The sequence below is a fragment of the Halichoeres trimaculatus genome, unplaced genomic scaffold (genome assembly GCF_033239565.1).
Source record: "Halichoeres trimaculatus isolate MK-OKI-2021-1 unplaced genomic scaffold, fHalTri1.1 fHalTri1_scaffold_15, whole genome shotgun sequence".
NCBI lineage: Eukaryota > Metazoa > Chordata > Actinopteri > Labriformes > Labridae > Halichoeres > Halichoeres trimaculatus.
The window spans coordinates 23,050,997-23,975,996 of NW_027437193.1; the positions used below are offsets into that span (position 1 = coordinate 23,050,997).

General features: G+C 40.1%; 31 protein-coding genes and 1 long non-coding RNA gene across 45 annotated transcripts in view; 10 read left to right on the top strand and 22 right to left on the bottom strand.

Moving 5' to 3' along the window:
* Positions 1-64,271: 64,271 nt before the first annotated feature.
* Positions 64,272-132,695, top strand: LOC141804176 (neurocan core protein-like). The gene is made up of 20 exons (XM_074688497.1): positions 64,272-64,739; positions 79,607-79,686; positions 87,809-88,015; positions 89,622-89,804; positions 90,286-90,460; positions 92,660-92,787; positions 94,947-95,231; positions 95,730-95,873; positions 95,978-96,061; positions 96,155-96,312; positions 96,626-96,776; positions 103,066-104,085; positions 113,534-113,650; positions 122,299-122,412; positions 126,341-126,392; positions 126,561-126,667; positions 127,031-127,113; positions 129,710-129,854; positions 130,820-131,002; positions 131,438-132,695. Exons 2-20 carry the CDS (start codon positions 79,614-79,616, stop codon positions 131,554-131,556), a joined length of 3,528 nt encoding a protein of 1,175 aa, XP_074544598.1. The 5' UTR covers positions 64,272-64,739; positions 79,607-79,613; the 3' UTR covers positions 131,557-132,695.
* Positions 132,696-134,495: 1,800 nt separating this feature from the next.
* Positions 134,496-141,940, bottom strand: tm6sf2a (transmembrane 6 superfamily member 2a). The gene is made up of 10 exons (XM_074688871.1): positions 141,435-141,940; positions 140,567-140,670; positions 140,371-140,468; positions 138,403-138,506; positions 138,240-138,322; positions 138,021-138,145; positions 135,947-136,048; positions 135,756-135,848; positions 135,541-135,660; positions 134,496-135,440 (listed from the first exon to the last, which is right to left on the bottom strand). Exons 1-10 carry the CDS (start codon positions 141,539-141,541, stop codon positions 135,231-135,233), a joined length of 1,146 nt encoding a protein of 381 aa, XP_074544972.1. The 5' UTR covers positions 141,542-141,940; the 3' UTR covers positions 134,496-135,230.
* Positions 141,941-142,120: 180 nt separating this feature from the next.
* LOC141804536 (uncharacterized) lies at positions 142,121-146,379 on the top strand. 4 transcript variants are annotated; one of them, XM_074689003.1, is made up of 4 exons: positions 142,121-143,035; positions 143,811-143,905; positions 144,754-145,072; positions 145,681-146,379. In XM_074689003.1, exons 3-4 carry the CDS (start codon positions 144,817-144,819, stop codon positions 145,974-145,976), a joined length of 552 nt encoding a protein of 183 aa, XP_074545104.1. In that variant the 5' UTR covers positions 142,121-143,035; positions 143,811-143,905; positions 144,754-144,816; the 3' UTR covers positions 145,977-146,379. The 4 variants fall into 4 exon arrangements, 2 of the variants coding, with proteins under 2 accessions (XP_074545104.1, XP_074545106.1); XM_074689005.1 differs by lacking the exon at positions 142,121-143,035 and adding an exon at positions 143,289-143,715; XR_012599641.1 differs by lacking the exon at positions 144,754-145,072 and having other exon boundaries at positions 142,205-143,035; positions 145,681-146,347.
* A 4,396-nt stretch (positions 146,380-150,775) lies between these two features.
* metap1d (methionyl aminopeptidase type 1D (mitochondrial)) lies at positions 150,776-156,189 on the bottom strand. Of its 2 annotated transcripts, none has more exons than XM_074688845.1 (10): positions 156,034-156,113; positions 154,644-154,801; positions 154,076-154,225; positions 153,838-153,986; positions 153,691-153,733; positions 153,401-153,564; positions 153,229-153,326; positions 152,973-153,020; positions 152,810-152,888; positions 150,776-151,606 (listed from the first exon to the last, which is right to left on the bottom strand). In XM_074688845.1, exons 1-10 carry the CDS (start codon positions 156,041-156,043, stop codon positions 151,522-151,524), a joined length of 984 nt encoding a protein of 327 aa, XP_074544946.1. In that variant the 5' UTR covers positions 156,044-156,113; the 3' UTR covers positions 150,776-151,521. The 2 variants fall into 2 exon arrangements, with proteins under 2 accessions (XP_074544946.1, XP_074544945.1); XM_074688844.1 differs by having other exon boundaries at positions 150,777-151,606; positions 156,109-156,189.
* A 5,827-nt stretch (positions 156,190-162,016) lies between these two features.
* Positions 162,017-174,005, top strand: LOC141803966 (electrogenic aspartate/glutamate antiporter SLC25A12, mitochondrial-like). Of its 2 annotated transcripts, none has more exons than XM_074688131.1 (18): positions 162,017-162,168; positions 162,905-162,958; positions 164,471-164,616; positions 165,035-165,150; positions 165,660-165,799; positions 165,931-166,077; positions 167,177-167,315; positions 167,438-167,531; positions 167,656-167,740; positions 167,828-167,909; positions 168,013-168,171; positions 170,486-170,538; positions 170,733-170,813; positions 171,289-171,429; positions 171,547-171,685; positions 172,515-172,673; positions 172,762-172,852; positions 173,025-174,005. In XM_074688131.1, the coding sequence occupies exons 1-18, from the start codon at positions 162,157-162,159 to the stop codon at positions 173,236-173,238; spliced, it is 2,052 nt and encodes a 683-aa protein (XP_074544232.1). In that variant the 5' UTR covers positions 162,017-162,156; the 3' UTR covers positions 173,239-174,005. The 2 variants fall into 2 exon arrangements, with proteins under 2 accessions (XP_074544232.1, XP_074544233.1); XM_074688132.1 differs by lacking the exon at positions 162,017-162,168 and adding an exon at positions 162,178-162,556.
* LOC141803967 (dynein, cytoplasmic 1, intermediate chain 2a-like) lies at positions 173,559-183,097 on the bottom strand. Of its 4 annotated transcripts, none has more exons than XM_074688133.1 (17): positions 182,939-183,097; positions 181,230-181,338; positions 181,014-181,146; positions 180,426-180,561; positions 180,010-180,072; positions 179,683-179,810; positions 179,512-179,601; positions 178,961-179,123; positions 178,776-178,875; positions 178,512-178,637; positions 178,246-178,392; positions 178,033-178,146; positions 177,803-177,936; positions 177,513-177,657; positions 176,963-177,103; positions 175,485-175,610; positions 173,559-175,376 (listed from the first exon to the last, which is right to left on the bottom strand). In XM_074688133.1, exons 2-17 carry the CDS (start codon positions 181,335-181,337, stop codon positions 175,275-175,277), a joined length of 1,956 nt encoding a protein of 651 aa, XP_074544234.1. In that variant the 5' UTR covers position 181,338; positions 182,939-183,097; the 3' UTR covers positions 173,559-175,274. The 4 variants fall into 4 exon arrangements, with proteins under 4 accessions (XP_074544234.1, XP_074544235.1, XP_074544236.1 ...); XM_074688134.1 differs by having other exon boundaries at positions 180,426-180,510; positions 182,939-183,096; XM_074688135.1 differs by lacking the exon at positions 180,010-180,072.
* Positions 183,098-184,675: 1,578 nt separating this feature from the next.
* Positions 184,676-186,917, bottom strand: LOC141804273 (uncharacterized). The gene is made up of 5 exons (XM_074688617.1): positions 186,864-186,917; positions 186,088-186,151; positions 185,902-185,946; positions 185,455-185,603; positions 184,676-185,358 (listed from the first exon to the last, which is right to left on the bottom strand). Exons 1-5 carry the CDS (start codon positions 186,915-186,917, stop codon positions 184,681-184,683), a joined length of 990 nt encoding a protein of 329 aa, XP_074544718.1. The 3' UTR covers positions 184,676-184,680.
* A 2,799-nt stretch (positions 186,918-189,716) lies between these two features.
* pcyt1aa (phosphate cytidylyltransferase 1A, choline a) lies at positions 189,717-201,616 on the top strand. Its single transcript, XM_074689343.1, has 9 exons — positions 189,717-190,072; positions 192,368-192,481; positions 193,107-193,206; positions 194,165-194,281; positions 194,617-194,768; positions 194,940-195,018; positions 196,515-196,657; positions 196,790-196,978; positions 199,309-201,616. The coding sequence occupies exons 2-9, from the start codon at positions 192,368-192,370 to the stop codon at positions 199,528-199,530; spliced, it is 1,116 nt and encodes a 371-aa protein (XP_074545444.1). The 5' UTR covers positions 189,717-190,072; the 3' UTR covers positions 199,531-201,616.
* A 2,710-nt stretch (positions 201,617-204,326) lies between these two features.
* Positions 204,327-217,552, bottom strand: LOC141803945 (AP-2 complex subunit mu-A-like). The gene is made up of 13 exons (XM_074688066.1): positions 217,360-217,552; positions 215,804-215,925; positions 209,800-210,065; positions 208,696-208,778; positions 208,297-208,302; positions 207,989-208,124; positions 206,844-206,988; positions 206,532-206,549; positions 205,845-205,964; positions 205,499-205,634; positions 205,288-205,385; positions 204,944-205,055; positions 204,327-204,705 (listed from the first exon to the last, which is right to left on the bottom strand). Exons 2-13 carry the CDS (start codon positions 215,875-215,877, stop codon positions 204,571-204,573), a joined length of 1,329 nt encoding a protein of 442 aa, XP_074544167.1. The 5' UTR covers positions 215,878-215,925; positions 217,360-217,552; the 3' UTR covers positions 204,327-204,570.
* A 668-nt stretch (positions 217,553-218,220) lies between these two features.
* On the bottom strand, positions 218,221-233,880 carry LOC141803944 (segment polarity protein dishevelled homolog DVL-3-like). Its single transcript, XM_074688065.1, has 15 exons — positions 233,180-233,880; positions 231,460-231,529; positions 228,063-228,178; positions 227,423-227,535; positions 225,516-225,651; positions 224,825-224,915; positions 224,665-224,734; positions 224,286-224,425; positions 223,352-223,428; positions 223,176-223,243; positions 222,893-223,042; positions 221,350-221,481; positions 220,812-220,979; positions 220,482-220,685; positions 218,221-219,443 (listed from the first exon to the last, which is right to left on the bottom strand). The coding sequence occupies exons 1-15, from the start codon at positions 233,338-233,340 to the stop codon at positions 219,085-219,087; spliced, it is 2,055 nt and encodes a 684-aa protein (XP_074544166.1). The 5' UTR covers positions 233,341-233,880; the 3' UTR covers positions 218,221-219,084.
* Positions 233,881-235,022: 1,142 nt separating this feature from the next.
* On the bottom strand, positions 235,023-242,193 carry copb2 (COPI coat complex subunit beta 2). Its single transcript, XM_074689513.1, has 22 exons — positions 242,009-242,193; positions 241,425-241,562; positions 241,170-241,256; positions 240,563-240,689; positions 240,257-240,405; positions 239,938-240,084; positions 239,664-239,763; positions 239,421-239,563; positions 239,126-239,325; positions 238,936-239,046; positions 238,731-238,819; positions 238,530-238,636; positions 238,208-238,351; positions 237,883-238,013; positions 237,563-237,770; positions 237,340-237,450; positions 236,987-237,201; positions 236,752-236,890; positions 236,123-236,260; positions 235,933-236,010; positions 235,620-235,796; positions 235,023-235,498 (listed from the first exon to the last, which is right to left on the bottom strand). The coding sequence occupies exons 1-22, from the start codon at positions 242,009-242,011 to the stop codon at positions 235,403-235,405; spliced, it is 2,838 nt and encodes a 945-aa protein (XP_074545614.1). The 5' UTR covers positions 242,012-242,193; the 3' UTR covers positions 235,023-235,402.
* Positions 242,194-243,978: 1,785 nt separating this feature from the next.
* rbp2b (retinol binding protein 2b, cellular) lies at positions 243,979-247,473 on the bottom strand. The gene is made up of 4 exons (XM_074688618.1): positions 247,344-247,473; positions 246,714-246,892; positions 244,165-244,266; positions 243,979-244,032 (listed from the first exon to the last, which is right to left on the bottom strand). The coding sequence occupies exons 1-4, from the start codon at positions 247,414-247,416 to the stop codon at positions 243,979-243,981; spliced, it is 408 nt and encodes a 135-aa protein (XP_074544719.1). The 5' UTR covers positions 247,417-247,473.
* Positions 247,474-252,267: 4,794 nt separating this feature from the next.
* Positions 252,268-255,207, bottom strand: rbp1.1 (retinol binding protein 1, cellular, tandem duplicate 1). Its single transcript, XM_074688630.1, has 4 exons — positions 255,048-255,207; positions 254,569-254,747; positions 253,816-253,917; positions 252,268-252,787 (listed from the first exon to the last, which is right to left on the bottom strand). The coding sequence occupies exons 1-4, from the start codon at positions 255,118-255,120 to the stop codon at positions 252,737-252,739; spliced, it is 405 nt and encodes a 134-aa protein (XP_074544731.1). The 5' UTR covers positions 255,121-255,207; the 3' UTR covers positions 252,268-252,736.
* A 2,634-nt stretch (positions 255,208-257,841) lies between these two features.
* nmnat3 (nicotinamide nucleotide adenylyltransferase 3) lies at positions 257,842-268,832 on the bottom strand. The gene is made up of 5 exons (XM_074688629.1): positions 268,741-268,832; positions 267,434-267,579; positions 264,091-264,274; positions 262,866-262,951; positions 257,842-258,688 (listed from the first exon to the last, which is right to left on the bottom strand). The coding sequence occupies exons 2-5, from the start codon at positions 267,543-267,545 to the stop codon at positions 258,273-258,275; spliced, it is 798 nt and encodes a 265-aa protein (XP_074544730.1). The 5' UTR covers positions 267,546-267,579; positions 268,741-268,832; the 3' UTR covers positions 257,842-258,272.
* A 2,839-nt stretch (positions 268,833-271,671) lies between these two features.
* On the top strand, positions 271,672-517,130 carry clstn2a (calsyntenin 2a). The gene is made up of 18 exons (XM_074688978.1): positions 271,672-271,890; positions 391,402-391,524; positions 437,587-437,782; positions 444,231-444,342; positions 446,026-446,122; positions 454,663-454,812; positions 461,009-461,194; positions 463,789-464,046; positions 467,018-467,139; positions 490,710-490,872; positions 502,456-502,622; positions 503,811-503,959; positions 508,020-508,222; positions 508,464-508,631; positions 511,767-511,912; positions 512,148-512,268; positions 514,129-514,319; positions 514,434-517,130. Exons 1-18 carry the CDS (start codon positions 271,818-271,820, stop codon positions 514,638-514,640), a joined length of 2,832 nt encoding a protein of 943 aa, XP_074545079.1. The 5' UTR covers positions 271,672-271,817; the 3' UTR covers positions 514,641-517,130.
* A 5,070-nt stretch (positions 517,131-522,200) lies between these two features.
* Positions 522,201-616,213, bottom strand: LOC141803886 (SPRY domain-containing SOCS box protein 4-like). Of its 2 annotated transcripts, XM_074687937.1 has the most exons (4): positions 615,971-616,213; positions 591,439-591,546; positions 569,151-570,089; positions 522,201-524,321 (listed from the first exon to the last, which is right to left on the bottom strand). In XM_074687937.1, exons 3-4 carry the CDS (start codon positions 569,881-569,883, stop codon positions 524,194-524,196), a joined length of 861 nt encoding a protein of 286 aa, XP_074544038.1. In that variant the 5' UTR covers positions 569,884-570,089; positions 591,439-591,546; positions 615,971-616,213; the 3' UTR covers positions 522,201-524,193. The 2 variants fall into 2 exon arrangements, with proteins under 2 accessions (XP_074544038.1, XP_074544039.1); XM_074687938.1 differs by lacking the exons at positions 591,439-591,546; positions 615,971-616,213 and adding an exon at positions 581,029-581,161.
* Positions 543,987-545,383, top strand: LOC141804185 (GTPase IMAP family member 1). The gene is made up of 3 exons (XM_074688509.1): positions 543,987-544,017; positions 544,305-544,802; positions 544,911-545,383. Exons 1-3 carry the CDS (start codon positions 543,987-543,989, stop codon positions 545,381-545,383), a joined length of 1,002 nt encoding a protein of 333 aa, XP_074544610.1.
* Positions 616,214-618,334: 2,121 nt separating the features above from the next.
* Positions 618,335-640,992, bottom strand: LOC141803885 (solute carrier family 25 member 36-A-like). Its single transcript, XM_074687936.1, has 7 exons — positions 640,544-640,992; positions 637,075-637,239; positions 631,494-631,571; positions 628,543-628,643; positions 622,814-622,880; positions 622,423-622,712; positions 618,335-621,349 (listed from the first exon to the last, which is right to left on the bottom strand). The coding sequence occupies exons 1-7, from the start codon at positions 640,582-640,584 to the stop codon at positions 621,156-621,158; spliced, it is 936 nt and encodes a 311-aa protein (XP_074544037.1). The 5' UTR covers positions 640,585-640,992; the 3' UTR covers positions 618,335-621,155.
* A 5,529-nt stretch (positions 640,993-646,521) lies between these two features.
* LOC141804036 (E3 ubiquitin-protein ligase MARCHF2-like) lies at positions 646,522-652,650 on the top strand. Its single transcript, XM_074688248.1, has 5 exons — positions 646,522-646,837; positions 647,848-648,151; positions 648,249-648,444; positions 650,169-650,378; positions 651,287-652,650. The coding sequence occupies exons 2-5, from the start codon at positions 647,967-647,969 to the stop codon at positions 651,440-651,442; spliced, it is 747 nt and encodes a 248-aa protein (XP_074544349.1). The 5' UTR covers positions 646,522-646,837; positions 647,848-647,966; the 3' UTR covers positions 651,443-652,650.
* A 1,565-nt stretch (positions 652,651-654,215) lies between these two features.
* LOC141804037 (ras-related protein Rab-11B) lies at positions 654,216-659,999 on the bottom strand. The gene is made up of 5 exons (XM_074688249.1): positions 659,781-659,999; positions 657,710-657,905; positions 657,046-657,239; positions 656,625-656,705; positions 654,216-654,895 (listed from the first exon to the last, which is right to left on the bottom strand). The coding sequence occupies exons 1-5, from the start codon at positions 659,818-659,820 to the stop codon at positions 654,750-654,752; spliced, it is 657 nt and encodes a 218-aa protein (XP_074544350.1). The 5' UTR covers positions 659,821-659,999; the 3' UTR covers positions 654,216-654,749.
* Positions 660,000-661,186: 1,187 nt separating this feature from the next.
* LOC141804689 (mitochondrial import inner membrane translocase subunit TIM44-like) lies at positions 661,187-672,323 on the top strand. The gene is made up of 13 exons (XM_074689280.1): positions 661,187-661,270; positions 662,455-662,559; positions 662,774-662,938; positions 663,088-663,168; positions 663,301-663,450; positions 665,480-665,613; positions 665,734-665,819; positions 666,055-666,147; positions 666,310-666,434; positions 666,979-667,029; positions 669,148-669,237; positions 669,421-669,531; positions 669,763-672,323. Exons 1-13 carry the CDS (start codon positions 661,241-661,243, stop codon positions 669,880-669,882), a joined length of 1,341 nt encoding a protein of 446 aa, XP_074545381.1. The 5' UTR covers positions 661,187-661,240; the 3' UTR covers positions 669,883-672,323.
* Positions 672,324-683,542: 11,219 nt separating this feature from the next.
* LOC141804509 (uncharacterized) lies at positions 683,543-698,360 on the bottom strand. The gene is made up of 4 exons (XR_012599638.1): positions 698,232-698,360; positions 696,501-696,644; positions 688,574-688,656; positions 683,543-683,613 (listed from the first exon to the last, which is right to left on the bottom strand). It is a non-coding gene; the product is annotated as an uncharacterized LOC141804509 (long non-coding RNA).
* LOC141804508 (ceramide synthase 2-like) lies at positions 689,745-697,020 on the top strand. The gene is made up of 11 exons (XM_074688967.1): positions 689,745-689,875; positions 690,516-690,683; positions 692,058-692,175; positions 692,627-692,745; positions 692,938-692,995; positions 693,110-693,160; positions 695,079-695,171; positions 695,413-695,541; positions 696,273-696,382; positions 696,503-696,656; positions 696,799-697,020. Exons 2-11 carry the CDS (start codon positions 690,517-690,519, stop codon positions 697,018-697,020), a joined length of 1,221 nt encoding a protein of 406 aa, XP_074545068.1. The 5' UTR covers positions 689,745-689,875; position 690,516.
* Positions 698,361-701,264: 2,904 nt separating the features above from the next.
* Positions 701,265-722,040, bottom strand: LOC141804061 (homer protein homolog 3). The gene is given in 10 exon segments (XM_074688303.1): positions 701,265-702,320; positions 702,432-702,512; positions 702,616-702,723; positions 706,677-706,833; positions 710,147-710,304; positions 711,580-711,684; positions 712,345-712,476; positions 715,244-715,400; positions 721,314-721,362; positions 721,486-722,040. Coding segments are annotated over 9 exon segments (1,107 nt in total). The 5' UTR covers positions 721,337-721,362; positions 721,486-722,040; the 3' UTR covers positions 701,265-702,134.
* Positions 722,041-722,536: 496 nt separating this feature from the next.
* LOC141804060 (regulator of nonsense transcripts 1-like) lies at positions 722,537-736,381 on the bottom strand. The gene is made up of 24 exons (XM_074688302.1): positions 735,994-736,381; positions 735,299-735,435; positions 734,916-735,005; positions 734,316-734,483; positions 734,015-734,195; positions 733,282-733,443; positions 732,986-733,070; positions 732,686-732,784; positions 732,161-732,269; positions 730,582-730,741; positions 730,187-730,305; positions 729,821-729,985; positions 729,482-729,596; positions 729,129-729,272; positions 728,798-729,011; positions 728,443-728,560; positions 728,108-728,264; positions 726,158-726,300; positions 725,885-726,059; positions 725,636-725,717; positions 725,359-725,520; positions 725,004-725,269; positions 724,631-724,753; positions 722,537-724,530 (listed from the first exon to the last, which is right to left on the bottom strand). Exons 1-23 carry the CDS (start codon positions 736,162-736,164, stop codon positions 724,634-724,636), a joined length of 3,342 nt encoding a protein of 1,113 aa, XP_074544403.1. The 5' UTR covers positions 736,165-736,381; the 3' UTR covers positions 722,537-724,530; positions 724,631-724,633.
* A 1,131-nt stretch (positions 736,382-737,512) lies between these two features.
* LOC141804378 (pyroglutamyl-peptidase 1-like) lies at positions 737,513-744,391 on the bottom strand. Its single transcript, XM_074688764.1, has 5 exons — positions 743,942-744,391; positions 743,391-743,443; positions 743,055-743,171; positions 741,603-741,835; positions 737,513-740,195 (listed from the first exon to the last, which is right to left on the bottom strand). Exons 1-5 carry the CDS (start codon positions 743,970-743,972, stop codon positions 739,979-739,981), a joined length of 651 nt encoding a protein of 216 aa, XP_074544865.1. The 5' UTR covers positions 743,973-744,391; the 3' UTR covers positions 737,513-739,978.
* Positions 744,392-747,702: 3,311 nt separating this feature from the next.
* On the top strand, positions 747,703-749,624 carry LOC141804377 (transcription factor JunD-like). The gene has a single exon (XM_074688763.1). It carries the CDS (start codon positions 747,972-747,974, stop codon positions 748,911-748,913), a length of 942 nt encoding a protein of 313 aa, XP_074544864.1. The 5' UTR covers positions 747,703-747,971; the 3' UTR covers positions 748,914-749,624.
* Positions 749,625-749,928: 304 nt separating this feature from the next.
* Positions 749,929-758,679, bottom strand: LOC141804389 (ras-related protein Rab-3A-like). The gene is made up of 5 exons (XM_074688783.1): positions 758,548-758,679; positions 756,784-757,008; positions 755,073-755,191; positions 754,396-754,520; positions 749,929-752,494 (listed from the first exon to the last, which is right to left on the bottom strand). The coding sequence occupies exons 2-5, from the start codon at positions 757,006-757,008 to the stop codon at positions 752,304-752,306; spliced, it is 660 nt and encodes a 219-aa protein (XP_074544884.1). The 5' UTR covers positions 758,548-758,679; the 3' UTR covers positions 749,929-752,303.
* A 906-nt stretch (positions 758,680-759,585) lies between these two features.
* pde4ca (phosphodiesterase 4C, cAMP-specific a) lies at positions 759,586-811,850 on the bottom strand. Of its 2 annotated transcripts, XM_074688780.1 has the most exons (16): positions 810,713-811,850; positions 774,593-774,784; positions 774,048-774,092; positions 773,440-773,476; positions 771,755-771,828; positions 771,607-771,659; positions 770,518-770,630; positions 766,624-766,717; positions 766,365-766,537; positions 765,482-765,580; positions 765,190-765,354; positions 764,975-765,074; positions 764,663-764,817; positions 764,441-764,563; positions 763,290-763,472; positions 759,586-762,901 (listed from the first exon to the last, which is right to left on the bottom strand). In XM_074688780.1, the coding sequence occupies exons 1-16, from the start codon at positions 810,784-810,786 to the stop codon at positions 762,398-762,400; spliced, it is 2,184 nt and encodes a 727-aa protein (XP_074544881.1). In that variant the 5' UTR covers positions 810,787-811,850; the 3' UTR covers positions 759,586-762,397. The 2 variants fall into 2 exon arrangements, with proteins under 2 accessions (XP_074544881.1, XP_074544882.1); XM_074688781.1 differs by lacking the exon at positions 774,048-774,092.
* Positions 811,851-828,904: 17,054 nt separating this feature from the next.
* Positions 828,905-833,687, bottom strand: ifi30a (IFI30 lysosomal thiol reductase a). Its single transcript, XM_074688782.1, has 7 exons — positions 833,446-833,687; positions 832,475-832,663; positions 832,133-832,207; positions 831,812-831,898; positions 831,538-831,690; positions 829,678-829,746; positions 828,905-829,560 (listed from the first exon to the last, which is right to left on the bottom strand). The coding sequence occupies exons 1-7, from the start codon at positions 833,566-833,568 to the stop codon at positions 829,492-829,494; spliced, it is 765 nt and encodes a 254-aa protein (XP_074544883.1). The 5' UTR covers positions 833,569-833,687; the 3' UTR covers positions 828,905-829,491.
* A 3,044-nt stretch (positions 833,688-836,731) lies between these two features.
* Positions 836,732-886,354, bottom strand: pik3r2 (phosphoinositide-3-kinase, regulatory subunit 2 (beta)). Of its 3 annotated transcripts, none has more exons than XM_074689572.1 (16): positions 886,099-886,354; positions 876,589-877,480; positions 857,997-858,089; positions 854,571-854,648; positions 854,310-854,468; positions 853,294-853,504; positions 852,387-852,472; positions 852,072-852,174; positions 851,302-851,400; positions 850,921-851,101; positions 850,634-850,753; positions 846,798-846,940; positions 846,492-846,668; positions 846,339-846,404; positions 846,066-846,236; positions 836,732-845,112 (listed from the first exon to the last, which is right to left on the bottom strand). In XM_074689572.1, exons 2-16 carry the CDS (start codon positions 876,905-876,907, stop codon positions 844,905-844,907), a joined length of 2,214 nt encoding a protein of 737 aa, XP_074545673.1. In that variant the 5' UTR covers positions 876,908-877,480; positions 886,099-886,354; the 3' UTR covers positions 836,732-844,904. The 3 variants fall into 3 exon arrangements, with proteins under 3 accessions (XP_074545673.1, XP_074545675.1, XP_074545676.1); XM_074689574.1 differs by lacking the exon at positions 886,099-886,354 and adding an exon at positions 877,994-878,185; XM_074689575.1 differs by lacking the exon at positions 886,099-886,354 and adding an exon at positions 877,606-877,823.
* A 525-nt stretch (positions 886,355-886,879) lies between these two features.
* Positions 886,880-925,000, bottom strand: part of mast3a (microtubule associated serine/threonine kinase 3a) — a 39,647-nt gene continuing 1,526 nt past the window's right edge. The window contains exons 2-28 of one of the 2 annotated variants that reach the window (XM_074688025.1): positions 923,107-923,138; positions 915,498-915,586; positions 914,761-914,833; positions 912,837-912,860; positions 910,674-910,752; positions 907,302-907,459; positions 904,012-904,087; positions 903,573-903,782; positions 902,389-902,490; positions 900,710-900,842; positions 900,178-900,263; positions 899,865-899,950; positions 899,341-899,549; positions 899,016-899,154; positions 898,652-898,784; positions 898,395-898,560; positions 897,452-897,553; positions 896,849-896,971; positions 896,570-896,682; positions 896,211-896,392; positions 894,083-894,204; positions 893,798-893,986; positions 893,183-893,406; positions 892,767-892,889; positions 892,488-892,624; positions 890,770-890,954; positions 886,880-890,653 (exon numbers count right to left, since the gene is read on the bottom strand). In XM_074688025.1, coding sequence (XP_074544126.1) covers positions 889,854-890,653; positions 890,770-890,954; positions 892,488-892,624; positions 892,767-892,889; positions 893,183-893,406; positions 893,798-893,986; positions 894,083-894,204; positions 896,211-896,392; positions 896,570-896,682; positions 896,849-896,971; positions 897,452-897,553; positions 898,395-898,560; positions 898,652-898,784; positions 899,016-899,154; positions 899,341-899,549; positions 899,865-899,950; positions 900,178-900,263; positions 900,710-900,842; positions 902,389-902,490; positions 903,573-903,782; positions 904,012-904,087; positions 907,302-907,459; positions 910,674-910,752; positions 912,837-912,860; positions 914,761-914,833; positions 915,498-915,586; positions 923,107-923,138 — 4,095 coding nt within the window. In that variant the 3' untranslated portion in view covers positions 886,880-889,853. Of the gene's footprint in view, positions 890,654-890,769; positions 890,955-892,487; positions 892,625-892,766; positions 892,890-893,182; positions 893,407-893,797; positions 893,987-894,082; positions 894,205-896,210; positions 896,393-896,569; positions 896,683-896,848; positions 896,972-897,451; positions 897,554-898,394; positions 898,561-898,651; positions 898,785-899,015; positions 899,155-899,340; positions 899,550-899,864; positions 899,951-900,177; positions 900,264-900,709; positions 900,843-902,388; positions 902,491-903,572; positions 903,783-904,011; positions 904,088-907,301; positions 907,460-910,673; positions 910,753-912,836; positions 912,861-914,760; positions 914,834-915,497; positions 915,587-919,241; positions 919,703-923,106; positions 923,139-925,000 lie in introns of those variants that run through there. The other variant, XM_074688024.1, reaches the window with a different exon arrangement.

Here is a 925,000-nt window from a genome sequence, read left to right on the forward strand (position 1 = left end):
GTGCCAGTGAGACAGGTCTATGGGTCTATTGAGGGGACGGGAGCGCTCGGTGCCTTTCTGTTGAGCTAATGAAGCCTGCAGCCACAGGCATAAAGGACAGAGTTAGCACTGCGCTCCTTCACCCATTCACTCACTTCCTGCCTGAACACGGCTCCTGATGAGGTCATGCTTTAACTGTTGGAGAGACACCGGTGGGAACGCACCTTTACGACCACAGGAAGAGTCAGAAATAATGTGTATGTGTGATGGGATTATGACACAGCTGTCTCTGAACACTGAGAGTTAAAAACGCTTCCTCTGCTGAGTCTAAAACTAAAAAGTGTTTCTCAGTTTCAGGTTCACTGTCACTCTGTCACTCAGCCTTTAAGCTAATATACTCATCCCTTAGATATAAGTCTTTAAGAGTAAGTCAACAGTGTGGCTTCATTCATGAATATATCCTTTGCTGGTTAAAAATTATTTCCTTAAACAGTTTAGCGCTATCATTTCAAGAAATCCTTGTTTGTAAAGGAACAAAGTGGTGATTTTGTGTATTTTCTGCAGTTGCTGTGCAAATTTAGGATGGAGCCAGCATCTAGTGTTCCTACGTGGCTGTGAAACAGCTCTGTTGGAAGCTTTGCTGAAATGAGGACTAATAATCTAATCTGGCTTTCTGGGATTATATGATGCCGTGACAATCAAAGCTCTAGTCACATAGTCTCCACAGAAATGCCAGCTGTTCTCGTATTTGAATATATTCTGTAAACTTATGTGATCTTGACAATTTCCTGCAGTTTCCGAGATGCAGAGCCGTCGTACAAATCTGCCATCAACCCAAAGAGAAACAAAGAGCGGCACCACGCTGCTGAGCTCAACACCGACGTGTCACTCAGGGAAGAGACGTCAGAGAAGGCACAGAAGTCTACCAGACAACACAATCACAGCTTCAGCAGGGGAGGCCTGACTTCAGGCTGCCTGTCGATCTGCCTGTCTGCTGCTCTGCTGCGACGACGACATGATGAAGGAGCTCTTGTCCGAGTCTACACCCAGACTAGTCCCCCTCTGAAGCACCAGACTGAGCTAACAATAGACAGCAGTGCTTATCAAACAGCCGGGCTGCTTCATTAGCATCTCGTAAGACCCAGACGACAACCAGAGTGGCCCTACACACACACACACACACACACACACACACTCACAGAGTCAGAGCCAGACAGCCCCTGCACTGGCCTTGACCCCTGAACTCTAGGGTCCTCTTTTCACCTGCTACGACAGCATTCATGCTAGCAGGGCCGTCTCGCCAGCGCCTGCCTGTTCTGCATATGCTCCCCTCACATTCCCACGCTCCGCTCAGACCTCGAGACGATCACGGTTTAAACACGGCTGTATTCATACACACATTATGGAGATCTGCATTGTGTCTGCGTCTGGATGTCTGCATGTTTAAGGCCTCTTCACGTCCACGACTCGTCTGCATGTGACTTCATTTCTTTTCAGTGTGGGAGAGGCTTTTCTTCCCTTTCTATCTTCCTCCTTCACAATGATCGAAATTAACTGATCGTTGTTAAACTGAGGGACAGAAAGTACTACAACACTAAACCCAGATCAGCCTTTAAAACGACCTCACAGTTTGGAGCAGAGGAGTATTTATATTTTAATGAATTTTGCACTTTCAGAGCTAAGTGGATAAAGTTGAGATACTTTTACTGTAACACTTCTACTGTTGTGTGACACTTAATAAGAAAGAGATGGGATTTTTGTTTTTGAGTTTTAGTTTTGTTCTTGTTTCATCTGATTTATCTGTTTTACCCAGTATTTTTTCCAGATTCATTTATGAATCCAGTAAAGTAACCGTGTCTTGATTTAGTTGCCCTTTCTCACTTTCTGCTTCACAGTAAAGATTTTGTTTGTCATCTTGACTTCATGTCTTTTCAGGGAAGGGACTAAAGCGTGATCCTCCAGCTTTCCTGAGTCTGGCAGAAGAAGAAAAATCATTTTTGTCTGTATTTTAAGGTTTTATTTTCCAGTTTTGTGCCTGCCAGCTGAGTTTAGGGGTTAAAGCTTGTTTTCTTTCTCCCTCCCGCTCTTTGGTTCCTCTCTGCGCTTCGTTGTTGATTCCCTCTCGCCCCAGCACATCAAGGGTAAACTCTCCTCGCCTTCCCTTCCTCTTCCTGCTTCTTTAAACGCTGCCATTGGCTGGAGTCGGCCTCACACCTCCTCATTGGCCGGTGGAAAGGACAGAAACAGTGATGCGGCTGACATGAGGCTTCAGTGGGAGCGTTTAAGAGTTATTGTGAGAAACGTGGTGTTGTGTGTTTCTGGGGGTTCAGGTCTTACAGATGTGAGGAGGACTCTGAGAGGACAGACCTGCCTCTCCTCTCCTCGTCTCTCCTTGCCATGCAGCATATGGATGCCCCTTCGCTTTATGCAAATGTCTGAAACGCAGACACATGTTCACAAATGCAGACAAACTACCCCCCCTCCTTCTCCTCTTCACTCCCTCATTAATTGTTTCTCCTAAAACCAGACTACACCCCCCTCCTCAAATAATAACCTCTCCACAAACACCCCCCCACTCCATATTCCCCTCATGAACGACCCCCCCAACCCCTCAGTCTAGACCCTGCAACCCTCTCCCTCTCTGGAACCAGACGCTCCGAAATCCTCCCCCTCCCCCTCCTCCTCCTCCTCCTCTTCTCTTCAGCTCCCAGGACCAGCAGACAGACCCTGTGATTTGCGTGACCGCCATTTTGCTGCCCACAGTAGACATAACTGTACAGCACAGCAGCTGCCCTGATGGGCGAATGCAAATACGAGACAACCTCATTGTTACCAAAACGACTCTGAATGGCGTGAATCAACGCTCCCAAAAACAACACACGGGCTCCATCAGATGACGAGTGAAACCACACGCTGGTGAAAATACAGAAGCGAGCGTGAGATATTCATTTACACAGATCTGATCAGTCTGATTTTCAAGGAGTCAGGAGATGAACTCGTCCTTGAAGGAGATCTTTAAGTTTCCTCTGACGTGTTTCCTGAGAGTAAAACACGGATGTAAATCCTCAGAGACGTCATCGTTTCATTTTTATCACCTATTTATTGTCTCATGTGCCGCTAATTCAGCTATCTCCACCATTTGTTCGCCGCCATGGTAACCAGACACCAATGTGCATGAAAATGAGACTATTATGGTCTGTGTGTCTGGAGTTTACTGGGCCTATGGATCCCTTTTTAATTAGAGCCTGTGTGCATGTCTGAGCTGCTCTGTTTGCGTAATGCTTTCATCAGTGCATTATGTATGTGTGTGTAAAAAAAACGTGTGTGTGCGTGACAGAGCTCCATCTGATTTGAAAAACAGCCTCGGCTTAATCTTTGTGCGTACTGTCACATTTGCATGCGAGGGAATCGCATGCAACACGCCATATGGGAGGGAACGGCCACACTTTTGATCTGAGGAGCAAATCAGGCACCTATCGGACGTGTTTCTGGGCGCACGAACCCACAACCTTCAAGGAAAAACAAACACAAGCAAACATGCTTCAAAAAGTGAACTCGCTCCTACGTAATCACTGCTTCGCCGCTTTCATACGAGCGATTATAAAGCGCATGCAAACGACCTGATGGTTGGAGGTTATGCAAATGCAATTAGCCCCGATTTGCATTCGACAACAGCTAACGGATGCACAGATGGCAGGCACCAGAGATGCGCCCGCCATCTTTGGCAGAGGGGGGAAGACTGGCAGCCATTTTGTCTGAATCTGTGCCCATCTGGATGGAAACAAGCGCACTGCATCGCTGTGACGCCGAGCTGTGGGTGTTGCTGCTGCTGCTGCACGCTGGCAAACACTTTCAAGGCTGAGCGTATACAGACGAACGCACACAAAGATCCGTTACAACGCAACACATCTCATCACTTAACTTCAAAACATGCCTGAGAGTTTGAGGAGGATCTTCCTGAAGCTGTAATTGACATCCTAAAATTATCCTCCTGAACCATACAGCAGCCACGCACGCCACACAAACGCTCCATATGAGGCAGGGGACGGCTTAATGAGAGCACATCGAGAGCTGTTCATAGAGTGGAAAATGTGGAGTGCTAAAGAGAGATACTTGCCATTTCACCATCTCCTCCACAGCATGTCAGGGTCTCTCTGTTCTGTGATCTTCCTCTTCCTCTCTCTGTGCAGCTTCAGTCACTTTTTTACAGGCTGGCATTGAATAACAGACATCAGGAAGAAAAAAGAGAAACATGCTCAAACTTCATGTGCCAGAGTTTCTGGTTTTAACGGACACATGTCTACAGCTCACCATGGAAACAGCGAGTCAGGAGGAAGTGGAGGAGAAAATAAAGATCGTACTGTCTCTTTGTCAAATTTAAAAACTGGTCGGGGAATAAACAGCGGGCGAGTCGAGAACGGAGAGCCAGTCCAAAGCAGAACTCCCAAACTGGTTTGTGAGCAGCCGGAGGCAGGAGGTGGGGGATATGTCAATCTTATGAAGGAAGGAAAATCAAGAGAAAAGGAAGTATCCCTCTCGGCGGTCTCTCCACATTCTGGTATTATTTGGGGAGCGATCCCCTTCAGCAGAACCACACACAGCCAGCGGAGATCGGGACTCAGGTCCGGTTCTGCAGCTGAGAGGGGCCACGCAGGGCCTGTCCTTTGGAGGTCTGCGGGCCCCGAGGCCGCAGACTAACACAGGAAACCCCACTCAGAGCTGTGCAGCGCTCTGTGTTTTGTATTGATTTCTCCAGCACGCCGCTAGCTCCAGAGGTGCTGCGAGCCTTCAGGGAGCTTCTCCATCCTTCCCGGCCCACTCACAAGCTCCCAGCTCGGGCTTCGCTGGCTCTGCTGGACCCCTGGATGGAAAGGTACGGGGCCATGGGAGGAAGAGGAGGAAGACGAGAGCCCGTGGCAATGATGATGAGCTGTGCCGGGTCTCTGGGTTCAGTCATCCAGCAGCCTTTATGCAGCCTTCCAACCACCCACCCTTGTTTCCATCTGCAAAAAAAGGAAAATAGAGTGTTTTTCAAAATCTCACCTTTGGCATTCAGCCTCCCTGTGCTCAATGCAAATGCAAATGTAAACACTAACACTTTGATTAAAAAGATGTGGGAAGAAAACGCCAACTTGCTCTTTTGTAACCTGCCCCAAGGCGCTCGCTGCTACAGAAACAAATAAATGTTCTGAATACTGTGTGAAACAGACACAACCATTCCTGCTCATTGTTTTAAATGTTTTAAACACAAATCATTAAAATCATTAGGACTGAGCCACACACTCAGAAGAACAGGAGATCATATTACGAGCATGTGTCAGAAGAATCTAAACAATCTGCTTCAGATCTCTATTATCTGATGATAAATCACGTGTGTGGATTCCTGCACTGCTGAACCTGAAACAGCCCCGTTATCATGTTAATACAATATCATCCCTTTGTTCTTCTCTGTGAGAGGAAGGAGAAGCAGGGGCCTCCTATAGGAGCTGTGCATCCACTGAGCTCTGCACAGACATCTCCAAGTCGCTGCAGTTTGCTGGAAACTCAGACACAGAGAAGACCCGCTCAAGCCTCCAATGGGTGAGTTTGTGATTTCTGAGCAATGCACAAGTTTTCTTTAATGGTTGGGTACATAGAGCAGACCCTGCCTCAGCTTGTGCATGGGTGAGGGGTTGGGGGGGACACGGGGTGAGATTGGGTGAGCTGAAGGAAGATTCAGACACAATGCACCCATTGAGCGGGTTCAGACATGGGTGTTAACTCCCCATTCCTCCACACACAATAGGGCCCCCCACTAGAGCCGGCGTAGGGGACAATGTTGGTTCAGGGCAGCCCTCCACCCCGAGAGACAGAGAAAAGAGCTGCATTATCAAGATGGGAGGAGAGGGAAGGACGGAGGGGCAGGAGGAGGGAGACGGATGGGAGATGGAGGGATATGTTTGTGCATGAGGAGGTAGGGTGGGAGGGGGAGGGATGCTGTGACCCGTGGCTTTGGACTTGAACAAAAACAGGGAGACGTGGAGAAAACACATCAGAGCAGCAACAGGCAGCACAGACCTCAGTATTTACAGAATGTTCAAGAATAATTATCATAACTCGTCTTTACCACTTCACACAACCACAGAGCTGGATGTTTGGGTTCATTCTGCTTCAGACCAAGATCTAAAACAAGACTTTCTGCTTATTTATTCTGACGCATTCATTCATCCACAGTATGATGCTGATAAATCAACTAACCCAGAGGAGTCATCAGAAATACAGAGACTGTGATCACTCTGAGTTTGGATAACACGCCACAAAACAAGAAGCTACTTTAACCTCTAAGATCCAGAGTCCACATATGTGGACGCCACATTTCTGCCTCTCAGACTCATGATCCTGCATTTTTTTTTAAAACTTTGACCAATTAGCCACATTTAGAGACACTGCCAACATCATCTTTTGGTCAAATCACAACATTACACCCATTTTAGTGAAAAATAAACAATGCATTTAAGTACAATTACACTACTAACAAACAATTAGTAGAGAAGTAGAGAACCCAACACAAATAATCAAACTTCATGTACAATGACCAAGTTTAGTTATTTTACTTATTAGGTCTTGCTAATTCCAAATAGCAAGGTAAATTAAAAAATATACACCAGAATAGATAAAAACTCGGGTCTTAAAGGGTTAAATAGTCGAGATTTACTGTGTCAATTATTCATAGCTCTTTATTTTATTTTTACAAAAATCTAAAAGCTAGTCCTAGCCTCAGTCAGTTCATGTTTCTTCTTTTGCTTTTTTTTTTTTTTTTTTTATTTCAAATATTTTCCCTTTAAGAACCTGGTGCCCCCTTTGGTAAAGCTAAATTGTGTCTGTTTTAATTAGACATAAATGTTCTTTAAGAGAGTTCAATCGCTCAAAATGTGTCACCTAGCATAGCGTCCTATGAGTTCAACAATGTGAAAAACACAGTCGCTGAACTTGACCATGAAAATGGAAAATGTCGCTGTAGAATTGGCAGGAATTTGTGTCTGATGTTAAAACAATCTGGGTTTGTCCAAGTGTTTTTTCACAGTGGGTTAGATAAAAAAAATGAATAAAAACAATGATGGCGTTTTTATGTATTTCAGCTGCATGGACAGCCGTGGTGAAGAGGTCATCTGTGATGTCAAAGCAATCAAAATAATATAGCTTTGTGACATCTAAGTGTCTATCAGACCTTTATCTTATTGAAGTCTATGTTAAAAAAAATTGCATGCGATGAACAAAAATACATATGATGAACACCTATAATCAAAAACTGAGCAAGGCGCAATGCTAGTAAGTGCTCATCACTTCAGCAAACTCTCCAGTTTCCAAAAGAGGTGAGTTTGTTGAAGATTTTGTGGCGGTGTGTGCAGAATCAGATTTTCTACAAAAAAAAACATGAAAAAGCTACGTCCGTTCCTTGTGAAGCATTTTAAACTAGAGGAGCATAAACAGAGCATGAGAGTAGTTTTAAAGCAGCTAACAGAGACTGTCCCGCAGAAGATCTGTGAGAAAAATGTCTGAAGTTCAGAGATGGTAACATCGTGAACATCATCTATGACGAGTGGCTCAAGAAGGACGTACTCACAACACTGACGCATGCTGTGAGACAATTCTGTAACATGTTTATTGTGAGTTGTCCCATATCACAATGTTAGATTTGATCAAAAGTCAGTAAATGCTTTTAATTATTTTTTTTTATTATTGTTGAAATTTTGTTGAGCGACAACATGATCGCACACTCAAAAAAGAATCTGGGAAATACAAAATACCTGATTCTACTGTAAAACGTATGACCCTGTTTGTTTCAATGGCTAATTTCATTCCTTTGGAAGAAAAAAGTAAACAAAGAAGTTTGGTGTTAGGTTTTTTTTTTTGTTGTACACAAAAATAAAAGTCAAACAGCAAATCCTCAAACTCCTGTGGGAAGTTTTAGAGTCGGAAATTAGCACTGGTGCATCTTAATTATCTAAAAAAGCTGACGATTATTTACTAACGTTGTTGTCTTGAATGAAAACTGATGCTGTGTAACAGACAAAGAGATTAAAGTAGCACAGCTAGTTTAAGAAAGAGATACAATGAGTGACACGCAACGGCCAAAATGAATTAGGATGAGTTTTTCTTACACATGAGCAATGCCAGTTTCTTAAACAGGGTCACCAAAAATAAACAGTTCCAGCAGCTTTGACTTAACTCTTCTTGCTGGTGTCTGGATGTAAACCTGAGGAAGCGCCTCTCCACTTTTGTAGACCTCTTTAGCAGATGAAATGAAGTGTTTTTATTCTGTGCATTTTTCACGGTTTCACTGACACACACATCCAGCTGTTACTCTGATCTGCACCAGGAGCATGAGATGACAGATTGAGGAGTTTATCTGCAGACTTTAATGGCGTCGTGTTTGCAGCGCAGAGCACGAATCACATCCTCCAATGACTCCAGCGTTTTTTAAACATCTTCTGTGTTCCTCCAAAGACCGTATAACAAGCATTTGCTTGTTCCTGGCTGCTTGTTATTCGCTCTGCGGCTGTAAAGGAACACTGTTTTGGGAGTGAAGCTGACAGCATTAACAAGCCGTTTGTAATGTAAGTGTGTAAGCTTCTACTTCACCTCTGTTTTTGCAGACAGGTAAAACAGGAGGTTGTGCTTTAAATGTTTAAAGGAACGAATGTGTTTGGCTGTGTTTGAGGCCGTATAGGTTGTGAGTGTGTGTATGGGGGGGCTCGGGGGCAGATGGAAAATGTTTATGGAGATCCCATGTCTCTCTGGGAGCCTAATAGAATCCTGCGGCTGGAGTGAGAGCTCATTGTGCCGCTGTAAAGGATTACACTGGTAAACTGGTAAAACAGGGGAAAGAGCCCAAACACTCTCTACCTCCTATGGAGAGGCAACGAACCAGGGAACAATGAGAGGGGAGAGTATGCTGCTAGCTGACTCATTTCATCAACGGAAAACAGACCAGGAGACGGAGAGAAAAGTAGAGGAGAGGAGCAGGGAAATGGAGGAAATAGATCAGGGAGTTTATATACATGCGTGTGCATGCGCCGAGGAGAGAAAAAGGCCTGGAAATGGAGTGAGGGAAAGGAAAAGAAGGGGAGCAGTAGGGGGCTGCAGGGCGACAGTTTCAGTAGTCGAGGGTGATGTGGGCAAATGATGTCTGTCTGCTTGTCTGTGTGCATCCTGAGTGACAGTTTACAATCTGTGAGGCAGCAGGCAGGCCCAGCAGGTCGCCTCTTTGCCTCCATACAATCCCTCATTTCCCAACCTGGTTTTTCTCTGCGTCTACCTTCCACCTCTGGCTCTCATCTGCCGCCAGACATCTCTAATCTCCAGGACAACCAGCAAATCTTCTCCGCATTTTGTCCATAATGTTTTTTTTTTCTCCTACTGTTGAACACAAATTATTTTGTTGATTATCTTCCTGTGGATGAACACATGTGTGTGTTTTTATTTGAAGATCTAATATTTCAGATCAAGAATAAAGATTTCTGACAGGCTCTTTTCTTTTTGGTGAGCTTGTTTTCTATTTTTTTATGCTCTATTCTTTCTCAAAATTTATGAACTGAATCAACATAAAGCCTCTTAATCCCCAGAGTTATAGTATTTATATATCTGGCAATACATGACTAGCTTTTCTGGATTATATATTTCCACATAATCTGGGCAAACTCTATTTAAAACCTGCGGTTATACAGTCCTTTAAGTGGGAGGCAGCCCTTTGTCTCTTTAAATTCCCAGCTCCCACTTGATATTTTCATTTTCCTTTTTCCAGTTGATGTTTTATAAACATCTGTCGTACACCAATGTGTCCCACCTCCCCTCTTTAGATTTCTGTTTGATAGTATGTCCAAACTTGAAAAAGCTATCTGAAATAAAGAAAAAGAGGAAACCCTGGCTGGTTTTCTCATCAGGTGGATAATTTTTGATCTTATATTTCCAGGAAACAACATTTTCAACCTCCTGCTTCTCTTACCTCTCATCTTTTTTGGCCTTATTGGAATCCCTGCAAATTTCTAAGGCGAGGAAAATAACTCCCCCAATGTCTGATGAGCGAGATGACCTGCGTCTATTTCCCCACATTTTTTTTTTCCAAGACAGCATGCAAGTGAGGCATTACCCTCCCCTCATCTGCTGTTCAAATGGAAACCACACTGAGCATAATGCATAATCTGTATTCTGCAACCTGCCACGCTGAAAGACTCCTCTCTCCTCCTCCACCTCCTCCTCCTCACTCTCTTCATCTCCGTTCCTTCAAAGGCTGCCGAGGGTGCATTCAAACGGCAGGATACACACTCAGCTAACAAACCTCATTAAGGGCCCATACACACGTTCTTAATGCTAACACTAGCTGTCACACATCCCCTCTCCGTGCACACACTGGTGGCCACACTGACCGCCACAAAGCATCTTTACAGAGCTAATTAGAAGGAGCCCCCTCTCTATTTCAGACTCATCTGAATAGGAGGGAAAATGATGACGAGGAGGAGGAGGAGGAGGAGATGGAGGGACAGAAAGAGAAGAAAGGTGACCGAAAAAGAAAGATTAGATGCTTTTGCTAGTATTCTCAAAGAGATAGCAGGAAAGTCTGTGTGCTTCAGCAGCAGGGGGAACAGAATTAGTGTGACACCGCTCTGATGCAGCTATGGAGGGGAGTGGGGAGAGAAAAGAGTGATGCACCGATTTGATTGGTGTGCCAGTATCCAGAGGGAAGGAATGGGTGTGACACCAGCTTCAGGAGGAATAAAAGGGCATGAGCGGCAAAGCAGGGGAGAAACTCTGCGTGTTAACGAAAAAGGGCAATCAGAAAAAAGAGCTGATATTTAAACAAAAAGACGCGGTCAAACACGAGGCGTGCAAGGATATTTGATGACGCCTGCTTTTCTTTTGCCTCTCTTTGTCATTGTTGTTGTTTCCAGTAAAAGAGATGGTGATCAGTATATCGCTCCTTTCTTTCACACACGTTTTGTTTAAAGAAGCACAAAGGGTCACACAGAGAGTTTAGCTCTAAGACATTCCTCCATATCTCCCTCCAACCCTCCTCCACTTCGTGTTTAAATTTTCCTTTTGTGTGTCCCTGAAACAAGTTGTGCATGTGTGGGTGTGTGTGTGGGGGGTGTGTGTGCAGACAGACAATGCCAAGTTGACAGTTAGGGTCTCGGATCAAGCACAAGGCCAAGTTTGTCTCTGAGTGAAAGGATGAAGCAACAGTGGCTCAAGTTGAATATCCCATCATCCATCTGATGTTTCTGCATTACAGCTGCAAAAAGAAACAAGCAAAATTTTCCCTAAAAAATTATGTCTATAGTCATTTTTCCCAAATGCTCATTTTTATCTTTATACTTTGAGAAGAATCAGTTAAGCCGTGTTTTTAAGTTTACCAAAAAAAAAAAGAAAATAAAAACAAAAGAAAAATATAATCTGGACTCTTTCTTATCCAACCTGAATTTTAAGTTCAAGTTGAAGATATGACCTAATTGTTGTCCCACTGGCTCCTGATGAGCCTGCAAAGCACTCTGGGAGTATAGCAGGTGTCCTCATGTCACAGAGCTTCCCAGACAGCTTGTTAATTTGCACAACTTTTTTACACACGCACACACACACACACACACACACATCTCTCCTTGCTTTCCCTGCGTGTGTATGTATGCGTGTATATATTAGCGATGGGACTTGACCCTAGCGAGCCGCGGCAGTGTTTCGCGTCTTGCTGGGCGTGGGAAAAAGACGGGACCTCTTTTCACAGCTGCCTCAGCCGAGGCCCGGGCTGCTGGGGGCCCCCCTGTACCCCCTCTTCTCACACACTCACACACACACCCCATCTCTCCCCCTCCTCCTCCTTCAACCCCACCTCCCTCCATCCCATTCAGGCTCCGGCCTACTTGCTTTCAAAAGCAGGGACCCCCTTCCCAGCCCTTCATAAATACATCTCATTATTCAAGCCCTAGTTTGCATAGAGATCCCAAAGAGATCTGCACTCGGCTCGCGAGGCCTGAAGCCCCTCAGCCTTTTGGAGCGCACAAATGCAGATTTCGACTTAGTAATCTCCCTGTGTTAATATTTGTTTTAAAACGATGTGTACACACTCGCAAATCCATCTCACCGGTCATGTAACTGATTTAAAATTTATATTTCAGAAAGGGAAATCTGAAGCTCTCCTTTTTTTCCCCAAAATCCAGAAAAATCTGAAAAAAGTTTAGCATGCTATTAGCCAGAGCTTTGCTAGTCTGTATTCCATCTGCCACCGGCTATTGTACAGTACCTCACACACTCACACACTCACACACACACAACACCCCCACCCTGCCCCCACTCCCTGCAATGCATTACTGCAGAGATTTATCTCCCATCAGCCTGTATAATACTGAGGTTATAATTTACATCCACTTTAGAAAACAGCAGCACAGGCTAGTCCTTGCATATGCTAATCGAAAGCTTGGGAAAATCTGGGCGCCTCAAAGAACTCCACACTAAATTTGAATAACTGAGCTTTAGATTGAGCCTCAAGGTTGTGGAACCATGAAGATTTGACCTTGCTAACAATGTGTACTTATTGTTTAATTCCTAACGCGGGACTTTTTTTTTTTTTTTTTTTTCTAAAAATTGGAGGGAAAAGACTGACAACCGAAAAAAGTGAGGGGCGTTTGTTTCAATCTTTGCTAAAATAACTAAAAATAACATTTTATTTCCAAAGAGCATTACAACTTAGGAATTTAATGTTGACGTGAAAGTGAAAACACCTTGCACCTTTATTCTTACAAAAGCTTTCACCACAATTTACAGTATTTTAAGTTTGACCTGATGCTGCTTTTGCTAATCACGCACACCTCTACGAACACCGTCACTCCTCTCACTATAATCAGGAGACTTTGTGCGAGGGGAGGGTGACTTGTCAAGGCATTAGGGCCGAAAAGGACAGAGCCACCCAAACGCTCTTTCCACATGAGCAGCTCGTTGCCTGCGCTCTCCTAACGGGATAAAGAACCGCAGCAAAGATTACACGGCCACCTCCCCTGCACCTACCACACACTCTACCTGACAAATAGGATCACAGTGTTTAAAGGGATAAAACGCTGGACATGTGAAAATGAAAGGGAGACGTGTGTGTGTGTGAGTGAGTGTGTGTGTGTGTGTGGAGGAGGATGGAGGTGATGCACAATGTAAAAATGTTAGCACTTCAAAGGAATGATGGAATTCAACATGGAGGTCTTCCTTCATTTGCTCAAATCACAGCATTTACTCCGTGTTGCTGTGGGCTACTGCAGCTCCACATGGTATTTTTGATACATATATGAACGATGAAAGAAAAATTAAACTGACAGTCACACTGTGGAGATAATCAAACCAGCTTCAAATATCCCTCATCATGCTCCTTATTGCTTGAATGAGAGGGTGAGGATTACCACAGCACTGCACACATCGAGTCATTCTTAATGCAAAACAATAAAAGTCTGAACCTGGATTTTCAAAATATTGAAAAATTTCCAACGCCTACCCACTCACACAACCAGATCTGTCCTCAGCTCAACAAACATGGAAGAAAATCAAGCACCAGAAATGCTGCACCATCACTCAAACAAGACTGCTGAAACTAAACCATCTGAAAGCCCCTAAAAGCAAACAATCTTTATCTGAAGAGGTTTCCAACTGGCTCTGACTTCTTCAGAAAAAAAAAATCAAAGCGGACAGAAAAAGGTTTGTCCTTTTTTTTAATTGCTGCTTAAAAAACACGAGAATAATTTCCCCACATGCATGTTCTGTGTTAGAAATTTACCTGTGCGCTCTCTGCTGCTGCTCATCCTGTCTGGTGGCAGTTTGTCTTGATTGTGAGTTGATTCAAACTTAGGAGCTGACGATGTCGCCATTTTCCCCTGAAAGAGACAAAAAGAAGATCAGGGTATGTTTTTATTTTCTAGCTGAAAAAAGAAATGGTTCAGAAATCAACAGAAGTTTTCAGTGCAGATGAATAAACGAGGGAATAATTGATTAGTTGTTGACCTTGGAGTTGAAAACACTTTGCCAAATTTGTTTATTTTCCCTGTGCACTTTTAATTATTTTGCTTCTGAGTAAGTTTGGATGTATTATCTGTCACTTAAACAATGAGAGGAGAGTTTAGAGAAAGAACAAAATGTTTAGTTAGGGCAGAGGAGTCTAGGAAACTATGCCAGAGAAAAGTGGTATGGAGCAGACTTCTCCAGGGCAGGAACAAAGTTGTGAAGCCGCTAAAACACAGGACTTGGCTGGAAAAATAAAGAGTGTGTTTATGAAAAAAAAAAATCAGCATTAAAGTGGAATCTGTAACCAGCAGACAATGCCGATTTCCTTTGTATCACTCCAAGATGGAGGACATGGAGGTCAAATCATAAGATGACACACTCGGGTTCTCATATCCAAGAATCAACAATACGCGCACACACATATTCACACACATATTCACACAGCATCCAGGCTCTCCTGTCTAACGGCGCACATCAAATATTGTCAGTCATGGTCTAAATAGAGCATGCTGGGACTTCAGGGATATTCAGTCATCTCCGAGGCTCGCTGATTCCGCTCCAAGAATAGATCAAACTCTAAGCCCATGTCCTATTTTGTTCTTATCTAGCAGGCAAACACAAAAATAATCCACCCTGCAAAACACAAATTTGAACGCATCTGCCATGTCTAACCCGGATTCAGCTGCAGTGATTAGAGCATGTTGGAAATAGGGCAAAGATGGTCATGTATAGGGCCTGGTTTCTCATTTGCACTGAGTGACTGATACAGTTTGATATACACGCCTTGTAGGCTGCATGTTCTGGTTTGGTACAAATATCCAAACAACACACATTAAGAGGAACGCTCAAATCTATGTTTTTGATTCACAATGATCAACGCCCTGTCCAGACTCTTCTAAAAGGCATTATCTTGCACAAAGTCAAAGGCATCCAACGCACTCGGCTAATGGACAAATAAAATACTCAGGATCATTTTGTCAACAACCCAATGAAAAAAACTCATTCAGTATCAGAAGAGTCAGTGAATCTTGATGTCACTAAGCAATTGATTAATTCAAGTGTTTAGCCGTGGCTGTTCAATTCCAAATTCTCAAACTAACAAAAATCACAATAACCAACATGTGAGATCTCCAACACAGAGCTGCTGCTGCTGCTGCTGCCAACACTGTCACGTGATTTCAGGTTGGACCAATCACGGGAATCTTTTAACTATTTCTGTCTAACCCCTCCAGATATTAATGTTAGAGCACCCACACAGTTGTGACAACTACAGAGTAGCACGCGGATGAGGTTTTACTGAATCATGGCCACATTCAGCACGTGCCAGTGCCACAAAGTTAAACGCATTGGTAATTTATTGATTCTCAATAGGCCTTAGCATCACTGCGGAGCCCAAAACGTGAAATCTTAAACGCAGCAACGCTCTCGCGCTCACAGACACGCGGGTGGCTCCGTTGGACCTGAGGTGGACTAACGACATTTCACTCGCGCCGGTGGTCTTATTTGGGCTAAGCGGGATCCCCACCACCTCCACTCATCATCGGCAGCCTCGTGCAGCCTCCCTCAGCATCCGTCCCTGCTGCTTCCTCCTGTCGCTGCTTCCTCCTCCTCTTCCTCCTCCATGCCAGAGAGAGCGGAGAGGACCCCCATCACCTGGGCTCCGAAGTGCTCGGCGTCAGTTCGTACTTTCGGTTCTCTAGCTTTATGAAATTAAAACTCATACAGCTAGATAACCAAAGACACAAACTAACACCCGTCGTCTCTTAAAGGGGCCGCCCCTCCGACACCAACACGGAGATAGGAGAGGATGAAGGAGGGGAGGGAGGGAGGGAGGGAGCCAGGGAGAGCGAAGGAGAGAGAAAGAGGCTGTACCAACACAGAGCCTCTCACACACACTCCAAAACAACAATATGAAAGAAAAGCTATGCTGCAAACCAAAAGCTTTGACATAATTCAGCCTTTACATTCCGCGTAAGGAGGGTGAATGGGTGAAAACGCGGGTAACAATAGTTTCCATGACTTGTTCCCTACATATATAGCCTACTCACTTAACTGTAGGTGGAGGCCAAAAGCGACAACTTCAGCTTTGTTAGCTTCATCATAAAAAAACATGCGGATTCATAACTAGAAGCAAGCCAAACAAAGTCTCCATGGATACTTTTATGGTGAAATACCGTTTTTTTCATTCATTAAAGCTCGCGAAACTTAATTTGAGACATTCAATTTACAACTCCATCCGAAATATGTAGCCTATTGATAAATAAACATTTTCGAAAAGAAGTTAGAGTTGATTTTTGCTCTTATTGTTGGAGTTACACTAGCTAGTTTTTATGGACACAGCATCAGGCCTCAGAGGCACCAAAGTTCCTCTCAAATAGCGTTCAATGCTGATTTCACGCCTTCAGTTTACATTCATGGGAACCAATAATCAGACAATACATTCGATCACCTCATTAAAAAAGTGGATTATAGAAGGTTAAAGAATCATGCATGAACAAAAAACCCCAGCAAGGTTGATAGGTTGATCCAACATGAACTCTACAGCCTCCCAGTCACATAAAGGCAGCATCCCACTTACTTTCACATTAAGCAGCCAGTATCCTCCAACTGTTTCAATTCCGCTGGTCCCAAAACATCCAATGCAAGAAAACAGCGTAAAGTGGAGATGGAGGCTTGGACCGTTGTATGATCTCTCTATGAGCTTGGCCGTGTCCTCTTCCTCACACGCGCGAGCTGCGACTAACTGACAAGTGCAGAGCGTGCACACGGTGAGCAGAGGGTCCAAACTCCGCCTCTACAGAGGGAGAGACAGAGACACAGAGGGGAGGAGGAGGAGGAGAGGGGGGGTGTTAACTGAAATCATCAAAGCCAATTTGAAAATGAAAGCAGGTGTGCGTCAGTCAGGAGTTTATTCCATCAATTATCCTCATTAGTCAGGCCGGTGAAGAGGCCACAGAGGCGCGCGTCAAACTAGCCAAAGACAAAAGGGACTGATTTAAGTCAAATCTGAAACTTTAAGAAGTTGTGTTTTTTTTTTCTTATCAGGAACATTGAAATTGCGATCCTGGCACCTTGTGTCATTTATTTCAATGTATGGGTTCAAACTTTCTGAAGCATCTTCTTAATCCGGGCAATAATTTATTTACCACAGCTGTAGAGTTGTTAGCTCGGGCTATATTTTCACCATTTAAGCTGTCGTCCTTATGTTTTGTGTACCCTAGTTGTGGATATCATCGGTCATCTCAGGAAGCTTGACAAACACACGAGCTAAATTTTGAGAAAAAAAAACAGCTGTTGCAAAAAGCATTTCAATTTAAAAATCTAGCTTCCGGATTTGTTGTGCAGTAATAAAATTGTAAACATAGTGTGATCAAATACCCTATAAGGCCAGTCAACTGCTTTACTTTTCCAACTAGCTAATGTTGTGTATTTTCCCTATAATTTTTCAAAATTGCCATACCAAATAACCACATACACCATTATGGCCTTGCTGTGGAAGTAAAGTAAAACCTCAAGGCATTTTTCCTAACGTTAAACGTTTCCTGCGTTTAAGGATGCAAAGGAGGACAGAAAGAAGCTGCAATTGCACTGTTTATAATTCTAGATCTGACGACAAAATATTTGTAGAGATTCGTACTGACTAGAGGTATTTCTGGTTTCTGTCCTTGGTGTAGAAGAGACCCTCTGCTAGCAAACCCTGATAACATATTCAGGCAGGCAATATGCAGCCTTATCGATGGTGATGTTATGATATGAGAGATATCTGTGCTGAGAAGATGAGATAGCGCAGGCGATAATAATGACACACTTTGATAAAAGAAGCCAAGCAAAGACGAGAATAGAAACTTGTAATATCTTTCAAAGTTTGAAAGGATATTTAAAAAAGTGTGTGTGTGTGTGTGTGTGTGTGTGTGTGTGTGTGTGTGTGTGTGTGTGTGTGTGTGTGTGTGTTCAGGTAAACCAATAACAGAGCAGGAGCTACAGTCCTGGTTTCCAAACGAAGCTTGCATCAGATAGCAGCTACATATCTGATTAATGCGCATGAGCAATCTGTTAGTTTCATGGAAGTGCAGCACAGGACCTCTTCCTCTCTACTGTATCAATGCTGTTCTACTCTTCATCATTTATAAGCAGATGTAATCAGCTGTGACTCTGCTGCTGTTGTCATGTAATTAAACTCAAACTATTCAGTGCGCATGCTTTAAGAAGACCTTTACACAATTCTTTGGAGAAAAACATTGTCACCACATGAGCATTGGAGATGTATTTATTAAGCTTGGCTGTGCATACCTTATTACCCTGAGCATGCGCAATCACGGTGTAAGATTGCACGTGCATTCCTGTATTACAGCAGCCCAGGTGGTTGCTAACCAAAGCTAGCCTTTCTCCAATTTTAAAGGGATGCAGAAAACATTGTAAAAGAAATCCTGAATGAAACCACAAGTTTAAAAAAAAAAGGATTAAAATCAAGCATTTAATCACATTTTGTCTCCTACAAAGGACATGTCAACTGTTTTAGCTAACAAGCAGCCCTCTAAGGCTTTTTAATAAACTATTTTGACTAGTCTTCTTTTTTTTCTTCATAAGCTAAACTTTGAGCTATGCTTGCTTAAGCTATTTAATATTAAAGTTAATTTTAATGTTTCTGACAAATAAACTAAAATAGTTAAACTGTTTTTACCGCTCAAAAAATCTATTGAATTTGGTGCTGTGTTTCTGTATGTGTGTGTAAGTGTGTATAAGTGTGTGAGCGCGCGCGTGTGTCCTTAGTTGGATTTTCCCACAAACAAGTGACAGGGAAAATTTAACCCCCCTCCTCCCCCTTCTGTCTCACCCCCCAGTAAAGAAAGAAGTCAACATCAAGTTCAACAACGTACCGGGGAGACATTAGCATCACAATCCGGTCTGGGAGCCTCGAGGTGCCCCCCTCCCTGCCTGACAGAGTCTGGCGTCAGCCCCGCTACACTTTCCCAGGCTCACAACAATATCTCTGATGAACTCTGCACTGCAGCGCTGCCCGGGCCTCCTCCTCCTCCTCTCCTCCTCCTCCTCCTCTTCTTACTACACGAATATCTCTGACATGAGCACATGGCCCCATTAAAAATTCCAGTTTGCAGACACTTAAGCGCCAATTACTGACGAGATGAGAAAAAAAATCCCACCGATATCTGAACATTGGTGAGATGTTCAGCCAAGTGTTTGGTTTTAAGAGGCCTTACTATGGCCACGTTATTGATTCCACTACATATCAGTTAAAATTACAGTTATAATTATTATAGCCAATACAAATAATTTATCAGTGATAAAGCAGATATGCCTATGTGGTGAGTAAAAAAAGAGAAGACTGTTGGACTCCAGCTTAGTTTTTTTTTTTTAACATATTCATTTTTAAGAGGACGTGTAACATATGTCGTTCAGATGTGGTGAGGGAAGAGCACGATAAAACATAAGAATAGGACTCAAGGTATGATTAAAAGTACACTGGTGCAGTCGTAGAATTCTGTCTATTATTTTTTAGTCCACACATTTTAAGTCCACTTTTACAGAAATGCAAAAAAAAAAAAATTAAACTTATCCCTGACTAATGCGTCCTTGTAGTACTCCATCCAAATACAGTATCCCAATGACAGAGAGGGAAGGAGAGGTGTACCTCGTATCCTACGTTTAGAGTTGCATTTTAGCTCCTGTTCTTGTTGTCAGACGCCCTTTTCTCCTCCAGATATCTGTGTATTTTTCCTTCAACATCCACGACAAACTGGCTCCCTTAATGTGCATTAAAATCCTTTCTTACCGGATGCAAAGCGCGCCAGACAGACAGGAGTGTGGTGTGAGAGCAGCGGCAGTAGACGGAGAGAAAGAGGTGAGAGGAGGGATGGTGATGATGGTGATGATGGTGAGAAGGAGGGGGAGGAGAGGGAGGGAGTAAAGCCGGCCCACGGCCTATCAAACAGTCCAACAGGCCTTGGGATATGTGTAGCTAAAATATGGGAATGTAAAATACGCTGGAAGTGGGTTAGAGTTGAAGCCAGAATTAGACTGAGGAAAATAGCATAACTCAACAACCAGACCAGCGAAAAGATGTTTAAGACACTCAGACCACTCTGAAGTCATTCACCTGCCTGTTTTCCAACAAACACTATTAGCATCATTACGGTTTTTAACGATGGGTTTTCTTTCCCGTACTGCACCTTGGCATGTATGTTTTTCTTCACTGACATGTGACAGATTAATTGACGAGTAGGTTGTCTTTCCAAAATCAGAAAATTCATTCTTGATTCGTTCTTTGATAATCTGAGGTTACTAAATAAATTAATGTTTTAAATCACAACTAGATACTGCCACTTAAAGAAACAAAAATACTTGAACCCACAACTGTTGTTGGCCTTTTTTTTTTTGCAGAAAAATGCAACAAATGAAACACACAGAACCTACAGTATGAGGTGTACCTCCTTTACAGTGATGCATGCTGGGTACTCCAGTGTTCACAGCCTGATTCTAAAGGGACTGACTGGTGGTTAAACTGTTTTATTTTTACAGTGTACATAACAGCATACTCTGATGCTACTGTCCCTATCTCAGCAGCATCAGAGCATCTCTCTCTCACACACACACACACACACACACACACACACACACACACACACACACACACACACACACACACACACACACACACACACACACACACACACAGGCTGTGAGGTAAGTGCAACTCGAATAAAATGTTCATAAAAATGAAGTTATGCTAATAGGCACGTGGCAGCATAAAGAGATACAGTAGACTGTAAAATAAAACGACTCCATGATCACGTGAAACAGCGCCACACGTCGGTGAGAAGGGACACAGTCAACCTCTCAAACTGTAGAAACACGAAATCTGTTTATTACAGATTCACATTCAGTTAAAAAATTTTTTGTTTGATTGTCTGTGTGTGTGTGTGTGTGTGTGTGTGTGTGTGTGTGTGTGTGTGTGTGTGTGTGTGTGTGTGTGTGTGTGTGTGTGTGTGTGTAAGAAAAAAGAGCTCTTACAGATATTCTCCTGTTATTTTTTTCTAATCTATTTAATTTTTTTTTACATCAAGTTGGATTTTATAAACTCCTACATGAGATAAAATGACTACATGTTTTTAAATGTCACTAACTAGAAATTTGAGTAGATTATTTTTATTTTATTCTATAATAATTATTATTATTATTTAAGAAGGTTCTATTCAGACATCAAGAACCAACTTTACAGTAGTGTCTAGTTTGTTTCCAGCAGCAGGAATGTGGAATTTAGGAAAGGATAGGAATTATAAAGAAACACCTGTAGGACTTGATAGTTATGTTGATCAGACAAACTTTTTTGCTGTTACAGTTTGAATGGCTTACTGATATGTATGAGTTAAGATGTCATTATCTTTTATTTATCATTATTGTAGTTTATTATAAGAACACGTTAGTCTGGGTGTCAAGGTGCACACTTAAAGTTGGATGATGTATCATCACTTATTTATCCTTATTCTTCTTAGGTGGTTATGTGTTATTTTTAAAACTGTGCTACATGTCCAGGTCCTTTTTTAAAAAAATAATAATAATCAATTTATCAGATATCAATAAAAATGCTATAGATTATGATTTTACACCTTTTTTTAAAGTCAACTAAAACTTTTGAAAAAAAAAAAAAGGAATTCAAGGGTATTTGACAGAGTGGAGAATTTAATAATTTATTTAAGAATAATATTAATCTCACTGAAGTGTGTTCATAATACCTGAGGTTTGTTCAGGGATGAATCCATGAAAAAGAATGTTTTGTTTTATAATTTTCTCAAACCAACCTGTCTCCTCACAAAAAGAAAATGACATTGTACAGAAGAAATGTTTTTTTTTTTTATCTTTTGATTGCATACACAATTCTTTGTTGTTAGGTTATTCTTTTTTCCCCATGTACAAATTATTGAACAGTAAGTTTTTTAATTAGTAAGGTGTATTTTGGTAATAAAAAAGAAGTGTATTATTTTTCCTTTCTTTTTTTTCCTAATTTTTGCAATTCTAATTATTTTTACAAAGAAAAAATAGTTAACAGTTAACACATTTTGGCTGATGAAGTTACATATGAACAAAAGTACATATACATGATTTCTTTATGCTTTAGTGTCTTGTGTCTTTTTTTGATGAATCATCTGAAGACAGTTTTAGTGAAAGTGTCTATTACATCTCACTCAGGCCTTTTATTGGACTGAAGACTTTTACAGTTAGGCTCAAAGTTGGCCTGTGTCAGACAAATTCAGTGAAGATGTGTAATACATGATGAAGATGTAAACATTATACATTTAACCTTAATTCCATCTTTGTAATAATAGAATAATTCTGTTCCGTTGTTAGGCTCTAAACTTTTACATTTTACAACATTTTTTTCTATTTTTATTTTGTTGAAAACTGAAGATTTGTCCACAAGACTGTTTCTGTATTTTAAAACGACAGAAGTTACTACAGAATAATAAAATATTTCTGGGTATAGTCCATACTTTCTTGATTTTATACAAGTAAAATGATAACTGAAAATTGAAACTGATTTGTTTCACTGTGATGCTATTTTTCTTTATTTAATAGCTAATGACAATAAGGGTTCAACCCATGGCCTATAGAGAATGACCCATTTCTGTACATTTACAGTTTGAAGATACACGCAAAACAATTAACACTGAAACAAATCAAATTAACACAGACGTACTGATTTATATGCACCAAGTAAATTTAAAAAATAAAAATAAAATAGGGGGGTAAATAAGGACAAAAGTTTATCTGCACCACTTCGTAAAATTGGGATGGCAATAAATATTTCAGGGGACAGGAGAAAGTCGTGTTAAATTCTTATTATTTGTTAGAAACACAATGCTGTTGTCATTGTTACCTGTAACACTTTATGCTGCAACAACAGTCAACAAATTAAATATGTGTACTCATCTAAATGTATATTACGAAGTATTCCTAAAAATAAAAAAGTAAAAATTCTAGCTTGAGAATGTTTTCTCTTAGTAAGGGAGTGACATAGTGACAGCAAAAAATAAACTTTCACTCCAAACTTTCTCCTGAACAAGAAACCAGAGAAAATCAGCTGTTTTGTAGATTTATTTTTATATTAGCTAAAGAGGACAGGTGCCGCATAACTCACCTTTAGCTAACCTTAAGTCTTCATACATTAAACAGAATAAAGTTCTTACCGGCAGGCTCGTGCTGAGACCTGTTCATTCCTCCTCGGCCTGGTGTGAAAGAGGGAGCGCGAGCCTCCGTCCTCGTGCCTTAATTTGAAGCAGGCTGGGATTTATGCTAATCAGAGCTGACACCGACCTGTGCTCGTGAATAGAGGGGGGCACCATAGAGCTGGCGTTCCCACGAGCCGCATTCCTCCGGTCAAGTTCAAGCTCAAAGCGCGAGCCTCCATTACTATGCAAGGCGTGCCGCGTGGCTAATTCAGAGAAAGGCGCGCGCTTCCCGCCGTGGGAGAGTTTGTCACATGTATTCAGATGCAGCAGCAGATAGAGCCACTTTGCTGCTGTCAAGAACAATGTGGAGCAAACAACTCCAAAAGGCTGAAATGCTGTTACTGGAGGAGGAGAGAAAAAACACAAAACATGTTTCATTTTTTCAAACTTTCTCTAAACGAAAAAATATAGTTTGTTTTGAAAACTGTAATTGTAGCTCATTTTTGTCACCCAGAATCAACGTTTTGTTATCGATTTTAGTATGGTTACCTGATCAGAAATTTCATTACACACTATCCAAAAATTTGTTTTTTTTTATTGTAATCTTTTCTTAAAAAAAAAAAAGCAGCCCCATTAAAAAATAAAAGAAAGAAAGAAAAGAAATGACAGGTGATTATTGCTTTATTTTTATTTTTCAGAACAATCATAATCTTTTCGGTAGGTTTTTTTTAGCCCATTTCCAGGACAAAAAAAAAAAGAATAACCAAAGGTTAATAGTCATAAAAACAGAAAAAAAAAATCTGACAAAAAAAGCATTAAAAAATGAAACAAAGTGTGTTTTTTTTTATAACAGTGGAAAGTTGAGTTGCAGTCTACAAAGAGGTGATGCTTGCAATGTGTACAGACAGCAGTCAGTCTGGACATTACCCACCCATGATCCATACACAGCTGCAAACTTTTTATTCCACTCATGATCCTGTTTTAATCCTCTTTTCAGTTTAACAGCTCAGAGTTTGGTGCTCTACAGCGAGTGTTGCACTATGACAATAAATAATTGAGTCTTTAAAAATAGTTTGATGGATCATTGTTTCACTCTTCAGTATTTTGCTTCCTGTGTAATGTAGCTCAGACTAGAGACTGTGATGTAATGTCTTTATGGTGACTATTTCATTTAAATAAGATCATCTGAAAAACACTGAAAGTTTAGCAATAAATTAAGGAGGTAAAGACTATTTCACATAACTATTTTGCACATTAAAAATTCCTGATTTTAAAGAGGGCCTGTGATATGCAGCAGAGCAAAACCTCAGATTGGGCTCTGTGCAGAGTTACTATGGTTACTACCCTACATATTAAAAAAAAAAAAAAACCTACAGTGATGTTAATGTGTTGTTGAATGGTTCGGGATCACACATTTGTTTTGTCCTGCAGATAGTAAAATATTACACACACAGTGTTTCTGAAGAGCTGACATATTGACATATTTATGTCTTTACATTCAGTATGTGTTCTGTGCTAAATCATGTTATGTAAATCATACATGGCCCCTCTGTTTGTAAAAGACATTGACACTGTCTGGGGCATTTAAGCTGAGAATATTTGAATATATATCCTAAATAAATGTCTAAGAATAGTAAAAGTAATGTCATGCCCAAACAGGAAAAGCTTTGTTAAGACTTCTCATTGGGTTACTCAAATTATGCTTATAAGTGATTAAAAGAATAATCTAAATAAAATGACTCAGTGTGTATTGTGCAGAAAACAATTTAAACAAGTGAGTTTTATCATGGACAAGCCATCAAATTCTGCTCATTTGTATTATTATTTTATATTAATTTGATGTTCAGCATTCAAATAAAGCACCAGCCAGGACCAGTCATTGGTACATCAAATGAGCAGCAGCAGCAGTTCAGTGTGAGTCTTCTGTCAGAGGAAAAAGGTTCCCACATGTATGACATGCATGTGAAATGATGTGTCTGGTCCGAGCATAATTGGCTGGCTCAGTCTCAGACAGCCCCTGTCCCACCTCCCCGTGTTCCTGCATTAGACGTCCCATACAAACAGAGTCTGGCTCGCTGATCCCACAACCCCCCAGGGAAAAGATCCCTCAGTCATGATTTTGTAGATCTGTCTGTGATAAAGAAGTGAAGAGTTTAAGAAGTGAAGGAGTTACTGCACAGTTATCCCCCTTGTTCAGGGTTTTATTTTATGACACTTTGAAATGCACTCTTTTCTGTTTTAATCTCAAGTTTTCTTTTACCTTATAAGGTAACAGCTACTTTGAAAAAGTCACCTGCAGCCTTTAATTTCAGGTATTAAAAAATCAAAATTGAGCAAATATCCAAATCTCTGAGCCTGGTTGGAGCTCTGCTTTTGTTCCACTTTTACAAGCCCATATACCATTTACCACCCATACACCATTTAACTGCCCCTCGTTTTACAGACCCCCTTCAGTTTTAGTTTAAAGGCTGAACAAGCCCTATAAAGATTTCCCTCCCAGTGGTCCTGGAGTGGAAACATATTGATCAGCGTTTTGGGAAACATCTCGATATGTAATGACGACAAGGAGGGCTGGACAGGTCAGAGGTGAGCTGAACCCCTGACCCCCCTCTGGGCCAAGGAGTGTGCCGCTGACCACAGGGAGGTTGATGAACTGGAGGACTGGTGGACAGTGCATTTAGTGACCTTTGGTGTCACAGTGTGGACAGCGGACGGATGTGTCTTTAACCCAATCAGCACTGATCAAACAGGATTATTGATCTTCTGATCTTCTGATTTATTGTCAGGAAATCAGCTTGACTTTTCTTTATGATGTTCTCTGACAATGAATCTGACTGCAAGAGAAAATTCGTACCCTTTATCCTAAACACTCTCTATACTTATTTGTTTAAGAAAAATGAGCACTCCAGTGTTTTAATGAACACATCCAAGACTTAACACTGTAGATTTTTCAAATCCTGAAGCACTCGTGTAAAATATCTATACAAACTCTATCTATGTGTACACACTGGAACACAATACTAAGAAAAATCCATTTTGTGTTTTTAATTAACTTCTTATCTAAGTTTTAAGGGTGTTCAATACCATTAAAATCCTTCATGTATTGTGGCAGTGTCTTCAAATGTTTTTTCGACTCAAGAACATGTTTCTTTTTTTTTTTTTGGAGCTTCCGAAAACAGCTCATGGATGTCACGAGTCTGCAAGACAAATTAAAGAGGTATTCAAAGACTGACTTTATACAATAGAAGAGAGTTATTGTGAGATAAATGACTGAAATCTGCACACACACAGACAGAGGTTACTGTTATTTGACAGGCATTTTAAAGCTGTCTATACATACATTTATGAAATGCAGGAAGTACTTTACTCATAATTACATTGTGTTATGTTACAGACGTTTTATCAGTAGCTTTATACAACATAATTAAACCAACTTAGACATTTAAGCTTGCTTTGTAGAGAAAGGTGTTTTGGTTTAAGCTGATCTTTGGTGAGACTGCTTGTGAAATGATTCATGTCATGGTCTGCTGTCTATAACCAAGGTCTGCTTGTTTCAGGACTTACGGAGCTGTCTGATGAGGCCCCCTAATATCTTTAGGTCTGATGTCTGAGACACAATCTCGTCCTCAGCAGACCGTGTGATCCAGACAGCCAGTCAGTCAGAGAAGCTCAGTGCATCAACACCAACACTCTCATAACATGGAGTATCATGGATACTTTAATCTTAGATATGTGCAAATGATTTTATATAAGTTTTATAGTAAAAAGATTTTTTTAATTGTTTTTTTTTTAATTCTTGTCTGGTTTGATTGGGTTGAAGTTTTGTTTAACTTACACATGTAAATATGTGTCTGTGGCCTTTAGTTCTGTAGTCCTTTCTATTTTGTCCCCAGGATGATGAAACTCAGTTTTCAGCAGGACTGGGCAGAAACTGGTAGGCAGTCACCCCCAACCCAGCACACACAGACACACACAGACTCACAGTCACAGATAAACACCTCAGGGCAGTCATTTGTCACCGGCCTGTGGGCCTCTGACAGGTCTGGGAGCGGCTTTGCAGACTGGCAGGACTGACACCTCTGTATAGCTGCGTTAATTATGGGCATCTGCTCGGACGCCCCAGTCTGGGGGCCTTCCCGGGCCCTTGGCTGTTGCCATAGGGACAGTGGAGAACCGTTGGTGGTTTTGGGGGGCAGACAGAAACCCCGTTATTCTCCTGAGGGGTGGCCAGACATGACCCCCCACGACTCACCGCTTTTGATTTGGGTGGGAAACAGGGAGCAGCAGCCAGGAGAGACAGAGAGAGGCAGAGAGTCAGAGAGAGGACACTTCAGGCTCAGACCGTGGACTGTAGCTTCAGCGCCTGTGAGACATGAAAAAGACAGAATGACATAAAAAAGAAATGTGGTCATACTTGTTTCCAAAATGGTCAAAAAGTTGTGTTCAAGTCACAAATGTCTTAAAAGATAAAACATGTTTTTTTGTCTTTCTGTCTTACACTTTAAAATGTTCAAATGTTTTAAAATCAAATTATTTATCTGTTTGGGAAATTACAGATAAAACTGAGCTGTACTTAAAATATGAAAAAAGGCAATGAAATTACAAAAGCTAACTTACACACACACACACACACACACACACACACACACACACACACACACACACACACACACACACACACACACACACACACACACACACACACACACACACACACACACACACAGGGGGTCTGGGCTCTTTATTCCCACTTTGCATATATTAGTCAGTGTCTGTGCTGTGAAATGTATTGTTGTGTTTTCCCACTCCTCCCTGTTTGATGTCTCTTTTGTCACCATGAATAAAAGACGACTGATGAATGGGAGACAGACTGCAGCTCAGTCTGAGGGGAAAACCCACATGAGGAAGGCACAGGAGACCCCTGGTGGACAATCTATGTGCTGCACAGATCACTTCTTAAAATTAGAGCTTTGACAGATAAGGCTGCACCAGTCTGATCCTGGTATGGGTGTTAGTTCTGATACAGGCTGAAAAAGTTAGATCTGATATCAATGACAATGGGCTGATCCATGGGATGGATCTATTCAACTCAGTTCTATAGTCTTCTGTGTTTGACAACAACCATGTCAGTTAGCAACATCATCAACGTCAGTAGGTCTTTGAATTTGAGCAAAGCAGAGCTAGAAACTGTAAAGGAAGAAAAAAATAGAGTCTCAGAGTCCAATCAGTATCTGTATAGGCCAATACCAAATCCAAGATATGTGTGTTGGTATTGGGACGTAAAAAGTTGGATTACAGCATCTCTGCTGTCAAATAAGTATGAATGATGACAAAAAAAGAAATCAAATTCACAATCTAACATTTTTCTTTTAACACATGAAACCAGTTGATGCTTTTTTTTGTTAGGACTGCCACTTAAGTAATAACATAGATATACTGACATACTAAAAAAATCTGATGTTCTGATTTGTAAACCGAATATATATTTTTTTAGCATATTTTGACTGAAATGAGCAAACAAGCAGAATTTCATTGCTGTAAAGTATCCAGATACAGAATCAAGTCAAAGGCGTGGAGAAATGCAAAGAAATGAAGAGAGGGGAAGAAGAGGGGAGAGGGATACAGAGGGTTATAGGGGTCATGTGAGGGGACGTCTGTGTGATATAAAATTATAGAGTGTAAAATAAATGGACACAGTTTCCATGATGTTACCTGTCTGTTTCTGAAACAGAGTTATGAAGCAAATCATCATCATCCAGAGCCACATTAGTTTAGTTTAGTTGGGCTTTATTTTGTTCATACTGTCATAAAAAAAAATACATTCAATAAAAAAAAAAATCTCAAATGAATTAAAAGGAGCAGAAAGAAGAAAACTAGAGGTCGACCAATATGGGTTTTTGGGGGCCGATGCCGATGCCAATCCTTTCCAAATTTGGGCAGCCGATGCCGATATGCATAGCCGATTTTTCCAATTTGATATTCAGGCCGATTGTTAAATAAATATATATTTATCACATTTATGTGAAACGCAGCAATTTCAAAAAGAAATCTATTACAACAAGTCGTGTCCAGTCCTCTGAACATTTATTCAGCTTTCAAAACAATGAAATATTTTGTCTGATTAAACACACAAAGTAACAAGCAGTAGTAAACATTCACACTCTTCTTAAAATGTCAAAAAAGAAATTTAAACTTGTTAATATAATTTGAACAAAAGTATGTAATGTATCCAAGTGGTTCCACAAGTTTGAGGTGCTCATCTTTTTTGTGCCTGATCAAAAATTGCATCATTTTATACAATGGATCAAAAATCGGCTTTTTAAAGAAAATACGGTCGATGGCCGATAGAGACAAATGTCCAAATATCGGCCCGATATATCAGCCAGCCGATATATCGGTCTACCTTTAAAGAAACATCTTATATCTGCCCCTTCTCTCACAAAACATTAAATAAACACATAATACAACATCTAGAAAGAAGCACGGCAAACAAACAAAAAAATCCACAACATAAATATAACACGTTAATTTTCATTCTGCCACAAAACAAAAGAAAAAAAAACAAAAAGATTTTTTTGGCTAGATTTACATGATCTTGTTTTCCCGTATTTTTTAGATTATGTTTTGATAATTTTTTCTGAAGATGCTAATTGATTTGGCTTCTTTGGAGTATCTGTTCAGGTTGTTCCATTGACTGATTAATTTAATCATAATGCAACATTTATTCAGTGTTGTTCTGAAACTTGGCTTTATAAATATTTTAAATCCTTTTAAATTATCAAAACTTTCTCTTTTCGGCACTAAATGTTGGTTGGCAGGAGCTTCTTACGAGCTTTGTGCATAAGTTACAACATGCTGAAACGTTTGAAGTCATGGGGTTTGAGCAACTGTAAATAAAAAAATAGTGGGTTTGAGGGATTTCTGCATGGACTTCTGTTTAAAATTCTAGTTGATCTTTTTTGTAAAATAAAGCTTGGCTCGATAAAGGTTTTACATGCACTTTCCCACACTACAACACAGTAGGTCAGATAAAGCAAGATCAACAAGTTATAGAAAAGACATAAGGCTCTATCATCCAGGTAACTCTTCACTTAATGAAAAGATGTAATTGTTTTCAGCATCTTTGTTTTTCTTTCCATTAATATATATTTTCCAATTTAATTTTGCATCACTAATAATCATGTCTGTATCATCATGGTCTGTAGATTTTTTGCTTTCACAGTATTTGGGACCTACATTCACAAAGAATGTAGTATTGAATTCATTTGCTTTTTATTAACATAATGTATATCTTTATTTTCTTTCATGAAGTAATCAGGAGTAGCTGACGTTCCCTTGACTTTTTTTTGCTACGCTATTTAATATTTCCCACCTTGTCTTCATATTGTCTTTATTTCTAAATACTAAGTTACTATAGTATTCTTTTATGAATTCTTTTTCTGGTTACTAGAGTATTATTTTATTTCTTATACATGTTTTCCACTTCTTTGGTTCTTCATTTAAAGAAACATCTGTGTAAATAATGTTTCTTCTTGCATACATTATGAAGTCCTTTTGTCATCGATGATTTATCAATGGTATTCTCCTTTGTTAAAGTCCTTGTTTTACAGCTTTTTTCATACAAACCTTCTAATAACGTCATGACAGAATCATATGCCGTGTTTCCGTCATTTACACAATTTAGTTTTTGTAAGTCTGCCTTCAGCTCCTCCAAAGCATTTTCTGATTTATTTCATACAAGAAGGCACGTGAAGCTATTCATGCTGGCACACAGAGGCTGTTTCCCAGAGCCCAGGTACCTTGCCTTGCCTTGGTCTGATGTGGGCGTGGGCAGGCTTCCATGTTTGTATAAACTTTCCAAGCACTGTCCACAGTGCAACACGTGTTATGTGAGACAATGTAACTCCAATTACATATACATTTGTGACAGGAATCTGGTGGTAAAAAATATTTTGTAGGCTGTTCCATTAGCATCTCCTTTAGAGCAGAGGCAGGACACTTGCCTTGGATTGGAAGAAAGTGGCTTCGGAGGCTCTGCCTCCAAGACAAGGCAAGGTACCTGGGCTTTGGGAAACAGCCAGAGAATAATTACTATGAGGCAGAGGACAAATAAATAAATAGAAAATAAAACTTTTGTGTTGTGTTCTATTTAACACTCAACAGGAAATTGAGCACACTATAAATGTTCTTACAAACATACATTACATAATTGAACAAATAATGTTAAATAATAAATTTAAATCATGGCGTTACAAGTGTGCAAATGTGTCTTGCAAGTGTGTCACCGTAAATCTCTTGGGACATCAGACTGCTAGCTTGCAATTGCATCAATTTAGCAGTGTTATCAAGGCAAACAAACCAAGTCCCAGTCATCCTTTCCAACAAATCTGCACAAGAGAGTATGGATCTGTAGCCAGAGATGGCTGTAGATCAAGCGATATGCACCCTTTGCTGTGAAAGTATGGTATGTAGGACATCATGTGTGCAGAGTCTTTTTCAGACTAAACAGGAAAACAGTGTTAGCAAAGAATGCGAATCAAACACATTCAAAACTTTCTCTACTGTTAAAAAACAGGCAACAGGAGGAGGTTAAAGCATTTCTCACTGTGTAGCTAAGCATGGAAACCCATTCAAGTAGACTTTCCTATGGACTGTCAATGATTTTATGAAAGAAGTCTTGGCACTTTGGGCATGAGTAGATTCCAAAGTGGCACAAGTCAAGAAAAAGGTTGTCTTCCTCTGGGTTAAACTCATTGTCTCAATATCTTCCAAGCTGTCGTAAATAACTTGTTTTTTTCTGGGATGACAATTTCGTAACCTGTAGGAAATCAAATAAGAAATTAAGTTCAAAATTTGCAAAGATAAAGCTGGTCTTGTCACACATTTTGTGACACCAACTATCTCCACAAGGTGGTGCTGAAACATCATTATCTGAGTTTCTGCAACATCAATCTGACTGGACTACTTCTGCTTTATCCACAGGGAAACACAGATTTGTTCTTTTTAACTTTTCAGCTGAACTTTTAAAAATAAAATCCTAAAGTTTATGTCACACCTTCACCTGAGCCTGGAGGACACTTCCTGTCAGTTGTTGATAAAACCATGCTCATCACTTTCTGTCAGCTGGGTCAAGCTGTAATTTTACCAGAGCACCGAGGACAAGCTGCAGCAGCAGCTCTTCGTCCTTCATGAAACTTCATCCAAACATTTATCAGCACAGAGAAGAAAGCAGAGAGCTGGGTGTTAGAAACTGCGTCTCATGGCACAGATGAGACCATTAGCAGCTCAGCGCTGCAGACGGAGGAGGTAGAGGGCAGAGGGAGGTGACCTCACAACAGTTCACAGTTCAGCTCTCCTGAGGCTGCCGAGGTTTCAATTAGAGACACCTTTTTACCAGCAGGTTAAAGACCAGTGTTATCCACTGGATTGTGAGTGTGTGTGTGCGTGGGTGTGTGTGTGTCTCAACAACTTAGAATCAATAAAATATATAGAGGGCAATAAAAATGTGTGTCTAATGATTTTCTGTCTTGCATTCAGGTGGTTGAGCATTAAGTAGCGGATGATAAAATGCTGCTGCTGTAATTTGTGGTGGTATGAAGCATGGGTATTTCTGCCGCTGAGGGATTTTCAGGCCTGTCTACATAATCCTCACACAAAACGTCCCCCTCAGCTTTCCACTCAAACGCAACACAACACACAGGCAGAGGAGAGAAAGCAGTCCAGTAGACAAATGAAGGACAACCTGGATGCCCAGAATGATAATGAGGCTTGAAGGGCACATTTTGGAAATACTGTGAATGCTTTATGTGTGTGTGGACTGAGGATCTGAATAACAGCTTATTATCTAATCAGTCATCCTCACCTCTCCTTCTGCAAGGGATGAGCACTCACACCTACATCAAACTGCTCCTGGCTGTAAAGACTGTTTTGATAGCGACTGTTTGTCATTTTGGGGCGTACAGTTACTCTTTGAAGAGACAAGAGATGTGTGCATTACGTCAACAATAAAATAAAGCATTGTCACCTTTCTAGTTCACACCAGAATTACACATTTTTTTAAACAAATGACACATATTTGAGTAATGTAGGCCTGATATAGGGTGACACTGTATGTTGTGTAGCGCCCACTAGTGGTGAGTGACAAAGCAGCAGCTATGGAACATCCCAAGAGGAGACTTAGATAAGAATAACACTGGAAAATTGGAAAAAAAATCAGTTGAGTTAGATTTTTATGCTGAGTAAAACTAAAATTGTCATGCTGATTCCAAAATTGCATTCAGTTTTTTTTCTAGCAGGTCAAGTTTTTTCTCCACAGCTTACCCTCCAGATCAGCAGAACTCCACTGATTAGCTGTAGTAAGACTTGACAGCTGATTAGATTGTTTGTTCAGTCACAGTTGAGACAGGGCGGTGAGAGGTGTGTGCAGCTCCCAATAGGTCAGTATTAACCATATCTGCTAACAGAAAGCTAGTGTAGCAGGAATTAAGAGGAGAGAAACGCAAAAGTTTTGTAGCGTTTCAGCCTTGCGTTTACACGAAAACAGCGTTTCAGCCGACCTAAAACGCAAACTTTTGAAAAAGGCCTCCAGAGTGGGATTTTTCTGAAACACTCCCGACACCGTTGCTGTGTAAACGGTAAGCCGGCGTTTTCAGCGGAAACGATGACATCACACTTCTCTTCGCGTAAGCAAACAACAGGACAACAGCACTGTTGTAACAATCGTCGCAAACTACTGCATTGTGCTTGTGCTGCTCAATCTGCTGATGCTGCTGACTGTCTTTCAACAAAATGTGCATCTGTTGCTCCACTTTTGCACTTAGTATTCCCCAATACACCAGATGATCAGCTCAACTCTACTTCGGTGGAGATCTACCAAAAGCGGCTTCTGGACAAAACAGTTATAGCACCACCTGCAGGCCTGTCATGCTTACTACAGTGTTTTTCAGTCCCTTGGTGTTTCCGTGTAAACACAGATTTTTTTCACTGGGTTTTCACTGGGTTTCAATGTTTTCAGATGAAACATTGTCGTGTGAACGGGGCCTTAATGTACAAGCAAATGCAGGGCAGAGGACTGACCACGAATTATAACAACCCAAACCAGAAGCCCTGTGATTGGTCTACCGGGCAGCATCATGCTGCTGCATTTACAACATTTCAAGAACCGCTGTATATGGTTGTACTTTCCATTTCCTCCCAGCTTTTCTCTCTATTATTCCTTTTAATGATTGACAGCAACATTTATCTGCTCCAGTTTAACATAATATGCTGAGAGTCGACCTAGACAAGCAGCACTGGAAACAGATAACGTTAGTCAGGCTAGCATAGCAATTACTACTAGCAAGCACAGCATTTTAGCAGAGAACTGCAGAGAGGTGCAGATGCTACAACGCACAAGTATGTATTCTTCACCACCAGCTGTAACGTGGCTAACAATATGAGCTGTATTCCCACATTCATAAAACTCCTAAAAACTTCATAAAACTTTCTGAATTAGCAGCATGTATGAACACGTCATCTGTTGTCCTTTATTACTCGATTGAGATACCTTAAAACACTCAAAGGATTCACCAATTAAAAACAAAAACAAACTGTTTTCAGACACCTACTTGAACTAATGATTCTGTCGTTAATTCCTGAGAAAACAGTCCTCCTTACTCAGACATTGAGTGCTTTATAGATAGACTGAGCTTTTCTTTATCTCGTACATTTGGTGTTACATCAACGTGACCGTGTGGTTGCAGTTCTAATGGGATTGCGTGTGACTCCAGGATGCCAAGTATTACCAGCGGCGTTATGTGCTTTAAAAAAAAAAAAACACAGAAAATATGTCGCAGTCGTGCTGTGCAAATGTTCTGACAAGCCAAATGTGTTGTAATTAGGAAAAACAAACAGATGGGCTTTCACATGAGCATGTATGCAAAAAATGAAAAAGGGAGAGGAGTGGGTTTATGTTCGCAGGGTAAATTTACTGTTTTTATATAACTAAATCTAGCCAATGTCCTCAAAAAATATCTTTTGGTCTGAATTGTCTGATCTGATGTGATTTTCTTTCCTTGGGCAGTAAACAGCAGAGATGTAGCTGCTAACACAGAGTGACAGGCCATTATGAAAGACTTCATGAGGTGTTTATTTTGTTATGAAATACAGTCCTTGAACATACTGAAGCATCATTGGCTGCCACACAGAGAAAGTGGAGCATGTTTTTTAAGCCACTTCCCCTCAAACTGAACAAGGCTGAAGACAAAACACTCCCAGACAGAGGACCTGGATGATGAAACAGGGTTAAAACCAGCGTAAAGTAGGCTAAGGAGTGAGTGTGCAGATCTGGGGGATCATTTAGTCAGATTCCCCTCAGTGTCAGGGAGGCAGAGTGAGGCAATAACACTGAAACACACTCTGTTATCAGGGCAAGTGGGGCGAGTCTTACCTGCAGCGATAAAGAAATAAAGGACACCCCTTCTTCTTTTTATTTTTTCATTATGTGACAGTTTCCACCTCAGTGTGGAGTTCAGTTCAAATAAAGCAGAGTCACAAAAGAGTGAAGGAAGTTTGGATGAATGGGGGCAGAGTGAAGTTACAACAGAATGGGCTAAGCAAACGTTTGTTCTACTTTTGTTGATGTAAGCAGTGACTTTTAACCTTTCACCCTCCTCCTTGATGACAATCATGATTCAAATTTCTGAGATTTGTTTTTTAATTAACACAATGAAAAACAGGTGCAGCGCTGCCACCCATTGTGTTAGATTATGACGACACTGACCTACTACTGCAAGCACACTGCGTTATAGAGAAGAAGTTCTTCAAAATATATTTTAGACTTTTTGTCATAACATTTTTAAGGTTATTCACACCAAATGAGAACAATGGTGTTCCAAGGGTGTTTTTATTCACAGCCTCTGCAGATGCCAGCTACAAACAGAAGAGAAGACAGTCCAACTCTGGACAACGTCTTGAGCTGATGTTCTTAGGCCCCGTTCATAATGTTTCACCTGAAAAAGGCTAAATCTACAAACCCCAATTGCAATGAAGTTGGGACGTTGCATAAAATGTAAATAAAATCAGAATTGATTTGCAAATCGCCTTTAATCTTTATGCAATTTAATACACTTTGAAAATCAGATATTTAATGTTCAAACTATTAAAATTTATTGCTTTTGAGCTAACATTTGCTTGTTTTGAAATGGATGCCTGCAACACGTTTCAAAAAAGCTGGGACAGGGGTCAATGAGCGTTTGGGAAATGATGACACTAAAACGTCCCAACATCACTGGAACCAGGGTTTGAACTCTACTTTTGGTAAATCTCCACCCAAGTAGAGTTGGGCTGCCTGTCAGCAGCTTGAGCAGAGTCAGCAACACAAGCACAACATGGTAGTCTGCAACAATCCTAACAATGGTACTGTTTTACTGTTGTCTGAGGTTGCGCAAAGCTGAGTGCGACACCAGCTGAATTCGCCGGCTTACTGTTTACACGGCAACAGTGGCTGCAGCGTTGAGAAAAATCCCACTCTGGAGGCTATTTTCAAAAGTTTGCGTTTTAAGTCGGCTACAACGCTGTTTCCGTGTAAATGCGAGGCTGAAACGCAACAAAACTTTTGTGCTTTATTCTTAAACCGTTGTCTTGTAAATGGCCCCTGTCTTAAGTGTTATGAGTGAGTTCACTTCCTGCTGAATTAGGAATAAAGCATCTGTTTGTTCAGACAACAATACTGACAGGACAACTCTACAAGCACCAAATTTTCAACAGCAACATTTACACACAGGCTTACAGCTTACAGGCTGAGTGGTTGGAATAAAAAATAAATTTAACATGCAATCAAAAATTTGATAGATTGAGATAAACTATTTAAGTTCTGTGAAAAGTTTCAATTTTAAATTAAAAAAGACCCAAAAAATGATAACCTTGGTTATGAAATCGCATTGATTTTATAACATCTATATTTTATTTTATATAATCGTTTTTCAATGCTCAAGGTAAAATGTTAAAGATTAAGAAATGCCATTTATTCATAAAATTTAGAACCTGCTGCAGATCTGTGCTTTTTATACTGAGCCTGAGGAAAACGGTTGATATGATGAATGGATTAGAGTTTATTTGGTCAAATTTGAACCATGATGATTATTGGTCAGTTCTTTTTTTTTTTTTCTTTTGTTCACTTTCCAAAATTTATTCAGCTTACTTACAAGGTTTGTGAACAATCTGTTCAACCATCTGACCGTTCATACTTTCTGCCTCAAACTGACCTAAATTTTAAGCAAAAACTGCTGAGTTACCCTCAACAAATATTCTTCCCTGTAAAGAAAGTTATACAAGACCGGCCCACTCGAATAGAGAAACACAGTAAGCTCCTGTATACAGCCCTGTCACTTCTTACCAGCTGCTGGTTCTTGCTCTGTCATCATCACTTTACAGTTTGTCCTCGTGATTCAAAACAGCACCTGAAATCCATAACCCATGATGCACTACCTGGTTCTTGCTGGTTTGTTTTTTTCTGAAGGTACCGTGTTTTTGCTGAAGAGACAACGAAAATCAGAGCGAAAAGAAGACGACAGCAGTGTTGAGGCACTGAAAGCACAAAACACAACGTGAAGCATAAATGGAGGAGGGATTTTTCCTTAACGTTGTGGTTTCCTGTGTGAATTAATCACCACATTCTCAGCATACTCCTCTTCTGCCTGTACTTTCTCTCCCTCACACCTACTGTCCTCACTTATCCATGTCTGTCTCTGTTGTCTGATGGAAGGGAAGTCGACCTGTTTTCATTGCTCTCAGTAGAGTCCTCAAGTCAAGGCCTGATGATTTGTTTCCACCACAAGGCTACTGTGTGTAGTTTACGACAGCTGATGAAAAAGTGAACAGGAGCATGGTGATGCAGGGATTAATGTGATGCTGTGCGTATCCACATTCAGCACTATCTTCAGGAATGTTTTATTAACTGTGGCAAAGATTCACAGACGCTGGACAAAACTCAAACCAACAAGAAAATAATGGGTACTGGCAATTATTAAGCCGCGTTTCCACCAAGCAGTCCAGGTCAGTTCAGTACGGTTGGGCTTGGTTTGGTACAGTTAAGCCTGATCCCGTTAGCGTTTCCACAGCAAACTGTGCCCTTTCATGGTAGGCGGCATGTAAGCCGGATGCCGAAAGCCGTAGTTGTTAAACAATAGCACGACACTGCAGCAGCGCGACACAGTGTACCTCGCTAGTAAATCCAACAAAGAAGAAAAACGCGACATTATAAACAAAGAGCATAGATGGAAGACATCCAGTATTTCGTCCTCCCTGTGATTTTCATGTAGCTCTCTCTTACAAAGTGCAATCAAGCTTTTGTTTAAGAGAAGTCTGTGTGCCGCCAGGAGAAATGCAGCCGCTGTCGGGGTAAGTGATGATTCTTTTGACCAATCAACGGTCTGCAGTGTTGTAGCTCTACCTTCCGAGAGCGGATCAGTTCAGTCTGACACCCATACGAAAGGGTCCCAAAAAGTGGGACTGCTCGTCCCGGTTTTTAGGGATCTGTCCGTCAGTGGAAATGTCGTAAAATGCGCGCCATACCGAGACGAACAGAAACCGAAACTGCTCGGTGAAAATGCGGTTTATAACTTGAAATGTTAGCAAATCCTCCAGTGCTCATCTACCAATCAGAGCTAACGTAACCTCACTCTTCATGTTATTGATAGACTCTCAAGTTTGAACAGACCACTGCAGAATAACTGCTGACTGTGGGTTGGAATGGACATTATCACAAACAGTTTAGCCATTAGCTTGTGCTCTATCACTCTCCCGTTCAGCTTTCTTCTGCTCCTCTGTCCTTTTTCTTGCTGACAGTTCAGCTCCAGTGTCCACTGTTACATCAAAACTGTAAGCTAAGAAATCGTTTTCGGCAGAGAAAAACACTGATCTTTCTTTTTACTACTAAACTTTGTCAGCTGGTGTCACGTTGTCATGGGGACTTTGATGTGCCGTAAATCAACTCAAACTTTATTTATATAGCACATATGAAACAATGTATGTTGTCCAAAGTGCTGTACAGATAAAAAGCAGCAAAAATAATAGGATATAATACTAAGATACATAAAAACATAAAACCAGAGCTAATATAAAATGAAATGAACTGGAATAAAATGAATAAAAATTATGCCAGATGACCATTCAAACTTTGATTAAAAGCCAGGGAGAAGAGGTGAGTCTTGAGGGAAGATCTAAAAACCTCAATCTACCCTGCGGAGCGGATTATGTAAAGGCAAGTTGTTCCACAGCCGGAGGGCAGCCAACACAAGAGCTCTGTCACCTCTAGTTTTAAGTCTGGTTTTGGGGGTGACCAGAAGCAACTGACTAGTTGATCTTAGTGTCCTGGCAAAAATATGAGGACTAAGGCTGAACAACTAATTGATTTGAAACCGACATCGCAATGTGATACAATGCAATTTTCAAATTGCAAAGGCTGCAATAAAACAAGCTTTTCATGTCCACAGACCTGGAGGAAATATCGCATGCTAAATCGCAATCGCAATATTGGTTAAAAAAAATTGCAATTAGATTATTTTCCAAAATCGTTCAGCCCTAATGAGGACAGAGAAGTTCAGTTAAATATTTGGAGGAAAGGCCATATTCTCAAAGCAACTGGGAGCCAATGCAGCAAGGCTAGAACAGGTGAAACGTGGTCCCAATCGCGTTTTTCAGGCAGCTGCATTCTGAACAAGTTGCAGATGGCGTAGAAGTGAGGTCTCAAGTCCAAGATACAAAGAGTTACAACAATCCAATGTGTGGAGTATTGATAAAAGCATGGATCACAGTCTGAAGTCTGTATGGCACGAACCCCTTTACTTTCAATAAAATCCTTAAATGATAAAATCTGTTTTTGACAACTGAGCTAACCCCGTGGTCAAATTTCAGCCTTTCGTCAAAAATTACCCCAAGATTCCAAACAGATGACGATCGTGTAAGGGGGCCTAGAAAACCAGGAAGAAAATCTGCTGGACCACAACCAAACATTAACACTTCAGTCTTGTCTTCATTCAAGTGAAGAAGGTTTGCGCACATCCAGGACTTCACATCCTTTAACATCCTTTACGTTGCTAGGTGCTGCCCAAGTAGCTGCATGTTGCAGCAGCTCTCTCGTCTTTGTCCGTTTCTTGTAATTTTTTTTTCGTCTCTTTTTCGTCATCTTTTATTTGGAGTGGATCATCACTTTGTATGGATCATTGTTGGTCATGGACACCAAACTTTTTGTGTCTTCAGCGATATTTTTACTACTTTTCTCCTGTGTTTGTCTGGAGATCCTACATGTAACCATGGCTGCATTGTTTACATGTGAAATTAGCTGTTAGCAGCCTGTAGCATGTCAATGCTAACTAGTGTAGGGCTTGATGATTTCCCTCGAGGTGAGGATGACGTGCTGGTTCTTGAGTGTGAGCTGCAAGGTGACGACGTGGACCTGTCCTTTTATCCATTGTTGTTGGGAACGTGGGATCTATCTCCAGTGGGATGGACGAGCTAGCCGTGCTAGTCCAGCGGCATCGTGTTGTTCACGGACGTGGCTGACGGAGCTGACATCGGACGCTGGCGCCACATTGGAAGAGCTTCACCTGCTGTGAGCAGACAGGATCCAGGAGACAGAGACTGAACAGACTGCTGAAGAAGCTCAGTCCTGGACCCTGTGGAGGTGGAGGCTGGCTGGGCTGGAGAGTGGTGGACGGGATGTCGTCATCTATTTTCTTGTGGACCTTTTTGCCATTTCTATGCACTTTCTTACTTTTGTTTTCTTAAATACTGCGGTGACTCCTGAATTTCCCCTTGGGGATAAATAAAGTATTTTCTATTCTATTAAGGCATTTGAGTAAGGTCTTTACAGAGTCAGTGGATTGTGAAGACAAAGGCAGGTAGATCTGAACATCATCAGCATAATAATGAAAGGAAATGCAGTGTTTCTTAAAAGTCAACCCCAATGGCGGTATTTAGAGTAAGAAGAGAATCATCCCCAGGATGGAGCCTTGGGGGACCCCGGAGGTGAGAGGTGCTAAGGATGAGATGAATTCCCCTAGCTAGGACTGGAACCAAGTTAGAGCAGAGCCTGTGATATCCACCCACTGCTCCAGGGTCCCATGATCAACAGTGTCAAAAGCAGCTGTTAAGTCAAGTAGCGCTAGCATGGCAGGATTTCCTGCATCAGCAGTTAACAGCAGATCATTATAAACATGCAGTAGTGCCATTGTGATATGCTATGGCGAGGTTTAAAACCAACAAGAGTGACTGAAGCTGAATAAAAGACGACTTTCTGTAAGATTTTCGTCAGAATTAACCCTGTCTGGCCCAAGCTGATCAAAAAAGAGAAACAGCACATAGAAATTACCTACCGAGCGTTGATAATCTCATTTTGAGTTGTGGATTATGATCAGGGATTTATCCAGAGGTGAGACTTTATCAAGATGACTTTGGAGGTCCTCACAGTCCTTTTAAAGCTCTGGTTCAAACAGTAGTTACACTATGAGGCAGTGTAAAGTGGAGAGTGGTAGAGTAGTATTACAGGTGGTGTAGAGGGTTTTAAAACAGAGTTGAAGCAGTATATAACAATGAAACTGAGCAGAGTAATAAGCTGTGTTATATAGTAGAGTTAGAGCCGTAAAGTTCATAAGAGATGGGCAGCAAACAAGAGTTACAGCTGAGGAGTGTAGACATGGCAGTATAAAGGATAATAATGTTTATTTCTTGGTATATTTTTTTATGATGTTGTTTTTCTGGGACAATGATGAAGACATAATGAACCCCTATGTGTGTGTTTGTGTGTGTATTTGTTCCTGTGTCTGTATGTGTCTGTTAAAGGTACCTTTAGAGCCAAAAGCTCTGACAGCACATCTCCTTGTTCTTAAAGCTCTGCTTTGTGCTTATTCGTCAGCTGCTGTGTAGAGAGACTGCCAGACACACACACACACACACACACAAACACACACACACACACACACACACACACACACACACACACACACACACACACACACACACACACACACACACACACACACACACACACACACACAAAGGAGAAGAGGACCACAAAGGCTGTGTGTGACACAGACCACAGATGCTGCTCAGGAGAGCTCATTAGGGACACACACTCACAAATACACACATAATTTTGGACAAATCTTCACACCCTAATTATGATTTAGAAAAGAAAGATTTACACACAAAGACACATGAGCATTAAAACACACACACACACACACACACACACACACACACACACACACACACACACACACACACACACACACAGCTGCTCTTCCACACATGACCTGAATTTTAACTGCCAAGGTAAATCAGTGCCTAATTGAGCATGTAAAAGGTTTTTTTCCCTGTGTGTGTTCACGTGTGTGTGTGTGTCTATTTAGGTGCTGTTGGGGGGGTTGGGGATGTTAAAGCTCTCATCCCCTCTGAATTAAAAGCCCCCCCCAAAAAACACACACATATTAGCCGAATTGTACGACAAGCACCAACAGAGCGACCCTGAAATGGAAAAAACACACTTCAAGGATCAAAAAATATAAAAATAAAATGAAAAAAAAAAAGCTTTGCCAAAAAAATAGTCTTGCTCAGTCCCAGAAGCAGAGAGTTCAAACATTTGTATTATCACTGTAAAACCATTTCTGATCTGGGAATTTATCGTTTCCTTTGTTCTCTCCTCCCCCAAAACTCTCTGTTCCCTCGTTTGCTAATAGTCCCTGCTCTGCCGTTTATGCTCTCTGTATTTCTTATCTCTTCCAGGCTGCAGACTCTGCTTTTCTCTTCTTTTCTTTATAATTTGTCAACATAGAAAGACACATTTAGGCCTCTGTGACACAAAATATCTCAGCTAAATGGAGCAACATTTGGAGTTAAAATAAAACATCAGTACTTAAAAATTACGTCAAGTCAAGATTAAAAACTGTAAACTCACTGCTCAGTTCACATGGAGATAGTTCAGTAGTTATCACTTGGTAAAAGTTTCATTTTTATTTGAGCATAAACCCAAAGATAAACAAAACGACTGCTAGCAGGCCTTACATAATGTCAGCTTTGAAGTCAGACTTTATCCTTTTGGGGATTAATAGCTTTTAGAGCTCTGGTTTGAGGAACTTTGGTTTTTGACACTTCTGCACGGCTTCACTCTCTCTGCACCAGAGGCTGCTGCTGGGCCTGATCCCTCTCCCGTTAAAACACGAGCTGATCCACTCACTGCTCCCCCTGGAGAGCTGGGAGTTATCAAACCTGGATGGAGTTTTCTGATGCCCTTTTCTGATAAGAGTATTTCTTTAGCTTATCAGCACCACATATTTGAAATCTACCAACTTTACTGTTCTTGAACTGGATTTGGATTTAGATACTTAAGATCAGGATTGGGACTTTCCTTGTTTAAACCCATGACACCGCGGTCATGGTTGGACCACTAAGGTAAACTCTTACTTTTTTTTTTACTTTTTTTTTTTTCCATGGTACTCCAACTTGTGTTTCCTGAAGCTTCTCTGTTGTTTTGTCCTGAAATCCCTAAACTGCTGCCAAGGTCACTCTTGTCATTAGAGATGGGTTCCAAATTAGGTACTTTTATAGGTATTGTCAAAAGTACCAGGTACTGATTCACGTAAAATCAAAAGATACCACGTTAGGGTACCTAAACGCATCCTTGTGACTGTGAGGAAGTGGAAGAGTAGGTGATTTTCCATGCTGGACATGAACACAGCATTGCAAGGTTATATACTGAAGAATAAATATGTTACATTGAAAAAAATGAGATTTTATAACAAACAAATTGATATTTCTTAACACATAAACACGAAAAGTACTGAATTTGGTACCGTTGAGTACAGATACTGATTGCCAGGTACCAGGCATCTGTACCGTATTGTTTTTATGAAAGGCACCCAACCCTACTCGTAATTATTTTATTGAACATTGTGTTACTTTGGTGATTTATTTTGCCACTGGAGCACTTGTCCCAGCTCATGCAGATGCAGTGGAGTACCTTATGTGTCAGACACCTAAGGTGATAACTAACTATTCTGTTTGGTGTCTTGGAAATGACAATAATCTTTTCTGCGTAAAACGTTTAAGTGTCAAACAATCAGTATCTCAATATTTTATTAATTGCTGAATATAAATAGTAGACATGCACCAATCTATCGGCTGGCATTGATAGGTGCCTACTTCCTTAACTTTGTGGGATTGGTAATCGGCCCATCCTTACATATGAAACTGATCTTCTAATCCTTCGGGAAGGTCTGACAGTCAGCCATTGTTGCTTTTTCCTCTGAGACCTAAAAGTCAGGACACTTTATTGGGTGTTTCAGTTAAAACATAAAGATTTTATTGTTTCACTGGTATTGTTCAATGATTTTCAATAAAACAAGATTGGAACATTAAACGATATGCTGTCAGTTATAAAAAACAAAAAATAAATATTGGTATTGGCCCAAATCAGTATCGGCAAGTCGGGCTTTTTAAAGATCGGTGATCGGCCAGAAAATTAAGTTTATTTTTTCGATCCCAAAGTACTGCATTCCAGCAGTACAATAGTTTTAAGTCTACTGCAAAATTGTAAAGTGATTCAGTCTTTTCGACTGCAGTATGGTTGCAAAGCTGAAACTTAAAGGAATTGCTGGAAGGGCACCACCAGGAGTGGAATCTGCGGCTTAATTTAACTCAACATGGGAAAACCTCACCCGGTCCGGACACGGAAAGGATTGGCAGACTCAGAAAACTGCTTAGTTCACAGGCAGCACCTCAAACTGGAAATGCTCTGGTGACATTTAATTCCATTCAACACAAAGTGCAGGTTACTTTTGTTTTGTCAAAGTGACATAGTACGTGCCATTCAGAAGTGCAGTGGTCTCATTATTGTCCAACATGGCACCAGCAGGAAGCAGTGAGACACTGCAGTGCTTTGATGACATTAACCCCAGTAAGGTTAAAAAAAAAAGTACACCATTTAAAGGATTAGTTACTTGTTGGTTTTTACTTGCTGACTTACAAGTTCAGTCAGTGCGTCATCATGTTGACATCTGTAGCATTTAACATAAACTTTGGCTTACATATTTTGTTCATTTCAATGTATTGTAAGTTGGACAACCACATTTTATGCAAATCTGTGCTGTATATGTTGACATTGGTCTACAGCCCAAAGGGGTTAAGCCCAGTAGTTTTAGCATCCAAAACAAAAATCTTACACAAGAGTTGAAATCCTAGAGAAAGTTGCTCCCATTCAGCCATATTTTTTTTGTTTTTTTACACTAAAACTCTGCGCTCCCACAGTAGTTTCACATTAAAGTTTCCATAAAGCCTCTGAAGAATAAGCTTTCTTTTTACTAACACAAAGTCAGCTTCAGACCTTAAAGGAAAATCTAGCAGCTTCTACATTTAACATGACCAAAATGAAAATATGTCAGTAATGATCGTACACAGTGCCAGGAAAATCAGGCCGCAGAAAAAAGACTGAACAGTGGACCTGTGGTTCTTACAGTAGAGGTTTTCCATGTGGTTAATGTCGGTGCCCGTCTCGTCTCCCTGACTTCCTCCATGGCCGCCCTGCTGCCGTCCAGATGGGGCCTCTTGGCTCAGAAACACTTAAACGCAGCATGATTGCTAAACCAAGTCGAAGCAACTGCTTCCTCAGCACTGCCGTTTAAAAAGCAGTTAAGTTAAGACTTGTCTGTTCTGGGGGATTTCCTGTTTCCCATCCTTTTATGTGGTCTGGTTACTGCTCTGTTTGATCTCTTCCCGCATCACCATAAAAATAAAGCCACCAAAAACAGGGGAGCAAACTCAGGAGGCTAAACACACAGCTCATCTCCACCGGTGAGGAGGAATCATGAGGCTACTGAAAGCCTCATTACGCTCTCTGTTTTCTAAGAGGGCAGTGTGAGTTAGTTGGCAGCCTTATTCTGCTCCCGTTAAGATGCTATAATAGCTTTCTAGAAGTCATTTTGGTGTCATCATCCCCATCCTGCCTCCCTTGTGTATTATGTGCTCTTCATTGTGCGTGGATGGCTGCTCCCTTACTGGAGACTGATTGACATTGTTTGTCTGGTTGGCAAGGCGCCTGACATTTCTAAAAGTCAAAGCTTACATTATGGCTGAGCCAAAAATCTTTCAGTTTATGTGTGTGTGAGAGTGTGTGTGATTGTGAGAGTGTGTTTGCATCCACTCATGATGTGCACATGTGCTGAATTTGTATGAGTATTAAACAGTATGATCCAGAGTTTAAAGCTACAGAGAGAAGTCAGCATTTTGTGACATTTTTGGGACCCTGTTGGTTAAGCTTGTCTCTTCATATGTCCTCACTGTGAATTTATGCTCAGTGCACATAACTCAGAATAGTTTGTCACTACAACTTGTAGGGCTTATGCCTGGGTGTAACCTTCATTTGGCCATGAGTTTCAGTCTTGCCCTGTCTATGGGCATGGCCACAATGGCCATCTGAACCGTGCTGTACTCAAGCAGGGCCATTCCCCTGCTGGCTGATACAGCCCATGGTTACACTGCGCCAATGTGAACCAGATTTATGCTGTATTTCATTTGTACTCAGAACTGGGAAGTCGGAAGTTGGACTGACGTCATCTCAGAGTTCAGTGTTCCAGTCGCCAAGTCGGAAAAATATTTCAGTATATAAACATTGAATAATACTACATACACAGCTGATTTGTTTTGAAAAACACGAGTCAGAAATTATAATATAAAAATAATATAACAGAAGCTTAATAACTGTTTACCCCCCGACTCAGAATTTCTTACCGGGAACTCAGGGGTGGTGTGTGTGCTCCAACTCGGAAATTCTGACTAACGAATACAAACAGAAAGCATCATTAGGCATGACTGCCTCTTGTACATACATCAGCATGTCATAATACAGCCCGCGTCACCATAAAGCATCTGTTTACAAGAAGTGCAGTCTTATCAGAGTCAGCACAGTGCAGGACACAGAGAACATTGCTGCCCAAGTCTTTGACAATTCAATATGCAAGATGGCGATTGTCAGTAGTCAGTGGTTGCAGCATTTATACGTCACGTTCATGTGTACTGTGCCAGTCAAAGAACTGGACTTAAGGGTGGAAGTGTGCTTGGGCACGGTACATATGGCCACTGTGACCATTAGAGGTCGACCGATATGGGTTTTTTGGGGGCCGATGCCGATGCCGATGCTTTCCAAATTTGGGCAGCCGATGCCGATATGCATAGCCAATTTTTCCAATTTGATATTCAGGCCAATTGTTAAATAAATATATATTTATCACATTTTTGTGAAACACAGCAATTTCTGAGCAACTAAAAGAAATCTATTACAACAAGTCGTGTCCAGTCCTCTGAACATTTATTCAGCTTTCAAAACAATGAAATATTTTGTCTGAGTAAACACACAATGTAACAAGCAGTAGTAAACATTCACACTCTTCTTAAAATGTCAAAAAAGAAATTTAAACTTATTAATATAATTTGAACAAAAGTATGTAATGTATCCAAGTGGTTCCATAAGTTTGAGGTGCTCATCTTTTTTGTGCCGGATCAAAAATTGCGTCATTTTATACAACGGATGAAAAATCGGCTTTTTAAAAGAAAATAAGGCCGATGGAGACAAATGTCCAAATATCGGCCCGATATATCGGCCGGCCGATATATCGGTCTACCTCTAGTGACCATGCCCCGTGTCACACCTGAGTGAGACTCTTATTCCTAGGATGGGGCAGGTATAAGCTTTGTAAAGGCTGGTACAGATTACAGCATTCTCCAAAACTTCACATATTTAGAGACCACACACTTGATGATGACAAAAGACAGATCACATAAGATTTCTCTCTCCTGATCTTACAGCGTGTGGTCTGCATTCTGAGGACACCACACACTAACTAATTCTTCAGCAGACCTTCAGCTTCACGCTCAATATTTCAACTCTCGAGTAGTAAAACATGACTTTGCTGTAAACAAACATGACGGACGTACGGGAAAATACAATGATGTCTGTTTTCAGACACTAGAATTTTGAAGAAAAACACACAAAAGAAAAGGGCCCCACATACTACAGGATTTTTAGTCGCAAATATTGAACATGTTCATTATCTACAATCACTGAATCGGAGGGCTTCCGAGCGACCAGATAAAGTCACTCTTAACACACCCCATACTACAGGAAAATCATACATGATGTCATCAGACAATCAGGCCTTTGCTGGCTTTGGTCATAAGGAGGAGATAGGGTCAAAAATCAGCCTGATTATCCTGTAGTGTGTACCGGCCTTAAGTCAGACCAGTATGGCTATTAAACATTTGACAAATGAAAATAGAGGCTATAAAACATTCAAGAGAAAAACAAGACGGTGGCACATCTAGTTTACAGGATGAATAATGAAACAGTATTTAGAGGCAGAGAGTTTGTTTGGACATCAAACAGTAAGCTGATTTGAAGGTCTCATTTTGGATAGACAGCCCTGATTGACTTCATTAAAGTGCTCAGCCCTCAAATACGGCACATGAAACTTAGCACTGTCCTCTGCCCTGCAGGAGCTGACTGCTCGCAGGTTTTATGTAAATGAGGCTGTCAGCTCTGAGCACTCAGAGCAGATCAGTCCTGTGAAAGTCGAGGAATTCTCTCCAGATATGCTATAACGCTGCATCATCATGACAGGCAACCACCTACCCCATTCTATGTGTTGGTATTTATCTTAAAGTCAGAAAATGTATATGTTTTGTATAAAACCCTGTTAGTTGCTGTATTTCACTACCCACATCGTTAGTTTTATCCACACCTTCTAGAGGTACTTTAATGAGTGACGTGTTAGTTGGCAACACTCACTGCTTTGGGACCGTTCCCATTAGATTAAATGTTGAGACCAGGCACAGTTGCATCTAGTCTGAATGTGTGTACTTCTGTGACTCTGGTAATCAGATGGGGGGTAGATTTGTCCAATATAAAAAGATAAAACCAAGACCAGGATCGAAAACTGGTTTCTGTTCAGAATCTATAAGAAATGTTTCAGTCCATCTGTATCGTTAGCCTTTGTGCTTAATGATTACCTTATCAGTTCTTTACATTCTGTCGGAGCTGTTAGACCTTACATCAATGCTATCTTAGCTTAGCAGTTAGAAAACAGTTTCCCCCAAAAAACTCTGATTCAGGATATTCAGCTTAAAGTTTTACTTAGGAACTGAACACACAAAGGGAGAGATTCCTATTCAATACGTTCAATATGGTATTTAGCAAAAGCGATATCAACAAAATAGCGCTAGCTTAATGCTTGATGCTTACGAATATGGGAAATTATATTGAAATGCTAGCTGTTATCATACGTCAGTATAACTTCGGCTTCTGAACAGAATTTCAACTTAAATCTTAGTCTCTATAAACAATACTGACATCTCTAAATGTCAAAATACTGACAAGCAAACGAAAGAAAAGTAACGTGCAGGCTCATGACTGACTTCATAACTACTGTAAGGTTCCAAACAACTCAAACCATTGCCATTACCACTTTAAGACACTAGATGGCCTAACTCAGTCAATAACATATAACAAAACAGTACATCAACCGAATGTTTCGAGCTAGTTTTACTTATTTTATTTATTTACTCCCAGAAAAACCCTGATCCAGTGACTAATTTCATATTTATTTGCTTACAAACTCAATAAAATGTTGACACAGAAAACCCGAAAAGCTACTTTTTGTCCTGAGAAAATTCACAAGAGGAATTGATAAAGAATTGAATCAATAAGCAGATACCTATCTCTACAAAGGATTTCGTGTGGTAATTACTGAATTGTGGTTTTCCCGCCTCAATAATCAGCCTCTTAGATTAGATTAGATTAGATAGGAACTTTATTAATCCTTTAGGAGGGTTCCCTCAGGAAATTCAGAATTTTTGTCATCTATGTTACCTCTGAGAAGCTTCAACCTGTTGACTCTAGGCCTCACACCCCTCAATAAGACAGTAGGTTGGAGTTAGGTGAAATGGATTCTGGTATCAATGGAAAGTGTTTTATCCTGATAACCAACACAGTGTTTTGATCTTGTATCGGAGCCTGACTTTCAATCTGTTATCTGTGCTGAATGATGCTATTGAGTAAGTCCTGTGTACCTGTTCTACATCCAGATCTGAAACAGAGCCAGAACAGAATGGGGCAGAATTGAAACCTGTCACCTCCAGTGTTGGAGATTGATCTGGCTCATATCTGGTTGAACTGGGCAATCAGACCCTGCTTTGACATCGCTTTAAGAAGTTCACTCAGAAATCATTTGGCTTCAAAAATACCAGAAACAAACCTTAAAAAAATGTCTTATTCTCTATCTCTTTTCTGATTTTAAATTATCCATTAAAAGTATTCTTGGGAACTCTAAAGCTTCTAATAAGGCTAGCTAGTATTTGCGCCACCTCCTGAGAGAAATGTCTGCTTCTATAGCTGGCGTATTCTCTGCAATTCTAATCATGTAGTGGTTTATCTGTCTTCTGCTTTGTGTAGATTGCAGGGAAAATATCAGTTGTTTCCTTTTTTCTGGGATTGATGCTGATGTGAGCCATGAAGCTGAGCTATAATCATACAGTAGTAAGCTGTAAAACCAACACTAGAGGTGTCGGAAAAAGGTGGACTGTACTTGGAAAACTGACTATGACTCAGCCCGAAACTGATCCTCCAATTGGTGCAGAGAGCAGATAGTCTGTTGTTGATTTTTTTTTCCGTCCACAGAGAAATAGAAGGTTTCAGCAAAAATAATTGATCCAATCCAAAGCTGTTATTGAACGACGCCACAGACCTACAGTTTGTGGGAATTTTGCTGCAAATATGAAAGAGGTTTACAGATATTATCTGAATCTCTGCTGTTGTCTGCAGAAGTGACAGCGAAGGACAAATATGAGGCAAGAGCAACCTCAGTTAACAAAAGAGCCTTTTCAGTTTGTCAGCACATAAATCTTCAGGAGAGTGGGTGTAGTATTGAGTGACTCGACAAGACTCAAAATGTGTGACACAAACTCTGAGCCAGCAAATCATCTTCTAGACAAATGCTGGTTTATTCAAACATATAAATACATCAACAGGCTCTCCTGCTGTATGTGTTTGTCAAATGTCAAATGTTTTTTGACAAATATCTTTAGAAAACCTGCATTCAGCATGCATTATTCAGATTAAAGAGTGCTTTATGATGTTGAAGAGCACAAATTCCAGTCATAATTAATCATGTTTAGCATGTTAGCATACTTGCGTTATGGTCTGCCTCCAATTCTGTTTCAAACAGTAGAGCTCGGCTGTGGTTTGTTGGCATCGAAAATACAATTACATCAGTAATACTTTAGTCAGGCAACAGGGTAAAACATACCGCAGGCACTGACTGACAAAAACACAGATACTGGGAGTCAGAAATAGTAGCACTGGTTGACGACTACAGCTGATACTTGCAATTCAGTCAGTGCGTTCATTTTACAAGCAGACACATTTATAGACAAGTTTGCTGACAGCGGAGCTCACCTGTGCTGCGAGAGCGACTGAGAAAACAGAAACAAACAGGGCAGCAGGAGGTTCACACAGCTCAGAGGAGGAGTGGAAGGAGATGTAGGCACACTCAAAGTTTTACCAAAAAAAGGCCTGAGGGAACTGCTCTCCTGAACGTGTTAAAACACCCCCACATTTAGACAGCTCGAGCAGTCTTGAGCATCCTTCTCAAAGTGAAATCTGATGCTTTTGGAAATACCTCAAACTTCACCAGAATTTGGAAAAAAAAGTTACACTGAGTTAAATAAATATCATTCCACAAACTGAGGACATGTGTCTTACTTACATGCAGTCACGTACTGAGGTCAACTTGATGGGAGCAAAGAAAAAAAACAGTAACAGCCCTTTACTTGCCTAAATGCCTGGAGGTACTATGCAATGTACTTGTGGGCTGAGATTTGTGACTCTAGGAACTGAATTTGAATTAGTGTATCAAATTTAAAAATAATGATCTGAAATTGAGTTTAATATTTTGAAAGTGAATTTGTCTTGCCTAACAAACAATTTCACTTTGAAAATATGAAATTCAAGTTCAGATCATGCTTTCCAAATTCAATCAAATTATTAGTGTTTATGTGGGCATTAAGTGAAACAAGAAGATGGTATCCACATGCTGCACCAAACCTCAGTCTACAAATCTTAAACTAACACAAAAGGCCATAAATTAAACACACTGAACTAATCTCATGCTTTCTCTGGTCCTCTGACCACCTAAAGGCTTTTGTCACTTTCAACTAGGTTTAACCATTCATTCATTAAAAGATCGTAAACCTGATTCAAACATAGGCGTGATCTCATGTCTAAACACATAACACATTAGTGCATGTTACTCACATGCTTTTATTTTGTAAATGTCTGTTGCTGACCGCGGCAGAATCGGAAGTGAAATTGGCAGAAAAACAGGATGAGTAACCAAAACAAGCATGGAGAAGAGGGGCAACGCCACGTAACTTAAAGGCGCTCGCCGCTTAGTGTATCAGTCCGCGCGCACAGCGTGCCAGATATAAACAAACGCAGGTAGTCTGCCAGGACGAAGAGACACGATGTGAACTAGAGCCTTATTTAGCTGTGTTTTTGTGTGAAAGTAACGCGCTGAAAATTCTCTAAATAAAGTGTGAATGCAGACCGATATCAGATTTTTCAGAGAGAGTCCGTTTATTTGTGTTTTTGGTCAAGTAAAATATGGCCCCGTCTGGGTGCAGAGGAAACCGGCACACGAGCAGGGAGGGGGTGTTTGGTGCGTGCGCCCTGGGCTTCTGCTGCACAAAAACACTGCTGTAGGGGTCATTTCTGCCCTAAACCTTGTGGTAGGACCCAACTTGTTCCATCCCGGAGTATCACTTTAATACCCTGACAGTAGCAATAAGCTTTAATTTTGTATTTACATTTTGTAAATTTGATTTGCACTAAATATGTGATTTAACTATTACTGTATCACAAGTACTGATTTAGTGTTTGCATGACAGATGTTATGGCACTTTCGTTTAGGGATGTCCCGATATTACGTTTTCGATTCCGATACGATACCGATACTGCAGCATTGATTATTGGCCGATACTGATATTAATCCGATACGATATCAGCATTAAACATGCATACTTTTTTTTTTACTTATTCTGTAGTATGTCTGTCATGTTAGAAAAGGCTTGATTAAGTGATATTATTCAAACAAAGAACAGTAGGTATGAGGAAAAACTGTCCCATTTATTATTAACCAATGGGTAACAGAAATTTTAACATTAAACATAAGAATATACCAGTAATTGAATAAAATAAATAATAAATTAGAAGACCCAGAAAATAACCTAAATAAATAAAAAAAAACAGCAGAAGCAGGGTCTTTAATGGACTGCTTATATCAGCGATTTTAGATGCATTCCGATACGATACCGATATTTGTTTTTTTGCTGATATCGGACCGATATCCGATATCAATATCGGACTGGGACACCTCTACTTTCGTTAATGTGGCAGAACATTCCAATAAAAGTGCACTATACACTGGTTTTGAATTCATTATTAGGGTCCTCGGCCTGAGCAGAGGGCACCTTCTAGCAAGAGCTAGAAGGTGTCCTCCGCCGAAGGCGGAGGACACTATTGTTTTTCGTCCGTTTCTTTTTAGGGTCCTCGGCCTGAGCAGAGGGCACCTTCTAGCAGGGCTAGAAGGTGTCCTCCGCCGAAGGCGGAGGACACTATTGTTTTTCGTCCGTTTCTTTCTTATTATTATTCCCTCCTACGCGTGTCCTCAAATTTGACCCCCTAAACATGCTCAAAAACTCACCAAAATTGGCACGCACATTCTGCAAGTCCGAAAATTTGATTAAATGAAAAAATTATCCCCTGACATCCCATAATATGCTCAATAGCGCCACCTAGGCACACGCTAAGAGCCCTAGCTCTGGCTAGGAATGTCGTAGAGAGATGAAACCAACACCAAAACGCTCGTGTCATCGAGACGCAAAAATCATACGCTGCTACCCTGGACCTATCTCCAACAGGAAGCCGGCTATTTGACTCACAAAATAAAAAAAAAAATTTTTTAACCCTTTCTGCAAAAATTTTCTCCTCTGAAACCAAAAATGGTACAGGTTTGAGACTACCATCACATGACAGACTAGACCCTGCTCTCCAAAAGTTGTGAAGGAAGTTGTTGTTTCGGGCCCGGTTTTCGAATGGCGAGCCCTCAAAGTCACAGACCGCTTTCAGCCGAATTAGGATTTCTCCATGTTAGCAGATGAGGAGAACCGATTTCAGGTCAAAACACACATTCTACTTGTGCCGCATTTGGGCCTCTAGACAAAAAACTAAAAGTCATAGAGCTTTAAAAATTACATGGTTGGATTCCTGACAAAATCCCCTACAACAACATGATATTTTTACACAGATTAAGCCAACATTGTGACCTACAGGACAAGTAGTTTGGACGTTTCTCATAAATAAAAAATCCATTTCCAGCACTCTTCCATCTGTCTTGTGACGCATTTGTGCTTCTAGAGAAAAAAGTAAAACTCGTACAGCTTTAAAAATGCCCAAAATGGATTCCTCACAAGCCCTTCTATCAAATATGATATTTTTGACACAGATTGGGGTAAAATTGTGGACTCTGTGAGGACTTCTTTACATTACATCCCTGATTAACTCCCAGTCTCCACTCTGTTTGGGGTTCTGTCACGCTAATTAGAGTTCCACTCATGCAGGTGGTGATGTCATTCAGCACAGCAGAGGATACGTTACCATGGTATCAACTGACTCCCCAACATCCCATAATATTCTCTCAGAGCCATTAGGCTCACTTCCACCCTATGCACACCAAAACAGCCCTAACTGGGGCTAGGAATGCCGTAGAGAGATGAAATAAACACCGAAATGTTCGCCTCATTTTGTTGGACACTTTGGAGGGAAAACCGGCAGGAGCCCGAGGACCCGTCTAATGCTGCTTGCAGCTTTAATTTCTTATTATTCCCTCCTCCAGTGAATTGCTTATTAGAACCCCGAAACAAAGTCAAAAACTCACCAAAATTGGCACACAGGTTCTATGCGCCCAAAATTTTCGTTTAATACCAAACATGACCCCCGACATCCCATAATAAGCTCAATAGCGCCACCTAGGCACACGCTAAGGGCCCTAGCTCGGGCTAGGAATGTCGTAGAGAGATGAAACCAACACCAAAACGCTCGTGTCATCGAGACCCAAAAATCATACGCTGCTACCCTGGACCTATCTCCAACAGGAAGCCGGCAATTTGCCCGCCAAAATAAAAAAAAAAAAATTTTAAACCTTTCTGCAAAAATTTTCTCCTCTAAAACCAAAAATGGTACAGGTTTGAGACTACCATCACATGACAGACCAGACCCTGCTCTACAAAAGTTGTGGGGGAAGTTGTTGTTTCGGGCCCGGTTTTCGAATGGCGAGCCCTCAAAGTCGCCGACCGCTTTTGGCCAATTTAGGATTTCTCCATGTTAGCAGATGAGGAGAACAGATTTCAGGTCAAAACACTCACTACTAGTACTTCTACTAGTGCCGCATTTGGGCCTCTAGACAAAAAACTAAAAGTCATAGAGCTTTACAAATTACATGGTTGGATTCCTGACAAATTTTCCTACAACCATATGATATTTTTACACAGATTTAGCCAACATTGTGGCCTACAGGACAAGTAGTTCAGACATGTCTCTAAAATAAAAAAATCCATTTTGAGCACTCTTTCACCGGTGTTGTGACACATTAGGGCTTCTAGAGAAAAAAGTATAACTCGTACAGCTTTGAAAATGCCAAAAATGGATTCCTGACAAAAATTCCTATCAACATGATATTTTTGACACAGATTGGGGTAAAATTGTGGACTCTGTGAGGATTTCTTTACATTAGATGGCTGATAAACTCCACCTCTTCACTCTGATCACACTAGTGTTACGCTAATTAGAATTCCAAGCATTCAGCTGGTGATGTCATTCAGCATAGCAGAGGATACGTTGCCATGGTATCAACTGACTCCCTGACATCCCATAATATTCTCTCAGAGCCACAAGGCTCACTTTCACCCTATGCACACCAAAACAGCCCTAACTGGGGCTAGGAATGTCGTAGACAGATGAAACAAACGCCGAAATGTTCATCTTATTTTGTCGGACACATTGGAGGGAAAACCGGCAGGAGCCCGAGGACCCGTCTAACGCTGCTTGCAGCTTTAATTAGATTTTGAATTTACACTGCAATTAATTATGATTAATCAGGGAAATCATGCAATTAACTACAATTAAAAGTTTTAATCGTTGCCCAGCCCTAAATATATGATAAACTCAAGTAGGCCACCTAGTGTCTCGAAGTGGTTATTGCATTATTCTAAGTTGTTTGGAACCTTGCTGTAGTTGTGAAGCCAGCCATTAGCCTGCACATAACTTTTCTTCCTTTTGCCTGCAAGTATTCTGACATGTGGAGTTGTCAGTATAGTTTTTACAAAGTATAATTATTATACGTCCCTGTGAAGAACATTGAATTCTATTTTGAAGCCGAAGTTACAGTGATGTATGCTGATTGCTTACATATTTCCCATTTACGTTAGCATCACGCTAGCGCTATTTTGTTGATATGGTTTCTGATAAAAAAAAGAGGTTTGTATAATGTTGAGTGAAGTGAACAGGAATGTCTAGTGAGAGAGTAGTGTTCTTTTCTTTGTGCGTTCAGTAAAACTTCAAGCTGAAAAATCATAAATCAGAGTTTTCTTGGGATACTGTTATCTCTAAACTAAGATAGCTGCAACAGACTAGTCACTGTTAGGTCCAGCAGCTCTGGCATAGTGTTAAGAATTGATTGGGGAAAAGTAAAGCACAAATAATAATGATAGCAATGGACTGAAATATTTCTTATCAATTCTCAACAGGTACCGGTTTTCGACTCTCTAATGAGCATGTCTTTGGACTGTGGAAGGAAGCCAGAGTACCTTAAGAGAACCCACACATGCACGGGGAAAACATGCAAACTGCACAGAAAAGCCCACTGGGCAAATCGAGAATTGAACCAGTGACATTGTTGCTGTGAGGCAGCAGGGCTAACCGTTACTGCCTATCATGCAGCCTACCATTGACAGAGAAAAACTACAGGTAAGTGCAAAACACCAGCAGAGGCTTGAGAATGAGCCCTTTCATAGACTATTTACAGTAGGACGCATACTTTTCCAACAGTTTTAAATAATTAGGGTCCTCGGCCTGAGCCAGGGCACCTTCTAGCAAGGCTAGAAGGTGCCCTCGGCCGAAGGCCGAGGGCACTATTGTATTTCGTCCGTTTCTTTTTAGGGTCCTCGGCCTGAGCAGAGGGCACCTTCTAGCAGGGCTAGAAGGTGTCCTCCGCCGAAGGCGGAGGACACTATTGTTTTTCGTCCGTTTCTTTCTTATTATTATTCCCTCCTACGCGTGTCCTCAAATTTGACCCCCTAAACATGCTCAAAAACTCACCAAAATTGGCACGCACATTCTGCAAGTCCGAAAATTTGATTAAATGAAAAAATTATCCCCTGACATCCCATAATATGCTCAATAGCGCCACCTAGGCACACGCTAAGGGCCCTAGCTCGGGCTAGGAATGTCGTAGAGAGATGAAACCAACACCAAAACGCTCGTGTCATCGAGACGCAAAAATCATACACTGCTACCCTGGACCTATCTCCAACAGGAAGCCGGCTATTTGCCTCACAAAATAAAAAAAAATTTTTTTTAACCCTTTCTGCAAAAATTTTCTCCTCTGAAACCAAAAATGGTACAGGTTTGAGACTACCATCACATGACAGACCAGACCCTGCTCTACAAAAGTTGTGAAGGAAGTTGTTGTTTCGGGCCCGGTTTTCGAATGGCGAGCCCTCAAAGTCGCCGACCGCTTTTGGCCAATTTAGGATTTCTCCATGTTAGCAGATGAGGAGAACAGATTTCAGGTCAAAACACTCACTACTAGTACTTCTACTAGTGTCGCATTTGGGCCTCTAGACAAAAAACTAAAAGTCATAGAGCTTTAAAAATTACATGGTTGGATTCCTGACAAAATTCTCTACAACCATATGATATTTTTACACAGATTAAGCCAACATTGTGGCCTACAGGACAAGTAGTTGGGAAGTTTCTCTAAAATACAAAATCCATTTCTAGTACTTTTCCACCGGTGTTGTGACGCATTTGTGCTTCTAGTGAAAAAAGTATAACTCGTACTGCTTTAAAAATGCCAAAAATGGATTCCTCACAAGCCCTTCTATCAAATATGATATTTTTGACACAGATTGGGGTAAAATTGTGGACTCTGTGAGGATTTCTTTACATTAGATGGCTGATAAACTCTCCCTCCAGCCTGTAGTCACACTCGTGTCACGCTAATTAGAATTCCACGCATGCAGGTGGTGATGTCATTCAGCATAGCAGAGGATACGTTGCCATGGTATCAACTGACTCCCTGACATCCCATAATATTCTCTCAGAACCACAAGGCTCACTTCCACCTATGCACAGCAAAACAGCCCTAACTGGGGCTAGGAATGTCCTAGAAAGATGAAACAAATGCCAAAATGTTCGTCTCAGTTTGATGGACACATTGGAGGGAAAACCGGCAGTAGCCCGAGGACCCGTCTAACGCTGCTTGCAGCTTTAATTTTTTCTTATTATTCCACACCGTCAATGAACGCTAATTTGACCCCCTAAACATGCTCGAAAACTCACGAAAATCGGCACGCACATCAGGATCGCCAAAAAATTCGAGAAAATACCAGACATTACCCCTGACATCCCATAATACTCTCTAGAGAACCAAAAAACCTAAAAAAAAAATACACAAAAACACACAAAAACGGCCCTAGCCGCCACTAGGAATGTCGTAGAGAGATGAAACCAACACCAAAATTTTCAGCTCAATGAGACACAAAAATCATACGCTGCTACCCTGGACCTATCTCCAACAGGAAGCCGGCTATTTTGCCTCTCAAAATAAGAGTTTTCTGCATTTTTGCCCTTTCTGCAAAAATTTTCTCCTCTGAAACCAAAAATGGCACATGCTTGAAAATACCATCACATGACAGACTAGACCCTGCTCTACAAAAGTTGTGAAGGAAGTTGTTGTTTCTGGCCCGGTTTTCGAATGGCGAGCCCTCAAAGCCGCCGACCGCTTTTGGCCGATTTAGGATTTCTCCATGTTAGCAGATGAGGAGAAAAGATTTCAGGTCAAAACACACATTCTACTAGTGCCGCATTTGGGCCTCTAGACAAAAAACTAAAAGTCATAGAGCTTTAAAAATTACATGGTTGGATTCCTGACAAAATTGTCTACAACCATATGATATTTTTATACAGATTAAGCCAACATTGTGGCCTACAGGACAAGTAGTTGGGAAGTTTCTCTAAAGTAAAAAAAAACATTTCTAGCACTTTTCCACCGCTTTTCCAGCGTTTTTGTGACGCATTTGGGCTTCTAGACAAAAAAGTATAACTCGTACAGCTTTAAAAATGCCAAAAATGGATTCCTGACAAGCTCTTCTATCAAATATGATATTTTTGACACAGATTGGGATAAAATTTTGGACTCTGTGAGGACTTCTTTACATTACATGCCTGATAAACTCTCAGTGTCCACTCTGTTTGGGGTTCTGTCACGCTAATTAGAATTCCAAGCATGCAGCAGGTGATGTCATTCAGCACAGCAGAGGATACGTTGCCATGGTATCAACTGACTCCCAGACATCCCATAATATTCTCTCAGAGCCATTAGGCTCACTTTCACCCTATGCACACCAAAACAGCCCTAACTGGGGCTAGGAATGTCGTAGAGAGATGAAACCAACGCCGAAAGGTTCGTCTTATTTTGATGGACACATTGGGGGGAAAACCGGCAGGAGCCCGAGGACCCGTCTAATGCTGCTTGCAGCTTTAATTATTAAATAATTCTCTGATGAGAATATTAAAAGAAATATATATATATATATATATATATATATATATATATATATATATATATATATATATATATATATATATATATATATATATCCCATTTATTACAGGTTCATGTTTGGAAGTGCCATGTTAGGATAAAGGAACAACTTGTAAGGTATTAACTGCATTTCATTAAATTATCTTAAACTAGCATCAGAAATGAATGAAAAACCACTGTTTTGAGATACTAGCTTTTCTGGAGCGTAGCTAGCGTTGCTAAGACACCCTCACGCAGCCGCATTAGACACTCCTTTGGTTTCCAATCACGAGACCAGTTACTACAGCAAACCAACTGGTGTCCAAGCGTGAAAGTATACTATACTAATATACTGGCTCAGGCACCAAATCTAATACTTATTATACCTAGCCTTAGCTTTTTTTTTTAAATCGCTTCAGGAACAGAAACACGGCTAAATGGAGAGAGAAGTTAGAGCGCCGACGGTTTCAAGACTTATGCAGAGCTGGCTAATTTTATACGCAGACAGGTGTGAAAGAAGACAGGTATACAAACATCTATCTCATTTCAAACTTGACGTGGCTGCCAAGAGGAATGGACAACATTTAAAGACCGTGAGTAACATTATTTGACACACACACACACACACACACACGCGGCCGTCGTAGCAAAAGTTAGCTAATCTTCCTACCACAAGCCAGTGATTATCGCTTTTTATCTGCGTCACACTGAGCCGCACCGTGGCATCATCTGTTAATAGTGTATTCAGAAATTTACTAACTTACGGTGAAGGACTTGTCAATTGTATTTTTTCTGATAGCTTTGGCATCGTCTCGTACTCCTGAAACTTTCGAGTCTGCGACAACCTGCATGCGTCAACTATGAGGAGGAGGAGGAGGGCAGCGCTAGCCAGTGTTTTGAATTTGGACTGCAGTACTCCTTACTAACACTGGGTGTCAGACTTTCAGATTTATCATCAAAAGAGATAGCTGGATTATTTTTGTGAGTGAGGTTTTTTGGGGTGTATTAACCACAGGGTAAACTCTACCATTAAATTTGACTAACTTGTAGAAGGCCTTACCAAAACAAAAGAAGTTTTACTTTATATGAAAATGTTTGAGTGCCTCACTTTGCCATCAGAAAGTCACTCTGCTCTGTCACATTTTTGACACCACGCAAACATTTTCCTCCTCATCTTTTGCATTGGTAACTAATTGGGTCTGCAAGCCTCTGAAGAGACAAGTATATAACCAATCATAAAAACATGTGATTCCAACAAAGACGTGACATACCACTGGGTACATGAGGACGCCTTTATGAACTGGAGCAAGAACAAGACGCACTGGACCCAAGAATAGGGAAAAACATCTGTGCCTCACTGAGAAGCAGGAGAGATTCCAAGTTATCTGACAATTCAGGTGTGTAAAGAATTTCCCCATGCCCTATAATCCAACACGCTACTACTACTGCAAAAAACTGAAATCCTATTAAGTGTTTTGGTCTTATTTTAAGTAAAATTGTCTTTTTATACTTATGAGCCACACTCAACTGGTCAGTCCAGAATAAAATGTCTGGTTTTTAGTTATTCAAAGAAAAAATGAGGTCTGAGTTTCCTGTAACAGAAAAAAAAAACTGCCAATGAAAAAATAAAAATTTGCTTGAAAGTTTACTTAAAACTGGAACTGTGTCTTAATACAAGTAACTTTTCTTCTGTTCCAGTGACAGATTTTTTTTAATGCTACAAGCAGTTCAGACCTCATATGGTCTTCAAATAAATTGAAATAAGACATTTTTTTTGGACTTGTCATGTGAATGTGGCTCATAATGAGTATAAAAAGGCGTTTTCTTCTTCTGAAAATAAGACAAAAACACTTAGTAAGATATCAGTACATATGAACCTTTTTGAATCAGAGGATGTCAGCTGTTCAGAAACTGTATGCCCATACCCCGCTTACTGACCACCGCTCTCTGCCTCACTGAATGACGATGTTTTACCCTTTTTCTTCGGTTTTCAGGGGCTAAATCAGCAAACCAGCAAAGTCTGTGCATTAAACATGGTTTTTTTCTCTCTTTGTTTTCCATCTTATGATGTGCAAATTATGTTTACCTTATCAAAATACAGACTTAGCAGTTTTTGTTTTTTTTAATTCCTCTCTCTCTCCTTTCTTGAAATTTTTTCACTGCTCATTTATCCAAGAGACCTGGCACTTTAAATAACAACTTCAGCACTTTGATTGATAACTATCACTTTATACTCAACTCCAGCACTTTACTGCCTAAATCTAGCACTCTAGCACACATCTGCTACTGACCACCTGTGTACAATAAAAACTATGATTGGAATGTATTGTAAAATGTTTTACTATGATAATGTTTCTCTGTTCTTTCTTTTCCTTAAAAAGAAACAAAACAAGAAGAACAGAACCCTTTAAATATTATACTCGTTTTTTTTTTTTTAACCTGTTTGTTTTTATATTTTAGCTGGGGGGGACTACCAATTGAAATTAGCTTGGTAGCTAGATTTGGGTACACTTACATTTTTTTTTTTTAAGTGTGTATGAATGTACATTGTCCCTCCCTATCAAATAAACTAAATTGAACTGAAATTGAATTGAAGTGGAAATATGAGCTGAGCCAAGAAACTTTGCAGGCATAACTTAGTCATTCAGATAGTGTACAGAATTGTTTTCCTAACACTGTTTCAAACTGAGAAGCATTAATATTGACATTAACTATACATCAATGAGCCGGGCAAAGGTCAAGGTGAGCACATCTTGAACCTAATAAGCTGATCAGTGCCAGGCACACAGATGAAAACAAACTGTATTAGTCTCTAAAACAAAGTGGCTTTGTGACATGAACATGGTGCCAAAAATTGTCTTATTAAATGAATTTGAAGAAACTTGACTCTTTCTTCAGTGGTAATAGCCTAGCTCCTGTGTCAGTTTCCTTAACAAAGGGGTCAAGCTGACCTTTGTGAGTAATACAATCAGTATTGACAGATACCTCACACACCATCCATAAAAACAAAGAACTATCTCTTAAACCGTTGCTTTGGAACAAAAGCAATGGACTGGCTGATTAAAGTGTTACACAGTTCAATTAATTTTTCTAACCCTTTTTGCCCCTTGGTGTTTTCTACTTTTCTACTCATACTTTGAACTTAAGTCTAAACCGTGTAAACACGCTCATAAACCTAGCAATATAAAGACACAACCACATCGGCTGTCTCAGTTCTCAGAAGGTTTAAATTCTCTGAAATTGCTCACCGGTATGCAAATAAGTAGAATCAACCGTTGAACTCAATTACAGACTTTTACTAAGATATGATCTGACTCATTGTGATCTTCATCATTAGCGGCCCGATTAAGATTCTAAAACCAACTCCTGCTACCACTCCATTGGGGTAGATGCATAATTCAAAACCATCTTGGGCACGAAGCAGCAGACCGCAGACCTACAGTATGATGAATAACAAAGAGTCGGCTGCTCTTCTTCACACATTATCATTGACAGAAATCAGTGTAGGAGCTGATCTGTGGTCAGCTTGCCTTCCTGCAGCGTTCTTTGTTTATAACGTGCTAATGAAGACTGATGCTGTTTGGTATTGACCCCGCTGCAGTGATGAGTTCTTGGCTGTTGCCAGGTTTTAGATGCTTCTGGGGCTGTTTTCACCCAGCAGTTGTTGCAATTAATTCTGCAGTCAAACAGCATTCCTGCAGTGTTCCACAAGTATACACCTAAGAATAGAATAGAATAGAATAGAATAGAATAGAATAGAATAGAATAGAATGAAAGAGAATAGAATATACTTTATATACTATATTTATATACTTTATTCAGGAAACCAGGATGGATGTGGTTTTCAGCTCGATCTGATTATGACAGGATACCTGAGGGTGATGTATGTGACAACACAAGTTGAGTTTGTCCACAGGAGGTGAGTGGACATGTGGTGGATGTGACGTGAGGGTGAGAGGGGGGGTCAGCTGGTGGTCAGACTGTCATTGTAAGCTCATGGGCAAATTTTAATTTAATTCACAGACACCAGGATCAACATTTGAGGTTTATGTAGAAATCGGATTATGGTCATATAAAGTACCCCCTCTCCTCTTTATCTCCCTCTCCCTCTCCCTGACACACCCCCACCCTCCCCCTCCCTCCCCTCGTCTCTCCCTGTTTGAATGGGGGGCGCTGGAGCCGTCTGCCTGTCACCGCTTGCCTCTTTGTTCAAACGGCTCTAGCTTCTCTCCCTCGGCGTAGAGCTGCTGGCGAGGAGGGGGACGGACGGAGCACCTTGAGGTGTGAGTGTGCGCGCATTTATTCCGATCCAGCAGATATCTGCGTGCAGGATGAACGGCGCATAAACTGCCCCTGCTGCTGCTCAGCGAAGAAGGGGATACCATAGAGGAAGGGAAAGAAGAAGAGGAAAAAAGGACTGGAAAGTCCAGAGCGACGAGGTGCGCTGGTGCACACACTCCCCCCTGGTCTCCTCTGCCTCTGCAAAGTGCTGTTTCACCCTTGGTTTCGCCGTTTTTCGTCTCCGCATCCTCTGGGGGCTTTGGGGAACACCTGCACTGAGGCGCGAAGGTTTCCGCTCACATTCCTGAGGGTTGCAGCTGAGAGCCTTCTGGTTTTGTAAGCGAAGGTAAGACTGAGCGCGTAAAATTACATTTACTCTGCATGCAAGCTTTGTGAAATTAATCATATTAGTCAGTGTGGGAGATTTCTCAAGTCAGCGGCTGCCAGGAGGCGCCTGAGACCGCTCAACTGCTGGAGGAGGAATTAAGATGTTACATTGCCTTGGTTGCAGTACGCTAAAACAGAGCTTAATACGCATGGAAATAGTTTTTATCCGTGCAATATCCACTTTAAAATGTTGTTAGAGCAGGAAATAAGTATTTTCCGTGTACCAATCAGTGCCTCTCATCTCGCACCATCACAGCCCCAGCTTCACAGGCGCACACAAATCGCACCATTTGGGATATCTTTAATTATTTACAGGTCAGAGCTTTTAATATTGGTCTATATTTACGAGGCATGTAGAGGCATGCATAAATCATCGACTCACCAAGTAACCTTGTTACTGTGTCCTTTACATGGTTTTCTCTCAGGACAGGCTGTCTGCAGAAGAACTTTTGCTTTGCACATTTTTTATAAGCATGTGGCACAATGAAAAGACATCAAAGGTGAGCGTGCCTGCTGTTGACTGATACAGATCTGAACACTTGAACAGGTGTTAGTGAAATCTCTGATGTAAATCAGAGCCCTGTGGTGAGGAAACAGCGTGTGTTGAATATGTACTAAAACCAGATTTTATATTGATCCACCTCCAGGGCTGTCACCTGGGCATGACATCAGAAATATATACAAACTGGATTCTTTGTGCTCATACTGCTGTTTCATACAGAGTTTTATATTTAACATGTCCCTGTCCCTCTCTGGAAACTTTAAAGTAAGAAACAACACTTAAAGCAACACAAATCCAGCTAAAATGATTGGTGCCAAGCATGTGCACTTATCTGGGAAGACTTCTTTTGATGGCTCCCGGCTCTGTAAACAAACACTGGCATGCACAAATCACATTGAAGAAGGAGAACAGTTTGGGTCACCTTGACAAATGAGCTGTATTGTGTGAGAATATGAGAGCCCCTGCAGCCCCATAAAGCCTGTTCTGTTTCCCATTCACTGCTCCGATCTGTTGGAGTCCAAGGCTTTTCTTCCTTGGCCTTGTTAGTGCACCCACCACCAGCTGTGTGTCAGTGCCATAAAGCAGGACGAGGTTAAGCAGGGAGCGCCAGACGAGGAGATGCATGCGTGTGAGAGATAACAGAGAGGGAGAGGAGAACGGTGAGGAATTAGGCTAAGAGAGCATGCTGTAAGTTTACAGCATGCATTTTTCATTCAGTCCGGATGTGTGGAAGAGTGTTTTTAAAGACCCACACTGGAGCAAACATGTGTGTCAGTTAGTGTGTACATGTGGGTGTGTATGTAGATGACTGCACTCAGAGGGATCACAGAGCGATGTTGTGGGGAAGAAGAAGGTCTGAGTCTAAAATAGAGTGGGAGCCTGGCTCAGCTGCCTGTTTGCTTATCATGTGAGGCGTCTGCAATTCGAGAAGTCACTGTGAGAGGGAGATGGAAAAGGAGTAATATAAGATGCTTTTAGACAAATGAAATGCCTTGGAGTCACACAATGAGCTGATTTACGGATTGGTCAGTCGATGGTGAAAGCATTGGGCAAAAACGATCTAACCAGGCTGTTTTTGAAGATCTTTCCTTTGATTCAAGGTTAATGTCTGTAAGATGAATTAAAAAACATAGTTATCTACAAGTTTGAATATCAGTTTAATGAGTATCATACTTTATCTAATAACTGGAGCGCTGATTGTTCAGTTGATTGAGAGAAAATTATTTCCTTGAATCATTTTTTTTCCCACAAGAATTGCAGAAAGGCCAGCATCTTAAAAAAAACAAACCTGCTGTTAGACTGAGAAACAATCACAATAATCAATGAGAAATTGCCTTAAATTACAGCTCTATAACATTATAATGCTTTGATTTTTCACACTAAAGTGAATGATATTTCCTTCCTTTTCTCCAGCTTCCTGCCATAGATAAGTCTTTCTGATGGTTTATTTTTACTGGAAGCTAAAATTACTCCCACCCAGAGTTTCATATGGGTCTCTATTGTTGGAAAGGGCTCTCACTAGCATGTGTCTTGTGTGATGATGGGGTCTTTCCCCCTCTAATACTGTGCTAATAGCTAACAGAATAGCACTATAAAAATTCAAATCAGGACCAGCAGGCGTTTTTAGCGGCCAAGTTAAAATCAAATAAGCTTCACCTCTGAGGCAGCCTCAGGCTTGTTGCTTTATGCTTACTTTTGCCTGAAAATGTGTTTGTTCAGATGAGGATGTGATGAGTAGTTGTTTCGACAGAAAATCAAACTTTAAACCCAAAGCCCTTTAAATAGGAAATTTTATGGTCTCTTTGCACTCTGTGGTCACTTTTTGGTGAAGATGAGAGGCTTTTATTTAACAATGACTGCCCAGCCACTGGTGCTTCAACTGTCTATGCCTTCAGCACTGGACAGCTCCCAAAATCCTCAGCCCTCAAAGATCAAAACCACAATCATTTCCTAGAATGAAAAAAGAAAGCTGACTAGTTGAATTATGAGCTGCTGGATTGAGACGTTATGTTGAACTCTGTCTTCTCTCCTTGGAATATTCAAAACCCCTCTCGCCTGGTGATTCCCCCAGCCGCAAAAACCCCAAAGAGATTGGACAAACCAATCCATCAATCACTTTCAGTGTTTAGCCTGGGAGGGACTAGAGCAGCCCACCAGGCCAATCGTTACAGGCGTAGATGAGACCACAGCTGAACAGCTCTGCCACACAAAGAGAAAGGTCCCTCTCTTTGTCTTTGGCCGGGGGGCTCTCCTCGAAGGTGGTGACTGGTGGAAGACAAATGTTTGGCTTTACAGTGAGCCGAGGAGAAGCTCTGTACACTGCTAGCAAAGTTTTCCCATCCTCTGTAACATGGAGAGTATGATTAATCACCTTCTGAGATATTATTAGTCTCTGCAGCTCTGTTACTTCTTGATATTTTTTTCCTGATGTCACCGTGTTTGAAATATGTACACTCAGCGCTTCTTTCTTGTAGCTGTTAGCTGCTGATATGGGAATAAAGAGATAGCTGTGGCCTCTCGCAGCATTGGCACTGGTCATAAACACTTGAAGGACACAGCTCTGTGTGGTTTTTTCTCACTCTCACCTCGTTGATATTCCACAGACTCAGCACATCATCTGAGATGAGGAATTCTTGGATGATGTCCAACCAGCATGTCTATGTTTGTGTCTTTTCCTCTATTTTATTTCACCACTCCGCCCTGTGGTGAGAAACATGGCTTTATTGTGTATGCTGGCCTGTTTTTGATGGCCTGTGTGCAGCCACAGACTAATACACTCAAGATGACGGCTTCATCTCATGCACCTGATCCTTTATTGACTCTGCTACCAAGCGCAACCTCAGAACCTTCACCTTTGACCCCTTGTGTCTTTAAGACACAGCTGGTGTCGTGTCCACTTGGACAGATTCCAGATTCATGCCTGTCCTCTGACACCAACATCAATATCTCATTCAATACGACTGTTTGCTTAAACCAACATTTGAGCTACAGAACAGAAAACCTCAAAGACTTAAAGGTTGTGACAATTAAAGGTGTTTTTCTCAAATTAAGACAATGGCTGAAGGCATGACAGTGGCAAGTACCAACAAATTGATTTTTTTTTTTCCACAGTTCTTGGCATCAAGGAAAATTTTCATCTTTCACCTATTTCCTCTTTTTATTCTGTTCTTTGTTCAAATATTAAAAGACTCTATTGTTACTGTCTGCAGCTAGCTCATAGGAACTCAGTTAAGACCAAAAACAGAGCTAACAGCACCTTGTACTAAACTTATGTCTGTCATGCTAACAGAAAAGTGACAACAGTTGAATGTGAAAGTTCATTTGTGTCAACTTGGTTCATATGTTTGTCCCCACCAAGACTGGGAATGTCCAGAAGTGACTAGTTTCCAACTAGTTTAAACAGAAACTTGAATTCTTACGTCCCAACTAATTGTTCAGATATAACTCTCGAACAGTTATCACTCAAATAAGTTTATTCAACACAATTAAACCCAAAGTCAGCTCATAAACACTGTTTGACTGGTTCGCTGAGTGTGGCTATAACGACAGAGGAATCCCCTCTAACAGTCCTTGCAGGTTGGCATCTCCATGGCTGTAGTGGTTTCACATTGCTTTGGTTGGATCACTATGTCCCAGTTTAATCTAAAACAGCCTACAATTGTTTGATTTTTTCCCCATTTTCGTAATCCAAACACTGTAAAACCGCTGCGAGATAGCTAGGGATGGGTACCGAATTACATACTTTTATAGGCACCGACCGAATTCTGTCAAAAGTACCGAGTATCGATTCACGTAAAATCAAAAGGTACCATGTCTAGGTACCTAAATACATCCTTGTGACTGAGAGGGAGTTGAAGAGTGGGGGATTTTCATACTGTACATGAACACAGCATTGCAAGGTTATATATTGAAGAATAAATCTGTTAAATTGAAATTTTTTATTATTTTCATTATTAAACAAAATGATATTTTTTTTACCACATCAACACAAAAAAATACAGAAACTTGGTACTATTGAGTACTGGTACCGATTGCCAGGTACCGGGTATCGGTACTGTATCATTTCAAATGTGAAAGGTACCCATCCCTAGAGATAGCATGCTTGTTTACTTGTGGGTACTTGTTTTTGTTTGCTTGCTGATAGTTAAACATGGCTGAGCTACAGCCCCCACAAGTGGTGGCTGTGGTACAACTTGGACACAATGTATGACAAGCATTTCAGGCTTACATTAATAAACATATATTATATATTCAATTATCTAACTAGTAAGTTAGCAGTAAGAGTAATCCTTGAACCAACGGGTGGGGGTGACAGTGTTAAAATGTGCAGTCAGCTAAATGCAGACATCCCTAGCCAAGAAATGCCCCAAATGGGCTAAAGGGTAAAATAAAATTATAAATAAGATAGATATTGAAGAAAAAACATGAATTCTTTGCCTCCACAGTGCATGGATCCATTGGCCTTGTTGTGAGCCACTTTACGGGGCTGTTTTGTTAATGCAGTTTGGGTTTGACAGGAAGGGTCAATGCAGATCAATGCAAAGTTATTCTAAGATCACTTTTACCCTGAGATCAATCATTCCTGCCCTGATGGTATGGCTCTCCTAAGAATTACCCTTCAAAGTAAACACAGATCACTGAATACTCTAATAAATTTCAAAATTATTAAATTCATACTCTGGGGCCTGGGCAGACACTACTTACAAATTTAACTGATTACTATGGAGAGTGCAGAGTTTGGGGATTTTGGACCATTGTGTTGGTCAGGACTCAAACATGATCATTACACTAAAATTTGTTACCATTATGCTATTTTCAAAATTGTTAAAAAAAATGGGACAGTATGAGAAACAGTGTCTGTTAAAGTTGCTGTAAAGTTAAACATTTTTGCAGAAATAGCCCATTCAAACTTCTTTGGATCATGTATCTTATCACACAGATAATTTCAAGCAGATCCAGTCTTTCTCAGATTTGAATAAGACCCTTATTCCTTTTTGGGTAAAAGGTTCAGCTGGGTCAAACATATTGATGTCGGTTTGGTTTGATCCTTGTGAATGCATTACTGAAATGAGTGATGATTGATTGAACCCAGGCGGCTGTCTGGGTTTCATTTCACTCTAAAAGCAGACATGTTACTCTGTTCTTTCACCCTGTTCCTTCGTATATAAATCTAATGCATTTGGTTACACTCATTGGCCTCTCAGTCAGAGCTATTCTTTTTTGCACGTGATGCACATGCAGAAAACACACAGATTGTGTCACGTCAGTAAAAGGTAAATCTGAGCTCACCTGCTGCAGGTTTAAGTTTATTTAACAGATGAAATTCAAGACAGCTGTCAGTCTCTCACACCGATCCTTACATCAGTTACATTTGAGATGTCATTTCCTGTCTTTCTTTTTAAACCTGAATGTTTAAGAAAAGATAAGAGAGGTGTAACCATCCACTCCTTGTACTTTAAACTGAAGTCATGACTCAAATATTACCCTCCTTTGTCTTTTTTGCGCTTCACTTGTCAGTGAAGGATCCTTCAGAGTGATCTAAATTGCCTCCTCTCTGCGCTTTACTGCACACACATCCAGCCAATTCCTATCTTGGCTCCTCCAAAGCATGCTATCGAGCTCTTTTAAGCAACCCCTGTCCCTGTGCCCAGTCAGATCAATGGTGTTGGTGTGAGAGGACTGAGTGTGTAATCCTGGAGCTGGAGGCGCTAGCAGCTTTCCAGAGTCTCCTCTCCATCCGAAGTCCAGGCCAGAGCTGCATGAGTCATTAGATGCTTTGAGTGTGATTAGTCACCACACAGACACAGCGAGCACAAAGAGAGGCTGTGAGTTAGAGTGTGTGAGAGAAATAGAGAGTGTGGAAGATGCATGAAGAGAGCGGGAAGAGAATGCCTGATTCAGCTCAGCTCCTCTTTCCTTCCTGTTTTTAATTTCTTAAGGAATAAATGCTTCATCAGTCTGGTTGAATGTCTCATTTATGGGAACAAATCAACTCTGAAGCTTTCACTTTTATCCGTTTTAACAATTAATAAAGAAATTTCCTCCTGAGTGTGATTGAATTTCAGCCACATTTTTGCTCTCTCAAAAAGCAAATTGATAACCGTCATAGAGAATCATTTCCTGAAGAGCTTTCATCAGGGATGTGTAGTATTATCAAGGTGATGAAGAAATGACCTTCTTCTCATTCCTCTACCTTCATCTTCCTCCTCTCCCTTCTCACCACTTTGTCTGTCACTCATCTGGAAGTGTTATTCTGTTGTTACTCTGCCGCTCTCTGGAGGTAATAGTTTTGTGAGACATGATTTAAAGAAAAAGGGGAAGGCGAGGAATTACCCACCTCTCCTGTCAGGTCTCTGAAGAGGGGGAAATGACTGACAGTTTGTCTCTATTTTAGCACCATTGGTCCTGGAGTCCTCTTAGGCTGCATTATGAGTCTGCTGCTTGTTCTTGTCTTCATGCTGTAACAGAGGATCAGAAATTTCATGTGAGATTCGGTGAGAAGACCCTCCTGTCAGAAAAACATAATTCCCCAAAGGGGCAAACACAAAGCTGTGTTTGTTGGTGGAGAGCAAGATTACCGCCAGAGGAAAAAACTTTGAGCTTTTTCACATAAATTAAAAATAGTATTCAGAGACCAAAAGAAGAACAAATTATAGGGAAAGTGTGTTTTAAAGAGGCAGTGGATAGTTTAGTCTCACACTGTGCAGTATTTGGCTACTGTAAGCCAGTTGGTAGGCCAACCTTGTGGAGGTCCTAACGGGGAGTTCCAAAAAGTATCTCCGTTGTCTCAAATACACCAGATACAACTGCAGTCCAGCTCTGCTCCATTGCGTGTTCAGTCCATCAAGCCATGTGACTGACAGACAGCTGGAGTCACAGATCAAGGAGTTCCCACGCTTCCCTCTTCATTGATAAGTCTCTCTTCTTTCATGTTGGGCTGTAAAACCCCAAACCTGTTGATTCCTGGTCCGGCTTGGCTTATTGTGTCTGTTTGTCATCGTAGCCAAGCTAAATATAAACTGATTTTGACACGGTTTATTTTACAGATCAGAGTCGGACTGGAGATGCATCTGGTGTATTTCAGCTGTAAGGCACTGAATTATCACCAAATTGCTCACCACAAATGTATCTAATTGTTTGGGCAAGACATAAGCAAGGGCCAGAAACTTAGGGCCTGTGTCCATCAACACAGTTTTTTCTGCAGAAAGCACCAACAACCTCATTTTCAGTGTTTCTCACCAGTGCTTACTATTACTGAGATATGTACTTCACTTCCCGTAGTAGTGCCTGTTTTGTATGTTTTCAGAAGGTCTGTATGCTTTGTATTTGCTAAGGTGGCATTTTATAAAGTACACATAAAAACTACGTATAGACATCAGGGTCTAGTTCCAATTAGCAGCAGCTTTTGAAAATATCCCTCAATAACATGAGCTTGGTTAGTTTCTACTCTCTACGGACCGCCACCAGAGTTGCTGACCAAGTTTACTCACAAGTCCTGCCCTGAGTTTCACTGGTGGGTGATGGGGAGGGGACGATAGACTGTATAATAAATGGACAGTCTCCATGACGTCACCCATCTGTTTCTGAATACGAGTTTTGAAGCAAATCGTAAGTGGACACTGTATTGGAAATGGGGCGGGCTTTGAACCTCCTCACTAACAGCTATAGGGCGCCTACTTGTCACTCAGCTGAGCTGTGCCTCTGATTGGGTAAACTCATATTCTTGATATCTTCTAAACTGCCAGTTTCAAGTGACCACTTGATGAACTGCAGATGTTCGCACTTCCCCATTGCCTCAAATTTGTAGACCAGATGTTGCCCCTTTGGAGTTGACATTGATGGCCATGGACTGCATCAAATCAACCTAAGCTGAGGAATCTGAGAGCTTAAAAAAGTGAACTCCATCTGTTTTGACGAGGAAAAAGAAGCCACCAGTGAATAAACAGTGTAAGTGGACACAGGCCCTTACTTACAGACCCCTCTTTGACAGAGGCTTTCAGTTTTGCCAGAAATAATTATCAGTCTTCCTGAAGAACTCAATCTCTTTCTTTTTTCTTTGTAATTTAGACTACCTGACAAAATTACTGTGCTTGAATTTAGATGAAACCTAAGAGTTTAAGCTAATTTTAGCTGTGTGGCTACAGCAAATCAACAACTTAGGGGTAAGAATATTGATATGTTTTAGGGAAATCATTCGTCTTGATGCAGTAAAGACATAGCTTGGACCTAACTCAGCAAGTGTTAATTAGCTAACTAGCCGATGCTAGTAGCCTTTATGGACTGGAAAATCAACAGCTGCTTGTTTAAATGGAGCAGTCTGTGAAATTCAGGGCCCTTTGTTTTAAGAGTCACTAAACTGAATAATGTGGGTCAATTCACAAACTTTTAATCCATGCATGCAGTTTAGTTTGTGGTCTAACAGAGATGCCAGCTGCCAGTGTGTGTTCTTCTTGTGGTGGTGTGTGTTTTGGTGTGTGCTGCCTTCAGCACATGCTCTGTGCACATGAATGCAGAAGGTGAGAGTCAGTGACCTACCTTGTGCGATGGCTGGGGTTTGATTTCGGGCTTTAGCACAAGGCTCTGCCATTACGGGGTCATGTGTATGTGCGTGCCAAGAATCAACATGGGACCCAACCTGGCCTGATTAAGCAAACCTTTGTAGTCTGTAAACACACACACACACACATACACACACAGGACCACAGTACACAGAGTAGCATGATGGAGGCGATGTGTGCACAAAGCTGTTATAACCACAACAGCAGATGACATGATGTCCTCCACACTTTTCATGTTATTTTTCTTCAAGCTATTTTCCCACCAAATGCAGAACCAAAGGGGATTTGGGTCGAGGGGCCCGTCTTTCCTGCGTCATAAGGACCATGAGGCCTCCCTGGCTCCTGTTTCCACAGATTGACAGCTCAGTGCTGGGCTGTACTGTGGCTCTGCCAGCCTTGTCTGTTAGCTCTCTGTGGATCTCTGTCAGTCCGCTCGCCGGCTCTTACAATAGGGCGAGGATGTGTCCCATTCAGACGACATCGGGAAAATGTGTCAGATGGACGTCCACATTGAAGACCACTGAAGCATTTTAGAGACCTCTGGCTCTTTTCTGCTTAAGACACAACTGTGCTTGTGAGAGTGGCGAGGGGTGATTTCGAGGGAGGCGCTCCTGACATCTGATGTCTCGTCCTTAACAAAAGGTGCAGCTGGTTAGTATGCAGCTGGTGCCACAGGCCAGCTCACTGTAAGTTGTAAATCCCCTCTGGTAAAAGTTTGAAAGGCGCCTGTCTATAGGCTCACTGTGTTGTGTGTTGTATGTTGTATAGCATCCTTGAGGATATCCAGAGGCTACACTCTGTATTCTGTTTGTGTGGACAGTGTCTGCTGGGCTTCAGCCAATCCCAGGCCCTCGAACACAACACCCTCTAATGCTCTCTGCTTACAAGACTGGGCAAACTCCTCAGTGTCACGACCCTCTCCAAGCCCTAAGAAATCTCCTGTCTCCCACCCAGCTAGCTCAACCAGTGTCCCAGACCCCTCAACATGCAGGGAGTCCAACTGCTCAACCCCAATCTGTCACAGCCCATCACGGGGTCCTGACCCACCTTTAGACATGGGGTGCCTCAAAGTGTGTGGCACAGCGTGCTTTCGGCCGCACCAGAATCTTCTTTTCCTACTTGGTCGCCCACCATTTCAAGGCGTCCAACAAATTAAGGACAGTAAAGTTTTATAGGGGTCACATAGAGCTTTACCATCAGAGAGGAATCCTTTTCTGTGCCTCACACGCTCCAGTTTCATCCAGCTGAAGGTTTAACTGAGCTTTCACCCAGGAAAAAGTGGGCATTATTCCTGTCAGTTATAAAAGGTTGAACTGGCGTTGCGTAACCGTCTTTCTAGGCATCAGGGATGCTGTTGGCATGAGTCGCTGTTACCTTGGTGTATGCAAAGAGGACTTTTTGCTTTGCTGGGTAAATTATTTATTTTATGTAACTGAAATCTGGAGGGTCCAAACATTAGCAGCAGCCTTATTTCTCAAAGTCTTAAAACAGGCTTTTAGCAGGTCTCAGTTGGTAATAGGCATTTAAAGCGTCATCTTTCGTCAGCCTGTAAATGAATAATTTAGGGTTATTGGTGTTTCTTATCCCAGCCTGTTTGAACTATCTTTGGAAAACAAAGCTGTGTTTTCTTCAAACAGCATTTCTCTTCTCATCTTCATTTCATACCAGCACAGGGCAATAAAGCTCCGTTTCAGACGTCTCTCACTGAGCTGAGAAACTTCGGGCCCCCAGCCAAATCCTCTGGCGAAGTCAGCAGCTCGTTTCTGACGTGTGGTAGGATTTCTTCTGTGTTGTGCTGCAGGAATGCACCAGATCCCTGCAGTGCATCCATCTCTTACTTTAAGATGAGTTTTCATCAGAGCGTGTTGTAGGATCAAATTAGACTACATTACGTTCTAATGGCCCGGTTTTACCAGTTTAGCAGTACTGAATTTAAATGTTGACATTACTGTGTCAGAGGCAGCAGTAGCTGTTTAAGTGGAGTGGGTTTGGGGTTAAAAAGAAATGCAAATAGCTGTTTTACAAATGCAACAGCTTGGAAATATTGAATTCAAGCTCTGGTGACTGTTCCTTGAAGTTCCTTTACAGATGAAGAGATTTTTATTTCTCAACACAGATAGAATTAAATAACTATTCTGTATTCAGAGTCCCTCGTCTGTGATACCATGATAATCAACACATAAACCCGAGGTTTATTTTCAGGGATTCAGTGTTTAAGGTCATTTTGAGCCATTTGATTTATTTTGATTTGTTGTAGCAGCTGCATTAAAATGAATAAGAAAAGAGAACAAGGTATGAGTTATTTGCCCATTCAGAAACCATGTGGATGTCAGCATGAACTAATTACCTCATGGCTTTCTTCTTTAGACTGCTCTGCACATCATTCTTCATCAGGTCACAATGCTCCCCCTGTTTAATTTTTTTTTTATTACTTAACACCACTCTTTTTGGATTGTCGCCATCGCCTCAAAAGGTTTTATGAAACAAATCGCTCTATAGCAAAAGTGAGCTGCCCTTCAACTGAGAAACACATGAATCAAAAAAACTGAGAAACTTATGAAAAATAGGCTGCAACACTTGTTTAACACCTCTTTATTCATGGGGTTTAGTGTCTTGTTCAAGGACGCCTCAACAGGCTAACCACAGGAGCAGGAGCTGGATCCATTAGTCCTCTGATCAGTTGACGGCACCTCTTTCCAGCCAAACCACAGCTGCTCCCAGTTGACTGCATGTTTGTGGTGCTTTAATCCCAACATGCTTTAAAAACAAGACTCCCACCACCGTCAGAGAAACTGTTACAAACTTTACCACGTTTCTAAATGTTGTTTACTCCTGTCAGGAGGGTGATCAGAAACCCTAAAATCAAGAAAACAAGTTATGAACACACTGTGTGTTTTGGGGGTTTTCTCAGAGGGAAAAAGACTGAACGGTCGTCCTGTGTTACAGTTTCCATTGAGGTCAGCAGGTGTCCACAGCCAGCAGTTTCTGTGCAGCTGGGTAGCTCTTTCTAGTAGCATCTGTGCTGCTTTTAAAATCCTGGCAGCAACTGTTGTTGGTTTCAGCCTGTGGTTGCATTAAGAGTTGTGAGATACAGACCTACTGCCCATGACTTGTTAACCTGAGCTCGCTCATCTTAAACTGAGTCTTTTCAATCAAACCAGCTGTTCTTAAGGTCCACTTCCTTTTGGAGTAGCACTGTTGTCTCACAGGCAGGACTTTAGCCTCTTTGCAGACAGCTACAGGGCGTCCACCTGTCAGTCAAACCAGCCATGCCGTTATATGGGCAAAAGTCATCGGTCTAATAACTTTGAAATTACAAGCTATATAAAAATTCAACCACTGTGCAGTGTGTGCTGATGAACTATTCAGACTTAAGCAGTGTAAAAACAGCTGTTTTGGCTCGGTGTGTCTGTGGTTTCTGATGGTTTTTAAGTCAACCTCAAGGGTGCTCTGAAGGGACTGCAGTCTTAAGCACTTCAGCATGAGCTTCATATATTCAGACCAGATTGCAGCTTGGTCTAGTCTTTTAGAAAAACAGTATAAAACATGAAAATACCTCTCATTTCTTAATGATGGTTGGTCACACACCAATGCATGCAGGGATGCATTTACCAATCAATGTTATTGGTAATGGGTGAATTGGTGCTGGAAGAGATCTAGGGAGCCGATCCAGGTCTATGCCTTTTTTTTTTTTTTTTTACCAGCGCTCTTTGCTTCTTGAATTGAAATGTTGCCCCTGATGTGCTTGCTTTGTTTTTGCTGCATTGCAAGCGAACATGGTATAAAAGTTTACATTTGAAAAGAACTTGTGAACATCTTGAAGAATTGTTTTGATGGTAAACATTTAAACATTTCATAGTTAAAATAAATATTAACTTCAGTAATTCCAAAAACTCATTTTTTGCCTTTTACCCCAAACATAACCAGTGTTATCCCACAGTAGGGCATGCAGGTTATTATTTAACACTGGTATCAGATCTGTATTGGTACTGGTCGATATCAAAGCCCAGGTATCAGTATCGGTATTGGAACCAGAAAAGATGGATCGGTGTATCCCTAATTGCATAAAATAAAAACCATTTTTCATTTAGTGTCTGGATATCTGCAATTGCATAACTCTGTGAAATGTATTCTTATTGATTAAACCCTCCATGCTCATCTTTGGGGAGGCCATTTTTGCTCCTTTTGGGGTGAGTTCAGGCTCCACACCCAAACTGTAGCATTGTGCAGCACTTCCAGGCCAACTACATTGAATGATGTTGCTTGTGTCTGGAGAAATAACAGATTCTGTGACCACAGACAAAGACAACAGGACTAAGAAAAATGATAGGCTTTTTAAGTATGCTTCATATTATTCTAAAAATCGCTTTAAAGCTGTAATCTTCATTATGTCTAACAGCATCAGTCAGATAACATCTGGGATTGAACAGAGCTAAATGTCCTGTCCATTTGCATGGTTTCTGGTAGCTTTGCGTATTGACCCATGGCTCATGTTTCCTGTTGACTACACTGTAAACCCCAAAGTTCAAATTATTCCATTGGATTAAGCTTTGAAAACTTAACATTTGTGAGTAAGTTCAATTTACTCAAATGTCTGAGTTTTCAGAGTTGAAAATGATGATTTCTGAGTAGATTTAACTTTTGTTACTGTTTAAGTAAGAATAACTTAAAATCATTAGTTTGTGACTGTGTTTTGTAACTGTGAGTGAGGAGGGGACGCAGTCGATATGAGACCCTACTTAACTACGAGACAAGCAGCAGTGGCACAGGTTCTCTGTGCCCCACATGACACGGACTAATTGTCTGTGCATCACAGCATGGACCAGCTGTCTGTGCTCTATGTGGTGTGGACTGACTGTGTCAAAAATAAATAAATATATCTTTTTACACTTGATTTAAAAATGGGCCAAAATAGCATGATAGTCCAGTCGGAAATTTCATTTATTTATATACTAACCATTAGGCGCACACTGCAAAAGTCAGTAGGAACAAGACCCTGTGCCATGGAGCCCAGACCACCAGTCAGTGCAGTGGGGCTCAAACAACCTGTTCCCCCTGAAGAACAATATTTCAATGAACAGCAGGGTCTCATATCTACTGCCTTCTCTCCTCACTCACGGTTACTAAAGTTATGAAATTAGAGCTTATTTTTGTTGTGACGGCGTTTGTAACCATGAGTGAGGAGGAAACACTGTGGATATGAGACCCAGCTGTTCTTTAAAATGTTATTTAATTTAGTTTTTCAGATCTGCTTCAATTCTTTATTATTACATTTACTTGATTCATAAGGCAAATTTATTGATATCACATCTTTCAGTTTTGATTAAGGTCAACTTGTTGTGTTTTACAGTGATATGCAACATTTTATTTTAACATTACTTAATATTTTAATTTGTAACAAATAAGAATCAGGTTTATTTGATTAAAGACATTCAGTAGAATGATTTTACATGATAATCATAACTACTTGAGATGTTGAGTAAAATTAACTTATTTCATTGCTTAGTTTTCTTAAGGTCACTGGTTTACAAACATTTTTCAAGTAAACTCAACTTACCCGGGTTAACAGTGTTAAATGATTTTAAACAGAAATACAAATATTAACAAAACTTAAAAGCTAAAATGTGTTTAAGCATTTAAAAGTAAATCTGATACATTAACTCAACATTTAACCCGTGCCCCTGTATTTTTTTTAACTGAATCTGTTTTTGTCATGATCCAGCCTCACCATCCTCCTCTGTCTCTTCTTTCTCTCTCTCTCTGCAGGTCCAGGATGGCGCTTGGTCTGTATGCAGCTGAGCGGCAGATCCTCCTCGCCCTCATGCTGCTGCTCTACTTAGGCTTGGGTAAGTTCTCTGCTTTACACCTCCAGTATTTTGTTTCCTTAAACTGCTACTCCTCCAAGGCCGTCAGGCTCCAGCCTGCAGTTCCTGACTAGAAAAAGAAATGAATAATTTGAGCACACAAGTGAGTTCAGCAAAAAGAAATGCATGCAGGAAGAGAAAGGCTAGCTGGACTAGAACAGAGAAAAAAAAACATCAGTTCCCACATTAATTTTTCAACACACATAAATCCACAGGACAGGTCTGTGCTAATTTCTGTGTTGCAAATGAGAGCTGACATGCTGAGGATGTTTGCAGACATGCACGGTGGGATTGAGCTGGAAAACCTCCAAAGCCATTTAAACAAGTTTAGCCCACCATCTGTTCCATTACAACCACGCATAAAATTCACAATTATGGTACAAAAAGACAAAACATCTCCAGGCTGCAGGTCCCGCGGGGATAGTATCGCGGGTTTGAGGTGCCACATGCAGCCTGTAAAGATGAGTTCATCTTCTTAATTACGTTTTCTGCAATCAGTATGCATGATGTTGGTATGAATTATTATTAAGAGGAGAAAATGATAATCTCGTCCCAAAATCAGAACACGTCCTTACGAGTCATTTAACTTTGGCAACAAACAGTTTCTTACTTCACATTCAGTCATGTATATGCCCATGTTTGAAGCATCAGGATCAAAAGACAAACAAAGAAATTTGTCCATTAAGTAGTATGACAAAATTATAGATGCTTCTGCCTTTACTTCACAGTTAAACACTTATAAGATCACATTGTACATATATTGCAGAAAAAGTAGCTTACATTTGCCCTAAAGCAGTGAAAAAAACCACAACTTTACTCTTTTACAGAACTCAGACATCCTTATAGAAAGGTTTACTTGGTTTAGTACTGAACACTTCATTTCTCTATACTGCCATGTTATTGGCAGTTTATTCTGTCTGCCAACAGGAATAAGTGGAGTGACTGCTCAATGTGTAGGAGTTAAACATCTTCAACCTGGCAGCACAACTGTGGCAGATACATAGAAAATATCTTGTCAATATACAGTCAAATTTTTTCCCTTTCCCTGATTTAACAAGGCGACGATGTGTCTGTGTCAGCAAACCGCAGAGTGTTTCAAACATGGATGTGTTCTCGGTGACATCAGCCACTTATTCCTGAAGAGGCGTTTTGAAGACCAAAGATCGAGCGAAGATCAAACCTGAATTTTTTACCATTTTGGAAATTTAAGAGGTGTTGCTGAGGCAGATCTGACATTGCCCACATCAGTCAACTCAAACACACAAACTGTGATTCAAACCTTTACGTAACTCTTTTTCAAATTAAAAGGAACAAATCAGATTTAAAAAATTGTTACAATTACAGTTTGTTGGCATGAAATAAATGAGGTTCTCAAACCAAAAGTACTTTGAACAAGAAAGGCACTCAGAGAGCACAAACCTCCACCAAGCATATTGTGATTGTCAAGCAACACTTTAGTCCTACTTTAATGTTATACTCCCTTTCAGCAGACTGTCTGGTACAATTTGGTGTTAGTTGCAGGTTTGTACAATAATTTGTTTCCTGACAGTGTTGAAAATGATGATGACCCAGTACATATTTCATATTTCAGATCTTAGTTTCCAGAATATTTCCAGGATCTGGATCATACTTTTACATCTGTCAGAAATGATGGTGACCTTGTCTTGTATTGTTTTGCAAAGCAATCTGACTATTTATTGTGGAGTTATGTACACATATGGTGAAAACAGCCCTATCTCACAATGATAAAGAATCCTTTAAAAAAGTCCTGGATCACCTTCAAAATTTAATCATTTCTTCCTTATTCCATTTTGAACATTTCCTGGAAATTTCATCAAGAGCCATTTGTTTCTTTTTGAGTAATGTTGCTCACAGACAAAGAAACAAACTCTCCTGAAAACATAACCTCCTTGGTGGAGGTAACCAGGCTGCAAACATGTTTATTTCAACTACAAACATGAGCATTCGATTATAGTGGCCTCTAACAGGGTTTCCTCCAGTCCGAAGTGGACACTACAGGAACTGCAGTTCAGCAGATTGCATCTTTGTGTGTCAATGTTGTTTGCATACATTTAAATGAACAATAAGGCATTCATCTGGAGCAAGAAAGGCCATTTTTCTATATGAGCCTCATTGCTAATAAAACCTTGTTCACCAACACTAGCACTAATAGCTCCACATATTATAGTAAAAAGTTTCATAAGGGTATTTACACTCAAACTTTTCAGTTATCAGAACATCAGGTCCACCTCTGGATGACCTAAAACAGGGGTTCCCAAACTTTACTGTGCCAGGCCCCCCAAACAGCATTTGCTCCTGGCCGGGGACCCCCTCTGGAAACCAACATACTTCAGAATACATAAAGAAATGTCAACTTTAAGGATGTATTTTCTAACTTTTATTCACTTTTCAATAATTATGACATTTGTCAAGAACAGGAAATTATTAACAAATAAAAGACAGACTCACACAATCAGGTTGTTGCAAAAAGGAGATGACATTTCAGGGCTCTGTCAGCCAAGGTGGGTTACTCCTTTCTCACATGTAGCCAGTAGTAAGACAGGGCAAGAGCCTCAGTGTGGAGTTCAGTTTTTAGATAGCTTAATAATTGACACAAACTGCCAGGTCGACACAGATCATGACCTCATCACGCCGAAGTTGCAGCTGTCACATGAGGTGCGGTTAGATACAATCAGAAAACTGTGAACCTGATGATTATGGCACCTTACGTGTTGTATGTTCAGGACGAATAGTATTTTCAAAAATAAATAAAATTATATCTAATTTTAAATTATATAATATTAATAATAATCACAAGATATATTTTTTTCCCTTCCCTCCAATTTTCTGAGGCCCCCCTTGTGCTCCCTCAGTGGTCCTTCTGGGGGCCCAGGCCCCCACTTTAAAAACCACTGACCTAAAAAATATAACTAGTACGGTACATAAAGTGCTTTAATATTACCCTGAAATTACCCAGCTCATCTTCAGGATGAGTATTCACAGCTGGGTGCAAAACTACACAAAGCTGCATTTTTGCACTTGAATATCATTAGAGCACTCTGCTTTGTGACTTAAGCGGTTAGATAGGGAAGACAGTGGGTGCAAATGATGCACAATTCTCTGTGAAATAAGTGGCCACAACCCATTCTTGGTAAATCGTCCCCTAAAAGTCTTTTAAATTGAGCTCGTTTGGTTCAGGACAATGAAATGCCAGGAGACCTGGAGTAAACAAGTTTGACAGGAGACTCTAAAAGGTGCCGTCTTGTAAATGTGAAGATGTTCATATTTGTTCTTAAAGAAATACGCTCAGTCTGACCGTAAAACTGCTGCTACTGCTCCCTGAGCTTTCTGAGTGAGGCGGTTCATGAATGTGGCCCCAAGGCCTGCTGATGGTTTAGCGTCCATCTAAATTATAACTTAACCCAGCAACCTCTGACAGAGTCAAGGTTAAAAAGTCCCCTGTGCCAAAAAACATTTCTTTTTTTCAGTGACCACGGTTATATAAAAGACATCTTTAAAACATCTGTGAGGAAACAGTAAACAGAGAGAAAGGGCAGTGAGAACATGGGGTTTTGACCTCAGAGAGGTAATTTTATCAAAGTTAACTCAAGTGTTTTAAAAAAAAAGGAAGAATAAACTTTTTTCCCATTTTGGTGAGCATTTTGATTGAACTGAAAAGGTGCCATTGAGTATCTACATTTATTCCACAGGTGACTAATGGAGACCCCAGGTAGAAAGTACTCCTGGCACTTACCTTTAAGATAATCTTAGAGAGCTTTACTGGAGCCGGGAGGTGGATTTGGTTTCTTTTTGTACAACGGCAGTGAAGTAATCCATTCTCAGGAACATTTACCCTACCAGCTGCTGCCTCCAGCAACATGCAATCATTTCACATCTGAATAAGTTAAAGGAAAGCTTTTGAGACAGTCAAAAATACCCACTTTAATCACTGGTTGCGGTGATGATACTTTTTAGCATGCCCTTGTCATGTGTCTGTTAGCAGCAATGACAGAAAAGCATTTTATGGATGGACTAATGGTGGCATGAAACGATCAAATCGGGTTTGCAGATTCGGTTTAAGGACATGATATGTGCCTTGAAGCCGTTCTTGCAGAGTGTCTGTAATCCAAACAGCTCATTGGACTGCGGAGGAGGACTGACAGGAATAAGAGATGGCATCTGTTAATGATAGAGAGTGTCCTTTCATGTCACTCCCAGCTTCCTCTTCCTCTTTTTAGACTGTTTTTCTTTTGTCCCATCTGTCACCGCCATGCTACAAGGTACACTTGTCATCTAATGACAAACTCTTCTCTCATTCCCCTCTCTCAGTTTCTTAGTTTCCCTCTTTTTCCCCCTTCTCCACCTCTGGTTTTCCTTCTCTCTTTCTCTCCTCCTCACTCTGCCTCTTTCTCCATTTTCTGGTGGTTGTGATTCTGTGATTACATCTGATTTTTGGGGGGAAGGCAGCGGGGGCGTTCTTCAGCAACGAGAGATCCTCTCAGGGGGCTCAGACTGTGAAAGCCGGCCAATCTAAATGCAGATGGGAATTTCTTTCCGATTCAAGTCCAACATGTACATTATTCCAAATTATAATATAATATAATATAATATAATATAATATAATATAATATAATATAATATAATATAATATAATATAATATAATATAATATAATATAATATAATATAATATAATATAATATAATATAATATAATATAATTCCTTTTTTCCTGTTGTTTTATTTTTTAAGCTCTTGTTACTCTCATGTAGTCTTTGGAAATTGACAGACAATGGGGATTTGAAATGGGAGGGCCAGGACACAAATGCACAAAGCCCTCAACAAAATTGTCTTAAGCTTATTAAAGCTTTATAAAGATGTCTTCTGCCTTTTTGTAGCTGTGTTGACAGTCCTTGATTTTGTGAGCAGAAATAGCTCATGAACTAACCATGAATTATTAATGAGTGTAGGGTAGGTAGGTTTTGAAACCTTTTGTCTTTGTGTTTCTTGTTTCAGAGTGAAGAGAAATAAAAATGAAAGTAGCCAGAGGTCCTTTCATTCACTGTTTGTGGAGATTTCAACATTTCAGTCACATCTCAGAAGCTGGAGTTTTCATCAAACCATGCAAATATTTTTTGGAAATTAACCGTCCAGAAGGAAAAAAAGTCTTGAGATTGAGGGAAAAATCAAACTTCCATTCTAATAGAATAAATAACCTCGCTTGGTGCACAGAGATGCACAGGGGATAGAGCCACAGATGGGAGGGATCCGTTGGATAGCGGATAATGTCTATACAGGTGATTCTGTTGTCATGGTTACATTGAACCTGTATGTCATGGCAACCAGACAGAGTGAATAGCTGACATCTATCTGCAGAGCCAGGAACCCTCAAATTGACACCACCTGTACATTGAATGAAATTCATTTAAATCAATTAGCTTGAGGCACGTCGGGTCATTTTGGGCCAATAGAGAAAACAACATAGTAAAATGAAAACCATCCGTTCAGATTTAATAAAGTAAACTGAAGCCTTTGAGCTACATTGTGTGAAACTGCAAGGACATCCTTGAGATCCTCATGCTTTGATTCTACTTGGAAAAAATGCTGTGAAAGCCGAACAAAAACCCTCAAATACATTTAGAGTACAGTCTTTACTTTATATATCCTACTCTTCAAACTTAACATTATGATTGACCTTTTACATGTGTTGTCTCAACGTCTGCTCACCTCTGCCAGGGGTAATAGATGAGCTAAACAAATGCTCTTTTCCGCAAATAGTAAACTCATCTACGTATACACCTATGATGATCTCCTGTTGTGCAGTGGAGTTAAACCATCTATCATACACTGAAAAAAAAGGAAAGAAGTAAGTGCTAGCTCTTCTGCTCACTGGTTCTGTACCTCAGTGGTTTTATGTTTACGGTGCGAGTTACCGTCTGCTTCAGTCACTGGATTCATCACACTAATGCAATTGTATTAGCCGTGATTTGCAGGTCTCATCTTACATCTTGCAGCAAAAATGATTGCACAAGTGAGCAGGAAGTCGCAGGGATTGATGAAGTGGTTCAATGTGTGAAAATAAAGAATTTGCAAAAATGAGTGGAATCTTGTTAATTTGTGACTTTAACAGATAATCAAACATACAGTTAGCAGGGTGTCCGCAGGGTCTTAAAAAGTATTAAAATTTGATAAATCAGTTGTTGGAAAATTAAGGCCCTTAAAAAGTATTGAAAAGTCTTAAATGTAATATTATGAGGTATTAAGTTTTATTGGTATTCAAGCTTTGACTCCAAAAGTATCCATGAATATTTATTTTCCTCCTTGCGACTGTTACAAACTAACCTGACACGCCAAACGGACAGTTCCATATATCCGCCACAGAAACAGTCCATCTGGTTCGAAAATGTTTTCAGGGTCTGAACCTTCAAAAATAACCACACCTGGGGATTGGACGTTCATTCTGCTCATCACATGTTCACAGACCAGCGTGAGGATCTTAAAAAACTTTAGCATCTCACAATATTTCTCTCTAGGTCATAAGAGTTTCTCAAGCCGCCTGAGAAAATTTCTCACACTTTTGAGGACCTGGGAGGTCTTAGATTCCTATGATTTAAAGAAAGCTTCCCCTGATCTCAGTTGTTTTGGAACAAATTTTCTTTGTTCAAATCACCTTTTTACTGGATACAACGCGACGAGATAAGGTATTTATCGATACAGTTACGTAGCGCAGTTGTTTGAAACCTGACAACAAGCAAAGATGTAATTTTTGTGAGGCTCGGGCTTTATGTAGCTCTAGCAGCCCAACATATCCATAGGCTAATGTGACAACAAACTCAGTTCGTACAGTAGTTTAGTAGCTGTCTGTATGTAGCGCTGATAGAAAGCAAATCACACAATCTCAAGCACATGTCCTAAATTTTGACACTGATAAAATAAATTCTTGTTTTTTTTCTGCAAGTTGGCTTAAATAACTGCTGTTACTTTTCGTGGGAATGGGAATGTCAATTAACCTGCCTTTAGTTTAATTTATTCTTTCAAACTTTATTCCTTCTCAGCTTACCTGATTTATGTTTATATGCAAACTACAACTGTCAAAGATTGGTTGCTGATGGCAGGTTACAGACGCGATAAGGTCTTAAGACTTTTTGAAAGGTTTTTAAAAAAGTCTTAACAAGGTATTGAATTTAACCTCAGGATTTCAGCATATACCCTGAGTTAGGTAAACACGACTACAGCTATAACACTGAACATGGTGAAAACTAGGGATGCACTGATATGAAAATTTTGTCTGATACCAATATTCGATATTAATATCCCTGTTATGGCTGATAACTGATGTTTACTGATATCAATATTGGTTAAAAATCAAAAACAAAAACAATCTGAAATGATGTGTTGAGGTAGTTTAGAGAGAAAGAGCGGCATGATCGTTGGAAAAGATGACCATGGAGAGGATCAAAGGATGGAGCGCCCATAATGAATGCAATCAAAAAAGTATGTTTTGTATGTTTTGACATAAAACATGAGAGTCCACTCTTCTTAGGTAGTTTTAGCGTTCACATAGTCATAGGAAACAACATTATTTAAGTCTTGAAAGATCGTTCAAGGTGCTCTGAAAATGGCCAGCTGCTAATGAGTAATATCAGCCCACTTTTACACATCGGGCGATACAGATATGTTAAAAAAATGACCAAAAAAAGATACCGATATTGATACCGATGTATCCTGCATCCCCAGTGAAAACACCACAAGTTCCTCTACATTGGTCTGGTTTGTGAGCATCCTCGAGGTCAATGACATTTGTGTTAAGTGGACAAACTCTATTATGTTATTTTCTTACTTTAATGGCTCCCTCATACACCTTGGATGTAATTATCGACAGAATGCATTATAGTGCAGTGTCAACACCACGACCTCTGCTGCCCACTGTACTGAGTGATGATGTAGAAGACACATGACTGTCGCGTTTACCAGATTTACCCTGATTGAACCCACACTCATTTGCTGCAAAAAGTGTTTATTCCCTACACCATTGTTTCTGCCTGTTAGCAAAATGTCCTAATTGCATCATCTAATTATGCACCATTGTCTCTCTCGTCCTCTGTAGGCGCAGCCTCCTCCATAGTGAACATGCGTAGGATCACCCATCCAACAGTACAACAATCACTGGCAGGCAAAGCCGTCCTCCCTTGTGTGTTCACCCTCCAGCCTGACTCCTCCAGCCAGCCCCCCCACCTCCTGTGGACTCGTACAAGGCCACCCGCAGCAGGCGAACAGGGCGCTGCTGTGGAGCAGATTGTCCTGTCTGCTGAAGGTAAAACAAAGAGACGCTCATCTGGTCAGGTGGAGATTAAAATGACCCATATGAATGAGAACATTTTAAGATAAACTAAACAGTATTTCTTGTCACACTTGGATCAAACAACTATGTGAGCGTGAAAAAAAGTCATTCACACATGGTTATCACCTAACTCTGCTGTTCTTCTCTTCTATTAAATGAATTAATCTGAAGATCGAAGAAGTAAAATAGTAACAAAGAGCTCAATAAGCTGACAAAAGCAGCTTCCCGAATTAAAACGAGATAATTTTTCTATCTGGAGCTTTTTATTGTACAACCTGAATACTCCAAAGCTCCCAGAGTGAAAAGATTTCAGCAAAGTGAAGGCTTTGTGTGGATTGATTTCATCTTCCTGAGCTACTTCAATGTCTCAGTATATTTCATTGTAATGTTTTGGTACCTGCAACGTTAGCTTTGTTTTTTAGATGCAGCTGAAAACAGAGACAGCAAAACATCAGGATAACCTGCTGAGCACCAAAGACAACTTACAGCATTAGGTTTAGACCGTGTGCAGTGAGGATTCATCGATGTATGTTCGTACTCAGTTCATCACTGCAAACTGCACCAGTCAAAAAAAGAGAATAAAAGCTGACTGAAAGCAGCAATCTCAGCTTCTGTTGAAATTGATTTTTTTTCTTCTTTTGCTCCATGTGCTTGATTCACGCATGAACACCAAACTGTACCCAAAGACACAAATCTTGTGTGATGGAATCACAGATTTGCAAATAATCTGACCTCCTCACTCAGCTCCTTTCAATCCTGTTCTGAAGAAAAAATAAATGTGGTGGTGTCACAGAGTTCAGGGAAGCTACATCCAGATAAAATCAGTTTGTTTCATACGTGGACAGAGGCTCTCAACGCTAAATCAGGCTGTAAACATGTTTGTTTTTGCTGTGAAGGTATGGTTTTGAGAACAGGTGTGTTTATGGTTTTCAGTACTTCTGAAACCAGCTTCAAGTGGACACTCAAGGGACAGCTTGGGCATCAACTTTGCTCCTCGATACCGTTCTTAATGAGTTTATGATTTTACGTATTATGAGGCGATGGCCTCTTGTGGCAGTATGTAACTCAATCTACCAGCATTAGCCCACCATGAGCAAGCAATTGGCAACAACAAGGAGAAACTGTCTCAGAGGAAATAGAAACCTCAGGAAGAAGCAGTGAATGGTGGGCAGCCATCTGGCTGTGCAGCCGCGACTGGCTTGGTCGAAGAAGCAGGACACAGACAGAGAGAGGACAGAGACAGACAACCAGCAAAACAAACAAACAAGGCAAAAACAACAGAAAAACATACCAATGGGATGCCAATAATAATCAGTGATGTTAGGTTGGGTCAATGCATTAATTAAAGATAGTTGTGCATGTTTTTACCTCTTCTGTTATTCTTAAAGCATGATCATTGTTTCAGCTCATCCCAGATTCAAACAATGGCACCAAAAAAACATGAAATTTTTCAAAAACACCAGAATCTCTCTGTCTTTGGTTTGTTCATGAGAAGCTCAAAGGTAATTTATCTGAGGTCAGTTCAGAAATCTAAACTCTCAACTCGTTTAATGAAAGATTCTTCTTCTTTTTGCCAAAGGTGATGTAATCAAGGTGAATAAGGCTTTCAGCGGCCGGGTAATGCTGCCAGGATACACTGCCAACCCTCTGAATGCTTCCATGGAGATCTCTGGTCTCCGTACCAACGACTCAGGCACTTACCACTGTCAGGTTGTCATGGGCAACGACTATGAGAGAGACACGGTGCCCCTGGTGGTCTCTGGTAAGTTCGGCAGATGCTTGCGGAGAGGAAGTTTAAAATAAGCAGAGATGCAGCTGACACACTGAGCAGCTGTAGAAGGAGAGATATCTTTGTGTTAATGTGAGACAGATAACAGCAGCCTTTAAGACGGGGCAGAGCCCGCCCCTTTTTAATTAATTACACATTAATACCATTGATTCAGCAGCGCATCAGTATCTTAATGAGTGACTTAATTAATGCAGCCTGTTGCTCTTTGTGTTGTGTTGTTTTGTTATCTCGTTTTCCACTTGAGTAATTGTGTAATTCTTGTAATTAAAGTCTTTGGACTGAATACGGATTATTATTATTCTGCGAGCTCGTCAGTAAAATCTCAGCTGAAGCTCACAAAGTGTGAGTTTGATCTCTCACATGTTTATTGATCCCATCCTGCTGATTGATTGATTTTTAATTTGTTTGTTTTGATGGATCCGTGAAGTAAACGTGAAACGCCTCTCCTCTGTAGGTGTGGTGTTCCACTACCAGGCTCTCAGCTCTCGCTACGCCCTCTCATTTACTGACGCACAGAAGGCCTGTCAGGAGAGCTCCGCTCAGATTGCCACGCCTGCCCAGCTGTGGGCAGCGTACTATGACGGCTTTGCCAGCTGTGCGGCCGGCTGGTTGGATGATCAGACAGTCCGGTGAGGAGATGCTCAATGGCTTTCTTTTGCTTGTCACACTCTCCTGCTGTTGCTTGCTAGGTGCTGAGGAGACAGCATTTTTTTTTTTTTTTTTTTGGGGGGGGGGGCTTTTATGCCTTAATTTAAGGAGGATGGGACAGTGGATCACACATGACACAGGGACAAAGTCTGCTGGGGGACAATGGCCTTCACTCACAGGGTGCATGACTCAAGAAACCAGGGCACGAGAGGCTCCTTTTTTGAGCAATGTGCTAAAAACGTGTTAACTTCTAATGGTTAAGCTGCAGTTTATTGACATAATTAGCCTACACTGATGTGGATCTTCTCTGTCTTTTTGCTAAGACCAAGGTTATAATAGTTTTGAATTTGTCATTATAGTTTATTTTTAAATAGTTTTAGAGCGGGCATTCTAATTTTTATTTAGTTTTGATTTTTGCAACAAGGCTTAGTTTTAGTTTAGTTTTAGTTTTTTCATACCTTATTAACCAGGTGCAGGATTCAAAAAGGTCAGAGTAAATATTTTGTAACACTGTTTTTTTCAAGTCCAACATAGTGCTCACTGCTTAGTCAATGCTGATACTGAACTGTTGGCTGCTGCCTTAAACACAAGAAAATTATATAAACTTAATATAAAAAATATAAACATAAATTAAGTAAAAAATATGTTAACATAAATTAAATAAAAATAATATAAACATAAATTAAATAATACAATAAAATATGAGCTTAAATAATTAGAAACTTGGACTCAAATAAAATTAAAGTCAGACTCACATGAAATTAAACTATTACAGTCTATTATTGTCAGAAACTATAACTAAGGACATTTTGTCTATAATTTTGGTTAGTTTCACTTAGTTTTGTGAACACAAGATACAGTTTTAGTTTATTTATCGTTTTTGTTTTCTTTTTTAGTTTTTATTAGTTTGAGTTAACTGCAATGTGTTTTAAATCTTATTTTTCGTTTTTAGTGTTGTTTCAGTTAACTATTATAACCTTGGTTGAGACATGCAGATATATTTGTATTTGCTAAAGGCTGTCACTACAACTTTGCACATAGCAGCATGAAATAGTTGTCATTTTGGAATATTAATAAAACACCCAAGTCTTTATCGTCAGTATAACACTGTTATCTTTCACCATAGCCTTGCTTAGCTTAGCAAAAAAAAAAAAAAGTTAAGATCTTATATTTTTGTACTTCTGTTTTCTTGTTTGAATAAAGCAAATAATTCATTACGCACTGCTTAGCTTTGGGGCACTTTTAGGTAAATTCTTGAGATGATGCAAAGCCAGACTGTAATCCCTGTTTTCATGCTAGGCCAAGCCAGCTGGCTTCTGGCAGAGGTTCATCACGACCTTACAGCATGACTCTGGCACCAGCCTTCTTAACCATGTCCCAGCATGAGCAAATTTTACTAGAAGAATGGCTGAGACTGCTACCTTCAACACCTTTCAGTTTTTATTCCAGGCTTATAGTTTTTTTTTTTTCTTATTAGCATATTTTTCTATTAACCTGTGCTGTGTAAACTGTCTGTTTACCCCCCTCGTATAATCTTCTGCCTGAGTGAATAATCAGCTCCTCTGTTTCCTCACCGTATCTACTCATGATCTTCTACTTCTTTTATGCTGTTGACTGTATTCTAATTTATTCTTATCTGCTGCCCTTTAAAATGAATACAAATAAGTCATTATTTTTAACTGACATTTAAAGTCTAAATACAAGAAAACGGTTGATCTGTGAGCTGTGATATAAATCATACAGCTAATCACCACAACACGCTGAACCACAGGAATGTACCTACACAAAACTGAGAGTTGATGTTGTTAAATCAGGAAAGAAAGGTCAGTACACAGGAGGTCCAGTAAGAGCAAAGAGTCTCAAAACAAGAAACTGGTCAAGCACAAGGAAACGGTGTATATCAGGCTCACATAAAAAACTGAGTTTAAAGGGATAGGAGGGAGGTACATAGAGATTAAATACACTGAAGATGTGGAGGGAGACATTGAAACAATCGCTGACTCGAAACATAGAAGATGCAGCAAGAGTCAAGGGTCACTGGAAACACAAGACATGAAACATGAGGAAGGCTGAATAACTAACTCAGAGGTGCAACAAATAGCATTTTTATGAGTATTTATGGTAAAAAAAAAAAAGCATAATGTTTCTAAATTATGTCTCACACATGTTTGCATCCACAGATATTCTGTCCAGAAGCCAGAGCTTGGTTGCTATGGACACACGGAGTACTCTGCCGGAGTGAGGAATTATGGGAAGAGGGACCCAAAAGAGCTGTTTGATGTATATTGTTTTGCAAAAGAACTAGATGGTACATACACACACACACACACACACACACACACACACACACACACACACACACACACACACACAGCTTTCAACTTTCTCTCTCATGTCTGACTCATATTTTGCCTAAACATTAAAGAACGGTTTAAGTTTATATTCCTTTAAATTATTTTTGTAACAGTAAAAATAAACAGTTCAAAAGAATAAAAAACCTCCTGCATCAACTGTGTGATGATCCACAGAGACAGGAGCCTGAAACCTTCCAACACAACATTTTGAGCACCGCAGTGCTGGCTTTGATTAGAAACACTGAGCCTCTGTCATTTTGGGAGACATTCACATCTTCAACATCATCATCATCATCATCCAATGGACCACATTCATGTGGGGGTTATTTTCCCCTGATATCACACTCAGTGCAAAGCTTACTGCTGTTATGCCTCACTGCTTTGTTCCAGGGTAGAGATCAAATAAATGTTATAAAGAAGTTGAACTGATATCGTTTTAAAGTTTTTCAGTTGAAAAGGTTTAAAAAGAAACTCCATTACAAATCCAATGGGACCACACAATACAGTTAGAGATAACACATTACTTTCTTTGGCCTTTAGCTACTGTTAGTTGTTTTAGCATTTTGCCACTTTCCTGCTAATCATGCTGTTAGATAGAAAATGAGAGAATGCCACATTTACTTTACTCATAGACATACTATGTTCTCTATCCACTGAATTGGGTTTACTGAATAAATATCACTTATGTTTACATTCATCCTACATAAATGAAACAATTGGACAAGTTCAGGGATTTCTTCATTCTCTATGTAATTTAAGGACCTTACTTCGACTTGTCTGCTACAGCTGTCTTCGCTAAGCAGTTAAATGACATTTCCCAAGAAAACTCTAATTCAGGATTATCACCTTAAAGTATAAATAAAGAACTGGACATAGAAAGAAATGTACATTACTTTCTCACAAGAGATTACTATTCAATACATTCAACGTGGTAGAATTCTTCCTGTTTACCAAAAATGATATAAACAAAATAGTGCTAGCTTGATGTTAACATTTATAGAAAATTGCATTGATATGCTAGCAGTTAGCATACATAGATATAACTTTGGCTTCAGGATTTCAACTTTCATCTTAGAGACGTATCACAGGCATTTTAAACAATACTAAGAACCCCAGAATGTTGAAATTCTAAGGTAAATTAAAGAGTTACGTGCAGACTCATTGCTAGCTTTACAAATATGGTTCCAAACAACTTAAAATAATGCTATAACCACTTCGAGACACCAGATGGCCTACATGAGTCAATAACTTATTGCAAAACAGTACATCAATGTCACATGATGAACAATTTTATTTTTTTCTGTGTATTTACGCCCAGAGATATCCAGATCCAGTGACCAATTACATATTTATTCATTTACAAACTCGATTTAATGTTGTTGACCCAGGAAACCTATAAAGCTACTTTTGTACAGAGAAAATTTCCAGAAGGAATTGATAAAGGAATCTATTAAGAATTGATCGATAAGCAAAATTGATAAGGGCATCGCTATCAGTAAAATCTTATCAATGCCCATCCCTATTTAAACTAAACACATCAAAATGGTTTGAATTCTAAGATGTTTTTTATCTTTATCCACCTCTTTTAACAGAAAGCTGCTGTTTACCAAAAGTTAAATGGGGGCTAGACTTTGAGAAGAGTATTTTACTTTAACACCTGTTTGTGCATAGATGCCAATGAGATTTTAAAAGACAACATTAAAGCTGTCATCTGGTAGTCAAACTAACCTCTATACATATATAAGTCTATGGCTGTGTGAGTGTTGGAGGATTTTTCCTTGCCTATATTGGTATTAAAGAAACAAATTTTATATTATTTTTAACGAATGAGTGGAACATTGTTAGTATCTGTTACCCAGTGGTACCTGATGTATTGTGAGATATTCTGATTGAACTTGACACGTGACCCTAAAGGTCATCTTTTTCATTGCTGATTGATAGGGTTTAGCATCATCACAACATTTTAGCTTCTGACTCTCAGTTTACACATCATGGATGGTTTGATGCACTAACATGAATGGAAATCTGAGAACATTTAGAGATGGTTGATGGTCTTTTGTCTCCCTGAGAGGTGCTTATTAACAGATTCCTGTCTCATTTCCCTGTCCCTCAGGTGAGGTGTTTCACTCCTCTGTCCCAGGCCGGCTGTCTTTGTCCTCAGCCTCAGACCGCTGTGTGTCCCTCGGGGGACAGCTGGCCACAGTCGGGCAGCTTTATCTGGCCTGGAAAGCTGGCCTGGACAGCTGCGCCCCAGGCTGGCTTTCCGATGGAAGCGTTCGCTACCCGGTGACCTGGCCCCGTGCAGACTGTGGAGGGAGTCAGCCAGGTGTCCGCACTGTGACACCCAACACTACTGCTGACAACAACACAGCGTTATATGATGCTTACTGCTACAGAGGTACAGTGTGTTTAAAGTGTGCAGCAAAGGTTGTTGTTAGGAGTTGAACCAGTGACCTTTGTAGTGTGCACTGAATCATATTTTATTAATAAAAGGAAAAAGGATTCAGGTGAAAATCAATTTGACAGATCCTGAATGACTACAATAACACATCGATAAAAAGTGCAATCTGACTCCTAATAGACACGTTGAAGCCTTGAGCTCTGTAACCGCAGAAACAATGACAATGAATGTCATTGCCACTGTTGTAGCTATGGCAACAGTGAATTCTCATTCACATTGTCTATCTCAGGTAGGTTAATGTGTGAAACAGCTGGATTGACAGAAGCAATGGGAGAAAGAAGAAGAGGACAGGAGGTGTTAAACTGAATTTTCAGCTGCTTCTGTCCTCCATACTGGCTTATGTTGAACACTTTCTGTTAAACTTGGAGATAATCTGGGCAAATTCTCCCATAAAGGCTTTATGAGCAAATGTTTTCCCTCTCGTCTGTTTCCCAGGTAAAGTGAAGGATTCAGGCTCCATCTCCCAGATCTACACCTCCCTGTGGAAGCCCTGGAGCTACCTCACAGGCGAGAGTGATGCTGAGTCCACAGGGACCCGCGATCCTGACTCAACTACACAACAGCCTACAACCACCAGAGGTTTTACATTTGTCCATGATTGAAACATCTGTGGTGGCAAAACCCTGACAGTTATTCTTACAATGACACATCAAATCAGTGATTAAAGAAAACTGTCCCTGCAGGGTCTGTCAGCGACGTTTCACCTTCAAACTGGACTGGATTAGTGGACCTCGATGAAGACGACTTCCTTCACAGCGCTGATGCTTGTAGGGCTTGTAATTTCTGTTTGTTAATTGTTAAATTGTTAGTTAAAGCTGGATCTTTGTTAATAATCCAGCTCTTTGTCTTTGTTTCCTCAGCCTCAGACCCATGGTCCTCAGAGCCTTCAGGATCATTTATGACCCTGCAGCTGGTCCCAGGACAGAGCTTATTAGACTGGGGAGAACTGCTGGAGCCTGGACCAGACTCGGAGGAGTTCCTCAGACCGCCAGTGGAACCCACACCTGCTGACAAGAAGGTCGGTCAAGATTAAGTTGTTAATTTTGAATTTACAACCTTATATCACCAACATTATAGAGACAGTTACTTATTCATTAGTTAATAATGGAGAAGGGGTGGAAATTAGTAAGCTCTACTTCTTTCTGCTCCTTTTTTGAAATGTAAAAGAAGTCAAATCTGTGATTTAACAGTTTATTTTTTATTTGTTCTTTTTTTGGATTGTTTGCAAAATTGCAAAGTTTCTATGTCCCAACTTCCTGTTTGCCTTAGGATATTTTTGCTCAATTTTCAAAATCATCATTTTCAATCAATCATTCCTCTTCTTGTACCAGGTGATCTCCAAGATCGTCAAGTCCATTTGGAAGCCGTGGAACTACCTGGCTGGAGGTGAAGAAGAGGAAGGGACTCAGACACCGAATGGGCAGGCCGGGGAGGAGGAGCCAGCCGTGAAGAGGACGGATGAGGGGTCAGATCCATCACCAGGTGAGTCCGGTTATATATCCTCATTGGTTTGTCAAGCTGGACAGCCTATTATCTGGGGTTTACAGAGACATGTTTATGAACATACTTTGGGAGAAACTCACTGAGAAGAAGGATTGATTGCAGCCATTAATAGCACCAAGAACTGCCCTCCTTCAGTTGCCCCTGCTATCTGCTTTTTCTCATGGTATAATTCACAGAGCAAATTGCTTCAATAATACTCCAGCGCAAAAACACCAACAAAGTTCTGCAACTCTGTGCAGTTTACTCCAGTTTTGCACCAGATTGTTACTGAGATGGGCTGTTACATCTTTGCTCTGTGCTCTGTTGTATCTCATCCTGATGGTGCTAAATTCAATCTTTGTATATGACGAGTCCTTTCCATTTTGTTGACATTTGCGATGAGTCAATCCATGAAAGATGTGCCACAAATTTCTCAGTTAGTACCTAGAAAATTTTCTGGAACAAGCTGTAAAAGGAAACTTCCTCAGATTAAAAAATAAATAAATAAATAAATAGATCACTCTGTCATGAGTTATGGCACAGCCTTTATGTCCATGGGGTTGAGCCTAGAGTTGGGGGAGTTATCTTCTGCATTGTTCACTATACACAAGTTATAAGTCAGTTTATAGTATGACCAACAGGACAAGATACTGCCAAGATAGGACCAACAGGACAAGATACTGCAGGAAACATTTGAACAAGTCTTTCCTGCACTTTCTAATTGAAAGAGAAAAAGGAACACTGAAATTTTACTGATCTCCAGTTGTCAGTAAGAGTAACAAACCATACAGAATAAAGCAAACAAGGGTTACGGCTCTGCCAGCCACTATCACTCTACTGCATGGATCTCTGTAGCTCACAGTGTTTTTGACAGAAAACCAGCATATTATTGAGTTTTGCTTGTTTTAAGGAAGAATGAGTAAAAATACTATATTCCCTCCAAGTCATGAAACTTTTTTTTTTGTAATTGCATTCTATTAAATTTTGATGCCAGTTTCAGATCGATTGATTGTTCAGCTCTAGTTGAGCCTCAGATATCCTCAGACTGATTTAACCCCTGATTATTTTTATATTAGTTAACTCAGAGCAATGACAACAGACTGTGTACCTTTATGAAATTTCTTTGTCATCCAGAAATGGAAATGTTTTGATGACTAAAACATGATGATGTAACAATGTTTACAAAGACTCACAGCTAACACCAGCTCTCATTGGATGGTAAATAATTCTGCACCAAACTGATAGCGCCAGTTACAGTGAATAAGATAGTATTTGTAATGTGGCTCATTTGAATAGAAAAGGGCATCCTTTGCTTAAAATGAATGTGTAATAAATGCATTTAAATACAGAGTGAAATTAGAGAGACTGTTTGATCTGCAGCACATTTCATGGAACAAAAGGGTGTTTTTTTTTTTCTTTTTTTTTGCTCTTATGCACAAGTTTTCCAGGTGCAAAAGGCACACAGCCCTTTAGTGAACACGGTCTTCAAATTGTGAAATTATCTGGCATTTTGCTAATATGACACAATGTGTTGTGTGAAACAGGAACAAGCCCACAGGACTTGAGTTATAAATCAACAGGAAGCCTTAACGGTGGCCTTTAACTCTGTTCAGTTCTTGGAATATGTTAATTGGGCCTGGTCTTTGGTGTTGGGAAACCTGAGTTTGGAAATTAAGTTTAACACAGAAACAGATTAAGCCGAGGTGAAATAAGCGGGTAGAGGCTTTTAAACTTTGATGTGTGATTGTTCAACCTAAACTACAAGAACCTGGCTCCAAATCTGGAGGCTAACTGAACACACTGTGACCTCTGTCGCTGCTGAGGTCGGCTCTGTGTAAAGGCACTAACGAGCTGTGATTGGCACCAGGTGTGATGACTGACGAGCTCCAGCTGTTATCAATGAGCTCTTTCACACTGTTGTACAATGTGATTAATTTTGTCTTATAAACTGTAACCCGCCTCTGCCCCCCACTGAATATTCATGCAACACGCTTGATTTGATTGTGATACATCAAGGATAATGCTTAAAGATGAAGATTACATGCGACCCAAAGCAGCTACAAACCTGACTGACACCAACACAACAATGAATGTCTTGATTAAATATGGAAGTTTAAGCTAAACTGAACAAAATGAGAATCTAACGCTGACAATTAAACACATGGGATGCATAAATGTATGAAAAGGAGGCTGCGTGTTTGTCGTCTTTTAGATGAAAGTGTTAAGTCCTTTCTCAGCAGCTTAGCCGTTGAGCATTTGGAAGCTGATTTTCACAAAGTTAGAGCATCTCTCCTATTGATGACCTCTGATGAACGGTGTTGGACCTGCGCGATCAGGTAACCTGTAGTTAAAAACTGACGACGTCTCTGTCTGCGCCTCCTTAATGCCAGGTTATAGCTCAGCAGGTCGTACTGTTGCAGTATGATTAAATTTACCCATGACATGAATTATCACATCATTTTCCACACATATTCATCGCTCTAATTACTATCTGTAATCAAAAGCTATACTTGTAAAAATGCCATTTCAACGTATTTGGTTCGATCTGTTTCTTTAAAACATTTCAAGTTCCACCGTGGCTTATCAGACTATTTTCAGACGTTTTTTATGATTTTTTGCTTGTCTTCACTCAGTATTTTTCTTCTTTTGTATCCTAGTCGCCAGTTTATTTTATTCTGCAGTTCTTACCAAAAGTTATTCTTGTTTTAGTTTTTCCTTTTGTTCTGATGTTTTCATTTTTTATGTTGTTTTGTCATCTTCAACCTCATCATCCTCCTGTGTTTCTTGTGTGTTTACTCTTGTTTTTTTATTGTGTATCCTTTCTTCTGTTTGTCATTTCTAGTCTGGCTTCCTTGTCTTGTGTGTTTCCCTCCCAGTGAGATTACCCCTGTGTTTGTCCCACCTGTGTTTGATTACCTGGCATGTATTCACCCTTCTGTGTTTGTTTGTTGCATCACACCATCCATTGTTCTTTGTAGGTCTGTGCTTAAACTCCTCATGGTTGCCGAATTTTGTGACCTAATTTCTTAGACTTTAAAGGTAGAGTCTGCGGGAATTTTCGTTACTTGTTATTAAACACAACACTCAAACTGGGCTCCTCCTCCTTGGCTCAGTGCCAGCAGCAGCACACTCCCACAGCCTCTGACCGTGACTACGTGAACACATTCACTGGCCCAGCAACCACCTGAAACATCCCGTTTCTTCGTGGGAGAGACTCAGGAGCTGTACACCTGACTTGGCATGTTAGCACAAGCTAATCATGGGTATTTGTCACATACCTGCTCAGTAGAAAGCAGACGCTGTAGAAGTTAACTTTTTTTGAGTGCTAACAAAAGTCACGTTAGTTTATTTGTTTTTTAGCTTTATGTTTTAACGTTTTGGTGTTTCCTTTCCCTTTAAATGAGACATGACTTGACGTAGTGCAAAACATAAAATGGTGTGCTGAGTCCGTCTTTCAGTCATTCACAATCATAGTAGCGAATCAGCGGCGCTCGTTCATGTGAGCTTCATTAGGGCGTTGCTTTGGAGGAGCTCCAATGTGGGAGGAGGAGGGGCTTGGAGGAGTCCTGACGAGATGCTACATTCAAATTCATGCTAGTTTTTCAGGACTGCCAACCCTGCCTTTAACTAGTGTCTTGTTGAATTCCCTTATAAAACAAACTTGTCAGTGCTTCTTTAATTTTAATTTAAGGTAGTTAATTTCTCTTTGCTTATTTGCTTGCATCTGTTGGCTTGTGATACTGTTTTATCTTTCTCTTTGAGATCCCTCACAATATTTGCATTGCTAGCTGACCCTTTCATTCCTGTCTCTTGGAAATTGCTGTATAAATACCTCCCATTAAACCCAAAGTCTCCCTCACCTTTAGTTTCAACAGTTAGAAACCACTTTATAAATGCAGGAAACTCTTATCTCCAGATGTCTGTCTTTAGTGGCGTGTAAATGATCAGTATTGAGTTTTTGTTTTTAGGGGTTAACAACATCAGATTTCCTTTTAAACAACAGACAGACAGACAGATGGTTGAAAATAAAAAGCAAAATCATCCACCTGTGTCTCTCCTGTCGATGCCTCAGAGCTTCGGCAGGTTTACAGGTCTTAATGTGCTGGATGTGGATTAAAGTGCTTCACGAATTGCAGGCGTCTCAGTAAAGGGTTTTTTGAACTGTGTTATAGAGTTGTTGATTAAATTCTGTGGCGATATGTGAGGCTGTGGTGGTCTTAAGTTGAATTTAGTGTGTAGTGTAAATGGACTCTGTGTGTGTGTGTGTGTGTGTGTGTGTGTGTGTGTGTGTGTGTGTGTGTGTGTGTGTGTGTGTGTGTGTGTGTGTGTGTGTGTGTGTGTGTGTGTGTGTGTGTGTGTGTGTGTATCCAAAAAGGTTTTCGACCTCAAAGCCACCTTTTAGAGTTTAACGGCCTTCAGACTGATGTCTTTGCAGAGCACAGAGTTCAGCTCTGTTCACCACCTGAAACTACATTAAGTTCACATTAGTTGGATGCAAAAATGTTTATAAGTTGCGAACTGGCAGTGAGTTGGACTTCAAGACAGTAGTATTATTAAGAATATAGCAACATTGAAATTGAACGCTGACTAGTTAACCCAACGCTGCCTCTTTCTTCACTAGCTTTAATATTGTCAGGTGTGAGGAAGAATTACTGAGCGAACAGGAAAACACTGCTGTATAATCAGCCATTGAATAGTCAGAAGATGGATGTTGACATGAGCTTGAGTTCCAAAATGATAATTATGCACTGTAAACCCCAAAGTTCGATTACTCCATTGAATTAAGCTATGAAAACTTAAAATGTGTTAGTAAGTTCAGTTTACTCAAATGTCTGAGTTGAAAATGATGATTTCTGAGTATTTTTAACTTTTGTTACAGTTTAAGTAAGAACAACTTAAAATCATTAGTTTGTGACTGTGTTTTGTAACCATGAGTGAGGAGGAGACACAGTCGATATGAGACCCTGCTGAACTTCTAGAAGTGCAGCAGTGGCACAGATTCTCTGTGCTCCACATTATACAGACTGTTTGTCTATGCATCACAGCATGGACCAGCTGTCTGTGCTCCTTGTGGCATCGATCAGCTGTCCATGCTCTATGTGGTGTGGACTGACTGTGTCAAAAATTAATAAATATATCTTTTTACACCTAATTTCAAAATTGGCCTAAATAGCATGATAGTTCAGTTGAACATTTTATTCATAAATACATAACCAAGAGGCACACTGAAAAAATCAGTAGGTACAAGAGCCCGTGCCATGGAGCACAGACCACCAGTCAGTGCTGTGGGGCTCAGAAAACCTGTGTCCAATATTTCAATGAACAGCAGGGTCTCATATCTACTGCCTTCCCTCCTCACTCACGGTGACTAAAGCTTTGAGATAAGAGCTGATTTTTGTTGTGACGGCGTTTGTTACCATGAGTGAGGAGGGAATGCTGTGGATATGAGACCCAGCTGTACTTTAAAATGTTATTTAATTTAGCTTTTTAGATCTGCTTCAATTTTTTATTATTACATTTACTTAATTCTTAGCAAATATATTGATATCACATCTTTCAGTTTTGAGTAAGGTCAACTTATTGTGTTTTACAGTGATATGCAACATTTTTTTAATATTAATAATAATAATAATACTTGATATTTTAATTTGTAACATATGAGCATCAGGTTTATCTGATTAAAGACATTTAGTAGAATGATTTTTCAAAATAATCATAACTACTTAAGATGTTAAGTTAAATTAACTTATTCCATTACTTAGTTTTTTTAAACTGGTTTACAAGTATTTTTTACGTAAACTCAACTTATCTGGGTTTACAGTGTGGTTACTACATCATGATATAAATAGTGTACTAATGGTATAAAAGCTCAAACCTAAACTCAGTGGGAATTCTCAAACAAGAACCTTGAAGTTCAGTATGTCTGCTCTGCTTCAGGAGAGTCGAGTTTTCTCTTGCTGAAATAGTCTTTAACCTACTGTAGAGGAAAGTGTTCATTACTATTAGACATTTCTTATAAGTCTTTTTCTTTACAGTGGCCTCAGAGGTTTGCATGCTGTTGTTGATAACACACCAGACAATGCTGGTGTAGTGATAAGGATAAATAGCTGAGGGATCGCTCAGACAGCTTAGATGTGTTTGTTTTGTCTCTCTTGGCAGAGAGAGTGATTTTGTGAGGTTATTTTAACTTTGCTCACTACTCCACAGTTTGTCTTTTGGACTATTCTCAGCCTGCCATTGTTGTGCTCCTGACTCACCTTGTTTTTCTTTGATTTCGTGCCCTCCACAGGTTTGTTTTCTTGGGGAAGTTCATGGTTCAGTGGCCCCTCGAGCAATAACTCTACACCCACCAGTGAAGACTCTCCCACTCGTCTGGCATCAACTTCAGCTGCCTCTGGTAACTCCATGACTACAGTGAGCGCCAAGAGCTCGGAGAATCCAGAGGCATCCACCGCCTCGAGCTCTGTGCCCGAAATTACTCCATCCAGTGCAGAAACCTGGGTCCGTGTTGAGACGGAGACCACGACCCGATCAGGGGACAGAAGAGATGAGACGGTGACCTCTAGAGCAGGTGGACGAGGAGGGAGAGGAAGGGGTAAGAAGAACAGAGGGGAGGATAGGAGCAGAGGAGAGGACAGGGGGAGAGGAGAAGAGAAAGGGAAAGGTGAAGATGAGGGGAGTGGAGAAATCACAGGGGCAGAGGCAAAGGGGGAGATACAAGTTTCACGCAGACCTGTTGGAACGAGCAAACCAAGAGAAAGATCCAGAGAAAGATCTCGAGAGAGAGGGCACAGGAAGGGACAGTCAACAACCACCACCACCACAACCACAACTCCCACTGCTAATCCTCTGGACTCCACAGAGATGACCACAGCGTGGACAGAAAGTGCTTCAACACCCTCATCTGAGGGCCCGTCTTCTTCACCAGTGGAAACCCCCAAACCATCAACCTCACTGGACGTGTCAGTAACTGCTACATCCACATTCCTGTCTCCATCTTCCCCATCCAGTCCCCAAGCCCCATCCCTGTCTCCTTCCTCATCATCGCAATCAGAGGGATCAAAAGAGTCAGCTCCACCTGGTCTCCTGAATAACCAGGGCAAACCTTTGACACCTTTGAAATGGGTCCCTGTGGACAAAGCAGTTCTCAACAGCTCTCTGGATTATCCCCCATTTCTGACGGGTGCCCATGATGAGGAGGAGCCGGCTTGGTCTCACGCTGTGGGCTCGGGGGCCCTGTTACCTGGCAACGTGGAGGAGGAGAGCAGAGGAGGAGTCAACATCAGCACCATAACACTGAGCACAGCAGGTTGGTACTGCTCCTCTGATTTCAGATGCTCTGTTCTTCTACAGGTCTGCTTTAAAATGCTCCGGTGTATCTAAAGATGTTTTCCACTTATATCAATTATTAACAAAACACTAATTCTTTTTGATTTAAAGTAGGGGAAGATTTTTGTGGTGACCAAAAATTGCCTTCAGGAATCTCATTAGAAGGGGAGGACAAAATACATCATGATTACCAACAATTAGAAATAGTCTCACATTTTGCAGACCAACTCAGTAGTTTACTTGGACGGTTGTTCTCCAGTTGTGTCGTCCCCACTCCCACAGCAGCTCCTAAAACACTCATGAAAGGTAAACCGTACAACACAGACACTAAAATTACCCTTCTTCATTCCAGTCAACATGACCTCTGAACCCTGCAAGGCATAGCTGAGCATTTACTCCTGAAGGGCTTTCTCTTTCACATTTTCTTTTCTCAATGTGTGTCAGCCAAAGTACCGTAACTCAGCTCGAACTTCTGTGCACAGGATAAAGATCTTCTTCATCTTTGTTTTTCCATATCACATCGTGGGAATGACTTCTTCACTCATTTTACTAACATGTCTGATTTCCTAGCGCAGGGGATCCCAAACATTTCAGCCCAGGACCCCCAAAATAGTCCTACCTGAGACCAACAACCCCCTGCTGCAGGGACTTAAAAGACAAAACAGACAAAAATAGTCGAAACCTTTTCTGTTTGCATGACTTGATGTAAACTTTGACCCCTGGTTGGGGGACTGTACTTTCCACAGTTCCAGCTTTAGGGGGTGGGGCTTGCAATGCTGAATATTTTTGTTTGATAGAGTGTAGGGGTAGGAGAGAAAAAATAAATAAATAAATAAATCGGGATTTTTTGTTTGACATTATCTAAATGATTTGATTCTTTGTCAAAAAAAAATGTTCTTTTTACAAATTCAAATTCTTCATTTCAGCCTTTGTTTATAAACTGGATTGGAAAAAGTTACCACTTTTCTCCAGCAGAGGGTGAAATGCTTCTCTCTGACTCTCGTGATGTGCATTTTATGGGAAAATACGGCTCCTGATATGGTCATATGTAGACATTATCATAATCACTGAACTTTTCCCTATGGTCTGGTGTTAAAAAAGCAAACTTAAAATCATAGATATCTAAGAATCGCAATTGAAATGGAACCTTGCACCTAAAAGTTGTAATAGAAATGAATTGCAATAATAGCACATCTTCCCAGCCCTAGCAGAGTGTCAACAGTGTCCTGACAGACCCTGTAAGCAGGCAACTTTAACTCTATTCTATCAGTGTGTGTTGTGTTTACAAGTTCACTGAAGGAGTCCTTGGGAATGGATGCTGTGTTTTTTGTAATAATGTCAAGATACACTCATCAAATAAGTGTTATGATGATGAGGGCCTGTCTGTCCGCCTTTGTCTTTTTCATACCGCCCTCTACTCGGCTGGTGGTATATTGGAATTTTAAAAAGTATCAAGCTATGCTAAAAGATGCTGTCTGTCATTTATAGTTGTTTACATTTGGGTGAGCATGACAGCACTGTGAGAGAAACCAGAGCTACAGCCCTGTGTAGAGGTGGGGTTGCTGCACGACAGAAGCCTAACATTTCGGGCACAGGATATTGAATATATTCATAGTTTGTTTAAAGGGGCTGTGACGAGTTATAAAGTGATCTTGATATAGATCTAGATATATACCTGATTGTAATTCACACTTTAAAATGAGATTATCAGCCCCAATATTACTGGTTACAGGTTATTTCAAATTGCTACTTCTTAGCTTCCAGTTTGGGTCGACCAGGACTGGATTCATTTATGGCATGTCTAGGTCCTTATGACAACACCACGCCCACTGATGAAGTTGTGTAGAGACAAGAGATAAAACACAGAGATCTGTGTTTTTCCCTGCTGAAAATGATTTCTGTGATTAATTTTGTAGTGATGGTGGACACAGGTGCCTAACTGTCAGACAGAAAAAGGACAGAAGAGCAGAAGAAAGATAAACAGGAGAGTGATACAGCACGAGCTAAAGGCTAATTAGTCTTTAGCTCAGGCTGTATCACTCTATAACACAGGGGCTAAACTGTTTGTGATAATGTTAATTCCAACCCACAGTCAGCAGTTATTCTGCAGTGGTCTGTTCAAACTTGAGAGTCTATCAATAAAATGAAGAGTGAGGTTACCTTAGCTCTGATTGGTAGATGACTGGCAGGACATAACTAACCAGGATTTACTAACGTTACACATTACAGACATGTCAGAGCATGGGGCTGCCAGCTGTGCTGAATATAAACAGCTACTAAACTACTTACAAACTGACAGTGTTTACTTGTTGTCACGTTAGCTTACAGATACGTCAGAGCACCAGGCTGACGATGTCGCTAACATATATACGGCTATGTTTGCTTGATGTCACGTTTGAAACCGTAGTGCTACGCAACTTTACTGATAAATGCCTTACCTCAGCCCATTGTATCAAATAAAAAGTTGTCTTGAACAAAGAAAATTTGTTTTGATCCGATCACCTTTTAATCCCAAAACAAACACACGCCTCACTATAAGTAATTTACGACAGTTAAGTCTGTAAGGTGGCGAGGGAGTGCAATTAAAACCAGTCCTCCCCGTGGCATCTTTGACTGATTAATAATCATCTTGCTGACATGCTAACACTTCGAAAAGAGAAATGAATTTTGAAGTACATAATAAATTACATTCAGCTTGTTTAACGTTGTTTGTAGCTTATCTGATTGTCTGGCTGGATGTGATTCTGGCTCTGCTACGTTCAGTTACGATAATGTTCCTGCTTGTCTCAGGAATGACTTCAGTGAGTGGACCGTTATCAAACCTAACAGAAACACGCCTCGACAAGAATAACTACCCTTTGAGAGTGACTTTTCATTTGGTCCCTTGCCTTCGCCTCAGGCATATATACTCAAGAAATCCAGTGTGTATTCCCTGACTACATACCTTTTTATTCCCACCAGAAGCCAAATTCCTGCCATCACATATAATCTGTTGATTAAGTCTGCTGCACAGTATATCTCGTTGAAAATCCTGGCCGGCCACCTGCTTCACTTCTTATTTTTCCACTTGATAATGAGAGTGCGCTCAGGAAACATCCTATCACCAGGCATTTGAAAGCCCCACGGGCATCATACTATCACGCATTTCTATGGTGATTTATTTTTGCTCCCTTTGAAAGCAGCTTATGTCTGCAGCGGTCTCGGCTCAGCTGCCTGCTCAGGGTGTTTGAGGAGTCTGCGGCTGGAAAACAGCTGTAAACTGTATCGACAAGGAGCCGAGGGCAACCATTTGGGCTGCTTGTGTACAGTATGAGGGCTGATTGATTGACTGGGGCCCTGGAGTCATGCGGGCTGAAGGCCGTAAAGAACACACAAACGCAGTGATTTCTTTACCACACAAACAGAACAAGTGGATAGATGCAGTCCCAGGAGATTGGAGCAGAATAATGACTTTCAGCCCACACCTCTCTGGCTCTTTTTCTCGCTTTTTTTTAACATAAACACACTCTCTGCTGCAGCTCGGTCCCTTGCGGTTGGGTTTCATGGCGGTGGTCAGTATTTTCTCTCCTGACTGGATCACGGAGCACTTCATCAGTCAGCTTAATCAATGAAAGAGAGGAGGGGGAAAAGAGAGGCCTCAGGCTGCATTCAGGAACCCTCAGTAGGAAACACATTGTTACAAGTGCGCAGAAACATAATGTGACAAACTTCCTTTCTATACTCTATCTTTTTGTCATCAGGCTTGTATCACTCCATCTTTTGTTAAAAATGAGATTGGAGACATTTTCTTTGTTTCACCTTTCTCTTCGTGCTCGCCTGCCTGCACAGAAATGTCAGTAACGTCTGCAAGGTCCACAGTTCTTATCCTAGAATCATATTTCCAAAGTAAACCATATTTCCATCGTGTCTGTCACTGTGATTACACCAGGCAAAAGCTGTGAATGATGTGAGGATTAATACTTTGAGTCGGCATCGAAGCATCTTCCCTTCACTGTTCTGTGTCTGTAAACTTATTAGCTGGATTTTGCTGTTGCCAGCTTACTGTTGTTGTTTGTGTCGGTGGAGTCGGGGGGCTGTGCAGAGCTAGGGACTGTCCACTCTGTCAGCTCCTTCTACACACTATTGATTTTTCTGCACCACTCGCTTTAATGAATCACACCAGGTTTATCTACACACACACACACACACGCACACTTTCAGCAGTAAATCTGGTTGTCATAACAGTTGATATTTGTCAAAGGAAGCCATAACCTTGACTGATGAAGAGGGTGGAAGTTCACTCCAGCCTGGACTGATGTGCATTTAATGAAATGCATGGTTGGTTTTAGCACCTGACTTCAGCAGAAGTCAAACCCTGAGATGAGAATTTGGTCACAAAACTTTACATAAATCTGAGGAGCGGGTGTTCTTTAAAAGGCTGATTTAGTGCTGGAGTTTGTGAGTAACAGCTCTGCAGCTTTTCCCTCTTTTTTACTTTAATCGTTGAAATAAACATGAGTAACGATAAAAAACAGTCATATGGTAATACAACTGGCACAATACCAACAAGGAGTTTGTGTTATTGAATGTATATTTAGAGGTGTCTAAAGTATTCACACTCATTACTCAAGTAGAAGTATAGATACTAGGGTTTAAAGGTCCCACATTATGCTCCTTTTCTGCAGTTTAACATGGATCATAGATGTGTTCATGAAATGGTAGTTACATGTTTTAGTCCAAAAAGCCAATAAATCAAGCACAGCATCATTGTTTCCAGGCTCTCATAGCCCCTCTGTTCAGAACGCTCTGATTTAGTGGGCGTGGCCTTCATATGTAAATGAGCCACCACTGATACCGCCCCGCTCTTCTGCATCACTGAGAGCGGCGCCACAAGCTCTGAGTGCACAATGTTTAGAAAACAGCGAAGCTCGTTTACTGTAACATTACAGGCTAAAACAACAGGCTAACCACAGCTAAAGTTAGCATCCTGAAGCTAACGCAGAGACAGGGAGGACACTGAGGAAAAGCTCTTACATCTGCTCCACAGCACACAGCATTTAAAATACTCACATTTCCAGGGTCTGAGGTTTGTTGGCCGATGGTTGGTAATGCGCCTGGATTCAGGACCAGTCTATTCACTAGCCCTCTGTTGTACTGTCCAAAGTTGGAAAAACAGTCGGCTGTGAAGTGACTAGCACACACATGCACAGTTTTACTGAGTGTAGCTGGCACATTTCCTTGATAAATGAACTCTAGCCACTTAGTCTTGTCTTCTTGTGAGATGGGAAGCTTGTGTATGATGGAACTATGGGGTTGTTTACAGCCAAAAACAGAGCAGTGATGGCAGCAATGGCGGCTGGAGCAGCAGCAGGGAGTGGGCGAGGAGGGGTTCGGTGGTATCTGCTCCAGTGGACCAATCAGGTCAGACTTGCTCCTGATTGGTCAAAAAAGAAATATCTGAAGTCAGCAAATCCCCAAAATCCAAACAGCTCATTTTAGGTCAGGATTTTACATTCACAAGCACTACTAAGTACAGGTTTTGACATTTAATATCACATTTTGTGGGCTGGGAGGAAAGCCAAAGACCCACACATTTCACTAAAAGACTTAATAAAGTGATTTTGCATATTATGGGACCTTTAAAATGACTTTTGTTGAAGTTGAAGTATCAACTCGAGCTTTTTCCTTAAGTAGAAGTGTAAGAGTACTGGCTTCAAAACTACTTAAAATATAAAAGTAAAAGTAACTTAAATGTGGAAAAATGCCATTAAGGTCAAAAGCTTAGGCTGTGCCACTGGGTCCTATAGTTCATATAGTTCATCCCCCTCATAAGTCTCTGCCACAGACATCTTCATACTATGCTACATACGTCGGTTATGTCGTTGCTGAAGTGAGGAGTGATTTGTGTCATGTGCAGGTGAGGTGGATCATGTAGATAGGTTTAAACTTTTTTTGGTGTGTGTCTTTTTGAACAATGACAAAAATAAGAGTAGTGGGGCTATTTCTAAAATGTGCGGAGTAGAAAGTACAGATATTTGCCTGAAAATCTAAGGAGTATAAGTAAAAAGTTGGCTAAAAAATAATTACTAAAGTAAAGTATAAATACCTAAAATTTTACTTAAGTATGGTAACAAAGTATTTTTACTTAGTTACTTGACACCTCTGTCTCTATTGGACATATCTCCGGAAGAAAGAATAAGGACAAATCAGATTCAGGAAAATTAATGCTTTGTGGAATATGTTTGTGTTTATGTGTTTGGATGCATGTGTTATAGGCAGAGATTATAGGATCTGGACAAGCTTTTGTGAAGAGTAGGGAGAAATAAGTAAAAGAGCCACAGCGAATAATAAACAGCATCTTTTTGTGCACACACATTTAATTTTCCCAACACAGCCGCCGCCATGATGATCACGTAACGAGAACGAGCTTGAGATGTCTGCTGGTGGTTAGTTATTGGAAAGGATCAGCCTCAAGGCTTATCATAGTCTGGGTATTGATTTTCGCTCATCATACCGTGTAAACACAAACACACATACACACACACCCACCTCCACCAGCCTCACACACCACCCCCTCCTCGGCAGCACTCAGTGTCAGGGAGGGAGAGGGAGAGCTGGCTGAACAAAGACTCCCACAGCCAAGGCTTCAGCGGCCAGGATGAACGAGCGGTGGTTTTCAAAGACCTTAAGTTGCTCTAATGAGCGGCTCAGGGGAGAAACACGTGGTGGTGTGTGTCAATTGATATGGAAATGCACAGTTGTGGAAGAAGACCACACACACGCACACATTTAAGGGGTGAATACGCTCAGCGGGAGGTCTGCTCATTCCTGTCGAGGACGTCCTAATGTCTGAAGTTCTCACGATGCCCACTACGCTCGCGCGCCGGAGAGAGCCAAGGCCTTGCTTTCCATATGGTTACCATGACAACAGTGGCTGTGAGTGGATGATGAGGGTTGAGGCTCTATGGCTTCTGATCCCTTTGAAAAGAGACCGAGTGTGAAATGGATATGCGTGTGTTGTAGCTGCTGGTTTTTGGCTGTGCAGCAATTACAGAAAAAGGATGCCACAATTTTTTTTTCTCTGAGGAAGAAGATGATTATTCTTTTTGTTCTACATCCAAGCGGTAGTGATGATTGTCTAACCGTCCAACTCTTGATTTGACTGATAATTTTCTGACAGAGGCTCCTGAAACATTTGATGAACATGGTGAGCAAAGTGTTAAAGCGTAAGAAATCCATCCTCTCTCCTGAGTTTGTTATGTATTTGTGTCACTGCAGCCTTTAAAGTGTTCAAATGTGTTCAAACTCAGCTTTAAAATGATGCATCTTAAACATTTAACTATTACATTAACTCACCATTGACAAATTTAACTTCTTAGTTTAATAAATGAGCTCAAATGGTGGTTTACAGGTTAGTAAAATCAGTCTAAATAAAACTGTTTTATTAAAACCTGATGAACATGCGATGTATCTTTACCTCCTTATCTATGCATACTTTATTAGGTATATTTGAAGTACAAATACCTGCTTGTTAACATAACTTTGTTCACTAGTGATTCAAGCTAATTAGTACTGGCTCACATGGTGACATTTTTCCTCTTTAAGAGCTTTCTGCTGATGTCCTGCTTTGTTTTTGTTCATTGACAGTTTACACTTATGGTTTCTGACTTTAATCAATCTACTGTTTCTGGATTGATCTGTAACTTAAAGTTTAATTTGTAAAAAAATGTATCCATATTTTAAGTTACATTAACATATATGGTAATCAAAGGCATTGGTTTCATGCAGGCATTAGCATTTATCTGATGTTTGCAAAATGAATATCAAACAGGTTTTATCTAAACGTTCAAATCAGACTATTTCAGATTCTTTATTTCCACGTCTTTATCGTCTTTTTGGTTGCTGCCTTTGTTTGCTTTTATTTACTAATCAAACTTGAGTGATAATGTTGTCAGACATCTCCGGTGTTCAACCTGAACACAGCGGTACAACATTTCAACAGAACAAGAGCTCGTCTCTTCAAGCATGACCTCAAAGTAAAATGGCAGCCTTGGGAATTCTGTGAATTCCTTGTTTTCTGTTTTTTATTTTTTTCTAGTGTATGTTGGTCTCTTTAAATAAAGCTGAATAAAGCTAAATAAAGCTGCAGGTCAAAGCCAAACCTTGGTCGTCTGCTTTCAGGCCTGTGTTAAAGGGACGGAGATTACAGTCATTGAACGAATTCATTGGTATAAACAGGAGCAGCGTCAACACATACAACCACATGTAGGCCTGGCTCCATGCAATTTCATATCAGGTATTCCCCTCAGAGCATTTTTCAAGGAAAATATTTAAAATACCTAACCTTGGGATTTGATTTGAACCACTGCTTTTAGCATCTATTTCACTGACCCTAACTACGGATACTCCAGAGAGTGTTATCGTCCAGGCCGTGCTCTGACTTGGGATCAGATCTCAGAGAACCCCTCTCCGTAACAGCAGCAGTATTGACACATTTCACAAGCCTAATGGTGGCATCTGCCAGTCAGTATCTATGGAGATATTGTAGCATCCGTGCTGGCTCACACATGCTCATGTTCCAACTTAAGAAAACCACACAAGAATCTCCAAATTAGGTAGCGTAAGAAAAAAGAAGCCATACAAGCCTGATTCATAATCAACAAGAAATTGATTTATTTACCTTTTCCAAGATGTGACACTGTTCTCAGACCAGCATTACTTTTTCGGTATAAGAGCACTATATAAAATCACTCAACACTCAAACTAGGCTCCTCCCCCTTGGCTCAGTGCCAGCAGCAACGCACACCCACTGAATCTGACCGTGACTACATGAGCACACTCACAGGCCCAACAACCACCTGTAGCATTGTGTTTCTATATGGCATGTTAGCACACGCTAATCATGAGTATTTACACATATCTGGTTAGCACAAAGCCAGCTCACGTTGCTTTTTATCTCCAAGTTCCTGGACCTGAGTGAAAGTTGAGCCAAGCTTCACCCTCGTTTAGTAAAAAGCTTCATCTGTTTGGCATTTCGTTTCACTTTGGTTGTTTTTTCTTGCACCATGCTCCACGCCCACTATTGTAGCTTCCCAGGATAGCTTCCTCCACTAGCTGATCAACACGTAAAGTAACTTGCACACTGGGCGCGCTGTGATTGGCTGATGTAACCACACTTACCCTCCACCCAGAAACAGACACAGACACTGACACACATCTGTAGAGGACCGTAAGAGATGATTGAGCAAGATTATTCCTGTAAAAGTTAACATTTCATTTTTTATCAAAAATCCTATGCACTTTACCTTTAAGCTGCTTTTATTTCATTAACTTTCTGTTTTCTTCCCCAAAGTACAGCACAATTACTAAAATGTTCTTCTGCTCAGTATTACTCCCTCATTTTTAATCCTTAAATTGCCCGTATGCTAAAATCTGTCTGTTTCTTTTAGTGGAGGTGGAGCCCTGCGTGACAAACCCGTGTCTGCATGGAGGAAAGTGCCTTCCTCAGGGAACGGGCTACAGCTGCTACTGCCCACAAGGATACGCTGGGGAGAACTGTGAGATTGGTAAGTGATGCTTACACACACACACACACACTTGCAAGCTTGCACATCCCACACTAACGGCAGAACAGGCATGCATCCATAAAGTAGAATAATAAAGTCAGCCCTGCAAAAGTCCGTCCATACTGATGAAAGGCTGTGAGGAGACAGCCTGGTGTTGGGTCGAAGGTCGAGCTGTCTGTCACATTTACAGAGGAAGCTGAATTAAGGCGGGGTCAAAGGTTGGGGGGCAGACTTTCAGAGTAAACTAATGCTAATGGTGCCTCAACTCAGCGTGAACTCCTGTATGAGGAGGTGTTATTGTGCAAAGAAAGAAATGATCCTCTCATAGCCTGGAGAATTCTTACGCTGAATTGATTTCTTTGTCCCTTACAAAATGCCTTAAGGTTTTGGACTCAAATCAAGGTCTCACCGCGTTCAGTCATTGCTCAAAAGAAAAAAAAAAGCTGAAAGATCTCAGATTCAGATCAGAACCAAAAACAAATCAATTGTTCCTCACCCAAAAGGTCTTTTATACCCACAGAAACTCTAGAAGTCTATTCACAGCATACTTTAACATACTGCTGACTAAAGGAAAGAGAAAATACAGGATAACCTTCCACTGCAGGTACAAAACAGCAAACAGACACTGATCCTTGCTGTTTGTGATTCCAGCTTAAGAGGTTAGAGATAAAATACATTTTAACACAGGAGGGATGAAACGAGGGCCAGCAGGCTGCCGTGTCGCACAAAACCAACTCTGACCTGCGTGAGCTGTCAGACAATATCTGCATTCAACATCTTCTGGATCAATTCTTTTTTATCTCCATGCAATTTCCTCTCTTTCTCCTTTGTCTCTCTTCTCTCTGTCTCTCTTTTTTTGCAGACCACCCTTTGTTTCCCTCTCTTTGTTTAGCCTAACGGTCCGGTCAGATCTGAACGTGACCGTTTGACGCTGTTGTCCTCAAGTCAAACATAAATATCTGCTTAAATTGTGATTATTGGACATACACCAACACATGATGGGCACAGTATCGGTAAGGCAACATTTCCACTCCATTTATATTTGCCACATCTGCTGTTTGTGCCAAAAACAAATGGAGTGGAAATCTCGCCAAGCAGGCACTGAGCCCTCAGAGTTTGGTGTGTATCCAGTAATTACAGTCTCCGCTGATATATGTTCTTGACTTGAGGCACTGCATCACCTCTGCTATCCAAATGTTGTGGCACTGACTCCATTTAAAAAAAAGCGTGTAAAGCATATAATTTGGGTTATTATCTGAAGATCTTGTGTAAATAAAGGTAACTTGAAGGGAAATGTAAACACAGTGTTTTTTGGTGAACAGCCCACAGGTGAAAACTGTAGCTCTTATCATTTTTGGTATTTCTAACTCGATGATGAGTCAACATTCCCAATAAAAAAAATCTCAGGCTGCAGAAAGTAAAGGTTTGACCTGCCACAGAGAGTAGGCGAGAGTTTTCTCTGGTGATTGCTGAGCTGCAAGTAAACGGTTACTATGACCAAACAAAAACAGAAATGATCTATGAATAAGAAAACAGAAACTCAAAAAACAAAAACAGTTTATCTGAAGATTTAAAAAAGGGTTGAAACTGTTTAATCCATGGGTTTTCTCTTTGGCTCCTGGAGTTTGAGGCCCAAAAGTGAATTTAGTGACAGTTAATCAAAACAGATGTTACTCAAAAGAAAGGAAAAAAACAAAAGCTCAGTTGACAAAAATGTTGGGGTACAAAGTTTTAATCCCCCATGATTCATAAAAATGTCCTTTATGTCTTGGCTGTCAATGTGGAAGCTAAGAAAAAAGATGTGTCTCGATGAGATTAGTTTACAGTTTTAACGGCTACAAACTTTTTCACTTCCATCATTGCATTGTTGATCTGAAATGAAAAAAGTTTAAGCAGTGTCTTGCTTTTCTATTCAAGTGATAAGTAAGACATTTACCGCTTTACTTCTCATTTCTGTGGAATACAGTGTTTGTTTTTTTTTGTCTTCAAGCATTTTGGCATCGGAAGCAGCGATTAGCTCAATTCAGACAAGTTAACTTTAAATTGAACCTTTAAGCAGCATGAATATGTCTGGTTGTTCTGTGGTTGGTTTTCAGAAACAAAACTTTACAGTAGACTCAAGTTTTGCTGAATCCTGAGAGGATCATGACTTTATCAGAGCAAACAGTGTTTTGAAGTTAAGAGTGACCATGCTAACTGGTGACCTTCAGTAAAACCTGTAAGTAATTGTCAAGGGGCACCGTCTGGTTTAGAAAATGAAGCCTATGCAGAAGTCACACGGAGCCAAAAATACTGACTTAACATTGAAAAGCATGGTTCAAAAAACGTCTTGGGTCTGAAATGTTAATTTCTCTATCGTCACCAAGCGGCAACCTCCGGTCTGGGAATATAAGACAATGCAGAAGTGCTAAAATCTGCTGTTTCTTGAGTGTCTACTTGAGGCTGGCACCAGAAGTACTGGAAGTCACATACACACCAAGCCGAAAAAAAACATTTTCAAAGCAGAAATTAAACTTTTTACAGCTTGGTTCAAAAAACTCTCCTGTCTGGGTCGCTCATTTTACTACTGGCACTCACTGTAAGGGGCTGAATTTTTTTCCAACGTGGCCTTTCAGAGGATATTAAGATCGCAAGCTCGCCCAGTAAGAGGCACAGCTCAGGGTCATGTGACCAACAGGCGCCCTATGGCTGTAGACGAAGCCCTTGCCACTACCAATATGGCAGCTATAGCCAATGTGCTTCATTCTCTGTGTCAGAAACAGACAGGTGACGTCGGCGAGACTACGTCCATGTTTTATACAGTCTATAATTGTCACACACTGAACAGGGGGTGAATTTTCTTCTAACTGCGGTTTAAAACTTACATACATAGCTCAGCTCATGTGACTGATAGGTGCCGAAGAGCTGTAAGAGAGGAAGCTCAAAGCCCACGTCATATCCAATATGGCCCCCGGCAACAATTGGCTTTATTACTCTGCATCAGGAACAGACAGATGAGGTTACAGAGACTACATTCATAGTTTATACAGTCTGTGGTGATTGTTGGCCGATCTTTACCAGTTAAAAAGGCCACACTTTGCACTACAACACCAGTGATATCTCTGGCTGCGAGTTATTAAATTGGTGTTGATCAAAATGACGCTAAGACTCAAAACGAGGAGTCAATAAAAAGGTAACATCTAAAATACAACTAAAGGAAACAGATTTTATGTTCACACTTAAACTACAGTATATTATCAAATTATTAACTGTGCTGTCTAGCAATACAAAAATATTAAACTGTTGTTATTATGATACATTAGGTGCAGATCTCTGTTAAGATGTAGCTTTCGGTCTCATTTATTGTGACTTATCTTTGGGGATGGCTACCTTTCACATTTAAAATGATACAGTACTGATGCCCGGTACCTGGCTCAGTGGTACCAATTTTCTGTACTTTTTTGTGTTTATGTGGTAAAAAATATCAATTTGTTTAATCAATCGGTACCTGGTACTTTTGACAGAATTCGGTCGGTACCAATAAAAGTATGTAATTTGGTACCCATCTCTACTCATCTCATACCCAGTGGTCTGTGCTCGTCTTTGGCTTGGGAGGGTTTAAGCATCAAGTGACTTGCATGTTTAAAATGATCTCTGGTGTACACGCTGGAACGTTTGTCCAATTGTTGATGTCTTCCATCCACTCATTTATTTTTCACGGACCTAGGAGTCATTTACCATCTGTCAAAGTGAGCGTTTTAGGTTAATATTCTGTTTTCGGTGGTGAACCTCCTCAGTTAGCTCAACAAACTATTGTGCTCCACAGTACTTCCTATGCCAAAATACACACACAGCTGTTACTGTTCACAAACAGTGAAGGAGTCTTTTCATAGTATATCATCTCAACTATCGATGGCAGTTTGCATGACTTCCCCTCTCTTTGTTGCATTTCACTTTCTCTGTAGTTTTCACAATCAAGTGCAGACAAAATGTCAAAAGAACAACCTTTAAAGAAATGTCGTAACCCAGAATTGAAGCACAGACATTCAAGTCTCACTTTGCCATTCAACTGAACTGTCAGTGTGCCTCCTTTACCATTGCTCTGTTTTTTTGTTTTTATGTAAAACACAAAAGGGCCCATTTTTGGTGCAACTGATAATGTTTTTTGTTATTTAGTCATTTTGAGAGCGAGAGCCAATACATCACTGTGTCATCCCTCCGCACCAGCTCTGACCGCCCATCATACGCACATACAAAGACAGAACAGGGAAGAGAGACGTGTGAAATAAAAGAGACAGAATAAGACGGACAGAGCCAGAGCGAGGAGCCTGTTTGAGCTTCAGCTCACCTCTGCTGGGTTAAGCTGCATTAATAAATATAATTCTGTAAGGCTCGGCTCAAATTGAGCTTAAGTGGAGATCAGATCACCTGTACAGCTGTACGAGGAAGGCCTTTAAGCTTTAGACTTTGGATTAGCTTTGTATGATTTTACTTCAGATTTAATTTTTGTTATGCTCTGACTTCTTTCTTCTTCATGTTTAGATTCACTATGATTCACGTGACATGACAGAGATTTGTCACTCGACTTATAATAAGATGTTTTTAAGCACTATTTCTTAGTAATTTGCTGAATATTTGAAGTGCATTGTTGGATTATTTTATGAAAACACGGCACCATACTTATCCTTATGTGTGTTTAGTTTGGTGTGCTCAAACCTTAAAACAAACATGGTGCCAACTTTTGCGTGTACTCTGTTGCAGAGAAGAGGACAGACAGACTGTCAGTCTGACAGGCAGCAGCCACTGTGTGGGTCTGCTGAAGGCTTTGTTATGGATTTGCAGAATTTGCAGAATTATCTCTCTGAGGAGCAGCCTCCCTCTGCATAATGGATGAGAGGGACGAGGGGATCAGAGGTTTTCTACCAAACAACAAAGAAGTGGGCCGATTTTAGAGGGGAGTGGGAGCTGTGGTGTTCAACTAACTTGCACTTCTAGAGGTCATTCAGGGTCAGGCTAGCGGGGATTAGTTTGGGGGTGTTTCATATTCATGAACCTTTTTTATTCATGTTATGGTATGAGTGAGAATTTTTTATCTCACATCTCATAGTTTAAAGTCCTGGTAGCTACATTGTTGAGAGGTAACATTGTTTTGAGTGTAGGGTTGTGAGTTTTGGTATATTTAAATATTTGTTGAATAATTAAATATTAAGAAGAGCATGTTACCACTATGATACTAACACTTGACTGGTTTTACTTGTGCTGTGTTGTAATGGGGTACCACTGTCAGATAGTGGCTGAAAGTCTGAAAGCTGTGTTCAAACCGCCTTTCAGTAACAAAAGAAGAAGAAAGCAGAAGCACTAGATGCAGCTTGAACTGTTGTTATGAGAATCAAACTTAGAGGAAGATTCTGCAGCCCTCAGTGAGTCCTGAGGAAAGTTTGTGGGGTAAAACTAGCTTAATCTAGATCACATCCTTACATCAATCAAACAAAGATGTCTACAACAACTGCACAGTCATTGCTCATAATGTTTGGTACTAAGCAGCAACCACGAGTATGGAGAAATAAACTAAGTGCACATAAAAAAGAATGGTTCCTTGAGTGTCCAGTTGAAGCTGACTGGAAAAGCCAAGGAATTCCTATTAACACCTTCCTTATATGTTAAAGTTACAGTTTTTAAACAACATGGAAAATGTTTACAACCGGGTACGTAACACAGATCCGGTCTTAATTCTGGTGTGATATTTTATAACTCATTCTCCTTGAAGTCTCAATAAAGCCTTAGTTTGATGCTCTAAAGATTCTCTTCTTGTATTTCACTTCTAAAACCTCTCAGGACCAGATTGCCTTGCGACACATATAGGGTCTCCATGACAACACCGGCTAACAAAGTTTGGTCGTGAGAAGAGATAAAACACAGAGATCTGTGTTTTTCTCTGCTGAAAATGATTTCTGTGATTAATTTTGTAGTGATGGTGGACACAGGAGCCTAACTGTCAGACAGAAAAAGACAGAAGATCAGAAGCTAAACAGGAGAGTGATACAGCCCGAGCTAAAGGCTAACACAGCAGCTAAGCTGTTTGTGCTAATGTTGACTCCAACCCACAGTCAGCAGTTATTCTGCAGTGGTCTGTTCAAACTTGAGAGTCTATCAATAAAATGAAGAGTGAGGTTACGTTAGCTCTGATTGGTAGATGACTGGCAGGACATAGCTAACCAGGATTTACTGACGTTACACATTACAGATATGTCTTAGAGCTGGGCTGCAAGCTGAACTAAATACGAACAGCTACGAAACTACTTACAAACTGACAGTGTTTATTTGTTGTCACGTTAGCCTACAGATACCTCGGAGCACAGAGCTGCCAATAGCGCTACATATAGCCGGCCACTGCTTGATGTCAGGTTTCAAACCGTTGTGCTTTGTAACTGTACTGATAGGTCCCTTACCTTTTGGCGTGTTGTATCTAGTAAAAAGTTGAAATTTGTTTCCATCTGATCTTCATTTAATTCCAAAACAAACACACACCTCACTAAAAGTAATTTACGACAGTGTGCAGAGACTCTGGGCGAGAAGGTGGCGAGGGAGTGCAATTAAAACAGATCCTCCTCATAGCATCTTTAAAACACACATAACATTGCAGGTACATAAAGATGAACATTTTCAAAGTAACGTGAAAAATTGATGAGAAGTAAACAAAAAGGAAAAACACATGACTTTACTCTCTGCTCGTCTAACACTTCTTAATTCGGGCTAATAAAGAGCAACATTAATCCACCCATCCAACAATCTTTACATGCAACAACCAACATGCTGTACATTGTAGATGTTAGAAATCACTCAGCATTTAGAATAACAATATATGAAATCTATATTTTACCATATACAAAGACAGAAAGTATTGTTAATAGTTCTCTGAATCCTCATTAAATGAAGGATCTAAGTTATTACTTGTGCATGAACCTAAATAATAATAAATGTTGTGAATTTCAGTTCGGCACTTAAAGAAGATATTAACAGTAATGCGTAGATTTGCATTAAAAGATGAGCAGCTGGCCTTGCAAACAGGCCGGTGTGAGGCACAAGCTCAATTTCTGGCTTTTACAAGTCAGATCAGCTTCTGAGTTTTCTACATTTAAAAAAGAGAAATTCTTAAACCATAATGTTTGAGTTTTTGTTTGACTTCTCAAAACTTTAGTTCCTTTAAAAAATATTAACCAGAATCTCTTCTTCTCTCTCAGTCTCTGTGACAGAAACAAAAGATATGCACAGATTTTTGACACATCCTCCACTTGTGTTTTGAATGCCTAAGCGTGACTGTCAAAGATTGTTATATCTGTAATAAGGAAAGCAGCATTCGCTAAAAATCTGGCTATCTATGCTCCCCCAAAAAACTTTTGCTCTTTTATCCTATAGTTTAACAAATGACTCATCGAAAAACTGTTGGAGTTTGTATCCTAAATGGAAACATTGAAGCGTAGGTGTCATTTTTAGTTTCTGCGTCTGTCCCGGTAAAACTTCATCTGATGTTTGTCTGGAAAGAGTTGCCATTTATATAAACAGATAAACAGCCTCTGCTGTCAGATTAAAGTAACATCAAACCTCCACAGCAGAAACCACCGTTTAAGCTCAGAAATTGGACTAAAATCTAAAACGAAGTCTGCAGCAGAGTTCATAGATACAACATGATTAAGTGTGGGGATGAATCCTTGCAGTTAGGACTAGCCTTGACTGTTTCTAGTTAGAGAGGATTGAACGAGGCTGAAAGGTCATTGTGGTTTGATGTGACTGAATCATTCACATCTTCCCAGCTTCTGACCTTTTAAAGATTAGGCTTTTTGCTTGAAAATAAGCAACAGTTGAGGAATACTTTGACAAAGTTTGAACTTGTAAGCGGCTTTCTTGTTGCACTCTCGCTGTGAGTTTTAATAGATTTCTGCAGTCCTGGGGTACATCTGTGATTCAGGCTCAGAAAAGCCCCTCTGTGGTCAAAGGAGATTACATGCCCTCCATTTATAATGACAAAGTGATACTTAGGAGATCCCTGCAGCGAAATGTTCCCTTTACTCGCCCACAGAGAGGTTAAAGAGCTCGGTTAGCACAGTTAGCTTAGCAGCTATGGAGCTGGTGGGTTGTCTGTTGTTGCTTCAGGCCTCTTCAGCAGGGTGGATCCAAGCCAAATTGGGGACTTGGTCCCAGATCTTCCAGTCATTTACATCTTACTTTGACTTCTTTGGATGAAAAGCTATGCTTTGTGCAGCTTGCTTTTTCTCTATTGCTAGTGAGACAATGGACAAGACAGAAAGAGGAGATTAGACATACATCAAGTTGACATTAAGCTCTTTAAATACACGGAGAAGAACATGATAACTTGAAAGCTTTAAGAGCAAGAGAATGAGGAGAAATGAGGATGGTTAGGGGGATTAGTTTGTCTGTATTCTCCTCACACTCTCTTGAAATTTGATTCTTCACTCACCAATGTGGACACTTTCACTGATTCATCTACAAGTAATAACCAGCTCATCTAGTGTCCGAGCTTAAGAGCGCCCACACATTTTTTTGTCTGTCTTTCTGACAGACATCTCCCTCGCAGAAAACATCCTTTTAATTTGATCCTTCTAATGAGATCTGCAACCTGCTTGTTCCTGCTGCTTTTCTCTCCCTCACAGACGTTGATGACTGCCAGTCAGAGCCGTGTGAAAATGGAGGCACTTGCATCGACAAGATTGATTCCTTCCTCTGCCTTTGTCTGCCCAGCTATGGAGGAGACACATGCGAGAAAGGTGAGAGTGAGGATTCTGCACACACACACACACACACACACACACACACACACACACACACACACTGATTACTCAGAGCTGTGTGATTTAGAGTTATCATACATTTCTTTTGATATGTTTTATGTTAATGTATCACCAACAAACTCAGCACATTGTGGTGTAGGAAACCTCAGGGGTAAACTTGTTAAGATTCACATCATATGATACTGGCAGTAAAGGTTTTTTTTTCTAAGCTGTGCTGGTGGAAATAATCCTGATCACTGTGCAGCGTCTGCTGCAGCTTTATGTCATAACAGGATATCACAAAGAAACATCTTTCAGCAGACAGTGTGCCACCGTAGGGCTGCAGGCTGACAGATACTGCCTGTAACTCCTCCACCTACATCAATACACACACACTGTTTCACTCTGTGTTTGCACGGTTTTCAATCAGGATCCCACATATGCTCAAGCATTTGGATCTGAAACTGTGCTATGTATTGTGTTTCTTCCAAATGTGTCTCTGGGTGTGTTCTCTAAACCAACAACATCCACTCTTCCTTAAGGAATCCTGACAAATGTTTTTCTTCTGAAAAGCACTAGCTAAGCACATATTGAAATGTTTTTCACCCTGTGATGGTGTGGCTGCTTTCAGTCTTCTTCTGTGCTCTTGTTGGTGAATTGCTCTACTTTGTTGTGTATAACTGCTACCAAATATCATACAGCAAAACAGGAGAAAACACACAGCACCAACTGTGGCTCGCCTATGTGCACAAGCCAGAAGAATAAAAATGCAGTGTACTAACATAACAGACACTATAGCACTCACATGAGACAGGAAGATGCTTTGTTTTTATGTATGAAGAAAAAAATTTCACAATTATTTGAAAGGTTAAAAAAATATGAAAAATTAAAATTACTGTTCCTCAGAATAAAAGAGGGAATAATCTTAGATTTAAGAGAAAAAAGTTGAAACGAAGACATTAATTACTGAGACTAGGCACCTGAGATTCACTCTAATGGTTCCCACTATCTTTATTAGTTGCTTATTTATCTATTTAGTTTTCTCACGCAGTCTACACTGTGAACCCAAAGTTTAAATTACTCTATTGGATTGAGCTATGAAAACTTAAAATTTGTAAATAAGTCCAGTTTACTCAAATGTCTGAGTTTTCTGTGTTGAAAATGATGATTTCTGAGTAGATTTAACTTTTGTTACTGTTTAAGTAAGAACAACTTGAAATCATTAGTTTGTGACTGTGTTTTGTAACCGTGAGTAAGGTTCTCTGTGCTCCACATGACATGGACTGTTCAGCTGTGTTTCACAGCGTGGACCAGCTGTCTATGCTCTATGTGGCATTGATTAGCTGCCCATGCTTTATGTGGTGTGGACTGACTGTCAAAATAAAAAAACAACGTTTTTTACACTTAATTTCAAAATTGGCCAAAATAGCAGGGTAGTCCAGTCAAACATTACATTATAAATACATTAATCATTAGGCGCACACTGCAAAAATCAGTAGGTACAAGACCCCGTGCCATGGAGCACAGACCACCAGTCAGTGCTGTGGAGCACAGACAACCTGTGCCCCCTGAAGGACAATATTTCAATGAACAGCAGGGTCTCATATCTACTACCTCACTCACGGTTACCAAAGTTGTGAAATTGGAGCTGATTTTTGTTGTAGCGGCGTTTGTAACCATGAGTGAGGAGGGAACGCTGTGGATATGAGACCCAGCTGTTCTTCAACATGTTATTTAATTTAGTTTTTCTGATCTGCTTCAATTTTTTATTATTACATATACTTACTTCATAAGGCAAATTTATTGATATCACATCTTTCAGTTTTGGTTAGGTCAACTTATTATGTTTTACAGTGATATGCAACATTTTTTAACATTACTTTACTAGTTTGTTTTTTTTTTAAGGTAACTGGTTTAAAGGATTTTTCAAGTAAACTCAACTTACCCAGGTTTACAGTGTAAATGCATTTCAGGTTTGTCATCTTATATCCATGAAACTGATCCCAGAGAAGCACAGCAACAGTCACCTGACAAAAAACTGCAGAGCCGCACTGTACCTGCATCAAATCAACAAGCTCATAACAAAACCATCTGTGTCTCAAACACCAAACTAAACTCATGCTGGAGAAAACTGTAAACAGTGAAGAGCTTGTTGTGAAGTTTCAAAGTGACCCAAATCAGGGCTTTCTATACAGTTGTGAGGTAACAGTATTTCTTTCATGTCATAAAACTTTTCTCATTTTTCCAAAAGAGTCGTCTCGTTAAACAGAGGACTCCTTTTTTCTCCAGTGGATTCAATACGCTTTTGTGAAAAGGGATTACAAGATTAAGGAAATGTGCAGACAGCAAGCAGAGTTAAGTGAGCGGTCGGCTCAAAAAGAAAGTATGAAATCAAGAAAAAAGGCACAGAAAATGTATTTTTACTGTGACGGTTTTGATATTTTTCCTCTGTTGAGCACCACTAACGAAGGTAAGTTAGGTAACATTAACACCTTAAAGCTCCTGTGAGGATATTTTTAGCTGGTTATGAAACAGACTGAAATTTATACTGATGCCACAGAAGCAAACAAGGCCATCAAAATGGACATCATGAGCTTTTAAGTATAGTTGTATTGAGAACGTGTCATGACTGCAACGCAGGGTAGGTGTTGAATGATGTTACAGGATGTCACAAAGGCAGGAATTAAACTTTTGCTGTTAAAGGAAACAGGGTGAGACTTTGTCATCAGGGAGCTCATGAAAGGAACGTCCTTTTTCAAGTGGAGCATCAAAATTAGCGTGAAGTGGAGCTTTAAGCAGAGTTTCAAGAGTCGAACCACACCTCAACCTTACCCCTTCTGGTATTTAAACCATCCTAACCCACTACGTCCCATTTGCTCTCGCTTCGTACACCCTCCCCCTCCCTTTCTCTTCTGCTTTCCTTCTCCATAGGGTTCTAATTAAGGGGGTCTGTCGTGCACAGGTGCTATGGCGGACTCCTTTTCTAAGCTTCCCCACACCGCTTGTATCACACAAAACTTAATTCCTCGTTCATGTTTACATTGCTAAACCGTTAAAGTGCTATGTTGTTGTGTGGTTCTTGCTAGTGAATAAAAGGTTTCTTCTAGAGATATGAGAGTTAAACCCCAAGGACTTCATGTTAAGCTAGGTTAGGTAAACACAGTCAAAACCAAGGTTGGGGGAAAAGAGAATAAAAACAAAATTGGCTTTGTTTCAGTGTGATTCAGGAAGCCTGATATCTTAAAGTGAGTAAATTGAAATAAGTATGAAGGGGTGTGAGGTAGCAATCAACGCAGAAGCACTGCAGTCTCTAGTCTATAATTTTACAAAAAAGGTGGCAACCAGGTCTGACTGGGGTACGGTCAGAACATATACATACATTTGTGTGTGCCAGTAGTCAATCTACACATCAGTAACAAAATGCAAACACTCACACAAACTTAGATTCATCACGTCATAGATGTCATCAGCTCCAGCTCCAAATATGCCCTTCTGATGCGTGTGTGTGTGTCTGAATCTTTGAATGTGTGTGTTTGTGTGTGTGTGTGTGTGTGTGTGTGTGTTACGCACTAGCAGTAATGAGAATTAATGAATATCTAACCTTTTGCAGTTATAAATGACTCCACAGGCCTGCGTATTATTAATGAATACTAATAGTGCAGAGCGAGGGCCACGTGTGCTGTGAATTGAAAGCAAGTCTGTTTAATTACAGTTGGTGTATTTAGCCTGTGGAGATGCCTGAGTCGTATATTTTTATCTTTATTTGTGAAATGAGATGAAACGCTCAGTAAAAATCTTCCTCTCTCCTCCAATCTCACAGTGACTTTTCTATCTTACTTTTCTCTCCTGAGCTCAACTCAGGTGCCCTTTGAAGAACTATTTTCACACCTCTCATTCCCTTCTTTTTCTCTCTTCATTCTTACAGACATCGAAGGCTGCGAGCATGGCTGGAAGAAGTTTCATGGCCACTGCTACAGGTATGACAAACTAGCATTTATACGCACCAACAAGTGCTTCATCTATCTGCGTTACTCTTTCATACCGTGGAGTTAATCATGAGATACTTGCTGCAGGCCTCTTTGTCATTTTCTGTCTGCATAATGTATGAAAATATTTGCATATTCACTCACTGTGTTGTCCCACAGGTACTTCACCCACAGACACACCTGGGAGGATGCAGAGAAGGACTGCAGAGAGCACAGCGCACACCTGAGCAGCATCATCTCCTCCACTGAGCAGGACTTTATCAACGGTACGTTTGTTTCCTGTCTGTGTTTGGTTTTAATTTGTTTCGATACAATCGTACAAATATGCAGAAAAACGAACAAAAAACTTAAGTGAGAAATAAAATTCAAAGAACAAGCAAAGCCAAGGTGTTTAAACTGAGGTTGCAAAACAAGAGGATTGTTCATTCATGATGTGATGAAGCGAGAAAACAGAGAGAAGTGACGATACGTCACAGAAATGAAAGGATTCAGGGATACTGGAAAACACATGTGGGGTGAATAAGTGTAAAACAGATCTCAGATATTCAACAGTTTAAGTTTAGAGAGGTTTTTATAGAAGTTTTAAATCAAGTAGTTACAGTGAAATGCTCTGATGATGTTTCTCACAGGTCTTGGTCATGACAACGCCTGGATCGGACTGAATGACCGCACAGTGGAGGACGATTTCCAGTGGACTGACAGCAACGATCTGGTCAGTTTGTTGTTGATCACAAAAACAACTAAATCAACGACGATAATCAAAGCTAAACCCACTACTGTCATCATGCTCTGATTGAACTGTTGCTTAATTACAGCCCAGCATTGCCAGACCAATTTGCAAATGCTAATTAGTCTGGAACCTCTCAGTGCAATTTTTTGATTTCAAGGGGCTTTATCATCAGGCGCAGACCAAAATGCCTCGGGACGGTACAACCAATCAGGGAACATCTGAGGCAGTGTTAGACTGCTGGGCTGAGGAGCTGGTTACAATATTCAAGGATTCAAGGAGATTCAATTACCATTCAAGAGCATGTTTGTGGATGCTCGCGATGGAATCAGGTACTCAGGTCACGGTTAAGACGGAAGACGCTAATATATGAAAGACAACACTTAAATAAACTAAATATGGAAAATGGTTTTGAGTTAGAGGAAGCTCAGGGACCTCATTTACACATTTTGTCTCCTTCACTGAGCTCAGAGTTCTACTTAATATGATTTGTTGCATCTAATGGTTTACTCTTTCATTTACACAACTCTTACATTTTTAAACAGTGTTACCTAATGCTATCATTAAGTCTAAAAGTGACGTAACTGAAAAAGTTTCACATACTATCAGTCAACTGGAACTGAAATCCAAACACATTTGATGGATAGTTGTGACCAGTGCAACCTGAAACAGACACCTGTCTGAAACTATGACTGTCTATAGAGATGAATAAATGATCTTTTCCTCATTGCACTTGACAAAAGTGATGCCAAAGTACCCGAGAAAAGACATTATTATGATTCACATGTAGTCCGTTCAGTAGAAATCATCTCTCCGAGCCATGGTGTTCATGTTCTGCTCACTTCATTAACCAATGTACATATCTCACTTAGGATCCCTCAGGTCTGTGTGGTTGACTGGTTTAAAACAAACACTCCCAGATATGGAAATCTGGATGTTAGCATTGACAGTTAGTGTTTATGTTTCGTCTCACAGTTTATACTATTCATTGCTCATCCACTGCACACAGCACAGCTTGAGCTGCATTTGTCACAGAGCTGTCAATTACGGTGTTCATGTCTTTTTACTGCATCGTACATTTAATTAAAACTCATGTCAACCACATGATGAAAGAATAATGTTTGCTTCCATCAGTACCACACTCATCTGAAGGATTTATGTGCGTTCAGTAAGTTTTATTTGGCTCTAGTCTGTTCTGGTGTGCACAAAGCCAAGGCAGGGAGAGCAGCAGCAAACAGAGCTGGCATCAGAAAAAACACACATGACACTGATTAAATCAGACACAGAATAAAAGAAGCAGCTGGAGAGGTGGTAGTTTGCAAAGTAGTTTTCAGGGTGAGCAGCAAGAGAAGGCAGACTGAGGCAATCAAATGCCCATTTCACAATTTGCCAATCAGATGAGTTGATGTAGCCTAGCTGTCTGCTAATAAGAGCTGGTGTCGAGAGCAGCTGACCCATGGCTGTTTTTCAAACCGCCTACTACACTAGCAGTGCCTACTATTTTAGCTGAAATTCAGTATGTAGTAGGTAGTATGCGAGAACTATGCTGTATGCTGTTTTGTCAATGCAGGTGGCCGGTTTTGGTGAATTACCGCCATCTACTGGAATAAGTCGGTATTATAACTACAATACAACAACACTAACATTAGACGGTCCGTGAGATAGAAGTGAAGTGATGCGAAGAAACACCAGCAAATCTTGTCACTTCCAGCCGTGAAAGAGGTGTTTGCTTCCACAAATTCATTAAAGCCCAAATAAACCACTAATTCACTTTTTTAAACCATATGTGGATTATATAGAAGTGTTTTTTTTAATCAGCTGTAAAAGTAAAAATCCAGATTTATTTTCAGTAAATGATGTAACTTTTGATGTAAGATTAGAAATCAAAAATCATGATTCTGTGTGATATGATTAACAAAATAACTAAAAGGCCAAGATCTGCCCATAGATTGTTGTATACATTTATAATACACGCAAAAAAAACCATCATCTGTAGCTTCGCCTCAAAAACCAGAAACCAGAGTAGTGTACTACTACTGACAGAACAGTCATACTACATACCACATTCACATGTAGTATGTAGTTGGCGGTTTGGAAAACGACCCATGTCTCTCCTATTGACAGGAAATAGTAACCAGCCAGCAGGGCGAGCCAAAGATTTTGTGGCTTTACTTTTGTGGAGCCGCTGCGCTGGTCATCATTTTTTAAAGTGAGGTCTGAAATGAGAGATGTGTCAGAGAATATAAAATCTCAACTGGCAAATTAATTTTCTCCTGTGACAAGATTAACTCTGCCTGGTTCAGAGGACATTGTGAAAAGTCAAACACTGGCCACAAATTTATATTCATAACAAACTGACTATTGCTGATGGAAGGAAATGAAAACATTTTCAGAGCTGTTGAAGAATTTAATTTCTAATGTTTGAAGAAAACTTTGTCCTCAGAATTTTTATTACAACTGACACTCATCTTAATGTTTCCCTGTTTCTCTGTACTTCAGTATGAGATGATTTCCAGTCTGAAAGTACTGACAGTGACAGAAAACGCGTGTGAATTCCCCGCTCTGTGTTTGTGTTACACAGGTGTATGAGAACTGGAGGGAAAGCCAGCCGGATAACTTCTTTGCAGGAGGCGAGGACTGTGTGGTGACCATTGCCCATGAGGACGGCAAGTGGAACGACGTTCCCTGCAACTACAACCTGCCCTACATCTGCAAGAAAGGAACAGGTACGGTGATACTGAATGCAGCAGAACATTACACCAGAGGTGTGAATAAACAGATTGACACATTGAGGTCCAAAACAACTTCCTCAGCAAATGGAAAGCTTTAATTAATTCATAAGGAGAGATTGTGTTTATACAGTTGGGCTGCTCGGTGTTATCTCTGACCAGTTGGCCACCTGTTAGTCATCAGCGCTCCTCGTCACTTCTTACATGAGGAGCAGAGATGATGATTTCTTCCTCTTTAAACATCAGCGGTCTGACTTCAGGGCCTTTTCACTCAGCTTGCACTTTTTCTTAGTTAAGTGTGAGCTGCAAAAACTTGACAAAAACTTAAACTCAAGTATGGACTGTGATTCAGCCTCCAACCTTTATTGATTCTTGAGAGCAATATCAATCTCAATCTTCCTCTTATTGCCTCCTCTTCCTCCCTGGAGCTCACTTACACTTACCCCAGCAGCAGAACTGTACTCCAGTTATTACCTTTTACTGCCTTGTTCACAACAAATATGATCGGAAATTCCTCCGAGTCATTTCTCCAAGTTACCTCAACACCCTCACAGACCAGGGCTCGACTGACCTGAAAGTCAGTGCAGTGACGTCTGGTACAGCTGGATGTAGGGTTTGGAAAAAGCTGAGGAAAGTCAGAGGATAAGTAGAAAAGCATGAAGTAGTTTTAGGGCGTTGGTGTGTGCAGCTGTGTTCCTTCCACCTGCAGCAGAGGCCCATCACACTCCTCCAGGACTCGCCTCTGCTCTGCTCAACACTCACATACACAAGACTGCCATCTAGAGGCCAAACACACCAGCAGGGCTGGGGCTTGAAAAAAAAACAACTATTTTTTGTAGCATAGTTATTGTAAATGACAAATCCATTACAAAAGGTACATTTTGAAGAATCTTATGTTGTTTGTCTGCCTGCCGTCCTGACGGTATTAACCTGATGTTTTCATTTGATTGTTTTGTCTCCAGTGCTGTGTGGGACCCCACCGGCAGTGGAAAATGCCCATCTGGTTGGCCGGCGGAGGTCACACTATGACATCCATGCTGTGGTTCGCTATCAGTGCGCCGAAGGTTTCTTTCAACGTCATATCCCAACCGCTCGCTGCCGGGCTGACGGCAGCTGGGAGAGGCCAAGAATCATCTGCACAAAATGTGAGTGCTGGAAGTCATGCTTGTCAAGAGTTAAAAGCACTTCGTTAGTTTTTCTGTTTGATGTAATGGCTTTTTAAAATTGATTTAACTACATTTTTGATATTTTGAAATTTATTATATTGTATTTATTTATTTCATTATTTTATTTTATTCATGTATTTATTGTTTTGTTATTAATTAATTAATTAATTTATTTATTATTTATGTTATTTATTAATTTGTTTGTTTGTTTTTTATTTGAATAAAAATTAAAGATAACACTGATTTATGTTAGTAGCAGTCTAGGAGCTCTAGCATCAGTTAAGCAGTGGTACAGATATCTGGTCCAATACTCCAACCTCAGCAGAAAAAACTTGTCTTAGAGAAAAAACAACCAGCAATATAAGGATTTTCCACTCAACATGACCAACATGTCTCCTTCCCCTCCTCTTTTAGCCCGGCGGTCTCACCGGTACCGGCGCCACCACCACAACCAGCACCATGAGCGCCGTGGCCACCGAAGACACGGCGGGGAGGGACACAAGGCCCGTGAGGACGCACAGAGCTACTACTGAACCAAATAATCCAACCCCCACCATGTTTAGGTGCTGACCATGGCCCATAAACAGACAGCAGCTCATCACAACACTCCCCTGCTTCTAACCCTGCTGTTTAGCTTTACCCTCCTGAAGAGAGAAGGTTTTTCTGACTCTAACACAGTTTAAGACCCCACAGATCCCCTCCTTTGGGTGTTTTGATGCTTCTTTTTGACCCTGCGTCCTTTAACTGAGGTCCATGCGAACACTAATACTCTAACACTAACAGTTATTAATCTCACCCTAACATCTCAGTACAGTAAACCCCTTTCCTGTCTACGAACTTAACCTCCCCTCAGTCTGTCACACTGACAGCAAAGTGTGTGTGTGTGTGTGTGTGTGTGTGTGAGTGTGTGTATGCATGTAAGAGAGAAACTTAGAAAAGTGCTGTGTCACTTTCTTTTTTTCAAAGAGTTTGCTTGTTGTACATGAAAAATGACTCACCCTAGTATTCTGTTTACAAAGCACAGATGTATTTGATGCAAGATAGTATACAGTCCCTGTAACCCTGAGCTTTTTCTATGTGTACTGTAGCTGTTACTTTTCCATAGAGCGCCTGAATAGCTCGTCTGTTTTATTCTACTGACATGCTTTTTCTAATATTTGCTATGTTTTGGTGTTATGTTACTATTTATTATAAATTTGCTAGTGAATATATGCTTTCTTTTGGTTTTTACTTATATTTCAGAGAGCCGATGTAAGGTCATTTTTCTACGCGAGTACTAAAGTTCAAATCTTAACAGTAGACAAAATTAACCCTTTGATTGCCTCTAATTTCTGTATTGTAAATATTGTGGTGTTTGTTACAGGCTGATCAATAGCTGGACCTTGTCCAATCAAATAGGCCTTCATATCCCCATGAGCACTTCAAACTAATAAATATGTCTGACTGACATAGATGGTTTGGATGGGTTTTAACAAGACTAAAGACAAAACTGTTGATTGTATCTGATTTGCTAAATTCTTCTTTCAATCTTTGCACGGCTAAATTTACACGATGGGTAGAATGTTGATATTTTTCGTCCATTGGTCCCTTTGATATTTGATCGGTCATCCACTTTTTTGGTGTTCCTATGACTTTTTTGTCCTGCTGTTGTATTCCATTCTTAATAAAGTGAAAAAAAAATCTGTGGTTGTTTTTTTTTTATGTGTTGCCAAGGCAAACAGATCAACCAGTCTTCAGCTGGTAGCAAAATCTGTATGGCTTCAGTGCAGATTAAAATACTCCCTCAACAACTATTTGACATGACTAATGTTTAATTTTATGAGAAAGAGGTCTTAGTTACAGGCTATGGCTAATGGGAACGCTAACACAACATGAAGGATAATATGCAAACGTTAGCCAGCCTCCAGCTCTTTACAGAGGGATCATCTCGTAAAATTATGAGGATGAACAGCGAAAAGAGAAGTGAGCACAAGCTGTCTGTTAGTTTGCCTGTCTTCATGACAGAGTCAGTTTGTTGCACTGTTGATTCATAAACCTGACATCTTGGACATTGTGGTGCTGATGAAAGAAAAACATTTATATTTTAAACTGAATTAACATTAAAGTAAAACTTAAAATGATGCTTGTTCCTCATTTATGTTTGGGCAGCTTCAGGCTGCTCTCCCAGTCAGCACATTAACCGTAGCCTTAAATTATGTATTTCTAAAGAAACTTCTAACTTTATTCTCCTAATATCACACCTTTAACCTCATAAAATTTTAGTTCTCTGAATCATTTTTATTTTCTAATTTTCATGAAATTCCATTATCTATTTATTTTTTTCCTAATTTCACTGAGGCTCTATTTAGACCTCTAGTTTAGACCTCTGACTTCGGTAATCTCCTGAATTTATTACCTTCGCCAAGGGGGTTATGTTTTGGGGAGAGTTTGTTTGTTAACCATGTAACTCAAAAAGTAACAAACTGATCATGATGAAATTTTCAGGAAAATGGGATAAGGAAGAAGTAATTAAATTTTGGAGGTGATCTGGATCACCGTCTGGATCCATGATTTTTTTTAAAGGATTTTTTATCATTGAGAGATAGGGCTGTTTTCACCATATGTGTATATAACTCCACCATAAATGGTCGGATTGCTTTGCAAAACAATACAAGACAAGGTCACCATAATTTCTGACAGATGTAAAAGTACGATCCAGATCCTGGGAATATTCTGGATATTAAGATCCAGAATATAAAATATAAACTGGGTCATCATAATTTTCAACACTGTCAGGAAACAAATTATCGTACAAACCTGCATCTAACACCAAATTGTAGCAGACAGTCTGCTGAAAGGGAGTATAACATTAAAGTAGGACTAAAGTGTTGGTGACAATCACAAAACGCTTGGTGGAGGTCTGCGCTCTCTGAGTGCTTTTCTAGTTTTTAGTGCTGACTAGCAGTTCACGTTCTTTTTTTGATAGGTTTAAGAATATATGGAAAAATTTTAGTAACACACTGTGAACTGGCTAAAAAGAAATATAGACTATAGACTGTATAACATAAGAAAATTATACAACAGAGCTCATAGCACAAATGCACTCAATACTGGAGTTAAAGACTGTGCATGCCAACACTAAAAAAGAAAAGCCCAAAACTGAACTAGAGTTTTGATATTTGATTGTGAAAGGAGCAGAAACAGTCTGGGCTATGATCATCCAACCTTTGGTCAGATGATCATTTGTACAGTTTTTTTTGTTGTGGCAGCCCAATGACAGAGTTCACTTCTTATCAGTTTGAAGACAAAGTTTAGTGGGGCAGCAGTTCACCACGTATATACACACAGTATATGACGTATATTACTCACTGCTCACCACGCACAGGGCCTGATGACATCACCACAGGAAGACAACACTGACATGAGAAGATACGGTCCCACTGAACCAGCAGACTGTCTCTTTGTGATGAAATACATCAATCGTCAGCTGAAACAACCACAGATGACGCCAAAACGTGAAAAAATTGCAATGCTTCACTTACTTTAATTGTACAAAACCAATACACCAAATAATCTTCTTTCACCGTTCTCTGTGTGAGGAGAGTAGGAGGGCTTTTTTTCTCTGGGTTAGTGTTGAAGTTCTTGGGGTTTAGAAAAAAATGTAGTCATAGCTCCTGTGATAATCTGTTGAATGAGTAAATCTTTTAAGTGGTGGACTTGAAACCCTTGGAAACCATCTGCTGTTATTAATGACATTAGGTCTTCAAAGATGTATGAACCCTAAAACAAATATTATGTTCAGATTTCATAATATCAGCTGCTTCTGTTGACTGCTGTTTAAGACTAATAAGAACAAATTTGGAGACCCTGTGAGGGTTTCTGTTCTGAAATATCTATAAATATGAATGTGTTGCCAACCCGCATGTTCCAGGTCAAAAGTCCCAGTTTGGGAAGAAACCCATTTTGTCCTTGCATGAGTCACAGTGCTCACCTCCATCAGGAGGCTCTTATCAGGGTCCAATAGTCCATGCAGGGAGTGCTGCTGCTGCTGCTGAGTGAGGTGACTGATTTTCAACAGTTGACTCAGAAAGCAACACTTTTAGATTTCCTCTGGGTTGAAAAATTGGGTCTTTAATGCAGTTTGTGTGCCAACAAGAGTCCCCAGAAAACATTAGCCCCGTCAGGGCGTGACGTATTCCTCCATGGTCCTGTGCAGCCTGCGTGTGGTCTAGTTTTTCTTCTTCTCTTTGTCGCTCTGTCCTTTGGGAACCGGTTTCATAAAATAAGCGGGGCTGGTGTGGCAGCGCAGGGCGAGCAGAGTCGGCACAGCAGCCAGCAGCACATTGAGGGCGATAACAGGCCACCACTTATCTGCTGGGACTCGGTATGTGAAGGGAGTGCGAGAGTGCAGAGATGCTCCGATATGGCACCACTGGGTCTGAAGGCATAGCGAGAGGTATTCAGATTTATGTGACTTTTTTCTGCTTACTCGAGAATTTAAAAGAGTAAAAAAAGGAAAAAGAAACAGATACAGATACCTGAGCCATGGCCCCAGCAAAGAAAATGGTCCAGTCCAACATCCAGCTGCATCCAGGTGTCATCAGGCCATAGATGAATAGAGTTACAAGAGGCACAGCATAAAACAAATACGCCAGCATCTGCAGAGATAGAGCACAAACAGATCAGCTGCCATCCTGAACAAAACTACAACCCTGGTTCAATCCAAAGTGTTGCTGTGTGTCTCCTAACTGACCATGACTCTGGGAAACCCGACGGGGTCTTTGAGGTAGGGCTCGTACTGGTAGATGTAAGTAAAACAGCTGTCTAGAGGACAGTCCAGCACCACCTGGAGATGAGGGAGACAAAGTTTTAATATTTGCTCTCTTCATGTAGCCTCATTTCTCAGAGAAGAGATTCAGGGGGAGTCATTCTTGTTTTACTCACAAAGCCTCTAAAAACAGAGAAGGCAATCGCTCCGAGGAGGAGGAGTGACAGGAGCAGGTCAACAGGTCTACGCAGCAGACTTTTATTCTGCTCAGCTGAAATCTGTACAGGACACAAAATACCAGAGTGAATTCACTTGTTTGTTAAGTTCATCAAACACTTATAAGGATCATTTAAAGTGCTAATGTTTGCACTACTGCTGTGAGGCTAATTAAATGCAGGAATCGTAATTAATCTAATTAATTGCATTTTAATCTCAAACCTACTTAAGGTCCACAAATAAAACATCTTAATTTTAGGACATTAAAAAACTGTAGTGCATGAATAATCAAATGAACACACAAAAAAAGAGAAGATTTGTAAATCCAATTTTTTTTCAACTGGCCAATATTTAAAGGTCCCGTATGATGCAAAAATCACTTTATTAAGTCTTTTAGTGAAATTTCTGGGTCTTTGGCTTTCCTCCCAGCCCACAAAATGGAGTTAACGTAAGTTCATGCAGGACACGGAAGTCATACGCCCAGCTGTGATCAGCTGACAGACTGATGTTCTAACCTATCCCTCTCAACCAATCACAGCGTGTGTCTAACAACAAGGCGGTGTATTTAAATCACGTCTTCATTCTCAGTTATTCCTGCTACCTCATTGTTGCTCAGCTGCTGCTGTCACAATCATCCCACCTCCACCCCAGCCTCCTCTTATTTAGCCTCATGTATGTATCTTATTGATCTGTATGCATCCATTTGATCTGTGTGTATATGGGGGGTTTGCTATGCACTCCCTGGAAAGCTCGAGCAAGCTGCTTGGCTAACCCAGGGAGTACTCTGAAAAGCAGAGCTTTAACGCCAATTCTAACTGTTTCCATTTGGCAATAAATGGTTCAATATATGACGAGAGTGTTCCTGACTGAAATGTGATATTTAATGACAAAACCTGTACTAAGTAGTGCTGTGAGTGTAAAACCCTGACCCAAAACGAGCTGTTTGGATTTGGGGGATTTTGCTGCAAGTCTGACCTGATTGGTCCACTGGAGCAGTTACCCCCGCACCCCCTCCTCACCCACTCCCCTCTCCGCTGCTGCTACAGCAGCCATCACTGCTTTGTTTTTGGCTGTAAACAGCCACATAGTTCCAGGCACAAGCTTCCCATCTCGTAAGAAGACAAGACTAAGCGGCTAGAGTTCACTTATCAAGGAAATGTTCCAGCTACACTCAGGAAAACTGTGCATGTGTGCTAGTCACTTCACGGCCGACTGCTTTTCAACTTTGGACAGTACAGCAGAGGGCAAGCGAATAGACTGGTCCTGAATCCAGGCACATTACCAACCATCCACTAACAAACCTGGGACCCTGGAAAAGTGAGTATTTTAAATGCTGTGTGCTGTGGAGCAGATGTAAGAGCTTTTCCTCAGTGAAACTTGTCTTAAGGCATGTGTGATCTGGTTGTTCCCTGCTGTTAAAAAAATTAAGGACTGTTGTCATAGAGATGTGATCCATCAGAATGAAGCATTTAACACGGCTGTGTGATAACTAGGAAAATAGGGTATTAGTAAACATCCAGAGGTAGTGTTTTGTTGCATATCTGACCTCTGTCCTCAACAAATGTTTTCGCCCTAAAGTAACCTTGTATAACATCTGGTTATGTCTACAGTTAGGAAATTCTGCTGTCATGAGTTTGTTCTAACAGGAAAACAAACTTGAAGGGCATTTGGAGAGCATAAAAAAACACATCAAGGCCTTTATACGGCTCTAGAGTCTACTTGAAAACAGCACCGCATTTCTTGTTTCCCTGCTGCATTTCACTCCACGGTGATTTGGTTTGAAGCTTCTGATATATATTTTACAGTACCACACCACAAAATATACACCAGTTTGTTTGATGCACAACATCACACCCAAGTTTTCAACAGCTCGTTTCAGAGTCTTATCTAGATGCGGTTCAAAACATGTGCCAGGTTATTTAATTAGCAATGTCTGTTGATTATAGGGTGAACTTTCTTCAGTGTGTGATTATATTAGTGTGTGCATTGTCAGGCTGTGAAATCATGCGAGTGATAAAACAGATAAAAACTGACCAAGTCTGCTTTGACGACAGGCATTTGTCTGGGTCGCCTAAAAAGCTGGGAGGCCACCCAGAAAGGAGCCACAAAGAAGGGGATGTTCCTCCAGAATGCTGGTTTAATGCTGGACCCATATTTACCTGCACACACACACACACATACAGGGACATCATGAAGAGAAACAAATATTGCTGATGATACCTTAATCAAAGAGTTAATGTAGATATGGCTCACCTATGACCACTCCTGGAATCAGAATAATCTGATGAGCGATGGAGGAGCCGGTCCACAGCAGTCCCAGGCTACGATACAGCTTCCTGTGCGGACAGGAAATTAACATGTTTTCATTGAGGACTCATTGAGCACACAGTGGGTAGATTTCTTTTGTAACACTTACCCTTTGAACATGCGGTGGATGATTACAAGGAAAAGGATGTAGTGAAAAACACCCTCCCAATAAGACATCATTATGGCATAGGCAGTGCTCAGATGAGGTTCCCCCTGAGGAGACGCCAGCACATGACACTTTGAACTTTAACTTTGACACCTCTTAATCTCACGAAAAATAGTCTTAGAGAGAATCAAAGCCCTAAGTCACACAGCTGCCTTTTTCAGAGGTTGTAAATCGTGCACTGCCACTTGGTTGAAGTGGTGTGTTCTGTGTTGTTCAACATATCAGAAAAAGAAAAGCTACTAATTCTTTGGTTGTTGATTAGAAAAGTCAGGAGTACATTTCTGGGAGGTGTTGACCATCCATTGGCTACAGTCAAAAACGGCTGACACTAATATTTAGCCCTTTACATGATAATATACCTTTGGATAAGAAAATGGCTAAATGCTAATAAAAAAAAGCTAATATTAGCTCTAGTTTTACTACAAAACAGGTGTATAATTTCTAGGGGTGAGTATTGACAAGAACTTCACAATACAATATGCATTACGATACTTGGGTCACGATACAATAATATCATGATGTCACAATATCATGATACTTTGTGATATTCTACACAGTTAACTATTCGATTGAAAACAAATTTTCTATTTTATTGTGCTTATTATAATGAAAGTCAGAAGCAGTGTTTTATACAAACACTTAACTTAAAAACATAAAGTGCATCATGTTTTTCACTGAAACTGCTGAGACATTAAACTAATGTTGGAAAAAAATTATCAGGTGAAAGATGTGGTCAGGTGGTGAAACTGATAAATGCCACTTGGTGTAACCAATGCTACTCATTAAAATCGAATACTGCGCAAAACATGACTATGATTATTATTTTATCAGACTGCTTCACTGTAAAAATTAAACTTGAAATGATTTTAAACTAACTGGCCCAGGAATACAGAGAAAAAAGTGGTGTTTACGATTTATGAATATACTTAAAGATTACATTTATTATACAGCCAATGGGCAACATATAGTGGAGTAGCTCTTTGGCGCCATCTACCTCAGTGGAGGTGCGGAAGATGTATTTTACTCCCAACTTGGCTAAAATAATCATTTTCATTTTAACAAAATATCGATATTAAGACTTGAAATATCAATATTTTATTATGGGTCAAAGTATTGCGATATATTGCTGTATCAACATTTTTTCACACCTCTAATAATTTTAGTTAGGAACATGTACTACACCATTTTCTTACCAACGATTGTAATGATTCTGATGTATTGTGACCTAAAGGCTGTGTATGGTTGCTAGCATTAGCTGTTCTCGTAATGAAGCTAATGTGTAGTTTGATTTTTGGATAATTCAAATTTGACCTGATTACCCTCCACATACTACCTAAAGTATGCAACAGTCAAGAGTTTTTTTATACAACTGCAGTACTAAATGGCACCACTAGGTGGCATCACCTTTAATTTGAAGTGTGAAATAGAGAAGTTGTTATCCTCAAAAACATTACATTCCAACCGAGATCAGTGACGAGTTGGTGCCAACTATGTCTCATGTTGTATGTTTTGTGAATGTAGCACTGGAGTAGTACAGTTAATATTGAGTTATGTAGAAAAAACTGCTGTGGATATCCACACTATATCCACTGAAACTTGTTGAAAGTTACCTGCATGATACCTCAGAGGAAGAGCTAATGGCATAATTAGCTGTAGTGTAAAGTTAGCTAACAAGTCATTCAGTATCTTGTACTTCCAGGATTCTCCACCAGTTTCACTTTCACTTGCTCATTTATGAAGAACAGGAAAAATACATCTGTTACATCTACTCTACATCTAAAATGCAAACTTTCATTATTGAATACGATAAAATAACATAATCAGCGTTTGAGCTTTCCACCCTGAATGTGATGTCAGAGGAAATGGCTGCTGTGTGAATGTGTGAATGTGTGAATGTAAAGGTGATGTTACCATCTTCAGATAGAAGCCCATAAAGCCAGAGATGAACTTATCCTGCTCTAGAGCATTAGTCAGGCCCACCAGGCAGGTGAAGGCAAACTCTGCAAATGCTGAACACACACATACAGAGGAAGAATAAAAAACAGAGCTTCCACTTTTATTCCATTGGCATGTGTCTTGTGTTGTGTCGTGGTGTTAGGCTGCTTACGATAGAACAAAGGATCCACTTTGGTCTTTCGTCTTACGACCAAGGAGAGGAGAAGAAGAAATGATCCCAGGACGACCAGTCCCATTCCCAGTATAGGGAGAGGTCTGAGGACAGTTATGTGAAAGAGAAGGTTAATGAATTCATTCATCTGTGCAAGTCCTTCAGCTTGAACACAATCAACAATTTCTAATCAATTATTTAGTTTTTTAAGCCTGGAATAAATCAATCTTTTGGGTTGCAAGTCAAATCTTAGAGTTCTCAAATTGAATGCTCGATTCTTACAACATACCAACAAATGCCAAGAGGTCAGGGTTATGATTGTCTGACAAAAAGAGATTTCAAAGTGTCCATTTTTGCCACAAAGAATTGGATATGGATGACCCCATTTAAGTCTTATATCGAAGAGATTTATTCGGGGAATTATTGAGCAGGTTAATTGGTTAAATTCAGGCCAAAGAGCTTCACATTTAGTTTTTTTTTTTTCTTTTACCTAAAACAGGAAGTTGGAAAAGACTGCTTTGAGGTCTGGGACAGCTTCAGGAACAATTTAATTAATTTGAGTTTTGCTGAAATGTGGGTGAATTTGGATCTATAATCTTCCAAGAAACTAATTCAAATTTCCATCAAAGAGAAGAATGTCTTTCCATGAATTTTACCCATCTTGATGATTTCATATTTCAGCCTTCACTTTGGGAAATCTATTGAGAGCAGCGGATCACCAGCTGCGACTTTAGACCGGATTCACATGGCCCAGCTCAAAGACACCTCCAGGCCTTTCATTAAACTCAGCTGCTTTTACGGACAATCCGTTAAGTCATGAAGCCACAATGAATGAAAGTGAAGTGAGCACAGAGGCGAGCAGACTTACTCCTGAAGCGCAGGGATGTTGTTTAAGGTGTACAAAACTGCTGGAGCCAGGAGGGAGAGGAGGAACACGCTGACTTCCACCGGAGGCCTCATGGTTGAAAACTTCATTCAGACCCGTTTTGTCAGTAAGATTCAGATATAAAATACCACCCCTAAACACGCATGGTGCAGAAACGTGTCTTCTCCACGGCCACGAAGGGAAAGGAGTGTCAACGGTTGCCTTTTGATCGGTGATAAAACGAGTCCGTCGCTGCTGCTGCTTCAGCTCATCTGCTGTGTGTCAGGTGCCAAAGTTCAGCTTAGGTCTCCAACGAGCGAAGATTCAGCGAAGGAGAGAAAGGCCAAATTATCGGTAAAGTGTAACTTTAAGATTATATTTTGAAGAATAAGAAGGCTTAGTCTGTATTTTTATCAACAGGTGATACAAGTTAGACTTTTGAGATGTTACAACACCTTTTTGAAATCAGTGAGTCATCCTACAATGTGCAGCTCATCTTCATTGTCAGCTACATACCGCCCCCTGGTGGAGAAACCTTCCCTGGTCATTTTCAAGATGCCTTTCTCAGAAAAATTAATTTTATTTTTTCTTTCTTTTTCGCTGATGCTTCCATTTTCTCTTATTTTCAGAATCATTGCAATATTATCCAAGCTCTTAATGACAGAAATCAAATGAATCCTGTCATGCTGCACATATTAAAGTGTTATCTGGGCTCCTGTGGCCCCTGGGGTTCGATTAAGGAGCCATCTGCCCTGTTTATGTAAGATTAAGATCTCCTGCGTCGGATGTCTACAGTCTTGATTAGATTTTGGATTACATCTGAAGGAGAATGTAAAGTTCAGAAAAAAAAAGATTATGGGTTTCTCTGGTCAGGCTGCTTAATTGAAAAAAAAAATTCATCTAGAGAGTTTCCCACAGCTTATAGCATCCATACGTACATATACTCCATCTCTTTTTAAGAAGATGGAACATATGCATTACACAACATCTTATAGATGAACATTTGTAGAGCGGGCCTCTAATGCAACTTTATCTTCTACAATAAAGCGGCTGAAGAGGATTATGCTGCTGTTGTCACAGAAACTTGCTGGGCAGTAGATAGAGCGTAGAGGGGTGGGGAGTCCACGGAGACAGGGAGAAGAGCGGACAGAGAGCTGATCCAATCAGACACACAGCTCAGACCACCCTGCACCAACACAGCAGAAAAACAGGTTACATTTTGAGGTGATACAGTTTTGTGATAGTCCATCCAGTGTGCCAGCATGCTCCATCCTTTAATCATTGGTATCATGACCGTGAACACCTCTCTGACCGTCGTGTACTGGACTTTCCTTCTGGGCGATGCCTACTTCAAGTGGGTGATGGAGCCAGAGGACAAACCCAAGAGGGAGGTGACCCCAGCCTGAGGAGGCAACATGGACTAACTGGAGGAAATGTTTGTTGTTTTTGCTTAGGACTAGTCTGAGTGAGCAACTTGTCTTGTAGTGCTTTTTGTGGAGCCTGTTTATTTGCCTTTTGTTTCACCTGGAGAAGACCTGGACACTTTTCTCATCACTGAATCAGAAGAATCCTGCATGAAACTGACACGGGACTCAGTCTTTAAGGTAATTTACAGCTTTCTCTTAAAATCCAGATTAGTGAAACTCATTTGAACACTTTTTAATATCTGCTGTGTTCAGGTAAATATAACTATGTTAATTGGTGGTTTAAACTTAGGTGTCAACAGGTGTCACATCCCTGCTTAGTGAAACCCCTCCATGCCCCAATCTGCTGACTCAGTTAAAAGCTTCTGATGCTGGTGACAGTGTTGTGCGTAAACAAAATCCTACCAAGGATTACTGAGGATCACCTTCATACTGTCAGTCACCCTCACAGCGAGGAGTTGAGGAACCTTCAGAGACCTTACACTGCGTTTTATCACATTGATTTGCCTTTTATAATTCTGGTTTTTCTTTTTCCCATAAAAACTTGATTTTCACCCAATTTTGACACCTTCCCAACTTTTTAAAATTTTTCTTAAGTTTTTGATGCATCATGACGAACGCCTTCTACTACGGTCTGCACCCCGTCTCCTGGTTTATTCTTTTTGCCAATGTTGCTGTGGCCATTTTTGAGTGGCAGTTTCTGATTTCTCAGTTTTTTAAACTTGCCAAAAGAAGCAATGAAGCAGAACCTCAACCTAAGCCCTAGGAGAAGTTGATGCGCTGCTGAAAAGACCTTACAGGATAATAACGTTGTTTTTGTATAACTGCTGTTGCCTCTGTGTGGATAAAAACTACTCATGGTGAGGATCTGGTTTGTTGTGTTTAAATGAAACACTGTGTAGCAAAATTCATAGCCTGAATTTAACTTTTTGACATTTTTTTTCTGTTTTCACAGAGCAGTTCAGGCATGGCAGATGCTAGCTTGGAAGTCCTTTTGTTCATATGTGTAGAGAAGAGACCTGAAGATCAACTTCAAGCTGTGATTCGAAGGTAAAGCCCTAAAACTTCACATCCCAAGCATTAATAACTTTTGTTCCTTTTCATCTTTAACATTTTACCACCTTTTTATACTCTGAAATTGATTTAGCAAGTATTCATCAATCCAAACAGATAAGCTATCACTATCTTTTCACTGGACATGTTGGGTTGGAAGTATTTGGACACATCATTGCTCAGTTGTGAAGCTGGAAATGTGCCATGAAAACATCAGTTCATGAGTGAATTACATGACAGGCTTGTCTGAGAATATGACGACTAGAGCTGCTGGGTTTATGATGAATTTTAAGCATGGAGAATCATGAAGTGATTCCCCTTTAAAGCCCAGAGAGAATAGGTTTACTTTAATATATGTCTTGTATATAAATAGATTGATATATTCAATGTAGTCATGAAGGACCATAAGCCTCTTTGGCGTATTACTGTCCACCTCTCCACACTCATATCTCTAATCCCTGCAGATGGAAAGCTGATATTACTCTGTGACAGACTCAATCCTATTACCTCTGTCTGTCCTATATTCACCTCTCCTCTGGCTCGTACGCCTTGCTCCCCTGGAAATATGACCAAGGAACCCCTCTACAGAAGAAGAGGAGGAATGCTGGGATTTAAGTCTAGACGAAAGATTAGGAGTACTGGCACACTTATGGCGTCACATTTTTCACGTCTGGTGAACTTAAAACTGTCACTCAGAGGAGAATGTGTTCTTAATTTTTCACCATCTTGTCATGTCCATCGTTCATCTCTCCTGCCTTTCCTCCAAGCTTCAGGAAACAAAATGTCTAATTCTCCGCTATTCTCCCTCCTTGTCTCTGCTGCACCTTCATCACTCATTTTTAAAGTTTTCACAGAGCTTAAAAGACAAAATTTGCTGGTCAGACTGTACCCTGAACCAACAACCACTCATGTCCTGGAACGCCTCAGCTCTGCTCTCAAACCTCACACAACCGCTGTTTGAGCGCCGACAGCTCCTGCAGCTGTCCAGAGGAGAGGAGGAGGAGGAGGAGGAAGCCTACTTTGCTGACTACATACCTCCAGCCAGGGATGCTATAACTCTGCCACGCAATGTTATCTATGTGCTGGTCGGAGTTGTTTTGGTTATAGTGGCCACTTATGCCATAGTGGGACATCTGATTAAAGATCTGATGCATGACCTGGCAGGTAACACCCGTGACTGGTGTCCTCTCTTTCCCATCTCTTTTCCTCCTCTGGTGATGTGTTGTCTTTGAGTCCCTTTTCCTCTTTTTTTTGGTCTTTTTTTTTCTCCTGTTTTTGGGTGAACAAGTTGTTTTACGATCCTCCTTTGTGCACACCTTGACAGTTTTCTTGTGGTATCCTAAGATGAACCATGACATGTTAGCCAACTGCAGCTAACTAAAATATCTCCTGATAGAATGCTTTGTGATATTTTCACCATGGAAAAGTTATGAGGCCAAAAAAACAAAACAAAACAGACCTGAAGTCCCACAACTACTGGATCCTTATTTTTTCCTAAATAAAGCTGACCATAACAAATATTTTATCAAAGCTCCCTTATTGAGTAAACATTCACTTTTTCCACAATTCAAGGTTAAAACTACCACAAACTAAAAACTTTTAATTTCCTGTTTCCTTCTGAAGCCAAAGAAGACAGTTAAAGCTTTAACCAAACACAAGTCATCTATTTGTGAAGTGGACTAAACTTTGTGTAAAAATTGTGGAATGCACCTTTAAAACAAAACTAAAAGTTGTTTTATTTAGCATCTCATGTCTTCTTATTCTCCTCACAGACTGGATTCTTGGCCCCAAACCCATGGAGGATGAGTCAGAGGAAGGCAGAGCAGAAATAGAAGAAGAGTGGAGACTTAGTGATAGCATGATGGAGACAGACGGGCCTGAGATGGAGATGGTGAAGGAGACAGAAAGGGACCGGCAGCTCTCCAGTTTCTCACAGGGAGACTCCATCAGTCCTCCATCCGTCCCTCCTCCACTGAGAAGCACCATTACTCTGTCAATTCCAGAAGAAAAGAGGATATCTGCTTTTAATGAGCCCATACGTCACATCCCTCTAAGTGAAGTTGAATAAACAACGAATAAAACTATAGCTTTAAAAAGTTTTTACCCACAAATTTTAGTAATTATTGTTGTCTCCTTGCTGTAGTCATGCTAAAAGCTAAGGATTTGTAGGTTCAATATAAACACATGCACAGAACTTGTTTTGGCTTTTACTTGTTTGCTGAGAGATGTAAGCTAACTGTGTAACTTACTGTAAGTGTAACTCATCACAATAAACATTGTCAACCATTCAGAGAAAATTGCACTGGTATTAAAATCAATGAAGGTGATACGGGACACATGCACAGAGGATCAAATAAATCATGTATATGGAAAGATCTAATTTGATTCAAGCTAAGTTTTAATTGAACAGCTGAGTGCATATACAATAAATGTATGCCATAAACATGATTTATGGAGTTATTTTTAAGTTATATACCAGTTATTTTTGTATGTATGTTCTTTCAAACTCATGGCTAGCACATGATGTCACACATGCTGCTGCTTGGTTTCAGATTATAATCAGTTTACTTCATGTTGTACTAAGCTTCTTTCCAGTAAATAATGGAACAACACAAATACTTTACTGTGTCCCACCTGTGTTCATTAATCCATCTTACCTACCTCTAATACCTGGCTGTGTCAGGGAAAAGAGACCCTATCTGTGAAGGTTGAGAATTACTTTCACTAAGCTGGGTTAAATACTGTTCCATAACAAAGTAGGACTTATGAGATGGTAGGATAGACCCTTCTATGATACATTAGGACTATATAAAATATTCCTTCTTTTATACCTAGCCAAGTAACAGCATGGATCACAGGTGGTAAAATTATCAACTTAGGTAAAATCAAGCAGCTGGCATAGTGGAGTGGATAGCTACATACCGAGCAAGCCAAAGAATGCAGGCAGAGATATTGTACTATAGGTAGTCCACCATAACATGTGGTACAGGGGACTGTAAAAAAAGATTTTTAACATCGTGCTATGCTGTTAGGTTGCCTACAAGAAAGAAAGAAAGAAAGAAAAAGAAAGAAAGAAATGAATGTGGCAGCTGTCCCCAATTTTATGTTCTGAGTTGTGTTACAAGATTCTGACAGCTAGCTCAGTGGCTAGCTGGCTATGTAGCCACAAAGATAAATAGATATCCAGCTATCTGATAGTGAGTAGCTAAGTAGCTAGCTAGATATCCTCTCTAACATCGCAGCATCTTTTCTCTGACCTTGAGTGCTTTGAGCTGCGCAGCTAATCTAGTTTTCATCTGTGTAGCTTTACAAGTAGGCAGACTGGGAGTGCGAGGAGGACACAATGGAAAATTTGTTAGCATTACAGACAGAGACGCATTGTAGATTACAGGGTTATTCTTTGTGCAAAGAGTAACATCAGGACAGAAGTGTATAGACATCAGTATAATCTAATTCTCTGCTGTTTTTATAAGTTTTACTCATGTTCTAGTTGCTTAACTTTTGTTGCAAATTTCCCCCTGGTGTTTCTGTGAAGTGGGTTAAAGTATCTATATTTGAAACCATTATGTTGTGGCTTAAATTCAATGAGGCGATGACTCTGAGGTATTAAGTGGATTCCCTGGCTGACAGCAGCTCTAAAGACTCTCAGATGATAATGGAAGCACCACCAGAGAGCTTGAACCTTCGTTACAAGGAAGAAGATGGAGCAGTGCTGTTTGAGAGCTATGTACCACCCTCTCGAGACGCTGTTCACCTGCCTACATATGTCCTCTACCTGCTCATGGCAGTCTCCATCGTGCTGGGTGTCCTTTATGCTATCATTGGCCACCTTATCACAGACCTCATCCATGACTTGGCAGGTTTGTTATTTTCCTGCAGGTTCTTCTTAATTCAGAAAGTGACTGTTCAGCCTACTTAATATCTTTTCTTTCTGCTTTCCAGACTGGATGTTAGGGGAGCAGCCTGAAGAGGTGGTGGTGAACTACTGTGAGGCCAAGGACAAGTTCATGGCGGACTGGTGTCCAGAAACCTCCCCTGAACTGGAAGCGATGGCCCGAGCTGAGGAGAACAAGATAATTGACAGGGACTTTATCAAAGCTCCGGCCATCTGGATCATCTCTGCAGAGCCTCGGGGGAGCAGGTCTGGACCCCGTGTGGTCTTCGAGCAGAGGAATTCACTGTGTGGAAACTAAAGAGGAAGAAGTTGATAATAAAAAGAGACATGATTTGGATGGAAACCATTTTTAACACTGTTATTATCTGCACACTGAGTTTTTAATTGAATTGCTTTTTGTGGTTTTACAGCCTCAGGGGATGTCTTGTGTTTCTTGCTGGTGGTGCTTCATAATGGTCCTATGAGGACATCTAGCGTGTGCTTAGGTTATTACACCCGATTTAACAGCAATAAATGGAGACGGCATAATACACAGAATGGTCAGCTCAAGTTTGTTGGTTAGACAATGACAAAATATTGTATATGAGCCTTATTCGCTTAAGTTTTCTGTGAAGTCTTGATTTGATGTTAATTATTTTTTTCTACCAATACCGAGTTGTGTGGGGTTGAAGCTATCGGCAAGATTTCTAGGTAGGACCTTTTTTCCTGCCAAAGCGACATTTTTATTGCCTAACCTCAACCCTTCTTTCTTTGCAATGCTCACTAATCTTTCCACAATTTAACTTGTAATACATTTTTCTTTCATCTTCTACATTTTTGACAATTGTTTGAGCAAATAAAATTTGGGGTTTTACACAAAAAAAGTAATCTCTTACTGCGCATGACATCATCAGTAAGAGTGGAGAAATCTGATGATGAGACTGAAGAAATCACCTGAACAAACTGTCTTAATATCCACAAACATTTTTGGGTTCAGTGTCTTTCTCAAGAATTTTTTTGCATGTGATTGCAGGAACTGGGATTAAACCCACAACCTACTGATCAGTAGACAACAGCTCTACCACTGAGCCACAGTCACCCAACTGATGTCATGTTGGAGATGTGCCTTGCAACATACTATGCGATGGCACACCTGGGCCCAGTGTAATTGTTATGTTGAAATGTCTGTTTTGTGTCAGGACCCCCTTGAAAACGAGATGCTGCATCTCAAGGGGCAATCCTAAATAAATTCACATTACTTAAACTCCTACAGTTTCATCAACTCTCATCTCTCTGCTTCCCTACAGGTATACGGCATTTTAGTTATGCTGACCTAAATTTACCTCTGACCATTTTTAGTTTAATGGTTGTATATCACACATACACACCACTGAACATACTATTTTCTACACCTGATGCTGTAAATACTGGATTTGGCATTACAACTGTGTCCAATATGAAATAATCAGGTTAAACAATATTTTACTGAAACATTGCACATGATTTTAATCCCTCTGACTTTTAAAGCTTATTGATGACATTTTTTTAAGTCTGAAAATATACCAGGAATAAAAAATGCAACAAAAATTACATCATTTATTCCCAGGTGGTCTCCCATTCACGTACTAACCCTGTTTAACCTCTGAGATCGGACAGGATCAGGTGTTAACTCAGTGAAATGAGTAAAAGTGCAAAGTAGATTTAACAATATTATTACCAGGTCTCTGGTTAGATTCCAGGTAGGTGTGTCTCGGTTTGGTGTTCGAACAATGTCCCGTTCATATACTGGTTTCTCTCTGGGAGACAGTTTATGGTTGGATTCAAATTCTTTAATTAGAAGAATACGATGTACCTTACCTTTGTATCTTTCATTGCAGTCATCATTGTCAGTTGACACGATCCAAATTGTAATTTTTTAGTCACAGCCACACTTTGTGGCTTTGTATCTTTTAGCTAGTGTGTTTTAACTCAGGGAAATAAGTAAAAGTAACAGGTAGAATGCATGTTTTATGAGTAACCCTACCAGGTAAGTAAACCAGCGCTGTGTGGACCATCACTTTTTTTGTGTGATCTCCGAGTCAGGTCAGGGTCGTCACTTTTTCACGGTTTTTACCTCCACCAAGAGGGTTATGTTTTTGGGAGAGTTTGTCTGTGAACAACTTAAATCAAAAAGTCACAAACGAATCTAGACAAAATTTTCAGGAAATATTCAAAATGGGATAAGGAAGAAGTGATTAAATTTTGGAGGTGATCTGGATCACCATCTGGATCTAGGATTTTTTTTTAAAGGATTCTTTATCATTCTGAGATAGGGCTGTTTTCACCATATGTGTATATAACTCCACCATAAATGGTCATATTGCTTTGCAAATCAATACAAGACAAGGTCACCATAATTTCTGACAGATGTAAAAGTACAATCCAGATCCTGGGAATATTCTAGATACTAAGATCTGGAATATGAAATATGTGCTGGGTCAACATAATTTTCAACACTGTCAGGTAACAAAGGTAACAAATTATAGTACAAACCTGCAACTAACACCAAATTGTAGCAGACAGACTGCTGAAAGAGAGTATAACATTAAAGTAGGACTAAAGTGTCCGTGACAATCACAATATGCTTGGAGGAGATCTGTGCTCTTTGAGTGCTTTTCTAGTTTTTTCATATTTTCATGAATTTTGAGTCAGGTGGATAGAGAAGGAAGCAGGGTAAGAGGGAGAGTGACATGCGGGAAGGAGGTCACAGGCTGCGCAATGCCAAACCTCATTGAATGCGACCTAGATCATTAAGCCATTTGCCCTCCAACTTTTCAATGAATCCTGATTCAGGTTAGGGTCATCACTTATTTTCAGAATTATTGTCAGAGATCTGACTTCTCATTTTTTGGTGGAAACCTCTAAAATTTTTGTCCCCTGTCAAAGACAATCAGCAGCAGTGTGATAAAAAAACGTATTCCGAATGACGCCAGGAAACTAAAACCTCTGTTTTTTTTATTTACCTTCCAGCTTCTATGATAAGAAGTCAAACACCTCCCTTCAGTCCAGTTGCCTTTTTTTCAAAGTCGTCAGAATTGCGATGATTTGGATGATTGAAATTCTACATTAACAACTCAAATACACAGAATTGAAACAAGGGTAAAGGGAGGCTCAAATAAGCTGCTTTTAAAACAGCTGGTGAGGTATACATTTTGTGAATTTATTAAACTATCAGAAATGTTTACAGTGGCTGGTATCAAGCACGTTTGAAATCCATTTTAAGCTCCTATAGTTTTACAGCTATTGTCATGAGCACCATAGGCAAACATCTGAGTGTAAAAGTCTTTGAGCTGACAAGAAACAAAAAATAACCACTGAGGCTGTGTTTTGGGCTAGAAAAACTGAGACTGCATTCTGGGATCCCATACTGACATATGCACATAAAAATCTTGAGTTATAAATACACCAGCAGCAACTTTTTCATGTATGTGCTCAGGTCAAGGGTAAAAATGACAAAACTTTATCTAACAGAATATACACATGCTGTCTGGACAAACATCCCATTTTTATTATAAAATAAAATAAGAAGTTTAATTTATTGTTCTTAAATACTTTACAGACAGAAACCAAAGGAAGATGTGTTGTGACACGTGTGACTGTTCAAGTTTCTCTCGCTCTGTTTTCTTATCATGAAGAAAAGGCAGCTTGTAAACAGATCTCTAACAGTTCATGTTGAGGTAAGCAGGTATATTTCTTCAGATCACAGATCGCTCTCTTCTGGCAGTTCAGTGAGAATCTCCACCCCGTCTGATGTGATGACCACTGTGTGTTCAAACTGAGCCGACCTGCAGGAAAACCATCGTCTTAGATCAGTGGTTTTTAAAGTGTGAGGCGTACCTCCCCTGGGGTGCGCCCAAGAGTTCCAGGGGAGGCACGAGAGGAACAAAAAACAATGCACAAAATAATTATAATAAAATAAATGTCTGAACTAGCACTGAGTGAAAAAAGTATAGAAACAAATGCGCCATGGTTTCATGATTATTTTTCCTGACGCTGTCTGCCATACAGAGTGCTCCTCTATGTGTATGCACACGCACACACTCGTGTGTCTGTGTGTGTATCGGGGCAGAACTTTGCCATGCGGTATGCAGAGGAGAGTTGTCAACACGCGACCATGCACACAGCTACAGAACAACACAACAACCCCCAATCCCCAGGGGCATGTGCCCACAAAAATACATGTATGTGAACATATGAACTCAGCTAAATGATGTATGGTGAAACGTACTTCTTAGGAGACCTCTGGAAATGTTGCTGTTGAGCCTTTTAGCGGGTCTCATAGGGGTCTCAGACACCGCTAGACCCCACGTATTTTGCACAGTGATAACAATGGATACTTAAAGTTGGGTTTTTCTTAGACCGGATTCTCCAAGTCCACAGCGTGTAGCTTGTTTACTGTGAATTTGTAATCTATTTGCGTTTGAAAAGCTGTTCTAAATGGTCCGCTTAAACAAGTTTTGTAGATGCTAAAAACAGCTCCGTGTGTGATTGATCTGTAATTAAAAGATTTTTTAATAACTGCATTTTGGTTGATCTTTTATTCTTTGTTGCTAAAGTGGCCATGCTTTTTATTTCGACTCAAGAGCTGTCATCTAATTTTATTTTGATATTTGAAGTTGATGTGTTCATTACAATAAATGAACAAACTTAAATTCATCTAATTCTTACCCATTTCAACTAAGATTTGGGAGAATGTGTTAGAACAGAATGTTTAAAATAAACACTCGTATGTTTTGTGGTTAAAACCAGATTGGATTATTTATTCATTAGAAGTAGTATTTGTTTTATTAAAACAGGGGAGGCCCCAATGACTTCATGTTCTCTGTAGGGAGGCTCACTGTCTTACACTTTGAAAACCCCTGTCTTAGATAAGCCTATTCCACACTGGCAGTGATGGAAAGACTTGGTTAATGGGCTTTTATTCATCCACTTCACATGCTCTACAAACATATTGTACTCCGACACACTCTTGGTTGTCGGCTTCATACCTTTTATCATCTGCAGACACTGCTGTCCACTTATCCTTCAGGATCCGAAACTCTGCAGAGCCCTCCATCAGTATGGGCTCTATAAGGTAACAGACACAATCAGCCCCACACTTTGACATATAAACAGTTCAATGGGCACGAAAATACTGTAAAAGTGACTCACCTATTGTGAAAGCCATCCCTTCATCCATGGTCATGTTGTTGTCATTTGCTAAGAAAAGGGAAAAGGGTGAGTTAATACAAAAAAAAAAAAAAGTGTTTCTGTCCTCAAATTAAATCCATGAGATCTACCCAGGCTATATTCAGTTTCAAGGATCTTTAACAATTCCATAGATTTTTTTTCCCTTTGCCACTACATAGTACATGATTAAACAAGCATATGTGGTTCATAAGAAGGTTACCTGTGTATAAGAGCTTACCGTGGTGCCAGATTTCTGGATAGCAGTGAAAGTAGGAGCCAATCCCATGTCCAATAAAATAAGGACACACCTTAAAACCACTGGAGTGGGCTATTTCACTGTAACCACAAAAGATGTTAGCCAATGTAAAGGAAAAACACCATTATGTTTATATTTATGCATGTGTGTTTACCTGATAGTGTTTCCTATAATGCAGAGCTGTGCACCCGGCTTACAAGCAGCGATTGCCTCGTCTCTACAGCGCCTGGCAGTTTCAACCAGTTTCTGGCCAACTTCATCCACCTGGCCAACTAAGAAGGTTTCTGACGTGTCACCGTGGTAACCGTCTAGATACACCTGTATCAACATGAACAGACAGAAACTAATGATGGGAGCAGTAATGCTCTGACAGTTTTCCTTTCAAGTAATACCTTTGACCTAGTGTGTGTGTGTGTGTGTGTGTGAATTGTGGCATCAACTCACAGTGACGTCAATGTTGATAATATCTCCATCTTGAAGTTGTCGACTGCACGCCAAAGGCAAAAATTCATTGTGCATAACAATTACCACTTAAACACAAATGTATGTGACAGTTAAGAAAGCCCTCACTTAAAAATTGAGCCCATTTACCTGTCAGGTATGCCATGACAGACCACGTTGTTCACAGACGTACACACCGACTTAGGGAAGCCTCCGTATCTAAGCGGGGATGGGTAGGCATTATGCTTAATAGTCTCCTGGTGTACAATGAAGTCTATTTCATCAGTGGTCATACCAACCTGGAGGACACAGGTCAAAGTTATGGAGTTTTCTTTTTCTTCATGAAAAACACAGAAACACAAATTACTGACAGTGAGTGAAAGCTTACTTTCAGACTGCGTCCAGCGAGCAGCAGCACATGTCTGGCTAACTGACAAGCTCTGGCAAGGCCTTCGATCTGCTCTTGACCCTTGATTTCTATGTAGTCAGGCCATTCTGGTACCAAACCAGAGCCTACATAGTCAGGGCGCGCAATGTGCTGCAATGACAGAGGAGAGGAAATACTGGGTATGAGGTGTAGGGCATATGGCTGTCACAATATAAAAAGCAAAAAAAAAAGGGAAAATATATCGATTTAAGGGGAGTTTTTCAAATGAGAACATGGCTTACAACTGAATGTAAATCTTGTATTTGAATAACAACATTTCACTTGACTAGAAATGAGCAGATTTCTGATCTAAATTAAAGCTAGAGACAGCTTGGCAACCCTGACATCATAATCAACAAGAATCCTTGTCAAAAGAAGATGAGGGTTTTTCTAAAGCTTCACAGTTTCAAAGAAAACGATACCCATTAGGCAAGATAATCAGAGAAAAGTTTCTTGTTTTAAGTTAACACAGGATAAAACCTCTTGTAACCAAACTTCCTGAAGACCAGGGAAGTGTAAGGTGCTTTACCTTAGGAACAACATATGCAGGCCGAACAGTGGCAGGGCGAACTACATTGTGAGAACTTTTCCACTTCCTCCAGAAGAAGCAACGATGCTGCTGAGACAGTAGGGCAGTTGGGGGACCGCTGTTTGTGACACAAACTCTCCTGAGTAAGGCACCTAATCCTTGAAAGCAAACATAGAAAACCAGATGAGAGCACAGTCTGTAAATATCATGGAAATGTGCATTGGAGCAATTCGGCTTAAAGTTAGTCTTTAAGTCTATAATGTGGGAGGCTTAATAAAGGCAACAGACCAGTACAATCATGACCAATGACCTGTGGTAAAATATACTTCAAAGACAAGTCATGATGAGAAAAAGTGATGTTTTTTTGGCCCTGCCCCACAGAGCCAGTTTGAGTCCACCTGATAAAAACAAGCACTTCAAAAGTTATACTTTCCCAGTCTTGTCCAATCTAAAAGTTTTTATCTCTTAAAATGCTCTAAATATTCTGATCTATTTCATACTGTTTAAAAGTTCTGTTCTAAATATGTGTGTCATCATTGTGGTCTTGGGGATAGTTTGTTAAGGCGTTTCTAAGTCATGTATTTAAATGTTTAAGGCAAAGGCCATTGCTAAGAACTGATTAAAGACTGAAGAACCAAGCTTCAAACAACAGATGTTAATCAAAGATGAAGTGTGATGGAGAAATTGACTTATAGGTTAATAAAAAAAATAATAAAAAGAAAAATGCTTTATAAATGGCTGAGGAAAATAATCAGTATATAAAACAAAGAAGTGTGTTCTTGGAATTAAATGTGTATCAAAATTATGAGACATTAATTTTTAGAATTAATAACAAAAAGAAAAGTAGAAAAAAAGGCTTGATTTAAATAGAATAGAATAGAATAGAATAGAATAGAATAGAATAGAATAGAATAGAATAGAAAATACTTTATTTATCCCCGAGTGGAAATTCAGGAGTATATATAATATTGACATATTTTATCATTATATTATAATAGCGTGGTCAGGCGCCAAAATAAGCATATGGTTAAAGATAAACATTTATAAATATGTTCCCTGAATTTTTCTCCCGTTACTGTGATACTAAAATGAATCGCATATGTGTAAATAGGTGTGCATTTGGAATTAGTGTACCAACACTGATATAACTTCGTGTACCTTTGAATCTACATTTTGTAAAATTAATGTAGCGGTGCTGCCGTGACAAGATGATCAAATCCTGTTTTAGGAGTCAAGTAAAGCGAAGCAGCAGGTCGACCAAACTCATACTACTACAGCTATTTAGCACGTTAGCATTAGTTCAGAGCAAACACCGCCCCCTTTACAAACCATGTAAATCGCAGCTGTGTTAGAGGTATTCGTTAGACCAAGCCATTTATTTTAACGTTACCCTGTAACATGGGTAGTCCGCTGGGAGGTTACAGCTTGTATTCTGCCTGGTTATGCAGAGTGTATCAGTTTGTACCTGATCTTGTTGCAAGTCCTGCAGAACAGTGCGCCGCCATGGATTCCTATTATTGGTCACATGGTACGGAAGTGACTCAACGCTTACGTATGACTAGTACTACCAGCAGTGTACAGTCTGTTCACTTCTAAAAAACAAATATTTAAAGCGACCTGCTAACATTTCTTCTTTTTCAATGAAATATCACCTTCAATATCAGTAGTTTCAGGGTAAATGTGCCGTTTGGTTTTAGGTTTAACATTGTTTTCTGTACAGTTTAGAGCCATTAATTTTTTTCAGTGATGTTACATTTGAACAAGAAGAAGAAGCCAAAGAAGAAGGCTGACCTGACTGTAATTTTTCTTTATTTTTTTCCATGGTTTCCATGGTTTTTCCATGGTTCCTTGCTTGAAGCTGGTCTCTACAATAAGTCTTTTAGATTCTACTCGCCATTTAAAATATATAAAGCCTTTATCATTAAATGAAAGGGATACTGACATGCTGATTAAAATCTTTATTTCAAGGTTTGATTTTTTTTTTTTTTTAATTTGATGGATACATAGAGCAGAAACTTTATCTACACTTCTGACTACATAGTCCTGACAAAAAAAAGGTGTCTCTTATCATTGGTTCACAGTTGTGGCCTGATTCTCACCATCGTGTGGTATCTTTGGAGTACCCTGGCCACATTGTTATTATTTTCAGATTCAGAAGAAGGGCTCATCCAAACTTTGAAAATGGGATTCTTGGGCCTGTTTGTAAATACATTCTGAAGAATATTTATTATGATCTTGGGCTGGTTTGGAGGACTACTTACAGCTCAGTGGTGTGTTCATTATAACAAAGAAGTTGGGTTTAGGGTCAAGTTTGTGGGTTTTAATTTCACTAGTTGGGGCCTTTTTTCTCATCATTTAATAGTCAAACATTGATGAATGAAACATGCCATGGCAGCCACAAACACACGCTCCTTTGTCCTCCTGAGTGTGGGAGAAGACCAGATAAGGAGGCTGGCTTTATAGCCTCCTGGTTCCACCCACCAGGAAATGGGAAGCAGGTATGTGTGGCTGTAGTTTTCCTCTCTTTCTCAGGTAAACAGACACAGGATAGTCAGTTTAGAGAGGGGATGTAAGAAGTACACACACACATAGAAAAAAATGCCTGAATTGAATGTTTGATTGAATGTGTATCTGTTTGGTATCTGTGGCCACTTCTCCCACATTTAGAGTTTCTTAAAAAAAAAAAAAAGAAGAAGAAGAAGAAAAAACAAAGAACCAGCTATAACCAAAATCAGTTACCTGATCAGGGCTAGCTGGCACACAACCAGCCAATTATAAGAACTCTGGATAGAAAATTGGGTTATCCAGAATGTACATGCCTTGTGTCAGCAGCTGGCCTTTTCATAATACTTGGCGGTGCATACTGACTTTGCCACACCATGGGCGCAACCTTAGACTCTCCCCAGAAGAGGGCGCTTAAGTAACACAAAAAAGGAAAGACCAAGTGCAAAGCCAATAACTGCACATGGGTATTTAAACAATCAAAATAGCATATAAATACAAAATGGCAAGTCCAATACTTACCCTTGCAGTCACACAAGTTGAATATTTGTGTAAACAAGAAAACAAGCTGAACTAAAAGTGTCATAGGACTCACTGCTGTTTGAATTGACTGAAAAAAGGGCCCTTCCAGAATGTCAAAATAGCATTTTTGTATTATGTCTTGAATATTGCACACCACTGAAACGCCACATTCAAAACACTTGTCATCACCGCCTTTTGTTTACATTTTAAATCAATGTAAGAAAACATCTGCAGCGCAATCAAAGACAAAGACAGACACATATTTTGTCAGACTGAGACCTTCATCCACAGCACCATGCCTATCCTGGCAATTGGTTTCATTATTGGCAGTGTGGTTACTTACACTGTGAGGAAAATGTTTGAGACAATTGTCCATCCAGAACAGGAAGACAAAGGCAGAGAGACCGCACAAAGCAACCCCAGGTATTTTAGATGTACATAAGACATTTTAATTCTGTAGTGTACTTAATTTTTTCCCTCAAACAACTTTTTGCATGTTTTCTCTTAGATATGCTAATTTTTCTCCTTTAAGCGACTGTATTTGAGAATGTGTACAAGTAGGTGCGTCAAAATGGAACAATTCAAACAATCTGATTGTATTTAAAATATGATACAGTCAGTTCTATATTCTGTGTTTGAGGTAGTAAAAACTTGTGACTTAACAGAGTATCAGTTCATTAGAAATATATTTTTCATCAAGGCAACTCCAAGAGACACTTAGAAAAATACTATCTGCATCTTCTCCAAACTCTGTTCATTATTAGTTTCCAGCACATAACAAAGTTGCAAGACATAGTAGTTAATCTTTACACTATGGTGACCTTTAATTTGAATTTCACTATTTTGTTTTAAAGAGAATGCAACTTATATGAAGTGTTACAGGAAAATATACCATGTGTGGTTGAACTTTGAACAACAGACCTGACACTGTGACCCTTCACTTGTCTGTGTCAGCAGAAAAATAGGTCAGTTCTTGAGAAACCTGTGGTTTCACTTAAAGTGATTACTATCCCTGTAGACAGGCACCTCTGGACGTATGTGTCCTACAATAATGTTATCACAAACCCTGCAACAAAAACATAAAACAGACTGGAACAGGTAGAGATAGCAGCAGACAGACAGTTCTTTACCCTTTCTGGGTCATCTTTAACTTCCTACATCAAAGTACCAAACAGATGTTTTCTGACTTTCAAATGTAACACAACAAAATTGTGACCTTTTGAGAAACTGCATGTGTTTCGGCTGCAGACATCAGGGTCTAAATTTGGTTTTAGGGTTGGTCAACCCCCAATCAGCCTGTGTTTGGTACCAACTCTTGCACCATCTTCAGTGCTAATAAACTTTATAATTGTTATATTATACAGTCTTATAAATGTATAAATAAAATTGCAGCCAGTTGCCAGTATTGAAGCTTAATTCTACAGAAACTGATAAAAAAAAGTAACTAAATCTGAATAAGTCATATAAAAATAAAAAGTAACCATGGTTTAAACCATTTAAAAAAAAAGATCCCACACAATAAAAAGACAAAAAGAGCCAGGTACAGGCACAGTAAGCCCGACCCCGGACATCATTCCTCTGAAACCTAACATACTTCAAATACCTCTGTTCATGAGGACTGATCAATTACAACAAATTACATTACTGCACACATAGTTACATAAGCCATGGTGCTAGTGCAGTGCACGCTGCAGAGTAAACGATAACAGGTCATCTTATCAGTGACAACAAACACTAGACAAAATAATAGATAACAGTTCCTATCTCAGACTGACACTTCACCAAGGTCAATGAGATAAGTTTTGCCCACTGATATGAAGAACGAGAGAAGGGAAAGCTTTTCCCCAGCACAGAATAAACAATCCCACGATATTAAATCTCAGAAGTCAAATCACAAGACAGAGTCTTTACATATAGGCTCCTGGACATTGAAAGACATTTGAGTTGTTGAAACAAATATTTCATCTTCTAAAGTAAACTAAATGCGTAAAAAAAATGGCATTAGAGTTAAAAGTAGGGCAAGTACAGTGGAATTTCAGAGAAATGCAATCTTCTCCTATTCAATTGCCACCAATGAATTTTGCCTGGCCAAGACAACCGGGAACATTTGGGTCCTTTTACCTTTTTCATACATTTTATGGCACATTTTTCTCTCAGATGAAGCGCTTGGTTGGGATCTCTGGCACATGCACAGAGATAGACCCCAGAAGAGACTTAACTACTTGTGGAACTAGTGTTGATCATATTCAAGAAACAGACAGTTATGTAAATGGTTGCATGATAAAATGTACATTAAAAACACATTTTTGTAATTCAGACTTGCCAGTAATCCTGTTTGAATGTTTTTGATACTCACTCTTGCTGATGAATTTTCTTTCTTTCTCTAATGCCAGATCTAAAAAAGATGACCTTTTGTGATGTCCCATGTTGCCTAATGACCGCTTGGATAAGACGGTGGATGGCTGAATGGAAGACAATAAACTTTGTATGTGTAGTTCTTTGTGTGGTTTGTCTAAGTGGTCCTATTGTACCAGTATGTAACAACTCTATATAGTTGAACATAGAGAAAACAAAATTTCTACACTTGGCAACTTAAAGTAATTAAAAAAGGAGGAATTTCCGGTGTCTTTCTACAAGAAACCATCGCGAACAAAAATAAACAATCCCCCCAAGTAGTGGTTTAGCAGTGGGTTATGAATGCTAATAACCATTAGTTACTGTTTAAAAGCAGCTGAAGCTGGCAATGCCACTAATTCCTAAAATTACAGTTTGTGTAACTGTATGTTAAGAAAATGAAGTATAATATTAATTAATTGGCAGAAGGCATGGTTTAGTTCAGTATTAATTGACTGCTAATTCTAGCTATCATGCTCTTGTCATCATTAGCTTGGGAATCAGTACTTAATTAATTTTTAGCCAATGCCACATTAAGCTATCTTCCCCTTTAAAAGGATTTAGAAATTAAGCTTTATTTGTCTCTGACTGGTGTCAGAAAACTCTTGTTTTTATCAGTGTCTGGAGCAATTAATGCCACCTTCTGCTTCCTTTAGTTTCACAATAAGGTTTCACTTGCAACTCTGGCAAGCAGAACTCTTTGGAAGCCTCCTTCGCAGTAAAAATGCCACAAATATGTATTTTTCCATTTAAAGTGACAAATAATATTTTGGCAATATGCTTTGGACTACAAATCTGACCCAAAAAGTCTAGAGAGGTGTAACAGTTGTGGTTTGACATGCATGAAGATCAACACAGGGACTGGTTTTCAGGGGCTTTATTAGTCTGCAGAAGACACAAAAACAAGAGATTTGCCCTCTGTCTCTGTTGCTGTGCCTCAGCTTCCCTCAGCAATGCAAAGCAGCATTGTGAGGTGGAAGAGAGGAGGAGCTATGGAAGCCCAAAAAGGTACAGAAGCCACGTGGGACAAAAATTGCATACTCCACCGGACAAAAAAAGCAACTATAAAAAAAAAAAAAAAAAAGATAGATGGGAAATATAAAGTTCACTCATACCTAATCACATAATGAAATATTCTCAGAAGTAAGTAAAGAAAATATGGTGCATTTTTAACCCTGTTGCAGAGGCACAAATATAATAATAATAATAATAATAATAATAATAATAATAATAATAATAATAACAATAATAATAATAATAATAATAATAATAATAATAATAATAATAATTGTTTTGAAAAAAGAAAGAACAGGGCAGAGTTTTTATTTGTATTGTGCTTGCTGTTCAGTGCCAAATTTTGCAAACCTCACTGCCCTCCTCTGTAAATTTGTTCCTTCCTGTGAATTCCTTGACATTGGCAGTCACTGCTGTAAAATGTCTATATTGTAAATGTGAAAAGTCAATAAAACCTGTCTGCCTTGTAAAATTATTACACCATTAAAGAACACAAAGTACTTTTTTACTTTTTTTTTTTATCAAATTGAAGTAAGACTAATTTTCCTTCAATTTTATTTAGCATTTCATGCCTGTAATGAAAGCTTAATTGATGTGTAAATATACGGACACTGTTTTTCATAGCGTGGAAAAAAATATTTTTTAAACTGTCACGTGATGCTCTGGCGGTTTTACTGTTACATTCGTGACAAAGGTCGGTGAAAGTGAGTAATATAGAAAGAGAGAGACTTTGTGTGTGTGTGTGTGTGTGTGTGTGTGTGTGTGTGTGTGTGTGTGTGAGAGAGAGAGAGAGAGAGAGAGAGAGGGAGAGTAAGGGAAAGAGAGTGCACGCGCATGTCAACGTATGCAGTGCAGGATGCCGTTTATATTATATATTTCCTAACCACAAAAAAAAATTAAATACCGTCTCTTGTCACATCTATTATCGTTATTTAAACACTTAATCGTGTATTACACTTGGCAGCTAATTCTTTAATCTGTTTATTCATGCGAGGCTGCGCGGTTTCGGTTCATACTTCCACTACTACACGTCCGAGAGCGTGCGCTGCGCCCGGCTCACTGTACGTGACGTCAATCCAGCATGGCGGCCAAGGTGACATCGGCATCGCTCTCTTTGCAATTATCATACCTTTACTTCCACATTTCTGCATGTCTTTCCTTCGTTTTTGAGTTTAGGAAGTAACAGAGCTAGATTGTGTGTAGCTGTTGAGGTACGGTGGCTCGGATGCAGTGTACTCTGAGGCTGTAGCATCTCTGGGCTAGCCTCCGCCCGGAGGTGGCTGGCCTTGATGAAACATCCACAACCTCGAAGTTAGCGAGATAAAGCGAAACAAGTAAACCTCTGGTGATAGACAAACAAACGCGGGCTGGAGACACTCCTTTGAACCTCAGGCGACTGTGTTGTCAGATTGTAGTCGTTTTCTCGTCTTTTCCAGCTCTAAATCTTATCATGTCATTGCAGCAGGTTGTGTCCTCTTCCCGTGAGTAGTATGTGCTTGCTAGTCGGCTACCTGGTTGTTAAGGGAGTTTGAGCTCTGGCTTGGTGGTCATTTGATTGTTTAGATGTATGCTTTTGACCACCTAGAATGCGTTTGAGGCTGTGTTGTTCAGCTGTGACTGTGTTTTCGTGCCTGTCGCAGTGGGTCTCTTTTTCTCCCCCGCAGCAGTGAACGTTTCAAGGAGACACACAGCATTAGCAGTTTAATTGTTTTGCTTTCTGTCATGCACCGCATCCAGAGCTTACTTTTCTTGATAGCCTTTTTTGTAGAGTAGAAACACGTTTGCATCCACAAACAATATCAATGTTAACATGTTGTGTGCCATTGTAGGTTCAATCTACCAAACGCGGGGACCCAAATGAGCTAAAAGCAATCTTCCAAAAGGTAAGGTTTTTACACTTCCTAGCCAAACAATATCAGAGTTAAGTGTTTGGTGTTGTCAGATTACTCTGAAAAATACCGACTGTACCCGTATAGCCTGTATGACAAGCACAACAGATGTGTTTGTGAGACAGCTCTGATTGCAGAATCAGTCTGAATGAGCATATAAGTTTGGTCATGGGGTTTAAATTACATCATTAGCCACAGTCAAAGCTCCAACACGGACAGCTGATGTTACATAAAGACATGAATAACTGTAACTGGTTAGCTTGTCAGTTAGTGATATGCTGCTGAAAGACAGAGGCAGAATAAAATCATAGATGTGTTTCATACTTGATGAGGCAGAAGCTGTAATAAGGGCAGAAGTTGGCCTGGCTTCATGAAAAGTCAGGACTTAAGACTTTAATTTTAAAGCACTTAAGGTTGATTTTTTGCACAGAAGAAGCAGGAACCTGGTTATCATTGTAGGCACTATCACACAAGTGCTCGTGCAGCGTATTTAAAGATACAGAGCATCAGAGCCTGAGGCTGTAGACTGGTCTGTGTGTGACCATGAGCTGTCATGAATGACTGTAAGAAGAGTGGATTTGGTTAACCTTCACCTTCCTCCAGTGTCTGCTGCGTGCTAGATGTGTGATTCCCTGTGTGGACAAGCAGTTGTTGTTTCTGTGAAATTCATAGCTCAGATAGTTGACAAGCTCAACCAGGACATTAGTGAGCATGAGCCTGCTCATGCGTGCAAAAGTGAGGGCAGGGGGAATTCTGACGTGTCAGACCACAACTTTAAGTGACCTTGGCTTTTAAGGTGCTGCGTGGATCGGTGTCACAAACGATCTGCAGCAGAGAGGAAGTTTTATGAGCAGCTAATCTGAAAAATTGAATTTGCACGTCTTTGTCAGAGATATACACCTGTGTCAATAAGCTTAGCACTGAACGAGAAAGCAGGTGCAATAATCTAAGCATCCAAAGTCACCTTTTGAAAGTGATACAACCAGAAACAACAGTCTGCAGTTTATTTGGTTAAGCCAAATGTGAAGACATTAAGATATACAGTCTGATTTGTATTGATGAGTCTTTCAATCAGTTAGCAATTCACATTCTTAATCTTTAACGCTGCCTCTGCTTATACAACCAGCTAAGCTAAAGCTCTCCTCATAAACCAAACTCGATGATCAGAGGTCCAGGGTGATTGTTAAATGTCCTGTCCTCTTTTACTCATTGTTCCCTCATGGCCTTGTGTGCATGCCTTACTCCTCGCTAACACCTCCAAACAGTAATCAAACAGGCCTCCTGCAAGGGCACTGTGAGGGTTAAAAAAGCTGCTCGTAAGCCATGCTTCTGAGCAGGATTAACTCTTGGTTATGTAAATAACTTCAACACAACTTGTAGAAAAAATACACAAACAAGCAAGTCACAGTTGTTAGTATTTGATTAAATGATGTTGATCTGCTCGTTTAGGAATAATAATAAGTGCTTGTGAAGGGTTAAGTGTTGTTTTTTTATGTCTGTCCTCAGTATGCCAGCGTTGTGGACAAGGATGGAGAAAGGTTCATGACCCCGGGAGACTTTGTCCAGAGGTATCTAGGACTACACACTCAGATCCACCACAACCCCAAAACTGTCCAGCTCATCGCTGCTGTGGCCGACACTACAAAGGACGGGTACGTACTGACACAGAAGCAGCTGCACACAGCTTTTTATCTGTAATTGAAATTTTATTGGGTTGTGTCTGATCATTGCTTGGGATTATAGCCACTTACAGATAAGATAAATGTCTCATTTAGCCTCATTCATCACAGACTGATTGTGTGTGCACACTCTCTGCTAACCATGTGGCTTGTGTTTGGATCAGATAAAAAAAAATTATCAACGATTAAGCAATTTTTTTATTGACAAACAACAGACTGTTTATTTGATAGCTGTAGGTAATCCCAGTGTCTAATTTTCAGTATTGATTTTGAACCCTACGGCTCTTACTACTTTACAATACTTCCTTAATAAAGTCTGAACCTTTTCTTTGATGTGTAACCATCTTTCTTTTTCTCTTTTTTTCCACCCCAAATGCACCAACGACGGCAGGCTGATCTCGTTCCAGGAGTTTCTTGCTTTTGAATCGGTGCTGTGTGCGCCTGACGCCCTCTTCATAGTCGCCTTCCAGCTGTTTGACAAGACTGGAACTGGAACCATTTCCTTTGGTATGGGACCCATGTGTGTTTTTTTTTTCTTGAATCCTGTTCACATGATCCCAGAGAAAAAATATGATAAAAAAACACAGCATTTTGCTCTAGATGATTAATAACACTGTACAATATTTATGTTTGATTGTGTGTTTGAGCCATTTTAAGAGCAATTCACACACGTTTGTATGTACACGTGGAAAGAGACTTTCTGAACATTGTTAACCAGATTATTACTGGGTTTAAGTCATTAACAGAGCTGGACTTACACAACCACTCGTTCTCTGTTTCTGCTTTCTTTCTACCTCTTCTTTCTTTCTTACATAACACACACATACACACACACACACACACACACACACACACACACACACGCTAAGTATTTGTTATGCATGTCTCAAGAATTGATTTTATTTATCTATCTATCTATCTATCTATCTATCTATCTATCTATCTATCTATCTATCTATCTATCTATCTATCTATCTATCTATCTATTCTGAATTGGTATTTACCTTTTTTTGCAGAAAATGCACGGGACATCTTCAGTCAGACCACAGTGCACCACCACATCCCCTTTAACTGGGACTGTGATTTCATCCGTCTCCATTTTGGCCACGACAACAAGAGATGCCTCAGCTACCTCGAGTTCACCCAGTTCCTGCAGGTTGGCTGATCACACACACTTACACACACAAACACGTTGATCAGTCAATGAGTTGTTTTCCTCTTTAGTCACCTTTTTCCTCTTGCTCAGCTGTATTTAAACTCAGCTTTGTTGTGTAATGTGTTGTTTAGGAGCTGCAGTTGGAGCATGCACGCCAGGCATTTGCCCAAAAGGACAAAGTGAAGAATGGCGTTATTTCCGCCATGGACTTCAGTGACATCATGGCCACCATCAGACACCACATGCTCACACCCTTTGTGGAGGAGAACCTTGTTTCTGTGAGTGTTTGTGTCTTTTGCTCACAGACATTTATGTAGTTTTCTCTGAGGTCACAGAGGATTCTGTGTTCGGATCGACAGGAAGAGACAAGTTATTTTCAGATAATCACATCTCAGAGTGTTCTACATTTATTTCATAGCTTGGAGCTCTGCCATTTAAACTCTTAATAGACTCTAGCTGCTTTTACTATTTTCAGGAGCAGGACAGAGTTATTCTGAGATTAATTGGGACTTATAGTTTAAGTGAAACATCAACTGTATGAAAATCCTCATGTGTCATGGATCCAGCTGTACTAGACAATACTGGTCAGTTCGCAACAATCAGGCCTGATTTCTCCATCTTTTCTGAGCATCCTCAGTTTTGATCCACATTCTTGATGGGGCTCAACGTGCAGATGCTTTGAGGTTAAATCATGGTTTCACAAAGATTCCATCACATTCAGTTAGATGTTGTGCTCAGATTTGCTTTGGAAGAATGAAATAAGAGCATGACTTTTTAAACTTTCCCTCTTTCAAGGTGAATTTTTAAGGCAGAAGGCGCCTGTTGGACTTAAACCCTGGATTGGGTTAAAATAATATCGAGAATACACGTTTATGTTCACATCAGACAGTACATAGTAGCACTTGCAACTTAAAACTTCAGTGCTGTCAAAGAGAATTTAGACCCCATCATGGATTTTTTTGTTGTAGAAGTTAAATCTCACCTTCATTTGGTGAGGATAGGACAGTGGGCAGAGCAGGAAAGTGGGAGAAAGAGTTGGGAAATGACATGTGGGAACTAATGGCTCAAATTGATCCCGGGCTTTATGGATGCACAATTTAACCACCAGGCCAAGCCAGCGCCCATGTTATTGATTTCTGCCATGTCATCCATCCAACAAAGACAAAGTGTTTTTTAAAAAAATATCAAATTAAATTTAAAAATATGTCACAAAAAGAAATAAAAAGATGTTGAGTCCTCATCAGGCAATGGGTTGTCTCTAAAATAAGTAATATTTTTAGCTAAATTTTTCCTTGTAAATTAGACCTATATTCTACTTAATCTCATTTTAAAGATTGATGTTGTGATACTTGACATACCTGACCCGTCTCCTTGCAGGCTGCAGGCGGCAGCACCTCTCACATGGTCAGCTTCTCATACTTCAACGCTTTCAACTCCCTCCTGAACAACATGGAGCTGATTCGCAAGATCTACAGCACGCTGGCAGGGACGCGGAGTGAAACACTGGTGACAAAAGGTAGAGAGGGCTACACTGCCGTCCTGTTAGATCCTTCCTGCTGGCTGTGGTGGATGAGAGTGTGCCAGGAATGTTCATGGTGCATTAAATGATGGCTCTGTCTTCAATCTGTTTTTCTGTAGAGGAGTTTGTTCACGCTGCCAACAAGTTTGGTCAGATCACTCCCATGGAAATTGACATCTTGTACCAGTTGTCAGGCCTGCACTCCCCCTCTGGGTAAACACTGTGTACTCTTTGAAGTCTGTCAACAAATCTGTCAGATGCAAACCTCTGAGTACATCAAATAGTTTTAGTGTTATTGTGGTGAAGAAGATCACAGGAATGTATTTTTGTGCCTCAGGCGTCTGAATCTTTCCGACATTGAGAGGATAGCCCCCTTAGAGGAAGGATGTCTGCCCTACCACCTGGCTGAAACCCAGAAACAGGTCAGAAGCTGCTTTGATTAAGTCTTACATTTACAAAGTGGATGTAAGATTTTGTCTTCATCTTGTTGTTTTGTTGTTGTTGATCAGACCCATGGGGACAGTTCCAGGCCTGTGTGGCTCCAGGTTGCAGAGTCAGCCTACAGGTTCACTCTGGGCTCCATTGCTGGAGGTAAGTTCTCCTGTGACCACTGACAGGTACACTAACAGCAGAAATAAGGATCTGTGGTGTTTGTTCTGACTCTGTGTGTGTGTGTGTCTGTGTATCAAATTAGCCACTGGAGCGACTGCAGTGTACCCCATCGACTTGGTGAAGACTCGTATGCAGAACCAGAGGTCCACAGGATCCTTTGTTGGAGAGCTGATGTACAAGAACAGCTTTGACTGTGCTAAGAAGGTGCTTCGCTACGAGGGCTTCTTCGGTTTCTACAGAGGTATGTAGCAAGGAAGATTTCACACGAGCTTTACATAAGATGCATCTTGAGTTGGGGTGCACAGTCTAACCAGTTTACTTAAAGTTTGTCATAATTTGGTTGCCCCATGTGGACACTTATTAACTGAAATGCATCAGATGCATCTGCAGTCCGTCTCCGCTCCGTCACAACAACGGCTCAGATAGGTTTCCATTCAAATCAAGCTGTCAACTTACATTGGATCCGTTCTGTTGCAGTACGTCTGCGTAGCTGCTCCGTTGTGTTGCAGGTAATACACAGCCATCCTATTTTTGCTGGACACAGAGCTGTGACGCATAAATTCAGCGTAGGAAAGATCGAGCAGGACAGGGAGTTGTGATTGGAAACTGCCTAAAAACACCCAGTGACTTTCAAAAAAAAAACAAACCGTGTCAAAATCGGCTTGTATCTAGCTTGACTACAATGAGAAACCTATGTAATGAGTAGAGCCAGACCAGGAGTCAACAGGTTTTAGGTTTTAAAGCCCAACATAAATAAAGGGAGACTAATCAATGGAGTGGGATGCACGAGAACTCCTTGGTCTGTGACTCCAGTTGTCTGTAAGTAATGCAGCTTGTTGAACTGTACATCCTGCTGGTGTGAGTTGACTAACGCAGTCAATAACCAACAGAACACAGTTGAACTGCAGATGATCTGGTGTATTTAAATATTGACCCAGAAATCACTTTATCTCCCTTTTCCTCTCTGTGAAAATCTCTTCTTAATGAGGTTTGAGTAAGTGCTGACTCTCATGCCTGACTACCTCAGAGCGGACTAATAGCTTTGAATGACAGCTCTTTACTCCTTCAAATACACCAACAGCAATTTAAGGGTTTATCAAACATGAAGAAGCATTATGACAAGGTAATACTTGATCTACAATGTAAAAGGCAAACAGTGGCAGCAGATGGTAAATCAACAACTACAGCTTACATTAACGTACCAGTACTGTGTTGTGCAGATGTAACTATCTCCACTTGTGTAAAACAAAAGCAGGAGTATGGATCACAGTCATCTTACATTTTTAACTGACGAATTAAATTGTGCTGAAGTGACATGAAGCAGCTGAGTGCAAGATTTAAGTTATGGCTTGGGCTTAGTCCAGCGATCTGCAGCCTGCAGCTCTGGAGTCTCATGCAGTTCTTTTGACTGTTTTGCAGTGGATCCCTGTAGCTTTAAAAAAATCATTGAGATAAAGAATATTTGTTTTTCTAACAGAGGGTATTGTTGATTAACGGCACTGACACCACATAAATTCATAATTTAACTTTTTTTTGAACTAATCATGCATCACATTTTGCAATAAAGCCTCAGCCACCTCTCTACTTTACCTCCTACAGCATCAACAGCCCAACAACTTTCAATGCACCTGTTACTAACCTTAAGTTTTACACCCCTGGTAGGATAACAAAAAAGAGGACTGGAAGAAAACAGATATTTTGATTCAGTATGGATGAATTTGTTTCAGTGTCATTGCGCCAGTTTAATAAACATTCTTGATATGTCGCAAGAAATTTGCAAATAAGAAATGATGAGCTGGGTGAGGTCATCAAAATGTTTTCTCAAATTCAGGAATTCTTTTGTAGTTCTACAGTTTCATCAATTTGAAAAAAACTTTTTGTTTATATAATTGCTCAACATATTTTAGCTATATATAGAATTTCATACACTTTATTGTCTTTAATGTAAAGCTAAAGCAGAATATGTAGCTCTGGAATGACTTTAATCCAGGCCACTGTTTAATCACCATCAGGACAGACATAATTAGACGGCACCGCTAGTTTGAGAAGTATCCAGACAGTGAAGGAAGTTTGAAGAGACCAGTAGGCTCATGGGTAAAAAATCATATATGGGGGTCACAAAACACCTTCAAAAATTTTAAAATATTTACAGTTGCACATTTCCACTCTGAAGCTAAAGATGAATAGGGGTTAACTTTCATATAAAACGTGCAAATGTCAGTGTAAAAATGACTTCAGGGTTAATTGCTAAGGGTCTCCTTTAAGGGGGTTTTATAGCCTCTTTTTCTGCAGCATCCAAATGTTCTCTTGTTTCATATTTTGAAATGTTGCATCATCTTAGTTACACCAGACTCCTGTAGTGATCTGTTTGCCTGACTTCATTTTTCTTTTTTCTTTTTTTTTTTCTTTTCATGGTTTCTTAAGAATTGTCAGTCGCTCCTCTTGTGCCTTGTTTTCCATCTTGATATCAGGGATTCTCCCTCCTTGAGCCTGTTTTTCTGGTTATACTAATCAAACGTCATCATTGGTTAACCTACTCTCTCAATGCCCTACAGGTCTTGTTCCACAACTCATAGGCGTGGCACCAGAGAAAGCCATCAAACTCACAGTCAGTACCCCCCACACACACCATATACACCATAGGTCCTTATAAAACAATAATATGTACATTATATGAAATCATTCAAAATGAAAATTAAATGTTGTAAAAACCCAAGTCTTATCGAGAATTAAACATACCACATTGGATCTATTTTTTGTTATTTACGCTCTTTCATCTCAAACCGTGTTTGTGTCCCATAGGTGAACGACCTTGTAAGAGACAAGTGCAGGGGAAAAGACGACACGATTCCTTTCTATGCTGAGGTTCTGGCTGGTGGCTGTGTAAGTTTCAAACCTCCATCTCTCTTCCTCTGGTGTGTGAATGCAGAAATGAACTCCTGAGAGAAGAAAAGTGCTCATGCAGTCAGCATGTTTGTACCTCCTCAGGGGTTTTCACCCAACAAAACTGTATCAAATACATGTGGTCTTCTTGGATAGTCTGTTAGCTTACTTGCTGAGTTCTAAAAACAAACAGCAGGCTGCAAAACAAAAGAGCATCCAGGGTTAAGATGTCATTCATACAACATGTGTTTCTGGGTTTGATAGTGTTGTTTATCCTCTCACAGATTTTGGCCCAGCACACCTTACTTTCCAAGGAAATTACAAAGAAATGATTGATCAGGATCCTTCTTTTATTATTTAATATTTGATTTTTGTTTATGAGTAAAAGTTAGCATCCCTGAGCTGTGTATACTTAAAAGCAGGAGCAGTTTTCAACTTAAAATGAGTTGTAAAAACGAGCTGTGTAATTATCCAGGCTGGAGGCTCTCAGGTGATCTTCACCAACCCACTTGAGATTGTGAAGATTCGACTGCAGGTTGCAGGAGAAATCACCACTGGACCAAGGGTCAGCGCGCTCAGTGTGGTCCGTGATCTGGGCTTTTTTGGCCTCTACAAGGTAAAGTTTCCTTGAATGCACCACAGTCCTCAGCACTTGTTTCCCAAAGACATCTTAGTCAGTATTTTCTTCCAAGCATGTCTCATGTGTCTCCCTGCTCTTTGTGGGTCTCCATAGGGTGCTAAAGCATGTTTCCTGAGAGACATCCCTTTCTCAGCCATCTATTTCCCGGCGTACGCCCATCTCAAGACCAGCTTTGCTGATGAGCAAGGCAGACTGGGACCTCTTCAGCTTCTCACTGCAGGAGCAATTGCAGGTAACTTAGTACGTCCATAAATACTGCATCAGAGAAATGTTGTCATGTTGAGACTGGTCTGTCTAAGACCTTTAAGACCTACTTTTATTAATCTAAAAAGTGTGCTGCGTCTTTTACACCAGTGGGACTTAGGTACCAGCATTAAATAGCTGAGCGAGGTATTGAGTTGTCATGCAGTGTTTTATCCAAGAGATGGCGCTCTAATCCAGCTGAAGCTTTGTGCTGCGCCATGACAGTCAGTCTTGCTGCTACCCCCACAGTAGCGCTGTACAAAGTTGGTCGTTGTGTCGAAAACAAACACCAATAAAACTAGGATGAGCTACAAAACAGCAAAGAAACTGCACATTGTGAATCTCGCTGAACACAGTGGAAATCGTCACACAGAAAGACAGTTCAGTGTAAATAATGATTAAAATGCTTTTTTTATTTTTTTTTATTATAAATAATCATATATAGAAACTTTTTTCCTCTGAGAGAGCTCCAAAAAACTGACTGCTTCTTATATACCAGGTTTTACGCTGTCTGTAAGCTGTGGTATAATGCATCATATAGTAAAATTTGAGATCAATATTGTTCATGATCTTTCTATAAATAAATCAGTTTTAATCACAATTCAACCTTATGGGTAAACTGGAGTGACATTGTAAAATGCTCCTCTGGATTTTGCTGATGCATTGGTGTGAAGATGCAGCCGACTTTGAGATAATGAAAAAAAAGATATGAAAGTTGACTGTGGCTCTGTAGCTTTTATTCCTTCAAAGGACACTTGTTTTCACACGACCTGAATGTAACCTGCACCATCTGACGTCTTTGTCACTCTGCCTCCCAGGTATCCCTGCAGCCTCTCTTGTGACGCCTGCTGACGTCATCAAAACTCGTCTGCAGGTTGCAGCGAGGGCAGGACAGACCACCTATTCAGGAGTCATCGACTGCTTCCGAAAGATTATGAGAGAGGAGGGCTTCAGGGCTTTATGGAAGGGAGCTGGAGGTCAGTGTGTTTGTTTATTTCTGCTCATAATGAATTCAAGAAGGTCTTTTTCTGAAAGAAACCTGATTAACTTTGTCTTCTCCTCCAGCTCGTATGTGCCGATCCTCTCCTCAGTTTGGTGTGACTCTGGTGACCTATGAGCTCTTACAGCGGTGGTTCTATATCGACTTCGGAGGACAGTATGTTCACTCTGCTTTTGACTTTTTTTAAAGTCATTAATAGGCTGTTTTCTGATTCCAGCAAAACAAAACATTTAGTCTTCATTTTAAATTATGTGTAACTGTCTAATCTAAGACACACAATCTGTATCTGTATCAAGCTTCATTTTTCCTATCTCCTGTTCCTCCACAGCCGTCCAGCAGGATCTGATCCCACACCCAAGTCTCGCATCTCAGAGCTTCCACCCATCAACGCCGACCATGTTGGAGGCTACCGCCTGGCTGCAGCTACCTTTGCCGGAGTGGAGAACAAATTCGGCCTCCATCTCCCTAAATTCAAGTCCTCCGGTGTGGTTTCCATCCATCACCCTGAGCCAGTTGCTGCCACGCCGGTTCAAGCTCCATAGAGATCTTCAGCTCCACATCACCTCGCCATCCCTACTCTCCTCTACCAGGAGCCAGACACTAGGATAGATACACAACGCAAAATACGCACAAATTGAAAAACACACTCCACAACTAGAGGGCCATTAACTTAGGAACAAACGACAGCAGCTGTAGCGTGACGGTGTGCTGCACTGGTCCCAAACCAGCTGTGGATGTGAGTGAGCAGACAGCATCGGGACCAGAGCGTTGTATCTTCAGTGGCTGAACGCTCCTGGAAACAACATTCTTTTGTTTATTTTTCTGCGGTGTTTGTACAAAGCGGAGCCTCTGCACTCCTCTCTTTATTTCATGAGTAGCACATATGATTTTATTTTTTTTCTGTCTGATACTCAGTTTGAGTTGGACTTCTTGTACTGGACGGCGGGCATAGAATATATTAGATTGGTCAGCACGGTGTGTGTGTGTGTGTGTGTGCGGGGCTACACTCTTGCTTGGTCCTCAGACAGGAGGCTGTATACTGTACATATTGTAAAACTGAGAGTACATTTACAGGAAGCAGTGAAACATATGTTGCAAGACAAAGTGTTATAACGTCCAGTAACTGGGGGGGCCTTTGGTCCTTGTTCCTGAGAATTACTCTTACTGATGTACAGAACTTTTCAATTCAGTGTTTTCTTGGTGAACCAAGAATCATGAGCAGAGAATTAGGTTAATAAATTAAATGTATCTAAATTCAGTCATTGTATTTTATTGAAATAAATCATCCATATGGTTTTAATTTTAACAATATGTTTAGAGTTTTATTCCAATGCAAAAGTGCAACCATTGACTGTCTGAAGAATAGGAACAGGAAAAAGAGAGTACAGTACAATGTGTCGAAGCAGAATACTGATCTTCATGTTTGATCAAACATGGCTGCTACAGTACATCTTTAAGCTCTTTCTAAACATTTAAGAGAAGCATTGTTGATGCTGAGTTTCTACACCAGCCAGGTGAGGTTGGACTGCTGCATTGTGGAATGATAAAATTGGATGGAAAAGGAAAAAAATAAAAATTGATTCCCGTTTGGTAATTAAATAGTTGTCAACCTCAGCTTTACATCTCCTTTTCAGAACTCCATGAACTTTTTTTTAGATCCTCTCAAAGAGGATACACCAGGAAACTGTTCTCTACTACGTTTAACACATGTACAAAGTACAAAACAATGTCCTTTGGTACAGAAAAACGTCACTTTTTAACTGTACTAGTGTCAATAAAATCAGGGCAAGTATAGTATCAGACTTTGCCTGGTAAAAATCCTCGTAGTGCTAATTGTAGGAATGTACTACTAAAACTCTTAGTACAAAGCAGCAACTTTTAAACAATACACAAAATATTTAAATAGATGTAACCACCAGAATAAATATTAAATATTGCAGTGGTTAAAATATAAGATTGACACACTCCTGCCCAGGCCAGAGAGTGCACATTAAAGCACACCAGCTGTTTTAGTCATTAAGTGCTGCTGAAGAGAGTGATATGTCCACTTTTCTTTTGTCCCTTAGATGAAAAACTTCAACGGCCCGGAGCGAAAGCATGTCTGGAAAATGTTAAAACATGTAAAAACACTCAAATGGTAATAAAAAGGTACAGGTACAAAGGTTTGCATATCTTAAAAAAGGGTTGAGTTGGTTGAGGCCTCAGGAGAGGAGCAGTTTCCGGAGCCCTGAGGATGTTATCAAAGCTAGAAGTTTAGAGTGGACAGTCACGTCTGTGCTGAAAACCACCAATTCTCCAATTCAAAACTGAGCTCTTCTTCTGTAATACTACTGCTACACGAGACATTCATTGTTCCTATACGTACTCTAAAACTCTTAAAGACACGTTTCATAACACTTCTTATCTAAAGCTTATCTAAAACTGTCTTTTCTGTCCCTTCTAGCTCTGCACGTCTCCTCAGGCCAATCATATCGTAGTTGGTGGAAAAGCTGGAAGCCAGTGTGGTGTAGTGTGCTATAGGTGTATGGTATATTGGAGAGCAATTTATGAGCTGTTGTCAGCGTTGGCTTTAAAACAATCAGGCATTAGCCAGTTCCTCAGCTTCATCTCGGTTCTCGTTGATTTCAGCCAGCGTCCTGACAAAGCGTGTCCACTCATCAGCCTTGGGCACACAGATTTGCTACAAGGAGGCAAAGGTATCAATGAGCATGTGAAGAATCTGGAACGTGATTTATATCCTGTTGTTTCAGGAGTATATGTCAAAGGACAGGACTTAATGACATCTCACCTCTCCTACGTCATAGACCTGCACTTGTCCATCCGAATCCCCAGTAGCGATCTCTCTGCCCGAGTGAGCCCACCTGACACGGTTCAAAGCTGGAGCTCCCTCCACACTCACACTGGCTGTGGGAACCTAAAATAACACAAACTAGCTTAGAAAAGAGCAGACCAACAAGTGGCATGATGCAATTCTTCACTTTTACTTAAAGCTATAGTCTACGATTTGGAAGCTTGGTAATTATAAATAACACTGTCGTTATGGTCTGATCTACGCAATATAAAAAGCAAAAACATTTAGAAAATCCATTCAGTACATCAGTAGCAAAACGGCACGATAATCGACCAATCCAAAGTGCCGCTTCCTTCATTTTAGGTTTGTGCTGAGTCCATTCAATCCTGTCTCCCCTGCTCTGCACCATCCCGCCCATGGTCCCGCCTCGTCCTTCCCCACTACCCCTCTCACGTCAGCTAGCTGCTCAGCTACTGAAGCGTCATGGAGCCGGGGAAGACTGAAACCAGGAAGCTGTTACTGTTCCTTCACAGGGAAGGGAAATAAATGAAGACGTTTCAAAGAAAAGGCTGAAGCAAGGAAGAATTATGAGTGATACAGGTGCCAACAGGGACTGAATATTGGAGAAACGTGCGACCGGTAGAAAAAGCTGCAGAGGGATTTGGGATTGACGACTCACGCCGAGAGAGCTGAGTTTCTGTTGAACAGGTAATGACTTTGTTTACCACCGTGGGAGATGTCAGCTGAATAACTCTGGTTAGTCTGTGCCTATACTGGCTAATGACTGAACGCTGCTGGACGGGTCGGCTCTGTCAATAGATTTTAGCATAAGTTAGCCCCGCATCTTTAGCATTGTAAACTGAGCTGGTGAAGACACGGCGAGAAAAGTAAAGCCTCGCCCACAGTCGGCTCTGCTCTGATCAGCTGGCAGTGGCAACATCAGACCCACTTCGCCCCATTAATTTATGGTTTTGATCGCGCCGGTCCAATTGACAAAGCTCCCACTGTGTGTAACAAGGAGGATGACTGTCTTGTTTGTTACATTTTCTGCCGGCCAGCTTCTTGCTCTGTTGGAGTGGGCGTGTTGTTAGGAGGCGAAGAAGGGCGATACGAGCTGGGGGGCGGGATCTTGGAACACAGAGGGGAGGGGTGAGTGAGGCTGCGTTTTTCAAATGTGTCTCATCAGCCAAATGAGGTTTCAGATCGTAAACCATAGCTTTAAGTAAAAGTTTTGTGTTTGATCCTTATAAAATAAAACGTGCTGTTATAGTGGTGGAACAAGGACAACTGTTAACTTTAAGCAAAATCTGAACATTTTTTTTGTTTATCTAAGCAAACAACATGCTGTTTCATATGTTATATATTTAAGCCAGGAGTAGTTAACCTATTATTTTCCTCCAAAACAAAAAGAATAAGCAAATAATAATCAAATTTATTGAAATGTCTGACTGTCCCTTTGAGAGGTCAAGTCTTACTTCAGTATCATTGTTGAGGTTCCACAGGTCCAGGCGTCCAGCTAGGTCCACACAGGCAAACAGAGCAGGGTGTGTAGGAGACCACATGGCATCGTAGACATAGTCACAGCTGTCCTCGAAAGAGTACAAAGGTCGGGTACTCTGTACAGGAGAACAAAAACAGATTAATGTCAGAAGAGAAAAAAAAGTTTGGATCTTGCACAGAGACAGCGGGTGAGTGATGATGGAGGCACAGAAATGAATGCAAAGGTAGACGGACATCTCACAAGAAGTTACATTCCCTTCGGTACAACCTGCGCATCTGACAATGGAGTAAGAACAAGTTCCTTGAAATAACATCTTAACACAAGAAACTCAAACTATATTTTTTTTATTCCGTATGCAGATTTACTACAATCTACCAGAAATCCAGGCATTCATTTTGTCTATTAAACTCCTGAAATAAGACATTTTCCTGGACTCGTCAGGTAAATGTAGCTCAGATTATGCCTCATTAGATCATTTTACTAAATAAAACAAACACCTGATCAGACTTTAGTTTTGGCCTTACCTTAGTGCTCCAGAGTTTGACGGTCCAGTCAAAAGAGGAAGAGATGAAGAGATGGGAGAAGTCAACGGGTCCCCCAGCACTGTGGCAGCTCAGCCCAGTCACTGGACCATGATGGCCCTCAAACACCTCAGTGATACCAGCCTTACTATAACACACACATGGAAAAACTTTGTATCAGTGACTTCACAGACTAAATGACAAACTGTTGCTTTGAAGTCTTGGTAAACCATCCAAAGATACTGCTCTGAGAAGATTTTCAGTGTCTGTGTGGCCAGAGGTCAAACCCTCACCTTCCATGGCGACAGGCCGTGTAGACAGAGCCATCCTCACTCCCCACAACAAAGTTGTTGACATCCCCCAAAGGAAAGGCCATGGAGGTGACAGCCACGGCTTTGCTTTGTTTAAACACCAGCTCCAGACTGTCCTGCAGGGGGACGAGACACACACAGACTCAGACTCTAACAAACAAAATTATATTTAAGAGACTGTTTCTTACATCATCTGTTCTGACTGAACATACCTGTGGCTGGGAGAGCATGTCCAGACTCCAGGAGCACATTTTACCATCTGTGGAAATGCTGATCAGGTTGTTGGCGTTCTGGGTTCCAACGACATTCACACAGTAGACAGGGTGCTGGACACAAAAGAGAGCACAGTCACAAGGTAAGCTAGGAAAAAATGTAGCAGCCCAAATAACACAACTGGTTTTGAGAGAATACATAGAGTGCATTACTGTGTGTGCAGCTGCAGACAGGGGAGTTCTCTGGACAGGGGTGCGCTTGTTGCTCCTGTTGTCCCATAAGACAATTTGTCCGGAGTACGTCCCACCCACAACCAGATTTGGGTGAAACTTGGCAAACCCAGCTGACATCACCTCTGACTGGAGGGAAAAACGATTCAGCAGCAATTGAAATAAAAGTTCTTCCATTTGATCATAGAAAGGTTAAAGAAAGGTGAACATTGGGCCTTAGGCGTCTCGCAAGGGAAATTCTTCCCTACCTGGCAATGAAAAATGTACTCAGGGGTGCCTTTCTTGTACTTCAAGTTCCAGACTAGGGCTACTCCATCAGGCTCATGGGGAGCATCCTCATTGTTGTTGTAGGAGGCCACCAGCAGCTCTGGATACTGAGAAAACACAGCAGCCAATTTGAGACATGCAGAGAAATGAGCAGTGAACACAGGAACGAATGATCTAAAAGCCTTGAGAGGACTCTTGTAGTTAAGATCAAGGTCTCAAACACTTGTCTCTGTGTTCTGACCCACCTGAGGAGACCAGTCAAGACAGGTGACCACTCTGTTCTTGGTCCAGCGCTCTTCAGCAAACTGTCTGTTCAGCACCAGCTTTGCACCGGCCTGTAAATCACTGGTGGGGACAAAGATGAAATGATTATCAGCCCTGCCTGCTGTATCAAATGTGTTTTCAATCCAGTTCTTCTCATGTGTCTCACCCCTCCTTATCCTCCAGATCTCTGCCGCTGTAGTCGAAGCACACGTCCACCTGCTCAGCTAGAGCTCGCTCTACAATTCTGCTGCCTCGCTCGAAAAAGGACAGGAACTCTTCGGAGTGCAGAACCTGCAGCTTCTCTTCCTCCGTCAGCTCTTTGGGGGTGTCTACACAGAAAACTCCACATGAGGAACTTTCCAGAGAGATTTGCTTTGTAGACAAAGAGTAGAGGGTCAAATAGGGATGCACTGATCCCATCCTGATTTCAGGTATCAGCGCTGATCAGGCCCCTCAACGCTGGATCGGGTATCAGTGGGAAAGGATCAGCCCAAAATTGACACTAAGGCTAAACTGTGATAAGTTAAAACTGAAACACTCAAAACATTACCAGTGTTATCCCACAGTAGAGCATGCAGGTTATCATTTAACACTGGTGACGGATCAAGATCAGTATCGATCGATACCCAAAGCCCAGGTATCGATATGGGGACCAGAAAAGCTGGATCGGTGCATCCCTAGGGTCAAAAGAACAGCATTTTTCTTGTCTGCTCTCACCATCCTCCTTCTGGTCACCCTGCTCATCCTTCTCCTCCTGAGCGTCCTTTACTTTTGGGGGAGCAGTAATCTCTTCATCTTCTTCCTCATCTGGAACAAACACAGATTTAAATCTATTTTATTTAATCAAACTTTAGGAGATATAGAGTGTTTGAATTTGCAGTTTCTTACCTGCTTTTTGATCTGTGTGTGTCTCGACTTCAGTGGGTGTCTGTGTTTCTTTGCAGTAAGACACCAACTCCCTCGGGACAAAGTCCACCTGGGTCATTTTGGACATTCCCAGTCTCACTGCACCCCGTCTACACACACCGTTGTGGAAACAAGCACACATACACAGGTTAGCAACAGCAAGAGGAATCGATGCAGGTTTAATGTACCGACATAAATAATGATTAACAGACATAATTACACATTAACACATTTAGACAAATTTAAGATGAAACCACAAAAACTGAGTAAAGCTGAAAGACAAGCTAAAGGAGAGAGGAGGAGCAGTACCCCATGAGCTCAGAGTCGGAGTGGAGTTGCAGAGTAGAGGGGTCAGGATCCCAATGCAATGTCCTTATACAGCCAAACCACCAGACGGTGTTAATAAGAGAAAGACAGAATGGACAGAGAGAGAAGGATGAGAGCAAATGGAGAGGACGGGAGCCGTTGATGAGATGTTAAAGACAGGAAACAGACAGCAAACAGAGAAGAAGAATAAAGGCAGAGAGAAGAACGGAGTGCGTGTTAATTGAGAAACATCAGCGTGCCGGTGAAAAGGCAAAGAGGAAACACGTTAGAATTCATCAAGTTTATTCACCATGTGGACACAAACACTTGGCATGCAGGTACAACCCGACGTGACATAAAAATGGCTCAAAACAACCAAACCCCATCTCTCTCTCTCTGCTTTACACACTCACACAGACCTTGGTCCTGCGTTTCCGTCCCCAGAATCTTGGCTTCCTGCATCGCTGCCCACTGATTTGTTGGAGGGAGACATGGGGGCAGGGACTAGGTAGTGAAACAGACATGTATCTTCTGTTACTACCCTCAGGGGCTGAGCTGTGAGTGCATGTGCGTGTGTGTGTGTTTGTGTGTGTGTGTGTGTGTACATGGAGGAATGGGTGAGTGAGTGGGTGAGTGAATGAGGGAGGAGAAAGGTATGGCAGGAGTGTCGATGAGTGGGTGTGTGAATGAGTTTGCATGCGGTAAGGGAGACACACACACAAAATAAAATAAAAAGACACACAGAGGGGAGAGAAGAGAGAATGAAAATAAATGGCAGGCAGGTTTAGGTGTCATGCACAAAAAGTTATGTCAAATGTTCAGATATCAGGTGAGATTGGGGGTGTCGGGGTCGAGGAAAGTGACGGAAATCGAGCCAGATAGCAAAGTTAGAGCTGACTTTTATAAACATGGTGAATCAATCAAGCAAACTCTGAGAAAACAATGGGAGAAAAGTGAGGGAAAAGGGTAAAAAAAAATTAAAAGCATGCTGAGGTCTTTGGGTTTACCATGGGACATGTCAGGGTTGATGCCGACACTCTGCAGCAGAGCCTCTGCCTCCCTCCTCTTCCTCTCCAAGTCAGAGTCTTCCTGGCCAGCAGAAGACCCACCGCCTGCCTCAGCACCACGCTTGGAGTCTCCCTACAGAGCACAGAACAGGCTGTAATCAAAGCCTCAGCTTGGCAAGGTCTGCATAGAAGGAGGTACCTGTGTCCTACACTTACATCTTTTTTCTTTTTCTCCTCCTCTTTTCTCTTTTTCTCCTCTCGAATCTGCGCAATCCGTTGTTTCTTCCTCTCCAGTTCAGCCTTGAGCTCGCTCTTGTCAGACATCCTTCAGAAAGATAGATGAAAGATAGAAGAAGATGTTGCGTGATAGTGAGGAGACTCTTTAGGATCTTTAACCTTATGTCTAGTTGGTAACCATATGTTTACAGGGTGTTTAATGAGGCTGCAACGTCAAGATGTACTCATAATCATAAACAATGTTTTGGTCTTTTTCTAAACCAAATCAAGTAAAAAAAAGTGTGGCACATACCTGTTATTGGGAAATGACTTCCATTTCATTAGACATATAGGACTATATTTAAATCTACAGTGATCAGTGCTGGTTAATCATTAAACAATATTGATAATATTGGTAACAAATGGTTACGTTCCTACAGAAAATAGCATGCAAGTGATCTGAAGGCCACAGGATAAAAGAGAAATACTTGAGTTATGAAACTTTTCTATAAATCAAAATCATTAAATTACTTTAATTGCCCTAAATTGTGGTGGACAGTGAGGATTATGCTATATTATTGTTGTATAATCCCACACTAATCTACTTATCAGCCCTGAGCCAGAGTTTGAGCAATGGTCTTATTGCTTTAAAATGACGCAAATCTCTTCTGGAGCTGATGGATTAGTTATAAATAGAGAAAAAAAAACAAGCAGAAACTCTTAAAATCTATACATCAAAGAAGGTGGAAAATTTGGGCAGCATATTTTGTACAAAGTGCATCACTAATAACTGCAAGGTAATCCATTACACATTCAATATTTTGCACAAGTTTTGTTTGGCAAAGTAACTCACAAATGTTATTTTTGTTACTCAAATGTTAGTGCATCTTTTTGTGCTAAAACATCCACAGTCGGATGTTTGAGGGAGTGACACCGGTGCAGCACTAACACGGTACCTCAGGGCCTGTCATACTGCTAACATGTGAATCCGGGCCAGCTGCTGATAACAAAGATCTCTTTATCTTTTTCTTTTCCATAATGTCAATGTCTGAGAGGGTAGTTTATTCCAAAATCACACCAATCTTAAGTTATTACGCTAGTGATGGTGAGTTATTACAGTATATTTAATTCATCAAGCTAACTTAAGTTTGTTATTTACCATTTATACATTTTGGGGGTCATTTATATAAGTCATCAATAACAGCTTTTTCTTCAATTAATGTTGCAGATGGCAAAAAGTTATCAGCTCTTAAGTTACAACGTGTTAGTGTCATTATCTTATGATTGTTTTGTTGTGTAATAGAAATGATATCCGGACAACAGAAATGCTCCAATCCCACTCCACCCACCGTCATACTGACTGCTGATAAGACGCAAAACTACCTATTGTTTCTTCTTTACCCATTTGTATCTCCGGCATGAATCTATGCTTCGATGGAATTTCATTAAATGAAAGCAAATTATCGCTTTAAACATTTTCAATTGCCAAATACTGTATTTTGTAACCTCGCGAACAACAACAATGTCCCAGCAGCCAGCTAGCTTCGCCGTGATAGCATGCTAATCTCCATGGCAGCCGGTAGGCCTGCTGTTGGAAGAAGAGGAGACCTAACGGTTACATCGCAAACCAACGCCCGACCCGCTCTACCTACTGTCCCGTTCACAAAGACAGACAACAGCAACACCGTTATCGGTGCATTGTTGAATACCTGGTATCAGATGTAGGATTTAAGGTGATAGACGGCAGAAGTATCCAGTTTTGTTTTATTTAAGTCCAGCGAGGAGTGGTGCTGGTTAAAAGTGATGATGCTGGAAGGAAGGGAGATGGTACTTTACTCCACTGACTGCGCTCTTCTTCCTCAGCAGTTTGTCTCATAACCGTAAGCATAGGGTAATACTGCCCCCTCCTGGCAGCAAATAAATCCACCTGGACAATTTCTCAGTGTTTGGTCTTAACCATAGCCTGTACGCGCATTAGATAATTGTGAAATCCTTCCTCTCTGGGAGGAGGGAACAGAGGAGGAGGAGTGAAGTCAGAGTGTCTCCTCAAGCACAACTCATAAGCAGAAGGAGAGCCCAGTGCTCTGTTTGCATCCTTTATATTCAGTCCATGTTGCCTTGTTTTGCTGCTGAGTCCAAAGTGAATAATCTTAGATTTAATTTGAAGATTTTTTTTTTCTTAAGCACATTGTTGGATTACTATATCTTTGAAATTGAATTATGTCAAAGTGTGTTAGTGGCACATGCAGATGTTTATTTGGAGAAATACAAAAATTGATGATGTCAAAAATTTAAATTCTTTTGGTCTGGACTCCAGAAACACCACACAGTATTTTCTTTTCTTTTTTTTTTTTTTTAATGTGATTCGATGAAAAGTCCTTAAAATGCATTCTACTATCACACTGACACTCATTTGTCACTTCACAAAATGCCTGTAAGCTCCAACCCTCATCTACATGAGGATGAAAGACATGTAATGGTGGTGAATCTGATAAATGTCAATTGATGTAACCAGTTTTACTCATAAAATCTGATATTGTGCAAAAAAATGCTACAATTAATATGACTTGAGCAATCTACTACACTGTTAAAATGAAATTTAAAAGGATTTTAAACCAGGTGACCCTAAAACAGAGAGAAAACATTGATGTCTACGGCATTCTGACTTGTTTAGTGCAACTTGATCCATATTATCAAGTTTAGAAATGAACATTTTAAATATACCTTGAGATTACATTTCTAAACAAATAAATTATTTCATCAGTACACTTGCATAACTTCTGGGAGGGTGAATGATTTTATACTTAGCATGCTTTTGTGGTTATGAAATGTGACAATTAAATGGGACCAATTTATTAATTTGTTAAAAATAGTAGAGCTGTCTTATAAAATACTTTGACACTGACATAAATGCAAACTTCACATCTAAAATCTCATTTTTTATTTGGACATCATTCCAATTCTTCTTTGTTACTGTCCCCTCAACAGATAGTTGCCATAACCTGTGGTTTCTACTGTTTACTGTCTGTTGTTATGGTAAAGGAAGTACTCAGAGTCTTTAATATTTTAAGCCAGCAGCTTTTCAATACTGTACAGACCTATTCAACTAGAGTTTTGCAACAAAAATGGAAACAAAATCTCACACTTTATTAGCATTATAGTTGAATTTTCATTTTTTTATTGATCCTCTATACAAAAGGTTATTGTGCATTTACTATGCATACCCAAACAAAACAAACAAACAAACAAAAAAAAAACAGAGAATGGTTTTCATGAAGTATGGAAGTGACAGCCTTGTTTTCATGTCCGTTGCGTAAACATCATTTACATGGCTTCAGCTATTATCTCTTTTTTTTCATGTGAATTTCTCAATAGTCCTGCATTGTTTTGGTTTCATCTTTTCAATTCATCATTTTACTCTGCAATACAAAATTTCTTGGGGGCTTTGTTTCTACTCGTCAGCAGCTGGATCACCGTAATTGAGAGGGTCATACAGGTCACGTTTGAAATCATAAGGATCAAAGAAGGGGTAGAGGGGTTTCTGGGTGGCTGCAGCAGGGGCACTTTCCTCTACTTTTGCTACCTCTTCTTCTTTTACCACTTTTTCCTCAGCAGGGGCTTCTGGTGCTGTTGTTTCCTGGATGGGGCGGGGCGGGTGATCTATGAGGCAGTCAGGATCCCAATATGGGTCACAGTCATACTCCATACCTTTAGCTGTGATAGGGGGAGGGGGAGGTGAGTCAGACTTTTTGGGGGCGGGAGGAGCAGGAGGAGGCAGGGTGGGTTTGGGAGCAGCAGCTTTTATCTCTTCCTCTGTTTTTGGCCTGCAGGCCGGGTTGTGACGTGGATCGCACAGGATTGGGACAGCCCCTGTTGGCAGGTAGACAATCTGAGGTTTGCACAGAGGGTCTTTGGGATGACACAGATAGATCTTCTGAGCGTTCGCCAGAGGGTCAGGTGTGGGGGCAGGGGTGGTGGGAGGTGGAGGAGGCTGAGTGGTAGTAGTAGGTGCTGCAGTGGTGGTCTGTACACCCAGTGCATTTTGGTAACTGGAGGCATCGGCGCCATAGGTCACCTCCAAGTGACGCATCTGCTGATACAACATCCGGATCCTGTCGATCTCATACAGCTGAGAGAAAAACATAAAAAGAAATAAGAGTTTCAAATTCAGAGATTTAGTGCAGAGTCCAATCCAAGTAGGAACAATATTAAAAAATCAACTTACTCCTTCAATGTGTCCAATACTGTTGTAGAAACGATAGTAGGACTGAAAATCAGGATTTCCTCTGTACCACTTTGGATCAATGTTCCTCTTAGGGCGAGAATTAGTCAAGAAATCATGAGCTCGAGCAGAGCCGATGCTCAGTGAACTCCCTGTGAAAAAGCACAGAGTCACGAATGACCATGGAGCAAATATCTTTTCCTCTTCTGAATTTTTATTTGAAAAATGCCTCAATTCGTGTCCCTCAGGAAAAAAACTACTTTCAAAATTAGTGGTGGCATTTGAATGTTTCACCCATAGCAAAAAAGTAAAGGGTCATATTACAGTGTTGCAGTGATTATGTGTCAGTTTTAACCATTCTTTTTAAAAATAAAATACAAATTGTTTCTGTAATGAGCCATAGTAGTAACAATAAAAACGACAGACTGACCAGAAAGAGCTGTGGATTACCTTCAGGATTCTTTAATTTCATCAGGGAAGTGGCCTCCAGAAAACCTACAGGTAGACAAAAAAATAATATTTATGTTTCCAAAACATTTCAAAGACATCCAGTATTTGAGCCTTATCTTCCTCTATCTATCCTCTGAACTGAGCAGCAGAAAGAAAAATAATGCTATGAATGTTGTTCAGACTAACCTGGCACCAGCAGCAGGCAGCACAGCAACCTCAACACAGACACGTGGGAAAACATCCTCCACATCTGCAGTTCCAATATCATACACAGACATTTACATTACACCTCATGCAACTGCAGTTGTTCAGCATTGTTATTAACCAGGTAGTTATCATACATTCTGGGAGCACATCATCAAAAAGTTCAAGAGTATTAGGCTACATGGCGTGTCCTCAGATACAGGTATTTTTCCAAAAAGAAAAAAAAGCATTGTTGAATAACATGCTTTTTGATAGTAATCATATTTAGAGAATGAGTTCTTCTTTGTCTTTTATTTAGAGTGGCTTTTTAAACATATTTCCAACCCAAAATGCACAGATTTCCCTTTAAAATGCTGAGTTTGGTTGAATAATTCTCCTCAGTGGAATTTCCAGCACAGTGGAAAGTTATCTGATATAAAAATTGATAAATATAAATACATTTAAATTACTCTTTTGCCTTTTCCTCCTTCACAATGAAGCTTAATCAGGCCAGAGGTAAAAGAGAACATCTCACCTGTTGTAGCATCTCCCCAGTCCTGGTCTCATCTGCTGCACAACATTACAGTTCATAAATACTGGGGCTGCTCCATTGGCCTCTGAGCTGCACGTCAGCTGAACTCCACCCCTCATGCATTTTCAATTGGGACGTGGAAGAGCTCATTAGCACACTGAGCATGAACCAGCAGTAAAAGAACAACTTCAAACAAAATGTGACTCCTTGTAAAGCCGTAAGAAACTTGTAACAGCAGGGCACCTACTGGGTGCACAATCCGTCCAGTTTCCTTCTGTGTCACAGTCCTGGCTGAGGCCATCCCTGGATATTATATTGATGCTCGTTGAAAGCTTAATTCTTCGTCGATATCTGTCCAACATGTATATCTTATTTTTCAGATGATTTAGTGGACTAAATCCGAGAATGTGGCAACACGCATGGTGCTACTGTAGAGTAACTCTTGAAAAAACATGTCTGGCATCTAAAAATTAACACTCTGCCCCAAAACAGCTGGATATGTGCTTTTAACTTGAGTCAAACCAGAGAGGGGGAGCAGCCTCAACCACTGTTTAAGTCCCTTAGAAATATGCAGGAATTATGGGCTAGCTAACACTGAGACATTGTAACACAGCCTGAGAAACCTTGCTCCAAAACTTCAAAAACACAAGATCAATACACATACTGTATATTTCTCAATGTCTGTCTGGCACAGGTATTCACAGAGCAGCAGAAAAAAATCATTTGTGGTTGGAAAAAATAAACAATCAATTATTTTCTGTGATAATTCAGCTCTTGTCTTTGCAGTGAATGAACACATCTTAAAATACATTTGAGGAATAAAAAAAAACAAAAACAGTATATTTAACAATCAAACTTTTAGCTAAGAGAGAAACAATCAAACCCAGATATTATTTTGCTAAATGTATTGTTTTATGTAATTTAAAATATTTATCATCAAAAATCTGTAATCAAATAAATGTTTGCAATTTATGAATCCCTTAACATTCATTATGGTTCTGTTTGAATATAATCAGCTTTGATAACTATTCGTTGGCATTAACCTGGAACACAACTGTCATCAGAAAAGCTCATCAGAAAATCAAATGGATGAAAATTTCACATGGCGTCTAAGCACAAAGTACAATCACATAAATGTTTGGACACTACCTAAAGTTTGAATGCACTGCATGGATAATCAGTTATGTTATATATCACTGGATAATACCTGTTTTTGTTTTTTTTCAAACTCTCTCGTTACTGTTTTTACTTCGTGAGACTGATTTCAGCACGTCTTGCCACCTGCTCAGAATTTGTCATTTCAACAGTCAAGCTCTTTCAAACCAGCAGGTAGACTGCGATCAAAGAGCCCCAGAAGGAGACAGGGAGTCTGTGGGGGCGCTACCAGGTGGCTAATGGTAAACATCATACAGTAATTGCTCTGTGACAAAACTAAAAAATGGAAGGGTAAGAGTGCCTGTTACTCTTAAATGATATACATTTATTCAACGCAAACACTGAAACCACCAACCGCTTTGTAAATAAATCTGCTTGTTCTTATATAAATGCAAGGACATAAATCAAGTTATGTCCTCAGATCTCTGGCATGATTTTCCTCATTTTTCTCTCTTTTTTTTTCAGAAATGTTACAAAGAAAAAAATCTTTAATGTGAAATTGTTTACTTTAACAAAAAGGAGCAAAAAAAAAAAAATACAAATTAAGTACATTATTTCAACTTGAATATGCTGGACTTGAGAACAGCTTATTTAAACTTAAAAAATAAGTGATGCAAAATACCACTGTTTGTTGATGGTATTGAACACTGATGATTTTGGTGAATCTTCCTATTTCCTCCTGTTCCTTATTTCAACCCAGATCACTAATGAAGGGGGCCGTAGAGCCGTAGAGGCTGTTCTTCTTGCACAACTCAACCACCACCTTCAGGGCATCAATTATTCCAACCAGTGCCCTTCTGATCTTTAAGTGAAATTACACCTTGTCCTGGAGCTCTCTGCAGGACACAAGAGGCTCAGCTCCAGAGGGATGTTTTCAGCTCTCTGCTCCTCATTCCAGCCATGGAGTGCCTCTCTGTGTGTGTGCACCTACCCAGCCACAATGTTAAAAACTGAGTTCTCACTCTTTATGCTGGAAATCTACCAAATTGATTTACAAAAGTGAGAAGGCTGTGCACACAGCTTGAAACCTTGAATATATAAATCTCTGTCCAGGAGAAAAATGGGAAGTGATTTTATTACTATTATTTGTTTGGGTTCATTTGACAATATAAGATAAATGCTGGTAAATGGTAAAACCTCTACTTGTAAAAGTGTTTATCTGTATGATGAATTATTTCTCTCCCCACTTCCAAGGAACAATGTCATGCAAAACAGAAATAAATAATGAATATAGTAAATTTCCACTCAAGTTGGATTAAAATATATATCACTTCACTGAATGAAATAATAGTGACAATGTGATATATTCTTTATAGATGAAATGTATATCATCTCATAGCTTTACTTATCAATCTTTCTCAAACATTTTTCAATAAAATTTAACTACAACTGACCTTTGTGAATCGCAACCATTTCATGAGAAGAGGTAAAAAATGGTTTATTCCAAATCTGTAAACAAGAGTGTGCCATACTATGCCTCTGAAAAAAAACATGATTATTAAGGACTGAGATAAAAGTTTCTCTGATCTATGGCATCACAAAAACATCACAACCTCTGTGCCTTCTCCATATAAGGGCCAAGGGATGAGGATTTCAAATTAAAGGTTAAAGCCGATACGTCCTAAGTTATTTAGTTTATCTTTGTCTAAGTGTCATGTCTTATTTGCTGGTTTATTTTTATTTATTTGTTTTCATTATTTTGTGCTGCTGATTTGGCAAACCTTAATGTGTTGTCAAAACATGTTCTTCTCTCCTATATTTAAAAAAAACTAAATAAAATATTATAATATAAAAAAAGACATACTTAGAGTCATCTTTAAAAAGTATGTGGCTCAATTACCGATGTGAGTTATTAGATGTAATTTTATTAATGTCCAATAGGCGGCTAAGCAGGCCGCACAGGAAATGATTAGTGCGTTGCGTCATTTCCTGTAAGGATGTTGAAGTTTTGTAGTTCCTGTGTAGTTGACCTGTCAGCGTTGTAGTACAAGCTGTCACTGCTCAAATTTTGTGAGTTCGTTGCGTCGTTGAAGTTTTCTGCCAGCAACATAGCGAGTAGCAGAGTGTTGGACACGAAGGAGCCGATCATACTAAACGTTGTTGCTGCTGTCGGCTTAAGGACGAGCCAACGGTTAGTCAGCTAGCAGACACTCAAACTGGACTGCTAGCCTGCTAGCTAGCGTCCGTCTGTAGCAGGCAGCTTAGCTGGCTTTTTGCTTTTAGCTAGCCGGGAGACTGGCAGTGCGAGGCTAGGAAGCTCCCACTCCTGCAGAGCAGCATTCCAGACAGAAAGAGTGAACGGTAAGTAAGCAGAAAGTTGTCTGACGTTAGCTCACCTCACTAGCTGAGTTAGTTTGCATGTCGCTTTTAAAGCTCTTTGCCAACCAGCTAAAGCGTCTCATCTGCCAGGGTTTGACATCAAAGCTGTTTACTTTGTGTCACAAGTAAATTAACAACTCCTCTTTCAGCTGTTTCAGTCACGGGGAACTTCTGTGATTACTTTGGACAACTTTGGTGTTGTTTCTGTAGCCTCGCCCACGTTATATGCTAAAATAAACAAAGAAGCAGACATGGGAACATTTTGTGAAATACAGATGCAGCCTTAGGTGCTCAAAGTGGGGTCATGAAGCATGACAGCGGTCCAATACCAAGTTTTTTTTCTCTGTTTTATTTTTTTTATTATTTTATTTGAAAGGTAATAAAAGACCAAAACCGTTTTTCCTTTAGGTCTTTAATCATTCAGCAGTTTTAGAAGTAAGGTTTAGAAGCCAAAGCAGTAAATAGATTCATTAGTAATTTCTTAAAATGTTGATTCCTGATTTATCACTTTTATCACATATCAAACATTTTTCTTCAAGCTTTCTGTGATAGGTGTAAATTTTCATGTGCAATTGCTCACCATCGCCTATATCCCACATGATTTTTTAAAAGAATTTTTGATCAACTGAAATATTGATTATTAGAGTCAATTCATTATTGTTTCCTCCACTGCTTTTATAAAGACACTCTTTTACAAGGTTTAAGTGAATATGTAGAACCACTGTTACAGAGGATCAGGTTATACCAGACTTGGCTCTGTCCTTTTTGTTGCTTTCTTATTTTAGCAGCCTGTTCCAGTTATGATGACAAATGCGGCTCATGTAAATCTTCTCTGTCAGAGTGTGAGAGCCCTGCAGGGCTTCTCGCCCTCATATCTCAGCTGTTTCAAAGAGAGAAAGAAGGAGGGAAGCAGGGGGCACAGATTTGGATCGGGTGTCACCATCACTGGATTGTGCACCATGCCTGTCGCTCATTGTACTGAGTCACTCTTTCATAACTGATGACACAGCAGCACAAGTCCAGCCAAGAGTGGGCAAGAATAAATCACGAGTGCAAAAAGTGGCAAACTAAGAAATTTCCTAACTGGGCCCTCCCTTTAATGACCTGTGGCTTCATCCTATGTGGCGTAATGGAATGTGTGGAATGGGGCAGAGCCGTAACTCCTAACAGGGACATTTGTAAAAGGACAGTGGCCAAAGTGGCGTTTATTTCCGCCTTTGGAGCAGATAAGACAAATTTAATGTGATTACTATGCCAGGTGGTTCAAACTCTGTTTAGAAAATGGAATTTGATCCCAATATTCAATAACATTTATAAATCCCCCCCTGTCCTCCCTGGAAACACAGGGCAATTATAGGCCTCGCAAAAAGACTGATCCTTGAACCTGGACCTTTTCATGAAATGATTTTTAACCCTTTATGACCTACCATACTAAGTCTGCCAGGGCATTTTGTTGATGTGTATTCAACGTAGGAAGTGATGTGAACAACCCTGGTCAGAGTGTAAAGATACTGTAAAGATAAGAAAATTATTTAGGGACAATGTTGGTAATTTTTCATCAGTTCATCTTTCTGTCTCCTCCAGATATCTGAGATCTGAGATAGTTAAAAAAAATCTTTGTAAATTCTAAAAAAAATCACAATACCTTAAATAACTGTAGCTCATGTTGTTCTGGGTAATGGGTTATGCTCCAGAGTAACACTGAAAATCAACGTGTCATTACGTGGTCACATGAAAGTCATCCAGCTGGATGTTGTGTTAAAATAGTGTCAGCTGGAGTCTGGGGAAGTAGAGCTGAGTGATATCTGGTGTTCATTTCATTTGGGTCACTCTTAAACTGTAGTGGAGATATCCCTGAGGTAGAGTTTGTGTGTCAGAGGATGTATGTGCATCAATGAGGGGTTTACATTAGAAACAGGTGGCGTTAGATGATTTTCAGACCAGCTTTAATTACTGGTGAAATTCTTCTACTTTTTTTTGTTAATCCAGTGACCGGCTTCTATTTCATCGAGCTGACCCATGCTGTGTTCTCACTGTCTCTGTCACTGGGTGAAAGTTGACTGTGTATGTGTCACTTGGTGTGACACCCTGCTGTCTATATTTACAGTCTGTCTGCTCTGTGTGCTACGTTATGTAGTCATGTAATCTACACTTCACGACCAGAACATGATGCAGCTTAAAAGTCAGTCTGCATCTGCGTGACCTTTTTGAGTGTTACTCTGAAGTCACAGCAGTGCTTGGTGCTCATGAATGAAACTGTTCTGCTTTGTTACACAGATGGAGGCCCAGAGCTCCAGTGGACTGCTGCTGTCCAGAAAGAGGAGGAGAGATGGCTCCAATGGTGAGACAGAGGAGGGCGAGAGGCTTGGGAAAATCCCCAGATGTACTGTGGTGAGTCAGCTGTCCTTTAAACTGCCACTGAGCAGCCAACGCAACCTTTGCTGTTTTATGCATGAGCTGTATGTGCAGGGGAGGACTCAGGCTGTTAGAGGGGGAGAACACATGAACAAAGATGGCTACACCTGCATGCAGAAGGGCTGCTATCCAGATGGGTTTTTTTTTACATGCAGGGCAGCATGTTTAAAGGTCCCATATTATGCTCCTTTTCTGCAGTTTAAAATGGATCATTGATGTCTTCATGAAATATTAGTAACATGTTTTGGTCCAAAAAGCCAATAAATCAAGCACAGCAGCATTGTTTCCAGGCTCTCATAGCCCCTCTGTTCAGAACGCTCTGATTTAGTGGGCGTGACCTTCATATGTAAATGAGACACCGCTGATACCACCCTGCTCTTCCACGTCACTAAAAGCCTTAATAAAGTGATTTTTGCATAACATGGGACCTTTAATTCTTATCACAAATCAAATTCTCCTTTGAATGGCATCAGGTCATTTTGTTTTTCATTAAACTTTAATTTACAGCTCAAAGGATAGATAACAGTGTCTCCTTGTTAATAATGAGTAATGATGAAAGACATTAAATCTTGGATCTCTCTCTTTCTGTTGGCTCCTTTAGGGATTGAAGAACCCTGCTCCTTTCGCAGATGAGCTGGAACCAGCTGATGGTAAACCCTATGAGAGAGTCAGCATGGACGAGGCCAAGAGGGGAACACCACGTGAGTCTGAGCTCTCCTTTTAAGAATCCATACCTTGGCTTTGGTAATGGCACTGGAATGATACTTGATACCAGGACCTGGTCGGTGCATCTCTAGGTTTTAGATTGACTTTGTATTGAATGAAAAATAAAATGACCTTTACGGGTGCTGCCGACGTCAAGTTGATTGTCTCTGAATCAGAAGGTCAGGTTTACCAGACTTTGGCAAGACACTGAATCCCAAATTGCTCCTGCTGTTATTCAGCAGTGTGTGAATGTGTTTGAATGAGATTAGCTAATACTGATGGTCCCTGAAGCCTCGTTTCCACCAAGCAGTCCAGTTTAGTTCACTACGGATTGTTACGGGTTGGCTCGGTTAAGCCTGGTCCTGTTTGCGTTTCCACACCCAACCATGCCCCCTTGTGGTAGGTGGCGTATAAGCTGGATGCCAACAGCCGCATCAGTTAAAAAAATAAATAGTGTGATGCTACAGCTGCATGACAAAGTGTAGCCCGCTAATAAATCCAACGAACAAAAAAAACATGACATGGTAAACAAAGAGCAACGATGAAAGACATCCAGCATTTCGTTCTCTGGGATCGGCATGCGGCTCTTTGTGACAAAGCGCAATCAAGTTTTGTTTCAGAGGAGACTGTGTACCACCCAGGAGAAATACAGCCACTGTTGCACAGCAAGTGATGATTCTATTGACCAATCAATGGACAGCAGTGTTGTAGCTCCTCCTTGTTGGATCTGATCAGTGTAGTCTGACACCTCTACAGAAGGGTCCCAAAAAAGTGGGACGTTTTGTCTCCGTTATTTGGGGAACTGATCCAGAATTATTCAGTGGAAACGCTGTAAAATGCATGCCGTATACAAACCGAACTGAACCCCTTGGTGGAAATGGAGCTTTACTGTAGCAGCCTCTCCCCTCAGTGTGTTTCATTGCTGCTTGTCTCACCTCGTCTCTCTTCGTTCAGTCGACAGACCGGTGCGGGTGTACGCAGATGGTATCTTTGATGTCTTCCACTCAGGACATGCCAGAGCACTCATGCAGGCCAAAGGTCTATTTCCAAACACACACCTCATTGTTGGAGGTAAGTGTGAGTCTGTGTCCGTGTGTGTCTCTATTACTGTTACTTTTTCCCCTTGTCATGGACCACTTCTCAGCATCTTTTTGATTTTAAATAAAATTCAAATCAAGATGGCTTGGTTAGAACTTAGAGAACCAAGAACTGGTTAAATTTACATGTCTGTGTTCACCAGTTCTGTGGTTTTTCTCTGAATTAAAATGACTGTACTGGGGTCTCTGATCATTGTTAAAAATCAGAGCTCAAGATTAATGACATGCACAAACACAGAAACAGGCTGCTTTAAATCTCATCAGAACAATGAAATGCACTTAGTGATATCAGTTATGTTTAATTTGAAGTGTGCAGTGATGCCCTGACCCACAAATACAAAGGCTTCACGGTGATGAACGAGGATGAACGCTACGACGCCATCAGACACTGCCGCTACGTGGATGAAGTGGTCCGAAATGCTCCGTGGACGTTAACGCCCGAGTTCCTCGCAAGACATCGAGTGAGTTGAAAAAAGTTCAGAAAAGAAAACAACAGAAACAGCTTCATTTGGTGAATTCAATAGTGGAGAGCACCTGTCCATGTTTCTGCTTCTTTTAATGGTTTTAAGTTATTAGTATTAACTTTCTAGATGTGGACACACTCTGTTGACATGTGTTTCTATGACCTCTAGATTGATTTTGTTGCCCATGATGACATCCCATACTCCTCGGCAGGCAGTGATGATGTGTACAAGCACATTAAAGAAGCTGGTAAGTGAGAAAGTAGCTGACAATAATGAAACAGTTTAGTTAGCTCTACTGCTTTAACACATGAAGAAAACTGTGTCATTCTGCACTACGGAAAATATTCAGAGTCATTTAAATGAACTTTGTATTAACTCGGGTTGTGCAGAGTAGTATTGTGAACTGGCTTTGGTACTTTTATGTACCAAATGTATGTATGTGCTATGCATGCACATACTCTCTATGAATCACTGAGTGTGTGCTGAGAATACAGTGGCTGTGATGGGTTAGATAAGTGTAGATACGAATGAACACAAATACTAAAGAGGGAAGAAAGGAAAGAGATTAAGAGTGTATTCACACCTCTAACTCGTTTGCTTTGTTCTGATTCAGGGGCAAAAACGATACAATTGTTGTGGTTGTCACCTGGTTTGTTTGTGTTTACAAGGCGACAATCTGTTGCGGTCCAAAGTAGTATACAAAAGCCACGTGCTATCGATTTTTTTCTCTCATTGGTCAGAAATCACACCAGAAGGGTGGGGAGTTTCTTTATCATCAGTCATTCATTCATTCATGTTCTTACCCGCTTTCCACAGGGAGGAACAGCCATGGCGCATCAACAATGTGTGTAGCTAATTAGCGTTCTAGTGTTTATCTGGCTAATAGTGCGTGTATATGATCAATGTATGTAGTTTTTAAGAGTCCGGACTGCGTTAAACCACTTTGATAAGGCACTTCATTTCTTTACTGCTCCAGGTGAGCCCAAGACTCATTTTCTTCAGTTCTCTAGCCTTCTCATCTTCTGCTGCTGTGGTTGATTCTTCAACTCCTTCTTCCTCTGCTTTTTTGACTGTACAGTTGTCAGCGTTTACATATGCCCAAATGAACTGGGGTTTCTGGTGGGCTGCTCATTTTTTCTGAACAGCTGCCCTAAATGATCCAGGTGTGAATACACCCATAAATACCACCTCATATAAGAGGTAGATAAGTTTAGGTTAAAAAAAATTACGACTGCAAGATGATACCCAAAAATGTTCCTCACATAAAGAGGTACTTAGAACAAGAGCTTGGAGCTGATTTTTTATTATTTATTTTTTTTAAAAATTATTTTTAATTTAATAACAGGTGAGCATTCAAACAACCTATCATACATGGCAATATAGTAACATAACATCAAATAAGAAAACAAACAAAAAACAACAACAAAGCAAACCCCCCCCCCCAAAAGAAAAAAAAAATACAACAAGACAAAATAAAATATAGGATCTCTTCAAAAATTCAATAAATGAATTTAACTAAATTGAATTATTTATAACTAAATAAATTTGAATAAATTTACAATAGCATCACAAGAAGGTATTTTTTGGAGCTGATTTTTAAATCTTGATGTGTTGAGATGTAAAGCTAATACTTACAACATGCAAAACAAATGTGTTTTGATTTCTGTGTTTTTTTGTTTTCTTTGTCACAAACCTTTGTCAGAATTGTTTTTTCATCTCAGTGACCACTTCTGCTCTCCACAGGAATGTTTGCTCCAACCCAGCGGACAGAGGGCATCTCCACTTCTGACATCATCACACGCATCGTCCGTGACTACGATGTGTACGTCAGACGCAACCTGCAGAGAGGATACACAGCAAAGGAGCTCAACGTCAGCTTCATAAATGTATGAAACTGAACTCTGGGAGGCTTAGGTCCTGACCAGCGTACAGTTGTTTCAGTGATGTAAAAGCTGTGTGAGGGTACATGAAACTATCACCACTCATTTTGTAACCTATGCTGTCTTCTCTCTTCTCAGGAGAAAAAGTACCACCTGCAGGAGCGCGTGGACAAGGTGAAGAGGAAGGTCCGGGATGTGGAGGAGAAGAGCAAAGAGTTTGTCCAGAAGGTGGAGGAGAAGAGCATCGACCTCATCCAGAAATGGGAGGAAAAATCCAGAGAGTTCATTGGCAACTTTCTGCAGATGTTTGGCCCTGAGGGAGCTCTGGTGAGGATGTTGTTTTTTTTAATCACTGTCTGATTAGGAAGAGGGACAAACAAAAGCATCCTTATTTACACTGCTGACGGCCTGGGAATGTGAGAGGAAGGTTTTATATTTGTGATCTTCTCTAAGTATGACAGAAAGTTTACTGTAGAGCAATTTAGTGAGAGGCCTTTTCTGATTCGTTTAGAGCTTGAAACACAATAAAGGTCATGTGATTTTTGAACATGATGCAAATACTTTAGGCGTGTGCTTTCAAAGGCAATACATTTGTTTCACCTCTGTTCTGGTTTGAGCTTAACAACAGACTGCCTGAAGGTATGAAAATCGTGAGCCTGAAGGCGTTCATCAAGCAAACACACCTCTTGTCTACAAATAGAAACTGCAGAGGTCTGTGAATTTCATTTCAGCTGGTATTTAGGTCTGTATGTCAGTGAGAAGTTTCAGTTTGATTTTATTGTTTGTAGATTATTTTCAAAACAATTTTTTAGAGGTGTTATTATCCACCCTTGAAAATGTGTTCCTGAAATCTAAAAGGAACCAAATGCAAAAAACAGCTGCTCAAAATCTTTTAGATCAACAGGTCTAATGCGATTTGTATAAAAAGTTAAGGGTTAAAGCAAGAGGTTACCAGCAATATCTGCTGGACTCTTCACAAGCCCTGAGCAGTAACTTCCTGTTGATTCACTAATCTAATTCAAATTCCCTCCCTCCCTCCGTGTTTCAACAAGTCATGCCTCTTTCACTTCTGCTTCGCTGTAATATAATCTGCAAGACAACACACTGCTGTCAGAACTTCATTCCAGTGCTTTTGTTGAATTGCAGTGGGCTTAAGCTGGCATAAAATGTGGAATTAGACACACTCATGGCATCACACTTTGTCCCAAACAAGTTGTGCCTTTAATTATTACAATTGAGGAAAATGTCTGCTTTCAGTTTTTTCTAGTGTCTTTTCCGCAGTAGAGTTTCACTAAACTATGATGTTAATATAATAATAATAATAATAATAATAATAATAATAATAATAATAATAATAATAATAATAATAATAATAATAATCACAATCATAATCATAAATACATTAATACAATAATAAAAATCAAAATAAATAAAAGATAATACTAAATAATTATAATAATAAACAAAGGTCAGCAAACAATCAGTGAACCAATAAAAGCTAATCAGGGGTACACCCTCTAAATGTATAGTAAACACATGAGAACACAACAGCAGGAGAGAAGAACCCAGCTTCAAAGACAGAGACCTTTAAGACCAGAGAAAATAAGAAGGAAAGAAATGATAAGAAAGACAAAAACAACTTTGGTAATAAAGAAGACAAATAAAAGGAGATCAAAGTTATTATAATAGCAGTGAAAGCCAAAAGCAATAAAATAAGATTTTAAGTTTATTAAACTGGTCACAGGAAACTCATAAATATAGATACAACAATAAAATAAAACAGTCATTTAATGTAGAGAAGAATCAAATCAAAGTAAATAAAGCATTTAAAGATTAATTGATTAAACAATAAAAAAGTAGAGGCAAGTAAGAAGGCGTTAAGAAGACAACATGTTGGGTTTTCTCCACTCATGCCCTCAATGAATTCTGGGTAAGCCTTGTAGAAAGGTTGGCAGAAATGCAGATTCACAGGAGAGGAAGACTGCTTACACACTCTCTAATGTGACTGTGGGTCTTAAAACTCACAGACAGAGAGAAAAACAACCTTTAGGATCGATGAGTCGGGGTGTGGGAGTGGGACTCCAGGAAGTTCCTGACTACAAAGCCAGCTGTTTCCATCTACTTCCAGACTTTATGCTAAGCTAGGATAACGACCTGTTGGCGCTAACTTCACATGTACTGCACTTAAGTGCTGTCTGTCATCTATTAACATGACCTCTGGATATTTTTTTATGTGGGACGGATGTTTGAGCTGATTTGATTTGTGAGGACAGCTCTTTGTCTCTGCTCAGTTTTTGATACAGCCCACCTGACGACTCTGGGCTCTTTCTTCAGTTCATCAGTATTCTTTCCTTCCTCTTTGATTTCGTTATTTCTAAAACAACTTTAGATGAGACCAGATCAGACAAAAGCAGTCATACTGTTTTACAATAAAATTCCCTTCAGTTGCTGAGTTTAATCCCACACCCAGCTGAAAACAGAGCACAACTTCAAATGTTACCAAATCTGTGGCTAAAAGCACAGAGCTGAACTGATTTTAAGGTCACAGCAAACAGATGTGACTCAGCGTCTGTTCTTGACCCCTGAGGCTGCAGTAAAGCGCCTGTTGATCGAGTGATATAAGAGATAATCTCCTTTGTTTCTCTCTCCGTCCACAGAAACACATGCTGAAAGAAGGGAAAGGCCGCATGCTGCAGGCCATCAGCCCCAGGCAGAGCCCCAACAGCAGCCCCACTCGAGAGGAGCGCTCCCCGTCTCCCACCTTCCGCCTCCCCTTCTTCACTAAGGCCTCCCCTCCTCCCTCCCCTCCCTCCCACCACAGCGGGGCTCGTGGGTACCTCATCAGTGATGATGATGATGATGAAGACGATGAAAATTAGAGCAGTTTTAACCTCACCGCTCTTTCCCGGGCCTCGGTCAGTTCAAACTGATCTGTTGAGGAACGCAATTTTCACTGAGCTCCTGCTTCTTTATCCTTTCAGTTTATGATTTTACTTTGACCTTTAGCGTGTCACTTTCATGTTAACCATGACAGCCAGTCACAGATTTTGTTTTTAACAGCCAGTTTTATCCTTTTTTTGTTCTGTGTATTGGTCAGTAAAAGTTTCCACTAGTCACCTGAGTTATTTGAATTTAGTTTAATTCATCACAGTCACTTTTGATGTTTTTTAGTCCCTCGCTGTCCGTTAGGAATATGCGTGGCTTTAACACTCTGTATTCTTATGTCAGTGGCGATGAGGTGTAAGTTTGTGTTTTTTTTTTGTCATGGCTTTCTTTAGCAGGAGGGCTCACAGGTTTTTGGTCACATGTTGGATCAGCACATTGAGTTTGGTGTGGGAGAGGTTAGCTGATACCTTGCGGAGACACTGCTGAATATCTGTGGTGGGGAGTTTTTCAGAGCAGGTTAAAAACTGGACATTTTAATGATCTGCTCACACGCGTACTAACAACAAATCAACTTGTCTTTTTTAATAATGGGGGGAGAATCCAGATTATGATCTGAGCTGAAGTGTTAAGTGTTAATAATGTCTGCTAAACAGCATCTTTTTCCCCTATCAGTTTGCCTGCTTTGGGGGCTGCAAGTGTGTGTGTGTGGGTGTGTGTGTGTGAGTGCATGTTTGTGAGTGTGCAAGCTCCTACATAAGCATGTTTAAAATGTCTGACACCAGAACACTTCATGGACCTGGGATCAGCTTTGACTTCCAGTAATAAATTAACCTTTAAATGTTCAGTCCTCGAAAGACGAGTTCCAAACTGGATGTGGTTGTTTTTGAGTTAATGCAGATGTGCAAATACTTATTTTTGTAGCTTTCCTCTTTCCTTTCTTTGTCCTGTGCACAGAGAGCAATCGTAGTCGTGTAGAAATGCTTTACAGGCTGAGCAGTGGATCAACATGATCACAGATACAAGACTTCTATGTATTTTTGTAGTGCGGACTCTGCATCACCTGGGCCTGTGGAGGAACAATAAACTTCATCTGAAAGTCATGATTACTGAATTAAGTATCACATCTTTGCAGTGATCTAAGAACTGTTTAAACATCCTGCTTTTCAAGAAATCTTTCGGCGGGTCGAGCCACAAGCACATGACTGAAGCCTGCAGCACACCATGGCAAAGTAAAAGGTGTCCCAAAACTTCCAAATCATCATCATCATCATCAGGCCAGAGGAGAATATTTGTCAATGAGGGATTCAGTTTTATGCACCGATGAGACCCTGGAACAACATTTTCTGTTAAAACCTACCTCCTTCCTCACTGTTCCCGAAGACGAGCACAAAGTTTGAGGGTTTTTCCCTGTTTTTCTGAACTGAGCCATTGTTGCAGCACTGACGTAATATGACTGGGTCAAATACTTGTTGTGGTGTGCATCTCCATTGATTCAGCATGTCTTGTGTTTCCTGTATAACTGTTGAAAGTGTCCCATCACAGGTGATCTAAGAACAGGCTCCTGTCAGACGACTCAAATATAAATGTTCACAGATGTCAGATTGATCTTTGAGGCTCGGTCTCCAAAAAGCACTTGTTAAAGTTTGACTCTGTTACAGGGACTAGAACTCCCTGTGATCTTATGGGTTAAAATCAGATTTCAAAGTTGGAAAATCACTGCTGACAGTACAATAAGTGCATAATGAGCTGCAGAAATCCAGCCTAGATTTTGGTGCTAAGCTACTTTTGGGGCAGTCTCACCTTGATTCTTGTGGAATCTCTTCCTTTAAATCAGTGTGAACTTCTCATGAACAGCATGTCCACGTTACCAGTTCCTCTTGGTAAAGACTCCAGTGGTAAGCCAACAGCAGCCACTACTGCAAGATACAAATGTAAATGTTTTTAACAGCAACTGTTTTAATATTGTTTTATTTGACTGTTTGGGGTTTATTTTTGTTTTGTGTCCTGGATGTAGAGGAAAAGTGAGACAGGAGAAATGTATTAAACATGTTGGCCAAAGCATTTTTGATCTTAAGCTTTTAATTTGTCCTTGAACACTGACTAGTACTTGCACACAAATATTGTCCAATATGTAAAAACAATACTGATGAGGTATCATCAAATCCTCATGCTTTGTGTATAACTTAAAACATAATACTCAGTCTACCCACATGAAAACAAAGGAACCAAAGGGGACACATCAAGGAAACTAGGTAAAAAGAAATCGGTATTTTCTATTTTAATTTGATCACTTGTTTACCAGAAAAATTAAATTTCTGCTGGGTCACCCTTTTTTTCTTTTTCTTTGGTTGGCTCCCTCACAGATGGTGCAAAAACACTCAAGTGAAATGTTAGACACATGCACATTTATTTTTGTTTTTGTTTTTGTAGAAAAAAAAATATGGAAAAAAGGAAAAGTCTTTCCTTTAAGTCACCTTCTGAAGTGACCAAAGAAAAACTGAACTTTTTGAGGTCATTTTTCTCAAATTCTGCATTTCATTAGTTTAACAATTAATTAATTAATTTAAAGAAGTGTGATTTCTTCAAAAACTACAGAAGAAGAGAGGCTGAAACTTTCTGGGTGTCTTAGACAGAGGAGTCAAAAGTATTCACATTCATTACTCAAGTAGAAGTATAAATACTAGGGTTTAAAAAGACTTTTGAAGAAGTTGAAGTATCAACTCAAGCTTTTTACTTAAGTAAAGGTGTAAAAGTACTGGTTTCAAAACTACTTCAAGTATGAAAGTAAAAATAACTTAAAGGGGGAAAAATGCCATTAAGATCAAAAGCTTGGACTGTGCCACAGGAGCCTATAGTTCATATAGTTCATCCCTCTCCTGAGTCTCTGCCACAGACATCTTCATATTATGGTCTGTTATGTCTTTGCTGAAGTGTGGCGTTATTTGTGTCATGAGCAGGTGTGATGGATCACATACAAACTAATAGGATATTGGAATAGTTGTACGTTTATACATCTCTTCCATCCACAATCAAACTCACTCTTTCTGGATGACGAGATTTCAGCAATTTTCAGGTTTTTACTCTTTTGGTGGGTGTCTTTTTGAACAATGACAAGCTGGAATAAAACAGGAGTAGCGAGGCGATTTTTAAAACATGCAGAGTAGAAACTACAGATATTTGCCTGAAAATGTAATGACAGAAGTAAAAAGTCAGCTAAAAATAATTACTCAGGTTAAGTATAGATACCCAAAATTTTTAATTAGTAAGGTAACAAAGTATTTTTATACAGTTACTTGACACCTCTGGTTTTAGACATTCACAGAGCTGTGCAACCTGCCAATTTTGTGAGCTTCAGATCAACCACTGAAGAGTTACCGGGGATTGTTTAATGCTGTTTACACACATTTATGGATAATTATATTTTTACTCAGATTACAGCTAAAATATGTGCAGTTATGAGCTCAGAGTGGCAGGTTGCACAGTTCTGGGTATTATTCTTTTTGTAAAGTTTGAAGCATGTTGCATTTATTTTTTCTTGAGATTTCTTTTGTTTTGAATCACCTTGAAATGGGTGTGGTCAGTACTCTAGGAGGGGTTCCTCAGGAATCTAGGGTATTGAGTTACAATTCCAAATGTAACATCTTTAAAGAATACAAAACACAAGTTTTGAACAGCAAAGGAATTACTGAGTCTAAAAAAAGGTCAAATGGCCATTTTTTTGCCCATTGAGCCACCTTAAAACCTTTAAAACTACTTTTACCAATAATTTACATAAATATTAGAATTGAGTGTTGAATGTATACAGTATTACGTACATAGTATGAAATATTTTTTGTACTTATCAAATGAATAATAGAAAACTAGACCTGCTTGAAGACAAAGGCAACCAATGTCCTCCTGAATCCATTGTTCCTGAACCGTCTCCTCCTACTCCTCAGACTACAAAGGCAGGAAACGACAGACTTCAAATAACTTCTGTCGCCAGCTGAATGTCAACACACACGCACAAAGACTCAAACAGAGTTGGTTACATAGTCAGATTTTTATTGGACAGAACGGTCACCAGGGCTACAAACATTGAGAAGTGGACAGTGACGAGGCGAACACCAGGGGGAGACCTCGCTTCACTGCAAACACACCCTCACCGTTAGAGATCCCCAGAGCTTCTCAGAATCTGAACAGTGTGACAGAGCTGATCTTTGAACTTTAGAAAGAGCAAATTTAAGGTCATGTACTCACTGCATGGGCTGATGGTCACACCTCAAAACTGTCTGGAATGATTCGCCTGTTTTCAGTTCACTAACAGCAGAAGTGTCGTGAGGGAAAAACTGGATCACCCTCTTGGAAGTAAAAAAAAAACAGGCTTGCTCCTTCTTTTTCTCAACTGTTCATTCTAAGACATTGAAATGACACTTTTGACCCACATGACCGCTCCAAAAAAACACAGATCAAATATCAATCAGGTTCCACAATACAGTCAGACAATTCATCTCAATTTGAAGGGTACACTCTACCGAGACAAAAGTTCATACACAGGAACTATATCAGAATTCATTTAACCATATCAGCTACAAATCATCTTACCAAGGATAAAGTCAAGGGCATGTGGAGCTTCTAAAGTAACTGTGGGGAGATAGTGGAACAATAACACTGAATAAACACGACAAGGCGTCCATCTCCAGTCCTCTCCCCCTGGTCCCTCCTCCATCACTGGTCTTTTTTTCTCTCAGACACCAGTTGGTTTACAGGTTTACTCATCACTACGAGATATATACGATACAATGGTTCACATTTTGCATATATCTGTGCGTTATATCATACTTTTTAAAATTTTTTAACGATGTAAATTCAATCTCCAACACCTAGTTAGAAGGGGTGAGGGTGGGGGATGGGGGGTGTATGAGAGAAGCTATAAGGATAGAAGGGAGAGGAGAGACAAAGTAGGGTGGGGGGGGGGCAGAAGAAAAAAATCTTAACAACATAGATGAAGGTGTAAAAGTGGTCAGTTCGCTGCCTGGCGCGGGGTTTGAGCTTTAGCAGCGGGTCTCGTAGATGCCGGAGCGGCCGATGTAGCGCACCCATTTGATGACATCGTGGTCACTGTAGTTGAGCTTGGACTCAAACACCTTCAAGTAGCGCACCTTCAGACCAGAGGGCGCGAAAGGAACCTGTGGAGAACAGAAGAGGATGGTTTGGACAAGTTGGGGCATGCTGGGAAATGTAGGCGACACCCGTTTGCAGGTTGTAACTATGGGTGTTAACAGCCAGATGAACAGGAAGTGTATGAGGTAAGAAGGCTTTGATTTGCATGGCTGATACAGGGATCAGAGTTTGTTTGCTTAGCTTAGTGTGTGTGTGTGAGTGTGTGTGCGTGTAAAATACAGACTGAACTAATTTTTTCCTGACCTCAAAGTTCATAGAGATGGGAGGCCTGGCCCATTTCTTCTTATCGTTGGTCGGCAGCAGCTCAATCTCAGCGCTGATCTGTGACTCCTTCATCCCTGCCATGCGCTTGATCCTAAAGACAAACAAATGAAAAGGTTTGCGAGCGTTGCTTTGAACAGTCTTTTTTCAAAACAACCTGATTTTACAACTAACATGAAAGCAAATTCAATTTAAAAAGAGAGGTTTGAAAAGGAGAAGAAGCCTGAGGTTAAACAAACAGTCATCAGAGCGACGGCTGATCATTAACCTGACACACAGAACATGAAAACTGTTGGGTTGTGTGTCATGAATAGATGTTCACTCACTTCCACACAATGGCGTTCTCACTGGCCTTGTACTTTGCTTTTCCCTTCATACAAATCACCTGCACACCGCTGGTGTTGAGGGGTGTTGGGATACGCACCTGAGGAGGAGAAATGACGATAAGGGGACCGTAACACAAACATAAGAGCAGAGAGGTGACGGTGTTTCAAATGCTTGTGTTCTTTACCGTTATCTTCACTGTGAAGGACTCACCTCGATCTTCTGGGCCAGCAGTGAGGGTTTGAAGTTGGACTTAATGACCACCTTAACTTCCAGTTTAGTGCGACCAACCTCCCTGACCAGAGGGATGACTCGGAAGGGCAGGATGATGTCTTTAGTGGTGCGATATCTGCGTGAAGAAAGAGGAAACGTTCATGTAATAGTGAAAGGTAATTTCAGAAAACATCCCAACACTTTAATCAAAAAATAAAGCTAGCATCAACAATCTAGCAAAGGTTTTCCTGAGTCTTGCTCACAGCTCAAACTTTTGTGTCAAAATTTGTGTCAAATCTTCATTAAAAAACATAAAAATAAAGACCGTAACACTCCATCTACTGACCTCATGAGCTCATATTCTCCATCAGGGGGGATGAAGCTGATGCTACGCTCTGAGTCAAACTTACTGAGGCGCACACACTGGTGGAAAGTGCAGTCATCGATGGCTATGGACTGCTTCCCACTGCCGGAAGAAAAAGAAAAACGCATCATAGACTGACAACGAGACAGAGAATATTAGTAAGCTTATCAAACATTAAAAAAGAAAACTGTACATGACAATAAAGTTCACGTCTACTCTCCCTAAAATAATGTCCATACTTCAAAAACAAACAAACATGTGAGTACACAGAAAGACACAACTGCCAAGACAAACAAACTGAAACATGAAAATGACACTACTTCAAAAAAGAAAAACATTCACAACCCGTTAGGTGTTTGGGTAAAGAGAATCAAGTCAAGCAGGAGGAGGTGAGGAAATCAAACAAACCAACCAAAAAACACAGAAGGAGGAAACAACCACCGGGCAGAACACTCACGAGTCAAAGAGGCGTGTTTGATTTGTGTCGTGTGTGTTGGAAGTCAGAGTGCATGAGATGTACAGATCCTTAATGTGCGTCTAGGCTTTGACAAGACAAGTGTGACATTTTCTTTTTGTGTGTGTGTGTGTGTGTGTGTGTGTGTGTGTGTGTGTGTGTGTGTGTGTGTGTGTGGATGTGGCAGAGGGTGAGGACTCTTGTCAGTACAGTACCTTCCTCCCCCTAAATCACTGAGGTACGGCACATAGAAAAGAAAGAGAGGGAAAGAAAGGAGAGATGCATCCAAAGGAAAGAAAAATAAAATAAATTGTAAAAGCCTGTCTTGTTGTAAACAGCAAGACAACACTCATAACACAGACACGGGGCTAACAGACAAGGTGGTCTTCAGAATAAAACAACTTCCTTGTCAGGGATTTTCAAAATAAGAGCAAAAGTAACATTCTCCATAAAGAAAGTGAAACTTAAATTATCTCAAGGCTCGGGCTGATCCCAGATTCAGATCCACTCTTTGTTGCGTTGCTCACCTCTTCCCTGCATCATCAGATGCTCCTCCCTTGCCCTGCTTGTCGATGACAATCTTGTCGTTCATGCCGAACTTGCACTCGGGCATCCCGCTTAGGTAGCTCTTCATCACTACTCGGCCTGACACGTGGGCACTCAGGACCTGGCCTAGAGAGGAGACAAAAATGTGAAAAATCAACAAAAATACCTGTCCGATTTTTATTTACCGTATTTTCCGCACTAAAAGGCGCTTCGGAGTATAAGGCGCACCTTCAATGAATGGCCTATTTGAAAACTGCTTTCATATATAGGGCGCACCACATGAGGCGCAAAGAATAGAAGCTACAGTAGTGGCTGGGGTTGTGTTATGCATCCACTAGAAGGAGCTGTGCTAAAGGGAATGTCAACAAAACAGTCAGATAAGTCAGTTAAACTCAGGCTACATCCACACGGAGCCGCACATTTTCCTATCCCACTATTTTCTGTGCCGTTGAAAAAAAAAGTGTGCTGTAAAGACGAAGCCGTTTCTGCCATCCACAAAAGCCGTTTCCAGAGATCAAGTTCACATGCCAGACATTTAGGGGGCGCTGTATTGCTCTAACAATAAAGAAGAGAAGAAGCCCGGGCCAGCCTGTGAGCTAACGTTAGCACTTACCGGTACTTGCCGCTTACCACTGTTACTTCGGCGACACCCCCTGACTACGGTAGCCATGATTAATCAACACTGATTCATATAAGGTGCATCGGATTATAAAGCACACTGTTGGCTTCTGAGAAAATTGAAGGCTTTGAGGTGCGCCTTATAGTGTGGAAAATGCGGTATCACTTTTATTTCTTGAATTTTGTCATCTCTAATTCTTTCAAATGTTCTGTATCTTTTAAATTTAAACCAGTAAAAAAGATTTTTCTCTTCAGGGTAAACATGACTGACTGATCTTGACTAGGAAAAAAGAAAAAGAAGAGTAGGTACGAACAGGACCAATTGGTGAGTTGATTTGTCATGTTTCTGGACACAAAATATGAATCTGGTGAAACTAACAAATACATTAATAATTGACTGACACACACTCAGGTGAATGACTGCCACTTATTGTTCTGAGCAACACAACTTCAATAAAACATGCATGTCAGCCGTCCACACTCAGTTTGGAAGGCCACTTAAACAGACCTTGCGGCGACATGAGCAGGTTGACACTCTCCAGTACGTCCAGGAAAAGCTCATTGCGGCGATACTTGATGCCCTCGCGACGCCAGCCGATCTGCCCCGTCACCTGGCTGGTGATCTGAGACTGCTCCTCTTTTGTCTGTGGGACAGGAGGGGGAAACTGAATCACTTTGGACAGAGGGGGAGGCTGACAGGCTGACAATAGATGGAAGGCTCTGAAAGGAGGATCATTAGCGCTAAAGAGAGGGAGAATAATAAATATGACACAGCTCCACAGATGGATGAAATGAGATAGGGCCTCTGATTATTACCTGGTGCTGTTGGTTGAAGAGTCCAAACCCAGGTGGAGGGAAGAAGGAGAAAAAGCAGAATTATTGCAAAGAAACCAAAAATCATTCCTATAAATAACACATCTATTCCTGAAGTGGACCAGTGAGGTGCCCAGTAGGGTCATATTGAACTGTTATTGGAGCGCCCTCTGCAGAGGTTCAAGTATAATACAGTATTTCTACATTTCCAGGTAAACACTATTGTCTAAAAATAACACCTCAAACCACAGCCCCAAAGTCTACACTCAACTTGTATCACAAATCTAAAAACCCCCCGAGAGCACTTAGCGACGGTGTGAGCTAAGTACTCCTGATTGACTGGCACCTGAGTGTGTTTCCTTCTAATCTCTGGATTTGAGAGCACACTTAATTTTTCCTCACCTGTCCCTTAATGCCCTGCTGGGTGATGAAAGTCTTCAGAGCTCCAGTCTCTGAGTTCTGGGGGTAGCCAAAGTCCAGGATCTCTGCATGAACACAAACAGATAACTGAGGGTAAGAGATAAGACGAGGCACAGGAGAAGTAGGACAGACATGTCTCTTCGACAGGAAGGATGGATACAAAGTTAAGGTCTGTGTTTGCTCAGGGGCCAAGTTTGGATGATATTATAGAGTCATATGAACTTAATATATTCACCCAAAGCAAAATTAGACTGGATTTGTGTCAATCGACATATCGGCTCATGTGATTTGGTGCTCTGCAACTACAAAGTTGTGCAATATGCTCAAAAAAAAAAGAAAGAAATCTCAGTGGAAAACCTGAAACCAGAGTAAGAATTGGCCTAATTTCTTGGGAAAAAATTATCCATAATGACCAACAACGAGCCACACTCAAGTCCAGGAAATGTCTTATTTCATGATATTAAAATAAAAATAGTGATGCTGAATTGCCTGTAGAAAGTAAAATAAAATCTGAGAATGGGTCTGAAAAATTTACCTGTCAAGTTTTTGAAATAACAATAAAGTCTTAATACAAGAAACTATACAAAAGTAAAATTTTCTTTTCTTTCAAAATTTGATGCCATTTTTGACTCTTTTTATATCTTTAAACAAGACATTTTTCTGGGCTTGTCTGATGAACTTGGCTCATATATATTCATATTTTTTTATGTTATATTTTTTGCATTATTTTTAGGTTATTTTTAAGGGTTATGCTTTTATAAGATGGGATAGCTTGAAAAGAATATGGGGAACAACAAGCATTAAATAATGTCGGAACCACTGATCAATCAACCAATCAGTGCAAAGAGGACGGTGGCCTCAGTACATGGGAAGCTAAGCAAGCATCCATTGATACATAACTTTATGTTCATAGACACAATCTAATAGAACTCTTCTGTCACTCGTGTTTTTTCTTTGTAAACCTTTATTTTTAAAGAAGCAACATAAAAAAAATTATAATAACAGGATCTGAGCATCCCACCCTCACAGTAAAAAAAGTTTGAGAGTTAGACTAAATTTCACGTGGTACATTTTAGTGTTTCCTACCATCCAGCAGCTCATAGATGAGCACAAAGTTGTTCTTGATGTTCTCCTCACTGATCTTGCCAAAGTAAGCCGTCATGACGTCACACATCTTGTAGAGGAACTCGAACACCATGGCGGCGTTGACATTCTGCTTGGTGACGGCGGCCAACCAGATGTTGGAGCGCTTGACGTGAAAAAAGCTTGTGCGAGCGATGTTCGTCACTGGGGATCGAACCTGCTGCCGGGCGTGGATCACGTTCACGCGGAACGCGTCCACCGCATTACGCCTGGTGTGGGAAGACGAGCGAGGTGCACAGACAAAAGAGAAAGGGAGAGAGAAAAATATTTTTATTTTCAGTGCTCAAAAAGTGTTTTACACAACAGATCATGGCTCCACCCTGTGGCATCCTGGGAAAAATTCTACCAACCAGATCTGGGAGTAACCCTTCACGTGTTTAAAAAACACACTCCAACATTTTAAAATCAGCAATTACCAGAATATTCTCTAACAAACAGAGAAAGTGTGTGTTGATGGATTTGGAAAAGATGAAAAAAACTGTTTAGTGTAAATGAAGATAATTGAGGGTTAGGGAGAGCTCAGAGTCTAAGGGCTCATCAGAACCAAGTGGACTCTGCAAAAACTAAACCATTTTTAAGTCAGGACCAAAAACTTATCTGTAGCCCCGCTTTGTTTCTGACCTGCTGAGAGTCAAGTGTTAAAACCATGTAACGATCATTTAGGAAGATGTAAGTCTGGATAAAAACAGGACTTAGTGCACATGATTCAGCACTTGTCTAAAATGTCACTGATTCTATTATTGATACTTCAGGGAGTATTGAACTTAACAAAAATAAAAAAACTTTCCAAAATGACACAGGTAGCAGATTTTTTTGGGTTGATTTCACAAAAACTTTCATATTTCTACCATTAACATTGTGTTATTATTGAAATACTGATGAATTTTACAATAATGGATGAAATAAGAAGTTGTAAATAGTTTTTGCTTCCGCTGTCAAATTTGATTTGACAATGTCAAAGGACAGTGAAACAATTTTATTTAGAAGTTGAAACAGCAGCGTAGTTTGTTTACTTATCACTGCCAATTAATACTGTTTTTCCTTTAAAACCAGAATTAATCTGTCATTTTTACGAGAATTCAACACTGGTTTTGGGTAGTTTTGGTGTTTACATAGTCATAGAAAACAGTATCATTTGGGCCTTGAAAGATCGTTCAAGATTCTCTGAAAATGGCCGGCAGCTAATGAGTAAATATCGACCCACTTTTACACATCAGCTGATACGAATATGTCAAAAAAAATGACCAACATTGGCCGATACCGATATTGATACCAATATATTGTGCATCCCTAAGTTAAACGGTAGTTTGTGAAGCAAAATTGGTTGTTTCAATGGACGAGAAAGAGGCCAGAAAGGAGGAGATTTCAGTGTAGGAAGATAACATGATGCCCAATGTTTCATTACAGATAATCTAAAAATGGAAGAAGAAGTCAACAGGATGATTATATCACAAAATATAAATCATATTTCTTTTTAGAAGAATCAAAAGCAGCATTCTTTTAACCCCATGTTTCCCTTTAAACAGAATTACACTTGATCAAAGCGTTTGTCAAATCAACTCAAAAACAAAGTTCTGATAATGCGAATAAACTTAAAACCTTCAACACTGAAAAGGATCATTTGTTTTCTTCTGTGTAAATCACAGAATCAGCGGTTTAGAGGTCTTCATTAATTAACCAATCCCATGCTCAGACTACATGCTTAAGCACTGGTAGAGCTGATTTTTAGCATCAGGAGGGCACCGGTGGTTGACCATTGGGGCGTTGATTGGCTGGCTTTGAGATCTTGGCTGTGTGGATTATTTACCGCTGCAATGTCATGACAGTGACTCATGCTTAGAGGAAGTATTGAGAAAGTCGATGTGGAATCAATGGGCATGCAATCCAGGGTTTCTCGGGGGGGTCGCTGATTGGTGGTGGCCATGAGAGGGGAGGGGTCATGCTTTGATAGGCTGGAATATCTCTTACCTATTCCTACAGGGGCCAAGATGGACAGATGGAGGAAAATGGTGATACAGAGGATAGAGAGGAAACAAAGGATGAAGTAAAAGGAGAGGAGAGAGACAAAAATGCACAAGAGACATTTTCGTGCTTCATGTACACAGACAGGGTGAGTAACATGGTGTGCAGAATGGCGCCATCACTGAAACTGGGTGGTGGGGAGGAAGTCACCAGCTCCGTATTGCAGCTCATCCATGTATTACTGTGTCATAGACTCAAACAGCAGCTATTAGAGAAACTTCATGAGTCTGATATAAATGTAAACACAGAACCACCCAGGTCCCCATCCCTATTTTGTGTGTCCAGACCAAGACAGCAGCTCTTCAGAGCAGAGCCTCTAGGGTTGAAATCTTGATTTAGGGTGACAATGCCTCTTGTGTCAACCTCTGGGGTGGAAGAAAGTGTTTTTGCCAAATGTCAGGTTGATAAACTTTTCTTTATCTTTGCCTTTCTTATTGTACCGACACGATAAACTCAATCACTGTCATGGTTCACATTCATTATAGTGTCAGCTTTTTCTAAAGACGCAGCTCTTTCCAAGACATGAAAATAACCTTTACTTATAAACTCTTACTTACATCTAGTTCTACTGTGATAATAAAAAGCTTTCTCTATGCCTCATAATACAACATAATTACATTTTCCTTTGGATTTACCTTTACTATAATACTTCTATAGAGTTGACCTTTTTTGCATGACTAGGAAAAAATAAACTATTTTCTCTTTTTAGTTAACGGCAAGTCTGCTCTTGAAGCACATCCAATGTCTTGTTGCTGAAATGTGCTTTGTAAATACAGGATGTATCAAATATACTCGATGTATTGCGGGTTGTTGCATGTGAGATGTATGAAATGACTATATCGCGATCATCAAGCACAAATTGTCACATAAATGTTTTGAGACTTTGGATTGTATTTCTCTTTTGGGTTTCACTTCCTTCTCTTTCTGCTGGTGCTCCTGTCACAGTAAGCAGCACACTTCCCCACCCAGGAAACTCCTCTGGGCATGAGTGTTTTTGCATTAGGAGGATAAGGAAAGAAGTTGCAGGCTTGGGGTTTGCAAATGCAAATTTTAAAAATCGAACTGAAGGGTCTACTTGAATTGTTGTACTGCTATCATTTTATGCATCAAAAGTTTGAATTTAAATTTCATTTAGTGATTAAGAGGAGAAGTTAGAATATTGAGATGTACCGTGTCTTCGCACCATAAGGTGCACTTAAAAGCCTAAAATTTTCTAAAAATTAGACCGTGTGTGAGAGCCCGACCGATTAATTGGTTGGGCCGATTATGCCTGTCATTGATTAATCAACATCGGCCAAAATGTAGCCGATTATAAAATTTTTTGCTCCGCAGAGATTCTGTCGCTCCTGGTCCTGTGTGTCTGTGTGTTGGGCTGCACACGGCCAAGTGCCCGCCCCCTCCGTCCACCATTATCTAATGTAAGACTATAGAATGAAGTTTTAACATCGTGTTAGTTGCTTTTTTGTGAGATAAACAGAGATAAATGGCACTGTTATTTCACACATCCACCATTATCTAATGTAAGACTAAACTATATACTATACGGCCTTTTAACATCATGTAAGTTGCTCATTGTGTGTTAACAGTTTGACTTTTTTTTCTACTTACTGTGTTTACAGTTTGACTACTTTATTTATTATTGTGTTTACAGCTTGTTCTTATTTATCATTGATTTACACTACAGTTCTAATGTTGACAGTTTTATAATTTAAGTTCCTTGTTATAATCTTATAGTATTCTGTCTCTGTCTTGAATCATATGGGTATCATAATAATTTGTGTTCATATACAGTAGCCTATATTTCCTGTGAATATCAATGAATTTATTATATATATCAGCCGATAAATTGGATATCGGCTTTTTTTTGCCCCCAGTATCGGCATCGGCCCCAAAAATCCGGTAATGGTCGGGCTCTACTGTGTGCCCTTTAATATGGTGGACGAAGTTCACTGTTTTGCTCTTGTTGTTGTATTTGTACCATATGTTTTAAAATGCATCTTATAATACGGTGCATCTTATATATTGGTTAATTACAGAAATAGACCACAGAATTGAGACTGCACCCTATGATATGGTGTGCCCTATAGTGCAGAAATTATGGTATATCATATATCCCGATATAGCCTAACGATATGGAGATGTAGGTTTTAGGCCATATCCTGCAGCCCAATTTATAAATAAACTTTTCTAGCCTTGTGTTGCACTGTCCAAGTTTGCTAAAACTCAGAGAAGTTCCTTCACGGATTCTGGGTTTGGTGTGTGAATGTGTGAGTTCAGCTTCTTAATTTTGAGGATTTCTACATTAAAAATCTGAAGAAATGAGAAATCATGATTTCTTAACAAAACCAGTCAACTCTTTTCCCTAATTATCATTTATTCTATTGAAATGGTGTGGTTATTCAGGATGCACTGTGTTTGTGCTCAACGTAATAGGAGTTTTAATTAAGTAACCACAATGACATCTCTAACCGAAGCCCAGAAGCAGAACAAAACACCGAACAGATCCGTGTACCCATCAGTGTGTCTGGCATTTAAAAAAACCTGCTGACCTCACATTGATCTAATACAAACAGCATTTAGAGCAGTCTCGTGGCTCAGTTTGCTGTGATGTAACACCAAAAAATTCTGGGATGCAGAACGTACTATTCTTCTACTGCCTGGTATCTGTAATAAAAGCTGCCCCAGAGATACGGCGATCAGGAAATTAGTGTCTACTCTTGTGCCTTCTCTGGCACTGCAATGGTGTCTGCCTTTAGAAAAGCCTTCACCTGACTCAATTACAAAGGATAATAAAGTTTACACAAAACAGAGCATGACAATTGGATTTAAGCTACTTAACATGTGAATCACATTAGAAGAAGTCACAACAAATAAATTAATAGATAAAAAAGAGTAAAGTAAGAAGAAAACAAAAACAAGCTCCCCTCCTTTACATTAACTTGTGTGGGTCTCCATGGATTTATGTGACGGCCTTCAACCTAAAGCATCATTGCTTCTCTTGTAAAAGAGATCCTGCTACTCAATTGGATTATTCCTGGTGAGATAAAAGTTAAATAAAAACCAAAATGATGAGACCAAAACAGTGACCCACATATTTTCACAATGAGGTTCGGCAACATTTGGCCAGAGTTTCTGTGCATGCATATCAGTCTTTACCTAAAGGCCCAGCCATGCTTTCAAAAAGTATTTAAATTAACAAAACATTTTTTTTCTTCTTTTTCTTTAAAACCTTTTGACCTGCTGTAGCTTTTTATAGGCTTCTGCCTCAGCACTTTGGGGGATTAAAGTCTAAATGACCAGAGCAAAGAGGTCCACTATAAGCCAAAGGTAATTCTTTGTATTTATTTTATTATATCTACTAAAAGTAACTAGCTATTCCCTTCTACCTGAACAATTTAACGCAAAATAGAGATTTGAATTTTAATTTATCTTTAAAAAGGGTCAACATTTTTACTTCAACTCACACACAAACAAACAAAAGATTTATATAGTAATACCTGAATTGCATCATTTGGATGGGGTGCCATTACAGCTTCAGCTAAACTTTGAAATGCAGTGTGGTTTAGAAAGCATGAGTGACCTGAACCACCACCTTATGTAACCTTTGACACTTGTACTTTTCTACCTAGAGATCAAATCTCCGTTCATAAATAAATGCTTATTTGATTCTTACTACACTCACTACTGTTCTCAGAATTGTAGTGTTGCCAAAACTAAATCTTATTATTTGTTTTACAGGAATTAACTGTCACAGGAAGCTAAAAGAGAAATGTTAAACACTTCACTGTGAAAAGACACATAATCCTTTCTTATCCTCCCAAAGTCCCATCTGTCCATTCCCTCACTGAATCAGGCATTCCCACAAACTCTCACAGCTCCCCAAAGTTGAGAGATGTAATAAGGAGGTCGGTTTCTGGAAACGTACCCGATGTCATCTCGGTAGACCCGGGAGATGAGGACCTCCCCCTTGTGGTTGTAGATGAACAATCCTCCAATCATTGTGGCTGCTTCTCAGTCCCAACTGGCCATGATGGAACCAAACCCCGCCTGGAGGGAGATAGAAATGGAGCAAGAGATGGCAGGAAGGAAGCAAGAAAAGGAAAAGGGGGTGAAAGAGAGAAGTGAAAGCAGTGAAATGTGAGAGTGACCATCTTCAGTACAGGGAGCCGCTTGTCCCTCACATCCGCTTTCTCTGTGTCTCTCTCTTTAACACACACACACAGACACACATCACTCTACTGCCAACTGAATACACCCTGCAGCTGCCCTGAGATGGTGACTCATTTTGTGTGCATGTGCACACACATACATCCTACAAAAAAATCCTTGCAATACAGGCTTAAACAACTTCACTGTCACCCCCTTCACAGCCATTCCTTCCAAAGTAAGATTAACACCAGATTAGCAGCTCCAATTATAAGCAGGATGCAATCAGGTAGCCACACACAGATCTGTTGATCTTACTTATTTTACTACTAGATGCAGTCTGTATTGGTCAATGCTTTACATGAAATTCAAATTAGCACTGAAATATATTCACAGTCATATTCATCTTCAGGCAGTGTATCTGTTTGACACACTGCGTGGACCAGGAAAACATGGTTTGCTGCCATTCAATAATGAAGCTTCTGGAAATCAGAGGGATGAAGGACATGCTTAGAATTCCTCGAAGATAGAGGCCAGACAACTTCGACACTCCGAGCAGACTCGTATTACACCACCACACTGGCAAGATAGGGGAAATGTTTTCCTCGTGTTTACATTTCGTAGTCTTAACCGATTAAACCGTTTACACGACCTGAGCGGGTTTAATCTCTCGTTTTATTGGCCGAAGTCAAGATGTCTGCTCACACGGGCCATATCCTACCGTTCATAAATTTTTCATATTTTCACATTTCTACCCCCACCCGTGAATGAAATGTTTACTCGGGATGCTTTCTTTAATACCGTTGTTTGCGTCAACAGCACTGATGGGGGATTGACCTTCAGGTAGGATCAAAGTGATGGAGAATACAACGAGTGAAGCATAGTAAGCTAATTTAGCTTTGTAGCAGGCTAGCTGGCGGTGACGTTCAGCGAACAAGCGTTAAACCCTGCGGGATTCCAATACTACTTCCGGTAAAAAGATAACCAGACTGTTTCAAGATGAGCTGACAACTAGCTCATCTTATCCACACTAACAATAAAAGCAGCAAACCTGTTTGTTAAGAAAGCATGCAGAATTGCCTAATTTTATTTTTTTAGAGAACAGTTTTGCAAATGTGTGCTTTTACTTTGGTGGAATCAAGTCGCCCGCATTCCGTCTACACGTTAGCTGCCGCTGCTAGCTTGACGTTAGCTAACGGAACGGCAGCTAACGATGCTAATGTTAGCATCAATCCCGGTTGAAATGGTTTCGCTGGCGGTTAGAAAACAGTTTGAGGGCTTTAGCCCACGGATTCGTCAAGAAACGTGCTATCACTTCGAATATGCTTTTCTTACCCTAGTTCTCTCGCCAGTGCCACCGGTCTTTCGCTCCCGGTTTCTGCCAAAGATATAGCCGATGTCAGGATCCGGTAGGTTCCCAGTCCACACACCCGCTAATTCCGCTCCTTCCTCTTGGTCCTCTGGTAGCTGTCAGCTGACCCGCCGTCCTTACGCACCGCCGTTCCGCCGTGACAGGAAAAGGCGCGGCTGGAGCGATGTGTAAACCGCACCCAGGCCGTGCTCGATAAGCACTAAAGGGTTCACCTCGCTCATTCAGTGGTCTGTAAAGGAATATATAATTTTTTAATTCTGCGTTACTTCCAAGTTAGTGCATTTGGGTACTGGCCACGGTGAAATAAGTTTATACCATGTTTGCTAGGGTCCAAATATATCTATTGAGTTTATTTTTTTCCATCTTCTCCACCCCCAATGGCAGAGAAATGATCTTAAACAACGTTTTCCTTCGGCAAAAATAGATAATGTACATGGGTGTATGTGTGGTTTCGTTTTATTTATTCATTCATTTAGCTACAGGTAGAGTCATTTGACCTCCCACAGAAGTTTCTTTCCACTCAAACCGTGGGGCACATTTTGCATTCGGTCAGTCTGTTTTAGACTGACCCCCCTCTACACCCACACACACACACACACACACTTACACCCACATCTGTGCGCCACATTCTCTAACCTTCACATTCCTGATCTTGGACTGTCGAGAATCCACTGCCTCTAAACGCAAATATGACCTCAGGTACCATGAGAGAAAATAAACACACCAGGCTGCAGCCTCTTGCTTCACAAAGATAAACATTCACGCAAATAAAACCACAACACGCATCAGCAGATTTAAGTCATAAAACTATATTTATAAATAAAAAGACATTTTTCCTTGATAAAAAGAGTAGTGTGAAAGACATGTTAAGAAACTTTTTTTTACTATACATTATCACAACACAGAGTCAGAAAATGCTCTGGTTAACACATGAAAATGCAGTTATGTAGTGTAAAAATGACTCTTCAAGCTGGATGCTCATGTTAAGCATTGATAAATGAAACTAGTCGTAGACAACTACATATATATAATAAAACAAACGCATTCTCACAGTAAGGACTGTGATTCTCTTGAACTAAGAACAATTTTCCTGTTTCATTCTCTCTTAAGTCAAGCAAACTGTTAAAAGGTCTGAATAAAGTTAAGTGTTTCATCTTTGTTTTTTTTTCTTTTTGTTAGGGATTGAAGAAACAGAAGAAAGGAAGAGGCTTCTTTTGCTCAGTTTGTGGTGAGCAGGGGTGGGGAAGGACAGAAGAAGTTAGATAAGGAAAGCAAGGAGGAGGGAGAGTGAAGAACAAATGAAAAACATCCATGTTGCAAAGCGCTGAGTCATCTTCCCCAGCGTTTCATTTCCACTGCTTCCCTCCCTCTCTTGCTCTTTGTCCTCATGCAAACTCTTCCCCACTGAGGAGAGGAAACAGAGAGGTGCTTTGGTTCCATCTCAAGTGAGGGGTTTCTTCACTGAAGAAAGTATGGCCACAACTACTTGGAAGAAAAGCAGAGGGAACATTTTCTCTCAACACACACAACATGGTTTATATTTCTGCTCTTGGAGAAGTAGGGTCAAGGTCTTGGGTTACGGCTGTTGCAATCCTTCCCCCCTCCTGTCTTTTCATGCTGTCCTGCTCTGCCTTACAATGACATTAGAAGGTCCTTTCTGCTACTCTGTTATTAGCCTACAGCCTGGGTTACATGACATCAACAAAGAATTCTCCTGCATTTCCCACCGCCATGCGCAGTGACTGGCGTGAGGCGGTGAGCTCAGGCGGCACAGAGGAGAGGTCTCTTCCTGGGGGAGCACCAGGTGCTGCTGTAGACAGATGTTGTGGCTGGGGGGGCAGGCCAGGTGGGCCATAAACCAGGCCAGGTCCGTAGGCTATTGAGTGTGAGTTGCCACTGCGGTGGCTGACAGAGCTACGAACGCTCCGCTCACTGGGGGGAGCTACTGAGCGCTCACTGGGAGCTCGGTGGCTCCTTATCTCAGGTTCACTGCCACTGCCCCCAGACTTCCGTCCCTCATTCTTACTGCAGTTGGAACCGCTGCTTCCTGTGGAAGTACACAATACAAAAAATTACATTCATTGAATTTAAAATGACTGAACTGAGGCACTTACTACAATAAAGGTAGAAGTGAAGTGATGCAGACAGAACTGACCCAGTTTGTGGGAGACTCTCATGAGAGCTGTATGACTAATGCAGACATGGTCACTGAGCAATCACTGCCTCCCACAGGCTGAAATACTTAGCCAAAAGCAATCCCACCTTTGTAATTTACCAGACACAGGCTGTTTTTGAGACAAGCTCTTCTGTCTGATAACTGAACTAAAAAAAAATTCCACTCAAAAACCAGTCTAACACTGAATGCATGGAAATATTTTCTTTGTATTTCTGCATCTTATAGAGAAGAAGATCTGGGGAAGTATTAATGCCAACACTGAAAGATACAATAGACACATAATGACAGCTCCAAAAGTTGCAACACTTTACTTCTCTAAAGTGGGTAAACTATTCAGCAATATTTTTAAAGCTAGCAAGCAACCACGAAATGAGGACAGAATGTCTGGGATACTCTGTGCAGTCAGTAGACCCAGCTGTTGTTAGTCAGTAAATACCTCCATGGAGTACGCAAACAGCTCCTAAAACCAAATGTCTGGATGTCTATTTCCACACATTAAATACACAAAATAAAAACATGTAAATAACACGGCTTTGGAGCGGTTTGTAGGAAAAATCTTTACTCTTGACAGAGGATGGCTGTTTTCTGTCTTTGAAGTCAGTGAAGTATGCACTGAAACTGTGAAATCTGTTATTTTTACACATCAACCAAAATCTCTCTACCTTGGGAAGTGATTACATAAAGTGGTTCAAGTAGTTTGCTTCTGCAGAAACTATTCAGTTATAGCTTGCATTAATTCACATCAGCTAAAATAGCTCTTACTCATCAGTATTTCTGCATTTTTGGAAGTAACTACCACAGTGTGCACTTAAGTGTTTGCAGCATGCAGGTGGTGAGAAAGAATCCATCGCCATTAAAAAAGCATCAACAGATACAGTGATACACATGTAGTGATGTCTAACAACTCACCGCTGTGCTGGCTTCCTGCACTTCCAGCTGTTGGTCCTCCATGGAATGGCTGTGGCAGGTCATACGGGTGTGGAATTGGGAACTGGTAGGGCAGGGCCATTGGCCAGGGAGCTGCCCCTGGATGTGGCAGAGGGGGGAGTGTGTCCTGATCCGAGGCACCCCCACTGGAACCATCATGGTCATGGAGGGACAGGTGGGTCATGTCTGAGGGAGACAGACAGGGGGAAGTGGTTATGACTTTTAGCTTATAATCGAAAGAACTCACAACAACAAGAGACCAAGAGTCACAGGGCCAGACAACTAGCCAACACTACCAAAGAGTTCACTTACTGCCACAGAGGTCTCCAAAGATGTAATAACATTGTTCAGAGAAGGTGATCTTGTTGACCGTGTGTCGGATGTAGCCGGCCTTGAGAAGGTTGCTGGCATATTTGCGGGCTTCTCTGCGATCTGAGAACCCTTCGACGTGATGGAAGAGCCAGTCCACCACATCAGAGCCTAGAGACACAGATTAGACCGTACACATGTCAGTCACCCATTATATTCTGAAGTTGATAATTGTCAGATATCAGGTGGTGCTTCAGATCGACTACACATTGCTGACTTTTCTAATGTTGAAAGAACTAATGTGATAAGTAAAACACTGGGGAGCACTTCCTCAGCTTCCTACTGATAAAATTGTTGATGACATTTTTGATTAAACATAGCACAATGAAAAGTTCATTCAAGAGGCTTCCAGGTATCTCCTAGCTGTGATCCTACAACAATGACGGTAAGCATTGATTGAACTCAGACGATCACAGAGGTGTGTGTGCATACTGATGGAGGAAGTAATAAATGCTCAGTCACAGCTTCAGCTTTGACGTACCGATAAAAGCATTGGCGATGGTTATCTTGAGCCACATCCTGTCTCGCACCTCCAGACCCGACTCTGGGCAAGCCATGGCCTTAGCGACTGTTGCCATGTCGCTGTGGATGGAAAGGTGGAAGTCATCAAACCCTGGAAAACATTGAAAGGAGATCGTTACCACAGGAGCTGAACCACATCCTCCAAAAACAGCCAACTTAGTTTTCAGTTCTGTCTGTATGTACACCACTGAACCTCTTTCCAAGAAAATCAGAAATCAGCTTTCAAAAAATCAAAACGTGTGAAGGAGATTTTGATTTCTCTGTAACAAATCTTAACGATAGCACAAGCGAGTGTAGTTTCCAAATCTAAACAAGTAGAAAAATGTTGGTTTGTGGTGGAATTTGCCTCTGATAATATTTGGTTTCCTGTGGTCTGGACTATAATTTGACCCCTGTGTGGTCCAGATCATGAATCATCAGACTGAATCTTGCTTAAATTGGACAACTGAGCTGTATTTTTTTTAATCGCACTAGGTTCTCGATCCCATTTACATAAATGTCCTTGATAGAAGACGTGTTTGTGGCATTTCAGAATACAATGTTTTTATACTGTTTCAATGTGCACTGTAAAAACTGAAATCTAAGCCAGTGACTGTCTTATTCATAGTAAAAATGTGTTATTAGACTCAATTTAAGCCAGAGTCACCTGAAAAGTGAAGAAAAAATGTCATATTTCAAGATAGTAAAGGAAAAAATGACACCTGAATTTTCTTTTACTATCTTGAAATATGACATTTTCTTCAATGTGTCGAAGTGGTGCTGCTGTTTTTTAATTTGAAACACTGTCTCTACAAAACTCATCCTTTCAAATGGAAGCATCACCTTATGGAAGCTTTTGTCTTGGTTAAAACTGCTGAACTCACTTTGCTTATGACACATTTTTCTTCGTATTATGGTTGAACATGGTTCAAAATGAGAATTGAAGCTCCAGCAAAAAAAAAAAGAAAGGCCTTCATACCTATCCAGCACACCAAAACACCATAAAATCACACACTTTGGAATGGAAATGAAGTGTTAAGATTTTTTTAATGCTCACACATTGACTTTGATCTGTTTGAGAGGAAAATCTCCAAAATGTGGATTGTATTATATTATTTTAGCCAGGAAGGTGTGTCAACAGAGTGGAAAGTTTTCCTCAAAAAGACAAGAAAGACATCAGTGTCCCACAAGATTACAGGGGGATAAAGGTTGTGAGTTATGGCCCATTTTTGACAAGAGTTATTGAGCAGATGGAAGCAGAAAAACGCTGGAACTGACAATTGCACAAGGAATGCAGTGAGAGGGCAGGGCTACACTTAGCACAGAAATCTACAAACAAGTCTCAGGGAGACAGATATCACTGCATTTACAGGAGTTATGAAGGCAGGGCAGTGTTCTCTATTTAAAGTCTCTATTAGTAAAAAAGTAACTGAAATAAAAAGAACATGGAAAAAATACAGAAACATGTAGAAAGTGAATGTAAAATATGTGGGGAAAAAAACAGTAGAGGGCGTGTGACTTACGTTCAGTCTCGGGGATGGAGCTGCTGATGGAGGAGCTGGTGGAGGTGACGGTGCTCATAGATGGGCTCATGCCATATGCTGGGTAAACTCCGGTCATAGCAGCTGTGTGGGAAACCCATGCAGCTGGATCAATCGGCCGGATTGGCTCACCTGTTTGAATAAAGATGGGATCTTCAGTTAGTTGATCTTGCCGAATCCAAAGCAGCACTCTTAAAAATAAACTTTTCTGCATTTTGAAGCTAATTAGAAGGAAAGAAACAAAACAACACAGAGAAAAACTCACTCCTGGGCAGAGCAAAGCAGCTTCGAGGGTTCGGGTCCCAGCACTTGGCCACAGTGAGAGTAATGGGGCTGTTCATAAACACACAGACAAACAGTAACCTTCACTATGTCCTGTGTTTCATGGAACAGTATCTCTTTTACAGAATAAGGATGAGGGTGTTTATATTTGCAACTTACCCAGGTTTATGCACGATGTCCCTCAGGACTCGAACTGCATCATCATTGCTCATGTTTTCAAAGTTTATATCATTCACCTTTAGAAATAAAAAAACAATCCAACAGTTAGTCCGGATGTAAACATGCAGTATGCCTGTACAAATTAGGGCTGAACAACATTTGATTTGAAACCGGCATCGCAAGGTATTAGAATGCAATTTCCAAATCGCAAAGGCTGCCATAAGAAAAAAAATATATCATGTACACAGACCTGAGGGGTTTTTGGAACCTGTACTTTCTTCTTATTCAATCAAGAATTGCAAAAAAAAAGACTTATTTAAATGTTAACAGTATGCTTTGTCATGTTAGTCATGCTATAGAATGACTCAAAGCTGCTAAATCGCAAACGCAGTATTGGTCCAAACAAATCACAATTGGATTATTTTCCAAAATTGTTTAGCCCTACTACAAATCTGATTCAATATAGGCGGTCAACTTTTACAGAGTAAATGTTATTACAATAAATACTGCACTGGAGTATCTTGGACTGTTAATTTCAATACGGAGTCCAAAGATCAGATTTAGCATAAAATCCAAACTGACCAAACTCCTATATCTCCAGACATATATGAAAATCATGTGATGAGACTACACAGAAAAAGAGTTTAATGATAAAAAAAATGGGGAAAGGAGTTTTTTATATAAATCTCACTTTGTAGATGTTTTTAATTAACTGCAGTGCAGTGGAGTTCTGAGAATTGCAATGTTTTGTCTCTTATTAGTGACACATGTAAATCTGATTAGAACAGCTCTGACTGCTCACACATTACTGAGTGCTTACATTTCACAAAAACTTTCCCTGGTCCATCTCCCAGGCACACATGAACACACTTTAACCCTGTATGTGTCCCTCTCTGTCTCTGTCTTATGCAGACACACACACACACACACCTACCTGTAAGAGCATGTCCCCTGGCTCAATTCGTCCATCTGCAGCCACAGCTCCTCCCTTCATGATGGAGCCAATATAGATCCCACCATCCCCTCTCTCATTACTTTGACCAACGATACTGATGCCCAAGAAGTTGTACTTCTCTGTGAGGAGGAGAGAAACGGACACAGATGTAAGTAAAGACAGAAAAATACAACCAAAGCCAGAATCAATATGGAGCCAATAAGTCACATCTGCAGATCATCCTTTCTCCTAAAAGCACGTCAAAAGTGAGACTCAGTGTGTGGCTGAGGCTTTATTCAAAAAAACAAAACAGGCTGCAATCATCCAAACATATGTTACTGCTTAGCGTGTACAGATTCCACATGGTAATGACACTTACCCATGTTCAGAGTGACAGTGATGATGTTCAGAGACATGGTGGAGTCTGTGATGCTACTGAAAGAGGAGGACTGGAGGGAAGAAGACAAAACTTTACTAAAACAAGAAATCTTTAAAAGAGAGCAGCAGTCAGGTTTGTCCTACATGTGCTGCTGTCTCACCCTGTCCATATTGGATGCCTTTGGTTTCCTTCGGCGACGGCGATGTCGTCTCATTAGTCGAGAGGAGCTCTGCTCTGTGGAGCTGCTGAATCTGAAAACAAGGGAAAAAAATCTTATTATAACCTTTCCACAGTAAAAACAAATGTAATGCCTAATTACCAAACATGTTTCGAACAAAAGAAAAAGAAACATAAAAATTAAGTTTTTATGAAATGTTTCCACCAAGCCTTAAAACAATGTCTGATTACTCTGTTTTGTTGTTAAAAAATATTGTGAAGAAAAACAGATTTTCTCTTCATGAACCAAGAAACTCAAACTCTCAATTCTCCAGTTATGACCAGACAGATAAATGTTTTTACAGGTAAACATAGTTTCTCTAATGACTGGAAAGATGCTTGTGAATACAATGAATCTTGGATCACGATCAGCTTCAGCTGCACTGGCTGAAGAAAAAAAAACGTCCTGTGAGATGCCTGAAGATACAAAACAGCAGAGTCTCTTCAGTGCAACAGATTCTTCCACCACATGGGGGAGAACTCAAGGGGGTAACCACAAAAACCACCAGACTGGAATTATGCTAGTCTGTGCCAAAAAACACCAAATATAAATCCAGATGCCTTGCTCTAAGGCAGAATACTTGTGTTCACTGTTCACTGCTCTCGTAAACAACAAGCTCCACATGATGTCTGACCTGCTGGTTGCGTCATCGTCATCTGAATCGAAGCAGGAAGTGGACTCCAGCTCGCTGCTCATGAAGGACGAGCAGCTGTCGTACTCTGGGCCTCCTCGCCCGTGAGGCCGCGATGAAAAACCGTTCTGCCTTCCTCCTGCAGGAGACAATGATACGATCAGGATGACTCATAAAAACAAGGGACAATGGAAACGTGGGTGTCTTGGTATGATGGAAGAAAAATGAGGAATCCCTAAACTTGAAAAGAGATTTGACATAACAAATGCACTTTAGAAGAGCAATACATCTCATTTCAAATTATAATTGGTCTGTGAAGGGTTAAGACTTTTCTCTTTTACATTCTCTTCTTATCATGAGGGTAACTCATAATGTTTTAAAGTCACAGTGTGGTCAAACTATGTTTACATACTTTGGACAATTATTAAAGTGACGCTGTTTTGTCCTTGCTGGAAAGAATCTTACTCATGCACAGAAACGGTTCCCCTTATGGCAGCGGCCGTTGTTTTAATTCCTAGCTTTGACCCTTGGCTGCATGTCATCCCCAAGGATTTGCTTTCCCTATCGGCTGTCCTTTGAAGTAATATGAAATGCCTGCAAAGTATTTCATATGCAGACTCTGATGGAGTGTGACCACATTTGGTATATGTGTGTCTTTAGCAGTGTGAAAGCTTCATCAACAACCTTTCACTAGCCTAACATGCTCAAAGGTTTTTTGCATCTGTGATTGCAGCTTGCTATGTATCCCTTAAAGGTCCCATATTGTGCAAAAATCACTTTATTAAGTCTTTTGGTGAAATTTGTGGGTCTTTGGCTTTCCTCCCAGCCCACAAAATGTGATATTTAATGACAAAACCTGTTCTTAGTAGTGCTTGTGAATGTAAAATCCTGACCTAAAATGAACTGTTTGGACTTTGGGGATTTGCCGACGTCAGCGATTCCCTTTTTGACCAATCAGGAGCAAGTCTGACCTGATTGGTCCACCAGAGCAGATACCCTTGCGCCCCTGAATAATGAAGTTGAAGAGCCATCACTGCTCTATTTTTGGCTGTAAACAGCCACATAGTTCCATGCATAAGCTTCCTATCTTGAAAGAAGACAGGACTAAGTGGCAAGAGTTCATTTATCAAGGAAATGTGCCAGCTACACTCAGTAAAACTGTGCATGTGTGTGCTAGTCACTTCACGGCCGACTGCTTTTCCAACTTTGGACAGCACAACAGAGGGCTAAAGAATAGACTGGTCCTGAATCCAGGCGCATTACCAACCATCCATCAACAAACCTGGGACCCTGGAAATGTGAGTATTTTAAATGCTGTGTGCTGTGGAGCAGATGTAAGAGCTTTTCCTCAGTGTCCCCCCTGTCTCTGTGTTAGCTTCAGGATGCTAACTTTAGCTGTGATTAGTCTGTTGTTTTAGCCTGTAATGTTACGGTAAACGAGCTTCGCTGTTTTCTAAACACTCGGAGCTCATGGCGCCGCTCTCAGTGACGCTGAAGAGCGGGGCGGTATCAGCGGTGGCTCAATTACATATGAAGGTCACGCCCACTAAATCAGAGCGTTCTGAATAGAGGGGCTATGAGAGCCTGGAAACAATGCTGCTGTGCTTGATTTGTTGGCTTTTTGGACCAAAACATGTAACTACCATTTCATGAAGACATCAACGATCCAGATTAAACTGCAGAAAAGGAGCAGAATATGGGACCTTTAAGTTGTGCATATTCCACAGGCTAAGGCTTGAGTTTTACACTTTTTCGCAGCTCATTATGCTAACGGAAAGAATTCAAGTTGATAATTTAACCCTCTTCATCCAACACATAACTCATTGGTGTGAGAGGTTTTGAAATAAGAAAACTGTCACATGCAGCGCTTCAGAGAAAACAATGAAAGTCCTCGGCAAACGTTTTCTGACCGTGGTCGTTGGTGTGTTTCCGCCGTGGCCTCTCCCTGTCTCTCCTTTGCGACACCATGGAGCCAGTCTCTGTGTCGTTGTCCAAACTGTCCCGACCGCTTGCTGCCTTCCCACTTCAGACACAGACGATGAGCAGAAGACAGAGTCGGTGTTAAAAAGAGACAGTTAGCACTGTGTCATTATCCCAGCAATAAAGCATACCTGACAGCTGCTAAAACAAATGTGTAAAAAAGAGAATCTCTTTAAAAATTGAGCAGCCCATCAAAGTTCAAAACAACACTACACCACAGAATTTACATGTGTAGGAACCTTAAAGTCCTAAAACCAAACTTAGGAGAAGTGGGAACATGATGAACGGACTAAATCAAATGGGATTAATTTTCCGGGATGGAAAAAAAAAGATTTAAAAAATGTGGATTCTGTTTGTTCTGGGTAGTCACAAGGTGTCACACTTTTCACATTTAATTTACTGTTTCCTCAGCTAATGCTGTTATTGGTAAACAAAGGTGGACTCATTCAGGAAATACACACTGAGCCAAACTCCAATTACACGTGGCATCTGTTTCTCTTTCACACACTCGGGATGCATTTGCACACAAGTGAAGAAACACATCACAGAATATTTTCTGAGTACACTGACTGATAGGAGGGTGGTCTTGAGTCCCCGATGCCACCGGTTCTTTCCAAAGGAGGTGCCGCCTCTACACTGTCCGCCACTGAGCCTGCATCTGTGTGGGCCCCGTCTCCAGACACCAGCTGTTGACAGACAGAGAACCAGGTCAGAGAGAAGGATGACACAAACACTCAAGAGAGAAGAATAAACAGAAAGAAATAGAGCAGGAGGGCAGAGGACCCACGTCAGAGCACTACTGTGTTTACACTGTCGTATATATCCAAGGGTTGATAACTTCTTGTTTCATTGTCACAGCCTAAAGGTGTGCCAGCAAAGTAGGACCTTAAATGTCTCATTAAACTATACTGTATACATGTCCTCTATAAATTTTCAGCTGAAATGGAAAAGCTGTACAAAGGCAGCTGTTGTTGGAAAGAAACGTGAAAGAAGGAGAATGTGCCAAGACTTGAGATTTAACTTCCCGACAGTGTTGTCTGAGTTACCAACGTGTGGGAAAAGAAGCATCCACTGGACCGTGACTGTGTTTCAGGAGAGGGTGCAAAAGTGGTCAAATTCATCATAACATTATTAGACTGCTCATGATCCCTTCATTTTTGCTCCTTTAGAATCAGAGCATTCAAAGAAAGATTAGTCCTGCTCTCTCAAGATGTTATTTTCTCCTCAAATAGGCCAGGGGTTTGGAGTGCTGTGGTATTTTGGATGTTTTCCATGCTAGAAAAGCAGCGTGAAGGTGCATGGTGTGCATGCAAAAACAAGCAGAGAATCAGTGTAACGATGAGAGGCCTATAGCTGTCCAGTGCGGAGAGTCTGATTTCATTTTATACACAACAGGCGAAGGCTGAAACACATTCCTTACAACCATCCCCACAGCCATCAGGCTAAAAAGCTTTTAGAAATACACCAGTGATCCCCTGTATTTTACTCCAGACCTAATCAGTCAAATTTGTTTTTGATTACTGGCGAATGAGTGAACTACAAACTATTCGTGGTGATTTCTTCAACTGTCTTTTTGTCATTGAGTCAAAGTCTAAACACATGTTCAGAGTCCAAGATTTTACATCAGTCAGAAACAGCACTCTCATTTAAAAATCCCTCAATATCAATTGTTTGATGATGAATTATATCATAGTGAATGTCAAAAAAACTTTTTAAGTTAAATAACTTAACATATAAAGAAGCTTGGACAATAACTTTTAACCAGGGTCAGTAAAAACAACAAGATTCACAAAGAATATTAGCTTTGTGGATGACACGGTTACCCCAAGGATGAAAATGATAAACAGTTAAAAACACCCAGAGAGGCATACTAGTGATAACCACATAACATGAGAATAATGAATAATAAAAACAGAACAGAAATTCTGAAACTGAAGCTGTTTTTAAAATCAAATACTGCCGATAAGAGCATGTGGCTACTGCACATGTCTGTGTTGTATCATGCAGACACAGGGTTCATCTCTGATCCTGCAGTTCTCACTTATTACTTTATGAACATGTCAGTTGATCTCCCTTGTCCACACACTGACAAAACAGCGGAGTGTATTCTTATCTACAAGTTAATTTTAGGTCTCCTTCCTTCATTCCTTCTAACAATCATGTGAAAGCAGAACATTCCTCAGCGTCTGGAACTTTTCTTACTGTCGTTTTCAACGATTAGCGCCAAAATGGGAAAGTGACATGACACTCAATGAACTGGTCTTGTTGGAGGCTTTTAAGTGTTTCTGAATAATTTGAAGGCAGACACAGCTCCCTCTCATGCACGCTCTACTGATGTATTTATGATCATGTCTAATGTATTTTTCTCATGTTTTCATGTATCATGATCATATATGTTGTATAAGCTGCTCTTTACCAGATACAGTGTAACCTGTGCTGTTGATTTTTGTCATGTCAGTCAGCTACTTCCTGGTTGTATAAAGGTTAATAACTGACAATAAATTTTAAGTTTATTTTGGGCTTTTCAAGCCATTTTTAGACACTGAAGAGAGAATGAAACTTGGTGAGTGGAGAATGATATGGGCTTCCTGCTTTGAGGTCTATAGCCTGAGTACATGGGGGGTACAAGACAACCGCAAGGCAAAACCTGCACCCCATAAAAATAAGATATGTGATTAACCTTTTTCCAATGTATTACGAAGAGTTTACGCTATGTTTGCACAGAACTTTTTTATTCTCAGTTAACAAAGTGTTTTCTTTAGTTTGAAGAAAGAGAAGTGTGTTCATAGCATGACTGTGAGGATGCATTAAAGTGTAAAACACATATAAATGAAAAGCCTGTTTGTCAACGGCATGTCAGATTGCATGGGGCTGGCCTGTTATGATTTGATAAAAGTGAGCCAGACCCCTCAGACCCCAGGGAGCAATCTATCAGATCAACCAAATGACAGATGAAAACTGGTGAAAACAAATGGACTGAAACTGAGATAACGTTTCATTGTACATGGAACATTTCAACAGCAGTCCTGAGATAACAAATAATACACACACACACACACACACACACACACACACACACACACACACACACACACACACACACACACACACACACACACACACACACACACACACGCTTTGAACCTCTGCCAACTAAACTGTTTCTTTTGTCAAGTGACAAAGACCACAACAAAGGAATACACCGGGATATGCATACTGGGTAACACACACTAACACACACATATATATATAGTGACATAACTGTGTTGATGACTCTCAAATAAAACCTATAATCACAACCACTCTGTGCTAGATTAACCAAATGCATCGGCCTTTCACATCAAGGAACAGAACACTCTTTCTTTCAACTTCTTCTCCCCTGCCAGTGAGATTCAATCTTCTTGCTAGATGACATGCAGTGAGGCTCTTTGTTATGTGGTATTTTCTTCCTATCCTGTGATTTCACTTGCTCCTAATCCAATTTCAATGTCGACAAGAGAGGAAGGGAGGCTGTGCTTCCAGACCAGATGTCTCTTGTGTTGTGGAGACAGGAGAATTATTGCTTAGAGCCTCTAAATGACTTTGTACAAGCAAGTACATGTAAGTATGTGTCGGAGGTTTTGTCTGAAATGAGAAAAGACTTGACATTTGGTGGAAATTACTTTTGGTATAAATAAAATTAAATCAGTGCAGTTCCTACTTTTGGAAAGTGCTGAAAAATACAAACAGAGCTCAAGTAATGGTGTTTGCAAGTGTCTGTTGCCACAAAGATCATTATGTGATAATAATATTATCCACACAGATGCAGAGGGCCTCTCCCCAAAGACAGAGTATTGTTGTGATCGCTCGTCAACAGATGGAAAACACCGATGCCAAATACCACATAATTCAGAGAAAACTTGAAAGGGAACAAACGAAAAAAAAAAACTAAATCAGAAAATTACTTCAGGATGTATTTTGAACATACCCATGACACAACACGTCCATTGAAACAGGGAAGCTTAGCGTTGTCGTCAGATATTTCCTCCTTAACCACCCTGTAAAGAGAACAAAGCACTGTTTCAGTAAACCTTTCCAACACAAAAGCACTCTCAGGGCAATAAAGTATAAGGCTGGGCAATGCTTTCAACAGTCAGGACAGACAAGGACAATGGAGAAAACAAATGCAGATTTTATAGGGTTCTTACAACCTTATTTTTACACAGCGACATTTGGGGAAATATAATACTGCCCGTAGGATAGATCAGGTGGTAAAGAAAAGACACACCTAGAGAACAAACAAAACTAAAAAGATCTATGCATGGGTAAGTGCATTTTACAGTAACTGAATTTAGATCAAGAATTTGTGAAATCTTACTTTGAGAGTAAGCTCTGGTAATTAAGGTTTATGGTTAAACCAGATTTTACTAAAGTCACTGGATAACAGCTGGTTGGTCATAAATTTGTTAGACAGTCACAAAAAACATTGGTTTTAACAGACAAAAATTTAAAACCTCTTTCTTTTTGCAATAAAAGCAGGAATTTGAAGCTTTCTCAAGAAACTTGTCAATGTTTCAACCAGTAATACTGAGTGAATTTCCAGAGAACCTTCCCAGACAGGCTGCTTCCTTTAGAGACTCAGGTGCCAGATGTTACAATGACAACACTCTCAGTCAAAGGGGTGAGATACACCTCAGACTTCTGACACAATAAACTGTGCTTTCAAGTGAAAGTTGTATTGGTAATGGTAAGGGAGGCCTTCTTAGAGTCTTTGAAGTAAAAAAATGTCAACCACCAGCACTTATTCAGGTCTAGTAGGTTACTGGATCAATACCATAGGTATAAGCTTAGATCGTTATTTCCAGAATAACCCTCCAGTCTTCAAGGCATGAATAGCTGTGGGTCCTTTCAAAACATGTCTCTCCCACTTGAAATGTTAAGAAGCTGATGCCCCACCCTAGTGGGGTAGGTTAACGTTTAGCCATAAACTAACTTTGGAAACCTGATTGAAATGTTAGAAAAAATGTCAATTTCCTCCATTTTTAACTTCAATGAGGACGCTGTCAGGAAGAATGTTAAGTTTATACCTTTGCAGCCATGTTCTAACACAGAGGGACATGCTCATAAAGCTGCCAGAGTGATGAACAGGGCATTCCTGTGTTCAACTCTGCATTCCTCGGGCTAATAGACAACAACAGCAGGGCCTGCTGCAGTCAATGACCGAGCTAACACAAACCGGCCGTTTACATTCTGACGTTAGCCCGTTAGCACAAACGTCCCATACATTAGCCACCGACTGGCTGTAACTATTAATAACCGGTTAAAATCATTGTTTGTCAGCTGTCCCTGCTACCTCTATATTCATAATACACGAAAACGTCACGTAGGACTGTTGCTAGTGTTTAAATACCATACTTGGCCAGAGTAAGTCAAGACACAAGACGTGTACGCTAGCCTCACAGGCAATGTAAACAAACGCTAAACAGATCTGCTAACGCTGCGAGCTGTTCGCTAACAGCTAACAAAGGGACTGAAATGTATGAAGCTAGCTATACCGATCGAGAGATAGACACTGTTAACGCTCATGACAAGCCAGCTGGATGGACTAACCACTCACTCAACGTAAATCCAGCTGCACTAAAGAAAACCCTCTTCAGGGGAGATGTTGCTAATGCTTTGTCAAACATAATAAACCCTGAAACAGTTACCCGAAGTCATCGTCCATAGATTTGAAGAAGAATTTGTAATTTGGCTTCTTGAGGACATTTTTGAAGTCTGCCAAAGTGACTTTGTCCGCCGGTACCGACAGTTTCACCAAATACGGTGTCTCCTGGTCGTCGAGGTGGTAGATAATTTTTGTCTCCCCCATCTCGGACTGCGGCTGAGGGGACGCTGGCAGGGTACATCAAGCCGCGGGCCTGGCAGGCAGGCTCCCTCTCCGGCCCCGACTCCCCGTGGCGCTGGCTGCGGCGGTACGGTGGTCTTCTCGGCTATCCCTGGCTGACCGACACGCTGCGTGGTCGTGGTTCTCTTTTTTTTTACGCCAGCTCGCTACGTTGAACCTGTCTTTCTATTCAAAAAAAGCACCGTGCTCCTCCATCGAGCGTCCAAACACCGTCCATAATCTTAATCGCGCAGGTTCGACTTGATTCTAAACTTCCAACAAAAAGCTGATATCTATTAAAGAATTGTAAAACAAATAAAAACGTTGGAAAAAGAGACAATCTAAGGGGGGGGGTCAGTTTTCTCTTCTTGCTAGCTGACAGGCTCGGTACTTTGTTGCACACGAAACTGTACAAAATCGCTCAAGCCTGTCTCGGAGGGGCGCCATCCAAAGGAGAGGAGGAGAGTGACAGCGTCCTGCCGCAGTGCATGAGTCAGTAGGGGCGGTCACAGTTGGCCCCTTCAGCAGGAGAGGCCACCTTACTTAGACCCCAACTCATCATTTCTCAGTTCTCTCTGTATGCACGGGCCTGTAGTTTCTACATGTGGAGAAAATCACCAGCATAATGTAGTTCAAATTCTCAATGTCCCACCTGATTTACAGAGCTCAACAAATTCACCGACCACCACCCATTGTAAGGTGTTTGACACTGCTGCCTTAAATTAACAGTGATATACATAAATATATATATAGTTCAGCTGTCCTCTTTCTACTAAAGTCCATGAAAAGAACCAAGCACTTAATCATTTCTTGATTAACAAATCAGTACTTGCAGTCTTGAACCGAAAATCTTTCTTGATATCTCGGACTTCTTAGAGACTTCCAGTGTGATGGCTCAAATGTGGGTATAAAAATGTGACAGGATGTTTTTTTCTCATTTTCATGACAAGCTGTCTAGTAAATTTGCTAAACATTGTATATAATTCTGAAAAGTTCAAGATTTAAAGTTGCTCAGCCTTTGCCCAAGGTGCATCTTCGAAATGGGTAGAAAGAGTTTAGGGTTTATCTGCCATTAGTGTACCACCTAACAGATACTACTAATAATTTACCAGTAAAGCAATGCAGAAACAATTATTTTATGATGTATTTGTGATCTACTGACTCATTTTGTAAAGTTCTACATTTTCTGTGGGGCTATGATACAAGGCATTTTCAGACATGGAAAAAAAAAACCATTCAAATGATAATGCATGTATCTTAACAGGTGTCTTTAACACCATTTCAGTGATTTTAAGTTAAGATCCGTCATTATTCCCCCTCTTTTTTTTTTTTTTTTTACAAATTTGTCATGCTGTGTATTAGTCAATCAGAAATGTAAAGAATAGCTAACAGGGTATATAACAAGTCATCTACATTGTATCAGTTTAGATGGAGTTTGTGTGGCTTTGTTCTACCCAAATTCCCAATTTAAGATGTGCAGTAGATCCTGGACGCCACAATATAATAATCACAGTTTTTTACATTTACATAGCTGAAGTAACTAGTAAAATACTATTTCGACTGAAAGCATGTACATAAGTCATTTTCTCAGACAGCGTCATATTATATTGGTATCAGGACTTTGTTTTAGCATTCCGGTATGCAACACTCCAGTCAATTGTGAATATTTACAGCTACTGCAGTTTATTGGACTGAATGAATTTTGATTTGCGAGTACAGACAACACAAAGCAAAAGTAAATACAACATATCTGTTCAATGGAGAACCAGTAAAAGCATCTCAAACGATAAACAAATGGTTTACAAAATGGAGTTTCTGTAAATAAGTGTGACTTAACCACTTTTTTTTCTGAGGATAAAATATTCCTCATATCTTTATCACCATCATAATCATCATCTCTATAAACCTGTCACTGCAGTAGGCGAAGACGGTGATGCAATATTAGTACACACAAATACAAAAACAAATGGGGGAAATGGGGTTTGGTCTCTTTCTTATTCTGTTAAATAAGCTCTGAAGGAAGCAGAGCAGAGCAGGCAGGCTGGTCTCAATCATCTAGAAAGTCATCATCCAGGTTGACGTCTGTGGTGTCAATGTCATCGAGCTCCATGTTGTCCAAGTCTGCTTCCAGCTCATCCAAAATCTAAATTAAAACATATACAAAAGAAAAGATGTTAAAAAAACTGACTACTACGAAGACTACTCCATTTGATTTTTGTTTCACGCTGGGAAAAAAAATCCATAATCCAATGGTAACAACAGACCTTCTCTTTTTCCGAAAGTGCAGTAATTTCCTCCTGTTCTTCCTCCTCCTCCTCCTCCTCTTCTTCATCTTTGTCCACTGCTGAGGGAGCAGCAGGCTCAGACTGTGAGAACGTCACAGCTGCGGCCACTGCTGTAGCGACAGAAGCTGCTGCCACAGACTCCTCACTATCTTGTGTCTGTCATAAAAATAATTAGTTGAAAAAGAGTAAGCTGCAAGTTAGAATTAAACTAAAAAAAAATCACGTTTTTTTGAACCTTTTTGAAGCATTAGGAAATATTTTCTTCACAGAGTCAATGGATATTATGACAAACCTTGGCAGCCTGGGGGACGAAGTCTCCTTTGGGCTCGTATCCCTGTGCCTCCTCAAGAATATTCCTGTCTTCATTGAGCTGAAAAATTAAGGCAGTTTGTTTAAGTACGGGGAAGAGCATTGAGATACAATCCTAAAAATGTTGTCTGCATAAAATACAGCCACTTTGGTTTTTAATTTAAACAATTTACCGTGACAAGTGGATAATCTGTGGCAGGCCTGGTGGTGCCCAAGCAGGTCTCTCGCAAGTAATGCTCGGCTGCAAAGGCTTCTTTCAGCCCGGGGAACAGATTCTCGTACTCTGTGGGGTCTGCCAGGGACTCAGCTGCCTGGAAGGAAGATAAGCAACACAGTTAAAGAAGAAAAACAGATATTTGATACTTTAAGAACATTTGAATTCTCATATCTTGTTATTTTCAACTCATTCTGTACTCTCATTGATGTAGCATTTACTGCAAGTTTTAGGAATTACTTTCAAGGAAAAATGTAAAAAATAAACAAAGGAAAGGTAAAACAAAACAGACCCACATCTACATAGATATGATAACAATTGTATCTAGGTGGATGTGTATGCACAGCATTAATAAGACTGCACACATTTTCTCATCACAGATGTTTTTCTGCAGCTTTTGAGAGAACGGCAGCAGCTACATCTCATGTGTTATCAAGATCCTGTGAGTCTGAAACATGTCACAGGCAAAGCTTAAGCTGTAACAGCATTACTGTCATCCACATCATTGCTTCAATTACTCAAGTTTGCAATACAGCTTTTCCTATTTGCTTGGAGGATTAAACTCTTTGTATTGCTAACGAAACTGACCTTCTGGTTAACCTTCGCCAGGTTCTCCCTCCACAGTTTAACAACCCGAGACACCTGGCTGGGCAGGTAAGTGCGAGCCAGGAAGGCTGCTTCAGGTAATCGGTTTGTCCTGATCAGGAGCTCTAAACACTGATCCAGTCTGTGGAAAACAAGGAATATGCACGAGTTACAGAATTCACTGCACACTGCATACATAGCTGTTATTGTCAGCACTTTGCAGTATCGTAGTACTCACTTCCCCTGGAGGAAGTAGGTCATGAAGGCCACATTGTTCTTGCCGTCCCTCTCCGCGCCCTCAGCCAGCTTGCCCACCATAGTGGCGTTACCTGAGGCTGTTGCGAGGAGCAGCAAGCCACCATAATCCTGGGCATGGTGCAGGCACTCCTGGGCTAGGCCAAACTGGCACTTACTGATAGCCAGCTCCGCTAACTGCTTCCACTTTTGCTCAGACTGCAGGGGATAAAGCATAAAACATTACAAAGATGCAAGAATACAAAATCCCTTTGTAAATTCTGTTTGCGTTTAATAAAAAGAATGAGGTGCCATTTAAATGTAGTTTGCAGCAAACGCCAGCTACTAAGATCATACCTCTGCTTCGACAGCCAGCTGGTAGGCGATCTTCAACTCCCCCAGTTGCAGCGCTAGCTCAAACCTGTGTTCTGGGTCTGTGGAAACAGCCAGAGCCTGCTGCTTGAAACCCTGAGGAGACAAAGAAACAAATTTCATCAGCATGATTCAAGCTCAGTATGTACAAGTAAATCCCCTTCTCTAAATGTTGAGGAGAAAAAACACAGCATCTGCATTTTCTTACCTGTTTCTCCAGGAAATGGGCCACTCTGGTCCGCTGCTCTTTAGGAATTGTTGGCAGCACCTTGTCAGCCATCCCAAAGTCCCTTCTCATGACAGCTGTCTGGTACTCTAGGACAGAGACCAGCAGGGAGTAGCTGACAATGTTGAGCTCCTTGTCTCCCAGATACAGGCGGTCATCTTTGGGAATGTAGCCCAGCAGGTACATGGTTCTTTTGATGGGGAAGAAAGGAGTTGCAACAGATCAGGCAACTTTCACAGCAGACATCAAATACACACATTAAGCACAACATTAAGTTGAAGTCCAACTATCTGTTCTTGTACCTGTCCAGGTGAGCAATAGTGACAATTTCTCCACCGACATAGTAGTTCAGCCTGTTCACTGAGCTTGTGTAGATGAAGCAGTCTCCAACCCAGAGTCCGGTCTTCACAATCTCCTGGATCTCTCCCTGGACCTGGAAACAAGGACAAAAAGGTTCCAAGTTCAGAAAGTAATTCTAACTTCCCAACAAATAAAGAGTATTTATGGCATAGAGTACCATCCTACTATCATCCTATTAGTATATAAAATAAAACCTAGATGTGTTCCTACATAACTAAAAAAAAAAGCACATCTCAAAAAGATGTGCGTCCTGGCACCAACACCTACCTCAAAAGCATCTTCAATACCATCCTCCGTCACTCCTTCATTGTTTTCTTGAGAAGCAGCAACTTTATCAGCCATGTAACGCAGAATGAAGAAGGACTCCTCTGTGGCAATGCAGACCAGTTCACCAGAGTCTGACCAGAAAATCTGGTCAAGTTAAGAGAGAAGGAGAGGTAAGAAAATAATGTTTCACTGAAATTATATGATAACAGCTTCCAGTTGACCGTACCTGAAGTAATTATTTACAGTTATGATATGAAAGCAACTTGTCTCAGACAGGTACCAAGAATGAAAATGTGTTGGACATTTAGTTAGTGGGTCTCACGTGTTTTGGCTGGATCTCAATGCGACGGATCAGCTCCGTGTTCTCCCAGTCATAAAATGCCAGGCCGTTGACTGACCTCACTCCAAGCAGGAAACCTCCATAGATCCCTGCAGGAAGAGTGGGAGCAGACCCAGTGAAGAACACAGTCATAACTTCCCCCTCCTAAACCACCCATCTGCTCTACACCAACATTATCATTACCTTCAGCTCCAAAGTCAGGCTTGAAAGATTTCTTCTCCTTGAAATTTTTGAAGATTTTGACAATGCTGTTGCTTTCTCTGATGGCATATCTGTTTCAAAATAAAACATAAGAATCAGTTAAGGACAGCTGTAATAATAGCAATAATAATAAAGCAGAGACGCATCTCTGCTTTATTATAGCTGTTATTTTAAAAAACACACTTACTCTGATGAGTCGTGTGCCCAGACAAACTCCTGTGCTGAGCCAAAGCTCTTGTTCCTCAAAGCCATGGCAGTGTAGATGATGTACTCTCCATCTCCGCACACCACAACAAACCTGTGGCATAGAAAGATGTAAATATGCGAAGAAAAGCTTCTCGTTGCAGTAATAAGGCCTATGGGAAGTGTATGTTTACCTTCCATTGGGATTATGCTGGATGGTTTGGGGGTAAATCTCACAGCTGCCCATGTCTTTAACAGCCAGTGGGAGCCTCTCTCCGTCCTTGATTTCAGCATCACCCATTGCCTTCAGGTTGGCCTGCTGTATTTCACTGTGTTTGGCCCAGATGATTTTTCCGTTTGTGTCCATAGACATGGCTGGCTCCTCCCGACCCACCTACAAAGCACATTACAGAAATTTTCATTGTGTTGCCCTTTGAAAAAAAATACCCCTTTGTGACACACTTTTCTTACAAACTACCATCTGTTCACCTTGATAATGATGCTGCCTTCGTCATAGCCCAAAGCTACATTGTTGGAGCCCCTGAGACCACACACGCACCACACTCTCTCCATGCCGTAGTTCAGGGTACTCTCCAGGCGGTAAGTGCTCGAGTGCCAGATACGCACCGTGCCTACAGACAGAGGAGAATATGTTTCATATGATGAGCACGGATCAGTGTGGCCATGAGATGAGATGTTTTGAGTTGTTTCTGATCAGAGACTCTTACTCACCATCCTCTGATCCGGTGATGATAATGGGCAGCTCTGGGTGGAAGCTGACACAAGAGACATTCTGAGCATGGCCCTCCAGAGTCTGGACACAGGTCTTGTTCTACAACACACACAGAAAAACATTTTAATAAATGAAGCTAATGACCACTCAGAGAAATGACAGATCAACTCTAAAAGAAAACTACGATCTTTGATTATTAAAAAAAACTTTTTCCAGATAGGAATTAGTGTAAGCCACAGCTGTATGCTTCGAACTAAAGCACAGTATCCTGACCTGGTAATCCCAGATCTTGACTTGGCGGTCATCAGCCCCTGAAATGAGGTAGGGCTTGTCTCCTCCACTGTAATAATCGATGCAATTGACTCCTTTCTCGTGACCTTCCAAAGTGAAATTGGGAGAGGAAGAGCCAAGCTGCCAAACCTGAAGTAAGGACACGATGGAGAGTCACTTAGTGCACCCAAAAGACCTTCAAGTTAACACAGCTGTTAAGTAAGACTGATCTTTATTTGTTGACATTAAAGAAGCTTCAGTTCTGTAAGGGGATTTAAGTTTTACCACAGCACTTGGTCACTCACAGCAAAATAATCTTTACCTTTATAGTCCTGTCAAGAGAAGCACTGGCAAACTGGTTGTTGTCCTTGGGGTTGATGACAATCTGCATGACATAGTGAGTGTGACCCTCAAACACCTGGCTGCACGACCACTTCTTTTCCCAGTCCCATAGCTTGATCAACATGTCATCTGCACGGAAAACAGATTTGATCAATGCATGTGTACAAGCAAAAGAGTCTGAGTGCATTTGGAAAAAAAAAAAAAACGGGTTCAGTAGTTTTGTGATGGATAAATCAAAGGAGTCTAGTTGGACACCAATGAAAGCATCAGGAGTTTACGAGCATACCACTGCTGGTCAGGATGTAGGGCTGGGTTGGATGGACCGCAATGCAGCGTATGTAGTCAGAATGGGCTTCAAACATGTGGACCCGCTCTAGGGTGTTGTAGTTGAACACACGGATCTGCATGTCATCCTAAGCAAAGAGAAACACACGTTTGAATATTAAGTAAAAATACAGCTAATTCTTAACACTATCTGAAAAAGACTGACAAATTAAGAAATGCATATCAAGGTAAACATACAACTATGTAATTCAAATGTACAGACTAAATGTGAACAGTGTGACACCACCAAGGTCGTCAACATTTTTGATAGTGCTATTCTTCAATGCTTTAAAACTCTAATACTTGTATGCACAACACTGTATAACTTAAGTACAATGTATTTTTGATTGTATTCTTTATTTTTGTTTTTGTTTTTGTTTTTTTTTAGTGCAAAGTTCAGGATGGAAAACCAATATAATCAAATCAACAATCCATTCTTCCTTTGCCTTGGTATCAAAACAGGTACTGGTTTGATTTTAACACAAACGGAATCAGAGTTCAAAATTCTGGTATTATAACAAGTCTTTACACCACTCATCAGTTGTGATCCCAACACAAATGCAACTTACTGCTCCAGTGATGACCCAGTTCTTTCTTGCCACAAACTTGGAAGCTCTGACCGGAAGGTCACACACTTCAAAGGTCTTCACAAGAGTCTGAAAAAAAAACGCGTTTGTGAATTGTCAAGGATGCCTGACATTAACACTACTATTATGCTTGTCAACTGTCTTTGCCTAAGAATTTACGTATTTATGAGTCAATGAAACAGCAGCAGTCTTTAAATACGGCGTGGTTATACTACATACTGTATGGGTGTATCATACCTGTGTTTCATGATTCCACACACAGACACTGCCGTTGTACAGACTGGCCAGCATCCATGGCTCGGTTGGGTGAAGGTCCACACTCTTCACCCGGTCTGACCTGGCTGTCAGCCTCCGCTTGATATCCAGCCTCAGAGGCTGACGAGACAGCAGATGATCAACATCATGATTTTAGTTATGCTTTTTGAACTCTCAATATATTCGACTTTTTGAGAGCATTTAAAGGTGTAGTGGAACATCTGTAGAATGAATGTAAACCCCAAAGTGGTATGACGGATAGTCTTACCAATGAAAATGTTGACATGCTAACGATGACATGATGAGCCTAATACATCTTATTGACTTTAATACTCTCCAGTGGGTTCATCTCTTATATCAAACGTGCTACTAGAAACAGTAAAAAATGTGACGATAATTTTAGTAAGTGTCAAAAAATAGGAGCAATTACCTACAAGCCCCTGTGCTAACTAAAGCTAGTTAGCCGCTAAGCTATTTCCCAGGATACATCATTCTTTCACACCGTTCAATGGTCGCTTAGTATAGGATATTAGATAAGGCATTTATCCATGAGACATGTTTCTTACCATGTTTTATCCCCGTGTTGTCACAATTAGATCCGATAAACGTTTTATAAACAGCTGCAGTCGAGGTTTAAACGTTGAGATTACAGTGAACGGAGCACTGGACGATACTGACGTGGAAGTTCCTGGAACTCGATCTCGCGAGAGTTGCGCTCTGGAAGTGATGACGTGACATCAAATGAACTGACCTGACTTCTGCCACCGCGTCAAGAGTTCGGGTAAATTATGGTCAGCTCGTGTGGCAGTTAGAATATACGGTGAAGTTATTTTTTTACAAGTCAAACTGTTGGGACAGGTATTTTTAGTTTCACAAAGATGATGAGAGTTGCCCGAAGTAATGGCGAAAAAGTTGGAGGCGATAATAAAGCGCATGAGATGAAAAAATAAATGCAAAAAAAGCAAAGTGTGGTAAGTAAAATGGTGAACTTAAACAAATGGTCCGAGAGGAATAACAAACTCAAACTCAGCTTTATTTATGTAACACCTTTGATACACTTAAACATGCAGCCCAAAGCTCAAACCTATGACACGTAACAAGCATGTGTCATCATGCTGCAGGAGTAAAAACCCATTGTTCTTGTGGGCTCAAAGTAAAATAACAAGTCAAAAATAACTTATTCCGTAAGTGACAACAAATGACTTTAATTTTCTTGTAACTTAATAAAACCTCAACTTATTTACGCTTGCCCCGTCATCACTTCCAATCTGTTTTTCCTCTCCCCAGGATCAGAGATAATTTTCCTGCAGGAATTGGCGCCACCTATTGAACTTTTTGTTTTATGTCTTTTTTTCAGCAACCTGCATTTTATACCCAGTCAAAAATTGTCGGAGTGGCTTTTTAATTTTGAGGAGCTACATTTCCAAAAGCTGAAAAGACTTAGATCACCTTTTATATCCCAGACCTTTTGACCTTTGACCTTACCAATCCAATCTGTTGTTGTGAATTTTTTTTTGAGTTCATTCATTTTAGCAGTAAAAGAATACTTCATGCAGTTCAAAATTCATCTAAGAGAGACTTTTTTTTTTCAATTTGAAAAACCTCAGCTTTGTAAAAAAAATGAAACAAACAAAAATTACATTTACCCTTTGCTAAGGATAATGTACTGTACTCATGCTCACTCTGTTCATATCCAAATAGTTTTACTTGAGCGTATATAATAACATCAAGCATGCCCCTCTACTGAACAGGCAGGATTAGTATTTCTAGTACAGCTTTAAACTTATTTTAGTCTTGAGTCATAAATAATTTAACATTTTTACTTAAAATAATAGCTCCTCTGCTACAGTGCCAGCAGCTCTGACTCTGCACAGCCTTAGACACTTTTTTTAGTGCTCTTAATTTTCACCCATTACAACAAAATATCAAACCCACTGTTCAGTTTTGTTCGTTTGTTTTAAATTATCCATGATTGTTTGTCCAAAAACCTTTATAAAAACCCAGCAAAAAGAAGATATTAGAGTTGAAAAAACATACTGGAGGAAGTTGAGGGCGGATCGGAAAATGATGATCATTCCAGTAGACAAAGAAAGCAGACACAACCAAATAAACCACGAGTCTTCCCTAAAGACTGAAATTATAGTTTTACCATAATTTCTGATGGTACAACTGTTTATTGATAGATACACTGATATAGAGTCTGATGGATCAAATCACATCATACTCCAATCATACTTTGGGTGCACTTCCTCCAAAAATTAGTCCACAATTTCAGAGGCTTTTAAATGGGTTTGCAATAATCTGGAGTCAGTGCACTGAGGGTCTGCACATCACACTCCTTCAACTCTTGGTCATGGTAAAGGCCCTAGCAAGGCTGCTGAGGCAGGGCTGCCTACTATTATGAGTTCTCATTGATATAAAACACAACAGGATGCATTTTATGAAAAGCACCTTTATTTATTTGATCCATATATTTGGGAAAGAATATTAATGAAGAGCAAACAAACCAGCTAAACAGAAACAGCGATGTAAGCGTTCAATCTTTTCTTTTGAACACCTGAATGCATACTACATCTTCACACGTCAGCTCCTGTGAGGGAGAATACATTAATTATTATGATTTTACAGAAGAATAATTTAGGGAAAACAAAGTATACTCATTTTTTCATCTTTTTTTTTTTTTTTTTTTTTTAGAAAATCACAACAAGTACTGTTCACCCACCAGGTAAAGCTTTCCTCCTTCAATCCAGTGTTTCCAGCCACGGTTAGCCTTCTCCCCTTTCTGAGTGCACACCAGCTTGTCTCCCTCCCAGATCACTAGACTCTACATGACAACAGACAACACACTGAAAATGCAATAAACTCTGTAGCTGCAAGGGTTAAACTGACAAACAAAGGTGATAGCGCTTTTACAATCAGAGCTCCCAAATCTAAAGAAGAGTTTCTTAAAGAGATCAGTGCTGCAAACTCTTCTTTTAAACCACTTGTAAAATCAAATCCCAACTTTAGTACTGCCAACTGTTCATTTAATTTTTGCTTGTAGATTTGCTTTACACGTCGTATTATATTATCTGTAAGGTTTCCAAGTTGTTTTATCCTAAAAATATATTTCTCCAAATTTTATCCACTTTTCTAGGCTGAAGGCGACAGAAAAAAATTGTAAATGTGTTGCTATTTTCCCCACAAAAGTAAGCTTACTGGAAACCTTCAGTTTGTCTAGTTTTTGGCACACCCTGTGGACCTTCATCTGCAACCATCTATGGCAGGGATCTCAAATTTGTGCCATAGAGGGCCAAGCGGCAGCAGGTTTTCTTTCCAACCAAAAACTCCACTGACTGATTTCACTGATTTGCTGCTCTCTGCTTGACAGTGAGATAATCAGTGAACTTAGCGGGTGGAGTTTTTGGTTGGAAAGAAAACCTGCAGACTCTTGGCCCTCTATGGCACGAGTTTGAGATCCCTGATCTATAGTTTCAGAAAATGTGGAGAAATCTCTGTACTCAGGGAAGTGGTTTTAGTCCTACCAGATGGCTGTGACCTCCAGGTCTTCAGGAGACAATTCTTTACAATGTCTCTTTTCCAAACCCTCTAAACGTGCAAAATCTGCAGTATGCCAAAAATACCTGGATGTCTTACTGATCCAAGAAAATTCCTCAGTATGCAACTGACCAGTCTACCTGTTACAGTGTGTTCCTCAATGCACAGCGCTTATGCTGTTTGTCTATGCAGGTGGCAGGTTTTGGTAAATGACCTCCATCTAGTGGAAGGAGTCGGCATTACAACTACAACACAACACGTACGTTGGACAGTCATTGAGACTAATTACCCCTTTTTTTTTTTTTACCATATGTGGATCATATGGAAGTGGTTTTTCCATCAGTTGTAAAAATAAAAAGTCAATCACTTCCAGATTTATGGGTGTGAGATTAAAAATCAAATATGATTTTCGCTGTGATATGATTAAAAAAAAATCAAAAATGTTAAGATCTACCCATAGTTGGATTTGTATATTTATAATAAAGGCAAAAAAAAAATCAAAAAAACACCACCGGTTGTTCTGCTTTCCAGAACTGAAAACCAGAGTAGTATACTACAAAACAGACCCAACAGAACAGTCATGCTACATACTACATGTCAAAGCAGGGGGCAGTTGGTGGTTGGGAAAACAACCATTCAGACATGTCTCTGTAGTGGAAATCACTGCATGGGCTCAATTTCACTTTCAAACCACTGTTGATAAAGACAGTTTGTCACTGCCTACATAAGTGCAGGTTATAACTGCACCATTTAAAGAGAAGACACATGATTGAGAATCTCTGATGACTCCTCTGGGCCTTGGTTCACTGAAGATGGACTGAGGCAAAGTGAAGAACTTTTCTGTGATCAGATGATTAAACTTAAATATTAATTTTGGAAATCAAAGACTCTGCAACCTCCACTTTAAAGAGAGAAGGATTATCTTTCTTTTCTTTTCATTTTCTTTCTTTTTTTTTTATCATTGCACAGTTTAAAAGGCAGCATCCTTGATGATATGGGGATGCATAGCATGGACAGTTCCCACACCTGGGGAGGTCTTATTTATTTACACAGGCTTAGGAATAACAAACACAAATTTTCAGAGAAGACCTTGCATATCTCAAGAAGAAGGAGTTTAACCACATTCTGCTCTTATTACAACAACATGGCTCTGTAGCAGAAGAGTCCAGGTGCTAAAGTGGCCTGTCTGCAGTCTGGGCTCAAATTCACAATGAGCATATATCATTTACATCTCATACTATCAAGTTCTGTTTTGGAAATTTTGCTTGAAGCTCCAACTATATTTTTGGAAATAGGATTGCATTATTCTTTGAAATTCTTTTCTGTGGGAAAACATAAAGAAAGCTGTTTCCCTGGCATGCTGTAATTCCTTTTGAGTGTTACCTACTCCCAACAGCAGTTTCAGATATAACAATGACCTTTTTCTAAAAAGTTAACCAGCCTTTATGCTGATATTCTGAATCTTTTAGAACTCTGCAAAAGGATATTCCTGCATGTTTTTGCTAATCAGGCTGGTATCAGCTCTGCAAGCTAACCACTGCTAATCTCTGTGCATGAGTTTTTTGCAGCAACACTACTGTACGCTGTGGCCCACCACAGACCAATCTTTGCCCTGGGTACACTTAGATAACAGCAGCCTCACTATCAAGAACAGCAAGAAAAAAGAAGAGAAAATAATTATGCAACAGATAACCATCAGTGACCCTCACCACTTCAGGTGTGAGGTCAACCAACCTTGACATTTCTGTTGTCCAGTCCCTTTGTGTACTCATCAAACTCCACTCCAACGGTGAAGGAGTGCTCGTAGTTCCTCAGGGGGCTCAGTGTTTTGAAGTCAAACTTGTCTCCATCTTGGGTTACCACTTTGGTCTGAGGCAGAGAGATGGCAATTTTCCTTGTGGCAAAGTCAATATCTGGAGCCAGAGTTGGAAAAAAAGAAATATATATATATATATATATATATATATATATATATATATATATATATATATATATATATATATATATATATATATATATATATACATCTATTTAATAGGAGGAGTTCCATTTAATTTTTAGAATTTAATCTAAATCATTACAAATAATTTTGTTTCATGACTTGAATCCAAAAAATTACACAGTTTACCATGCATTTTTTAAATTAAAATAATTTGAAAATACAATCACGTAACTGTGAGAAGTTGGTAGAATATCTGAGTAAAACATTTTTAGCATTAGCTTCACATTCCATTGAGCAGAAACACAAGGTCTAAAACTTAACTGAGTGATCATGAAGTTGTAAAGGATGAGTCACATCAACTTGTGTCACAGCTTACACACATTTCCGAAAGATCACAAACCAAAAAAATAAAAGCTTCTTACTCAGGACTTTTAAATAATCCTCAAACTTCTCATTGGTCTCCAGTATCCATCTCCCATTGAAGTCTGCAGGCATGGTGGCAGCTGCTGACGCTGCTGTGTGTAGACTTTAGACAGTGTCGGTCGGGGGAAGGTGCAGGGAGATGTCCTGCTTTTAAATGAGTCTGAGGAGGGGCATAAGGGCAGAAAACTATTGATAAGTGAGTTTACAGCTTGAAAGGGATTGGCAGGGTCAGACGTTTTGGAGGGGGGAGGGGGAAACTCATCCTTTTCTCTTCATCTGTACATGGTCTTTGGGGAGGTAACAAGTGGTATGTTCCACCAATCACCAGAGCTTTTACTACACAAACACTCAGAGAGACTGTACAGTGGTGGTCAGTGTACAGTGTGCAGACAGAAGAAGATGTTTTGTAACTTCTGCCAACAGTGTGTGCTCTCTATTTGAACTTTTTCTTTGGCAAGCTCAGACTAAACCTGGAAACCTGAACACTCGGGTTAATAAAGTTCAACTGTTCCTGTAGTTGAAAAAAAAAGCTGGATTTAGTATTTCTGTCAAGAAAACATATACATTTACAATTCTTTAATGCAATAAAATGTTGTTTTTTCTGATTAAATTTTGTTAAATAAATCTTGGATTCAACAAACAAGAATCTCTGATATCTAAAAGGTTTCCCACTCATTGTTTGATCCTGTCAATAAAAGATGTATCCTCCCCAACCAAAATTTAGAGAACAATATAATTAATATCCCGGCATATCTTTTAGAGTTTCTATTCCTTTTTGCAAGACAAGCAAGAAGTGTGGAAGAATAAATGAAAGGCTTTTACCTTTTTTAAGCTGCTAAGTATCTTTATTTAAACTGTGTAAAACCCACGCTTCATGACATGTACACTTAACCCCTTACTGCCTAAATTAATTTTAAATAAATTATAAAAATGGATTGTTATTGTGTGTTTTTGCATTCTTACTGATGTTAAAGTGGAGATTGTAAATTTAAGTATAGTGCACACAATAGTTATAACTAAGTAATATTATATCTATAGACATGAGAAGTTTATCCCCTGACCAATATTTGTGACACAGTGGATCTAATATGATCTTTGGTTTGTGTAGAATATAAATAAATAGGTTATTATGAAATACAAAGGTCATTTCAGCTGCATCAAGACCTGACATGGTATGCCACAAATTTGCAACAACAGACATCAAGGGATATGAAGGATTCACAGGGAGCTGTGTAAATCTTGAACTCAGAACAAGCTTCTAGTCCCAGAGAATGATTTAACAATGATTTCTAAACCTACTCTAAAATGTTCATTGTGTCAAAGATCGGTGAAGCAATTATACATTTTAACTGTGGTTATGTTTTAATAACACAAAATAAATATGGCTATCATATGCCCTGCAGCGCTGGTATGTACTTGTCTTTATTGTTGAAGTGTCTAATGTGATGGAAAACAAAAATTGCGGTGGATGCCAAAAACTTTCAGCCTACAGCTTTAAACAGTCTCCAACATATGATGCTAAGGCTGTGTGTGAACAGCGTGAACAGCGTGTGGTTAGTCAAAGAAATGTATCACATCACTTTTTCTACATTAAAAAAGGCTTTTAGATACATTCGTGACTTATTTTTGCCATTTATTGAAATTAATTACAAAAAAATATACATAAAACTATGGCTGTGTCCCAATTTAGGGGCTGCAGCCTATGAAGGCTGAATTTGAAGACCGATTACATCACAGCAGTGCATCGAGGGCTGTCCCATTTCAAAGGCTCCTCCAAATGTGACCGACGAATCCGGCCTCCTTTTCTGGTGCCACAAAGGACGGATTCGGTGAATCCTTCGTAGCTTTACATATCCCAAGATACATTGCGCATGAACGCTGAAGATGATGGACATGGTCAAACTCCAGAAGAGGTCCTGATTTATCCAGATGTGAAGGATTTCTGGCAACAACTATGTGATCGTATTTCTAAAACATCAAGAAAATTATGTTTTACTGTGTAAAAATGTGTTGTTTGGGCTCTTTTTAAGTAATACACTGAGGAAAAACAGTTCTTTATAAATCTTCTCATTATTAAATAAAAATAAGTTCATAAATGTAAATTCTCTGGAGTAAAAAAAAACCTTTCTTTTTTAAAATTTATTTATTAATTTTTTTTACAGGGAATTCAAAAAAGACATTATTTAATTTCAGCAGCTTTTATTTTATATATTTTTTTAATCCATCATCCCCCCAGCACTTGTTCAGATGTTGAAAATGTACATTGTTGCCTTACTCTCATGTAAATGGTGGTTCTATAGTCTATCAATAAAGAAAAAAAAATAAAAAATAAAATAATAATAATAATAATAAAAATAATAATAATAATATTAATAAAAAATAATAATACAGCAAAGTAAAAAAAAATGTAAAAATTATTCTGTTTTAAATGTGAGGTTTTGGTTTACGTGTGTTTGAAAAGTAATGTAAGCCTGACAGGTGAGGGCGCCGCCGTGTGAGGAAATGCTTTGTAAACCAGACCGTCTCAATTCAGTTTGGCCTTTGTGGTCTACGCAGGCTACGAAGGCCTCCGAAGGCTACAGCCTACAAAAGCTGCAGCCCCTGGATTGAGACAGACCTTAATCTTAAAAAAAAAAAAACTATGAAATGCATGGAGGTAGCATCTGTGACATCACCCATCAGGAGTTAACGTGTTTGAATTGTGGACTCAACCTAACCTTAGGTCAGTGTGACAAGAGGCCTTTTTTTAAGCCATATCTTTTATTATGGAAACTCATAACCTTAGTAGCTTCAAAAAACAAATTATAAAAACATATCACCCTGTTTATAGAGTGTGGGGTTAGAGGAACAAGATTTTAAGACCCAAACTGTTTTTTAACCAGGCTCTAACAGTTTATTTTTGTAAGAAAGAACAGTTTTTTTGAGTGACAGTGTTTTTGGTTTCCAGTACTTAAACTTTCACAGTATGAGGGCTACATAACCGCAAACTTTAATGAGGATTTTTGATTAAACTGATCAAAATGACAATTATGGTTTTCTTATTTTCTGAAAGAGCAAACAAGCTCGTAAACAACAAGTGTGGCAATTTCTGAACAGTGCTTTTAAAGTCCTTTAAAACTTTTTTCAGAAAATGTATATCACCTTTAATCAGGATAAAATCAGCATTTATAGAAGAGTTACACTATTTTCCACAAGGGGGCGCCAAATCAACACTAATAAAGCTTCTCAAAGCAGCTTTAAGTACCTGCTTAATGGATGGACATGAAAACACACACATGTTGTCATTCTGTCCTGTTAAGGTGAAACCTCACATCAAAACAATAAGAGATAAACAGAAGGGCTTTAAATTCAAGCAGTGGTTTCACATCCTTGTTGGTAGTGAAATGTTTATCTATTGAATTTCAAATAAAGAATAGAAGAAATGAGAAACAAAGACCGTCAAACTATTTGCTTTTTATTGGGAATAAATGCAGCTTTGACTCTGGCATTGGACTTTATTTTCTTTGTGAGTGCATAATTTCTTTGGCCAGCTAAAGCCAGAGGCAGTGTGAAATCAATATCACCCCCTGAAGGACCATAAATAAACTGAGCCTGCAGGTATAAACCCAGAGCAGGTGGCAGGGTGTGAATGCCCACAAGCGGAGGGAGGAAGAACATTAGGGTAAGCAGCAGCAAAGTGAGCTGGACAGCTTATATAGACTGGCTGATTGGTAACGGTGAAGCACAAAGTGAGTTTACAGATTAGTCGATTGAGAGCACAGCGGGGCTCCAGCTGTCTGGATTAAACTCTGCAGGCTTCACTTCATTCTCTTAAATTCTCTGAAAGAAGAGCTCAGAGTCTGAGAGCTGCCTGGAGAGGCATTTTAGAAAAGAAGTGTCTCTCATACCTCCTCTTCTGTCGGCCTGTGGAACTCAGGTAAACAACAGAACATTTCATTTTAGTATTTTTCTTTTACTAAATAAAACACATTAAAACAAAAGAGACACAAAACAACTCCTTAAAGGTCCCATATTATGCAAAAATCACTTTATTAAGCCTTTTAGTGAAATTTGTGGTTCCTCACAGCCCACAAAATTTGATATTTAATGACAAAACCTGTACTTAGTAGTGCTTGTGAATGTAAAATCCTGACCTAAAATGAGCTGTTTGGAATTTCCAGGGTTTGCCGACGTCGGCGATTTCTTTTTTTGACCAATCAGGAGCAAGTCTGACCTGATTGGTCCACCAGAGCAGATACCCCTGAACCCCCTCCCTGCTGCTGTTCAGAATGCCAAAGCTGAAGAGCTGCACTGTTTTTGGCTGTAAACGGCCAAATAGTTCCATGCACAAGCTTCCCATCCTGAAAGAAGACAAGACTAAGCGGCTAGAGTTCATTTATCAAGGAAATGTTCCAGCTACACTCAGTAAAACTGTGCATGTGTGTGCTAGCGAATAGACTGGTCCTGAATCCAGGCGCATTACCAACCATCCGCCAACAAACCTGGGACCCTGGAAATGTGAGTATTTTAAATGCTGTGTGCTGTGGAGCAGATGTAAGAGCTTTTCCTCAGTGTCCCCCTGTCTCTGTGTTAGCTTCAGGATGCTAACTCTAGCTGCAGTTAGCCTGTTGTTTTAGCCTGTAATGTTACGGTAAACAAGCTTTGCTGTTTTCTAAACATTGTGCACTCGGAGCTCGTGGCGCCGCTCTCTGTGATGCAGAAGAGCGGGGCGGTATCAGCGGTGGCTCATTTACATATGAAGGTCACGCCCACTAAATCAGAGCGTTCTGAACAGAGGGGCTATGAGAGCCTGGAAACAATGCTGCTGTGCTTGATTTATTGGCTTTTTGGACCAAAACATGTTTTTACCATTTCATGAAGACATCAGTGATCCATATTAAACTGCAGAAAAGGAGCATAATATGAGACCTTTAACTGTGCACTGCTTACTTTATTGATTCCATTACATTTCTATCAATGATACAGTCAGAAAGACGTGAGAGGGATATATACAGTATATGTACATCTGATATGCATTACATAGGCACATAAAATGAATTAAGAACCTTAAACACATTTTGAGTACTTTTGTAGCTCCCAAGTAATCATTCAGGGAAATTACACAGGGTTTAACCATTTTAATTTGTAGTATTTCTGCCCTCTTTGCTTCTCGGTGTCTAATTCTTTCCCATTTGTCAAACTCAACAAGATAAACTACACCTACAGTCGCTGTATGCATGTGTCCAACGCATCTAGACATGTTGAATCAACAGATCAACCACCCTGAGAAACATATACAGCCTAGCATTTAGTGATTTTTTTATGATACACACTTGGACCTGTACAAGCATTCACTTATGAGGAGTGAGGTAACATTCTTGATGAAGAGATATCAATATCTGTAACAGCCAGTTTAAGACTTCTTGAAAATCTGATGGCAAACGGCTCCAGCAGCTCTCAGCTCCTGAAAACGAAAGACAACAATTCGAACTTTTATAGATACTGACTCGAAATGAAACTCTGAAAAGTGTTATAAGGTGAGATAATATATCATAAAGAGTAGATAATGTGTCACACACATGGTGGAGTATGTAGATAATTTTTATTACAAAGTTAAATGAAGTTTTTGGGATCCTTGAAAGTTCATTGCTGAAGTGATTTTGTCCTAATCCTGAAGTATCAAAGAGAGGAAACCTCTCATCTATCCACCCCAGCTCTTACGGTTACATACTCTGCCACCAGAGGCTGCTGTGGCTTCACATCTAAACCCTCCTCCAGCGCTTCAGAGCTTTCATCTATTAACTAATTTCATGGCTGCTGATCAAAAACATCTGTTGGCATTATTTTACCAAAATAATTTGGCAGATTATTTGAGCTTTGCTTTCACAGCAGTAATCACAGGGAGAGAAATCTGTTAATGCTGAGCTAATGAAAATGCTAATGCGCTAGTCATTACTTTAAAGTCTGTTAAGATGCTAATTCTTTCATAATAAGCTGCGCTCTGAACTTCGCTGAGATGTTTCAGAGGAAAAGTTAACAAAGTCCTCGTCACGGAAATTTAATTGGACTAGTGGAGATAGCAGGGGCTGATGTTAGAATGAGCTAAATCACCAGAGGTCTAATGATCACAAGATGAATGAGGAGCAGAGCTGGATGGGGTTTCCTCTCTAAATGTTAAAATCTTTTGAATCATGAAGTAGCAATCTACGAGCCTGCCTTTTTTTTTCAGCTGGAGGTGGTTCCTCATGCTGCAGTAATACGACCTCTTTGGCAGAGCATGAGTCACATCCACGTACTTCTTATGACTTTCAAAAATAGTGTCTCTGTGTGCATGCACCTCACACTATTACCACTCTCGGGCCAATCTATGACTCAGTCACACATTAAAATATATGCACAGCACATACGGCGCTGAGAGGCGTTCTGGATTTGAACTAAAGTGTTTAAATTGCATCCATTAATATTCTTGTCAGGAGCTGCTGTTTTTCTCACCAGATGAAGCTCGTCTCCGTCCACCCAGTGGGTCCAGCCTCTGCCTTCAATCTCCCCCTTCTGCACACACACCAGCTTGTCTCCCTCCCAGGTGATTGTGGTCTGCACAAGGTCAAAGGGCATGGAGAACATGTAATATTACAGAGAACGGACCGAGGAGGTTTCACCAATTTATAACTGTGAAGGCTGAAAAAAACATATGCAGAAACTCAGGCTGCCTCAAGAAGACAAAAATCTACACACACATATGATCTTCACTCCCAGGCTACAGCTAATCTGCAAGCAGCATACAAGGCAGGTCAGACAACAGCGCAGATCAGCTTGGACTGTGTTTCGTATTCAGAGACATATCTCAGATTCAACAAATGTGAGTCTGCCTGTTCCTCCCTGCAGTATCTGACACTGGATTTCATTACATCAAATTGTTAAAAAGTGAGTGAAAGTTTGAGGAAACTTTTGTGAGTAGGTGGAGAGTTGTTTTTCATTTATTTATATATATATATATATATAAATAACATGGCCAAATCCCTTCGCACCGTATGCTTGTTATATCCTGGAAGGGTGCCAGCAGGAAAAGTCGTTTTACACAAGCAGAGGTTTGACACTAATAGGAGATGTGTTATTACAACATGTCCCTACATCTGGTATTTTAACTGAAGAGCTTAAATTTGTGGTTGAATAGGTCTGTCCCAGTTCAAAACAGTAATGCAACTTGAATTTAATCCCTTTGAATACATCAGTCCAGATTCTCACCATGCATTTCCTGTCGTCCACTCCTGACAGATCTTCCTCAAACTCTTTGCCCACGTAAAAGTCCATGTTGTAGTTTTTGAAGGTGCTGAGGGTCTTGATGATTATGTGGTCTCCTTCGTGGGTGATGTCTTTGTCCGGCTTCAGCAGGTTAGCGATTTTCCTAATGGCAACATTTACATCTGTCCAAAAAAAAAAAAAAAAAAAGGGAAGCAGAGCAGCAAGAAAGGTGAATAAGAAGCAGGGTATGAAGTTGCATTTATGTCGTGTCAGATTAACATATTTTGTTGCTTTTCAGACAAATTCATCTTTATATAGAGACTCTGTAGTGCACTAAAACAAATGTTTTCTCTTGTTTTTGTACTGCTATAAAACAAAGCACTATTAGTCTGCAGTCTCGCTCAACTCTAATGCACAGACTTTTTATGGACAATCAATTCTCCTCTGACTGAAATGTTGTCTGAATGTGACCACAAACTCACCAAGAGCCTTCATATACTCCTCAAAGTTATCATTGGAAATCATTTTCCAATATCCGTTCAGATCAGCAGGCATGATGGGAGTTTCTCAGCTGCTTTCCTTACTCTCCTGTGAACAGAGGTCCGCTGTGGACGGCTACTGGTGACCGAGTGCAGAAACAGCTCTCCAAAGCCTCAATTTGAATGAAACCAACTTTAATCCGATTACCTGCTGGGTCTCACTTTTTTCTATGGGGAAACGCTGCGAACACCCTCCCCCCTCCCTCCGGCTGACACCATGTAACCCCTCAATCCCCTCCACGCTTTCACCACACAATGTATGCTGGGAACATGTGGTATGCATACATAACGGTGGAAACACTTGTGTGCTTGTGTGTGCTTGTATGTGGGATTAGCATGAACACACTTTCATTAGTAAATCACAGAGGCACGCTGACGTGGAGAACCACGTGTGGAAGTTTGAGCCTGGACAGCTGCAGGATAAAGCCAACATTTTAGATGTCATAATTAGGTTTATATTACAGATATTGCGTCTCTGGATCAGAATATTAATGTGGATAATAATCACAGAACAAAAAGCATAATCACCTGAGCCTAAAGTTATCCAACTGCAACAATTAAAAGAAGCACAAAAGGCCTGTCACATCTTTTGTCTCGCTTAAATAACTCAATTAATTTGAGAATCTCTTATTCAGACCAGCTGCAGCCAACCCACTATCTCAGTCCCTTTGTGTGTGTGTGTCACAAAGACACACAAACACACACAGCATCTTTCAAAGGGTGCTAGTTAATATCACTCACAGCAGTGCTTTCAGCTATTGGCCCCGGTGAAAAAAAACACCTCCTGTAGCTGAGCAACTGTCAGGATTACTTTAAACCCTTGGTGGAGAAAATGCAGGCCTTGCAGACGCTGTGTGTGGATGATAATGGTGAGACTGAAGAGATCCACAATGAAAAGTTGTCAGGAGGCAGCAGCAGAGAAGAAACACAAACAAAAGAGCGTGGTTCTCTTAAATTAAAGTTGCACACATGGGGCGTTCTGGTAAATACAAACTAAATTTTTAACAAATTTTCGAGTCATTCTTGAAAAATATGTCAGCTCTTAACCACTTGGTGAGGTGTTTACTTTGTCTACCATGTTTCGCAAACAGTTGTTTATGAAGTAAAATTGTCTGAATGTACGAGTTGGCCTAAACCAGGCATGTCCAAAGTCAAGCCTGGGGTTCATTTTCACACAGCCCCCAGCTTTCATCTCATAATGTATTACTTACAAAACTGAAATAAATCATGCTCTAAATCAGGGGTGGCCAACCATTCAGAAACCAAGAGCCACAAAAATTACTGTGGTACTACAAAGAGCCACACTAAAAACGCACTTCCTCTCACACATAAATGAAATGACATTTAAAATTTTCAAAGTGACATTTAATGTGTGTGTAAGTGTGTTTCAGTTCGTACTTGGAGCCGTGTCAAAGACAAATTTCTGTTTTTACTGCAGAAGACGTAAAGTTCCATCTAGCTAGATAGCTATGAGCATGTTGGCGATGTAGAGAAAAGAAACTGAAACTTAAGTATCAATCTCATCACCCAAGTACTGATCAATACTAACCACAACGTTGGCATCAAAATATCAATATTTTAGATTGATTGGCACACCACTACTCATAACAATATAATCTATTTTTTTAAATGAATGGATCAAATAGCCGCATGTGGCTTGCAAGCCGCAGGTTGGCCACCCCTGCTCTATATCATGTGTAACTTTACATTTTCTGTCGAGTGCATTATCAAAACCAAAGTATATCTAGTAATGTCCCATGTTTGGATGGTGCATTGGCTACTTGTATAAGGCCATGTCCACACGTAGCTAGTTATTTGGGGAACCACATATATTTTTATACCTTTACGCCTGTCGTTCACATGAAACCGCAGCTTTACGTCATTAAACACAATGCTTTTTGAAACTCCGGCCAAAGTGAAGATTTAGGAAAACTCCGGTTTCAAGGTTTTGTGTGGACGCCGGTAAACAGAGTTTTCGGTTCTTGAACATCACAGCTGAACGACGGGGCTCATTCTGATTGGCTGGCACATGTTTTACATAAGGAAAATACTGCCCATTATAGGGTTGGCGTGCTTAGAGCTGCACTCACAGCGGATTTACCCGCTACATGTGGACGAAAGCATTTTTAAAAACGAACGTGTATCATGAACACCCAGGGTTTAAAAAAAAAACATCAAAGGACACAAGACTGGATTGAAATGATGAAAAATCTAAATAGTTTGACGAAATCCGGATCCTGACCCTGCCTTAAAAAAATCCTGACATATTTTCCTTGTATCGCCCTCTAGTGGAGATAAGAAGCAAAGTTTGCTGGTGTTTATGCAGCATGTCACACTGCCAAAAACTGATGACTTCCCATCAGATATCAAGAGAGAACTGAGGGACATGAGGTCTGGAAAGGGGGTTAAAGTTATGTTTGACACCAGTTATTGATAAAATTTTTCAAGAAATCACAAAAGAAATACTTTAATAGTTGATTAATATGACAGTGAGAGTCACTGGCCTTTTATTTTCACAAAATCAAATGTGGCTGTCTAAGAAACAAAACAGAAAACAGAAAAACCCCAAAGCTGGAAACTCATGACCTAAACATGTAGAGAAAAAAAAAGTTTAGACATCTGTCATGATTTGTCTGTCAAAGTTTTTTGTACAGAATTTATATTGAAATATTACATTACTATAAAGAATAAAAACACCATTTATATTTGTATTTACAAACTTAAGGTTATTTTTTGTTATTTTTTAGGGTGCCAGCGCTCAGTCTGGCTTCTGCTTATTAGACAGCTGCAAAGGAAAAACACTTATCAGACAAAAATACACAGAATATGAAGGTTTTTATTCAAGCTTTTCATCTCTGCAATGTTGTGCAACATGAAAACTAGAGAAGATGAAAACTCTATCAAAGAAACATTCTTTCATACACCAGCAGAAAGATGAGGCTCAGGATCTGCAACATTTGATATGTATGACTCAAAATGAAGCACTTCACCATGGAGAGGTTTCCTACTGGAACAGGTGAACACACATTTGGGTTTAGAGTTGTTTCTCTGTTGTTGTTTGCAGATTGAGCAAACTCTTCCTCTTGCCAGAGTCTGTGGGAGTGCACACAGCGTCTCTGTGAGTGAATCCTCACTTTCAGGCCCCTTCAGTGATCAGCCGTCCATTTCTTAGTCGTCCAAACTCTCCACAGGCTGTTGTGCTTGTTTGACGAGCGGCCTCAGAACAGTGCCCTCGTTTTTCCTCTCACTGTCCTCCGTGTAGAGGTTGTGCTGGTGAATATAATCTAACACAGAGTCTGGGATCAAGTATTTTACACTCTGGCCCCGTCTCAGAGCCCGTCTAACCTCGGTGGCGCTTGTTTCATTCCTCACCCACTCCCTCACCAGGAAAATGTTTCGACTGTGGCGGGAAAGGGTGTCTGACTCGTGCACGGCCCGCTCAGGTTGAAGCCCTCCCCGGCTGACGCAGACGAGACCAAAACGCCCGACAACCTCCTCCACATGGTCATCCCGCCACAGGCCTGGGATCTTAAAGGTGTCGAGGAAGTCGGCGCCGCACAGGAGCTTCAGCTGGGGACGTGGGCCTGAGGGAGGAAGGAGGGTAATAATAACAGATGATGATGTTTCTTGTCTCAGAATTTCTAAAGCTCAGTGAAAAGTTGATTTGCAACTGAGGACAAAAGACCTGCATGTGAGTCATTTTGAGCTCTAAAAAAAACAACAATCTTTAATAATTCTCCTTTAAGATTGGTTACAGTGCTTGCCATTGTAAATAAAGCTGCACATCGCACAACAAAGAGCTCATCTCAACTTAGACACCTGTCTTTTTATTTTGTTTTGTTTTTTAAAAAAGTAATACAAAGCATTTGAATCACAGATGAGCAGAAAGCTGATATCAAAACGTATATATTTGCTTGGAAGATCTAAAAAGAAATGACACTATGTATATAAAAGAGTTGTGGGAATAAAGGCTAATATTACAATATCAATAGAGGAGTGGCAAGGAATAAATGAGCAAATATGGAAAACAACCTGCCCCATGTCATGGAGAAAGTTTGGTTGAAGAAATATCATGAGGTATTTCATTACTCCAGCACAACAAAAATACAAAAATACAAGGTGTTGGAGAGGTTGTGGAGAGGGGAGAGCTAATCACTTTCATGTTTTTTGGGACTTTCCTTTAGTAAAATCATACTGGCTGGGGATCCAGAACAGTATGGAGACTATTATGAGAACCACGCTGCCACTTTCATTTGAATTATTTTATCTTGGGAAAATCACTGCGGAAATTAAAGATTTTGTAAAGAAATATATGTTTAGGGTAATGTTAACGTCAAGTAAAAAAGCCATAACACAAACATGGCTTACTACAGAGATAGGGTCAATGACTGGGTTGAAGTTTATACCATGGAAAAAATGATGAACTTGTTCAGATTAGAATTTAAAAATTTTGAAGAACTTTGGCAAAAATGGATAGAGTATACAAAAAACAGCAAAGTTGCATTTTATGACATAAAGGTTGGTTGTCATCCCCTTGGTTCACGATACAGGGTTCAAATTGTAACTGTTACTCATATTGTTATTCTATGTTTTATTGTTAATATTGTAAGTGTTATTGTGATTAATAACATTGTCATGATTTAGACAGTACTTTCAGACCTGTTCATTTTATTAAAAAAAAATCTGTCTTTGGATATACATAAGTATATTAGTTTTCTCATTTATGATTCTTAATTTTTTTTTAAATATATAATTCTTTTTTTTATTTTTCAAATAATTACTATTATCTTACTACTTTTATTATGATTGCTCCAATTGTTCTTGTTTTTGTACCTATTATTTTTCCCCTTGGCCTTCTTTAAAATTTTAAATGTTTACCAAAAGGATATTAAACTGAAAGTGTAGACTCTAGAGGAACCACATGACCACATGACAGATTCCTAAAGTGACAAAGGGAAAAAATATATCATTATTATTTATTTTATTTTATCTTTTATTAATTTATTTTATATTCATTTATCTTTTCCCCTTTTTTGTATCTAATCCATGTTATAACTGTTAAAAATGAACAGAGGAAGAGAGAGAAAAAAAAAGGAAAAACTGTATCTAGGATGTATTGAATAAGTGAGATAATGATGCAGTATTTCAATAAAAAGAGAATTTAAAGGAATACAACAATCACTGATCTTTACTGTTTTCACCTCTCTGTGGTTTGGCATCACTGCTGTCCTTTGCCAACCTGTTAATTTTCAGTGTTACCTCTAAATTGCTTCAGTATACATTTTGCGACTGTTTTTCCTCAGTGATTAAGATCAATAAAAGTCACATAATCCTCAAGTGGCAGTACTTTAACAACATAGGAAACAGTCCAAAGCTGTTTGCCAACTGGCACATCCAGGATGGTGCAAAAAGAGGCAATCCAAGTGTGGCTGTAATGTTGTGGAAAAATTCAAAACACAAGAGGCAATACTTATGTAAATATTGAGAAGGAAAAATACATTTTGGGGGGTTCGGACTTGGCAACAGGAGTGAAACTCACTTCCTAGTTCCAGTAATCACTGAATGCAGGTACTGATGTGACTCTGGAGGCTAAAGCAAAGTCTAAAAACATTCATTACAAGACCAGTTCAACTTTAAAAATAGACTTAGAGTAATGTCTAGAATACAAAACGATAACAGAAATGAGACTAACGAGCCAAAAACCCAAGCAACAAAACAGTAACAATTTCAACTTCAATTTCACGTGTGATAGATTTTACAGTTGCTTCCATAAATCAGAAATAACCCTGGAAAATTTTCTGCATACTAGTTGACACTTTTCAGTTACAGAACAACCTCAGTGCTCTTAAAGCATGCTGTAACAATGTAAAAACACACAAAGTCCTAAAACTACTAAAACCATTCCTAATACTCTTTAACCCCAGTTTGTGAAAGCAACAAAGCAGCACTAAGCGCTTACTCTGCTCATGTTAAGCACAAGCATTATCTGCAGAACAAATGCAAATCCTTCACCCCCGCTCTTTTAAAGGATGTAATCAACTGACTAACTGGACAAATATTTGATTAAGCAACATGTGTTTTGCACAGTGAACCCCTGTCCCCCAAACAATATTTTGTAGACTCTGACCCAAAATCCTGTGTATCTGACCCGTCTGTGGCGGCTGACAGCTGAGCGTCTGCTTTGGTTTTCTCACCTAAGGCGTGAGCTTACTGGGGCCCCTGTAGGTACTAATGACAAGTACCCTGTACAACTCCAGCTCAGCTTATCTGCGTTTTTACTTGTATAAAGTAAAATTTAAACTTTGTCAAGACTATCTCCAAAAAGACATGACTAAATATTTTAAATACTTGCACATTAATCAGAAGCCAGATTTTTATTTTGTTGAATTCCAAAAATCAGGAAGCTGAACATTGACAGGTTTTTGTTGTATCTCTTTAAGGAGATATCTAGAAGATTGTCAGATCACTGTCTTAATGTGGTGTGCTTTTGCTCTTACTCTGATCTCTATTTCTGCATACCCTAAAGTCTGTTTATATGTGATAATCAGAGGTGTCAAGTAAAAACTTTGGGATATATATACTTTACTTGAGTATTTATTTTTAAGCTGACTTTTCACTTCTACTCCTTACATTTTCAGGCAAATATCTGTACTTTGTTTCTCAACTATTTTGAGGCATAACAAATATCTCTAGTTGGGAGGAATACTGAACACGACTAATTTTATGCTTGTGTATCTTCACTATATATTTCATTGCCTAGTGTTGTGGGTTTTTTTAAATTACTACTGTTATTCATATTATTGGGTTTTTTTGTTTGCTTGTTTTTTTAAAGTAATTATTGATTCTATTTTGTATAAGTAACATACTTCTGTAAAACAATTGTATACCAGTTGTAAGTTGCACATCCTTGAAAGTGATACCTGGGTGGGTAGGTTTGGCATCAATGAGATTTGATTATATATGTATGACAAATGTTGACAAATTGACAAATGTAATTGTTCACCAATTTTATACTAACATTCATTTAAATAAAAGGGATAATATATGTATGTATCTGTACTTTCTACCCCGCACGTCTTAAAAAATAGCCCCACTACTTGTGTTTCATTCCAGCTTGTCATCGTTCAAAAAGACACACACCAAATAAAGTAAAAAATGATCCTAAAATCGATGAAATTGCATCATCTGGAAAGGGTGGATTTGATTATGGATTGTTTTGTACGCGATCCGTTACACCCTCACGTGACACAAATCATGCCCCACTTCAGTGAGGACATAACAGACGTATGTAACATAATATGAAGATGTCTGTTGCAGAGACTGAGGAGGAGGATGAACTATAAGGACTATAGGCTCCTGTGGCACAGCTTAAGATTTTGATCTTTCCACTCCTTTAAGTTACTTTTACTTTTATGCTTTAAGTAGTTATGAAACCAGCACTTTTGCACTTTTACCTAAGTAAAAAGCTTGAGTTGATACTTCAACTTCTACAGAAGTCTTTTTAAACCCTACTATCTATACTTCTACTTGCGTAATGAATGTGAATACTTTTAACACCTCTGGTGATAATCAGTACTGAACTACACTACAGCACACTTCAAATGCTGAAAATCAGACTCCTGAGAACAGATAAAGATTTATATTGAAGCAGAATCAGTAAGTACAGATGAATGCTCGTAAACCAATAAACAAATCTCTGTGAATAAGTGGTCAAAGGGTTTATAAGCTGATCCTAACTTCATAACATTAAGAGGGTCTTACTTAAGAGGGGGCTGGCGTTTCCATTGAAGTCCTCTTGGGTTCCTGTGCTCCATTTGTTCTCCTTTAGAATATGCCCGTAATGATACCTGATGACAAACAGAAGACGTGACAGGAAGACTGTGAATTTACTCCCCTGATTTTATTATTTTATAAATTACACACATAACTGAGAGCATTTTCCTGTCTGGTTCCTTTTTATTTATATTTCTACTTTTATGAAACTAGTTTTTGCACAACATAATGTTTATCATTACACTGTTACATTTACAATGGTGAGTTATTCATCCTTCTCTGTTTATGAATGTTTACAGTCACGTCAGTAAAACATCCTACAAGGAAAGTGAAACAGTTTACCCTAAATAATCAGAAGTCAGAGAGAAACATGTAAGAGGAGAATGAATAACATCGCTGTTTTCAAGTAAAGCTTCTTAAAGATGTGTGAGCCCGTTTGCGTGTGTGTATTATGGAGTGAGGTAACATGTGGCGTGGCCTGTTCGTTGCCCCCCACACAACAGGCTGTTCCATGCTTTGATAGTAAGTAGAGGATTTCATGCTTGACTGTGTGGAGGAGGAGGAGGTGAATATTATGACACAAATCAAATGAAGCAAAGGTAAGAGACCTTTATAAAATCAGCTCAAAATGTCAAACTACATGCAGTATGTTTCTGGATGGATGATTCATCCCCTCAGGTCAAACTCCTGATGAAACTTAGCTGTGAACACATTTCATGTTGCTGCAGAGAAAGCTGCAACGTTAAGATATTCACACTTTAACCACATCACCTCTGCTGCTTCTTTTATCCCCGAGTTTATCTGCCCAGGCAGCCTTTTTGCAAATCAACCATTCCCACTCGGCCAATGAGTTTAGCCGGCCCATGCCCCTGACTTCACCTCATAAAACCAGACTCTACATGGGTCCAGTCTAGTCTGGCGGCCCACAAGAGACCAAATCCTGTAATTGAGACTCAGGGAACCTGGCAACACTCTGTTGAATAATCTTCTGGGGTTGGCACACAGCAGGGCAGGAGGAGGAGAAGCCAAAGAGAGCACATCTCCCTGAGCTCTGCGAGTGCTGCTTTAAAACTAGGACGTGTCAGAAGAGAAGTAAATGTTCCTCCAAGAGGCAAATACTGTTCTAAAGTTTTCACGTTCTCCTTCAACAACCAAATCGTTCTGTTTAAAGAAGCAGCTTTATTTCTGCTGCTGCCCTGAACATGTGTTATACCTCATGGTGACCACAGTCTCCGTCCAGTCTGGCTGTTGGCTCTCCCATTCATCAACTGTGACCCAGTTTGAGCCCTGCAGTGCCAGCTTCGCCATTGCAATTCTGTGCTGAGCCAGTACCAGGCCTTGCTTTCCATAACCGTCACTCACTGGAGACACGATGCCACCCACCACCTGGTACTGGCCTGAGGGGAGAGAGGATCAAAACAGTCTTTCTGGGTCATGTCAGGCAATTGCAGACATGGAATACAAATCGGTAGATAGAGTCATCTCTGTGAAATACTGATGTTCACATTAAAAGTGCTTCCACACATCTAACATTTCAAAAGCAAATGCTTTGAAAAAGTCCTTGTTCTGGTTCTGGTTTTGAAAAAGGTAAACGTGCAACTACAGCGGGCTACATCTAGCGTTGTATGACAAATCAAACGTTCTGATCACCCTGGAATCAACCAGCTTATGTGTTATAGGTGAGGGGTCAAAGGAAACTCTAAGAGCATTACTTTAGTCCCTGCCCACTTAAACGGTGCTCTGTGCATGTATTCATAAAGCATCTTACAGAGAGCGCTGACTCAGGAGCGGCATAGCTCCAAAGGTATAACTTTGTCGTTATGAACATGTGAGTGCAGCCAGCTCTCTTATTAGGATCAGCTTTGGATGTAAGTCAGCTGGGTTTATGTTGCGAGCCTGTGAGCGTTGGCCGCACATGTCATGACATGCAGCAGAGGTTGAATGAGCGTTTTTGTTCGTACAAGAAGAGAACACAGTGAGTGCATATGAGGTCTCCAGTATTAGAAATACAGACCTGATCAAAATGTTAAGACCAGTTGAAAAATTGCTAGAATATGCATTTTGCACATTTGGATCTTAATGAGGGTTTAAAGGGAGCTACAATATGCTAAAGCAAGAAGGGGGAGTGTGACAAAAAACATTTGGAACTTGTAATTTGAAAAAAATTGGTTGTTTATCAATTGTTTATCAGTCGTTTGAAAACAAAATCTGCTCAAGATGTTCATTTTCTGTCAGGCATTCACACGGTCATGCCCTCCTGATGGCTATAGCTAGACTGTCTCTTCTTGAAGTGGCTGGATGGTCGAGCTGCATAAGCAAGGCCTCTCGCAGCGTGCCCTTGCTTCTGAGGCTGGACGCAGGAAGACAGTCATTCTACATTTTTTGAAAGATCCTGAGCATTATGGAACAAAAAAAGTTTAGTGGTAGACCCAAAAAAAATTACACCTGAGCTGAGCCGGAGGATCCGATTGGCTGTACATCAAGATATGGGTGGTCCTCAACCCAAATTAAGGCCCTTACTGGTGCCGACTGCAGCGCAATAACCATCAGATGGCATCTGCAGGAAAGGGGTTTCAAAAACAAAAAACGAATTCAAAGACCTTGTCTCCTTCAACGCCACAAAACTGCCCGTTTAGACTTTACCAGGGAGCATCAAACATGGGACACTGAAAGGTGGAAAAAAGTTTTATTCTCTGATGAGAAAAATTGAACCTTGACGGTCCAGATGGCTTCAACGTTACTGTCATGACGAGGAGATACCACCTGAGATGTTTTCTATCTGGCACAGTGGAGGGGGGTCCATCGTGATCTGGGGCTTTTTCATTCAGTGAACACTGGAGCTTCAGGTGGTGCAGGGTGGTCAAACGGCGGCTGTTTACGTGCAGATGTTGTAGCAGGCGTCCTTCATGACTGAGGGCCCTGAACTGTGTGGAAACAGCTGTTTTTTTAACAGGACAACGCTGCACGTCACAATGCTGGCTTCATGAAGGACTTCTTCAGGGAGAATAACATCACTCATTGGGACCATCCGTCATGTTCCCCTGATTAAATCCAATAGAGAACATTTGGGGATGGATGGCGAGGGAAGTTTATAAAAATAGCCGTCAGTTCCAGACAGTTGATGCTCTTCATGAAGACATCTTCACCACTTGGAGCAATGTTCCCAAAAGCTTCCTGGAAACACTTGCATCAAGCATGCTCAGAATAATTTTTGAAGTGATTAACAAGAACAGTGGAGCTACTCATTACTGAGTCCTACTGAGAAAAACTTTTGTTCTGATTTAGAGAGTTTGTCATTTTTTAAGCGATGGTCTTAAACTTTTGATCAGCTGATAAACAGCCTATTTCAGTTTACTTGTTGTTTTTAATAAATCACTTTTTCAAAGTGCTTTTTGTCACACTCCCCCTTCTTGCTTTTGCATATTGTGGCTCTACTTAAAACCTCATTAAGATCCAAATGTGCAAAAGTTAAATTCTAGCAATTTTTCATCAAGACACTAAAATGGCTTTAACGTTCGTTCTTAGTTTTGTTTACAGCAGCCTGGCATATCTAAGCGCCACATTCATTCCTTTTGGGCATCTGCTTAACCCACTTGAAAGACAAACATCCGCATCACAAGTGATGTAATTAATAGACATGCATCTACCACTACACTGAAACCCTTGGATGCTGTCCATCATTTTGCAATTGGATTTATTCCCGGTCAAAGTTATTTGACTGATCATTGCATTTTATTTGATAAAGTTGGCTGGCCCTCTCTTACAGAGAGATGCAATAATCAATTGTATCTTTTCATCTATAAAGCACTCAACAGAATACTACCATCGTACATTATATCTCTGCTTCATCTAATACCTGATTCCTTTTCAAAACGATCAAGTGAGACACTGATTCTCTAGGTTCCTCCTGCCAGGATGGACCTGGGGAAAACTTTTAACTTCAACGCTGCAAATTTGAGGAACATTTTGCAACACCAACTGTATTTGAGCCCTTTATCTTTTATTCTGTAAAGCATTTTGGTCAAACTTTGGTTGTGTTAAATGTGCTATATAAATAAACTTGACGTGACTTCTATCCCTTAAGGACATTTTAGAAGTTACTTCTTTTTTTGGTTGTGTTTTACTCATTTGGTAGCCATAGCAGTTTTTTAACTTATGCTAATTGTAAATTTTGTGTGTGCTCTCTTTATCATTGTAAATGAAGGTCGCCCTCAATGACTCCTCTGAGATATTTGAATAAAAGGTTAAAAAAGTTGATGGTCGTCTCGTGCTGTATAGATAAGAGACAGAAGGTTTATCATCTTACGTAAGCTTGATATATGTCAGTAAAACAAACCATAAACCTATAGAACATAAAAAAAGGTAATGGGCAATTTTAAAAAAAGTGAAGAAGAGCAGCTGAGCCGGGTCATAACTCTTGGTAGTTTGGTCCCAACTTCCCTCTCTCCTGCTGCCCACATAATCCTTTGATTCACTGTTAACTAAAAGTAAATGAATCTGTGGTCATTATCCAGAATAAGACGAAGAAGAAACGGACTGTGAAGTCTGGATCTGACCTGTGCTGTGCATGTGGTCTCTGGCCAGCTCAAAAAGCCTCATGTGCTGGTTGGTGATGGGATTGAAGGAGCCACAGGCCAGCAGAACTAGTGGAACACGGCGGATGGCCATCTTGGTTTATCCACCCACACCACTGTTAAAGAACCTTGGAGAAAAAGAAAACGAAAAAAGATTTAAAGTTGAGGAAGTAAGAAAAGATTTGTGGATGAAAAATAGCAACTAAAGGCGTCCCCTTGACATATGAGTTTTCTTATCTTTGCACAAATTTTGATCTTTCCATCCATCGGACAGCCAGTCTGTGGTCATACCGCACGTGTTTTTCAATCAACCAAAACAAGCTACTTTTAGTTTGGTAGAGGCTTTATACCCAATTTTCTTCCAGTGTATGGGTTTCATATTGATAAAGATGGATCCACAGATAGATTGGATGTAGATTCAATGCCAATTCCCGCTGTCAACATGTGGATATGTCCTTGGGCATGATCCTTGGCCCCAAACAGCAACCTGTGTCTGTGCCAGCAATGTGTGAATGAGATTAATTGCTGCTGATGGTTGCTTAACAGGGAAGCTTCTGCTGTCAGTGTATAAATGAGTTGAAAATGGGTGAATGTAAGAAACAATGTACAATGTTAAGATATCTGAAGACCAGAGAATGTGTTTTGTAATTATAATCCATAACAATAATCATCTCTGGTATGTGTTAGTGTGCCTTTAGTATATTTTCAATGGATTTATTTCCATTTAAGCTCTGATCTAAGGTTTTCTGACGATTACTGCATCACGCTTTAACCCAATTACGACATACAAAGATGATAAGGCTCAACAATAGATAATTAGCTATACCAGTCTTGATAATTTATGATTTTTTTAGTATCGTGTGACGACACGGCAAAAAGGCAATAAAGAGTTATAGGCATCTTCACAGAGCATCTGTCATTTATTTTTGTAAGATACAACTTCTCCAGTGACAGGTGCATGTTGACATCAGTGACTGTCGCCTTTTCCGCTAAAATACTAGATTAAAAAAATAGTACAGTCATACACTGTAACAACGGGTTGCCTAAAAGTTGTACCAGAAGACGTGTTGTCAAGAGGAAAGATGCTAAATACCATCGATGTTCTTTCACCGAAGCCATGACATTGAATTGGTGGCTACATGAATTAGCTGAACACCTAAACTGCGTGTAAAGCTAAAACACACGAGCCACAGAATTAAACAGAAAAGCGCAGCTGTGCAGATTATTTCAACGGTCAGGTCTTTAAGCCCAAAACGCTTCAAGGTAGCAATTTTAATTGAATTGTTTACCTTCTTTTTTACATTGTTGCTGTTTGGTAATGGTGTTACACGCTTTACAGTCCTCCGTTCTGAGTACCTCAATGGTTCCGCCCAGAAATATTGTCTTAACTGCGCCCCCTGGTGGACGAAGCTTAATCAGAGCAAAGCGGAGGAGCTCTCCATGGTACTGGTACACACATGAGGCTGGTAAATTTCTCCAGTGAAAGCGCCTCCATGCTGTGTACATACTTAAGCTTGTTTAAGATATTTCCACGTTGACTTTTCGACTTACAGTCTCTTATACCCCTCTAGCTGAGAACAGTTTATTAACACAAAAACCCCCTCCACAATCAGACACTGACCTTTGAAAAACTAAAGCATCAAACACCTGAGTGCACATGGTTACCTTTCAAACTGAAGCTGCTTGTCAGATGAAGAGGAGAAGCGTTGTCGTCTACTAATTGACTGTCTGTGACGCAGCTGGCAGTAGATTGCAAAATGGGTGTACAGCAGATGTGTTTTCCAATAACTCTGCTTTGTCATAATGGTACAAGAATAACTTAAGATCAATGTGAGGTTAAAGCAAGTGCAATGACACATGGTCATGAGAACGTCCATACTTAAATACAGAATATATGCTTGCAATAGAATAAGTGCATACTTTAAAACACTGTGTGAAAACAAATAAATGAAAAAGCAATAAACAAAAAAGAAATCAGAAAATAACAAATAAATTCCAAATAAACCAAGACACAATCAAAGTTGTACAAGAAGGGTATTTTAAGTTCTTTTACAATCAACTCAATTTTGCTGTTTTCAATCACAGAAACAAAAAGGGATATTTTACAGTAGTGCCTTGGTTTTAATCAGTCCTCATACCCACTTTGGTTTGTATACAAGAAAAAGAGGACATATGCTGAATCTGTTTCATTTTATTCCAAAGAACAGTTTATATGTGATGCCAGAACAAGGGTTTGAAAAAAGATGTGTTTTCTTTGGATAAAGGTACATGATTCTGCTTCAATGTTTCGTTTTTGTTAAGTCTGGTCCCATGAAACTGACACTTTCATGTTCACACGATTCATGGTTGTTATTTTTTGCTCTGAAACTTTTTTTGTTTTCTGTTAAACTTGGCAGATTAAATTGTTAATACAGCGAGAGCCATACTTAATGAATGAGCCTATTTGTTAATAAGATGAATAATTTAGATGTCATAAAACTTTTGAATAATTCATCAGTCATGAACTGTTTGGGCTTGCTGTGAGAACAGACTTTACACAGAGAGAGGTTCTAAAAGTAACACTCAACAAGAGTGTTAACACCTTGTAGGATGACTGCAGAGATTCTTGTGTGGATGACATCTTTTGTTTCCCGTAACCTTAATGACTACTGAGCCAAGTGTCTGACCACAGGTGGGGGAACAATCTTCTCATTGCACCATCTCTCTTCTGTGTGTGTGCTGTGCTGGAACTTATCTGCCATTTCCCATGGAAACAGCCAATTGGGAATATGTGTGTCTAAGTGACTGCGTGTGCATGTAAATGTGATTCTGCATGTGTTTATCTGCATGCGCGTGTGTTCTATCTTTGTTATCCTCTTAACTCACTTGAGGTCTGCCCTCTCTCTCTGTCTCTAATCCGCGAGCACACACCCACACCCAGCAGAATATGAAGCATGGGGGTATAATTAAAGAACATATGGCCGTTAGAGAAAACCAGTGATTCTGCCACAGGGTGAAAACAGAACGACTCAAATCTGTGAGGGGGAGGATTGTTGCACTGTTCGGGTTCTTGTTAGGAGAATCCAGCTTGAAGGGAAATGACAGCGTTTTGTAACAGCTGCTTCATTTGGTTATGAGAGCTGTGAGAAAATGGAAAAAAAAATCTGTTGATGTAACTTCTTAGATGAAGTGATATTTCTTTTATATTTCTCAAATGTAACTCAAGTCAAACAAACAATCTTGTGTTGCTGCAAATAAATAACATTAGATGTATGTGGATTGCTGGTCTAGATGAATAGAGCCAGAGAATGGGCTTTGACAAGTTAGGGGTCCTGATCTATTCTGAAATCCAATCTTGTAAGTTTTTTGTTATGATGATGTGAAAAAAGCAAATATCCTTGAGCAAGACACTTAGGCCTGAAACTGTCCCAAAGTGCTGTGTCATCGCTGTATGAATGAGATTAGTTAATACCAAAATGCTCTTGTTTATATCATAATAAGGAGGTTTAAATGTAAGGGATATGAGTGAAAGTGTGTGTGCTCTTTGTGGAGCAGCATCTGTGTGAATGCCTGAGACAAATGAAGCCCTACATAAACATCCAATTACCATACAAATAAGTGAAATATAATGTAAACTTTTGAAGCAGAATTTGTTGCCTTATTATAGCTTTGTTTTTTTATTCCAGACATTTGGTTATCTGCAGTTTTCCAACTTTTTAAAAGACCTGAGTTTATTTTAATGGTTAAATAAGTAGGTTACAGCTATAATTGAGCAACAGAAGAATGCACTCGATAGCTGCTTGGTTGCAGCAGGGGTGTCAAAATCAATCTTTCCCGGAAACTATCAAATTTACACTCATTTTATAAGACCTCGCTTCCCTACATCTTAACCTCTGTAAATATCTGCTACCCCCCTCTCTTTGAAAACATATTTGTCAAGCGTGGCATATAAAACTGTATTATTGCTGAGAAAAGTTGTTTTGTTCTTCAATATAAGAGTATGCAAATTTCCATGAGTAGGAAAAACCTATTTTTGAGCACAGTGAGTGTTCACCTACCCGAAAATAACAAGAAACACAACCACTTTTTCTCCCTGTATACATTCAACCGCAGTGTGATACGTTTATTCGACATATATCATCTTGAATTGTTGAGTGTGTTTTATTTTGAAAACCATGTGGCGGAAACATTCTTTTATTGACGTCGATTGAACGTAGGTATCTCCCTCTCCCTCTCTGCTTCTCTCTCTGTGAGCTGACAGTTACCACTGACCCACCGACTACACCTCGCGCGCCTGGCAGTTGAATACGTCCTCGCGCGGGAGAGGAGATCCAGGATTTCAGCGGAGGAGAAGACGGGGAGACATCATTAGCACAGCTCGACCACCATGGAGACACTCGGGGTCCCTTTTATGCTGTTTTGGCTCATGTGGGGCCACTCCTGTGCTGTCGGCGGAAAAGGTAGGAACACGAAAAAGAAAAGACAGAAAATGAATCACCTGGCAACGAAATGTTTGACTGGTGTCGTCTTTGAGTTGTACAAGTTGACTAGGAGAGAGCGCGAGCCGTCCGTTAAAAAGTTGGTCGCCATTAAGGTCATTTGTCAGTCATTAGTTGAGTTCAGGTGAATATTTAAAAACTTCGTTATTCTTGTCTTTTGTTTTTATCCTGGCGGACAATGCAATTAGCAGGAAAGGTGTCAAGTTGAGAAGTAACTTTTAATCTCTAGGGATGTAGCCTGCCATACCTCGGAAAACCTTAATTTACATAAAAGACAAATAGGAAGAAAAGCTAGCAAGACCCATGTAGTATTTTGTTTGCTTTGGGCTTTATAACGACAGAAAGCTTAAAAAAATACACACACAACCTAGCTACCTACCATAGCTTTAATATCTTAAAATCAGGTAACAACCTTAATAAATAAACGAAGACAGCATTCATTGTAAAGACTCCTTAGAACTATTCAGTGCTATGTACGTCAGACACCAACTACAGTTAGTTTACTTTAGACTAGTTACATCTTTATATTTTTTTCTTACATAATCCCCAAATCCTGTATTTATTTGAATATTAAATTAAATATTTTTTGCTAAAAAGTTAAAGCAATACTCCAACATAAAGATGTAAAATATTAAAAGTAAAGATTCTGATATTTAATTTATGTTTTGAGTAGTACAAAGTCATATTAACCCTTAATTGTCACATAAATATTTTTAAATTATATTGATCAAAACTATTCATGCCCTCTTCCAGTTGTGATGATAAACACAGCTAACAGACACAACCCCACACATCAGCATGCAAGTATCCATTTCAAAAGGTGACTGAAAGTCTAATCTCCCATTAACCTTATGTCTTAGAGACAACCTCACATGACCCAGCTGCAGCGTTAAATGATTAGCACCATGCACAGACCGCTGAGGATAACAGAAGACACACTAGTGCTTTTGATCGGGCAGCGATGTGAAGATGCAGTTATCAAACAGTGTGTGAGGAGGGCACCCCATGGTCTGTGTGTTTTATTTAATCTCACCCTTGTGATGCCCATGTATCTTCTTCTCTGACTGTCTTCTGCACACACACACACGGGCACACACAGAGTTTGCACACAGTTGACTGGCGAAGTCGATGAAGGGCAGCGGTGGTTTACAGTGGTATTAATTGGGTCTCTGGAGTGAGAGTGCAGGGCTGACTGGCTGTCTGCACTCAACCAAACATGATCATTTTTGCTGTTTATGAGAGACCTTCATATGGCTGTGAGCCACTGAGAAGGCTAACTGTCTTTGGACTTCATTCAGAGGAGAAAGTTGTTTTCTATAGAGGCTTAAATGACTCATCCAGTTGTCAAAGGTGAATGCGATCTGTCAACCAGGGTTTGCATAATCAGAGGGTCATAAATTATGCAACTGAATGTCTTATGAACTGGCTGAATTTGCCTTGACTCAGTTGAGAAAAATCAAAGTGATTCCTTTCAGAATGATTAGACCTAGTATTGTTGAGAGTAGCTATTTCTGCTTGAAAAGGAACAGATCAAGGCTGCTGTGAGCTGGCTCAGTGTTTGCTCGCTGCAGGAGAGACGTAGAGAGTGAGTTTTTGTGTGTGTAGATATTTCCCAGCTCTACAAGCTCAGCAGAATACAGTATAGTACATGAGACAAAGGCTTGCTGCAGAACACCTTTACATAAGAAGTCAGGAAAGACCACAGCAGACGAACGCCAAAGAAGACAGACTGAGAGGATTAGAGGGGTGCTGACAGAGAGAGAAAAGAAGGAAAAACCAAAACAAGATCAGATTTATGTGTGTCTTTTCAGCTGCTTTTTCCTTGCTGGGACATAAATTGTGGAAGCGATGGGGAACAGAGAAGCATAACTCACGTTTTCCTCTTCTGTCCAATGACTGGTGAAACAATATCTGGCGGGAACTGCTCTGCTCATGCTGTCTCTCTTTTCCTCTTTACTGTCATTCACGCTCTTTCTGTTCCCTTTTTCTCCCTCTTGTTTCTCCCCATGCCTCTTCCTCTCACTGCTGCTCTTACTATGACTCCACATCAGTTTGGTTGTGCCGCTCTGCTGAGCTGATGCCATTCAGAGGGCAAATGTCATGAAGAAAAAGAGAAAAGTGACTCGTCATTCTTCTTTGCTGTTATTTCTCCCTGAGCTTGAGCAGGCCATGCTCTCTTTTTCCCTCTTTGTCTCTTGCTTTCGCGCTTTCCGCAGCCATGGCTTCAATTCCAAAGGTTTATGGGCTTAGATGAGATGTGTAGATGGTAAAGCAGGCTTCTTTCTGTCTTGCTTTGTCTTTTCTGATCTGAAAGTGTCACTCTATTTCCGCTGTTCACCCTCTCCAGCATACCTCAGTTGCCAACCTTTTCCTTGCTCCAATTCAAATATTTTTCTTACCCAACCTCTTCAGATTTTTCTTTAAAACTGTTCTAACATTTTTAAACTTATTTCATGAAACTGAATTATCACTTTACTTTGTAAAACTTAATTTACACATTATTTCCAAATGCTGAAGTATCACATCATTTTTGATGATTAATCGTCACGTTAATTCATGATAGTTAAAGGGGCTGTGAGGGGTTTCTAGGTGATCTTGAAAAAAATCTCCCTTCTAGATATATGCCTGACTAGGGGTGGGAGAAAAAGTTGATGTATCATGGTATCCGTAGTTTTAGTTTGAAGGATAAGTGTGGTTTATACAGCTTTTACATTGTTTATAGAATGAAGTAGAACAAAATACTCACCCAGAAGGTTTTCCTGATCCAAGCAGTGCTTCGGGAGATATTTAGATCCAAAATCGTGCAGCGGACGTCCATATAATGGGATTCATCGGGGCATAGACAGCGCTGCTCCTAAAACTGCATTAATCGTCCAAAAACTCGTGTTTTTCACCAATATTCCATCATGATCCGCTCCGGGTTGGTCCTCTGTTGCAGTCTGTGTCACTCCAGACAGCGCTGTGCGGCTGTAATGACCTCTGACCTGATGAAGACTTTGTTTACGTTTGCCCCTCAAAGAAAGGAGAAAGTGGAATCAGCTCTCCAGAGAGAACTGCGCATGCGCCGACGGGCAATTGGTCATTCTATAAACAATGTAAAAGCTGTATAAACCGAACTTATCCTTTAAAGATTTCAAATTGTGATATTTTTTTTCTGACTTAAGTCCTTCATTTAAGTCTTTGTTCGTTAGCTGGGTTGGAAAAAAGTAGAGATGTCAGATCTCCTGATTAAATCCTAAAAACTGACTCACTTTTATTGCACATTTTTTGTTAAAATATGGCTCCTGATATAGTCTGTAGACATCTTTACCATCATTCAACTGTTTTACTTGGTCTGATGTTAAAAAAGCAAACTAAAAATTGCAAAAATTGGAACTATCTTGGAATCAGCACCCCGAAAATCATGAAAGATTTGAATCAGGAGAAAAGCACATCATCCCAGCCCTATGCCTGATTGTAATCCACACTTAAAATGAGATTATCTGCACCAATAAAGGTTATTTTGAGATGCTACTTCTTAGCTTCCTGATCTTGGTGATGTGCAGTGGCAGGACATAACCAAGATTTACTAACATATTGGGCTCTAATTTCGTGGTGCAGCACAGGGGGCGCAAGCCTGGCGCACCCTGCGCAGTGCTAATTTCGTGCGGTGCACCGCAGTGCGCTGCCAATTTGACAATTTGGTAGACCGTCTGCGCAGAGATGGGTGTGACTGCGCGCCAGGGGGAGTTGACGGCGCACCAGGAGGAGGTGTCAGCAGATTCATGTTGGCGCAGTGACAATTTCGTGCCAAAAACAGTGCAGAAAGTGCGCTGAAAGCTTGCCAGCTCCAACCAGGTCTATCCTCGGCGCAAAGCGGAGCGCACGATCCGCAGCTGTAATTTGGTGACAGGCGCACATGTGTGCACATGTCATCAAAGCCTCAGAGGCACGTTTCCAGAGTGTCAGGCACATTTTAATGCAGTAAACAGTCACAGCAATCGCTAGTTAATGTAACTGTCTGAACCAGCGTATACATTTATATCTATATTAATTTTCCCATCGCATCTGAAGTCAGATTAAAGCCGTTCGTCATAATGGAAAGTTAACCTGACAGCAGCTGGAAGTTTGATGCACATCTTACAGTCAAACAATTAACAGCCTTAACATCTGATACTAAGTATATATCTGGCTTCTCTCATTTCATTTAATTCAAAGAAAAGAGGGAGAGAAAAGACAAAGAAAAAAGAGACAAAATAAATGTATGTCACCCAGGATTTACCCGTGATTTCCCTTATTTCTCTGTTTTAGTCTTTATTTTTAACGTGATCTAAAAAGATGGAGTACATTATTGTAAGGAGGATGAGGTGGAGACACTGGGAGAGTATACAGTATATCACCAAAGGTTCTTCTATTTGGCGATGACAAACCAGGAGTGCAGGTGGATCAAAAGTATTCTGAATGGATAAGCCAGCTGTGTAACTGTCTCTTCATTTTGTACTCCTATTAATGACAAAGGAACAGATTAAATCTGTCCCGGGAGCTGGCCCACACGGTGACGCGCTTCGTGTCCTCTGATGTGCCCTGCTGTCCATTCTCCTGCTGGGATCGCTCAGACCAATCAGACGCTGTGCCTCGGCCGCAGGGCATTTAAAGGCGAGGAGAGGCGCTCATTTAATTGATGAAGACAGCATTTGGCTGTGTTAAACCCACTCACGGCTTTTCTCCTACCTCTCTGCCATTTGCTCGGAGGGAGACATGGACGCGCTTTTCTGTGCTTCTCTGCGCTTCTCTGTGCTCCTCTGTGCTCCTCTGCGCTCCTCTGCACCTTTAGTGCGCCTCTCTTGGCACTGCAGGAAACTTGCAAAGTGCGCCTGGTCTACGAAATTAGAGCCCTGCATGTTACAGAGATGCCTCAGAGCACCGGGCTGTCAGCTGCAGTAAATATAGATAGCTACTAAACTACATATCAACCTACATTTGCTTGATGTCACATTTCAAACCATAGTGCTAGTAGTAAAAGTTGTCTTGGACATAGGAAAATTGTTTAGATCTGATCTTCATTTAAGTCCAAAACATTCACGCCTTGTTAAGAGTCACATCTTCACGACAGTAAGCGTGAGACTCTGGGCCAAAGGTGACAATGCAGTCCAACTAAAACAGATCCTCCTCACAGCATCTGCAATCATCATGTAATTTTTGTGATACCAAGTTATTATCTTATTTTGTGACATTGAATCATCAGGACAGGAGTAGCTCATATCCATGGAGCCGTCCGTGCCCCTCCAGCTTATCGGTGATAAATGAAGCCATCTCCAGAGGGTCAGACTGAATATTCCTTCTGTAATGCCAATGTATTGTAAAGCCTGTCTTTGTGTATGCATATGTATCATTTTATCATCCTAATGCTGAACAACAGAAAAATATCCCAATGCCTTAACCCAAGCATGACGTAGAATTGACATCACATAATAATGCTATAATTCAGTATCATGTAATGATATAATAATTTATGATAACCAGTATCACGCAGTAATGTGATCATTTAGTTTCAGGTCTTGTACATAAAAATTTGTGTGAACGAGTGGCGTTGGCAGGAGACTGAAGGAGTACCCTTGTACTTTTGACTGATGTTTATAAGGGTAGGGAGGATCGTTAGGTGTATGTGCTGCTTAAGATATATGCAAATGAGGGCAGATATGCAAATGTAAGTCCTAATTTGGATGTTAATTACTCAGCACAGCTAATTATAATATGTCTGATGAGGCGTGAGGTAGAGGAGAGGAGTGAAATAGGAGTGCTGCCACCGTATGATGTATGTGTGATGGTGTGAATGAGTTTGTTTGTTGTATAAGGGAGAAAAGGTGTTTGTGTTTAGGGCTGTGTGTGTGTGTGTGTGTGTGTGTGTGTGTGTGTGTGTGTGTGTGTGTGTGTGTGTGTGTGTGTGTGTGTGTGTGCGTGCGTGCGTGCGTGCATGCGTGCGTGCGTGCGTGCGTGCGTGCGTGCGTGCGTGTGTGTGTGTGTGCGTGTGTGCCAGTATTTCACCAGCTGGTCTAACGGCCCCGGTGGGGCTTTCTGGTCAGCACAGCTCAATATGTGGTGAATAAACACTGCGTGTGGCGCTGACTTCTGAGAGACACACCTTATACACTTTCATCTTTGTTCACTCACTAATGTGTGGACAAACAGTCTCACATTTGGACACCCTGTACTTTGAAGTGATCTAGGTTGACACTTAAAAAAACAAGAAAAAAAAAACCTTTTAGAAAGACACACTTCGCTCTCCGTGAAGCTCAGCCAGGTGGCTGCTTGTCAGTAAATGGTTGAACTGGTGCTGCAGAAGAAGCAGAGTGGGTAATAACAACAGAAGGAAAGGCAGAGAAGAGGAGGGACAGAAGAGAAACAAGTTTTGAATCTTGGATGCTAAAGAATTCTTTATTATTACTCCTTCAAAACCCTTTTGTCATTATTTATTTTCTTTCATTTTTGATTATACTTAGTAAGCTTCTCAAATACTAATAGGAGACAGGAGTTAAAAAGAGGAAATTAAATAAAAAAAATGATTTAGAGACTCTTGGAAAACAAAGAGAGAAACAAAGTTCCATACAGGAGTTAAACGTTGAGCTGTTTGAGTCATATTGCTCCTGCTGTTTGCTGCACGGTCTCCCTGATGTCAACAGAGGCAGCTAAATGCTTTTTAATCACACGGTGGAAACACAACTTTACATAATTACCAGCTTGACTGCCATCTACTGTGATTGACTCTCAGATTGACAGAGGTGACTCTGGTCCAGTTTCAGAGACACTCACTGGAATACTAAGTTTGAACAGTTTCACTTTCCGCTGCTGCAAAACTAAAGATATGTGTTTGATTTAAGGTATGGTAGCATTGTTTTGGGATCATATTTTAAAAATCTCTCCCTGGAGTTAAACCTATACAACTTTTGTCAACGTGACAGAATAACTTCACTGTTTGCTCTCACAGACGTCACATGTATGAGGAGCCTTGGTGTGACTGCCGCATGATGCCATTAGGGAAAGGTATTGATAAGATTTTATTGATGCTATGCCATTAATGATTCTGCTTATTGATCCTATTGTTAATTGATTCCCTTATCAATTCCTCCTGTGAATTTACCATGAACACAAAGTGGCTTTGCAGGTTTTCTAGGTCAGAAATGTTTCATTGAGTTTATAAGTAAATAATGCCTTAAAGGGAAAAAAAAACTCTGTGCCTGAAATGAGGTCCCCATGTTAACCTGGAAGCCTGGTTCCAAAGTTACCCTGATGTCATCAAAATATTAGGCATCATATAGACATCATGTGGATTTCATCCAGACGTCAGCTTGCAATATCAATCCAGATCTACTGATGCTGTCACATTATATCACATTATCTGTGCCAGACTTATGGGGACTGAATTTTTTTGTGTGGAGTACCCACAGCCCCTTAATAAACTGGATATTGATATCCATTAGTGATGTTCAATACCACCGATTTCCTTTCCCATCCAATACTGAGTAAAATTCAGGCTGGTATCGGCGTAAATACATGTAATGTGTCTGGTAAATCTAAAGAAAAGAAAACATGAGCGCAAATCATACCACTAAATTGAAATTACCAGTACACAACTAATTAAATAAATAAATGCCACATTTTTTTTCACAAGTTTGTCAATACTTACATTTTGAATTATTTATTCAACGGTCAAAAAAATTAGACAGGTTGTAAATTATAATCGATATATTTCATAGTTTAAATTTTATTTTTCATTTATCTTTTATAATATATATCTTTACTCACCATGAATATTTTATTGCAATTAATCTGTGTAATTTAATGACACCTGGTGTTTGTATCCACTTTTAATGATCAATTCTTTAGGAACCTTTCCTGAATTAATCTAGGCTTTTTTGCCTATGTGAGATTGTCTCCCTGACACATATTGTTACTCTAGATGAACTTATGCAGGTATCTATTGAAGCATATATATTTTGTTAATTATATCATAACCATTTCTAGTAATTCGAACAATAGCAACAGTGCTTAGCAACTCTTTACAGCCCCACATTTTTTCCCTTTGTACCTGGATGATGTCCACAGCACCAAAAGACTCAATCAGAGACATCTGTCTCGCCATAGCAGCAGCTGGCGCTGAGCTCTCCTTGTCCTCTGTCCCTCTCATCTTAAATGCCTCGTATTCTTGGTCGTGATTCAACCCAAAGTGTTTAGGGAGGTTCACTGTGTCCGAAGTGTTTCTGCTGGCACAGTCTGAAGTTAAAATATCACAAACAGCATCTTGGCTGTTTGTGAAGCTAAAATAGCTCACAACTTCTTTTGCACTTTGCCGTTTTGTCCTGTGACAGCGTGTGAGTGAGTGACAGACTGAGCAACGTGCAGCTGCACTTACACATTACGCACTTGGCTAGGCCGAAGAAAAAGTAGTTCCCACAGAACGGCGTATCATTTGGATAGGTTCTCAACAGTTTAGTGACTTTTCACTGTTCCAGTTCATGATTTACAGGACCTCAAATGACTGAAGTATCAAAAGTATCGATATTTTGGTTTGAGAATCAATTTAGAGCACAGAAAGCTGGTATTGGAAGTATCAATATTTCAGTATCGATCTGCACATCACTAATATCCATCTTTAGATGTGGTACAATTGTGGAGTTGCAATCATAGCTGTTGATACTGCAATCTGTGATTGCTGTGTAATTTTAAGTGCTCGTATTCATGTTTGATCTGATGACAGAGAAGGCGTTGAAACCAGGTGTGAATGTTTATTGTGCTCCTTTAAGGCTTGATTTGGCGTAACAACCTTTACCTGTTTCCTTATCCCGGTCTTTACTTGCCGGCCTGGGCCTCTCGTACATGCTCTCCTCACTTTTATCTGAGCTGTCTCAGGTGTTGGTACAAATTGGTTGTGTTGCCATGCAACGAAGCACCTTGAACTTTGGAAGTTGTGCACTGGACTTCTTTCTGTCTGACGTTGGTGTACCTGAACCCAAACTATTCCAAAGCTCAGACCGTGCTTTTTTGGCACTGCTTGTTTGTTAAGCAGCCTAAGTTAGTCTGTGAACTATCTAACGTGCTGAGTGTGTACACATCAAGGTTATTATAGAGGTGCACTTTTCTTTAGTTTTTATTTTTCTTTCTTTTTTGACTTTTTTTTCCCCATTACAGTTAAGTTTGACTTAATTTTTTAAAGTAAGTTTTCCACTTTATTTCCTGAAAATGTTTAGTTTTAAATTTCTTTTTGTTAGTTTCAGTCGAGGCCGGCTTTACGCAGGGGCAAGAGGGGGCATAGCCCCCTTCAATAGGTGCCTTGCCCCCTCAAATCAAAATTTTACGAGTTGAGAAAGCACATTTTGATATACTCACAAAATTAACAGACATTATTGGCTGACAAAATTATCTGCAGTAGCAGAAAAATCCGCAGAAAAAAGACACACAATACTTCCTTCTCTTCTGTGTCCCTCCGCTGTGCGTGTATTCACTCAGCAGAGACACACACAAACACATATGCACACACCTCTCAGCCCTCGGTAAGCACCCAATCACACCGCAGTATGCAAATGAGCCAAGACAACGCCTCAGCCTGAGAGTGTGGTGTCGGGTTTCAGCACGGTTATGGAGTGACAGCGTTTCAAGCAGAGATGGGTGCTCACGTCCATTGCATGTGTCAAACTGAAAACAAGTGACCTGTGTCTGACAGACCCCTACGTAAAGACCCATCCCAGACTGTAGTTGTTTACAGTTTTTTTTTTTTTTTTTTCACATAACTACAGCGTTTTTCGTGTTTTTTTTTTTTTACAAACCAAAATTACTTAGCTGTTGAGTTGCTTAAAATATATATATATATATATATATATATATATATATATATATATATATATATATATACATATATATATATATATATAAAAGTGCTGGAACCATAGACTGTATAAAACATTGACGTAGTCTCGCCAACGTCACCCGTCTGTTTCTGAAATGGAAAATGAAGCACATCAGCTATCGTGGCCATATTGGTAGTGGCAAGGGCTTCGCCTACAGTCATAGGGCGCCGGCCGTCACGTGACCCTCAGCTGTGCCTCTCATTGGAGGAGTTTGCGATCTTAATATCCTCCGAACGGCTGAGTTAGAAAAAAATTCACCCTCCCTACAGTGGGAACCGGTAGTAGAATTATCGACTCAGACAGGAGATGTTTTTTGAACCAGGCTGTAAATAGGTTAATTTCTGCTTAGAAAACGTCTTTTTTTGGCTTGGTGTGTTTGTGACTTCCCCTACTTCCAGAGCCAGCTTCAAGCGGACACTCCAGAAACAGCAGATTTTAGCTCTTCAGGATTGTCTCATATTCTCAGACTGGAGGTTGCCGCTTGGCTGAAACATGATGTGTACACATCATGCCCCCTTCACAATTCTGACTGCCCCCTCATATATGCCTGTCTAGAACCGGCCCTGGTTTCAGTTTTTAGTCTTTTTTGTTACATGGGAAAGCCTTCAGGGGGATGATTTAAAAATATCAGAAAAAGCACGGCGTAATAAAACTCACAACATCAAACCATTTTAAGAAATGAGATAACCAAGAATGTGTTGCTTGCCCTACTGTTGTCTCGTGCTCATCTTGCTTTCCCCCAGCTTTCGCTGCCAGTAACACTCTGCTAGTAGACACTGCAGATGTGGGCTTGCTTGTACACATGCACCAACTGGAATGAAACAGAAAACCAAGTCTTCTCATATCAACCCAAAATAGTGAGTTTATGTATAAGAAAGAGTTACAAAGACAGAAAAAAAACTCAGCTTAGTTTATTTAATAAAGTTTTGTAAACTCACAATACAGTTCTAGCTATCATTTTTAAAGCCTTGCTTTTATTTTTATTTCAGGTAATGAAAATGTAACACCTCACTTCCATACACTTGAATTTATGTATGAAATACATTGAACCTGTATTTCAGGACACACACGTCTTTCATATAATCCTGAGTGTTTCTCACCAGAACTGCCAGAAGCCAATCAGCTTAAAGCAGAGAATAGATGTAGGGCTGGGCGGTACAGACACTCCCAAATGAAAATGATTGATTCCAAATTAGCAGCTTTTAACTGTGGCTTCATGTGTGGTCAAACTGCAGATCCTGACACTGCATTGAGGTGAATTGACGCAGTGTTGACAGAGATACGAACAAATAATTTGAAGGAATGACTTCTCTTGGTTGGAGTTTGATTTCACACAGCAATATTCAGCTGCTGCTACAGACAGAACTGAGTCGCATTCCCAGGAGCTGGCATCTTAGAAATGGTGTGTATTGTTTCTCTGCGCGCGGGCCTTGATATCCTGTGTTAAATAATAGACAGCGCTCTGTTGTGACTGGTGATAAAGCTTGAAGTTATGAAGACACGCACCACTGCACGCTGTTTTAATTATAATTCCAGTAGAAAATGATTAGCCTGCTGTGTATTTGTACACCTAAAGATATGTGTTAACATTGTAAAGTGTGGTCTCTGCCAACCAAACACACACACAGGCACACACACACACACACACAGGCACTCACGGATTGAGTCATCTCCTTCATCTCTCTTTCAAGTCGTCCTGTGTGGGTCTCCTGAATAGTCAGCGCAGAGCCGCACCATACGGCTTGAAATGGCTTTTTTCAAAGCCTCTCATCCCCCCTGCTCTAACCATGAAAGAGCTGTGTACTCTTCAACAGGAGATACCATTCCAGCGTTGTTCTACAGCTGGAAACATGGGAAAGGGAGGCTACAAAGTGAAACTACATGGTGTAACATCACTGGTGTCATTGTAAGTCACGCCATAGGGAGCTCTTTTAAGTATTGTGATAGTTTGCCTGAAAGGAATCTCAGTGTGTGTCTGAAAAACGGTTAATTTCTGAAACAACAAAGGTGTTAATGTGAGAGGAGACAAAACATCAAACCAGCCTGGAAACGCAGAGTGTGTGTGGTTTAGACTGCGTGCATACAGATAGTGGTGCACCTGGTGTACCTGAAGCTACAGTCGCTGCAGAGGAAGAAAGGAATCACAGCAGGGAGGGAAAATGAAAGCACGTCCTCCAGAAGAAAAGCATTAATTTTCATGAGTCATCAGTCAGGACGGGTTATCTCTGTTTCTCTCCGTCAATCTTCTATGACTCTCCCTCCATCACCTCATCTGTCTGTGTCATTGACTCTTTTTCTTCTTCTTCTGGAGACACAACATTAGACAGGAGGAGTTTGGATTCTGTGTGTATCAGTGCAAATGTCCCAGTTTCTCCTCTCGAATCACATTTACACTCCTCTTTCCTGTGTAATGCTGCCTTTTTAGAGCCTCAGAGAGAATGTCCTCACCTCTGTCACTGCCCTTCATGTCTCCTCTTTTGTTCCCTTCATCACCCTCTCTTTTTTTCACTCCTTCTCTCTTTTACCTCTGCAAACATAAATCATGTAGATGATGTAGTTATGAAGTGTGACTGTGTTCTGAGGTGACATTGCAGCATCCAGATCTGTGTGTTTTTATGTGTAAAACACATTTCTCTGTGGTGTCTTTTTGTGTGTGTAATAAATTATTTGTGCAAAATTTATCTTTGAAACTAATCATAAACCTTTATACTTTCTTGAAACACCTTCAATCAGGTTTGTCATGGTTTCTTGGCTCCTATTATTTATGGGATCTTATACTGATTAAAAAAGAGTTTGAAAATATATTAAAGGGCAAATAAAAGCACATTAGCTTGCATGCCTGAGAGCAGAAAACATTTAGCTTATTATTGACTGCTACATATTATAGAATTAACAACCACTCATATATATACAGTACATGTGAAACAAGCTGCAGTTTGCCTGAAATATTTTTTTAAATGCTCTTTTTTTGATTAAATTTGAGTCAGACTAGCGGGAATAAAAGAGAGTTGTTTATTTTCTGCTGATCTCCTTGAATTTTTACTTCCGAAATATATTTCAAGATATAAAAAAAAACATTCTCTATTCTTCTTTCATTCTTCTTTTTCCTTGCATCCCTTTTTTTTTTCTCCAAACCTTGTGCATGCTTTTAAACTTAATATTGCACGCAGCAGCACAAAGTTTTTGTGTTAGTGTGTCAGGCGATAATCACATCAAATATAAAGGGAACAAGAAATGTAGTTTATCACTCAGGAAAGTATGGAATAATTGTCCTGTTGCTGTTCCTGGAGTTTAACAAGAATATTTTTTGACTTGGCCCCAAGCAGGGGTCTCAAACTCTCAGCCGTTAATAGAAATATCCAATTTCTGAGTTGAATGCAGCATCATGACCACGTTAATATAAGTGGAAATAACAAACAAAAAAAAACACTAGGCACGCTGCTTATGTCTTCAAAGCGTTAAAGTAATAGGTTTCTTTTAAGGCAAAAATAAAGTTGTTATCAGGTACAGAGTGCTTAAGGAGAAATGTGAGAATGATTATATCTATGGCGTTTATGGGGAATAAAACCTGCCTCATGTGCAGAGAAAAAGTAACTTTTTTTGAAGAGTATAACTTCACATGGCATTTTTTTAACCAAACATTTGGGGCAGTATGCAAAGTACCAGGGAGATGAGTAAAAATAAAAACAATGTTGCTCGGAGCTCTGAGATAAACATATAAGACTTTTAGGATTTTAAGGACTTTATCTAGCCCAGGAATCAGGATAATTTTCTCAAAATCAAACTTTTTGAGTTGGTGATAAACATTATTGTACAAAATCTCTTTTTTGGATACATAACTCACTGGACAGGGGACAAATAAAAATACTAGTAATACTAATACTACTAAAATAATAGTACCAAAAAGTATGGTAACTGTAAATATCACCTCTTTCAGTAGATTTTTTCCAGTTTTATGTTGTGCTTGATATTCACATATTTTTTCTGTACTAAATTATTTTTTCAATATTTACCTATTGTAGTGTTTTTCACTTCATACTTTCTTGTTTGTTACTGTTACTCTGTAAATTCCCCACTGTGAGACAAATAAGCTGTCAATTAACCATAAAAGATTTCAAATCCAGGACAAAGTGGACTAAGTTATTTATTCACTTTTTTCAAAATCAAACTAAAGTACCGAACTTGAGGAAATGCATTCAGTTGCGTTAAGTTACCATGTACAAGATTAGCACTGACTCATGCCTTGATTCTTAGAAAGAGACAGTGGACCCAGGGAAGGCCAGTTTAGCTCTGAGGAAGATGAGTTACAAGGACATGGAGGGCCCCATTGACTGGGTTTGCCTTGGGCCCCCAAACGACTAAATACGCCCCTGCACTAGAGAAGAGGAGGAAGAGGTTAGCCAGAGCTGAAGGTCAAAGGGTTAAAAATCTCAGAGTGGACAATGAGTAGACACATAGAGCTGCACAACAAAAGAAAGAGCTGTTGATGCAACAAATGTAGTCCAGACAGCAAAAAGGAAGAAAATCAAAGACCAGGTCCAGATTTAGTGAGGTCCATCTTCAAGCCATAGCTGTCTGAGAAGGAGCGCTCTTCAGTGTCAGACAACGAGCATTTGGGAAGTGTCTTCTTATGCTGACGATGTGTGTCAGACATCTGAAATCATGCCTGATTACGTCAGAACATGCTGTGTCTTAGCACCTGCTTGAATATTGACTTTTCCAAAGCAGTCATCACTGTAACAGGAAGTGCTCTCCAGGGAGTTAATGACCTCATTTGTGTTGTTTTTGTCTTTTACTCAAACAGTCTTGTTAGGTGTGTGTGTGTGCGTGTGTGTGCGTGTGTGTGTGCATGGAGGATGAAATCCAAGCACTGGACCGATGAGCCTCGATAGCTGTAATTTCATTTCACCTAGAATTGCACAAAACCTAAATATTGCAATAAAAAATCGTGATGGAAACACCAAAATGAAAAAAAACCTCTCAAATTTTGAAAAAGAGGTTTTATATTCTCATGAAGGTTTTTTTTTCACAAGTTTCAATAATAAAGTTTATTGCAAAAGTGCAATATAAACACCTTTTTTTGCAAATTTTTATATGTTGTTATAACCGTGCTCTCCTCTTGGCTATGATCCTTCCTAGAAGTCCCTGGTACATGTCTGTGTCTTTGGAGTACATATTGTGACAGCTCTGCTGCTAGCTGTGTTCAGTGCAGGTTTGTGTTTCTGACCGTCAGTAGTGAAGGCATCAGGACTACTCTGAGCCAGTCAGGGTACAGCAGGAGGAAATGATGATTTTTATTTAGTGTTTTGTTCCTGCCTGTCTTGAGTCGGTGAGATCACAGCAAGAGTTTGACCAGTGAAAAATTTCACGAACCGGCATTATCATCAGTGCAGCGTCCGGATTGACGTTACGTATCATTTTACTAGAGTTGTGCACAATTCTAGTTGTAATAGAAACACTGGCAAGGTGAAATAGCGCTCTATCCAAACTTCAGAAATATCACTTTTATTTTGTGAAAAGGTGTACCACAGCTTCTGAAAGTAACTGTGTGATTGTAAGTCGTCCTTTACATGTTTCACTGATCCATAAATTTGGACGTGCCACAGCAGAGCCCTGACTTCCGATTAGTAATTTACTCCCTAGCGTTGCCTTTGTTTTTCCATCAGCAGTGTTTTGATGTATGGTGGGTTGTTACCCTCTGAGTCATTTGCTCCTCTTATTCTATGCACACCTCTATATGCGCCTCTGACCTTTCATCCAGAGCTGGCAGCTGCCTTTACCCTGCTGGTTTCACCAGGCTGTTAAGATCGCATAATTACCCCACCTCTCTATTCCTTCTCTCTGTCTCTACCTTTCTTTTCCTGCTCCAGCACTTTTTACCTCCCACAACTCGTGTCAACACAGCAGCATTTGCCATCGAGTCCACGTCACAACAGATGAGTTTTAATTTTTACTCACTCTGGTGTAATGGCATTTTCCGTTTATTTTATTCACGCTCCAAAGCTTTTGCTATTACGACTCTGTTCCTTGTCAGCAAAAAATCCTATTAATCTTTCTGCAGTTTCAGCATTGTTTTTGGCCGGGCCTCATGACGGTGCTTACCGCTGTTTTTCAAGCTCATTATTGTTGATCGATTATTGAGATCGCAGACACAAAATGAAACATCCCTTTTTATTTTCTTGTGTTTTAATACCCTTACATACCACAGTGACATCTTTGTCAGAAATGAAATTTCCATCTATACTTGGTGAAGAGAAAATAGAGAAGATAAAGGTTTGTTGCAGGTTTCGTCATTGTGTGTGCCTGTACTTGTAGCAAATGTTTTCTTTTTGTTTTCTTTACTTATACAGCAATAGCAAGAGTGTATTTTCATTCATTGTGTCATGCACTGAAAAGGTGGTCTTGTGTGACGATGTTCCACTGGCTCCTGTGGGACTCTTTCTCTATCCTTGGGGACAAGTCATCTTCATCACGATGTGTGTTAAATTAAGAAAATAAATACTAAAAGCATCCGTTGAGCTCAGTGGTTATAGCACATGTGCAGAGGCAATGGTCCTCACTGGCTCCTGGCTGTGGCTTTTGATGCGTGTCATATCACGCTGTTTTCTTCCCACGTTCAGCTGTCCAATCAGATAAAGGATAGAATAACTGCACTTCATGTGAAAAATCACTGATTGCTGACATTTTGCATTTGGTAACTCAGACTCTCTTAACAACTTTGTGAGGACTACAGTGTTGTTTGTTAATATCAAGGTGCTAGGCTGTGCGTGTGTGTGTGTGTGTGTGTGTGTGTGTGTGTGTGTGTGTGTGTGTGTGTGTGTGTGTGTGTGTGTGTGTGTGTGTGTTTGGGCGGACAGGGAATAATCATTTACAGTACTCATGAATGATTGTTGTATGTGATGATACTCAGGATCTGTTTGAAAAACTTAAACAGGCATTCATTAATGAGAAAATAATCAACTTGCTTAGGTGATGCTCACTTTAAAGTCCAAACTTTGCTCAGTAACCATCATACCAAAAGACTATAGACTACTTTTTGGTTTTCTGCCTTTTAAACCTGGATGCTGATTGGAAAGCTGTTTGCACAGAGCATCAGAGCATTAATGCCTGGTCTTGGTACGACTCGGGTTCTTTGGGAATCGGAACAATAGAAAACTGCGACTATCAGCAGCACAAAGTTCAAAAAGAAGCTGTCTTAGATAAACCACTCAGCGAGGGATGCATACTCACTATTAGATTTAAGGGGGCTTCACACCGCCGCGCGGCAACGCGCCGCCTCCAGTGATTTTAATGAGGGTCGGGCGGCAGGCGGCAAGCGGTTTTGGCTGCGGCGGTTGGACCCAGAAGCGGTTGCCGCCCACGTGCACGCGCACAGATTTTCCCCTGCCGCCTGGAGTCCAGCGTGTTGAACTTTCTGGCGGCAGCCGCCTGGGAACAGCCAATCACATCGAAGGAAGAAGAAAACCCGGAAATAGCAGGCTTCGCAGGGCACAACGAGCAATGGAGGAGCTAATACTGCCGGTATCTGAATATCCAGAGCTCTACAATAATAATAAAATCTTTCATATGCACATTATACAGTAAACAGAAACTATAAGGTACTACAAGGGGGTACGTGTTTTTGAGGAGGGAGTGTTGTGAAGGACTTTTGGGCGGGCTCTGCTGTAACGTTCGCCGAATCACCTCTACGTCGCTGCCGCCTGTTACCCCATGCTCATGCCGCGGCGGCAGGAGCCGCTTTGAAAAACGCTCTGCATTTCAGGGGCCTCTGCCGGCAGAGGAGCGGTTTTCGGGGCGGTTACCGCGCGGCGGTGTGAAGGGCGCTTTAGCCTGATTTTGACAGTTTGAAACTCATTTAAGCTGATACCACACCGTTCACGACACTCATCCTGAGAGAGCCCTGCTCTTCTAACACCTTGTACAGTTGTTTACTGAAAGCCAGAAATCCAGGGTATTTTTTTGACAAGCTCTTTTACCTTTAGTTGGTTTTCGCTGCATTACTTAGCTTTGTTGAATTAGTGAAAGTCCCTGTGTGAAGTTTCTTAGTGTTCCTGAAAAAGTCTCATTTCTAGATGTATATTCCTGATTGTAATCCATTTAAAATGAGATTATCATCACCAAAATAGGTTATTTCTGAATGCTATTTCTAGGGGTGGGTACCTGATTAGGTACTTTTGTAGGTACTGTCTAAAGTACTGAGTACTGATTCACTTAAAATCAAAGGGTACCATGTTTAGGTACCTAAATGCATCCTTGTGACTGTGAGGGAGTGGAAGAGTAGGCGATTTTTCTATGATGGACATGAAAACAGCATTCCAAGGTTGTAAAATTGAAAAACTTTGAGATTTATTATTAAAAAAATCAATAATTATTACCACATATACAAACTAAAGTACCGAAAATTGGTACCTTTCAGTACCAATACCGGTTGCCAGGTAACAGGCATTGGTATCATTTCGTTTCAAATGTGAAAGGTACCCTTTCCAAGCTATTTCACAGTTTCCCTGTTGGGTTGTCTGGGACTGGATTAATTTAGTAGAAGTCACCGTTACAACTAGGGCTGCAACGATTAGTCGACATAATCGACTACGTCGACGAAAAAAATTCATCGACGCAAATTTTAATAGTCGACGCGTCGTATTATTGTTTTTATTGTTGTTGTCGTATGGTGAAATCAAATACCAGGGGGTAATACTCATTTGTAACTTCAGTTCACACCATGAGGTGCTGTGTTATTGGATACTTTTATGGGAAAAGATCACTAAGTTCATACGTGAGGAATATTGATGAGGAAAAATCTCCACTCCCAGAGAGCGCTGTGCGCTCATGGAGGCTCTGACGGAGCCTGTCAGCTCCCGGAGTTTAGCGTCTGATAACGTGATCTAGTGAGTCTCCTTCACTCTCTGTTACAGACAGTTTTTCAGGATCTAAGCGACAAACTAGTGTCAAAACTCCCCTAACTTTAGAAAAGAGAGGACATTTATTACTCTCAAGCTCACACTTCAGCGGTAACACTCAGCGGGGAGGAGGAGGGGCGGAGTGCGCATGAGCGAAGTGGAAGTAGCGCATGTAGAGAAACGAAACTTAACGCGTTGTTATGGAGAGTTGGGGGAGAGTCAGACGGGATCATACAGAGAGCAAAGCCCCAAGCAAATAAACATGAGAAAACGAGCCCAAAGTCACTAATAAGCGGTCTGTCCAACACTGCGTACAACAACTTAATTTCCCTGTTACCTGCTTCATTCAGTTTGAGATTTAGCCTATTTATTTTTTGTATAGCCTAGTACTTATATTTTTTCACGTCATCATGAATGAAATAAAGACAAACAAACAAACAAACGTGACACAGGGCTGACCAATCAGAGGTGAGAACCTAACTCTGGGTAAATGCAGTGAAAATGCAAAACACAGGTTGAATTATAAAGGTCTGCACATTTTAAAGGCCAAATTAGGTTGAAACTCAAAATAATCGTGATTAATCGACTAATCGAAAAAATTATTGATAGATTAGTCGACACTAAAAATAATCGTTAGTTGCAGCCCTAGTTACAACTCCACACTGGTTAAAACTTTAAATGAGAAGAGATGTGTGTTTTTCTGTGCTGAAAATGATTTGTTGGATTCATTTTGTAGTAATGGTGGACCCTGGGGCTGAATTGTCAGACAGAAAAAGGACAAAAGAGCAGAAGAAAGCTAAACAAGAGAGGGACAGAACCTGAGCTAAAGGCTAAAACACGAGCTAAACTGTTTGTGGTAATGTTCGTTCCAACCCACAGTCAGCAGTTATTCTGCAGTGGTCTGTTCAGACTTGAGAGTCTATCAATAAAATGAAGAGAGAGGTTACGATAGCTCTGCTTGGTGAGGTTGGAGTTGGTAGATGAGCAGTGGTAGGACTTAACCAGGACTCCAGTTACTGACACGTGTCAGTGCACCCAGCTGTGGGTAGCACTGTGTATGGCTGGGTACTAAACTACGCCAGAAACTGAGTTTACAGAGTTTGCTTTTTGTCACACTTCAGATAATAGTGCTGCTTAACTATTAACAAATACATTACTGTGTCCCTTTGTATATGTAAAAGTTGTCCTGAACAATGAGAAGTTTCCGCTGCTTTTTGATTCTTACTTTTTATAAAATTCCTCATGCTGTCTGGGAAGATGGGTCTTAAAATGCAGAGTGAAATGATTAACAAATGTTGATTGAGTGTTTCTTTGCTTCTTCTTACATCACCTCTGCATACAGCTGACATGTTGAAGCCTAAGCTGTCATCAAACGCTTTAATTAATGTGCCACCTTATCGGCTGTACAAATTAGCCGAATTTTTCACATCCGCTGATACCAGTAATTAAATTTAAGCTCTTATCTGTGGATACGTTACTATACTGATAATATCTAGCGTCAGTAATCTGAGCGTATAAGTCATGATAAACACTCTTTTGATGTTTGTTTAAGGAAGCAGTCTTCTGTGAACCTTTTCATCGTTATGTTGTTGCATAATCAAAGCATAAACCAGCATCTGTTTTAATTCTACCTCATGATTCAGACTGACAGCCCATGTTGTGTTTGTGTAAAACATTACACCAGACAGGCAAATTATATGCTTTGATTTTTTTAAATTTTATTTTCCAGCCAAAACATAAATAGATGACTTTCAATTCACAAAATCCTTCCCCTTCTTCTCAAAGTCTTGTTCTTTTGGATCACGCAGATGCAGCACACAAATACTTTCAGCCACATTTTTATGAGACAGTGAAATGATTTGTCGTCAGTGTTTGGTAAACTTCTATGAATTTCTTTTGAGAGAAAAAGACAATTCACTAAAATATACGTCTTTTAACAAAAAGCTGGAAATAGGAAGCATGAACATTGTCTTCTGTCTACCTGTCACGATTAACCCACGACTGAACTTGAAGAATTCTTTTAAAATGCCGAAGCTCTGTGTGTGTGGATTTCTCACCCCCGCGTATTTATGTGGCACTTTTTCTCTGTAATTACCGTCAATTTTCCTCACGAGTAGACAATAACTCTATTGTACTGAGTTGAAATGACAGTGCCAACACACTGGTACATACAAGATTTGCTTTTTTATGCAAAAACAAAAAAATCTTGAGAAAGCCCCCTCACTACGACAAACTTAATATTCCCCTAAGACTGAATAATTTATTCCCTGCATGAGTTTTTAAAATGAATGTGCTTTTTTCAGTTTATTGGATGAGTAAATTCAACTCTACAGGAAATAAAAATCTTTTATTTGTGTCATTAATATGTCCTGCTGCTAATGCTAACCATGTTACAGAAATACAGAGCACATTTACAGAGCAGTGGGTCAAAGTGGAACACGTTTAGAGGATAAGTGTGTAATTTTTTTTAGCCAGCTTTGTTATTTTCTGTATCAGTTAGCCCAACCTCTGACGCTGGGGTTGTGAACCATTGATTATATATTATTAAATGTCACAGGAAATAGATATTTAATGAGGGAAAAGAGAAAGCTTTGGTCGAGATATCAGAGCCCTTGAGGCGGCTGGCGAGGGTCACGGATGAAATAACCAGAATAAGAGTGCGTGGAAGTGACAAAGAGAGAGCCCTGATCACACCTCTGATGTATTGGTTTGGGATGTATTAGCACAAAAACACATCATCAATCCTCTCCCTTCCTGCTCTGCTGTCTGCTTCCTGCTTGTGCTTCTTACCTTTTACACTTTAGCTGAAGTAATTGGTCAGAAAAATGGTTTTGAGTTGTGATCAGAGAGGAAGGTTGCCTTTTTAGCAGATGTTACTGCCCTCGACGTGCAGCTGCTGCTTGCTTTAACGCACTGTTAAATGTAACTTGTCGTTTCAACGTAAAAACATGATGTAAAGGGCTGCCTTAAAATTTTATGCTAGGTCATTTTTTTTTGTTCTAACACCAATAGAAGTTATCCTGATTAAATAAGTTGTCTTGTGTCAAACCTTGTCTTAATTTTGTTGAGTTAGACTTTTTAGTTAACTCAACTTCTTCAGGAAGTTGTTTGAAATTATTCTTTTTCAACTCAACTAAAGGCTTCAGTTATGTAAACCTTTCAATTTTGTTTATTTGAATTATATTTGTTAGTTAACTTTATATCTTCAGGTTGTTGTTTGACATTATGAATGAATTTCCCAGACAAACGGACTGTATCACACGGTTCAAAAGTCAGTTTGTACCATGGGGTACAGACACCTGGTCCTTAACATGGGAAGTAGGGACTACACCATACTGTCTGGCTCAGGCAGTCTGAAATTACCTGTAAATCTGTTCATTGCCTAGTAGGGGTGAGCGATAAATATCGCCTATGATATTATCCAAAATTTTGCATTAACAATGTGCAGTTTTACATTATAAGTATTACTGTTTTGAAAAAAATAAAACGAACAGACGGTGCATGGATGGCAAAGGAGAGGTGCTTGAAAGTCCTTGTTTTCTGAATGCTTGCCTCAGAAGCCAATCAGCTGACAGAGCTCAGTGGAAGCCAAAACACTACATAGTCACACATGGAGGAAACATGCAGGAGTTTCCTGTCTCAGCAGATGATTTAATAGCGAGACGTGGGTCTCGCAGGAGAGAGGAGAGGAGAGGAGACTGTCGCATCTTTACAGAGAAGGCATTGGGAGATGTTTTCTTGTGGTGGTTTTTCCAACTCTCTGTCCGCTATACGGAAAAAGCTTGTCTGTATGTGTAAATGCGCGCACGTGTTTGTATGTCTATGAATGCATTGGCGCGGAACTTCACCGTGCGCTAAACAGTGTGTGGAGGAATATGATGTGAATATGATTATTTGGTCTGTCAAATCAAAAAACAAGGTATTGACCTGATTTATGAGAGGGAACTTTTAATTACTTCTGCTGTGATCTGGCCATATACACATATTCTGGCCCCCCCATAAAATGGTAGGGGAAACACTGGTCATTGTTAAGTTGCTATAGAATAATGTTTGGCAATGTTTTACAGAGATGTATGAAGCCCTTTCAAAATAAATAAGAACTGTTGATCTGAAATGCTTTGTCTATCCATAGTTTTCCTTTTGGTAGGCAAGTAGTTTGACAGTATTTTTTGTTCAGTACCAGCAGATTATTGTTATCAGAAAATTTGAAGAAATAATGAAGATTAGTTTGCCCTTATCGCCCACCCCTATTGTGTAGTAGGGTTTCATATCCATAGCGTACCCTCCTTACTTGGGGTGACAAAAAAAATTGTAATTCACAAAGGTATTCTGGGTATTAACTTGAAGGTTGTAGCTTTACTAAACAGTTTGAGGCTCTCATGTCCACTGTGCTCCCATCTCACTCATAGTGATAATAACTTTTAGATCACAACTCACAAAATCATTCTGGATGATAACTTTTTAATCCAATGCTCATCTCAATTCTGTCATTGTCAAGTGGACGTGCACTTCTGATTTATTTGGACAAAGATTTTCAAGTTGAAATATATTTTGTAGTTGAGATGATGCCAACCTATTGTTAAGAGTTATCACAGCAATTTCAGTAATATTTTGTTATACTGACATAGAATAATACACTAGAATAACAAATGTTCAAAATCACATTTTACAGTGTGGGTATGAGCGCTGTTTTCTTCCACACACACCTCCTTCACACCTTCTCTCTTACAGCTGCCCTTTTCCCCCTACGGCCCCTTCACCTCCTCTCTTCTTCTCATGCACAATTAAACCCGTACACACACGCACAGGTTCGCTTAGCAGCTCCTCAGCCCCTGTAATGAGGCTGCTGTTTTTCCACAGTAATAGGGATCAGCTGCGTGTGGGATTGTCCAAGATGGCAGCCCCGTTAAAGGATCAGACAGATGCTTGTGGATGAGCAAAATCAGGGCGAAAATGTCCAGCTAACTCTTCTTGTTAACCCTCTGACTTTTCTCTCTTCCCTTTTTTACCCTCCCTCCTTCTTCAGCAGCTGACACCGTAGAATTGCTCACATCAGTAGCAACAAGGCGGAGACGTCATGCAATATTAAATAGCTACACTGTTTACCTCTTAAGGTGCTGCTTGCCTCTCGAGCATCACTTCTGTATTTAGACAGCAGCCTGGGGAAGCGGAGTGAAAGGGAAACACTGGTAATTGCTTTGGATGTCATGACAGAAATTCTCCATCTTGGATTTTAGCAGCTCTTACGGGTGTTTTTTCCACTCGTACCATTATACTCAGGTACCTCTCTGAAAGCTGCAGTTGTTTTGACACTCTCTAAGAAATGAGGCCAATTTTGTATCCACGGTGTGATGTGAAAAAAGGCAGTGATGCTCTCCTCTTTGTTATAGCAGACTATGTAATTCATCCCTGTTGTCAGATATTGATTCTAGGAGAAAAGTGATGATAAACTATGTTTTTCTTCCTCGCCCTGATCCCTGTGGTAGATTAAAACTAACTGCTGAGAGTAATGTGACTGGGCTTATTATATTCTGAAGATGCCCTCCTCTGCTTTTTTACTTATGGCACTTTGGGAGTGTAATACCCTAAATATATCATGTTCCCCTCTGAGGCAAACCCTGTGTCCAAATTTCTTACACTGAGAGATAACAGAGGAAAGAAATGTCATGAAGGAAATATCGACAACACAATGAAGTTTCACATAAATGTCTGTCCAGAAACGACTGAACTCTGAAGTAATAAGTTTTACATTTTCACCAAACGGTTTGATGTAATCTTCGACTTCACACACTAACCTTTTACACACGCAGCCTGCTTTTTAGTGAACTAATAATAAGAGCCTATTGTATGCAGTCACCAGTCACCTCCAGCGTCCTTCTACATATTGAACGCCCAGCTGTCTCTCTTTGCTGTGTGCCCTCCTTGAAGTTGAAAGAAAAGATCGAGGACAGCTGTGCATCAGAAAATAGCGGGAAAAGAATCAGAGAAGAGGAGAGAGACGACATGGAGAGGGGACACAAGCCAAGGACGCAGGAGAGAGGAGAAGAGGAGAGATGTTTGGGAGACAGCGAGGGGTGAAATAAGGAAAAAGAATGAAAAATGACCAAAAAGAGAGAGGAGAGAAAAGCAGCCGGGCTGTGTGGTGTTGTGATGTTTGCCATAGCCAGTCTTTGTCAGGTGGTGTTAACGGTCAGAGGCAGGCCCCGGAGCGATTCATCATGATTATGTGGTGGTGGGCAGGTAATGTCACAGCAGGCAGGGCTGGGCAAACTGGAGACGGGGGCCGTCGCTATTTCTGGGCATCTGTTTTTGCCAGCGAGGATCTAGCTGGTCACATCAGTGTGCCTTGTGTCTCTGATGTGCCCTCTGGATATCTCTCTGCTGTTTTTTCTCTTGTGCTTTTTTATGTTTCTGTTCTTCGTGCTAGTTCCAGGAAAACAAAAAACTCTGTGGCCATATTAAAAAAAGAGAAAAGTTTGTGACTTTTTAATGTAAAAGAAAAACTGTAAAAGATTTTTTTTTATTTACTCATTTGAAATAAAAGCTGATTTATTTTTCTGGTGCTTAGTTTACATCCCATAACTGTCTTTGCATTAGTCTCTACTCCCCTACCTTGCGCTTTTTTATCTCTAGCAGCTGTACTTTGAACATAATAAGAGAAAAGTCCAAATCCTGATCTCAAGTGTCAGATTGGGCCAATTTTAGCATTTGTTAATTAACCAGTAATCATCATTCCACTCATTTAATCATACACGTTAGCCGTCATTGAACACAAATTGCAGCCGAACTCTAATGCATCAGGGTGACCGAGTACTAGGTTTGGCTAATCCATAAAATTGATGAGAAAATAATAAAATCACGTTTGCCTCGGGATTTACGTTATATTGGTATCAATACTGGTATCGGCCGATGCTGGTCATTTTTTAACATATCGGTATCGGCCGATATTTACTCATTAGCCGCCTGCCATTTTCAGAGCATCTTGGACGATCTTTCAAGACCCAAATATTATTCTTTTCTATGACTATGTAAACACCAAAACTACCTAAGCAGAGTGGACTCTCCTCTTTTTTGTCTCTCTTCCTGTTTTGATCCAAAAAACAGACAAAACGTACTTTTTTGATCGCATTCATCTCTGGCGCTACATCCTTTGATCTTCCCCATGGTTGTCTTTTCTCACGATCACACTGCTCTTTCACACTGAAGAATCTCCACACATCATCTCAGAGTTTTTTTTTCTACCAATATTGATATCAGTAAATATCGGTTATCGGCCATAACAGCAATATTAATATCGGATATTGGTTTCATATCAGTGCTCCCCTACGTTTGCCACATTGATGTGGAACAGTTGCCACACTTCCCTTTATTACAGAACCGATACGCACTATCAGACCCATTACAGCAATAACATCTGCTTCACAGCACCTCTACGGTAACCCTCTAGGGACATACAGTTTAAACAGGAGAAAGCAGACAGGACAGTTTGTTACCTTACCCAAGGCCTTGGCCTTAAAGGATAAGTTCGGTTTATACAGCTTTTACATTATTTATAGAATGAAGTAGAACAAAATACTCACCCAGAAGGTTTTCCTGATCCAAGCAGTGCGTTGGGAGATATTAGATCCAAAATCGTGCAGCGGACGTCCGTATAATGGGATCCATCGGGGCATAGACAGCGCCGCTCCTAAAACTGCATTAATCGTCCAAAAACTCGTGTTTTTCACCAATATTCCATCATGGTCCGCTCCGGGATAGTCCTCTGTTGCAGTCTGTGTCACTCCAGACAGCTCTGTGTGGCTGTACTGACGTCTGAACTCACGAAGACTTTGTTTACGTTTGTCCCTCAAAGAAAGGAGTCGGCTCTCCAGAAAGTACTACGCATGCGCAGTCGGCTCTCCAGAGAGTACTGCGCATGGGCATGTGCAAAAAAACCTGATAGGGCCCCCCCCCCATATAATGAGAACATTTACTTCCAGTGTAAGGAGAAAAAATGTCTGAAGCGTTTGATTTTAATGGATTCTCCCTATCTGATGAGACAAAGGGCTCTAATTTCGTGGCGCAGCGCAGGGGGCGCAAGCCTGGTGCACCCCGCGCAGTGTTAATTCAATGCGGCGCACCGCCGTGCACTGCCAATTTGACAATTTGGTAGACCGTCTGCGCAGAGATGGGTGTGATGGCGTGCCAGAGGGAGTTGACGGCGCACCAGGAGGAGGTGTCAGCAGATTCATGTTGGCCCAGTGACAATTTCGTGCCAAAAACAGTGCAGAAAGTGCGCTGAAAGCTCGCCATCTCCAACCTGGTCTATTCTCGGCGCAAAGCGGAGCGTATCCTCCGCAGCTGTAATTTGGTGACAGGCGCACATGTGCGCACATGTCATCAAAGCCTAAGAGGCAGGTTTCCAGAGTGTCAGGCACATTTTAATGCAATAAACAATCACAGCAATCACTATTTAATGTAACCGTCTGAACCAGCGTATACATTTATATCTATATTAACTGTCCCGTCACATCTGATGTCAGATTAAAGCCGTTTGTCATAATGGAAAGTTAACCTGACGGCAGCTGGAAGTTTGATGCACATCTTACAACTAAACAATAAACAGCCTTAACATCTGATACTGAGTATATATCTGGTTCTCTCATTTCATTTAATTCAAAGAAAAGAGGGAGAGAAAAGACAAAGAAAAAAGAGACAAAAAATGTTTGTCACTCAGGATTTACCCGTGATTTTCCATATTTCTCTGTTTTAGTCTTTATTTTTAACGTGATCTAAAAAGATGGAGTACATTATTGTAAGGAGGATGAGGTGGAGACACTGGGAGAGTATACAGTATATCACCAAAGGTTCTGCTATTTGGCGATGACAAACCAGGAGTGCAGGTGGATCAAAAGTATTCTGAATGGATAAGCCAGCTGTGTAACTGTCTCTTCATTTTGTACTCCTATTAATTCAGTTCACAGCATCAGGCTTTACTGTAACCAGTGGCAGCTAAATGTTGGCTCAGATGGTTGTTTGGGGTACCCCTGGCCATGGCTACCTTAAAATACTAAAACCTGATTGGTTATTTGCCTTTTCAAAGACGGCACTTAATGCTGCTTTCCGTTTGTTCTCGGAACGGGGAAGTCGGGGATGGAATGACGTCATCTCCGAGTTCAGAGTTCCAGTTGCCAAGCCGGAAAAATTTGCCTTAACAGCAGTATTTCTGTATATAAACATCAAATACTACTTTATACTATATTTTCTTTTGTTGGTGACTTTGTAAAGACGTTATAAACATTCGTTATGGGCTGCAGATTGAAATATGTCGCTCTGTTACATTACCTTTTAAAGTGAAGAATTAAAAAAATATATTAAATACCTTTTGATTCTGAGGAATTACAGCAGATGTGGTGAACAGAGATAACCCTCCTCAGTTTGGGGTTACGGCCCTAGTGTTGACTACACCTGCCACTCCTGAAAAGTCTGGCTCTGCAACTGAGCATCAGCCTGAAACTCTCACTGTTGTGCTTCAAATTCATGGGAGATTACAAGTCTTCTGAGCACGCTGAACTAACAGGCAATGAAACAGGATTTTTGTGGATGTTGGCAGAGGCTTGTGGTTTTGCAATAAAACTTGCCACAGGGCTGCTACATGTGATATTTGGAAGCTTGATTGAGTGTTTTTTTGCCATGGGTGATAGTTTGTGTGAAACCCTGCACATCCTGTGTTGTAGAGAGTGAATCTTAACTTTCCTGGGTTGATATTTTTGGCGGTGTTTACTCCTCACTCCCGTCTTTCATGTCACACCACACTTGGGTAACTCATTAAAGATGTTTTAAATGTCAAAGTCAGTTCCTGTCTTCATCTGTTTTGCTCTCACCTTTTCTGCCACTCTCTGCATGTTTCTGTGACTCTCCGTCGTTTCCCTTCCCGTGTCTCTGACTTCCTCGGTGGCGTTTGCTGTCGTTTCTAACCTTGATCATTTACATCTCTTTAATTTGTTCCTCTCTCTACCGGTTCCAGTCAGCATCCTTCTGCTTCTTCCAAAAACAGCTCACAAAGTGCAGAGATGAATCCAGGAGCTTATTTGTCCAAATGTCAGCAGTTTGGGATATAAACGTGATGTCGTTGTGAGTCTGTGTATGTGTGCGCATGTCGCCCTGTTTTCCAGTGTGTGTAAAACTTGAGAAAAAAAAAAATCTGAGCTTGTAACTTTGCTTGCAGCTTTTCCTCTTCATCACGAAGTTGTGGGTGGGTGTTTTTGGAAAACTTTCACACACACACTCTCTCTTACACACACAAACACACACAAAGTGTAATGGTTTGTGCACTTCCTGTACACTAAGTCTCTAACGCTCAGTGGTGGTAGGGAAGTCTAAATGATTAATGATGGCCTCTGTGGTGTGTCTGCCAAGACTGCAGCTAAAACCAGTGTCATTCTCTCATCCTGCTGTCACTCCATGAATATTGTAAAGGTTATGGACTCGCTGGCTTCACAAGTAGGTTCAGCTCTGTCCATATACCACCAACTGATTGTCTTTTATTTACTTATCCAATGTCCATGTGATAAAAGTTTCCAGAGAAGAAATGCCCCCTGAACTTGTCTAATCTGTAGACTTATTTAAAATTAAACCAATTGAAGATTTACTGACGTACAGAAGGCACTGCTTTGGAAGACTCCTTCAGTCAGAAAAAAAATGAAGTGCTGGATTTAATATTGCAGCATTGCTTTGCACTTTTTCACAGAACGCCACATTTCGGTTGTTTCATAAGTACCAAAAACACAAACAAACAAAAGAATGAGTCTCACCGCTGTATGAAGTGATGCGTCAGCACATCCTGACCACACTCATGATCTCAAATATCCTATTGTAACAATGCACTGAATAAAACATGGATGTAGACTCTGGGACTTTACCCGTCTGTTTCTGAAGCAGTGAAATGAAGCTAATCCGCGAGCACAGCCACATTTTATATGGCGCAGGCTTTGAAGGTTCCTTTCTAACAGCTACAGGGCGCCCGTCAGTCATGTGAGCTAAGCTGTGTCTCTGATTGGACAGTCATGCGATCCTAATATCTACTAAACTCAGGGAATTAGAAAAAAAATCACCTTGGACTTCTGGTCTTTCTACGGCCAGCCTCAAGCAGATTCCTGATTAACAGCAACTATTAACACTTCTGCATAGGCTTCACTTTTCTAAAAGCGGAAACTTCTTCTACTCCTAGATGTTGCCCTGTGAATGTAATAATTGCATCAAGCGAAACGAATGTCTGCAGTGATCGAAAAAATCAATGGAGCTAATCATTACTGAGTTTTTATTTCTATTTTAGGGTTTTTTGTTTTTTTTGAGTTGTGGTCTTAAATTTTGGTTTAGCTGACGAACAGCCTATTTCAATGTAACTGTCATTTTCAACAACTACTTGCTAAATTTTTTTGGTCTCACTCCCATATTTTTTGTTTGCTTTTTTAAACTCTAAATAGAACCTTTTTAAAATCCAACAGTGCAAAATATAAATTCTTGCAATTTTTAAAATGGTCTTAAATTTTTGATCTGGTGTAAACACAAGCCTAAACAACAAAAATTATGTTTATTTTTAATCAAATATAACTTTTAAATATAAGTGCAGTTTAATGGAGATGTCTGCATTTTGAGCAGGCAATGTTACATTTTTAATTGGTTGATGATTATGGTGACTGTGATTACAGTTTCACTCAACTAATGCTGGAGGTGACCAAACCTGCGGTGCGATGAGTTTTCATGTCCCCTGTGTTTGTGTACATCAGGGTGGTAGAGCAATAAAGCATAATGCCAGCAACCATGAACAGGAGCTACAGCTCGATTAGTGACAGGTGGCTGCAGCATTTCAGGCCTACAATAAGAACAATATTAATAACTCATTTAACCAAATATTAATTCTGCTGCTGACTGTTGACTTAATGAACCCATGTACATTACTATATAATATGTTTTTCTATAGTTATGGACTGGTGAACTGACTCTCATTTTATAATCAAGTTAAAAGATAAACCCCCTCTGTATTGGACTCACTGTTTACTAATAAACAACCCAGTACACAAACTTCCAGGCCTCTTGCAGCACCAAAAATACATACTATAGTAAATAAACACACATTCTTATTCGTTTAATCAATAATTGTTCAACACAGCTCTTAAACTGGGGAGGTATTGCCATAATATCATTGTGTAGTCTACGCTCTGTATTCCTGAAAAGTGCTGGTGTGTTAGCCTGCTGCTAAGTACCCTTAGGTGCCCTGAAACATGATTACCTGTCTGAAGCGCTGCACCGTCAGCACAAACAAAGCAAGAGCAAACAGAGCGGAACATTGCTTTGTCTTTTTTCTGCTGCTACAGTGTGTTTGCTTGTATTATGATAACAGGCAGAATTTCCTCTCCTGCATTTAACCAATAAAATACTGTGTGCGGGCTTTTGTCTGCTTTTGACTATGGTTTCTTTATTTTGAAGTATAATTTCTTGCATCTCTGTTTTTCAATTCCCCCTTTATGTTTGTGACATTTCCTCACATTGAAGAGTTACATCCGTTTATAATTGCAGTACTACACATACTTCTGACACATATAGCAGCGTTTTCACCTTCCCACCCAGCTCTATACCACCAACAGCATTTCTAATGAGCTCAAGCTCTCACACACACTTCTGGATGACACTTCACATCCTGAAAAACTTGGCAGAGTCCTTGTTGCAAACAACAGAACTAAAGGGGATAGTGATATTTGGCAAACATTTCTTGTTAAATCTTATGTAGCAGCTAAAGTTTGATGTTTTCTTTCAGACTTCTCTTTAAAAATCATCACATGGCCTAGTTAAAGTGTACATTATGTGACATGTGAAAACTTTTATTTATTTCTGTATCTAGGCTGTCTCTGATGTTATTTATAGCCTTGGATTTTCCACAGAGAGAATTTTCTGCTGAGTTTATTTTCCCTTCAAGTTCTGGTAAATAGAGCTTTCTTTTTCTTCTGGTGTTTTTGGTTGTAGCACATCATCCAGGATAGTCAGGATGCTGGATAACATTTAAATAGTCTTGTTTGGTGTGCGTTCTGGCCCCTGTTTGAGTGTATAGGTACAGCTGAATGAGAGCCTTTTTGAAAAATGAAGTATTATTATTATCTTCTGAATTCAGCATTTGCATCTTTACTTGAACTTAACATGCTTTTGTTTTTTTGCAGATAAGGAAATCCTGTTGTGGATGTGACAATTTGAAAGTGAGGGAAAAAGTCAGCATCAGTTTTATGTTTTTATCAGAGCTGAGTTGTTAAAGAATCAACACCTTTAGTTGAAATAATGTGAATGTATGAACAGCTTTCATGACTGAATATGTTGGACCTGATAAGAAACCAGGGCTGAATTATGTCTTATGTCTTATGGCTTTATGACTAAACTCTGCTCATTTGGGAACTCTCCACACTTCTGTTTCACCTCTTAAGAGCATTTTGAAGTCAGCCATAAACTTCTCTTTTTAAGCATAAAAATAAAAATTCACAGCTGATCAGGTTTTTTATATACATAATGCACTTTTGCACTAAGTGTCAAAACCTGATAAGCTATTCATCGTGCTTCACCAGCTTGGGCTTCCAAAACAGAGCGAGACAAAGTGACTCGCAAAAACTGACACATCTTCGAAGTCATAATTTGTGCAGACGCCAAATTAAAAACAGTGTCACGCCCATGCTATTATTTCCAAAACCAAGGCAGGAAAATAAAACTGTAGTGTGCCCTTTCTTTCCTAGATAAACGGCATCGTTTTATTGCTATTGGTTAATGGGCTATTAGACACGAGAGTTGTTTTGGAGCATGAAAAGGAAGCCGCTGTGATTACCTTGATCACAGTCATTTCACTGAGCACTATCAGTCTGTCCTCCCTGAGTGGATCTGGTCAGCAAGACACATTAATGGACCTATTTACACTAATGCGCAGGTGAAATGGACGGCAGTTTTTGTATAAAAGGCTCATAATGACGGAAATATTGCGGTAATTTATGCTCCTCGCTCTCAAAATACCACTGTTTTGTTAAGTTATGACTTGGCAGTTGAACAGAGTGACAGTGCTGGTGTTTTTCAACCTCAGCTGCTCAATAATAAAATAAACTGAGTCACAAATGATTCAGTCTGTCCCCTGTTTCTGACATTGACTCCAGGCCACAAGAGACAGCTCTGTTCTGCTTTAACAGGGTTAAATAAAAGTCAAAGAGTAAGTAAAGTAGAATAAACATACAATGCCATGTGTGGAAAAGTTTTTGCATGGATCAGAGGTCTTCAACCTTTACTATCAAAGAAGCCACTTTGCCTTATCTCACCTGGATTAAATCATTCTGGGGCCACAATTTACCTTCACAATAAAGACAATACAATTTATAAAATTCTATACACAGTTAGTATATTTTGAATAATTATCTTAATAAGATTTTTGATGAAATTGCTCAAAAAAGAATATTTGAATGTGATAAGATAGGGGTTCCCGAACTTTACTCTGCCAAGGCCCCCCAAACAACAGCTTCTGGCAGGGACCCCCTTTGTAAACCGACAACAGTCAACTTTAAGAAAATTTTCTCTAATTTTATTCATTTTTCAATAAATATTACATTTGTTTAGAACAGGAAACTATTAACAAACAAAGGCCAGACTCACACATGGAGGTTGTTGCAAAAGGGGATACTTCTTTCTTACATGTAGCCAGTAGTTAGAGTTGTGAAGGGATGAGCCGCAGTTCAGTTCAGTTCAGTTCAGTTTTTAAAAAAGCTTGATAACAGGCACAAACTGCCAGGTTGACACAAACCATGACATCATCATGCCGAAGTTGCAGTTGTCACACAAGGTGTGGTTAGGTACACTCAGAAACTTGAGAATCCGACTATTATGGCACTTTAGAATAGAATAGAATAGAATAGAATAGAATAGAATAGAATAGAACTTTGTCATTGTAACAAGTACAATGAAATTGAAGTCACAGCAGCAATCAGGAAAACAAAAGTAAGAAAGTTTATAGAAAGTGCAAAAAGGTCCATAAAAATAGGTGATGACAGCTTGTCCATCATTGTCCAGTTCAGCCAGCCTCCACCTCCACAGGGTCCAGGACTGAGCTTCTTCAGTCATGCTCCATCTCTGTCTCCTGGATCCTGTCTGCTCACAGCAGATGAAGTTCTTCCAACATGGCGTTGGTGTCTGATGTTAGCTCTGTAAGCCATGTCTGTGAATAGCATGATGCTACTCTGCCCTCTGGTATTCCCTCTGTTGCCGGGTTAGCATGGCTAGCTTGTCCATCTTATTGGAGATAGATCTTATGTTCCCAATAACGATGGATGGAAGGACAGGTCCATGTCGTCACTTCTTAGCTCACACCTGAGAACCAGAATGTCATTCCCACCTCCTTCTCCTCACCTTGTGGGAAGACATCAGGCCGTACACCAGTTAGCATTGACATGCTACAGGCTGCTAACAGCTGAGTTCACATGTAAGCAATGCAGCCATGGTTACATGTAGGATCTCCAGACAAACACAAGAGCAAAAATAGAAAAATATCACTGAAGACAAAACCAGTTTGGTGTCCATGACCAACAATGAGCCAAACAAAGTAAAGATCCACTCCAAATACAAAGATTACGAAAGAGAGACGAAAAAATTACAAGAAACAGACAAAGAAGAGTGAGCTGCTGCAAAAGGCAGCCATAGCCAACAGGGCGGCGCCTGGCCAAGTGTTGTGGTAGTTGTTTTAGTTTAAGTGTTGTATGTACATAATAATAAAAAAATGAAATGAAATAAAGTAAAATGATGACAATAATATGATAATATCTCGCTCAACACAACATTTTATGTTGTTTGCAAAAAAAAAATGACACTTGACTTAGTTCAGATGCCTTTAAGCATATATTCATAAAACAGCTTCCAGGCTCAGCAGCAGGTCTCATGAGGTTAAATGGAAACTTGAAAAAAATAAATAGCTCTCTAAAGTTTTTTACAGTTAACAAGTTTTCCAGTGTTTCAATGTAACTGCAATAAAACTGAACAGAATTAAATATGTGCTGCTTTTTATAGGCATGTAATACAGTTGCATTAATTGTCTGTTCAGTTTTCACATGACTTTAGTTTTACACGTTTTGTGCTGATAATTGGCCCATCAATAAATGCAGTACCCCAAGTTAAAAGCATTGAAAAAAATCAAAGAACAAGTTAACTTTCAAAAAATTCTTTTAAAGCAGATTCTTTAGAAAGTTTAAAGCACTTAAACTCTTGAATAGATAGTGAATTCTTTAGTCTTTAGAAATATAATATTGGCTTGGAATTATGGCTCCAGTATAGAGATCAATAAGTTAGATATTTAAGTAAAATCTAGCTTTGAACTGTACTTCTACTGTTGAAAAAATGATAAACACAACACAACAAAACCTGTCTTCATTCTCTGTCAATGTTGGTTTTTCACTAAAAGAATGACACAAGCTGCTTTACTGTTTGTGCTTTGGTGCAGGATCTTGTCAGATTTGAAACACAGACAGTCTGCAGCACAATATGTTGTCCCTTTTCTCTGTTGGTCTCTAATTCTCCACTTCCTGTGGGGTGTTAGTGCTGTCCTGCGGCAGGCCATTAAATGAAATGTCAAAACGCGGAGAGGAAATTGACATTGGGCTTTCAGAACTCCTCCCTGAAGCAAGTCTGTTTGGTGGCATTGTTGAGGGAGCTGGAAGGTTTCACTCTTTCACACTTGAGCTACGTCAACAACCCCGCACAAATCATGCATGCATGAACAGTGTTCACAAAACCTGCCGACTCTGATATCACAACAGACTGACGGGCTGAGCGAGACACAGGCGGGCCAGCAGGTGGCTGAAAAACAGAAAGCAAAAAACTGTGAAGGAACAAAAGGCGGCCAGCGTTTGACTTTCAAAAACTCTGAAGGACAGAGGAAAAAGTAGATAGAAAGTTTTTCCCCACCTCAAACACAAACTGATCTAAACACTTCCAGAGTTGGGCTCTCCCAGCTGGGCTCTACTTAGCCAAGATGGCCACCATACAGAGTAAGGAGTGTCAGAGTTTCACACTCGTCCTTTTGACTGTCTGGAGTGCTCCAGCTGAGAAATCAAAGTGCACTACAGTTTTGCATACAATCAGAGTAAACATACTAATACACTCAAAATAGTAGGTGTAAGTACAGAAGTACGAGATTTAAGATACTAGGTGAGCAAAAGAGACGAGAAATACTGGTGAAGTGCTGTGAGACCTAGATGGGGGTTCGACCACTTGACGAGTAGATACTTTAGTACTTTAGTACTTTAGCTTGAAGTGACCATCCTTACTACATAGCCTCTTTATATGAGGGGCTTTAACCATCGTAGTGTGCCAGTGTCCAATGGGAAGTTTGTTAGTATTAGGCATGTAGATTAAAGTTGGATCTCTTGAGCCATCTTGGCTTATAACACAACCAGGGATGTTGGATGAGACTCTTTTTCCGATGCCAGTACCAGTACCTTCTTGAGTACTCACCGATACCATTAGTACTTTTGATACATAAAATTCCAACTGTTAATGACAGATCATTTTGAACAAAGGCAGCACAGTCACTCTACCGTCAAGTCCGAAATAAAACACAAACAACTCTCCTCAATCTTTTTTTTATTTATTTTTTAATAAATTAACAATGGTGCAAAAAAAACCTAACAACTTTCAGAGTTTTAGTGATTTTTAAAATGCACATTTACCATGGAGTCAAACTGCTGCAATGTAGTGCATGTCTTTTAAGCATGTTATACACCAGTGTCCCACAGCTGTCCATAAAGTGGCTTTGTAGCCACTGTCATCTATGATAGACTATACACCAACCACTGATAAATGTTGCGCGCATCGCAACTTAAAACAAAACAACAACAAAAAACGTTCCTTCACAAGCAGAACTAGCGTTTGTTAAATTTACACATACCAGTGCTTTAAATAGAACCTTTGCAGGTTTTTCAGTTGAAATCTAGCTTCAATCAGGGCATACTTGCCTCCTGCCTGCTTTGGGGCTGCCCTTGTCAGCTTAGATTTCTTCACTGATGGATGGGTTGGCTGGTTTTTCTGGGGCTTTTGTTGTTGTTTTGAAGAAAGCTAAGACTTTCTCTCTGGCTTGCCTTGGGCTCATCACTTTGAGTTTCTGTCTCAGATATTTTCTGGTTCACTTTGTGTGCTGCAAAATGCTGACTACAGAACGAGCTAACAAGCCTATCCACTGTTGGTCCGGCTGTCGACAAGTTATGGCCTTAATGAGATCGAAATAAAGGAAGTGAATTTGATGCCATATTCTGTAGAAAGCACCACCTGGGTGGACTCCTAATGAGCTGAGGTTAATACGAGGGCAGCTGTTTTAGTAGCAGAGTTAATTCTCATAAATCATACTGAATGATGACAAAGGGGTTTTATGTTTGTGGTAGGGAAAAATGAATGTCTTGTGCTTTTACTGCACACCAAACAAACCCACAGGGACGTCTGCAGCTCAGTGCATGAGACATGTATGTTTGTAAGTGGTGAAGCTGTAAGCAAGATTTAGTGTGGCAGCAGTGAAACATAAAGTCTGACTCATTTTCTAACCCCTGTCTGTGTTTTGTCATTTTCTGTCGTGTGTCTGTCTCCCCTCAAACACAAGATAAGCGTAAAATACATTACTGGACAACTGAATGATTTCTGATTTGATTTCACTTCCTGGAAGAATGAGTTAGGCAGACAGAAAACAGCCCAGGAGAGAAAAGAAATAATCATTTTTCCACTTTCCTTTCCTTTCTTCTTCTGCCTTTTGTCTCTCTTTGTTCCTTCACCCTGAACAACTCTGAGGCTGCAGTGGGGGCGGTTTGTCACATTTAGTATTTCTGTGATGAATGTCTTTCTGTCGTAGCATTCAAAGATGCTCTGTTTTGTCTCACTCATCATTCAAGGTTAAAATTCTGCATAGTAACACAGAAATCTGAAGGCTGCTGGGGAAAGGTGAAATATACACTTAACCTTTCAATAGTACATTGGTTGTTCCTTCCACAATATTTAACAGAACACATGCTCCCTTGGTTTGATTTTGAGAAACTATCAAGAAAATCGTCTGCACATTTACGTAAAAAGGGCATTCATTGTGATTCTACACTAAATTGTTTCTTCAAAAGCCTGATGACATACATTTATTCTTGAAAACGAATAAATGGTTTAATAGATCAGCTCACATCACTTGATATCGTTAGCTGCTCTTTGTGACTGTTTCTGAAAGCAAACAAAGAATATTGAGCTTGATTTTCCAAAACAAAGTTGTATTGTTGTTACTGTTTTTTTTCTGGTATTGTTTTGCATAATGGCAGATTTAAATCAGTCAGGTGAAAATACTCACACTCACAACACCATTTTTCATTGTTGTTCATTTTCTAGCTTTTTCTCACACAGCCTTATCTCATATCGATCCAATATATAGCAGCTAAATATATAATCAATTACAAGGCTCTCTACAAACAGACTTTTCATCATGTACATTAAGTTAACAAACAGTAGTGTGTTGCACTGTATCACATTGCTTCCTAGCATATTGTAATGTGTCCCCTTGTTATTGTGTCACATAAGTATCGCGCAAAGGGCAACATCTGGTTGGTTAAAATGAAGTCTTTGTGGAAGTGCTAAAAGTTGCTGTTCATTGAGAACCCGCTTGAGGCTGGCTGCAGAAAGACCGGAAGTCACGTACACACCCAGCCATAAAAACAGACTTTTATGGCATCAAAAAGCATATTTACAGTCTGGTTCAAAAAATGGCTTGGATCTGAAACACTGATTTCACTATTGGCACACACTGTACGGTGAGTGTTTTTTTCTTTCTCTGCGGTTTAGAAGTTATTAGGATTGTTTGATTTCCTAATCAGAGGCACAGCTCAGGTCATGTGACTAGCGGGCACCCTGTAGCTACTCGAAGAAAAACTCACAGTCGGCATAGAGAATGTGGCTGCGTCCACGGATTGGCTTCATTTTACGGTTTCAAGACCAGATGGGTGACGTCATGGAGACTACGCTCAATGTTTTATACAGTCTATGGTCAGTGTTGGAGAAGTTACTTTTAAAAGTAGTGTTTGCCCGTTACACGTTACTTCTGGAAAGAGGTGTGCCTTACTTTACTTAATTACCTTCTATGGAGAGAAACTTTTTAAGTTACTTGTTACTTTTATGTTACTTTTATGGTGCTCGGCTTTGGACAGAACCCCATCTTATTTCCTAAATGTGTATAGGCTTACATAAAGTTCTACTATGGAGGACATAACGGGTTATTCTTTTGTGCTCTTTATTTTGAAAAATGCCACCGAGCACTTGACAAGAAAAAAAATAATGCCATGATGACAGACTGCTCTATGCGTGCTATTGCAAGTACCAGTCCCAGTGAAAGCCCATGACTATTTTGCATGCAGTGTTGCTGTCAAAACAGTCCCTGGGAAAAGTAAAGTTGTGCCCAACTGACAAAGGAACTTTGTTTCGTTACCATATTTACAGTAGCAACACGTTGCACTACTTTTTGCCCAAAAAACTAGTTACATTACTGCAACACATTACTTTTTGACTCGTTACACCCAACACTGTCAATGGTATTGTGTCATTTTGTACTGTGCCAGTAATTCATTCATTCATTCATTCATTTTCTATACAGCTTATCCTATTCAAGGTGGCTGGAGCCTATCCCCGCTGTTTCAGGGCTAGAGTCGCCAGTCAATTGAAGGGCTGAGTGCAGTATGATGTCATATCATATCACCATAACCTATTGTATGGAATCAACTGCTTAAACAGTCACCCGTCTGTTCCTGATACTGTGAGATGAAGCCAATCCTTGGATGCAGCCACACTGGTTATGACATCAGAGTGAGCTTACTTTTGAACAACTACAGGGCACCTGTCAGTCACGTGACCTGAGCTGTGTCTCTGATTGGAGAATCAAGCGATCCTAATCACTTCTAAACTGCTGAGTTGGAAAAAAAAATCACTGGCTTTACAGTGTATGCCGATGATGAAGTCATTGTTTAAGACCCAAGCTGTTTTTTGAACCAGACTGTAAATATCCTTTTTAATGCCATAAAAAGTCTGTCTTGATGGCTGGATGTGTACATGACTTTCGGTCTTTCTGCAGCAAGCCTCAAGTGGATTCTGAAGGAACAGTAACTTTTAGCATAGGCTTCATTTTTTCTAAACTGGATGTTGCTCCTCGGTTTTGTCGTGTTGTATGGTATCATAGTCTATTCAGATTGATGGTTTATTGTCATATTTCCAATTTGTAAACTGCCACCACAACTAATGTACCTGTCCTGAAACTGGGTAGAGGAATCTAGTTTTAGCCTGTCATCAAAATCAATGTTCAGCTCAGGTTGTTCAGTAATGTGGTTGTTTTACTAATACAAGTGTAAATCTGTCAAAGTTGCTAACAAATAAGTCTAAGCCATGGAGATAAGTTCAAAAATTTTTGATACTTTAGGTTCGAGCTCAAAAGTGAAAGAGCTTGACTGCAACAGCCTGTAGGAGAGAAAAGAAGAAGAGGAAACTATATGGCTGATTGTGTCTCAAGGTTAAAATCAACATTTTAGCCCAGAGGCTAACATTTGCTAGCATAGCATCCCTGGCAGCTAAGCCCAAACCTGTGAAGCTCCTTTTTAAAAACATAACTCAGAGTATGGTTCTTTAAACAGTTTCTAAACCAGATGTATAAAGTGTGTGTGTGTGTGTGTGTGTGTGTGTGTGTGTGTGTGTGTGTGTGTGTGTGTGTGTGTGTGTGTGTGTGTGTGTGTGCGAGGATGAGAGAGAGTTTGTGTTTGTATTTCTATACGTTTGTTTGAAGGTCTTTCTATGTCATCCCTTGCCTTCTGTAAATTGCTTGGTTTGAGTTGTAAAGGTTGAGATTGAAAAATCTGTGTGTGTGTGTGTGTGTGTGTGTGTGTGTGTGTGTGTGTGTGTGTGTGTGTGTGTGTGTGTGTGTGTGTGTGTGCGCGTGTGTGTGTGTGTGTGTGTGTGTGTGTGAATGGACAAAGTCTCTGTATTTTGTCAATGTGGTGAAGCAGTCCTCTTCACAAAGACCATTTTAAAAATGACTAAATACAAAGGAACCTTGAGAGCTTTTTTTCCAAATCTTTAAAGATTTAAGCCTGAGTGGTTACTCTTTTTAAATTCCCGTTTCTTTATTTGGAGAGGAGGTTTCATACTTTCCCATATTTTATAGATCGCTAGAAAGTATCAGTGCTGGATGTCTTATTTACACGACAGATTTTCGAACATGTGATTTTCGAACATGTGCAGAAATCCCATAATTTGTCTGTAAACTGTTCAAACAGTGTGTTCTTAAAATAGCGAAGATAACAAGATTCTAGGAAGGATAATTAGATCTCCACGAGATCGTCGTGAGACTCACTGAAGTGAATTGAAACACCAAGGTCTAACAATAGCTTTTCACAAAGAGGCTGAAATAAGAGTTTTTTAAACTCTTTTTAAACTACAGGGACAGAAAAATAGGGTTAATTTTGAGCTGCAAATAATGTATAGATACTACAGAGGTACCAGAGAGACAGGATAAAACATAAAAAGCACAGTACCCTTCTAAGGACAGTAAAAATATGGACATAAATCTGTTTTTAAATCTTGCCCATTGAGTGATTGAAAATAATTATGTCAAAAGTTATTTTCAATAATTGGTTTCTCCGTACACAGTTCCCAAATTCTTAAAACGTCACATCTAAAAGTAAAAAGATTCATTTTAATGTTTCAAAAGAACCTTTCTGGCTGTAGCTGAGAAGCAGAGAAACACTGCAGTTGACAACTTTCCCTTTACTTCTCTTCATTGATCCTATTGATTGGGAGTTAATGAAAGTGTCAATACAGGTTTGAGCTAAAGTGATTAAGTGCTCCACAAGGCTTTGCAGTGTTATTGTTGAAGACAGAAGGATGAGGAGATAGAGGTCTGTACATCTTTTTTTTCAGACTGTCTGAAGGTAGCTGCTGAGAAATTTCCACCACATCCTTGAAACCCTCTGAGACATTATTTCTCAGTAATGTAATGTTGGTCGCATTTCAAGGCTCTTTTGAATTACAGGGCATGCTCTTTAAGAGAACAAAATGAGAAAGAAAGCAGTGCCCTTTTTTTTAAGATGCAGTGAGGAGGATCTGTTTTTAATGGACTGTCTTGCCACCTTCTGGCCCAGAGTCTCACGCTTACTGTCATAAAAATGTGACTTTTAACCAGGTGTGTTTGTTTGGGAATTTTTTTTTTCCTAGTGCAAGACAGCTATTTGCCGATACAATGTGACGAGGTAAGGTTATTTAGCGGTGTTGTACGTCAGTTGCCTGCTATATTTAAGCTAATGTACTCCGTGCGCTCACTCTCCTGTTTATCTTTCTTCTGCTCTTCTGTCCTTTTCTGTCTGACAGTTAGGCTCCTGTGTCCACCATCACTACAAAATAAATCACAGAAATCATTTTCATCAGAGAAAAACACAGATCTCTCTTCTTTCTACAATACTTCAATGGCCAGCATGGTGTTGTCATAGAGACTTGGACGTAATCTATAATATTGGAGCTGATAATCTAATTTTAAAGTGCGAATTACGATCAAGCATACATCTAGAAGGAAGACTTCTTCGAGATCACTTAGAAACTCCTCACAGCCCCTTGGATATTTAAGTGTATACACCAGCCTTGTTACCTCCGCCAAACAGGTCACGTTTTTGGGAGAGTCTGTTTGTTTGTCTGTGAACAACACAACTCAAAAAGTAACAAACAGATCTTGATGAAATTTTCAGGAAATGCTCAAAATGGAATAAGGAAGAAGTGATTACATTTTGGAGGTGATCTGGATCAGCTTCTGGATCCAGGATTTTTTAAAGGATTCTTTATCATTGTGAGATAGGGCCATTTTCACCTCATCTGCATATAACTCCATGATAAAAGGTCGGATTGCTTTGCAAAACAATACAAGACAAGGTCACTATAATTTCTGACAGATGTAAAAGTACAATCCAGATCCCGTCAATATTCTGGATACTAAGATCTTAAATATGAAATATGTACTTGGTCATCATAAATTTCAACACAGTCAGGAAACAAATTATGCTATGTATAAGCATGTTTACTTTAGTTGTTGTTTAGAGCTGGTTTTCATTCTTAAAGAACATGCAATCCTACTAAACCTCTATTTCCATGGGCACACTCCAAAAAACTGAAATCTTATCAAGTGTTTTTGTCTTTTTTTAAGTAAAAATTGTCTTATTATACTCGATATGAGCCACTTTCAACTTATCAATCCAGAAAAATGTCTTGTTTCAAGTTATCAGAGTACAAAAATAAGGTTTGAATCGCTTCACCAGTAAAAAAATCTGCCAATGGAACAAGAAAAAATTGCTTGAAAATTTCCTTGAGACTAGAACAATGTCTTAATACAAGTAACTTTTCTCTTGTTCCATTGGCAGATTTTTTTACTGGTTACGAGCAATGCAAACCTCATTTTTGTCCTTAAATAACTTTAAATAAGATATTTTTTTGGATCGGACATGTGAATTTGGCTCATATTGAGTCTAAAAAGGAATTTTCTGCTGAAAATAAGAAAAAAACACTTGATAAGATTTCAGTTTTTGCAGTGCAGGTAATCATTAAAGTTTAATCAATAAAAATCAGGAAGGAGTTTCACTGACACACAGTATGTCTTTAGTTTTGATGCAGTGTCAGAAGGACTTTCATGAAACTGTACTTAAATCTACATCTACCGTTATCTGTGCTTTATTAGAACTTATGTTTTTTAAAAGACTTCTGACCCCCCCTACTTCTTAAAGAGTTTCAGGTCTTTGCACTTAAGTGCAACAACTTGTTACTTAAACTCTGATGCAGTTTAGGGACATTTTTTTGTTATTCTAGATTCCCATCTGAATTTTTATTAAGGGGTTGTAAACAATTTCTATTATGAGCATGTTTCGGAGCCTGCTACTTGTGTACCCCTGTGGAAGTTTAATCAGTGTGTGAACCAAACCAATCAGGGGTTTTCCTGCTTATAAAAGTGACAGGCGGTCGCCTCAGCCTAATTTTCATACTGCCTCAGGCTGCCCTCAGCATTTATGAGTGTTTTCATGAGGAACACCATTTTCCAGAGACAGCACTTGGTGAATTTGTCATTTTTTTACAGCAATTACAGCATACTGCCATGGTAGTGTTAGCGGTGGTTCGTTATCAACCCAGTGCATCTGTAAAGATGCTATAACTGGGAGAAGGTGAAAACTCTTCTATGGGGAACATCTGTGTTTCACTACAGGTGGATCGATGATGGTGCCCTTAAAACCAAAATGTAACACACACCTCTGCAATGATCATACTTTATTCTGTGAGTCTATTGTTTTCCTTCTACCTCCCTCTTTCCTCCATGGCGCTGTTGATTGAGTTTGAAATTGATTTTGATTTTGAATCAATACTGAGTGCCAGGGATGTAACGATACACTCAACCCACATTTTGATATGATTTCAGATACTGGGTTAGCAATGCGGTTTTCTCACAATTCTTTGTGACAATGAGCTTGCAGACAAAATATGACTGAAAGAAATTTTTTTAATTATTTCTGCAACAACAAAACAAAAACAATGAATGCAAAATTTTAAATGCAAACACAAAAACATATTTAGATGTATAAAAATTACAAAAAATATTTTCTCTTATTTTCAACAAACCAAAGAGAATTCCCTTCTTAATTCTTTGAGGTAGGGTTAACTTAAAAGTGCAAGTGAAATTACATTTTATCTTGAATAACATTTAAAATAAATAACAAATAAAAAATGAATTTTTAAACAAATCCCTCAGCAAAAAAACCCCCCAAATGAATAATACAAATAAACAAAATCTCTTTAAATAAACAATCTCAGGTTTGCATGTGTTACTAGTTTAGGGTTTTCATGTTTTTTTTTTTAAGGAGAAACAGTCCTATGCTCTTCAAATAAGGCATTGGGATATATTTTTTATCTCAGTGATGTGATGTATTGTTACATCAGTGTAACACACACAGTGTGTTGTTGTGTTAACCTGTGTCACAATCAACATGTGCGATATATTATTTATCATTTTATTTGCTTATGCAGGGCAGTGATTGGGGTTCATCCTTCCTGTGCTGAAGTCCAGGGCATTGTACTGAGCTCTCACTTTAGTTAAACAAACTGGAGCTTGCTTGGTGGACATGGTAGAGATTACCTCACGCAAGTCTACGTCTGAAGATGAGCACAAAGCAAATAACCATCATACTCTACAAAATGATTTTGTCAGTCATTTTTTAATTCACTATAAATCTACACCTATCCCCCTTCCTCCACATGACAGGTTTAAAATTATATCCATTTATTCATTTCTGTCTAAAAACTTTTCCCCGGAATGTGAATGTAGGCCTTGCATTCAATCTGTTTAACATTCTGATAGTACCCAGGTGTGTGAGTCATCCTGATAAAACCCCCTCTCCCCCTGACTTTCATCACTTCAACCTGCAGTTAATGTTTAAATGCCAGTGTGATCTAATTAAGACCCTTTCAGAATAAAAGGAATGAAAAGATGGGAGAGAAAAGGAGAAAATGGAAAAAAAAAAACAAGCGGCATCAGTGTAGAACAGGGCCATTGATCACTGGAGACAGCTTACAGAGAAAACAGTTGCACACACATGAATAAATGATCCACGATGAAAAATACAACATTTACAGAGGCAATGTAATTACCGGTCTGGAGATTTAGCTCAAGCTTCCTCTGTTTTGACTGAATGTAGATCATCTCATATTTACTCTTATTCTTCATTTACCCTTTATGTTGTTTTCACATTGTCACTATCCTTCCTCTCTGTTAAACACAAGTTCGCCCTCAAACTCAAACATGTTATATGATCATTTAACTGTTGAGTTGAATTCCACAGTACGACTGCAACTAACGATTGTTTTAGTAATCGATTACTGACAATTATATTTACCATTAATTGATGAATTAGGGGGAAGAAAAGGATGAGAATGCATAAAAGTACAATAAGCAAAACCAAACATGCATTACTTAAGTTGAGGACTATTGTTTGCTTAAAGATATTTACAAAGGAACAACACATTTGAACATAGTAAGCTGACTAGATACTTAATTTATAAAGTTTAACAAATAGGGATGGGTACCTTTCACATTTGAAACGATGCGGTACCAATGCCTGGTACCTGGCAATCGGTACCGGTACTCAGCGGCACCAATTTTTGGTACTTTTTTGTGTTTCTGTGGTAAAAAATACCTATTTGCTTAGTCATAGAATACATATTTTTTTTTGACTACACGTATTTATTCTTCATTAAATAACCTTGCAATGCTGTGTTCATGTTCAGCATGGAAAATTGGCTACCTTTCCACTCCCTCACAGTCACAAGTATGCATTTAGGTACCTAAATATGGCACCTTTTAATTTTACATGAGCCGGTACCTGGTACTTTTGACAGAATTTGGTTGGTACCTATAAAAGTACCTAATTCGGTACCATCTCTAATAACAAATGACATGAATGTATTGTCACTTAAAGAATCAACAGTATGGACAAAATAATTGAAAATACATTGTTGTGTCATCAGATTGAGAACTTTGTGGACCAAAAAGCAAAAAAAAAAAAAATCTTTTCACCTGCAGGTCAAACAGTACACCCCCTCTGCCCTACCACTATCTGTAGCAGCTAATGCTAACGTTAGTTTAATAAACACCTCCTCGTTTTCAAACAGGGTGACGATTTAATAAAAAGACAAAACAAGTCCCAAAAAGCATACCATGTATTTCACAACATATAAAAGGAGTGTATGTGGGATTTTGTAGCTCATATGGATTTAGGCTCCCCGGCTCGCCATCGATTAGCCTAACATGTTGCTGGATCATTGCAGTAGTACTGCTGTGCCGTGCAAGGTCATTTTTGCAAATGTTGCAATCAACACGCTGTGTGCTTTTACTCAGTGTGAAATACCCCCAAACTCTGGAGTTTTTTGGATGAACGGCTTCTGCGGGTCTGCCATGTTTCCTGTTTTTATTTGTTTCCTTCACCTGCCGGCTCGGCTTCTCCTCCGCCACACATAGACTGTATAAAAAAGGTTGCTCGGCTCGAAGTGAGGTCTCCACGAAAACTGCTCCCTCTGGTGGCTGGCTGCAGTATAGGTTAAAAATCCATCTCCCCAGTCATTCCAGATGAGCTGTGGTCAAACTTTAAAAAATTAATACTCTTGGTAGAAATGTTTCTTACGTCCGATTGTTGTGGTGATTTGAAGATTTCATTTGGCTGTCTTGTATTCAAGTCCTCTTTTTTTCTGAAGTTTTGTTTTCATTAGTTATACAAGGTTAAAAACAAGGCTTTACATAAGGTTTAACGATGATCGACAGCTGCAACATTGTTTACATGTGACGCACATAGCCCCACAGCCCAGGTAATCTACACTCCTGTCAAGAAGGTGGCGGTAATGCACCTTCAGCTAGTTGTCAACCATTAAATAATCTGACAAAAAGGAAGATGTCAAATAAACTAAAGACAAACTTATACAGTAATGGCGCCACAATGTATTGATTGTGGAAAACGTCGACGCTTTTACTAACTGATTTTTAACAAGTTTATTAATTAGTCATTGAAGCCCTATTCCACAGTATATCAATAAGTACGATAAATCTGCTCTGCACACTTTGTAGCTCTTTGCAATACTGAAGACAAATGCTCCTGAACCTTAGAGAACGTAGGACAGGATGGTGTTTTTTTTAATATCACTGGATGTCAGGATGCTGTTTTGAGTGTGCCAATCACTACAGAGATAAAACGGACACATGATGGCTCTAAGTTTAGAGCTCAGAAAATGTTATGTGCACACGCTGGAAGAGCCCAGTTTGTCCTGATGAGATGTGAGGGGATGGTTTTTGTGCACCAGTAAACTGAGAGCTGGGAACAAGCGCAGTCTGCTGTTGTGTTTCCTGGAGTGTTTGGAGCTGCAGCTCTGACTGAGAGCAGAGCAAAGAGGAGGCAAACAGAGGGCACAATTTAGTGTTGCCTCAGTGGCCTCCCTACAAAACACAGCACCTTTTGCAGCGCTCAGATAAGGGGATGACATTTTTATTCTTGGCTCTGGACTTGACCACCGTATAACAATCAGAATGTTTTATTGATCACGTACATATTTATGTGATTTACTGTTTTCTTTTATTAAGGCTTCATGTGGGTCACTCGTTCAGAGCTGCTGTCCCTTTTGATCAATTTCTTTTTATATTTTTCATACATTTAATAGAAAATAAAGATTGTATGGTTTCAAACAAAAATTTATTGGAGCATTGAGATTTGTAATAACCTTTGTAGAGGATGAAAGCAGTGCTGAAATGAACGTGGATTGGAAGTATTTTGAAGTTTTTGATGTGTTGGATATTTGATGTATTTAAACTTTGAACAAAGTTGTTTTCTTGATTTTTTCTTTGCCTTTCATCAGAGAGGACTGGACTTGAAGAGATAGAGCAGGAAACATGGTGAGAGTGGGGAGTGACGTGCAGGTTGAAGACTTGCTTCAAGGGGACTGCACCCTAAACCACACAGCCGTACACTGTATTCTGGGATAAGTTAAGACTACTTAAAAAATCTAGTAAACTGGTTTCCTCAAAAAAGTAAGTAATAAAATATGAGAACTCTTGTCGACTTAATTGAACTACTGTCTGCCATTGACTTCTATTGACGTCAATTCAGTTACAACCATTGACTGTGTCTGGAGAAGTCAATTATGTTTTTCAGCGGGGGAGGGCTGGGTCTGGCAGAGCTTGTCAATTAACATCAGGCTTGTTAACTACTGTAGGTGAGAGCTGTGCTCTCTTTGGATGAGAGTTCAGCACAGACATGAGAAGAAGATGTGAGATGACAGAGACATGGGAGACTTTGCAAGTCGGAAAAGTTTAGACAGCTCACTCTTGAATTGAGAATGTGTCCCGGTAGTTTGGAGAGAAGGAGTGTCGTTATTGTGACGACAGATATCATGGAGAGGATCAAAGGATGAAGCGCCCCAGATGAGCACAATCTAGAAAAATGCATTTTCTCGGGTTGTTTTTTTTTCAATGCTCTTTAGATTGATATTTTCTTAAATTTACAAGAGAGTCCAGCTCCAGACCTCCACTCAGAGCCAACTTTCTGCTCCACTGCTGTCAGAGGGAAGTATGTCATGAAACATTTTAAAAAAAGTTGCCTTCAAAATTATATTGAGTGACACTTCTGTTTTTTCTGCACTTTGATTACCTTGGTTTACTTTATTCCTGGATAGCTTTAAAGACAAAAAAAGAAAATATATAATATGCATATCAGCGTATTATCAATAACGGTGTTTCTTCTCCTACCATCATATAGACACCCCCCCAGAAGTCGAGTTAATTTTATTTTCTATATAGCCCAAGATCACAGCAGAAGTAACCTAGAATTTCCTCTTTAATAACTCAGGTCCAAACCTTGTTTTTTCATTATTTGAGAATGGAGGTCTGCAGCTTGACCCCTCTCAAAATTTAAATACAACAGTCTCAGCAATAAGACTAATACCTCACTAATACCACTATCACTATCATGCACTATCAGCAAACAGTTATAGTATTAACACAGATGAAATTTTTTTATCATTATTCTAGAGTTGCACTGCTTTTTTTCAATTTTTTGGATCAAAAACAGGAAGAGAGAGGTGAAAAAAGAGGCTCTACTCTTCTTTAGTAGTTTTGGTGTTTACATAGTCACAAAACACAATATTCTGTGAGACAAAATGCTCTCAAGATGCTCTGGCAGCCAATGAGTTAAAAAATCTCAAGCACATTTGAAGAATGTTTGAACTAAAAGTTTTTTGAAAAATGAATTTACCCAAGTAGATATAGCTAAAAATCCCAAATGACTGCTGTAAACCTGAACAGCTTTGGTTGAGGTTACTTTAAGATGTTTTGCTTTTGTTTAGTTTTCATGAGCCATTCACGAGTGAGACAGAGGGCGACTAGTTTGCAGTTGACAGCCTTTTGGAGTTACTGCAGTACAGTGGCACAGTTGCAGACGTTGCTTTTTGGATTTCTTTCATCACACCTTTAGTTGCAGTCTAAGAAAAGTGATATTCTGTCTTTTCATCGCTACAAGTGAGTAGCTAAAAAGTGTCTTGCGCTTCAGGTTGGAATCACAGCACTGATACCTATGAAGACCTGGATCTTAATGGTATTATGGATTTAAACTAAGAGGGTGGATGCCTTGAGGGACTTTAATAATCTGTTAAAGTTATTCCATTGTGCCTACTCTTGTCTGTATGACTTATATAGATGCGCTGCAAAAGTAAATACAACCCAGCCTTGTTGCATCACTTTGAGGATTATATCAAAATTATGGACATCTAACCAGAGCCCGCAGATGAAAATGTCTCCCTTTTCACTCCCACTTTCACAGCATGCACACTGAGCACTAAAGACACAGGTAGAATGTAATTCAAAGCCAGAGATACGTAGAGCCGCACAGAGACTGAAAATCATCTGTAGTTTGACTTTGATCAGCAGACTGCCGTACTTTCTTTTGCATCATTAATTTAACCATTAAGCAAGCGACACATCCCTCCCGCTGACATCATTATCAGTCAGCACGGGAGCTGTCGGAGTGGTTACAAGGAGCAATTAATGTAATGTTGGATGTACTCCTGGATTGATCTCACTCATGCTTGTTGCTTGTTGTCGTTGATGCAGTGGTTGTTTTAGACCCTCTGACAGAGATCTACGTGGGTAATGTTTACTCCATGGGGGGAAACAAACTGCGACACATTTCTCAAGTCACTGAAATAAAATAAAAAACGGAATGTCAAGGTGCCGAGTTTTACTGGTAATTGACATCATATGATTAGTGTAGGAATTCTTACCTTTGTGATGCCTTTGTTAGGAAGCACCAGCTGAGATCAGTAAGAGGAAAGGCAATGAGAAAAGTCACCTGATGGGGACATAAGCATGACGTGTTGCTGTTCATTTAAACCATGACTGAATAAAACTATATGAATTGAAAACAGGGACATTCAGTGTTTTTATATGCAGTTTAAAAAAATCAGACTATGAGCTTAGTCAGCAGATCGGACTATTGAAGATGTGATTACTATCTGATTTATATATAAGCTCTCTGCAGTTGAATTCAGCAGGACTTGTCAGGTCTCAGTGCACCTCAGGATTCAGCGGGAGCAAATTCTACCTGGAAGAAGAAGTAGATAATCATGATAAATGGGGTTGCTGCGCTCCAACACAACAAACAAACACCATGGCAACAGAGAGCAACAAGTCTCGTTTTTGGAGCAAGGAGGAAACAGATCTCCCTTTAATGCAGCTCAAGGAACTCAACATTCTTAAGCTCATGGATGGGAGAAAAACACAATCACACAATTCAGCGATCTGTTTTAAAAAGTTGCTGATCAACTAAAGCAGCCAGTTTTATCTGGTTGCTGGAACAGATACATTGCTGCCTGTGGAAGTGGAGTCAGACATTCTCAGCCAAAGTCTGATTCTCTTTTCTGCATATATACACAAACAAGGCTAGATCCCCCACAGTGACTTTAGGATCAAGCCAGGACCTTAGCTGGACTGCTATGTGCATGTAAATGCACTGAATGTGACAGCCCCCCAAAAGTTAAGCTAAAATATACAGTTGTAGTTGGTCAAATTTACAGTTAGCAGCAGAATGGGTAGAAACCAGAAACCAGACTCCTCATCTATCTATCTATCTATCTATCTATCTATCTATCTATCTATCTATCTATCTATCTATCTATCTATCTATCTATCTATCTATCTATCTCTATGTCATGGTCTTTTTGTTTTGTTCAACCAACTTGAACACAACATTAAAGTAAGGTGCACAATTGCTAGATAACAGCTAGCTTATCAAAGCAGCATATCAGTTTAGTGACTTCAACTTGTTTTTCCGGTTGCACACTCATGTTTAAAAATCCAGTAAATATTTAAAGTACAACCAACAGAACCTAACATCAAGAAAATCAAGTTTTAAACAATGCCCCTATCAAATACAAATGTCACCTCTTGTTATAATGCACTTCAGCAAAGTAAACTCAACCTCACTTAAAGTGATACTCTGGGATGGAACAAGTTGGGTCCTATCACAAGGTTTAGGGCAGAAATTACCCCTACAGCAGTGTTTTTGTGCAGCAGAAGCCCAGGGCGCTCGCACCAAACACCCCTTCCCTGCTCCTCTGCTGGTTTCCTCTGCACTCAGATGGGTCCATATTTTACTTGACCAAAAACACAAATAAACAGACTCCCACCGAAAAAATCTGATATCTGCATTCACGCTTTATTTAGGGAATTTTCAGCACGTTACTGTCACACAAAAACACCGCTAAATAAGGCTCTAGTTCTCATCGTGTCGTAGAACGGTGCTGTCTCCGCTGCAGAGCCACAGCTGGCTTTGAGGCGCTCGCCGCTTAGTGCATCCGTCCGTGTTTTTGGTAAAGTAAAATATGGCCCCGTCTGAGTGCAGAGGAAACCAGCAGAGGAGCAGGGAGGGGATGTTTGGTGCGAGCGCTCTGGGCTTCTGCTGCACAAAATCACTGCTGTAGGGGTAATTTCTGCCCTAAACCTTGTGATAGGACCCAACTTGTTCCATCCCAGAGTATCACTTTAAGCCAGTTTGCATTGAGAAAAAGATTTAACTGTCACAAGGTGATAAAAAACAACACACTGAAGAGCAGTAAATAAAAATAAGTTACTACTTTAAACATTTAAAGTGCAATGTAATCCAGAAGAACCACAAAAGAGAAAAAAAAAGTGTTAGTTGCAGCTGTGCGTGGGCACGCAGACATAAGGCACAGACAGTGTCGCGAGAGATACAATGTATACTGCAGCTGGTTCTATGATCTCTGTGGTTTTGCAGGTCGTCATCACTTTCTAATCCTTCATGATCTAAGATCGTCATATCGCATGCCACAATGTGTGGTCACTTGTTTTTGTTTTGGTTTAGGGACCATGGATTAGCATTCATTTAGCTCTAAGCTAAGCTGTAGTAATTACACCTCTACACCATTGACTGTATAAAGAGTGGACTGTGTGGCTCCACCATTTATCATTGTACAGTTTGTGAGAAGCCAAAATACCCCTGTCACAAGAGCCGCCATTGGCAGCAAGAGTCTGCGCAGTAGAGACTGTGAAGGACTCAGAGAGAATCTGAGTGGAGCCGAATGACAGAAATAACAATTATTTTTTTCTTTCAAGCGTCTAATCTCTTCTTGACTCTACCTCCTGACATATTTTACAATCCCAGATAAAAAACACAAGGGTAGCTGTCAATCATGACTGAACTTGACGTAAAGCCTCATTTTTAACCTCTTATAACTAATGAAAATGAAACTTTTCAGGAAAAAGAGTTCTTGAATACAAGCAGCCAAATAATATAATAAAATCACCACAACAATCAGACTTCAGAAACATTTTTTCGAGGTGTATTAATTTTTTAAAGTTTGACCACAGCCCATCTGGAATGACTGGGGAGATGGATTTTTTTGCACTATACTGCAGCCAGTCACCAGGGGGAGCAGTTTTTGCATTGACCTCATTTTTAGCCCAGCAAGATGACGTCTTTTTTACAGTCTATGGTCTGCACCAAACCACGAGTGCTCTAAAAACCTTTGCACCCCTTATCTGTGTGTTCACACTAGAAAAAAACATCTATCAAACACTGCAAAGAAGATATACTCAGAAATAAGGGGACCACACACTGTTTCTATTTCAACATTTTCAACCTGTCATTTTTTCAATCCAGTTAAAAAACCTCAGGGTTCTTTGTAGAAACCAGTCTTAAAAATCTGTTACCATGCCAGTGTTCAGAAGGTAGGTTCAACATACTTTGCATCTGCAAGGAGTCATTGCTCATTAGAGTGTAAAGTTTCTGTCTTCATTAAAATTTAAATTATTTTCCCCCAGAAACCACTGCTCCATTTTTACTTTTCACTGAGCTCTGCATCTTTAGACTGCACACACCTTCACTATCTAGGACAATGCATCCTGCAGCCCTGGTGTTACAGTATGTGTCTAACAACAAGGAAAGAAAAGCTGTAATGAATGCACACATACTCAGACATATGGAAATCTTTCTGCTATATTTATGAGTCTCATCTTTTATTTACGGTATTTTCTTGCCTCAAACCCTTACATTAACCTGTTTTGTAATTCTGGGACAAAGTCTTTAGCCTTCTAAAGCTTTTGGAGAAAAAAAAAAGGATTTCCAAACTGCCTGGATTTTCTGCCCTGTGGCCAGAGGACAGTCTTTGTGTGGGATCTGATTTCCCTCAGGCAGGTTGCGTCATGATCCTTTTTGCATGAATCACAGAATTTTTTTTTTGGTTTGGTTAAAAGCTGCACTTCAGCTACGCACTGTTCATGCTGGACAGGGTTTCAGATCATACAGTCACCATGGATCTGCAGTCCTAGGACAAGACCAAGTGACATAAAAATGTACATTCAAAATCTGGAATGCGCTAATAATTAAACAAAAGATGGTGGTCCTCTCAAACATAGAGAGACGAAACTCCCACGAAACACACACACTCTCACACAGGCACACAACCTGCATTGTCAGCTTTACCGTTCGATGTGCCAGCTGCACTCGTCTAAAATCCCCCGTCTGGCCGTGTGTCCAGGAATACCTGTGAGTACCTGTGAGTGGGATCTTCAACCTGTCTGCTTGTGTGTTTGTGTGTGTGTGTGTGTGTGCTTGTTAGTTTGCGCGTGCATCGTCCCAGAAGAAGCAGGATGCATTCTTATCCAGAAATAGATCACTGCTGGACACAAGAGCTTTATCATCTGCGGGATGTTTACTCAGAGTGGCCCATACACTCCATTAGTCTACCAACCCCCCCCCCATACATCACACTGGGCTATAACAACAGAAGGACCAGTCCTGGGAAAATTAATGCAGTGCACAAAGTATGACACAATGATTTTTTATTACCCAGGACAAGGCTTTGTTACAGTTTCCTGCTTTAACAGTCATTTTTGTAGAAAGTAGTATTTCCCTTTTTGACTTTCATCACACTAATACTGGAGTAATTAGCTGGTTTTAATCATAGGCAGAGAGCGACAGGCTCTTATTATCATTATACATGCACCACCACACCACAGATTCTTCAGACAAGTTATGAGCCTGTTAAGGCAGGGCATACTGACTCTTTAATAGTGTGTGGGGAAATTGGAGGAAGTCTTTCAGGAAAAGTCAGAGTTTCAGACTACAAATACGGTTATGAACAACAGAGCATCCTTTGGCACCCTGAAATGGCTAGAAAAATGTTGGTGGTATTTACGTATGGTATTTTGATTTTAAAGCAAGTCTACTTTTGAGGAGATTTGTTACCTCTTTTTAAATAATGAGCATAAATGTAGCTTGCAACTTAAGATTCCTCAGGGGAAAATGCCACTGATTAGAGGGCAAAGCATTAAGTACAGGGAAGTGCAGAATGTGCAGGGGCAGCTTAGAAACTTAGTGGATGCAGCTAGCATCTAGTTAGCAGTAGATATATCAGTGGATTAAAGAATACTTAGCCATCTCACTTTCTGGGACCCTTCTGTAAGAGTGTCAGACCAAATCAATCTGGCCCCATAAGGTGGAGTTACAACACTACAGTCTGTTGACTGGTCGAAAGAATCGTCACTTACCACGGCACACAGCCCTCTCTGAAACAAGGCTTTGTTGCACTTAGTAACAAATAGCCACACGCCAATCACAAAGAGGACAAACTGTAGGATGTCACCCTTGCTCTTTGTTATTTAACTGACCTGCATCCAGCTGACACGCCGCCTACCACATAAGGGCACGGTCGGCTGTGCAAACGCAAACAGGACCAAGCTTAACCATACCAAACTGTACCAAACCATACTAATCTAAACCGGACTGCTTGGTGAAAACTGGGCTTTAGTTGTAAAGAAAACATCCATCATTAGCCAGAGCTGTAGCTCCTGTTAATAGCCACTGTTATGATTCCATAATCCTCTACTACCCATATGCAAACATGCACGGATGACTGATGGCTTCAGAGTACTAGATTTGGCTATTTTTTTTAAAACTAGAAATAGGGCAAAAGTTGTATGTTGGCTGCATGTGGTTAAAGCAGCATCAAAATACTGGGCACAGGCATGCAGAGGTTTTCCATCAATGGCTGAAAGCTAGCTAGTGCTAGCTTTGCTATCGTTAGCCACAATCTTCATCCAGTGATCAGCTCTGTTAAATGGTACATTGTGCTTAGTTCTTAGTAGATAGTTTATTGAGTGTTTTTCTACCTTGAGACTCACTGGCTAGCTTGAATTTATGTTTCTCTTTAATCCAAGAAGTGATAAACTAGTTGTTGTGTTGTATCATAATACAACAGTTTTACTGTCTGGTTTTGCACTTGTCAACTTTATAAGGCTAAATTAGTCAATGGGTTCTTAATGAAAAAGCATCTATGAAGATATATCTTAATGCCAATGATTTAATTTGAATTAACTGTTCTTCATCAGAGACTGGCAAAACTAAATATGAAATAATTTCAGTGTGATCTGGGATGAGTGGAAGAATTGGAAGAAAATATGTCAGACAGACTATACATCTGCTTGACCTGTGTATTTCAAAGGAAGCAGACTTATTCAGGATCATTAAAAGCACTGTGAAGACTATCTGTAGAAGCCAGTGGTTTTATAGGATAGAGGCTCTGTTTCCCATGAGCATTTGCACTCACTCTTGTGTGAACATGACTCTCACCAAGGTTTGTTACCAAGGAAATGAATGAAGAGCATGTCTCATTTAAACACTACTTTTCCTTGTTCAAGATAACTTTTACCAATGTGACAAGGTAATGCAGTAAAGCGAGGTATTTAACGTTTGCATGGACCTTTGTTTGAAACATCAAAGACAACAAGCAAACTTTGTAAACTCAGTTTGTACCATTGTTTGGCACCAGGCTATATTTAGCGTTACTCAAAGCCCAGCGCTCTGAGAAGTATCTGTAACTTGTGATGCGAATGAATCCTGGTTACGCCCTACCAGCGCTCATGAACTGACTACAGCCTCACCAATCAGAGCTAACATAACCTCACTCTTCATTTTATTGATAGACGCTCTAATTTGAACAGACCACTCCAGAATAACTGCTGACTGTGGGTTGGAATGAACATTATCACTAACAGCTGAATCTGTGTTTTAGCCTTTAGCTCGTGCTCTATCACCCTCCTGTTCAGCTTTCTTCTACTCTTCTGTCCTTTTGCTGTCTGGCAGCTTAGCTCAGTGTCCACTATTATCACAAGATTGATTAAAGAAATTGTTTTCAGCAGCGAAAAGCTCAGATTTCTCTTCTTAACTACTAAACTTTGCTGGCTGGAATAGTTTTGTCAAATGGACTTTCATTCTAAGTGGTCTACATCTAGGGATGGGTACCAAATTAGGTACTTTTAAAGGTACCAACCAAATTCCATCTGTAGTACCGAGTACCAATTCAAGTAAAATCCCATTGCACTATGCTGATGTACCTAAACGCATTCTTGTGACTATGAGGACGTGGAAGAGTAGGTGATTTTCCATGCTGAACACAAACACAACATTGGAGGTTTATATACTGGAAAAAACAAATGCTCTCAATTGAAAAACTTTGAGATTTTATTTTTAAACAAATTTAAATTTATTACCACATAAACACACAAAAACACCAAAAATTGTAACCAGTGAGTACCATTACCGTTGCCAGGTACCGGGCATTGATATCTTATCGTTCCAAATGTGAAAGGTACCCATCCATACATAAATCAGTCCATTCCTGGATGACCCAAACAGGGAAATTGAGAAATGGCATTGAGAAATAATGTATTTTGGCGCGCGCACACACACACACACACACACACACACACACACTAATGGTGTTGCAGTTGCATGTCGCGTTATTTCCTCATCTTGCCTCTCTGCTGCATTTTATCTACCGCACTTTCATATTCTGTTAAATGTTGTTTTGTAAATAGCAGGAGCGTTGTTTGACAAGAACGGCTGAGTGTTCTGGCAGACGATAAAGACTATTAGCTTGTAAACACACAACATGTTTGCTACTGTACACAACACTGGTCAATCGGGCGTGATGGTGTAAGCTTTTGTCTGCGTCGAAAGTAAAAACCTTCATGTTCATTAAAGAATCTAGGTGCTGCTTTAAAATGGGTTTGTCGTGAGTGAGTTTGCTCTTTGTTTGAGTTTAATGAAATCATTATTGTATTTCTGCTGTTTGTTGTCCTCTTCTTGGTCAGGTTAGTGTGGGCTAAAAGGATCAATTCTGGTGAAGAAAGGCAGGATTTTATTTATTTATCTGAAGCAATCAAACTTTCAGGACCTGTCAAAGCATCTGAAAACATAGACCATTTGTCAATGCAGGCTTTTCCTTGAATATGGTGGGCATTTCCTTTGATGATGAAAAGGCCTGAACCAGCCCATAAACTCACACAAGTGGCTGCACACACATTCACACACACACACAAACACACACTAGCTCGGCACTGGCCACGGTTTTCCCCTCAGGCAATCAAAGAGCTGGATTTGATAAGGCAGCCTTTAAGATAATGTCTTGGAACATTAGCTTTTATAAGTAACAGCACTGCATAAAAGAGGAGCTACAAAGGCAGGTAAGAGAGACACAGCACTAAAATCATCAGGCGTTTTAAACTGTAGATGTAGACTTTAACATTTTACTCTCAGGTTTTTATCCAAGCAGGGATTTTGGAAAACTCACACTTTTGTTCTGCAGCATAAATTATGAATTAATCCAAACAGTGCCCAAAGTCCTGCTTATTCATCCGCCTCTCTACACTGGCTACTGACCTGTTACACCATCAATGAAAATAAAAGTGAGAAAAAGAGATGATTATGCTTTTATGAACTCTTTTATAATCCTTGGAAATCGTGTTCCTCACTCTCTCAAACTCTCACTAATGAAAAATTTCCGGGCAGACTTTCAATATCAGAACGATTTTGTCTTAAGTGTAAAATAATTTGGTAGCAAGTGCTGGCCAGTCTCACAAACAAAGATTTTGCTTCATTTTTACCTCTCCCAAGGAGGTTATGTTTTTGGTAGAGTTTGTCTATTTGTTTGTCTGTGAACAACATAACTCAAAAAGTAACAAACAGATCTTAAGGAGGGGAAGAAGTTAAGGAAGATGTGATGACATTTTGATCCGGATCATCATCTGGATCCTTACAGGATTCTTTGCCATTGTGAGACAGGGTCGTTTTCACCATATGTGTATATAACTCCACCATAAATGGTTGGATTGCAAAACAAGGTCACCATAATTTCTGACAGATGTAAAAGTACGATCCAGATCCTGGAAATATTCTGGATACTAAGATCTGGAATATGAAATATGCACTGGGTCATCATAATTTTCAACACTGTCAGGTGACAACTTATCGTACAAACCTGCATCTAACATCAAATTGTAGCAGACAGTCTGCTGAAAGGAAGTATAACATCAAAGTAGGACTTAAGTGCTTTTCTAGTGGTAATAACCAGTCAATCATGGTACATTCCAGTTGGATTTCTTCCGTCATCACTCAGAAAGTTTCTGTGGATCAGAGGTTTCAGGAGCAGAGACTTAGGAAGCACTTTCCGGATCTTTAAATAGCGTCAACCTTTGACAAGATTAACCCAACCCGGACTCTAGAGACGGGTCCCTCTGCTGGTGTCTGAGCCTGGGAGCTTGTATGAGTATTTTGGACTTAGCTGCAGACTTAAAGAAGGCCGCGTGGAGCTGCTGCCATATGGGCACACCACCTGCCAGCAAGGTGCCGGTATCTGTTGTGCTGCCAATCAGACGCCGGTCAAACTGCGACCCATACCTCTGTTTGACTATAAACAGATGTATCGTGCTGATGCAATGACAAATTCAAGACAAAGACACACACAGCTGCTATCTTTCAACACTGACAGGCAGACAGGAGGTCAAAACCGCCAACAACCAAGTAAGGAGAGGTTTGCTTGAGGATGTAAAATGACACACACCAGTCTTATTGGTGTACTCATCTCCACAACAACAACCACCACCCACCTGCTTTCCTACACCCAGGAGCTGCCCATTATGTTGGAAATGGAGCTTTCAGGGTGGTTTGTCCTCTTTTGATCCTGCATCATTGCTTTCTGCCTGAAGTTGGTGAGTGACGCCGGCGGCCTTAGCGCATCAATAAGCTGCTGCCTGGACTCATCTGAAGCGTGACTCACTGCCAGCAACAAAACTTTAAAGCTGCTTTCAAACTGTCAAATGAGATGCAGGAAAACATGAGTGCTGTAATCTTTACCGGAACCATGTTTAAAAAGCTTTAATTATACGCAGTGTTTCATGGTCAGGTGGTCCTGCTGAAGTCAGGATTACTGTCATGATTTAAATGAGAAGATAAATTCATATATTCAGGCTGATTTCAAGGTGAAAAATAAAATTCTTTAATGTTTACATGGTTGCCTGTTTGTTTCTGTCTTTGCTAAGGTGATGTAATTTTATAATTAAGCCTAGCTGACAGCACTATCTGTCTGTTGGAGATAAAAAAAAAGCATACAACCACAGATCTACACACCTGTTCATAAAAATCAGGAGATGAAAGGGAAATGTTGTCTGACATGAAATATTTCTCTTGCATAGATGTGTCGGACGAACTTTGGCAAAATCTGATGCTGAGATGAAGGAAGGCTACATATCCAACATCTGCCCGTCTCTGCTGATGTTGACAATTTAAGAGGGCCGTGTGAGCTGGTGATAAGAATTTTAGTCAAGCCAGCGCCGTGCCCCGCTCGCAGACCACTGCTTACACACCAAGCACAGCCAGAGAAAGCTAACACACAATACACTGTTCAAAAGAAAAAATCCAAAGAAAACACAGGAACTTGGAGAAATTGGAAGAACTGACGTTTAAGAGAAAAAAAGTATAAAACTGCTTCATTGACAGTGGATAATGTAGCCTTCACAGTGCATGTGTACCAGTGAGCACTGTTAGAGAACGGGCAGTAGGATTTGTTTCAGCCTGTGGTGAATGAATCCAGGCTTCAGTCCAAGTTTTTTTATGATGTGTATTTTATGGAGAATTTGAAGAACACAACTTGACATTATGATTTAATATTCAGTGCCAAAAAGTGTTTAAAAACAAACACTGTAAGCTTTTCACCAAGAAGCTTTTCAGCTAATTTGAAACGTCTTATTGAATTAAAAGAGCTGGTGGCTCGCTGCCAGAACATGAGGGGATTTAAATTTGCTTTTATCACTGAAAAGTAGAGGGAACATTTCTGTTGTGCTTCGCGCAGTGAAACACAGGATAGAAAATCTGTCCTTTTTGTCAGATTGCACCAGCGTGCATCTTGCTGTTTGTTTTCTCCTGAGGCTGTTAGGAAAAAACAATAATGTCAGTTATACCGAAGGGAGATTCTTTGGAAATAGAAGTTTATTTTAATTCTCTTTTGTTTTTGTCCCCATTTTTTATTTCCACATTTTACACCGAGCAGCCAAACAGAAACACGGCGTTATATTCCTGCTCTCAGCAGTGTGTAATTTTTCAGTTTATTGCATTTTCTTGATTGTAAAAAAATAAAACCATTTAGCATCAGAACAATGAAGAATAAAAGCCTTTTGTGCTCTTAAGAGCCTCTCACTGAGCTTTAATAGAAGAGAAATTTAAATGTCTTCATGTAACCGAGGGTGTGGCGATAATTTATCATCCAAGGGAACATTTTCTCACTCACAATGAGATCTTCTTTCTCTCCTGCTCTGAATCTGAAAGGTCAGAGGATGAGAGACATTTTTTTTTACAGCAATGTACTCTGCAGCTCTCTGCTTCCTGCTATTTCTATCTCCACATATGAATCTATTCTTTATCATCTTTAATAAAATTTGCCCACTCTCCCCTATTGCATTACTTTCTGTGCCTGTCCGCTTTGTAAGACGACTCAGGGCTGATACGGCGTTATCAGACCCGAGCTGAGCCGGAGACAATTATTCAGCCATTAGACCGAGCAGGGAGTTTGATTAGCTGCATCGTCAGACATCTGCCACCCCACCTGCACCCCAAGGTCCAAATAACCCAGACTGTAACACAGCATTTAACAGAGGAAAGCGCTTTGGACTGTGTACTGATAGGTCAGAACTTTGCCATTACTATTATTAATTATTGTTTGAAACACAAGGAAAATCTTTGTTCTTGTTGGACAGGTTGTTTGATTAAAGCTGCATTTTCAGTCATTCACAGAGTCTGAAGTAAGCTATAGTCTGCTTTTGGGTGTTGTTTTTAAATTTTGCTTGTTGGAGTAAATTGGTAGTTTTTTTGTATTCTTTTTGACAACTTATACAATTACTTTAAAACAAACAAAAACAACAACAATAACAATTGATGCATTGTGTTGATTATGTTTTAGAGAATAGTAACACCAAGAAGGATGATGTCTCATTTTTTTTATTGGGAAAATCTTTTTCTCTATGCCAGGGTTCAGTTAAGTGTTGTTTCTCTTATGAAGTCATTTTCCACCATTTGAAATGTATTTATCACAGGCTGTCAAAGGTAAAGCTCCTCTGAGTTACTTTTTGGTTGTGTTGGTTTGTGCCCACTCTGGTCAAAGTAGTGCCTACTATACGGTCTCTGATTTTTGTTGTGCATATTAGTTTAGATGGTCTTTATTTCAGTTTGTCGTAAATAAAGGATTCAATGCAATAAAAAAAAAAGGAAAAGAAAAGAAAGAAAGAAAAAAGAAAAAAAGAAAAAAAATCTGGAACATGGATGAAAAGGAACAAAGGAAGAAAAATCTTATCGTATCTACCCCACTCTCACAAGATATTGATTAACTGAACATATGATAAAAATAAAGAGCGCTTCAGGCCAACATGCCTTTTTATGTTTCATGGTTTCTTATTGTTTTAAAAAAACAACAGCAAAAAAACAAACAAACATAAAATACCACATATTAATTAGGGGTGAGCATTGGCAAGCACCTCACCATACAATATGCATCACGATACTTGGGTCACAACATGATAATATCAGGATATCACAATATTGTGATATTCTACCCAGTTAACTTTTTGTTCAAAAACAACTTTTCAATTTTGTTGTGTTTGAAAAAATGAATGTCTGTTGTAGTGTTTCATACAAACTTAACTTATCTTAACTTAAAAACCTAAAGTGTGTCAAGTTTGTCACTTAATGTGCTGTGACGATAAACTAAAAAAAAATTATTGGCTAAAAGACATGGTCAGTTGGTGAAACTGCTAAATGTCACTTAGTGTGACCAATGTTGCAATGTTACTTGTGCTCTAATGCTGAGTTTTCTTTTTCTTGGTCTAAAACTACGCCCCCTGTTGGGAATAGTCTGGAATTGACTTTTTTCCCCCCTCTCTTCTCCCAATGTTGTTATTTTATATCTATTGCAAATGGGCACTGGGTAGCTGGCAGCTCCTTGGTTTATCCCTTTTCTGTTTTTCCCAACGTTTGTTTTCCTTTTATGTCTTGGAAGGGCAATAACTGAATTAAATTTCCCCTTGGGGATCAATAAAGTATTCTGATACTCATAAAAAAAATCTAACATTGCACAAAACATGACTATGATTATCATTTTATCAGTCTGCTACACTGTAAAAACAAAAACTAAAAATGGTTTTAAACCAACTGACCGTAGAACTGTGAGAAAACATAGATGTTTACTGCATCAAAACCAACGTCATCAAGTTTAGGAATAAAATATTTTGAATTTACTTTGAGATTGTTGTTATTAATCAGTTTTTTAGGCAACATATAGCAGAGTAGCTCTTTAGCGCCGTCTACCGCAGTGGAGGTGTGGAAGACATATTGCATTTCCAACTCACCTAAAATATGAATTTTCAATTTAACAAAAATATTAATATTCAGAGTTGGAATATTGATATTTCAACACAGGTCAAAGTATCCCAATGCGTTGCTGTATCTATATTTGTCACACCTTTAATATTAATTCACATTTTGTCACAAAACAAACAGAAAGACTTGGATCAACACAATTCCCTGTATTTAGTTAACACGCTGGTATTGATACTATTTTAAAGACAAAGTTTGATTTAGTTCCTTTAATATCTCTGTTCAGATTGTTCCATAAACTGAATCCTCTCACTGTAACACAGTCATATGACACATGAACCTCCTCACACCTTCTTTATTTTTTAAGTTAAACACTTACTGTGTGTTTATACCGTGGAGAGCAGCAGAGTCTCAAACACGCTATCAAATTTTAGGTCTTACACCTACCCCCTGAATACGCATACAGTCCTTAAAAATGACAATGTAGAAATGTTCAGTCCTTTCAACAACAGTCGACATCAGTGTTAAATTCAGTCTCTTTCTGTGACCAGTGAAAAACTCTTCACAGGAGCTTCAAACAGGATGTGTGGTAAACATGTAAATTCAGACAGTATTCACTAAACTACTAATCATTTCAGGGAACGCTTTGGGCCCATCTATAGAAGTGTGCAGATGAGCGAACTAACACATCCAGAAGTCGCAAAAACGTTTAGCTGCTGAAGCATCTTTTCCAGAAGCTCCTCATCTCTCTCTGTAATGACCTGCCTGACTCAGAGTGAAGAATATGCACTGACAGTACTTACGTATGTCCTTAAATCTCTCCCCTGACTCTCTGGCTGACTGACTGGCTTATACGCCAAATGTTTGATGAGTTCATTAGAGTCAGCTTTTCCCAAAGACAATAAACACAGCCTCTGTTATGAAGAGACTGTACTGATGCATTTCTATAATTAAGCAGCAAATTAGCAAGCAGCAAACAGCCAAGGAGGGTGAAGAGGACAGATGGCGGGGTTGCCACCCATGCTGATGCTATCCGAGTGTGTGAGTGAACACGGGGCTGAAAATAGACAGATCAATAAAAACACTGAAAGAGGCAGAGGACAAAAACACTTTAAAGGAGGGAGGACGGAAGCAGCACTAAGAGCGCAGAGAAAAGAGTGCAGACTTGAGCAAAGTGAACCCAAGCCTGTACACTACAGCTAGCTTTTAACTGTGGGAATTTAGTTTACTTACTTTTTAATTGCCAGTGGAGCACATTTATATCATGGAACAACACCACTGAGACACAACAGAAGCACACTCTTCAAGGCAATCCCATGAGCCTCATTGAACCACTTAAAAAAGTTTTTTAAAAACTTGCTGGATTCACTGAGGTTGAACTTTTTTTCTTATAAAAAATCAATAGCATCTCCTGCTCCAAAAAAACAAAACAAAAACAAGGGTAGCTGCTGTGTCCACTCTGTTGCAGTAAATGTTTTCATACAATATTAGTAATGGATCCTACATGAGGAAGTGGAGTTATGAAAACTCTCTATAGCTCAACAGCTCAAAATTGAAAATAAAACTGATCAACCTCTAAACCACCTCATTAAAGGATAAGTTTGGTTTATACAGCTTTTACGTTGTTTATAGAATGAAGTAGAACAAAATACTCACCCAGAAGGCTTTTCTGATCCAAGCAGTGTTTCAGGAGATATTTAGATCCAAAATCGTGCAGCGGACGTCCGTATAATGGGATTCATCGGGGCATAGACAGCGCCGCTCCTAAAACTGCATTAATTGTCCAAAAACTCATGTTTTTCACCAATATTCCATCATGGTCTGCTCCAAGTTAGTCCTCTGCTGCAGTCTGTGTCACTCCAGACAGCGCTGTGTGGCTGTTATGACCTCTGAACTGACGAAGACTTTGTTTATGTATATTTACGTCTATGCCTAAATATCTCCCGAAGCACTGCTTGGGTCAGGAAAGCCTTCTGGGTGAGTATTTTGTTCTACTTCATTCTATAAACAATGTAAAAGCTGTATAAACTGAACTTATCCTTTAAGAGCAGCAAGAAGAAGAAGAAGGAGTCACATTTTTCTGTAACCTTTCCTTTAAAATACACACCAAAAAGTTCTGACTAAACGCAAAGATTAAATATAAAGTGAGTAAAACTATGATGAAACGTTTTTATCAGTTAAAACTATAAAAGTAAGAAACAGTAAATGTGACCAAAGCCAGCATGTATTTTCATATGAAGACCAAAATTAGGACTGATATTAAGACTTTCAATTGGGGGAGGAGCTTGAAATGGCTAGTTCAGCAGCATTAAGGTATTTGCACACTGAGTCCGTAATTTTTAAGATGTGTTTTTGGATCCATAATCCGAAACAAAAAGGTCACACACAGACACCTTGCACACTGTTGCCGATGCGTTTCTTTGTGGTACCAGAAAAATGGAATCATCAAGCAGTGATCAAGGGCTGCACGAAGGTGCACGATGGTTAGTGCTGCAGCCCCACAGCAAGAAGGTCACTGTTTCGTATCCCAGCTTGACCGCTGGGCCTTTCTGTGTGGGGTTGCATGTTTTCCTAATGCATGCATGGGTTCTCTCCGGGTACTCCGGCTTCCTCCTTAAGTCCAGAAACATGCTCACCAGGTTAATTGAACTCTCTTAATTGTCCGTAGGTGTGAGTGTGTGAGTGAATGATTGTCTGTCTGTGTCAGCCCTGTGATTGACTGGCAACCATTCCAGGGTGTACCCCACCTCTCGCCCAATGACAGCTGGGATAGGCTTTAACCGCCTGCAACCCTGAGCAGGATAAGCGGTTCAGAAAATGAATGAATGAAGTAGTAATCAAGCAACTGATCCTGAGCAGCGGCTGTCGGTATATTTGAGGTTTTGCACAGACCGTCGCTCATGTACACAAGTCTTCATCATTTAAACATTGACAAAAATGGAATCATCAAGCAATTGATCCTGAGCAGAGGCTGTCAGTATGCGAGGCATGCACACACACAGGCACAGAAACACGCCGTTGCACGCACACGCACACGCACACGCACACGCACACGCACACACGCACATACATAAGTCTTCATACATCATCTAAACATCGCCCAAAATGTGTAGAGAAAATGTGTCAGAAAATGTGATGTTGCAAGTAGCCTACAGCATCTCTGAATAGTCTAACTAACCTGGAAAGGAGCTGCGCAGATGCAAAACCCCCCCCGCAAAAAATCAAACCTGTTCCGAAAAAAATGACTGACAAAAGTTTCGGAGCGAGTGTGCAAGCATGATTGACATGAGATTGAATTTATTTTTTAACATGCGTAAGTTTCAGACAAAAAAAAAACAAAAAACAGACTCATTGTGCAGAGGCCTGTAAGTTAACTTGCCGGGTAAATTATGATTTCTGCAGCAAAGAACTTAAATAAATCAGTAAAAGATGCTACAATTGCACCTGCAAATTGTGAGCATAAATATCTTGGATTCTTGGACTTGGATTATGTTTATTCTATTCACAGAAATATTCATTTTAGGTGTCAGATGTTGGGACAAAACATCTCCATGCTCTGACCACACAAGAACTGCTGAAGAGTTTAATTTAAGTCAAGCAAAAATCTGGCTCCAGCCAATCAATGCTCCAAGCCGTCCAAGAATAAAGAATAAGCTAAACTGACCAGAATATTTTTCTATGGTTGGCTAAGGATAGAATTTATTTCTGCTGTAAAGTCAGAGGCTGCACAGTGCAATGGTCAGCACTTCAGCCTCACTGCAAGAAGGTCACCAGTTCGATTCCCAGTTTCCCCAGTGGGCCTTTCTGTGTGGAGTTTGCATGCTCTCATTCTGCATACATATTCATCAGGTTAATTGGTCACTCTAAATTATCCATAGGTGTGAGTGAGTGCGTTAAAGGTTGTCTGTCTCTATGTGTCAGCCCTGTGATTGACTGGTGACCAGTCCAAGGTGCACCCTACCATTCACCCTTACCTTATTCACACATGAAGCATGAGCACTGGACCACTCTAGTCAATCATTACATTCACAGCGCCTTCTGTCATAGGTACAAGCCAACAATGGCTGTATGCAGCTGTGCCCGAGTACACTGCAGAAATGCATCAATCTCTGCAGAACAGATCATACCAGTCAGGAAAACAGACATAGATGGTCATTTCAAATAAAGCACCATGCTTTGGCTCCTGATCAAAAATCTGATCCTTGTTTATCAAAACTACTTTCCTGGCACATGGCCAGAAGTCTTTTGCAGGTCAGATCCAGAGGAAATCTGATATTTTGGAAAAGTTAATCTTTGGGGTCAAAAACTCCATGAATACACATGACACAACACATTCTATCTGTAAGTACACCAAGGAGAAGGCATAGAGTGAAATTGTTGAAGTTTTAAGAAAGCGTGTGAAAAGTGAGTTTAACATGCTTATTAATTACCATTCAAGTTTGTTGCCATGGGTGGGATTCCTGTAGGAACATGTGGTTCTCCTGTGGTTCTCCATCTTATCCAGATGCTATAGAGTGCGCTGCGCTGTCATCCAGACATGCATCCAGTATGAATTGGCACGCTCCATAGACTGTATATAGAGTGGACAGCATGGCTCCGCCATTTATCATTGTATGGTTTTAAAGCCAAAATACCCCCGTCACAGGCGCAGCCATTGGCAGCAATTGCAGCCAGAGTCTGTGCAGTAGAGACAATGAGGGATTCTGGGAGAATCTGAGTGAAGCTGGGTGACAAAAGTAATAATGATTTTTTTTCTTTTGAGAGTCTAATCACTTCTTGACTCTACTCCCCGACATATTTTACAATCCCTGAAAAAAATATACGAGAACAGCAGCTGTCAGTCATTGTTAAACGTTACGTAAAGCCTCATTTTTAACCTCTAATAACTAATGAAAACAGAACTTTACAGAAAAAAGAGGACTCAAAACAGCCAAATGATATCTTCAGACCACAACAATCGAACGTGAGAAACATTTCTACGAGGAGTATTAGTTTTTTAAAGTTTGACCACAGCCCATCTGGAATGACTGGGGAGATGGATTTTTTTAACCTATACTGCAGCCAGCCACCAGGGGGTGCAGTTTTTGTGGCGGCCTCACTACAAGCCAAGGAAGTAGACGTCCATGTTTTTTACAGTCTATGGCGTGCACCCAAAAACCGTGGTGTTGTGCAGTGCGGCCTTTATGCTGTATGTGTTAATTATGGCTTAAACAGCTGGGATAGGTTAATAGCCATCCATGACCTTGAACAGGATAAGGGGTATGGAAAATGAATTGATGGATTGTTGTTATGTCGGACTTCTCAATACAGAGCTAATTTGTTTGGGCGCTCAAGTGGCCATGTGACGAACTGCAGGTTATTTTTTGCAACTATCCACTCAGAGTTTTTGTTATTTGCAGACCTTGCAGCTAGTTCTACTTAACTGAGAAAGTAAAGAAATTGATCAATTTAGTCTGTACAATATAACTCAGACTCAAACATCTACTGTGTCCAGATCTGATCTGCTGTTTTCACTCATGTTGCCATGGTGAAGGGTTCCAGCAGCGCTTTGTATCTGGCCGGTTTTAAGCCTTGAGGAAAAAAGCGTGATAAAGACAGACTGCTAATGGTCCTATCCCTCAGCAACATCCTTCCTCATAGCCTGGACTGTGTCAGCTTCTCTTTAATACTCAGAACAGATTAAAACTTTGTTTTAGGAGGGGACAGTGTGGGTGTGTGAATTATGGTTTACATCAGAGGGCTACACCAGGCACATTAAAAAAAAAACAAAAACCATTGTTATCTAGGTTTTAATGAGCCTACAAACTCACACTCGCACAGATATTAGCATTATGGCTGTGACCTTTCCTGATAACGCTCAGTTGGCTTTCAGGCGACCTTGCTGTGTTAACAGTTTGTCCGCTAGCTGCTTTTTTCCTCACCTAATGGATCTCTTAATGTCATCATCCTTCAGAGAGACAGAGAGAACAAAACAAATAAAGAGAAAGAAAGAGAAGAAGAATGACAATGAAGGGGAGAAAAAAAAGATTAAATGAGGAGATCTTCGACACCACTGATGTCATGATGAAAGTTAATGCTATATTTAATATTCATCCAAGAAAACAGAAGATATGAAGCATGCAGCTGTTTCTGTGTGTCTGTGAAGCTCAACAAACGCACTGTAACACAACAGCCTCCCAGTTTTTGCTGTCTTATGACATCATGACCCGACTGCCTAATGTAAATTAGTGGATTTTTCTTTAAGAGAATTTTCTTTCTCCTTCTTTTATTCCCCATTACTTCCTCACAGTGTGTAAAATAAATCAATAACTCTGTTGTAAAGCTCTAACATCAGGACTAGTGTGATAAGGTCTAAGCTTTGTGGCTCTGCGATAAAGCTTGTGACCTCAGTGACCATTTATCAGTGCGTGAACAATAAAAAGGGGTCAGAGGGACACAATCCTTGATTCTGAATGGATGAGATTTAATTAATGCCTTAACCTATTGATTGTGAATCTGACCATATGAAAGGAGAGCAGAGAGAATTACAGTTTCTTTGCTTCTTTGCTGTTTTTTCTCTTGATTTGCTACCAGAAGAGGTAAGTAATGAAAGAGCCTCTAGAAAGGTCACCTCTTAAACCCTTTGGTCTTCTTGGGTGTGTGTAACCACCTTCCTTTTGTTTGGCGATTTTCACTGGGACAGCTATTTTCAATAGAAACACAAAGCTATATGTGTCTTTGTTAAGCTGTCATAGATATTTGCAAAGTTAGCAGCCTGACCAGGTGTTTCACAGCTCAGAGACTGTTTCACCTTCAGTCTGTTCTTTGCGTTTTTTTTTTTTTTCGTTTTTTTGATAAATCATGTCCTGAAATACTCCAACTACTCCACCGGGTAACAAGAGGAGAATGTTGAAACATGAGTGAGTGTGTAAAACAGTCAGAGCATTTTTAGAGAACCACCTCCAGGGAAATGTGTGCGCTCTTACCTGGGGAAATTACCTGCAGATGATGGGTGTCTACTCTATTCATAAAGGCTGTTGATGCAAAAACATGCAAAGCTAACCATCTGAAAATGGAAATGTCAGAAGATACGCAGAAATGACGGAAAAGATTTGATGGGAGTGACAGACTGGCCCTGCTGACATCCTGTCATTTAGAAGCAAACAGAGAAACTGAGGGAGGTTTGTGTACAAGTGGATGTTGGAAAAAGGCGACTTGGGAGACGGAGAGTCGGAAATTCAATTTGATCGTAATCTGATGTACACATTGTACTGTTTGTGAGTTAAATTAGATTTTAGATTTGTTTTTTCTGTCCTTCCATCTAGCCTTTACAGTATTAGAGCGGGGGATTTATCTGGAAAGATCTATGGCTGTGTCTGATTGAAGAATCGTGCTGTGGGAATAGTGGGCAGATGGTAATCTATCAAGCAGACAACAAAATGTTTTATTTCATGTTCTGTCGCCGAGGCACTGGAGAACAAACATCTCATTTTGCCCTCAATTATAAAACCTTTGCTTCATGGGCCTGCTGTTCTCTGTTAGGCTTAAGAAACCATAGACACAAGTTTTTACTTTTGAGGATGCAGCAGAGTCCAATATTTTCTTTGAACTCTCTCGCCTGCTCTTCTAACACTCACTCCTCCTTTTATCTCTCATGTGTCGTTAAACAAAAGCCTCTAAACACTCATTGCCCCAATCACTTTTTACTTGTCCAATGCACAGTATTACTCTGGAATTTCCAATTAACTGTGAGATATTAATAACTATTTGTGCTATTTCTAAGCCAAAGCACAAAACTTTCTTAAGACAGAAAAAAACATCTATTCATAGAACAGTTCAGTTTTTAGAGGGAACAAGTGAAAGTAGTTGCATGGCAAAAGTGGCAAACTCGAATCACTAGGGATAAACAACAACAATTACATGGCGATAGATTTGAAGAGTCCCGGCTCACGGTCACGGCTTCAGACTTCTACAAAATCCATAGTTTGGCCTTATATGTTGCAGGCAAATAATGACAGTAGTTTTACAAAAGTCTTGAAATTTGCTCGCTATGGACTAATCCTTGAGCTTCTTTAAAGACAGGGAATTAAGCCTTACCATATTTTAAACATGGATATTTAGTGACAATGCTGGATGGCCGTACGAAAAGTGTGCTGAATTTCAGACTGCTACTAACTGTCATGACCTGGATTGACATGTCCTAACAAAAAGGGCTCACAGCACGTCAAACAGTTAACAGAGAGAAGTGGCAACCTCTGGTTTAAAAATATGGGGCAATGTATAGATGCTAAAATCTGAAGTTTGTGTAGTGTCCTCTTGAGGCCAAAGAACATCAACCAAGCCAACAAAAAAGCAATTTTACATAGGGATGGGTACCTTTCACATTTGAAATGGTACGGTATCAAAGCCCAGTACCTGGCAATAGGTACCTGGCAATTGGTTCAAGTACTCAATGGTACCAATTTTTGGTACTTTTTTGTGTTAATGTGGTGAAAAATATCATTTTTTTAAATAATAAACATTTTTTTTAATGAAACACATTTATTCTTTAATATATAACCTAGTAATGCTGTGTTCCATGTTCAGCATGGAAAATTGCCTACTCTCAAAGTCACAGGGGTGCATTTTGGTTACTGCACTTTGTTTTTTTCGTGAGCTGCTGTGGCAAAAAAAATTTCCCCCCAAGGGGGATCAATAAAAGAATATTCTATTCTATTCTATTCTATTCTATTCTATTCTATTCTATTCTATTCTATTCTAAACATGGTACTTTTTGATTTTACGTGAATCGGTACCGAGTACTTTTGACAGAATTTGGTCGGGACCTATAAAAGTACCTGATTTAGTACTCATCCCAAATCTTACAGTCTGGTAAAAATATGCCTACCATGTAAATAGCTTGTTTTTCTAACAGCACACACTGTAGGGGGATGAATTTTTCTATAACCTGGCAGTTTAGAAGATATTAAAAAGGCAGCTGATTGACAGGTGGGCGCCCTATATCTGTTAGTGTTGAGGCTCAAAGCCCACCCCAATTTCAATATGGCATCTGTCAACAGTTTACTTCAAAACTTTGCTTCAGGAATTGATGGATGAAGTCACAGAGACAATGCTCATTTGTGATACAGTCTGTGGTAAAATCTAAGTTATGAGTATATTTGTTTGTGTGTGTGTGTGTGTGTGTGTGTGTGTGTGTGTGTGTGTGTGTGTGTGTGTGTGTGTGTGTGTGTGTCTGTCTGTCTGTCTGTGTCTGTGTCTGTGTGTGTGTGTGTGTGTGTGTGTGTGTGTGTGTGTGTGTCTGTCTGTCTGTCTGTCTGTCTGTCTGTCTGTGTGTGTGTGTGTGTGTGTGTGTGTGTGTGTGTGTGTGTGTGTGTGTTGGAAGGTACATCAACAAAAGCCACTTAAGGTAACATAACATAACCAAACAGTGCGTGGAGGGAGAAGCAGGGAGCCACGCAGCATGGCAGCAGCAACATATTTATGTTTTCCTGTCATTACCGTTAACAGAGGAACAAATGTTGGTTCGTCTTAAGTGACCTTTTCTATACAAGGACAAAGTGCAGGATGGAAATCTGATCAACAAAATAACTCTGAAATAGCTTTGTGTGCTCAGGAGTTTTTATTTTGTTGTTTTTGTAGAAGAGCATCAATATTGTTTTTTACGAGAATTGCTTTTATCTGAGTTCAACCCCTGATAAGGCCACCCAATCTTCAAAGTCTATTTAGCCATACTGGGAGCATTTTTCTTCATTAGCATTGATAGTTCTGTTCTGAAGATGAGGAATATGGACAGAATTTGTCTGAGAGCTATTTTCACTTACAGCTGAAATACACCAGATGCGTCTGCGGTGCGCCTCGTTCCGTCACGGCAACGGATCAAATAGGTTGCAATTCAATCCAATATGTCAACTCACAGTGGATCCGTTCTGTTGCGGTACGTCTGCGTGGTTGATCTGTCATGTCACAGGTAATTGGCAGTCATCCTATTTTTGACAGATGTGGATCTGTGATGCATAAATTCAGCGAAGGGCAGGTCAAGCGGGACAGGAAGTCATGACTGGAAACTATCTGAAAGCACCCAGTGACTTTCAAAATAAAACAAACCATGTCAAAATGTGCTTGACTACCACAATAAACGTAGATAATGAGCGGAGCCAGACCAGAGCCTGTATGCATGACAAGCTTTTAGTGGGGAAAACCACTACTATCTGTACCAACAGTGAAAAAAAAAGTTGATTGGTGGTATGCATGGGCCAGGTTAACAGGCCAAAAGAGCGTTTGTAAGCGTTTGCAAAGACAGTGGACAATCCTTTGGAAAGGTGGTGATGTGTAGCCATACAGCAACTTAAGATTAAGGAGAAACATTCTTACAGTGAACAGATGAGGTAAGGAAAATAAACCGGTGAGACTCGCTGCCACTAGTTTTGATTCACTTTTTGATTTAATGTGTCTGGGTCCTTTCAAGATGTATGTGGTGACATTTTGGAGTTCATAAACTGCTTTAAAAGTTATTCTCCAAGGTACTGGGGCATTGTTGTGGTGCTTGTTTCACAAAGCAGCTTTCATTTTACTGATTTTATTATTGGGGTTTTCTACTGTGTGCTCGGAAACACCACGCGCTGTTCAAGATCACCAAACTTTCTCTTTCTCTTTGTTTACATGATTGACTCATAGATAACAGCTGTTTGTGTAAAATGTCCATTGCTCCTTTTCTTGATCTTCTCTCAGTGACACCGCTTGACTGTTAGACTTGTAAATGCTGTATGCGCACAGCTTAGGCATATTGAATTCTTTTGAAAGCTTGACAGGCCTCCTGTGTATTTTTATAGTTTCTAACCTAGGATTGGACAGTAGCTCTTTGTGGGAGGGGCTTGGCAAAGGGTCACTTGTACTGTAAAAGGTGTTTTTTTAGAAGGAAAAAAAAACAAGATCTTGGTGTATTATCCCACGTGACACAACCCTTGCGGTGGTGAAAGTGGCCTGATTGATTGGAAATCTACCGGCCTGAATTTCTTTCCCAGTTCGGCCCTGGTGGTAGACATGTAGATAAGTTTGTTTGATGGGGTTTTCCAGAAGGTTCCCCTTAAGTATGACGTAATCTGCACCTGCATTTCTTTCATTGTGTAATTAGTTAACTGGACGATTATTTGCAGTAGTGCATGCTGCAGCTAAACGAGCCGTTCCCTGACAGAACGTTAGAAATAATGGTCCTGTTTGCTTTATGACTGAATGTGCATACGGGCCCAGGAATCAACAGGTTTGAGGTTTTACAGCTCAAAATGAATGAAGAGAGACTTATCATTGCAGGGAGATGTGCAGGAACTCCTTAGTTTGTGACTCCAGCTATTTGTCAGTCATGCTGCTTGTTGGACTGAACACGCAGCGGTGTAAGTTGACATCGCAATAGAGTTGCACTGCAGACGTATCTGGTGTATTTCAGATGTTAGACTAAAGCGTAATAGAAGAATTAGGATATAAACCAATGATGTGACAAAGTAGGCCATGTGGAAACACGAATCTAACCTTCTCCGTCCTTCTCTGTTTCTGGTCGGCCTGCTGTTCTACCTGCGTGGAAGAAAAAAACAGAATCCTGTCTCTCTGACTGAGTGCAAGGGTAGTAAGGACAAATCACCTGCTGTAAACCTCAGCCATGCACTCTGCTCACTGTTCCCTGTCTAAATTTAAATCAAGAGCCAAAAGCTGGAGAAGATGTGTTGGGGTGGAGAGTGTTTAGAGAGGAGTCGGGCGGTCGGAGTATGACGATGGTAATTTTATGTGGAAAAATGAAAACGGTCTGATTTATCTTCTCACCCTCTTTTCCTTGGAGTTGTTTTTCTGTCTCCCTCTCACATCCTACCAGCTTCTAAATGGTTCATCTAATAAGCAGTTTCCTACTGTTCTGCGACCCTGGCTGTGTGAACGCTCCCCTTCCTCTCATGTGTCAGATGGTTTCGTCACACTGGTGGACTCATTTTCATTTACCATGGTTGAAGGCTTCATTTCAGAGGAATTTCCTCTCTGTTATTTGCCCTGGAGTAACTCGTTTGGCTTTCATGGCATAGCAACAATTTTTTAATCATTAAAACACCAAGGGGACATTTCTAAACTCTTAACTGCCCTGACCAAGGTGTTTCTAGCTTATTCAGCTTAATAGAGAAGTACTTGTTTTTATTACTTTTTAATACAAAATGTTTGTGTTTACCTGCAGAGGTGAACTGCAAGTGATGCAATTTCATGCAATGAGTAGTTTAACCTTGTCTACCCAGTGAATCTTCAGTCCTCCTTCTTTTTGCCTTCAAATTTTCTAAAATAGATGTCGGCATAATCTCTGATTTTCTTATCTGTCTGTAGCGCTTACATAACATCTCAGTAAGCATAAATTGAGGCCACTCAAAGACAGATTTAAAGACCTCTGTGCTGTGAGACTAAAACAAACACAGATGTCAGACTTCAAAGCTCGATGCAAACGCACAGTGCTGGAATAAGCGAGCGGGATTTGAATGACTCCACTCTTTGCTTATTTGAGATGCACTCACCCAGCGAGGGATTCATCTTATTTTCTGAAAGACCTGACACGACCTCATTTTTCTGCAGCAGACCCTCGTCCACAGAGTCATGCTCCGAAACTTTTGAACCGTATTTGTTGCTGTAAAAGAGTCTGCCCTCCCTTCATTAGACTCTGTGAGTCATCTGCACAATTTTTCAGCCTCAGCAGACGATGAGCTCAAGTAAAACCAGTGTCCACAGCTGCACATAAATATTTTGTTTATGAAAAATCGGGCCTTATTTGCAGCTATTTTGCATTCTGGCCCTGATGCCTTTATCAAGTGGCAGTGGAGCAGTTGCCACGCAGAGATGCTGTGCAGTCTTCACTGGAACAAAGGGCTAATGACTCCTGCACCCCTCCCTCAACCAAGCAGCAGGCCTCACATTACACTAAAAAGTTGCAGCAGCATGAAAACCACTTAAATAACCTTGTTTTGAATCAGGTTATTGTTCCCTTTCCAGTTCTTGTGCAGTTTTATCCAATTACAGTGCCAAGAATGTGTCTTGCAGAGAGAGACAAATCTGCATCAATTATGTTTTTTTCTTCTGTTCTGTTTCATATTGTGCAGAAATGCCTACCTGCCTCACAGCATGTATAATAAGCTGTATATAAAACCTGAAATTTGGCAAGTTTAATTATATGGATTGTATTTGGCTGGAGTGCTTTTTCCACAATGAGTCAATGTGAAATGGAACAGACTGTAACAGCTATGTGTTTGATAGTGAGAAAACTGGAAGAAGAAACCTTGAAGTTCCCAGAAGCTTTAAGGATTAAGAGCAAAATTCAACGGTGTTTTAAAATATAAAAGTACTATATGTTATTAAAAATATTTTCAGGGATGCAGAATGCATTTCTGGCCAATATGTTGTGGGAAGATGGGCCAATAAAGGTGATATTTCATTATTCACATCTTATAGTACAACCAATAAAAGTTGGTTTCTTTTACTTATCAGAAAACACTAACATTCTGACACAGAAGGTGGCAACATGCAGAGGAAAAACAAAGGCAGCATCAACAAGCTGACAGGAAGCTAAACATACAGTAGCTCCGCCTACGTGGACGTCTGTCACTGTTTCAAATGAGGATGACATGAGTGCAACTTGCTGAACATGCTGCAAGTGTTGAGAGGAGGTAGATAGTCCCTGAGCTAAACACAGATTTTACATGTCACTTGAAAAGTCATCATTAGAGATGTGATGAAAAAAGACCAACAGCCAGCATGAGCACCAGTGAAGTGGTAAGTGCTGTTGTACAGAAGCAACAAGCATTATGAAGAACATTTATGAAAGACGACAGAAAGCTAGATCAACTCATGGTAAAATCATCAGCTTTGGCACTTGATTCACCATCTTTTACTGAGGCGAAAGACAAGGATTTTTCTAGGTAATGGCATTTTACACAACACGGTTTGATTTACAACAGCAGTGACTTAAATTTTACTGCTACACATCTGACGTGAGCTTGATAGTCTTGTGGGTAAATGGATACTCCTGCAGAAAAAACAACAAGAGCGTTGGTTCACACAGTTAGGACAATAAGTTGGCAATCAAAGAGTCAATGTTAGACAAAATATCAATAAACCAACAAATCTAGTCTGGAACTAGACTAGACAAAACTAGACAAAACTAGACTAGACTAGACTAACGCACACACATTGGCTCCAGGACGGTTGCAGTCCAGGTTCTGTGCGGATTTTCCGCAAGCTGCCAGTCTAATGTGAGCCACAACAGTGATTTTAATGATATGGATTGCATACGGAAGCCACACCTATCACTTTCATACAATTTTGATACAATGAGTTATATTGTGGTTATGAATGTCTGTAATTTAAATATCAATCTGTCTTAGAATAGAATACAATTTTTTTTTTTTATTATTATTTATTCCGTATCATGAAATTACAGGTCACACACTGTACACTTAGAAGTTCTATCACATTTTCCATTTCATGATCCAAAAGGGAATAGAATAGAAAAGAATGTAACATGTACAATTAGATTTAAAAAGTGTCAGACAGACAGTGCCTTATTAGTAGCTAAAATAAATAAATAATATTCTTTTAATGATTACCAAATACACGTTCAGAAAAACAAACTCTGTATGAGCGTCTGTGAAGAGGTAAAAAAGCAGGGGAGCCATCAACTGCCACTGAAAGCAAATAACAGAAAAACTAAACAAAAAAACTCAACACGTATAATCCATAGATCAGTAGCTTAAAGTGATACTCTGGAATGGAACAAGTTGGGTCCTATCACAAGGTTTGGGGCAGAAATTACCCCTACAGCAGTGTTTTTGTGCAGCAGAAGCCCAGGGCGCTCGCACCTAACACCCCCTCCCTGCTCCTCTGCCTGTTTCCTCTGCACTCAGACGGGGCCATATTTTACTTGACCAAAAACACAAATAAACGGACTCCCACCGAAAAAATCTGATATCGGTCTGCATTCATGCTTTATTTAGAGTATTTTCAGCGCGTTACTTTCACACAAAAACACCGCTAAATAAGGCTCTAGTTCTCATCGTGTCTCTTCGTCCTGGCAGACTACTCTGCGTTTATTTATATCTGACATGCGGGCGGACTGATACACTGAGCGGTTAGCGCCTTGTAGCCAGCTGTGGCTCTGCAGCTGAGGTAGTACCGTTTTACGTCACGATGAGAACTAGAGCCTTATTTAGCGGTGTTTTTGTGTGAAAGTAACGCGCTGAAAATTCTCTAAATAAAGCGTACATGCAGACCGACTCAATCTGGCATTGCCCTGAAGCCTCAAAATGGAAAATTGTAAATATTTTCGACTAAAACCAAGCTAGATCCTTACAAGTCTTCTACCAGTCTTGTGTTGTTTTTAAGTGTCTTGATTAGAACCGACAGAAGTGAAAGGTGGCTCCAGGTCCAGTGAGCACTCCTAATGACTCACTGAGTACTCTTATCCCCTGACTCTAAGCCTGAGTCTCCTCCATCTGTCTGAGCCCCAGAGTCATGACTACACCACAGTGTGTGCTTAGACTCTGCTGCGCCAAACAGAAATACATTGACTTCAACTCGCTCCTTTCCCCATCAGTGCTGAACCTCCTCTGGATGAAACACTCTGACGATGAACGTGGCCTCTGTGTGTCACGGATTGCGACTCATCTGCCCTTCTGCTTATCGGATTATTGACCGGTCCCCACGCTGTGCCGTGGCCCCTTTGTGCTCTCTTACATATCATACCAAGGCTGGGGACACAAAGGTTGTGTCCATGGACTTTTATTACATGTCCTACTCCATTTTTCAATCCACAATACAATTCTTTTGAAATGGAAATTCAACCCTGGTGTGAAAAAAAAAAGTGTCCCTGAGCCATATGTGACATCTAATTTCTTACACTGAAAGCAAATTTACACATTATGCTGAAAGAAACACAAACAGATGGCAACTCTTCTGTTTCCTTCATGATACAAAAATGGCTCAGAGGAGGAAAGCCATGAAAGGGGTGTTTGCCAAAATTTGCAACTTGACAATTTCCAGAGTCGATCATGCCAAACACCATCATTATCCAAAACACGCCCATGCCCAACAACTTTTGTTCATAAAAGCACAAAAGCAAGGCCTCAAAACAACAAAATGGTACAACACTGCATGAGCTATGAGTTTCAGTTTTCACACATTTATAAAACTATGAAAAGAACAGATACCCCACCTTGAAGCCCAATTGTTGAAAAACACACGCCAAAGTGTCCTCTTGGTTGAAATATGATAAACTGCCCTTGAAGGTGTCAAAAAATGCGCTGTATGTTCCTACTTTTTAATTTTTGCCCCTGCCCTTCAAAAAGTTGAGATATTTATCTCAATATTTGATAGAGACAAAACAGAGCTTTAAAGTGATACTCCGGGATGGAACAAGTTGGGTCCTATCACAAGGTTTGGGGCAGAAATTACCCCTACAGCAGTGTTTTTGTGCAGCAGAAGCCCAGGGCGCTCGCACCAAACACCCCCTCCCTGCTCCTCTGCCTGTTTCCTCTGCACTCAGATGGGGCCATATTTTACTTGACCAAAAACACAAATAAACGGACTCCCACTGAAAAAATCTGATATCGGTCTGTATTCAAGCTTTATTTAGAGTATTTTTAGCGCGTTACTTTCACACAAAAACACGGCTAAATAAGGCTCTAGTTCTCATCGTGTTGTATAACGGTGCTACCTGCGCTGCAGAGCCACAGCTGGCCACAAGGCGCTTGCCGCTTAGTGTATCAGTTCGCGCGCGGCGTGCCAGATATAAACAAATGCAGGTAGTCTGCCAGGATGAAGAGACACGATGAGAACTAGAGCCTTATTTAACGGTGTTTTTGTGTGAAAGTAACACGCTGAAAATTCTCTAAATAAAGCGTGAATACAGACCAATATCAGACTTTTTCGGGGGGAATCCATTTATTTGTGTTTTTGGTCAAGTAAAAAATGGCCCCGTCTGAGTGCAGAGGAAACCAGCAGAGGAGCAGGGAGGGGGTGTTTGGTGTGTGCGCCCTGGGCTTCTGCTGCACAAAAACACTGCTGTAGGGGTAATTTCTGCCCTAAACCTTGTAATAGGACCCAACTTGTTCCATCCCAGAGTATCACTTTAAGGAGAGTAGGTTATGGGTTTTCTTTGATGTGTCCCAATTGTGAATCTGAACTAAGCGGCAAGTGAGAAATTTAGTACATGCAAAAGTGCTAAAACCTGCAGCTCTAATGCAGCAGAGTGATGCACTAAATGATTCTCTTGAACATATCAGTCCAGCCTGAGTGGTCTTTGCCAGCTATGAAGACGAAATAATTCTACATCTAACTTATGACACAGCTTTTGACACTATGGACAGAAACAGAAGATATATTATACAGCTTCACTCTTACTGGATTTAGAAGTAGGCAAGTGTCGGAAAACTTTTCTAGCTAGTAGTTGTTGCTGCTTGGTCCTGATCTTTGCGGTCAAAAGGATAAAAGTGAACAATGTAGCTTTGACCATGGAAACGGCTTCCTTGAGTTGAGTGAATATAACTTATTGAAAATGATAGTGGAAGTGTAGATCAATCTGTTGAAAAGTTTTGTTAAAGTAGCTTAACTGACAGTTCCAAGTCAAAGCAAGGTACTGAAGGTCAAGACTAGTCTGGGAAACTAAGTCGGAGCGAGGTTGAGGGGCAAAAATAAAGGTAGAAAGGCCCAGATACATGTACATATATAAATCAAAACACAGTTGCAGTTCCATAGGTTGTACGACAAAACAACCAAGTTGTTTTGTCGTACTGTCATTGTACAATGGGCCAGTGAAGAATCTATTTACGGATATAAAAAGTGAAACAAAAAACAGCAGTTAGAAACATCTAGGTATCTGTCAATAGGTATAAGACAATATGAAATTAAATTGAGAAGAGGTGGGTGAAAATGAGTATCTGTGTATCTGAGGCTAAGACACGCTGTGCGACCTGTGGAGGCAATGGGAGGTGTTGATAGTGGTGATGTTTGATAGCTGGGTCCCGTTGATTCTCACCTGTTTTTTTTTGGCTACACTGCCTCACAGTACTTCAGCACGCTTTTTTTTGCACACAGTGGCGTGGGAGCATCTGTGATTGCTTTGCTTTCTTGAGTTTCCTATCAGGTTGTTGAGGTTGCCTCTGCTGGTGTTGGTGCTCCTGGAAAGCTCCTCAGTCACCATCTGGCACAGGAAGTTGAAGCTAGTGACTCTTCCCACTGCTTTGCTATTAGTTATAAGTACAACATGGTTGTATTGTCTCACAGAAGTCTGCATTTACCTTTTGAGGTTTAGAGCCAGGTTGTGATTTTGGCACCTAGCTGCCAGATCATGAACCTCCCTCCGGTACATGGACTCATCTTCATGAGAGATGAGGGCGTGCACACTGGTATCAACTCAGTGTGTGCAACGTAATTATGCACTATTTAGGCAGAGCTAAACTAGCAGTAAGGAAGATAACTACAGTAACCCAGCAGTTTGGTGTTATTTTAGGCTTGTTTATGAAATATGTACAAATTAAATTCCTCACTGATCCACTGCTGAGGTTTACAGGTAATTTGCAATTCCTATCAGAATTGTTGGTCTACTTACCACACATTTATACATTTATAAACCCTCAATAATCATTTCATTTTCATTTCATTCATTTTTTATCTTACAATACTACTCTGCCTTAAAAGAAAAATCCTCAAATAAAGTTCTTTGTTCTCATGACTTGGCGCCTGTCCTGAAAGCTCTAAGAAGGTTTGTATGTCTGAGTCAAACATGCTTGTTATTGATACAGGCATGCCTGCAGTGTTCACGTTTTGACAAGAGTAGACTCTTTATGACTGCACTGTGCAGCATTTTGGTTTTAAAGTGAAAATCTCAAAGACTATAGTTCGTCATCTTTGGCGCCCCCCGTGGCAATCGTGTTTCTAAGACTCACTGTTCCACTGGTAATTTTTGTCTGACTTCTACTGAACATGTAATGTGTCTGTTTTTCTTCTGATTTTCTGTTGTTTTCACTTTTTTTAGTCAGTTGTTGTTTTTTTCTTTATTTTGCCAAATATTAACATGACCCAATGAAGACCTGGAAACACAACTACTCTCCTCAGTGGACTGCCCATGTTAAGAAAAAGTAAGCAGTTTTTGATTCGTCCCAGAATATTTCACTAAACCACTTTTTGTGAACCAAGCCTTCTGCAAAAGGGAGGGCTTATTTAGTCAAGGTAATCTCAGAGTGTGTTCCTTTAACTTACAGGTTTGAGAGAAATATGCAAGCCCTTTTTCAAGGGGCTGCCAGATTTGGTCCTGCTCCTCTGATTCAGAGGCTTTTCAAGATCATTGGTCCCATCATTGCAACCACTGACCCAAGTACAGTACTTCTAATTCTGTATGTAACAGTTAAAAAAACAATTCCTCACCCTTACTTCAGCCGACTGACTGGGGGACAAATGCTTTCAGAATTACTGCAGTGTCTGCAGGAATTTTATTGGTTGTTAGTAAACACAAATTCAAACTGGGCTTCTCCTCCTTGGCTCAGTGTCAGCACAAGCACACACCCACTTTCTCTGACTGAAGCTACATGAACACACTCACTAGCGCAGCAACCACCCGTAGCATCGCGTAGACTCGAGACGTGCACTTGGCTCATGTTAGCACAAGCTAATCACTGGGTTAATTGTCGCATACCTGGTTAGCAGAAGCTATCTCGGACTGCTATTTGTTCCGTGCTGATCTACAACTTCCCAAAAGAGAGTGAAAGTCGAGCCAAGCTTCACCCTCGTTTGGGATGAAGCTTTATTTGTTTGGCGTCTCATTTCACTTTGTTTTTCTTCCTCCGTGCTACATCCACTATCGTAGCCACTCAGGCTAGCTTCTTCCACTCTCTGTTATTGACACGCAAAGTCACTTGCACACATGATGTAATTGGTTAATTTAACCACGCTTACTCTTCACCCAGAAACTTCCAGACACAACCAAAACATCAACATATAGGCAGAGGAGAGGGTTTGAGGCAGACACAGACACTGACACACATGTATAGAGTAAGAAACAACTGAGCAGAATTATTCCTGTAAAAGTCCTTTTTTTTTTTTTTTTTAAAGAAAATCTTGCAGACCCTACCTTTAACACTTACTGCTTGTCTATGGCTGAGTTAGCAGGTCTCTAAGATGACAAAAGTCATTTCTACATACCCAAACTACTTTATCCCTTCTATATGAAACTTGTCTGCAGTAGCTGGCAGATTTGGCTAAAGACTTGATTTTTCAAAGCACCACAATCCAACTCAAATCCCAGAAGTCTTACCAGTGATCCTGAAATTTTCTCACCCTTCTCCCCTAACACTTCCTGTCACTCTCCCTCAACTCTTCTGGTGATTTTAGTTTCTTACGTAATAACTTTTGCTCAGCTTTCAGCTGGGAACCGGCTTGTTTCTAAGCACATGAGAGAAAACTTGGGCTTCAGTTGGTGTCCGATCGTAAGCTTCCAGTGTAGCGAGAACGCTTCAGGGAGTGACAGCATTGAAGCTGTTGGCAGCAGTGGCTCCTTTCAACTATGACAGAAATGCATGCAGGCGCTTATGAAAGGCTGATGCTGTAGCAGTGATTAACAAGATGACAGGAATCCCTGAAGAAACCCAATGATCACAGGAAAGCAGTGTGAAAGTGTGTGACATGATCTCATCAGCAACACGGTCTCTTACTGCAGTATTTTAACTGGCCAGGGAAATGTGCAAGCAGCTGCCCCGGAGTCTGTCAAACATGCCTCTGGGCCAGCAGACCATTTAGAGTGTTGAGCCCGGGTCATTACATGGCCAGTAAGAAACTTTATAGAGTCCCAGACTGACAACCATGTAACCATGCCATAATAAAGGCCAGTTTCATTTGAATCTGACTGAGGTGTTTCTGTGGTTCAGGAACCTGTCGTTACACTTTCTCACAGTAGCTTCAGGTTATTTCAAGTATCTGACATTTCTTCAGCTCTTTGTTTTTTAGCCTCTCAGTTTTTAATGTGTGAACCTCAAGGTTCCTCTAAGTGAAGCTCCCTAATTAGCTCTAATTATTTCTCCCTATTTCTTTTCCTCCCCTTCTTTGTCTGTTTCCTCTGACTTTATTTGCCACGCTCTCTTCCTTTTCTTTGCTCAGTTTTCTTGCTGTTGGCAATTATAACCACTCTCCCTGACTCCCTGAGCTCTTTGAGCAGCTAAACAACTTCAGAAAAACTGCCAGGAGAGTGAAATCTCACTGGGAGGTGCGTGAATGTGTCATGTGATGGAGCCAAAAAAGAAAAGGGCTGTTTATGACCAGAGTTGTAGTGGTGATGAAAATTTAACGACACCAGTTGTGGTTCTGGGATCAGCATGTTCACTGGAGTAGGAGCTGCCGGCGGATGTGTTTTTTAGTGTCAGAATCATAATATTAAAGGCTAGCTTATAAAATGTAATTCTGATGGTTGCAACATGAGATGATATCAAATTGCTAACAATTAAATTAATTTTTCATTATATCATCAAATTGTGCTGTTCTTCATAGACATGATGTTTTCAAAAAAAAAACATTGCCAACAGTATCGTCTCATAAAAAAAGAGTTTTTAAAAGGGGGGTGGGGGTGATACTGTGCTTATTTTAGGGTTTAAATTGTCCCTCTGGTACCACCGTAGTAGCTTCACATGAATAACAGCAAAAACAAAACAAACAAACCAAAAAACAAAACACACATTGCTCTAACTGCTGTCTCTTTAAGGTTCTCCACTCCACAAACCCCCTTCCCTCTGATTGGCTAGCCCTCTATAGGCCTGTTGGAGCTTTGGGCAGATCTTGTTGTTTGTGGCCTCCTCCTTCAACATGGCATTAACCATGTAGCAGATCCTTATTGGATGAGCTTTTATTTTAGCATTTTATAAATAAGTACTGGTACCAGATCAGATTAGTATGGGCCGATACCAAAGCCTTGGTGTTGTTAATGGTCTCAGGACATAAAAAGTTGGATTAGAACATCCCTAGTTGAAAACAAATTTTAGAAATTATTTAATCTTTACAGTTTTGAATTTTTATGCTTTACTTTACTTCAAAACTCCAACAAGGAACTTCAGATTGTTTGTTTTGGCAACCTTTGTGGACAAAAATGTCTTTTTCATCTACGATGTCTTGTCAATTATTCAACCACTCAAGCAACTTTTATTTGAATCGCACATATAAGTTGCAGTTACAAGTGCTCTGAAGTGATTGAAAAAGAAAAACTATAAAACGCTTTAAGACATAAAATTAGAAAAACTGCAAAAACCTGTTTAAGAGAAAGATTTTGGAAAATGCATTCATATAATGAAGACTTATTCTGCTGTCTTCTGAACAGTCATACATCTGAGTCACTGTGACTGTTTTGTGTGGAAAATGTAAACAAAACCTGTCTTCACAGTGTGCTGTAAATTGCTGTATCAAGCACCGTTCAGCAGCAGCAATGTGTTACCAGATGTTAAAAAATAAGGACAGAAAAGTCAGCCTTGTCACTTGTGTTTTGGTTTGCTTTTGCAGGTGGTGTTGAGGCATAAATATTCATGTGAGTGTTTCATAACCAGCTCAAATTTTCCTCGGGATCTTAAATAAAATATGTTGTACAGATTGTTCATTGCATCCATGACAAGATGTGATACTGCTGTCAAAGGTATTCTAACTTTTGGAGACAGGCTTTTATTTGTAAATATCCATAAACTAGTTTTTGAATCTTGATTAACGTGATTTTTTTTTGTTAAAAATGTATCTTCTCCTGAAAGCTGTTTCTTTGTGATGTGTCGTAACTAGCTGGTAGCTCCAGTCGTGTACATGAACAGACATTCTGACAGAGCTGTCAGAGGATGCTGCATTCCCATCTCTGGTATCCTACATAATATACATTTTCCTGCAGTGAGGAAGCACTGAGGCAGTGAAGTGTGCTGTTGTTCCACGTCTCTTCTACCTCACTTGGTCAGCTTCTCCCAGCACATGTTGTCTATCCTGATGTGCTGTCTTAGATCCTGAAGCCTGCAGCCTGAGGCAGAGAAAACTTACATCTGTAGCTAGCACAGTTGTTAAAGAGTGAGGCAGTATTTCTCCACTGCAGCTTTAGCTTCACTTTTTGTTTTTCTTCTGTTTTGTTGTTCTACCTTTCCAGTAACAGGGCTGCCTGCCTCATCTTGACAACCACAACCCTGTGAACACCTACAGCAACTGGCATAGCCCAGAAACATCCATAATATCACTGAGGAAAACGCTGAATTGTTCAGAACAAAGTCACAGCAAGTGTGGGTGAAATAAATCTGACCTTTGTTTGTGAAGCCGCAGGCTGCTGTTGTTGTCTTGCAGTCTTTTTGTTTCCAATTGCTTTTAGGATTTATGAGTTCCCAATGTGTAACAATAATCTGAAACAATGGTACAATCATAAGCAAAGGAAAGCTTTTTCTCCTCCTTTCCACCTAACTGGATCTAGTATTAGGGGGACGCCATTGGATTGTGGTCATTTATCTTTCCTATGTGTATATGGCATTATGAGTAATGGTACTTTCACGCTTTTCAGCTCCCTTGATTACTTTGGCCCCTGCCCCGCCTCCCACATGCCTTTTTATGCCAATGACATATTCTCTCAAATATAACGCGCACAACTTTGACAAAGTCAGATGTAGTCTCCAAAGGACTGATAGAAAACATATGACTGGTGGAGGTTCTGTAGCACGTGTATAAGGGCAGAACAATGTGGACAGAATTTCATATCTTGATATGGGGCTGCACGATATGGCTAAAATCCAATATCTCGATATTTGTAGGCTATATCCTGATACACAATATATATCTCGATATCCTGATTTCTCCTCTAAATCACTATATTAATGTTAAATCAAACCCTTGATGCATTAAATGACATCAGTAGAATGATTCAAGCAGACCATCAGACAGATGTTAGTTGGAATTTTTAAATTTGATTGCAAAAAGGGGAAAATCTCAATCAAGTAAAGTTTAGCAAACCTTTTATTTTAAACCAAACTTTTGTTACATATTTTTAGTTCCAGTAAAATAATTCATTCAGCTTTATTCAACTGGCTGATTATGTATTATATTATATTATATTATATTATATTATATTATATTATATTATATTATATTATATTATATTATATTATATTATATTATATTATTTTATATTATATTATTTTATATTATATTATATTATATTATATTATATTATATTATATTATATTATATTATATTATATTATATTATATCATATTATACTTTCAAAATATGAACTAAAGTTGAAGACAATATGACTTTCATTTCCATAAAGCAACCATCTGGATAATGTTGGTCACACTGAAAGGACTCTGGTGATTTCCGTCCTCGAGCCTGGGGTCTGGTTCAATTGTATTAAATTTGGGTTTGTCTTCTGATAACATCCCAGCTTGCAGTATTTTGATATTCAGTTGTAAAATAGCATCACATCCTCTGCTGTCATGTTTCGAGCAGTGCAGGTTACTGTTTGTTCTCGATGATTGTGATATAGTCATTTTATATATCTCACGTGCAAAAACCTGTGATACATTGAGTGTATTTGATATATCCCCCAGCCCTATCTTGATATCAATCTCAGATATCTCGATATCGACTATGGGTTCAGTGAAAATTAAGCATTATTCAGAAGGATAAAAACACCATCAACATCAACGTAAAGTCACCAATAATTAGGTGACTGCCTGAGCTGTCCATGCAGGGCGAGTACAGAAAAAAACTCTATCATTGATTGATTTTGCGATATTAATATCTTGAATGTTCATATCTAGATATAGATACAATAACCTATTATCTTTCAGCCCCATAGTGTATCTCACTCACAGTTTAGATTGTGTTCAGTCTCCTCTCCCCAAATTGTTGTGCTATTGACCTATGGCTAACCCACGCCTCCTTACTTGGACAGACAGATCACATATCACCTAGAAATCACTAAAAGGATCTCTACTCATTGGAGGGATATATAAATCACTCTATTGTAGGGAAGGCCTTTAAAAAGTTTCATTTGCAAGGCAAGATTTACACGTCCCAGTGCAGTCAGAAGTTAACTCTAGTTCAACCAGAGCCTTTTGGACAACAGCTAACAATGATGAACAAACACCAAAGAACAAAATCTACAAAATAGGCCAATGAACTCCCAACAAACAAAGTGACACAATGAACAATAATCATGACAGGTCATGTTTATAAATGAGGACTGGATCTCAAACTTTGTTACCTGTTAAAATAAAGGTCAAATAAATGAATAAATAAACAAATGAATAAATAAATAACAACACAGCTGGAAGCTAACGTTAGGCTAACTTTAGTGAATGATAGACGCTAAGATACTTTGATAGTTCTTTCCGGCAAAGTGACAATATGCTGCCTTCAATGCGATGTTGACTTGCTTTGGAACAAATGTAGACATCCTTGTTAATTTTATTCACGTTCAGTTGATGTTGTGGTCGACTGCACAACTTTATCCACTCTCAGGACACCCAGTGTTAGAGTTGCATTACACTATGAACATTATTTGAGCCTTTTTAAACTTTAAATCTCAGAAAAACCCCATACAACCAAACAAAAAAATGACTTTCTGCAATGCATCTCAATGGATGAAACGCTGCCTGCACAGAGAATGTCTGAGTGTATGGAAATGGTTATATGCTCTGTGATTGGCTCATCATGTTTGGGGGCGGGACTTAGCCATATGTCAGTTGTTAAAATATACTGTACAAGCATAAAAGATGTGCAGTTATAACTTAAACTTCATGACACTGATTATAATTCCCATATTTCAGTATTGTCTGACACAGAGTACAATTTAGATACTTTTGCCTTGAAAAAGTATCCAAGGGAAGCTTTAGCTAACGTCAACTGGATAGATGAACTCAAAGGAGAAGGGCTGTATGACTAAGGGCTTTGCCTCACATACTGCTCTTAGAGATGTATTCTGAGAGTCAGCCTGCATTCTGGTGTCTGACATTTAAGAGATTTTTCAGTGAAAACCTGATAACATTAAATAACATTCAAAGCTAACATGACTGCAACCAAAGGATTCTTTGGAAGCTACTTTGTGTCAGACATTTTCAATGATACCTCCTATCACATTTCAAACAGCAATCAAGACTGATGTAACAACTCAGTACAATAATTTTATGAGGGAATTTGGCAACCCGAGCAATAAAGCAGAAGGCATCAGGAGGCATTTCTCATAATTCAAAATACATATTTAAGAAAACAATGCTTCAAAGTTAATAGAACATGTTATTGCTTTGGAGCTAATTTGCTTTCTTCATTGTTTTCATCAGGTATTTGCAGCTCTGCTGTAGCCATGGTAGACTGTGGTTAGCTTTCAGGGTACCTGCTGGTCAGCACCCTGCTCTTTTTGGTGCTGCTCCAGAGATGAATGCTGCTGGGGGAAGCCTGATTAGTGGTACTGACAGCTCATAGATCTTCGCCGGCTCGTCCCTGACCCAGCCTCCCTCCCCACCTCTCGTTTGTCTCTCTAACTATCTTTGTCTGCACACCAGACCAGTGTGACCGCAGCTTCTCAGGGAATTTGAATCAAATTGATAAATATTAGGTATTAAAGTTATTTTGTTGTTGTTGTTTTAGATTTACGAGGGTTCTGGCTTCAGCTACTCTGGAGTTTTTTTTTCATCTTATCACATGTTTTTTCTTGGCAGACGTAGCAGAAAAAAGGTAGGCTTTGAGGAACAGATGAAAGCTGTATATAATTGTAAGTTTATTCAAGGTTTTTAATGAAGATCAGGGCATGTTCAGTGAGTTGTTCTCCTCTTATTTGAGTACCAAAACTACTTTATCATATAGTATCACTCATGGTGTTTGAGAGTTTGGAGACCCAGATTTAATGTCCTGGAGCTGAGGAAGAAATTCAGGATCTCTGGAAGTGCTTCCTTTGACTCACTCTGATCTGTGGCATCCAGCATAGGGTTCTTCGGTAGGTTATAAATAACTGAGGTAAGGACAAATTATAATAGCTAGGTACAACTGCATTTTAGCATAAGAACTTAACAGTGACTGAGTTACAAAGCAATATAAAGCTTTAGTGGTATCTGGGAACAACTGGGTCCTCTGTACACAAGACCATCCACTCATTAAAGGCTCATTCTGCCCAGAAAAACTCATGAACCCCTTAAACAGTGCACTCATATTTTACAAAAAGAGCAGTTTGCCTTTAAGACTCTCTTAAGTTGAAGTGTATTTGTATTCTACTGCTCTAGAAAAGACCTCAGTGATGCTCAGCTGGGCATGGGAAGCAGTGGCAGAGGAGCAGTGGTATGGATTAAACGTATCAGTGTGTCTTCTTAAGATAATGCAGAAGATGAGTGTTTCTGCTGCCATGCCACCAGCTGCTGGAGGCTCAGTTGCCTAGCCCTTTCATCATTCTTTTTTTCTTTGTCCATCATGCAGTCCTTTTACAGTTTATGGAGAACAGATCACATGAAGCTTCAGGTTTTAAAAAGCAGAGGCTTTAAGTGATTGAGATGTTTTTTAAACCCTGTGTTTGTTTTTGCTGGCATCTTTTTTTGTTGTTGTACTCGTTCTGTCCTTTGCCCTGATGATTCCTGAGATGCTCAATTAATTTTTTTGTATTATATTTTGCAATGCTGCTGGCTTCCCTTAAAACATTGGCTTTGCACTTCTTGCAAAGTGCCATTAGGGCTGTTGGAGAAACAAGTGTGAAATACCTTTAAACTTTTAAGGCTCTGTTTTTAGCTTCTTCAGTTCTTCATTAACTGTCTGCCCAGCAATTGCACAGACCTGGCTGCAAAACTAAAAAGTAAGTTAGGAGGGGGCGTCTTTTTATGCTGGCTATTATCTTATTGCAGTAAGTTAGTTTTTGGATTTGTTTTTCTTTTAAAGTTCATTCAATGAAAGCTTTTTCTTATTATTGCGACTTTATAAAACTCAAAGCTAACAATACTTGTATAAAATGTAAGTTGGAAGTTGCAAGATAACATTTGTTAATGCCTGGAAGTCAGCATTCAGTAATCAAATGTTTGTTAAGCTTTGTGTTCGAGCACCAGGGATGTGTAAAAAATGGATCTAGTCTCTGTGATGTCACTCATCTGTTTCTAATATAGAAATTTAAAGCCTGTTGTCGTCAGAAGCAACACTACTAATGCTGAACTCAACCTAGCTCCTGTTGCTGATACAGCGAGGTAAAGAGATGTGCTTTGAGCCTCCTCACAAATAACAAACAGCTGATTGGACAAACTCTTAATCTTAACATTTTCAAAACTACTGAGTTATATTAAAAAAACGGCATGTTCTGCAGTTTTACGTTTTTGGCATCACCTTCATTTCTCGTGGACTAAGGTTGCCATTGGGTTAGCACAAGCGTCTTTAACCTTGAATAGCCAAGTGTCTTTGATTTATTAAATTGTTATAACTGTTTAATTTCCTCTTGTTTACAAACTCTAAGACACATTAGTCAGACTTGAGGCCTGCAGACCGAATGTGGCCCACCTTGCCGTTGTTTGTGGCCTGTGAGAGCTTAAAAGGTCTGGTTGTCTTACATTAGATAAGTCAAAAGGTGCATTGACCATAAACTATATTTCCCATAATACCTACTGTTTATGTTACCTTTGAAGTGCAGTGTTTTCACATCAGTGCCATTTTCCAAACAAGTGGAATTGGGAAATAAAACAATGATCCCAAAATTTCCAGGAAGAGAAAAGTTGATGCAGATGGCGGCTGTTTTAGGAAAGTAAGATGGGAAGGCCAATATATGTTTGTGCCTCAAGGAGAAGAAACGGTATTTCTTTTGTGTTATGAGGCCGTGGCGATTTTCAAAGAGTACAATCTACGTCGGCATTTTGACACCAAACACAGAGCTAAGTACGCCAAAGTGAGCCTTCAAGAAAATCAACAAGCAGTGCAAGTTTTAAAATGCAAACTGCAATCACAGCAGGACGTATTCAAGAAAGCCACAACCAAAAATAGTGCAGCTGTGAAAGGTAGCTTTATGGTGGCTGAAGAAATTGCCCACGATGCAGTCTTTTCAAAGGGTGCATTTCTGAATAAGTAGTTGCATTTATTTTACATTACATTTAGCTACATTTTATACTGTCTTACAGCAACACCTGCCCCTTTGAAAGCAACCATTATGCTGATGTGGCCCTCAGTCAAAATAAGTTTGACAACCCTGTTCTAAGACAAGGTGACATCTCCAAACTAGAGGTAGACCGAGATATCGGCCGGCCGATATATCCGGCCGGTATTTGGACATTTGTCTCTATCGGCCATCGGTATAAAATGACGCAATTTTTGATCAGGCACAAAAAAGATGAGCACCTCAAACTTGTGGAACCACTTGGATACATTACATACTTTTGTTCAAATTATATTAATAAGTTTAAATTTCTTTTTTGAAATTTTAAGAAGCGTGTGAATGTTTATTACTGCTTGTTACATTGTGTGTTTACTCAGACAAAATATTTCAGTGTTTTTAAAGCTGAATAAATGTTCAGAGGACTGGACACGACTTGTAATAGATTTCTTTTAGTTGCTCAGAAATTGCTACGTTTCACAAAAATGTGATAAATATATATTTATTTAACAATCGGCCTGAATATCAAATTGGAAAAATTGGCTATGCATATCGGCATCGGCTGCCCAAATTTGGAAAGCATTGGCATCGGCCCCCAAAAAACCCATATCGGTCGACCTCTACTCCAAACCTTTAAACAGAGCAAAAAACAAATACAAAATTGTTCAAAATTCCCAGTTTGAGTGCACCTACAATAAACCCTGAGCTCCATTTTGCTACAATTACTAAGACACTCACACTACACACACTTTAATAACCTATAAAGACCTCTATACTTTGCCAACCCCATCACATCCGTGGATTTATCACACCCTCACCTAAATCCCAACTCATGAGTCAACTTTTATGCAGACAAGACAATGTGGCCTTTTTGGCCTCTTGTCCCTGTAAAACCCACCCATCCTTGTCGTTGGCTGTTGGTCCAGTTTATCTTCACCTGTCAGACACCCCCCCAGCCTCTCTCGGGGGCTTCTGGGAATTCCATCAGACCAAGGCAAAAAACAAACACAAATCCTAATACGCACAAGCAGAGAAACAAACACACAGTGAGCAGAAGCAGGTTGCCCAAGGCTGTTGCTGAAATGACTGGATAACCACCAAGAGTTACACAGACTGCTTGAACTCTATCAGTCAATAGTCCATCACCCCTGGTCCATTCTGCCATGGTGGTTTGGATGTAGCCCCGGGCTGTGTGTGAGAGAGCATGTGTGAGTCTGCCTGGAGAATCATAAACACACACTGAAAGAACCGGTGTAAAGAGACAGACACAGGCAGACACAGAGCGATGGAAACCCTGAAATATTTATTAACAGATGAAGAAAATTGTTTTCCAATAGTGAGAGCCTCATTCCTGTCCTAATGGCTGCTCACTTGCCGGGTATAAACAATGTTTATCTTCAGACTGTAGTGAAATGGCCCATTTGAAGAGAAAAATGGCTTAAGGGTGACGATTAAACATTTACAATGGTGATACTAACAAGTCCTCTGTTGGTTACTGATTATTGGACTCAAACTGACAGCATGGAAAGTGATTAATATCTTTCGCTCCACTGAGACCTTTGCTCACAAAATATGCATCAATTACCAGCACCAAGGCACGATCAATAATCTCCACACACACAGACACCAAATGCTGGCTGTTAAACAAACTGACACTACTCTGTAAAATTATAAAATCTCTAATTTTCACAAATTTTATGTCACATGTATCACAAAGGCTATGTGCACTTGAGGTTTTCTCCATTATCGCTCAGTATATATCTAACTTCTTTCTTGCCACAGTTACAGTACCACCCTTATAGAAGCTGTTGAATGAAAAATTCAACTTAACTTTGTAGATAGAGAGAAACGAAAATGACCACTAGGCATCAGTTTGAGTCATGATGAGGAAAAAAAGGGAAAAATGCAAATGCTTCATCGATTGTGACTGACTTTGGTTTGATAGGGTAATTAAAGACATGAATGATGAATTAGAGGATTGCTGTGAAACATTCAGGCTTTCCACACCACACTGATTAAAGGAAGAATGGGTTTCATTTGCTCGCTAATTTCCCCATTCTTCTTTTTACTCAGACAAGGAGAAATATTAAAATTTTCATTGTACTGATAAAACACAAAAAACGCCTGGACTGAAACTTTAAAACACATTAATGTAACCAGAGGACTGTTGAGAGAGTACCAACAGATCTGCAAAGCTCTAAACCCCTGCTCCTGTTCTTCCACCAGTGTGTCTGGGTTTCTGTGTTACAGTTGTTCATACATTGATTTAAACTGCTTTCTACAGTTTGTGTTTTTCATTTCATGCTTTGAGAGAGGGGCCAAAAGCCCCTTCAGCCATGACAAAAGCTCTTCTATTTTTTTAAACGTGTGTCTACCAGAAACTTGATCTTCCCTGAAGCGATTCTCTTTATCTACCGCTCCATTTGTAGATTTGAGACTTCTCTCCACAGGATATCCCCACATATTTCAACCCCCTGACCCATTTTCTGCACAACAAGTACATCATAATGATTACTTTCCAGAAATGAAAATCTATCATTTTGACAGAATAGCAAATGATTGCAAACTTGACTTAAAGCACAGTTTCCTTACAGTTCCCCTCTGACTGTTTTCTGTTGATTTCCAGTTCTCTCAGTAAATGAACCAGTAATTTGCAACAGTGGAAACTCAACTGAGGTGGCATTGAAGGAAGAATATATAGTCTATATAGCGAACATTATTCATAGTTGAAATAGGTAAAGCAGTAATGCACTCACCAGTTAAGAAGCCACTTAAGAGTTGATTATGCTACTGTATTAGCAGGCTAATGGGAACGTTGTTTGAAAACAGTGGTGAAAATGAAAAGTTATGTGTATTGCAGGTATTTTTAAAACTCTTAATCATCTTTAGTGATCATTCGAAGAAGCTCATGCACAAATGTACATAACACTCCAAATGAACTTGTACTTTAACATTAAAGACTAGAGACCTATTTCAGAGTCAAGATTTGGAGACCCAAACAACATTAAGCCCCTTGGCTGTAAAACTAAGCCTCCCCAGTGAGCTACAATTAGAGGACCACATCTATCCATCTATAAATCCATCCATTCATCCATTCATCCATCCATCCATCTCTATGGCTGTTCCCTTTTGGGCTGCAACTCTGTTATAGAGGAGTGAAAAAAAATATGATTTGGCAATGTATCGCAATACTTTGACCTTTCATAAAATATCAATTGATTGATATTGATATTACTGTTAAAATAAAAATTCATGTTTTTGGGGACTTGGAAGAACAATTTTTCCTCCACACCTCAACTGAAGTAGATGGCACTAAAAAGCTATTCTACTGTATGTTGCCCATAAACTGTATAGTATGATATATTATATATCCCAAATATCCTGATGCGGATCGTATCATAAGTTTTTTTGCCAATACTCATCTTTACACTGTCATCATCTAAGACAGGTCTCCAGTCTATCACAGTTCCAAATGACCACATGTTTGTTATATAACCTATAATACCTATGTCACTGGTGTCTCTGGATCAGACTGTGAGTGTGTGCCTGGATAGCATAAGACCAGCCAGGTAGGACTATATCAACAAATCAGCAGCAAATCAGTATACTACGTTAAATATGCCATTGGACAACTTTGCTGTAAATTGACTTCTTGATTTTACCATCGATTTTTGGCACCATTGCACTCACTGTTGATTGATGTTAATGCTAACTGTGTCTTCTGCATATTTATAGTTTTGGCAAGTTTAAACCTTTAAATTTTGTTAATTGGATAAAGTGGTATTATTTGCATTGAAACCAATAAAACAATCTGATTACAGGTAATAAATTATTGGACCAACCTATTCTCAAACCAGAGACACAAGTCTCTTCCACCCACATATTGAGTCTGTGACGAGAACAAAACTTGTCTCTAACAGCAGACGCCATCAAAGTCCTCATAGAATATAGATTGTTGTTTAAGGCAGTCGGATAATGGAAAAAATAGCTTGAATATAGTAGAAACAGCACCTCTATGACCTGGGACAGCATACACCCTTGTGATAAAGTTAGTAATTTGGTTAAGTGCACAGTCAGCAGTTCGTAGCAAATATCCATATTTACACAGGAGGTTTATTGTTTAATGTTTTTAATGCATTATGAGGACAGTATTTTTATTATCTGAGAGTATTTCACAGTGCATTTTATTGCTAGTCCTAAAAATAATACCTGTGTCCTCTTTTCCTCTTCAGGATGTATCTCCTTCACATAAAGACCCACACAAGCCTTTTGTCAGACGCCTCTTTGTCACAGTGTTGGGCTACCAGCTCTGTTGAGGACTCCATGGTGGAAGTAATTTCCTGCTCTCCTCTTGTCAGCGCACCATTGCAACAGATTTTGTGCTGTAATTGAATCAGATATCTTGCAGCTTAGGAGAGATATAGCAGACTTTTTGCTCTTTTCAGTCCATTATTTGGGCAAGTTTTGTTGACGTAACACATTGTGAAGATGAAACTGAACACAGTGGCAGGGAGGAAGCTGAGTGAGAGCAGCTGTTTGAAAGGGGAAAAAACAGTCCATGGTGCCTCTTCTTTTATCTATCTTTAATCTTCAATCTTTCTGGGATTGGGCCACAGTGCTACCTGCTTTTCAACCTGCTAATCCTCATCCTTCTTCGTACCCACAGTAAGAAGCCTCAGTATTATCACAGTTCCCAAACAAGTGTTTAGTTTTTATTCCTCTCGATGATGGCACCCGTAAGTCTTCCCAGCTCACTAGAACATTTGACATTACATGTAAACCTTTAATTTGAATCCAGGAATATTCCCGACAAATAGACAGGCTGACAGTTAACACCTGTCACCTGATGTCACAGCCAGGTAGGGAGAGACAGAGAGAGCAAAAAGAAAGACACGGGTAAGTGGGTTTAGATGGCAGATTTACCGCAGCAGACAGTGACAGATATAACTTCTGAGACAGGTGGTAAGAAAAGTTACAGAGTTAGACTCACAGCTGATGCATCGGAGATGTGAATCAGCAAAAAAAAAATCATAAGAAGTGCAGAAACCCAACAGATGTCTGCCAGAGTACAACTTTCAGGACCAGAGGAGATACAGTGATACGAGTATAAGCCAGTGTGCAGGAATGTCAGAAGACTGTGACTTAAGGTGTCAGAACGCCAGTGATGAATGGCAAAACACTCAAGTCGGGTACACACTACAGGATAATTGGGCAATTTTGTCCCGATCTCCCCCTTTCAAACAAAGCCAGCAAAGGCCTGATTGTCTCATGTCTGCAAATGACATTGTGTGTGATTCCCAGCATCCAGAGTTGCTGGGAAGGCCTCCGTTTGAGAGATAGTAGATAATGAACATGTTTTTAAATATATTTTTGGGGCTTTTTATGCATTTAATTTAGGGATGGGCGAGTACCGAGACCCGGCTTTTCCAAGGAATCGGTACTCGTGAAGGCTGCAGATACCAGCATCAGATACTCTAGGCAGGAAAATCTAAAGTCAAGCAAGTCCTCCTCGCCAGCAGTTGATGCTAATTACTGCGGTTTAACACCACGGCAAAAGTGTGCCAGGTCCTGATCAGACAACGTAAGTGAACCAGGGAGAGTTATCTGTTATAACTTTTATTTTGCACTTTAGGTTACTTTAAAAAATACTTAAACTCTAACAGTTGCTAGTTTTATTGTGCAATTTAAATATATATTTCTTTAATATTTATCAAAAAATTCTAAACTCACAGGGAGTTGTTTGTGTTTTATTTGAACTTAATGGCAAGAGGGAGCACTTATACTGGTATCAGTCAGTATGAAAGTGGTATCAAACATCCCTACTTTAATTAGATAGTAGAGAGGACAGTGGATGGTGCAGGAAACAGGCCACAAAGACCTAAACAAGCGGCAACCTCCGGTCTAAGATATGAGACAATGCAGAAGTGCTAAAATCTGCTGTTTCTCGAGTGTCCACTTGAGGCTGACTCTGGAAGTAGCGGAAGTCACATACACACCAAGCCCAAAAAAGATGTTTTCACAGCAGAAATTAACCTATTAACAGCCTGGTTCAAAAAACATCTCCTGTCTGAGTGGCTAATTTTACTACTGGCTCCCACTGTACAGGGGGGGGATTTTTTTCTAACTCGGCCGTTCAGGGGATATTAAGATTGCAAGCTCCCCCAATAAGAGGCATATCTGAGGGTCACATGACTGACAGGCGCCCTATGGCTGTACGGGAAGCCCTTGCCACTAGCAATATGGTCGCTATAGCCAATGTGCTTCATCTTCCGTTTCAGGAACAGACGGGTGACGTCAGTGAGACTACGTCCATGTCTCATACAGTCTATGAACTTAAACCATTAGGCTTTCTGCGCTCCGATACTGAACATGTTTAATATTTGCAACAAAAAATCCTGTAGTGTGTGGGGCGCTCTGAGAGCAGCCGAGCAGGTACAGTGTGGAATATCACGTGTACCAGAGCAAAGCCAATCAAACAACGCCTCAGCTGACTGACCAGAGAGGAAGTGAGAAATCTTTCTGTAATACTTGTGACAACTTTACTCACCTCCAACTTGCACTGAAATGCATGCAGCCGCATTCCTGCCGTCTCTATGACTTTTTCCTTTAACACTTTTTCCTTTTTCTTTTATTGCTTTTTTCAAAATTTTAGAGTCTGGAAGCAACCATCATTGCTTTTTCCCATTTATTCGTCATGTTTGTTCACACTGAAGTCACGTTTTGCTATGTGAGATTTAGAATATGGAGCGTAGAGAAGCTGATACTCTGCAGAAGAATCAGTTAGTGTGTGATTTGCTCTGGAGTGCAGACCACACACTGAGAGATCAGAAGAATGAAATCTTGTGCGATCTGTTTAATGTTATCATCAAGGTGTGGTCTCTAAATGTTTGAAGGTTTGAAGACTCCTGTAATGTGTGCCAGCCTTCAGCTAGGTAGTTAGCAGTTAGTGAGGAGCCAGCCTTTGATTATTCAGCTGTAATCAAATCTGGATCCAGGGAAAATGTCACTCATAGTATTTATGGATTTAAGATAGTAAGTTGAAATAATTTTCTGCCAAAGATGTTTATTTTTTCATAAAAGCAAATGGTCAGCAGTAACTGGAACCTGCTAATGTTTTGGACATCGGCTGACAGTAAGGTTTGATCTGGGATCTGGGTATCATGGCCAAGTGGGATCTGGATTTAGTCTGGATTTAGTTATTTGAATCAACCCTCATCCAGAGAGAGTGCTGCACAGTATAAATGGAAAAAAAGGAGCAAATAGAGGCATTTATTGAAAGGACTAACGCACATTTTTCTGGCTGTTTTAAGAATAAGGCTTTATTATTCTCTTTACAATTCATTGTGCTGCTTTAAAATGTCATTTCAAATACTTTATTGTTTCGATTATCAATGTCATCCTTGTATTGTTTTACTTAAGAGAAGAAAACGGTTACCCTGTTTGACAGACATCAGAGGAAATTTGATCAATTTAGCAGTCTGTCCTCCGAGTAAAGATGTGAGATATCAGAAAGCCATCTGATTAGCCTCAACAGAAAGTTGACATTGGATTTGTTTACACAAGAAATGATTTAAAAACTCAGCCGCCTTGTTTATTTTTTATTTTCTGTTGGTTTTTCTGTCCTTGCAGAAGTGACATGGTTATAGAGAATAAAAAAAGCCTATTAAAGCACAATTCTCCCTCTCAAGGAAGTGTCCACATGGATTGAAGAATTCGTAAAGTATAATCATGATTTGCTAGTTTCAGGTCAAATAAGAGCAGTCTCAGGGAGCAGGCAATGATTTTTTTTTACTTTTCAGGTATTCTTCAGTTACACTGGAGAACACTTTTAAAAGGAAATGCTGTTGAGTTAGATTTTTATGCTGATTAAAACTAAAATTGGCATGCTGATTCCAAAATTACAGTCTTTTTTTTTCTAGCAGGTTAAGTTTTTTTTCTCCACAGCTTTTCCTCCAGATCAGCAAAACTCCACTGATTAGCTGTAGTGAGACTTTCCAGCTGATTATGACTGGACTCATCTACAGCTACATGGCAACTTGTTTATTTAGTCGCATTTGAGTTAGTGTGGTGAGAAGTGTGTGCAGCTCCGAAGAGCTCAGTACTAACAATATGTGCAAACAGAAAGCTAGCGTAGCAGGGGTTAAGAGGATTGTGCTGCTTTTCTCTTAACCTTGTAACAATGGGCATACCGTTGTAAATTCTATTTTGTTTGATGCTGTTTTTAGTTTTCAAAGCTTGTAACACACGAGTATGGATATATTCCTCAACACACATTTTTCTGTCCAGTTGGGCCTCTCAACCACATGAACATGACGATTGCACCCACATAAACATAGATTTTTGAAAATGAATAAAAAAGCGAAGAAATAAAAAAATGTCCGGTTGAATGAATTCATGTAGCGGTGTTAAACGCAGCTGTTGTTGACGTGATGACGTCAAGCGCCTAGCAACAAGTCACTGAAGCAACGGTTGCCAACAACAAGAACGATGGCCGACATATACAGCGCTATTTCTGTGCTCTCATCACTTTTGCCCTCATTACAGCTCTACAGATGAATATAATGTTGTTGATAATGATGTTGTTGTTGATGTTCGTGAAGTAACAAGTCCACTTCATCGTCCGTCCACACAAATGACTCAATTTTATTATTATTATTTTTTTCGCCATCTCCTGACTCCGTTGACTGCTTTTTCTTCCTGTTTTTGACTGCGCATGCTCATAACGTTCTTCTTCTATGGTTTTCACATTCTGCTAACCTGCCACTTGTCAGTCAGGCATGGCATTGCAGGCTTCATAGGCGATCGTTTTCAGTTTTGCCTCTTCGTGTTGGACAGAGATATTTCTGTGGTGTGGATAGAGATTTTTTTTTAAACAAGGAAGAATTATCTGTTCATAAAAATATCCATATACTTGTGGTCCAGGCCTTGGTGTTTTATTTACATAGGAATATATTTCCTTTGTTCCAGGCATGTCTGCTCCTGTAGCTCCTCCAGTAGCCATATCCTTTATGAAAACATAATAGTGTTAAATGAGCATCGTAGTCATGCCCATGTCTTTCATACTTCATTGTATTTCAACATTTGAAGAATTTTATAAAACAAGCTCATATCTGTTAAGTAAAGTAGTTTTCGTATTTCTTAAGAAAACGCGAATCCTATAGTTCAAAAACTTGATGTAATAGAGAAAAACTGGGATCAGTTTTGGATTACACACCAAAAAATTAGTTATTAACAGCTGCCAGACCTAACTCAACAAAAATTGTGTTTCCCGTTGTAATCTTTAAAATGAATGCTCACTGCTGACATAAAAAAGTAATGGAAAAACAGTGAAACAAAAAGGGAAGCTGATAACTGATAAAGCAGAAAGACAAAAACATTATCAGAAGATGCAGATGTGCGTACATGCGTTTTAAAGTGATTTTCAAGGACAATGTAGACTGCACTTAGCAGGCTTAAATCCTGCTGACATTTCACATTTTACAGTTCTTGAGTTATCATGTGATAAAGTGGCGTGTCCAATTTGTACAGTTGTCACTTATGTCTTCCTTGTTGAAGGATTTAATTAGCCTGCAGCATAAAAATCCATCCAAAATGTCAACATTTATTTTCAGTCTCTCCAGTTTTTAAGCCTACTTTGCTCTGACGAAGTAAAAAGTGTCACTGAAAATACGTGATGCCAAACTGGTCGCAAACAGATGGAGGAATCAGTCACTCCAGCCAGACAGGGCGTGGAATTCTCATTTAAAGTTTTTTTGACGTGTTGCAGATTGTTTTGAAGTGAGCTTAAATGAGTACAGTCGGTACAAGCTTCATGATGGCTGATCATCGCATGAGGTCCAAGTCGGCAGAGTGGAACTGTTTCTTATTCAATCCAGTCAGTCACAGTGACATCCATTTCTCCTCTCCCCTGCTGCCGGCTTCCTTCTGTTAATGGAGATATCTCCTCCTCCCTCCCATCCTCTCCTCTTCTCTCTTTGTTGTCCTTTTTGCTCCACTCCGCTTTCACTTTCGCTCCTCTCAAGCCTGTCTGTTGTGCCTCTTCATTGGCCCAATGGGTGAAACTAATTGACAGCAAACCATCTCTCAGTGCACTTTGAATTGCTTTTTTCACCACAGGAAAATAACTAATCACAGTCATTTTTGGTTATCTAAGACATACTCCCACCTTTTTTCATTGTATGGGAGATCAATGAATGACTCATAACAGAAGAGGCGTTCAAAGAAGAAAAACAAATGAGCCTTGTTATCGATTGAGATTCTGGAGGGCAGGAAAGCTTCTTTAGCAAGGCTCAACATTTATACTGAATGCCAAGCCCTCTAACTGCAAACAATTGACATTTTGAGACTCCCAAGGTGTCGTTTAGCTCTGGAATCAGGAAATGCCACAGCTGAGGAGAAAAACATAATCAGGAAGTTGAACAATTCGGGATGTTAGTGTCTGAGTGTAATGGCACCTATTATTTCTCTGCAAGTCACTGCTAATGAAAAGAATGTTTCTGATCAATCAGACGAAGGAGCCGACTGGTAAACAACATGAAATCTTGTAAAATTATTGTAGACAGATGCAGTGTTTACATAAGCTGGATGTTATCTAATGTGAATGTGGTAACAAGAAACAGAGTCTGCATATAAATCGGGAAACCAGACGTGTGGTCTTTGGGGCATTCTTGTTTTTAGTTCTGAATACTGCAATCAATGGTGTTGTTGCAGGCTTTAGTTGTGCAAGAAAACTATATTTGGAACTCAAGAGGCAGACAAGCAAGGATGTAATGGAGCTTAATGAAAGGAGGTAATTCAACGCCAGACCCCATCAGCTATCATCTAATGAAGACTCAGCTCCTCAGACACATGTCTTCTATATTTGATTTGGCTAATAAATTGGTTACTTCAGACATTTATGGCACATTTTTGCAGGATTCTGACAGTGCCACAGCCGTTTCAGAACAACCAGTGTTCCAAAGTTTGGTGTGACCATGCTAACCGACGACCTTCAACCAAAGGTGTTGGTGATTTTGGTGTATACAACTATTAAACATGGAAAGATTCCTTGGGATAGTAGCTTTGGGTTTTTTTTTTTAACTCACCTGATAGTCATCAATTAATAGCGTCACACCTAACACTGAAAAACCAGATGTGTAAAGTTATATATGTATATATATATATATATGTATATATATATATATATATATATATATATATATATATATATATATATATATATATATATATATATATATATATATATATATATATGTATATATATATATATATATATATATATATATATATGTATATATATATATATATATATATATATATATATATATATATATATATATATATATATATATATATATATATATATATATATACAATACTGATAATAATTCATATTTTAGGTGAATTGGAAGTACAATATGTCTTCCACACCTCCACTTAGGTAGATGGCGAGGAAGAGCTACTCCACTGTATGTTGCCCATAATTTGTATAATAATTACTGTCTCAAAGTATATTCAAATCACTTTCTTCCTAAACTTGTTGATGTGGTTTTGATGCAGTAAACATCAATGTTTTCTTTGGATTCCTGGGTCAGTTAGTTTAAAATCATTTAAAGTTTAATTTTTACCGTGTAGCAGTCTGATAAAATAATAATCATAGTCATGCTTTGCACAATATTAGATTTTTTATGAGTAACATTGGTTACACCAAGTAACATTAATCAGTTTCACCAATTGACCACATCTTCACCCAATCATTTTTTTTGCAACATTAGTTTAATGTCTCAGCAGTTTAAGAGACAAACTTGACGCACTTTATGTTTTCAAGTTGAGTGTATGTATGAAACACTGCATCAGACTTCTTTATTTTGGACAAAATAAAATAGAAAATCTGTTTTCAGTCAAATAGTTAACTGTGTAGAAAATCTCAATATATGACAATATTGTGATATCATGATACTATTGTATTGTGACCCAAGTATTGTGTTGTGTATAGGTTTTTGCCAATACTCAGCCCTATGAAACACCAGCCACAATTATGGCTGTGTGATCCTGAATGAACTTGCTTTGTCCATTCTCAGTTTAACAAGTTTGAATGCAGGTAAAGTTATCTGCTTACCCAGTATTCACTGTTTAGTCAACCCACTTGTAGTGAGTTGAGGTTAGGACCAAACAGGGGACTTAAGATTTAGTAGGATTTAGAAGCAAATAATATATAAGCTGCTTTGTATTATCAAACAATTAATTAGGCTAATTAGCAGACCAAAAATACAACATCATCACTACCCTGATGTTTGGTGCAGTCCTTTGTCTAGTTAATGGTGTCTACCATCCACTCACAGATTTCACAGGAAGCTGGGGGTGGTTTACCATGTGTCACAGTGAATTTTCTTTGGTTAAGATTGTGTTATCTGGTGGCTAACCCCTTCACATAGCTGAGCAAACTCTGCATTATTTTCCACTCCAAAAATACAAAAGCAGTCCTAACTGCTTTCAAACAGTAAAGAGGTGCATTGGCCCACCCTTGTTTGCAACTTTTTTGCAAGTATAAATCCTGTATGTCCTGTGAAGTACATAACACGGCGTGGGCTGCCATCTCCTCTGTTTCAGATCAGTTTAGAGTTGTTGTCATTTCAACTCTACCCACTCACCCTCCATATTCTCCATAGGATTCTGCTTACTCATCACATCCACCAGAATTAGAAGCCTGCTGTGTTTCATCTCACACTCACAAGGAGATACAGCACAACCACACACTATTTACTTCCTGAGGTGGAACCCTTATTCTCTCTGTGATTATACGTTTCTCCCTCTCGTCTCTCAGCTCTCAGCTCAACGTGAGGATTTTTATTTGTTCTCAGTGGATTTCGTCCGCGGTTGTCTAATCTTAAAACACTTAGACACTAGCACAGTCTGTGCTCAGAGATATCTACATAACTTAATATATATTTTTTTTTATCTCTGTGCCTGTGGATTGCTATGTGCATTATATATGATGGCAGTTGATCACAGTGTTTTACTTCCACTCTGCCATCAGAGCTACACAGGGAACAGAAGAGAGGGATTTGTGCGTCACAGAGCAACTGTGGCACATGTGTATCTCAAACATTGTTCATGTAGGAGAGTGACCTTCACAAAGTCTTGATGAGATTGTGGGCAAAGCCAAATCAATTGAAAAATCTCTAAATTAATTGCCTCCACGGCTGAGGGACGGCTTTATAACCCGTTGCTGTTGGAGATCAGAGTTTATGGCCTAGTTAATAAGTAGTTAAGGAAAACACAGCATCTAAAAGAACAACAATAAGTGCTGCCTGCAAATCTAACTGTACAAGGAGGAGTCCTGGGAGAGACTGAGTGGGAAGAATCAGTGGCAACCTTGATCCATTTAAAGTACAGGACTAATACACTACAGTCAATATGCCTGATTACTTTGTTATAGCTAACGACTTTTTCCCCTTCAGCAGCGGAGCTGTTAAAGCCAGAGTGGATGCTCATATGATTTTGTTCCCTTAATCTCAGTGGTGTTGGAGTTTCTAACTCACATTGCTGCTGTAGTTGTTTACCTTCATAACCATTTGCTGTAAATTGCACTTTAGTTGAATAGTTACGGTATAAATCATGTTTGTTTTTGTGTTTAACAGACTAATGGTTGTCCTTCAAGATAGAAAAACTCTGTTCTCACAAAATAAAACAATAGAAAAGCACATGGTAGTGTCAGGAGAATGTTTGAAAATAGAATTTGTCCAAAGAGAGCCTGTGTAAAGTTGTTTGGTGAAGTAAGTGGCACCTTGTTAAGCTAACTTGCGAGGAACTTTAACACCAATCTCAGGAGGCTGAACAGCAGATATGACTGATACAAATGTTGCATTCAAATGCTTTGTAGATGTTTTTGATCCCCTTTTTTATCTTTTGAGTGTTTTTAATCATTAAGCTGTTTTGATAAAACAACAAAGAGTAAACACAGATATTGTAACTAATCTACACTGTAAACCCGGATAAGTTGAGTTTACTTGAAAAATACTTGTAAACCGGTTACCTTAAAAAAAACTAAGAAATGAAATAAGTTAATTCGACTCAACATCTTACGTAGTTATGATTATTATAGAAAATCATCTTACTGAATGTCTTTAATCAAATAAACCTAATGCTTATTTGTTACAAATTAAAATATTAAGTAATGTTAAAAAAATGTTGCATATCACTGTAAAACATAATAAGTTGACCTTACTCAAAACTGAAAGATGTGATATCAATAAATTTGCCTCATGAATTACGTAAATGAAATAATAAAAACTGAAGCAGATCTGAAAAACTAAATTAAATAACATTTTAAAGAACAGCTGGGTCACAAATCCACAGCGTTCCCTCCTCACTCATGGTTACAAATCAGCTCAGTTTTTATGACTAGGGCTGCACGGTGGCGCAACGGTTAGCGCTGCAGCCTCACAGCAAGAAGGTCTCTGGTTTGAATCCCAACTTGGCTGGTGGGCCTTTCAGTGTGGAGTTCGCATGTCCTCCCCATGCATGCGTGGGTTCTCTCCGGGTGCTCCGGCTTCCTCCCACAGTCCAAAAACATGCTTGCAGATTATTTGAACACTCTAAATTGTCCGTAGGTGTGAGCGTGTGCGTGAATGGTTGTCTGTCTCTGTGTCAGCCCTGTGATTGGCTGGCGACCAGTCCAGGGTGTACCCCGCCTCTCGCCCAATAACAGCTGGGATAAGCTCTGGCCACCCGTGACCCTGAACAGGATAAGCGGTTTAGACAATGGATGGATGACTTTCTAACTTTGGTAAACGTGAGTGAGGAGGGAAGGCAGTAGATATGAGACCCTGCTGTACATTAAAATATTGTTCTTCTGGGGGCACAGGTTGTCTGACCCACACGGCACTGACTGGTGCTCTGTGCTCCATGGCATGGGGTCTGTACCTACTGACTTTTGCAGTGTGCGCCTAATGGTTAATGTATTTATAAATGAAATGTTTGACTGGACTATCATGCTATTTTTTCCAATTTTAAAATTAGGTGTAAAAAAGGCATATTTATTTATTTTTGACACAGTCAGTCCACACCACATAGAACATGGACAGCTGATCAATGCCACAAGGAGCACAGACAGCTGGTCCATGCTGTGACGCATAGACAAACAGCCTGTGTCATGTGAAGCACAGAGAACCTGTGCCATTGCTACAGGTTTAGAGGTACAGCAGGGTCTCATATCAACTGCGTCCCCTCCTCACTCATGGTTACAAAACACAGTCACAAACTAATGATTTTAAGTTGTGCTTTCTTAAACTGCAACAAAAATTAAATCTACTCAGAAATCATCATTTTCAACTCTGAAAACTCAGACATTTGAGTAAACTGAACTTACTAACAAATTTTAAGTTTTCAAAGCTTAATCCAATGGAGTAATTTAAAATAATTTTTCCTCCCTGAAGGTCTGCATGTCATATATTTGGCTGTCTGTGGGGCTTATCAGGGAAAGTGGGTAGCATATATGACTCAGATGCTATCTGGGGTAGGGGAGCACCAATCTGATCAAAGTATTTTGGAGTGGTCTGATTCAGACTCAAAAAGTTAGTTGGATATCAGAAATAAAGGGCAAAGTCATACTCTTCTGTATGCATGTACTGCCTCTGGGCTGGTGTGTTTTTAGCAAGGCAGAGCTACTAAAATAACTTCAATGCTTGAGCAATATTGTTAAATTAGTAGTGTATTGACCCAAATATCAGAAGAGGTTTTTTTTTTACATTGAAAATGATGTGGAAAAGGGGAGGTTGTCTTATAACGGGGGTCTAAGCATTGACACACGCTGATAGTTGTCGAGGGTGTGATCATCTTTCAATAACAGCGCAGACGCAGTGACAGGTGCTGAGAAAAGGAGAGGCATGATGATTGTCCAGAGCAAAACGGACCAAAAGTTGGGCGATTAACAGAGACTAGCAGAGACGTTTAACTGTGAGGCAGCCAAAAAACACTGAGTTACAGAGTGCAATGCCCGAAGGTCACGCGTCCAAAACGACGGTATGAAAAATGTGAACTGTAAAAGAAAAGCTTTCTGTGATCCTCAAAGTGGCTGTTTCCAAGAGACAGACTGGAAGGTGTATAAGTTTATTGAGAAACGTAACAAAGGCATGCCCATTACCAGAGCTGTGATTAGAATGGCAATTAAAAACAGATCTTAGTGATTGTATTTAAAGACAAAAATGTAAGTAGTCTCTGATAATTATTTCAATGATTTTCTCTGTATTTCAGTAAAAAAAAAAATTCTTTAAACAAAGTACATTTTTATTAGTCTTTTTCTGAAGATTGGTCTTGAAAATAGGGAGGTCGTCTCATAATCGGGGTTATCTTATTATTTGAATCAGTACAGTACTGGCATTGGGTCTGATCAGTATTTGTATTGGCAGATACTAAAGCCCAGGTCTTGTATTGGTGTTGGGACATAAAAAGTTGGATCATCGATGCATCTCTAATCTGGGGGTTAGGGAGGGCTTAGAGCCTGAATTTTTTTCTGCTGCATTGCCGGAGGTAGAAGCTGTAGTTTGGACGATGTGTGTCTATAAGAAAATGGAGAAATAACAGCGTGAATGTTGTGCTTTGTGAGTGCTGGTAGACATCCTTGGTTGGTTCATGTGCTTTTTCTCTTTCAGAAACAGTCATTAACAGAATCTCAAACCACCTGCATGATATGTGTTGATGAGATATACCTTCCTCTCAGGAAGTAGAGAGAGTTTAAAGCTTTATATGATGGTATTTTCAGACACACTAATGACTTCCACTGGTCTTATCTACCACTGTGCATCTATAACTTAAAGGCATCCTTTTAGCTCTGTTCTTAATTGGCTGCCAATTGATGGAAGAAGTGTTATCCAATGAGATTCACTCTTTGCCTCTAAAGCAATTATCACTTTCTAACTGTGCTAAATGACTCAAAAACTGCAATTACTGTAAGGCAAGCAGCATCATAAACACTTTTTCAACGAGGACACATCACTAGAGGAGACGTGATTCCTTTTAACAGCCTGATTAGAGAAAACAGAGGATAAAAGATACTGTGTGATGGTGTGATGCCTGTCACGATATCAGGGGAGACTTACAGAAGCCTTTTATGAGTGGGGAAATTGAAAATATTATGAGTCATCTCTTTTAATGCGCTGAATTTTCTTGTAAATTCAGACCCCGGCCTGTGAACATTTATTGAATAAAAGTCAGTAACACTTACTTCTTGCTCCAATAATGAGGCTGGTAACAAAGAGAATAGAATACAGGAGTTATCTGTGTGCTGCGTGCTTAGACACCAATACAGTCATTGGAAATTGGATTGTAAAAAGAGCACAGCAAATGTGATTAATACAAAGAATAAAGCTTCTTTTTAAGGTTTAAAACCCTTTACTCTTAATATTTCATAAGAAAACAGCTTCATTTCTGAACTCTTTTCAGGTTTACTTCTCATTTTAATGCCAGACTCAATTCTGGCTGATCAAAACTCCCAAACGATCTATAGCAGCTGCTTGAATGTTTCTGTATTTGATTAATTACTTTAATCAACAGTTTAGCCATCATGGAAAACTGGTACGCAACTTATCTTTCAATTTCTCTACATTTTTGTGTGGCCTTTTATCAATGTTGGATTGTTTGAAAAAGATGGAAGATGCACAAAGCACAGCGAGTGTCAATGTCATACAAACATCACCTTTTCATTTCTTTCTATGTTTTGCTAATTAGTTGTATAGCCGTGTGTACCCCAAACCTGACTGGTTTCTTTTCCTGGGTCTTGTCTTGTTGAATACCTCTGCTTCAAATGGTTTTAATCTCAGGCAACATTTTCTAATCTCCACTAGAAAAAAGATACATGTCTCCAAATCTTATCCTTAATAATTATTTGTAAATGCCTGAGCGAGATCTTTGAACACATTAGTAAAGCAGACGCAGCTCGAATTAGTGCTATGACTTGGTGATGTGTGATCTCTGACTTGCAATGTTAACAGGATTCAAGCCAATGCACTATGGTAAGACCAATAGTATTTGAGATGAGTTGTGATTTTGAAACATTTAAATATTCAGTTGATAGTTAAAAAAGAGGCAGTAATTCATGTGACTGTTATCTCATCTTAAAAAGGTACGTTACCAGATGGTGGTTGTAGGGCATCGAAAAGCTGTTTGCTTCTTGTCATTAATGAATCTTCCAGAATAACACAGCATAGCACATTACTCAAGAAAACACAAGTGCCACTGTTAGATTCAGATTTGGAGAAAAACACAGACTTCTGTGAAGCCAAAGAGTTTAAGAGGAACTTCTTAAAAAAAAAAAAAAAAAGAGGCTCATCACAAACTTTGCTTGGTAGAAAAAGAATATATAAGTAGACAATACCTGTTTTATAACTAACAACTTTGCACATTCTTAGAATGAGCTCTTGTGTCTACAGGGGAAACTATTAGATTCATTGGTGATTGGTTATCAATAGCTTTTTTTTATTTTCATGAAATGCCGACGCTCTAACTCCATACCTCTTTCCCTCTTTTTTTCCCCTCTCTTTTCTCTCATTTCTGCCTTAAGGCTAACAATCTGAAAGGATTCTCTGTGTTGATATTTAGAAATGATAAGGATCAGTCATCTACTATATGTACAATAAAATATAAATAAACAAAACATTTTTCCTGGGACAAATCCCAATCCTTTTTTCTACAACATAATCGCCCATTGTATGGGGGGGCAGCCCACCCCCACATCAGAGGCACTCAACCCCCTGGAAGTCGAGTTAATGTTTTTTCCTTACAGCGCCAGATCACAGCAGAGTCAACTTAGGGCGTATTCAGACCTGGACTGTTTGGTCCACTTTGAACGGACCAGGGTTCGTTTCCCACGCTGGGGCGGACTTGTCATGCAGGTGTGAATAGACACAAACGAACCCTGGTGGGGACTGAATACAAACCAAGGTCCGTCCGAACTAACTACAGGATACATGCGCCTTTTGGGCCTATAAAGCCACCGTAACCTGACCGTCTTTGTTTCATACCTGATCCTCCATCTTCTGTTTAGCCACGCTGTTGCTAGCTGTTGTCGACAATGTCCCTGTTTTTTTGTCCCTTCTTTTGCTAGTTGGTTATCATCGAAACATCCTTAAAACTTTAAAGAGACCACATGTGGTTCATCTCTGCCCGATGGAATACAAGCCAAGAAATGTGTTTTCATGTGTTTTTCATTTGTCAACATCTTCAGTTTGCTTCCACTTGTTTTTAATCATTCCTCCACCTTGCTTTGTTTTTCTGTCTGACCCCTCTTCACCCTCCATCCTTTTAGAGTCTTTTGCAATGTTTCCTCACTTTCTCTAAATTTCTGTCTGTGTTATCTGGGTGATCTGCAGGTCCATTGTATCACAAGGTGTGTCAACAGCTCGCTCATTGCTTTGCTATATCTTTACCATAAAAATATGTTTGCAAAAATGTGTATGCCCTCATTTTTTTTGCTGTTCATGATTATTACTATAACCATTTAGAACAGGACAGTGTAAGGTTATCATATCTCGGCACATGCTCAGTCTGCTCCCTTTACCTCTTAATGACTCTTTAGTTTTGCAATTGCTTCATTATAAGACTTCAACCTTGATGCAGTCCTTGCTTTCACTTATCTTCCCTATTTTTCCACTCTTCATCCTACGTTCCTGATCCTATCCTTTCATACTCCTCGCCAATATTTTTTGTTTATGTATTCATTTACTCTGTGTTATAGTAAAAATTTCTGTATAGATTGCCAGGTACCTCATGTTATTTGCATGATTTTTCTGCTGTACCCTGTTCCAGGTTTATCTCGGCAAATTACCAAATACATTTGGCAATCATGGCCTGGGGAAGTAAACCATCCCATCCTAATGAGGCAGTTTGCTAATTTGGATGCTCATACAAGTCACAGCCGACAGTTTTTCAGTATGAGGTTGAATCTGAAGGAGGTATGTCAGCTTGGCAAGACAGATTTCAGAATAATCAACATCTCTCCCAGTCACTTTAATGTGACGCTTCATTTTCTGTCGCTTCTTATTTTACCTATTTCTCACACTTCCTTTGATCACCTGATTAAAAACTCCATATTTTTTTCTTCTTCCTCCTTCTCACACATCTTGTCATGTTTTCCCCCCAGGGATGTTGTTATCCTTGTCCAGGTATGCTTCACTCCATTGGATGGAGGGATTACTTTCTCCCCTCTTTAACGTCACTGTTGTGGAAAAAAATCCAGGAAAGAAATTGATTTGACATGACTTATATTGGTAAATTCGTAATAAAGTGCTGCAGTGGCTCAGATAATATGAGCTGGGGTCCAAATTAAATATAGATTATCAAGCGGCAGTGTCCCTTCAGTAATATGTTTTCATGAGCCTCAGTCCCTGGTGGAGACACAAACAGATATCTAGAATCTAATACCAGGATGGACAAGTTGTCAGTCCCCAAGCCGTAATATTATTTACAGGAAGCACTATCTTGTTCCTGGATCCTTTATTTCATATTACTGTCATATCAGATCTTATCCAGAGCTGTATTTGCTCCACGTTCCTTCTACTAAGTGAATTACTTCTCCCTAATGTGCACTCTGATGCTCTGATGCTGTAATAATGGCTGCAGATGCTCCTAAGGAAGTGGCCTAAGGCGCCATGCATATTACACTTGATGGCACTAATAAACTTATTAAATGAAGACGTGAACTGTACTGATGTTTTTAATAACCACACCAGCATGATGGCTCTGAATTGAAGAGTCTGTCCATCAGTTGTTCAGAACATAAGATCATCTCTTAGATAACATCTCCAGAGACTTTCATGGTCCCCAGAAGATAAATCATTTATCCAAAGGAAGCAGTAGCTGCATTGTGCCAGTTCCATGTAAAACTGAGAACTCCAGAAACTTTAAAAACCTTGTTAATCTACTTCCTATTGCTGTAACCCTTCAGTGCACAAAGTCTGCAAAAATATCTCGTGATATACTTTTTGATTTTGTCCAAATTTTAGCATGCTGGGCCTGTATGCACATCCAGTCTTAATGCGATCACAAGTCATAACGTACCGTTTTGGGATGGCCCATTATAGCCCTCTGCATAGACAGCGAGCTGTGATTGTGTCACTGAGAAAAAAGAACAAAACCTTTTTTTTTCTGGGAAAGAATTGAGCATTTTATAAGAAAACAAACACAGATTAATCAAACACTGTTATCAGATAGTCATTTGTCAAAGATTAGATCAAGGTTAAAGGGAAAGTTTGGCAAAATATTTTTAAAAAGGGTTAATGCATATTTTTGTTTCGAGAGCCAGTAGAGGATCTCCAAGATAATATGATGTACATATGCACAACATCCACCATCCTTCAAAACAGCCAACAAGAGTGTCAATCCTACTAATAGCATCTGTTATGGTGGGTCTACTGCCATTAAATTTACTGCTGTGTTGGGGGGTTAACCTGGCTCATGCATACCACCAATTGATTTTTTACCATTTTAGTCCCATTTTATCACTAACTGCTCAATGTATAAACGGGGCCTATATGTGAGCATGGTGGCATTATTTAATCAAAGCAGTTTTTTCAACATTCACATCAAGATGTTTTTATTGTTTTCGGGGAAGGGTATCACAACCCAGTTCCTGTTAAGAATCAGTAAGAAATGGTTCAATCCATTGACATTATTGGCTTTTATGCTTATATTCCCTTGTCAATTCTTCACAATTCGCTGGAGCTGCCAGACTTTATGTCAACTATTCTGCTACGGTTATCCTAGCTTAGAATTTAGATAACAGTTTCCCTGATTTAGGATTTTACTTAAGAACAGAAAGCAAAGAAATGTAGATAACTCTCTCACAAGAGATTCCTGTTCAATACTTTAAACATGTTACATCTCCTAATATACTCCTAATGAGATATAGAAAATATAGCTCTAGCTCGACGCTAACATATATAGGAAATTGCATTGATATGCTAGAGGTTAGCATACATGGGTATGACTTTGTTTTTACAAGAGAATTTCAATTTTGATCAAAGAAACATATCAAAATTACTCTTTGTAAACAATATTACAAACTCTAAATGTAAAAGTAATAAAAAAATGTTTTCCAGTTAGGAAGATGGGGCTCATGGCTGACTTCAGCATGACTACAGCAAGCTCAATGTTCTGAACAACTCAAACAATTGCTTTAACCTCTTTGAGACACCAGATGGCCTATTTCAGTGAATAACATATAACAAAACAGTGCATCAGCATCCCATAACGCATGATTTTTACTTATTTTTATTTATGTACATCCAGAGGTATCGAGATCCAGTGACTTACTGAATGCTGCAGTAATGCATTAGTAATGCTAGCTTACCAATTTCATATTTATTTATTTATAAACTCAATAAAATGTTGCCGACACAGAAAACCTGTAAAGCCTACTTATTGTAGAAATTTTACAGGAGGAATTGATGAGAGGGATCCATAAAGAATTGGACCACTATGCACAATCAGTAAGAGCATTGGTATCAATAAAATCTTATCAATACACATCCCTAATGGATTTATAGTTCAGACTTTGTCCAGATCACGACTTTAGGCTACATCTTTTCTCATCAAATGCAAACATTCCTCAAATTGTTTTCATTTCAGCTCAGTCCAAGTACGTCAAGGATGAACTCCTTAAAGGCATCACTAATAGCTGTACAGTACTACGCGTCATGAAAGCCATTTTGGAAATAGCCCATTTCCATGGTCTGATGTGTGCTCTCTCCACAAAACAACTCTTACATTGCACTTCCTCTTAAGAGTCACAGCTCTGCTGCTTCCACCACCCAATTTGTTTAGGATAAATGTTAGACCTTGAGCCAGAAATTGAACCTGCCATCCATGAGTAAACTGCTCTGGCTGTGGGCTGCTGTTAGACTTAGTGAAGACATCTTTTAAATGTAAATGACTTGCTGTGTGAGCATGATGGATTAATATGTATTTACATTTGCGAGTTCAAGCTCGTAGAAATGAAGACTCACTTTTAAGATGCCCACATTAACAGTCTGTTTTATGGTCACATTAGTGCCTCAGTCTAACACGGTTCTGGTTTTGAAGAGTCTCTTTGTAAGATTGATTCAGTTCATTTCCCTTTGCTTTTGGGAGGATTTTTTAACACAGAGGAGTAAATCCAGAGACTGCAAGTACTCTATATGGCTGCAGCTGCACCTACAATACACATTAAAACCATGAGCACTGGTGTACCTTAATGCACTGATTTTCCACCATGACAAGTCATATATTTGAGGTGTTAAATGCTTTTACACTTCTTGAAAACAGACCTTTTCTCTCGACTTCCAGCTGAGCAGAATCCCGCTGTCTGCTGCAGTGCTTTCTATCCCCTGCAAGCATGAGATGAGACTGCAAGTATGAATAATGTCTTCCCTTGTGGCTCTCTTTGGCTCCCTATAATCCACTCTCTACTTCGGTCCCAGCGGGGCCAGAGTCCCATGCAGGAGGATCACAAGTCATCAGTCTATGCCTGTGACTTGAAGGAAAGAAAGAAAAAAGTGAATAAGAAGTGATATGCCTGCATGATCTGTATTTTGTTTATTAGATTTCACTTCATCAGTGTTTCATGCCTTTAAAACTACCCTAAACACATGCACAGTCACTTTAAAAGGAAATATGAGAAACCAGTTTTCACTCCTAAAATAATTGCCAAGTTGTTTTCTTTAATTTGAGTTCTCTTTGCAAAGGCCTACATGTGCTTTCCTGTTTTTTTCTTTGACCCTCTTCTCTAAACTCAGCATGGCAACACGCAGGGTGAGAAAATAGGATAGTGGGACAAAAGTTCTGACATTTGTCAACAGTTGAAGCGCTGTGTGAAGGTTTTAGGAACAGTTTGATGCATTTTAAATCGCTGCCAGCTGGACGTGTCTTCTGCTCATTGGCATGAGACAAAGCTTTCCTCTTCACTGGATTGAAAGGTCAAGTTGACATCCCAGCTCCTTGCAAAGAGTGACACTGCTGCACCAGGGAAATGAGCGTGTGTGTGTGAGAGACAGGGAGTGTGAGCGTGTGATTCTTTATGGCCTATATCTCCTTGTGGGGTCCTTCTGTGAGTCATGGGAGAGTGTTTAATTTACAGTGTTAGTAACCATGTGGTGCTGATCTGTGTTAATCTCCAGCTCATCCTGCTGAGCTTCAATCAGATTTGTGGTTAAATTCTCCATTTTGTAGAGCACTGGTCGACAGTAGTAAAGAAGAAACGAGAGTGAGCAGGAAAAAAAATCAAAGCAAGCCTTTTCTTCTTATTTTTTAGTAAACATCATCCATTAGAACTATCATGAGCCACATTCACTAAACAAGACCAGCAAATGTCTTTTTGAATATATGAAAAGATGTAAATAATTGATGACTGAACTGATTTAAAAAAAATTGTCAAGTGGGAAAGAATATTTTTCTTGTCAATTTATTTCAGCAACTCTCATGAAGATCTTGTTTTTTTCCCTGAGGATTGGATTGTTTTTGAATATTTTTTTGCTCATGTATTTTTTTTTTTAGTATCAGTGTCACATACATTTCAAGTATGCATTCACGACTCCTTTTAACTTTGATTCTGTGATTCTTTGTTTTATGCTTTACAGGTTACAGTTTCATTTAGCAGACGTTTTTGTCCATAGCAACGTACAACACAAGCAAGAATTTAGACAGAAGGAAAACCTAGTTCATGCGTCAAGTTATTCGGCTGCAGGTGCTGCCATTAAGTGCCAACAAACCACAATAAATTACTCCAACAGTATACTTCAAACTTCAACAAAATTCAGTAGTAGTGCTGAAAAATCACCAGAGCTGAGCCTTAGACCTACTGACTCATTCTACCCCTGAGGACAAAGAGGAGAAGGGCCAGATTAAGTGCACAAGTGTTCCCTGAACAGATGAGTTTTCAGACATCTCTTAAAAGTAGAAAGGGACTCTGCAGATCATAAAGAGTTAGGTAATTCGTTCCACCATTTGGGCACAACAGAGGAGAAGAGTCTGGCTAGAGATTTGGAGCCGCGCTGGGCTGGGAGCACCAGGCGTCTTTCAGAAGCAGAGCGTAGTGGGCGAGAATGAGTGTAGACCTGGAAGAGGGACCCCAGGTAGGCTGGAGCCATTCTTGTCAATGTTTTGTAAGCCAGAAGAAGAGCTTTACATGTCGTGTTAATACAAGTCTTAGCAGTTTTGGATTCAAAAAGTAAACAACAGGTCCAAAAAATAACACAGAAAAAGAGGTTCAAATACAAAATGGATGTTGATGGAATACATGCAAAAAATGTATGGAAAGCTAAAATCTAAAAAAAAAAAAAAAAAAGTAATATCATTAATAAAATTAAATAGAAATGTTTTTTTTAGAATGTTTTATTATTATTATTATTATTATTATTATTATTATTATTGTTATTATTATTAATATTATTATTGTTATTATTATATAACAAATTATATTGTATATTCCGGGACTCATAAAACATGTGAAGACGTGGTTTTAAAATGTCAGTTCATACGCTTTCTTCCTGCTGTGTAGCCATTGAAGGTGAGCCACATGATCAAATGAAAAAATCTTTGGCCAACACAAAATGACTCAAAACAAGGAGTTTGTAACCTTGGAGGGATAAAAGAAGAAAGAAAGAGGGAGCAGGTTAAATGGGTCTTTTCTTTTCTCTTTTTTTACAACCCACTTGTAAATTTAAAGGGACTGTGAGGACTTCATTCGTGATCATGGAAAAAGTTTGTTTTTTAGATACATGCCTGTTTATAATCCTCAACTTAAAATGAAATTTTCAGCACCAAAATAGGTTGTTTCTAAATACTGTTTCTCAGCTTCCCTGTCAGGTCACACAGAACCAGATTGATTTTACGGCACGCTGAAGTCTCTATGACAACACCACGTTGGCTTGACAAAGTTTAGTAGAGAAAAGAAAAGGTCTGTGTTATTCTCTGCTGAAAACGATTTCTTGGATTGATTTTGGAGAAATGGTGGACACTAGAGCCTAACTGTCAAAACTAAAACGGACAGAGAGCAGAGGAAAACTAAATAGGAGAGTTATGGAGCACAAGCTAAAGGCTAAAGCAGAGGCCAAAGGCTACAACAAGGGTTAAACTATTTGTGATAATGTTTAGTCCAACCCACAGTCAGCAGTTATTCTGCAGTGGTCTGTTCAAACTTGAAAGTCTATCAATAAAATGAAGAGTGAGGTTACGTTAGCTCTGCTTAGTAGATGACTGGCAGGACATAACCAGAATCCATTAATGTTACAGACACGTCCTAGAGCACCAGTTGCTCTAAATATAACCGCCTTCTACACTATAGTATGCACTCACAAAGTTTGCTTGTTGTCACATTTCAACCATAGTAGTACGGAACTGTTAATAAATACCTCACTTCTTTGCGTTGTGTCCTGTAAACGTTGTTTTCACCAAAGAAAAGTAGTGTTACAAAGAAGATCCAATCTTCCTTTATTTGCTTCAAAACAAACACACGCCTTGTTAAGAGTCATGTCTTCACGACAGTGCGCATGAGACTCCAGGCCAAAGATGTCGCTAATACCCTTCAAACAAATAACAGTCACAGTTCCAAACCTGGCTTCAGTAGACTTCTAATTTTCCTATGGTCATCTTTAAAAGCTCAGGAGAACCATCACAAGCTTTGGACATGATCACAAAAATGAAAATGTTTGTGTAACTCTCAGTCCCCTCGAGGAGGCTGGAGATTACAGTAATAGTGTAAAAATCCCAAAGGCAAGGGTCAAATTAATGTTTTTTTTTGTCTCTTTCTTTGTCTTCCTCAGTGAACAAGCACAAGCCATGGATTGAGGCGTCGTACCATGGTGTGATCACAGAAAACATGGACACGGTGCTGCTGGACCCTCCGCTTGTAGCTTTGGACAAGGACGCTCCGGTTCCCTATGCTGGTAGGAAAAATAAACCCTCACACACTCTCACACATTGAAAGCATCTGCTGCACACCCTGGTATCCTCACATTGGGAAAGTATGCCACACATACAGTAAACACATCCTCCCACACATACAACGTAGAGAGACGAGGATGCTTCAGCGCTGTGTTCAGGCAACTGTGGCAACTTCACACCAGCAGACAAAAACAGATGATCCAACCGTTCTGTGTGCTCGCTGTTTTTCATGGAGACTGAACTCCATTTATCACCCTTAGCAGTGTTAAACAAATGCTTTCCTCTTTTTTTTTCTTTCCAAATCCACTTTTCTCTTGCTACTGTAGAAGATAGAGTTCTTGACTCTCACAGAAGTTTGGAGGCTTGCACACAACTATGTGAGAACTTGGTTTTTATGGTTGACTGTAAGAGGTTTGTTTGTCCAGTTTGTTACTCTAATTGTCACAATATATCACTGTAAAAACCTGGCTTCAATGTTTCATTTCTTCGTGACATTTTTAGATTTTAGATCATGGCTTTTAGGTACGCACTAGGTGTTAAATGATATAAGAACAAACAAGCTGGTAGCAGTGGGAGACTTAAAGATGGCTGTGATGGAAAATTATACTTTGACTACAGCATGTTGACACGACTGAGTGCTTTGTTGTTGACCACAGAAAAAGTCTGCAGGGCTTTGGCTTTTAACTCAGTGATAAATCTTGTGATCTTTGGAGCTTTTGCACTGTTTTGTTGCAGTGAGTCTGTAAATGCTTCCTTTTACCTGCTGCATTTTTTGTCTCACACTCTCAGGAATCTTTTCGAGGTGACTTGCCAAATGACCTCTCAAATTATTACTCCTATTCAATGTATAGATCAACACAGTTTGGAAGCACTGTTGCACAGTTACAGTGAAAAAGTAATTTGATTACTCTTTTGAAAAATAACTTAGCTAGTTACATTACACAGCTGCCTCATAGAGTGTCACAATTTGGTAAGATTGCAGGGTTATGATGACAGTGAATTATCATGAGTCTACATGTTTGGTTATAAAGGAACATGCAGCAATTATCGGTAGTTGTGAAATATTTGCTTCACAATTAAAAACAAAAATTATTTTTTTATACATTTTGAATTTTAAAATACAACTTAACATAGCTTGTACAGTACTTTTTTGTTGCACTACAGCACTGTTAAGTTAAATTTCAGCTTTAAGCAATTACTTAAATGCTTTGTTTCAATAGAGTTCTTTTTCAAAGGCAACTTCTCAAGCATTTATGGCTGTGCAGTGTGCCACTCTCTTTCCAAATGATTTGTAGATGTTTTAGTCAAAGATCTTAAGCAAAGTACCATCACAGAGCATACAACAAACCTTAATACTGTCATCTTAAGCTGAACTCAAAACAGTGACTGTATTTCCAGCTGAAAAACGCACATCTCTCTCCTCCCTACTTTTGTTGTTTACGTTTGTGTTGCTAGCTGCTTGATATGTATTAAAAATGTATTGTATTGGTAGGTCTTGGAAAATGAAAACTAATACACAGTGACTTGAATATGCAACTTTAATCTCTCTACTGGTTTAGAAATAATGATGCGTTAGATTACTTGTTACTAGAAAAAGTTGTAATATTGGAGTATCACAGTTTGGAAGCGGCAAGAGATGGGTACCTTTCACATATGAAACGATATGGTACTGATGCCCGGTACCTGGCAATTGGTACCAGTACTCTGTGGTACCAAGTTTTGGTACTTCTTTGTGTTTATGTGGTAAACAATATAAATTTGTTTAATAATGAAATTTAATTTTTTCTTGATTTGACACATTTATTCTTCAGTATATAACCTTTTAATGCTGTGTTCTTTTCTAGCATGGAAAATCACCTACTCTTCCACTCCCTCACAGTCACAAGGATACATTTAGGTACCTAAACATGGTACCTTTTGGTTTTACGTGAATCTGAAAACTAAAACGGACAGAGAGCAGAGGAAAACTAAATAGGAGAGTTATGGAGCACAAGCTAAAGGCTAAAGCAGAGGCCAAAGGCTACAACAAGGGTTAAACTATTTGTGATAATGTTTAGTCCAACCCACAGTCAGCAGTTATTCTGCAGTGGTCTGTTCAAACTTGAAAGTCTATCAATAAAATGAAGAGTGAGGTTACGTTAGCTCTGCTTAGTAGATGACTGGCAGGACATAACCAGAATCCATTAATGTTACAGACACGTCCTAGAGCACCAGTTGCTCTAAATATAACCGCCTTCTACACTATAGTATGCACTCACAAAGTTTGCTTGTTGTCACATTTCAACCATAGTAGTACGGAACTGTTAATAAATACCTCACTTCTTTGCGTTGTGTCCTGTAAACGTTGTTTTCACCAAAGAAAAGTAGTGTTACAAAGAAGATCCAATCTTCCTTTATTTGCTTCAAAACAAACACACGCCTTGTTAAGAGTCATGTCTTCACGACAGTGCGCATGAGACTCCAGGCCAAAGATGTCGCTAAACATGGTACCTTTTGGTTTTACGTGAATCTGTACCCAGTACTTTTGACAGAATTCAGTTGGTACCAATAAAAGTACCTAATTTGGTACCCATCCCTAGAAGCGGCTGCATTATCTGTCACTTTTTTTGTCTCCCTCAAATCTTTGACATCAGAAAACTAAAATGCTTCCACAATGTAAAGATAGATCATCTCTCTGTTGTCCCTTGCTACACACAGTGTTAAAATGTAAAACAAAACAAAAAGGACACAGTGTTTTTCATGCTCACTTTAGGCTTGTATTGGCAGACTCAACCTCTGCCTCTTTGATCATTTACTTGAAAACAACTTTTAAAACGAAACTAAACCTTTTTACCTGGAATATCTTTCATTCAGTCCTTCTAAGAATATGAGACAATGCGGAAGTGCTAAATGCTGTTTCTCGCGTGTCTGCTTGAGGGTGCTGTGGAAGTACTGGAAGTCACATACACACCAAGCCAAAGCAGAAATTAACCTAATTATAGCCTGGTATAAAAAAAAATCTCCTGTCTGAGTTGCTGATTTTACCATTGCCACACACTGTACAGGGGGTAAAGTTTTTCTTAAATCGGCGGTTCAGAGGATATTAAGATTGCAAGCTTGCCCAATCAGAGGCACAGCTCAGGTCACGTGACTGACAGGCGCCCTATAGCTGTACGCAAAGCACTTGCCACTTCCAATATGGCTGCAAAAGCCAATGTGCTTCATTTTCCATTTCAGAAAGAGACGAGTGACTTCAGGGAGACTACATCCATATTTTATACAGTCTATGTTTTCATTGAATATCGTTACAGGTGGAGATAGACCGATATATATATATATATATATATATATATATATATATATATATATATATATATATATATATATATATATATATATATTTTTTTTTTTTTTTTTTTAGGGCCTATACCGATACTGATTATCAGTATTCAAGGAATCCAATAACTGATATTTGGGGCCGATATTCATTTGCAGTAAAAATGAAAATATTGGAGTCAAAATTTGGGATTAACATTTAGCTTTTTTGTGATCATGCAATCATGCAATTGTGAGATGAACACTTAACTTTGTTTAAACTCCTTTAACCAGATGTTTATTGAACAGCACCCAGGCTAAGCAGCTGTCTTATAAAGTTAGATAAAAAAAATAAAAAAAATATATAGCTCCTTAAATTTTTCTAAAGTAAGTAAAGTTTTCCAAAAAGCGGCTCTGAGTGTCACCAATTAGTTGGTACCGTGGGGTGTGGGACGATGCTAGAGATAGAGTAATAACTGCAGACAGAGAGGCGTGGTTGTATTGGAGCAAAAATAACACAGTCTTGAATTTAATTTCTTAACAGCCGCCTGATTAAAAAAGGGATGGTACTGATATGCCACAAAATGCTAAATATCAGTGCAGATAATCGGCCTGGCCAATGATGGATCTATCCCTAGTTACAGGCTCTAAGGCACTTCTGTATAAAGGATATTATGTCACTGACAGAACTGTCTCATCCCTCTTCTTGAGCTTCATCGACTTTTCACATTCACCCTTAAACTTCTCCCCTTTAAACTTTATTTTGGTGGAGTTTAACAAACTAATCCTTCACATCAAATAGTTTCAAAGCAAAGTTGTACTTCACTCAGCACCTCACACAAGGCAGCACAGTTTCTATTCTGTCTTGTTTAATCAAGAAGCATTCAGCTACATCACACCACATTTCTAGGGGATTCACCAGAGACCTTGATAATTCTTCTTTTGCTTCAGTCTTATTGGCTTGAGAGATTGCATCTCTATATTTGTTTTCTACAAGGATTTATATGCAACATAGGTTCAGTTGAGTGATGGATAAAGTCAGTGGTTATATGTGTTTGGGTTACGCTGTTTGCTATGTGGAATGGAGACGGAGCAGTTTACAATTCTATGATGAAGCACTTTGAGTTTGTTGTGGTCTTAGCCTTCATTTATCTAGTTTTACTGGGTGGAAACACTCTGAATAGTGTCATTAACAGCACAGCTAGGGAATCTTCACATGCAGAGGTCTCTTTTTACAGGGTGAAGATATTTTCCCATGCGTGTGTAACTCCTGAATGCCTCATTTTAGCGGGCTGCATGTGTAAAAATTGAAAAGTTGAATTTTAAACCAAAGATTTATCAGGGCTTCTTACTGCCACCTGCTACCTCGAATACCTCAGCAAGAAGCAGAGATGAGCTGATGAGCAGTTTTGTGGAAGACGTGGAGTTCTTGTGTAAAAGGGGCTCTAGGTTTGAAGATGCTCTGCATTCAGTGGGGTTTTGTGTCTCAGATCACTGCAGCTTTGGGAGATTAGGTTTCACCTTGAGCTGTCACACTGATGAGTACTCACTAAAAGTGACTACAAGAAACATTTGCTCTTTTCATTTCAGTTGCTGTGTTAAGGATAAACCCCACAGTATGTGTAATAGTTTCCCTGAAATGAGTGTTGTCTGGCCTGTAGTAATCAAAGTGTGATAGATTTATAATCCTCATCTCCAGCTGACTGTTTTCAGGAGCTGATTATGTTGTCTAACAAGAACTAAAATCAGACAGTCCTCATGCAGGTGCAGCAGTGCTGACAGCCACAGGAAGCAAAGTGACAGAGAGCTGGTATAATTGGACAAAGCATTCTGCGACTCAAAGGCAAACGAAGAGGCTTTTTGGCAGCTAACGCTTAACAGCTCATTATGAAGAAATGGCTCCTATTAATCCCAGTGCTGACAACCGTGCAAAACTGATACTCAGCTATTTTTCTTCATCTCCTTTCCTTTTTTTGTGTGTTTGTGTGTGAGTGAGTGTGTGTGTTTCTGTGGTAATGGCAGAGCAATGTGTTCTTTACTGTTCGTGTGAGCTGTTCAGTAAATAATGACTCTATACAGTACTCCGTAGCTGACCTTGAGGAGAGTAAAACAGCCTGGATCAATGTTTGTGCTCTTTTCTTCTGCTTTTTACAGCACTGTAATGTTCAGTATGTACTGTACATTACAGTGCTGTTAAAAGTCTGGGTTTAATAAAACAATGATGTGCCAATAAAGCATTGTATTGATTTCTGTAATACAATTATCATTATGTGAGGGCTAAATATGCACATTTGAATTAAATAAACAAGGCACTGAAAATAGCTTTACTCTGCAATAACATGTGCTGTGTTACAACGTAATGACTCCACCCAGTGGTGCTAATGCCATGAATAAGGGGAAAACAAACAGCAGCTTATCAACCGTAGAGGAGCTTGACAGCTGCTCAACACCAGAGGAGAGCAGAGGGATGTCAGAGTTAAAACAAAACTAAGAGATATGCTAGCAAAAAGACAAAAGGCTGTTCCAGACTCTCAATACTAATGTTGGAGGAACACCACATTCATGACGCAATGTCTCCACTCCTTAGCATGTTGAAAATATGCTATCTCTTCAGTTAATAAGGACCGCCAGACAACCGGAGCTTCTACGACAGTAAAACCTCAAAACCTGTTGACTCCTGGCCTGGCTCCTCTCATTATGTCTGTCTTTATTATAGTCAAGCTATGCTTTGTATGATCTGGTATCAATATGGTTTATTTAATTCCGAAAGTCACTGGGCTGTTTTCCGTTGTTTCAGTGCACGGCTTCCTGTCCCGCTCAATCTGCGTGTGTGTCATTGCTCATGAATCTGCCAAAAATAGAAGTCTCAAGTATCAGATCCAAAGGCCGGCTGGAGCAGAGCTGGTGTGAGCTGACACATAGACTTGAATAGAGACCTATGAGATCCAGTGCTGTGAGCGGAGATGGACCAGGGATGAATCCTGTGTATTTAGGCTTTAAGATTAGATGGAAGTAGGGCTGCAACTAACAATTATTTTAGTGATTGATTGCACTGAAGGAAGCTGAAGGATGAGAATGCGTAATAGTAAAATTAGCAAAACCAAACATGCATTACTTTAGTTGGTGACTATCGCTTGCTTAATGATATTTACAAAGAAACAACATATTTGAACATAGTTTAAACTGACCAGATACTACATTTAAAAAGTAGAATAAATGACATGAATGTATTGTCACTTAAAGAATCAACAGTATGGGCAAAATAACAGAAGAAACATCGTTATTTCATCAGATTAAGAACTTAATGGGCCAAAAAGGTAAAAAAAAAAATGAAAATGTGTCCTCAATCTTTTCACCTGCAGGTCAAACAGTACAACCCCTCTGCCCTACCACTATCTGTAGCAGCTAACGCTAATGCCAACGTTAGTTTAATGGACTCCTCATGGTTTTCCAAATAAGGTTGACGATTTGATAAAAAGACCAAATGAGTCCTAAAAGACAAACCATGCATTTCACAACATATAAAAGGGGTGTATGTGGTATTTCATAGCTCCTCTCCGGCTCGTCATCAATGAGTCCAACATATTTGCGTTTTAAGAGCTGGATCATTGCAGTCGTACTGCTGTGCCATCCAAGGTCATTTTTGCAAATGTTGCATTCAACACACTGTGTGTTGTTATTCAGTGTGAAATACTCCCAAACTCTGGAATATTTTGGGACAAACAGCTTCTCCAGCTCTGCCATTTTTTGTGTGTTTACTTGTTTTCCTCACCTGCCGGCTCAGCTTCTCCTCTGCCACGCTGATCTGTTTACATGTGACGCACACAGCCCCACAGCCCAGGTAATCTACACTCCTGTCAAGTAGGTGGCAGCAATGCACGTTCAGCTCGTGGTCAACCACTAGAAGATCTGATGAAAAGGAAGAAGTCAAATAAACTGAAGAAAAATTAATACGGTAATGACGTAGCAAAGTGCGTCAATGCTTTTACTCATTGATTTTTATTGATTTTTATTGATTTTATCAATTTGTCAATGCAGCTCTAGATAGAAGTTAAGAACGCAGTCAAGGCTGCATGAAGAGTTCGCAGTAGGGGGATTCCACATGCTACCAAGTCTTCCGAGATAGTCACTGCTTATTTGTGAGAAAACTAGGGGGAAATTCTGCCCTGAGCGCAATGTGGTGCTCATTTAGCAAATAGACTTAAGCTATCATGTCGAAACTTGTATGACAGTTTCATACAAGTTAACATGAAACAAGTAATTTTTTTTCAACTTTAAGCACAAATGTGAAAGGGTCATTCATATGCTGGTTGAGTTTGTTGAAGCACAAAAACATGAACTATCCCTGATTTTCCTGAACAAAAAATCTATATAGAAAGAATCAAATGCATTTTCCTGCTTTCTGGCTTTTAAACATAATTCTTTATTCTTTAGTCAGTCAGACATTATGATGTGTCATTAGAGGATTCTTTTTCAAAATACTGATTATCATAGTGTTGACATATTATCTTTATTGTTGGCCAAGTGCTGCATATTGTGGGGTTAATAACCCAGCAATTTCTCACCCTCCTCAGTACAGTACATCTTATATAAACATGCACTTTACTTTACACTGTACTCTGCTGCTTACTGACATTATATAAACATTTGTAAAGCTTTAAGTTAGCATGTAAATAGCTAGTATAGTAGTAAATAGCATGATGAAACATAGAGACCATTTACGTTTAAACTTTTGTTTTCTGTCAAAGAAGTGAAGATCCTCTGAGACATTTTCCACTTCAATAGATTACAACTTAGCAGGACTAGAAGAAATTCACATGACACAGCTTTCCCAGGTAACCAAATCTGTGAGACAATAAAGGTTTATTGACGCCACTCTGAGCATAAACAAAAGTGAATTAATTTGACTGTTTTTCTTCTTCGTTTTGTTCACTTCAGAAGGTCAAGCAGGGTGAAATATTGCCTGAGAGAGAAAAGCAGGGTGGCGCTGGCAGCTGACTGGTAATATATCTCTCCTTGTTTTTCATTGCACGCGGTCTAATGAATGAAACCCGTACAATCGCTACCAAGGAGACTCTGAAAAAAATGGCAATCAAAAGAGCAGCTCTGTCCCAATTTATCTCCCTTTGCAATCGTCTGCTGCCACTGCTCTCCCAAACCTGCACACACACTATCTACTGTTTTCTTCTTAGAGTGTAACTTCTCTCTTGAACCTCTATTTCAATCTGCTTCTTAGTTTTGGTCTTATCCACAGACTGCCAAATTCCTTTCTATTTCAATTCAACTGTCTTGTCTGCTTGTCTTAATCTCGACATTTTGCTTCAAGCCAGTTCGTGTAGTTTGGTTGCACACAATAGAGGCTCTCATCAATCGTGGTTTTGTATTACTGCAGAAGGAAGTGGACCGTCCTCCTGGCTCCACATTAATTACAATGAAACCAGGACTTTTAAGTCCTGTCTGCTTCGCTTCTTCCATCCAGCCTCCTTTGACTACTGCCTCTGCACTGTTGTGTTCTTACACAGAAAACTTGTTTCAGTCCATTGTGCTGATATTCAGCTGGTTGTCATTCATTAAATGAAAATTTTGTTCAATATTTATTTCTCTTTTCAGTTTTTCATTGAGTTTTCTTTTAAATGTAAAAGAAGTGAGCGCATTGAAGATGCTATGAGGAGGATCTGTTTTAATTGGACTGCCTCGCCACCTTCTGGAGTCTCTGCACACTGTTATAAAAATGTTATTTTTAACCAGGCATGTGTTTGTTTGGAACTCTTTTTTCTTTCTTTTTTTATTAAGGCAATTTTTTACCGCATACAATGCGACGAGGCAAGGTATTTATCGGTACAGTTATGTTGCGCGGTTGTTTGAAACATAAGAACAAGTAAATGTGAATTTGTACTGTACGTCAGTAGCTGGCCAAATGTAGCGCTAGCAGCCCAGTGCTACAACATATCTGTAGGCTAACGTGACAACAAGCAAAGTGTCGAAATGTCAAAGTGCAGACCACTGCAGAATAACTGCTGCATGTGGGTTGGAATGAACATTACCACAAACAGCTTAGCCTGTGTTTTAGACTTTTGCTCAGGATGTATCACTCTCCTGTTTAGCTTTCTTCTGCTTTTCTGTCCTTTTTCTGTCTTTTAGGCTCCAGTGTCCATGATTACCACAAAATTTATTGTAGAAATCATTTCCAGACGAGAAAAATACAGATCTCTTTTTTTGTCTTCTAAACTTCATCGGCTGGCGTGTTGTCATAGAGACTTGGACGTGCTGTATATCAATCTGGTCTTGCTTGACCAGATTGGGAAGCTACAAAGTAGCATTTCAAAAGAACCTTTATAGGTGCTGAAAATGTCATTATAAAGTGTGGATTACGATCAAGCGTGTATCTAGAGGGGAGATTTTTTTAAGATTACTTTCAAACTCCTCACTGCCCCTTCAATGTGACAATATAACATAGTTCCTGAGTTTATCCAGCGATGTATACTCCTTATTTTTATCCATTGACAGATATTTTTTTTCAGTAAATCATGATGCTACAGTTTTCACACCTTTTATGACTGAGTGCACAGTTCATGACATGAAAAGCAGGCTGATTATAATCAGTCCGACAGTAAACTTTTTCAAATGGCGCTGATGTCCCTTGTTGACCAGCATTCAAGCAACATCAGTGCCAACCCACCTTCCTGTAAGCCTTTCCACCAATGCTGGAGGACTCTGGGTGAAATTCACAACATTCATGTTGGTGTTGTTGGCAGCAGTGAAAGCCTACAGCTGGGGGTCTTCACTGCGTGCAACATCTTTAGCCACTGATTCACATGGAAACTAACCTTGCAGAGCAGATGGACCTGCGTGATTCAGTTTCTGAAATCCTGCAGATCCATCTTGCCAGGCTCCATTGACCAACAAATTCACTAGGCGAATTTCTAACCAGCCCAATCAGGGAAGAGTGGCGGAAGCTGCAGGAGCTGCGGGAGACATAACGTTAGCAGACTTTTGCGCTTGTTAGCTTTCCTTTGATTCTCAAGTTAGCTTTACAAAAACAGCAGCAGTTGTCTAACACCATTATCACAGCTGTTTCTTGTGTTCCTGTAGTCATTCGTCTATTGTCTCTCAGCAGTGGCACAGATAAGCTACGTCATACCGTGGCTTGATGTGGATTGGTCTGTGGTGAGTGTGTCAATCAGAACAGTCGTCCAATCACCAGCTGCTGATTTTTTTGAAGGTCCCGCCTCTGAAAACAAATCTGAAGAGCTGCTACCCAGATGGACTATTGAAATATTTCCGTGGTGGATATGAAACTGTCCATCTGGCGTGTCAAGTAACATTAAAACATTCTTGCTGAATGTATTATTGCAGTGAAACTAAAAAAAATGTTTATTTTGAGAATTTGAAAGAAAATAATGATTCAAAGAAAGAAATATCTACGGTCAAACAGAAATCAAAAACTTTGCAATTTGCAAACAATGCAAAAACTGAAAAGACTTATTGTTAACATCCCCGCTCTGTACTATCTCACTTATTGATTATTGCAAAACGCATTATTAACAAGCCCTGTTCACTCAAGGGTTACCTTTTGTGATAACAACAAGCAAGTTTTTTAACTTGGACCTCTTAATAAAACGTACTGCTGATGGATGCTGTCAAAAGGTCTGACACAGAGAAGAAAAACAGGAGGTTACCTCCCCATGGTGCTTGCTTTGATTCAAAAGGCTGTTTAAAATTACTTACAGGAGGCAAATTTACATACAGCACAAAAAAAATCTATCAAAATCATTATATAGAAATTCTATGCCTAAAGGGCAACACATTGTTGTACATCTTTTCTCACCTTTTCTTCTTGCTCCTCTCTTTCCTCTCCCGTGGTTCCAGGTTTCATTCTGATGTAAACTACTCACACTGGGCCTAACTTTAACATTATATGCTGAGACAGGCAACCTGGAGACAAATTGTTATTACTCCATGACATGATGGCATCCTCTATCCTCCAACACCTCCCTGGAAGCAGAAGTGTGTGTGTGTGTGTGTGTGTGTGTGTGTGTGTGTGTGTGTGTGTGTGTGTGTGTGTGTGTGTGTGTGTGTGTGTGTGTGTGTGTGTGTGTGTGTGTGAGTTGTGGAGTATATGTGCTGATCGAGCGTTCTCAATCAAATTAACATGAGGAATGGTTGTGGTGCGCTCTTGGGTGCTGCGGGACGGGAAGGCAGTTTCATTTGCTTATTCTTTATCTCAAGGCCACAGTCAACAGGCATGGATTCTTCCCATTCATCATGGTACCAGAATAATGTGCTGTGTGTACATTGTTTCCTCTGCAGAACTCACACAGGCTAAAGGAACTAGGGTAGTCAGAGAAATGGAGAGAAGGAGGGCGATGGAAAGCTGAGAAAAAGAGCAGGAGACAGAGCAAGAATGAAAACAGGAAAGGGGTCATCATGAGCAGCTGCCAGAAATAAATGTGTTTGCTTACTGCTGGTCAGTAAAGGTTGTGTGTGTGTGCCAGTATTTGAAATAACTACATTTCTCTTCAACCTCTACATTTAGAAAAAGGTTCAAGTTTTTTGAACTTGTGTTAATGTGGCTCTGAAAGGTTTTTCCAACACTTCATTGGTAAACCTACACACTAATACCTCCCATCAGTCCAGTGCCACCCCTACTGTACACCTAGATAAGTTCAGTTTACTTGAAAAATGCTTGTAAACTGGTTACCTTAAAAGAACTGAATAATGAAATAATTCGCTATCTTATTACATCCATATGTCTGAAAATGCACTGCATGACTATGATTTGATAATTCTTCCTCACAGACACATTTAATTTGCTGAGCTGTGCTCCACTCTGACAGGGACTGAGCGTCGCCATATCGTAAACACATAGCGGAAAAGGCAAACCGGAAGTTGGTCTTCTTCGTCTATTTTTTCGCTTTTTCAGCTGTACGACGCCATGCATGAACTCGGGCGCCCCTTAGAGCCAATAATACCAGATCGCAATGAAACACAAATGAAATTTCGACATAACCAGATTTTGGAGATGTTATGCTGTTGACATGTATTATGCACATTTGAAATGAAACGGTAATTCATGTAAGAAACAAAACAGAAAACAAAAATTTAAACCAGAAATACAACAAAAAATGGTTCAGAAAAATATTTTTGTGCATCTTTGTTGGATGATTGCTGTATCTTAGCCCCTGGCTGCAACTATGTTTATATTGTTAATTTTACTTTGGTAATACTAAAAAAAGAAGAAAAAAAAAAGGACTCCAAAAACAAAAGAAACTTCAGTACTGTAATAACTTTAATTGCACATTTTTACATTAAAAAAAAAACACAAAGAAGACCAACTTCCGGTTTGCCTTTTCCGCTATGTGTTGACGATATGGCGACGCTGAGTCCCTGCAGATGGGTGCTCTTGCTCTAACTGGGGTGCATGAACTGAGACCTGGCACGGGATTTGAGCGTACCCTTGGCCCACGTCAAAAATGAGTAATGCATGGTAAGCCCTGTTTCCACCAAGCAGTCCGGTACAGATCAGTACACTCTGGTACTGGTTTGATTGGTAAAGCCTGATTCTGTTTGCGTTTCCACAGCCAGCTGTGCCCCCTCTTGGTAGGCGGCGTGAAAGCCGGATGCCAATAGCTATGTCAGTTACGTTATAGTGTGACCAGTGTTTTCACAGTTACCTTGAAGAAGTAATCCAATTACTGATAACTGATCACTGATTACTCTTTTAAGAAGTAACTTAGTTACTGTTAAAATCTAGTACTCAGTGCCCAGACTGTCTAAAAAGTGAGCACGCCCCTGCTTGTCATTGAGTGCCTTGTTGTTGCCTACGTTATGTTTCCCTGCTCATCAGTGCTGGATTTATGCTAAACGGAGGGCTCAGCTCATGAAATAAAAGGAGTTACAGTGAAGACAGGACTCACCATTCCCCCAGGTAAAAGTCAGACAACTTCTCAAGCATTTATAGCCACAGTGTCTTAAGCTGACACAAACTCAAAGTAGTGACTGTGTTTCCAGCTAAAAAACATGTATCTCCCTCCTCCCTTCCATTGTTGTTTACGTTTGTGTCGCTGGCTGCTGAGTTGTCCTCATGCTAAAAACGTGGCTTGTTGAACATGGGACTGTCACCTCCCAAGATGCAGGAAAAAAAATCCAAAAACAAAAAACTTTAATGTGATTACTGTTTTGGAAATAGTAACATGTTAGATTACTCATTACTGTAAAAAGTGCTCAAAATAGAGTAACCCATTACTGGCATCATTGAGTGTGACGCCATAGCTTCTTTGTGATTTCCATGTGGCTCTTTGTTACAAATGCAATCAAGCTTTGTTTCACAGAAGGCTGTGTGCTGCCAGGAGAAATACAGCTGCTGTCGCACGGTTAGTGACGATTCTTTTGACCAATCAACTGGCTGCAGTGTTTCTAGCTCCACCTGCTGGGCTCAGATAGGTATGTCTGGCACCCCAGCAGAAGGCTACAAAAAAGTAGGATGGTTCATCTTGGTATTTTGGGGACCTGCCAATGGAATTGCCACAAGGCATGTGCCGTATTGAGACAAAATAAACTAAACCACTTGGTGGAAATGGGGCTTTGAAATATGAGGTTCCACAAAAACAGGGTTAAGCCATGTAACTGTGCGATATTCAGTTGAAAAAATAATAACATACTTTGTCAATCCCATAAACTCCCTTTATTTAAACTCAACTAAAACCAGATTCAGTCCTCCACCTCAGTTTTCCTGCAAGCAGCATTTTTGTGAAAGTGCTGTTTGAATATTTTGATTCTGCATTATTTACATCACCTGGCTGGTTAACAAGCTTTCTCAGTTTTTCTCAGTGACTGATGGAGGAACAATTGCAAGTGTAACATTTTGGTTTTCCTGCACTTCAGTCAGGATGAATCACATGTATTTTTTCTATTTGTTGTCAGTGTAACACAACAAGGAAGAGGCCTGATGCCTGTGTTCATAATAATAACAACTGAGCACTGACAGGTTTTCTTTCCTGGCCACTACAGTAACAATAAAATCCTGTAATGTTCATCACCCTTACATGTTTTCCATTTTCTCAAAAACAGGAGGGTGGGAAAGCATTTGAATTTAATAAGAAACATACAAAACTGAAATGGAGAATGGAAAATAGGAGTAAACAAACAAGAAAAGCTTTAACAGGACTACACTAAAGAACAGCTAACTGCAGATCTCTGTTATGGTTTCTGTCTTTTCCTCCTCACTGTCTCCAAAGTATGACATCAGTCTGTTACACTTAAACAAATCCCAACCTGCCTGCCAGTGACAAAAGCAGAGGCGCTAATTAAACTGAAGGAGTCAACAAAGCAGCACCTATGACACACTTCAAAGGTTTTGAGGCAATACAGAAAAGAAAAACGTGGAGGTGGGAAGAGAGGGGGAGATGAGACAGGGAAACAAAAGAAGACCTTGGAAACTGTGTGAGTGTGTGAAAGCAAAAGAGAAACAGAGAAAAAGGAAGAGATGATTTGACAGATCATCAAAAGGATAAGCTGGAGCACTGGAGGGACAGTGCCATCAAACCATGCAGGTGTCTGTCCGTTTCTGCTGAGGAACTCTACCTTAACTCTGTCTCCCACACTCTGTCCCTTTACCTTTGTGCAGATGTTAAATGTCTTCAGCTGGTGCTTAGCAGTGAGGTAATAGAGAGCCAGGTCTGAAACATGAAACAGAAGCAGAACATCAAAGATCCTGTGTGCTCTTTTGAGAACAGACGCCCACCTTTACCAGCCAAGAGGACCGTGCTCATGTTGAATATTGTTCTCAGCCTCTCCTCTCTGTCCGTGAACCCGATTGTATCGACTTTTTAAAGAAACATTTACTCATACAAACAAATGAGTGAGTGAGTGAGACATTTTGCATCCTCACATCCTCTGCTGTGTTCAGTAGCTGCAGCATGGCGGCAGGTGCCAGCCGCCCCAGGCACTCTGGATTTTGCACATCGAGTGAAAATTTGCTTCAACTTGTAGAGTGCCTGACAGAGACTAACACAGCTCAATCTCTGTAACAAACCTACCTGTGCAGGTGGAAAGCAAGGTAAGTGGAGCCATTTGTTAGTTCAATAGAAAACTTACAATCAAGGCACTTGAGCAAACAGAGCAATTTGGGCCATGGAAACAAGGCCACTCATTGAGGATTGATTGACAGCTCTGTTGACAAATGCTCCTGCAGTGTTTCACACAGGCTTCACAGAAAACAGGAGGACCAGTGAAGAACACAATTGCTTACACAAGAGTCCCTGAACTTTCCAAAGCCGTCAGTGTCAGCTTCAAACCAGCATTGGAATCAGTTCTGCTGTGGACTGTATCGACATGTTTCCACTGTTATATTGGTAAGTAAAATGCTTGTTTTGGTTTGCTGAAAGGAAGTGATGTAAGTCTGGAGGCTCTACCAGCCAGATCACTTTTGCACACCTCTTTGCCGCAGCAGTGCAGTGTGTCAGTGCCCTCTGAGGCAGTCTGTTGGCTGCAAAGACGAAAATGGACCATTGAATGTTAAAAACATGGGTCTAGTACGTGTAACATCACCCATTTGTTTCTGACAGGGTTTTGAAGCCCACCATTGATGGTTCCCTTGTTAGCAGTGTTGGGGAAGTTACATTTAAAATGTAATGTTTGCTTGTTGCAGGTTACCTCAGGAAAAAGTAGTTTCTTACTTTACTACTAACCCTCTATAGAAAGAAACTTTTCATGTTACTTTTGCAGTGCTTGACTTCAAATCGGTCCCTGGGAAAAGTAATGTTGTGCCCAACTGAAAAAGGAACTACGTTTAGTTATCATATTTTCAGTAGTAACACGTTACTCTACTTTTTACCCAAAAAGGTAGTTACGTTACACTCACGCATTACACCCAACACTGCTTAGTGGTAATGCTGAATAAACCCTAGTTCCAGTTTGGGTGAGGTAAAGTGACAGGAAATTAGCTGCTTTATCACACATACTGTAGGTCAGGTGATATTTCCCTTCAAGTTATCAATCTTTACCACTTCTGATGGTTGATATACACCAGAAAATAGATCAGATAGGTTTCCATTTAAGTCATTGTGTCAACTTACACTGGATCTGTTCTGTTGCAGTCAGTCTGCGTGGCTGCTCTGTCATGTTGCAGGTAATACGCAGCCATTCTTTTTTTTTTGTCCAGACGCATACATTTAGCATAGGGAAAACTGAGGGGGACAGAAGTTGTGATCAGAAGCTGCCTAAGAACACAGAGAGACTTTTTAAAATAAAACAGACCATATCATAACCGGTTCAGATTTTGCTTCACTACAACAATAATAAATGGACATAATAAGTGGAGCCAGACCAGGAATCAACAGGTTTAGGATTTTACAGCCCAACATGAATGAAGAAAGACTTATTAATGAAGTGGGAAGCGTGGGAAGTCTGTGACTCCAGCTGTCAGTCATGCAACTTGTCGAACTGAACATGCAGCCGATGTGGTTTGACAAACAGTCAACACACAACAGAACGGAGTCGGACTGCAGACATATCTGGTGTGTTTGAGGCACAATGCTACACAGCAGTCTCCACTAATCTGTGAACAGACTAAAACAGAAGCTGTGCTGATTGTTCCCCAAAGTCTAAAAGGACATCAGAAAGCTCTGACTGCAGGTAAGGAAACTGCTCCTTCCTCTGCAACCTCTTCAGGTAAAACATCAGCACTGAGCCTGTTATGGAGGAAGTGACCACTCCACCAGCCTGTAGGTTTGAAGTAAGTAGGAATGATGAGCAAATCAGACAGAGCCTCACACCAGGGTCCTGCACTGGGTCGGGTACCTGCAAAAACAGCTGATTTGCAGGTGGTTTTTAAAAACATTTTTTTTCCCGGGTTCGGGTCTGGGTGGAAAAAATAACATGCAGGTCAGGTCGTGGGTTTTAGTTTGACACATCAAAATTAATATAAAATAATAATAAATACAATAAAATAAAAACGTAAGTTGTAAGCTGGTTGTAAGGCTGTGACCATATAGCCACGCTATCCAGTTCTTATAATACATCCATGGTTGTGACATGATCACGGCTCGTACCTGCTGAGCGTCGCTTAAGCCTGGACAGAAAGTAGCCTAAGTCTACTATTACACACGTAAAGGTCCTTTTAGAGATTAAACATTTAAAATCATTAAACTTAAAACACGAGTGATTTTACAGTTGTATGTGAGAAGATCACAGAGGGTTGATGATGGAGCTGAAGTCAGGCTTTTATTGGAAGAGTTGCTTCATTCAGGTGCGTTGTTTACTCACTGGCATCTGAGCTATGGCGATATACCGTTCAATTTTCAGACAATATGACCCAAAATGGTTACTTTAAATAAAGTTAAGGGTCAGGCTGCGGGTCAGGTTGCGGGTCGTGTTTCAACGGGTCGGATCGGGTTGCGGTACTAATTGGGCTGATGCGCGGGTTTGCGGTTTGGGTGCGGGTTTGTACGTTCCTGGGGCGGGGCGGATCTTGAAAATTGGATCCGTGCAGGACTCTGCCTCACACATTAAAGGAAGCAGTGGCCAGTAAATGTGTGCTACCTGAAACTGGAGACCATTTTTTTCTTTATTTCTTTTTACTTGGTTTTGTTTCTTTGTTTTATTTTATTGTTTTGTGGAACACACTGCCCAAACATATCAACCTATAATGTTTTTCAGAACAGGCTAAAGACCCACCTTTTTAGCTTAGCTTTAGGTTAATATTTATTTTTCTTATCTCCATTTCTTTGAGTAATTTAGGTTTCTAATTCACATTTATTCACCTACTTTCATTACTTAAAAATCTGTGTCTTATTCATATTTTAGTTTTTACATGTTTTTATCCTTTAATCAGTTTTAGCACCCCCTGTGTTTCCTCTGTGGAGCCCTCTGCATCGGGAGTGGTGGTCGACAGTGGTTGCAGGAGTCTGTCACATTGGCTCTTGGTGGAGGTTGGTGTTTGCTACACCTCTCCTCTGAGCCTGTGTCGGTGTCCTGTGGCTGCGGCCTGTTCCCTGCTCCTGGTGCAGACGGCTCCCCTGATGGTGCTTTCTCAACTGATTCATCTGTTCGTGCGTGTGAGTGTGTGTGTGTGTGTGTGTGTGTGTGTGTGTGTGTGTGTGTGTGTGTGTGTGTGTGTGTGTGTGTGTGAGTGTGTGTGTGTGTTGCCCTAAATAAGTGTGTATGTGACTGTTGACTGTGGGTTATATGGTTGTGTAGGTGAAGGGCATGTGGGTTTGTTTTTAATAGACTGTTGAGCACTTTGTGTCACTTTTTTTTGTTTGAAAAGCTCTTTGTAAATAAAGATTTGATTGACTTAACTGTTATGAGTGGCACTACTGGAAAATAATGATTCTTCTTTTTTTTTTTTTTTTTAAAGAAAAAGAAAGAACAAAACAAAAAAAGAACAAATGAACAAACAACCAAAGAAAACAAAATGTCCACAGAAAAAAAACATTGGATGCTGAGATATTTTGTCTGCTTATTTTTTCAGGTTTATTTACCTTTGCAGCGTGATGTGTTTCAGCCTTCAACAACATCGAGGGGTTAGCAGTGAGTCTGTGTGTGCCTGCACAGTCAGTCTTTTGGTTTTGGCAGGAAGACAGCAGCAGGCTGAAGATTGAGCAGTTAGTAAAGTGCTGCCTCTCGTTCTGAAATTGTCAGCTGAAAGAACCTGGTCTTAGAGGAAAGCGCATTGACCCGTGGTGGTGATGTGAGCTGGAATTACTTAATGAAATGTGCGGTGAATGGCAGCTGAAAACTAATCCAGTAATTCTCTGTGTTCTCTTGCTCTGGCTCTGTCCTCCTCTGACAGTGGTTTGACAGGCCCCTGTTTCCTGACAGGCCAATTAGACAGCCATTTGCATATCTCCTTCGCTCCATTTGGCTTGTTCATGTGAGCATTAAATAGGATAATCTGGCTTTTGGACCTTTGTATGACATCAGAGTCTCAGTCTAATGTAATCCTCCATCATCTATGACCCATCCGCCTTCCTCCCTCAACCTCATCTGTCCTCTGTTGTTACTGACTCTGAGCTCTGTTGTTTTGTCACCTTTGTCTCATACATTTCAGTTATTCTTTGCCTTAAGGCCAACCTTTGAGCCTCCCTTCTCCACTCATCATGATCATCCTAACTCCTAAAGTAAGCATGGCAAGTCTTCTCCTGAACTCACTTATTGAAGGCGTTTGTTCACCCCAGGAAACCCTTGATTGTTAACATCTTGTATCTGTCTTATGATAGATGACAGACTCAAACAGTGGAAAAGGAACCATTTGTAGGAGCTTCTCAGTTTAGATACACTTCATACTTTTCCCACTTTTTATCTGGCTTACTACTGTTCTTTTTTTTACACTGAGAAACTATTTGTTTTGTCTGTTTCCTGTTAAAACGATAACCCAGTTTGTTCATCATGATTGTATCTGAGGTTCAAGGGAGAAAACAGTTTTCTTGGCTCAAATAACTTTTTTCTGACATACAGTGATACTAATGTCAGCAACAAACATATCTACAAAAGAAGCTTGTGGGTGTTAGTGCATTCTTATTAGCGTTATCATGTTCAGGATGAGCAAAATTATCTTTATGATACACAGCTTAAAAAGTGCTGCAGTCTAATTTAATAAGCAAAACACAAACACTTAAGCTTTAATGGGATGCATTAAGGTTCTAGTGCCTCATGAAGCATAAATGTACTGCTTTTATTACCTCTGCTCAAAAATGCATTGCTGTAGAAAGTTGCTTCAGTGTATTACTTGTTACAGAATGGAAACAGAAAAAGTCTGTCTAGGCTCAAATGTTCAGGTATTTGTAGAAAAACAAAACAACAACATCATCATCAACAACAACAGAATGCTTCTCCTAACACACACCTGTGCAGGTTTCAAAAATTAAGTTGTAATTTTTTTTCCATTGTACTACATAGGGACTTGGTCTACACCTGGACATGATGATCTGTAGGTTAGAAGCCTGGTTAGAGACTTGATTTGAGAAATGTGTTTTCAGTCTGATGGATGTCTGGCAGCTCTTTTTGTCAAGGTTATAGAGACAAACTGGCTTTTTATTCAACAACGCTTCAGCTCGAGAAACCTTGAGATTACATCTGTGTTGAAGAAAGATGTACCGGGGGGGGTTGGTGAAGGAGGGAGAGAAAAAGAAAGACAGTAAAGGGTGTGTGTGTGTGTGTGTTTGTGTGTGTATGTGTGTGTGTGTGTGTGTGTGTGTGTGTGTGTGTGTGTGTGTGTGTGTGTGTGTGTGTGTGTGTGTGTGTGTGTGTGTGCGTGCGTGTGTGTGTGTGTGTGTGTGTAAGTGTAAAGGATGGGAGGGGAAAATAGAAAGGATGAAGGAGAAGACCCATGATAAATGCTGAATCTTGGTGTGGAGTAGAGTGTTGTGGAACTTTTAGTTCCTGTTAAAACATTCCCCACAACCAGAAAGTTCCTGTTGCCCATTGTTTTTGTCTTCTTTTTGACTGCAGGGCCAAAGACCCAGGTAGATTATGCAAATGTTACTGTATGTCCCCAGTCTGGGGGAAAAGGGGACACAGCATGCTCGGTCCTCTCCACCCCTCCACTCCCAACAAAGGCCAGTGGAACAAGGTTTTTCAAAAATAAAAGAGGCAGTTTATTGGTTTTAGTAGTGAGCAATGCCCAAAACAACAAACAAAACCGGTCCTGCGTTCCCCTAGGCTGACCTGATCAAACCAAAAATCCACAAAATAAGACAGGATCTCTTACCTACTTAACTAGCAAAAACAGAGGTTATTTGACAAAAAAGGGCTTGTCTCACCTACGAACTGCTTTTAAATCAAACACAAATTTACAACCAGTACAATCTTTCAGCAGCCAGGCGGGTGGCCTTTGTTGGTAGCAGCAGTGGTGCCGGAAAGAGGGCGGGGCTTCAGCCGAGACCCAGTTAAATAACTGACTGCAGTTCTTCCAATCAGATCTCGGCAAATCTCCTAGCTGACCAATCCTTGTTTTTGAATCTGGGGCCCAATCCCCGCTCCGGGGGAGAAAACAACAATTCTACACAAAAACATTATAAATACACAAATGACAGGGGTCGTAACACAAAACAGCACAATAACATATGGATAAAAAAATACAGGTAAATTACAAAGCACCAAGAGTAGTCCAGTAGAGGGCACTGAAAAACAAGAAGGCTTTTTAGCAAAAATGAAATCCATAGGAGACGGAAACGTTGTGCAGTGCCTCAGTTAGCCTGTTAACACTGAGGACATTCAGTTAGTGCTGGTTTCAATGGTGCTTTACTGCACAGATAAATTTGTTGACACTTGAATGGAAACAGGCACTATGGACAAAGCTGTAATTGGTTAAAGCTGTCGCTAAAAGCCTCAAACAGCCTCAACCAGCAAAACCTTGGACATCTACTCCATCTAAAGCATGAAGATGGTGGAAAACAGTCCGTGTTCCTGCTGATTGACTCCCAGCAGGATGAATCTTTCTCACACATCATCATACTTCGCTGATGAGGGTATTATTACATGTCTATATATGTATAGAAATCTAAACCAAGGTGCATAGTCCTGTGGACTTCTCCTATGTTTCAACAGCTGTTACATATTTGATAAACATCCACACGCTGAAGGTCAACAGGGTCATTCATCAGTCTAACATCGGAGCTGACAGAGACACTTTCACACTATCAGGCTCCAGGAAAATGATTGTTTAGGAGTTATTAAACCAAGTCATTCACAGCTGTGTGTGATCTTATTGTGAACAATGGGGAAAATAGAAACAGAAAAGTTTGGCTTGCAGGCCTCTCCCCCAAAAGTCCCTGGACCTCTTGTAAGTACTACCCACCAGACAGGGCCGTTTTCAGGGGTAAATTTATCCCTGAGAATTAAATATCTACCCTAGTTCTGACGATTGAAATGCACATTGTTCGGGGGGAAATCCCTCTACCCAGAGGATAGTTCCTGTGGTCGAAACGCAGCTTAATTCTCTTTTGCACTGCTGTGCTTTAACCCTGTGGTTTAGAAAGAATAATTTCCAACCTTCAGTCAGCTGAGTTTGTGCCACAGTACAAAAAGAAGTATCTGTTTCTGATACAGTTTTGCTGATCGGGCAAACTCTTGAAAACTGTAAAAAAAGGTGTAATAATATTCAGCCTCTGTACAGCATGCTGCTGGAGAAATGAGCTATCAGACCTTTCTACTATTTATTTTGTAACCAGCTCTAAATGTGTTTAACTTGTCTATCGTGTTTTTTTTTTTTTTTTTTAACATTACCTGATTTTCATTATTGACATCATTATTATTATAAATGAAGCCCCAGGTACATCTACAGTTAAAGCTGGAAATAAATAGTTTGTATGAGAAAAAGAAAAAGAGCGTCCAAGTAACTAAACTTATGCCTCATATGTAACCTTTTTGAAATTGTCGGCTGTCCCCTCAACCATGATCTGTTTCCCTGCTCATTATTTGTGAGTCAGACCCTGCTCTCTTTTGAAACAATCTGAGCCATCACCTTTCCAAAACGCCCTCTGTTTACTCCCAGCTGTTAGGTATATGCTGTTGGATAAATTCGTTTTCATCCTCATGGTCCAATCTCCTCCTAATTAAGTGCCTCGAACACACAAACACACTCATAACTTTAAGTGTGTGTGTGTGTGTACTGTTGGACATGGGTCTCCAGGGTCAATTATGGCAGTGTAACGATTGTAATTGGCTAATTTTCAGCCCATTACCCTATTTTATGTCTCATGCAGCACACTGTAATTTAGTGGAGGACTGATGGCCAGCCCAGGCTGGGTGATAGATGATAGTCAGGGCTAGAAAAGGGGAGCTCGGTCATTAATAGTGTGAAGGAATGAGCTGTCATGTCAGCAGGCCCACACACAGGGACACAGGGGAGGACCAGACTGCTCTTGATGCAAGGATATATTAAAATGTTTAGTGGTTTTTAAGGCTCTTGGATGGATTCAGAACTCAGCAGAAAGTTTGGACTTTCATTAAATATTTAAAGATCACACATCGAGCACCATCTCCACTTTTCTCCCACAGGATGTCTACTTGATGTCCTTTTTGGCAATTTTGCAGCATTAATCTGTATTTTTCATCCAGCTGTCTTTCCTAATTTCCTAATTTATCATACTGTGCACGTATTTTACCCGACCAATCACAGCGCAGAGCTAAGCTCAGCTCAGAAGTGCTTCCAAAGGATCTGACAGCCTTGCAAGCAAAATACGATTTTTATGACCTGCCACTGTGTCTTCTTTTCTTTTTGGTCGGACAAAAAAAAGAGGAATGCTTGCTGTTTCAAATAGTGCCAGAACACGTGAAAGGCAATTTCAAACGAGTGACAGAGTAATGGATGAGGGCAGCAAGGGCCATCAGTCAAGTGCTGAACAGAGCTAAGTCAGAGTTCTGGCTAACATGTACTTACAGCCACTCTCCTACAGCCGCTGCACGACTACAAATGACTCACTTTCTCCCTTCAGACAGAACAATGCAGCAGGAAATTACTCTGAAAAGTTCACAAAACGCGTAGATTGTCTAAAGATGATGTCTGTTAGGTTTTTTGACAATGCTGTTATAGTGTCAGTGTGACCCTCAAAGCTTGCTGTCCTGGATTTCACCATCGGATAGAGAAAAAAAATGTGCAAAATGAGGACAGAACACTTTTATGCAGACAGTTTTTGTCTGCATAAAAGTCTTTGACATCCTGAATTTCAGCTGGAAGTAACATTATCTAGGATAAAGTTGGATCTAACAGTCTCTGAGTGCTTGTCTTTTATGACACAAAAGGAGAACATGCATTACATGTAAAGTTTCTTGGAAATGTACGAAGTAGAAAGGAAATGTACTCCTGCTATGTACAAGATCAGCAGTACAGCAGACAGACTCTATTAATGATGTCTTCCTGTGTTTTTAGCATGAGATCTCAGATTTAATTGAGTGTTGCCTGATATTGTAGCAGCTGCTAAAGTGAGACACTGAATCAAGGCAGAACAAAAATAAAATGATTAAAAACATGGAAAAACTATCCTATCTGTGCTCTCCTCCCTCCCCTGGTACAAGCAGATAAAGAGCAGCTGATTTCAAACCTTTCCTGCCCTTTTCAGACCTTTGGCTGACCTTTTTGTGTCCTTTAACTCTATCACACGAGGGGCTGTCGCTACGAGGTGAGGATTTTGTCAGCTCACAGTCCATATGTGTGAGGGTTTATGTGGTGACAGAGTCTGGCATGGTGGAGGGTACACAGGAAAACATGAGACAGTTTGTAATTGTCAAACAACTCTTTGATCATTTTTGAGATCTTTTGCTTGAGCTTTTTGATATTGGCACATTTAATGAATTTAAATAGTCTTTTTTTAATAAAGATTTATCATGGGGCATTATTAACTAAGATAAATTACCTACTGAGCCTAAATTGCAGTCTATCAGCAGCCACTCTTTTGATTTGTGTTGACATGTTTGCTTTCGCTGTTTTTCTCTACCTAGCCTATCAGGTTAGCCTCTTTGATGTAGTAAATTTGAATATTTATTTGTTTATTTTGATTTTTTTTTTAATTTAGGCTCTTGTGAAGATTCTTTAAATACTCAGTTTTTGAAGTTGAAGCTGGTGTCAGACAAAGTGATACAATCACTTTCTTGAAACGGCCTTTTTAGAGATACATTTTCCTCAGTAAACATACCTTTTATGTGAAATATGTTTGGGATTTCTTATTGAAAACACTCCTTTTCAAGCTGCTGATCAGTTAGTCGAACTTAGGTCATATGATTAATTCCTACTCCTGACATGATTTGGTGAATATCATCCCCTGTTCTAAAATTTAAAAAAAGAGGAAAATACAAGACAGCTAAGAAATAAGGTTTACCTGCTGGTTCTGCCAAAATCAACACAAAGATTAAATCCCTTAACAGTAGCTTTCATAAAAACAACAAAAACAAAGTTGCACATAGTTTTTTTTTAAAGCATTGGTTCATTATTAAACTTGTCTTTATAACAATTCCATTAACATTACACTACAATAAAATACAAAACTGCAACAAGCAAAGTACCCTGTCAGGTCTTGATCATAGACTGTATAAAACAAGGGCGTAGTCTCCCCAACGTCGCCCATCTGTTTCTGAAATGGAAAATGAAGCAAATCAGTAATTGTGGCCATATTGAAAGTGGCAAGGGCTTCGCGAACAGCTATAAGGCACCCGTCAGTCACGTGACCCTGAGCTGTGCCTCTGATTGGGCGAGCTCGCGATCTTGTTTTCCCCTGAACTGCCTGTTAGAAAAAAAATCACCCCCCGTACAGTGGGTGCCAATAGTAAAATTAGTGACTCAGACAGGAGACGTTTTTTTGACCAGGCTGTAAATAGGTTTGAAAACAGCTTTTTTTGACTTGGTGTGTATGTGACGTCCAGTACCTTCAGAGCCAGCCTCAAGCAGACACTAAAGAAAAAGCAGATTTTAGCACTTCTGCATTGTCTTATATTCTTAGACTGGAGGTTGCTGCTTGGTCCTGATGCAGCTGAAATGACCTTCTTATCTCAGTATTACTTATTGATTTATACTCTACACATAGCAAATATTGTATCAGATCCAGTATTTTTTGGTCACTTCTCTTGTCTATACATATATATATATAACTTAGTTATGACCATTGTGTGTACTATACTCAAATTTACAATCTCCACTTAATTTAACATCTGTAAAAATGCAAAAAACATACAAACTATCTATTTTTATAATTGTAAACTAATTCAGGCAGTAAGGGGTTAAGTGTAAGCTGTGGTTTCATGTCTAGAGTTTGAAGTTTGCAGTTTGGACAAGTTTTGGATACAGGTTTGGCACTCAGACTTTTTTCATTTCATTTATAAACCAGTTGGCAACAGTACCAGAGCGTTTAATTAACAGCTGCTGCTTTGAGCAAACTTTTGTTGGGGACAAACTTTTGAATTGCTGGTTGTTACCATTACACAGTATCAATGCTCATCAGAGAGCATTGGGAGTATTGTCACACCATCTGATAAATAACCACAGATCACACCACATGGTGACAACTAATGACAGAGGAACTCACGTCAACTCAGTCGGTTCTCAGTAGCTTAATAAGTTGGTACGATGAGTAGTCAACACTGACATCTCTTGTGTAGTTTTACAAAGTAAAACTCACAACTTAGTATTCCTCTTGTGCTCTGCTTTGGGTTTGTCTGTTGCTGTCTCTAACTTCTTTCAAACTACTTCGCTAATTTTTTTTTATCAGGCTACCCAGAAATCTGTATGTAGATTGAATTTATTGGAATCAATATTTATTTTCTGGGGGCAGCCATGGTGATGCCATTTCTTTAATCCTTCAGATAATAAGCAGAGGCAAGCAAAGTATTAAAATGTCTTTTAAAGTTTGGCTTTACTGATTTATATACTACACCTTTATAATTTGTACATCATAAATTATGACGTGAAAAAACAAAAAATATGGTTTGACTGAAATAATTGATCATTGATTGTGATTAGGACAAAGTTTATGTTATTTGTCACATGTACAGTGAACATAAAGGGGAGAATAGAATTAGATAGAGTGGAAATTGGAAGAGTAAGTGAAAATAAATTTCTTGGCGTTACAGTGGATGACAGGCTGACGTGAAAACCACACATAAAACATGTACAGTCCAAAGTTTCAAGAAGCATTGCAATCATACACAAAATAAAACAATCACCGATCATAATTCTCTTCACAAACTTTATTGTTCACTGGTCTTTAAATTACTGTACTGAAGTTTGGGGAAATACCTATAAAACTTCATCACAGTCACTCACCATCCTACAGAAAAAGAGCATAAGAACTATTCACACAGTCAGCTATCTGGAACATACTAATCAACTTTTCATACAATCAAAGTTATTAAAGTTTACTGACATCACATCATATCATCTCATCATATTCAAAATAAATTGTTAGAAAAAAATTCCAATAGGATTCTTCACATTGTTTTTCTTCATTTAGGTCTTAAATAGGTTTTTAAAAATCAGGTTTTCAAAGGTGTGTATAAACTGGACCTATTGCTATGTCTGTTTCTTAACAGCGACTCCAGTCTGCTGAGCAGTTTTCTCTGATTGTCTAAAGAGCTGTGGAGGAACATCAGGCTTTATGTGTGCCCGCGCCTCTGTCCCTTCTGATCCATTTGCAACTGCAGCCATCCCCTCCTCTTTGAATCACAGTCGATCTGTAATCTGATACATGTTTAAAACCTAATGAGGGTGAATGTGGGTGTTTGTTTCTATACAGACTTCAAGCTGTTCACATTTTATGGCATCACCCGGCACACTTTTTAATTCACTCATGGCCTCTCAACCGCCTTCACCCAAGCCTTCGCTTCTGTGTGATACCTTTGGTTCATTCTGTAACAGTGAGAAAAACCAAATTTTTCATAACTGAGTCTGAACACCTCTGTAAACATGCCTATAAAAGACACACTCTTATAAAGTAATTCAGCATACTGTATGTAGTATGTGGTTCAGTGATTACATCTGGCATTAAACACTGAGTCCATGTAGCAGCAAGGATTCTGCAGAGGAGTCTAATCTGCCCTAATGAACACCTACAGCTACATTAAATCTCAGTTTGAGCTGCATTATTAAATACCATAAAAAAGGATGACAGGGTGGTGGAAGGAGCATCAGCTGTAAACAGTGTTGCTGTTCTCGTCATCAGCAGTAAACTGTGATCAGACCTTGGTTTGATGATCTTATATGTGATAATGGTTGGATATCATTTTCACAAACTTAATTACTTCAATTGCATCAAAATAAATCCACAGATTTATAAATAACTGAGATCTTTTTATGCAGTGGGATTTTCCAAACTTTGCACTTCACTTAAGCACAGTTCAGAAAAAACAGAACTTGTAAGTCCTGTTTCATAAACCGTTGTTGCTATGCGTGAGTGCATCCATATTTTTATCTTGTGTGCATTAGACAAAAATGACATGTGAGTGTGTTCTCTAAACCAAAGCTGATGTTCCTGTCTTCTCAGTGAACTGATGAGCCGACGGGGGTCACAGTCAGAGACGTCTTGACATTTTCAGCTGCTGTTCCAGGCGGTCGGAGATGATCTTACCGAGAAAGCAGAGGTGTTGTTAAGTTGAGAAGATAATGGATGGATGATGTTAGGTATGAAAAGGGCAACAAAGAGAAAAGACTGACTTCAGGAAAGTGGTCAAAGTGAGGTCGGGTCATGAAAGTAGAGAAATGTCTTTCTTTGAAAGGAGCCTTGGCAGTGTCCGAAGTTGATGCAAGAACCAAGCAACACCCAAAACAAAACTTTAGTTACAAAAAAGCCTTGTCATTCGTATTCCAAGGAAAAAAAAAAACAAAACAGAAACAAACCTCAGATACTGTATGATCTCCAATGCAGGGGGAATAAAAAGCTTTTTTAAAGCCAAGTTACCTGCTTTGCTATCCGAATTTGAATTACCAGAGTTTGGTTAATCTCAGCAGTTTAATCCCTGTCGGGACTTTTTAAGTGACCTTGAAAGTCTCACTTCCATATACAGGCCTGATCATAGTCCACAATTTAAAATGAGGTTATCAGCAACAAAATGTTACTTCTGAATGTTGTTTCTCAGTTCCTGTCGTTGGGTACACCAGAACAGTGTTGATTTACGGCATGTAGACAACAGTGACAGTGACAACACCACACCAACCGAAAGAGTTTAGTAGTGAGAAGAGAGATCTTTATTTTTCGTTGCTGAAAAGCATTTCATGGAATAATTTTGTAGTGATGGTGGACACTGGAGCTCAACTGTCAAAAAGAAAAGAAGACATAAGAGCAGAAGAAAGCTAAATGGGAGAGCTATAGAGCACAGGCTAAGGGCTAAAACACAGGTTTAGCTGTTTGAGATAATGTCCTTACCAGGCCACAGTCGGCAGTTATTCTGCAGTGGTCTGTTCAAACTTGAGAGTCTATCAATAAAATGAAGAGTGAGGTTACGTTAGCTCTGCTTGGTGAGGTTGGAATTGGTAGATGAGCACTGGTATGACATAACAATGATTTGCTACCAGACACGTCCCAGAGCATGTGTGCGCAACGAGCTGATTTTACAAAGTTTGCTTGTCATCATGTTTGAAACGACAGAGCTATGAAACTGTTAATAAATACTTTACCTCCTCACTTTGTATCCAATAAAAACATGGATTGAACAAAGCAGAGTAGTGTTAAAAAGGGGATCTGTTCTCCATTCATTTGCTCCAAAACAAACACACGCCTTGGTCAGTCACATCCTCACTACAGTGGGTGCTAGTGCTCATGGGAAACAGTCTTTACCCCAGAAAAGCACTAGCTTTGCCAGATAGCTCTCACAGCCTCACAATTTATTTTGTACAGACATTCATACTCCCCAGAGGATGACTTCTCTTGATCCAGGATGCTCGACTAGTTTAACAGAACATCTCAGAGACAGGCATGGTCCTCAGAGACAGAAACTGAAACAACAACGTACAGAAAAACAAATCCTCAGAATTAACTGAAATAACTTAGGCTCCAACAAATATGCCGTGCATTCAGTTAAAAGAGTTTGTACGTGTGAGCATGTGTCACCATTTGCGCCCGCTCATGGTCTGAGGAAGTCCTGTTTTTTTCCCACAGTGTAAGAATAAATTCAAGTAGGAATATATCGATGAATCCCAGATTTGTGCTTCAAATGTTTGTACGCATGGCTCAAGCACATATTTTTTATGTACGCACTGTTGAACAAGGCCCAACGAAGTTCAGAAAGAATTCTGAACTAGACTGAAAGTCAGTATAAAGATATTCTTTAATTCTTAGCTGCATATTCAATGTTTGTGTGAAATATATCTACACAATGCTAACATGGTTTTTTCTTTTCTTTTTTTTTTCTTTTTTTTGTTAATTATTTTTCAGGCTTATGTTTTTCTGGGCTTTTATGCCTTTAATGAGAGAGGAGTGGATAGAGTGGGAAACAGGGCAAGAGTGGGGAGTGACATACAAGAGTTGTCACAGGCCGTACTTGACCTGGGCTGCCACCAGACCACTATACCAGCGCCCCATAGTGCCAACATGATTTCTACAGTTATACCTCACTGCTATGTTTCAGCGCCACTTTACCGAGTTGCTGCTCAGGTTCAACTTCCATCTATAACAAAAATAAATATAACTTGGATTTGCAATGGTTAGTGCTGCAGCCTCACAGCAAGAAGGTCACTGGTTTGATTCCCAGATGTGTGGAGTTTGCATGTTCCTGTGGGTTCTCTGTCTAAAAATATGCTCATCAGGTTAGTTGGTTAAAAAAACTAAATTGTCCGTTGGTGTGAGTGTGTGGTTGTCTGTCTATGTGTCAGCCCTGTGATTGGCTGATGACCAGTCCAGGGTGTACTCCACCTCTCGCCCTAAGACAGCTGGGATAGGGCCACCCGGGACCCTCAACAGAGTGAGCTATATGGAAAATGAATGAATGAACTGGGAGTTATGTGAATTAATGAATGTGTTTTGCAAACTGCAGTAAGGAACCTTTCCCTTTGCTGAAATACATACTTTTCTGTTGCATGGAAGGAGATTTTTTTTTAAAGTATGTCTTTTCTGGTATTCAATAGTGAAACACATATTTGTGCAGCTGTTGCTCCATTACAGCTCTCAATTCAGCAGTTTGACCCTGCCAAGTAGCTTTCATCTTGCCACCGTTCCTCATCTAAGTATGTCTAAAAAAAACAACCAATCTTTGCAACTGTGTGTTGTGAGTGCCTGCACACACACACACACACACACACACACACACACACACACACACACACACACACACACACACACACACACACACACACACGCCTTCCCAACCTGTAAATTTCCTTCTTGTTCAAGAAGCCATTTACCTGTCAACCAGTGACCCTCGAGGAGCATTGAAGTGTCAGCTGTGGCCAGCAGCAGGTGACAGAGGAACAGAGGAGGAGGAAAGTGAGACTGGGGAGAGATGAGAGTGGGGGAGGCGTGTCAAGGGTAAGGCAGGGCAAGGTTAAGTCGTGCATCTGAGTGCTGATGTTAAGAGCTGAATAATTGCTAACCCCAGTGAAACCTGCCGTGGAGAGAGGGAGAAGTAACATGGGGAGGAGAAGGTGATAAAGAGAAGGAGGGGGAGGAAGCACAACGCGGCACTCGAGAGGTTGACAGTGCTATGTATACTGGAATTAGTTATCCTGTACACTGAATTTTACTTTCCATATCTGCCTTTATTCTTCTTCTTTTAAGCATCTCCTCTGATATCTTCTGTGCCACACTTCACTACAGTTGTTCTGACACTGATACAAGCAGTGGAAATCAACTCCTAAAAATGTGAGATCAGGTATGAGGATGCCAGGCTGCGCACTTATCTGACACCATTTTGTATAAGCTTTGAATTGAATCAGCTCATTTCACCTGAAATCCTCTTTTTTTACTGCTTCAGAACAAAAGCCCACACGACAAACTGCCTGATACGGCTAGCATTGATGTGTTATGTTGGCAACTCTTGTTACTCTTGTTTAATAGCAGCAAAATGGAGCTTTCTTACGCTACAGTGGCGATGTCAGCGCTGCAGCACCAGCAGAGAAGTTAAATTGGTCGTAGCTACAGTCAGTTAAACAGTCTAATGCTGACTTTTGTGTTTCCCTAAAACTGTGGCAGGCATGTATCCAAGACACTGCAAGCTCAGTGCTGCTCACTGCAGGAACAGCATCATTAGATAGCAGAACACACAATGTGCTGTAAACCTTAACCCAGACCTTGGCTATGGATTTTTTGTTGTTGTTGTTGTTGTTTTTGTTATGTTTGTTTTGTTTCTTGCAGAAAAGTACCAGCCAGTACTCTGTGTTCTCAGGACCTCTTTATGCTCTCTGTCCCAAATGCTCAGACTAGGGGTGTGCCATATCACACAATATACCATAATACCTGTATTTTTTTGACAATATAAATTTGTCATTTTCCAATATTTACAGTGCAGAGACGCAATGACGTTTGACGCTCCGTGCTGTGTACAAAACAATAATGGCCAAGAGCGAAAGTAGCATGGCAGCATCAACCTCATCCTCACATGAGGATTTAGTGCCTAAAAGAGGAGCTACCTCAGTGATGTGGAGGTGGTTTAGCTGACCAAAGATCATTCATGCAGCAAATGTGCAGAAGAACTATTACTGCGACGGGTGGCAACACCACAAACATGTTCCACCACCTAAAGCTGAAACACATGACCGATTACAACCAAACTATGAAGACACGTGAGGAGGAAGTGAAAGCTACGTTATTATCGGTAGAAGGATGCATGCTAAATCATACTGGATGTGTCTGTGGAGCGCAGTGCAGCACAGCGCCGAGCAGTACAGTGCAGGGCAGCTGGATACCCGAGATCACAAGATCACAGGAGAATCACATGTTCCTTCAGGAAGCCCACCCATGACAACGTACTTTCATGGTAATTAATTAGCATGTTAAGCTCATCTGGCCGTCCAAAAACTTCATCACCTTCAGTCCATGCCTTCTCCTTTCTGTTGGTGCCCTTATAGAAATAATGTGTTGTGTCATAAAGAATTATGAAGTTTTTCACCTGCAAGATTAACTTTTCTTCCTCCAAAATGTCAGATTTCCTCTTGATCTGACCTTCTTACTACGTTTACATTTCAAGCTTGTGTAGTGGTAGTAAATGGTTGGAAAAGTGGCTTCCATACTGTGTGTGCTATAAAAATGCTGTTATTCAGAAGCAGCTAACTCTAATAATAGGTTGTTTGTTTTTTCCCCATATCGTCATAAATAAAGTTATTGCAAATTTCCTTAAAATATTGTGATTTAATTTTGAGGCTGTATCGCCCACCCCTACTCCAGACAGAACTGGAAAAAAAAAGTGGTGTCCTTGAATATTTAAAATCTAAAATAAAAGACATAGAGGCAGATTCTATAAGATGTTGATGTTTTAGCTCAGCTGTTTAAACAATTGGTTCCTGAAATGACTCCTAGATTTTAATCCATAATCTTGTGCTTTGTCTCTTTTTCGTTTTGCATCTCTAACTTTATTTTTTTGCTGCTTCTGCCTCTCTCGGGCAGGTCTCCCTTAAAAAATGTTTTTAATCTCAATAGGACCAACCTGGTTAAATAAAGGTTGAAAAAATAAATAAAAAGATTCAAATTCACTCCCAAAAATTGCAGGGAATCCTGCTGCTGTCTCTCTAACCTTTATTCTGTTTACTTATGTTCACTGAAGAGCGAAAGTCAAGTTATTCTCCAGCCTGTCACTCAGACTCATAATCCTTGAGTCACAAGTAGCCTCTCTGAAAGCAGCAACTTAAACTATTCATGGTTGTGTCTGACCTCAGCGGTCAACACTCCTCTTGGTGTCTGCTTGAAACACTTCAACCCAAACTCTTCTCAGTGCTCCTCTCTTCAGCATTTAAGTCACACAGCTTCATCTGAACACAGTTCAATTAACAGGCAACACCGACAGTCACAGTTCATCTGATGAATTCTAATCTAACAACTTCAGAGGATGCAATTAACACTAATTGCATCGCTGCCCACCAAAGCCCCCAGCAGGATGAGTGTGTATTGTCTCTGTTATTGAATTCTCCACATTCCCTTACCGCGATGTTGAGTGCATGCACAGTCCTGGGTGGGTGGATATCCCTAAAAGCTGATGCTTGGTGGGTTTGCATGTGTGGATATATTCTCCTCTGTGCTAGTTGTTGATTCGTCACCCTGAGGTCAAGTGGATGGTGCAACAATCTCCCAAATGCAATTAGGAAGTGGTGGGCTATCTGAAGGAGCCCAGCAGGACTCAGATAAATTGCTCCTGCATGTCTCTCTTTAACTGACTAGAAGCCCACAGAGGATGCATTGGTCAAACACACAGACACACATTGCTATGAATTTAGATTAAAACTGACTAAAGAGCAATCGATTGAGAATGTTGTTTCTCCACAGTGTAAAAATAGACGATGATGATGTAGTGAATTTCTCTCTGTATCTCAGCTTTGAGCCTCCATAAATGATTTGAAACGTGCCTATGGGCTGTTTGTGGTTTATTTCTGTGTCTTTGAGTGGGTGTCTGTTTATACTTGGAGCTTTTAGTCAATACTGTATGAATTTGTTTGTACTGAACATGTGGGTGCAGTGAGAGATGTTTGAGGCAACGGCTACTTTGAATGTAACTCAGTTGTTACCTTTTACTATCATGTTGAATCTTTGTATCAAGAAGTCTGGCTAGTAGTAACATTTCCTACTCTATTATTATGATTTGATGGGGAACAGAGAAGCCTAACATTCGGCATGGATTTAAAAACTAGTGAAACATGTAAGAGGGAAACATTGTTGAGATTTTAACAAGTGGACCCATAGTTTGCTAAAAGCAGCTTAGACAAAAAAAGAGACTTCAGGCGGGAGCGAAAGCAGTCGAGTGAAAGAATATCAATAAGAGGGCTGTGATAAGTCATTTGTTTGCACAGCTAGAGGAAGAAGACTGACTTTTCATGCCCAGCCAGTGGAATAAGTTTCAGTATTGTAAATAAGAGCAAATTCATTACAGAGCTGATGTACTTTTTTGTCGTCATACCCACTTTTCTAAAGCATTTAAAGCTGTTAAACTCAGAGTTACTGAATCTAGAGGTAAAAATCATTTCATACAAATTTAGACAGTAGCTAAGTAAACGGAATTAATCTGTTCCCTCTGCATACGACATAACTTTGCTGCCTCTTTTTATGCCCAAGCTCAAAGTTTTGAATCGACTCAGAGTTGGTTAAAGTATCAAGGCCACTTAAAAAAAACACACACAAAAACAATAAAGAAAACATCCTCTTGGATGACTTTCTCTGACAATGTGTGAATATATATTTTCTTAAAAAAATGTTTATTGCTTTTCCCTTTTGGAAAAAAACAAAAAACAAACAAACAACAACAAAAAAAACGCAACAAAAGCTCATCACAACATTGGTCTACACACACCCCATAGATAAAATTAACAAAATAAAACATGCAGATATGAAAGAAGGTACAATTTAGAAAGATTTTTTAGAAAATATAATGTAGTTACAACTAATGCTTTAGAAAGTGGTCTCTATCTCATCTGTAAAAAAAAAAAATCTTCTTTTCCAGAATAAGTAAGAATACCACACAGTCTGCTGGAGCAGGTACCAACAATAGCATCTTGACACATTCATACACAAAGCAATACAAATATTTTTTTCTAGATCTTGTACAATATTAAACTGGTATTAAGCACTTATACTCTACAATTCTATAATTAATTTAGTATACACTTTTGTCCAAAGCTACGTACAAAATAAGAAAGAATTTAGACACCAGAGAAACCCCTTAGCAAGTGCTACAAAGTGTTTCAAGTGTGTTAGGGCACAGGCACTCCCATTTACTGCTGGAGGAAGGTATTTGATTTTTTTTATGAAATTCCATTAAACATAATGTAGTTACAACTAATAATTCAACACTGACAATAACATTAAACAGTCAGTAACATTCAATATTCAGCATTGTCGGTGCTAAATATTCACTAAGAGCTGGGTCTTAGACCTTCTGACTCATTCTAACCCTGAGGACAAAGAGGAGAAGGGTCAGATTAAGTGCCTAAAGTTTTCCCTGAACAGATGAGTCTTCAGACGTCTCTTAACAGTAGAAAGGGACTTTGTGGATTTTATGGACTTGAATAATTCATTCCATCATTTGGGCACAACAGAGGAGAAGAGTCTATCAACAAGCTAAGAACAGATCTTAAATGACAAAACTCGAACGAAGGGACAAAAAGCATCGTATACTGATGCCAAATATGACATTGCATTTTGATTTTTTTTTTTTAATTTTGATAATTACTCTACAGTGTGAATTAAGAGTGACATTGAGTGGTAAAACTGTCAACTAAACAATGAGGATGTTAAGTGGTACTTGTGCAGCTGTACAGATGCATTATCCCTCCCCATGGGAGTTACGATCATCCATTTTTTTTTCTTTTTATTCTATTGTAAAGAACATCATTTCAAACCATGCACCATCACTGCCTGTTAATTATGCGAGCCATTCAATATAGGGTCATGAAGTCCTTGTGGAAAAGGGCTGAGGAGAGGGTCGCAGGAACGCAGGACCTTTACCTGCCTTGGCAAATCCCAGGCAGTTCAGTGCTGGACAACATGATGCACAGTTACACCACTTAATGCAACTCATTGTTACTTCCAGTGAACACACAAGCCTGAAGCAACATAACTTACTGTTTCACCACTTTCACACAAGTAGTCAAGTGTTTATCATGTCATGTCTGTGGAACATGCTCACACAGAACATGGACTTAGGTCAATGTAACCTGAGGTTGTCATGGCCAGCAGCTTCTTCAGCCAGAAGTTTAGCAGTACAAACTTCCTCCTGACTGAAAAGTTATCAGGACAGCTGGGGCAAATAAAACTCCAGAGCAAGAGAAGAGATGTAACACATGCCCCTGTTTGCTCAGTCATAGACAGCTATGTGCTCCAGCTGCCACAAGGATATTGGGAGCTTACTGACGGTGAAAATAGTTTTTAACTACAACAAAATGCACAAAGGAACTCACCAGAAAAACACACAACCGCCAAAGATTTTGTGATGTATTCAAAATAAGATTATATTCTCCTTTAGAGAAAAAAAATCTCGTTAATAAACATATTTTCAACATACTGCCTCCTTATCTGGAAGATGAATTTGAATGAACTGAGCTGCTCTTTTTTTGTTGAGAAAAAAATGATGAATTGTGAATAGTTTAATCTGAACCCTTTATGTTTGATGTAAAGTGGGTTCAGTGTTCATAAAACACAGAATGTGTTGTTGTTTTATGCAAAGTCATGGGTACCGTTGTCTATGCGTGTCTTTGTGGGTGTCATTAGGTTGTATCTGTGGGTCAGTAGTGGGATGAAGTGTAATCCAGTTTTTAATTAAAGAGGAGAACATGGGCGACTTTGAGCTCAGCACTGGAGCCAGGAAGTGAAGGAATCAGGGCTTATAGTCTGTCTACTTAGAGACTCACTTTAATCAAGGTTTTACACACACACACACACACACACACACACACACACACACACACACACACACACACACACACACACACACACACACACACACACACACACACACACACACACGAGTCGGATCGTCATAGTGAAGCTTATATGTGTAATGCCCTACGTGGAGACAGACAAACAGGCGCAGCAGATGGAGACACAACAGTATTTGATTAAGAGAAGAGGAAATCAACATGATTTAATTTTTTGTTCTAGGTTCAACTTTAACTGAGAAACAGCTCGCTTCAGGCATGAGGTACTTTGAAGTCACTCCTTTAATTTGCTGAAAAGTCACGGGCTGTTAACTGTGTCAAGTCAGAGGATGTGTCTCTTTACTTCTCAGTTTACAAAGGTGAAGTCCAAATCACCACAGCCACTCCTTTTCCCAGGGAGTGCTGATATACTGTGCTGGTTTCTCCATTTTGAGCAAAAGTTTGCTGCGTTGAGAGTGGTAATAAACATTTAACCAATAAAATGACATAAACCCCATTCGTGGGTATTGCCTTTCTAAAGGTATCTGATGGTTTGAGTGGCTTTAAATGGTTGATCCCTCTATTGTTAGTGTTTATGTTTCTCATTTATCGTCCTCCTTTCAAGAGCATCAACTTACTAGTTAGGCTAATGGAAGCTGGTTTTAGTCACTCTGATTTTTTTTTCTTCATTTTTGGAAAACCACTACACTGTCCATTGTTTTTTACAACAAAATACAATCAGAGGTCAATGTTATGAAGCAAGGTGACACATTACAGTGCGACAAAGGAAGATATGTGTGTACATTTTTTTTCCACAGAAAGCTTGTTGAAGCAGTGTTAACATGTCACTCAAGATATAAACTCATTGCTTTAGTCCTTATTTATTCTCTCTTATGATACCTGTTGATTGTATTATCGGTCAGTGTGGTGTGCTGATGATAAGGGATAGGTACCTCTCACATTTGAAATGGTACTGATGCCCGGTCCCTGGCAATCAGTATAGGTACTCAACGGTACCAATTCTCAGTACATTTTGTGTGTTTATGTGGTAATATATATTAATTTGTTCAATAATTAAATCTCCTTTTTTCAATTTAATATATTCATTCTCCAATATATAACCTTGTAATGCTGTGTTCATGTCCAGCATGGAAAATCACCCACTCTTCCACTCCCTCACAGTCACAAGGATGAGTTTAGGTACCTAAACATGGTACCTTTCGGTTTTACATGAATCAATACCCGGTACTTTTGACAGAATCCGGTCGGTGCCTATAAAAGTTCCTAATTCATTATCCATCCTTACTGATGATACATATTTGCATTTCTTTAACCCAGGAGTTACTAAGCCAGTCTTCTTCACATTACTGTGTTGTTGACATCAGGGGGTTAATTATACAAAAACCTTTTGTTGAAGCTGAAGAAAGCCTTGGTGAAAAGTCAAATCAAAGATCCTCTTTTAATTCTGTTCATTGTCATTTTCAGACAGTGTTATTGCTGTGATAAAAGCCACAGGTCTAAATAAGAACCTTAGTGATGTGTTGGTTGGACAGGGTTGTGTGCTACTTGATTCAAGTGAACAGAGACATTACTACAGGTTGGGCCCGAAAGATTTAACTCTTTTTTTCCCGCACTATCCAGAAATGCTTGCAGACAAACATAACAAACATTGAACACAGTTTCTATACTTTATTCTCTGTCACCAAAAAGATCTACATCTCAATATGGCCGCCCTTTGCCTTCATCATAGCCTGGAGACGACCTGGCACTGCCTGGCATTAGCACCGGTCTGTCCCTGCATCAAGTTTTGACCATGACTTCATCAGAGCTGTCTTCAAAGCGGTGACACTGCTGTGAGATACTCTTGAGACCTCCCTCTCCAGGATAGACCAGATCCCAAAGTCCATTGGATCGATGTCTGGACTTGACGGAGGCCACATGTTCTTGTCCCAGAAGCCAGAAAAGTGCTGCTTGCACCAGGCCTGTGTGACATTGGATGTGTCAGCTTGTGCATCATCTCGTGTGAAGATATACTAGTTTCCAAACGCATTGTTACACCAAGGCAACACTTTTTCTTCAAGCATTTGAAGGTACACCTGGCTGTTCACTTTCACACCCTCCTGAATGAAGACCAAAGGAGACTTTGAGCCATCAGATGCAACAGCAGCCCACACCATGACTCCAGCTGGTTTCTGACCACAAAAATGAGTTCTGCAGCCTTCAGGTAGATGCTGTGCACTATGCGCATTAACCCTGTTTGTGCACATAGTGCATAAACATTCTGGGAATCAACCACTGCCTGAACGGTGAAGATCTTCTCATCAGACCAAACCAGGACTTTGTCTGCGGCACTCTGGATCTCCTGCAGCATCATTTTCCCCCTGTCAATCCGTTTTTTCTTAAAAGCGGCTGAAATCAGTTGTCTGTGTTGCATTTTTAGTGCTTTCAGTCCAAGGTCCTGTTTGACGATTCTTCTCAGTGAAGTTCTTGAGATGTTCACTTTGCTGTTGCCCTCATGCTCCTGCGAGGATTCCTTTGGATTCTCTTCATCACCATCTCAACAACCCTTTTGGTCCGGACTGAACGTTTTCTTCCAGGGATTGGCTTGCTGGTGGTGCTGCCAGTATCCTTGTATCGTTTCATGACATTGTAGACAGTCTTATGACAAACATTCACCTTTTTCATGATTTGCATTGTTGTCAGTCCAGCCTCCTTCAAGGCCACTATCTGGTTGCGCTGACCCTTTGATGCCATATTCGACGATCATTAGGAGTAAACAAATGAACTCAGGTACATCAAAAGCTATGCCTTTTAAGGGAAACTATCCAAAATTTCAAGTTTCTAGGACAAAAGCTAAGCAAACAAAAAGAGATATACGATGGGTAAATCTTTCTGGCCCACCCTGTAATGCAGTTAATACCAGCAGTGGTTTTAAGAGATGATTGGTGTAAAACTCTTGAACTGACACTTTGTTCAGTCACACTGAACCATGAAACATATCAGTGACTCCTTCTGCCTGGTAAAAATGGCCCCTCCAAAGCTAAGTTAAGACAGCTCAACATCAAACTCGTTTAGCATAAATATCTGAATGAGAATCAGCATCAGTATAATTAGCTACACAAGCTAAACTCAAATATAAAAACTTTTTAAGAGTTGACCATTTCTGCATCACACCAGCCAAGAAAATCTAATTCACATTTACCAAGTATGTTGGACTTTTTTCAAAGAGTAAATCTTTAATTTTTTACATTTCAGCATTTATTAAGCATTTCAGCTTTTGAAACTGCTGTGAATATTAAAATTCAATTTATCAAAACAGAGGTTTTTTTTTTTAAATCCAGAAACCAGAATCATTAACGTGTGAAACAATTAGAAGCTCTGTCAAGAGCTGTTACATATGATGGAAAAACACAGATTTGTTAAGGCCCTTTGTGGGAATGTGTTACTTTGAGGGGAATCATTTTCTCATTAGTTTTATCCATCTTGTCTGTCTCCTTTAAATTGGCAATTTAACACCCCTTGAAACACCGGCTCCCTGACAGCTTGATATTTTCTGTCGATGCTGTGTATGCTCCTCAGACTTTCTATGGAGTGCCATCTATTTTAGATGAATGTTATTATTGAAACGTTTTGCTGACTCCTCCACTTCGCTCTCAATCTGCCATGGCATCGGGCCAACTCCCCAGAGCCAAAATCTATGATATTTACTTTGAAAAGCAACCCACATTCCCTCATGACGTATAGGCCAAAAGATTAGACTTCATTTCATCCGCGCGGCACAGCAGGGTGAAATTACAGTGTTCCCTCTGGTGGGGCTGGGGAGCAGAAAACTAAGTGGCCAGAAAGTAAGTGTGTGTGTGTGTGTGTGTGTGTGTGTGTGTGTGTGTGTGTGTGTGTGTGTGTGTGTGTGTGTGTGTGTGTGTGTGTGTGTGTGTGAAGTACACATTTGCTGACACAGAGCGAATGAAATTTCTGTCATTACCATTTACATATACATTGGCACATCAAACTCCTTCTCATCCCTCCACCACCTCCTCTCCTCCTCTTCTTCATCTTCTGTTGCTTTCTCTATCTTTCCTTCCCTCCATTATTATGTTTCATTTTCCTGTAAAAGTGTAATCCAAAAAAATGAATTTGCCACAACAGATGGAGCAGAAAATGGATCAGCATCCAACCCCAAACTGTTAAGCGGAGGTACCATTTTGGTCAGTCTTCATGCATAAGGGTTGCACTAGTGTATTACAGTCTTTGGTGTTTTCAGACCTGGTCCTCTGTCTCGGTGGCCCTATCTGAGAGCGTATTTTCTCTGTTTGTGTGTATGAATGAATCCAGGCTAGGAGGATCAAAGCTGTGCTTATCAGCCTCCTTCCATACCACCCGCTATTTATTATTATTATTTTTTTCTATAAGTACAAACATGTCATGCTGCTGCAGGCAGCACCTCAAAGGGACCCATACGAGGACCAGGCTTCTTGAAATTGGTTGGGGATCAAACCTAGAAGCCTGCTTTGTTTGGCAGCATTGTCATTTCACCAAGGCGGGGATTTGAAAAGTTGAATTGGGTTAAAAGGAAGCCAAATCAGAAGACTTTGTACATGACGATGGGATACGGAGACAAGGCGAGCAGGAGTGGAAAGAGCGTGAGAGGGGAATTTGTATTTGTCAGCAAGGTTTGAGCGCAGAAGGCAAAACCCGAAAGCAAGGTAGCTCTTTGTTTCCTCTGTGTCCCGCTGTATGCTCCGAGATATCAGCCAGCACAGGGACGCATCACTGCAGCTTTTTGTTCCCTCTGCAAAGAGATTTCCCAAATCCCTGAAATGAACACTTGTGCACAGGATGAACTCTGTGGATAATACAAGACTCACACACCCAACCATACAATAATAACACACACACACACCTAAAAGCAAACGTAATACACACACACAGTACAAGTGGAAAACTATTTCAGAGATGGTAGAAAGTCGTAGTACATCCTTGACCCTTTAACTGCTGGCTTGATTAAATGGTTTAGCACATTTTGAGTCTCTATATTTAAATAAGAGGATTGCTTAACTTATCTCAGACCTATTTAGCCATCTCTACCACTTGGTGGAGGTATGCAGAGCTGGAGAAATCCACCAAATGGCACTGTGGCTGTAAATGGTTGGTCATTCTTCTCTCTCCACCAACTAGGAAGTCACAGGGTGAAAATCATCCAAGACCTTTTGTCTTTTTTTTTAATGAATATTTAAAAGGTAAGAGTAGTTTTTTCACACAGCATTAATGAAAGAGTCCTTACCTAAAAGAAATATGTTACTTGATAGTAGAAAAAAATAAAATTCTGTGTCTAATTATTTTTTAAAAACATGTTTGATCAAATGGTTGATTTGTCCCTAAATGGGAAAATCATTAAAACTAACTGTTTGCCCTAAAATCAACAGAATCGAACATTCCATGTCATTCATTACTGCAGAAATGACAATTCATCATTAGCATGAACCTGAAAAGAAATCCTTGGTGAGTTATTCTTGTCAGTTTATCAATTTGTTTATGCAGTAAAATCAAGATTAAATAATTGAAAATCGTAATTATCACAACATATTCCCTTTGAACTAAACAACACAAGCTGCACTGCTAATATTGCTGCCATTAATAAAAGGTGTTAAAAAACAATTTCATAATTTACAACTACTTTGGAGCTTTTATTGTAGCAAAATTATCTGTGTTTGTGTAAATACATCCACAAATATGAGGACTGATCCACAAATGTGTGAGTCAATCCATACATGTGTAAAATGATCCACAAACGTGTAGATTGATTTGTAAATAAATAAACGGTCTTAAATGGCTGAAAGTCCAAGTGTTTTTTCTACAAGACCTAATAATACTCATAAATCATAAGAGAGAGCTGAGGAAGGCCTCCTAATTGGCTACTACTAAACAGCTTCCAGCAACTAGTTCAGTCGACTCATCATAAACGTGGCTCTTTTACTTCAAAAACATTAGTGTCATTGCACCACCACTTTTGAGATGTATGGAGATGACATATTGAAGACATTCAAATGTTCCTTTGTTTTGCACTATATCTTTTTCTAGTTTTTGAATGTAAAAATGAATCAAGATAAAAATAAAAAATAAAAAAAAAATAACAAATGCATTTTTTTCTTGTTTGAAGCAATTGTTGAAATGAAACAGCCCAATATTTTGTGGCATAGTTACAGAAATATAGTTTTTCCAATGCCCTACATATTTTTGTGCTATTTATTTTTTTCTAAATTAGCATTTTATATGACTTTTTCTTCTATTTGTTGTATTTGTACAAAATTGTAAATGTCACCTGTTAAGTGAGATCTTGACTGTTTGGTAGAGGTCAATATTTTAAAAACTAAAAGGTCAGTTGAAATGAGAAATTCAAACATTTTTTTTTCCATTGCTTCGTGCTTCGTGGGCTAGTCTAAGGGTTAAAAGTTATCAGTATTATAAATAGTCTGAGTTAAAAAAGCTCAACTAGACAGCCAGTGAGGATATTTAAGTCCAATTGGGCTGGCGCGTCATGACACAAATTACAGCTCACAAATTAGAACTCACAAGATCTTTTCCAAGATTCAAGAGAACATACTGGTACTTGTGCTTATACACTACTCACAATAAGTTATATTCTGAAAGACTCAGTCAATTTGATACAAAGGGTTTGTCGGTTTTTGGAATAGACACACCTCATTTTGTGTTTTCCATGTAATGGTCTCAGTGTATACAGTGTGTCTTACATATTGGGGCCAATACCAAAAAACCCCAAAAGACAACCCTTTTCAATCTGGCATCAATTTCAACATTCTGGGGGTATAAAAAGCTGGTATTGTCAGCAGGTCATTCCCAGTTTATCATTCAACCAGCCATGAACACTCACCGTCACTTAATGGACGAGAGGCACCACCTGGCCATAACGTGCCTCGTGAACTTTGTGTGTCTCAAAGTGTCATCAGCAGACTTGCAGCAAGACACAGAACTACTGGCAGTGTTCATGACAGACCCAGGAGTGGAGCACCACAAGTGATGGGCCGCAATCATGACCAGTACCTAAGGACCTATGCATTCAGACACCGTTATGCAACTGCCACACAGCTTTACAAGAAGTGAGGGGTACTAGGGTTTCCAGACAAACCATTCAAAACCGACTGTACTGGCTTGAATGCCAGACTGACTCGAGACTCCGTCGTTACCGTTTGCAGTGGGCACATGACCATGTGACCTGGACAGCTGTGGTCGACCATCCTGTTCACTTTCACTGATGAGTGTCGAGTCACCTTGCTCAGAAGTGATGGTCGTCAGTGTTACTGGAGAAGGCAAGGCGAGCGATACACCGAGGTCAATATGGTCCCTAAGGTTCCCTATGGTGTAGGAGGTGCAACAGTCTGGGCAGGCATCAGCGGTCAGCGCAAAACAGATTTGGTGATTGTAGATGACGCACCGCATTGTGTCAGAATTGTCACAGCTCGACTTCAGGAAGTCAGAGTGTCTTACGTGGTATGACCAGCAATGTCTCCTGAATCCCATAGAGCACGTCTGGGACCAGCTGAAGCAGAGACTGGATGATCGTACCCACCCCCGTGCGACCTGGCAGAACTGCGTGTAGCACTTGTGGAGGAGTGGAACGCATTGCCTCAGAACAACATCACAAGGAGCATGAGACATCGCTGTCAAGCTGTGTTTGCGGTGGAATGGTGGAAACATGTGCTCCTGACTCTGTCAGTTTTGGTTATTTGGGCTACCTTTGCACAAACAAAAATGGTGTTTCTTCTCATTCATTAATCGTAAAATAAAAGGGAACTGTGACTTATTAAATTAAAATTCAGACCAAATGAGAAAAGTACCCATGTAAATAACAATATCCCTAACTTATTGTGAGTAGTGTAATTCTTGGAGAATAAGATCAAGATAAGAAGAACCACTTTGTTCACCCAAGTTTCTCCTGGTCAGTTCAACTACACCACACAAGCTGAGTACCGCTGATTGAAACGGGACTGACTTCTGAAGTGGCAGCAGTGTGGTAAACAAAATGTCAGCAGTGTGTATTGTTAGTTCCTGCTTCATTACCCACAATTTGATCCATCTGCAACCATCTGAACTGCTGCTGGGTTTAGGAAATGACAGGGGCAGGAGAGGAAGAAACCATTGAAGCAAAGAAAAACATTTCAACAGCAGCCTCATAAAAGAAATAAGTGACTGAAAGTAAAAAAGTCCAGTCACTGGCAATGTTTTCCCATGCTCATGATTTCAGAGGTTGTTTGTGCAAAGTGTCTGCCTTAAATTAAGTGCACTTCCAGACTCCTGATTTCTTTCATATGAAGCACTAAGCATCCTCAATGTGTGTCCCTTGATGAGCTGCATGCTGAGCTACATTTTCACCCTCTGCTGGGAACAGACGTGTTGGAGCATATTATGTCTCTGGGGCCCTCTCTTTTTTTGTCCTTTTTCCTCTTTTGAACTTGTCTGAGCTAAAGATTAGGGACATTCAAGATGTCTGCCTGATAAACACAGTAGCAGTTCCAAAGTACTGGCTCTAGTTTTCATTTGATGTTTATCTCCTCTCCTCTCTCGATTGTCTTCCCGCTGGTTTTGTTTTTACCTTACTCGGTCTCTCACTCACTAAATGGCATTTGTGTTTGCAGTAGATTTAAAGTGTGGACTTTGAAAATCACATAATTGCTCCATCTTGCAAATGACTCGCAAGTTTTTAATTGTTCACGTTGTCAGTTTGACTTTTGAGTCAAGCGTCATGTTTTTAATTTCGCCCTTCTGGTTTGTTTTTCTCCAGGGGAGATTTGTGCCTTCAAGGTGTACGGTGCAGATGCTCCATTTGAAGCGGTGGTGTTGAATCGTACATCAGGGGAAGGAGTGGTGAGGGCCAGCAGCCCGGTGGACTGTGAGAGCCAGAAAGAGTACACCTTCATCATCCAGGCTTATGACTGTGGTGCCGGAGCCAACGGGGCAGACTGGAAGAAATCACACAAGTAAGTCAACAACTGTCCTTTTAGTGAGCTGTAGATAAATTGATTCAGCTGCTCATGAGACAGAAGTAACAAACTGTTTTAGTTTGTCCATATTTTAAGCCAGACATCTGTCCTTTTCATAGATTGAAGAATAACAAATGTTGATCTGTTTTCTCTCATGTCACATTATTAAGCATCCTGTTCTGATTTTCTGGAAGTGAAAGTTCAGACAAATCAATATTTCAGTCAGACATCCCACGTTTGAATTGTCTCCCATAACAGAAAATACATGTTACATATCGCACCCAGGCTCCGACCTCATCGCTCCTTGCAGATAAGTTTACATTTAGACAGTGAGGAGTGATGAGCAAAACCCTCTGAACACAAACCCCCCGAGCCTGCAGCTGGTTGCTGGGGTGGCAGTTGTACGGTGGCCCTGAGAGCTCACAGCGCTGCAACTCAAGAAAGCACATGCAAACCAAGCTGCAACCTCCGGTCTAAGAATATGAGACAATGCAGAAGTGCTAAAATCTGCTGTTTCTCAAGCGTCCACTGGAGGCTGGCTCCAGAAGAACCAGAAGTCACATACACACCAAGCCAAAAAAAGGTATATTTAAAGCAGAAATTAACCTATTTACAGCCTGGTTCAAAAAACGTCTCCTGTCTGAGTCACTAATTTTACTATAGGAACATGCTGTACGGGGGTGAATTTTTTTCAGACTCGGCCGTTCAGAGGATATTAAGATCCCGAGCTCCCCCAATAAGTGGCACAGCTGAGGGTCATGTGACCGACAGGCGCCCTATGGCTGTTGGCGAAGCCCTTGCCACTATCAATATGGCCGCTTTAGCCGGTGTGCTTCATTTTCAGTTTCAGAAACAGACAGGTGACGTCGGCAAGACTATGTCCATGTTTTATACAGTCTATGATGCAAACAGACAAAACACAAACAAAGAAAACATTTTCCACATTCCCACTCTCTCTCCTCTATCTGTCTCTCTCTAACCCCAACAGTCTCCTCCGATGTCTGTCTAACATGAGTCTGGTTCTGTCCGAGGTTTCTGCCCGTTAAAGGGAAGTTTTTCCTTGTATTGTAACTTGCTAAATGCTGCTAAGTCCTTTACTCATGGTGGATTGAGATAAGATAAGACTCCTTATCTTGTCTTGATGTTGGGTTTCTGCTAATAAAATTTAATTAACATTTATGGGTCTAGACCTGTAAATGTTTTTGTAAAGTGTCTTGAAATAACATTTGTTATGATTTGGCGCTATATAAATAAAGATTGATTGATTGATTTTCATCAATTTGACAACACATGTGCAGCATTTAGAAAACACACTGCAAATACACTACAACACAACCGAAGTATTTCCAAAGGACACTGAAAAGTGATGCACATCTGCAGACAGGCTTGTTGTTGTTGGGGATTTTCAGTCACAGCTGATGTTTGCTGTCAAATCATCCAAAGCAGTGCATTTCCGTCGTTGCTGTGTGGTTAATTTCAATAGTTATGGTTATGTTTTTAGTATAGATTGTATTTTTACGCGCTGAAGGAGGTTACGTGTGATCATACACAGTGTCCTTTAAAGACGGAATGACAGCTCTTTCAGCCCTCTCCACACCACTGCTGTGTGGTGTAGGAAAGGTATAACATGCTGAATGGATAAACAGTGAATCTCTTATGAGGAAGTTTTGTACATTTATTTGTTCAGTGTTGAAAGCTGATGTTTTGCTAAGATGCTAATGCTAAAATGACATTGTATCAATGAATGGTAACCGCTAGCATATTTATTCGGTTTCCAATGTACGTTAGCATAAAGCTAGCGCCAAGTGCTCTATGGCGCTTTGGTAGATAGAGAGCTATATAACATGTTGAATGTATGAAATAGGAATCTCTTGTAAGAGAGTTTTGTATTAAGCCATTATGGCGCTTTAGGGGAGATCTTTAGTAGCCCCATTTCTACCCTTTACTTTTATAAAAGTACAAACACATGAAGTGAGAGGTATAAACACATCATTTAACTTTTTATAAAGTGAGATTGACCTGATGCTCTTGAATTTATAAACGAAATCAAGTCTTCTAGCTAAGGCTAGCTAGTGTTAGCAAATTACCTTCAAAGCTAAAAAAAAAATTAAACCACATACATTTTAAAGCCTTAATGACTTGCTACATGGTGTTGTACTAGATACTTTGATGATTCTCTGTATATCATTGACAGAAACTTTAGGCAACTCCAGCAGACACCATATTTATTTAATCTCTGCCACCACAACGCCGTCTACTGTCACCTTCTACTCCTTCTTTTGGTAACTGGAAATGCCGAAACCACCTCAGGGTAATGCGGAGTGATCTGTGCATATAATGTGATACAATGTTAAATTAACCAAAATACACACTTTTCACCTCATTTCCCAGTACAACTGATAGAAAGATAACCATAATAGAGCTGGGACTAAAAACCCCAGTCCACAACAAGCACATCAGAGGATGTGTATCACTTTCAAGTGTCCTCTGGAAGCACTCCCACTGAGTTGTAGTGTTTTTGCAGCGTGTTTTCTAAATGCTGCACACGTGTTGTCAAATTGGTGAAGATGTTTTCTTAATTTGCTTGTGTTTTGTCTTTTTGCATCTGCTGTATTAAGTTGCAGCGCTGTGAGCTCTCAGGGCCACCGTACAGTCCTGTTAGCCTACAGATACGTCAGAGCACCAGGCTGATGATGTGGCTATATATATCTGGCTGCTACAACCTTTGCTGGATGTCACATTTCAAACCATAGCACTACATAACTGTACTGATAAATACCTTACCTCATTGGTTGTATCCAGTAAAAAATTGTCTTGAACAAAGAAAATTTGTTTCGATCCAATCTTTATTTAATTCCAAAATGAATGCACGCCTCACTGAAAGTAATTTACAACAGCGTGCAGAGACTCCGGGCCAGAAGGTGGCGAGGGAGTGCAATTAAAACAGATCCTCTTTACAGCATCTTTGAAAAAGTATGAATGTTTAACTGTGAAATGTAATTTCATTCAGGCTTGCATAAAATTTCCCTCATTTAAAGATCAAAATAAAAGTGTGTTTGTTTGGATGATTTAAGAAAAGTGTTGTTCTAACTATGTCATACCATTAATTTGGGAAGAATTTTTTTTGGTTTGTTTCTGTCTCTGAAAGTTTCTTCATGCTGCCCTAAAAATCCCTTTAAAAACAGTGATTGTCAAGGCATGTATTAAAGCTGTCACATACTGCCTATTACCACCCATCTCGCCTTACTTGTTTAGCTGTCACAGTAAGATTTAAAGTGGGTGGACAACAATATAATAACAGAACACTTACGTGCAACTGCACCTCAGAGATTAAAGGAAAAAAGTCACTGCAGCTTCACAAAATGAAGACTTAGATGAAGTCTTCAAACAGGAAAACTTCATAGCAAAGAGCCACAGTCGTGAGTCCATCCTTAAAAAGTTTAACCCTGTGTTTAATCAGTTTCACTGAAACAGTACATCTGTCTGGCAGTGCCAATTAAAACCGAAAACATAAAAAAATACTGAGCATCACCTCTGCTGAGCTGATGAATATGCTTCATGTCCTTTCAACCCACTTTACAGATACTAAAAATGCAAAATGATTCTTGCTCACCTAGTTTTTCATCATTTTCAAGCAGAATGAAATGGCTCGTAACTTTCTCTCTGGTGACTCAACTATAAAGAGGCAAAGAAAGGATCTTTCTAGTAAATATACTGTGGTTCTGGGAGGAGAAAGAGCAGAGAGAGCACATTAGATCTGACTTTTTGGTGTTTTTTAGTTTGTATGTTTGTTCTGTCATGATTGAGGAGCCTCTTTACCGAGTCTGCTGGGCGTTATTGTGCAGGTTTTCTCAAACTCTAATGAAACACAAAGTTTTACCAAGGTCAGTGATTATGAGGTCAAAGTATGTTTTTATAATTTATTTCACTTTTTTCAACCAGAGGCATAAACAACCACTCAAGAACAGCAAAACTAAAGTGCCCTTGTTCTTCTTATGTATTAAACGGTCAAACTTTGTCACTGTAGCTTAGACATTTTCTTCAAGTAACAACTTACAGTTTATACAAATCACAGCAAAAAGGGGTCCAAATGTCTAAAAGCTAAGCCTAAAAGATACACAAGTAAAAGTGACTTCATCATTGATACAAACAGTGTTTTAGTAATTTATACAGCAAGAGAAACCAAGCCTTTCTGTAGCACTTGCTTCAAATGTCTTGTTGTTTGTAGAAAAAGCAACTAATGCAAAAAAAAAGAGCATAACATAACTTTAGAAAATGAAAAACATTCATAGATCATTTTTGAAAAATTTGATCTTAGTTTGTGTCCAAAAATGACTTAGTTCTCGTTCATTTTTTTCACTACAAGTTCCTTTTTTGGGCTGCATGGTGGCACAAGGGTTAGTGCCTCAGCATCACAGCAAGAAGGTCACTGGTTTGATTCCCAGCTTGGCCAATGGGCCTTTCTGTGTGGAGTTTGCATGTTCTCACCGGGTTCTCCGGCTTCCTCCCACAGTCCAAAAACACGCTCATCAGGTTAATTGGTAACTCTAAATTACCCGTAGGTGTGAGTGAATGGTTGTCTGTCTGTGTGTCAGTCCTGTGATTGACTGGTGACCAGTCCAGGGTGTACCCCGCTTCTCGCCCAATGATAGCTGGGATAGGCTCCAGCCACCCATGACCCTGAACAGTTTCGAAAAATGAATGAATGAATGAATGAATGTTCTCTTTTTCTAGTAAAGCCATCTGTATTTTAATCCATATCTCTTAAGATAATTCCCCACATAAATGAATTGCTGTATGTTGTTATAGCACTACAGTCAGAAAAACTGTGACCTTATGTGTGAACTGTCCATCCTGTCTGCAGGATGAGAGATGCTGAATACACAGAGAGGACTGTAGTGTATATCTGAGTTCATTATATCACAGAGCTCGGCATCTCCCGTCACCTCTCGGCAACTTCTGGTGCCCCTCAGATTGTGAGTGACCATTCACTGTCCGAGGAGTGAACTTAGCTCACGCTCTCTTTCATGAGTTATAAACTGAGCAGTTCAGTTCACAAAAATATGAGCGTGTCCAATAAACGTGCTCATTATTACTTGTTCAGGCACAACACTGTCAAACGATTTACACTCTGATGAAATCCCTCCCTTTGGCTTTAGGCCACTGCCTCTTTAAGTTCAAGTTTAAAAACTAAACCCAAAGGTCTGGAGTAAAGTTACCCAAGACTTAGTTTGGACTTGTCTTTTCAGTTTCTTTCTCTTTGATAATTCTCTGGATGCCCACTGTGACAGCTTTGATTTTCAGCTCTGTTCTCATGATATGTCCAGTAATAGCCCATCAACTCTATGCTTCTCTGTATGTGTCTGTGACAGTGGTGTGTGAGTAAGATTGACAGACAGACAGACTGGTGCGGACAGCAGCAAATCAAACTCTGTGCTGCTTCAGTCGGACACGAGGAGGAGACGCTAAAATAAGCTGCTACAGGCTCGGCACCGAGGGAGGGAAATTTATCAGCTCAGGGATCTGTGATGAATTTCACTAGAGGATGATGAATGAAGCTGTGTGTGTGTGTGTGTTTCTGCGCGTGTGTGTGTGTGTGTGTGTGTGTGTGTGTGTGTGTGTGTGTGTGTGTGTGTGTGTGTGTGTGTGTGTGTGTGTGTGTGTGTGTGTGTGTGTGTGTGTGTGTGTGTGTGTGTGACATTATCACTGCATGACATTCCAAATAGGCCTCATTAAGCTAATGTCATTAATTAGCCAGATGTGCTTCTTCAGATACACCGCGAGTTGTTGTCAGAGAAGGTCACCGGTGAGGAAAAACTTCATGATGAATCTAAATTATTGCTTCATTTATACACTTTAGTGCACAAATGTTATCTGATTGCCTTATTAATATCTCCAGCAGACCCTTTCAGCAGATGTTCTGGTGTTTGTGTGGATCAGAGTGAGGAGGAAGGAGATATGTAAAGGAATGGCACAACAAACTATGCTGCAGTCCAAGATCCTCTGTGGGTGTTCCTAGGTCAAAATCTTCCCGAAATTAAACTTTTTATAAAATGTTAATGACTTCTGATGCCACAAAAATACCAGTAAACAAGCTGTTATGTGTGGCACTTTTTAATTGGCTCTTTTCAATCCTGTTTTCATGAATTTATCTATTTTCCCCTCGAGCATATGACTACTTTATTCTCTCACTCCTCCCACAGCTACTGCTGCTCTTAAGATAAACAGTGAAAAACCTAAGCTGCTAATTAATTCTAATCATCTCTAATGACTTTAAGAGATTTTTCTCTCCCCTCTTCTCTACCTTCCTCCATCCATCTCTCACTTTCCTGTGCCTTGACTGATCTTTTTCTCCATCAATCATTTCTGCCTCCTCTCTTCACATCCTTCTGTGTTCCCTTCCTTCTTCCTGTTGTACCTGCTTCTCTCTCCTTCCTCCACACAGGGCAGTGGTTCACGTCCAGGTGGATGATGTCAATGAGTTCAGCCCAGTGTTTCGAGAGCCGCTGTACAAGGCATCAGTAACAGAGGGCAAAATCTACGACAGCATTTTACAGGTAACAATCATCAAAACTTCATGATATATACCGTTGAGTCATGTCTGCAGTATTTTGTACCACTAGTTCAATGTTAACCCCTTACTGCCTGAACAACAATAACAATTGTAAAAATAGATTGTTTTATGTGTTTTTGCATTCTTACAGGTGTAAAATTAAGTGGGGATTGTAAATTTGAGTATAATACACACAATAGTTGTAACTAAGTTATATTATATATAAAACATGAGAAGTTCATCCCCTGACCAATATATTGTGACACAGTGGATCTGATACCATCTTTGGTTTGTGTAGAATATGAATCAATAGGTAATAATGATACAAAGCCCTCAAAAGATTAAAAATACTTTACACAGTTTCACCTTGGAAATCATTGCATTCAGGAGAAATTTCTTTCAAAAAAGCTGTTCACTTTGGTGTCTATTGTGCACCTGAGGGTTAATGATAATCTGTTTGAGTGGAATGTGTCCCTCTGAACTCACTGAAGGGTCGCTTTTGAAGCTGAAACACCTGTTGATCTCTGCTGACATCATGCTTTTAATGGCAGAGATGGACTGGTGTTCTGTCATTCACAGCCATTTTGTAAAGCCCTAATTGTCTTTTTGACATGACTTTGCCGTCTCCTTTCAAGAATCGATTCATAGAAACCATCTGCAGTGTAAGAAAGCATGATCCAAACCAGAACAGGCTGAATATCCTCAATGCTAGCAGGCTAACTTTTATTTCACACAAAAATGCCAGCTTTATCCTCTGGTGTGTCATCTTTGCTTAATGGCCTTCATCATTAGCCACAGTTACATGAGGAGTTTTTAGTCTTTCCGAATGGAATCTTTCCAAAAACAATAGTATACATGGAAAGAAATATTCCAATCTCTGGTCTACATGCACTGCTAAAATCAAACAGAATAGTCAATGGGGCATGTGCAGAAAAACGTAAACATCACAAGATTTTTCAAAGCTGGAGGACGACAGTTTGTTTATCACGGTGTTTCAATACTCCGTATTGCGAGTTTGTCGTCCGTCCAGTCTTGAAATTATGTTCAGTTCTTTCAAAGTTTGGATCAAAAACAAACTTTCTGCAGCAGTCCAGTGCTGAGGGCTCGCCGCCATTTTTAAAGTTGAGGAACGTCTCTAGTTGCGTCTTACGTTGTATCTGAGCATGTGCTGAAAGAACGCACCCTGACAACTTTCTGTCTGAGTGGATATATGATACCTCAATCAGTTTGGGGAAAGGAATATTCCACCACTGTGAAACCCATTAAATGTCCATTCAGATTGGCTCTTTTCTTTTGGAACGAGGTGTATACAAAGGTTAAATTCTTTCCGTTTGAGCAAATAAACTGATTGCAAGCAGAATATTTGGGTCCATGTAAATGTGGCTATTGTCTCTCTGCCCTCTACTGGTCCTGTGGTGTAGTGCAATTACTTTTATTTTTTCTCCAAATGTCATCTGCCTGAGTGTGCATAGTCCTCACATGACTACAGGCTTTGTTAGACAGGAGTCATTTAGTTCCTGGAAGAGCAGCTTGAAGAACTAAAAGTTCTCAGAACTTCTGGTCAAAAAGCGCCAACAGTTCAATATGAAAAAACAGCACTGTAAACTTAAGTACTTTAGTCAAGCATTTTAGATGACTTATTGTATGTGGTTGAACCAACAGTAAAAGTAATGTTTGCTTGTTTTAGGTGGAAGCTTGGGACCAAGACTGTTCACCACAGTACAGCCAAATCTGCAACTATGAGATTGTCACCGCAGGAACGCCATTCGCCATAGACCGTAATGGTAAGTGTGGAGAATTATGTGCATGTGTGTGTTTTAATAAGGCTCAGCAGAGTAAAGACTGGACTACAGTTATAATTGCTGATGTGATCAGGAGTGATGTACTATGAGTCTGTGAGAAAGAAACTAGAATAGCACGGTAAGGGTCAGTTTGATTTCCTGTTTAGCTTATATCTATAATATCTCAAGTAGGATAAAAGCCCTAGACTTGGTCTTGTCTTTCAGTATAATAAAGAAAAATGTTAACAAAATCAAAAGCTGTAATGAAAATTGACCCCCCCCCCCCCAAAAAAAACAAAAAAAAAACCTTAAACCCTAACCCTAAAATGTTACCTGTCTTCCAGTTAGTTTTTCTATTTTGATTTCTCTATTTTGCAAGAAAACCACACTAACATAATATTTGATTTAGCTTGCCTGTGTTTAATTGAAATGATATCTTTCTTTTTTTTCTGAGAGCAATAGAAGTACCACATCATTAGTCCAGATTTTTATTTGCTTTTTAATAGATTTTTGACTTTGTAATCTAACAATGGCGCAAAATCCTTGAAGCTCCTGGAAATCAAAGTTAAATAGTAATTTACTCAATAGTCCTTATAATGACTGCTTTCTCTACTGAAACAAAAGAAGATAGAAGAGAGAGGTAATTAATATGAATTATTCTTGTATTTCAAACTCTGAATCTTCACTCATGACAAGTACTTAGTGTAAGGCAGTTCTGCTCCACCATGCTGAGACTCAAACAGCATGGTTAATGTCCTGACAAAAGCTTTAAGCTGCTGTTTTGCTGAATTTACATATGCCCTGTGCGTGATCTAAACCCGCTAAACTCACATTACCATGAAGCTTTTCCTAAATATAGACAATAAAGAGACATCTGGAAACAGAGAGAAATAGCTGGTTTCTATTCAATAGATGAATAAAAACCACTTTTATTTTAATTCAGAGGCCTTAAAATGTCACAAATAACTTTGAGTTTTGATGGCACTTTGATACCTCAATACTATAAAATCATATCCTTTGGGAGATGTTGTGATTTTCTTTATTCCTCTGAGGATTTCTTTGGCCAAATGACTTGTCAAAGCATTTTCTTTTGTTGCCTGTTAACTTTGTTGTTTTCTGACTGTCTGCCCTCTGCTTTGAAGCTTTTAATATGAAATCATACATTAGTTTGGTTTAATACATGCACATTGCAGTGTCCTCATTTTTGTCTGACTTTAACCTGTGGGATAGTGGGGGCATCAGAATTTTGGATGCTACACAAGTAAAGCATTTGAAACACCTCTGAACTATAGATTTATGGCTTCATAAACTCCATTTTTTTGCTGCTATTAAGGACATACAAACTTTCTTCTGTTCAGTCCCAAAGTCCTGAAAATACTTTAACTTGGTTTCAAAATGCTGTGTAGAGACCCTGCAGAGAATGTCTTTGCAAAGTAAGTCACTTTATTCACAAGAAAACTGCAATAACTCCTTGTTTACTCCTGATAGGTAGAAGTATTTAATTTTTATAGAGCAAAAACGTCCACCCCAAAACTGCTATGAAGCTAAATTTTTGATTGACTTATGGTATTGATTCAGTTCACCACCGTAAACCAAACAAATTTCTGTGTTTACATAGATTTCACTGGGAGGAATAAGACACTCTGAGGGTGATTCCAGATTTCACTGTTATAATGTCATCCTGACTGAGGCAGCTATAATTCAGTGTACAGCTCAGTTGATGCCTGAACCACCACATATTGACTTTCTCCTCTCATTTTTTTCCTTGTTGTGATTTATAAATTTACTCCAGTTCTTGCTGACTGGTGGTGAGTAGTAACATTTCCCTCTGATGAAGAGCTATTCTGAGCGTATCTGTCTTTGAAAAACTCCACTGTTGGTATTTGTGCTGCCTCCTCCCTGAGCCTCCACATCCACTCCGTACTGATCTGAGAGCAGCGTAATCCAAACCGAACGCAGGCTGCAGGGCTTTGAGAGCTGAATTCTACCAATAGATCGCACAGAAGCACACTGCTTCCTTCATCTGTCCCTCAGGGTGGTATTTATGAGTCTGTCTCATTGCTTTTGGAGTTTAACCTCCTGATCTTTCACTCACTGTGTTTCACAGTCTGGCTCATTTGATTTGATCTCCTCCTGGGCATAAAAGTATTGTTTTTGAGAAACTGAAGACACAGCACATTCCTTTAGATGTATTTTATGAAACAGTTTCTGAATTTTTAATGAGAGAGATAAAATGTTGGTTGTTTGAGTTGTATCTGCAATCCAAATTATTATTATTTTTTTCATCATGTTTACTACTGACTTATCAAACAACCACAGACATACTGTATTTCAAATTAGCTATTTATTCAATTTCTTTTGTTTCTTCAGACAGGATCCAATTTTTAAGAAAACACAAAACAGTTAAGCCTTTTAAATTGTACAGAGGTGTAATTATTTGTTACCTGTGTAGAAGTAGATGTAAGGTGTAATTGATTCTCACATTTTCAACCATCAAGGGGGTGATTTGTGTATGTCACAGTTTTTAAGGGAAAAATAAATTTGTTCACTTCATAATGTGTACCTGGGAAAATAACATTGTTCTCACAAGAGACTAACTTGTGTGCACATTAAGATTTAATTCTGCTCTCAAGATAAAAACATCCCTGTGAGCCCTGTAAGGTTATCTAAGAGCTATACCAGCATCTTCTTACAGCCCGAAACCCCATGCTTCTATTTCTACCTTAACACTATGGGCTCTAATTTCGTGGCGCAGCACAGGGGGCGCAAGCCTGGCACAGCCTGCGCAGTGCTAATTTGACAATTTGGTAGACCCTCTGCGCAGAGATGGGTGTGACAGCGCGCCAGGGGGAGTTGACAGCGCACCAGGGGGAGGTGTCAGCAGATTCATGTTGGCGCAGTGACAATTTTGTGCCAAAAAAGTGCGCTGAAAGCTTGCCAGCTCCAACCTGGTCTATCCTCGGCGCAAGGCGGAGTGCACGATCCGCAGCTGTAATTTGGTGACAGGCGCACATGTGTGCACATGTCAACAAAGTCTCAGAGGCACGTTTCCAGAGTGTCAGCCACATTTTAATGCGATAAACAATCACAGCAATCACTCTTTAATGTAACTGTCTGAACCAGCATATACATTTGTATCTATATTAATTTTCCCGTCACATCTGATGTCAGATTAAAGCCATTTGTCATAACGGAAAGTTAACCTGACGGCAGCTGGAAGTTTGATGCACATCTTACAATTAAACAATAAACAGCCTTAACATCTGATACTGAGTATATATCTGGTTCTCTCATTTCATTTAATTCAAAGAAAAGAGGGAGAGAAAAGACAAAGTAAAAAGAAACAAAATAAATGTGTGTAACTCAGGATTTACCCGTGATTTCCCATATTTCTCTGTTTTAGTCTTTATTTCTAACGTGATCTAAAAAGATGGAGTACATTATTGTAAGGAGGATGAGGTGGAGACACTGGGAGAGTATACAGTGTATCACCAAAGGCTCTGCTTGGCGATGACAAACCAGGAGTGCAGGTGGATCAAAAGTATTCTGAATGGATAAGCCGGCTGTGTAACTGCCTCTTAATTTTGTACTCCTATTAATGACAAAGGAACAGGTTATATCTGTCCCGGGAGCTGGCCCACACGGTGACGTGCTTTGTGTCCTCCGATGCGCCCCGCTGTCCATTGACCTGCTGCAGGCACAGCGGCTCTGACCGTCTCCGCTACCAGCACTCTCTCCGCGGTGCTGTGGATCAGTCAGACCAATCAGATGCTGCGCCTCGGCCGCAGGGCATTTAAAGGCGAGGAGAGGTGCTCATTTGATTGGTGAAAACAGCGCTCAGCTGTGTTAAACCCACTCGCGGCTTTTCTCCTCCCTCTCTGCCATTTGCGCGGAGGGAGGCGTGGACGCGCAGCTCTGCGCTCCTCTGCGCCTGGACTGCGCCTCTCTCTCGGCACTGCAGGAAACTTGCAAAGTGCGCCGGTCACGCCCTGTGCGCACGGGCAGGTGCGCCTGGTCTACGAAATTAGAGCCCATATTGTGATCTGAAAACCTGTCATGTTTTTGAAATTGTAACAGATGATAGCAGATGATAGCTCATGCCATAAACACAACAGCTGGAGCTGAGCTCAGAAGCTAGCATAGCGATAATACCTGCTACTACTTTTCTGTGATCCACTTCTGTCCATTTCTTATCCTATGATAGAAGGTTGTAGAGGCAGGGTGTGTTTTATCACTTATCACTAGGAGTATGGGTGTCTGTGTGTGTTTGTGTGACACCAAGGCAGAATGATTGCCTAATGAATTTCACCTGCATCTGCCTGTGAATTTGTTTCCTTAGTACAGGGAGAGAGGAGGCAGAATGCTGATGTTTCTGTCGAACGCTTCCTCCCATGGAGTCAGCGCGTCAGACAGATCCCTGTTTATTCCCCTCTCTGTGACTAATCCAGCTTTGATAGTCATGTTAAAAAGGTTATACTATCCTTGCCTTTCCTATCAGTTTAATCCACTGCGCAACAGATAATTATGGTTAAAAATGTCAATTACAGTTTACTGTGAAGAATTTGTGGATAAAACTATTCATTTGGCACCAGCTTCCAGTAACATAACCCCTTTGCCATCCAGGTGAGGGTAGGTGGACTTTCTTTAATTGTGTTGATTTTCACTTTGCCATAAAAAAAAAATAAAAAAAATCCAGCTTTTTGAATCACTGATCTTTTGCACTTCTTATACTCTTAAAAAAACCATGATAGAAAATTGCCGTCAAGCTTTGGTTGTTTAAAAAAGTGGCAAACCGTTGATAAACCACAACCCTCAGTATTTCTGTGCTTCACACCAGCTGTGGATCAAATAGTCCCTGTAAGGGCCTTTTGAAAGAACTGTCTGTCTCTGACCTCAGCACCTTTCTTCCTCTGACATTTCCAGCTCAGCTCTATTCTTTTCTTTTCTGCTGTGCTCTGAACTGATTCCTTCTGTGCTCACTGCTCCTCCTCTCCACTGGTCTCCCCTCTTTTTACCACTCTTTTCTCTCCTTTTCTCTTTCTGTGACAGCCATCAATATGACAGCCTTTCATTCAGCCGAGCCTTCAGATGAAAACTACAGAAATAGCTTTGGCTGTCCTCACAGGTCCGGGGACCGACTGTGATGGCGATGACTGACGCAAAGAATATTAGACAAAATAGGCATAAGACATTATTTGAAGTCTGTTGTTTATCTCCAGGAACGTCTGTATTAAAGTCTCACTTCTGCATAATTTGTTTAATCATCATCTTGAAAGGGTTGTGGTCCTGCTTTCTTTCTACTTTTATGTTTTTCGAGATGTACAGCCTTCTCTCTGCTGTATTGTTGGTGTTGAGATCAGTCAGTGTAGTATGGTGAAGAAATGTTGCTCCAGTTTTCCTTGGATGTTTTCTTTCAAGCAACTCAGTTAAACAAATATTTTCAGGTTTTTTGTTTTCCTGTAAACACGCAGGACTCTAGACTTTTACAGTTTTAATAACTACTGTTTTTTAAAATGGAAACACCTGGTTCTACCTGCTGCTAATGCCGGCAGTAATGCACTAAAGTCTTTTGTTACACAAATAATGTGTCTCTAATATATTAAAAAGAATTTCTTTGTAAAGGCCACTCACATATGCATTCACAAAATGATCAGCACTGGAGACGCCATCAATAGCTATAATGACATTGCTCATACTGTCTCTATTCACTGCCACATTTTCTCTGAATTGAGCACTTCTTAACAGCATTTCACAATAACCCAGCTCTCACACAAAGAGACACTCATACAGCAACAATAGAAAATAATTAAAATACAATTTAAACAATGAATTATCCTTTTATTAGCAGTGTGAGGCCATTTGCAAGTTTGTATATGCCAATATATGAAAAATTATACACACACCCACACACAACAGAGGCATTTTATGTAAATAAAAACACATGTGGTCATTACTCCATAGGAACAGTCTCATGTTACTGGTACCTGGCACACCATGCCTTGAAAAACACACAGCTCTTATGGATGCAGACTCAGGCAGACTAACGTAATCATCACAATGTGCAAAAAGAAGTCTGACTCATAATGTTGGTTTGCTCAAGATGAGAAAAACAAGAGAGGAAATTAAACTCTGACATTACGGTAGATGAATAAAACAAACAAGCAAATGACGGTTGCAGTACTCCCGCTGACCACTAGATATGTCTAGGACTTTGATACATTTATCATCTTCAGTGAAGTTGATGAAAGATCATTAAAGAATGTAGATGAATTGAAATATGTTTAAAGGTGTTTATGGAATGAATGAATGAATGAAATGTTGCTCATGTCCAAAAAATGGCGCTATTCCTATCACCCTTGTCCAAAGCTGGACTATGGTTATTTGTGTTAAATCTGGTGAAGACTGAACAATGTATTTGAAAAATACTTGCATGCATTTCCAGAAGGTGGCGCTGTTGCAGTGGCAGAGATCTGAGCTTAAGAGATGTGTTGGAAGACGGACCTTGATCGTGTATGTCAGGGGTGGCCAACCCGCCACATTCGGCTCTTTGCCTTTCAGTGTGGGGCTCTTTTATCCATTCATTATTGTTATGAGTAGTGGTGTACCAACCAATCTAAATAATATTGACTGTATTGATTAATAGAATGATGTTGTGATCAGTATTGATCAATTCTTGGGTGATGAGATTGATACTTAAGTTTCAGTTTCTTTTCTCTACATCCCACATGTGCTCATAGCCATCTAGATAGATATACAGATGAAACTTTGTCTCTTCTGCAGTAAAAACCAAAATTTGTCTTTGACACGGCTCCAAGTACGAATTGAAACACACTTACATACTTACACACTTACACTTACAACACAATAAATGTCACTTCAAAATTTTGAGATCTTTTGATTTTCATCTTATGGCCTTTCGTTTATGTGTGAGAGGAAGTATGCGTGTGATGTGGGTCTTTGTAGTTCTACAGTAATTTTTTGTGGCTCTTGGTCTCTGACTGATTGGCCACCCCTGGTGTATGTGAAATTGAAGCAGGTTGGACCTCATATGAACAATGACTTCCTGGTTCATGACAAGATACATGTTTGATGTAACATCATAGAAACACACTTTATCTACAGGGCATGACCTTCTTGTGAAGATCATGAAATTTTTATAAAGATCTCAAACTATTTTCAGAACAATTTAGAGCAGTTTACAGACAGATTCAGGGATTTCTATAATATACGAATATGAAGCTGTTTTGAAAATCTTTGCAGATTTAGAATGAAAATCTAACGTTCTTACTTAAATTCATGTTTAGAATATAGAAATGCAGAAAACCATGTCTTAAAATAAATAATTATATGCAGGCCTAAACAGTGTCCAACATGGAAAACTATGCAAACAGCCTTTTTCATCCCAACGCTGTTAAGAGTCGCTTGTTGATGAAACACAAATCAATCAAACAAGAGTGCTTCAAGTGGAGTTTAATCCAAGCAAGTGATCTAAAGAGCATACAATAAGAGAGGTAAACAAATATTGTGACGATGTGTCTTCTGGATGGTAAATGTTTTCAAAGTTTTAAATGTTATCCAAGTTTGATGACAAAAAAGGCCTTGCAATAACATGTTCATAAGATGTAGAGATACTCCACTCAGTAGTGCTCAGGTGAGTCTGTCTTTGCAGTAACGCTGTTTATCCATAGAGTGAGCCAACTGCAGACCACTTTACTCTTTACTGTGTCATGGTGTTATCAGTCCTTAACCTTATCTTTTGGCTGCACACTGTAAAAAGAAAAAGCATAGGTCAGTAACTCCTTCTCTATCTCACAGTGTTCCTAAACTGTTACCCAGGTGAGACCTGAATAAAATACAATTTTGAAACTTTACCACTGACTTACCACTAACTGCTCAAATAAAAATTTAAACCCCACATTGTTTCACTGAAAGTAACTTTATTTTTCACAGCTTTGGCTTCTCTAATTAAGTCACTCTCAGTTTTGCACAGTAAAATGATGATGATGAGCAATGCCCAGGCCCTCCCTCCTCCTCCCACATAACAAAGACTCTCCCCTTGAGACTGTTCTTGCGTTTGATTCTGCGTTACATTAACGCCCACTGGACTTTAAATTGCACAGCTCCAGCTGCACCTTGTATCCTCTGTTTCTCATTGTATTATCATTGTTTCTTTTTTCTGTAAATATTCCCATATATTTTTTATTTTTGATATTTTTATTTTATTTTTTCTATTTTATTATTATTATTTTTCACTATATATTTTTGTATATTTGTATAGCGTTTATCTTAACTTTTCCTTCTTATTCCTTATTCCTTACTCTTATTCCTTTCCTTCCAATTCTATCTGCATTTTCATTATTTTCTTGTTAAGTGTAAGCACCAACACACCAAGACAAATTCCTTATATGTGCAAATGCACTTGGCAAGAAAACTTGATTCTGATTCTGATTTTCAAAGAGTTTCCTTTTTGTAAAATAGTTAAATAAGCATAAAACTATGTATTTCATTGCTGCTCTTTTCGTCCTTGTTTTTGTGTCCTTTAGGTAACATCAGGAACACAGAGCGGCTGAGCTATGACAAGAAGCAGAGCTACAAGATCATGGTGACGGCCTTTGACTGTGGTCAGAAGAGGGCAAAGGAAGACGTGGCGGTGCATATCGATGTCAAGCCTGTGTGCAAACCCGGGTGGCAAGGTCAGAGATTTAAAAAATACAACAAACAGAGGAATACTTTCACAATGCTTTGGTTTATAATGTGGTAAATGAAAGACATGCTTATTACTGCTCTATGATGAAGTGCCCTGACATGGTGTTTAAACATTATATGTAAAACGATATAATCAAAACTGGAGCAGGTGGTGTAGTGCAACTTTTGTGCACATCCTGTCCCTCGAGGGAATTTTGTCTCGTTTTAGAATGAACGCCTCTCGAGGAAATCAGAAGACCTGTCAAAAACCTCCAGAGGGAAAGAAGACTATTTTCCTCTGCCTTTAACATGCTATAGCAGCTTGGTGTTGGAGCGAGCCTGTCTCCCCTGCTGCTTCACCTGTCAGTGCTGACAGCATCTTAGGAGTCAAGCTCACACAGGAATGAAAGAGGAAGACATAGAGAGACAAGACAAGAGGGCAGAGACGTAAAGGAAGGAAGACAGAAATAAAGAGGGAGACAGACTGAGCAGGAAACTCGAGAGTGGAAGGAGAAAACTAAGTTATAGGAAAAGAGAGGGTTCAAAACTGCAGGGTTTAAAAAAAATCACGGATGTGCTTTGATTTTAATCTCCTGTTCAACCATAAAGGTGTGGCATCTTTTATTTAAAAACATTACCTCAAACAGTTAGTAGAGTTTTAATAGAATCAAAAAAGAAACTATGGTTATTTTATCAATTTTCAACACTTGTGCCATTAAGTCACAAAAGGTTACAAAAAAACTCATATTTCATTGGTTATAATTAGAATACTTTTCCAAGGTTTTTTATTCCCCAAAAGACTTAGAAAAGCTTGCTCAGACTTGCTATCTTACCCTCTATCACTGTAGATTCTTGTTATGTTGGACTGAAGCGCCTCAAGCTTGTAGGTAAGCTTCAAACATACAAACCCTTTTGATGCTCCAGTTTATTTTTCTGCTGTTTTTTTTTCTATTTTCTGCTATTTTTACCATAGCATAAAAAAGTCCATCTACTCACTTTTATAAGAGTTCAATTTATCTGAAGCAAGATTTTCATTAATGTATAATTTCTAATTAGGAACCCACAACTATAGATGTTGCATATTTTCCTGCCGTACACTATCGTAAGCTATACTGTTGTTTGGCTTTCAAAGGTTGAAAACTTTTTTTTAAGGTTACGCCTGTTTTAGCATAAGAAAAACTCAGTTACTGTCCATTTATTGTAGTTTTTTTTAAAAATAATTTTAGGTACTTCTACAATTCTAATTTCTAAAATGTACGCAAGTGATTTTCACTAACCTCATCTGCTTCATACACTAGCTGGCGGATTAGCATGTAACACTCATTTACACTTTTGATGGTTCTGCTTATCTTTTTGGTGTTCCTCTCTTTTTTTTCATTTCACCTCGGATGATTACAACACTAATCCCAGCAGCACATCTGCATATTATACAAAGTATTACCCTTTGTTATGAGCGAGTCCAGATCTTGGCAGGGAAAAACTATGTACCAAGCTACATAACATTATTGCCTAAGTGAAAAAAAAATTAATAAAATAAATATGTTCGCAATTATAATCTAGATAGTATAAACATATATTTAAAGTAGGAATAAAAGATGATAAATATAAAAAAATAAAAATGTTATTTTTTTTCTTCTTTTCTGAAAACTTTGAAATATGAATTAGGCAATTATGCTATCAGGTAGGAATGGGTACCTTTAGCCGTGTTTCCACCAAGCAGACCGGTTCTGTTCGTCTTGGTACAGCACGCATTTTACGGCATTTCCACTGACTTATCCAGGGACAGATCTCCAAATAACCAAGATGAGCCGTCCCACTTCTTGGCACCCTTTCGTTTGGGTGCCAGACTGAGCCGATCCACTCTCGGAAGGTGGAGCTACAACACTACAGACCATTGATTGGCCAAAAGAATCGTCACTTACCCCAACAGTGGCTGCAATTCTCCTGGCGGCACACAGACTGCTCTGAAACAAAAGCTACATGTCAATCACAGAAAGGACGAAATGCTGCATGTCTTCCATCTCTGCTCTTTGTTTACTGTGTCACGTTTTTCTTCTTTGTTAGATTTATTAGTGGGGTAAACTGTGTCGCGCTGCTACGGCGTCACGCTGTTGTTAACAGCTGCGGCTTTCAGCATCCTGCCTACATGCCGCCTACCACGAAAGGGCACAGTTTGCTGTAGAAACGCAAATGGAAACAGGCTTAACTGTACCAAACCGTGCCAAACTGTACTGAACCGGACCAGACTGCTTGGTGGAAACGCGGCTTTTCACAATTGAAACAATACAGTACTGATGCCTGGTGCCGGTACTTAATGGCACCAATTTTCTGTACTTTTTTTGTGTTAATGTAGTAAAAAATATCAAATTGTTTAGTAACAGAATACTTTTTTTCAATTTAACATATTTATTCTTCAACATATAACCTTGCAAAGCTATGTTCATGTCCAGCAAGGAAAATACCCCACTTTTCCTCTCCCTCACAGTCACAAGGATGCATTTGGGTACCTTAACACAGTACCTTGTCATTTTACATGAATTGGTACCTGGTACTTTGACAGAATTCAGTCTGTGTCTATAAAAGTACCAGATTTAATACCCATCCCTATTATGAGGCTAATGTAAAATAGGGTCATTATGAGGGATATAATCTGCAGTGTATGTGCACTCTTTCAATTATGGCAAAAAGGATCTTATTTGGTTTAGAAAAGGTCGTAGTGTTGATTTAAGAGTTTAAGACTGGGCTGTCTTGATTTATTAGAGGTTTCAGGAAACATTAGAGTTTCCTGATAACTCTTGTTCCCAGCACAGTTATTCTATTCTATGATAAAAGAAGATAAATTATCTGTAAAATAATGTTATGATACTGACAAGATCCTTTTGAACGGATAGAGCACATACTGAAAGCAACGTGAATGTCGTTTGTTGGGATTTAGGGACGCTCAGAGGGAAATGTCAGTGCACGCCACAGAGGGCAGGAAGTGCAGAGAGAAAAAGAGTCAGCACAGCTTTGAGACGGTCTGAAATGGCACAAGAAGTTTATGTAAATGTCATCCTTACGTCGTGTAGAAGAGCTCAGAGGAGCCAGTGAGTTCAGCGGAGTGAATCTAGAAACTGAAAGAATTTAAGACCAGATGTATTGATGGATAAAAAGGGGCTGATTTAAAGAACAAAAACACCATTTACCAGCTTGGTTTTCTTACAGCTCACAGCAAATGAGCATCATTTTGAGATCACTGTGATATCGCTGCTTTCTTCACCCACTGCATTTGAGTCACAAAAGCACACAATGGCTTTTAAATCTTGCTAACATCCTCATCAATGTTGCATAATTCCTTGAGATTTGGCTCATAAAAGAGGCCTTGCTGCATAATCTTGCTGTAAAACCATTAACACACAGGAGCGTAAATCCATGAATAAAACAAAGCGCTGTGATGCATTCAAACAGCAAGTCTTTTGTAACCTTATTTATCTTCTTTGGATAAAGGTCAGCAGTGTTCCTGCTGCTCTTTTTGAAGAAGGCCCCCTGGCATAAAAAGAGGCTAAATAAGCTCTGCTCTGCCTCACCTTTCTCTCCGCCTCGCCCACCTGATCGCTCTCTGTTTCTCTTTCTGAGAGCGTTTGTCTCAGTGGACTCCGTACCATTTTTTGTTGACTTGGCAAGAGCTGCCAGGTGTCAACCCACCCACACAAACATGCAGACACATGAACACTCATGCCTATGAATCCTATTCACCTGTGATTCAGAGATTCTTCTTCAATTCTTGTACCTGGGTAATGGAAATATAACACCTGGCAGGAGGACAGGAGCTCTTCAAACTAAGCATATCCTGTTTATTTTCCCTTTCAGTCTACCTTTAAGCTTATAAAAGCTAATTTCCAGAGATAATCCCTACATTGTCACATTTTTTTTATATCTTATATACTCATTCTAAAGATAAAAACTAAACATTGTTTCTTAAATTTGTCAAATTAAGTTTAACCTCTTACGACCCAAGCTTTTGCCTGGTGTGCATTTTTTAATTCACCTTGCGATTTGGGATGAGTAAGACCTTCTAAGTATCATAACTAAACTTGGTCTTTGTACGGGAAGTTAAGTTATTTGTGTTATGAGTTCTCTATTAGTTGTTTGTTAGCATAGAGGGATTATTTGTTTATCAACAACGCCAGATGCACGCACAACTTATGCACTGAGAATTATAATGGTTTGTCAACTGACATGCAGGAGTTAACCACCAAGAAACACATTTTTAAACTAAATAGCATCAATTTGACAGATGGTGAGTGGACAGAAGAGATCAGCAAGTGGACAGATATTAGGTAAACAGACATTTTTAGCGGAGACATCCAGCGTGTACCCAGAGAGCAATTTAAACACACAACTGTCACTCAATGCTCATGGCTGCATTATCCGTGGACACTTAACAGATTGTGACAGACCAGGACGTAAATCACTGATGCTGTCGGCTGAGAGTCACCAGTTAGCATGGTCGCTTTTAACTCTCAAACACCGGTTGCTCTGCGACAGTCAAAACTTGATAGACGTTGCCTCTGTTGTACTGTATTGTTTCTAAAAATTGACCACAGTTTTTATGCTGATAACAGGTTGAATTTTGTGATAAAAAAACGCTAAATCGTCTGAATGAATGGAGCTAAACGTAAACTTTGCGATCTTCTGTGGTCAAGTTGAGTGTGCATCTTTATGATGACATAGACTGATAATCCCTCTTAGAGTGCAGCAGATAACTGAAAAAATCTTAACATGTTGAGGCAAGCATTAAATTTGGTACAATTAGTCTCCAAAGGACACCCTTTTGAAATTAAACGTTAGGACACCGAAAAATTTGAGATGGCTGCCATCCCTACAGTTTCAGTTTTGAAATTTCAATCGGCTGTAAATGGTTTCTGGTCAAGTGACCTCACCAACACTCCTAATACCAATTTTCTGCTGAGGTGGCAGCTATCTTAAAAAAATGACTACCATCGTTAATTTTCAAGTGTCTGATGTCTTTATTTGAATAAGTAGCCAATAGAGAGGGTCTGTGCCAACCATAGACTGTATAAAACATGGACAAAGCATCCGGGACGTCACCCGTCTGTTCCTGAAACCGTGAAATGAAGCCGATCCGCGGACACAGCCACATTCTCTTTCGCGCCGGCTGTTCGTTTTTCTTCAAGCAGCTACAGGGCGCCTGGTGGTCATGTGACCTGGGCAGTGCCTCTGATTGCAAAATCAAACAATCCTAATAACTTATAAACCACAGAGATAGAAAAAATTAAATCACCGTACAGTGTGTGCCGATTGTGAAATCAGCAATTTAGACCCAAGCTGTTTTTTAAACCAGGCTGTAAATATGCTTTTTAATGCCATAAAAGTCTGTTTTTTTATGGCTGGGTGTGTACGTGATTTCCGGTCTTTCTGCAGCCAGCCTCAAGCAGATTCTCGACGAACAGCGAGTTTTAGCACTTCTAGCACTTCTAGCACAAAAGTGGCCATCTCAAAAAGAGCTGCCATCTTGAATATCAACATGTCTAATGTTTTATTTCAAAAGAGTGGCCCTTAGAGAGTATTTGCGCCAAATTTCATGCTTGCATCATCATTTAAATTATTGAAATAATAAGCGTTTGATAGAAATGTCGTCCCTCTTGAAAAATAGCCGCCATCTTTAATTTTCATATGCCATTTTTTTTTTTTAAATGGCCTTTAGAGAGTATTTGTGCCAGATTTTATGCTTGCATCACCATATGAACGATTCTCTTGAAATTTGCAATATCTGCTGCACTAGTAGTGTTTTTGAACTTAAAAACACTGTTTTTCACTAAAATGGGTGTAATGTTGTGATTTCACCAAAAGATGATGTGAGCAGGCCCCCTAAATGTGGCTAGTCTGTCAAAATTAAGAAAATAAAGTATCATGGGTCTAGAAGACAGAAATGTAATGTCCACATATGTAGACGCTGGGTCTTAAGAGATTAAAAGCGGAATAGAAAACCTCAAGCTTAAAGAGGGGACATTGTGCTTTTTGAGTCTTTATTGTCCCGCCTGTATCCCTGTAGTAAGTTCACATGATTCGCATCAAAGATAGTGCTTATTTTTCCTCACACCGGTGTTTTAGAAAACTCTTTATTTTAACCCAAAATGTGCATCTGGACTTTTAAAACACGTCAGTTCTTTGACTATGTCTAAAATAATCTCACCCTCATAGGTTGGAACAAGCGAGTGGATTATGAGCCAGGGACCGGAAGCAAGCAGCTGTTTTCCAAAATGCACTTGGAGACATGTGGAGGTCCCCTGTCTGGTGTGAAGGCAATGGTAGAGCTGCAGACCAGTCACATTGGGAAGGGCTGCGACCGGGAAACGTATTCAGAGAAGTCTCTGCAAAAACTCTGTGGTAAGTAGAAGGGAAGAAATAGAGAGAAATAACAACAAAGAGTAAAAAAAATCACTGGAAAGAAAAAGTGTGATGCCAATAATGAGTGGAGGACTGTGAGGGAGCAAAAAGGGGCGTAATAATCAAGAGCGACAAGGAAGGAATTTAATTCAAAGCTGGAAATTACCTCTTGACATCTTTTCCTCTGCGGCTCATTAATACGATAGTTTTCATACAATCTTAAATCGTGAAGAGTATTCTATAATATATTCTCCTTTAATTAAATTTCCTAACACTACTCCACCCTGTGACATGTGTTCATTATCCCTTTCTATTTATACTGCAGGTACAGTGCTGTTCATTTTTTCTATACCACACACCTTACACCTTTTATTTCTGAGAAGACTTAGTCCACAACTGTAAATTAAATGTGCCAAGTGTTATTTATTTATTTGTTTATTTGGGTCCTTATTAGCCACTTCTGAGGTAGAAACCACTCCTCCTGGGGTTGACACAAATAAATAATTCAAATTTCTTAACAGGAATACTCTTTTGCCTTTATGTAACCAATAACAAACACGTATATCTAGCACTATCACTATTAAGTGATATTTATTTAAAGAAAACTAAATACAGGCGTTTTAATATGAAGTATGTTTTTATGCTTTCTTTCAAATGAAACTGCTATTTTAGCAAATCATAATTTATAGAGAGCAGATTCATAACTATCAAATACTAAATGAGGATAAAAATCCTGAATATTTGTCTGCTGTGTGTTTAACTACCAGGCTAAGGCCCAGGAGAGACTGGTTTGCAATTTTTGGGCTGATATTGTTTTTTAATTGAGTCAGAAGCAAACTGTAGCCCTATATAAAATGCAATTCTGCACCAGCTCCAGATTAAAGCCTCTGCCTCATCATACCTTTATACTTTTATGTTAATCCTGCATGGGTGAAATATTGGTGTCCCAGTGTGTGATTTTACAGTGTGTTACCATATTGCATAAGCAATGAGAGGCATGATGTGTGTACACACAGTGGGAGCTTTATCTACACAGCCAGATGCGCACACACACCCAGCTCCACTGTTTCACGGGGATCCAGTTTTGCTCATCACGCCAATGTAACTACCTCATATGCTGGTAGAACAGGACGACTTAGTCCAACCATATCCCTGCATTATTCACCCCGAGTATGAGATCTTAAAAGTGTGAAAATATCCTGCCTTAAAGTGGCAATATAAAAGAGAATAGCTTATAAACACATATTTTGTCTGTTTTTTGCATCAGTGTTTTTTAGATATTACTCCGGAAATGTACACAGAGGGATTCTCTCTCAAACACACAACTTTGTTAAAGTGTTAAAGGTCCATATTCTGCTCCTTTTCTGCAGTTTAATATGGATCATTGATGTCTTCATGAAATGGTAGTAACATGTTTTGGTCCAATAATCAATAGCCAATAAATCAAGCACAGCAGCATTGTTTCCAGGCTCTCATAGCCCCTCTGTTCAGAACGCTCTGATTTAGTGGGCGTGACCTTCATATGTAAATGAGCCACTGCTGATACCGCCCCACTCTTCTGCGTCACAGAGAGTGGCGCCACGAGCTCCGAGTGCACAATGTTTAGAAAACAGCGAAGGTCGTTTACCGTAGCACTACAGGCTAGAACAACAGGCTAACCGCAGCTAAAGTTAGCATCCTGAAGCTAACACAGAGACAGGGGGGAGGAAAAGCTCTTACATCTGCTCCACAGCACACAGCATTTGAAATACTCACATTTCCAGGGTCTGAGGTTTGTTGGTGGATGGTTCGTAATGCGCCTGGATTCTGGACCAGTCTATTTGCTAGCCTTTCGAGGGGAGTGGGTGGGGAGGGGGTTTGGGGGTATCTGCTCTGGTGGACCAATCAGGTCAGACTTGCTCCTAACGTCGGCAAATGCCCAAAATCCAAAAAGCTCGTTTTAGGACAGGATTTTACATTCACAAGCACTACTAAGTACAGGTTTTATCATTAAATATCACATTTTGTGGGCTAGGAGGAAAGCCAAAGACCCACAAATTTCATTGAAAGACTGAATAAAGTGATTTTTGCATAATATGAGACCTTTAAGAATATAAAACTGTTTCATGTTACAGTGAGAGGTTTATATTCTGTAGTACTGTTCATTACTCAGGCCTTGTTGATGGCACTGGAGAGAGCACAATGGTATCTTCAAAAACTCTCACACATAAATGTTTAACCACAGAAATAAAAGTTTTATATTTAGTCACGTTAACAACTTGGGATTAATAGCAAACTGGATGAATGGCCTTATAAACAAGTACACAGTGAATGTTAAAATAACTAACAATGCAGGACTGGTTAAATCTAAATCAAACTTTCACTGAGCATTATACAGAGTTTATTTCAGCAACATTTTTATGAGACATGCTTCTTGTGGCAGCAATGTTTTGTCACAGAAGAAATAACGTTTCTGAACCCGCACTAATCCACAAAGTGTTATTTTTGTTTGATTTTATTGCACAGATAACTTTGAATTACGAGAGGGTGTTCTTCCCAAGGTTTTTTTCATCAGTTGCCTTGACAGTGTCGTGTTTTCTGATTGGCACAAACAGGTGCAGCATCCGGCAGCACTGACCTCCTTCCTGCCCCCAGCCCGTCCACAAACTGGACGGCGTCTCTGCTGACTGACAGCGGCCGTGAGAGCGACCTCATCTACCGCTTCAACGGGCGTCAGGCTGCCAACGTTCCTGATCACGTGGTGCCCCAAAACCTGACAGACCAGTTCACCATCGCGACGTGGATGAAACACGGACCCAGTCCAGGACTCAGGGCGGAGAAGGAAACTTTACTGTGTAACTCTGACAAAACAGGTGAGGACAAAGTAACTGACATCCTTACTGTTGTCTCTGTGTTTATATTTTCCTTTCTGTTGCACACATTATCAACATTTCTTTATCATTTTAGGACAAACACTTTGGCCTTTTTTTGTCAGGTTTGTTTATTTTTGAAAAGGATTGCAGGTGTTCGTATCAGGTATTCTCTGTCAGTTATAATACACACGGCCTCAAAATTATGTCTACAACAACTAAGAGGACAGAGTCAAATAAACCTGCAAATAAAAGTTATTCTTAACCCCTAACTTTCTTCTACCCTGTGGGTCATTTGTGAAATGCACAATTTCAGCAGGACCTATCTTTAAAATGCTTTTTTTGAGGAAATCAGAAAACTAATTACACAAAAAAATCACCTAATCCATTGATATAAAGCATTTTGGATTATTTATGGGTTACATTTAAAGTGTGTGTTCAAAACCTATCTTTGACATCACGTATCAAAAAACACCCTGCTAAGGAAAAAATATATAAATATGCTTAAATTGCCTGTGGAACTTTGACTTCTTTGCATTTCTGATCTGAGTCTTCTGAACTGCATAATAAGGAAGCCATCTGCACACTGCACGCTCCCAGATGGCTTATTAGCTCAGGAAATGAGTTGCCTGATCTCGTTGTGCAAAACTACAAACTATTCTGTGCCGGACCATCAAAACCCTATAAATCTTTTTTTTTTATTTCTCTTGAAACTTCTAACTTAAGGATGTAAATGATTCCAAGAGGCTCAGTGTGAGGGTCAGATCAGCAACACGGCCATGTGTTGTCATAACTATTCTGCAGGATGAGCCTGGAGTAGAAAAGGTAGCAGATATCAACAAATGTATGATCACAAGAATAACTAAAGTCTTAAATCCCAAAGGCACAATGAGAACCTGAGAACCTTGTAGCAAATGATTTTATGTTTAAGAGTGCCACACATTTCCCCTCAGCCTGTTGACACTGTGGCAAAAAAAAAAAAAGCTTCTGTTGGCATTCTACATTGGAAAACATTATGACAAAGGCATTAGTTTTCCTGGTCTTTATAGATGAAAAATAAGGCCAGTAAGTGGGTATAGATGTAAGAGCAATAGGGCTATAACTATCTCTGTAAGGGAAATATGATGCAAGATTCTCTCCTTCAATCCAGGCAATGACAGCAAAGCTGTGGGGGGCGTCTGATGATAAAGCAACATGAGAACAAGTAATAACTTCAAAAATATCAAAAGTTGAAATATTTGCATCATTTATTTCTAAAGGTGTGCCCACTGAAAAGCACCAAGAGGAGCTGTCAGAATCCTGATTTGCAAAACCAAACATTTAAACACAAACATTTGAATACAATTCATTTTTTCATTAAGTCCATGTGAGGTGTTTAGAATGAAGCAGCTAAACTTTCGGTGATGCCTTTTTGTGACCTGGATGGGCAAACAAAACCATCAGCAACAGGACTTACAATGTCTGTACTGAAAGACTCAATGTCTGAAAACACTGTGAAAGGTGTGTGACAGACCAGTAGACTGACACTATAGAAACAGCCTTTCTTTTTTTTCACAGTTAATATTCACAGTGAGAAAGAAGGACTTTTTCACAGAAAAATACAGACAAGCTCAGCAGATATGAGATATCACTTTATTTACTGGTAGCATGGAACAGAAAGTTCCTCTCAGGAGTTTCAAAGCTGATATTACACAATGTTTGTATTGTCATTATTTGCCTTTTCCGAGTATAAAATGATAAAGAGAAGAGAGCTAACACCCAATCCATGCTTATTGATCAAAACTGTGAAAGTGGAACATTTGCCTCTTTTGCATTGCCTTTGACAACAAAATGATGCTAGCATGCTCTCTGTAACTCACTAAACTCTATCTATTGTACATAGGGATGGGTTCCTTTCACATTTGAAATGATACAGTACCAATGCTGGTACCTGGCAATTGGTATCTGTACTCAGTGGTACCAAATTTCTGTACTTTTGTGTGTGTTTGTGTGGAAATAAATACTTTTTTAATACTAAAATCTCAAAGTTTTTTTAATTTAACATATTCATTCTTCAATTTATAAACAATACTCTGTTCATGTTCAGCATGGAAAGTTGCCTTCTCTTACACTCCCTCACAGCCAGAAGGATGCATTTAGGTACCTAAACATGGTACCTTTTGATTCTATGTGAATCAGTACTCTGTATTTCAGACAGAATTTGGTCATTTCAATAAAATAGATAGCTTCACAATTATAATCTAGATAACATAAATGTAATATTTTAGGTAGGAATAAAAGATAATAAATATCACAAATAAAAATGTTTTTGCTTTTTTTCTGAAAACCTTAAAAAAAAATATGACTTAGGCAATTATGCTTTTAGGTAGCGATCAGTACCTTTCACATTTAAAACGATACAGTACCGCTACTCAACAGTACCAATTTTATATAATTCCATATAACATATATTTTTTCAATTTAACATATTTATTCTTCAATATATAACCTTGCAATGATGTGTTCATGTCGTGCATGGAAAATCGCCTACTCTTCCACTCCTCACAGTCACAAGGATGCATTTAGGTACCTAAACATGGTACCTTTTGATTTTATGTGAATCAGTACCTGGTACTTTTGACAGAATTCGGTCAGTACCTATAAAAGTACCTAAGTCAGTACCCGTCCCTAGCTGTACATATAGTTGTGCTCACTGTGGTAAAGTCATTTAAATTCTCTGAAATGCGTGTCACATGACTGTGCAGTGTGACAGTGTTTGGGCAGTTCCTGATTGGCACAAACAAATCTCTAACAGCCAATTCGTCAGTCTGTTGTCCCCCAAGTGAAGGGAAATGTCACATTAATTGATAAGCAAATTATAACTGTATGTGTGTGTGTGTGTGTGTGTGTGTGTGTGTGTGTGTGTGTGTGTGTGTGTGTGTGTGTGTGTGTGTGTGTGTGTGTGTGTGTGTGTGTGTGTGTGTTCTTGTTGCAGAAATGAACCGTCACCACTATGCGCTGTATGTTCATAACTGCCGCCTGGTGTTTCTGCTCAGGAGAGATTTCACTCAGGTCGACACTTTCAGACCCGCTGAGTTCCACTGGAAACTGGAGCAGGTGAGGAGTGTGTGTGTTGGTGTTGGTGTTAGCATGTGTGTGCAAGTGTCCCAGCAATGGTTCAGTGTGATTTTCTACATCTGGAGAGGGGCTATCATTATTTGTGAAGCGAGGGAAGAGGCTCTCCATTCTAATTACCAGAGGCCCTCCATCACTTTCTGTCTGCTCACTGTAGGAGGTAAGAGGGCAGAAGACCCTGTTATCTTACACACAAACACACCAAGGCCACAGTGAAAAGTCTGCTTAGTTGTGGGTAATAGCTCACCTGGCAGCGGATCTCTATTATCTGTCATGCCTCTTGAGAGTTGTTGAACTAATTTGCACTGAAGCTTGGTGTTTCATTTCTGCAGGAAGCCTCTGAAAGGGAATATTTACTCAGGTAGAAACATGCATATTATACAATTTCTCTTCTTTCAGGACGTGACAGTGGCTTTCCTGTCATTATCCTCTAGGCAGGTGTTATCAATGTTTCATAGTTTGCTTTTATTTTGTTTTTATAAAAGCATTTAAAGGACACAAGTGAAATCATCTCCTGAATATATCTGCTTCATGAAGCAGCAGGACAGTCTTGGCAAAGAGTGTCAGAGGTCAGGCTTCACAAAATGAAGGACAAAAGATCCTGAGCAGTGTCGGTCAGCTCTTACACATTTTGAGAAAGACTTTTCTGTTTTTAAGACTTTGCTTCAATCCCATTTTTATTCCCCTGCACTTACCTTACTTGAGACCCTGCTCCTGTTTTAATGTTTGATGGTTTGCCTTTAGTTGTTGTTTTGTTGTTTTTAAATTGCTTTTAAAACAATGAAATAATTATTTTAGTGCTTATACAATTGTTTTATTTGTTTTATTCCATTGTCCTTTTATTTACAGCACTTTGTTTCAGCTGTGGTTGTTTTTAAAGTGCTCTATAAATAAAGTTAAGCTGTGTTGAGTTACACATTGAGATTTTAACACAAGACTATCTACGCCTCTGTTAATTCTAGTATTCAAAGGCAAAGTTGTTCTGACACCGATTTTCCTTCAAGGTAGCAACAGATGGAGAATGGTTGGAGGACAGTGGCCTTGTATAGCAGTATAGCAGTGATATGTGTCTCTGTGTGTGTGTGCATATCCTAGTGTGTGTGCTTCCCATTTCACACCGGTATTACCCTTTTTCACTCTGGGTGCAATGTGCGAGTACCAGCAGACGGCAGAGGTTTGTTTCAGAGCCATTGTAGAGTTGCAATGTGCAGAAGTCTTTAAACAACGTGGCAACAGCTCAGCAGCTAGCATCTCAGACCAGCCTGTATGCATGACAAGCTATTAGCGGGGTAAATGGCCAATTTGTACTAAGGATGAAAAAAAGTTGAGTAATGGTTTGCATGAGCCAGGTTAACGGCCCAAAGAAGCGTTAGATTTAGTGGAGGTATACCCCACCATTAAAGGCGCTAACGGCAGGATTGCAGGGCCTGTTTGGGGTCTCAGAACACACAACATTTTTTCAGTGAACAGATGAGATGAGGGGGACGATCAAGGTTTCAAACTACCAAGGCTCGCTGCCGTCAGTTTTACAAGTTTGATTCGCTTTTTGCTTTTATATGTCTGGGTCCTCCTAAGAGACATGTAATGACATGTTGGAGTTTATAAACTGCTTTAAGAGTTATTCATCGAGGTACTGGGGTATTGCTGCAGCACATGTTTTCCATAGCAGCTTTCATATTACTGATTTTATTATTGTTTTCTACTATGTGCTTGGAAAGACCACACACATTTACTCTGTTCAAGATCGCCAAACTTTCTCTTTCTCTTTTTTTACCTGATTGACTCACAGATAACAGCTGTTCATGTATTCTTAATAAAATCTCCAATTCTACAGCCAAGTTTATCTCTGTTTAAGAGTAGTAGGCATGTGCAGTTCAGATTTTTTTTTCCCAGGTTTTCCCGAAGGTTCCCTTTAATTACGACATAATCTGCACTTGTGTTGCTTTTATGGTGAAATTAGTAAACTGGACGATAATTTGCAGTCGTGCATGCGGCTATCGCTGCAGCCAAAGGGGCCGTTCCATAGCGGAGCTTAGGACCATAGACTGTTAAAAAAAATGGAAGTCTTCTTGCTCGACTCGAAGTGAGGTCTCCACAATTCTGCTCTCCCTGGTGGCTGTCTGCAGTCTGGGTTAAAAAATCAGTCTCTCCAGTCATTCCAGATGAGCTGTGGTCAAACTTAAAGAAATTAATACACCTCATAAAAATGTTTCTCATGCCCGATTGTTGTAGTGATTTGAAGATATCATTTGGCTGCCTTGTATTAAAGTCCTCTTTTTTCTGAAAAGTTTTGTTTTCATTAGTTATACGAGGTTAAAAACTAGGCTTTATGTAACGTTTAACGATGATTGACAGCTGCGGTTCTCGTGTATTTTTTTCGGGGATTGTAAAATATGTTGGGAGGTAGAGTCAAGAAGTGATTAGACTCTCAAAAGAAAAATAAATTATTTTTGTCACCCAGCTCCACTCAGATTCTCCCAGAATCCCTCATCGTCTCTACTGCGCAGAATCTGGCTGCACAACTGCTGCAATGGCTGCGCCTGTAACGGGGGAATTTTGGCTTCAAAACAGTACAATGAAAAATGGCGGCGCCATGCTGTCCACTCCATATACAGTCTATGGTTTGGACTAATGGTCTGGTTTGTTTAATGACTAAACATGCTTAGTTGGGGCATTTCTTCCTCTAACTCCCTCAAGTTGAAATGTTTTTATTTCATTGTGAAGGCAGAGAGAGGTGAAAATATTTTATTAATAATGCCTTGAATGTCCGATATAACGGCTCCCTATTATGGTAATCCTGATGGGACCAAAACCATGGGAGTCAGAATTCTCATTAATAACATCCATCTCATGTAGTTGTAGTTGACACTCTGGGGTAAATTCACTCCTGATGGACTACAGCCACCACTAGCTCCCTGAACTGTACACCATTTGCCCTTGCTTTATGTTCAATCTCAAGGTCTAATTCAGAGCAATTTGATCTAATAATATTCAAGCACAAAATACTCACAAACTAAGTTCTGTTTAACTGTTCAGTTAGCTCCAGTTTTGCTGCACACTTTCACTCACATCTCTCTTCATTCTGACAGCACCAAAGTTTATTCACGTAAATGATGAGCTGAACGGAGGAGGACAGTGCTGACCATTTTAATGGAGAGTTGATTTGTGACAGATTACAATTTCTATACAATTTCTCAGTCCATATTCTCTTTACCTTCTGGAGCAGGCTGGCAAAAAGCAGCTCGTTCAAGTAAGAAAAAAGATAGTTACAAGGGTCGAGATTTAGACAGGCTTAGGATGATGAACCTCTTGTTATTGTAACAATAGTAATGTAAGCAGAATTATTCTCCAGTCTGTTATTTTTAGCTCTAGTGTAGAGGCGTAATCATTGATTTGATCACTGAAAGGTTTAAGCATTACCAGCTGATGGACACTGTGGTTCAGTTACCTCCAGCTTCCAGCTGACAGTATTTACAGAGTTTTCCTCTAACTGCACAGGCCGTGATAAAGAACTGTGTGATATTTGCATAAAGGTGAATTTGCATAGAAAGAGGCCTGTTTTGCTTCAAATGAACACATAATGGCTCAGATAAATGTATGCAAACAAAACTGACACACAGAGATGCTCTGTTCTTGGCTGAGCAGGCAACAGAGCATCAATCCTCCTCCCTTTAAACACAGGGTCTGGCAGGTGTCTGAGGAGCTGGATTTATTAATAATCTCGCTAAAGGATACATTACAAAGACAGACCAACTGATGGTTGTTGAGTCACTCCAGCTCAGCAGACTGTATCAGAGCAGGGAACTTTTTTTTTCAAAAATAATAAGACAAATCCTTGAAAAAAAGAAGAATATTTTCACAAGAAAAGAATAAACTCTCCATGCATTGGGAGTTCTCTTTTCCAGCAACCCTCCCCTGTTCACTTATAATGGATGGTGAATGTGAGTGTAATCTAATCTTTGACCCAAGGGACACAGTATATGTTTACCTCGGACTGAAATTATTAGAAAATACTTCATAATTACAGCAAGCTCTCTGAAATGTGTGCTCTCTAAGCAGATTATCAGAGATTTGTTTGGGGATTTTTGTGTGTGTGTGCATCAGCATTATTTTGAAAAAAGAAAAAGTTTTCCTCCAAATCAGTTTCTTTGCAGGGTAAGTTTGTTAAGTTTCTTGTGTGCAGTAACCACTTGGCAAAAATATTTTTTTTAAACTAAATTAATCATACAGCTCACGCAACAACATGCCAGTATAAGAAGAGTCATTTATGTCCAGGAGTGTGGGTGAGTTTAAAGGGGCTGTGAGGAGTTTTCTCGCAAAATTCTCCCTTCTAGATATAGGCCTGATTTTTTTCTTTACTTTAAAATTACATTACGAGCGACAATATGGGTTATTTCATAATGCTGCTTCTTAGTGTCCTGATCCGGTCGAGCAAGACCGGGTGGCACATGACACGATGACCGGCACCTCTAAGTCTCTATGACAACACCACGCCAGCTGACAAAGTTTAGTGAAGAGAAGAGAGATCTGTGTTTTTCTCTGCTGAAAATGATTTCTTGGTTTAATTCTGTAGTGATGGTGGACACAGGAGCCTAACTGTCAGACAAAAAAATTAAATAAGATCAGAAGAAAGCAAAACGAGAAAGTGATGCAGCTCGAGCTAAAGGCTATCACAGGGGCTAAACTGTTTGTGATAATGTCCATTCCAACCCACAGTCAGCAGTTATTCTGCAGTGGTCTGTTCAAACTTTAGAGTCTATCAATAGAATGAAGAGTGAGGTTACGTTAGCTCTGATTGGTAGATGACTGGCAGGACATAACCAGGATTTACTAACATTACATGTTACGTACGTGTCTGAGAGCACCAGGCTGCCAGTAGCACTAAACTACAGTACAACCTCACAAAGTATGCTTATTGTCCCGTGTCAAACTACAGCGCCATGTAACTGTATTAGAGGTGTCAAAAGTATTCACATTCATAACTCAAGTAGAAGTATAGATACTATGGTTTAAAAAGACTGTTGTAGAAGTTGAAGTATTAACTCAAGTGTTTTACTTCAGTAGAAGTGTAAAAGTACAGGTTTCAAAACTACTTAAAGTATGAAAGTAAAAGTAACTTAAAGAGGTGGAAAGATCAAAAGCTCAGGCTGTGCCACAGGAGCCTATAGTTCATATAGTTCATTCCCCTCCTGAGTCTCTGCCACGGCCATGTTCACACTATGCTACATACGTCTGTTATGTCGTTGCTGAAGTGTGGCATTATTTGTGTCATGTGCAGGTGTGATGGTTGCATACAAACCAACAGGGTGTTGGAATAGTTTTACGTTTATACATCTCATCCATCCACAATCAAGTTCACTCTTTACGGATGGCGTGGTTTCAGCAATTTTAGGATCAGTTTTTACTTTATTTGGAGTGTGTCTTGTTCAACGATTACAAGCTGGAATAACACAGGAGTAGCTAGGCTATTTTTAAAATGTTCAGAGTAAAGAGTAGAAGAAAAAGATGGCCAAAAAATAATTACTCAAGTAAAGTACAGATTCCCCCAAATTTTTACTTAAGTAAGGCAATGAAGTATTTTTATTTAGTTATTTGACACCTCTGAACTACACTAATAAATATCTTACCTCATAACATTGTATCCAGTAAAAAGTTGGCTTGAAAAAAGAAAATTTGTTTCGACCCAATCTCCATTTAATTCCAAAACAAACACACACCACGTTTAAGTGACGTCTTCATGACAGTGTGCATAAGACTCTGTGCCAGAAGGTGGCGATGCAGTACAATTAAAACAGATCCTCTTCACAGCATCTTTAAGTGTTGTGTAATGGTGGTTCTGCATGTGGCAAATCAAACAAAGAGAGGAAGCTGCTGCAGGCCCTGCTGAGAGACATTGAGAGAGGGGTGGGGGTGTTAATATTTCAAACAGGTGAATGTTTGTTCAAGGTCATGGTGAGATTGAAAGTTTTTCTTGGTCTGTTGTTCTTATCTCACAAGGCTCTCAGGGACAGATGTGACTAAGAGAAGGGGCAGCAGAGAAGTAGAATGCTGAGGTTTTATAGCAGACATGCTGGAAACTCAGCTTGAATTACCTCGAACATTTCTAAGACTTTTTTTATCCTTATCTCTTCTTTGCCTCGGAGAAGCTTGAAGAAAACTTGTAAAACAGTCAAAGAGAAGAGTGACGAATCACTCAACACGAACCACTTTTACTGACTTGGACTGAATATAGATTGAAACTGGTTTGAAACTCTAGAGGTTAGGTAGAAGATAAGGATAATACTTTACTCAAACTAATGATTTAAAGTGAAAAATGAGTTGTGATTTATTTTCTGATTTTTAGTTGTCCTCTTGGATTCACTCAAACATTCACATAGTGTGTCTGGGTTTGGTAACAAAGACTTGTGAACTCACTGAAACTCATCTGGCCTTGCTAACAGGGGTGAAGGGGTGCAGAAATGGTCCTGGTTTAAGAATTTTTCATGGCTGTGTGCAGTTAATAAAATGTGTCTTGTGGCTGAATTCCATTATTGATCAAAGGCCTCTACTGAAGGAGAAACCTGCGTCTTTAACTTGTTTCACATCTGATTTCTATTTAGTGTTGGATCTAAAGTGGTGGATTAAGATAGAGACCAATGTTCTTTGACTCTGAACCACTGACTTAAGTACCTAATGTGATCTTTGAAAAAATATTTACTGTCTTATGCCATCCAAAAACAGCCACGTCTCTGTGTCAATAAAATAATCTTTTCAGATCATTTTTGATGCGCACCATTTCTATAAATAAGACCTGTAAACATACCGCAACCAGTGAACTTGAAGGTATTAGAGATTTTATACTCAGGGCTGTAAACACCACAAGAGGAAGGCCTTGTAAGTGACATTTTAAACAAGATTCACCTTTCAAAACCATCCTACAGTCTTTTACAGTTTAATGTGTAAGAGACGTACAATGGAAACAGACCCAGGGCTTTTATTGTCCAAAGCCCTGCTGCTAAAGAGCTTGTTAGTTTTGTAGCACAAGATAAAAACTTACAGGGTGATAGTTTTTTATTTATATTAAAAGGTCTATTTCAATCCAACACTAACCAAATATAATGATGTTTGTCATTTGAACAGATATAGACATTATAATGTTTAGGGAAGAGTCAACTCTAATATTTTCTGGAGCCCAACTCCACCTACAGAATAATTTTTGCTCCTCTGTGTTGAAATTCCTTTTCGCTCTGTGTTGTATGTTTTTCTTGACTTTTGTTGATGAACGTTTCTTTTGTGTCAGTTTGTGCATTCATCTGATCCTGTATCTTTCTCCTCACAGACCCTTTTAGATCCATTTTTTTCTTAAATGTGAGTTTGAAGGAATCGAGGCGCTTCCTGGGTGGTAGGTCCATCTAATTATTCTGTAAAGGACCGCCAGGTTTTGTTAAAGGATCCTACAAGTGAGAGCATGATCTCCTCTTGTTACCTCCATCAAGCAGGTTATGTTTTTGGGAGAGTTCTTCAGGGGGCACAGTTTGTCAGAGCACCACGGCACTGACTGGTGGTCTGTGCTCCATGGCACAGGCTCTTGTACCAACTGACTTTTGCAGTGTGCGCCTAATGGTTAATGTATTTATAAATGAAAATTTTGACTGGACTATCATGCTATTTAGGCCCATTTTGAAATTAAGTTTATAAAGATATATTTATCTATTTTTGACACAGTCAGTCCACACCACATGGACAGTTGATGGATGCCACAAGGAGCATAGACAGCTGGTCTATGCTGTGACACACAGACAAGCAGTCTGTATAATGTGGAGCACAGGTAATCTGTGCCACTGCTGCTCCTCTAGAAGTACAGCAAGGTCTCATATGGACTGCATCCCCTCCTCACTCACGGTTACAAAACACAGTCACAAACTAATGATTTTAAGTTGTGCTTTCTTAAACAGTAGCAAAAGTCAAATCTACTCAGAAATCATCATTTTCAACACAGAAAACTCAGACATTTGAGTAAATTGAACTTACAAAAAATTGTAAGTTTTCTTAGCTTAATCCAACTGAGTAATTTGAACTTTGGGGGTTACAATGTAGCAAGCCCTATCTTCCCTTACAAAAGAAAAATAAATTGCAGCATATTGGAAAATATCCTGTCATATATTAGGTAATATATTCCCATATATGACATTTAGTATTTATATTTGCAATATATGGAAAGCGGCAATCATTTGTATATTTTGCAAGATATTGCAATATATTTAATGAATATATAATATATTGTATATGTGCCCTAAATATATTATTCCATGTATATCATAATATATCAATAATATATTACAATACATTTCAAAAAATATATTGGTACATATATTTTTCTTTCGTAAGGGTTGCCAGAAAAAAAAGTAAGATCAGATAAAGAGGGCAGAAACAAATGGTTTTCAAAGACCCAGGCTCGTTCTGATGGTTCATTAAGGCCCTAATGTTTATAAAAATATATCCAGATCTTAGTTGAGTTTACATCAACAGCGTTCTTTCAGAAATTAGAGAAGAAGAGAGGAAGTCGTGAAGTGGGGAGGGACTGCAATAAAAGCTTTGAGGGCCCTAGCTCTATTGGGCCCATGACAGGCGTGTCCCAGCTCTGCTATCAAGCCAATGACCCATTTTGCTAACGATACAAGTCCCAAAATATTGCCCGCTTTTTTGGAGGGTTGGAAAGCCACTGACTTAATACGGGGAGGCTTGTTAGACCATAGAAAAGAAGACATCATCTGATCTATCTGTTACCAAAAAAGTACATTCATATAACACTTTTCTAACCTGACTAAAATCACGTCTCTGGTAATAACTTATCTAGGTCTGGGAGCTGCTTCAAGTTGTGTGTTGAATAATGAGTACAAGCTCACACAGCAGTACAAACTGTTGATGAAAGAGTGCTGTGGATTGAGGCCAGAGGGAGAGTAGGCGTCTATAAGGTGTCACAGCTGCTTCATACTGTCTTTGTTCCTCCGGCACTTAGAAAGGACACTCAATGGCTTCCGCAGCAACTCCATTTAGCTCTATTGATTTTACAATTCTCACCCAGAGCGAGGAGGGGCAGGGGAGCCGAAAGAAGGCTGGCAGAGACAGAGGAAGAGGGAGAGGGAGGTAAAGAGGCTTTCATCCTGCACGTCAGTTGAACACACTAAAGGAATGCTACATCTTACTGAAAGCTGGAAACGCATCTCCAAAGCCTGACTTATCTGAGTGTTAATGCTCAAATACACGCACAGGATACACGATTACCTTCCGTTTTTTTCAGCACTGGTAGAAAAGGAGGGATCATTCCTAGGTTTGCAGAGTAGAGGAAACCGCTGTTCAATCCAGCCATAGAAAGACATTTAGTTATGTCTCATGAAATAAAAGACAGAAGATGTACAAAAAAAAAAAGATGTGTTATTGATTAGACTTGTTAGGATGAAGGTGTTTTAAAAGAAGTAGATGGGAAGGGAAAAACTCTCAGCAGGGTAAGTGTCTAACAAACACACAGTATTGTCTTCTGATCAGGCCTTTTGTTGGTAGCTGTTTCACATCAATCTAAGATAACTGTGCAGCTGACCAATCGATCATGCATTGTGTACCACTGATAAACTCCACAGTTTGACCACTTACCCAATACTAAACACCTTTTAAATCCGTGCAATTTATCATTCATGTCCAGGTTCGATTTAAAGGGCTGGATGTAGGAGTCGAACAAAATCCCCTCTTTGTTCATCAATACAGCGCTTACAATTATCTGCTTTGACTGCCTGCTGCTACCATGGTGTGCCATGGTTTGCTCCCTGTCCAGTGTCCACTCAAAGCCTCTTTTTGTCTCAGAGGAGATAAATTGGACGGTGGTGGTGTTTTGTGTGTGTGTGTGAGAGAGTACTGCTGTTTGTTAAAGATACGAGGAGAGACTGAAGTGCCCATTCAAGAAGGGATTCAGTTTGCTGTATGACCCCAGGGCAATTGATCTGGGAAGGCCCAAGCAAGTTTGCATTAGGAGATGCAGGTCTTGCAAATTCAAAATCAGAGTAATGGTTAAAGTCTCAAAATATGCAAATGCTCATTTAAAAGAAAAAAAAAAACTCCAGTAAAACAACAGCAGTAACTGGGAATGTGTCAGATATGTATATATTTGTCTCCAAAACTCAGCAACAGACAGAAACAAGCGACATTGCCGAGACTTTGTCTGTTGTAAGAACCATAGCATAATAATTTACAGTGGGGAAAATAAGTATTGAACGCATCAACTTTGTTCTCATCATATTTATTTCCAAAGATGCAATTTAAGCAAAATTTCTACCAGACATTGGTACTAACTCAAATAATCCACACATGAAAAGAAATCACAACGTTCAGGTCCATAAATAATGATTATGTGGAATTAAGTGCGATAACACAGGAAAAAAAGATTGAACACGCTAACTGAGACTCATCTAATACTTAGGGGAGAAGCCTTTGTTTGCAATGACAGCTTCCAGACGCTTCTTGTATGTTTGAACTAATCGCCCACACTGCTCAGGTGAGATTTTGGCCCATTCCTCTGCACAGATTGTCTTTAAATCTTGAATATTCTTTGGTGCCCTCTGGTGAACCATTTTCTTTAGTTCTTTCCACAAATGTTCAATTGGATTTAAGTCAGGTGATTGACTAGGCCATTCTAACAGATTGATTTTCTTTTTCTGAAACCATTTGAGAGTCAACTTTGCCGTGTGCTTTGGATCGTTGTCCTGCTGGAGGGTCCAGCCACGTCTCATCTTCATCATCCTGGTGGATGGCAGCAGATTCATATCAAGAATTTCCCCATACATGGCTCCATTCATTGCTCCGTCAATTATATGAAGTTTGTCAATACCATGAGATGAGAAACAACCCCATGCCATGATGCTTCCACCTCCAAACTTCACTGTTGGTGTAGTGTTTTTGGGTGATGTGCAGTGACATTTCTCCTCCAAACATGGTATGTAGTATGACAGACGAAAAGTTCAGTTTTGGTCTCATCTGATCAGACAACATTCTCCCAGTGTTCTACAGGCTTGTCAAGATGCTGTTCAGCAAACTTTAAACCAGCTTCAACATGCCTTTTCTTGAGGAATGGAGTCTTGTGGGCTGAGCGTTCATAGAAGCCATGGCGGTGGAGTGCATTGCCTACTGTTTTCTCTTTAACAATTGTACCTGCTGCCTCCAAGTCTTTCTGAAGCACTTTCCTTTGCTCGTTGAGTACTCTTCTGACTATCTTTCTGACTCCCTGGTCAGAAATCTTACAAGGAGCTCCTGTGCATGGCCTGTTGATGGTAAGGTGGTGCTTCTTCCACTTGTGAACAATGGCCCCAACGGTGCTGACAGGAATATTCAGGTGCTTTGATATAAGTCTGTAACCAGTTCATTCTGATGCTGAGCAACAATCAGGTTGTGAATGTCTTCAGAGAGCTCTTTGCCTTTACTTATCATGAGGTGTGTAGTATTTAACTGCTTGGTGAAAAAAACAACCTCTTTTATAGGACCATTAATTTGCTCTAGCCCAGCTGATGTTGGTTTGATCTAATTGGAAGTTCAAGTAATAATTACTGACAGATTTCAGGTGGTATGGTGCATTTCCTTGCCATAGTATACAGCCTTACCATGGTGTGTTCAATACTTTTTTCCTGTGTTATTGTACTTAATTCCACATAAACATTATTTATGGACCTGAACATTGTGATTTCTTTTCATGTGTGAATTATTTGAGTTCATACCGATGTCTGGTAGAAATTTTGTTTGAATTGAAGCTTTGGAAATAAATGAGAAAAAAGTTGACGCATTCAATACTTATTTCCCACACTGTAAGTTCATTTAAAATATAACACTAAGTTCACAAAAACTTTATTTTTGTTTTTTATAAAAAGTTTACTTAATGCCTTTGCAGTCAAATATTAAAAAGCATTCAGGAGTTATGTTTAGGCTCCTCCCCTTTGGCCTGCCCCTTTATATAGATATGTAATGCCTCATGCATGTCAAAGTGACACAGAACTGGCGTGGCTTGGGGCATATGGTTTTTCCACCGTGTGACTGAGGTATGGTGATGTAAAAGGTTTTTTTTTTTCATTAAAAGTTTAAAACCTAGATGCATCTCTTTTCATTCGGGTAGGAACCATGTTATCAAGCCCGCAGTTCTTTAGTGGCCTTGACACCAACGGAAAACGCCACTATATCTATGTTTCATATTGTCTATAGCACAGATAGCAACACTAATACAGTTTAAGTTGACTCTGTGTGTGTGTGTGTGTGTCAGAATGTGTATATATATCACAGGGTGTGTGTCTGTTCAAGTAATTAGGAGCAGGAGGAGCAGAGCAGCCAGACATCACACGTTAATTAATAGATCACAGTTTGTGTCTGGACTGTTACTTCAGAAAATAACTCCACATGATTTAACACTGAAATGACAAATATGAGCAGGCAATCAGGTTGTGACACCAAGGTTAAGTTTCTGGCTGTTCATAATCTGAGAAACAAGTATCAGGTATCAGACTGCAGCCTGGGGAGTGTGTAAATCCCTTTATTGACTTCACAAACAAGAGGCCCCACAGCAATGATGAGTTCTTATATTCTGCACATGTCCTGCTAAAGGGGGGGATGCAACAGATCCACTCAAATCATAACCTGTGAGCACTTGGACCCATTATATTGAAAAGCAGGAAACACAGCTGTGTTTTATTGTGCATGCTCATAGTCTTAAAGGAATGACAATTTATAGTCCAACCTACTTTCCTTTCAGGTAATTGTGTAGGGAAAGTTAATTTGTAAACCATTAATTTGTAACCCATTAAGCATTTGATAATCATTTTGAAACAAAGAAGCTTTTGTTGTATTTCTTTCAGTCATTATCAGTCCTTGGCTTTGCTGTGTTTCTTCACTTTAATTTATAACACTGCTCTCAATGAATAACTCTTTGTTTTTCTCAGCATCCTTTTTAAAAGCCAACATTCAGCATCCTTTATTTAAAAAAACACAAGCATGCAATGACTGAAGACCTTTTTGTTGCTTCTCTAAAAAAGCAGAACAGAAGATACAGTGCTGCATTTGCATTTTCAGAGTTTTTGTTTGTTTTATTTCTGGCTTCTTTTGTTGAGATGAACTCATACGAGAGCCCAACTGTTCTCCTGTAAGCCGTCCTGTGTTACTCTTTCAATCAAAAGATCTGCTGCGTATGACTATGTATGTAGCTGCAGTATGCATGTGTGTGATAACAGCAATGATCCTGTGTGTATGTTGTATATGTGTGTGTATGTGTGTGTAAGCGGAGGGTTACTTGATGTTTGTGTCGAGTACCTACAGAGTACCTCTCAGGCAAACTAAGTGCACTGTGCTAATGTTCTGACAGCTGTGAATTTTATTTATATTCTTTGCCTCTATCTCTACTTTCCAATCTCTCTTTCTCATTTATTCTATTCATCTTCAGACTGAGGCCTCGAGTTCATGTAAAGACAGATTTTTTCATGCTTACCTAAAGGTACAAATTCAGTAATGTATCAACATGTTTTTATCACAGTTTTTACATGCAGAGCCGGTAAGATTGCAGAAGGACCAATTGTTGAGACAGGTTGAAGTTCTTACTGTCATTTCAAAGAAAATTTCAAAGCAAACCTTTGCCTTGATTCTCATTTAATCATCCCTGTCACACTTTACTGTCTTGTACTTTCTGTTGGTGATTGCATCTCTTTGTCATCGTGTTCTGGTGAAGATACAGACTTTACATAGGGATATTTCTAATCTCCAACCAGTACAAAACTTGCTTTATTATCGTATTGGATCACTATTTATTGCAATTATGTGTTTCCATAAAGCATTGGAAATGCATCTTTATTACGATGAAATAACTGCATTGAATTGATATATTTTACACACAGCGTGACCGTGCTATGAATTTCTTTCCTATTCTTCTCTGTTACGCTTGAATTTTATTTTTGTTTTCATTCTTTCACAATCCCTGCTGTTCCCTGCCATCACTGTGACACCGAATGGGCTGACATCAATAATGCAGAGACTCAACGGTGGCTGAAGAGAGAAAAGCAGAGGACAATAGGAACAAAGAACGTGAGAAGAGAGGACAGGAGAGAAGAGAGGTTAGGAAAATAGGGCACAGGCAAATAAAAATAAAAGGATGAAAGAAACAGAAGGGGATACAGCTTTACATTTAATTCCTCTAAAATGATTTCCTGATTTTTAAATTGAAGAAGTAACTTAAAAAGACTGTTTACAATGTTCCATTCAAGGCTGGTTAAGACTTAAAGCAGCATCAGTCGTTAAGCTGTGAATTTACACCTGGAACTTTTTAGAACTTATTTCTAAAACTGTCTTTGGGCAAGATATTAAACCCCAGAGTGCTCTCACTGTTAGTCAGCTGTATATGAACGTTCAAGTAGAAAATTAGCTGATGCTCCCGTACGATAGCAGCCTCTGCCATCAATGACTGAGACGAGCAGTGTAAAAGTGCTTTGACTGGTCAGACAGACTAAGAAACTTTAAGTCCATCTACCATGAATATAAGTTACACAGACATGAACACTTTTCAAAAAATTCTTCCCCCAATCTGAATTTCTCTAGTGCGTCATAATAAACTTGACCCTATTAAGGAGCTTCCCAGCAGTGTCCTCATTATTCTGTTTATGTCAGCAGATTTAAATGCCTCATGGCTCTCTGTGAACAAAGGGGGTCTGTTTGTTTTCCTCTCAGACATGCACACTAAGCCATTTTGTCTGAATACCTGAGGTTTTTTGCCTATATTTGCTCAAAGGAAGATTTGGGGACTTTGCTATTTATTATTAGCAGAAAGTCTCTAATTGTTTATCCGGAGATCTTTTATGTGACAACCTAAATTCTGCCTCCAGACTCCACAGTATTTCTGGGTCCACTTGGCTTCCGTCTCCCTCCTTTTGTATCGATGTAATAGGCTCTCGTAAATATGCTGTGACAGATATCCACAAGATAGACAGGCTTATCTCTAGTGTTTACTCTCAGCAATAAAACTCTGCTATTGCATGGGAATGTGCTCAACAAAGAGAAGCTTACTTAGTATGATCTATAAGTTTAGTCACCAGCAGCTGTAAACTGAATATTTTAAAGTAGAAAAAGTAGTAACTTTAAGAAAAATGACTAGGTTATTTGAAGAGAAATTTTACTGTTCAAACCTGTCCATCAGCTGGGGGAGGAGTTTTTTCCACCATAGACAGGTTTACAAATAGAAGATGGGTAAAAACTGACAGATTTTGAACTGAAGGTTGAGCTGGTAAGCCAAATGTCAATATTTGGTCCAAAAGATGAAATCACCCCAGATGGAGAAATACGACGCAGCATGGTCTCGGGGATATGAAGAAAAACTGAAGCTTTATTCAGAATGTCAGAGGGTCAATACTGAACCCGTTGAGAAAAGACTTTACAGATCCATTATTGGTTTTTATTTTCTCCAAGACAGAAAAAAGTGTTCAAAGTTGCCTTAAAGATGTCAGGATGTCTGCAGCTTTCTGCCTCAGTATAATACTTCTCCTGACTCAGGTATAAGAATATGACACAAAGCTGAAGTGATAAAATCTGCTTTTTCTCAAGTGTCCACTTGAGGCAGGCTCTGTAAGTAGCAGAAGTCACACCAAGCCAAAAAAAAGAAGCCATTTTTAGAGCAGAAATTAGCCTATTTTCAGCCTGAATCAAAAAACATCTCCTGTCTGAGTCACTAATTTTACTGTCGGCACCCACTGCATGGGGGTGATTTTTTTTGTAACTCAGTGATTCAAAGGATATTAAGATCGCGAGCTCGCCCAATCAGAGGCTCAGCTCAGGGTCACATGACTGACAGGCACCCTATAGCTGTACGCGAAGCCTTTGCCACTACCAGTATGGCCGCAATAGCCGATGTGCTTCATTTTCAGAAACAGACGGGTGACATCGGGGAGACTACATGTTTTATACTGTCTGTGCTTTCAAATCAGCCTTTTTACAGCATACATTGACCAGTGCTAGCAGTTTAAGTATATATCAACAAACTTTTTTTATAGTTATAAGATAATTAATGTAACCCCTTGTCTTGTTGATGAACAGAACATGAGTTTCGTCTTGTCTGCTTTGAAGCCGAGTTGCAGGCTAATTAAAATGGAAGTATCATCAAAAAGTTGCAGGCTAATTAAAATGGAAGTATCATCAAAAATGCTGATACTAAACCCCCCCTCCCGTTGTGGCTGCCTGTTACGGCTCTCTCTTCTTTGTCCATTTCTTGTAATTTTTTTCATTTCTTTTGAGTCATTTGTATTTGGAGTGGATCATTACTTTGTATGGCTCATTTGTTGGTCGGAGACACCAAAATGGTTTTGTCCTCAGTGATATTTTTACTATTTTTGCTCCTGTGTTTGTCTGGAGATCCTACATGTAACTATGGCTGCATGGTTAACATGTGAAATCAGCTGTTAGCAGTCTGTAGCATGTCAATGCTAACTGGTGCAAGGCCTGATATTTCCCCACAAGGTGAGGACAACATCCTGGTACTGAGATAAGAGCTTAGAAGTGACGACATCAACCTGTCCTTCCATCCATCGTTATTGGGAACGTAAGATCTATCTCCAATAAGATCGACAAGCTAGCTGTGCTAACCCAGCAACAGAGGGAATACCAGAGGGCAGAGTAGCATCATGCTATTCACAGACATGGCTAACGGAGCTAACACCAGACACCAACGCCACATTGGAAGAGCTTCACCTGCTGTGAGCAGACAGGATCCAGGAGACAGAGACTGAACAGACTGCTGAAGAAGCTCAGTCCTGGACCCTGTGGAGGTGGAGGCTGGCTGACTGGAGAATGATGGACAAGCTGTCATCATCTATTTTCTTATGGACCTTTTTGTATTTTCTATTCACTTTCTTACTTTTGTTTTCTTGATTGCTGCTGTGACTCCTCTTGAATTTTCCCCTCAGGACAAATCAAGTATTTTCTATTCTATTCTATTCTATTCTATTCTATTCTATTCTATTCTATTCTATTCTAAAAAGCAGAGTTTGGGTAGCCCTGTGATGCCCTCTAAATGATTTGTAGCCAGTTTTATGACTGCAGTGAGGAGGTTAGCAAGAATCTTGTAGATGCCCCAATAATGTGTTTTGATGGAAAGCATAGAAGACCTGGGAGAAGCCATAGCAGAAACAACATGGCTTACTGTATAACACGGGCTTTACACAGCAAGCTTGTTAGCGGCGTGACTGCTTGATTCTCTTTCTGTCAAACAGATTTTCAGTTCAGACTACTAGCGTCATGAGCATTGCGAGGCATGAGAGCTCTGTGCTTCACTAAGTATTTAAAGCATGGAAGGCTCACCTATTTCTTTGAGAGCCATGAGTAAATCTCTCCTCTTTAGGTCTCTGCTCAGCTTAAGTTGTGGAATGTGAAATACCATTGTCATATCACATTAGCTGCCGGAAAGAAATGTTGACAACGGAGTTTAATTAAAGAAAAAGTTAAATGTAATGTTTTATCTTGTGCCTCTATCTGTGTACCCTCCTCTCTACTCAGTAACTGTCTGTGTAACAATTAGGTCATGTTTTTGACGTTAACAAGACTGTTGATCATACAATACTCTTACACGTGTATAGCTCCTAAAATGATTGTCTGATATTTAAAAACAAATGAAATATTTAAAAAAAGAGTCAGAATTCATCTTGGTCCATAATTTTTCTGATCAAATAACATCATGTTACATAGGATATACCTTCCTCTTCTGCGCCTCCTTCACAGGAAAGAATAACATGTCAAAGCAGGAAAAAGTCCAGGTGAGGTTTTAAAAATAAAAAATGACTTACATTGACCTTTTTCTAGTCTCAGGGACATTGTGTTGCTTTAGGTAACACCTGTGCTCCTCTTTTGACAAGTCAGAAATGTCCGCGGAAAAAAAGCCATAAATGTCAAACCGAGTTCTTAGAAGAGGTCACTTCAGAGTGTGTGTGTGTGAGCTGTGTGTGTGTTGTCTGTTGAATACGTAACTTAAGTTTAGAAAGGCAGGTTTCTTCCCCCAGAGAGGCGTTTTTCATGTTTCTGCTGAAATATTTCAATGTAGTAATCTTTTTGGCATTTTTTTTCAAAGCAGCTGCCAGAGGTCTGTCAGAAGTGGGCTGTAGAAACTGAATGTTTGCTTGTTTACGGTGCAGAGCATCAGTGTACCATCACATTTTAATCTGTGAGAAGAAATGTGATAAAAACAGTTATTTTTCTTTCAGGATGTTTTGTCGCTGGACAGGCCATAGTTACATTTTTGACTTCAAAATATCTATATCCTGATTAAATTACTGTCTTTCCATCATCAAATATAGTGACTCCCTTCTTTTGAAGAGTGTAGAACTAGTAAGTATGGAAGTGCCATGGATAATACCACCATCCTTTCATGTTAGTACATATTATGCCTCTCCATGAAAGGCACTTTCAAAATTTTCCATTTGCAGAGTTGAAAAACATCAATTTGTCATGAATAAAGTTGAAAAGGGATGTTTATTAGCAGGGACATGACCTTCGAGTCTGTGTGGTGCAGCACATATTTTGTATTCTTTCTGTTATGAGACTCTTATGTGTATTGTTAACAGGCCTGCAGCTTGCTCGGGGACCTGCTCATTACATTGTCTTTTCATTCAGTTACAAAAGGAGAAATGTTTTCAAAATCCCCCTGGCTAATGTCCCTTTGGACATGTGATGAGTTCTGCACGTAATGGTTTACCAGTAAGTGTGTAAAGGTGCAGGCTCGTGTTTGTTTTTATGGATCTAGTGGTTTGATTTGTGAGGTTCAAACAGTGACATAAACAAAGTGACAGCTGGATGGCATTCAGAGCTTTAGTGACAGTAGTTACAAACAGTGTGTGTATGTGAATTACTGCACTTCAGAGCAGTCAGTTAACTTTATCTCTAACATGATGGCTTGCCAACAAGTTTTATGTTTACAAGTTATTATCCAACATAAAAATACAAGACACTCCTTCTGTCGATTATTCGACCCTCAGGGCCTGTCGAGTAAATTGGCGTCACCTTTGCACACATGTTCAGTCACCCAGCATGTTTTCCTCAACAAGCATATAGAAACAGGGCAGTGGCAATTGCTCTAAGACTACAAGGGAAGCTCAGCTTACCCTAAAATGTCCCCCAAAAAGTGGTGATATGTACTGTTGTGTGTACATTTCATTAACACAATATGTTCTTCATCTTTTGTTCAGAATCAGAATCAGCTACCTATCACAGGTAACTGGCTCGACCTCCTTCTCATTCAACCCCGCAGCGTCTCAGCGCTTTAACACGGTCGGACGCTGAGTGTCTTCTGACTTCAGCGGGGAAGCGTAGAGTGGGTTGTTCCACTGTGGAAACTGGATGATCATTGGATAAACGCTGGGCTTTGTCCCGCCCATTGGACGCTCAGCGTCTCTGGGGGTCTATGAGGCAGTGGGCTGGCCTGGACGCTGGGCTTCGACATGATGATTGGATGATCTGTCTGAGGCCGAATCCCTTTTTGATTGACAGTGAAATGAGCCAGTCAGCGATCTCGAAGTATAACCCTCCAACGGAGCATCTTCTGAGTTGTACATTCAGGTGTTCTGGACTGATCCGGAGGCTTTATTGATCCCAGCGAGTTTACCTTTCTTAAAAACGATGAGTGTTGTGTTTAAAGATTCTCTCTTTTTTCACCAATAAGCAGCTACAGCTACAGCTGTGGGGCTTCTCCCCGTTACTCACACTTACAGCCTGTCGTAGTCTCACGTAGCAGCTCCAGATGCTAGCAAGGTGACACGGGGGGTAGAATTTAGAAATAAATAAATAAACAAATTTACGACGTAGGCCAGAAAAAAATGAGCTTCCTCTTCTTGACTGACCAGCAGCCGCCACTGAAACAGGGGCCACAGTTTGTTCATGTCCTTAATTAACTTCTCTGCCCATCATCAGTCCATCTACACTGAGAGGAAAATGAGAAACAACAAGATAAGGGATCAAAAGAAAAATGATCAAAATGTTTGCTCTTTAATGGATTTGCAACCAAGAAGTTTTGCGGCGAGGAGAGGTTTCAATCTGTGTGTGGTCATATGAGGATACAGTTTATCCATACACACAGTAACTATCCATAAATGTGATGCTGTGTGGAAAGGCTATCTTCAGTCTCCTTGGGGAATTTCTGTCTCTTCACACTTAAAGTGAGACTCTCCATTCTAAATTGAACATCCCAGGGGATTCCTGGTTCCACCAACACAGGTCTCAACCCCATTAGTTCACATAAAAGCTTGAATAAACCAACAGTGTGTGTGTGTGTGTGTGTGTGTGTGTGTGTGTGTGTGTGTGTGTGTGTGTGTGTGTGTGTGTGTGTGTGTGTGTGTGTGTGTGTGTGAGGCCACTCAGCCTCAGAGAAATCTAAAAATCTATCTGAATGTTGTTTCTTCCCTGCTGTTCTCTGTGCATCTCAAATAAGCAGATTTTCTCCTCTTCAGCGCTAATAAATTGCTCACTGCTCATTCAGCCGAGCGCTGCACACCAGACTTATTACAGGAAAACATATGCTTTGGCTATTAGCACAGGAACAATAAAGTGAGGACTGAAAAATACTTTGAGGCCTCACCCAGGACACTTAACTCTACCACTTTTGGAGAAAACACATTGAGGCATCACAGGGTTGGTTTGACATGTTGCCTTATTGTTTGCATCGTATTGATTTTAAAAATAAAAGCACCCAAAAACAACCCCTGTAATTTCCCTTTTGGTTCTTGATATCAAAGGGTTTTTTAATCCTTATTACACTTTTAGCTTTTACTTTTTGTCACATCAATCCATTTAGAGTTTAACTTTCATTCCTATACCCTGGATTATTAATACTTATTGTACTAAGTGAATTGAGTTTTAAAGCTCAAGATATTGGAAAATTCCCTTCAATAGAGAGCTGAAACAACAAATCAAAGAGTGTATTAGCTGAAGACTGAGAATGAATTAGTCATCATATTTTCTGACTATCATTAACCCTTAATGCCCTACTATACCAAGTCTGCCACAGCATATCTTTGCATTTTTACTAGCTGTAGTTTTATTTTTACATAAAACTTTTGCTTTACACAAAAAAAAGCAGTGAGGCAGATGCTTTACCAGTCTGTTGTGGCGAAGAGAGAGTTGAGCCAGAAGGCAAGGCTCTCACTTTTTGGTCAATCTACGTTTCAACCTACACCTGTGGCCACAAGCTGTGGGTCACAACCAAAAGAACAAGGTTACGGAAACAAGCGGCCAAAATTAGCTTTCTTCCTAGGGGGTCTGGGCTCAGCCTTATACCGAGGCCACACCGGACGTGAACTCGCAAATTTAAGCGCACATAACGCGAGTCTGGACGCTGGACTATTTTGACAGGCTGAGGGGCTGACGTGCGTCACTGTGCTGGCGGAGGAGAGAGCCCGCTCATTTACAGATAGCAAGCCCAAAAGAGCATCTGAAAAACATTGAGCAGTGGTTTCCAAAGCATGACAGGACAGTGTGTGAAAGCTCTGGAGATCACAATCAAGGCCAGCTGCCTCTCCCTGGTAATCCACCTCCACCGGCCCTGCCTGGCTGTTCCCTGCAACCTCATCCTCAACCCCTGACCCATGTTCCTGGAGCTCTCCTGGGGATAATGAAGGGGTCGAGGAAAGAGAGGACCGCAGAGAACTTCCATCTTTTCCCTGGCTCTGCCGCTGCCCTGCTCCTCCCTCCTCTATCAGGCTCAAAACCCCACTGAGGAAAACACAGTCAGACTCAGTGATGACCCGTGCAGGCAGATCCAGCTGGGAACAAATATTTACAGAAATTACCTTCAAAAGCCTGCTCCTTTTTTTCTGGTCTCTGTAGAGTTCACACTTTGTATCGTATAACTCTGGATAATGACCCACGACACCACCTCCTCCTCCATCTTCCCGCGGGGTTGGAGTCGGAGCAGGTGGCAGTTTCCTGATTGGCTGCCATGGCACAGCCTCACGCGAATTCGTGTCGAAAGTTCAATATTTTCAACTCGAGCGTAGAGGCATCTGAGGCCCAAAACGTGTCGCACTCCAAATGCGCCGATGCCCTCAACGTGCTGTGCGAACGCGTCCAATGCTCCGTCCGGGGCAAATCGGCATCTAAACGGGGAGGGGACCCCAGGGTGGACCCAGGACATGGTGGAGAGATTATATCTCTCAACTGGCCTAGGAACACCTTGGTAACCCCTCAGAGGAGCTGGTGGAAGTGGCCGGGGACAGGAGCTATTGGTCTGAGGAGCCACTGCTGCCCCCACGATCCCGACCCAGATAAGTGGTGAAAAATGGAATAGAAAAAAAAACAATTTTTGCTTTAGACTAATACAAACCTTATATCCCAAACTTTAATACAATGTATAGACTTATGTCCAGACTAACTAATATTGCTGAAAAGGGTAATAAACCACAAAAAATTAAAACTAAACACATATTTTTCTCCATGCAGAAATGTAATGGCTGCATCCCTCAAAAATGTAAATGTAAAAAATGTGAGTACGTGTATTCAAGCGATGTGAACAGCCGTGATCTGGATCGTAATGTTTTTCTTGTTTACACTCTACACTGGATGACTGAAAACACATTAGTGGAAGGAAACAGCGCTCTGGGACTAGTTTAAAGCAAAGTATCAAAGTGTAACTACTCATATTTTAATACAGAAAGAAGGATTGATCCATCTTATCTGGTTTCAAATCTACCACCAGTTGAAACTTAATTAGCAAATCATAGCACAGCCGCTCTGCTGGGTTAAACTGTTTCATTTGTTTTTAATGAACTTTTTAAGTAAGCCTTCTTTTTTCATACACACTGTAAAATAATAAACTCTGGTTGTTTGGATGAGAATGATTTTCCTGTCACTGAGCTCTGGGATGTTACACCTGACACTTTCTGATGAAGAAAGATCAAGGGAATAATGTACAGGTTCATTTATAAGAAGAAGCATTAGTCTGAGCCCTTATAGATATAGCAGCAAATAAACATGTAGAGTAAGTTTTAACGCCTGATTGAAGCCTGTATGGAGGAATGTGTGTGATCGTTACGTGTAAAGAGCCAAGAAAAGGACATAAAGTGCATGTGCCTACAAGTTTCAGGAATAATCAAAGAGGCTGGAGTCCTCTATGGTGGTGTTTGTCACTCATCGTGTGCCTTTAATGAACAGCTCATTAGACAGAAACCTCATTAGTCATCTGACGACGGGAAGAAAATGATGCAGGGATGAGGAGAGGAATTTGCTGCTTCTCTTTTATTGAAGGTAGAAACAGCAAGGAATGTTCAAGGATGCGCCTGCGGTCTCTGCCGCATGATCGGAGTAAACATAATTTTCATAAAGACATAAACATAATCCTCCACGGAAAAATGCTCCCAACCTAAATAAGACCCTTTAGAAAGAGGCACAGTTACCACTGGTGTGTTTTTTAAGCTGCCCTATTTCTGTGCACATGAAAACCAGGAATGTTTCCTCAGCTGAATGCATGATAAGTGGAAACATAGCAGGAAGTAAAGCAGCTTTTTAACATGCCTACTGCTTCCTCTCCTCCTCAGATCTGTGACAAAGAATGGCATTATTATGTGATCAACGTGGAGTTCCCTGCCGTCACTCTGTTTGTGGATGGAGTGACCTACGAACCCTACCTGGTGACAGATGACTGGCCCATCCACGCCGCTAAGATTGATACGCAGCTGACTGTGGGTGCCTGCTGGCAAGGTCAGTGAATCTATTTGTTTGAATGTGTGTGCGGGGGGCTATAAAAGCGAGCAGCTTCAATGCAGATTTTTTTTTGAGGCATTAAAGAGGCTGAAACCAGACAGGAATAGGACAAACACAGCTGCTGTTACATTCTGTTGTTTACAGCGACACTATAATCTGACACTTGTTTTATATGCAGCAGCCTTTTTCAGCTGGGACCAGGGTCTGGTTTTTATTTTCTCTACTTTAAATGATGCTAGCAATTATTTATTGGCTGTTTGACCAAAAGAGGAACTTCATTTTATCATTTTTACAACTTCATTTCAATCTAGGGAGCCTATTCCATGAAACTCTTTATAAATGCTTTCATGATTAGAAACGGTTTTGATCATAAAAGTAGAAGATTTCTAAAAGGCCAAAACAATTACCACCAGTGAGAAAGTATTTCAGTTTTTGGAGGAATAAAATCAAAGCTGAGAAATTTTGAGTCAAAGATCATTTCAGGTGTTTTGAAGACCCAGAGACTGCTCTTAATTCTCTTCTTCAGCCTTTCACTTCTTTGATCTGTATGTACGCACTGTCTGCTCTCATAGATCGCAGTGTTTTGGGAGAGGCTTATTAGCAGAAACTATTTATTGTCCGTTGTTTAATATCTTTCCTCTCCTGGATGTCTTTTTTTGTCATCTGGGAAGTGTGCTGTTTCCTCTACACCTGTGCCACCAAGTACAGGTAAAAAACGCAGAGGTATTAACAGCGCTACAGTGTTTTGCCCAGAAGATGGTGTTCAAAACAAGCAACTGTTTAGCTCAATTAATGCACTAAAGCCTTATTTCCACCAAAGGGTTCAGTTCAGTTTTTCTTGATACATCACCCATTTTGTGGCACTGCCACTGGCTAATCCCTGGGACAGATCCCCAAATAACTGAGACAAGCTGCCCCACTTTTGGGGACTTTTCCATTGGGGTGCCAATCAAGGGGCCGTTAACACGCCAATGGTTTTAGGTTCAACCTAGCGTTTACACGGAAACCGTGTTTCAGCCGACCTAAAACCATAAGACCATAGGCTGTAAAAAAAAATGGACATCAGTCTATGGTCAAGTCCTGTTAATGTTTTGTGTCTTGAGATAATGTGATAATGTTCTATACCCAAATCTTGGCATGCTCGTTGCTGCCAAGTTAGGTTGCCAGGTCTACACAGTACCTATGAACTAACCTTTAATTGGTATCACTGTGATAAATTGAGAGACAATTGGGAGAAACTATGAATCTGGGGTACTGCAGAAGAAGTAGTTTTAGTTATCAGGTTAAAAAATGGGAGTGTCCCACAGAAATTGAGAGTATTGGCAGGTATGCCTGACATGTAGTGATGCTTAATCCTGTTTTGATTGTCTCAAGGTCTAACTTTCATTGAAGTTTATATCATGCAATAAAGACAATAAAAGCAAACTTAATGGCTGCTGCAGGTCTCTGCAGATTGGTCCCAGGCAGTGGGTCTGTACATGAACACTTCATATCCCACTGCTACTACTGTAGGAGCTGCTGGCAGCACGGCTTAAACAGCTGATACTGTAAAGGGATTTCTAATAACAAAACCCATTGTGGACTTGATGAAAAGCATCATAAGACTTCACAGGAAGAAAGTTTGGGACAAATGCCTGGGATATTATTTACAACAGTGATTCCCAGCCTGCAAGCCATATTGCAAGTGGGCTGCCAAATTATTTTCATTTTTTTTTTTCTGCTTGGGGGGTGTAATCGTATAGAAATAAAATTGTAAAATCTGTAATAATTAAGGCGTTACAGAATTTTGGAGCTTCCAAAACATTTCTCTTGTATTCATTTAAGTCCTTAATGTTCAATCTTTGTTAAAAAAAATTGCTCCAAGAATGCAATGCATGGCCTCCTTATTTATGGGGGACGAGGTGGAGGTGTGCTTGGATAACTTTTGAAACTTAAAAGTGGCTCTGAGTTGGAAAATGTTGGGAACCCCTGATTTAGATCGAACAGAGTGCATCTTTGCTGATCTGAGGATCGCTCTTTAAGGACAAATCTCAGACGTTCATTGTAGAATCTACTGGAGCCACTCTCCCAGTTTGAGGTCACAACCCAGTGATCTAATAACTTCCTTTCCAGCTCCTCTGTCAGCCTCTGATATTTCTCTGCTTCTCTTGTGATGTTTCTCAGGATTCCCACAGAGCCTTTAAAAAAAGTCTTAAAAAGTCCTGAAACATCTTTTTAAATTTAAGGCCTCGAAATGTCTTATAGAAACTTTTTTTTTTTTTTAGAGGTCGTAGATTTAGACAGTACTGTGTTACATGCCTGAGCACTGTATCAAATCTAGACCATCTAGTCAGTGACATGGTTTGCTCTATTCTTTTTATTTCCTTTTCCACTTGACTTTTCACAGAGTTATGTTTTATTTGTTGAATCAGGTTTAAATATCTGTTATGATTGGCAGGGGCTAACAACGATGTTATGACGTGAGAAGCAAAGTATAAAATACTGTTGTTGGTTTTCTTTTAGCTCCTAAAAAATTCACAAATGTGATTGTAAAAAGTGTGTTGCTGTTACTTGGGATTGCTGCATCTATCATCTTCCTTTTTACCACTGTTTGTCCACCACCTCAATGTCTGGCTGATTTACAACTAGTTTACCAGTCTGGATCTGAAAGTCCCACTGGACCTTAGCTCGATTATTCCCCCCAACATAAGAAGTGGTCTCCATTTTGACTTATTTCCAGACCAAACTCCAACAGGATTAAATCTGATCAGAGTATTAAAATTAAAGATTCTACATTAAGCAGATAATAGGAGTTATACAAAGTGTCTGATCTGAAAATAAAAGAAGAGAAATTATTTTATGCATTAAAGCTTTTCTTAAAATTCAAAGGGAATCAACCTGGAACAGAAAGCAACATATGGCAGACTGCATTAACAAACAGCCTCAGCAGCCTCTGAAGATGTCGAAAATTTGCATTTGAAGCACAAACAGAAAAAGGCAAAATCAAGAGTCATGCAGTTAAGGTAAATAAAGAGATTAGGATTCATATCCTCAGACTAAAAGTATTTTCTTTGAAATTGAAAGAAGCTAGCTGAGTGGGTATCAAAACTGTAAATTCTGTGTGTCAGTTCCAGTGGCAGCAAACAAGAGCAGGTAGAGATCGCATTCAAATGAGTCAGAGCTACCCCGCTGCTGCGTGTTTATGACTTGAATAATTACAGAAAAAGTGTTTTACAGGGGGCAGGATGAGATGGGAGGGATTCGTTCAGCAGCTTGCCTAAATCGCACTCGTAGCACCGCCAGCAGCGTCCAAAGCTCCAATCCCGAGGACATTGTGGTTTCGTGTTCAAATTTCTTTTCATCCTGTGCCTGATTGCAAATTTCTTTTTGTCGTCATCATTTTCTTCCCTTGCTTCATACAGCCTTCTCTTTTTGCCTCTTTCCATGAATCCGTGATTGTGAAAGAAAGCCCTGAAGGAGGGATTACTGAGAGTGAATGGAGGACAAGTTTGCCAGCTATTACATCCCAATGAAGCAGCTTTAAGCTTCACTAAGCTGCAACTGATAACTTTGCAGGCCATTAGTGAGCAAGATTGCCTTTCAGCTTCTCATTTCTCCTTCCCCCTTTTTCACCACAGTCAACAACATAATGATGAGACATGGGGGATGAAAGACATTCAGACTGTACTCACACCGCCCTCAGCGCGGAGAAGGAGTCGTGTGTGTGCCTCCGTACAAAGTTATTGGGTTGTTGTTTTTTGAGCAGTTTTTCCAGCAATAAGCTGTTATCATGCTTTGACGGGCATAGTGTGTTTTCTAACTTTTTTATGTGCAACAGTAAAACGGGTGTGAAATTTCAAAGCAACCCTCGAGCACAGTATACAAATACTTAACAAGCGAAGCAGAGAGTGGGCAGAAAGCCTGGGGTGATTTTATTACATAACGAAAGACATCAGTCAAAACATTAAATCAGTAAGTTTAATAGAAGTAGAAGTCAAAACGACATATTCATTCATTCTTTGGACTTACATTTAGATCAGAGGAGAAGGTTCACTTTGACATCCCCGTGCTACAGTCTTAATGTTTCTGCTTTGTTTGCTGTTTGTTCATTTCATAATACAAGATCTGAAGCGATCATGTGACCTCTTCCTATCTCTTCTCTCTTACTGATTTCTCTCAGTAATAGATCTATAAAAATCACATATACACATCCACACAGTACAGCTAAAAATAATTTGCACTTTGTCACTGAATTACAAACATTTTTCTTGATTAAAAGCTTTAAACAATGTATTACTCAGAGAGACAACAAAGGAGACCAGAGGGCAAAATAAGGATGAGTTTTTCTACATCAAAGAGAAAAAGAAAAGTAAATAACATTTATTTTGTAAAATTCCTCCCTTTGCTCCTTCATACAGCTCCTTTTATCTCAGAAACACAGTTTTCCGTGTCTGCCCCTAATGCACGAGCAAACAGAAAGACAATGAAATCACCTTTGATAAGACTGAAGTAATTTTTTGTTCCTACTCAGCCTCTTTTGACACATTATTCCTTTTTTATTCTTTGTATAAATATGTGCAAAGAGCTTTGCTATCACCATTTAGTATGTGTGCAGCTTTGACTGAAAACAGCTGCAACAATCTTTGCACAGAAATTCTCTCAACAGTTCATCAGAAGCATTCGAGATGCTATCAGGGGCTGTACAGGGGTGGGCAGACCTGGTTCAAGGACCGCTCACTGTCCATTGCTTTCTTAGTCCCAGTTTAATAATATAGATTTATTATACCTTTCTAATTCCCATGGGGGGATTTTTTTCACTCTGGTGGTCATGCTAACTATTGGCTGATATGCACATGCTGATAGACATGCACAAACCTTAAGACCTTAGGAACAAACACCAATGGAGACATGCCAGACTGAGGGGACTGCCATCAGAGGCTCCCCTGGCTGTTTAGGGTTTGGCACCTTGGCAGTTTTAGGAAATGAACTTAGGCCCCATTTAAATGACGTTTCATCTGAAAACGCTGAAACGCAGTGAAAAAAATCTCTGTTTATACGGAAACGGCAAGGGACTTAAAACGCTGTAGTAAGCATGCCAGGCCTGTAGGTGGTGCTATAACTGACTTGTCCAGAAGCTGCTTTTGGTAGATCTCCACCGAAGTAGGGTTGAGGTGATCATCTGGTGTTTTGGGGAATACTAAGTGCAAAAGTGAAGCAAAAGATGCACATTTTGTTAAAGACAGTCAGCAGATACAGTAGATTGAGCAGCACAAGCACAACACGGTAGTTCGCAACGATCTCAACAACGGTACTGTTGTCCTGTTGTATGTGTGAAGCATGAAGCAGAGTGTGACATCAGCATTTCCACTGAAAAACGCCAGTTTACTTTTTTCACGGCAATGGTGTCGACAGGGTTTCAGAAAAATCCCACTCTGGAGGCTGTTTTCAAAAGTTTGTATTTTAGGTCAGCTGAAACGCCGTTTCCGTATAAATGCAAGGCTGAAAAGCAACAAAACGTTTCACCCTAAAGCTGTTGTCGTGTAAATGGCCCCTTAGGCCCAACAGATTGTACCATGAAATCACCAGAGCTTAGTTTAGCAGAAGCATTGAGGTGGTCCTGATGTGTACTGTTCAAACACTGGAGGTTATGTCCATCATATTTGTCCATGTTCCTCTTTTAGAGACAAACATGTATCAGCCGTATGAGTTGATGAGTGAATTGTGAATTGATGCTCTAAGATCAGGGATTAGGCAGCATAAATACTAAGAGTCTGAAAAACATACTCAAGTTTTTCAACAGGTAACATGTTTTATTTGGTATAAAGAGCGTTACTCTTGCTTTCTCTTTGCAAATGTAAAATAACTCCTTATCTGATTGTTAAAACAAACATACTGAAGTCACAGAGTTATTGGTTAGGTCCCAAGCTCCCTCACCCACATGGCTGTGTCCTAAAGGTGCTGTGAAGAGACCTTAGCAGAACTTAATATAATGTCTTTTTAAGACCTTCAGTGAGAAATTTGGATTATCAATGACTACTGAGTTTTAATGCCTGTGTTCAGGTTGGATTTTCTGCTGAAAAGGAAGTGGATGTTTTTACAAACATTCCAATAAAAAAAAAAAAATGTTATTGATCAGTGTGTCTTTTTATACTCAGGGCTGGTATTTGAGCAATATAGGGGAAAAAAGGTGCGGTTTTCTGATAACGTATCAACTCAGAAAAACTTCTCAACAATGGTTAAATACACTAGACATGAGACACTAGATGAAAGGACAAGATATCCATGAAGAGGATTTAATGTAATGATGAGTGCTGAGATGCTTTTTGGGTAGGGATGGTCCTGAGTTTGGTATTTTTATAGGTACCGACCGAATTCCATCTGTGGTAGCTAACACATCCTTGTGAGTGAGAGTGAGAGGAAGAGAAGGTGATTTTCCATGCTGGACATGAACACAACATCGCAAGTTTATAAACTGAGAAATAAAAATGTCAAAGTGAAAAACTTTGAGATTTATTACTAAAAGATTTAAAACTTATTACCACAGTAACACAAAAATGCACTGAAAGTTGGTACTGCTGAATACCGATACGATTGCCAGGTTCCAGGCATCAGTACCGTATCCATTGTGAGAGGTACCCAACCTTATTTTTGGGGTCAAGACTTAAAGCATGATGGGCAGCATGAAACTGTCTGGTTAACTTTTGTAAGCTAACTGATGGTAATAAACTAGAGTTTACAAAGCTTCATGTTGCATCACACTTGGTAAGTTTCAAAGCTTCTGTTATTTTATCAATCTGCATCCTGAAAAAGACATTTCCTCTGATTTGCTCTCACAACAAATGCGTGTTTACAAGCAGCACCTTTACAGCAATGGGTGATGATGCTCATGGGTAATGCAGGCTTCATCTCATGAAAACCCTCTTGATTTCATCCTTTTAGCTAACTGTCATTGGTGTGTAAGTGATGTGAATGAGTGGGGGAAAAAACAGTAAAATGTTGTTGTTTATTCATTTAGGTGGCTGGTTTAACATCCAGCCTCATCTTTATTAGGATGTTCATTTAGAGCCAGATAATGTCAATAGTGTCAGATTCACGCTGGAGGAAAGTGAATGCTGTCACTGTTACAGAGCTCCTCTCACTCACCTCTAAATGATTCACAATGACAGTGCTGCTAGCTACTGTTCGCTATGAAACCTGCTGTGCTGTCACTGTCTCTCAGCCTCCTAGGTCTCTCTAACCTGGATAGCGGAGTCCTATAAAAAGCATCCAGAAATGGTTAGAGTGGGAAGTTTAGAGTCTTCAAATAGCAAAACAATGACACCAACTTTAAGGCAGTTTGAAGAGAAATATGTCCTGTATGACAGCACCTTAAATTTGTCAACTAGAAGAGACGTCATGGAACAAAAGATTGATATTTTTTGCAAAGATTACGTGACATTGAACTATTAACAGAGTCTCTTTGACACTAGAACTCTCTGGGGAGATGGGATGATTGTAGATTGTGCCTTCAAAATCGACCCCCGCATGGAGTTCAGACTCTGGTGGTGGAAATGTTGGCTGATGTCATCTTCGGCTGATGAGGTGATGGAGCTAATCAAAACTGGGAAAACTGCAGGGTGATGGGGAAATTGAAGATGAAGTCGTCTGAGGCTGATGAAGCTGATCAACTGCAAACTATGGGTGCTGATGGGGAGGGGGAAAAGCAACATTTAAAAAGAGACAGCTGCAAAATGATGCGTTGCAGGGTGACTGGATTTATATGATCAGGTGATGAGAACAGCTGATGGCGATGTGAAGAAGGGGTGAGCATGCACGGAGGGGTGAGCTCGCTGAATGAGTGAAATGAGCATTGAAATAGCCTGTTCGCTGACTGAACTTTGCTTCATATGATAATATCATGAGCAGAAGCAGTGACGCTCATGAGCCAAAACATTTCAACCAAGACGATCTGGAGAGACACAAATCATCCGTGCTTTTTAAAAGTAAAATCAAATCAGAAGTCTGATCAAACTTGCTGAATGTTGTCTTCAGTCGATCAGTCTCTTTTTTGTGTGTGTTGTTCCAGTGTGTAGGTCAAGATTTGACAAATAGGCTCCGATCGATACAACTCCACCTGACATAACATTTCTACTGTTTGCTAAACAGCATTCATCAGCTCACTGCTTTGGTGGCCACAGTATTTATGTCAGTGATCATTTATAACTGTTCTAATCTGCCAGAGGAACAAGGTTTGTTTTTTGGGTATGGGCAGACACTGGTGGTTTCATTTACAAGTGTGGATTTAAGCCTTAATCTGGTTTCATGTTTTAATCTCTCTTGGGATTCTGGCAAATTTCTCAGCCTAATTGTTGACAGGCAAAATATGCACAATGCCGCATAAATAATAACAGAGGAGCTTGGAGTGGACGTTCTGCGGTAAGCATTGATACATCCCAAGAGTTTCACCTCAGATTCAGTTCAAACTCACATTCAAAAACACTTTAATTCATCCTCAAGGAACAATTAAAGGCACAGAGAGCAGCCAGGGAACAATGTTAACATGGAAACAACTGTAAACAAAGGATGAGAAAAACAGTCAGCACAGAATTTAGTCATCGCTCATAAAATGAAGTTAGCGGAAGTTCATGCAGGGCATGGAAGTCATACACCCAGCTGTGATCAGCTGACAGGTTGATGTTCAATCTCTAACCCATCTCAACCAATCACAGCTTGTGTCTCATGTTAAGGCGGTGTATTTAAACCACCTTATCACTCTGTCTTATCCCTGCTACCTCCTACTACCCAGCTGCTGCTGTCTCAATAATTCCTCCTCCACCCCAGCCTCCTCCTATTAAGACTCTGTATGTATCCTATTGATCTGTATGCATCCTTTTAATCTGTATGTATGTGGGGGTTTTGCTATGCACTCCCTGGAAAGCTGGAGCAGGCTGCTTGGCTAACCCAGGGAGTACTCTGAAAAGCAGAGCTGTAACGCCAATTCTAACTGTATCCATTTGGCAATAAATGATTAATCTATGACAAAAGTGTTCCTGACTGAGATGTAGGCTAATGTTTGACATGCTAAAAAGCTAAATACAGGAAAATAAAAAATTGTTTAATGTAGAAATACTACAAACTGTGAATACTGTGAACCAGCATGACAAGTGCAAATCAGCATGCATACTAAAGATTAGCATAGTGGTTCTCAAATGGGAGTACGTGAAAGCACTTCAGAGGGTACGCAAGATTCAAAAATAGAAATCAAAGCAAAATCCCTTCAACACAATTTATTAAATCAACATTTGAATCTCATATAAGTTCTTAAACTGAGTACTTTATCCAATAGACACTGAAGCCCCGTTTCCACCAAGCGGTTCAGTTCGGTTCGTCTCGGTACAGCACACATTTTACGCCCTTTTCACTGACTAATCCAGAGACAGATCCCCAAATAACCGAGACGAGCCGTCCCACTTTTTGGTATCCTTCCGTAGGGGTGACTGAACCGATACGATCTCTGAAGGTGGAGCTACAACACTGCAGACCGTTACTTACCGTGCAACAGTGGCTGCATTTCTTCTGGTGACACACAGTCTGCTCTGAAACAAAACTTGGTAACACTTGGTAACAAAAAGCTACATGCCAATCACAAAGGAAGCCAAGTGCTGGGTGTCTTCCATCATTGCTCTTTGTTTACTGTGTTGTGTTTTTCTTCTTTGTTGGATTTATTAGTGGGGTACACTGTGTCGTGCTGCTGTGGCGTCATACTGTCATGTTACTGATGAAGCTGTCTGCATCCAGCTTGCACGCCGCCTACCACGAGGTGGCACAGTGGAAGCGCAAACAGGACCAAGCTTAACCGAGCCAACCCATAACAAACCGTACTGATCTAAACCAGACTGCTTGGTGGAAACGGGGCTAAATAGTACAGTGCTGTATTTTGTGTCTTTTTATTCCAACCAAAACTGCTTTGAGCTTGTCAGGGGGTAATTAGCAGAGAAAAAAACATCATAGGGGGTACATCACTGAAAAAAGTTCAAGAACCACTGGATTAGCAAATTCAGAAAGCTTGAGATAGGTATATCACAGGGTCAAATGACATTCAGTCATGGGGAATAGGGCAAAGAGGAGTGCATTATGGTTGTTTTAGGTTGAGTAGCAGCACAGCTTTAGGCTCAAAGGTAGCCTTCCTCCTCTGCCAGCTAACATGCATGTGAGACGTCAGATGCCTCAGACTTTAATATGAGTGTTACAAATAAGTGTTAATATCTCAAAGACGCTGAACGCCAGCTTTTGCTGTTTTTCAGCAGCAGTCAATGGCTCAAGTTCAGTTTTTAAACTTGAAATGTGGATTTACTGCACCAGTTGTCCTCAGTGCCTCTTTTCACTTAGGATGGGATGAAATACCAAAGAGGAGTCTGATTCTTTGATGAACTAGATGAAATAATCATGTAACCAAACATGTATCTTAGTCTGTGTTTATCACTGGGCTCTGAGTAAATGTTGGCTGACCTCAAATACTCATACTGGGTATAATTTGTCTGAAAAAGACCTTTACACCTGTGTGAAAATGACTCTTTTAATCAGGATGGTCAAACTGCAGCACGGGGTTTGTGTTTTTGTTCTGCACATGAATGAAGAGGATGTCAGGGCTCGATTGAATTTGTGACGCAGCTGACCTTACGGACTGTCACGCTGCTATTGGCTTGTTTTTTGGGCTACCATTTATTTTGCATGAAAGGTTGTTTTTCCTGCTCACCGTGGCAGCTGCAGAGCTTTTTGAGGTCAAGCATGTGTTGCGATTGTACAAACCATTCATCAAACCTGAGGATAAAGCCGTCAGGAAGCGTCAAAATATCTGGGCTGGTGCCAGGTGTAGATGTGTTTTATGACAGAGTGATGCTCATTTCTGTGTCATGACTTTTATTCTGAGGTTGTTTTTTTATCTTTATTCGGTGATATTACATATTTGGTGCCACCTGCTGTCTTTTTGAAAACATGCATTTGTCATCCAGAGAGAGAAGTCTGCAAATATGTAAGTACGAACAAATGTTGTGAGACATCATGCAAACCCAATGTCAGTGAGACTCAGCCGTGTAAGTTTCCAGCCTGAACCGGTGTTCAGAGATGTGTCTTCTCTTCCTTCTGTTGGGACGGTGCTAAAATAACCTCTAAATTCTTCATTGTGAGCCATCTGCTGGGTCTTGTAAGCTTTTTGTGAAGTAGATTCTCTGATGTTATTTTCAGCCAACTGTGTGTGGTTTTCCCCTTAGAAACATTCATAATACATGTTGTTGTGTCTTTTTTCCAGCAAAGGCTCTGTGAAAACAGGTTACCGCTCTGAAGCACAAATCTTAAACCAACCCCAGAAACTACAATACTCGAGATTATTTGAGGTTGAAAACAGGCAAAAGTAAAATCCAGACATCCAAGGGAGATGAAACAAATCAAAAAAGGGGGTCAGGTTTCAGAGTGGGAGTTCAAAAGGCAGGAAGAGGTCGTAACAGGCAATAAAAACAGCTGGACTGCTCAGATAGAAGTACAGCAGACAATCATGCAGGAATGAAAAGATCTCTCTCATATCTCTCCACGCTGAGCCTCTTCTCTCTCTCTTTCTTTCTTTAGGTGGTGAGGTCGCAACCCCGAGGTTCACTCAGTATTTCCACGGCAGCCTGTCAGGTCTGACAATCCGACCGGGCCGTATTGAAACCCAGAAGGTTATCTCCTGTTTGCAGGCGTGCAAAGAAGGCTTGGATATCAACTCCCTCGAAAGCCTCGCTAAGGACATCAAGGTGCGTGAGGCACAGAAATAGAGACAGGGCTTCTTGGTGCAACACGCACACACAGACTTTCAGTGGATGATGGAAGAAGGATAAACACTAACGACTATAAAAGAAGTCAGATACAATACCCTGTGTTGTTATTTTGCACTCTGAAGTAGTACAGGTTCAGGATTTAATCTTAAAGTGTTGTTTCAAAGTTTCACATTTTACTTTGAAACCAAAGCAAATGCATTAAAACTTTTATTTGCCAGTTGCCAGTTTGGGATAAAATACTGTGTCTGTATGTTTGTCTGCTGGATTAAGCTATGAAAACTTAAAATTTGTTTGTAAGTTCAGTTTACTCAAATGTCTGAGTTTTTGGAGTTGAAAATGATGATTTCTGAGTAGATTTAACTTTTGCTACTGGTTAAGTAAGACCTTAAAATCATTAGTTTGTGACTGCGTTTTGTAACCATGAGTGAGGAGGGGACGCAGTTGATATGAGACCCTGCTGAACTTCTAAATGTGCAGCAGTGGCACAGGTTCTCTGTGCTCCACATAATATGGTCTGTTTGTCTGTGCATCACAACATGGACCAGCTGTCTGTGCTCTGTGTGGTGTGGACTGACTGTGTCAAAAATTAATATATCTTTTTATGCGTAATTTTAAAATTAGCCAAAACAGCATGATAATCCAGACAAACATTTCATTTATAGATACATTAACCATTAGGCACACAGCAAAAGTCAGTAGGAACAAGACCCCATGCCCTGGATTTCAGACAACCAGAGCTGATTTTTGTCATTCTTGTCACATTTGTAACCATGAGTGAGGAGGGAACGCTGTGGATATGAGACTCAGCTGTTCTTTAAATGTTATTTAATTTAGTTTTTCAGATCTGCTTCAATTTTTTGTTATTACATTTACTTAGTTCATAAGGCAAATTCATTGATATCACATCTTTCAGTTTTGAGTAAGGTCAACTGATATTTTACAGTGATATGCAACATTTTTTTAACGTTACTTAATATTTTAAGCATTTATTTGATTACAGACATTCAGTAGAATGATTTTCCATAATAATGGTATAACCAATTTACAGTGTAAATCAATCTGCATCATTGTACCAATGATGTCAGTGAGTGAAAGCTTGACCTTAGTTTGTATCTAGATCTTCAGACTCTTGTGTGTTGATAACTACTCTTTGTTTTTGTCCAGTTCCACTTTAACCCAGCTCAGTCCGTCCTTGTGGTGGAGGGAGAGGATGTGGACAGCATCAACACGGCCATGACCAAAGTATCCTACATCAACTCTCGTCAGTTCCCCACGCCGGGGCTCAGACGTCTGCACATCACCACCTCAGTGCAGTAAGAAAACATGCACCTTGTTGTTACATGCCTTGCCCATGAGAGCCTGAGTAGATGTGTTTAAAACTTAAAAGAAACTCTCCGGTAGTCTGTTTTGTGTGTCCTCTTCTTAAAGTCTCAAACTCCTTGTGAGGAATCTAAAGATGGATAATGAATGTAAAAGTACTGAAGCACTGAACAGACCAGCTGGCCATGAAGGACGTCAGGCCTTCTGTGGAGAAGAAAAAGCATCTTGCTCGTGTCTACTTGTCCTTGCTTTTTTTCTATCTGTCTTTGTTTCATCCGTTTTTAATTTTCCTCTGTGCTCCTTTCTGGATTTTAACGTTCTCTTTTGACTTTGTCCTCTTCCCTGAGTCACTCCAGCCCCCAAAGATAAGATAAATCTGCCTTTTCGCTGACATTTTTCCTCAGCAGAATAAGATCAGAGCAGTTAATTTATAAAATTACAAACACTTTGATCCAAAAAGGATCTTAAAAACATCTTAATTTCCTTGCTGTTATTTTGGATATTTAATGCTTTAATGCTAATCTTGCCACTCCCTCTTGATATTTCCTCTAATTCCACCTTCAGGCAAAAAGTTGCATTAATACACAGGATATGTATGATTTAATTAGAGACGAACATGCTCCTGCTTACATAAATAGACGATGACTTTGTTTCCTCTTGTTTCTAAACTATTATCTCCTCTTTGTGTAACTTTTTTTATCCATATCAGAGTTTGTGTGCTGTCAGTGCTGCTCCATGTGTGCGTCACTGCGAATTGTGTGTCTGTTCCCGTCTCCACACTCAGCCAGAGTGTGTTCATTTGTCGAGCAGGCAGGTCAGAACAGCTTAGACGTGTGCGGGTCGATAAAGTGAAGCGAGCTCGAGGAGGCTGTCTGACTCTGAACAACACTTCACTGCTCCCCTCCAGATAAAGACAGATAGATCCGCCTTTACACTCACAGATAAGTTCAATCTGCTGCCTGTGCAGCCAAAAACAGATAATGGTTAGTCCATTAACACATTGTTGATTCTTCTCAACATGTTCCCCGAAGCTGTGGTGTTGTTATTAAGCACCTGATAAAGGCAGGAGGAGGAGTTCAGTGCTAATCATCTCAGGGTCAGCGTGTTTCAAACAAACCTACTCAAACATCTTTCTTAGAGTCTCAGTCTTTGTTTTAGAAAAGATTATTTATACTCAGGAGCTGTAGAGTGAAAGCAAAAGTCAAGCGTTATTACTGTCTCTTCAAATTTTAAAGTGATACTTGAATTTATAACATTTTACACAAATAGGACTTTTGTGTTACTACCACACAGATTCATTCCACACTCTTCTTTTGACTCCTACGCATGAATCAAAACAAAATTTTAACACTCAGAGAGCAAAAAAGATGAGTATTTGGACACATTTCTTACCGCAAAGGAAGAAATCACAAGATAAACGAGTAGTTTCAGATTTTTTAAATATCCACCGAAGATATTTATTTTTTAATTTACTTCTCTCTTCAAAATAATGTGATCACCAGAGTGAAAATCAAGCAATTTCAGGGTCCATTAAATAACTTTCATTAACATTTTTTTACATGGCTAAGAATAAGACAATGGCTTTTGGCTCAAGCTTTGAAAAACTTTGAAAAATGAATACAGAGGAGGATTTTTCAGTGGTCAGGAAACCTATCAACTCATCACAGAAACACACCATGGAGTTCATGTTTAAAGGCCCAGTTTGGCGTGTTAGTCATACGGTTTTGTTTTAGCACTGTTTGAATGAAGTCATGTAAGCACTCTTCAAAGTTTGGGGATAAAGGCGTTAAAAACGTTTATAAAAAAGTTTAGGTAGCACTTTATAATACAGCCCGCGTCTTAGTGTAGTTTCCTCAACTTTTAGGGAAACTTTCTGAAATGTACATGTCATTTCACAGAACCTGTGTAGTAGTTACACTTGTGTCTTAAAGCGGGACTGCTGTTAAGGGATGGGTATCAAATCAGGTACTTTTATATGTACTGACTGAATTCTGTGAAAAGTACCGATTATCGATTCACGTAAAACCATGTTTAGGTACCTGAGCCCATCCTTGTGGCTGTGAGGGGGTGAAAGAGTAGGTGATTTTCCATGCTGGACTTGAACATAGTATTGCAAGGTTATATACTGAAGAACAAATATGTAAATAAAAAAAAATCACATTTTATTTTTAAGCAAATTGATATTTTTTACCACATAAACAGAAAAAGTACCAAAAATTGGTACCATTGAGTACAGATACCGATTGCCAGGTACCGAGCATTGGTACCGTATCATTTCAAATGTGAAAGGTACCCATCCCTACTTACAGTGTAGTTTCCCGTGTCTTACCATGAACTTATCAAAACAGTGTAATTTTCCTGGACATATACCTTTACTGTACAAACCCGGATAAGTCACTTCCTCTTAATGCTGCGGCCACACTGGATGACAACTCGCTAAGATTCTGGACGCTGGACTATTTTGACAAGCTGAGGGGCTGAGGCGCGTTACTGCGCATGCGGAGTAGAGAGCCCGCTCATTTAAAGACCGATAGCCTGAAAGAGCACCTGAAAAACGATGAGCTGTGGTTTTAAAAGCATAACAGGAGAGTGTGTGAAAGCTTTGGAGATCACAATCAATGCCTGCTGCCTCTCTCTGGTAATCCACCTCCACTGGCCCTGCCTGGCTGTTCCCTGCGACCTTGAGGAAAGGGGGTCAAGGAAAGAGAGGAGCACAGAGAACTTCCATCTTTTCCCTGGCTCTGCCCCTGCCCCGCTCTTTCCTCCTCTCTATCAGGCTCAAAACTCCACCAAGAAAAACACAGTCGGACTCAGTGATGACCCGTGCAGGCAAATCCAGCTGGAAACAAATATTTACAGAACTTACCTTCAAAACCTGTCTCCTCAGCAACTTTCACCCAAGCCTGCTCATTTTTTTTCTGGTCTCTGTAGAGTTCACACGTCGTATCATATAACTCTAGATAATGACACACCGCACAGATTATTTTCTCCTCCATCTTCCAGCGGGGTTGGAGTCGGAGCAGGTGGCGGTTCCTCCCCAACATCATCAAATCAATGACCTGTTGGGGGAATGTCATCGCTGATTGGCTCCCGCGGCACAGCCTCACGCAAATTTGCGTTGAAAATTCAGTATTTTCAACTCGCGCATTTAGGCTTCCGACGCCCCAAACATGCAGACGCTTCAAGCGCGCCGACACCCCAAACACGCCACGCCAAACACGTCCAACGGCATCTTTGCATTGACTTTGTATGTTATCTCGACTCAAATTCGTGTCCGGTGTGGCCGTACCATAAAAATCGACATGAATACAAATTATGTAGACCAATGATAAACCCAAAGGCTGTAATGTATCGATGAGTATGTGTTTCACATAATAATGACAAGACATGCAGACGCAACCAAAGTTTACAATCAGAATTTCCTTCTAAAAACTTGAGAGGAGGAATTAATGATAAGATCACACAAAGTCAAGCGTCACACATCCTGCAGTTGAAAGAACACACGACACCATCCTGACAGATTCTGTAATGTTTGATTAGAGGTTCTTATTTAACTTATGTTGCCCCGTTGATGTAAGTTTTAAACCTTTACAGCATTAACACTTCACTCTAGTTTAGTAGTGTTTAACTTCTGAGAGAAACAGATGTTTCTTCATGAATATTGTATTCTTAAAGAAACAGATTTGAAGCTCTCAGGAGACTTGAGACGTACTGTCTTTTCCTGTCGTTCTCTCATCCTTATTAAAGCATGACTCTGGATTCAGAACATTAAAAAGCTGCGTTTGTCGAAAAGATGGGAGTGTATTTTTAACATTGTGTCATCATTATTTGTGGAAGAAACAACTAACACAAAAATATAAACAAACAACGCTGGTAACAACTAGACAATCAGCAGTGAAACAGTAAGACTGATGCTGCTCTATCCCATAACTCTTTTTATCTCCTGTGTGTGTGTGTGTGTGTGTGTGTGTGTGTGTGTGTGTGTGTGTGTGTGTGTGTGTGTGTGTGTGTGTGTGTGTGTGTGTGTGTTTCTTGTCTGTCATTGTGTGTCAGGTGTTTTGGAGAGGACACGTGTCTCTCCATCCCAGACATCAAGTCAGTCGTCATGGTGCTGCCACCCAGTGAACCAAGAATCACCATTATGGGATCTAATCGACTCGTCAGGCCTGCTGGTGACCTGCGGGGCCCGCTGGGTGTGGCTCCTTTCAAGGAGCTTCACATCACCAGCACCGTGATGAAAGGAGACAGCTTTGGCTGTGAGTGGAGGGGCTGCCTGTGTTGTCGACACACTCTCGTGTCATTTCAGCTTTGTGATTCTGATGTCAAAGAAAATGTGGTTTTTAAATTTCCCTCAAGGTTAAAAAACAAAAAAAAGTTACAGTGGAGTTTTTACAGCAGATTTTAAACACCTTTTTCTATTTTGTGAGGCAAAATTTGTCGTTGGAATAGTTTGGACGTTAAAATCTATATTCACATGGAGCAACTTGTGCCCTACAGCTCGCCGCCCAGGTGTGATGGAGCTGATGCATAACCTGGACTACTGCGACGTGCTGGTAATTGGAGAAGAGCTGAATCCTGAGAGGGAGAGTCTAGAGATTAATCACAGTGCTTTGCTGGGAAAACACCTGGATGCCACAAACTCCACCTCTGGAATTTCAATATACGGTAGGTGCAGCTAACAGTCGGGTGAGATGGATGGTGTGGAGCATAAATGCACCGTGTTGTGAAGGGATACACTAACGTCTGGATTATAAGATTTAATAACAGCAGTGAGACGATCATCTACTCTCCTTAAGGTGAGACACTTAGAAACCAGGAAGCCTGTGTGTGTGTGTGTGTGTGTGTGTGTGTGTGTGTGTGTGTGTGTGTGTGTGTGTGTGTGTTGGGAGATTCAGGATGTCTTCCCCCAGGATATCACAAGCATCAAACACTTTAAAAAAAAGATTTTTTTAGATTACAACAAGGGCGGCACGGTGGTTAGCAGCATTGCCTCACAGCAAGTCATCAGTTCAAATCCTGATTGGGTCATGGCAGACCTTTCTCTGTAGTTAGCATGTTCTCCCTGTGCAAGCGTGGGTTTTCTCAGGTCACTCCGGCTTCCTCCCACAGTCCAGAAACATGCTCATCAGGCTGATTGGTGATTCTAAATTACCCGTAGGAGTCAGTGTGCACGGTAAGGCTAGTCTGTCTGTGTGTGCCAGCGCTCTGAATGGCTGCCGGTCAGTCCAGGGTGAACCCCATCTCTCACCCAATGACAGCTGGGACAGGTTCCAGACACCCACGACCCTGACCAGGATAAGCAGTAGAACATGAACGAGTGAAATTACAGTTACTATGATTACTACACTACAAATAATCAAGGTACATCTTCCTTGTTACACCCTTTGTACCCATTTGAGGTCAGACTTTATTTTTGGACCTGTAATATTTCAAAATAATTTTTATGCAATTGCCAGGTGAATATAATAAATATAATAAAAGTCCTTAATTCATGTATCTAAAAGGCCTAAAAATGTCTTTAATTTATTGAAATGTCATGTTCTGGTCTTTAATACATTACCCAGATGTCTTATTTTTATTTTTATTTTTTTTTGGGGGGGGGGCTAGTAAATGCTATTTTTTTATATTTTTATTTTTTGTGATATATTTTATATGTATATTTTGTATATTCAATATGCAAGCTCATATCTGTCAGCCCAGATCTTTAGCTTGAAAAAAGGGGAAAAAAAACGTCAATTTGATTCCTTAAATAATAATAATAATAATAATAATAATAATAATAATAATAATAATAAACACCTCTGTTTTCTTTCTTTAGGAATAGTTTTCTTTCTGTTTTTTTTTTATTCAGTACCTGTGATACAAATTATCTGCACGCTAGTTAGCCAGTCTGGGACTATAGGTAAGTGTAAATTTGTTTAAAGTTGGATGGATGATGTCAGTTTCGATTGCAATACATCAGGATTCCCCAACCATCCCCTGTATTTACAGCGTTTTAAGCCTTAAATTTAATTCAAGTTGTCATTAAAAAGTCTTCAAAACTCTTAAAATTTGATTCGCTGTAACGTGTAGATACCCTGAAATATCTTAGATGCAGTATTTCAAGGGGCACTGGTATAGCCAGTCCTGTACCCTTAGGCTGTGCTATCTATAGGGCCCCTCTTATATATCATGCTGTCCCATAGGCGCAAACTCCAGGCAGTGTTGCCAGATCTTACAATAGAAACAAGCAACTGGCTCTGAAGAAACTCGCCCAAAGCAAGCCCAACAGGTGACTTTCCACATTGTGTGTCAGAATAGATATGTATTTTTGTTTGCTGTACATCTGAAGTACACACAAATGATAGAATTTTCATTTTTTTTTAAATGATTACTAAAATAGAAATAATTAAAAACGGTTTGATCAAATAAATAATAATAAATGTTGCTTGTTGCTGGAAAGGGTTGAGAATCAGTTGTGATCATACAGGCAACAAATGAGCAACTACACTTAAGAAATCAAGCCCAAAAATCCACAACCTGCAACTGACAAGATTAGCAAGTGATTTAACTTAAAAAAACCTCAGGTCACTTATGAAAAGCAGACTTGGTAACTATGGTGACAGCACCAGCATCCGGCTGTGACGCAAGTCAACAAATTGTTGAGCGTGGCCATGTGGGCACCTGTTGATGAGATAGGCAATGGATTTGAATTTTCAATAAACAGTCTGACCAATCAGAGGGCCCCTCCACACCTGGGGCCCCTAGGCTGCAGCCCAGGTGAGCCTGTGCATTAATCCGCCCCTTGGTGAAGTGTAGCAGCCTTAAGTCCCTGAGTGGGCAGCTAGAGTTTGATTTCAACCTGTGGGGTCCTTCCTGCATTTCACTCCCACTGTCACCCTATCCTGCTCCACCCACTATCCTGACCTCTCCAAATAAAGGCGTAAAAAAGTAACATGAGCATTTTTATTATTATAACTATTATTTAGACTTTTTTACTGAAAATAAGAAAAATGCTCATGCTTATTTTGAGTTTTTGCAGCGTAGTGTTTACACTGGAATCCTGACTGTATCTGAGCATCAACTCTTACCTCTTACTCTCTCAGTCTCTGGTATTTTTGGTGGTTAAGTCTTCCTTGTCTTGTCTGTTTGATGATCAACAAGTTTTCCTCTGTCATACTTTGGCAAGAGAAGTGAGGCCACTGCACATTAAACAGAACATTTGGATAGATTATAGTCCATCGGTGCTTCAGAGGGAGAGGAAAAGAAAATTTCTTTTTACTTAATTAATTTTCCTCCCAGTGAATGATTCACTGATTAACACCTTTCTACTTGCGTATACATAAAGCGTTAATTACCGTGAGTGTGTAAGTTATTGTATTTATTGCTGTCATAAATGGTATTATGTTGTTAACATTTTGGTAATACTGTCCTGAAATGACAGAGAAACAGTGAGCGTGTGTTTACATAGCTTGACATGTGGACATCCATCAGGATATTTTAATGTTAGTGACTCTGAGGTCTGACAGTGAGGTGTATGAAAGTAACAGCAGTCTGGAGTCAGTCAAAGAGGACTTACATGAATAAAAAATGAATAAAAACAAACACCCAGTAGCAGGTTGAGTATGAACCAGAAGATCTGTGTAGTTTATTTAATTTAAAAACCAGCGTTGGAGGAGAACTCAGTGGGATCTGGATGTTGTTTGGGACATGTCTGTATCATCCCGTCACTCTTGGCCTCCAGGAAAACACTCTTGTCAGATTTCATTACTGTCGCTGAGTTTAGTGGTTTACCATGTTATTTTTTATTTGTGACACCAGGCGTGGACTCCATGGCCCACTATGAGCAGGCGCTCAGACAGCTGCGCTACAGGAACTGGCGACCCGCCACGCTGAGCGAGAGACGATTCAGACTCACCTGTTCTGAACTGAACGGACGATACACCAGCAACGAGTTCAATCTGGAGGTCTGGGCGACATCTTTTGAAGACGTTATTCTGACTCTGTTTTTCTCTTTATGTCCTTAAATGCTCTTTGGTTCAGTCAGAAATCTTTCTTCCACTCCTTTATTTGCTGACTTTAGTCTTTTAATTTCTTCTTTTTGTTTAAACGAAAAAGTCTTTATTTTCATGTTGGTGTTCACGTTGTGTTCACTCTCCTTCCTGATGAAGATGATCTTCGTGATCTTTTCTCCGTCTCCAGGTCAGTGTCCTCCACCACTCAGCGCCTGTGGAGCATGTCAATCACATGGCTGCTCAGCCTCAGTACCTGAGACCAGTCCATCACCCGCTCATGATCCACACTCTCAACTCACACATGTCAGGTAAAGGAACAGTACGTGTCCTTTCGCCAGAATGTGTTGATGTGAAGAAAGGACAAACAGCTGTTTTAATGATGAGTCAAGAAAATGAACAGTTCACAGTCTGTTCATAGTCTGCAAAGATATATTTAAATTTTTCTTTATACAGGCTCAGCTTATAGACTCTCTGCTTGTCTTTCAGTGTGTTTTGTGGACTATTTTTTGTGTTGTGTAGTTGTGTATTCTTTTGTCTCCTGTTTTAACTCAGCAGCTTATCAATATACAGATTATGATTCTGCTGTTGTTGTGTCCAGCTCCTCAAACAGGTTGAAGAAGGAAATGCAAAAAGGCATGACAGTTCAAAAAATAAAAACAAAACAAAAATAATTCAAGTGCTAAAAAATAACGGACTATTTATTTTTATTTAAAGGAGCTGTGAGGAGTTTGAAAGTGATCTTGAAAAAGTTTCCCTTCTAGATATCTGCCTGATCGTAATCAACACTTTAAAATGAGATGATCAGCACCAAATTACATGTTTTTTTAAATTGCTACTTCTTAACTTCCAGTTCGGGTGGACCACCAACACCACACTGGCTGACAAAGTTTAGTAGAGAGAAGAGATACAAAACAGAGATCTGTGTTTTTCTCTGCTAAAATTGATTTCTGTGATTAATTTTGTAGTGATGGTGGACACAGGAGCCTAACTGTCAGACAGAAAAAGGACAGAAGAGCAGAAGAAAGCTTAACAGGAGAGTGATACAGCCTGAGCTAAAGGCTAATTAGCATTTAGCTCAGGCTGTATCACTCTATAACACACAGCCTAAACTGTTTGTGCTAATGCTCATTCCAACCCACAGTCAGCAGTTATTCTGCAGTGGTCTGTTCAAACTTGAGAGTCTATCAATAAAATGAAGAGTGAGGTTACGTTAGCTCTGATTGGTAGATGACTGGCAGGACATAACCAGGATTCACTAACGTTACACATTACAGACACGTCTTAGAGCACCGGGCTGCCAGCTGTGCTAAATATAAACGGCTACTAAACTACTACAAACTGTTTACTTGTTGTCACGTTAGCCTACACATACGTTGGAGCACCAGGCTGCAGATGTTGCTAACATATAGCCGGCTGCTACAACATTTGCTTGATGTCACGTTTCAAACCATAGCGCTTTGTAACTGCACTGATAAATACCTTACCTCAGTGCGTTGTATCCAGTAAAAAGTTGACTTGAACAAAGAAAATTTGTTTTGATCTGATCTCCAGTTAATTCCAAAACAAACACATCTGGCTAAAAGTAATTTGCGACAGTGTGGGAGACTACGGGCCACAAGGTGGCGAGGGAGTGAAGTCAAATAGATCCTCCTCATAGCATCTTTACACCTAAGACTGAAGTTTACATTCTTCACCCAGAGTGTTACAAACAGACTACTGAGGATGAAAAGGGAAGCTGGTGTATGAAGTCAATAGGACACAAAATTTAAATGAGTTAACATGGACAAACAGGTTAACTTCTCACCTTTATGATGATGAAAAAAAGCACATGTCCACCGCAGACTGTACAGCGTACATTGAGTCATGCAGCATGGGGGTTTTCAGAGAGGTTTGTTGTACCTTAAAACAGTTTCAATCGTTTTCCTTGGCTGAAAGTTATTTTCTCTCACTGCTATTGATTTCAGAGAGCCACAGTCCAACTGTAATGCAGACATTTGATTTCCATTTCTTAAGACATCCTTTTTGTTGTTGTTGTTTCAAAGTGAGGCTTTTAGAGTTTGCCTGTCGACAAATCTCTGGGTTTGTTGGGAAGAAAAACATCATAAATACCAGAGAGAATGTCAGATACCCCCTAACTTTGTATGTTTCTGTATCTCCATCTCCCCCAGGAACAGCACCTCCAGCAGCCACCGTAGTTATTGTGGTGTGTATCGCCGCCCTTGTGGTGATTGTAGTCATTGGAGTTTACAGGATCCATGCCACACATCAAGAGGGGTCAAGAGAAGATGAGGACAGTGTCAAAGACCCCGAGGAAGACTGGGATAGCTCTGCTCTCACCATCACTGTCAATCCAATGGAGGTTTGATGATTTATCATGTCACTGTTGTTGTTTTCAGTGTGCCACAGACTAAAGACGAGAAGGTCAGAGGATTAAGAGCAAACGTCCATGATGTTTGTAACATCTTTTTTTCAGAACATACGGGGAGCTCAGGCGCTCAATGAAGATGAAAAAGGAGAGTGTGAGGTGGAGGAAGAGGAAGAGGAGGAAGACAAACAAATGGAAGCGATGACAAGTGCTGAGTCCGACAACAGTGATGAAGATGAAGAGGGAGACGAGGAGGTGAAGGAGAGGAAGAAGAAGGGGAAACCTGAGTGGGACAGTTCCTCCATAACATACTGAAGACATGAGCACACACAGTAACTAAAACTGGCACATACAAACACTATGACATGTTTATCCCTGTCCTCTCTATTAAACTCAAACACACACACACACACACACACACACACACACACACACACACACACACACACACACACACACACACACCTTCAGACACATTTACAATCTCATCACAAAAACATAAACACTCCTACAAATTCTCAGAAAAAATATCTACAATCATTTGCTGGAAATAAAACACACTGAATCTTTACTGTTATTTTTAGTTTGACATCTCCCCCTGCTGGACAAAGTTGGAATTACAGATTTGTCTGTAGTGCAACTGTGCTGGAAAATGTGTTGTTTGTCTGTCTGTCCATTAGTCTTCACATCACAGTCAGTGGATACCAAACAAGCACAATGTGTGTTTTGTACTCAATTGGCTTGAAGTCTGCAAATTAAATTAACTTGAATTCAGATTTTCTATGTGAAACATTCACACCAAGGTAACACAAGCTTTTATGTCATTTTTTCTGTGTTAAATGTTACACATGTCCAGCTTACATTACATTACATTTTATTGTTAGAAATGATCAGCAATATGAAGGGTAATTAAGAGTTTAAGCAGTCATATACATAACCATTAGCCTGTGTGTCCATGTATCATTTAGGTATAAGTGTAACAAACTGTTCTTTCACCCAGTGTGTGTCCTCTGACGTCATCTTTCTTGTATTAACTTTCTTTAATCACATCCCACCTGCTGTAGGTCTGTGGCCTGGACACTGAAGAGAAAAGTTAACAATTTTTGTTTCCACACCATGAACTATGAAATATTTGCATTTTTTTATTTCCCAAGTGTTTTAAGGAAGAGATAATCAGTGTATCATCAACTTAAGTGGCATTTAAAATACTTTAAAAACAATGTTATTACTTTTTTTTTTTTTTTTACATTGATCCGTGCAGCACGTCAATCTTGTAGCCTTTGCTGTTGCAGGATCTTTTTCAGTCAGCAAATGAATAATTACACATGAATATGAATGAATTATTATTATTATTATTATTATTATTTTTTTTTTTTTTTTTTTTTTTTAAATTAAAATATAGTCTTTTTCTTGATGTTGAGCCCTGTCAAAAAGACAATGATCCAATGCAGTATTACTCCTGCAGTGACTGTTTTCAAGGGATCTGACCCATTTATAAATGATGGATTTGTTAGATAAATCAAATATGCAAAAAAGGCTCAGATGGCATTATTTTACTGTCCTTCCCATGATGCAACTCAGTGTTGTATAGAAAAAAACTTAAAGGGGCTTTGAGGAGTTTTTAAGTGATCTTGAAAAAGTCTCCCTTCTAAGACGCACGCCTGATTGTTGTCCACACTTTACATTTTTCATCATTATTCATAAATGCTACTACTTAGCTCCCCATTCGGGTCGAGCAGGACTGAAATGATTTACAGCAAGTCCCGGTCTCTATGACAACAAAATACCAGCTGACCAAGTTTAGTGGCGAGAAGAGAGATCTGTGTTTTTCTCTGCTGTAAATGATTTCTGTGATTAATTTTGTAGTGATGGTGGACACAGGAGCCTAACTGCTTACTGAGCTAAAGGCTAACGCAGGGGCTAAACTGTTTGTGATAATGTTCATTCCAACCCACAGTCAGCAGTTATTCTGCAGTGGTCTGTTCAAACTTGAGAGTCTATCAATAAAATGAAGAGTGAGGTTACGTTAGCTCTGATTGGTGGATGACTGGCAGGACATAGCTAACCACTATTCACTAACGTTACACATTACAGTCATGCTAACATATAGCCGGCTGCTTCAGCATTTGCTTGATGTCACATTTCAAACTGTAGCTCTATGTAACTGATTAATACCTCGGCGTGATGTCCCTGGTAAAAAGTTGTCTTGAACAAAAAAAAAAGGAGTGGTAAGAAGATCTGATCTCCATTCATTTCCAAAACAAACACGTCTGGTTAAAAGTCACATCTTTACAACAGTGTGCAGAGACTCTGGGCCAGAAGGTGGCGAGGCAGTCCAATTAAAACAGATCCTCCTCACAGCATCTTAAAATCAAGTAAAAGTGTCTATAACTCGTTTTTATTAAAAAAGGGTACTTGATTTAATATAAGACACATTCATATGACAAGTCTAAAAAATTACATTTTATTCAGGTAATTAAGAGAGAAAATCATGCCTGATTTTTCCGAAAGTCTTAAAACAAATCTGCAGGTGGAGTAAGAAAATTTGCTGGTTTAACTTCTTTAAATAACAACATATAATAAAATCAACCTAAATTACTTTTTTTTTTCACTCCGCTGGAAGATTTTTTTTTAGTCTTCAAAGTTTATGCTATTTCTATCTTTCAATACCTTGAAATAAGACATTTTTCTTGAATTGTCAGGGGAATGTGGCTCATTTTTAGTTTAATACAACATTTTTTAATTAAAAATCAGACAAAAACGCTTGCCTAGATTTCAGTTTTTCACAGTGTCTTTTCTTTAACATCCTGAGAAGAGCTCGGGATGCTGGTTTGACACACACATTAAAACAGCAGGATAATTGTTCTTGGACCAGTGAAAGGAGCAAAAGCAGTCTGACATTGTTCTGGTCTGACATTGTTCTGGTCTGACATTGTTCTGGTCATCAGAGTACAACCTGAACAAGACTTTTTAATGTTACAAAGTCCAAGTTAAAAAATATGCTCCAAATAAGACTATTTATTACGTAAATTGTGAGAAGGGTTTAAAGTCAGAGGGATGTTCATGATTTTGGTAAACTTCTTATCAGGACAAAGTTCATTATTTTAACATCTTTAATTTCTGTTTTTCCACTTTTTTTATTGGAGCAATTTAGATACTCAAATGGGAAAGATTAAAAAGTGTAAACAGCTCAGACTACACTGTAAAAAAGCTGTATTGTTGAATCGTATGCAAAGGACTGTGTATAGTGAGCAGGTGGGTGTGCAGTTATAACCTTGACAGGGTGAGCAGGACCTCAGCTTGATGCTGAGGATGGTGATTACTGTTTTACCACAGTGTCAACAGGAAGAGGTTTAACACACTGGTCTTCTTATTGGGGTTTGATAAAAAATATGAGGTGTGATCACCTGGCGTTACTTGTGCTGTTGAGAAATTGTTACTGTTAAAGCATGGTTTTTGACGAATCACTGTCAAGTATTTACCTGAGCCAGGTATAGTCGTCTTTCTCCCTGTGATCAAGCCTGAGTCCACCCCTTTTTATTTTAAGTTATCCTACTGAAAAGTGGAACTTACAGTATTCCCTGATAAATCCCTTCAGATCACTTTAAAACAACAGGTCCCAGAAGATTGAAGATAATCCATTCATAAATCAGTCTCTACTGTTCCTGCAGATTTGAGAAGAGTGTCCCAGATTACAGCTCCACTGGTGTGTCTCCATTCAGATGGCTTAAATGTAACTCCTAATCCCTCCTCACACTTCCTTTTCTACTCAGAGAAATCCCCTCACTGGTCATGCTTGTACTATCAGTGACTGATACGTCTCCTGTTAATCCCCCTCCTTCTCTTGGCCTTTGACCTCCTGTGATTGTGATGTCATCATTGTGAAACAATTGCCTTGTTTCCCTTGCCAACCTTTTGTCATATTGTGCTTCAGAAAGATTACAGAGAAACAGATTCTTTTACATATAAAAACAAACCCTGTAAAAATGTTTAAGACGGTTATTTTATATATCTGTTTCTTTTTCTTTTTGTAAACAAAACTGTTGGGATTTCTCACTCTTTAGGGGTCATCCCACTGCTCTCTGTATATTGACCAATAAAGACTTGTTTTAGACTCTACCCATTGTCCTCGGTCTTCTGTCTGTGTGAAGGAGACTTACTGTACGCCATTAATGAGCTTCCATTGTGTTTGTTGGAAAGCAGTCAGCAGTCATCACATGCTGGAAGGAGAAAGCTGGCTGTGTTTTATTTGTTTACACAGAAACAATGATTTACATGGCAGAACTGAATTTCTTCACAATGATGGTATGTATAGTCCATAAAGGGACCAGAGGATGGGCTTTCTTCCACGGTCTAAGACAGTGCTGACAGCACCAGTTTGAGCACAAAGGAAGGTGAGGTGTGCGTTTAAAGCAAACGTCAGCCTCTTAAAATATGAGGCAATAGGACGTGTCAAAATCTGCAGTTTGTGGAGTGTAGATCCAGAAGAACTAGAAACCAAATACACATCAAGAAAAACAAAGCTTTTTTTCCATAAACACATTTTCAGCCTGGTACAAAAACTAACTTCATTCTGAAACGCTAATTTCTACAGTGGCTGGTGGATGTCAGATGATTTGCAAAAGCCAGGACATGAATGCAAACGCAAAAACACAACAGAAGTAGAGCCACAACAGATGTCAAAAGAGGTTGGTTATCCCAACAGACACAGAAAAGTTGTGAAAGTAAGTGAATGATTATCTTTTTAAACTTCATCTATCATAAATAAAGCTTCGTAGTGGTCTCACCTTCTGATAGTACTTATATTTATTTTATGTACCAGAAAATACATCATCTTCTATTCAGCTTCATGAATCAATAACGTTAACATTACAGCTAAATTTATTATAGCTGAAGGTAAAAAAAGAAAATTGTTTACTTACTTTCACAAATTTTCTTTTTCCACTGGGAAAACTATCCTCCTCACTTCCCTTCTGTTGTAGCTCTTGCATTCATGTTGTTGCTTCTACAAATCAGCTGACTGTCCACCGTAAATTTTTCTAATGGCGCACACCGTACAGAGGATCGATCTTTTTTCTAACTCAACAGTTCAGCAAATATGAAGACGACAAGTTCACCCAATCAGAGGCACAGCTCAGCTGATTGACAGGCAGGCGCCCTATAGCTGTTAGTGAGGAGACTCAAAGCCCGCCCCATTTCCAATATGGCTCCTGCCGACAATTTGCTTCAAATTTCTGTCTCAGAAACAAACAGGTAATATCACAGAGATTACGTTAATTTCTTATTCAGTTCATACAATCTACAGATAATCAAAGGGCCTCTTCAAAAAAGCGTTATCAGATCTGATGTTTTGTAAAACGGGAATCAGAAATTCTTAATCTCAGATCGTTTTATCTTCTGGTCAGATTGTGGAAAAATAAATCAATCTAGAGAAACTGCTTTTCCTTGCAGCAAATGCTTGAAATTCTGAGGCTGAAGGCAGAAAATGAGAAAAGTCTGTGGAGGCAGATAAACCCACACGTGTGTCTTTGTTCCTGAATTTATTTTAATTGGTTGGTATAATTAGCTGCATGGTTTCCACAGTGATTAAACATCTCCATTCATTTTAATGGTAAAACGACTGTTGACAATGTTGACTATTTTAAAAAGTATAAGGATTGAAATGTAAAAAGTTCAAGCACACTTCTGAACATACTGAATTGTTTACAATTTGAATGGTAAAAATCAGTGGAAATTGGGGGCTATAAAAGTACTAACAAATGTACAGAAAAGGCAGGAAATTGATAAAAGAACAACATGTTAAAATGCTGAGTCAGCTTAAATGCTAACACTGTAAATTTAATCACAACTGTGACCTGTTTGATTCATGCTGTTATAACACCGCTGTGTTAACGAATCTATCCATTCTGTCATTTGTAGTGACTGTAGTGGGTTTTAAAATCATCTCTAAATTTATGTCTATCATAGCTCAATTATCGTTGTTACCGTTTATTTATCTCAAAATTTGATGACATACAGAGACGGAAAACCGGCAGAAGAATGAAGGAAGGTCAAACCACATCAGAGAAGGTCGAGGGTCAGCAGTCAAAGAAGGAAGGAGCAAAGTTCATGTGTTGCTCATGTGTAAAAACAATTTAAATCAACAAGACCAGAAATTTAAGTTTGGAAATTTAAAATTTTCAAAGAATACAGATGTGGGGAAAAGATTTCCAAGTTCAGGCACTTGTAAAAACAGCTTATGTTTTTTTTTTATTGGAAAACTTTGTTTGGGGGCTGCAGGGTTGTGCAGTGGTTAGCCCAGTTGTCTCACAGCACGGAGGACCAGTCGACTTAAATTGGGAAAGTGTTACGATGGTAGGATTAGGGTCAGGACAACATTTGCCCTTTCTGACAGCTGCTCATACAAGATTTTTTTTTTGATGGATTGTGAGACAACCAATAAAAGCTTTATTGAATTTTGTCAAGTCCACATTTGATTCTGTGCATATTTCACACATAAAAGTATCTTTCAGTTTCTAGTTTCCCTCTTAGCTCCTATAACACACAGACGCAAACAGATAAAACGGTAGTTGTCCAGTGTGTGTGTGTGTGTGTGTGTGTGTGTGTGTGTGTGTGTGTGTGTGTGTGTGTGTGTGTGTGTGTGTGTGTGTGTGTGTGTGTATGTGTGTGTGTGTGTGTGTGTATGTGTGTGTGTGTGTGTGTGTGTGTGTGTGCAATAATGTGACTCTGTTAGTGTCGGTTTCATCCCAGCAGGATGATAGTGGATACAGGAGCTTCATCACACTGCTCGCCGGTTATTGACCTCTCACACAACACTGTTCCTCGTGTGTCCTCTTCTTGTGTGTGTGTGTGTGTGTGTGTGTGTGTGGTCCTGAAGAGTGTGACCACACTGTGTTGAGGAAACAAAAACCCTGAGTCCATCTCAGGCCTCCTCTTGTGTCTGTTTCTCCTCTCCGTGATGCCCTTCAGTTCTTTCCTCTCTGAACGTTTACACTGGCTGCTGCAGAGTGTGAGTTGTATTTATTTTCTTAACCAGTAACTGTTCACTTGCTGATAGTTAACAGCCAAACACTTCACATCCAAGGACTCCCCAGGTGAATAAAAGGCTCATCAGGCTCATTTAAACCTGCTGGAGCCAAAAAAAGAAAAAAAGAAAGAGTACCCAGCAAATCTTGGATCTCTGACTGCTCTGATTGTGTTTCAGGTGAATTTTTCAATGTGTTTGGACTCATTTCAAATGTTTTCAACATTATTCAGGATTAAAAGTAGAGAAAGAAACACAGAGAACACGTTGGAGACATTTTCCAAATTCACTTGGCTTTATTCACATTTCAACTCATCTGAACCATCTGTCCGTACATTCTACGACTCCTCTGAACCGTCCTTTACTCCACATCCTGACTGATGAAAACAGGAGGTTAGAACACAGCCATCACAAATAATAAAAATAATAATAATAATACTCATAACAATAAAAATAATAAAATAATAATGATAATAAAAAGCAGCATTGAGGAAACAACTTTTGATTCTCTCCCTTCATCGCCAGCATCTGTTATAAATTTACCTGAATGTAACCATCGATGATGAGTTAAAAAAACACACGTACAACTAGCTTGTGATAAATTATCATCATCCTATTCAACCTCCCTCATCCTCATCATCATCATCATCATCATCATCATCATCATCATCATCATCATCATCATCATCATCATCGTGCCAGCTTCAGACACTCACAAGATTAAGAATAAGAATAATTATGTCAGATACAAACTCAAAAGTTTTTTTTAAAAGTGACTCAAGCCTTTTTTAAAGAAAGAAATTGTTGTTGATTGGTCTACAGTGCGTGCGTGTGTGTGCATGTGTGCATGTGTGTGTGTGTGTGTGTGTGTGTGTGTGTGTGTGTGTGTGTGTGTGTGTGTGTGTGTGTGTGTGTGTGTGTGTGTGTGTGTGTGTGTGTGTGTGTGTGTGCGTGTGTGTGTGTGTGTTATCTGTTTCCTATCCTGAGCCGGACACACATCTGTGTGGTCAGATTATTAATCATCCTCCATCAGCTTCTCGTACAGAGGAGGTGAATCTGGTCCATTCTGCCATGGCCCTGTTTGTTTATGTTGTCTGTTTATGTTGTTTCTTTGTTTGTTTGTTTGTTTATGTTGTTGTCATTAAGACAGTTGTGCGGGAGAAGCCAGATCTCCTGTCTGGTACCAGCGAGCTACAGCAGGGTGCTACAGCAGCAGGTGAGGCTCCTCTTACTGCAAACAGCATGTTAGCACTGGTTATACTGTGACCACACAGAGCTCTGTCTCACACACACACGCACACACGCACACACACTCACACACACACACTTTGGTCCGACTGACTTCAGGATAAATAATTTAACGTGGTGTGAGCAGAGCTTCACTCAGCTTGTTTGTCTCTGTGTTGAAGCCTGTTTCAGTCCTGACAGACTTTAATCAAATCTGATCTGAGTCGTTTCTCCTTCACTTCCCACACAAACAGCTCTTTATTTAATCCAGTCACATTAACTTTAAGGCTGCAGCAGTTTAAAGCGGGCACAGTAAAGGGTTTCATGTTCGTTTGCTCCTTCATTAACGACTTTTCCAAATTCATTTTCTCATTAAGTTTCTAACTCTGATCATGAACTCCGACACATACATTTTACGCCAAAGTTAAATTAGTTTGAGTTGTTAAAATACAGAAACATGCGTCTCTGCTTCAGTAGGTCTTCCTGTTTGGTCTGAAGAGAGTGGGGCTCATTTGGAAAATGTAATTTCATTTTTATTACGCTAAAAATTTAACAGATTTAATTTTTTCTCCACTCATTCTGTTTAGCTGTGTTTTTTGTGATTTATAAATAACAAAAGCACTTTTACCAAGGACAAACAGCCCTACCAAACCCTCTTTAATTTATGTGGTCTCTATTAAAATCGCTTGTTAAAACAATGAATTTGAAGGACATGCAGCATGTGACGCCTCACGACTCTGTCCTCGCTGTTGGTCACTAGAAAAACAACACGCAGCATAAAAATATAAATAATTAAAATAAATTAGTTAATGCTGAATTTAAGGAGTGAGAGCTTGAACTGAGCTGTCTGCAGCGATGAAGACTTAAAAGGCATTTTAAACACGTTTTAGGATCATCACAGGCACACCTTTTCTCACCGCTACAGAGGAGCCTCACACCTCTTTCTCACTCATCAAATCTTTCATCCTCTCAAAGTTATTTAAACATCAGACATTTACAGAACAATGACTGTGTGTTCATCTCTGAAAAGGGCTTTACTCGTGTCTGCACAGGTGAGCTTTAAATCAAGTCAGCCGGTGTAACAATACAGCCAGTGCTAACACACCGTGGTAGCCGGTAACCTGTGCTTGTGAAGACCATGAATACACACTCGAGTACCCCACAGCATCGATATGATCACTGACAGTGTGTCAGAAAGGCCTCCTTGGAAGGATTAGTGTGCTTTCTCGCTGCAGTTTTCACTTTCATCACTAGATGGCGGTGTTTGTCTTTACACCAGTCTCTGTCACCTGTGATCCACGCCAAGCCATCACAGGACGGGATTTCTCTCAGGGTGAGTGAAACACTGATGGGACACCATCATCAATAATTTATTCTGAGTCAAAAACTGAAGAAAAAGCAGCTGGAGATCAAAGAGAAGCTGGTGCTGAAAGCTCAGACCTGCTTCACTTCCTTTTCCTGTGAGTCCATCAACTGAAGAGCTGTTGATGCTCTTTCTGTGTCTTCCTCTTCAGCACCTGCTCCTCGTCTCTACCTTCTATATTTCACTCCTCTCCTCAAACTTTCAGGTGGTCAGGTGGATGTCCTTGTGTTTCCAGTGTGCTCTGCTGGTGTCAGTCACTGGTATTGGAGGTAATTTTTCAGGGACTGGGGCAGCGGGAGGCTCTCAATCTCCTGTAGACGTTCCCGTCCCAAAGCTAGGCGGGCTGCACGCCGACACAGGTCCATGAGTGGGAGAGGCTCAGCTGTGGAGAGAGGGACAGAGAGGATAGATCAGGGAGAGTGTACACTTAAAAAACATCAATAAAAAAAACAGAAGTATGAGGGAGCAAAGGGTTGATCCTTCCTCCTGTGAAAACACAAACAAAAACACAAACCAGCTCTATGTTTATCTAGTGGCTGTATAAAAAGATGGAGCATGTGAAAGCTCCACAAATATTATCCTTAAGGTTAAGAGCTCCCCCTGCTGGTGGCTTGAGTAAAGCCCCTAAAGCATGTTTCTTTCATGTTAACACCTTACATGGGTTTAACATGAAGACTTCACATGAAACACATCAAACATACTGTCTCTCTTTAGAGGATCATGAAGATCTATGTGCAAGTGCTCATCCATGACAGGAAATGTCAGAATTAACTGATACAGGAGTCACTGAAATGTGCGTAACTCTGAGTCTGCTTCAAACCCACCAAAGGATCTGCTCCGCTGTGGAGTCCACCCGAGGATTTAGAACTACGCTTAAAGATGCTATGCTATGCTCCATGTGCACACATGAAAAGCCATGGCAGGCAGAGCAGCAGCAAAGACCACCAGGGCTACAGAACAGAGCAGAGAACAGTGGCGTATATGACACTGATAAAATCAGACACAGTTTAAAGGAGGGGCTGGTTTTGGCATCAATCTCGTACAAAGAGAGCAGGTGTACTTGTAAATCTTTATACACAGTGTATGTTGTAAAAGCTTACAGTGACTTTACTTTGTGTCTGTCTATGCAAACACCATCTGTCCTGACTTTTATTTACCTTCAACTACATGAGTGTCTCTTTATTTGTGTTGCATGTTGTTGCTCCTGATACTCAGGGCACATGATGAGTATTTTCTTTGACCTTCATCTTCAAACTAGAGACAAGGAGGAAACTGATACTCAAAGCAAGACACACAGCAGAGAGGAGAGGAGAGGGTGGGGCTTATTCTAAACATGTTGTCTGACAGTCTGCAATCCTATAAATCACCTGAACTTCAACCTTAACAACACTTTAGTCATCTTGGGGTATGATAGATATTGGATTGAGTTTCAGCCTGTTAGTTTTCAGCCTGTTTCCAGTGAAACAAAAGAACCAGATCATTGTGAAAAACTGTTTGAATAACACTGGACCTTATTGTTGCTGTGCAGAAAACAAGGTTGAAGGTTACATTCCTCAAAACAAGCTTTCAGCTGAGTTTTGTCATTTCAAAGATGACGCCTATGAAGAGAGGAACTCCACTCAGTGACATGACTTTATATTTGTGAGTTGACACAGAGTTTTTATTTTGACAGGACAAACAGAAACGATCACGCTGATCCCGTGGTGTCGGTCTCAGTCATGTTCTGTCTACAGTCTTGAGCCCAGCTCGGCTTCTGTGAGTTTACTGCAGCTGTTACTTCACAGTGTCATATTTGATAAACAGTCATCTCATCTGCTGCTCGTCTCATCTGAGACCGTTTTGAGTATTAATTAGGCTGAAAGTAAAATCTTTTGTTTCGTGCAACAAAACCTGATTTCACATCAGTTCCACGTCGAGACAGACTTTGTTGAATTAATCAAGGGGTGGGAAAGAAATCAGCTTTGAGTAAAAGTTTCAAACACGGCACATTTTTCAGTTTTTGCATGTTTGTGGCTTGTATTTCTGACTGTACATGGACTCCTCCTGCCAGAAAAGTGCACAAATCAAGGTTTGGGATTTAAGAATGCAGCGAGAAATATTCAAGCAACCCATGAGCAGGCCACACAGCAGGGGGCCGAGGTCATCTGTGTCGTGTGCGAATTTAGAAGAAGAACACGTGACAGGATGATTAAAATCACCTGAGGTTAAAACCTTCAAGATGAGTGCAGCAAATACACAACACAAAAACACATAGTGGTGATTAAAGTGTTAAACTGTGGTAAGGGTTACGGCTAGGCTCTTAACCGACTACCACGCTCATCTGACGGAGAGGACTTTACACTGACAGCAACAAGAGTAAAAACAACTTTGGAAACCATCACCTGCAGATTCACTGAAAACTTAGAGAAGTGGAAAAGTAAAAGAGTGTTTGGAAAATATCTGAAGTCATCAACTGTAAGGTAATGAAAAGTTTCTGGTTCAATATAAAATCTAAATCTGTTATATGAACTCTCAGACACAATAAAGAGTCAATGTTTCACCTGGCAACACAAGTTAAAAAGTAATCTTGTGACCCAGGTGTGAGTGAAAACAGAGCCTTGAGGATGACTTGTTGACTCTTTAACTTTAAGGGCTGTCGATTCAGTTCATGTGCTGGATTAAATTCCAGTTTATTACTTTTGTACTGGGTTTGATCTAAAAACGTGATGCCAAAACAGACTTCGGCCATGAACCAGCTCATAAAATGCAGATGATCTTCAGCGCGTCCTCAATTCAACACAAAGCCACTTTGTGGCTTACCCCACTGGAAGATTCTTTTACTTGTTTTAAGCAATCCAGACTAGACATGTATTGATCGATCGGTGCCGATTTCCTTTATTTTGGGGGATCTGTGATCGGCCCATCCTTACATATGAAACTGATCTTATATACCTACAGGAAAGGTCTGACAGCCAGCTATTGTTGCTTTTTGCTCTGAGACCTAAGGCCCCGTATACACAACAACGTTTTATCTGAAAACGCTAAAACGCAGTGAAAAAAATCTGCATTTACATGGAAACGTGGAGGGACTGAAAACGCTGTAGTAAGCATGCCAGGCCTGTAGGTGGTGCTATAACTGTCTTGTCCAGAAGCTGCTTTTGGTAGATCTCCACTTAAGTAGAGTTGAGCTGGTCATCTGGTGTATTGGGGAATACTAAGTTAAAAAGTGGAGCAACAGATGCACATTTTGTATGAAGACAGTCAGACGATACAGCAGATTGAGCAGCACAGGCACAATTGTAACAATGGTACTGTTGTGCTGTTGTTTGCGCTCGTGCGAAGCGGAGTGTGACGTCAGCATTTCCACTGAAAACGTCGGCTTACTGTTTACACGGCAAAGGTGTTGGCAGTGTTTCAGAAAAATCCCACTCAGGAGGCCATTTTCAAAAGTTTGTGTTTCAGGTCGGCTGAAATGCTGTTTCTGTGTATACGTGAGGCCAAAACGCAACAAAACTTTTGCGTGTCACCCTAAAACTGTTGTTGTGTAAACGGCCCCTAAAACTCAGGACTCTTTATTGGTTGTTTAAGTAAAAACATAAAGATCTTATTGTGTCACAGGTTTTGTTCAGTGATTTTCAATAAAATAAGACTGGAACATTGAAGGTATATGCTACCAGTTATAAAAAAGATAAAAAAGAAAAATCGGTATCGGCCCAAATTGGTATCAGCAGGTCGGGCTCAGGGTCAGTGATTGGTGATCGGCTTGAAAAATGCGATCGGTGAAAAAACTTGAAATAAGACACTTTTCTGGACTGGTCAGGTGAATGTGGCTAATGTCTAAAGAGACATTTTTACTGAAAATAAGACAAAAACACTTGATAAGATGTCTGTTTTTTTGCAGTACAGCTCTCCTGCTTTCTGCATCTCTCCCCCTCTCTCTGATCCCAACAGTCTCAGCAGATGTCTGTAAGTTTGTTCTTATAACCCTCCTCATGGTGGGTCAGGATCAGATCAGACTCCTCATCCTGATTTGATGACTGGTCCTTGTCACTGATATAAAATTAGCAGGTCCATGTTTTTTGGAAAGCTTGTTGTGACCTCGCTGTAATAAAGATTTATTGATTTAATTCACAGACTGTGAATACCTTGGCCTTATAACTACTACATGGCTCCTGTAGGGTCATTAGTCTCAATTAGAATAATATCTACGTCTGATTGGCTTAATTACACAATTACACTGTGAGGAGGAGAAGGAGGGGATTAATGGGACACTGGTGTCATTTAATGAACTCTAAGATCCAAACGACCCCTACCTGAGGCAGCAGCCACAATCAGGCACAAACAGTACACACACACACACACACACACACACACACACACACACACACACACACACACACACACACACACACACACACACACACACACACACACACACACACACACACACACACACAGAGTTTACTAAACTGCACTTTATATGCAAAAGCTTTAGAACCGAGTGACCTCCACCAACACAAAGGCAGCGTCCAATCACCAGAACACAGAGCAGGAAAAACTGCAGGGAGGTGAAGCTGAACACCAACAATGAAAGTCACTCAGACATAAAAGAGGAGAAATGCATTAAATGTCACACAGGAGCAGAGACGCAGGTTAGAAAAGAAAGAATGTGGAGATGTAAATAGATTGATCATCATATGTGGGGTTTTGATCACTGATTTATACTTTCAGTGACGTTCAGGTCCCTTTTTGCTACTTATGCTGATTAAATAAGTGTCTAAAACTCAAGTGTGAGAGCGTAAGAGAAATAAAATCACTTTGGGCTTTTTCAGTTTACAGACTGAAGGACATGATGATCCAATCAGGACTCTTTTTAAATTGATAAACAGCTAAAGTTCAATACTGTTGTCTACTTACAACGATGAAAAAATGAAACCAGGCTTTCAGAGTAAAACAAACAGATAAGGGAGTCGACCTAAACTGATTATAATCATGATGGTGATGCACCGTCTTTGTGGTGCTACTTCTTAACCTTTTTTTGTTTTTGCTGAAGCTTTAAATTAACGGTAGTTTTATTTTGAAGGTGTGAATTGATCCTGAGTGCCATCCTCTGTCTGTCTCTTCCTGCTGTTCTCAGTTATGTTAAATACACACACACACCTTCATCACCTGTTGGAAGGCTGGATGTCCTCTACCACCTGTTCCTGTGGCTGCGTCGGGTCTGTGTGCGTGTCTGCGTTCAAGGTTAAACCAACGGGATGAACAATGACACACAGACACACACTCCACTCTGGCTCAACATGTGTGTGTCCTTGAGGTGTGACTGCCACACTAATGTTCATCCACACAGAAGGAAACACACACACAGACACAGACACACACAGACACACACACACACACACACACACAGACACACACAGACACACACAGACACACACACACACACACACACACACACACACACACACACACTCTTCTTCAATCACAATCAGATGTTTTCACCTTGCCCTGACTCTCAATTAAGTTTCCATTATAAGAGCAGATCTCGTGACATTAATGAGATGTTTACAGGACGTTAGTGATGTTCAGAGGGAAAAACAATAGATTCAGTGCTGAGGAGGAATGACTCACACAAGTGACTCAAAGGAGCGGCACACGTAATAACTGTGCTAAAATTATCCTTTCTATTCATTTGACACTATTTTATTTATAAACAAAATGTGATGGAAACCCCGGTTAGTTTGATAAAACTCTTATAAAACTGACCCCTGGGATTTGTTTAGTGTTTGATCAAAAACAACTCGATGTGTTGGAGAGTTTGAGATCATTAGTTTAGTGCGTCCTTGATTAAAAAAAGTCAAGGTAGATATTTGCTCATGCCTGTCTTTTAAACAATAGATAACAGAACCAACAGGGCATGAAACCTAGATGCTGCATGTGAGCCGCTCTGCAGAAAAAGCTTCTCCTGTTTCGTTCAAAGAGAAAAGTTTCTTTGTGAGCTGAACAGCTGACTAAAACAGACTCTCCAGCTTGAGGTTTGTGGCTGAAATCATGAGTAAGTCTCAGTCTGAGGGCTCACGTGTTGGGTGCATTTTTTTTATCAAGGGAAACTATTTATAATGAATCAGACCAATGTGAGCACGCATGTCATGTTTCTGGAGATTTGGAGACGATTGGCTGCAGTCATTGAGTGAAAAAGGATAAACTCTCTAGGGGTGCTGCAAACAAAGAGATTTAACAGGCTTCTGAAGGTGAAATATGTCAAACAATATTTAACACTTATCTCTGCTGTCTATCTCCTGCACCAGTCAACACAACTGGTGTTTCTGTCAGGTAGTATTAGTACATATTCAGAGCATCTACCTGTGGTTATAACCTTTACACATCTGTAATGATAGCCTGATGTATAAAAGCTTTTTAAGTTAAAGCAGGAAGTGAACATTAACCGACCTGTAGATAAACTTAAGAGCCACTGGAGACGGATTGGAAACACAGGCAGATAATACAGAGTTAACCTACAAGGAGGGCTGAAGGCTAGTGGTGCTAGCTCTGCTAATGTTAGCCGCAGTCTACGAATCAATTTGCAGACTCTGTGATCTCGTGTTTAGCTGTGTTAAATAAATTGTGCTCTACAACAGTTTTCAAAGAGCATCTGAACTTCCGACCAGTTTCTTAGTCAAAAATGTAATTCCCGTTTTAAACAACTCAGAAGTCTAAGTCAACTCAGAGCCAGGGGCGTACCTACGATTAGGCAAACACAGGCAATTGCCAGGGGCCCGTAGGTCCCCAGGAGCCCCCAAAAATCTCTTAAAAACCAATTTATGAAGTTTTCTACAATTAATAGCATTTTAAAAAAATCTGCTTCAAAACAAATCCTTAATCTTTCATGATCATTTTGGGTACTCACCCCTTCCTTCTCATTCAGTGAGCTGTTCCATGTTACAACACATGTGCAAAAGAGATTCAGGAAGTAAGTGGTTTAAAAAAACAAAAAACAAAAAATGTCTTCCTTTTTGTTTGTGATTTCAACCAAGTTGCAAATACAAACAATGTTGCACTGATATCTGAAATAAAGATATAAGACTTTCAGGATTTTAAGGATTCAGGAAATAGGATAATTTTCTCAAATTCAAACTTTTTGAGTTGATGATGGAGGACATATAAAATATATTAGCTGTAATATCACAATAATTTTTCACTTCATACTTTCTTGTTTGTTTCTGTAAATTTCCCCAATGAAGTACAAATAAAGGAATACCCGATCTTATGGTATCTTATCTTTAACATGGTGATGCAGCTGGTAACTTAAGCTGTCAAATAACTGTAAACGTTTCAAACACAGGGAAAAGTGGCTTAAATTACATATTCACCTTTTTTCAAAATCCAATTTAAGTACAGAACTTCAGGAACTGCATTTAGTTGCGTTATGTTACAGTGGACAAGATCAACACTGTTTTATGCCTTGATTCTCAGAAAGAGACGAAAGACCCAGGGGACGGTCAGTCTAGCTCTGAAGATGATGAGCTACAGGGACATGGAGGGCCCCAACGACTTGGTTTGCCTTGGGCCCCCAAACCACTAAATACACCCCTGCTCAGAGAATTTCTTGTAGTGAAGTCTTCTTTGTTCTTCACTGTGTATGAGAAAGACAGAAAAACAAACGACTTTGTACTACTCTAATGACACATTTTATGCTAATAGTTTTACTGTAATTCAAAGATGAAGGGTAATGAAGGAGTCTTCCTGAGTTTTGTGTTAATAATGTTCCACCTCAAGGTTAACCAGAGCCATTCACTGTAAGTCGAGTTAATTTATAAGTTAATCATTATCGTCCCTCCAGGTGTCTTTAACTGCTTTTTATTACATCATAAAAAATAATTATCCAGGCTTAACAACTTCTCTTATGACACACAGTGCATTAACAGACAGATTTACTCCTAACATCACATTTCTATCATGTTTCACCGTCTTTACATCTCCTCTAGCTGTGTGAAAAAGATGCTAATGAGGAGGGAAAGTGAGGATGATCAGTAGAAGGTCGTTAACCCGAGAATCATTACACATTCAGTGCATTAAGAGGAATAACGCTCAAAATGCTCCAGGACTGAATGTCATCAACGTGAGGAAATCTCTGCCTTCATTTTACCAACGAGATTAAAAAGGGATCAGACTGAAATGTGATTATTCTGATAATATTTCTGTTAAGAGAAGAGCTTCAACAGGTTACATGGTTTCTTTTGAAGAGAGGTATCAATCTCTGCAAAGCTGATTTTAATTAGAGAGGTACACAGTGAGATAAATCCTTAATGATGAGTTAAAAAAAAAAAATAATAATAATCTTGGATTGCCACTCTGGAAATTAAACCAGCAACCTTGGGCAAATGTGCACAATCTTCTATTTTATTTACTCATTGATATGAGGGTGGCAGACCTCTATAAATCATGTAAGACGGTTTTACTGACGAGGAACTTCAGACGATATCAGTTTGATACCACATGTGAAGCAATCCCAGCTCGTGAAGAACTTTCCTGATGAGACGTTTTATATGGATATGAATCACGACCTCGGGTCTGCTGCGACACGAACGAGCAGTAATAGGGGCACAAGATGTGACGAGACGCCTGTAATGAGATGCAGCACACAGCAAAGCAGAGAAGAGCAGAATTTATTGTCTGCGCTGATAATAGAAGAGAGAGGGCGAAAACGGCAACAGCAGCATCACCTTTATGATGGATGTAAAAAATGACCTACGAGGAGGCCGGGAGCTAAAAAAAGTACCTGACAGATGATCACAAGGTTTGGAGAAAAGTAGAAGACGTGTGAAGAAGGGAGGAGAAACTTGAAGTCAAACTTAAAGACTAAAGTGAAGAAGCAGCTGTTGTTCAGTCGTAATATTAAAAATAATCCCAATCCAGTCATTTAGAGATATAAATCACCAGAGACAGCTTTTACAGGCGACGCAAATCAACATTCAACATGTGAGGCATACAGAAGCTTAAACAAGATCTTTTCTCCTCTCAGAAGACAACACCCGCAATAAACTACCACCCCATCATCTACAGTTTACAGTTTCATTTAACATTCATTTAAAGCGATGTACAACACAAGCAAGAATTCAGACAGAGAGGAAAACCATAGAGTGACTAAGTGCTGCCATTAAGTGCTGGATTTATTTTTTAATTACATAGAATATTCTAGCCCAAAATTTACATTGCCAAGGCCCCCCAAAGAGCATTTGGTTCTGGCCGGGGACCCCCTTTGGAAACCAACGGACTAGGCATCAAAATATGTAAAGAAATGTCAACTTTATGAATAATTTTTCTAACTTTTGTTCACTTTTCAGTAAGTTTTACATTAGTTAAGAATAGGAAATCTAGACAAACAGAAGCCGGACTCACACAAGTAAGCTAAAGGGAGAAGGAATTTCAAGGCTCTGTCAGCCAAGGTGGGACACTTCTTTCTTTCATGTAGTCAGTAGTTAGACAGGGGAAGAGCCTCGAGGTGGAGCTCAGTTTTTTAGATAGTTAATTAACAGGCTCAAACCACCAGGTCATCATGGATCATGACATTTTCATGCCGAAGTTGCAGCTGTCACGAGGTGCAGTTAGGTACAACTGGAAACCTCAGAATCCAACAATTATGGCACTTGAAGTGTTACATGTTCAACACAAATTGTTATTAAAAAATAAGTTTCTATTTTTTCCCTTCCCTCCAATTTTCTGGGTCCCTCCCCCCTGCGTCCTGGCGGCCCCCACTTTAAAAACCACTGATCTAACTAACTAACCACAATTATTAAAAGATGAGTTTTCAGACATCTCTTTAAGTAGAAAGGTACTCTGGATCATATAGAGTTAGGTCATTTATTCCACCATTTGGAAACAGGGGAGAAGAGTCTGGCTCGATATTTAGAGCCGCGCTGGGCTGGGGGCAACAGGCGTCTTTCACAAGCAGAGCGTAAAGGACCAGAAGGAGTGTAGACCTGGATGAGGGACCCTAGGTAGGCAGGTGCTGTTTTTTCTTAATTTTGGGGGATCAGTGATCGGCCCATCCTTACATATGAAACTGATCTTATATTCCTCTGGGAAGGTCTGACAGCCATTGTTACTTTTTGCTCTGAGAACTAAAACTCAGGACACTTTATTGGTTGAGTTAAAACAAAAAGATTTTATTGTTTCACAGGTACTGTTCAATGATTTTCAATAAATAAGATTGGAACATTGAAGGTATGTGCTGTCAGTTATAAAGAAAAAAAAAAATCTGTGATCGACCACAAATTGTGATCAGTGCACCCCTAGTTCTTGACAATGTTTTGTAAGCCAGAAGAAGAGCATTCAATTCAGTTCAAGCTGCCACTGGAAGCCAGTGAAGAGAGATGATGGGTTGTCAACAACAGAAACACTCAAAAGACAATCCTCTGTTTTCATCTTATGGCGAAACCAGACGCCCTGAAGTTGTCGCTGCTTTTGAGCTCAGGTGTCCAACCAGTCAAAGTACAGCTCCCACTGTCAGTCACAGACACACAAGAGTCCCCGCAGGAACAGGACTGAAGAGTTTCACTTAACTGATGGTCACAGAAGTGCACTGTTCATACAGAAATACAAAGATTTCTAAGATTTCAAAGCAAAGAAGAGACTTTCCCTTCACTGTTGTCTCAGAGTGCACTAAGAAAAGACGGTGATGACAAACACGCGGGTTATACTGCAGAGGCTTCAAAGACACACGATCCTCTCCTCTTTCACTCTCCTAAGACGTCCTGCCTCCTTTTCTGCACAGCTCCATCTCCTCTGAAACACGACACCTCTCTCCTCTTTCCTCCTGCTGAAACCACTCTGCCTGTTCTTCACTTTACTCTAACTTTTACCTCTTTACAGGAGTTTTTACTTCTTCAGAGGCAGATTTAAGTTTTATCCCTGTATAATCTTTCACACAACAACCAGAGACAGACACCAGGTGTGTGTTTCGCTGGATAACAATGGAGTATAGTGCTGCTGGATTTGGAAGTGTTTCTAAGTCCCAGAGGTTGACAAATTCAGAGGAGCATGTAATCCTTTAATCCCTTAATTAAAGTCAATAAAATAAGGAAATGAACAAAACTGCTGTGACGAGGCTTTCTCAAGAAAACAGTGATAAAGTGGACTAATGCTCAGCCACAGGCCTCGATTATAAGTGTGTGTATAAAAACACAGAATAATCAGCGAGAGGTTAAAAACACCAACAGCTCAATACTGTGACCTCTGCTGGATTTCACAGCACAGCTTAGCTTTTTCTCCCCCTGACCCAACGCTGCAATATCGACCCACAGCAGAGTGTTTTCTTGTAAACACATCAAAGATCAAACATTTACACAAAAGAAATCCAGAAGCTGGTCCCGCTCACAGAGAGGAACGGGGACAAAGAGAAACATGCAAGGTCACGAATGCAGAAAATCAAAGTGACGCGCAAACATCTACACATCGGATCAGAGGAACAGGAAAACAAACCCACACATGCAAACAGACACTGAGCTCTGTCAAGGGTAAATAAATCCATAAAAGTCAAATGTAGGTTAAACATTACCCTTACAGGTGCAGTGGTATTTAGCAGCATTAAGCAGGACAGACTCAGTAAAAATGGCAAATCGCTTCTTTTTTTAGACTCTGTCCAGTAAGGTGACCTTTAGTGCTTTAAAGACCAAAATTCTTATTATAATATTTGGAAACCCTTTAAATGAGTGTGTATTCTCACCTGAATTTAAAAAACTTTGTATTTGTCAAATGAGAATATAAACCCTTGTAAAGCCACATTATGTAATAATGTAATAACGTAATAAATTTTCATTTCATTATGTAATAACAACACATTTTGCGATAGTCTGCAAAATATTGATATAAAATTCTTGAACATTATATGCAATTAACTTTGGTGCATTATGTAATAAGTTTTCACATATTACATCACTTATTAAAAATGTGGATGCTGCACTTTTTTAATCAAGCAAAGGTAAGAATTTGGTGCATTATGTAACTAGAAAATTACTCCACCAAGCATATTGTGATTGTCACCAACACTTTAGTCCTACTTTAATGTTATACTCCCTTTCAGCAGACTGTCTGCTACAATTTGGTGTTAGTTGCAGGTTTGTACGACAATTTGTTACCTGACAATGTTGAAAATCATGATGACCCAGTTCATATTTCATATTCCAGATCTTAGTATCCAGAATATTGCCAGGATCTGGATCGTACTTTTACATCTGTAAGAAATGATGGTGACCTTGTCTTGTATGTTTTACAAAGCAATCCGACCATTTATCATGGAGTTATATACACATATGGTGAAAACAGCCCTATCTCACAATAATAAAGAATCCTTTAAAAAAAAAAATCAAGGATCCACACAGTGATCCAGATCACCTCCAAAATTTAATCACTTTTTCCTTATCTCATTTTGAACATTTCCTGAAAATTTCATCAAGATTTGTTTGGTACTTTTTGAACTATGTTGTTCACAGACAAACAAACTCTCCCAAAAACATAACCTGCTTGGTGGAGGTAATAAACCACCAAAATGGATGTCTTACTTAAAAAAAAAAAGCCACATTATACCATCAGAATGCTATTGACTTTAAGCATACAAGCATGAATTGTACAGGTGAATTAATTTTTAAAACTTTTTGCAGTTTCATTGACACATTCATACTATCATATTGGTCAAAACCGAGCGACTGATTGGCTGCAGCACCAACCGTGGAGCCACAGGTGTCCCTCCAGTTGATTATGTCTTAACGTGGAACTTTTCAACCCGACACTCTACCTGTTGTGTTCTGGCTTTGGTTATTTAATGAACACAGCTTCTCAATCTGTGTCTGGCTCACAATTTATTCTACAAATACAGTGACACAAAGATTTAATTTGATTTATGTCTGATGGTTTGACAGACAGAGACAGAAACAGAGATGGAGACAGAACTTTACTTTAGAGACAAAGAAATTGAGCAAGCGCCTGCTTTGATAAAGGCAGATGAATAAAAAGTTTATACTAATAGTTACATTCAGCACATAAAGGTGACGTGAAAACACACCGATCCAGTGGCGGGATGCCGTCATTTCCAGGGTAACATAATCAGTAGGTATTACCGGAAACATAGTTTATGGTTAGTGCACCCTTTTGACTTATCAACGATTTGACAATCAAACACTTAAAGCTCTCACAGGCCACACAATGACGTAGCAGGCCACATTTGGCCCGTGGGCCTTGAGTTTGACACACATGAATTGCAGGATCTACCTGACCTCGAATACCACCTTCACGTCACCGATGAGACATTTGACCTGATTTAAGCTGTCAGTTCATGCTGGTCTGGCTGTCCATAAATAAAACATTGTCACAAGACAAAGAGGATCCCTACTGAGGTCTTATCAACATTTGCAAAAGATTAGAGCTTTAATTGTCACAGAAGGAAGGCTGAAGGCTGACTTGTCTACTCCTAATACTAAAAGCTTTGGAGCGCCAGACCTGTCAGTCACATGAGCTGCGCCTCTGATTGGCTAAATTCACGATCTTAAAATCTTCTTAACAGCTGAGTTAGAAAAGCAGTATCTTGATAAATATTTTTAAATCTACTTTTTTAATGCTGTAAAAGTCTTTTTTCTTTTCCTTTTTTGACTTGGTGTGTTTGTGGTTTGTGGTCCGGTCTTTCTGAAGCCAGTCTCAAGCAGACTGTCAACAAAATGCAATTTTGAGGATTTCCATATAGGCTTCACTTTTTAAAACCTGGATGTAGCCCTTTGTGGACAATGCCTAGATGAAAGATTGTAAGACTGTTTGTCAAATCGTCAGAACCTCTATGATCTGGATGAATGAGAATCTACATGAACATTTCTTCTTCACTCTTAGCACAAAAAGTGACTGAAGCACTAAGTCACTTTGAAGCTTTCTGGCAGGCTAAAAGAAAATATAGCTGGCATTGTCTGAGGTCTGATTGTAACTATTGACTTATCCGACATGTTTTAGCTTGAAGTGTGTCCCACCTGCTCTTTAACTTGATCTTTTTCCAACAGGACTAACTCAACTTGCACTGCGAGACAAAGCTCAAAGTTAGCCTGCAGCTTTTACAACACGCCAACCCTCAGTTATGATTTTATTATCGTAGAGCAATAAGAAATCGTGACATGATAACAGACTTTCTGATGGAGACAACACTGCTGTAAAAACACGTATAAAGGGTTCAAATGAGATCAATTCTAGTCCGTGGAGAAAAAACACAAGGAAAAGCAGGAGTGATGATTCTTCAGCTCTGTGTCCTCCTTTCCAAACACACAACACTCCCAGATTATCTCTTAAGGCACTAAAGCAAAATCACACACTGAGGGATAAAGTTGTGCTGAATTGATTCTGTAAGGCTGCTACTATCCTCGCAGGATTTTTTTAGAAAACCTTTGGTGCTAAAATAAAAATAAGAGGCTGCAGCCACATGGGGTGGGAAGACTAATGGCTACAAACAGAGTTGTACTGAGTCCGTCCCACACACATTTCAGAGGAGGGGGTGAAAATCCTTTTCATTCTGAAGCCCTCCCTGAGCAATTTTTAGGTTTTTGGCCAGAGCAAACTTTTCTTTGAATCCTCCTGTATGAGTCATATCTCACCGTCCACATTAGTGCCACACAGGAAAAATGGGAGCTGTGGGAAAACAGGCTGGTAGAGGGTGGCTGGTGGTAATACAAGCTTTGCCAGACTTTCTTTTTAAAGCCCTGCTCCGTCTTTACCGACGTGCTTTACTGTAATTCCTCTCACATCTCCTCAGGAAAGAGAAGCAAGGGAGAAACAGGAGGAAGAGTGATGTAAAGGGGGGAAGAAAGGAGCAGGGGAGGAGGTGATGAGGAGGGAAAAAAACAAAAAGATGAAGGAGGCCATGAGATGAGAGATGGGGAGGGATACAAAGAGGAGGGAGGATGATGAATAGGAGAGGAGGAGTGCACAGCCGGCCTGTCTGACCCTCACGTATCCTTGACAGTAACAAACTGCAGGAAGGCGCACGTCACTCACGAAAATATTGATTTTAGAGAAAACTGGAGGATATAATTCACCGAGCACACCTTTAATTAATATTCCTGCTTACATGCAGGTTTTAAGACGTGATAAAACATCTCCCATCACGGTGTAATCTGCAGAGAAAGTGCTGATGTTGATCCACTGTGATAATTTGTTTATGTGCACTTTACAGAAACAGCAGAAATGGCCGATGATTACACCAAGTACATCAAGACAAATACCAAACACAAACAGTAAAATGGTTTTAATGCACAAAATCCTTTTGAGTATAACTTGTCTTACATATAAAAGGCTCATTCTGGGTTAAAAAAAAGCCATAGATATTTCTGTCAAAAACATTTGACTCATCACATGTCAGAATTAATGTAAATGTTGCTTTTCTCTTCTGGGTGAGCAAGAAAATTACTGTTTGCTGCAAATACGACAGCATGTGTTTATGTTTGTTCCCAGATTGTTGTACTGCCCCAAGCTGCCACATTAGAGTGAAGCATGTCGGTTTTTCTTCAACATCAGTCTGACTCAGTTGCTGATTCTGCAACACTAAGGGCCTTACATTAGATTGCAGTTGTTTTATTTACTATCTTTTTATAAATTAGTAATTAATAAGTTAAATATAAATATAATTATAATTATATAAATAAATTATAAGAGAAGTGTTACTTCTTTTGTTACCAGAGAAGACTAGTAATGATTATTTTGACAATGAGGCTTTTATATACTCTGTTTAAAAAAGAGATGATTGGAAAATATGTAGGATGAGTTCAGTTGCTAGGTGCCGCCCTGTTGGCGATGGCTGCCTTTTGCAGCAGCTCTTTCTTGTTGTTTTTTCCTCTCATTTTCGTCATCTTTGTATTTGAAGTGGATCATTACTTTGTAAGGCTCGTTTATTGGTCATGGACACTAAACTGGTTTGGTCTTCAGTGATATTTTTACTATTTTTTCTACTGTGTTTGTCTGTGGATCCTACATGTATCCATGGCTGCATTGTCAGTCCTGGACCCTGTGGAGGTGGAGGCTGGCTGAACTGGACTATGATGGACAAGCTGTCATCATCTATTTTCTTATGGACCTTTTTGTACTTTCTATACACTTTCTTACTTTTGTTATCTTGATTGCTGCTGTGACTCCTAAATTTCCCCTCTAGGATCAATGAAGTTTTTTCTATTGTATTCCACTTAATTCTAAATACATACCCCTAACCATAGTCAGAACTCGACATTTAACTAAAATTTCCTAACTTTCTGTTCAGATTTCACCCTGTTGATAAGAAAGTTTTTTGTAGGTCTTGCATGATAATAATGAACAAAAAATTTTGGGCATGCAGCCTTAATAACTGGAGCGGCTGTGTTTTTTTTGGCTAGGGGGCGCTGTGGAGCATGTATCTGTATAAAAACAATGCAGACACAAAATTTCTCAGATGGCTGTATTTTAGCATTCTGAGAGGGCCTCCACAGCACCTAAGGTCAGGCTCAGGGCCTCTTTTGTTAAAAAGGAAAAAATAAAAGTTGACGGTAAAATATCTGAGATTTGTGATGTTATGTTCTTTGTAGGGAAGAAGATAGAGAACAGAAATAAGGTGTAGAAGAGGAAGATTAAACAACACAGCTGCTGATAAAGAGGAGACAAACTGTTTAGGACTTGGACAGAAATAGAAAAAAAGATGTTTTCATTCATCGTGCACATCAGACCTATGAGGTGAGATACGATTGACAGCCCCATGAGATCAGGCTGTCTTACTTAATCAACATTAATAAAAGCTTCCTGTACAGAAAAAACACTGAGGAAAAGACAAACCAGGTGAAAATAGAGCACAGAAAGGAAAAGATCAGAGAGTAAAGATCAAAACAGAAAAACACACAGACAGGTGAGGAGACACATGGGGAAACTTCTGCTTGTGCCGCAGCAGCTTCAGGGGATTATGTGCAGCCTAAATGAAGGTGAGAAATACGCACACACACACGTGCATTAACACGTAAAGAGGGCCCAAGCTCTCACACATCCACTCACGTGAGCACGAGGGCTCTCATGTTGACCTGCCCGAGCCAGACTGAGATAAGAGCCCGACTGATCCTTTTCTGGCTTCACCTGCCAGGTCAGGGAGTGTGTTTATCTGAGTGCATGTTTGAACACACACACAGAGGATCACATAAACACCAAACACACTGATGTAGCAGGAAATCAGAGCAGGAAACAGAGAGCCAGAGGTCAAAGTGGCTCGAGAAGAGCGATGTTATTTCCGTGTGTTATATTTCAAATCAGAAATCACCTGAGCTTTGAGAAAATACGGAGATAAGTTTTACAGTGGTGTGTGCAAAAACTTTCTGCCTATCTGATGACTCCAACTCACTGCTGAGTTCCTATCATACTTTTAGAAAGACAAAATATCATGCAAAACAGGGTAAATTTACACCTGCGTATATGCATGTGTATGTGTGTGCTTAGTAAAGAAAACACACTAAAACTTAATATGCATATTATCTTTTAAGAGTTTAATGTGCATCATGTCAACAAGCTTCACAAGATTTTATCAGTGAAGCACAAGGTCTGGTTAAAAGCTGCAGGTGGGTCACGTGGATGAGTCTTCAGATCGTAAAACCTGAAAGGTTTGCCGCTGTAAATAAGCTGAACTTTAAAGCTGCTGTGAAGCGTGTTTATGATGAAGGAGACGTGCAGCACGAGTCACTGTGGAAAACAGCTTTTCAACACACTTATTATGCAAATCTTCAGTCAGTAGTGTGTTTCTGCTACATCCATTTATTTCTTCATCTAGAGAGGGGATACCAATTTAGCATCACAGACCAGAGTGCATTAAAGAATAAATAATCTGTAATAAAAGAAAAATATTCTGTATTACAGCCCACAATATTTGCAAGAATTAGTTCAGAAGGTAAGATTTTGTTTCTGCTCTAAACAGTCAACGCAACAACAAATGCAATCATGGCTTTCTGTTCATTGCTTTTTCACGTTCACTTGTGCACGCAGGAAATAAATCTATTTGTGATGTTAATGTTGCTAAAGACAAAGAAAGAAGCCCGGAGAAACTTTTTTTTAGGCTGGCAGGGGACAAATTTGCTGCATACAAAAATAAATCTGTGCAAACATGACCGAACTTGCCATTAATTTTAATACTTTCCTATGAACTTGACTTTTCTCTTGCCTGATTTCAAGCTTTTTATAGTAGCAATAAGTTCTTTTTATGAATTATAATCCTGTTAGAAAAAAAGATCAGAACAAAAACATGCTAAGCAGAATATGTCTCAGATCTTGGATATCGTTAATGTGTAAGGGTGACGTGTAGTAGGCACCTAGCAATGTATCAGCAGTGTTAAAAACAACATGCAGAGTGATAAAAAGCCACCATGTATGGAACCCCTAAAGATTCATAATCAAATAAATAAAAACAACATTTTGAAATAAATACCATTTTGATAAATATTAGAAAAATCTATAACTTGGCCTTTTAAGTGTGAAATAAGGCAATGTTATTGTGAAATATGCTTTATTATTCTTTAGTATCAAATTATTTTAATTGAATATTTCATAATGATTATTTTAACAAATTTATAATTTGTAAAACAACGACTTTTTATTTGTTTTCTAAGCTTTTATAAAATTAAAAAAAAAACGATTTTTATTTCATGTTCTTTTCCACAATGGCCTTTTTATTTCATAATGTTTTTCAACAGAAAGACTTGGTCTGTCAATCAAAGCTAAAAGGCGGGAACTCTGCTTGATCCTTAAGGCCCCGTTTACACGACAACGTTTCATCTGAAAACACTAAAATGCAGCGAAAACGCAGCGAAAAAATCTGAGACGCCAAGGGACTGAAAACGCTGTAGTAAGCATGCCAGGCCTGCAGGTGTCGCTATAACTGTCTGTCTTGTCTGTCTTGTCCAGAAGCAGCTTTTGGGAGATCTCCACTGAAGTAGAGTTGAGTCGATCATCTGGTGAATTGGGGAATAGCTACTAAGTTAAAAAGTGGAGCAACAGATGCACATTTTGTTGAAAGACAGTCAGCAGATACAGCAGATTGAGCAGCACAAGCACAACACGGTAGTTTGCAACGATCGTAACAACTGTACTGTTGTCCTGTTGTATGTGCTCGCCTTGCGCGAGGCGGAGTGTGACGTTAGCATTTCTACTGATATCGGGAGCGTTTCAGAAAAATCTTACTCTGGAGGCTGTTTTCAAAAGTTTGCGTTTTAGGTCGGCTGCTGTTTCCATGGAAACGTGACGCTGAAATGCAACAAAACTTTTGCGTTTTACTCCAAAGCCGTTGTTGTGTCCCTGTCACGGCCCCTTAAGATCGAAAGGTTTGAGAGGGGTCTAGCTGCAGACCTCCGCTCTCAGCTGCTTGGGGAGCAACTCTGAAACTGACTCATCTCCTGCAGCCACATGCATTTTTAAAAGACTGACTTGTTCACTGTGGATTTAAATTTTATGTATCAAAAGGACTAATAGTATCATTACTCAAGGGAGAGTACTGGTACAGGTACTGGTCTGAGAAAGAGTGGTATTGAATGTTGCTAGGTTATTGTGTCAGTATACCAGGAACATTTTTAATCCCATAAACAGATGACCCTTGTTTCCTGTTACAGCTTCTTGAAACTCAGACTTTCTGAGGTCCTTCTCTGGTAAACAACCAGCAGTAAAAGTCACTCAGCAGTCAACAACAACAATAAAACAGACGGATGCTGATTTGTTATTTTCTGCAACACAGTGACATTCACGCCATGGTTAAGGACTTCCTGAAAAGTAGAAGTTTGTGTCAGGAATCATAAATGTTATGATGGTTTTATGTTCCTGAAGAATTCAGAGTCAGCAATAAAACATGGGAGGTGCTTCAGCGTAAACATTGATAAGCTGTGAGAGTGCCAGCCGGGCCATCAGATACAGAGAGAGCCACATTAAGCAAAGACTTGATGGTTGTTTGCTTCATCTTTATGTCTTCAGGGATCCCTGATGCAGATCTGATTTTCTTTTAGAGGGATTTTAAATCTGCAACCTCTCAAGATCATCGAACAGAAAGCCTGACAAGATGGGAAGCTTGAGTCTACCAGGAGCTTTTGGTATGCTCATTTCTGAGTTTAAGACGCAGTGCTGTTGTAGTTTGATCAAACTGTTATGCTTACTACATTTTTTATTAATTTATTTGAATTAATTAAAGTAGATCTGCTCATTGATGATAGATAAATTTAGTCTCCCCAAGACCACTTTAACTTTTTCTACCTTACCTAATGAGTCATATCTTTTAACCAAAGTGTAATTGGTAAAGTGGATCACACTGACTTCTTTGAAAGTCATTGAAACAGAAGCTGCAGGTTAAAAGCTTCCTCATGTGCCTTTTTTTCTTTAGCGTCACGTGAACTGAATATTCTGCTGGTTGGTCCCAGGCGGACTGGAAAGAGCTCCACAGGAAACACCTTGCTGGGCCTGGGACAGGTTTTTGACACTAAAGGGGGCGGGGCCTGCACAGCTGCCAGTGCCATCACCGCTGGACATCACGTGACCGTTGTTGACTCACAAGGCTGGGGTTCGTCCGAGGAGTCTGTGCCCCGGGAGGAGAAAATTGAGCTGATGCGGGCGTTGTCTCTCTGTGAACCTGGAGGACCTCATGTTATTCTGTTGGTCATCCAGCTGCTGGACTTTACTGAACCAGAGAGAAGAGCAGTGGAGAGGAGGATGGAGATGTTGACTCCGTCAGTCTGGAGACACACCATGGTGTTGTTCACATGTGGAGACTTAAAGAAGAGTAAAGGACCGAGTGTGGAGGAGCGCATCCAATCAGGAGGCCTGGCTTTGAAGTGGCTGATGGAGAAATGCCGCTACAGATATCACGTGATTGACAATAAGAAAGACACTGCTGAGCAAGAGAAAAAACATAAGGTGCAAGAAGGAGAGAAGAAGAAGGAGAAGACCTGGTGGAAGAAAACTGAAGCGGGGGAGAGGAGGAAGAACGGAGCAGGTAAAGAGCAGGAGCAGGTGACAGAGCTGCTGGGTAAAGTCGAGGACCTGCTGCAGGAGAATGGAGGATGGCACTTCTCCCTCCACATGTACCAGAGGATAGAGGAGGAGTGGTGCCGCAGAAAGCAGGAGCTGAGAGCTCAGCTGGAGGCGGAGACAGATGTGGGAGGTGAGGAGAGAAACCTAACGACAGCAGAGACCAAGATAAACACGGAGCTGGAGCCAGAGCAAAGGTCAGACACAGAAGAAGAAAGAAGGGGAGGCTGCCTGAGGAAAGAGCCACAGGAGGAGGAGGAGTATGTGGAGAGGAAGATGGATAGAGAGGAGGATGAAGATGAGGGCATAAAGGTAGAACTGAGCAGTGAGGAGGATCTAGGTTCAGACAGTGGAGATGAGCGGGAGGAGAGCGATGACGTGAAAACTGAACTCATGGTTCCATTTCTGTCGAGTAGGGTCACAGGTTGGCCTTGAGTCCAATCAAAAGACTTGTATGAAGACAACAGGGTGACAAAATCAAATGGTCTTATACTGACACAGTGACTCATCCTGGGACATCTCCGGTCAGGAGAGAAACATTCTGGGACACTGAGTTCTTATAAACTCTTGTCAGGCTGTAACCCACCAGCAACAAAACCAACAATGACTCCAGATCCTCCTAAATGGTTTTAAAAACTGGACTTGTAATATTTTTGTGGATGTTATTGTGTTTTCTGCTTTTCAGTGACAAATGCAGTGCTAGCTTAGCATTTCAGGATACCATGTTTGCACTATGAGGATGACAACACAGCTTGTTAGCTTACCTAAGCACATGGAAACTGCTGGCAAGACTGTCTAAGGTTGTATGCTAAGCTAGGCTAACTGGCTTCTGGTAGTAGCTTCACATCGTCTGTTTAGTCTTAACAGAAGAATTAATCTCTTTTATAAGCAGACATGTTGAACATTTCCTTTACTGAGAAGATTAAACATTTGATCTGTACAGTTATTTGTGTGTCATACTTGTATATAATGTGCTGCCATAAACTGTGTAAAACTGTTGAAAATAAAACACCTTTTCCAAACCATACTCTCAGCGCTGTATCTATTCTGTGTCTTTTGTGTCAGTATTAATCTAATGTCACCAGTTTTCTTTTTAAAAACACAAAGGATGAAGCTTTCTACAGCCCCAGACCTCTGATCTTTCTCTGGTTAGCTGTACACAGCTCACTGTCAAACACAGCGACAGCTCATGAAGCCTAAACATCTCTGGTTAACCAGACTAATTTATTTCCAATTATCTTTCTCATAAAGTACAATAGGTTGTCGCAGGTTAAAAAAGTTGTTGAATAAACTGTAATAAAGCAGACAGCTTGATGAGTTTGGCTTTATTATTAGTAAGTTTATAATTTCCTTTTTCAATTTGCAGCAACTAAGCAATCAATATTGCTGCATGCAGGTTTTCTGATGGCAGAACAGAAGGGCGTACAGTGGACCGAATGTTTTATTACATCGCCACAAATTGTCAATTGGCTTCAAGGGATTGCTGTCTCTCTCCTCTGCTGACACAGACAGTTAATTCTCATCTCTGGCTGGCAGTCACGATGCCATGCAAGGTCAGCTGTGCTGTAACCGCTGAGGTCAGTCGACAGCCGGGCAGCAGAAGCCTTTCAAATAAATAAAACCAGATTAAATAATAACTTCATCCCTGACACTGGAATTGGTTCAGTTTATTCAAACTCTACAGTATTAAAAAGAGACTCAGAGTCCCAACATCCTGAGTCCCTGGGTCAGTGGTTTCTTATTTGTTGATACTTTAAAATACATGAAATTGTTGTGTCCAGAAAGTTGTGAAAAAGCACAAAAAACAATATTTTCGGGACTAAAATAGTTTTTTTTTTTATCAGACATGGAAAACTGCTTTGACGCTGATTTGATCTGTCATCTGTGCTTCTCCACAGATGACACTAAACAATAATAGAGAAGGTGTCTTTGCGACTCCAACAGATGCCGTCAGTGTTCAGACTGTGAATTAACAGTGAATTTATTTGCAAATGTGTTAGTTCAGGATCCGTGCATGCAGGCTTATCTTTGGAAGGCATGTGCTACAGTAAAACAACCAAATCGAACCAATCGTGTAAGAAGGGCCTTTCTGATTCTTTTTATATATATATATATAACTCATTTTTTTCTGAAGGCCTAAAAACATCTTCCATCTGACACATTTTAACATCCACGTTCCACCAGAACCGGAGCAATTTACAAACTTTATATTTTCTGCATCAAATGGATAGTTTGGATTTTATAAGTGGGCCTGGATGAGGTTCTTGACAGCCATGAGTGTTTGAACATCAGGGCATTCAGGTCAGCTTGGCCCCTTTGTCCAAAAACCAGGTGAAGAGCCAGCACAGAAAAAAGTAAGTCAGAAATGTACCGTGTGACTGTACATTATGTTTACCTCTAACAAGGAGGTTATGTTTTTGAGAGTTTGTCTGTCTGTGAAAAACATAACTCAAAAACTAACAAACGGCCCTTGATGAAATTTTCAGGAAATGTTCAAAATGGGATAAGGAAGAAGTGATTCAATTTTGGAGGTGATCTGGATCACCGTCTGGATCCTGGACTTTTTTTAAAAGGATTCGTTATCATTGTGAGATAGGGCTGTTTTCACCATATGTGTATATAACTCCACCATAAATGGTCAGATTTATTTGCAAAACAATACAAGACAAGGTCACCATAATTTCTGACAGATGTAAAAGTACGATCCAGATCCTGGCAATATTCTGGATACTAAGATCCAGAATATGAAATATGTACTGGGTCATCATAATTTTCAACACTGTCAGGAAACAAATTATCGTACAAACCTGCAACTAACACTAAATTGTAGCAGACAGTCTGCTGAAAGGGAGTATAACATTAAAGTAGGACTAAAGTGTTGGTGACAATCACAATATACTCGGTGGAGGTTTGCGCTCTCTGAAGACTTTTCTAGTTAAAATTGTTTCAGTCATTTGTTTTCATGCTGTTGAAAGACAAAACATATGTGTTCCTTTACCTAAATTTAGTACACCATCAAAAATGCATTGTGTGTTTGTTAAAGCTGAGATGATATCTCTGTGTGTAAAACCAGGAACCAACAAATAAACACATTCAAGTCTGTTTACAGGTCTTTGGGAGTAAAACTGTTTTTGTAGAAAACATTGTCTGGTAAAGTTGTCAGGCAGGAATCAAGACTCAGGTCTCAGGGATACTCAAGCAATAACGGATGCAACACCCTGAAACTGTGACCTAGATCACATTTTTGACAAAAAGACCAGCATCCACAGAAAGAAAGAGCCTATTTCCTGTTGCATTAAATTTCATGAATTTTCTGCCAGTTTTACTCTTGTACACCTGTGGTTGTAAACTGTTCGACTGACTGTTGCTTTTTCAGTGGCTGGTTTGGTTATTTGTGTTTTACTTCATCAATGTGACAAGACATTTTAATTATAATAAGCTTTTAACTGTGTTTTAGGGTTTAGGTTAAAAGATAAAAGCTTCATAAGAAAATAATAGCTTAATCATCTACCTCAATAGTATATTTAAGTTTCTCCTTTGAGGTTTGTAAACTAACACAGCATGAATCATCCGTCAAGTGATATCATCCGTTTTATTGCACAAGATCAAATCTTTGAACATGGTTGGGAAATAATGTGGATCTTCATGAAAGAACACTTCATACTTATAAAAAACAAACATGGAACAAAGTGTTTCCAACACATTCACATCATTTAGCTAACAACATGTTTGTCAGCAGCTGTCTTGATATCAAAGATCACTGAGGGTCACCAGTCCACGTCTCTGAGTAAAAGTACACTGTATGAATACGGAGCGGGAACACCAGGCTTATTACTGTGAAGGTATTTCTGCTTCTCTCCAAGAAAACCCTGACATGAAGCTAAAAACAACTTTGGCTCTGTGATGCAGAGGCTTCTTTTATCTCTGATGAAACAGCTGTTTGTGGGAGGATCTGTCATGGCTGCTGCTGTTGCTATGAGACAACAGACAGCCCATTAGTGCAGCCGTCTTTAGCTAAAGGCTGAAATATTTCAACGCTCAGTGCTGAGTGTTTCCTGACTGTGGGAAACGTTACTCACAGGAGCGACAGAAAGCAGCTCAAACATTTATTTACTGCTGAAAGGAGCTAAGCTAGGCTGGTGGTCTTAGCACTGATTGAGCTTTACCGTCCTGTTGTTCTTTCTGACCAGAGGTAACCTTTGGATGCACATTGACCAGCCAGCACATTATCAGTAGGGTAAAACTAATGAGTCTCATGATGGTGTAAACCCATCCTCATATTCCCTAGAGTGTGAACAATCAACATCTCCACTCTCACCCTGTTTCCTGCTCTGTCCACTGTCCTGTCCTCTGATAAAGACATAAAAATTATTTATAAATGTGACATCTAAAAGGAGAAGATAACTATGATTTAGTCTACAGGATTCAATGACACTTGTGCTGGTTCCGTTTTTTGAGCATGTGGTGCAATTACAGGGCACTGACAGCAGCAATTGAGAAACCAAGTTTAGCATGACAGAGTGACCCAGTGACCCAGAAAATCAGGAAGGCAGGTCTGTGAGACCACCATAAACTCTGACTGGACAAAGTTGACCAATATAACGGTTAAACAGTTGCTTTTAGTTCACAAAAACAAATAAAGCTACAAGGAACAGAGATTCAGGTATATTTTTTAGTTTTTTTGTTAGATAAACTGAGCAGGGGGTGAAAACCAGCAGTTGGTACCGTAAGCTGCTCTTCATCAGAAATGAAGTGTATGCTCCCAAACCTGAATCAAACACACTGGCTCTACATTTGAACAGGGATGGGAATCAAAAACGGGTTCCTGTTGAGCATCGATAAGAAATTTTTCAATCCATCACTATCATTAGCCTTTATGCTTAGCAGTTGGATAACGTTTCCCAAGAAAACTCTGATTCGGGATTTTCAGCTTGAATTTTTGCTGAAAAACTGAACTCTGGAAGAAATGCACATTACTCTATCACAGAAGGTTCCTATTCAAAACTTTCAACATGGTATCAATCTCCTTATTTATCAAAAATGATGTAAACAAAATAGAGCTCGCTTGATGCTAACATATACAGGAAATTGCATTAATATGCTAGCATACATCAATAATAAATACAACCGAGTCAAAATGCTTACAGGCAGATGAGAGGAAACTGCAGGCTCATGGCTAGCTTCATAACTACAGCAAGGTTCCAAACAACTTAAACAACTGCTGTAACCACTTCAAGACACTGTATGACGTATATCAAAGCAGTACATCAGTGTCATGTGACATGTAATTATTAATTATTTCTGTTTATTTTTGCCCAGAGATATCAAGATCCAGGGATTAATTACATACTTATTCACTAATAAACTCAATTGAATGTTGTTGACCCAGAAATCCTAAAGCTACTTTAAGCTAAGCTACAGGAATTGATAGGAGAATCCATAAAGAATAGGATTAATAAGCAGAATCAATACTGGCACTTATATCGATAAAATCTTATCAATACCCATCCCTACATATGAACAACCTGTTGCCCATCTCTATTTACAGATTAAAGATGATGATTGTGTACTCAGGACCTTAGGGTTCTGGTTTCTGTTTGTAGCTGAAGTAAGACTGTCAGCAAATCATCATAATAGCATCTCATTTCTCATCAGCAATAATTAAATGGCCATTTACTTATTTTCATACAAAGATAATTACATGCAAAAGCAGTTGAAAATCTCTTCCAGATGAAAAAAAAAAGTGTGATACTGTTCTATAAAGGTCAGTCAGACCTGAAGTGTCACAAATGATTGAGCTGACCTATATTCACATGTAAGCTTTTCAAAAGGAGTTTTCACTCGACTTGATTTGTGAATAAATCAAAGTGGTTACTTTTTCAGGGGCATACTGCTGAGGAAAGCCAGGGTTAAGCTTTTTTGGACCTTACTATTAACAGTGAAACTGAGACTCACTTCAAACATGAGATGCACTTCTCCAGAAGTCATAATAAAAAGAAAACCTGATGGACAACCCTTCAAGGAAAATAAAATCCTTCACTTTTGATTTTCACACTTGTTTTGCAAACCAGAAATGATGAGGATGATTTTAACAAAATATTTACCACCAATGACTGGCTTAACTGAAAGCCTGAAAAGTTCTCATTGTTTCAAAGGCATATCAATGTGTTGAAGATGTTCATACAATTGCTTTATGCGAGGCAAGAAAGATTTAAAGCACATTGCTAAAGAATTTCTGAGGCAAACCTACAATAAATCACTCACCTTGTCCGCCTCAAGGCTCATAAAGTACTCACACACTATTCAACAACCTACAACACAGCTATATACTCTGTCTCCAGTGATTCACTGCAAGGTGACTTCCTCTACTGCTTTTATTTTGGCACACTCTACAATGTATGTCCTTACTAAATGACACTCATTCATCATACACACACAAACACACACAGCAGACTGAATCACACAGATAAGGCTTTGTCACTATCAGGTCCCACAGAAAGGTGAGTCTCTCTGAAATCAAAGTCCACTGGGCAGAGAAGGAGATAAGAGATAAAGCTGACTGAGCATGTCAATTGAAGAGACGACAAAAAAACTTAACGGCTAAAATAAACAACAACAGAGTAAACATTTCTAAACTTTCCTATAGGAAGTCTCAACTTCGCTTTTCTCAACCCCAGCAGGCAGTGTGACAGAGGACAGAGGTGTGTGTGTGATATGCAGCGGTACATCAGAGAGATACAGTAGCTGCCCGGGCACAAAGCCCAGCAGAGGGTGAGAGGGCGATGGACCTGTGCCAGTTAGATAGACGGATAGATTTTTTTTTTTTTTTTTAGAGACGGCATAAAGCAGAGGATTCACGGAGGGAGGGGAGCACACTGCAGGGAGCAGCAGAGGAAAAGAGGACTAGATAGATAGATAGATAGATAGATAGATAGATAGATAGATAGATAGATAGATAGATAGATAGATAGATAGAGACACTTCGCTAACGTTTGATGGTAAAAAAAAAAAAAAAAACACTTTTACAGGTTGAATAAATCAAGCCAGCAGCGTTTTGAAAGTGGCTAGAGGTGACCAGTAAGCAAAGGAGAAAGTGTGTGCCCCCTGCTGTCCAATCACATTATATGACAGGTCACTGTGTCAATGATGAGTATGTAATCATAACTTAGTATTAGAGCAACAAAATTCTGGAAAATTTTATATTTCTGTTCATATCAAGCAAAGCAAGACATAAAAATGACTGATTAAAAAAAAGAGTCAAAATCTGAATCAGACTTATCAATGAAAATGGGTATAAAGGAGGTTTTGACAAACAAACAATTACTTAATGCTTCACTGATTGTGAAAGAACTGAAGAATAATCTGAGTGGACGTGTGCTGTTTGTCTATTTTGACTGCAAAGCAAGCAAAGGACCAAAGAGCCAGTTACTGCTTCTGAAGGGAAATGTGAGAAAGTGAAAGAGCCACTGGTCTCCACAGTTACAAGGTGGATAACAGCTGCATGAACACAGAGCACAACAGACACTAATTACACAACATCAGTACAAAAAAGACCTGTGAGCACAAAGCTTATTCAATGAGCTTTCAAAACAGAAACCAGTGTGAGAGGAAAATGTTCCCCAGCTGCACACAGAGACACAGATGGTTTGTTTTCTGAGTTTTAATCAGTACTACAAGAAAAACACTGAATGAGTAATCTGCAGACATCCTGTTTTCGTCAGGTATGTGTGAGTCATCAGGTCAAATAAAGGTTTAATATATACAGTTTCTTTCAGTCAGGACAGTTTCCATAATAATTCTGAAAGAAAATTATTATTTGCATATAGAAAGTTATATTTGGCATCCTGTTTTAAGAGCCTCGTCCCCTTCCACGTGCCAATGTGGGACACCAAAGCCTGAGGTGGGGAGAGCACAACTCCTCTATTTTTCATGTGCATACTTGAAAAGCTAAGGCAGGGAGAGAAGCAGCAAAGGCCACCATGAGAACAGAACGGAGCGTGCACCAGTGGCCAAACCATACCATAACATACCAACTTTACTTATAAAGCACTTAAAAAAATAACCACAGCTGTAAACAAAGCGCTGTACAGGTAGATAGAAATAAAACGATAGAAACAGATAAGAAAAAAAAAAGACACATAAAACATACTAAAAACAATTTAAAGCAAATGAAAACAGATAAAAGGGAATAAAAGCAAATATGATCAGAACGCAAAAGTTTTGTTGCGTTTCAGCCTATTGTTTAAACGGAAACAGCGTTTCAGCCGACCTCAAACGCAAACTTTTGAAAACAACTAACCCAGCTCAACTCTACTTCGGTGGAGATCTCCCAAAAGCGGCATCTGGACAGGACAGTTATAGCACCACCTGCAGGCCTGTCATGCTTAATACAGCGTTTTCAGTCCCTCTGTGTTTCTGCGTAAACACAGATTTTTTTGCACTGCATTAAAGCATTTTCGGATGAAATGTTGTCGTGTAAACGGGGCCTAACTCTCGCTGGGGTTAAAAGCCAAAGAATAAAAATGGGTTTTAAGACGCTTTTAAAAAGTGGACAGTGAAGGGGCCTCTCTAATGTGCATGGAAAGATCGTTCCACAATCAGGGAGCAACATTGGAGAAGGCACTGTCCCCTTTGAGCTTCTTCCTGGACCTCGGCACCTGCAGGAGCGGCCGTAGCTCAGAGAGGTAAGGTGGGGCAGGACCATTTAAACATTTAAAAACAAACATAAGACTTTTAAAATCAACTCTAAAAGTCACCAGCAACAAGTGAAGTGAAGCCAGTACTGGGCTGATGTGCTCCCTTTTCATGTACCAGTTAAAAGTCGAGCAGGGACTGACTCACTCCAACATAAAGTGCGTTAAAGTAATCCAAACGTGATTAAATAAAAGCATAGATCACTGTTTCAAAGTGCTGTCTGGACGTACAAGATCTGACCTTTGCCAACCGCTTTACATGATAAAAACAAGACTTAACAACAGTTTTAATTTGGCTGTCTAGTTTAAAATCACTGTCCAACTTGAAATCCAGACTGGTGACAGATGTTTTAAAATATGTCAGGGATCCAAGATCGACAGAAGTGGACTCACAGGGGAACTTGGTCCAAACACCATAATCTCTGTTTTCTTTTCATTACAGTTTAAAAAGTTCAGGGTCAACCAAGATTTAACATCTTTTAGACAAGCAAGGAGGGGTTTGACTGAGCAGCCATCTTTTGCTTTTAACGGCACATAAATCTGACAGTCATCATCATAGCAATGGAAAGCTACTCCATGCTTTCTCAGTATAGACCCCAGAGGCGGTATGTACAAGGAAAAAAGCGGTGGCCCCAAAACTGAGCCCTGTGGGACCCCACATGACTGACGAGCAGCGGATGACTCTGAGCCTAAAACAGGTGACTCAGGTAAAACCAAACACAGCATCAAACCAGGAGCTGGAGTGGAGCTGGGTGGTGAAGCTGTTTGGAGGGGAAGCAGCAACAGCAGATGGGCTGGAGCAGGTCAGAACACCCATTTTGCTATTTTCCAATAGGTTGCGAAGATGTAATCATCTGAGCTGTCAGCTGATAGGGGCTGGTGTTAAAAGCATTTGATGATCTGTGGGCTGAGGTCGACTTTCTGGCCTTCCTACACTGTGCTCAATATCTGTGGGGAGCAGAAAAAGTAAGATGTGCATGATGTCAGAGCTTGTTGCAGGCCTGATTCTGGCATCAGTGTTGTATAAAAAGAGGAGGTGTAGGTGCCACGTATATTTATATACAGTTATGTACAGTCTTGGTTTGCAACAGCTTACAGTCACGTACTTTAAGTCTGTTTCCATGCAAACACCATCTGTCCTGACGTTTTCTTCTATCTTCTGTAAAATGCTCCTTTTATGGGAAACCACAGTAAATATCTCTGTATGCGCATTGCTGTTGTGACTCCTGATACAAATCCTATTCATTCATATTCAGGGGTGTGCACACACTTGGCCAAAATCACCATAAGAATAAGTCTGGGGAGACATTTCTGTTCAGCTGCTGGTTTATGTGAGTCGAGGGGAAAAACTCTTTTTAAAAGACATTATTGTGGATTTGCAGAAAAGGAAAGTTTCGCTGGTCTATAGTCAGGAAAACTTACCACTCAGACAAGGCCAAAACTTTCACCTGACTTGGGTCATGACATCATGCTCACAGAGATGTGCAAACAGGAAATATTAAAGAGGTGTCGTCATAGGAGCGATGCGTCTGCTCTACAACAGCAGCAGATGGATATAATTCAGTCTATTCTCACAGTTTTTCTCTGTTGTTTTTCTCTATTTGTGCAGTGTTTCAGTGCAGACTACAAGCGCTCCACAGCCACAGGTGGCTCCCACTGAACTAAAAGCACACATATAATTCAAAACACTGCAGAATGGAGTTACAGTCCAATTCATCATAAGAGTTACCTTCACCAGGTAGACAAAAAGCAAGAGGGGGCAAAGAGACCTAAAAATAGAACTGGATCTATGAGCGCACAAAGGAGAGGTGGCTGTTAGAGAATCAGGAATGACGGAGGCCAAACCGAAGTGTTGATTAGCCGCTGAGCGAACAGCTTCCCGAACAAAGAGCCATGGAGACGCAGATTGGAGAGGATTATCCTGCTCTCATTCATTACAGAGACGGAGTGTGATTGGATCGCCTTGTTAATGATCCTGGACCTGTGTGTGTGTGTGTGTGTGTGTGTGTGTGTGTGTGTGTGTGTGTGTGTGTGTGTGTGTGTGTGTGTGTGTGTGTGTGTGTGTGTGTGTGTGTGTGTGTGTCTAAATCAATAAAAACAACAGCGCTACAAATCAGAGCTCGCCATCTAAAATGTTTCCTCTGCTTTGGTTGAAACACATGAATAAACTCAGTGGTACACACACCACATACACACAATAAAAATGAAACCAGCTCTTTCATTAACACACATGGAACAGTGAAAAACTCATTTTTTATTTTGGTTATATCCCTTGTGTTCTATTTATTCACATAAGTCCAATTATCATATGATACTTTGGCAAAATCTTCACCATTAAAGGTCCCATATTATTCAAAAATCACTTTATTAAGTCTTTTAGTGAAATTTGTGGGTCTTTGGCTTTCCTCCCAGCCCACAAAATGTGATATTTAATGACAAAACCTGTACTTAGTAGTGCTTGTGAATGTAAAATCCTGACCTAAAACGAGCTGTTTGGATTTTGGGGATTTGCTGACGTCAGGGATTCCCTTTTTGACCAATCAGGAGCAAGTCTGACCTGATCGGTCCACCTGAGCAGATACCCCCAAACCCCCTCCCCGAGACTGCTGAATTTGAAGAGCCATCACTGCTCTATTTTTGGCTGTAAACAGCCACATAGTTCCATACACAAGCTTCCCATCTCTGAAGAAGACAAGACTAAGTGGCTAAAGTTCATTTATCAAGGAAATGTGCCAGCTACACTCAGTAAAACTGTGCATGTGATTTTGCTAGTCACTTCACGGCCGACTGCTTTTCCAACTTTGGACAGTACAACAGAGGGCTGGTGAATAGACTAGTCCTGAATCCAGGCACATTAAAACCATCCACCAACAAACCTCAGACCCTGGAAATGTGAGTATTTTAAATGCTGTGTGCTGTGGAGCAGATGTAAGAGCTTTTCCTCAGTGTCCCCCCTGTCTCTGTGTTAGCTTCAGGATGCTAATTTTAGCTGCGGTTAGCCCGTTGTTTTAGCCTGTAAAGTTACGGTCAACGAGCTTCGCTGTTTTCTAAACATTGTGCACTCTGAGCTCGTGGCGCCGCTCTCAGTGACGTGGAAGAGCAGGGTGGTATCAGCGGTGGCTCATTTACATATGAAGGTCACGCCCACTAAATCAGAGCGTTCTGAACAGAGGGGCTATGAGAGCCTGGAAACAATGCTGCTGTGCTTGATTTATTGGCTTTTTGGACCAAAACATGTTACTACCATTTCATGAAGACATCAATGATCCATATTACAGAAAAGGAGCATAATGTGGGACCTTTAAGTCCATGTTAGGAGGGAATACTGAACTGGATTTTAATAAGCAGACTTCTTTTTTTTCTGTCCTTTTAAAAAGTGTCAGAACCACAAAGTTGAACCTGTGTCAGCGTTTAACGTGAGAGTGATGATTTTATATCAATAATGGTGACTCCTTAGCTTTAAAAACTGATTTCAGCTTTTAGTCTTTTCTGTTCGTGCATAAATTCCCTTGAATCTGTGGTGGCTGCGAGGCAAAACCGATGCATCAAAGGCTTTTATTGTTTAAAGTGTATTTTTTGGACACTAATTGGATTCAAATGAGTCTCCCACAGACAGCTCTGCTCCTAAATATTACACAGCAGCTCAGTGTTTTTTACAGTAAAAGCGTGATCTTTCTTCCAATATTTATGTCTGGGTAGATTCGGTCTCCCTGATTATTGAACACTCTCACGTAAACATGGGAGGACACACACGCACATGCACACTGGGAGCAAGATGAGGGGATAAGGATTGGTCCCGACAGGAAAATGGGATAAATTGGGAGATAATCAAGTGTGAAATCACTCTGGGTTTCTTTTCTGCAGTAAATCAGTTGGTTTCTTGTCCCCTCTCTGTTTCCCATCACACACGCTCATTTCTGTTTAACACAAAACCGATAAGACTAATCTCTCTGAGTGTCTAATGCGCACAGCCATGGTACAGTAGGGAGGTGTAAACTGGTCAGCTCCCACAGGTACGAGACTTCTCCCTGAGTGGCACGGGTGTTCAGGCTTTTTCACAGCTTTCTCCTCTCATGGAGGCTCTTTAGTCCATCTTTACACCTTTTGGCTTCATCTTAAGCCTCATTTATTCCAGCAGACATCGCCTTCCTAATGCTGCTACTCAAACCTTTCCTCCTGTCTGTCTCTGGCAGCGTGTGGCAGGGCTCATTAAAAAGTTTAACAAAAAGACTACCTAAATAATGAACTGTAGGCATACTGTTTACCTTTATGTTTCTGTATTTTACAGCATCAGCAATCTAAATTTTGGACAAAAATCTTACTTGACAGTTGGTAACTAAGCTCAGCGTGTTCGGCATTAGTCGTTGTTTGCTGGCAGCCTGGCAGAAAACAAACAGCAGATTTAGTTTCTCACTCCTCGGAGAGTTATAGCCAAGCGTTTGCTCAGGGAGATAAACAATAACACACACAGTACTTCTAAAGAGCTCTGCTGTTGCAAGAGGATATTTTAATTTAGTTAAATTTGAAATATCTTGTGTACTGTAACCGTCTTTGCAAAGAGATGAGCCTGGAGCAGATGTGAAAGGTAATACTGACTCTTACTCCAGGCAAACTTTTAGGTCATGTTTTTTAATGAATTAAAAACAAAGATCAGAGTTTCCTGCAGCACTGCCCATAATACTTTGACTTTTCACAGGTTAGTCTGCATACAGGTAAAACAGAAACAATGTTCAGCCCATTTCCACCAAGCAGTCTAGTTTAGATCAGTACGGTTTGGTACGGGTTGGCTCAGTTAAGCTTGGCCCTGTTTGCATTTCCGCGGCCAACCGTGCCCCCTCGTGGTAAGCGGCTTGTAAGCTGAATGCCGAAAGCTGCATCAGTAACATAAAAGTGTGACGCCATAGCAGCGCAACACAGTGTACCCACAGTGTCCAACTAGAAGAAAAACATGACACAGTAAACAAAGAAGACATGGAGCATTTCGCCCTCTCTGTAATTGGCATGTGGCACCTTGACACGAAGCACGTTCAGCTTTGTTTCAGAGAAGACTGTGAGCTGCCAGGAGAAATACAGCTGCTGTCGCACATGATTTCTTCAACAATTATTTAGACCAGTCAGCGGTCTGCAGTGTTGTTGCTCCACCTTTTGAGATCAGATCGGTTTAGTCTGGCACCCCTATGGAAGGGTCCCAAAAAGTGGTACGGCTCGTCTCAGTTATTTGGGGGTCTGTCCTGGGATTAGTCAGTGGAAATGCCTCAAAATTCTTGCCGTGCCGAGACGAACCGAACTGAACTGCTTGGTGGAAACAGAGCTTTAGAGAGACCATGATGCATTTTAAATAAAGCTGGAACTAAGGATGTTCGATTCCACTTTTTTCAGACTGATGCCAGTACGAGTTCTACCTCTGGAGTACTCGTCGATACCAAGAACCAAATAGCACCAGTACTTTTGATACATAAAATTTCAATTAATAGTGACAGATAATTTATAACAAAGGCAGCACAGTCACTCTGCCGTTAAATCCAAAATAAAACACAAACAACTCTCTATGAGTTTACAGTTTTTTAAAAATATATAAACAAAAGTGCAAAAAAAGGAAAAAAAAGCTAACAACTGTCAGGGTTACAGTGTTTTCTTTTTTTTTAATAAACTGAAGTGCAAAATAAAACGGTTTAACTGTTAACTCTCCCTGGATAATTAAAATTGTCTGAACAAGACCTGATGTACATTTGCAAAGACGGCTTACTTAACACAAGATGTTTTTTAAATTGAGCATCGGCAGCTTTTAAAAGTATGGACACATTGAAATAAGGCTGGAACTAACTGTTTGGAGTGTGTTTTATACTGAAAAATATTCACCATTCACTGCTCACTGCACACCATTAAGGCTGTACTAATAGACTTGTTAAGTTATTCAGAAAGCCAGTCGGTTCATTTGATCTCCACAGGAGCAACACTTTTAATTTGCCCCCTCTCCTTTCTAACACTCTCATCCTCTGACATTTCTCCTTCTCTCTGTGTTTGTCTTTTATCGTCCTGTCTCTGTCATTTGTGTTCCAGCTGCCACACTTTGATCTGAAGCGTCTTTTTGCTCACTCTTGTTCCTTTCTTTAAACCCTCTTTTTAGCAGTAGGCATCTCTCCTGGAAACTTGCATTATCATCTTGATTTTCACTTCTTTAAGTCGCTGATTTATACATGCTTCTCAATTTGTATTTCTTCTTTCACACCTCACAACTGCATCTCTTTTCTCTCGCTGTCTTGTGTTAGTTTCTAGTGTTTTCCTGTGCCTCGTTTTTCTCCCTTCTCATCTCTTCATCTCAGCTGTTGAATATTTGATTACCAGTGCACTGACATGACACCGCTGTTCCCCGCCGCAGCCGGGTGTGCTTGGATCTGAGAGCGAAGGATGAAGAGAGAAGCACAAACACTTTTATCCAGAGATCAGAGCATTTTCTTTGTTGAAAATCTTGTATTACAGTTGCATAACCAATATTTTTGTTAGACAGGCAGCAAGGTAGCAAAAGATATTTCCAAAGATAAAACTATACGTAACAAGAGGACTTCAAATTCACAGTGAATATTTTGAAGATGTGCCTACGAAGCCGTTTAGAAACTGCATCCCTCTGTGAGAAACCACTTTTAAGATCAGCATAGCCAGCATGGCTTGTGTTTTAAAATGCAGATGCATGCACAAATGTATTGATAATTTTCTGTTAGTGTGCTCACTGGCTGACAAATCAAACCTGAAATATACTATTAAAATTGAGCTTAGCTTTCCCAGAATCAAGGTTAGATAAGGGGAAAAACACTTAGTGGTTTCTTTGTGCGACTGCCTGATGAGAAAGATCTGCCAACAAGCTCCTGATGGTTGTGTTTGTGTGAAGCAGTGAACACCTGAGACCAAACAGGAAACAGAGACAAACACCTACATGTGACAGTAAGGAGCAGAAACAGAGGGACACAGATATGAGGAGCAGAAACAGCAGCATGCACACCAGTACGTCTGCAGCTAACAGCAAAGTTAAAGCTAAAGCGCTAACCCACTGACCCACATATCACTCAGCTGGAAGAGAGCAGGACGCTGTGAGTGCTAGCGTATTCAAATCCAGCATGCCACAGCATCCAGCAGGGAGATTTATAATTCAAACAGTGATGAACAGACCTGTCATGGAGCAGAGTGAAACTGAGGAGGACTTAACCGAGGTGAACACGACCTTCAGGAAGAAAACATTCACAAGAGGATCCGTTTCTTTGACTCAAGACAGTGTTTTCCAGCATCAAAATGCTAAAGTACTTTACTGCTAGGTGATGCTATCCGTCATCTAACCCTGTTTACATCAAGGTAGTAGAGCACCAAAAGTGAAAATAAGAAAAAAACAGTTTAACTGAGGAGTTCTGGTGTCAACTGGTGAGAGTGACTACATGTCATCTTTTAGTCAACTAAATGTACACATTCCTGTATAAGACATTACTGTGCAGAACAGCCTTATACAAGAAATTTTACACACTTTGTGGTCCAACATGTTACAGTGGCATATCTGAACAAACAGCAAAAATAACCACAGGCAGACCAAGTGTTTTTGCTGGATGTAAGTGAATAAAAAGCACAGATGCTTCAGGCTCCTTAAAGGCTGTGTTATGTTTTCCGCTGCAACATGATGTGCAGAAATGAGATGCATGAGATCCACGCATGAGAACGTGAGGCTTTTATGCTTTTTAACATCCCGTGCGGCGTCCATTGGTGTTTATTCGCAAACTGTAGGGAGCGGTGTATCACAAACATACATCTATTAGAGTTCTAAACGAAAGTTGCAGAGGTTTGCATTTGTTTACAACACATTGACACATCTGTCCTGGATATTTTTCCAGGTTCTTTTAAACGATTCCTCAATTTCACACCATGAATTATTTACCACTCAGTTATCACAGTGATCTTTGTGTGAAGAGTCATACAGATGCCTGCATTTCTGCACTTCAACCATTATGGGATCCTGTTCTTCCGCTATCTTGTCCGTGCGTCTCTGTTCGGCAGGTATGAAATTTTTGAGTGTGCACGGCGTAGAAAGGGAAAGGGACCATGCAAAGGGGCATAGATGCACGATTGCTCTAAGACTGCAAGGGAAGCTCAGCTTCCCCTAAAATGACCCCAAAAAGTGGTGATATGTACTGCTGTGTGTTCGTTTCATTGACAAAGTATGCGCTAGAATTCCTTCATCTTTTGTTCAGAATCAGCTCCTATCACAGGTAACTGGCTCCACCTTCTTCTCATTCATCCCCGCAGCGTCTCAGCTCTTTAACACAGTCGGACGCTGGGTGTCTTCTGACTTCAGCGAGAAGCGTAGAGTGGGTTGTTCCACTGTGGAAACTGGACGGTCATTGGATAAACGCTGGGCTTTGTCCTGCCCATCGGACACTCAGCGTCTCTGGGGGTCTATGAGGCAGTGGGCTGGCCTGGACGCTCGGCTTCTGCATGATGATTGGATGATCTGTCTGAGGCCGAATCCCTTTTTGATTAACAGTGAAATGAGCCAGTCAGCGATCTTGGAGAATAACCCTCCACTGGCGCATCTTCCGTAAAGAGTATCTTCTCCTGGTTAAAGCAGCTCAAGTCTTACACCCATAACACAATGGGCCAAGGCCGTTCAAGCAGGTAGCTCAGCTGGCCATTGAGAGAACACTGGCAAAATCCCTGGATAAAACACCTGGTTGGTACGACAGGGTCACAGATCATTTTCTTGAAAAGGAACGGAGGGTAGAATTTACGTTTAAATAAATAAACAAATTTATGATGTAGGCTGGAAAAAAAATGAGCTTCCCCTCCTTGACTGACTAGCAGCCGCCACTGACGCGAAAATGATGTCATTCGTCCACACAAGTATAGGCAAAGCATAAATAACTTTTTTCTGGCCCTGGTGGAGACAGCAGAAACAGAAAAGGGAGGTTTGATTTCAAAGCTCATGGACGAGTCAGAGTGACAGTGGGCTTTAAAAATAACACAAGAAGTGAATGACTTTTAGTCTATGTAAGGCTGTGATTGTGATTTCACCTCGAAGTATGAATTAATCTCTTCCAACAAAGCTAGCAGTGAAGTGTTTGGGTTTCCAGTTCTGTCAAAAGAGTCGTACGTCTACAGTCGACTTGTCGTGTATCAGTCATTTCTCACTCTGTGCTGCTAAAACTGACAAAGTGATGGTGTAAAGATGTGGGTGTTGTATTTTGTACTGAAAGTTCTTCAGCATATGAGAACTTTTGTCTTAAGTCAGCTTGGTACGATGACTTAATTCACACCATCCCACACATCCGTTCATAGATTTCTGCAGTGACCTGAGCTGATCATGTGTTCTGTTGTTTTTCTGAGTGGCAGCTTTAAATCATATCCTGTCTTCTCTTCTTACTGCTTTAACATTTCATAGCTTTCTCCTTCTTTTTACTTGTTACTTCTTTCCCCCTCTTTTCAGTCTCCCTTGTTCCTCACTGTTTTTCCTTGCTGTGCCTGTCTGACAGTCAGACAGCTGGTTTGTGCTGCTGAATCACATCACAGCTGTGGCATGAAAAAGTTTAATGTCGGCACCAAAGTTCAAATCAGGAAAGAAAAAGATCTAAACTTTCAACCAGATTAAAACGCTCTAAACTGAACTTTAACTGATAAAGTCAGTTAACGGTCTTGTGGTTCAGGAAGAAAAAAAGAATTTGGAGTCTGCGTATAATCTGATAAGACGGTGACATTTAACTGCTTGGTTTTGCAATGCAGCCCTGTTTGATGTATTCTCCTAAAAGCAGAATAGGCAAATGTGAGGTCTGAAGCCACAGACAGCTCCCATTGTAGTGAATCAAAGCACAGCCAATTGCTATAATTACTGAGACTGAAAGAGAGCATAGAAAGCTATATGTGTGTGAGAGCGACAGAAATCAGCATACTAGAATTTAACAGAAGCAGATGAATGTGCTTCAGGGTAGAAAAATAAATTAGTCAAACACGTTTTTATTATTTAGTATCAATTCAATGAATGTATATATCTGGCAGGTTGAGATCTGGTCACATCTGGATGCAGGAGGAGGAGGAGGAGATATTCTTTGAAGTCAGAGCACAGCGAGGATGAATAATTTACATCACATTTACTGGGTAATGCAGTTACAGCCTGATGCAGCATTTCTTTGCAATAAAGCTCATATGGTCTGTGCTTATCTGACCCCGGTTGCTTTGAGTGCGCCGAAAAAACAAGTAATAGTCTGTATTGTTGTTGGTTATACATCTCTGTGGTTTTGCTGAAAGCAGTGATCTCAGGTGGAGCGAACTGATGATCAACGACTCGTGATGAAGCAGGATTTGAGTCGTGAAGTGAAGAGAAAAACAAACAGTTTGTGGTAAGCAGACGCCGCGTCTATAAATCTCCTTTTAATACCCTGCAGTCGAGTTGTTTCCCATCACAAGAATAAATCACAAACAATCCAATTGTAGCGTCTCATGGGAGGGCCTGTTAGATTAAGTCATTACCCGAGTTACAAAGAGGATTTTTCATGACCAGACGCACATAAACACACAAGGCATTTACACATCAAAGGTATCAAAATTTGAATTCATACATGTTTTAAGTGATTCACAAATAAATTGAGAAGATAAAGACAGATAAGCAAGAGCAGAATGCCTGTTGTCTGGTTGACCACATACTGCTGGATTTCCACTCACAGACAGACAGTAATTATGACCTCATCCTCTCTATCTCAGTCATCTGAAGGGCAGACAAACTGATTCAACTCAGAACTGATATTGAATGAAGCCACTACACAGACTGTAATCATATCCTGTTTGTAAGCTCTGAAACAAAAGCAGCAGCTCCCCGAGGCTGCTTGCTTCACCTCTGAATGAAATCCAAGGATATGACTCTCACCACGGTTTTTGCTCAAAATTCAGAGCAAAGAGTTGAGCACTAATACCACCCACTCGAGAAAAACTCAGAGTTATGAGTGTGGTTAATGTCTGAATGGAAAGGGAAACCAAAATTATTTTGGGGGGATTTGGTAGTTTGAGTGGATTTCCCCTACCTGTGGCTCAACTGTTGAGCAACATTTTCTCCCGCCTGTCTGCACAGGCACACACATGGTTTCATTAAACACATTTATGAGATTAGAAAGAGCTGCATAAAGAGAAACTTTCAAAATGTCATTTCAAGTGGGGATGGGTTGTGATTTCTGAATACTCAATTATTCATTAATTCATACTAATACATCAAGTTCTTTACAAACTACATTAAGAATACAGGAAGAAGAAGAATAAGCCTGCATTAAGTGGCAAAGGAAGATGACAACTTTAGTGAGTCACAGAAACACCAGCATAAAGGTCCAGACAGACGCCGCCAGTGTCTGCTACCAGCAGCTTCTCAGCCCGGTGCTGGTTAATGCTACTTCCACATAAACAGAGGTGATGGAGTGTCTACTTTTATTGTGTAAACCATATACTGTAAAAAAAAAATGGACGTCCGCTTGCTAGGCTCAAAGTGAGGTCTCCACAAAAACTGCTCCCCCTGGTGGCTGGTTGCAGTAAGGGCCAAAATATCTGGCTTTCCAGTCATTCCAGATGGGCTGTGGTCAAACTTTAAAATATTATTACACTTGGTAGAAATGTTTCTCACGTCCATTGTTGTGGTGATTTGAAGATATCATTTGGCTGTTTTGTATTCAAGTCCTCTTTTTTCTGAAGAGTTCCGTTTCTATTAGTTATAAGAGGTAAAAATGAAGTTTTACATCACGTTAAACGATGATTGACAGCTGACATTCTTGTGTATTTTTTTTTTCTGGGATTGTAAAATATGTCTGGTGGTAGAGTCAAAAACTGATTAGACTCTCGAAAGAAAAAAAAATATTTATCATTATTGTCACTCGGCTCCACTCAGATTTTCCCAGAATCCCTCACAGTCTCTACTGCGCAGACTCTCGCTGCTTCAATGGCGGCACCTGTGACGGGGAAATTTTGGCTTCATAACCGTACAACAGTAAATAGCAGAGCCACACTGTCCACTCTATATACAGTCTATGGTGTAAGTCTGCATTGCACAATATGTCTCTGTTGTGTCGACGTCTTCCATCAAACCCATGGTCTTTAATTTTAGTATGATTCCATTTTGATGCACAGAAAAGCACATTGCTGGAGTGCAGATGGCCTTGTGGTCTAGGTCACACTCCATGAGGTTTGCCCTTGCACAGGCGGCCTCGGCAGCCTGTGGCCTCTTTCCTACATGTTACACCCCACTCTTTGCACTGTTATCATGCCCTATCCAATCTCTCCTATCTTTTCAAAGGCATACAAGCACAAAAAATAACTTAAAAAAAAGAAAAGCACACACCATTAACCCCTGGTATTAACTTCTGTATTTATCTTTATCCGTTCGATATTTCGCTTCTGGTAAAAGAAAAAAATATAACAGTACCAGTTGCTTGGTATGCGTGTGTCAGCAACTCATCTTTTGAATTTAAAAAAAAATCTTCTCTGGCTCAGTAAAGAGAACATAAGAAGAACCTAAAGGCTGCGTGTCATCTTTTTCAGACTGTTTTTAGCGTGTCATGGTTGCAGCTGCAATTATCACTGTACACTTCACCGCGCCTGCATCATCTATAACGGAAATATTAACTTTGCCCATCACTTTTTCATACAATTCAAAGTAAATTATGAAATAAATTTAAAAACTGGGTAAATTCAAATATTAATTCTTAGCAGTGATACATTCCCAGCCTTCTAGCATGAAGTAAAAGGATCACCAGCTGCTTCATTTCATCCAGCCTTTCCCTGTGAGTCACCAAATCCCCAACCTACAAGTATAAGAATCAAGTAATCTGTTTAAATTCATCTCCTGAAACTTAACCGATCCTGTCTAAAATAAAAGAGGAGGGTTGTTATTCAAGTACGAAGAAAACAGAAACAACTTTAGAGGCTGATCTTTGTTTCATAATCCCATTCTGAATGACTATTTTTCATTCTGCTATTTACATGTTTTCGTGTTTCTCACATCATCTCCTGCTAGTGCACTTTCTCCTGCCACTCCATCTGGTCCTTTTCCATCCCTCCAATGAGGATAAGCTGTTCAACCTTCACTCTCCTCGCTGCATTAAGCGGTGAATATTTTCCTCGGTCAAACTATATTTCACAGCATGAAGGTTATGTGCTGGTAGTTGTGAGGGCTTTGAACAGACTCAGTAGTCCCCACATTCTCTTGGTGGCCTATCACACGGATGAATTTGCTATGAAATCCAGCAGATGGCTCCATGAATGGAAAACGGCTGAGGCTAGGTGCTTTCAACATCCAAAGTATGTACTTTGAACTAAGCCAATGTGTGTGAGATTACCAGACATCACAAAGAGAAAAAAGTCAGGCAGGACTTAAACTGAAGGTTAAGAAATTCAAGGCTTAGCTTCGGGTCGACTGCTTTGTGTTTGGTTCTGGTTCATATTCTGTTTGACCACATCAAATCATCCCATTTCCAGCCGGGATGAGGCTCATGACCACTTTTTAAAGGTAGAAAACAGACTTTAAATGCTGTGTTGACCCTTTGAACAGAGAAAAATGTGAGGAATTTGACTTGATTGAAAAAACAAACAAATCACACATAACTAACTGCAGAAGAAGATGGGTTTTCTGTCATCTTTCAGCAATGCTACAGACAAAAACACACCCTGTTGTGACATCAAATAAGACCCATGCAGTGTGCGTAGGGGGGTAGGCTACAGTCAGATCATAAGCATGTTTTCATAACACACTTTCACTTCCCGGATAGAGTGTGTGTCCATGAGTGTAGGTGTTCATGATGTGTGTCTAAGAGCTCTTCAAACAGGCAGTTCAAAGAGTCACTGTTTAGACTGCGATGAGGAGGGAGAGCCTGTCTCTCCTCTCATATAACTCAAACAAGGAGGCAGACAGTGGGAGTCAAACAGGAGGCAGAGTCTCAGGAGAACAAAACACAACATAATGAAACACCTGAGCCACCTCATCTGCCTCTTATAGCACTGGAAAACGCAGCTGTTTGACACAGGCACAACAGAAAGTATAGTGTTACAACAATAAGGAACAAGTTGGTGCAGAAAAAAGACTTCAAGCCATAAAGGAACCAAAAAACAATCACTGAAACAGACAAAATGCTGTTATATAGTGCTGATACCCAAAGGCTGTAATACTACAAATAACAAAGTCATCCTTAGTGTTGTGTAACTAAAAGTGCTGGGTAATATCAGGAGGAAAGGAGTGAGAGGAGCTCCTACAGGGCTGGATAAACTAACCTCTCATTCACAATGTCAGGAAGCCATAACAACCATTTATATTAGGGCTGAACAATTAATAGAATTTAAACCAACATCGCAACATAATAAAATCCTATTTTTAAATTGCAAAGACTGCAATAAAAAAAAAGTTTTACAGTGCATTTAAAAAGTGCAATCCACATGTTTCCATATTTCAGTGGTTGAGCCAAAAGTATTTCTATTTATATTTCTGCACTTTAGCTTGTGTTTTGTTACTGATAAAAGATCAGTGAGATTTTTATACATTTAATATTTATGTTTAATCTGTTTCTCTTTCATTTTGTTGACATATTTCAGTGGTTGAGCCAGAGATTTGGTCTTATTTACATTTCTGCACTTTATTTAGTGTGGGATTCATTTATTTTTCATACTATCGTTTATACCAGGCCTGTTCTGCAGTGCTTTGTATCTTTCTCTGATTGTATTTATGTTAATTCATGATAATTATATTACATGTCTACAAGGCTTGAAGTTAAATCAATCAGTCAATATTATCATGTGATTGTAATAGTTAAATAAAGACATAATATTATTAGTATCAGTTCATGCATCAATTCATCTCATTTCATCATAGCATGTAGACCGGGCCTACAGGAAAGAATTTTCCATATGTTGACAGAAATCTTTAGTCCTCTTCGTCAGACTATGTAACAGTTTATTGCTTGTGTTTAGTGAAAAATGCAGAAGATAAATGTCCCCCAATATTGGTCCATTACAAAAAAAAAATTAAAAACACATTTAGATTATTTTCCAAAATTGTTCAGCCCTAATTAATATATTTTTTTGCTTTACTTTTCTAAGCAGCATGTCTGAAAACACACATCATAAAGGTTGTTTCTGTTCTGCAGTGAACTTATTCTGAATCCACTTTTTAAACACAACTTCTGCATATTATTTCCTTCCTGAATGAGAGGGTTTCCTGTAAATACAGCGAGATGTGTAGATTTTTCCATCTTGCCCTCATGACAAATAGACCTTTACCTGGCTTCTGTGCTGGTACGAGTTACACAGCTCACCCAAAGCTGACTTTGTTGGTGATAGTAACAGCCACTGAACCACAGCTCTGACTCCTGCTGTGATTTTTGTGTGAACTTTTTTTTTTATTAGAAGAGGAAAAGAAGTTGCTTTTCCAAGCTACATATTCAACAAACATCATCAAAGATGCACCATGAGTACTCTCACAGATCATAACGTGTGTAGGAGGAACATATGGTACTCACGATCTAAGCCGTTGATGTACTTCATGGATATCTCACAATGCCCCCACACTGCGCTGACGATGGGATACAGCTTCTTGCCTTTCAGTCCTCTAAAAGCAACTCCGAGATACTGTCCGTCCGCCATAAAGCTCAGCGTCCCCTCATCCATGTCCAGGATCACTAAGAGAGAGTCAGGCAGGGTGAATGATTCCTCCGGCTCCAAGAAAGATGGATATGAGGGTAGTGAGCTGTGCGCTCTGTTTTTACTGTCATGGTAGAGCCTGTTGCGTCCCAGATCCCAGCCCCAGGACTCACAGTCTGACCCCACTAATGCCGTGTACCCCACTGAATGTAAAGGAGCCTCTGAGGTAGCAACTCCCACCACAGCATGGGTGCCACGCTGTCTGGAAGGCCAGTGGATCCTCCACACATGGAGGCCCCGCGTGTATCCAACCCGCCCCCGGATACAGTCCGTGCTCTGAGCCACCGGATGGCGGTGAAATGTCATTTTATCTTCCTCCTTGATGAAGATGTTGAGTGAGCGGTCGTCAGGGTTCCAAGCATGACGGAGCTGAGTCTCCGGTCCTGCACACGGCATGTCCAGCAGGAGGTCCAGTCGGGGAGGTTTGGAGAAATCCGGGTCCCTCAGTTCTGGGTGCTGCCGTCGGTGAGCCAAGGGCCGGTAGGACGGGGAGCCGCCAGTTTCCCCTCGACTGTCCACAGATTTAATGCCGCTGGAGATCTTCTGTCCCATGGCTGAGATGGGACTGGGTGGGGGAGGACAAAGGGGAGGAAGGTGTCTGTGCAGGTGGATGCTGCGTGACGTTACCTCATCAATGCGGTGGGGCTGAGGTGAGAGTACCTGACCAGAGAGAGGTGGACGATGATGGAGGAAAGAGGTAGGCAGTCTGGTATCATGCCACAAATGTCTTAAGCAAGACAGAGCTGGTGCTGCCAAACCTGTTGAGGAAAAGTGAGAAACATATGTCAGAACTTTTACAATACATAAGAGTGTAAGCAGTGATGCATCGTGGGATATTTACAAACAGAAACGTTAGAACTTAAATTTCCTTCAGGCAACTCTTGGTCAAATCCTCTCTGTCCCAAGAGGCTGGGACGGTTTAACTGAAGCTTAAAGTATAAATTTCTAACAGCAAAGATGATATCCCTGATCTGGAGGATAACAGAACCTGAGCTGAAAAATTTACTCTGTTTCCGTTTTGATGAAGAAATAATGAGCGGGTTGAATAAACAGACTTCCTCTGACTCATCTTGCATCCTCACAGCAAAGTCACATGCTAAAGCTTATTCATGTATGCTACATGCCAAACATTCCCCAGTTGTGCAACACCACTCACATTTGAAGCAGCACGCTCTCATTTAGGTGATGTAATTTTAATGAGCATTGCCTGAGTCTGCAACAATACGAGCACACCAGGGGATAGAGGGACAGCAGGTAATAATTTATATCCAGGCCTCAGACAAAGCTGACAAAATTCACCTGACTTTTGCTTGCCCTCGCACTTTAAAAACTGCGTTTCATGTGCTCAACAGAGTCAAATATTGAAAAAGAAGCAATAAAAGATGAACTACTTTGTTCCTTTTTTTGATTAAGTCCAGTTTAGTTAAGTTTAGCAGGTGAGCAAGTTTTGTCTGATCCATTGTTTAAATAGAGACAGAATTTACCCAGAATAGTGTGATTGGTGGTGAGGCTTAAAGTTAGTCAAGCTGAAGTCCCTCTTAAACAAACGGATCTAACCTGATTCCATTACTCTGTAAGTAACGTGTTTTTCTAACTTATTCGTCTGACGGCAAATGTACACACGCAGCACAGAATCTGTCTGACGTGGTCAGCTCTTCCAGGAATTGCAGCTGTTGCTTCCTGTACACAGGAAAAGAGTCAGTCACACCTCAGGCAGACAGGGAAGTGGATGACACAACCCTGTGTGTGTCTCATATCTCTGTGCTGCTCATCTTTACACCCCAAGACCACAAAGTACCACTTTATTTTTATGTGTGTGCTGAGACACTTCTCGCAAGAGAGTGTCACACTTCCGACAAGAAGAGCTGCTCAACTTATTTACGTCCTAGAATAAGTATAAAACAAAGACACAGAGGTTAGACCGTAGGTTTATATATTCAGTGCTTTGTTGTTGTGTAAACTTGGTTAAATGTCTCATTTTGTTTATGTACAACGCTCTAAACCCAAAGTTCAAATTACTCCATTGGATTAAGCTATGAAAACTTTAAATTTGTTATTAAGTTCAATTTACTCAAATGTCTGAGTTTACATAGTTGAAAATGATGATTTCTGAGTAAATTTAACTTTTGTTACTGTTTCAGAGAGCACAACTTAAAATCATTAGTTTGTGACTGCGTTTTTTAACCGTGAGTGAGGAGGGGACGCAGTCGATATGAAACCCTGCTGTACTTCTGGACGTGCAGCAGTGGCTCAGGTTCTCTGTGCTCCGTATTATACAGACTGTTTGTCTGTGCTCCACAGCATGGACCAGCTGTCTGTGCTCCTTGCAGCATCAATCCACTGTCCATACTCTATGTGGTGTGGACTGACTGTGTCAAAAATAAATAAATATACCTTTTTACACTTAATTCTAAAAATGGCCAGAATAGCATCACAGTCCTGTCAAACATTTAATCTATAAATAAATCAACCATCAGGCACACACCGGAAAAGTCAGTAGGAACAAGACCCCATGTAATGGAGCACAGACCACCAGTCAGTGCCATGGAGCACAGACCACCAGTCAGTGCTGTGGGGCTCAGACAACCTGTGCCCCCTGAAGAACAATGTTTCAATGAACAGCAGGGTCTCATATCTACTGCCTTCCCTCCTCACTCACGGTTACCAAAGTTATGAAATTGGAGCTGATTTTTGTTGTGACAGAGTTTGTAACCATGAGTGAGGAGGGAACGCTGTGGATATGAGACCCAGCTGAACTTTAAAATGTTATTTAATTTTGTTTTTCAGATCTGCTACAATTTCAATTTCTTATTATTACATTTATTTAATTCATAAGGCAAATTTATTGATATCACATCTTTCAGTTTTGAGTAATGTCAACTTATTATATTTTACAGTGAAATGCAACACTTTTTTAACATTACAGGTTTATCTGATTAAAGATATTCAGTAGAATGATTTTCCATAATAATTGTAACTTCCTAAGATGTTGAGTTAAATTAACTTATTTCATTACAAAGTTTTTTTTTAAGTAACCGGCTTACAAGCATTTTTCAAGTAAACTCAACTTATCCGGGTTTACAGTGAAGACACATTAGACTCTAAATTCAAAACCGACGCTACTGTTTGTGTTTCCTGTAATCTTAAAGAGAAATGACGCCACGGAGTATAAAAGTACTACTTTTGTTTTTAACCAGCCTCACTACACAAGCTCAGATATTCCCACCAATCCTGTCTACCACAGAGTGAGGTCATGGTGTAACTCCGTGTGAAATATCCATACTGGTCCCACACACACACACACACACACATACAGCTCTCTTTCTCGTTTTGGACTCTTGCATCCTCCTATTCTACGTCTCTCCGGCTGTGAGTGAGGTCATGGCAGCTGGCAGCCAAGTTTGCCACCACTCAGCTAACGTCTCAGCATGAGAGGGTTCACAGCTCAAACACACACACTCATACACACAGATACACAGATATCATCGCTAACACACACACACACAGACAGCTGCCTCAGTGTGTGTCATCACAGCTGGCAGGTGGGTGAAGAGTGAAGATTCTGGAGGCAACGCCACCGAACTCCAGCCAAAAAGTAACTACGAAAGAAGACTTTACAAACTGCCACTGTTTGTGTCTGTATGTGTGTGTGTTGTATGGTACAGCATGTGGACGACAAGCTGGCATCATGAGCTGTCATCAAGGAGGCACTTGACCTGCGACCTCATGTCGTCACGGTCACCGTTGCGTAGTAACCTCTAAAGAGGCTGGCGGAGGGCTGGCGCGGCGTCTGCTGTTGCGAATAGAGGCAACATGTTTCAGCCATCTGTTGTTTACTTTCCCTCCATCTCCCTCCGTCTCTCTGCATCTCTGCAGCCAGCTCATTCAGGGAGCGACCACACTCCTCTCTGCTCTCTACGTCTGCACTCTCAGGCGGGTCAGACAGTTACAGAGGGGGCGCATGCTCACATGTGACACACATATGGAAAGACATACATGTGACCTTATGATTCAGGGTTAATTGACACCTGTTTTTTTTTTCTTTTTAGAATAAAAAGTAAAGAAGTAACATTAAATTTCTTTGAGCATTTTTAAATCAGTGGAAAAGGAGGAGAAAGACCAGAGAGGACAGACAGAGAGCGACCTGGTGTGTGGGCCGACTGCTCTGGCTGCACCACTAACAAGCTCCCAGTCACTAAAAAGCTGTGTGTGTGTGTGTGTGTGTGTGTGTGTGTGTGTGTGTGTGTGTGTGTGTGTGTGTGTGTGTGTGTGTGTGTGTGTGTGTGTGTGTGTGTGTGTGTGTGTGTCTCAGAAAGTGTTTTCATTCCAAACTGCCCAATGAGCTGTAACTGGGCAGACAGGCTTTGATGCCACACACGCACAGACACAGAGTTAAGGAGAGGAAAGTTTCAGGGAACCTCTCACTCATCCTGCACCTCCCTCAGAGACCAGACCAGCTACGTCTGTGGGCTTTCCCACAGAAAACCTCTTGAGAGCGTCTCAAGTAGAACATTAAATGTAGACGTATGACTAACACAAACCAAGTTTTTAAAGAAAATAAAATACAGCAGGATGTACAGTAAGCGTGTGCTCGGTTGTTTGTGTCTGGGAAAATTTAAGGTCAACCAGTGACCCATCATGCTGCTAATTTCCAGACAGTTATTCAGTCTTCCTGTTTGGGGAGAATACGTTTGCACCTGTACGACATCCTGTATCAGCTGGTTGATTCATCTTAACCTCCTGAAGACTCTAAGACATCCGAGGAAAGAACCAAAAATCTCTCAGCAAAAGGAAACAGGTGTGTATGAGCCAATTGTGGTGTTTTGGGTTTTGGTTTTGTCATCTGCACATTCGCCACAAGGGGCACTCCAGGTAAACGGGCAGGTGAATGCTACTAAAGGGACACAGGTACAGCATTAATCTTGGAGAACAAGAAGTGCATGAGGTTTTCCCTGATAATCTGAGACACCACTCTTCTTACCCTCATCACACATATCACCCTCATAGTAAGTTTTTTGTAACTGTATTTTTGTTTTTTGACTGGATGAATAAAAGGGGGGAAAAACAACAACTTACTACTCTCACCAAGAAGGTTATATTTTTGGGAGAGTTTGCCAGTGAACAACATAACTCAAAAGTAAAAAATGGATTTTGATGAAATTTTCAGGGAATGTTCAAAATGGGATAAGGAAGAAGTGATTATATTTTGGAGGTGATCTGAATCGCCGTCTGGATCCAGGATTTTTTTTTAAAGGATTCTTTATCATTGTGAGATAGGGCCGTTTTCACCATATGTGTATATAACTCCACCATAAATGGTCAGAGTGCTCTGTCCCTTTGCAAATCTATACAAGACAAGGTCACCATAATTTCTGACAGATCAGAACCTGTAAATATTCTGGATACTGAGATCCAGAATATGAAATATGAACTGGGTCATCATAATTTTCAACACTGTCAGGAAACAAATTATTGTACAAACCTGTAACTAACACCAAATTGTAGCAGACAGTCTGCTGAAAGGAAGTATAACATTAAAGTAGGACTAAAGTGTTGGTAACAATCACAATATGCTTGGTGGAGATCTGCGCTCTCTGAGTGCTTTTCTAGTTAATAATATTAGTTTGGACACTGGACTCTTTTAGAGGCGCATCACAAACATCCCAGTGCCGCACATAGACTGTAAAAAAAAATCTCTCACGTCCGATTGTTGTGATGTTTTGAAGATACCATTTGGCTGCCTTGCATTCAAGTCCTCTTTTTTCTGAAAAGTTTTATTTTCATCGGTTATAAGAGGTTAAAAACGAGGCTTTACGTCACATTTAACAATGACTGACAGCTGCCGTTCTTGTGTAGTTTTTCCGAGGATTGTAAAATATGTTGGGAGGTAGAGCCAAGAAGTGATTAGACTCTCGAAAGAAAAGAATAAAATATTTTTGTCACCCAGCTCCACTCAGATTCTCCCAGAATCCCTCATCGTCTCTACTGCGCAGACTCTGGCTGCACAACTGTTGCCAATGGCTGCGCCTGTGACGGGGGTATTTTGGCTTCAAAGAGTACAATGGTAAATGGTGGAACCATGCTGTCCACTCTGTATACAGTCTATGGTCCCATATATTTACAAAGATTGGTCACATATCTGAAAAGAATAGTGTGTGGGGCATATTCATGCTTTTGCTGAAAAGCAGACAAGAAGATCAACACCATTTTTTACAAATTGTGCCTAATGTAATACTCCAGGCAGCTGCCAGTTAGTGAACAACAAATGACAGTGTGTCAGAAATATCAAACTGGAGGAATATTTCTTCATTTTAAACAAAAAAAGTTGCCAAGCCTGCTAAAATGAAACTCCATTTCAGCCAGAGTTGAAACTTAACTCCTCCGTAAAATCACTGAGACATGAGGCACAGTCATCCTGACCAGCAGTCCACTAATTATGAAACATTTAATGAACTGCACTAAAATATTTCATGCCTCCGTCCTTGTTTCACATGAGAAATTCAGCAGCTTCATCCTGAAATATTGAGTGTTCATTTAATCTGAGGGAACGGCTGTCCATCTGTAATAAAACGTGTCAGCAAAATGAAGTACTTGATTTATTTTTCAAGGGTCGGTGGACTCAAATTACTTCAGGTCGTTCAAAATTTAGATTTAGGAGCAGAAGCAGGCAGTGTGTTCATTTAAAAAGTCATATAATTTTTTTTGCAAAAGACTTATTTTCTGCCACTCCAGCCTTAACTGAACCTCTATCATTACACTCAGTTACACGACTAAGCCTCATTTTTATGAAGACTAAAAGAGTAATCACAATTTCATTCACATTTATTTTTTTGTTTCACTTCTTATTCCTGTGAAGGAGGAAAGGCACTTTGTCTCCACAGTGAATAAAAACAGAGCTGGACTGCAAACAGACGCAGCGAGGAAAACAGACGTTCATATTATAACTCCTCATAGCAGCAGCTGTACCCAGCAGATTAAACCAACCATCACTCGCTCTGCATTGCTAACATTCATTCCTACTGAGGGCATCCCTGAGTCGGAGGATGTCACAGAGGTAGACATAAACTGTAGCGTCTGGCTGCTAACTGAATGTCAAAATACAGACGGGGACTTTGAACTCGTCTTGCAGATGAAGACAAGCAGTGGTTTGCTCACGTGGACACGTCTTCACTCAAAGGGAGCTGTAGAAAGAGCTGCTATCCTTTTATCTTAATCTATCTTTACTTCTTCCTCACATATCACTCTCTTTACCATTGCTACAACGCTACATTCTCCTCCACGTTTATCTCTGTCCCTGTCTTTTTGTCACACTGTATCACTAAATCCATGGAGACAACAGCAGAGCTGACTTCCTCTCAATTGGCACAAATTATCTCAGGTCTGCCACCAAACGCTGCTTCGTCCACCGTGAGGCAATCAATGCAAAACTCAGCATGCCAGAGAGAGCAGGCTCTGCAAATGCAAAACACCCATCACAAGCAAATCCACACACACACACACACAGCTGCATTCGAGTGCACATGAACCCTGACAGGCACAAACCCCCACCTCATACAAACAGGGAATTGACTATTCATGTGATGTGGAAGAAATGACCTTCATCCCAGAGTTTAGAGAATTTTCCCTGATGCATCACTTTTACGCTATTCCCCAGATCCAGTCTGAAAAGCAGTGTGTGTCCTCCTCCGTCACAGTCTGAGAACTCCAACTCATCATCTTCCTGCCTGTTCTCCCACTCCATCCTCCTCTTCTTACGTTAATCTGCACTTCTCTGGAAACGACAAAAAAATCCCTCCAAACTTACCACATCCTTTTTTCTTAAACGCCAAACTTGCATCATTGTGATTGAGGAACTGAAACTGAATAGTTCTTCAAGAATAAAATGCTGCGTGCTTATGAGGATTAAAATACAGAAGAAAACATAAACACACATCCTCTCTGTGTCTTGTTGTTTGCCAGCTGTGACATCTTAAAATACACGATACCCTGAGGAGAGGCTGTTAGTGCTACAGTGATTGAGCACTCCTTTACAGACACCTACGCAAGGCCTATTTATCTCTTTCTTACACACATATTAACACACACACACACACACACACACACACACACACACACACACACACACACACACACACACACACACACACACACACACACACACACACACACACACACACACACACACACACAGACTTGGTGGTACCATCCATAAAGCTCTGCAGGGTAGCTCTGGATTCAGGTGGCAGATTCATAACCCCAGCAGTAATGAAACTGAATCAAAGTCTGAATATGACGCACTGCTGCTGCCTCACTCGTTTAACATCCAAACTGCTTGCTCAACACTGTGATGAAACGTGCCACACCCACACAAGTCACACACACACTCCAGCAAAGATTTAATCTCTCGCTTAAAATCCTGTATTGAAGGAACTATGTATGAAACAGAACGTTCTCTGATTGCCAAGACGGTTTTTAACACTTAGAAAATGGAGATGTAACAAGATTATTAATATCTCATGTTTAGACAACAGGCAAAGTTGAAAAATATTAATAACAACTGTAATAGTCTATTTATTGATTTATTGTTTTGGTTACAAAATGTTAGTACACTTAACGGGGCTGTGAGGAGTTTAAAGGTGATCTTGAAAAAGTCTTCTAGATATCTGCCTGATCATAATCCACAATTTAAAATGAGATTTTCAGCACCAATATTACTGGTTACAAGTTATTTCAAATTGCTACTTCTTAGCTTCCTGATGGTGTCGACCAGGACCAGACTGATTTACAGCACGTCTCGGACTCCATGACAAACACCACGCCAGCTGATGAAGTTTAGTAGAGAGAAGAGATAAAACTCAAAGATCTGTGTTTTTCTCTGCTGAAAACGATTTCTGTGATTAATTTTGTAGTGATGGTGGACACAGGAGTCTAATTGTCAGACAGAAAAAGGACAGAAGAGCAGAAGAAAGATAAACAGGAGAGAGATACAACCCGAGCTAAAGGCTAGAACACGGGTTAAACTGTTTTTGCTAATGTTGACTCCAACCCACAGTCAGCAGTTATTCTGCAGTGGTCTGTTCAAACTTGAGAGTCAATAAAATGAAGAGTGAGGTTACGTTAGCTCTGATTGGTAGATGACTGGCAGGACATAGCTAACCAGGATTTACCAACGTTACACATTACTGACATGTCTTACAGGATTGGACTGTCAGCTGCATTAAATTTAAACAGCTACTAAAATACTTACAAATTGACAGTGTTAACTTGTTGTCACGTTAGCCTATAAATACGTCGAAGAAGCCGATAGCACTACATATATCTGACTACTAAAATGTTTGCTTGATGCCACGTTTCAAACAGTAGTGCTACGTAACTGTACTGATAAGTCCCTTGTGGCGTGTTGTATCCTGTAAAAAAGTTGTCTTGAACAAAGAAAATAAGTTTTGATCTGCTCTCTGTTTAGTTCCAAAACAAACACACGCCTCGCTTAAAGTAATTTACATCAGTGTGCGTAGCCTCCTGGCCCCAAGGTGGCATGAGAGTGCAATCAAAACAAATCCTCCTCATAGCATTTTTAAAATACATCGGAGAGTCTTCAAGCAGAGTGCTAGCTAAATATCAACATTAGCTTTCTTTCTAAACTCAGTCAAATCATCAACAATTTACTGACTTTTTTTTTTCTATTTCCAGGACTTAATGGTGTCATTTTCTTTTACTATCAAGGCCTTTTTATGTGAAAAGAAATCTTTTTTACTGTTCTTTGCACAACCACTGATCTATACAGTATATAATGCTAATGCTAATAGATGAGGTTTATAAGCCCCTTTCTCATGTAAGATGTCAAAATATTTCAAGAAGCTGTCGTACAACCCTTACAGCAGGAACAATCTTTGTTTTAAAAAACTCCTAGGGGTTGAATACTGCATCCCTGTAGAAGGAGGGGCAGAAAATCTTGTATACTGGTGACTGTTTAGGTGCTTTCCAATAACAGGAACCAGGTATGCATAGCAGATCAGTGGTGATACCTTTGCTTTGTGTACGGGCGAGCTGATTTTGTAGGCACTTTAAACACTCCAGGGTTGTCAGATAGCTGGTTTCAAATAAAGATGTTAACAAAATAATCCTTCTAATGTTAGGATGGGTCATGACTGTCTTTATAATATTTCATGTTGAGCCATTTAACAGTCATTGAGATATTATAGACAAATATTTGATTTTACTTTGGACTTGCAGGGGATTAGTTTTTGTATTGTGATCTTAATGTGTCTTAAAAAGTTTTACTCAACAACTAAAAAAAAGGCATTTGAAGAATTTGTGAATTGGGCTCAGGTAAAATGAGAAGAACCTCGTCACAACCCACTGACCTTTCACAGACAAAGCACTTCATCAGTAAGTCAGGCAATGACAGGTAGATAATGGAAATAATTGTAGCTTTAGCTCTGACGCACACAGACACACACACACATGCATGCACACACACATACACACACACTTGTCTCTCTCGTCCTGGTGTTTCCCAAAACTGCTATCAATGCAAGTGAACAAGGCGTGCTGTGTCAGGACAGGGAAAAGTACATCCCCTCCACACACACACACACACACACACACACACACACACACACACACACACACACACACACACACACACACACACACACACACACACACACACACACACACACACAAGAAACCTACACAATACTCAAACTGGGAGTGTTAAAATGGTGCAGAATGAAGACATAATACTTAAAGAAAGGAGTGTCAGTGTTAAAAGGAGGCAGAGGCTGCAGTGGAGGAAAGCTGTAGGTGTATAGATCGGTTTAAGAGGGAAAGCAGCACAAACAATTGTAGAGATGTGGAACCAGAGAGGCAGAAAGAGAGAAACAGAGGTCAACAGCTGACAAAACAAAGGATAAAGTCAGAAAGGAGAGCTGTTATCTCTCTATCCCAGGATGGACCACACAAACACACCTTCCCACCCCAACCCAGAGACCAAACACACACACACACACACACTGAGAAATGCTCCCGCAGGCAGCACAGGACAAGCTGTCAGATTAGAGGGTTGTCTGTAACATAGAGACCAACAGTGTGTTTAAAAATAGAAAGCAGGATCTATCCTATTATTGTATGTGAGCAGGGGCAATCCTAGTTTAGCTTATCCCACAACTCTCACTGCTCTATCTCACCCCAACAAAAGCCCACACACACACATTAACACACACACAGAGGGGTATCCCATCTGGCCAGCTGGGGCCTCGAGACCATTAAGAGAATTAGAGGCGACAGAGGATAAGGGAGGAGGGGGATGGAGGGAGGAGGAGACAGTAGCATCAACAGAAGAGAAGAACAAATCTGAGAAAGGTGGATGGGGTTAACAACAGAGGGAAGTAAGGGTGCACCGATCACAATTTTCAGGCCAATCACCGATCAACGATCTTTAAAAAGCCTGACCTGCGGATATGGGACTATTTTTATTTTTTACTTTTTATAACTGACAGCATATATCTTCAATGTATTTTGTGTTAAAGGAAAGAAAAACAAACTTTACTTACAACTACTTTTACCCTCAGATCTACATGTTCACTGCATCACTCCGTATTAACCCCACAAACACACACACATGCCCCCAAACAGCTCTAAACTCTACACACTCACACTCCCCCCCGGAGAAACACAACACATCAAGCTCCTTACAGTGAATCTCCAGTGGCTCTCCTCATGTCTTGCTGCGTAAAGCCCCTCAGCCCAAGTCCATGTTCAGATCCAGACAAAACACAGCAAAACTCCTCGAACCAGCCACCGGCAGAGAGAAAGAAAACCCCAGAGGAGCAGGAGAGCAGCAGCCGGTGAGTGTGTTTGAGAGAGAAAGAGAAAGAGGAATGCCTCCCTCTTTCCTCAGAGAGCTGCCCACCTCTGCCTCCTCCCCTGTTCCCTCCCTCTTTTTCCCTTCCCTGAAGCTTATCTGTCCTGAGGCTATCACTTCTCTTCTTCCCCCCAAACACACTCACGCTCCAACTCCAAAGAGTGTTTCCAAGGCAGCAACGTCACCACAGACTTTGAGCCACACTCCTGTTTCAGTTCCACTTCAGCCTTTCCGAGAGAGACAGACAGAGACAGGGAGACAGACACAGAGAGACAGACATGAAACACTGAAAGCCGATCCCCTCTGATCTCATCAAGCAAAGTTACCAACAGCAACCAGATCGGCAGGCAGCTGAGAGAAACACCCGCCTCACCTCCCTCCCTCCCATCCTGACTCCCCCTTTACTTACAAAGAGCTCACACTGAGCCAACCAACCACACTAACACCCACCTTGGCAAAGACCGACACACATGTCTGTGCGCACACACGCACACCTACACGTGCCACAAACACAACACGAGCTCAGCATGTGCACGTTTAACGGATCAAGGGGAAACATGTGTGTCAGGTCAGGTTTGACACAAGTTTATATGAGGTAAAGTATGTGGAGTAAAAAGAAAACCAGTTCAGAAAAAGATGCCTCGAAGCAGAAGAAAATGGCCCTTTAAAAAAAGTTTGAAACTTGTTGAACAGAGTTCCTTTTTCCTGTTTTACATGTGTGCAGTAAACACATCACATGCTGTCTGGCTGTCTGGGTGAGGATCTGCTCTGTTTTGTTCTCTGTTCTGTCCTGTCGTCATCTTGCGTTTCTGCCCACATTACTGCATAACTTGGCTCTGGGGCGACGTGATGACTAAGTTCATTTAACAGCCTTTTCCGACATCCACACTTCATCAGTCATTCACAAATTCTGGGAAAGAAAGAGTTTGAAAAAGAAGAGATCAAAACAAAATTACTTTAATGTTAACCAAGCATGCAAACATCTTTGTCTTTCCCTTTGAGATCTCGTGACCTCTTTATGGGTGTTGAAAACAAATCCCAACAGTGTCAACATTTAATCTCAAGCAAAGATATTCCTTCTGTTTGTGTGTGTGCACACCTGCCTTTTTTCCAATACATACAGAAATGTAAAGTGGATAGGCAGACCACGGTGTTCGCACTCATGCAGGACTGAGGCCCAGCCAGCTCCCTTCCTGTATAGACTTCCTTTTCCCAGGAAGCAGCAGAGACCACCAGGGAACCAAACTCCCCACAACGCCACCACTCCCACTGTATATGGTTACTTTATTATTGCATCACGTCTATAGAGGCATTTAAATGCAACACGCAGACAGAAAAATGATTGTTTGGTCTAAATCATGGTCTCAGGCATCTATAACATATAGAAAAGATGCATTTATCAAGCCTGAGTGTGTTTCAATCATGCACTAAACAAATGTAGAAGTGGTTGAAGACTTCCCATGCCAGGAAGAAAATTAGCACGCTTCTGAATACAACATAAAAATTCAAAAAGTTATTGAATAATGTTATATACATGTGAAACTTACAGAGGCTTTTAAAACAGACTCATTTGTCACTAGTCAGAGGATGTTCTGCAAGAGACCTTCTGTAAACTAGTCAGAGTAAACGTCAGTAAGAAAAGCTCTGAAATTCGAGTCGTACGCGCAGATTTAAAAAGTCTTACAACCGCTGAACCAACAAAGATGTTACTATTACAAGAAAAGGGCCACACACACTAAGAAACAAACGCACACACATGAAAGTGTAGGTCAGACCCAGTCAATTGGCTTCTTTCAGACTAAGAGCTGGAAAAGAGGAAATGTGCAGATCTGTACAAACACACACAGGTCACTACGGATCACCTGAAGCAGACTTATTGGTGAGACATTTTACCTTTGCCCCACATACAACACACACACAGATTTTGTGCATGTCAACACACACCTCTTTAGCTGCAGTTTCTCTAGCCAGCAGCCGATGTAGGTCAGCGGTTTTGAATGTAAGCAGTCACTGAAGGCTTAGCATAATACACGCAGGTAAGGAGGATGAGGAGGAGGGGGAGGAAGGGGCTTTGAAGTGAGGTCAGAGAGCTGTCAAGGAATCTGTAAATTACACAGAGGCCAAGTTCAGAAGAAGTTTGTGAAAACTATTCAGCTGATTGTCCCTAAATGAAAAAAATCAACAAAAGCACCCACAAAAGTTAATTTTTAGCGCTGCAGATAGCTGTGTGCTTATAAAAGTGCATATGAATCCACGGTGATTGTTGTTTGGCTTAATTGGTTCTAGTTTTTAATCCTGTTTGCTGTAAGAGTGAATTAACTGTTCTTAAAGGCCAATTAAGAGCTATAATATTACCAAGAGACACGGCCTGGTGATGCCACCCTGATATTAAAAGAACATCTGTGAATGTCTGAATATATGAAGGTGTGAGTCATTAATTTTACTGCTGCTAATTTATAATCTAATTCACAACTAAAATACAAATCCAAAAAGTCAGCTCCTTAATTCCACAGGATTAGAGGCTTTTACGGGTTTTGGTTTTGAGAGGCTTTGCTTCAAACCACTGATCACAAAAATTGAAGTGTTGTCCCTTTTAAATTGTAAATGTGAACGTCCTCACATGCTGGGTTTGGGTCAGTTTTACTCATTTTGTCTGCATCGTTTACTCCCTCTGAGTTTCAATATCCATGTATTATTGTGAGTGAAAGTGATGTCAGACAAATCAGCCTGTTTCTGTTCATTTCTGAGTCTTTTTTTCTGGCTAACAAAGGGACTCAGACTGACTCCTGTCATCCTGAAAAGACAAACCAAAGATACAGTTTGACACTAAAGCCTCAAACTGACGGTTCACCCCCAATCTTCTCTGCTGGACACTGCAGTAAATTGCCCCCTGATTTTCTGCCTCAAGGCACATTCACACTTAAGGGACCCCATGGGTTTTTTAGTGTGTGTGTGTGTGTGTGTGTGTGTGTGTGTGAGTGTGTGTGTATGTGTGTAAAGGAGAGAGAGTTAATCTGCAAGACAATCGGGGCCTGTCCTCACCACACACGAAATTAGGGCTCGGGGCCTCACAGCTGAGCAGCTTACTGACAATAGAAACTGAAGGTGTGTGTGTGTGTGTGTGTGTGTGTGTGTGTGTGTGTGTGTGTGTGTGTGTGTGTGTGTGTGTGTGTGTGTGTGTGTGTGTGTGTGTGTGTGTGTGTGTGTGTGTGTGTGTGTGTGTGTGTGTGAGCCTGCCGCCCTCTGCCAACACACGTGTCAAACACAAAGCCATCCAACTGTCCCGACGGCCCAGGGGAGAAAGACTGAGGGAGAGGGGACAGAGAGATGGATGGGTGGGGGAGAACAGGGGAGCAGAAGGGAGGAAGTGGGAGGAACAAGGGTCTGAATCGTGCAGCCCTGGGGTGAAAGGTGAGGACAGTGTGGGAGTGAAAGAGAAGGAGGGTTGAAAAAAAAAAGAGAAGAAACCGTGGAGGGTAGAATTACTGTGTGCAGATGGCTGAGAGACAGAGCGGCGAGGGCACCGCCTGTTTTCGAGGCCGTCCACGCTGAAACGTATTCATCAGAAAATGGTTCCTCTCCACAGATACAGGACTTTGTGGACTGAAAATGCTTTACAGAAACTAGACCACTGGATCATGGACAATAAGTAACTTTGAAAGTTGGACAACCCTTACAGTTTTGGGCAAATTACTTTAAAAAAGTAATTAGTTATAGCTCATCATTACTTTCCCAAAAAAGTAATTGGATTAGTAACTAAATTAATCATTCATAAGTGTAATTAGTTACCAGGTATCACAATTCTTGCGTTACTTTACTCTGGGACATTATGTTCACATGTACATTCTTGCCTTTTACATCTATGACATTGAAGTGGTGTCTGTTTACTTTCATACTGATCATGACGTTAATGTAGCGCCTGTAAAATGCCAGTTTTAACCCAACAGACTGCTCTGGGCTCGAGCATTTTAACATTTGCAGCTCCTGTCCTGTGACTGGCTGAGTGAGCCAGGTCAATAGACCTAACACTCCCGATTTAGGAGGGATTCTTCAGCTTCTCAACCCTATCTCTCACTCCACTCCCTAATTGCAATTTCTCCTGATTACCCCCTTATTTTGAAGTATAGTCCTGTCATATCTAATATTTTTTTCGAGTCATAACAAGTCGGCAACTTGTGCCTTGTATTTAAACCTCGAAAAGCATCCACCTATCTCCCTGGAGTTGGTTTGCTCCAAAGACGCTGCAGGAGATCCTCTCTGACTGCAGGTTACACAGACGCAAACAGGTAGACGTGTGATACTTGTTACTAATGAGTTTACTTTAGCATCAGCTCTTTGTTTTCCCAAAAGTTCCTGAACCATTAGTGAGTTCTACCCCTGAAACAGGTGCTTTCAAAGAGGGAGACTAACTGTCCCTGAACTACATATAGACCCTTGTTCTTGGTGTCAAAAGCCCCGTTTCCACCAAGCGATCTGGTTTAGATCAGTACGATTTGGTACGGGTTGGATCGGTCAAGCCTGGTCTTGTTTGCACAGCCAACTGTGCCCCCTCGTGGTGGATGGTGTGTCACCTGGGTGACGATAGCTGCATCAGTTACATGATAGCCTGACGCCATCGTAGTGCAACACAGTTTACTCTTCTAATAAATCCAACAGAGAAGAAAAACACGACACAGTGAGCAAAAAGCAAGATCAAAGAGGGCGACATCCAGCATTTCACCTTCTTTATGATTTTCATGTGGCTCTTTGTTACAAACCACAATCACGGTAAGTGACAATTCTTTTGGCCAGTCAACGGTCAGCAGCTGCTGCAGTTCCCCCTTACAGAATCGGATCGGTTTAGTCTGGCACCCCTACAGAAGGGTCCCAAAAAGTGGGATGGCTTGTCTCAGGTATTTGGGAGTCTGTCCTGGGATTAGTCAGTGGAAACGTCATAAAATGTGTGCTATACTGAGATGAACCGAACAAGCTAAAATGCACAGAGATCTTTGTAAAGCTTCCTAGCTCCTTTAAAAAGTTCCTGCTGTTGAAAAGCATCTTTCTATTGCATTATTCTGTAAGAGGTGAGGTTACTGTGAGAGGCTTCAACATGTCATCAGGAATCATTTTGATATCTTGAAAAACGCAGACTATGGGTCACTATGAGAAGGAGAGACTAATGGTTGCTCTTCTTTGTGTGTGAGCACACACATATTTCAGGTCACTCCTGTCCAAACTGGGCGGCCCAAGTCAGGAGGACTGGACTTGTTCCGGGGAGGAATGTGGACATTTGATTACTTTCATAAAAAATAAAGATGTTATCTATCTTTCAATCCTCAACTTGCACCAATTGGTTAGTGAGCCGATCAAACTGTGCCAATTTCCTTGTTTTTTGGGGATCAGTGATCGGCCCATCCTTACATATGAAACTGATCTTGTGTTTCTCTGGGACGGTCTGACAGCCATTGTTGCTTTTTGCACTGAGACCTAAAAGTCAGGACACTTTATTGGTTGTTTAAGCTAAAACATAAAGATTTAATTGTTTCATGGGTATTGTTCAATGATTTTCAATAATATAGGATTGGAAAATTGAAGGTATATGGTGTCAGTTATAAAAAATAATGAATAAAAATTGGTATCGACCCAAATCGGTATCAGCAGGTCAGGCTTTTTGGCCAGAAAATTGTGACCAGTGCATCCCTATCCACAACCTAAGCAAATCTTCACTTTAACTCTTATTTTTTATACCAAACCCTGCTTTTTCCCAATGTGAGCCCCTTTCAGGAACGGTGACTACTCAGGTGTCTGTTTACCAGATCTCTGTACTTATCTACCTTTACCTCTGAGGATATCGATGAGCTGACAAGGACGCCAACATTCAGCCCTCAGTCTTTGTGAGCACGAAAGGCCCACTGAGATGCACATTCACTCTACTCCTTGCACGTATAACAAACACACACACACACACACACACACACACACACACACACACACACACACACACACACACACACACACACACACACACACACACACACACACACACACACACACACACACACACACACATCATTACAGATTCTGGCCATCTGAGTACAGCAGGTCTGCATTAATTCAGCCTGGCTGCACAATCAATGACAGTAAATGGAGGCAGCAGGAGGGATGGACAGCTTTCATTTCCCACTCTTCCTCCTTCACCTCTTCTTCTTTCTCTTCTCTCTATCTCTCCATTAAAACTCAACCCTTCTATGTCTTGTTTCATTAAAGGAGAGCTTTCTGAGCGAGCCACAGTCTCACTTTGTGCAGCACAAAGCACACATGCTGTGTTCCCCTCTCTTTCAGGCTCTTCTATTACTCTGTCACCGGGTATCATGTCTGCCCCTTGCTCTTTGTTCGCCACACGTCTCCAATAAAATAGACCGATCTGAAAGCTGTGAGTTCAATGTGCTAACTTCTCCATCTGCTTTACCATTGTCTGATTCTCTGAAGCCTGCTGTTTAAGCAGCTCTAATGCAGATTTGTTTTTAACCACTTTTTATCAAATTCCACCAACTTGCATTTCATGATTTTTGAGTCAGTAAATTAGAGTTCTCATTTTTCACATGACAATAAAATTCTGAAATCTCATGACAAGCCTGTGTCAGAATTTCCTCTTAACTCTGATCTGTGTTTTCAGAATTGCTGTTCTTTTTAGCTAACAACACGTGATTTTAATATATGTTATCTAAACGTGTGTGAATTTTTTACAGCTTTCCAGTGTTTCCTTCTTGTCTTCGTCCACTCCACCTGCTCACCTTGGCCCCCTTTGACCACCCTCCAGCCTTTCATCTCTCCTCCCTCTCTTAGCTCCACATTTCTTTTATCTCTGCTCATCCATCCGTCAATCCAGCACCTCCCTCACCTCACCACTCCTCCCACAATTTTTTCCAGTGCCAACCCTTCCTCCTGTCTCTCTCCTCCCCCTCTGGCCCTCCTCCTCCTCCCTCCTGTCCTCCAACATCTGCTGGTCTGCGCCTGTCACTGCTGACCTCTCGCTGCCACGTGCCAAGTCCTCCCTTTAGTGTCCCACAGAGACCCTATATCTTTATAACACACACACACACACACACACACACACACACACACACACACACACACACACACACACACACACACACACACACACACACACACACACACACACACACACACACACACACACACACACGGACAGCTTGTCCAAGGTGGCTGTCTCTTACACACAGATGGGGAGAAAAACACATAAATTTAACCTCTGATTGCAGACTCTCCTTACACTGCTGTATAATTTGTCAATTAAGTGTCTTATAAAAGAGCATATCCTTCAATTAAAGGGGCCTGGACTACATGTGCAGAGAATCCCAATAGATCTAAGGTCATCACTCTGAGGCGTTGATTACATTACTAGCACATCAGCTGTGACATTGTCATTTAGGTTTCAGGTGAATGCTGAGCTTAACACCAGCTGCAGATTCAGACTATATTTAATAAATTATAAATTATAAATTAAGGGGAGCCCCCCAAAACAACAAAAATAAAGGCAAACGCCTCCTCTACATGTTTTATTTATAATACAATTGCAAAGCAGCATATGCTTTGGGTGCAGCTTTCACAGTTGCAAACATTGAGGGAACATCAGAGTACATCCTGCCTGGACAGGTCAGCAGACTTTCAGAGGGCTAACGTGTAGACAACAGTGTTGGGCCTGTTACTTAAAAAAAGTAATATATTACCCATTACTAATTACTCTTTTTAAAAGTAAAATTAGTACTTTACTTATTACCCCCTGCCAAAAGTAATTTATTACATTAATGATCATATTACTTTTCTTTACACCCCACAAATTTGGTTTGAGTTTGGCCTCTGTATGAATGACATCAGTGAAATTGCCAGCAGGAGTGTTTTTTTCTGTAGCTTTTTACCGCATCAAAGTTACAGGCTATTTAAAAATTTAAAAACATCAGGTTCAACTGAGGATAAGAAAAACAATTGTTGAAATCCAGTCTAAGTTGATCTAAGCTGAAAGAGACTTAGTACCGGGACACATTCTGCTGTCATCTTTCCTCCCAATGAGACTAAAGTGATGGGCATATTTCCAGCCACCAAATGTTAAGATTGCGCTCCATGAGGTTCACCCTCGCGCTGGTGGCCCGGGTTTGAATCCAGCCTGTGGCCTCTTTCCTGTCACTCCCCACTCTTGTCCTATTTCCTGCTCTATCCACTGTCCTCACTACGATCTAAACAAAGGCATAAAAGCCCCCAAAAAACTTCAAAAGAAAGGTAATCTGCTCCATCTTTCAAGCTAGCCAGGGTTGCCAGGTTTGTATGACAACAATTGAAAAAACAGGCCCATCAGCCAAAGTTCTTGCAGCAGGGCATAAAAAGGAGCCCAATCCCACAGGGAAAAACGTAAACCTGGCAATCATTAAGCGATCTACCTGCTCGGCTGGTTTGCATGATGAAGTTTATCTGAGGATTGTTGTATTTTAAATCATTAGCAGGTAACAACAGTAAGGGAGTACAAGTTACTTTTTCCTTGGGTAATTTTACTATTACTTACTATTACTATTACTATTACAGGAATTTCAATAGTGAGCCGTTACACTACGCATTACTGGTAAAAGTAACGTTTACAGTTACTAGCAATGCGTTACTGTCAAGGGGCAACATCCGGTCACTAAAAATAAAGTCTATGCAGAAGTGCTAAAAGTTGCTGTTCATTGAGAATCTGCTTGAGGCTGGCTGCAGAAAGACCAGAAGTCACGTATACACCCAGCTATAAAAACAGACTTTTACAGCATTAAAAAACATATTTACAGCCTGGTTCAAAAAACGGCTTGGGTCTAAAACGCTGATTTCACTGTACGGAAAGTGAATTTTTTGTAACCCGGGGTTTAGTATTTATCAGGATCATTTGATTGTCCAATCAGAGACACAGCTCAGGTCACGTGACTGACAGGCGCCCTATAGCTGCTCAAAGAAAACTCACAGCCGGCGTCATATCAAATGTGGGTGCGTCCGTGGATTGGCTTCATTTCACGGTATCAGGAACAGACGGCTACATCCATGTCTTACACAGACAAAAAAACATTTACTCACACACTTAAACCTATGGGCAATTTTAAGTGACCAATCAACCCAAGGGTCGTGGTTTTGGACAGTGAGAGGAAACTGGAGTACCTGGAGAGAGCCTATGCATACACAGACAGAACATCCAAACTTAAAGTATAAAGGCACAGTCTGTGCAAGCTTGGAATTGAACCAGGGACCCTCTTGCTGAGAGGCAACAGCTCTTAACACTTTTCCACAGTTTCCACAGTTATCAGTCCAAGTACGGTCTTTGCTGGATCTAACATATAACAAGATATTGATGTAAAAAATACTGTTGTCGTTAGAAAGCAATCCATCGTTTTAATCAAAATGTGAACAGTTAAGCAGTTGACTGAGTGTCTGTATTGGTATCAAATCTTTTTTACTGCATAGCCAGAGGTTGTAAGCATCATCTGAAAACAGCATTATAAATTCAGCTAGTGCTCCAGCTCCAGCAGTAGGAACATTATTGCTATATTGCAGTATACAGCAGTTTACCACAGGGATAAAAAAAAAAATACGGTCCACAAATTGCTTCTTACAGACTGCAATCTCCTCCTGATACGCTGTGTGTTACACAACTTTTTATTGTATATACGAGCATTTCATACCAAGTGAATTGAGCTCATCTTTCATTCCACTTCAAAATGCTGCAGAAAACAGGATCCCACAAACCACTGAGGAGCTTCTGTTTTTATCTGAACCTTATACATTATGTTTGTGATTTAAGCCTGCATTTCTCATGGATGCAGCTATTGTGAAATCTGTGTTTGCAGGAGAACTTCTCTACTGAATCAGCCGCTGTTTCAAAACAAGATATCAGGTCGGAGTCAGGCAGACACACCATCAGATAGAGAACCGTCGAGAGGGACAGAGGTAATCACTGGAGACAGAGACATTTTATCTAAGCTCTTGGACAGACGAGGGAAAAAGCACAAGGGCTTTAGGGCATATATTTCACTATCACACACAAACAGCAGAATAGATTTACTTTAATCTCTTGTCATGGGAGATATGAAGAAAATGTGACCACACAGACAAGTGAGCTGCTGGTGCGATGTGGCTGCTGGGTTAAGAAAGTATCCAGCTGTTATACTTTGAACTTTCAGAAATGATGTCATAGACGGCAATCCTGCAGAAATCATGCTCCTTACCCAGAGTTTGGTCTATGGAGACATGACTTTATCCTGTGAGCTGATCTGTCCAGGCCAGGGCAATGCTGACGGTGAAAGGTCAGACAAATGTGAAGCCTTCAGGGTTTCCTGTCAATAAAGAAAACAAAGAGTCAGTCACACTATGATAGGTCAATTTAGAGAGATTGTTTATCAACAACGGTGGATGCGCGTGCAACTTGGGTGCAGAAGCACTGCAGAGTATAATGGTTTGTCAACTGATGTGGAGGAGTTAACCACCAAGAAACACATTTTTTAACTTAATGTCATCACTTCCACGGACAGTAAAATGTTTCCAGGTTTGTGAAATAGCTGTGAGTGGACAGAAGAGATCAGCAAGTGGACAGATATTAGGTGGACAGACGTATTTATTAGAGAAACCAGCATGTACTTAGAGAGGAAACACAACTCTCACTTGATGCTCATGACGTCATTATCCGTGGACACTTATCAGACTGTGACACACCCAGGACATAAACATCGTTTCATGATATTCCCTAATTTTACTTAAGTCATAAAATCTGTTTCTGTTAATCATAATTTATAGGTTCACTCATTATTTACTGTCCATATTGAGTCCATATTTGGTCAGAACCTCATCCCCAAACCAACTTTTTCATTAAATAAACAAAGTCAAACCTGTATTTTGAGTATCAGCAGTCATTGTTGCTTGTTTACAGTCAAACCTGGTTAACTGAGGTTGGATAAAGAATACACATTTAATTACGGACATGCAGACGTTGCTGGTGTATCAGTATAAAGTGTGACCCTGTTAACTGGTGATTCTCGGCCGTTAATCACGGCTGCCGTTGGCTGAAAGTCACCAGTTAGCATGGTCGCTATTAACGCCAAAACACCGGCTGCGCTGTAACGGTCGAAACTTGACAAAAGTTGCCTCTATTGTGTAGTATTGTTTTTGACAGCTGTCCACACAACAACAGTACATTTTGATGCTTCTAACAGGTTGAATTTAATGTTTAAAAACGCTAACTCGTCTGAATGAATGGAGCTAAATGCTGCTTCTACGGTCGAGATGCGTGCGCATCTTTATGATGACGTAGACTGATAATCCCTCTGTAGAAACATATGTAGACACAAATAGAAACCTGTACCACAAACAACACCTTTATTCTTCCTGATGTCATTTCCCTCATATGGTGCTGTGAACTCACAAACCATGTCACAGCGGGTCATTAAATCTGTCAGCAAAAGCGGCGCTTAACGTGTCCATCAGCCTCAAGTTCCATATTTTCCATTTACCGCTTGTCTCGCTGAGGAAAAAAGACCTCAAACAAAACGTGATATTAGCCTTGTCACACTCTGCGACACACACTCTGTTGTGTTGTCAAACTGTGACAACAACGCTACCAAGGCAGAGAGAAGGGTCTTTTTTCCCCCGCCAGGTTTAATGTGTGCATTGTTTTCATCTATCACACTCGGCGAGTTAACATTTCAGTGTTTCTGTGTAACTCTGAAAAAAGGGGTGAAACACATGTCATAATAATTCATAATTTGTCCTGATGATTCAAGGACAGAGCGTCCACTGCACAGCTCTCCCTGTGAGTGGGAACAGCTGAGGGCTGAAAGCTCTTTTCTTACAGTGAATTTTTAAAAAATCAGACTTTTTCCATCAACAGAGGAGAAAAGCATCCAGTAGCTAAATCTCCATCAAAGAAAACTTTGATTAGTTTTCATACTTTTTAGAAGTAATCCTGTATTGGCTTGTAAACAAAGCTTGTGTTTGCATGTGTATCAGTGTGTGTGCATCAAAGTATGTTTCCCTTAAGTGTAATATTTCAAAAAGGTTCCTGTCTTATTGTTGGTCCCTTTGACACACATTGCTTGGTATGTTAGTTGGTTTATCAATGCAACCGTTTGTTTATCATGTGCTTTCATTTGAGTCCACTTCTTAGAACAATGCTCAACAGCACAACAAGTGGTCATAATCTGTTGAAGGCACCTTAAATTTCAATTTGTTAGACATTTAGTGTCAAAATAGATAATTAATTTACATAAACTGGAGATGTCTCGAAGATTATGGTATTTCGTTTGGTTTATGAAGGATAGTTTGAAGGGTAAATTCATTTTGGATTAAATTTACAACTATAATAAATCCTGCAGAACATCTGTTGGTTTTAAAAATCTCTGATTAAAATGTCTAAAACAGCTAACAGATCTCAGCTGATACAATGGTAAATAAAGATTACCAAACAGCATATTGTGTAGACTAGGCTTGAAATAATATGTTTTAAATGAAAAGATAGTTGAAATCAAAAGGAAATAATGCAAAAAGAATAATAAAGTCAAAATGTAGCCAATGAATCAGAGTCCGAAACAAAGGCCTGGACTCTGATTTGTTTTCCAGGACTCGTGACTCAACATGGACTCAAGCTCGATGACTCAGTCTTGGATTGAAACTCGAGTACTGACTGCATTTGGATTTGAAGATGTAGAGGAGGAACTGGACGGCTCTGTTGGTAAAGACCGTTGCTGTTGCTCTAATTTATTCAGGTTGGAGCAAAGACTGACGCGTCCAACTACAGAGCAGTCACGTTCAGCCTTCTTCAGATACTGCCAGGATACACAATGATGTGCCATGGATCGTGAGCTGTACTTACAAAGATTTTACAGCAAATGAAGGCAAGAGCACTGCAACATGTGAGATTTATGACTGGAGAATTAGGGTGAAAAATGGAACAACCTCAAACTTCACAGAGACCTTTCCAGAAAAGTACAAGATTAATAAGTTACTAAGACTGATGCTAGCATGACTGTTCACGAACTGCTAGTTAACAGTCTGAGATGTTTGAAGAGTAAAATAAAGATTAGTATTAGCTGGTTACAGTTTTGTTTTTTTTTCCTGAGTTTATAGGACACATGCAGTGATGTCACCACAGCACAATCAATAGGTTCTTATGAACCAGAAGTATCAGGAACTTTTAGTACTTGGAGCTACACCTCCAGGACTTAGAAGTGGTATCAGTAGCCCCCTTGTTGTCTGTTTATCCAGACAGAGTTAATGCAAAACCAGCCGCTGATATGAGAAGAAAATATATATAAGTAATTGTAATATACCACCAGATGAGTTGAAAGCAGTTAGACTACAACTAAAGCCACACAGCACAGATGACACTATGTTCAGTACCACAGTTAGTCTTTCAGCACTGAGAATATTCAGCCGGAGGTTAGTTTGATGGTGAGTTTTGTGGGTTGGCTTAAGACACAATTTTGGCTTGAGGTTTGGTGACTCGACCTCAACACGGGAAGTTGAGCAATAGAATATGATGAAAAGACTGTAAAATAAAGAAATATTTAAGATTGTTTCACTGAAAACAGTTTCTGTCAAAATGATGTATCAGCCATCATCTCACATACACACAGCTTTTTCAATAAATAAAAGGAAACACTCAAAAAAACAGGACATCAGAACATCCTGTGTATAACAGTAGGACAAATTAGAGCCATAGACTGAAAAAAATGGTCGTCATCTTGCTCAGCTCTAAGTGAGGTCGCCACAAGAACTGCTCCCCCTGGTGGCTGGCTGCAGTATAGGTCAAAAAATCCAACTTTCCAGTCATTCCAGATGGGCTGTGGTCAGACTTTAAAAAAATAATACACCTTGTAGAAATGTTTCTCATGTCCGAATTTGGCTGCCTTGCATTCAAATCCTCTTTTTTCGGACAAGTTTCATTTTCAGTAGTTATAAGATGTTAGAATGAGGCTTTACGTTATGTTTAATGATGATTGACAGCTGCTGTTCTTATGTATTTTTTTCTGGGGATTGCAAAATATGACAGGTGAGCCAAGAAGCGATTGGACTCTTTAAAGAAAAAATATTATTATTTTTGTCACCCAGCTCCACTCAGATTCTCCCAGAATCTCTCACAGTCTTTACCGCCCAGACTCTGGCTGCACAACTGCTCCCAATGGCTGCACCTGTGACTGGGGGTATTTTGGCTTCAAAACTGAACAATGGTAAATGGGGAAGCCATGCTGTCCACTCTAAATACAGTCTATGATTAGAGCAGCTGAAGTGACAGACAGGTCAGAGAGAAGCTGAGAGCAGTGTTTACCCCACGATCATAGTGCCCCTTACCCCAGACATCAAGTCAACATTATTCGTGCCAGATCACAGCAGAGGTAATTTCAGGTTACCTATATAAAGACCTAACAGGTCTATACCTTGTATTTTTATTTAACAGACTGAATAGCCTATTATTATTTGTTTTATTAACATGTTGGGATGTCACATCTGCCTCCGCATGGTCTCACATTTTACAATTTTCCTCTGTATCCCACAGAGCAATCCCCCCTGCTCTGCCGTCACAGCCATCTCCTGCAGACAGACCAGGAGGGGGCACCGTCCTGTTACCATAATCTACTTTACTCTGGGATTATCAGCCCACGGCAGGTGTCAATCTCTGTCCTGTAGACTCTGTCCATCCAGATCTGTGTCAATCTCTCATACTCCCCTGTCTTTACGACTCATTCACTGAGTCCTGTTTGCAGAAACAGAGCTGTGACGTGGAAATTGTGACAAACCATATGTAAACACTGGTTTTATCTTTGTCCATTTTCTTCTCCTTTATAATTTAACAATACAACAGCCAAGCTTTGCTAACACTTTAGACGTTCAGTTCAGAGAAACGTGTGTTTTTAATCTCCCCCTCTTATAATGGATGGAGTGCACTGCTATTACGCGAAGAAGAAGCGGTAAAGAGTGAGACATTGATCCTCAACTGATTGTAAGGTAAATGACTGAATGCTTTCAGAGAAGTTAACCTGACAAACTTCAGGAAACACCTTATTTTTACGTCTTGTACCACTGAGTTTGAGTCTAACACCAGAAGTGCATTTACTTTACTTTATGGAGCCAACTGTCTTTTTCTCTCTTGAACCTCAAAGTCAACGCTGGCAGTTTGATGAGAGCGTCAGCAAACATTTGAACACTGCAAGTGCCAAGAGATGTGTTTTTGTGCTAGAAAGCCATGAGCAGCCATGCCTCACTGTGAGGAGACAAGCGCCATTAGAAAAGAGCAAAATCTCTGCAGAGACAGAAGACGCTTATTCATCCAGACCCTTTTCTTGCTCTGAGGAGGTTAAAGGTCAAACTGATGAACATCTCTCCTTCTGAAAACAAAAGACCTCAGCTCATTAAACACCAGATCCACTGAAAACATCCTTAAATGCCACAACGACCTGATGTTGCTATGGCGACTGAAGACTAACTGAGGGGACACATGGAGGCAGACAAGCGAGGATGTAGGATGTCGGCTGTAGGCCTACAGAGAGGTCTCCACTGTAGGAGTGAGTAGAAGAGAGAAGTAGAAGAGAGGAGGATACAGAGAGACAGAAATAGAAACAAAATAATGAGCCTCTTATCGTCAGCTCCATCGTTTCTACCTCTCCTCTTAACTCCATCTCCCCGTTATCTGTCCTCTCATCCTCTTCCCCCTGAATGGACCAAATATTTCCCCAGGGTCACTCTCCCGTATGAAAGAGATATATTACAGAGGGAATTTTCGATTATGTGACAGCAGTAAGCTTTCCTCCAAAAATAAAATAACTCAGCTGTAGGACAGAGGGATATTGGTTATAGTTCAGTCCACACAAATTGAACATATTAATCTTTATCAGTTTAAAAATCAGCAAAGTGCAGCAAACAAACTGCTCTACATCAAAACTTCATGTTTTAATTTAACCCTTTACTGCCTGAATTAACAATTATAAAAAAAGATTGTTTTATGTGTTTTTGCATTTTTACAGATGTTAAATTAAGTGTAGATTGTAAATTTGAGTATAGTACACACAATAGTTATGACTAAGTTGTGTTATATATATATAGACATATGAAGTTCATCCTCTGACAAATATTGTGATATAGTGGATCTTATACGATCTTTGGTTTGTGTTGAATATGAATCAAAAGGTAATAATGAGATACAAAGGTCATTTCAGCTGTATCAAGACCTGACAGGGTATGTCATAAATTTTCGACAACAGGCATCAAGGGGTTAAATCTGCTTGATGCTGTTTTTCAGAAGCCGACCAGAAGTTACATTTTCAGATATCTTAAAATGCAAATTTTACTTTTCACAAATTTGCTTCACTGTGCTGCTACTCTGGCAAACTAAACATCTGCTAATTGCAAGTAAATCATACAGTAATCTGTTTCTTTGTCAGGTTCATACTATTGCAGCAAGCCAGAGTCAAGCCTTTGTGTGACTTACTATTAACAATGAAACTGAGGCTCACCACAAACAGATGTACAGTAACCTCAACTAAAGGCCCATTTATGCTCAATGTTACGTACAGATATGGATACGGATGGAGCCTTCTGTCTGTGCTCTGCGTTCATTTCATCCATATTTCTGCACGTTTCCATGAAGCTTACGGATACCGATCAAACGGGGCAGTACCACTGGAAACCGTGGGGGCAGTGTTGTTGTTACTACCTGATACAAGGCTTTAGTGAGACACGAAGAAAAAATGACTTTGGCTGAACTTTTGTGATCTATTTAACTGCCTCACTGACCACTGCCTGCTACAAGTGGTGCAAGTGGTACATTAATATCTCCTCCACAGTCGCCATGCTTGTTTTTGAGTTTTGTTGTAATAAACTTTTGACTCTTCTGACCCCCCCTGGTGGATGTATTGGTTAACTGCAATGCTAATGTAAAGGACATACGGAAGTATGTGGGCAGTGCTGATAACACTGTTTGAAACGGACAGATACATTTTTGAACGTGAAGGGAGAATAAATGGGCCTTTAGGGGTATGGACTAAACCAAGAAATGACAGCACTTCCTGTGAGGTTTACATTTCACTTCGCTTTTGATCTGAAAACATGATAAATTTTCACACCACTGAGTAGGTTACTTAAAAAAAAAAAACAGAGCTCCCAGAGAGGCAGTTTGCTGATAACTTTTCATAACTGAAGATTAAAATCAGCAGGTCATGGTCAAACTGACAGTAACTGACATCCTCATGAATAATTTAAGTCTCCTGTGTCGACTTTTTGGACTGTTTAATATTGAATTGTAGCTGAATCACATCCTGGTGCAAGTGTGGCTCCTTTTTAAGAATGAAGAATCTGTTGTCATCAAACTGGGAAATAGTTGTAATAAGATAAGTTGTCACTGTTAGGCAATATGTGTTTCAAGGGCTAAAGTCAACTTAATTGAATCCAATCACTCTTTTTCCAGGTTAGCAGCTAGCTCTGGTTTCTTTGACGTATTCAAAGCAATTGCTCTGATGTGTTACAGACACAGATCCTTCCGCCTGCCATCTGAAGCCCCTGCAGCAAACATGTCTGCTGACATCTGTTGTCTGAACACAAACACCTCTCCAGCATCTGTGTCCTCTCCAGCAGCTGTCCACTGAGGAGTCAACAGCCACGTCTGTGAGACTGAACTGGCCTGGACACATCTGTCCTCATCTCTGTCTGCCCCCCTGCACACACACACACACACACACACACACACACACACACACACACACACACACACACACACACACACTCACACACACACACGCTCCTCTGTCTGACCCAGATCCTCTGTAATCTAAAACAAAAATGAATAAATGAATACATTAAAGGTGGGGAAAGCTCTCCATATTACATGAACTCAGCGCCCTTGATATCTCTCATGAAGGCATTTCAATCTTCTATTTCTGCGTCACAAGCACACACTCAGGCTCTTATTGATTCACACACAGCCACTTCTGTCTTCTAGGTGATGTTTATTTCTCTCAGCCTCGCTCTGGCTCACAAACTGATTTCTCACAGAATCAATCCAGTCTAAAAAGCACTAAGTGCTGACATGGTGCCTTTTTTCTAAAAGTGCTTTCTAAAAGCTCCGCTGTACTTTCTCCACCTCTTTTGAAAGTAATTATTAGTTTGAGGAAAGATGGTCAAATATACAACAGGGTGCTTAACTGGAGGTCTTTCTTATCATCTCTTTGATGATTAGGCTGTAATGTCTTGGGTTGTTTACATGTGTTCTGTCATACAGTAGATCACAGTTTCACCATGTGAGGGGAAAACTTCAACACTTGGACTCGTCTTGGGTGAAATTCAAGGATTTCTAACATCCAGGTGAGACTGTGAATTCATGAAAAACGATACTCAAACTTATACCAGTGCAGCCGGGATCTCCAACAAGCTAATCTTCTTAGAAGACTGGAGAACCACGGACAAGGCACTGATACATGTGGCTGCTGCTCCACATCGATATGTACTTGCTTATTTCATTATTGTCTAATCAACTTTATGAGGTTGGGAGAAATTACAAGTGCTCAGTTATACCGACACATTAGTGTTCAGCATCAAATTGTGTTCAAAGACAGCTAACATGAATGATAGGATGAGATGATCCGCTAAAATGATGATCACTGATCAGTTAGGAAATGCCAAAATGGGCCCGATCCAATAGCTTGGAGCATGTCAGCATTTCAGTTCTCATTTATACTATGCACACATGAAAACTTGATATAATATGAAATAAAATAAATCATATTCTACCTCTGTCTCTTCACACTCACAAACACATCTTCATAAACACACAGCTGCTGAATAACATTATAAGCCTGTCTTTTACAGGGGTTGTCTTGAGAAGGAGGATGAATGGTGATTGCCATTATGCGGCTAAGTGATTACAAACCAATTATCTGAGACAAACACACACACACACACACACACACACACACACACACACACCGATAACACACCTCCCAGACACCGCTCATCAAACTGTGGTCTGCTCTAAGTGCCTCTGACACGTGCGTCTGTGTGTGTGTGTTTGTCACTGAGGCGGCGTGCCTTCACAGTGTGAGCTGCTGGTCGGGTTTCCGCTCACAAGGCTGTGAAGTGGTCTGATGAAAGCACACATATGGTGTTGGTAAGACGAGTCTGATCTTCTGTCGTGACCACAGCGCACTGACACAGACATTACACAGTGACGGAGCGCTTCATAAATTCGAGTCATGGAAATAAGCTTTACTTTAACGTCTGGATGCAACGCCAAGAAGTGACACTTTTTTCATCCTGGATTCTTTGACAGTTTTGCTAAAATGTGCTTCATGAGGCCTTTACTTAGTGCTAATCATTTTTTTTTCCAGAAGGTGATAAATCTTTTGATTCAATACACAGCTCTGAGCAATACCTACCATTAAAGTATTCTATAATTCTCACAAGTTATGTCAAATTAACTAGTCATAGCAGGAGCTGGATGGCTTCAGTTCAAGAGATGGAGGGTGAAACCAAGATTGGCTTTTTGCTTCCTGGCTCTTCCAATCTGTGCATCCAAGTGTCCTGAAGCAGGATAAAGCTTCCTCACAAGCTCCTGAAGGCTGTCCCATTGCAGTGTGTGTGTGTGTGTGTGTGTGTGTGTGTGAGTGTGAATGGGAAAGATTAGATCCAGATGGGCAGATTGGCACCTTGCAAGCCAGCCTGTGCCATCAGTTTGTGAATGTGTGTGTGAATTTGTGAATGTGGCGTGTAAAGTGCTATGAGTGGTCTGAGTCCTAAAGAGACATTTGAAAAGAGCAGTTCTTACAACATTTTCTGAAATGGCAAATTATGAATACAAACGTAAAATCCATAGAAACACACACAGCACCATTGGTATCAGATGTGTTTTGGTCAATACCCACACGGTTTAGAATATGGGGTGCAAAACAGACAGACCCTGAATTTGAGCTTTAACCACTCAGCCTATCCTCACTGTAGCTTTTCAAGTTGCTCTAAGCCGGGCATACACTGTGTGATATTTTAAATCTTTGAATCAGGTTCATCTCAAACTGTACAACTAGATCACTGAGTTCAAAATGCCGCAGCCCACCATTCATGTTCTTACACAGTACGACTACTGTGCGATACCTTCAGGAGGAGCGCCCACAATTTCAAACATGTTTGATTTTCTTGCGATCAATGGATTTGTGATTGGGAGCATGATGTGAGGTGTCAATCTCTCCTCTGTAACCCCGGCATACTACACGAAAGGGGTGTGTCATATCATGTTGTCTACAATAATATGATATAAATTTGTCATTTCAGGATATTTGCAGTGCAGAGGCACAATGACGTTTGACGCTCCCTGCTGTGTACAAAACAATAATGGCCGAGAGCAAAATTAGCACGGCGGCATCAACTTCGTCCTCACATGAGCATTTAGTGCCTAAAAGAGGAGCTACCTCAGTGATGTGAAGGTGGTTTGGCAGTCCAAAGATCAGACACACAGCAAAACATGAAAAATGTGCAGAACTATTGCCATGAAGGGGGGCAACACCACAAACATGTTCCACCAACTACAGCTGAAACACACAGTCGAATACAACCAGGCTATGAGGACACGTAAGGAAGACGTGAAAGCTACGTTATTATCAGTGGATTTTTTGCCTCTACGACGGACATGTGGTCAAGCTAAACGCCCGAACTCGATATCAGCATTATCCCTGATCCACACATAGCGCGTGAACGCTGCGCAGCGCAGTTCCGAGGATTTATGGCGCATGCCAATCCATAAGGGATGCATCTCTGGAGCGCCGCGCAGCACAGCCCAGGGCAGTGCCCATAGCAGTTAGATACCTGAGCTCACAAGATCACAGGAGAACCACGTTCCTGCAGAAATCCCACCCAAGATAACGTACTTTCATGGTAATTATTTAGCATGTTAAACTCATCTCATCTCTCATCACCTTCATTCCATGCCTTCTCCTTTCTGTTGGTGTCCTTATAGAAATAATGTGTTGTGTCGTACAGAATTATGAAGTTTTTCACCTCCAAGATTAACTTTTCCTCCTCCAAAACGTCAGATTTCCTCTAAATCTGACCAACTTACTATGTTTACATTTCAAGCTTGTGTAGTGGTAGTATATGGTTGGAAAAGTGGTGCAATAATAATGCTGTTATTCAGAAGCAGCAACCAGTAATGATAAGTTGTTCGTTTTTTTCCTCATATCATCATAAATATCGTCATCGCAAATTTCCATAAAATACTGTGATATAATTTTGAGGCTTTATCGCCCACCACTACTACATGAAACACAACACACAATTGAGCTTAAATTTTGGCCTGATACAAAAAAAATGGTAGTACGAGTGGCAAGTAGGCTCAAAACGAGCCAACAATCGCACAGTGTATGCCCGGTTTTAGCTGAACTCTAATGCCACTGCCACAACAAACGCAATCTCGCGAATTTAAACGCGTGTCACGCCTGTAACTGCTCTCACCCAAGCCTGCTCCTTTTTTTCCCAGTCTCTGCAGAGTACACACGTCGTATCATATAACTCTGGGTAATGACACACCGTACGGATTATTTTCTCCTCCATCTCCTGACGGGGTTAGAGTCGGAGCAGGTGGTGGTTACCCCCCAACATCATCAAAATCAGTGACGTCTTGGGGGAATGTCATCGCTGATTGGCTGCCGTGGCACAGCCTCACGCAAATTTGTGTTTCAAGTTCAATATTTTCAACTCGAGCATTTAGGCGTCTGACGCTCAAACTCGCGAATGCTCCAAACGCGCCAACGCACCAAACACGCCGCGCAAAATGCTTCCAACGCACCGTCTGGGGCTAATCAGCGTCTAAACACGTCTTTGCATTGACTTTGTATGTAATCTCAACGCAAATTCCCTTTCGGTGTGGCCGTACCATACAAAAAGATGATGCATGCAAAAAGAGTCTTGGCTGGATGTTATTATTGGTAGACATTAGTGAACTGTATGTCGTTTTTTACAGTCGGACAGAAAGCGCAGCCTGCAGGGACCTCGACTTAAGTGAGAAACATAGAGAATCTTGTGAAGTTAGGCTAACAGTAGCTTGTCCATCTTCAGCTGCTAAATTCAACTTCACAGTAAGATTAATGTAAAACCTCATTTTCAGCTGATGTTTTGATATACTTTTATTGTAATATTTTAGCATTCAGTTGTTCATCCGTATCATGTAATTGAGATTTTTTATATTACATAACTCATACATTTGAGAGTGCAGCTTTAAACTCATAGCATTAAAACTTTCTAACCTCCATCATAAAACCATATAACCACAATCATCCCCCAAAGAGCCGTCCCTGGCCTGTTATTATTTTGCTTGAGTAAAAGTGTATTTCAAAGATTTATCTGCTTAAAACCAGACTCAGGAGATGCTATATTACTTTCCACTTTGATTTATAAACGTCCTCCACAGTTGTTATTCAGAGATTGAACACCTGAGGCAGACTCCTGTGATCCTACAGTTACACATGCTAACCTGATTACAGCCTCAGGGACCTTTATAACCCCTGAACCACCATCAGCGTGTGAGCATTATGAATTTATAAAACCCAGTACGTACACCTGACTGTAGCCATGAATCATTCACATTATCATCTTTTTTCTATTCTGGGACTTAACATGGCATGTTTGAATAAACCACCTTCATTTCTCACCTCTACACACACCATCGCCACCTGCAATGACTCATAACAATACAAGAAAAAATCTTCTCCTCTCACCTTCTTGTCTCTGACAATTGCTTTTCCTCACCTTCTTCCATCCATCTTTTTTCCCCTGAAATAACAAACCCTGCCTGAGACAGCCGACCATCTTTGGTGATGTCTCTTTCAGTTTATCTCTTCTCTTACCTTTTTTTACTTTTATAATAAATCAGATTTCTATATCATTTTTTGTTAAAGATACTCAAAGACACTTCACACACTGCAAAAACTGAAATCTTATCAAGTGTTTTTGTCTTATTTTCAGTAGAAAATTCCTTTTTAGACTCAATATGAGCCAAATTCACATGACCAATCCAGAAAAATGTCTTGTTTAAAGTTATTTAAGGACAAAAATGAGGTCTGAATTGCTCGTAACCAGTAAAAAAATCTGCCAATGGAACAAGAGAAAAGTTACTTGTATTAAGATATTATTCTAGTCTCAAGGAAATTTTCAAGCAATTTTTTCTTGTTCCATTGGCAGATTTTTTTTACTGGTTACAAGCGATTCAAACCTCATTTTTGTACTCTGATAACTTGAAACAAGACATTTTTCTGGATTGGTAAGTTGAAAGTGGCTCATATCGAGTATAATTAGACAATTTTTACTTAAAAAAAGACAAAAACACTTGATAAGATTTCAGTTTTTTGCAGTGCAGAAAAGAAACAAATGTGAAAAAATAAATAAACTGGAAGAGGAGGACTATATTGATGGGGGACCAGTCATGTAAGCTGTTTTGAGGAAGTGGGTTTTGAAGGAGAGGAGTGAGTCTGAGTTTCCAGAGGGTTGGGGAAGCAGCTGTGAAGGCTCTGTCACCAACAGTACGGTGCACGGTCCTGGTGATGATGGTCAGGAGGCTGGTGACAGATGATCTGAGATGGCGTCTGGGGGACGTTGAAGGAGATCTGCAAGGTATCAGGGGGCGAGGTTATTGAGAGCTTTGTAGGTGGTGAGCAGGATCTTGAAGATGCTTTGATGTCAGGCAGGGAGCCAGTGGAGGTGCCGGAGAATGGGTGTGATGTGTTCGCGGGAGCAGAAGTGGGTGAGTAGTCGAGCAGCTGAGTTTTGAACATACTGTAGTTTTTGAAGGTCTGAGGAGGGAAGGCCATAAAGGATGCTACTGCAATTGTCCAGTTTTGAGGTTATAGAAGCATGAATAAGGGTTTCGGCAGTGGAGAGTGAGAGGGGTAGGGCGGAGGCGTGCAATGTTGCGGAGGTGGAAGAAGGATGTTTTTGTCATGTTACTGATGTGTGATTTGAAGGAGAGAGTGGAATCCAGTGTAAAGCCAAGGTTGTGGACAGAGGGGGAGGAGGTGACTGTGTGACCGTCAATGGTAACAGCAAAATCCAGAGTAGAGGGGAGGCGGGATTTTGGGCTGATGATAATGAGTTCAGATTTATTGCAGTTGAGTTTGAGGAAATTGCAGTTCATCCAGGTCTTTATGTCGATGAGGAAGTAAGTGATGGCGGACAGAACTGCCGGAGTGATGGTTTTTGTGGAAATACAGATTTGAGTGTCGTCAGCATGACAGTGGAATTGTAGTCTATTGGTGTGAATGATTTGACCGAGGGGAAGCATGTAGATAATGAATAGGAGGGGGCCAAGCACTGAGCCTTGGGGGATACCATGTGTGACTGGGGTGGTCTGGGATTTGCAGTTGTTGATGGATATGAAGTGAAATCTGTCACTTATCACAAACTTCTACTTCCTAAGTTCCTCTTTCTTGCTTTGCCTGTTTTCATCCTTCATCTTTCAGCGTTTCATTCATCATTACTGTGTTTCTGAAAAATTATTGTCTCGTACTCCTTCTGTCCTCTCCAGCTATCTGTCCAACAGCTGAAAAAGCATAAAAAGCCCCTTTACTCAATCTATACTCAATTCTGTCCGTCACAGAGCCTGTGAGTCACATTTTTGTTCACCCCTGTCATGACTGGGCATGACTGACACAGAAACACACATACACACACACACACACACAAACACAGACACACACCTTGGCTAATGTGCTCGGCTCACGCTCATCATTAGCTCACTATGAAACAGCAGGAAGCAGAAAGTACCAGCTGCAAGCCACCACCAGATCTGCTATTATTATCTTCCTGACTGTGTGTGTGTGTGTGTGTGTGTGTGTGTGTGTGTGTGTGTGTGTGTGTGTGTGTGTGTGTGTGTGTGTGTGTGTGTACGCCAATTTTTTAGGCTGCTTATACCTCGGTTTAAGCCTATATTAACTTTTAATATAATATAATAAGCCTATATATTAGCTTCTGATGATTTGCTTCTGATGATTTGCTGGCCTCACTCCCTCATTTTAAGAGGAAAAGTGTGTGTGTGTGTGTGTGTGTGTGTGTGTGTGTGTGTGTGTGTGTGTGTGTGTGTGTGTGTGTGTGTGTGTGTGTGTGTGTGTGTGTGTGTGTGTGTGTGTGTGTGTGAGAGAGAGAGAGTTTATGCGTAGAGGACTATCTCCATAATTAGGGCAGACCAGCCACACACATGGGTCTCCCCTGACACTTCCCCTCAAAGATCTAAATATTCATGAGAGCCTAAACGCTTTCATGAGCTCTGTAATTGCGGCCGGGAAATAGACAGAGACAGAGACAAAGAGGGGAAAAGACAGAGAGAGTGGGAGGGAGGCAGAGGAGGAAATGCCCCCACACTTTTTCTAACAGGCTGTCCCATAGTGTTAGAGGTATCAATGGCCGACTTGAAAGGCCTGAGGTTATTTCTGACAGGAGATTTCACAGGTTTTGTTCAGTGAAAAGAACAAGTTTTCACAAGAAACAAAGGTTTTGCTTATTTTTTTTGTACAGAGTGGTTTAGTTTCACTGCAGGAGAATGATATCCACTGTGTAATTACAGAGTCCTGTATGGTGCAGTGACACTAAGGTGGATGGGTGACAAGAGGTGGAGAGACAAAAAGGAAATGTGCTTCGACAGCTGTGGGCAGAAATCACCTACAACTCAAGAATCCAAGGAGTCAGAATCAATAGTCAGTCATTCCTCTTTATGATGCCTTTAAAAAACAGAAGCTCTGAGTCAATTTCTATTTGGCCTGAGGTAAAGCCAAAAACACTAACAAACTGAGGCTGAAATCAGGATTGGATTCACTACTGATTGATCTATTTCTGGTCTATGCAGGTCTGCTGGGTATAAGCTTTTCCTCAGGTCATTTAGCAAGCGGTGGGGTTAAAAAAAGGGGCAGTTTGTCATGATCAAGTTGTGTTCTTCTCACTCATCTTGTATTCATTCTGTATATTCAACAATACGCAAATCTTAAAGGTCTCAGTATGCCTCAAACTGATTAATTTGAATGATGTGTTGTCTGACCAAGATGGTGGAGACAGCTGTGCTGATGCCAACAAAACCCAGAAAACCAATTTTACAATATTCACCCACAGACTCTAACTCTCTGTTTAGCCGTATTCGACTTCCATTCAAATAACAATTAAGTTATCTGTGCTCAGGGGCGGGCTGGCCATCGGGAAACACGGGACTTTTCCTGAACTTGTGGTTGGAGCATGTCAGGGGCGGACCGGTTCTGGTATTCTCCAGAACGGCCGGTGCTGCTTGGCGGGGGGGGGGGGGGGGGGGTTGCTGCTGGTCGGTTGACAGCCAATGCCTTGGGGGAGGGGGTGCTGCCAGTCTACTGACATGTCCCGTTATTTTGGGCCGGGTCAAAATCCCGGGCTGTTTTTCAGTACCAGTCCGCCACTGTCTGAGCTCCAGAAGACCCCAACACAAAAAGTGTTGATAAACTCAGATGTTGATTTTCAGATTTTGAGAATGTGGAACCAGGTCATTAAGGGAACAGAGTGTCAATAGTTTTCAGATGTGGCTGTATGGTGGTTAGCGCTGTTGCCTTACAGCAACGGGTGCTCTGGCTTCCTCCCACAGCCCCAAAAACACGCTCATCAGCGTGTTTTTGGGGCTGCTGATGTAAGAGTGAAGATTAATGGTTGTCTGTCTCTACATGTTAGTCCCATGCTAAGCAGGTTACCTGTTCAGGGTGTACCTGCTTCTTGCCCAATGATAGCGGGGATAGGCTCCAGCCCCTGCAACCCCCAAAAAAGGAAAAGCGGTAAATATAATGGATGGATAGTGGTGAGACTCTTCATTGAGATGTTTCCTTACTCATCCCTCCCATTGGTGAAGCATTGACCAACAAATTTACGTCAATACAAATTTCTTTCCTTGAGACAACATTCATCCATCCATCCATCTTCCACCACTAATCAAGGTCCGGGTCGAGAGGGCAGCAATGTCATTAAAAAAGACCAGTGGCCACTGTCCCCGGCCACTGCCAGCTTCTCTGGGAGGATACCGAGGTGTTCCAAGGCCAGCCAAGAGCTGAAACAGCCCCATTGTGTCCTTGGTCTATCCTAGGGTCTCCTCCTAGATGGGTATGCCCGAAACACCACACCAGTGACGCACCTGGGAGGCGTCCTCACAAGATGTCCAAACCACCTCATCTTGCTCCTCTTGATGCCGAGGAGCTGTGACTGTACTCCGAGCCTCTGTCTGATATCTAACTCCCAGTTTCCACCAAGCGGTTCAGTGCGGTTCGTCTCGGCACGGCACACATTTTACAGCGTTTCCACTGGCTAAACCCAGGAAAGACCCCCAAATAACCGAGACGAGCCGTCCCACTTTTTGGGACCCTTCTGTAGGGGTACCAGATTAAACTGATCTGGTCTCGGGAGGTGGAGCTATAACAGACTGTTGATTGGTTGAAAGAATCGTCACTTGCGTGAAAGCGGCTGCTTTTCTCCTTGCAGCAAAGTCTTCTCTTAAAAAAAGCTTGATTGTTCTTTGTATCAAAGAGCCAAATGCCAATCACAAAGAAGGCGAAATGCTGGATGTCTCCTATATTTGCTGTTTGTTTACTTTATTGCGCTTTTCTTTTTCATTGGATTTAATAGCAGGGTATTATGCGTTGCACTGATATTGCGTCACACTATAATGTTACTGATGCAGCTGTCGGCATCCAGCTTACATGCCGCCTACCACAAGGGAGGACGGTTGGCTGTGGAAACGCAAACAGGACCAAGCTTAACCGAGCCAACCTGAACCAAACCGTGCTGATCTGAACCAGACTGCTTGGTGGAAACGGGGCTTAAGCTCCATACCCCTTTTTCTAAGGCTGAGCCCAGACACCCTGCAGAGAAAGCTCATTTCAGCTTGATCTTGATCTTTTGGTCACTACCCACAGCTCAAGACCAGAGGTGAGGATTGCAATGTAGACTGACCCATAAATTGAGAGCCTCGCCTTCTGGATCAACTCCTCCACTTGGGGCAAAGACTTTCCCCTGACCCACAGTGTGTAGTCCATCCTTTTAAGGCTGACAACATGCACCTGTTATCATCAAGAGATCCTCCAAAGTACATTCTTTTTGTTTGTTTCATTCATTCAAAGTTTTACAATACAGACTCTATCATTGTTCAAATCTCAGGTTAGATTTCCCCCGGTTTCCTATAAAGCCAGAGAACAAATCTAATGTCATATCTAATATTAGTGCAAATATGATGTGTGGTAAGCAGGCTTTGCAGAGCTGTCTGCTCTATTTTTGGATTTATAAGTAAATAGCTGGAGAACAGAGCCAGGATTCCTGTTACAAAAACACTGAGAGATGAAACATGAGAACACTTCAAGGCTTTCAAAGAGAGGCTCCAGCAGGAGAGGCTTTTGTTGTTCCCCTTCAGCCATCTGAAAATCAAACATCTCAAGCAAGATATCTGCTGTTTATCCAGAGTATTCTACCGTTCCTCTATGAGCTATCATCCCACAGCATTTACGCACAATTTCCAAAAGCCGTAAAAAACATCACAAGCCTGCTTTACATTCCAGGATAAGCCAATTGATTTTATCCAACAGGAAAAAGAATCAGAGTCTCCAGGAAGCTATGAAATCACAGGGAGACGGTGACTGATTCAGAGGTGACTTAGCACTGATTCTCAAAGAAAGAGACAAAACACTTCAGTATCACAGACCCACCCAAAGAAACACACACACACACACACTGAATCAACTTGAAAATGGAGAATGAGCAGGAGCATTTCACCTCAGACACTGATGTCATCTATATGCAAATGAGCGTCATCCCTCCAGCCCTTCGTGCCTGCAGACCTCAGAAACTCCTGGAGCAAGTTTCCATCAGATCATACAAGATGTCAGACAAAATAATTGGTAACGATGGGGAGCAAAATGATTTGAGACAAGAAGGGACACAAGGAGATGACATAACCAAGGTCTGTTTGTCATCGCACTAATGATTTCATGTTCCTTTCTGCCTCACCCAAGGGAACCTGATGAATATGACTCACTGCTAAAATAAGTGACACGTGTCACGGAGGATGACAGAGAGATGACAAGCAGCATCAACGTCACCCTGCCAAACTGATGAGTGAGCAAAAACATGAGGAGATACTCGCATAAAGCTGCAAGCAACATCACATTAACCTCTGTGAAAAATGAAAACCCTGACCATCTCACAGTTAAATTTCACAGCCTCTGTTTCTCTCTACAGGAGCTGATTTCAGGTTTTTTCTTGAGTGACGTGTGCATGTGTGTGTGCGTGTGTGTGACCCTGAATGTGAAAGTGTGTATTTTGTAAACTCAGCAGTCCAATCACTGACCGTACAAAAAGCCGCTGCATATAAATCCATCTCTGCTTCACCTGCCAGTCAGAGGCGTAAACATATATTCCCATGGCTGTCAAAGGACAGGAATATAAATAACCAGAAAAACTACAAAAAGAAGTAAGCAGAGACTTTTTAAGGGGTTGTTATTCTCTTTTCAGGGCAGCAGAGCCAACTGAAAGTTTAGTTTAAGTGCCTAAATGCTTTTCGGTGAAGGGCCAAAAACGATCAGGGTGGAGGGCCCCGGGCCAAAACCAAACATTAATGTTGCAGTGCATGATATTAAATATGCCTATAGCATAGTCATGCAAAATAAATTCTCATACAAGTAATTCTGACAATGAAAACACTTTTTTTTTTCAATATTTCATGGCATGAAATAAATGAACATCCATACATCACAAATACTAGACCTATGTCTTCAAAGACATTTAGCTGAATATACAAGCCCTAAACCACATGGGACAAAACATGCTCCTATGAAACTAAAACAGTGCATTTTCCTTCCTTTTTAAATAAGGAATAGTAATAAAACTGGATGCCTGCTTTAATGTTTTCCCTATAAATGTCTAATATATTAATTTACAAAGATTATACTCTTTTGTAAAAGTACTAATGTCTCATACGCTCCACCCCAGCCATGGCTCTACATCTTCTCACTCTCTGATCATGGACTTCCAGGTTTGAGCTGCTGGGACTGACGCAACCCTTCTCCCAATGTAGCACAGTGTTAATTTGTGGTCAGGAGAGGAAGTGTAATAATTATTATTATATTATACAATTAATAAATAAATAAATAAATAATGGATGAGAAATTCAGGCTTTGTAATAATGATTATATATATATATATATATATATATATATATATATATATATATATATATATATATATATATATATATATATATATATATATATATATATATATATATATATATATTTGAAAATGGTGATGGCTGATTCAGAGCAGTTTAAACTGGCTTCGAAATGTCTCTGTGAAATCACCAGATCTTCATGTTTGATGCTGAAACTTGTGTTTCTGGAGAGAACTTGGATTGAAAATAAATAAAAAACCTCCAAATAACCTGAGAAAATCTGACCTATTATCCAATTACAAGTTCTACCTAGCAACTGAGATGTTTATGAAACACCTAATGATACAGATTCAGCAACTGATGATGGTTGTCTTTGTAATTCGTCTGCATAAGTCGCCCATTTCTTCGTCACTGCTCTGAATCAGTCCTGTAACAGCCGCACTGGAACCCTTAATTACTGGGATTAATTCAGCGCTTCTCCAGCAGATCATCCACTATTTCAGTTTAAGTATTTTAAACACTCTATACATCAAGCCAGGCAGTATCTGTTCACTCTAAGTAGGAGTGACAGAGTGTGATAAGACAGACAAGTAAAAATCTCTTATCTGGCCTACAAGCTAAATCCCATCTGCTTTCCTCCACTCACTGACTCATAATGCTGCTTATTAGTCCCTCTGGAGAGAAAAAGGGGGGAGGACGAGAATTTTAAAAAGGGAGGAAAAACTGATAATAAAGACAGACAGGGGGAGAGACAGCTGAGCCAAGTGAGGAGAAACTGAATGGCTAAATTTAAATTCAGAAAAGAAAAATGTTGTAAAACAGATTTGCGCTCAGCTTAGCTGGAAGTGTTTGAATGCAGCATCAAATCCAGTAAAAAGTGTAAGAGCCCAATTCTAGTTTCTCATGTTTCCATGGCTCATGTGTTTGGTACCAAGTCCTCAAATCATTTGAGGCACCAGAAGTAATATAGGTATCAGGAACTACTCTTCAATATAGTAAATGATTTCTTTTTCACACTGTTGTCTGCGGTTCCACCAAGGCCTGACATCCTGTTGGTATTAAACAAGTTGTCTGCAGTTCCATGTACGACAATACAGTTACCTTGTTAGCATTGCGGGTTCAGCTTCTGCTACTTTCAGCTACTTGCTCTACTGCATTAAAAAGTTTAGATTAAAACTTGGATGAAGACTAGCACTACTGGCAATGCTGTTTTAAAATGCTCAAAGTGCTAAATTTTAGAGCTAAAGGGGTCAAACATGGCAGAGATTTATCTGTGTTTCAGTTTAAAGAGCAACTCCGTTAACCAGCAATTTTCAGAAGGATTCATCCCTCACAACTGTTTTAGATTACTGTTTAATACCTATTCAATGAGGATATTTTGACATAAGAACAAATAGTACTAAAAAAGATCAAAACTAGGATGCTTTTTTAAAGATTTGTGGCTGTCCACAACTTGATATTGAATAAATAAATCAATTGTATAAATGCATCAAATCAAGTCCAATCAAGATTAAAATGAGGTAAATTTCAGCACTGACAGGCCCGTATCAAATGCTGGAAAAATAAGAAGTGACAATAACAGAACTGCCATTTGAGGAACAAGGTGTGTGTCTGGCAGTGTGTCCTCCCAGGTGATACAGCTGGGAGCACTTAGGAGAGCTTTGTAGGGATGGTGTCCTTTGGCCAAAGCACTTTGGCTGTGTCTGGTTGCTAAGACACGAAAATCCACAGGAGTAAAAAATATTGGCTGAAGGTAAAGAACCTGCTCTGGTCCTTACTCCGGTTGAAGACAAGCTAAAGCATGCAGAGAGAGATGGTATGTGGGATACTCAGGGGCCGGCTCTATTTGTCTCATAGTGTTTCTGTTGTTGTTCTGCACTTTTATAAAGGATCATAAAGTGAGTTTGTGTGACTGCTGCAGTGTAGGGTTTAGCATTTTACCTATGGACTTGGTGGACTCAGCTGTTAGCAGCCTGTAGCATGTCAATGCTATCTGGTGCAAGGCCTGATGTTTCCCACAAGGTGAGGAGAAGGAGGTGAGGACGACGTGCTGGTTCTCAGGTGTGAGCTAAGAAGTGACGACATCGACTTGTCCTTCCATCTATCATTATTGGGGACGTAAGATCTATCTCCAATAAGATGGGCGAGCTAGCTGTGCTAACCCAGCAACAGAGGGAACACCAGAGGGCAGAGTAGCATCATGCTATTCACAGACTTGGCTAACGGAGCTAACTCCAGACACCAACACCATGTTGGAAGAGCTTCACCTGCTGTGAGCAGACAGGATCCAGGAGACAGAGACTGAACAGACTGCTGAAGAAGCTCAGTCCTGGACCCTGTGGAGGTGGAGGCTGGCTGAACTGGACAATGATGGACAAGCTGTCATCATCTATTTTCTTATGGACCTTTTTACACTTTCTATACACTTTCATACTTTTGTTTTCATGTCTGCAGCTGTGACTCCCAAATTTCCCCTCCAGGATAAATAAAGTATTTTCTATTCTATTGTACTCTATTGTATTCTATTGTATTCTATTCTATTCTATGCTATTCTATTCAATTCTATATATCTAAATTAGTAGCATGAAGTTGCTGTGTGTGGCGTTTGTCGCATGAAAAGATTTTTGAACAAAACATAGCATTTGTGGCTCTACACGACTTTGGTGCAAAATCTGGCAACTGTGAGGGTAATGGTTGAAGTAAAATAAGGTATTTTGTGCGCTAGCCTAAAGGTCAATGTAGCCCTATTTATAAAAGCCAACAAACATAGACTGATGTGCACTTTAACAGAAATAGACTATGCATCACGTAGACTGTATAATATTCAGACGTACTGTCTATGATGTATCCCATTTGTTTACATAAATAAATGCTGCAGGATCTTGAGAATGAATGCTTGCCTATGAGAGAAATAAAAACATAACTACATAAAAATCAATTTATCTGATGAACTGAACTTGCTGACACCCAAAACTTTAGCAGGAGTTGTAGATGGTTAAACAGGATGGCAAGGAACAGAAAGTTGAAGTGTCACTCATATTAGAATTAAAGGCAATTGAAATGTCAGACGAGGTGTTTAAGCTGTCAGTTAAAGCACTTTAAAAATGTGAGTTGATTTGTGAAGGCTGCAGAGGTTATTTTCCACTGAAGCTGAAGCATCAGGGACGGTTCAAGTGTGGGCAATGAAAATAATTGAAGTGTCAAAAAGTTAAAGAGCTTAAAGAGGCAGGAAAGAGGAACAGGCACAGAATTTGATGGTATAAAGCAGCCAGAGAAAGAATAGGAGCTAAAAAGTGGTGGGAGAAGTTTCTGGGAATCTCGAAAGGAGGTGTTGTTAAAGCAGGAACAGGAGAGTAAATAATTGAAAAGAAACAAATAAAGAGAGGCAGACAGTGAGCAGTCTGGTCCTGCGTAGTGAGCGGCTGGTCACATTCAGCAGACAGACAAATGACCCTCTGTCACCAGTGTAATCTCCATCCCCCTTCCTCCATCTCTCTATCCCTCCATTTCTCTCCCTCCTCCCTTATCTTGACAGGTCATCCATCAACTGGCTGACTTCACCAAACCTGCACTACACACACAGACACACACACATCCTTTTGTCGTTGCTTGTTAGCAAACCAAATGAGGCGACGCTGCACCTGGTACAAGTGAGGAGGGCATGAGTTCCCTCTGTGCACCACCTTTCCCTCCTCTGACACTCCCACCCTTCTGCCACCCCGTCTCTCTCTTCTTCCCACTTTCCTCCTCTCTTCTCAATGCTCTTACCACCTGCTCTCTTGTCACCTAATCCATTTTCCAACAGGGGGAAAATGTCAAGGTGAAGCCACAGACAGGTGAACACTGCCAGGAGAAAAAATTTTACTCAACACATATACGATAACTCTCAAAAGAGCTAAGTGACACTTCTTTATCAAACATCAATTGGCACACTTCAGTCCATTTTGAGTCTCTTGGTCTGTTTCAGTGAAAATTCAGTCTATTTAATTCTACTGTAAAACTCACTCTCACAGAAAGGGCTCAGGATGCCCATAGATATCTAAACTAAATTTAAGAGTTTGCTGAATCTTTGTATCTTGACCTCATTTTCAATCTTTGCACCTTTATTTCAAACATCTTCGTAGAAGAAAACTGGCACAAGAAATATCTGACTGTAAATAAACTGTTTGCCAACGAGAGAGCATATCCTCCTCATACTCACATATTTTAACGGCTTATTTTAAAAAAAAATCATGCAAAGAGAGTCAGTCTCCCATGTCTGTGTGATGACAGATACAAGATGAGGGTAAAGCAGCATGCCATAGGAAGAACCCATGTGTAAACGCAAACACACATCCTACACATGCAGGTAGCCTTCATTTAACTAACGCTGCATTTCACTAAGAAACTTCAGTCGACATGTCAATAGAGTTTGACTTTTCGTGCATTTGATTCATTTTCATCATATCTACCATTGCTTCAACGTGGAATGAAGGTACTTTTTGAGTATAAAAAACTCGATTATCCAACTAGCCTACATACTGTAGAGCACTGTACAGTGCTCCACATCCTGTGGTCATCTCCCCCGGTGTAAACACAGAATCACTCACCGAACACAAAGTCAGCTCGTCTCCAAACTATGCGGTTGTCTGAGGAATCTCTTTGATGAAAGAAAGACAGATGTCTCTGCTCCTCTCCGCCAAAGACAGCAGTGTTATTCCAGCGGTGTTTGCATGTGTTTTATCGATGTAACGATGGTTTCTTTGTTGCTGTAAACAGCAGCTCGGTACATCCAGGCAGCACAGCGAGAGGCTGATGCTAAGTGTCCATTTACTCCGCTCACTGAGCGCTGATTGGTTCCCTCGACCACAACACAGCGTTCGGCCGTGACAGGATTGGCTGAAATTCGGATGATGAGTTCGGGTGTCGCTCGTAAATTAAAATACTTCGACAAAAATGCAAATACTGTTAGACTCCTTCTAATTATTGGCTAAGTATTAGTCAAACAGTATTCGACAAGATATATATTGACTTATTTAATGTTTGGTATACGTCAATAAGTCATTTGCCGTTTAAGATTTGGTAGCTCATTTGCCTAATGTTATAAAACATCACAACAGTGGTCTGGTGTGCAAACAAAAAAAGAAAAACAAAAAGCAAGCAAACAAAGAAATAACAGCAAAAATAAAAAATAAAGATAAAATGCAAACAGAAGAGAACATGCAGACACATAAGATCAAAGGGAGTTACATGCTTCAGAGGGGGTTAATGCTAAATGGACAAATGTACCTGTTTGTATTTTAACCAGAACAAGGTGTTGTGTTCAACAGGAGTGATACTGGTGATATAAATTTCATTGCTTTTTCAGAGAATATTTTGATTTTATTTTGATGGTGCATTTGCCACATTTTCCAAAGCGTTTTCTCTTTCATGTGTTATTGTTTGTTTGTATTGTTCTTCTGTTTATTTGTTTTTTGTTGTTGTTGTAATGTCACAAAGAAATAAAAGTGATATGATATGAAACCCTGTATTTCAAAATACAACTACTACTTTCTTAATCTGAAATAAAGTGTGTCTTCTGCCATTAAGCAGGCTTATACTAGAATTTTTTCCATTATGGAAGCTATATTTTTTCCTTTCTCTAGAGGAAACTTTTTCCAAAACTGTGAATTTTCATTTTATATCTCATTGAAATAACTTTTAGTGACTATTTTTCAAACTTATTACAGAAGAGTTTCAGGATCCCTGTTTCAAAACCTCAGAGTTACTTTTCACCCAAAATAAATGTTGGTTTCCTTTAGAAAGTAGTTGCCCATAGGAGACATCTATTTTACTGTATATATTTCAAGTGATTTAGATGTTTAAAATTACATGTAATATGAACCAGAAGTCGTATGCTACAATTGTAGCTTTTGAGGTATTCCCTTTTTTAACCAAAATTTTCATTTTCTTACTGAAACGTCTTGGGTTTTTTTCCCCCCTACTGTGGCAACCTATGAGATTCCCACAGGGCTTGAAGGCGTCAATACCTTCATGCCTTGCTTCTTTGATCTAAACATCTCAGGATGTGGCATTCATCATACCACGATTCATACACAAATCAGCGTGGAGTGTGGTGGAAGTAAATTCAGAATCAACAAATCTGATCACGTGATCTGCAGTAAAATGTGAAATCGACGCTGGATTAGTCGGAGAAAGGTTGAAATATGTGTTTTGAAGCGAACTACGGCCAACATGTTCGCTGTGTGAATAACCCATAACCCAGCCATAGCACAATACAATCGATACTAACGATACTGAGGTAATAATGCCTTTTGACCTTTTTTAATAGTGGTTGCTTTGATGACACGTATGATGATGGATTACTCCAATTTGAGTGTGCGTTAACATCCACTTTTGCTTCAGGTAGTGCCATGAACTGTATAATAAACTGAAGCTGCATTAGAGCCCAATAAATGCCTTTATTGGCCTTAAGTGTTACCTATGTAGAAATAATCTGGCAAATACGTGCACAATATAACTGAATCTGTATTATTATTATTTTATTTATTTATTTGTTTATTTATTTATTTATTTATTTATTATTATTATTATTATTATTATTATTATTATTATTATTATTATTATTATCATTATTATTATTTATTATTTATTATTATTATTATTATTATTATTATATTTTAGTTGTCTGCGCTCTGTTTTAGAAATGACTTATCGCAGTCTATAATCCAGAAGCTACACTGCCTTAGACTGCTGTAGCTATTTGGCTCCCCCTGGCGGTAACACTTTGTAAACACGAGGGAAAAGACGCCCTTTGATATTATTTCTACACCTATTTTAATAAAATTCCATCATAAAGTTTAAGTGATTGTGCATTTTATATCCTCCACCCAGACTTCATTTAAACCCAAAAGGCTACAAGTCTCCAAAAAACATAGAAAAATAAATGTACAAGTGATGAAGCTTTTGTTGCAAGTGGATTTTTATTGACTTCTTGTTAAAAAACAAACAAAAGTACAACAGTTTAGCTGGCAAAAAAAAAACAAAAAAAAACATAATGATTATGTAGGTTACACTGAACTCTGCTTGAATCTGCATCCTGTAAAAGCATGCAGGTCCAAAATACAGAGTGGCATACAGACACTGAAATGAAGGTCATAGATTAGGTGTCATGTTTGCACTGTTGTTTAATTATGTTCACGTTTTAGTTAATATTCCTGAAATGAAGCAAAACAGTAAAGCCATTAGTGTTTTACGGGAAATATGGGGGGGGGGGTTGTTAAAACAAGTCAGCAATTTTTTTGTGCACTGACTGCAACTATGTTCAATCAACGTATCAGAGCACTGGAAATCAATAACTTATAAAAGCTAGAACACAGGCCTCAGTGTGATTGTGAAATGCATCAGGAAGAAAAAATTTGAGTGATGAAGACCATGCTACTTGAACGCACTAAATATTCTATAACAAGGGAAAAGAACAAATTCTTTAAAAAATGTTTTAAAACAGCAAAATTCCCTTGATTTTGAAGCAGAGAGTGCACTGAGATACTACAGCAGCTGAATCAGAGGTGTATAGTGACTTTTCTTTTTCTGAACTTTTTGGAATGTCAATAAAAAAAAAACACCATTTATTAGCTTTGGGTCCAAAAATAAGGTGCACTGATGCAAAAATCTTCCCCTTCTCTTATTTTATGCTTTTTGAAAAAAGTGTTAAATTGGTAATTTAAGGTGAGGACCGATTCTTATAACTCTCATAAGTAACAGATAAGTGGGCAATAAATCAAAGTTTTAAAGGTACCATTTCCCTGTGTACATGTGATTTGTGGACTGACAATTCCATTTCTTGAACTTTCACATTAAAATACTTGTTTGTGATCTGTATTAATAGAAAAAAAAAGCCAGAAACAATGTAAACATCACCATTGCAGAAACATTCAAACTATATGAAATGCAACACATTTTTTTATGAATGCTGTAAAGTTATTGACAAACACTGCTGCACAAACACTCACATGACAGATTTTGTCCTGCGATGTTTAACTTTCATGTATAGACAGATGTTTGCATGATAGCTTATAGCAACATAGACCAAAAAACAAAAACACTGACTGAAAAACGATCAGCTGAGCAACATCATGTCAACTGTCCATGTCTAAACAAAGTTAAATTGCACATAAATGAAAACAGCATGATCAAACATGGGCCTCAAAAAAAGATATGCCTATACAGCATCTGTAATATTTACACACATTGAGATCCTTCACAACTACTGAGAACTCTAAACTGTACAATATATCTGCTTTAGGAACAGTTGCTGCAAAATACCATTTGATATACAGTAATACATTTTTTTTTTCGTTTACACTGTACAGGTTTAAACTGTCCACACAATAAAATGCAAAGCACAAGCCCAAAAGGCCACAAAAGTGCATGTTATCAGGTGAGTTGGAAGCCACTGGAAGAAAGGAGCATGAGGGGAGTGGGAATGACTGCTGCACAGAGCTGATCCACGCTCACAACCACAGCTTCTTTAAAGATTAATAGTTAGTGGAGAGAAATCTGGAGTAGACATGAATTATACATGCAGGATCACATGACTGCAGACACACACGTTCTTTTTTTCACATGGGTCATCACAGTCAGAGTGATTAACATGTTAGACACACACACGCTCTCTCTCACACTCACACACGCACACACATGTATCATTAGGTTATGGGGCGATGATGGTAACTCAATCAACATGTCCCCACTCTTTCTCGTTATATTCAAGTAGTGGCACTCCAAAAGGAGAAACTGTGTCTCGGTACCTTTTGGACAATCACACACTTCACATTTCAAAAAGGACACCTTGCTCTTGTGTTTTCACACAAGATTTTTGAGTCCTGAGTAGTGACTGGCAGGCAGAAGATGGCCTTGTTTATAAGAGACACAGTGGACTGAAGGCCAACTTCACCTGAAGCTCATCACAACCAGGCACTGAGTTAAAGACGAATAAAACACTGAATAAAAGTCGGCTTTTAACCTGCTCTCTGAACATAAGGTAGTCTGAATTGCTTGTTTTCAACTCTTGTGTTTTCTTGTGGTCAGTCAGCTCACTGCTGAGTATGAACATCAAGAGGGTAGACTGCAGAGCTCTAAGGGGGGCACTTTGAGACACTTTCTGTTGAGATGGATGAATTTATTTCGAATCTTAAATTTATTTTAAAAGTCTTTTAAGAGCAGTCTATTACTGCATTCTTCTCATTATAGGGCAGTCTTCCAGCACTGTAGGACCTGCAGCTTAATGGTGCAAATTGTGTTTTCTTGGAGTGATGAAAACTTGTCCAACTTATTTATCATCTTTCTCAACAGATTTAGAAAATTAAGTTGTCCCCAAGCAGCCCCCTTTCACAATATAATCTCTGTGTTACAGTAAAACAGTAAATTCTCAATCTCTGCTCAAGAATAGAACATAAATGTAACCCCTTTCTGCAAAGGCCACTGAATTGTGCTCCAAATATCTTTCTTACTTTCCCAGACTCTCTTTGTCTCTTCTGTTAGAACCTTCTTTCTCAACCTGCAGTCTCTTTTCGGTGAGCAACAGCGCCCTCTAGCTGTAGTCTGATTTAGGGAGTGAAAGGTGATGATGTTGGTATCTTAACAATGGGCTTCCTCCTCCTTTTTTCTTAGTCTTCTGGTCCGCTTGAGTATCATAGGTTTTCCTTTGGTCTTTATTTAGACATTTGTCCTCGCTCTTCCCCACAGAAGGGAGCTACTTCTCAGTCATTTTGATTCAAACAGGATGGAGACATACTAACGTCCAAGCAGGTAGACCACTACTTCATAGGTGCACATCATGATGGCTGTGTTGGGGATCTGTCTGACCAAGTGGGTGGTGAGACCACGGTACAGCGCCCCATAGCCTTCCTCTCTGGGGACTGTCAGCAGAGTTTGGAAGAAAGAGCGGTACTTACTTCCTTCTTCTCGTAGCCGTGTACGGATCACTTCTGTTGAGTGAAAGCAGACGAGAGAGGGAGGGTTAAAGAACACCGCTGGAAACTTGTTATCTGTCATGTCACCTTCATACCAAATGCCACTTTTTCCAGAGGGGGCACTAGAAAAACTTACAGTGACTTGAAACGAATAATTGTAGTGCAAATTAAACAAAGTACAGCACAGGAAGTTTCTGTTTACAGATTTAAGAGATTTAGGCTAGCCACCTCATGGCAGTCCAATTATCTCTTTTTTTACTCTATACAAAATAGATTATTTCCAAAAATGCTAAATAATTTCCTGCATGCTTGTATTTACACAAATCAGAAGTGAACATTTAATTGAATTTAAACCGAAATCCCAATGTAATAGAATGCAATTTTCAAATCGTAAAGGCTGCAATTAAAAAAAGGTTTGAAGTGCAGTTAAAAAGTGCAATCCACTGGTTCACATATTTCAGTGGTTGAGCTAGAGATCTGGTCTTATTCCCATTTCTTCACTTTATTCAGTGTGAAAATCGTAGAAGAGAGGATTTAGATTTATTTCCAGATTATTGTTTATACCAGGCCTCTTCTTCTTCAGCGTTTTGTTCCATTCTCTGATTTTATGTTTATTTTTTAGGATTTTAGGAAATAATGCTGATATTATTACAAGTCTATATGGCTTGAAGTTAAATCAATCAGTCAATATTCTGCTGTGATTGTAAGAGTTAAATAAAGATACATTATCTATATCAATTCATCTCATTTCATCACAACATGTAGACCTGGCCTACAGGAAAGAATTGTTTATGTGTTGACAGTATCCTTTGTTGTGTTGTTCATACCATGGATCGTTTTTTTACTTGTGCTAAGTGAATAATGTAGAAGATAAACATCCCCCAAAAACTGCATGCTAATCGCCTAAAAAATCACAATTAGATTATTTTTGAAAAAAATTGTTCAGCCCTAACATATATCAATCACCCCATTCATTAACCGTATGATCCTTGAGTTGTAAAACTATAACTTTCTAATCAATTTTTATCACGTCTGGTGACTTGAAAAAACTTCAGTTCATCAAACTTTGTCTTCAAAGCGAAACGTACCATGAGGGTAGGCGATGGAGGTGGCACAAGTCTTGGAGGTTGCTGCTGCGAGCATCATGCCCACAAAGTCTGAGGCATCTTTGACAGACTCCTCCTCTTCATCCATGCTGGCGTGGGCCTTGGCCTCCATCAGTTTACGTTTGATGCTCTCATAGATGACAAAATGGATGACAGTCTCTGATATGCCGGCGTATGAGGCAGACATGCCTCTGTAGAACCCTCGCAGGCCATCCGCCTGGTACACCCGTTTCACGCATTCCAATGCGTTCATTCGCCGTTCACCTCGGTTCCTGTTTTTGAAAAGATGCTTTTAACTGAAATGCACTCACAAAATCACTGTTATGATATTTCAGTGATGTTTTAGTCTTTGGAAAGGTGAAATGCTCTTCACCTGGTTTCCAGCTGCAGCCGGGTCTTGATCAGCCAGATGGGATTGGTAGCTGTGATTGCCGTGAATCCTGGGGAATTCAGAAAAGGTCAGAGGTTAGGAAAGAAGCAAAGACATTTAAAAACACTCAAACTAGCTAAACTAGATTATCTATCTATTTGTAAAAAGACAGTGAGGAAAACTTCACTAAGAAGGATCAATTTACTTTAACTTTAACATTCAAATTCTGTAGAGATTACTGCACTGATGACTGCAGATCAGAAGTCAGTCAATTACACATTTTAAATAATTATATTTATAAAATTTCAGAGAAAACTTTTTTGTTGACATATTGAGAACTTACTGATTTTCTCCATGCTAAATGCTACGCATGTGTAATCAGCTGTGCTGTTCTCATATAACAGTGACTTACAACAACATGAACATAGCAGCTGTGATTTCTTCCTTACATCAATCAGCTCAGAAATATCTAAGTGCAAACACAGATAAATGAGGCCAAGCAGTGAATTCATTTCAGGCTTCCTTGGGACGATGTATTCTGCTGTAATCTGATTTATTACTCTGACATGCTAATAAGAGCTCTTGTGTTTCTTACAAAAATTTCTTGTAATTAAAACAGTCTTAAAGAGCTTAAAGAGGAAGTTATTCCTCATAATATGATTACACTCTTAATTTGTTCTGAGAAACACACACACAGTAATAACTGCAAGAAAAAGCTGCAATCCAACTTTGACTTACAACAGAGCAGGTTTGATTTCTGGTCTAGACATTGCTGTCACTGTTGGCTCAGCAACTTTTATAATCCAGTGAATTAGCCTTTTTGTTTACTCTGTGATATGAACAGCTGGTGAGACATGTTACATCAGCTAATTAGTTTAATACAAGAAGATGGCAATGAGAACACTCATTGTAAGCTGTTATTAATTTCAAACATGATAAAAATGACAAAAACTAACCGACATGTAATCCTGCAGTTGATTTTAATCTCAATCTTTACTGATTTACTTTAAGGTTCCTGCATGTACTCATGATTAGGAACCATGTCATTCATCATAGCCTTGTTTGTTTTCTAAAAATAGAGGTTTAATATCAAAAGATATTTGCTATCCGTGATGCAACACAAATATTTGTACAGTTAATTTTGATAAACAGTACGTTATCACAAACAGCACTGAGATTAACCTGATATTTATGACATGATTTTCTCGTAAGACTCCACTGCAAGAACAACTGATAGCACTACAACAGCAGAGAGAAATGAAAATGTCCATGAAGAAGAAGCTACAGTTTTCAGAGAGCAAGTGGACATTTTCTAATGTTGCTGAAAAGCAACATTATGATACATGTCCATCTTGATCCTCGCAGAGTGTCAACGAAGGGTTAATAAATAAGGGAGTTTAGGTTTGTTCACAGATTATCCATCAAGAAGAAATATGCATGAGTTTGTTTGAGTTATGTTTATGAATTGATGCTTTGACCAAGCCCTTTAATTTTGTTAGAGTGACATGAGTAGTGCTCTAGGGTAAAAATGTAGTTAAAGACCACTCTGCACCATAATGGTCTGGCGTAAAATTTCGCTTAACATTCCTTGGTAACTCTTTACTTTAGAGGTCCGCAAATTTCATCTCACTTAGGTAATAATTAAACAAGTTTTTTTCTTATTTCTTTGAAATTAGCACATAACTTCTTTAAAATAATGTCCAAATTTATTGGGTTTTTTTTCAGTTTCTTTGAAATTTACTCCAAATTTAAAGGTAAGATGGTGACAATTAGCAAAAAATTTATTTTAAATTAAATCATAACCCACCACAAAATGTTTTTAGAAGTATCCCAACGTTTCTGCTATTTCCAGAGAAGCAGGTGATAAATAGCTGCTTAGTTCTTGAAAACAGAAGTTAGGTTCATTGTTTCCTCTGATAATTACCGCTGAAATGTTAAGTGAATAATTCAATTTCCCAATAAGCAGTTGATAGTAAGCTATTTGTTATTTAGGCCCCGGTTACATGACAATGTTTCATCTGAAAAAAGCTGAAACGCAGTGAAAAAAATCTGCATTTACACGGAAACGCTGAGGGACTAAAAACGCTGTAGTAAGTATGCCAGGCTTGTGGTTGGCGCTATAACTGTCTTGTCCAAACGCCGCTTTTGGGAGATCTCTACCAAAGTAGAGTTGAGCTGATCATCTGGTGTATTGGGGAAAACAAAGAGCAGAAGTGGAGCAATAGATGCACATTTTGTATAAAGACAGTCAGCAGATTCAGCAGCACAAGCACAACACGGTAGTGACAGCAGCGTTTCCACTGAAAATGCCGGCTTACTATTTACACAGCAACGGTGTCCGGAGGGTTTCAGAAAAAATCCCACTCTGGAGGCCGTTTTCAAAAGTTTGCGTTTTAGGTTGGGTGAAACGCCGTTTTCGTGTAAGCGCAAGGCTGAAACGCAACAAAACTTTTGCTTTTCCCCCTAAACAGTTGTCCTGAAAACGGCCTCTTTCACCAAGTTCTTTGTACCCAGTTTGTTGATACGCATAACTGACATCTCATGCAAAATGACAAACCTTTATGATTAGGCCTATAATGTTTTACATGATACAACTGAAGGCCTCAGATGTGATATTCACCAAGAGTGGGGTTGTAAAGTGGCCTTACCTGATTGTCATAGACACTGAGAGTACAGGCGTACTGCAAAAGAGAATCTGGCCACAAGTTATGTGCTAATTTTCACCAAACTCTCATGAAATTTTGGGGGTAAAAAAAATAAGAAAAAATGTTGTCTAATTATTACCTAAGTGTGATTAACTTTGTGGACCTCTAAAGTAAAGTGTTACCCATTCCTTATACATAAACATGAGCATTTTCTGAAAAAGGCTAAGTTAAAGACAAGTCTTTAGAAAGACCAGTGTTATAGAGCTCTAATGCAAGACATCCCTACATTAGAATAACCTCATTTAGAAGAAGAGATGACACAGGTCTGTTTAAGAGAGAAGGACAAAAGAGGAAGTAGAATGAAGTAGCGTCTATGGCGTGTACTCACGAGGGAGGGGCAAAGCTCCTCCAGCTCCTCCCCGCTGCAGCTAGTAGCCTGCAGATATGGGGGGCTCAGATGGCGGGGGTGTCCCACCCAATCACGCAGGGGTGAAAGCTTTACAGTAAAGCCCTAAAATAGACACAGGCTTTTCTGTACCACAGTCACACACAAGCAGCAGTCACATTCAGCCCAAACCCGCAAAACCACCCACCCAAGCCCAATGGTACTCTACAGGTAGGGGGAGAAGAGATGGGAGGTGAAGGAGTGATCTCCTCCCTCATCTTTCCCAAATGCTAATCCTAATACTACGAAATTTATAAATTTATGTTAGTTATCCCTCCTTTAACTGAATCAACTAAAACAAAATCAATGTTGGCTGAGCATAAACCAACCCAATTAGCTTCATCTCTCCAAGTCTTCAACCAAACAATCTGAGTGTCTTTATCATGTCATAGACCACATACAGGAGAGACAACAAAGTCAAATGTTTTTACTAAGATAAAATATAAAAAAGGCAAGTGGAAATGCTAACCTTGTCGTTTCATGTTACAAACACTGAGCTCTAGATGAAGGAGATGAAATGAACATGTGATGGCTCCAGGATGAAATGACTGATACAGTGGATTGAACAAAGACTTGATGCCAGCTCAAAAGCTGAAATACAGAGCCCAACTTCCAGTCCCCAGAGGAACAGTGGAAATTTCTTACGGGGATTGATGGGCGTCACTTTTTAATGACTTAAGACAGATCAAGACCTGATTCAACCATAATGTTTACATAAAAATGTCTCAATGATTTTCACAGGACTCTTCAAAACCTGAAGATGCTGAATGTGAATCGCACATGCCTGTTTAGCGATTAAGATAAGTCAAAAGAAAGATAATTATGCAGTACAACATACTTATCAGTCTGTTTTACTCTAAGACGCTAACTCTTCACAGAGATGTAGCTGCATGTTGTTCATAATGAGCCCTCTATAGGCTTACAATACTCGTGCCATTCCTCAAGGCTGAGTTGACCTACATTCGGAAAAGACAAGCATGCTTCTCATTAAGTGCTGGAGGAGAAAATAAGTGCTAGGGTTCACCTCCCCTCCTGAGCAGGGAAGCCCGATATTCCCAAGAGGAAGTGACTGTAAAAAGCTACTCCATGAAACTGGAAGTAATTATCCGGACATCCCAGACACATTTCACTGAATGTAACTATTTGTGGCAGTGTTAGAGTAAAACTGTCAGACAAACTCTCCAAATGAGAAAGAGGAGGTTGTGTTAAAATAGTGCCAGCCTGGCACCAATGAAATGGATCCTCCTTGAAAAGAAAAGACTGATGGTGTTGATGGAAACGACAACCAAACAGAGCAGGATTACAACCTTCTGAAGCAGTGACAAGGTTAGCATTTCTTTCGTGCTGACGACACAAATTCCACAGACCTATGTGTCTTTAGTTAACCTTTACTGAATTTAGTGAATGGAATAAGACAACACGCCAAGGGGAGGGAGGTGTGTGTGAAGACAGGTAATGAAGAAAACTTAGGACTACAAACCAGCAGCAATACACACTGCCATGCGCAATGATATTATCATTACAAATGAATTATCCTCATTAATTTTCTAAAACTTCATTAAAAAAACACATGGTGTTCATCATACCAGTGTAGAGAAATAGGGTGCTACCTGACGCGTCCGCCTGAGTGCCAGGGGCCCCGGTTGACCTTTGGGGGCCGTGCTCTCTCCTCTACACACACAGAGCAAAGAAGGGGGCCCAAACCACACTGTTTAAGTGACAACTGGTATGTTAAAGCGGTTACAGAGTCCTCTGGGGAGGCCTCAAAATAAAAGAGTAAAAGGAGGGGAAATTAAAAGGAGGACACGGTGGGAAATGGGGCCAAAAGAGGAGGAAAGCACAACCTAAACTTTGAGGACCATGTGGTTTTCTTCTTCATGTATGACAGTGTTAACACCATCAGTGACACAGTACAAGTCTTTTTGTTAATGTCAAGATACGTCTTCTTGAGAGTAGTTAAACTCCACCATGGAGAGAAATGTTCTTTATAATGTGCAAGCACTGTTAGTGTTGTGTGACTGGCATGCCATCACAACGCAGATTTACTAAATGCCAGATTTTGAGCTCATTACTTTGCAGTAATATTTCAGTAGTATGATGTAAACAGATTTAAAATGCAAAAAGAAATTATCCTGAAAGTTGCTTTTTCTATGCAAGGCAACATTCACTGCAATCATCGAGGTCAGTCTGATCCTGAGAGTGTCAAATTGTGCTTTCTGACAAACCCTCCTGTGTGGATATAGAGTTCTATGCATGACACAGCTACTAAACTAAACACCCATTTCTAACAGATGCTAAAAGTTAGATTTAGCATGCTCTGGACGTTCAAAAGCTTTGTGACAATCTAACCATCCTACAAACGTATACATGGAGAGGGAGGGGAGTAAGAGTGGAGAAATGAAATAAAAGTTTGGGATAGTTTTTTTACATGGTCACAAAAATGACTAGGGGATTAAAAAAAAAACACCCTGTCGTATAAAGACAAACAGAGTTTAAGAATATATGTCAAATAAAACCCATCAGTGATTTACACTGCTCAGACAGACTGACATACAAACAGAAAGACAGACAGACAGGAATGACACACAGAGACAGACAGTAGCAAACAGACAACAGGGCAGGGGGGAAAGAGCGGTCTTTACCTGCCAGCCCAGCAGACACCATGTGCACCTGGGTCGAGTCTGGTTCCAGCACCCCATTTAGCTTCTCCTTGGCTGTGGAATAGGCTGCAAAGTAGATTGCTCTGTGACAGGAAAAACACACAGGGAGGAAAAAAGTCAGCCTCTCATTAGACTGAATAATGATTAACTAAATAACCACTAACCAGAGGAGAGGCATCAAAACCTCATACACTTCTCTTGTTTAGCACATGTAGCACAGATCAGAGGGATACATTTAAAACTGAAAGTGAAAACATTCAGGAATGTGGTTTGAAGAGGAAGGCTAATTGAGTTGAACTATAGTCGTTATGTGATGCAATACTGCAGACACTTTACATAATTAGATTCCTCGTAAAATGAAAAGTTAGCAGCACTAATCGGACAAGAATGTTTTTCCAATGCCTGCGAAACATTTCCTCAGTTTTAGATTAGGGTGAGCAGTCAAACTAAGCGAAGCTAATGTGCAGACAAAAAGCAGGCCACAGGAAGGTTATCAGTCTTTCTGTCTGTGCCAATACATTCAAATGTAAATGTGTGTGTGTGCATTTCATTCTCGTAACAAGCTTCAGCAGCAGATTTATCTACCATGAGTCTATCCACTTCTCACTGACTAAAATCCCAGGATTTAGTCAACATTCCTGCAGAGAGGAATTAAACCTGTGACCTTCCCTCCCTGCCCTCTGTCTGTATCTGGAGCATGCACACACTTTATTATGCTGCAAATAAGAGAAGAGTAATGTGAAGTAGTCTGCATTCATCTCCTGTGGGTTATGGGTGATGCTGCTGCTGGTGCAAGCTGTTCTTTATGTTTAATACTGTGTGTGTGGTGCTAACAGCTGTCAGGAGCGTGCCCAGTGGACAGGGCTCTCATTAGCATGAGGTTAGCTTTTTGCTTTTCAGCATCCGAGTGCTCTTTCTCGAAAATAAGAGGAGAGAATAACTCTGTTATCCAGCTGCCTGGACTTCTTCCAACAGCTGGAGTTATGGATTGTAGCATCTTATACTCCTGTAGATGTTTTAAGCAACCAATTATAATTTCATCTTTAAAGGGATGGTTCAATTTTTCTGAAGTGGACATCACGATAGAGTCGGAAATACTCAGTGGTGTAAATGCTGAGCTGTGACTCAATGCCCACAGATGCTGAGTGTTACTGCTGTCACGAGTGGAACTTGGTTACAGACACTCTTCAGGATTTGTCTGAGAACACTGCTGGCTCTATTTTATGTAGCGTACTCTTAAACTGTGGTATTACTTTTTGATTTTAGTTCTTGTAGGCAGAGAAAACAGCCTTTGAATTTGGTACCGTCTGTCCCTGTTAGCGTCTATTTCCTCGTCACCATCGATTACAGTTTGTGTCTTACTGAGGGACAGGAGACACCTTTCTACTGTATCTAATGTCCTTAGTGGTCACATAGAGCTCATACAACCCCACTTCAAAAAAACTGAACTATCCCTTTAAGGGTTTCTTTCAATGAATTAGTTCCTCTTTCACAGCTCACTGCAGAAACTAATGAGTTAAGATTTAAGTGTTGCTCATGACTACAGAAGTACTGGAGGTCTTCACATCGAAATCCTCAAAAGATGATGATTGTTATGTGATTATTAACTGAGTGTAATTAGCTAAGCACAATATATTCCTTCCTGCTTGCTAACAACATATCCAGTTTGACAATGTCTGCAAGCAATGGCAATTTAAAGAACTAATTCAAAATCCAGATAATAATCTTTAGTCACTAAATGAATCATCATGAATTAAATGAGCTCTTGAATATATATTTGTACAATGTTTTTGATTACCTTTAAATGTAATTTTTAATAAGCTGTTAAATACTGTAAACCTAATACAAGGGTTTATTTTGGTAATTAATATTTTTCAGAGAACACTGATAAGCATGTGTGCATCTCAGAAAACTGCACAAAGCTTAGTGATTAAGTTCATAGGGTTCACTTCTTACGTAATGATATCACCCTATAGCTCAGGCTGCTTATAGCTATAAGGAGGAATCAAGCTGACATTTCCACAGCTCACACACAGAGACATACACACACACACTCAGAGGCATTTTTTACTCCTCAGAGTCTCTGAGCCAGACTCAGCAAGGCGGCATACACAGTGAGGAACCCAGGGGAAAGGCTTGAATTAATATTGGTCAAAAATGACAAGCATGGCAAGAGAGGGGAAGAGAAAAGATAGGAGTGGGGATAGGATGAGTCTAATAGAGGGATGGAGACAGCAACGAGCCAACAGGAAGAGGGCGACAACAGTCATGTGATGCAGCAGTAGCTGGGGAAAACTGGGTAGGTCAGGGAGGGGTGTTGGACGCAAACACAACTGACTCTATATTGAAACCCTGCCGTGTGGATCCATCACAGCATCAACAGTCACATGACCAGCATCACAGCTGGTGGGAGCCAGCTGTGATGCTGTTTCATACAGACTTGGATTGACTCAGCTCAGGATATTATGCAACCCCAACCAGCCAATGTCAGAACAAGAAAACCTGTTCATTTCCTCCTGGATTTAAAGCAGAGACTTTCATCACATTAACGTGAGGTTTAACTCCATTCATGCCTGTATAAGCCCCCCGTCAATGTAAGCTTTGAATGAGCCGGAAGAATGAAGAATAAGAAGATCTAGAGTGCATAGATACTGCCAACAGGGTGTGTCTAGTTCCATATAGTGTGGAGTTAATAACACAGACACAGCCTCCTCTCACTGATAACACTTTATGATAGCACTGATTGCACCAAGTCACTCTGAGTGCTTCTTGGAGCTGTCAGAAATCGTGGTGACGCACTCTGCTTCGCTGAGACATGCCGGGAAAGGTTGCTTCCTTTTAGGCTTCATTCTGAACACGTGTTCGGCGTTGGCAGCATACACTTAAAAGTTACAAGTGGCACACCCACAGTACAGGAAGAATTCTGAACATACCTGGAAGGTGCCACACCCACAAGGTTAGGTCCAAGTCCTCTGAAGAGTGATCGAGGTCCCTCTCTTTCTAGAATAAGCCTGAAAAGAAACACAGAGTAGGATAATAAATTCATGATTTTACACATCCTCTTTTATCACAGCTTAATACAAGGTCAAATTTCTGAGAGATTTCTGTGCTCCCCAGTGAGTTGCTCTTACTGTTCACAAAATTAAACTGTGAACTTTTGTTTCAGGGACCAAAGATTTCCATTTATTATGTCCTTACTTTTATTTGTCTAATGGTCAACATGGATGCGTGCTTTCTTAAAATGGCTTTAACTGATACCACTAAAGCTTCCTGTACACCAAGTGGGACTGGGTTAAAAAAATCAATTCTCCAAATAAAACTGATTCTCGTTTTCAAATTTTGATAATGATTCATAAAGTCCAAGGATCGATCTTTTAAATAAATAAAAATATTCCCTTTTCCTGTCTGGATCACACATAATATTTCATTCCAGCAAGTCAATGTGATGATCAGAAGTCAAGATGAATCTGGATCAGCGCGTCTCCTCACGCTCTCCCCTGCTATGTCGGGGCACAGTGGACTTCAGTTCATTAGGAGATCACAACTTTGGCACACAGCTGTCTTAGCATAAAAAACTTTTTTTTTCTTGTAAATGTGAATCTTCTCTGGGAAATTTTGAATAAACGTGCTGTTGAACACAATCCTGGTGGCAAGGGTGACAGGGAGGAAAATAACCATGCAAAAAGTAATTTTTGCATAGTCATTGAAAAAAAGATGGATTTCATGCACTGTATTTTCACTTTAAGCCCTGGAAAAAGTAGAATAAAAGTTAAAATGTCATTATTACTTAACAAATCGATATTGAATTGAATTGAATAATTGGATCAGGACCTTGTGGATCAGAATTGAATCGATTCAGACAATCAGTGGCGATACCCAGCCCTGACAATGAGTGTAATAGTCCCAGCAGGTGGTTAGTTCAGCTCAACACACTGACTGGAAAGTGAGAGGATAGCTTCTAGGGCTGAACATTTTTTGAAAATAATCTAATTGTGATTTTTTTAGACCTATATTGCATTTGCAATTTAGCATACGATTTTTTGGGGGGGACCTTTACCTTCTGCATTGTTCACTTAACACAAATTTTAAGTCATTTTATAGTTTGACTAACCAACAGAAGATACTGTTAGCATTCAAACAGGTCTTTTTTGCATTTCTTAATTGAAAAAAAAGGAACACTGTGAAATATTACTGACCTCCAGTTGACAGTAAGAGTAACAAACCATAGAGAATAAAGTGACAGAGGGGTATGGCTCTACGATCTACTGGATGGATCTTTGTAGCCCACAGGGTTTTTTTTGCCAGAAAAAAAAACAGCATTTTGACTTGAGCTGGTTTTAAGGGAGAACAAGTACAAAATACTATATTACCTCCAGGTCTGTGGACATTTTTTTTTTCTAATTGCAGCCTTTGTGATTTGAAAATTGCATTCTATTACATTGCGATGTCAGTTTAAAATAAATTAATTTTTCAGCCCTAATAGCTTCCTATCAATATTTTCATACAATGCTTTGAGGAAAAAAAGATAGATTAATTTCTTCACCAACCAAAGTATGTACGGCAGAATCTAAATACTGTGCATTCAGTTTTATCCATTCACTGTGTGAAAAGAACTCCTTACATGCATCTAATATTAAGCAGAAAAGAAAGGAAACCTCATGAATCAGTGTTCAAAACATAAAAACAACAATTCTGTTTAAAGATAAATTTATATCCACTGTGGGTGCCCTAGGACACCTTGACCTGATACTTACTACAGTGCAACATTCTGGACAGTGATGTAGAGCTCTCTAGAGAAGTGGGCACACTCTTATTTCATGCCCAAATTCTTAAGTGGTCCACACAGCACCAGATAAACACCCAGCGTATAAATAGTGACATGTTTATCTACTTTTACATTCAGTTCAATTACAAGAAATCTTTATATTTGCTCTGAGAGCATTAACTGAGGATCATAACAAATTAGCTACAGAAGAGGCGAAGCTTTTGCGATCTATACTAGTCTGTAGAATGAAGGACGAAACAACTACTCATGGATTCTCCAGTAACTATTCTCTCATTTCAAAATAAATATATGCTGTCAGTCATACACAGTTAGAATAGATGATGACACTGTATTTAAAACTGTATGTACACTCAAACATGGTATTTCAGTCAGAGTCCCATTAAGTTCATGCAGGGATTTGATTTTTAAAAAAGATCCCCAAGTTTTTAATGACATTTAGCAGAAAAAATAAGCAAATTTGAAATGACAACTTTTCTAAATCAGATAAACTGTGTTTTTAACTCCAGTTCACATTGTTTTCTTAAATTTCCAACCCTTAGCTTAGCATAGGCCAATTGCTACAAAGGCTGCATCCAAGCTCTGTAAACCTAATTAAAATCAGAAAATGATACATTAAAAAAAAAAAAAATTGTATAATATTCTGTGAGAGATTCCTTAGAGAGACAGAAAAAGTGTGATGCTAGCTGCACCGAGAAAAGGAAGCATCTCCTTATTTCACAGTCCGCAAGCACCAAGAGTCATGAGTCAGATCTGTCCGTCCTCTTCTGGACTTTGGTTATATTGACGCCAAATGAGCGACTTCATTAAAGAGAGTTTATTAGTAGCACGTTGTAAACCCTACAGGCAGCTGCAGGCTAACGTCATATCTGCCTGTAAAGCACACACTCTAAAAACCCACAGTAAACACAGCTTACTTCAGTTCATTTAAAATCAACACATTACGATGACGGTCAAAAAAAGCAACCTGGATAACTACAAATTGACTTAAGTGTGCAAATACAAGTTTAACATTTTGCTCTGCATCTTTGATCACAAATCTGACCTTAGTTTGTAAAATTATTTTTCCATCTGTTTGAAATGTTTGTCCAAGTGTTCAATTCGCAGCAGAATCAAGCAGCTTGTGTTGAACACACAGTGACACCCTTCCAGCTGTACCGATTGGTTGCCAGAATAAAAGAGGAGTGTGCAGTAACCTTGTTATATGTTTTTCCAAATCTCATTTATTCTTGAGGACTGTTTTAGGAGGCAAAAGTACACAGTGTAACCTAACGCCTGTGTCTAATTTTTACCAAAATGTAAAAAGGATGTTAGTGTGAGAATACTGGATGACCTAAAACACACGTAAAGGTCCAACTCATGACATTGACATCCTTTTGACAGAACTGTAGAAAGGATGTCAGTGTCATGATACTAGGTGACCTAAAATAAGTGTAATGGCCTCACTCCTGAGTTGTTTATGGTGGTAAAATTGTGTCAGGTCACGTTTGTATTTTTAGCTTTTAGAGGGGTTCAAAGATGGTCACGGTTGACCTAGTAACTGTAGTAAGAGTGGAACATGACTTTCAGTTAACCTTTGGCACTGCATGTTTTCACAAAAGCATATTTGCACACTTCTGTAAAAGTGATGAAACATAAGTAGTTAACCATTTTGAAGGAAAGGACACTTCTCATTCAAGACCAGAGAATGAACAAAATTTATGGTGGACATAAATAAGCAATGACGCTCTAAACTTGAACTGTCCCCCTGTTCTGAGCAGGCACAGCCCAGATATCTCTGAGCATGTGTGTCACGTTTCTACAGCCTGTAAATGTGTGGGCTTCAAATTCCTTATCACAGTGCGAGATTTCAACTTCGGCTGCCAAAAAATGATTTACATTGCACCTCGTACAGTAATTACCCGAACATAGAGCTTTGAGGGACAAGGCCCTGCCCACAAACCTCAAATCATGACTCAACACATACTCTGCTCTAAAATGGGACAATGCCTGCACTTCACTGCACGTTGACCTACTTTTGACTCGTGTGAGCATTTTTTCTTTCCTAACTAGGCAGCTGTTCCCTCCTCTGCTCCAGCCCGTGTCATTTAATAGTGGTGTGTAGTTTCTGCTCAATCTTTGTATCTCAAGAACAAGAGGCTGGTTGTGAAATGGGCTAAAGAAACTCTTGTTATTAGCAGTACAAACAAGGCTTCGGTACATTGCTTTTCAGCAGAAACATGTTGACAGCTTTCATAATGAGCCTTGTTAAGACAGGCAAAGAAAACATCTCACATTATTGCTTCAGTAACTGAGGACAAATCAATTTACTTGCAAAACAAGATTGAGAAACAGGTTGACTCTTGAAAAGTTATCTATTGAGCTGTGCAAATGCAAGATTAGCCTTCTGCTCTGCATCTTGTGCTAAAACTTACTCTAACATCTGTTTAAAATGTTTGTCTAAGTTTGAAGATTTCCTGCACAATCATGCAGCTTGAGTATCGTACACGCGCTCAACACTACATGACACCTTCCTGGACAGTCATGCTAAATGGTTGCCAAAGAAAAGAGCAGTGTTCTGAAGCTTTGTGAAATGTTTATTCAAACATTGTTTATTCTTTGAGGACTGATGTTAATTACTTGCAGAAGAGTCTAAATGAACACCAGAATTAGGTTCACTTGATGTTCTTTTGGTAAATGTCCACTGTTTGTTTAAAAGTAATGATACATCAAAATACAAAAAGGAAACACATTTTGGTGCATGTCTTCCTTTAGTTTTAACATTTGTTGTGTAAGCTTGCAGAAGTGCCATAAGCTTAGAGTACTTATGAGGCTCATTTCACCCTGTGATTCATACATGGCGTAGACAAAAGAATAATTGACTTTGCTTCTGGTAAGACTGTTCCACTACTGAAGTATCTTGATGTCCCTAATTTCTGCTGTTGAATATTCAAAAAATTAGCAAGTTCCCCGGCCATCAAAACAAACAGGAGACCTGCTCCTCAGGGCAGTTTACTGCAAACAACTTTCCAGGTTTCAGCCTTAAGTAGGCTTGCTTGGCAATTCACTAGTACAAACACCCAACAGGTCGGGTAATAGATTGAACACACACACTTTAGGAGCTCTGTTTGTAATATGCTAAATCATTTCTTCAGGGAGTTTTTTGACATTCTTCAAAAAAGGTTTTCCTTTATTATGTAACTTTTCATTTTCAGGGGAATTTGAGGTTTTGTGATCCTGTTTATTATTAAACCCAAATAAAGCCCCCTCTGTTTGTGAGAAGCAGTGAAATGGAACACAGACTAGAAATAACTGTAGTAGAAAAAAATGCAGACAAACTGTATCATTGTTTCTGTGGTTTCACTCTTGTGTACTGTGTACTGGTGAGAAACAGCCCACAGACAAGCTCGACAACTGGTATGACAATTGTTGTGAATACAAACACAGGCTGTGTGTGTGTTGAAGCTCTGAGAAGCCAATCACGAAACTTAGCAAGAATTTAATCAGCACTTTCTGACTTTTTCCTTTAACTGTATGTTTTCTGGGGCTGAAACTATTTCAATTTGCCTGTCATGCCTTCATATGACTTATCCTGCAAACTAGTTTCACTTTGCCTCCATTCACCTCCCTTAAGTACTTTGACATGGCAACAGAAACGCATAAACTAACCCATGTGTCAATTTCTCAGCTGCCTGCCTTACTACAAATAACCGTTTAGATCATTTTAAGTTTCAACAGTTTCTTGTACTTACTTGAGACAGTGCAGAGGTCCTGGTGGAACTACGCGGGCTACACTGGCCCCGTTGACAGTGCTGAGTTGGACTGCAGAGACGTAGAGACTGATGGAAGAGGACTGCAGTCTGGTCTTCACAACCTCAAGAGGACAAGTCAGAATAGCCCCCACGGTGCCACCACATCTAGAAAGAGATAGAGAAAGAGATGAGGATGTCAAAAGCGTTAGTGACAGAGGGGGAAAAAAGTCCATTAAACAAACAAAATTAATTTGTTTGTCTCGTATTCACACTGGTCAAAAGTAGGATTGCAAATGTCTAGATTTTCATACACGATAATTGAAGCTTATTCTGTGTTTTTCCTAAAATTTCTTTTGCACAGTGAGCTTCTAGCATAAATCTCATCACTGATTCTTGACAATCTAGATAAAACAGGATTTAATTTGGTTATTTTTCTTTAAATTTTGATAAATCTAAACAAATATGTATATGACACAGAGTCTCAGCTATCAAAAACTGTTTTGTTGCAACCTCCTGATTCTGTAATTTTATCACAAAATGTATTTTTTTTCCTGTAATTTCTTAGTTTTGTCAACCATGACAAACGCAATAAAAAGAGAATGATTTTTATTTATTTATTTTTATATAGATATTCAGTTTTGAATAAGTTGGATTCCATCATAGGAACACACATAGATTGTCAAATGTTAAATATTAAGCAAAATGGAAACAATTACGGCATTTTAAATATTTTTCACCATTTTATAACGAATTGAAATAACAAACCATTGGCTGAGGACAGCAGATTTTTTGGGCCCTGGGTGATCATATAACCATATAATTTACCAAAATAAAAACAAACATATGAAAAAATGTTACATTTGTGCAAAAAATAAACTCTAAAGATTAGCACTAAATTTTGTAAACTGGATAATTAAATTTACTTTCATTCAAATTTACACTTTTCTCATTGAGATAAGTTTCTGAAAAAGTCTCAAGAATCAGTGTCCTTTGATTATATCAAGAACACCATTAGAGTAATGAAGACTAAAGACTTCTTTCAAAGTCACGTTTTTATTTCACAGATTCCTGCACCAGTGGTAATTTTGATAGTAACCCTATAACAGTAAAGTGGGCAATTACCAGTAACTTCATCTCCTATTTCTCAAACTCTAAATTTATCAAAGAGCAGGCACATGTCCCCACAACGTGACCTGGTATTGTGATATGCAGGACACTGCGATGTGTGAGCTACCAGCTAAGTGTGTACGACCAGTGCCTGGATACAGTGCAGAGGAACTTGGCCATGACCCAGTGTAGCTGTAACTAACATGCAGACTTAAGCATACTGAACACATGCATATAATGTAAATTTTACAAAGCTATTGCCATTGATTTTCATAACTCCCAGAGAGACCAATAAGAAAAAAAGGTCAGTCTATGCAACTTGACCCAGGTTATGAAAAAAAGGAATGCATGAATCATTGTCTCATCTGTTTCAAGATGTCCCAATTCTGATCCTCACTATTCAATCGAGGAGACCTGGGTATTTTTCAGTAGATCAGTAATTGACATATGAGACAGTAATCTTGCCTGATCATTTAGTGAGTAATCACCTAACTTTTTCTGATAAAATATGAGAAAATTACAGAGTGACATTAAAAAGGGGGAAAACGGTGCAGGATATCTGCATTAAATTCATGTATTAACATTTTTGGTGCAGCAGTCAGGCGCTGCCATTGTTGCACTGCCTTGTGAGAGTTGTGTGCACAGCCGCATTGTAATGCACCACTGTATGCACACAGCAGACTTGGGGATCTCATACCACAAAGTATGTATCACAGAAAAATGTGAGAATAGAATGAAGGGGAGACGTCTTGCACAGATTCATTAAAAGAAACCCTTCCCCCCACTATTCTCTTGGCTAGCACAAGTATTGGATCAAACTTCAGCAGATATTCAATGACAAAATTTCCAACTGTGGAGGCCAAAAAGGGTGCTCAGGACATCCCACATTACTATTTATTTCACAACTCAAGATGACAGGGTGTAACCTCAGAATCACATTTTGATCCTGTGCCGCACGTGTACATTTGTTGATCCTTTCTGCTTTCACCGAAGGCTTACCACAATGAGACTTGTACACAGAGAGCTTAACAGTCAGGCCAATACAAAGCTGCAAGTCTTTTGGACTGTAACTGAATTAACCTTATAACTGCCATATGGATGAGGTTAACTGATTACTAGCTGTAAACGTGCAGGGATGTGTGCTGGCTGCAAGCTTTAAGGTCTGCTCGCAACAGCCTCTTTTCAGTGACACCAGCTATATTTACCTTTCAAAAGACCGACCCACATTCATGCAGCAGTGACCCTTGGCCTACTTCAGCTCTACGCTGTCTGCTGAATGTATGAGAGTAGCTGTGGCTGTGAGAGGAAGCAATATGCACACAGGTTTTATAAGGGGCTCAAATCTGATTCTGCTTACACAAGAAAGCAGTGTGTGCCTTCTGATGTTTTGAAGTCATGATAAGAGTGACAGACTATGCGTTGAGATGAGATTACCTTATTTAAATGTCAATGCTTTAGTGTTAAGGTGAGAGCAGCGGTCACAGACAGAAAAACTCAAAACAATGAATTCAAACAATAAAGAAATACCTCGGGGAAAACCTGCTAATTGTTTACGTCTGTGTCCACTTTTTGAAAGAAGAAGTTGTTTGGCCTGTCTACAGACATGTAAGTGGGAGTCATTCAGCAACTTCTGTAGCAGCTGATTTGATTTTAAGTGCTCACACCCATGTCACCTTTAAATTGTTATCCTGTTTAAAGGTAAAGAGTCAAACGACTCATGTTGCCTTTCTCAAACACCCCTCAAATTGCCTTCTTACCAAACTGCAGGTAGCTGTGCCTGCGAACTCATTAACACTAAACGTATATGTCGTGATTTAACAAAAAACACATCACAAAAACCAGTGGAAAATGTCTGCTATAAACATAACTAAAGCTTTCTTTACGCCACCTTATCAAACACAAAATGCAAAATCTTTGTGGCTGCGAGAATCCACAAAGTCATCGAGAGCGAGTGAGACGGATTCCGGAAACAAAATAAACGTGCCTTCGAAGTAAAAGCAGTTACTGGCCTGCAAAACAGTACAGGAATCAATATTAATGGCATTAAGACGCGTTAAAAGAACGTTATAATTTTTAAATTTCACCACTTAATCCACACATACACTCAGTCGCCCTCTCCGTTTCGTATATTTATGAGTTTTTTTTTATTTAAATATGAATATTTTGAAATTTGTAAGGAAGTTTACAAACTAACAGGACTGACGTGCACACAGCAGACAGGACTCTAGCACGTGCACGCGCTGTAAAGAGAAAATGACCGTTGATAGCTACACGGAAAAAACAGACGACTGGCAGCTGTATACCAACACTACACCTCTAAGTTCACAAGCATTATATGACCGTCTTTATTTTTCTGACTTACCCTCCAGCGAACAAATGAACCAGTGTGTCCCTTTGGCTCATTATTTAGCATGCCCTGCCCAGCAGCGCACCTCGGGCTGCGGCAGAGGATCAAACACGGACTCGGTTCCCGTCTCTTCAGTCTGCTTCTCGCTCTCGTGAAGAAGTGCACGTCGATGGTCAACGACGTCGATGTTCAACCAGCGGTGGGGCGAGTCTCCGATGATTCAGACTGCAGTGGGCCGAAAACCCCCCCTTCTTTTGCTTTCAGGTTACTCAGGTTCTTCTCGGACTCAAACAGCTTCTGATCGTCGGCTACAACAACGAAAAGCACAAGCTCATCTAAATAGCTTCAGGCAGAGTTGTAACTCAGCTCAGGTGAACGGTTTTATGGCGCTTCCATGGTATTGTCTCGATTCATGCCTGTGCTTTCATCGCTGCAGTGAGAGCGAAGGAGGCAGAGCTCATAGTATTTACTGTACAATCATAGGCTGGACAACATACGCTCCTATTGGTCGGTTTGGGTCGTGATGTCACATCTTCTCCGCCCTGATCATGCACTGTTCACATGCTCAACATTGAATGAATCAGCTGCATAATGATCAAGTTTAGGCAAATCTATTTATCATCATCAGGACAAAATATTAATATGAAAGTTAATTTATCAGCATTCATATCTCTCGTTTTGAGTGTTTTTTATGTAACCCCAACCCCACATCCAAACTAAACACAGAGAAACAGATCTGGACCGAGGATTTAAGCATATCAGCGTTATCAGAAGGTATTATCCTTGTTATTGTCACAAACTGGCCTTGATCCTCCCTTTGATGAGACACTGTCCTGAACTGATGCAACTCTTTTCCCTGAATATATGTTGCTAACTACATTTAAAACCTTTGTCCAAAAAAGTAAAGATTCTAGCATTGTGTTGAATTTTGATGGAACCCCAAAGAAAGGGAACATCCATTAGCATCCTGAATGTTATTGGTTGTGTAACAGTGGTGTACCCCCCCTACTAAAGAATCCTCTTTGTTTCCTTGGAGTGGATTACAAAATGCCTTCAGTGGTGGCCTTCCAGTGGATAACTGATAAAAAGTGCATGCTGGATGTCATTCTTGTAAAATAAATGTTAAAAATGCTGATAAGATGCCCAGCCAGACAACATGTATAGAAGTGCTGCTTGCATACCTCTCCATGTTTTGAATGTAAAAATAAATGTCCATTAGATACCTAAGTGCTGTTTATACAAAACAAGATGCCTTCTGGATGCTCCTCCAGCAAACTAATGTGGCTTTTTAGAGCCTTATAGGTGCCCTTTGAGTTGATAAAAGCTTAAGAATTGCCCCAAGGTTCTGTGCTGGTTTACTAAGCGTAAAGAAATCATTTTCTTCTTTCAGTCCCCCTGAATGCCTCCAGTGGAGTAAATGTAAAAAATGTCTTTTGCAATTTATTCATCTCTAATTTTGTGTTTCGTTTTGTATAATAGAATTTCCACCGCAAATAGTCACAAAAGAATATAAGCAATGCTGGAGTCAGGGAGGATCCCCATAAACACCCCCCAAAGCTCCCCCATTGTGTCTACCTATACATGTAAAACTAACCCCAACCTGTGAGTATCAGAGGTTGGACAATAGGTGCCATTTTTTCATCCCTGCCCCTCGAACAGTTTGAGTATCACACTGTTGTGTAAGGCACTTAGTGTTTCTCAGACCCCACTTTTAGAACCACTGATTAATTTCACTTACCACAACTATTTTTCAATTTCCAGGAGGGGTCCACACCAAAATTCGATAATATCTTGTTTGACAAAGAACGTTTGTATCAAAAAAAAAAAAATGTTCACAGAAAGTGGCCAAAGAGTCACCTGACAACCCAAAATAGTTAATCATTGATTAAATGACAGCTGATTGAATTCATTCAGTGTTTTAATTGGGATCACAGTATGTCAAGTAAGAGTCATGTGCATCGCTTCACTGTTCACATTTAAGTCCTAACCAACAATGTTGTGTCCTGAATTAGAGAGGTAGAGTAGGTCTCATGATTTCAGCTGGAGGCTGACAGAGTGGTAACAGGTTAGCGAAAGGCGATAGCATGCCTCCTGTTATTGAGATGAATCAAATTCGTATCATTTTAGTTAAGGACTTTAAACAAAGAGTGCTCAGAGATACAAGTTCATTTCAAGTTAGTTTCCGGTTCAAGTCAAAAAGTATTTGGCAATTTAAGTACAATCTAGCTATCCCTACTTTCTCTTTGTAATATGTTCAGAAACTGAAAAAAAAAGAAGAAAGAAAGACGTGATCTAAAACTTTCTCAAATAAACTATTTGCAACTGCAACTATATGCATCTGTATTTGTGTGGTTAATAGGTGTTGATCCTTGAAAATGTCTCAAGTGGATAAGTTTACTGTCCATGATCAATCAAAATCATGACATTAAGGTAACTCAGTATTTTGGTATTTTAAGTTCATATTTCAATTCAGTATCTGGTATCAGGTTAAAATCCAGAAAAGCCAGGTATAAACACTATGAGAGAATGCTGAACATAGATTAATACTGTTTTTCCTGAAAGAATGGGACTTTAATGTATATTATAACTGCATGTCAGGCAATAGAAATCACAATAGAATCATCCAAGTTTCCTATTTTCCAGGTTGTACTAAAATAACAACTTGTATCACAATATACAAGGACATAAATCATATATATATTTGTTGAATGTGGATATGTTGCATAAGAACTCTAAGTGTTCTTGAGGACAAGCGTGCAGTTGAAACTTTGGCTTCTTCTTGAGCTCATGAGGTATCCTGCTGACTACTCAAACCATCACAAGATACAACTACAGCAATCAAGTTATACTGTTATTGAAAGCCAGACGCTGAGGATAAGTTATGCAATCTGTCCGTGTTCTTCCGCCTGTCTGCTTCTCAGCCTGTCAGTGACTGTCTCAATCTCTTTTAATTCCCCTCTTCTTAATACTACCAGCACATTTCAAAAAATAAATCTTCTGATATTTAATGTAGCCACTGCAAACAGATATTTATCGTTTAACTGGAGTAGTACTAAGGAGATTGAAATTTCAATTTGCAGCAAACTTGTGAATGCAACAAAAAGAAAATGCAACCACAAGGCCGAAACAGACAATTATTTTACGTGAATTAAAACAATTTTTCAAAGCTCAGTAATTTTTTAGCTTGGTTGATCTGAAGATGGTCAGGAAGTATTGTTTTCTTTTGTTTGTTTTCTTTTTAATACTAATAAAGAAACAATACATACTGCACACAAGATCTGAACCTCCTAATAATTACTTGCAACAAACAAAGCATGTCTTAAAACACATGTATTATCTAAATCCCCATTTGTAAATAATATGCATCTTACTGAAAATAACATTAATATAATTAGTATAAAAATTCCAAAACAAGAAATTCCTACAAAAAATGCCTGTTGCAGCAGGCTAACATCTGGAGAAAATGACCATGAAGAAAAACAATGAAACTGCTATTGTGACTAACGCATTGTGAAAACTTCACAAACGTCTGCTATGTCATTCACACAGCTTCACACCGTGCCTACCAGCCTGAGATGCTTCTTTGTTACAGCAAAAATGTATCAAGAATCAAGTGACCATTACAAAAACAAAAGGTGAAGTCACACGGCCAATTTCAAGTAAACAAGACACATTTTCCGACAATATTGTATTGTGTTATATCATATCTTATTTTGACTCATATGTATGTTGTAGGTCAAATCGTCCTATGTTGTACCTCACTTCTTGGTCTGGTCTGGTCTGGCATGGCATGGCCTGGCATGGCATCATATTGTATCACATTGTACTATATTGTATTGCTTGTGGTGTACATTGTGTATTATGTATTGTGAAATGTATATTGTACCTTATTTGATCTTTTGTTGCACTGCACAGCATGGTATAACTTTGTCCTTGAAAACCATACCATATTATGCCAAATGTAAACTATTTTGTGTCCTATTATACTGCACTTCACTATAATCTAGCATACCATGTACTACTTTGTGGTACTGTAACAAGTTGTATATTTTTGAATTAATTCAATTATGTCAAGTGTATACTTGGTAATTTAAAATTGTAGTCATTTTTTTTTTTTATCATTTGTTTTTTAATTGGTAGCTATCTGCTTTAACATTTCAAATGTCTGGCAAATAAATGAACTACTTGCACGTTTGCGTGTCTGTCAGTGTTAAAGTTCACATACACATGTCTCATGATGTCCCACACATGCAGGGAGGTAGTGTCTCATGATTTCTATTGGACTTTGACCAACAGAGGGTTGGAATAGCTAACAAGAAATATACTCTGAGTTATGTGAGTGTGTGTCTGTCTGTATTGGTTTTTACTGTGCAATGCACACAGTTTACATCCACCATGACTAGAGCCCCCTCCAATTTTTTTTTCTTGAAATCAGTTTTTGGGTACAAAGGTGGTAAACAGATGAGGCAAGGGAAGCAGGAAAGCAAGAACTATATGTTAAAAATAGCTGCTGTTTAACTAATGGTTAAAATATTACCTTGAAGGTAATAGTACAGGTCAAACTCTAGGACATTTTAAGTACCAACAGGGTTGGTCTTAAAAATAAGGTGTATAATGCAGAATTCAAATGTCATATTATGTGGTATAACTTCTGTCCAAGTTTGATCCCAAAATGACTAAGTAACTGAACAATTACAACCTGTTGGGTTTACCACAATAGAATCAGATCTAAAGAAAGATTTTTTTTTTTTATGCTGTTGGCTTTGCTTTTTGGACAGTGACCCTTCACAAAAACAACAACACCAAAACTGAGTCATTGTACAAGTTCTGTAATATTAATTCAACTAGGAAGTCAACAAGAGTGCAATTTTTCACACGATTGCATATTTCAAATATTTTAATATCTTTTTAAAATGTTACATTTTTTTAACAATATTGCATATTTTGATACATTATTTTGATTTTTGTTGTTATCATTATTTGAAATCACAAAAATAATGGATAAAGGTAGCAACACAGTTTATACAGGCAGCTTACATTTGGGGATCTACCGATTCAAAATTCCTTGACTGACTGTTACGGGAGTTTTATGTCCTATCATCTTGAATGGCATTGACAAACTTTGACAAGAATCAGCAGGAGCAGTTACATCTCTATGATTACCTTTTTAGAATCCGTGAAGTCCAACCATGCTTTGTACCAGTGGATCAAGGATGTGGTGTTCTGTCTGACTCTGAGATTAAGTCCAATGAGAGAAGTGCATACCAGTAGCCCAGTAGTAGATAATGGACAAAACATTCTCGTCACCTTTAAGAAGTAATAGAACAATATCACAATAGTTTTCTGGACCAGGATTCTTTGTGGAGCAGCTGCAATACCCTGAGACGGTCAACTATTTGCTGACACCTAGCGGTATTTTTTTTCTCCACAAAACTTGCGAATGACGTTTTGGTGAACATCTGGATAATGCTCCTTTACTTTGTCACAACTAATCCAGCATGTGCAGCTTAAGGGGGGGGGGGGGGGGGGGGGGGTATACATGCGTATACACAATATCTATAAACAGACGATATCTCACGTTTTGCTGCTTTTGTTTGTGCTTTATGGTGCATTCAGGTATCCCCGTAATCTTAAGATTTACAGTTGGTGGCAGTACTCGTTAAATTGCATAGGTGAGTATGGTCCAGCCAAGATCGATATCCTTTTAGTGGCTGATTTATTTTACTCTACTTCATGCTCTGCAATTCCCTGACATTAAAATCAAATCATAGGATGAATCAAGTGATCTAATTTATTACTTTAACTGGCAGTTTAAGTGGTTTCTTCATTTACTTATCAGATTAACATCTAATTTAGCATTGCTACATGGTTTATCCGTTGAATCGTTAAAGTGCTGAAGTTGATTTCCAATATTTGAAAAACTGTTTGGGTTTCTTAAGTTTTCTTTAAAATTTTACTAATGTCTTTGAATGCAGCATTAAGTCACATGACCAGTGCACAGCTGAGGGATGCTGAAGTAGGCTTGCCTGCTGTTGCTAGCCTGGTAGCCACCTTAGCTACGCCTGGAAAGCCTGGCAGGCTGAGACGATCCTTCTCACTCTCTCAAGCATAATCAACCGAGGGAGACATACTACAGGCCATGGAGAGGACAAAGCGCATGTGGCCGTCGTTTGTGTCTCCTCTTATCATCAGTTTTCGGTTAGATGTCAATGTCATAGTTTGTAGCTAAGGCTGTCTGGTTAGCTCATCTAGCCTGCTCAGCGCAGGGCCAAGGCCAAGGCCGAGCGAGAAAAGGGAGGCCGTTATCGGGTGAGTATTTTTACGCTAAGGTCTGTTTTCACCCCGTTTATCAGCTTTTCATACTGTAGCATTTCATATCGAGTTGTTGGTGGACAACCGTGAAACCACCTGGCTGCGGTGTTTATGTATAAATAAATCTATTCATAGAGTAATTTCTGCTTCTGTTGGTGGAGTTAGATGTTACAGTCAAAACACTGTGTCAACAATGTGATTATCGCCAAAAAGGCTGTGTAATTTCAACTGTATATCATAGATGAGATGTAGAAGGGGATTACAGAGGACAATGCGAGGTTGGATTAACGGCATGAGGGTTTATGTTCTCTTTTTTTACAAGAAGTAATAATAATAATAAAAAAAACATTTTCCTCGCCGAGCTTTTTTGTTTAATAGTCTGGCGTTAAACATACTGATGTGTTTTCATTTTGATAAGTTCTAATTCTAATAGTGCCTTTTAATCAGGGGATTTAATATTTTATAGTCATAGTGGAGGGACTGTAGGGCAGCATGCACACGGTACTTTCTCCCCAGCACTGTTTATAAAGCCTTACTGAACTCTTTTATCGAAATCATTCACTCATTATTGAAAGAAGAAATCGAGAACCAAATTTTGTTGTGTGTATCTGCTGTTTCAACTCCAGTTTAGCCCTGCATGTTATGAGCCGGTGTTTATCCACATTTCTTTGCAGAAGAAAAACATATTTGGGATTCTAAGCAGCTGTGACATCTCAATTTTTAATAAATAGCTTTAGGGTTCAAGCTTCACAACATGCTTTTGTACTGTTCAACCCACTGAGTTAACAAGGAATTTTCCTTGCTTTGGATCACTTTGAAGCTCTATGGTCTTGTTTATTTCCACTAAACTGTATTTTCAGCCCCTATGAAACATAGAGCTAAATCTATTTTCATATTCTCATTAGGATTTAACCCTATGTGATATCACATGGTGCCGTTAAGGAGAGTTGAAAAACACAGCTCTGTGTTTGTGTTGCTGTCATAACCCACCAGGTTTTGTTTCATAGGTGGGCAGAGTCAGGAAGGAGTGGGACATTGGATTTTGGATCAGAACTTCATTGAAGACGCCTCCACTATCTGCAAAGCCACTGTCAAGTACCTTGTGTTCAGCACCAAACACAGAGACATGTCGTCATCAGGGTGCTGCCACCTACCAGGCTCCCTTTGTGATTACTCTGGGAATGCTGAATCTGATGCCTCCAAGGATTCGGAGGAGTCTGATTCCACCACACAGGCCCAATATATTGCCAAGGTGACGGCAAAAGATGGCCGCCCACTCTCCACCGTCGTCAAAGCAGTGAGTTTGCAGAGGTAAGAGGGGGAGGAAGTCACAAGAGACGCTCATGAATATACTGTAAATGTATTGTTCTGTAGTTGATCATTACTTTGTTTCTACTTTGGTCCGCAGCGATGTGGGCATGTGCCGGATTTGTCATGAGGGAGCTGGAGGGGAAACTCTGCTCTCGCCCTGTGACTGCACTGGTACTTTGGGTAAAGTGCACAAGAGCTGCTTGGAGAAGTGGCTGTCCTCCTCCAACACTAGCTACTGTGAACTCTGTCACACAGAATTCACCATTGAACGACGACCACAACCACTCACACAGGTGAGAGGCTTTAACAGCAGGACAAATGCTTTTGCTGCCTTTATTTGAACAAAACAAGTGGAAAATGAGCAACGCTTTTATTTTTTTGAGCTTCATTTAATGTCATATGGAGTACATAGCATACTCTTAACAGTCCGAGTTCTGATAAAATAAAAGAAAATGTTCCAATACAAATAAGAGGATTGCCTGGCCTTGTAAAGATCTCCATTCCTGTGTTTCATTCACAGTCATTGATCAGGAAACTCACACCTCGACAATTCTCTTTCCCATTGCTGACTCATGGTGTAAAAATCATAATCTCTGTTACTCAAATGAACATTCAGTAAGGTAGTATTTGAGCTTGCACCTATTTTGACCATTTGTGTTTGCTTGTATTTGCCCTAGGGCGAGGTGATAAGTTGAAAAAATTAAAATCGAATTAAGGATTCGAGGGCTTAAGGGTGACTTAAAAGATAAAAATCAAGACTTGGCGTTTACTTTCTCTACCATTCCTCTTGAGCCACCAAAGTTTACATCCACCGCACATTTGCTTCATACAAAAACACACTGAACTACAATACACAGTACAACAGTCCACTTAAGCTTCTGGAATTGGTTTGGTTCATTCTGTACTGTCACACCCATACCACTCCCTCCTGAAACAGTGGAAATAATCTTCGCAACAAGGTAGAGGGATGTATAAAAAGAAATGTAAACAATGAATTAGTAGGAATATAATGATTATAAACTTAGTTCTGCTGAATTATACCAATCCACCACGGTGCGGGTTATATCTTAATAAGTAACATAAGTTAATGTAATAAACTCAAGTGATAAAAGTAGAACAAAAATGTACTTTCTACAGTAATTGAGGCTGTGCTTTCATGCCTATTTGACATTCTTGTCGCATGTTTTTTTTTTTTTTTTTTTTAAACGAGAGGGATCAATTTGGAGCATAAGTCAAGTCTAGTGTGAAACTCTGTTATAAATGTTTGGCCCTATGCCCAGATTTAAGTTACCCCGCTGACAAGCATCAAATCATAACTAAGTAATATGCCATGTACCAGGGCCTATTTGCAATAATAGTCTTTTGTGTTGCACCGATCCAAAGCTGGAATGCTTGTGTACCTGACTTCTGATTCAAAGGAGGAGATGATAACACCTGCCCGACAAACCAATTTGTTTTCATGGTGTAACCTGAAAGAAAATGTCAGCAGTGTGGGAGTATTACATCCTCTCTGGGAAAGATAAGTGGCATGCAGTTTGTAAATCCTGTTCCAGTGATGTTTCAAGAGGAGGGACCAACAGTTTAAGCATATTACTTCTCACCTCATTTGAAAAACAGACACCAAGAAGTACAAAGAAGAAATGCTGAAGACATCTCTTTTGGAATTGTCCATGATACTGTTTGAATCTAATATCTGCTAACAGATTCTGCATGTAAGTGCAGAGTGTAACACAAAAGAAGAGATTTTTAGTGATTGGAGTTTTTTGGTTTATGTTTTTAGTCATGATATCACTCACGGGCATCTGCAGGGCAGAGGAAGCAGAATGCGAATATGATGCAATCACAGGTCCCACCGGCTGTCGACTGATGATTAATAACTGCTGGCTCCACCAGACACTCTGAAGAGTTAGCTGCTTGCTCCCTGAGGCTAAATTATTGTCAGTCAATAGCTGATGAGTTTAGAGATGGGTATAAATCTGATGTTCACCTGGACCAATGACCTCCTCTTTCTCCTCAGTGGCTGAAGGATCCAGGCCCTCGCAGTGAGAAGCGCACGCTGCTCTGTGACATGGCCTGCTTCCTGCTCATCACACCCCTGGCTGCCATCTCTGGCTGGCTGTGTCTGAGGGGAGCCCAGGACCACCTGCAACTGAAGAGCAGACTAGAGGCTGTGGGCCTCATCGCCCTCACTATTGCCCTCTTTACCATCTACATTCTCTGGACACTGGTAACTAATGCTTTATGCAAGTTTTCCTCCTGTAACAGAGGTAGAGACTTCTGGTGCTGGCACTCACTGAATGCATCTCTCTTCTAAACCTCACATGTTGGTTCAGATATTTTAGAGTTTTTCATAGATTTGGAGGACAAGTGTTAACTGGAACAGATACAGAGACAACCACACCTACAGATTCATGAAGGATGAGTCTATGATCCCTGAGGGGCTGTTGCTTTTTCTTTTGACAGAAGAAGTAATCAGAAAAAACCTTCTGTGCTCAGAAAACCCTGATTTGGTTGAAAGGGAAATGCCGAAAAATAGATATCACATTGAGCTCCTTTAAAGACTAGAGAATCACTTTAAGAGCTTTGAGTTTGAGCACAGCAAGTATGCTTGAGTAGTACTCTACAACTATGTATCAGATGCTGGAAAAAAAGATTTCTTTTAATTCTATAAAATGAAGATTATTGACAGAACTTATGTTAGTTTCTTTTTGTTCTTTGAGCAACTTTAAGTTGCTCTTGTACAAAGTTAATGAGTGATACATGCTGCAACAGAGCAGTTATTTGTTCCAAATTTAGTCTCATAGGTCAAGTATGCACAAGCATACAAACATACCTCATAAGCTGGCTTTTCTCTTAAGTAATAATAAGCCTCTTTCCTTCAGTTTGATCATATTTTTTAAGAATGAGATTCATTGTAAATCCAATACCTTCTTCAGAAACTGAATTCTGTAATTAAGAGCAAAAAAAAAAAAACCTAGAAATGACACGTTGTGAAGGATTAGTCCTTTAGCTTATAAGCTGTTATGCATAAGTACTGCTCTGTCTTAAATATCCTGCTGTCAGTTGTATTAATGTGTTTTTTTTTCTGCCATCCTCTACTCATGTCCTCCTCCTCCTCTGTCATCCTAATCTCAGGTGTCATTTCGGTATCACTGTCAGTTGTACTCTGAGTGGAGGAGGACCAATCAGAAAGTGCGCCTGCTCATGCCCGACATGAAAGGCGCGCACACCACCCAGCGATCTATGCCGACCAAGTCGACCAAGAAAATGACTGATGAGACCATCGTATGAGTGCAGAGCGGTGCAGAGAGGAATATTTAAATACAGCCCATCGAAGCGCTCTCTGAAAAAAACAAGATTAATCATATTAATGAACTTTTGCACTTCATATGGACCATTCTGAGAGAAGAGAGCTCATCTCTTCTTCTGATTTCTTTTATCAAAGCACTTGATGTTAACTACAACGCTATCTACCAACCACAAAATGTGGTTGTTGGGAGGAACTCACTGCGGAGTCCCAGCTGGTGTTGAAACACAGAGTAGATGTCGGACAATGAGTGCTGGGATGTGAAAACGACTGAACACGTGAATAATGGACTAACCAGCCCAACTGTGTGTCTGTGACACAAACTTTAAAATACTAAGACACAAGCTAATGTAGCAGGATATAACTGATTCAGCATGCTACTACAGTATAATATGAAACATATTCACTACCTATAATTCCCCTCATGCCCCTCACAATGTATTTAGCTGTTTTTGAACAAAGGGCAACCAAGAGCCCGGCAGAGGATAATAATCCGGAGACATCAATGACAAAGTGTATCTGTGAATATTCTTCAACGACAAGTGGAGAGCAGCAGTAGCTCATACCAACCAACTTGTCTTTAATATGAAACTTTAAAAGTTTCCTGGCGAGGCTTTATTATTGCAGTCTTAACAGTGGAAATGAAATATTTTTCCTGTTTAGTAACAGCTAAGGTGTCACATATGTATCACACTCGCTACAGGGTCAGTTAAGACTGAAGTATACTGAATTACACCAGCTGCAGCCGTCAGACGGCATTATGGAAACATTCAAGTATTGAGAGTGTTAACAATGAGACGGTGTCTCCACTGTTGTCATAAAAGTGCATTACAGCCTTTTTCCACTTGTAAATGCACCATTCATTGACTGAGCTGCCTAGCAATGACCAGTAGTTCATCCTACGTCACAAAAGATGCAACTGAAACTAGAAGAGATCCAGTGTTCTGAGTAGTGAGATTACAGACTCTTGCTCACTTTAAAAAACACACAGAGACAAACCAGAGCAGGCTGGTACTCTGTGAAAGGTGTGAAGGTGCAAAAATGTGATCTGAGATATCAATCAATGTATGCAGCGTATGCTAAACAAAGTATTTTGTGTCATTGTAGTCTTCCTGCTGCATCCCCTGAAAAAAGTTGGGTTATTGTGCAATAAAACACGAGGGACTCCTGGACTAAATGAGTGTGAGATGTGACTTTCCTGATGGTATGAAGTGATCCAGCCTGTGATGATCTTCATGTGGGATTTGGAAACAACACTTTATCTAATAATCAATCGCTGAGGGGGTCATGCCCTGAGACAACTTTATTTCATGTGAATTCTTAGAAATGTTTTTCCATTTGTTTTTACAGGAAACTCCCTAAACATGTATTTAGTTGAGTACTTTTAAAGTTTGTAGACTATGAATAGCACAGGACAGTTTCAGGTATGTAAGGTTTTAATCTGATTTATATTCCCGCTGCACATTATCTCAGGGGGTGAAGTCCACCATACGTAATTTACGTAACAATTCACTATTCATGGGATGCTGGCTTGGCCTGGTGGTTACGTTGCGTGACCCATGTGCAGAGGCTATGGTACTGAAGTGGGTCGCTTGTCTTCATTTCCAACTTGTGACCCTTTTCCCACATCACCCTAGGCCTAGGCCGATAACAAACACTGTTAGTGATGATAAACAATATTACTGACAATATTATTTTGACACTAAATGAAGCACTAATATGAAAATAGTATATCATAATAATGCAGTAAACCCATTAAAATTCAATAAAATTTAATTTTTCATGAGTAGTAGCAGAACACAGAGTGAACCCTTGAGTCATCTCTCTGGGATCCAGAGCCTTCAGTCCGCCTGCTCCCCGTCTCTGGAACTCCCTCCTCTCTGTGACATTGACTCATTGACTATTTTCAAATCCCGCCTCAAAAGACATCTATTGTGCCTGGCCTACTCAATCTGACTGTCATACATCTATTCCATCTTATCCTTTAATTCAATTTCTTTTAAAATTTTATATAAACCGATTTTTCTTTAACTTCCTGAAGTGTTTTCAAACTGTTTTGTACAGGGTCCTTGGATGTCGTGAAAGGCGCTTTAAATTACATGTAAGATCATTATTGTTGTTACCCAGCTTGTTCAGAGGCGAAAAACAAGGTAAACAAACACGCATGTACAGGGCGATACATTAAGGCCAGCAAAATTAGAGTTCATTTCAATTATCGTACGATTAATTGATTTATCAACCATCGTCCCAGGCCTGTGTCACCCTCCACCCTCTCTGGGTTTCCTTCTTAATTTGACGTCCTGACTTCTTTGTACAAAGGTAGAGAAAGGCATTCAATTAATATTTTATACACTGAAGCATATATACAATTTTTTCTAACTTTTTTGTCTTGGGGAATCTTAATAAAGAGCAGTGTCTTTCCGTTTTATTGGATTAACTACTATTGACAAAAAGAAGTAAAACTATCTTGCTCTTCTGAAAATGTCTGTCAGTATGCCAGTGTGTCTGAAAAAGGAAAAAAACTTGTGGCACAACTGTCTTCTTCCCAGTAACCTTTCCACAGCATCACCAAAATGTTTTTCCTTCCTTTGAATTAGAGCCATTTGACCTTAAAACTTTCTGTGATCTGAATTAAAACACTGAAATACAACTTCTGCACCAAACATCTAGTCAGTGTCACATGATCTCTTTGCTTTTCAGACACAGAAGTCAATTTGTCTGTTTAAAGTGTTGCTTTAAAAACAGGACACAGCAACATAATATTGTAAAATTTAATTTCATGGCATTAATATAATGTATGTGAGCAGACAAGCTATCAAAATCAAAACAAAAGAAGAATATATTTTACACAAAATGTAATAAGCGTCAGCAGCGTCACAACCACTTTTGAGATGATGACTGAAAGAGGAGGAGAGTGAAAAACAGGACCGCTGGTACGACTGAAACAGCCAAAGACTCAGACCCGAGCCACCAACACGGGGCAACAGCGCTCTACAGTGGACATGGACTCACAAGGTCTCAGGCAAAGCTATTCTGCTAATCTATCGCTGGTATCCAAGGTACCATCAATCCTGTTTTTGCATTAGGGTGTAGCAGATTGTACCTGGGTCAGATTATAGTTGGAAACCTGTTCAAATACTCTGAGATTGATCATTTGTGGCACAACAGCACTGACTCCACTGATCGAAAAGTGTAGACTCAGACAGTGTTGTACCCAGGCGTATGAAAACAAACCAACACCAACTTCAACTAATAATTAACCCAGGCAAAAGAGGGACGGTTGGCTGAAGGTTACAGGTTCTGACAGCACTGCAGTTTGCTCCCCCTTTGGCCATCTGTGGTAGGGGGCACGCTGATATCCACCACGTTGTTTCCTGGGGACTCATCATGGGCGGACCGCTCAGCGATTTGTTTCTGCGAGACGATGCGGTAGATTTCTGTTTGGGAAGATTGAGAAAAAATCGATCAGCCATCCACCCTGACACTGTGGTATTGTGTTGGTGATGTACAGTACTGATAAAAACCTAAAGCCTGGTTAATGTGGGGCTGCTGCATTTAAAAATGTCACAGGAACATGTCACTTTTACCCAAACCCAGCTGTGAACACGCTCGTTGATGCTTTTAAGGTTGGTCCTTGAGTTACACTGTTACACTTTTTTCACAAGACAAATTAACTTCCCAGTGTAAGAGGAAGTTACACAAGTCAAGTTCAGTTAAGTTCAAACAGCTTTTACCTTTGGTCTGCCAGTGTTTATAAAGGGATATAGCTAGATTTAATATGCACTATAGATGATTTTCTAGAAATATATCATACCAGTTTAAATTTTGCAGCTGAGTGCATTTTTATGTCCTAATTCAGATAAAAGGAGAGTGGACAAATTAAGCAACAAGGAGGAGAGCCACACAACCTTTCAACCCACCTTAAGGATTTTTAACTAGTTATGAAACAGATTGAAATAACCTATGACAACAAACAAGTGGTTGGTCAATATGAATAATTTTTAAAGTTAGAGTTGATGCTGTCAGTTAGGGAGAAAACTGGCCAATGGCTGATGCTTAATGCCAGTATTATTTGGTTGCTGTTTTGGATTTTTTGCATAAGAATGCTAATGCTTAATGCTAAAAATTAGGAAAAGGTAAAGATGTTATTTTGACAACATGACAATACTGAAAAATACTTTATGTTTTGTTACAGATTTCAGACAATGACACATATTTATTAAAGAGGCAATAATTAACTGTCTCGTTCTCTATATCCTAAATAGAGATGGGTACCTTTTACATTTAAAACAATATGGTACTGATGCCCGGTACCTTGCAATCGTTACTGGTGCTCAACGGTACCAGTTTTCAGTACTTTTTTGTGTTTAAGTGGTAAAAAATATAATTTTTTTAGTAAAAAAATATTTTAAAATGATAATTTAATATTTTTATTCTTCAGTATATGCTGTGTTCATGCTCAGCATGAAAAATCGACTACTCTTCCACTCCCTCACAGTCACAAGGATGCATTCAGGTACCTAAACATGGTACCTTCTGATTTGATGTAAATCGGTGCACAGTACTTTTGATGGCATTCAGTCAGTATTGATAAAAGTACCTAATTTGGTACCCATCCCTATTCCTAAATACGCAATATATATTCAAAACAAGCCAGCAGCAGTTTTTGCTAACATTTAGATGGAGAAAAAATACTATATTAGCAGCTACACTGACGAAGCTGCCCACAGTGTCTGCAGACAATGTTTGTTTTTAATGGGCTTTGGGAAGCAGGTGATGGTCAATGCCAATCATATCAAATTGTCATGAACTGACCAAGCCAATTGCTCCAGCCCTTCTTATAACCACAGCCACAAGGTCTCGTCAAATAGATAACAGTATTCTGGCAAATGGAGGCATTTATGTATTTTCATGTTCACCACAGCATATGTCAGCAGTAAGTGACTGTCCAAACCAAGCTTTTTCAGAAATCACTGCTCACATATTATCCGAACACAGGTAATATTTGGAAACGCAAACATATCGTTTCTTACAAGAGCTTCAAGCTTAATTATTCAATCAGCTCAGTGATAAGTTTATTACACTGACAATTGTCCAAGAAAAAACTAAATTTTACAGATTAAGAGATTTTACTGTGTGTCTTTGATGTACCAGCTTTTTTCATACCTGTTAGAATATTCTTGAAGGCCTCTTCAACATTTGTTGAGTCCAAGGCAGAAGTTTCTATGAATGACAGATTGTTCTTCTCTGAGGGGGAAAACAAAATGTATAGTTTACAGCAGTAGACACAGACAGTTCATTGTTAACACATGGTTAAATGAGTCTGTTCAAAGTTTCACTATAATAACTTATTATTAACATGTACTTTTCCCTTTATCTTTACAAAAACGTGCAGTACAGCTGTCAGATATTGAATTATTCCAGAGTTTGTTATTGGGACTAAGTATCTTCAAGAACTACAAATTTCTAGTGATATGCTACAAGGGACTAAAAGTAAATAAATTACAATACTTGAAACATGTATCTAAAAGTATTTGCACGCTTTCTCTTATGCTTCCCTTGTGAGATTTTCTGAAGGTGTGGGTACCTGCAAAGGCGCGGGCCTCGTCCGTGGGCACAGCCCTGAGGTGGCGCAGGTCGCTCTTGTTCCCCACCAGCATGATGACGATGTTGTTGTCTGCGTGGTCCCTCAGCTCCTTCAGCCAGCGCTCTACATTCTCATAGGTCAGGTGTTTGGCTATGTCATACACTAAGAGCGCCCCCACTGCTCCTCTGTAATATCTGTAAAACAAAGACCCAAAGGTTACATCAGGAGGTCTGTGCTTTTATCTATTTTAGTCCTAATCATTCTGAGAAATCCTGTTACTGCAGTACTTTTATGACTAATGTCCTCCTGTGGCCTCTACGCCCCCTCTACAAGTCTGTCTGCCTAACTCCATGGTTAGACATGAAATCATGTTAAAGTTCCTGTGAGAAACTTCTTGTTTGCATTCATTTTGGCACCTCTTGTAGACAAAACAATAACTCATATTCCCCTGCTGATTTCTATGTAATGTGTAATTGATTGGAACAAAAAATCTCCCTCTTCCATCTTTTTACATCTTTTGGGAAAATAAATCACTTGTCTAGAATCTTTCCCATGAAATATTCCTCTACATCTTTGACTTTATCTTACACACGTCAAAAATAGAGCATCATTTGGAGCAATCAAAAGTGCAGTACACCTGAGGGGTTTCAGGTAACAAACTCACGCTGAGGTGATGGCTCTGTAGCGCTCCTGTCCTGCTGTATCCCAGATCTGAGCCTTTATCGTCTTGCCGTCCACCTGAATGCTGCGCGTGGCAAACTCCACCCCGATGGTGCTCTTACTCTCTAGGTTAAATTCATTCCGTGTGAATCGAGAGAGCAGGTTGCTCTTGCCTACGCCCGAGTCCCCGATTAACACAACTGTGGAGATAATAAAAAAACAGAGAGACAGGGAGAGGAAGTAGTTTTAGATAGCAGTGTATTAATGTGTGTGTGATGGGAAAGGTTGGGGATGAGCTTTGTGTATTTATGGATGCAAGAAATGTTGACTTAGCACTAAGACGTGCCCTTAAATGCTGATTTCAACAGAACTTTAGGGACCTCATATATGGGGTATAAAACACAACATATATCTGCTGCGATTGAGGAGCAGAGTTTGTACTATATAAGTCTAACATACCCAAGAAAGAGTCCAATCAATCAGTAAACAATAAGTATTTTAGTTACTCCTTCACTGCAACTCAAAAAGCTAACTGCCCAAGCCTTTGCAGAGGAATAATTGATGCAATCAAATATGCCTGAGGGATAATCCACTTAATAAAGAGGCGCTTTAATCAGCAATTGTACCCTGTAGAACCATAAAAAGCTAAATAAATGGAGAACAGGGACATGTTTTGTTAGAACCGTTATCAGTTTTGCGGCAGAATAAACAAGGGTAGTATTTTTCCTTGATGCTTCACTTCACTGTCCTGAAATAGACTGGGAACACTTGACCTTTATAAACAGGAGTCAAACCAGCCAGAACGCACAGAGGAAGCTTAAAAAATGCCCAAATGTACCTATTGTCAGTTGGATTATCATCCTTTTGCAAGTGAGATTACAAAAGGAAGTAAACAAGTGTAACATCAACACTGTTGAGGTATGGGAACTTAATATCGAGACATCTGGAGGAAGCGTTAACCACACAGTGGAGCACCAGCTAAAAAAGTATTTAGCATCCTCTGTGTAAATGAATAGATTAGGTGGAGGCTTTGTGTTAGATGAGACTTAGAGGAGAGTGATTGATTAGCCTCATCATGGATTGGGCCTAAGTTGGTGTCAGGCACAGCAGCAGAGGAGGAGCCCCCTTTGTTGCTCCCTCTCCCTCCTCTTCCTCCTCCGCGAGAGGAAATAGAGCCCAACTTTCCCCCCTTGTCAACATCATGCTGGTCCAGTCTGCAGGAAGCTGATAACAGGCTTCATCAAAACCTGAATCGACAGTTTCAGACTGCCTTGCCCTTCCTGTTTCAGCCGGGTACACAGACGATAGCTCGACCACAGAGGGAGACAGAGAGGGAGGGAGGGTGAGAAAGAGGGAGAGGGGGAGCTCTCGCCTCCGGCAGATGCCCCATTCATCCCACAGAGGATACTTTGTTACATCTAAATGGCCCTTTGGCTTCTGCAGGTCCAGGATGTTAATGTGGCACAGGAGCTGGTATCAGGATCAAAGGGAGCCATTCTGGATCCAACTGAAGATAAACATGTAGCTGAGTCTGGTACCGCTTCAATCCCAACAGACCAGGCCCCTCAGATTCTCTTTGTGAAGATAATATACAAAGTTATAAGAAATGTCAGTTCTGGCTGGAAGATTATCAGCCCTGATGTGAGAATGGAGGTGATTGATTAAGGAAAGGAAGAAGCTAACAGGCCTTCAAACAATCTCATGAGGTGGGATGAGCAAAATATATCAGCTGTCAATCAATAAATGAGCAAACTAAAACAAAATCAGCCCTATAAGTTGATGAAAGTTGCAAACAAAGGCCAGGCGCGGGTAGGGTGTTGCATCCTTCACCTATAAATATAGCTGCAGGCGTTGTATGTTACAATGACAGCATTATGTTGTAATAACACCAACCGGTTATCATTCGGGCAGTGTCCAACAAAACATAAGTCTATTTCCTGGATAAAAAGGCAAATATTCAACAGACGTAACGAAAACAATGAGAGATTAAAATCTATAAATAAAGCAGAGCCTCGTCGGTGAGTAAAGGGGGAATGCAGTCATCTTTTTTTTTTTTTTTTTTTTTTTTTTTTTACCTTTGAACAAGAAATCGTATTCATCGTCTCGGTTCCCCATTCTAGACGAGGCCGCTCCAGCGCTTGTCTCCGGAAGAAGATGTGTTAAAGGCTGAGTATGAATTGTCGTTATAAGTCAGAAAAAGAAGAATGGTTCAGGTTTAGGCTGAGACTCTGCGCCAGTTTTGGCTGTCAGGGCGAGCTGCTGCTGGCCGCAGAAGAGCAGAGCTCCAAACTCTGCAGAGGGAGGGGAGGAGTCCCTGCGCTTCACATAGCTGCCACAAGGGGGAGCTCTTTACTGGCGTTCCTGCAGACATCAACCACTGTCGTAGACACATCCAGTCCATCCAGTCATGTAGTTCTGTATTGAAAATAACAGGGTCAAGATGCTAATATTTTTCTTTCTTAATTCTATTTTTAAAACTGCTTAAAAACAATGGCATTCCTGAGATAATAAAAACGTGAATTAATTGTGCACGTGTTTGATTTTGCAAAAATAACTGATTACAAAAGGCCAACCATAAGCCCAAGTCTGCACTTACTTAAATACAATTTAATGATGCATGTAATGATACTCTGGGACAAGACATTTATTTGTATAATAATAAATCTGTTTGAATTTATTGAACGTTTGAGAAAGTATATGAAAGACAAGTTAGCTGTGCCTACTAAAAATATGAATGCCTAAAGATGTTAATGTAGAAATGTATTTGGTGTTTTATATATATATATATATATATATATATATATATATATATATATATATATATATATATATATATATATATATATATATATATATATATATATATATATATATATAATAGTTTATAACTCTTGTGTTTTATACTGTTTTTTGTTGTTGTTATGTTTTCTTAATAGATTACATATTTTCCTGCCTACATATCCACCTACAAAAAACAATGACAACTGTTGTGAGTATATATAACCTTTATATATATATGATTTTATGAAGTAAGGTAATTGGAGGTAATGGGTTTTATAATCTATTGAGGGCTGTTGTCTGGATGCTTTCTTTCTCACAAATATAATAAAGAATTTTCTTTTGAAATAAATTTTTATTTCATCCCAGAGAGGGAGAGAGAGAGAGCCTGTCTCTTTTTGATGAGTGATGATCTTCATGTAATCTAGATAAACATTGGTTAAAGACACTTTAGATACCACAGATGTGGTTACAGATTTTGTGCTCAAACTACAGTGCGTGTCACATTCAATCTCAAATACACTAGTGATTAGTTTTGATGAATATGAAACATTCTTCACATTCTTCTGACTTGTGGAATGTCTTTCTACCTAACCTCGTTAGTTAGTCTTTTTTTTCTTTAGTGGTGTACTTCCCCTTTAAGTTGTGCTGACAGCTGACCCCGCCCCAGCCTACAGGCTCTTCTCCCATTGGTCAAGTGGAGGGCCAGCTGCGCCAGGAAGAATGCACGTGCTTCTCCGCGCAGTTCAAGAGCAAGATGGCATCCTCCGTGTGTCGGTGCTACGAGGTTAGTCAGTCATTCGTGTCCTTCATTGCTGTCTTTTGTCCTCAGCACAATAGCTAAGGAAAGCAAGTAGGCATAAATGTATTTGTTTCTGGGGTTTTTTGTATCGTTTCTATCAAGTTTCTTAAAGTGGGCGTTTTATACCGCTACAGCTAGAGATAACCGTCAGTTAAGGCTTCGTTACATCAGACAGACCTCAGGGCTCCTCGTCTCAGTGTTCTTGTTTGTACATCAACATATACGGGTGAAAATTAGTTTACTCTTTGCCAGTTAAAAGGTCGCTTACGGGGCTTTAAACTGTCATAGGCTGGTTAAAGAGGGATCCTTCTTTCATATGTTGCGAGGTACTGACTCATCGAGTCATTGAACGCTCGATGTTCAACTGCGGGCGTGTTTAAATGGATAGTAGTAACATTTTATCGTGTTACAAGAGGCATAACCCTGCGTCCCATCGTATTTTGCAACCGTTCTGAAGGTATAGTTCAGTTTTCTAGTGCCAGTGTTCTTATTACACAGCTATCTGCAAACATGAGCCATTTTTTTCATTGGATTGAAAATTTCGACTACTATGGGCCAACCCAAATATTTTCATGTTTAGGGTTGCCGTAGTTTACGCACAGCTTCCCTTTGCTGTTCTGGAAGTGTGGAAACCTCACTTACACAGGCATCACTTTAGGGAACAGAATCAGATGCTCTCCCTTAATCACTGTCAGATAACCTCTGATTTAATTTACTACATGCACATCTATACAAATGCAAACAGGAGAATTTTACAGATCTGGATGCTAGTACCGTTTTGGTGCTTAAACGACACACTATGTTATCTCATCTCTCTTATAAAACAGATGGTATTGAATAAAAAATCTCTTTCTGGGCTGATAGGCCGTGTATTGTGTCATCATCAAAAATCATACAGCTATCATACTGCATCATATGTTAGAATCTACTGCAATGGTTCAAGATAAGACTAGTATTTAACAATGGAAAGACCCCTCTCATCATAGACTTCTGTGAGAAACAGTCTGATTCAAGTCAAGAGAAACACTTAAAGGGGTTTGTTAGTAGATTTTTTTTGAATGCTGTATTTTCTTTCTGTAACAGATCCTTGCTTGTTGTAGTTGGGAAACAACTTATCAATATCCTGTTTGTAAAGTCCATGTAAGTTAATGGTTTTCCTTCTGCTGCAGCTGGTTGGCAGACGGGCCTTGGCCCTCTGCTCTCGGCCTCTGGTGTCTTCAGCATGGAGAGGTGACGTCTACAGGATACATGGGAGCCCAGCAGCAGCTGTGCAGGTACACGCTGACCTCTCCCATTCACCTTTGATATACTTACTTATTACTTCACCAATAGTTTTCCTCATATCAGTGCTTTTTGCAAACAAGAATTCTCTTCTTTCTCCGTAATAAAAATCTGTTTTATCTTCACCTTGACATCACAGATTTAAAAAAAATTAATACCAGTGTGATCATAGTTGACCCTAACCTAAGTCAATCTATGCCAATTCAGGTGCGGTACTCTTCAGGGCGGAAAGGCTTCCTGGGAGAGTTTGTGGACAACCTGCGTCAGGAGTTCAGTAAGAATCAGGAGATGAAAGAGAACATAAAGAAGTTCAGAGAAGAAGCCAAGAGGCTGGAGGAGTCTGATGCACTCCAACAAGCCCGCAAGAAATACGTAAGAAAACTAATCGAATTTAAGCCTCTATGGGTTAATTACAGACAATGTATCTTTAAATCATGTGTGATGTTTTTTATTGCCAGAGTAATTTTTCATCACTAAGGGTAGCATTCACACATTAGTTTTTGTTAAATTCTTTAAATTAGAAATCTATAGAGGCTGAAACCGTGAAGACTTCAGAGGTGTTTAAGAAGACCTTTGGCTCCCTGTCAGACACCGTCAAGGAGGTAATGTATCTGCATTTCCACCAATTATCCGGCAATTAACAAAGCTAAGTTTTTCTAATATGTTACAAACCTGTGTCATACTGTATAGTTCACCAAATGTCTTCCCATGTACGTTTTTGTTCCTGTTTACAGGGCCTTGAGGAGGTGAGTCGCACAGACATCGGGAAAAAGATCAAAGAAGGTGTGGAGGGTGCAGCGAGGACAGCCATGCACTCGGCAGAGTCTGTGTCCAAAGGAGGAGAGAAACTGGGCAAAACTGGTGCATTCAGGGCCATTTCACAGGTTAGTAAAAAACACGTGTGTAACTGATGATCTAGATCTGGATTTATCAGAAACTGCTTTTTTTCTGAGCTGAAAACTCAACTGATGAAACTTGAGTAACTTTGGCGATGTTAGCTCGTGTTAAGAACTAACTCAACCTGCTAGTTTCTGTTGTTTACAGTAGTCGTGCAGTAATCTTGGTTGTTTGTGTTTTCCATATGTGAACATTCTCTAAAGTATCTACAAGTGTCTGTTGGCCAACACTGATGTGTTGACGTTATCTGGAGTCACCATTTAAACGAGCATTGTTTTTGTAGATGACAGTCACAGAGATGGCTGTTAGCTGTGTTGATGATTTCTACATCAGTGAAAATACCCACACTGGTGAACATTTCTCAATTGAAAACAGTTTGTATAGAGTAGGGATGGAACGGTTTATGAAAAACCCCGAACCGTTTGGTTCAAAACTCACTTTGAAGTGTATGTGGCTCCAATCATATGCATGCACAACACGAGGCGAAGGATAAAGCCGAATAGTTTTTGGGAGGCATGTGTGTTGTTGCATGACGAGAAGACAGAGTTAGACAGTGTACCAGTGGCGTTGAGTCGTTCTGCTGTTTGGGAGCACTTTAGGTTAGACTTCAGACCCCACAAGCAGGTTTTTTTTTTTAAAGACGACAATTCTTGCGATTTTTCTGGAGTTTGATCTTTGTTTTGATCCTCTCAATGGGCAGCATGTGCTATCGTTAGCCCCTCCCCTATCCAAAACACAGAGACAGTCCTCACTCGCAGCAAATGAAATCACGTAAGTGTGTGTCTCATTACGATCACTTCTGCCTGCCCCCAGCCCAGATAAAGGAGGAGGGTTGATATTTACACATTAGCTTTGATGATGTTTGAAATGGGAAACAGCCTCATTCTTTCAGGTTTATTAATTACTTTACATGACAGAATTGATAAAAAATTATCTGTTTATTGTGGATTATTAGGGTTTATGGTAAAAATAAAGTTGCTAAAAACAACAGTGTACACCAAACCAAACCAAAAACTGTGATAAAAACTGAACCCTGGATTTTCCATCCCTAATATAGAGTATAAAGTTATGTTATGGTAATGTTGTGATTCTTTTCCAACATAACTGTTGGAGTATACACAGCTGGCAGCAGTGACAGTGAGTGATAATGGTATTAATCACACATCATCCCTGTGACCTTAAAACTTCCCTTTAAAGTGATACTCCGGGATGGAACAAGTTGGGTCCTATCACAAGGTTTAGGGCAGAAATTCCCCCTACAGCAGTGTTTTTGTGCAGCAGAAGCCCAGAGCGCTCGCACCAAACACCCCCTCCCTGCTCCTCTGCATTCAGACGGGGCCATATTTTACTTGACCAAAAACACAAATAAACGGACTACCACTGAAAAAATCTTATATTGGTCTGCATTCATGCTTTATTTAGAGAATTTTTAGCGCGTTACGTTCACACAAAAACACCGCTAAATAAGGCTCTAGTTCTCATCGTGTCTGTTCATCCTGGCAGACTACCTGCGTTTGTTTATAGCTGGCACGCCGCACGGACTGATACGTTAAGCGGCAAGTGTCTCGTAGCCAGCTGTGGCTCTGCAGCAGAGGTAGCGCCGTTTTACGACACAATGAGAACTAGAGCCTTATTTAGCAGTGTTTTTGTGTGACAGTAACGTGCTGAAAATTCTCTAAATAAAGCATGAATGCAGACCAATATAAGATTTTTTCAGTGGGAGTCCGTTTATTTGTGTTTTTGGTCAAGTAAAATATGGCCCCGTCTGAGTGCAGAGGAAACCGGCAGAGGAGCAGGGAGGGGGTGTTTGGTGCGTGCGCTCTGGGCTTCTGCTGCACAAAAACACTGCTGTAGGGATAATTTCTGCCCTAAACCTTGTGACAGGACCCAACTTGTTCCATCCCGGAGTATCACTTTAAGTCCATGACTAGACTGCAGTTATTAATTTTATAGAGAAAACGGATCCTAAATCATGTTCGCTGCTGTTATAACAAAGTGTGTCTCGTTTATCTACAGGGTGTGGAGACCATGAAGAAGGAGATCGATGTTGGTGATGCCGGTCCTTACAGAGCTCCGTCACAGCTGAGGAAGAGAAGTGATTTCTCCTCAAAGGGACCCGACAGTGACTCCAGAGTGTATGAGCCCAACGAGTGAGTAACTGTTCACCCTCCTCCACTCAGTAAAAATCACCTCTTTAACGTCGACCCTTTGTCTGCTTGTGTTGTGATCGTGTCAAACTGATGGAAGTGATATGTTGTTCTGTGCTGCAGAGAGGATATGGGTGTTGTTCTTCACAAAGACTCAAAGTGGTTCCAGCAGTGGAAGGACTTCAAGGACAACAACTTAGTTTTTAACAGTAAGAAAATAATCTGTTTATTTGCTCTGATCAGTATTACATAAAAGACCCCTACAGGGTTTGTGTATTTGTAGTTTCCTCTGTAGACAGCAGATGGCGCCAGATTCTTTACAGTAGACTTTCTGATGTTTGTTTTGACTCACCCACATGGTGTTTCATTGATGCAGGTGAACTGTGATACTGAAAACTTACATCTTTTGTCCTCAGTGATAAATTTCTTTCCTGCTTCTTGCAGGATTCTTTGAGATGAAGATGAAGTATGACGAAAGTGACAACGCTTTAATCAGAGCATCCAGAGCTGTGACCGACAGAGTCACAGACTTCTTAGGTATTTTAAGTTTTATGTGTTTTTTTTTAACTACAAGGTGCTTTATTGATACATGTAGAAACTTTAAAAGCAGTGATAGAAAAAACAAATGTTTTTTGTCCCATTTGCGACTGATTTTTGGACTGATTTCTTAATGCTGTTGATTTGTTGTTTGCTCTCCAGGTGGTCTTTTTTCCAAAACAGAAATGTCTGAGGTGCTGACAGAGATCGTGAAGGCAGACCCAAATTTTGACAAAGACTCTTTTCTCAAGCAGTGTGAGAAAGACATTATCCCAAACATACTTGAGGTAAAAAAAAAAAAACATCAAACTTTACTTTCGACTTGACTCCCAATGATTTATTCATGTCTTTGCTCAATAGCTGAGTTTACAACACAAAGAAAAGAAAAGCCTTTAAAGACCTCACCCATGAGCCTGAACTTTTTGCTCAAGTTGTCATCACATTTGGTGAATAAACTTGTAACTGCTCTTGTTTTGATTAGTAATGTCTGTTTGCTGTCAGTTTTACGATCAGTTCACTGTTAGGTATCAGTTTACAGGTCGTGTCCCTTTTGGTTACATAATAAGAGCTGTGTGCACAGTTTTATCCAAATTGAAAGTACAAACAATGAGAAAGGATGGGACTTTCTTTGATTTGCCAAATGAAGATGTTATAATTAAGTCCTTAGATAAGAGATTAGATTGGATTTGATTAGAGACTGTATGATAAAATTATTTCTGTTTACTCTCTTTACATAAGTAAAAATCAAGTCCAATTTCCTGTCTATTTTACTGAATGAATCCTCTGTTGTATGTCACTAATCATATTTCTGTGTCTCTGCCCTCTCTGCAGGCCATGATCAGAGGAGAGCTTGAAGTCTTGAAAGATTGGTGTTATGAAGCCGTAAGTCTGAGATACTGCAAAGAATTTCCATACTCAGTCAGTTTAAAATGTGTACAGCCCGAATGATTAAGGTATTTTCTTCTTTATCTTAACCTTCCTGTTTACTGAAACGACTGATGACAAATACTTCCAGAGACATGGTGGAGCATTTTCCACATAGAATAGAATAGAATAGAATAAAAAACAAAAACTTTATTTATCTCCGATGGGAAATTCAGGAGGAGTCACAGCAGCAATCAAGAAAACAAAAGTAAGAAAGTGTATAGAAAGTGTAAAAAGGTCCATAAGAAAACAGATGATGACAGCTTGTCCATCATTGTCCAGTTCAGCCAGCCTCCACCTCCACAGGGTCCAGGACTGAGCTTCTTCAGCAGTCTGTTCAGTCTCTGTCTCCTGGATCCTGTCTGCTCACTGCAGGTGAAGCTCTTCCAATGTGGTGTTGGTGTCTGGTGTTAGCTCTGTTAGCCATGTCTGTGAATACCATGATGCTACTCTGCCCTCTGGTATTGCCTCCGCTGCTGGGTTAGCACGGCTAGCTTGTCCATCTTATCGGAGATAGATCTTACATTCCCAATAATGATGGAAGGACAGGTCCATGTCATCACTTCTTAGCTCACACCTGAGGGGAAACATCAGGCCTTGCACCAGTTAGCATTGACATGCTACAGGCTGCTAACAGCTGATTTCACATGTACACAATGCGGCCATGGTTACATGTAGGATCTCCAGACAAACACAGGAGAAAAAATAGTAAAAATATCACTGAAGACACAAAAAGTTTGGTGTCAATAGCCAACAATGAGCCATACAAAGTAATGATCCGCTCCAAATACAAAAATGATGAAAAAGAGATGAAAAAAATACAAGAAAACGGACAAAGAAAAGAAAGCTGCTGCAATAGGCAGCCACATCCAGCAGGGCAGCGGCTAGCAACTAAACATATACTAAACATTATTTCTATAAAAAAAAAAAAAAAAACAGCTTCATTTATGTAACACATTTTATACTTTGAAGGAATTCAAAGTGCCCCACAGAATCATAGAAGAAAATCAATACACTTAGTATAAAAGTAGAGGCTGGAGTGGGGGTTGTAAAAAAGGCTTTAGCTCAGACTGAAAGATATGTCCTAGCTTATGTTAGCTAACTAAAACAGCAGAAAACAAAAAGACTTCTTGTTCTACCAAGCTGCTATCCATTGCTCACAGCTATTTAATTAAAACTCGTTTGCAATCTGACAATTAAATCATCTATTAAAATCTGATCTGAGTCCTTCAAACTCACACACAGAGTTTCCTGAAGATTGAGAAAGAGCTGTCTTATCAGGAAACAGCAATTCTGTTCAAACCGGCCAATGAGAGGCTGCACCTGCATGACCCACACACACACACACACACACACACACACACACACACACACACACACACACACACACACACACACACACACACACACACACACACACAGAAACACAGACACAATTTTGAGCTTGTCTTATACTTTTGCATCAGATTGATGCTGTAGCATACACTGCAGGTCACTGTAGCCCTGGTGTTCCACTGTCATCTCTTCTGATGTCTCCTCTCCACTTTACATCGTGATAGTTACTGTAGGATCAACAGCAACCTGTATCAGCTCCAACTTCACATGATAAACTCAGAGTTGTGAAGAAGAAAGTAGAGAACACAGCAGGACTGGAAAGGAGCGATGTGACCCTTACAGTGACCGTGCTGCCTACAAGTGTTTCAGCAGACACATGGCATGGCACATCGACACACGAGAACATGCTGCTCATGACCACGTCAGCCACTGCAGCATAGGGTCAGTGCAGGAGTACAAACCAGGCTTTACTCAGAAACACTCACACTCTGCGGAGGAGGAGGCAGCGCTGCTCGACAGGAGCAACTTAACAACAAAAAGGAAACAGGGTCAAGAAGCAACTGGGAGATCATCTCATTTCTGAGCTTCTTTGATCATAAAACACAGCTACTCAGGGTTAGACCTCATACAGTGAAACAAAAAACAAAAATATTTGCAATATGTTTTATCTCCCGAGCAGTAGTTCAGTAAATGAAAAGTATGGTTTACATGTCAGACTTGTTTTCTTGTCCCTGTTTTTAGACGTACAGTCAGCTGGCTCATCCCATTCAACAGGCCCGAGCACTCGGGCTGCTCTTCCAGTCTAAAATCCTTGACATCGATAACATTGATGTGAGTACTGTGTTTGGAAAAACAGAGAGTAAAATGATCTTTTTTCTCTTTCACATTTCTTCATTTTTCTCTTTTTACAGTTTTCTTCAAAATTAATTAACTCAACATTAATACACACTTATAGTTTCTCAGTTTACTCATTTATTTAATGTGTATTTTCTGTTTCCTCCTCCTGTGTTGCAGCTGGCGATGGGTAAAATGATGGACCAGGGCCCTGTGCTCATCATCACTTTCCAGGCTCAGGTGGTCATGGTGATCCGCAGCCCCAAAGGAGACATCGTGGAAGGAGATCCGGTCCGTAAACTCATAACCACAGCACCAGCATAGCTAATCTGATTTAATGACTGACTTAAAGGAAGTAAACAACTCAAATGGCTTCAATTAGATCAGCAGTCGAACTGCTTTTCATCTGTCTTTGTTACTTTAATATCACAGGTTTGATTTAGTGTCTTTGGCTTGTCTTTGGCACTCTCTACCCTTATACCATCTCCCAGGACTAACCCCTCTTCTCTTCTCCTTCATCAGGGTAAAGTGATGAGGATGATGTATGTTTGGGCGCTGTGTCGTGACCAGGAGGAGCTGAATCCCAACGCAGCCTGGAGGCTCCTGGACATATCCGCCTCCAGCACTGAGCAAGCGCTCTAGGTGGAGGAGGAAGAGGAGGAAGAGGTATGCAGGTAGAACGGATAAAGTGGGACTTGAAGAGAGCAGAAGATCCGTGGATATACCTGGAACACCTGCATGTACTGACTCTTATGTGTACATTTACAGCTAAAGGAGGAGTACAAACGTGCTCCTGTGTTGCGCTGCAGACTGTATCACACTCTCACGTCTCCTAAAGCTAAGGCTTATGTGCACATGTACAAGTGCAAAATCATACATGAACATAAAGATACCCTAACAGTATATGATAAATCTACGGAATACTGCGCTTCATCTGATAAGAGTGTGATGTCCTTTGCACTTGAGAAACCAGTGTTTGGGTTCCCGGATCACAGATTTTTCTCCATTTGTCTGAAAGAAGATCGTGCTCCATTTCTCTCCATTTTTTAAACAAAAGCTAATGCCCATCTTTTTGCAAACCTGGGGGCTAAATCCAAGTAACAAAAGGACATAGCAGCTGTGATGTTACCTGTTGGCTCCAAGAAGACCACCTGAAGCCAGAAACATAAATAACTGCAAACCGCTCTCTGTATAAAAGAGTTTGCTTGTACTGCAGCAAATTTTCTGACAAAAGATGTTATAAATCAAAAGTCCGGTTTGACACATTGACTTGAATATTTGTCATAAAGTATGTGATGGATTTTAAAAGTCAGTCTAGTTTTGCCCTCCAGAGAGGCTTCTCCAACTTTAAAACGGAAAAAACACAAGCTGGAAATTTGAGATATCTGCAGAAATTCAGGCCATGTCCACATGTAGCAGGATATTTTCAAAATGAGTATCCCCCCGTTTGTTTTTAAAAATACTTTGGTCAACATGCAGCGGGAAAATCTGCTATTAAGTGCGACTTGAGGCATGCAAAACCCATAATGGGCAGTTTTTTCCAGATGTAAAACCTGTGCCAGCCAATCAGAATGAGCCCCGTCATTCAGCTGTGACGTTCAAGAACCGAAAAACTCAGTTTACCGTCCACATAAAACCATGAAACCGGAGTTTTCCCGAAATCTTCACCTTGGGCAGAGTTTCCTGAAAATATTGTTTTTTGTGCCATAAAGCTGCGGTTTCCTGTGGGTAGCAGGCGTAAACGTACAAGAATATATGCGGTTTCCCAAATACGTGTGGACATGGCCTTAAATGATCATTTTTGCCTCACTCTCTGCCTTCAAAAGCCTTCTGGCTGAGTGCACACAGGCAGGTAGGTTGTGAAGTTGCCCTCCAATTATTCCATCACGTTTGGTTAAAATTATCCCATTGCTTAATACAGTCCTCTTATAGCTAGACTCAAGATCTTCCTCATTTTGCAGGGCATTTAGTCGCATCCTTTGAATCTCAAGAGAATTTCTACAAATGTTAAAAGTGCATAAACAATGCTTCCCCTCACTATAAATGTATTAAAATAATTTATATTCTTTAAATCAAAGTTTGAAATTGGATCGACAATTTACAGACAACTTCCAGCTGTCATTGTCTACTTGCTAACTTCTGGAAATGAACGGACATGAACAACAACTGAAATATACGGCCAATAAAACTGTGTATTAAAGGATGTAATTTGACATTAGGATTCATGCTATCAAATATCATATAGCTCAAAGAAGCTTCAAACAGCTGGAGAGAACGTATACTGTACGTGTAACTTCCTCATCGAGTAGCATTCAGTTAGTGTACATACCTGTACTGTAAAAAGAAATGTATCATAATATTTTGTGGACATCAGATGTTAAGTGCTGCTGCTTTTAAAGCTCAGTTGGGACCACGTTAGAAACCTCATCATGGCAGCTTCATTGCTCAAGGATCATCTGTCAGATCGTGTCACACATCGTTTGTTTACTTTACTGTCTGTGGTTTTACAAGAAATTGCAGGTGATAGAATGTCGAAAAGGTCTGTTAGCCTGATTTAAATGTTAAGTTTTATTGACATTTATGCTGTGAGACCATTGAGGTACTTCAAAGTCAAGTATGAACACATTTTGATTGTTTAGTTATTAACTTATCAGTTTTTTTTTTAAATCGTCTACAGAAATATCTACACTAGTGAAGACAGGTGGAGCCTCTAAGGAATAAGTCAAGTGGCTCAACTTTATTAGTATTTTTATTTATGAGATTCACACTTAGACAGACACAGCCTGAGCATGTGATCAGAGATGGTTAGTCACTGACTAGATTTCATTACCTCCAGTAATGGTCACACCCTGCTCATGTATCATTCCCTTTGTGATGAGTCTCTGCTGTGTGCTGATGGTACAAAACCTGTTTGTATTGTATTTTCAGTCATACAGACCTGCTGTGCTTCTTTTAGGCTCATACTTCACCATTAACTGTACTCTTTTAAACATATAACTCAAAAAATATCATGTGGACCATCGAAGAACAATGAGCCTGTGAATGTTTGACCATTTAAATTTAAATAAAAGGAAAATAATTAAGATGCATCAAAGTACTTTTTTTTAGTTTTTGTTGTTTGTCAAAAAATATAGACTGGATGGACGTGAAACTGAATATAAATATAAATGCACTGCAATTCAGCCGGACATTTGAGAAGAAGATTTTCAAACTGCTACACTTTCATAAATTAGAAGATTTACTCTATTTAATCCCCTTGGGGAAATTCTGTTTTTTACACACACAAACAGCACTTTTTTGCACAGAAACATGCAACAATTACAGAGAAGAGGGTGATGGAGCTGCACTCTCGGTGCACACCTGAGCAGTTGAGGATTTTTGTTGCCTTGCCCAAGGGCATCTGACAGTGCTCAGGAATGTAAGCCAACATCTTCCCAGCTATCAGCCTAAGTCCCAATCTTGGTCTGCACCTGGGCTTGAACCAGCGAACCTCTGATCATCAAACCAAGTCCCTACGGACCGAGCCACTGCTGCCTCTAAGGTCCCAATTACACGAAAACGCTGTGAAAAAAATCTGCGCTTACACAGAAACGCAGAGGGACTGAAAACCCTGTAGTAAGCATGCCAGGCCTGTAGATGGTGCTATAACTGTCTTGTCCAGAAGCCGCTTTTGGGAGACCTCCCTGAAGTTTAGCCGATCATCTGGTGTATTGGGGAATACTGAGTTAAAAAGTGGAGCAACAGATGCACATTTTGTATGAAGACAGTCAGCAGATTCAGCAGAAGAACAACACGGTAGTTCACGACAATCGTAACAACAGTACTGTTGTCCTGTTGTATGCACTCGTGAGGAGCGGAGTGTGACGTCAGCGTTTCCACTGAAAACAACGGCTTACCGTTGTTGTGTAAACGGCCCCTAAAACATGTCCCCTTCAAGCCGAATATGAACCAGCGACCTAATTTGTAGAAACTCCTGATTTTGTCCATACACTTCTCAAACTGTCTGTTCTAAAAACAGCACAGGACTTGCTGAATCTGGTTTATAGCAGGGGTGGGCCTCAAACACAGGTCTGCCAATAGCTCTGCTCCTGACAGGCCTTCAAATGTCTGGCCAATCAGAGGGAAGGGGCTTGTGAAGCAGGGAGCTCTAAAGAGACAGCAGCTAAAAGACAACATTGCAGAGAGAGGCAGAAGTAAGTGTTTTCTAAAACACTAGTGTGAGAAAAATGGGATAGTTTTTAAGCTTTAAACTTTTAAAAGATGCTGTTAAAGTTAAGATAGGTCCTACACTTTTTTTTTAAGCCAGGACAGAAACATTGTTGGACATGTCTACATTTGTAACAAATATACTGTATCAACACTGAATCAAGTAGTGACTGAGTGGGCTCGAAATGGAGAGATGTTCTCCCATGATTATTAGAAATCTCCCTTAATGGATTTTACAGTGTTTCCACTTCGATTTACACATCATCTCATTCTTCGACTTTTCCTCATGACCTAAGTTGACGAAAGGGCAATTAATTCATGACATTTTCTATTTTTACCCACTAACGTAAATGTCTGCCAAATAAAGAGAGCTGTTTTATGATCTGTTTCTTCCAGACTTCCAGAGTCAGCAGCTTTGTATGCACTCTGTGTTTGTGCTCAGAAGAAAATTAAACTCCACACATTGCATTTTCATGTGTGTGCATGTGTGTGTGTGGCCTTTATTTTTCTCATTTCAAAGCTGACATGCTTTGATAGATGTCTGGCCATTGACACTGGTTGATAAACCTATGGATTTGGTAGTATAGGGATGATAGATCAGGCTTTAAATAACACATGCCTGTAGATTCACACACAGGGCCAATAAACAGGAGACCTCATCTCACAGCTGTCTGTTGTGATGAATGACTGGGGACGTCCAAATACTAACTAACCCCTTTCACTCGTCAGAAGTCCACGCACTGCTCTCGACTCCCACCGAAGCCTGCAGATAGTTCAAGTCAAGTATCTTTGTTCAATCATATGCTCACTAAACCTACAGAAGGTCAATCCTTCCTCAATAATGATGTTTCTAAGTAGAGTTTGTACTTTTTCAGCATCAGTTAACAGAACAAACTTTTAGATAACAGCATTGTATAATTAGATAAAAGCATCGTCCTAGAAAACACCTAAGATCTGCCCCCCAAGCAATGAGGGCTCTTATTGTACGTAAATGAAAAGAGGCTGAAAGCATCAGCAGAACAGACCAGAAGCACAAAATGCCCTGCAGAGCAAGTCCTTCCTTTATGTGCTTCTTCAGTTATTACAGTTTGTTCTTGGCGGTGCACTACCATGTAATATACAAGCTGTGCTCTTGCCTACATAATAAAAAGGCTTTGTAAGAAAGCATCAACATCTGACCATTACATAAGCAGTTATTGTTCAGTGTTCAAACGTCATCAAACAGAAAATGCTCATGTGTTAACCTTTACCTTTATGTGTTCTTCTATTAAATGTTTTGGTTTTATGACAAATAGTTTTTTTTATTCTATTTATTTATTTATTTATTTATTTTATTCTAAATGCACAAACATTGGAACCAAAATGAAAAAAACACATAGCAAAACATAACAAACAAAAAATCCCAACCCAAACTAACAGTGTGCACTACGCTGTACATTTACACAAAAGAAATAAGTAGATGAAAAAGAGAAGGAAAATGAAAAGACAACAGGAGACAGGTAATCAAAAAGCACATACAAGAAATAAATGAAAGAGCACACAGTCCCTGTCATCCAGATACAGATTTAATTTTATACTTCTGCTAGAAAGAGTGCAGTGGTTCCCAGATCCTCCAGAACTTGTCCAGTTTTTGATGAAGCTCATGAGTCAACTTCTGAAGAGGAATAAGAGCAGAGATCTGTGAGATCCACATGTTGACTATAGGGGCCTGGGGAGTAGACCACGGCGGCAAAATATATTTTTTAGCCAGAAACGCAAGAATTAACAACAGAGATGTAGTGTCTGAGTACGAGGAATTGTCTGGAGCATGGTCAAATAAACAGAGAGTCAGTGAAAACTGTTTGCCAGTGACCTCCTGGATTACAGAGAGAAGCCCCTCCCAGAAAGTTTGAATGTGGTCACATGACCAAAACAAACACAACAAGTTTGGTTCATGGATAGAGATAGAGGTATATTTAGGGGAAAACCCTGCTGCAAATCTGATCCCAGTCTACAGAGTTAAAGTCACCTCCAGATCACTCTCCCATAACAGCTTCAGAAAGTCACAGCCTGAGGAATCAGAATAAAGCAGAGAGGTATAGATTGTGGAAATCAATCAGATATTATAATCAGCCTTGATTTGTTCAAATGACTTAGAGTCTGAGACCATCAGGTGTGTAAAGTTTGACAGGCCCTTAGAAGTCCACTCCATCAATACAACAAATATTTTTTGTGTGCAGTTATTCCTGTATGTGAAGTGAAACACAATAAAACCTCAGTTTGCCTCTTAGCATGCTCACATTAGCGCTAGTGAGTTTACATTCTCTTGTTTACATGGAAAACAGGTCATTTACAAGCGCAGGTTGATAGATTCCTTGAAGATGTGTTAATAAGTATTTTTGTTTTTATTTATTTGGCTTTATACAATTAGAAAAGTGTTTATCATGAACACACCATTCAAGAATACTGTTGCTCCATCTTTACACCACAACCATACACCAAGGACAGACTGTGAAGCCACAACTTGTTGTTTTTATACTTGGGTCTTTGACTTTTAGACAAATAACGCTAAACTGATGTAAGTTAAACTACACAAATCTAAGCCAAGCTAAACAAAGTCAAGCAATGCTTTACCAAGCTAAATTACGTCAAAAAACTAGGCTGAGCTAAGCTAAACTAGCCTACGGACGGCTAAAGCTTCACGTTGTAGACATGTTCCCACTTTCTGACAGAAAGTTGGTAAAGGAAACTACCAGAATTTTAAACAATGATACAGTTTTTGTGCTTGATTGAGGTTGTTTTGGTTTTACCCATGAAAAAACTTACTGGAAAAAAAACAGAACAGAAAAGATCCATTGTAGCCATGGCTATAATACATGATACAAGATGATACAAGATGTCAGCTCTCCTGGTGAAGGAGATCAGCTGGGTTTAGCACAGTGGTTAAGTTTGGGCCTGTGCATAAAGGAAAAAATATTAAAGTAAAATTTGGCTTCCACTTTAGTGCAGATGCTCCATGACACCTCCTACTCTCTCATCCCTGTTCATATCTTTATTCATTGTCCAATCCTCAAAGCATGAAAAGCCTAAAAGTGTTTTTTTTTGTTTTTTTTACCTTGGATCCGTCTCAAACACAGGTTTAAAACGCCTCACACAGAATTTGTGTCTGACTCATTGTTTAAGTCTCCTAACAGGGGTCCTGGTACCCTGTAGAGGTGACCTACGTTTGCTCCCCAAGCCACAGCTTGACCCCCCTGTGAACTATCTGTTAACACAGAGAAAACAAGTCAAATATCGGCTTTCATAAGCTTGAATGCTGGAAACCTTTATCCATTATAACCTCAGTGGGCGGCCAGCAGGAGCTCTGCAGGATGTGATTTGATTAGAAGCCCCTTCAGGACAGCGGCTCAACGCACTGACTATTAATTAGGCCTCGGGGAGATCCCAGGCGGCCTCAGGCAGGGGAGACATGGATGTGCATGGACTGCAATCTACTCCATTGTTTGTACACTTTTAATTGTGTCAATTAATTTCCCCTCACAGTGAGTGTTTGAGGCTTATAGCTGCAGGTGCAAATCAGGTCGCTCCACTTGATTTGTTCCACATCTTGATTATGTAATTCTTTTGCAGGTCAGCACAACTTACAGTTTAGCCCTAAACAAGAGGGAACAAAGTCATTTTATATATTTAGTTAAGATTAAGAAATCTGTCCCTGAGTCTATCATACTTTCTTTTTATTAGATATTCTTCACTTGATTAATTCATTGATTTAGACTCTATGGACTTGTTTTAATTTTTGCACAAAATGTAGATTTTTAAAGACTTGTGTTGCCTCCAAATCACCATGCAGATAAAAAAAAATAGATTTAAACTGATAGGGTCTTTAAGGGATTTTTCTTCGGCAGCTCTATAATGTACACAAACAGCCTCAACATCTCCCAGTGTCACCTGCAGTTTTCTTTACAGGAAACTCTTTCATCTGATCAATATGAGGTAAATCAATTACAAGCACAAGCAGCCAGTGAGGTATGTAAACAGTAATTTGTCATTACAGGATAATTCAAACAGGCTGGTTTTATATTAAAAAGGAGCCACAGTTCACATTTTATAAAATACTGCAGTCATAAGCACTCGTTCTAAAATTAACATTAGAAAATTGCCTCAATCTACATTGTAGCTCATGTTGATAATAAACAGTGCTTAATGGATTTATTTGACCACCTGTCATAAAAATAAAAAAAACCCATCCAGCATCATGACGTGCTTTAACTCTCTTAGTTTTTGAGAGATTTCCCTTTGCTTCACTATTTCAAACAGGACTGAGGAGTTTCAAACTGATTTAATGTTTTTATTCCAAAATTGAGCCAGAAAACTGGGATTCTCTGAAACGTCAGAAATTTATCAAAAATAACATAAAACTACTAAAACCTTTTTTTTTCTGTTAAGGAATGAAAGTGAATAGCTGTGATTTGTCAATCAAAGAATTAAATGCGCTTCACTCTTACATCTTTTTCAAATCCTGGTGGATTAACCGTCACAGAAAGATAGAAAGATAAAAAGTATTTTGGTAGTCAACTATAAACTGTTAATTTGGGGCAGCGGTAGTAAACACCTTACACTAGATGTTTGTTAATTTATCAAGCACTGTGTGTAATTCTGTGTGTTCTATGGGAACTTATACACCTTTGACAGAGGTTTCTGGTTAGCTTGTGCTGCCCTCAAGTTCTGTACTGATCCCAAAGACTGACAGTTTGGAGAGGGGTCCAGCTGCAGACCTCCACACTCAGCTGACCCTCTTTGAGGCTCCACTGTCAGGAGGAAGTGACATAAGGATGTGAAGTTAAACAAAAATAAGAATTAAAAAAATACCCAAAGAGCATTTTATTGAGCTAACAAAGAGTTTACAATTAGATAAATTTGAAATTGGTCAATGGATCTGGATATGTCTGTACATACTAAAATAAACAAAAGTAAAAAATCACGTCGCCTGACGTTGATTTTATTGTTTTGTCATACTTATTGACTGAAGTAGGCCATCTAGTGTCTTGAAGTGGTAATAGCAATAATTTAAGCCATGGCCTGCAAGTAAGTTTTATTATATTTATATAACAGAGACCAACTGTGATATGTTTCTGTGATGAAAGTTTAAAACTGAAGTTATATTAATACATGCTAACTGCTAGCATATAAATACTATTTAGGTGGCAACGTATACAGTACTTTAGCATCAAGCAAGTGCTATTTTTTTTTCCATTTTGCTTTTGGTATATTAGCAGATGTAAAATGGTGAATGTATTGAATAGGAATCTGGTGTGGGAGAGTAATGTACATTTCTTTGAGTGCTCAGTTCTTCAGTAAAACTTTAAGCGGAAAATCCTGAATCAGAGTTTTCTTGGGGAAACTGTTATCATCTGCTAAGCTAAGATAGCTGAGGCGTGCCACAAAAAAAGTGACTTAAAAACTGAAGACCATGGATTAATATAGTTTGGCCAAATGTTACAAAACAGGAAGTTTATTAAATGTGCTTCAGTAAACAATTAAAGTGTTCAAACTCATCTTCTATATGTGTGCCATACTGGCTGCCTCATGCAGTCCTCTTACATAATGCAGGCGCCACACGCGGCTCCCGGCGCTTCACTCATCCAAAGGAAAGATTATGTGTTCAGTCCATACAGGGACAGTCAGGAGTGGACAGGGGGTGGAGTGGGTGGGTGGGTGGGGTGGGGGTCGGTGGGAGTCGGGGCGGATCCGTCCACAGAGCCGACTTAAAGGTCCTGACAAAGCGGAGGAGGTGCTGCAGGATGTGACTGAGTTCAGACCTGCAGCTCCGCGTGCAGCTGAGCGACCGGAGCTGTCCGCGGTGCTGACCGGCTACGGGATCATCATCATCATCACCACCTTCATCACTGTGTCTGCACGCGCCCTCACCTGTGACTCCGTCAGGGAGGTGAGTTCTCTAATCTGCTCGTCCTCATGTTTGTTAATCTCGACATTGTTTGCTTTAGTTGAACTTTGATGTGTAAAGTGTGCGTGGGGCTGTGGAGGTCACCTCGTGCGTGGCTACTGTATCAGTCACACGTTAACAAGTTTTCCCGCGCTGACTGCAACTTTAGGCTGTTGTGTAACTTCATTTCACATGACAACAAATGTACAGGTCAACGTATTTTTAGGCGATAAAAGTCTTAAACGTAGGGTGTTTTTTTTCGTTTTTCACCAATTAATTGCACTCCCCAACATTTTCACCTGATATGAGTGCGTAGTTCATATTTTATTATTGTTTTTTTTTTTAGAAAATGTGATAAAGACTGGTTGAACCCTAGCTGTTGATACAGGATGTATCACTATATAGCAACAGCTTTATCATATACAATTTTCCTCTCCATGTACAAACATTACACATTTATTAGTAAACTCATGTTCAAACATAAGTGAGACAAGAGTGTAATTTTTTCTTGTGATCCCATTAAGCAGAAAAATTCTGAGACTTGATGGGTGATAAACTTGGAGAATAGTCTGCGTCTTCTACTTTGTCCCATTGTAGCTTTTTCCGGTTATAACTTCACTTGAGAACTTTGAACCATGTATCCTTGATTTCAGGAGCTTTTCTATTAACCCCTTTCAGTTAGAGGAGTAAACCAATAAACCTAAAGAAAGTCGTAAGGGTAATGCATTAAGTAATATCTCTACAATGAGAAATAAAAGGACACATGTGATAGCGATGCATCACATCAGGGTTTTTTTAATCAACCTTTCTAAACACTGCAGTCAGAAAACTAAGAAGACAGAGGGTTCATTGCTTTAGATTCCATTTGATTTGAAATTAATTACCACTGTTTATTTCACTCTGCATATTTTCATCCCTTTTGTTCAGAGAAGTCCTTGACATTTTCAAAGCTTCTGTCATAATCCACAGGTATGAACGGGAGGTATTACAGGTATTACTGGCACGAGGAACGCCATATGTCGCTGCATGTGCTCTGTTATCAGAACAAGCTGGCATGGCCGATAGCTGCTTCTGCAGATCCAGTCTTTAGCAAAACTCACTCTATTTTTAAACAAGAATGGTGATATTTGTCTACATTTATTTCACTTTGGGAGAGAGTAAAAAACAATGTTTGATTTTTATTTTCTGTTTGTGTGTGCGTGTGTAAATCAGATGTGCCTGCGCACCATGGTGTGATTTATCTGCTGCTTAGGAACCAAAGCAGTTCTCTCAATAAGGATCGATGAGCCATGAAATTGATGTTGCTCATTCTTTTATTTTCTTCAAAGCTGTGTTTGTTTTAGGGTTTTCATCCTCATACCGTGGTGTTTGTGCATCATAATGACCTTGGGTAACCTGAAAACACATCTCTGGTCAAAACCCGACTTCAGCTTATTAATCTGCTGCAACTGCTTGTTATAAAGAAAAGTGAGTTTAATACAAAAATTGTTCCTGCTGGTCTTTCTGACTTGTAAAGCAGGTGAGTCATTGCATAAATACTGCTGGATGGAGTTTAATTTGTACAACCCATTCTTACAAACCAAGTATTCTGCAGATATTGCACATACTGTCAAGTAAAGCTGCAGATGCAAGCACAATTTGGGTTGGTGTAGCTGAACTTTCAGTATATGTTGACTGGGCAGAACCTCAAAAGGTTTTTAAAAGAAGAAAAAAGAAAATCTCAGAAAACTTAAAAATCTAGTCTTGGGTCAGTTTCTTCAAAGTTTTTCTGGCAGCTGATGAAATAAACACAACATTAAAGGAAAACAAGATGGGATTACTTCTTGGAGAGATGTCAAATAAGAGCAGACATCCCGTTGCTCAGTTTTCCTCGGTTCATTAACAGCCTTGTGTAAGTGGTTTGCTCAGACCCTGACTTATGTGCTGTCTTGTTCTGTCATGTGAATTTCAGGTCTGCTTTAAGACTCTTGACTATTAAGTGTTTATTAAGCCTCCTCTAGCTACCTGAACCATCCAGTCCATTTGATAATTGATTCTGACGCAGGCAGTTTCTTTCATTATGTTTTCAAGTCCCCTATTAAATCGCCGCTCAGCCCTTTAACCCCCATCAGCTTGAGCTATCTGCGTCTGTTTGTGTGGGTCTGCGGGGTTGGTGAACAGGGAGAGACGGAGCCTCCTGGAATAGATTCTGCTGACTGGGGAGTGCACCTACGGTACAGCAGGAAATGTCTCTGTGCTCCACAGCCCATTAAAGAGGCTACGGAGAGTGCAAGAGTGCTGCAACTCTCCAAGGGGCTTCTCCACAGTTTTTTTTCCCCACTCCCCTCATCAGAGTCTGATTTATTTATCTGGTATGAGGCTGTACCTGAGAGGGGCAGTGCTTCTGCCATGTCTCAGTTATGTACTGACCACTATTTTTTAGGGCACTTATTTTTACAACGCACTGACAATTGTTTTTTGTTGTTTTTGTTGAAAGTAGATATATCTACAAACTGGAATAAAGGAAACTACACTTTTATATTTATCAGTGCAAATGTAATAAAAATTATACACATGAAGCAAAACTAACTAATGTTTAATAAAGTTCCCATGTTGAGTTTTTAATTTGTTATTAAAATGGTTGAAATTCAAGCTAATTGGGAACCCCCCCTGCTCTGTCTATAGGGGGTGCTGAAGTCAAAGCAAACAAAAATCTCCTCACAGGAGCTTTAAATTAAATAAAAACTTTTAAAAAGAATAAATAAATGAATGCAAACAAATAGTTATTGAAAACAATGAAATAAGAATGAAATCATGATTATGATGAGGTCTTGATGACAAACCAGCCTTTCGATCAAACTGGACTCATAGTCTTTTGACCTTTATTCCCCTGTTACCTGTATTATTATAATGTCAGACAGTTTTTCTGTTTGCATTTCCCAATAATAAGTATTTTGAGAAACTAATGGCATGTTGAGGCTTTTTGTTTCTGTATGATGTTCATCAAAGTGCTTTAGCCCTCACAGGTCCTGCAGACCTCTTGGCCAGGTCACCCTTGTAAAAGAGATCCAGATCTCTGGGTTTTCTCCCGTTGAATTAAGGTTAAATAAAAAAAAAACAGTCAAGGCAATTCTCAACTTCACAGGATGTTTTAAGATTCATAAAAGTATGATGTGCCAGTTATGAGGATATTGAGGCTCTGAAAAAATGATTCTTGTGTTGGTAACAATCTACAGTCCTTGACTTGTATTGAAGCTCCTACCGGGCTCTGAACCAGATTTCCCCCCCAATTCAGCACCTTTCTACTCGCCTGAAACTCTCTCACATTGTGTCTTGTCTTCTTATTTTCCTCTCTTAGGTAAATTTATGAGCAAACTACCCAATAAAGATGTCCCTGTTGACTCAGGAAGGAGATGAAAGGACAAAAATAGAAGCCACAACTCACGACGACACGGCTGAACCGTCCCTGTGATTAACAACAAAAACATTCCCTGAAGAAGCACAGCCTCTGATTGATCTATGGACCATCTTCAGCCACTTGAATGAGATTTATACTTCACTTTGTAATCACAAGAAATGCCTCTCTAGGGCTGCCATTGGATGACACTTGCAGTATTGACGAATGAGCTGAGGACAGTGCAGAGGATTGGAAGTTGAAGTCCTGCCCTCAGCTTTTGCACTGAGAGCAAACGAGCTTATTTCAGGGAAACACACCCGTTAGTTCAGGCTAATCACTGAGCGTGCCTCAGCTTGCTGCTTGTTCACCAGAGGGCTTATTAGTTTACACCACTGGTTCAATCTGTTTACTTCAGCTGGAACAATTCTTCTTCCCTGCAGCTGGTGGGAAAATTAACAGTTGAATTCAATCTGTTAACATCTGTTTGGTGTCACGATGCTACCTCCCTCTAGGTTTAGAAATCACACTCAATAACAAAACACCATGCAACCCCTGATAGTGTCTGACAGCTAAATAAGACTTTCAAGAGAGGAGATTTGAGCCGTTAAGACAGACATTTTCTTCCAATATGGGTGACACAAACTACTGGGTGGTGGACTATGAGCTGTCCTCTCCCGCTCCGCCCGGGTTCCCCAGGGGTCCGACGGTGCTGCAGCCCATGGCAGGGCATCCTGAGCAGGGAACTGCCCTGTGCTTTGTTGGCCTCCTTGTGCTGCTGCTGCTCTTTCTTGTTGTTCGCTGCGTCCGGATCTTGTTAGACCCCTACAGCAGCATGCCGGCGTCATCATGGACTGATCATAAGGAGGGGCTGGACAGAGGACAGTTCGATTACGCTTTGGTGTGAAGACGAAACTGACAGCAAAGACAAGAGAGGGATGGGATGAAGACAGGGAATGGAGACATCGTTCTTCATATGAGTGACTTTGATAGATCTTTTTTGTTCTGTCATCTCTGAAAGTTTTTTGGAAAATGGAAATGCAGGAAAATGTTGTGTGTTTCAGTATTTTTCTTGTTTGGCAGAGTAAATGAGAGTTATCAGAACTTGATCTTTATGAAGACTAAATGCAGCAGAAAAGTGAAGGAGCAGAACTCCAGCACATGCTTTAATCTACAGTGGCTGTTGTGGTGTTGGAGACTGATGAGGTGTATTGAGTTACGCTGCAGTTTTTAAACTGACTAACACAGCAGGAACTGGGATCTGTATCTCAGCATTACATCTGTCAAATTTTAATCCTATAATGTTTTTACAAATCCCAGGGTTGAGTCATAAATAAAGAGAAGATCTGCAGCAGGAGAGGTCCTGATTGAATCAAGTAGAAAAAATAAATAAGTTAATGCAGGGAAGTCAAACAGGTGTAACCAAAACACCCTGTTATTTAACATTTAGAAACTATTTTTTTAAACTTTACCATCAGTTAGCTGAGGGTTAAAATACATAAATTGCTAGTTTATATTTATGCAGCATTTATTTGTGAGATTATATAGGGGTTTAGCTGAACCAAATTTATTATTTCTCTAAAGTGAATCATGCTGGGTATTTTGAGACATTTTCATCACCAGTAAGATGATCCTCAGGTAATATCATTTCAAACCAACCAAAGCCTCTATTATACGTTTTATTGGGAAATTAAAGCTCTTAAATGAAGCTTAAGCAGCAGTTTGTTTCTTTTTTCTTTCAATTTCAATATTATCTGACTTCAAAGCCTGTAGTTTGTAACACATAACAATCATTACAGCATATCTTATTCTGGGTTGTTCTATTCAAAGTCGCCGTCCCTTTAAGAGGCTTATGAGGCTCAGTGTGGAGGGTCACGGCCCGGCTGAATATGTGTCATATAAAGTTATGATTATGAAATGCATGCAGACTAATTTCCTCCACCTAATCCTTTTCTGCCTTTAGGCCCTGTCCAGTGCACCAGCCAAATCTGTTCAACAGTGCCTGTAGGAGTGTGAAGAAGCTATAATATCTGTGTCATACTAAAGATGTTTCTGCTCCTTTTGCCACTGGTTTTGTAAGTTTATTTCAGTCCTTCATATACTGATAAGTACTTTGAGATATCTTTGTGGAAGTCTTTTTAGATAAAGTTTAGTATTCATATTTTACTGATTTGTTAAAAAGGTTGGTTTGTTTCTTTTATGAAAACCAAAATACTGTTTATTTATTTATTTATTACAAATATTGTATACAGTCTAACTCCCTGGATGTAGACTCTTGCTTGTAAAAATTAGATATTTTCCTAATGTTTCTTTAAAGTGGCATCAGTTTTTTAACTAAATAAAAGCTTTTTGTCATGTCTTCATTTTAGAAAGTGTTGTTCATTGCTCACACACACAAGCACACAGAGGAATGGCACCAACAAATACAAACACAAACTTTTCTAGAGCAAAGGCTGTCCTAGTGTCAGCCCACAAATCAATGTGAGCAAGATTTAGAGCCGATGTAATCAATTGAACAATCAATTGGAGGCTCGTAAAGAGACACACTCAGTTTATTTATGAGGATGTGGAGTCAGATCACCCCACCCTGATGAATTATATCCCTACGCTTGGTTGGTTAGACCCTCATCAAAGCATTCTGCCAGTGTGGATGAGTGACACACATAGAATAACACAGACTCTTACAAACTACCAACCAACTTAAAAAAAAAGGTAGATTAATGTATCAAAGACAGTGGTAATCCCTCCAGGTCATTTAACAGGAGTGTGTGTCTCACTGATAGCTCCACCAGTCTTTTTGCTTCAGATAGCCTGCTGACAAGCTGTGACCCCCTCTGGCTGCTTTGAGAACTACAAACTCAAGAGTCCTCTTATGGATCATTGTGAGTTTAATCTGTTTACACTGGGAGGAGACACATGAGGAAAGCCTGTGGAGATGTGGACGAAAATGTTATCATTCATTCACATACTTCTGATACTTGCATGTGTTTAGATTATTCTGCAGTTCTCAACTGGTACCCCTCATACTGTAGATTGTGCTGAGTATGAATTCATTACAGTATAATTTAACTTCACAAAACTCTACATCAACTGTTATGACAATGCCACTCCATCATCTGGTTCACCACCATGTATTATAATACTGTTTTTATAGATATAGCTTTACTCAGAAGCTTCAGTCTCAAAGGAAAAACCCTACTCTTTGATTCCACTGGCTCCTGCTCTTATACCGACCCCAGGTTCAAGTGACAACTTATTCAGTCAAATCCTTCCACTCCTTCTTAAGTAAATTTAGTTTTAGTTTAGGCATGAATCCAGCATATTATTTCTAATTTTGATCTCCTTGATTTGTTTTTTTTTTAGGTGACATGATCATTATGCTGGTTCATCTGGTTGTGTGACATGTGTGTTCAGTTTGGATATTAGTGATCCCCTTGGGATGAATTTGAATGTATCTGGTGACCGTCAATATCATTTAATCAATATTGTAATTTGTCAAATACCATGTTTAATTGACAAATATTTCATAAAATAACACCATTCCCACCAGCTTTGGGAAATCTATATATTGTTCTTATTTTCACATTGACCATGATAATATGTGAAACAGAGGGTTAAGAAGAGTTCACAATGGTTAACGTTTCAGCTGAAGCATTGTCACTGTGAGTATGTTAGCACGCTTATCTTAGAATTTATCCCAAAACACCATGCTGCTAATCTTCAATAACATAATTATTGAATCATAATTCTATTTGCTTTTATTTGCTTTTCCTATGTTTTCTTTTATGTGTCTGTTTTTCCTTCTCTGTTTTTATCATTTCATTTTGATCTACCTGTACAGCACTTTGTTTACAGCTGTGGTTGTTTTCAAAAGTGCTCTATAAATAAAGTTGGTATGATATGGTATGGTATGGTATAATATTCCTGTAACCAATATGTAGCTTCACAATAGCCACACAGAGCTGAAGGCCTTCTGGAGGACATTTTCCTTTGATGTTAAGCACACAGTAGGAAGCTAACGGTATATCAGGGTGCAAGTCAATCAATCAATGAGCACCTAACAGCCAGTGGCCTGATTGAAAGAGGGGCAACAGAGCTGCCAATCACTTTCTTTAAAAAAAAAAATCAAAGAAACTATCAAAACTAAACTACTAAATGTCTTTAAAAAATGAAACTTAAATTCAAATCAGTGCTACAAGGGCACACCTGCTGTGACAGAAATCATATTAGAGGTGGTAATGGTGTTATTAGCTCTGAGCCATTTCTGGTTGAAAGCTATTTGACTTGAGCAAGTGGCTAAATAGTAATGTTGTTTGACCATATCGCAAAATTTCCTCTGGTATTTCACAATGTGTTGTCATTTCAATATCAAGATGACGGAGAAACTATGATCTGGTCATGGATCATCACACACCTCAAATATAAGTGACCTACAACCTGTTACGCAGTTGAATGAGGCAACAGCAGCTGTAATAAAATGATAACAGCTAAAATCTGAAACCTGTAAATTGAAGAGAATCAGGGCTTTCCTATCTGGAAAGTAAAAAGCACAAACGGTGGACAGTCAGACTTTGGGGACTGGACTATAAAAGCTCTCTAAAAGCAAACAGTTTATCAGGCTCAAACAGATGGTTGGACGCTCAGTGAAACCACCCCCTCATTAGTCCAGCAATCAACAGAGCAGATTCTGCTTCAGTGGCCTCTGACAATTTAGCTCCTTGATAAATCAACAAAGGCACTCAGTTCCCATTACCATCGCACACACTCACACACACACACACACACACACACACACGCACACACACATACACACACACACACACACACACACACACACACACACACACACACACACACACACACACCCTTCACATACACATATGCATGTGTACAGAGGTATGCAAAAACAAGGACTGATCATAAGACAACAGGATCCTGGGCTGGATACTGTGGGGTCACTACAGGTGACCTTATTCTTGGTTCTAATCAAGAGAGACAGTCATTAACAACAGTTTACAGTTATCAAACATATCATTAACATATTATTAAGAGACATTTTAAAGGTGCAGATTGAATATAAAAAACGTGAATTTAGCCTTATATTTTAGTAAATACAAATAACATCAAAAATCTTCAAAGACTAAATTGGTTAAAAGTAGCTCAGTGTGTTTCTTTGGTAGCTGTCAAGCAGGCTCACTAATGCAGAGGCCAAACATGTTTCTGTCACGGTCATATGGCTAGGCAGGCAGGTGCATGATGCATGCAAATATTGTCCTGAATGTAAACCAGCTAATTCCTGGTAATGTGACTCCATCCCTACATCCCCTTACGACCACACGCACACAAACACACACACACACCTCACACACACACAAAGGAAACAAGATCAACCAACACACAAATGCAAATAATGTCTTGTCTGTTGATAAAACGTACCCACAATATCCATCCCAGTACACGTAACATAGTTGTACATGACTAAAAATACACTTATACTTCAGTCACAATACTGTTGGTCTGGACTTACGAGCACTTCAAAAAGAGACGTTAATCTGAATAACTACAGAGATGTTATCAGCAGACAGCCTGCTTATCTTCTCTATATAACAATACAATGACCTAAAAGTGTTGTATCAGGCAGGGGATAGTGTGAGACAGACTGGTGTGTGTCTTTGTGTTAGAATAGGTTCAGATAAGAAGTGCCCACCAGTGTCCTGTGTGTGTGTCACTATTGGAAAGGTCAAACACAGAGCCATCTGCAGCAACACACAAGGTAAAGTTTTTAAGCCTCCACCGTCCGGCTTTCCACAAACACTCAGAGCTTTGTTTACCTTTTAACTGTGGAGTCCTGGGAGCGTCCGGGATTGTTTCTTCTGCTGGAGAGAGGTAACCCTGGAGGAGTCATGAGTTTAACCTACAAAGGACAATAAGGAAATGTAACAAGATATAACCTATTTGATAGGCATACTGCCGTGGCAGTTGGATTTCAACTGATTCAGTAAATTGTGGTGACACATGAGGAAATGACACTTTTATTCCTGTAATGGTTAATCTATGCTTCAGATTACCTGCTCCTAAGACTGTAGCAGATATGGACAAGAAAAAGTTAAACATTTAGAGTAGTGTAAAATCTTGATCATGCAGACTAAAGAGTAAAGATAAATGACACATAAAAGCTGCAAAAGTTGTGTCAAGTAGAGATTAACAGAAGGACTGATGCTTTAACTAGCAATAAACAAAGTACAGAAGTCATGAAGTCTGTAGCTGTGTCAAGAAAACTTCAAAGTCAAGAACAATAGCAATATATCACTTTAAGCTAGCATTAGCCACCCCTTGCTACATTAGCATAAATGATTGCAGTGATATTTTTCTTATTTGAATACTTATGTAACATCTCTTAAAGGTCAGCGGGGACAGAACATAATAAAAAGGTTACTGTTTTATTCTGCGTCGAAATAATGACCTGAAGACAAATGATGAACAAATGTAGGCCGCATGTAAATGCTGAACTGCCCTTTCGTTGACGGCAGTTGGTCATGGCTGAATCTTTCAGAGGTTCACAACCAAGAATTAAAATAATAAAGTTACGGTGTTTAGGACAAATGTTTCGTTATTTTACGTTGAGAAATATGTCATTGCTTGGTTACGCTTTTCTTTAGTTGCCCACAGTAAGTTAATGAGTTATGAACCATCGTAGCAGGCAGGAGACGCCCCAGGTGTTGTATTGGCCGCTCAAACATCAAGTTGCATCATTGAGTGAGGTCAAACCGGAAGCTTTCAAAATAAAAGTACATACAATTTGCCTGAACAGCCACTTAAAGACTGATTTTTAAGAATTTTGTCATAGGATTACTGAAAACGTTTAATTTTGACAAGAAGTTTCCGCCAATGTGTCATAAGCAATCATAGGTGCAACATACGTAACGATTGACTTTTATCCTGAAAGCTGATATGCATTACATCTACCTTGACGAGTGAGCCTTAATAACCGATGGGCTCTCCTCTAATCGTTGGGATGAGGCGGTAGTTTATGCGTCCATATCACGTACAGCTCAGAAAAGCGCACAGTTTAAAGAAGATTCACTTTGTACTCCGGAGAGACCTGCTCATCACGTACACAGAGCTGCACTAAAGTGAGTTTTTAGACTACAGATACTTTCGTTCAACAGTTTGTTTTTAACTTGGATGATCCTGTCTTTACCTCCAGCTGTTTGCTCAGTCGAGTTTTAAACCTAAAGGATATTGTGTCTTCATTCAGATACAGCATTGAACACTGTTTTGTTGGTAATGAGTTTATAATTGTTATATAAAGATGTGTAAATTAGCAATCATTCAGATCTCGTTGCCACAGTTATGTGTGCTTACTGTGGCAACGACAAAGCTTCACCTTTGAGATGTTCAACTACTTTTTGTTTTAGCTTTTGCTGCAAATTATGGAAGAAAGTATTTAAAAAAATTCTTCCTGAGGTAGAGGCATTGCAAACTACTCACTATTTTGGCAAGATGTGTTATCTATCACATGCTGCCCTACCTCTATAATTGTCTCACTCCTTTTCTCTCTCACACACAGACAAAGAAACAAACTGGCCCCCTGAGGTCTCCCTACCTCCTGCTGGCCTGATTAATCTCTATTGTACCTAGTCACTCACATTAATGTAGCTTCTAACCATCATACTCTGGATTTATCTGACTGATGTCTTATTTGGGTTTGTTTAAATTTGTCTGATTGAAAAAAAAACATTGTCTTTATGTTCACCTGTCCATTCAAAGCAGAATGGACTTGCTCCCTGATGTTTGGAAACAAGACTACTGGCTCCCTCCAGGTGTGACCTGGATGGACATGGACCAGCTGGCAGACTCTGACCGCCCGCAACCCCAGGACCTCTTCATAGCTCTGCCCCTGGCGCTGGGCTTTGTCGCTTTACGTTACCTGTTTGAGAGGTAAAAACACACACGTGCCATCTTTGTTCTGGAAAGATCTTGGTAGCATGTTGGGTTATAGTTGACTTTAGGATGGGAATGTATAGTTAATTCAGCAGAGCTTGGTTTCTCCTCTAAAGCTACAACCATCTGACATTCTAAAGGAAAGGAACAAAAATATTCCTTTGCCCTGTACGAGAAGTATTAAGTTGACTTTTTAATTTTTATGTTTTTTATTTTTTATCTGACATTAAAAAATACACAAGGCAGTTAATATTGGAGAAAATAAAGTTTAGGTAGAGGTAAAGATGGACTGAAGTGGGAAGTTGACTGTTTAGGAGTGCAACCAAGCTTTCATTCATGGACAAACCCATGAGCACAATTATCAACAGATTTTTTAATTGGTTGGTTGCAACTCCATGTGGTCAGTGGTTATTTTTTACATGAATTCTAGACGTTCGATATATCCCAAAGTTTAATCCAAAAAAAAGTTTGGTAAAGCCTTTTTTCTGTAACTTCTTTATATGCCAGTCATATTTATTCATGAATTTCAGATAAAAATAATCCACTTTATTACAACAAATAATCTGTTTTCCTACAAGAATCATGCTCCTGCTCACTTAAATTGACAGTTTCATGTTACAATGTAAAGTTCCCTCTTTGCAAAACTACCAGATTTTACTTTATTAAAAGCAAACAATGGTAAGGCTTTGTGATGTCTCTACTAACACACAGACACACACACACACACTCACACACATTTTATGCAGTTATGCTTTTGGGAGAGTTTGTTTGTTTGTGAACAACATAACTCAAAAAGTAACAATCGGATCTTGATGAAATTTTCAGGGAAATGTTCAAAACAGGATAAGGAAGAATTGATTCAATTTTGGAGGTGATCCAGATCACCGTCTGGATCCAGCACTTTTTTAAAAGGATTCTTTATCATTGTGAGATAGGGCTGTTTTCACCATATGTGGTCAGATTGCTTTGCAAAACAACACAAGACAAGGTCACCATAATTTCTGACAGATGTAAAAGTACGATCCAGATCCTGGAAATATTCTGGATCCAGAATATGAAATATGTGCTGGGTCATCATAATTTTCAACACTGTCAGGAAACAAATTATCGTACAAACCTGCAACTAACACCAAATTGTAGCAGACAGTCTGCTTAAAGGGAGTATAACATTAAAGAAGAACTTAAGTGTTGGTGACAATCACAATATGCATGGCAGAGGTCTGCGCTTGCTGAGTGCTTTTCTAGTCACTACTAAATTGTTTGTTTACAGTGAATAATACAAAAACTACCATGGACTGGCACCCGGGCTTCCCTGCAGTGGGTGTAATCTCATTATTTGTTTAAGCTATCTTTTGTTAACCCTCCCTCCAGGTATTTAGCCCCACCCATGGGCAGATGTTTGGGGGTAAAGAAAAGACTGCAAGTGACTGCAGCCCCCACCCCAAAGCTGGAGTCATTTTACACCCAAAGGAGCAGACAGCCGACACAGGTTGGTGTGAAAAGAGGGAGTTACCTGAGCTCGCCAAGTTGGCTCATGCTGCTTTTTTTTTTTAATCATCATTATTAAGCTTTTTACTCCCTCTTGTCCTGTCTGATGGTGGAAGGTCCTTGTTCCATTTTAGCCTGGGGCAAAACTACAACGTATCTAAGCCTCATTTTGATTTTCAGCTGTTAGATAAATTAGAGGAACCACGGATAATGATCCACGTTTACCTTCTCTGTATGTGGAACAAAAGTCTTTACCACCAGTTTATCCTGCAGATGATCAGTCAGCTGTTTTAGATGACAAAAAAGCACCACTGGATCAAATATCTAAGTCAGTCTTAAACCTTCAGCTTTCAATAATCTGTCAGTTTTATTAATTAAGAGGTATAGATGATTTGAAGAAAAAAAGCTCTCCATCTATTTCTCTCTGATCTCATTTCCCCATTATTTTTCAGAGTGAAATAATGAGTTTGATGTTGCAATGTGGAAAAACTCAGAGGCAGATTGAAACCTGGTTCAGACTTCGCAGGAACCAGGACAGACCGTGTCAAACCAAGAAGTTTGGTGAAGCTGCGTAAGTGCTCCCCTCTTTAAAACCCTCCAGTGTTCATGCTACAGACGAGTCAACTCAAAAGCACTTCCTTCATATCCTTCTCCAAAAATCTAAAGAAACCAGGAAATACAATTTTTTAAAGACACCTTTTCAAGCCCCATGACTCAGCCTGTGACTATCAGTGGTCTGATCTTGTGTTGTGAATTTTTACAGTTGGAGGTTCTTTTTCTACCTGACAGCCTTCATGTCAGGACTGGCCTGTTTGATTGACGTGAGTACTTTCAAAAAGTTTTATTTAACATATAGTGAATATATTTTGTATCAATGTTGAGTATTTTGGGAGGTTTTGCTTTGATCTAAAACATTTCTTATCGTCCCTCCACAGAGGCCGTGGTTTTGGGACCGTAGGGAATGTTGGAAGGGCTACCCAGTTCAGGTAAATAAAAACTTACTTATACAGCAGTACTACCCGGCACTTTTTGCTTATTTTTTTCACATTTGTTTCCTCATATATTCACTCCACAAGTCCATCTTTTGGTGGTACACCCTGTTAAGAAAACTGGAGTCTGTCATAAACCCTGGAAGTGGGAAAGCTGGGGCTGTACCTCAAAGCCAGATTAGGTGGTAACCCAGTCAGAATTTACTAGGTTACTACCTAATCCGTTCAGAGTTTTGGCTTTAAAGCAGTTTAATTTCAGCTGTGTATCATTCATTCTTTTTCTACTGAATCTGAGAAGTTATAGAATTTTTTTAAGTCTAAATTTAGAAAATTTCAGTGTCACTTCAGTAAGTTCGAAGCTTTGTTTATTTGTTCTAGATCAGGGGTGGCCAACCTGCGGCTCATGAGCCACATATGGCTCTTTGCCTTTTTGTGTGCGGCTCTTTGAACCATTCATTATTGTTATGAGTAGTGGTGTACCAATCAATCTGAATTATTAATATATTGATGTTGTAAGCAGTATTGATCAATACTTGGGTGATGAGACCGATACTTAAGTTTCAGTTTCTTTTCTTTAAATCGCACTGTGCTTTTAGCTATCGATAGATAGATAGATAGATAGATAGATAGATAGATAGATAGATAGATAGATAGATAGATAGATAGATAGATAGATAGATAGATAGATAGATAGATAGATAGATAGATAGATGGATGGAACTTTGTCTTTTCTTCAGTAAAAACAAAAATTTGTCTTTGACACGGCTCTTGGTACGAATTGAAGCACACTTACAAACAGAATAAATGTCACTTCAAAATTTGAAAATCTTTTTTATCTTATGTCCTTTCGTTTATGTGTGAGAGGAAGTATGCGTGATGTGGCTCTTTGTAGTACCACGGTAGTTTTTGTAGCTCTTGGTCTCTGACTGGTTGGCCACCCCTGCTCTAGATTCAGCTTTAGATGTCAACTACAGCAGAAGTAAAGCCACTTCTTAACTTAGGATAAAGAAGTATTGAGGTCTAGGAGCTGTTATGGCCTGGTGGTCAAGTTGCTTGCCTCATGGTTAACCCTCAAGCTGCTGGCCCAGGTCTGAATCCAAACTGTGACACCTTACCCACATGCCACTCCCCACTCTCACCCTGTATTCTGCTCCATCCACTGTCCTGTCCTCTCTGGATAAAAGTTTAAAGAAAACCAAAAAAACAACTTTAGAAAAGAAAAGAGTCAGATCCATAAACTGCAGACTGGGAGCTGAGGAACAGCTCTGCTCACCTTACACAGGTGTGTAAAATGAGCACAGCTCTAGGAAGGACCACACCCACACCGGCACACACCCACCCACATGCCCTGATATAATCTGAATGAAATCTGAGTGTGAAGGAAACAGTTTGGCTTTTTTTCTTTAAAGAGGAACTTCAAAACAAGAACAGCATGATAATTTCATCCATTTCCTCACTCATAACACAAAGAACAATGAGGATTTTATCTCACTGCTTTTCACTCTGTCACTCTAACAGGGTATGGAGTTCACAGATAGGATGGATCATGTTTTTCAGCCCTTCCTCTTAATCAGACTGCCCTGAAAATTGTGACCCTAGTTACCTTGACCTTGGTTACTGTAAACAGAATATCAGGAAATCAAAGTGTTCAGTGTCTTGCTGATGATGGCTGTTAGAGCTACACCCTAGACTAGTCACAAGTTTTAAAAAATCGTCCCTTTTTGTCTGACCAGAATCTAAAGATCTGTGATTTATTATCATAGAGAGCAATATGGAATATAAATAAATAAGTGGTTTAAAATAATTTCTTTATGGTTGTCTGATGAATAGATAGCTGAGATTTTAAATCCTGTTTATTGTTTGTTTATTTTTATTTATTTATTTGTTTATTGTTTTTCTTTTGTTTCATTCACAGCCCATGGAGAGAGCTCATTACTGGTACTACATGCTAGAGCTGGGTTTTTATGGCTCTTTGCTCCTCCGGATCTCTGTGGACATCAAGAGAAAAGTGAGGATCTGACAGAACATTGGTTTTTATTCACTCCTCAGTTTGTAAATTAAAGCTGGCTGTTGCATCGGCCTGGTCATGCTTTGCTTTACACTTCATGTTTTATACTTCTGCTTTTATGAGAAACTTCATTTAGAACATTACAGAGTGGCTTTAAGAGCAGGAATTTCACCTCCTTTTGTTGATACACAAGCATCATTTTGTTTTACCAAGAAGAATCTGCTTATGTTTGCTTTTATAGGATTTTAAAGAACAGGTTATTCATCATCTAGCCACCATCTTCCTGCTCAGTTTCTCTTACTGTGCCAACTACATTCGGATTGGCACCTTGGTCATGCTGCTCCATGACTCCTCAGACATCCTGCTGGAGGTAACGTTGGATCCCATGTTCTGAGAGCATTTATCATCTCTGTATTTGTTACAAGGAACTATGAGACAGTTTTCATGAAGCCTTGGTAAAACTCAAGAGAACAACTTGTGCTCTTAAACTCCTGTGTCACTGGTTCATCATCCTGAGACGTAGACACATGGGACCTTCCAAATATAATTAATCTCTTCAGGGCATTTCACCAGAGATTCAACTCCACGTTGGCCATTTTCTGCCTCTGTGTAAAAGCAACAAACTAAGATAAACATATTTGTAAACCAAAGCCAAAGGGTTTATACTGTGCTGGTGGATGTTGTAGAAGAAAAGATACCAGTTGCTGCAAGATGCTACAAGATGCTCAGCTTATTTGAGGAGGCAGGTCCTGTGACTCAGTCCTGAGAACTACAAATGATTTTTGTGTTGTTTCTTTATGAAAAAAATAACTGTACACAAGGAATAGATAAGAATGCAAGTTATGCCTCTTGGACAGGGGTGAGTTCACAGCAGGGAGCTGACAACCTTTCTTGTTTTGTGTGTTTCGGAGAATCTTAAGTTTGAAAGAACACAAACAGTCCTGTTTTAGCGATAACACTAACTTCCTAACTTGGCTCATTAGCTCATCTCTGAATTCATTTGCTATGTTAATGTTATTTTGATCCCTGTGATGAGTTAATGTCTCACAAAGCTTCAGTTGTAGTTTGAATTTATCAGCTTGATCATCTGTATCTTCTCAGTCTGCCAAGATGTTCAACTATGGCTCAGGCTGGAGAAAAACATGTGACACACTGTTTGTTGTGTTTGCCGTGGTCTTCCTTGTGACTCGACTGGTGATTTTTCCCAGCAAGTAAGGTTTACTCTTACAAGTTTTATATCAAGAGGATATTCAATGTGTGATGCAGCTATATGCTAAATTTAAATACTCAGTCAGAAACACAATTCTGAAATTTTACATGATTACTTACAGAATCATCCACACCACCCTGGTGCTGTCTGTGGAAGTGTTTGAACCTTTCCTTGGCTACTACTTTTTCAATGTCCTGCTGATGGTGCTTCAGGCTCTTCACATCTTCTGGGCTGGTTTAATCTTACGTATGGTCTACAAGTTCCTGAAAGGCAAAGTGAGCATAAGCAATGTGTTTGAAAGCAAACACTGATTTCTCTAACTTGTAGCATTCACTAAATAGCTTTCATATGGAAGTATACTTTAAGGAGTCTGTAGACCGTCTCAGCATTAAACCCTCTGTCTGTTTCTGTCTCCAGCTGGAAAAAGATGAACGCAGCGATGAGGAGAGTGAGGATGTGGAGGATGAAGAGGACGATAAAGGAGAAGAGAACAATATGGATCAAGGTGGCGATTATTGTTGGGAGAAAAGTAAAGACGCCTTGAACTCCAAACTTTCAATGCTGACCAACAGTTGTGTTCTTAATAACCTCACCAATCACAGAGCATCAACAGCAGACAGAATGCGTAAAGCTCAGTAAAGTTTTTTTTTTATTTTATTTTACCGTCCCATGTTGAGGGATTGCTATCTTTAACTTGTGTGCTACATTTCCTGTATGGGATTGTGTCTCATTTTGACTGAAGAGGAGTCAGATGAGTGGAGTTGTGAGAGTCTAATCATTAGTCCTTGTAGAATGCTGACACAGAGGAAGAGGGGTTCAATCTATCGATGTTTGGATTGTGGGACAGGCAGACTTCTGATCCCCAACTCTTTTACTCAGTTCAAGGGGACTCAAACCTGCAACTTAGGGCCCAAGAGAACATTACAAGTGAGTGCATTGAGTTATGACCCATTTAGTTTTTTAGAAGTAGTGACAATGACTTTGCCTTCACTCTAAACTCACATTTTTATGATAATTTCATTGAACATAGCTTACACTGAAGACTGTTTACACTGCTGAGGCTTCAAACTGTTTACAAAGCATGTTTGAAGACACTGAAATCAAGATGTTTACTTTGTACCTAATGTTAGACTGTGGATGCAAACACTTGTTGAAAACTGTACAATCATACAATTTTGATGTTATATACTTAAGATGTTTTAAAATAAATCCCTTGTTCTGACTTTTCTGTCTGTTGTGATGACATTAGTTTGGATATAGCCATGTTGTTTAAATAACCAAGCATTAAATTCCCATATATTAGTATCCAATTCATTACAATAACTTAAAAATTAAAAATGTAAAAGCCCTTCTGTAACTGCAAACTTTTTTTTTTTTTAGTCAAAAAGTTTGTCAATGTGATATCTGAGAGTAAGTATATGACTGCTTTAACATGAAGCAGAGTTTTTGTTTGTTTTGTTTTTCTATGTGACACATGCTTCTAGGCAATAACAAGGTAGATGAACTCTTGGTATTTAATGTCATAAATCAGAATCAGATCAATTACCAAGTAGTTTTGTTTTTTTTAATTACTGGGAATCTGCCTTGGTCTGTTGATGCGAACAGTTAAAAAAGCAGGTAGCATAAATGAAATGATTCAATATTAAGAATATTAAAAACGTTAGTGTTTGCTTCAAAAATGAAGAAGACATAAGAAGTAAGGCCTGGTGTGGACAAGGGTAGTTGTTTAAGAATGTTAAACAATGTTATTGTTATCAAACATAAAGATATAAAAATTAACAAACTCATATTAGCTATGCTATGCATCGGTGTACAATATTATATTATTTTAATCACTGCATGTACCATACCTTTGGGCTACTGAATACAAGCAGCATGGTAACCTTTTCCAGTGTTATCAGTTGTCTGTGATGAACGGTGAAATGAATAAAAACGCAATGAAAGTTTATAGAAAGTAGCTTATCAAAGTTGCTTTATCTTACAGTGGTAGCGTTTCTTCCTTGGACTGTATCATCAAGGGTTTCTTCAAACCACAGTGCCACCTGGTGGCGGAAACCGATAATGTGTTTGGCATAGTTATGTCGTTTTAATAGTCTGCCTGTAACAGTGAAATGCCTCATAGTGAGGTCTTAAAATAGCGACAACTATGAATTGTTGGCATATTTAGTTCAGGTTTGGTATCTCTGTGACAAAGGTTTAAGTAAAACAACACGAAGGTGGAGAGTAGCGCTCAAGGCACGTGATCGAGTGTCTACAATGATACGCCATTGTTTTATCGCCTGTCCTAAGTGATTTCAGTGGATTTCTATGAGGGTACATTTGCTGAAACGTACTTGTGAAGTAAGTTTCCTTCCGTTTTCTCATAAAAATGTTTATCTGTTCTGTGCTTCTTAATTAATTTGTTTATTTACCTTAACTTTCTGAAAACTTACTGTGCCAATGTTAGAGTTAGGTCTTATTCAGTGTAAGAGTTGTGGAACATCATACTTTGACCATTAAAAATGCTTATTATCGCGTTACCTTTCTATTATCGTTACACAGTTATTTATTTTGCTCTGCATAGCAACATTGATGCAGATATGTCACCAATCTAGCATGCAGTTTGTGCGCAACATAGCAGCTATTTGCAGCACCCACAAAACCCATGCTAGCCATAACAGGTTCCTTTCAACGTTAGACATATTAAACTGTACCCACCACCCTTGTGGCTCATCGAGATTGTGGTGGGTCAACTCATTAAGGTAAGTAGATCAACTGTATTCCTTATAACTCGATTTTCCAAATAAAAAAGCAATTAATTTCCAGCCAATTGATTCCCCAGCGGCCAAACAGGCTGTTGCATGTTTTCGATGGACCGAGTTTTTCGTTAATACCATTAGGTGGCGCTCGTGCATAAATGATGAATAATGACTCGAAGTACACAATATGGTACTGTACTATGATTTAAATTCGTACATGCACTCCACTACCCCTCAGTCGTCCTGCAGTAGAGACTGTTACAAAGGAACAGTGGTTGGAGGACATAAAAAAAAATGTTTACACTCTTTACAGACTTTTTCCGAATATGCAGCTGTGGGCAGATGGCTGGAATTACATGTGAATATGGTGGTAAAAGCTGGATGCTTGTTAGTGTGCAGATAAGTGTTTTAATGACAGGCTTTCACTCCCTCTGCTTAACTTTGTGTGATGTGTTCAAGTGTGAGGCTGTTTCTTAATATCAAGACTTTCCATTGTTTATTGTTGTTGTTGCAGCCCTCAGGCAGAGACTTTGGATATGACGCCTTACAGAAGCATATTTTTCATGACATCAAGCAATGTCATGCAATGTCTTATTGTAAATAAAAGTTTGCTTAATTTATATGTTTTGTGTGCACAATCTTGTTTTTAGGTAGCTTGTCAAATGTATAATCTTTTCAGAAAAATATAAAAAGAAATTGGGCTTTTTACTTTAAGGGAACAAAATAGCTAATCATATGTAAACATATATATATATATATATATATATATATATATATATATATATATATATATATATATATATATATATATATATATATATATATATTTATATATATATATATTTTGTTTATTATTAACCTTAATCCTGTCTGAGGTGGGTTTCAAACCGGCGCTCGGGTGAATGTGTCTTCCTCTGTCTGAAATGTCAAAAAATTATCTTTTTAATCTTTAGCAAAAATATTACAGCATATAAAGACGTATAAATGATACAGGAGTTACAATGGGTCTCATAGAACTTTGTGAAGTTTTTTACTGTACACTGCGACCTGCGCGCGACCAGGCTCCTCTCAGCCTCCCCTGTGGTTCAACTGCAGGACTCTGTTCATTTAGTTCAGCTGGATTTGTCTGCTACCAGTGGATAACCACAACATAAGGGGTACTTGCCAGCATTTTGGGATGAATGCTTTTAAGTTTTTAACTTTTCTATGAAATGGTGGTTGAAAGGCCAGCAACATGTTGTGAATCAATTAATTCATAAAAGATAAATATATGTGGGGTCTTGCTGTCTATTACAAAACATGATTGATATTTTTTTCAGAAGTATTTGTGTCAAACACCAGACAGTAACTTTTTAACATCTGCAACAACTTACAATGTGGTATTTTTCAGCAGCAGTCCATGATCACCTCTTCCTGAGCCTGAGAGGAGCAATATTTAACCCTCAATGAGACAGGTGGATCAAAAACAGCAATAAGAAGATCCTTCAGAAGCACACAGTAACGATTACACATTGTTTCTCTCATGTCAGGTGCTGTGCTCATTGATATCCATGTGCTGTCAACCACCTCAAAAGTGAGCCCAGGGCAAAAAAGTTCTGCACATTTTGAGCAGCTGAATGGTTTTTAAGTTACTTACCAACGGTTTTCAGTTAAGTGTTTTGAATATCATACAAGGCCAAATCCTGCAGCTGTCAGAAAAAAGTTTTGCAAATCACCACAGGATGATAAGACATCATGGTGAAAACAAAATGATATACCAGATGACGTGAAAAATAGACAGAAAAACACCAGAACAATATATATAACACCACAAGTGACTGCATGTACTTTTATTTCTAAACTGACATGATGAAAGCTCCAAAAATGAGTCAAAGCAATCATGACTGTCAACAACCTTCAAAATAAAACCATAAGGCTTGGAAAAAGAAGTCACACAAACAAAGCATCATACGCTGAATTAAATACTCCAGTCAGTGTGATGACTGCAAAGGCGTTTGGCATATTGTCCACAGCTAAAGGTAACGTGCTGAGAAATAACAGAAGGCAGAAATGTGTGGTTTCCTTCAACAAGTCTATCATAAATAAGTTCACTAAGTCAGAGGTTTGTTGAAAAATAACGCTCAGGCCAAACAGAAAGTGATTCATGTTACTTAACTTTTAAAATAACTTATTTAGCTGTTGTCCACAACACTTACTCATCCTAACTGCAATTACTTAATGTAGCTTAACTACGTAGATGTGTATACAGGTAACTGTTACTTGCCTTAGATTTAAAGTTTCTTATTAATCTAAATGAAGGTGTGATGTAGACTTCAATAAGAACTCAAAAAACAAAACTGTTTGGTGTGAAACATCAATATTCAGATCTCATGTTTAGAAACATGCGTGCGTGCCTTGCCATAATATGAACTGTATTTGTGTACTGCTGTGCTGAAAGCAAAGTGTGAAAACTGTCATTTTAGTCCCCCTGATGGTTTATGCAGGCTTAAGTTGGCAGATCTCTGACATTTAGTCTTGTGTGAGTGTCAACTGTATTTCTTTTCCTTAAAACACTGTGCACTTTTCCATCCTGCGTGGACGTGTTGTAAAGATGTTTAGCTGTTAGTTGAAAAAATAAACAAGGCCTCTTATCATTAATATTGACACTGCATCATCATTAAGTGTACAAAAGTTAAGTCTATGAAATACAACAAGCACCAGTATTACTGTCTAGCACTGTGAAGCACTTACCTTAAAGTTGGTTTATTGCATTGAACGTTACCCTTAAAGCATCATGAAGCGTTACATTAGACTGGACAAGCGTGTGTATGCTGCTGCATAGGCCAACACCTACAGTATGTTGTTGAGTACGGCACGGCGTGGAGAAACCTTCCTGCAGCCTGCAGAGGTGGCTCTTGTGCTTGTAGAGGACAGGGACGAGCTCCATCTTGGTTCTCCTTTCTGCACCCAGAACAAAACAAACCCTGTCACCCCTATGGTTTTTCTTTCTCGGGTTAAGTCTCCCCCTTGTGTTTCTTATTTGTCGATAAGTTTGACCAGGCTCTGGCGGAGATCATTGAGGTCAAAGATCTTGATGTCCAGAATTTCGATGGCCCTCTGGATTTCAGAGTCCATGCGATCCCGGTCCTCCAAAGTGTTATTCAGGTTCTGCTCTGAGTTTTGGATCCGACGCTCCAGCTCTGAGTTACGCATCTCCATCTCCTTCAGTGACAAGGACAAAAGAGGAAATTAAAACCATAAATGCTGCCACCAATGTTTAAAAATATCTTTTAATTTTTGAACTATTGGATGTTAAAAAAGAAAAAATCCAACCCGCAATCTGCGAATTGCTTCATCTCGATCATGCTCCATCTCGTGGTAATCTACTTTCTTGGTTTGCAAAATGTGAATTTCCTAAAAAGAAATTAGTGCTTCTCGTAAGTTAGGGGAATCATAGCGTTCATCCTGACAGGATACACTGAACTCCAGCTCATAAAACACTGGTACAAGTACCAACCTCATCTTTGGCCTTCAGCAGGGACTCCAGCTCCTCCAGGGACTGAGTCAGCTCATCCTTCAGCAGGTCACTGGGACCATGGCCTCCGTGGGCCTCCAGTTCAGCCACCTTAAAACACACAGAAGGCAGCATGTAAGGCACTGCTGAAAGTGAAGAGAAAGGAAGCCTAGATAACAACACCACATTAATAACCTTTCTAGATCTGGATCATCACAATCATTTCCAATCATCATTACTGCTCATCAATTTCAACAAAAAAAACCTCGAAAGCAAAGTTATTAAAAGTTGAGCTCTCAGGTCTGCTTAACAAACATTAACATGAAATTAACATTTATTTCACGGTAACATTTCCAAAGCTTGGTTTAAAATGAAGGACTGCAAAGTGATTTCTGCCTTCCCCCAAAGATTTCAAGAAGAATCTGTTTCATCCGTCAATAACCAAATATAAAAGTACCTACAGCTGAATAAGATTATTGTGTGTTGCAAAGATTGTTTAGATAAACTTAAAATCAGCCAAATAAAGAAAAAACAAAACAAAACACACATTTATGAAAAAATACTCATATTTACCATTTCTCTGAATTTAGTGTCGAGTATACTGTGACTACAGTGTTTGGGACTGCCAGACTTTACGACAGACATGTAAAACCCTCTATGGTGCTGAATCTGTTAGAAATCCTCTGTTTCTACTCCCAACTATATACTAACTTAAGCCTTTTTAAATACATCTAAACCTGTTACAGCCCCGTCTTCTAGAAAATGAACACACTGAAACCCAAATGTAAGTTGACCACTCTGTAAATAAGACCAAAAAGCTCTCTGCGTCGTCATCCAGGTGCCATGAATCAGTGAAAAACAGAAGGACACCTGAAAACATGCCCTCTGGTCAGGCGGTGACAGGCTGGAGTATTTTAAACCTCGTATGGTTCAGACTCGCAGAAGTGGTGGAAAAGAGAAACTTGTGGATGCCAGCTCCCTCTGGTGATTTTTCATTTCTTCCTAACTGGGGCATTGAAAGTAGGATATAGCTGTCCTACAAACCCCTCTCCCTCTCACTCCACCCGAGAGACGTGAACCATTTTCAGCCACCTGGTCCCCTTCCTCACATAGAGGGGACATGCTCAGTCCAGAGGAAATAGAGACTGGTACCATTTCATTTTTCTGATGTGGACCGAACAGTGAAAAGTGCTTTTAAAGACTTGACGGTTGGTGGGGAATTAGAAAGTAGTGATCGATACTGTAAGGCAGGCCTATAATGGAAAGGGATCAAGGTATTAAAGCGTAGAATCAGAAAGGTTTGTAATTGTCAGCCAGAGGCCAGGTCTCTCCCTGAGGAATCAGGAAACAGCAAAGGCTTTTTATTGACGAGTGACGACATCAGCTGAGGGCCAGAGGCATCTGCATCCACTGGAACATAAGAGAGGGATTGAAAGCAAAACCCTCCTGAGGCTCAGCAGACCCCCTTTACCTGAAGACCAGCTCAGCCATCAGGAAACACCTTTAAGACCTGCAGGTAAACGCCTGCAGAGGTCATAGAAAAAGATGCTGAGAAAGGTTTCCTGATAATTTTGCTGTTTATATTATTGTTTTTTTTTTATGAAGAAGTTTTAAATCATATAGAGTGTAACCATTTTAAAAAAGGACTTAAACTTTGTGTCAACATACAACATGGTAAATAATGTCAAGGCGTCCACTGAAACACTTTTTTTTAGCAGTTAGTCATCAAAAACGCAAACTTTATTCTTAGATTATGTGGCCTTTTTATGACCCTATAAAGCTGCTGTTCATATCTAAGAAAACCTGATTAGTTATTTCACCCGTCTCTCTCTTACACACTTCCTATTACTCTTGAGAACAAACTATTTCTATCAATTTATAAAACTAAAAATCTGAAAGCGTGTTTTTTTTTTTGTTTTTTTGTAGAATAAACAGGAGGACCACCACCACCCCGCTCCAGAGTTCGTCTGATCAGCAGAGAAAAGCTATTCTTGAAAAGTTTTGTCACCTTGATCAGATTTTGGGAACATTTTGTGTGTCGCAGCTCGACAGCTGAAGTATTGACAATTAGGTTTGACCTTAATCATCTGCCTCCGCCCTGCAGGAAAGAACAAACAAACAGACAAACACAACGTGGCCAGAGCAGATTAGAGAACTTCCTGTCAGTGTGTGACTCTGTGAGGCATGAAGGTCATGTAGCCTCACGCAACTTCTTATCATCCTGTGCTGTCTCACCTGGTTTAAAACTCACCTCTGGTGCTACAAACACTCTGAGGAAGACTCTTTAAAATATAAATATACCTCTTGGAGGTTGACTTCCTCATTAAAGTGGTCATGTAACAGCTAATCCATCATCCATTCATCATCTTTACTCCTAACCCTGTTCAGTTTGGGTTACAGTCACGTTACCAGTTCAACTGATGAAGAAAGTATGAAATTGGGAAAACAATAGCACTTGATGATTTGATTTGATTTGATTTGAAATTTAAATTAACAGTTACTTGTCTAAGTATACTTAATATGTACAGTTACAGTGAAAATGAATCAGAGGCAGCAGTTAGAGTTGGTGGTTAAACTGTGAGCCTGGTGTTCAGAGGAAACCCTAGGTTTCAGTCCACATTCTGGCTCTTTACCTCAAAACATTTCCTGCTTCGTCTTCTCTCTGCTTAGTGAAGGCAAGAGAACATACTAACAAACTTTTTATTAAGTCAGAATTACTTAAACTTAAAGACATTGTTGAGTTGCAGACTTTACTCGTTATGTTCAAGGTAAAAGGCAGGACAATGCCAGACAATATACAACATTTTTTTGCTTTTAGTTCAGAAAATAAGGATCAAGGAAGGAAATTTGATTTTAAACATCCATTTGCATGTACCACTTTAAAACAAAAGTGTATTTAAGCGTGTGGTGTCAAATTGTGGAATTCTTTAACAATTGATTTGAAAGCCTGTACTAATATTAATCAGTTTAAGAGAAAGTATAAAAACAAAATAATAAGGAAATATGATGGTAGGTGAAAGGTCCTCTTTTGCTTTATATATCATTGTTGTAGATGATGAGTAGCTTTGTATGTTTGCCAGTTGTTTTGTGATTATTTGTTTCTATTCTATTTATGTATCATTTAAGTATTAGTTCTGACTTTCTGCGTTTTGAATAAGCATTGGTTGTTAAATATCTGAAGGTTAGACCATCAAGTATTTTTGCTTCATTATGTCAAGAAAGGGGCTGGTATTAATATGTTTTTTCTTCTTCCTGCCCCTTTTCGATCATGAAATGGAATGTGATAGAACTTCTAAATGTACAGTGTGTGACCTGTAAATTCATGATACGGAATAAATTAATAATAAAAAAAAATAGTTTCTTTATAAAAGTTATCTAAAGTAACAATGCTGGACATTGATGCTAAATGTGTACAGATTTTAAACCACTACATTTACATATTTTGTAGAAATCCCTGAATCTGTCTGTAAACTGCGTAAAACCATCCATTTCAAAAGTAACACCTGATCTTCTTCATGTGCCTTGCTAAAATGATGAAGTCCTCAAATGAGGATCTTCTAATTGGTTGGTGACCCCTTAAAAGGTTGGGCCTCAAACACCAAGGTCATCACCTATACTTCTGCCCCCTACAGGCCTCAGAAGGAGCAGCAAAACAAAGGGTTTCAGACAGAAACTAAAACAAGACTTTTTCCCAACACCAGTTTAAAAACAATAGAGACTTATATGAGGTGTCTACACAGGTACCACATGGACAGTATAAAGCCCAAAAACAAGCTGAATACCCCAAGCTAAAAAAATGCTTGAAAGAGACCAAAACCAGCAAGGACATCTGAAGTAATGTTTGGTCCACAGGGGGCGCCACAATCAACACACATGAAAAGTCCCTTACAGGAGCTTTAAAAGATGATTTTATGTGTAATGTGTAATACCAAAGCTTTTTTTGTGTTGATATTCTGAACCATTTTGTAATAAAGCTTGGAGAAAAACTTGTTTGTTTTTCAGTCACACTGATGGTGAGCCTCCCCCTGTACCTGTGTGTCTGTGTGAACACAGCAGAGTCTCACCTGATCTCTGAGTCTCTCTGTCTCTTCCTGATAGGCAGCCAGCTGTTTTTTCCACTGCTCCACGTTAGCGTTAGCTTCATGCAACGCCGCCACTAGTTTGGAGTTACTGTCCTGCAGAGTGAAGAGCTCAGCCTCCAGGTTCATCTCACAAATCGACCTAAAATAGGAAACACAACTCTGAAAACCAAGAATGCAAACAAAGTGCATTTGATAACAATTCAATAAAAAATGGTAAAACAGGAGTTACACCAATGACCTCAGGCTCATTTTACAAATGATCATTTGATTTTTCGAAGGACAGCTTATACCTGGGCTGTGGAGGGAAACATTTTTCCAGATAAAGAAATACATTTGAACTTCTTCCCAGCTGCACATCATTCATACTATACAGTTTTCTTTTTTGAAGGAAAGTTAATTGAACAATAAATACAAAGTGTTTCAGCTTTTCTATGAGAGCAGCGAGCAGGCCAAACCCAGAGCTGCACAACACTGCCTGAAAGTTATGTCACAGGTTCATCATGAAGCTGAGGCACATTCGTTACAACGCCAAGAGAGCAAATGAGGTCAAACTGTTTCCACTGATATCCTCTACTCAGCTAGACTGCTCTAAACAATCACATTTCACTAAACGCTCATGATTGAAAATAATTGAGCCACAGTCTTTTTTAAAATGCTACGACACTGATCTGTTTAAAGTCAAGCTACAGCTCACCTGCATCTGTTTTTACTTCATGTCTAGTGTCACCACATGATACACTTGTTTTAAACTCATAAGTAGGACCAGATTTCAGTCAACCTTTACACTACTGTGGTCATTAACTGTCATCTATTTCTGCCTGTTTTGTGATCATTAGTTGAAAAGACTGATCAGATTTGTCCTCATCTCATCTTCACCTTATCTCTTTACAGTTGTCCCATGGCAACAGTTTACCATGGAAACCATTCAGCAGCAGCTTTCTCACATCATAATGGGACTGTAGGATATAAAGGCATCGTGGGTGGCTCAAAGGACTGAAGAGGAGATGTTTACAAGCCTTATTGTATGTTATTTCTGAGTCTACACCTCTCCAAACGGAGTGACGTCAAACTGTAATTAACTCAACAAATGAAAGCCGCGTTGATACTCAGTGAACCCTGTTAAAAATGAACAAATGGAGCCATGTTAATACTCTGTTAAAGATGATGGATTACCTGCTTGAGTGAAATCGATAGTCTAGATTAAATGAAACTGTAACGAAGTCATGGAGGGAGGGCTTATGCATTAGTATATAATAATAAAAAGAAGTTTGAGTTTTTACAGCAAAGTTAAACAAAGCACGAGAGATGTACTATGTAGAGTCAGCAGCATCTGTTTGGAGGAGCTGACTGAGGCTCGGACATGTGCCATCCTTTAGTGCTGACAGGGTCAGGAGAAACATTTAAAAGTCCTGAATGTCAAGGAGGAAACAGATAAATAAATTCAGTTTGAAGTGTTTGCTCAATCTTTGTTATTCTTCACCTTGACCTGAGCTGCCTTTTCCCTTTCAGACTGTTTTCCTGAGCACACTCACCCCGTACTGCGACACATGCAGCACACAGGGTCAGATTAGCGGTTCAGGTCAATGGTCTTTAGAAGTGACAACAAAAGAAAATACCTGATTATGTAAAGCATGAAATGCTGGTCATGGTGGAGGAAAGAGAGCTTTTCTGAACCAGAGAACACAGCATAACTCCTACAGACGGTTTGACGCTGAGACAGGAGTGGACTTCTGTGGCTCTTCAGAAAGTTCTTGTATTTCTTTCCTTGTTTAGTGTCAGCTCGTCTGTTTGTCAGGTCAGAGTTTGGCTGGATTGTTTTTCCTTTCACTGTAGTCTTCAGGAGAATTATTAGTGTTGATGCGATGACTGTACAGTATTGTGAGAGTGTTTGTGTTTGGTCTTCTCATCATCATCACTTCGTAAGGTTTAAAATGATGCAGAGGGTGAACAGGACACTAGTTGAAGAGGTAGAGGAGGCACTACCTGTACATTAAGAACAGTTCAGTTGGTAACAGCCCACGTCAATTTGTGACACATAGGGATGGGTACCGAATTAGGTACTTTCATAGATACCAACAGAATTCTGTCAAAAGTACTGGGTACTGATTCACATAAAATCAAAAGGTACCATGTTTAGGTACCTAAATGCATCCTTGTGACTGTGAGGGACTGGACGAGTTGGCAATTTTCCATACTGGTCATGAACACAGCATTGCAAGGTTATATACTGAAGAATAGATATGTCCAATTGAAAAAAAAAGAAGTTTTATTATAAAACAAATTGATATTTTTTAACACATAAACACAAAAAAGTACCGGAAACTGGTACCATTGAGTACTGATTGCCAGGTACCAGGTCTGTACCGTATCGTTTCAGATGTGAAAGGTACCCATCCCTAGTAACACAGAATAATGCACTGCACAACAAGCAGAAGATTTCAGGCCTCATACACATGTAGATGGGTATTTTCAAAAATCAAGATATCCCCCCACTCATTTGTTTTTTAAAAGTTATCCTGTCCAAAAAATCCACCAATAATTGTGGCTCATAAAACCTGTAACAGCCAATTCCAGTGAATCCCATCATTCAGCTGTGACGTTTGAGAACCTAAAACTCTAAACTCTATACGCCAAACCATGTGGATGCCAGGCCTAAACGTATAATAATACAGTTTCCCAAATACCTGTGGACATGGCCTCAGTGTCTTTGTACACATGATGTTGAGGTGAAGCCTCGTAAATATTAGAAATGTTGCATTAACTAAGATGCTGTTTTATACTTCTATTCATGATTTTCCAAGAAGCCCAAAGTTAAACTTCTGCAAAGGCCTCAATTTTCTAGAGAGCCACACTGGCTGCTTTAAGTTCTGCTCATGCAAATGCCCCCATCTGAGATCTTCGGGTCAAGCTCCTGTTTACACAGTCAACTAAAAAAAGAATCAGAGTTGCAGACATTCACTATATCCAATGGTAAAACACCTTATAATATCCAAAACTGTAAATGCATCTGATGCATGTGTTGGTACATGTTTCAAATGACATAAATCTGTTCATACAATCTCTGCCGAGTTTTGAAGAGACCAGTGTTGCTGGGGAAATAATATGAGTATAAGCTCAGATCAATACGTGTGTGTGAGCCCTGGATGAGATGAACTTTGATATTTTTCATTTTGTTGTAAATTAGTCATCCAGTCTGGGCTTTCTGTGCAGCAGGGCAGAATAAAAAGAGAAACTTGGAGTGTACAAAGTGGGAATTTTAAAGAGAAAGTCGACACACAAACATGAACCGACTCCTCACACACTCCTCACAACACACTCCTCACAAAGCGAGTCTTATCACAGCACTAGTCTGAACACAAGGTGAGATTACACTCAGAAAGAGAGGTGGTCTCTGCAGTTTTCATTGTGTTCATGTGTGTCAGTCTTTGTGTGTGTGTGTGTAGCTCTGTTACCCTTCAGAGAGCATCTTTTTAATGCGCTCCTTCTCAGAGGAGAGCGTGATGTCGGCACTCTGGCTGCGAAAAAGCTTATCCTCCGGTCCGTTCACACACATCACAGGAGGAGACTGGAGTTCATCCGAGAGGTCCTGAGAAACACATCAGTAAATGGACTCTCCAGATAACACACACACACACACACACATCTCAACAGAAGATTTATCGTTCGGGAAGAGAAAAAGTAGATCTCATTGTCTTTATATTTTAAGGCTGCTGAATTATATTCCCAAAAACACACAAATGAAGAATTCTAGTAGAGACGTGATCATTTCTTCCTGTGTGTTGTCTGCTGCTGACAGACTGGTGGTGGTGTGGGCTGCATTTTCAGACAGATGTGGTGTTTTGTTGGTAAAATGAGAGCTATCAGCCCCATCACAGCAGGTTTATATATATATATATATATATATATATATATATATATATATATATATATATATATATATATATATATATATATATATATATATATATATATATAAATGTAGGGGCCAGGCTGGAAGGAAATGAAAGGTTTCCAGAGTGTATTTGCACACAAATTGCTCTCTAGGATACTTTGTGTTTTGGATTGCAAAATAAAAACTTTTATTTTTTTCTCGGAAATAAGACGATAAACAACATCAAAAGACTCACCTGTGAGAACTAGAGAGGAGATTCATCAGGTGGAAGCAAACAAACAGAGAAAAAAACACGTCAGCTCACATAGTGTCCGATACACACTGACCTTAAGGAAAATATCATAAGCACATTCAGCTCTGCCATCAGTTTTGCAGCACAGCAGGAAGAAAGTACAATTAATCGACACAGTTAGCAATTTTCTGCAGCTTTGGCTCCTAAGATGTGTTCATTAAATCGATAAAGACGCGGAGTGAGAGACATCACTTGGAATCTGTTCAACCATGGAATTAAAAAGGAAATGGGCATGTTCCTCATGGCCAAGCAGACGTAACTGATGGGTAATTATTCTCTATTGATCAAAAAGCTCTGAGCTGACGACATTTTCATCATTACGCTGGTAAAGTCAGACACATCTCAGGACGGGGGAGAAGATGCAGCTGTGGTTCAGTGCTGAGCTTCACAGGATAATTTTACCGACGTCCTACTTTTCCTCTCCGCTCTTCCTCTGAGACGAGTGACCCAGCTCATCTTTCTTTTTCCTTTCTTTTCCTCTCTTCCATCCCTCCTTTGATTTTATCACAGCAGTCCTGTCTAATAGCTAAGCTGCGTTCGTCTAACCTTGGCCTGAGCTCTCTGTCTCTCCCTGTTCCTAAAATGCCAAAAATGTATGACTGGATATTTTTTCTGCTTCCTGATACCCTTTTTTATGTTTACACTTCGTCCCTGAAGAGGTTTGCTCCACTTTCGTGTTGACATTTTCCTCTAAAGCTCACCTGAGGAGCAGCGATGGTGAGAGCAGTGTTGGCCAGTTCCTTATCCTGCGACTTCTCTCGAGCCAGACGAGCTGCATCTTTCACCTCCTTAAACTTTTCTGCAAACTTTCATCAGAAGAGAACGAGCAGTGAAGTGGTGCAGGTGATGAAACATTAATAACACAATAACAAGCTCTGATAATTACCTCCACCAAAGAGGTTATGTTTTTGGGAGAGTTTGTCTATGAACAACATAACTCAAAAAGTAACTAACAGATCTTGATTAAATTTTCATGAAATTTTCAAAATGGGATAAGGAAGAAGTGATTAAATTTTGGAGGTGATCTGGATCACTGTCTGGATCAAGAATTTTTCTAAAGGATTCTTTATCATTGTGAGATAGGGCCGTTTTCCCCATAAGTGTATACAACGCCATGATCAATGGTCGGATTGCTTTGCAAAACAATACAAGACAACGTCACCGTAATTTCTGACAGATGTAAAAGTACGATCCAGATCCTGGAAATATTCTGGATACTAAGACCCAGAATATGAAATATGTACTGGGTCGTCATAATTTTCAACACTGTCAGGAAACAAATTATCTTACAAACCTGCAACTAACACCAAATTGTAGCAGACAGTCTGCTGAAAGGGAGTATAACATTAAAGTAGGACTAAAGTGATGTGTCATAATCATAATATGCTTGGCAGAGGTCTGCGCTCTCTGACTGCTTTTCTAGTTATCTGATGCTTCACCATCATCTGACTCTGGCGTTAGCTTACCTGATGCAGCTGCTGCTCTGTAGCAAAACCAAGACCGTACACAGTGTTAGCTCTGCTGTCCGCCCACTGTCCAAACTTCTGGGACGTCTTGGTAAATGTCATGCTGGGTGTGACGGTGCAGTTGATGATGGCCTGAAAATGCAGAGAGAAAAGATGATGGTGCTTTGAGCTGGTCTGCATCATTTTCACAGAGATGAAAGTGTAGAAATATTCTGACAAAACAGTTAAGATTAATTAAAAAGAGTAGGTAAAGGTGTTTTTATTACCTCCTAATGCTGAGTTAGAAGACATGTCCAAATAGTAAAATTTAAAACTGATGAAACACTTTTTTCCTCCCCTTGTCCCTCAGAACTCCTGGCTGGATATGAAAGCAAGTCTTTTCTTTAGGATCAGAATATTTCATAGCTGTCAGGAATTAAATCCAGTCAAAAACATAAAATGAAGCTGTATTAACTACAAGTCCACATTTCTAATTTTTAAAAAAATTTTCAAAAAATTTCAAAAAATGCTCTGAAAATGCTTGCATTTTAATAAAAAATGAAAAAAGGACAAAGGACAACGAGACTGAACAGTCTGGTGTAAAAGGCCAGCTCTGACCTAGGCTGTCTGCTGTTTTCTCTGATGGACAACATGTCTCACCCCATTCAGAAGACTTTTTACCTTTATATGTTCATATATAAATTTGAGTTGATTAACATTTGATAACATTTGAGTTGCTAGGCGCCGCCCTGTTGGCGCCTAGCAGCAGCTCTCTCTTCTTTGTCCATTTCTTGTAACTTTTTTTGTCTCCTTTTCGTAATCTTTGTATTTGGAGTGGATCATTACTTTGTATGGCTCATTTGTTGGTCATGGACACCAAACTTTTTGTGTCTTCAGTGATATTTTTACTACTTTTGCTCTTGTGTTTGTCTGGAGATCCTACATGTAACCATGGCTGCATTGTTTACATGCGAAATCAGCTGTAAGCAGCCTGTAGCATGTCAACGCTAACTGGTGTGAGGCCTGATGTCTTCCCACAAGGTGAGGAGAAGGAGGTGAGGACAACGTGCTGGTTCTCAGGTGTGAGCTAAGAAGTGACGACATGGACCTGTCCTTCCATCCATCGTTATTGGGAACATAAGATCTATCTCCAATAAGATGGACGAGCTAGCTGTGCTAACCCAGCAACAGAGGAAATACCAGAGGGCAGAGTAGCATCATGCTATTCACAAACATGGCTAACAGAGCTAACATCAGACACCAACACCACATTGGAAGAACTTCACCTGCTGTGAGCAGACAGGATCCAGGAGACAGAGACTGAACAGACTGCTGAAGAAGCTCAGTCCTGGACCCTGTGGAGGTGGAGGCTGGCTGAACTGGACAATGATGGACAAGCTGTCATCATCTATTTTCTTATGGACCTTTTTGCACTTTCTGTACACTTTCATACTTTTGTTTTCTTGATTGCTGCTGTGACTTCAATTTCACTGTATTTGTTACAATGACAATAAAGTTCTATTCTATATACATATATGTAAATGTTCATATATTCCCTTTGATATATTCTCATTGTAATGCTTTTTTTCTGTAGTTTCTTGTTCACTGTTGTAAACCTGTAAATTTCCCTGTTATGGGACAAAAAAATAAAGGAGTGTGTAAATCTTATCTTAAACTATGGTTTTGATCTTTTTGGTATTTTTTACAGAAAACCTTAAAAAACTGCTCATTCACCGACTTAATTTGATTTTATTGCAAAAGATCATTACAAAAGCTACTTTTTAAGACACTAACAGGATGATGGAGATTTCTTTCCTTTTTTTTCTTTCTTACAAACACCCAACATGAATCCACCATGAGCATCCATCAGTGAGTGACAAAAGTTGCAAGAACCAGACTCGGTTGAACACATGGACTCCTGCAGTGGAGTTTTGGAGCCTCTCATCAGCAGATGCCATTTTGAAATAAATAAAATAATAACCAGCTGACCTGATGTCAGGCTAAGAGGTGGAGTTCAAGCCCTTAACCTTCTCTCTAAGTCTCTACTTATGCAAATCTTGTGACTTATTGTTGTCTCCTAAATCAAAGAGTAATAATAAAACACTCCCTGGACAGCGTGCGCAGATAGAGACTTTGAAAACCAGCTAAAACCATTTTCACCTCTTGGATAACTCTTTTCTGAAGACATCTGTGCTTATACTGACATTTCACTGGCATTTATTATTCACAGAAATTCTTGGAAATCAGCTATTTCCAGCCACCTCCGAGACACTTCCTTTATAAAACGTCATTTTGAACATGTTCAAAAAAAACACCATGAGGCAGCAGGAAAGATACAAAAACAAGACACACGCTCAAGGTTTTTGACCCCACTCAGCTTTCCCCCCGAGCATTTGTGAGAAAAATATTAGACCAGACCTATTTTTAAACCTTCTGACGTCATCTCCGGCTTTACAATAATGCAACAGATTTAAATCTTAGAATTGCGGGGCAATGGCAGCTTAAGCAGAAAGCTTTTTGGACCTTTTCAACCATCCAACAAACGATTACATGAACTCTGAGTTTGTGCTCCTACGTCGACATGTTTGACATAACATGTTGGACTGTGAAAGCACCAGTGAAGATTAGTCAGGAGCTAGACGCTGGTCCTGGCAGGGTCGGGCTGCTGAATGACCAACTGCCACCTCGCACAGCCTTCTGGGAGGCAGAAATGTGGGTCAGACCAGAGGTGCTAAGAGGAGATCAAGTAGACCCTGAGCCCCTTCCCCCTCCCCAGTGATGGATGTGGTCTCTTCCTTATAATCTAAATCCACGAGCCTGAGAGAAACAGGCTCTGACTGTCATGATGTTGACTCCTGCTGTGAGTTTGTTTGATACATGAAGGAAAAAAAGACATCATCACGATCTACCTCTCCCATACCTTCGTCCCACCAACGCTGATGATACGGTAGACGTTGCGGTTGGCATCGTAGAAGAAGGACACCGTGACGGCATGCTTGCTGGCAGGGATCCAGTTCCTCTTGGTGGAGGGGTCAATCTGGAAAACATGGGCCCGTGCGCTGAAGATCGGCTGCTCCCTGGAGGAAAAAATACAGGGATGAAGAAAGGAAGTGGTAGAAAACAGTGTCTTTGAGAGTGAACAAAAAGTCAAAACCCTCTCTGAAGACTTTGGATCAACTACAAACAGTTTGGAAGGAATTCAACTTAATTTTTTTACTGGAAATTTTAGATATAAAATACAAAAAATAAATGGAAACATTGCATTTAGTCAGTGTTTCCTTTCAATGTCTGAACATCATAGTTTCCTCTTTGAAAACTTACTGTCAGACACAGTGTAAAGCTGATGCGTCCTTTAATTTCTGAATGTTGTACCCAGATCTCTCTGCTATCTAAGGAACATGTTTGAATCATCCTTTGGCTGGCTCCCACACTCCTCCCTGCGTCACTCACCCAGCAGCCATACAGGGCTGTGATTTAGCTGGCAAACTGTGTTGACTAGAAACTCTCTGAACCCTCTCCCACGTTGGGCAACCCTCCGCCCTCTGGTCTGATCCTGCCAGTATTTGCAGACTTGTCTCCTGGAGACAAGGTAAATATATCAAAGCAATAAAGTCCCCAGTGTTGGGAGTTGGTTTGGCCGCTGTCATGTGGTATGAATAGCAGGACTGCTTCAGGACTTTCTCCTTTTCTACTTTTTCTCTTGAGCTGGTGTCCAGTGAGTGGACTCACAGCCACTCAGTCTGACTTTGAAGGTCTAAGCATAAAAGTTTCTGACACTTACTGAGTGTAGGCCAAAGTGTAGTTATCAAGTTATTTGTGGTTTCTACTTGGTAATAGTTTAACCAAAGCCAAACAAAACTAAACAAAACAAAACAAACATACATGATAACAAACGACTGCAGAGCCCTGCTAGCAGACACTTGAAGGACAGTGACGGGATGTGGTAAATGCTAACATTTGTGTGCTAACTCTTTTACAATGACAGTGCTCATATTTTGGTATTTACAGGCACAATACCAAAAACGGCTCATTTCATAGTTTGCATAAGGTAAAGGCACAAAAAGCAAAGTTCAGGTGAAGCTGTTAGGAATGTTTTGTGAGTCCTGGATTCAGACTAAAGCAACAAACAGCCAGCATCTGTTTGACATGGTGTCCTAAAACCATTTTCACTCTTCCTCATGGACAGGAAACAAAGTCAATACACAGAGAAGGTCTGAGCTGACAGTTCGCTACACCAGGAGCCACGCTGTAAACTCGGATAAGTTTAGTTTACGTGAAAAATGCTTGTAAACTGGTTACCTTAAAAAAAAAACTAAATAATGAAATAAGTTAATTCAAGTCTACATCTGAAGCTGTGATTATTATGGGAAATCAATTTAATAGATGTCTTTAATCAAATAAACCTGATGCTTATTTGTTACGAGTTATAATATTAAGTTTTGTTAAAAAATGTTGCATATCACTGTAAAACATAATAAGTTGACCTTACTCAAAACTGAAGATGTGATATCAATAACTTTGCCTTATGAACTAAGTAAATGTGATATTAAAAATTGAAGCAGATCTGAAAAACTAAATTAAATAACATTTTAAAGAACAGCTGGGTCTCATATCCACAGTGTTTCCTCCTCACTTACAAACACCTTCACAACAAAAATCAGCTCTAATTTTATAACTTTGGTAACCGTGAGTGAGGAGGGAAGGCAGTAGATATGAGACCCTGCTGTTCATTGAAATATTGCTCTTGAGGGGCCACAGGTTGTTTGTGCCCCACGGCACTGACTGGTGGTCTGTGCTCATGGCACGAGGTCTTGTACCTACTGACTTTTGCAGTGTGCCTAAAGGTTAATATATTTATAAATGAAATGTTCGACTGGACTATCATGCTATTTAGACCAATTTTAAAATTAAGTGTAAAGACATATATTCATTGATTTTTGACACTGTCAGTCCACACCACATAGAGTATAGACAGCTGATCGATGCCAGAAGGAGCACAGACAGCTGGTCTGTGCTGTGACGCACAGACAAACAGTCTGTATAATGTGGAGCACAGAGAACCTGTGCCACTGCTGCACGTATAGAAGTACAGCAGGGTCTCATATCTAACTAACTTACTTATAAATTTAAAGTTTTCATATCTTAATTCAATGGAGTAATTTGAACTTTGGGGTTTACAGTGCAGTTGATCCCACAGGTATATAGCTTTATCTAATAATAGTCTGTAATAAGAGGTTAAGTTTGCGCTACATGAAAAATCAGAAGTATATCAAAGTCATCCTCTGAGGACATTTAGTGTCATGCCAAGTTCTTTCCTTTTATATTAGTTTAATTTACATTAACCATTACATATCACATAACAGACTTCCTTGCTCCACCTATAGGTATTCGTCCCTTGTTTGTTCCCTTTTCCACCGAGACTTAAGAAAGACTGGAGCAGAAAGTCTGAGTATCTTTGTCCACAATGCTTTCTCAAAATACTATTTTTGAATCAGACAAAAAGAGAAGCAAGATGTAGAGGGCAGGTTTTTATAACTCACAAATAAAATCAGATCTTACAGTTTTACATACTCAGGCCATTTAGACAATATGAAATTTTTCTTGTTGCACTTTGAGGAAAAATGTTATCTTTTCCATGATGTAGATCCAACTTATTATCTCCATCCATTCCTCTATGCTGGGACTATTTTTTAACTATTTTCTTGTCGTGGCTTTTTTACTCGCTGCCAATAGTGTGCCGAGTAATCTTCTCAGACAGGCACAGTTTCCCACGTGTAAGGAATATTCGAGCCAAACACATCGCTAACATGTTGATGAAACGATTTCCAGTCACTTTTAATAACCTGACAGGTCCAGAGGAAGTGGAAGTGGTTGACATCCTTGGACCCAACAAGCATCACCACTTCGACATCTTTTCTGAACACGTACCACCAAAAATCTCATATCGTTCATCCAGCAAGACTCACGCCACATGTTGACATCCACAGATATCTGCACATTGCCAATCTTTTCCCACCTTTTCTGTACTTATCCTGTGCTCTTTTCTTCATATTTTAGGATGCTGCTACATAGTCTGAGGGTGGTTTTATTTCACCATTTGGACTTGAGAAGAAATGAATGTCTACCAAATTTCATCCCATTGAAAAGCAGATTTGATGATATCAAAGTCTGATCAGAGAGGTGGGTGAACCAATATACAGAAAGGTTGAAGCTCATGTTCCATGAAGTACACAAACACCGATCAGACTCTGGATAACAAAAATATCAGTATCTCTGTACCTGCTTATTAGATCGATGCTCAAAGAGGTGCCAAGCTTAATACTTAAATGACAAAAAGCAGGACACTTTGCTTCTTTGCAGGATTGTAAACTGCCGCATCTGTTCCCTGTAGATTCGTAATATTTTGGCCAGTCATCGTACATTTATATCTGACCCCATTAGTGACACAAATCCAGGAATGGTCCCTCTGTTTTCATCAAATAAAGGAGAATTATATGGACTCCTACGAACACTGGGTTTCAGGGGCGCCCTGAAGAGATGTCGATATGAACAGTGACATTTGGGCCACAAACCCGCTCTGGTCTGATAATAACCCCAGCTGTAATTCTCCTTCTCATCTCACAATAATCCTCCCTGTTGTTGTTGGATCTCCTGCTGCAGACACTGTTACACTTTCTGAGGACGGGACCCAGGAATGAGTTCAGCTGGGAGTAAGGTCTGAGCTCTGGATCTCTAATGATATGAATTTACTTCGTGGCAGGAACCTCATGAAGAGTTTTCATTACAGAGCTGACAACAGTTTAAGGTTTGTGATGTTTGTTATGTCACTATAAAAGATAGCTAGATGCTACAAAACTCCCTTTTTAGGCCACAAAATTAAATTAAAGGCATCTTAACTGTTACCTGCAGACACTGACAACATTCTCACATCCTTACAGCCAATCAGAACAACCAAACCGTTGACGTAGTGTAAGATGGCCAAGCTACTCGGCTACTTTCAAAACCTGTGTACTAACGCCTCTCGTTTAACATAACGGTAAGATACACAGTTCAACACTAACACTCTCTGCCCTTTCATGTGCACTTTGGTCACCGCTGGAGAAATGTCGTCTCGAGCTCAAACAGAAGCTCATAAACTCTGGCAGTTTTCCAGAAACGTGTGAGATAAAAATTCACAATAGGACGTGTAGCAAAGTCAGCATTTTTAAAGAGGCTGAAACTGTCTTTTTTTTTTCGTTTCAGCTAACAGAAAATAATGCACACATGAAAAGCAAAGGCAGGGAGAGCATCAGCCAAGAACTCCAAAGGTACAGAATAGAGCAAGGATCAGTGAGGAAATGTATGACACTGGTAAAATCAGACGCAGTATAAATGGATGAGGGTTGCGAAGAGGTTAACAGAGGAAGCAGCAAGAGTAGGCAGACTGAAGAAGTTTAGATGTAATCAGCTGAGCTGTCAGCTGATAGGGGCTGGTGTGAAGAGCAGCAGATGTACTGTGGGCTGAACTTGACTTTGTGGAAGCCTGAACTAATGTTGTGCTTAATTTGACTCCTGTTTCTCTAGATTTGAAATAACTTGACCTTGAGGAAGTCGTACAAAGACGATTCAAATTTAAAGCTATTATAAGACTCATTATCAATATGTTGTGGTCTGCATCAACTATTTTATTTCGTATTTACCAGCATGCTTTTTTTAATAAATAGTATTGGAGATGAGCTTTATCTCAAAATCTGAGGTTTGGTATCTGTTAATCAGCGACCAGCTACTCTGGACTGACCAGGAAAAGAATGCAGACTCCCAAAGGCAGAGTCCTGTGATGCACCTGAAGCATTTTAAATTTTTAGAAATTTGTTACTGAGTCTTGAACCGTGTGCTTAAGTTGGGCTGGTCCCCCTTCAGACGGATGTTCAGCTACTCGACCTTCATCCACAGCAGATGGATGTGGCCTACGGGGCTTAACGGAGGACTGAGCGTAATGAAGCCTGGTGGTGATTGGATGGAGGTCTTGGTTGCACCTCAGGATGAATGACCTCACTAATTCCTGCCACAATCCAGCAGCATCCACAATCTGCTGCTCTGGGTTTGTCCTGTCTCCCTCTGGACGATCTATCTAAATCTTTTCAAAAGCAGATGTTTCACATTAAAGAGGGGCTGGTTTCTGAATGAACACGAGGAAACCCTAATCCCTACAATCAATCAAAAAAAGACAGAAGTACAAATATAACTCCTTTTGTTTTGTCACTATCACACACATATTTAATGAATCAGGCAGAGGTTTTCCCATTCATTGGAAAGAAATGAGCCGTTTCATACACCTCTGCCTGCTCCGGTCCTCTGTACAATCACTCTGGGGTCCTTTTTTAATCACAACCGCAATAAAAGCAACCAAAGCAGAGGCATTACTGAGAATTATGGGTCAAATAATCTGTGACTCTGGGGCCACAAACACAGGGAAAACATTACAAAAGAGTATCAACTTAATTTAACAGATTCATCAAGGCTGAGACGCTCGTGTAGAAACAGTTTAGTGCTTTCTCTGGATATGCTACTAAAAAAAAAAACATACTGAAATATTTACTTCACTTTGAGCCAAGAATTCTTTTCACATGTTTTCTTTATAGCTCATAGCAGCTGGCTGCTACAGAAGACCATTTTTTGCTCATTAGAGAGGGGAAAACTAGAATTTGTGATAGTCCTGAGATTAAAGTCTGGAATTATGACTTTTAAGGTGATAACTTCAAGTTTGATAATTTTTTTCATTTTAAACAAATCCAAACAAGGACTATCTTTGACTTTTTTTTAAATTATTGAGGGCTACATCATCAAAAAAATGACTTTTTGTGGGGATATATATTTTAATTCAAGGCTAATTTTTAATCTATTGTGTTTTTTTCTGGAAAAAGTGTGCTTCAAATGTCACAAGAAATTAACCTTAAATAAAATAAAATGAAATATAAAAATGATATCAATAATACTGGCAATATTCCTACCTTTCTCTGTGATGAGGATACATGTTACAAGATGACCGAGGCTCCTTTTCTAAAAGAAGAGAACATGGAGTTGAAGTGGGTCGTCCATTAATCCCTCTTGTTTATATTTTTGTTTTATTTTTACGATTTTTTTCACGTCATTATTTGAAGGCAGGAGCCCAGACACACTCACCCCATGTCGGTGTGAAACCCTTCGAGTGTCTGTTTTAACTACTGTTCCGAGCTGCTGTTGCTCTCCCCCTCTGTCCTCCAGTCTGGGTTTACAGATGCTTCACTCCTGCAGGTCTCCAGAGGAAGGTTTCACTGTAAGGAAAACAGCCCGCTACGAGCAGCCTGCAGAGACTCGGGTCCGGTATGTCCCGTCCTGTCCACCGTCGTGCACCAATCACCTCTGCGGAGCCAGGAGAGTCACAGCCCGGCGGAGGCAGCGCTGCTGACCTCGGTGACTGGAGTGACTGCAGTCCGGCGCGCGTCCCTCATCTCCGGGCAGATCAGAGTGAGCCCACGCGCTCTCTTTGCTTCGTCTCTTTGTTTTGTCCTCGTGGTCAGAGAGCGGTGCCCCTCAGCCACCCGGCTGCTCGTACCGACGGCACAGTTCCACCTGCTGGCTTCACAGGATCCAAACAGCCGCTACAGCTGCAGGAGGTGGCGAAGCAGAGAAACTGTGTCAACCCGCCTGCAGCAGCCAATGAGCCTGCATGTGTGCATCCTGAAGACTGGATCTTATAGGTCTGCTGTGCGCTGCCACTTTTAAGGCTTGATGAAAATGTCCCCAAGGGAAAAGTCACGACCTAATAAGACTTTTGGAGAATCATGCGACAGAACATTTAGAACCAGAGCTGCAATGAAAAAAGAGTTTCATCATTAGATAAGTACTTCTGTGCTGATATCCTATGAGTCTTGCACACTTTAATGGGGCATTGAGGCCTGTCAATCCTCCCGCACCAAGACTGAAAACAGAGCAAACACAGGAGCAAAGGCAAGCTGAAGGAGCAAAAGAAGCAAACTTTTATTTTCCAAGAATATCAACAGGAGAATCTTTGTGAGAAAACTTAATCAATCAGCGCAGGAAAACAAATGGTTCAGCAAAGTGTCTGAACATCTTCATTTTCAGGCTGTTAACACAGCAATAAGCCAAACAGAAGATCAATACAGCAAAGGTTTGTCAGAGGAACCCTCTGGTCACTTAACTTGCAAAATCAAAACAGTTGTGTTGGTGAATAAGTGCATGTGTAACGGTGATGTAACTACAGAGGTATCCTTACAGATGAGATGTAATATGCTCCATGTGTAGTGCTTGGGTTGGAAAAGAAAGTGGCTTTTAATACATAATGGTGGTAGTACAATGTCTAAAATTACAGGTGATACATGATCAAACACACATCCAAATATGTTCTGTGCTGAGCAAGCGTGTATCAACGGAAACATCTGTAACCCTGCTATGTTAAGATGGTAGGTGAGTGGACTGTTTTTGACTTTTGTCCTGTTTTTAACTTCATCATGTGTTAAGTTGACACTGAAATAAAAGTTGTTGAAGGGAAATAGAAAAAGAAAAATTCATAAATGAGAACTAACAACACATGCAGAGCACAGGAACTGAGACACAAAGTCCACTAACAAACTTCTAGTAAAGCTTAATTTGACTTGATGCACTACTGACTGTGACAGTTTCACTTTTTTATATACATTTAGGACTGAGGGAAAACAAAGAACGAAAAATAAGCACCACAGGGAAGAAGAAAAAAAGGCAGTCTTCAGTCAAGTCTAATCCCCTTAAACTACTCCCCACAGGTTGTAATGTCATTTAGTAATTCAAATTCATCATCTAGTCAAATTTAGATACACATTAACATGTAATATTTGGAATTTATAACAAGAGGGCTTTCCAAAATAAATAAATATATATTTACCCAAGTAACATGGAGAAAATGTTCTTTTATTCTCCACGGGCATGAAAACCTTGGGTCAAATTTACATCTCACAAGGGATTTTTTTTTCCTTACACGTTTGACTTGTACCACTAATATTTCACTGAATGTGTGTATTTGTCACATGTCTGTAGGCATCAGGCTTTGGGGCTTACTTCCCTCTCACTTTGGATTTTTTGATGCATTCATCAGTACATGTTTGTCATGATCTATCTATCTAGTAGCTCATGAGTCAAAACAAAGGTTGCGTCATTCAGAGGCGAGCTGAAGTGGTTTTCACTTTCATTAACAAAAAAGAAACATTAAGAAGAACAAAAACAAAATTGTCTCGTTATGTTTGGATCTTCTGAGTCGTCCCCCTCAGATCTGGAGACAAAGATGTTTTTTCTTTACGTTTTTTGTAAGAGCTAAGTCCACCACTTTGTTCTCTGCAGACCATCTCGGGAAAGATGGCCGACTACACTAGCTTACATCACTGAGAACCTCAATGAAAACAGCTTTTATACAGAAAACTTTCCAACTCCAAGCTGCGAAAGAAAAGCAAACGATCCGTGGCTAAGTTAACCCTCAGATTTCATTTGAAGCCTTTGAGGCACAACAGCACGAGCACTTTAGAGTTCACTTGATTAGCCAGAGTCTTCACTCTTCTCTCCTGGATGCTTACACGTGAACAAAAGCAGAGCCTCAATTCAAGCTTTGAGTTCAAAAAAGTTGCCCTATCAACTGCTTCTAGAGTTGAGTCCCTTTTTGTTTTCCCTCTCTTTCTCTCACTCCAAGTCACAGAAGACTTCCTGTTGAGTTAGCTTGGAGGACGTTTTCGTGTGAGACACCTCTTCTCCATCTTTCTCAGCTTTTGGAGCAAGATTTCCAACCACACCGGCCTGGAGGTCCCTGAAGGTTCAAGGACACGAGGAGCAAGATGACACAGTCGCCCCCTCTCCAGAATCGTTTGGACCGTCCACCCTCCTCGACCTGTCCGAGGTCTCGCCTCTCAGACCGTGCTGCTCCGATAACGACAGCTTTTCTCCTTCGCCACGTCTTCGCGTGTGAGCAGCAGTGCCTCCCGCTCTCGTCTCTTGCTCGCTTCCTGTCCAGCTCTACTCCCTTTTTTTTGCCCTCACTCTTGTGATTGGTTGGTTTCTCACGGTCTCTCTCCTGTTACTTTCACACAGTGGTGCTTCGGTTGTAGCAGTGGAAAACGGGTATCCTTGTTTGTTCTTTTTTGTTATTACCCAGATTAAAATACCAATGAACTAAGCTTCACACAGGCCTAGCTCCTTTCAAGCAGCCTGCAAGACAAATTCAAAAACATAAGCACACAAATATCAATACTTGTTGAGCCAGCATGTAGTTCCTTTGATTTTCAATGAGTAACCTGAAAGTACTTACAGTCTAGTACTGGGACAGTCCAGTCAGACCACCGTGCTGGTAGGCCCGCTCCCCCTGGTAGGTGGAGTCCTGGGACAGAGCCACATCAATCTGGGACTTGAACTCGTCTCCAAGGTAACTGTCCTGTAAGAGGACAACAAACAGTTAAAGGATCCAGTCAGAATCGTTCTTTCATTTCTTTCCAGGCAGAAATGGAAGAAGAGGTTACAGAAAATATGAGGTCCTGAAAACTGGAGGAACACATGGAATAAATGTGCTAACACTCCTAAGTATTAATGGTTATAAATCAACAGACTTAGCACTTCATAAAATCTTTTAATACCTAATAATGAGTCGGATTAGTTCTCAGTGGATGAGGATTGAGTGATCAGACCTGTGAAAGCTCAGGCTGGGAGAGCCCTGGCTGGCTCATCTGTGATGGCTGGCTCATGTTGATGTAGCCCTGCGTCAGAGGCCCCTGGGAGAACGGCTGGGAGCCCAGGTCCTGGCTGGCCTGGCTGCCGCTCATGTGGCCTCCATGTTGCCCGCGCTCCCCTCCTCCGTGGTTCCCCATGTTGCCCCGGTTCCTTTGGCGACCACCTCGAGCCCCACCGCTGCCTCCACCACCGCCTGCCTTACCTTTCATCCCTCCACCGCGGCCTGAAGGAAAGAATGTAGCTTCAGCTCTAACAGTAAGGCAGAGCTTTATTCTCAACATGTCTTAGCAAACAGCTTTAAATCCAGCTCACCTCCTGTGGGTCCATTGACCTGCCCCATATACCCAGGAGGAGGTATGGGGGGCATCACCAGGTTGAAGGGGATGGGAATGTTCATGGAGGACATTGGATTGGCTCCTGTGCCAATCATGCCGATCTGGTCGTGGGTCTGAAAATACATGTTGGATGCTCGTCCTGTAATGAAAATAGTTATGGATTATTTTGGTTCCACTGAGTTCTAATGGGACTTTTCTGGAAAGTATCTGATATAAGAAAATTACAAAAAGAAATACTATTTCAAAAAACTCACCATTGCTGCTGCGGTCATAAACAGATCCAGGAATGAGGGCCTCTCTGGCGTCATACATGGCTGTGCTCATGAAACGACCCCCCTGCAAAACAAGACCACTCACAGCATTTTAATGTTTCAACACTGTTTTTTTTAACTGCTTTCTTTAGATGACTTGTCCTAAATCCTTAACAAGCCACATCTGAGAATAACATATTCACGACCCAGTTGAAAAGTGCTTTATGAAGCACACACACATACTGAACTCACAGGGTTGATGGTGTTGACCAGTTTGCGGGGTTTGCTGAACTGCATGAGGCTCTCCCTCAGGTTGTTGAGGGGCCCTTCAACCAGGACCTTCTGCTCCTTGTAGTAGTTCAGGAGGTGGTTCCACAGAGGCTGCTTGGACAGGGCTTTCGGGTTTCCCACAATGATCACACCATACCTATGACACAAAAACAGACACAAACTTAGCCACAAACCCCATAACTGGACAGGTGTTTCTGTGATAGTGGTGGCTTGATGATAACAAACTTCTTTTACCTTGCCCTGGTGAGTGCCACGTTGAGACGTCTGGGATCGTTGAGGAAGCCGATGCCCTGATGCTCATTGGCTCTCACACAGGACAGGATGATGAAGTCCTTCTCTCTGCCTTGAAAAGCATCCACACTGGCTATTTCCACCTCCTGTAGAGAAAAGTTTTCAATGATAGAGACATGTCAGAATCTGTATTTAACAGTAAACACAGATTGGTCCATCCTTTTTTCAAATGTGTTGGCTTTTTGATGTCAATTGCTTCAAACCAAGTCAAACCAGAACTCAAGACTGCAGATGTTTTAATCCAGTGAGATAAAGCTTTATGTACGCAAGGCTGATTCATCAAGTGGCGTATTGTTAAATGTTTGCCCAGGCACTGAAGGCCACCCTTAACCTTTTAACACCGGATGTGTCAGCGGTGATACATCACACTTTGTAGGATTGTTATTCCTGAACAATTTGCACAATCTGAAAACTGAGACTGTGCTCTTTCAGTTGGTATGTGGTTTTACGGTAATTTCACTCAGGCATTTAAGGAAGCCTGCGAATATACACAAGAGTGTGGAGTAGATGCGTGGCAGGAGTGCACAAAGAGAACGGCGTTAAAGTCTCCTAAAAATGCCCCAAAAAAACTTCACTGAGGTCTCTGCATGATTCTAGGACTGAAGGAGCAACTTTATGTGAAAAAGGTAACGTTGGGTGGGATAAACTCCGGGATGAATTACTTTCTTTTTATCTAGTTTTTACTTCATGTGCGTAATTTCAAGTGCTGATTGAGGCTTGTGTCGTGAGGTAACATTTTAAGGATATTTAGAATATTTTATTTTTATTTTTATTTAAGACTACTGTGCTGCATTTGTACTGTATATGTGCGTCGTGCAGCGCGTAAAATAGCTCAGGTATTTATTGTGCAATGTTAGAACAATGTACCAAGACTTCTTTTTACTGTTTGGGCATGATTTGAGGCTTTTGTTACTGTGTGATATCCTTTGGAAATCAATGCACCAAGCCTTATTTGAGTGTGTGAGCATAACCAGCTGAATCCCTTCTCCTGTACTTTCACTTTCACTTTCGTCGGTGATGAGGAGCAGTGATCCTCAGATGGTGTTTGTGGAAAGAGAGAGACAGCTGTGAGGATGTTTAAGACTCTGGTGACACTATTAGCGACCTTTTTAGATTTACAAAATAAGAGACTATGCTCAGAAATGTTAATTTACATATGTTTTTATGTTAAAACTCTAAGTTTATCCTGTAAAATCTGCTCCCCATGTTTGATTGCAGTGTTTTTTTCTTCGCTAACCTCTAAAATCCTATTCTGTCTTTGTTTTTTTTTATTTTAACTGTTTTACTCCCATATTACGTGCAGTAAATCAGAAAAAAATCCAGATCTTTAAAGTTCAAAGTATTCCAGAGAAATGGGCCGAAGCATTTACTCACAGGACATTCTTTGACCATTTTATGGTATAGCAAAATATGCAAAAAGTTCCAAGACAGGCATCCTGAGGCCTCGATGTTAAAGGGTTAAAGACACATAGTCTACTTTCTTCAATTGGAAATTTGCATCTCAACTTTTTATTACATTACCTGCACAGTTTGAACTGATAATCAAGTCCAAAGATAACTACTTTTATTTGAACCAGTTTGATACAGTTGGTTGGTGGAGACTAGAAATGAGAAGCTACTTCCTGACTGCTTTAGTTGACTACTTAGTTCATATCCTTGTATAAAACCTCTGTCAGAATTCAACCCTGAAAAGCTGCACTCGTTTTTGTAGCCATACAGAGCGTAACTCATGCTTTGTAGAGCATGGCTGTCATTAACAAGAGCAGCACTGAAACACTTGAAGGCTACGGAGCACAGAATGCAGAGTATCCTTGAAATAAAAAAGGACTGGTTTAAACTGTTGAAATACTTTTTTTCTAATAAAGTGTGATGTTAACAAACACGTAACTTTACCTGGTACAGTTTGGTGTGAAGGGAGCCACTGAACTGCATGTACTGGACCAGGTAGGACCTCTGTCCCTCATAGGGAGTGATGATGCCGATCTGATCCGGTTTTGCCCCTGCCTTCAGCAACCTGGTGGTTATTTTTTCCACGTTGGCTGCTTCAGTCCTACATTGACAAGAATGTGATGGTATAACAAAAGCATTTGATTTGTGATTTGTGAGGAATGCGAGGTCTCCTGATTAGTCTAAAGTCAGAACAGAACTGTCAGATAAAAAAAACTTGAGGTATTAAATACATCATACTGCTTTACGTCTGCACTGATATCGTGATCAAATATTGAAACCTGTTCAGATATGATGTTCCAGAGCTGGCAATTTCCTCTTGGCCTTGAGTGACATAAAAGAACATCGGCTTGTCAGGCTGTGGCCACTGGAAGTCAAAGCCTTTCTTCACACGGTCAGCTGCAGAAAGAGCAAACAGAGAGACAGCCCTCAGAGTCAGTTCAGCTTTTGTTCAGCTAAGTTAAAGTGAAGATGGAGAAAATCTAACACCACATGGAAAAGTGTGACTTTTATGGATACAAAGAAAAAGACACAAACATGTTTCAGGAGAATTTGTGGATTAATTTTATAAATTTGATTCATTAGTAAGAAAGCTTTATGGAGTAAGTTTTTTTAAAGAGCTTTTCTTCATCTTACCGGCAGTGACTCCGTTTTGCAGAGAGCCCTCGTAGAAGATGTTGGAGGGGAAGGCGCTGAGTGCTGGGTGCATGCGGTACTGGACCTGCAGACGAATTGGACGGATCCCCAAAACCACCAGACGCTCAAACAGAGACTGAGACAAACCTGCTTTGGCTGCTTTCTTACACATCACGACAGGTCCCAGCTGGCAGTGATCACCCACCAGAATCAACTGCAGGGGGAAAACAACACAAGTGCAACTTAAAAACAAATCACTGTGGAGCCCAAACAAAGAAAGCCCAGCTGTTTGAGCAGGTAGCTGATTTATTTTTACTCATGGAGTTTGTACCTGTTTGGCCCCGAGGACCACAGGCACCATGCACTCTGGTTCAGTGGCCTGGGTGCTCTCATCAATCAGGATTGAACGGAACTGCATCTTAGCCAGACGAGGATCGCCCGCACCGACACAGGTACAGCAGATCACATCAGCGTTCTGACAACAAAATAAAACCTGTTCTTTTAAACTGTGAAACATGACATACTCAAAATCTTTGGTTTCTCTACCACCTTCAAAGGTTTTTCAAAAACTGGTGCCATGACACATCACAAGCTCAGGGGTCCTTAGAGGAAAATGATTTGAACCATTATGTACTTGAACATATTTGGCAGCACTCTGAGTCCAGTAAGACCAGTCCTTCATACCATTAGCAGCTCCCTCTCAGCAGTGCGTCTCAGAGCTCTATAGCGCTTCTCATCAGAGGACGACAGCTCTCCAGTCTCGTCCTTCAGCTGCTGGAGCTTTTGGAGTTCAGGCATACTGTAGGTAGAGATCATTGTAACACAGTTTGAGTACAACATTATCCCATCAAGGTTATCATTGTTAAAGGGACTGATAACCCCTTGTTCTTCAAAGAAACATTATCTGTAATGTTGATGTGTATAAAAGAAAACAGTATGCATGTCTGCTTCGTCTAAGGCTCAAAGCTGACTCAACTAAAAATAAGAGGCTTTCAACATGTTTTTTAATCTGTCATTTGTTACCTGTCCATGTTACGGGTCTGGTTGTGCAGAGCCAGGAAAGACACTGGTGAGTCAATGGCCTCCCTGCTCTTCGCACACAACCGCACCACCTTAAGTCCCGTTTGGTGGATCTTTTCTGTCAGCTGGTCCACAGCGATGTTACTGGGAGCACAAACAAGCACAGGCCTGCAGGGAAAAAAGTGACAACACTGTCAGAAAGACCACAGGTCACAGACAAACCTTTGATTTTTCCGTTTTAAGAGAAATTCATACATTTATTGTAATCAACAAAAAAATGATCAAAAGACAGTTCAAAAGCTTTGACAAAATTTAAATTGTCATGTTGACGCATAACTGTTTTATTTAACAGCACTGCATGCTTCTTACCCATTGCCCTGCCTAGCCAGGTGGTACACGATGGTGGCAGAAGTTACAGTCTTCCCTGTTCCAGGTGGACCCTGGATCAGGCTGAGGGGCCGCTGCAGCACGGTTTTCACAGCATACACCTGCATCATAAAATACCACACATTTATGCAATCTCTCCGTTTGGTATGAGCTGGTTATTGTCAGGTTAGAGTCTCTCAGAAATACATTTCACCACAGATTTGGCCCTTCTGCAGAAAACTGTAGGAACTTGCAACCCCCGCTTCAGAAATACTGAAAAATCCTTTGAGGTACCATCAGAACATGTGATCTCACGTGGTGTAGTCTGTACTCTAAGTTAGGATGTGATGTCTTAAAGTGTATCTCACTAAAACAAAAGTGATTTTATTTGAACTCACTTGTGAGTGGTTGAGGTCAGGCAGGCCCTGAGCAGTGAAGCGTTTGGGCAGCTGGCACTTGATGACCACATCTTCAACCTCGTGTCCCAGCAGTTTGTGGTAGATGTAACCAGACACTGAAGTCTCATCCACAGCAAATGTCTTCAGGGCACTCTGCATTCTGGGTAAAACACAACAGAAAAACTGACTGAAGGTTCAAAACTCAATATGAAAAAAATCCAGCTAGCAGAAAACCTCTTATAGAGGCCATTTTTCGACTGCACGCTTAAAAAGAGCGCAAAGTGGCTTTATTTTCCAAGGTTAGGAAGGTGAAGTGGGGCACCGTCCCACATATGTTTTTTGGAGAATAACTGTGCTCCAGGCTGTAAGTCATAAAAATCTGAGCTGTATGAAAAATTGTGATAATTTCCCAGGTCCTCAATTGATAAGCAGCCACAAAAACAATTGACAGACTAAAACAGGAACGATCAGGCCAAATTTTGAGTTAAAAAAACAGCCTGTTAAGCAGCATCTGAACAGAACAAATATTAGCTTTCAGCGGCTTCGTAGTTAGAAATCAAGGTTAAAAATAAAATAAAGTAAAAAAGATCAATTTTTAATTTACAGATGACTAATTTGAAACATTGTGTAAAAGCACATTAAGTTTGGCATTTCCAAATGAGTTATTAACAATAAAAATCATTTTACTTTTGCAAACATTTTATTTTCCATCTTTTGTGTGATTTTTCAACTAGGTAGGCTGATAGATTTCATCTGATGTGAGCCAACAGGTTCCCAATTGTGTATCCAGATTTTCACTAATTACTGTCTTCTTGGCTGCTCATCAATCGGAGACTTTTGAAAATACCATAATTTTAATATGATCAAGGTTTATACAATTTACAAACTTGAAAATTGTTAAAAGACATAAAATTATTATCCACTCTGAGACTGACTTCACACATTTTATTACCTTTGACCGGGCCTCATGTACCTCTAACATTCATAGAAGTTCATATTTGCGCTAAGCAGATCAAATAATTGCATTTACATCTCTTATAGCGCGACAAACCATATTGTTACACTGGAACTCCCTTAAGAGTCCATCTTTTTCCTAATGGCTAAGGGAGGTCATGTTTTTTCTTCAACTAGAGAAAATAAAGCGTACAATCAGGGGCTCCAGGTATGACTTTTTTTCTTCCATGGCAACCCTTTATATCTCATTTCAACACCATGGAGCGTTTACCTTCTGATTAATCAGAGTGCTATCAGCATATTGGCGATATTGGTAGTCATATGGTACTATTTTCATTTGTTCTTGCAATACAGCTTGTTAACACCGAAATTTCAATTTTATGACTGCTATTTTTAAAATTTCATTATTATTCATTTATTTATCATTTTTTGCTACTATTGTACCAAATTTTCTTTCAGTCATATTTGTATTTGTACAAAGATGTTGCTCATCTGTGTTTTGTGCATAACGGGGTGTTGCTCCCCACTTGTTAAAATAAAAGTTATTAAAAGAAAAACGTTTTTCATTTTTGCAATCATGTTTTGCAGCAAGTGACAAAGGAGTGTGTGGCTTTCTTGTATTTACCTGTCAAAGGAGGTAGATTTCCACACAAAGTCAACCTGAAAGTTGTGTGGGATCTCCACTGGAGCCCCGGCACTGCTCCTCAGCTCGATGGCAATCTCATCACCATAGTCTGGCACAGAAGGTCAAGGAAGAGGTACAACCTTTCTGGAACTGTATTTTATAACGGTGTCAAAAAATAATCACTTCAGAGTAAAAACTGTAATAATTCCCAGGTGTGCCACCAGTGATGCGTGTACCTAAGACATGTTATGATGTCATGATCAGCAGCCTTTGATCTGGCTGCTGAATAACTGTTTGAACAGATGTTAAGCTGTATAACCCTAAACTTGGAGAGTGTAACAAAAACTACTGAGGATTTCAAATGAAGACAGACATTTGCAGATGTTTTTGTAGTTTCTCAAAGCTACCACTAGAGGTTGCTAAAGATGCATTTCACTGACAGCATCCAAGGGAGGCTTTGCTTATTACATAACATGGAGGTAAAACACCTCCTGTGAGTCCAGTGCAGTGCAGCTTTAAGGATACTATCAGGGACTTTGATGACATGTCCAATGCCTTTCCACGGTGGGGCCAGGTCCCCTTTGTACCGCAGACAGATTTCATCTCCCTGCATAAGCCGCATGTCTAGAGGAGTGGGTAAAATGGGAAAACATAACTGTCACGTAAAGGCAACACAAGAGGCTACAATAGAAATTAAGTGATTGATAAGATACACTGCAAGACATATCAGCCACAATGTTTCATAAATAATGTAAAATATTCCTCAATAGACAGCAGACAATGCATAATGACAATAACAGAGTAAACAAAACTAAATTTAAATACCTGAGTCAGTCTTGGGAAGAGTGAAATAAGCAATCCTCTTTTTATTCAGGCCCAAGTCCCATCTGACTGTTATGTTGTCTTGAGTCTGGGAACCACAAGAAAATATTTTAAGAGGAGCCACAATGAAAAGGCTTATTGAAACACAAAGAGAGAAATTTACAACCTCACTTCCTTTAAAGTGCAATAAAGTTTATGTCTGATCGTCAAAACTTCATTTCTTCCAGAAAAGCACATAAATACTTACAGCCTTATTTGTTAAAATGTGTTTTTTTTAACTCAGTTTTCTCCTCTTTTACCTGGGACTCTTTAAGTTTCTTATCATAGTCAGCCTCCAGCTTCACCAGAGGACCAAAAATGTTTTGGTATTGGTAAGCATCCTCGTAACGCAGCAGCACATGTTGGGGCTCCTCGTCCACACCAGGCTTCTCCAGGTCCTCTAGGGTGGCAGTGGGATTTTCCTACAACACAATTAAACACAGACGCAGAGGTATGAAGTACAGCTCACATATGGACATAAATTTTTTTTTAAAAAGTGTAATCATGTATTTATATATGCAAATGGAGTATGTCAAAGGTGAAGATTAAATATTTTTTCCTAGCTACTTTGGCGGCTTCAGGTTTCTGATTTTGTCCATTCTAGCTCAAAGTCACTTTGTCATGGTTTACTATTATTACTGTGACTCATAATATCTGACTTTTTCCTCCTTTATGAAATGTCTACTATAATTATCAGAGCAAAATAACAGATTAAAAAAAACCAAATAACTGCTAGGTTCATTAAATGGGAGCTAGTATACAACAGGAAACTAAAACAGACTGAAACCCAGGCCTGAACTGAAAAGTGAAACTGATACCGCACAGACAAAATAGCTCAGAAGACAAAGAAAAGCAATTTACCAACTATGTAAATATATCTGCTTACCATGACAGATAAACCAAACCCAGCTTCAATTCAAGGTATGCTGAGCTTTTTATAGAATTACATAGCACAATGATGGGTGTGTGCATTAGAAAAAGCATTGACAGAACCTTCCAGAGCTCCTCCAGCTTGTTGATCTGTTGGGCGGTGATCTGACGTGCGCGGAGCTGCTCCTGCTCTGACGGGATTTTGACGAGCCAGGACAGGAAACAGCGATCCTGGATGAGTGGCTGCCACTGTGAGCTGTCCCAGTTGATGTCCTTCAGGCTGCTCTGGCTGGCACATGGCTGCCTGTGTTACAACCCAACACAAATACAGCGGAAAAGAACTGTCAGATTGAGTATTGCTTATGATTTGCCTCTCTCAGCAAAAGATCAGAGCGCAGGATACCCAACAAAAAAGTGCTCTTACCTGCACAGTAACACTACAACTGAATCAGCTTTGGCGGGGATGAAGCCCAGGAGGAAGACATTGCGACAGCCGCAGTTGTAGCACTCAAGTACTGTTTCCCCCAGAGGGCCGTCTTTATGCAGGGTCACCTCCTTGGACTTTGCTCTTACCAGGTGGTTCACAATGTGGCTGAAGGTGAGGAGAATGACGCACCAGAGGGAGGTAATTCAGACTAAAACATCAGAGTAGCAGTAAGTACTAAATTTTGGTATAAATTTAACACATGTACAAGGAACAAAGGGATTTTCAATCATTTTTTGGTGTCTATTTAAGTGTTGCATAGATTAATCATAACTACAGTAGGCTTCATGACAGATTAAAACACTTTTCAAAGTCAACAAACACAATTCTTTTTTGAATCATTTTCCTAACTTCAGACCCAAACACTGTCTATTCATGGTATAAGCTCATGAAAAGAGCAAATGATCATTATTACAGCTGCTTTGTAAAGCACTTCTGCTACTGTGATATTGAACCGGTTCAATGATTTTCTCCTGGTTCATTCTGCTCACTCCATTAAAAGAGGGTCAATAAAAGAGCAGATAAGTCACTGCATCTTACCTGCCGGATGTGTTTCCACGGCCGTTACAAAACCACTTCTTGCTGGTGTTGCAGTAGACCACACAGGCTGGATCATGAATCCCACAGTAGCTGAAAAAGATACGAAAAAAGTAATTTACTTTGAGAGAAACAACCACAAACATCACACATTTACTAGAACTAAAAAGTCATTCATCATGTCTGATGGGGTTGCCTTGTAAATTACAGTACATCTCAAATGTGTGACATATTTTCTGTGTATTATATGGCCACATCTGAATACTGCCAATAGTTTTTTTTTTAATTAAAAACTGTATATTCTAAATCATAAAGTAAAGTAACGTTTTATGATCTAAATAAATAATCTGGACTGTAGCATCACATACTACAGTCTGGTCATTTACCTGCAGGCATGCAAAGGTAGATCCTTGGTGTAGTAGGACTCCTCTTCATCTTCCTCAAAGTTTAACTCTGCCAGCAGCTGACTGGCTTTTACCACAGGGTCATCTCCATTCTGTAGCAGACCGTCAGGGCCATTAACCTGTGGAGGCAGGTGTGTATAACCTGAGTATAAACGTCAGCAACATGTGCTACACTGAAGGATGCAAGACATGGAGTTGATCGTACATTAATTGAACAGATGACCAAATAAAGTCCTTTAAGGTCATGCATTTCTCTAGCAGACTTGTTTGACTAACGCATTAATAATAGGTTTGTTGACAGTGATATCACACTGACTGTGTCTAACTTACTGTGTCTCCTGGATACCGCGGTTGTGGTTAGAACATAAATGCGCTAAAACTAAAAATAGGGGCCTTCACGGCTGGTCAGTTGCACTGATAAATCTATTCACGATTCTTATTTAGTATGCCATTAAAGTGTGGCGCTAGCTGTGTCAGAGAGCTAACAGAGAAAGCTAGTTAGCTGACGTGCTCGGCAGTTAGCGGAATAAAAGCATGGTAACGGCTGGAAGACGTCATCATGCTAACCGGAGATATTCAGTGGTGTTGTTAGCTAACGTCAGCGAGCTAATTCACATTATGTCAACACAGCAGAAGACATACTCTGACACCGAGCTGCCTCTAAAAAGCACACGCACCTGGTTGTCCAGCTGGCTCTGGGTTTGGCCTTGGGTCTGGGTCTGGCTCGGCAGCGTAAAGTCGGTGAAGTCGTACTCGGAGCCCTGGGTGTCCGCTCCCAGCAGCTCGGTCTCCTCCGTGTCGAGGAACGTTAGAGTCTGCGAGCTCGGCCCGTACGCCTCCACACTCATGTTTTGTCTTCTTAGTACCGCTCCACACCCTCTCCGATCAATAATCCACAAACACTTGCTTTCCTTCAGAAGAAAATGAATAACGGCGGTAGTGTGTTGATGAAATGACAAACACTGGTGGTGAGAGTGAGATAGAAAGCGCCTCGGCTATGGCTGCGTTCCGTTTTTCCTACTCCGAGCTCGCTTCCTCTCCTCTTTCCTACCACTTGTTTCCTACAGGAAGTCACCTGTTAGGAGCGCGTGACGGCAAGGAGACAAGGAGACTCGTAAAACTGAATTTGAAGTGAGAAATTTAATTTGCTATATTGTAAAGAAATTCATTTCACCTGTAAATGTCTCCACCTCATAGAACCAAGCATGGAACCTGGGCAGAGCGTTCTCCTTAGCAGCCCCCTTCCTCTGGAAATCCCTCCCCATTGATATTTGATTTAACATTTGGATTTTACTGTTTTTTTTATTTACTTATGTGTAATCAATGACTGTCAGGTGTCTAAAAGTTTTGAAAAGAGCTCTCTAATAATATGTATTATTATTATTATTATTATTATTATTATTATTGTTGTTGTTATTATTATTATGTTACAACGTCAGTTCTAGTTTTTTTTTTTTTTTTTTTTTTTTGTCAACCAAGAAGTTGCATTATGTTTGAACTGAGTTATGGATAAAAAAGACAGAAAGAAACCTACTGACATGACTCTGTATTGACTGCCAAGCCAAGTCACTACAGATTATGCTCCCAAAACAAGAAGTCCCTTCTTTAGACTGTTGTAGAAAGATAATTTGGGTATCCATCAAAATCTTAGAGAAGTCTTCTGTTTGGTAAAGCTCTGTTCAGATCTGCTGTCCATTAACCATTTCTAATTGTATTTTAGATCAAATCAGCTGTCTCTAAGAAGCAGATATGCTTTTTGATTTGACAGTTCACAACACTGGCAAATACGATAATTTTGTCAATTGGACTGATGATTAAATGTAGTCAGCAAAGTGAAACAGAATTCCATGTCTAAATCATGTTAGTTTCTCTTGTCAAGAGAAGAAACAAAGTATGTGACTCTTATCCAAAAAGGCAGCTTTAGAAACTGTATGCAGCCATTGGGGTGATTTTGATCAGCTGAAAGCATGTTTCTACTTTCAGACATTGGATAAACACAGCCTTTGATACAGAGTGTTAAACATTGCTCATCATGATCATCATAATCAGATCACTTAGTTCTTCACAGATCAGCCAGGTCAGAACAAGTTCAGCAGGTCCATTAAACAAGAACTGCATGTTTATTCCACATAGTTACAGTAACTCATACTACAGCAGAGGAATGTGAAAGTTAATCAACTAGAAGAGAATTCACTAATACAGACTCTGAAGCAGGTTACAACTGCACAGAATGATCAACGTCCCAGGAAGAGCACATACTGAGATCTTTATAAAACTAAGAGGCTCTAGCTTTAACAGAAGTTGACATACTTGATGTTCAAGTACATAATGTTCACAATCAAAATCCCCTATGTTCACACATCATTAAATGCGTCGGCAGGATAGGAGTTGCCTTGAAACATTTCTTACCCTAGGTTGATATGTCATGGGTGTGTCTCCATGTGTAGCACAAAGCCAGATAACAGTCTCTTGTTTGTTTGCTGCCTATAGGGCTCCATTGTAAACTGGAATCAAATGTCATCTGATGAAAAAAACTATTTTAACTAATTTTGTTGAATTCAAAACAAAGACAATACGTAATTACTAAGCAAGAACATCAATCAAGTTATCTAGTCAGTTTCCATAATCTAGATGATAGTGTTTCATAAATTTCAGTTTGAGATACAGGACCAGTACGTTTGTGCATGTGAAGCTGAAGCCAGGCATCTGTTACAAATCAGCTCTATTCCTCCTTTAATCCAGAGAAGTGAGATTTATAAGATGAGCGGGTGAATAGAGTTTAAGCCTATGCTTGGCACGTTACAGGATGTTTACACTTTTCCAGAGTCTGGAGCGGCCATATGCACAAAGAGTACTCCAATGAAATGATATGACGTGGATTTTAACCCGAAGACAGGGGCAGGAAAGTTTTATGAGAAGTGTAGTCTCAGGCTGGAGCAGGAAGTGAGGAGGGGGTTAACAACATGCAGAAGTGGTCTCTTCAGAGACAGGTCCTCTTTGATAGCTGCTGGAAAGAAACACAATTAGGCTCATCATCTAGAAACTGGAATTTATAAACACAGCCCTGAGCCAGATTTTGGATGCACCATCAAACCAGTACAGAAAAGAAAGGTGTGCTATCTAGATAGCTATGAGCACATTAGCAATGTAGAGAAAAGAAACTGAAACTTAAGTATCAATCTCATCACCCAAGTATTGATCAATACTGATCACAACGTTGGCATCAATATATTAATATGTAGATTAATTTGCACACCACTACTCATGAAAATATATTATTTTTTTAAATGAATGGATCAAAGAGCCACACACTGAAAGGCAAAGAGCCGCATGTGGCTCTCGAGCCGCAGGTTGGCCACCCCTGCTTTAGAAAGAGAAACACATTTTTATGGGTAACAATAACATCATGTAAAAAAATGGTATTTTTAAACAGTTATCTGTGGCTGTTGATCTTTAAACCATTCAATATTAATATATAATACCATTAGCCAGAGTCCAAGGTCTTACAGATACCACAGTTATCCTGTCTGAATATCGGCTGGTCATGCAGGTGACCAAACAGAAGGACAAGAGAAATGCAGTCATGTTTTTGCAAGTTGCAGGTAGCTTTACTGAAGACAAAAATACAACTCTGTACACAATTTGTCAAAGCTGAAACACACACAAGATAAAGAAATCAACATGGATCCCATGAATTAAAGCTCCTGGGAAGAAATTTTGGTTTGTGTTGATTCTGATGCCCCCTTGTGGACAAGAGGTACCTCAAGTCTCTTTGCTAACTTTATTGTATGTATGTGTAAGTGGTGTTTTCTAGTGCAATATCTCATCCCCTATGTACAGTCAGTGTATCATTCAGGCTGTTTACGCAGTGTGTTATCACTTCAGTTGACACATAGCCCACTGCAGCTGTTTCAAGAATAGAAAATTAATCTGTAGAATAGTCAGTCCACTCCCTGATGTGTTTTTTTTTTATTTTATTTTTTAGTTTATACAGAAGCATCTGTATTGATATCAGTCTGTTTGATGACTGGTTGAAAACATTACACAGGAGCTTTAATATTGATTTTATGTACAATATATTCCCTGAGATAAAAAAAAAATCAAACCAACCTAAAATCTTTACAGTTCATTTTCTTTACAAATTTATCACTTTACTTTTGTGCAAATTTAAAAACAGAAATAGTGATATCTCCAAGACAACAATCAAATCACAGGAAAAGGAATGAAAAGACACAAAGTACCTCAATAAAGAAAAGAGACAGGTTAGAGTAATACATGTCTGTCACAAGGATAGGTCCCACAGTGTGTTAAAATGTTATTTTTAGCTAACTGTTAGTTCCATTGATTGCACGTAAACGCCATCATACTTTTCACAATGCAACATCTGAGTGTCCATATTGTTGAAATGATGTTCATTTTCACAGTCTTTTGGATTAGATTAGAAATGCAGAGAGGCATGTGACTAATACTGGAGGATGCCCACTCCTCCTGCACTCACATTCAAACCCACACATGCAGACGCACACACTGTCAGTGATAAACAGATGCTCTGTTCAGGGTGCTGATTCCAAAACAACTCTTTTAAGACCTCAATATTTTTTTTTTAGTTAAAAACATGGCTTAATTTTGGCACTGTTATACAGTTAAAAGCCCCAAAGTGAACTAACAGTGGTGCTGTTGGTGTTGATGTGTGTGATTGCAGTCCCCATCATGTTTGTGATCTTCGTCCAGTAGTTTTAACATCACCTGTATGACAGCCTGAAGGGCTCTGCCCAGCTCCTGGCTGCTGTATGGTTTTTCCAGAGGAGGTACATGGATGAAGGCAGAGCGACCCTGGCCCAGATGCAGAGAGGTGTAGTAGGTGTAGTCACATAGATATCTGCAAGAGAGACACAGGATGGATGTTAACCCCAATATATATTGCTAGGCACCGCCCTGTTGGCTATGGCTGCCTTTTGCAGCTTCTCTTTCTTGTTATTTTTCCATGGCTGCATTGTTTACATGTAAACTCAGCTATTAGCAGCCAGTACCATGTCAATGCTAACTGGTGCAAGGCCTGATGTCTTCCCACAAGGTGAGGACAAGGAGGTGAGGACGACGTGCTGGGTCTCAGGTGTGAGCTAAGAAGTGACGATATGGACCTGTCCTTCCATCCATCATTATTGGGAACGTAAGATCTATCTCCAAAAAGATGCACAAGCTAGCTGTGCTAACCCAGCAAAACAGAGGGAATACCAGAGGGCAGAGTAGCATCATGCTATTCACAGACATGGCTAACGGAGCTAACATCAGACACCAACGCCACATTGGAAGAGCTTCACCTGCTGCGAGCAGACAGGATCCAGGAGACTGAGACTGAACAGACTGCTGAAGAAGCTCAGTCCTGGACCCTGTGGAGGTGGAGGCTGGCTGAACTGGACAATGATGGACAAGCTGTCATCATCTATTTTCTTATGGACCTTTTTGCACTTTCTATACACTTTCTTACTTTTGGTTTCTTGATTGCTGCTGTGACTTCAGTTTTGTTGTACTTGTTACAATGACAACAAAGTTCTATTATTTTCTAGATATATGGGGTTAGTATCACACCAATGGTAACCATTTCTTTTAATATTTATTTCGTTTATTTTTATGTAGAATGTGCTGATGTATATTATAGTTTCACTGACTATAACACAACACGTTATACTAAAATGATCATGTGTTCTTTGTTACATAATTAGATTTAATCTATTTTGTACACAACAGGCTATTTTCTCCATCAGCTCTAGTTTATCCAGAGCAGGAATGAAAATCAGATTTAAATGTCTGATAGCAGATGATTACATTATTTTTGCTGCAACTTTTTTCCCTCTTTAGTGAAATTTATTGAAAAACAAATGATTATTTAAGTACTGTCACTATACTTTCATGAGTGCTTTCAGCAAACCATTGATACTTTTCTATTCTATTCTATTCTATTCTATTCTATTCTATTCTATTCTATTCTATTCTATTCTAATCAGTGCACTTTTGGATTTTATCCCTCCTTACCATAGAGAGTTCTGAAAGTAGAATCATGTGAACAAATGAACATGCAAATTCATTATATTAAAGATGGCTGGGTTCTATAAAGCTACCCTAGTACTGATTCGTTTTTGAGCCATTGTTCATGTGCCGTACCTAAGCTTTTTTTTCTCCCCACAGACATTTTTCTTAATTTCTTTTAACTCAAAATATCTGATATGCTCATGTCAGATGTGAATAAAGTGTATGCACTTAAGTGTTTTTAAGTAACTTTTCTTACCTTCCAGCATCTTCAGACACAGAGAAGGAGACCCCCGAGCCCGAGTCATTGACCCTCTTGCAGACTGTCTCCATATCGAGGACAGAGTGTATACACTCAGGACCATCCTCAATGCAGCACTGGGAAGCTGGGCAGAATCTGCAGTTGTCCCGCCGTTTGTAGCCCTTGTTGTGCCCGCATTGCTCCAGAGTGATGGTGGTGGCCAAGCCCGAAACACCCACATGGACCACCAACTGCTCCCAGGACCCCAAATTATAGGAGAGGCAGAGGTCAGTTAAAGCTCTTATTTTAATTTGCAGATATAAAGGCTGTTGGGAATATGGTGAAATGTTACCTAAAATGATGTAGACATTATGAATTTTAATATAACAAATTTCACATCACATCAGATACACTGTAAACCCAGATACGTTAAGTTTACTTGAAAATTGCTTTTAAACCGGTTAAAAACTAAAAAATGAAATAAGTTAATTTAACTCAACATCTTGAGTAGTTATGATTATTATGGAAAATCATTCAACTGAATGTCTTTAATAAAATAAATCTGATGCTTATTTGTTACAAATTAAAATATTAAGTAATGTTAAAAAATGTTGCATATCACTGTAAAACATAATAAGTTGACCTTACTCAAATCTGAAAGATGTGATATCAATAAATTTGCCTTATGAACTAAGTAAATGTAATAATAAAAAATTGAAGCAGATCTGAAAAACTAAATTAAATAACATTTTAATGAACAGCTGGGTCTCATATCCACAGCGTTCCCTCCTCACTCATGGTTACAAACGCCATCACAACAAAAATCAGCTCTAATTTTATAACTCTGGTAACCGTGAGTGAGGAGGGAAGGCAGTAAATATGAGTCCCTGCTGTTCATTGAAATATTGTTCTTCAGGGGGCACAGGTTGTCTGAGCCCCACGGCACTGACTGGTGGTCTGTGCTTCATGGCACGGGGTTTTGTTCCTACTGACTCTTGCAGTGTGTGTTTAATGGTTGATATATTTATAATTGAAAATTTTGACTGGAATTCTATGCTATTTAGGCCAATTTTGAAAATGTAAAAAGGCAAATTTATTTATTTTTGACACAGCCAGTCCACACCACATAGAGCATGGACAGCTAATCAATGCCACAAAGAGCACAGACAGCTGGTCCATGCTGTGACGCACAGACTAACAGTCTGTAAATTACCACAGTCACAAACGAATGATTTTAAGTTAAAAAAAAAAAAAAAAAGTTAAATCTACTCAGAAATCATCAGTTTCAACACTCAGAAAACTCAGACATTTGAGTAAATTAAACCACACTAACAAGTTTTAAGTTTTCATAGCTTAATCCAATTGAGTTATTCAAACTTTGGGGTTTACAGTGACATTTTTCTGATATATCAGAAAAATGTCACACTTCAGTGTGTTTTTATGTGCTGTGTAGTGTATTCTCTCTCATACCTGAGGTTGGTGCTCTTTCCATAGAGATGGCAGGAGGGTCTGAACAGCCTGGTATTCAACAGGCACCTCACACACATGGAGATCTACTGCCTCACCTAGACCTAATTTCTCCAGTTCCTGTGAGCATAGACAGCATACATATTCACTTCATTTATGGGTTAAATGTCTTTTACAAGCCTGGGTTAAACAAAAATTCAGGGAGAACGGCATAAACACTGAAAATGTCAGTAAAAAATACACGACTGTATACTTGAATGCATATTTGCCCAAAGCCTGTAGAACAAAAGAGCCTGACAGGCACCTTTGTTAATCATGAACAACCTGATTAGTGAGTACCTGCACTGCCACCCAGCTGGAGTTCACTGCATGCTCACCAAAAGGCTCAAAGCCTGCAGAGAAGATAGGAAATAAATCAATCAGGATTCATCACTGCAGTGGTGGTACGCAGAGCAGGAAAGAACACAAGGGAGACAGTGAATATCTGACACATGTGATAAGAGTGAATGTAAAAAAAAAAAGGGGGACTTTTAATTCAGAGTCTAAAGGTTGCATCAAGTTAAACATTAATTTTGGTTAGTCATGAGTGATCTCAGAACTGGAGCAGAGGATTTGTCCCTCAGAATAAAATATTTTCTGTGCTACAAAACCAAAGCAGGTGTTGTCTTTGTTGCATTATATAAATGAACCAGCAAACAAAATTTAGCAACTGTGCTCAACATAAATCACATCAAAACTTAAACACAAATGTATTATTTCAACCAGGACAGCTGTGCAGCTCAGATGCAAGGAAAACACTCCATGAGCTTTAACACCACTCTAGTGACAAAAAGAAATAATTTAAGACATAATTTTCCCTCCAATCATCCATTCATACAAAAACAGCTCACCTGTTACTACCACTTTCTTCTTATTGTCCATTCTCCTCTGTTTTTAGAGCAGGGACTGTCATAGAAGAAGAGGATCAGATACCCTAAACAGGAACCCTGGATTGTCTGAGCGAGTAATGTCTTCTTCTGAATCACAGCTGACAGGAAGTGACACACCATATCCAGATAGGTCATACTGCCATCTACTGTTGGGGCATGTAAGATTCATGAAACTGTTCCTCATAGTGCTGGATTTGTTGTCAAGGGGGAGGAGGAAGACTCATTAGCTTGTGCTCCTTCATCTCCAAAAGACAGGTTTTGGAGGAGAATGAGGGCTGATGATTTTGCTGTGTTTAGGTGCAGCTGAATGGGAATTTGTGAAACCAAACATCTGCAATCATAGATTAAAGGTGAGGAAAGCCAACCTGATGATTCAAATATGGTCTATATGAGCGTTCAGCCTCTAACTAGCTGCTCCAGTAGTTTCACAGGGCAGCTCCCAGGTGTGAATGTGTGCTCTGTAGCAGCGTGTGTGACACAGGGCGTAGCTGGAAGTATGTGTGCCCTGTTAGCTTCACCCAGGAGACTTAAAGTCAAAGGACACTTCTCACAAACTGAAATCTTACACAACCTCTGACACCCTTCATTGCCTGAGTTGAGAGCACTAATCTTTTCATGGTGTTTACATGCAGGCACAGCTAAATCCAATATCATACCACTGGAATGGTAATCCTTTTTTTTTTTTTTTTTAATTCTCAGTGCTCTGTGTTGTCCACACCCTTGGGTTGAAAAATGACTCACACATTCTGGACACTGCACCCTGTGTGGCTCCGAACTGGCACATTGAAGATAATATGCTCCTTACAGGGTGGAGATATTTTTCATTTTCTTGGTAGAAAAGGTGCCTCCACGGTGACAAAATACACATTGATTTCTGCCTCCTCACACACACACACACACACACACACACACACACACACACACACACACACACACACACACACACACACACACACACACACACACACACACACACAGACTGTAACACCTCCTCCGACCACCTACACAACCTGCACTGCAGTCGGTAACAGCTTCTTCTCCTCCCTCAACCCATTCACCTTCCTCTATTTCTCTCTCCGTCTTGCCTGCGTCACTTGCTATGTCAGTGTTGCCATGGTAACTAATGATGCCCTCTCTCCTGTGTGGTGCTGATGCAGACAGTCTGCTGACGTCCTCACTGTGAATGGGTGGAATAACAATATTCTACTGTAGCTTAAAACCCAGGGCTGTGCTCTGTGGCTAAATGTAATGGATATCTACTATGTGACTGTCTTTAACAATCTGAATGTCTGTAATTCAATTCCATTTTTTCTGCTCTTTTATTAACTTTCACACCATTCTGTTGTATACTCATCTGCAGTCAGTGTTTTGCAAAGTGCTTCTGGTGTAGTTTTTTCTTTTTAAAATCAATTTTTATAGTCCACAATGTTCTACTCTCTCTTGTATGGGGGCTGCAATCCAGTTCATTTTATATACGTGTCATATTTAACAATATAGTAAATCAGGTATTAAATAGCATAGCATAGTAAAGGAAAGCATAGTAAAGCATTGCATAGCAAAGTAAAGAAGTACAGTAATGTATAGTACAGTACAGTTCAGTACAGTACAGTACAGCATTGAATAGTACAGTACATAGTATAGTATAGTATAGTATAGTATAGTATAGTATAGTATAGTATAGTATAGTATATGTAATATACTATAGTATAGTGTAGTATAGTACAGTATAGTACATGTTGTTATAGTATAGTATAGTATAGTATAGTATAGTATAGTATAGCATAGTATAGGTTAGCATAGTTTAGTATAGAATAGCAAATATTAGTATAGTACTGTATAGCACAGTATTGTATAGTATAGTATAGTGTAGTATACATTAGCATAGTACAGTATAGCATAGTATAGGTTAGCATAGTTTAGTATAGTATAGTACATGTTAGTATAGTATTGTATAGCATAGTATAATATAGTATAGTACACATTAACACAGTATAGTAAAGTATAGAACAGTACATGTTGGTATAGTATAGTATAGTATAGTATAGTATAGTACAGTACAGTACATGTTTGTATTGTATAGTATAGTATAGTATAGTATAGTACAGTACAGTACATGTTTGTATTGTATAGTATAGTATAGTACAATACAGTACACTACTGTATAGTATAGTGAAGTAAGGTAAATTCTAGCCTTCTCTTCACTTGTTCTTGTTTTATGCTCTGTTCAGTCCTGTAGTCTGAGATGGTTGAAAATATCTGGTATAGTTTTAAGTTTAGTTTCATCTAGTCCAGAATAGCCAGGTAAAACATTTGAATATAGTTATGTAGTTTAGTAGAGTCTTGTAAATCTAGAATCTAGACAGTTTACCAGTGCCGTGCAATCGTCTATTTACAGGTCTGGTTTCTTTCTATTCTAGTCTGGACTTATTCACTAGTATATTGAAGGGCAGTGGTGTATTTATTTAACAGTAGTCTTGTCAGGTAGAATTAAGTATGTTTCAGTCTTGTTAACTGTGTAATTTTATCTTATTTGTGTCCTGTGACTCTTATAGATCCTTTATTAAATCATTTATTTTGTATTGTTCTATTCTTTTGTCCTGACACAGGTCCTCTGTTAAGCAATGATCGATTACCGTTTCAAATAATGTGATGCTTTTCTCTTCACTTCATTTCAAGAGTATTGCTTCAGTTGGTCAGTTCTATGTTGTATTGGTTTTACTCTTATTTTCTGTTGATATCGGTTTGTGTTTTATTCTATTTGATTCTAATAATAGTCACCTGTTAGCTTTGAATCCATAATACTCTATTTTGATTAATAGATTCATTTGCTGAAGGCTACTCTCCTGTTCAACAGTGTCCCAACCCATCTCTCTTTATTACATTTTCATCCTTCTATTCAGCCAAACATTTGAACAGCTGATGTAAACTTTCCTCTGAATGTTCTGTGTTGGCCATAACCATTAAAACCATAAAAGCACAGCGTGTTTGTTTTTCAGCAGCAGACATTTCACTAGTTAACCTTTCCACATGCTTCCTACAATCACTGAAAAACACAGGGTTTCCTCATACGACTGTCACTGTTTCCTTCCCTTTCTTACTTTATGCTCAATTTCCCCAGAAACACTTTCAGAACTCTTTGAAACACCTCCTAACAAGTTTTGCAAGAGTACTGAACGCTGCCATTGATGTTCAAAGAGCTGGAACAGGAGGTACTGCTGTGGTTAGGATTGGAAACTTGAATTCTCATTGAATTGAACCCAAGTTATGAATCCGAATTGGTGCTCTTTTTCTGTTCTTTTCCATTTTAATATATTCTACACTTCACAATCCCAGTTCAGGAAACTGTTAAAGGCACATTCAGTCTCAGGAGTAGCTCCATTGTTCTGCCTATTAAAATCTAAATCAAACTTAAAGTTGTTGCATTATTTTCTCAAGTCTTTTAAAAACACCTCAGTGAGAGAGTTAAGGAGTGTTTCTGTAAAGCCTGTTCCTCTGTTCCTCCTTCCCTTGGCCCTCGCCTCTCACACCTTCCCCGCCCAGTCTCTGCTCTCTTTTGGCGACCCTGAGCTTTTTTATGCTATGACATCAAACCACAATGCATTGCACTGTTTGTAGTTTACCTAGAGTCTCCATGGCAATAAAGACCGGCTCGGCCCCTTATTCAAATTGAACCGGAAATCAACGTCATTTTGGGCCAATCTCCGCGCTCTGGAGTGACATAATGGAATTTTTAGGGCTAGAAAGCGAGCGAGGTCTGGCGCTGCGCATAGCAGTCGTGCCATCGGGAAAAGACAATCTCATCCACGCGCAGGAGAAACATCAGAGACCCTCAGGCAGTACAGCTCAAATGGTCGTCTGTTAAAGTGACCTAAAGTGAGAGGAAACGGGATTATAGAGGAACACGGATCGGCTGATTTCCTCACGTTTGGATGTTACTGCTCCATAATCTTCAATGCGTAATGTTCAACACTCCCTCGTGTGAGGGTGTAGAATGGAAACAAGTCTCTACCCAGGCACCGTGGTGAATAATCCGACGGTCTCCAGCATCTACTCTCACAGCACGATGATGAAGAAAGACATTAATCTGAACCTGGATGACCAGAACCCCGGACTAAAACAAAACCCGCTCCGAGACACAGACGGACTTCTTAACTCACCGGACTTGGGACTCTTGAAACTAACCACTCCGGATCTGGAGCGCCTTATTATCCAGTCAAACGGTCTGGTCACCTCCTCCGGCAATAACCCGACCTCCCAGTTCCTGTACCCGAAGTCGGCCAGTGACGAGCAGGAGTTTGCGGAAGGCTTCGTGAAGGCGTTGGAGGATCTTCACAAACAGAACCAGCTGAGCGAGGCGGGGTGCGTCTCCGTGGACAGACTGGAGCTGCTCGGATCGTCCAACACTGTGGGGTCCTCTGGGCTCCAGACATCAGAACTCCCCGTGTATACGACTTTGAACGGGTACGCCGCCAGCCCTCTCGGGGCAACCACACTCAACTACGCCACGGACACCGTCCCCTTCCCGCCGCCTCCGTCTCATCTAGCCGGCGCGCAGCAACAGGCGGCGGCTGCGGCTGCGCTGTCACGACTCCAGGCTACCGGCGCGGTGAAGGACGAGCCGCAGACCGTGCCCGACATGCAGAGCTTCGGGGACAGCCCCCCTCTGTCTCCCATTGACATGGACAACCAGGAGCGCATCAAGGCGGAGAGGAAAAAGCTGAGGAACAGGATAGCTGCCTCCAAATGCCGCAAAAGAAAACTGGAGCGGATCTCTCGGCTGGAGGACAAGGTCAAGAGTCTGAAAACGCAGAACACCGAGCTGGCTTCCACAGCCAGCGTCCTCAGGGAGCAAGTGGCCCAGCTGAAGCAGAAGGTGATGAACCATGTCAGCAGTGGGTGCCAGCTTTTACCAAACCAGGTCCAAGCCTACTAAGACCCCAGTACTGGATATTTTTACAGCTCTAAAATCTGCTCTGATGCAGGCCTGTGCTTTACGGGACTTTAGTAACCTTTACTCCTTATCAGAGTCTTGATATGAGGTCACTGCAAATGCACCATGCAGATAAAGCCTTCAAGTGAGAGAGAAAACAGACATATCCTTTAACCAGTAAAACAGGCCAAAGTGTATTGGAAATGTAGCTGCAGGTAAATGTGCAGCCTCTGATCATGCATGAACATGTGGCAGTGTTCTGCAGCAAACAGACTCATGTAACTGCCCTTTGTTTCTTTCTTTAATGTGGGAAGCCTTGTAGCAAACAGCTATCCGTTGGACTCTTTGTGAAGGATAGCATTAATCATTGTGTGTGTAAGCTGGACAATCTCAGTCGAGTGCAACCAAACACCAGGGTGTCACCAAGTGCTGTCATCCAACGTGTAATATACTGCCTTACTTGTTTACAAGCACTTAGCTATGACAAATATATATTTTATTTACTGAAACATTTCTTATTTTACATGTCTTACTTCTTGTATTTGTTCTGCCAAATTGAACGCTGCATGTCTCGTCGCTTTTATGTACAGCAACTGTATTTCTCATTATGATGGCTGCTGTCTAGTTGCCACCTCCATGAATGTATGTGTATGTGCTGAGAAACCTTGTATCATGTGTAACAGACTTTAAAGTCTCTACCTGACATTTATTAAATTCACTACATTACCAAATCAAGCGGTCTGCTTTTTACTGCCTGTGTGACAAAGACAGAGAATAAGTAAAGTCATACCTTTACAATCACCTTCTCTTTAGCAGGGATGTTGCATTAAGTGCAGAGGAGAGCTGAACCAAACCATAGATGGTCAAACTGCTGTAAAGGGAAGAAAACAAGACATTATTGCAGTCTCATGCCCTCTACTGGGCACACAAACTCTGAAAACATTTATCAAAGATCACATGAGCACTTCTTGTAAATCACTGCGCTTTAGGAAGAAATGTTCACAACACAAAACTCCAGCTTTAAGAATTTGTTTATTGATTTGTTATTTTAGCAAATCTGGCATTACAGAAGTACAGCACAATTCACACAACTAAATAACCGGCAGGGGAGAAAATTTCCTATTTACAAGGACTGTTTCTGACGGGTAGAGACGAGGAGGAGGGGGAGGAAGATTCAATAGGATCAATATGTTTTCCTAAGTCACAGGAAAGTTTACAGCTGTAGCAAAACACAATAAATAAAGTAACATAAAAATTAACTTACAAGTCAAAAGTCAACAAATGCAGTATGTAATAACTATTTTAATGAAGTGTTCAAAGTATTCAGATTCCTTTCTAAACTTTTTACCCTTTTTGAAACTTCTGTAAAGAGCAAGAAAACTACCTGACTGGTTTTTCAGTGCAAGGCTAGCAAACGCCAACAAGAACAAAAACGCTCCTTTTTGGCTCGAAATGTATCGTCTGGATCTCTTTGGAAAAGAATAATAATCAATGCAGCCTCTATACAAACTGTACATTCACACACCCGAGCACAGAACTCGTATGAAAAACCTTCAGCAAGATTGTACGTTGCTGATTTTTTTGGGTGTGGAGGGAAAAAACTGCTATTGCTCTGTGAGAACAGTCTTACCAAGTCTTAAAAGCTACACAACTGATATCAAAAGACAAACAAACTTCTCGATAAAGCCGCGCTGACATGATAAGAGATTCTTACACTGGAATGTTTAACTTTCCTCTTGAGGAAGCATCTGAAATTTTTTTCTTCCTCACTGTAAACACAAACATGTTTTAAATTTTAAAGCTGGGGCGGTTTAAGCAGTTGAATACTATCGAACAGCTTCTTAAAAAGCAGAGTGCAGATTGCAATGCATCATCTAGGAGGAACAAAATCTCAAAATAAATTAAGTTACATGTAATACAAAATAAATATATGATATATTGAAAAAAACTTAAGTGTTGAAGATATTTTGCATGCCTCAGCTGATCTGTGATTGCAAGACATACTGGAGGTTTGGTACTGTACACACGAGCAGACAAATCCTTAGCATCAGAGAAATAAAAGTCACACTTTGACATTTAACATGCTTAAAAACATCATGTTTCCCCCCAGAACGTACGGATGGAGTATTTTCTACCATATCATAGGAGATGGTGGATATGTGTTCTACATGTGCTCACGTATGCCGTCTAGTGAGTGCATGTTTCACACTGTATACAGTGAATGAAAGCACATACGATGAGAAGGGGCCACAGGCTTCACACGTGAAACCTTCAGCTCTATGGTACCTCTGAGAGGAGAGACTGTGGAACAGCTGGGTTTTAACTTGAGATAACAGCTCATACAAACAACCATCCAGTCAACCAGAACCAGTTAAAAACATCAACAACATGCACATCCCACTGATGCACAGGCAGGAATCCAATATTCTAAATTATTAAATTATATTATATGTTAATTAACTATGTATATGTTACATATGCACCATAAAATGCTTATCTTTTAGAAATTTACACACTCTTTTTGTGTTAAAAAAGTAAAAATAATGATAATAAAAAAAAGGTCCAAAAATGAACAACTTTCAGATGCTGTGCAGCATCTTACACTGGTTCAACAAAGCAACTGAAACTGCCAATCAGTTACATAAAAAAAAGAAAGAAACTGAAGATGTGGGAAAGTGTCTACGTGTCTAGCAAACTGATATGCAGAATTTTTTCAATTAAAATTACAAGAAAGAAACTTTCAGTGACCGCTTTAGACATCAGAGTTGGTCCATAATTACCCGGAGCTCAATCACAACACTCAGGAATGACCAGAGGTTTAACGTCCTCAAAACAACGCACAATCATTTTATAAACATTAAAAACAAACAGCATCTCTATCCACAGCAACAAACATACTACTGATATCCAAATGGACGATTTGAAAAAAAATCGGAACTGATTGAAGTCATTAAGGTTGAGGCTTTGAACTCTAAACTGGAGCAGGGAGTGATCGCTTCAATATCCCTTTTTTTAGAAAACATGTTTTCATGATTGAAACCTGCAGCAATGTCAATACGTTGTAATAATTCTGTTTTAATACAGTATAGTGTTGATTGAAAGAGAAAGACAACTTGGGATGTTCCTCTGTTGATTGTTCGTCATATCTTTGATGCTGCAGTAAACCACAGTTTAAAGATGATAGCTCAGAAAATCACCAAACTCAAAGTGTTTCAGGTTTTTGGTAAAGTGAGATATGTGGAGAACGTAAGCAGCCAGGTTGTGTTTCTCTGTGTGGCAGTGTTTGGGTGCGATACACTTGTTTGTACTTGAAAGTAAGAAAGAAAAAGTGAGAGACAAACCAAAAAAATCGTAAACTTGTGTGTAGATACACGGACAGTAAACAGTGTGTGTTTAACAAGCACAATCCTGAGTAGACCTCTGCGGCTGCTCGTTGAGCTGTGGCCCCTGTTTGGCTCCAGTGACGGTCGGGTCGTTGCTGTCCAGACTCTCTGTCATCCTCTCGCAGATAATGTCCACCAGCCGCTCAAAGGTCTGCTTCACATTAATGTTATCTTTGGCGCTCGCCTCGAAGTACTCGAAACCTGCCAGGACAGAGAGTCAGAGAGTCAGAGAGACCTCGGTGCCACTCATTGTTCTAATGTGGAGCTCATCCGGTTGATCCACTTATCCAATCATGTCAGGACACATCAGGACTACGGTAAGACAGGAAGCTCAAGCCTCAATTACCCTTCATGTGGGCAAGCATGTTTATAATCTGTATTCCATGTAACACTTCAGTTCATTTAATTGGTTGATAAAATTTCCACATCACTCTGTAAAACGCCAAACTCAACTAGACCATCTACTTTCCTCACTAAACACACTGTTGATTTAATGATTTTATGATCCCAGGAAAAAGAAGATAAAAATACACAACAGAAATTAGTCTCTGGATTCTTTCTGGTTCTACCAGGATTTAAACACTGTAGCTCAGACCTTTGTTTGAGCTAACACACAGTGCCATTTATGACCCAGGCAAAGCTGTTTTTGATCTACAACCCATTTAACCTGATTTGTTGTTCCATTATTTTTAAACGTGGTTATATATGATGTAATGTTAAGAGCTGGAACATCTTAAAATAGTGATGTACAGTGAAGAAAATAAAGACAAAAACATAAACACAGACATATATATATATATATATATATATATATATATATATATATATATATATATATATATATATATATATATATATATATATATATATATATATATATATATATAAGGGATGTTCCACAGGATACATACAGTTTCAATCAACAGTGACGGATCATTTTGGATGAAGACAGCACAGCCACTCTGCCATTGAGTCCAAATAAAACACAAACAACTTTCTGAGTTTAGAAATATTTTTTATAAATATTTAAAATATATATTAAAAGTGCACAATAAAGCTAGCAACTGTCAGCGTTTAAGTATTCTTTTTTAAGTTAATTCAAGCGCAAAATTAAAACAGTTAAACAGTAAACTCTCCCTGGTTCATTCATGTTGCCTGAACAGGACCTGGTGCACATTTGCCGTGGTGTTAAACCGCAGCAATTAGCAGCAACTAGTGGCGAGGAGGACTTACTTGATTCAAGATTTTTCTTGCCTAAGGTATCTGCTGCTGGTATCTGTACCCTTCGCGAGTACTGATACCTTGAAAAAAGGCTGGTATCGGCCCGATACCGATACCTGGAAGCAGCTTAACATTTATAATGTAGCCTTACAGGCTGCTGTAATCTGTGAATTTACATGTATTACACAAAAACTGTTATACAGCCATGTCTGGTCCAGGAACTTTGGACAGGGTCCAGTTCTTGCTGTTTGTTCTATGTATGACTCATATAGCACGTGCTGCAGGAGCAGGCACTGGGCAGGTACACACACAAACACTCACTCAATAAACGGTGTTACGTGCCCGACACTGTCAGAGCTCATGGAAGGAAAAATGTGTTTTTACAGACCGTAGCAGGCTTGTTATTCACAGCTGTTTTATGTTTACAATGTTGATGAACACAGAGTGGAGGGTTTCAAATCATGCTGCTGAAATGATTCAGCCCCTCATATCACAACAAGTTGGAATTCTATTTGTAAAAGCACTTCTAAATAGACTGAGGTTTATCCAACTACCACTGCTGTATCAATTATTCATAGAAATAGGTGTAGGGAAGCAAAAATTGAAAATGTCAGACTCATTGCTACGTGAGAGCAGAGAAGAGATGTTACAGACGTCTCTGGCCCCTCTGTAACATTTTGATCTCTCAAGGAAACTGAGAGATGCATGATCACAGAAATCCCCAATTCTGTCATTTGTATCACAGCGTTGAATGGGTTGAACAGCCAACTTATTAGCGATTAAATTTAAATTTCATTAATTCTTCCAGAAAGAGAAAAATACCACTGTTAGTTACACAACGGGCGTATGACAGTGGGTTTTGACCTGGCCAGTAGACTTACCCAGCTGTTCTGAGAGCTGCCGGCCCCTCTCTGCAGCCACCACTCGCTCATCCTCCATATCACACTTGTTCCCCACCAGGAGGACCTGGGCGTTGTCCCATGAGTACGTCTTGATCTGGGTTGACCTTGTATGCATAAACAGTAAATCATCTTCAACTTAAGCTCATTGAATCTTGGGAGCAACTATCATCTCCAACCCCTCACATGCAGTGATTTCAGGTGCCGCTTGATGAGAATAAGAATGGTAAAAAGCACCTACAAGCAGACGTGTTTCAAACAAGTGACGTTTTACAGGGTAACGTAAACCACTAAAACAGTTACAATTTTAACCTCAACAATCTGATGTTAGCATCTTTTCTGCTAGTTAATTTCTTATTCAACTTTCATGACTTCCAGATGTTGTAGAAAAACTGAGTTTGGCAAAGCAAAGAAAAAGAAAATACAAACAGACATCATTAGTAATTGTTTTTATCTTTTCATTCCCAAAAAAGTGCTAAATAACTGACTGCTTAGAAAATCAGTTCTTCGAATGATCTTTGTCATAGGTCTTAGAAATGCAGCTGCTAGGTTTAGTTCAGCAAAACAACATTTGGAGAGCGGAGTGAGTTTACTGAAAGAAGCTGAAAGGTTGGAGAGTTACCACCTTCACACACAAACACACACACTCAGTCACGCACCAGTCTTGAACAGCATTAAAGGACTCCTCGTTGGTGATGTCATACATGAGGATGAAGCCCATGGCTCCCCTGTAGTACGCCGTGGTGATCGTCCTGTAGCGCTCCTGACCAGCAGTGTCCTGCACAGGCACAGAGCAAAACCATCAACTCCAGCTGACGAAACTGTCATAACACTGACAAAACAGTTAAAGTTCAACAAGGTGGAAACACTCATCCACTGATGCTCCTGCTTCAACCGTGGTTTGAACATCCTCATCAATGTAGGATCAAATTAGCACTGTACTGAAATCCCTGGCACTGCAAATATAAATTGGTTTTGTTACACAGGATTGCCGCCCTGCACCTGCAAAGAATTTAGGACTGTGCACGTGTCTCCTGATGATTGCAGAGGTTTAGGATTCAGACAAAGCCCCCCAGAGCATTAGGTATTCCTCTGGTGTCACATGTAATAAGTGGTTGGTCCCAGGGTCGGGCTTTATGGCTCATGCTGAGAACACTTCAAGGAGATTGCTATTACACTGCAGATGAAGTGATTGTGGGGGCTGAAGGGGCCAGCTGAACAGCTGCTAATCATTAGAGCTACATGATAATAGAGGCCGCTTTAGTCACAGATGTTATTGGGCTCCATGAAAAAATGCACTTTTAAACCATCAGGCAGGCAGCTTGGAAATCTGCAATAAATCAACTTAATCATGTTTAGTTCATGCAAATCTTTTGCGTTCAGCACGCCGATGACCTTAAACAGTTTAACAGTGTGCAAACAATAAGTCTACAACTTTTCCAGAGAATTAGCTGTTTTCAATGTTTTCATCACAGTTAGCAGGGGGCTCTTTAGGTTATGGTATGCTGATCTGATATCAAAAGGCAAATGAAGATGCCCCCTTTGAATATGGGACACTTGACAGGACATTTTTTGGGTGTGAAAGTTTTGCTGACTAAACCGCCTGCGAAAGAGAAAACACACATTTCAGATTACTTGATGCAATTATTAATTTGATGCAGCTCTGCACCAAGGTTAAAATAGTTTTGGATAGTTTAAAATAGTTTTTTGTCATTATAGTTTAGTTTTAGTTAGTTTTGACATTTTTTTCCATTACAGTTTAGTTTTAATTAGTTTTAGAGCGGGCATTCTAGTTTTTATTTAGTTTTGATTTTTACAGCATGGCTTAGTTTTAGTTAACATTACTTACTTTAACTATTACAGATGCTCTGATTCATTGCTCCTCTACGTTTTGTTGCAGCACAGCGCACAGCCAGTCAGTGCAGTAAACAAGCTCGTCCCAGGACGTCGCTATGATGGTGCTGTGCGGCACTGACAACTACCTAAAACTGTCTAAAATTGGTTGGGAAAATGTGTCGGATTAATTTAAATCCTAAAGGCTATTTACATTGTCAAAAACTATAACTAAGGGAATTTTGTCTATCATTTTAGTTAGTTTCAGTTAGTTTTGTGAACACAAGATACAGTTTTAGTTTACTTATCGTTTTTGTTTTCTTTTCTAGTTTTTATTAGTTTGAGTTAACTACAATGTATTTTAAATTTTAGTTTTCGTTTCTAGTTTCGTTTTAGTTAACTATTATAGCCTTGCTCTGCACAGATTATCACGCATCAGAGTGAAATGAGTGCTCAATGCCTTTTCACGACTAGCGAAACGTTGGCCTCTGTAGTAACCACAGGGATGCATCTACATGTGTGTGTGGGCTTTCTTACCCAGATCTGCAGCTTTATCCTCTTGTCATTCCTGTAGATGGTCTTGACCTTAAAGTCGATGCCCACTGTGCTTACAAAGGCTGGTGTGAAGGAGTCGTCTGCGTAGCGGAAAAGGAAGGACGTCTTTCCCACGCTGCTGTTCCCAATGATGAGGATTTTGAACATATAATCAAAGTTCTGGTCTGAAGACTCTTTCTGTCCATATGTGGCATTTGCGGACGCCATCTAAGTAAAAGGTGATGAGGAAAAATAATGGTAATATCTCACACTAAACCACCACAAACTGCAGTTATAAAAAAAAAACAGCACTGAATTACCGCATTCACAGTACCTTCAAAAACCTATAATGTAAATAAACTAGACAAGTCCTTTGCAAACAGTTAAATCGTTTAAGAGGAAACTATTACTGCTCTGATATAGGACATATGATCAATTAACATGCCATCCATAAAAATTTAGCACTACTTTTCATCACACTTCATTTGTGACAGCTGGCCTTCAGATGGAGGGGATAGATCTACTTTTGTCAGTTGTTGGTCCATAATTGTAATCAGGGAAAACTTTTAAGATGTGAAACTACTGACATTGAGATACACCTGATCAAACCTCTTACATCATTCTGAGACATCCTCTGTGACGTCTTTCAGAGTGTTAACATCCAGTCAGCCAATACTGAGCTAGGGTACAGAAACAAAATTTGTCATGTCTAACATCTTGGTGTACAAGATTGTAGACAAGTCGAATAAAAAAAAAAAATCTTTGAATTTGATCGTTGAAATCCATAACAGACACCTGACTTGAGTGTCAGCTGAACTGAAATACATTTGTTTTACAATCTAAGATAAACAACAGCTGATGGGTTCAATTGTGTCTGTATTGTCAGTAGACTGGAGTCAGGTTACACACCATATGGTTCCTATGCAGTCCTGAGGTTTTATCAGGGAATAAAATAATTCAAGCGTTTGGCTAAGAAGCTGCGCAAACACAACCATCCAATACCTGCACCCAGCCCTGAATGTTTCCACATCTTGTCAATAATACAAGGAGTGCACACCTTCGCTACGCAAGATAACAGGGCGGAAGTACCAGGGCTTAGCAGGCTAAGCATCAGCTAAACTGACTATCCTTTCCCATCCAGGAGGACCACAGCGCTCGCTGACCAGCCAATTATAAATTACCGTGTGGTTAAACAAATTATGCCTTGTAGTTCATTAAGTGACAAAATGAGAAAGTATCATCACTTAGAGTGCCCTCTGAATATTATTTTAACACACCACACAATCCGTAATTTAAACGGCCTTTACCACATCCACTGTCCACTGGGGAGCTTATCAGTCGTTAGCCTGCTACTGAAGATGTTAGCAGCCTGAATATGACAGTCTTTATGTTAGCAACAGAAAAATCTAGAAAAAAATGTACGAAACGTTTTATTTTTTTTTATACACAAAAATAAAAAGGACTAGTCCATTGAGCTGATGCAGGAAATATTGACAAAAGGCATTTTTCAGCCGTTGGTACTGTAATCAACCGGGCTAGCACCGCTACCTTTAATGCTAACTCTGTGGACCGTTACTGATGTATAAAGTGGCAGCAGAAGCTAGCTAAGCATCCCAGCTATGTCAAATGAAGGTTACTCTTCCTTATTTACGCCCAAATATTCAGTCTAAATCCGAGATATGACACGCGACAAACACCCCACAGGCTGGCTGATGCAAATACTAAAGTAAATACAACAATGCAGCGAGCAATAGGAGCAGGGTTTACCTTGAAATGTGTGTTTTATCCTCGGCTTCACAGCAGCAGCGCCTAGCCCAGTGCCCAGCTTTGCACCTGCAGTAGCTCGTGCGTCTCTTGATTGACAGCCCCGGCATAAGCGGGTACAAACAGAGAGTAAGGATGACTGGCAGGACCAATGAGCAATCAGAGAAGAGGGTCCATCTGCCCATTCAATCTGAAAGCCCCGCCCCTGTGTGTTTTATAGATATTTTCATTTTTCAGTTCAGTTGTACACATAAAAACAAGCGGGAAATAAACAAGAACTAAAATACAGGTCAAAATAAGCAGCAGGATAGTTTCTGTTTATTTAGGGTTATTGTGCATTTGTTTCATAATTATCATAACAGATGCTTCAAAAAATCAGTTTTAGCTTTAGATTCTAGCTGGCTGAATTATACATTATTTTAGTATAATTTATTCTAGGTTTTTTTTTAACTGAAAAAAGTAATGGCACAGGGCTGACCTCTGTCAGTAGTAGGAAGGAGGAAGTATCTTACAATAGAAATACTTCAAGTGCATCATCCTTATCTTGTTCTTTTGTTTGATCTCCTTTTCTCTGCTGTTCCTGATTCATTTTGAAGTGCTTTTTAAAGCTATTAAAACACTCCGTGTTAACATATAAGGTATAGCGCCTTTGTAAAAATTTTGTTTTCTTGCTCCAAAAATAAACTGTCACTATAAAATGACAAAATTGGCAGTAGCCCTACCATGTAAAAAAAATAAACTCACTGCATCATAAGATAACTTGAAATATCTGTGATGAAAAATGTTTTTATGGGTTTGAACAATAAGCCTCATGGTATGGCTTAGGCAGTGACCCATTGGTAGGCTGGAATACATAAAATAATTAATAATATGTGTAATTACCATGATCAATATTTTTTTGAATCAGTGCAATTCTACCATGGGGACAGATTTTGTTGTTTGTTATTGATTGCTTCACAGTTTATTCTTTTTAGCACATTATCAGTGAGTTTCTCACTGAAAGCAGAGACAAAGACACAACAGAGTGAGGAGTATCTCCTTTATTAGCAAGGCATACAGTTCTAGTTGTAGAGAGGGCAAACACACCCGCAGTTAAACAGCAGAGTTTGGATTGTCAAAGCTGCAGTCTTAGTTCATGACGAATATTCATCAATTCTTTGAGAACAGAAATACTGATCTATGATGACTTGAGGCTGCACGACTACTGTGTCTTTACTCTGAATTAAAATATCTCAGATCAGTACACAAATTGCAAGATTCTTCATGAATACATTATCCAGACAGATCAGTGGCAACAGAGGAAGACAGGAAAAAAGGGATACTTCAGATAATGCGGACTGAAATCCTTCAGTGAACTACTTTACACTAAGAAAAACATGAAAGTAATGTTCTGCCTTTTATCAATGCTATCTGTAGACACTAAGAAGTTCAACAAAAAGGGGAAAATGAGTTATAGCAGAAATGTGTCCTGTTAGACTTTCTTGCATAACAAGCTACATATAAGTACTTAACCTCAGACTAAAATAAAGTCTACTGTTCCATTGTTTCTGACAGATAATACAGAAATAATAAATAATTTGTACACAAAGTAATTTGAGGAAAATGTACAAAATAAAGGGATGTGTGACACGCAGAGAAACAGACATGTTGTGCTGGTTGAGCTGTTGTTAAATAGTCCTTAGTGTTGAAGGCATCATTGAGTGTTTCTCTGTCTGTTAGGTGATGTTAATGGCTACTGAAGGGATTGCACATGTGTTACTCCAGCATGACAGTGACCAGAAAAAAAACCCTTAGTTTGGCAATAAAGCATAAAAAATAAAACAACGGTCAGGTCAGTGACACAATGAAACAAGTTTCTCCACAGGGTAAGATTTGTATGAACTCTACTCTCCCAATTCTTTGAATCCTGCAGCCCATGTCATGCATTTCAACAGTACACGTTTTTGTACAGTCATATGAAAAAACAAAACAAAACAAAAAAATAACAAACAGTCCCTCCAACATACACCCTTAAGAGCTGTAGTGGTCCAGCCCGTGCAATTCATCTCTCCAACAGAAAAACAGTGAAATAGTCACATTATACATGTTTAACTGTACTGGAAGTGCAGAACTGTAAAAGTACCATACAAAGTGCTTTGGTTTTTTTTCTTAGCAAATACATTAAAAAAGTCTAACTCAGTCATTCACTCTCACACACTAAAACACATCACTGTTTTAAGACAATATCAGTTTCAGTTACTGTTTGAATAGGAGTTAGAAAAAAAACAACAAAGACATATGGGTCAGATTGGCACGCAGGGCGCTACAATCAACCAACTTTATCAGTCACTGATGGAAAGTAGCCAGTGGCAAAATGGAAATTACAGTACGGGTTGTGTCATGCTTGCTTGGCACTTGTTTTGTCATTGACTATGTCCCTGTGAAGAGCAAAATATTGATCAATGAGAGAAAAAGAATATATTCTGGCACATGAAAATGTGGCATGATAACTTAGTTTTTTTAACCAGTTATGCTCACTTCTTACTGCTGCAATCAGTCTCATAATCAGTCTGCTATTCTACGTAAGTGGTTTGATGCTGCTATGTTGGACACCTTGTGCCATAATAATAATGGATTTAAACATTTTGTTTCGTGCTTTTTAGCTGTATCCAAGTGTCGTTAGCCATTGCGTGATGCCTGTGCTGGTTTTTGTCATCCAATGACAAACTGTTTCTCAGTCAACAGCCTCCAAAGAGTTAGATTCTGGCTCAAGCCCTTAAATACCACAAGAAGGGCTGGCTATGAACTAACTGTAAAGTGCTAGAATTGAAGGCAAAAATAAATAAAAACTAAATCTGACAAAAAATCTTTAAAGAGTTAAAAAACTGAAACATTTCTGATATTTTGGGTAGTCTTACACTGAAATGCAGTTTGAATGTGTTCTCCTTTTAGGCCTACACACAACCTAGCAATTCATTTGTCTCCAAAGTCAGAACTGCAGTTCCACTTGTCAACACTGGGAGGCACTGTGTACATACCCATACGACTTTGGCTGTAATTCTTTGACTGAACAGCTCTTCACTAATCCCGGCTAAAGTTTGTTCTGTCAGTCACTTCAACACAACTATGTATTCCTCCCCCAGAACCACTGCCTGCCTGCCTAACACAACAGAACTGGCTGTGCTACATAAATAAGAATATTAAAGTCACTCAATGTCTGCATATAATCATGCATAGTTCCTTTCTGTCGATACTTTGCTGCTTCAAAATGTGCTTTTTACTGTATCTTTGTTTGCTGTATTTCAGTGTGTATGGACCTAAATTTGAGAATAACAGAAGAATATACCCTTGAAAAAAAAACATGAACAAAAAATGCAGGAAAAACAGCATTGTCCCATTAAATTGCAAGTTTGGCAATTCCTCCTAATTCATGTTGACTCCCTCACTTTCTTCACTCATACTCCAAAAGAGGAAGACAGCACTGTCATATAGTAGACCTTGATTTGGCTGGTAAAACTGAAGTTTGCTTAAACTTCTTGCTGTCTCTGCAGAACTCTGTCCACAGTTTGTCTAAGTGACAAAAAGGACCGCTCAGAAACTTGGTTTCCTGTCCTCTACTGGAACAGTGACTCAGTCTGTCTGTCTGTCTCTCTCCGGTGCAAGTAACCACTGTGTGTAGAACTGCAGGCTTTCTGAACACACCCGTACACTTGCATGCACTCCTCCCAACACCGAGGCTTTCTGTCACCCTGTTGGCCGTGCCAGACGCAGTGATGTTTAGGTTGGAGAGGGAGAGGGGGAGTGACAGAGGAAGAGGCCCCAAATTAAGAAAACAAACGAAAAAGGCCAAAAGAAACATCACTTTTGGTTGGTGCTATGTGCCAAGTCGGAAGCGAGGGATCCCAGGGGCGCCTTCCTGGTCAGTGTCTTTGTCTCCCTCAACGTCTCTGTCAGAGTCAAGAGGAAACGTCCTGTCTGAATCAGGTGCAAGTTCTGTGGGGGGCAGGTGGGTTATGGCATCCAAGCTGTTGCTAGAATCAGTCCTGGAGAGTTTGGGCCCCCTACTGCAGCTGCGGCCCCTTTCCTCCTCAGGTAGACTCTCCGTTTCTGACTCCCCTTCTTCTTCCAGGGTCAGCTCGAACTGGAACTTGTCCGCTGAAGTGGAACCAGCGCCTACACTGACTGCTGATGCCTCCCCAGCCAGGGCTCCTTCCTCCTCCTCTTCCTGTCCCTGGTGTGGTGAGGGGCTGTGGGGGATCATGCTCTGGTACCACTCCCTGTTGTCCTCAAGTGTATCCAAGATCTCCTGAGCATCTGGATGGACCAAGTCTGCCCAGGTCTCCCACAAAGGATGAACTATGTAGTCGATGAAGCCCACCTGTAGTAAGAAGGAAGAGATTTATCTACACAGGGAATGGGCCGTGTTTTCAAAGCATATTCATTAATCTTCTGTTCACTCCAAGCACTTTCACATTACATGTCACATTAGAAATGCGTTTAAAAATTCACTCATTCATTCAGTGAGGGCAGAGGCTGCATGAGTGTTAAAAACACACAACTGACACAGCCATTGAGGGCAGTTTGACATTAAGTGTCTTGCCCAGGCACACTTTGGTAGTTAGACAGTGGGAAGTGGGTTTGATCCAGTATTGGTGGATGGCAGACTCCACCACTGAGCCTCAACCACTTCATGAATGCACTACTTTGACACAAATCTGAGGAAAAATGTCTTTTCTGAATGAAATTTTGCAGATGTAGATCTGTACCTGGCTTTTCTCGATTGAGGCGTTTTGTTTGTCACACATGGGGCTGATCTCCATGCCTTTGTCCCTCTCCCGGTCCCCCTGGGTGAAAAACTCCACCATGATGCGGTCCGTCCATGCCCGGTACAGCTCCAGAGGCTTGGTGGGGTTGCTAAGGTCTGCACAGTGCACCATGTTCTGCAGGACCTGGAGGAACATGAAGAAGTTGGTATGTGCTTTCAAAACACCCATTTAGACAAACAAGTTACAACTGTTTTTTCACTGGAAAAAACTGAAATCTTATCAAGTGTTTTTGTCTCATTTTCAGTCGAAAATGTCTTTTTAGACTTAATATGAGCCACATTCACCTGATCAGTCCAGAAAATATCTTTGGTCAAGTTGTTTAAAGACAAAAATGAGGTCTAAATCTGCCAATGGAACCAAGAGAAAAGTTACTTGTATTAAGACATTATTCTAGCTTCGAGCAAATTTTCTTGTCAATCAATGTTTCTTGTTCCATTGGCAGATTTTTTCACTAGTTTCAAGCAATTCAGACCTCATTTTTGTCTCTAAACAACTTAAAACAAGACATTTTTCTGGACTGATCAGGTGAATGTGGCTCATATTAAGTCGAAAAAGACATTTTCTACTGAAAATAAAACAAAAACACTTGATAAGATTTCCATTCATTGTAGTGTAAAAAAGTGCACTGTAAAAATCTGAAATCCTATCAAGTGTGTTTGTCTCATTTCTGGTAAAATTTGACTTACTATACTTGATATGAGCCACATTCAACTGAAAAGTCTAGAAAAATGTCTTCTTCCAAGTTATTAAAGACAAAATTAGGTCTGAATTGCTTGTAACAGTTAAAGAAAATCTGCAAATGGAACAAGAATAATTTGCTGAAAAATTTGCTTGAAACTAGAATAATGTCTTAATACAAGTAACTTTTCTCTTGTTCCATTGGCAGATTTTCCTTACTGGTTTCAAGCAATTCAGACCTCATTTTTGTCCTTATTTTGTCCTTAATTAACTTGCTCTCCTGAAAATAAGACAAAAACACTTTGTAAGATTTCAGTTTTTGCAGTGTCACCATGCTCCTTTCAGTAAAATAAAGATGTTGCTAACACAGACTTATGACTTACAATAAAGAGAGAAAGTAAAATTGTTCTCACCTGTATGCGATCTGAGTAGTTGTCAAGCAGCAGAACTCCTAAACTGGTGACTTTCTTGGTCTCTACCATGGTTTTCAGATCTGCCAGGAGGTTCATGTGCTTTGACATGTCTGTGGCCAACACCTACAAGTTTTTGAAATAAAATAAAGTGTCACCACGCCATGTCCATGAGACAGAAAAACCTCTATTTACAATTTTATAGGTTCCACTGTGGTATCTTACCATATCAATAACCATTTTTCTCAGTGACTGTCTCTGCTTTTTGCTGAGGTTTTGAAAGATGTCACAGTTTTCCTCCTGCAGGAGCTTAAAGCCGACAGCCAGGTGGTGATTCTCTAGCACCGAAGAGTCGTTATACATCAAGGCCAGCTCTGAGTCTGAAGGCAAAGGCGGCAAAACTTTACAGTGAGCTCTTCAAACCAGTTAACACAAATTCTCCACAGATACATATGCATACAGGCATCTCATTTGCAAAGTTTAACACACCAGGCATCCACACGCTCACATAATCCCTGTGGAGCTATGCAAACTCACTGGTGTTGATGAGAAACTGATTGGAAACTCCAGGGTGATCCACATCATGGATGGCGCTGGCAAATAGAGCAGCAAGAATCTCCAAATCAGTGAATACAGCCTGGGGCGACACAAAGGGAAGGGACAGTCAACAGGTGCAGGTTGATTTGTTTTGATTTTTAATTATGAAGTGTCTAAATGTTCTTTCTCTTAAAATGAACTGAGCAGCTGTCTACCTCTAGAGCAGGGGTGGAGAGTAAGACGTGGGTTGACTGAACCACGTCTGCAGCATGGATGTTGTTGTGATAGGCCACGTCAGCACGGTAATGGTCTTCCAGTGTCATGATGAAGGTAATGAAAGTATCAGTGGGGATCTTGAAAGACTTGAGCAGATCTCGTTCCTTTAAACAAAACACATCCACATCAGACACATAAAAAAAAAACAGTCTAAATATGTGTTTTTTTGTTTGCTTTCTTCTCTGTCTCTAACAGTGTTTAATGTTTGAGTTTTAGCAGAACAGGAATTACCTGGAAGATGGTGTACATGGTGACCGTCAGTGGGCGATTCCCAGAATACTCAGCAACTTTAAAGATGTCAATACCCCATCTGTTAACATCCTCCATCTCCTGCAGGGGAAAACAAGAAAATACAGTTATCATTTCAACAGGAGGAATAACTTCAAAACTATGGATGGGTACCTTTCACATTTGAAATGATACAGTACAGATGCATGGTACCTGGCAATCAGTACCTGGTACTCAATGGTACCAACTTTTGGTACTTTTTTGTGTTTATTTGGTAAAAAATATCAATTTGTTTGATAATAAAACATTGATTTTTTTTCAATTTAACATATTTATTCTTCAATATATGATCTTGCAATGCTGTTTTCATGTCCAGTATGAAAAATTACCAACTCCTCCACTCTCTCACAGTCACAAGGATGCTTTAGGTACATAAACATGGAACCTTTTGGTTTTACGTGAATTAATTAACTTCAAACCTTGTAGACGTGTAATATAATTATCATTAAATACCTTAAATAAAATCAGAGAAATGAACACAGCACTGCAGGTCATCAGGTTTGGATGAACAATAATTTGAAAAACAACCATGAATCCTCTCCTCTATGAATCTCACACTAAATAAAGTGCAGAAATGTAAATAAGATCAAATCTCTGGCTCAACCACTGAAATTTGTCGACATGTAGAGTGCATTTTTTAAATGCACCTCAAAACTTTTTCTTTTTTTTCAAACCGCAGCCTTTTCAGTTTGAAAATTGCATTTTCACATTGAGATGTCGGTTTAAATTCGATTAATAGTACAGCCCTATATAAAAGTACCTAATTTGGTACCCACCCCTATTCAAAACCAATGTAGGATCACTTGTGTTTGAAAAGTGCTCATACCCTAGCGAGGAGACCCTCCTGGCTGGCATTGACCCCAAAGCGAGGGATGTTGGAGGGAGCCAGGCTGGGGCTGTGAGTCGCCTTCTTCACACCGCTGATCTGAGACATGGGCCGCTTCTTCTTGTCTTTCTCTTTAGTTGGGGGTGACATGATGTCCATGTCATGTTGCTTCTCTGTTAGATGGAAACAGGGGGGGTATTAACACTGAAGCCAAAGCACAACCTCTTTTGTATGAAGCTGCAAGGTGAAGATGTTTTACCAAGGAAGGTGCTGGAGATGAACTCAGACACCTGGTTCCCCGATCGGCTGGTTTCTGACAGCTGGGTGAGCTCCCTGTTCAGCATCCTCTTGAACTAAGGAGCACACACAAAATATGGCTTTGGTCACCTCGTACTCACACATCATTTAAACACAGATTATTTCTATCAAAATGTGCAACTCTGTTGCAGCGACAGCCTTCACATGTGCCTGTCTCATGTGACACAGTGCAGAGGCTTCTGATTGGGTGCAGGGAAAAGCATGGCTGATTTTACACATTGTTGCCTGAAGCCAAACACAGGCTGCACACTCCAAGTGTGTTTCATGTTTTACAGATCAGAAATCAACCAACGGTTACACCTCAAAGACATCTAGAGACGAAGAGAGACCGTCTCATGTCGACCACCAGTTGTCCACTCCTCCACACTCATTCACAAAACGAGCAACATGTGAGCCTGAGCAGTCTAATCCCCTCCCACCCAGCTCATCCCTTGGCTTTCCTTACCTGAATGAACATCCACGACACAGTGCTGAGATAATTCACTTCTGGCATTTCAGCGCAAAGTTAGGCATGGGTGAAAAAAAAATGTAGCAAAAGAAAAAAAGAGCTTTTTTTCCTCCTCTGACTCCTGTAGAGAATCAGACAGCAGGGACACACTGTGCTCCTATACTGCTTGCCTGAGCAAAAATCCACTGCAAGCAGACAGTCCACTGGTTAGTGCGCTGATAAGTACGAGTAGAACAGATGGATGAAAGAAGTGCTCAAAGCTCCGGGAGAGATGAGGAGAGCAGCTCAGATGCTGGAGTGCTGCAGGATGCGAGGATGCAAGGCAGAGGAGCCACACTCCATCGCTCCCCCTGACTCTCCTTCATTCACTCACTTACTGCCTGCTCCCGTACGTGTGTGTAAACACAGGGAGAACGAGGAACTCGAATCCCCGCCTCCTTCCAAAATCGCCTAAAAATAGCAGCCAGTCAGGCGCCTGCTGCAGCAGAGGATGGAGGAGCAGAAGGCCCTCATTGGCGGGGAGATGTGCAGAGAAGGAGGAGCAGAGCGTGTTAGGAGGCGGAGGGAGCCAGACAGACCATGTGCACCAAGTTTGAAGAAGATCTGAAGGAAAAGCTTTGAATGGATAGAGGGTGGGGGGGATTTCATTCATGTAGCCAAAAATAAAAACAGAACACAACGTACCACGAAGATGAGGGGACACTGATGTTATCATGCACGCATCATGAATGGATGACTTAAAAAAATTCATTCAGAATCTCACTTGAAACTGTCTGCCTTTGCACGCTGACGCCCCCGTGCATTTTGATTCATGAAGATGTGCAGTTATCTGAAACCAGCTTTGTATTTGTTGGGAACAGCTGCACCATGATAGGAAAAGTTGAGGATTTAAGTCTCAAGTATAACAACAGCTGTCAGTTTTTCCTGTTTCACATCAAATAAGCATCAGGGATGATAAACAGCGTGTTTTGGTTAAGCTGTGCCTCACTCCCCCTCAAAGACCTTTTCAGGGGTCATTAGAGATCGACTTTAAGCCAAACTGTTCGATAAGTTTATCAGTGATGTGGAAACAGTTTTCCCTACAACCTCCCATGTGCTTGCCTTTGTTCCCAAGTGCCAGCATGAATAATTCTCCCCCACTGACTGAAGCTGCTCATTGACTGATCTGCAGGAACTGAAGGGAGAAGAGAAGAGGAGGGGGGTGGGGGGGTGGGGGGTATGTCTGCCTCACATGAAACCTCCGCCACGTGAGTAAGTGTAGCCGTAAATGAATCCAAGCATGTAACGTATTACAAGAAGCAACGTACATGGATGTGATAGCAGGAAAACCGTGAATACATGTGATGTGTGTGATGTGTGTGTGTGTATTTGTGTGTGTGTTACTATGAGGAGCATGAGTATGATGTGTGTGGGCGGTCTAATCATGGCATCACATGAGTGGCGGGCTCCAGTCTGAGGAGAGGAGGAGGAGGAGGAGGAGGATGAGGGATCCAGGGAGGAAGAGTGGATGAGAGGGGGATGCCGTTTCATCTTCAGCTCTCACTACCTCATTCACATTTTTCTGCACATGACGGGGGGAAGGGAGAGTCTGAGTCTCATCTCTATCTGTATGCATGAAACCATCCGGTTCATTCATGGAGTAAAGCTTCTCTTCAGAGCACTGACGAATGGCTGATCCTGCTCAATGATGGATTCTCTGTGTTTTTAAGCTTCATACTCTTTTCACTTTGCTAGTTTACAGCCTAAACCAGGAAATACAGACATATAGTGATACCGCTGATGCAAATTATTAAAGGTATTATGTTCTACAGAAGGAAAACCTAGTTAGTGTGACAAAGTGCCATAAGTTATTTGCAGGTGCTGCTATTAAGAGCAGGACTTTTTTAGATAAATAATGTAAAATAATGTAGCCAACATACCACAATCAATTGCTGCAACAATATACTTCAACCTTCAACTACATTCAGTAATTAGTGCTGAAAATTCACTAAGAGCTGAGTCTAAGACCTTCTGACTCATTCTACCTCTGAGGACAAAGAGGAGAAGGGTCGGCTTAAGTGCCCAACGGCCCTTTTCCACTAGCACGCCTTAGCCCCACTCTACTCTACTCGTTTTGTGATGGTTTTCCACTAGCTCGCTCGGTTCTTTGACCACTGGGGAGCAGGGTCGCCATAAAACAGCCGGGCGACACCGGGTCTATGTAATTTTTAGCGCGACACAACAATCGAGGACTTGAAGGCAATAGTATACTGCTGCTCGGTCTGTGGCTTTTTGTCACAAACTAATCCTAATCGTTGGACTAGGAGGAAACTTGACGGGACACCATTCTTGCAGTTGTTGTTTAAAAATAGCGGCTGGCTCTCGTCCTCTTATGTCCCGTCTTGTTTTGGCTGTCACACTCATGACTCATTGATGACGACACTGTCTGACCAATCAGTAGTCGGCAGTAGGTGACATCATCTTTTAGTATCAACTCACCCCGCTTTTAACCAGAGTGGAGTAGGTACTAAAACTAGCTTGTTTTAGGAGGTACCAGGCCAGTGGAAACACGCTGCAAATTGAGCAGGGCCGAGTAGAGTAGGACCAAGGTGTGCTAGTGGAAAAAGGCCGTAAGTGTTCCCTGAACGGATGAGTTTTCAGACATCTCTTTCTCTTAAAGTAGAAAGGGACTCTGCGGATCATGTAGAGTTAGGTAATTCATTCCACCATTTGGGCACAACAGAGGAGAAGAGTCTGGCTCGAGATTTAGAGCCGTGTTGAGCTGGGAGCACCAGGAGTCTTTCACAAGCAGAGGGTAGTGAGTAAGAAGGAGTGAAGATCTGGAAGAGGGACCCCAGGTAGGCAGGAACTGTTCTTGTCAATGTTTTTAAGTCAGAAGAAGAGCTTTGAATTTGACTGGAGCTGCCACTGGAAGCCAGTGAAGAGAGATTAAGAGTGGGGTGACATGTGCTGTTTTGGGCTAGTTAAAGACCAGATGTGCTGCTGCGAAAAAATGTTCATCAGATTGATTGGTCGCAGGTGTGAGTGCGTGCATAACTGGTTGTCTCTACGCGTTATTCAATATGGATGGATGGATCACAGGATTAACCACTTTATGTAATGAAGGTAAAAATATCTTCAAATTACATTTACCTGGAAAAGTATCCCTACAATATTCAACCTAGATGAATTCAGAATCACTTGTTATACTGTGGTCAAGTAGTTTTAGTCCAACTACCTCAGAAATGGCAACCTGACTTGGCATGAACAACAGACTAACTTCAGGAGGATGGACAACAGTGCAGATCAGAGCCACAGTGACATAGTGAAACCTGGTACATCTAAACTGTGAATGACCCTTCTTTAATCCAGCTGATTGTGTGAATACAGCATTTGGAGTCTAAGTACCTTGTTGGAAGCCATCTCACTGACAGAGTGTCGAGTTTTCAGGGTCTCCAGTTGTTCCAGACACCAGTCCAGCTCATCCAGAGTCTCTATGGCCAGCTGCTGGTGCGGCTCCTCTGCATCAGACAAACACAAGGCAAAGCATTTAATGGTACTGATTCAACTAGTGGAAAAAAAGTGTTTTTTCAGATTCAGAAGTGGCTTAACATGGTCCATATACACTCTTCTAATGATATCTGGGAACAACACAGTAACTCTTTCCATTGAGTTTATATAAAAAGAGGCCTTTTTGTAGTTTCATCAAAATCATGTGCTTTTACTTTTTTAATATTCTTGTTTTGTTGCAGTTTGAAACAGATTTACTGATCATCACAATACACTGTAAAAAAATGGACATCCTCTTGCTCAGCTTGAAGTGAGGTCTCCACAAAAACTGCTCCCCCTGGTGATTGGCTGCAGTATAGGTCAAAAATCCAGCTCTCCAGCCATTCCAGATGGGCTGTGGTCAAACTTTAAAAAATTAATACTCCTTATGGAAATGTTTCTCACATCCAATTGTTGTGGTGATTTGAAGATATTTGGCTGTCTTGTATTCAAATCCTCTTTTTTCTAAAAAGAATTATTAGTCATAAAAGGTTGAAAACAAAACTAAACCACGTTTAATGATAATTGACAGCTGTCTATCTTGTGTATTTTTTTCGAGGATTGTAAAATATGTCAGGAGGCAGAGTGAAGAAGTGATTAGACTCTCAACAGAAAAAAATAATAATAATGAATAATCTATCAAATGATCCAGTTTACCTACAAACCTGTTTTATTGTTTAACCACTATGTATTCAATTTTAGTGTTTCTGTGAACCAACAACACATTAACAAGCACAAAGCATTTTCATCCATATTCTTCTCCCTTCAATGGACGTCCAGTGTTTGTGATTTCCTAATCCACTACTATGACGTGTTACCAGTGACCCAGATGATATAATTCAGCTCAAATCAGGATAATGTCCTCACTGCCTCTGTCTTTCTGAGCGGGGTCAGTGATGATAATGGGATATTGATTATTAAATAGTTCATCCTGGTTCCAGCACCAACCTGCCAGGCTGGTCTTACACATGGATGGTGGATTGCTGCCTGATGATCGTGTCCTGTAGACAGAAACCATCCACAGTCAGCAAACAGATGTGATATGAACAGTGGGATGAGAACAGTCGGCTGTGTGGGGAGGTGTTCTTGAACATACTTGCTGGCTGTGCGATCTTGCTGGTTGGTTATGACAGCAAAGTTACTTCGGACTGTCCTCAGGCTGGCGAGGACCTATACGGCGAGAACGAGAGACTGAATGTACAAGACCATATGATATGACGTACATAATGAAAGCACAGACATCCCTTCATTTGACGCCGTGAATATGTACGTATGTATAAATATCTCTTAAGCTAGATGAAGTGCTGAAGAGCCTTTGAAACCAAACACTGTGGCTGTCATCCTTCATGCTCCTCTAATCTGATGCCTTGATGGCCTCACTGACACCTTTCTATGTCATGTCTGTCACCTTATCTGAGCCAAACACTGACTCTGCACACAGAGGATCCCACGTCCAGGCCTGACCTGTGTGTCGGCCTTATCAGCCACTGCATGCAATCTTTAACAGCATTGCTCAGCAGTATTGGAATCAGTGCTTCTTTTGCTCTGTAAAGTGAGCACAAGTGTGACGCACGTCCCATGCAAGAGCCGGGCATCACTGGCGGGATGTGTCGTGTTGTCACAGGGCCAACTTAACGCTGAGAGGCTTTCCCACTGAGGCTGTCAAGCTCTTTTAATCAACATGTAGGGTCCACTACATATAAATATTTCTTTAAAGGTCCCATATTATGCAAAAACCACTTTATTAAGTCTGGTAGTGAAATTTGTAGGTCTTTGGCTTTCCTCCCAGCCCACAAAATGTGATATTTAATGACAAAACCTGTATTGGTAGAGCTTGTGAATTTAAAATCCTGACCTAAAATGAGCCTTTTGGAATTTCCAGGGTTTGCTGATGTCAGCGATTCCCTTTTTTGACCAATCAGGAGCAAGTCTGACCTGATTAGTCCACTGGAGCAGATACACCCGAACCCCCTCCCCGCCCACTCCTCGCCCTGCCATCACTGCTCTGTTTTTGGCTGTAAACAGCCACATAGTTCCATGATCAAGCTTCCCATCTTGGAAGAAGACAAGGCTGAGTGGCTAGAGTTCTTTTATCAAGGAAATGTGCCAGCTACACTCGGTAAAACTGTGCATGTGTGTGCTAGTCACTTCATGGCCGACTGCTTTTCCAACTTTGGACAGTACAACAGAGGGCTAGCGAATAGACTGGTCCTGAATCCAGGCACATTACCAACCATCTGCCAACAAACCTGGGACCCTGGAAATGTGAGTATTTTAAATGCTGTGTGCTGTGGAGCAGATGTAAGAGCTTTTCCTCAGTGTCCCCCCTGTCTCTGTGTTAGCTTCAGGATGCTCACTTTAGCTGTGGTTAGCCTGTTGTTTTAGCCTGCAATTTTACGGAAAACAAGCTTCGCTGTTTTCTAAACATTGTGCACTCGGAGCTCGTGGCGCCGCTCTCAGTGAAGAGGAAGAGCAGGGCGGTATCAGCGGTGGCTCATTTACATATGAAGGCCACGCCCACTAAATCAGAGCGTTCTGAACAGAGGGGCTATGAGAGCCTGGAAACAATGCTGCTGTGCTTGATTTATTGGCTTTTTGGACCAAAACATGTTACTACCATTTCATGAAGACTTCTATGATCCATATTAAACTGCAGAAAAGGAGCAGAATATGGAACCTTTAATGACTTGCCATGCTATGCCAACATATTTAAGAGATTCTCTGTTTATTTTGCATTTTCAAAGCACTTCATAAGGAAAAAACAAAGTTTTTTGGGCTCACCTGTGCAAATGGAGTGACTATCATGTCTTCTGTGTGTCTGTAAAACAGAGCAGAATGAACATGCAGACAAAGCATGAAATACTAACATGAGGATCTCTGTAGATGCTCCAAACTTTAAGTAATTAATCAGATAAACAGAAACCAAACTGCTTTTTCACTGAGGTATTCCTTATAGTTTACTAAATAAAATCTATCAATGATCGCCCAGATGACAGCAGCAGGAGCTGGTCAGTTTCCTCTGTCATCTTTCTGCTCAAATGAAGTATTTTCAGAGAATAAATACGTCATGCACTCATATTCAAAGGGTTTGTGAGGAAATGGATCGTGGTGGGTGAAAAGTTGGGTGGGTTGTGTATTAACTGTACTAAGTGTTATCTAAATTGGTTATCGCGGGTCAAAAGACACATGCACAAACATAGAAATGTGGGTGTTTTAAGGGAGAGGTTCGGAGTGGGTCACTGGTGAGGTGTTGTACCTTTAGTAAAATTTGTAAGAAGAGGGAAGGTGGTGGAAATGAGAGGGCAATCTAAAGGGAATGCAAGGGGAGAGCTACAGGGACAGAGTCAGTGTTTTTATCTTATTCTTTTGTTTCATCATTTTCTTCTCACCGAGATGACAACCAGTTGACCTCCCAGTGCTTCAAGCTTTCTTCCCTTTAAAAACAGATAGTGAGAGTCCATGAGGAGGCCTGTGACTGCTGTCTCAACAAACGTTAAGGTCTTTTGACACATTGAGCTGTGGAAGGGACTGTTTGAGAGCATTTTGGATAAAGACAGCGAAAAAGTCCCTGTATTCAGTTACATAATTACTTTAAAATCCCGGACTAGCAGATTTGACATCCAGGTATGAGCGATGGAAAAACAGCTTGCTGAACTAATGCTGGGCTATAGAGTCCGTTTGGGATTTTGACAGTGGACTTTAAGAATATGCTGAACAGAGTCTGCATGGTGTGACTCTGAGTCTTTTTTTGAAGGTCTGTTTCGATCAAGCACACAAAGAAGGGCAGGAAACACTTCCAGGGCTGGATAGTTGTGATGGATATAAAGTTGGTGAGAAAACTGTTGACATGATTGTGAAAAATAATGAGCAACACACGTTATTCAGAGACAATGTAAATAACCTAACTTTCACTAAAAGGTTTTAAAAGACTCACAGGTCACTGGCACCAGACGAGTTCCTGGAGGGACCTTTGGGTGAAAGGTCAAACTCAGAGTCGGATCGGTACAGGAAGGATTCCCGCCGCTGGCTGTGAGGAAAGTTCGCCTGTATGACCAGACCAGAGCCAGGACTGGCCTGAGGGTCCAGGGGGCTGCGTCCCACTGACAATCCATTCTCCACGTCAAAACTGAGGAGAGACAGGGAGAGAGGATAGTCATAAATAGGCTGAAGACAAATTTTATGGTTAATGGAAACCCTCAAAGAGTCTGAAGTACAGAAATGAATGCATCAATTCATCCAACATTTATTCATTCAAACCTTGATTTATTCTCGATAAAATACACCGAGGTTACCCTCGTTTGTACAGACATAGTATGAATACATAAAACAGATCAATTACAAACACACAGTTACAGTGAGAGGAACAGTAATCACTAATCAAGGTCTTGAACTCTGTAAGAGAGGGAGAGGCTGTTATCTTTATTGTATTCTAAGAGTAAGAGGCACCAAATAACTAGAAAAGCAGACCTCCTCCAAGCATATTGTGATTGTCACCAACACTTTAGTCCGACTTTAATGTTATACTCCCTTTCAGCAGACTGTCTGCTACAATTTGGTGTTAGTTGCAGGTTTGTACGATAATTTGCTACCTGACAGTGTTGAAAATTATGATGACCCAGTTCATATTTCATATTCTGGATCTTAGTATCCAGAATGTTGCCAGGATCTGGATCGTACTTTTACATCTGTCAGAAATTATGGTGACCTTGTCTTGTAATGTTTTGCAAATCAATCCAACCATTTATCCTGGAGTCATATACACGGATGGTGAAAACAGCCCTATCTCACAATGATAAAGAATCCATTAAAAAAGTGCTGGATCCAGACGGTGATCCGGATCACCTCCAAAATTTAATTTAATCTCTTCTTCTTAATCCCATTTTGAACATTTCCTGAAAATTTTACCAAGATCCGATAGTTACTTTTTGACTTATGTTCACAGACAAACAGACAAACTCTCCCAAAAACATAACCTCCTTGGCGGAGGTAAAACTGCTGATTTGCCAAATTCACTGTAGACTAGAGGGACTTTAAGATCTAGTAAGTTAAAGGCAGGGATGGCAGTCCTGAAAAACTAGCATGAATTTGAATGTAGCATCTTGTCAGGACTCCACCTAGTCCCTCCTCCCCCTCCCCTTGGAGCTCCTCCAAAGCAACGCCCCCGCTCACATGCACGAGCGCCGCTGATTCATGACTGTGATTGTGAATGACTGAAAGATGGACTCAGCACATCATTTTATGTTTTGCACTACGTCGAGTCTGGTCTCATTTAGAGGTAAGGAAACACCGGAACGTTAAAACGTAAAGCTAAAAAAACAATAAACAAACGTGACTTTTGTCATGCTAGCATCCTCCACTTTTACTTGTGACACGATATCAGGAGTAAAGCTATGAATAGTACAAGTACACTTTCTCTAGGACTTACTGAATATCACAGTTTTTTTGTTTATTAGACTCTGATCCAGACTACAGCCCAGAGCCAAGTACCCCATCGGCTCAAAGGGGAGAGGCCCGAGGTCAAGCAAGAGGGGCAGTAGTCAGAGGCAGGGGACAGAAAAGAAAAGAAAGCCTCTGTCTTTCTTTTCTTTTCTTTTCTTGCTCTGTTTAGCCGGAGGAGCAGTTACCAGTACTCAGAGTATGGATAGTTTCTCTGCCATTCCTCTGCTGAGTGCAAATCTGTACACCGCTAAACTCAGGAATACGCATTGAGTCAGGGGCAGTGAGTGCTAGGGAAATGTACGCACAGGAGGAAGGCAAAACGACAGGACGGGATTTGATTGGTTTAACTGACTGGATCCTAATCGATGTGATTGGCTGATGTTTTCCTGGGTTTTCTCCTGCTGTAGATAGTGGATATTATTCGCTTTCATTTAAGAACACATCGTATATTGCTTGCCATTGGGATATGCAGATCATTTTAACCAGTGTAACAAAAAGTGTATCTAAATCAAACTACCAATTATACCTTTAAGTTAATGAGTCACATAGGACCATCATAAAACTCTCAAAGGTTTAAGAGGCAGGCTGGTAGTTTGTCAGTAAGGACATTAAACATTTTCATGAAATGGCCAGCTAACCATAAAAACGCATTTTTTGTGATACAGATTGCTGTTTTCACACCACCTTTACATTTCTAGATCCATCAGCAAACAAATAATGCTCATTCAGACAAACTCAAACCTCCTCAGGAGCAGGTTTTGACAACAAAGTCACAGTGTGAAAAACAAACGGACCAATAAAGTCTGGTTCACAGACTGCAGGTTTCATTTGTTGATTACAGCAAAGTCGGTTTGTGGCCACACTGCCCAACTATCCTGAAACAGTATGGAAATCCCTTCATATTGATTCCAGTTGAGAGACTTTGCTCACTCAATTAACAATGAAGGAGAGATGAGGTTGATACAGCACAATACTCCGGGTGTAAAAATATCACACGCTTTCATCGCTCGGTAGCACGGCTCACTGGTTTTAGCTCTATAACAGTAAGTTTTAGGAGTTGGAGTAGACATAATTTAGCTTAAGTGACAAATTTAGTCTTATGTGTGAAACATAAGACTACACGTATTTCTATAGACATGATTTTTGCAAGTTGGTGCCACATAATAAGGCTAGGTTGGTTGTTAGCATCAAATCAAAGATATAAAGAATAGAAAACAGCTTCATTTAACCGTTCCTTAAAGCTTTGGAGCAAATAAAGAAAAAGAAACCTTAGATCCATCCACTTTCAGCCTGCCTGTCAAAGGAGGTGAAAAACTGTAACAAGAACCACTCGACTGGCACTTCATTAAAGCTGTGACTCCTGTGAGGCTCATATCGTGCAGGTGAAGAACAAGTGTGTGTGTGCGGAGGCGGTATGTGTGCAGAAGGACTGCGACTGAGCAGCTGGTTTAAATTTAGCAACAGAGTATTGACTTGAGGTCATGTGAGAGTGAGTCTATATAAAGGCGAGCGTGCAGGTGAGGAGGAGTTCCTCCTGATCGAACGTGATTCAACCATGAATACAAAAGAGTAAACAACAGCCAAGTAGGAACCTTTTGGCAGTCTAAGCATGCTTCAGCCTTGATCCACATCTTCTTTTTCCCACAGTCCTTCTGCTGACATGCAAACTTGGAGAGACTCTGTCAAGTGTGGGGTTTGTTTGGCAGCATGTCTCTTTTTAATAACCGTCTGAGGAGATCCAGAGTAGACATCCACACTCAGCAGAACAACCGTTAGCTTAACGTGGAGGATTCAAGAAGGGGAAAGAAGCTCAGTAGACACATCCTTTGTTTTTCGAACAAATGTGACAAAAAGTCTTTTAAACCAAAAGCAAAGACTGAAGTTACAGGTGCAAGACCTTACAGACACAGGATGTTTTAGAACATAATCCACAACATCATCAGAGGCTTCATAGAGTATAAAATAACTGCCAAGTTAGAAATCAGGGCCTACATTTGAAGAATACACAAAAAGATCATGAAGTTTCCTGAAAAAAATGGATAACCCGGACTTACAATAATTCATCACATGGCAGGTATGGTAGGGCAACTGAGGTATCCAACCAGAGCACAAACCATCAGTGTCGTCACGGTTTATCATCTAATGTACAAGCAACAGGGATGGCTGCAGCCTGCTGACGATTTTCAAGGAAAGTTGATTGAGAAGCAACCCAGTAATCCAAAAACCACCCAGCCCCGTTTCTATTTAAATAAAGTCAGCATTTCATTTGGACATGAAGATCCTGGAGTCTGGCGGAAGACTAGAGGGGAAAAGTGTCCAAATCTGGAGAAGTCCAGTGTGAAGTGTTGTTTTCAGTGTATGTTTCCATGTTCTATGTTTCTGCTGACTGGCTTTGAAGAACAGCTGATTTTCTCTCAGGAATACTTGGATCCTGCTCACAGTGCCAAAATGACCACCAAATGGTTTGCTTGATTGGTAAACCAGCCGGCCTGACCTGAACTTTACAGAGACTCTGTGGAGTACTCGTCATAACACCTCTCTACCCATTGAGGGAGTCCTTTATGGTTAAGGAGCCCAAAACTGAAGTACTAAGTGAGTAAGGGAACATACTTTTTAGAAGTTGGACTCTCCTGTATCTTTTCTTTTTGTCTTTTTTATTTCTTATTTTTTATTGTTACCCCTGCCAAGGAAGTTATGTTTTTGTGAGATAGGGCTGTTTTCACCATATGTGTATATAACTCCACGATAAATAGTCAGATTGCTTTGCAAAACAATACAAGACAAGGTCACCATAATTTCTGACAGATGTAAAAGTATGATCCAGATCCTGGCAATATTCTGGATACTAAGATCCAGAATATGAAATATGTACTGGGTCATCATATTTTTCAACACTGTCAGGAAACAAATTATCGTACAAACCTGCAACTAACACCAAATTGTAGCAGACAGTCTGCTGAAAGGGAGTGTAACATTAAAGTAGGACTAAAGTGTTGGTGACAATCACAATATGCTTGGTGGAGGTCTGAGTTCCCTGAGTGCTTTTCTAGTTGACATATCCTGGGTTTCTGATTTCTGTGAACCACTACCTGCTAATATATGTATCTAATTCATTAAGATGCACCTGAGTAGCTGTACCCAGTGTGAATCTTAAGGGACAGCTAAACAGAGCCTCTGAGGGGAACATGACTGTTTAAACCGTATCACTCTTTCCAATAGTAGTGAAGGTATTCACTTTAAAAATCAAAACATGTTGATATGTTTCAGTGCAAATATTAAAACATCTTCCACTGCACTTCACTTTCCTTATTTTTCTGATAGTACATATGCACCAGCTGCAGCACGCAAACATCTCATTCATTCCTTTTTTTACTCCTCCTCCTCTCGGCCCCCTCCTCCCCTGATATACTCCTCGGATGCTGCATGAGGACAAGATGTTGGTGTGTTACTGACTATTACATAACAGCAGCAGAAGAGAAGCCCCATCCTTCCATTCATGTGACAGCTTCAGACACTGACTGCACTATACATAGACGTGTAGAGGAGTCAGAGGGAGAGCGGGAAGACAGCGAATGAGGGGTAAAATAGGGCAAAGGAAGAGGGAGGGTCACTCTGATTTCAAAGAGAGTACAGCTTGTTCTAAGTCATGACTGTATGTACACTGTGGGTCTGAGCCAGTTACGCTGCATGCTTCACATATGTACTGATGTGTTTACAGCATGTCTGAGCACTCATTATGAGTCTGACTAAAAAAAAGGACTAAAGCTGTTGGAGGTGTGTAAATGATGCCTTTAAAGTGCTGCAGCAGAGCAACGTGCATCTTACACACCTGTCACGTGAATGGTTTTGATCACTGAGCACACACACATCCTTCCTGAGTTACTAAAGGTACACATGAAGCTCACGGCTTCATGCATCCTGTGTGCTTCCTGTGTCTGTCATTATTTCGTGCTCAGTCCTCTTATTGATGCTGCACTCCTGGCTGTAGTCCTGCACACCGTGACCATAGGCTCGATTCTATTTTTATATCTGAATCACGCTTCTGCCTGTATGCAGCTAAATTTAGCCCCCCATGCACAGGGAATAGACCAAGAGAGGCAGCACTGCGGCTAAAAATAGAGAGTCAGGTAGAATACAGGGCTCTTCCTCCCTCCCCTCGCTTCACGCTCTGCATCGCAGAGCAGCAGATTCTTCCCTCCATTCATGAATATTCATAGGCCAGTTTCTATTTGAGGCTGCTGCCGAGCTAAATTTAGAACGGAGATCAAAAATATCGCCCACGCCTTTCTCCTGCTGCTTTTTCACTTTCATTTCTCTTTGCTCTTCCTCAAGGGGACCAGCACTGAGTCCTGACTTACACACGACACTGAACTATTTACCTCTTCCTCAAAAAGAGACACAGAGCGGTGCTGAAGGCTCTGCACAGGAGCACGTGTACCCAGCACAATTACCAGGAGTAAAATAATAATGATCCGCTGCAGGTTTTTATGAAGTAAACAGAAAGATTTCAGCTCACAGCAACAGCAGCAGCCGGAGTAGTAGTTGCCAAGGTAACAACAAATAGGATAACCAAAAAACTGGCTAAATAAAGCAGTAATTCAGGAAGATCTCATTTAAATATGGATTTTACTTTTTGTTTTTGCACAATTTTTTGTGCATGACTCATTTGTGTTTTTTTGCTTTTTTTTCCTTTGGATTCTCTGTTTATGAGCCCACGCACTGACAACAGATCATTAAATGGAAGATACTCTCACTAGAATCAATGTATGTTCATACACTGTTGCACCTGCACTTGGATTTGTTTTATGTAGAGAAGAATGACAGGCTGGTCTAAGAGCCCTGACAAAATTTGAACTAAACATATCAACTGTTTTGTTTTCATGAGGTCAAAGGTCAGCATACATGCTGCCTAGACATAACACTCCCATGGAAGCACTGGTTTTTAGAAACAGGACCAGTGTCTTCCTCCCTTACACCTTCTCTTTTTCTTTCTGCCTCTGCCTCATGAGACCAAAATGAACAGAAGAATGAGAATTTTCTGGAATAGTCTGTCAGTTGAGTGGGAGTTTGGTGTGTTAATTACACAGCTTTGTGAGAGGTGTGTGAAGAAGTTTCTGTCTATGATGTCAGTCTGTGATCAGGGTCCCTCTACTGGTCCCTGGTGGGACTACAAGAGCCAGCAATCCAAGTTTGTAAAAGTTGACATTTGAAGTATTTTTGAGAGAGTGAAACAAGTGACAGCCTGCCAAGTAAATTAGATTTTATTCTTGTCAGTGCTCATAACTGATAATAAGTGACTGACTGAGAAATATCTATAAGAACTCCATCCTCTTAGATGGAAATATTGTCTTTATTTTCCTACTGTCATGTGATGATTGAGATTTTATTTTTGAATTAAGTTGGTTGGTTTGTTTGTCAATTAGTAAGTCTATTTGTCCTGGAAGTAAAATTAATAATAATAATAATAATAATAATAATAAAACAAACTGTGAAAGACTGGCGAAAAGGAACAGGTGCAAAAAACACAGAAATAAAACTGATTATCCACATATTGCACAATAGTGTTAAGTATTTCTGGAAAAAAATAAACAGTTTCTGAATTTTTATACAACTCTTTTGGACTATTTACTAACCAAAAATAAATCAATTAATCAACAAATCAACAAAATCTTTAACTGATGTGACAACTGTAAAATAGAGGGATTAAAAAACACCTTATGAAGTGATGTATCAAGGACAAGTAAGGGACTTATTACTGTTTACAGATTGTTATTAAAAAAAAACTTTGTATTTCATTTTTTTTTTAGAAATTCAGATGTTTAGATGTAAGAGAAAAGTTTCTTCAGACACACACAAAGCAGCACTCGAGCGTGCAGACATACACACACACCTGATTACGCTCTGCAGTCTAATGACCGAACAGGAGCCAACATTCCTCAGCAGCATAAAGCCTTTTACAACATTAAATAAAGGTTAAGAGCGAGGTGTGTTACAGCGCTTTTTACTTAAGAGGTTAGCTGGAAAGACGTGTGATTGATGGCAGTCTGTCAGTAGCCCTGATACTCGACACCCTGCTTGCGTCACCGCCTGTCACGGCGACGTCAATCCCATCTGGGGAGCATTAAAATACAGGAGCTACGGAGCAGAGGGAGAGGGAGGGTTTTAAACCAGGGCAGGCTGTCATCTGAACCTTCATTCATCATCCTCAGGCCTTTGCTGTGACACAACCGGGACCGACCCGCAGGACCTGCTCAACCATTTATTCAGAAGTCATTTAAAAGGAGTCAGATAGCGTTTATAACACCTGACACACACCTCATCTGGTGATGCTTTAGAGTGTTGTATTTCTTTTGATAATTTGAGATGATCCCCATTACGTGGTGAGCAAGAGTATAAAACTTCAGGTTTTACTCTGACGTGGTGATTACACATTACAACCCAGGCTGTTATACATCTGCTCGTAACACATGAAAGGTATCCCGGAGCAAACAAGGATCAGAAATGGCTTAGTGAGACCACAAAGTTCACACTAGCAGCAGATCAGTGTCCACACCCTGAAGCTCAACACACAGAACAAAGTGAACCGAGAGTGAACCACTGAGGTGGTTAATCTGGCCACATCAGAAAAAAAAAAAAAAAAGACTTTACGCACATTTTGTTTGTGTGATTTAGGGTTTGAATGAGGAGTGTGTGTTCAGGGATGAAAGCTGTCTGGTTGTGTTTTTCTGTGGTGGCCCCTCACACAGAGGAGAACCACCCTGTTTGTTTGTTCTGCCCTTCCTCTTCTTTCCTGTGACGTCACATGATTCAGCCATGTGGAAAACATGATGGAGGAGGGCGTTTTAATGTGTAATCAGTATACCGACATTAACTCACGGAGCTTAAACTCCATGTCCTCTGGCTATAATCTTAGTTTAAGTGTAAATCTCTGTTAGCTGCATGGTTGACTCCTTTAACTTGAAGAATTGGCGTTTGCTTATTGGGAGTTTACATAATTAACATTAGAGTATGAGAATTAAGAATTTAAAAAGCATCTTTTGGATTTCAAATTTGTGGCATTTTTTGCACCCACTCTGGGAAAAGCAGATCCTACAAATTTTTCTTTTTGATCTTTTTATTAGTTACTTCCGCCAAGGAGGTTATGTTTTTGATGGACTTTGTCCATTTGTCTGTGAACAACATAACTCAAAAAGTTACAAACAGATCTTGATGAAATTTTAAGGAAATGTTAAAAATGGGATTTGGACGAAGTGTTTAAATTTTGACGGTGGTCTGGATCACCGTCTGTATCCAGGACTGTTTAAGAGGATTCTTTATCATTGTGAGATAGGGCTGTTTTCACCATATGTGTATATAACTCCATGATAAATGGTCAGATTTCTTTGCAAAACGATACAAGACAAGGTCACCATAATTTCTGAAAGATGTTAAAGTACGATCCAGATCCTGACAATATTCTGGATACTAAGATGTGGAATATGAAATATGTACTGGGTCATCATAATTTTCAACACTGTCAGGAAACAATTTATAATACAAACCTGCAGCTAACACCAAATTGTAGCAGACAGTCTGCTGAAAGAGAGTATAACATTAAAGTAGGACTAAAGTGTTGGTGATAATTAAAATATGCTCGGTGGGGGTCTTTGCTCTCTGAGTGTTTTACTGATTTCAGTCTGTTTCAGTGACGGACTCCATGTTCACTTTGAAGTGAATAAACTGCTGGATGTAAAATTAGCTTAGCATAAATGCATAATTGAGCATGATTAATTGAAAACAAAGACCGACAATCCTTCAGATCATTTGATGTTGGGAAGACAAACTTCTTCTGGAGGGCGCCTTGCTAGACGCTTACAATTCACCAAACTCAAAACTCAAACACACTTTTTTTGAGATTGACACTTTTTTTATCTGAACCCCCATTCTTGATTTTATTTAGTTATCTTTTTTTTTTTTCTAAAAAATTGTATTGTGAAAGTCAGGAGTAACATAGGAGAAAACAGACCACAGGTTGGATTCAACCGTTCAAGGACTGGCCTCCACACTAGTGCCTCCTCAGCTATTTTTTTTTTTTTTAAAAAGGTGGCTAGCAACAAAACTAGCAACTTTTCAATGTTGTGGGCCCCTGTCCCTAGTAAGATAAGTTCTCCTTACGTTTACAATAGCAGCAGTTCTTTTCAGATACAGCTAGATTATACAGTCTACAAGCCAGCAAATTAAAATGAATTTGTCAAATTTGTTAATTTGACATTAACAAAAGAAAGACAAAAGAGATTAAATTTAATTTATAGCCCTAAACATATTTACACTGTTTTTTAATCACTTTTCGTCATTGATGTTATTCCGCATTTATTGAGTGTAATTATGCAAAAAAGGTGATGACATTATCTAGCAATTTCTCCGACAGCCAATTGCTCCTTTCCTCACTGAGAAGTTGGCATCACTGCCAGCCTCGTGGAGGGCTCAACCTCAACACTAGGCCATACTAGTGCTCCTCACAACAATGTTTTGGGTTATTTTTTGTGAATGAAACTTTCAAGATTGATTGGGTTAGATAGTATGCTTCAGAGGTTCTGGCAGGCAAATGTTGTAACCCCAAATAAGCAGCCTGGCAAGCTGGGTCCACCTGCTTCTGGTCTTTATGCTTAACTAAACTACCAGGGTTATGAATTTACCAGAATTTCAAAACAAATATCAGGAAAGTTCACAGAAACTTAAATGACATCTTTGCCAATTAGTTTTTAAACTGTTCTAATGTTTACCATGATGTAAAAAAGTTTGATGATAAATGTTCAAAAGGTTTTGTTGGATTGGTTTATCAGCACCTTTAACTGATTCCCAAAGGTATGACTGTAGCGTAGGCAGCACCGTGCATGAAAACATGAGATCTGCTGCACAGTCCTCCCTGTTTTTCCCCTGTTCTCTGTTACCGGCTAATCCCCTATATTGAAAAACAGGACACTGCATACATTTATGCAGACAGTAACACAAAACGAAGCAGCAGAGTTAGGCTGCTTTTATTTCAGAACGTACTTATGAATAGCAACACAAACAATAACCTTTTCAGCACCCATCAAAAACAGAGCCAATATGTCACCCTCTTCATTATCCAGATGATAGCCAAGTATAGCCTTTACGCAGCTGGGATATCCATGTATGTCCATTGTTCAGAGTCATGCGGTGAGAAAAGCTGGTTTAAAGAATGCTGGCAAATGAGGTGTTAGCTGACGTTACAGACAGACAGGAACACCGAATCACTCCAGTGACCTTTTAATGACACAACTCAGAGCTAAATCGAGTTATGAGACAGAATATACAATGGGACATTTTCGCAGACCCAGTGATGTGGAAAAACTGCATTGTGTCTTCTGTTGACACATTTTTTGTGGCTTTGTTTGCAAATGTTTTGTGTTTTGTAAAATGAGCTAAAATAAAGTATTTTTTTTCACTGATCAAGCTCAAGATAGTTTGTTAAACTAAATCAACAAAGCTAAAAGTTACACTCAAATTAAGAAGTGTGTGTGTGTGTGTGTGTGTGTGTGTGTGTGTGTGTGTGTGTGTGTGTGTGTGTGTGTGTGTGTGTTTGTTTGTAATTCTAACTGAGCTGTACTCTCCATCTGAAGTAACCACTGATGTCAACCTCTTTATTGATCATTAATTTACTCACACACAGCATGGTTTGTTTTTTTTGTAAAATTATGAGGAAAAGAGAGTTACCGGGTTGTTTGTCGTTTTTCTGGTTTCTCCAAAACGACAGAAAGTATGAGGTTTTTTATATTTAAAAAGTTCATTTGATAGCATTTTTTTTTCATCACTGTCCACAATCTGGTTTTCAGTTGAGCCCTTATGAGCTGGATAATCCTTATAAAATCAAACTAGGACAAGTGCTCATATACTCTCTATGCATTCCTTGGGTCCAAATTAAGCTGCAACCACCGGCCATGAGAAATGAAGCAGACACTTGAGTGCTAATAAATTACAGTTCACTGAGTTCCACTTGAGGCTTGCACCAGAGATACAGGTAACCATATATACACACATTCATAAAGCAGATATTAACAGAAAAAAATTGACATGTTCATCACCTGGTACAATTTTTTTTAAAGTAATTTCTCTTACAGCACACACTTAATGAGGTGTGAATTTTCTTATAACTCAATAGCTTAGAACAGGGGTCACCAAAGTGGACCCTGGGCAGGAGCACCACTTGAGGTGCCCCCTTTAGCATGTTCCAAAAACAGCTGGTCACAATCATAGACTGTATATAGAGTGGACAGCTTGGCTCAGCCATTCATCATTGTACGGTTTTGAAGCCAAAATTCCCCCGTCTCAGGCGCAGCCATTGGCAGCAGTTGAGCAGCCAGAGTCTGCGCAGTAGAGACGATGAGGGATTCTGGGAGAATCTGAGTGGAGCTGGGTGACAAAAATAATAATTGTTTTTTTTTTTTTTTGAGAGTCTAATCACTTCTTGACCCCGAACATATTTCACAAACCCCCGAAAAAAATACACAAGAAAGGCAGCTGTCAATCACTGTTAAATGTGATGTAAAACCTTGTTTTTAACCTCTTTTAACTAATTAAAATGAAACTTTTCAGAAAAAAGAGGACCTGAATACAAGGCAGCCAAATAATCTCTTCAAATTACCTCAACAATCAGACGTGAGAAACATTTCTACAAGGTGTATTAATTTTTTAAAGTTTGACCACAGCTCATCTGAAATGTCTGGAAAGTTGGATTTTTTGACCTATACTGCGGCCAGCCACTAGGGGGAGCAGTTTTTGTGGCGACCTCACTTCGGGCTGAGCAAGATGACGTCCATTTTTTTAACAGTCTATGGTCACAATGGAGCTACATCCAGAAATGTTTCCAAACATCAATTTTGTGTAAATCCTCAAAAATAACCAGGGAATAATTAACATTGACATGTGATCAGTCTCTTTCCATAGTATCATTACTACTATTATTATTATTATTATCATTGATCTGTGCTGTATTGTTCAGGATGTTCGTACCATAAATAACCCTTTGTACCACTCATCTCCTGTGAGGTAGCCCTTGGTCTCAAAAAGGTTGGTGACCCATGGTTTAGAAGGTACTAGGATTACAAGTTTGCTCACTTGGTGGCACAGCTGACATGATGGACCTGGTGATGCACTTTAAGTGCTAAAGAGGAGGCTCAAAGCCTACTACCTCACACTACCTCACCCCAAGTTAGGATGAGTCAGATTGACTCTCATGGCATATGCTGTCGATAAGCCTCAAAACTCTCCAACAGAAACAAATGGGTGACGTCACAGAGACTGCACCATTTTCACACAGCCTGGTCGATTCATAAGATCAGGACTACACAGATCTAGAGCAGAAGAGTTATGACCCTTTGTGAAGACTGGCAGACCAGATCCTAAGAAACCTGAGTAAGATGGAAACCAGATGAGATTCACAATGAGTCAAAGATTTTTCCTTGTTAACCCCCAATACTATCACCACCTACACAAGCACACACACACACACACACACACACCCTACAAGCACTCAAATCCTTGTTTTCCCCCAAGATCTCATGGCAAAGAAAACACAGGAGTTAAAAGAGAAGAATTGGAGGGAAATGAATGTAAGCGGTGGTCTGTATGACGGAATACACGAGGGAAGAAAAGAAAAGTTCATAAAAGTTTAGAAGCTGGTCTATTTAAGTGTTGTAACACGATCAGCTTTAGCTATTAACGGCAGAAGGCTTCTGACGTGAGATGACACCGTAGAAAAACATCAGATGTCATGTGAGAAAAGACAGAGAAATAAATGAAGGATGACGACGTTACTCCAAAATGTTGAGCCCTTGTGTGCCCTTACTGTGAGGCTTCCTCCAGAGTGCTCAAACTCACAGTCAGGGTTTGAATCAATGTTTCTTTCTTTTTAAAGAAATGAATGATAAACTGACTTAATTTCAGCCTGACATTTGAACATTAATGAAGCTGTTTTCTTCCGCTTTGAGGTTAACAAGTAAAGAGTACAATTATTTATACACAATATGGATAATTTCCTGTTTTGCTTCATGCTTTATGATCAATCACTCTCAATTTAAAGCTCCTTTAAGGAACTCTCACTCAGTGTAGACTTTAGCGCCCCCTATGGAAAAGGTGGCACCTCTTACTTTAGTGACTGTGTCCTGAACATATGTGAGCTATATTTCTTTGAACCATGTACTTTCTGCCTGATATATCTTGGCAGTTAATGTGTCACTTTTTAAAAATCTGTGCGATGAAAAACTGTGAAAATTAAAAAAGCTGTGAAAGAATAAATCTTTTGATTTAACACGAACATCCCTGTCACAGACTTAAGATGGTGAGTATTACTACAAATATGTAGGTGATCTTTATGCTGATGGTGGATACTGCGCTCAAAGGTTATTTAAAGGTCCCACATTATGCAAAAATCACTTTATTAAGTCTTTTGGTGAAATTTGTGGGTCTTTGGTTTTCCCCCCAGCCCACTAAATGTGATATTTAATGACAAAACCTGTACTTAGTAGTGCTTGTGAATGTAAAATCCTGACCTAAAACGAGCGGTTTGGATTTGAGGGATTTGCTGATGTCAGCGATTCCCTTTTTTTGAAACAATCTGACCTGATTGGTCCACCGGAGCAGATAACCCCGATCCCCCTCCCCGCCCACTCCCCTCCCCGCTGCTGCTACAGCAGCCATCACTCCCATCACTGCTCTGTTTTTGGCTGTAAATAGCCACATAGTTCCATGCACAAGCTTCCCATCTAGGAAGAAGATAAGACTAAGTGGCTAGAGTTCATTTATCAAGGAAATGTGCCAGCTACACTCAGTAAAACTGTGCATATGTGTGCTAGTCACTTCACACTCGACTGCTTTTCTAACTTTGGACAGTACAACAGAGGGCTAGCCAGTAGACTGGTCCTGAATCCAGGTGCATTACCAACCATCCAACAACAAACCTCGGACCCTGGAAATGTGAGTATTTGAAATGCTGTGTGCTGTGGAGCAGATGTAAGAGCTTTTCCTCAGTGTCCCCCCTGTCTCTGTGTTAGCTTCAGGATGCTAACTCTAGCTGCAGTTAGCCTGTTGTTTTAGCCTGTAATGTTACGGTAAACCAGCTTCGCTGTTTTCTCAACATTGTGCACTCGGAGCTCGTGGCGCCGCTCTCTGTGACGCTGAAGAGCGCGGCGGTATCAGCAGTGGCTCATTTACATATGAAGGTCACGCCCACTAAATCAGAGCGTTCTGAACAGAGGGGCTATGAGAGCCTCGAAACAATGCTGCTGTGCTTGATTTATTGGCTTTTTGGACCAAAACATGTTACTACCATTTCATGAAGACATCAATGATCCATATTAAACTGAAGAAAAGGAGCATAATATGGGACCTTTAAAGAGATTGTTATTAATTTCAGTCTGCTTTAAGAGCAGCTAAAAACTCACCACAGGAGCTTTAAAACATCGCTGCACAGAACAGGACACACACACGCAGACACATAATTGGACAATTATTCTGTCAGGCCCTTAAATACTGCTCTGTCTGGAAACCTTGTTACTTTTAGGGTTTCAGCAGAGCTTCGGGTCCATTAAGCCTGTCACACTGCACACACTCAGGCACGACTCACCGCTGAGTGACTGTCCATCACAAATGACCCAGAACCACAAACTGCTGCTACGTGCTTGTGTTCATGCAGTAATGCTAAGGTAAGACCCTAAATACCATCCCACATTAGAGCACAACGTGTGTGTCGGTGTGTGCGCTCAACGCTTGAAACCCAACACTGGTGAACCTGCTCCTCCCGTTTGTGGGGCAGATAAATGAGAGTCCATGACGCTGAATGTGGGCCAGACCGCCACAAGAAGCCGCCGACGATTTGAGAAATGCTTCAGAAACACTTCCAGACACATTTATTATGACAAAACACTTTTTTGGCTACGGCGCCTTCACACCTTCCCCAGTGAGAGTTATAGGGCACAGGATGACTTTATAATATTTGTGAAAAGGGAGGCTTGTCTACTGAAAGCTCAGAATAATCCATCACGGCCACATTAACCTGGAAAATGTATGTGCAAAACTGACCCAATGCCCTGGCACTGCATTACTTTATAAAACACAAAAACTTATCTGGTACAATAAATAAATGAGAGATGCATGACAGAGTCTGGCTTCCAAAACATCAGAGTGAGTCCAATGTTCACACTTTGAGATTTTGATAAATCAAGAAGGAAAAGATTGATCTTTCCCCCTCTTCTCCGCCAAGGCTGAGCTGACAAGAGAGAGTGTATTAGGTTTCTATTAAATGCCCTTCTAAAGCTCAAGCACAGTTACCTCATCCACGTGCAACTCGCCAAAGCTGTCATCTTTAAGACCCTTAATACATAATAAATGATTCCCAGCATAAATCAAGCTTGCTCACTCCAAAACACCCAGCTCAGCTGTTACATTTGTATCTGCTGTCAGTGGCTCATTTAGAAATAATCCGTTAGGGTTTTTCCATCCCTTTCTTGGTTGTCATGACTGAGAAACGTTTTTTGTCACTGCCGCAAAAAGCGTTCAGGGAAATTGGATCAACAGCCTAAAGACCCAAGGGGGGAAGGGGGGGTCTCAATTAAATTAAGGGTTTTCTTCAACCTTCCCTAAAAGAATATAGCATGTGCTTTAAGAAGGTGAGTGGCTGAGGTAAATGCTAACCAAACGCTAAAACACCATTAAGAAAACATGGACTTTTTGAGATGTAAAGAAAGTAGTGTCAACTTGAGACTGGCTGCAAAATTAAAAGAACAAACAAACTTTAGATATCTACGTATGTTTTTATGTTGAAGTGCTGTGGAAGCGCTGAAATTTTCAGTTCAGCATATGTCTCCTTGAGGTCGTCTACAGAAATACCAGAGATCATGTAGACACCCTCTAAAAAAGCCCATTTTTACAGAAACGCCCATCTACAGCCTGGTACACAAAGCACTTCAGTCAGGGCAGTTCATTTCTTCAACGGCAAACAACAGGAGGATAACAGTGGTTGTTTGTGTGGTAGGGTATAAGATTAATATGGTCCCTACTAGAAATGTTCCCCACCAAAAATTACTCAGGGCAGTTTCTTTTAAATTACAAATCCACCAAATTCAAGGATTGAAAACAGAATTTAAAAAATAACTTCTAATGGGTTTTAACATACTTATATGGTCACCCCTTTTGATCGCTTCTAAGTATTGCAGGTAATCTGTCCCGAGGCAAAAGATGGTCCAAGCCAAATTTTGACCTGAAGACTGCACAACAAAAGTCAGGGTCACAAAAATGAAAAACTGAAAATTAAGGGGGCTGTGAGGACTACTCAGAGTGTGGAGTATTGATAAAGACTCCATTTCCCACAGCACTCACTGTGGAGACTCTTACTAAAGCTTTTTTCACACAACTTTTCGTCGTTCAAGATAACTTTTCAGCTCTGGCTCCTTGTGCTCAAAACTGGTCTTACTTAGCAAGCACCAACTCTTTGCTGGACCAGAGCAAAGCACCAACTACGACAGGGGCCAAGGGCGAGTTACCGTAACCAGTGATCAGCTCTAAAAAGCCATTTTTAAAAAGAAAAGCCACCAAGCAAGTCATCTGTTATTTTGTTGGTGTTTCCTTATTCAAAACCTGACATGAAGTGCAGTACCTCTTTTGTAGATGAAGTCTACACCTTGTTCATTTATTTAACAGACTAAAAAGCTTTTTTTATTTATCTTATTTACAGAATAAAATGTTATTTCTGCCTCTTGGTTGTGTGTTCACATTTACCCTCTGCTCTCTGTATCGTGCACGGCAGAGTTCTACCCTAATGGGTTAACAGAACACAAACACATCCGCACACACACACAGATGAGGACACTCCTCATAGCAGACATAAAGTTAGGAAATATAATGTCACAACCACCATAAGAAATGCATATTAAAAAAAATCTGCATGGCACAATGATGTGGCTCCAACTTGTCTCCTTCTTGATAGAAAACCAAACTGTTTCTTAAAAGAATGTGATGAGAGCAAACCTAACACTAGCACCAAACCAGCACTGGTAGAAAAGGGGTCTGAGATGTGTCTGTCAGTTAGTGAGTCCTAGTTTTGACCTACAAGTGCTCATCTACCAACTACAACCTCACCAAGCAGAACTAACGTAACCTCACTCTTCGTTTTATTGATAGACTCTCCAGTTTGAACAGACCACTGCAGAATAACTGCTGACTGTGGGTTGTAATAAACATTAGCACAAACAGCTTAGCTCCTGTGTTAGCCTTTAGCTCGTGCCTTATCACTCTCCCATTTATCTTTCTTCTGTTCTCCTGTCCTTTTTCTTTTTGCCAGTTCAGCTCCAGTGTCCACTATTACTACAATATTAACCAAAGAAATTATTTTAACAAAGAAAAACACAGATCTCTCTTCTCATTGCTCAACTTAGTTGGCTGGTGTGGTGTTGTCTTGTGCCCTAAATCAACCCGATCCAATCGACCCGACAGGGGAAAAGCATTTGATACTGATAATCTCATTTCAAACTGAGTTACAATCAGGCATATATCTTGGAGGGGATAAATTATCAAGATCACTGAGAAGTAGGGCTGAACGATTTTGGAAAATAATCTAATTGCGATTTTTTTAGACCAATATTGCGATTGTGATATAGCATACGATTTTTAGGGGGGACATTAATCTTCTGCATTGTTCACTTAACACAAGTTTTAAGTCATTTTATAGTATGACTAACCAACAGAAGATACTGTTAGCATTTAAACAAGTCTCTTTTGCATTTCTTAATTGAAAAAGAAAAAGGAACACTGTGAAATTTTACTGACCTCCAGTTGTCCGTAAGAGTAACGAACCATACAGAAAAGTGACAAAGGGGTATGGCTCTACGATCTACTGGATGGATCTTTGTAGCCCACAGGGTTTTTTTTTTCTTTGCCAGAAAAAACAGCATTTTGACTTTTGCTGGTTTTAAGGGAGAACAAGTACAAGTTACTATAATTCCTCTAGGTCTGTGGACATGAAACTTTTTTTTTTTTAAATTGCAGCCTTTGCGATTTGAAAATTGCATTCTATTACATTGTGATGTGGGTTTAAAGTCGATTAATTGTTCAGCCCTACTGAGAAGTTCCTCACAGGGACTTAAATGCTAGTATTACCTGACATGGCAATCCATTTCAGGCTCCTGTGATATTGTACCGAAAACTAACATAATGTCAAGCTGATCAGATTTACTGAGTAAAATCAGGGGATCCCCAAAGTCAAGGGACAGATTTACCAAACTCCTAATACTGAGCACCACACATTGCCATCCCAAGAGTCCTGCTGCTACATGAGTGAAAACCTGGGTTTCATCAGGTTCATCTTAGCTAGCAAATACTGTCAAATCAAATGTACCTAACAGACAGCTTTCAGAGCCTAAAGCCAACTCCAGGTTCATAAAATGGAAATGAAAGGATAATTGAATGCAGCCCACCACATCAAAGTCACTGAGCTGTTACTGTACTGGGTTTTCAGAGACAAGCCTCTTATCGGCGCTTTCTTTTTGGAAAAGCAGGTGTTGCCTTTACAGTTGAAAGCTGAATGGAGAAACCAATAACAGATCGCCAGTGGGCAAAATAACCCGTCAGTGCTTATCATGCAATATGGTATGTATGAAGAACAGATGTATTCAGCCCTTCAATTTGTAAGGTACCTGTTGTACTCAGTGACATGAAAAAACATGCAATCCCCTGCTGCATATCCCTGTAAGGAGAAAGCGCTGCTGTTATCTGGCTGTCGTCGTCGGTGGTTAACAGAGATAATTGAGCTTTAAATCATGCACTGAAGGCATGCAAGAAGTAAGATTTACATCCTTCCTCCCTATTCAGGTTTATTTGCTTTTCTTATGACTGGAGAAAATATTTTACATCTACAAAACAAGCTCTGGCCAACATCAAAGTCAGTTTCACCCTAAGGTGTTGGTAGTGTATTCAATGGTGATTGTATGAACAAGGAGGAAAGACAAGATAGAACAATCTGGGAGAGAAAAGTGTGAATTGGCTAGTGAGACCTGTAGTTATACCTTTTAAAACCATAAAACATTATTGTCAACTCATTACAGCATTATAGAGTGTTGACTTCTGAAATATGCAGCATTAATTTATCCCCAAAATGAGTACTGAAAGGGAGTCTGTTTTCCTCCAGAGAGGAAATGGCAACACCAGCTCTGGTAGCGCCTGCTCTGGAGACAAAATTGGTCTCTCCTGTCTAGATTCATAACTCAACCCAAATAAAGCTTTGCTGTTCTTTCGTCCAATCCTGTGACTCCCTTCTCTTCAGCGACCTTACATTTATGAACCTCTTTTTCAGTCCAGGTTTGGAAGCAATCTGAGCAGCAATGTGATAATTAAAAGTCTGATATAACGGGTCTTCTGCTGAGAGCAAAAGTCAATCAAATTACCGAGCGTGGGTCTTTAGGAGCAATAAATGGATTGGACGCTGACCTTTAAAATCCCACCATGCACACAAATGTTCTGAATTACATCTGATAAACAAGGATCCTGCCTGAGAAAAAGGACAGAGGACCGTAACATAAACAAGACTTTATCTCTGAGCCCTCCTTCACAGCCTCCCTGCTGGTACTGGGGATTATGTGTGAAGCTGCAGAACTTTGGGGGGACTTTTCCTGTGAGAATATTTCAGTAAAGGACAGTAATGCAGTTCCTTCTCATGTCCTAAATTACTGCAAAGTGCCGGAAGCGAAATAAGACAGAAGCTGCAGCAGATGGTTGGGAAAAAAGTGAATAAAACTACCCTGTAAGATATACTTTATGATTTACTGTTAATTCTGAAAATCCAGCTGTCCTTTCTGAAAAAAAAAAAGTTTGAAGACATTAAAGTTTTAAAACACTTTTTTCATGTGTTTGCTTAACTTAACCACCTTTGTAGGACACTAGCAGATACCACACAATAGCCTGCATTTCCGTTTTCCACACACATTTAAACAAACAATAAGTTTTCTGTACAGCTTGATAATTTAAATCTGGGTTTAGCTTTTTTATTTAAGCACAGTCTGGCTGTTATTTTCCATACTATTCCTCACTGCTAACTTTTCTTAATGGTGGCATAAAATGTGAATCATTTCTGTATAAATAAGAAGTGGAATGGAGTGGTGAGAAAATAAGAGGGCACACCAGTGGTCAAGAGGAAATACGATACAAAGATATTTTTGGACATGCAGATGCAGATAAGAAGCAAAAACAACTGATAAGAACAAAGGAGGTTCGTGTAAATATTACAGATGATGGAAAATGGCTTGAAAGCTTCAGATTTAAGATGTTAAGGTTTGTAGTGAAGCGTCCTGCAGCAGTGATTGTAGAAAAAATGAGAAAAGCAGAACAAGTTGGGGAGAACAGTAGTCAAAGCTTGACCTAACAGAGACAACTGTGAGCTGTGTCACGCATGCTGTGAACCTGTGTGAGATGAGAGGACCCACTGAGAAGAAAAGACAAAGAGACGGAGTGAGAGTAAATGAGATAGCTCTTAGTTACCGCCGGCGTTTCTGTATGATGTCAATAGGCCTGTTGACAGCGCACGGTGATCCCCATATGTTCCCACTCCGCACAGTGATACTCCGCTCCACGGAGTAACAGAACCCACAGTTCGTCGGCACACTCATCTTTCCTTAGACTACTCTCTGTAAACTCGTCCTCACCCTCCTCTTCTCGGACGCTCAGCTTCTCTTCCTCTCTTGTCTCTCCTCAGCTTGTGGCTGCTCTCATCCCTGTTCAACCCGGCCCGCTTCTTCGTCTGTCTTGCTCTGTCGGGCTGTCCGGCTCGCCGCGGCTTCCCAGGAGTTCTCATTACCTTAGGCAGGAGTGGCAGGAGTGGGCACCAGCTTTAGGACCAGTGGCTCGGGCGCAGGGTGGCGGTGGCAACGCAGTCCATCCTTCCACTGTGTGCTGGTGAAAATCTGATTTTCTGGATTGTTCTCAGTAAATTTAGAGTCTGTTTCTTCCTGCTGAAATCCTGTGAGGAGAGATGTTCCCTCTCTGCTGCTTGTCCGTCCTCTTACAGGCTGTAGAAACTGCTTGTCATCAGTCTCAGCAGCGCTCCATTTATCGGTCCCCCATGTACATCTTGTCTGTGCTCCGGGTCTAAATGTGGTGCTGCCCTCTCCCCCTCTCCCTTTCTGTCTGTCTGTCTGTCCTTTGCTCCTCTTCTCTGTCTCTCCCTGCTTCCTCCTCTTCTCTCTGGCTTTCTGCTACACCTTTAATCACAGAGCAAACAAAGACCTTTCCTTTCCCCTGGGCAAACTTGCTCTCCTGCTCCAGTCTGTCACAGTAGCACTGTGCTGTATGTGTGTGTTCTTCTGTCGAGGGCGCCCCACAGAATGTGTGTGTGTGTGTATGTGTGTGTGTGTGTGTGTGTGTGTGTGTGTGTGTGTGTGTGTGTGTGTGTGTGTGTGTGTGTGTGTGTGTAAGCGCGTGCGTCAGCAAGTGTGTGTGTAGGCATGTGACTGAGAAAGTGCATGTCTGTGTGTGTGTGTGTGTGTGTGTCTAAATCACACACAAGGGGGGGAACAAGTTTCAGAGTGAGGTCAGAGCTGAGAAAAGGGGCGGGATCAGAGCCAGCATGGTGTCTGCCTTCCCCAAATGTTTGAGCCGTTTTAACCCTTCACACACACACACACACACACACACACACACACACACACACACACACACACACACACACACACACACACACACACATACAATCACAAGACAGAACTCTCCCCCAGGCCACATGCCATTATATTTTCCAGATGGAAGTGTGTATTCATGTCTGTGAGAATGAGTGTGTGTGCGCGTGTGTGTGTGGCGGTCTCGTCGGTGTTAGGTAAAGAGATTGATGGCAGGATGAGTATGACAGGGTATTATAATAAGTAGCTCCCAGGACACAGCTTGCTTGGACAGAGAACTCATACAAGCACTCACTCACACACACACTAACACACACATACTTAATAGTATACAGTATGTACTCACAGGCTTGAGAACAGCGCATGCAAGGTCACCCATAGCTACGGGTGGCGTATTTTTGAAGACCAGAAATGTGAAAAGTAAATATGTGAAACTGTAGCTGGTTGAGCTCATGTTCACCACATGTGAAAACTTAAACAGGAAATATACGACATGAGATCGGTTAAACAAGACCCAAGACGTGAATATACAGGCTGTGTTCCCAGAGACGTATTAAGCACAGCTTGGGATTTTTAGCCCCTTAAAGTTGTATGATCAGGCCTAAAAGGTTTCCTGACTCATGTAAAGGTGAAGTATTAAATATAAGTTTCAGTCAAGTGGCTGCCTCACTGGCTCCACTCCCAAACAGTGGCTGTCAGACTTTGTTCAAGAAAACAATAAACGTTGACGTAAAAGCTGCAACATTGTCTGTCAGTTCAAAGCAGCGACTGTGAAGACTCAAGAATTTCAGCTTTTTTCTTTAAGGAAGTATTGACCATATTTGGAAAAAAGGAGATACTTGAGATGAGAGGGGGTTAAGTTAAGTAGACTCAACAAGCAGAGTTACATAATTATGCTCAAGATGAATTTACATAAAGGATAATCAAATATTTGCAGAGATGACAACACAGGTCTTGTGTCTCAAGCCAAACTAGCTTGACAATTCACGCTGATGTATACAAAAAATGATACATAACTTAGACTCCTCTTAAAAACTGGAGTGGTGACCGCTTTGACCACATGAAAAGCTTGAGTATTTGTCTGATATCTGTCTGATATTTTCTAAGTGGAGCTGAGTGACTCTAATTAGCCAAAGTGAAACTGGCAGACAGCTAGCTACATAAACACTTCCTCTAAAAGCAGCCACCTCCTGAATCCTCCTACTCCTGTGTACGGCATCTGTCACTTTAGGTTCAGTAATTGGTAAGCAACCATAACAAAGTGCATCCCATTAGCTCAGTTCCTTTAAAATATGAAAACACTGCATGATGCTGTAACAAATTTGATATTGTGCATGCTTAAAGTAAGATCTTTAAATATCTAGTTTGGAGACTTGACATTTATTTCTAAGGCCAAATAATAATTTTTTCTGTCATAGCACAAAAAAATATCATAAAAGTTGGAATCTCTCTGTGACCCAGCAGAAGTGAGAAACAAAGAGACAGTGAATAGACAAACCTGAGCAGATTTCAACAGGATAACTGCAAATCTGAATGGTACTTTCTAAATTTATGTTGGACAGTTGCTAATCCACAACTCGTTTGCAAAATGCAACAAAGTAAGATAAAAGTAGCTTGTTTAGCAACTTTTACATATTAAAAAAACTAGAAAAGAATCTGTTTCCTGAAAGCGTTGAAAATTATGATGACCCAGTACGTATTTCATATTCTGGATCTTAGTATTAGGAATATTTCCAGGATCTGGATCGTACTTTTACATCTGTCAGAAATTATGGTGACCTTGTCTTGTGTTGTTTTGCAAAGCAATCTGACTATATATTGTGGAGTTGTATACACATATGGTGAAAACAGCCCTATCTCACAATGATAAAGAATCCTTTAAAAAAATCCTGGATCCAGACGGTGATCCAGATCACCTCCAAAATATACACAGGTCCTCCTTATCTCATTTTGAACATTTCCTAGAAATATTATCAAGATCCGTTTGTTACTTTTTCAGTTATGTTGTTCACAGACAAACAAACAGACAACCTCTCCCAAAAACAAAACCTCCTTGACGAACATAACTATGTGTTTGGCATTTAGTAAATAAACTGAAATATGATGCACTGTGAAATTACCATTTTTGGACATGCAGTCAGCTGGTAATGAGTCCTGACTAGTGACAAAGGCTGTCATACATCACAGATCATTTCTGTCGTAGCATAAATAATAGCGGCATTCTATACCCAGACAAATTGAAGTTGCCTTCCACCAGATATTACACTATTAATTCATACCATCAAAATAAAAGTTTAAAATACACAAAACAGACAGCTGCTTTAATTGCTGTCAAAGGTACCTGGACTCAGAGATCTACAAAACACATATCAAATAGCCTACTTTGAGCAGGGGTGAATCCATACTATATTAAGGTGGGGGGCACGAAGGGGTGCAACAAATAAATTAGGGGGGCACCTAAAACCAACAAAATGAATGCAAGGACCTTCATCTATGTGTCGACCAATGAGTGTTTCAATTACTTTTGATAACTCATACAGAAGACTGTTTTAACTTTTTCATCATGTGCTTAAATGCCACTGTAGTTTTTGTCCCCAACAGCTGTTCATGCAAAAAGGAGTTACAAATGACACGAACTAACTATTTTGATGGACGTACCCTTAATGTCTCGATGTAGGAGCAAGGCTATTTATGGCACGTCAATTCTCCAGCTTAGAAAAATGAAGACTATGCAGAAGTGTGAAAAGTTGCTGTTCATGGAGGATTCGAATGAGGCTGGCAGCAAAAAGACCAAAAACCACATACACATCAAGGCAAAAAAAATGGAATTTTATGGCATTAAAATGCCTTTTTACAGCCTGGTTTAGAAAACGGCTTGAGTCTGAAACACTAATTTTGCTATCGGCACACAACATACCAGGGTAAATTTTTTTAGTCTGCCGATTTGCTTCATTTCACTGCTTCAGGAACAGACAGCTGACATCCCTGTGACCACGTCCATATTTTACACAGTCTATGTCTATGTCTGGTGCGTTGGGTGCTGGTTTGATTGGTGAAAATACTGCAGTGGATCTGCTCACACTTTGTGGCTTAGTGTTGGCGATTTGTTGCAATGTGTTTGACATTGAGGTTCATTTTGTCAACCTGATGATTGTGTTCATGGAGCCTGTGAGAACGAGAAAGTTTTGTCTGTACCTTGAGTTAGATTTTCCTTCAAAGCATGAAAGTTTTTCCTAAAAGGAGGAATCATCTGGCACAGTGGGATACAGTTTGATTCTGAATAGAAATGAATGATTCACACAAGATCATTCACTGCCCTCTAATGTGAACATGCACATAAATACCCTTTGCTTTCTCTTTACTAGAATAAGACATTTTAAGAAAGTCTAAGCCTTTTTATTTTGAAAACCTAATTTTAGATGCTTTAAGACTCCAGGAAACAACCTTAGTATCCAACTTAGCTTGATTAGCTTGCTAGCTGACCGTTGCCTCAGACAGTGATGTTTTAAGCTGAATAATGGCAGCCACTGACTGAAATGGATGTCTGTGCTCTATCTCTCTTTGAAACAGAGAGTGTGTTTTAAAAAGTATTCAGTATTAAAGATGCTATGAGGAGGATCTGTTTTAATTCGACTGCCTCGCCACCTTCTGGCCAGGAGTCTCATGCACACTGTTGTAAAGTTGTCACTTTTGACCATGTGTGTGTTTGTGTTGGAACAAATTTTCTTTGTTCAAGTCAACTTTTAACTGAACGCAACACAAAAAGGTAAGGTATTTATCAGTACAGTTAAGTAGTGCTGTTGTTTAAAAGGTGACAACAAGCAAACACTGTGAGTTTGTACCGTACGTCAGTAGCTGGCTAAATGTAGTGCTACTAACAGCCCAGAGCTACGATGTATCTGTAGGCTAATTTGACAACAATCTAACTGTCAGTTCATAAAGTAGTTTAATAGCTGTCCACATGTATTGCTACTGACGGCCTGATGCTAAGAGACTTGTGTGTTATGTGTAATTTTAGTGAAATCTCATTATTTCCTATCTGTGCTCATCCTCCAAGCAGAGCTAACGTAACCTCACTCTTCATTTTATTGATAGACTCTCAAGTTTGAACAGACCACTGCAGAATAACTGCTGACTGTGGGTTGGAATTAACATTAGCACAAACAGCTTAGCTCTTTTAGCCTTTTGCTCGTGCTCTATCACTTTCCTGTTTGGCTTTCTTCTGCTCTTCTGTCCTTGTTTTTTCTGACTGTTAAGGCCGTGTTATGCTTCAGACGCACAAGATCCGGGTTAAAGAAAGCATGGGGTTTTCATGCTTTTTAAAACTCCCTGTGTGGCATCTGTTTGTGTCCATTTCCAAACAGCAGGGGCCGGTGTATCACAAAGGTACATCTACCAGAGTACTAAACGAGCATAGAAGAAGTCTGGCTTTTGTTCAAAACATCTGTCCCAGAGATTTTTCTGGTTTATTTTAACTTCATCTCTGCCGAGAGTGCCCGCAATTTCACGCCATGACTTATTTACCACTTGGTTATCACGGTGATCTCTGGGTCAAGAGTCATACAGATGCCTGTATTTCTGCACTTCAACTACATGGAGATTCTGTTCTTCCACCATCTCATCCGCCCGTCTTGGTCTGGCAAGTTATACATTTTGTGTGTGCTGTGTGGAAATTTTCCGTGTGAAAGGGGTAGCACAAGGGAGTGTATGAGCGAAAAAGACACCATTCATCCGTGCGAAGACGCGCAGACCCCCCCAGACGCGTCAAGCATAAATCCGCCTTGAAACTCCTGTGTCCACCATCACTACAAAACTTATCACAGAAACTGTTTTCAGCAGAGAAAAACACAGATCTCTCTTCTCACTAAACTTTGTCAGCTGGCGTGGTGTTGTCATAGAAACTTGTACCTGCTGTAAATCAATCCAGTCCTGCCCGACCCAAGTGGGAAGCCACCAAGTAGCATTTTGAAATAACCTTTATTGACCCTGATAATCTCAGTTTAAAGTGTGGATTGTGATCAGGCAAATATCTAGACGGGAGACTTTTTCAAGATCACTTTGGAACTCCTCACAATCCCTTTATAACAGAAAAATTTGCCACCACTGTAAAATGCATTATATGCCTCACATTAATAGGAAGTTGGCTGCTGTTGCTGGACTTGATAAAGATTTGATTACAACCCAGTTAGCTCTGACACACGAGAGCAGCTCCATAAATGGATGTGAACTTCAAGCTCGATTCTACAGCATGACATGGTTCAGTAAAGTTAGCAAGTTGATCAATGGTGTAAAGTCATTACCACACATTTCAAACTGCTGGGTAGAGGGGCAGCTGATGGTGAGAAGGAATGGATCAGTAAAAGCAAAAAAATGATCTGAAAATCAGAGGTTCAGTGTGTATCTTTAAGAGGAACCATATGCTCTCAGGGTCAGAGGGTTTAAAACACAATGCTGTACTGTTGCTTCATTACCTAGAAACTATTGGCTTGCAATCTTGCATGTGGTATGTTTTCATTTCTTATTCAGTGTTAATTGTGACATGTAGCAGCCATAGCCCCGCTGTTTGCTCCTGTGACGTATTTCTCATAAACTTTTGATATTAGAAGAAGCCCATGTCTGTCATGCTCCAGGAAAAACTGACGTTCAAGGAAATCTAATAAAGTTACACAAAAAACATCTTAGCATAACCCCAACCTTAAATAATGACACTTTCATACATTAGTTTTATTGTGTCTTAATTCAAGAGCCACAGTTTATAAAACAGTGCACAGGTCTGTGATGAATCAAACTGCAGCTATTTGGGCTTGGTTTGGCCTTATGTTCACACTCATCTGTTCTGAATACACACTGTAAATACACAAAGACGCATCAACTTTGAGCTCGTAAAACTGCAAAATTTATCACCAGAGAAATAAAGCGCCCTGATGCAAACGTTACGTTTGAGCAAAAGATTTACGTAACTTCTTCACATTTTCATGACAGGGAAATTGCTTTCACGCGTTGAGTGCTGAAACAACACAGTTCAAGAGTCTTGTTCTTGTTATCTAGAGTGGACAAGCACACACACACACACACACAGTAAGCGACACACACACACTCCCCAGTTGGCAGTATACCAGAGGATTTCACAGAGTTCATGTATCTGCGTCAATGTGGTGGAAGAGAGTGAACATTTGAGGAAAGACAGACTGTAAATGTTTAGTTCTGCTCAGTATCTTCAAATCTCGTCTGTGGACAGACAAGTTAAACGCTGAAGCCAAGACAATGTGGCGAGGTAATCTGTGAGACTCATAAAGTAGTGAGGCATCATAAATCCTGGCCGACCCCTCAGTTAGGGGTTTAATCATCAATTATTTGCAAAAGGGGCCTCATGACATCATGTGTTGGCTACATGGACGCCTGGCGAACATTCCTGCATAACGGGCTGTTTTGATGTCAGCGCGGACATTGTGTGTCTGAGTTGTTGCCTGTCAAAGGACATATTGTTTGTTTGTGGTTTGTTTTTTGTATAGATGACACTAATTAATTTCCTCTGTCGTTTTGTTTGTTGACAACCAATTACGTTAAATTTACCAAAAATCATATGAAAACTAAAAACACGTGGAGGGTCAATGAGAAGAAAATGGAAATAATGGAGTTTGATGTGATTGGAGAGGACAGTTTTAACTCTGTCATGTGAGATAATGAATTGAACGTCACAGCTTTTATATTCCATGTCAGCGTCAGTCACTTTGTGTTGCTTCTTTGTCTGACGTGTAAGTCAATGAGTCAACACAGAATGAGCTTTATATACTAAGTTATACAGAGGTAATAATATTGAGATAAGTGAGATAGTTAATTGTTTAAGTTTAATTGAAAGAGATGAGAAATAGAGTTTAAGCAGATTTAACTTCCCTCAGAAGAATCAGAATCTATATCTTCCTCACTTGCTGCACAATCAGAAGTGTATAGACCAGGGGTAGGCAGCCTTTTCCATGACACGAGCCGCTTTAGAATACACTCTTGTCCAAAGAGCCAATATTTACTTCTTTAGTGAAATCATCAACAGTCAAAGGGAAAGTCTCCTTGAATGGTTTTTATGCTTAGTGTGCAGTGACAAATGGTCTAACTTCCTTCCATTGCCTGTTTTTTAACAGTACAGAAAGTTTGAATGTTTCGTTTTGTTTTGCAAACTTGGCTAACACTGTTTTTATGTTTGGTCTCATAAAGATGCTGCCCACTTGATGTCCTACAGACCAATCTTTCTCAACAAAAGGTGCATCTGCTGCCATCTCTGGCAATAAATGCCGAATCTCTTGTTCAGTTTTGCTTAAAAAAACAACTGGAACTTGGTTTGTTTGCCATAATAACACCGCTATATGGATGCAATTGCACGGTAGAAGACAGACCTCAGACAGATTTATTGCAACATACTTGCAAAACACATTTGTGCACTTGTAACATCATGATTTAAATTTATTATTTAACCTTGTTTGTTCAATTTGTATTTAAGAACATTTATAGTGTACCCAATTTCTTGTAAAGTGTTAAATAGAATAGAACGCAACAGTTTTATCTTTTTTATTTGATTTAATTTAATTTAATTTAATTTAATTTAATTTAATTTTGTTTTATTTTATTTTATATATTTTTATTTTATTTTATTTCATTTTATTTTATTTTATTTTATTTTATTCATTCTGTCCTTTGCCTCATTGTCATTTTTCTCTGCGTGCCAACATAAATAGGCTAGCGTGCCAGCTATGGCACCCGTGCCCCAGGTTGCCTACCCCTGGTATAGACCAACATACAAATTTAAATTTCTCATGAATCTCTTTGATTTTGTCCCTTCTCTGCATTCCCGAGCCTCCAGTGCAGCAATAACTGAACTGCATTTTTTTTCTTTAATACACCTAGCTAAAAATTAGCTCGTTTTGTCAACAGGTTTGGCTGTCATGTGGCAACATTATCTTTCAAAAGACTTATCTTCACTTGTGCTCTTTTGCTGCATCAGTGACAATGGCAGCCTCTGCTAGTGAGAAACAGAGTCAGGTTTTACATTGTGGATGAACCCATCTCTCCCAAATCTGACGTGTGGAAGCATTTCAGTGTTTTTTTACGTGACAAAAAATAAGAAAGAAAACCAGGTGTTATGGGCACCAGTGCCTAGTGGTTTAAGTATGCACGCCTCATACAGGGGCTGTTGTCCCAGTCACAGTGGTTGCTGGCTTGACTCCTGGCAAGGCCTTTTGATCTGTACTATGGACTTCTTACCATGATGATATCCCACAGTGAGATTTTGACGTTATTTTACCCCTAGCTCTTAGGATTTTTGTTTTAACATTCATTATGATGCAGGAAAGCTTATTTTTTCTGTGCTGTACAGGACATCTGGAAAACATCACTGTATGGATAAAAGTGTCTACTGCTAATGACAACGGCATGTTTCAAACCAACAACATACAGCAACTAACACTTACAAAACTGTCAAGGAAAAAGAGGTGGTAATTCAATTATGCAGTTAGGCAAATGATCAAATTAAAAGTTATGTGTGACTAGGCTTTGTACAATCCACAACATTTCTCAGAAAGCATGAAAAAGCTGCTCATAAACACCTCCTGATTTATAAATGGTGATAAAATCTCAGTATATTAAGTTTATACTGCCGTGCTTACTGGGGTGTATGAATTTTAACAGTTTGAGTAAAACTATGTATGAATATGTATAAATATGTGTATATATGTCAAACGTCATTTGTTTCACTTTTAATCCTTTCATTGATACCCTTTTAGGCCTTTTATTGTTTAACCCTTTGCTCAGGTGTGTTATTCTGATTTATCTTTGTTTTATTATGATGATTTTTATTATTATAATTAAAATTATTATTAGAATTTTGTCATCATTATAACTTCATATTTCCATATTTGCTGTCCTGCTTTTTATTTGTAACTGCCTTTTATTGACATCTTTTCTTTCTTATTAAGTAAATAGCCTTTATTTCAGTCTTCCTGTCTGTTGTCAAAGCACTTTGTAAACTGCAGTTTTTAAAGGTGCTGTATAAATACATATATTCATATATATCATAGTTTTGCTTGATGCAGCAATATAAATACAGTTGATGTACTCATACACAGACACATTTCTATATTTAGCATGTTTTCCATCTTTGGCCACTGATCTGCACGAGAACTGAAAATAAGTTCTGGACAACCCTCGAGTGAACATCATGAATCTGTGGAGGGAAATGGTGTGGGTTCAAAAGGTTTAGTGTCTGGAAAGTCTCTGAAAAAGCACATTACACTCAAACTGTTGCGACAGACAAACACGCACACATAGATTCATAGGAGCAGGGACGCATGTTTGCTGTAAAGTTCGTAACTTCAGAATCAGGACTTTGAGGAGGAATTTTCCTCTAAAGTTAAAGCTGCACAAGACAAGAAAAAACATTCTTTCTTTACATTAAAAAAGATGGGGCACTACACAAAGTCCACATTAAATATAAACTGAACATAAGTATGAAAATGCTGCATGCCATCAAAAACTGCCACAAAACAAAGGTACGTTCTACAGAACGAGACGTACATTTTTTCATGGTTCACACGTCATCTGAAACACTGTATGCAACAAAGCAGCAGCACCAGGTGTGAGCATATGGCTGTTGCTAGCAGCCTATATTTAACTGAGTCCCTGTGATGTTAAACGTCATGTTACAGCATGTACTGTAGTAAAGGCTATCAGTGTGTCACCTCATGATTCATTAGGCCGCCATCTGTAAGCATTGCAGCGCGGCTCAGGGCTCCTCTGATTTGGGGATGTGAGAATTAAGCTCACAAGTCAAACACACACACACACACACACACACACACACACACACACACACACACACACACACACACACACACACACACACACACACACACACACATTCATTAACACGGCTCAGAAAGGTTCATGTGGTTCTCTCATACACGCACATGGACAGGGACATGAATGTGCACCTAAAGCTTAGTGTGCACCTTAAACATGACTTCAGCTGAGGGTGTTTGGAGGAAAAACAAGAGACACTTGGTCGTGGTGGCCATGTCACCAGTTCTCTCCCAGCAAACACATTGTGCTAACAGTGTGTTGTGTTTTTTTTTGTTTCAGAGGTTTCAGACTGACTCAGAAATCAAATCACTCAATGCTGCATTTTTTTAAGATCCTTTGAAGCATCAGGCTGGGTGAGCCAGCTGGGGATAAAATTGTACAAAACAACACTAAAAAAAAGGAAATTTGTTTTCAAAAATCTGTCATTAAACAGTGGTGAGCTCATTGTCTACTGGTCACACAAAAAAATCATGTTAGTCTAAACTGGCTGTTCTGCTTTTCATAAAAATCAGTGTGCCATGTTCGTAAGGACTGATTTACAATTTATCGACAGTTTGGTTGTATTGATATTTGCCCTGTGCCACATTCCTGACATGCATCTCTTCAGCTGTAAACATTGCCTTGAGTAATAAAATGTAACTGTTAAAAGTAGGGATATACCATCTCAATCAGAACTATGTGAAGGAGGAGCTTAGAGCTGGGAGCGCAATATCAGAGTCAAAGTATTGGATTGGGACTCGGTATCGACAGATAGTCAGAATCAAATGACTTGGACTCGAAGGCAAAAAAAAAACTGAATGGGACATCTCTAGTTAAAAGTTTTTAAAGCAGAGTGCAGATAGCCTAGTGGTTGAGGTTGCGCTCCATGAGGTTTGCCCGTGTGGGGGTTGAAAACCAGCCTGTGGCCTCTTTCCCGCATGTCACTCCCCACTCTTACCCTGTTTTCCTGCTCTATCCACTGTCTCCCTACAATCTATTTAAAGGCATAAAAGCTCCAAAAATAACTTAAAAAAAAAAACAAAAACAAAAGCTTTTAAAGCATCAGGACTGGTAAGGTAAATCAGGTCAGGTAAATAGAAACAACATTTGGAAAAACAGGGCTCAACTGCAGATGTGAGGAGTCTCAAAGGATACTGAATGAGTACTGGTAGACTTATGATGAGCTAAAAATAGAAAAGTTAACGTGGTGCTTATTAACATAAAAATCAAATAGCCTACCAAAAAATATGATTCTGAATGAAAATTAAGACTATCTTCAGTCAGCCACATGACTGTAAAAACACAATTTTCAAATAGAATTTTATTCTACATGACTGATTTTTAAACATCCAGTTATTGACACGTGTTTTCTATCCAGCTGATGGAGAATAAATTATAACCTGTCGAACCATTACTTTGTGTGTCTCTCTCAAACAAATGCTGTGTGCACAAAACCGTCTTTGGGCATAACTTAGTTCATCTCTCCCTCTAGTGGTTACATTGAATAGTCATCCTGACACTGATGGATTCAACGAACAGCAACAATGTCACATAAAATGATTAATTCATCTGCAATAAAATTATAGATCTGATTTAATGGCAGATGCAACAGAATGTCAAATTTATCATTAAAAAAAAAAACATCTTACTTTGCTACCTGAGGCTTCATCTCTCACAATTTTTGTACCCATATTGAGGTCACACAATGTTGAGAAAAAAAAAAAAACCATTTTGTTACTCCAGTCTCTCCAGACTTTGGACAATGAATGACAGTGTGGGTAGACCTCTAATAGAGATGCTTGTTGTGAATTTCAGCGGGGTTAGTGCTGCTCCTGCCTCAGAAATCAATGAGGCTCTGCAGGCGATCGGGGAAATCAGTCATGCTGAAAATATGGAGTACAGCAGTGACGCACAGAGCAGCCGTCCCGCCACAGCCACACAGGCCCTATTGACTAATCTTGGTGTGTGTTTGAGGGAGGGGACTGGCAGCTATATTGGGACCTCTGACATTGACACTCCTGCCCTTTGGTTGGATGGCCTCACTTGACACTTTTTCATGTTTTCCTCAAAATTCTGTCAGTCTCAAACACTTTCGGTTTCATTTCTTTTGGGGCTACTTTCAAAACACTTGATGTTTTTTCTCACACAGGTGGTCCTCTCAGTCTAACCCTGTCCTTTCTGTCGCTATCTCTGGGCTAAATGCAGTGCTATCCCGCCCAACGTTCTTCTTATCACTTCTTCACCGCCCTCCCGTCTGTGCCTTCACCATCTTTATTAAAACATCGTCCGTTAGCCGTTGCATTGGTTGCTAACGAGTGCTAGCTAGCATACACCTCGGATTAAATTTTCTCAAACTGTCGTGGAGTTTGATGTAGTGCCTCTCTTTGTGTGTGTGTGTGTGTGTGTGTGTGTGTGTGTGTGTGTGTGTGTGTGTGTGTGTGTGTGTGTGTGTGTGTGTGTGTGTGAGAGAGACAGTCATAGGGCAGGATGAATAGTACCCTGGTACTGTTAGTACAAGTGGTGATAAGAGCTGCCTCTGTTGTGATGGACACATCTGGATTACAAAAGACAGCTTTGTGCCAGTGTGTGTGTGTGTGTGTGTGTGTGTGTGTGTGTGTGTGTGTGTGTGTGTGTGTGTGTTTAAAAAAGGAAGAAAGTTCAGTCATTTACAAAAAAATGTAGACGCTACTTAAACAAATTTACTGCTGATATGATTAATACACCACATCTGTTTTAGTGATCTTCTTCTCCTCACTTTAAATCCTCTATCTCTGCGAGGCCTGAAAGTGAAAAACAAGTTCTCAACTTGCTTGAGCCAAACCTTCCAGCAAGTTCTTTCGGGCGCTTTATTTTCAGCTGAGGACTTGAATGTACAAATCAGGTAAAGAGAGAACTGAGGCTTGCTCTGTTCCTCTCTGCACTTCTGCGGTCCAAAATCTCCTGCTTTGATCTCCTCATATGATCCGAACAGGCTCAGTGCTGGAGGAGTTTGGATGACACTCGTGAGGCACATGCCTTATGCCTAGAGTTCAGAAAATATTCCCCTTTGCAAAACAAAACTAAAAAAACAGTCACAGCTTGTTGTTGATTTAAAAGGAAGAAAAAACAGTCTTGTGAAGAAGTGGAAGGATGCATTTCTGGTGGTGGGTTGTCTTTGTCGTACATGTGCTGTATCTGTATGTGTTTATTCATGTTATGACTCTCAGTTTTACGTCTCTGCAAACTTATTTAACGACGTGTCCTGCAGGGATCTCATAAAGCTGCAGTAGACCTCATGTTTTTCCTGAATCCGGCCTGCTGATTACACAATTGTATCAAGTTACGACTGAAATCAAGACAATCAGGCCCCTCAGTGTGTGAACAAAGGAGTGTGTTACAACGGCAGACATTCATATTACACATTATCTTAGTCCTGTCTGTTTGGTTTCCAAGAGGACAAGATAGAAAACAGAGATGAAATCTGCTCCATCTGCGGCTCTCATGGACAATTGTCCAGAGTACGCCAATATTTCTTCAGTGCTCTTATGAAACTGAAGCCCTGGACCCAGTGACGTCTGTGCTGTGCCTAACACGGAAGCGCTGGCTTGGCTCAAGTCCAGGGACCACAAGGAGGTCCATCAGCGGACAGGGCCATCGATCCAAAATGCCACCCTGAGGCCTGAAACACCAACCACAGCACCCTGCACACCAGCACAAACAGCCTTCAACATCCAGCTCGCACTGAATCATTTGGCAGATGTTAGAGTCTTCGGTGGTTGACTTGAGTCAGAGTTTCAAACAGGATACAGGTGCAGACTCACTGCAAGAATTACTGTTTGTTATTGTGCTTTGGACCACAAGAGCTTAACCTCTATAAAAACGTCTTCTTCTGCTAATTTGATTTACGCAATCTAAATATACTCCCAGACTGGAGCAAGAGGGTCAAACTGAGCTGCATCACAGCTTCATACAACAGTGAACGCTGCTACAAGAGCAGTGTCAAACAACTCCACTACCACTGGTTTCATTTCAAAAGTCTCAAACAGAAAGTCACAGGAGAAATCACCTTCCCATTGCTCACATAAAATCTGCACAAACATGTGTGTTACGTTACCAAATGCTCATTGTATTCATAAAACTCTCAGCACACATACCCAATACACGAGTGTCTGCGGTTGGAAAAGTTCCCCTGCATCTTCCTGGAGAAGCGAGAGTCTTTGTTCATCATTTTTTCTGCAGGTTCAGAGTGAGTTAGGTTGAGTTCAGGGAGGCATCAGAAAAACAGCTTTGGTTGGAAGGGGATAGGCGAAATGAAGCTCTGTGTCGTGTTCAATGCCCCCATGTCACCAGTCAGAGAGGAGAAGCTGGCCCCCGAGTTTGTCCGCGGTAACAAGCTATGAAAAGAGACAGGTCCCTCTGATAGGATGGTGAAGGAAAAACTGGTCCATGAACATGAAATGGAAAACAACACCAAGATGCCAAACAGGAAAACACAAAGGTGTCATCTGCTACACTTAGGAAGAGGCAGAGTAGAGGTGAACAAAACAGTAAGTCAGGCCTGCTGAGATTCCCCAAATGTCTTTATTAGATACTTCCAGGTCAGCGCAGAATCAACAGACCAAAGTGCATCAAACTGGAAATTCAACTGGCAGCACAGCTTTTGTTCCCAATGTTACGGATATGTTCTTCTGTTTCAGAGGGGGAAAATAGAGAAGAAGAATTAAAAAGATTCAGATTCACATTTGTGCATTGGTGTGAGTGTGAACATCCAAAAAACGGTTAAAAAAAAAAAGAAAAAAAAAGACTGGTTGTTAAAGAACGATCACAGAGGGAGTCATCCCTCTGTTCCATGGAGCTGAATTAGATCAAGCGAAATTGAGGATGATGCCAGCTAAGACGGCTTTCTTGCTTGTTCTCCCCTCTCATCGCAGATCACCACAGACATGCCAAGATACACTCCTTTTGTGTATTTTTTCTTTCCGCCCGAAGTCCTAACAAGGAAAGCTTAGAAGCTTCAAGTCTTCCAAATGAGATGCAAAGGTCCCTCTTAAGAAATAAAATCCAACAATGTTTGCAAAAAGTTGTCCATCTGAACGCAGCGCTGCCTCTGTGATGCTGCACCAACGACGCACTGAGCAAAGTTATTCTTAGTGGGGGGAAAAAAAGTGAGCTGGAAAGAGTGTTATAATCCCATCAGATGCTCCCTGGAGTGGGCCGTCCCAAGTCGTCCCTGTCAGCGGGCCATAACAGACTCCTGCTCTCTCTTCTCTGCTCTCTTGAGAGTGGTGGGACCAAACTCGGGCTTAAAACAACAAACAACGACACACTCTCCCCTGAGAGTGAGAGATACTGTGGAGGGGGGAGGGAAGGGGAGGGGTGTTAAGGGGTGGGGGGGGGGGGGGGGGGGGGGGGGCAGACTGCACAAAGAGAGCATACAGACAAAGACACGTTACTGCACGAGAAAGCACTGGAGTAAGAACATTTTAAAGCAAGTTTAAAAAAAGAAGTGCAAAAGTGTGATATATTTCCTACATGAGAAAGTTCAAGTTCCTCTTTTCGTGTAACCGTCCTGCCTCTGTGCCAGCAACAACAATAGTTCACTGCTTAATCAGTTCTTCATTACAGTGTATAATCTATCCGATCAGCAAAATAATCTCCTCACAGTTAACTAAACATTTGATGTCATCAAACCCGTGACTGTGAACGCACCGCAGAGGATTCTTAATGAGCAGAGGATGGAAACTTCTCATTTGTCATAAAGTGAAAGAGGAGTGAACAGGAAGTACGTGTTGCGACATATCTGGCATTTCTTCAGTCCGTTATACACTTCAGGTTTAAATGTGTAGACTGAATCTGGGCCCATACTGTTCATTATTCAACGAATGATCACAATATAGACTGAGGAGTTATCCAGTTACATGAAGAAAACTGTTTTAGGGCGAACTTCAAGTGGCATTTGAGAGAATCTGAAACTACTTCTCTAAGGCTGAAATAATGTCAATTTTCCAGGAACATGTTTTAAGTATTTAATAAGGAAGTGGGTCTTGTTTTGCTGTAGGCCAGAGGCTGGGTCAATTGTTGAACAGATTTATGGTTATGAGTTATTTGGGATAAAATGCCAAAGGCTGAGTTGCTTTTAAGGGTTTTCCCATTGTATTAACAGTGTACCAGTCAGCTTAATGTACTTCTGTGGGAAGTCAGAAAGACACCAACAACCTCATCTTATTATCTCTGTGTCCTTTACAATTCATCTTAACAACTATATTTAGCCTCACTCCAAGTGAGGCGTCTCTTTTTCCTATCCCCTGTCACTGAAACAAAAAACACAGCCACCTATTGTGTCAGGCCCACACTGTGCAACACAGCATCCTCTGGTGGAAAGAATAGGACAAGCCACAATGATCTCCAGCAGATGAAAACTTTTGAACTTGTCCTTTAGTTCTTGAACCCCACCATGAGTGTTTTTTTTTTTAATTTAAAAAATCACTCATTTTAAATTCTATAAATCAGAAGTGTTAGGATTTACCTATCATCTTCAAAGCTGTAAAATAGGTTGTGTTTTGTTTTTATTTTCCTGAATAGCTACTTATTACCACAGACATGCAACAAATTAAGCGTTTTGTTTTTGCTGACAAATGAATCAAAACTGCATCATAAAATGTTGTTATGACTTGTTTCTTTGCTGATCTGTTATGTAACAGTCAATGCCCACATAGAGCAGCGTACAGAAAAAAACATACACTCATGGTGCTCCAATGATCCAGCATATGGTTAAACAAACAGTGTAGTTTTGGTGTATATAAGTTGTATTTTATCAGCAATGGGTAAAGTACACTGCCTAGCCAAAAAAAAAAAAAAAAGTCACCACCTGGATTTAACCGAGCAAATAGATACGTCTTCCAGCTGGCAACAAGTTATTTAAACCCAACTGGTGCAATGAGTTGCTTCTCATTTCTTCAACAACCATGTGGAAAGACACATCTCGTGGTCATGGAGAAAATGTTAGTCTGTTTAAGAAGAGTCAAATCATTGGCATGCATCAAGCAGAGAAAACTTTTAAGGAGATTACAGAAACTACGACTATCAGTGATCACTTCATGTTTGGTGAAATCAAATGGAAGAAAACAACAATAGAACTCAGGGCTATGTTTAAAAGTGAAAGTAAGAGCATTTCCACACACACACAATGCAAAGAAAACATTAGGGGTTGGGACTGAACAGCGGTGTAGCTTTAAGAAAACCACTTATCAGTGGGGCAAATCAAAAAAAGGCTTCGATTTGCTAGGGAGCATAAAGATTGGACTCTGGAGCAATGGAAGAAGGTCATGTGGTCTGGCGAGTCCAGATTGACCCTGTTCCAGAGTGATGGGCCATCAGGGTAAGAAGAGAGGCAGGTGAAGTGATCACCCATCATGCCTAGTGCCTACTGTCCAAACCTGTGGGGGCAGTGCTCTGATCTGGGGTTGCTGCAGTTGGTCAGGTCTAGGTTCAGCAACAGTCTGTGTTTAAATAATGAGGTCAGCTGACTACCTGAAGATACTGAATGATCAGGTTATTCCATCAATGGGTTTCTTCTCTGATGGCACGGCCATATTCAAAGATGTCAATGCCAAGATTCATCAGGCTCAGATTGTGAAAGAGTAGTTCTGGGAGCACGAGACATCATTTCCACACATGGATTGGTCTCCACAGAGTCCAGACCTTAACCCCATTGAGAATCTTTGGGATGTGCTGGAGAAGGCTTTGCTCAGCGGTCAGACTCCACCATCATCAATGAAAATCACGATGGGGAAAAATTAATGCAACACTGGATGGAACCAAATCTTGTGGATTTGCAGAAGCTTGTCGAAACAATGCCACAGTGAATGCGTGTCGTGACTTCTTTTTTGGCCAGGCAAAGTGGGTGATAGATGTGGTGAGCAAGACCCCAATGGGAAGTGATATATCCGCGTTATTACCACAGCGATAAAATACTTGATTCTGATTGGTTAAATCCCACAACAACTGTAGTCAATGCTCAGCAGCAAAGTTCCAACATGATCCTGCGTGTCATATCAAATCAATCCTTGCCTGTTAACACTGTGGCAAAAACATAAGAGTTTATCACAAACAGGTGACAAGACTCAGGAAATAACAACAGCTACTGGAGACAACCGTGGACACAAGGACACCCTGAGGAGATACTGGTCAGGAACAAGGAGAGAAAGATCCTGTCCCGCAATCTAGGCAAAGGCAGCAGAGCTGTGGAGTCAGCTCAAAGTCACTGATAACCTCAAACTTTAACCTTGAGCAGTAGTGATAACAATCACGGTGTTAAAAATTGCAAGGTTTTTTCCTTCTCTGTTTAGAAGTGTGTCAACTGCAAAACCTCAATCACAAGAGGAGCCGATAAGGACACTGACATCAAATTAAATATCTGAACAGGAGTGGAGTCCCACTCCATCAAATAAGCAGGCAAATGCCTTATCTTCACAGTGAATAAAAACATTGATTTACACCACACTTGGGCTCATAAGAATCTGCTCCATCACCCACCATGAAATCTGAGGGAACATGTCTTTTAACTGAATAAATAAATCTTTAAATCAATGAAATTCTCTTCAAACAGTAACTTGTGTCAAATTGTTGATGACTTCAGTTTGTAGCTACAGGATTATAGAATAGAATAGAATAGAATAGAATAGAATAGAATAGAATAGAATAGAAAATAATTTATTTATCCCCGAGGGGAAATTCAGCAGAAGTCACAGCAGCAATCAAGAAAACAAAAGTAAGAAAGTGTATAGAGAGTGAAAAAAGGTCCATAAGAAAGTAGTTGATGACAGCTTGTCCATCATTGTCCAGTTCAGCCAGTCTCCACCTCCACAGGGTCCAGGACTGAGCTTCTTCAGCAGTCTGTTCAGTCTCTGTCTCCTGGATCCTGTCTGCTCACAGCAGGTGAAGTTCTTCCAATGTGGTGTTGGTGTCTGATGTTAGCTCTGTTAGCCATGTCTGTGAATAGCATGATGCTACTCTGCCTTCTGGTATGTCCCCTGTAGCTGAGTTAGCACAGCTAGCTCGTCCATCTTATTGGAGATAGATCTTACGTTCCCAAGAACGATGGATGGAAGGACAGGTCCATGTCGTCACTTCTTAGCTCACACCTGAGAACCAGCACGTTGTCCTCACCTCCTTCTCCTCATATTGTGGGGAAACATCAGGCCTTGCACCAGTTAGCATTGACATGCTACAGGCTGCTAACAGCTGATTTCACATGTAAACAATGCAGCCATTGTTACATGTAGGATCTCCAGACAAACACAGGAGAAAAAGTAGTAAAAATAGCACTGAAGCCACAAAAAGTTTGGTATCCAGATAAGCTTCTCTAGAAAAAAGTGATGAAAAAAATTACAAGAAACGGACAAAGAAGACAGCGCTGCTGCAATAGGCAGCCATAGCCAACAGGGCGGCGCCTAGCAAGATTATGACCAATACCAGATTATGTATGGTGAATAGGTTGTGTTGGGGTCCTGCTCACCTTATCAGGACTGGCGTTCGTTAAACCACTGGTAACCTTATAAACCGAAGCAACAAGCTAGTTTCTGTTAACTTTTGTGTGTTTGCTTTAAAAAACAAATTTAACTAATAACAGATCCAGTGAGCTAAAGACACCTGTCAAATTCAAGTGACAGAAATATTTTGGAATTGTTAAATGAAAAACTTAAAAAAGTGTATCAGTTGAAACTAACTGTTCTCCACATAATAAGCTTGAAAAGGCATTTATTAAGAAAAGTTTCCCACAAAAAAATCTATCTGACGTGCTGTCTGTGGAGTGGAAAAAAATGTTAAATCAATCTCGACACTAAGTGATAAGAACTTAGCGGGTATGTGCTATATTTGAGCTGTCTGTTACATTTATTTTCCACTGGACCCCCAGTTTGTTTAATCCCTTCTTCTTGCCAGCCATCCTGCAATAACTCTTCTCCATCCATTTATTTCAGCTCTGACATTATGGGACACTGCACATACCCCGCAGAGGGACACTTCTAATGGCCTGACCTGGGATCTGCGTAACATAAAAACTTTGACATGTTGAATATCTGTGCTGAACCACAAGCATCTGACTTTCCAGGTTGAGCCTTGAAACCCTCTTCATCGGACTCCTACCCTCTAATATTTAGATTTTCAACAGACACAGTGAAATTAATGAAAGCTTTTGGCCTGAGACTTTCAGTAAATCTTGGAAAAGGGAAGTCTCTGCCAATATCCAGTCCAACACCACTAAACGCCTGGGGTAGAACGATCCCTCGGCGACATGTTTAGAAAGGTGAATGAACTTGTAAACACTTCTTGAGTTTTCTACAAGGCACTGGCTTCTCTAGAAAGGTTTAATACACGTTTATTGCCAATAAAAGAGAGGCAGCACTTTACAACACAGGCTCCAGTTTCACCCAGGCTTTGTACTTTGTTTAACTGAAGTGGATGCCATCTAACATCACTGCAACAAGTTGTAGACACCTGGTAACAGCCAAGACCCGCTTGTTGCCTACAGCAGAGTGTGTATGTCAAAGATTTAAGGATAAACACTGAGCAAAAGGAAACAGGCATGTGTGTCAAAATTGGTTTAACAACACTTTTTTCTGCAGCTGCCTCCTTCATTTGAGGAAGAGCACTGACCAGGAAATAAAACGCCCCCTGATACAACAACGTTTGTATATCTTTCCACACATGCACAATACCTTGATTGTTCTTCCCCTCTCAAGAAGTGTAGAGGTCATGTGTGGTTTAATTGATCCAACTGCTCCTGCCTTGATATTGTTAGATAAGTAAATGTTTGAACTGCATTGGAATCGTGGGTCATGCCTGATAAAATAACAGCTCATAAAACTAAACCTGTCAACAGGCACCGAAGCAAAGTGTCTGTCTGCAGAACAGCTGCACTCTTCCCAAAAGTCCAAGAGTAATGACCACCATTATGATGCAGAGTCACAGAATACTGAGCCAAGTGCAGGAAAAAATGCTGCGTCATGTTGCACTATAAAAGGGTGTCTTGTTGGTGACAGATCAAAGTGCTTAGTCAACAAAGACGTGGAAAACAAACTGTGGTTCCATGACTGAGATGATGGAACAAAAGCTTTGGGAAATCAAACACTAACTAACTAAACCAAGCAGTTCCTGACGTCATAGTGTTTCTGTATACCTTTGCTCCTCAGTAAAATCTTCTAAAAGTACCATGTGAAAAGAAGAAAAAAGAAGATTTGCATTGAAGTTCTTACCAAACTAAATGCTAGCTTGGCCAAAAATAGCAGCTGTAAACTTTAAAACAGCAAAATTTAACAGGATTAGATGTTGTGAATTTCCCTGCAAAGAACAGCAGATACAGTACATCAGCATTTAGTGGTTAAGATGTATTTTAAAATTTAAGCTTCAGGGCGACCATTTTTCAATAAGAGGGCTGTTGTCAGGCCAAAAATAGGCCAAGAGTACATTTCTGCTTTCAGAAATTCTTAGTAATGTGTTACATTACAGAAGACAACTGTCTCGTATCCAGTATTGATTACAGCTCTACAAATCTCTCAGTGCAAGCTACTGAGAAAGCCTAAGTGAGTATTATTTTCTTGTTAAATGTTGCACCAACACACCAAGCCAGATTCCTTGTATGTGCAAATGTACTTGCCAATGAAACTTGATTCTGATTCTGAGAAAGAATATGCTGTTTTTTTTTGTACTTTTAGAGTTTAAAGCTATAAGGACTTTGTGCTTTTCCAAAAAGCTCTGGAATCAAAAAGATGAAAATATAACAAATAATGCTGCCTGAGTGTAAACTGTTTGTCTACTGGTGTCTGTTAAACCAAAGGTTTCACAAAACTCTGCCATCTTTACCATCTCTGCATCAGAGTTACTGACTCTACCTGGGCGTGTGGGCCAGAGTGAAACGGCGTCTCTGCAGGTTGATGCTGCGGTTCATCAGCAGCTTTCTGAAGAGCAGCGGGGAGTTTCGAGGAGACCCACGTGGGGAATCCTTGGGTGAGTTCTTCGGGGATCCTCCAGGGGAGCTGGCTTTAGACCTGGACATGAGCTGGATGAGAGGGGGCTTGTTCATCGTTCTTCCCTGTGGCCTCTCCTCAACTTCAGCCTGCTCGTCTTCTGAGCTCTCAGAGGTGAGATCGCTCATGGTGACGACCAGAGGATAGCCAGGGGTTAGGTACTCACTTTTCTTTTTCCAGGAACTTCCTTTAATGCCCTTTTCTCTGATTCTTCAAACAAACTCAGAGTGTTTCTTAATGGTCTTGATAGGATAAATTGCAGTAGTCCATTACTTTATGCAGCTGCTTGTCTTGATTTCCTAACAGGTGAAGTTTGTGCCTCTGGTCCATCCTCTGCTTCAGCTATCAGAGCAAAACCGGGAACCGCTCATGTTCACTCCAAAACCTTCTTGTTATAACTTTCAATTACCTCTTTTTTAAAGCCGAAAAAGAGGAAGAAAACCCCTAAAAAGCTAGAAAAACAACAACCTCTTTATAGGGCTTTACATTAACTTAATCAGTCCCTCTCTGGCCCCTCTGTCTCGATCACGCTGCCTGCCTGCCGGGCAGTAGACTCAGACATTAGTGTTGATGTACTCTGCTTCCCTCCCTCTCCCAGGCTCTGTTTACATTACTGTTAGGCCTTCCCTCTCTCCAACTAAATATGGACGTCTGATTTACAGGGAAGACAGGCATGACAGATCACCTCCTTCTGCTTCTCTCCCCCTCTTTCCAAATGCCTGCCTCCCCTCTTCCCTCACTCCTAATCGCACAGAGCAAATTGTTCATCAACGTCAAACAGTGCTCCATAATCACTTCCTCTGGTGTATAAACATTAAGCCGTCGCCTGGCTCGGCCCTCAGTTTAGCTTCTCTTAGTCTCTCTGACTTTGCGTACTCTGGCTTTTGCTCTGCTCCCTAAGGTGCTGTTTGTTGTGAAGTTGCCTATTTCCTCAGAGACAGCCCCTTTGCCTTTCACATGCTCAGAGTGTACCAGGAGGAGTCACATGAAGGGCCACAGACTAATAAAAAGCAGAGGTAGATAAATGCTATAGAGCGCATGGGCCCTGTCACGATGGCGCTCTCTATCTGTGACCAGAGGCAACATCATCTTCACCCTCCCACAAACCCACACCAAATCTCTTTGTTTATCCCAGCGAAGCGAGGAAAAGTCCTAGAACATGTGACGCAGGCCTGAACCTATGATCAACGGACAGTTTGAGAGCAGGGTGGAAGATTCTTTAGTTCAATGCTTTAATGGATATCCAAACATAGCTGCTGTACTGTGCATGAAGACTCCCAGCCAAATGTAGCGCTGCACATGTGAACTCGCCATTACAGGGTCATACATGCCAAGATTTTTTAGACCCTACGCAATCACCAAAACATATCTCAAAGGACCCTGCAGAGCATGAGTGCACAACAGCAGATGTGACTTTTGATCCATCCTGAAATTCCATGACACCACACAAACGGCAGGTTCAACCCTGCAGCGTCACATTTACGTCTACAACACATCATATTTTCTCTGGAGAGCAAACAATGGTCTTTGACCGACTGTACAACTATGTCTGAAATGCTTTCACTGATGTGTGGCAAAAAACTTATGAAAAAACTAAAACTTTTATTGTTAGTGAAAGCTGACGTTTTTCCCTCAGATGGAGGAGACGAAAACAGAGTTGAAAGGAAAGCAAACATTTGACTGTCCTTTCATCAAGAGGATGATATTACTGGTAAATTGTCCATTATCAGAATAGAATAGATAAGAATAGAATAGAATAGAATGTACTACTGTAGAGTGCAAAAATGTCCATCAGGAGACAACAGCTTGGCCATAGCTCTCCTGTGAGCCACCACCTCAATTTGGTCAGTCTAGCTCTCCTGTATCCAGTCGACCATTTTGGAAATGGGGCGGGCTTTAGGTCCCCACACAGCAGTCAGTCATGTGACCTGAGCTGTGCCTCTGATTGGACAAACTTGTGATCCTAAAATCTTCTAAACTGCTGAGTTAGACAAAAAATTCATTCACAGTGTGTGCTGATAGTGAAATTAGTGGTTCAGACACGAGACATATTTGTACCAAGGTGTTAAAATAACTTATGCTGTAAAAACGGCTTTTTTGGCTTGGTGTGTACGAAACTTCTGGTACCTCTGGAGCCAGCCTCAAGCGAACACTCGAGAAACAGCAGGTTTTAGCACTTCTGCATTGACTCATATTTTTAAACCAAGGGTTGCCACTTGGTCTGTTCACAGCAGTTGAAATCCTTCATACAGTGCTCATGTTCAGTTTTAGCTCCGTGTCTGCGTAAATAGCATGATGCTATTCTGCTGGTATTTCCTCTGTTGCTGGGTTTGCACGGCTAGCTCGACCATCCTATCAGAGTTAGACTTAACATTCCCTATTCACTCGCAACACAGAACCAGCATGTCATCCTTGCCTCCTTTTCCTCAGCTCACAGGGAACATCTAGCCTAGCACTGGTTAGCTTCGGCAGGCTACGGGCTGCTAACAACTAAAATCTTGTGTGTAAACAAGGTAACCATGGTTACATGTAGGATCTCCAGACACACAGGAACAAAAAAAGCTACGAACATAACCAGCTGAAGTCAACGGCAAACAATTGAGCTATAAAAAGTAGTAACAAGCTCAAAATATGAAGATAACTGAAAAAAAAAGAAAGAAAAATGAGGAAGAGGGGGCTGCTGCAATGAGCAGCCATTCGGGCTGTGCTTGGCGTTGAAAAATAAATACATAAAAAAACACATAATTTATCATATAAAATATTATATCCATGACATAGTTGTGAGGAAAAGCTAGAATATTGATATGTTTAAAATTCCAATTATCACTTGCAACACTATTCATCCATATTAACTGAACCAATCAGTTACAATATCATTGCCTTGACTGTCTTTCATTTAAAGAAAGCAGCAATTTTGTCTCCACGAAAAATCTCTGTGTTTAAATGGTTATATTCAATGCAGGGTTAAGGAGAAATCATTAGGACTGCCTTGTTCTAGTACCACAGCAGGACAGGATCAGTTCAACATATCTACCGATAGTCCAAAGCCCAAACCATTTTGACCCTGAGGCACATCATCATCGCAGTCATGGGTCAGCACAGATGGAGGTATAGGTCCACACGGTCCTCGAATAAGATCACAACAAAATCATGTTTCTGTGGCTGTACTTCGACAAATCCTGGAGCAAATTGATCAAGTTCACCTGGAGCTAGTTCTGGTTGGTTTTATGGGAGATACCGAGCAACACAATAAACTTCAAGTCACTGAGACAGGATCCTAAACGACGGCTGTGTCCACTGGGTCAGTCTTCCTGGCAGTATCACAGAAGCTACTGTGGACTAAGATGCTGAGCTACCTCCTCTCGTAGAAATATTGCCTGCATTAACTGTGTTTACAAGTACCCAAAGTGGCACATTTTACGATGTTTAAACTCACAGCGAGATTCCCACAAGACCACATCTCTGATGACAGGCAATTATTTTGTTCTCCTGTGTTTAGAGATCCTGTTCCTCCTCCAAATACCAGGAGGCTTTTGCTCCTTCTTGGATACTTCTTCTTAAGTTCTCCAAAAAGTTGTTTCCACCACGAACAGCTGATGTATCAGGTTGGTGTGGGCCTCTGTAAATGTGGTTTAACATGGAGTAGGGCTTTCAGGTGATAGCAGCTGAGTTCAACTTGCCCACTAAAGATCTTCTTTCAGCCTAAAGTGTCTTTCTTGTTGAAGCATTTCAAAGAAAATGTACCATGTTTTGACTTCTCTATACTCGTCCACTTGGTGATTTAGCTCGTCTTCTTAGTATAAGCTCACTATCTAATGTTCCCCTCATCTGAGGCAATACAGTGCAGTGTGATCTTATCCACTTTCTTGTGGGAAAGCAGAGTGCAGAGCAAAGAGGTTACTCTGTGGTGTAAATTTATGAAATTTCATCACAGAGTTCAAGTTCCTTCATCCTAACAAAAGTCTTGGCAGGATCCTTCTAATGTGGGGTTTATACCAAATGATCACTTATAGTAGATATTTTCAGAGAAGGAACAAGGAAGGTCACGGATGTCATGTTCACAGTGGTGTGGTAAGGCGGCAGATCCCTGCCAAATCTTGCAAAACAGATCAGATTCACGTGCAAGCCTGTCACATTTTCTTTCCAGACACTTTCACAGCACTTGCATGCGAAATTTCTCTGCTTGGGAGTAATTTTGCGGCCTGTGAGGGTAAAATGACATTAGACTGAATGCATGATTAGTATTCCTCTCCTTAGTGCTCCCCTGCTAACCAAACTTTGGCCTACTTGCATACAAGTATCTTTTCTGGTGGGCACAGTGGTATGCCTGGATATGGTTGGCTACAGTGATGCAATCTTATTTTTGTTTACAAGCAGGAAACAAGAGGTAACCTCCAGTCTAAAAATATGAAGCCTATTAAGAAGTGCTAAAAACTTCAGTTCTTCAAGCGCCCACTTGAGGATTGCTGCAGAAACAAAAGGAACCACACACACACCGAGCCAAAAACACAAATTAAACACAACTTGTGTCTGGACAACTTATTTCTCCATCAAGGGGGAGTGTAGGGGGGAAAAATATTTTATTACTTTATTTTCAATGTTATCAAACTTACAACTTTTGCCAACGTAATGGCATGGCTTACATGACTGGCAGGAGGGCTTGCTGTGGCTGTTTGCAAAAAGATTAGGTCCGCCCCTTTACCTCATCCAAACTCAAATGAAGCGAAGTCGAGGCTTGGGGCTGGAGGGCTGGTCCTCGGAGAGTCACAGGCTTTCATGAATCACGATATCACACAATCACCATCCACTCCCATAACTTTTGATATGTCAGTCCACACCTTGTCCTTTCTGCCTGTATCCTTATAAAAAGGATGTTTGAGATCATACAGAATGTTGAACTTATCCACTTCCGGGATCAGCTTCTCTTCATTCATGGGGTCGTGTTTCGTCTGGGACCCTCTGACCGACTGTTTACCTGACGTTTGTGCCTCCAGATGTGACGTATTTATAACAAATCGGGTAAATTTACGTTTGAGAGTTGGTGCATTGTGTTTTATTTTGAATCTTCACACAGTGACTTCCTGTCTGGTTCTTTTTTATCGACAGTGAATTTACGAGGTTTGGAAGTGGCCGCGCAGAAAATAGACCTGAAGCGTATTTCTTGTGTCTGGGTGAGCACCGGCGCTTCAGCAGTGTATGCAGTGGGATTTGCCTGATAGATTACAATGGAAGCTAAGTGCTCCCTAGTACGTTTCAAGGGCGCAGCGTTGCACTGCACAGTGCATACGGTGGAATTTAGGGGGTAGACCTACTAAATCATTCTGCCCCTGAGGACAAAGAGGAGATGAGTTAGGTGAAGTGCCTAAGTGTCCCCTGAACAGATGAAACTTCAGACATCTCTTAAAAGTAGAAAGGGACTGTGTGGATCGTATAGAGTTAGGTAATTTATTCCACCATTTGGACACAACACAGGAGAAGAGTCTGGCTAGAGATTCAGAGCCGCGCTGGGCTGGGAGCACCAGGCGTCACAGGCAAGATGGAGTGTAGGCCTGGATGAGGGACCGCAGGAAGGCAGGAGCCTTTCTTATCAATGTTTTATAAGCCAGAAGAACTTTGAAATTAGTTGGAGCTGCCACTGGAAGAGAGATTAACAGTGGGGTGACATGTAATGTTTCTGGCTGGTTAAAGACCAGATGTGCTGCTGAATTTTGGATCATCTGCAGAGGTTTAAACACACATGCAGAGAGGTCTGCTAGGAGGGAGTTGCAGAAGTTGATGCATGAAATCACAAGGGTTTTATTATTTAGGAAATAAAACTCAGATGCCATGACTTAATTTAGTCATGAAGACCTGTTAACTAAAAAATCTATCAGGATGTTTTTATCTGATCACCTCTGACAATCACTGTAGCTACCAACGTGATCAAACAGGTCTGTCTGCGTTCCTTCATCATGTGCCGGTGCAGTACACACACACACACACACACACACACACACACACACACACACACACACACACACACACACACACACACACACACACACACACACACACACACACACACAGACATGCGGAGGAGAGAGATAAAAATTCTACACGTGTTTGCAGCATCAGTGAGGATGATGTTGTGGAAACAATCACAAAGAGCCTTGTTTGTCTGATTTTTTTTTCTCAGAGCATGGATGTTCAGGATGATCCAAATAGGAGTGTGATGCCTTAAGCAAGGCACTTTGTTAAATCACATGCTAAGGAGGCAGATCAGCGATCTGTTCTATAAAAGAAAACATAAAAAATATTCATCATCGGTGCATTAGTGAATTCTCAAAGTTTGGGCAGTTTTAGGAGGAAGCAGCAAAGTTTTCAATAATCTTTGTTGACTTCAAGGCTGCAAAATGGTGGAGTCACAGGTGCTGGTTACTGATTCACCACACACAAGTGTAATCATTACTCAGGAAATGTGCCCGAGTGTTGGAGAGAGAGCAGCAAACACTCTTCTACTCACAGAGACTGGAGTTGTTTTTGTGTCGATGGTTTAAAAAACCTCAAGCTGGTTTTTCAGTTGTCAAACAAAGTTCATGCTTTTCTCAGAGTTTTCACTACTTACGAGGTGGTTCACTTCTTACTACCTACCAAAGAAGATAGGTGAGCAAAACACTTTCCAGTGTTTCCAGTGCCAAATATATTCAAAAAGTTCTTCTAAACAATACTTTCCCTAAAACGTGTTGATCTGCTGATGTCTTGTCTACGTCATATGCTGCTATCACCCCACACTAACTAGCCACACTAACAGGTGATACAAACGTTAGAAGAGTGATTACGCCTCTGATGCTGCCTGCTACTTAATAACACAAGAACAAATAAAAATATTCTTAGATGTTTGGTTATAAGTAGGCTGGACAAAAAGCTTTGTATGTGTAATGTTGTTGTTTAAACCCTCCAAAAATATTGGTCAGAATGAAAAAAAGAAGAAGCAAAAAAAATGTATAGCTTAGTTTCAGAAAAAATGGTTTTACTAAACTTAATATGAGCCACATTTATCCAAGTCCAGGAAAATGTCTTGTTTCGAGACAGATGACACCTAAATTGTTTAAAAAGAGAAAAAAAATTCTTCTCGGATGAATGTGGCTCATATCAAGTCTAATAAAACCACCTTTATGTGAAATATGACATAAATGCATGCTTAGATTTCAGTGTTCACAGAGCACTGAAATAAGCAGCATGCTCCCCGGGTATAACATCGTGACTTACAAGACTCTGGAGATGCAGCTGGTCAGGGTCCCCAGGCTCCTGGAGGGCTTGATGCTGGCAACTGAGGGGCCGGATCGGGGGTCATCCTTGGGTCTTTCCTGTATGGAGGGTCTGCAGGACAGCTTGGGCAGCTGCAGGGTCCCCGAGAAGAGCCTCTTCACACCACATGTGATGTAGGGGTCCTGGAGATCCAGGGTAGTATAAAAGGGTGGCCCTGAAGAGTCCCACTTCCTCTGGGTGGAAGAAACAAAGAATGGGATAGAGTCCAGATGGGAAGTGAAAGGAAAATGCAGATATGCTAAATATATATATTTTTTCTTTTTTAATAGAAGTACTGATGAACTAGTAGAGCGACACTTGTTTTTGTAAGAAGTGAAGCTGCGACACTATGGATAAAAAAACAGAAATGAAGCTGCCTATTTGTGATCGTCTTGGACTTCATCAACATTATAACAAGAATCAACTGTTTAATTTAAAGTGTGTATAACACAATGATTCCAATTTCAGTAAACTAGAATTAACCTCTGAAGACCCAGCGTCCACATATGTGGACATTACTTTTCTGCCTCTCAGACCCATGTTACTTCACTTTTTAAAGGTCCAATATTATGCTTCTTTTCTGCAGTCCTGTCTGCCAATAAATCAAGCACAGCAGCATTGTTTCCAGGCTCTCATAGCCCCTCTGTTCAGAACGCTCTGATTTAGTGGGCGTGACCTTCATATGTAAATGAGCCACCGCTGATACCACCCCGCTCTTCTACGTCACTGAGAGCGGCGCCACGAGCTCCGAGTGCACAATGTTTAGAAAACAGCGAAGCTCGTTTACCGTAACATTACAGGCTAAAACAACAGGCTAACCACAGATAAAGTTAGCATCCTGAAGCTAACACAGAGACAGGGGGGACACTGAGGAAAAGCTCTCACATCTGCTCCACAGCACACAGCATTTAAAATACTCACATTTCCAGGGTCAGAGGTTTGTTGGCGGATGGTTGGTAATGCGCCTGGATTCAGGACCATTATATTCACTAGCCCTCTGCTGTACTGTCCAAAGTTGGAAAAGCAGTCGGCTGCTGAGTGTAGCTGGCACATTTACCTCATAAATGAACTCCAGCCACTTAGGCTAATCTTCTTCTGAGATGGGAAGCTTGTGCATGGAACTATGTGGCTGTTTACAGCCCAAAACAGTGGGCGGGGAGGGGGTTCCAGGATATCCGGTGGACCAATCAGGTCGGACCTGCTCCCGATTGGTCAAAAGAGGGACTCGCTGACGTCGACAAACCCCGGTAATTCCAAGCAGCTCGTTTTAGGTCAGGATTTTACATTCACAAGCTCTACTAAGTACAGGTTTTGACATTTAATGTCACATTTTGTGGGCTGGGAGGAAAGCCAAAGACCCACAAATTTCACTAAAAGACTAAATAAAGTGATTTTTGCATAATATGGGACCTTTAAAACTTTTTTTGTAAATCATTTTTAATGGTTTTGTTGACAAAACTAAGAAAGATTTTTTTAAAAAAACTTTGACCAATTAGCCTCAATTAGGGACACTGCCCACATCGTCTTTTGGTGAAATCACAACATTATACCCATTGTAGTGAAAAACAAACAAACAAACAAACAGTGTATTTAAGTACAATAACACTAATAATGAACAACTAATAGAGAACTCATAACACAAATGATCAAACTTCCCACACAAAGACCAAGTTGTACTTACTAGGTCTTACTTATCCTATATAGCAAGGTAAATTAAAAAAATTGCACGCCAGACAAAAGCTCAGGTCTTGAGAGGTTAAAAAGTAAACATTTACTCATGTGGTGGGTAGGGGTGTGTGATCCTCAAGTGAAGCACAGACAGGACTGTTTTTGTGCTGTTGCTGAAATATGATGAGCCAAACAAAAGAGACCACTGAAGACCACTCTGGCTTTATTTCTGGAGGCTTAATCTGATTCCAGGTCCTGAGACTCAAACATTAGCACCTTAGACACAATAGGCGGCTCTCAAAGTGAGGCTGTGTTTGGGTTTGAGCTCTTGGGGCATCTCTCGTTTAGCGTCACAGCAGATAACAGTCCCTGTTTTCAGCCGCGTCCCGTGACTAATCTTTGGAGCTGCTGAGGACACCTTTAATCAAACTTTCACCAAATCTCTCTGTTTTTATCATTTAGTGTTTTCTGACTCAGCTGACCAAGAGTAAGAACAGTGGGACTGCTCAACAATTTAAAATGCCCAGAAAAAGGGTTCTCAAAGCTTGTTTTAATCTAACTCACACAAGATATTACTAAATACCTGAACCTGCAATGTGAAAGTCCCAGTCTTAATCTAGCCGACTAGTTTAGGAGAAGACTAACTCAACATTTTAAAAGCACAATTACCTTATCTGGATATGCAAACAAAATCTTTAAATCATAGCGTATGTGTCATACCTCATGTTCTAGCCACTTAGTCTTGTCTTATCTGCAAGTTTTGAATTTTAATGAAAAAAAATTGGTATAGTTATAAATATATGCTCATTAATAACAATTAAGCAGTAAAATTTTGTAATATTTCTTCATCAACCTTACCTCAGTGAAGCTGAAAAGTTTACAGGAGTTGTTTCTCCTCATGATCATACCTCTACTGTTTCTTAGGAGCAAAACAACTGGTGAAGACGTGCCCAGGGGGAGGAAAAAGATACCACATCTAAAATCAGATACCAATACTCTGTGGCACCAGTGCTTATTTGGACTACATGAGGAACCATTTCCCTGCCTCGACATCAACCTTTGGCTGTAATTAGCATCTCCTCTGTGTCATCTTGATGCTCTGAAGTAATTTGACAAACGGGAACAAATATTCACTCAAACATCCTGAGAATTGGTGAATAAGAAAAAAGCAGAGAAGTGAGTCTGCAGACGTTAACTTGGCCTGAGATCGAGGTGCTGGAGCTGCCTGGATGACGGGCCATTATTCATGTGTGACTATCTGACTGTAGGATCAGTGGTACTCATGCATCCAGACCTTCTGGTTGGGCCAGACTCGGGCTGTAATCAAACTGCTGACTGCAATCTGTCAGTGCGACTTTTCTTTATAAAGTAAACAGAGATTCTATTTTTTTTATTCAATCATTAGTACTTAATTGGATCCTCCGAGGAGGATGTGAACTTTGAGGAGCTTTGAAGACTAATTTGCTTGTTTGGATGTGTATAATGTCACGTTTGAGTTAATTAATATTGTATAAATTAAGTGAAACCTTTCTTAGGATGCCTTAAAGACTAGAGTGGGTTCAGATGTTAGATCTGTGGAAAATTAGATTTTATACAAGCATGTCAAAACTCCACTAAGTTATTTTTCCTGCTGTTAATGTTTTTCCTTTAGTTGAATGAGGCAGTGAGGATAAATGGCGACATCTACAGGACAGTCCTCCACACTACACCATGGATTCAAAGTGTTCAACAAAGCTTCTGTGGTGTGAGATGTTAATATTTCAATGATGACACGTTTTTAAAAAGTAAAGTGTATTTGTATTGTGTGAATTTCAAAGTGAGGTGATTGTTTTTCCCTTTATAAAAACACACTGTAAAATTACAGATACAAAAATACATCAAAAAATGGTTGTGTTCCTTAGTCAGTTGCCACACCTGGAACAGAGCAAATAAAAATGTGTAGTGCTGCGCCTTCACTCGTTGCGGCAGTAGCTTCTGTAGTGTTGTTTTACAGACCCACCACAGGCATCAGGTTTGGGGCCCTGGAAAAAAAAGGAGCCCAGGGTGAAGGTGAAAGGGTAAAGCATGAGGAGACAATAGAACAGAGGTGCAGAACATAGAGCCACTGAATACTCAGGTGTGACGTGAATTAGCTGTACCTTGTACATGCTGCAGACCAAAGTGAAGAGAGAAGTGGTGGCCTTTGTCTGCAGCTCTTCTGTGTGATCCTGGAAATGTTAAAAAAAAAAAAAAATTAGTGTCCAAGTGCTATTTAGAGCAGAAGACAAGTAAATAAGTTGGCGCTTGCTATTGACATGATGCAAACAGGCAACAGGCTGAAATTGAAAGTGTCCAAGGGCTAGCCGCCGGACCTCCGTTCTTATTACAGTTTTTCTCAGTTGCTTTGGTACTTCTTGAACCATCTTTGCAAAACGGTAAGTAAATTTCTCAAAACAATTCGTTCAAATGGCAAAACTCTCCTTCTCAAAATCCTTTTTTTATCCCTCAAAAGTAAATTTCTGTGTCAGTGAATGAGTCAGTGCATCAAAATGATGAGTCTTCGTGTCAGTGTGTATGGATAGGACAGTCAAAGTGTTTAGTCATGTTGTCAGTATAACGGTTTACTCTAGAAAGACATTCTGATGTAAATTATGGCTAAAGTTTTGATGAAAGATATTGCAAATTGTAAGTTACATCTTAATGTGTGGTGGAGACTGATTACAAGATACTGGACAAAAATCACATTTTCGCTTTAATTGTTCGTGCAGCAATTTGTTGATTGACCCCATCATTGGGATACAGAAAGGAGAAGAAGGCGCTGCATAGCACAAAGAAAAAAACTACAAACTTGTAAGAAGTGAAAGTAAAGTAAAAAAGTAAAATTGTTATTTTGGGACAGTCTGTTTCGGGAAAAGTGTTCATACAATGCTGTAGGAATTACAGTGCAGTGAAGTCTTCCTAATTCTCTTTATGTCCCCGAATGATTAAGGACACAGTTGTTCTCCCAGATTTTGATGGAGAACATGGTCCTCAAGTGTGACAGATCTTTATTGTCCTTTTACAGGAAATGTGTTGCCACTGTCTGTTCAGAGGAAAGTACACATACATACTTACCAGTTGATGGTTCATGAGATGCACCTCTGAGCTACTTCAGAAAACTGGTTGATCACTGGTTGATCTGATGCTTCACATGTTCCCATTTATTAGAGGAAGTCAAGACTGACCAGGGCATCAATTTACCAATCCAGAGGAGTTTAGAAAAAAAGTCTGATGTAATTGTGTGGAAAGATGCTCGACATGTTATGATATCTTTTTCAGCCTTTTTGCATTTAAGACTCATGTTATGAATTAATGACTAAATGTTGAGCAACATGACATAAGCAGTTGATAATGAAGGAAACAGCAGAAAATTGTACATAATCATTTGCTTGGATGTCCCAAAGCGTTTGCAACTTGTTCAAAGAAATGAGAAACTGCTTTTTTGATGTGCCCAAGTGACACAATGATGTGAAGATTGATCAAGTAGTTTTGAGAATTTCAATTTTGTTCTGAGAAATGAACCAAAGCAACAGAGAAAAACTGTTATACTGAATATTTTTGAATCTCATTGAGTGGATGCACCGGGTCATGTTGTGAGGTTTTATGATTTTATTTATCTTTCTCTGCTCATCCCTCATTTGTATGAGCATGGATTAAAACTTTTTCTTTTTTCTCTGTCGACTTCATAAAAAAGTCTCATCACTTGACCAGTCAAAGGTATTTACGATATATTTAAGTCTTCTCTGGTTCCTGATTCTCATTGTAGACAGGGTGATTTTTCAAACTCAGTTTTGTGTGAAGCACTTGGCGGCAAATTCCAGTTTCAATCAAAGTCTTTTATAAATGTTGTGTTTCAAACTACTATCTGTCTTGGGTTTGGGGTGAAGGGGGCTTCACGCTCATTGTTAGCATCTCCTATTAGTTACCATTCAGATCAAAACATCACTGTTAACACAACATTTAGCACACGATATCCTCACCCCATTAATGGTAATCCATGGCACATAATTGTGTGGGGGCTTCAGGGCCTCAGTCCTCACAGCGTTCTGATGCATTAGCTGGTTTCCCTGGTCCCCTTTCACGCAGGCCATAACCTTGTCCCAACTGAGCTCAGGGCTGTACAGTCCAGCACACTGCAAAGAACCAAAGAGGGAAATAAACCCAGTACTGTATTAATAACAACTGCATCAACAAATGGTGTTGCAGAAGTGACAGGATGAATGACTGAAACCACAATATCATTGTGTTTCTTACGCTCTGTGCTGACTTGATCACATCGGTGGAGGACTCCATACAGAAGATAATTGGGAAAGCCATTTGAGTCATGTTCAGTAAGCAGGTCTGAGAGGAACAGGGCAATCACTTTGTCAATATGAAGTCAAAGCTCAAATAATGGATGCTGAGAATTTCTCTGAGCTAGCTTAACTCTCTCAAATTTCCAGATTTGCCAGAATCCACACAGCGTGAATTAGATTTGTGTTATTATTTTAAGGCAGATTACCTAATTACGAATGATTGAAATTGTACAAATACTCAGCAGTGGTTTGTTTTGTGCATTTTGGGTTGTGGCTTTACCTCAATCATGTTGCCAAGACATTCCTCCTCTCCATGCTGGCATACATAGACGTACTTCTGCCCATCAGGTTTCTCCTGGGAGGTGCAAATACAACAGATGAATGTAAACAAATCATAAAAACTACACAGTTTTACAAATCTTAACATTTTTTACTTGCCTCGTGAGTTTCACACATAACATAGTCTAAAACCCAGTATATTTGGAAAAAAAAAAACATGTCCACCACTGTCTACTTGTACAGAAATGTCATTCTGTGTTCTTGGTTAAAATTTAGAATCAAAAACATGAATGTTAAGTTTACATTAATGATGACCCACTTCAATGCTGCAGTTCCTGCTTACCTGTGCATTTCCATAGGGCACCAGATCAACAGTCATGATTTCATTAAGCAAGAGCCAGGTGGGGAAGAGCATCTCGGTGAGAAACAGTCTGCAGCCTGGGCACAGACTCTCATAGTATAGCGCCACCTTGACTGAATCGTCTGTTGAATGCGATCGGGTGTAGTTTGACAGGAGGCAATGCTTCAAAACCTTCACAAAAGTGCAATAGTGAGGAGGTTACATTTTGTTAGTGCTCTCTTTGGATATTTGTCTCATTTGCCATATTACATAGAGGCAAAACAGGAGGAAATCCCACTTAAATCCAGCAGGTGGCCTGTTATCACTCTGATACAGAAGTGAGAGAAGTGCAGTGAGTGTAAAGTTACATGTCTTGGTTTCAGATGTGGAAGAGTCTGTGTGTGTTTCTTTAAAACTGCGTTAAGGCTGAGTAAAAATAGTAGGAAAAAAATGTTCCAAACCAGGGAAATTCACTGAGGGCAGCCTAGAGTCGGAACCTTAGCATTTTAACAAATATGACCTCTTCTTTTTAAATAAATAAAAATAGGTTCATAGTGTTAGACTTTATTTCAATGGTTAAACACTGTGTATCCCAGTTGCACATCACTCATTTGGCTTGGGTGCCGTTGGTCTGGAGATCGATGTTCATATCGGAGAACGGAACTCTCCGAGCAGCTCGTGAACGCAGCATAACTGTCAAAGGCAGTTAACCCTTTTCTTTGCCGTTTGTCTTGAGTTTCGCCATCAGTGAGTTAGCAAAACCGACTAGGTTCACTACAGACCTACAAGTGCAAGCTGCTTATTTTTATTTTCGCTTCCGTAAAATTATTCAAAAAGTAGTAAAACAATAGGAAACCGTTTTCTTTTGTTGTCTTGTTCAGAAACAAAAGTCCGTCATCGTCACAGCGGTGCATTTGCCGGTTGTTTATCAGGCTGACATGTAAAGTCACTTCCTATCACATTAACAAGCTTACCCCGCATTGGATAGCCGTGTCCAGAGACGAGCACCACTTAGACGGAGGATGGGGACATGAAGCGCTTTCACCGAACTGACTGCCAAGCCAGACAGTCAAAACCAGCAGCAGAACAGCCTTCATCTCTGGAAGCAGCGCTAAAAACACCGTTACTGAAAGTTTAAAGCGACACTACACCGACCTGCTGGACGAGGGACCGTGCAACTTTAAATACAGCACCGATGCTTCCTCGTGGAGATATCCTATTTTTTGATTGGCTCCTGGTCATATGATCAAGACAGCGTCACTTGTTACTACAGGTAGTCTTTATAAAAAATTGCTGTGCTGCTTATGTTATGAGGAAACATGTTTCCTCATAAATGACTCAAAATGTCACGAGAATTACTTTGGCATCATACAAACACATTAAAAAAACAACTTGAGTGTACTGTACTCTGTTAGGGCTATTGAACTTGATAACATTATACATGTAAGCTTATTTCTCTTTAAATGAATGAAAGAAATTTCTTTCAGTTCACTTGCAATACTTGAAACAATTTACAAGCTCGAAATAAAATTTTGGAATTTCCAAGAAAAACAAAAGGGTAGGTTGAAGCAAAGCTTATTAACACCCACCTCCCTTATCTCATAAAACAAAACAAAGACAAAAACATTAAATAAGTGAGCAGAATAAAAATAAAATAATGCTTGATGTTGTTAACAATAAAACATCTCTGTCTGTATTACTGAAACAGATTTACTTTAAACAAGGGTTAAAATGTGTTCCAGGACCTCTTGTATCATCTGTCATGTGCTAGTTGCATGAGAACTGTAACTATTAATGTGTTTAGGTAGAGTCACTGCCCTGTGATCAGCACACCCAGTTTGTTGTTAGTCTTGTTTCAAAAGTTGGCCCTAGCATCACCTTCTTATGAAACATTGCCATGGCTCAGTTACTCAGTCACCAGGTTTTGCTAAATAAGCGCCACAAGAAACACAAACTTCATCAAAACATCAGACACCCTTGAACACCATAAAAAGGTTACACACCTGGTGACGCTCACATGATTTCCTTAAGATTGCCTCTAAAAAGAGGACAGAGACTAAACAAGAGCAGACACAGCACAGGAGACATCTGCATGACTCACACTGCTTCCTGTCTGCTTTATAGTGATTTAGCCCCAAAGATCAGCAAACAAAAGTTCAAAACAAAAGAGACACCAATCCAAACTCTAAAATTTAAATTATACTCACAAAACAGTTATTTTGCAACCTTAACATTTGTAGTCTTTTACCATTCTGAGAAAATGTCAGCACATTTTGTTTCACTTCCTTTTAGTTGTTTCCACACATTCAAATTATCATTAATGACTAACTTAAGTTTTTGCATGTTCCCCTGAGGTTTGTGCATTCAGTTGGTAATAAAGGCCACTGTGATTCTCTCGTATTTGTTATTCTTCATAGTATTTTGCAATGCACTCTTTTAACGGAAAGCTGCATTTTTCCTGGAATACAATTCCTTGTTATTCACGTCATACCACAGACCTCAGTCTGAACCACATCCTCCCAAACAAAAACCTCCTCTGAAACCTGAAGTAAGGCTGGAAGGTTCCTCTCATCAGAAAGCATGGTACCTATATCACTTCATAAACGTTACTGTAAATGTGATATGTACTTCAAATCCCACTTTTCAAGTTAATTTGTGAAAGCTACCTTTTACAGCAAAAAAAGAAAACACCCCTCAGCTAATGTTACACATGGGAGATGCCACAAAGTTGAAGGCCTACAGCAGAGGTGCCCAAGTTCTTTTCAGTAAAGAGCCATAAATGAATCAGGGTGGAGAGTCGTGGGCCAAAATTAAACATTCATGTTGCAGTGCATGACTTTAAATATGCCCATAGCATATCTGTGCAATATAAAAACAAGTAATTTTGAAAATGAAAACACTTTTCTTTACTGTATTTCACAGCATGGAATTACTGAACATCCATATGGCACAATACTAGGCCTATGTTTACAAAGACATTAAGTGCAATATAACCTAAATAACATGGGACACAGCATGCTCATATGAAACAAAAATAGTGCATTTTCGATCCTTTCAAAATAAGAAAAGTTGTAAAACTGTACACCTGTTTTTATTTTTTTCCCTTTTAATGACTGCTATATTTGCATTAATTTTACAAAGATCATACTCTTTTAAAACAGCGACTTTCTGCCTACATATCAGGCACACTGCTGTGGAATCAATTTCTGTAAAAAGGTACCCTTTTTCCCAACTATTTTTGAATTTTCTTTTTTCAAATGCCACTGTTTCATACGCTCCATCCCAGCCATGACCCTGTATCTTCTCACTCTATGGTCATGGACTTCCAGGTTTGAGCTGAGGGGACCAGTGCCACCCTATTCCCAATGTAACACAGTGTTAATTTGTGGTCAGGAGAGGAAGTGAAACAGTTAAATAGCCTAAATGATGAATGAAAAATTCAGGCTGCTGACAGTGGGAAAATAATAATAATTAAAGATATAGTTCAAACATGGGCAGTGAGCCAAAAAATAAATTGCTGGCGAGCCAACTTTGGCCCCAAATTGGACAGCCCTGGCCTAGGAGTCAGTAGGTACAATTGGTACAATTAGTTTAGTGTAGACCACTGTTGGCTGCCTTGTTAGGGCCCCAAATGTAACAACACTACAAAATATAATAAATAAAAATGTAATTAAAAACCATAATATAATAACTGGTTTGTAACCTAAAAAAGTGCTGAGCCCCAAATTTAATAAAAAAAGTAATAAAAAACAAAACACAATAACTTTTTTGCCACAAAAATAACAACTTGTTACATTTGAGTTAGTTTTTACATCTTGGGTCTTAGCACATTATTTTAATTACATTTAAGGTTGTTGTTAGGTGTTCTAGTATGTTCTTACATATGCCCATGTGGAATGCTAAAGTCTAACAGGACAGGACACCTCTCCTCTCTGACGTGTGCATACAGAAGAAGCAAAGGCAGGGAGAGCAGCAGCAAAGACCACCATGGATGACATAGGTCAGTGACAATCGGTACAACACTGATGAAATCAGACACAGCGTGAAAGGAGGAGTAGGAATGGAGGTGGGTTGTAAAGTGGTTTGCAGCTGATAAAGGCTGGTGTTAAAAACAGCTGATTTTCTGTGGGCCAAGGTTGACTTGGCCTGCCTGAATACCGTGTACAATAACACAGAAATCTGAGTATGTGAAAGTGTGATGAGTTAGTGTTTGTCTCACCCTCATAAAGTAAAGGTCAAAGAAACAGACAGCAAAGCACGTCATTTTATATATCTTTTATTGTCTTTTAAAATCATTGCATCAGCCTAAAGAAAGAACCGTACAGATGAAAGAGTACCTGTCTGTGGACAAACACAACTCTGAAGCAAGCTGTACATGACAGAAAGAGAAAGAAATGTCTCATCTGAACAAAGACAGACTGACGGAGGGAGGAGAACACAAAAGACGAGAAGAAGAACCATCTTTTTCGTGCATAGGGGGGTTGGGCTTGTACCTCAACCGTTACGCCTCGACTGGCTGAAACAACAGTGCTCCCTCTGAGTTCAATTGCACTTTGGTGTAGAGTAGCTTTAATTAACCGCCCCATTCAGTGATTTCAAAGGAACTAAACCACATCTGTATTCATTGAGAACTTGATATCTGTTGCTGCTGCTGAGGCAGTGATACTCTTGACAACATTTTGGGCAACACATTAAAGAAACTGACACAAGATTTTGCTGTTGATTGGTGTAGAACTTTGAGTTAAACTGTTGCTGTAAGTTGTATCAGTGTCATTTTGTGATACATGAATCACTGTACACCAGTAAAAAACAGTAGAAAAGCAACATTCTGGTTAGACTTTTCAAGCACATGGCAACCTTCCTGATCTGAGTCCAGACTTTAAAAGTGGTGATGTGACTATATTGCATAAATGAAGACAGAAAGCAGAAATGAAAGTTCAGTGTGGGTAACAAGATACATTTCAGGGGAACTCAAACAACAGATGGGACTGTAGTGGGAACATTTTGGTCTTAAAAACTTAGCCCAACCAAATTCACCAGGCAATTTGTTTGAGTATTATTTACTGTGTAGTGCAAAATCAAGAAAAGGTTGTCTTCATTGTAGTTTTCCTGAAATTCAAACTCATTCAATGTTCTCGAGCACCAAGGGCGGTGTTGGGACTATAAGTCAAATCATGTGAGCACCACAGACCATGAATTCTTTAGAGCTAAGTCCTCACCACAGAAACACCTTGAACAGTCAGAGGGAGATCTACCAGGCAGCTCAGGAAACAAATAAGAAAAGTGTCTGAGGATTCAGTTCTGCAGAGGAAATTTGTTTAGATGCATTCAAAGTGGACACCTGTTGAGCTGTAATTTTGAAGTTGAGGGAGCACTGTTCTCAATAGTAATAAAAAAAAGATGAACAAACAGAAAAAAAACAGAACAAGCAGTCATAACATTTTCAAGTGTAAGATAACAGGAAATAATGAAATATAAATCAATCTATCATGGCCACTTTGAGGGACAGACAAATTGATTCCCATACGCGTATTTACTATTTGGTTAATTACATATTGTAAACATTTGTATTTCTTTTTTTCTGTATGGAGGAAAAAAAATTCAAGCTAGCTTATTTTTTTTCTTTATAGGCTCTGTAAGGTTATCAATAACAGATATGAACAAACAAACAAAAATAACACTTGGACAGACAAATCTATGAGCTTTTTTAAAAAGCCGATAAAAAAAAAAAAAAAAAAAAAAAAAGAACTTAATATACTCAGGCACCTTAAAGAACACTCTCTAATGCCATCATTGTTCTGTCTGTGTACAAAGATCTGCGTGACAAAATGATCGTGAATCGAACCGTTTAATTGTGTACCTTTTTTCTCTTTAACAACCCTTCAGCAACCACAGAGATCCACCTCATTAAAAACAGTGGTAAGATGTATCACTCTGTTGCACAATCAGCATCCAAACTGTGGGGAATCTCTGTGGCAGCATCCTTAGTGTCTTCTTGTGGTGCAACTTTAACACTCTGTATACTCACAAAAACCAGAATCTTCCAAATGACAAAACATTCAGAATAAAACAAAGAAAAAAAAACTCCTCTCTAATATTTAATAAATGCAAAGCAGCCAAGACTGCATTTAACATATAGACTCAGCTCTGTAAATATTAACACATGTACATAAGCTTGCTTCATCATTTGACTGCACCTGATAATCATGCTGAATAGATTACATGTATGTCAATTGACTGTGACGACAAAGTTTTGATGAAGCTCGCTGCAGCTGATTAGTAAAAAATTGCTTGCGTTTCAATAACTGCTCAAACACAAAGCAGCTGTGGAGCAAGATCATGTTCACATCAAAGCCTCCTTCTGATTGGTTTTAAGCACAATCCAAATCAGAATGACATCATCCAAAAATATAGATATCTAAGTATATATTTCAAAATATTTATTCTCTAGTACGTCTTTCATTCGTCAAACCTTAATCGACACCAAATATACGTGTTTCTGTGTGAAAGATGTGCTTTGAGTGTGAGGCTGTCTCAAGAATCATCATTTACAGTGTACCAAAGCTGATGAAAAAATATTCAGTTCCTCGAATGATTACTTGTCTCATAGAAAACAGTTTTTCAAGAAGCTCCGACACGATGCATATCTGATAGACGAGCAGGATGAAAGCTTTGACATTCAGAGGAACATCTACCACACGTGGGTTTAAGTCTCACCTCCAAGTCAACGTGAGAAGAAAGTCTTCACTCTGCTTCACTGCCTGACCAGGTTTCATTGCTTCTGGAGTTGCATTGCTTCAAGCGGATAAACATTTGTGACTAACATGGCATATATGGCAGATGGAAGTGTTGACCTGCATGGCAGAAATGTCCATCTTAACAAATGATGCAGCTAGCTAAAATCTTTGAGAAATTCACAATGATGTAAGCAGAACCACCTGAATCAAGAACACTGGTAAAACTTTAACTACTAAGCTATGAGCAATATTTACTTGAAACATTTGGATACATTTGGTCAGGCTAACAAATACATGGGTCACCCTTGAACAAGTCTAGACTGCACTAGAGTGCTTTTTGCTGATGCGAGTTATAAATACTTACTTTAATATCTTAGGCCAAAAAAATGCCCGTAATATGTTGTGTCTGAGCTGCAGCTATAGCAGTCATTGGCTACTACTATAATGCTGAACTAATTTATCAACTTGGCATGGTTTCCTGAGGGTGTTATTTTGAGCTCAAATGGTGATAAAGTCTGAAACTGTGTCTGAGCAAACGCTCGCAAAGCATAACCAGCAAAGGCATTTAAGGGTTAACAATAGACTGTATAAAACATGGCCGTAGTCTTCCTGATGTCACCCGTCTGTTTCTGAAACAGTAAATGAAACACATCTGCTACAGCGGCCATATTGGTAGTGGCAAGGGCTTCGTGTACAGCCATCGGGCGCCTGTCGGTCGTGACCCTGAGCTGTGCCTCTTATTGGGGGAGCTCACGATCTTAATATCCTCTGAACTGCTGAGTTAGAAAAAAATCCACCCCCCCCCTACAGAGGGTGCTGGTAGCAAAATTAGCGACTTAGACAGGAGACGTTTTTTGAACCAGGCTGTAAATAGGTTAATTTCTGCTTTGAAAACAGCTTTTTTCAGTTTGGTGTGTATGTGATTCCTAGTACTTCTGGAGCCAGCCCCAAGTGGACACTTGAGGAACAGCAGATTTTAGCACTTCAGCACTGTCTCATATTCTTAGACCAGAGGTTGCTGCTTGGGATTAACCTGCTTGAAAGTTTGAAGACTGGGGGTGCTAGCTCTGCTGATGTTAACCACAATAAGCAAACCAATTAGGTGTATTCTGTCTGCAGACCATGACCCCGTGTGTAGCCTTATTTAATAAACTATTCACAACTTGGACTGCTCTTTGAGAGTCATCCTAGCTATAGCAAAGTTAGTTGGAATTGGATTTCACTTTAATCAACTCTGGCTCGTTGTATGAGATAAGTATGACGATGCCAATAAATACGGCAAATTTAGATTTAGAAGACACTATATTTTTCATTTTGTTATCGTTGTTTATGGGCAGCAGGCATGCACAATTTGAATTGTTGGAAAGGGGTTTACCAGGAGGTTTTCTGGACATCTGCCCCACTTTCATGGCGCAATTAGTTAATTGTAGGGGTGCACCGATCGCAATTTTCTGGCCAATCACCAATCCTTAAAAAGCCTGACTTGGGCCGATACCATTTTTTTTTTCTTTTTTTTTTTAAATATCTGACAGCATTTACCTTCAATGTTCCAATCTTATTTTACTGAAAATCATTGAACAATACCTGTGAAACAATAAAACTTTATGTTTCAACTTAAACAACCAATAAAATGTCCTGAGTTTTAGGTCTCAGAGCAAAAAGCAACAAAGGCTGGCTGTCAGACCTTCCCAGAGGAATATAAGATCAGTTTCATATGTACGGACGGGCCGATCATTGATCCCCCAAAATTTAAGACCTTGGCACCGATCGATTGTTGCATGTCTAATTAATTGGCCAATTATTTACATTCAAGTCTGCGGTTAAGGCTACGCCCAAATAGGCCCTTACATAACAGTGTGTTGAGACTAATGGTCCCCTTTGTGTAATGACTGGGTGTGCATAAGGGCCCAGGACAGTGTCTTCAAAACACTTTCAGTGTGATTCACAGGGGCATCTGAAATACGATCCGCTGAGGACAATTTTCAAAAGTAATGTACCCTTACCGATTCTAACCGCTACTCACTGACAGTTATTTAGGAGGAAGGTGAGTTTAATTCTCAGTCAGCCTCTTGTGGTGTTCATGGTATAACTCACTTGTTAAGCTGGACATCGTTGCCATGCAGACACAAATTGCATAATTAACCAGCAGCTGCTTGAACAGGGTTTGAAAAGTAAAACAGTTTGTAAAGCCCATGAAGTAAAACTAACTCTACTTGAAAATATTTCAATCAGTCAAAAGCATCAGAGTAACGTGACAGTTGTTGACTGTAAAACAACAAAAAGCATACACTGTACACAAGATAATCCGATATGATAGAGAAATATGTCAACCCTTGTTGGTGTACCGTACAGAGGGATCAACTACAAACACTATGGACAACTGAGCTTCACCACTGTCTGTGAGATTGTGGTTGTTGGGCCTCAGGCACACTGCTTAGGTTGAGTGGAACAGAAATAAAAGTGCAGTCACAGAGGTGTTGGTCCAACAAACTGGATAATGGATGTGTCAACAACGGTGGATGACTCAACCAGAAAAAACACTGAGAAATGCTGGGCGCATTTACTTGAGAGCTTATCAAATGAGCTTCAAACAACTGGGCTGGGCTACGGATGTGTTATGGTTCACATTTCTATCTCATCTGAGTTTTATCTAAAATATAATCAGACAAATTAAAAAACACAAACAACACCAAAGAAATGCAGCTTTGGTGCACAGTGAGAGAAAGCACCAAGCTACTGTACAGCCCCCACCAGAGAGAGAAGGAATATGTAACAACTAGAGATGTAACAACAAAGAGTCACCGTGAAAATCTGCCACTCTTATCGAGAACATGCTAACTGCTCTAACACACACACACACACACACACACACACAAAAACACACAAAGCCAGCTACGCTTATCTGCCAGTTACACTGATACATGGCGAATGTGTGAACCATGGGGCACAGCATGTGGTAGTGATGGCACCGTCTCGTAGAGCGACGCTCCACTGACAACGAGGAGAAGACGAGCTCCACACAACGACTAAAGGCACTTCTAATCTTTCCCACTCACACGTTTTATAGCCCTCGATTTAGAAGCAGCGCCGTCACCTCTGGTTTAATTCTTGGGATTTTCTACTTGCCAAGAACTGTGCAAAGTACAGTACAATTGATTCGTCCTGACAGAAATCAAACCCTCTTCGTGATTTTAAAGACTTCCCATGGAGTTAAGTTTCACCTGATGATTGGTCGGTCTGTTTGGGAAATTGTTTGTACCTGAAGATTGAGAATTTAAAAAGTGGAAGGTAGATATGAGAAGCAGATTTGATTTCAACTCATGATGAGAAGAGGTGAATGCCTTAATTTCAATCCACCGTAAAGAAAAATAAATCCAAAACACCAAATGTGCAACCTTAAAAAACAGTGCATTTCTTCTAACAACTTCCCATTCCTGATCAGTTTTGACTCTTCTACACCTTTCTACAAAAATACTTGTTTCTTTTTGGCAAACTGAGTCTTCTGTAAGAAATCAAAGTGATTTCATTCAATCTCAAGAAATCAATCGTGTAAATCAATGTGACGCCTCCTCATTTCAAACACCCATACCAGAGTAACTTTAAAAAACCCTTGAGACGAATGAACTGTGCTTTGAAGGTGATAAAGAACAAAGATGGTACAATCTTTACCTCAAACTAGATCAGCAAGAAGGAAATGGGAGGAAAGTTCACTGCCATGGAACAGAAAAGAGGGAAGTGACGGGAGAATACTGAAACTTATAAACCACATGCGACTGCGTTGTGCATAGTGCTGCTCCACCACACATCGTACTGTACAAAAAGCACATTTATCATAAACCACTGGTGCTTACTGAGTAAAAAAAGAGCAAAACAACAACAACCCAAATGAAGGACTCCATGCGTACTAGACTAGATAATCTCTGAGACCAAAGAGGCCACGCTATATGGCAAAAAGGAACAGTTCTTATTTCTCTTTTCTTTCTTGCTACATGAAAAGACATCCTTCATTTGGCTCACATTAGCTGGATACTGTGCATCCTCGAATCTAAGAGCATAGCAAATATTACAAAACGAAACAAAAACACAGCGATGAAACTGTATAAAGTCACATACACTGACAGCATGTGTGTCTGAAATATACTGTACATGTGTTATATTACTGCTTTCTTTTTTGTTTTTGTACAACAATGTTCTACAGCTCCGAGAGTCAAGCTTGTGATGAAGTGAACAGTCAAGCATGAGGGCAGGTAGCAGGAAATACCGTGAGAGAAATCTGCGTTAATAAAAAACAACAATTAACATCTGCAAGGACAAAGTACCGCTAAAACAGTCTAATCTAAGAAGAAACAAGGCAAATACAGTACCGAAGATACAATAATCACATAGATTTATGCTCTGCAAGTGTCTTTAGCATATAAAAATGAGACACATGAAGGGAGCACTAACAGTTATGCCTTTAGTCAATGGCTACAGGTGCTACAGTATTAAAGGAGGTGAAAAAAAGGAGGAGGAAGTTTGAAACAAAAGGACGTTTGATGCAGGAGTCTTTCACTTCCTCATTCAGGAGAAATCTCGTGGAACTGTATGTTTTAAAGTACCTCTCTATCTGATGTACTGCGAGTTACTCTCCTTTCACAGTACACCACATCTGTACCATGCATATCTGTCCTGTAATACAGTATTGACTGTATGTTGTACCTCGTCAGTTCAGAAAGAAGCCTGCTGAGAGAGACAGAGAGACAGAGAGCAGCATGCCAAAGCAACTGGAAAAAGGTAATTTAATAAAAAATAGATCTATATGTGTGTATCTTTTAAAGCTTCATCTACGTCGACAGCCGATCAATCTCTCCTTCCTTCTTTCAACCTCGGCGTGCCCAACCTTGATCTAGAGACACAGGCTTGTGGTCCAAAGCTATAACTATGGCACTTATGCAAGCTTAAAACTCAATCTTATTTTAAAAACCACTAAAAACTCCCACCTCATCACACCCCCTGCCTCCAGGGACTACACCTGCCTGGTCCACAGTCTCTCAGCCGCCTGTAGGTGTGAAGCGAGCAGCCTGGTTTAGCCAAGCCGGTCCTGTCAGTGGATGACAGCTCGGGCTTTTGTCAAAGCAGAGTTTGCAGGCAGTCTGGGGATAACAGATTGGGCCTTTGTCTATGGACAGTTGTGTGTTCACGGCAAAAAAAAAAAAAAAATAGCCTCCTGTAAGTTTTCCCATCGTCCCCTCCATTCTCGCTCATCTCCATTGTCTACAAACAGCATTTTTGTGTGCTTATTTTGTCTTCTTTAAATGCATTCAGTCTGTTTTTTCATCTGTATCAAAGATATTTTCATGTTTTCATCACTGACACTGTACAGTCATGGCTGGCTAATGCGACTCTCTCCCTGCATCAAAACTCGCTGCCTCAGCCAGGCTGGCTGTACAGTGCTTTGTTTCTGTAGTAGTGTGCTTATTTATAAGCCATGCTGTTAGCAAGGAGTGCTCTTTGCTGGACTGGGGTCTGAGTGGAAATGAAGCACCAGCCTTCAGCCAAAAAAATGCATGAATTGCAAAGTGTGGCTGTTGAGTCTATTTCGAACCGTCACTTAAACAAGAACAAGCATTGTTCAAAGGTTCATTTTGTCCCCAATGCATAAGAGCGAAGAATTTGTTTCCAGACCCTCGTTGGCATCCAACCCTGCTGGTGGTGATTCATCTGGGGTGCTGGTTCTGGTTCTGTGAGCGGGCCAGGACTGGGTAGGCTAGATTTACATTCAGATGGTCGTTGTGTTGGACCAAGGAGACGTTTTTGTAGTGGAGCACCAGGTCTTTTATGGACGAGTACAGGTTGTAGGGCTCAGCAAATCCATAACCTGTGGCTGTCTTGTAGATGACGCAGTGCTTAGTGTCGCCCTCCACACTGCAACGAAGAACAGAGAAGAAGTTTACACACACTCTGCTGTGGAATCACCAAGAGTTAGTCTAAGGTTTAAGGTTCATGTTTTTAATTACTCTGTATGACAATAAACTGAAGGAAAACACTGTTACTCAGCAGAAAACAAAACAGATAACAATAACACGGATACACGGCAACGGTGTCAGCAGCGTTTCAGAAAAATCCGACTCTGGGAGCCCTTTTCAGAAGTTTGCGTTTTAGGTTGGCTGAAACGCCGTTTCTGTGTAAATGCGCGGCTGAAACCCAACAAAACTTTTGCGTTTCACCCTAAAACTGCTGTCGTATTAACGGCCCCTTGGTGTGTAAGTGGATTCAGGTATTTCTGCAGCCAGCAAGTGGATTCTCGATGAACTATGGATCTTTGCACTTCTGAATAGGCTTCATTTTCCAAAACAAGATGCTGCCCCTTGGTACAGGCCCAGATATTCAAAGATGGACACCACCTCCTCAGGTGCTCCTTCAATGCAGAGAGGATGGAGAGTGTTGCCTCACCTCCTCAGGTCTACGATCATCTCCTTAGTCTTCCCCACACCAATGCTGAGCTTGTTTGTTCTGCGCCAGTCAACAAGACCTCCCACCTCCTGCCTGTTCCCAGACTCAAATCAGTCCAAGCACAGCCGTGTCATCTGCAAACCTCGGTGCCTCTCCTCACACAGGCGCAGTCATGTGTGAGGAGCGTGTTCAGCAGAGGGGGCTCAGGACAGAGCCACAAACAGGTGAAAGATGAGATAGGTGGCTGCTTGTAAAGAAGATATGGTTTAGCCCCAGCAGCAGCAGCCGTGGCAGTTTGTTGACTAAAACTTGCCCACATCATGTACTGCAGTAGATGAAAACATTTGTATCTCTTTTTAAAAACTTTTAAAACATTGGCAGAGATATAGTGGACAGATTTTTCCAACACAAGCACAAACACTTACACTACAGAGCAGGCGTAGGAGCCCTTCTGTGACTGACTCTCTCGGATAAGGAAGGTGCCGTCACATTTGCCTCTCAGCATTTCCTCAGCCTGTGTGCGTTTGATGTCGCCTACATACCAGGTACACTCATCATGGTGGGGCGAGCCCTCGTCCTCCTCCAGCGAGTAGGAGCTGAAAGCATTAAAATGGAGAAGAAAATACTTGGTTACACTCACAACACACATATCAGGCAGAGATGCAGCAGCAAACTTGAGCTGTTACTGAAACACTCACTCTTCGTTCTTTATGCCGAGCCATTCGTTGATCTTCTTCTGCCTCGTCCCCTTCTGCGTCAGCCATCTAGATTCAGGGCAGAAAACATATTCATTTATTTTCTGCGTGCATATTTTCCTTCACCTCTAAACACCAGGCAGTTATTCTCCTTACATCAAATACTGGTCCCTGATTTTGCGGAGCTGCATGAGATCAGGCTTGAGGCTGTTCATCTTCTTGTCGATCTCTCTGTTGTCAGAAACCTGCTCTCGTAGGTCTTGCTCCAGCTTACGTTTGCTTTCGTGGATCTCTTTTACACGAGACATCAAACGCTCAGAGTTGCTCTGAATCCTGATTTGAGAAAAAGGAAAACAATCATGGTTTACATTTGTGTTATTGAAAGGCTTCAGCAGCTTAAGTCACTGTATGAAAAATACAAGCACATGAATCAGGACGTCAAACACACTGGTGTGAATTTACTTTTGAATTTCTTTCTCGTTGCCCTCGCGCTGGAATCTCTCCAGAGACTCTCTGCTGTAGCGCTCCTGAGTCTCAAACTGCTCCTCAAAGATCTTGATGGTCTCATTGAACGCTTCGATGGCGGTGCGCTTCATCTGCAGCTCCTGAGTGAAAAAAGACAAAGAGTGTGACCATACTGTCTGCTCACCGTTAAAATTCACACCAGACACGATGACACCAGGCGAGTATGAAATACAAAGACTACTCTTTGAAACCTTCAACTTTTTGATATTTTAAAAACATCTGTTGTCCTCCTTAGCAGTCAATTCTTTAAAATTTAGTTGAGGCTTTTTTCTGAATAAAAGTTTCTGAAACAACTTTTGGAAAAGCAGAAAATATTTGGAAATCCTATAAAAAATGAACAGAAGAATAACAACATTTAAAAACAGATTATGTGACGGTAAAAAAGTCAAGAGTTACATTCAGACCTTACGACATGTATTTAAATACCATAATAAAACAGTTGAAACAATAAAAAAATCCAACACTTAAAAATTAGTGCTGTCAGGCGATTAACAAAATTAATCTAATTAATTCCAGGATTTGTAATTAATTAATCTAATTAATCGCATTTTAATCTCATATCTACTTAAGGTCCCAAAATAAAGAATTTGAATTCCAGGACGTTAAAATTACATTAAAAGACATTAAAAAACATTTAAAAATAAGGTGGGAATATATACAACACATTATTAGGTACCCTGAGGCATAAGGAACAAATGAAAAAAGTTTTATGGTTCTATCTTTTCAAAATCTACACAGTCCTGCACCTAAAATAAGCTGATTTGATTTTTAGGACTTTTTTTTGCTTCTGTCACATTTTTACTCGATGTGGACTCAATTTTCACTGCAATATGAACTTCTATACTTCTATGAGGTCAGGAGAACCAGGGCTAAAGGCTAAAAACGGTGAGGAACACTTAATTCAAGTCTTGGACCAAAGAAAAGTGAAGTATTTTCAGTTTTACATGCTCTGAACACACAAACTGTTGCTCATTGGTGCAGAGCAGCCCCAAGCTGAAACATGACACCAGGAAGATGGAAGCAAATTTTCAAAGAATTCTTTACATTTAAATACAAGACGAATATTGATCATTTATGGCTTGTTTAATGCAGTACAGAGTGTAGAATTATCTGTTTTTTACATAATTGGGCTGGAGCAAACAGTTGATTTTCTGCAGATTTTCAAAAAGGACGTGTGAATAAACGAGATGTGGATGGCAGTCCCCCCAAAATCACTCTGTATTTCATGTATTGAGAGCCAAGGGGCTGAAAATGATTCAAGATCTTTATCCATCCAAATCCAACACACTAATGTGTTTCAGGAGTTGCAATGTAGATTTAATATAGATAAAACTAAATCTAAATAAGATAGAAAATATAAATAAAACACCTTCAAACTGCTCTGCCTATTAATAACATATTTCCCTGTGTCACCACTGTGTTGTATTAAAAAAAAATCACTTTTCAACCTTAGCTGCTATTTGCACATTCATGACTTCAGTCAACATATTTAAGTTAAGTTAATCTTGTATTTGATTCCTCTTTTAAACCTAGAAGGGATGATAATTTATAGCTGGTGTAAATACCTCTCACAACCTTTCTTGTTTTTATCTTGTTGTAACTAGAGTGCTTACGTATATATTTTATTTAATTCTTACTATTTCTTGTATTTTTCTACTTACTCCATCAATTGCTGCTGTCAACACAACAATTTCCTAGTTTGGGATCAATGAAGTAATTCTATTATATTCTATTCCATTCTATAAAAAAATAGGTTTTTAAATATCTTTAACTTAGAAGCTTTATATATATAAAAAAAACAGAATAATGTTCTGACAAAACCTACTCAGTCAACTTTAGAAGAAATAATGACAAAAGATAGACGGAAAAAATGTTTTGATACCGCACATCTATAAAGTCATGTTATCTAAAATGTCAGAAGATTCATACAGTAGACTTAAAGCCTGGAACTAAGATCTTGTGCTAGTGTCGACGGAGGAGGACTGGAGAGATGCATGTAACATGGCACAAACCAGGTCTATTAAAACACGTCTCTGATTAATCCAGTTCAAATGGTCAATGAGATTGTATGTAACAGAGGTGTCAAAAGTATTTACATTCATTACTCGAGCAGTAGTATAGATACTGGAGTTTAAAAAGACTTTTGTAGAAGTTGAAGTATCATCACCAGCTTTTTACTTCAGTAGAAGTGTAAAAGTACTGGTTTCAAAACTACTTAAAGTATAAAAGTAAAAGTAACTTTAAAGGGGGGCATTAAGGTCAAAAGCTTAGGCTGTGCCACAGGAGCCTATAGTTCATATAGTTCATTCCCCTCCTGAGTCTCTGCCACGGACATCTTCAAACTACGCTACATACGTCTGTTATGTCCTTGCTGAAGTGTGGCGTGATTTGTGTCATGTGCAGGTGTGATGGATCCTGTACAAAAGGTGTTGTAATGGTTTTATGTTTATACATCTCATCCATCCACAATCAAATGGACTCTTTCCAGATGACACAATGTCAGCGATTTTAAGACAGGATTTTACAGCGAGGCTGTTTTTAAGAGTAGAAAGTACAGATATATGGTTGAAAATGTAAGGAGTAGAAGTAAAAAGTCAGCTAAAAATAATAACTTGAGTAAAGTATAGATACCCAAAATTTTTACTGTTGTAAAAAAACGAAGTATTTTTACTTAGTAACTTGACACCTCTGGTGTGTAACACCAGTAAATCTCAAAAGGTACAAAGAAATTTTCCTGATGCCCAAAATGTGCTGAATATGGAAGAACACTGGTTCATTGTTTGTGGAATTGTAGAAAAATTGTATAGTTCTGGGACAGAATAAGAGGTGAAACTGAAAAAACAGTGTCTAAGAAATTTGTATTGAACCCAAGACTGTTCCTGTTTGGCTTATACCCAGAGAAACCTACATACATAAAAGCTGAAAGAATGTTTATAGATATAAATCTGTACAATTCTTTATGTTGGAAAAACTAAGTCAATGGAGGCAACAGCTGTTGTCTATGTTCCCAATGGAAAGGGTTTCTCATGTACTGAAGGGCAGACAAAACATTTTTGAGAGTGTCTGAGAGTCTTTTATGTTATATATCAAAGATCATGGGGTATTCAATTAGATAAGTTTTGTAGTACAACAGTGCTAAAGGCTGCTATGTTTTTGTAATTTTTTCTGTGAAAGGGAACTGTGGTGTATTATGAATATGTGTTTAATGTTATGTCTTATCCAAAAAAAAAAAAGAACTTTGAAAAAAAAATAAAACAGTAAAAACTTACTGACTGTTGTTTTAGATGTGTATGTGTTCATACTGGTGGTGCAACATCTCTAGTTTTTGCCTGAGAGTGCCGGTGTGCATAAGTTTGGTGTGTGTGCTTTAGGGCTGGGTGATTATGGTAAAAATAAGAATCCCGATTATTTTCAGTGATATTGAAATCACAATTAATATACACAATTATTCATTTATTCAAAAACTTCAGTACTGATTTAAACACATCTTTAAAGAACCAGCAAGTGGCACATACAGTATTATTGATACACATAAGTCACACAGACTCGCTGTGGCTGCACATGGAACACAGAAGAGCTATGAAGCACAGGAACTTGCATACAATTACACTGTGTGGCATATTAATTGTTTTTCTTCGATTATATTGTTTTTATGATTGTCAGATGGCAAAATTGAAATCACGATCCGATTAAAATCCGATTAAAATCCGATTAATTGTCCAGCCCTAGTGTGCGTGTGTGTGTTTTTGTGTGTGTTTGTGGTAACCTCATACCTGCGAAGTGCGTGTGTACTCCTCATACAGAGAGTCGTACTCGCGGCTTTTGTCCTGGAACTGCTCGTGATAAACCTTCAGCTGCTCCCCCACCTCCTCTATAGTGTTCTCCTTCACCAGCTGAGACACGAGAAAATCAAAGGAGGGAAAATTCATAAACCAGGTCATGAAAAATGTTGTAAAGTGAACAATTTTGGCTCAGTTAGATGACATCAAAGAAAATAACATGGATGTGACAAATGGAAAAAACAATCAACAAATCAGAGATGATCTGCAGTCTGGCTCACCTGCTGGTATTTGGAGACCGGGAACAGGAGCTTGGTGTCCAGTTTGGCATTATACTGTGCCAGAGACTCGTGGCGGTAATGGTTGATGAGCTCCACTACCGTCAGGAAGGTGAGAGGCTCAGAGAAGCCGTACCGGCCCTCTCTGTGGTAGATTTTTATTAGCTTGTTGTTCCCCCCTTTCCTGCAGGGGGAGACAAACAAAAGAGAAAATAAGGTGAAGAGCTGCACGGCCGTGCATGCTGACTGTACCGTCAACTTCAGCAGAGCTTAAACCAAGTGGCTGTCAGATTATTTTATTCTCCAGATTTATTTGAGATTAAGTCTGGTGCTCGACAGAAAGTCCTGCATATGATCAGAGGATGACTGGACATGTTACTTTACCTGAGAGTGAGCGTGTACTCGCCCTCCAGTTTACTTGAAGCATCTCGAACCAGAAAGGTGCCGTCAGGAGTGTCTCGCAGCTTCTCATTCACCTCCTCCCTGCAAGATCCAGGACTCATAATGTTAACTTGTTAAACATGGACAGTGATCACCTGCAGTTTCACAGATATAAAACATCTTTCTATTGTTTCATGATCAAGCAGCAATCGCCGGTCTAAGAATATGAGACAACGTGGAAGTGCTAAAATCTGCTGTTTCTGGAGTGTCCACTTGAGGAAATACACACCAAGCCAAAAAAAGCCGTTTTCAAAGAAGAAATTAACCTTTTTACAGCCTGGTTCAAGAAATGTCTCTTGTCTGAGTCGATAATTTTACTACGGGCACACACTGAAGAGGGGGTGATTTTTTTCTAACTCAGCCGTTCAGAGGATATTAAGATCATGAGCTCGCCCAATCAGAGGCACAGCTCAGAGTCACGTGACCGACAGGCGCCCTATAGCTGTAGGCGAAGCCCTTGCCACAATCAATATGGCCGCTATAACCGATGTGTTTCATTCATCGTTTCAGAAACAGACCCGTGACTTTGGCGAGACTACGTCCATGTTTTATACAGCCTATGTTCCTAATTAAACCGTGGTTTGGGAATTTGCTTGTAGGTATGTTTGATCGGTAAGGCACAAAATAATCCTGGTCTACTATAACTGCTGAACAAAGTAAGTCGACAAACAGAGGAAATTTAGACATCATCAAAGGTAACATTCATGTTTTACCTGGAGATTTCTCCCCAGTACCACTCAGCGTCCGTCAGCAGGCCACTCGTGTCCGTCATGGCCGATGGTGCCATTTTTGACTTGACTGGCTTTGCTGGAAGAACTGGAGGTAAACACATAAACACACATCAGATTACCAGAGAAACCTTTTCAGACCAGCATCATGGCCACTCTGACACAATAACTGCATGGATGCTTCCTAAAACTGTACATCCCTCTGAGAAGAGTGGTGCATAATTACCTTGTACCCCTTAGATTGCAAACAAAGTTTTTCACTGCATGTGAGCATAAATGACTTGAGGACAAACAGGATACCTGGAGGAGTGAGGTCTTGCTCTGCTGTCCTCTCTATCAGCAGCCTCTCCACCACAAGAGCTGGCAACTCATCATCTACTGACAACCTGTGAAACAACCAATGAACGGATAAACAATGAACAAACCACAATCTGAAACATTTTCTAAATTTCAGCTCACACTTTAAATTTGATAAAGTTAACAGAGAAAATTAGATGTAATTCTCCTCATTTCATTATAAAGCTTAGCATCATCCTTTAATCAAAAAATGTTTTTACATTTCATTGATTCACAGCTCTCTTCATCCAGTAGTAAATTCCAGATTAGTCCAGAAGAAACACATCAATTGATGGAAGCATTATTGGAAATAAAGGTCTGAATAAAGGGCATTAAAAAAATACTATACACTAATAAGACCACTGTTCATTCAAGAGTTAATTTGTTTTTAGTTCTGAACAATCTGGTGTCTAGGGCTGGAATGATTTGCTATTCTCATCTTTTGATTCTATTACGACGTTTGGGGTGCCAATTCGATTGAAAGTCTGATTCTTCGATATTTACCATTTTTGCGATTTTGACTTCGCATTTTTATCACCAGACCATGTGAAATTGTTAAATGATGATTAAAATGTCTACAGACTATAACAGGAGCAATATTTTCCCATATGCACGTCTCACGAGTCAGAGAGAAACATTTCACCCTCTGCTGGAGAAAAGTGGAAACTTTTTACCAGGCTAGTTTATAAACAAAGACTGAAATGAAGACTTTGAATTTGATTTTTTCTCCCACCCCCTACTGGTGTCAGCACCAAAGGTACAGGTTCGTAATACTCATCCGTAGCTCTGCCAAGCTTTAAATAATGTGACATAACAACATGTTTGATTACGTCTGTTTGTCTGAGTGAAAAATGAATCATCTAAAATGTACCAAGGAGTGGAGGGACCAGTCCGCATCAGCAGTGGTCCAAAGATCTTTCCCAGCGTGTGTGTGTCCAGCCCGTTGCTGGCCTGTGCCTGAGTGACCTTGGACAGGTGTGTGAGGAGGTACTGCAGGGTGAGACAGTGATGGAGGGGGATGGTGGTGGAGCTCTCCAGGACCAGGCTGACATCTCTGTCGTGGCTCCCAGCAACTGCACCATCTACAAGAAATCAAGGAGGAAAAATTCTTAAAGAGATGTTTGTCCAAAAAAAGATGGACGTGGTCAACGTATGTTGCTGTAAACAGGTCCCGTGTCTTGTTGAAGTGAAATCATGGTGTCCTCAGCGCAGAGGAAAATCAGCATTTCTAGGATTCCTCAGTGAGCTCATCCTCTCCTGACACTCTCCTCTGTTTCCTCCACGCTGACATGTGACTGACCTCCTTCAGCAGCCTATAAAGCTAACCCTGAGCCTCATGCACTTCTTTTGAGTTCCAGTTATTGAGTTATGAGAGGATTCCTTCAATCCACTGAAATAACTACAGCAGCACTCGCTGCATTTGAGAGCACAGTCACACTGGCCATTCAAACTGTGAGGTACTCAAGTCCCATTCCCCCGCTGGGGGGTACGGCCAGTGGTCACACAACGCCAATATGAACCAGACTTAAGGCACACGCCTACGTCATTGAGACATGACGCACAAGCTCATCAGAGTCAGCACAATGAGACACAGAGAGCACTGCTACAACTTTAGAGACTTTTTGGTTTATGTGAAGTCGTTTTGGTCCAACAGTCACTACTGTTCAAAATGACTGTCGATCATGTTGAACGTTTGCCAGTGTGACCACGTCCTTAGGCTCCAGTAATTCCCCTTCCTAAATCTCCAGTTTTAATCCAGAGCCTACAATGTAAAGTGGTTTATAATCTAAATTATGTCTTACAACAGTATCACTGCAGCACGCTGTGACAGTGATGCAGCGTGGAGGCACAGCCTGGAAGACCGCTGCGTGGGCTGGAGAGACGTACCTGTTGACTGCTGTAGGAGCTGCTGCTGCTGCTGCAGGGTGACGGCAGTTTTCAGGTGGGGGTAGATACAGGCAGGAATGACAGGTGAGGGGAGGTCTCTCAGGTAACGAAGAACACACTCAGACAGTTCAGCCACATCTTTCTGACCCATTTCACACTCTGCAGCACAAAGACAGAGTCACAATGAGGAAAAGAAAACTTTCACAGCTTCATCAGAAAAACACAAAGACACCAAAATCAATGTAATATGGCTTTACTCACCTGAGCTCAGACTGTACACTGGGCTTTCTGCACCTGACGTATCCAAAGTTGATCTGTACAATGTAACGCAGTCCAGACCTGAGAAAAAACAAAAACAGTTGCATTAATGTTAAAATAATCACACAGACAGAAAACATAGATATGTATGTAAACAGGAAACAGTTAAGAAGAGTGGAACAGATAAATCTTCCTAAAACAGAGCAGCCAGTGGCTCATTCCTCTGCAGGGGATGAAATGAGCTAGAGCGAAGCTAAAACTGTTTTGTTTCAGGGTGGATAACGTCTGTGTGCAAGAAACAACTTGAGCTCAACAAAGCACACAGTGATATAACACTTTTTGAATTACAGAGGGAAAAAATGCGTCTCAGCTGTGCTGTCTCAATCTGACCCCAGAGAGAAGCTGATCGATCATTCAGGGGGTGTTGGCTCATAGATCTCGTTGTATGAATGCCAGTTTAAAAGAGCAGAGTTGATTCAACTTCCCTCTTTAACTGAGGCATTTTCAGTTTAGTTTCTGCATTGTTTAACATGTTTCTTTTAAACCTGAAACCAACCTGTCCCTGCTCAGATGAAGCAGATACAGTGAAAAACTTCCAGGTTTTATATTTTGTGGTCCACCCACAAACATGAGCTGTGACCTTGCTCATGAGAGCACTTTATAAAAGAGAAGATTCAACACATCCTGTGAAAATGCGCCTGAAGAAAACGTCTGAACTCTGGCTGCATTTTTCATTCAGATCCTTGGCATTGAAAGCGTTTAGCAGCACCAGGTCCAGACAGCTTCTGCATCTAGGAGGCGATTCCTCGAGACCCGCCAGTCTCTCGGATAGTTGTGAAAACCTCACTGTGCAGTCAAAGTGTGTGTGTGTGTATGTGTGTGTGCATTCAGCAGCAGAGAGGAATTCAATTTACTTTTGTATTCATATGAGTTACATTCAGAGACAGACCGTCTGTCGCCCTGCAAGCAAATATCAATATTCAAATATTTTTCAGTGCCAACAGAAGAGCAATCTCCATCATCTTCTAATAAAACAATGTTCCTCTTTAATATTGTGTCAGAAGCAGATATGCTAAAAACATTGGTTGAGTGAAGTCAGCAGCTAGGTTTGCTTACAGAGCCATGCAGGATTACTAAACAAATAAACAAATATCTGATCCCAGTTGCAAAAAAATGCAGATGTGCAAAAAAAATCTATTTATCAATCACCACTGGTTTCAACTCCTTTTTGAGTAAAAAAAGAAAAAATAAGTTTGTCTGAGACTCTGGCCTGCAGATGACACACCAACAGATTGTCGTGTGTGTGTGTGTGTGTGTGTGTGTGTGTGTGTGTGTGTGTGTGTGTGTGTGTGTGTGTGTGTGTGTGTGTGTGTGTGTGTGTGTGTGTGTGTGTGTGTGTGTGTGTGTGTGTGTGTGTGTGTCAGGGATGAAACTGTTTATGAAAAAAAACTCAACTGTTCAGTTTTTCTCATTCGATCCCTTTGGTTCGTGTTTTTCTTTTTTCTTCATTTTACAGCTCAGTTTGAAGCGAGCATGTAGCTCCGATCATACACAGACACAACACGAGGTGAGGGATACAGTGGAACAGTTGTGTGGAGGCGAGTTTGCTGTTGAGTCGTTCTGCTGTCTGGGAGCGCTTTAGATTCAGTGTGAGCTCTGATGACAGCAGTAAGAAAGAAAGTGGAGGATATAACCGAAACTGAGTGTTGCCAACTCAGAGACTTTGTCCCTACATGTGATGACTTTTCAGACCCCTCTGGTGAGGGTTTTTTTTAAAGGCGACAATCATTGCGACTTTTCTGGAGTTTAGAGTCTGACGTTGATGCGCGTTCTGATCACCTCAATGAGCAGCGTGTGCCATCGTTAGCCCCTGTCCTATCCAAAACACAGAGACAGTCCTCACTCGCAGCAGATGAAACCACGCAAGTGTGTGTCTCATTATGATCACTTCTGCTGGTCCCCCGCCCAGATAAAGGAGGACAGTTGATATTTAGTCATTAAAAAAACAAGAATGAACAGAAGAAAGTTAATTTATAGTTCTAAACATATTTATGATGTTGTGTTTTACCTGCTTTCTGTCTCTTTCCCATTATTTCTCTCTCCTACAGAGTCCATGACAATTACATGCAAGTGGATCATTATCCAAATTAGACAGTGGCGTCATTTAGTGACTTTTAGTGACTTCTGGGACAGACGATAGGGACTTTCCCTACTGAGGAGTTGGCATGTTGGAACTAACAATGTTTCACTCAGCTTTAATGATGTTTCAAATGACAAACAGCCTCATTCTTTCAGGTTTTTCCTGACTATACATGAGATAATTGACTAAAAATAACGTGTTACTAGTGGATTATTAGGGTTTATGGTAAAAATAAAGGTGAACGAACCGAACCAAAACAAGTGACTACAAAACTAGGGATGCACAATATTAGATTTTTGCTGATATCCGATATGCAGATATATCAAAACCCCTTTTGACCAATACCAAAACCGATACCGATAATGATAATCACACGTTTGTTTGTTTTTTTCACTGTAAAGAAAGCTAAGTCTATCCTGTACTGGAATTTATATGTTACTCTTATTGTGACGGTCTTATTTGTTTAAGAAACACACACAAAACAAGACAAAAAACATTTGATTTTACCATAAATAAGAAATGTATTATTTTTTCAAACTCAAGACATTCAGTATTGAAATACAGAAAAATAATTTCTTTAGATCACATGAACTTTAAATGTACAATGCATTTTTTAAACATAACCAAGTTGCATTTGATTATTTTAGAGCTACTGTAACAACCTGGTGACAGACACAGAGCTCTGCAGTGCAAATAAATGAAGTGCTACATTTTATTTAGGGAGCTTATTTTTCAGATGGAAAATAATAATAATCCTAACTGAATAGCACCTTATCGGCAGAAATTTTCATATCTGCAGATGCCGCTAAACGTGTTTTTAAGCTTTTATCAGCTGATACCGATATTGTGCCAATAATATCGTGCATCCCTATACAAAACTGTGGATTTGTGAACAGTTCCATCCCTAGTGTGTGTGTGTGTGTGTGTGTGTGTGTGTGTGTGTGTGTGTGTGTGTGTTGCTTGTGAGAGAAAGAAAGCTTCAAACAGACATAAACATAGTTTGACTAAAACCTACCGTACCAAAACTCTCAGACTGTTAGAAAAAAAGTTTCTGAACACCTCGTCACTCTGACCCTGTGAGTGTGCAGGAACTTGTGTGAGACGGCCTGAAAGGATCCACATGTCTATACGTCCACACTTGTGCAAACGCTGGCATGAGAGCAAGAGGCAAATGGCGGGAGGGAGACAGTAGCACACAGACAGAAAGACTGGCAGGCGAGACGGACAACAGATGAAAGTGCTGGCCAGTGGATGTGTGTGTGTGTGTGTGTGTGTGTGTGTGTGTGTACCTCTCTTCTCAATGGCTTGGATCAGGCTGACGAGGGCTGGGGGAGCCGTCTCTGGCGGTGTGAACTGCTCGCTCAGGTCAGGCAGAGAAACAGCTGAAACAACAACACAAATCACTGTTACACTTCTGGCACAAAGCCTCTGAAAGGCCACAGGGGGGCCGCAGCACCAACAAGGGCACAGTTAACTAGGAGCGGTTTGAGATATGGAGCGTGTATAATGTTCTGAGTGTATATAAAACTCCTGAGGAAAACTATAAAATGCATTAAGGTGGATTTTCGCAAGGAGCACACCTGCTTTTACACAGCAGCAGTTTGTCCTCTGTGTTTGATTTCTCTGAGAAGTTTTTCAGAGAGTATAAAAAAGACTGAACCTAAAGCTGGAGGTGAACGTCCCTGTACTGGTTTGTGTTTTAAGATAAAATATATGAAAACAGCAAAACAATTTGGTAAAAGTGCAAAGAATGAAAGAGGCTTTATTTAGAGGAGTGGAATAAAGAGACCCTCCCCCAGAAAGAAACACAGAGTGCTGATGGTGAGCAAAAACTTTATCTACTTTACAACTCCCCAGAGACTAAATCAAACATCTTTTCAGTCCCAGTGAAAGAGACAGGGAGAAAGCGAGAAGGGAAAAAAAGAGAGATCCCATTTCCCTCCTCCCTCCCCTCCCTCTTTTTCACCCTTTTCTTTTCTCCCCTGTCGCTTTCTCTCCTCCCCTCCACTCTGCTCCGTCCTGCTCGGTGTTTCTCCTTAGCTCTTTGCGTGAGTGGAGCACAATAAAGGATTTAATCAAAACTCCTGAACAAGCAAAAGCCCCGTGGCAGTGTGCCAGGCCCGGCTCGGCCCGGACAGGCAGCGCCTCCTATTCGGCCCCAAAGCGGGCCTGGGAGCCATGGGGGAGGGGAGGAGGAGGGGGGGGGGGTGGCAGGGAGGGCCTGGCCTGGCCGGGGGCTTGGCAGTAGGCTCCTGTTCCTGGCACAGCTCGGCTAAACCGCTGCTGATTATTAATTTGGGGAGTTCAGACAAGAAACGCCGCGTCAGCACATTCCCTTCCCCTCGCTCTCCCTTTACCTCAGTCTTGCTCTTAGTCTCTCACCCCTCTCCTCTCTCTGTCCTGTACTATCTTGAATTCTTGCTCCTTTTTTCTTTGACATTTCTTCGTTTTAACTTCAGTCTCTCTCCATCTCTGTGTCTCCTGGCCTGCCAGTTAACATGGAAACTTTGCCGAGTGCATAGACAGGGCTCTGGCTCTTCTTCATCCCTGTTGGCCATTTTGGCTGGCAGGCCCCTCCCCCATCTCCTCTCATCACAGACTCCCTCTTCAGTGTGCAGTACGACACATGTCGACCTTAAAACCAGAATAATTCATTCTCATAAGGCAGGGGTAGGCAACCTCTTCCTCAACTCGAGCCACTTTAAAATACACTCATGCCCAAAGAGCCAAAACTTATTTCTTTCATAAAATCCACAGTCGATAGAAAAGTCTGCTTTAATGCTTTTCCATGCTTAGCTAGGCAGTGACAAACCGTCTAACTTCCTTCCATTGCCTGATTTTTAACAATACAGAAAGTTTTGAATGTGTTACTCTGTTTTGCAAACTTTGCTAACACTGTTTCCATGATTGGTCAGAAAAAGACTCTGCCCACTTGATGTCCTACATACCACACTTTTGCAGCAAAGGATGGATATTGCTCGATCTCTGGCCATCTCTAGCATTAAATCCATACTCCCATACAAACTTTGTTTATTTGCCTTGATAACACCACCAAATCGATGCAATTGCAAGCTAGCAGACTGCAGTGATACACTTGCAGGACACATTAAGGCACTTGTACAATCATGATTTAAATTTATTATTCAACGTTCAATTTTTAATTTTTTAATGTATGGACATGTATAGTGTGCTCAATTTCTTGTAAAGTGTTAAAACAACACAAAACTTTTATTTTTTATCTTATTTATTTATCTTGTCCTCTGCCTCATAGTAATTAATTTCTGCATGCCAACATGATGTCATCACGTGCTATGGCACCTGTGTCGCGTGTTGCCCACCCCTGTTATAACTTCTGAAGTTGTTACCGTGACCAATGTCTTATCTTGCTTCTCAAGTTTAAAAAACTATGGACTGAGTTTTATCAAAGTATTTAAGAGAAACTTCAGGACATGTTGCTCCAGGTTACATGAAACAAATGCTGGATCTTTCAATTTATTTGAATCGTTTGGGGAGATAAAGGTTAAATACATTTGAAGCACAAAGTGTCGCGCCATCTGAGTTATCAAAACTAAGATGTGGCTTGTAACAGGATCAAGCAGAATTTAGGAACGTGTTAATTAACAATAAGTTTGTCAGGGGGCTGCATGGTGGTGCAACGGTTAGCGCTGTAGCCTCAAAGCAAGAGGGTCACTAGTTTGATTCCTAGCTTAGCCAGTGGGCCTTTCTGTGTGGAGTTTGCATGCTCTCCCCATGCAAGGTTCTTTCTGGGTTCTCCGGCTTCCTCCCACAGTCCATAAACATGCTCATCAGTTTAATTGGTCACTCTAAATTGCCCATAGGTGTGAGTGTGTGCATGAAAGGCTGTCTGTGTGTCAGCTCTGTGATTGACTGGCGACCAGTCCAGGGTGTACCCCGCCTCTCGCCCAATGACAGCTGGGATAGGCTCCAGCCACCCGCGACCCTGAACAGGATAAGCAGTTCAGAAAATGAATGAATGAATGAAGTTTGTCAGGATAAAATTCTGTCTATAGTTACTTCAAATGTAAAGCTACACGTCTGTGTCGGCTTGTTTTGGTTCAGGACTTCACGTATGGTTGAGAGACATGCTCAAGTGATTGAGCAACAACACTCAGATACTGAGCACAACCACACACCACGGAAACGACATGCTCAGCCCGTCATGCCAGCCACAGAAAAAAACAAAGAGTAAGAGCCTGAAGATCGTACGCTAAATAAAACGACTGACAAAGACAGGAGGATAAGACAAATGCACCGACTCTAGTTCAGAAGTGGTCGTGTCCATTTCTGGCAAACTTGTTGAAACATTTGAAAGCGCTTCAGAGGAGCATGAATATCACTGCACCACAGTGAAAACAATGCTCATTCTTCTCATTCTGCACCAGCCACATTATTAACTAATAGAAGTGATGTTTCATTAACAGGTTTTACATCAAATGTTTCTGATCTCCTGATGCCGATTGGCTTTCAATACCCAGAATAAGAAATATAAAATCAACCCCCACTTTAAACCAGCTGCATGGTGGGTCTATTTTGATCCTTGTATTAACTTTGTGTGCGATCATGCTGCACAAAATTTGCTTTGATTTTGGCCTGAACACACCAAAACAAGGTTTTGTGGTTCCATAACAATGTCATGCAATTTCCAGTATGGAAAATAAACACGAGAATTATGTCAAAGCCAGTAAACACCGAATTTGAAAGGCTGGATTGTCACAAATACAGCTGAGGCAAAATGAAAATCATGTTGTTTTTTCAAACACGTTGTTTTCATCATTCAGTTAAAGACAGCAAAAGCCAACTCTTGTGGAGATCATGTACAGATGTGTTTAGGCAGGTTGCACGCAATAAAGCCGAGAAATCAAATAAAACAGGGAAATAAGTACAAATTTGGGCTATAAACCCTCAAACTGAACATATTCCAACAGTTTGGAGAGGGAGGAGGAAGGAAAAATGGTCTGCCATATTTTCCCCAAGAGGAAGGAACTTTCTCTCTCCTTCATGGAAACAAACATAAACACTCTATTTATTCCTGTGCACTCCAGAGAGAGAAAGAAAATCAAACTTTGACTTTGTGCAAATAAGTTTTTTATTCTTCTTTTTTTCAGTAAAAGCAGCTGCAGCCCTATAGTTAGAAAAAATGCTAATAGAGAGAAAGAAAGCAACTTGTTAGTCAATTAGAAGCCATTCGTTGTCAGACGGCGCTCTAGGAGACGGGCATATGACTGGACATGTCCTGGGATGGAGCTAATGGGAAAGAGAGAAAAAGAGCAGGACAGAGAGTGCTGCAGATTGGAACATTTTCATTTTAACAAACAAGTCCTCATGGTGCATTTGAGACTCTTTCATTTTTGTTCAAACAGTAATTCAACATACAAGATCATTTCATTACAGATAGGATCTCGTATATATACACTAACTGGCCACTTGATTAGCTTCGCCTTGCTAGTACCAGGTTGGACCCCCTTTTGCCTTCAGAGCTGCCTTAATCCTTGGTGGCATAGATTCAACAAGGTACTGGAAACATTCCTCACAGAGTTTGGTCCATATTAACATGATAACATCACACAGTTGCTGCAGATTTGTCGGCTGAACATCCATGATGAGAATCTCCCGTTCCACCACATCCCAAAGGTGCTCTATTGGATTGAGATCTGGGGACTGTGGAGGACATTTGAGTACAGGGAACTCATCGTCATGTTGAAGAAACCAGTCTGAGATGATTCCAGCTTTATGACATGGAGCGTTATCCTGCTGGAAGTAGCCATCAGAAGATGGGTACACTGTGCTCATAAAGGGATGGACATGGTCAGCAACAATACTCAGGTAGGCTGTGGACTTTAAACCATGCTCAGTTGGTACTAAGGGGCCCAAAGTGAGCCAAGAAAATATCCCCCACACCATTACACCAGCAGCAGCAGCCTGAAGCGTTGATACAAGGCAGGATGGATCCATGCTTTCATGTTGTTGACGCCAAATTCTGACCCTACCATCTGAATGTGGAGCAGAAATCCAGACTCATCAGACCAGGCAACGTTTTTCCAATCTTCTATTGTCCAGTTTTGGTGTTGCTGTGTGAATTGTAGCCTCAGTTTCCTGCTCTTAGCTGACAGGAGGGTCACTCGATGTGGTCTTCTGCTGCTGTAGCCCATCTGCCTCAAGGTTGGACGTGTTGTGAGTTCAGAGATGCTCTTCTGCAGACCTCGGTTGTAACCAGTGGTTATTTGAGTTACTGTTGTCTTTCTATCAGCTCCAACCAGTCTGTCCATTCTCCTCTGACCTCTGGCATCAACAAGGCATTTTGTCCCACAGAACTGCTGCTCACTGGATATTTTCTCTTTTTGGACCATTCTCTGTAAACCCTAGAGATGGTTGTGGGTTAAAATCCCAGTAGATCAGCAGTTTCTGAAATACTCAGACCAGCTCGTCTGGCACCATCAACCATGCCATGTTAAAAGTCTCTTAAATCACCTTTCTTCCCAGTTCTGATGCTCAGTTTGAACTGCAGATCATCTTGACCATGTCTACATGCCTAAATGCATTGAGTTGCTGCCATGTGATTTGCTGATTAGAAATTTGCGTAAGGTGTGCCTTATAAAGTGGCCGATGAGTGTATTTTCTAAAGATGCACCTATGCATCAGGTGATCACCCGTCAGTGTCTGCCCTGTTCACAGTGCGTTGATGGTCGTAGCTCATGTATATCTCCAGAGTCCCAACAATCTAACACTGGGGAGTTAGTAAACTGTTGATTGGGCATAAGAAGTCAGATGTTGCACAGAAACTAGGGTGACGCCTGAGTAAAAAATGCAGTACACACAAACATGGTGTGTTCTTATTGTCAAACAAAATGTTGGCAGAGGGGTATTATTACTATACACTGTTTAGTATATGGATGAAGTCTTCATGACGTCACCGTCTGTTTCTGAAACAGAGTCTGTTTTCTAAATCACATACTTCACTAGCAGTGCCTACTACTTTGGCTGAATTTCAGTATGTAGTAGGTGGTATGCAAAAACTTGCAAAATTTGCAGTAAGCCAAAAATCCCTTGATGTCCTGATCCCGGAAAATTTCTCAGTATGCAACGGACCAATCTACCTGGCATAATGTTTCCCACAATGCACAGCGCTAACACTGTTTGGTTATCCGGGTGGTAGGTTTTGGGGAATTTCAGCAAACTGCTGGAATGAGTTGACATTATAGCTACGATACAACAACACTAACGTTAGACGGTCCATAAACTAGAAGTGAAGTGATGAGAAAGAAACACCAGTAAATCTTGTCACTTCCAGTTGGAAAAGGTGCCTTTTGATTCTTCTACTACTAGTTCATTTTTTTCAAATCATACATGGATCATATGGAAGTGGTTTTTCCACCAGCTGTAAAAATAAAATCCAGATTTATTTCCAGTAAATGATGTAACTTTTGGTGTAAGTTTGGAAATAAAGAACGATGATTCTGCTATGATATGACTAACAGAATAACTAAATGCCGAAATTCAACCATAAATTGTTTTGTACATTTATAATAAAGGCAAAAAAAACATCAGCTGTTGCTCTGCCTTCCGAGACTGGAAACCAGAGTAGTATACTACAAAACAGATCAAATATGATGATTCTGCTGTGATATGATTAACAAAATAACTAAAATGTTGAAGTCTACCCATTTGTTTTGTACATCTTTAATAAGGTAAAAAAAAAAATCAGCTGTATAGTTCTGCTTTCCAAGCTGGAAACCAGAGTAGTATGCTACAAAACAGACCCAACAACACAGTCATACTACAGACTACAAGCAAGAGCAGTAGGCAGTGTGCAGTGCCTACTACATACTTCATTCCCATGTAATATGTGGGGGTTTGGAAAACAGCCAGCGTTTTGAATCAAAGGTGGGAGCCATGTTGGAAATGTGGCGGCTTTAACCCTCCACAATGACAGCTATAGGGCACCCACCTGTCAATCAGCTGAGCTCTGCCTCATTAGAAAAAAAAAAAAAAACCTTGTACAGTTTGTGTTGTTGGTCTTTTTTGGCCTGATGTGAATGTGGCTTCCAGTACTTCTGGTTCCAGCCTCAAGTGGACACTCCACAAACTGCAGATTTCAGCAATTAAGCATTGCCTCATGTTTTTAGACCACAGGTTGCCACTTGATTGTTGAACACAGAAAATGCCTGTTACATGCAGATGGTTTTAAACATCAAATCTCATCTGAAATCTCTTATGATGACCAGTCATTTCTCCACTGTGGAAGATGGCTGCTTTTGAAGCCTGATTAAGAACATGGACCAACACATGACCCCTGAAGTCGACTACACCATGACCACACATCATTTGAAAAACTGTTCAGAGTATAGAGAATAGAGAATCTAAACTGCACACTGTTGTGGGAGATCACGCCAGCCAGGGCCATGATGAACAGCAGTCTGGCTTCTTCTGGCTTCATGGTGTTCACTCTCCAGATGGTTTTTCCACGATCTTTGTCAGTGCTGTGTTCTTTTGCAGCATCTTGGATGTGATCAGAGTTGGCTAAAAAAACACAGTGAGACGATTCAAACATTCTCCTTGCATAATCTGGCCTGCAGGCCATCCGGTGGAACAGTACGTTTGACACAGTGGAAAGTGCTGTGGAAAAAACATGCACGATCTCAACATATGACCTCCGTCGCACCGGTGGGCATTAGTCAAAAACCTAATCACACTTCTTGCTACTTTACAACAACAACTGACATGAGAAGTCAGCGCAGTATTAAAATCATAATGTGGGCTCTGACCATACCAGGATGCCTTACTGGAGGCTGTGGACAAACACTTTGAACATGTAGGCCACTTTTCCACATCCCAATTTCCCCTGATCCAAGAAATCAGTGTCACTACTTCAATGAGGATGTTTAATGACTGGAAAAAAAACACAGATTGACAAGCAACTGAGATCTGCTGCTTCTGTTGATGATGAGATGCAAAGCAGACAGATTTTTTGATCCATAAGGCATTCCCTGCGCTCCCTTGTGCACTCAATGCACCAATAAAGGAGGTGAGCACACTGAATTTTCAATCCATGCATCACTTGTGTTTTATATTTCTCCATCAGCGTTGATCAAATCAACTCAGCAGGTAAATCTTGATGAAAAACAGTCATCCAACTCCTCCTGTCTCTGTCTGTTTGCACTGACTGGACAGCTAAGTTCAAAGGAGAGCTGCAGAAGTGATCTGGACGAAGCACAGCAATGTGCTAGAAAATGTTTGCTCTGTATCTTCAGTGGGCTTATGTAATGCTGTGCTGTAGCTGCTCTGCTGCATTCTCCTTTCAGGGCTCTGTGTCTAAACCAAAGCCTCTCCAAGTTCAGAGATACAGAGCGCTTATTCACAGGTTTCACTGCTCTGATTTAACCTCTGGAAATCCCTCACCTCAGGCAAAATTCTTTGGCTTTGTGAGTCTCTTGTCATAAACAAACACAAACTGTGATGTGAATTTCACTAGTTTCTTCAACTACAGATTGCTTGATCAGAATTACAGTTTTTTCCAAATTCAAACCATTTTAAGGCCAATATGAAAAAACTGATGACAATGTAATAAAACATATATGCACGGTTCCTTGTTCCAGTTTTACCTCCACTGTCAAGATTTAATCCCTTTCCTCTGCTCAGTCACATGACCAGCTGCACACAACTCCTGTGTGTGACATCATCAACAACTGCTGCAAAGAGAGGAGGGAAATTCACAAAAGTTTTGGAAACAACTCTTCATAAATGCCACAATTTTATCCAGATCTGAGTAAAAAATTGAAATGTGAAATTTGTAGGAAATTTTGTCAGGAATCCATCCATGCCATTTTTTTTAAGGTGGACGACTGTTTTACTTTGTAAACCAAGAACTTTTCCATTGCTAACGATGGTTGATGTAATGTTTTTATTGTGAATAATGTTCAAAAATATGTTGGGGAAAAAACTATGATATCACTAAATTCAAGTTAAGACAGTTCAACTAAGGTTTGTAAACTTCTAAAAGTAATCAAATAGAGTTCCATCAGGGAGGGGGAAATTCTGTTTTTGGCTGAGGTAAAAAACAGCTTTTTCTGTATTTAGGTCTGTCCTTAAAGTCCCCAAGAGAAATTTCAAAGTGATCTTTAAAAAAGTCTCACTTCTATTTATGCCTGATCGTAATCCACAACTTAAAATGAGATCATCACTGCCAAAACACATTATTTCTAAAGCCCTGTTTCCACTAAGCAGCCCGGTTAAGATCAGTACGGTTTGGTATGGCTAGGCCTGTCACGATAACAAATTTTGCTGGACGATAATTTTCCAAAATATTATTGCCGATTAACGATATTATTGTCAATATTATTTTGATTTTTTTCCATTTTTTCATTGATGTAATTATAATTAATAGGATAATAAAGCGAGTACACCATACCAAAAGCAAGAAACTTTAATTTCTTAAAAGTATTTAACTGTGATTAAAAGGTCAGGATCTTTTAAATAAAATAAATTAAACAAAAAATAATAAATTTAACAAACAAGAAAGAGAAAAAAATACAATGAAAATGAAATGGACTCTCTTTTAGAAAAAATACATGTCAATGAAAATAATTAATACTAATCAAAAACAATAAAACATAGACCCTGTCTCTAAAGAAAAAACGAAACTCCAAAAAACAAACTAAAAAATGTTTTAACGTTTCAGGCTTTCAACCGTATTGAAGGGCTGCATTTCTTTGGTAATGTATCTGTCTTTGAGCGCCCACCATTTGGCGCTTTCATTTCTATTTACTTTGCAGACCAAAAGCCTCAGTAAGAGCAGATTATCAAAGAACAAGGCTCCGCTACACCTCCCCTTCTTCTTCTTCGTCGCCACTATTTTCAAACAAATGTGACATTTTAGCTCGTTGGTGTTCATGAGCTCACACTCTGTTCATTCTGATAAAAAACAAAATATTCCCACACACAACCGTATCTTTCGTGCCATCACTCATATTAGCGTGTGTTTCCTCCTTAGGACGCTCGCTTCAGCTCTCTCCGTGTGTATGCGCGAGCAGCCCCATCGCAAAAGATGCCAAAGATCACATTTTTGACAGATGCTCACTCCGCTATAAATCTGCTAAATCCGCTATAGAACCTATGCACCCCGATGTTAGGAAAGATAGACGTAATGAGCCATCTTCTCATTCAGCCTCTTTGGTCGAAAGAGAGGAGGAAAACAAATGTGCATGCACGTGTCAGTTTATCGAGGCTGGCAAACTTACCGAGGACGTTTTTATTTATCGTTCGGTTAATTCATTTATTGATTATCGTGACAGGCCTAGGTACGGCTTGGTTAAGTCTGGTCCTATTTGCGTTTCCACAGCCAACCGTGCCCCCTCGTAGTCGGCAGCGTGTAAGCTGGATGCCAACATCAGTAACATAAAAGTGTGATGCCATAGCAGCACAACAGAATGTACCTCGCTAATAAATCCAGCGAAGAAGAAAAACCTGACACAGTGAACAAAGAGCAACGATGGGAGACATCCAACATTTTGTCTTCTTTGTGATTGACAGGTGGCTCTTTGTTACAAAGTGCAATCAAGCTTTGTTTCAGAGAAGGCTGTGTTGCCAGGAGAAATGCAGCCACTGTTGCACAGTAAGTGAGGATTCTTTCCACCAATCAACGGTCTGCAGTGTTGTAGCTCCACCTATCGAGATTTGGATTGGTTTAGTCTGGCACCCTTATGGAAGGGTCCCAAAAAGTGGTACGGCTCGTCTCGGTTATTTGGGGTTCTGTCCGGGATTAGTCAGTGAAAACGCTGTAAGATGCGTGCCGTGCCGAGGCGAACAGAACTGAACCGCTTGAAGGAAATGGGCTTAAATGCTTTTTCTCAGTTTCCCTGTCCAGGTCTCCCTGGACCAGGTTGATTTACATCATGTAGAAGTCCCTATGACATCACCACACAGGCTGACAAAGTCGTATACAGTATGCTGAAACGTATTTAATGGGTTAATTTTGTAGTAATGGCAGACATTGGAGCTGAACTTTCAATAAGAAAAAGACAGAAGAAGAGCAAAAAAGCTAAACAGGAGAGTGACAGAGCCAGGGCCAAACAAATTTGTCATAAAACCCACATGCAGCAGGTATAGTGCAGTGGGCATTCAGTTGCTTCAAACCAAACCTCGGGAAGAGTCATGTCGTCATGACAGTAGGTTCTAGTGCTCATGGGGAATGGAGTCTCTCCTAGAATAACACTAGCTTTTCTGAACAGTCCTTAAAACCCCTTTTAAGTAGAAATAAGCAGCATAAATGTGTCATCCCCATAGTGACTCTACGTTTTCCTGCATTACTCCATGACACACAATGAGTGATTTTTCAGGGTTTCCTCCTTTTCATACCCTGACCAAAGACCAGGATGAAACTGATCACCTTTATCAGTGTAACATCTTTAAATCATGCTGGTTCCTTGAACATGTGTTTCTAGTGCACAGTGGTGACAAGGCCAGTTGGTGTCTGGTTCACACAAGGAGTGCAACAGTGTGAATGCTGATGGTCAGGTTTCACAGCTACATGTCCCTGCTGTATCCAAACCATGCAGACAGGCCATGCATCATGACCGGGCTGCGCACTTTCCACTCCTCTGTCACAACATGCTTCAAAGCTACACGTGTTTCAGTGAGTGAGCCGCTGCAGCCGTGCAAAGACTCAGGTGACTGCTGCATGGGGATTTACAGGCCTGCAGGCGCTGCTGGGGAGAGACAGATTAATGCAGAGACGTGCTGTAAAACCTGTAATTGCAGACTGATTGAGACATGTTTAATGCACTGGGACTGAGGCCAAATTATTTACAATATATACATGTAGAAATAAGCTCCACAGTTGGTTCTATTTTCACTGAGAATGAAATTTGGATGGAAATATTTATTTTCACACAAGTGACAGCTTTCTATAGTAAAATAAGATGTTCTTTTTATGGCCCATGCACACAGGACATGTTTTGTAAGTGTAACATATTTCTGATAAAAATCTAATGTATCCCCATCAAATACTGCACTATTTTTAACTTCTTGGGAGCAGGTTGAGGGTATTTTATTAATGGAAAATACTTAAACTTTGTAGCACTGGCAAAGAACAAAAGTACCTGGAACGTCAAAACACTATAAATTCTATTTTATTCTTTTTGCAGATGATCAGTAAACTACCCTTTGAGTAAGCTGTCTTTCTGTTTCAGAATCCTTTTACTTCCAACACCCTTTAAAATGTTGCACTCCTATGAAAAAATGTGAAGACCAGGGGAAGAATCAGAAATTTCTAAACTTTAATATCAACAGCCAAGCACAGAGACACACAACACAATGCAACCAACCAACTACGAAGACAACTCTCTTTTGATTCCTTTTGTCACCTTCATCTGTAAAACCACAGGAGTGATAACCTCCAGTTTTTAGCAGAAGCAAATTCAAAAGTAGACCAAACTGCAGTTCCAGGAGTGTCCACTGGAGGCTTGCAGCTAAAGTCCAAGAAACCACATACACACCATTCTTAAAACATACATAAAGTTCACGGTCTGGTACAGAGAGAGATCATGACCTGAAAAGCTTACCGACTATAGCAGTGATATTTTCTTTTCACACTCCAGAACAGAAGGTGGCAATAAAATCCTGTAGCGCTTAGTGACGCCGTTCATTTCACAGTATGCTGATACTTCATATTTTTGGTTCTCTTTGAAACTAGTTCTCAGGTGTTGAATTACTATTTAATGTTTGTGCATAGCTGTCTTAAACCTTTACATGTACTTTTTGATTTGAATTAAAATGCAGCAAAAGAATGTAAGCAACGCCACCTGCTGGTTAACCATTAAACTTGTTTTTTTTGTGTGTTTCTGATATTCTGTATCTCAAGTTCAAACTTCCCCTTTATTGTTCAATAAACTTGATAAGTTGAACTTTTTTCTCTGATTTGGGTCATGGCTTGTCATTGAGGGATGATGGTGGTTCCTGAAGCCAGACCAGTTCACAACCACTGCTCAATATAAAGACACTGTTCAGGGGGTGAATTACGAGAACTATTTGTTTTTGAAGATATTTAGATCGTGAGTTTCTTTCCAAGACAACATGGCTGACTCGACTGACTCTAAAAACCATAGCTGTTTTCCAAACCGCCTACTATATACTACATGTGAATGTAGCATGTAGTAGGCATATAACCCTCCATATAACGTATGGTTTAAAACGTAAATCATTGGTATATATGGGCTTTAATGAAGTTGTAGAAGTAAACACCTCTTTTGCAATTGGAAGTGATGAGATTTACCAGTGTTTTGTTTGCATCATTTCACTTCTAGCTCACGGACAGCCAGATGGTAGTGTTGTTGTATTGTAGTTGTAATACTGACTTATTCCAGCAGATGGCGGTAATTCACCAAAACCTGCGACCCAGATAGACAAACAGCATAAGCACTGAGCATTGTGGGAAACAGTATGCCAGGTAGACTGTTCTGTTGCATACTGAGAAATTTTTCTAGATCAGTAGGAGATTTTTGGTATACTGCAGATTGAGCAAATTTTCACATACTGACAACTACAGACTGAATTACAGCCAAAACAGTAGGCACTGCTAGGGTAGTAGGTGAGATGATCTCCATAGTTTAAACAGTCAGAGGTAAAAGCAACAGAATTTAAAGCTTTAACAGAAAACCTCTGGTGTGAGCTCTATCTAAATTTGTGCAACTATTGTTGATGGAGAACTTTCAGTTAAAGTTTTGTCAAATGGTTATGTTGGTCATATTTCAGAATTATTGTTCAGAAATGGCTTTGCACAGTCAGCTGTGACTGCTTGCTTTATTCCAGGGAAACAAACTTTGAACTGTGATTATTTTTCACCCATGCCTGAAGCTGCAGACTGAACAAAATGTTCTTCCCTCTGTTTCTGGTTTTCTCGAGCCATTAATCTTTAATGACGATAACTCCACACTTAAATTTGTTTGATTTTACAGCGACAGAAACACTCAAGGAACCAACATTTTCTGCCGCTCTCAAAGTGTAATGCGCTAAATTTACTAAACTTCAGGAGAGCCGCACAACATTCAGGGAGAAACCAAATACAGCTGGATCCTATATTTGTAGTTGGATCGGGTGGCCTTGGCTTACAATGTAACCTTCGTCTCCCTCCCTCCCTCTCAGGCCTCTCCATATCTTCCCCCATTCACTTTCTCCACTGTCTCAGCCCCTCCGACAACCCCCCTCCACGAGTTCTTTGAAAGAGTTTTCCCGGTACAGGCACAGGGAGCGGAGAACGAGTGGAGGCCTCTCCTTTCTGAGAACTGGCCCCGCTAACATGGTTTATAGCCGCCCAGAGACAGTATCAGATGTGTGTGTGTGAATCAGGGAGGGAGGCAGCAAAAAGGAGGGAGGGAAGGGGTGCAAGAAGGGAGGAGTTCTGCAAAAATGCCAAGCCATGGTTCACTTCAGCAGGCAGTTAAAGTGAGGCCAGGGAGAGGAGGGAGAGAAATGAGGGGAAAGGGAAAAAAAACTCTCTCTGGGTTTGGAGAATAATTCCTGCTGCAAGCTGAGAAACGTTATGCCTCAGAGTCTGGGGAATGAAACTAAATTTTAGTCACAATTTGTCTCAGAAAGTGCACTTCAACCTCTCACATCTGGTCCCTCTGGCTCCAAATGCACACAGCATTCTGCAGAAACTGTCTCAATGCCGAAGCAACTCGAGGCAACTGGCATTGCTTTCAGTTCAGCAAACAAATGTACTGTAACTTCCATCTCAAACAAATACTGTGACATCATCAGCATACTGAGAATCTCTCCTTAACTTTAACAAGAAGAAACGCTGGGACATTTGCATCCGAGGTTGGACAAGAAAGCTGTGTTTTGCATTTTGCAAACATTGGTTTGGTCCATTTAGATGAGCTCAAACAGCCTTACGTTGTTGACTTTCTGCTTTAACCTGAAATCTTCCACACCATCAGGAGCCTGCCATCCTCAATCTTGGCAGGAGATTATCGTCTCTACCAAGGGAGGATGACTTTGTGGCAAAATGTTCACTTTAATTTGGTTCTATTCATTCATCAAATAATTTACATGCATTGATTTGCATTAGAGTTGCAAAAGGTTGGAAAATTTCCTGTTAACTTCAGGAAAGTTTCCGGAAAACTTCAATGGGAATTTTAGCTTGGTAATACTGGATGTTTTCAGTGTTTTGTTGGCTTCAACTTAAATTAGTTTAAAAAAAAATCCTAGATTTTTTTTTATTATTACTTCTTATCAACTTGAATGACATTTTCAAAAATTATCTCGGTTGAAACATGATTAAATGAAAATTCAACTGTGGATTTGGAGTCTAGAAGTCTTGTCATGGAAAGATTTGATGATAACACTGAGGTAAATATATTTATTGGTTTTGTTCAGCTTAAAATCATGGACACATTTGAGTTAAACTAACAAATACTTATCAAAATGTGTTTAATCTTTAGAAGCTAGCAACAACAAATAATTATTCATGACAGTTTAACTTAGTTAAAATTCCCTGATAATTTATTTGTGATGTCATCTGAAAACATTGCATTTGAAGTGTTTGCATGCACGTATGCTAATAATAATCAAAAATATTCCATACATGTATGTGACTGGGTATATGTCAATAGAAAATCCTGAAAAGTCATGTTAATTCCTTTTAATTTCTAAAGTTCCCAAGGATAGTTTCCATCTTTGAAAATTCTTGAAATTTTGCAACCCTTAACTTTGAGCAAAGTTAGCTACGAGTTCACAGCACTGCTTGTTTTTAAATTCAAATAATAAAATAAAAATAGTATGACCAAAAGTGACACTAGAGTAATCCCTAAAATAAATTTGCACAGATGAGCCCGTAAAAACATTCTCTTGTTACAGAGCTGGCCCTTGCAGTGCTCCGGTCAGGCAAACCAAACAAAACCAACAACAACAACAAACTGTTTACTGACATATTTATTGTGCAATCCACAGCTGAATTATTTTTCTAAGGGTAAGAAATCAAAAAAGGAAACAGCTGTATGAAGATGTTGTCTACAAGTTTGACAGTCACTGACAGATTTTTTTAAAATTTATTTCTTCCATTGGTAAACTCAAAGGTGCCAAGATTAATCTGAAAGAATTAACATTTAAAGGTAAAGTGTGTAAAAAGTGGAATATGTGAAGATACCGAGCAGTCACTTCAGACTGAAACTCTCCCATGTTCAATCCTCTTGTCAACAAACTGATGGTGGCCTTCAAGGACAAAAAGCTCCCATGATGTTTCATAAGTACACTGCAAAAAACTGAAATCTTATCAAGTGATTTTGTCTTTTTTTCATCAGAAAATGTCTTTTTAGCCTTAATGAGCCACATTCATCTGACCAGTCCAGAAAAATGTCTTGTTTCAAGTTATTCAAAGACAAAAATGAGGTCTGAATTACTTGTAACAAATAAAAAAAATAGCTCCCAATAGAACAAGACAGAAGTTACTTGTATTAAGACATTCTTCTAGTTTTAAGCAAGTTTCTGAACATCTTTTCTTGCTCCATTGGCAGATTTTTTTTGTTTGTTTCAATCAATTCAGACTTCATTTTGTCCTTAAATAACTAAAAATCAGACATTTGTCTGGACTGATAAGTTGACTGTGGCTCAAATAAAGTATAACAAGACAAATTTTACTTAAAACAAGACAAAAATACTTGATATGGTTTCAGTATTTTGCAGTGTATGATTCTTTATTTGTCAAGCAAATTATTCTGCACACAACAACAACCCCTTTCTTCATCTTACATCACCCAATTGTAAGATTTTGAACAGCTGCTCCCTTGTCCTTTCTGGGCTACCGTAGAAACATGGCAATGCAAGATGGTGGCCCTTGTGGAAAGGGACCCAATCCAACATTAAAAAGACGTTCATTCAGGTCGTATCAGTCTCCGCAGCCTTTGTGTCTTTAAGAAGATGACTGTAAAAAAAATGCTTGACCATTTCTATTATGATGCACTTTTGGTGCAAGGCCAAGGTATCCTTCCTTCAGGCAGCGCTCTCCACCTCCTCCTCCACCACCCCTCCCCCCAGGGTTACACTCCTGCCCCTGTCTCTCCGTATCACAGACACAAACGCCTCCTGCCCAACTGGTTTGTCTCAGTGTCTGTCACAGCACGAGGACACTGTTCTGCTCCTCACCTGCCCCTGCTGCACAGAGCGGGGGCCAGGGTCTGTTCACTCCAGGGGTTTTTATTCTATCAGGGCACCGAGATCCTGAATGTCAGAGGAATGCTGCAGACTTTTGTGACGCAGTTAAAATATCTTCAGTTTTACAGACTATTCATGAAAAGAAAAAAACAAAACTCAGTAAATCAGATGAGGCCCAGTGTACTTTGGTGTACTGGATGAATTGCCAGTTGGCTCAAGCAGAGGTAATTCAGAGTTCATATCCTACTTGCTCAGAGTGGTACTTATCCCATCTGTCTTAAAACACACAGGGGAATTACAGGAGAATACAGCTTTTGACTGAGGAGGAATGTATGCTTTCATATGAGGAATGATATTAAAACTTTTATTTATCCATTTTGGCCCCATGCACCTTTTTCTCTGGCATCCCATACAAGGAAGCAATAAATTTACCAGCTCAGGCCAAGCGCTGGGGAATGCAAATTATAGAAATCTTGGGGGTGTGGAAGAACTCTGGTTACAAATCAAAGTTTTTACTTGAGGTTGAGCTTGTGAAGGTCGACTGCGCCATGCCAAGGGAATGTTTGAGTTGGACGCTGCTGCTGCTGAAAGCAGGCTCAGACCATTATGAATAAATATCAGGCGTGCCTTTTTTTCCCCAAAGTCACGAAAGCAAATAGAGGTGTGAAGGAACGGGGCACATTTCTGTCATTGTGTGACCTGAAGTGTTACATTTCACGTTGCATTAAAAACAGATGCATCACCCAAAACATTTGTACTTCCCTAAACCGAGAAATATATTTCTAGATGGCCCACCTCCACCTCAGTGAAAACTACACTTGCAGCCCATTCTGCCTGCTTGATCCTTTAGCCGTATCCGAGTGGGGTCAGTAACAAGTCACAGAGAGGGAGAGGCAAACATTTTTGTGCCGATAAGCCCTGATGCAGTTTGGATGCTGTGGACACACTCGTGTTGGATGTAAAGAGGACCACACAGACGGACAGAATCAATAGCAGACCTGTACAGGAGAGTCCAGTAAGTAGATGGATTAGGCCTTTATTATTCGGCAGTGAGAGTTTGGTTAGCTGTGCTTCCAAAGAGGTGAGGCTTATGACGTGTTTTAAGTAAAGATTAAAGGGTCGTTCTGAGGTCACTGCCAAATGTGAGAGCCCAATCAAAACTGCCAAGAAGGCTGAGCAGAAACACAGCGACGAGTCCGACAGCTGTTCCTAAATCTGTGTGATTGAGCAGCTGAGCACTGGTCAGCAGTCTGCTCCTGTGAGGACTAACTGTGTTCACATCAACCAAAAAAAACCTCTCATCCTGTCATCTTGATTACAGAAAGAAAGGAAAAAAAACTTCTCAAAGGAGTGCAGACACAACTGTGATTTTCAACATTCAAAGAGTAAAAAAAACTCGGTTCACTGTGACCGATGTCTGTTTAATTTCTATAAGCGTGAGGATTACTTTGTAAATATAAAGGAACGTGTGTGTGTGGTTAATCGTGACTCATCAAAAATCATTTTGGACCAGGCAGAAAAAAATTAGAGAAACAGAAACAGCTCAAAAATTCAGCAAAAGTCCGTCAGCCACCAAAGAAAATTTGTAGAAATTCAGCTCTTTTAAGCGTCAAGCTTTGTAATTAAAGAGATAAAACACTGTTCCTAATAACGAGACCGTTAGATCAAAAAATAGTTCAACAAAGATCAGACACCATCAAGAAGAACCGCTCCTACCTGGAGTCTCCTCTGGTCTTGGTGCGGCAGGAAGGGGACGCTGGGACCTCGGTTGACTCGATGGCAGAACCATCTTGATGGGGCCCACGTACTTGACGTACGTCCCCGGGAAGTCTCCCCTCTGTTTGGTGCGCTCGTTGTACCCGATGAGCCAGCCGAGGTGTTCGGGCTGCTCCTCGCAGCCCTCCTTGTAGCTCTCTGTGGAAAGCAGAGACGCCTTGCTGACTGTCAAAAGGTCCCCAGGCTGCAGATCCAAGTCCTCCTCCTGGTCCTTGGTGAACGCGTAGAGGGCAAGGTACTGAAATCCTTCTGCCGCCATTTTGAGGCAAGAGTCAAAATGGCCGACGATCAGAGGATTAAGTAGGGCAGCCTGAGTCCTACCGCAACGATGGGGTTCTGCTGCACAGGAGTCCTCTGCAGACACCAAACAGGCTGTGGAGTCTCTGGATTCTGGTGTTGGTGTTGGTTCGGAGGCTCAGGCGGATCGGGGGGAGGGCGGGGAGGGTGGGGAGTCACCCGAAGCTGAGGAGCATTTTGAAAAGTCGATAAGGTAGCGATCTGCTGCGAGCTGTCTGAGTCTGCAGCAGTTTTTAGACCTGACTGGTGTTGGTGGACTGTTGCACTTTCCTCAGCTTGATACCCCGGTTGAGCCAGATGATGGAGCAGAGGGACAGCGTCGGCAACATGCTCCTTCAAGCAGCGGAGACCTGCTGGCTGGGTGCTACTGGAGCAGGCTGGTGAAGGATTTTGCCATTCGAGGGCCCAGTGTCGCCAGCTCCCCGCGGTTTAAAGAAGCCGTCTGATTGGATGTCGAGCAGCAGAGTGGGAAGGTCCTTAATCCTCTTCGGTTCTCTCAGGCTCCCACATGATCCGGACAGAGATTACGACTGACCTGCATTACATAAAAACCCAAAAAGGAAAGAAAGGGACAAAAAAGGAAAAAAATGAAACTAGGGTCAAAGATCACAACACATCGTGATTATTTGGATATAACAGAGAATAGACGTCGCCTCATACAGAAAGCCGGTGTATACGAAGCGCTACAGAGAGTATGGATATGTAGCTTTGAGCGTTGTTTGAAAATGGCGAACTGCGGCAGCTCCGTGCATTTGTGCAGTCTTTGGTTAGGACGGAGGAATCGGATGATGCTGCTGCGTCATGACCAACAGCAGACTAAGTCCCTGGACAGAAGCCTCCACTCCCTCCACTCCACATTCACACACTCACAGCCCTCACTGACGCATCACACTTTCCACAGGAGCCAGAAGTTTCACCATGGAATAACCCCCACCCCCCCGACCAGCTCACACAGCATCATGTGCGATTAGCAGCAACTGAAAAAGATGCACTCAAAATGGCGAAGAAAACATTTTTCGTAGATCATGCATGCGAAGAAAAGTGGGACCTGCATCACGGCTGTGGGGCGACCAGAATGTTCTGGAGACATGCAAAGCTTCCTGCAACAGTTCCCACTCGGCAGGAGAGAAAAGGAGAGCCCTGTGAGAATATTTTCAGCTTCTTTCTGTCAAAATAGCAAAATCATCCTGTGCAAAGTCTTCCCACACATGAAAACATCCAACAGCCGGTCAACTGAGTAACTACAGCCTGGTACAATATCAGAGAGCAGCACACATGAGCAAACGTCTCGTTGCGTTATGTCACACTTCTTCTGGTGAGTTGAGTTACAGCATCAAAACGGAGAAAAAAGGTCAACCAGGGACGGATCGCGAATATTCGGATTCAAAATATCGTGGGGCCGTTTGAAAATCAAATGTACAGGGAGGAAATGATCGCACAACAACGATAAGACGGTTTCCAAACGGCTGGATTAAACCAGATTAATCGAGTTCTTCATAGACTCACTTGGAAATAAAATCCTAATTTCCAGAGCTCTTTGGAATTTGGAGTTTATAGCAGTTTCCTTTTTTTAAAAAAAATCAAACGACCAAACACGAACATCCCTGAGAGATCAGACTGAGAGCAAGGAGGAGAGACAGATTAGGGCTCCAGATTAAGTACGACATCTGTGGTTTGTGGACCAACCAAGGACAATGGTCCTGTTAACCTCTTCGGATGGGATAAAAGGATGCTGGAGAGGAGCTGGAGCAGGTGTAGGGGGAGAATACGAGGGACGGGAAGGGGTATGGAAGTTCTGGTCTGGTATGCCAACAGCTATTTGGGACGATTTCCCGAAAGGTCTAAATCCAAATCCAGAGGCCTGGTTTCTTGAGGCCCGATGTTGTGCAACCGTTTCATAAATGTTCCTGAATGGACAATGATGTGAGTGATGCATTGCAGACGCTTCGATAAAAACAAATAATAAACTTAAGAGCTCCGTTTCACATCTTTGAATGCCAAAGAACATGCTTTCGGAATAATAGTCTAGATTATCCTCTCTCCACACACGACATTCGGAAGGCAAACACGTTCCCCTGCAAACCTTCTTGAGTAAGAACACGGTCTTTGTAAATAAAAAAGGGTTATGGTGATAACGGGATGCAGCAGAGTGCAACACTCACCCCACTTTTGGTTCAGAGAGAAGCCGGACAGGCTCAGCCAGACACTAGGTCCAACATCCTTCGAGTCGAGAAGCAAGAGGTGCCAGGCTAGACACGTGGCACTGGCATACCCAACCACAGCCCGCAATCCTCACACCACCATAACCCCCCCCCCAACCCTAAAACCCCCTCCCTCTCCTCTCCACCTGCTCTACCCCCCCCTCCAACTCCAAACACAGAGTGTTTCCTCCAACTGACAACCCCCCCTCCATCTTCAGCCAGCGAAAAAACTCCAGCCGTTTTTCCAGTTGCTGTGTTTTGTTTATAGTCGGCGCGCTGCAGCAGAAAAGAGGTGAAAACTGAGCGAAGTGACAGAAAGAGCAGCGCGAGGAGAGCGCTCTCCCTCTGTAATCCTGTTTTATTATTTAGTCCCAGAGCAGGAAAAGTCGTACGAGGTGAGAAAGGAGTCGTCACTGTTTCAGTCCCGTAGTGTTGTAGCAGCAAAGCAGCAGCAGCAGAAACAGCTGTTAGGCTCAGCGACACTGGATCCATTTTCTCCTCTTTAAGACTTTTTATTCAGTCAGAGCACAGAGCGACAGCAGCAGAGAAAAAAGCAGAGTGTGACTGAGAGACCGAGCACTTTGCTATCAGCAGAGTCCACACGGCTGAGGGAGACCACAGGAAAATAATTAATGAATAGGCACCAAGTAACTCACTGTTGCTAGAGAGAGGGAAAGCTAATCCTGCGCTCTGATTGGCTGCTCCTGGAGCCATGTGCTCAGCAGTCACCAGAGAAGCCGGGCAAATCAAGGAAACGTTCTAATATTAGAAAATGTATCTAGGCAGTGATCAAACATCTGAGCCAAACAACTCCAGCGTCTCACACAGTCATGACTTCTTTCATCTCTGCAGCCTGGATGATCGCTCAGCGCGCTGGATGATACCATGATTTAAAGGGGATGAAAACTGCCACAGGAGGATGATGAAGAGCAGAACATGGAAAAACTGAAGGCTGCTCCTGATTGGAGAGGATTTCATGAGTCACACTGGAGTCGTGCAATGGGATGAGAGGAGAAGATTTTTGTTTTCTGAGTTGACAGGGAGATAAATGTGAGGGGGGGAAGAAAAAGAGAAAGAAGAAAAGAAATACTGTGAGGAACAGACCTAAAACCACAGAAATACTCAAAAGTAAAACACAGCGAGTTTTTATTCTCACTGCTTCGTGTTTATCTGTGTCACAGACATTTCTGCGTCTACAGTGAGACTGAGCCTGGACCCAAAATGACATCTAGATGTTCCTCTGCAGCCGTCAAATGACTGTTGATGTGTTTAGTCAGCCGCTGGAGCTCTGACCTGTTCATTATACAACACCATGCATAATGTAAAACGGCAAATAAGCTATTCAGAGCGTCACTAACACAGACCAACGATACAGAGGCTCCTGACACCGCCACCAAAACATGTATGTTTACATGTGTTCCTGCTGTATGACTTTAAACGCTCATGAACGAAAACATTTAGGTGGGAAATCTATGGTAGAGTCAACAGCTGACACAACTTTTAAAAATGAAAACGATGTGAAAACATTTTGAGGACCATTTTTCATAGCTCATCTAAAGTCACTTTATAATCAAATTAAAAAGGGGACATCTAACAGCTTTATATTTTTTTCTGTGTTTCTCGGATCAAACCAAACGTTTGAACGTCTGAACTTTGGGTTTTTAATTTAATGTCACAGAGTTTTTTAACCACCATAGGCGTGAGAGATCCCATGGAACGTGTGGACGTTTGGATGATCCAGAAAAAGACATTTCATTTTTTTTAAAAATCTAACAAAAACTAAAATGTTTACCCGTAGACTAGAAAAATAACACGACACATATCAGAAAAAGTCTATGTCAGTCACAGCATCAGCCATTAAATAATTTTATGTTCAAAAATCTTTTTTTTTTTTTTTCAAATGTAATTATTGCATTTTAGTCTTTGTTTATGAGTTGGGTTGGAGAAAAGTTGAAGGCCAGATCCCCCTAAATAAATCTTAAAAACTGACTCACGTGTGATGTACATTTTTTGGGAAAATATGGCTCCTGATGTAGTCTGTAGATATCATCATCATCATCTTTCAACCTTTTCATTTGGTCTGGTTTTTAAAATCAGAACTATCGGAGAATCACAGTTAAAACTGAATCAGCGACCCAGAAATCGTAAATGAATGGGATCAGGAGAAAAGCACATCGTCCCAGCTCAAGTGTATTCCACCACACCTGTGATTGATGTTGTTTTGTCATAAAACAATAATCAAGGAACTGTTACAGGCTCGTTGTAGACCCATCCAAAATGTGAGTTTTTGTTACAGTCTCATCACTTATTCTTTTCAAATGACCAAAATAACCAAACGCTATTTTTGCTTCATTGTTTTCTCATTAGGATCTAAACCCCCTACCTGTGAGAACGTTTATACCAGTTATTGGTTTTAAAGGGACAGCAGTTCACTCTGTAGCCCTGTTAAAATAAGCTGACTGAGTGGTGATCCATTTCACTGAACTAGTGTATAAAACAAGAGGAAAACTTGTTCAAACATTTTGTGTTATCTAGGGATGGGTACCTTTCACATTTGAAACAATACAGTCCTGCTGCCCGGTATCTGGCAGTCAGTACCGGTACTCCATGGTACCAATTTTCAGGACTTTTTTTCTGTTTATGAAGTAAAAATATAAATTTGTTTAATTCTAAAGTATATTTTTTCAATTTAACATATTTATTCTTTAATATATAACCTTGCAATGATGTGTTCATGTCCAGCATGGAAAATCTCCTACTCTTCCACTCTCTCACTGTCACAAGGATGGGTTCAGGTACCTAAACATGGTACCTTTTGATTTTTCGTGAATCGATATTCAGTACTTTTGACATAATTTGGTCAGTACCCATAAAAGTACTTAATTCGGTACCAATCCCTAGTGTTACCAGTGACGTCCCTTTGACTATGACTATGACTACCAAATAGAGAATTCACTTTTTCATTTAAACATTTTTACCGATGTTACAGGTGACTTACGAAAATCGTGACCATTAAAGTTTTCTTTGAAATTTGGTTAAAAAAATGCTGTAAAGAAATCAAAGTATCTCTAACAGTGTAGTTGTTAACTTGATTGTAACAAGTTAAAGCCTTTGTATGGGCTGAGGTTTGTGCCTTGAGAACAGAATTTAAATCACTATACTGAATTTAAAAAGCATGATCTGGAGTTGAATGTTTTTTTTTTTTTTTACTGAATTTATATGTTTTAAAATTGCATTTCTAATTCTTAAAAGTTTAACCCTCTATATTACTTGAATTAAAAAAATATAGAATTGAATTCAAAAAAGACAAAACCTCAAAATTCAGTTTCTAGATTCTCATGGTTTAGACCTACATATTCTGATGATGAGATCAGACTACACTAAGCTAGGCTAGGCTAAACATGTTTGAACTGTTTGTAAAGTTTGAGAGCGCCGTTTTATCTTCTAAAGACTTAATGTCTCTTTAACGCTATTAAATTTCTACTACTTAATGGTTCATTAAGTAGAGCCACAACCCTTATTAGGTTTATCCCACACAACAACAGTCTACTACTGGGAAATAACAGACTGGTGTTATCAAGCATTGACCAATGGGTCTCAAGAAATCATATACTCACAAAGACACACATTACAAGCAAACAGTTAAAAAAACGTCCAGGATCTGAAACCCCTATTGCTCTTTTAACACCAAGTGGCAACCTCTGGTCTTAAATATGAGACAATACAGAAATGCTGAAATCTGCTATTTCTCGAGTGTCTGCTAGAGTCTGCCTTACATAAACACCAAGCCAAAAAAAATCACAACAGAAACAAAAATATTTACAGCCTGGTACAAAAAATGTCTCCTGTCTGAATCGCTAATTTATTGGCACACACTGTGCAGGTAGTGAATTTTCTTCAAACTTGGCAATTTAGTGGATATTAAGATCGCATGTTTGCCTAATCAGAGGCATAGCTCAGATCATGTGACTGACAGGCCCCCTGTGGCTGTCAGTGTGGAGACTTAAAGCCAACCCCACTACCAATATGACCTTAAGTTATACCCTAATCTATTTTATCCTTTAGGGTCATGATTATAGAGGTGGGGTTAAGCTAATGCGTAAAACGTAAACTTGCATAACAAGTACAGTGAATATGAGGTCGTTATTTATGTCGTTAAATCAAACCCGTCTTCAATTAGAAAACGGTTGAGTCGCCCCCTGTTGCTCATAATAAAGAAAGCAGGTTTAAGCAGTTCCACCTCAGCTTCAGCTATCAAAATAATGCAGTGTGTATCTACATTTTGTCTACTCCACACTTTCAAATCACAAACATGTCTTATCTTCAAAAGGAGCTGATGTGCTAATGTAATGTTGTAGTTTTGGATTTTGAACTTTTAATGAAGGATAAAAAACTCTGAAATGGTTCAGGATTTTCATGCGTACTCTTAAAAGTGGTTGACAGAGACATTTTGATTCACTTCTAAGTAATCACAAATTTAGGTGGGAAACACTGTTATTACTTTAAAGTCTGTGTGTGTTGGCCCTTTACGGCCCTTCTGGTGAGGAGTGGAGCACAGAGACACCACGCATGCAGCCTGGCCTCAGGCCATCTGTCCACATGGAACTGAAAAATCTACTGCGCCACAGGGAGGACAGGCCTACAACACAGCAGCTTGTGACGACTTCATTTTCAGGGCGCTTTGGCACCTTTTGATTTGAGTTATGTTCACCTGAACTCAACATGTCCTTAATGAGGCTGAAAGTTCGCTTTGCAAAACAGAAACATCTGCTACAGAGATTATGTCGCACTGAGGCGGCACTGTTCTGAAAATGTAGGTGTACTACAGGTCTCCACAGATGAACAGAAAATCAGAAACGCAGATTCAAAAAGATTCAAAAAAAGCTATACCTGACGAAATATAAGGGTAAAACAGAGCATTGACAAAGCTTGTCTGAATCTTACACCACTGTGGCACTGCGAGGGGAACAGAGAACCAGTTTTACTTGACTGGAGATGAAGTAATAAAAATGAAATGGCACCTACATCAAATCAAGTATCATTAATGAGAGCACTCGTCTGGCTTCCAGTCTGTCACTTGACAGAATGACTTATGATCTCAAAGCCCTCCAGGATTGCAGAGGAATTCCAGGTGAGACAGCTGTCATCTGTCAGAGGTTTCAGCAGCAATTGGAGTTTTCAAACTGTGGATAAGGCCTGAACCACACGTATATGGATATTTTTTTGATCGGATATCTTTGTCCTTGTTTGAAAAAAAATCTCTATCCACAACACAGAAATATCTCTGACCATACGAAGAGGCCAAACTGAAAACGATCGCCTCTGAAGCCTGCAATCCCATGCCTGGCCGATAAGTGGCAGGTTAGCAAAATGTGAAAACCATAGAAGAAGAACGTTATGAGCATGCGCAGTCAAACACAGTGACTTGTTGCTAGGCGCTTGACGTCATCGCGCCAACACCAGCTCGGTTTAACACCGCTACACGGATCCACTCAACCGGATATTTTTTTATTTTGTCACTTTTTTATCCATTTTTAAAAATCTCCGTTCATGTGGGTGAAATCGCCGTGTTCGTGTAGTTAAGAGGCCCAATCGGACAGAAAAATGTGCGTTTAGGAATATATCCATATACGTGTGGTTCAGGCCTAACTGAACAGATATTTCCCAGAGTGTCATGCTCATAGAAAAATGTCTAATTAATTTCCCTGAGAGTCAAAAATAACAGTATCTTTTATTGGAGCTATCAGATGATTTTCCTGAGTACAGCCAGGAGCCTGAAGCATGTCCAAGTAGGAGCCACTAAAATGCCCTGAAAGATGTATTCACTGTCTTCATCAAATAACACTATTCATGTTCAGCTGGATCCTTCAGCCAGAGGACATATTACAAAAATAACCACAGCTGTGTGCTTAAACTTCTTCAGCTTATTCAACCCCTCTGAGAGGTGACATTTTGAGAAAGATGCACTATTTTAAACAAAATGTGCCCTGTGAGCCACTCCAAGCATTTTAGACAAAAAAAAGAAAAAACATTTTGCCAAAAGTTATGTCTTCCAGTGATAAGTCAGTAAAATAAAAGAGTGACATTTGGTTGCATAATGCTCGATCCGTGATTACAACAGGAGGGTAGTGGTGGGGTGGGGGGATCCTCACAGCTGAGTGGCTTGTCTTATTATGCAAGTGGTTCAATTTTCATTAAATCCTTGATTCATGCTAAATCATCACTCCAGGGATGAAACACACACACACACACAAACACAAACACACACACTCTATCACGCGCATCATAGCAGGCCTTCAGCAGTGTGAGGCCTCTCCACGCTGCGTGGCCTCCCGTGGTCTGCAGTCAATGTAGAGGCACTATTATAGTGTGACATACACTAACCAATGCTGCACACACGGAGGACACCACACAGTCACTTCAGCTTATGTATGGCAGGTTTTTTAATGTTTTCTTCATGTGTAACGTTTAAATTCTATCCTTTAGCCCCTACAAACAGCAAAACTTAAGCATTTAAATGCTGCGTAAACTTAAAAAGCTAACTTTTGAGCTAGTTTCAAAGATATTTTTCATAACCTTGGGGTGTGTCGACTTTTAACACACATAGGTAAAATCATGATATAAATAAAAATTCAAACCCAACATGAAATAAGCATTAATGTTAACGTTACAGTAATTTAACGGGCTCAGCGTTACACGTCAACTGTCGACAAGCGCGAGCAGCGAGCAACGTGCTGCACAAATACAAGTTGCACCGACGCAAAATGCGCTAACGTGACTAAAACACAGCAAAAACGTAATAAATCATGAGTTTAAACTTTAAAAAGTAGAGCACAAGTCGGCAGCTTAAAGTTGCGTGCGCCGAGCACACTTGCAGCCTCCATTTTCCAGTAGGCTACAGTGGCTGCTGTCTTGCTGTACTGGAAATGTGCAATAACTTGGAAAAACTCACCCGCGGATATTTCTTGACTCTTCTCACTTTTTGGCTGCGGCGCTTTAACACTTCAAAGTGGACGACCGAGTCCGAGTAGTGCCTTTAAATGCGGACGAAAGCTTCTGGAGGTGCATTAAACTTCTAGCAAACCCTGTGCTCACTTCTTACTTCGCCTTCTTTCTCTCGCTCTTTCTTTCTTTTCCCGTTCATGACTCCCTGCTCCCCTACACAGCCATTTTCCAGCTCAGCACGGCGCAGGGAAGGGAGAGTGCGTGGGAACTAATATGAGGAGCACGGAAAGTGACGAAGATGAGCGGAAAAGCCCGAAAAGCCAGCTAGAGGTCACCAAATGGCTTCGGCCCATCATGAAAATACGAAGCTGACAAATTAAAACTGTTGAGGGGATGTATTCTTCCCACTATAACTCAAAGTTATCGTTTATTGACATGATTCAGTATATATATATATATATATATATATATATATATATATATATATATATATATATATATATATATATATATATATATATATATATATATATATATATATATATTGTGTAACATTGTGCTCATTTCATATGAGAATATGCAGTCTATGAAGACATAGTAATTAAAATAGTGGTTTGTTATTGCTCATAATAAAATGGTAAAGGGTATTAATTGAACTGATAAAAACTCAGCAAGAGACACTGTCTGCTTAAATATTTATTAACGATTGTAATCAGAAAATCATTTCTTTTTTCATGAGAATGACAATGAAGAGAGGTAAATTAAATTTCTTCAGAGCTTTCATCATCAGTCATCTTTTTGCATATCTCTCTGCTCCATGTTTGAGATAAAATTCAACCCGCCAAAGTGGCCAATGGGAGTGGTGATGTTACCAGCCACTGCCGAAATCCACCAGCTGATAACATAAATCCGCTCCCTTTTCCATGCTGGTGTTACGAAGAGTTGTCTTCTCACACTCTCATCACAGTTTTCTCAAACTCAAGTATTAAAGGTCCCAGACTTCTTCATTCAAATAGGTTCTGATTAAAAAAAGTTGGTGATGACATTGTAATAGAAGAAGATTAGATTTATCTAATATTTACAGAGTAAGCCAGATATACAACTGAAATTAAAGAAACACATTCTCTCAAGTCCCTCACAGTCTACCGTAGTGAATACATTTTTTTAGATTACAAAGAGTAGAGACCACACCATTTCTTATTCGAGCAAGGGGGAAAATTTCCTTCTCTTAAACTAATGTCAAATTAGAAATTTCCTCTACCTATACATTTTGACTTCTTCTTCTCCTTTTTTTTAAATAAAGGAATAAAGAACCAGATCAAAGCCATTAAACAGACTCTTTTGGCCCATGTATGGACAATAAATGCTAGGTGTGTTCTGGCCCATGTTAAACCAGTGTTATCACAACACAGAGGAATTCACATCATTCAATTTATGTCTCAGAGTTCCACAACTGATCACAAAAACATAACCTGTTATCATAATCAGATATTGTTCAATAATGGATGATGGACAAGAACAAAGACATTGTTGTTTTGCAATTTGCAGTTCATTTATTTCAAGCACTGTTAAAGACAATTAAAAAAAAGACAATGTCACACCAGTCTGTATCAGACACCCTCTTGGTCAGAGTTTCACAAAGGCCAGTTTGTCATCCGTGGAGTAACATCCTTTTTACATACACACAAACACACACACATACACACACACACACACACAGATGTGAGAAAAATAGAGTATGACATTTAAGCACCTGTGTGACGATGTAAAAAAAGTTCGATGTGATGCTGTCAACTCAATGAGCGCCTATGTTTTTATTGTTTTGTTGTTTTTTAAAGAAAAAAAAAAAAGACGGGTTGTTGGATAGGAAAAAGATCAGAACTAACCAGGATGTATATTGCATCAGAAATTCTGTGATAATAACACACAGACACAGTTCTTTTTCTACCACACAGTACACTGAACAAACTTCCAACTTTTAATATCAACCCTTACAATCCATAACCAGATTTCAAAACTCACTATGTGCTAAACTTTCACTTTAAGTTTCCACAGTTACAGCCTCTTTTAATTCTTCAATGAAAAATGTAAAAAAGAACAAACATTTTCTTTTAAGAAATTAAACTGAAATAATGTAAAAAAAAAAAAAAAGATTCAAAATGGTACTGCAACAACAACTGAAGACTACATTGCTGAAACCCAAAAGATTGCAAATTGTTAGTATGACTGTAGGAATATTGTAAAGGGATGTGACACATGCACAACGCTTTGAGGCCTTGTCACATTACTGTGACATTACACAATGTACGACTCCGTTGACAAGGCCACTTTAAAAAACACTAACAGCCGTTATAAAGGTCCACCATTGTTCATACAACATACCTTACATCAACAGCAAAGGTTATTAGTACTGCAACTATACCGTTTCCATATCAAAATGTACAAAAAGAAATCCACTCTACTCATTCCTTCATACACTCAGGTCCTTGGGTTTAGCTCCACTGCCAATCACTTTTTTTATTTTACAATAATTTAACACAACCATGACAAGTCCACACACATATTTGCACCAATATGTAAACATTCATTCATAACACGTTTTAAAAAACATCCAAGGGAGCCAGTTTTGTCAGTTGCATCTGTACAATATTTGAATCCTGCAGAGAAGGAGATCATCCTGAAATATAAACGTGTTTAAACTGTTACACGGCTACAATGACTTTTTGCAAACACTTCAGCTATACACTAGGTTTGTTAGGAGTTGGACGGAGGTTTGATTTCAGGTGTTGGAGGACGGAGAAGCAGCCTAGTTTCAGAAGGTAGTCACAGGTTTATCTGCACATCTGTACACTGATCAAGTAATGATGCTAGAGGAGTTACGCATGGTTTCTTTTTGTTTTCTTTTTAAAAACGACAGATGAAATTAGAGCCCATGCTTGCATGAAGCTTTTTATATACAACTACAGTACCTCTGTTTAAATGGTTAAACCATGCTTTGGCACCACAGCTCACAACTATTCAGATGGTGATATATTTTAAATGTTTGTGCACGGCCTGTGTTAGGGATCAATCAGTCTGAACGGTCATCACTCACAATCTGTAGAATACAATTCTTCTGAGAGGCAGCGCATCGTATCACCTGCAACACTTTGTCATGTGTTACAGGACAAACACTGTTCAGTTTGTTCTGAAGACCAAATCTGGGCACAAAACAACACCCAGCTCTAAACAGGCATTGAGGTAAAAAACAAATGTTAAGATAAAGACTGATGATACCTGCTCTCGGTAAAACCACACTTCAAAGTCTTTGCTTGGCTTGTTTTAGTGTGCAATTCCTGCACTGACAGCTGGAGCATCCAAGGCATTTTCAGCAACCCAAAAACAACAAGAGCATAAAAAGTCATAAATAAGTTTCTTCATTAAAAAAACAAAAATATTTACAAAATACATCAGTTACAGGTGCCACAGTGATTTGAGAACCAAGAGAAAAAACAAGCAACCAGGAAGTAAACATTGTTGGGCAGTCCTCGTTCTGTTAACAGTGTTGCAGGATGCATATACGTCAGTGAAACATCAGTGTTACTTTGCTCTCCTGTTGTAGAGAAGTTGCTTGTGATGACTTGGGACTTGGTCACAGTTTTCTGGACACACATGCAAGGCCTTCAAATGCCACTACAGTAACGGGTCAAAGACTTCTTCTCTCCTCTGCCTCCTTCTGTGTCGGACTCTTCATTGACCTCTCTTCCAGATGGAGTGTACGGACTAAAGCCCTTCTTTGTCTTTTGATTTGGCTTTCTGTGGTGCTGCTGAACCCTGTGTTCCTCTTCCTTCCAGCTTCATATTTGATTCTGGCTGGGCTGGGCTGATCCAGGACGCTTTAAATGGCTTTGGCGGTGTGACAGGAAGTGTTGGGCACGGCGTCGCCTCTCTCTCCTCCAAATCGTCAAAGCTGACTTCCTGCACCGCCTCTTGTTTCTTGAAGGAGTCTCTTCGCTCAGAGAGAGCCAGCTTCCTCATCACCACCACCTCTTTGGAGTGGTGGTTACTGCTGCGGTGTTGTGGTGAGGCAGTAGAGCGGTGGTGCTCGCTGACACACACAAAACCAGTGGCGGTGGCTCCCTCCATGTCCTCTAGCCCCTCCCCTTCTGACAGGGGCACCTCCATCGTGTGCCGGCGGGTGCTGTAGGCCTTCCTATCCCCGTGGTAACCCCCTGTCATTTTGTCTCCTGTCAACTTCTCTGCTGACTGTACCCTCTTCAGCAGTGGTGAGCGTGGCGGCTCTGCGCTGCGGGGTCGCACAGAATGGCGAGCAATGGTGGGGGGAGACAACGTCTTGCCATGGAAACCCTGCAGGGACTTGGTGTGACTAGGGAGGCAGGATGGGGAGCACTGAGGAGAGAGGGGCTGAGGAGGTGGGATGCAGGCCAGTGGAGACGGGGGGATGCTGCTGGTGGACTTGCAGCGGCCAGCTTTGGTGTAGCGACCCAAGACATGAAGGGAACTGGGACGGGCCTGTGGTACAGGCGAGTTAGGAGAGCTTGAGCAAGGAGAAGAACTGGAATCTGACATGAAGGAAAAGAAATAAATAAAAATGAGTTGACATTTTTTTCATGGAGATTTGTGAGGATGCTGTGTAAATCATCAGACTTGAGATGTGACACATTGCACCTGCACTCACCTCCAGAGTGGTCAGGAGCAGGGGAGCGACAAGGTGTAGAAGGCCCGGGAGAGAGGCTTTGTGTAGGGGAGCCTGAGAGGCTGTCACTGGATGATTGGTGGAAACCTGAAGAGAAGCTGCGACTGCTCTGCATGGGTGGAGGAGGCGTGTGCTTGGACAGCTTCTTCAAGATACTCCGCCGTCGACTGCACAAGAAATGACAAGTGTTAAGGTCTTTGAGTCCATTTTTTTTTAGGATGTGTCTTTTGGATCCGTACTCTGAAAAAAAAAACGTCATAGACACCTTCCACACTGAACCTGATTCGTCTATTTTGTATGAATTGCAAAAATTCAGAGTACGAATAAAATGTAATCATCAAGCAGTGATCAAGCAATTGATCCTGAGCAGTGGCTGTTAGTATGTTTGAGGTATGTGCGGCGTGCACACGCACAGGCACACAGATACACACGCAGGTTTTCATTCACAAGTTGCTAGGCGTGCCCCATTGTGGCTGCCTGTTACAGAAGCTCTCTCTTCCCTCTCCACTCTTGTGATTTTTTCATCTCTTTTCTTGTCATCTTTGTATTCGGAGTGGATCATTACTTTGTATGGCTCAATTGTTGGTTGTGGACACCAAACTGGTTTTGTCTGCAGTGATATTTTTACTACTTTTTCTCCTGTGTTTGTCTGGAGATTCTACATGTAACCATGGCTGCATTGTTTACATGTGAAATCAGCTGTTAGCAGCCTGTAGCATGTCAATGCTAACTTGTGCAAGGCCTGATGTTTCCCCACAAGGTGAGGAGAAGGAGGTGAGGACGACGTGCTGGTTCTCAGGTGTGAGCTAAGAAGTGACGACATCAACCTGTCCTTCCATCCATCGTTATTGGGAACGTAAGATCTATCTCCAACAAGATGGACGAGCTAGCTGTGCTAACCCAGCAACAGAGGGAATACCAGAGGGCAGAGTAGCATCATGCTATTCACAGACATGGCTAACGGAGCTAACATCAGACACCAACGCCACGTTGGAAGAGCTTCACCTGCTGTGAGCAGACAGGATCCAGGAGACAGAGACTGAACAGACTGCTGAAGAAGCTCAGTCCTGGACCCTGTGGAGGTGGAGACTGGCTGAACTGGACAATGATGGACAAGCTGTCATCATCTATTTTCTTATGGACTTTTTTGCATTTTCTAAACACTTTCTTATATTTGATTATTGGTTGCTGCTTTGACTCCTCCTGAATTTTCCATCAGGGATAAATAAAGTATTTTCTATTCCATCCTATTCTATTCATCATCTAAAAAATCGCCAAAAATGTGCAGAGAAAATATGTCCGAAAATGGGGAAAATGTGAGCCTACAGCATCTCTGAATAGTCAAACTACCCAGGAAACGAGCTAAGCAGATGCAAAAAAATATGCCAAAAATTGATAAAAGTTTCAGAGTGAGTGTGCAAACATGATTGACATGTCATGGGATCAAATAAATTTTTAACATGCATAAGTTTCAGACAAAAAACAGCTTCAGTGTGCAGAGGCCTTCAGACTGGAGATGGCAGATAATATTTTCTTGTCTTAGTAAAAAACTTTTAAACAAACTGAGGAAAGAACAAGAGACAACTCTGAGCAGCTTATGTTCAATGTTCAGTCAGAGTTTGTGGAGTTAGATGTATGTGATGCTAAGCTTTTGAAGGAATGTAGTTGTGCAGGTGTGACTTCATCCCCTCCTCATTTACCTGTCCTGTCCATCTTTCCTCTTGCTTTTCTTGCTGCGCCGGGCCATCTTGGACTTGTAGCTCACCTTCCTGGCTGGACCCACCTTGATAGAAGTGTTCTCCAGTGCTGTAGTCTGCAGAGTCACCCTGTTGCCACTCTGTTAATATAGAAGAGGGTACAGACAATGATGTTATCACTAAAGGTTGTTTGACATTTTCTCTGACTGAAACATATTGTAATTTTCAATTTAATTCCCAGAATGTGCCACAGATGTTGCTATAGAGTTTTCAAACATGTACCTTGAGCAGCAGCTCCACCACTTCAGTGTGCACAAGTCCTTGTACTGACTCTCCATTTACGTGAGTGATAAGGTCACCAGCCCTCAATCCTGCCTCATGTGCTGGACTGCCATCCTCCACACACTGTGGACACACAACATGCAACACCTCACATCAAAATCACAGGTCAGGTAACCTTATAATCAGCTGTTACTATGACTGACAATGTTTACCTGTAAATTACTACAACCAATGTTTACTGACTCATTGTGCAAAAGCCTGTGATTAAATCTCAGCCATGATGTCTACTGAATGCACCATTGTGTATTGTTATTCTGACTTTAAGTAACATCCTAAACAAAAGCGATAGATGTTAATTTTCCATGGCTAAAGTTGTTTAATATCGATTTATCTCTGAGTAACAAAGCGCTACATACCCAGACCATGTGATGAACTGTGTAGACATCAGTGTCTCCCATGTAGACTCTGATCGCTCGCAGCGCAAAACCAAACCTCTTCCCGGAGCTGTGGATGACCACAGGAGGCCGGAGGCAGCTGACACTGACAGAGAGGTCACGGCTTGGGGACGAGTCTCTGGATGAAGGGTTCGACGACAGGGACAAGGAGGATTTGGGGCTGGTAGGAGGGCCTGCTGAGTCATCTGGATCAGGAAGAAAAAATGTGGTTTTATTTCTTGTTGATTTCTTTCTTTAAATTACACAATCTGGTGTTTGTAACATAAGTTCTATCACGCTACAACCATAAAAAAGCTGAAAAGTGTATTAATCTAGTTTTTACAATTCATGGTGCAAGAAAAAGATTTATAGCAACAGTGATTTTGTGATCTTGGCCACAAATTTTTGTATTGGTTGGTGGAAATTGCACAATATCAGACTGTAGAGGGCGCTGTGAACACATAAACTGTCAGAGCAAATAAAGACAAGATTCAGCTTCTAAAAGACCAAATCAAGACTTTATAACAGTCAGAGAACAAACTGTCAAATCAAAGCAACATTTTGTTAACATTTCTGAGACATTATCATACAGTCTACCTGGAGTGATGATGAGAGACAGGCCAGAGACAGAAGCAGACTTAGGGACTTTTCCAGATGGAGATTTTGGTTTCTCTGGCGTCTCTAGTTGGTGGGCGATGCGTCTGGATGCCCCTCTCCGGAAGGACGGCCTGGTGCCAGTACTGTTGCTTCGCAGCCGAATGCGCCGCAGGTTGGAAACCATCCCATCTATGATCAGGAGGTATCAGACACGTCACACTTGTCTTCCATGATAAAATAATAATATGTAAGGAATGCACACAAAGCTCTTTTATCCAGTCCTACCTTCCTCCTCAGCAGAGATGGCAAAGCGAGGCATGATGTCCAGGCTCTGGGTGCTGTTCATCACCAGCGGGCTGGCACTGCGCTCTGACTGAGAGGAGCTGGATGAAGCACGAGGGCGCAGACTGTCAGGGGAAACACAGCAAACAGGCAAGAATTCGCTGGATTAGATCACTTTGGGGAACAGTCATATCTGTTCTGAATCATGAGCAAGAGAGGGTCTGGTCTGAAGAATGTCATAGGAGCAAGAAACAAACAAAAAATTATGATAGAAGGTTCTGGATAAACTGCAGAGAGCACGGAGCAAAAAAAAACTTTCATGTTTTGAGGGTTGGTCTCTAAATTAGTCTTACTGCTCTGAAGTAAATTAATGAATGGAGGAAGTGCCAGGGATTAAACTCACACTTTTTCTTGACATATCTAATCTAAGAAAAAAGTGACAGGAGGTAAACATTTTGAGTATTGATTAGATGTAAAATCATATACAATGAGAAGGTTTAGCACTTTTTCTGCCAGATTTTAACCAGCCAAATTTAAAAGACCAGGGAAAAAAAAGATGTCCTTTTCAAGGTTCCCTCAATTTCACCACTACAAATTTAAAATTACTTTCACTGCAATTCTATTCTTTCTCTTTTCCTTTGGTGCTAGGTTATTTTCCCACTTGTGCATTTTTTTCACTGTGTGTTTTCATTTTTTATTTTATTCATTCTCAAATTATATCTTTTGGGCATTTATACTTTTGGTCAGAGGTGTCAAGTAACTAAGAAAAATACTTTGTTACCTTACTTAAGTAACAATTTTGGGTATCTATACTTAACTTGAGTAATTATTTTTTGGCCAACATTTTACTTCGACTCCTTACATTTTCAGGCAAATATCTGTACTTTCTACTCCTTACATTTAGAAATGGCCTCACTACTCCTAATTTATTCCAGCTTGTCATCGTTCAAAAAGACACACACAAAAAAATCAAAAACCTATCTTAAATTAGTGAAATTGCATCATCTGGAAGGAGTCAATTTGATTGTGGATGGATAAGATGTATAAATGTAAAACTATTCCAACACCCTGTTGGTTTGTACGTGATCCATCACGCAAATCACGCCACACTTCAGCAACGACATAAAAGACGTATGTAGCATAGTATGAAGATGTCTGTGGCAGAGACCCAGGAGGGGGATGAACTATGTGAACTATAGGCTCCTGTGACACAGCCTAAGCTTTTACCTTAATGAAATTTCCCCATTTAAGTTACTTTTATATCTAAAGTAGTTTTGAAATCGGTTACTTTTACACTTCTACTTGTGTAAAAAGCTTGAGTTGATAATTCAACTTCTACGAAAGTCTTTTTAAATACTATACTTCTACCTGAGTAATGAATGTGAAAACTTTTGACACCTCTGCTTTTAGTCAATAAAGCAGCTGAAAGGAGAAGGGAAACAAACAAACAGACATGCAGCAAATGGTCAAGGCTTGGGGTCCAATGCGACTGCTGTGACAAGAACCATGGCCTCTGTTATTTCTGCTTGAACCGCTGAAAACAACAGTGGACTGAAAATAAATGAAGATTTACTCCAAGTTTTGGTTTTAATTGTATTTACCAAATATGGAAGTGAATGAGTTGCAGTATGTTTCTGGTCTGGTAGAAAATTTGTTACTTAACTTTGGAGAAAAAAAGACCTTCTTTGTTGTGGCTTTTCAGGTTTCAAACTGCGTGTTCCCACTTCTTATTTTTTTTTGTTTGTTTGTTTGTTTCAGATAGTTCACTCAAGGTCATGTCAGTCTGATTTCTCAAATCTATTCAGGAAGACACCTGGAGCTTGTATAGAAGGCAGGTAACATGACACTGTCAGTGACACGCATGAGCAAAAAGGCCTCCAGTCCTACATGTCAGGCTGGGAGCACGCTGAGGTGACCTCTGCGTTAAAAAAAAGAAATGCTTTTAAGTTAACTTTCTAGAATGATTAAATCCTCGTTCGTAACAATTCTAAAAAGATATTTATGAGCAATGATATCACACTTCCATCCCCGCTTTGTTTTTATATTTGAGCTGACAATGTGGGAACGAGGGAGGCCGTCACCTTCTCCTCTCACAATAACAACATCACCCTCTCACATTTTATGATCTCACCTCCCCCTGTGTCCATCTGCCCTCCTGTCCCCACCAGCCAAGTGTTTGTGTCCATCTCCAGGGGAAAGGACTCCTCTGCCCTCCCACCGCTCCTCTTTCTCCTCACTGTGGCTTCGGTCTGAGGAGGACAGGCTCTGGTTGGATGGCGTGGAAGTGGACAGGTGCTCTGTGCTGCTGTACACCTAAAGTTTGAGGAGAAAAATGAGTCAAAAACAAATAAAATCAAAATATGTAAAGGTGTATTCCCACCAGAGTTCATCACACCAATGTTTTGAAACGCATCAAAGAGTCACGTTAGGATATATCTTGTCGTATTCGACAGCACAATTGAAAACACAAAGCTGCACAGTAACAAGTACCTTGCTGAAGCGGTGAGCCACAGAGGAAAACTGCCGGAGCTCAAGAGAGGATTCATCATCGTTTGTTTCATCATCGTCATCTGATCCTAGGTGACAGTAGCGCTCTGATCGGGCTGTAGTAAAACACACAACAATGCATAAACTTTTGATGACAATGTAACTAAACTTTCACCAGCACAGGACATTACAGCAAAATCAGAGCTCTGCCTCCTCCAATAATCTCTTACAAACACAGAGTTATGAGAGATCATGTGTGCATCAAGCTGCTCTGCCACGTACTGTCAAAGTAACTGGTGTCATCTTCAGTCTCTAGTTGAGGGATGAATTCAGCTTTCTGTCTCAGGAGGCCGTTCCAGTCCAGACCCAGAAAGAACACGTGCACCTTCACCTCAGTGGTTCCACCTGGCGAATAAAAAAACAACAAACACAAATAAGACAAACTGGTTTGGTATGCATATTAGCTCGACATGAGGAAGGTGAATTGCTGCTCTGCTGCTGATTTATTAAGAGGGATTTTTCTTTTTTACTGTATTTCTACACCTGTTGACTTCAAGAGAACTATCCATCTTGAGTTTTCTGCACTGTACCCATGAGTTTCTGTAGTTTTAAACAATCACTGGGACTTATTCTCTCAACTGTTAGTCTCTCAATGGAGAATGATTTTTGTTAACCAAGACTTGTTTACTGTAAATCTGCCAATCATCAGTGATGATCAAAAGAAGCATGTGGCTCTGGCCAACAACTTCTTTCTAAATCAAGATTATCTTTCTAAAATGAAAGTAACTGTGTCACAGCTGGCTATAAAAAACAAAATCTGCTGGTGCTTCATCTTGTCTGTGCAGAAGTGAACAGATTAAACTGCAGAAGGCTTCCTCCACCAACCTGTTCCCAGGCGCTCCAGAGGGCTCTGCCTCAGCAGTCTGGTGATAAGATCCTGGGCATCAGCTGGCAGAGCGTCCTCCCCGTCTGGCCATATTATGTCATCTGGGTAAAGCAGCGCATATTAGTGATTCAGTAGAGGGGCTTGAATCACTCTCTTATAGAGGGATTATTTGTTTATCAACATGCAGGCAACGTAGGTGCAGAAGCACTGTGGAGTTTAACTGTTTGTCAACTGCCGTGGAGGAGTTAACCACAAAGAAACGCATTTTTAAACTAAATATCATCACTTATACGGATGGTACAGTGCTCCCAGGTTTGTGTAAAAACAGGGAGTGGACAGAAAAGATCAGCAAGTGGACAGATAATAGGTGGACAGATGTTTTTAGCAGAGAAATCCGGCGTGTACCCAGAGAGCAATTTGAACACACAACTGTCACTCAATGCTCATGACTGCATTATCCCTGGCCACTTGTAAGTTTAAGTTTAAGTTTAGGTTTAAGTTTACCAGACTGTGACAGACCAGGATGTAAACGTGTGTCAATAAATCAGAAACCCTCTCAGAAATCTGCAGACGTCACTGGTGTTTCAGTGTAAAGTGTGACCCTGTTAACTGGTGACTCTCGGCTGTTAATCACTGATACTGTCAACTGAGAGTCACCAGTTAGCATGGTCACTATTAACGCTGAAACACCACGCTGTAACGGTCAAAACTTGACAGAAGTTGCCTCTATTGTGTAGCATTGATTTTGACAGCTGTCCACAGAAAAGCGTACATTTTTATGCTTCTAACAGGTAGAATTTAGTGTTTAAAAAATGCTAACTTGTCTGAATGAATGGAGCTAAACGCTGCTTCTGCGGTTGAGATGCGGGCGCACTTTATGATGACGTAGACTGATAATCCCTCTATGTATAAATAAAAACATATGTAGGAAGGACTTTTTACCATTGACCACTTGACCAAACAGCTGCTCTGGTGTGTCTCCAAAGAAAGGCACACATCCCACCAAGAACTCATAGAGAATGATGCCCATGGCCCACCAATCAACAGGCTTCCCGTAGCCCTGCCGCAGGATCACCTCAGGAGCGATGTACTCTGGGGTACCACACACCTGCCGAGAGTTAAAGCAAGAAAGGAGTTACGTGAGTGAAGATTATAGATGCGACAGATGATACAAAGAGAGGAGATGAGAGGAGATAAACCTGTTTGTCGATGAACTCTCTTGTATCCTTTTCAATGTGTCCTTCATACAAGTTGGTGGTCATGTTCATTAGCCCGATCTTTGACAGCCCAAAGTCAGTGAGCTTAATGTGGCCCATGGAGGTTATTAACAAACTACAAAAGAGAGAAGCACCGAATTGATTCAAGTTACATCAAACGCTAAGGACATACATGTCTGTCTCAAAGAGGAACATCAAAAGGCTTTGGCAAAGCAGACTCTGTTCCAACTTCAAAAGACTGCGAGTCTTCCAAAGAAGACAGCAAATCTAATAAGGATGAGGGCTTTAAAGTTAGGATATGCTGTCGGAAAACAGAAAGCTGAAAATGTGTGAAATGTGGACTCACTTGTCAGGTTTAAGGTCTCTGTGTACAATGCCGTAGTTGTGAAGGTATTCTAGAGCCAGGACGGTCTCTGCAAAGTACATACGAGCCATGTCCACAGGCAGAGGGCCGATGTTCTTCAACAGGTTGGCACAGTCTCCTCCTGAGAGCATAAACACTGTCAGATCTGACTGTTTTTCAGCCTTTTTATGCTGGAGACGGTGTCCTTCATGATTATATTTGGTGGATATCAGGTGAAGTTTGCATGCCAATATCAAAAAGATATCAACCGAGAATTTTGAAGACATGAGCTCAATGTTCATAAGATGACTGTTCCAGCCAACCTCACCTTCCACATACTCCATGACCATGCAGAGGTGCCTCCGTGTCTCAAAAGAGCAGAACATAGAAACCACAAAGGGGTTTTCAGCAAAAGTGAGGATGTCTCGCTCCACAAACACCTGCTGGATTTGGTTCCTTAGCATCAGGTTCTGTCGGTTGATTTTCTTCATTGCGAAACGTTGCCTGGTCTCCTTGTGTCGCACCAGAAATACAGCCCTGACAGCAGAAGAGGGTAGCAAGGAGGTGGAGATTGAAAAATGTGAGAGAAAAGAAAGTTAGGGAGTTTATCAGAGGAATGACAAGACTTTAAGAGATGATAGTAGAGATTACACAAGGTAAAAATGAAGAAACATGTGAACCTCTTGGGTGGATGACTTGAGAACTTTAGTTTGTACTTGGAGTTAACTGCCCAGACCAAGTGTAGACACAGAAGTACTACAAACACAGCCGTATTTCTACTTTCTGCCTTTATTAGTCTTTCTGTGGTGACTGAGTCAGTCAAATGCAAACAATGAAGTCTATCTTACACACCCATAGGCGCCGTTGCTAATGAGCTTGATAGTCTCAAAGTCGCTCTCCAGTGGTTTCCTCCGAGGAGGGGTGCAGGCTGCTCGGCTCTGAATCACACACGTCCAACAAAGAGGCAGAAAATAACAGGAACTGAGTGGCCATGAATGCACAGGCTTCACTGTGATAAAAGTTGTTTTGTTGGGTTCAAGTTTTTAACTCTTTCAATAACATTCAAACCTCTCTTTAGTGCAGCCACAGTTATCCTTCCACATCTACTATGGTATATTCTGGCACATCAACAACTACTTAATAACTGTGTCATGTGGGCTTGTACCTGTACAGGTGTGGTCTCTCCAGTGTCATCAGAGTCCCTGCTGGATGCTCTGTGACTTGGACTCGTCTGCTCCAGTTGGACCATCTCTGTAATCACAGCAGACACAGAGATTAAATCAGTAACCAGTGTGAAAAATGAGGGCTGACTCAACTGTGATGATACTGACTAATGAAACTTAATGTAATTACAACTGTTAGTGTACCCAAAGATTTATTTAATCATGTTTAATCCTCTGCATATATCTGATTTATCTACATTCAATATGGTCACATAAGATTTGATTCTGGTGAATGTGAAACAAGCATTTGGCCCAGTTGAATACAAAGATTACCAACTCTTTACCCCTTAGTATGTAGTAACTCAAAAGTTGAATTCAGTAAGTAATGATATTTATTGATATAGCTAAAAAATAAAAGTGCAGATGTCATGCAGGCAGAGTCTAAACATAAAAAACAGTATCTAGAACAATGTAATCTCAAACAACTTAAATTTAATAATCAAAACAACTTAGTAAAAAAAAGAAAAACTGCACCTTCCAGGGGGTCTCTTGTGAGGCCGAGCTGACTGATGATGTATCTGGGAATATCCGTCTTGATACCGTGGCCCACCTTAGCTTGACCCTCTGCAGCCTCTAAACGTTGATAAAACTCCTCTGGATCAAACTCCTGGAGCGCACACAAGGAAGAGGAAGTGTTTCATCAGAGTGGATTTCAAAAACATTTAGTTTGCCTTTAACTTTTGCCAACAGGAAAATGTGCTTCAAAATGCCACGCAGGAGCCGGGACGCTTTTTTAAATCATACAAAGTCAATGTAAGCAGCAGAACATCAACTTGTAAAGTAAACCAATTTCCTAAGCAGTAACACTCTTTGTTCATACATGATGACCTATGGGGCTTGACACTAGCACCAACCCGCCAAATGCTGTTGAATTCCAGCTGTTGCGGGTAACACTGTCAGTCCTACTAGACACCTTGGCAGGTTGAATTATTTAATTGTAGTTTTCTGAAACGGCATCTGAAATACTAACCCCATTGCAATATGAGACTACAACACTACCACTCCCATGAGCACTGCCTGCACACAGTGTTTGCTGACATAACTGCGGTGAGGCGCTCAGACTTCATCTCCAGCCCCCGTCTTGGACACCTTGACAGCTCATGGTGCTTAGTGTGTTACGCGCGTTTTTTTTGCTCTCTATTGTAAACAGATTTCAGGATTTAAGTTACAAACTAGCGTTAAAACTCCGGTAACTTTTTAAAAGTGAGGAAGGGAAGAGATGAGAAACTGGTCACAGGTATGAGGCGCTGTAGGAACAATATTTAAAACTCCTAATATACAAACACTTATCAAAGTTACATGTAAAAGGTTCACCCTGGAAATACTGTAAACAAACCAAATCATTCGAAATAAATAAGACTTATGGTCCTGTGTGACTTATAGATGTTGTTTTCGTCTTCATGACGCACTTTTTCACTGAAACAACTTCAAAAAAAAGTATGATTATACTACTGAGTGACTTATAGTCCAAAAAGTAAGTTACTTTCTTACTTGACAAATGACTGATGTTATTGTTTCTGTTAAGTTTTTATCTTTTCAATTACTCTTCAACCTTCACAACTTTTATTTAATGCAATAATAAACCCCTCCTTTTGTTACTTTGTCTCAGTAGACTGCATATTCTTAAATTAAAGTAGCACAACCTTCCACACAACCGTTTCAAAACTGAATACCTGACAATGGCCTGTGGAGATAAACATTTGTTTGGTCTTGATTTGAGTGTGCAAAAGGGTCATTTCTATTTATAAAGGTTGTAAATCTAGTTCAAGTAAACTTTAGCATTTCATCAGCGGCTTTAATCATATTAAACATAATTATCCAACAACAAAATTGTGGCTAGTGAAAATGCTGAGTGGCTAGTAACTCTGGGGAACTACTAGCCACAGTGGTTGGTGAGCAAAAAAGTTAATGTCAAGCCCTGATGACCTATGAAGAACTAACACCTAAAACAAAAAACCTGTACTGCAGGGTAGAGTCTTGATCGGCTATTTTTAAGAACTGCGGGAAAACCCTGCTCTCACAATCGATACTACAATGTATCATCAAAGTGTGTGAGTCACCTGTGAAATCAGCACCCGCAGGGACAAATAATGAGTCCGAAGCTCAAAGCTGGTAAACATATGATTACCACGGTATCTTGTGGTGACTCTTACCAGACACTCCAGCAGCCTGGCCGGCCTGGAGATGATGATGAGGATCTTCTTGACCAGTTTGGTGATGATGGTCACCTCCTCGCTCTCAGAACGCTCGTATGCCTGACGAACAAGAGACAAAGGATGACGGATTAATGAAGTATTAACACGACTTAATCTAATTGGCGGCAGTCATCAGGAAGCACAGCTCATCCACTGAAGCTCTTTATGCTTGTGCTATTTTCAGCCTTCGTTTCATCTTTGTATAATCTGTTAGTGATTCAACAGATCAAGATGAGGATTTCAACATCTTACATCAATGCTCATCTCTCTTTCTGCTTTTCCAGATGCACAAATAATAGATAACACTTGCTGCTGCACTTTTATCTCAACTTTTTGTTTTGTATCTTAGCCCAACATGAGCTCTGCTTGGCTCAAAGCAGGTTCAGAGTTTGAGACGTGGTGAGTGATGTCAGAGCTCAGGTCAGTCTGGTGGTTTCTGAAAGTTTCTGTGAAACCAATTTTTTGTCAAACCTGTTACAAGAAAAGTTTTTGAAAAGTCTTAAAATGAGCTCTTTTTCATTAGTTTCCTGACATAATGGAGAATAACTACAGAAATGTGACTAATTGTAGACAAACTTATGTCGATCTCTGTTGAACTGAAGGTTTCCAATACTAGCTTCTAAAAGACTGATACACAAGTTGGCATTGTATGAACAGTTGCACAACTATCAAAAAAATAAGTGTATTTCTGGGCAATCAGAGATAGTCAGTCTGGGGTGCAGAGGGCACTCTAATCTGTTTGGCAGAAGCCAGCTTTTGTGGTGGTAGAATTGTTGCTTGAAGGGTTATGTAATAAAAAATTACATAATCAAACACTGGACCACTGCAAAGATCCATCTGACAATATAAAATGACAACGCTATTACTGAGCAATGGACTGGAATCAGCTCTGAATGAGAACCAATCAAACAGGCAATTTCATCTCATTGTTCCCCGAGAAGCTACAGTAAAGCATGCAATGTCCCAGAGGGCAATCTCAGCAACCAGCACTCAGACATCCACTGATGATGTCTCGCTGAGAATAACTCGTTATATGGTGGAGTAATTATGAGAAGAGGGAACAAAATAATGAGTGTGTGTTTGTGTGTGTGTTTCCAGTATTCAGATGGAAAAGGTGTGTTTCAGAGTTGAGAGACTCTCACCTCATGCAGCAGCTTCTCCAGCTTCTCCTGCAGCTCGACAAAGTACCTGGAGGTGACCAGGCCTTTCTGGGACTTGTCCAGGCAGTCTCTGGCAAGCTCCACCAGCTGGTGCTGAATGAATCCCAACACGCCATCAGCCAGGGGTAGAGCCGTGCCTGGGGAACACTCTGCAATGATGTCGAGCAGCTGACCCTCCATCTGGGCTGTCGCCTGGGAAACAACCAAGATGGAAGACTTCATTTTAGCTGGTGACAGCAGTGCTGCATCCTCAGCGTCTTTGGACTCGGTTCCAAAGGAAGGGGAATTATGATTTTGACTTTGCCAAAGGGCACGAGAATTTCTTGTCCTGGTTTTCATGTGTAATAAAGGGCTGACGCTCTTGTTTTAGATGTCAAAAAAAGAAAGAAAGACAGAGGAAGAAAAATAGATCTGACTTTACCTTGGGGAAGCGTTCTTTGTAGACATGATTCATCATGACTATTTCATTGTCAAATGTTCCACAGGTCCGTCCAGGGCTGAGGGAGAACCAGGTAAAGGAGAAAAACATATCAGAGGTGCATATTTAAACATTTAAGAAACCAAACCTGAATTACCTTAAAAACGTGAAATTTATTGCAATGCAGTTAAGAGATGAAGAAAGGATTGGGGTATCTGTGCTCACATTTCCTGTGAAGATAGTGTTTTTAAAATCTCAACAGTGGCCAACACTGAAAAAAACATCCAATTAACCTACAGTGGATGGGATAAACAGGTTTCTAATGGGTGTTTACTGCAAAACCAGATGGTAAAACAAGGCACGTCTGAAAACGACACTAACGTGATTAAGATCAGGTTCTCGTGTGTCTGAGGCCACATCTGTTATGCGTGCAGGGCTTCAGTTACTGGAGGGCACATTCAAAACAGCCTGTACACATTACAAATCAATGCACTGTCATCAAGTGCTTCAGAAATAGCCTTCGTGGTGCCCTTCTACATCACATTCTACAAATAACAATATCAACACATGACATGCAGCCTTCTATTTCTAGGGCACCACGACAGTTGCAGTTTCACAGCAGCGGTTTTATTTTACGGCAATAGCAATTCGATGGCTATTTTAAGAAATTTCAAAATACTTTTCACACCCTCAGGAGCAGCTTGGACACTCGTCAACCCTTATTTTTATTATCGACACATTCAGCTTGTTAGATGGGTAATTAATGGATTATAGGTATTACATTAATTCAATGTATTACCAATAAAAGTTAGCAGCAAAAGTCTCCATTTTGATCCAAGTGTTTGGAGGTTTAATGATCTTTAAGCAAATAACTTATCAACAGCCCTATTTAACTGACTTTAAAGAGGAGAAATGTCTTTTTGTTAAGTGCTCAGGTATCTTAAGTGTGTAATTTCTCCTCAGCAGACATATCTAAATTGCCTGTCTCAGCTCCTCTGCGTATGTGAAACTGGTTGGGGTTTATCTCAGAAATAATAACCAAACAAGATGTTGCAAACTCCCTCAACAGCCCATTATAAAAATCCCAGCAACCTTGAAACTCCCAGTGCTGGAGCTATTTAGAGGTTTTCTCAGAGTGTCTAATGAGAGCAGCCAAGCTAAATGATGAGGAAATGCTACACTCTGATCCAGGGAGTAAGCAGCCCTGAGGGTTTTTCCCTGAACCACGCCGCAATCAGATTCTTTGAGCCAGTTTTGCATTTCTTTATAATCATACATGAAAGACGAGCAGAACATTTAAACTACTCTTTCTGGTTTGAGGCAGAGCAACTAAATTCAACATGTTTTTGTTTCTGTTTACAGCTCTGCTGCTTAGCAGCACAGTGATGCTAACTGCAGGCTTGTCAGTGGCCGCAGTGCCACAAAAGCTTCACTTTGTTCCTCATAAAATGATGTTAAATCCATGTTTGAGCTGGAAGCTGTGGAGTAGAGGGAAAATGAGCTGGAGATGGGTTTCTGTCTCTGCTGCAAATTGTATGCCTTGACCTTCTGGAGGTGGTAGCCCTTCTATGAGCTTTATAGCTAGCAATTTTGAATTTACCACAGTGGAGGAAAAGAAGAAGAGTTTCTGATTGGAGTTACATACCTGCCAACATCCTTTAGCCAGCAACCACATATCAGCATCCACATGTGACTAAAGCTGGCTCAAAAGTTACTGAGTGAAGCACTTCAGTAATAAACACACTGGTGCTTCAATCAAATTGATTTTTTAACACGATAATCTAGATTTTAAAAGTATTTTTTTTACAAAAGTGAGATGTTTTTTCACTAACTTTGATGTTAAAACCATTTTAGTTATTTTATTCTGTTAAATTTCGACTCACTTGTACCATTAAGATTTATTTGTTTACTTGATTTTTTAATTTATAGGCCACCTTTCTCCATTGTTTAAATCATGTTTGTTTCCTTCAGCTAAATAGTAAATCAGTAAAAGTAAGCAAACCTCCCTCTCACACTATCAGCTCGTGGTGCTTGAGAAAGGATCAAAAAGCAGAAGACTGCGGCCTAAACACGACTGTTGGCAGGTCTAGAGTTATCCACCTCTCAGGTGCTCCAAAAAACTGATGAGTAAAGAAACTCATTGTGCTTTTTTTCTTCCTCTTGTTTATACATGAACCTTGGGAAATGAAGAAGTTGACTTAGCTGCTATCTTTTTTTTTTTATTTAAAGGCACAGAGACTTGTTTTAAATCTAAAAGGTATGTTTGGCTAGTTATGTAGTTAGCAGGTCCAGCTAACACAGATAAAGCTGACTAATGTTTCCCTTTATGATTGTCAAACATAAACTTTAGGGGGGTGAATCTGATCAGACTGCAGATTCTGAGTAACAGCATTTAGAAATAACTGAATCTCATTTCAAATCATGGATTATTCAAAAGTGAAACTGTTTCAAGATCACTCATAAAGTAGGAGCAATGTGTAGAAAATGGGAATATTAAGCGATACCTACAGGTCAGATAAAACTCTCCTTTTCACTCCCCTCTTTTTGGTAGAGCTCCTGCAGCAATGGTGGCCCTCAAGGCCAAGAAGGTCCTGTGATGCTTTATAAGTGTCAACAATAACTTGTATGGTCTCTAATAATTTGCCTTTTGTTCTACTGTAGAAATATGGCGGTGTGCAATGACCAGGCATGAAAGGATTCATTCTAAGTAACCAGAAACAAAACATGTTTTACATCACGGGGATTACACACTTATTTAAACAAGGTCATGAATCTCACTTGCCATATCTTTTAGGTCTGTTCTGAAACAGAAGAATTTAGTGTCTGATTTAGTGATTTCGTCTCTTTAATACTAAATATTTCTCTCTTTTCCCCACTGTCTTTTATCTTTCAAATATCACCCCTACAATCTGGTGTTTATATATATTTTTTATGATCCTACTTGTTGTTATTTGAGCGCTTATGTTCATGTATATATTTCATTGTTTAATTGGCTTTGACGATAACTGCTGTTGTAACACCATAATTTCCCAGTTTGGGATCAAAAAAGTAATTCTATTCTATTCTATTACTTAATTATAATTTATGAAATGTATGACAAAACCTCATTTATTACTTTCTTCAATCTTGGCCTCATTCATAGCTCTGTCTAAAAATGAGCCAGCCCCCTGTGTTAAACTCATCTAATGAGATTAACCCTCCTCCCAGAGGAGTGGTGTTACTAAAATTCAGTGGGACAAAGACAAGACGTCCTCAAATGCAAGTAGCTCGTGTGAAATCCAAATCAACGCTACCTGAGACTGCGGGAGCGCAGCCTGACAGGAGGCGAGGTGTGGGCTCCCTCTTCGTCCGCCACGCTCTCAGTGCTCCGAAAATGTTTGAACAGGAAGTGGAGATCATCTTGAGTGGGCTGGAAGGGCAACTGGTGCAATAACTCCTGGGAAGAAGAGGACTAGGAGGGGACAGTAGGGGAAAGAGAAGTGGTGGGTGTGTAAATGAGAGACAGAGAATGGAGAGGAAAATGTGCACCACAGTTATTTTGATGAATCTGTTTCAGATTTGTGATAATAACAATGATTAACAGCTGACTGTTTAAAGTAACGTGTGCTTTTGTATCTATGCCAGGTTGTGCTTAAGCAGCTGAGGTGATATAACATCTTGTGTTAAAAGGCCATCACTCTCTCAGATTCACTCATCATCCTGTTAATACTCAGAGTCTTAAAGGCTTTCATGTTCCTCTATAGATGTGAATCAGATGTAACACTTCGCAGGGAAACACTGCAAAAGGCTGCTATAAATTCAAACTACTTAAATCCCTTTCTGCTCCAACACGTGTTCTGCTCTCCTCCACCAGGATTTGGCTTTCCTGCTGCAGCATGCCCTGAAGCAACTAGCAACGGCTGAGCTGTTGGCCATGCGTGCTTTCATTTTCTCTTTCTGAGCCAAACTGTGACATGCACCCTGGAACTTCTGAGGACTCCTATCTGAGCGGGGATGTTGTGTTTCGATGCAGGAGAAGCAAAGGGAAGAGTGGCTCATGTCACAGAGGAAAAGATCAACAGAAAGGAAAACAGAAAGAAAAACAACAACAAAAAGAGACTGACATCCTGAGGAGGAAACTAGAGACGTGCCAGAAGAGAGAGGGAGGGCGCAGCATAAAGACCTCACTGACACAGAGCCTGAAAGGGGCATTGTGCTGGGAGGGCTGACCTTACCATCTCTGAGCCATGTGGTTGGCCGTACAAAATTACAGCCGTGACAGAGGAGACGGGTATTGTTTTTACAGCCAACTGCAGTTTCAGTAATGACTTTCAAGAAAAGCGTTTTAAGATAAACGGCGAAGAAACTGCCGACAAATAGCTGATGGGCGTAGCAGGGTGAAAAGCTGCACAAGGAAATATGAAACTACACAATCCTGGGTCATTTGTGATGTCATTCAGGAAAAAGAAAGCAGGTCTATCCACAAGACCTGTGTTTTTTTAGAGATAAGAGCTGTTATTCCTGTACTTTCCCTTGTTTGAAGGGGCTACACTGAGTGAAAACCCTTTTTGTATGAGGTCACCTGGTTAAATATTAAACCTTAAAGACTCAAAAACACGTCACTTAATCACTTAAAGTACAAAGTCGTTTAAGTTTTGTTTCAGGCCGTTGGTCGTCACCAAAAATCCCATTTGAAGGTTGTATGACTGTTTCAGGAAATCAGTGGGAAAGAGACTCATTCCGACTTCCTGTTTGCCATGGAAAGTGGGATAAAAGCTGATGATGATGGAGACATGCATCATCACTGGACGTGTCTTGCTATGGCTGAGTCATCAAAGGAGTGGGAAAAAAAGAAGCCCATCTGCACTCAGCTGTTTTGGTATCAAACAAAAAAACTGTCTGCACAAAGAATGGTCTGCCAGACTGTCAAGTAACGGTCTTGTGATGGTGTGAAGTTCTCCACTCGCCTTTATGAGATGTTGAGTTTCAAGATTCTGCAGATGACAAACACTGTGTAAACATTTGACTGTTAACAGCTTGCAGCTTGGAGATGGCAAACAAATGTAGTGATCAAGCACTGAAATAGCCAAAGAAATCCCTCTGACGTCTCTTGCATCCCAATCATATTTTTAAAACTTTATATCAGGAACTTTTTAGGCACTGACATTCATATTTTTGCCTAAAATTAGTATGTTTAAATATTTCCACACATATATTGCCACTTTAACTCATACATAGCCTTAAAGTGATACTCCGGGATGGAACAAGTTGGGTCCTATCACAAGGTTCAGGGCAGAAATTACCCCTACAGCAGTGTTTTTGTGCAGCAGAAGCCCAGAGCGCTCACACCAAACACCCCCTCCCTACTCGTCAGACGTTTACCTCTGCATTCAGACGGGGCCAATTTTTACTTGACCAAAAACACAAATAAACAGACTCCCATCGAAAAACTCTGATATCGGTCTGCATTCATGCTTTATTCAGAGAATTTTCAGTGTGTTATTTTCACACAAAAACACCACTAAATAAGGCTCTCGCAGGGAGGGTGTGTTTGGTGCGTGCGCCCTGGGCTTCTGCTGCACAAAAACACTGCTGTAGGGGTAATTTCTGCATCTCCAGCTTGGACAGACTGACAGCTAACGGTGTTTAGTGCCTGATAATGTCATTTAGAGAGTCTTCTTCTCTCTCTGTTACAGACAGTTTCTCAGGATTTGAGTCACAATCTAGTTTCAAAACTCCCCTAACTTTTTTAAAAAAAAGGAAATTTATGCAATGGAGCTCATTCAAGCTCACAGTGCACTGGTAACTCTCAGTGGGGAGGCGGAGGGGCGGAGTGCACACGAGTGTAGTGAAAGCAGTGTATGTAGGGAAATGAAACTAAACGTATTGTCATGGAGAGCTGGGAGAGTAAGGCGAGATTACACAGAGAGCAAAGCAAGCCACAATAAGTAAATAAACATTAGAAAACAAGCCCAAGGTCACTGATAAGCGGTCTTGCCAACCAATACAGCCAACAACAACTTAATTTCTCTGTTACCTGCTCACATGACACAGGGCTGACCAATCAGAGGCAAGAATCTAGCTCAAGGTAAATGCAGTGGAAATGCCAAATTAGGTTGAAACACAAAATAATTGTGACTATTCAACTAATCGAAGAAAAAAACATTGGATTGATTGACATCAGAAACAATGGTCAGTTGCAGCCCTAATCGGTGTGAATAGGAGCTTCAGATTCAATGACAAAGTAAAGACGAGCTGGATCAGAAGCCCTCATCACATGATTCAGTGTGAGCAGGTTTTTTTTATAAGGTGTTGGTTGAAAGGTGTCAAACATATTCATAGCTCATACAGTCCAGCTGCAGAGTGGTTTTGGAAAACAACGCACTCTGAAAATAGAGTCCGCTGTAAATCAACAACCATTTACAGGCTGATTTATTGCTCACGCTGGGTGTAATCTGATGGGATTTACAGTTCAGTCAGTCAGCACCATGAGTTTACAAGACACCACAGCCCTGTAAACCGATTGATACACTGAGCGTTAGTAACACGAGGAGCCAAATGGTCCCATGGCAGCAGTCTGGATGAGTGGTTGAATAGCTGATGAAGAAAAGAGACGGACAGCACTGGCACGGATGGTTGAGAGGAAGTGAAGAAAGTGACAGTGAGAGAACAGAGGGAGAGCTTACAGATACAGATGAACTGGGTGCGTTGGTGCAGTATCCAGATGAGGGAACTGACGCCACTGACCATCTTCGGCCGTCCGCTCTGCGAAAACAAAACAGTGACACACTTCTCAGTCATTGATCCACATTAGCTGCATTAACATTCTGTTACACAGTAAATCAAACTTATATAATGCATATATAATGAAAAAATAAATGTTATGCTATCTAAATGTAAGCTTACATCAGCTTTGTTGTGATAATCAATAGGTTGTCAAATATAAAGTTCAGCCAACATGTTGCTGTAGATTCTCGCTATCATCCTTTTAGCTGCTGACTAATCATGAGAGGAGTAAAATTATTTGACAATTTCTTGGGCCTATTTAGTAATCTGAAGATCTGTCATATCTTGAGCTAGGCTGGTAAAGAGTTGGCAATGTCTATAATTACGATCTGCAAAAATGTTTAAAAAAAAATGCAGAAACATTTTGTAAATTTGTTTTTGTTGTTTTTTTTCCCTCTTATTTTATAAATGTGTGCATATATGTATTTATTTCTTATAATTTATTTGATTGTAGTTGTATGTCTTGAAATATTGTTAAAAAAATCAATGAACATGCTGTTAAAAAATGATTTGTCAGATTTCCTGAATTTTCAGAGCTTGCATGCCAGGACAGAGTAGTGTCACACTGCAATAGCGTTTGAGTGTTCCACCTCTGAGAATCACACTATATCAAACATATCCTTCCAGTAGTAGCTCCAATCAAATTCAAAGCTCTTCTTCTGTCTTATAAGACATTGACAAGAACAGCTCCTGCCTACCTGGGGTCCCTCTTCCAGGTCTACACTCCTTCTGGCCTACTACACTCTGCTTGTGAAAGACGCCTGGTGCTCCCAAACCAGCGTGGCTCTAAATCTCTAGCCAAACTCTTCTCCTCTGTTGTGTTCAAATGGTGGTATAAATTACCTAACTCTATACGATCCACAAAGTCCCTTCCTACTTTAAAGAGATGTCTGAAAACTCATCTGTTTTGGGAAAACTTAAGCTCTTAATCTGACCTTCTCCTCTTTGTCCTCAGGGGTAGAATGAGTCAGAAGGTCTCAGACCAGCTCTTAGTGAATTTTCAGCACTAATCACAGAATGTTGTTGAAGGTTGAAGTATATTGTTGCAGCAATTAATTGTGGTTAGTTGGCTACATTATTCTACATTATTTATTTAAAAAAATCCTTCTCTTAAAGGATAAGTTCAGTTAATACAGCTTTTACATTGTTTATAGAATGAAGAAGAACAAAATACTCACCCAGAAGGTTTTCCTGATCCAAGCAGTGCTTCAGGAGATATTTAGATCCAAAATCGTGCAGTGGCGACCGTATAATGGGATCCATTAGGGCATAGACAGCGCCGCTCCTAAAACTGCATTAATCGTCCAAAAACTCATGTTTTTCACCAATATTACATCATGGTCTGCTCCAAGTTAGTGCTCTGCTGCAGTCTGTGTTACTCCAGACAGCGCTGTGTGGCTGTAATGACCTCTGAACTGACAAAGACTTTGTTTACAATTGCCCCTCCGCGCATGCGCAGTACTCTCTGGAGAGCTGACTGCACTTTCTCCTTTCTTTGAGGGGCAAACGTAAACAAAGTCTTTGTCAGTTCAGAGGTCATTACAGCCACACAGCGCTGTCTGGAGTGACACAGACTGCAGCAGAGGACTAACCCGGAGCAGACCATCATGGAATATTGGTGAAAAACATGAGTTTTTGGACGATTGATGCAGTTTTAGGAGCGGCGCTGTCTATGCCCCGATGGATCCCATTATACGGACGTCCGCTGCACGATTTTGGATCTAAATATCTCCTGAAGCACTGCTTGGATCAGGAAAGCCTTCTGGGTGAGTAATTTGTTCTACTTCATTCTATAAACACTGTAAAAGCTGTATAAACCGAACTTATCCTTTAATGGAAGCGCCTGCAGCAAAATAACTTAAGCACTTTGTAGCCCTAACTAGATTTTTCTTCCGTCTAAATTCTTGCTTGTGTTGTACATCGCTTTGGACAAAAGCATTTGCTAAATGAAACCATAGAACTGTAGATATCCTAAAACATAACACTGTAATACTAGACTGCATTCATATTTTTTACATTAAGGTCCTTGTGACTGTGCTGTGAAACTGTAGACTGTCTCTTACCTTTCAGTGCGGGCCAGCTGACTACTGAAAAAACAAGATGAGGAAGGGGGCAGAGAGGGGCGGGTGGAGACACAAAGTGAGAAGAGTAAAGAAGCACTGTTTAATGATAGTGACAGATGAAGTCTGCTTGTCAGAGTCACAGCTCTGTTCGTCTGTCACAGATCACAACCAGTGGCAGTCTGCTGCTTCTGCTGCTGCTGAACACCTGCCAAGTTGTTATCATACTGCAGCACTGAGATCCACAGACACTTTGCTTGTGACTCATAAATACACACACACACACACGCCAACACTGACAAATACAGCCATAAACATCGCCTACACTTCAACTGTTAAACACCCACCCTGACCGCTACTACAAACAGAAAACCTGAACTTTAATGTGTGAAATTTTCCTCCTGGACTGATGGTGCCTCTGTCTTCACTGTTTCCCCTACTTTCTCCTTCCAATATGGCACTCGGAGGACGTGGCCCAGTTTCCTTCCCTGATTCAATCTATGCTGACAAAGATGGTTGAATGTTTTCCTGCACCAACCAGCACTTGGGGACGTGTAGCTAAATCAGGGGTGACACTATGAAATTGGATGGTTCTGATGTGAGTGTGGCTGAAATCTCTGGACTAGTCAGGTTACTCAGATGTGTGTGTTCTCTACTTTATTTGATCTGTATATCATTAGCTGAATGCCTCTCCACGGACACTAGGTTTCTTTATTACGATCGTGCAGTGCTTAAGGGAATAGAGGCTTCGATTAAAAACAAGGTTTTTAATAGATTTAAATCAATGCCTGGGGTATTTCAGAAAAAAAACTATTGTGCACCAGGGTGTCGGCAGGACTTACACCCTGAGGATATGAAAGCATCTTTTATGCATAAGAGGGAGCTGCAGCAAAACGATTAAGCCTCACCAATTACACTGTATCCTTATCAGGTTGTATTAAAAAGAAAGTATTATTCTTTGTGTAAATGCCAACTATTGTGTGCCTGGCTCTTGCCCGTTAACTTGACAAAATAATCGAACAAACAGCTGGCCAGTATGAATAACAAATAAAGCTGGTGGAGCTCTCAAAAGTGCAGCCACAGCATCAGTCTCCACCCTGGCAGCTTAAAAAGTCTCAATAAATTTAGATGAGTCATGCAGGCTTGTGCACAGCAATGCTATCAGGAGACGTCCCCTTGACATACTTGAGCTGATGGTGCAATATGCAATACTGCACTGCAACAATAAATGCTAATTCATATGACATGATGTTTGAGACTGCTTTTCTTTGTATACTACAGCTCTTTTTAAGCATCTGCCTCAAATCTTGCTGTTTGGCCCAAACTCTTCCTTCTAGCAGGTTGCAAAACAGACTACTTTTGTGTCTGGACCAGCTCCAGCCACCTTCCCCTCGAACCCCTGTAACGGTGCACACAGTTGCTTGATAAGTGGGAAAGCTTCGTATTTTCTTTTGCCCATAATCACAGCAGCCCAGAGTAATGAGTGTGCTGACTTGCCACAGTAATTGGCTTGAAAAATGCCAGGACCGGTGTCCAGCGAGTGGCCCTGGGGCCTTTTCAGCTGGTTGGACTTGCTTCCCTCTCGCTTCGTTCCCTCTACAGGGGTAAAAAGGAACAAGCCAGGGCGTGTTCATTATTCATCCAGAGCTCTGGAGCCAAGTTTCTTCGGTTCACGCAGGGTGCTTCACATTTGGCCAAAAATAAATAACTAAAATGCTCTGTTGTTTCTTTTCTTTGCATTTGTATTGCTGATGTTTTTTCCTGTGTTCAAACTGTCTGCTGTTTTGCCAGTTCACATTTTTGCTGGAAAAAGTATGTGCCAACTCTAAAGTCAATCAAGTCAGTCTGAGGTCAGAGTCAGTCTTACAAATACTTCCCTTTTCAGAAAATCGAGTCCGCATTAAAAAGCACTTGAGTGAATTCTTACCTGCGGGCAAACTGGAAGTTGGCAGAGGTGCTGGCAGAGACATTTCTGGGGCTTTCTGAAGGGCTGCTGCCAGCTGAAGACAAAAACACAGTTACATTTTTAGTAAACAAGTTAAAGCTGAAATAAACTATTACCAATTTGAGCAATCTACTGGCCACCCCCGTGTTTTACATGATGACATTATAATGTTAATCTGCATGAATCATCATACTGTGGACTACTTTTACTTCATTTTCAACATGAAACAACAAATCTATTAATGAAAGTCAAACTCCCACAGGAGTTGAGTAGGCCTGTGTTTCAGCAGACTGTTGTTGATCACAATACATCCTCTTAAAAAAGGTCACTGATGGGTTTTTATGCCAGACCCTGAGGGCAAAGCACTACCCCACCATGAGTCACTTAAAAAAAGGGAGCAGAGAATGAATGACTCTTAATATCCCACTTCAGGCAGCTGGATTGAGGAATGAGTTGCCTTAAGGAAGCCAAATGACAAACATCATCAGGAAGAAGAGAACTACTAATGCACTCAGAGAACACGATGAACCCATCACAGTGAAAACCAATGTTGTCTTGTGATACGGAGCATCAAACATAAAGCTCACGGTGTGCCAAGGCTAACATTTTTATCTTCCTCATGTGATCGTGTCAATCTACATGTCATTAGCTTGAGATCTAATCACAGTACGGCATCACTTAATCACAAACACACAGACAAACAACAAAAGCATTAGCACCTGTGGCAAGTGGGAGAGGTGAGAGCGGTCGTGACAGTGTGGGTGATGGGGTCCCAACCGCCAAACTCCTTCTCTTGTTGTTGCGGGTGCTGTGAGAGGAGGCAGACAAACAGAAGAGAGAAAACATTTGCTTATGCAACACAATTACAAACACAACCACTCAGCACATGCTGTTTACTGTGTGCTATCATCGGTACAATAAAACAAAACACCCTCGACCTCTGAACCTCAAGTTGTGGATCGCGATGACAAATAACTGATACTGTTCTTTTTGTTTACATGTAAACACAGACGCATGGCTACGAACATGTATGGTTGTTTGTATGTAAATATACTGTATGGAACAACCTGTGGGTAAATTTTTGTTTTGTTGTAAAACATTTAGTGTCTCTTAGGCCTGTCACGATAATTTTCCAAAGTATTATTGCCGATAAACAATATTATTGTCATTATTATTTTGATTTTTTTTCCATTTTTTCATTGATGTAATTATGATAAATAGGATAATAAAGTGAGTACACCATATCAAAAGCAAGAAACTTTAATTTCTTAAGAGTATTTAACTGTAATTAAAAGGTCAGGATCTTTTAAATAAAATAAATTAAACAAAAAATATAATAAATTTAACAAACAAGAAAGAGAAAAAAAATACAATGAAAATGAAATGGACTCTCTTTTAGAAAAAAATACATGTCAATGAAAATAATTAATACTAATCAAAAACAATAAAACATAGACCCTGTCTCTAAAGAAAAAATGAAACTCCAAAAAAAATAACAACAATAAAAACTATAGCCTAAATAAAAGGGAGTTTATACAGTTCCTGAATTGTTTGTAACATGTACTTTTTCCCAGTCAATCAGTACTGTCTGTCAAACATTTTTAACATTTCAGGCTTTCAACCGTATTGAAGGGCTGCATTTCTTTGGCAATGTATCTGTCTTTGAGCGCCCACCATTTGGGGCTTTTATTTCTATTTACTTTGCAGACCAAAAGCCTCAGTAAGAGCGGATTGTCATAGAACAAGGCTCCGCTGCACCTCCCCTTCTTCTTCTTTGTCGCCACTATTTTCAAACAAATGCGACATATCAGCTCGTTGGTGTTCATGAGCTCACACTTTATTCATTCGGATAAAAAAAAAATATTCCCACACTGGGACTGTGGCAGGCGGCTTAAGAACTGTATCTTTCGTGCCATCACTCATATTAGCGTGTTTCCTCCTTAGCTCATATTAGCGTGTTTCCTCCTCAGCTCTCTCCGTGCGTACGCGCGAGCAGCCCCGTCGCAAAAGGTGCCAAAGATCGCATTTTTGACAGATGCTCACCCCGCTATAAATCCGCTATAGGACCTATGCACCCCGTTGTTAGGAAAGATAGACGTAGTGAGCCATCTTCTCATTCAGCCTGGTTGAAAGAGAGGAGGAAAACAAACATGTGTACACATGTCAGTTTATCGAGGCTGGCAAACTTACCGAGGACGTTTTTATTTATCGTTCGGTCAATCGATTTATTGATTATCGTGACAGGCCAAGTGTCTCTTATCTCACAAAGTGGAGTTCCCAAAACAGAGTTCATTTACATAACAACTCATATCTTTAAAATAATCCAGAATAGACAGCCCGTTAAACTCTGATGGGATGGGATCTGGGATGATGTACCCTGGAAACATCTGGAAGAATCTGACCCTTAAAAAAAACAGCTCTAGTTGCCTGATATACAATGATGCACAGAAATACTCAAACTCATCGGCCCCAATGACATAACTGTGTGCTGCAGGACATAACATACAGTCCATACCAGTAAAGCTTCATTCCCAAAACATAGACAACAGAGACTGGTCTATAGGGGAGGAAATCAATGATCAGATTGTTTTTCCATCCGTCAGTGTAGCCAGCTCTAACTTGCATCAGTGTTGCCTTTGTTGGACAAGTTTTCGTCCAAATTGGGTTTTTTAATTGCTGGTATTTATTTTCTTTTAAAAATGAGTCACCTCTTTGGCGCTCTGGAAGAAAACCCTGTTCTTCTGAAAGGTCACGTATAAAAGTGTCGACTAGCAGAGTGCTTCAAAAGCTGGCAGATATGACTGAGTGAAATTACTCTGACGCTCCCACATAGATGCTTCTAGTGTGATTACGGTGCGGTAGCTTTAAAGTTCAAATGTTATTTTCTTCCTCTATGTCTGTGAATACATCAGGTGCCTGTTTGTGCCGAGTGCTCACTCTATACAGTCGACATTTGGAATAGGATTAGAGATCCTTTTCAGTTTGTTTTTCCGTTCCCCCCACAAAGCTGGATGTAATCCCATCATGCTCTCTGTTTCATCATGTTGAGCTCAATGCCATCTCTGTTTCTCCTTGGCAATGGCCTAAAATAATTGAGGGGCTGAGACAACATTAACAGAGCCTGACGTTTCTGGGTCGGTGCTAAGGCAGATTTCCTTACAGTATATGGCCCCCAACCCAAAAAGCATCAAAGTGGCAGAGGTGGCACAGCAACAGAAAGGGAAGAGAGCCAATGAATGTGTGACTTTGGCTTCAGCATGACACCAAACACAGAGAGAACTCTGAGAGTGTGAACAATCTAAAGCAAAAAAGGAAATAAATAAACAGACTCTTGTTTTTCACACCACAGAGCTCGGAACACAAACAGGCATGAAAGCATCTCTGTATCGCACCATGACCATGACGGAGCTTCATCACCAGCTGGTGGTGATGAGGCTACTCATATTTGGGACCAACAATAGTGGTTTGTCATGGACCTTGCAGGGCGTGCAGCCATGTAAGCATGATGAATGTAGGCCACTGAGATGTAGGCCTGCGAGTCTCACATGTCTGCTGGTGATAGTGAAGGGGCTGCATTTACTCACTGAGCTACATTAAAAGTCATGCTGCTGCGCTGAAAGGGGGAGATGACTGATGCATTTTCCAAGCTCCATGGAAAAGTAGATAGTGTTGTACCCAGAGTGATGTCTCTGGAAGCCTGTTAATATTGGGGATGACTCACAAATTTTAAGATGAGGGGTTTTCTCACCAGCGCTTTATAGAAGATGCCACTAATATAAACAACAGCAGAGGCATACTGTGCTACATTAACAATAATTCACTATAATACGATTAGAGGATATAACCTCAGATGGTATAAAAAGCAGAAACTACCGATAAGATCTCTCTACCCTCACTGATTGTTATTCAGACTCCTTACAGATGATTTCACAGCCCCACTCTGAGTGTGGATTGCATTAACCTAGAAGAATAAGGCACATCAAAAACACTACAGCCCCACTAACTAGATCAGAGTATCGATCAGCAGCACAGGGACAGGACTGTGTCGTTGTATGCGACAGCTGGTAGCAGACAATGCAGTCTGCCCACATTCACAAGACAAGCCTCTATAATGGCCACGTTTCGCTGTCGGAAACAAAAACTAGGGCGGATGTATCCGACACATACAGTTAGGTACCGTGGGCTATCACAGACACCACAGAGGCAGTATCAATCTGAGCTGCATGATGATAATGACACCAGACACTGCGGGGGACGCATTTACGTGCTGGGAATCAAACTGCTCAGCATAAACGTTCAACAAATTAGTGTTTGTCAGACAGTGAATAGCAAAGCACAGCAGGGAGCTGATGTCAACTACACACTCGACAGACGTTTCCGCTTTGCGGCAGTGTGGACGACACTGTGCAGCTTGTGTCTGTATATAAATAAAGCCTATTATCTGAAAGGAAACATTTCGTTACCCCTTAGTTCTTTTCATCATGGCCCCGGTCACAAAACTAGTTTTGTAGCTTGGCAACACTGTCCAGTAGTAGTTTTGGTCAGACATGGTGATGGTGGTGTCCGATATCCAATGCAGACGAAAATTATCCTTCTGTTAGACTGGGAGCCTCATGTTGGCCAGTTTCCCCTGTGGAGCTGGTGTTTGTGGTGGAGGTTAAGCTAGTACGCAATGTCCAACGGCTGAAACTCCATTCAGCTCCGTCACAAACTGACCCCCGTCCCGCGGCACAGCAGCTCGGTGGTGAGGAGAGACCGTAGCGGCCATGTCCGTTCAGCTCCTTCTCTCGGTGAACGTTACGAGCACATTTCAACAAACAGTCCGTCCTTCACTGGATGCGACATTGTCGAGTGATAGCTTTGTCAGATATATGACGAGTGATACAAACTTTCCAGCAGCAACAGCAGCGCCGCAACGCGCAGCCGCGTCAGCTCGATCCGGAGGGAGGAGAAACTCAAGGTTCCTTCAAGGACTGTCGGAAATGTGGACTGACTAGCAAGAACACATTTACCTCCCGGTAAAATAAGGGGAAATGATGAATGGTCCAATGAGGATTTCAGGGTCAGATACTTTATTTCATCTCAGTGGATCTTTTGATAAGTGAAATTACACATACAATGAGTCCTATCAAAGCTGTGATTCATGGTGATGGAAATCACGAGTAGTCATGAATGCTACATGTTGTCATCAGGGAATATTGAGATCCTCATGTGATTATCATGGATTTCAAGGACTGCACTACCACATGCTCAAAGATTCAAAGTGTGTTCAAACACTTATTGCACAGCTAACTTTTTAACGGAAAAACTAAAATTATCAGCATGATTTCTTCTGTTTAATAGAAATCTGGTGGTAGTGGTGGCAGCAGATTAGGCATTATAGTCCAGACATCTCATTCTTTCCTATCTCCTCACTGACCCTGGGCTCACGCCCTCGGTAGTTTATATTCTGTCCTCTGAGGTTTATATTCTATCCAAATGCTCTGGATCTCCCCAGGGTTTCTTAGCAGTTTTATATGTACAAAAACTTCCTAACAGAGGACATTTCAGATTTATCCAGATAAGATAAGTACTCATCCTCTACCTGCTACTATCAACTCCACTGAAATCTGAAACTGATTATGTTAGGTGAAGAGAAGTCATTTCAGCCCCCTGAAGATATTTTGCCAAAGGGGTACACATAAATCACAGTCCTTCAAACCCAGTAAAGCAGAGATACCTAATCATGACTTAATCCAAATTCAGAGGATGCAATCTAACGTTTTATGAGTCAGGACCATAGCCTTAGACCTGGAAGGGCTAACTCTGATCCTGACCACACATTTCATTTTCCACACTGCTTATCCTGATCAGGGTCACAGGTGGTTGGAGCCTATCCCAGCCATCTTAGAGCAAGAGGCGGGGTACACCCTGGACTGATCCCCAGTCAATCACAGAGCTGACACATACAGATAACCTTTCACGCACACACTCACACCTAGGGGCAATTTAGAGTGCTCAATTAACCTGATGAGCATGTTTTTGGACCATGGGGGGAAGCCAGATTACCCAAAGAGAACCAACAAACTCAACACAGAAAGGCCCACCAGGCCAACTGGGAATCAAACGGGTAACCTTCTAGCTGTGAGGCTGCAGCGCTAACTGTTGCAAAACCGTCCAGCCCCAACAGCTGACATATACAAGTGAAAGGATAAAACAAACAGGGCAACATCATCTGCAAAGAACAGCAGTTCTGTGGTCCCCAAATAAGACTCTCTACCAAGGGTCCGCAACCTATGGCTCTGGGGCCTCATGCTCTTTGACTCTTTGGCAGTGGCTCCTTTTAGCTTTGAATGAGTATTATTTATAGAATGTATATTTAGAAAAAAATATATTTTTGTTACAACGCTAATCTGACACTGACCAAAATCATGATAACCCCAACCCCAAAACACACCAACCCTTACCCTAACACTAAACAAAATCACGATTTAACATTTTGTTGAACTAAATATGCGTCACAGCTTGCAGTTAAGCCTGTCACCTCTCTACTTTATCTTTCACAACCTCAACAGCCGACCAACTTTCCTTGTATCTGTGGCTAACCTCAGGTTTTACACCCCTGCTTGATGGCATGAAATTAGCAGACAATAAAAAAATATGTTATCAAATGCAAGCCTTTTTCTGTAGTTCTACATTTTCATAAATTAAAAAACTTCTTGTTTGGATATGTATTCAATACATTATAACCATGTAGGGATGAATAACTTTTACTTTTGAAACAATAAGGTACCTATGCCCGGTACTTAGCAAACCAGTACTCAACGGTACCAACTTTTTCGATACTTTTTTGTGTTTGTGTGGCAAAAAGATAAATAATTATTTTTTTCAGAATAAAATCTCAAAGTTTTTCCATTTAACATATTTATTCTTTAATATATAACTTAGCAATGCTGTGTTCATGTCCAGCATGGCAAATCACCAACTTTTCCAGCCTCTCGCAGTCACAAGGATGCATTTAGGTACCTAAACATGGTACCTTTCGATTTTAATGAATCTGTACCCGGTACGTTTGACTGAATTTGGTCGAAACCCATCCCTATAACCATGTTTAAAATTTTATACACGTGTGTTTTTGGGGAAAATAAAGCCGATTTTGTGGCTACAGAATGACATGAATCCAAGTGAGGTGAAGGAAAATGGCTCCTTTGATAGTAAAGGTTGAAGACCTCTGCTCTCTACTCTTCTTCTGTCCCATTGTGCTGATGACAACAAGAGAAGCAGGGAAAGTGCAAAAACGGTGCAGTCAGACTGTAATGAAGGAGCTATGTAAAATAGATTTTAAAGAGAACTCAGACATAAGGGGTGCTAGACCTTGAAAGTGTTCACTTTATTCAAATGGAAGTCATTTTCCTCTGGCCTCACATTCAAAGTTAAAAGCTTAAATGCTGTTACAGTCCATGTTGCAAGTCATTGTACAAATCGTGTAAATTTGAGACACTTGCCTCATTTCAGCTAAATTTTTAATGTATATATGTTGTTGTTAAACAGCTGTAAAAATCAACCAGATCCTCACAGACTTTTTTCCTTGTAACTTTAGCTTGAGAATTATGCAGCACTTCATCATTCCACCTGAGCATACCATTAAAGGAAAATGGCTGCTGTGTGAACAGACAGCAAGGACAGCATGTTTCTGTTTTAACTCCAAAAAAAAACCCCAAAAAACATCATGGCTGCCGTCTGTGTTCTGCTCTCTACTGTTTCAGGTAATTCTGCTCCTCCTCTGACTCACAGCCAGGTTTTATCTCTTCCCCACAGGCAGGGGGGAAAGTCCCTGAGCAGGTCAGAGAGCCGGTATTGGGACTGACACTGGTCTGACGGACAAGCTTCCTATCTGAGCCACAGACATACAGCTAGCTTCCTCATGGCATGCATGAGTCCTCATGTGGGTATTATCTAGAACTTCATAAGAACTGAGAACTTTTACTCAACACATGCCATGGTTTAGATAAACAGATAGAGGAGATACCTACACTGACCCACATGCTAATGAGATTTCCTGCATACACACTGACTGCTCCAGTTCATCACATCAAATGTTACCCAACCTATCTCTGCCCTTCATCTCTCACTTTACATGAAACCTGTCTGAGCAGTGGGAAATACAGCTCTGACTCTCAGGCGCTCCTCATAAAGTTCCTCTCCTTAAAGAGAGGGTCAAGTAAATGTATACATGTGCAAGGGCCGGCATGTGAGAGCAGTAAAGCTGTCAACTGGCAGACACCTGGCTCAGCTAGTTTGAGGATGAGAGAGTGCAGCAAAAGGAGACTGAAAAGAGGTTATACTTACATATTTCCCCTGCGAGGAAGACTCAGCTCTTTCTGGAGTAGAAGAGATGGAGGACAAAAAAGATGTCAGGATAATATATGAGTGAGTTAAAGACACAATTTTTCTTGTCTGAATGGTATCACTGATTAAAACTGTAGACTTGTACTAGCCTTTGAGCATGGAAAACAGTGGAATTGCTCTTTTTTCACTGTTATTAAGGGAAACGTGCTTCTTAAGGCTATTTAAATTCAACATATTTCTCAAGTAACAGTGCAATGTCAGCTTGTCAGACGGCTTTCCACTTCATGCCAACCCTTTCCTCTTGTCTTCCTTTTATATCGGGGGCCTAGTATCTCTCCTGACCATTGTGTCTTCAGGTTGTTTACTGGTGAGGATATAAATCCATACTGGCCCATGGCGACTGTATTTGAGCACAAGCAACTGCTGAAGTGCTCTTGCCAAACAGGATTTAGTAGGACAAGAGAGGGGGGTTGGCTTTTCTGAGAGAGCTGCTAGTGAACAGAACCCAGCTCAGGCTACTTGCTATGATTTTATCCTCTTCATTTTCCTAAAGCCAGTTCATCTTGAAAACAGAAACATCTAGACACATAGTTGGTAACATTAAAAAGAAAATCTAGTTTACACTCCAAAGCACACACTAAATCATGGAAGCATGGCTTGCTATGACTCTTCAGATGGGTTTCTGAATTTTGCCCTGCACTGTGCAAAGCTGCTCTTCTTCTACAATGTTTACTTTACATAATTATGCTGCTACCCAGCTGTGGTAAATGGATGATTCTGATTGGTCAAAACCTCATCATAATGGAAATGAATTCTCAGAATGACAACCAGATAAATGACCACCAGGCACATTTTATCTCTCCCTGTTGGCACTCAAGCAACAACGTCAGTTTCAGTTTGCATTCTAATTTAGCATATGTGGAAATTATGGGATACATGGCACAGGTAAACAAAGACAATTCCTTAAAAAAGCGAGAAAGAAATCAGCCAAAGTATTTTAAATTGGCTGGCTGGTATCTTTATTATTTTCTTCAATTTATTTGAGGAACACAAAAATTTTAGTTCACGATTTCTTGGGAGGAAACCCAAACAGAGACTAGCAAGGGATGTTAAAACCCTCAGGCCGCTGAGTGAATGAGAAGTCAATCAAATCAAAGAAAACAGACACGAAACAACAATAACACAACGCCCTGTGGATATTGGCTGTGTTACAGGACTGGTTGAGTGAAGAGAGAATGCCAACAGACTTTAAAGTGACAGGTACTCTATTGTTTTCTGCATCTGTTGAGAATGCACACACTAATGGTAAGAACTTGTTCAGATTTTTCCTTAGGGGTAGGTAATGGCTCTGGGCAGAGTTTTGAGTCAGCTCTGGCCATGCAGGGCGTTATTAAGACTTGTCCAGGCCTTCAAATGTCCAGTTGACCTGCTGCAGCAACTTAACCATTTATAGTGTCTGTGGATGATCGGTTCATAGATTACTATTTAAACCCAAATGTCCCTTCTCTCGTGTGTTTAATCATGTTGCTTCGTATTGGGTATTTAATTAGACACAGTTATGCTGTTGTCTGATAGTGAGTCCATCGTCTCCTAAGATTAGCATGAGATCTTGCTGATAGCATCTGTTAGATTTTTATTTTTTTTTGCAGTATTACTTGTCTTCTGGTAGAGCATGAATACAATAAGATATTTGAATTGATACCTGACCCTTTTTCATCATTAAAAAACATTGAGACATTTCAGTTTGTTGTTGAATTTCTTCTCAGTACAAGTTTATACAGGCAACTAACATCACAACAATTACATGAAAATACATTCTTTGTGTTTCAATATTCTTTAAAAAAAAAAAAAAAAAAAAAAGACGGTCATGGTTCAAAGCAATGGATTCTTGCAA

Excerpts from the sequence above, each read along its gene's own strand:
- LOC141803944 (XM_074688065.1), bottom strand. The coding sequence starts at position 233,340 with ATGGGGGAGACAAAAATTATCTACCACCTCGACGACCAGGAGACACCG. Across the intron at positions 231,530-233,179 it reads TCTATGGACGATGACTTCGG|GGTGGTTAAGGAGGAAATAT; the intron begins GTAACTGTTTCA and ends TTCTCTTTACAG. Across the intron at positions 219,444-220,481 it reads TGCAGGAAGCCAGCACAGCG|GAAGCAGCGGTTCCAACTGC; the intron begins GTGAGTTGTTAG and ends GTACTTCCACAG.
- pik3r2 (XM_074689572.1), bottom strand. The coding sequence starts at position 876,907 with ATGGCGGCAGAAGGATTTCAGTACCTTGCCCTCTACGCGTTCACCAAG. Across the intron at positions 858,090-876,588 it reads AAGACCAGAGGAGACTCCAG|CTGTTTCTCTGCCTGACCTG; the intron begins GTAGGAGCGGTT and ends TTGTTGTTTCAG. Across the intron at positions 854,649-857,996 it reads CCAAGCCATTGAGAAGAGAG|GTCTGGACTGCGTTACATTG; the intron begins GTACACACACAC and ends GTTTTTTCTCAG.
- LOC141804176 (XM_074688497.1), top strand. The coding sequence starts at position 79,614 with ATGGCGCTTGGTCTGTATGCAGCTGAGCGGCAGATCCTCCTCGCCCTC. Across the intron at positions 90,461-92,659 it reads TTGGATGATCAGACAGTCCG|ATATTCTGTCCAGAAGCCAG; the intron begins GTGAGGAGATGC and ends TTGCATCCACAG. Across the intron at positions 96,313-96,625 it reads CCACACCTGCTGACAAGAAG|GTGATCTCCAAGATCGTCAA; the intron begins GTCGGTCAAGAT and ends TTCTTGTACCAG.
- LOC141804377 (XM_074688763.1), top strand. The coding sequence starts at position 747,972 with ATGGAAACAAGTCTCTACCCAGGCACCGTGGTGAATAATCCGACGGTC.
- LOC141804273 (XM_074688617.1), bottom strand. The coding sequence starts at position 186,917 with ATGGCCTCAGCCAGGACTGTGACACAGAAGGAAACTGGACGGATTGTG. Across the intron at positions 186,152-186,863 it reads CTGGACGGATTGTGCACCCA|ATGTGGAGGATGTTTTCCCA; the intron begins GTAGGTGCCCTG and ends TTGGAACTGCAG. Across the intron at positions 185,604-185,901 it reads GAAATTAAAGAATCCTGAAG|GGAGTTCACTGAGCATCGGC; the intron begins GTAATCCACAGC and ends GCTTTTTCACAG.
- LOC141804389 (XM_074688783.1), bottom strand. The coding sequence starts at position 757,008 with ATGGCGTCCGCAAATGCCACATATGGACAGAAAGAGTCTTCAGACCAG. Across the intron at positions 754,521-755,072 it reads TTTAATGCTGTTCAAGACTG|GTCAACCCAGATCAAGACGT; the intron begins GTGCGTGACTGA and ends TATGCATACAAG. Across the intron at positions 752,495-754,395 it reads GCAGCTCTCAGAACAGCTGG|GTTTCGAGTACTTCGAGGCG; the intron begins GTAAGTCTACTG and ends CTGTCCTGGCAG.
- LOC141804378 (XM_074688764.1), bottom strand. The coding sequence starts at position 743,972 with ATGGACAATAAGAAGAAAGTGGTAGTAACAG. Across the intron at positions 743,172-743,390 it reads CCAGCTGGGTGGCAGTGCAG|GAACTGGAGAAATTAGGTCT; the intron begins GTACTCACTAAT and ends CTATGCTCACAG. Across the intron at positions 740,196-741,602 it reads GTGTCTGAAGATGCTGGAAG|ATATCTATGTGACTACACCT; the intron begins GTAAGAAAAGTT and ends TCTCTCTTGCAG.
- LOC141803885 (XM_074687936.1), bottom strand. The coding sequence starts at position 640,584 with ATGAGCCAAAGGGACACACTGGTTCATTTGTTCGCTGGAGG. Across the intron at positions 628,644-631,493 it reads GTGGGTGTGGCACCTTCCAG|AGCAATCTACTTTGCAGCCT; the intron begins GTATGTTCAGAA and ends TTCCTGTCACAG. Across the intron at positions 622,881-628,542 it reads GGTGTCTGCTGGGCTGGCAG|GATTCACGGCAATCACAGCT; the intron begins GTAAAGACCGCT and ends TGAATTCCCCAG.
- metap1d (XM_074688844.1), bottom strand. The coding sequence starts at position 156,148 with ATGGCGGCGCACTGTTCTGCAGGACTTGCAACAAGATCAG. Across the intron at positions 154,802-156,108 it reads AGGACTTGCAACAAGATCAG|GATTAGGTGCCTTACTCAGG; the intron begins GTACAAACTGAT and ends TTTGCTTTCAAG. Across the intron at positions 153,021-153,228 it reads TCCAGAAATCTGGCACCACG|CAAATGACAACAACATGACC; the intron begins GTAAGCTCTTAT and ends CCCTTTTCTTAG.
- tm6sf2a (XM_074688871.1), bottom strand. The coding sequence starts at position 141,541 with ATGAAGTTTTCAACCATGAGGCCTCCGGTGGAAGTCAGCGTGTTCCTC. Across the intron at positions 136,049-138,020 it reads CTGTCGTCAAAGCAGACTTG|ATTTCAGCTGAGCAGAATAA; the intron begins GTCAGTTTTTAT and ends TGTCCTGTACAG. Across the intron at positions 135,441-135,540 it reads TTGCTGGGGCCATGGCTCAG|ACCCAGTGGTGCCATATCGG; the intron begins GTATCTGTATCT and ends CTATGCCTTCAG.
- rbp2b (XM_074688618.1), bottom strand. The coding sequence starts at position 247,416 with ATGCCTGCAGACTTCAATGGGAGATGGATACTGGAGACCAATGAGAAG. Across the intron at positions 246,893-247,343 it reads GGATTATTTAAAAGTCCTGA|ATATTGACTTTGCCACAAGG; the intron begins GTAAGAAGCTTT and ends CTCTGGCTCCAG. Across the intron at positions 244,267-246,713 it reads TGGACAACAGAAATGTCAAG|AGTCTAGTGATCTGGGAGGG; the intron begins GTTGGTTGACCT and ends GTTGTCATGTAG.
- LOC141803967 (XM_074688133.1), bottom strand. The coding sequence starts at position 181,337 with ATGTCTGACAAGAGCGAGCTCAAGGCTGAACTGGAGAGGAAGAAACAA. Across the intron at positions 181,147-181,229 it reads AGGAGAAAAAGAAAAAAGAT|GGAGACTCCAAGCGTGGTGC; the intron begins GTAAGTGTAGGA and ends TGTGCTCTGTAG. Across the intron at positions 179,811-180,009 it reads TCCGACTCTGAGCTCATGGG|ACGGGGTGCAGTGAGACTGG; the intron begins GTACTGCTCCTC and ends CGGTGTGTGTAG.
- LOC141804037 (XM_074688249.1), bottom strand. The coding sequence starts at position 659,820 with ATGGGGAACCGAGACGATGAATACGATTTCTTGTTCAAAG. Across the intron at positions 656,706-657,045 it reads CGAGGCCCGCGCCTTTGCAG|AGAAGAACAATCTGTCATTC; the intron begins GTACCCACACCT and ends TTTCCCCCTCAG. Across the intron at positions 654,896-656,624 it reads CTTCAAGAATATTCTAACAG|AAATCTACCGCATCGTCTCG; the intron begins GTATGAAAAAAG and ends CTTCCCAAACAG.
- rbp1.1 (XM_074688630.1), bottom strand. The coding sequence starts at position 255,120 with ATGCCTGCTGATCTGAACGGATATTGGAAAATGATTTCCAATGATAAC. Across the intron at positions 253,918-254,568 it reads TGGACGACAGGAAATGCATG|ACCACAATCACCTGGGAGGG; the intron begins GTGAGAATCTGG and ends GACCTTGTGCAG. Across the intron at positions 252,788-253,815 it reads ACGGAGACGAGCTTCATCTG|GAGCTGAGAGCTGCTGGAGC; the intron begins GTGAGAAAAACA and ends TTTCGTTTTCAG.
- LOC141803945 (XM_074688066.1), bottom strand. The coding sequence starts at position 215,877 with ATGATTGGAGGATTGTTCATCTACAACCACAAGGGGGAGGTCCTCATC. Across the intron at positions 208,779-209,799 it reads CATCTATGAGCTGCTGGATG|AGATCCTGGACTTTGGCTAC; the intron begins GTAGGAAACACT and ends GTGTTCATGCAG. Across the intron at positions 204,706-204,943 it reads CCATCTCTATGAACTTTGAG|GTTCCTTTCGCGCCCTCTGG; the intron begins GTCAGGAAAAAA and ends TGTTCTCCACAG.
- pde4ca (XM_074688780.1), bottom strand. The coding sequence starts at position 810,786 with ATGATGAACAAAGACTCTCGCTTCTCCAGGAAGATGCAGGGGAACTTT. Across the intron at positions 766,718-770,517 it reads GTGAGATGGCTTCCAACAAG|TTCAAGAGGATGCTGAACAG; the intron begins GTACTTAGACTC and ends TGTGCTCCTTAG. Across the intron at positions 764,818-764,974 it reads TCAGTTTCTCATCAACACCA|ACTCAGAGCTGGCCTTGATG; the intron begins GTGAGTTTGCAT and ends CTTTGCCTTCAG.
- pcyt1aa (XM_074689343.1), top strand. The coding sequence starts at position 192,368 with ATGGAGGCCCAGAGCTCCAGTGGACTGCTGCTGTCCAGAAAGAGGAGG. Across the intron at positions 192,482-193,106 it reads AAATCCCCAGATGTACTGTG|GGATTGAAGAACCCTGCTCC; the intron begins GTGAGTCAGCTG and ends TGGCTCCTTTAG. Across the intron at positions 194,769-194,939 it reads AGTTCCTCGCAAGACATCGA|ATTGATTTTGTTGCCCATGA; the intron begins GTGAGTTGAAAA and ends TATGACCTCTAG.
- ifi30a (XM_074688782.1), bottom strand. The coding sequence starts at position 833,568 with ATGAAGGCTGTTCTGCTGCTGGTTTTGACTGTCTGGCTTGGCAGTCAG. Across the intron at positions 831,899-832,132 it reads GTCTTGGCAACATGATTGAG|ACCTGCTTACTGAACATGAC; the intron begins GTAAAGCCACAA and ends TGTTCCTCTCAG. Across the intron at positions 831,691-831,811 it reads TGATCAAGTCAGCACAGAGC|TGTGCTGGACTGTACAGCCC; the intron begins GTAAGAAACACA and ends GGTTCTTTGCAG.
- LOC141804185 (XM_074688509.1), top strand. The coding sequence starts at position 543,987 with ATGGGAAGCTTGAGTCTACCAGGAGCTTTTG. Across the intron at positions 544,018-544,304 it reads GAGTCTACCAGGAGCTTTTG|CGTCACGTGAACTGAATATT; the intron begins GTATGCTCATTT and ends TTTTTTCTTTAG. Across the intron at positions 544,803-544,910 it reads TCACGTGATTGACAATAAGA|CAGGTAAAGAGCAGGAGCAG; the intron begins AAGACACTGCTG and ends GGAAGAACGGAG.
- LOC141804689 (XM_074689280.1), top strand. The coding sequence starts at position 661,241 with ATGGCATCCTCCGTGTGTCGGTGCTACGAG. Across the intron at positions 665,614-665,733 it reads AGAGTGTATGAGCCCAACGA|AGAGGATATGGGTGTTGTTC; the intron begins GTGAGTAACTGT and ends TCTGTGCTGCAG. Across the intron at positions 666,148-666,309 it reads CAGAGTCACAGACTTCTTAG|GTGGTCTTTTTTCCAAAACA; the intron begins GTATTTTAAGTT and ends TTTGCTCTCCAG.
- LOC141804536 (XM_074689003.1), top strand. The coding sequence starts at position 144,817 with ATGTCCTGGAACGCCTCAGCTCTGCTCTCAAACCTCACACAACCGCTG. Across the intron at positions 145,073-145,680 it reads TCTGATGCATGACCTGGCAG|ACTGGATTCTTGGCCCCAAA; the intron begins GTAACACCCGTG and ends TTCTCCTCACAG.
- LOC141804060 (XM_074688302.1), bottom strand. The coding sequence starts at position 736,164 with ATGAGTGTGGAGGCGTACGGGCCGAGCTCGCAGACTCTAACGTTCCTC. Across the intron at positions 735,436-735,993 it reads AGAGCCAGCTGGACAACCAG|GTTAATGGCCCTGACGGTCT; the intron begins GTGCGTGTGCTT and ends CTGCCTCCACAG. Across the intron at positions 735,006-735,298 it reads CTACCTTTGCATGCCTGCAG|CTACTGTGGGATTCATGATC; the intron begins GTAAATGACCAG and ends TATCTTTTTCAG.
- copb2 (XM_074689513.1), bottom strand. Across the intron at positions 240,406-240,562 it reads CTACATCCTGACCAGCAGTG|ATGACATGTTGATCAAGCTA; the intron begins GTATGCTCGTAA and ends TTTTCCGTGCAG. Across the intron at positions 235,797-235,932 it reads TCGTCCCCCAGGCTGCCAAG|ACACAAGATAGTGAGGAGTC; the intron begins GTTTGTCATAAT and ends TTTTTATGACAG.
- LOC141803966 (XM_074688131.1), top strand. Across the intron at positions 165,151-165,659 it reads AACTGGAACCATTTCCTTTG|AAAATGCACGGGACATCTTC; the intron begins GTATGGGACCCA and ends CTTTTTTTGCAG. Across the intron at positions 167,741-167,827 it reads TGGCTGAAACCCAGAAACAG|ACCCATGGGGACAGTTCCAG; the intron begins GTCAGAAGCTGC and ends GTTGTTGATCAG.
- LOC141804508 (XM_074688967.1), top strand. The coding sequence starts at position 690,517 with ATGGACTTGCTCCCTGATGTTTGGAAACAAGACTACTGGCTCCCTCCA. Across the intron at positions 695,542-696,272 it reads CCTCAGACATCCTGCTGGAG|TCTGCCAAGATGTTCAACTA; the intron begins GTAACGTTGGAT and ends GTATCTTCTCAG. Across the intron at positions 696,383-696,502 it reads CTGGTGATTTTTCCCAGCAA|AATCATCCACACCACCCTGG; the intron begins GTAAGGTTTACT and ends GATTACTTACAG.
- LOC141803886 (XM_074687937.1), bottom strand. The coding sequence starts at position 569,883 with ATGGGACAGAAGATCTCCAGCGGCATTAAATCTGTGGACAGTCGAGGG. Across the intron at positions 524,322-569,150 it reads GTACATCAACGGCTTAGATC|CTGAGCCTCTCCCACTCATG; the intron begins GTGAGTACCATA and ends CTCTCTCCACAG.
- clstn2a (XM_074688978.1), top strand. The coding sequence starts at position 271,818 with ATGGAGACACTCGGGGTCCCTTTTATGCTGTTTTGGCTCATGTGGGGC. Across the intron at positions 503,960-508,019 it reads CACATCACCACCTCAGTGCA|GTGTTTTGGAGAGGACACGT; the intron begins GTAAGAAAACAT and ends ATTGTGTGTCAG. Across the intron at positions 508,632-511,766 it reads CTCTGGAATTTCAATATACG|GCGTGGACTCCATGGCCCAC; the intron begins GTAGGTGCAGCT and ends TTGTGACACCAG.
- nmnat3 (XM_074688629.1), bottom strand. The coding sequence starts at position 267,545 with ATGGCCATCCGCCGTGTTCCACTAGTTCTGCTGGCCTGTGGCTCCTTC. Across the intron at positions 264,275-267,433 it reads AGACCACATGCACAGCACAG|GCCAGTACCAGGTGGTGGGT; the intron begins GTCAGATCCAGA and ends CTCTCCCCTCAG. Across the intron at positions 262,952-264,090 it reads GAGACTGTGGTCACCATGAG|GTATCATTACGGGCATATTC; the intron begins GTATAACACATG and ends GTTTGTCATCAG.
- LOC141804036 (XM_074688248.1), top strand. The coding sequence starts at position 647,967 with ATGTCGTCATCAGGGTGCTGCCACCTACCAGGCTCCCTTTGTGATTAC. Across the intron at positions 648,445-650,168 it reads GACCACAACCACTCACACAG|TGGCTGAAGGATCCAGGCCC; the intron begins GTGAGAGGCTTT and ends CTTTCTCCTCAG. Across the intron at positions 650,379-651,286 it reads TCTACATTCTCTGGACACTG|GTGTCATTTCGGTATCACTG; the intron begins GTAACTAATGCT and ends TCCTAATCTCAG.